Raw genomic sequence first — 892,363 nt, forward strand, 5'->3', positions numbered from 1 at the left:
TAGAGAGTCATTTAAGAAGTAGTCAAGAGGGTCTAATTTTGTCTCAGACGTGACCCTCATTTATGAGGTTGTGGATATACGCTCAAACCAGCCTAATGTGAACAGTCACACTGAAGTGAGAATATTTGGAGAGTCAGTGACCTTCATATTTCAGACCATTGCTACTAGCACAGAAATAAAATAACAGAACAGGGATACAGGTCTTCTCTTGGGAGACTTGGAAATGTTTTAGGATATACTGACTGCTGGCAGATGTTAACTAAGCCGGAAAGATAAACATAGTCTTCCCATGGTTCTCTTCGTAGACACTGTTTATCTGTCTAGCTCACTGTAGCTAAACCAGTGCAAGAGCCAAAGCTGTGCTATCGGACATATAAGTGCTTCTGCATAAGGAATATGTGTTCTCTTTTAAAAAGCAAAGCTACTCCTATTCTTATAATGGAGTCCATATGTAATGGCCTCAGGCCTTGATCCAAAAGTTTAGGAGTATGAAAATGGAGTGTAACCTTCTCTTGCCAATTTTGCTCACTGTCAGGGCTTCTTGAACTGTCAGAAGGGGACAGAAACCCATTACTCATGAGAACCAGGCCCATTATATTTAACAGCACAGGTGAATATTATAAATTTATTCAAGAATGAATAAAGCAGACAAAAAAAAAAGCTAAGCAATAATTAGATTTGGAATATATCACTCATCTCCCATATCAAGAACCGTATGATTAAAAATGAGTTTATATATTTCAGTTTTCCCTGCATGAAAGGGTCATCCAGTCTATTTTTATCTCCAATTGTTCTTGGCAATCCACACTAATCTGGGAATGCTCTGGATTTTGGTCCAAAACCCTCCAGTAAATGCACTCATTAGAAACATAGCAATACAGCATAAATTGGCAGAAAATGGTTACAACTTCCAAAAGGTGAAATCCCACAATATACCCAAACACTTTGGCAGCTGGGGGCAAATGTAAATATAGGTAGGGGGTCTCTGTTACTTACAAACATGAAAGTGGTATAATCTAACTCCTGTTTGTTGCTTGTTTTATTCTGGTGTATGCTCTCACTCCATTGGAACAGAAGTCCTGCCTTTCCAAAATGAGTGTCTAAAATCTTTGAAAATTAGTTGGGACGGCTCTTTACTTTGTAGATATAACTTTGTTTTTGTAACTTCTTTAATCACCATGATACAAAAGCCACAGATTCAGAAACATGTGCAGTACCATTTGTACCAGATGTCCCAGGTCACTTCTGTTTACATTAAAGAACCAAAAAATAAAACCAAAAAGCAGTGATGATTTCATTCACATTTCTCAGCATGTGTGACTCAGAACTAGGGACATTGCTAACAAACAAACAAACAAACAGCAACAAAATACAAAATGTAGATTATTACTAAACCTTAAGGGCTAATTTTTCCTCAGTAAAGGTTCACTGGCATGACTGTGCCCCTGGTCTTCTGTTGCTCAAAACAACAGCATGCTAGTTCTCCAGTAGGAGCTGCTCAGGAAGTATGGGGCTGGGACAGCATTTCCACATTGAGATTTCTTCTTGCATTTACTTTCAAGTCAAGCATTAACAGGCATTTATTATTATTATTATTATTTTATTATTTTTTTTACTTACATGAGCTAACACAGCTTTCTATGTTTTTATAGGTTTAAAAGAATTTTGTTTTGTTTTGTTTTTTAAAAAAGCAATGTAATAAAAGCTTCTTTTACAAAATGTATATTTACAACAGACATGCCTGCAATTCTGACTATGAAAAGTCATTAAAGGAGTATTTTCTATTTTTCATCAAAGGATTTATTCTGTGCTCTTGACAGTCCTTTAGGCATGATCTTCTTCAGCATTTCCCGTTACAAACAATTATTTTATTATGTCAGACTAATACCCTAGAGTACCTTCAAAACAGGGGTTTCCCTGGGCACAGGGACTGTTGGTGCTGCGAGGAGCTAATGATTTCATTAGGGAAGAACAATCAAGGATGCAGGTTTGATGTCGTTTGCAATGCTGAGGGCAGTGCTGGGGAGCCCAGCTGTGCAGGCATGGGCACCAGTGTGCAGTGCTTGCTGCTGAGGAGGGATGCTCCTGGCATGCAGAAATGCTGATCTGCTGGTCGTAGGGTTGCACGGGTGGGCAGTGCAAAGTGTGATGGACCCAGAACAGTGGCAGGTTTTCTTCTCTGTTTCATTTCTTTCATTTTCCCCTCAGATCAACCAGTATCTCCCTTCTCTTGATTAACATTAAACTAGGTATAAAGTGATCTTAACTTTAGTTCAGCAGAAACCTGAGCTGGGGCTTCAGTGTGTTTCAGTGAAGTTCATTCATATTCATTTCCCTCTCTTTGTTTTGTTTTTGTTAACGTGACAGTCACAAAATGCACCCACCTTTCCTCCACATTTAGCTGTAATCATTCTTCATGCAAGGCGAGAACTATCCCACAGGTCTTTCTTCTCCACATGAGATGCCCCTCAGCATGGACATGCTGAGCATGGACAAGGGGAGCTGAAGCATAGGCTTTCTCTAACAGTGCCTGTTGCTGACCAGAAATGGCAAGATGAGATTGATGTTGGTGTCAGGAATAGACAGCGTATACTTTCAATGTTTCAAAAATGAGAGGATATGAGGGCACTATTTAGGCTATTTGCCCTCTGATCACCCATATGCCTTCTTACACCCCATTTTCCTAGTCCCCAAGAGGGCTGAATGAGTGCTATGGCTTTTAAGCAGGAAAGGAAAGGAAAAAACCTTAGATGCAGTAGGATCAGAGGCCACCTGAAGTGTTACCCCTTCAGCACCTAACTGCCAAAAATAATGGCCCAAAGAGCCCCCTCCCCCCCACCCCCCACCCCTTTTAAGCTTTGCCTAGGAAGAAAAAAACAAACAAACAAACAAAAAAAAACCCTCAGTCTCTCCACCTTGCCAAAGCAGAGGGTACTGTTATCTTCAGCTTTGACATGCACACTCCCAAATCCTGAGGGTGGAGCCTTGGCTTCAGATCTCATGGGAGAGTGTGAAAATGCCAAGTGGAGAAGAAAGGTTGGGGTCAGGGCAAGGGAGATGTATGCTGTCCCTGTTCAAGTACACAGACGGTTATTAGGGAAAAGAAGAAAAAAAAAAAGCAACTTGGGAGCATATTGATGTTTTCATGGAGTGTCCCACGGGAGGTAGAGCCACAGCTGCTGTGTCGGGTGAAAGCCTGTCTGGATTGCATTTGCTCTGCCACCTGTTGCAAATGTGAAATTATATTGCCTGTTGCAGAACCACAGACAGATTTTAATAGCAAACAAATAAGCAAGGGCATGGCTGCAGTTCTGTTGCCTCTGTTTTGACCAACTGCAGCTCCAAAATAAAGAATGCCCATGGGAGGAGAAAGTACCTAAAACATGGCAAGGGACTGTTGAGCAAAACTGAAGAAAAAATACAGATAAACAATAAAGAAATACATAGCTAAATAAATAAATACTCTACTTTCCATCTTTCTTGCTAGCAAAGAAACATATCTGAACTCGTTTTAGTCCAGAGGACTGCAGTTTATTTCTAGACATTGAAATTTACACAGAAACCAACAGGTTTTTCTGTCTAAATAAAGTATGGGAGAAAAGCTGCAAGGCATACGGTAGCCTTAGAAATCTTATATGCACGTTACAGAGAAGATGGGAGAAAAACAGCTACTAATGCCTAACACGTCGCTGAATAATCCACTCCGTTGCCATGATAGCTGCTGGTACCTTGAAAGAAATCATGCTTGTGTGAATGTGGCATGATGAATGACAAAAATAACCTTGGATCCTCTAAGAGCTGTAGAAAGAACTAATCAATCATGCTGTGTTTCATTCTTTTTAAGCAACTATTGTTGCTGATAACAGGTAAGTAAATAGAATTTATTCTCCCAGTGGAGGAAAGCTGAATTAGTTGCCTGATGATAAGCTTCCATACTGCGAACAAATTGACTGTTTGCAGATACTTTAAGCTCGAGGGTATGTGCATGGTCAGAGGTATTCTTTTTTTTGGTGAAAGAGTGCACTGGGTTTTAAGGACTGGCTAGCTGATGAAGCTCATCCATCACAGATTCACACCCTGCCTTCTGGTGCCTCCCTGCCTTACAGACCTGGCTGGGTGCTTTCCATCTGGGGAGGCGCTGCCTGAACAGGTACTGAGGAAGAGGCTTCATAAATGTAGGGGCCAAACCATTTTGTGCAGTCCAGTGCTGTGGATGCTGGAAAAAAACCTCTGTCTAGGATCTTGGCAAGCGCCCACGTGTGAAGTGAATCAGTTTGGGTGGTGGAAACAGAGCTTCGGTGCTCACACACAGGTGACTGACTGAGTTAAGTGTGAGTGTGTGGGCTGAGTGAGTCTTTCTCTTGGCTCGTGTACTGCCCAGGTTTAACAGCAGGTGTAAAGTCACTCATTATTAAGGCCAAAAAATTTTCAAGGAAACAAACAGCAATAGAGATCAAAAGGCCACCTTAATTCTTCCTCCAGGGAGAAGGCTGCTAGAGATGCTCATCCCTTATAGGCCAGATAATCCACATAGAGTAAATAATGTCTGAAATACACAGCAAAAATAAAGCAGAGATGTGGCTGTTTGGAAATTCAGAAATCTCTGTAGGAACTGTCACTATAAGAATTTTATGAATGATTGGTTGCTAGTCAATTCATTCCTCCCTTCTGCTCCTCCTCACATAGTTCTCCAGTTAACCTACTACAGCTCAATAAATACATTTAATTGCTGTAAAGCAGAAAAAAATGCCTGCTACAGAAATATGCTTTACAAACACTGCAGAAATCATTAAGTGTCACTGCCTGAGCTATATCCACCTCATGTGTTGAATCAGGCAAAGGTCTTGTGAATAAAATATTACATGGTCATTTAATTAAAGATAGTCTCAGAGTGAGCAAAAGCAGAGGGAGTGTACCGAGTCCCCGTTAATTCTGGATGTATTCCTTAAATTTTGAGTGCTTTGTTCAGCAGTTTTCTTTTTTCTTTTCTTTTCTTTTCTTTTTTCTTTTCTTTTCTTTTCTTTTCTTTTCTTTTCTTTTCTTTTCTTTTCTTTTCTTTTCTTTTCTTTTCTTTTCTTTTCTTTTCTTTTCTTTTCTTTTCTTTTCTTTTCTTTTTTCTTTTCTTTTCTTTTCTTTTCTTTTCTTTTCTTTTCTTTTCTTTTCTTTTCTTTTCTTTTCTTTTCTTTTCTTTTCTCTTTCCTTTTCCTTTTCCCTTCTCTTCTCTTCTCTTCTCTTCTCTTCTCTTCTCTTCTCTTCTCTTCTCTTCTCTTCTCTTCTCTTCTCTTCTCTTCTCTTCTCTTCTCTTCTCTTCTCTTCTCTTCTCTTCTCTTCTCTTCTCTTCTCTTCTCTTCTCTTCTCTTCTCTTCTCTTCTCTTTCTCCGCTCCTCTCCCCTCCCCTCCTCTCCCCTCCCCTCCTCTCCCCTCCCCTCCCCTCCCCTCCCCTCCCCTCCCCTCCCCTCCCCTTCCCTTCCCTTCCCTTCCCTTCCCTTCCCTTCCCTTCCCTTCCCTTCCCTTCCCTTCCCTTCCCTTCCCTTCCCTTCCCTTCCCTTCCCTTCCCTTCCCTTCCCTTCCCTTCCCTTCCCTTCCCTTCCCTTCCCTTCCCTTCCCTTCCCTTCCCTTCCCTTCCCTTCCCTTCCCTTCCCTTCCCTTCCCTTCCCTTCCCTTCCCTTCCCTTCCCTTCCCTTCCCTTCCCTTCCCTTCCCTTCCCTTCCCTTCCCTTCCCTTCCCTTTTTTTTTTCCTTCTCTCTCATTTGGTCTTGTTTTGGAGGACTTAATTATGTCTTAAAAAACTGGACATGCATCATTTGAACCTCAGTGTTAAGACAACATTATTGTTTATCCCCATAAGTACAACATGCATCTTTGCTTTCTGATCTCTTTTGCTACTGGAGCAGTGGGGGGTAGTGCCAGACTGTAAGCCAGCTGTTTGGCAATGAGGGAAGGTGAGATTCACACATTGGTATTGGATTTCTTAGATATTGACTGACAGCATAAGGGTAGAGATGCTCCTGAGATCAGCCAGGCTTCTGGAGGGCAGCAGTGATTACAGACCAGCTGTCTCTGTGCTCTCTTTCAACTTCCCATTGCTTTAAAGGAAAGTTTATTATAGGTCTTTAATAAAAACCTTTATTATTTGGTCTTTTACCTCTATCCTCCTCCTTCACTGATCCCTGCATCCCAACCTTTATCCCGTATGTGCCTGGGTGATGGGATCGCTTTTCCCACAGCTTGCACTTGCCCACAGCAGCAGTGGGTAAGCCAGCCACAGGCAGCACTTCAGAGGATGAGCTGCCTTCCCCAAAGTCCTGCTGAGGATGGCCAAACTGAAATCATCCATTTATATTGTGGGCCACAGGAACCACTAATATCACAGTCAGTTTCCCTGCCAAAAGGAGGAAAGAAGAGAATGATGATAATATTTCTGAGAATGGACGGGGCAAAATATTCTTTCCCAATCCCATCCAAAAATAGCTGTTCTGTTACAAGAACACCAGGGGGGAACTCAGCTGGCAGAAGACACATGGATAACTTCCCTGCCCTTACTTAAACAGTCAGCAAAACTGGCTGGAGACAGTCAGTCTGTGCCATCCTGGGTGCCGCTGTCTGCTCTGCCTGCTGTTGTGAACCTCTTACGGGCAGGGGACAAAAGTCCTGGAGAGGTAGTAAAGGCATGAGTTTGCTTGGCTCTTCCTACAACCTTTCGGCAAATAAAATGTTTTCTGCTCAAATCTCCAGCGTATCTTCTAAGATGTTTAGATGACCCTTCCTTCTAAACCTATGGTAGGTTTCACGGCCATATTTGCAGACCAGTATTTGCAGAGATAATAATTTCTGGGGCTATCTCGGTAGCGGAGCTCTGAACTTGGCTGAAAGCAGGCCTTTTGTGATTCCCATCCTCACAGAGCCACATAATGCTACAGAACTGCGATCCAGAAGCTAAGCTGTTATTAAAAACAAAATAAAACTCACATATAAATAGAATATAAACCAGGTCATTGTTGCCAATCAGAGTTTGCAGACAGTCTGAAATAATAGCTCTGAGCAATATATAAATTGTTCCCATTCTTCTCAATGTGGTGCTAACTAGGAAATCTAATTATCACAATTTAAATGTCAGCATCATTAAATATTTTGTTACTGAATACTCCGGCAGAAACTAATGTGCTCTTACTACATTCCCAAACCACCTCCCACAATTTTCATTGTGTGCCAGACGTACCACCTGTCCTCTGCTCAGACACCAAAACCTACAGATTCCTCCCCAAAATTCCCAGGTTATAAGGTTACTCGGGTAAGTCTCAGTCCAGCAGCCTGGGACACATCTTGAAAAGGAACAGTTCAGGAGAAGGTAGATGAAATTTAGTGCTGAAATAAGTAGCACAAGGAATATGTTGCAGACACTAACATTCATTTCATTCAATATAATACCTATTTTAATATTCAGTTTAATACAATAAGATGTTCCTGATTGAATTTATCTGGATCTGCCATGGCATTTCAGACAGTTTCATTCTAGTTTATGGAGGGGCTGTTAACAAAGATGTTAGCTACAAATATAATGCAAGACATAAAGGTAAATATTTGTCAGAAAAATAGTAGGCAGTAGCTGTCAGTTCCCCAGTGTAAGCACTTTTCCCTGACTGTCACGTATGCTGTGTCAGAGGCCATATTCCACCTGGAGCAAATGGCCTGTTAAAATCCAGCAAATAACCTTGTGATTTATTTCACCATCCACTCAAAGCTTTTTTAAGCTGAGGCTAAGAAGCCCTCCTTGAAACACTTGAATCAATTGGTCCTTTCAAATAAAGATTGAACTTTCAGACTTTTGATCAACAGGAATAATAAACTTACATTACTTTCAGTTACAGATATACAAGCTGAAAATTGCATTGAACAATCTCCTAGAAGGCAATACTACATGGAGGGCTAGTAAGAAAAGACTTCGTATCTATTTTTATCCTTGATGACAGTTGTTATCCATAGGCTAAAGCAATGTTACAAAGCCCTGAAGAATAAGAACTTGTATTACCATGATTATGCAACTGAAGTAAAGGAAAGCTTGAGAGCATGACAGATGGGCAGCTGGAGAATAGGCTAACAAGCAGGAGGCCTGAGGTCCATCAAAAGACTAGCAGAAGTTAAGATATGACTAGAAATGCCACCAGAAGTGTTGTGGGAAGGGGGATAGGAAAAGCAGGAAATGCCCATATACGGTAAAGATACATGGCATAAACAGAACTTCTGGGGCTGGTGCCTGATGCATGGACAAAACTATTGATCAAAGCGTGCCCACTGTATACGTGACAGAAGTTTGGAGACATTAAGTACAAGAGACAGGTTTGTGTAGAAGGGCCTAACATAACTTCCAGATGCTGAATAGCCGGATTCCCCTGCAAACGCTGTGGTCTGTAGTGCATGGCCCTGGGAGGGAGCAGCCAAGGCTGATCAAGGCTAATCAAGGAAGGGCATGGACACCTAACTTCGGGTGCTGGCAGAGGAGGGTGCCCATATTCCGAACTGCAACCCACAGAATCCATAACCCGGTGTCCATTCCCATGGGGCCACTGGCAGCCACCACGGGGAGCACACCTGGTGAGCCGTCACTTCTTGGAGCATTTGTAAGGACCATGAAACAATAAAGTATTTTACGGGATTTATCTTTAAAAGTTGCAGTTTGAGGTTAAGACTAGGAGCTGGAGTTATGATCCTGAACAGAAAGGCTCTACCTGAATTCCTCACTGCAAAATAAATTTAATGTAAATTTCACTAGGCAGTCTGCAGAGAATTGGGTAGTCAATGACGTTTCCAGACTGATACTCCAGTGTTTCTTGCATCAGCAGAGGTATAAACACCTGCCCCAGGAACCACATGGATGGTACAAAGTGAACATCCAACATTCAACCTGATTTACTTTCATATGTTCAGGTGAGACCCATGTTAGTGAAATACATGCCTGAATGATGATGTCGTCTAGGACAGGGAAATAAAAGAGCTTTTTGTGTCAAGGCAGGAGTACATGCCACAATCTCTTTCTCCGTTTAACAATATCACTGCTGTCAAAATCAAATTGAATGCTTTGTAGTTTCAATTCAGGAAACACAAGTTTCTTCTCAGAATCGTCTCTAGGTGAGATTAAAATTCAAATCGGGATTCCCTTTAAAATGGAGGCCAGCACAGTCTGTGTAGTTGTGCCAGACTTTACCAGCTTGCCAATTTGCTTGAGATGGGGAAAGCATAGTTTGGACGAGTACCCACACTGTGCTCAAAATAGATGCTATTTGTGCTTTTGGAAATAACTAATCAATAAGCACTTTAATAGAGAGACTGTATTTCCCATCAGTGTCATCCCTCTATAAAAATGGCATACTGCATTTCAGAACTTCTCTTGTTACATCCTCCATAGAGGCCCTTTATTCACTTAGGCTTATCAGATCAAGATGTCTTTTTCTGATGTTAGTGACTCCTAAGCAAGAAGTATAGCGTGGGCTACCGGTTACTTTGGACTACCTCCAAGGGCTAATTGAGAGCTCTTTGGACGCAGCTTTTCCATGACTTTTGGAACAACAAACTAGTGAAAATAAGGATCAATAGACAGGCCACTGAGCCTGAAGATCCCGAAGTTCACAGACTTGGTGAGGAACCATGTAATAACAATTCAAATCAGAACTGCTTTAGGTTTCTAATGATATTTTGTTCTCGCTCTTTCTTCTGATCTCTCTCCAGCCTGCCAGTGCTCAGAGCTGAGAGCATGTGTGGTCTCACCACAGACATCCAGAAAGAGAGAATAAGTGGCCTGTTCCTTGGCATGATTAAAGAAAACATGCTTGTAAAATAAATACAAATTAACTGGGATGTGAACATTGTCACTGGGATGGAAAACGAACCTTGAATTTTAAAGTAGTATTTAAAAGTCTACCAAGCCATAGAGGAATAAATTAGAAAAATAACCAGATATCCTGCAGAGGGCCAGATCTGTTTTGCATCAGCCTACTAGAGCTCTCCAGGGAAGAAAAGTCTCCAGAGGTGAAGGGAATCTTAGCTCCCAGAGCCAGTCTGCAGCGGGGTCTGGAGCTGATCTGTGGCTCTCACAGGATGGTGCTGTCTGGGAGTACAGTATTCCTGGTTTTCCAAGTCAGTAACACTTTATTGTGTACCATGCTGCAAATAGTTTTGCTGTTCTGATCTTACCAGACTGTAAACTATTCTCTTTTTTACTCCTGGGGGATCTCACAAAGGAGAATTATAAACAAAAAAATCACTCCCCTCTCTTTGTTCCTGTGTCCTCTGACTCTTCAGTGAAGTTCTTCTCCTGTGAAGAAGAGGCCTGAACTGGAGCTCAATCAGTGAGCTGAGTTGAATAAATGCATTTCGATGAGCCTGGACCTCAGAAGTCCTCAGCAGTGGAAAGTGCAGTGCTGTAGATCTACCGAAGCAATTAAAAACTACATCCAAGTTTCTCAGTACTGGTATATTTGACCTAAATTAAAGGTAATTTATTTGGCATCATCCCCCCCACAAAGAAAACAAGCTAATGGCTTAGAATTTGATAAGTGATATCCATGGAAACATTTCTCATTCTTGAGTAATGTTTTCCTCCATAAAAAGAGTATGAAATCAATGGTAGAGGTCTTTGCTAAAGTAAAAAGGGTTTGGAGACTTTGAAAAGTCCTTCACTAAGCTCAAAGAGTTTGCATAAGAAATACGAGATGTTTACACTTTGCAAACTATTTTCATTGAAAGTATGAGAAGTTTTTTAACCAAGAAGGTATGTTATCTACTGTAGGTTTTGTTCTAATAACGTATTTCTTCTTGCAAATGGTTAATTCATCAAAACATACAATTAATGAGCTTTTTTTTCCTCTCCTACCTATGTACATTATTTTAAATTGACTTTGTTCAGCAACTTAAAAAGGGATTTCTTCAGTTGCCAGATTTTCTTTCTTTCCAAGAGAATAAACATATATATATATACAAAATAGATACAAAATATAAATCATATTTGCAAAACTGTTTAAAATACTTTGTTTGTTTGTTTCGTTTTTATTGCTTAGTAGTAGAAATCAGAGGAATTAGGGTGGCAACTGCATCATTTATTTTGCAAGGATCCAAAAACGCTGGCCGGATAGTAGCTGAGTCATATTTACCTCTCTTAGGTGCCAACCTGATAGCTGAAGCCACTTGGAGATAACTGCAGGCTCTGAAGTTACCCTGAGGCCAAAAGGGCTTTGCAGTGCAGTGCAAAAGGTCCATTTACAAGACTTCAATTGATTGAGATAGACTTTAGCAAAATGAAAGGCTGAAGTCTATCTTTAGATGGAAAGATGAGGAATTTCAATGGCTATTTGTTAGACTTTTAAATAACTTTGATTTTCAAAAACCTTGTGTTTCTGTTTCCGGACAGTACAAAACTTCACTGGTGGAAATTTTTATGGAAACATCATTCTTTAATAACCATTGCCCAATATTCATAGAAAGCCATTTGGAAAAAATAAACAGTAGCATTTGTAACAGCTAAAGAAGAGAAACCTATCATGTACCTAACAGAAACCTATCATGGTATTTGCCTAAACAGCTAGCAATGAGAATTCAGATGTATTTTCTTCATATGACTCATTCATTTTTATTTCATATCAAATGCTATTTTATTATCATTTTTGCAAGGTGGAATTAATCTAGGCTAGTGAGAATGATCCCATTTCTATTTCTATTCGGAAAATATATTTAGATAAGAACCAAACATTGGAGTCATCGCCATTCTGGTAAGAGTTACCCAGATACACTCTTTGCTTATTAACTAGAGAAGATAGAGTTTTCAATTTTGCTGGAAGTGCACACAGTGTTTGAAAACATTGCTTATCTCTGGATGTCCAAAATGCTTATGTGGGAACCTAGAAACTTTCCCTCCTGTTACGCACATATGGAAGATGGTCTGAAGGATACATTTGGTTCTGCTAAGCAATTCCTGCATCTCTTAGAGCAATCCTAAAAGGTCATAATATGTTGTGCAAACCATATCATACCCTTGCCCAAAAATAAATGCCCATGTCTGACAGCCTAGAGGTTTTAGAGTTCTCAGCAGGGTTAATATTCAGTAGGACCATGCTTGGGCTAAGGGTACAGTGGATGAAATTGCATTTTAGTTTGACAGGGTTATGTCCACCTCTTTCAAGTCTGAGCTGGGCCGTTAGCATCTGTATCAGCCACATCAGCCAGTCACAACTGGAACAAAATTTGAAATATGTTTCAGAAGTGATAGCTGATGGCTTCCTGCCTGTAAGCAAGATGAAACAGATTATATCTACAGTCCCAGGGCACTTTTTTCATTCTGGAATGGTAATACTTTCTAGGTCAGAATACAGTTTTAAACCAAAGAGTAGACAAAAATGGATTGTAAACTATCCAGGTTTATCTTACTGTCCTTTGATAGCATTTGATACAGAAACGTTTGTAGGACTGAGGTTATAAATCTAGGATTTTAATTATAGAATTCTGAAGTTAGGAATATTGAGTTTATACTGTCAAATCTTTAATTCTGAGTTGTTTCTTCCCCGTTAATAGATGAAATGGTTTTGCCAATGAATACCATTGATTTTTTCTTTCCATTATGGAGTTCAGGCAAAAGTATTTTCATTTGTCAGACAAAGCATTTCTGCAACAACAAAACTTACTTGTAAGCTGAACTTTTACTGTAGCTTCTACTATAAAGTCCCTGTTAATTCATGGTAAAGTTATTCCATAGTATTTATTCTCTGTATAGAGATTTAATTTACAAAGGATAATGACTAAAAAAGGGTGCAATTCCTACAAGCTTCTGGAATGGATGAAGAATGTTTTAATATAGTATAAACTGAAAGTTTCTACACCAGACTCGGGCAAAGTTATCCTTTCTAAGATAGAGCAAACCGTTTTATCGCAAATTCATCTTCGGTGTCAGAAAGAGTTCCTCAGCACCGTCACACTGATTGAAATGTCTCTCAGCCATTGTCTTTCAGCATGGTAACCTTTGGTAGTCAATATCCATTAGCAATTTTCCTTCTGTCTAAATCTGAATGAAAATCACAAATCTTACTCAGTAAACTCCTTCATGAGCTTTATTATAGGCATGATATTTAGTCAATACAGTTCTAATTCAGGGGAAAACTTAATGGTTATGTTTAAAAGGGGTTTCTTTTAAATGCTTTACTGGGCAAGGTGCTCAAGGACTAAAACTGCATGATTTTGTCAAAATAACGTAAAACGTAGTAAACAGTTTTGCATACAACAAAAACTTGAAATATTTTCTTATCAAGCTAAAAGGACAAAGCGTAAATGCTAACTGACAAATCCTACAGTAATATCAATTTTGAAGGCACAGCATGTCCTCTGAACTGGCACAGCCGCAGACTTATCAAAGAAACGGTAACACATAAAACACACGGTTGACCTTCTTCTAAAAATGCTGATCACACTTTTAAGACTTCTAATCTATTTTCCCGCACGGATCTCGGGTTCTGTTCTCTGCAAGGGCAACTCTTAGGGCTCTAGTGAATTGCTTTACCCTATCCAAGATGCCGGCTTATGGTGTGTATGGTACGGCACGGTCAGGTGTGGTGGAAAGCAGCTTGGAATGATCTTCAGTACATAAATTTCTTTGTGAAAAACTGACAAAAAGACTGACAAAGCAGGTCTTAACCACTGCAAATGACAGTTTGCTAGATTACATCTACCATGGGCCAAGGTACAGTGTGGTAGGAAAAAATACCATAAATGTCAAAGACAAAGTTATACTTTTTACTAAAATAATACATACATAAAAATGTGTATTAATTTTATTTTTTAAGGATTTCATATATTCTTTAGTCTTTATATGAGTTCCACTCTAAATTCAGAAGTCGTATGATACTTCCTGTATTGTTAATATACCAGGATATAATCCTACTGCTCTTTATATGGATGGCCATAAGTGATGGTCTTTCAGTCTCAGCCATAAAAAGCACTTTAGTTACAGGTAAAGTTTTGCTATGTGCTTAGTTTTTATTTACACCTAGTCTCTACATTAATACTCAGGTTAGAAATCATTAGTAAAGCAAATGCCTGTCTCCTGTAGGGCCAAATTTTAAAAGTGAACAAGTTGTATTTTCTGCTCATGGATTCACTGTCTTTCCAGAAACATTTGATTTAGGGCTTCAGTTATGGAAGAGTTTTTTCATCCACTCAGATGACTAATAAAGATACTACTGGTGTCAAAAAAAGAACAGAATTAAGATCTGTCTAGTTCACCACTTCTGTAACTGTATGCATTTGATTTTACTATGTGGAGTTAGTAAATCATATAAAAGTAGTTAAATATGTCAACATATTTGCAGTCATTGAGCCTAACTGATACTATTCTTTATTTCCTAGTGAGTTGCCTACTGTTTACAGAATCTACTTCATCCTTCAACTCATTTAAAGTCTTTTGTTTTTTAAGCAGAATCCTTGTGAATGTTAATAATCTTTCTTTTCATAAAGTAAGAAGCCTATTTGTGGTCCTGTTTTAATCATTAGTTTTGATCCCTTTACTTAAAATTGAAAATTAATTAAAAATATATATATTCCACAGTGACACTCACCCAAGGCAAACATTACCTCACTAAGGAATTATTACCTTCCGTCTTTCAGTCATTAATGTGAAGGGGCTGGATGCATTTTCTGTATTTTTTTTTTTAATGATACACGAACCACTTGCTTTTGTAAAAATGCTAGCAGCTGTCAGGAGGTTTAACCCTTCCTGTCCAGAATCTGAAAGCCGTGGGGCAATCCGGAACAGTATGATCTAAAAGCATGTGTAAATCTGTTAGACAGGAGATAACACCTGTGCTTCAAGCATTTTTATTTTTGTATTATAGCATGTTCTGCAGACGATCAATCTTCATTATATGCCATGGTCCTTTTGTAACTGATCCATGATCCATGCTATAAAAACACATATGTCAGCCTGAAGAGTTGTTACAGTAGCTGTAACAGTAAGTGCCACAGTGAAATGACATAGTCACAATATAATGGCTGTCAGGAAGCTCCTTTACAAAATTTCTGATCCTCAGAATGTTTTCAGCTCACTTGTCATCTTTATTTTCTACACCGTAAAAGCCTAAGCTTTAAAAGAAAATAGGCAGCTACATGAGCCTGCTTTGCTAAACATCTGAGACTCGTGGCAGCTCACTCCGAAATAAAACCAGCCTCACCTGCAGCTGGAGGTGGCTCTCCAGGTATTTGTGCGTCAATCCCACAGCCCAGCTGATGTCAGCAGAGGCAGTGCCTGCCCTGTGTGTGGTGTCACAGGACAGAGGCAGGATGGGGCTGTTCTCTCAAGACCAGCCAGCTGGAGAAACTGCAGTGGGTTTACGTGGCAAGGTTTTGTTAGCAGTGAGGCATAGGGGTGGCTTCTGCGAGAAGAATCTAGAAGCTGCCCCATGTTAGATAATGGCCCCGCTGCTGACCAGAGCCGAGCCAATAAGCGATGTTGTTTGCGCCTCTGTGAGAGCACATTTAAGACGGGAAAAAAAAAAAAAAAAACTGCTGTGGAACAGCAGCTGGGAGAGAGAGAGGAGTGAGAAGCAGCCCTGCAGCCCCCCAGGTCAGTGCAGCAGGAGGGCAGGAGGTGCTCCAGGCACACAGCAGCAGTTCCCCTGCGGCCTGTGGAGAGGCCCCTGGTGGAGCAGGCTGTCCCCCTGCAGCCCATGGGTCCCACACGGAGCAGATCTCCACGCTGCAGCCCGTGGAGGAGCCCCCGGTGGAGCAGGTGGATGTGGCCTGGAGGAGGCTGCGGCCCATGGAGAGCCCCCGCAGGAGCAGGCCCCGGGCCGGAGCTGCAGCCCGTGGAGAGGAGCCCACGCAGGAGCAGGGGGTCTGGGGGGAGCTGCCGCCCGTGGGGGACCCGTGCTGGAGCAGTTTGCTCCTGGGGGATGGACCCCGTGGTACGGAGCCATGTGGGAGCAGTTCTTGAAGAGCTGCTGCCTGTGGGCAGCCCCCGCAGGCTCAGTTCGGGAAGGACGGCATCCCGTGGGAGGGACCCCACGGGGAGCAGGGGCAGAGAGGGACCGTGAAGGAGCGGCAGAAGCGAAGTGTCAGGGACTGACCGCAGTCCTCATTCCCTGTTCCCCTGCGCCTCTCGAGGGGAGGTGGTGGATGAGGGCAAATGGAGGGAAGGTGTTTTTGGTTTCTTTCCTTTGTTTCTCACTTCTTTAGCTTGTTAGTAATAGGCAATAAATCTTACTATCTCCCTACTCTGAGTCTGTTTTGCCCCTCACGATAATTGTTGAGCGATCTCTCCGTCCTTATCTCAACCCTTGAGCCCTTTGCATCATATTTACTCCCCCTTTCCCTTTGAGGAGGGGGAGTGAGAGAGCAGCCGTGGTGGAATTCAGCTGTCCACCTGTGTAAAACCTCCACAGAAGCAAGAGGAGAAGAGGCTGTGCAGAGCAGGGCAAGCCCATAAACCACAGGGCCTACCATGGCACCAGCTCTGATTCCCATTTACCCAAACTGTGCTTTACCAGGGCTAAAACACAGGTACAGTTGCTATAGGAAGGTGCAGTTGTAAGCCTCCACTACTGCACATTAATTAAAGAGAAAGAGAGAACGTCAAAAGAAAAGGAATCTGCAACTTGCAAATATTTATAATATTGCAATCTGGAGTCTCATCCCAAATTTAGGCCTATGCGAATCCTTCTCTCCTCCCCTCTCCCTACCTATCAAGGCTTACCTCCCACCCCAGCGGTCTAGGCATGCCTTCCACCTCGACTCTTGCTGCAAGCTTCCCCATTGCTTCTTCACATTGGGTGCTTGAGAAGACAGAAATGGGAGAGCTGCAATGCCATACTTCGGATATCTGAGTCTGTAGCATTGCAACGGGTTAGTGATTGGGAGTACAACAAATAAATATTCTCAATAAATATTCATCTGTGTTTAACTGTGAGGCACCTGTTCGTTCAGAAGATTACAGAGTACATTGCAGTTCCCCTGCACTGCTAGACTTCTTCTACGAGTGTTGGCACAGAAATGCGCGCTAGGATTTTCACCTTCAAGTTGGAGCTATTTTTGTTGTAGCAGTGGAAAAGCACAGATTACCAACAAATGGCTCAGACGACAGAATCACAATTTACATGATCAAATTAAAAAATGTTCAGTTAAACATGACAAATAGCATTTTCTGTGGGCTTCGTGAACATGTTCATAAGCGACATTAGCTTTTCATCAGTCTGAAAAGGGACATTTAATAGCTAGCTTTGCTGTTACGGTACAACTTAGCATCCAGAAGGGATTTATCATGTCATGGACGTAGAACTCACTGAAGCTTTTCTTGAAGCATTTCTACAGACGGCCCCAGGAAATCAAGCTGTGACACACATCTGGATAGCTCTGTACACAAATGGCATCACGTTTAAAGATGAAGAGTTGGCAAGAAAAGAGCAGCAGTCCGTGCAAGATTATTCACTGCTACAAATTCTCAGTTCAACAAGAACCATGAGTAGACTGAACAGTTAAGTCAGGTAAGAAGGCTTTCTTGTCATTTTATTTTTATTTTTTTTTTCACATTACAAAGTGTCCAGACATAAAATCTCACTTGGAGAACAGTGTAAAGGACGTACCATTTTGAAAGAGCATTTTACCGTCCTTTTACCATGAAAGAGCTATCACATCAGGAGTCTTCAAAAAACATAGCAGGAAATGAGAAACAATAGTAGCATGGCATGATATACTGTTTGCACTGAAATAACAGGTGTGGAAGATTAATACATTCAGAGAAATCAGAGCAGCTTAAAGAATTCATCAGGCTGGAAGTATTTAAGCAGCTGAAAGAGTTATTCATACAAATTCAATGTTACTTTACTGTTTATCCCTAAAGGAAGAAAGGTTTCATAACTTTGTGAGAGAAGCTAGATGGCTCCAAGGCTGTAATACACATCTTGTTCATACTGTTTTGCGAGAAGAGTTTTAATAAGAGAGTAACTGATTGCAGGATGGGACTCCACACTGCTTTATGGACAAAAGAGCTGTAGGTAGAATGATGCTGCAGTTGGATGAGGCAGCTCCTTGCAGGAAGCCAAAGTTCACAGTTTTAGGGCTGCTCCAAGTAGAAATTGTTCTTACAAGTCAGATAAAATCTGTTTGTTAAACTATAAATATTGTTCCCCTCAAAACACAGGAGGACCATACATTTAGAAGCTCTCTTTTTGCTTGTGAGATCTTTCCCTGGCTTCTCAGAGTTGGAAGGAAAAGGGACATTTATTCTTGGCCACCTTTCTGGGGCCACACACACACTTATACTGTCTGACTGCTTGCTCAGTTGGTGCTTCTTTCCACCCACAATCTAATGCAGACCTTCAACCAAATCAGTGCTCTATTTCCTGTTTTTGCAACCAATTTCCAGTGAAACCCCTCTAGCCTCATAGCTGAGCTTCCAATCCAGCCTTCATATATTGTGTTGTACCTTGGGCGGTGACTCATATTGTTTCAGTTACCACTAAACAAATGCATCTTTAATTTCTCTTTCATTTAGTTTGAAAGAAAGATGATCAGCATGCTCTTCCACTTCAGTGTGGTCTGTGATTGTCCAGACTTCACACTTGCAGACAGCAACCAGTATTGTCCAACAGGACAAGCTACAGCAGAGGCCTCTTGCATATTCAGGTCAACTAGACCAAGGACAGATGTTTCTCTGGTTTTACTGCACTTTTGTTTGGGACTGATGAGCCATTATGGGGCTGAATGGCCAATCTGTGCTACTGCCATCTCCTTCACCTTGATGTAGCTTTCTGATTTGAAATTGTCTGATTTGTTTTAATGGTAGAGGATGTGTTCCATCCACAAATTTGAACAGAAGTACTTTTATTTTAAACTAAACAATATACCTACTTTGCGTCACTAATTGGGAGATCCATGTGGGTTTATTTAATTTTTCAGATTGACACAGACATAAATTTGATGGCCACGGATGACAAAACGTTCTTTATTTTACAAGCATAGTATGGTTTTAATATGCTGGTATGTTGTTAATGATTTGTAACATATTTTCTTCCATCAAAGTCAGAAAACAGAATTTCAGTGGAGTATTTTGCTTGTTTCTCCTTGAGAAGGGGGAAGACTGCTGCTCCCTGGGGCATCTGAGTTAGGCACAGAATCCCAGAATGAGGTGGGGAAGGACCTCTGGAGGTCAGCTGGTCCAACTCCCTTCTCCAGCAGAGCCACCCAGAGCAGGGTGCCCAGGACCATGTCCAGGTGGCTTTTGAAGATATCCAAGGAGGAAACTCCACAGCCTCTCTGGGCAACAGTGATTTTGTGTGTGTGTGTGTGTGTGTGTGTTTGTGTGTGTATGTGTGTTCACATGGAATTTCATATATTTTAATTTGTGTCCACTGCCTCTTGTCCTGGCACTGGGCACTACTGAAAGGAGCCTGAGTCTTTCATCTTCATGAGCTCCCTTCAGGTATTTATACACACTGATAAGATCCACTTGACCCTCCTCTCTTCCAGGCTGAACAGTCCCAGCTCTCTCAGCCTCTCTTTATACCTCAGAAGCTCACATTAATGATCTTCAGGGCCCTTCCAGGGACTCTTTCCATTGTGTCCAGGTCTCTCTTGTGCTGGGGAGCCCAGAAGTGGGCCCAGCACTCCAGGTAAGGCCTCGCCAGAGCTGAGTAGAGGGAAGAGTCACCTCCCTCAGCTTGCTGTAATCCTCTTAATGCAGTCCAGGATACTACTGGCCTTCTTTGCCAAGAGGGCACATTGCTGGCTGAAGGTCAGCTTGTTGTCCACCAGGACCTCCATGTCGTTCTTTGCAGAGGTGATTTCCAATTGATGAGCCACCATCCTGTATTAGTGCACAGGGTTGTTCCTCCCCAGGTGCAGGGCTTTGTGTTTCTCCACGTTGAACTTCACGAGGAGATGAAGCCTTCTCTGCCCATTTCTCCAGCCTGTCAAGGCCCCTGTGGATGGTAACATGACCCTCTTGTGTATCAGTCACTCTTTCCAGTTTTGAGTTATCTGCAAACGTGTTGTGGGCGCACTCTGCTTCTGCCCCATCATCCAGGTAATTAATGAAGATTTTGAGCATTACTGATCCCAGCAGTGAGCCTGGGGGTACCCCACTACTGACTTGCCTCCAGCTGGACCCTGTGACACTGATCTTAACTTTCTGAGCATGGTTGTTCAGACAGTTTTCAGCCCACCCCACTGTCCGCTTATCTAACCCATATTTCATCCCCTTGTCTATGAGGATGATATGGGAAACAGCACAAAAAAGCCTTACTAAAGTCAAAGTAAATAACATACACCACTCTCCCCTCATCCATCAAGCTAGTCACCTCATTGCAGAAGGCCATCAGTCCACTCAAAACATCTAATAATATATTTCTTGCTACACAAAACATCAGATAATATATTTCTTGCAATTCTCCTTTGGGGGCCAAGCTATGGTGGCTACAAAATCAGCATTTCATAAGATGAGATCCTAGTTCTGAGATATTTATTTAAAGTCTTTTCTGTACTATTTGATAGATACACACTACAGACTGCAATTATTCTGAAATTCATTGAAATTATTCACTGAGGAGAGTCAAGAAATAAGGAAATCTTAGGTGGCATAGCATTTTTTAACAAAAAAAATGACATTTTCTTATCAAAGGTGAAAAATTGTTCGTGTGACATGGTGAAAGAATGATGCTAAAGTAAATTCCTGCCACTGAACAAAAAAGGGATGTAGGATGAATTTGAAATATTGGATGGAATGACATGAACATATAATTACAGTCACAGCTAGTTATAAATGACCAGTTGGATCACCTGGCCAAATCCATTGCCAATGCTAAATTGAATTTGCATGCATTTTGTATTGTTTTAAGCAGCCTGTGCATGTTCAGTTAATGTGATAAGCCTGCTTTTAAATAACAGTAGTTCTGCAGTGTTTCAGAAGTCTGCGTAGAGAAGTATATCAAACTACTCAGTGTTAATACTTTAGGTTAGTCTCATTTCAGTTTTACAAGAGAAAGCTGTCAAGCTTTAAAACATTGCACGAGGCCTCACCGCACAAAGAAATCAATGATAAAGTGCTCATTGATTTCAATAAATCAGTTTCAGTCCAGAAACCATGTATTTGCTGGGGAAGGGACACTATCTTTTTTTCCATCTTTTTGTCTTTTCTTAAACATCACGTGTGCTGATGACAGTACAAAAATAAGACTGTGCATAGCTCTAATCTCAGATAATAATGGGCTCTGATTCCAAAGCCATCCCCAGTGACTGGGAAATTATAACAAACACTGCTCTGGTCCCTGTAAAAAAAAAAAAAAAAAAAATAAAACACATCGATTCAAAATGATGAGCTATGAGCAAAGCCGTTTTGGTGGCGTATAGTTTCATTTACTGGAAACAAGCTCTGTTTGATTTAGCTGTAAGCGTGTGGGCTATCAGATTGGAAAACTTTTCAGGAACGGGTTAGCAGGGGAGCGAGGGGTGGTGCCGCAGCGGAAGGTCTGCGGGACACACGGCAGGGCGGATGGTGCCAGGAGCCGGTGCTGCCAGCCATTGTGCCGAGACAACTTGGAAACATCTTTGGGCAGAGAAAACATCTGCATGGCGTATTTATTGCTCCTTTTGTTGGGAACTCACATTCAACTGTAAATCTGAGCCTCTGGGCTCGTCCTCAGAGCATGCGGCCCAAGGAGGGATGGGGATGCTTCTACTGCCAGGCACTCCTCTCCCGTGACTCGGTCTCCCCAGCGGTGCATTAATAAGCAGTGGCAGATGAAACGTTATTAATTGGCTTCATTTAAAGTAAAAAAATGCTACTGCCACACAAATAATACAGAGGACCCATAAAAGTTGGGATATATGAGGCCAGCCCGTGCTAGGAAGTACTGATACGTGTGGAAATAATGATGCTCTCTGGTGTAAATGACTCTGCAGAGTTATGCAGTAAATACTTCCCCTCGTTCATCACCCCGCGCTCGCACGCTCAGCGCTCTCCAGAGCTGTCCCCATGAGGCTCCCGTGTTCACATCGTGGGCAGGAACGAATGTCCTCCCCGTCACAAGGTTTCAACTTTATATCACCTATTACCACAAGCTGTCATGCCAGGTTAGCGTAAATCAGATTAACATCCCTCTAATGCAGCCTCCACTGGGGATCCTTAGTGCAGTAATTTCAAAGAGGGGTGCTTAGGACAGTAATTTTAGTATGGAGAGACTCCCATACAATGTGCTAAAAACATTAACCACAATGGAAGAAAGGGAAAAAAAAAAAAGCCTCAAAGCTGTTACACTCTATTAAGTAAATACCTAACGAACGTATGCAAGACACTGGAACGTTGCTTTGGAAATACAAGCATGAAGTACTGGAAGAGGGTGAGTGTGATTTATTTATCTTTCACCTGCCCTAGAACACCCTCATTTCCTGACGAACACAATGACTTGGCACAACTTGAAGCCCCAAAAGTCAGATTTCTCTCAGCAGACATCCTGATCATTCCGATGGATATTTTAGGAACTTGCCATTAGTTCCTTTGTTTAATTAATGCCTCCCCAACAGGGACCAAAGAGAAACACAACATGCTTCAGTCATTTTGTCCAATGAAACAGGGCTGGGCGATTGCTTCTGAATCCCCCAAAGCCGTGCATGGCAGAACACTGGTTTGCCCCTTCCTCCTCTTAACGCTCATTTTATTGCATATTTTCTACACATTCTGTATTTTCCCAGAGTCTCTTCAGCCTAAGCAGAGGTTAGAAACCCGTTATGGCATGGGATGTACCTGTAAGTCTCCTGCAAAAGCCAGTGTAGGCCTGCCCAGCACTCCTGACTTCCGCTGCCCTCTACAAATTGCCAAAGTAGCAGAAAAACTCAATCAGGCTACGCAGCCAGATCCCGCCTCTGGCTCTTTGAGCCCCTTGCACCTTGCGTATCAGCTGGCAAAGCTGTAAAAGTCAATGAGTTGACTCCCCATTAAAAAAAAAATAAAAAAATAATGCAGACAACCAGGAAATTTGCTTGCCACACAGCTCCATTCGATAGCAGGCTCTTCCCGCTCAGCCGACCTAAGCACAGCTTATCACAGAAAATTATCTTGCACATCGAAGCAAAATTTCCTCATGGGAACTTCAACCTTTGCCACCGGCGGCTGGCACCCCATGTCCCCTTCTTGGGGACATCTCCGCCACGGGTATCCTTTGAACTCCACAGCTACACAAGGATTTCAGCAATAGCTTGCACCGCAGGCAAACTTCAGGCGGTGGGGCCAGGTGGGCAGGGAGATTTGCTCAGCGTTAAGCGGCGGTGTTGCGCGGCTGCTGCTGCTTTCTAAAAGCGGCAACGCCGGCCGCCTACCCACAGGGATCAAGCAGCCTGGCTGTGATTTACAGCCCTGGACAGGGTCAGGTGTAATCGCGGTGCTAAGGGCTTGGGCACAGCACCCCAAGCAGCTCTGCTGCCTCCTCGGCACCTCCGTGTCTTCTCCCGAGGGATTTCCCGCTGTGGGCTGGAAATCCTCACCACCTCCGAAAGCTGCTGAGGGTGTCCTGGGGGGGCACGGGTGGGCTCCCAGGGCTGCAGCCTCACTTCTGCAGAGGTGGCTGCGCCCAAGGGGGGATCCACAATCCCTGCAGGTGACAAAAGGGCTTTCCATTTCACATCCCCACAATGCAGCCAGATCCTCAGTCCTGTCCCACACCTCCTGTCCTCCACCTCCCTGGGTGTTAGGAGCACTTGTGCGGGCGATACCTATCCCTTCAGCAAGAGAGCAAGCAGGAAATCGGCCTGCTGAGAGAAGGAGCCAGGCAGAGGTCAGGAGCTTGTTTTTCCTGGAAGTCGTGGGGCTGCTGCGGGGAAGCTTGGGGCTTCCCAGGGCAGGCCGGGGGCCTGTTGCACAGAGCGCGTTCAGCTAGCTCGGAGCGGGCAGAGCCGCTCGGCGCTGGGGCTTCTATCACTTTCCCGTCCCGCGCCACACCAAAGTGAATAAATAAATAAAACAGAAAGAAAAAGAAAGAAAAGAAAGAAAATAATATAGATAAAATAAAACGAAATAATAAATCAGAATAAAATATAAAATAAAATATATGAAGTAATGAAAAATAAAATATATGAAATAATATAAAATAATAAAATAAAATAAATAAAATAAAATAAAATAAAATAAAATAAAATAAAATAAAATAAAATAAAATAAAATAAAATAAAATAAAATAAAATAAAATAAAATAAAATAAAATATAAAATCGGACCGGGCGCAGCTCCGCGGGGGTGTCCGCGGCCGCGGGGCGGGGCGGAGGCGGGGCGGAGGCTGTGGCCCGGCCAATGGAGCCGCGGGGGGGCCGAGCCGAGCTGTGCCGGGCCGTGCCGTGCCGGGCCGTGCCGGGTCGGGCCGTGCCGAGCCGGCAGCCGGAGTGCGCCGGGCGCTGCAGGTGGGAGCCCGGCTCCGCGTCCGCTGCGCGTAACTTCGGCGGGCCGGGGCTGGCCCTGCGCGGAGCGGAGCGGAGCAGCATCTCCTGCGGAGGGCTCAGGTGAGGGGCCCCCGGGCTGTCCCTTGTCACGGCTCGGCACGGCTCGGCACGGCACGGCACGGCGGGTCGCGATGCGCAGCGGGGCCGCCGGGCTGTCCTTGGCTTGAGGTCGACGGGGAGGGCCAAGGGGCGTGCGCTGCCCCCGGCTCTCCCCTTTTCCCCTTTTTTTAAATATATCTAATTAATTTATTTTTAATCCCCCCCCCCCTCCGCTTTTTTTGCTGCACCCCCCGGCCGGGGGTGCCCTCGGGCAGCGCTCGCCCCTCTCCGGCGGTGCGGGAGTGCCGCAGGCGGGCAGCGATCCTGCGGCTGCCTGTCCCTCGGCCGCCCTTCCTTTCCCTTCCTTCCCTTCCTTTCCCTTCCCTTTCCCCCCGCGGAAGATCCGCCCGGGCGCTGCCAGCCCCTCGGCGGCACCCGCGGAGCGAAGTTGAGGGCTGCGCGGGTTTTGCGCGCTGCGCTGCGCGGCGGGGAGGCTGCGGAGGGTGCGCAAGCTTTTGCAGGGGCAGTGCGTCTTCCGTGCCGAAAAGGTTTAACGGTGGATGTTGCCGAGGTTTCACCCCCCTCCCTCTTATTTTTTTCCCCTCTACCCTTTTGGTTGTTGAAAAGAAAAAAGCTCTGCTGGACCTCTTCGCATTTCTGTAGTCGCAGCGGTGCTGTGGAAAAGTGCTGGGAGCCCGAAAATTCAAAGTAGTAGCGCTGGAGCCCCCCGGAGCGGGGCGAAGCCGGAGCTGAGCATCGGCAGCTCCGGGCTCCGAGTCCGCGGGAGGCAGCGGGGGGGCGCCGGGGATGCTCGGGCAGCGGGGGGAAAGGCGCGGGGGCTGTGGGTGCAATGCAGAAACGGGAGCGCCGAAACTCTGCATTTTGTGCACAGTCCAGCACCGGGTGGCCATTTTTTTCAAAATCTTCCTGACGGGCTGTTGGACCCCCCCAAAATGCTCGTTTGAGTCTTGAAAAAGCATAGATTCCTCCCTCCCCTTTACTTTAGCTGGGCTCTTTCAATGCAAAATGTTTGCCTTTTTTTTTTTTTTTTTTTTTTTTTTTGGATCTAACTGATAAATCTCAGTCGAGCTTTAAACCTCATTAAGACGTAGCTAACCATTTATGAAAAGGATTTCTTTCCCTGTCTGTCTTTCTGGAGTTTGTACGCTTGTTCCCCTGCTCTTTCCAGGGAAGGATACAGTCCCTGGCGTGATGGCCAAAATTGTAATGCACAGTTCAGTGCCTTGCCAGACGCATACCTTGCTTCAGAGTTTGGGATAGGTTCAGGCAGTATTAACAGCATGCTGAGGGGTTACTGCTATGTAGTGTCCTCCATTTTTGGGCTATATTAGAGGAAATCTAAAAATACCGGATCATCATTTCTCACCCTGTAACTCTATGTCTTTCAAGGAAACATTAAGTATGGATGTAGAACGATGTATTTTTTTTTCTTCTTTTTAACATTAGGAATTGTTGGTCCTGGTATCTAACAGGGGGTTACTACGGTATCTTTATTTTTGTAACTTGAAAATATCACTCTAGGTTCTGAATTGAACAGTTCTTAACGTCAGATTCTCATTATTACGAAGGGTTGGTATTTTACCAAATTTCCCAAGGAGATACCCCCAAATGTTCCTAGAGAATACCCCCCTCCATCCTTGCCAAGTGCCATAATCATGTGCCATTAGTGCAAGTTTGTCAGGAAAACAGCTCTCTTCTACTTTTTTTTTTTTTTTTTGACTGGGAGAGAGCAGGAAAACAGGCTATTAGTATTTCAGTACTCTCCTGTCCTTCCTGCAGCAGCATTTATCTTCGCATATGAAGTTGCTTTAAGAGGTAATTGTTATAGAAGTCTCTAGCTCAAATATTGGTTGCACATTACTGCTCAGAACTAGCTTAGGAAGGCACTTTACTATCTCATGCAACCTTATCTGCCGTTCCACAACTTCATAACAAGCCTACTGGAACATGAAATGACCTTGGAAAGGCATCTTTCAATCTGACATGAGGCATTCTCTTACTGGGAACAGAAATGCTCCACACGGAACTGATGTTTTCAGATTGATGCTTCTAAACATACATTTTTTTTTCTTTTTTTCTTTTCCTCTTTTAAGATTGGAGGGAGATAGGTGGAATGTTGAACATGAAGGGAAAATATTTTTAAAAAAACAAACCCACTCAGCTGAAGTTGAAGCACCACTCAGCTGAAGAAGAGGTATATTGAGAATGTATATGTGATAGTGACGCTTGAGTCATGGGTGAAAACAAGACTTCAATTTTAATCAAAGAAAAACAGCAGCATCTCCTCTGCCAGTTCTGATTTGTTCATTCATGAGATCTTCCCAAACCCACGTTATTAGTAGGACTAATTGAAAGCTAGTTGGGTGTGTTAAATGAAGAAAAGAAGTGATGAGGTCTGAAGGAAGCTTTACATTTCATTTTATTGTTCTTACCATCATAAGGTATTGCTTCCACATCAAAAGTATTCCACGTGCTTTTCTACAGAACCCTTTCAGTCCCCAAAATGCTGCTCACCATAAGAAGTGAAGGGGAGTCGTGCTGCTGTCAAGGGAATTAGTGGAGGCCATCTCTGGCCAGTAAGCCTAATGTGTTTTTTTTTTTTTTTTTTTTTTTTCTCCTGGATGCTGGACTTGACACTTCAGGTCCTGCAAAAGGTCTGCAGGCCGTTTCATGCCCATGGTGGTTTTACCTCTTAGGAGGATGGTGCCTCCTGTAGAGCAGTGCCTGCTTGCAGCCTCCATAGGGCTCCTGCTTCGGGAGCTTGTGGTACGAGTGCCACCTGCTGGGTGATGAGCACATTTTATATAATTTGTAGACTTCTAAACATATATGTTGTGTGCGTATCCATATACTACGCTTGCATATATGTTTATATATACATAAATATATATATATGCACGTATGGGTGTATGGATTTTTAATAGATAAGTTCTTGGGGGAGCTTGACAAACCTTGCCAAGACCTGAAGTTTCTCAGCTTCTGAGGAGCTGCCACAGCTCGTGTTTTGTGACACTCAAATAGCACTTGGGTTTTATGTTGCAAGGACAGAAGGGAGATGTTGATGCTACTGATGTTTAGCGCTGCCTTGACTTCACTGAAGGTAATGGGCAGCTTCAGTTGTGTAGCTCGCTTCTCGTGATGTGGTAGGCTTTCACGGTCTGCCTCCACACTTGGGTAGCAAGCTGTAGACCTGACACAGAGACTGAGCAAACCAAACTCAGCTTTATCGCTTGTATGCTAAATCTCCCCAGCACTGCTGGTTTCCTCATTTCTCATGTCAACTGTCTTATTTCCATAAGATTTTATGAACACCTCGTTTTGATACAAACTAGCACTTCTAATTTGATCAGCTGAAGATGCATAGAATTTGCAGGATAATACTGGACGTTCACTTCCATTTTAAGGAACACTTTTTCACATTCACACTTTACTAACACTTGCGTAGAGGAGTTAATTCAGGAAGTTTTTTATTCTGTACCAGAAGTTCTACTGGCAGATGAAGTCACAAATCTGAACCGGACATCATCTACAGCAATGGCTTTCCAATTTCCATTAGTTTCCATTTGTCCTGGCCCTCTGGAGTGCTGGCTGCGAAGCTGTTCAAATATCAATTTGATTCCAGAGCCATATCCTTCAGGTAGATCCAGGGTGAAATCAGCTCCAACATTAGGGCTGGTAATTGTTCTGTGTTGTGCTGACAGTGTTAGGGAAAGATGCATAGCCCTGGTTTTTTGTTGAACAGCCGACCTCACTAAGGCTTTATTGTTTATTTATTTTGTGGAGCACTGGAGCCAATGAATCTTTTAGCCTGCCTGTGGATTAGGAATGGATCCAGGGTGAACCATAAAAGTTTTGAGGAAACTTCCAAAAGCTTTTAGCTGGAAAACCTATATTGATGTACTTTTGTGATAAATGGATAAAATGCTTCACATGGTTTTGAAAGCATATGCCTCCACTTGTAAAGATTGCACTGGAGAGTGTGTAGCAGTCACGAATGAGCTGGTAGAGCAAAAAACAAGTAGTGTAATTGCAGAGTTCATCCTAAAGTGTGATTCAAGAAAAAAAAAAAAAAAAAAAGGCACCTGGCATATAAAGATGGATTACAATACAGGCTTCGGAGGAGAGGGACCTGAAGTAATAATGCATAAGTAAAGTTCACTGTCCCCTAAAACATTCACAGCTAATTTGATGCTTGAAAAATTGTGATTTCAGTGTCTGGTGAAGAAGCAATTGACCCTAAAATTGCTGCCTGAAGCTGAACCAACATTTTCAGTTTCATAACCGGTGTCATGCAAAAATAGCATGTGAAGAGGAGCAGGGGGAATGCAAAATGGCTCTGTTGCTCTGTAGTCTTGCTCTAATGCACCTCTTCTCATCCTGATCCAGGCAACTGGGACGTAGCGTGGGCAGTGGATGCTGCTGCTTACATCCCATCCATTCATCCATCCCATCAAGGCATATCAGGACTCTATTTTTCCACAGACCTGAGCTGCTAATGGAAATCTCCCCACTATAACTTGTGTCAAATTTCAGCAGTCCTTTTTTGTTCTTACTCAGAAATGCATAAGAAGTATTGTCAATGGGGATGCTGCAATGCTTTCCCTCTCTCCTGCCCCCTCCCCATCTTACATAAACTAGTTTGGCAGCTCTCCTGCTCACATTCAGCTGCTTTCAAGTCAGCTGTACCCATTTGTTTTGTTCCTTCCTCCTTTTTTTTTTTTTTCCTGCACACCACATTACCCTGCATTCCCATCTACTGCACATCTCGTTTCCTGTTACCTCCTGAGTTCTTGTCTCCTAGTAAGTTCATTAATGTTCATCGTGTTCCATGCCACCATCACAGTTTACTTTCCTTAATTTGAAGTCCTGCATTTAGTCAGATCACTCAGTGGCCATTACAGTCCTTGGGGTTATCTTGGAGCCGTGTCTGCTCCAGTGAAAATGTCCTCCCATTAATCCCTTGCCTTGCAGGAGCAAAAGGCAGGTAATATCTGGAGAGCAATCTGTAGCTGCAGTCACACTGACAGTAGTGGTGCATGGTCACTTCTCTGGGGAAGGACAGTGGTTCAAAAGACTGACAAATGAAATCAGAAAGGAAGGAAAATCCTTTGCAATCTCTTTTCCCTTTCCCCTCCAATATACTTCACATGAAGGAGTTGGAAAGGCTTCCTCTGTAAAAGCACTTCTACAGAAAGAGCAACAAAAAAGTTGCTTGCAAGCAAAGTGGAAAACACATGAGCAGTCAGCATCCTTATTCTGCAGTCTTCCTTGCTGTCTTATTAATGGGCCGTGGAAGCAGAGGAGGAGGTAACTCATCAGCCGTTATCCATGGGGGGCTGCAAATTAGTTGCCTGTGCCAGTTATATTTTCTTTTTCATACCAACAGAGACATTTTCCTTTATATCACGTGATTTCTGATCCAAAAGAAACCACACCAGAGGCCATGCAGGAGGCTCGCCACCCTCCTAGCCTGTCTTGGGATTTCTGGACACCAAAATGCTGCCCTGGCCCCTGCAGAAGGTCTTTGAGTTGTCAGGTTAGGGGTATTCCTGAGGACAGCTGGTTTGGAGGATTTGGATGGCCTGAGCGTACCAGATGGGAAGATTTCCCAGTCTGGTGTGAGAGACTTTCAAGGACCTTTGCCTTCTTGGCATCTCGTCAGCCTTCGTGCTGTTTGCATGACTGCCAGAATCTGATGATGATACAGCTGCAAGGATAACGTGGCTAGCATCTCCTTCCTGACTGCCTCCTCTGCGCTGCAGGCTTCAGCGCTTTCCTTATCAGGTGCTCCAGGACCTTTTGCTCTTTCTTAACTTGAAAATGCAATCGGTTTCTCTAGTCCAAAGATGAACATGCATATCAGTACTCTTACATATGAACATGGGACTTGTTTAGGTTAGTCCACAGTGATTAGAATTTTGCACAGATGTCTTCAGAGCATTCCCTCTCTGAAACAGTAATAATTAAAAAAAGACTAGGTTGAATGCTTTGGAGCAGTTACCAAAGGAAATCAACGCTGAGCCTGGGAAAACTGTAACATTTGTTCTTTTTTTTTTATTTCTTCTTATTATTATTAGAAAAGAACTGATGCTGTCATTTCAGCTTGATTATTCTTGATGATTTGCAGGTGTATAACTGCATGGATACTTAGCTATAGGGTAGGTTTCAAGCCCCTTAATTGTAAAGAATAAATTATCAGTACCCCCCTCCTTGACTGAGGATTCTGCAAACGATCACTGGCCTGTGTCATTTTTGATTTCTTTCCCTACCAGATCTTGCATCTGATGGTCAAGGATTTAGAAATGTCTGTGGTATCAGAGAATAGTGCATCTTTTCTGTATGTGATAGTGTTCACCTATTACTGCCTGATGGGGGAGGAAAAAAGGGCAGGAAAATATTTGTTTTATTCCCACAAAATCTTCCATATGAGGCCAGCCTCTTGCAGTTTAGTAATGATCTGTCAAATATTATTGTTTTATCATAATGATAGTGCTATTGTGTCCATTTTCTTTCTTTTAACATTAAGCAATAGTGTGTTTTTCATTGAATCTCATGTGTTGTTGTTTTTTTTTTCTCCCCCCTTCATTTTCCTGCTGATTGCTGTGACCATGCCACAACCACGGACTCAACAAACTGGACATGCTGCTACGTCCTGGGATATGGACAATTTTGGTGAGTCTGCAAAATGAGTTCAACTTATATTTTCTTGGGAGAAAGAGGAGAAACGTTATTTATTGGAAGTAGGCTTTGATGAAGGCTAGATCTGCTTTTGGGATGTTGGTTTTGTGGAAGTAACAGGCAAAGCTTACTGAATTGCAACTTATTTTTTGATGAAACTTTTTTTTTCTGTTTCATTGTTGGCAAAGGTGGAGGAATTAACACGCAGCAGATTAATTTGAAATAGTGTCACTTTATAAGATTGAGTATTATTGCTTTTGTAATAATTTTTAAATTACTTTTATGTAAGACGCACTGTGAAGCAATGGCTTAGAACATTTTAATTTTTCTTTTCTGGCTTATTCAGTTGTTTCTGCGAGTAATTCAGATAGAAAATTATTAATTCACTGGATGGCTTTTCAGAAAAATGCTGCGCAGTTCTTCGTATTGTCACTCATGCTGGTGTTGTCCATGGTGTTAACTTTCAGAAATGATGCCTTGTTATTATTTGCATTAAATATTGGACCAGGACTTCCTGTGGAAAGGATTTCTATCCCACGTAGCCTCCAGTGAGATGTGTGAAAAGAGAGGCAGAGCACTTTCAGGGTCATGTTCTTTGCTCCTATGCAAATCACAAGGGGAATGCTGTTGCTCCCTGAGGATGAGACTCTGGCATTTTGGACTTTCAGTTAAAGGTGACTGGACAGCTGCAGGGAAGACATTTGCTGCAAACATAAGAGCCATGAGATCTACTCCAGAAACATGACTGGAGGTGGCTATGTTCACCCAGCACGGTCTGGAGGAGTAAAGCTGCCTCTGAGAACTTACTGGAGGTGGCTGGCGGCTTAGCAGCCTCGGGATTTATCTGTGAGCTATTTAGACCCTGCAGGAGAGGCTCGTTACTATTAATGGGCTCCGTCAAGGAAAACAACTTGCCTCACCTTTCACCTACGTGGCAACTGTCTTCTTTATGCACAGGCTTCAGTTTTGAGTGAGAAAACTTAGGAGCAATGTGTTGTCTGCACATCCCATCTGGGGAAGATGTGAGTGGCCCCTGTGTGGCGGTGGCCCTGTTCTGGGCAAGGCGTGGGAGCGAGCGTGGGGCTGGGCACGGGCTGCTTGCCAACAGACTGCAGCCCGGTTTAGCTGTTGCATGCCTTCTCCTCCTTCCTTTTGAGTCCTCTGAACATGCGAGGTCTGCGGCATTTGTGCCTTGCACAGGTGCAGAGAGCCCGAGACTGGAAGATGGGACTGAAATGTAAGAGTATCTTCTCAGGCACAGCTCTGGAGAAATCCGAGATTAAAACCTGATATTTTACTTTTGAGTATTTCCAAAGTATTGGTGCTTAATCCTTTTTATTGATCCATAGCTTATGCCGGAAAGCCTTTGTCTCAAGGCAATATTCAGATTCAGAGTCCTGGAGGATAATGGCTCTAATCACATTTCATGTGACCTTTCGGGCAGGATGAACATGTGTTGCAGTGCTGCATTTTTCTCATTTCTTGGTTGCTGTTAGATACCTTTTATTCCCCAGCAGTGTAGCTAGGAGTGCAGTTAGGAAGCCTTCTGCATGACTGGTACAAGGTAATTTTGTAACTGAGTAGTAAGATCTGTGAGTGTACTGCTTCAGACTGCTGCTCTTTTGATGTGCTAAGAAGCCTTGATCAGCCTGAGACAGTAATAGCTCTTGTGCCCAGGAACGTAAGTAATGCATATTTACTGTGATGTACGCACTACCAAAAACTCTTCAAATCTAAAAACTGCCAGACTGCATTCCTTGTGGCTTTGCTTCTGTGTAGATCTCTTTTCTTTCAGGCCATTTTGTAATGTACATGTATAATTGGCTCATGTTGTACCTATATAAAGATATACTCCACTTTAATAGCTGGAAGGGCAGTAATGTGAATGCTGAAGTGTTGTCATCATCAGTGCACATCAGAGGAAATTTGATGTGATTACATGGACAAACACTTCCACCCCAATTCTGTGCTTAAATGTATTTTTCACTATAGCTCTGGTTTGGTTATATTTGAATTTTTGGCAAATGTAGTAAGCAAAGTTAAAATCTGAAATGTTAATCCAAATCAAAGGGCAAAGTGTAGTGCATGTAGGCAGGTAAATATCAAAGCTAAAAGGGATGGTTTCTTTTCCTTTCACTGAAAGAGCAGAACTGGTGCAACCCCAGGCTCTTCCCAGTGCTTTATGGTGGCAGGACAAGAGACAGGACAAGAGACATAAGGTAAAATGAGAGAAGTTCAGCCTGGTTACAAGGAGAAACTTTTTCACCCTGAGGACAGCCAGCCAGGGGCACAGGCTGCCCAAAGAGGCTGTGAAGCTTCCATCCTTGGAGGTTTTCATGATCCAAGTGGACAAAGCCCTGAGCAACCTGGTCTGATCTCGCAGATGACACAGCTTGGAGTAGGAGACCGGACCAGAGACATCCTGAGGTTCCTCCTGGCCTGAATTATCCTATGATCCATTAAAAACATTTGAATTTAGCATGGCCTTTATTCTTGGAAGAAAAATAAAGTGGAAGGGTCATGGAGAGCAAAAACTGTAAGGCTGGTGGTGACTTCTGAAGGAGGGTGGCTTTTGTAAGGTGAAGAGGAATGCAGCATCTGGCCACGTTCCTTCTGGAATATTGTTGCCTTGGGCAGTCTCTGGATGTTAGCTTGCTTTCAGTTTTTAATTTCACAAAACGATTTGCTGCTTCTGAAGGAACAGTATGCTATTTGTTATACTCCACCAGTAGCTGTATCGATAGTTTCTCAAGCTTTGGAAATAACCAGGTGACTTTTGTTGGTGTCAGTTAACAGACTTCATTTACCTCATGGGAGCAAACTTTTGGAGAACTAGATTCTTCACTGGGAAGGCTTTCAGTCCTTGAGAGTTGTGTTTTTTTTGTTTGGGTTTTTTTTTTTTTTTTTCAGTTGGCTTTTTTTTTTTAAACTTGGACTATGACTATTCCCAGTCCTTCAAAAATGATGTGGGAGTGCAAATAGCAAGAAGATTAAAACCTATTGTTGATGGAACTAAATGCAAGGCAGCTGCTCGATGCGAGCTAGCTGCTGGGTGGTGGTGGTGATGTGAAGCCAAGCAGAGCTCTGACTGTAGAGGAAGGAGAGGAAAAGAGAAGTGGTCAAGGTATTCAGGTCGACTTGCGCGATGAAATATGTGAGTCTGCAAAGAAAAGCATGGATGGATCCGAAATGACCACAGGGGGCTTTGGAGGAGCAAAGGCCTGCTGAGGGTTTATTCCTGAAAAATCCTTTACATTTTCAGGAAAATGGCCTGAATAATTGGCATTAGCCCAGCAAACACTTACTAACAAACATAACATTTACAAAATGAGCTATGAGTAGTGTATGGCTTATGAATGCACAAGTGAATGAATGTAGGTGTTTGAATTAATTCGATTTCAGTTTTTCTGCTGCATGATTTTTGTTCCTTCCTGAAGAGTTAGTTTAAATTACAGATTGACTTTCCTGCTTTGTGTTCAGAGGCAGTAAAGGTGAATAAGACTAGCAACAGTTTAGTCACTCCATTGGAATTTCAAAGGCTTTCACTTCTTCTTGAGCTTTTTTTTTTTTCTTTTACTACTGTCCCATCTGCTTCCATGCACATAGCAGGTGAGTTATCATTCCTGGCTGTTGTGCCCCAACAGTAATCAGATGTGATCGGGGGGGAGGTCCACAGTATATTGTTCTTTCCATATTCAGAGGCTGAAAGCACCATCACCATAAAGTCATCAGGATTATTGCTGTGGAAAAGTAAAATTTTAAGCTTTTAACCTTAGCTTTACCTTGGTTTTAACTTTACTGTTCTATGTGTATGCACAGTGACTATTTTCAGTGTTATGCTCAAGAAACTATTGTGGCTCAATGTCCACTCTTCCTCTAGCCTCAATTACTAGACTGGATATTTTCCATTTATTTATTTCTTTATGCATATGCAAAGCCTCTGTTTCTTTTTTTTTTCTTTTTTTCTTTTTTTTTTTTTTTTTACCATAGCTGTTCATTTTCAGTTGTTGCATGGATAATAGTGCTGATGAACAAGCATTTAGTCTGACACACAAAAGCCTCGCTGTAAAGAAAATGAAGCAGAGAAAATTGCAGTGGCAAAGGTTCCTAAATTATAGTTGTACAGGAAGATTGTGATAAGGAAGTAGTTAAACATTACTATTTAGTAAAACCTGCAACTGTGGCTGGTACTTCGATTGTCTCCTCCTTTTGCTGACACTTAATTTGTGAGGTCAGTGAGATACTTTTCCTGCTAATAAAGTAACAGCTTTATTGAACCAAAAACCTCTGGAAGTAAATGGACCCATATTCCCAGATGGTTTTAGGTCAAGTGTTGAATAAATCCTAATTATTCTCATATTTGCTTTTGAAGAAACTCTAGGTGCTTGCTATACCCACTGGTTAAAATATATATAAATCTCCCCATCTGAGACCAGATATGTTTTTCATTCAGGTTTATATAAAGCATATGTAAAGGACTGAAAAAAGGATATTCATAAACAGAAGTGTTAACATCAGAACTGAGTGTATGCTTACCATAGCTAAGACAAAGCCTGTTGCTTCTACGGCAGCAGAGTGTTTGTTTGCCAGCTCCAGGACTGCAGCGCAGCCTAGGCACACGTGGGCATCATCCTGCCTGTGCTGCTGGTGGAGTTGCTCGTCAGTGCTTGTGTGACGATGAGAACAAGCTGTGACCTCCTCACAGCAGGCCTTATGTTTGAAGACATTTGTTTGATTTCAAAGAGTTGCCCTTAGGTGCAGATGTCACAGCAGTAATCCACCAGATCCTGAGGACCAGCTTTCATCAGCAGGGATGTGGGACAAAAGTGATGTGCTATGTAGGTCTTTCACAAAGATGACTAGGGAGGGCCTTTTAGGGAAACACTGTACCTTTCTTCCCAGGCTTCTGGAAATTGCAGTCAGGATCCGAGTTAGTGAACTTGAGTTAGTAATTTACTTAGTCAAGACCTGTCCTCCTAGGTGACTCAGAATATATCCTGCAGCAAATGACAAAGGCAAGCTCAGTTTGGGTTGTTAGTTCTGTTTGATCAGGATGGATTGCTGTTTATGGGCAAAATGTGGTCTTTTGTGGTGAAGCTAACTGCCTGCATGCTTATCTCAACCTTGATGAAGCTATTACCACAGGTTTGTTAGGAAAAGAGTCAGGCAAAATCAGTGGCCCGGACTGGGCAAAGGTTAAAGCAATCAGCGATAGCTCGGCTGTCAGCAGAATTGTGTTGCTGGGAATCTCATCTGAGGCTTTGCACAACTTTATTGTCTGCTTAGCTTTTAGATGTTCCTGCTAGCATGTCCTTCAGCAAGCTGAGAAATGGTCAAGGGTTGTACGCCTGTGATTTCTGCCTGCCCTTTGCATTGTGGAGCTGATCCAGAGGGTGGCCAAAATACAGTTGTTTGCCATGGAGTCTGGGATAAATGGATTTAACCAGTAACAATGAAGCTGCTTGAGTTTTGTATTGTTGCATCCATTTTTTTTATTTTTTTTAACACTAAGATCATTTATCTCTAGTTTAATGTGTAGTATGTTTCATTTGAGAGAGACAGCGTCTTATCAAACATCACAAATGAGCTTTCTTTCTAGAACTAATGAAAACCAGCTGAAATAGGCTTCTTCCTATTTAATTTGTATTTATGAGCATGTGTGCCAAATTCTAGCATGGATAGAATCAGTACAACTTACTGTCAAAATGAAAAGATATCAGACTTAATTGCATTTCTCTCTTGATTGTCTCAACCCACTGTTATGTATGTCCTATGGAACTTTAAATTAGGCACATATGGATTTTTAAAGTATCACAAGTCTCTTATTCCAAGCTAAGGTATTTACAGAGGAGTGTGAATTCCTTTGCAAGTTGCCCAGTATTAAAGCCTGTCCTTTTATGCAGAGATTTAATTGCTGGCCAGTATATGCATTTGCAGTAATGATGGTCACCACAGCTGTTTGGGTTATGTCATGCTTATGCATGACCATATATTTCAATAGGCTTTCAAGAATTTGCAGTAAGGAGTTCCATTTTTCAGTGTTGGGAAGTGGGCTCCATCTAGTGTTTAATTTAAAGATTAAACTCAAGTTCCTTTTCTCGAATGCCCTTGCAGTATGGATAAAGGACACGGCGGAAGAATTGCGATAGGCATCGCTTTCGTTGATTGTTATCTAGAATAAGACTTTTTTCTAGGTAAAGTTAGTATGCTAATGGCAACCTGAAACAGTCCATCTGTCTTGCTTGAGCGCTTTTTTAGAAAAACTAAAATAATCCTGGTATGAAATAGCATGCAGCTAAAGAAATTAAAACAGCATGGCAATAATGTGATCCTGGAATATTTTGTGCTTAGTTACTATATATACTTTCACACTATTTGATGTGACGTGTTAGAAAACAGCATGCTAGCCTATAAAATCAGAATTGGAAAGCTAGCTGAGGAGTTCTTTTAAGAAGTTATGAATTTTGAAACATGTACTGTGTATTAATATCCAGTCAACAGAGTAATTTTCCAATATATAATGTTTCTCTAAGGGAGCATGTTTTTGTCCTTATTTTTTCTGTTTTCTTAATGTTTACATTTTTGTAACACTTAATCCTTTGGTAATGACTATTTCATTATTATTATTATTGAAAGGGATATCATGTTTTGACCTAATCTCAACTAAAACGGAGAGGTTTTTGATAATTATTGTCTCATGTCTCCAGTGATAAATAATGCCTTGAAACACAGACAAATATCATGAAGAGGAAAAGACTTTTTATATGTACAAGGTGGTGTTAATTCATCCAAGCAACTTCTATTTTGGTTGATACTGGATCAGACTGACAGAGTTGCAGTGCTTAAGACTGAGCATAGATTTGACTTTTCTGCTGACCCTTTACACTCTAAACTGATGAACAGAAGCACGGACTCCTACATGTTAGTGGCAGCAAATGTGGAGTGAGGAAAACTTAGTCTACCTGAGGGCTATATTTAATTATTGGTGCAATGGGGGCTTTGTCTGGTTGCCTTTATACCTCCAGTTAAAGGAAGCTTTGAGCTAACTGTCACAAGCTCTAATCTGAGCCTTCTTGCACCTTCCACATGTAGCTCAAGATTGATGAGACAAGAGGGAGGTGGACACTGGGCATGGGCTCCTGTCTCATCGAGGTTTGGGAACATGAAAATCCTCAACCCAGCTCTTAAGACAGATTTTTGTTCATTTTCTGTGCATTTCTGGAGCAGTGTGGTGCAGGGGCAAGGATCCAGTCCAATGTCATTGGCAAAAAGCCTGCCATTGTTTCATCCAAAAAATATTCGGGTTCTGGCCTTTCCAGCTGATATTTGCTAGCTGAGCATGGACAAAGTTAATGTCAAACATGTGGTGCCCAGAGGGAACAGTGAAATGTGTGATAGTGACCATGGCTGTGAGAAAACAGGGAGCCTACAGGAGCCCTACTTGCTAAGCGCTGTGCCACCTACTTTGGTTATCCTTTCCAGCCAGGTAACAGACTGCTTCTCCAGAGGGCCCTCCGGGTCATCTCCATGTTATTTCGTAGATAGGAGAGTGTTTTCCCATTCCCTTTTGAAAAGGAGCATCTACAATGCTGGGAGGGAAAAGGGTCAGGGGTGGGGGGGAAGAGGGAACCCATAAGGCTGTGCTGCTTCCACTTGGCAGAGGAAGAGTGCCAACAGTGTACACACACACATGTATACTTATACATACATAAACTCATTTTCTTGGCAACTTTTTATTTTTATTTTTTTGCCTTCAAGACACTGGTGTAGTTGGCAACCTGTGGCCTTTGAGTCCCATACAGGTTTAACTGTAGGCTCTTAACCCCTCAGATAAGGTCAGACTGTCTGGCTAGACTGCCTGAGCCTGCTGGACAGGTGTTTTTTGCTGCTAAATGCTGTCTTTTGTAGGAAAAAAATATATATATTTACCTGATATTTTTTTCTTTATTTAAATTTTAAATAACATTGTTAAAACCAGTTTATTTTTCCATGAGACTTATTTCTCCTTTGAGCAGACAATGCGAGCATATGTAAATAATTTCTGTCACTTGATGCTTCTGAGCCTTACAGTGATCCACTAGATTACTACCTCTCTTGTGTTGTTGTTTTTTTAATTACTTGTTCCAAAGCAGTGGTTTCACTGGAATTTCTAAATAAAAGTTGGAAATATTTCTGCTGCACTTGAATTCTGTAAAAGTGTAATTTTGCTGTAAACAAAATCAGGTTTGGTCCAAACACAGACTGCTACTATGCCTTTAAAACCTACTTGTAAAATAATGGATTGAAAAAGCAAGGCAGTATTTTTCTTTTTTGGTTTGCCTAATAATATTCTGTTGCCAATTCAAGTACTATACCATGCATAAAACCAGTTTTCACAGTAACCAGCAGAATACATCTGAGTTTAAGATTGACCACAAAGGACTTAGAAGTTTTTTGATGTTTTACTTTGGCTAACTTAAAACTGGGAGAAGGAAAGAAAAAAGAAAAAAAGAAAAAAAAAAAAAAAAAGACTTTCCAGAAGCAGTTCGTATTTGGAGGAATTAAGTTTTCCTCACTGTTTGCTCTGCAGATGGACAATATGAAGTGGGGCAGAGATCTGAACCATGGCTCTTCCTTCTCAGTAGTACTCTTTAGCATTAGCTGAAGGGCAGTGTGGTGTTACTGCCCCTTAGGTTATCTCAGTACATCTCATTTTTGTTTGAGGAAGAAGCTAAAGGACTGAGGAGAGCACTCCTTTTGGGTGTGGGCCATTTAAGATCTGATTGCTGCCCCTATGAAGGCCGAAGTGTGTTATATGGGGTGGAGTGGGCCTACTAGGAGAAGGCCTGGCAGCTCAACCCTGAAATGCCCCCTTGCCTGCTAGATGACTGGATGGGATGTTTCGGTCACATTCATGCTTTCCATGTCAAACACAGGTGGTGGTGGTGGTGTCTCACAGTGAAGGGAGGCCTGGTTGGCCCTGGCAGGGGAGGAAAGGCTGACAAATGGGTACTGAAAGGGTGGCCCCGTGACTGGGGCTAAGTTTGCCCTCATCCTACTGAGCCTTGTTAGCCCTTCTGTTCCTCGTAGGAAAACTCGATGGAGCTTCAGGAAGGCTGGACTTTGTCATGCTACTGAACGGCACGCGAGGGGGTGGCAGCACCAGGGCAAGTTCTTAAATAATGGGGGCTGCTGCATCCCCCTGAACTCTGAATCACTCTGCCGAGCACAGAATAGTGTGAAGTAATGAAGCAAATGCCAAGCAGTCACTCTGTGCCACAAAATGGCAAAGCTGAAGATAATCAAGAAAAGAAATGCTTTGCTTTATTTGGGAGAGTTATTGCAGAGTTTATGGCAGCAATTAGAAAGGAAAGCAAACAAAGTCTTGAGAACTTGAGGTTGGAAAGATTGTTCTGGCACATGGAAATCAGATCTGGAGCTGTCTGCTCATTTCTGTCTCCGTGTTAGAGGGAGAAAAGTGCAAAGATAAAGATAGGGAGTGGAAAGGAGCAGAAATGATTCATGGGTTCAGGTACTCCAGGTTATGAAGATGTAATTAGTCCTGGCCTATTTAACATGAAAGGTCGGGGGGAGCTATAAATAAAGGGTGGAAATAGAGGTATTAAAAAGACTTAACTGTTTTGACTCAGTATCTCGGAGTAGAATTAAGGGGCTAACATGTAAATGGCTAAAAAAATACATTTCTTCTACAGTAAAGGTAACAGGCAATGCACTGTGGAAGTAAATAATACAGGTAGGCAGTTGGCATCAGCTAATTGAAGGGTCAGGCAGGCTATTTTGAGAGAGAAAGAGAATGCACTAATACATCAACTAACTAGATTAAAGGTGTTAAGATGACAAGATCCTTACTTTAGATCAGTATTTCTTGCCTCACAAAGGCAGATCGTGGTTGCCATATGGTCTGCTCCCGACTTAATGTTCTGTGCATGGTGAAACATCGCATTTGTGTTGCAATGGATGTATGAAGCAGCACTTGTTCACCTCTCTCTTGCATGCACTTTGTTCTCTTTTCCCCATGCAAACATGGTCCCACTAGTTTGGGATCTAGACCTAGGCAACACTTAAAGCTTCTCATTGGTTTTGTTTACCTGACTTGACCTTCTTTCTCCCTCCCTTCGCTGCAGGGGACCGATATCTTCAGTAACTGCAAATATCTGAGCATAGCTGCACAACCTGTTGGGTCTGTGCCACTGTAGCATGTGACCTGGGAAGTTTATGAGCTGGATACTGGCTGCTAAAAGGATATCCACTAAAACTATAGGAAAGGGAAATTGGGAAGACCACTTTACCGTCCTGAGACTGTGAAGGGTTGGTTTTGCTTTTGTCGTTAATTATCATTTTACTCAGGGAAAAGATGGATTCACTAACATCCTTAATTCTTAACGTGCCTCTAAGAGACAAAACCAAAAATCATTGTATTTTAGTTCTGCTCTCGTAAGTTCTTCGTTGTGAAGTCATTTGCTTTTGGTTGCCTCTGTGCTTATAGATCCATTAATGGTGTCTGAAGGAGAGATTGCTCTAATTTGTAGACATTAAGTTGGTAAGAATTTGCCTGTTGATGCTGATGTAATTTCTTTTTTGTCTGACCTCATTCACCTGGCATTAAAATTGTATTACTGAATCTCAATTTTAAAATTGCTACAGCTAATAGGGAAACCTTTGCTGTAAGTGTTTTGTTGGCTTGATCCTATCTGTATCCTTAATGTCCACTATGGGACTATATCCAGCTTTTCAGTGCTGACAAGTGCCTTTTAGCTTCATTTATTTATTATGGGGAACACAATTTAAAAGCTTAGTTATTAAAGCCACCATTTAAAGGAAAAAGTAATGAAATTGCCCAATCTGAAGACACAAATTATATTACTTGATATTGAACATTAAACAGCATTATTAAAGCCAAATATCCACCATTAAAATCACTAGAGGTTCATTTTGTTGCTAAACCCAAGCATAATACCTTCTAACATAATACTTGGCAAAGCAGTGGCCAAAAGATACTGCTCTGCCTGTGTGATTTACAGGCTATGGGTAATACCTTATTAGCTTGCTTTGCCAGAGTACCTGCCCTTGCAGTAAGTATTCCTCGTGCTTGAAGCCCAATCATGTTTGCAGCTTTTCTTCTTACAAAACTAGGCATGAGGTTAGAGGGAGTTGTTTGTGGTCTGATTGCTGTGTAAATAGCACTATAAAACTAGATCAGACTGGTCTGTGCAAGAATACCATTTGTAATGTTGTTCTTCCTCTTTTAAATTTCTGCATTGCTCCCAAGTTATAAAGGGGCAACACCTACCTGAAAGCTTTTGATTCTAGAAGAATTGGGATATGATTTTAATTTGTCCATTAAAGCATAAATGTTCTCACGCATTCAAAAAATAGTTCTCTATCTCTTCTTTACTTTCTATTTTTTATATAATGTTGAATTCCTGAGGACTTATTTTTCACTATAATTCTGGTTAAAGGACAAATTGGCAATTGGTCAGTAGTGGGAAAAAGAAAATGCTGAATTAATAATGTACGAGGGGAGGAAGGATTTCATTAATTTCAGAGATAATTTTACTTTTTGTTTGATTTGATTGCTTTCACACTTTGATTTGCATTAGCATGCAAATATTTCTTCCTTGCTGTGCTCAAAGTTGAAAGAGATAAAATGAAGGAAATTACTAACAGAATTGATGAAGACGAATCTTTTTCTTCCAAAGAAAAATGTAAATGTTATCAGTATTAGGAAAATGAAGGGGTGGAAGCTTCTCTCAGGAAAATGTAATAATCACAGAGTTTTGAATATTTAAAGATCAATTTTTGTCATTACATCAAACTAGTTCCATCAGAGCAGGAAAAATGCAGTATTGATAACTGATGGTGCTTCTGGGTGAGATATTTAAGGCATTGTTGTCACCGAAGTGTATTTATAAAAATATCTGGTTTGTCCTAGGGCTGCCAGTAGCTGTTTGATGCCATCACTGAGCAGAAGCAGTGTCTTTTTGCCTTCTGGACTGGCCTACTTCCCCTGCTGTATTTGAATTGATTATTTTTGAGTAGGAAATAAACAATCACTTCTGGGATTTCTTGAAAGTGAAGATTTTGACATCAGTTCAGAAATACTCTGATATTTCATTTTTCAGAAGCTGGGGGGGCAAAAAGCATAAGGAATCTAAAATATTCATGGTGTTTGGTTCTAAAAGAACATTTCTTGTGTGTGGGAATCCCATAATTTTTACCTGTTCCATACTAAGTCCTAACATCTGCTATTTTATTGTTGAGAGAAACTGATATTTTTTATTTCTTTGCAAAAGAAGTGTTCCTTGTAAAAACTTAAGACTGCAGTACAGCTCAGGCCGGCCTGATTGATAACTTTTACATACATTATAGAGTGAATTTGATTACTTTTACTTTTGAAATGTAGTGCGGCTGATGTTGTAGTGGCACTGCTCCGTATATTATCAAAATGGCTTGCTGCAACATTTCTAGCTTTAAAAGCAAACAAACAGGAACAGCTTTTTGCTTGAAGCCTGTCAGCCAGAAGCTGGCGGGGATGAAGGATGTGTGCATGAAGAGGGGTCATGCTCTGGAGGTAAAGCAGAAGATGCAGAGGCTACCATAAAACTCAAGGCTTAATTAGGAGCTGTTTGTGCACGTATGCCATGTTTGCTTAAGACAGAGTGTATGAGTCGTCTTGTTAATGTCAAAAGGACTACTTAAGTGCTTGAAGTTAAGCGGATTTATAATTGTTTGTTGGATTTTGTCCCAAGTGTGTCTTGCAAAAATACTGCTTCTAATAATTTCCTACTGCTTGCTGCAAAGAAGAGGAAAAAAATTTTGAGCCACCTATTGTACGACCCGAACAAGGAAACACCGGGACAGAAACAAGGAATCAATTTATTACTAGATGCAGGCTCTGACCTCAAGTATATCCATAATTGCACAGCAGGGTGTTCTCCCCTCGCTGTCCTGTCCTCTTTTTTTGCCTTGCCCAGCCATGGTACTTGTTGCAACACTGATGCCCTTTGCCCGCTCCACTGCATGTGGGCTTCTCCTTTGGATACATCTCCCCCCCCCCCGCTTCCTCCTTATTAACTCCTTCCTCCTGATTAACTGCTCTTGACCTCTGCTTGCCATCTTACTTGGCACCTCACTGCATCCAGCGCTCGCTTTTCCTTCGTACCCTCCTCGCGTGCCTTGGGGAGCCTTTCATGCAGTCCTTGCTCCTCGCACGGCTTTGCTGGCCGTCCGATCCCTGGACTGCTCCGCTCCTGTTTCGCTGTCAGCTGTACCCCCTCCTGTCACCCGCCCACCTCAGGAAGTTGTGTGGGGTGCTGAGAGCTCCCTTGGCGTAGATGTGTAATCATCTGGCTGTTTTTCCTCATTTTCCATTCTTCCCTTGAACTCTTCTCTTCTACTTTAAACGCTACATTTGCATTTACCAGCACTGTTTTTCCTCCCAGTCTAAATTCTGTGGCTCTCCTGAAACTGAAACAGGACTGCAGACCCCTGGGATCTCTCCTTGAAACTTAGAGATTGAAAGGGAAATTGAGATGCTGTGAGAAACGTTGCTGAGGAAAAACAAGACACGGGACCCCAGGAGCAGCACTAAACAGCTTGTGTCTGTCTGGGTACCTTACAAGAACTGCTCTTTTGAACTGATTTAAAATTAAGAGGCTGAGAGACTTCCCTTAGACAGCATTGCAACTTCTTATGATTATAGGCTGAGAATTGGCTTTAAAGCGTCCCAGCAGTAGGATCGCATGGCTTGTTATCACTCTTTAGAGTGGCCACCAAAGACAGCTTTTGCTGTTTAACCTCTACTGAATGTTCCTCAGCCTTAATGAATGTCTGATGCCAACATTAGATAGATGGCCTCCCATAGAGAGAGAAGGAAATCACTGCAATGAGGTTTACATTTTTAGCTACTAATTTGTACTTTCCAAATGTTCATATTTACTGGAAGAGATCTTAATTATATCATTTTAACACAGTTAGATTAGTTCCTATGTCAGAGCACAAAAGAACCCTCAGGTGTCCAGTCCATTGCATTCTGTAAACATTTTTTCCCATTATATCAAATTTCCCCAAACTTTTGAAGGGGAGTACTCTAAAGTCCTGAGACATAATGACTTTTGTTGCACGTACATCATATTGGATAAATGCATCTTTTATCTGTGGTAGGGGTACTGTGCTTTGCAGTGAGAGTTTGACCAGCAACATAAAGATTTACTCCAGTGTTGAATAAATGTATCACGACTGTTGATGAAAACCTCCTTCCCTTCCACCTCCCATGAAATGCTGCTGCTTAATTCTGTGTCAGGTCCCCTTTTGGAAATGTTCTCATACTTGTTCTTCCTAACCACATGGCAGCCCAGGGATAACCCAGGTTTTATTTCGGTCACGGGGAGGAATGACCCTAACACAGTGCCAAATGTGTCTGGCAGAAAGCGTGCAACCTTTTTGACTTCATTTAGCTTAAATTAATTCTCCCCTCCCCCTAGCACGTCATGTTTTTGTCAGACAGCTAGGCTGTTCCAGCATGAGCTGGTCCTTACCTTAACCGAGTTACTCTGTTGGCTATCCCTGTCTCGAGTTCACTCTTCAGCTCATTCCCTCTGCTTTCACACATAGATCTCTTCCAGAATGACAGCTGATAAAGCACCGGGCAGCCTTTTTCCAGGTTTTGTTCTCTTTTACCACACACAAAGCAAGAAAATTTTTGTCTGCTTCTCTTCACTAGGTTTTTCTTTCCCCTGGCTCTTGTACAACAACATAGAGCCAGCAAAGCACTGTTAACAACTATCATTTTTTCAGCCCTGTACCTCAAATCTGGGGAATAGCTCTTGTTTTGTTTTCTTTAAAGCTCGTTTTTGTGGTGATGCCCACAGCAAGGCAGTGGCTGCTGGTTTCAGGCTTGCTGCTCCGACCATCCATGGGCTTCTCTGGCTGCCTGCCATGCCCATGGAGGTATGTGTGTGCTTGCAAGCCCTGCCGTGAAGCTGTGTTTGGGGAGGGTGAAACTGCTGCTCCTTCACGCGGTGATGTGCCTCCCCTAGTAATGGCGGTAACAAAAAGCCAAGAGGCTCTTGCATTGGAGGGAATGGCATCTAGCAGATCCAAACAGCCTTACTTCCAATGGCAGGAGTTGGGCTTCTGGACCTCCAGGCAGAGAGAGGTCTCCTCTACACAGCTGGGGATATATATGGCTTTTTCCTTACGTTCTCCCCATCTGGGACAGGGTGCTTTGAGTCCAATATTTTCAATTTTCATTTTTGAGGTAGAGATTTGTGAGAAGGACATTCATTTCCCTTTGGGATAGGTTGTGTCTGGTACTGAGCTGAGGGATGGGATATCCAAGGTTTTTTGAGTTTCCTGGATGGTAAGAGTTCAGTCGAGACCCGTGGTCAGAGCAGTCAGTGGGAGGACATCAGAGCAGCACACAGCATTTAAAAAAAAACAGCCCAAATTTGCTTCTGTTTTTTCTCGGTATTCTGTCCCCAGGGGTCCATAGGATCCTGGGTGATGTCTGTGGCCTTTTGTTGAGCAGAGCAAGCTCTCCTCTACTTAATAGCAACCATCTGGGAGGGCCACTGGGAGGGGTTCCTTCTAGCTAATCATCAGACTTCAGCATCTCCCCAGCTTCTTTCTGAGCTAAGTATGGGAGTCCAAAGCAGCTGTATGAGCAGTTGTTTTTTTTTTAATATTGTATGTGTGAGATTACTTCTGCCAAAAAAGCTGTGTTTCGCCTATTGAAGCTGTTTTGTGTATGTTTTTTTTTTTTTTTTTGCTTTAACTTCCTGCTGGGTGCTAGAAACTTCTGCTGAGCTTGTTTGGAAGTTTTCATGATAAGACTGTGTATATGATTTAAAAAAATATCAAGACCAGTAGGAAAAGTTCTGCATTATATTAACTAACAAAGTATGCCTTTAGATTCATACATTTAAAAATGATAAATGCACAGTGCAAAAGTAAGTCATTTTCTCTTTTGTTCACTGAGAAGCAGTTTCTGTAATTCAGTGTTGAAACTCTGCATCTTATGCATTCTTGTACCTTGCCTATATTGTAGCAAAAGATATGTTATAATGTAAACAAATCATCAGGTCATAGAGTAAGGTCCACTGACACTTAGTTTTTAAAGAGTTCCTTCCACCCCCTTTACTTTTTAACAAGTTTATATAAGAAAATGCATGGCAGAGAGATTGGAGCCTTTTATTCCCTCCTGATTACCTCTCCCCAGATTCATAAAACACATGCACAAAGTCCACCAGACACTTTGGCAATTACTATAGCAGAGGTATTGCTGAGTTTTTTTTACGTTGCACTTGGCAGATGTCACCTATGGTGGCCACTGAAGAGGTGGTGAATAGGGCAGTTAGTGTTTAGTGGCACTGGATATCACTAAGGAATCGAGGAAGGAATGCTTTAGAAATGTCAAACGAGTCCCAGGAGCTGGTTGCTTTGCAGAGGAAGGAAGCTGCCTTTATTCAACTCTGCAAACACTGTAGAGTCGTAGAAGTCTCTGAAGCTCAGTAAGTGCGGGTGGTGGTTTTAAAAACTATTTAACTCTTTGCTATGAAGATTTGGTATATATGTGTCTGCTCAGATGAAATAAAAAGGCAGTGGTCTCTTTGTTTTCTTCCTGAATTATGTTCCCCGCTGTTAGTACTTTTGCTCTGTTTCCTTGTTTAGAAATAGTCACCCACGTTCTCTGCAAGTGTAAATTGCAGTTCTGTAATGAGATCAATGGACCTTCACCAATTTACAGGAGTAGAGAATAATTTGGCTCGTTATGCTCTTGATGAGATATGATCTGGGAGGCTATCGTTGCATGGACAGGTAGTAAAATAAACATTAAGGACTAATAAAAAAAAAAAGAAACACTCATATCCTCAACCACTGTGCCGTGGCTGCATACATAAGGGTATGTCATTACATATGAGCAGAGCAAAAATATCTGTGGGTCAGTGCCGTGGGTCATCTGAGATGAAGGGCATTCTCTTCTTCATCTTTCTGTTGTGCTGGTCTGTTTTATCAGTCAGCAAGGCTCTGGGATTTAGTCTTGGTTTTAGCACGTGCCCTGGCAAAGGGCAGCTGCTCTTTACACAGGCATGACTGTTTTTTGTCTAATGGTATTGAAACACAAACCCTAATGAAGTCCCTGAGAGCATTGTTAGGCTGATGTTAAGGGTGGATGTTCAGAACCACAACCAGCATTTGAAATAAAACCAGTCACCTCAAAATTGGTTGTTCCTGCAATTTGCTTGGGTAAGGAATTAATCACTCATTGACAGCCAGCTGGCTACAGGCAAGGATCTTGCATTCCTGCAGTTCCTGTGCAGATGCTCAAAATCTCTGCCATGGGGACAGTTGTGGCTACTGGCTTTTGATGCCTGGTTTTGGTATTGCTTTGGGGAAAGTTAACGGTGCTTCCTTGTTGTGCTGGTTTTTTGTTGTTGTTGTTGTTCTCTCTCTCTTTCTCTCTCTCTCTCTTTCTCTCTCTCTCTCTCTCTCTCTCTTTTTTTTTTTTTCCCAAAGAAAATGCATAGCAATAGTATTTTCACTGATACTGGTAAATTATATGCATTTCATCCTCAGTGTTGTGAATTCTGGAAAGGGAAGTGGGAGAATAAGAAAGTCAATTGTTGTGAAGTGTGAGGAAGTGGGCAGCGTGCTTCAAAAATAGTAACAAAGATTAGGTGGAAGTCCTCCTCCATAGTCTATTTTAAGAGTTATTTTTTTCTCATTTCTCAGGTTTATATGTATCTCAAATTAGAAATGAATTGATACAGAAAAGTGCATTTTGCTGAAAGGCTCCTATTAAGTCTTCTGCAGAAAAGAGAGTATGAAGGAGCTCTGCTGCTGGCCATGGTTATTGAATATTCTTTTCAAAGCACATTTTATAAGTACTGCACATTTTATAAGTACTATGCTTTATTATACACTAATATTTTCCCCCTTTTCTTAACACTTGAGCTTCTAATTTTCATCCTTACAGTGTGAAAATTCCAAGTGCTTTGAGTTTTTCACTCCATACATGCCACTGGTGAATAGGGTTGGGTTATTTTCATTCTTAGTAATTGCAGGGCTCGTTGCCTGTCTGTTTTTGCATAGACAAGAAGTAAATCATGCTTCTGATATTAGAAGGTACTGTATTTTACATACTTTGTGGGTTAGGAAGTGCTCAGGAAAACAAAGATAAATTTGGTGAGGTGGAATAATCCTCCAGTCTCCTATTCATGAGACCTGGGCTTAATTTCCAGGCTATGCTACTTCCAAATAACCCTTTTCCTCCCCTCAATTAGTGCTGATTAGCAGCCAGCAGTGTTTTGGCGGCACGGGAAGGCTTCCCTGCCATGAAGCAGAGAAGTGTTCTCTGTGTGCAGTAACTGCAGATAAAATACCTGTGAGGAAGGACAGCCCTTCAGCATCTGGGCTGCATGCTCCGTATGTTCACCTTGCTTATCCAACAGCTGCTTTTGAGTGGGTCCTAACAGCGTGGATCCTGTGTTGCAAATGGGTGCCCAGCACCACGTCCAGGCGGCTTCTGAAGGTCTCCATGAGGAGACCCCACGGCCTCTCTGGGCAGCCTGTGCCAGTGCTCGGCCACCCGCACAGCACACAAGTGCGGCCCGGTGCTCAGAGGGAGCCTCGTGGGACTGCTGAGCTTGAAACCCAAGGGTGACATCTCTGTGCATCAGAAACATTAACTTGCTTAAACCGTACTGAATCTCACGTGATTACATGGCTTCATCTGATGTGGGATGCAGAAGGTGCCTCTTACCTATTGGCATTGAAACCTTCTTCGTTCAGATCAGATAAGCCACGTCTCAAATGCATGGCCATAGCACCTGTGAGAAATAAAAATTTGTAAAAATGGCAAAATCATTTTTCCTGTGGCTACCAGTGTAGGCTCAGGCCACCAGCCCTTTTCCACCACCTCCATGTAGTCCTGGCCTGTGGTGATATTTGGGCAAAATCTCCTCCCAGACTCCAGCAATGAGTTGCCCCAGAACTTCCTGCATGTAGGTGGGAGCCCTGTGGACAATCTGGCATTCGCAGAGCTTTTTCAATTACACTATAAATTTCAGTCACTGGACAGGACATAATTTTGTTATGTGTTGTATAAGTTTCAAGACAGTATGGGATTTTTTTTTTTTCCCCTGTCACCAAGGAGATGCTATATTCCACTGGGAGGTGGCAGCAAAGGTTTTCAGACCTTTTTTGGGTTTTCATGGGAATTCCAACTGGACTACAATAAGCAATCCTTTTTTTTTTTTTTTTTTTCTTCACAAATGCCTCCTTTTACTGATCAGGTTGATGAGAGACTAAGTACAGATCAAGCAGGAAAATAACCTCTTGTATTTTTCAAGTTAATTGTGATTATAAACCCTTGTAACTTTAGGGTTATTTTTAACATAGTTCTCATTCCTTTGTTTTGCAAGTACATTAACAGAAAAGTTGGTTCCAAGTTCTGAGCGAGGTTTGCAATTTGCATGAATCAGCATCCCAGTGCATCCTCTGTGTCCTCAGCAGCGTGCTCTGAGCAGCTCTCGCAGGTCTGGAGCTCCAGCACCTTCTCTGGCTTCATGTGTGACTGTGCAAGGCAGGATGGAAAGAGCTCTTGGTAAGGTGATCCCTAACCATAGTGCTTTTGGGAGGCTAAACCTCCAATAATAATCTTGAATTATTCTCAGAAGTTACCCAGAGGCTAACAGAACTCTCTTATCTTCGGCGAAAAGCAGCAAGATTTGAAATTCCACTTGATAAATGGACGTTTCTTTTTGTTCCTGAACACTTTCCAAGCCATGGCAGCAATCTGAGCACGCTGTGATCCTCTAGTCTTGAAGTTCGTCAGCTAGACTGGGCGACTACATCGTAAAACTAGCACAGGGGCTGCTTTTTGCAAGTGCAGCTCTGAAAACATAAAATGATCGTATATGGGAATATGCAGGATAACTTTGGGAAGTGAATAAGTAGGGTTTTAAACATTTTTAATGAGTTACTTAGGTCAATTTCCATGCTTTTTATGTTGCCCAAAGATGTTATTTTGAAATCTTTTATGAGAATCTGTTTTTTATTTTAGATGTCTTTCATTTCTTGCTGTTTAAGATTTCACAAGTGAATATGCTCTGCTTCTGTGGAAAAAGGTAATATAGGCTCCAGATGTGATTTCCTTCTCTGCAGAGGTGAATTTAAACCTAGAAATTCCTTACAGTCTTTGAGTCAGCCATTCTTCCCTCTTTATTACTCCTCAATACCTAGCTGATGAATTACAAAAGTAACTCAAACTTTGTTTTCCAGTTCTTTTCCTCTTCTGCTGGCAGGTGGCCATTCTTTTGGCGTGGCACATATCAAATTGCAACTCACTGAGGCTTTTCAAAAGTAGGTGTAACAGCTCTCACGTCGTGGTGGTCCTGAGGGTTTACACCTTTGACTTCAGAGGGAGTACCTGAGCTGTTTGGATATGAAGTCATTGATGACTGAGGTCTGAGAAGCCTTGGAAAGTTTTGATTTCATCCAAAAACATTAAAAAATAAAAAATTAACCCCCTAACTCTGGTTGCTTAGAATATCATTACTCTATTTCTGCTTTTTGTGCCCTTTGAACAACCTTTCAGAATCGTTTGCTTTAGAAAACTGAATGATGAAACAGTCTTGACAAAATCAAATTGAAGGCTCAAATAACAAAGGGTGCAATTTTAATGTTCCTGCTGCTAATGAAACATAATTTAACAAGTCAGTTCAATAATTTGCATCTAAACCCCAGAGTAAAGTTTCATTCAGTGGCTGTCAAATTTAAGATAACCCAAGCCTTATGGATGAAGCAAAGACTGTGTTTATAGCCCACTTACGCTCTAAGCCAGACTTTCAATGTGGAGCCCTGCCAGCTTGTGCCAGATGAGAATCTGGCTCCATACGGAGAGCATGAGATGTGTTTTTTGCAGCTAGTTTTTTGATACTGACATCTAACCCAGTAACCACATCTATAACTGAATTGCTTAGCAAATGGCAGTCTTTAGTTTTGCGCAGTAGAAACACATGTCAAACATTGATGAGACTCGTGTGCTGTGTTGTGGGAAGCTGGGCAGCCTTCCTCACGTTGCCCTTGCAGAGGGCTAGGTAACACATGTCCGCAGAAAACAACCCTCAGACATTAGCACACGGAGCTTTAATGCTTTGGGAGAGGACAGAGAATAAGGAGGAAGTAAAGCTGGCCGGAATAGGTACACAAGGATATGGTTAAAGTGTTTTGTCTCAGGAGCAAAACTGTAATGGCCTTGGCATGGGCAGGTGATGACATCCTAGCTGAGATTGCTAGCAATTTTTGTATGGGGCCACACACTGAGGAGGGAGAAGCCAGCCACGCCACTTACCGGTTCAATTAAATATTGTAGGAACTTAAAGGGCAATTAGCATCCTAGCATCAATACTTCACTCCAGTGGTGATGGATGAAGTGATTTACCTTCCATGAACTTCTTACTTGAGAAACAATTCTCTCTCTATTGTGGGCAAAGTGTCATTAAACAGGAATATCAAAGGGATGAGTCAGCTAAATATTTAAAGAAAGAAAAAAAAATCTGTTCCTTTCTCTAACATCCTGCTCTTTCTTCATCTTTCATGTCTAATATTAATTTGGTTCTTTCGCAGATGGCCATTTTAATTGATTAAGTAGACCCAAAATGTTGATGGTGTATTGCCAACATCTTAACACGATGTTCCCTCAAAAAATCATCCATCATCTTCATACTCTGAAGAGATGGTGATGGAAAGGGTAAAAAGAAGCCTATCAGTTCTGTGTACCTCATTTCATTCCTCAAAAGATCAATCATTCCTCCTTATTCTGCGTCTAGTTTAGTACTTCCTAGCTTGCATTGATTTTTGTGTACCTTCTGTTAAGGGATGGTCACCGCTCCTAGAAGCAGTGCAGGAAGAAAGATGTTCCTTCTGCAGGAAGATGGTTTGGGGACCTTGCAACCTGTGCCGGTTTTGCAAGTCCATTAGAGAACATGCTGCCATTGTTTTGTTCTACTTTGCAGGGCGTGGGAGAGCTGAAGTCATGGATTTGGTTTTGGATAATGTGGAATTAGCCAGGTTTCCTATGCTAGCAAGGGAATTGTGAAGCTGAATGGAGATTTGGACTGATCCAGGTGTATTTCCCCAAATAGACACTGAATATTTGTCCTGCTCAAATAGATGCTGAGGCGAAGTAGAAAGAATTGAAGATTTCTTGTGTAGTATAGGCAACTTTACCTTCCCTTCTGTGTATTTCCCTAGAAAGGGGTAGTGAAAGTATCGAATCAAGTTCTAAGGAAGGCTACAAGAGCAGAGTTTGCATGACATTCCTTGGACTGCCTTCAAAAACTGAGGGTTTTTATCAGCTCCCTGACTGAGCAGAAGACGGCTCAGTCCCAGGCTTGGTTGTGAGCTGATCAAAGGCAGGCCACGGTTCAGGTCTGCATGGCCGACTGCATGCTGCAAAGACTTCATTCCCTTTTGAGTGTGATTCCCATTCACTGTTACAGCGCCAGGCGAAGGATCAAATTCTGAGCGGTTAGCAAGAGGGAACCACAAAAATCCATGTTAGTGGACCAGAAGAAACCTCGTGAAGTTGAGCAAAGAAAAGTGCAGGGTACTGCATCTGGGGTGGAATAAGCCGAATCAACAGCACAGGCTGGGGGCTGAGCTGGCTGGTGTATAAGATGGATCAGACTCATCACAAAAGTGCATGGTAAAAGTTGTAGCAAGGGGAATTCCTGCTAAGTGTGAATTTAAAAAAAAAAAAAAGAAAAGAGAGAGAAAAGCACAGTACGGGTGGTCAGGTATGAGCACAAGTTGCCCAGAGAGCTTGCAGACTTTTCATTCTTGAAGATACTCAAAATTTGACAGACCAGAAGCATGAGCAACCTGCTCTAACTGAACTTAGTTCTGCTTTGAGCTGGGAGCAGGACTTGATGACTTTCGGAGGACCCCTTCAGGCTGAATTATTCAGTGATTCAAATAAAATTCTGTATTTTCCAAAGGCTGTTGATTTTTAGCCAGGAGGACTGCTAGCCTGGTTTTTCTTATGGAAAGATGGAAAGTGTTTTTCCACCCATAATTTTTTGAGATTTGAAACTATTAAGTTAATCCATTTATCCAAGAGGTGTGTATGCTTCACCTGGAGTGGAGGAGGAAGTCAGCCAGCCTCCTATCTTCATTTTGGGTTACAGCCTTACCTACAGAAAGTCTGTAATAAGTGGGGCAAGGCGATGCCCCAGGGTGTCCCAAATTGATGGATGCTTTTGACATCAATATGTGTGGCTCAGTCTTACAAAAAAAAAAAAAAAAGGTGGTTGTGGAAATAGTAATTATCAGTATTAATGGCTATTTTTGCAGTGCTCATTTATCAGTGTTAAGCAACAGGAAAGCATGCGAGGGAATTGATAATTCTGTATTCATATCTCACTTCTTTAGATACCCTTCACCCTTTACTCTGGATAAGGCAGGAGTTCCTTCCTGGCCTAAAAAAAAAGAGGGTATGGAAATAGTATGTCAGCAGAAGGCAACTTAATTATAGAACTTCTTAAATACTGGCATCTATAATCTTAATGTTAATTCGATATATTCTGGTGTGTAATTTTACCTACAAAATTGTAGTTAGTTGCTATTTCAATTTTGTCAACTTTCTGTTATAAAAGTTGGCCCTGGTGGCACATTTGTCTGCAGCTTGTCAGTCTGTTTGCATCCTCAGCATGATCTGCGTAAGGAGAGGGCCACAAATGTCTTTGTGCTGTTCAGTTTGCTCAAAGACAAGTAAAACTCTTCTTTCAGAGGACTGGTGGGTCTCTGCTCGGGCTTCCACCATCCCTCTCACCCCATTGACAGCAAGCGCATATTTCTTCTGCGTATGATACTGTTACAGCCTTTATTTTTAGAATTGCTTTCTTTCCTCCTGCTGCCATATCTGTCTGTGGAGTATTGCACTCCTGCCAAGTTACACTTGCTCTAGACACAACATAAACAAAATTGCATGTAAGAAATGTGAAGTTACTTGGATTTGCTGTGGAAAGTGTTCTCAGTTTCAATTTATTTATTTTTAAGTGTTGCTAATCTTGATCCTGTCTGTCTAAAGCAAGGGTTATCTGTTGATGTATACAGGGTACACCCTGCTTTAGCTTTTATCACTGTCTGGAGTCCTGAGATGCTACAAGAAAAGAATTAGTAACAGTACTTATGCATGTTAATAGGAAAAAAAATACCATTTTCATAGTGACACCCAAAAATGATCACTAGAAATAATAAATCGGGGGAGAGAAGGAAGAGAAATATACATTTTTTTAATTAAAAATACTAATAATAAATTTTAAAAAGTGACCAAGATGGTAGTAAGGGGAGAAAAGATATTATACGTTGTCCTCAGAGGTCTGTCTTCATCCCAAGTCCATGAGTTCTCTGATTAAGACTGTTATGCAAACCACAAGGAAAAATTAGGCATGTTCTGAGAAAGTAAAATGACTTGTGCTCAAGGACACATTTTCTTTTCTTAGCAAAGTTTAAAAAAAAAAAAAAAAGGTTGGCTAGTGTAGCTCACAAAGCACCTGTTTTCAGTTAGCTGCGAAGAATAAATACTTTGAGGCTGAACTTCAGTAATGTGTTAGTCAAACATTGCTTTGATTACTTTTCTTTTTTTCCCTCTCTTTTACTTGTGCAGGAGTTGCAGAAACAGTCACAGAGATTTGGATGCATGCTGGTATCTGATCCAGTGTGGGCACAGAAGGATGTAGCTACACATCAAAGCTATCGTGTTAACAGAAAATTCCACTGAAAGCCAGTTTTTGTTAAGCTTGAAAGAAATGTATAAATGTTACAAAAACACTTACACAGTTGAGTGCAAAAAACTTTCAGTGAGAGACAGAAATACAGTTGAACGTAATGAAAATATTCGTTTTATTATTGCTTCTCTTCTGTGTCACGTAGGACTGCCATGTTTCTGGTGCAGTGAGCAGAGGTTTGACTTTCCCTTACCTAGATATTCTTGTGCAGTTGGGAGATAAATGTGGTTCCACAAGCAAAGACAAAGGGAAGGAATTTGAGTAACTGCAAAACAAACCACAGATAAGCCCTAGTCCAGTGGACCCTGAGGGGGAGTCTCAGAGGGGATCTCATCAATGTCTGTAAACACCCGAGGCACAGACTGGAGCACGGCTGAACACCAGAAAGCACTCCTTTACTGTGCAGGTGACGGAGCCCAGAGGTTGCCCAGTGAGGCTGTTGGGCCTCCCTTGGAGACCTTCAAGAGCCACCTGGATGTGACCCTGGGCACCCTGCACTGCGTTGGAGCAGGAGACCTCCGGAGGGCCCTGCCAGCCTCAGCCGCTCTTTGATTCCGTGTGATCCTGAGTGAGCGATCACAAGAAAATGCTGTTATCCTTGATAATGTGCAGAGCCATATCTTGAGGTGATTTCCAACAAGAAAAGGAATATGTGGTCATTCATGTGCAACTGTAACCCTTGGCAGTGTTTCTGCTGGCTGATCAAGTGAAGTTCCCGGCAGAGCAGCCCCGAAGCCATACGGGCTGTGCCCTGGTTTCCCTCCTTCACCGAGGGGCTGGTGGCTGCTCTCGCCCTGTGCTCATCCCTGCACGGATGGCTGGCCTCGCTCTGTGCTCCCCACCAAGTGCTGCAGGAAGGATGCTCTTTGGGCCCTCTGCTTACAGCAGGGGCCAAAAACTAAGCCTGGGAATGAGAAATACTCCAGACCATGCGCTTCACAAGTTCTCATCTACAAGATGACGTGGCAGGTTTGGTGAAAATTTTGATTATTGTGTGCCTGCTTGCAGTATATCAACAGAAGATATACATGGGAAGTGGACAAGCCTATTTCAAAATATTCTTCATAGTTAAAAGACGAACATGGGTATGAAAGGCAGAGAAAGACAGGGTTGTGTTATGGCCTGCTCGTGCTCTTGTTGCACCCGTTTAAATTCCCGTTTTTATTTTCCTAATACACTCCTCTCCCTTCTGCCTCAGAGCTATTTTAATTGAATTTGCTTGTTCTGCCTGCCATTTAGCTGCAAGCTGCGCTGACTCAAAACAGTTCCAATGCAATAACAAACCAAGCTGTTTCGCTACATTTCCGGTGTTAAAAGCAGCTGACCTTCGTCTGCTGCTGGGGGGAGAGGCAGTGCAGCGGGTCCGATGCTGAGAGCCGTGCACCAGAGACGCCCGGGCACTGGTGTGCCTTAATTGTGATGTGAAATTAGTGTAATTGCAGTCACTGCCCGTGTTAAACACGGGGGCTGGCTTTTGCGTGCAAGCATTATGTCTGCAATTTTTGATATATTTCAAATACTGACCGCATTTAGAGTCAAATTATAAAATGGCCTGTAATGATATGCTCCAGTACATTTGGGATGAGTATTTATTTTGTAATAATTCATTACTAGGCATAACAGAGCGTTTTCGCTTGATTTTTTTTTGTAGTGCTTATAAAAATAAGTCAGTGAATACAACATTACAAATGTTAGAACACAACTAAAGGAATGGATGTCAAAATTTAATTTCCCATAATATGCATTTGTACTATTACACAGCTACTAAAACTGTCTATATCTCTTGACCACGAGGAATACCAAAACTCCCAAGGTGGGGACACCCTTGCATCATTAAACTGACAGGATTCCTCATCCATCTCAGTGGTCCAGGTGTTCCCCCACTGAGCTGTCAAGGTTAGACCTGTTCTGTTGCAGGGGGAAGAATCCTGTTCACTTATGTGAAACTACTGTTGGATATTATAGACAAAACTGTCTGTTTTTTCCAGCTCTGCTGTGCTCTCTGGGGCTCCTGGTAGTCTGTTTGTTCCAGGCATTCAGGCCCTTGAGTGAGTGATAAGATTCTCAAACAGAGGTTTAGGAGTCTCTGTTGCTTCTCAATGGTTTGGTTTTCTTAAGTGGAAAAGAATGCCTCAAGATAAGGGGGTTCAGTAGCACCAGTGCTACCAAGAATAACCTACATGCACAAATGCTGTGAGGCTCCTTATTTGCACATTTTGTAAGCTACTTTAATTGCTAGCTTTACCAACAACATATCTGTTAAGGCAGAGAATAGATCCTGCAAAATCTCATGTAATTATCAGAGGCTGCCTGAAAGCAGGATGTGCATTAGGAGAACTGTACGGAGAAGGGAGAGCTGCTGCTGCTTGCCCCGTACCAGCCACTCACCCTGCTCTCAGGTCCTCACAGGAGCTGCCCAGCTCTTCCTCCCTGCACCAGGACCAACAGGGAAACCGAAGCTGAAGTAGAAACGTGCCAAGTGTATTGAAGTCACTTTTGGCTACTCCTCATTTAACACGTTGCAGTATTAAACTACTCAGCTGAAACAATTAAGTTTGCTGTTGAAAAGGGCATTTCTCAAAGCAGATTTTAAACATATTCATTTCAGCAAACCGCTTGGTCTAGTGGCGATCATGAAAATCCTTCTATTGCTTGCAACACCCCTGAAAATCACTTACTGGCGAACATACTAGATGTTAAAATGGTGTTGGTGCATTCACAGGGTAACGATGAACATTTAGACAAACTGTTTTTATTTTCTCTCATTCTCACACACACAATTATTTTGAGTTTCTTTTATGCTAAAAAATAAACTTTACTGCAGTACAACGAAGGTTACAGAAAAGTAAAGGAAATTAGTCTGTAGAGTTGCAAGAAACCTGTATAAGAGTAGGTCCAAATAGTTTATACTGGTTATTCACGGGGAAGTTTGAGTTATACAGTGCTAGATTACTGTTATTAGCTAAAAATAAATTTTAAAAAAGTTTTGGGACTTTTTTTGAGTTAAGGAATGTCACACGTTGGCATGATTCATCCCACCTCCCCTTTCCATGTTTAATTTTCTTATTCTAGTAGCAGACTGTTGTAACACTCTGCTTCCGTTCCACGAGTTGCTTTACTGTTCTGAGCTGTGAAGCTTAGGCAAAAACAGGAGATGTAAAGATCTAGGTGGGAGGAAGAAGGGGGAACAGAAACTCTCAAAGTCCTGGTCGTTTTTATTTCCTAAAATATATGTGTATATATAGAGAAACTGGTTTCGAAACAGTATAAAAAGTGGTATAGGAACATTTGAAAACTGGGGAAAAGAGTATACAATACTGTTGAAAATGATGTTGGTGCTATATTGCAATGCCTTCAAAATGCTTTCTCTGATGAGAATTTCAGGCTGGTTTCAGTCCTGTCTACTCGTAGGTATTTGCAGCTCATCTGCCCCACAGAACTTGTGTTTCTCAGGTCAGATTTGTTACCTGGCCTTCATAAGGTGCTGAGCTTACCAGGTCCCGTACTGCTGTCATCCAGAAGCAGAGTTTAGGCATGCCTTTTCTCAGGTACCAGAGATGCTGGCTGTGTTCTTCGTCTCTCCATCTCTCTTGCATTGCAACTGTGGAAATCAGCTTTCAGTGCAGGTCACCTCCAGCTCGATGGCCCAGCAGATGTGGTTACCTGGAGGTGCTCTGTAGACTCGTCCAAGCTAGACACCCACTGCACAGTTGTTTGCAGCTGGTTTCTCCTCTCTTACATTCCACTTTAAATGTGATCTCTGTGCACATGATGTGCGGTCATTCCCCACATGTAAAACTTCAAAACGTTTGTGATTTCATAACCATAGCAATCACTACTCTGTGTACTAAATGAATTGTACTGAATTGAAACTGAAACATTCCTTATCTTTAACTTAGTAAGTTTTGCACATGGTAAGCAACAGCTGTTTCAAAAAAAAAAAAAAAAAACTTCTGTTTTTCATCATTTTTTTTTCCAATTAAAAAAAAAATCTCATAATGTAAAATTTCTGGAAATCTCAATTTTGTTTTCAGATAGCTCATACAAGTAAACTTCTTGTGATCTAGAGTGTGGACCCCCAAGACAAATTCTGAACTAAGTATCACTGCTAATGGCTTTCTTCTTTAAGATAATGTAGTACAAGAGAATATATTTTGAAGCTTGTTTAACCAAGTAAAGTGATATAAATGCATACTTCTTTTGGAGGGGAGCTACTTCATCCTTATTGGACTTTGAAAATATTTACACTGCAAATTAGTGAAGATTAAATAGGGTACCATAAATTCTTGCCCAACCGCTTTGCATGCTAACTTCTCCAAGTAGCCAGCCATCAGAGTGCTTTTGATTTTTAGTCAGCCATCAACTCGTATCTTTTTCTATACAACCTTTAATCAATGAAAGTGTTTTCAGAAAGGTTTCAGATACAAAAAAGAAAAAAAAAACGGTAACAAGAAGTGATTAAGAGAAGTCACTGAAACAAAGATTTTATAACATCTTTGCAGTGAGGATGTGCGGGAGGAGAAGGCTGCTTGACACAAATATGTGAGACCTGCTCATGGTTCAGAAGCTGAGAGTATTAAGGACCTAAAAGATAAGATGTAACATGTTACTTATTCTTAAAATAATTTCAAAGTTTGCGTGTATACATACTAAGTGATAACAGCTGTTTTATGGCAGGTTTTCCAGATGTGGTAATTGCCTGCTGAACACTGCTCAGCTCGCTTAGCTCATTGGTGGATGAATTCTGTACAACCTTCAGACATGTCGCATACTGTGATGCCTGTGAAGTTTGAGTGAAAATTTTACTTCATTAGTCTAAATAAAATCAATCATATGAGCTAAGACTTTGGTAAAGGACAATGGGAAACATAATTTTAGCTTTAGAGAGGCTTTGTTGAAGGTAACTTTATAAGTTAGTCAGAGGGGAGTTTAACTTCCAAAGTCCTTACTTTAATCATAATAGTGGGCACATGTCAGAATATTTGATTTCATGGGAATTGTGGAGTATAGAAAACTCAGTTCTCTCAAGGGGTAGAATTTTGGTCATGTTACTCTAAGAAACGATCATTGTAAGTTTAGTATTATTAGTTGCTGTTCTTCTTCAAAATGAAAACAAAACAAAAAACAACCAAAAACCTGTCAGTGAGGAATTTGCTGATGAAATGAAAGCACTTTTGCTTTGAAATTCACTTCAGAGTACTACATAGAAATAGTCTTGCTATCCAAAGGGCTTTGGCACCCTTTGCAGAACCTGAAGTAAGTCACCACGTTTGCGGTAGAAACTCGAGGCTGACTTCTCCAAGGATAAGCCACTTTATCTCCTGTCTTTTCACTCGGTTGGAACATGAGAAAAAGAGTTCAGGTTTCATCATTCATCTGTATAATCACTTTCAGGTTCCTTCAAAGACTGGCAGAATCCCCCAAAAAGGAAGTAAGGCAGGACTTTGTTATGCTTAATGCAAAGCAGAGGATGGCTGGTGCAGGGAAAAACATGGAGAGTCCATACCATGAGACATTGCTACAGCATCTTTTATGTTACACATCCAGATCTACCCTGAGTAGCGGAAATAAAAGAGAGTAGTGGTGGTTGTGCAGCAGTGGTGGTCTAGAAAAGTCTAGAGGCAAGTCTTGCCTCTCTAAGTGAATTTTTTTGCTTTAAAGTGAGCTCAGCCATTAAATGTCCTGTGTCGTTGTGGCTGGGCAATTAGCCTGTCTGACTAATCAAAGCGTATGTTATGATAGGTAATCAGCATGTGCATGGCTGCCTATCAGCATGCCTGTAGCTACTATGTATGCTCTACCTTGTCTGGCAGAAATACTAAAAGATATATTCAGAGGGCTTGGTGGTGGTAAGGATTGAGTGTAGGGCACAAGGAGCAGTAAAATCTGAGGAACATCAACTTTCTGATACTTAACTTTCCTATCCCATGCAGCCTCCCTCCACCTCTTTCCAGCTTTCCTCCCCATAATGTGAAGGAACATAGGAGAGCAACTCATTGAAATCATCTGATCCCTCTGAAGGCTGTTTTATGAGTCCATTTATTTGGCTTGCTTACTTTTCTTTTTAATTTCTTTCTTCCACTTAAAATAACTCATGGAATGTGGATTAGGCGCTATACAAAAGACAGCAAAATGACCCAAACCTCCAAAAATTCATTCACTACCAAAGTCAGAATTGGAGGGATTTGGTACTTATTATTCCAAACTAATTGAATGATAGAGTTCTCTTGCTATTGCAAAGGAAACAGCTTTGTGCTGTGTATTTACAATGCAATGCTTTGTATCAATGCCACCATATTTTTTCATTAAGAAAATATTTGTGGCTTTCATTATTTCTGCAGTTACTTGTTTTCTCAGGGGAAAACTATGAAAATGAAAATCCCCCTTTTACAGCCATATTTCACTTGTCTGGCACCTTAAGTGTCAGTGAAATTCCACATACCATCAGCTCTGTTTTCTTCTGTTAAAAACACCAATATTTTGTTGACGCATGTTAACAGGTCCAATGGCAATTGCAAGCTTTTTCTAAGCAGCTTCTTGGGTCAAGATAACAAATTGCAAGCACATGTGATTAGATCTTAGTTTGCGGACAAAACACCCAGATCTCATCAAAGTACTGCGGACAAGTTGGGAAACTGAAGACCAGCACTGTTTGTAAGCCCTGATGCTGTTACCATGGTCTTATCTTGCAGCAGAGATTGCAGTCCCACTTCTTCTGTTTGCTAGTTTGCTCTGGGAGAGGAACTGGCTTGAAGATTATGGACGTCTGGCTGCTCTTACTGGTATGGTGAAGAGGACCTTGGAAATAATTTGGTTGATGCTTGAGAAAACTGAGTTCACATGTTTGGGAGAATACAGCCTGGATCTCTTTTGTTCACAGGCTTTCTGTAAATACATTATTTTTTATGTCATTTGTAACCAGTGAGAGGTCCCCGCCTTTAGCTGTCATCAGAGGCACTACATGGGCCTCCAGATATTCTGAATCAATGTTTGCTTGTTATTTGATTTGGGTAAGAGATGAAAGAGGTAACAGACAAAGTACGTTTTGTCTGTTGTCACCCAGAAAATTGATTTTTCAGTGTAAATCGTTGTTTAGATTTCAATTTCAACCTTAGGAACTCCAGTGTGCAAATTGTTTCCTTTTTCCAGGGGCAACGCCAGAATTCCTACATCTGTTTTACTAATGAGAACAAACTTTGCACACAGAAATTTTGCGGAAAAGGAGCCGAGCTCCTCTTACAAATGGAGGGTCCTTACGTAAGCTTGTGCTTTACTCAGAAATAAACCTGACAGGAAACTTTTCCAAAGTGGCAAGCTGGCCCGATGCTGAAGGCATTCAGGTCGCTGCTTGGCATGTCAGTCTCCCAGAGCAGTCAGACAGATGTTTGCGTACAGGCGGAGTGGTGGCGGTTCGGCGGCAACTAAGCAAACCTGCTCGTGGAAGTGTTGGTTTGGGGCATCTGTGGTAAATTCAACATTTGCACTGTGAGGTGCTGTTCATGATGGTCATTATCTGCGAAGTGTAAAAAGCTTTTCAAAAGGGTGAGAGGCTGAGATGCCTTTCTTAGGTATTTTTCAGTGCCTAGGACACAAATATATATCATTGTCGTTTGTGAGAGCTTAATTTGTTTAGTTTGTTAGAGCTGTGGGTTGAAGATGATGAGTTTTTCTTCTCTCAATGTAATGTTTTCATGCTATTAAAGGGCTTGCTCTTCAGTGCGAGACACAAAACCAGATCCGCTGTGCTGTTTTGGGGCTCTGTGTTGGGTTAGTAATTAGCTGTGTTTCAGTTAGAAAGAAGCAAGTGGAGCATGCTACTTTTCTATCACAGGATACAATCCACATAGGACACCCTACCTTTACAGTATGACAATATATTTCATCAAGGGAAAGACAATGAGAACTTCTATAACAACTCTTATTGTTAGTACTCAAGGAGAAGAAAACAAAAACAAAAACAAAAACAAACAACAACAACAAAAAAACTCTGAGTAGCAGTGGGAGAAATCTGTTTACACAGAGGGAGGCGATGGGTTTCTTCACTTCTCAATAAGTTTATTTCAGTTGTACTGTCTGAACCCAGCACTAACAAGTGTCCCATCAACCAAGGTGAATCTCAATGTCAATTGTAAACTTAAAGTTTGTTTTTAAAACCTAATGTATTTTCAAAGAGCCTAAGTTATAGATGTGACATGGAGGAGCTCCTCTCTGTGCTCAGAATCAGGCTGCTGGCTAGAGGTGGACTGGCCTCTGGGAGCCCAATCATGCAGGTCCTGAAGGTTAGGGATAATTTGGAGCAGTTGCTCACATAAATAAAGGCTGGTGTCCAACGCCACAGTCTAATGCCAGCACAGGCTGGTGTGGCTGCCAAAAAAAGGCACTGTGACTGCCAGCATCTCCACTTTTCATGTCACCCTCCATGTTTCTGCCAGTGTAAAAATATTGAGGGGATCTCATGGGGAATCATAGTGAGGAACCGGTCAGATTTATGGTCCTTCCTTTTTCAGTTTTAACTCAAATAGGTTTGCTTGCTTCTTCCCATGGACTCGATATATGCTTGCAGTGGCTGGATGAAGGTGGCAAGGAGCAGCCAGGAACTAGGGGAAGGACAGGAACTCTTTTTGGTGGTGCTGACCTTTAAACTGGCTGTGAAACCATGGCGGGCTGCAGGGTGGGGATGGAGTGTGAGGAGCAAGGGCTATGGACATAGGCTACATGTGTTCACTCTTGAGCTGAACTTCCTGTGTTTCTTAATATCACTTTTACCTACGCTTATGCTTATTGTAATGCTATTCGTTTAAATAAGAACCTATTAGCACTTCTCTTAATTGCTATTAACCTTAGTCAAGATGAGAGGTGAACTGTGTTGGGTGCTATACAAATACTCATTAAAGTGCCTTCCCTACCTGGTAAATCTTGCAGCCTAAGAAGACTAATGATATAAAAGCAGTTGAGGGCCATGTCTATTAACGTGGCCACTGAGAGTCATTTTATTATACATGTCATGAGGAAGAGGTATTTCAAAAAGAGATTTGTAGAAGGCCATGATGATTCAGGATGTCATTTCTATTTCTGACGCTACTTAATAAATATGTGCATTAATTCTCCTTTGAGTCAGTGAGACTAGATTATGCTCAAGGTAAAGTTCTCCGAATTAGATGTTTCACGAAAAGAGGACACAGAGGGGCTACAGATAGTTTTGTAACTAAAATGCAAGACTGAGTTTAGTGGCATGGAAAATGGGGAAGGAAGGTATCCGCTTTCCTGTTTAATGTACCACAAGGGGAACAGCATGGATTTGGGTGGGTGGGGGAGAAGCCAGCATGTCATGGGCTGAAGTAGATGGACGCAACAGACACGACGCCAGTAAAGGAGAACGGCTTGTGTTAACCTTGGTGTAGAAGTGGTCACCATCTAGGATGCTCTCGGTCATAGCATGGCCAATGGTAAATGAGAGTTGTCCTTGCCTCGTGTATTGTTAACCTGTTTAGGAACCCTACTTAAATTAAAATACAATATGCAGTGAACACTAATTTATATCTTCTGTATTTTTTATTTGCTAGACTCAGAGTATATGAATGTAGAGTACAGCTAAATTGTAGTAATGATTATGCATTGTCAAAATAAATTAAAATTGAAAACCTTATTGAGATAAAAAATTAAATTTGTTACTCTGAAAACTAATGCATGTCTGTTTTAGACACAGCCTCAGGTACATCCCAAAGCATTTTATATTCATAAGACCTTGGTTACGTTTGGTTAGTGAGGGGGGCTGGAGAAATGCAGCAGGAGGTAATGTCTTAATAATCCAGCTAATTCTCTCAGTCAGAAAGCAGCTACAGATATGAAAGTGGCAAAGGGCAATGCTGAATTAATTGCAGTAAATCTTTGCAGAATTTCAGTTGCAGAAGCACAGGGGCCAAATTTACTGATTGTTCTTTCAGTAGTCCTAAAATGGGGTGGGTTTAGCACTGACTGGCAGAGCAAGATTTGCATCAGACAACAGAGCTGTACTGAGGTCAGCTAACCCATGTCGTGAGCTTGACCTGTGTCACTGGAGTTGCATGAAGGGGAGTCTCATATCTTGCCAGAAGGTTCGTATCTTCTGTATTTTAAGTAAATGGTAATGCTGGCCAATTAGAGGTATGTGGGCATAACGTTTGCAGTGAGGAAAGACAGAAATAGAAGATTCGGTCTGATTTCTAAACCTAACCTTCACATGCTGTCTCACAGTGATCGCTTTTAATAATGAGAATTTTGTTTCATTGCCATGCAGAAAGCTAAGCTGCATGAGTCATGGGCAGAACAGTTTGCTTTTAATAAATTGAAGTGGATACGGTAATAAAAAAAAAATAAAAAAATCAGTTCGACTCCAAAACCATCTACCCGTCTAGACAGATAGTGCCAAGCTCGCGTCTGCGGAGAAATATCTTCCTAATACTGCTGTAATAATGCTACTACTTTTACAGTACTTCCCATTTTTCTAAGTGCTGTACCCGGCTAATTCATTGTTGGCTGGGCTTGAGACGGCCTTTTGCGGAGTTTGATAGCATTTTTGTGTCTTGCTTTTCTGTAATGTGCTATTTTGAATGCCATGTCCAATCAATTAGGGAATCACAAGAATGTTTTAGGCAGCAGTTCCCAGGGCTGGTCAATAATCCTTGTCCCAGCTCTTCCAGGGTTGCCTATTCATCCCTTCCTGGCAAAGACCCTGTGTCTCCCCATTGCCCTCTCCTATAAAAAAAAAAAAAAAAAAAGCCCTTGTCATGGCCAAATGTTCTGCAAGGGCCTGGTTTCCTTATGAGTGCTCTCCTCTGACTGGTTACCCCATGGGAAAGGTTATGTGAGTGTGTTTGCACCTTTTCCCACCCTCTGTGGGGCTTTCCCAAAAAGTCACTTGTGGTCACCAACTGGAAAACTGCAAGGGAAGAATGGAAAAGGGAGTGGAGGGCAGAGCTTCCCGCATGTTTTACGCATTTCCCCAGCCTAGCATCAGTCTCCTGGATGACTCTGTTGCTCATACAGTTGGGTGTCAGCATGTGTTGGCTCTGACATCTCCATACCTCCTCCCCAGAGGACCTCAGGTGAGCACAGAAGCAATATGAATGTGCACTTAGCTCCTTGCACAAATAAGAAATCGAGGAATTCCCTAAGGCAGTGGTCACAGCACCAAGCTTGCCAGAGCTCAAGAAGCATTTGGACAACGCTCACAGGCACAGGGTCTGATTTTTGGGTGGTTCGGTGTGGAGCCAGGAGTTGGATTCAATGGTCCTTGTGGGTCCCTTCCAGCTTGGGATGTTCTGTGATTATATGAGAATCCCCATCCAGGAAGAAATGCAAGGAAGGTGTACGGCACAGGGGGGAAGAACAGTGCTTTACAGGGGAAGATGATAAGATTCTTGTAAGGGCAAAGGTGTATTAGTAGTATATGGGCTGGGAGGAGCTTTCAGCAGTCACTGAAGTGGAGAGGAGCTGGTCCCCGCGTAGCGGCACGCAGAGAGCTCGTGTCTAGAGCAGCAGGATGTGAAGAGTTCAAAGGCTGCACATTGAGGGCAACCACTACAAGCTGCAAGAGTGTGGCATCCCTCATCCCTCCCAAGTTCGGGCCCCTTTTAAATAAGCAAAATGTAGGAGTTAAGAAAACAAACCTCGAGCAGAGAGTGGGCTGGCCCCTTCCTGTGGCGCGCAGCAGGGGCTGTGCGTCTGGCTGCCTTGTGCTGCACTGAGCGTGGTGTGTCAGGAGTGGAGATGGACAGGAACTGCAGGGGAGACATCAAAATCAGTTCCTCCTGATACCCAGCTCTGAAGCTCGACCTCCAAAAGTGCAAGAAAATAGCAGGAGTGAACCTATTGTCACATAGCAAGGCAGGAGATCAGAGTCCCTTCTAGCACTGCCTGGATTTGCCATCTAGATGAACGCTGGTATCACTCCAGGGAAGCGTGGGGAGATTATTCAAGTTTCCCACCTGTGTGGAAAGAGTATGGATGAGGGCTTGCTAAAAACCGCTGGAAAAACAGCGTGTTTTTTGTTTTCTTTTTAAATAGTAATTTAAAAATGCTGATTCATGGAAACATAAACTTTCCACTGAGCTCCCGTCTGACAGGAGTTAGGGCAGGCTGGCCAACTAACCCACTTCAGAATTAGAAAATAACATTCAAAGAGAGAAAAAAAGCAATAGTCAGTGAGACCGTGAGGGCTAAAAACTCGGAAACTCAGCCCATATTGGCAGTGCAGAGGTTCCAGCTACTAAATATCCGATGCAAAGATTTCCTGCTTGGAGGAACAGCCTATTAATACTGCTTGATGTTTTGAGGTTAAATCAATGTGCTGAAAGCTTTTAGATCCTCAGATGAAAAGTGCTGTTAGATACGCAGTATATCCACAGAAGGGATCACAGGGCGTGGTATTACCGTGGGGCAAATCTCCCTGCTTGAGGACAGCAGATGTTACTCCGAAGCTCTGCTGCCCCTCTTGTCGAAAGCAGTGCCACCACCTCCCTCTGCAACGGATGGGGCGATAGCTGCTAAAGGCTGAGCTGGGAAATCGAGCTATTTTCAAGTAATAATACTTCTTAAGTCTCTTAGCTCACTTTTGAGACTCTTAATTGATTCAAACCAACTCTGTCCTTTTCTTACTTTCTTCTTTCCCCAAACCAAACCTTGTTAACTCTAATGTATGTCTTAGCTGTCGAGTACGTTCCCTTGTGGTTCACGATGACTTCCAGAGTTCCTGGTGGGGAAGTGTACACAAGTTGTTTTATTTAAACTGCATGACTAGAGGTATGCCCTCTCTCAGTTGATGGCACACATTTCCCCTTTGAAGTCTCTCTCTTTCTTGTGTCTGTTACAGTGTGCCAGATCTGCTAAGTGGCAGTTCTGCATTCAGCACAGAGTAGCGCAGGTCTGCAGATCTGAGCTGTGGCACATCCGCTGCCTACTGTCAAAATCTCTTTCCTTTCTGAAGTCCCACGGAGATGTGGCTAATTAAAGGAGATATCCCCCCCCAAACCCCACCCCCTGATTCATATTGGAGGCCTGAATCTCATTTGGATCTTATCATTTTGGGGGAGCTCTCAGCATACACAGAAGGGTAAGCCTGCTTTACCCACTGCCTTGCAACAGAACGAGGGTGCAGCATGGGAGCGTGTTGGGCTATGGTTCTCCTGCAGCTGGTCAGGACAGCCTTCATGTGGCCGGTCCTACTGTGGGCAGGGAGCACTTCTGGCTGCTTCTGGCCCCCAGAGAAGGGAATGAGTACCATGAGCATGATGCAGCAGAGCCTCAGCTCCCAGAGCTGCTCCTGGCCCTTGTAGCCAGACAGCAGAGAGCTCAGTTACGTGCTCTAAGAGCAGCTACCTATTTACCAAAATGAAATGGTGCAAGTCAGATTATCCCTTCCCGAAGGGCTTTGGTGCATGCTCTGAATCCGTGAGGCTTCCTGACGTGTGTCGGGTTGTAGTTTGTGTTGCATTAGGCGCCCTAGCAAAACTCCAAAGTCATCTTCAGTATTACATCGCCCTTTCTGGCTCAGGAGCCAATGTGCGTTAGGACCTGTGTTTCTTTCTGCTTTGGTGATGATGTTGAGTGAAATAGGGTCCAGATTTTGAAAGCATGTGGTTTGTCACTTGAAATTAAAATCTAGAAGGCTGATACTCCCCCTCCCCAGCAAAAATCCCGCAGGTCAATCAAAGCCAGACCTTGTCAGCATCCAGCTTGCTGCTTTTAAATTCACAGGCAGCCTCCCTATCGTTTGCAACTGCAGCAGCTAAACTTCTCCGCAGAGCAGAAATCACTTCGCTGAGCCAAAAACCGGCCGGACCCCCCGCCCCCCCCCCGGGGTGCAGGTGGGGCTCCTTGCTCTGTGCGTGGGGTGCAAGCCCTCAGCGCCCCCCTTTTCCCCCTGCCAGCATCCAGCATTTGCCTTTTTTTTTTTTTTTCCTTGGCGTGCGCTTTTTTTTTTTCCCCTCTTTTTTTTTTTTTTTTTTTCCTGCCTTTCCTTTTTCCCTCCCTCTCTCCGGAGGAGCCTGCACAGCCCTGATTTGCTGCGGAGCGGCGGAGCGAGGCTCGCCCTAGGCAGAGCCGGGCTGCTGCTGACGCGTGGCCGCCGCCGGGAGCAGCTCCGGTGCCACCGCCACCGGTGCCACCACCCCCGGCACCGCCACCGAGGTACCGCGGAGCCCCCTGCGGCACGGGGAAGCGGAGGGTATGCCCGGGGGGGGCGGTTGCAGATTGCACACACCCCCCTCTGATTTTTTATTTTTTTGTAATTTTTTTTTTTTTTTTTTTGAAATCCACCTATTTATATATAGCGGCAGAGAAGCAAGCCTCGCTCCCAGGAGCCATTTTTAAGTTGGCAGCCGCAGATGGGGGGGGCTGTGCGGGATGCCGGGGGGGTGCTGGGGGCCGGGGGGTGTGCGGGATGCTGGGGGAGGCGGCGAGCGGTGCCCCCGTGCTGGGAGCCGGAGGGCTGGGGGGGGGAGAGGGGGGGTGGGCTGCGCCCCTGCGGCTGGGCCGGAGAGGCTGCGTGTGTTTGTGTATGGGGGGGGGGGGGGGGGGGGGGGGCATGCAATTTTATTTATATTTAGAGCGCTATTTCTGTAGGAAACTTCACCAGTCGGCACAGGCGCCGCGGGTGGGGGGAGGGGGCGTGGAGTGGTGGGGCACAGGCGGAGCCCCCCTTATCCTCTCCGTGGGGCGGGGCGGTGGGGCTGCCCCCCTCCCCTTCTCCCCTCCCGTTGCCTTGCGGTGGCTGGGGGGGCTGTTTCCCTCCTCCCCCCCCCCGGGCCGTGGCTTCTGCAATGCGGCGGGTGTGGTTATGCACGGAGCTCATCGCAGCCCCGGCCCGCTGCAGTGCCTGCGCCGCGCCCCCCCCCCCCCCCCCCCCGGCCCCCCCTCCGGGGTCCTTCTCCCCCTTCCCTCCCCGGGAGGCAGCGAGGGGTCCCCCCCTCCTTTACTCCCCCTTTTGGGGGTCCCAAACGCCGGGCTGCGGCCGCCCCGCGGAGAAATCACGCGTGGGGGGCTGCCTGTCACTCCCAGGTGTGGTGTGGAAGTGGCGGTGGCGGGGGGGAGGTGGAAAAATAAAAATAAAAACCCGAGGGCATCCCCTGGGAGGCCCAGCCTGCAGATGCGGGGGGCTCCGTAGCTCTTTATTCTTCCCTCAAAGAGCTGAAACTTTGTCAGATGCAGGGAGCCTGAAAACTCGCACCCCTGTCACCGCTGCAAGTAGCAAAGTGCGTCCGATGTGGCTTTGCAGTTTCCTGATTTATTTATTTTTTTTTTATTGGAAGTGGAGGGCGTCCTGCTTAAAGCTCTGAACGCCGTTTTGCAGCCTGTGCTTGTGTTTGAGGCAGAAAGTATTTCCTGAGCTCGACGTGCACGTCGGTTGGAAATAGAAGGAAAAGTACCTGCTTCATTGGAAGTCTTTTCAGTCAAAATAATTGCAAGTCAGAGGTTGCGCTTGCCAAAGAAAATCTCTAGGTTAGGTGTGTCCCACGTGCGTCTGTCTCTTTACAGTGTGGCAAGCTGAACTCTCGCCCTTTCATTTTACTTTTAATAACGTCAGTGTTTTCTTTGTCAACAGAAAGCAAAAAGATTCGTATATATCTAAAAAGTATCAATCTCATAGAAAATGAGCAACTAAGCAAAATATGCTTTTGACCAGTAAACATTCATCAAATTTAATCAAGTCTATACTTCTCCTCCAAAACTATAGAGAATAGCTCCTCCGTGGAGCAGAGGATGGAAAGACACGTGGTCTGATTTTTAGGGTGGTCCTTTGGGGACCCAGGAGTTGGGCTCGATGATCCTCGTGGGTCCCTTCCAGCTTGGGTATCTGTGGTTCTATGAAAGCTCAAGCTCGCCCTGCCGCATCAGCGCTGTGATTGAATTCACCGGTCTCGCTGCACCTGTACGTGTACTCCTGTGGTACACAGGGAGGTGAATGCTGCCGTGCTGCTCTCCTTGGGCTGGAAACTTTCAGCTCTGCTGCTGGGACGAGACCTGCGCGGCAGCACGGGGAGAAGACAGCTCAAGACCCCCGCGTTGGGGTAGGAGCTGTAGGAAGTTTATTGGCAGCACTGGCCGAGCAGGAGCGGAGCCCACGGCACGCCACAGCCCCGCTCGCTGCAGCAGCAAAGAACCAGGCGCAGTGAAGCGGCGTGCATTAAAAATACATTGCCTTTATTTCATCGGGCCGGCACGGCCCGCGCCTCTCCCCGGGCTAACTGCGCGCAGCCGCATCCCTCCCGTCCCTCCGTCGGCGAGGCGGCCCGCGGCCTTTTTTCTCCCCGGGGGCTGCTCCGCGTGACGGGGAGCTCGTCGGATGCGTGGCAGGAGCTCGGCCGATGGGAGCCGGCCTCTGCGGTGGGCAGGTTCAGCCTTTGGGAGGAGGAGGAGAAGAGGAGGAGGTGGGGGGCAGCAGGGTGGGGCACCCCTCCCCAGCATCCTGGGCAGGGCGGGGCTGTGCCTGGCTTCGGGGGAACCGCGGCGAAGCGGGAGAGGGATGATCTTAGTTTGGGTTTTCTTCTCTCTTCCGAGAAGGAGCGAGTTGAAGGTGAACCTCCGACTTACGTAAATCTTGCATTGAAACAGGGTGAGGTCTTTTTTTTATCTGAAGGGGAAACCTTTGATGAGAAAGTTACTGCTCACGGGTTTTTATCTGAAGGCTGAGATTTTTTTTAAAATTTATTTTATATTTTTTTTTATAGATAATACAAGCTCTGATGGTAGGCTTGACCCACGATGGCATGCTCTTACCTATGTTTTGTTAGATTTGTTGTCTGGTGCGTTGGTTGTGAATTCCTTGGGGGCAATGCATGGCGGCTTTTTTACATATGTAAAATGTCACTTCTGTGTATTTCAGGCATGATCCGGAGTTAACAGAAACTTCTTGAAATGTGTTAAATGTGTTATTCACAGCGGGTGACATTCAGGCTCGTTTCATGGAAATCCCATGTACCAGTAAAGGGCTGTCTGTTGTCTCAGAGAAGACATCAAACCATTTATAAGTGGTTATAAAAGAATACTTGTTTCTCATGAGATGAAGCGTCGTCTTTATCTCCCAAGCTTTAGCGTTATCAACATGAAAGCATTTATAACTGTTTTTCACATTGAAATACATCCCGCAGCGTGAATCTGTGTACGTTCAATGCGTGTTCACTGTGTGCTGGCCTTTGAAAACAAAGGGTCGGTCCACGCAGGGAAGGCTCTTTCATGAATCTGCAGGAGCTGTGCTTTTCTCAGTGCATGCAGTATGGCCCTAGAATATTGTGTTTTAGCATCTGACTTGTCGCCTTTTTAACTGGAAGTATGATTGAAGGGTTTGAATTGTCAAAGTGTTTTGTTCAGACATAATTTCTTTCTTATGAAGTGAAAACAAATGTGTGTGTATAACTGAGAAATACGATTGCTGTCAAATAAGCTGAAGATTAAGCTGAAAACATTTTTATTTTATTTTATATTTTTCCGAAGGATCACGATGGATTGTTTTTATTTGGTACAAAAGTTAGAGTATGTAAAGTGGTGTTACCCAGAACTAGACTTAAGGAAATATCACTAAGCAGTTTGAATCAGTACCGTAAAGGAAATTTTTAAAAGAGGAGAAATACTGAAAAGATAGGGGATTATCTTAGTTTTACAGCATCCTTCTCTTAATTTTTAATCACTAGCATTCGCCATTTCTAATGATGGGGTAGTGGTCCAGGTCTAAATGTGGATGCAGATGCATAGCCCTTACTCTCGCATTAGCTGGCTGGAAACACCCAAAGAGAAATGCTTGGTTTCTCTGGGAAGATCTCCAGTCAGTGAAAGGAACAGCACCAGCAGTGGAGAAGAGGAGCATAACCACTTGTCTTGGCTTCAGTACAAGAGTCCTATACGCCCTTTGCTCCTGCGCCTGCCATTATCGGTAGTCGTCACTGTAAGCATCAGTGCAGAGGAAACTCAGGAGGATTGCTGAGAACTAGATATTCATGGAGAAATGGGTCAGTATTTGGGACAACCGAGTTAATCTGAGACAATATGCCATACAGACAGCCTTCTCCCTATTTCCTGCTCCTTTCCTGAATAAGTGATGTCATGCGATTTTGAGAAATTGTCAGCTTTTTGTCTCTGGAGCAAAATGCAATCTTTACTTTTTATTTGGCCTTTATTTGGCTATATCAGCAGAGCTGCTCATTTTTAAATAAAATGGATAAAACCTAAAAAGCAATTATATTAATTTTCTAAATCACTTACAAATCTATTTGCATTCTACAGGACATAGTATATGAAAAGGCAATACGTAAATGAAAGTTTTAAAAGCACGTAAAAATAAAAAAAAAAATTAAAAAGGAGGAAAAACCCTTTTTATATGGACCCCTTCCAGTTTTACCCTTTCCTTTATAGACCTTGGAAGTACTTTGTGTGCCGCAGACAGAGAATCCCTTTCAGTGGCTTTGCTACCTATCAAAAGTGATCTGTTTGCGAGCCGAGAAACAAAAGCAGTACTGAAGTGCGTGTGAGGATCACCCACCAGATGTTTGATCCCGCTGAGGAAAGCCTTTAGCTTGGAGGGTTAGAGAAGAATGTGGAAGCCAGGGACTGGGAACGTGTGTGTGGGGGGCAAGGGGTGGAATAAATTGAAAGCATCTGTGGATATAAAGAAAATTTGGGGGAAAGGGAGGGGAGTGTTAGCGAGATGCAGTGCTGGCTACATGCACGCACGCATGTATTGGTATGAAATTTGTGCTTACTGACAACGTAGTGGAAGTGATAAGTCATTGCACTGCCTTAATGGGTTAGAGACAATGGACAATGGTTGCTGTTGCAGGTTAAAAACCCAGCTACCAAGGCACAGCATGCGTCCGTCCATCACTTGGCTTTTACTGCAGCCCGTCCCCTAAAGCAGGGGCTGGGTTTTGATCCCAGCAGTACTGGCTGGGCTGTGGGCAGTGAAGGGCGAGTTTTTTTGACGTGGGCATGGATGCCTTGCAGGCTCTTATTCGGAGCTGTGTTGTTGGAGGACAAGCCACGTGGTGGGGGAGAGGAGGGGAAATACACGCCTCCAGGCCCCTAGCAGAGCAGTGGCTTTGCCTGGCTCCCCAGCTGCCCTCTCCCCACCTTCATGTGTCCCCTTCCTATGGCTGTGGTCACCACTGGGGTGCCCCTTCACTAGGCTCACCAGTTGGGTCCCCAGGGCATTGCTGATGGCAGTGGAGCAGGAGTCCCTGGTGAAAATCTCCTTGTTTACTCCACGTGAGCATGAGGGCAATTATGTGTAATGCCTCCTGGTTTCCTAGGACATACTGGCTGCAAATAAAATCTCGTTTAATAAGCCAGCAAATGCAAGCAGGCTGTGAAAAAAAAAATGCTCTACCAGACCTAGGAAACATATGTTTATGCTAGCTGAGAGACCTGTTCTTGCACCCCGACTCGCGTCGGGTGGCATCTTTGTCTGCGAGCCTTCCCACGGAAATTGGTAAGCCTGCCCATGAAGCAAGGCTTGATCCGGGTTAGACAGAAACATCAAGATCCGACCCTACAAACTGTAGCTTAGGTCAGGAAGCTGTAATCTCTCTGAGGACCCTGGAGATGATTACTTCACCACGTCTGCTGAATTCATCACTGTTTTCTTTCAATTGAATTACAGCTGTTGCAGAGCAGGGCTTTGGGCGTGCAGCGCTCCGTCCCTCCGCTCCCCAGTGCTATGGGATTGCTGCAGGCACCCCACAGCTGCATGTGGGTGGGTACCCGAACGTATGCATGTGTGCACACCCAAACATTGCCATGTGGGAAGTGTGTGCACCAAGAAACCCAGTATCTCTGGTTTATTCCTCGTAGGTGATGCTTAACTTTACGGTATCAGTAAATCTGAGGTTTGGTTTGAAAAAGAGAAAAATGTGTTCTCAAAAAAAAAAAAAAGTCTTTTCAGTTTTTCTAGATGGTCTTGGTAGCCGAGGCACTGCACAAGTTAAGGAGCTGCACAAGTTAAGGGGAATTTGGCATCTGTGTTGGCTGGAGGGGTGCAGGGACGGCTGGGAGGAGTGCAGGATGACCCAGCACGTCACCCTGTGCCCCAGCAAGGAGTAAAACAGAGGTTTCAGTCCCACTTCAGAGGCTGGCACTAGACAGAGTTGCCTTTTGTTGAGTAGTTTTCTGTAACAGGTAACTAAATTTGTCATTTTGCTTTTCCGGTACTTTGCTGGTTTAACCATTTATCTCTCTAGGCAATTACCGGTGTAAAATCTTGGGGAAAAACAAATACAGAATGGCAGGCCCGACTGCAGGGATTAAAGATGAAATGAAATTGCTGATTTTTATGTTGGAACTTTCATTTTCCGTTTTTTCTCTCCGGTGGATCATTCCAGAATACTGAAAGTTTTGGTTAATTATATGTGCTTAAAGGAAAACACTATAATGTAGTTTCCATGTACTGGAGCATTATTCTTGTACAGCTGGAGCTGGCAGCTTTTCATTCCCTTACCACCTCCTTTTTCTCCTAAAAATAGCAGCACACTACAGTGGGATTACAAGAGAGGCAGAAGAACGTTTCCTGAGCAACAATTTTTGCTGGATGGTAGTTGAGGTAACACTACAATCAGATTTTGGAGGAGTCAAAGGGAGATAGGAATAGGAATAGATTGAAATTGGACAGAGGCAAAACGGGGTGGAGAGGATGAGGGTGGTGGGTGGGAAGCATACTGTAGTGCCACCGAGATGTGCTGGGCTATGTCACAGTCTGCCTGGGGAATCAGGAGAAGCCTCACCACTTGAATCATTCAGAAGTTGCTGAGACAGAGCACTCAGCAGCACAACGTGGGGAACAAACTCACGGCGCGCGTAGGAGACACGGGCAAAATGACCTAATTTCCATCTCTGATTTTTATGATTTATTAAAGAGTTTTGCAGGCTTTCTTCTAGCAGGCTTAGAGATGGAATTTGAGGCACGGCAATTAGGAGAGTCCTTTAATTCTGTGCCAGCACTCTGTCGGCGTTTGATCACTTACTTGCCGCGGTAGCATGCGAAGCAGCAGCAGTTCTCCACTGCTGCACACGCAGGTAGCAGATGGGCTCTGCTCTGTGTTAGTACCCTGGTTTTGTCCTGCACTCAGTGCCACTAGTAGTGTAGGTAGATTGTATATGTATGTATAGAGACTATACAAGCATGTGTAAGAAAAATAATGTATTAATGTTTTAGAGTAGACATCTGGAAAAAGTTACAGTAAAAAAGATAGTGCCCCCCCACCAAGAAAATACACTTACCATGCCACCCTCTTTACTGACACCCTGGAGAACTAGAGAATAGTTGATTTGTTTCAGTTTATTGCAGTCCTGGGAATCCCTTTCTGCCCATAATGGGTTAGCGAAGAAGAGCCGGCAGACAATGCTGCCCCCCACACTGGCTGGCCAAGGACGGGAGAAAAGGCAGCGCCCAGCTCCTCCATGAATGTATTCAACTATATTCGACCTTCTGTCCTCATAAACTGCGTGCCTACTTGCATTTGTATGTAATTAAATGTGCCACACAATTAATTATTGCTATGGTAAAATACTATTATCACCAATTTTCTTTGAAAATCCTGCCTTTCTCTTGAATGTTGGTGTCTAGGTCATTATTTCTGCTCAGTATCCACTGGCCAGAATTCTTGCAAAACCAAACCAAAATACCCAGAATTTCACAATGTTTAAAGTTCAAAAGTATTTTATCCTCATTTGCTACTGCTGTGACACATATTTCTTGACTTGTTCTTCAATGTGTGAACCCATAACTATTTTTCTTAGACTCATATAATACATAAAATATAAATATTGTATTTTGCAGCTTCTCTACTAACACGGTAGTGCAGAGCAGTAAAGCCACTCCTTTTCTCAGCCTGAGGGGACAGTGATTGAATTAAGGATGCTGAAGTGAAGAATAAAAAAAAAAGTTCCTTCTCTTTCAATTTTTACCATCTTCCTGCTGCTTTGCTATTGGAAAAGACATAAAATGTCTCTTTCCAGTATATGGCAAATGGCTTGGTTTTGGGGTTAACCCTGGAACCGAAGCAGTGTAGTTTCTGCATTGCACTGACCAAAGCAATACCAGCAGCTGCTGCAACAGGAGTGCCTGTATCAAAGCAAACTCTCTGCCTTGTTTTGTACTTGCTCCCTCTCAAGGTTCACTTTTGTTTTTGCTTATCCCCTGGGCAGACACAATTATTGCATTTTCCACAGCCCTTTGTTGTTCTGAATCCCCTCACCACACTAGCAGTTTGGTTATTGCTCTTTATTTTGCTGTTTGCCTGCGTCTTGCATTTTCCGTGGTCTAAAGCAATGCTTTCTAACTCTTGCTGGTGTTTCTTCTATCTAATAGCAAGGTAGCTGGTATGAAAGATGTCCCCTGTGACCTTCTGATCCTCAGATGTTGTTCTGAAGAATGCAGTCAGTGTAGTTATGCTTCTTCCTTCTGACCAGTTTGTGGAAATCGATACAAATGTTTAGTACCTCTGCAGACTTGTAAGAAATCTTGTTCTCCTCTTTTTTCAAAGTAAAAAATGTTGATGTGTAATAGATGATGCAGTAACGAGCCAGTATGCACATTATAAAGTTACAAATTACCATAAGAAGATACGCCGTTCTCTGGCCTCCAAGCAGTTATAAAGGGATAAAATAGATGCATTTAGTTTACTAAAAATGCTTTGCTACATTCTTTTAGGTCACGCCAGGGCTCTCTGTGTTCCTAACTCACAGAATTACAAGTTTGCTTCCTTAGTAGTGTCCTCTGTGCCTGTGATATTGTTGAAAGAAGAAAAATCACTGCAGGATGGAACTTGGCAAACAAATCAAGGACTCAGCCAAGGAAATGCATTGTCTGTTAATTTTCTAAACAAAACTAGTTCAGTTGAATGCAAGTGCATTTGCCTGTTTTGTATCTGGTTTCCACTGGCTGTATTTTGATTTTTGTAACATAGACATGATAAGCAATTATTTGTGCTTATGTGGCATTGTTTAAAAAATACTAGTGGTTAAATATTTCTTAATTAAATGTTGGCTGCTGAGCCTGAAAGAAACTGTTCAGAAATTCAGAAGGGGTAGTACAAACATTAACAAGAGTCTGAATAAGTGTTGGAGTGATAAACAGGATTATTTCCTACTTAAAAACATACCAGTTTGAGAAGTTGGCTGGGAAAAAGCCACTCTTCGATAGGGCATGTTTAAGCCCAACATCTTGAGATTCTCGAGAGAGGAATCCTGCTTTCTAGTGGTGTTTGGCCTTTGTTTTAAGACCTTGTAAAATCTACTCTAACCTAGTATTCTGAAATTACAGTATATGGAAAACCCATTTTAAGTTACTCTGGAAATTTTTAGAACTTTATTTCTTTCTGAGCTCTAGTTAAACATGTGGTAGGGAAATTACTTATCAGTAATACTACAGAGATATGAAATTAGTACTGAAGTGCAATATTTAATGTCACTTAAGATAGCAGCTCTGCAAACTGCATGGTATCTTCAGGAAATGGAGCGGTGAGGCAGGACAAGTTTTTCTGTTACTCCTGAAGAATTGGCATGTGCCGTTGCTGGCAGTGGGTACTGGAATGGCCCCACAGCCTGTTATGTCACTCCTCATCGCAAGGAAAAGGCAGCTACTTGAAAAGTTAGTGGGAACTTGGAAATATGTACAGCGTTCCATGGGAAAATGAAGGAATAACTGATAGCAGGTGAGGCCTCCACTTACGCGTGGGTGAAAAGCTCCAGAAGTCCTTCCTGCCAAAGCCCCTTCAAGGTGCAGATGAAGCCCTCAACAGTGTTTCTGCCTCCTTCCTTGCAAAGCGCAGTGTTTTCTGTCAGTGCGTTTGCTCAGGGTCCTGCCGTGCTTTGGAAAACCTCTGCTAAGCTATGAGTGAGCGATGGAGGACGAAGGTCCTGGCGCCCTCCTTGCTACAGCGCCTACAAGGAGAACTGTTTCACCCTGGGATGCTGCGGCTCCTCCTTCCCCACCTCCAGGCTTCCCTGTAGTAGATCTTCTGGTGGGTAGCTGGCTGTCTGTGCCGCTTGATCCTTTGTTGTAGACACCATGAAGATTAATAATTCAGTTTGTCAGGTGAAAATTTAAATTGCAGCAGTCACACCTCTTGTAGAGTTATCCTGTGATTAAAACTGACAAACAGTTTTCAGTGAAATGTTGTTTTTGCGTGTTCCTAACCTTTCAAAGCATTTGTGTTTGAAGCTTAAACGTGCCATCCGCGCTCTTCAAAATTCACCTTTAAAAACATGCTTAATATAAGGAGGGAGGAAAGTTTCACCTATGGTTTAGAAAGAACTGAAAGTGTGTGTTTCCACTTGAAATTTTGACCCTTCTTGCCTTGCCGCTAGGAACAAGCCATAGCTGTCCAAGCTTTGAATTTTTACACCTGTCTGGTGTGATCTCTTCACTGAGGAGTGATGCTGTTAGATTTGATGAAACCAGAATGATTTATCTTCTGGTAGTCTCCCAAAATAGTCTTAACAGTAGTTGATAAAGGCTGAGCAGTCACTGAAATATTTTGCAACATTAAAACCTTAAGGCATTTAGCAGAAAGTTGGGAAGAAAATCAGCAACCTCGAGCAGCAGAATAAAATTTAAACTGAGTGCGTTCCTTTCCTGTGTTTCCACTTTGTTTAAATGGCAGATAACTTTCTGCAAGGGCGCAGCCTTTGTCTTGTGTGGAACCAGCCTGCAGCTTCAAAACCACAAAAGCTGTATCTGAAGAGCTCGCATTATCTCAGCCACGTGAGGCAAAATGCAAGGCCAAGGCACGTCATGACTCCCAAACATGTTAAGAGGAAACAAGAGGGAGGCTGACCTGCAGCCCTCCAGGGTTTCCAGCAACAGGCGACACGGTTGCTTCGGGGCCGTGTGTTATTGGGATTGCTGATGGACACTTGCCAGTTGTGTTATGAATGGATCTTGCTTGCTGTTTGCAGCGATAGCACTGTGGCAGCCAAGCAGACGTTGCCCTGCTCTGGAACAGATAATATTTGGAGACAGGGGGGGTGGGGGTGGGGGGGCTGTTTTGCTTTGCGGGATCGAGGGTGCTGCATGTGGTTGTCCAGCCTTCAGACTGAGGGTGGGGGAGCTTTGGACTCTGCAGGTGTCTCAAGCTGTATTTCCACTGGGGCTAAGCGTAACATGAGTTTGTAGATATTCAGTGGGGTCTTCTTGTTGCAAATTTGCAGGGGTTGTGGATCATCATCCTACTGAAGCCTGTGGTGCGTGCATACCGGGCATTAGGCTGCTTCATTGTCCCAGTGAGGCCATGCAATGTTGTAAAAAAAAACTAGTGTTCACTTCAGACGTCCTCTCATTTTTTTTTCAACTGGGAAGCCAGTAATTTTCTCATAAAATAGTGTCCTCTTGAACACTGCAGCAACAGCTTCCAACAAAAGAGTTGCCAACCATCTCTGTGTAGAAAGGTAATCATTTACATGAATGTGAAAAACAGATTTTCAAGACCAAATTGCTAACCCCAATTTAGTGTTGCAATCCAAAGTAAGATGCTTGGTTTTTCACTGTGTTTGTTCAAAAGATATTTCCAAATCCTAATTCTTTCATTGTAAACTCTGGGCTTGGATTGAGCAGCTGTGTAAGTCCTGGTGGATACACAGTTCTTGGCAGTGGATTTGCCATGCAAAACATGTGAGCACTTGTAGCTTTTACCCATCAGTCTTCAAGCCCTTTGCACTCCACCTATTGGCACTATAAAAAGGTATTAGTTTAATTACTTGCTTGTTTAATTTCCTTGGTAAAAGATGAGACAACTTGTAAGTACATGGAAGGGTTTGGGCCTAAAACCTGTAAGTGTAAGAGGCTTTGGTCCTAGCCCGTGGTCTTAGAAATTGGAAAAAGAGCTTTTTAGAGACTACTTAGAATGAAATGATGCATATTAGTGCCATCCCTGAGTGTGGCAGCTGGAAAGTTTAATTATAGGCTGGAAAGTCAGTTAGGGATTAGGGAAAGTGTTAGCAGAAGGGGTGAATGTTACTGACAGCTGTTTGCTGTAGGCCTCAGAGAGGCAGCGGACGTAAAGAACATAAATAAAGAGCAGAGCCAAGCATATACGTGCTTTGAACACTCAGGAACTCCAGGTCACTTGTTCCTTGACACGTGAGCCTGATTGGTGTGAAATCATTTTAATGGCTCACATGCATAAAGATGGGGGGGGAAAATTCACGTGTTTGTTTAGGAGCCTTGTGCACGGGCGACATCGTGTTCGCTGCTCGAAAACAGCACCTGCGCTGAGGCCAAGGATAAATGTGGAGAGGATGAGGAGTGAGGGGCCATGTCCACATCAGGCGAGGTGCATAGGCCCAGAAGAAGGATACCTGTGCAATGAGACATCAGGTGCTGGGGACCTGGCACCCCAGCTGCGTGTGTTTTGGGGCATGCGCTTTGCCCTGGCTTTACTCTGGTCTCAGCCAGCATGCAGGTGGTGCCTGCTGAGACCACTCCTCTTTGGGAAACAGAGAACAGGGGATGGGCCTGGAGATGTCCTTCAGATGTGCCTGGAGATGTGCTTCAGATGTGCTTCTCACTCTCACTGCAGCTAAAACAGGGTGGAAAACACATGTCACTGAGCGTGGGGTTCCCCGTTTGTAAGAGTACTGCGACCGGTGTTGCAGACCTGCACTGCTAGTTTGAAGGAATAGTCCAGATCCTTTCACCTGGAAATATTTCTGCATCTGCCTAGCACACCTGTAAGTCCTGTTGTGCAGCTCAGGCAATGGTGCTGAGATCGGTAACGTTACGAATTGCTAGGACAGTTATGGCAAATGCAGTGTTAAAAATGAATCAGTCTTGTCTGTCATTTTTTTCTCAGGATTGGAGTTTTTTCATTCAAGTACATTTGGTGTGGTCTGAAAATAGCTTTTTTTCTTCTTCTGTGATACAGGTTTTTCACTATGTATGTTTTGTTGGAATGAGGAGGAGTTGGGAGGGATGTGTGCCAGACTTAAGCTTGCTAGGTGCATACGTGACTTATGAAATCTGCTTTTTAACACACTGCAGTTACCGGAGGCCATCCTTGGAGAGGACAAAGAATGATAACAACCACCTATGGAAAAAAATAAAAAAATACTACAAGGAAAAATACAGATATGTTTTTGGAGGGTGCTTTAAACAGACATGTCATAGTGACATTTCAGTGGATTTTCTATTTTTACGTAGAAGAGTAATAGCATATATGGAGAAGTTTGGATTTATCCCTATTGGATGTGAATTTTAAGGCTGCCTTTTACTCAGCTGCAGTAATAGATCTGCTTCACCTCACAGACTGCTGTGGCCTAATGGCATACTGTCCTGAGCACTAACGGAATAAAATAAGGAATAGCTTTCCCTATAAAGTCAAGCTAATTTGAATATTTGACGTTATTTATAACACATGTAATAATTTTATAGTTGTACATGATCTTCTTTGACAATCAAAACTTGTAGAGCACAAAAATGTGTGTCTAGTTTAATAAGATACAAGTGTCCCACACGAGGCTTATGAATGTTGTGACACCATAGTTACTAAAAGGCAGTAACTCAGCCTTCCCATACATAATTTGCTATGACTGATAAAAATTAATGTATGGCTGCCGTATATAAGATAGTACAGCTGGCTTCTTGAAAAAGAGCTGTGTGATATTAATACCAAACATTTGCAGCTTTTGCGTGCTTGCCGATTTCAGCTCCAGCTCTGTTTGCTGGTGCAGTTAGGTGGCTCAGTGTCCGCCTGATCTGAGTTTCTGTCCTCACTGGGCTCTGCATGCGCTCACGTGAGCGGGGACAGAAGGCTCCGGCCAGCATCCCAAGCTGGGTCAGTATTGTGGTGCTGGGGGACTGCTGGCGCTGTGGCCAATGCCACTGCTTTCCATTCGACGGGAAAGGACAAAGGTATTTACACCTCTCTTTCTTGAAGAGCTTGTGTTCCTCGGGGAGCTCGCTGGCAATGGATAGAAATGCTGGACAAGAATTCACAGCAGGCGTTTCCCGTTCTCAGAAGTGTGAGCAGAGAGAAAAAAAAAAAAAGCTAATAAAATGCAGTTCATTTTGGGGATAGTGGACTTATACATTTCAACCTGTTTTACTTACAGTTATGTTAGCATAGGTCAAGCAACGCACTGAATTGCAGATGAAATAATAGGAAATAAAAAGAACCCTCATCTTTCTGGACACAGCATGCTTTTATGGGACCATAAAAGATTACAAATAGGGTAAAATGGGGAAGTGCCTTGGGTGTGTGTTTTGGGAGTTTTGCCCTTTCTTTTATGCTTGCATGTGGGTGTGCGTGAGGAAGACAAGAAATCCTTAACTTGCTTAGTGTGCAGGCTGCTAATTTTTTTTTCCAGTTGATTTTTCTTCCCCTCAGCTTGGAAAACCCATTAATTACAGCTGTAATTCTGAGACTTAGATGCCGTTCAGGGCACAAAGGCCCCTGCCGTGTTTCTGGTCTTGTTTAGTACTAATGGATTAGACAAAAATCTCAGAACCCCACCCTGAAATCTTGCAAGCTGCTTTTCTTCTTAAGAACTCCTGCATATCCAAGCCCACACTTGTATCTACTTAAGCCAGCTGGAACTATCTTTTCTGTTAAGTTTTCAGCCGCCTCAATGCCAGCCATTGTCTAGCAACTGGTTTGCTACTTCCATGAAGTGGTATCTTATAGTTGCCTATCATCCAGTTCCTTGGTCTCTTTGACCCAATGGCACATTGTCTGCTGTGATGGAAAGAGCAGATGTTCTCCTTGGTGGTATCATAGGTTCAGTTTTTGTTCCTTCTTGGCTCTCTCTGCTGCAGTCTCTGCAGGGGGCCGTACGGTCTGTAACTGCCTGGCTGTGCTCCTGCAAGATGTTTGGACCTTGTACATGTCCTCTTGAATTCCTCTCCACTTTTCCCTCTGAGTGTTATGAAGTTGCATCCATTGCATTGTTCCCAAAATACTTCTTTGCTCTTGCACTGGAAGGATGCAATCAGAATGATGCAGTTGCTCCATTTGCAGGGACATCTATGCTTCACCTGCTTGAAATGCTTGGGCAGCTTGCACAAAAGATAAGAAATCAACATCAAAGCTGTTCTTGAAATACAGGTTAAAAGAAACCCCCTCAATCAGTCTTTTGGTTTTCTGTTTTTCATTGGTGAGTTCATTTCACAAGCATTTCAAGATGCCCTGATTAACGTGAAAACACAGTCTTTAAACACCATTTAACTTTTGGTTCATAAGAGTTGAACCAAGCATTTGCCAGCATATTGGAAGGGAGCTGACACTTCTATTGCAAATAACTTTTCCCCACAAGCACTACTTGTGTTGAAACAGTTTGAGTTCTGGCTTCCAGCCATAGGTTCACCTAAGCATGTTACAAGAAGTGACAGGTAGACAGAAGTAATACATATTTTAATGTGCTTGACTCGGCTAGAGACCATAAAATGGAATAGACTTTTCTTTGCTTTGCTAGCAGATGTGAGCTTGCTCCCAATTTATTAATAAGTTATGGCATTGCCAACACTGCCACTCGGGTCACCTTAATGTCCCAGTGGCTCTTGAAATCAGATGAGAAATTGGAGTTCCTGAGGTGTTTTTTTTTTTAAAGATGCCATCAACTCTTGTGAAAATGTGCTGAGGTGTCAGCCCACCCGAACAATTGTTAATGACTCTAACACCTGCCCAGTACCAAGGTGGGTATTTCTTGAGTGGTTGTTTCAGCAATGGATGGAAGCTATAAGTGAAACTGGAAGTATTTCCTGTTGGTATTCCCTTATACTTTAATAAACAAAAGAGTATCATGACTTGAATGTACTTCAGATACCGGGAGCCACAGTTGTTCTAACATAAATCATGTGCAGTCTGTCACTGAAACTAGATCTTGTACATCAACAAATACTTTACTTGTTTGAATGATACTGGGCTCAAAAGAAGGAACTCCATTATTTGATTTTTTCCATTTTACGTTTAAAAATATCTACCCAGTAGAATTTTTTTGCTTACTTTTTATTGAATATAATATAGTTAAGGTGGCTTTTTTTCCGCTTGGGAGATCTTTAGCCAAGAGTTTGTAGAAAACAATGTAGGATTACAAATAAATCACAGGTTAAGACTAAGTTGGTAGTGTCACAATATTGTGAAGATGGCGAACTTTTTAATACTGGGAGGCATGAAGTATTGTTTTAAGACACAAAGCACTCTTTACAATCTATTCAGCACCAGTAAGTTCAGTTGATCCTCAGCTGAAAGTAGGGTTTGGATACTATTGCTCAGAAAAGCAGTGGACTGATCAGAAAGAGAATAGAGGAGGGGGAGGAGAGTCTAAGAGAGGGCTAAAAATAGGGTTTGCAAGAAGAGGCAGAGGAGAGAGTAGTCTAAGGGGAGAACAGCAGCCGTCTGCAAGCTGCAGAGCCATTTCACACATCCACCGTCCTCAGGATAAGGAGTAGTGTGCTTACATTTCAAGTAGGAAGAATTAGGTCAGACATTTGGGAAAATTTTCCTAAACAGTAAGGCGAAGGAGTCAATGTAATAAATTCCCTGTGGGGAATATGGAAACTTTGTCATTGTGGGACTTCAGTAGCAAGTGGCATAAATAAATACCACAGTGAGTTTAGAGAAGGGGTTTGGAAGGGGACTGTGAAGACACTTTAAAGCGATGAGTAGCCTGATCCAGCACATATATGATGTGCTTGTTTTGTTGTTGGTGGTTTTTGCCTACTTTGTATGGCTATCCGTCCACCCCCCACCAAATTTTGGTGGCTGCTGCTGTAGAAATATTTAATGCTTTTCTGGAGCTCGGAGAAGGATTATTTACTTTTTCTTCTCTGCAGACTTTGTTAAAAATGATTTTGTAAGTGTAAGGGTGGTTTGTGTGGCCCAAGCCGTAGCGAGAAGCATGCATGTAGTGCATGCTGCGGAAAGCAGAGTCAGTCGGACCCCAGCTGCAGGGCACCACTTCCCCAGGGCATTTATGACATCTAGGGAGTGGGTGGATTACTTCATTCATTTTTTAGTTCAGATGTAATAACCATATGAATATTGGCATGGAGATTTCTGTCCCCACAGAAAACAGGCTGCAAAACAGGGGAAGGAGAGGTGAAATTCAACTCTGTCCATTATCTAGCATCAACCATAACTACTAGAATACATTTTTGGTTGTTGAACTACAATTTATGATGAAGTAGGGAGTAATTCTTTCTATTTTCTGCATGTTTAGTAACTCCTGAGAAGGCTGAATTGTAAATTAAGATACCAAAATTGTTTGATAAGTTAAACATCAAAATTACAAATGCCTTCTTGGGCAAATCCTTCCTGTAAGGGTTGAGACAGTTTCCTTATCCCTACTTCCATGTAGTGCAGAATATAAATAAGTCGAATTTCACATGCTGTGATCTGGAGGGTGCTGAAAGAAATGGATTGGTGTAAAATAATCAGTAGATATAATGCACAGCAGTCCTTTGTCACATGCCCAGGGATACTTGCATTGGCTCCAGCACGAAGTCAGTGGGAAGGATAGAAAAACTAACAGTTTATGTACCTATGTCACTGTTTTAGGCACTTTCCTGGTTAATACAAGTGACAAGTTTGAAATTCAGCACACGGAAAAGACACTGAAGTCTTTCACTTTATTTCTTAATTGTAGGATTCTTCCTTAAATTAAGGTAGGTAGGAGCTACCAAGTTAGTGGTTTTTAACCTTCAAAGCACGCAATCAAACATTAACCGGGGCTATCTATAAGAAAAAGGAAATGGGAAAGGAAATGATTTAGGTTGTATAGCCATGTATTCCTGAGTTAGGAAATACCAACATCTAACTTAATTACCTTCATTTCTGGTTGCAAATAATCAGCTTGACATAGAATCAATTAAAAAAAAAAAAAGTTCAACTCCTGCTGAGTAACTTAAAATTACTTCCAATAACTTTTTTTTTTGAATCCTCAATGATTTAAAAGCTGTAAAGAGCTTTCCTTCTTCCTTCTATTCCAAGTTTGTCCATTATTTCTCCCTCTCATTCTTGTGACTAAGCTGCATCACTGCCAATTTCTTTCTTGTCCCCTCCTTTCTCTCTCCCTACACCATTTTTTCTGACTGCTGTGCAGTGGGGCACTGCAAGCCACCTGACTGTCCTCATTGCCTAACCCCTTCTTTCCTTTCAGAGCTGCTGTCACTTCTTCATGACTAAGTCCAAGATGACTGTAGATGTTGAGGAGGAATTGCAGATTTGGTGACATCCATCTTCAGAGTCAGGATTACATGATGTAATTGGAGCTGTATATGCAGCATGTGAGGGTTTGATAACTGAAAATAGTTAAATCCCCTTTAAAGATAGCAGTTTTCATTGTCAGACAGTATTGGGTGCTGGTCTTCACCTTATGGTTTACAGCAGCTGCACAGGTGATGAAAGGTTTTGGCTTTATTGGGTTGTTGTGAGGATACAGTATGCTTGCTCTTAGTTAGCTGTGGGTTCATCGTGCAAAGGGTCCTCAAGACATAACTACTGTGCATGGAAAAACATGTGCATGAGCTCCCTGTGTTTTGGAAACGTGCAACTAAAATGGCCCCAAAACACTTAACTGAAGCGTAACCAAAGCTGGGAGAGAATCCCGCTTACTCAGTGGTTTTACGTTAGATTGCTCCGCGCTGCAGATGCCTGGATCCTCCGTAAATATCCTTGTCATCTGTGCATTTATTTCCATGATGACCGACTTGTTCCTAGAAGTCTGCACTCCCACTGCACCATCTGTAGGGCTTGGTTTGCATCCAACAAACTGTTCAACAGCTGGTGATTTGGGGAAGCTGAACGGGGAGAGCTGTCTTTTTGACAGTGCACAGGCAGCGGGGCAGACTGCTGATATCTGTGCTTGAGATTTTTGGGAGGGTCAGGGGACACTATGAAATGTATTTTTGCATTTCTCCCAGTTTGATCATCCGTTACGTTTCTGTCTGGCTAGGGCTGGAAGCATGCTTTTGCAGCGACAGTGTTAACCTGGTGTCACGGGCTCGCTGCCTGTGCCAAATGAACGGTGGTTTTGTAGTCTGCAGCAGGCAATAAAGCGTTGGGGAGCGTGGGGGTCCCCAAAGAGTTTCGGTATAAAAAGCTGACTGTCTGATGCCACGGCTTTGGTTGTTTAGACTCACAAGGATTTAATTTGTTTGGGAGCCAGCGGTTTCCTGATGTGGTGCTCCCAACTGGAAAGTCTATCACTTGATATCGCAGGGTGTGTTTTACGTTAAAAAGCAACGCGAACACCCAGGAGATTAAAATCAAAATACAAAGTGAATAATCCGTTTCAGAAAAACAAAAGTTATTACTGCTAAACACACTATCATGCCTTGCAATATAGCCTGGCTGCAATGGATCTGTTTAATGCCTCTGAAAGCTGAAAACTGGGATGTAAAACTAGTGTGGTATTTGGAGAAGAACAGAGCCAAACGAAGGCGGAGGGCTCTAGGCCCCAGGCCTCAGACCGCTCCACTCGCACAGAGCACCCTTTATTTAGGTAGGGCCCAGCGTGGATTCAGGGTTTGCTCATCTGTTTTATTTTTTCACTACCTGTAACTTCTTCCTTCCCTTTGTGCCTACCTGAGTTTAATGTTTTCCTGGTTATTGTAATCCTGTGTTCACAAAAATGCCTGGAAAGCAGCGTGCAGTTCCCCAGTGCTAATAGGGGATGCCGTGGAGTAGGTCTCTCAAACTGCCAGGCTTGCACCCTTCCTCTGGTACTCAAGGAAAAAACAACTGATATAAACAAAATAAATACAAATAAAAAAAAAATAAAAAGCTTAGTTCTTGGCAGATTTGCAGAAAATACTGCAAAAACAACAGTTTGTAATATGATACTGTGAAGATATCTTGTGATCTTCTAATATGATACTGTGAATACTCTTGCAAGTAGTGGGCTGGTGAGGGCTTAGTTCAAGGGCGAGCAGCCCTGTGGGGTTTGCTCAAATGCCACTGCATAAAACAGAGCAAAACCAACTCAATTCTTCTCTGAATTCCGGTTACTAAATGCCCAGGAAATCAGAAAAGCCATGCTGGCATTTTAAGCTTATATTCTATCTTTTTTGTTTGTTTGTTTGTTTGTTTTACTTCATGGGCTTTTCCGTTATCTGAGCTGGAGATGACTGGTGGGACAGAGCAAGAAGCCCGTGGAGGAGAAGGGCTTGATGCTCTGGTCTGCACCTTGCCTGTCTGATTACTGTCTTCGTGTGAGATTGGGAGCACAGCCTGGTTAGGTACTGTATGAAACAGAAAATATTGTGCACAGGTGCTACAGCATTTTGGCCTGAGGGTAGAGTGATAATCTGCCACACCTGCCATGTGTCAGCAACTTCTGCAGCTCTTTTTATTTATTTTTTTAATCCAAAATCGATTCTGTTTTCTGCTTCCTATAAGAAAATGCGAACTTTAAAGATCTATGCCTGAAGCACGCTCAGGCTCTGTAGCATTCAATGCAAGTTTTAAATAGTGAATGATGCACAAGGGACTGCATGTGGATGTTTGGCTCCAGAGCAATTCAGAAAGGTCAAAACCTCATGTAAATGTAACCCAAGTAATCAAAGTCACTTCTCTGCAGAAAATCAGGGTATGCCATTGAGGGTTCTTTCATGCTGTTTTAGTTGAGTATTTATCAATCAGTTGTAATCACAACACTACAAGCAGCTTTGCTGTATTTTCTTTTGCTTGGATTTTTTTTTTTTTTAAACTGAAATGAGGGAGAGGCGAGGTTGAGGTTGTTTATGTGCAGTTATATCATGATCAGCATCTGTTGGATGCTGCTCTAGTCTCTGTTATAGTCCTTCTCCTCCTCCTCACACATCTGCTTCCCCCCTGAACCCTGTAATTCCCCACTGTTTCTCAGCAGACTCTGGGTGCAGAGAAGGGTGCAGCAGCAACTGGAGACCTGTATAGAGAGTTTGGTGGGTGTTTGGCAGAGTACAGTTTCCTTCTTCCTCTGGCAAGTCCCTGTCTGGCTGTGAGGAAAACTGTTTGGATCAGAAGGATGGGGAAAAACAGCACAAATATTTATGGTAGCCTGATTTTTCTTATCTGTTCAGAAATTAGGGTAGCCTGGGGGGTGCTCTAGGTGATAAGACCCCAAAAGGCAATCTGGTGTATTCAGGGAAGTGTGTGTTGGTCATACTCATTGTAAACCTTGTGTGCAGGAGAGGCATAAGAATTTGCAGCCGTTCTGGGTTTTATTGCTGTGAAGAACAAAAGAACAAAAACAAGGCTGAGTAATTTCACTAATTCATAGAACTGAAAGGTAAACAGGAAATAAAGTTGCTATCCCGTTCATCCAGTGCTCTGAAGTGGAAACAAATACATGCATCTTGTGAATTTGGAGTTGTCACCCCAGCTGGAAGGAGTAGCAAAATCAACAAAATGTAAATGCTTATGCTTTATAAAGTGGGAAACAGAGAATTTTGATGCTGCTCTTTATCTGTGCGTAAGTTTCCAGTGGTGACTGCACACGGCTATAGACAGCCTCTTCTTGACTGTTGCTGTAGTTGGTATGCCATCTACACTAAATCCCACTCGATGCCAATCAAGTTCTTGCTCTGCTGTCAGCAAATGCTTGATTATTTTCCATCTGTAAGAAGCTTGTGTGTATTGCAAGGTTCTTATCAGTTCCCCTCTCTCTGTTCACTTTCTCAGAGTAAGCAAATTCAGCTCCTTAAACCTTTTTCCACTCATCATATTTTTCTAAGCCTCATACCATTCTTCCTACTCTCTTTTTGACACTCTCTAATACATACTTTTCAAAAAATATGAGGCCCAAAATGAAATACAATATACCGTATATTTCTCCCTGGTGCTGAAGAAGGCAGAATAGCTCCAATAGCAGATCCCAAAATGAAACTGGTCTTGTTTAATGCGTGACTTCAGACCCTTATGCTGCTTCATTCCTGCCACCTGGCCGGTTATTCCTCATAGCTTTTCACTTGTGATGTCCCCATTCTTGTTGCAGTTGCCGTTACAGAATGCAGTCCGATTCAGCCTATACACGGTTTTCTTTCAAACTGCTTTCCTGGTCTTAAAGCCGACTGAGTATTGCAGTAGCATGCCCCAGCCTCCCTTGGTGCGATGTTAAGCACAGCTCGGGTATTCGCCATTCATTCATTAATGCTTTGGAGTGGGCTGTGATACCTCAACTGATGCATTCTCACAGGTTGTCATCATGCTACTGATAAGTATTCATGGCATAGGGTTTGGTTTTTTTTTAATCGCTTGTGCACCCGTTTTTTTAAATCATTTAAATTGTTTCTGTGGTTTGTTCATGAAAAAGTCATGTGGGACTGGTTTAAAAGCTTTACTAAAGATAGGCTCAGTCATCTGCACTGCTTTTTCCACTTTCTTTTTATCAACTGGGACAGACGCCCTGTCAGAGAGAGCGAGAGAGACATTACATTAATTTAACATCACTTTTTGATGAATTCATGTTGATTTTATTTTTTTTTCTAATCACATTATTTTTACAGGATTGGAAACCCTTTAGTAGTGTATTCCACTGACTTCTCTGTTGTTAAAGTACACTATAATTTCTGTCTTTTTCATCCTTACTTCACTTTGTAAGATCAGGTTGGGTCTTTTAATTTCTTTTAGACCTTACCTGGCCTCTCTGGCTAATGGTTTATGGATGGTTGCTGGTAGTTCCCTAAGCACTGTAGGGACATTTTCAGTGCTTCCTGCTGACTTGAAAACCTGTAATTTACTGATGACTTAATCTCCTCTTCTTTCATTATTCCAGCCTGCACTTGCATATCCTATATGTTAGGTTGAAAGATGTGCTGAATATCTGGTCCCAGCTAGCCTCTGTGAAATGAGGCATTGAATAATTCAGCCTTTCCTGTGCCACATTTGTGTTAAGTAATGGACCTGTTTTTTCCTTATGTATTTGTAGAATCTCTTCTTATTGTTTGCCGCGTTCCTTGCTGATTTTAATCCACTTTGCATCTTAGCTGTCGTCTCTTCTTTTAAGTCTATGGTGGTCTTTTATGTCCATCATATGAGTCGTGTGCCCTTGGTTCTGCTTCGGAGTATGATCCCTTTTTGTGTTTCTGTTTTTTTTTTTTTGTTTGTTTGTTTGTTTTTACCCCATTTAAACTTTCTGACACTTCCCATCTCCACACTCAGTAAGCAGGGCACAATCTCTCCAGGAACCCTTCGCTTCATTTTCTTTCAGCAGCCCTTGTGGGACATCGCTGCAGAGAGGTCTACGTGTGCCTGGGATGGGGGAGGTTTGTGTCCATGGGGACAAGTGTGCCATTGCCTTTTTGTCCCCTCTGAGGGGTGTGTCTGTTGGTAGGTCAAAAGTGTCTCCTGATTACCCAATTCTTCTTCACATATTGCCATAAACATTTTTGATGTTTAAGATGTAATCTTAAGCTTGTAAATATGACCAATGCGTTTTTAAGTATAGGGGTTGCACAGCCTGGGCTGGAGTCCTGTAGCCATTTTAGACTGCCAGACAGTGAGGCTTTGCCAGGCTTTTTGTGGCCTAGGTGCCTCCACAATGTGAGGGCAAGATTCATGGAAATTAAAGGGCATCCAAAAATTCTCTTTTTCCTGCTAACAAACTAACTGGAATGAAAGAAGCTGAGACATAAAGCATTTTCATGAAAACAGTTTATGTTTCAAGTTTAGAAAACAGTGGTCTGGCATATACTCTTTTCTTGAATCATATCTTGACATTTCTGTTACTGCTCTCAGTGGCAATGTTGTTCTCAATATGCTCTTCTCATCAGTATCTCATTGTTATTGTATAAATATGCATCTCGTTATGTGGAACATTATTTTTAAAGTATGGAATCGTTATTTTATCATGTAACTTCCAAAGTTGGACCTTTGCAGTGATTTATAATCATCTTCAGAAATTGTTATAATTAAAGAGGAACTTTCCACAAAGAGAATTAATTAGATCACAGAAGCATTTAAATATAAATCATTAATCTTTGCATTACAGGAAATAGTTAGTGGCTATGTATAGATCATTTAATTATACTTGGTTCAATTTTGTTTTGTCACTGCACCACAATTTGTTTTGGAATTAATTTCCAATTTCTTCAGTAATGTGATTTCAGTTTACTTAATGTATCAGACACATATAAATACATGCTAGTGAAAATAAATAAAGGTTTATTTATGACTGTTCGGTAAATTAAGCCATGGACTCTGCTGTCAATTATCTGTGAATTCAGTTGCTCAATAGATGGGTGAGACAGAAGATCTGCACTCTGAGAATGGGAGGCAAGGAGTGAACTTGTTGAACATACAGATATATACAGTAGATTGTGACTGTCACTTGCTGGAGGGGAACCAGATGACATAGCTTGGGCTTGGCCTGATAAGAGAATTATTAATAGAGTACAATATGATTTTGGTTCCAGTATGGAATAAAGGAAGTTACCAGCTTTCTGTCGATCCATGACAATTAATTGGTAATGGCAGTGGCACTCTGTCAACTGGCAATATATTGATAGCTCTAGGTAATAATGACTAGGTGTGCTGGAAGGTTTTAGGGTGAAAGCTCAGCACAAGTGTTTTGCAGATTTTGCAATCCGTATGAAGTATATTTACTTTCTACAGTGTAAAGGTATGAAAAGATACCTTGTCTGTAATTTGATCTAGTAAAAATTATTCTAAAATATGCTTTGTAGTTTCTTTGAAAGTGTTTTTAATACCTTGGTGGTATATTAATATTCTCTTGATTATTCTTTTGCAGTGCTCCGAAACCCTTATATTTTAAACCTTTACACTGCTTGAAAGTGCATACGTTTTAAACTTAATTTTTGAGTAGACACCACAGATTAAATTAGCTAGTTCTGCGCATTATTTTTCTTTAAACAATAAAGACTTGATTCTCATTCTGATTGAATTCTGCATACAAATTGACTTTAGACTTAGAGTATCCAGCATTAGCAGCATCTGTATTAAGTTTGGACTGAACTAATCTTTTGGAATCTTTAAATATGGGATTGTAAGCCAAAACTTAGATATCCAAGAGCACATCTGGGTTGCATAGTATTACCTCATTTGTGTAAGGTAGTGTTCCTAGTTTCTTTTCATTAGTTTGTTTTCTGTTGGCTGGAAAGAGGAATTTGATACAGGGTTTGTTCTGGCAACAGAAAAAGTTTAAGGAACTTCAGTGATGTGTTTCTTCCTGTATTGAAATTCATATTAGAAGTCATGATTTTGGTACGTAGCTAGATATAGTAAATAAACCAATAAAATACAACTAAGAAATGCTGAGCCAATTTAATATATTTAATGAGTAGGCAGACACTACTAGCTGTTCTGTCAAGTACAAATTGCATACAGACATAAGTAGAATAATATTTATATTGTTAGATTTCTTAAGATTGCTGTTATTTCTTCCAATAAGTAACGACCTCTTCCTATGAAGATTATTATGCCATTTATAAAAAAAAAATAATAATAAATGAATTGCTTGAAAAGTTCTTTAGGATAAGCAATTGTTTGCTAAGGAAGGCAAAACAGCCTATTGGTTTGGACTAAAAGAGAGAGGAATGTTGTTTTTCCATCTTGCAGTTTAGGTATTTTCAGCCTGCACTAGATGGAATGAGATAGATCTCAAAAATGCAATCATCTGATGAGTTCAGAAGAAAATGGATATGTTTGCTTTGATTCTATTTACATCTGTAAGATAACAGCATGAAATTAATAGTATTTTGTTTTCAGTATTTGTCATTAAACATATTAGTATGTGTAGGGAAATAGAGAAGACATTTGGAAATGGGTAACCTTGGGTTAATTAAATCCATCTGGTGGCTGACTAATGACAGGAATATTGTATCCAGGGAATCACTTAATGCTACAAGATTTGATAATGCACGAGAAGTTTTCTAACAAAGCAGTCTTACAGCAAGCGAGGACTCGCATGTAACTAGAGTGAAAACCAGTCCCACAGAGCACCTCGCAGAATTGCAAAGCTCTGTTTCATGCAGTATGTCCCAGAAGAACTGAAGAACTACATTTTTTGTTCCTTGAGATGCAAAATTATAAATGGCAAATGAAGTAAAGCTAGTTTTCAGTTCATGCTACATAGAGTTGGCTTTTATGGGACTAATTTAACTGGATATGTTTCTGTGCCTACTACAGTCCAGGACAAAAAAAAATAAAAAAAAAATCTCAGGAAAGAACCTGTAAAGGGTGTGAAAATTAGCTTCCAGAGGCACTGTGGTGAAAACTGAAGAAAGGCAGGCTTGATTTGTGTCAGCTGGCAATCTGATCTTATGTAGATCAACACCTGAAGATACTTGTCTCTGTGCACTGTACTTTGTATTGGTCATCTGTGCTGTTTGGAGTTGTTTTATCTGTGATTTTGTAGCTGAAAGTTACTGTTTTCCTATTTGTTAGTTCATAATATCTGGAAAAGAAAATATCATGCATAGTTTGCTATTATTGATCTAATTTTTTGATTAAGTTGCATTTAATTTTTTTGTGCATTTGTACAGAATATGATTTGGAGGTGGGGGAAGAAAACCCTGAAGTTTGTGGAGTCTTGGATGCTTTTAAAGCAAGCCGAGCATGATAACATCAGATGAAGAATAGTTCATTATATGTTGGTCTGACAGATGGGCAAAACAAAACTCTGAGAGATTAACATTATTCCACAATTTAATTTTTAAAGTGCACAAAAAGAGTGGCTTAATAGAATTGAGTATGGGGAATGAGTTTGTTTGCTCTACGTCTAAGGAACTTGTCTAAGCTTCCTTCGTAACAAGTAGAACAAAATAATGCTAGTAAGTGATTTATCTCAGCTTAAAGCAGGCATCTAAAATAGTTCAGATGAATCACTGCCTCAAATATCTTTCTCTTTTGTATGTGGTGAGTTTAAAGTGACCGTCTCAGATGCATACATCCAGAGTTCGATTAGATGAACGCCTCCCACACTGTCACATTTTAAAAGACAGAGATAGTTATTGCTTTTTGTAGATGCTGAAGAAAATGGTTTAAATAGTACATTTTTCAGAGGCATTTTTCATACAACTGTGTCAGCTCAAGTGTAGCAATTTACGATGTATTCCCAAGTAGGTGCGTCATATGTTAGGACTTTGAAAATATGGCCTGAAACATAAGTTTACCATATATGTTGTATTTCTCGCTTGTGAGTGTTGGTGTACAGAAGGTAGGACCATGCACACACCTCCACACACACAGTACAAAGACTGAGGACATGCTGAGAACTTGCTTGCTGTACAGAGAAGTGTATTCACTGGACAGCTTAGACTTGAGAGCACACAATACGTAAACAAGTTTGAAAATATTAATTGACCTAATTTAAAATGTTTTCTGTCAAGCAATGTAGCTTATTAAGCATTCTAGAAAAAAAAAAAAATTGCCCGTAATTTTTGTGTAATCTTCAGCAAATCTGTTTCTACTAGTAAACATTGTAGCGTATGTTAAGAGTTGATAGTGACTTCATAGCAGATGAATTAGCAGATGTATATTCTGTGGAACTGCTTATAATTACATAGTAGCTATGGTTACCAGGTTAAAGAAATTACGGCCTGATGATGAACAGAAATAGATTGCAGCAGACTGATTTGTTTTTGAGTTGCTTAAAAGCAAAATGCTCGAGTACATTCTGAGTCATCATGGTGCTGTACAAGTAATAAAAATATGAGTACACTCTATTTGCTGAACTGGCATAGTGTCTGCTTTTTCAAATCCTGTTTTGATGTGGAATTGCAGTACTTTTCTAAATTTTCATTCTGATTCTATATAGTTTGAGAATTGGGTGCCAAGCACATATTTTTAATTAAACCATTTAAATTCAGATGTCAAGAGTCTGAATGAATATTGCTAATATTTTCATTTTGATTCAGTACTGGACAAAGCTAAGTTCAGGCATAGGCATTCCATATTCAAGAAAAATTGTATTCACTTTTTCTGAAATCTTACTCTCAGAATTACCTAATGGAAGAATTTATCTTTTCTTTTGCATACTCCAGCACTTAGAAAGAAATGACAGAAGCGTGGGTGAATTCAAGTGGGAAGGGCAGAAATGGACACAAGGACATTATTGCACTGATCTTGGTGGGCCCACTTCAAATGTTTCCAGCATATATATTGCCTAGAAACATCAAAAGTACTTGAGTTTGTTTCCAAAAGCAGTGCAGTTGTTGAGGAGTTCAAGCCCTGTTGACTTAAATGTTAAGAAGAAAAGATTGAACATTTTTAAGTTTTTGCACGCTCATGGTTTGGAAACCCAGGCTACGGTGAATTGTGTTGGATTTAGGACACTAAAAGTCACACAGGCTTTTCTCAATATGTTACTCTCTTTTTACGAATTACAAACTGCAAAGAACTGCATTTCTACATTTAACTTCAACTTAATTCCTGCAGTGTTGTCTGTATGTGATAGTGTAGAATAAGGTTTTATGGCACCATGCTCTTCTTTAGAGTACAGATTTAGACTTATTCCTTTGCACAAGGAAAGCTTTCCTGGTGATCCTCCTTGGGCCAGTGTAATAGTCACAGTAGGTTTGCAGGCTGGACATACGAAGGCTAAGACTTTGTGACTAATGATTCTCTACTCTATAAGCGTAGCTTACAAGTGAACAGCTATGGGATCGTACTCAGTAGGTCTGCTCTCCTTGTTTTTACAGAATAACCAACCATGACTACAGAGTCGGGATCAGATTCTGAGTCCAAGGATAAAGAGCAGGACCAGCAAGAAACCCCTGCACAGCCAGGGGCAGCGGAGGTCCAGCCGCAGGACCAACAGCAGCAGCAGCTGAGCGAAGAGCACCAAAACGCACTAGAGCAGTTCTCAGCTGTGGCAGCGCACAGCACACCGGTGAAAAAGGAACAGGTAAGGGAGCCGTGCGTTATTCCTCCTGGGAAATAATGACCCTGTTTCATTGGGATTGGAAATATATATTCAGATTTGCATGGAAGGCTGTTTGTTTTGACGGTTGTAAATTTCAATTGATTGGTCTTCTGCATTTAAACATAATAGTCTTCATATAGAATGTTTGGAAATTCATTTCTGGTCTTTCAGACTCCAGTGCTTAACTGTAAGGCCAGTCTTATTAACTAAGTGGGAAACATTTTCCATCTTGCATTTGCATCAGGTAGCAAATGGTGCCAATTTTTAAGAAGCTGAAAATGTTTTTAGAGTTCATTTCTTCTTTGAGACCTGCTGAAAACTGATTTCATGCTTGCTTGTCTGATGTGTGAGCCATAAAGAAACTGTGGTCTCTTAAGCTTTGTGTAGTTCTGAAATGACTGCATTATAATTACTTTAACTTCTCATGTAATAGGTTTTAGAAGGGCTGTCACAGGATTTTTCCATTTGGTTTATTGTTGCACTTATTAAATTTGTGGCAGCCGTTTTCTTTTTCCTGTTAACAATTTCCAGTCAATAGGATTAACAGGCATTGTTCTTCATGGGTAAGTGAAACAAAACTAATAAGGTACCTGCAAATCACATCCCTTTAGATCCGTAAGGTTATGACTCCCTTCTGATGGCATTCACCTTTGAAGAGTGGAATAAGTCAGTCTTGCACCTCGTCTACTCTTAAAATAAATAAATAAATAAATAAATAAATAAATAAATAAATAAATAAATAAAACTCAGATACTTTGAAATAAGGTCCCGTTGTTTTACCTAGCTGGGAGGCAGTGCTGGTGAAGCAAGCAGAGGTAAGGCTTTACTTAATATCGTTGTGAGTGTTTCCCCCAGAACTGCTTGGGACTGCCTGTGCTCTTGGGTTTTAAGCTTTTTTTCCTCAAATACAGTCCAGATTTGCTGTTGGTGAGGAAAAAATGGAGCATAAGCAATTTCAAATACAAGCAAAGCCTTCTATTATGTCCCTTATTTAGGGACGTATTACGTAAGAGCTTAGGATGACAAATATTTCAGGGACCAAATTGAAAGAGGTGTCTGATTTCTTATACCCCAAGAAATAGACGTGGCAAGGCAGGGTTTCTGGTGTTTATAGCTACTGAAGATCAACCATTGGAAGAACTGCTTTTTTTTTTTTTTTTTTTGACTGCTGACCATTCCTGCCACTGACAAACTCTGATCAGCCTCTCTCTATCCCCACCAAAAACTTTTCTGTTCTTGTTCCTACGCCTTCAAATTGTATATTGGGAGAATTTCAGTTTCTGAATTAGATCAGAAATTGTGTCTAGTTAGTTTGGGGAGAAGATGAAGGCTGCTTGTCAAGGAGAAAAGACCACTACACAAACAGTTCATTAACGTAAAATTCAATTCTGCCAGATCTAGGCATGAGTATTATCAATTTTGTTCTTCCAGACATCTTCACTGATCTTTGCTCTTGAAATTTCTTCTGATTTTCTTCTTTAAAACAAACAAACAACAACAAAAAAAACCCAACTACAATAACAAAAAAGCCCTTAGGCACCAAACTGTCCATCTGTGTTTATGGAGGTGTGAGTTTGGAGGCCTGAGATGCCCTTGTGCGCTGTGTGATCCTCTTTCTTTCCCACCTGTGCTCAGACATCTGTACAGCCTTGATAGATCTGGGTTAGTGAAGAGATATGAAATTTCCCATGTTGAGATTACCAGTTTGAATCCAAAATTCTCTGTTGTCAGGTGACTGCCAGGTCTAGCAGCGATGATCTGCTCAGTATATTTCGTAGTAGCTTAAGTGTCTGCATCACAGGAAAGAACTACTTAAAAGCAATACTAACCAACAGAACTATTGGCAGTAACGTCATTAAAAAAGTCAAAAATTGTAGATATAATGGGCAAATGGATATAATTTTCTCTCTTGCTGTCATTGAACACACTGTGTCATAGTATGATATATTAATATAGGTAAAGATGAGAAAGCTTATGCTCAAAAAGCACAAACCCTGAGGCAACTTGTGGTGCACTAGAATTCAGTCCATAACATTGAAAATACTGCAAAAATGTGATCTGAGGGAGGGAAAGAGGATGGGGGGAAGAATGCAACAATGTTTGTAGAGTTCAGAATAATCCACTGAGTATGTGGAATTTTCGCTGGCCATTTTTTTTTCTAGATACCACAATGTCAGGTTTCTTTAGGAAGAAGAAGCTTAATTTGCTCTGAAAGTACCTCAGTGCCTAAACATGTCAGCATAGTTCAGGAGATCTTCTCTAATAGTTCCCGGCATGTTTTGTTCTTCAGACAAATGGGAGTAAATCCATTGTATGATTTTAACCTAGACAGATTCCTCTGATCTTAATGTAGACAGGAACCTAATAAACAAAATAATGTCAATACTGGTTTTTTACTTTTATTTTTTAATATATATGTATTTATAAATAAGTTAATGTCTGCCGAAGTCTTGGGTTAAAAGTGTCTTCATGAAGGAAAACAATCACCAATCTAAGGATTCAAAAAATTTGTTTTCAGGCTGAAGAAGTTTCTAAAATTTAAATGGCTGAAGGGTACCCTTGCTGTCATGGGCTTTTCTCTCAAGAAGCTTTCCTATTTTCTTTAAAAAGATTAATTCCATGCATCTGTTTTTTGGTTTGGTTGGTTGGGGTTTTTGGGTCGTGGGGAGGGTTTAACTCTTACATGAGCCACCTGCAGTGATGGTATAATACCTCCAGCCCCGGAATGACTTTTGTACATGCAGATGTGCATATGTACCTTCCATGGTACATTTCCTTAAGAAAACATGCAGAAACCATCAAAGAGTCCCTCTGCCCATCAGTGGTGGGGGCCCAAGGAGAAGACATCTCGAGTCTTGTTTTCCTCTCAGTGTAGTAAGTTGAACTGCTTGCCAGCTGGCCCTCGTGGTTCTAGAGGGGTAACTGGCCTCTAGTCTTGCTCTGGGCCTGGAGGGACTCTCCCCCTTTGTCACGGCCACTGTGAGCATTAAATCCTCAGCAAACAGCTAATCTTGTGACATATGCTGTGCCTTCATCTCCCGCCAGCCTTCAAAGTATACGAGGACCTTGGCTTCCGGATGCAGAGCTGGCGTCCAAGTACCGGGAGGAGGAAATCCTCCAGGTCTGGAAATAGATGGGGGAAGAGCCGGCTGGTGGGTTGTGAAAGCAGCTTCTTTGTTCCTCTATGCATCTTCATAGTCGCACTTTTTTCTTATCTCCCCACCCAGGAAAGCCCAGGAGACCTTTGCTCTGCCCTCACCTGTAGGGAAAGTAGGAATGTGGGGTCTTGCCTTGCCTCTTCGCAGCTGGGGCTTTGGTGGGAGATGGTGCTGTGGCTGACTCCAAATGCCCCCTTCCCCCTTTCACATAAATGAAAAAGGAGAGCTTATGGCTCGTTTGTATTAAATCTCTTGGGGAAAGTTCCCTGTGATTTAGTGCCATGCTGTTGTTGCTGGTTATATGATGCAAGGTTGTTTTGGTCTCAAAGCAGATTAAAGCCTTTGGACGGATTTGCTCCATTCTCATGAAGGTTTATTACATACAATGAATGGAAACAGACTCGGAGGATTAATTTACGATATTATTTCCAGTGATGCTTGTTGCTTCTTACGTAGAAACCATTTGGAGCCAAAATGTTTGTTTATTTTTTCCTTGTAGCAAGATAACTAAAAGGTTTTAAATATATATATATATATTAAAACTCTAGCTTAGGTATTACTGCACTCCTGATGAGGTTTTGTTTGGAGACTACCAGGGGCATAACTGATTTGAAAGATAATGACTGCGGCATAGTGCTGTTGCTAGGAAGGGCAAAGTGCTGTAGAGCTGTTCTGGCTTTCATCTATTGCAGTGAAAAGGACCACGAGCTGTGCTGCATCATGGTAACTCTTCAAATGGTCTGACCCTCAGATAAACCCAAGGAAAAGTAACCATGATTGTTTCTTCTCTCCCCTTTCCCCTGCAGTATATTTGTCCTTCAAATAGAACCTACTTCTTGCCAGCTTAAAGGACTTATCGAGCATCTGCGGAGAGCAAAATCCAGCCTCTTGTCCTGTAGTTATCATCCATTAGCCAGCCAGCTGCACATAAAAGATGTTTGGCCTCTTATTTCCATCCTGTTTGTTTAACCCTTTGCTCAGGCATTTGGGGAGCCTTTTGCTCTCAAAGGCACATCTCACTGATATCAAAACTAGTGCAAACCTAATGGTCTTTTCCTATTCCACATGGAAACATGATATGATTTAATAGACACAGGACTCTAAGGTAATATCAACAATCTGTAGGAATGTCTCTTCATTAAGATGTTTACTTATTGTTCAGCATTTCCAGTAGGTGAAAAAAGGGTCCGAGTCTGAGAGGGATTTTGTAGCTATGGGAAAAGAAGAAACCTAAAGTATCTTCATGCATGTTCCCCCATCCCTGGCTTTTCTATACCTTTGGCGCAAGGTGCAAGTGTTGGGGGGAACACAAAGAGACTTTTCAATAGTTAGTGAGGTGTCTGCCATGCATCATGGGCCCTCTTACCCAAGCCCCACGCTAGACCCACTTTATTGGTGTGCCGAAAGCAAGGTGCATAATACACTGTGTTGCACGATCAGTTTGTCTAACTTATCTTTCTTTCTCTTTCTAGGCCACAGACAAAGAACAAGAGTTTGCAGCTGCAAGTGCAAAACAGCTGGAATACCAGCAGTTAGAGGACGACAAGCTCTCTCAAAAGTCGTCCTCTAGCAAACTTTCCAAGTCTCCTCTAAAGATTGTCAAGAAACCTAAAAATATGCAGTGCAAAGTGACACTCCTGGATGGATCTGAATATGCGTGTGAAGTAGAGGTAAATTGCTTCTTCCTTTTTTTTTATTTTGTTTTTGTTGTTGTTGTTTGTTTGTTTTTTCATTCTTTCTGGAGGAAAATAATTGAAATGAGACTTGTAGATTAAGACTTAAAAAAAAAAAAGAAAAAAAAAAGAGAGAAACTAGATTCCTGATTTAAGCAAAAGTATGAATAGCTAGATATTTCACCAATGCCATGCACAAAGCTACTTCCATTGTTTTCTGTGGAGATGGAAGAAGTTACACAGATTTGAGCTCCGGTGAGGAGTAGTGAGCAGTCCCTGGAACAGCCAGAGACTTTGGATTAATATTTTGTCAGCTCATGCCACAAGAGAATGCAGAAAATGAATTATGAGCAGTAAAGTCCATAAACAAAGAAGGATTTTGATCTCATAGGACTTCCCTTCTCTCTGGTACTCTGCTGAATAGGGACTCATATGGAGTCACTATCTAAATAGTAGTTTTGGCCATCAAGAGATAAGTGGGGACACAAGAGATACCCAGGGGAAATGTCAGAAGCAAACAGAAGAGTTAGAGTGTGGAATTTTATGTGCTTCTCCACTGTGTCTGGGAATCAGAACTATGTGTAAACATCACTGGTGTAAAGTTGCTGGTGATTTTCTATAAGGAAACTCGCCTTCCTTCTGGGACTGTGCCAGGAGTCTCCTTTGGGGAGGGACAGTCTTTGCTGCATTGTCATTTAGGAACCAGTTGGTCTGTGATTGCTGGCAGCCCCATGCTGAGAGGATGTCTTGCCTTGAACTCCAGAAGGCCATAGTGAAGTATAGGCATAAGCAAATTTAGCATCTTAGGGTGGACCTGTTTCTCCATTCAGCCGCTCTAGCCATGTCACTAAAGCGGTCTTTGAGCAGTGAACCTGTCTGTCCTGAGCCTGCTTTTGGTTGGGAGGCCACTCACGCAAGGCAGGCCTGAGCCCCAGCCAGAGCAATGTCCTCCTGGAAGGGGAAGGATGTGCGTTAGAGGGATCAGCATCGCCTGCCCTCCTTTGGGTAACTGCAGTGTGTAGTGGGAGTCACCCAGGGAGGACAGAAGATTAAAAAGGGAGGGATGGGATAGTCTATGCACTTGAAAGGGGAATCCACGGGAATACAAAGGAGGAGAGCCTCACGTTGGGGGCAGAGGGTTGAGGACAGGAGTGACTGGTTGGGAGCCAGTTTCTGACATCCTTGCTCAGATTTCACTCAGTTGCTCTTGTTTTAAGTGCTCTGGAGAGTGATAGGTGAGAAAGAAGGTTTTACAGTTTGGGCCAAATATCGCTATGCTATAAGTTAGCTCCAAAGAGCAGTTGTGATTAAGTTGCCTTTATAGCAGTTTAGCAATCATGCTTTTGACTTCTAGTTTCAGCGGCCAAATCCTGTATTGTTTCCGTCAGACTAGCAATAGCTTTCTGGTTGCATACTTGTGACTATTAAGTTGTCATTTCTTGACCTGTAGTCCCACTTTTATCTGTTAAAGATAGTGTGCAAACCATTAACCTGGAAGAATGATTCTGCTGGCTTTGATGGAAAGAGTGATACTTGTTTCAGCTTTTGCCACTCGAGTGGAAAATCTGAGTCATTTTTTGGAATACAGTCAAGCAAATTTTACAAAATAGGAGTTCTATGGAAATCTTGTCTACAAGGCTGAGTTTTATGAGGATAAAAGATGGAGCGGAAGGGGAGATTTATTATGTTAGACTCTCAATTATGCAAAAAAATGCTATGAATAATACTTTATTTTAGGAAGTTTCACTTTTCCTCTGAGCTTGGACTTGGAGTTGAAGTGTCGAAATGCTAGCATATAGAAACCATCACGTTTTACTGCTTGTCACATTTGTCTGCTTTGTAAGTTCTGAGTAACTCTTGAATAATATGTCCAATACAGGTTTTGTATACATTTTCTCTATCTAGACTGCTGAAATATCTTGCAGTTGTATTGAGTGTCATCAGTAACCACTGTACCTGCTTCTAAGATGGTTAGAATTCCTCGGGAGAGTGTAATATCGATGAGAATAGGGCTTCCAAAAGGATGAATCCTCAGATTACAAAGCTGTAATACTATGATGATGAGCAGGCCATTGAGTGCATTGAAACAGAATTTAGTAGTGAAAAGTCAAAAATATTTCAGGGCACAAGTACAGCTGAAGTGACACGTGCATTAACACCCCTTAAATGAATGACCCAGACCTTGAGTCCTTCATAGATGGTATTGTTAGCATATTGTATGCATCGAGGATGCAACTGCAGATCCCTCTCCAGGACACCCCACTCTTTGACCCATGGGAAGATCCCCAGGGAATTCCGCTTTATATGTGCATAAAGTTCAGAAAGAGTGAAAGGAGTCTATATCCAGCCAAGACAACCGATGTGATGTTTGCTGTGCTTTTTATCCTGGGGAGAAAAAGTGTATACAAAGATATTTAGTAGGCTGGGGAGACTGAGGGTCTGTCACAGGAGACATTTCAGAAAATCACATAGGAGCTGAAGATGAAGTTCTGTTACAGGAATTCTGGGTAATAATAAAGTTCTGTTGCTGTTTCATATAAAAAAAAAATGGTGCTGCAGTCTGAGAAATAATCAAGTCTTAAAAGTCTTAGGAGGGACCGAGGCTGAGGGAACTGGGGTTGTTTAGTCTGGAGAAGAGGAGGCTCAGGGGAGACCTTATTGCTCTCTACAGCTACCTGAAATGAAGGTGTGGGGAGCTGGGGGTTGGCCTCTTCTTGCAGATAACTAGTGATAGGACTAGAGGGAATGGCCTCAAGTTGCACCAGATGATGTTTGGGTTGGAAATGAGGAGACATTCTTCTTAGAAAGAGCAGTCAGGCATTGGGACGGGTTGCCCAGGGAGGTGGTGGAGTCACCGTCCCTGGGGGTGTTCAAGGAAAGGTTGAATGTGGCGCTTGGGGACGTGGTTTAATGGGTGACATTGGTGGTAAGGGGATGGTTGGACCAGATGATCTTGGAGATCTTTTCCAACCTTTATGATTCCTTGAAATAATGCCACTTTAAAACAAAAAAACAAACAAACAAACAAAAAAACCTATCATGTTTTAAAGATACCCCACAAGTAAGCTTACTATATACTTTTAAACTGAAAAAAATACATCTTGGTGTATTCAAAGACCTAACAAATTATGGAGGTCAGTAAATTCCCCAAGGTGAATTCCTTAAAAAGAAGGGCGGGCAGGAACACGCCAATCAAATATTTAGTGTTCCCATTTCATGAGTTTTACCCACGTAACTGCATCTCTCAGCGTGGACAGTGGCCCAGGGTAGGGATGTGACAATCAGTGGATGTGAGTCAGAAACGTCATCCTGTGTTGCCAGCTCCTGTCTTCCATTTCTGTCTGTATGTTATGCTTCTACCTACTGAAGGCTGAAAAGCAGTGTAATCTAGAAGGACTGGAAATTTAGAAACCTTCTTTTGGGCTAGAATACCAGTTCTATCAGTGAATCTTAACTTGGACGTACGCCAGTTATTTATCCCTCTGGAAGTGCATTCCCTAGTCAGGGGGATCATTATAGAATCCATCAGTTGCTCTATAGAGTGCTCTGCAAAAGACAAATGCTTTTATATACATTAAATATTCATATCATTTAAAGAAGCTTATTGCTCTCAAGTAGAGCACAACCTACAGCTTATCAATTATGTGTTCATCCAGTTAAAGACCTGACAGCCGAAATTGCACATGCTCTCACAGATTGAGATGCTTCTGAGACAGGTTTGGTTAATCCATTATCCCCTTGCTGTTCTTTGTTTCACAAACCCCTCTTTCCTATTCCCTATCCACTGCTGACAGTCTTTACTGCCTTCCACTGTTCCTTTCAGTCTCTCTCATGCCCAGTACATTGCATATGTGGCACCAGGGTCTTTTCATATTGTATGAGATGTATCTGCAGAGGAAAATGTAGTGGAGGTATTAGTGTAGTGTAGTGGAAAATGTAGTGTTAACTTCAAAGGGGAGGTTAACAGCAATTTATCTAATGTGGTACCCTTTCATTGGAAAGATCTTAAGCAAATGCCAGATAAAAGATTCTTCCTGTGGCCCTGCACTATTACTGCCAGTGTGTTGTATCTATCCTGACCCAGAAAGTCTTTCATGCAGTAAGACATTACGAGCCAAAACCAGGTTAAATAGCTAATCCAACCTGTTAATTCATCCTCCTCCAAAACCAAAAAACAGAAGTGTTACCATCTGCACCGCTACTGCAGTTCTCGGCTGGGAGCCTGTGGATGGTAGCAGCAGGCTTATTTAAGAGGCGTGTTTCCTTTCCGAGGTGGGATGGCCACCTAATGGGGCTTCACCTGTCCAGGAACAGCTGTTGGCTCTTGGAGCAGAGTTGTTGCTGATGTTGTCACCAGCAGCGTCAAAGCAGAGCAGCCTTGGGTTCAGTACATGCCTCCCTCATGTCCTAAAGCAACTGGAGGTTTCTCAGGGGCGCTCAGACACAGCAGTTGTCACAGCCTGCTCAGATGGATGCTGGCCCGTGATTTCAAACGAGGTGCCCACCCCTCCTGGAAGCAGTTCTTCTTGTGCTGTTCATTGCGCTCCCCAGCTGGCACCAGGATCAGAAATGCTTCTGCTCAAAAGCAGCCAAGCCCATAGCTGGGGCCAAAGCTGCTCTGGCAAAGAGGATGCTGAAGGCTTCTCTGTAAAGCAAGGTAGGCCTATATATTGCATTTACTTGTTTAGTTCTTCAGACCAACAAAGGAAGATCCAAGACTGTAACTTGATTTCAGATAACCTTAAAAAGGACGGTGAATGCACTAGCTGAGGTTTTTCCTAAGGTACAGGAAAACAAGCAGAAGTAACTTATTTCTAAATTCCTCCCGCTGTAAGTAGGAGTCTTCAAGTGCTTTAGTACAATTGCACTATTCCTAGGATTTATCCCTCTCCACTTCCCTCTCTGCCTCATCTTGTTTTTCTGCTATATAGACTGCTGCATTTTAATTAAAAGATTGAAGTGGAACCAGCTGTCATTCTCTTCCTTATATGTTGCTTAATTTGAAGTGTTTTTCTAAAACAGGTCGGAATTTATCTTAATTTCTGCTCTAAACATACACAAGTTATTAATCACAGAGTGAGATCAGAAAGCCATAACATAATCTGTCTAAATAAATGGCAAAATAATTAGATTTCATTTTCAAGGGCTCAACTGCCTGAGCCCATTGGTAATTTATACTATTTCTTCGTTCTTCTACCACTTGGACTTCATGACTGTACAGGAGAACGGTGAAAGAAAATAAATGTTTCCGTGGCAACCTTGCTGTGGCATCCCTGCAGCCCTCTATCAGACAGGTTGAATTGCCATGTAATTCAGATACTGTGGAGAGCGTGGAAATCCAGCATCTCAGGAAGCATTACTAGTACCCCCTCTTCTTGGTGGATGGGGGTCAGCTGAGGTAGCAGGGGATTGTTAAAAATACACTGTTTTTTTTACATGCGGTTTTCTGTCAAGCTTCTACTTTCACCGAAGCATTAATCTGCTGACCAGTACAATAGCCCCTTCTACACTTCTGTGAGGGTCCTGCCTAATCAAGACCCCATTTTCTTAGCAGTCAGTTTCCCCACAACCTCAGAGGCCTTCAGAGTACCATACTTGAATGGAAGGGGTGAGATGTATTTCCATAGATTTCAAACCAGGGTTTATGGCTTGGACAGAGGCCGGCTGGAATGAACAGGTCGCTGTCTGCCCTGCACAAGTATGTGCTGAAACTCCTCCTTGCAAAATGGGCTTGAAGTGAATGGCTTCTCATATAGCATGGAGTACTGTGTTTCACAGGAATTTTTCTTTTCATGAGAAAGTGAGGGTGTAAGGATGCTTTCTGTAATAAATTCGAGAGTAAGGATGGTCATAGGACAGACTTGAAGAGTAAAGAATGAGCAGACTTATTTTTGCTCTGCCACCATTGCCAGAAAAAAAAAGCAAAAGTGATGACTTCAATATTGCATGTGTTTCTTCTCCTGGTTTTCCACATCTGGCTTGTAATACTACCTCCGGAGGAAAAATCCTCCCATGTCTCGGTACACCAGTGGCAGAACGAGCAGCCCCGCTGTCCCCCTGCCCAGTGCAGTGGCTGGAGCCAGCCCTCCCTTCCCCAGGAGCTGTCTCAGGGCAGACGTGTGCTCTGCTTTGCCACGGACAGTTCAATAACGTTGCCTTTCTTACTCGTTTTGAGGTAGACGTTAAGGTCAGGAAGGAAACTGCTGTAATAATATGCGCTCTGCTTTCTGAAGGGTACAGTTTCAGTTACCCCCTGCACGTTTTAATTGTTTAATGAATTCCACACAGTCTCGTGCAAATGGCCTTACATGTGAAACTTATTACTGAGTGCAAGAGGGAATTTTTTAATAAGTCTTTTCCTTTTGACCTACTCTCTGCTTACATTTCAGTTAATTTAATAAGAACAGCTTCGCGTTAGGTTTTTGTTCCTTACCTAGGACGTGTTTCAGTAAATGTGACTGGGCTGAGATGCGTTGTCGGCATTATACAGAATGTTTTCTGTCCCCAGACCCGCTAATTAAGGCTGACTTAGATTAGCCAGGGGATTCAGTTAAGATCTATCTTACCTGACACATGTCAGTAGGAGTCTGAGTATTGCCTGAGTATGTTCCAACTGAATAGAGTTAATATACAACTCTTCTGGCTTACTTTTTAAAAATACAATGTGTGGCTTTTTATGAGTTAAAATACTTGTCAATTCAGGAAGCATAATGTTCTGAAAATCAATATCCATGTTCTCCAGCTTATAATAATGAACCAATGAACCATGAGGCTGAGCAGAAAAGTTTTTTTTGCTTAAGTTTGGTAATTGAAACAAAAATAAAAATGTTTGGGCTTCCTTTTAGAGCTTTTCTTTCCTTTTTTTTTTTTTTTTAAATTTTTCACTGAAGATAAATAAATCAAAATTTAAAAAAAAAAGTCCAAGAATGCCGGTGTGGCACCTCTGAGCTCCTCGCAGCTGGGAACGTCTGGGCTGCGTGGTATTCAGGGGCAAAATCTGTTATAACCTGGTGGGGAAATGGACCTAAATGATAAAACAGCTGGGTCTCTTGTGTTTCCTTCAGTTAATATACAAGTGTTTTATAGAGACTGAAGGAGAACCAAGAATTAAAGCCAAGTCACTGTTTCAGATGTGGTACCAAGTAAGCAGCAGGTTGGGCTTTAAATTCTGCCTTTCAGCACAGCAGAGGACATGGTTACAGTGAGAATAAATACCAGAACTTTAAATTTAAAAAAAAAAAAAAAAAAGTATTGTACATGTGCTCTTGACATCTTCTTTTTGCATCTAGTCCTCTTGTCTTTTGTTAATAGTTTCTGAAAATGATTTGAGCAGTAAAATGATGGGTTTAGGAGACAAACATCTTCATTTTGATACTTTGGAGGCAACAGCCATTTTTCGTAATGGTGTAAACTATCAAGAGGGCTAGACCTACATTGACAAATAATTTCAACTGCCCTGAAATTGCACTTTGTAGAGAATAAATCATTAACTGAAAACTTCCAAGTGAAATGTTGTCTCTGGTTCTCTCCCCTTGGTGAACCAGTTGGAAATAAGCCAGGCAACAGGAGCTTGTTTTCCATCTGGCAGACTTGTATTTATGTAGTTAGTTGGTTTTGGTCACGCACACTCAAACCCAGCTACTGCAGGCCAGTTGCTGGTTAACCTGGGATGATCTTTTACCCCGGAGAGATAGAGGTCTGTCTGCTCCAGTGCCTGTTCAACCTCAGCGTTGTGCTGCTTCTTTGTTCTTCTCAGTGGACAGGGAGCGGGGCTCCTGTCCTTGTCACCGTCCTTGCCGATGGTGAGACTGCATCAATGCATCCACATTTGTCTTCTCCAGATGTGCTGCCTGGCTCACACTGGCCAGCCTGCAGTTTTTTCACAGGGGTGCAGCCAACACCCAGTCTCTGCAAGTGTTTTTTAAGTACTACTGGAAAATTAATCACACATGTCACAAGAGAAAGGCTTTGCTTACCCCTTTTCCCTTCCCCAAACTGATGCTCAGATTTTAATGCCTCCTGCTGTTTCTGGACGCTGTGTCTGTTCCCTATTTACCCCACATTCCCATTCTCCCAGTGACGCTGGTGATTTTCTTGTCCCTGCTCCAGTCCCACTTTTGCCAAACTTCCCTGCTTTTTGTGGTGTTTACTGGCCTCTTTCTGAGTTACTCAGGTGCCTGTTACGTGTTACAGCTCCCAACCATCCAGTCTAACCTAATCGCTGACTCTGTTGCTAGTTGTTCCTATTTTATAGGTGCTGTCCCCATGTTAACACTTAGAGTTGCTGTTTTCAGAGCAAAACCTAGTCAGTGCTCACTTTATCATCCCCTAAAAGTATTAGCCGTCTCATAAAATCCTGACACCTCATAGGAGTGATTTTTCCAGGTGAGCCCCATGCAGTGTTCGCTGAGCTGCCTGTATGGTTTGTTACCCCTGCCTGTTGACAGAGAGAACAAAATACCAGAGATAGGACTGGGCAGTGAGGAAACACCTGCGTGCGACGGAAAGCAGTGGTGGGCAGAGATTTGTCTTTCATGGTTGATCTTGCTCTGGCAGAAATGGGTTTGGTCTGAAGGGGAAAAAGCTCAGGTGAAGTTTACAACCACAGGGAACAGGCTAAGTTATTTTTCTTGACAACCCCAGCACTGATGATGTGAAGCTCTCTAAGGTACCCCAGATCTAAAAGCCTGATCCTCATGGCGCCTCTCCTGTCTCAGGAGTGTCTTTCTGTGCTGTGGTTTCTGTGTGATTTTTTTTTTTTCCCCTCTAGCCTGGCAATGTAGGTCAGGGAGAGCTCTGTGGCTTTTAAATTCATATGGCAAGATTACACTTTAAATCTGACTATGTTTACAGTGGGGCTTTTTTCAGTTGAAAATAAACCCGATGTTTATGGTTGATTTTTGCTGATAGATGCCAGTAACCATGTATGGTGCAGGTAGTGGTGTGTTTCCCGTGATGATACACCTGTGCACAGTTACACAGTGGTTACACAGGAGAGATGCACATTTGCTGAGCTCATCCAAGACCTGGGAAAATAAGGAAAATATTTATTTTTACACCCCCCACTGGAAAGCCTCAGCTGCTGTATTGGGTCCCAACAGACCTGCTTGAGTTACTGCAGATCTTCTTGCAGGAGGGAGTGCAGTCAGAAGGCAAATGGATCGGCTGTCTGTCTGGTTAAACACCAGACCCAAACAATCTGTGTGCTCCAGCATACTGAGCAAGGGTAGTACTTTCTCTCTTGAAAAGCCTCCAAAATGATGGAATATGGTTTATTATTGTATGACAGGATTTAGCAAATGTGTGAGACTAATGAATGTGCTGAGAATTGAACTGCTGTTTGAGAAATAGTGGCCATTATTTATTTTTTTTTTTCCAGTATTGGAGGGGAATTCTTGTAAGCTGTTACTAGATCTCAGTTCTTGCAGTATGAATTATGCCGATGCATTTGGGGTACCTAAGCATTCGGTAGTCATCACATTTGACATGCATTTCTTCAGTTGTGCACATGCAACTGTTCAATATATAAAACCCTTCAATATATAAAGACATGCTCCAGAGTATTTATTATTCCTCAGGTGCCACCTCCTGCAGCTTAGCATTGCCATGTACAAAGTGTAGGCTTTATTCGTAAACATGCACACTGTGTAGCACACCCACGAGTACACTTAGAGCTCATGTGATACCGGTGTTAGTGTGATCTCTGCTGCTGCTGTAGAAGGCAAAGACCCTAATTTGGTTCGATTCCAGCGTCAGGACTAGGTCACCAATCTTCTTACAGGGATTTAGCAGTCCCCTCAGTTTTTTTAGATTAGTGCTGGCTCTTTAGGATTGCAAGCTCAAACAGTATTAAAGAAGGTTGCCCTGATAAAAACTGTGTCATGTTATACAATGTCACTGATACTAGGTGCAGGTATGTAACTGTAGCACAGACAGTGTTATCTATTTACCTAAATACTTGAATTAAATACTTAGGAGGTAGCTGTCAAAAATGGCTCTTTTTAGGAACAGTAATATATTTCAGTGTTCTATACACAATAAATATCAAAAAGCTGATAAATTATAGAACCACCATGATGAGGGGGTAAAAGAAGATCAGTCTTCACTGTATGTCAAAATACCTTCTAGTCTACTGTATGTTTCTCTTATGTGGCATTCATTTGTATGTGCACAGCAGTATGGGATAGAGTTCTAAATTAAGAAGCAGAGGTAGACAGAATAATATTGCATTTTTTATTTCAAACTTTTACATACATTAGTCAGCTACACTGAAGTACGTGTGGGTCCTTGTGTAGAAATCTTCATAAAGAGAACAATTGGAGAGCTCGTATTGTCATACAGCTTTCAGGCAAAGCACTTCTTTGGATGAAATACATTCACACTGAAAAAAAAAAAAGTATTTTCATCATAGCTTTTAATAAACGAAAGATTTTAAATGTCTAATTCTTAGTTCTCCACACATTTGGCTAAATTGTTTATGCAATACATTGTATTTGGAATTGTGACCTAGAACATTTCCATATGCAGTTTACCAATGAATTTTAGTTTGTAGTTATAGTGAAGTAGATGAAAGATTAAACAGTATATCATCTTGAGAACCAAAAAATGAATGTGTTTCACTGAAAACTTATTATTTTCATTGCCTTTGTTTGCTTTGCCTCCCAAAGTGCTATCAGAAAGTTCCTGTTCAGTATCTCCTACCTGTGCTGCATAAACTGCTTACAAACTGAATAGAGAGTATTACGTCGTTGTGTACATCCAGGAGATATGTGTCCTCATATGTGTTCATTTATAATAGTCTCTGTGTACCAAAGCTAAGATTTTTCTTCAAGAAACATAAAATAGTTGAAGTAAAAACACCAGATGAGTTTGTTTCTTTTGTCATTTAGTTTTTTGTCTGTTTGTCTACATACGAGATGGCAGTGGGATGTCTGTTGTTTGCTCTGTCCATTTGTTTGCTTTGCCACTTCGTTGCACAGCATTGTACAAGTAACTTCAGCAAAGTTTTTGCTGAGTAGCAGAGGTGGCTTTCTTTCAAATGTTTTATGTAATGCACATAACATCAGTCTCAGCATACTAAACTTTCAGAGAAAACAAAATGTTGGCTTTTCTGGAACTTTCATTACCATTTTCAGCAAATGCAGCAAGGGACTTAGGGGGCTAAACTCCAATGGTTGAGTCATGTTTTGCTTTGAAAAGATCTCATCCTGTTAGTTATACACATTTTCTGTAAGATGCACTTCATTAAACCGGAGGAAAACTTGCTGATTTTCTGCCAATTAACACTCCAGGAAAGATTCTTCATCCTATTTTTCTTCCTGAATGCTGCACACTTAGCTTCCTGCTGAGGGATTCATTTGTGAAACCACAGATTTGAAGAAATTTGTGGATTCTTTTCTCCTCTGTCACCTTTCTCCTTCATCATCTTTTCCCAGTGGAGAGAAACTGTGGAGGAGAGAGTAAACAGCCCAAGAGAAAATCCTCTAACGATGCAACGTATGAATATGTGAAAGTAAAAGGAAGTCAAACTTCTTTAGAATGGCTTCTTACATTTATCTTCCTTGAGGAAAATTAACCCCCTGCTATTTTTTTTTTCATCTTCTAATGAAAAATACAGATTAGTTCAAAAAATACATTTTCTCTATTTGGAAATGTTTTGTCCTAGAATGCAGTGATTAGCTTCTAGAATTTCTCAGTTCAGCCCTTTGTATGTTGGCCAGATCAAACTTATCTCAAAACAATACAGGCAATGTCATAGCGAGTAGATTTTTATTTCACACACAGATAAAAATATGCTTTTTACCAGAATTATTGCTTGAGTTTAGGACCAGTGATTGTTTCTGCATAGATGGAGTTGTGACATGGTCATCTGCTCCTCCACATTTGGAACCACACAGCACATTTATTTACTTGTAAGGTTGCATGTGTTTGCACATACACATATTACGTGTATTAAATTATGCACATATTTGCATATCCACATTACATTATGATTTATTCATGATGTTGAGATCCTTCCACAGAGATGGAGTTCTCATTACTAAAGTGATCTTGGAAACTTGCATGCACTTGCCCCCTTTACAAGCAAGTAATGACTATTGGCGCAAGTCATGTTTTTTTCCGAGATTGGGCCAATTTTTGTGTACGATGGGTAATTCATGAGCAAAGAATGCGAACGCTGTCAGGAGGCTGGAATTCAGCCACTCTGAGGCTTGCTTACTGTAGATATCTCAGCTGGGGGAGTTTGTGGGAAGAGAGTGCTTGCTGCGGCAAGTACAAAGTATTCCTGCTAACCAGCTAATCATTTACACTTGTTTGTGTTGCAAGAGTAATTGCAGAAGCTGCAGGATGGGGAGGATGAAAGTTCCGCCTTGTGTATGTTACTTATTTGATGCCATATGTGTCTCAAATTTTATGTGAGTACTCCTTGCGTTTGCATAGAGGAGACCATCATCGTGGCCTGTGCAGTGTAGAAACTGAGGTGTTAACAGAAAATCTTGCAAAATGCTCTTTGGACACAATTAGAAACTCTTTCATCATGCATTGTAAATGAAAAAAAAAATAACTAATACTTCTCCACTGAAAAGAACGAGGGGAAAAGAAGAGGCTAGTACAGTCACATGCCAAAACGCATTACTCCATGCAAGACTGGAGCCAGCACACACATTTGTACAGAGTATTGTTGAGACCCATTGGAAAGTGCAAATGCTAATTAGGAATGTGAACCAGATAACCTCAACATCATTTAAAGACCAATTATTTCTACCGGGATTTCATGATCCTAATCTGTTTGTCCTTCTTCCAGCGATCATGCCCACTGGAGTTATTACAGTAATTGTACAGAAGTTAACGCCAGGCCAGTGCTAGTGTTGCGTTGTTCACTGGCAGCTTGACAGCTTTCCTGAGGAAGGCGGCAATGTTATGTTTGCATATGTATTCGTGCAGAAAGAAATGTGCAGACACTTTCCATTTGAAATCCAAGTCCACAGCTGTGGTATCTATTTGTCTCTGCTCCTTGACTGAACAGAAAGGGAGGCAAAGATTCAGCTCGGTGGGGTGCCCTGACCTTGTAGGTACTATGCAGCAGAGATGATGGGTGTGGGTGGCACAAACGAATCCCATTATAGCTGCTTGGCTGGGGGACTCTATCTTTGGGTTTTTCCTTGCCCGTAAAATTTGCCCTCGATGTGATCGCTTGTAATTGCTTTCAGACAGCACTGGCATACCTGCATGCTGTAGACAGCTTCCTCCCCCAGCCCTTGCTCAGCGTTTTGCATACACATGAGACTGCAGCATTGTCTGCAAAAATAGAACCACGCTAAAACTGCGACACTTTGGGGGTTGCAATAGCTTTAATTTCTAGGAAGCGGAGAGGGCTGTTTTCTGCTCTTCGGCTGCACATACTGTTTCCCTATCAGTGAGAGGAGGGTAATCTACTAGTGAATAAAAATAGAGCACAAGAGTAGGCCAACACTCTACGCTTTAATCAGGTGTAGGATGATTAACCCCTTAGTGGCTGCAGAGGTGCAGGTGGCAGCCTGCAAATTGCGAATGGTGGTGGTTCAGGGGCAGCACAGGATTGCTGAAACAGGAGCCACAGCAGCCTGAAGGAGATGTTTCTGACAGATGGTGTTTCCCGGCCTGCAAAGAACCAAAATTTACCCATTGGAGGCAAGCAGTTCTGGATCCTGAAAAGTTTCCTCTGGCATAATTAGTTTCCAGTCTGGGAAGCACCATCCAGCACATAGTATTTTAAATCTCCCTGATCTCTTCTTATATCACAATAAATAGCAAAGATGGTTCACAGGGTCTTACAGCGCCTACATGACAAGGAGGGTGGTGTTACATCTTAATATTAAATTGTTGGTTGCTCATTTCCCATGCAACTTTCCTAGTTGCTTATCACATCATAATAGCATATGGATTTGGTAGCCTGATTGCTTCATCTGGGGGTATTACCTGAGGGTCCTGATGGACAACAAGGTGAGCAAGAGTCAACAGTGTTTCCTAGCAGCACAGACAGCCAGTGCCATTCTGGGCCACGTTAGGCAGAGTACTAACAGCAGCTGAAGGGAGGTGATCCTTCCCGTCTGCTCAGCACTGATGAGGCTGCACCAGGAGTGCTAGGTCATTTCTCACCCAAGAAATGATAGACCTGGACATACTGGAGAGAGTCCAGTGAAGGGCCACAAAGATAATGACAGGACTGGAGCACCTCTCCTGTGAGGAAAAGGTCTGAGAGACCTAGAACTGTTCAGCCTAGAGATGAGAAAGCTCAGGGGGATCTCATCAGTATGTACAAATACCTGATGGGAAGAGTAAAGACAGAACCAGACTGTTCTCAGCAGTGCCAAATGGACAAGAGGCAATGAGCAAGAATTGAAATACAGGAAAATCCATTTAAACGGAAGAAAACAAACAAACAAACAAAAACTTTTACTGTGAGGGTGGTCAAACACTGGCACAGGTTGCCCAGATAGGCTCTGGAGTCTCTATCCATGGAGATATTCAAAACCCAGCTGGACCTGATGATCCTGACCCTCGCTGGTCCTGCTTGAGCAGGGGGCTTGGACCAGGTGACTGCCAGAGGTCCCTGCCACCTCAACCCTCCTGTGATTCTCTGATTATATTAATGTGCAATACATATTTCGTGACTGAAATGACAAAGTATGAATAACAAAGGCTTACATTTTTTCACTTTAATAATGTCCATTCATCTTAAGTACATTACAGCTTATGGGTTTAATCATAATAAAGGAAAACTTTTTCATTTTTCTGCATTAAGAAGTACCAGACGTTGTACCCAGATGTTCACCGGTGAGAATAATTAACTTTGTAATAATCTTGTTATCCACACAGAGCTAAAATGAAGTACCGAATTTTTCAGGTCCTCATTCTCTATAGTGTACAATGTGTTACCTTGGTCTGGTGGGCTTGTAATGGGGCAGGGGTGTGAGGGATATAGGCTAGAGAAGTTCCCTGAATTTAAAACATCACAGATGAGGGCAGGAGACATACGTGCTTGTTCCATCCACCAAGTACTTGCTCTTTTTGCTGAAATACATATTTTAGTAGAATCAACCATTTTATTTCTCTTTTGCAGTGCTGCAGAAAAAAAAGGTCATCATCAGCAAAGATATAGAAGGGAAGAGCGTCCCCTGGGTGGATTAGGGCATTGCATGGGTTGGGGGGCAGAGTGAGCAAGGGCTTGCTGTGGAAAAGTGGCAAAAGTCAGGCAGTGAAGGGGAGAAGTGGAGGAAAGGGAGGTGTCAGATAGGGTGAGCGATGCTGGCTGGCCAGGAGGGCTGTAGAACCAGGCTGGGGGGAGCTGGGGACAGGGAGCGGAGCAGCAGCAGTGGCATGAGAAGTCGACGTGGAGAGGGTTGAGCCTGGGCTGTTTCTGAGGAAGCCAATTAGGGACCCGGAGAGCCTTTTGTGGCCTTCTGCCTCCCGAGGAGGAAGAGGCTCAGGTCCAAAACCAGAGGAGAAGCTGGCGAGGAAAGACCGCTGTTTCTCCTCTCCCTTGCGTGTGGGAATTACTGGTGGGTGCAGACCTGCCAAGTTTACTGCTGTTGGCTCTTTTCACTGTGAGCTTGACCAGGAGGCTGTTTTTTTCCGATTTCGGTTTCAAGCGAGAGCTGTGGGCTTTACAGAGTTGCAGGGAAGAGTCTGTGAAAAGTATAAAGCTTTTGCTCCCTGACTTCTGTACTCATTTATACTGTGCAATGTATGCTTTGCATTCTTTATGTGGTCTCGATTCCCCAAAGCTTGAGCAAAGTGCCTCTTTTTCACATCTCTACATTTCATTTCATCCCATTCATGCCTGAAACGTATCTAAGAATATCTGTGGGGGAGACTCATCCCATGTTTTTACCTTTCACAACAACTCTTCAGTTACATGGCCAATATGTTATAGCATGGAGTTTGTTTTTTGATCCACTAAAAGCATTGCAAAGGCAATAGGCACAGTTTTTGACCTGTTGAGAATTGCTTTACATTTTTGATATTAAGCTGTGATTGCCCTGTCACCCCCAAAACGGTGGAAGGCAAAGGTTTAGCGTGGGTTGAGGAGCAATATGATTTTATAACTTGGCCTTTCTCTACTTCACCTCTCCTTCCCTCTCTCCCTGCCAAAGCAATGATACCTATTGCCTTATCTGTCATGCTTATTTGATTGCATGGTAAAATAAAAGTAATTAACAGGAGCGTGGGAGGTCTGTTCATTTGCTTTAAGTATATATTCCCAGCTAAACCTCTTAATTTCCCATGGATTTATGCAGTAGCCTCCCCTCACTGTGTTTTTTTGCTCTACAAAGGCAGCAGTGGTGGCTCCATTTCCAGGCAGCGTGCACCCCCAAGGGATAGGAGCCCCTTAAATCCTGTGCTGGTGGTAGCACACGGGTTGGCTCTTACCTGGGAAGTGACATTCAGGCAGCAGCTCCTCTGTCTTAACACTGATGGGCTTTTCTGTGGACAGAAGTCGTCCTGGTAAGGTTGACACACAGTGAAGAGAGCATCCTTGTCAGGAAAGACTGTCAGGTACATGTGGAGTTTCTGAAGCCCTCCTGCAGCATCAGCAAAACTTACCAGTGTTCAAATGCAGCAGGAATTTTGTGAAATTGGAATTTTGGCTGAGTACAGCTTGGGCATCTTCCTAGGGAAGGAAGAGAATAGATTTTGTCATGGGCAAAAAACAAGCCATGCAAGTTATTCCAGGCTTGCTGTATTTAATCTCACTTGCCCACAGTGCGTAGCCAAACAAGAAATGCTGAGCGTTTTTATTACAACGCAGCCATACACAACTCTTTCCTACAGTTCCCTATGAAAGCATCGTGCCTTGCAGCTGCTAGCTGCTGTTTCTCAAAGCTGACATCTGTGTGGCTGTACAGATCGGCCACATAAAACAGCTCCTGTGTTGACCTTGTGTGACTCCTGAAGAGGACATTGAAGTGTTGAAGTGTCACAATTCAAATGTAAATGGTGCGGTGGGGAAGCAGGTAACCTGCTTATTCCTCTTTATTTGATATAAACACTTTGTTATCAAGTAGAAAGGCAAGAAATTTGGCAAAATATGGCATTGCTTGTTTGTAGCAGAGGTGTGACTGTTTTGGCTTGAGGGCTCTGGCTTTGTTCCTCTCTGCACACAGTAGTGGAGCCATCTCAGTGGAGCAGCAAATCTAAAACCATCAAGCTCCATTATTTATTTCCAGATCTGGGGATTGAAGAATTAACTAAACATTTGTTTGAGATTATGAAGGAGCTGGGGTTTATTTATGCTTCCTGATACAGGGCTGGAAGCATGTGACAAGCCTAGAGCTGGTTGCACAAATGATGTTATAAGGCACAGTAAATGAAGTTAATGCAGTACAGCTTCAGTACATTTATGTGGCTGGTTTCTCTCAGCTGAAGAACACTTGTTAGGCTGTAACAGCCACATTCTTCAGTTTCCCCACCAATAAAACTGCAGAAGATATTTCTCTGCCTTATGTACCATCGGAACCTCAATACAAATATTGAATTTAACAGAAAAATAGATTCCGCTACACAGTTTACTCCATCATTGCTCCTAATGTTTTTGCCGAGTGTTAAACAGCAACCGTATTTTTATTTATTTATTTATTTTGTTCTTTTTTATTGGCTTGCTTACCACTTCTAAAATAGTTTGAGGCCAGCTTTGGGCTCCGCAGTTTTGTTGGCATAGCCCTGTCAGTTTGGATTGTGAAATATTTGCGCAGCCCGGCCAACACTGCTGGGCTGGCAGTGTGGTATGGGTGCAGCTGTATTGACAGAGGAACATTTTCCTCCACTCCGTTTGTATCGCTCAGAGAGCTGGAGCGGGAAGGAAAGCGCTCGTGCCCACCAAGGGGCTCTGGTGAAACTGCTGTTTTGGTGGGGTGATGTAGTGCCAAAGGGACGTGGGTCCAAGTGGGTGACCTTTGAGGAATGACAGGCTGTCACGAATGTACTCAGCGTAACATGACCACAAATGGCCACTGCATAGCGTAGACAGAAGACAACAATCTCTGTAGTGCTCTGGATTTGTCCTCATTATTTTAATGAAGATGAGTTTGGAAGAAGCATTATGTCTGTTTTTGTTTCAGCCTTCTGTGTTGCTTTTGAAGTAATTAGTGTATTTCCATTCTGCTTAAAGTCATGTGTATGTTACAGATAAAGAAACTGGCTGGCCGACATCAACTAAAATATTTATGTGTGTGTGTGTGTTTGAAATGAAGTGGTGAGGTTTTTCCATTAGCTGAGGTGCATGTAGGGAAGCAGACGATGTCTGATGGCCCAAATAATTTTGAATTCTTTGTCATAACTAATGCATATTAAAGTTGGCATGGGTAGCTTATAAAGAGGACATTTCTATCTGTGTATTTTTTTTAAAGATTTTTTTTTCAATGTCATATAAAACACTAAGAAGTAGAATGACCTGAATGTTTTCTGTCCAATGTGAGAGAGACTATGATGCTTCTGCGAAGAGCTCTTGCTGTAGACAGTGAGATATCTTTTCATATAACATGTTAGCAATAAAGAAGATGAGTGGAACACCGGAAAACTGCTTTCTTACCTAATTGCATTCCCTGTGAGATACTAGGCTCTCATTGATTTCAGTAGATGGTATATTACATTCCCCTATATATTAGACAGAGAAGGATCCTGGAATCAGTCCACAATGTTACTGAAGCAAGACGTCTCCACGTTTGGCTTTTCCTCCAGTGGATTGCCCCCAGGTCACATCTTTGATAATCCATTAGAGGGAATATTTTGTACCGTTGCCTGTTACTGCTGTTGCAAACAAAGGGAACTGTGGTTTATTGAGATATGACCTCAGAATAAATTTGAAGTTGCAATTTCTGAAAGACAGAAGAGCTCTTTTAATTGAAACTTGAAACATGACATGTACTGCCTTACTTTTAACTCCACAACAAGACCTGAGTTTTTATGAAAAACAGATTTGCCCCATTCAGCAGATTCTTATGAAGCTCTGATCAATATGTCTGAAAAATGGAAGAGTTGAAATAAATCATGTCTGGGTTACAAATTCGAGGATTAAACATAAAAAGTGTTATTTTAATTGTTATATTACTTTATTTTCCAAAGGTGATTTTTTTGTTTGTTTATTTCCCTCAGAAACGTTCCAGAGGTCAAGTGCTATTTGACAAAGTGTGTGAGCATCTGAATCTTTTGGAAAAAGACTACTTTGGGCTAACATACAGAGACACAGAAAACCAAAAGGTAACCTACAAAATGTCGGTTGGCCTTCAGCAGCCTGACAGTTGGACATCAGAGCTCCCCTGATGCATCCCCAGACAGTTGCAAACAATCCCGAAGCTGTTTTTGTCTTCCTCATCAAGTTACATATATGTATCTAGAGATGTTATTTTTTATAACTGATTGTACCTCCTGAGAGCATCCCCTGGGCTTCCTTGGCTTACCTCTGTGTGGGCTGTTAATGACATGAAAGAAGTTAATCATGTACATGGCTCTCTTTCTAGTATGATTTATTTCATTACTGCCATAGATAAAAGTCAGATTCACATTTCTGTAGATATTTTTAAGCATATAATATTAAAATATGGCTTACTTAATACGATGGTTCGGATACAGATAGGCAGGAGTTGCTTCACTGCTAAGAAGTTTTGACTTCAAATCTTGACCTACCTTGTCTTATGCATTATGTTTGATTTGGCTAAAGACATAAGTCTTCAGAAGCAGTCAGCAGCAATAGTGAATCTCATTCTGCATATCTATGGCTCAACTTTAACATTAAATGAACTGTGTATTAGCCATGTGCAAGATGATCTAAGCTTTGGGTAATAAACATATTTTTATGGACACATGAAAGAGAGAGTATCAAAGGCTAACTTAAATGCTGTGTGTGTTTTGGGGCATTTTAAGACAAATATTTTGAAAGAATCCAGCAACAAAACTTCTTAGCAAGATATGCCATGGTCCAGCAGAGATCACCAGGTGATATTTTGTGCTTTGTATGTCCTCAAAGGTCTTCCCTGATGAAGCTGGAGATATTACTACCTCTTTAACTCTTTATGTCCTGTGAGAACAACAGCTTTATTTTCTAGGCTTCCTTTTTATTTCAGTTATATATGATACAAAAGAAATTGGTGTTTTTTTTGTTTCTCTATTCCCCTTTCTTTACAGACTTTTAAATATGAGGATTTTGTTCCTGTTTCAGAAAGTCACTTAAGCAGACACTTGATTCATGCTAGTCCAAGATAACACTTCAGCATATACTTAGTTAAGTTAAGCAGATGTTTAAGTACATTTCCAGATAGGTATGCTTTCCTGTACTGGAAAGAAAAAAATGCATGCATTACTAATGGGTGGCTTAGAAGTACCAAACATTTATAGATTACCAGTTACTTTTCAGAGCTAAGCAGCTAAAAACCAACGGACACCATGTTTATTGATCAATATCATGCACATTTCTAATGTCAGAGTACTTAGCAATTCACCTCCATCCTCTGCCAGATAACTTCCAGGCAGACAATAACATGTCACATTTGAAAACAGAAATCCTGATGCACCTTTCATAGAGGCGCATAGTGTGCTTTTACAGAAAGCTTGGAAATGGCTGGAACTCTTCGGGCTCATGTTTTGCACCACTGACTGGATTTGGACAGCTGCAAACTGGTTGTTTTTGTTGGGTGTGGGAGTTTTTGTGTTCTGCCCGTTTGATATTTCTTTAATATTTTTTCTATGATACATCTGTTTTTCTTTCTTTGGACAAAGTGGAACTTTCCTCAGGGAGGCGAACTTTATGTTCTGGGCTGTGTGAGGCATTTTAAATATTAATTTGATTCCATTAGAGGACGAGGCACTGGCACAGGGTCTCTTCCCTCCCAGTATCTCTCCCGGGGCAGTGCCCTATGAACAGCAAGCTCTGGCTGCAGCAGCAGCAATAAGAGACCCCAGGCTGCTGCTCGCCTCCTCTGGAGAAACTTGGTCTCAGCCAGCAAAGCTCCTTGGCATTAGGGGAAGTAGTAGCACATCGCTGTGACAATCCCCCACCTCCTTAACTGGGTTTATGTGCTATCTTCTTGCCTAGCCACCAACCTCGGATGGCATGGATGGGGGTGGGCTGGGCCGCAACTCTGCCCCGGGTCCCCCCACTCTCCACAGTGCCCTCATGCTAGGAGGGGGTTGTGAATGAGGCAATGCCCTATGGCACACTTGTGTGTCTGTGACATGGCTTTTCAGCACATTCAGCCCTTCCACGATTCAAGAAAAAGAATTAAAAAATTATTAACAAGCTTGTAGAAATTTAATTGGCATTGTCCCAGGAGATACATTAGAAAAAAGGTTTCTGTTATTTTTTTTTTTATATTTTTTAATTTCAACCTTGCCCCTCTCCAGCTTCTGGGAAGGTCAGAAACAATCCAGATTCTACATGCTGAAAGTTACCATTATCCCTGCTTACTGCTGCTCCAAAGAGGAAGGGGTGGGCGTGCAGGTTTTCTAGCTTTGTCTCATAGCACTGTTTTAGAAATGGTGTTGATTGTACTTTCTAACTCAAATTGAAAAAAGGAAACATTTTCTTTTCAGAATTGGTTGGACCCTGCCAAGGAAATCAAAAAGCAGATCCGAAGTAAGTTTGTTATTGTTTGTGTGTTTCTTTCAGGGATTCTGGAAAACATTTCCTTCTTGTGTTCCCAGACCCTAGAATCTGAAAAAATCCTTTAGCTCTCCATACAGTTTTATCTGTTGTCTGCTGCTGGCACTAGGCATGGCCTAGGTTTCTCAGTGAGTGTGGTCTCTTACATATGGATAGCCACCTCGCAGAGGCCTGGTGGGCTACAAAGCCTCTTCTCTCATTGATTCCAGCCTCCGTTGTGACAAAGGGACAAAGCTGGTGCCCCCAGTGTGGTGTCCCAAGCTGGAAAACCCCAGTGGGAGACCCACTAAAGAGCTGTAGTACCACTCGTTCCACTGTGGTCACAACCCCTCCAAGAGCCGTCCATAGGAAACGTGGGGGTGCCCTGTCACTGACGGGCAAGAGATCTGCTCCACTGGACGTCCCTGTGGTGTGAGTGCTCCTCGCCCAGGTCCCCTGCTCATGGGGGCTATGAGGCAGGTGGTTTGGGGCCACAGCCCCCTTGTCCCCACCTTTCAGTATATAAGGCAGCACGGAGCTCGCTTCCCCCTGGGGTGATGAAATCTCATCTGGGAGCTGAAGTTTCAGAGTCGTCTTCATCCTGTCTCTGGAACAAGAATTACCCACGTGTTTACCCCATAAAGGGTTCAGGCAGTTACTCAGGCTCGTAACACATGAAGTTCCATTACTGAAAACAACTTGACATTTGCAGAGATGCAAAAACCTGAAGTTTGACATTAAACGACGTAACCCTAGGGACTAGGCCATGTATATAAGTTATTTCTTTATGTAACTGATATTTATATCAAATCCAGGAACACTGTTAGTACTCCACATTGAAATGTTTTAATGATGCAAAGATAATGCTCTAAAATATCTTCCCTCCCTGCATGTCAAAAGCTTGAACTTTGCTTCTAAAATGACCATTCAATTCGCACAGAATCAGTCAATTTTCTGCTTCACGTGAATATTTTAAAAAGCCCTGTTGTTAAATTTAGCTGTCTGCTGCATTAGAAATTCAAAAATGTCTGGAAGGAAAACTGTGTCAGGGCTGCCAGGCTTGAAACTTGACCTGCCTTTTTTTCATCCTCACTTTTTCAAATTGATGAAATGTTTGTGTGTATTCCTTTTTTTTTTTTTTTTTTCAGGAAAACCTCAGTATTTTTGTCTTTGCAGGTTTTGTAAATAACCTAGCACCTGTGCTTTTACAAGCAAACACATCTGGTGGTTCACATTTTTTGGATCAGGTCTGGCAAATGAGTCATTCCCCTCTCCGTAATTCAAAGGGTTACTTGACACTGACTGCAAAGCTTCCTCCGCTTCTCTGAGCAACTGCACCTTTCCACCAGTATTATTTTCATTACAAGTTAAATGATTGGCAATGAAGAACAATGAAAATCTGTGCTCCATTGTATGCCTTTTTTCAGTCCATGGAGAAGGTGGCTCTGGAGAGGAAGGTGCTGTAGACCTTCTTGAGTCAGGTTATGCTGATTGTCAATGCAAGTAAAGCAGCTCAGCTTCAAACTGCTGATGTGAAATGCATTTAGTATGTGCCCAAGCCATGAGCTGGATAGTGAAAGGTAGTGACAGCAAGAGATTAACCAGGGCAGAAAAGTCTAGTCCTGGACGTGGAGCTGGGGACAGTTGTATTTGCAGGAGATGACAGTGATAATTTGCTTGCTCTGGAGAATTCACTGTAGAAGTTTGGAACAAGAGAAGTATGGAAAAGTAGGACTCTTATGCATGATACTTTTCATGAATGGTAAAAAAAAATACATATGTCATCCTGCTTACTGAGTGCTGTACTGCACTCAGATATTCTTGATTCCACTGCAAACAGGAGATTTCATTGCAGTGTCTAAGAAACAAGGTCCTCGCTGTGTTTACAGCCTCTGGTTCACACCCCATTAGTTTTAACCCATTGTGTTTTATTTTAGCCCATGTAGTTCAGGGAGAAGGCTTCTTACTTAGTTACCTTAACTGGCCATGCTCCCAAGGGTTATAGAGTAGGTTTCATTTATTTTTGTGTGTGCTGGAAGCATGGGCACAGATTTTCAGGCTGTGGTTTTTGAGGCCCCCAGCCCTCCACTGTGGAGCAATGTGGAGTGGGACCATGCCCCATCCTCGCTGCTGGCCAAATCTTCCTTCCACCAGGTTTTATGGTGCAGGGGAGTGGAAAAGGTCCTGGAATAAGGAGCCTGAAAATTTCACCAAGAGGTAAAACCCTGATGGTAAATGTCAAAGACTTATTGTGCATACAGCTGGTTTTCTTGGGTTTTCATGGATGACCATAGCAAATGGGACTGGATAGGATGAGATTTCCTTGAAGTCTCTAAGTAAATAGTCCCAAACATCCACTCGGAAAAACCTTACAGCATTTCCAGGCAAGCAGATGTTCACTCTGCCCAGAATATAAGCTTCCTATACCAGAGAGTGTACCAGATACACCACCAAGACCCATGTTCATTGGGAGTTACCTAGGTACAGGGTACTTCTGGATCAAAGATAGGGGAAAACCTTGCTCTGCAGGGTTTACAAGGAGGAATACTGTTTTTCACAGCATTCATGAGCACTTTGTCATTACACAGCCAATATGGGACCTTTTGAGAGATTTATTCTAGTTAGATTTGTAATTGGATGTCAACACATTTCAGAAAACTCAAATGTCTACTTTGGCTTTGGTTACAGAAATACTGTAACTTACAGTAGAACTGCAGGTGAAGCGGTGTATCCTGCAACAAAGGCCTCAGAAAAAATCCTGTTCACGAGATACCACCATGTTGCTTGTTAACATGTTCTTGTTTGGGGTTTTGTTACAGCTTTTCATTTGCTTTAGAGATATGCACTAGTATAACCTCTCCACTTCTAAATAACAGCATTCATATTTACATTGCCGTGTTCAACACTTTCTGGTTTTCAGTCTTTGTATTCTTTCAGGACAACATCTAAAAGTAGCACTCCAAAACTCTTTTCACTAAATATTTGCAGTGATGCAAACCAGTTATCCCAGGGGTGATCTAAATTGACCAAAATTACTAACTGGGAATTTCCTGGTGTTCTGTGCTTAAGGCCTTTTTTTCAGCTGTGGTGCCTGTGTTTGTCCTTGCAGTTTTGTCGGCACAGTAATTTCTGCCTGCTGGCAGCAGGAGCTATGTGCTGAGGCAGCACCCTGAGATGATGCGGCTGAGCTGCCCTGGGCAAAACCCATCCAGCACATCACCCCAATCAGCTGCCCGAGTGAACCCTAGCTTGCCGTGTTTCCAGTGCCTGCATTTTGGGTTTTTGGTTTTAACACATGTATAGGCTGTGTTTTCAGATGGTTAATTCCAGTAAACTTTTTTTTTTTTTTTCAGACTGAATTTTTCTAAGTATTAGCAATAAATTGCTACTCACTTAGAGCCCTCGCTTCAGTGAAAATCTTACTAAATAAGAAAAGAGCTGTAAGGTCTGATCTAATACCGTAATTATGAAACAGAAAAGAAGTATCATCAGAAAGATATACAGGAAAGAGATACCATATCCTGTTCTTATTAATTTCTTGACTGGGGTATTTTTAAGTCTGCTGGTAAGTGAACAGCATGAACATCTTCATTTGCACTTACATTGTACTTTCAGTAAACCTGTGTTCTCTTCCAGGTGGTGCTTGGCAGTTTGCATTTAATGTGAAATTCTACCCTCCAGACCCTGCCCAGCTTTCTGAAGATATTACCAGGTGTTTAAAGCATTAAATACCTTTCTAGAAGGGGCTTCAAAGCTGTTTCTGAGAGCGCTTATTCTCTAATTATCCAAGAAAAGGAATGTTTTGTATTCCCATTGGCTTTCTTTCTCTTATGAGCTTATGGAAAATATGTGATGCTTTGGCAGAAAAGACACTGTGAACAGTGTTTAGTCCTCTGAGCTCAGACAACTTTCTTTTTTATAATTTAACCTCAAAATCAAGCTTTTCCAATATGCATATTCTTGAGAGTTGATTTTAATTTTCACAGAGATGCCTATGCCCATTTTTGCCAGTGGTAACAAGATTTTACTGTCAGCAAAATGGTAACTGTGAAAGGAAAGAATGGGGATGAAAATGAGCATGCTTGTCAATTTTGTGTGTCACTGGCTAGGTGTGCTGTTGGTGTGCACGGTATGGTGAGTGTGGTGGTAACGAAGTCAGGTAGCTCTGCAACCTGCACCTCTGCTGAAGGGAAGGATTGCTCTTTTTTGTGTACGTAACTGGGTTCAAGACACAGAGGCTATATCTGCAGTAAAGAGCTTGGGAACATTTCCAAATTCCTCCTAACCCACCTAACTGAGTGCATGTCCCAGTTCTCTGTCAACTCCATGTTGGGGTAAGCTGTGTTAGTTGTTACACCAAAAATCATACCTGACCTCCAAACAAGGGCATTCTGTCATCAGGCTTGTAGCAAAGCTTGTGGAGGACTCGGGAGCTCTCTCTCACCCTTAAATTCCCGAGGGAACTCCGTGCCTTAACCACAAAGCCAACATGCTTCACTTTATTTCTGGATTCTTCTATCTGGTGATCCCTTGCACTGCTTGTCATTGTGCTTTTAACAGCATGTACCATTTAAATGTGTTTTTGAGAAAGCTTCATGGTTTGCGAAGGAGACATCTTTTGAACCGTTTGGAGTTCAGCTACCCCGTAGGGAACATTATTTATCCTTAAAGAAAAAAAATATCAGTTAGCAATATATCTCAGTGATTTATTATAGAAAACAATGGGGTAATTCACCATCTGGACCACAAAACAAAATAGCAACCCATTTTGTTAAGAAATCTCCATGCAGTTTTATAAAGATTAATTAAGCATTGCTACCCACAAGTTAGGCAAAGGATGGTTTTAATTCTCATTATCCTTGCTAAGGCCTGAAAAACCTTGAGCTTGGGAGTTTTCTGCCCGTCAGCAGAGGACCCCTGGCTCCTTGCCGCTCTGTTGCTGGTGGGCCCTGTCTGAGCGGTGGTGGTGCTCCCCTGCAGGTACTACCTCTGCTTGCAGCTGAGAGACGACATCGTGTCAGGCCGGCTGCCCTGCTCCTTCGTCACGCTCGCCCTGCTGGGCTCCTACACCGTGCAGTCCGAGCTCGGCGACTACGACCCTGACGAGTATGGCAGCGACTACGTCAGCGAATTCCGCTTTGCGCCAAATCACACTAAGGAGCTGGAAGATAAGGTGATCGAGCTGCACAAGAGCCACAGGTAGGATGGATGGAGGCCGTAGCCTGCCTTCAGGTACGTCCTGCAGCATAAGGAGATGTTGAAACCTGCTGTTGCGTACTTCTGAAGTGACGGCACATAATAAAAGTACTTTTTGGACGTGACTCCTCTCTGTGCCTTCAGTTAGAGAAGAGATAACACGAAAGCGTGAAAGATAACAGTGTTTTCACCAGAGCTTCAGCTCTGATAGGTACCGTGCTATTTAAGGGATACAGCTTCAGTTGTGACAGGCTGAAAATGTCTTCCAGGTGCTGGATTTTAATTCATGTTCTGTTTCCTTAACACTGATGCTAGAATTGGTTGCTTTTCCTCAGGGGAATGACACCTGCAGAGGCTGAGATGCATTTTCTGGAGAATGCCAAGAAGTTATCAATGTATGGAGTAGATCTCCATCATGCTAAGGTATGGACTACAGTTCTTCCAGCAGGGAGCCTGCAACAGTCATCTTTCTCATGTGGCATAGTACTTGAATATGCATGGACAGCCTGATTTATTCTTTCTGGTTTGGGACAGGCAGATTGGGGAATAAATCACTGGTCAACATGAGGAAAGGTGGCTCCTGAGATAATCATAAATATTTCTTGTAACTGTAACATAATTTAGCCTATAGATTCAAAGATGCTGCACATCAACATTTCATGTTAATTGAACAACCAAATCCTTGGGAAAAAATACTGAATGGACACAGTAATGAGAAAGGATTTCAGAAGCTGTCCAAAAAGTGAACAATGGTCATTTCATTCAACTATATTTTTCAATTTAATAAGGCCAAGTATGGTATCTTAGCTAGATAAGCAGATCATTTCTAACACTGCAAAGAATTCTGAAGCAATTATTTAGCTGTGCTGGAAACCTAATCGGATTGATAGTCATAGGGAGACAGCGTCTGGTCTCTCTTCTGAAGTGTCATCGTTGCAGTTGACTGGAAGGGAAGTAATGCTGCTGGAAGCATTCTCCCATGACGAGGTGGTTTCTCTAATCATCAGCAGGTTAAGATAGGACCAAAAAAATGATCATGCTTATTGTGGCTTGGGAAAGCCACCTGCCAGCTTTCTGTTTGTTCATGGCTTTTTTTTTTTTTCTCCATATAAATAATTACTTCACTCTTCAATTTTTCTTCACTTTTCAAAGTAAGGTTGAGGGATTTTAACATCTCTGAGGTTAGCAAGCATCCTTGACAATGAGTACTGAACAAAGACTTCTGAGCTGTGGAGAGCACTGCATTTCCTGTAAAGGTCAAATTGCTGTGAGCCTGTTTTTATGCTGCAGCAGATCCTTTCAAGAACTGAGATAAATTTGCAGCTTGGATCTTGAAAGGGCATGCAACCATGTCCCTGGAGCATTTCATAGGAACTGTGCATGTGTGTTACAGAATTCAAGGTAATCTTTTGTGTTCTGTTAATTGCCTTCACTGAAAATGAAAAATATGGGTATGGCTCAATGGGCAGCACTTGACCAGGAAGCATGCCACTGCTTTTCCTGTGTCTTGCAGATAGGTACAAAATCTTGAGGCACATTTGGAACAGAGATAAAAACAGATTGATGAATGTCACTCAGTAGCTTTTTTTCAACACCCTTTGTCCAACACAAAGAAATCTGCAGAACAGCAACAAAGTGAGTTCCTGCTCTAAATATGTTACAGGCTTCATTACCGAAAATTTGACATAGCATGGCATTAAGACCTGAGTATTTTTCAGAATACTGGAGAAAGGCTGTGAAATTTAAGACAGGGTGTCCTTAGGTAACCTTTTTTTTTTTTTTTTCCTACAAAATATCAGTGTCTAGTTTTACTTTTCTGTTCTTCATATTGAAAGACTCAGAGCAAACAAAGTTTTAGTCAAGCCAATCTCTCTCTAAAGTGATGTTCTTAATAGAGAAAGCTGCGCTGGTAACTGAATTGGGTCTGTCTGTGGAGTAAGAAATCCAATGATAATCTTGGAAACTGAGCTAAAAGTAGGAAAACTAGAATCTTCATGAGAAGCAGCACTTGGTTTTAATTAGGTCTGCTGGTGAGATGGGATAGTATCAGGCTGTGGGACCTGCGTCTCTATGGATGCCTTTTTGAAGTCGTGCAGTGGCAGATGTCTCTGTGTCAACGTCAATTCATTAAGGCTGTGCAGGTATCCAAGTTACTCAACAGATGCTGGACTTGCCAACTGCTGTTAAAACTAGCTCTCAATTACCTAGCACAGGGCTACAATTAAGAATGTGTTCAGATGGATAGATTTGTCCTCTGGGCTGTCAGCACTCTGACAAAACCTCCCATTCGTATGCAGAGCTATGGGTATGTGCAGCTCAGCATCTTGTGCCTCAGACGTCAGAGCAAAGAGCGTTGTGTTCTGTGCAACTGCATGGCTCCTGAAAAACAGCCAAATTCTCCTCGTTCGGGTTTTGTTTTACGCCAGTAGTATCACATTGAAAAGCAGTGTCTGACACCAAAAAACACAAAAGAAGCCTTGAATGGATTGAGGTCTGCTGCAAAGGTGGGGAGGAAGAAAGGAAGCATTTCTCAGCAAGGTTTTAAGAAAGTATACCAAAAGAAGCAGCCCCTTTCATCTGCAGCTACATGCCATATTTGAGCATGTGCGTGTTTCAAGCATTTTCCAGTCAGTGTGATCACAGACAATGAGACTTCATTTTTAAAAATGTATTCACTGTATTTAAACATTACTCTTTTCTTAGGAAGTTGTAAAACTGAAGTCTGCTGAAAAAAATAACTTTCTCTCTTCTGCAGTACCTCACAATGGTATCACATGAGAGCTTTATTTAGAAAAAAAGATGTCTTTTGGGGTGTTATACCATCATTGTTGGAACATACATCCTTTATTGATACATATTTTTTTTAACACTGGAGTGACCTTGTGGTACTAATTTGTTGTTGTGTCTCTGACTTTAAAAGCATCCTTATTTTTTTTAATTCAAGCTGTGCTGTAGCCTTTTCATCTGATCATGTGTGCCTTTGTGTTCATCTTAAAATGTAATTAAATTTTCACTATGTGCCTAAAAAATGTTTGGAAAAATAGCAGAAAAATATTAATTCACTTTATGATTATCATACGATGACATCTCCATAGCTGACTTTTACAACATTAAGTTATTTTAAAATAATTATCAGAGAACTATGTGCTTTAAGGTGGACATTTCTTTTCTCTCGAACTATTAGTACTTAGCTAAATGAAAAAAAAAATTTACAGGCTAGTGGTGATGGTAAACACTGAAGATTGGCTTGAGACTGAAGATTGACTTTGAGAAAAAAATCTGTATGATTCACAAGGTTAAGTCATGGAGAATGGGTGATGCTGGGACTGGTAAATGTGTATGCAGTCCTACTTACTTTCAATCTTGTATTTATCCTAATGACCTTAAGAAGTAATTAAAGAGTTCTATATGGTTAATATCATTATTTTAATACCACCTAAAGTGAAACCCCCTCCTTTTGGAGTCTTTCTAAAAGATGAAATAACTTCCACGACACTCAGGTTCTGATCCTGCCCAACCTTACTATTACTTGCATGAATGCAGTCAATGAGTAGTGTAGCTCTCAGAAATAAGGTCACTGTAGCTGACGCATTAAAGATTTGTAGCTCAGACAGAAGCACAGTAGACAAGAATCTATAGTACTATTGGATTTGAAGAGAGAAGTATTCAACAAAGTACATTGCTTGCTTTTCTAGGATTCTGAAGGAGTGGAAATCATGTTAGGAGTTTGTGCAAGCGGCCTCTTAATATATCGAGACCGACTCAGAATAAATAGATTTGCCTGGCCAAAGGTTCTGAAAATCTCCTACAAGAGGAACAACTTCTACATCAAAATCCGACCAGGGGAGGTAAGGGCAACCTGAAACTCTTCAGTGAACGAACCTTTTCCAAAAACCTGTGTTCTCATTGATTTGTTGATTTGTCATGTCTTACAGCCCTTTAACATTCCTCTTCATTTATATTTTTTTTTAATTTGTGCTGATTTTCTTAGGAAAGAGTAGGTAAATACTTTATTTAAAATACAGGTAAAATCTTCTTTGGTGTTTTTCTGTTTACATCCATGAACTAATGTAAACAGTAAACATGGTCATCTGCATGCAAAAAGCTAATCCATGTTATGAATACTTTGGGCATTTAAGTAACATATTGCTTATCCATGGAGTGCTCGTTATCCACCAACATGTTGTATATTAAATTAGTGTCTATTCATCTTGCACAGTAAGATGCAAACAGGCCATACCAAATTTTATAAGCATAGCAGATTAGTAAATTTGGGGTCTAAGTCGAAATCTGGAGGCTCATAAAAATGGAGTCCAGCATCCATCATTCAGCATTTTTAGTAGCTACATGCATTAGCCCTTCCAGGCTCGTAGGAGCTCATGTTCTAACACGGAAGAAAGTGATGTGAAATCCCGTACAATGAGTGCCCTCTCGTGGCTCAGCCGCACGCATAGCAAATACACCAGTGGTAACGTGTGTCTGTCTACCTCATGTGGTGAGCGTGCACTCACAGAAATAAGATGATAAATCTTAGCAAAAATCCCAGGAAGAGTTCAAGATCATCATAAACAAAAGGATCTCCATTTGAACTGCTGGCAGAGTAATCGGACTGTGGTGGATTAAAAATCCATATATATCCATTTTAGAGGTTGGAGCTATATAGCAGGACAGAAATCACCTGGTTGAGGACTGGCATTTCTCCCTTAATGCAATATGGTAGTTGGGAGTCCTGAGCCAATGTCTCCAGTACTGGCTTCATAACTGACCTGGGAAATCTACTGGGGCCACCACCAGCATCAGGGCTTGAGCAGTTGTAGAGCTGTAAACCAAAATCCACAAACCTACATCCTCTGCCTCACAGCAGACACAGTCTTAGTCACCAACTTCCCAGTCTTGAATTTAATTTAAAAGACAAAAACCAAAACGAATAGCCACTGATGTTCCTTCCCAATGCCTGCAGTCAAGCTCCCCACCATTGATTTCCTACTGAGCTCTGCTGGTCTTGGTATGTAGCTTCCTGTGACCAGGTCATAGTTACTTCTGCAAAATGATCAATGCAGTCCGTTTCAAATCACATTTGATGATAATGTGATTCACCATCTCATGTGTTGCTTCTATCATCTTTATCATTTTGTTGTTTCCTGCCATGTTTTGCTCTGTCAGTTTCCCGTAGAGATCCAGGCTTCCTTACAAGTGCCCTTCTGCCTACCTTTCCCCAATCACAGCAACACTATTTCACCTACTCAGCTATCTGCATGTAGCCATCAACATGTTACAGCAGTTGTAGCTGTCACAGCTTTTGCATCTGGAATACAAATCTGCAGCACAACCCAAAGAGGTCACTTAGTGTCCCCAGCCAACTCTTTCAATTACCTGTTCCTTTTCTCATCCTTCCCAGTAGCTAAATTAGCTAAAAATACTGTGATTTACTAACTCTAGTTCTTTCACTGTAATTCTCCTTAATATAGGGCTGTGTGAGACCAGACCAGTCCCAGAAGACTATTGCTCCCCTCCAGGCTATTATCAGGCTTCCTACTGTTCTTTAAACTGGTGAAGTTAAGACAACAGGGTTAAAACACTTAAATGTTTTTGTTAGCTTTTTTTTTTTTCCCTCAGAAATCTCCCAAGTCTTAACTGATCTCTTTGTTACTACAGTGCGTAAAACATCACTGTCAGCATCAAAAACCTCTTCCTCATTATCTAAGTTTTCCCAAAAAAAAAGCAATCCCTGAAAGCTGCCTTTGTTTACTACTCACAGCTTCCTTCCCAGAAAGTAGTCTGTGGAGTATGTATATATACGGTTATATACATGAGACTGTAAAGAGATTATATAGACAGAGAAAATGAAGATGAACCTGTGTACCTGTGCATACTATCTAAATATAGATGCACAGCATCAAATGTGTACTTTTTCTTTTTTCCCACCTAGTTTGAGCAGTTTGAAAGCACTATTGGGTTTAAGTTGCCAAATCATCGTGCCGCAAAGCGCTTATGGAAAGTGTGTGTTGAACACCATACATTTTTCAGGTACGTCGATTTCTTTTCCTAAAGGTGTGCCATAAAATGCAACAAAAAAAAACCAATCTTGTTGGCAGAGACAAAACCCTTCAAAGCAAATTGTCATTTTGATCAAGAGGTGCCTCTGAGCAGAGAAGGAAAGATTATTGCTCCTTACAAATGTGAAATGTTTCACCCAAATTTTTCATAGTATTTCAATTAGATACTGAATGTTTAAAATCACCATATGATTCTAATTGATTGTTTTGTTTTATCTGTGCCATGATGTTGTCAGTCACTATACTTAAAAAGTCATAGGACTCTTCTAAACTTGTATAGGCAGAACAACTTGTATGGAAAGTTACTGGGAGATATGTGTTAATATATATATATGTATGCATACTGGGAGATACATGTAAAAAAAAAAGAGAAACATTTTGACTTAATTACATATGAAAAATGCAGACAGTAATCAGTGGTGTAATATTTGGTCACCTAGAATAAGGAATCCATTGCTGTAATTTTTATATTTCTGAGGAAATTTGCAACTATGCATAAGCAGCTATGCTTTCGACATCTATGAAGACCTGAGAAAAGTTTGGGATAGTGGAATAAATGCAGTAACTAGTTTATGCTGAGGTAGTCAGCAAAGAGATTTTTAGCAATGAGAACCCAAAATGGTAAGCTTTTCAGTGGCATGAGAGAGTGTCCAGTGTTTCCCTCTCAAGATGTTTGGGAGGACTGAAGAATTTCTCTCCTTTCTTAAAACTTTTGGTTCAAGTTGTCTGTAGATTCGTATGAAATGCTATCTTAGTATCACAATATCTAAAAAGAGATTGTGCATTTTTTGTTTGTTTCTGATTTTTCATGGAAAATCAATTTTTAGAGCATAAACTCCATAGTAGGAGAATGGAGCAAACTTCAGCAAACGCTGTAGCCATAATACAGAGGGTAGGAAGGCTCTGACCTGAAAAATGTTTGCATCTCTGTGAATGGATATGGCCCTGTGGTCTTAGCACTTTCGCTAAGTGATGTTGTATGTGGAGCATTGTTTGATCCCTTTCTCAGCGCGTGTGTCTCAGACCTGTGAGACACAGCTCCCAGTGGCTAATGATATGCAGCAGCGGTCTTCTCCCCTCTGCAGAAGTAGTAAGCTGATCTGTGGAGGAATTGGAGTAATCCCTATATGTCTTGGTGTCTTTTAGGCTCCTGCTACCTGAAGCACCTCCAAAGAAGTTCCTGACACTGGGCTCCAAGTTTCGCTACAGCGGCAGGACGCAGGCTCAGACGAGAAGAGCCAGCGCGCTCATAGACCGGCCCGCGCCTTACTTCGAGCGGTCTTCTAGTAAACGTTATACTATGTCCCGCAGCTTAGATGGGGGTAAGGTCCTCTTAATTGACTTTGCCAAAAGTTACAGTCACCGTGGTCACTGCTTTAAATTAGATGTAAACCTCTTGTAATCTCATATCCCTCGAGCTTCTGCTGAGAGGAGAATGTGAGTACCTGCACGTTCACTGCGTACCGGGAACGGAGGCTCTGTCAGTACAGCTGGCCCTTCTGCTCCTAATGACCTGTGCAGCACACAGCTTGTGTGGGAAGAGCGGCACTACTTACACTTGTTTGCATAGCTGAACTTCAAAATTAGGTTCATGAGGCCTTGCAACGGGAACATTCACCCAGGCAGTAGAGGGTAAAGTAGCAGGAAAGTCTCTCAGATGAAGTGGGATAGGCATCAGGTGCCCCTACAAAGCTTGCTACCTTTCAACAAGGCATCTTCTGTGTTGTCATGGAGCCTTTTTTTAAATGACTGCCTGCAGTAGTTTTCAGGAGCTGTGTCCCACTTGGGAAGCCGAGGAGCCCCAAAGAGATGAGCAGGAAAGCAAGTCCTTGCCCCATGACTTCTGCTCCCTTCCAGGAGGGAGAAAACAGATAAAGACCTGACTGAGGGGCATCAGGAAGGTGGCTCACAGGTAGCCATGAGCGGGATACAGATAAATAATGTCCTGAATTTACTGCTACTGCAGTTACGAAGTGTTTGCATGAAGGATGTTATTGGGAGCCCACTCTTCATGGGCCTCATTCCTTGGCCTCACCCCTGCAGATCCCTTCCCAGCCTGGGAGAAGATCAAGGTACCCAAATCTGTCACACTGGGCTTGCCCTCCGGAGCAAGTCTGGCTTCAACACTTTGGCAGGATTTACATGAATAACTGTTTGTTTGTTATTTTTAATTTGGCTTTTTTTTTTTTTCCTATACAGGTGTTTCATTTAAGTATATGTTAAAATTCATAAATGAGTGATTTCCCTTCATAGAGTAATAACGCTTGCTTCTTGTTACCTAGTATCTCACTCTGATGAGTCCTACCAGGCTTTGTATGTACATCACTTTTGAGGGTGTAAGATGGAAGGTAACATATGCAGGTTAACAGTAGGTCCTCCTTCCTCCTCTCTTTCTCCGTGATTCATGGAAGTCAAGGTTCTGCTGCTCCTTAGATTAGACCAACATCTGATGTAGTCTCAGCTACTTCATCAGCTGTTACTGTTGTCAGCTATTGAGTAAAAGTAGGTTGCAATTTATTTTTGTAGAAAAAAATACTGAGACCAAATTTAGCATCACTACGATTTTAAAAAAGGTGGATTCTCCTGCAGAATATCACCAATGAATTGTGATGAATAGAGCTGATGGTGGGGAGGGGGAAAAGCCTTGATTTAAAAGTACTAGTGACAAGCCTTCTTTTCTCCCCCTAAAGATGCTGCTTGTCATTAATTATTTTGGAATCCTCTAATTCTGATGTGCTTCTTGCTTGTTACCAAGCAACTGGTGACCTGATTGCTGTGCATGTGTCTCAAAGCAGAAATTACCCTTCTGCACTGTTTTGTTTGTAACATCTAAACAAGATGTCTCCCTCTACTCGTTTTGCTTTCTCCCACCTCCTGAGCTCATACCCAAGAGACAAGATATCTGAAAGCTTTTCTTGAGCATTTGTTAGACTCTGCAAGGTTTTTATTATGCTAATTTGCCTAAGTGCAAATGGGGAAGAGAGTTTTTTTTTTTTTTAATTAATGCTTATGATTTGTTCACTAATGTTGTTACTGTAACACAAACATGCCAGTAATGTTCTGCATTATGATTACACTGTGATCTTGGCCCTGTGGTTTGCTACGCATCCAAGTGACTTTGCACATTTGAATAGTCCTGGTGAATATGAAATCGGTTACACAGTAGTGAAGAGCAGGATCTAGGTATACATTAATATGTTGATTACATTCTATCTGTAAATTTACTATTTATTTTAAAATCCTTCATATATATTTAAGTTTGCTGAATTGTTAAGCATTTACATCCTAAAATATTCCTTCCAGAATTTTTTAGGACAATGAGCTCACTGAACTGACAGACTTTAATACTTAATAATAGAAAGATGACCTTTCTTAATTTTCAGATATTGTGTGTGTTACATCAATATTGTCATTTCCTACAACACAGTACATTACTTACCTTGCATTTGATCTGTATTGATATATTCTGGCAGATTTAAAAAAAAAAAAAAACCTCTTCCATCCCCTCGGCTGATGTCATAGCTGTTTTTCTGTATGTTTTCTGCCTGATATATATGGCAATGCATTATTTTTTCTCTGATGTTTTACTACAATAGCAATGGCTTGCTAACATTTAACAACTGTGTAATGCACACATTAGCTACAGTAATGTGTGTATACACATCCATAATATATGTTTATGCATATGAAAGCTAAATGCTTTATTTCACGTAAACAGTTTATTTAAATGTATGCACATGCTTCTGGTTTCTTGACACATGACATAGTTGTGTTTTCAGCAATATCTGAATGTTTTACTAACCCAGCTTTTTAATTTTATGCAGCTTCTCAGCAAAAGCTATTTCAGACTTTCCCTCTCTAAATATTTGCTTTTAGCATCAGTGAATGAAAACCATGAAATATACATGAAGGATTCTGTGTCTGCTGCAGAGGTTGGTACTGGCCAGTACACCACAACAAAGGGCATCTCTCAGACCAACTTGATAACCACTGTGACGCCAGAGAAAAAGGCAGAAGAAGAAAAAGATGATGAAGAGGGCAAAAAGAAAAGAGCAGAGGAAGTCACCCCAGTCTCGGCAATACGCCATGACACAAAGGTAGAGTTTTTTGGTTTTTTTTTGTTAAACTGACCTGCCTGGAGAGTGCTTGGAGAGCACAGAATGATTAGGGAGGGAGAAGATACCTAATGCAGTAAGAGGAACATAAAATATACACAGTTGTATGTACATGTATATACATGTCTTGAGTCAATTTGTATATTTGTATAGTCCTTTTGCATGATGTTGTAAAAGCCAGTTCCTGCCTTGGACTGCTTTTGGAAAAGCAAACACATTTATCAGTGTGTTTTTTACATAGCATTCAGGAGTTCTTTATGAAATATCCAGAAAATAGCCTAGAAGTGCATGTTTTGCTCTTTTGGTCTTCAGTTGTACTTTGACATTAGTATGGGCATCAAGTTTTCTATTTCTTGACAGGGCAACAAAGTAGTTCTGTGTCATTGTACATAGCTCTGTGCTTTAAACTATTGTATTTTTCTCATTTCCTTCTCATAGCAGTATGTTTCCCTCCATATATTTCAATGAGTATTTTTCTCCTTTTGGGTATGAATATACTATGATAAACATTTTTCTGGCTTACAAAAGCATTTACTTCCCTATTTTGAAATTTTCACTGAAGAAAATTGTTTTTGTTGATGATTCTCTACTCAGTTGTTAAATTTGATTTGTGAATCACCAAACCCAATCCCTCCACCACCGCATGTACATAAAACACACAGCTGTGGATTACATCTACTGAGATATTAAAAAAGTAAATCAGAGGGACAGAGAAGATGCTGTATTTCAGAGACAGATAGTGAAGAGAAATAAGGTAGAATCAGAAAAGACTGAGTGTAAAATGTCATCTGTTTCTTATACATTGAAGAGAAAAAATATGAAATATTGAATCTAGGGTATCATTCAAAGCGTGTTCTGTGGAATGCATTTGCTAAATGTGCAAGATTTACTCTCTTCATGTATGAGGAAAAAACTTTATGTATACCTTTATACCCAGAAAACTGTTTATGAATGCAAATCTGAGAGCCTGAACTTCTAGCCTTATCATATAACAAGGTACATATAATGAGCTAAAGATACAGATCCTCAGATAAAAAGCTGCAATTAAGGTACAAAAATCAGAAACAAACGGAATTACTGAAACTGCAGGTGAAGAAAGATTTTCTTTTGAAACTGTGGGCTGCAATTGTGCTATTAAAAAATAATCTTTGTAAAATTTGACTAGGGTCTCCTTGAAACTCCATTAGTTTCTGCATGGAGAAACATGGATGAAAATCAAATATGCAGAAAAAATCCAATAGAAACTAATTCCCTTCCAAGTGTTTGTTAATTTAGGTCAATGGAGAGGTTCAGCTGCATTTCAAAGATCATATGTTCCTTACTGATGGCTAGAAACAGAGCTATTTTTAGGAAAACACTTTTCCTAAAATGGTACTTAAACACGCACAAATGAATGAATTTAACCCCCAAGAGGTGGGTTCTGTTTAAACCACCTGTTAACAGAACTTCAGTCCTGTAAGCATATAGAGATCTTAGTCCTGCTTCTACTGGACCTGCCAACAGTTTGTTATTTATTATAAAGAGAATAGGGTCTCAAGAAACACAGGACAAGTTTGCAATCACATTTCTGTTTAAAGATATATGTGTAGGTTTGCAGATTTTCCACTAAGACATTTTATCTTTGTTTTATCCCTATGTGTTTAAGCACCAGAAGTTATTCTAAATATTAATGCTGCAAAGCTGTCCATAAATGAATAGTCTGCATTAGCAAAGAAGATATTTACTTTGGCTTTTTTGCCTTTACAACATAAAAAGAAGTTCTATGTATTTAGCTCACATAAAGTCCTATGGGTCCATCAGCATTAGATTTTGGTTTGCATTTACTGCCTTAAGCTCACAAAGAAGGTATTTGTTGAAGTTAGACTTGATTTTGATTGCTTAGTTCTGGAATGCAAAATGCCTGAATTGATAGATATATTATATTTTTTTTACCTGTTCCTGTTAAAGAAAAGATAGAAGCAAAATATTAGGGGGACGGGAATGATCTCCTCCATGTAAATATTGGGCTGAAATCCCATTCCTACTGTTAGTATAACCGGTAAAGGTTAGGCTTAGTAGGTAGCATTGATGCCACCTGTGTATAAAACTCTGATCCAGCTTGTTGGCTCAGATTTTGCACCATCTTGTGCAGACAAAAGCAGTTTTGGCTTTGAAGTCATTTTGCTCGTGGGAGCTTAGAGTGTGAGTGCAATTGAAATGCCTTTTATAAGCTCCTCAGGAAGATGAGCAGTGGAGGAACTCAGGTACTTACGGTTTGGTCAAAGAGCCAGTTTGTTACTTTACCTAGGTGCACCTACTTGACTTTGGCCAAAATGCCTAACATCCATCAGCATTGTGAAAAATCTATGGTAGGAGGGTATTTTGGTGGCAACTGTTGGCTTTTTTGTGTCTAAAGTTGTGGCTTCCTGCTAGGGAGTGTGTTGTATGTCAGCAAGAAGCGAGTACCCTTCTTCTGGGTTACATCCCTGCTTATACCTTTTTTTTTTGTCCTTGAATTATCTTAAAGACCTGTTGAATGCCCTGCAAATGGTGCATTAAAGCAAAGCCTTTTTGTTGGTAGTTGATACTCTGCATTGTAGTAAAATTTGTAGCAAAAGCATTGGGTACTTTTTTGTCTCTTCCCTAGGGGTAAAGAGTCACTTGTTGACTACAGAGATGCTTGGCCATGCATGGGGCCAGCGTGGTGGGGTGCACAGAGTGGGGGCAGGGCTGGGCAGTGGGGAGAGGTGGGCTAAGGAGATGCTGCTTGGCTAGGTATCGACCTAATACAGTTTCTTCTGACCCCCGCCAAAACCAGGATGTGTTTTGATTAGTTCTAGCATTGCAATGCAGGAATTTGGGCACACAGTTTAAAACCTTTGGGGTCTTAACAATTACTACTGAGGTTCTCCAAGGCATCTGACCCCAACTCTGTCTCCTCATGACTTGAGTAAGGGCAGCATTACAAGCACTGTTGGTGTTAGGAATACATTCCCCTGTTTCTTTGTTGCTATCCATGTACTTCACGTTTGAAAGGTCCTTAAGATCTGAAGCAAGTTGTGCAGAAAGTGGAAATTGGCAGCACCTGCACCTCCACATATGGCCATGAAGATTTTTATTTAAATTGTGTACTACAGATGACTAGACAAATGCTGAACTGAGAAGTTGCCTTTTGTAAGCTGTAACCATTATTCACTAATACGTGTGGTGTGCAGCATGGGAACATGCAACATTTAACTCAGTGAAAAGCTGTGGTGTTAAAGTACTGTGTATAATTATATATATATATTATTTATCATCACGGAAGAAAATTAACTAATGACAGTTTTCTTTTTGTCCTTTTGCTTTTGCGCCTTGTTTGCTGCTCTTTCTCTGTCACCAGCCACCTTTGCTTGGCACTGACTCACGCCACTCCTCGCCATCCTCGCAGCCTGGCCCCCATGCATCTTCAGCAAAGCTTCGCAGGAGATGCAAGGAGAGCGCTCGAAAAAAGTCATTAGGTTGCGAGTCGCCTAAAGAGGGTGCTCCAAAGCACGGGGAGTCAGAGACGGACTCCGACAGAAAAGGCAGAGTTTGCTCCGCTGAGCAAGACGTGGGTTTCGGCTATAAGCAAAAAGCCAGCAAAGGCGGGACTTTGTTTTCCTTCTCCTTGCAACTTCCCGAGTCATTCCCTTCTCTCCTGGATGACGACGGCTACCTGTCGCTCCCTAACCTCTCCGAAACCAACCTCCTGCCTGCCAGCGTGCAGCATTACCTTCCCATCCGCTCCCCCTCCCTCGTGCCTTGCTTCCTCTTCATTTTTTTCTTTCTGCTCTCTGCCTCTTTCTCAGTGCCATATGCCCTCACTCTCTCCTTTCCTCTGGCTATGTGCCTCTGCTACCTGGAGCCCAAGGCGGCCTCCTTGAGTGCCTCACTTGCCAATGACCTGAGTGACAGTTCAGAGGAAGAGGTGTGTACCTCGGCATCGAACACACTCTTTTTCGTGTTCAGTGCTTCAGTCCTAACCAGTGTTAGATTGCTGCAATAGTGGTCCTACTTTCAGAGCCTCATTTCTGTCTGTGCTGATATGTTAGAAGGAATGGGGTTTTTGGTTTGGGGTTGTTTTTGGTTGATTTTTTTCCCCTTATTTTTTTTCTTTTTATTTTTTTTCTCGTGTTGGGAGTGCAGCTTGGGGCCCAGGGTTAGGCACAACACTGTGTAAGTGGCTTGGTTCAAACCGTGTCAGCTGATGCAAAGTGACTTGCGCTAAACAAATTGTCACCTATCAGCTCTAAAGTACAGTGTCTGACCCACCAAGATCTCTCCTTTTTCCTATCAGTTCATCCTAGGGCATGTTAGAATAGTCATCTAAATAGTGGGGAAAAAGTACAATTTCATGCATAATTACATATGCATGTATATGTATTTACATAACATAAATAGCCAGTCAATAATAATGAGCACCCTCACCAACTTAAGGGTGTTTGAAATTCAGTCAGGCTCAGCTTTTTGCAAAAGGCCATCAACTGTATCACATGTCCAGGAGAGGCTTTCTGGTCCAGCAGAACCTGGATCTGGATTTTAAGCCTTAATCCCATCTCTGCTGCTGATTAAATTGTTTTCCCACACTTAAATCCAATGTATCAGTGAGAGTTCAGACCAGGACAGTTGTTACGGGAGCATGCCACATGGGCCCTTTACCATTTGCAGTGTTAAATTAGCACTGCCAAGATCAATGCCTCTAGTTGCCAGGGTTATCACAGGCAGATGATAAACCAACGGCAGGAGAAGAAGAATCTATAGTGCTTCTGAGAGCTATGGACATAATAATATATCCAGAAGAAGAAAAGGAATCTGCTTGTTTAAGGAACAGAGTAACCGGTCTCTGTTTCTGCTGGTACCTTGTTTTTCTCGATTGACAGAATAAAATAATGAGTTCATTTTTTCTCATTTTTTCCTTTTTTCCTTCATCCTCAAATGTACCAGTACATTTTTGCTTTGTATGTAAAAACACCGGATCAGATACTGCAGACCAGCTGGCCATTTGTAAAAGCTGTATGGGCCACTTGTCTGTGCCATCGCACTATTGGTTTCAATAAATATCTTGTGCTTCTAAACATTTGTGAAATCTGCCGTTGCTGTTTTTGTAAGACTTTCAGGATTTCATTTCCTTTTTATGGAAAGCCAAAAGTTACATCAATTTACCTTGTAAAACATGGCCTTTAGATGCTTTTGGCTCCGTAATGCCTAACAAATAAGTAATAATACGTAATTTCTGATAAAAAGCATCCAAAATTTTGCTGTCTCATTTCATGTCCTCACTTTGAGATAGCATTTATGTCTCAATTTGCATTAGCTCTGCACTTGGATTAATCTAATAGCAATAGCAGCATTAATACAGTGCCAGCTCCAGAGGCAATAATGAGGCCGTGTTTATATAATGCATTTGTCTGCTCTTCTTTCAGAAATAAGCATTTCTTTTCATAGTAAAATTAGGAAGTATTGAGCATAAAAATGTACAAAATAGGCTTTTTAGTGTAGCCTTTTTATGACGGTGATTACTCTGGCAGTGCATTCTGGGAGACAACACAGACTTGTGCCTAATCCAGGGGGTATTTCTTGTTCAAAATATTGCATGAAAGTGAGTATGTTTTAAACTTGGGCATGTCTGCATTACATTGGCAAAACAAATCACAGCAATTATGATCACAAGCTACAGGACGTGCAGCCACAACATCTTAGGAGGTAGCTGCTTTCTCTTCCCTTCCAGCCCCTCGCTGGCCCACGAGCACAAGCAGCGGCTGCCTGCTGTGCAGCGCACTGCAGCCCCTCTCTGATTCAAGCCCGACCTTTCTTACTCCCCGCTGCTGAGGGCACCTGCCTTGCTAAGCCTCGTAATTCGCCCTTCCCTGCTCTGCAACAGTCTTTATTTCCAGTAACCCAGTAATTCTGACTTCTGCTCCACAGCTGTTGATTGGCTTGTTAGCAGACATGTATGTTACAATGAACCGAGTTTTATGCCTTATTTAGGACTTCATTGCTGTTATGGGGAAAGAAATTTTCCCCCAAATATGCTTCCAGCTCACCAAATGCTGCACACAGTGATGCCGAAGGCACTTATAAGAGCTACAGGCTGTATCTCATACCTTGTTGAGCTCCATCCTTCCTTGAACAGTGCATGTGGAGGGAGTCTGTGCAGTCAGAGACAGGATCTGTCCACTTTGATTTCATTAGTTTCTGCATGGGTACCTTGGTAGATAGCATTGCTATTGACTTTTCACTAACATTCCCAACTTCAAGTTCTTAAGTGCACAGTATGTGCCAGACTCACATGACAGTGCCTTGACACAAATCTTTTAATTCTTTTCAAATGCTTAGGTTTATTATTTCCTTTTTTTTTTTAAATAGTAGCAACAATGCATAGTTGTTTTTTTTTTTTTTTTTCATGTTGCCATACAGTTATTTATGTTTTAAAGATGTGAGCTTCTTTGCTAATAAAGAAACAATTTTCAGAGAAACGTTTTGTAACACTTTAGTGAAAGCAGCTTGACCAGATAGGTAACGTATTTTGGCAGCACAGATTTATTTAAAAATAAAAGTGGTCTGTCTAGTGAGTGGTTATTACTTGAAAAATTGCATCTAACTTGCATTCGTGCACTTACCCAATAGTTCAAAATATCTGCTTATTCTTCTGCCTGTCATACAAGTAATACAAATTATTTGAAGAAAGGAATGATAAAGAATAAAGCAGTGAAAACATCAAAAAAAGAAGTTTTATGAACCATTGCAGTTGTCAGAAAATGACAGAAGATAGGAAATTCAAACTTAGACTGATCATCCGTGTCTTGCAGAAGGTTGCCTATTTCTCCTGTTTCATACTGATGTGATTTGAGGATGAGATATATTGTCCTGGCCTTAAATTGCCTGCTGGTGTTACTTTAGATTATCTAAGAACCACAGAAAATCACTAATCAAAACAAAAGCTTTCACTGACGTTAAAACAACTTGTATGTGCCAATCTAGGGCATTAGGGAGCCCTTTCATTACTTAATAATTTTCCGTAAGCTTGTATAACATCAAAAGTTGTCATTCGAGCTGTCTTCTCAGCCTGCAGTAACCTACACTTGACTGTCTATTTACGCCTCAACACTTGGGTTCTCCACTAAAATGTTATTCATGGTGTCAATGTGCTACCAGAGCAAAGCAGGAACAGATCAGTCTGTGCAATGCTGTGCTTTGTTTCCTTTTTATCACTTGTACCTAGTGACTGTTGTGGGGGGGGGAGGGAGTTATTTTTATTTTTCTCCTGCTTTTGTCCATATTCTTAAATGGAATGAGAAGTATTTTGATTTTTTTTTTTTAATAACAGTTTTATTTCTTTTTACTATCGGTGACAATGTCAGCTGCTCTTTATTGGAACCAAGTGGGATCTGAGCCCTACCTACCTTTACTCCATAGGCAGGCAGTAGGTGGGCTGAGGGTATGGTTATTTCTACTCCGTGGTAATGCAGACAGCCTCATAGTGTATAAATGTGGAGACAAGACACCTTCTGTACAAATGAGGGGCTGAAAGTCAGGTGACTGTTAAAGTAGCCTTTTTGTTTGTTTGTTTGTATTTCATTATCTTTTCCCCCTCCAGATAAAAAGTCAAGCAACCCATTAATATATATTGGCTAAAACAAAAACTTGATAAATAATATCCTTTAAAAAAACATTATGGGAGGAAAAGTTTGTTTAGAAAATATCTTTTTTTTTTCTTTTTTTTCAAGCCACCTGGCTTTCTTAAAAATAAAAATAAAATCTGCTACTCAAATAACACTTTTCCTGTAACATTTTGTTTGGCTTATAAATTTGTTACAGTAAAGCCATATACTGTGTACAGTACGCCTTGAGTCTTCCTCTGAGTCTGTTCTGTTTACTAATATAGCATTTTTATTTTGCTTCTTTGACTTGTGCGTGGTTTGAAAAGCAATGCTAATGCAGTTCACAGGGATGTTGAATTTAACAGTTCTCCATGTGGCCCACGTGTACTGATGAGATGGGTTTATTCTTTATTCCTGCCTTCCTCCTGGAACCTGGTTACTTGACTAACAAAATAGACTGACAGTGAGCAGACGGATACTGCAGCTGATGGTGAGACCACTGCCACCGAGGTTTGTACAGTCCCCGGCACCCAGTTAGTGAAGGGGAGAGCCTTTTGCTTCATCTCTCCCTGACCCTACTGGGCATGAGTGCTTAAAATGCATGTCTCTTCCTGCAGTGTAGGATACCCCACTCTGTGCATGTCCGCGTGTGAGCGCGAGAGCTTCCCTTGGCGAGCGGAGTTTTCAGGGCACCCTTCAGATTCATCTTATTTTGGTATTTTATCTGGAAGCTGCAAAGCTCGTGCTGTCTTGCACAGATAGCAAGATAGTAGCACCATTGGCCACGCAAACACTACCTACCTGGGCAGTAAGGCTGGCCAGGTCATGTCCTGCTTTTTGCTGTTTGTTACTTTGCTCTTATAATCTGCAGTCTGTTTGAGAGAGGGAGGTTGGGGAAGGAAGTAAAGCAGAGCTTTCAGGTTTTCTAAAAAAAAAAAAAAAAGGTATTTTCAGATTATAAAAATTTTCAATGCGATTAATTTCACGTGTCATCTTCAAAGATGTGTGTACTGCCAACAGTAGGGCAGGTATTGTCTCTAGGTGCGGAACATTTAAAAAAAATGAGTTTTTTGGTACTGATAAGCTTCATATCCAACAACATAGTATGTAGACTGTGCAGGCAAATTCAACCGTGTGTGACTCCAGTGAAGTGTATATAATGCTTTCATAATTAATATGGTTGCAGCTGCAAACATGAGCTGAATTTGTTCTGACATCTGGTAGAAGACAGAGCCTTACTGCAAACACTACTGTAGGTTTTCAGTAAGATCTCATTAATATTTCAGACTGTTAAAATTATCATCAAGGAAGAATTCTCTATATGACGCATCAGGACAATTCAGCCTTGGCTGTAAATAGAATAGATTTGAACTGAGTTATGAAGCAGTCAACAGATAAAGATCTTTCAGTGGGTTATTTCACTAATTAGAACTGTATGAAAAATTAACAATAAAATAGTGGCACAGGCATTAGCAGAATCCACATGGAGTAACAACATAATGTCTGTAGAGGCAAGTCAGGAGCACAAAATGCTTTGAAGTACCTTTTGCACTCTATAGCTTCAGGCTGTGAGCCATACAGAAAGTAAAATATAATCCTAAAACCATGACACTTTAACTGTTCAGTTTATTTAGCAAAAATGCATGATAATTTCCCTATACTCCATCTTTATTTTAGGGGAGAAGATTTTGTGAACCATTTTTCTTATGGACAACTGATTTTCAGAAAGTTTGGTATATTTGCCTTCTGAAAATTAAACCCTCAGAAAATGAGCTGCCTTGGCAGTCCATATTGTGTTGCTTTTGAAAATTTGAGCTGAAGTGAATGTGGTATGTGTCCAGTTCCAGAACCATGGCAGATTGATCCTGGAAGAATATATACAGGCTGAATTTGAAATACATTTATATGAATACAAAGTGGGACTGAGGTTAGGGAAATAGCATTTTTAGCAAATAAAATATGGTTCGTTCTGTAGAAAGTGTTGCACATTATTTATCCTTGATGAGTTACACAAAACATTTCCCGTGGCTCAGGAGATGTCCTCGTATGTTTAAATTTTGGGATTATAGATTTCCAAAGAACTTGCTGTTGCCGTTTGGTCCTAAACCAGCAGTTACCTCAGCGAGAAGGTCCAACTGCTACTCCACAAATAGCTAGAGGATCTCTGAAAGTCGAGTGCACCTATGGTAATGGAAAATTAAATAATGGAAGTTAAAAAATCATAATGTAAAATTTTAAGGGCAATGTTGAATACTCCTGTGTTCAAAATTAACAAATTTGAAAAGAGGAGGCCTGCTCTGGTTTAGGAGAACTGCGCAGTTAGCTACTATGTCTACTCATTCTCCTTAAGCTCTTAAAGTAAAAAAAGTGTGATCTGAACCTAGTCCACTGACCAACTTCTCATAAAGCCTTCTGTTAATATGAATGGATAAGGTATTTTTTTAAATCTTTCTCATGCTGGCAGTCGGATCAAGAGGAAGACGGAGATCTAAAGGCACAGGTACAGAAACAAAAGGCCCAGTGTTACTGAAGTATAGATGTTGGAGGTGTTTATATCTCTCAGCATGCTATTGTCAGTTCTCTGTGAAGAAATGTGTAGAAACAGCATTTTGTATCCTTTCAATACTGTGTCCCTTACCTTTCCCTTTCTTTTTCACTTCTTTCAGAATAGTCTGATTAAGCGAATACAGGGTGAAAATGTGTATGTCAAACATAGTAATCTTATGTTAGAGGTTGGTATTGGTATATACCAGTGCATGTGCGTACATGTGTGTTAGTTTTAGTGGTAAACTGTGAATCTGCACTATGATGCATGACCTGTGTATTCCCACCTGCTAATAAATTAAGTAGATATTTTTTTTCTCAGATTATGATGACTCCTCTAACTTGTACTATAAATACATATATTTATGTGCGCGTATGTGTGTGTGCCTCCACGCGCATATGTATGTTTGTTTTAAGCCACTTTACCAGGTGTAAATTAAAGTGATACACATAAACTCTTTAAGAGTATTTTTATACCCACTTGTACAAGATATGCTATGCTGTTACCTTTCAAAATGCCACATTTTCACAGAGTGTTGTGTTAGTGCTGTGCTCCCCGGCTCCCTGAGATGTTACTTTCCTCTTTACTAACCGAGTTACATGTTTTGGCTCTGAAATTTGGCCAGCTTAGGATCTATTTCAAACTGCTCTATTCTTTTAAAACTGTCTAGGACCTAGACAAAACCCAAGAAGATCTGATGAAACATCAGACCAATATAAGCGAGCTGAAACGAACCTTCTTGGAAACCTCCACAGAAACGGCTGTGTCTAATGAGTGGGAGAAGAGGCTTTCCACATCTCCCGTTCGGCTTGCAGCAAGGCAGGAGGAAGCTCCTATGATTGAACCGCTAGTGCCTGAAGAGGTCAGCGTGATCTGAAAGGCTTCACGATGTATTTTGTGTATTCACTTTTACTTACAGTAGCTCTCAGGAGATGTTAGAGGCCTCCCCATGTTTGCAGGTGTTCCCTTTTCTCAGGACACAGGCTCTAGCAGCAAAGGTACAAGGAAGAGCAGGTAGCTTATCTAAATATATGTATATATGTATAGGTAGAGTGCAAAATTCACTGCAAGCCGCCTGGCAGAATTGGGTCTCTCTAAGGGTGCAAAACACAGGCTCCCTTCCAGGTTCGTTGAGCTTGAGGAAGTCCAGCCATGCATGAAGAAAACATGATGGTGATTGAAGGGAAATTTAAGTAATGGTGACTGCTTGGGAGCAGTGGCGTAGCAGCACAAATGGGGGTACAGTACCAATCCTGACAAGAAAATACAGAGCAAAGGGCAGAACTTTGTCAGTCTTTGAAGGTGAAGAAGAAATAATGATGATAATTGGGCCTGCCTGGCCACTTCGGTAGGGTAGCTGAAAGTTGCTGCCGTCTGCTGGATACCTATTGAAGACCCAGTGCAGATTGCTAAGCGTGTGCATTTTCATGCAGTGTGTATGCAGGAAAAAAATCTTACTGTGCAGCCTGAAATGTTCACAAGAAACGTGCTGATTAAAAAACTGTGTTTTATTTAGGTTGTGGGTAGATAATGAGATGTAGAGGTAATGATGTAACATTACGGTTGCCTTAAAATGTATAGGTGTTCAAAACAAGCAGAGAGTGTCTTAAGTCTAGTAGAGCAAACAGAAGCCTGCTTGTGTGGTATGCATGAAGCTTAATTTTTATTCCATTGTGGTTATCTGGTTTCCGTTTCACAGGAATCATCTTTATATTTACCACTTGCTTTTTAGGACCAGTAACTGCTCCTAAAATTTGCTTCTGACACCATTTCAATGATTTACTGTTGTAAGGAACTCAGCAAGATTGGCTAGAAAGTATAATTCAAAAGAGTCTTCTGCTTTCCCACCTTAGAGGTTGGCACTGCAGACCTGTAACTCTCTGGGGAGGCATGCAGATAACATGTCAACTTCTCCATCTTCCTGTTAGGGTAAGGGATGTTGCCAGGAAAAAGGCCCCTCTTTTCCCACGTTATATCCATCTATCCAGTGTCTGATAGAGGCATCTGACTTGCATTAGAGTGGCCATCAGGTTGTACTAAAATACTGAAAAAGCTGACTCAGTGCCCAGGGCTTACCTTTTGGAGAGAGCACTAGTGTGATGGGAGTACTAATTTTAGTCCTGCTGTCTTGTTCAGGAATCATAATAGATCTTACAAACATGTTAATAAGTTTGTAGTTGAAAATACAGGTTTTCTGTCTTAAAAGAAAGAATGTAATTATAATAAACAGGATGCATCTAACATATTAAAGATGTGAGGAACTGTTGAAAAGGGAGTGGCTGCTTAGCTGAGCCTGAATCAGAGGAGTGTGGGTGAAACAAATGTAACCCCTGAGTTTGTTTCATGTCTTTATTATTATGCAAATTTAATAACAAAATGTTTATTAAAATGCACAGGCATGGCAAAACATTACAGTTATGTAGGCTTTACCCTGAGGAAAGACTTCCTAACTTAACCATTCATTTGGAAAGGAAAATGGCAAGAGATATCCCCACTGGTAACTCTCTTACTGGATGAAAAGGACTTCCTCAAAAGCAATGTCCAGTTGTTATATCTTACATGCATCTAAGTAAACTACAGCTGTCCCACAAAATCTCATTCAAATGAAGGTATTTCTGTGAAAAATATGAGTGCATTTGAGCTACCAGAGCCTAACCCTGGGGTGACTTCTGGCACTACGCTGTAGGTAACATCTGACCATTCCTTCTGTCTGTGTTAAGTGGGATGGTTTCAGTTTGCATGTCCTGCTTTAAGCCATGCAAAGTCAAAATCAGCACCATGGCATCTACAAAGAAATGCGTGGGCAGTCAGAATTTAGAGCGCTTAGACCCACAGTAGCTCAAAGTAGTCAAGGAAGCTACATGTTAATTCAGAATAGCCACTTTAAAAGTGTATTCAAAGCTGTTACAACTAGTTCTTTAAGATTAATATAATAAAACAAGAACAGAGAGGAAAATACGCCTTTTCAAAATGTGTACTTTGAGTGTTTGGTATGTTTGTGTTTGGTCAGACTGACTTTAAGCCTGCCTGGTCACCAATTGGTTTCTCACAATAGTAGGAGAAATTCTTTGGTTTTATTTAGTTATGAGAAATTGTTTTAAATGTCTGCTATAATGGTGGTTAGATAGCTGCACAACATGAAAGCCATCATATTAACAGATTCCTTAACAATGTTTAGTCTGGCCTGGATTGAATTAAACCAGCACTTTAGAAATGAAGAAGTTATGCCTCTCAATGCAGTCAGGTAGCTGAGTCGTTTCTCCCTTTCCCTCTCTAGTTTCTAGAAGTTCTGTATCTTTCTTTAAGTGTGAACCTTTCTTCCCAAGTACAGCGGCGTATATGAATTTAAAATGGTACCTTTTTATCATGCAATTGTACTGCTTGCATTTACACGTCTAAAGTGTACACCAGCCTTTAAAGTGGATTGAAAGGGGTTGGCAAGAAACCTGCTTTGCTATCTGGGGGCTTATGTGCTCCAGCCAAATGAAGAAGGTGGCCAGCCCAGAAGAAGGGAGAATGGCCAAGAGTGTCTGACTGAGAAATATGTATGCCCAGGCTTGAAAGGCTTAGGAAATTGAGACTTACCATCATTTTAAAGTTTCCCAGTTGGTCAATTTGCAGAGAAATTCTCATTATTCTTACAGCATTGGGAAAGCACAGATGGGGTAAAGCTAAGGAGGAATTGTTGTCATGTTGTATCAGGTAATACAGCAATGGTTAGCTTCCTGCATGTGGAAAAGATTCTGAGACCTCTTATACCTGTAAGGAGAAAGGGCAAGCCAAAATCTTTGCAGAGCACACCTTCTGTCTGCTTCACCAGAGAAAGCTGTAAACTCAGGAAAAAGATAAAGCCTGGGTAAGGTGGAGGGTCCTGTTCTTTGGCTGTTGATGGAAGCCATGTAAGTTGGCATCAGACACATTTAAGTGAATAACAGGATGAATTCAGGTGCATCCACACCTGAGTATTACTCAATTTGCTGTTTTTCCTGCTATACAAACTGTATGCTCATGTCTGCTTTGCATTCATCCGAATGCCCTTAAAAGGGAGAGACTGTTTGAAAACCTCTTTGGTGTGAAATTATTCTGTGTAATTCTGTTTCCTAACTTACCATGCAATTAATAATTCATAGAGTAAAGAAGTCTGATAAACTATTCTATACCATAGTGGTCTATATGCCCTCCATTTACTAAAACCATTTATTCCCCTGACATTAGACCAAAGAAGAAAGAGAAAAATCAGAAAAACTCATATTTTTGCAGAAGGGAGGTACTACATTCCTTGAAATGCAGGTAAAAACAAATCATACTTTCTTGAAATACGGTCAGATAGGCTGGCAATGATTTATTATTGTATTATCTTTTTTGCTTTCCAAGCCACTTTTTTTTTTTTTTTGCTATTAATTTCATAAGTTCCAGAGCCAGATGTAATCTGGGCCTAAATTCTGAAGAATGAGGCCCCTCCAGAGCTTATGACTACCTAATAGAGATTGATTTCTCCACTAGTTACAAATCGACCTGTGTAGTGCTGTTTGTGGATATTGTTTGCAGTTGTGCATGCATTTCCAGCATAAGTTGCAATGAGAACGTTATGATTAATGGGGCACTTGTGTCATTAGAATGAATTTCCTATATACTGTCAAGTGAATTCAGATTATGCTGAGTGATGGTGAACTTTGTGTTCTTATTGGTTTTTCTATTAGCCAAGTGTGATAGAGAAGAAGCTGCAGGAAGGAGAGTCTGCTGGCACTTTGGTTACTTCTCATCAAATCATTATCCAGAAAAGTATCCCACCATCCCTAGAGGTTATTTTTAATTCATTCAATTTTAAAAAAACACATTTGCTTAGTTAAATACTGAAGTTACGGTCTTGTGGTCAAATAAGTGGATGCTGACTGCACAGTCAAAGCAAATCACATAGCATATTTGCATAAGGAGAAAAAAAGACATTGCCTTAAGTTCAGTTCAGTATCTTCAGTAGTATGAAGTTTTCTGTGTTGTGCTATTAAATTTAAATAATGCTGAAGGGGGTTGATGCTTTCTAACAAAAGCAAGGAAATTCAGTGCAGACTACAGCTACATACAAATGCATACTATTTAAAACCTCATCAAAAGTGTGTTTGTGACAACTGGGGAACAGTTGAATGGGCTTATTTGCCCTATTTTTGTAACTTGTTTTCAACTGTAGCATTACGAACCGTTGGGATATATGGTTTTTAACCTCAGGATGGTTCCAATCACCATTTTACTTTGCTTCAAGTTACTGCAGACATGGTGTGGCAAAAGTATTTTTTTTGTGTCTGCATTATATGGGCCTCTAAGGAGAGGAAACCTACAAAGGAAATCATCCTTTGCCTAAGGTGATATTGTTTATCGGTTGGATAACTGCTAAGAAGTTCAGTAGTAAAAGTTATTATATGCTTTCAGAAGAGGCAGCATTGATTTCTTGAAAGACTTCATACTTTAGTGCTTCTGAAGCACAGATAAACCTTCAGATATTCTAATTTAGCTTTTGTATCTCAAATATAGGGCACTGAGGATTGGGTTATTATAGACCAAATGCCCTCTGAGGTAGTTGATGGTGAATCGAAAAAAAATGTGACGTACAAAGTAGTGACTGTGAGCAGTAAAGCTGGCATTCCACCTGAGCTATTAAAATCCAGTACCATTCTGATGCAGAGCTTTGAAGACTTGGAAAGTGAAATACAATCCAAAGAGGAGAATAAGCAGAAAATGTTCACCCTAGGAAAGTCCTATGATACCATGTCTGGGAAAATTGTAACCATGACAAGTAAAGCTAAAGAGGGAGAGAAAACAGTACAGCCTTCTGTAGAAGTTTTGCAAAAAATTGAAAGGGAAGTGCAAGAATCTGTGAAAATCGTTCCAGTAGTGGCTGAGTATGGGATCGTAGAGCATACCACTGATGAGAAAGCCGGGAGGGGATCCGACGTGCAGAGCACAAAAAGAAAGCTGTCCGACTCCCTGACACCTATAAAGGAAGCAGAGTCTCAGTTGCAGAGTCCTGAAGAGGAGAGTTTGAAAAAGACACCGAAGATGGATCAGGATTTGCAGTTACATGGTACACTGGGAGGCTTACAGCTTGGCAAAGCAGAAAAACACCCTGACAGTGAAGCTGTAAAAGCAGGGGCGTTTGCCCGGAAAGAGTGGAGATATTCCAGAGAACAACCATTTACCATTGCTACTGCTCACTATGTTACTGAGTCGTCTGCATCAAAAGTAGTGGTAACGAGTGGCTTTGACTTCACGCCAAGGGTTTAAAGATTAAAGCATGACTTCTTTTAGGCAATACCCTCACACTACCCTACCTTTCAGTTCTGCTGCCTGGCTTTATGTTGGCAGCAGCCAACCCAGCTTATTTTTTTTCTCATAATTTGAATCCGTACCACGGTCTAAAGCAGGCATTATATAAGGCTTTCAACTTTTCTGGTTTATTTAAAGATCCATGTTACTGAAATGTGGTATTGCTGCTGTTGCTTGTTAACCAAAGGATAAAAAGGTTTGCTTGAACCAGCAAAATGCCAGTGCTAACAACTACGCTTTGTAACTATTGCTTACTACAGCCATTATGAATCTGCTCTAATTTATTTTCCCATTCTTATCCTGTTTCCAACCTTTGTGTGCCCCTGCAACCTTCTTTTCCTTTCCTCTGTCTCTGGCTCCAGTTTTGTCAATTAAAATGTCTGTGCATGTGGGTCTGCCTTTCTCCTGTGTATGACTCTCCATTTCTTTGTCTGTTTAGACTAAACAGTCCACTGGTGAAAAAACCTTGGATGGCTCAGATATCTTCAGTTTAATAGAGTCCGCCAGAAAACCAACAGAGTTCATAGGAGGGGTTACTTCTACTTCACATAGCTGGGCTCAGGTGGCCGTTTGATTCCATCCGTCAATGTTATAAATGCACACTGATTACTTTGGTTTTTCTTTTGTTTCCTGTTTTTATGCATAACTCAGAGCCTGTATAACTAACACATGGACTTGCTGTGCCTTTTCCTTTGTTACAATAGACCACAACAGAAACTTCACCAAAAGGAAAAAAAAAAAAAAGTTTTTTTTTTTTCTTAATCTCATTTCACTTTATTTTGGTCATTTTACAGGGTGCTGTATTTTGCCTTTATAAACCTCGCACAAAACTAGCAAGAAGAAAAACACTGACATTTCTCTTCACCTTTAAAAATTGTAATTCTTGCTTTATTTTTCATTTCTGCTATGCTAATAAGGTCCTCAGAGTGAAAATCCATCAATGCGAGAGAAATAAATTGGCAAAATGTAATACCCCATTTTTATTTATGTTCACAGTACATTAAGCTGAGGAGCTGCTCTAAGTACCGTTGTCTGCTTCTGACATTGAGGGGTTTTTTTCCCTCTTTCCCTACAGAAAATAGACACAACGACATCTCAGGAGACAGCTTCCAGTGAAATGAAGCAAGCAGCTCAGCCACACCAGGATGCAGTGACGAAGGTTGTACAGGAGACTGTGGTTATCGAGGAGAGACGTGGGATGAATGTGCATGCAAGTGGGGATCCTGCTAAAGTGGCTGGACTTGCGCTGGATGCCCAGGCTCAGGCAGCATCTGCGGCAGCTGCTAGCGCGAAAGGGAAGGAGGGCTCTGCTGTGACTGAGGGGGCTAAAGAGGAAAAAAGGGAGGAGGCTGATAAAGCTGTAACCAAACAGGAAGGCGTTGCTGCTGCTACTTCTCATGAGCAAGTGGAGGAGCACAGTACAACAGTTCACGTTTCAGATTCTTTGGAAAGAAAACCTCATTTTGAGGTAACTCGTTATTAAATCAGTTATTGTGCTGAGTTGTAAATGTATGCAGTAGTGGACTAAATCAATTCCTCTCATGGAAAGTAAAGAGTACAAGGCTTGTATGATTGCATCTTTACAGCAGGCAGTTTGTTTCTCCTCTTATTTCCTCCTTGCATGGCACCTGCAAGACTTGTCGCTGGTTTCCATCCTTGGCAAAATGCCATGCATATTTTACCTAAAAGCGCTTTTCATGCTGCAGAGAAATACCTAATTTGGTGGCTTTTTATGCAATGGATAACAAGAATTCAGCTGGCATTTTCTTTGGGAAAGTCCATCAAGATTGGCAATGTTCACATGTCCTCAAAGACAGAAAATATTTTTTTTCTGTGTTTGGTACAGTTGTTAAATTATTATACTATGTCTCAAGCAATACAGGCTTCTTACGTTAGCCCTATTTGCAGAATTTCAAGAATTATTTTGCAGAAGGGGAAAAAAAAAGCTTGTTTTTCTCTCTCTCTTTTTTTTTTTTTTAAACCTGAATGGAAAAGTAGGCCTGAATAGGATTTGTTCTCTTGTCACTCTGAGAAAATGTGTAAAGTTTACATCTTTCCTGAAGTTTGTTTTCCTGAAATCCAGGATAGTGTTAAATATTGCCAGCATAATATACATGTATGTACCATTATAATTAAGAGATTCTCTCTTTTATTTTCCTAAAAATGCAGAGCACTTATTATTCATCCTCCCTTCTTTTCCCATGCAATAATATATTTTGAGAAATCAAGAAGCTTTACTAAATGTTCCAATTCCTTTTTTTTTTTCTGTTCATACAGTCACCAGTTGTGAAGACTGAGACTATCAGTTTCAGTAGCATTTCTGCTGGGGGGGAAAATCTTGAAATTTCAACAAAGGAAGTGCCGGTAGTCCATACAGAAACAAAAACCATTACATACGAGTCTTCACAGGTAAGAAGTTCTGCAAAAGCCAGGGTCTAATTTAACATGACCTTAAGGAACCCATTTTTCTTCATCCATGTTTAAGTGTATGCCTTAGTGTAAACTGTTGTAAGTTGTTCAAGTATTAAATATTAGCACAAGGAGGATGTACATAATTATAGCATATCTGGTCACTGTCATGTCCTGATGTAGCGTTTTTTGAGAACTCTGATGAAACTGCAGGTGTCAAAACCACACTATCTCATCTGTCTTTCCAGAAGTGGTGTCGTTATGCAGAGAGAAATACTGACACATGATCACCCTAACAGCAATTATTTCCCTTTTATTAAGTATTCTTTTTATGAAGAACAATAAAAATAGGGAAATTCAGTTCTCTCTCTGTGCAGGAGCATGTTTCTGATGATTGTTTTTTGGTTCTCTAGGTGGATTGTGGTGCTGACTCAGAACCAGGTGTGCTGATGAGTGCACAAACCATCACGTCTGAAACCACCAGCACTACAACCACTACACATATCACCAAAGTGAGTCCTCTGAAACCTAGGAGTTTTTTTTTTCAGAAGGAAATAAGTTTTCTTAGCTTTTGTTCTATTTATTTTAAAACATGGACGCATGTTTATAATCCCTGGACAAAATCCTGTCTATTTTGTGTACTTGTCTTCATTCACCTGTCTTTGGGTGTACTAGCTTGATTAACCTATCATCCAAGGACTTGACAGCAGTCCCAAAAAACATAAACCCTTAGGGTATGTCTACATAAACATAAAATATTGCTGTGCAAAAACACTTGAATTAGCTGCAAATACTCTCTCAAACTGGGAGCAGTGTAGCCACATCGGTATCAAGTGATTGCAATGAAGGAATAATTTTCTTGAGTGTGAGGGTGCATTGACAGGACTATACTGCTTTTGAGTATTGAGCTATTATCTCTGCATGGTGTTGAAATGATAAAATAAATCTGTATCGTGTATTCATAATGGGACATTCAGTCAGCTCAGACATTACGGGTGAGTTGTGTTGTCCCATAAGGTGCTTACCCACAGCCAGACAGAAAGCTTAAGGCTGAACAGACAAATGATGTTGGGTCTTTCGAGTTTCAAGGTAGCATCTTAGTAACAGGTTGCCCCTAAGCAGAAACCTTATTTGTATGGTGACAGCTCTCCTACCAATGTTCACTGAGGACAGAATGTCATCTTTCTGCAGTCCAATTAACCCTTCGGTAGATAAGCTATACAAAGTTCTTACAACCTCTCTGTCCCTATGAAGCCTACAGTAGGACTTGACTAGGTCTTAACATGAGCTGTCTGTATGTCCATTCTTCTCTTAATGGCATGAATTTACCACTAATACCTGCCATTTTTGACTCAACACATACAAATATCTCTCCTGACATGTACAAGTTGGTTAAAATAACAAAATTATCAGTGTTGGAAGGACCCCTGGAGAGTTCCAATCCCCATTCAGAGCAAGCCTACTCCAGAGCTGCTCCAGCCACAGTTCAGGGTTGTCCATGTTCTCTGTTTGAGATTGTTCAGTCTGGTCACGTCTGGATTCCCGATCATTCTGCAAATGGGTCACAGCACTCTTTAAAGCAAGTTGCTGACATGCATTTGTCCCTCTCATTTAGACTGTGAAAGGAGGCATCTCAGAGACAAGAATTGAAAAACGAATAGTCATCACAGGAGATGCAGATATTGATCATGATCAGGTAAAATCTATAAGCTGTTCAAGGCTACCCTGAAGACTGCCAAACAAAACATTTCTTAACATGGCTCTAAAAGATACTATTCAAACTGGCATGCCTTAAAGTAAAGTGGATTTGTAGTTTAATCAGTGATGGTATATTTCATATTTTAATCATTTTCCTCATTTGTAAATTGTGTAATATCTCATGAATCTCTTCACCTTGCTACTGATCATGCATGTTCCACCTCCTTTTTGTTTTTGCCCTTCTGTGGTTTCCTTGGGATAGGCGCTGGCTCAGGCAATTAAAGAAGCCAAAGAGCAGCACCCTGACATGTCAGTGACCAAAGTAGTGGTACATAAAGAGACAGAAATCACACCAGAAGATGGGGAGGATTGACCACAGGTAAGAGGACTAGATGATTTTCCTAGGCATTTACTGGGCTGGCATGTTGCAAAGGTTTTCCTACCATAATTCACCTCTAACTCTTTGCTTTCTCTCACTGGCATTTGCAAATTGCATTTGTGCTAGTTATCAGTTCTGATATTTGAATGCAAAGTCCATTCTACTCTAAATGTCTTCATTTAATGGTGCCAGCTGGAGAAGGAGAAACTACTCATTTGCTTTTGTTGGCTTCCTGAAAATTCCTCATTGTCCATGCTTTGATATAGTCTAATTTCTAATCCTGAAGTCAAAAAAGTCTGTTGTCTGCTTTTATGTCGTTTAAGAACAAATTGCTTTTGTTCTTAAAGTTATGCATTTTGTTTAGAGAATGCCAAAGGAAAAACCTATAGCTGCTTTTTAAACGTTCTGTACAGATATGTTACAAGTTAAGCTTTATTCCAAACTTGCAAAGATACAGTGTAACCTGCTTTTGAGTTTTGTTTTGAACCCAGTGAAGCAGTGTGTCAGTATTTGTATGTCTTGTCTTTCTTAGGTATTTTATAGGACATTTTACGTTTTAAAGCGGCATTGTTTATCAAGATGAGATGATAATGCAGCTTTCTTGTGTCAAGCTTTTTTTTTTTTCAGTAAAGGCATGCTCTCCAATTGTGGTTGGCTAAACAGACATCTTAATATTACTATATTTATTCTATGTGCAGAAACATGTCATGCATACTAACCTGCTCTGCAAAAGCTGTTAATGCCAGCACCATTGCACAAATTGCTTTGAATGCTGAATGCAAAAGAAGAAGAAAAAAAAAAAAAAGCTGCTTGTCTAATTTGTTTAAACCTATAGCAGCATTTTATTCTTAAAACAATATATATTCCCCAGCATTTGGTGTAAGTAACAGAGTATGATGCACAGCACCTTTTGAAGCTGTTTTGCTCTCCTGCTTTCGGATATAGAGACCTAAAGAAAACTGAATTTCAGTATCTGTAATTTATTTTGGAAGATGGAACCAATCGCTGAGGAGTGAGTAGCCATGATTCTTGTGGTATTATGCTGAATGTTTCAGAGACAACATAAAGTGGCTCAGTTAAAAGTCTGTTGATGTCACCAGTTCTTTCCATTGGCATCAGTAGTCTTTGGAATTGGGCCAAGTTGCTTATACTGGAATGACGCTGTTTTTAAATAATTTTTGTCATGCAAACAACTTGACAAAATCTCTCTCTGCAGGAGAATAGTTGTTTCAAATAATTAACTCAGTTCTCTTTCCTGCAGGAATAATCTAGATTGCATATGAATCCAGACATACACACCCGTAGGAATACGAGAGCCTATATGGAGTCTCAGTTCCAACCTGACTGACTTGTATCTGTCTATGGAAAATTTCAGTACAGAAGAATTGATCTTGACCGTTAATAAAGAAACTGGCAGAGATATCTTCCCATAAAAAGCAATCTGAATCAGCAGCAGTTAAACAATATTGCATGAAGCAACGATAAAATTACAGAAAAGCAGCATTTTTAATTTTCTTAAAATGTCTAAGTTTTCAGCTATACCTGCACGTTCATAAACAGTATAAACAGTGATCTCATGTAACACATAAACAGTTCATGCCTTTCACAGTTTATGAAAGTCTAAACAGATTAAAATTTGTTAGGTGGCAAGCCTTTTGTTTACGGATATTGTAAATGAAGATTACCCCCAAAATGCTAGAAGCTGTATAGGTACTGTGTATAATGTTTTACCACACATTAGATGTGCCAATAACACAGTTTATTCAGTAAACAACTTGAATCTTATATTTGTTTCATCTGGTTTTATTACTGCCCGATAAACAATGATGAATCTTTACTCTTATCAAAATATTTAAATGCTTACAAAGTGTGCTTTGTATACCTGACTGAATACCTTATGAGGTAGTAATGATTTTAGCATATTAACTTTAACAATTTTTGTCAGCGTCGTTCAGAGTCAGCTTCTGGTCACCCTTCACAGATCCTAACCTTGTAAATTATATGTAGTTATTTTGGAGAAAATCTGTATTTTACTTAGTTTGCAGCTTTAGAAAATTATTAATTTGAAATAACCGTGATGGTTTTCTATTGATTTCCCTTTTGTTCTCAGAGGAAAAAAAAATCTGTTTGAGAATCTGGTCAGCATTTACTATCTAGTTCAGAGTCAAGCCTTAACCTGTACAGAACGTCCACTGAAAACTCGTTAGTGTTCAGCTATAATACCCACTGAAGGGATAGAGTCCATTACACTGTCAGCTGCATCACAACACATGGTGAATGTATGTTTCTGCATAGTGAAATAAAAGTGGTAAATGCATCCAAAATTGTATTGTTCTGTGTCTAAAAGAACCTAGTGTTTCTTATATTCAAAACATTGTGTTACATTTGTAAGGCACCACAGGTTTTACACATCTGCACAGTAGACACGTTTTGTCTTCAGTGATTTACACTGCACTGTGCAGACAGTTGGAGTTAGCAGGGGGTCTGAAGGTGTTCACCTTTGTGTAAGTTGTGTTTGCAAAGGAGAAGAAGTATTTGGTTTCTTCTGTTTTCTGTAGTTGTGTACTGTTTTCACTGAGGCTAAATGAAGGATTTTGCGGTTGCTTAGAAAGTAAAGGACAGTAGCCCTTCTCTTTTTGCATTTTTGCTCTGAAACATGGATAAAATTATCTCTTTAAAGGAGTACTTCATTTTCTGTTCCTTTTTCTTGCTCTTTTGCCATATCTCACTGATGCTCCCCTGGTAATTAAAAAGAAATTCATAACAAGTAACTCACCCTTCAATCTGTATCTCCTTGCAGGATTGAAAGAAATGGATACAAGCAGACTTTTCAGGACTTAAAGGGCCAATTTGCCCTTCATTGTTTACACAGGGCTCCCTCTCATTGAAGTCAATGGGTTGGCTTCAGCAGAGAGCAAGACTTGACCCAGTGACTTGTTAATAAATGTTTATTTTCTTAATTTAGAAAGAAAAATAGAATATATAGAGAGAATAACCTGTAGATAATAGTTTAAAGGAATATCCCAAGGCTTCAAAAGTTTTGCCCTAAGTCTCTAAAATGTCTTCCTTCCACCAGCCATTCTTCATGCCTTTAATCCAGAGTGCTAACTATGTAACTTCCCATACTGCAGTCATTGCTTACCTCTTGCCTGATGAATAATGCAGAAGTTACGGTCTGTTGTGATCTTTGACTGACCTCTCTCCCCGCTAGCCCTTCAGATTTAGAGAAGAACGTCTATGTTCTTGCCCTCTTGGTGAAGGTAGGATCAGCATTCTGGTGCTGCCAGTGCCCTGCAGCAGCCATAGGTGGAAGAGGTGCTCACACAGCGTCTCAGCCGACTTCGTTCCTGGTTCTCGCTACTGCATCAGGAGTTTAAAAATAGACTCTGAAGCCATATTGATCTTCCCTCAGGTGCCCCTTATGTTGTCAGCTAAGAAACAGCATTGTATTACCTCAGAGAGACATGAGGCGGTTGCACATCCTTCTCTCCAGAGTTAGCGTTATATTTTAGCATGGCTTGAGGAGATTGTACTTTGGTGATACTGCACAGTATGTATGCTGTCTAAAGATATTGTATCTTAAGAAGTTAGTCTCCTTGGAAAGGATGCTCACAGCTAAGATACGGCCTAAGTATGTGCAAAATATGAGGAGATTAGAGTGGACAGGCAAGGATATCTCAGTGCCACTGTTGGCATAGACCCTTGTTTGCAGGATGGTTCCTGGGAGCAATAGTTTTGGTTTTTGTTGGAAACTGTTTCTTGGGTTGTCTGCCTAATGCTGTGCCACATGAAATAAAAAACACCTGCCTGTTTCTACCAACCAGTTTTGTCTCTGACTCTTCTCATTTATTGTTGGTCTTTGTCTGGTGTCTTGACATAAAACAGCTTACAAAATAAGCCATCAAATGATGTATTACTTGAAAGCACCATTACTAACACAGACATCAGTACAGGAGACAACCTCACTTGTTACAACTGGAGCCACAGCTTCAGCCCCATGAGAACTGGCTGCTCTGCATCATTGAGGCAAGGGGTCATGATGGCTCTGCAAAGCAAGAATAAACATAACAAGCGGTCACAACAATTGTAACCATTATAGATGCAGAAAGAAAAAAAATCACTACCTCAGCATTTTTAAGGCCATTTGGAATTACATTATATTTCTCACTGAAGTTTTTTTAAGGTATTCCTCTCCCAAATTGCAAATAATGATCTGTGTACAAGCATCCCAAAAAATGTTAATGGGCCTCTAAATCCAGATATTAGATCAAAGCATTAGATTAGATTTAGCTGTTAGATTTAGCAGCTCAGTCTTATTTAACAGCTTAGTTCCAAAGCAGATTTAAGTAGCTGGTGTGATGATGAGGCTCACCTGTACAACAATTAGTATCTGCAGAAATAATAGTTCTCCAGAAATAGTTTCTCAAAACAAATTGAGTCCAGGCTTCAGTCTGGAAAACACCCTGTCATCTAGAAAACTTTGTATGCAGATTTCTTACCTTAATCCAAAATAGTTAAGAGCACAAGGCCCTGTTTACAGGCTTCACCTTTACAATACGTTCTCTGCAACCTTCCTTCATCACATGTAATAGTAGTGAGGTAAGGAAATGAGTTTCCCCTGTTTATACAGGAGCAGTAATGGTTCAGGTTCTGCAGAGATAGGAATCAAACCTTATTTTTTAATTTTTCTTCAGCTTGCATTCTACTGTAGTCTATGAAAAATTTTCAGTGTGCCTGTGGCAATGCTAAGATAGATTGTATGGCCTTTTTAATGTTTGTTGAACACACCAGCAGCTCATACTGTGTACTCTTAACTGTATTGCCCAAACAAAATGCTGTTCAGTCACCCATACATTCTGTCAAATAGGCTGGTATTATTTTTACATTGTTAGTTACTATACAAGCAGCCAGAGACCCTACACTAAAAGTATCTCCAATCAACAAAGTAAAGCCAAAAGAAGCCACATTTTCATTTGACTTTAGCCATTGCAAAGCATTAAGAACAGGGATATTTTCCAAGGTACACAAGTCCCAAACTACAGTTCACTGCTTTGAGAATATGATCTCTGCTCTTCTACATTTCTAACTCTAAGGAAAGTCCTTAATTGGACATTTTCCCATTCCCAAGTCTTAGATCCACTTTCTCTTGAAGTGCATAAAAGAGTAATGTTTGGCTAAGGAGAGAAGATTAAAAACAAATGTTAGATTTTCTTCTTTCCCTTCCCCTCCGTTATGTAAAGAAGCAGAAACTTGTTTTCAAGTATCTTCTATTAGTACTGAAGCTCCTTAAGTTGGCTCTGCTGATCTAATCTTTCAAGATGCCTTTGCAATTTCTTTTTCTCCTGAAAAAGAGAAAACTATCTGTAGTTACACGCTTCCAATGCTGATGTTTTCTACAGCTACATGCTAATGAAATGACACCAAACCAACTCCTACTCAAGTGGAGTAAGACAAAAAGACCTGTCAAACAGTATCTGGGACGGGATGAACATGAAGAAGTGCTTTGGACTTTCTTAAGTCCTGTGTAGATCCCAAGGTATAGTGGTGGTCTGAGGTGTTTAAATGGATGACTATGAGAAACGCTTATTACACTGCATGTTTTTTCAAAGAAAGAGAAAATGCAGGACTCTTCTCAAATCTACAAATTCCAAAGGTGATCTCAGTCTTACACTGTAAATGATGTTTAACTGTATCTCTTATCATTAGCTTTATGCCACCTCAGGAAAGAGGTTGGCCATGGTTGGCCATGGTAGGAAAAAAAAAAAAAGACTAGAAATTATTTTTTTTACACAGATTTGACTTTTCTGTAATACAGTCTATCAGCTCTATTTTCTCTAGTATAAGAGCCACCTTCTTCTTTTTGTGCAGAGTTTACTATGCAAAATTTGGTCTGTTCAGCCTGGAAAAGAGAAGGCTGAGGGGAGACCTCATCGTGGTCTACAGCTTCCTCATGAGGGGGAATGGAGAGGCAGGTGTCAATCTCTTCTCTTTAGTGACCAGTGATAGGACCCAAGGGAATGGTGTCAAGCTGTGACAGGGGAGGTTTAGGCTGGACATCAGGAAAAGGTTCTTCACCGAGAGGGTGGTCGCGCACTGGAACAGGCTCCCCAGGGACGTAGTCACGGCACCAAGCCTGTCGGAGTTTAAGAAGCATTTGGACTGTGCTCTTAGTCATATGGTCTGAATTTTTGGGTAGACCTGTGTGGTAACAGGAGTTGGACTCGATGATCCTTGTGGGTCCCTTCCAACTCAGGATATTCTGTGGTTCTATGATTCTGTTGCTACACATGTTGCTTTTAAGTACTGGCCATGTAATCTTTGGAGGGTTCTCCTGGGTGACTGTAGTGTAAAAGATAACAGATTATTAGAATATATATATATATATATATATATATTAAACATCTCAGGGAAGGATGTATTATAAATCATACAACAGAGCAAAGAAAAAAATGAAAGCAATATATCTGAAAGTACAAGAGCAGGTCATTTAAAAACCTTCAAAGCTGCTTCCACTAGGAAGAGTCCAACTAATATGATGCTCACTCTTTCCTTAAATCAAGAGTGCTACTTGCACAGATATCATGATATCCTTCCGCTATGGATTTATGAGGCTGTTTCTCAGACATATTGGTTTTCTGATTGAACTGAGTTGATGGATATCACTTCTAAAGGCATTTATGTTCCTTTTATCTAATCTCCAATACATATAAAACTCAGACAAACATGAATCTTGTTATATAGTCAGAAGTGCTGAGTTTTACCACTCACCCTTAGAGCTCCTAAATCCAAAACTACCAGAAAAATATGCACACACACACATGTATACATGTTGCCACAGAACATTATTTGTTCTGACAGTATCTGTACAAAATCATCCTTGAATATGTATTAAACAATGGATTTTTTTGTCCGTTCTTCCATACAAAATGTCATCTACTGACTGACATGTCACAAGATTTTTCTTTTCCTGCAATCAGATGCAATATGTCAGTACAAATACTTTCTGTCACATTAGTTGGTAAAAGTGAATATCTAACATGAAACCACTGCAGTATGTTGCCTGCCTTCACAGAAACAAATGGCTGTCTTGAATATTTGCAGGAGGTAGCCTAGTGACCTGACAAGGAAGCTTCTGCAAACTCTGGGAAGACAGATTGCAACAGTGTGTAGCTGATCATACCATGATTATTTCACGCTCTCTTTCACCCTTTTTGCTTGTTTTCATATTCTCCACCTTAACCCGTGTGTTTGATCTATCAGGATCCTCTCTTCTGCACTTTTTCTCTGGGCTTTTGAACAGACTGCATCTGCTGCTTCTGTTCCCATTCATTCTGCTGTTACATCCTGTCCTCCCTATCAACCTTTTGTGGACTCTCGATATTCTTTGTCCTGCAGGCTTCACCACTCAGCCTTAACAGCTTCAACAGGCTGAACCAGTCAGGTATCAACTCACTGATTACATCTGTCATTGCATTTGGACCGAAATGGTGCATCAGCTTTATTTATTCCACCATGCCACTGGGCTCTTCTTCTGTGCATTTAATGCTGAGTTCACATATAAGTCTGTCCGGTTTTAGGACAAAGAAAAGAGGAAAAGAGACATAAGCAGAGCAAAAGTCCTGCCATAGCCATGTAGGTTATGGAAAACTTGGATGACACCCTGAGTAGTCCATCTGTGTCGTCAAGTACATCAGTCACTCCAGTAGTTAAGGCTAATGGATGTTGGGACAACAGTAAAACAAATTGGCTCCCTACACAAGTTTTATCATTACATATACTTGTTTAGCTGGAAGTGTAAGCAAATTGTGGAGATATGATTCCAGTTTCTCCAGTGATGTAGATGAATCCCCCACTGACAACTAACCACACAATATCAGAAGAGCCATATGGTTCCATGGCAGGCCAAAAACCATTGCTCTATTGATTTGGAACAATTTTATTTTTTTTTTAAATGCTGGTGATCAGAAAAAAAAAAAACAACAAATGACCACCTGCATGAACAAAACTCCTCAAATGTGCTTGGGAGCTGATCAGATGTCTTCCATCATCCAAAGTAGTTACTGAAAGAAGGTTAACTTCACCTGAAACTGCTGGTTGTGCCTCCCTTCAAAGACCAAGAGGACAAGGAAGGTCTAGATTAGATGATTTCAGAGAACAAATATAAAATATTTCCTTCACTGTCTATGACAGAACTTGTTCATGGGCCTGGGAAAGATGACATGAATGAAAGAAAAGGTAGGTGGTAATAGTTCAAGATCAAGAAAGCAGGTACTTACTAGTATCAAAAAATAAACTTCACTATAGAATCAAACATTGAAACTTTGTCCCATATCCATGGAGTAATTATTTTTTGTGTTTCTCTGAGGAAAAAAAAAAAAAAAAACAAAAAGGAAGGGGGAGGGGTGAGGGTTTAAAAAAGTCCTTGTGACTATTCATAAGGGAACCACTGTGAAAAAAAAAAAAAAAAAGGTCGTCTCCAGACATGTGCAAGTAAAATAAGGTGGTGTTGCTGTACTGGATAGGTCAGAAGTGTCATTAGCTAGGTGGATTTTATAAAATTCTCTCTTTTTTTTTTTTTTTTTTTTTTTTTGGACTGTGTTATAAGGGGCACGGTCTTAATTCTGAACTTCTGTAGAGAGAACATAACTTATTTGTCTAAGTGACACTTAGTAGAACACTAAATCAGCTAAAATGTTGTACTGAAGGAGTAATAACACTTGTTCATATGTGCAATAGAATATCTCTCTTCAGTTAGCATGTATCTGAGAAAAAAAATGTACTCTTTGTGTTCATTGCAGTCGTGGAATACTATTGTTGCTGTCTCAAGAAAGAGTAAAACTTGTGATGGACTAATATCTATCCATCATCTGAAACAGGCATCTTTTGTTGTTTTTTTTTTTTTTTGCACACTATTACTTTAAAATTGTGGCAATTAGAGATAACTACAGAAAAGGACATCCCCATAACATTGCTAACTTCCAAGGAAGACACTTCTTCAGTGTATACAGTACTAAAACATATCTCTAATGTTATCTTTTGGTACTGACAACTGTCTTATTATTTGATGATATTTTTAACACATACTGGGGAGATACTTGGGGAAAGGATGGCTATATCCAGTGCATGCACGGCTCCAGGTGGTATCTTATTGAAACTATTACTACTGACTCAGTCTTGAGCACAAATGTCAAGTGGTGTCCAGATTCATTACACAGTGGTATGCTCATTTGCATTTGTCCCTATGTAAACAGGCACGAAACAATGCAAATATGTGTAAGCCAGCTCAAAATGTTTCTTCACAACACTAGTAATATCTCATCCCTGCATTAGATTATGTAAAGCAGCTATTGCTGAGATTCAAAAGTGATCCAATTCCAGCTATGCATCCTTGACTAATGATGTCCATCTTGCAATCTTTACTTGGCCAAAGCAGATCTCTGTGTACTCAGCAACATGGGCAAGTAGATTTGTTACATATCAATCAGTAGAGCAAACACTGTTTGGCAAGACTGATGTGCACTGTGTTGACACCAACAATTAAAACTCTCTGATATCCTTCCTGCCTCAAGCAATGTTTTGCTGCTGGAGAGAGAAATGACGATCTCTTGAGACAACACTTAGGTCTAAGACTTTCTAATATGGATGCCTCACCCTCTGCATCTATTTCTCTCCCAGGGTAGGGAAAAATAGGGGAAAACAAAACAAAGCAAAAACAAAAACACAGAAAGATTTCACCCTTGATTCCTTTGGGGAGATACTGATGAAGTCATAATAGAAATCATAATCCCATTCAAGCTTTTTGTCTGACAGGGCAAATCTTTGACTTCAGAACATGTGGTACTGGAGAGCATTAGACTTGGTGGTGTCTTTTCTCTCTGGTTTGCAGCAGACCCCTCACCAACTTTCCCTGCTCAGTTACACTGTAACTAACACTCTAGAACTGCAGAGGGGAGAAACCTCCCTGTCATTTTTCTGCTTCTGCTTTCTAAATCCTCTCCGTCCAATCCCCCAACTCTACCTGATAATCTTCTGTGTTTCTCATTGTAGGTATTATTGTGTCCCTGGGCATTCATCACTCACCTTCATCTTTCTTCTCACAAAGCTTTCAGCTTTTTCATTTCTGTCTTTCCTCCCCTAGCCCCAGTTCATGCTGAGCTTTACTGCCATTTTCCTGGTTAAAAACAACAACCAACCAACCAAACAAACAAACAACAACAAACATGGCCCATATCACAGGACCTGAAGAGCTGACTTACCTGTCTTCTGGATTTAACCTACGAAAAACCAATATCCCTACCACTTTGGTGACAGAGTTTTCATAGCAACCTCATCCATGCAAGGTGACAGGGAAACTTTCCTCATGCCTACTTGTCAGTCAATACCTGTGGCCTGTTCAGAGCCTGCCATGACGGCAAACAGGTCCAGAATCTTTCCACATTATAAAAACCCATGTGTTGGGTCTCAGCCACTGTGGTGCCTCTCACCAAGCACTGATCTTTGTGTGAGCTGAACAGAAGCTAACAAAGGAGAAGCTCAAATGCAAAAAATGCAACCGTCTCCCCACTTTTTTTTTTCCAACAGTAGATGAAAGGTGTCTATAACCATTTATCAGCAGCTATTTCCTACAAATGCCTACCAGCATTTATAGTTGGTCATACTCTGCTGCTGTCTGATGAGCAAAAGTCGACAAATGCAGTGTGTATGTTACTATTATTACCATTAGAGTTAATCATAAAACAAATAGCCTAAATTCAACATATCCCATTACAAATATTAAGGTATAAATGATTAATTTCATAGCTGATGGAGAAAACGTTCAGTATTTCCTTTAGTATATTTAATAGGAACTTCTTTTAGACTAAACTCAGTCATTTGGTGTACAGAAACAGACAGCTCATTCTCTAATTCCTACATTGGTATGTAAAAATATGGGCATTACAATTAGATGACCTTTAAGGTTCCTGCCAACCCAAGCCATTCTGATTCTATTATAGGTGACTTCAACAGTAACAATAATATCCCCAGCTCAAACACAACAGAGGTGAAAGGTTATCACCTTTCCCCAGAAAGATGTAGCAGCTCATGACAAGGCTAAAAATTATCAGGACCAGTGAGAAAGGGCACTTACTATCCTTAGCAGTAAGAGACACAGCAACTTCGCAAATGGACCCAAACACATTGAGTGTGTCTGAATCTATATTTGTTTCACTTGCAAAGGGCAACACAACAGTAATCCCTTCACAACAGCTGAGTGCTGTCATTTGAAGGTAGATTTCTCCACGTGCTCATGCTGTGTGTTATGCTACCCAATAACATGGCTTGTCAGGTATGTTGCTTTTGCAGATCCCAGGATTACCAGAACAGTAAGGGCAACTCCTTTACTATTCATTTCTCTTTACTGTTTTGAATCAAGTTGAAAATAAAATTCTCCAATAGCTATCAGATCAGACTTAATAGAACCTTGTTCTAGGCTTAAAATACATTTCAGAGGCAATTGTCAGCTCCCAGGTCTTCCAGAAGACTGCCCCCGAAAAAATTTCTTTTTCTAGATCTTGTTCTTGGTGACTTCCTCTTTCTTCATTGCTTTGTACCGCTGATAGAATCTGAACAGTGAAAGATAGATGGCAATTTCTTGGTTAATTACCATCTTCACCTAACAAGCTAGCAAAAGAGAACAAGAACCCAGTTAATGAAATTTGCACTTTGAATGATGACAGTGTCACCATCCTGCACAAATTCAGTGGTTCAGTTACTAGGGTGGATGTGGTGTTTGTGACAGAAGTGGTACAGTTTGTGGGCACAGCTCTAGGAAGCCATGCTTCAAACAGAGAAAGTCACTTGTGATTGGCAACAGTAAATATAGCATATGGATACATTACACGTATGTTATGTTATATATATCCTAAATACAGGATAGTATGGATATGTTTGCCTTACAGACCATAAAATATGTTTGTTCTCTGTGGCCTTATCATAGGCAGGCAGAAGCATCCCATGACAAAAAAAATACCAGCTGGGTAGAAAAATTATCACTTGGATTTTTTGTAATTTTCTGTCTCTTTGTCCCATGGCAAGTACTAATGAATCAGGCTTGGCAGTGAGAGTAGAGAGACTGAGTTTCAAAGATGCAGAGGGAAACCTTTCTAGGGAGATGTCTCAAGACATGGAAATTTGTCATGAGATATTAAAGAATGCATATTCCTTCCCACAGTGCCAGATGGGAGACATAATGATAGGTCTACGAGAAAATATAGCATATGTCTAAATCACAAGGATAAATAGAAATGTTTGTCTTTTGTAAGAAACAAATTAGTTTGGAAAATAAGGTCTGTAGTCTCAAAGGTCAAACTAGCCCAAACAAAGAGATCTGAAAGATATAACCCTATAGCACACAGCAGATGCATAACAGATACATCAGATTGTTCTGAAAAAAGGAAAAGTCATTTGGAACTGAGGTTTTATTATGTGTTTGTAGTGAAAGAACCAACTTTTGAACAAAACTTGCGGGAGATGTTATTTGTGCTATTAATGAAAAACAGTTGGAGCACGACTTGAAAGAAAATGAGAGGAAGAGACAGGAATTTTACTGTGGAAAGTTTTGTTTTGACAGTAAACAATTCTACAAGGTATTCCCATTTCCAGATACGATGTTTTGGATATTTAAACTTTATACAAAAGGCATACATTCCACTGTTAGAAACTACAATTATGTCTTATAAAGGCTGCTTGTCCTTTAAAACTGTAGGTCTCCAAATACATCATAAAATGGTTTGTGAAGTACTTCTTTGAAGTATGATCTTGCTTCAGAATTTTGCTTCAGAAGACCAATATTCCTTTAAAAGGGATTTTTCCACCCTATACCTGGCAGTAACCCAAAACGAATCACTAGAACTGCGGTATCAGAACAACCTCATAATTACAGCACAGATTTCAAATGTAAACAAAGCCAATCATGGTCTGAGGGCCATAGATATTTGAAGGTCTGAACTGGTGAAGCTGGTTTAACCATCTGAAGGTAATTCATAAAGCAAGTATGTTTATGCTTTGATCTGAGTTGATACGTATTTCACACATTGGAATCAGCAGAAATACACAACTCTAGAATCTCCTAACCAGTATATAAACACAGGGTATAAACCAGTAATAAAAGAGATGATTGAATAAAAACACACAGGTGGATACAATGAGATTCTGTTGGTGAAGAATCCCAGTGTATGTGTCTTATCTGCTACGAATTTTGAAAGGGAAATTTTTAAGGAGAGTTCAAGAAATAATTTTATACATCTTTATAAAGAACAAACCAAGGTAGTCCCACAATGGACTGTCTGGGAGAACACCAAGAGAAAACACAGGACCTTAGAACGTGGGATTCTTTTTTTGCCAGAAAGGTGGCAGTGCACAAGACAGAAGTGACTTTAGAGTGGGAGGACACAGCACCAAAGCCCTGCTGTGCAAAAAGAGCAGTGGGAGAAGATGCAAAGATAAGATGAACGTTCAGCCAGGGCTTGGTTGACCTCAAAGTGGAGATAAAAACAGCCTTCACTGCAAAGGTAGAGAAGAATTAAACATAAAGAAATCAAGGATGACTTCAATTTAAGAGGCAAGCCAGCTAAGAGAGATTAAGGCATAAATTTTGATAGGCTGAACTAGTGATAGGACATGATGATGGGAGCCAAAAGCCTGGTATAAGGGCCTGATATATGATATAAGAGTCTGAAACTTACAGAGGTCAAACAGACCCAAGCATCACAGAGAGTTTTATTTAATGAAGACCCTAATGGGGAAATTAGCCTTGTGGGAAGTTTTGAGCTAAGCCTGGAAGTTGAGCAGAGGTGAGGAAGAGGAAATGGGCAGCTAAAGTGGGTCATCAACAAGGAGATCACCGAAGCCTGAGCATGTCAGACCTTAAGAAGAGGAGAAAGACATTCAATAGAGAACTGTAAGACAAAATTAGAGACAGTGACCCACAGAGCCCAGGTACCCAGGAGATAATAAGAGAAGAGTCAGGTTAAGTCAAATGCGATGAACGTCAGAGGGGTGAAAATGTTTGAAAGTAAGACTAGAAAGGGAAATCTGTCGCATCCTCACTCTGGTCTGATTTGCACCAGAGAGCTTAAGAGAGGAAAATGGCACAGTGCATGGGGATGTATCAGGAGAAATTGAGTGGTAACAAGTACCCAAGATTAAATAGAACTCCTGTGAGCAACACATTGTACATTTCAGGATAAGCACAGTAATGGGCTGAGTAGAATTCATGGCTTATATTGCTTCTACACAATGATGAAGCAAAAAGTTTTAATAGCATGTTAAGAGGACAGCAAGAGAATATTGCTGAATCAATGCAGCCTGCGATGCCTAAGGCTTTTATGATCTACTTAGTCTGAGTTGATCATACATAGCCCTGTTTATCTGGTAACTATTACAGCAAAACATGTAAACTTATATAATAATGCTAACACTTAATGCAGTATGCTAATAGACAGCATACTGATCCAAAGCTCTAACAGTTGTTCCTGATTTGGGTGGTGCATTAAATACTTAAATATTGTGAACAAAAAGTCACTGATTAAAATAAAAATAAAGTATAATGTCATTAACGTGCCAAGCTATATGCTCTTAAGCTAATATATTTGCTTCCTTTTTTACTATTATTTTTTTAAACATCCAGTTACATTTGAGATTTTAAAGCTAGTGAGCTGATAAAGGCTGACTCAGGTTCTTCTGAAACAAGATAATTATCTAAGCAAATAAGAATCTTGGAGAATGTACACATTGAATGATCTTTAAGCAAACAACAACCAAAACCTGCTAGTTTTCTCTAAACTGGGCTTTGGAGAGAGTTTCAAGGTAGCTACATGCATTGTATGTGGTACATCACCTTACAAGTGTTTGCCCCCCTAAGTGCCAAAGGATACAACAGGGTGTGAGGTACCATATAGGATAAAAATGAAATAGTGAAGGTTACTGAAATGCTGTGTGGATATCATGTACGTAAACAGAGGATCTTCTGCTACTGAAATGAATGAAATCTATAGAACCTATATCAATATAAGAGGGAGCCCATATCAATATAAGAGGTGATGTTTATAGCTGTTGTTATTTTATTCTTGCTTCTGCCAAGTTTCAGGCAGTTTGAAAGAGTTCTCTGAAATTAGGGCTTCTATTCTTAAGGCAATAATCCTATGGGCTAAGCTGCTTCCAGAGCACGCAAGGACTCATCCCGTAGGCATCAATAGGAGATATTAGCAGGATGGTCTAATAGAAACAACTGCCACATTGCCTCATATTTGAAGTAAGAATTATCCTAGCACTTTGATTAGCATAAATATGCATGAGAATTGGCCTGTTGTCATTTTATCAGCTATGACAAGATATAATTGTGCAAACATAAGGCTAGCACCCAGAATTTGGTTTACTTCCATACACCTTGTTGATACGGGAGCAAATATGGAAATTGCTGCAGTTATTCAGAAGAAAAAATCTCCCTAACAACAACAAGAAAAAAAAGTGCATAAATAACCCTGATTATCCATTAAGTGAATGTTACCCATATGGACGGCACTGTCCATTCAGCATGTGGAATATCCTGTTTTGACTTTCACAAGCTTAGAGAATGAAAGTCAAAATGCAATAGCAGTGTATCATATACGTGCTTTATTTGCACTTATCTCCACCTAATGGGTATGAACATCAGCAATGTCCAGTCTCATTTAATTTAGGGAGAGATGACACTTGAGATGGAAAAGCCTATGGAGGGACAGAACCTCTCTTAAAGCACTTGATGGACTTTCTGTTGACTTCACTTTCATGAGACCCACCATTCAAAGATGACTTAGCCCTGAAGTATTACTTTCTGTAGACTGAGCTATTTAACAGACAGTAGCCAGAGCTATTATATTGTTGATACTATTAAAATTCTTTTTCTTTATCCCTTTCCTTTCCTCCTTTGACTTATGTTGCATACAGATACTGGAACTGGTGCTTTAATAATAATTCCTGGCCTGTGTATGTGTAAAATGCTATTTATGCAAGGTCTTTGAGAAGCTGCTACATCTTTGTCAGTGTCCCTGACAGATAATTGTTATCTGGGTTGTGAAACTCCTCTAGAGTTTTAGAAAAAGAGTTTCTTATTTTAAGAACGTGTTTCTCTTCCCCCATTCCTGAGACCATCTCTCTGCATTCATACTAAAACAAAACAGGAAAGGAAACTGCAGAAGCTAGAAAGCAGCGAATGATGCTTAGCCATCCCTTTTGAATTCCTTGAATAATAAATTGGGATTGAACAATAAATACAGATTAGTTTAGTTGCCAATGCATAAAATAATCAGACTCTAAGTTTGCAAATTATGCTGCAGATGTACTATAAATGATTAATGTAACCCTACTTTATTTTGTAATCACAGCACATATCAAGCAAATAGGCTTGCTATATTGCCATCAGAGGCTGTAGTTATACCACTAACAGCTTTGGCTGAGAAGTCAGTGGGCATTTAAGTCCAAAATATGCATTAGGCAAAGCAGAATGAGTAATGCTTGGGATGACCATAAGGCAAGACTGTTAAGTCTCTTTGTACTTACAGAGACTGAGCAATGTTCACTTGCCCCACATAATTTGGCAGTCACAGCTGCTGGAAATATTTTTATGGGTTCTGTGTGGAAAAGATTCTGACGGACTGTGGTTATAAAGCATAAACTGTTCAAACCAAGCATATGTAACTTCTACTTATTTTCATGGGACTAATAATTCACATAACTTGCAATGAGTTATAGGATTATGTTTCCTGCATTACATGCAGCTTGTATGGTATTGAATCATACAGCCTGATTTTGACTGTAAAGCCCACATCCATTCGACACCGTGCATCAGTTTGCAAAATGCATACACTTGTACTGGGGACATGAGCAGCTGAAAGAACCTTGGTCAAACAAGGTGCGAAGAAAAGTACATTTTGGCATTAAATCTGATAATCCCATGGCTGAACAAGCAACACTGTTTTCAGTCAAAGCCCGTCTGCACAAAAGCATTTCACTAGCAGAAGCGGAACACCACAGTCGATCATCATTCTAGAGCGCAGCAGCTTTATCCTATGAATCTTTTCCAATTTCCCCCTTTCATGCAAGCACTTCATATTTGGAATATTTATAGGTTTCCTCAGTGTGCTACAACCTCTTGCTGTGGCAGACCAATTATAAATTGATTGTTATTATTATTTTTTATTTTTTTATTATTATTTGCCATATCTGTTGTATTGTACCCTTTTTTTTATACTGTAGGCATTGCATCTCTATTTTTGGTATCTGTGTTCATGAGTATACTTAAGGAAGTACGTTATCCGTGTGGATCCTTGTATGTCTATTGCATGCATCTAAACAGTTCTCTCAAAGGTCAGTCAGATTTTGTTGTAGGTTAAATATTACCAGCTGTAATGTATTGGGATATTTTCAAGCTTCTCTAATGGTAGCAGAGCTGACCTAGACCGACTAGGGTGCACTGAAAAGCTATTAGAGAGTGCTGTGTTTAAAGTCAGCAGCAAAATTAAGGCAGAGCTAAGCTTCATAAAGCTGCAGTATTAGTTTTTTTTTTGACATTGGACTTCATGGGAAAGTAGCTGAAAAGGAGACTTTGTGATGTATGCTGTGGAATCTGTTAAGACCAGGTACAAAAAAAAAAAAAAAAAAAAAAAACACCTAGCAAATTTGCTAGAAATATTCTACTCTTTGAAGGAAATATACCAGTGACTCCTTGAGTTAACTAACACAAATGCTGCAGACATTTAAAGGCAAAAATAATAGGTCTCTGTGAAGTGAGGAGAATTAAAGTATTGAGTAATGTGACCCTTTGAAATCATTTGTGGCCACCTGTAGCTCCTGGCACGATGGTCCACACTGACATTGGAGGAAAGCGTATTGCTGACCATAACATTTATTATGCATGTGACTGGGTTTTGTTTGCTTTTTGTGGTCCAGAAAATATTAAGGAACCTGTAACTCTGGACAGTGCTGAAGGGCCAAGAAGAAATTCGGGGGGGGGGGGGGGGGGGGGGGGGGGAGGGAGGAGGTGGGAGAGCTGCTAAAGTTGTGTTATCTTAAGTTAGTATTTTCTGCCCATCATCTCTATTATATATTCATCTTTGCACCTCTTAACAATTTAGAACTGGAACAAGACAGTTTGTTGAGAACAGAAATAGAAGTATCGATCATACTACATACATTCAAATCTGTTAAGAAGACAGTAATAATGCTTATGCTGATTCTAGTAGGGGATATTATTTTTCTATATTCCCATTGAGTTAAATGGAGATGTAGTTGTTTTTTTCATCTTATAACTAATGAGACTGTTTATTTATGGTAAGAGTTTTGAATTTATCAGAATAAAACTCATTAAACCTGAAGAGAGCTAGGATACACTCAACCCTATCCTAAATGCAGTTTGACATTGTCTCCGGTGAAAATCAATGGGAGCTATTCTGTTTACTTTATTGGACGTAGAGTGAGATCTTCAAATATTTCACATAAAAATCTAGGGGCACACTAAAATTAGACAAATTAAAGTCTAGATTTCTCATTTATACTATTACATATGACTTCTTAATGTAATGTTTTGATTGCCCAGAGACAAGGGTGACATAAATAAAATCAGTCTTTCCTCTCTACCCTATAAATATACTTACACCATTATTTTACTTTAAAGTAGTAAACATATTTCCTAAAAACTGTGCTGTGTACAGAGCCATAAAAACACATATCTTTATAAATGGACTTAAAAGATTCTTGCACAGCTCTATACATTTTTCTCAATCAAACTAAACAAAACAAAAACAGAAAAAAGACACATATTATTCCCTAAATATGAAGTGATGTGTTCAAAAATTCATGTTAGTGGATAAGCAAGTTTTCTCTGCATCCTACATTATAAATTATGGGTTCACACCTAATTCCCTTATGAGTCACTGCATTCCCACTGACTGTAAGTAGAATGCATTTAAGTAAATTGCTGGGCAGCAATTTTTCACAGTATCATCCATTTTCTTAACAGGCATGTGGTAGACTCATATTTGTCTGCATCCCAGCTAACACACATACATAAGAGAAAGAAAAAATCCTGCCTACAAAATACATTGTATTCTGCAATTAGGCTGTGACCGATATGATGTATCTGTATTTATGAATAAAATATTTGTTCTTAATATTACAGGGTTGTGTCACCTCCATACCCATGCTGCCTTTCAGAATAAGCAGGACAAGACTGATACCCTAATGGGGTACCCTTTCTCCTTCAAGATTAAGAGTTCCCATGCCCTTGGGAAGATCAGAGTTCCCATCCTTCCATTCACTCGACACTGATACAAAGTGTCTTTCATTCTGCTGGTCCTTCATACAATTATGTGCTCATTGCACCCCTTGCTAAGGCTGACCCACATAAAAGTATAAGACACGAACTTGTGGTGGTTTCAGCCTGAAAAGCAGCCACAACTGCTCACTCACTCCCCCTCCTCAAAGGAAAAGGGGGAGAAAATATGATGAAAAAAGGTTCAAGGGTTGAGATAAGGACAGGGAGATCACTCACCAATTACTGTCACAGGCAGAACAGACTCAACATAGGGAGATTAATATAATTTATTGACTATCACTGGCAGACTAGAACAGTGGGAGACTAAAAGCAAACTAAAAGTGCCTTCCTCTCCATCTCCCCACAAGCAGTGCAGCGGCACAGGGAATGGGGGCTGCGGTCAGTCCCTGACACTTCGTCTCCATCACTCACTTCACGGTCCCTCTCTGCCCCTGCTCCACGTGGGCTCCCTCCCACGGGATGCCGTCCTGCCCAAACTGAGCCTGCGGGGGCTGCCCACAGGCAGCAGCTCTTCAAGAACTGCTCCCACACGGCTCCGTACCACGGGGTCCATCCCCCAGGAGCAAACTGCTCCAGCACGGGTCCCCCACGGGCGGCAGCTCCCCCCAGACCCCCTGCTCCTGCGTGGGCTCCTCTCCACGGGCTGCAGCTCCGGCCCGGGGCCTGCTCCTGCGGGGGCTCTCCATGGGCCGCAGCCTCCTCCAGGCCACATCCACCTGCTCCACCGGGGGCTCCTCCACGGGCTGCAGCGTGGAGATCTGCTCCGTGTGGGACCCGTGGGCTGCAGGGGGACAGCCTGCTCCACCAGGGGCCTCTCCACAGCCCACAGGGGAACTGCTGCTGCCTGCCTGGAGCACCTCCTGCCCTCCTGCTGCACTGACCTGGGGGTCTGCAGGGCTGGTTTTCACTCCCTTCTCCCAGCTGCTGTTGTACAGCAGGTTTTTGTTTTTTTCCCTTTCTAAAATCTGCTCTCTCAGAGGCCCAACCAGTGTTGCTCAATGGCTCAGCTCTGGCCAGTGATGGAGCCTTTTGGAGCCGTCTGGAGCTGGCTCTTATCTAACATGGGGCAGCTGACGGGCTCTGCTCACAGAGGCCACCCCTGCAGCCCCACTGCTACCAAAACCTTGTCACGTAAACCCAATACAGGACTTTCTTTAGATCAAGCAGTAGAAGAGTCTGTGATTTCTAAAGATTTAGGGTTATAACTCTGGTAATGGTCCATGTTGAGAGGACAATCTGAGGTACTGAGCAGTTAAGAGTGCATCACAATGCAAATGCACAGAGGATCATAGTGAAGATTACTGGAGTAACCTTAATTCTGCCTTTTTTACCCTTGGAGTGTCTAACTTCAATGCATTATTTTTCCTTTAATGTAGGCCTTTGGCAGTTGCAGTATATCAGAGGTGGCAAGCGAAAGAGAACTATTACAACTATCTAATTTGACCTCCTATATAAAACAGGACACAATGTCACTTGCTGTTTTTACTTTGAGCCAATTAGCTAGAGTGTGACTAAGCATGACTTTCAAAGACATTCATTTTTCACTGGAGGATTTCAAAAGATGGAGAATCCATTAGTTTTCTTGCTGGTTTGTTCCAACAGTTAATCACTCCCTCTGTTTAAAAAATATATGCTTCATTGCCTGTCTGAATGGTTTCATGGTCTTAGCTTCCAGCTATGGGCAATTCAGTTTTTTTGTTTTGTTTTGTTTTGTTTTTTCTCTTTGGACAAAAGAACACTTTATTCAACAGGTATTTTATTTCCATTAAGTTTAGTGTCTTAGTCGCTGTAATCAAATCATATTAATGCGTTATTGTTGAGGGAGCTAAATAGCTTGTGCCTTGGAAGTACCTTACTGTACTTTCTGCAGCCCTCAAAATAATTTTGAAATTATTTTCTGCTCTTTTTTTTTTTTTTTTATTGCATACCTTTCATAACATGGGGACAGAACTGTGTACTGTACTTAACAGCAAATGAGCAACCAAATTCATTAAATACCAAAGCCTACTGCCACCAACAGTAGCGGCAGGTGGTAAGGGGGGTGCTTTACCGTGGGACCTACCACTGCTGCAAGGCCAGGATCTGTTGTGGAAATTCTCTGACCAGCCTAAGGCGTGTGGGGAAGACAGCTAGTAGTGCTGCCTTTACCAGACCTGTGCCAGTCCAACATCAGATTTGTGCTCCTCCTTTCACCTTCTCACTTCTTTAGCTCTTCCCCTTGTGTTTCTGTTTCTCCTCCTCTGCTTGAGAAGCATTTGGGGCTGCCAGATAAGACTCCATTTTCTGCAGCACTCCTATAACTGTGTGACCAAAGGCATCAGCTAAAAATAGTATCTTAAACAGCTTTAGCGCTGGTGCAAATTAGTTACATCTCAGAGTTGCCTGAAGGCAATGTGCAAGGCTTGTTCTTCTGAAATTGAAAGGTTGTAAGCAATAGTAAGCACCAGAAGAACTTCAATGTCTGTTTCTGTGTTTGCTGTTATTTCATGTATGTGTATCATTAGCAAGTAATTAGAAGGAAGTTAGTTTGAATGACTGATATCACAGGACAGTTAATGCCATCTTTAATACAACCAAAGAGACTCTCAGTTTAGACAAGTGAAATAGATACAGGAGATATTCCTTCTTTTTCTATATTTGTCATGACAGATTATAAAGGTTCGGTGTTTGTCCTAGGACAGAGAAAGCTGAAAAGCCAATTCTTAACTACTTAGTGCTCTATGACATGAGGATAACTTTTTTTAGCTTTCTAGGCCCATTTATTCCCTCAAAACAAATAAAACACTTCTCTCTTTTGTTCCCTTATCTAAATATTTCTTATTCTTAAGCAGGTTACAATCAGTGATATTTAACAGTTCTGACAGAGCACTGAGGATTTTTGCCTCTAGTCTGATTCCAGCTCAGTTCAAATAATTTGGTGATAGGGATGTTTTCTTGGGGTGACATTTTTTTCCAGTGATCTTTAATGACTTTGGTGCTAGACGAGATAAGTTCTGAATTCTGCTTTAATTATCATAAAATTGTTTCCTTGTTTTCAACAAATATTCAGATGCAATAGTGAGATCAACATTGTAGGTGTTAACTGGCTAAAAATTCCTGGTCTCTTCAGCAAAAAGTGCTGGTAAAGGATTCAACTGTGTAAAATAGAATATTCAGTGAAAGTTCCCTTCAGTCTACAATTTCCACTTTTTTTTTTTAAGTGAAAGTTCATGTTTATTAGCAAATGTGCAGAAAAGCCCATTAACGTTAAACAGAATCTCACTCACAGAGCTGCACAACTTGTCCGCTGTATGAAGCTCTACACTCGTCTTTAAGCATATGATTGCCGAAATAAACTCAACTATTTAGATCATCCAAACATCCAAATAGTGACAGATATCAGAAAAACAAAATCATACAAATTCTGAACTTAAGCCTCTCTTTGCCACTGTGTTGATTTCACATTTATTGTATTATGGCAAAGACATGAGGAGGAAAGCAAAAATAAAAACCATTTTTATTAACTACCACTGTACATAAGGCAAAAACTGCCATTAGGGAGTTTTCCTTTGCATTCTGTTAACCAAAGTGCCACCCTGAGCATGCTCTCAAAACGGGAATCTCATGTCCGCAATCAACTGCTGATGGAGGCAGCTGTATCACCTGGAAGCATGCAAGCTGTCTGCTAGGGGGACTTCATTCCTCTCTACCAATGGCATTTTTGAGATGCATGAATCCTGGTCATTCGGTCTCAGCTACAGACTTTCAAGCATTTTGTGTAGTGTGGACAAGATTCCATTTTATTCTGTGGTTGTACCCTGTGTGGTTGTTTATACTGACGGATGTGAAATTATCAGATCAGACACTGCTTTTAGTTTATTTATAGAGCTTTAAATAACCAAAATAGCAATGGAGAATTCAACAAGTTATTCGTGTTGTAAACAACAAACATCTAATTTTTAGGAATAACGAATGTTGTGGTTTAACCCGGCTGGCAGCTAAACACCACACAGCCGTTCGCTCACCCTCCCCCCTCCCTCTCTGGGATGGGGGAGAGAAACGGGAAAGTGAAGCCGGTGAGTTGAGATAAAGACAGTTTATTAAGACAGGAATATAATAATATAAGGAATATAAGGAATATAATAATAACAATAATAATAATAATAGTGATAATGATAATAGTATTAACAATAATAATGTGTAAGAAAACAAGTGATGCACAATGCAATTGCTCACCACCCGCTGACCGATGCCCAGCCTATTCCCGAGCAGCCGGCCCCCCCCACCCCGGCCAGCCACCCCTATATATTGTTTAGCATGATGTCAGATGGTATGGAATACCCCTTTGGCCAGTTTGGGTCAGCTGTCCTGGGTCTGTCCCCTCCCAGCTCCTGCTGCACCCCCAGCCTGCTCGCTGGCAGGACAGAGCGAGAAGCCGAAAAGTCCTTGGCCTGGTGTAAACACTGCTCTGCAACAATTGAAACATCAGCATGTTATCAGCGCTCTTCTCATCCTAATCCAAAACATAGCACCCTACCAGCTACTATGAGCTACTTAACTCTGTCCTAACTGGAACCAGGACAACGAAACACAAAGAATGAGGGTGAAGGGAGACTGAGGGCTGTAGCTGTGAGACAACTGATTTTTCGGTTATAGCCTATCCACACATACAAGGGACAGTTTCCAATGCTCAGATGAAAGATAAAGACTTGTTTGTTTGTTTTTCTTTTGACAAAATAAATACATTATAGTTAACAGTACTTGCGTACACTTGGCAAGCTCAACTCCTTTCAGAAAATGCAGAAAATGCCATGCCCAAAAATATTTATTTGAATAAAAATTAACGTTTCATATAGCCATGGCAAGATCCACTGTAAATTGGTAACCCCTCAGCCCATTCTCACATCAGCAGATCATTCATCCAAAAAAAATGTGTCTAACCTACTAAAACAAGCAAACTGGACATCAAGCGAATCACTCACAGAAGGGCAGTCTCATCTATTAACTGCATCCTGAAAGAATCTGCCTTGGACATGAAACATGGCTGAAACTGAAGTCACTGTACCAGCATTATGGGAACAGATGGTACATGTGCTCTGTAAATCAAAAAGATACCTCACCTGTAAATGTGAGAAACCTGTTCTTTTTGATAGGCCAATCATAAAGAAGCTATTATACTCTTGTGGATCAGTTTTCTTAGGCATGTGTTTGTAACAACGTTAGCACAAGCTGCAATACAAACAGGAATCAAGCACAGAAGCAGCTCCCACCTACTGAATATTAACTAGTTCAGCAAAATGCTTTCCATTCTTTTTATAATGCATTATTATACACTCAAAAGTCAAGAAATATCCACATTAAGACTGAACGTGTAATTTTAGGCTTTTGTTCATTTGATACCACATTTGCCTAGGATGAAGAATCCAAATCCATAGGGCACATTCTTTCTCCTTTGGGACCTCTAACCTGTATTCTGTGTCCCCTTTCCATTGGTTTCCATGGATGGCAATAAACATTGCTGCTGCCCTAAGTCACTACCTGCATCATTAGCTCCAGCACCAGAGTACAGGATCAAAACTACATGAGGCAGGAATATAATGGCATGGGATGCAAGGAAACACAGAGAGGATACTTGTGAAGAGGAAGAGAGAAAGTGAGGCTTTCATGAATCACCTCTGGCACTTGGTATTGGGAAGTGGCAAGCATCCTTCTTCACTCACTCCCTGCATCGTTTGAATCACATAAGGGTGTCATACAGAGTCAAGTATTGGGCCCAGAGAAAACTGATGGTCAAAGGAAGGAAAAGGGAAAATGAGAGAGCAGTGGGGATACAGGGAAGAAATAGAGAAAAATCAATAAAGAAATGGAGCACAAACTGCAAAACATCAATAAAGATATATTAAAAAAAAGGATGAGAGGGAGGCAGAGAGTCAGACACAGACTGTAATAAGGTATCCAATATTATGCAAGCTACAACTGGACTATTTTGCTTAGGAACAAAAAGAATATGGAGTGCCTCGTGCATGCACACAGCGTGAACTGCAAAGTTTGCATGCCACATATCCTAATCTACCACAACTTTTGACAAGCTTGTCATCATGTACTACTACACGTGACTGTAGATAAATGTGGCACAAGGTGTAGGATGTCCTGGTTTCAACTAGGATAGAGTTAATTTTCCTCACAGTAGCTGGTATGGTGCTGTGATTTGGATTTAGGATGAGAATAATGCTGATAACACACTGATGCTTTAGTTGTTGCAGAGCAGTGCTCACACGGATTCAAGGACTTTTCAGCTCCTCACACTGCCCTGCCAGGAGGAGGCTGGGGGTTCTCAAGGAGCTGTGAGGGGACACGGCCAGCACAGATGGCCCCAGCTGGCCAAAGGGATTTTCCATACCATGTGGCATCATGCTGAATAATTAATATGGGGTGGCTGGACAGAGCATGGGGGTATCACTGCTCAGGGATGGGATGGGCATCGGTCAGAAGGTGGTGAGCAATTGCATTGTGCATCACTTCCTTTGTACATATTATTACCACTACTACTACTATTATTATTGTTTCTCTTCCTTTTCTGTCCTATTAAACTGTCTTTATCTCAACCCACAGGTTTTTACTTTTTTTTTTTTCTTTCTATTTTCTTTCCCATCCCACCATGTGTGGGAGTGGGAAAATGGCTGTGTGGTATTTAGTTGCCTGCCAGGTTAAATCACAAGGGGCAGTGTACAATTAAGATGCTCTTCTACCTCAAAGCACTATTAAATACAATTTTAGAGCTCAGGGTCTCTAGACAGGACCTGTGTGCCTTCAGGCACAGGTGCAAACTGTTAGCACTGTTCAGTGTTTGGGATGGCGAGATGGCCTCGCCACCTTTCCTGCTGGTGCAGCTGAACCGAGGGCAGTGCCACCAACCTCCATCCCCTGTGCTCTGCTCCTCCTTGTTTCTCTCTGCTATTCCGTCTTCAAGCATCTGAAGATGCTTGAAAACACAGAAGTGAGTAAATGATGCAAAACCATGACTAAGTTGCACGCAAATTTCTGCTGGGAAATTCGCCAGGTTGCTATGGGTAACAGGCTCTGCGAGGAGCATCTGCTCTGTGACTGTCCTCCTCTGTCCTAGCACATTCGCTTTTACTCCACAGAGGCTTAAACAGACAGTCCTTGCTGATGTGTGGGTATATGTGAACAGGCTCTGAGATTCCCTTTCACAAAGAGTGGACATTTTGTATTTTCACTGTCTTCTGCACGCTCCGTGTGATGGAACATCCGACCCATGCAAAGTTCACATGGGAAATATACGTCCCTGAAGGATGACTCTTTCTGCAAGACCAAGATACAGTCAGTATACGTGAAAACAGGCCATAATATTCAGATGTTTGTATCATTGCCTGTAGCTCATACAGACTTTACCAACACCACAAACACACAAGAACGCGATGACACAATATATATTTTAAAGCTAGTCACTACTTTCAACATTTTAGAAGCAAACCTTCAGCATTTCCTGCCTACATCTCCGTTGTCTCACTCACGTATGATTGCAGAAAGTGGCACTTGTAACCCTGCACTCCCGTTACTCAATTTGCAAAACCAACAAGCCCATCCTACAAAGGTCTCATTTTCCCCACACATATATCCCTGCAGTGAAAACAGTCTGGAGATAGCCTGTTAGTTCAACAGTTCCACAGTATCCACAGTCTTGTGAATCACATAGCAAAACAGCAAATCTGCTTCAAAGCCCGAATATTAATCTGGGCTTGTACAGGGTAATTTCACAGGAAGAGTGTTGCACTCAGATGTATAGGATCAGGGCATTTTTTTTCCTCCTGGTTACACTTCTTCTGCAGAAGGGAATTTTCCAGTAGACTGAGGAAACACTTACTTTTGGCAAACTGACATGATGTATATTAGCCTACAGACATGCTAGTGGAGATGTTTTCCTATTTTTATGTTCTACCTTCAGTAACATGTACTTTTGATCCCAGTTCTTTGTATTAGAAATTTTTGTGACCTTTTCCTCTTCTCTTTTATTCCTGAAGCCCAGAGCAACCTGCCCACATCCAGACCCGCTTCAGTTTCATATGAGCAGCCATTTTACTTGCAGATTCCACACACCAGCACTTGAGATGACTGCTAGGCCTCTGCTGCCTTTCAGTGTAGGGCCTTCATGAGACGTAGAGGGTGCATGCTTGTAGCTGCGTTTCAGACAAGCAGGTTTCACCAGAAGCTTGTGACGTGACTTTTTTCATGTGACACTGGTCTCTTTGTTTGCTTCAATCACTCAGCAAAAGTCGTCACAGGGAAACGGGTAATTGTCTCAACATGCAGTAGTTTAAATAACCTGCACCTGCAATTTTATTGTTATCACCTGGTACTGCTGAATTTTAATAACCTTTAGGCCTACTGCTCACTGTATGTGCTTTATAATATTACCTATAGCATTTACAGTCAGGCAGTGTTCCTGCACCTCCAAGCAGAAAGGAGGAAGGTTTTAGCTCAGCTTGCAAGCTCACCAAGCTGACTTCAGACCACTTGGCAAACACCTGGGATGGTACAAGTGATGAGAAATATGACACAGTTTGGCAGTAGCAACGTTTCATTTTTCAACAGGTCATAGTTGTGGAGATATAACCTGGATACACAGGCTTGTTGTGTTTTAGCGTCTCAGTGAGAGCTGCTCCTGATACAACTTGAAACGTGCAGCACTCATTCAAAAGTAGCTTATCAGACAGAAAGCAGAGAGACGAAACCAACGGCTGTACTTTCCTTATGGTAACCGTGCTGTCCTCCACTAGGAGTTTAACTCAGATCTTGTGCAGTACAGTCCAACATGCCCCTGGATATTGAGCACATTCACATTGTGCTGGGAACTGTGCAGGTGCAGCAGAAACACAGAGCAAAAGAGGCACAATTTGCTGGTCAGCACAGGGGGTCCTGGTGGACACCATGTTGACCATGAGCCAGCTGTGTGCCCTTGCAGTAAATTAAGGCTAGTGGTATCCTGGGCCGCATTAGGTGTGTCACCAGCAGGATGAGGGAGATGACCCTACCCCCTCTACTCAGCACTGGTGAGACCAGATCTGTAGTGCTGTGCCCAGCTCTGGGCTGCCCAGTGGAAGAGACACGTGGAGCTACTAAGAGTCCAGCAATGGGCTGCTAAGATGACTGTGGAACCAGAGCACTCTCCTGTGAGGAAAGGCTGAGGGAGATGAGACTATTTAGCATAGAGAAGAAGATGCTTAGAGGGCCTTTCAGCAGTATGTATAAATATCTGAAGGGAAGGTGCAAAGAAGAAGGAGACAGGCTCTTTTCAGTGGCATCCAGTGACAGGACAAGAGGCAGCAGGCACAAGCAGGAGCCCAGCACACAGGAGGTTTTGTCTGAATGTGCGGGTGGCCGAGCACTGGCACAGGCTGCCCAGAGAGGCCGTGGGGTCTCCTCATGGAGACCTTCAGAAGCCGCCTGGACGTGGTGCTGGGCACCCTGCTCTGGGTGGCCCTGCTGGGGCAGGGGGCTGGACCAGGGGGCCTCCAGAGGGACCTGACAGCCTCAGCCATTCTGCGAAGTCAGTAAACGCAGCAGTTACGTTACTCAGGACTAAGGAGGGTACCGCCAGAGCGCCCAAGGCACTGTCACAAAAACATACAACACGTCCTGAAGCTGTGTGTGGGAAGCTCCTTCCATGCTGGAGGGAGTTCTCGTATGGGGGTCAGAAATACCTCTGAGTTGGTTTAACACAGTCGGTTCTGCTTCCTGAATGCAAATCACCTGCGTCGCTACAAAAACAAGGCTGGCAGCCCCATCTGCGCAGTCAAAATACAAACTTACTTTCATAGTATCTAAAACTGGGTAGATAATATACATTTCCTAATTAATAATTTTAAAAATACAAGTGATCCAGCTGGCGAGCAATTCGCTAAATATATTTGTGTATATCATAAAAACATTACGAGAGATGACTCGGGAAGGGGCAAAAGCTACCACTTTGCAACTTTTAAAGCTTTATTTATCCACGGGTTGTTTCACCGGACACCGTGCCATCAGGCTGGCACCTCACGAAAAAAATAAACAAAATAAAATAAAATAAATAAAACAAAACAAAATAAAATAAAGGAGGTGGGTGATGAAAGGTGCGGCCAGGGCTCTTCCCCGCGGCTGCGCTGGCTCTCCGGCCGTCAGAGGAGCCGCGGTGCCGGCAGGAGCGCGCTGCGCGCCGCCGGCCGGGGCACGCTCCCCTCAGCGCTCCCGCCCACAGGCCCCGAGGAGCCGCGGCCCCGCCTCCCGCTCCCGCTCCCGCTCCCGCCGCCGGGCGCGAGCGCCCCTTTCCCGCCCGCTGCCTCGCGGCCGGCGCGCGGCCCCGCCCCCGCGCGCCGCCCAGCGGCCGCCTCGCGCCCGTGCCTCACGCGGCCGCCCCTAACGGCCGCCTCGCGCCCGCCCCTCCCGCTCGGGGCCGGGCTCGCACACGCGGGCGGGTGCCCGGCGCCCGTTGGGGCCGAGCCGGCCGTGAGCGCGCCCCCCCCCCCCCCCCCACACACACTGTGCTCCTCTCCACGCTCCCCGGCTGAGGCGCGCCCTGCTCGCACCGCGCATGCACGTTCCCCCCCCCCCCCCCCCCCCCCCCCCCCCGCCGCCCCCGGCGCGCGCGCGCGCACTGAGTGCTCGTGCAGGAGGCGGCGGTGGCGGCCGCAGAGACGCGCGCGGACCCCCCCCCGGCCCCCCTCCCCAAATTCCCCCTCCCCCCCTCCTCCTCCTTCCCTCCCTTTCCCTCCCCCGTCCCCGTCCCCGTTCCCCCCCGCCCCCCCCCCCCCCCCCCGTTCCCGCTCCCGGGGAAGCGGCGGCGGCTCCGCGCGCGCGCGGGCGGGCGGGCGGCAGGTAAGCGCGAGCCCTCCCCCCCCCCCCCCCCCCCCCAACGGCAGCGCCGCGCGGGGGACGCGGGCGGCCGCCGCCGCCGCCGGGTGCGCGCGGGCGCCGCTGCAACAAAGGGGCGCGCGGCCTGGCGGCGGAGGCGGGAAGCCGCGGCCGGGCTGAGGGGGGGGGGCGCTGCGCAGCCCCGTGAGGCGGCGCCGTGTGGGGGGGGGGGGGGCGGGGGGGGGAAGGCCGGGAGCGCGGGCGGCGCCTTCCTGCCGCGGGTTCCTGTGAGGGATGGGCCCCGTCGGGAGCCCGCCCGCGCCGCGTCCTCGGCGGCGGGTGCGCGGAGCGGGCGGGCACGGGCACGGCGCCGCGCCGGCGGGCCGCGCGGGGAGCCCGGCTCGGCCCAGGGGGGAGGGTGGCCCCGCAAGGGCGCTGCGGGCTCTCCGGAGGAGCGCCCGCCGGGTTCCGTTCCCCGCGGCCGCGCTCGTGTGCTCAGCGGCACCGCTTTCGGCCCGCGTTGGTCGCTGAGACTCGGCGGAGCCGCAGCGCGATTGCACGTTTAACAAAGACGGGAGGGATTGCTGCTGGCCTGTCAGCCCTGGCCCTTTGCTGCTGGTTCAGAAAGCGTCTCACCCAGCCGGCAGCGAACTCCCAGCAGATCCTCTTGGGATAGTCACTGGTCCTGCCCTCATCAGTGCTGCGTTAGTGCCTCGTCCTGGGGCGGCAGAGCCGGGCGGCCCAGGAAAACACACACAGCTTCTTGGTTTTGTGTATTTCAAATATCAATACGCTTCCCTTTTGGCTGTCTTAGCATCTGATTATATAGGACAATGAAAATAATTTTGGTTTTCCTCTCTTTTTTGGACTTGTTTTCTTAAGTCACTGGCACCACACGCTGCAACGCCAGACCTGCAAGCACATTTGCAGGGTGCTGGCTGCTTCCATACTGTGTTAAAAAGTGGCAGTTGCGTACCTGTCAGCTGGTCCCGTTTCATGTATGGTCAGAGAAAAATAAGGATAAATAGGAGTTTGGGAGTTGAGCGTCCTGTAGCCGCACGTGAGGTGATGGAGGGAGGTGTTTGAACCAACTGTTAGATTACCCTCCTCTCCAGTGCATTTCCTGTCTCCACCACAAGTGGCTGCCTCTGGGAGATGGGGATTGAATAACATAACTTCTGTGTCTTTCACTATCCCTCTGCCATTCAAGTATCTTTATTGTTTCTTTGGAGATCTGGTATCCTTGGTCTCTCTGCATCCATCTCTATTCATCCATCTGCAGCCCAACATGCTGTCCTTTGAGCTGCTCTGGCTGCTTACCACTCTTTCCACTGGGCTTGGTCAGCTCACTAATTCAGCAGAATTCACTCATTCAGTCTTCTTGGTGGCTTAATAGGTTAAATGTGTTGATTCCTGTGGAAGTTTTTCTGTCTTTCAGCTCTAGTCCAAAGTAAGTAGCAAGAAAGCAGAGTCAGGGAAATGTAAAAGCCAGAGGAAAGTAAATGCATGGTTTATGACAGCAGTGCTATCAAATTAATTTACGCAGTTGTTGGTAGGATGGGGCATTTTAATAATGCATACAGAATCATTGTAAATAATGGAAAATACTGTGTTTTAACGTGCTAATTTAAAATAACTTATGGAATATATTTTATCATTTCCTAAAATGTTACTATCTTTCTGTCTTTCAGGCTGAAGGTGGGCCATTGTAAGGGTTAATCATCTGTCAAATACTTAATAACCATTTATTCAGAAAATTTCCTGCGTTGTTCATGGTAAGGCATGAGGTATATTTGGTATTTCACATTTTAGTTTGTTATGCTGACACATTTAGATTTTTCCCTATATGGTTTTCAGAATGAAGATTTAGTTATAAGAATGACTTTGCTGCAGTTGGATCACACATGTACAAGGAATCGCAACTTCACAGAGAAAGTTTTGAATTGTGGATGAGTGAATCAATATTTGAATAAATTAATATCTTAATGCAAAAAATATCGTCTACAAGTAACTATGTGTCCTATAAAATGTGTAATCTAGGGAGAGATTTTTATATTTGCAGTTATTTATATGTATTTATATTTACAATATTCTTTATATATTCAAAAATTTAAAAGGGGTTTAAGAGTAATGGTTTTATACTCTGAAAGGCTTTTCCTGGTCCTGTTAAGCTAAAAAATTTATCTGGCAATTCTTTTGGAGTGTAAACGGCATCCGCTGTTGGGATTTTATGGTTTAGACTACTTTATTACAAAACTTTTCCTTGTTATTTTACAGGAGTTTTTCATCAGTATGTCTGAAACCATTAAGTACAATGACGATGATCACAAAACTGTGTTCCTGAAAACATTAAACGAACAACGTTTGGAAGGAGAATTTTGTGACATAGCTATCGTGGTTGAAGATGTTAAGTTCAGAGCACATAGGTGTGTGCTTGCTGCCTGCAGTACCTACTTCAAAAAGCTTTTCAAAAAACTAGAAGTCGATAGTTCATCGGTAATAGAAATAGATTTTCTTCGTTCTGATATTTTTGAGGAGGTCCTCAATTACATGTACACTGCAAAGATTTCTGTTAAGAAAGAGGATGTAAATTTGATGATGTCTTCGGGCCAGATTCTTGGTATTCGCTTTCTAGATAAACTCTGCACTCAAAAGCGTGATGTATCTAGTCCCGAAGAAAACACGCAGTCCAAGAACAAGTACTGTCTAAAAATAAACCGTCCTATTGGGGAGCCTAACGATACCCAAGATGATGAGGTGGAAGAAATTGGAGATCATGATGACAGTCCATCCGATGTGACAGTGGAAGGAACTCCCCCCAGTCAGGAAGATGGAAAATCACCTACCACTACCCTGAGAGTTCAGGAGGCGATTCTGAAAGAGCTGGGAAGCGAGGAGGTTCGAAAAGTAAACTGCTATGGCCAAGAGGTAGAGCCCATGGAAACAACCGAATCAAAAGACTTAGGATCCCAAACCCCTCAGGCTTTGACCTTTAATGATGGCATAAGTGAGGTGAAAGATGAACAGACACCAGGCTGGACGACAGCAGCTGGGGATATGAAGTTTGAGTATTTGCTTTATGGTCACAGGGAACACATTGTATGTCAGGCATGTGGTAAGACCTTTTCTGATGAAGCACGACTGAGAAAACATGAAAAGCTACACACTGCTGATAGACCATTTGTTTGTGAAATGTGTACAAAGGGCTTTACCACACAAGCTCATTTGAAAGAGCATCTGAAAATACACACAGGTTACAAGCCGTACAGTTGCGAGGTATGTGGAAAGTCTTTTATTCGGGCACCAGATCTAAAAAAGCATGAAAGAGTTCACAGTAATGAGAGGCCATTTGCATGCCATATGTGTGATAAAGCTTTCAAGCACAAGTCCCACCTCAAAGACCATGAAAGAAGACACCGAGGAGAGAAACCTTTTGTCTGCAGTTCCTGCACTAAAGCATTTGCTAAAGCATCTGATCTAAAAAGGCATGAGAACAATATGCACAGTGAAAGAAAACAAGTTACTACAGCCAATTCCATCCAGAGTGAAACAGAACAATTACAGGCAGCAGCTATGGCTGCTGAAGCAGAGCAGCAATTAGAAACTATAGCTTGTAGTTAAAAAAAAAAAAGAAAAACACAGAAAATTTATCAGAAATAATATAAGAAATTGAACAAAATCTATTGTTGGTATACATTTAGACTGATAATTATCTTTTCCAAACAAAAAAAAAATATTTTTAGAGGATTTGAATGCTACATAGGAACACAAAGCATTGCTTGGTTAGGTATTTTAAAATATTTCCGAGATGGGTATTCTTAGAATATAAAATAGTTTTGTTGTCATTAGCAGTACAATGCACTAATACTTGATTTAATTTAAGAGTATGATCAAGTTCTCTATAAAACAAGGATCGTCACTGGCTGATGTTTTGTTTCATCCAGTATGGAATACTACATACGGTATAGACATCAAAATCAGTGAGTTATGTTTTAAAATGCTGAGATCTCAGAACATAACAAACATGGAAAGGAAATACTCGTTTTTCATAGTTTTGAAGGTGTTATACCTGCATTTTTTGAGAAACAACCGTTGGTTCCCTAGGTTCTTTAATTCCTCCTTTTTTCACCTAGGGTAGGTGCTAGAGGTTGGTACCATAGAGTGTACTGGAGGGCGGTGATCAAATCGAAATTGCTTCTTATTCCACTCCCTCAAATATCCTCTCATTTTAATTGAGGTGGCAAGTTTTATGGGCTAGGAAGTACTTGCTTTCCTGAAAAAATGGCATTATTCACAGTGGTCCAGGCTGGCAAAGAAGAAGGGTCATTGCACTCACTAGTCCCTTCTGCTGTGGGGAAAAAAGAGTCTGACTCGTTTGTTTCTATGTTCATTTTAGAAATCTTATGCAGGCCCCAGGAGATGGGACGGAGCCACAAAGGAAAAAGAGTGCATCATGGAGAAGGAGATATTTTCCTTACTCGGGCCCGTAGAAACGAGTTAAAGCTAATACAGCCTGAGGCTGTAGTTTTTATTATGCAGCTTTCACTTCACCTAACCTAGCACAGTTAAGGCAAAGGAGTGTTTCTGGCAGCACAGGAGAATTAGCTGCACTGGTGAGTGACTGGAATTCACTGCCAGACCTCCAGAGTTTCAGAGCACAGCCATGGGCTATCGCATACCCGCCAGCAGTGTTCAGACTGGGTTTTTATATCTTGACTTGTCACACCAGCTAATAGGTTCAAAGCTTCCACCCTCTGGCACGCCACCTCTCAGCGAGAGGGAGACTTCAGTGGGTGATTTCAGTCATAACTGGTTCAGAATCAGTGTTCACTATTAGTCTGTTACTTAGAGTTGCCTGTTTTGTTTTGTTTTTTTTTTTTTTTTTTTTCCAGACAAGCTGAGGTAGATGCTGCTAATTTAACTGTTAACTCACAGAGTCAGCCAAATACGTAGTCTTTGGATTGCAGTCTGCTATCTGTAGTCAACAAGAGAAGACACAATAACAGTGATAATGTGATGCAAAGGGATTTTGAGCCTTTATTTTAAATTTGTAAATATTACAACTGTTGTCAACACTTCATTTGAAGTTGGAATGGGCAAAAAATGCACTCTTGGGCACATGGTTGGATAACATTGGTCGTTTGCGAAACCTATAGCATACTGAAGTGTAAAACCAGGTTCTGGTAAGTTACCGCGTGGTAGATCACATCTTGCATTTCTAAATAGAAATGGAAAATAGCATTTTTGGAACTGTTATATGAAACTTTGCTTATTGTTTTTGTTTGTTTGTTTGTTTTACAGTTTCATTTTATACATGTACCCATCAGGTTAAGCAATTATCTTAAAATGCCAATAATCGTTTGAAAGCTGGTCTGTAAATAAAACACGAATTTAATATTTTAGAAAATGTAAACTTTGGACTTTTACCAATATATTTTTTTAAAATGTTGCTTCATTTTACATTCAGTAATATTAGTTTGTAAACAAACTATACATTTTGTATCTGTGCAACATCAGAGGATGTGTATTCATTGCATTTTATTGGTTCTCTTGAGGAACATGATAAATGACCATTGTTAAAATGTTTTATTGTATATGATCACAGATAAAGATAGTAGGTCCAGAATGGGATCTACTTTTTTCTTTCTATGTATAGTAGTCTTGCTATGTTTTCTTATCTTTTGTTCATTTTTTTTCTTAGATGATAAAATTGGGGTGGTTAAGTCTGCATAAAACAAATCTGTTGTGAAAAGACTTCAGAAGCATAAAAGGTGAAAAAAATTCTCTAGGTCTCTTACGAAGAGTGCAAGAGGTAACGAGCTTAAATTACATTTACATTAGACATTACGAAAGATTTCTAAGGGGTAGAATAATGAATTATTAGAACAGAATGCCTGGGGAGGTGCTGAAATCTCTGGTACTGGTGGTATTCAAGAAGGGGTTAGACAAACATCTTTGGAATGGTTTAAATACAGTTATTTCTACCTTGAAGCTTCAGGGTAAGCTAAGCAACCTCTGAAGAGCCTCTTTAACTTTGGTGGTTTTTTTTGGAATGCTAGGGAAGTAATAAATGAACACTTGAGTGGTAAAAGAGCTCAAGGCTTACAGAAGAAAATATCCCTCTGTCTGACGTGTGCATAAGCAATCAGGTTGTGAATTTGAAACTTACAGGAAAGCAGGAATGCATTGAAAGACAACCAGAAGTGTAATAACATTAGACTTTACATCAGAGTAGGTTTTGCTGTCTTTTAAGCTTACACCTGTAAGAGTTATATAAGGTTACAGCTCTAAGGCATGCAAGATGCTTGTAGCATTTTAAAATTGAGACATTGATATTTTGTATATTCTGATACAACAGTATTCAGAGGCAGGAACAAGTGTGGTCACATGTGCCTTGGGCATGGCATAAACACGTTACATGAGACTTGGCCTTAACACTCTCTGCCATAGGAACAAATTAAGTAAAAACAAAGGAGTTACTCCCATGTCATAGATTTCCAAAGGAGCGTAGGCTCCTAGTTTAGTTCTTAGGCTTACTAGTTTTCACCTGCAAAGGATTCAGAAAACCACTGTATTTTCCAGAGACCAACAACAACAATATCGTTCATGAATGCTTAAGCCTCCCTTCCCCTCCCTTCCTCCCTCCTCTTCTCTCCTCCTTTTCCTCCTCTTTTTTTTTTTTTTTTTTTCTGGAACACCTATATACATATATATACATATATTTTTTCCCCCAAATGTCCTTCCTCAAGACAGGGCTTAGAATAATTAAGAAAATAATTTCAGCTTAAAGTTTTGGAAGAGGTCTTAGGAAGTAACCTCAGCTGTATGCTGTTGGCAATGTATTTTAAATTGCTCCTGTTATGTGTATACCTTCTGAAGGGATTGTATTTTATGTACTATGGGGATCTGAGTGTGAAGTTCAGGTAAATACAACTGCATCTGAAGATGTTACTGCTCCCAGCTTCTGTCTGAACCAAAAGACGCTATGTACAGGAGCAGTTGTATGTCAGCTCCAAGTCACAGAGGTTTTCCAGCATGGTAAATAGCTATGAGCTGTACTGATTGAGGAATGGGCAAAAATTTACTTTTGTTTTTACAAGGATGATGATTTCTTTCAGAACTTACAAGAAAGTAGATGAGATCCTGTCCGGTTAATGGGAATTTTTTTGACTTACTGGGACCAGACTATCCTAATATTCCTAACAAGGTTTGCAGACACGGGGACAGACTAGCTAACTAGTGTGCATGCAAGAATGACAGAATGCTATAGAAACATGGATGGCTAGAATTAAATTAAATATGATATATATATATATTTTTTAAATTAAGTAGCAAAAATAGCATGCATTGAATTTGTCCTAAATATACACTTCTCCATCTACTGCTTTGAAACCCAAGTCAGTAATGTCTTTCATATACAGAGGATAGCAAAAACTCTGGCTTATGGTGAAAGTCTGTCCATGTTATGGTGACATGTGGCCAAGTGGCTTCAACGGAACTCTCCATGTGTTAAGTATATAAATACCCATTTGCACGTTCAAGGCTTTTATATATACATACATATATGTATAATGCAACAACGTATCAGTTATTTCTGGTGACCCAAATGGGTCTGTGTGTTTGACATCAATTGAGATGCTAACCCAAAGTCTCCTGAGTTGCAAAAAGATCAAAATGCTAAGGAAGTATAACAGTTTAATTAAGATTCTTTGTGATTTAAAAGACTAAATCTGCAGTGAAAAGAAATACTTCAAATAGGAACTTTGCTATTCTGTGATTTTAACTGTGTGCTCTTAAAAACAGGTGTTTTCTAAAGACAAAAAGGAACAAAGAGACCATATGAAAGAAGAATGCCTTCCAGCCCTTCTCCATTCCCCAATCCCTCTTCCCTTCTTACCAATATTGAAACAAACATTAGAAAATGAAGCACTTCACAGTTGAGTACTTGTTGTTATCATTTTCTGATTTAATCTTTGAAAAAAGAGGTTTAGGTCAGAGATGAGAGATTTAGAGGTTGTCACATGAAAGAAAATGCCTCATGCTGATTTGAGTAGCAAAATTTTGAAGAGTTCAGCTTCTATTTGTTCATGTAAGCTGCAAAATATTAAATACTCCTCAAAATTTTGCAATTTAGCTACCCAATCTGCAGGTTTTTTTGGAGATCTGGTCTCAGTTTTCTAATTTAGATGTAGTTCTAGGGCTGCCTTCATAATTCCAATGAGTAAGGTTATTTAAATTAATAGAGTTGGGTGAGATATAAAGTGTCAGATAATATCTAAGCTTAGAATGTATTTTTAGAGACAGATAATCTTTTCTTAAGTCTTTTATCAATTCAGACACCCCTCTGTCATACAGAAGCAGTGTATAGCTGAAATAAAGTACATCTACCACTAACAGCATACAATTTTTCTTAAAGTAAGCATTTAAAAGCAGTACAGAATAGTTTAATTCTACCTAGAATGTAAAGACAGTTTTAGGGAATTTTCATCTTTTTCAGTTAGTCCACAGTTCACAGTAGTATGCCCAGTAAGCCAGAAAAGTATCATTAAAAATTCCATTACAGCAGTTGGTCTGTCATTTGTCTTTATATAGATCTAAAACAATTATAATAGCGTTCATTTTAGAATAGACGGAGGACTTCCATGAATAGATTTTGTTAAATATGTGTCATGAGAGTCGAGACATCTCTTCTCAGGAATGATTCTTAAATGTAATACAAGGAGTCTGAAATAATAGAATAGCTAAAAATGGTGATTTATATAATATTGATATGTTGTTGGGTTTTTTAAGTATTTCTCTCCACTGTACTTTTATGTTTTCTTATTTGCAGGCCCTACTCCTTTAGATATTAATAAAACTCTGAAAGTTTATGGACTTCAACAATTCCAATATGAACAGAAGAGCGCTGTCATGTTGAGAGCTCTTTAAAATAGAAATACACTTCTGAAGTATTTCTGATCCTCAATAATCTGTAGCTAAGTATCTAATTTTATATAGATAAATTTGAAAAACATGTAGATTGTCTGAATAAAGTTGTTCCAAGCCTAAACTATTTTGTTTATGGATATCAAAAGGCTTGGCCAACAGCACAAATGCTGTGTACTTGTATACCGGATTCCTTCTAGAATAACCTATATATCCATATATGTATTTACATATGATGTATATGTATCTAAGATACATATCTATATTTAAAAGTCTGTAGCTCTTGAAAGAATACGAGACTGCAAGTCATGAGTGATGCTAACAAGAGGTTGAAATTCTTACTGAAAAATTCCAAATGTATTTTCTTTTTCATAATGTTGAGCCACTTTGGATAAATATATATGACAATAACCACATATTACATGCTATGCATGCATTCAGATTTAAAGCTGTATTTTAATGTAGAAGTAAAAGAAATTAATGGAAAGTGCCTTGAATATAGATGGTCTTCATGGAATCATAAAATTATAAGAGTTATGAAGAATGATAATTTAAATTCTTCCATTTTAGGGAAAAAATATATTTTCTGATGCAAAATCATTCTGTTTAAAAAAGAAAAAAAAGCACACTGCTTACTTTTGTAGATTTCTGACCTCCTCCCAATGGGCTATTTATACATTTGAGTAATCTGCGTGTGCAAGCAAGTTAGCTGCAGGGAAGCTCAATTTTTAGAATATTTTTAAAGACAAAAATACTTAACTTTTCATTCTTCCCTAATAATAAAGATTTTTTTTTTTTTTCAGGGTCACAGATACCACAGGCAGTGCTTATAAGAACAAACCCTTTTAGTGGCATTGCAGTGTGCTCAGGCAGAGGAGGTACTCAGACAAAAAAAAAAAAAAAAAAATTTTTTCTTCTGCTCTAGAAATTGGAAATGGAAATATACAAGATACTGTGAAACTTCAGACAGGAGTTCCTCTTCAAGGGAAATTATCAATTATGTGCAGATTTATTGCTTTTTTTGTACTTGTTGTCAGAATCATTGTAGTTTACAGAGTAGAGTTTTCAGGACTGTGTGTCTGTCTTATGAAGATACTAGTTGGTTCTATTTTGCAAACAGTCAAAGCTTGTGAATGTGTTTCTGTTATGTTTAAGGTTGCATGGGCAAAGTTAGGGAGAAGAGTTGGAGGAAAAATAAGTATATACTGTGAAAAAAAATGTTCTCAAACTTGCATTTATTCAGCTCTAATACAAATTAAATTCAAATTTGTATTTACTGTATATAGAATAGGGTTGATTGTATTTAAGAACGTTTTCCCCTGCCTAAGAAGTCAGTCACCTAAGATGATACTTTGTCATTTTGTTTTCATTACCTTAACTGCAACATTTAGAATCTGTGTACAGATTATTTTTCCTGTGTGTGAAAGCCACGAAGAATCTTTTGATAGAGATCTATTACAGTAGAAGTATCTAGTTGTACTGAACGTCTTTATCTAAGCATTTTGTCCTGGTACATTTTTGTTTTTCTTGTTTTTTTTTTGTTCGTTTTTACTGGGGAATCCATAAGCCCATTATCATTCCCCCATTTCCTGTTACAAAATAATTAAAATTTTCTTGAGTTCCACCTAGGGCATTAAGGAATGCTTTTCTCAGATGCTGATAGACTTTGATCTGTTTACTTTGCAAAGAGATAAAGTGAATAGAAAGTGGCTTCTGCTGCATGGAAAGATAGTTTGCAAATTCCTCTATGTTTGTTTCAAAACTTAAGCATTAATTTTGATTTTTCTTTTTTTCTAGTATAAACCTTGTTTTTCGAGAAGACAGTCTTCTAAAGCGATAGCAAAGCAGACTTTGTGTGGTAAAGCTTAATTCTGTTGAAAGGGAGAGTCTTGTTCTTTCTCCCCTCCTTTCCAGCTCCTAGAGGTGTCTGGTGAATTTCTGTGTCAGTGTAAGATAAGTGGTGAAGGTATTCAGATGAGAAAAGGGATGAGGGTAAACAGGAAGGAGCAAGACCTTCTTATTTCAAATGTAGTGAAATGAGTGGTAGCTCGCTCTATCTTATATAGCCACCCTCTTATCTTGTCTGGACAATTCCAGTTCCTAAGTTATATTCTTTTTTCTTGCTGAATTCTTTCCCTTTGAAGACTTTTCAGGACAGAGAGTTTCAAGCGAAGCTGCACAGTACTTCTGCTGTTTTTCTGGGTAGAATTTACTATGCCTAGAACTTTCATGGAACTAATATCGTGCTTATTAGTTAATATGCTGGATAGTCTGTGCCTTTTTTTTATTTTTATTTTTTATTTTTTTTAACAAGCTACTGGCTCTCCCCTTGAATCCAAAGGCAATCTATACTCAGTGTTCTTAAAGCATAGGAATAGGCCTGGTGTTCTTTTAAACTCAAGCCTAGTTATCTGTCTTAAGTGATAACAAAGAGAGAGGTAATGCACAAAGCTATAGCCTTCATGTCCAAGACAGAGGTAGATCATGGGATGTTTCCTTGTTTGCAAGATAAGAGAAAATCTTAAAGAAGATCAAGGTTTCAGATCCATGGTAATTTCAGACAACCTGAGTTATGGTTGCCACAGTTTACTGTTGGGTCTGCAGAAGCACTTGTGGAATATCTCAGTGAACTTCTTTGTAGAGAGCTGAAGCACCTGAAAACTGATAGCTGTTTTGAGGCTATTTTTTCTTAAGCTTGTTAGCCCCCTGAAGTGCAGCACCACATACATGACTGCCTCAGTGCTAGGGTCAGTGGAGGAGCAGCCCGAAGGACAGCACCTTTGTGTTTCACTTGCCATAGTAAAACTGCTAATTGTTGCTAAGACGGGTAATCCTGTTCTCTCCTATCCTCTCCAACTAGTGCCTTTTGCACCCATTTCCTCCCTCTTGTTTGCCTTGTTTAATGGCTTTTGGGGCTTTAGGATAAGCCAATTGAGTGAGTTTCTATAACAGAGCAATTCAGTGCTTCAGTGAGTTAGATTTAAGTTGGCCTACCTTGTTGAACCAATATATTAGATTTGATTCAAGGTAAGTGGCAGGAGCACATAACTAGTTAGAAGACAGAATGGAGCAGGATTTATCCAATTTTGGTGCAACATTCAACACAAGCTGCTAAAATACAGCATTTGTTGCAGTGTTTGTGAGAGGCAACCAGACAACAGAAAGGAGCAGACATAACTCCTGTGCAAAAGCTACTGCTGGTAAACTTGGGGGATTTTGAAGAGAGAAGTGTGTGTGCTTCGTTTCTTTCCTTCCTTTTGTTTGTTTTCTGATTTTTTTTTTTTTCTTTCGGGGGGGGGAGTGGAATAGAATTTGAAGGTTTGTACTTTTGTTTTGTTTTGTTACTATTTAGATTACTCTGAGTCCTGCTTGCCTTTCACCTAGTAATCCTACAGAGTCTTGAATTAACGCAAATTGTTCAGATTAAAGAGAAAAGAATAGTTAAAAAGACAATAGACATTTAACTCACTGAAGGATAAAACTGTAAGCCCAAGAGGATGAAAAAATATATTTTTGCAACATTGATTAATGTTTACAGATTTTAGAAGTAGACAATATTCTCTAAGTCTATTTTAGATCACTCTTACTTTGTAAAAATCATCAGTCTTTTTAGCTTTTTCAAATAATATAAATCAAATCTACAACACAGATTCTATGTTTTATCAGGTGATATCAGCTGATTTCATGTTAAGAACTTTTTTCTGTCTTTCTAGTTTAGGCTTCTCTGTTAAACATGCAGATTTTTTAATGAGTGATTTTTATTTCCTTCCAGGTATAGGTAAGTACGGATCCGTTTGAAGACCTGACTATAAAATGCGTAGATACTTTTATATTTAAATTTGGTTCTTTGGGTTAACGAGTTTTGAATGTAATTCTTCAGTTGCATAGCAGATGCTGCAGAAGGCTTTCTTGTTCTAGAGTTGCCTTCTTTCAGTGAAAAGTTCTTCCCTGGAAATGAATTCTGTTCTCTGATATTTCTTACAATTTTCTGTGCTTTACTTTTAACAAGTCTTTTTTTCCCCATCTATAGTGCCAGCATTTAAACATTTTTCTTTTTACAAGATACCTTATTTTATATTAAAGCTGTTATTGATTTTGTTATTTTACCCAGTAATATTTTACCTATCCATCCAGGAAAGTTTTCAAGTTTTCCAATGACATTTATAGCAATCACATCTACTATATTCTTGCTCTTAAAATATAAAATAGAGTTTAAACCAGGATTTTGAGACTTTTTAGCAGTGGTGTGAGGTTTCAGTCTTAAACTTTTTAGTACTTTACATGAAACCTTATACCCCTGAAAAGCAGTAAGACCTCATTAAATGTTTCCATTAAAGTGAGACTTGATTTTTTTTAAAAACAAATATATTCTAATTTTTGTTTCTGGATTTAATCTTTGTTCTGGAATTTGATCTTAAATCAAATAAGGGAAAAGAGTTTGATTCATGTACTTCATACGTAGGATCAGCTATACCCTTGCTTTTGTGTCAGATTAATAAGAGTTCTTAATATGACTAAGCTTGCTTGTTGGACTAACAGGTAGTAGACCTATATGCATGGCAACGATTAAAACCTACAGTTTGTGAAGTGCATGACAGGCAAGTTTACTCATGCTAGAGTTTGCCTTCCAGTCTGCAAAAATTGAAACTGAAATAAATCAAAAATTCTTGTTTAAAAATGTCATAGCTTCCATTGTAAATACATGTCTGGTAAAACAGAAATGTTATAATTAAAGTCAACAATTACCAATTTTAACAGAGTTAATAAATGTTTTCAATATGAAACATAAGTTTAATCTTCCAATTCAGTCATTAACTCTTCTTGTATCCAATTGTATGACTATAAGTTTCCCATCATTGTAAGGACTGATTAAATGCAGTCAGAGGGCAGTCCAGATTTGATGGATGTGATAAATTCCACTAGGGTAGTGACGTCCTACTATAGATATTTTTCAATTGGGCATGGTCTTCTCTGTGTAAATCCTGCTAACTTTAGACTTTTTGAAACTCTGTTATAATATCTTTCTTTTGTAATACCTTATAATATCTTTTCATTTGATGTTTACAAATGTAATTTAAACAATTAGGCCAAATAGGTATACATTTTAATTTTTAGCTATGCATGATGGCTAAAATCCCATCTTTCTGGCTCTACAGAACAAGTTAGGAAACAGTGTTATATATTTAATGTTTGTATGTTATGTTTCTGACCTTTAGTAATTCAATACAGTTTCCCCTTCTCAACCAATCTAAGCTCTTTAGTAGCATGTTAAAATGGTTATTTTTATATTTACATATTAAATGTATTTGTTCTCTGAGTGTTAAGCATGTAGTTTAATATTTAGGTTGTTTGCATTTACTAAAATATATTTAAATTTATCAAAGTCTTTAGTGAAATACTATATTCTAGCAAGTTTGGATATTTTTTCTTTTATTTTAAAGCTGCCTTTTTATCACTTTAACTTTTTTCCGGGAGTTATAAATGCTTCTTTGAATACCTTCTTTTAGGTTCTTTAAAGACTTGAGCATATGTCTAATTTTATGACTTAAGGCAAGTTACAGACACCAATAAGCTGTGGTATGATCATAGTCTTAAACATCTTTAATACAAAAGAGAGGGATAAATGAAAAAAGTATTCATTTTTATTCTAATGGACATGTTATACTGGTAGAACAGAAAAGGTTTGAAGATGCGAATTTTTCTATGGCATACTCTCAACCTATCCTATGAGCGTTTAGAGTGGTGTAGAATGGGATGGCCTTGTCCCTGTCATGAGTTGTATGTGAGATCCTTTAAAGTCTCTTCCTATGTTCCACAGTGCCTCTGCTAGATCCATTAGCCTAGGACTTGATTGGACTGAATTCCTTGCTGTATAACATAATTCCAGTGTGATCTAAAGGCTCTGGTTTTTGGACTGTGATTCATTCATCTGTCTCAGTGGAGGGGCTGGTTGTCCACAAAGGTGTGGCAGGTGGGAGCAGCTGCTTACTTTGGCTTCATTGATTTTTCCACTGTTGCATGTGTGGTAATGCTTTAGGTGAATCATTCAGTCTCATATTTAGACCTTCTAAATTTATCTAGGTCTTTATTTCTTATTGGTTGGCTTTTACTTTGGGTTCAGCTTCTCTGTAATTTTCACTCCTGTTTGTAACATAAAGATACCAATTTCTGATGTGACTGTTGGAAGATGAAATCATTAACGGGTGTGAGGCTTTCAGATGTTGCGATGGCAGCTGTGTATCACAGATTTCTGAGATGGGGAATCTAGGGAAGCTACAGAGATTCCCTAGAAGGATATGGGACTTTTGGGATCTTTTTACTGGCTGTGAGAAGTCCCAGTGTGGACTCATTTCTGTGATATTTAAATTAAGAAAAAAAAAAAAAAAAAAAAAAAAGATTAAACTGTACCACTGTTTCTCCTAGACTCTAAAACATATCCATGTTTGTAAATCTTGAGCCTAGACTAATATGTGGTTTATCGAATTAATTAAGAAAAATGAATAGACTAATGCATTGAAACTCTAATGGCCACATTTGTCTTTAAACTAATGGTGTTCGTTTTCTCCTGTCTCTGAAAATGTTGCATGTTCTTGTTGCTGGATTTCAAGGTCTCATGTCTTTGGCCACTGGAAGTCTGTGCATTGCTATTCTTCTGGAGTACTCATGGAAAGGTAACTGGCTTTTCATTTATTTCTTTTTTCAGGAGAATGGTACTTCTACCTGTTTAGATTTTTCTCCTTTCCCTACTCTGTTTATTCCCTACATCTGTTTGGTAGAGGCATATTAATCACAGAGGCATTAATTGTTCTAGTTTAAATCTAGGGCACTGAATATTATAATCCCCTCTATACAAATTGTCATTTGACACTTCAAATATTCATCTAAGTAATTTTAGATGCTTCTTGCTGACACTCAGTCACAATTATTTCCTCTGAACAGCCTCATTGCAGTTTCAGTTGTAATGTATTGCACCTTGGCTAGTAGAGATTTTTATTAAGTTTAACCATAAGATAGTCAGTGTCTGTAACTGTTTTTTTGAAGACATTTATGATACTACTCAGTCTAGCAAAAGACATCAAAGTAGTACAGGTAGATTACTGATCAGATTAATCTTCCCTCTGAAAGAGCAAGGTTTGATTATAAATTTTGAAGTGTAAGAGGAAATAAAAAGTGGCTAAGGGTTAGCTTGTTCTCAAAGCTGGGGAGACAGCTTTTTATAAAATATAAAACTTACTAGCATTTGATACATACATATGAAATCTTCCTGATTATCTCTTTATTTTTTTATAATAATTTATTATAAAATGTTTTCACTTATGTTTAGGTGATTACTTCCAACTGATTCTTCCAGAAACACTCAGATGCCTACCTGTAAAATGTTAGCTGTGCATTCTTGTTAACAAAATTTTGAAACTTTGAACATCTTCAGGTAAAAATTTTCCTTAAAAAATGTTTACTAAGCTGATGAATCTGTGTCGACATAATTGTGTTCAGCTCCATTAGAATAAAAGGTTTACATCAGATATGTGGGTGTTTTTAAAGTGACATCAGTCAACTGATTTTTGTAACTATCTATTTAAAAATGTTAACATTCTTAACATAGTACCCTTTAAGTAAGTCAAAACTTCTTTAAAAATATTTGAAGACATATACTTGAAAATTTTTAAGTCTTCTGATTTTATACAGAGACTACTAGTTCCTCACTCAACCAGTAAGAAAAATGATACACGAGGAGGAGGGACTATATAATTAACGGTAAAAATATATACAGATATTTTTCAGTGTTTTCATATTTTCTGTTTTCTAAAATTGTCAAAAGAACAAGGTCATGTATTGTATTTTAATGATATAGCCTCGTTTTTAGCACTATGCTTCACTCTCAGGGGCTTTTTTGAGTAACTGGGCTTAACTGATGTTGTTTTCCACTGATCTGAAGATGAATGAGCATAATTATTAGTGCACTATTTGTTTTCATTATTGTGTTGCATTAACTGCACATTTTGCTTACTGCTATCCCTTCCAAGATTTTATAAATTGGAAGAAAATTTTGCCTCCATCAGTATTCCATCTGAGGTGATAATTTACAACAGAACTATGTGCTGTGCATCTATTTCAGTGATTTTTGTGCTGCTGAACCTGTGACCAAATGTGGAATTTGAAAACATTTTGTTTAAATGAAAAAGAAGGCCAGTATAGCGTTTTTGCTTCAGTCAGAAAACATTAATTGCTGGTAGCTTTTAACCCGAGCAAGAAAAATTAAAGATTCTAAAATAAAGCATGCCTGTTCTCAGTAATTCATTAGATTAAATGCAGACATCAGTTAAAGTAAGATATGTGCAGAACATTATGGCTAATGATCTGTATTCTTTCACCAAAAATTTGTAGGTTCTATTACAAAGTCAAAGATACCCTCAGAATTTTACAGGTAGGTTACAAACTTTCTGATCACTGAAACATACTTACTGTTTTTAATATCTTTTAATATCGTTTTAGAAACTGTACCACCACAACCCCACTGTCTTGGAAACGTACACCTGATTTCTTTTGAGGATGTATGTAATAGAAATTATAGATTTGATGTGGTTTTTTTTTTGTTTGTTTGTTTGTTTTTTGAGAAAAGTAGGTTAACATTTTTTCTATGAAGGCTGACTCTCCACTGAACACACGAATGAAGAGTACAGAGGCCATGTAACAGATACATCATAAAAAATACCAGTATGAATTTTCCTACAGTCTTTCCAAAAGTCCTGTTTTTCTAAAGATTATAGAATACCTTATGTCTTTCTCATAAGAGAGCTGATCTTTTCCTCCTGTATTTTATGTGGGCTACTTGTACTAGAAATTTTTCTAAGTTCATAGGTATGCTATTATTTCTCAGATTTAAGGTGGATACAAACAAACAATAGATGAAATAAGGGTTAGAATAAAGATTTTTAAAGGTAGCATTCTTAAACAACTCTATTTCTAAACAGAGTTATAGTGTTTGAGTTAGTTAATTCAGTTGCTGTCTGAGAGAAGTGAAATTGAATCTTTGTAATATAAGGCAGAAGAGAGGAGCAAATGGCAATAAAGAAGCTGCAGCTGATAAAGGGAAGATCTTGTGAACATCCAGAAATCAGATACGAGAAATGGTATGTAAAGATAAATCTTGAAGGCCTTCTCAACCAGACATGATCTTATATGGTGTTCCAAACATAAATAAATAGAACTGTCACCACGTGGTTAGTTTGACTTTGAAAGTGATGCCATTCTTGAGTTCTTGCTGTAGTATATAGGCAGAACTATTTAAGCGAGTCAGGGCTTTTCTGTATCCATATTTTAAGAATAAGGACTTATTTGGATACCTAAATTATTCCAGATTTATTTGGAAAGCTGTGTGTGTATACAATGCTTGATTATGAAAATAACTAAATAGGTTTGTAGATATCTGTGGATTATAAACATGTGACTGGAAAATGCATATCGCAAAAATTCACATGCGAATTTTCCAACTAAAAATGTGTTTTTAATCTGTTTTTCTCTAATCTGCCCTGGTTAATCAATGTTGTTCAGATTATGTCTTGCAGGTGTAGGGTTAAACAGAACAGTTAATTCCTCTGAATTGTGTCCCATCTGACTGTTGTCAGTGCTTCCTACTATTGTGGAAGTTCTGGGACTCCATGAAACCTGAGCATTGGTTTTACAAATAAAGGCAAAATAAAGGTGAAACACAAAAGTTGTGCATGTTTTTAAAGTTTTGTCATTTCACACTGTTTGCCCTCCTCCTCTTTACTTAGTTATTCATTTATTTATTTACCTTTTTGCCATGATGTCGTGTTTTATATTTTGGAACATTAGTGTTCCCTCTTAATTCAAAGTGCTTCTGTCACTAGAGCTGTGTTAACAGGCCTGCGAAATCAGGGTATAAATTCCTCAGCATTTAAACCTTTGAGAGCTACAATGCCGTGACAAAGTGCAGCGTCGCTGGAGCCTATTAGCAAGGCTGCTAGCTTGTGGCGAAAGCAGCGCGCCCCGAAATGTCAGGCAGCGGGGCTGGTGCCGAGAGGTAATTAGGAGCAATTAGCCGGTCTCCCTGCTGGGCAGACCTCTATTACCTTCCTCGCCCTCCCCGCTTCTGTCGCTGCGGGGCAGCGAGTTGTGGCAGCGGTGTTGCTCTGAGTGTGCGTGTGTGTGTGTGTGTACGTGTGTGTGTCCGTCCGTGCGGGCGGCGGAGGCGCCCCGGCCCCCTCCCCGCCCCGCCGCATTGTGGAGGGAGGGACCGCGGCCCGCAGCCGCCTCCGCCGCCGTGCGGGGCCGGCAGCTGTCCGCGGTGCTGAGCGGTGCGGGGCCGGGAGCTGTCCGCGGTGCTGAAAGCGCGGGGCCGGGAGCTGTCCGTGGTGCTGAAAGCGCGGGGCCGGGAGCTGTCCGTGGTGCTGAACGGCGCGGCCGCCGTCCGTGGTGCTGAGCGGCGCGGCCGCTGTCCGAGGTGCTGACGGTGCGGGGTGGCAGCACCATGGTGTTTGCGCCAGGTAAGGGCAGCCGTTTCCCGCGCCCATTTGGGGGAGAGCAGTGGGAAGGCCCCGATCGTGCCGGAGAGGCTACTTGGGGGTCTGCAGGGGAGGGGGCAGCAGCCGAACTAGCCCTGCTGCTGGGCAGAGGCAGGCAGTCTCAAAGGGAGGCGCTCAGCTGTGCAGACAGAGGTTGTGAGGGTCACCCCTGTGGTTCCCGTCAGGGACAGGAGCGTTACCTGTGCAAGTGCGCAGGGAGCTGTGCACATCAGACTGCAAAAACGAAGGGGCAGGAAGGGGAATGTTGCCTCTCAGTGCCTGGGTAGTGGGGTCCACCTAACACCCACGCTGGCAGCTGTGAATAAGACAAGCTCCAAAGCTGATGGAGCTATTTTACAAAATTCCATCCTCCCACCCCTCACGCTCCCCTCCAAGTAGTTGAATGGAAGAAAACAGAAAGTTTATTCAGGCTGGTTTTTTTTTACTGTGTTCCTAATCCAGCAGGATTTCATTTGAGTCCTCACTCCATAAAGGTGCAGGATCTCTAGTGTGTAGTATAGATATAGATATAGTAGACCATTGAGAAGCTGCACTGGACATAGTACATTCTGCTTTGAAATGGGCAATTTGTTGTTCAGAAAGGCCCAGGAGCTCTAGGATATTAAAGTCATGCATAACATTTTCTGTAGTGAAATAACTTGCGATTGGCTTCTTTAAAATTGTATAACTGTCAGTAAAAATAGTGGGTCAACAGAAAAGGTAAAGTGAAGGCAGCAACTGGACAATGAAGAACTATTAAAACCTTTCTTCTGCAAAGCTTACAGAAGTTTTGTTTTTCTTTGAAATTCTATGTCCGGTCTGAGAAGGGGTAAAAATCCAAAACCTTTACACACTCATTACAGAAGCAGTCCTGGGGGTTCACTTTTCTAACTCAACAACTGAAACTGTAACCTTCTGAGAGATTAATATCCCTTTTGAACAATCAGAAGTTCATTTTGTCTCTCAGACTGCCTGGTTGCAGGCTAATTTTATACTTTCCAACACAGTCTGTCCTGAAATTGGGATCAAGTTGTTTATCTCAATAGAACCAGCCATTGTTCTTTTGTAGTACACTTTCCAGTATTAGGGGTTCTCTTCTGAACTCCTTTTATATGTCAGTTAACAGTACTCATTTTTGAAATGTGCCATGGGACCCAGAGTACTGCAGGATGAGATTACCTCTAAAATAATCAAAACACATGCTTTTTTTTCCCAAAAGACTGACAATGAGCAAAATCCAAATCTCATTAATAACTACATAAATTGTTCTTTTCACAACTCTAATCCATAAAGAAAAAAAAATCTGTCTTGTATAATCATTCTTTTTCAGTCTGCTTTTACATTAAAAAAAAAAAAAAAAAAAAAACTTGGTTTCATTGCAAATGTCATAAAATGCATAGGGTAACTAAATTTGTAGAAGAGATGATAGAACAGAAGGCTTTGACACTTTTTGTATTCAGTAAGCCCCCTGCTTTTTTTTTTTTTTAATTGCTTTTCTTCACTGCAAATCAGCCCTCCTGCCCTGGCATTATCTCTTCTGTGGATGAATAAAATGTATATGTATATTTAAATCAGGGGTTTGTACATCTTTAGTATTTTCATAATAGCCATAGTTATGGCTACATGACATAGGAATTCTATACACTTACTAAGAAGCTGAACTTCATTTTCTTGGCTCAACTTTTTGATTTTATCTCATTGTGATGAATGACCTGATTTTCACTTTCATTTATATGTTTTTGGGGGTGGGGGGAGGGAGGGAGAAAAAGATTTGTCTATTTATAAATGGTTATACTTCACAACTTTCTCAGGCTGAGAATGATAAACATGCCTCTAGAAGGGGAAAAAAACAAAGACGTGCATGCACTCACACACAAACAAATAAAACAAACTAAAAATACTCTTCCAGAAAAAAAATAATATAACTTGTTTAGGTGAAGACAAAGGTAAGACTTTGAATATCAATAACATGAAGTTCTGAATTATTGCAGAGCACTGATTTAACATGTTATGTTTAAAAACTGTTAATTAGAAGAAACCTACCGACTGTAAATATACTTTTTTGTTATTTATTTATTTTAAAGTGAAAACAACTGTCTGTGGATTGCTATTAAAAAGCAACTCAAAAAAAAAAAACAAAACAGGCTTGGATATTATCAAGCCAGATATGTCAAAATTGTTATACAAAGGCCAATATTTGTTTTACAAAAGAAAAGTGAAGTGGACATTTTGGCTCATTATAGCTTATTCTCAAGTGTGTTGCTGTTTACAGCTATGCAAAAAGCTAGTCTTCATATGTGATCTTTCTTCACGCCAAATTTTAATTAACTTTGAGTCTTGACATAAATGTCTGTACAAGCTGCCAGAAAAAAAAAAAAAAAAAAAAAAAGGAACTGAGAAAAGGACATTTTTTGCTTATATGGTTTAACCTGACTGGGGCTTCATTGCACTTTGTTGTGAAGGTTGACTAATGATAGACTGGTGTATATGAAACACAGTGCCAACTCTATGAGATGTCTGGGAATTTGTTCTACCTAGAGGATTCCCGCATGACGACACTGTTTATAATGCTACCCTAACAATAAGGGATGATCCACGTAATGAAAATGTGGACCAGCTACTACACTGCAAAATTTAGCTTGTTTACCTTTCCTGAATTGAACTGCTTTAGGCTGCCTGAGAAGCAGACAAGAAAATGTTACTGATCGTCAAATGTAAGGACGTCAAATGTAAGCATGGGACTGCAGTAGAGAAACATGCAATTTCAAGTTTTTGGATTAGGCCATATAAAAAAGAGAATTCATTTCTGAAGTGAAAGTTTTTATTAGGAGACTTCAGAAAATAATGGATTCCAGACTTAAAATAACAACAACAAACCCAAACAACAACAACAAAAACACTGTCAAATTATCTTATAAAAGATTGATATTTGTAAATGGTTCCACAGCTTAACTATCTATAAGGTAATGAATGAAGAATTATTAAAATATTTATTCTAAAGTATCAGCAAAAATTACAAAAAGATTATTTTAGAATGCAGCAAGCAAGCCCTATCATTAGTTTAGAAAGTAGTGATTGCTTTCAATATCAATAATCTATCAATATTAATCATATTTATGTTTTTAACTGAATCTTCGTGATTCAACAATAATTTGAAATGTTCCTAATCAACATCATACTACTTTCTTTGGCATTTCTTTTGGTTCCTTTTATCCAAAAATGATCCTTGGCATATTCCATGCTAATTTGCAGCTCCCAAACTTTTCATATGTAAAGGTAAAATAAAATAAAACTTTTTTTTTTTCCTGACACAATTTTTCACACGAATCATTCAAACACTTATGCCTTAAACTTCTGTCCTCTGTGTATCTGCACTGATGTTGCACAAACATGGCCTGCATTTTCAAAACTAGCTGGGGAATAAAGTTAGAAATTTGTTAAGGTTGTATGTTTCCTAAGCAACTCTCTCACTAGAATATCATTTGAGTGATTATTTTAGTATATGTTAAAAAAAGTTTTATTCTTTAGTAAATAATATTTTATTTACTTTTTTTTTTAGAAGAGTCAGTTTTGATCTGAATATGTAAAGAAAGATTGCAACATTTACACTGATAGTTTGTTTCATTGTCTGAACGCTCTCATCCTTTAAAGCTTAAAGTTTATATCTGTTTTGAATTGTGTGATTCCACCTTTCAGATAATTTGTGTTATTTTTCAGTGTAATTTGAAGAATTCTTTCTTATTGGATATTTTCTGCCTAACTAGAAACTCACTGGTTTTACCTTCGACCCTCCAATCTCAAAAGGAGGATGAGGCAATATAAATATAAATATATATATATATTTACCAATACTTTTGTGTAAGAAAGATCTGTGAAAATGCTTAGAGTTTAAAGACAGTTAGACATTAGAGAAGTCAGAATATTCACTGCTCAGCACCTTTCTCTTACAACAGCAACTCCAACAGCTTTTCAAATAGTTTTTCAGCTGCACAGCTGTTTGTAACATTTTTAAGCTAGGGACAGTATAACAGACTTGCATAATGACACTGGAGATCAGAAGCGCATCCTGTACCAAACATTTTAAGAATCTCATTAAACTGCAATTGAAGACATACCAGCTGCACACTGAAACAGATGTGCTTACTTGTCCGAATAGTCCTGATCTTCTCAAGCGGAAAATCTGGGAAAGCTACAACCTGTTGTATTGTGGAATTTGAAGACATGAAATTTCTTGGTATCTTTTTTTGATATAATATTACAGATACTGTGGAGACCTCCATCAATAATGAACAGATCAAGATACTATTGAGGGACATAATGAATGGAAAAATTGCTACCAATAACTTTACTTTTCTGAAGATAAACTGTTGTGGAATATCTCCAGTGTTTGTGCCAAGTATGGTACTCTGGCACTGTCACTTATGAAGTTTCGTTCACCCATGAGAACAATTGTAGGACAGCAGGGCACAGTCCTTGTCCCTGTTGTGCTGCATTCTGCTAATGGTCTAAGTTCTGTGTAGAAAAGCAAATGAAACCCACTTTGATATAAGATTAAACGGTATATACGTAGGATTCTTTCTCATTAACTTAGTGTTGGCAAAGTCCATGCCACAGACATAAAGTGGAGGCTACAGTTAAGACTATATTGCATAGCTCATGCAGTTTGATATAACGATTTTCATGTCCAGAATTTGTGATGACTGGTAGTAAAGTTGCTAGGGAGTACGCAGGCCAGTTCAACCAAAAAAAAAAGTATCTGAATGTATTTGTAGCTAAGAGCTCTCAACCATATTTCAAAATATTTGTCACCTGGTAGGGAGAAATCATATAGGAGGAACTTTCTTGTTCTTTTTCACTGAGGGAAAAAATATTCTGTGTGTTTGCCTCTCCCCAGTGTTGCATTGATCTTTCCCCTGATGTGAAACTCCACTGGCTGGTCTTTTTAGTGAGATGAAAAAATGTTAGTTCATAGATATTCAGAGATGTGATGAAACTATTAAGCTTATAAAGTAGTCAACAGTACTAGAAGTAATATGACTTTAAGGTAATCAACACAACATTAAAAACTGGCACAGAATTTACTTTTTCAAATCATTTGTAACAGAAATGAAGGCTTAAGCAAGTGGGGATGGCACCTTTCACTTCCAGATCACTGGGTTGAATCCTATTCAGATTTGCCGTGAAAAGAATTCAGTCTTCCCAGTGTTTGTGTAGTGACTTATATCAAAGAAATAGTTCATTGTTGGGGGTTGGTGTTAATAAGTTGTACAGTCATTATCAACATCCTTACTAGGACTATACATTCTATATATATTCTTCATATATTGATCAGAAAAGTCAAATAATGAGCGCACAAAGGGAATGAGTTACACTGACCTGCTAAGTTTATCCCTCCAAATCATTATTCTTCTAGATTAATTGCTCTGTTGTAGTTATAGACATAAATAATATGATTCTAACCTTGTAAGCTTTAACATGATAATGGAAATTAGATAGACAATGTAAAATACAGTGAAAGGCAGATTTATTCCTATACTTTCAATCTTGTCCATTAAGGATTTTATTAAGGGCACAACCTATTGCATCATGTTTACAAATACAAAGTTAAGCAAAATTTCTTGCAATGTATTAATTTCTTTATAGGTTTTCTGAAATTATCTGAGTACTGGTTACCCATTTGCTGTTATATTCTTTCCATAATAGTTTGCAAGCTCCTATAGAAAAAGATGTGTTATTATTTAAGGGATTGCAATTGGAGCAGAATCTTTACTGATGTTAACAGAAATGAAAAGCTGACCTGAATAGCTGTAAAATGCTTCAAGATCATTTAGAATGCCTTGTCAGGGAAGTCAAGGCAGGTGAGCTCTGTGCTGCTGTCATCCAACCCTACAAATGCCTGTAGTCATGTTGTCAGAAGATGCTGTATTCCTTCTTCAAGAGAGTCAGAAATTTTCTGCCTGAAGAAGTAAGTTGAGCCACATTCTATGCAGATATTTCTCTAATGGTAAGGCAAATGTAATCTCCTGTGGATTGCTTACATTTGCTTCACTTTGTAGTACACATATTTGATATAATGGCATTGTAATTTCTTACTTTGATTAGTGAATCCACTCACTGTTTGTAAGTATGGAGAGGGTGCATATCCATTACTAATTCTGATAAATAATCACAGATTAACATTACCTTCTGTATAGAAGTAAGTCTGCTTAATAGAGTGGAAAATATTTCTCTGGGAGGTTAGAATTAGATCCAAGAGGAGAATACAGCATTCTGTGGCATCCTGTTTCTTGCAACATGTATAAATAGGGACTTTGTCAAGATTACAGCCATGAAAAACCTCTGTTTGTTTTTTTTTTTGTTTGGTTTTTTTTTACTCTTTGAAGGTGCATTCTAAATTTACATAGTCTTTGATTCATTTTCTCTGTGACTTTGCATATATGCATATACACATACACATACTTATAAACCCAGCATCAATTACTAATAGACTTAATGTACAGCTTTCAAACTCTGCTCACATTCTAAAATAAGCAGGGCTCTTTTCCTATACTGTTTTGTGTTAGTGCTATTTTTTTTATTATTATTCTATTTATTTATTTACACATTTTTAAGAGATACAGAAGGGCTCTTCTTCAGCTGAGGTTTAACTAGCCAATTTCTGAAATTAGACTCTGAATATTCTGATATAAATTGAAACTTTTTCAAAACCTAACAGAATGTTATCACTGATTTGCTGGCTTATGACAAGTTACATAACCTTTTCCTTACGTTACTTTTTTTTTTTTTTATTCCATTCAAACATCACAAATTTTAATTAAGTTCTACATAGCTGAAGACCAAAGCATGCAAGTCATTGCAGAAATATGACAAGCTAGCAAAATAAACCATTAGTAGTGGAACACGGGGCATTTGAAAGCTCTCCTTTCCCCTACACGGTGGGGATAGCAAAAGCCCTTTCTACACAGTGGTGGATAGCAAAAGCCTTCTAACACCTAGGAAAGCTATGTATTTCAGTGGCAATTTGTGTGAGCCCACCACTGATATTTTTAGTATAGATTCAGAAGACCTAAATGTTATCTCACTTTCTGTGCCAGATATTTTTTTCTTGGATAGCAGCTTCTGAGCACCTAAGCAGTACAAAATAGAAGGCAGAGGGAGTTTAGCAGCACTTGAGCCACCTGTATCTGTGCCATTGGACTTCTCCTGCCTTAGGACAAGCACAGCAGTTGATGCACAGGTATTTCTTACTTCAGTATTTGAATTATGTTCCCTAAAGAAATAGCAAAATTGTGCAGATGAAGAGAATTTAAGTTTTTCATTAATTTTGAAGCGGCTGGTCCCTGATGTTCTCTAGGAAGTAAGTTATTTTAATAAATTAAACTCTACCTTAGGAGTAAACAACAACAACAAAATCTTCATTGGTTAGTGTTATCCTATAGTATTAAATCTGGATTATATGTATATATATGTATATATATATATATATGTTTCTTTTCATTCTGGGACCAAAATCAGAATATCACACTCATGGGTTTATGTATGGCAGAGTATTCAGTGACTACTGCTTTGAACTACATCCAGTCTTCAAAGCTGAGAAGACTTAGTCCTTAAACAATGAAATCATTGCTATCATGAAAATACCTAGAAAATATATAAATTGAAGTATGGCAATAAATCTTATAAAACACATTGAGAATAGATGCTTAGAATAGATAAAGCATCTGTAGGTCTGATCAACTTCTTAAATTAAAAATGCTGGAAGCTTCATTTTGGCTGGCATATTTCAAATAGTATGAAATAACTCACTGTGGAAATTAAATATAATTTTCATATAGAAAAAAAACAACAATAGTAGTTATACATATTATTTTCTCATAAAGAGAAAAGCTCAGTGGACAAAAAAAAAATAGGAACAATTTTGTATATATCTAATGTCTGGATGAAAAACAAGACAAGAATTAATCTGGAGATATTATTATGTCCTTTGGAACAGTCTTATCTGCATTTCTGCTCTTCTCTTTCCCCTTTCCAACACTCCTGGATTTGTGTTCAAACCAAGATTGTTCCTGCTTCATTCTTATGCTTTGTTGTGTACCCAAAGAAGTCTGTGCCAGCCCTCTTCCTGATGCAGAGTTCCTCTTCCATGATGGCTACACAGCGTTAGCTAAGGACTGAAGTTAGGGTAGAAAATATAACTTAACCGGGACTTTTCTAGTGAAAATAAATGAGTGTTAAAATCTGCTGAGCATTGCATGTTAGGGAACAGGGAAAACATGGCAGTCCTACCTGAAAGTACTTTTAGTGTTTCTGATACCTTCAGTTTACTTCTTCCTTCCTCAAGGAATCAGAGCAACATGACAGCTTTGATTCAGGACCTCACAAGCTTCCAGTTCTGGACATGAGAAACTGTACTGGACAGAATGATAACACAGTGAAGAATTCATGATTCTCTGCTCTGCTCTGCTCTGCTCTGCTCTGCTCTGCTCTGCTCTGCTCTGCTCTCCTCTCCTCTCCTCTCCTCTCCTCTAAAGCTTCATTCTAGAACCTTTTCATGAGATCTCTGAACTGGCATTGTTATTGATGTCATTAAAAATTTGGTCTCTAATCTTGTAAATAGCGTAGTGACACTCATACATAAAGTTGGTTTTGTACACGTTTGAAAGTGTACAGCCCTGGCTGACTGCCATGTTCATTCACTATGAATGTAGTTAACATGACTCATCAACATTTTCTGATTATCGATAATGTGCAGGCTCATCTTTTATATCTCTTCTTCAAATTAGGCTTGCAGTGCTGAGATCCTAACATCAACCTATAAAGCAACTAAAAGAAGGAGATTTTTAATCATTTTGATTCATAAGTTACAGAATGTTCTCCAGAAGATGCTCATCTGGAATTTCCATGCTGTGACTGGAAAGATAGAGAGATATGTCACTGACTAATGCCAATGGGAGGTTAGGGATGTTGAAGAACTGGATTTGTTTCTTGCAGTAGATTATCCATATTGATGCAAAGAATGTTACTGTTAATTACTACCACATATACATTCAATTATGTCATTGCAAACTTGCCAGGTTCTCAAATTTTTTGAAAGATCTACAGTTTATAAATGCAAATCAATGAATATACTGCGACTTTTCCTATAAATATATGATGGGATTTGTGATGAAGCCTTATCATCACAGCCTTGCTTACCTATACTTTCATTCCAATTTAAAATGTCACCAGTACTGTCAGTTTACTTATAAAATTTAGAGTAATAATTTTAAATAGAATTGAAACAGGGTTATCAGATAGCAATATTTTGTTGTATTGTTATTTATTTTTATTAATCATGGAAAAGAAGTTAATTCTAATGTTGTAATACTGCAGAAAATAGTATAATGGTAAAACATTCCAATCCAAAGCAATATATTCATAAAACAAGCAAAAAAGTTTCTGGTTAAAGGATGTACCTGCATAATCTTATGTAAAAATGGAGAAAGCATATTTTCTTGGTGACTCTTCCACCTTCAGAAATTTTGGATAAATTAAAATTGTAGCTAGTGGGAATATATTTTGGGTAACTGTGAGTTCTAAATTGCTCAAATGTTTGCTTAAAGGAATGTGGTTTTTGCTGTTTACAAATAATAATAATAATAATTCCCCTCCCCCTGAAGAACAGCTTTAGAGGAATTCACTTCGCTGGAATTAAACTACATTTGTTATTCCTGTGGAGCAGAATGTAAACTTTTAACCTATGATGCATGGCCCTTGGGATTCATGGAACCTGACATATGAGTTGAGCAGTTTTTTTTCAACTGCAGTGTTTGTACTGTGTCTCAAGGCCCAATGAGACCTAACCCGCAGGAAGACATAATGAAATGCATAAAGACCGCATGCTTTGAGGAAAGCAGAATTGAAATTAAAGACATTATTTTTCTCCTGGGAAATGCAGTAAGCTTGAAGAAATAAAAGGGATAATTGAGGGACAGTAGAAATTTGCTGAGATAACAGGGGTTAGATGTTCATTTATGGTCATGCATGCCTATGTGTGACTAATGTCTTCTTAAAAAGTATGGGATGAATTATTTCTAGTCCATGTTCTCCAAGAGTCTGAAGTTCTTTCCTATCAAAGCTCATTCATCATTTTGCTCCTGCCCTCTTTCCATGTGAGAAACACTGCTTCTGTTTCCTTTTGAATTACTGACTTCACCAACTGAAAGCTGTCTTGTTCCTCATAGTTTGTTGCTAGCATCACTGGATTTGAGATGGGCTTGCATATTTGTGAGAGCAAGGTCATGCCTGTGGTTATTTAGCTTCATGATAGTATCCCCAACAATACTATGAGAAGTTATGGTGGAGAACTTAATAAGCTGCTGATTCAAACAAATGACCTGCTGCTGACTATTATTGGGTAGGAGTGTTTAGAAGCCTTAATACATTTAACATGGAGCAAGCTGAAAGGGAAAAGACACAGAGGATAACAGAAAGCACAGGAGACTGGTTTGATTGCAGACTGGAAAGGAAGTGACTCGTTGCTTTTAAGACAGTGAAGTGTGTAAATGAGAAGGGGGTCTATGTGCAACCAAACTGAAGTTCTTGTTCAAGACTTAATCTGTGCTAAATGTTATTTCTCTGTAGTTATTGATTCCCATGTATACTTTTTTAGGCATATTCTATAGTTCAGAAATCTAACAGGTAATATAAGATCTGCTGTACAAGATGTTCTTGGGCTAAAACTAATATTACTTCTAGGAATTTAAAGGAAAATTTGGAACCTACTTTAAATGTTATTATTATTTTTCCAAAGTGCTAGCATTTTTATTTTACTTTATTTTGCGTTCGTGAAGTTTGAAGTTAGCCAAGGGAATTTCAAGGTACTAATATATGGCACTAGATGAAAGAGGAATATGTGACAGATTCCTGAAGACAGTAGAAGACTTTGAGGTTTTGTGAAATTCTTAAACTGTATTTTAGGTTGCAGAACCATGCTGGAGTTTGCAAATTGCTTTTAATTTGCTATGTCAGTTGGCATAAAATTCACAAAGTGAAAGGCAAAGAGATATAAACACACTAAAGAGACTTTGTCACTTCTTAATGATAAAATTGCTACCTTGTCTTCAAGTACTAAGCATCACTGAGCCTGGAGTTTTCAGTTCTCTGTTTACAAAATTGGTGTACCAGGTTCCTGTATAACTGAAGTGAGCATCTAAAGGCAGAGAATAAGTAGAAAAGATTTTCTGACATCAAGAGGAAAAAAAGTAGCTATAAGACAAGGATAACTTACAGGGAGAATGTTGTTTATGCTGTCCTGCAAGTTTTTACCAGCAAGTACTTCAATGGAACTTTTGTCATGGAAAAATTTTATTAAATATAAAGTTATTCTTCAAAACAAACAAACAAACAAAAACCATAAATATAAATTAGTGGTATCTTATCACCCTCGTCATTCTTGGTTTGATTAGCTAAACACCAAATGCTTAGGCAACAGTGGAGATGCCTGTGTTTTACCTAATTTAAAGTATGTGGTCTTTAAAATGCCTGATTAATTCTATAGGCACTCAGAATTCTGCGTTTGTTCATGTCCACAACAGTCTGTATCTCAGTAAGGTGGAGCAGTTTGATAGATATCTTCCAGCTCAGTCCCTTTGGGATCCTTGCATGAGTCATCTCTGTTTTTCTTAGCCAATCCTTCTCTTCTTATTCAGAGTAGGAGCAGAATATCAACAAAGAAATTAGCTTCTCAGAAAACAGCTTTGTGCTGACTGCTTTCCGTGAAATTAATAGTTGGAAGAAGAGGAGGTGATCAAGATACCCTTCTAGACACTGCTGTGTATTCCTTCAGGAAATGGAAAAGTTGTGTTTTATGGCAGCCTTGCTAGCTAGAGTCACAAAATCACAGAATGATTGAGGTTGGAAGGGACCTCTGGAGTTCATCTGAGCCAATCCCCTGCCTCAGACAGGACCACCCAGAGCAGATTGCCCAGGACCATGTCCAGGCAACTTTTGAAGATCTCCAAGCAGGAAACTCCACAGCCTTTCTGGGCAACCTGTGCCAGTGCTTGGTCACCTGCACAGCACAGAAGTGTTGCCTGATGTTCAGAGAGAATATCTGGTGTTTCAGTTCATGCCGATTGCCTCTTGTTCCGGCACTGGGCACCACCGGCAAGAGCCTGGCTCTGTCTCTGTTGCACCCTCCCTTCAGGTATTTATAGATATTGATAAGATCCTCCTGGAGCCTTCTCTTCTCCAGGCTGGAGTCCCAGCTCTCTCAGCCTCTCCTCATAGGACAGGTGCTCCAGGAACTTCTTCATCTCTGTGACCTTTTGTTGGACTCTCTCCAATAGCTCCATGTCTTTCCTGGATACAGTTCTGGCCCCATTGCTTACATCACCCCAGGCCAATATCTTTACCTTTCTTCATAACAAAAGCCAATTAGCTGTTGTTAGTTGGGTTACTGTAATCCCAAATATGTTGTATGGCTGTAAAATTGTTAAGTGGTTATGTTGCTTTATTTCCTTTTGTGTATACCTAAGCCACCAGAGTTAAGGCAGAAATAGATCAGAGGTCCTGGGTTCTCTCTGCTTGGTTTGTTTTCCCAGCACAAACCAGAATAATCTAACAAGTAGACGTAATTAAGGTCTCACTTAGATGAGTAGTACTTAAAGGCAGGTTTTGCTCTATGACAAACAACTGAAAAACTCGGGTAATCTTCCTAATGTAAACCAAAACAAAACAAAAAACAGAATTTGTAGATTAAGTAGCAAGAACAAAATAAATCATGAAGCACCCCCAAAGAAAGAAAATTGGGTAATTTTCAACAGCTACATGCTTAACAACAGTATGATTTTAACAACAAATTTTGATTTTTTATGGTTATGGGTGTTGGCAAATTTCTTCACATTTCGTATTACCTCATAACCAATTGCAACATACTCACTTGTATTTACAATTTCACATGTATTTAGAATTTCATGTTTATTCATACTTTTGCTAACATATTATCTTCTGAACACCAGCTGAGTTAGCTGATATTTTTCAGCCCAGCAAGACTAATCCGTTCTGTAATAAAAATGTGAGTTAATATTCGATTTAAAAAGGAATATCTATACATTACTGTTAAGTAAGTGAACTGTATCCAAAAAAAAACCACTGTTTCAAGTGCTGATGGGTGGAACAAAGTGAATCAAGGAAGCTGACTGAGCCAAGAATTCAAGTGATTCCATTGAGTCAGTATTTCCAGATTAAAGTGTTTTCTAAGTTTTTATGGTCTTAACCTCTGAACTGTAGTCAGAGTTAGTCATCTCAGTCCAGCTGTGGTTTTTTTTTCATGTTTTTAATTTCAACAGAAATAAAACACGTTTGCGTTTTACTTTTAGCCAGAACTTGTATAATATGTGCATTATTGATAGAAATAAGTATATTTTTAAAATAATTTAAAAGAGACATTGGAGATACTGAATTATTTCTTTCTCACATAATAAGATTTGCTAGTGGTTGGTTTGGGCTCATAGGTCTTTATAGTGTCTTCCGTAAGATAATCAGGTGATTTTACTTTATTTTTTGATTCTATCTTAAATTTTCTTCCAAACATTTCTTAAGGAACATCAGGAATGTATCACAGCTCTAAACGTGGATCTCTCATAAAAGCATCTGGCCTTTAATTCACTCTGTTTTGCTTCTCTCAGAATACAGTTTTTAATATATGGCTTCAAAACGGACAGTAAACTACAGGTCCCACTTCATGAAATACTTCAGTACAGTGCAGTTGATTAAGAAAGAATTGAGATTAATATCAGAAAAAACCTTTAAAATCAAATCTAGTGATGCAAATAAGCACCTACTCTAAGCATTTCAATTATCAAGAGTGTCTTTTTCTAAATAGAGCTTTTCAGTGGGTGTACCTCACTTTAATTCAGAATTATTATTTTTTACATCAAGATAAACTTTGACCATTTTACATTACTCTTTACTGTCCCTCATAATTATCATTGCTGCTAGGAGTCAAAATAATTCCAAAACAGAAACCTCTTATCATAATCTACTTCTCTTCATTACCATATGTCATCTGTCATGCTACGTTACTTCGTTTTTCTCCAGATTTTAGCATCGTGGGGAAAAAAAAAAATCACATAAGATTTCTATTGATTTTTTTTTTTCGCTAATTGGAATTTGATGGGTGAGGGCTTATAATTTTAAGTAAATAGAAACCTTAATAGAAAACTTTCTCTTTTTATAGGTAAAGAAAAATGTATCAGATCTGTAAAATGAAGTCAAATTCCCCATGCAGAAGTACAGCTGAAGTCAAAAAGGACGTGATTCAGAGCTGGATGAGAAAAAAAAAAAAACAACAAAAAAAAAAACAAAAAAAAAAAACCTCTTTCCCTCTGATGATGCAAAATGGAGCTGTACTTGTTTCAGCTGTGAAACTACAGCTGTTCCTAGGGTGGGGAACTGGGTAGCTGAGCTGTATGACTCAAATTCTGCCCCTTCATTCAGTCCAGTAATGCTGAACATGCAGTAGAAACTTTCCAACCTGCTGTCACCTTTTGTATTAGCAGGTTCCCTATGTCATAAACTGTTCCCAAGTGCACACACACACACACACCTTTTTTTTTTTCTCTCTTCTCTTTTTCTATCCTTCATGTGTTCACAGAGTGGTCATAAATGCTTGATTCACTTTGTCTGTTTGTTGTTTGGCTCTTGCAGGTGAGAAACCAGGTCCAGAGCAAGACGAAGTTAAGCTGCAGAATGCCAGCAAGCAGATTGTGCAGACCGCTATCCTCCAAGCAGTGCAGCAAGTTTCCCAGGAAAGCCAACAAAAGGAGAGGCGAACAAACAGCAGTATGAGCCTCCAGCTAGAAAGAGGGAAATTAACCAAGAAGCATGAAAAGAAGTAAAGGAGCAGCTTGTTTATTTTGATCCTTCAGTGTTTTCAGCCTTCTCTTTAGTATCAGCTGTATTGCTAGTGCAATGTTACTGTTGTAAAACAAACCAAAGTATAATCAACACCTAGACATAGAGTAAAGCTGCAATAGTCCTCGGCTGAGAAATATTAAGTGCATTAGATGACTAACTCCATATTTATGCAGTGCCTCTTAACAGAAACAATAATCTTAGATATAAAAGTAGTTTCAAGCACAAGCTGTTATGGTATGGACTTATTTTTGAAAGCTTGTTGTCAGCGCACTTTCATATAAGTTCTGCACGCAGTGTTGCTGCCAGGTCAGCTGGCCAGACTCTTCTCTGAATTACTGGGTTCACTGAAGCTGTCTTCACCGAAGAAATAGTTTATTGTTGAGTGTAGTAGAATGCTTTCAGGCTGCCTTGAAACATGACTGTCCTCTGTTTTGATTAACCATGGACAATGTGAAATGGCAGTATAAAGTTGATTTGGTAAGTTCCATGAACCAACTTTTTTTTTTTCATCCTGGAAAGAAAAGCAATCCAGTGCAACTTTGCAGTGACTGTGATCTATGACTGTGATCATAGATCTGTGATCTATGTCTTTTTTTTAAAAAGAAGTTAAAATAAGTACTGAAGTATGTCTACTTATTTGAAATACTTCTGAACTTCTGCATAAAAATCACTTGTGCCTCGACAACTGCTTTTAATTTTCTTGATAACGAAAGAAGAGAAACTGATGTACTGATATGGAGTTTGCTAGCTCCTTCTTCAGTTTTGAAAGTTTGCTGTGGCTTGACTTACAGACACCGGATACTGGAATGGCTTTAAAAAAGGGTTTTGAGTTTATTAATATTTTGAAGAATGGAAATATACTGTGTCTGAGTTTTGTCATGATAGATATTTCTCACCTGCTGGGCATAAAGTGACTATATTTGCAATTGTCACAAAGATTGACCTTAAGTAGCACTGCTTTAAGCTGGTAGTACAGAACTTATCCTTAAACTACTCTATATAGCTGAAGAAATCCGTGGTATTTCTGAAAATACACATTAAATAAACGTAGCTTTCACTTTTATGCTCCCTTACTTACATCCTTAACGATGATTGCACTATTACACATCTGAAATGAGTAACAGTATATTTCATTCTAGAAATGGTTTGTAGCTGTGCTGCATCCAAATTCTTGTGGTAATATACGTAGAAATACAGAGAAGCAGATGTACAGGATCTGCAAAGAATGATACAAACTTTCATAATTGCTTTTCTACTCAGCAAGATGATTCTCAAAGAGACTTTTTGGTTTAAGTAATTGGCTATTACTTAGTGTGTCCTACCGCTTGTGTTAAACAGTTTCAGGATTCTTTCTGGTGGCCAAGGGCTTAGTCATGAATAGCCACATACTGTAATATTAAGCCTCTGAGCTCTGCTTGTTTTTTGTTTGTTTGTGTTTTTTTTTTTTTTTTCCAGCACTGACTCATACCAGATAATGATCTAGCTCAATCTTCTTTCACTTAAAAATGCAAAGAAAAATTCAACATGATTAAAGTTGTTCTAAATCCTCTAATAATAAAAACTGAATTGGATTGCAAGTACACAGTTCACTTCTATAGATGCTGAGTGAATTTTCTCATCCAAGCAAGCTTTGACATGTGGAAATATTTGGGTCTTGGGGCATGTGCATGTTTGTCATAATAGTCATTTTTTACCATTAGCTTTTTCTTCGACTGGCCTTCACTTGGGAGATAGCTCTTTTCTAACCACTCACTGCATCTTTGCTTTCTGAGATCCTAAGAAAACTGATCATGATCATGAGTCAAGGTTCGACTCTGAGGCTGATAAGCAGGCAAGCCTAGTGGATGAGGGAAAGCAAGTCTGTTGGAGAGACTGGTGCAAAATGACTTTTGCCAAAGACTCACCTAGAGTGATATGGAAAGGAAGGAAAGCAAAATCACCATTTATTTGGGATTATTCTACTTTTTTTTTTTTCCTCAGAAATTTGCAAGGCAAGTCTTTTTATGTATTCCTGGTAATTATATTTTTAGTAATCTGACAGTAGTCTGGAAATTAGTTTGCATGTCCATATATTTTCTTTAAATCATCATGTTAGAAAAAGAGGAACTTCAAAAGCCAGTGAATCCAGGCTTTTGCCACTGCTTCATATAAGCCTATTCCACCCTTCCTATGCTATTCTACAATACCCCTTTGCTGTTTTAGTCCTTTTAGACACACTGTTACTCAACCAGTACATTATGCATATCATTTCAGTGCTGCCAGAAGTCTTATATTTTGGAGAGAAGAATGGTAGGAAGCGCTGCAGAGCCTTGAGGAGGTTTACTATGGTCTCTTATCAAGGCAAAACAAATACCCTTGCATAAATAGTGTAGTTTTCCCTGGGACCCAAATAATGTATCTCCTATCTGTAGTATATATCCCTAAATTAAGGCATGCATTTAGTATCGCCTGCCGGCAAAGGATGTTCTGCACACCACTTGTATCCAGTATATGTAGTTGAGATCTGTACTGCATGTGAGAGAACTGAACAAAAGAAAACTTAACCCTTGACTTATTACATGCTCACTAAATGGTGAAAGCGGGTATTTTTGGTATCTTTACTGACAGATTATATTTTCTGGCAAAAATACAGACTAAAAATTATTACAGATGTGATGCAAGTCTGATTACAAATAAAGAAACTTTAACATCTTACATGTCTCTTGTTTCTCTTATCAAAAGAAAGGAAGAAATTTTCATATTCACTATAAAATCTTTTATGAAGCAAACAGTACGCTCATGAGGTTTGCAGTACTGAGAACATTATTCACTACAATAATTCATATCTTAAAAGTGAGAGACAATCAAAATAGTATCTAAACATATTTAAAATAAATTCACATTTTAGCACTTGTCAGTTGTGAGTAGAAAGATACACAAATGTGAAAGTACAACTCTTGCATCTCTTTTCATGAAGTAGAATCAGGTATCTGTGGCTATCCTGCACTGTGCTTGTCATATTTTCATTTAGGTTGATTATCAAAGTTTTATTACTGTACTTGGGCTGTTCTTTGTAATGTAATCAGACACTGTCCATAAAGCAGCAACACCTACATGGAAATTCATATGGGCACAGCAGGACATTGTAAGAGATTACTAACTGCCTCTGTTCATAAATTTGTCAACTCTGGGCAGTTACAGTGGAAATCCCTGCCCTAAAATGTGAAGGAAAAAAATAAAAATAAATAAAAAGTAAATAAAAAGAAAACACCCCGCAAAACCATGTAACTTGGAAAATGACATCTTCATTTTATTTTTTCAGAGAAATAATAGCATTGTGTGATAACATTATAGTTAAAAGCTGGAAAATCTTGAATATCTATTCAATATCAAATGATGCATCTAAAAATCTTAATTAAAGTCCCTACTGGTATCATGTCTGATTTTTGCCATGTTTTTAAACATCACAGAATGTAGTGTGTCTACAATAAGATTATAAAAATAGCAATGTAGATATTCTTGATATGACTACATTGAAATATGCTGCAGTTGTCCTTTACATGTGTGATAATGTCAAATGCAGGAGTTAATGTGTCATTACAAAAGGCTTATATGAAAAAGTTTAAAATAATTTGGGGAAAAAGATAAAGGGAAGTAGAATAAATTTTTGAAAGGATATGGGATTCACTCTATTCTCTTGATTACCTTCTTGGATCTGAGAAAAAAATAAAAAATCTATGAAGACCTGGATATTGGCATAGCCTAATTTCTCTCCATTGGTTCCTGCAACAAATTGTCGGATCAATTTGTTAAAAGAGTATGTGGGAGTGAAGGGGAAAACTGAGCTGTTGATAATGTTCTCCTCACAGCCACCAGACACTCACTAAGGAGTCAGCAGCAGTAGTGACGTAGGCTGGTTTCCAATGGATTGTTTTCTCATGGCTGGCTTTTTGGGGCGCCATAAGATAAGCACTGACAAAACCTTTTGCCTTGTTTCAGTTTTTCTGGAACAAAGGGATTCTCTGAGGCCTAATAGGCTGCACTGTATACTGCCTTCCAAAGGGAGAAGAAGCAAGGTCTCTTTTATCTACTTCTGTAGCTACTCCCACAAAACCTGCTGGATATCAATGTGTATGGGCTTCTGCTTTTAAAGACAAATGCATCTCCACCACATTTAGTCAACTTGACCAACAACTTCCTTAATCCTTAAGAAGGGATGGATGAGTACATGTATTAGCTATGCCTGAGTTCTCTGGCAAACACTAAGAAATAGATGAGTGTTTTAAAGGCATTTGTTTCAAAGCTGTTCTTGTCTGTCAGGCAGATTTTCTTTGTTTAATTAACATAAGAAGCTTGTCTTTTCAATAGCTTTTCCTCCAGTGGCCTACTACTTGGTTTTTGTACATGAGCTTCCTAGTTTTACCATTAAAATAACAATAGTTCACTTTAAGTTTGTGTTTGATTAGTTTGAACTCTGTGGAATTAGGTGTTCCATCATGGTGCAGCAATAAATGATGTCCTAGAGGAAAGGAAGTTGTAGCTTTTTCCTCCTTCATGGACTAGAGGAGGAACCCACTGAACTTGATTATAAAACACCAAAGTAAGATGTTCCTGTTAGCTTTAAGGAAAATGATCTATGTGTGCTTTCAGAGTTGAAACTCATTCAGAAACAACAGTTAGTGAAAACTCTAATCGCATGCTTTGCGATCTGAGGTGGAATGAACATTACTGCATTGCTCTGAAAACTTACATGCTACTTTCTTGCATCTACTGAATATTTTGAACTGCATCCTGTGGCAGAGTGGTACATTTGCTACTGCCCTTGCAATTGAATAGCTGCTATGCTTTGCACATGTGTATTTACATGTATATTTGCAACCCAGAAGATTAAACCTCAGTCTCCAGTTGCCATAGTAGATGCCTTTGCCACATATTTGCTTAGTAAACATATCCCCTACTAATGCTGTTTTCTCTCTTTCTCTTTTTTTTTTTTATTTTTTTCCACATGGGACAGCTCATTCTGAAAAGCTATCAGTTCATCATGATGAACTATGAAAGCCATCTGCTTCCAGAACAAGGAAAGTGAATATAATAAATCTTATTTGCCTCATTGGTAAGATATTGACCCTTTCCCACAGCTCACTGTATGTGTTTATTTCCAAGGAGGACAACTCTGTCAGCCAGTGCTTCCTTATATTCTCTTGCTGATGGATTGCCCATAAAACAGTGATCTTTTATACTTACTTCCAAGACAAAAACAGTTCCTAGGGCACAGTTTGCCCTGGCTTGTGACAGTTTACTAGGTCTATCTGACTTCAGATTTCCCACAGACCTCATCCGTGAGCATTAGGTTTTCTGGATCTGTAAGCAGGAACAGGGAGACTCGTACTTTTTTGGTTTAGATCACTGAAAGCTACAAGGAACAAAGTGGCCCTCTCAGCGCTGAGCTGCTTTTGCAGCTCTTCTCTTGACCTCATACATTTCTTTATTTTTATGTATTCACATCCAGACAAAAGTCAAATGAGCAGATCCAAAAAAAAGAGGGGTACCTGAGAGGACCCAGTACATCCCTGAATCACTCTCTAATTTAAATAAATAAGCTCCACACCATTTTCCCCTCTCATAATTGTGTGAAAGAACAAGAGGCTCCAAATTCCCATATTTCCTCATCACTTGAGACACTAGGATGCCACCTAGTTGAGAGCTCTGTTTCAGCTCAGAAGGTAAAAATTCTTCCCTCTGTTTGCTACAGCTGGCTTCAAAGATCAGTGCCCAAGTCAGGTGGCACCTTGCTCATCACTGTGCTCAGAGGAGCGGCTGGCTGGAACAAAAACATGTCTAGAGCCAATCTCCAAGGAGTAAATCTTTGCAGAAAGCACTGGGCTTCTACCTGGCCAGAAATGTTCCTCCACCACCTGGAGCAGCTAAACAAGTCTCTCCTTGTGTTGTGTTGTGGTGGTGTTTTTTTGTTTGTTTGTTTGTTTGTTTGTTCTGTTTATTTTTCAAGGAAATAATAATAATAAAGCCCCAGGGTGCTGTTCACTGCCAGGCAGGAAAGCAAACACAGTACTCTAGCAAGCAAGTTTGGAATTCAGGACCGTTCTTCAGGGTACCTCATATGATGAAAAAACATTTTCTTCCAGGCTAAAATTGGCACACCTGCTTCTATAACTTGATGTGTGGTTTGAATCTTTTCTCCTCTTCCTTGCAATGCAAGGAAACACCAAAGATTAAGTTAAACTCCATTTATTTTTTTCCCCTGCTCTTATTTATTCCAGCTAACCTGTAGTATTGTCTCTCAAGGTCACCTTCTTCCTTGCTCTGAAAAAACAAACAAACAAACAAAAAAAAAACCTAAGAATAAAATGTTGGATCAGTCCCCTAGTCCCTGTTTAAATCTCTGTTTTCCAGCGTTTCAGGTAACATTGTTCCTTGGTATAGGAAAAAAAAAATCTTTACCATGTTTCATTCTTCAAATATTTTTGTCTGTACCTGTACTGTGTGTAGAGATAGGTTTGTAGAAACTACTGCCATGTTACAACTCTGAAGCTGTCAAAACATCTATATACTATATATGCTAAATCTTTCTTTGAGAAAACCCTTACTCTTAGAAATCAGATTATATAACTCCATCTGCCTTGGTAAGAATTAGGTTAACATCTATTTTGCCTGCTGGCAGGCTAGGAGGCTTGTGAGCTTATTTTGCTGATTTTTTTTTTCTTTCTTTCTGTCCCCTTTCAAATATCTGTATCTTAGCCTATTAGGATGCAAGTGTCTTGATTATTTGGAAAGTTAAACATGCAGCTAGGGAGCACATTGAGAGACTGAGCATTACAGTCCTAGCTGAGGTAACAGAGCTGCATACAGAGATGATGCCATACAACCCCAGGATCTGCGTGACCTGCAATTTGGAGGTACAATAATAAACAGCCCTTAACAGATTATGATGTCCGGATGCTAGCAGCTTTCAGTGTGCAGATGGCGATGCTGTCAGTAAATGTCAGCCTTCGGTCTCTAAACGCATGTCACATTTCATTAGGGCGCACATATGACTGTGTTCCCTCCACTGCTGAGGCCTGACAGCAGATAAAAAATGAGATCTGCTCATAATTGTCCTGTTCCTTATTATTTTGTGATGTGTTCATTTCACCCAAGTACCCATCTCTACAAAAGCAAAAAAACGTTTCCACACGTGAATTTTCAGATTGTTGGTGAAAACGAATACGTCATCACTCAGGGAGATGCCAGATGCTCTGCAGAAGGGCAAAGAAATTCTACTTCTTTCAGTATGTATGTGTCTCTAGAGGAACAATGCATCATCCTAAGGATTTAGTGTATGTTTGCAGACTCTTACAGGAAACAGCCAACTCCTTTTTGTTTTGTGACTGTCATTTGAGCATTAGACCATACTATGTCTCCCCTGCTGCCACTTTGATTCCATCTTGGACTGAAACTCCAAAAGCACAGACAAGAGGAGAACAATATATAGAATCAAGGGCCATTAACAAGCAATGCTTTCTCTCTAGCAACGCAAGAACATAGCTAAAAAGTCTGCCCCCTCCCAGTCCTGGCATTCAGTAACAGAACAACAGTTGAAGGGACAGGGCTTGGGGACCATAGTCTCTTCTGGTACATGACCTTCCTGACCAAAGTATAGGTAGGATGACCTCACAAGATCACCAAGAAAGAAAGGGACAGGAAAAAGGCCACAAGTAGACACCAAAGACCCCGGTAAACATCAGGCCTAACTCTGGGATTGTGCTAGAGCTACAGGACTGGTCAGAGGAAGCATTTTTCCTACAGATTTTTCCTAGATCACTTTATCCCCTGTAACATAGACCACTTAAGGTACATTTTTACAAAGCACATTCTTCTGGGTGAAATGAAGCAGCATTGTCTTTTGGAGAAATAAATTACTCACCAAAGGAAACTTTGGTGAGACAAATCAGACAAATCTTCCCTACTCAGTTTTTGCTTGCTAGTTGCTTTATCCATAAAAAAGGAAAAAAAGAAAAAAAGTAATTTGGGAGTGAGCACCCTATCATAGGTGAAATATGGTGCCTGTGCACAGTAACAAAAGCCATGTGGTATTACACGACACAAAGCCCAGCTCAATGGAAGTGTCAGACAATCAGCATTGTTTTCAGAGTCTGTTGCAAGCCTATACCAAAAGCCTTACAAAGTATTCCTGATTTTGTTTTGCTGATTAGATTTTTATGTCTATGTGCAAGGGAGGCAAACAAGTTGATACCATGTTTTGTCTTAAAAAAAAAAAAGAAAAAAAATTTTTTTTCTTTTGCTGTTAAGGGAAAACCATTAATTTATCCGGAAACAAAAATTGTTCTGGCTGCAGCTGAAGAAGATGGAGGGGTGAGGGAGCAGCTGCACTTTTGTGTGTGTATTTGTTACATTCATAGGTTCAGAAACCATTAGTAACTTCAGAAAATTTCCAAGGAAATCTGAAGCATTAAAGCAAGAGTAGCTAATAAATATTCAGACTTTACTCTCAACAAGAACCTTTCTTGTGTACTTATAAATGAACTTCTTATGATCCTACTCTATCATCCACAGCGGTCCTTAATCCTCACGTGAGGCAATTCTAGTTTCACGTTTTCTCAAATCCACCTCCTAGTGATAAATCAATGATAGGGAGTCATTATTTTCTAGCATGTGGGATGAAGGATTTTTATGTTATCTCTTTTTACAGACAAGATCTACCTGTCCCTTTGCAAAAAGGCAGTCTGCCAAGTGAGCCATTATGCATCACTATACCAATCACTGGAAATCAAGAAAAATCGCCACAGGCTGAGGTTTAGAAATTGTACGTGCTTATGATTTAATTGTGTCAAAGGCACTCAATGTTTCTCTGAGAATGGCATCTGGTGGAGCACTGGCTCTAGCTGATTCCCATTATGAAACCTGTAGTATTTCCTCTATTATTTATAATTATTACTATTTTTATTGTTATTTTGGAAGAGCTATGTATATGAATCAATATAAGTTGTGAATAAGGTGTAGATTTATTTTTTTTTAGGACATTAGAAATCTTAGCCATGTTTCCCCTATTGCTGAACTGGGCTGCAGTTAATGAGTGGAGCTCTCACTCCTAAAAACTCCTGCCAGAATTCTCATCATCTTAAAAGGAGCCTGGATTTCACCCAATTATGCTTCTAACGCTGGTTTCAAAGCTGCTGCTGCTGCTGCTTACAAGTTATATAAATGAGAGTCTATATCTTGGCAACACAGCATATGCGGCTATGTAGAATGAGCTCAGCTGAACTTGAGTTACCCATTTATTGGGACTTCTGAGGTCAGCGATGGAGGTTTTTTCCTGATTTCCCAAGAAAGAAAGGTTTTCATGCTCGCGTTAGCTGTCTGTGTTTGTGCCTCCTAACAGCTTTTGTATCTGCTGGCCCATACAATGAAACCTGACAGAAGGGTGTCAGGATGGGATACCCCTTCCGTCATGGGAAAAAATCCTGGGGAAGTCTTTCTTTTGAGGGGCATTTTAAGAAAAAACTGCTTCCCTCAGCATATCTGAACTACGTACTCCTTTATTCTCTGATGTATATCTCAATTACTGCCAGGTCTGTGTTATCATTTGTAATGTGTCTGCCTTCATTTTTATACATTTCAGCTGGGATTTTGGAGTGTTTTTTTGTTTGTTTTTTTGGGTTTTGTGTGTTTTTTTGTTGTTGTTGTTTTGTTGTTGTTGTTGTTTTTTTAAGGTTTTAAATTCTTTACAGAAATTACAGGAACACTTTCTATTTCAGACTTAGACACCAATATTTGACAGATTTGTGCTAAGGTATTTTACAAGAAGAAAATATTCTTCTTTTAGTGCATTTGGCAAATTAATGGAAATAATAAATTTCACATTTTTTAGTAAAATTAGAAAACAAAGATTTGGTGATAGTTTTGTGCCCAGTTACTAATAGAACACACATATTATTTTAAAATATGGGCATCCCTTCACTGATTCTAGCTATACAACGTTCTTTATATGAACATGGTATACCCAAATTTTGTGAAGTTTTATACCCTCTGTAATGCTTATTATATTGTAAGACAAAAAATATTTGGAAAAAGTATCTGAAATCAAATGCTGAATACAGGTGCTTGAGTACTAAGGTACATAAACAAATGAAATTTCATTCCTTTCCTTCTCATTTGCCACTATGTTTTTTAGATGAAAGTAGTATTTATGACCAGAGAAATTGTCACTCGCTCTTTGTTGCAGTTTAGTATTCAAAGAATGTTTTACATTACATTACATTACATTACATTATCATACTATATTAATTATATTATATATATTATATTATATATATTATATTATATTATATTATATTATATTTATTACATTACATTACATTATATCATCTTATATCATATTATTTATATCCCATTGATAGCCTTTTCTCCCTCATGATATCATTGTCTCTAAATTGGAGAGACACAGATTTGATGGACAGACCACTCAATGGGTAAGGAATTGGCTGTATGGTCACACTGAAATAGTTGCGGTCAACAGCTCAGTGTCCAGGTGGAGATCAGTAACAAGTGGTATTCCTCAGGGGTCAGTGTTGGGACCGGTGCTGTTTAACATCTTATTTGGTGACATAGACAGTGAAACTGAGTGGACCCTTGGCAAGTTTGCCAATGACACCAAACTGTGTCATGCAGTTGACACACTGGAGGGCAGGGATGCAATCCAGAGGGACCTGGACAGGCTTGAGAGGTGGGCCTGTGCGAACCTCATGGAGTTCAACAAGGCCAAGTGCAAGGTCCCGCATCTGGGCCAGGGCAATCCCAAGCACAAATACAGGCTGGGCAGAGAATGGATTGAGAGCAGCCCTGAGGAGGACCCGGGGGTGTTGGTTGATGAGAAGTTCAACAAGAGCTGGCAGTGTATGCCTGAAGCCCAGAAAGCCAACTGTATCCTCGGCTGAACAAAAAGCAGAGTGGCCAGTAGGCTGAAGGAGATGATTCTCCCCCTCTGCCCTGCTCTTGTGAGATACCACCTAGAGCACTGTGTTCAGCTCTGAGGCTCCCAGTACAAGAAGGACATGGACCTATTAGAGCAAGTCCAGAGGAGGGCTGGATGATCAAGGGGCTGGAACACCTCTCTTATGAAGACAGCCTGAGGGAGGTGGGGTTGTTCAGCCTGGAGAAGAGAAGGCTCTGGGGAGACCTTACAGCAGCCGTCCAGTACATAAAGGGGGCCTACAGGAAAGCTGGGGAGGGACTCTTTGTAAGGGAGTGGAGTGATAGGACAAGGGGTAATAGTTTGAAATTAAAAAAGGGTAGATTTAGATTAGACATTAGCAAGAACTTCCTCACTCAGAAGGTGGTGAGGCACTGGCACAGGCTGCCCAGAGAAGCTGTGGATGCCCCATCCCTGGAAGTGCTCAAGGCCAGGCTGGATGGGGCTTTGAGCAAACTGGTCTTGTGGGAGGTGTCCCTGCCCATGGCAGAGGGGGCTGGAACTAGGTGAGCTTTAAGTTTCCTTCCAACCCAAAGCATTTTATGATTCTATGATTATAAACTGCATCAAATATAAGTTCTGATAACACTCCGGTTATTTTATTTGAAACTCCTTGTACTTACAGTAGAAAGAAGAAATATTGGTACGAAACATTTATTCCCTCTAGTTTTATCTCAGTTCTTTTCATTTGTAAAAATCAAGTTGTAGCTATGCAGTCTTCACCCAACGCACAGATAAAAATCTCCAGAACATAGAAAATAATTTAAGATCCTTTCAACTGCAAATACAAAATTAACTGCTTGGTGAAGATATGTTTCAGCATTTCTGCATATTCAAATGAAATACCCCTTTCAGTCCAAAACACTTGAAAGACGATTGAAAATTCAAGTGATGTCCTATATACAATATATTTTCCCTATTATAATGCTTTCCTGTATAATTAGCTACCATCATGGCTTTTTGCCAAAGTTTGAGTCCTATCACAGTAGTTGATCTCTGTATTTGTAAATATTCCTAATTCCCCTTCCCTGCTGTGTGAAGATATTCAGATGATGGAGAGCGCTTCTATCCCTGCTAATGAGCAGTAACTGAGGAAAATTAAAAAAAACAAAACAAAAAAAAAAACAACCCTTTGGAGTATTTGATATTTCCATGAACTGAGGCATCAGAGGAAAAACATGTCTTTCCTAAAGAAGTCTTCGATTCCTTCCTACATAGTGAGATGCTGGCAATATAAGAAGTTTTGTCTGAGAATATTCAGCTAACAACTGCAGATGTTAGAAAACAAGGCTGTTTCATTAGTGGCTGCAGTCAGACAGTTCAGAAGAGGTCAATATCCCTATTTGTAGGGGAAAAACTTTCCATATATTTCTAACATTGTTCTAATCTCAGAACTGTCAAGATTACCTCTCCATCACAGAGCACTGCTGTTTCCTTGTCTGTGGAGGCAGCTTTGCAACTTGCTGTGCCACACTGCAGAATCCCCTGAGCTGTGCATGGATAGCATTGCATAGCATGGTAGCTCTGCATGGGAACTTTGGGGAGTCCTGGTGGTGGTGTCCTCTTGAAAACATCTAGACTTCTCCAGAGGGCCTTGTTCGTTGAACATTTTTAATAAAACAATTGGATTCAGTATGTGGCAAAGCCTGTTTTTGAGGCCAGGTTTCCAGAAATTTTCTTCCTTGTGTAGCTATTTTCAAGGAATAACTGCTAAAACAGAGGCAGTTTGGGGAACTATAACGGAAAAGGCAACTCTTAAATATGGAACAGTATTAAGCATTTCTGTCTGAATACTTTTAATTCAGTCAGTACAAACTGAGAACTTTTGAAATTTATCATAGGTTTTCTTAAAGGATTTGAGTTTGTCAGGCTTACTTTCTACACTGAATGTGAAGTTTAACCAACAGTTAACTCAACACAATGAAAGGTTTTTGCAAAAGAGAAGAACAATTGTTTCTGAAAAGAAGTAGTAGATATAAACTGGGAAAAAACAACAACAACAACAACAAAAGTAAAAGATTAAAAAATAGAAAACCAGCAAATTTTCTGTGTCAGGATGGAAAAGGCTTCTAGGAGGCATAGTAGAGTCTGCATTCCTGGAGAACTGTTAAGAGAAATAACTATCAAGACTAAAATAATTGTAACTGCTCCTGCCCTATGATTGTGAAAGGGCTAGAAACATTCTCAGGAACCTTTCAGGGTTATTTATTTATTTATTTATAATTCTGTGATTATTTAGTGTTGTTGTGTACATTGTACTGTGCAGGTGATGGGGTACTGGCACAGGTTGCCCAGAGAGGTTGTGGAGTCTCCCTCTTCAGAGATTTTTCAACAGCCACCTGGACATGATCCTGGGCACCCTGCACTGGGTGGCCCTGCTTGAGCAGGGAGTTGGAGCAGGTGACCTCCAGAAGTCCCTTCAAACCTCAGCCAATCTGTGATTCTGTGAGATTTGATTGATTTAGTCACTCCTCTTCCATATGAAATGTAAACAGAATAAGGAATTTAAGGGTCTGTCATCTGAATAAAGGATAGTTTACAGTAAGGAGAAGAGTGGTAAAGGGACTCTGTGAGAGATCTCAGTGTGAGCTCAGCTCCTACTGAACACTATAAGTTTCCTTAGGCTATAGGATAAAAGTAGATTTCAAGTGGAGAGGAGGCATGGAGAAGAATTCCATTTAGGGTTACTAAATACATAAATAAAAAAAAAAAAAAGACATATGGAAATTTGAGCTGAAAATGATTAGAGACCATGAGGAGGATATTGAAAAGATCAGCTTTGCTTGCTTGCTTTCTCCTTTTCCCTTGGTGTTTGCATGAAGACAGGAACTCAGTGTGAAGGGTCAGCATCTCCCCGCCCTTGACATGAGCCAGGGGAGGACCAGCCACCTTCTCCCTCTGCCCAGAGACAGCAAAGCCCAGCTCTCAGCCCAGGGAGGACCCTGGCTGCCATGACACATGCCCACAGTGGAATTGGGTGACACATCAAGGCTGGCGGCAGTGGGTAAGTGTTGCACAGCCCCTGTAACTGCCCTAACTTTATATAGAGCATTCATCATCTCTCAAAATGAAGTAGCAAGGAATCAAGACATAACTAGTGATCATCCTCTATGTAATTTAGGTGGTAAGTCCCCGTTTAAGTCTCTTCAAGCAGACGACATGACAGGTCAGTTACTGCAGGAGTTAATGCTTCTTCGTGCTCTTATTTCAAGAGTAGGTTGTCTGTCACTGCAGGCCTGCGTTGTCCTTCTTGGCTGATGTAGAGCAGAACCTTTTTAAATCAATCAGTTATAAGAATAATATTTTCCTGTGCTGTGTACTAAGGAAATGTATTATCACTCAATGCAAATGGAATAAAATCATTAAAAAGAGATTACCTGTTCCAGCCAAGGCTCTTGGGTTTCATTCAATCTTACATTATAATATTTTATGCCAAAGTATGGACTGTTCATGCTCTTTGTTTCAAGAAATTAATACATCCAGGGCTCAGCCAAAAGAGGTTTCACAACCCATACTTATCCTTCCTGGGCTGCTACATCCAAAAAGATCCTGTATGTGCACAACCGATGATGGACAAAAGCTGAGATAAAAGAATGGTTAAAGCAGAGCAGCCATTCCCGCAGTGTCCAGCACCCTGCCTCTGAAAAGGAATAGGCACAAACGAGAGAGGTGTTACAGAGGACTGGTGTTGAAAAGCTGTGAAGACAAAGCCCGAAATAAAGTTTCTGAATTTAAAATCTTGCTCAGTTGGAAGAACTGAATGTTATGCAGGATGAATTTTGTCAAAATGCAAGAAAAAGCATTATTTAAATGCACAATTTATGCTGAATGTGTTTAGTAAAACCAGTGACTCAGCTTTCTGGAGAAAAAGTCTTTACACAAATGGTTGATATTCTGTGCAGGGGAAAAAAGAAAGAGAAAAACAAAACAAAACAAACAAAAAAACACAACAGCAGTTATAAGATAGAATTACAGCTCTGTATTTACAATGGGGATATCTTCCTTAGAGTGTGGTGTTTTTTTTTTTTTCTTCATTGTGAGACATTTTTGAAGTTTTAGTAAGTATTTGCTTAGCATGACTGTATTAAAAGGTTGTAGAGAGTGGGAATCTTTCCATACAGTAAAAAATAAGTATTTTAAATTATCAGAAGCTGGCACTTGAAGTTAAAAATCTAAGATTATTAGAGTTACATGATTTGTAAAGACATTTCTGAGATATTAGTTGGTTAAGATGTAAAAATGACTACAAAAAAAAAAATCTCTCAGTGAATTGAAAGCGGATTGAAAACAATCAAAAACTAAACCTATTAAAGGTCCAGCAACTACAGATGTGCTTATGTGAATTATACAACATACCTGACTTCAGAACAGCATGGGGTCTGGTGCCAAATGTATAGTTTGTGTCAATGAAACTCACTTGGACACTAATGTGGAAGCAAGCTATCTGTGCAGTAAAATAACCTACTTGTCCTGTTGATTATATTTTTTTCTATACTGGTCTCTCCCCCCACCATGGGATGATTTATCTCAATTTCACTGTCATCCTCTTAATGAAGTTAGCCAAGATCCTCCTGTATTAAATTATACAGAGAACACAGTCCGATGATTTGGAGCTCTAAGCTTCTTAAACTGGCAGTTCCTTCTTGGGGCAAACCTCTTTATTAAAGATTTATTTTGTCTGCCCTTTGAAACTAGTGAATTACCATCAATTTGAAAGTTTTGCTAAGGCTATTCCCTGGCAAAAGAGGGGAATTGGAATCAATCTCTGCTTCTGCTGCAGAGCTGTTTCTGGGATATCTGTGTCATGCAACCTTTAAAGAAATTGGATTGCAGTCAGGTTTCAGACACAGACATATTATTTTTTTTCAACATGACTGCAGTCTGGTTTATTTGAGAGCTGTGTAAAATGAGCTAATTGCTGCACCAATGATATGCATAGAGAAAGGCTGCTGATGGCTCCTGCAGAGCTTGATTTACCCCGCTCTGCCCCAGGAGGAGCCAGGTATGCAGGATGGGTGCTCTCACGGAGATCCTGCAGCAGCAGGGTCTCGTTTGGTTGATGTGTCTGGTTAGAACAACCTTAACCAAGGTTGTGGTCTTCAGGGGTCCCTAGAGGTTTTCCAAGATGAAAATAACACTACAAACAAGGTAGTAAAGCCACTGCTGATATTCCAAGAACTTTCTTAGTCTGACAATCTGGTTGTCATAGTTGGCTCACGTGTTGTCTGCTGCAGTCCTCCCTTCCATTTTGTTCAGCCTAAATGATGAAAAATAGTAATTAAAAAATTACTATTAACTCAACATTTAAATTATTTTTGAGGCTGCATGTGGTGATATTTGAGGTCTTCAAGTGGTACAGCTTCTCTAAGCATAGCACACACATTAACTTAATCAGACTCCCTAAAGTTAAACTGTGTGTGAACACCATCTCCTGAACTCTTCACACGTGAAGGTTTAATTTCCCTCTGCTCACCCTTGCTGTGTGTGCTTTTATGGTGTTTTTACAGGGGTCGTGTAAGCTTTCAACTCTTTAGATCAGTAACACGGCCTGGGTATCTCAAAACTTGCAGATAATCCTGAGTTGCCTGTGCTTTGACAGCAGGATAAGGCAGCCTCCGTCTGACGAACACGACCCCAAGAACCTCTTCAGCCTGTGAGACGTGAGCAGGCTGCTTCTCCAAATCAGCAATGCAGATGATCTTTGTCTATTTTTCTCCTTGAATGAACAGATTATTCTGGACACAGCAAAGAAAAAAGCACTCAGCTGAGTTTTTTGTTCCTCTACTGCACTTCAGCTAATTCAAATAATATTATAGTTTCCTCCAAAAAGAGAGACAGATGGAAATCCTATAGGTAGGACTTAAAGCAGAGAAATTGCCTCACCCATGAATACTCTGAGCAGAAAAACTCTGAAGGTGCAGAAATCTATAAGCTGATGTTGAGGTGCTCGTGTAGCAGCATTCCCTGGCCCTGCTCCTCATCTTGTTGATCTATGGCACCCAGAGACAGCTCGATACGAAGTATAGGAGCAAGCTGAAAGCCTGGCCTGGTGAAGACCCAGCCTGAAAACCGCATGGCATCAACTTGCACAGGTGAATGCCCAAACCAGCTGTGCACTCCCCCACCATGTTATGTTGTGGTTCTCAGGCTGCTATCTGGATGGTGACCAGCTTGTGAGGAGCAGCTCACAAGGAGCAGGTCTAGCCTCCTTTAGGCCACGGTGGGTATAGGGCTGTGTGTGGGATGGGGATATCTGAATTTCAAGAGAGAAGGGCCTAAATTCAGGTTTCATTTTTCTGGAGCAAGATCTCTAGCCCGCAATTTTTATATAACCTGTGATCACTGAGGGTACTATCAAAGAGACTGCAAGCTTGCCTTCTACTGTCAGGAGGATGGTTCTGGTGCCCAAGATGAGGAGACGTTTTTCATTGTGCATGATGATCAGGAAAGTGTGTTGGGTCTAGGAGAAAGAAAGCATTTCAGATGCTCAGGCATTTCCTACTGCCTGCTGCGGGCATTGCTTCAGTATATGCTGATATCCTGACCCTTCTGAGTAACAGCATCCATCTGCCAACACATTGAACAGAGCAGAACTTGCCCAGCAGCCTATGTCTGGCCTCCAAACCAAAAAACATACTCCTATCCATCTGTGGAAGTAAATAAGGTGCGGGATTCAGGATTCCACTGCAGTATATTTCTAATATCTACCCATGGCTTGAGCCTGCATTTCCTGGGGTCCCTGTAGCTATCCCTCTCCCAAGTGGCTTTCAACTGAAAATCTTTCACTTGGCTCATCAGAAAAAGGAAGGCTTATGAAGCAGATGGCAAAGCACGGTACCACAGTCAGACCTATTCCCATGGCCTTGCATAAATCTGAGGAACTCACAATAGAAGCAGGATAAAGAATGGGACATCCTTTGGGAAAAAGATGTGTGCAATCAGATGTGAACTCTTCAGCTTCACTACTCACTGAGCAGCTTGCCTGAGAAAGCAAAGCTATGCTGCTCAGACTCTGGTTAAACATAGTTTTCTCATAGATTTCCACCTTTCCAATGGTACTAATAAGCACAGTTTCTTGAAGTAGAAACTAAATGCCAATATAAATCCCCCTATCTTCCTCTCTTCAAAAAGGGAAGGAAAATACAAGTGTGGATTCCTCAAGGATGAAATGATGTGATTTTAGGAGACCATAGCAATAGGTTTACAAACAAACAGCATGTGACTACAGGTTTTCACTAAATTATCATTCACTTAAGGTTCTCCTCAGTTTACATGGGAAGTCAATTCAAAATTTGACTGTCTTTCAAGAAGAAGCAGCTCTCCTGTAATTCTTGACTGTCTTTCCTACCTTCCTTTCCAAGGCTTTTTTTTTTTTTTTTTTCCAGAGCACTTAAACTACCCTCCCAGATGAAGGTATTTGCAATTGCAACTGCCTATGATTCCTGCTGAGTGCTCAAGTGGCCCAGAAGTGAGAGAATAGAGAGCATAGCTGTCTCTTGCCTCTGACAGCTGCCACCCACACATCCCATCTCTGCCAGCCTGCTCCAACAGCCCCAGGGTGTTGCTCATGCCCTTGGTTTTGTTTTTGTGGCCTGCAATTGTCTGTCATGGAAACCTTAGTGTGGGCTGTGAAGCTGGAAGAGAGGTAGCAAAAGGCTGTTACCAGCAGCAGGTAACAACACTAATCACTGGCCAGGGTTTTATTTACTTTACATTGGGGAAAAAAAAAAAAAAAAAAAGAAAAAAAAAAAAGAAACAAAGCAGCAACAGAATGATATGGTGTGTGTCCTTCAGCCTACCATGAATCCCCCACTTTTGTGCTTCGCCTACTGTTGTCATTCTAGATTAGAAATGAGCTGGGTCCCTTTTAGCATAGAAAGCCAAAGGGAGAAATGCAGAGTTTCAGTGGTGTTCAGCGCACCTTTTCACCACTGTTAAAATAGGACTTCTGCATTACTTAACACACAGAGAAGATGTCTGCATGTTCTCTTATTATAAAATTAATTAATTTTGATATTTGGGAATTATGTTCTATTGCTTTTTAGGGAAACTGCTCTGCAGATGAAAAAATGCATTTGATATTTAGGGATACTGATGACAATTACTATGTTCAGTTACTGAGAAACTGCTTCCTTTTTCTATTTTTCTTTTTCTTACAGAGGAATAATAGCTGAATTAATATTCATTTCAAGTCACAGGAAAGTATTCTGTTGGTAGATAGACTGATAGTGTCCATCACAATTTATAATGAGAAACTGTTGATCACACAGGTCACACCCTATCACCCTATCCCTATCACAGGCCACTTCCCTATGTGGAACTGAGGATTTACAGCACAGAGAATATATGATTGTATTAAAGTCTTGCACAGTAAGTGAAGGGGGAAGGGAAGCAGACAGAGAATACTTACGCAAATATTAATTAAGAATTTTCCACATAAACACACCTTTTCTGCTCTTTGGCATTACATATTGAAATATCATAGGATATTTCAAATCATTATTTTCCTTTTGTATATTTATTGCAATTTTGAATATCCATTTTAATGTGTTCTGGAGATTAAAAAAAAATGTAAATCATCCAGCTGAAAATGTTTCCCAAAGAAAACTTTAAAATATTTATATGTTTTTAACACCATTGGGCTATCCCTTGTGAATGTTCCTCTTTTCTAACCCTGATCTATGACTCACACTGAGGACAAGTGAAAGATTCATTTATTTTTTTTTTCCTTGGAAACCCTAGAAAATGGATAGGTAAAAGCAAGTAGGAAGAAGGGATAGAGCCTTCGGTGATAAGGAAAAATGAGACTGCTCTGCAGTTAATGAGAATTATGTTCCCAAGTCAGTGGTAAATATCATGACTGGAAAGAGTTGAAGTTCACAGTAATGTAGTCAATAATACAATTTCTAGTAGAGGCTGAGTCCCTCCAGAAACAGCCAAAGAGACATCTGAACAGTCCGTTTCATCTACCCAGCACATTTTAAAGACCTGGAACCTGCATTTTTTGTGACTTTCACAAAGGGCCACCGAAGTTGCTGCTTTACCCCTGAAAAGAAAACATCACTCCCTAGAAACAGGCCAGCAGAAGGACTTCTCAGAAGCTGACTAGGGGCTTATCATTGGAGGAAAAAATTCTGAAAGAATAGAGATGCTTTAAAACCAGAAACAAAAAATCATTCTGAAAGCACAATACTAATGCTAATTTGCTTCAGAATTGGTACCTTATGGTTGATATATTGAAAAACTAAGCATTTTCCCTGAATGACGGCTTCTGGAGAAGTATCTCTCCTAAGCGAATCTCCCTGTGTCTATTAACGCATGAGATCCCACTGCCATTTTTCCCTGAGCTGGGGCATGTGAATGGTCTATGCAACGATCTATTTCACAGATATTGCAAGAGCTTAATTTCTCTGTAATCACTAGATCTTTGCCAAAGCTGTATGAAAATAGACAAGTGATTCAACAGTTATGGGACTTAAAGATAATAAAAAAGGAAAAAGAAAAAAAAATAAATAAATATGCTCTGTCTGCCCTTGAAGTGAGACCCAAATCCCAACACATTTGGACATAGATGATTCAAAAGTTTGTCCCCTGACCACTTGTGTATTTTGGGGTATTACAAGCTGTACTGGGTTTACATGGCAAGGCTTTGGCAGCGGGAGGCTGCAGAGGTGGCCTCTGTTAGAAGAATCCAGCAGCTGCCCCATGTTAGATAAGAGCCAGTTTCAGGCAGCTGCAAAAGGCACCCATTACTGGCCAGAGCCCAGCCAGTGAGCAACGCTGGTAAGGCCTCTGGGAGACCAGATTGAAGAAAGGGAAAAAAAAAAAAACAACAAACAACTGCTGTGCAACAGCAGCTGGGAGATAGCAGAGTGAGAAGCAGCCCTGCAGACCCCCAGGTCAGTGCAGCAGGAGGGCAGGAGGTGCTCCAGGCACACAGCAGCAGTTCCCCTGCGGCCTGTGGAGAGGCCCCTGGTGGAGCAGGCTGTCCCCCTGCAGCCCACGGGTCCCACACGGAGCAGATCTCCACGCTGCAGCCCGTGGAGGAGCCCCCGGTGGAGCAGGTGGATGTGGCCTGGAGGAGGCTGCGGCCCATGGAGAGCCCCCGCAGGAGCAGGCCCCGGGCCGGAGCTGCAGCCCGTGGAGAGGAGCCCACGCAGGAGCAGGGGGTCTGGGGGGAGCTGCCGCCCGTGGGGGACCCGTGCTGGAGCAGTTTGCTCCTGGGGGATGGACCCCGTGGTACGGAGCCGTGTGGGAGCAGTTCTTGAAGGGCTGCTGCCTGTGGGCAGCCCCCACAGTTCGGGCAGGACGGCATCCCGTGGGAGGGACCCCACGTGGAGCAGGGGCAGAGAGGGACCGTGAGGGAGTGATGGAGACGAAGCTTCAGGGACTGACCATAGCCCCCATTCCCCATTCCCCTGCACAGCTTGAGGGAAGGAGGTAGAAGGGGGTGGATGAGGGGAAGGTGTTTTTACTTTGCTTTCAGTCTCTCACTGTTCTAGTCTGCCAGTGATAGGCAATAAATTATACTAATCTACCTTTGCTGAGTCTGTTTTGTCCGTGACAATAATTGTTGAGTGATCTCCCTGTCCTCATCTGAACCCTTGAGCCCTTTGCATTGCATTTTCTCCCCCTTTTCCTTTGAGGATGGGGAGTGAGACAGTGGTTGTCGTGGAGTTCAGCTGCCTAGTAGGGTAAAACCACCATACAAGCTTGCACAGTTTTGCCCATATATATTTTTCTGTTAAGAAAACTTCATCGTCACATTTCTTTTGACAAGAAAGCTCTCTAACCATGTATTTAAGAAACTCTTAATTTGAACATTTCCTTTGATGCCACCTCCTAATGTGCCTGATAATAGAATTTCTTCATCTCATTTATGGCACTGCCAGTAATGCCATTTATCAGTGGACATTTTAAGAGCATGCATTTTGTCTAACTTGTGACATTTTAATGTGGTCTGAGAGTTGCAAAAGCTTGACCAGCCACCCTCTGATAATCTTGGAGAGACAGCAAATTAACCACTCAGAATCAGTCATAATTTTGGAAATCTTGGTTTATATTCATATTAAAATATAAAAGGGGAAAAAACTGACAAAGACTGTTAGGTAGCAAAAATACATGTAAGAGTAGCCGGATTTAGACTGCAGTAGCTCTCTCAGGTATAACGCATACATAGACTTTTTTTGAGCTGTACAACGGACAAAGCATGGACAAGCTCCAGCTGAGGTTTTTCTGGAGGTAACGATTCCCTACAGCTTCTCTGGAATTGTGCAAGACTTGCATCATCTCCAAGAAACAGATCTGTTTCTAGGTGCTTGAATATTGATTGAATATACAGACCAGTGTCTATTACACACTTTCAATTTTAAAACATTAGGCTACATTACATGGTAGGGACTGAGAAAACTGGTTCCAAGTGAATTATTTAAATAAAAAAATAGATGACAGTTTCCAAATCTTAATTGCCTCAAGCATCTCTTACCCTCATATAGGGTAAATACTATACATGAACAAAAGATTAAGGTACAGTTAAACATTAACAACCATCTGTGCTCTAATGCTTGCAGAAGACAAGAAAACAAGAAAAGCCCAGTTTAATTCCTTGGCTTCAAGAAGGAAGAACAGTGACTCCTGAAACTCCTTATCCATGCTTTTGTTGGGGAATCCTAAACCACAGATGCATGAAAAGATTTAGATTAAAAATTGTGAAATGGTAAGCAAAGCCCTTTTCAAAGGTCAAAGCAGAGTAGTAGACTGTGTAGTATTCAGAAGCATAAAATTGTGACTGTATATTTGGTGTCCCAGACCCTGCAGGCATGCGATGGCACAAATTCTCTAGGTAGAAACATTGGGTAGGGTTCACAGTGCATTTGGGTATTGCTCAGCACAGGAGAAGTAATTTGTGCTAGCAATGGTGCTAGCAAAGGTTTATTTGTTAGCAAAATATCTTCAGGTTATCTTTGGTGAAGTCTGCATGCTGGGTTTTCAGGTCAAGTCATTCTGCAGTGCCGTTGTAAGGCGGTGACTTCCTTGCAATTAAAGAGCTGTGAGAGACAGGGTCAGGGATTGTACTGTGCTTGCACACAGTGCTCCTGTTCACACTGTACTCATTTGTTTGACCAGACAGTCCCAAGCCTTTAACACTTTGACCCACAGAAAAAAACTTACAAAGGTTTGGGTGACAGCAGAGAGACGCATTTCTTTAACTGAGCAGCACAAGAAACAGCATCAGGTAATTCCCCAGTGACTACTGTCACCAAATTATATAGACTGAAAGTAATTTGTGTTGTTTTTGTCCCAGTAGGGTATTAACATCTGGGAATCCGTAAGGGTTGTCATGGAAAAAATGTTTAACTGTACCACACCATTTCACTTGAACCAGTGTCATGGGAGATCACAGAGGAGGGAACAGAAGAAAAAAAGGCAGGATTATTTTTGCAGTCAGAAATAGAGCTTTCATTTAAATTAGATGAAGAAATGGAATAGATCTTTATAGAGCTGGAAGTAATAAAGGGTAACAGAGTACAGAGACAAAACAGCTATTCAGGCCTAATGTTCAGAGAAATAGTTATACCTGCAAAACTGTGTAATTATTAAAAATGTTTTGCCCCATAACGCTGCCAGTAGGAAATAAACATTATCTGCTCCTTAACTTTTGTAACAGGATAATGAAATCCACTCATGTTTGTCTTAAAGTATGATGTGACTGAAAATGGTCCAGTAAAAAAGAATGCCATTAACCCTTTAAGGACTAATGTGACACCAAGCACTTGGCTTCATCCAGAGACCATAACCAGGCTTTGAAGCACTGTATGAGAGAAATTCCAGTAGAATCTTGACCTTTCCGTTATCTGACCAGAACTACAAAAGAAATCTGTGACTTCTGTGATTACAGTGATCAAACTGGCATAGCAATGCAATGGCAAGTCCTTCAGCTTTCCTTTGTTTTCTCAGAAGTTACATAGTTGCCATGTCTATACAGAAGGAGAAAAGAGCATATCTCCAAGTAACTTTGGTCATATCTCAAATTAATGAATTTTCAGACAGAATGACATGTGATGTAAGTCTCTCCCCAGAATTTAATTAGAAATCAAATATATGGTCTAGCTGTTACACACAAAGAGCATCCTAATTCTTTTAAAAGCTTAATTGAAAGTCATTTCAAAGGGTTCCAGTTTTTCTTTCTCCAAATATTTTAAGAGAATGTTTCTGGTTAAAATGTGTCTTTCTTCATGTGTCCCAAGCCTGAGTACAGTTTTACTACTAAATCATAGAATATTAGAATATTCTGAGTTGCAAGGAACCCATGAGGACCATCAAGTCCAACTCCTGGCTCCACACAGGACCACCCAAAAATCACCCTAGAGTCTGAGAGCATTGTCCAAATGCTTCTGGAACTCTGGCAGGCTCAGTGCTGTGACCACTTCCTTGGGGAGCCTGTCCCAGTGCCCGACCACCCTCTGGGTGAAGAACCTTCTCCTAACACCCAGCCTGACCTTCCCCTGTCCCAGCTCCATGCCATTCCCTTGGGTCCCTCAGTGGGGACAGAAATGGGTCTCTGGGATAGAAATTCCCTTTAAGGTTTTGTGGACTACTGATTATATGAATACCAAGCCCATTCTACAGCATGCTTAAAAGAAAGCATAAATCTTTGCTGATCTTTCTGTATCAAGCTAGCAAGCATATACAGCTTTCATTAAGGAGATGTATACTGCATAAACAAGGCTGCCACTGGCTATTTACTGCTTATTAAATATAAAGCTGGGGCAGCTTGCTCTATGTTGAAGCTCAGTTTTGTTGCTTGCACCTTCCTGCTGTGCTTTGTCCTTCCCCATGGAGGTGTCACATTGTGGCCACCATGTCTGGACATCGAGCCCTTCAGGTTTCTCTGATGGGCCCCCAGACCATGAGCTTCAAAGCAGGCACAGACGAACAGAGAAGGCTGAGACTATTAATTGTTTCACAAATATGGTCTTTAGTTCCTAAATTAAAGGGGAAGTGAGCCTCTTTGGGTGGGGAACAGACACACTGGCCATGCCCTATGGGTATTTTGGGGCAGTCCAACTGAGCAGGCTCATTTCTGTGGCGGTTCGAGACATGTTCAAATGACTGATGTTTTCAGAACCATTTCTGGGAAATAACTGTCCGGGACTTGCTTAGTTGAAGATTTTTGGACTCAGTCCCGGAAATGACAGTGCTGAATGATTCAAGTCCCACAGCTTTAGTAGGCGCTGAGAACAATCAACACCACACAGAAGGTGAAGAATAAAGCAATGATGAAGGGGCAGCCAGTTAGAAGAGGAGAAGCTGTCTCACAAAATCACAGAGTAGCTGAAGTTGAAAAGGGTCCTCTGGAAATCACCTATTACTGAACAAGAGGTTGTAGGATGATGTCCCTGCTAGGGCTGCTCTAGCATGGAAATCCTCACTAACCTCTGTTGAAGAGTGGTGTTCCACAGTGACTCTGAGACACATTTTAGAACATTTTTCTTAGGGGGAAGGGCTGGGGCCAAGTGGCTTTAAGTAACTGCGTTTCATAAATTTGTTAAAAAAAAATGTACCTAATTTGCACTGGAAAAAAGGTGACAGAGAATCTGTCAAAATATGCCAACTGTTTGAAACATTTTAATGCTTGCTTCACTTTTTTTTTTTCCTTTTTTTCTTTTTCTTTTTCTTTTTTCTTTTTTTTTTTCTTTTTCTTTTTCTTGAAATTCTTCTAAGGGCAGGGTGTAGAAAGGCCAGGTGAAATGCAGAGGGCTTCTATGGACAGCTTCTATGGACACTGCTGACTCATCTCACAAAACAGAAGTATCGCAACCGTTTCCCAGAAATGGTGGATATTTTTTTTTTTTCTCATTCAGAAATGAGGCTTTTCTATCCACTTCAGAGTCCATAATAGAAAAGCAAGAAACACTTGTGCAGGGAGAAAGTAGTTATTTTGTACATTTCATTTATGTGGACTTACTGAGAGAAAAGTCATATAATACGCCACAGACCAATGTATTCCCACAATTAAGGTAACAAACTGCCTTTTAACTTACAGTGGTGAGTATTTTTGTGCCACACACCCCACCTCTACTTCTGCAAGAAGAGAAATCCAACTTCTCACGAAAACTTTCCCACACCCGGCTAACGATTTCTTTGCAGGGAAGATGCCCTGAATCCCTCCGGTGATAAACACAGGGGGACCAGGCACGGGGGAAGAAAACGGCCGGGTAAACCGCCTCGTAAAGTGTTCGTCAGGTTAATAAAGCTGGGCGATGTACCCAGATTTAATACGTCGGGTTTTTGGCCCTAAGGACGATGAGGGTCGGTGGGGCTCCCCGGGCGGTGCAATGCCGCCACCTGGCGGCCCTGCGCCGCCACCGCGGGATGCCGGGACCTGGGGGGCTCCTGGGGGGGGGGGGTTGGTTCTCCAGCAGGGGGCTGCAAAACATGCTAACAACAGGCACGCTAACAACCAGCCAACAAACAAACAAACAACAACAACAACAACAAAAAAAAAGACGGCAAAGAACGAAGGTGACTAAGTCAAGCCCTAAAGCTGAAATTAGAACATCAGTTATAAAATTATAATAATAAATATTTTTCTTATAAAAATGAAATTGAAAAAAATATATAAAATCAACACATGATGCTTTGGCTTCAAGCTTTGCTATATTCTGTTTCTTTGAAGATTGATGGGGGGAATCTTATCAATGTCTATAAATACCTGAAGGAAAGGTGCAATGAGGGTGGAGCAGGGCTCTTTCCGGTAGTGTCCAGTGCCAGGACAAGAGAGAATGGGCACCAAATGGAGCACAGGAGGCTCCCTCTGAACACCATGCAGCACTTCTCTGCTATGCAGATGACCGAACAGGTTGCCCAGAGAGGTTGTGGAGCCTCCTCCTTGGAGGTGTTCAAAAGCCACCTGGCCATGGTCCTGGGAACCCTTTTCTGGTGGACGAGGTGGCCTCCGGAGGCCCATGCCAACCTCAACCCTTCTGCGATTCTGTGAAGATTTAACCTTCTCATTCCCAAATACTCATTTCTCTTGCTTCCAGCTGCTATTCTCATTAGTGCTGTTACCATTGTATGCAGACTACCCACCCAGTGGTAAAACGTTGTTTACCTTGTATACCTACATTTTAAGTTGGAATCGTTGGGATTTATATATATATATGTATGTATATATATATATATTAGAACTATGAAATTAATTTCTGTGTAGAAGTCAGATGTACTGTAGTGGGGAATACTGTACCATCTGCAGAGCTGGTGGTCCAAAGCAGATGGTCCAAAGCTGCTGACCTCTGGGCCCCCTTTGTTTTGGGGAGGTACTTGAATAAAGGGACCTATCAGCCCTCTGGACATTCATGGTAGCGTCTGTATTTTTGAAAAAAACAGTTGTGGTTTGTGGTACATCCTTGACATTCCCTGTTATCACCTTTGTTCTCTTAGCATTTGTACTCATTATATGACCTGATCAGAGTCAAAACTTAAAAAACACTCTTTTTTTTTTTTTTTTTCTAAAGTTGTGAAACCATTTTACCTTCCATTCTGAATTTCATTTCCCAGAAGCTTGTTGCTGGTCCTCCTTTTTCAGACCATGTAAATTACACCTGCAGAGACTTCCCCTCCACCCAGAGAGCTCTTTATCCACCTGCCATGAGGTGGCTCAGGGGAGCAGCTGTTGCTGGCCCAAGCCTCTGGATTTGAGGCTGACTCTGTCTACATAGTCGTCTTTATTGATATTCACATCCCTAACATTACACTGTTCCTCTAGGAATGGTGGATTTTGAGACAGGGGTGTATTATGCAGAGCAAGTATGAGCCCAAATATCTCATTCACCTTTATGAAGTCTACAAAAGTCTTCCCAAACCACTATGGGTGCCAGCAGGGAAAAAGGGAAAACTGCAAACTCACAATGTTCTGCTTCACTCTGTGGTGAATCTGGTTATTGTAATTGTTGGGGGTGCTGCAAAGTGCATGAAAGGAGAGGGAGGATTCAGAGGCAAGACGTATTTATTACCTTGTGGAAAAAAGAAAAAGCAGAGGGCCCTTTCAGCAGTCATTTGTCTACAAGGATCCAGACAAACAAGCCAGATGTATCCCCTCAAGGCTCATTTCCATCACCTACAGACAAGAGATGGAAGAGCAGCAGAGGAAAGACAAAGACACTCCTTTCCAGATGAAGTATGAGGTGGAGCAGGATTGCAACCATGTCATGGCAGTGTTGGCCATGGGCTCCAACAGCATCGAGCAGGGGCTGAAGAGGGAGAAGATGATGTCTATTAATCATTCAGGCATTATTCATAGTGAAGTGCTGCTGTTGGCTGACGAAGGCAGTGATGCTGCAGGAGGTAAGGCTCTCCTGTTCACATAGGTCCCGTCAGAAACTACAGAGTCATTAGAAACCTATATCAACTCTGTGAAATCAGCTCCCTCTGACCTGGGGAGCACAGTTCCATCTGGGAAGTGCTCAACTTTGTCATGTTTTCCCAATGCTGCTGTGAATTTCCGCAGCACTCTGAAGGCATCACACCAGGAGATTTCTAGGGATGGATTCATGGTCAGGACAGGAATGGATAGCAATACTCACGCAGACCCAACAGGATGTGTTCACTTCACCCTGTGCTCACCCATCTCCCCCTGACAGCTGACACAAACCTTACCCAGAGCCTGGAGATGCCACAGTATAGAAAGTCTTGTCCCTGTGTGCTCCCTAATGTCCCCACTGACCCCTATCACTATCTCCAAACCCATCCCCAGCTAATTTCTCCTAACACCTTTTTTAATCTAATCTAAATAGCTGCTGGCAAACCCACTAATTCTGCTTGCTAATGCTCCAGCCTCTCTACTTGCACTCGCTGCTAACACAAAGCTGCGTCCTTTTACTGGCAGAACAGCCTTACTGCCAGGGCAGAAGCCACACGTCTCCAGGCACAGTGGGAATTAGCAGCCCCCAGTTAAGGAGGTGGGATTTAGTGACATGGCAGGGAAGAACTGCCTCAGTATGGTGCCTGGGCAAGGGATAGGTGTCCTGTTCTTGGAATAAATCCTGTACACACATGAAAGAAGGCCATATGCACCTTAATCTAGATTTCTAGTTTATTTAAACATGCAGTGCCCCTGTAAGCCTTGAGTGATTGGTTGGGGAACAAGATTTAGCCACCAAAGTCCCACCTAGGAGACTAAATTATGGAAAAGAAGCACAACACTTTTTTTTTCCCCCATTTAAACACATTTCAGTATTGTCTAAACTTCCTTCTGTGATTGTTTCAGATTCCATTAATATTCCTCAGCTCACCCAGTGTGAAGAGCTGCTCCACCCTGAAGCACAGAGACCACCAGAGCGTGAGCACAGCACCTCCTGCTGTTTGTAGAGGTGGTGAAATCTGATTTTCTGCACTTTTTTTCCTGTAGGGAATGGAGTGCAGAAGACACACAAATGGTTTGAGAGTACAGATCTAGTTTTATGAAATAAGCTATTCTTTTTATCATTGTTCCTCACTAAGTTTATACATGTATATAAATATAAACATATATATATATATATAAAGATGTAAGAGTAAAGAGTGTTATTCAGACTGGGGGAATTTTTCAGTTCATGTTCATTTTAAATGAAAATTAGGTTTCACTGATAAATTATTGGGGTAAAAATACCAGATTTTTAAATGTTTGATTCATTGCAAAAATAGTGTTTATATATATATGTTCATATTCCTCAGTCAATAAAACAACGTTAGCATTATTTTGGTGTAGGTTTTTTAGGGAGCAAATTTTAGGTACGGTGCAGAAGTGGTTCCTCTCTTCCATCCCACAACCCCAAAGAACAAAACCTTTCATTATTGAAACTCTTCCTGTCTGGTAAAGGCTTGAAGTTAATTTCATGCAAAACTGTTTCACATTTGGGAGTGCTGAAAATAGTAACAGTGACAACAAATCTCAGACACTCCCTTTGCGTGACAGGTTCATTTACTTGTAAAAAAATCTAATTAACACCCAGTGTCTTCCCTCTCACTCCTGCTCCTGTCTTTGGTCTTTTAATTGTCTGTGAAAAAGTATCTACACAGAGCAGCAGCAATGTTTAAGAGAGAAAACAGAAAAGACAACGATTCAGTACTCCAAGCCTACCGAGGTAAAGAGCAGGCCAAGTCACCATGCACTGCTAATGAGTTCAATTATCAACGGGACCACAGCTGCCTCGCAGCAGTCCTTTTTGCAGCCTGCCCGGTGCTGTGGTTGTACAAACCAGCCCCACCATTGAAGGAAAACCTCCCCCTGCCCCCTCCTGACATGCCTAATGCTCTTTGTGTGGTTGCATTGCTCCCCAGCAAGGATGGCTCTTCACAGAGTAAATTGCGCTGGCACTGATCTATTTTCCATTTACTGTGCTACAGCACTTCTTAGCAAAACTTGCCCAAATAAGTTAGCATTAATTTGGGGCTGCTTTGGAAAACTTGTTGAATCATAATTAACATGTCAATATGCATTACCTGAGTGATTTCTCATAACAAATAACTCCATCCTTTGAAATATACGTGTGAGGCCCTCTCTCCACTCCAAGATAAAAATGTGTCTTAAAGGAGAAAGCAACACTTGCTGCTTAGAAATTTTCACCTTCAATAGGGCTTTTAAGAAGTTGCTGTAGAAAATTTTACTGGACAGTGGTGTGTGTGAAGGGGAGCAGCAAAGCTCCCCATGGCACCGTGTCACACTGAGGTTTCTGCTGTTTGCAGCCTTCCCAAGATCTGCAGGAGACATCTCAGCACCGCTGAGAATGAGATTTTGCTTCATAGCTACAGGGTAGGAACATGCTTGATGGAAAATCAGTAAAGTAGAGTGAGGCCCTGGGAGGCAGCCTTCAGCACAAAGCAGGCATCCCTATACCAGCTGCTCACCAGCATTTGCTTGGCTCCTGAGTGCAGCAACTGCATTTTGGTGAAATGGGGAAAAGGGCAGTCTGAAGGCTATGCACATTTTTCTGACTGTCTGCAGGCTGGTCTGATCCTGTAGTGAACCAGATATGAATTAAGCTCTTTCAGCTCACCAAAATTGGGCTCAAGTCCCCTCTTGAGCATTTGTTTTCCTTTGCACCTCCACAGTGTGTTGGCAGGAACCTGACCCCAGCCCCAAGGGAAACCTTCTGGCAGGCTGCAAGGACTAGACCGATTTGATCAAAGTTCACATAAACATACAAACTCCAGTTCTCATTCTGACTGCCTGCTTAAATCTGTGTGGGTTCATCCAGCACTAGAATTAAGTCTGTAAATTAAAAGAGCTAATCTTCCATGAGAGTAAACTCATTAAAATGTCTGTTGCAAAATCTGTCAATGAGGAGAAAGTAGATGCTATAAATATTTGATAGAAAACGCGTAAAGACATTTACTTATACTTCTACAGGCACTTCAAATTAATTTCAGTCGTATCCCAAACATTTGGGGACTGGGTGAGGCCACTGGCAGTGCTCCTGATGGGACCCTTCCCCAGAAACCTCTTTCAGATTCAGTTCTCTGGATCAGCCACTGCATGGCAATGAACAAACACACAGCTAACACAATACACGCCACCCTGTGTGAATCATTTTTCACAGCAAGCAAGCACTAAGGTTTGAGAAGATTATGGATCAGAGGGAAAGGGCATTTCTATAAATAATTAGAAATAACAAATCTGAAAATCTGGATTGAAAAAGGTGGCTGTTTGTGAGATGTAATCAGTGCTTGCAGCTCAAAGAAATTTTCAGAGACAGATTTCAAAAGCATTGTGCGTGTTTCATCCTCCTTCATCCATGTGAAAAAGCCTGGGACTCCTTAGGTGGTGGGTTGGAGCAGAAGCCAGTCATAATTATGTAAATAGACATCATAGAGATACGGTGCCAAGTTGGCTTTGCACACAGACAAAAATAGCCAGAAAAAAAAAAAATGTAATTTACCAGGCAGCAACTGATGCTTTCTCTAATGCTCATTAATGGCCAGACTGGGCTGGGACACAGGTACTGGGAGTGCTGCATGTGGACCCATAAGCCCTTTGGCTCCCACCACAGCATCGACCAAACCACAAAACCCAGCTGGTCAGGGATGCCCCTCAGTGGGCCGGGGGCTCTGGGGGAGCAGCATCAAGGAGGGAGGCAGGGATCGAGTGCCCACCTTGGCCACATCCTGGCTGGGCATCAGTGTGCAACACCCTACCTCTCTGCATGGCAAAAGGATGAGCAAGGTGCTCTGGTCCAGAGCAAGCATGCCAGCTGCATAACACAGGCATGGCTATGCCAGCTCCAGACTCCAAACGCCAGGGCCATACAAAGCAGTGAATTGTAAGGACAAAACCCATCTATGTTAGCAGAGAATGCCTGTAAATCCATCAAATGGAGGACACCTCTGTGGTCAGTGTTTGAATAGTGATCGGGGCCAGCTATTCAGCTGGTTTAAATCAGCGTAACTACCTCCACATTTGCAGAGTCACACAGATTTACAGCAGATGAAGATACAGCCCATTATCAGCAAGTAACCACCTTCTGAGGGTGTAATTTCAGCCTGAGGGAAGCCTGAGTGGTTTATGTGACAATTAGAGCTTCCTCGGAAGACCAATGGCCACATGAAGCCTAAATTCTCTCTCACATCATGTATATTGCATTGACCTGCCTCCCAGACCCATAGCCCTGCCTGAGCCATGCCTGCTGCCACCTTGGACACTTTCTCCTCCCAGCTCCAACTCTGATTTTTCCCTTCATATTTCTTTTATTGCCATTTCTAGGGGTGGCATGCTTGTGACTGCAGTCCGTCATAGACACTCCCCACTGCTCTGGGGAGACCATGTGAGGTCTTAAAGGAGTATGTAAATGTGTCCTTCAGGAAACAACACTCTAATTTTGTTACTAGATAAAGTCACAGGTATAAGAACACCATTCAGGCATGGTATCTATGCCCTAAGGAAACCCAAAGAGCTCATGCTACTTTACAGCTGGTTGGTACCCAAGATATAAGATTTTAGCTCTATCTTACATATGGATGGCTAAATAGTACCTACCATTTAGATACCTACATGGCTACACAGCCTTTTTTTTTTTTTTTTCTTTTTTTAATTAGAGCTGCAAAAATTACCAAATTGCTTCCTACTCCTACTATCCGGAAAGTGAAAGAATCACACTTCAGAGCTCAAGGCTAACATTTCTTTTCCCCACAGCGTTTTCAGAATTGCAATCTAGCTATTACTGCATCTACTGTACTATCCATCTCTCTACGTGCACACGTGCCTACACTCATGTGCCTCTTTTGGACTAGATAGTGACCCCTGATACACTCATACACTCCACCAGCTTATCAGTCAGAACATCAAAGAAGAAACATAAGGAGCTTCACAAGGATGTTATATACATTTATACTAATTAAGCATAGCTTAATCGCTTGTCTTTGTTGTTGTAATATTTATGTATCTTTAAATAAGACTCTTCCAAGTTATTCAGCTTATTTTCCTTAAAAATATGATGAGCTCTCTTCCCACCTGTGAAGAATGGGAAAACAGGTTGTGCTACTTCATGTACCATTGGTGAGGCAACAAGCTCCAGCTGGGACAACCTATTTCTTTACCACCCTAATCTACAAGAGTGCAGGATGCAGTCCTGCTGAGAGATATAGTAGTTGTAGGCTGAGGTTTTTCTATTTCAGCTATGTTGGCTGGTAGAGTCTGGGGGCAATCCAGGAAGAAGTTGTACCCTGAAGACTGGGAAGTAGAGGGTGCCAGGAAAAGGTACTGTGGTTGCTGGTAACAGGCTCAGAGCATCTGCTGTGGTTGTGGGGGCTGTTCTGCCTTGTGGGAATGGGCTATTTTTTGAGACACACTTCTTTCTTTCTGTGAACTAGGCTGACTCCCCTCTTATTCTGGCTGTTCTCTGCATTTTCCTGTTCTTCATCAGGTTTTTTTCCCCTTACTTAGATGTTGTTTTCCAAAGGCTTAAAAGGGAAAGAAAGACAAAAACATAAGTGCCTTAACTCTGCTTGTTCTACTTATATCCTATTTAATTACATGTTTTGTCCTCTTCCTCTGCTGGCCTAATGTATTTAAAGCCTAACAAACTCCTGATGGATAAGGGCTGAGTTTGTGTGTTGCCAGAACAGTGGCCTTCTATGAGATGCTTGTCTTCAGGCATTGTTCTGCTGTGTATGATCAATAACAATGTTATTTTTACATAGTTTATGATGCTATTTTTACATACTTTGTAATGCATTACTGTTATTCCTTTCACAACTAATAACTACTTGACATCTGGTTAATTAAGTAAACAACATACAAAGTTGTTTTCTCTTGTTGTGCTTATAAAACATCAGAAATGTGGCATTATCTGAATTGTCCTAATCTCTAAGCTGCAGAAATAAGGTTTATCTCAAGCTTAAGCAAGGAGGAAATTCTGATTCAGACATTATGAATTAATCAAATGAGGAAAAGTCATAGAAGGAAATAGTCATCTAAATGTTTGCTACTTGGTCTGGAAATGTGTAATTAGGGTCTAGCTAATTAACTTATTGTGTCCTGTAATGCAAGGTTCTAAAGACACTGGAAACTTTCCCAGGAAGCAATGTCTTACACTAGAGAGTGGTTTTTATTATTTTTTTAAGTGTTTGTATGTTAGCAGTAATTATAGAAACAAATATTAAAGTTCCCCAAAGTCTAGTATTTTTCAATAAAACAGTACTTACCTATTTGCAGTATCACTAGTCACATATTCAAATGAAAGATTAGAAAGAAACTAATTTTGTTTTTAATGCTGTAAGGAGCCCAGATAGCATCAAAACTGATCCTTTTGCTGAGCATTTCACTTTTCATCTTATCAAATAATAAATGTTTGCTCCTTGAAAAGAAAAGGCAAAATTAGCATCTTTGGAAGGGCTTGTTTTTTGAAGCTATAGTGCTTTGTCATTTGCTTGTCTCTTAAGGTGTCCATGTCATGACTTGGAGGGAGCACTGGCAAGGTTAGTGACCAGACCTTCTGGGACAGCTTCCACTCAGTTTTCTCACATGTGAAATGTCAGAGCTGTGCAGTGGGTGGAAATGCAAGAGTGTTATGGCTGTGGACAAAAGACAACAATGTCCCAAAAACTGTTGGATGTGTGCTTAGGATGAGAGTTCATCAAGGACTTTGCAGTCTGCAATAGGCTTCCTCTTCAGGAAATGCCTATTGACTTTGGGTATGGGTTGCTACTGACCATCCTGATATGTTTCAGTGCAAACAAACATTCTTTTGTCTTCTGGCTTTTATTACTACAATCTGTTCTTGGTAATGGTCTCTCTGCTCCTGAACAAACAATATCATATGTTCTTTCTCCCTGTTTCTTGAACTTCTGATTCACTTTAATCATAACAATCTTTGTATCAGCAATAAGAGTCACTGACATTAAACAAGCACAGGAAGCCCTAGAAGTAAGATATTTCATTACACGGGGAAGGAAGTATTATAACAGGTTGGGAAAGGAAAACTTGCAGTGATGTAGGAAAAGAATGGCTCCAACCAAAATACCATTTTCTCACTTTTATTTTTCAGTGTCTTCTCCCCTGAAGTCAGGGGAAAGGCTTGTTTCAAAAAAATAAATGGCACAATATGGGTTTGGAAGCTCTTGGTGGCAGTGAAGTGTCACAAATACCTCAGTGCAGAACTTGCAATAAGATTCTGCAGGCCAAATTCAGAGTCTGAGGACATGAAGCTTGAATCACCCCATGCCAGCCAGAGACTCCAACTGTTATTCTTATGCATTATTTACACCTCCTGCCTTTAAATATCACCCTGGGGATTTGTCTGTGGATTGTCTGTCGAGTTCATGTTCGGATAAAGTGTTCAATATCTAAGGTAACTGAAAGAAAAGTGTATGTCACGGTGAAATCCCTCCATCTTTGTATGCATTTACAACAGCTTATCTTTCTGCAGACCTTTCTGAATTAGTTCTCAAGCTGTTCAAATGTATCTACTCATTCACAGCCTGACCCCGTGAAAGGAGGGACACCTTTCCCCTCCTCTCTAGAGCTGTTTTTTTTTTTTCTTATAAAGAAAAGTTAATGCAATATAATTTGGAGTCCAGGTAAGCCACCACCAACTTTGTACTGTTTGGAGAAAAAAATACAAAGGTGTTCATCTGAGTACATCTCCAACAGCTTCCTGGGGGAAGGGAGGAAGCACGCAGGGACCCTGGCCAGCCAGCAGTTACCTACCTTGCACTGCTGGCGGCAGCTTGGTGAATATGCGCTTCTGTCTTCCCTGTCCTGATGGCTGCTGACAGCAATTAAAGGTAGACAGCTGTTTGTTGTCTGGTGTAACGCTGGCTGTGAGTGTTTGCAGAGTGGTATGGAAGGAAGCTGAGGTTTCACATGGAGCCACAGAAGGGAAGGGAGCTCTTACAAAGATAGATGAATCCAGAAGAAAATGTGTTTACATAAAGTTTGTATAATGCTGTCTTCAAGAAGGATAGCATTTTGAACAGGCTGCAATGAAGAATTCAAATTCTTTACTAGAGGAGGCAGCGGTGGCTTTTCCCTCTCCGTGAAGGGAGTTTCCTAGTGCTGCTGAGCAATTTCAGTCATTTATGATTTATTTTTTTGTTTATCACCTGTCAGACTTTGCTAAAAATGCAATTATTACTTAAATTTTCCTGACCCAAAACAGACAATCTGCTGCTTCTAGCAGATATTATTGTATTTTTTTTATTTTCATGGGTTTCAGACTTGCTTTAGGTGATTCTACGTTTCTCTTATTTGTAGCCTGTAGCTTAAGAGTGGCCCGATCCACAGGCTTTGGTGGTGCAGCTGGCTTTGGTTCTGTATGTGCAGACCAGTTGCAGTGCTTCTGAATACACCTTACATTTAATTCTCTTAGAGGCTGGCAAGTGGCAATAAATAATTATGGACTCGGTCATCCACAAAACAACTTGCTTTTCTACTGAAGGAATTGTGACTATCACAGTGGTCAATGTGATCTAAATTTTGCAGTGGTGAGGGCTGTGGATCTGGATCTCAACATCTTTGTAGGTATACCTAGGGAGTCTGTTTATGGACTCATTTATCCTCATTCATGTGTTATCCTGCCAGCAATTCTCGCTGTTCATATCCAAAAGACTACAACTTGGACCTGCAGGCACTCTGCTGCATTGGGATATGGTGCTGTTTCTACATGCATCACATCAGGACAGTTGAAAGCTTATGAATAACAGAATAGGTATCAGTGATGGGATTTAAATCCAGGTAGTTTTCTGCTGGCAAGACCACAGTTAATCTGTTTTCTTTCACCTTCCTTTTGCCATCTCCTGTCTGCAGGGAAAGCAGCACTTTGTGTTTCCATGTTCAGGTGAATATTGCAAAGGAACTTCAAAAGCTCCAGTCTGCCAGCAAGGCTTACCTTCCTGGGACAGATGAAACATGTCTTTCTCACGCTCATCTGCTGGGCAGCAAAGCACGGACAACTCCTGGTCAGTACCTGAGATGTCGTGGGGCAGCTGAACAGAAGCACCGTTGCAAGGTGCTTGGGCTGCTGGCTTAATCAGGCCTCTGCTATATGTGGCTGCTCTAATGAAAACACATTGTATTTCTGGAAAAACATTGCTGAAAGAAAATCCATGTTGCAATCAAGGTCTGGTCATCCCATGTGCCTTTTGTCCTCGGCAGAAGGCACAGCTTGATCTCCCTAGGAACATGTTCCTCTGTAGGACAGAATATGGTGAGGCAGCAGTCAGGACTGGTGCAAGTGCAGGGGTGACAGATGCAAAAATCAGTTCTCTGCTGTCCCCATTGCTTTCAGCACTCATTGGGGGTGTCTGTGGGAGTTGTCTGAGCCTGTGATTTATTGGGTTTAAGCAGGCAGAGCAGTTGGTGCAGTGTCAGCGTTGGCAGAGATGAGTGGGGCTCTGCTGATGTGTGGCTCCCACAGCAATGGGAGCAGATGCCTGTCCTGCAGGCAAGACGCTGTCCTGACTGTTAGTATGCCACCCTTAACAAGAGGAATAACTGTCTTATCTGGATGGCAGAATATCATGGGAAGAGAACAGTGCTTGCCTGGCTGAGGACAACTGGGGTCTCTGCTTGTTGATGACCCCAGAGCAAACACCCTGGGGATCCAAGCCCCAAAAGTGAGCTCTATCATGTGTGAGGTTGCTCTGAGTGCAGCTCTGATTCAAGAGGGGAAGGAGTCACCATTTGCTTGTGGCTCCCCTCCCATGGCTAACAAATGCAAAGGGGAGGTTTGAGCATTGCAGGTCACTAGACAATAAGGCTTCTTGCAAAGTCATATCATGCCTTCATACAAAGAACAGAAGCAATTAAAAAAAAAAAGACAATGCAGTCCTTGAAGGCATTAAATACTACATATTATGCTATGCATCATAAAACTATGTGGTTTGGCTGAATGTTTATTGCTTGTCTGGTCTCATTGAGGCTGGATTTCTTCCTGAGAGGTCGGAACTGAACCAGTGGGCCTGAGATATGCTGGCAGATACCTGGGCAGTTTGTTTAAAACAGGCACATGGTGCATTGACCATTTTTCAGTGATGTTTGTGGTTTGTTGTTTTTTTGTGTGTGTGTGGAGGATTGCATCCATAGCAAATTGTACTAATGTACTGCAATGCTGTACCAGTGTTGCAGCTTATCAGCAGGTAACTGTTGAAGCAGTATGGGGGGGTCTGACAGTTAAAGATAGAAATAGCCTGGCATGACAACAGTAATATTAGAGCCAAACAGCTGTGTCCTAACAATCAGGAAGAACAGCTTTTTCATCTACCTCTCCTTTTGCTTTCTTCTCCCTAAATAACTTTGTCCCCTGTAGTTATTGCTTGCCCATAATACATTCTTACAACTGTAAACTGTGACAATGTAGCTAACAAGAGGAAGCTGAGAAGGAAGATATAAAATAGTTTTGAATGCTGGTAATAATGTAGAATCATATAGTGGGAACAGAAATCAATACCCTTATTCATGCTAGGTAGGATCTTCCTCCATTAGCCTCATCGGGGAGAGAGACTGCAGAGACTCAAGTTCTATTTAATATGAATGAATCTATCAAGACTGGTCCGGGATTAAAAGTAGAATTAAGTTTTAATGGAGCATAAACACTTCAAGAGTTTTCCATTTGTTTAAATTTTCTCCTTTCTTCAACAAAAGGAGATAAGTGCTTAATGCATATGTGGGCCTGGGTAACACAATGCAAGTGGAAAAAAAAGATGATTGAGGTGAGCCAATGAATTGTCAAACAGAAGGACCAGAGGCAGATCTCAAGAGAAGTTAAACAAATAACATGTAATTAATTCTCACAATTTTACCTAATGCTCTGTGACATAGCTGTCACTACCATTGTCAGAAGCTGTAAGTGAAATGGAATTGAAATAATTTTCAGGCAGCATTAATCTCAGTATGTTGGAAGAATGTTTTTCTAATATGGATGTCTTGAATCATGTGTTCTTGAGCTGTACATAGGAGTTCTAAAAGCTTAAGTTGCTTTGTTATGACTTTTATCTTAGACTGATGCTGTTGCTTCAGTTAGCAATATTATAACTTTTATGACATACAAAAATGTATTTACTTCTATGTGACTGCCCTCCAGGGCACTCTCTGTAATTATAAAAATGGCCACAAAAGCATATGATTATATGGTTTTACTACTTCATTTATATTTATATCACTTTTTCCCCTGCATTTGAAAGCATTTTTTTTCCCCTGCTAATGCACCTGAGATTGAAGCAGGCAGTTGTGCTCTCTGTTAGGAGAATATACTCTACTTTCTGGTTGACAAGAGCAGTAGAAGAAAACCTCAGGGATCTTCCCTTTCTATTTTAAAGGGTCTCCCAAGCAGGATACTAGAAGTTAATACCAACCAAAAATTATTGTTGTATTAACCTTTCTCTTTGTTATGCTATATTGCTTGGTTTTAGCTATGGTAAAATCTTTGTTTGCTGAAGCAGTGATAATAGGAATTATACTGGGACACTGAACTTGCTGTAAGTGCTACATAGCAGTTTTCATTTTAAGAAATGTTCTTAAATTGTTCTCAGTTACTTACCATTTTCCAGTTTGTAATTATTCAAGTTAAGATCCTCCTTCCCATTTGTCCTACTCACATCAACTTTGATTAATGTGAGAAATAGCAGAATTATGTTAGCCAAAGAATAAGATAAGGAAAAACATTCTTGTTTTTTTGTTTCCCTCCCCTCATCCCTGCATAAAGGAACTCATAATTCCTTTAAGAGGATTCTGTGCAAATCTGGCAAAAGATGGCCTTTGAAAGGGAGCCAAGGGTTTTGCCTGGATTAGTTAAATACCTGAGGAAAAAAAATCAGTTTGTATATCTTTGGATAAGTGTTCACACGTGTGAAATTCTCAGAATATCCTGTTTGCTGTAGGTGAGTAGATGTCACTCCCCTTCCAGTCCCTACTTGCTGATCAACCTTGTATATGACTGCATGCATCTTCAGGGTGCAAGGGGAGCTCTGTAGTTGAGGGCTCTACAGAGCACAGATTTTTATTCAAATACTAGGAGAAAGGCAGGATATACTGTGCTGATGCCCAGCTGGAATTAAGTTGCTAAAATCCAGAGGGCTGCAGAAGGGGTATGAGCAGTAAGGAGTAAAGCTGGTGTGCAATAAGCAGTGGAAGACAGCAGAGAGCACAAAGAGAAAGGATCAGGAGTTGGAAGAGGGTGAGGTAGGGGAGTAACCCGAACTTGAGGGAATGGAGTGGTGGTGCACCTTTCCTTTTCCGCCAATAAGTACAGCACAAATTGTAGGATATGATCTTGAAGGAAGACAATTCCTAGACAAAAGTTTGAGGGTTCTCCATCAGCTGATACTGATTAAAAGAGGGAACCAACTTAAATAGGTTTTTGGTATGGACAGACCTTATGTGCTAAATGAGAATATGTATGAGAGGAGACCGTGAAATGGTGATTAGAAATATTTTGGCCACAGTCACACCTACTGATGACTCCTTCATTTGAATCTAAAGTTTTATGAAGGAAGGCAGCATTTTCTGGAAACAGCTCATATAAAACTAGTAGGGTGACTTAGCATGACTTACTTTGGTTGAAAATATCTGTTTTGTTTCTCTTCCTCACATTGTTAAATGAAATCACTTCAGAAAAAACAAGTCTTATTTTTATATTCTGGCTTAAATAACTTGTACAAAAGGTCTCCAATTCACTTGCTTTAATCCTTATCCATGGAAGGCTGTCAAACTCCCAAGCTGTTGCAAGACAGGAGTCTTCCTCCAAAAGAGATCTAAAAGATAGTGTAGCCAGAGTTAATTATTATGGTTGCTTTATTCCCAGGACTTTCAGCATCTCCTTTTAATAGATAACATTTTGCAGTCTGCTGAGTATTTATCAGGCATTTGGCTGGAATATAGTTGGTCAGCCAGAGAAAGAGAGAGTGGAAAAAAAAAAAAGCACTTGTGTCATAAGCATGTGGCCAGTCCCTGCCCAAAGTAGCAGGGAGATATGGCTGTCCTCATTACTGGCAGTGCCCCTCTGACCTGACAAGGGCAGCTTCTGAACTCCAGGGTCAGCAGCAGGGTTTGAAATTCTCTATTTGTTCTAGTCTTTGACCTCATACTTCCAGCGTACCAAGTGCAAAGGAAGCTGGAGAGCTGTGATAGGGGTTACAATGAAGAGACTGAACAGTGGTGTGAGAGCCCTGGTGACTGCAGGGAGGAAAAAAGAATCAAATATGCTGACCAGGTCAAGACTACTTGGGGAGCCAGGCTGTGGCCATTCAAAAACCATTAAAGAAATTAAAAAAAAAAGTCCCAATCCCTATCCAGCAAGTAGGACAGCTCTCAGTAGGAACCCTCTGAGGATGGAAGAAAGATGTATCAAACGACACCATCCTGTGATGAGACATGGGCATCACATCACTGGTTAAAGTGGTAAGAGATTAAACTGAAACTTTACCTACATTCTAGACTAGTTTCTCAGGTCATAACAGCAGCTGAGCAAATACTTAAAGTAGGAGCCAAAGAAAACTTAACTTGCGCTAATTCTCAATAACCATTATCATTAAACAGCAATTTCTCCTGTTTTAGGAAGGTGAGAAACTTCTTATATTGCTTCAGAACCTGACGGCATACAGAACTGTTTGATACTCTGAGTATTTTTCAGTGACAGATCAGTCCTGAGAGTTGCAAAATAGTTGGAAATGTTTCTTGGGAAAGCTACAGAAGTGAGTAGTGTAGGTCTTCCTTCTGACTCACAGCCACGATATCTGAATTGCTGGAGGCTCTATTCTTTTTTTCTGGTATTATTAGTAAAAATGGATTTGCAGCAATCTCCTGGGTATTGCTTGCCTAAAAACTGAAATTATGCTGCAGGAGGGTAAAGGTGATTAAAAATTTCCCAAGTTCACCATGCTACTGGATGATGTGTATGGGCCAAGCAAAGGTGCAGAGGTGAAGGTAGGCATACAAAGTGATGGAACCTAACCTGCCCCACTGTTGTGCAGCTGGCAGCAAAGCCTATTAACATTTACCATGTGGCTTCTTTTCTGTTTTTTTCCTCACTGCTTAAATAAAAGCTTAAAGTAATTTTTATTTTGTGGGCACCCAGGGTGTTTGTTACCCTTGAAGAGAAGGCACACTTTGCTTCTCTGTGACTGTGGTGAATGTACCTGGACTTGGGACTGAAGTGGCACAAGCTCTTTTTTTTTTTTAGATCTGTGTAGAAAAACTTGACAAACTGAGGCTTAAAAACATGTTGAGAAAAGGCACATTGTGGCTGTATTGTGAAGAGTTGGCCAGTTCTTGGAGGATGAGAGTTCAAGTTTACCAATGCTCGGCTAAGGGACTCTGGGACAGTAGGAGCTTCACAGTAGTGGGGGGCTGTCCAGTGTGGCAGTGTCCCCCTTCCATACTCCATGTATTTAGTCTTCCTTGCCAGGGGGCTCTCTTGTGGGGCTCTGTCCAAGGACAGTGTCTCATGAGCTCTAACATGAGACTACTGGGCCAAAAATAGCGTGACGATGGCTTATGCCAGACTTCATCCTGCTGTAGAAAGACCACAGGACCTAAAGAGCCACAGAAAGTTGAAGCAGATGTATGGCTGAAAATTGAGGCACTGAGATGGTCCAGTGTTAAAGATGGTTAAATCATAAGTACCCTCACAACACTTCTTAAAACTGGTGCAAAATAATTGGTTTCTGTTTTGGAGAGCTTTTTGTAACTATTGGCACAGAAGTATTTCGCTGTATATAGTCAGTCCTTGCTGATGAAGAGTGTCAGTTGTATCACTTAGTAGCTGTACAGGCTTTCACAAACTCCTCATCTTGCCTGGGGATGTGCTGGGGGATACAGCTTGAAAATAAAGTAAAACCAAGCCCTGGAGTGGCTGCTGCTCACATCTGTGGTGAATGCAAAACCTGGACTTAACAATAGGACTTCTCCAAATCAGTAAGGTGGGGGGTGGGGGGGCGAATGAAAATGATAAAAAATATCTTTAGGTCTCCAGTAGCTCCAGGAAAACAGTTGCTTCACAGCATATTTAATCTTTCGTATGCTCATTTTCATGAAATTCTTGAAAAGACATTTTTTTAAATATTTTGAAGAGCAGTGTGAGGCAGGTAAATTGTCGTGGGCTTTCTCTAAAGTTATGTAAATGTATGCTATGGGAAGACTTGTATGAAACATGTTATTTATATACTCAGGAGACTTTGATAAGACATTATTGTCATTTGCTCTGTGATTCTAGACACTCTCAAAAGGCCTTAATGTCATATGTAAAACACAAATAGAGATGCAGTAGAACAGGGGAATGATTCATAGCAATAGCACTATGCTTTCCTTCTGCTGCTTTGTTTCTGACTGGTGAGAAAGCTATAGTGAAGAGCAAACCTGCAGCTTGTAAAGGCTTTTCAGGGCTTAAGCTACAACAAACTAGCAGTCAGGTGAGCTGACTTATTCTATGCTTCAAGCTACACAGTTTTCCTCAGATGACCTAATCTGTGCCCAGTGACTTTTTTAGCCCAGGACAGTTCAGTCTGGAAAACAAACTTGCTGCAGGCAAATTATGACTGCTCCCAGAGCACAGGACTTCTGAAATGGCAGGGACATTGGTGAGGTGGGATATGCTGGAGTCTGTCAATAAATAAATCCCATTCACTCAGAGGCTAAAGCAACTGGAGAAAATGGTTTTTCTGCTCCTAAGCATAGCATTCAACTTGGGCTTTAGTCAGACACCTGAGAAATGGGTTTCTTGTCTTTCATAGCACTGGTCTACCCAGTCCAGCCTTCAGCAAGTTAGTTGTATCATCAGAGGAGGGTGGCGTAGGGCGGAGAAAACAAGAAATCACATGAAAGCCCTGGAATATATCCATCCAGTATGGAGCGGGGAAGTCTTCTGTCAACTGCAGGTGGGTGCCTGAAACAAAGGTAGGTTTCTCTGTGAGGTTATGGAGGCTCAGGTGAGCTGTCTCGCAGCATGCTCCAGAGCTCAGGAGAAGGGAACTGCTCCCTGCCCCTTGCTGAATCTGAAACCGTCCCCTGCATGGTTAGTGGAGGAGGGGATATGAGGATATCTGTATGTTCACAGATTCTAAGGTCAGAAGAGACTGTTCTAGTGATCTGTTAATTTTGTGTCTGTGGACCTTAGGTTTTTCCCCAGCATTGGATTGAGGTTATCTTAGACATCTAATCTTTAAAAACTTCAGTCTGTGCTGATTATGCCACCTACCAGATAAGCTCTTTCAATGTTTAATTATCTTCACAGCTAGGAAAATGCATCTTATTTCAAGGTTGAATTTGTATATCTTTTTCTACCTTTTGGATTTTGTTTTGATAATTTTTTTCTTTCAGTTATTTTTCTGTGTTTTTTTACTACTGGATGAAGTCAAACTGTACAGGCTTACTTGAGACCTTTGTCTTGTATTTTTTTAAAGTATTGTGTATTAGAATAGCATATTTGAAAATGAAATACTGGAAGGAAGGGAATTAAGATATCCAATTAGCAAGTCTGTTCTCACGGATAAAATTCCAAACTTCTAGAATAACAAATCATCATTGTTTGCTTATGGCCATCTTGTATTGCTTCTAGTTGTTCATTCTACATGTCTATCTGCAATGTTTCATTAGTTCCTGAGAAGGTTTTTTAACTCCTTGTCTTTTACAGCATGTGTTGTATAATGACTCAAAAATGCATTTGAGTTGTATCCTCTTGGTATGAACTCTCTAGCTGCAACTCCATTAAATGCGGTGTGAGCACTGGCCCTCAGAAGGTGCATAAAAACAGCCAGGCCATAGGCCCATCAGGTCTCTTTCCAGCAGTGTCCAAAACAGATGTTTTGGGGAAGATGATTTTAAAAGAAAACCCCATCCCTGGATGTTAGCCAAACCACCAGTGCACATCTGCATAGATGCCAAAGCAAGCAGACTTTTACGCAAATAGAATTTGGAAGTAATTTTTGCAGCTAGGTCTGGTGTGAGGTTATTTCATGGGTGGGCGCATCCAGAATCACAATTCTGTGTAGTCCTAATTCAATCTTCATGGTGATCAGCTTAGGCCTCATGAGAACATAGTGTGTGAATTGAACAAGCTCATTAACAATTACATGACACTCTTTACCTTTTTCAAATAAAAGAAAACTAAGCCAAACACAAATTCTCTTTTCACTTTAAAGGAGAAAAATGCCAAGGAAAATAACATAATGACAGCAAAAGGAAAAAACAGGAAGGCAGAATTTTGGTTTTCTCTGGTTTGAGGCTTTGTTTTTCTTTTCCTTAGAACTCTTGAACGCATTTTATCAACTATGAGCTCTAAGTGGAGGAGGACGATGGTGTAAGCAGGCCGAAAAACATTTTATATGATTGTATGCATAAGTGACTGTAGATATTTTTTAGATGTTTCAGACATTTTGTTTTGAGCTTACTGGTATTAAATACAAATTATTACTCTGGCATATGTCTGCAAACCCTTTCCTACAATTAAGGTAACCAAGTTTCTCTCTGTAAGATGAACTGGAATTGTTTCATTATATGGAGCAGGTGGAAAAGATTTGATTTGGAGAGAGGCTAAAAATAATTATTTCCACAAGCCTTTTGCCACCACTGAAGAGCCATGTATATCTGGTATCCAAGGGCAATTAGGTTTCAAACAGGCCTACCACACATGCAGATGGCAGGGCTGTTGAAATGAGCACAAAGGGAAAGTTGAGAAAAGGAGGAAAAAATGTCTTTTGTCTGAACAGTTTGAATAATGCACCAGAGAACCCTGTGTGAATCCAACCAGAAACACAGAATGAATTATGACTAAACAACAATTTGCAACACCCCAAATATAGACTGGAATCATCAGACTTCTTAAATCTCTTCTGTATTAGTGTTGATTAGGTAAGTCTGAGATATAGAACCTGAACCTAGTCTGCAGCAACAGCTGGACTTGGGGTTATTTGCTTTCCTCTGCTTTGGAGAGGCAGGGCAAAAAAGTAATGTAGCTGAGAGCTAGATGCCAAGGTTAGCAGGGGTCTGAAAAGAGAAAGGAAACAGCTTTTGCTAAGCAGAAGCCATAATGCCATACTGCAGCAAAACGTATCTTAGCACTTCAGCAAACCCATATTTATAGAAAGCATCAGCATGCAGCTATGGTCACATGTCTGAAGGTGGCCTTTCATCCCCTTGTAAATATTTTTCAAAATGAGACGGGGTGGGAGATGGGAGAAAGAACAGATGATGGTGTTTAAATTTCTGCAGCATTGGAATTTCAGTACCTGCTGCAGAGGGTGTAACAGGCATCTAGTCCTTACCTCTCAAACTGAAATACCAAAACTCACTCTTGAAACTCTTGCCAGTTTTCACGCCCCCTTCCCACCCCCACAGCCTCACCACTACCGTCAGCATTTGCTATGCCATTTTGCTTCATTGCTCACTTGCTAAATATAAGCCTGTGATTTTTCTTTCTTCTGAAAGCTCTGCTGTGCCATAAGCACTGAATGCTGTCAGCTCCACCACCCTAATTCACCATAAGCTATGGACTGCCTACAAGGGTGCATAAGTCCATCTTAAGTGAAATGTTGGTTCCTATGGCCAAAAAAAAGCTTGTTTTTGAGGCTGGGAAGGACCCTGGGAGGTCTCTAGTGCAGCTTACTGCTCCATGCAGAGTGAGCTATGACACCAGATCAGGTTGCTCAGGGCTTTCTGGTCTTGAAAACCTCCAAAGACAGAGCCTGCACAGCCTCCTTGATTGGTTTGGTTCAGTGTTTGGCTGTCCTCAGGAATACAGAGTTTCTCCTTGCACTCAGTCTGCCTTTCCTTTCTGTTTGTACCTCCTATCTTCTCGCTATGCACTGCTGTGAAGAGCATTGCTCTGGTTGTTTGGGTAACCTCATAAGTACTGAGGTACTCATGTCAGGTGCCCCCAAAGCTGTCTCATCTCCATGTTGAACCAGTTTTGGTTCCTCATTCTCCACACAAGGCAAGTACTCCAGCCCTCACCATTCTGGCTGCCCTCTGTTGAACTCATTCCAGTTTACTGATGTATTGGGCAGACCATGACTACATACTCTTCTAAATAGTCTGTGTGCTTAGCAAAGAGGGATGTCTTCTCTCTGACAAAAATGCCCCAGGATTACTATATCACCTTCTGTGCTGCTAGGGAATGCTGCTGGCTCACATTCAGATTGACATTGTTCACGGCCTCTGTGGTGGATCTGCTCCATAGGCAGTGACTTGCTGAAGGAATTTGAAGACTTGAGGACTTCCAGAGAGTGCTTTATTGCCTGTGTGGAAAATTTGCTCACCTTAAATACCGTGAAAGAAGTGTTCATAAGTCTTACCGTGTTTTTATTGCTGGTCTTTGTTCAAGACCAGTACTGGGTCATCCAAAGATGTTAATTAGGTTAAATATTTTCTGCTTGGGTAGTTAACTATGCTGTTCCCAGATAACTTCTTCAGAAGTACCTCAAGACTTTACAGAAAATAAAACATTTATTATTCCCAATTCTATCCCTATTTACTGCATAAATGCTTATGCAGGTATACTAATATAAACAGATGCAAGGGCTTAGAGAAGGCCATGTAAAAAAGGAGGGAAAAAAAAATTGCTTAAAATTGCTCCTGATAGTAGCTTCTGGTGTGATGTCAGGCTGCTTATGCATAAGCAGGAACATAACTCCATCCCCTTCTGCTTTCACTCCAGGCCGCAGGTCCCACCAAGCGCTAACTGGATGGGGCAGGATCACTAGGCTTTGTATGTTTTGCGGTCCATGAAATTACTCTTACTTGTCTCTGACTGCAGCCCATATTCTGTCTTTTGTTCTCTATCTCTTTTGAATGTCAACTCCATTCTTTTTCTCTGCTTTTTCAGCTTTCCTAGATGTGCCCTTTTCTTAGGATGAGCTTTTTCTGAGTTAAACGTACCACACTCACGTTATAGAGAGATCATCCTTACAATCTCTACTTGCACTTTTGAAATTCTAAGAGTGGAGGTTATTGCCAAATTGTCTGGATAGTTCAGCAAGGTCTTATCCAAAGGTCACCGTTGGAAACTCAGGATATTTTAGGAGAGTAGATTCAGTGTACTCTGCAAATATTTGTTTGCTTGTTAAGGTTGTATCAAATGCAAAGGCCTGATCCTGTAGCTCTGAGATTGACCCTACCCGTCTCAGTGGGACTGTTGTATGACGGGGATTGAAGGATCAGATTCTCCAGGATGTTTGATAAATGATGCATGTCCATGGGGAAATTGGCTTGTTTAGCCAGTCATGAATGTATGCATTTTGAAAGAGCAAAATTTTGCTTACTGTTTTCAAAGTAAAAGAGCAAATTTCCTGGCTATTTCTAAAAATATAACTATCTCTTAATGTCAATATGCCAATCTGAAACAACTCATGTAATAACATCTAATTTACAGTGAGGAATCATTATCTTCTAGCTGTGTTACAGTTAACTGCAAATAATGAAATGAAGCTTTATGGCACTTAAACAGAGGGAAATGCTCAGATTAATACAAAATGTAAATTGGTGTGTAATTCACAGTTAGCATTCTGTTTGACTTTCTTCCTCAGCCTCCCCCTTCTGTCTTTTAATTTCAAGGTTGAAGCAAACTGGGCTCTGGCATTAAGGAGAATAGAGGTTTATCTTCTTTCCCAGCTCAGTTTCAAAGAGCAGGAGAAAAGTCTGTATCAGTTCATTTGTAACTGAGTGACACAGGGCCTGGATGGGAGGTCACAGTGGTCTGCAGCAGACAAAAGATGTGTAAAAATCCTGAAAGGGTGGACTGACTCATTAGACTTGATGTACAGAAAGGTCTTAATTATACTCGATTGCTGCAAGTCTTCCTCTTTCAAGCTTTTAAAAGCAAGTTAAAAGCTGCAAAATCTGGGTTTCATTTACTCAGTGTAAGTGCTGGTCAGATAATGCAGAGTCGTTTGGCTGCCAGGCTCACAGGAGCTATCCAGCCTGTTCTTTCAGTTAAAGGAAAAGCAAGCACCTAAGGCAAGGGTTCAGGACCACCCAGGTGAGTGATATAGCAGCTGTGTAGTACAGGACGGAGCTGGAAGCAGCTGGTTTGGCTTCCTTCAAAATATGGATGAAGACCCCTCGTCTTTCCCTGTTACTTCCAAAATCTGATCCAAGTGCTGTCCTCTTGGAGTTAGGGCTTCTTCTGCCTATATAAAAACAGTTTGTTGAACCAGTGGAAATATATTGAGGAAGGCTAAAGATCTGGAGTCAGACAGTATTGAAGACACATTCTGAGTAAAATATTAGGTCCCTAAAGGGAAGGCTTTGTATTGGCATTCCCTTATCTCAAAGAAATGTGCACATGGGAAGAGATAAGGCTAGTCTCAATTTCTAGGTCAAGTTTTTGAAGGTTAGAAGTAGTAAAGTGGAAGTTTGCACTAGTTTGAGATTCTGCGTGTTCACAGCAAGACTGATATTTAGCAAGACTGATATTTAACCAGGTGTGTTGAAAGTGTCTGGGTAACTGATGAGTTGTAGACACTGCCTTAATTTCCCTTTTCTTGAATATGAGAGATCAGATGCCTACTAGGCTGTCTAGAGAACACAATCTTTAAAAGAAAACTGGAGAGGCAAAAAGTCTTCAGCCTAAGAAACTGGAGCTTAGAACTGAAGGCAACTTTAAGGACAGAGTATCCAAGAATCTGCATGTGAAAAATGGACACAGTTGACTACTCCAAAGGACTACTTTAATGATATGGAGTATGGCAGAGTTGCTGAATACCTTTTTTGCTTCAGTCTTTATTGCTAAAACCAGCCCTCAGGAATCTCAGACCCTGGAGACAAGAGAGGAAGTTCAGAGAAAGGAGGACTTTCCCTTGGTTGAAGAGGATTGGGTCAGAGATCATCTAAGGAAACTTGACATCCACAAATCCACAGGCCCTGATCAAATGCACCCATGGGTGCTGAGGGAGCTGGCTGATGTTATTGCTAAGCCACTCTCCATCTTTGAAAGGTCATGGAGAACAGGAGAGGTGCCTGAGGACTGGAAGAGAGCCGATATCATGCCAGTCTTCAAAAAGGGCAAGGAGGACACAGGCAACTATAGGCCAGTCAGCCTCACCATCAACACTGGAAAGGTGATGGAACAGCTCATCCTGGAGGTCATCTCCAAGCATGTGGAGGATAAAAAGGTGATCAGGAATAGTCAGCGTGGGTTCACCAAGGGGAAATCATGTTTAACCAATCTGATATCCGTCTTTGATGAGATGACTAGCTGGGTAGATTAGGGGAGAGCAGTGGATATGGTCTACCTTGACTTCAAGGCTTTTGACATTGTCTCCCATAACATCCTTATAGACAAGCTCAGGAAGTGCGGCCTAGATGAGTGGACAGTGAGGTGGATTGGCATTTGGCTGGATGGCAGAGCTCAGAGGGTTGTGCTCAGTGGTGTGGTCTAGTTGGAGGTCTGCAGCTCGCGGTGTCCCCCAGGGGTCAGTACTGGGTCCAGTCTTGTTCAACTTATTCATCAATGACCTGGATGGTGGAATGGAGAGTGCCATCAGCAAGTTTGCTGATGATACACACCTCAGAGGAGTAGCTGATTCCCCAGAGGGCTGTGCTGCTGTTCAGAGGAACCTCAAAAGGCTGGAGGGTTGGGCTGAGAGGAACCTCATGAAGTTCAACTAGGACAAGTGCAGGGTCCTGCACCTAGGGAGGAATAACCCCAAGCACCACTACAGGCTGGGGATGAACCTGCTGGAGAGCAGCTCTGCAGAGAGGGACCTGGGAGTCTTGGTGGACAGCGGTCTGACCATGGGTCAGCAATGTCCCTTTGTGGCAAGAAGGTCAACAGTATCCTAGGCTGCATTTGAGTGTTGCCAGAAGGTCAAGAGAGATGATCCTCCTCCTCTGCTCAACCCTGGTGAGGCCACACCTCGAGTATTGTGTCCAGTTCTGGGCTCCCTAGTATAAGAGGGACATGGAGATACTGGAGCGAGTTCAGAGGAGGGCTACAAAGATGATTAGAGGACTGGAACACCTGTCATATGAGGACAGGCTGAGAGAGCTGGGCCAGTTTAGCCTGGAAAAGAGAAGACTGAGGGGAGACCTCAACAATGTGTATAAATATCTGAGGGGAGGGGGTTGAGAGGATGGAGCTGGTCTCTTTTCAGTTGTGCCCAGTGAGGGGATGAGAGACAACGGGCACAAATTGAAGCACAGGAGTTTCCAGCTGAATATGAGGGGGCATTTAATTTCTTTACTGTGAAGGTGACAGAGACCTGGCACAGGTTGCCCAGAGAGGTTGTGGAGTCTCCTCTGGAGATATTCAAAACCTGCCTGGATGCCATCTTGTGCAATGCACTCTAGGTGATCCTGCTCAGCGGGTGGGTTGGATGAGACCATCTTCAGAGGTCCCTTCCAACCTCAGCCATTCTGTGAAAGGATCAGCAAGACCCTGCAGATGGCTTATGACAAGCCTGTATAGTTGCTGCAGAACAGAAACAAAGCAGGGAAAAGGATCAAGGTACTGTCAAAGTTGTATTCCCCACGAGTGTGGACTGTTAGTGGTGTGTGAGGGAAATGTAAACCAAGAGTATGAGCAAGCAAGACGTGCTTTGGACTATCTTGAAACCATAAGAACTGTCAATGAATACTATTTTCCAGTTAGATTGTGACTTTGTCAATGTCAAGGGCTTCAGAAAGGCAAAGATCCTTGCCTTGTTTGAGAAGCCTAAGGGAATCAAGGGAATAAATATGCCTTCCTGGTCCCCAGAGTTGAGCAGTGGAACACATTCCAGGCCAGCAACACCCACACAACATAAATAGCACTAACAAGAGGTCAAGTCTTCCTCCTCCTTAAGGATATAACAAAAGAAAGACAGTCTTAAGTGTTTGCAAGAGGGAAGACAAATTGCCTCTGACATATTTCTCAATGTTCTTTGCAAGTTTTAATCCTTTTGTTTATTGAATTTCTCCCAAAGCACAAACAGAGATGCTAGGCCTTATTAATGTAGCTTATGAAAGATATTGGACTAATTATCTAGTTCAATATTAGGAGACGGGGGATTAATAAATGTGGCTTATTAAAAAGTAAAAAAGGGGATAAGATAAGAAATGCTCTGCAATATGCTTGCTTATCAAGTCCTTGCTCTTGCAATCTTTTGAGCACATCAGCATTTCCGGATGTATAAGCTGTTTCTGTCAAGTAAGTGTTTTCTGTGCCTTGCATGAGTTGGATGACTGAAAATGCCATTCTTGGTTGCTTAACTTTCCTCAAATTAAAAAAGGCACTTAAGCATACATGCAACTAGTTATATTAATCTCACAAGTAGCTTTACATGGCTTGGAGTCCTAAGGTGGCAAGATAAGACTTCTCCTAAATGAGTTGTACTGGGCTGGATTAGCCTTACTATAGAGAAAATTAATTCTTAAATTTTTCCTTTCAGATAGGCTTTGGTCAGAGTGCTGGGAAACTCTTGGATAATCTTTGTTGGTGGGTTTGTGGGTGTGTGGCTAGTTTTTTGTTTGTTTTTAAATCTTTTAAGGAGGATGATAATCTTCAAGTAACTAAAAGTCTTGAAGTTTGTAAGAGTCATAATGGAACTAATGAGACAGTCTTAACAAGGCTCCTACTTTGAGCTAATTGTCTAATGTGGTAATGAAGGGTTAATGGTTTTTAAACTGATTCCTGAATATATTTTGAAGATGGATGTTTTAGGTTCTCTCATTATGTGCATCTGTAATAAGTGCTCCTCTGGTAGATAGGGGATGTATATTTGCACAGCTTTCTGCCATTAATTTCTAATTAGGTACTTGTCAACAATGTGAGTTGGCACTGCTATTGTTCAGCAACACTGTGATTGCTCTGTCCACCCTAATTAATGAACAGCTTCCTTATAAGTAGATTAATAGAGGTAGTCCCATTACCCAATGTTATTTCAGTTAGTGTTATAGTGCACCTCATTAGAGAAATGTAAAATGAAGCAGCATTTCAATTAGCTATTATACAGTATCTGATTCTTTTTGTTTTCTCAGCTATTCTTTTAATTGGGTTTTTGAAAAAGCCCTGACCTCTCCCTAGCATTCCTGAGCACAGCACAGCTTTCTGTGAAATGTCACTGCGCTTAAAAACAACACCAAATGTAGTTAACTTCTCACTATATTGCTAGGGAAAACTGTGAAGGAAAATTCAGCTGTGTTCTGGTTAATGTACAGAAAGCTTCTATAAACAAAGCCAGGATACAGATACAGTGAGGTGTGCGGTGTCAATCAGAACTTTATAGTTGTTTAAATCATTGCTTAGTTTTTTTGGCAATAAGGGTAAGGCCATGAGGTCTGCTTTGAGTAGCCCTTCTTGAATACAGGGGGAGTTGGGCCAGATGACCTCCAGAGGTCCCTTTCAACCTCAAGCTTTTTGTGATTCTCATTCTAGAGCTCAATACTGGGTCCAATTTTGTTAAGCATCTAGATTAATCACCTGAATGATGGGGTAGAGTGAACCCTCAGGAGGGAAATTTGTAGATGACATGAAACTGGAGGCAGTAGCTGACTTGTCAGAGGGCCATAAAGACATCCAGAGGGATCTTGACAGGCTAGAGAGGTGGCCTGACAAGAATTTCATGGAACTCAAGTGCAGAGTCCTGTGCCTGGGAAGGAACAACTCCCAGCACAAGTACAGGATGTGGGCCACCCAGCTGGAAAACAATTCTGTAGAAGAGGACCTGGGGATCCTCGTGGACACCAAGTTGAACATGAGACAGTAATGTGCCCTTGATGGTAAGAAGGCTAATGGTATTCCTGTCCGCATTAAGCAACATACTGCCAGTAGGTCAAGAGAGGTGATCTCCCCCTCTAGTCAGCACTGTTAAGGCCAGCTCTGGAGTGGTGTCTAGTTCTGGGCCTGCCCAATACAAGAGACCTAGACATACTGGAAAGAGGGCCTCCAATGGAGGGCTACCAAGATGAAGGAACTGGAACACCTCTCCTATGAAGAGAGGTTGAGAGAGCTGATACTTTTCAGCCTGAAGAAGAGGAGGCTTACTGTTATCATCAATGTCTATAGATGCCTGAAAGAGGGGTGCAAAGAAGATGGAGCCAGGTTCTTTTCAGTTGTGTCCAGTGGTAGAATAAGAAGCCATGGGCACAAACTAGAACACAGGAGGTTCCCTTTGAGCATCAATAAGCACTTCTTTGCTGTGCAGGTGACAGAGCTCTGTCACAGGTTGTCCAGAGATGTTTTGGGCTCTTCCTTTGAGATACGAGTCTCTTGTATGTGGTCCTGGGAAACCTCCTCTGGGTAGTCCTGCCTGAGTAGGGGGCCTGAACCAGATGACCTCCAGAGGTCCTTTCCAATTTCAAACCTTTTGAGATTGAATCTGTGATTTGACTTAATGCAAGCCACGCAAGCATGGAGTGAAACTATCCCTCTGAATGTGAGGAAAAAAAAAGTTATCTGCTAATCTTTAATCACATGTTTTAAGAGCTTTTATTTTAGTCTGGGTTCTATAACGCAAAACCCACAAACCTAGAATTCAATTCATGTTAACTCAAACTTCTGCATGCTGAAATAGCTGGATTTGTCATTATAGTACCATTACAGTATCATCTTGCCTATAAATGACAAAGCTTTTCCTGTGTGTAGTGGGTTTACGTGGCAAGGTTTTTGTAACGGGGCCGTAGGGGTGGCTTCTGTGAGAAGGATCTAGAAGCTGCCCTATGTTTGGTTAGGGCCCCACTGCTGACTAGAGCTGAGCCAGTAAGTGATGTTGTTTTGCGCCTCTGTGAGAGCATATTTAAGACGGGGGGGGGGGGGGGGGGGGGGGATAAATGCTGCACCACACGCAGCAGCTGGGAGAGTGAGAGGAGTGAGGAACAGCCTTGCAGGCACCAAGGTCAGTGAAGAAGGAGGGGGGAGAGGTGCTCCAGGTGCCAGAGCAGAAGTCCCCTGTGGTGAGGACCATGGTGGAGCAGGGTTCCACCCTGCAGCCCATGGAGTACCATGGTGGAGCAGGGTTCCACCCTGCAGCCCATGGAGGAAACCACGGTGGAGCAGGGTTCCACCCTGCAGCACATGGAGGAAACCACAGTGGAGCAAGTGGACCTGTACCGACAGAGACTGCGGCCTGTCGAAGATGCCTGTCTGAGCAGGTTCCGGGCCAGACCTGTAGCCCGTGGAGAGGAGACCACGCAGGAGCAGGTGACGTGGCAGGAGCTGCTGCCTGTGGGGGATCCAGGTTGGAGCAGTTTGCTCCTGAGCTATAGATCCAGTGGTATGGACCCATATCTGGAGCAGTTCTTGAAGAGCTGCTGCCTGTGGGCAGCCCACGCCGGATCAGTTCAGCAAGGACTGCATCCTGTGGGAGGGCCCCCACAGCACAGGGGACGAGAGTGACCGAGAAGGAGTGGCAGTGAAGAAGCGCTGTAGACTGACCATAACCCCTGTTCCCCTGTGCCGCTCAGGGCGAGGGAGGTGGAAGAGGGTGGATGGGGGGGAAGGTGCTTTTGGTTTCTTTCCTTTGTTTCTCACTTCTCTAGCTTTTTAGTAATAGGCAATAAATCTTACTGTCTCCCTATGCTGAGTCTGTTTTGCCCGTCACAATAATTACTGCGTGATCTCCCTGTCCTTATCTCAACCCTTGAGCCCTTTTCATTGTATTTTCTCCCTGTTCATCTTTGAGGAGGGGGAGTGAGAGAGCGGTTGTGGTAGAGCTTGGTTGCCCACCTGAGTAAAACCACCACACTGAACATAATGTAAACATCCACCTTTATAAAATGTTTGGTCTCATTCTGAATCACTAAGCTATTGAATGCTTAAGCTCTCTGCATTGTTGGCAGTTTGGGTTGAATCCCACATGCTAGGGTGAAGCTTGTGCAATCATCCTTCTCTTGAGGTGTTTTTTTTTTAATGTAGTAGTTATAAACTTGCCAAGAGCTTTCTTGTAGAGAACAGTTAATGGTGAAGTCCTGAAAAAGTCAGTCTAGGGATTAAGCCAACTGACTCTACATGATGGGGGGGGGGGGGCTGGGTAGTACCCACTCCTGCTTCTTTTGAGGGAGGCCTCAAACTACTTGCTGTGAGAGTAGTGGGAACTTCTCAAAAAGGGACATACGAATTGTGCATCTTAGCCCCTCAAGATGTAACTAAAATACTTTAAGTTTCTGATCTTTCAAAGATGCTGTTGTGGTTTAACCCAGCTGGCAGCTAAACACCACACAGCTGTTCACTCACCCTCCCCCCTCCCTCTCTGGGATGGGGGAGAGAAATGGGAAAGTGAAGCCTGTGAGTTGAGATAAAGACAGTTTATTAAGACAGGAACATAATAATAATAATAGTGATAATGATAATAGTATTAATAATAATAATGTGTAAGAAACAAGTGATGCACAATGCAATTGTTCACCACCCGCTGACCGATGCCCAGCCTATCCCCGAGCAGCCGGCCCCCCACCCCGGCCAGCCACCCCTATATATTGTTTAGCATGACGTCAGATGGTATGGAATACCCCTTTGGCTAGTTTGGGTCAGCTGTCCTGGCTCTGTCCCCTCCCAGTTCCTGCTGCACCCCCAGCCTGCTCGCTGGCAGGACAGAGCGAGAAGCCGAAAAGTCCTCGGCTTGGTGTAAACACTGTTCTGCAACAATTAAAACATCAGCATGTTATCAGCGCTTTTCTCATCCTAACCCAAAACATAGCACCCTACCAGCTACTAGGAGGAAAATTAACTCTGTCCTAACTGAAACCAGGACAGATGCTTGTAACCACAATTTAGATTAACATTGAATTTAGACAAACACTGAATTTAGACAGAAAAACAGCAATGTCTCCTGAAAATGGTTGGAAAGGTGAGTTCTAAACACCAGACCCACCCCAGTTCCTTTTAATGTCTATGCAGAGTGAGTAAATCATAGAATGGCTTGGGTTGGAAGGGACCTCAAAGATCATTAAGTTCCAACCCCCCTGCTATAGGCAGGGACCCCACCCACTAGATCAGGGGTTGCCCAGGGCCTCATCTTCCCTGGTCTTGAACACCTCTGAACACCTCCAGGGATGGGGCATCCACAGCTTCTCTGGGCAAACAGTTCCAGTGTCTCACCACCCTCTGAGTGAAGAATTTCCTCCTAACCACTAATCTAGATCTACCCTTTTTTATTTTAAAACCATTTCCCCTCATCTGGTCAATATCTGATGGAGCAAAGAGTTGTTCTCCGTCTTTTTTTTTTTATAATTCCCCCTTAAGTACTGAAAGGTTGCAATGAGGTCACCCTGGAGCCTTCTCTTCTGTAGCTTGAACAGCCCCTGCTCTCTCTGCCTGTCTTCATAGGAGAGCTGCTCCAGTACCTTGATCATCTTTGTGGCCCTCTTCTGGACCTGCTCTAACAGATCAACATGCTTCTTGAGCTGGGGCTCCAGACCTGGATGCAGTACTCTAGGTGGGGCCTCATGAGGGCAGAGTAGAGGGGGACAGACACCTCCCTTGACCTGCTGGCCACTCCTCTTTTAATGCAACACAGGATGCAGTTGGCCTTCTGGGCTGCAAGTGTGCACTGTCACCTCATGTGAAGTTTTCATCCATCAGAACCCCCAAGTCCATCTCTGCAGGGCTGCTCTCAGTGAGTTCTTCACCTAGTCTGTAGTCATGTCTGGGCCTGCCCCCAACCCAGCTGCAGCACCTTGCACTTGGACTTGTTGAACATGGGGCCCATGTGAACTTGTGGTTCACACGGGCCCACTTCTCCAGTCTGCCCAGGTCCCTTTGGATGGCAACCCTTCTTACTGTCATATCAACTGCACCACTCTGCTTGGTGTCACCTGCAAATTTGCTGCGGGTGCACAAAATCCCACTGTCTGCCATTGATGAAGATATTAATCAGTACCGGTCTTAGGACAGGTCCCTGAGAGACACTGCTTGTCACTGGCCTCCACCTGGACATAGAGCCATTGACCACCACTCTTTGGGTGCGAACTTCAAGCCAACTCCTTATCCAGTGAATCGTCCAGCCATCAAATCTCTCTCTCTCCAATTTGGAGACCAGGATGTCAAGTGGGATCATGTCAAAGGCTTTGCAGGAGTCCAGGCAGATAACATCAGTTGGTCTTCCTTTGTCAACTGATGCAGTCACAATGTCATAAAAAGTCACTGGATTGGTCAGGCATGATTTACCCTTGGTGAAGGTATGCTGTCTGTCTCGCATCACCTCTTTGTCTTGCGTGTGCCTAAACACTGCTTCCAGGATGATCTTTTCCATGATCTTCCCAGGCACAGAGGTGAGGCTCACTGGTCTGTAGTTCCCCAGGTCCTCCTTTCTACCCTTTTTAAAAATGGGAGTGATGTTTCCCTTTTTCCAGTCAACAGAGATTTCACCTGACTGCCAGGACTTTTCAAATATGATAGAGAGTGGCTTAGCGACTACATCAGCCAATTCCTCAGGACCCTAGGATTCATGTCATCAGGCCCCATAGACTTGTGCTTGTTTAGGTTCATCAGGTGATCTCAGACTTGCTCTTTGCTTACAATGGGTGGGATTTTGTTCTACAGGTTCAGGAAAATGAAAGACTTGGGAAGCCTGACTACCAGTGAAGACTGAGGCAAAGTTGTTGAGTACCTCAGCCTTCTCTCCTTCTCTGTGTCTGTCATTACCAGTTCACCCTTCTCATCCATCAGAGGGGGGTACGCTCTACTTGGCTTTTCTTTTCTGAGCAAAGGTTGTCTTGATATCTCTTTTCCATCTCCTGATGGAAATCCTGATTCATGGACGAAAAGTTGCCTTCAACAAAGAGCATACCTCAAACTTTAAGAGCAGCAAACAGGTTTGTGATGGTATAGAGAATATTTATTTTCCTCTACAAGCTGAATCTTATAGCTTAGGGGAATTTGTTATACATCTGTTATGAGTTTTTTCAAAGACAGTTTCTCCTTAGACTTCATAGACTCAATGCGCATAATTGTGTTCAAAAGATACAGTTGATATAAAGACTGCAGAAGTTTTCTCTAGAGTGAGCTCCATTACTCAAACTTCTCATTTGTGGTGATAGGCATTATTTCAAGTAAAACTAGACAAAGGTCGTGGTATGAATTATTGGCATTTTATGCTATGATTCTTTTCAATAGTAAAATAGCTAGGAAGAATATAAAGCATAAAATAATGACATGAGATTTCAGTTTGTTCATTTCTTTCCTACGGCAATTAAGTGTTTAGTAGAGTACCCAGCTTTTCAGGGAACATGTAGGTTCACAGTGTTGTTCTTACAAACGGGAAGTTAAACTAAACCCAATACTATAACATTACTTCATGAAAAGTGAACTGCAAAAAAAATAGTGCAAAAAGCTTAGTGTGATACGAGACCTGACTCAAGGCATGACAATCTAGTTGAATGGGAAACTACTACACTAAGATGCATGAACCATAGAGTCTTAGGTCACTCTTTCTTCCTTGAGGTTGTTTACTTGAATTGAGTGGTTGGATGAGTATGACATGAATACCAATCCAAGAGGTGTATAAGTCAAATTTGAAACACCACTATCTTTTTCTAGTACTACACAAGCCAACTTTATTTCTAGTAGTCTAGGAAGACTTTATCTATTGGCATAGGGCATCCTCAGAACTACTACTGTATTAAGCATGAAGGCCAAAACATAAGTTTATTGATTTGGTCATTCATATTTTTGGTTAGCGTGGTTGTTGTCATAAGACTTCACATCGTTTGAGCAAGCTGAATGAACCTGATGTATTCAGACCTAGGCTCCAGGGAAATGGGAGGCCTTGGAGAGGTGGTGTTGGCTTTACTAGGAGGTAGTCCTTCAGGTGCTGTAGAACCTGACATTGGTAGCAACAGGAACAAGAAGCCTGGTTTCTTACTATTTTTGCCCTGTTCTTATTTTTCTCTCTTCCTTAAAGTGTAGTACTCAAAACTGGAGACTTGGTAATGTTTTCACAGGTATCAAGTAGAAAAGAATAGACCCCCTTGTATGTCATAAATACAGAACACCTACACAATTTCATTTGTGGTACATGGTGCTTTTGGAAAGATAGATTCCTGTTTAGTTCTAGTGGACTCAAACCTTCAGTCCTTGGAGGATGTGGTCCTTGTTTTGCAGCTAGATGTTAGATTTAGCAAAGAGAAATCAATCATTTTGTCTTTCATCTTCTTGCACCACTTGTCCAATTTATCATACACTGACTGTCCTTCAGAGTCTTTTGCTACTTCTTCATCTTGGTGTCGTGTGTGCTTCATTTTTTTCATAACTTTTGTAAGAATGCTATATACATTCTTAAAGTCATCAGCAGAAATGCTGAAAAGAGACCGGCTAGGGGAATGTAAGTGTTTTGTACTGGAAGTGCTTTTCCAAGTCTGGCAATAATTGTTAGAAATTCTGAGATTTTTTTCTCAGAAAGTAGTTAAGCATTGGAACAGGTTGCTCAGGGAGGTGGTGGAGTCACTGTCCTGGGGGATGTTTAAGGGAAGGTTGGATGTGGTACTTAGGGACATGGTTTAGTGGGTGATATTGGTGGTACGGGGACAGTTGGACCAGATGATCTTGGAAGTCTTTTCCAACCTCAATGATTCTATGATTCTAATATGTGTTGTTGTAACTAGTTATGCATTTCATCCATACTTTTATACATAACCTCCAAAACTGATGTTTTCACCTAAGTCAAGGTCAAACAATACTATACTTACTATTGCTACTTACCCTGACTACCCTGTGATTCCAGTATAGTACTAAAAGAGCCCCTCAAGACAAAGTTTGACTTGTGAAGTGCCTTGCACTTGCCTTTCCAACAGTGACATGCCTAACTGTCTTTCAAAGTTAAAATGAATGGTGGCTGTTAAACACACCAGTTTGAACAAGGTATAACCTGTGCAGGAACTGGAATCTAATTAATCTCACAAATCATTTATACGAGTATGAGACTTCTCTCTTCAAACTTGAAGTAGGTTCTAATGCCTCTAAATGCTGCTAAAGGAATACTCAGTAAAACAAAACTTTATCTTGGTTGAATAACACCTTCTAGTCTTTTATTATTCTGTAGAGCTCTAAAATTGCAAATGGCATTTAATATTAGCCTAAGAACTTAACAGAAGTAGAGCAGGGTTAATTGTTTTACAATTGCTGCTTCCACTGCTTAGTCTAACTGCTCAATGTTCAATGCCATTAGCTTTACAATTTCACAGAGCTTACTAGATAATTATTACAGTCATTGCAAAGTTATCTACTTCCTGCATGTATTTAAAACTTCAGATAAAATCTTTAATCAAATGATGCACTATTTTTTGGTTGTCTAGGAATCTTCTTTCTTTTTGTATTTTTCTAAAGTTTTACTATGTTGTGCCTGAGTGGAATAATTGCCTCTCATGCACTCTTTATGTAGAATCTGCCATACCTTCAACATAAATGCATGTTAATAAAGTACTACTAACCAATGAACTGTGAGATATGTAGCCAAGCTTTTTATAAATGAGCACCATTTTCTTGTGTTTTAAATCTGTTGCTCAGTTTAAGCTAAGTAGGTCTGCAATCTTGGGGGACAAGAAGTTGCTATTCATGATGTGGGTCTCCTGTGACATCTGAAGCTGAACTCAAAGACACCAATTGCTTCCAATATCTTCTCTGCTGTAACGATTGTACTAAAACTAAGATTCCATTTGGCAATAAATTTGTGTCATATGTCTAAGTTACAGGGTTTGGTACTACCAAACAGTATGAGGGACAAAGCTCTGCATTTTGGGAAAAAAAAAAAAAAAGATGAATTGTCCCATAAGATGGGTTTTTCTGCTCAGTATAATAACATTGTAAAAAATACTTTTTAAATCACTAAGCAGGAAAAAATGGTCAAAAAAAAAAAAAACAACACACAACTCTGGGTTACAGAAAATTAATTTTGGATGTGGAAATAAACAGTTTATCTGGTGGAATTAGTGGAGGAAAAAAGACACTTCAGTCATACTTAGTATGGCTTCATAAAGTCCGAATGTTTTTCTCAGTTGATTTTTGTAATCAAGTCCTCTCTGAGGGGAGCTACTATTGAGGTGGTATCAGTGATATTAAATTTTCAAACATCACTTACTTCAAGTAGTGGTGCCAAAAGGAGAAAACATGACAAACATATCTATGCCTGCAATGTAAACCATTAAAATTAATGTTTAATTTGTTAGGTAGGATGGGCTGTATATTAAAAGAAGCTTATATCGTGTGTTTTTTCTTAATATTGTGTGTTTTTTTTCTTAATGAGACAATAAATTAGATTATATTAAAACCCCAGCAAAATTCAGGTTCTGACATCCATTTAGGAGTCATACTTTTGTTTCTTGATGGTTTTTCCTTCTTTCTGAAGATATGGAGAAAGAATTGCCTAAGGAGAAAGTCCATATTTCTTGATACTGGAAGGAAGGGACCATTTAAGCCTGGATCTTGAGGATGGCATTTGACCTCTGGTAGCTAAGAATCTATTGCTTACTACCTTTGACTGCGATACTGCATAGACACTTCATGTTTCACACAATGCAGAGATAGCACAGCCTAATGCTGTAATCAATCTGGTACTGCAGTTTGTCTGTGTTGCACACAGGCATGAATTATTTCACTCAGAGTGGAATAAATCCCCTTAACCCCAACGCTTTGGTAAAAGAAAATGAAATCAAGTGGACAAAAATATTTCACTACGCAAAACTTACAGTGCAATGAAAATTCGTCTGGGGTCTTTAGCACATTTTTATAGGTTGTGGGGTTTTGGTTTTCTTCCAGAAAGCAGGGATTGCAGACAAGATGCAGAGACAATACTTTAACCTCAGGAGAGTTTCTATATAGGTTGTTTACTTGCCTCAAGATAGCTTCACCTGTATCTAGTGTAGCAGAAATATAAAAGTGACCTGTGCAGCACTGGTACCAAATAAGTGCTGACTTGCAGTCTATAAGCCAGCTCAGAGAAGGCCTCGCAGGAGATGTAGTTCCCAAAGAAGCAACACATACAAGGAAGTTGCTGACTAACTGAAGAGCTGAAAGAGCAGCAAAGTGAGTAACAGAAACCAAGCATACAAAATGACCTCTAAAAGAAGCCTAAAAGCATGACTCTAATCGAGATGGAGAAGAGGAATTCAAGTGTTCAAATATGCAAAGGGCTGTTGTAAAGAAGGGAGTATCTATATTCCTCCTAGGCAGGATGAGAGGAAACAGGCTCTAATTTCAGAACTGGAATGATAGAAATGATCTCTCAGTGGTGAGAGCAGTGATGTGCAGCAGGCAGCTGCCTGGTGATCCTGTGGAGTTTACACCACCAAAAGTATTGAGATACACAGACTGGAGTGGTTTGGGCGTGGTCTGTCACCCAGCTGTTAAATAGTTAAGTAAGCCTCTGAGCTCTACTGTTCTGCAATTTTAGGATTTCTGGGTTTCCACACAATGCAGAGGTGTCCCTAATAATCAGGCAGAAAATTACGCTTAAAATAGTATTTCCATGAAATTGAAAAATCTCCACAGGGAGGAGAACCTGGGCCAGTGTCTACCCAAAAACCAGTACCCCAGTGTCTACGTGGTGTGCTGGCATTCCAACAGCAAGCAGGTTTAAGCCTCATGAACACGAATATATATATCATAACACATTGTTCATATTGCTTTAAGCCTCATAAACACACAGAATCACAGAATCATCTAGGTTGGAAGAGACCTCCAAGATCACCGAGTCCAACCTCTGACCTAACACTAACAAGTCCTCCACTAAACTGTATCACTAAGCTCTACATCTAAACGTCTTTTAAAGACATCCAGGGATGGTGACTCAACCACTTCCCTGGGCAGCCCATTCCAATGCCTAACAACCCTTTTGGTAAAGAAGTTCTTCCTGATATCCAACCTAAACCTCCCCTGGTACAACTTTAGCCCTTTCCCCCTCGTCCTGTTACCAGGCACGTGCGAGAATAGACCAACCCCCACCTTGCTACAGTCATGACAACTGGAAGACTGGGAGCTGGAGGGTACCTTGCTACTCAAAGTAGTTTTCTATTCAACCTCTGTTATCCACAAGGAGTGATAGGAAAACTGTGGCAGGCTTATGGAAAACAAACTGTTACAGGTTACTCTTATTCATCAAAATATCTCCAGATATTTTAATAGATGACTTTTCTACTTGTCATCTTTTTGATGAATCTTAGAAGTAAATGTTACAGGAAAGTATCCTCCTGATTTAGTTCTTGCAAGCTATTAGTCCCTGTTTTGCTCAACAAGACAAAACCTGAAATAATTATCTTCTGGGTGACCAGATTTTCAAGGCTGTCCATTGAAGGACATAGCCGAAAAATAGTGGCAAAATTATTTCAGGCTTTCTAAGTCACTACTCAGGTGGAGCTGTGCTCTGTGGAAGAGAAAATAAGCTTTGTTATTTCTTTTCTTGTCTTCTAGAGGCAACTATACTCCAGTGTTAAAGTGACTGGAAAGATTATTACGTGTCTGTATGCCACTAAAATAACTACTTCAGTACAGTATGTTGGGGATAATTATAGGAATGATGCTGGCTGGATATGAAAGGTTGAACAGCACAGCCAATGCAGGAAGTTGTCTTTCTGGTGAAGATTTCCCCTTTGTTTTGACAAGGTCATATAGATGTCTTTCAGTAGAAGAAAATAAACTGTTTCAAGATGGGACATGAGAAAGCATTACTATCTCTACCTGGTGCTACCTGGTCACTATCTTAGCAACACAGGATTTGTTTGGGTTTTCTTATGGCTGCAGAAAGTTCCCTCCTCTCTAGTTTATTAGTGGTATTCTTGGGTGGTGAATTTTGAAAAGCAAGTAAGACCTATTACAGCTGTAGTCACCATTCTCCTCTCCCTGTGAAGTTAATAAATCAGAGCTGTGAGGTAGTAGACTTTCTGTTGGAGCACATCATGTTGTCCTCATGTTCGTAAATTACTTTTTATCCTACAATGTCAACGCACGCTGTAAAATTGAATTACTATGTTATGCCTGAAATAAAGAACTTTGAGGCTGAAGTGGGAGCTCTAGATCTGTGCAGAGACTTCTAGTGTGCTCTATGGCATGCCTCTGAGGATGCATCCTGTTGAGTTTTGCTGTGAGGCCTTAGCTGGACCTGTTTCCACATCAGTTGCATAATATTCAATAATATTCAGCTTCCTTTTTTTTTCAAGTTGTCCTTGAGCTCTTGTTTTTGTCTTGTAAACTGATACTTTTCTACTGTTTGGCCTTCACTATGGAGCTAGATATTTGTTTTAAAAACTTGAATAAAAAAAATCTACCTCTTCTGTCTAAGAAAAAAATGAATAGAGAATATTCTTCTGCAGTAAAAAATAAAATGTTCTATTTTTATTTGAACATGGAAATCTGACATGGAAATAATTTTGGAACTACTCATGACCTCATTTCAAAAGGTATTGACTTTGATTTCTCAGTTCTGAAATACAAAAAGAAAAAAAAGTACAGAGGGCTTGGCAGGGGCTGTTGCTGTTTGAAGAGAAACTCTATACTCATGCTACAAGACCTTCACTGCTTGTGATCTTACATCTACGTTAAAATGGCAAGCTGTTCTATGGAAAATGATTGATGTTGGATTTAGCAGAGAAAACTGAGAGGTAGAGATTTTTTCTTGAGAAAGGTCCTTGTGAACTATCTAGTATGCATGTATGTTGATAGATGTTAATTTTTTTTGAACTCTGCATAAGACAAACAATCCACTGCTCTTATAGAAGCACAGCTGAGGATGCTCTAAGTCTTCTTATTTCAATTTCTTCTTATTTCAACCTCACAATTGAGGATGCTCTAAGACATTAAAGCGTTGAGGAAACTGGCTGGTAGAGTCCCTAACAGGATGCTAGAACAGTCCTTTTTTTAAGGATTAAGGCTTAGAAAGGAAAAGACTTGTTCTTGCAAATCTAGTACTAAGTACTAGCTTCGTACTGTGCTGTTTAAGAATCTGACATATGACAAAATGGTGTCTCAATATAAGTACTTAAAGTTACACAGCCCAGCACTTTATTAAGTTCAATTTAGTAAATAAGTGGAACCGACTCTGTTCTGAATCTGAATGCTTTTGGAGAGGAGTTAATGCTCACTACAGCACTCAACTGGGTTTTGTTTCTGTGATGGAGTTTTCCTTGGAGCATCAATCCCAAGAAAAACTTGGGACCAGACCATGGAGTTTAAAGCACTCGAGGCCTTTCCTAAAGCCACTAAAGCGGTGTGTGAGTTAAAGCTGGTTGCAATTTAGGCTTTTATAGACACTTTGGCAAAAGGTCTCCAAAACTGGGAAGCTTTTTGTAGTGGTTCCCTTGACTAGAATACCTCTTTTTAGGCCGTGTGCTAGGTGTTCTGGATATGCCCGTAAAAACTTCCAATTGTACATACCCTCATTCTGGGTTCTAGAGCTTCTATCCTATGGCCAACAGGATCAGTCTAATAAATAGTTATTTTAGATCAGTTCATGATAAAATTAGTGGTGCTAATCACTCTTTTTCAGAATGAAAAAAAAAAAAAGCAAGTATTTAAAAGCAGTCAACTCATGTCTATCATACTTAAGTGTGGAGACAGGACAGTTTTGCATTAGAAGTCATTTTGTGTTTCACAGTGCCACTTCTGTGTTTCTTTCATAACCTACCTAAAGTAAATATTCTTTTCTATGCATCCTGAATCTAGTTAAACTACATCTCTAAGCTCAGCAGGATGCCAGATGCTCTATGTTGTTCCTGAACTGTTTAAGTTGTCCTTCCAAAGCTGGTTGCTACCCATTAGCCTATGTGTAATGAATCTTTTTACATCAGTCCACCAGTTACAGAATAAGCACTGTTCATAAATAGTTACGTGGAGATTTCAACAGCAAGGAGAGGGCAAGCTAATAACAGTAAAATGAGCGTTGGAGGAAGATGACAAGGAACACAGGCCCTGCTGGTGGACTTCACTTTCTACCCACAACTTTTTTTTCCTCTTCCTTTTCTATTTTGTCCCCTCCTTTTGCCTCTCTCATTTCTGTTTGTCATAAAATGCACCAGCTGTAAAAGTCTCAAAACAAAAGGCAGTGCTGGGTGACCCAGCAGTAAGAACACAGTAGTTTCTCTGCCTCTACTATTTGTAATGGGGGTTGGAAACAAGTGTGGGGAAAGAATCACCTCAGTTCAGTTGCACAGTTCCCACTTCAATAATCTATCAACCCCAATTATCCCAGAGTGTTAATGACTGGGCTGCAGGAACTACAGAATGAAATACCATTAAAATCACTTATATTAACAATCTAAGTGAGGTGGGAGTGTGCATCATCCATCAGCTGTATTGATCTAAGTCAGTCTCAAGCACTCTTTTGATTTGAGATATTGACAATTTTAGTCTAACAGGGGTAGACTAATACTGTTGGAAGTCAGCAGGGTACTGGTGATGATGCATCCATAGAAGGAGCCCAATAATAACTTGAATGCCATTGAATCAATAGTGGAATAATCAGTGAACAAGTTTTGTGTTTTTCAGGTTTTGACAGCGCTAAAAGCACGTAGTATGTGAACCATTAGTGAAAAATAAAGGGGAGAAAAAGATATTTCCCACTGTAGAAGCAGGGTGTTTGTCTACAGCAGCAGCATTAGAAATGGTTTTGATATGCAGGATAGCATAGAGAGAAATCGTTAATTGTACAAATGTGTCATGGCAACAGTCAGGGTGCCTTTTGTTGCCTTTTTTCCCCTTTTGGAGGATACTCTTGATTCTTACCTTTTTCCATTTCACACTAACAGACAAGTTCATTAGAGCAAAAGAACTTCTGTATAAACATGAGAAAGTTTCTTTCGCTGGTATTTTTGTGCAATTAATTTATGGCAATAACATTTGAGATACTAAGCCAGATTTCCTCCTGATGAGAGTAAATGCAGTTACATTGGAAGTAAACATAGTCGTACATTCAAGAGATAAATTACATAAAAGCCCTAGCTTTGCAAGAGTCCCGAACAACCTTATAGTACAGTTTAATTCTCTGCTATTAAAATCAATGAGTAGACCATAATAGTAATAATATTTAATTGGAATAAACTACTATAATTGCTTTAGGTGTTGTTTTGATTTGTGGTCTCTTGGTGGGATAGACAGTGGGAGAACTGGGAGGACTTGCATGGAGTTTGCTTGCAATATTTTGTGGATTTTTTTTAGATTAATTCTTTGAGATACTTGTTTGGAGAAATGCTAACACTTTAAGTCAAAAGACCAAAAAAAAAAAAAAAGTCTTGCTAATAATCTCTTGTCTATGATTGCAGACAGGACGCCTCTGCCTGCTAACCAGGCTTGCTTTCCCCACCCTGTGCCAGTGCCACTCCCCCTCATTTTTGCCAGCTGAGCTGTGCAAGTGAGTACTCCTCCCAGCGTGCCAGGCTGGTTCATGCTCCAAGAGTGCTTGTTGTGTGTTTTGATGGAAGGGAGTTTGAGGAAGGCAGAAATCCCCAGCACTGGGTGCTGGTGAGCAGACAGGGTGGGCTGGCAGGGAGGAGGTGCCAGCTTCCACTGGCACAACTGGCAGTGGAAATGTACATTTGTCTCCTTTCTGTGCATCAGCTACAAACCACTTCACTTGCTTGCTTTTTTTTCCTCTCAAAGTGAAGAAATTGCAAAAACAACATTGGTTCAAATTTGTCTCCTGTCTCTGAATATCAATCTGAGAATAAATTAGGTCCCTAGTTCTTATGCATATACATACAGAAGCTGAATAAATTGTAGCAGTATTTTGACTTTCAGTGCTAGTATTCTACCAAACACTCACTTTTACTTATGATTCTGTAAGCATTTTGACCTAAGATGCTTATTTGTTTTGGTCACAAATCACCTTTCTGATGGCAACAACCAACCATGTATGCAAAGTCTCACTCTCAGCTCATCTTTTCAAATAGATGTGTTTATAGCTTTTTCATACATTTCTAATCCATTTCTCTAGATTAGCACAGGACATGCTTTTCTTGCTTTCTGTCATAATCTTTTCTATTATTTTTAAAGGAGAATTGAAATGACTGTTGCATTTTGGGCTTTCTTAAGGACAAAATCAGTGAAGCATTGGTTTGTTTTTTTCTTCCTCTTGACTTAACACTGACTAATACTAAGGAGCATTAGACAGGTCTGTTCCTGTTTTCATGTCCCCCACAGTGTAAGTATTGTGCTTTCAAGATCCCGAGGATAGTAGGCTATAAAACTACACATCACAAGTTCAGTGTTGAAAACTGCATTTGATGTGGGAATCTGCAATATGTAATATTGTGCTCACAGGGCTAGTGACCAATACGGTGAGTTGGCCTTTAGCAGCAGCCAGCTTTGAGGGTTCCATGACAGTTCTTCTATTAACAAATATGCAGCATATAGTATATGTAAGTTAATCGATCCATAAGTATTTTGGCTGTGTTACATTGGCTTGTGGTACATCATGAGTTCTCTCGTAAGACAGGCTATTCTTAGATTTCAGTGTAACAGAAATGCCTGTTTGTGAGTTGGGTCCATATGTGACCTAATGGACATTTCTGGTTGTGGTTGTGTCAGGGTTGCCAGTTCATTTCCACCTTCTCTAAATAACTTGGCAATCAGATCCAGCATACCAAAAGAAAGCTTAAAGTAGAGGTTGCAATGACATTCCGTCATGTTGAATGCAAAATTGTGCTAGTGTTTTCTTCATGCTAAACCAAAAGTTGCTTAAAGAGAACTGAGGTCAGGTTCAAATAGAGACCCCGCATTTGTCCTCTACAGGGCATGTATTGCAACTGATTGTGCTGTAGAGGGTAGTTTAACTGATATGGAATTATGCTTATGTACTTAGCAAAGTATGTGCTAATAATAAGAAAACATAAGTTTCTTAGCAGCACTGTAATATGCTAACAAGTCCTTTTTCTGTAAACTCATGAAAGATAACTGTCTATATATCAAAACAAATAAGACAGCTCAGCTGAAATTCAAGCTAGGAATGATGCATTCATAAGCATGAGAAAAGCAGGAAAGGAGAAAAAGGCAGTAAGTGGTGGAAGATTTTTGTTAGAGTGGTTGCTGCTATTTACAGCAATACATAGAGGTCAGGGAAAGCTGTTTATTCACTTCATCCTCCTCTTTCTCCTTCCCTGAAGACTTGGCTTGAGTACGTGGAGAACTGGTCTTTGAGGATTCATGGAAGGAAAATCAATGCTCATGCAAAGTGAAGGATGCATACTTTTGCAGCCTTCACCTATGTGCAAGCAATGGGTGTGATAGTTTGTAACTGCTTTATCTGCCAACTGATCTTTAAAAAGGTGTGGTTACCACAGCAACTGACACATGGATTTGCAGCATGCCACCTCTCTTGTGATCTGCAGCAAAGTCTCTCTCCCTCTGCTTGGAGCCTTTGGGGTGAACGGGCACCTGTTCTGTACTCTCTGTGCAGCCCTAGCTGGCTACCTCATCTCATGGAGCACAGGCTGATGGCTGTTTTTGTACATGTGGTAGTTTCACTGAACACCACAACCAATCTCTCACTCCCCATCCTCAAAGGAAAAGGGGGAGAAAACATGATAGGAAGGGCTCAAGGGTTGAGATAAGGACAGGGAGATCACTCACCAATTACCGTCACAGGCAAAACAGACTCAGCATGGGGAAATTAATATAATTTATTGCCTATTGCTAACAGATGAGCAATGAAAGAATACAAAGCAAACTAAAAGTGCCTTCCTCTCCATCTCCCCACAAGCAGTGCAGTGGCACAGGGAATGGAGGCTGCTGTCAGTCCCTGATGCTTCATCTCCATCACTCCTTCACGGTCACTCTCTGCCCCTGCTCCCCGTGGGGTCCCTCCCACGGGATGCCGTCCTGCCCGAACTGAGCCTGCGGGGGCTGCCCACAGGCAGCAGCTCTTCAAGAACTGCTCCCACACGGCTCCGTACCACGGGGTCCATCCCCCAGGAGCAAACTGCTCCAGCACGGGTCCCCCACGGGCGGCAGCTCCCCCCAGACCCCCTGCTCCTGCGTGGGCTCCTCTCCACGGGCTGCAGCTCCGGCCCGGGGCCTGCTCCTGCGGGGGCTCTCCATGGGCCGCAGCCTCCTCCAGGCCACATCCACCTGCTCCACCGGGGGCTCCTCCACGGGCTGCAGCGTGGAGATCTGCTCCGTGTGGGACCCGTGGGCTGCAGGGGGACAGCCTGCTCCACCAGGGGCCTCTCCACAGCCCGCAGGGGAACTGCTGCTGCGTGCCTGGAGCACCTCCTGCCCTCCTGCTGCACTGACCTTGGGGGCTGCAAGGCTGGCTCTCACTCCTCTCTTGCAGCCCGTGGTTTTTTTTTGTTTTGGTTTGTTTTGGTTTGTTTGTTTGTTCTCCCTTTCTTCAATCTTCTCTCCCAGAGACCAACTCAGCATCTTTCAGAGGCTCAGCTCTGGCCAGCAGGGGGTCCCTTTTGGAGCCGGCTGGAGCTGGCTTTGATCTGACATGGGGCATCTGCTGGGCTCTGCTCACAGAAGCCACCCCTCTTCCAAGCCCTTGCTACATAAACCCCATACAGTACCATACTCAATTTTTGACTTGGTCAAAGTGCTGATGGATTGGCTGTGTGGTGACCTTGAGGTGCTAGGGTTCCATGTTCATCCATGTAACAAATGCTGAGTAGGATGGCAGCTGTGGGAGGTTTGCCTTTTAACGCAAGAAGAGCAATGAGTGCAGAAATCTAGGGAAAACTTAATTACAGTTTCTTGCAATTGACCTAAATCATCCTGTCTTCCCTTCACTTTTCTCACTTCATTGCTTTCTCACTTTTTTTTTTCTGAATCGTAAGGATATGTTGTGTCTGTACTAATAAATATACAAATATCAGATTTTGTTTACTGATGGTGGTGTAAGTGTATGCTATGATCAGTCCCATGTATCCATCCATCTGGTAGTTGAAAAGTTGCAGTTTTGGCATTGTTATGCAAGAAGGTAAATTTGTTGGGTAATAAATCCATGAGACACAGTGAAAGACTGTTGCCATATTACATGATGCTGTAGTAAATAGCTGCTACTCGTATTTCTTCAAACAGATAAAAATCATGCATGAGAGAGGTCCTGAGGCAGTTTTACTTCCTTGGTTTTCATAACTAATTTGAGATACAGCTTTTAGTTTGGCCTCTTTCATTCTCCTTTGTCCATAAGCATTTTTATTTCTTGCTAAGAAGAAGACTAATCTTGTTGATTGAGTTTTCAGAAAAATGCATTTTAATGAAGTCATGGAAATACCTTGAGGTGGTGAGATTTCAGGCTGGCCACTATTGTTGTACCTCAGTAAAATGTGAATGATTGAAGGGAAAGATGAGGGCAAGCCTCCTGGAATACAGCAAGAGGCTCTGCCCTATTTAATTTTTCCTTGCCCAAAGTAGCAAGGGGCACCCTTAAGCCACTTTGGCTTGCCTAAGCAAATCAGTAAATAAAACTGCCTCAGATTTTCCTGCATCCCTGACAGCAATTAATAATATTTTCTTTTTATATGTGCATCTTTTTCTGAAAGTAAGTAGAAAAGAATAAGGAAAAAAAAAAGAGAAGAGAATTATAGGCAGACAGTGGACAACTGCCTTATGCTGGATTCAGAGAGATACAAAAGCTCTTACAAATCTCTTATGTCAGCCAGTCCCTTCAGAGAGTAAAAGTACAGAATGGTAATTATCGCAGTTCTCTTTCTGGCTTTCTACTTAGTTTTTTGCATAAGCAAATCAGAAGGGATATGCACATTAATAAAGCAACATCAAAGGAAAACAACCCAGCTGGAAAATAAAGGACTTTTACAATGCCATGTAAAGGAACATAGGGCAGTCATCTTAATAGCACAGATACTGTTGACATAGAATTAGCCATCAGTAGTGTAACATCTGGGGAATATTTGAACATGGCATCAATGTGGCGCCGTTACTACAGCATACATCTCCTGGGCCTCCTTGTCTCATTGCTGGTTTAGTTTTCATATGTATAGCACAAATAATTTGACAACCAGCATGGTAACAAGAGACTTCTTACATAGTTAATATCTGTTAGGACATAAGAAGCTGGGGAGAAATGGCACTAATTTTGTGGGTTTTAAAGTTAAAGGCTTTCTGCCAGCATTTCCCAAATCTGCTTGGAAAATGCTTCGGCTTTCAACAGTATAGTTAGGAAAATGTTGGAGAAAACTCCCACTAAGTTAAAGGGAAAGAAAGCAATTGGCTTTTTACGCATTTTCTACTCCATAAATATATGCTTTCATGTTCATATACTACAAGATATTTATATAACACAATATTATTCATGCCTTATGCAACAGTTATTTTTCATGAACTGAAGGCAGAGAATATAAGGTGGAGCCAACTCTTCAGTACTTTAGGAAGAAAATAAATAGGACTAGATGTTGCCTTATATCAAATCAGTAGTTCATTTTGCAGCATTTACTTTCCAATACAGTAGGGCAGCCTACAGATAGGCAGCACAAAAGGGGTGTCATAGGCTCAAGTAAGAGGTGAAAAACAGCTAAATGTTAAGAGAATTAAACAAGTGCTTCGTTGCTGACTCTTTCAGTTTGTGCAGCTGAGGCATAAGGTTCTATGCAAATTATTTGACCTCAAGTATTACCAGTGGAATCCAACTAGATTTATCCTGGTAAAAGTGAGATAAGACTTGCTGATTGGTGTTGGTTAAGCACATTGTTTTCCACAGGAATATATGGCTGCAATAAATTGGTAGAGTCTGACATACCTTTCTTTAAAAAAAAAAAAAAAAGGCAACTTCAGCTTGGGCTTTTTAGTTGGGCTTTAAAAAAACAATAAGGGGGGACAGGGACGGTGCAGAGGGCGGTGAGGAGCATTCCAAATCTGATGTAAATAGGAAGAATTTCCTTAGAATTGGAGGGGGAAAAAAATAACCTTGAAAAGGAACCTTATAGTTTTAGGTGTATTCTTGTAATATTAGCGGGCTACATCCAATTTTCTTGTACTTGTACATGGGTGAAAATAAACTGGTGAACCAGTTAGCTTATTCTCACATTGCAATTTGGATGAGGATTTGAACACAAATTGTATACAGAAAACTATTTACACATAAATTGCTTGAGGTAAATGGCTCATAAAGCTTATATTCATCTGCAAAGGGGAGATACAAGAAAATTTCTGATATGTTGAGACCTGAAGATGAAAGTTTTTTAAAGGCCAGTAGACCTTGATGCCACAAGGGAGACTGTAAACATTTCTAATAGCCACATAACAAAACAGATATTTCTGTGTTAAAAGGTTGTTTTATTTATTTTAAAGCCTGGTTTTTGCTCTTTAAGATAACTATCATTTCCATGGAGACTATGACTATATTTTCCCCAAAAGATTATCTTGACAATACATGTTACACTCATTTCAGTGAAAATACTTTTTCAAATAAATGATTTAGTTTTTGGACAGCATGCATAGTATTTCTTTGCTTAATATGTCCTTGAAGCACTGATTGTACTGTCTGAGAAAGGTGTGGTTTCTGAGACTTTTAATATCATAATTCCTGTCAATACAAAATGTTCTTTCTGAAGTATTAATGTATTTTGACATAAGTCTCACCCATTTGGCTTCTGTGAAAACTGTTACAAAACTGTTAACTTTGATTAACACTGCATAACTTCTTATTCAGGTCATCTGGATTGAAAGCAGAGGACATAGGTTCAAACCCTTCTCATGCACCTTTTGTTCTACAACCAGCAGTTTAAAACAAAAGGAACAATAGAACGATGAACTGGGTTTGATTTTGGAAAATGTGTATTTCCTTTCAAGACTCTCTAAATTAAACTAATTCCTTACATCATCTTATGTATGTTCTTGATGTGGAGCTTGGACTTGTTGTAAACAAGCTTGTACACAGAGATGCTCGTGTATGCTTAGGTAACACTGAATTTGGACTGCTATAGCAAAAGAAATACTGATCTGTAACGTTAGAGTTTGGAATAACTTTTCTCTATTTTCTGAAAACTAGATTTTATTAAGCCTCAAGCTTAAATCTTTTGGGAATTATGCTTGTGAGGAAACATTTCAGGGTTTACTGCATGGGGTCAATTTTTTAATCTCAGAGATAGGAATGAGGTGTTTGGATCTAAATTTTACCAGGGCCATATTGCCATTGGTTTGTCTCATTTCTGCTGAGTGATCTCATTGCTTTGGTCAGATCCTCAGCAGGTGCCTATGGGCACATACATACCAGTCACTGGAGCTCTGACTTTCCTCTGTTGAGAAGCTGAAGCAATCTGTACATTGCAAAATACCTGACAGATGCTTAATGCCAAATCAGCATGTGGCAAGTCAGCTAATCTTTCTGTGCCTCGGTTCATCCCTTCGTAAAATGTCATGCATAGCTCCCAGGGTGTCATGAAGCTCAACAGATACTTATTAAACACTGAATCCCTCATGGATAGAACATAGCTGCTATACAGTACAGTGCTCCTAAGCCTTACATCTCAGATCTTCAGGGCATTTAGTTCCAGGCCAAAATCTATCCATGGTCATTCATATAATGGATTTTCAGAGGGGGGGGTTCTTTATTTTTGTAACTCTCATGAAGTGAGCACTTGCTTCAGCAGAGAATGGTTTTGGGAAAAAAAAGTAGTAATTAGATCTTGGACTTTTTAACAGAAAATTTGAAAAATATGAGTTATTTGAATGAGTAAAATCATTATAAAATGAAATTCCTGTGAATGACTGCTGAAGATACTGAACTAAGGAACCAAAAGATCGCCCACTGCCACTGATTAGACATGCAGCCTGACTAAGGATCTTACTCCTCTAGATGTTAATACATTTTTTTTTTTATCAAAAGCCTTGTGATGAGGAGAGGGGCAATAAGAGTCACAAGAAGGAGGCAGAGACTATCCCAGTTCTTTGCTGCCTGCTTGCTTCTGTTCAGTATAACAAACAGGAAGGATTTTATTACACACAATAGCTAGAGTTTCTTGAAAACCTTGCTGTGCTTTTCCAAGGCAACTGCTTCTAACACAATAGCTTGAGCAAAATACTTTGTACCTGCATTAATTCAAGAGTCTTCTTGCTCAATTTACAGCTTTTCCCTAGCTATATCTTGCAGATATATTTCACAATCCCAAACAGTCTTGGTGTATTACTCCAGCTGTTTCACCTGATGCGGTGTTTCTTGCACTCAGAGGACCTTAGCTTAGTATGAGCTATGTGTAGCTTTGAAAGACAGGGAGCATATATATATAAATGTATCTATAATGGGTTGCTTATTGTAATATTAATTGTCAAATGAGTCTGAGGTGACATCTGGCAGCCATAGTTTATTCATTCTTTTTTTCTCGTGCATTTAGCTGGGAGGCAAAAAGAGTTCTTGCATAACCTGGGGATTCCAAGTTTTGTAGCTTAGTTTTGATGTGACACATACATTTGACAAATGCATTACAGAGAACCTAAGCCAGGTTCATGTTCTTTGAAATCAAATTACATCAGGAGTAAATTGGGCCTGTTTTTTTCTTTCTTTCAGGACACTTCATCTTTCAGGACACTTCATCTGCCATTTTACATGCTTGGAGGCTGGAAAATTTCTTTTCTTCTCTGGAGTATTTTGATAAAACACGTCTGTATCTGCCTATTTGAGTACCAAACCCTATGCCTGCTGCTCAGCAGCAGCAAGTATTGCTTTAATATACTCTTGGTTGTCAATTATTTCCTTCCCAGGTGCTAGTAAAGCATCTTTCAGGCCACCAAATGTAATGCAAGAACTGAGTAATTGCATTCCTTACCTCCTGCTGAAGTGTTAGTGCAGCTGCAGATTTCAGATGTGTAATCAGAGCCTCCAAGTTTGTGACACAGTTTTTGCTATAAGGGGAAAACATCAGTTGAGTAAGAACCTAAAAAGACCATCTGAGTTTCTTTCATTATTTTTTAACTAAAAAACAATATTGCAAATAAATGGTAAGAAGAAGTAAATGTTTTCTGCTCAGACAGCAAAATAGTAAAACATGAAAAGGTATGTGTTTTAAGATGTTATTTTTCTTTAGCTGGGTTAGATTATCATTTTTATTTAGTTAGGAAAATAACTATTTTATGTGACATTTCCACACAGGAAATCCAGAAAGAAAAAAGATTTAAGAAACAGCTGTTCTTTTCAAACATCTTTTATATATCCTTTATTAGAAATATTGAATAAAATTTGAGGGATAAAAAATCTGGAGAAAAATCAAAAAATCCCCCTTCTCTTCAAGAGCTCTGAATTTCTTTCTGGATTGATTTCTATACGGCAATACTCTTCTGATCATATGCTGAACTGTTCTATGCAATTGATCTTTTTGTTATCTAGTATAAGATATTCCTGTGAGAATGAGTGAGTGCATTTAGAATGTAACGTCCATTTGAGTGTAAATTCATCACCCAACCCCACGTGCAGATATTGCAGTATATTTTCTCTTATTCAATAAATATCAAGAGTGTTCATGTGAGGAATGCTTCTTGTGGAAGAAATGGAGAGACCTTGTGAACAAGAATCTCATCCCAGTCACTAATAACTCATTTAAACTCAACACTGCCAGGCAGCCCACTTTAGTCCAGCCTCCCTGTATCTCCTCCTTTCCATTGCAGCTAATCACCACTCCATGTTTGCCCTGCAGCTCCCAGGCTTTGTCTCTTGCTAGGACTGCAAAACTGCAAGGTGCTGTCGCCTAGGCTCGCCTTTGAGTCATACCAGACATTCACTTCACAACCTTTTCTCCCACACAGTTTGGCTGTCTCAGATGCTGGGGGGGGGAGAAAAAAACAAACAAAAAAAAAAAAAACAACAAAAAAAACCACCACTGTCTAGCTCTAGCCCTGCATGATGTGTCACCGACTATTACTTTTCTTCAGCATAGAAACATTATGTGGACTTGAGAAGTGCACAGGTAAGTTTCTGTGCTACTGGTGGTAGGTTGCAGGATGTGTGTCTGGGTGGTGATCATGGGATATGCCTGTATCAGCACCGGAGTAGTTAGATTTGTGAGTATCTCTGGAGGTACCATGATGCCCTGCAGCAGCACTGCAGAAATCTACCTTGTAACAGACAGTGGCATTCTTCAGAAAATTAGAGATGCAGATTTGCATCTCAAGAAAAATTACTTTTGTGCACAGGACTTCAATGGCTTGACTCTTTCACTCAACATACAAGGGGTTAAAGGACACTAATTTTTTTTTACCCTTTTGTTTTTTGTTTTGTTTTTTCAAGGCTTTGTTTCAATGTGTTCTCAGGGTGTGTAATACAACTGCCTTTCTTAGTGGTTGCGGCAGGAAAACTGAAAAATGGATCCTAGTGAGGTGAAGGCCCGAAGTAGGGACCCAAGTGGTTAGCAAGTCCATGATTTGTGCAGTTCTGAGTAAAACACTCAGTATAGACACAAGGTACTTTCAGATTCTGCCAGGTACTCCATATGAAGCATTGACTGAGAAGTGTTGTTGAGAGCCTAAAGGCAAAGTGTTTTTTGATATTCTGGTGGTTTTACCCTGCTACACAGCTGAACTCCACCACAACCTCTCTCTCACTTCCCATCCTCAAAGGAAAAGGTGGAGAAAACATAATAGGAAGGGCTCAAGGGTTGAGGTAAGGACAGGGGGATCACTCAACAGCTATTGCCACAGGCAAAAGAGACTCAGCATAGGGAGATTAATGTAATTTATTATGTATCACTGGCAGACTAGAACAGTGAGAAACTAAAAACAAAGTAAAAACACCTTCCCCTCATCCACCCCCTTCTATCTCGTCCCCCCAAGCTGTGCAGGGGAACGGGGAATGAGGGCTGTGGTCAGTCCCTGATGCTTCGTTTCCACTGCTCCTTCACGGTCCCTCTCTGCCCCTGCTCCCCGTGGGGTCCCTCCCACGGGATGCCGTCCTTCCCGAACTGAGCCTGCGGGGGCTGCCCACAGGCAGCAGCTCTTCAAGAACTGCTCCCACATGGCTCCATACCACGGGGTCCATTCCCCAGGAGCAAACTGCTCCAGCACGGGTCCCCCACGGGCAGCAGCTCCCCCCAGACCCCCTGCTCCTGCGTGGGCTCCTCTCCACGGGCTGCAGCTCCGGCCCGGGGCCTGCTCCTGCGGGGGCTCTCCATGGGCCGCAGCCTCCTCCAGGCCACATCCACCTGCTCCACCGGGGGCTCCTCCACGGGCTGCAGCGTGGAGATCTGCTCCGTGTGGGACCCATGGGCTGCAGGGGGACAGCCTGCTCCACCAGGGGCCTCTCCACAGGCCGCAGGGGAACTGCTGCTGCGTGCCTGGAGCACCTCCTGCCCTCCTGCTGCACTGACCTTGGGGGCTGCAGGGCTGGTTCTAAACCCTCTCTCCTAGCTGCTCCTGTGCAGCAGATTTTTCTCCCCTTTCTTAAATTTTCCCTCTGTTATTGTCGCTCCCTGGCTCGACTCTGGTCAGCGCCACGTCCCTTTTGGAGCCGGCTCTGATCTGACACGGGGCAGAGCTCCTGGGCTCTGCTCACAGAGGACACCCCTGCAGCCCCACCTACCAAACCCTTGCTAAAAAGAAAAAAAAATGTATATATATATAGGTATCTAACCACAGAGTGGGCTTCATTAATAGAATCATAGAATATCAGACTTGGAAGGGACCCACAAAGATTATTGAGTCCAACTCTTGGGTCCCCAAAGGACGACTCTAAAAGCAGATCATATGTCTGTGAAGGCCTTGTCCAATTGTTTCTTGAACTCTGGTAGGTAGGCTCAGTGCCCTGACCACTACCCTGGAGAGCCTATCCCAGTGCCCAACTACCCTCCAGGTGCAGAATCTTTCCCTAACACCCAGCCTGACCCTCCCCTGTCCCAGCCCCATGCCGTTCCCTCGGGTCCTGTCACTGTCCCCAGAGAGCGGAGCTCAGCGCCTGCCCCTCCGCTCCCCTCGTGAGGGAGCTGCAGGCCGCCATGAGGCCTCCCCTCAGCCTGCTCTGCTCGGGGCTGAGCAAACCAAGGGACCTCAGCTGCTCCTCGTGTGTCTTTCCCTCCAGACCTTTCACCATCTTTGTAGCCTTTCTTTGGATGCTCTCTAATAGCTTTATGTCTCTCTTATACTGTGACACCCAAAACACACAGAAATCAAGATGAGGCCGCACAGAGCAGATCAGGACAATCCCTTCCCTCAACCAGCTAGCCATGCTCTGCCTGATGCACCCCAGGGTGACCCTCCTGGCTGCCAGGGCACACTGCTGGCTCATGTTCAGCTTGCTGTCAATCAAAACCCCCAAATCACTTTCTGTGGGGCTGCTCTCCAGCATCTTGTACCCCAGTCTGTACAAACAGCCAGGGTTGCCCCTTCCCAGGTGCAGAATCCAACGCTTGCTTTTGTTAAACATATTGCTGGTGATTGCCCAGCTCTCTAATTTGCCCAGATCTCTCTGCAAGGCCTCACCACCCTTGATGGAGTCAACAGCTCCACCCAGTTAGGTATCATCCATGAACTTGCTCAAAAAACCTTCATGTCCTTCATCCAAATCATTTATGAAAACACTGAAGTGGACTGGTCCTAACATGGAGCCCTGGGGAACCCCACTAGTCATAGGTTACCAGCCAGATGTGACCTCATTTACAAGAACCCACTGGGCCTGACCTGTCAGCCAATTGTTCACCCATATTTTTATGCTTTTAGATAGAAGTTGTGTGTGTTCCACTTTTAGGAATATCTGGAGATGAGTGGATTTCTTTAAGCTGTAATCTAAGCTAAATTTGAATTTGGGACTACTATTATTTTATCAGAGATACATTTAATCTATTTTAAGACTTTGTATGGCCTTGAATTGAAGAGATCATCATGACAGTGAGGAGCGGTGATTAGTGCATGAGCTAGAGCAGAGTGGGAAGCAGGCCCCTGGATCTCTGCTAATAAAATAAAAACATTGGACCTGTTCCTGTGAGTGAATTCATTTTCTTTACTCTCTCCAACAAACTGTCTTTAATCTAATAAGTTTCCTTCTGTCATTCACACTTCTTCTGAGTCACAGCATTGCAGGCAAGTTATTTAAAAATTAAAAACCACCAGCATACCGTGGAATGTAACGTGAACCTTTGAAATTTGGTTGGGCGTTTCAATTTCAAGATTAAACCTCACAATCAAGCAGATGAGGAAAGATGATCATAAAACATTGGTAAAATAAAATAGTTTTAATATGCTTCTGAAAACTAGAACTGCTATTTCTTGTGGGGGGAACTTTCATATCTAAACTGTTGACTTCAAGTAAAAGTGTATGTGTGAGAGAAGAGATTGAAGATAGAAATATTTATCTCAGACATCCATCATTGCCTACTTGATTAAGGTATTCAGAAGGATCTTTATAAATAGCACCTTATCTCCTTGTTACGTATGTATCTAAAGTTTCCAAAAAGAGGATCTATTTCAGGTAGTACACTTATTACCTGCAGTATTATTTCTTTAAATGAAAGCTGCTTGTTATTGATATGCTGAGCTGAGGGAAAGGGATCCTGCACTTTTGCAAAGATGTACTGAAATGATCAAGCTTGCAGAGGTGGTCACTTGGGCAAGGTGGCCCTGTGGGGGCCAATAAGACACTTTCCACTTCAGAAAACAAGGCAGGAAGTGATATGCCCCTGCACTTAGAAAATCCTCCCATAATCCTTAGGAAGGTGCATATGTCTTGTTTTAAAAGCTGTGCTGCGAGAACTTTGATGTTGCACTGTTCTTCTGGGAGCTGCATTGTAGCCAAACGGACTATATAATTTGTGGGATTTCATTTCTTGCTTCTAAGTTTTGTTTGGATTTTTCAACAAAACTGCTTTGTTGGCCATAGGAAATGAAGGGTCAGAACCAAAGAAAGTAAAGTTTTGGGTGCCTAAGCATGGTCAGGAATAGAACAGAGTGTGAGTGTGTAAATTTAAGAGCAGAGATGATGGGATGAGCAAGGCTCTTCAGCAGATATCTGAGAGAACCAATGCGCTGAAAAGAAAGATATCCAAGGCCGATACACTATCTTATCATGATTACTAGTCTTTGGAAGAGTGAGGCAGGTCTGAATTGTCCTGTAAGATGCCCCATCTCTGCTGACTTGGAGCACCTGCTGGGAATCCCCTCTTGAGGGCTTGCAGCTCATCCCTCCTTTGCAGCCTCTTCCTCTCCAAAAAGTTAGTGGAAATAGTACTTTCTCATAAAATGCGCTCAGGAGACAGAGTAGCATTATCTGCCCTTAGGTAAAATCCTACTAATTAGATTAAATCCTACATTAAATTACTGTGGAACAAACAGGAGAAACTGTCCTGGAAACAAGAAGTAGAGTCTCGTCCTCTGCACACCCACAAGAAAACTTCGGCCACAGGGCTATACTGCTATTCTTATACTTTATTCTGCCTTCTCTGTACTGCTGAATTATTAAATTATTTTCTGCATAGTGCCCTAAGTTCACAGGCTCAGAGCACTCTGGTAAACATAGGGTGGCTATGTCTAGACAGTTTGGGAACAAGGGAATAGAATTCAAGCCCTTTTTGTTGAGGGGAGAAGTTGAGTCTGGAATATGTGTTTCTTTAATAAGGCTGCAAAATTCTGTGCTGTTTTATTAATGCAGTTCTGTCTTAATCATATACTTTTAAAGCTTTTTTTGGATGTGCTTCATGGCAAGAAAAACTAACCCTGTTAGTTAGTAGTTACAGCAATACCAATCTGAGTATGTGTCGTGGGATTTACCCACTGGGGAGATGGGCACAGAAATGCCAAGCTTTAGTTAGGTTTAGGTATGGGTGAGCACTGAGCTTCTCCATTGTTGTAGTATTTTTTTCTATGTGTGCAAAGGTAAAACTTTAAAGTATCTAAGAAACTTCACCAACATCAGCTGAGCAGATCTCTTTAGAACTGTGGTGTTGGAGGCAGTGCCTGAAGACTGATTGCTTTTATCAGTGATTTCTCTATTTTTTTTTCTCCTTTGTGAATGAGAAAATACTTTCTCTGTTCTGCTTAAATTAACTTGTGATGTGCTGAGGCCCTGTATGTGTATCTGGCAGCATTTGTTTTTTTCCTTAAGTGTACAGTGATTAGACAAAAAATATTTGGAAGTAAATGTTTTCTACATCTATATGCTAAATATTTCAATGCTGTTGCAAATATATTATTTTTAGATAATTCTCTGAACAGAAAGTCTGGAGAAGTCATGATTTAAATATACATATATTTATTGAGAGGTAAGAAAAAATACAGGTATTCAATAAGTGCTTCTTTATGTCCAAGTAATTTCAAACTTACCATTCCTCTATTTTTTCTTTGAGAAAACAGGTCCCAGTGTATAGTACCCATCTTGTTAATGCTTCTTCTGAAATGGGCTTGCTTTCATGCCAGCTTGTACTTGTATTACACTGGTTTTGAGGTGGTCTTTCTCTGAACAAAAAAACACTGAATGAGGACAAGCATAAGAAGAACAAAGCAAAAGGTGAAATAAGGGCAGAGAAAAAGTAAAAGGCATGTTAGCTCAATTTTGGTGATGGATTTCTGAAAGTTGCCTGTAATTACTTCAAGTCTCCTTCAAGCCTTCACACGGGTGCTTAGCTCAGGTATTGGCTTCCTGGTTGGCCTATCTCTCTTCCTGCATTTCAACTTGCACAGCTCATCTGCTGCCAAAACAATTTGTCTTTGTAGTTTCAGCATTGCTTTACACGCAACGGCTCTTTCAAGCTAGGTTAAGCTGAAATGAGTCAAATGTGCAGTGATGATGCTGCAACTTAAAGGACTTCGTCTAATATTGTGAGCTGGTGGTCAGGCCCTCAGCCCAAGGCTTCAGGACACTCTTTGTCCAAAGAGGTGCTGTGGCTTCTCACTCTTGCTAGCCAAGCCAGTCCACCAGGCATGAACTTTCACGGTCCTCCCTCAATTACTTGCTTCAAAAAACAGCCACTTCAGAGGGCTTGCAAGTAAGTAATTGATGTGCATTCGCCCTTGTAAATCTGTTTTGAAAATTCAGTGAAACTGCTGAAATGTTTCTGACACATTCTAGAGCTCATCAGTGTTTGGTGGCGATGTTGCTATGATATCTATCAAGTAAAGTTTTTGATGTTATTAGTCTCTTAGTTTCCCAAAGCTCACCTTATTCTACAATAGAGACCAGGATCCTTAACGGTCCTTTTGTTAGTACCTGAAAAACCATCAAACTTCCTAAGTATTTCTGAGCATAGAAAATATAGTCATATCCATAGATGGTATTAGTTCCATTCTGTTGTGAAACCAGAGAATAACAAGTGTCTTAAGTACACTGGAGGAAAAAGATCATTACTCTCATTCGCTCCCATCAGCTCATTGCAAACTCAAAATGGAAGATCCTTTGGTGTACAAAATAAATCTCTTCTGCCAGTCATCAGTCAATAAGGTTTTAATACAAAGAAGCAAATGCAAATAGCACTAACACATTCTGCAATGGCCTGATTTGCTTTGCAGATCTTTAGTAGACAATCCTTTGAAAACCTTGAAATATTCATTACTTTTTTTTTTCTTTCACATTAAAATGACTCTAGCTCTTTACCTATATGTAAGCAGAGTGCTTTGTTTCCTTTGCTGTGTTGACTTAACTACATACCATCAGAATAAAAATAAAAGTAAAATTGAAACAGTATGGCAAACCAATGGCTTCGGGCATGCTGCCACTGTAAACCATACATCTAATCAAGATCTTTTCCTTTGTTTAGATGTGAGTTTTGTGTGACGCCAAAGTGGTGGGAAAAGCATTTTTAAAATATAAATATACACTATTGTATTATCACAATTTGAAATTGGGAGCTGGTTGTCAGGACTGACTTAATTTTCAGCTGCTGCATAAAATACATTTTTTAGCATTTATTAAGGATGCATTAAAAACTCAGCAAGCTTTCTAAGCAGAGAAGACATTTTGAAATAGTATCATGAGTTGAATTCAACGTCCTTGACTAGGAAGAGAGGGAAAGAGATTTCTCAAGTTGTCATTAAAATATGAGCCTGTCTGTTTTTATGATGAATGAACAGCAAGGACTAGAAGGAAGAGCAGAAAGTGCAAGGAACCCCTGAGGTTATTGAGATGCTGCAGACACAGTAAAAAGCTTGCTTAGGCTCTGGCTTTTCTTCTCTGGCTCAAAAGACCATCCAGCATGGTTGCATTTCTTTTCTGACAGCAGCCTGAGTGGAACTTCATCTTTCTCCCAGTGCTGGGTCAAGGCCACCTGCCTTCCCATGACCTGCTTCTAGAAGCTACATGGGGGTGGATTGGGCTGAAGGAAGGAAGTGCTTGCATGGAGCTCTGGTGTTCTGGCATCTGTCTCTCCACTTGGAAAGACCCTACATCTTGCTAACAGCTGCATCCAAGGTCTTGCTCAAATCTAGGCTTACCTTAAAAATTATCACAAAAACATCATACATAGAAAGCTCTACTATTTCACCCTGCCCATGAGGCAGAGGCACCTCTGCCTGTGCAGATTGACTGTGCACTGGTGTTGTCTCCACTTCTGCTGTGGGGTTTCTTGAGATTGGTTGTGTGGTGAAACAGGGACCCATAGAGCTGTGTCTTAGGACAGACCTGTTAAAAATCTAACTTTTTTTTTTTTTTTAAAAAAAAAAAAGCCTAAAAAAACCCACTGAATGCTGTTTCTCTGTGATCCCATGTTAACTGTACTAATTTTGCACTGTTTTCGTCATCATTGTAGGCATGTTTAAGGGAATACAGTAACCTCCCATCCACTTCAATCAGACTCTTTTTTTAAACTCCCCTAATATCTGTCTGATTTGTAAAGTGGAGCTTGCCTTTGGTGACTCTAAAAAGCTCCCAGTTTTTGTGATAGCAGACATTATGCATGTCACTGCAGGGCTGCAAGATGATTCCACTGTAGCTACAATTTCTGTGTTTCTGCAAGTGGAATCCACTTATCTGAAGAAAGACAAACAAGGAAAATGTGGTTAAAAAAAAAAAAGTCAGCTGCTTAGGTAACTGATACATTAAAAATAGCTTTAGCATAGACAGATTAGTGTATGAGGGTACAGGAATGTATTGGGTAGGAAAGACAACAGAAGGTAATAGGAGAACGCAATGTGTCACATGTCTCCACAGTTTATTAACTGGTTATTTTTGGTGTTTATTTGGGATTTCCTGGAGAAGAGGCTTTGCTTCTAGGGGAGATCATGTCACTGCAACCGATACTGTAATAAGCCTGTTGAGTACTTTTAAATGATGTTTGTGAGGAGAGGGGGGAAGGCAGCTTTGCTCTTTAAGTTGCGATTTCTTAAACAAAATACCAAAATAATAGGGAGAACTGATTGAATTTAGCCAAATGTTATGTCACCATAGCAACCATATATGATGGCTCCACGCTGGAAATATCTGTTTTTTTACAGGGATAAAAATGATGTTTCTGTTTCTTTGGGGGAAAAAATGTGGCAGATCCACTAGGATCTTGCATTTAAAGGAAGAGCTAGTCTTTTATTTTAAATATCATGATGGGGAGGAAAGATGTGGATGCTTTGTTCACTGCATTGGCAGAGTTTCCTCTATGACCATATGTTATCTTCAGCAGGAGCATAGGGAGAGCAGAACAATTGCACAGTGCCTAACTAGAAAAAATATCTTGACAGTTATTATTTTTATTTTTAACTTTTGCACTTAGTGGTCATGAACTTAAAATAATGAACACCTAGATTGAACTCTTTCTACTGACTTGTTGTCTTTTCTTTGGTTAGGTCAAAAACCTACAGCTAAGCTGTTCTTTTTATGATGTGATAAATAAATGGAGTAACTATTCTGCTGATATTTAAAACATGCCTACTGCTAGAGTGAGCTGTGGAGATATCAACAGCTAGAATATGACCCCGTAGACTAATCAAATGAAAACATCTTACACAATTTGATTCTTTTCAGTTGAGGAGACTGCCCAAAAATGTGTATAATAAAACTTTTGGCCGGTGATCAGTATGAGACAATTTCACACGCCTGTTTATTGTCTATTTCTGTATGACAAATTCTGTTCTCACTGATGGCAGCAAGCTACTGTTTCTTACAGTATTTTAATAAGTTTGGTCAAGGCTCAGAAAAATGATTTTAATGCAAAACAATAACCACTCTTAATCAATTGCATTTGTCTTCTAGAGAGCAATTACTTTTGGAAGACAGAATGAATTCTTTATAGCTATGAGATGTATTTGTATGTACATTGTACTATAGTCAGAGAGGACAAATGCTCCTTTTTCTTCTCTAAACATGCTGTCACAAGCAGCGTTTATGAAGAAAAAAAGTGAGAAAATAAATCAGCAATGAAAGCAGGGAAGATGCTGTTTCAAAAACAAGAGTGGGGCTTGCAGGGGTGCTGCAGACTTCCTCAGGGGGGCGTGCCATGCACCAGTGCCCACTACACAAACCTCCCTGAGCAAGACACCGCTGTGCTGGGCATTAGGGGAAAACACATTCCTGCTACTGTAGTGCAAAGTATTTTGCTATGAAGCTTAGCCTCACAGCAATATCTTGCTGATGTTCTCCTCCTGCAGCAAGTTTGGTGAGGCAGGAGATGTAGAGGGGAGCTCTGCTTTATGCCACATGGTGTGTGTAATGTTTGCATGACATGCTTGGACATGGTGTTAACCAGATGGTCCAATCAGTAAAGATGGCTGTTAATCTCTAATAAAATTAGGAGGTGCTCCCTCCTTTTAGGAAATGGACCATGGTAGATGGTCCCAAGGGGTCCCAAGTCCAGGCACATCTGAGAATGCTGTCTCTTTCCTTCAGCATCTTCATTAATAAAACATTAATACTAGTAACAGGCTCCAGCAGTGGGTCAGGAAAAAAGGCAATCCCTGAAGCTTTGTATCTTCTTTCAAAATGCTGCTTTTGTCTCCGAGTGATGTATTAGCTGCTGAACAGCCCTGTCAGCGCTACCTAGCAATGAACTGATGATACCACTTTCCCACAATTAATTCAAGTGTTGCAGCAAGGCTGACCTGGCTAATTAACGTGAAATAGTGTTCAAATTACCACAAGTATATTAACTGTCTCTTTACTGTTTTTCATTTACTGACAGCAAAATCACTGAAAACACAGATCTTGGCCAGATAGCTTAAAGAGCACAATTATTCTAGTAGTGAGTTGCAGTCAGGCTGCCTTTGGCCAGCTGCTTCTCTTATAGCCATACTGAGTCAAAGCTGGCCTATTTTAGCTCCCCTGCAGTAGCATTTTTGCTTCCTTGGAGGTGTGACGTCAAGTGTTATTAATAGCCAAATTGTCTAACATCTTGTAAAAGCTGTGTATTTCCTTGGATTCCTTTCTTTTGCTATGAAGTTCCCACAAAGGAGACTATAAGATAAGCGTTTAGAGGTGCAACAGTGGGAAGGAGAATAGTGCATGTGAGGGGAGGGAAAAGCAATGGATGATTATAGCTCCTATATACATAACACCTATGACTTCATAGTTTTCATTTTTCCTGGAATAGTGTAACAGGGCTTTTTTCATCTAGATTTGAATACTGTAATGACTATTCAGGATGTTAGGGACGATGGCTCTATTTGTTTTGCACATTTGGAGATATGCACAAGGAGAGATACTGTTTTCTTTCCTTCATTCAGTAAATGAATGCATCCTAACTATACACTACTGATCACCAAGATGTTTCTCCAGTGCGAAACGTGGGATTTGGAAGAGGACTTTGCGCTAATTGTTTAACTGACATTAATCATTGACGATAACATACTGACACCTATGAAACAAGGTGAGAGACGCCCTGTGAGCAAATCATCATGTGCAATTTCTCACTCTCACTCGTCTGTGTGGATTTTGCTGTGAACTTCTGGCAATTTGTATTGTTTACTGACAAAACAAAACCACAAAAGGTATAATATAATAGTGCATTTCACAGTGATGTGTTAGGCATTGGAACAGGTTGCCCAGGGAGGTGGTGGAGGCACCCTTCCTTGCAGTGTTTAAAGTAAGGTTGGACATAGTACTTAGGGACATGGTTTAGCGGGTGATATTGGTGGTAAGGAAATTGTTGGACCAGATAATATTGGAGGTCTTTTCCAACATTAATGATTAACCTATGATTCAAGAGGAAGTTTTAGGAAGATGAGTGAAGATGTTAAAAGAAAAGAGGTGGCTGTTTTGAAGGAGAAGATGGAGAGTGGTATTGCGTTTGATTGCAACTTTTCCATTACATCTCTAAAGTCTTCTAGCAACTTTCCAAATTGCTGCATGAAAATGATCAATGCAATTAATTGCTAACTGCCTATACATCCCCAATGTTTAGCTGGATCAATAGTTCCCCATTTGCTGTCTGTTTTCACAGTATACCAAACACTATGATAACAACCTGTAAAGAACATCTAAAAAGAGCAAATGTCAGTGGGAGAAAACAGTGTAATATACAAGTGATTGCTCTGTGACATAGAACTTGCTACTTGCTGTACACTATCCCTGGAAAAAAAGATAAGCATTGGTCTCTTCAGACATTCAAGCTGCCCCTCAGCCAACCATTATTCATTGCTAATCTACAGTAATAGAGATTTTGCCCACTGACTCTTTTCCTACATGTCTATAAAAAAAAAATATGTTTTTTTAAGTTGTCCTGCTTCATTCCACGCTTTTCAGTAATCGGTTTAAAAACCTTATGTGTAGAAAAGGAAGAGCTAATTTTTTTTCTCTATGTAACTTTGATCATATCTTAGGTCAATATTAATATATTACAGAGAGCCGCCATATAAACAACGAATTTTGCAGTAAATCTTAACAGTAGTTCCAGCAAATCTTGTCTTGAATTTCCAGGAGACTTGAGTCATGTAGCTAAGAAATACTTGTTTTTAAGGAAAGGAACCTAATACTTTTTTTGCAGTGATTCTTCCTAACCATCAAATGAGCAGATCTCCTTTAAAAACAAATAAAAGAACATAAAACAAATGAACAAACAAAAAAACTTTTTTTTTTTAATCTTATGCATGAATGAAATTGCCCTATGAGGCTTCGAAAGTATTTTTCATCAGTAAAATCATTTTTATGTGCCCACACAATTGATTTGATGCCTTTCCTCATTCAGGGGAGATATTTTAAGCTGGTGTCTATTTGCTTGTTTGACGTTTGGGTTGTGGGTTTATGTGTGTGTATGTGTTTAGTTTTTTTTTTTCCCATTCTTTTTTTTTTTTTTTTTTTTTTTAAAGATTCATCATGCAGAATGATAAAGAAGATGTCCAGAAGGAAAACTTTTGTCTTTCAACTCCTCCTCTTCCCCCCCCCCCCCCCCCCCCTTATTTTGGCTGGACTAATCACTGCATGTATAAAGCTGATTTGCTTGTTTTCTGTCAGGCCTTGAACAATAGAATTGTCTTGAAAGAGTATTTCTCATTAAAACGTGTGCTTTTGCAATAGCAACAGAACAGCGTGTCCTGAACAGTAAACAGTGTTTAGGTAGTTAGCACAATGAAAGTGGCTACAGCAATCTATAATCAGCCTGCTTGAGCCTGAGTTGGATTTTCAAAGCTGGCTGCTGATGTCTCCCTTTGCAATGTCCTCTCATGACACACGTACCTCCTGGCTGGATGACTGCAACCAGCAGTCTTGTGGGCATGGGGATTTCTGTTCTCCTCTGTTGGGCTTACTGCCAACACCAAGATGTCTTTGGTTAATATGAGATTTTTTTTTGGCTTCATGACCTTACCCTTGGCTTGTAGAAGGTCAGAACAGGAGGACAGGGTGTCTCATGTTGAGGCACCTTATTAATGTTGTTTTACTTATACCTGTTGCAGCCATCTCTGAGAGCCAGCAGGGAAGCAACAGCCACTGGTCCCTGCATCTTCTTTTGAACCATTCCCTGTTGAAGACCGGGTAGTATTATTTTTTTTGTTTTGTTTTGTTTTGTTTTTCCCAAGTGCTTATGTGCTATAATTGATTAAAAGATGCTTCCTATTGAGGTGCTCAGTATTGTGATAGAAACCTAGCATTTACAAAGCTCTCAAAGGCCAGTTATCAAATGCATGGCAAAACTTTCCTGCTCATTGCAAGGGCTGCCCATGCATGGGTGTTTGAAGATTTGCTGGACACCCCTTGGGCCCTCCCTGTGGATCCATCTAAACAAGGGAAAGTTTTGGAAGATGAGGGATGACACAGAACCCTGGCAGATACCATCACCCCATGGAAGGAAAAATCTATGGGGAAGGTCCTGCTGGCCTCCACCATCCAGGAGAAGCAAAGAGCTTCATCTTGACTCATCTCAGCAGCCATAACACATTGTTACTTGATGTTCCTGCTATGCTCTCTATCTCATGTTGGGCTTGTCTGTTGCCCACTGTTCCCGTGATTCCCATGAGAGCAATTAAAAACAAGAATCATTTAAAACCCTTGTTGCAGTGCAGCACAGCGTTGTTGGAAAAGCAGTGGTTCCCCATGCAGAAGTGAGAGGCCACAGAAACAACCTCTAGGAAGGAGGCTCTTTCCCCATATTTCTTCACCTTGACCAGGACAGGCTGCAAATAATCCACCAAGATGGTCAAAGAGAGGTGTGCACCTTGTGCTTTCCATCCTTCAGCAATATATTGGAAGCAATATTCCCTCCTTCAGCATCTAAAAAATAGTTTGATGGGATTGCATCTTCTGTGTTCCTGGGGATTAGGCAGTGAGATGAGAGCTACTTTTGGGTGATGATCAAGGAGAAATACAGCATTTCTGACCTCTTCAAGAATAGTTTCTGTGAAATGTTAAATTTCCAAGTCTTTTTCTCTACGTGTCATATTTCTCCACCCACTCTCCTTTGCTTTGAGGTGCTTAGAAATGCTTGGAATGGAAATACATATGAAAAATATTTAATCACAGCTACAGCCCTGCGTGGAGCATTCTGTTTAGCAAAAGTCTGTGTAATATCTGCATGTCAGCAACCACTTGGAGACATTACCCAGGCTGTTATCTCTAATCATCCAAAGATGTTTTATAACTCTAAGAATAACACTGACAGCCTTCCCTGGACCAACACAGTGTAGTCTTCACCACTTACACCAGCCCTTGGAGTAGTGAGAAAATATCCATCACAGTGCCCAATGCTAAGATCTGGCAGATGTTGCTGTTAATGGCAGTCAGCATGCAGCTGTTTTCACAATTGTTTAAAAATCATATTCAGAGTGTTGAAGAAAAAAATGGAGCAGGAATCAGTGTGATCCAATTTAGAATGCATAACAGCATTGGTGTACTAATTATAATTTTGCCACAAGCAATTGTCACAGTCATAAAACTGCCAGTCTGTTTGGTGGTGGGCAGCTTTCTATTTCACAGACATCTGGCAGAATCAGCAGAGGATGATTAGCTTGCCAGACTGCCGGCTGTGTGCAAGAACAGAAAATCTCAGTCTTGAGGTAGGCTGGAGAAACCAGTGAATTCTTCAATAGAAATGATGGGCTTGGGCTCTGCAAAATTGGCTATCATTTGTTATTAAACAAATGAATGCATTCTGGTTTCTGTGCCATCAGAATACAGATAGTTCTGATGTGTTTATGCCTGAAAAAGAGAAAAAAAAAGAAGAAAAAAAAAGATTCTGTTGTAGCAGGGAGGTAAGTCATCTTTGCCATGAGTTTCATGTATCAGAAAGCATACAGTTGTGCTGTTGTAGTGCAAGACTGAGGGCCAAAAAATGACTTCCTCTCCTGAATCATAGAAATGGAGATATACCCTTTCATATACTTGAAGTTCCTTGGACTTTCTAACGATACAGATCGGCACTGATAAAATGCCACTTTGACACAGGCACAATGTGGGAGCATTGTTCTTTCATTGCAACGCTTTCTAGCCAATTTCAGTATTTCGTTTCAATAACATGGCAAACTTTATTTCAATTTAATACAGTAAGACAGAATAGAATTTAACAGAATATTATTTCTAAATCTCTACATCTGCCAGTCTCACTTTATTATCAGGTACAGCACAGGCAAGGTTCTCCCTTTCCCACTTACTCTTGCTGTCTGAGCAGCCATGGGAAGCCACCACATGCTCCTCTGGCTGCAAGCTCCCTGTTGAGCAGCACTACTGTCATCTAATTATTTACCACTCAAGCGAAAGGGCTTGGCCTCTCAGAGTGGAAGACAGACCTGAAGAATGCCATGCTCTTCTTTCAGTGCATGTTGTTTTCTATATTATAATAAATTGAGTATTTGAAAACTTGTAACAGTTTGCATGAAGACTTCAAATTGATTTTAGTTGACAGAAGTTATCTGGAGCAAGGACTGCATTTGTATATTTTGTCTCAATGAAGGTATTGATCTTTCAGTTCTGTTGCTTATCATATATACATCGTTTATGGAAATATATCTTTTTCAATCACTGAATATTGAGTATTGATCAGTTTTTTGTATCAAATGGGTCAAATGCTTGCTCACCATCAAAGCAACACAGGAATGAAGTCAATTTACCTACCTGAACATTAATTCCAGAGAACAAAGCCACTGATTTCTTTCCTGTAGATGTACTGAGGTTACATTATCCATAGTCCAATGTTTAGTTGAGGGAAATATGAAGTGCAATTAACTAAATGAGAACATTATTATAGGGCAACTAGACGTGTTTTCTTCTGAAAGAGAAAATGAAGACATTAACACAGCTTTCTATTTTTTTTCCCCTGTTATGCTTGGTTACATTTTTAAACCAGCAGGAATAAAAATTGTAAAATAATAATTAAATTAATAATTGTTAAATGATTATGTAGCTTGAACTTTGTGTTGGTTACTTGCCCTGGGGATTGGAGCCCAGTGCAACTGTTTCTGTAGGTCCCTTGCTGATCTCAGTTTCAAGTCCATCACAGCTTACCTCAGTTGTGTGCAAAGGTACTACGATTTGTGTCTATACTAAACTAAAATTTCATCTGCTCTTTACTTTGAGGTAATAAACTAAACTGGAAATTGGGAAATTTCATTTCCATGTCTTGGAACAAATTACTTGAAAATATTTTGTAAATATGAGCTATGAGAAAAAGACAGGCTTTCAGAGCAAGGTTGCTGATGAGATGAGTGACAGTAGAAGAAGGACTTTATTCTGTTTTGTTTGGCATGGAAACATGTTTGTTTGTTTGTTTGTTTTCTAAATTTCAAGGAATTTAAATAACTCTTCTTTGCTTTCATCTGCTCATATACATGGCTTTGGCATATTATAAAACTCTGTCTATTAATAATGCAGCACATACAAGAACTTCCAAAATTCATTTGTGTGTGAAAAAGAGCATGTCTTTGGAAAATTGTGTTTAAAGTTCTTTTTTATATTTAAATGGAGGTAGTGGTTTATGGGAGGTAAGTCTCAGCAATATTTGCAGTAGATTCTTGCACATACTTAAAAACATGTACCTGACCAAAATAGCTTCTAGATTCAAATACCAGTTAAAAAAAAAAAAAAAAGTCACACAAAAATATAATTGCTCCAAATAAAATTAATTATATTACTTCTTTTGTAGTTCTAAAAATTAAATTAGTGTAACCTCAGATGTTTTAATGACTGTAATTTAATATTCTATATGTAACCCAGATACTAACATTAAAGCTGTGAACATTGCAAAGAGCATTGTATATCTCAAAAGAAATGCTGGGGCACACTTCTATTCCTCCTTCCCTTCCCCCACGTGCTCTTTTTTGTTCAGTCCTAGATAAAAAGTAAAGAAGAAATGAGGCTTTCTGTGTTGGCATTGTGAATTGCAGCACAGCTACAAAAAACTCTTGTCCTCTAATCGACTGCTATGTGCAGCAAACGGAAGTAGGGCTTGCTTTGAGCTAGGAATAGGCAGTGAGAGCAGAAAATAATGACAGAGAGCACAGATATTCTGCTGAAGGCAGTGCTTGTCCTGCCCATATGACCTGTAACAGTCAACAAATTATTTGGTATGGAAAACACTGGCTACTCTTTCTGCATCGTTTTCTCAGTGTAAGAGAGAAGATGTAAGAATAACATGATGTGGGGGAAGGGAGGAAAAATCCTTGCAAAGCATTTTCCAGTATGCTGTCACTGAGAGGGAAAGGGAAGCTTTCTGGGAAGGAAAATGCTTTGTTAAAGAGCTACTGCAGCTGAATTGTAATATTCAGAAATACTGGAGTCTCTCTGTGAGATATGCACCTCTTTTTCCTCCAGACTTGCCAATCTTTGGCATGTGTTTTCTCCTTGTAAGTCTTCTATTGCAAGGTCTTTCCACCACTTGTGAAGACAGACCAAAGTCTGTGATCCTGTTGGAGCAGCACACTGAAAAAGGAAACAGGGTTTCTAAAGAGAGGGAATAGTTTTTCCTTAGACTCACTGATAGAGCTGGGGAGGGGAGGGGAATATATGAAAATTTTCATCTCAGAGTAACTTTATCAGGTTTTTAAGGAAAGGTGGCTGCAAACTTGTCTGTTTTTCCAGCTACCATCACCTGCTTTTCTCTTCTAACCTTAATTCCCTTTTATCTTTAGGCCATCACACCACAAATCTACAACTACATATTAAAAACACCATGTCAAGCAGAGAAAAAAATGATAAAGTCACATTCACTTTGAAATTTCAATTAATGTTTGATCATTGTCTGTCTCTTTTTTGTCTCTTGCATTTTTTTGGAGCAAGCTTTGGTTGTTGCAGAGATTAAAACCTGGTAATCAGAATGTCAGTGGTGCTCTAGGTCCTTAGTATGCTTCTATATCTAGACTTTTATCATCTGGTCTGATATCTTTAGCCATATGTTCTGAGATGTCTTTTAATCAGATGTGTTAAGAAAAGTATTATTGCACACTTGTCTTAGGTAAGTTAAAAACATCAATCACTAAAATATTGTGTTAAATCACTCTCAAAGTAAAATTTCATCCCCAGGTTCTCTGCCAGGAATGGTGAGAGAGTTTTCACTTAGAATAGGATTCCAAAACCTCAATCTTTATATGACTTCAGATATAGTCTTTGGAGATAAAAGATGCTAATGCATTTGCCCTTTAGCAGTAGGGAGAAAGCAAATTCACTGAGGTTTCCTTTTATTTTGTAAATACCACTGAGGGAGGCAAATGATGGCCTCTTTCAGATGTGAAGTACTCAGTTTTGGCATTTGCGATAGGAAAGCTGGAAACATTAGCATGACTTAATTTATATAAATGGACAGTGAGGCACTAAAATACATGTTTGCTATTATGGTGAAATTATTGATATTATCTGACATGAGGAAAGATCACAGGAATTTCAGAAGAGCACTGCCAAGGCAAGAGATTGAGAAAGCTGTGTAGAGCAATGCAGGCAAAGCATATTTGTAACTACTCAAACGCTCCCTTGGAGGTTTGATTGTAACCGTTTAGGAAAAATAGCTAGACACCATCAGAAGAAAATTGAAGGTACTGTCATGCACAAAACCTGTTTAAAAGTGTGTTGAAGCTATTATATAAAAATGTGTAACCTTTTCTTATTTGAAGTGGATATCTATAACTGGGTTTCTATTACTGTTGTAAAGGAAGGCACCACTAAGCAATCTTTCCTTTGAGTTAATGATTTTCTGGGAAAATGAGTAGCTTATATGTGAAACAGAACCACGAGTTGCTAGGACAAAGACGTTAGCTGGATTTGATCAAGAAGAAAAAGTATGAAATTTGGTCCTTCATAGACAGCTGTCATGACACCTTATATAATTTTGTTAACTCTTCAGAAATTCTAAGTAAGTTTCAGAAAGAGGGCAGAGATATAATGAAAGCCATATAAAGTTTATACTTTTTCTTTTCTCTATGGCTAAAATTTTTATGTATTCACCAAATAGTTTTAGATGAAATGGCACTTAGGGGAAAAAGAGCTCTGGCCCTGTGTTACTGCTCCACTCAGAGGAATGGGGTGGGTTATTTTTTTTGTTGGTTTCTTTTTTGAAGTTCTAAGTGTTTTGCTTCTGTCCTGCCTACACATTTCTGCAGTCAGGGTGAAGTTTACTGCCCCTCTTGCTGTGTGGATTGAGCTGGTTGTGTGACTTAAAGATTGCCTTACAGACTAGGTATTTTTATAAGTCTGTATTTTCTGGTATGTATTCATGTTTGTTTGTTTGTTTGTTTGTTTTTCAGTGGTTTGAGAATAACTGAATGAGGACATCATGAAGTAATCTTAATTTTGAATTAGTAAAATCCCGTGGAAGTGCTTCACCATAGCCTTCAATGCCATGAGGTACTGGGACAAGTACTAGAAAGCTACAGTGACATCTGCAGAAGATTTCTCTATCTAGGGGAAGGTATCTGCATAATACTTAGCTTTGTTTTTCCACAGCTTTTTGTTTGTTTGTTTGTTTTTAATATAGATGCACCAGCTAGCTCTGTCTTTATATATATGTATATATATTCATACTTAATATAGAATATTTAACTTCATGAGCATAGTCCTTCCTTAGTGGCATGGTGATGTGTCACCCCATTTCAGGATAGCTGTGTCACAGATGAAAATGAACATGGCAAATGATTTGTCTAGTAGATTTTTTTTTCTTTCTAAGTTGAGAAGAAACTCCTTACGTGGAAAGGATCTATTTTCAGTAAAATATTCCCAAAACTAGCAAGGATTGTTAACCCATAAGTAATGGTCCTTGCACGGTGGAGGACATGATAATTTGTGCTAGTGATAATGAAAATAGTTTCTTGATAATTCATTTGTCTTGAGGATGTGATTTAAATGAGTTTTTCTATCTTCTGTTGTTGGCAAGCCTCTTAGTAATTTTTTTTCAATCTATCTTATCATCAAAAACTAGAAAAATCTAAATGTCTTAGGGAGTCAGCTTCTTCTGGTTTGTAACTCAGTCATTTTTCTTCTCTGATTCTTTCTTAATTCCTGCACTTCATGTCCTTTTAAACTGAATCTATGGAAAAATTCCATAGAAATAGCTTTTTGTTGTTGTTGTTGTTAGTTACTCTATTTTTTTTTTTGGGGGGGGGGGGCTTTTACCTTTTTATTATTCATTATATGAGAAGAAAGTTTGTATTCAAGAGAATATTACTTGATGCTAGCTAAGTTTTAGAGCTTAAATTTAGGTATAAAGAAGATGGGAAACTTGCTTTGGTGCTCTATACTGCCAAAACAACGTTTTAACTCCATCTTTTTCTGAAACCAAAGTCTGGAATTTCAGTGCAAGTGGTATGCCTGTATTTAAATGCTTCTTAGCTGTGCAACAGCTGTTTCCTTCTCCTGCAAACATTACCTTCCCAAAAGTCTATTTGTTGGTCCTCACAGATAATCTGCTCTCTTCCCCATGCCTTGGAAGACATTATGTAAGTCTTTGGTATCCTTATGAACTCAACTCTTCTGCATTGGCCTACAAATATAGGGAGCTAAACCTTTGCAGTGCAACTTAATGGAACAGGTTAAACATTTGATGGTGTATAGTTTATGAGCAAAAGTCAGCTTTTATTAAATAATTAATTAAATTATTTACTTATTTTGGTCTGTGAATGAAATCAAAGCATTAATTTTTGTTCACATTTAAAGTATGTAATCAAAATTGAAAATATGTTTTAATACCATGGAGTGCTTTTGACTTGCTCTCACCGGGTCTTCAGCTATTAACTTGTTTATAAAACAGGAATTTGGATATTTAAAATATTTAGCATGGGAGAGAAGTATAGGCTTTAGATCACTATCTGAACACTCGTGAGGAGCTTTATTTGCATTTCTTTTATTTTCAAAGGTTGTAGTGGAAAAAAAAAATCATTAATTTCAAAACAAAATTGCAAGTAAATTTTGAAAGGCAGTAAATGCCATCAAGGAAATCTGCCATCATAGTCTTGAAAGGATGCTACAGCATCAAGAATTATAAAAATACCTTACTAAATAAAGATATTACTCAGTGTGTATTTGCGTTATTTTTGCATGTGTTCCTCAGCATGTTACACAAGTATCATGAACAAAGACTTTTTAGGTATTGCAGCAGTACAGTGGTAGCAACTAAAATGCACATCTAAGTAAGGGCAGACCAAAGTGTCATTTGTAAACTTGCATCTATTATGATGTCCAGTCTTACGGCACATGGGATTAACAAGCCTTGCTAAGTTTAAAGTACAATAATCCTCTTTTGTGCAGTAACACGTGTAGATTCTTTATAACAGCTTAGATGGTAATTAGCAGGGGATTTTGGATTCATTGACTGGATACAAATATAGCATAGGGGAGGGAAAGACCAAGGCAGCAGTTCACAGACTAGGGGACATCAATGCAGTGGAGGTTGCAACATTTATGGGGGTGGGAACGAGCCAGCAGAATATGGGAGAAGGTTGGTGTTAGCAGCAGTTGGGAATGCAGACAAAGATGGGATCTTAATCAGAAACAGTTAAAGACCATCTTAGCTGGGAGAAGTTTTATGTTTAGATCTGAGTTTTCTCTGACATTCTGTAACAGTAGATGTAAATCTATCAGGGCTGACACTCCAGCTGGCTGTGTCAGCGATTACTGTTCTGCTTTTTAAGTACTGGAAGCATTGTAGTTGTTGATTCAGCTTTATTAAATTAATATATTTTGATATGCCTTACAAGAATGGGCCTTAGGTGAAGTGAGAGAGAGTGAAATGAGTTGAACTACCTCCACCCGACCTTGTTTTACCTGCAGGGACTTTACTACTGCAGTTAATGGAAAGGAAATGTAAGTTTTTACTACTTTTAATATCCAGGAAATCAGTGTAATCACCAAATGAATCTTACTGCAAATGCATTGGCTCTTTCTGCTTACAAGTTTTCTGCATTTTAGTTATTCAAATGGTAATAATGAAATATTACTTCATACTTTTGATCTCACTGCCAGCTAGCAAAGTTAAGCAAATGCAGAAGAATTTGCAGTATTAGGGCTTAAGGGAGTAATGAAAATTCTTTTAACTTTCTTTTACTACTTAGGAGAAATGTCATTTTTGTAAGGATATCAGTAGTCATATCATCTCCAAATGCAAACTCACATCCTAGAGATAGGAGCTGAAGCCAATTTCATTTGACTTAGAAACGATGAGTTCAACTATTAGTTTATGTATCAGTTGTTTCATGTATACTTTCTTGTCAGAAAAGCAAGGGCTAAAGTTTACAGCCCTAGATTAGAGCTGTCTTTGAATAGTGGTTTGAATTTAAAGAAAGACCATTAAAAATATATCTGAACCAGCATTTTTAAATATATATATATATATATTTAAGCAACAATAAGGGATTTATTTTGTCTCTTATTTTGACTTGCAGTAAGCAGATTGGTTTGTTTACCAGGAATAAGCTTTGGCATCCAATCGCTTTAAAGCATTGAATAAATGTTTTAGTAAATAAACATTCAATAAATGCATGAAAAATTCTCAGTCATTCACTATCCTGCCTGCAACATACTAATGAATTAACAAAAATGGTCTTTTTTGGAACATTTTACAATTAAATAATTATCCTGTTTTTCAACAGCAATTTTACATTTTACTGAATATTACACATCTCACTTTTTTAATCTTTGCATTGGTTTCTCCCCTTCAGTCCCTTCCAAAGCACTGAATAAAGAACCCTCTTACTTGAGGTTGCTCCTGATGAACTCTGAGGAGTGTCATATTTTACATTTTTACAGAAATATTTTCCTGTGCTGTTAGTGTCTTCACTTTCTTTCAGCAGAGCCCTTAAAAAAGTGCACCAATAAACATTTTAATAAATGTTTTAATAAATGTTTAATTTAATGTTTAAGACTGAAAGCAAAAGGGAGATGACTCAGTCATCATCAAACACTTGCTTTCTGGTTCAGCTACCAAGATGAAAAATTTATACATGGTCAAAAAAGCACACATGGAAACTGGGCCCAAATTTTAGTGTTATGTCAAAATGCCAAGTCCTGTGACGTCAGCAAAGGCCGATGACAGTGATGGGGCACTCACTCAAATGGGGAATGCCTCTCTTTGCCAACAGGAGATTTGATTTGACCATCAGTAGTGTGAGGGCTAGATTTTGGGTTGTAGCTCCAGTCATGGGTAACTGTGTTGAGGCATCAAGCTTCCCCTTGTGCATGCTGAACATGGCCCCAGGGGTTCAAGGTAGTCTCTTAAATGGATGCAGTTGTTGGCTTTTGGCCACATAAGGCCTGTGAACAGCTATTTCTCCTTTCTTCCTAAACCAGATGTAAATACCTTGCAAGACTCCCACAGAGTCATGCAAAATAGCACGTCTCAGTTTGGGCTTTTTTCCTTTAAAGTCTTCTGCCTTGAACAACAAATGTGCAACATTAAATACTTATTTTATTATTATTATTATTATTTTTCAGAGAAAGAGATTAAATCTCTAGATCTTCGGTCTAAAGATGTATCTAGGAATAGGTCTCTCCAATCCTGAGTAAACATTAACTATCCTACCACCAGTTCTGTCAGTCTTGTTTTACTTTATTATTATTTTTTCTTCATTCCAGACAAAATTAATCTGTGTTTTTAAGACCCAATTTCACAGATAGCTTCAAAACATCTGAAGTGGCATTTTTAGATCATGAACTAGTTGCAAAATATATTGACCTACTTCTGTAGATGAACCCAATAAATTTGAAAGGAAAATAAATGTTGTCTTCAATGAATCTTAATACTATCTATTTTGGAAAGCATTATTTCTGTTTACAGTCCATCTGTGAGTTTTGTCAAATCTGTATTTAATATTAATACGAGAGAAAAGAAACTTCCTCTCTCTCAAACTTCTCAGGTAATGAAGATTTTAGTGCATGGTGCAACTGTTATGCTGATACCTACTCTATGTTCTTACGTTACAACCTTGCATTTGTATCTGTGCCGCAGCTTGCCATGTATATAATGCCTATAACTTCCTTGGGAGTTAGGGTCCAGAAGGAACACTAGTTTGTTGTGCTGACAAGACATACTAGTATTATCCCATCCTTACTGATAACACCTTTACTATTTCTTCTTGATGCCTGATAAACTTAATAAGTCATTGAAAATATTCACTTCCATCACAACTGCCATGGTTCTCCTGAGATTGCTTCTTTGCCTGCTTTAATCACATTTACATGTTCTATTTTTTTCCAATTGTCTTATTTTAAAATGATTTTCTTAATTAATACATCCAAGCTTGTAAGCAAATAGAGGGGAACAGGGCAAACTGTGGGGTAGTCATTTCTTTTGTTGCTGTGCTATTCTATTGTTTTCAATTCTAAGTTAGCTCTGGTTCATGTAATCGTTCTTCTTACTCTGTATGACTCACAGGCTAAACAGAGCTGATGGGGGAGTGATTTCAGACAGTGACCTCATTTCTGCCCCTATTACTTCTCGAAAAGAGACAGCAATCAACCTGTGTCTTACAAATGGAAAAAGTTTTTGTTCCCATTTACTGCATCATAGACATGAATAATTTTGAAAAGATAAAAGGGCAAAGGGAAAGGGTCTAAGCTTCCAACACTGCCAGTATGCTCTGCCTTTCTGAACTGGCATAAGAGCCCTGTCATATGTATGGGTCCAAATACCTTGAAATCTCATCTCATGCCATGCTTTTATTTCCCCACTACACGCAAAGTCTCCAAAAGTAAAATAAATTAAAATACAAACACATTAAATTTCTTTATAAGAGAGTTTCTACTCCTTTGTTTATGTGAAGTTAACCAAGTATTGATTTGGTTATAGTGCTCAAGTCTTAGCTTCAGACACTGTTGCCTCAGACAAATGCACGTATGTAAGAGTGCAAATTGATACCAAAAACAGAGCTCTTGAAAGGCTCAGTGTCTGCAATAAGCAGCTGTGCTTTTTTTTTTTTTTTGCTTTTTTTTTTTTCCTCCCTACTGTGGTCTTTATTGTGATGATTAGTCCATGAGAAAACACAGCTGGATGACATATCAGGGATAAAAATTTCTATGCTGGACATGTCTGACAATTTTCATTTCTGTACTTACTGCCCAGTGTGCGTATACAGAGGAGTGATTAGTCTTGAAATCATAGAGTGAAATATAAAAACATAAGAGAAGGTTAGGAATGTGATTTCAGTAGCGCCTTGGGTTTGATGTTTGCCTTTGCTCTAGTAGAATTTGCATCATTAAGCAAACCATACTCCAATCTTACTTCAGTGTTCTACTGACTACAGGGAAAAAGCTCTTAAATCTCACAATAGTTTTCCTTTTTCTTCAAATCTCCAATCCAGTGAATCAAGTTTTTACAAAAGAACATTCCTTTCTGGAGGAGAAATATTGTTACTATACTTGGAGGAAATCTTGAAGGTTTAGAGTGGAGATATCCTTAAGCTTAAACAGGGAAGTAAATAAGTGCCCATATTTTCATATCATAGAATCATAGAATGGTATGGATTACAAGGGACCTTAAAGATCATCTAATTCCAACACACCCGCCATGGACAGGGACACCTCCCACTATGTCAGGTTGCTCAAAAACCCATCCAACCTGGCCTTGAACACTTCCAGGGATAGGGCACCCACAACTTCTCCAGGAAATCTTTTCCAGTGCCTCACCACCCTCACAGTAAAGGGTTTCTCCCTAATACCTAATCTAAATGTACTCTCTTTTGGTTTAAAACCATTCCTCCTTGTCCTATCACTATGCTCCCTGATCCAGCTTTCCTGTAGGCCCACTTTAAGGACTGGAAGGCCCCTCTAAATTCTCCCTGGAGCCTTCTCTTCTCTCTGCTAAAGGACCCCAACACTCTCAGCCTGTGTTCACAACAGAGGTGCTCCAGCCCTCTGATCATCCTTTTGGCCCTCCTGTGGACTTGCTCTCACAGATCCATGCCCTTCTTACGTTGGGGGCCCCAGAGCTAAACTCAGTACTCCAGGTATGGTCTTATGAGGGCAGAGTAGAGGGGGAGAATCATCTCCCACAACCTGCTGGCCATGCTTCTTTCAATACAGCCCGGGATATGGTTGGCTTTCTGGGCTGCAAGCACACATTGCCAGCTCATGTTGAGCTTCTCATCAACCAACACCCCCGGGTCCTTCTCCTCAGGGATGCTCTCAATCCATTCTCCACCCAGCCTGTATTTGTGCTTGGGATTGCCCTGACCAAATGCAAGACCTTGCACTTGGCCTTGTTGAACTCCATGAGGTTCATACAGGCCCACCTCTCAAGCCTGTCCTGGTCCCTCTGGATTGCATCCCTGTCCTCCAGTGTGTTAACCGCACTGCACAGCTCAGAGTCGTCAGCAAACCTGCTGAGGGTGCACTCAATCCCACAGTCAATGTCACCAACAAAGATGTTAGACTGTGATGGTCTCGATACTGACCCCTGAAGAACACCACTCATTACTGTCCTTGGATGGACATTGAGCTGTTGACCGCAACTCCGTGAGTGTCACCATCCAGCCAATTCCTTACCCACCAAGTGGTCCATCCATTAAATCCATGTTTCTCCAATTTAGATACAAGGATATCATGCTAAAATGTTATTGAAATACTTGAGAAGTTAATATGTTTTAAACTGGTCTTATAGAGTCTGAGTTATCATAATTTAAAGTTGTATCTTTATTAATAAACTGTAACGGAAAGGAAGTATCTGATTCTTCAGAATTTATTTATTTTTTGTCCATACCATTACTTGACTATACAAATCTGTGCATTTTATACTTAATTTGTTTGTCCCTGCCCATGGCAGGGGAGTGGGAATTAGATGATCTTTAAGGTCCTTGCCAATCCAGACCATTCTGATTCTATGATTCTATGCTTTCTTGCATTATAAAAACAAATATTTATAAAAACATTTTTAACAGTATTGCTATTTTTTGTAGAAAAAACTTCTAGAAGTTGTAGAATTATAGAAAGGATGACACCAATGATAGTAAATTACATTGTGTGAGTCTGTAAGGAATAATTATCAGAAGGAATAATTATTACAAGACACTGACAGAAGAGTGGGGTGTTCTGGATTTCTGATGAAATAATTGCCCGATTCAGTGACATTTGAACATGTGTTATGTCCTGTTAGTTGACATTGCCTTTTTAAGGGTAACTTCGGTTAATATTTGAAGCTTTAATATTAGAGATGATGTCTGCCAAAATTCATTAACAAGGGACAACTTCTGAGGAGGTAGATTTTCTGAGTCTGCTTATTTTTTTTATAGAAAAAAAAAAAAAGACTAGTTAATTTCAGTGAGAAATTAGCATTCCTTTTGTTTTTCCTTTTACCACTTAAGGTATTTCTCTTCAGCTGATATCTTTGTATTGTTCTCTGTAGGAAGAATCTGTGGGTGGATGGTAAGACTTAATCCTGACCAAGACAAACAGAGATGCAATTACGAACTGACAACCCGTGCTCCATTTCTAACAGTGCTGGGAGGGAGAACAGCCACGCTGAGGCTGAGAATGAAATCCACTTTCTCGCATCATATTCTTGTAAATGGCCCTGGATAGCTGAGAGGGCTGATGATTTGTGCAGTCTTGTTCAGAGAAGTGCCCATGACTCTGTTGTGCCCTTCAAATGCAGTGCAAGCCAGTACCCCAGATGAGAGGAGAGCAATGACAGGCCGTGCTGTGGGAGACAAATTGCCAGAGGCTCTCTGAACATGAACCTCAGTGCACGTCTTTCCCAATTCCTGCGGAGGTTTGTGTTGTAGAGATGGTGGAGTTTCTTGCCCTCATATCCTTTCCTTTGCAAGACTTTAATGTAGTTGCCCTTCATCTCAGAAAATTAGAGAAAAATAAGGTGCCTAGTTTCAACATCATGCAACAATGGAAAGTGAAGGTGATTTATGATTTTGTATACTTCTCACAATACAGCTGATATGTTGGTTTATCTGTTGTGAACAACACAGCCATGAGGTGACCTGTAAGATTTTTTATTTTTTTTTTCCTGAGGGATGAATTTCTATTCAGGAGGCACAGGAAAACTGATGAGTTACGAGCAGAGTAGCTGTAGTTGTATACACAGTTCTGCAAGTAACTTTACAAACATACTTCAGGCAAACAGATTTTTTCACTACTTGAGAATTGTTTAAACTGCTTTAAATGACTAAAATAACTTTTCTTTGTGGTGGTGGAAGATGAAAAACACTTTTGTGGGGTAGCTATGGAAAAATCACATTACAGTCATGTAAATACTATTAAATCAAATTACAGCAAAGAATATTGGGGGGGGGGATATTAAGAATTTCCTTTTCTCAGAGAAATAGGTAAAATTCTTCATCAAGGATCTTCTACCCCAGTGAAACTCACCCTAATTAGTTTAATTACATAATAATTATTATTTGCCTCATTCCTCTAAATTGCAGTAATGATGTCAGACTACGGAAGAGGTACTAAACAACTCCTAGGAAGTCCTTTCTAGACCTTTACTGTGAGCTCAGATTAGAAATGTATTTTTCAGTATAACATTCTCTTGAAAAATAATATTTCAATAAAATAAATGAAGATGTCTGTAGAACTGTAGAATTCCACAACTGTAGAATAGCACTCACACTCTAACATGCAGGTGGATCATATTCTGTTTGATGGTAAAAATGATTTAATTAAAAATATATATATATTATGATTGTCATAGTGTCAAAATCAGATATTTTCTAAGCATCAACCAGTTGATGTATTTCACAAACATTTTGCCTAACACGAAGGCTTTACACTTGGTTCTCTGTTTGTATAAATATGAGTCAGAGTAGCCAGTTGGGATAAATGTTGATATAGCACCATATAATGAAGAAATTACTAGTAACTGATTATAGAGGGGTTTTATTCACCAGTGAGGATTTACAAACATCAATCTTTGAACATGAAGCTCAAGCATAGGGCTGGCCATTGGGAATCCTGGGTCTTGTGCTGTGAGAGTATGAGATCTGACATGTGGGTGTTATCACAAGGTGGTAAACTACCACCTGGACTACTTTGATTACTTGCCTAGTTGTCAGCTCCTGCAGAAATGTAATCTCATCTCTAATGCTTTTCTACTGTTTTTCTCTACAGCAGTGTGGTTCTTGATAGCTCTGTGCAGCAAAAGGTTAGGAAGGGAAGAGCTGGCTTTCAAGCAACATAGCTGCTGCCTACTGACGGACTAGCTTTGAGGCAGGGTGTTCCCCTGACTTGATGTCTCTCTGCAATTAAAAAATAAATATAAGGAACTCACTATCTGTTTGCTAATGCAAGACTGAGTGGAGCTTCTGACTGCCTTTTGCTGGGCCTGATTATGTGGCAAAAGCTCCTCTACTAGTCTACAGAATGAAAGGTGTGTTTTATGCATGAGATCTGCTTATTTGCACAATTGCCTCCATTAAAATATGTCTAAAATATTTGTACTTGCTTATGCCAACAACAGAAAGTTAAATCCTCCCTTTGGAAACCTCTGAGGTCTGGGAGTAAGAGTGTCAACAGATATAAGGCAGCCTGATCTTCACTTTCTCTGCATCCACTCCTGTCTTGCAGTCTTTGTGTTTTGTACAACTTAGAGCTGTATTATCAAATACACATGCATATAGGTACTGGCTGTATATTCCTTAAAATTAAATATTGACACAACCATACAACACAGAAGAGAGACTCCTGTGACAAATAAAAATATACTACAGAAAAACTACATCTAAAGTTCTCCAGGGCTTAAAATATGAGGACTGCCTAAAATATTATCTGTAATCCAGGGTAGTCAGTGGGACCTTACTATTACTACGCACTTAAAAGTAATAATTTTAGAGTGTGTGTGTGATTACTGAAATATATTCACAACTTTCAGTGACAATGCCTGGATTCACAGCACTATTGACTAGGAAAATAACCTTTTGTATCACAGTGACCATTCTGTGGGCATAAGGGAGCTTTTTGTGAGTAATAAATTGCTTTCATGCAGGAACACGTGGATTCATAACAACATACATTGTAATTAGAGAGTCATTCAGATTCATTGGCTGTATACAGTTGTGGTTTTCCCTTGTCTGATTTCTTTGACCTATACTTTAAATTATATTTTACAATGCACCTCCTACATTCATTATAATTCCCACTGACTACCAATGTATTTTCCATTGGTATTTACAAGATATCCCAGGGGAATACTACAAATCCTGCAACTAAAAAATACCACAGTAGAGTAAATAACCATTTTTAATGGCATCCATTATTTCCCCAAGATGTAATGTCTCAGGGGGCCTGAGTCAAGCAGAGACACTGATTAACCCTAAATCCTTTCTAAATCTGACTCCATGTGTTACATACCACTCCTTCCTTGCAGACATTTGGGATTGTTCTGTACTTAGCAAAGCTTCTCCACAAAAAAGCCCTTTAAATATAGTTTTATCTGGATGTCCTGGGAGAGTTTTCTGATTGATGATAGTCTGTTCAACCAGTGGACATTAGTGGATTGAATTGTAGCTACTAGTGTTAGCTTTCAGAAAAGTTTAGGTTAACACTTATCTTTGGCTGTGATAATATTTCTTTTTATTGAAATCAGTTTGTCTAACTTTCTGTTATTTCTATCAAATTTGAGATTAATGATACAATCTGTTTTTGTGTTATGTTATTGCCTGCACACACCAAGTAGGAACTATGACAAATACTGCTCCAGAAAACTTCTTAGCAGTACCTAATTCTTGTTAGCCTAGTTAGGGGAAGTAAACACACCGATTGCACTGGAAGACTTATGAGTCATTTATGAGAAGATAGTTTTAAAAGCACTTGAAAGAGTTGGAAACCACTGAGGTAATAAAGATATAAAATCCAACTCCAATTTTTGGTATCATCCAAAGAACATCATAGCTGCATTATAACTAGGTTATATGTCACAAACATATCAGTGGATACAGAACAACCAGAGAACTCCAGTCACAGCAAGAGAAAAAAACAGAACTGTGGATGTTGACACATCATTCAGTGCTGTTCTGTGACTCATATTCTACCCCATGATACTTAATCACAATGAAATGCCATGAAGATGCACTGAAAAAAGTGGGATGGTAGCAGATTTTCAGCAAATTTTCAGGTAGCTTTTATTGGAAGCAAAACTTAAATATTGCATAAAAATGTAAAAAATAATAATCTGAGTTTCTCTAGAGAGACTGTTGAATCCATACATAAAATCAAGTAATGCTTTTAGACCTCCAAGTTGCAGTCTCATGTGAAATACTTTCATATATCTGACAAACTTCTTGAGTGTCAAGTACATACCCTTTCTTGTTTCTGCATTTCTTCTCAAGATGTCACTGTTTTGATCATCAACATGGGGGTCTGCAGTGGAGAGAAGAGTGAAGGAAATAATGTGAATGTTATAATTCCTTGTCATCATCAATCCGTACACAGTCAAAATTATTCACAAAAGGCAGCAGCCTATCACTAAGCACTGATGTACAATTCCCTTAAACAGTGACGCAGAAAGAGAGCAAAGAGGAGGAGTGGAGAAGAGGGAATCTCCTTTCTACTTTCTTGAGAAATGATGGTGAAATAGAGGTGTTGGGGGTAACAACTTAAGTGTTACATGAGCTATATTAATATTCCAATGGTACTTCTATACATTTTTTGATCTTATTGACTTATTCTTATTGAGTTATTCTGATCTTATTGACTTGATTTTTGATCTTATTGACTGTCATTGCACTTCCAAGAATATGTTTTCCATATATTTAATCTTTTAGGTGGATTGGTAGTTTGGCAAATAACAAGAGACATACTAAATTGAAATCCTGACAGGTACATCAGTATTAAACAAAATACTTGGTAATTAATATAGGTGGCAGATGATAAACTGGAAACTGGTAATAAAGAATCAAGGTAGAAGTCTTACTAATGTTTAAGGTCACGCTTGTTCCCACATGTAAGCAACGTCACTGCAGTTACTGTGAACACTTTCAGTGACTAAGGCAGTATGTGTTTGCAGAACTGGGATCTTAACTTCTTTCCAGGGTCTCAGGAGTGGAAGGAAAACAATTTTCTCTACAGAAAATTTTAAAAGGAAGTATATTTTGAGGTGAAATCTGAAAACAAATTAAACTAGGTGCTGTTGTGTTCTTTGTTGTTGTTTTTGTTGTGTTTTTTTTTTTCTTAATTGGTAGAAATGTTCAGTGTTAGAAACCACCATTTTGCTTATAGAACACTAATTCCATTGATTGCCTTGAAATATAAAGCAAGATAAACAAATAAGTAGAAATAAATAATCCAAACTCTGAATTATTTACTACGAGCAGATACAAAAATCCCCCGGAGTGACCAGAAAAGTTGTTATCCAAACGTTCAGCTCACTCAGTTAATAACAGTTTCTGGTGATTTGGTGGATATTTGGAACAAAATAGGTCTGGCATCAAGCCTGAAGGCATTTTTCTATCTTTGGCAGCTAGAAATGTGGCACATTTATTTACAAAGGAGGGAGGGAAAGGGAGACTGTTTAAACAAAAAAAGAGAGAGAAAGATAAACTAACGATACATTTTCAGCATCTCTCAGCTTGAAATATAGTGAAGAACATAATGTCCCTGTAGCTACAGCAGACTTCCTCATAAATACTGGTGACATGCTGAATCCTTTAAGAAAAGGAATGGAAGTCATTAGACTTCTCATTAATGGCATAGCTCTTGGGTAAAAGTCCTAACGACTACCAAAGCATGAAAAGACACCCTAGCAACTGCTGATCTTCCAAAAGATTTCTTCCTCCCCTGCTATTTCCATTGGATCTTTTCTTTATAAACAGAGAGATGCAGGACCTAAGTACATATTCTAAGCAAAGGTCTCAAGAAGACTGTACCTTCTTTGCTGATACCTTTCAGTTCTCATTCAGTAACATGGTGGTTTTTGTCTTAATTACATTTGCAGACCTACAGAAACTATAAAACATGAAAAACAGAATGCTTTAGAAATTGTTTCTATGGTCTTTAAGTCAGTTTTTCTGATGTCTGTGACAGATGGTGAAAACTGAGATAACACCACAACTGTGTGAGGCAGAAGTAAATGTAGATCTAAAATGACTTAAAGTGCTTGCAAAGATTAATTACAGTAGAGGGATATGCATGCCATAGCTGGCACAGTCTCTCTGTATCATACGTAAGTATATTTGATTATATAAGTTCAAAAATAGCTTTTGTGCAGTGACTCAGATGCCTTTTTATTTTTGATATGCATTAACTTTCATAAATTCCTTTGATGTAAACCAAACCACTTTCTCTGCATCATCTGTATGATTTATTTAGATATTTTGTTGTAAAATGTAAGAAGGAGAATATGCTGCTCCAGATGCACTTTGACAAACTGGATAATTGTGTGCTTGCTTACAAACAACATCCATGCCACAGCAGGATGAAAAACTAGTACATTTTAACAAGAAACAAGGACACCATTCTCCCACCTTCTGCACCAGAAAAGCAGGTAGGTTGCCTAGGAGAAGACTGCAGGTACAAAATATTCTATGGTAATGAAGGGTATGAATTTGTATTAAATCAGATTTTCTAGGATTACTATTTAGTCATGTTCTCCTTCCTAAATGTAATGCAACTTATTCATTAGAAAGGAGGGACTGACAGATAATTTTGCATTTATAATATGTTAACAGCATGGACATTGGAACTAATTTTAGAATAGATCCTGGGAAAACAAAAGAAAGACCATTGGTTACCAATTAATAGCTTCATATTTGGAAGAAAAACATCTATTTTGAAGATAACAGGTATGGAAACTAATAGCAGTCTGAAGCAGTAGGAGGACATGAAAATTTTGGGACTAGCCAGAATGTTAACTTTGAAAAGCAACTGCCTTACTCTTAGTTTGTGTTTTCTTTTGCCCTTGCATGGTCAGCTTTTTGTTTCCCTCACCTCTGGGAAACGGGCCAAGCAATGGCATTATCTAAATTAAAATGAAAGCACCTTGTGGAGATGAAATGATCCACTGCTGCTGCTTGGCCAAAACTCCTTTACATAGTTAACAGTGTTAGCCAGTCTTCACTGGAGAATGGGTATCTAATATTTCTGGGTTTGGGGATGGGGGAAAAGGAGGTTGTTCACCCTATCAGTTGTAGATCTACTGCATGAGACAGGAAGGCGCTAATCTCCTGAATCTGGCCTAGTGGTACAATTTTTGAGATATGCAAATAACTGCTGTTGCCCCAGATTCTTCTAAGTTGTACCCATCCTTCTGGTCAGGATTTCAAAGAACGTAAGGTTAGTGTCCATACAGAGGGAAGACAGTAGTTGAGTAAACCGCACTATATTTTTCTCCTCTTATTTTTCTTTCCTTTTTTTTTTTTTCCGCTGTTATAGTTGCTAAAATGTAAGACTTGCAGTCAATGATATTATTGGAGTGGGTTGAGGAAAAAACTAATAGTGGGATTATAGAGGTTGTAGCAAGACCACTTTCCAGTTAGTTTCCAGTGCATACAAATTTTCTACTGTTTTCTACTGTCCAATACCTATGACATTTCTCATGTTATTTTGCTTCCTAAGAGATAAAGATTTGTTTGTAGATTGATGCATAAGAAATCAGCATGATCTTTTTTTCATCCATTTATAGGGTTGCTTCCATTTCTGAAGAGCACATGATTAAAATCCCTAATGAAATTATTGAATTAAACTGATCTGCCATTTCTTGCAAAACTTCATATGTTTTACTGCTAATACTTTTTATTTACATTCAAGTTTAAGGATGCACACTATCTTGTACATAGTCATGTGCACTCTTTTTATTTTCACTTTCTTGCTTACTAATCTAGTGCATAAAGAAACAAATGTATTCTCCATCTGCACGATAAAGATTAAAGACTCTTTGCCTGGATATTCAGGCATGCAGTCATTTTAGTACAAACGGAGGTGCCAAACAAGGATAGAGGAAACAAGTTAACTATAATATACTCTATATTGCTACTAAAGCAACTCAGGGAAGAGGGATCTATTTAGCCTTCCTCTAACATGTTGTACAATATACATCCTAAGGATGGTTTTTTATAAGGCACAAAAAAGTCAACTGCCAGAAACAAACAATTGATGCTGAAAGACACCTACAGAGATCATCTAGTCCAATACCTCTGCTCAAAGCAGGGTCTGTTCTGGTATTCAACCACTCTTACAACCAAAAAGTGATTATTTCTTATTTTTAAACAAAAATTCCTTGTGCCCATTACCTTATCCTATCAATGGGCACCAACGAGAAGAGTCTGGGTTTATCTTCTTTACACCCCATCAGGTATTTATAAACATTGATAGGATTCCCCAAGCCTTCTCTCCTCCAGGCTGAACAGTCCCAGATCTCTCAGCCTTTCCTCATAGAAGAGATGTTCCAGGAACTTCATTATATTTGAGGTCTGTTGCAGCGCTCACTCCAATATAGCATCATAGAATCATATAATGGCTTGAGTTGAAAGAGACCTTAAAGATCACCTAGTTCCAACTCCCCTGCCATAGGCAGCGATGCCACCCACTAGATCAGGTTGCCCAGGGCTTCATCCAACCTGGCCTTGAACACCTCCAGGGATGGGGCATCCACAACTTCTTTGGTCAAATATGTCCATGACTTCACTGGGGAACTCAGAACTAAGCCAAAATTGACTTGTCATGTGCACCACATAGGTAACTTCCTAGATTTTGTATTCGTTTAAATCAATCAGATGAGCTTTCTCCTTGTGCATGAGGATATACATTTCTGAGGAGCAAGAGGGATCTTCTTGCTGTACTGGACTCTGAATCAGAATGCAACAGATATCTGAAGAAAAATGCTGCCTTTGACAAAATCTACAAAAATGACAGTTCTTCTGGTCTGGAAGAATGCTGGGAGATGTAATAATGAAAGACTGGTCTAAAAAATTATGGGGACAAACTTGGAACATTGCCCTAAAGAATTGTTCATCAGTAGTTAAACTGTAAGGAAAATAATTAAATAGAAAGGGGGGAGGGGGACTAGACAGAACAGAATTTTGATATCCCTAAATCGCTTTACGGAACAGCAATGATGGAAGTGAGTCATTTGCTCACTATGACTCAAAGACATTTCATATAAAATCAAGGTCTGTAATCTCTCTGCCTAGTGTAAATTATATTTGAATGGCAATAGGAAGACATGCTATTTATAAAGATGAGTGAAATCAGTATTCTGATTGGACAGTAAAAAAAAAAAAGTCAAAGATGGAGATTAATCTCTGCAAATTTACACAGCCTTTCAGTTTAATGCCATGGAATACCATGTACCAGTAGTATGAGATATAGAAACTGTAGGTCTGTTTATATACTGTTTTGTGCCTGCTGGTGAAATTAACATGTCTGGAGGATATAGGTACTAGCTTGCTACCAAATTAGAAAAGTAGCTTTTATTCATTTTCAATACCGTTTAAGAACTCAGCTAAGTACCTTGCACAATAAGCCTATTGACTCACATTGTAGGAATTTTCACACGGACAAAAGAACACGTAGTGGAATTGTCTTTTCCCAGTAAGATGAAGAAAAAGAATACTGCATAGATCTAGTTATTTCTTCTTATTGCTGTGCTGGTGGTAATGTACCTTTACTCAGGTAATTTATAGGAGTAGAATTAAATTCTTGAGCCTTGATTTTGTTGATTGACCTTTGATATGAGTTTACAGGAATTGTGCCTGGGTTCAATTTCTCATTTACTTATTACTGTCACTGATGTTTGTTTTTATTTTTGTTGTTTTGGTTTTGGTTTGGTTTTTGTTTTGGTTTTGGTTTCCAAAGTTAAAAGGTAGGAGAGAGAGACACAGACGTATTTCATTACAAGCTGAGAGAACTTAGTGAGCAGAGAGAGGACTATTGCTCTAAGCCCTTGACTGGGTTTTCAGTACCAGACTTTCTTCCTGGATGCTTCAGGTTTCCCCTCAAATCCTGTTATTTTGATGTCTGAGACTTTCCATCTCAGCAAACTCTTTAAGAGAAGAAATTTTTCTCCAGTTCCTTGGGTTGTTTTTGGTTGGTTGGTTGGTTGTTGTTGTTGTTTGTTTTTTTAATAAGAGACCAGGAACTCAGTGATGGGAGCCAAAATCTGTAAAGCTCACCCCAAATTCTGCTTCATTATTAGAATGAATGGAAGGGAAATCTCTAGGAAGAAAATATGGTGGAATTTGCTTTTCTTTTTTTTTTTTGGTCCCACCCTGGAGTGCCAATTAGGAGCGTATGATTTTGTCCAAATCACTTTTTACATATGGGCTAATAAACAGACCCATCCAAGTTCATCAGTTTAGGATATGGCCCAAAGCCATATTGGCATTAATCCTCAAATGAAGAATATTAATTTTGTAAGTTTACAATTTTAAGCTAGTTAATCAAATATCAAAATTTATTTTTACATATACATACTACATACAATATTATGCAGATATCCAAGTTAAATCCAATTGTGCTCATCACTTCTTCCTTCCCCCTTTGATATAAAAGGCTTGCCAGATCATACCAAAGATTTTGCCTCTAGCTATATATTTCTAGGGATCAGAGTAAAAAAACTGTGTTACTTCCACCAAACACTCCTTGTCTCCTGTGTTATCTCTCAGGAACTTTTCTTGTCTTTCTATGTGACTGATAGTATTTACCTATATAAATGCTGAAGCAATACTTTTGTTCTGCTACACTTCATTACAGAGTGAAAGGGACTGTGCATGTTTCATCTCTAAGGATTAGCATCTTAAATAAGCCTATAACTATTATGCTAGGGTCAGAATCTTTCAACTGCATAAACAATACTATTATTGCTTTCAGAAAAAAAAAAAAGTGATGTAAGAACAAAACCTTCAAAACCAACTTTTTTAAAGCAGTTTTATCTGTTTTCATTTTTTTGTTTTGTTTTATTTTGTTTTGTTTTTTCTTTCATCCATACTATCTCATCCTTTCAAAGATGGTGGGATTTTTCTTTCTCTTTTTTCTTTTTTTTTTTTTAATTTTATGCAAAGAGTTGATAGAGGTGCTTTAAGAGTGGTCTTAAAACATTTTGGGTTTTAACACTTCCTATAAAAAGGTTTCTCTTGTCCCTGTATATTTCATAAAATACTGCTTCTGGATTAACTCTATTGCTCTCCAGCTTAAGTGGAACTAACTCTGGAACAGTGCTAAATCTTGCCTGCAAAGATTTATGAAAATGTTAATTTAGAATGATTCAAAATACATGTTTGTACTCTGACAATAACTATTCCATTGCAATGAAATAATTTAAATAAAGGTCATTAGATGTTACATTTTAAGCAGCTTTGAGTTTTTAAGCCATGTATATGCTATACCAAATTTTGATAAAATCCCATGACAGGAATTCTTTATTTTGATGCAGAGAAATACTTAGCAAAAATTGTTGAGGCAAATTAGATTTGGTCATTAAACTACCTTTGTTTTTATTTAAAAGTCTATACTTTTCTGGATACTGAATATTGCACAGATCATTGGTAGGACCCAACGGAACAGTATGAAGCTGGTTCAGGCTGGGTGTTAGGAGAAGGATCTTCACTGAGAAGGTGGTTGGGCACTGGGACAGGCTCCCCATGGCAGTGGTCATGGCACCGAGCCTGCTGGAGTTCAAGAAACATCTGGAAAACGCTCTCACACGTGTTTGTTTGTTTGTTTGTTTGTTTTGTTTTGTTTTTGTTTGTTTGTTGGTGATCCTGTGCAAAGCTAGGATTCAGTAATCCTTGTGGATCCTTTCCAACTTGGGATATGCTATGATTCTATAATACTGTGATTCAATAATCTTTAACAAAAGAGAATGTATTTTGTTTCTGTTATGTCCAGAGTTACTTTCTATGTTATACCAGAAAAACATACTGTTCTTAATACATAATAACTCACCACTAGGATCACCATATTCAGTAAGAAGGTCTACTCTGCCAAGATGGCATCATTAAACTTCTTTTCAAATTCCTGGAAGACCTCACACAAATCTAGGAAGCCTCTAAGGATGTCTAGCATATAGTCATATAATATAACTGCAGTGTAGTGAGAATGAAACATCCTAACAGCAGGGGTGCCATGTTTTATATTCTGTCTGACCCTATAGCTTTGACTAAACTGTTGTTCCAAGTACTTTGTGTTTATGTGATCAGTTCATTACCCAATTCTGATCTGCAAGGATTAAATTACTGCCATCTGAGTACTTGTTAGAGACTGTGGCGTGAGTTAATAGAAAAGTGAATTAGACTGATGGGCAGGTGCTCCTTATTGAACTGCAACTAATCTGTTGATTCTCTTTAGCAGAGAGAAGTCAGCATGGAAGCCAATCCCATAGTATCAGCATGCTATCAAGTCACGTCTGTGTTAGGGCAAGTCACTCCACCATCCCTTTTACAGTGTCTTGCATTCATATGAAGGACAACCCCCTGATCCCCAGGGCTACAGAAACTGGTCAGATATGGGGTAGAGTCAGAAGAGTAGGTTTCCTGCTCTGCACCAGTCTTGCCATTTGTCAACTGCAAGGCTGCTCAAAGGGACCTGTTACAGCTGTGAACAAAGCATGCCTTGATTTGCCTAATATTCCCTTTTTCCCTTCTCCCACATTGAGCACAAACTCATTTTACTCTTTTGCCGATAGCTCTGGATTTGCTGATTTTACACCATCATTTGGTAATTCATCCTTGCTAAGCCTGAAACTCCTCTTTCAATGTACTTTAATGCTATTCACCCAATCAGAATTTCTGATTTTTCTCTTTCAATTTGGTAGTTTCTTCTGCTGTTGTCCTATTAGTTTTAGACAACTTTAGGTTTTGCCAACTGCTTCTTTTCAATTTTGTTCAATGTCCAGCAGTCTGTCACATTTTTTCCTTGGTGGTTTGACCTCAGGCTCAGGCTCACCATCTACCTGTGTACCTGAAGTGAGTGATTTTAATTTGGTTACAGATAATTATTTCTGTACAATCCAATGACTGGTACTCAACCTAATAAAGCCTTGTCTTATTCACCAGTTTTCCCATGCTTGTATATTTTACCTCAAGTGGTAATACTATGATAGTGACTGCAGCCTGGCAGCCTGGGCAGATGAAGAAAATGTTGATCTCAGAACTGAAGAATGGCTCTTTCAGCTGTCCTGTTACTGGAAGGTAATAAGCATTTCTCATTTAGATTGTTCAGAAAAGGAACAGATACCTTTCAGTGTATGGTCCACAGTTGTGTTCTTTGCTGCCTTCTCCCTCTTGGTACATACACACTTGATTGCTAAAGATTACTGCATTGTAAATTAGAAGAATTAAGAAGCTGAGGGAGTTAGTTACTGCTGTAATGATGGAGGGGTCTGTTGCATTTCAGTTTTATATACCTAGGATAGTGAAAGCTCATCTTTCTCCCAGTCCTTTGTGTGTCCTGTAGAAATGCTGGAATTACAGCAGTGAACCAAACCTAAGATCCACCCAGTTCACTGTCTTGTGTGTCTAAAAGTTTCAGATAACAGATGCTTCAGAGAAATGTGCTGACTGAGATGAATATGATGAATGTCTTCAGATATTTTCAAGCCTTACACCTGAAAACCTCTTTCCAGACTATAGATGACCATTTCTGCATGCTTCTCACTGTTAGACCCCTTTTTGCTACTTCACATGTTTCTGGGATGGGCACACTAGAGCTGACAGAAGTATCCCATGAACTGGCCAATGCATTATCATGTATAGAGAGAATATTTTCTTAATTTTTCTTGATATGCATCTATGAACAGCATCACTTGAGGGTTTGGTATTTCAGTCAGTCTTTTCATGGTACACGTAGCAGAACATTAACTAAAATTCCTAACAAATCCTAGCTTTGAGGTTTGTGATAATCTTCATGTTTGTCTCTGAACTTGTAGTTCATCAGTGTCCTGAAGTCGTTCTTGCACCTATTTTTCACAGCAATTCTATCCTGGATGTATGCCTTAACTGAACTGTCCACAGCAACAACTTTCTTCTTCTACTAGCAGGAAAAGCCAGGAGGAAAAATAAAATAAAATAAAAAAAAAAACTCTGAAGAAAAATGATGTATTATTGTTTAAATATGTTTCAGAAGCTTTGATAGGACTGTAATGAAATCAAAAAAATTTCCACTGCTGTGACTTGTCTTATTTCTAGTCATTATTCTTCAATGCTTTTAGCACTGATAATCACTACTTGACCTCTATAGAAATGAATGCATTTGAGTCTGGGTGAGAATATCTTCACAGTGCATTGGCACAGTGTCTTGCTGTTGTCTGTCATGGAAGAAGTGAGTGTAGAGGCACAGTCTAACACAGTGTTTTGGTTTTCACCGTGGTCGTGTTTTTCACCCATGCCAATTCTTCAGAAACAGGTTTAAAGAGGGGAAGGGAGAACTTTTCCTGAACTGTTACATTCCCCAGTGCTATAGAAACAGGTAAGGGCTTTTGTTCCTAAGGACTTGGTTTGTAACAAAAGTTGTTGTGTAACTTTCTGAGAGTTTAAAGTAAAAAATACATCTAACAATGTCCTGTCTCTCATTAGCACAATGAAGAGTTGTTTGTACAAATATTTGATCTTTCCATTAGCGTTGAAAAAGACTAAGAAGTAAACTAATCCTTCTCGGTATGTATCTCCAAACAAGACAGGCAAAGAATTTGCTAACCTTATTAGCAGAGCACACTAAGAAAACAGTGAGCAAAAAGGCAAGCTGGACTCATTTAGAAAAAAAAAATGTTTCTAGAAGGAACAGTTTTTCTATTTAAATAAAATTCCCAGGTTACTATAAAGCTGGCAGACTAACTTTTCTTTACATACAGAAGGTAATGCTCCTTAATTTGATGAGGTTTAAACTTTCCATTATGACCAGAGTGAGAGCTAATTAATTTTAGAAGAGAGCTAATTAATTTAGGACTTAATTAAAAATTAACCTGCTATAAGACCTACTGAGAAAAATTACTGCAAATCATCATCCAGCTTAAAATGGGCACAGCTATGTTTGCACACTAGCTCGGTACAAACAGGTTTCAGATTGAAGTAGGTGGAAAGTCTTCCCCCTGGTTTAGTAGTGAGTTCATGCTCTAGTAGACTGAGTTACTTTACATCCTAATCTTGCAATTTTCCTAAATACTATTAATGTATCTGGGTATCCATGCCCTCCCAATTGTCATATATTTACCCTCATCTTCTGCACCACCAGAACTATCAGTTTCATTAATATATCATACACAGGGAGGGACAGATCAATCCTCTCTAGCCCACTAGTTAGAGTGTTCACCTCAGGATGTGGGAGAATCCAGGGTCAGCCACTGCTGTTCATGGCTTTTTTGTAATGGTGTTGAACAGATACAACTGTGGGTACTGAGAAAAAACAGGGGTGCATCCCACATCTCCCATGCATAACTTAAACACTGAACTGCTCTGAAATGGAGTGCTTTTCTTTGTCCTTTTTTACAGTTAAAACTAACAAGAAATGTTTTAATGGTGTCCTAATAGGAGAGGGATTTTAAAATAAGAGGACGATTTTGAAAAATCCACTAATCTTTGAGGATTCTGGGAAGATGTCAGCTCCATCAGCTGAAGCCTTCTGTATTTTCTTGCACAATGTTTCTCAGGAACACAAACCTGTCTCTTTTCTAAAGAGAAAGAATGATGTGATCATTGCAAATCTTAAGGATCTGCAGAGATTTCTTTGTATCTCAGGGAATTTGGTTTAAAAATAGAAGGTCCTCAGTAATCTCTAGAACTAAAGCCTAAAGCCACACAAATGCAACAAATAGTTATTACTCAGGAAATCTTGTGCTTTTCAATAGCAGCTAAGCATTGGGCTGTTTTTTGTTGTTGTTGCTGTTTTTCTCTTTTCTTTTTCCCTAACAAACAGTAAATTCACAAATGCATGCAGTTCTAAAGAGATTGTGTGGGCAAATACATTTGACCCAAATTAAATTAAAAAAAAAAAAAAGTGGAAAAGAGGATATTTGAAATTGTTCATGTGTTTTAATATCTGAAAACCTGAAATATTTTTGATATTTTAAAATTAAATAGTTGCTCTTCTCAAGTTGAAATGGTTTTTCCTCTTAAAATAATTAAAAAAGGTAGTAATTAAGAAAAAACGGTAAACATGAAACAAATTCAAACACTTTTCTTCAAACAATCTCTCAACTTTAACTTGACCTGAATTATTCTTTCTTTCTTGTGTAGTTTTCATTTTCCCTGAAACCCCTTTTTCTTCTCCTTTTCTCTGACCCTACTCACAATTCAACCAAATGAAAAGGGACTCTTGGCAATCAAGCTGCTTGCCTTAGTATTGATATAAATTGAAAAAATTAGATTAGTATCTCCATGAGCATTTTCAGAGTTCAGTCAGTTGTGAGTTCTATTCATGGGGAAAATGAAATATTTGGAGGATGTAGGACTGTAGAAGAAAAATATCTTTTTTCTAGCTTTAAAATCCCGAACACAAAAGCACTACTTTCAAAGAAGAAATTTCCCACTAAGTTTTTCCTAGGTCTGCTTAAAATAACTCTTTTTCCCTTTCCTTTCCTTTTCCTCATTTTACTGTGAGGTTCTGGGCCACATCAAGCCCTGAAGGGAAAATAGGGAAGATGTTAGCTCCTTAGGGTATCATCATCCTGGAGGATGAGGAATACAGTAATGGGTACTGAAAACATTATTCTAGTTGAATGCCCCAGCATTAATTTAAAATTGTTATATTGAACATGAAATATACTTCCACTTCTTACATTCTCTCCCTACCCCCCTTATCCTTCAGAATTTTACTGCACTTGGAAGAACTCACCTCATCCTGGTCCTTTCCGTGTGTTGGGTTGTGTATGAGCCTAACCAAGGGGACTACAAAGAAGGTCTTCCAAAATGTTTCAGTTCTGTATGCTGTGTCATTGACTTCCAAACCATTTTATTTACAGATTCAATAAATAAAATGTTTATCACAAGGTGAAATTTAAGTTCTATTTAAGAAAAACAAATGATACTAATACATATGTTTAATTTTTATTTGATGACCATGCAATGAGTGATTATTTAGATGTTGTATCATATGCTAAAATTAATTTATTTGTTTTCATATTTATTTCTTTTATTTATGCATTTGAGTTATATATTAAAATTATTATATATATTATTTGTCCATATATGATTATACAATGGTAGTCTTCATGTTTACTAAAGTGGATTGAATTCATGCCTTAGACATTTGCATACTTATGCAGTCAATAAATTAAAATATGGTGAGTAAATAAATAATGTGAGTTATCCAGCAAGTATGATAGACAATTATTGCAAAGAACAACTTGAATTCAGTTTTTTCGATTAAAGAACAAAATATTGCCACAAAGTAATGCATCACACAGTGATGCATAAAGAACGAATTACAGGAAATAACAATCTATTGCGAATACAATAACATAAACTGAAAGCAGCTTAACTCTATTGATTTTTTCTTCATTACTGCTGATATCTTATTAAGGAAAAAAAAATGACTGTGATTTTTGGACTTATGAATCCAAAGTATTGACATATATATCTACCATAGCTTTAGGTTTAGTGTAACTAAGAATAATATTAACAGAGAAAATGTAGCAGCGGAACCTTCAGCTCTAATAGCTGCCTGACAGTCAAAATAGGTACATGGAGTTTCTGGTAGGCTTGAGTTACTTGCACTACAGTATGATTGACCTATGTTCACTTAAAATCTTAGAATCTTAAAATGCCACGTGATTGCACACAAGATCATTGTGCTGGAATACATTTGCCAGACCAAATGAATCATTCTTTAGTAATATTCCTCATTGGTGAGATGTCATCCCGTTTGGTGTTTCAAGAGGCACTTCAAGAAGACGTACACCAATTGGACTTCACCAAGAAAAACAACAGACATTTGTATAGGGGTATAGAAAGCATTTTCTTTAAGAAAATAGAAAGAACTGCAGCTGTTTAGTAAAAGAATGAAGAATCTGAAGGATGTAACAACAGGCTTCAAATATGAAAAAGCTGTAGCAAAGAAAAGGAAATAATCTACTATGGATGTCCTAAATGCGTAGAGACAATATGTAATAGGTTTAAAGGCCCATGTTAAATGTGGGGAAAACTTTTCACTTGCTAAATGAGGCAGTGAAAGAGACTGTACAGTAAGCCTGCGATGTCTCCATCACAGAAGGTTTTAGAGAGCAGGTAACAAGGGAATAAGCCATGACTGATCCTTTCTCAGGGATAGAAGATAAACAAGATGGCCTTTCAAAAGCCCGTCCAGATCCTTTCATTTCTTTTTATTTCATTACATTTCATTTTTTCTTTTTTTTTTTCTTTTCTTTTGTTTTGTTTTATTTTAACTTTATTGTATTTTATTTTTTGTTTTGTTTTGTTTTATTAGCCTTTGAAGATCCTTTGTTTTGCATTTTCTAAACAAGACACACATTCACCATGTAAGTTAGCATTTCCGGTTTATGTTTTTTTTTTAGGGAGGAAGGTGTTAGTTCAGGTTCTGACAGTGTTCATATCCTTTGTATAAAATTTACAATGATTTTACATCTTCACTTCTATTCGTAGGAAGTATAGGAGGCAGAGACATTGGTGTGTTAAGGATGGTACCTTCACTGAAGAGTGAGACCTTAGAATCATCTGTTGGCTTGTAAATTTAATTAGAAATCTATGAAGAGTATCATCTCCATGGGAGCAGGTCTGGATTTACAATTTCAACTTCTTTTGAACTTCTGATTGAACAGAGTTTAGTGTTAAATTACTAATAAAAAATGTTTGTCTTCCATAAACTGTTACATGTATCTAGATCCATATTGAAAACTAAAACTGCAGTAGACATACCATCTCTCGATTCTCTGCTTTTTGCAAAAGAAGAAAAATGGTAAGACTGTATCTATCTGATTTTTATCTATACTTATTATTAATAGAGACAAGACGGTCCATTTGTTGCTGGATTTAGATTAGTCCACTATAAGCCAAAATAGCCCCCAAATAAAGATAAATGGATAAAAAAATAATAAAAAAAAATCTTATTAGCCATTCCTTACAAGATGATATGAACTGATCAGATTTGAGACCAGGGCCTGGTTTTTACTATACTGTTGTACTCTAGATTACTCTCTTTTTATGTTAAATACCTTGCTGCTCCACCTATTTACTTCTTTGATTTATGTGACTTTTTGATTTTTATATGACTTTCACAAATAATGGCCAGAGAAAATTTTCAGGCTATAAACAAGAAAATCCTAATTCAGTGTTTGGAAGGTGCAACATTTAGTAATAACTTTCTTATGTGATTAAGTAAAACTAAAGGGTAATTACTTGACTTTATCTTATTAAAGTAAGGTTCTGCACTGTATTACAGCTGGCCGTAAATGTTCTTACTTACTGTTCAGTGTTTATGTATCATCAGAGACAATGTCCTACAGATTGCAATCAAGATTCCTGATTATTTTTGTTGCCCATCTGCCAGAAAAGAAAAGGAAAAGAGTGGGGAGGGAGGAGAGGAAGGACTATTGTATCTCAGAGCTAGTCATAAAAAATCTAACCCAGCAATTTCAGTTGATACAATTTTGCTTTTCTATTATAGCATAAACTGTTCTAGCTATACAACGGCAGTTCTCAGGTGCTCTTGTACAATGACAGGTAATTACCACTTTGGATCACAGGGCCAAGCTTATATCCAAAGATTCTGAGGGTGCTTGAATTTGCAACTACCAGTGCTGTCTGACTCATGGGAAATAGGTACAGGAAGATAAGTACATACTCAGAGTACTGACAGATAGGTGCTTCTACAATCCTCTCTGTGCTTCCTGTATTTTCTTCAGCCACTTTGCCACTTGGCTCTCCTTCTCCCAAATCCCTGGCTAATCTCTTCTATATAGGTTCTTTTGCCACCCTTATCACTGTAGCATCCAAGCAGCTGCCAGTAGCACATTAAGCAACACACTAAGATGTCACATGTGTCTCATGTTCTCTTTCATCTACTTTCCAGAGGAAAAAAGAACCTATGTGGATGACAAAGCATTGTATTACAGGTTCCCCTCCCTCCTCCTTCTCCCCCTAACACATATGATATAATGTTTGAGAAATCCAAGAGAACAAAGAGCAAAAACCTTCTGTGGAAAAATAAACCAACAACAAATATATATATATAGGTAAAAGGAAGGAACAGTCACACAGGCTGTGAATTGTTGCAGCTAGTTTCCTAAGGATGGATGGCCTCCGTCCACCCTAGAAGTAGCAAAGACTTCTACAATTAAGGATGAAATACAGACCACCAGTCGGAAACAGAATTTCTTTCCAGACAAGGATGACTGGAGCCTTCCTTTCTGGCTTTCTGTGAACCAAAGTAAATCCTTTAACACGTTTATGTTAATAAAACTAACTGATGCAAGGCATTTGCACTGTGACATTCAGAAGCCCACTAAGGCTTCTGCTGTATGCTGGCCAAATACAGGTATTCAGTAGTCAAAACTGAAGCTCCCAAATATGAAACTTTAAGTGATGTTTTAGATATTTTGCTTCAATGTAATTTTTAAAGCCACCCAAATACACTGTAGTCATGTATTTCAGCTATTTTTTACAACTGCAATACTAACAACAACAACAACAAAATAGAATCAAGAAAAGGTTGCATAAACATTGAATTTGAGGAATTCAGACTGTATGAGATCAGCTACTAGTCCATGAAAATGTTACATGTTACATATATGCCAATGTATTTCTGTGTAAATAAATCTTTGTGTACTTTGGAGCTGTAGTATGAAGCAAAGCAGTATTCCTACTTTAGACTTAAGTTTCAAATCACATCCTGTATCTAGCAACTGCCTGCCACATTTTGGGATTTCCTACCCATGCAAAACAGCCCTCTCACAATTTTCTTCATTCCTCTGGGTCTGTGACTACTTTAAGGAATGATGAGATTAACTGCTGGAAGAGACTGTCCAATCATTGAAATTATGTCTTTAATTGCTATATCATGTTTATTCCTGCTCCAGTTAGGGGATAAATTCCACTCTCTTCTCTCTGGTACAGACAGCTTCATTATCAGTGGCATAAGAGATCTTTCATTCGATGAGGGGACAGGATTTAGGAAAATCGTGTGTGACTACAGGGCTAATGAAGGATAGATTAACCTACAGGACCATGGATCTATCAACCGCTGCACCTAAAGACAGCTAACACAGGAGACTTGTAGCAGTCTCCAGGTTGAAGTAGTAGCTAACTTGTGATTAATAACTTGGAGAAGTTCCACAATGATCACCATCTGATAGTCTGCAACTTGAAATAAAAATCAATAAAAATAGGTACCTTTGTTATTTCTGTGGATTAGTGCCTGTCATAATTAAGTTTATAGTCTAACACCTTAGCAAATACTGAAAATGCTTTCATTATATTTGTTTCTGTCTTTCAAGGTGAGTCAAGCTTAAACTTTGGGTAGGACAGTGTTCTCTCATAGCTTTAAGGAATTTAATTTTAAGCTTTTAGGTGCAGGGAAATTGGCCCTATGAAGAACAACAAAATGTGTTTCTTAAAGACTAACATAGCTTGTTTAAAAGGAGGAGCTACCATTTGTACAATTATTCATAGGTTATAAAGCTACACCATCACACAGTCACTGATCTATTTTCATTTATTTATTTTTTAATAGCCTATGACATTCCTATAGTACAGATAAAGTTTCAAAAATATTTGATGGCTTTAACAGACTTCTGAGAAGAGTAATTGCACAATTTCCTTTCTCCACACATCATTGCCTCTAAGCAAATGGAGAAGAAGACCTCTTTTGAACTATGATTCCCTTAGGGATCTTTTTTGTTCATGAGGATTTCAGGAAGAAACCGTCTTCTGAGTGAAAAATACTTATTAGTTGTTAACATATACCAATTCACCTTCAACTATTTTTGCATTCATCTTTAGGATTAACATTTATGACTAGAAGTAGGAAATAGCAAACTGTGAAATGTACTGAGTGGCAATACAAAGCTTCTGTCTCTAGAATAAGCTTCACTGAATATGAAGTATTTTTCTACCATTTAATAGCTCACACAAATAGTCTTTAACAGGAGAGCCTCTCAAGATACAGAAGCCAACACAGAGTTGTGTTTATCTTTAAGAGTTGAATAAAGCTGCCACATGTAATTCATAACTCCTAACAAAGATGATTGAACTAGAGTTCATAAGCATTAAACTTGTTTTCCATTTCTTTCAGTTACTTAAGTTAATACAATCAATTGTGCTGAAGATCCCAATTTATTGTAGCAGTAAGTTTAACACATCCTGATGAAAATAGTATTATGAAGGATTTGGGTCATGCAAACATAGAGACGTAAGATATGTCACAGGCCTCACTTCTCCAAAAGATCAAACGCATTATTTTACTGTCTATGACTAAAGCAATGACAGAAGAAAAAGAAGAAAAAAAAAAAAAAGAAAAAAAAAAAGAAAAAGAAAGAGGATTAAAGACACCTGGAAACAAAGTTAAGTCCTTAAGTCCTTCTTGTTCAGAAACTGACTGCAACAGCAACAAGGTTACTCTGCAGAATTCCTAGCCTCAATAACATAGTAAGTATGCAGAAACAAAGCTAAATTAGAGGAGGAATATGGATGAAAAATAACGATAAGAGTTGGCAAAGTAAGAGAAATGGTAATTCTTTATAAAGTAGTGTTTCATTGTGTCCAGAAATAAGGCCTTTACAATATCTTTTTCTAGAACAATTGTTAAAAATACTTAAAATATACATCTTTCTCAGTGAAAGCACCTTTATGTTTGATAAACTGCAGACTGATATTTTGTCTTTGTCTATGTTTTATATCCTATTACATTAATTCTCGATCTGTGTCAAAATCTAATGATATGAGATATTTTCCAATATTTCATATGCACACTAGTGTAATTGTGTCAATCAAGTTTTTTGGATTTGCCATATATTAGAATTTTCCATGCTGGAGTTCTCTAATTTTTTTCTGTATAGGTTTGCACCATGAAATTAGAGGAACACATTAAGCCTTTCTTTAAGGATGGAGTTCTTGATGTTGTTAGGCACAGTCATTCTGCTGTGGTCACTCATGAAAAATCAAAAACAATATATCAGAATGGACATCATTGGTAGTTATACTCTTACATGTGGTATACGTTATGAAGCTTTTTGTTTAAAATAGCAGTGCTGTTTCTGGGTTTCACTAAGGTAGCTAACACATTTACATCATGACTTTTACACTTACAGGACATAAATACAGTTCCGCAATTCAGTCTAACTAGTTAAAATTCAATATAGAACACTGGCTTAGGGAGAATATTATTTTAGAAAAAGCTAAATGAATCAAACTATTTTTTTAAGCATAGTTTTAAAAGACAAAAAAATGTCCCAGAACTAGCCATGTTTTGTGAGAATCTCATCTTTAGCTTCCCTTTTCACTATCTTAATTACAATGACTCTGAATTAAATCAGCTGAAATGAACTAATTAAGCATGTTAGCACCTTTGCTTCCATATGACAAAATGAAGGTCCTCTTGTCCTTGCCAATGACAGTCAGGGGATTCCTTAATATACTTTGCAACTATGAAATGTTTTTCTTGCTATTTTTATTTCTTCAGGGCTTTGCAGATGCTATTGTCAATTATTCTCATACATTTAACAAACTATAGATCAATTGTTATAATTTATTTTTCAACTAAAATTCTCTTTTTCATTTTTTGGACATACTTTGTTAATCATCAGGTTAATATTTTGAATGTTCCAAGACTTCTTTTCTGTGTTCCCCCACTCAACTCTGCATGGTTGGTGAGTTTTTAGGCTTTCTGGGATACAAGTGAGATTTGATCAGTTTGGCTTGTACTTCTAATTTACCAGTCTACACTTTCCCTTTGTATTCAGTTAAAAATATTACCAAAACTCATCCACATTGCAAGCAAGCAAGCATAAGCTTTCTCCAGGTTTTCCTGTAAGTCACGTGTCATCCTGTTCCAAGTACATACGGGATATAACAGAAGGGTACTTAAAGTACACTGGTAACTTGGTTTGTTGGGTCGAAGTGTAAAACATTTTCATAAGAGTGATTTTGACCTAGAGCATTTCACTGAATAGGGCTTCACTGGATATTACGTACCATCCTCTTACAAGAATAGTTTAAGTTAAAAAAAAAAATAATAATACTGAGAAAATATTTATTTTCAAACCTTTAATTTCTCTGTTTCTGTTTCTAGCCCAATCTCCTGTTGACTATGAACCTACTTCACTTCTGCATACATTCCTTCACTTGTTGCCTCCTGAACTCTACCCATCAACCTGTATTGTATACCTCAATCTACCTATCCTTTGCTAAACCTACTCCAGTTTCTACCTATTGACAAATAGTCCTAAGCTTCAAGATGTTTGTGTTGTAACTTCAGATACCTCTGTCCTATATCCACTCCTGATAACCTCAGCTTTTGCACCTTTCCTTCTAGTCACTGGGATTCCTTTCCCTGAACACAGAAGAATGCACAGAATTTCTACTCTGTCATGTCCTTTGACCTGCCTTTTTGTTGCTCTTTTCTTTCCTGTTTTATTTTGTTTGTTTCTTTGTTTTTTCAGCCTTTGCTAATACGGGATTCTGTTCTGAAAATCTTGTTCTAATAAAGTGCCCAGGAAGATGCATCATAAAACTTTACATAAAACTTAGTCACCAGCCCTCCTTATCTAGGGGATCCCTATCACTTGATGATTTTTTGTGATTGATGGGTTACAACATATTTTGCATGGCTTCCAGCTTAAAAAGTTTTCCAAAATTAACATCTAGCCAGGGCTTTCCTACATAGCTTTTTTTGTGAAATGTTTTGCCTGAGATGAATTGAGCAAACAGAAGTCTGCATGAAAATTAATGGAAGCAATACAGCTTCAAGTGGCAGTATTTCTTTCTTTGCCCTAGCTTCAAGCTTTTATTTCTGTTTAGAAAATACACTCAATGAGTCACTAGATATTTTAATGATTACAGGATTTACCCTACAGGGAAGATACCCTTGTTCTTTTATGATACTATGACTTGGATTCTACGGAGAGAACATTTTTGCTGTGTGACATGTATTTTAAATTGAATGGGTTTTACATAACAATTTATTGTATTTTAAAAAGTATTATGAAGCTGGCCATAATATCAGATCTGTCTTATTATTTTAATTTTTATATTTCACCAATAATTTACAATCTGCTAACAGTTTGTTTTCCTTTCTTTCCCCTCTCTCTTCTTTCCCCTCTTTTCTTTTTTTTCTTTTTTTCTTCTGATTAAGCTTAGTACAGTGAATTTTCAATATATCACTCCACCCTTCCTAAAACATAACTCTTAAAGTAAATGTGTTCGCCAGTTTTATTTTTCATATTTGCTTCCCCCTCCCCCCCCCCCCTTTTCTTTTCATTTTTAATACATCATTTTAGTTTGAAGATACCTGTAACTCAAGGATTTCAATTCTCATGTACTGATTTTAAGATTAATTTTCCAAACAAATACTATATGACTTTGCACTGTGAGTGTCTCACTTAATCTGCTTAGTCATTCAGAGGACCTAATCTTAGCCAGAACTCCACAATACCACAGTTAAGAAAGAAAGAAGGATTTGGCTTGCAAATGACAAGTATTACTAGGAACAGGGAAGAGGAATAAATCACTGCAGAGATTAAGAGATGTCCATTCCAAGTTTCAAAGCTATTTTACAGGTGAACACTAATTCTTTTATTGACCCTAACATTTATCAGAAGTGTCTCAGATTATATGAAGAAAATTGAAGATGAATTTAAACACATTGCTGTTACTGGAACATATTGCCTGCACATTGCTAGGTATGTCTTTAATCTCTAAAAACAGGCCAAAATAGTACTCAGCTTTCTGTAGACATTTTGCTTCAGAAAATTCAATAACATCTTTAATTTCATTCTTGAGCAAATGCTCCTATTATAGCTAATTTTCCCATTAGAAAAGTGTTCATACCAGAAAAGAAGGACTAGACCCAGAAGCTATGGTTTTTGTTCACAAAGTTTAGAAGATGTACTCTAAGATAACAGCCATAGCAATTTGGATCAGGCACTTGAGTGGAATTTGAGTCAGCTGCATGGTTGAATACGTAAGTAATACCTGACAATATCAGCATACAAAAGAGAAGAAACTATCCTGAAGGAATCTATAATGATCTCTGATCAAGTATAAAAAAAACTATTATTGTCAAGTAGCAGTAAGGGAACCTGTGCAGTTCCTGTCCACTTTCCTAGGATTATATGCACTGATGTCACAAGGTTTTTTATCCCCACAAAAGAAATCCCAAATGCAATTCTAGAGTATACTATTTGAAAAATAGTGGACCAGCTTGAGAGAAATCCTAGCAGCTTGTGCTTAGATCATGTAATTTGGTCTAATGCCTAACCCTAAAGTATTAGAGATCCTCAATCTAATCAGACTTATTATATATAAAATTGAAAGTAACAAAGGTAATTTCACTGAGTTTTAAGGACCATTGCCAGTGGGATTCTGTGTGATGCCCAAAGGAAGTCCATGGGAACTGCTACTCATCACTGCAATGACCCTCCCCATTCCTGAAATAGTACTGATTTAAGTCAGCTGCAGGTTCATAGAATCTCAAAATGGCTTGGGATGGAAGGGACCTTAAAGATCACCTCATTCCAAACCCTCAGCCATGGTCAGCGGCACCAGCCAGTACACCAGGTTGCCCAAATCCCCAACCAACTCGGCCTTGAACACTTCCAGGGATGGGGCATCCACAGCTTCTCTGGACACCTCTTCCAGTGCCTCACCACGCTCTGAGTGAAGAATTTCCTCCTAACATCTAATCTAAATCTCCCCTCTTTTAGTTTAAAACCATTCCTCCTTGTCCTGTCATTGTCTGTCTGAGTAAAAAGTTGTTCTCCATCATTTTTATAAATCCCTTTAAGTACTTAAAACCTGCAATGAGGTCTCCCTGGAGTGTTAAGACATTTTAAGAAATGGATTGGGCAGCGTGCTTTCCATAGAAGGTGAATGTTAGCTGAAAGGTGGCTTTTAATCACATTTATGAGGAATCTCAGGGGAAAAAAAAAAAGCTCTCTCTTTTTTTTCTTTTTTTTTTTTTTATCTGGACAGCATACTCATTAGCCTTATTTTACATTAGTTCCCTCTAGTTTTCATTATTTTCCTTGTTGCCAGGTTTAAGAATGTTTTCTGTGGAAAGACATGAAAACAATACAAGCTTGCAAGCCAACTGTTTATTTACCCACAAATTAAGGACAAAAATTAAGCACTTAAATCAAGGTACAGGTTTAAGGTAGACGGCCTTGACCCTGTTACTTCAGCTCCTGTCATTGTTGTCTTGACCAGAGCCCGGAGCAGGTAGCACCAGCTGGCATCAGAGAAGGTTAGTGAAAGGCAATCTGAAATTCTGAGAAAATAATATCAGAAGTACAAGACTGTTTATGCAGGGGCACCTCAAATTTGGGCAAATCTCACCGCTAACAAACAGTGCTGTGTGAATGAGATTGTTACAGTGCATTCAGAGAAGGAGAAACAGTCAGAACTATAAAGTATTTTAAAAGGGAAGCTAGAGAGTAATTAAGAACATACTTATACACAAATAACTTTGATTAATTTCTAAAAAGTGAGTAATCTAGTCACATGTGTTTGCAATAATATGATGGTTTAAAATAGAAAGAGATGATGTATTACTGTTACTTTTGAACATTGGCATGGTATTTACAGTTGACTTAAAATAGAAACTCTCTAAGATTTAACAGGTGTTAATAGTTAAAATACATAATTAAACTTAAAGTCATGTATGGAACAATATCATCAAGTAGGCAAAGAAGCTTTAAACCAAATTATGAGTTACAGAATATATACTGAACCAATTCAAGGTTAATTTTACCTGTTCAGAGTCAAATCAAGTGATTGTGAAACTGTAAAGGCTAAGGAAGATTCATACTTCTCCATAAACAATTTACTTGCAACTAAGAACTTAAAAACAAACTGGAAACATTAGTTGTCCAAACCACTCAATATTTTACTTCTCTAAACAAATTTTTGAACTACACCATTTAACATCAGTTAGTAACAGAAACATGAGTGTGAAAGAAAACACAAAATTACTGAAGGAAAAGGAAATCAGTATAAGGGCAGATCACTAATACAAAGTAATATGGATAACTTGATTCATAGATGCAGTATACCACTGTGTGCTTCAGTGGGGTCCGGATGTAAGATGCCTATTTTTATGTCTAAATCCAAGGTGCAGACAACCATGTATGACAGGAGACTCTACCCCAGGGAGCAGTGATTCTAAATAAGATATCATGGTCATGGTGATGGTCAGCTAATTGTAATTCCAAAGAGAAACTCTGGCTAAAGTCATCCTTCAGGATGTAACTATTATGCTCCTGATGTGATCATTACTGAAGTACATTTTGTAATCTGTGAGTCTGTACTTCAAGAAGGATGTTGAGAAACTAAACCGGGTTTGGAAAAGAGCCCTGGGCATCCTTGAAAAATTGGAAGCTATACATTACAGGTAGAGATTCAAGGACCTCAATCAAACAAGCTTATAGAATCATAGAATCATAGAATATCCTGAGTTGGAAGGGACCCTTAAGGATCATCAAGTCCAACTCTTGATACCGCACAGGTCTACCCAAAAGTTCAGACCATGTGACTAAGTGCACAGTCCAATCTCTTCTTAAATTCAGACAGGCTCGGTGCAGTGACCACTTCCCTGGGGAGCCTGTTCCAGTGTGCAACCACCCTCTCTGTGAAGAACCCCCTCCTGATGTCGAGCCTAAATTTCCCCTGCCTCAGCTTAACCCCGTTCCCGCGGGTCCTGTCACTGGTGTTAATGGAGAAAAGGTCTCCTGCCTCTCGACACCCCCTTACGAGGAAGTTGTAGACTGTGATGAGGTCTCCCCTCAGCCTCCTCTTCTCCAGGCTGAACAGGCCCAGTGACCTCAGCCGTTCCTCGTACGTCTTCCCCTCCAGGCCTTTCACCATCTTCGTAGCCCTCCTCTGTACACTCTCCAACAGTTTCATGTCCTTTTTATACTGTGGTGCCCAGAACTGCACACAGTACTCGAGGTGAGGCCGCACCAGCGCAGAGTAGAGCGGGACAATCACCTCCCTTGACCTACTAGCGATGCCGTGCTTGATGCACCCCAGGACACGGTTGGCCCTCCTGGCCGCCAGGGCACACTGCTGGCTCATATTCAACTTGCTGTCTACCACGACCCCCAGATCCCTCTCTGCACGGCTGCTCTCCAGCGTCTCATCGCCCAGTCTGTACGTGCAGCCAGGGTTTCCCCGTCCCAGGTGCAGGACCCGGCACTTGCTCTTATTGAACTTCATGCGGTTGGTGATCGCCCAGCTCTCCAACCTATCCAGATCCCTCTGCAAGGCCTTTCCAACCTCATTCGAGTCCACAACTCCTCCAAGTTTGGTGTCATCAGCAAACTTGCTCAAAATACCTTCTATTCCTACATCCAGGTCGTTTATAAAAATATTGAAAAGTACCGGCCCTAAAATGGAGCCTTGAGGGACCCCACTGGCGACCGCCTGCCAGCCTGACGCAGCCCCATTTACCATAACCCTTTGGGCCCTGCCCGTTAGCCAATTGCTCACCCATCGTATGATGTTTTTATTTAGCTGTATGGTGGACATTTTGTCCAGTAGGATCCTATGGGAAACCGTGTCAAAAGCCTTGCTGAAGTCCAAAAAAATCACATCAGCTGGTTTCCCTTGGTCCATCATACGGGTGATCTTATCATAAAAGGAAATCAGGTTAGTTAGGCAGGACCTACCCTTCACAAACCCATGCTGGCTGGGACCAATGACTGCTTTGTCCCCCAGGTGAGCCTCAATAAGTTCGAGAACCATCTTCTCCATGATTTTACCAGGCACTGACGTGAGACTGACAGGCCTGTAATTGCTAGGGTCTTCTTTCTGACCCTTCTTGTAAATCGGCACAACATTTGCCAGCTTCCAGTCTACCGGGACCTCTCCAAATTCCCAGGATCATTGAAAAATAATTGAGAGAGGTTCCGCGATGACGTCCGCCAGCTCTTTCAGCACCCGGGGATGAATCCCATCCGGACCCATGGACTTGTAGGGATCCAGGTGGAGTAGCAAATCCCGCACACGTTCAGGGTCGGTTGGGAGTTTGTCATCCCCACCGTCCCGGTCCTCCAGCTCAGGGCACCCTGGGTCCCGAAGCCCATCATCGGCATTAAAGACAGAGGCAAAGAAGGCGTTAAGCGTCTCTGCTTTGCCTATGTCATTGTCTGTGAGGAGACCTTCCCTATCAAGGAGCGGCCCTATGTATTCTTTAGTTCTCCTTTTTCCATTCACATATCTGAAAAAGCCCTTTTTATTTTCTCTCACAGACACAGCCAGCTTCAACTCTAGGTGTGCTTTGGCCACACGAATTTTCTGCCTACAAACACGAACGGCATCCCTGTATTCTTTCCATGACACCTGGCCCTCCTTCCAGTAGCGAAACACTCTCTGTTTCCGCCTAATCTCCATTAGAATGTTCCTGGTCAGCCACGCCGGCCTCCTGCCCCGCCTGCCTGACTTGCGATATTTAGGAATTGCTTGATCTTGTGCTACTAGGAGGCATCGCTTAAAGAATGACCAGCACTGGTGGACATCGAGGCTTTCAAGAGCAGTTTCCCAGGGGACCTTGCTGACTAGTTCCCTGAGCAGCCTGAAGTCCGCTTTCCCCATATCTAGGGATGAGGTTTTGGTGGCACTTTTCCTTCTGTCACCATAAATTTTGAACTCAAACAGAAGATAAAGGAGTAATCAATCTGTAAGTGACACACTTACAATCATCTGTAAGTGACACACATCAGATAAAGGAAATAAAGTGACACACATCAGATAAAGGAAAATTCTGTATAGAAAACAAAGTGTAATAATACCAAATATCTGGAAGTGAACCTAGACATGATATTGAAATTTGTGACATAATGCTACCATAAGAACTAACATACCAATTTGAATGGGAAAGGTGTTATTTACTGGGACATGTAACCAAGGCTTGTGACAGACATTGTACATACAAGAGTTCTAAAATCAAGATGAGAAGCTTTTATGAAAGGTGTGCTTTATTTCAAATTCAAACAATAATTAATCAACACAAATGATGGAACTCTTTTTAATCATGAAAATGGAGAAGATGAATTAAATTCACTCAGCTGGTCTTAAAATCACTGAAAACCATCATCTTCATTGCCAGTGAGATGAACCAGCCAAACAAAATAATAAAATAGAGGGAGAGGTAGCGAAAAGGTGAAATGTGAATTGAAAAAAATGCCTCTTTAAAAAAAAAAATCAACTTTCTTTCCAATAAATATAGCACACTGGTTGAATTCCATTCCCCCAGAGGAACAATTTATCTTTTTTCCCAACTGATTTGGGGGAGATGATAAAAATTTTAGCAAGTGTTTCACATCTTTCTTTTTGGACAAGAAATTAGACAGAATGTTCAGATGTAAATTCTTCTTGGTTTTAGTGAGAATTGATTACTGAAATTTAAATGAAATTGTCAATTTCATCTATATGTTTGAGATAAAATTTCTCTGCCTTATTTATGAATGTGAATTAAGAGAAAAAATCGGTTAGACTAGTCATTCTTTTACGATTGTTTCATGACAGCCTTGTTTTAGACTACATGTTTTATCTGCAATCAAGCTGCCTTTTTAACCTAGTGCATTTTAGAATTGAAGCATTCTTAATACAAAACAAACTTCTTAGTACAAAATGTTAGGCCAAAGTCTATTTTATACAAACAACTGTAGATATTTTAGACTTGAACTCTTTTTTTTCTTCTTTAATTACATTATTTCTTCTCTATTTATAAAATCCTTTCTCCATTTACAAGATGGTAGGTGAATTAAAGCAAATGGGTTGACCTTTAAAATGGAAATTCTATAGTGAATAGTTTTATGCTTCTGTGCATTCCTGTGTTGTACGATTTGGTTTCAGCCAACTACAAACTATTAAAAGTACTTGTGGGGGGGGGGGGTTCTCCACTGAATAATTCTGGCAAAGCTAAAATTGACTCATCAGTTCTGTGTCCATACAATTAAAATTATCTTTTGAACCTGTAGGGGTACAGGACAAAGGTTTAAAGTCTTTACTTTTTCTCTCTGATAGAGAGACCATAAGAGCCCACAGAAGCACTTCCATATTTAAAATACTTGGAAACTTAAAAATTACAAAATTACAATTACAAAAATTATTATTGAGCTTAGAAATGTGCTGGGGCTTCGTCTTCCATATTTGCAATGAGCTTCTTCTCACCAAAGTGCTGTCAAAAAAAATACAAATTTTCAGAGAGGAACTAAGATTAGATTTTTAAAACAGCATGTGTAACTTAATAGTGTGGAAATCTCTTGTCTACAAAGATTAGCTGGGATGACTTCCTGCAGTAATTTTTCAGCCTTTCACCTTTTCTGGAAAGTTATAACAAGGTATTTTCTAATTTCATCCCTATCAGAAGAGTAGAGGAATGCTCTGACAGACCTAATCGGCTTATAATTTAAAGGTCACCTCCTGGAAAATCCCATGGAGCTGAAGTAAAATTAATGTTTCAGTTCTAGTAAATAGAAGCATACTGAAGAATCTCAAATAATGTTTATGAATAAATACTAATGAATAAATAACTTATTTTTTTAAAAATCTATTTGTAGCTTAAAGACAGCCAAGGAATTGGTATTTTGGCAAATTATATGTTTTTGCTATCAGTCTATAGCAGGAAAAGTCTTAACTTCCACTGAAGGAGAAAGAAACTGACAACCTGAACTTGTTGTAGAGGACTACAGGCTAAGTCATCCATAATAAATCTGTATTAAGTAGCTAGTATAAAACAGCAACAAAGAAATACATTATCACTGACCCAAACAAATGAAACAGAAAAAGATAGCTCTCAGAAAATAATATAAAGTTAATTCCTGGGAGATCATTGTTGAATAAGGACTGATTACTTCATTTTCCTTTTCTTCCCATAATGCTGTTGGTCGTTCGCTATATTCACTACATAGTAAAATTCACTATGTCCTATAACATCAAACACTTCGCTCCCCCATTACTCTTCCAATTTTTAGCCAAAGATTTTAATTCTGTATTGGAATATCAGGATCTAGAAACTAAGTAGAACACTATATATATTCATTTGTGAAATAATCAGTGTAAGGTTATCTCTAAAACTTTCATAGTACTTAAGTGCTTATCTTGGATTTGTCCCAAGTATTTTGTTTCACCTAGCTCCTATATGAAGACCTAGAAAGCAGACTTAGTATACAAATGTTCACAGCAGAAGGTGAAGGTAATTCACTCTGCCACTGCCACCTAAGGACTTTACAGCTGACATATTACAGCTGTCTCTCACCTATGAGCTTACTGGCATGTTTCCTCTTCAATAAATGCTCACATTTTTACTACTTCTAGTATTTTCTTTTGTGTGGAGCCAGAAGAGGACACAGCTTTTTTAATCTGGGGAGATCTATTTATTTTATTTTATTTTTTTAGAGCTCTATCCTTGTTCTCTTCAAGGACACAGTGGTAGCATTCGGTTCCCCAGAAATAAGGTTAAATAAGCATGAAACTACCCTTGCTACATTTAAATCATGAAATAATGCTTTATCAAGCAATGCATGCTTGCAGCCCAGAAAGCCAACCATATTCTGGGCTGCATCAAAAGAAGAGTGGCTAGCAGGTTCAGGGAGGTCATTCTCCTTCTCTACGCTGTTCTCGTAAGACCCCACCTGGAACAGAGGTGGCCTGGAATACAGTTCTAGCACAAGAAGGACATGGAAGTATTAGAACAAGTCCAGGGGAGGGACACAAATATGATCAAAGGGCTGGAGAACATCTCCTCTGAAGACAGGCTGAGAGAGTTGGGTTGTTCAGCCTGGAGAACAGAAAGCTCTGCGAGACCTTATAGTGGCTTTCAAGTCACTGGAGGAGACCAACAGGAAAAAGCTGGGTAGGGATTTTTTGTCAGGGAGCATAGTGATAGGATGAGGAGTAATGGCTTTAAACAAAAAGAGCGTAGACGTTAGGAAGAAATTCTTTACTGTGAGGGTGGTGAGGCACTGGAACAGTTTGTCCAGAGAAGCTGTGGATGCCACATCCCTGGAAGTGTTCAAGGCCAGGTTGGATGAGGCTGTGAGTAACCTGATGTAGTGGGCGGTGTCCCTGCCATGACGGGGTGGGGGGGGGGGGAAGGTGATCTTTAAGGTCCATTCCAACCCCAACCATTCTATGATTCTATGATACTGATTTAAATTTGGACAAAGTGAATAAAAAAAAAAAAAAAAAAAAAGCACTACTATTGTACTTGCAAAGACTCCTTACCCAGAAAAAAATTGCTGACTTTTTTAGTTTGCATTACTATTACATAGTTTTGGATGATAAAAGATATTGAAATCAGAAAATGGTGAAAGGTGTCTCCTTTGAATATCTAACCACTCAGAAAAGAATAAATAAAAGAATAAATATTCAGCAATTTTCAACCCCGGTGAGGTACAGATGATGCTGTACAAATAGGAAAGGAGACATTTTAAGTAATTTGTTGTAGTTGGATATTCAACATTTTTGTCAACAAATGCTAACATTGAGTCAAAATGTATTTTAAGTAATTTCAGTGTTCCAGGAAACTCCAACTTTTAATAATGTCCAAACTGAAATTACTTAAGTCCAAAACCTGGATGTTGGGAACACCAGCACTTACAAAATTGTCTCTTGGTGGCAAAATATTCATTATTACTTCAATTTCTCTTGTAGACAAAAAGGTGGTACATAGAATGCAATAAGGTTCTGTATATCAGAGAAATATAGTGCAAGAATTGTGCACCCTGAAAATTGTGCATAGCATTAAGAGGTCAATCTTTTTGCTTGTTTGTTTGTTTTTCTGTTTTCAAATAACTTTCTTAATTATGAGCATAATGAGAGAATGTGGATATGCATCAGTATTTAAGTAATACTAGTGTGCCAAAAAGTCTACCTCTTTATTTCTAGTCATAAAGCATATCTGCTCCCTGTACTTTCCACAGCACTTACCTGCTGTTGGTAGACAAGAGTTTTGTTCTGAGGGGGATTCTAGCTCTATTTTTTTTCCAATATTTTGGCTTATATAATAGCACTTGAAGATTCCGAGTATTTTATCAGAGTATTTTAACATATATAGGTGTTACATATCAAATTAAGCATCTGAATGACTAATATACATATTTCTAGAGATAAGGCCCTTTTTAATACCCATATGCTATGGCATATCTGTATTCTTTTTATGTTAGACACTGTTTCTAAGAAGATTTTCTATTATTCCTACATTTATTAGATAGCAATCTCTGTTGTAGCTACGTTCTTTCAAATCTACTCTTATTGTTCAAATCCTTATATATATATATAGTCTATGAAATGCTAAACATAAATTCAACATTGTCCTGGTAGCAACTTGAGACATGTTAATAATATATTTTGTTCCAGTAAGTTTACAAGTTAAAAAATGATTGTTATGACATTTGACAGTATGACAGTTTCATTTTTATATATATTTAGTTTATATATTTATTTTTATATATATTATATATAATAGTTATAGTTAGTTATATAATATATATATTTAGTTTAGTTTTTAGCATCGTGTACATTTTCATTTTTTAATTTAACAGTCAGTAACTCCCCTCAGTTATGAATAGTTTGGGAGACATCTTCACATCATTAGTACTAATTCATGCTTTTTCAATGTGAAAAAGCAATTCTAAAATATGTACATGCGTAGATGTATTACTAGAAAAAGCTGAGGTGTACTGGATGTTTATATTACTATGGATCAATACTCTAACTTTCCCATACTTTTTCATTGCCAGCTGTCTTTATTTCTATTTTTAACATGCTTTTTGTAAATAGCATGCACTTAAATTTTTATTTTGTTTCACTGCACAGTACATTTTTCCCATCTAGTACATTTTCCCCATCCCACACTGCTGAATATCCTAATGGTAAGACTGAGAATGGTAACTTCACATTTGATTGTAGTGGAAATGCAGTACACAAAGGAAATAATTGTATTTTTCAGCTTTCCCCTGCACAGTAACAAGGTTCTAATCTAGTCTTCTGTATTGCTGTGGTGTTTTTTTCAAATTTAGCAGGAATGCTAATGACATTTTACAATGGCATCTTTGTATTTAAGCAATAAAGTTAGAAGAATTTTCTCTATAAGATAACATTAACTGAAACATTTCTGCAAAGTCATATAACTTACTTTCTGTGCTTCAATTCATGAAAACAAAACAGGAAAAAAAAAGAGGAAATCACATGCCTTTTTGTAGGTGTTTACAGAATAAGAGAATAAGCTTCTGAATGATTTAAACTGTTGGATTTAACATATTGGTTTTCTGTACACAGTGAATATGCATTATGTGTATAATTGAATAAATAATTATATTATATTGAATATATTGAATAATATAATAATATAGTTATTCAATATATATTATTATATATTACTATATTATATATAGTAATATATTATTACTATGAATATATTGAATAAACTACATAAATGAGCTTTGATGGCTCTTCTAAATTTTCCCTGACTGCCCTTGCTTCTATTTGCATGGTTCTATTACATTTGCTTTCAAACACTGTACTAGGGTATATACAACTGGTTGAATGGCAAAACTGTTACAGAAGAATATTTTTTGATATTAGCAGTGTGAATTTCTCAAAACACCAGATAATCTTATGGCTACACCATGGATTACATGAACATAAAGATATATTTAATGTATGTTCTTTCTTTGTGTTTATTGAATTTCACTTAAATGAATTACTGAATAATTCTTGCCTGTTTATTTTCACACATTGCAAAGAACACTATCATGATTTAGCAGTCTTTTATGAGGAGAACAAAGAATTGCAGAAATATCACACAGGACGGTTTGGTAAATAATTTCATAATAGAACTACTTTCATTTTCCATGCCCTTGTTTGTTATAAATAAATAAATAAATAAATTGTTGTAGGTTATTAGTGTTAGGAAGTTTGCCTTTCACAGGAGTGAAATAAAAATATGTAAGGGACTATATTCATGGCATTTTTTCTCTCTCTCCTGTTCTTAATTTCACTTGTACTTTACATATTTCTTTCTGAAGACAGTATTCTTGATGTACATAAATTCAAGCATTATTATCTACATCCTTATGCATAGTTATTATCATCTTTGCTGCTCCAGCATATGTAGTGGAATGAATGAACCAGTATTTGAAAGAGACTGAGATTTGGGTGAGAGCTAGCTGGTAGAACTAAATATAAAAAAGATTAGAACAGAGACTGAAGTTGAAGAAAGCCACTGGAAGAATTGGTGTGAGTTATAATACATTTTCTGAGGACACGATTTTTTTCTTCATAAAATAGCTAAATAGGTCAGGAGTTTTAAATTTAATATCAAAGTACTGAGTTTCAGAGAAAGGTATAGACTTTGGTCAGGGAGTTTAAATGTCTGTAGAGTATTCTAGGGCTTTGCAGTGCTTTAGTACTGTAGGATTTAGCACTTTAGTACAGAGTGTTTAACACTTAGGGTTTATAATCATAGAATCATAGAATGGCGTGGGTTGGAAGGGACCTTAAAGATCATCTAATTCCACACCCCCTGCTATGGGCAGGGACAACTCCCACCACACCAGGTTGCCCAAAGCCCCATCCAACCTGGCCTTGAACACCTCCAGAGATCTTGCATCAACAGCTTCTCTGGGCAACCTATTACAGTGCGTCACCACCCTCACAGTAAAGAATTTCTTCCTAACATCTACCCTCTAAATGTACTCACCTTTATTTTAAAACCATTAACCATTTGCCCTTTTCTTTAAGCCCTGGGCATTCATATGACCATTGAGGAGCAGGCCTTGCAATTTTGATATGGCAGTGGATTCTTTACTGCCAAGAAAAAGCAATTCAATCCTACTGAAACTGTCAACACCTTCTGACGGTTCCCTGGAGCAAGCTGTCTCCTTTTGGGTCATACTGGCACGTTGCTACCATGGAGGTACAGCTCCAGTCATGTGCTGAGTTCCTCTAGAGTGAGAAGTTCTGCATGCCATCAGGATCCTGTGCTGGCTGTAGAAACAAGATTGGAGGCTCAAAGGTATGTATTAAGCCATTTGTGGATAAATTGCTTAGGTAGGGAGAAGAATTAATGTTTAGCTGAGCACCTAGAAACTCTAGGTTAGGAGAGGAGCCTTAAGTGTTGTTTAAACATGGTGAAAAGACTGTCCGATTGTATTTTGTAATGTATGTGCTTACATCTGAAATTACTTATGAAATATATAATTTATTAACTTTCGACTTTGATTTTACTTGTTTGTTCACCACATTAAGTTGTCAATAATGTCCATAGAAATTTTTTAAGTGTTAAAAGTTTAAAGTTTAGCATTTAAATGGGTATTTTTTCTTTTTTTTTTTTTTTTTTTTGACACAACTCCTTGATGCAAGGATATGCATCCTTTCCTAGGAGACAATAGAACTAGCAAGGCACCAGTGAAACCATGTAGGGAAAGGCAAGTTGACAAAATGTGTTTTGAACAATGACACAAAGAGCTTCTCAGAGAACAGTATGTAAAGCTGCAAAGACTAAAGAGAGTATGCTCCAGGACAGAGAGGAAAAAAAACTAATTCTGTAAATGTTTATGCATGTGTTCCACCTTAACCTTAAGAATAGCCTTGTTGGCTGTCACTGAACTGTGAACCTAAACCTGTAACGCTGAGCACAGAGGACTCGACACTTCAAAATCTTATAGAAGTGAGCAGATAGTTAATGGGACCTTTCAGATAATGCTGACCCATGAGCAAGATTTATATACACTTCAGTGTAGAAAGGAAACATTCCTTTATCACATGGGAAAAAAAAAATGCTTTTTTTGTTTTAGTAAGATTATGAAGAAAGCAACTCAGCTTGCAACAGTGAGGTTACCTTTAAAACCTTACACTTTTCTCCCTGTCCTACCACTTCCTGCCTAATAATCTGATTCTTGAGCATATAAATGTTTAGTTTTAACCTTCACCATAACAAGCATCAGATTTTTCACGGAGTCCTTCACCAATGAAGGGTAAAACATCAATACAACATTACAGCAGCAAGAACTCAAATTTTATAATAATGTCAAACCTCAAAAAAATCCTCTGGACTGAAAAATACTTTGTTACCAATAGCAGTCTAAAGTGTTTTTTTGTTTGTTTTTGTTTGTTTTACCAGAGGGTGGAAGTGGATTGACTCTGTCATGGGCAGAGTTAGACTGCATTAAAGGGCATTATGTGGAAAGTATCATATTGGAAGATGTAGAAAGTTCCCTCCAAAAATCTGTTAGCTTCTGTGGGAAAACCTTTCCATAGAGCGATAAATTTGGCCATATATAGCACCCTCCATTTGCTTTACACTTGATTAATGTGATGCCTATAAGAACATATGCAAGCATTAGTTCTGATTAACTTTTATTGCACTGCAAGCACATCCTTAACTTTTAAAACTAAGTGGCCTTGTTCTTGTGTTTAGATTTGTTTTATAAAGTGTATCTGTCTGTGACTCACTGGAACCTTTTCAGACACATGGATGTGGTAAAATGTTTTGAGAAATCAGCTGGTTGAACTTTTACATAGTCCCTTACCCAGATCAAACTCGTGATTAATATAGAGAAAATCCTGAGATGTGAAAGTTTTTGATACCTTTCCATACAATGCATTTCTTAAATGCATTTTCAAAGTGAATTCTAGATGGTTTTACTTATATTTAGAAGTTGTAATGGGTGCCTTGAACCTGCTTAATAAATTCTCAGTGAAAGCGTTAATAACACATTTGATATTAGAACATTCTTCTATTAGCTGAATGAATGAGTTGGCCTTAAGCCAGCAATCTTTCCACTTGGGTATACAGCTAGTTGCAGAGCTGGGCTTTTGTTACCTTGACTAGCTTCAACCTCATTCATTCCTTGCACTCTCCTATCTGTGTACAAGTTTTTCCTCTGGTTTTATTCTCCATTTATTAGATCTCTGAAAGATACTCTTGTTCTGTATTTGCAAAGTACTTTGTGCAGGAAAATCAATCATCCTAAGCATGGTTCCTAGGCATTAAAAAAAATATATATGAATATTAAATACTCTTTTCTTGAAAGCCAGCTGCTATATTGAGGTGTATCCTTTATGTGCACAGAGCTGTTTTGATTACATGGGATGCAGAGGGATAAAATTTCCAATATAAAGGCCAGATTACAGATTATATTCACAGAAATGCTAGAAAATAAGCAAGCAAAGCATCATAGGCAATTGAGAATATATTTCTCTGGATTCATGCCAGCTTTAAGGGGAATTGTTATCTTCTCTTACAATGAGTAATTCCAGGTTAAGAAGTCCAGGAGGATGAGAATGTATGTCTTTCTACTGCCTGCTGACAGCAGGAGATAATTCATCATCCAGTAAAGCTCCTTCCGTCCTAGGTCTTGGCCTAAATCCAGATTGTCCTAGGTTCAGAATACACTGGCTTTAGCTAGATCAGCTTGTAATTGGCCTTTGGCTAACTCCTCTATGAGTCCACTTTGATACCAGGTTGTAAATATTCAAAGCTGGTTTATTTGGTGCTAGTTTGATGCTAATTTGTTTTCATGGCAAAGGAGAACCATTTGTCTTCTGAGCACATTTCAGGTTGACTTAAAGAAAAAGTAAATCAAATTATTAAACTTTAAATTAAACAAACAAACAAAAACCTGATTAATAGGAAACCAGCTGATCAGCCCTTTTGAATTTAAACTGTATGAGCTTCATCTCTGGATAAATTCTGTCTTCTTAAAATAGGCACCATTTACATCTGTCCGTGAAGGTAAGAATCTGGTCAGTGGTCATGGGTTCAAAGTTCCCTGGGGATTTAAAACAGCTCATATAAAATGAACATTTTCATCTTGGAGATAAAGATGGGCTATTGTTGGTTCTTATAGTCTGCTACTTTTCATTAAAGAATATTGGATAATAAACAGACTATAGAGAGAAAAAGTACTAAATTTTGAGGAAGGAGAGATACCGTGGTCATTTGTCACAGATTGATATTGATAATAGCATTTAGCAATCTCTAGGATTTACTTTTCACTTTAAGACTGTGAATTTATCAATTTAAATATGCATGTAAATCAATACAAAATAAACAAACGAAAACACACTATCTTTGAATAGGACTTTTTAGCTACTTTGGCAGAAGGACTATAATCTCAAGTATAATCTCTCTCCAAAACAGTAATTTAATGATGAAGAAATAGGACTTCCACAGTTTCCCTCAGGAGTCTGCTCCAGAGACCAGATACAGATGAAGTAACAGGTCAGGTTGGTAACTTCAAGGACACCATAATTTCATCTCACCTCTTCACAGATAGATTTATGGCATATACAGTAGAAAATAAAATATGATTCAATAAAAAGCCACTTCTTTCCATAAGCATTCTTTCTTCAAAACAATTGTTATTATTCTTTTTAAAGACAAAATCATGTATTACTGCTTTTTATTCTTCTTAACCCTGCTGAAGCACTGTATTAGTGCAAGATATGACTGTTTTATCTGTGGCTTAAAAAGCAATGTTATTAAGCACTAAGTCAATGGCATACTCCTGAATCTTTCTGTCCTTCAGTGATACAGAATGAACAGCACCTGTTTTTTAACCTCAGCTTGAGTTTTCAAGTACGACAGTTTAAAAAACTCTTAAAAAAATGGATGAATAATTGAAAAGAAATTAACACAGGACCCTATGGTGCTATTCTTAGTAATATCTTTTAAACATTTTACCTACACTTAAAATATTCTGTCCCTTTTGTTGCTCTCTGGTCATCCTGGTGGCCATTGCATCCTCTTGATCACAGCTGCACATTTAATTATCAAATATCAAAATGATTTTTCCTGAAAATCCAACTCTCATATATGATGTCACTCGTTTTCAAACAGGTTGAAAGCTGCCCTTTTTCTTGACTTCAGCTTCCCTCCATGGCAGTCAATTATGCCAGCTTTATAGCCTTCCTGTGTCACCAAAGAAGCACAAAGAAGCTATATAGCAGAAGTTCTTCCCCAATGTATAACTAATCACCAAATTGCTGACTATGCTGTACTGTCGCACTTTTCATAGGCAGGAGAATCTGATCTCTTGTCGTTGGCCAAATTCTTTTTCCTTACACCATTGGTGTCAGACACTGTACAATATGCTAAAAGTTCCGGCCAAAGTTTTCAACCTTCAGAGATACTGTATTGTGTATGCATGGTGATTTATTCACAGTAGTTTTGTGTCCTTTACTGAATGCCATTTTAACATTAAAATAAAATTTAATGTGTATTAAAAGAGGAGCTAAGTGGGTTTTTTATTTTTATTTACAAGCTTTTAGGAGTGAAATGTTACCAGGTCAGATCAAAGTCTTCGGTGCTGGGGCTCAGTTGTGCAGGAATGATTTATACAAGAATGCTGTTAGATATGTTTTACTGCAGCCTTCAAAAAACTTTATAAAATATACTGAGATACACAGCACTTTACAGAGTCTTGTAGATCTCTAAGACTGTGCTATCTCAACTGAAGGCTAATTGCAGATTAGTGTACTGATTATTAGAAAATAAAAATTTCTGGATAGCTGGTAGCTAGGATGTTGGAAGAAGCTCATAAATATTTCCTCTTACAGGAGTTATAAACCTTCTATCCTCCCTCACATATAAAAATTTGGTGGTGGTGTTTGCTTGGTTGGTTTTTAATTCTGAAGGCTGCTTCAGTTATTTGGAAATGAACGTTCAATAGCAGAAGTACACTGACCAAAAACCACAACAGCCCTTTTGGCGCCCAACATGGGGCACGAAGGGTTGAGATATCGACAGATTTGACCAGAGTGTGTTAAACTAAATTTGGTATAAGTATTGGACCTGCTTAATAGTTGCTAGTCACGATGTTGATTGCCTTAATCTCAAGTCTGCTGTGCCTGTTTTGAGGGCTTCTAGAAATGGGAACAGATGCTGTCAGAATACTGCTCATATGGAAAAAGGGCAATGCCATTCAACAAGTGCTGGCAACATCTTGAACAAACTGTCCTCCCTGCTTTTGGAGGGTGAAAAAGCCCCAAATACCTGGCAGAAACTGCTGTAGAGAATGCAGAGGAGAATAATGTTAATGCACACATTTTTCCATAACTATTCATAGAGAACTTCTGAAAGAGGTTTGCATGACTTTTCATAACTCCTGTAGAAACAGGAACATCCTCTATATATGCATGTTTTAACAAGAAAGGACTTCTCTGGAATAATGCAGCTATAACTCAGTTGATGAAATACAGAAGTCTGGGAATTTCAGGAGATCTGAGAAGCCCTCACTTGTTCAGTTGCTAATACTAAACTAAAACTTTCAGCATTGCCTTTCATACTAAGGCCATGTTTTGTGAGCAGCTGTAAAATTGTACCACTACCTGAAAAAATGTCTACCCTGAGACAAAAAATTGTTGAAAAGTGTTCTCAACAGAGTTTTAAAAACATCTTAGGTAGCTTCTTTCTGTATAGATTTTGGGTTGTCTTTAATTTAACTACAGGCCCTCCATGAAAGACCGCTCTTAATTATAAATACACTGATACTGTTATATTATGTCAGTTTGGGGCACTTTGCAGATTACTGATGGAAAATAGGAAGTAATACTCCTTACAATCTGATAAAATGTTTTGTAATCCTACTCTGCTGCTACCTTCATTGTAAAATTCCTGGTTAGTTCCATGGGAGGAAAAGCACTCCTGACATATCCACCTATGCTATCTTCATTGACATTATCAGCTCCTTAATGTGCCTTAAAATAATTCCTTTCCCATACTTGACTGACACCTTTATTGATGGAAGTCTTAATTATCGGTCTTTCTGGAGTCTTACTGTTAAAAGTCCCTGTTGAAAGCTCTCCCCAGAAACACTCTAATGTGAGATATCAGCATATCTTTCAAGCACAAAGTGGAAAGCAGTTGAGCATTTTATAAAAATTTGGGTTTAATCTTGAATATGGGTTTTTTTGACAGTTGTGTAGTGCTTGCTACTTGTATATCAAGTACAAAAAATATAAAAAACTAGTGAAGAACAATGAACAGACCAAATTGTTGACTCCTTTTCTTATAATGTAAAAAAAAAAAAAAAAAATCAGAAGAATGAACAATCTCATCTCTAAAACTTAAGACATTTTTCTTTCTGCTTTAATGCAGTTTCTACATAATTCCTTTCTTGCTCTGTGATAGGTTTAATAGGTAGTCAAAAACTCTATCTCCTTACCCACATTTCTATAAAAATGGCAAGATTATTGCTCAACAGTAAATCTGGACAAATCTATCAATCATTGGTTTATTTCCAGTCATTTAAGGATGGGAAGGGAGTTGATTTCCCACATCACAAAGTCCTGCTGAATATTCTTTGGACTGCTCTCAAGAACACTGTTGCTTCAGTAAGGCTGTAGTATGACTTTCTTTTAAGAATATTTTAGTGATTTACACAGGCTAAGCTAGATTCAAATCACAACCATACTTCTGAAATCAAAAACAAAAATATAAGAAGCCAGCTAGTTTCCACTTCTCTTGGTAAACAACTTTCCATCTGCTAAATAAAAGTACGAAGTTTTATTTTTCTCATCATGCTTCACGCCGTATATGATTAAATTATTAATTATTCAAGTAGGTTTGAATTGATAGAATTACTAGAATAATGAACCCCAGGTCTCAGTCTGGATCTCAGCTGACTGTTGCAGGCTGCTTGATGTGCAGCTGGTCTGAGCAGATAAAGAGCATTTCCCACTGTTACCTGTAGAAGGGAAAGAGTAAGCCTAGCTCACGTGGTAGAGAAAAGCAGTTTCTGTACAAACTAGTCATGGTAATTTTCAGCTAGCTCTGATTGCTTTGTGTTATTTGTGCTGCCTTTTCAGGAATTAATGCAGCAATAAAATATATCATTTTATCTAAAAATACCTCACTTAAAGTCCTAAGTAAGAGACAATTTTCTACATGATTACTAGTCTTCTCATTCATGTGAGGTTCTTATAAAGCTTTATGTTTCTTCACTATTCTGTCAAAAGGAATAAAAATACTCCTATGGTTGTATTGCATTTCACTTAGATCTATATACATGTACTTTAAAAATGTGATATCATAAGTTATTATAGCACTCTTTAATTAGGAAATTGAATGCACCTCTTTGATGCAGATGTTTACAAACAAATTTGTACTTCGCCGTTCTCTGAGCTTTGCTGTATCTCAATGTCTGGAAAAATACTCATTTTACAGAGGGAATTTCATGGGCTTATTCATCTGAATTTGAATTTTTCATTCTTCATTTGAATTTTTCCACTTCTCTTTATGTTTATTAAAAATAAGATTGCCGTTGATATCACCAAAGCACATCCTATTGGTTGAAAACCAATAGGGTGGTTGTTTCTAACACTGAACAAAGATTTGAGGGGTGGGAAGGAATATGTCGTTCTCAAATCTATTTTACATCTTCCAGAACAAAGACCTCATTCACCAGACAGCTACTGCCTTAATTCTTGATAGAGCTTGAAAGTCCTAGGTTTTGTGGAATTACAGGTTTCTTTGATAGCCTGAAGGTCACAAGAATAACACCTTTAACAAAGCATTTTTTTACTTAGTCATAAAACAATATGTATCAATCCCAAACCAATGCTAAACTTGAAGATTTTTTTTTCTCTATATTAAGTAGTTACGCTAAGCTGATAGTGTATTTGCTGCTACTCTTTTCCAAATTTTCTGGATGAGTAGCCAGTGGCTCACCAGGCGTTCTTATCATCCATCCTTTACTGTGAGCACGTGGTAATCAATGTAGTTCTACAAGGTGAACTGTTACCTGTTTACATTTTCCTTGGAGGGCACGGGTCACTTAGGATTTACTCACTGGGAACAGCTGCTTTACTCCATGACCTGTTAATTCTTTCCCATTATCTATTAGGTTAGGGAGAGGAATTTGTTACAATGTTTTTTTTTTATAGCAAATAATTAGATAACATTAAATGAGACAACCCACACAATTCATCTACCTAGAATATCACCACTTTCAGTGCAACACAATAGAATAGGGCAAAAAAACCTTACTCTGGGTGTGGCAGATATTAAGTCTGTTCAGTATAATATATTTATAATATCAGGAAACTGAAAGCATTTTAAATAACTTTTCTAGACAGATGTCTTCTCCAGGTTACTTAGAGGGAGAGGAGAAAAACAGTTTCAGGTTAACAGGTTCTGCCATTAATCAGATTAGAGGCAGAAGCGGCTAAAGGTGTTCTTTTGCCCATGTTGGAGATACCCTCATAGCCACCTTCAGAATGTTTTCTTGCCTCGAAGCACCAGCTGATACGGGAAGGGAATGAGAGAAGCATGCATGTGATCTTTGTAAAATTGATCTACGTGTGGCAAAGCTAAAAATGAAAAGAAATATTATAACATCTATTGTGTAGGTAGAAGACATATCTTGAGTTCGATAGTGAAACTTTCTTTACTGTGTACTCTGAGCAGGCCTCATCCCTCCCAGCTCTTCTTGTGCCTTGGCTATGTGTGTGCCTCCTCAGCAGGAAAACTTTGTGTGTTTCTACTGAAATTGCTCTTGACATGCAAGAGTTGTTTTGACAGTAGGTGGAGGAAATGAGACATGGAAACAGAGAGAATATCACTGTTATACTCTCCATGTTTCAGCTGCTCTGCTCATGCCCAGTCTGCAAGGAGAATGAAAATTGAACAAAAATGTGGTACTGTGGCAATATCAATATTGACAGTGAATGGTAAGTATGAAGGCATGACAGGTCAGAGTAGGATGAGGGATGGAAGGAAATTTTTCTATAATGCAATGAAGAGTGAACCAAAGGATTTAGATATTGATGTGAAAGGTGATGAAGTTATCTGCAAAGTTACAGGCAAATACTTAGAAAGCAGCACCACTCAAGATTTTCAGAGTCTCTGTGATGACTTTAGATGCCTCTTCCCCAGAAGTTAATGGAAGACACACATCTTAAAATCTTAACCGTTGCTTAGTCATCATTTTGTGTCATATTTCTGTGACAACAAACTGTAGATGGCAAATTGTACGATCAGTTATTTGAACTCACAAAGAAAAAAGAAATCTTGTGGATGCTGACCATCCACAACTTCACACTTGTAAGCCTCAGTCATAGAAAGATAATTCAACAATAAATGTGGAATACCAAAAAGCCATAGAGGCTCTGAGGCTTAGTAAAAGCTAGTTAATCGAGTGGTTCTGACCTTCTCTCCAGTAGAGGGCAGCGATGCACAAAAACTAACTATTTTCAAACTCCTAAATTCTGTAACATGGTAAATATCAGCATTTGAAGAAGATCATGTGAGCATACATCTAGTTTAATTATCTAGTAATGACAGTCCATAAGATGACCGCTTTCACAATCAGTCAAAGCAAACAGAATTTCGTTCAGGAAGAAAGAGATCCTGAAAGCATGAGTGTAATACATAAGGATATTTGCATTTTGGGTTACTGAAAGTTAAACTACAGTTGGTTGAAAATATTAATACTGAACTATCTCAGCTACCCAGGCCCTTTAAAATGTTCCCTTTCTGATTCCTATTTTTCTGATCTGAAAACTGTTTCCAAACATTTTTCTTCTAGGCTTTTCTTTATTCATTTGTTCCTTGTTCACCTACATTTGTTTATTGTCTGTACTGAAACCCTCTGCTTCACAGGCTGTTCTCAGTTTTCTTTGCGTGTGCCATCTTTCACCCAGCCCTGTGAAGAATCTTTACTCTCATCCTAGAAATCTCCCCCTCCAAGCTGCATATCTTTGAAGACACCCATGAGTACTAAGATGACTAGTACAGAGAACTGCTATTCCTAATGTTAAAAGGAAGAGCAGCCCACAAAGAACATCTACATCATTATGAAATACAACTTCAATTTCTTACTCCTCCAAGATTCAGATTGCTCTAGATCAGTTCAGAAGACAATTTATGACAAGACTTCCCTTTTCCACCCTGTTGACCCGGACTAAAGTCAGGCAAACAAGGAGCATCCAGAAAAGTGACTGAATGGTTTAGATTCAATCTAAGGAGTGCAAGTAAAAAGGAAGAAAATTTCCATACCGGCCTGTATTTTGAATTCTGATAGCCTCATGCACAAATGTCTACTGTTTCCTTCTAACTCTCCAAATTTCAAAAGAAACTGCCTCCGTCATTTGCTAGAAGTTTGCGTGAAGCCCCAAAATGTTATGTTTTCATTTACTATCTAGTTCTACTAACTAATATAATCAACATATGAAGTACAAATATTTATGTAGAACTATCACATATAACATGACAAAACTTTCCCTATGACTTCATAAGCCTATGGAGGACAAGCTAAATTTTCACATAAATACAGAGAAAGATTACATAAATTCTCCTACGAGGTGTACACATCTTCATATTTTAAACAACAGATTATGCTGCATTTGAAGCTAGTTTGAAAATACATATCATGATGACAAGAAAATTTCTTCTAATACATGAATTAATCTAGTGCACAGGGTACAGTTGTATGTACAAACATCAATCAAAACATTGAAATTTTCACTATTTAACTTATTTGCCTGAGTTAGCTCAGATTCAGCATCTGTGTTTCACTTAAAGAATCAAAAGAGTATGCGTATCTTTACATTAAAAAATAAAAGAAGAAGAAAAATGATAAAAAATAAAAGCTTTGGAGTACTTATTAATTTATTTACTTACTAATTTATTAACTATGTCATACTGAATTGGTTTATACAACTTTAGCAACAACAAATCTGGTATTTTTGATTTTATTGCAGGACTTGTGGGAAGTCTCAAAGTATTTTATTGTGAACAGATAAATCTTAGTAAGATGTACAATCTTTCTGATTATTTTCTCTTTACACCACCTATTATATCTGTAACCAAAAAAATAATTATTAATAGATTGACCTTTTTTTTCCTACTTCATCTGTTGGTTGGTTGCTAATTAACATAATTATCAGTCATCAGAATTTCCTAGACTAGATATGATCTACATTTGTAATTAAAATGTCAACATCTCTTACTCCTTTCTGTGCCCCCAAGACATTAGATCTCCATCATCCACTGTAAAGAAACAGAAATGAGTATAACATTATAAATGATATCTCTACCAAAACTTTTCATCCGTGTCATTTAGGTCTTAAAATAACCCTTTTTCTACTACTAACTTTTAGCACATACATATTACCAGTTTTGTATAAAGAATAAAATAGCAAGGATATTTCTCACAAACTTTTGCTGGTTTGGGGCTTTATGAAATCATATTTTGAAACTTGCTAGCATGACCAACAATTGACCTTACGTGAATGACTACAAGGATAGTTTGCTCTTTCCTGAACTGTACGTCGAAATATAATTTATATACAATTGTAGATATATATCTATAATATGGATATTATATTTACTATTTGGCAAATAATTGATTTGAACATATAATCATTGTTCAATACCTTTTAGTAGTTCATGCCCTGAAGTCGAAATTTGAGTTTACTTGACTGGGCATGCAAGTGTCAGAGTGTCTGTGCATTAGCGCAGCCTTTCACCGTGTTTTCAGTTTCAATACTTGCAAACATATACGTATGTATATTTCTGTGAATATATTTTGCACTTCTTGCTTTCCATTAGCTGTGTCGTAAACCGAAAAATACAATCAAAGGCAACTCACGCAGGGTTTTTCACCAATACTCATGCCTTCCTGCCATCCCTTGCTCCCTCCTGCCCCACATCCTTGCTACTGATCACTCCCACGGAGAAACTACAAGAGATTTCACTGCCACCACGACCCCCACGCACCGGGGGTGCCTCTACCAGGGTCATTCCTCTACCAGCGTCTTCTGGGGCAGTCCCGCGTCCCTTGATTCCCGAGCCCCGCTCTCGGAGGATCGAGACGCCTCGTGCGGCGCCCTCCCCTCCCGGGCGGCAGCGGGGCCTCGGGCGGCACGGCGCGGCACTGGCGCGGCGAGCACGGTCCTGGCCTTTCCCCGGGGACACGGTGCAGCCCCCTCCACAGAGGAGGCCGAGCGGCTGCGGAGCGGCGCGGGCGCGTCGCCTTGGCCTGGGGGCGCCCACCGGACGGCATTTTCTTTGTAGAAACGTGGATTTTTTTTAATTTTTTTTTTTCTTCTTCAGCTGATCCCCCTTGGCTCGGTCTGCCCGGGGTGCAGCAGAAGCCCCGGGGACAAAGGCCCCGGAGGAGTCTTTTCTGAAGGCGCGTCCTTGGCAACGGGAGGGGAAGGCGGGCAAGAGGGGCCGGGGCTGCGGAGCCGTGGGGCAGCTTGCGGTGCCCGGCCGCCGGTAGTAGCGAGCGGCTCCTCCGGTGGTTGGGCTGGGGAGCGCTGGGCTCCTCCTCCTCTTCCCCCCCGAGCCGTGCACAGCCGGGTGTGTGGCTGACTCGTCTCCCCCCGTCTCTCTTTTTTTTTTTTTTTTTTTTTTTCTCCATGGGTACACACACCGAGACACGCACATGACAGTACTCCGGTGCAAGAGCCGGTGCATCGCCAGGAGGGCTGTGCTTCCACTCCGGGCACGCACGCACACGCACACACACACACGCTGCTGCTGCTGCTGCTGGAAGTCTTTCTACACGGGGATTAGCAGCCGCCTGTCTCTCTCTCTCTCTCTTTCTTCTCCTCCTTTCCTTTCCTTTCTCCTCCTTTCCCTCAAATGCTTGACTGACGGACGGCGGGCATAAAAAGGTAAATGCTTGTGTGTGCTGTTTGCTGACTATACCGACGGGTGATCGTGTTTTGGCAGCGTGCGGCGCGGTACGCCCTCCGCTCGCCAGGCAGGCAGCCTGCCCTCCTGCCGCGCCGGCGGCTGCCGCTGCCGCCGCTCCCCGCGGCTCCCCGGGACTCTCTTCTTGGGGGATCGGGCCGGCTGCGAGAGGTGTCGCTTCCCCAGCCCCCCCGGTCTGTGAGGCAGAGGTTGCCGCTATTGTGCTCCTAGCAGCTGCCACCTCAGACTGGGAGCGTGTGGGAGTGCTTAGCGAAGGTTTCGCGGGATGAAGGTTGCTATTAATTGCCGTGTGCGCGGAAGAGAGAGGTCTTTTCGCTTCGGCAGGGAACCCGTGCATTATTAATCAGGGCTGGAGAGTGGCAACGGGAGGACCAGCCTCACATCGACACCCCCCCCCCCACCCCCCCCGCTTTGCTGCATCATTCAACTGAGTAATTTCTAGCTGGCCTCGCGTTGCGGGGCTTTTATCCCGCCCCCACTTCTCCGCGGGTATTTTGGCAGCCACCAGGGATAGCGCCGAGGAGGGCAGTCCTCCTTCCCCTGCCGCGGGGGGCGCCCCCTTCCCTGGGGAGCAAGCGAGCGAGGCGGGGGCAGGGACAGGGGCAGCCCCCGCTCCCCGGGGTGGGTGCTCTTTACCCCACCGCCCCCCGGGCACCGGGCGGGCTCCACAACTAGTTATCGCCTGTTGTTCCGTCCGAGTTTGTCCCGTGTCCCTCCTCGGCTGGAAAAGAGAAGCACGGTGAATTTTTGCCCTATTTTTTTTTCCTCCCTCCTAGCAAAGCCTAGAGGCGGTGCTGCGCGGTGCATCCCCGGCGAGAGAACCGCGGGGCTCGCCCGGAGCCGAGCAGCAGCTGCCCGGCCGGGCCGTAGTGGGTGACAAGCCGGACTTCCATTCCCTGGGGACACCCCAGGCCGGGAAGGATGGGAAGAGAAGGGAAAGGAAGAGAAGGGAAGAGATGCAGGCGGCGTGAAGGAGCCCGCGCTGCCGGGGTGCTCGGGAAGCGGAGCTCGGCTGCCTCCGAGCTGTCGGGCTCACCGCGGCCCTCCCCAGCTGCTGCCCATCCCTCAGCGGAGGCTCCTGAAGCTCCCAGTGGGTGCTTTGAGAGCAGCCCCTCTTCCCGGCCCGGGGAGGCCGGGATAACGGAAAGGTGCCGAGGCGGGAACCTGGGGAGGCCGGAGAGGCGCAGGTGTGGGCGTTTAGCAGCCAAGAGAGGCGGTGACTGCATCGGCAGCCTCCCGGGGGAGGGGGTTTAAAGCGCTCCCGCGGGAGCTGCGGGCCCCCCGCCGCACCGGTGCGCATCGCCTCCAGCGCGCTGAGACGTGCAGGTGGGGGGGGGACAGGGACACTCACTGGGATACACGCACACCGCCCCGATCCCCTCCGCTCCGCCGCGGAAATTGGGCGTTTAGCAAGGTCTGTTATATAATTATGTCTTTTTGTTGTCATTAAACCCGGCTCAGGATGCCAGCAAGGCTGCTGCTGTAGCGTGCTCTTTTCTAAACCAGGCTGACGCTTTTATTTGATCTCGGAAAAAACGTATGGAGTAATTAGTGTTTAAAGGGAAGTACTTCGGTTTTACGCATGATTGATTTCGGGTAGTCCCGTTTCATTCACGTTGTTTTCTACACCTGTCAGAGATGTGTAAATGTAATGTTAAAGACAGAAAGAAGAAAAAAATAGTAATAGAAGCAAAAATGGTGAGAAATGTCGCTGACAACATGTGAAGCTAGCTTAAAAATGTGTAAGCTTTTAGCATACTTATAAATAAAAGGTAGGTGTGCTTGTAGGCATGGTGTGTGCTTAGCTGGTTATGTTGGAGTGTATTTCAATGTTAATACACCTTTAAAAAGGCAACACTAACTTGCAGTGGTGTGTGGGTCCATTGTGTGCACTTCAGGTATATCCCCTCACTTAAAAGAGGTGCGTTTGGACACTGTATACCGATACAAAGGATTCCAATGGGTCCAAAACTCCAAACGGTATTCTGAGATAAATTCATTGTTAATAATTATAGGAAGAGTCAGTTTTTTTAATGGCAACAACATAGTTCTTTATTTTCTTCTGTATAGCTTACTGGCCTGTCTGATATTGTGCATTTCAGAGCTATTGAAAGTAGATAGTTAAAGCTAATGGAAACATATGGGTGTGAAATGTGCTGTTAATTAGGGAAGTAATCAAGTATTTTCAAAATAAATGATAAAATAGTGTTCTTTCATATATATCTGCCTGAATTTAAGTTGTCTTTCTTTTTCTCACCAGAGTGGCCCATGTTGACCATATATGTTTAATTTGGGGCTCGTTCTGGTCTATTTCTTATGAGATTAACACTTGCAAGTATATCAATGTAATCTGTGTTAGATATTGCAACGTTGTCCTTCCTGTAAAGGTGGTGCATCTCAGTGTAGCACTAGCCAGTGATGTTGCCATGTGGAAATACAAAAAGAACTGTATGAATAATTAATGACCTAGTATAATAAATAGAGTCGATCCCATACCAAGAAGCAGTAGTAAGGAGACTCCACACGTTATTTATATTTTTTTTCCTCTTGCTTCATTTTTCACTCCTGGCTCATACCATCCAGTAACTCAGGCTTTCACCCAAGTTGTAGTAGACAGATGCAACACTCTCAGATGGGCATTGCCATTTTAAGAAGCAGCAGCTCAAGGCACTGGAACATGAAATAGTTTATTCAACCCTTAATCTCTGTAACTAAACTTAATTTTTACAGCCTCTGTTGTATTATCTCTCAAGATTTAAGAAGGCTATTTTTGTCAGGGGCACATAATTAATACTTGTTCTCCTCTTATTCCAAATTTTGCACTCGTGCATGAAGCTCATCCAAAGAAACCTGAAAAGGGGATCTCCATGGTAACGAGAGAGATTTTTCTCCCTCACCATAGGTCAAGACCAGACACCTACCCATTCCTTAACTTGTAGCAGCATTCATTGGCACCTTCCTTTTTGTAGTTACATTGTCTGCTGGTGTGTGCTTTTCCTGTTGCCTCACCCTTCCAGAGTGCAGCTCTTGAGAGCCATGCTACAGTGGATGAGCACAGTCCCTGCCTCTACAACATCTTTCCCCCCCCACACACACACACACCTTCACTTGCTTCATATTTGCTTCATATTTCAGGGTTCCTGTACCTATACAAATTGAGTATGGGATTTAAAGAAATAAGTTGTTTTCACTATCATGCTTTTGACTTGAAGACCTGTTTTGGCTCTGTGTGTAAGATCTGACAGAACCTTACTTCCAAGTCCGTTTCAGAAGGAAGGGTCATCATTTCCTTTCTCTCTGTCCCTCTCTTTTGTCTGTCTGTGTTCTTTTTTGGACAGAGTTTCCCCTTGGTGTTGCAGAGGTTTTGTACCAAAAAAACCTGTCTGTATCTTTCCCACCAGGGATTAACTTTATTTTGTGAGTCAGTACCAGGATTACTGTGTGGAGACATTCATGATAAAAAGATCTGATTTTGTCCTTACTCCATCATCACAGATCAATGATAAAGATCACTGCTTTCTGGAGTAATTTTTTCTTTTTGTGGGTGGGATGGTTTTTGTTATTTGGTTTGGTTTTATTTTTTTTCCCTATGTTCTTTCCTTGAAGAACAGTCTGCACAGGCTGTGTCTCAGTCCAAGCTAAGATGAAGTATCACAGATTTCTAGGTTGGAAGAGACCTCAAGATCATCGAGTCTAACCTTCGACCTAACACTAAGTACTCCACTAAACCATATCGCTAAGCTCTACATCTAAACGTCTTTTAAAGACCTCCAGGGATGGTGACTCCACCACCTCCCTGGGCAGCCCGTTCCAATGCTTAATAACCCTTTCGGTAAAGAAGTACTTCCTAACATCCAACCTAAAACTCCCCTGTTGCAACTTTCGCCCATTCCCCCTCGTCCTGTCACCAGGCACGTGGGAGAACAGACCAACCCCCACCTCTTTACAGCCTCCTTTAAGGTAACTGTAGAGAGCGATGAGGTCGCCCCTGAGCCTCCTCTTCTCCAGGCTGAACAAGCCCAGCTCCCTCAGCTGCTCCTCGTAAGACTTGTTCTCCAGACCCCTCACCAGCTTGGTCGCCCTTCTCTGGACTCGCTCGAGCACATCCATGTCCTTCCTGTAGCGAGGGGCCCAAAACTGAACACAGTACTCAAGGTGCGGCCTCACCAGAGCCGAGTACAGGGGCACAATCACTTCCCTAGACCTGCTGGCCACACTGCTTCTTATACAGGCCAGGATGCTGTTGGCCTTCTTGGCCACCTGAGCACACTGCTGGCTCATATTCAGCTGACTATCAACCAATACTCCCAGGTCCTTCTCAGCCAGGCAGCTTTCCAGCCACTCATCTCCCAGCCTGTAGCTCTGCTTGGGGTTGTTGTGCCCCAGGTGCAGGACCCGGCACTTGGCCTTGTTGAACTTCATACAGTTGACCTCAGCCCATTGCTCCAGCCTATCCAGATCCTCCTGCAGAGCCTTCCTGCCCTCGAGCAGATCGACACACGCACTTAGCTTGGTGTCATCTGCAAACTTACTGAGGGTGCACTCGACCCCTCATCCAGATCATCGATAAAGATATTAAAGAGGACCGGCCCCAGTACCGAGCCCTGGGGGACACCACTAGTGACCAGCCTCCAACCAGATTTGACTCCATTCACCACAACTCTCTGGGCCCAGCTATCCAGCCAGTTTCTAACCCAGCGAAGCGTACGCTAGTCCAAGCCCCGAGCAGCCAGTTTCTTGAGGAGAATGTTGTGGGGAACTGTGTCAAAAGCCTTACTGAGGTCAAGGTAAACCACATCCACAGCCTTTCCCTCATCCACCAAGCGCGTCACTTGGTCATAGAAGGAGATCAGGTTCGTCAAGCAGGACCTGCCTTTCATAAACCCATGCTGACTGGGCCTGATCGCCTGCTTGCCCTGCAAGTGCCGCGTGATGACCCTCAAGATAATCTGCTCCATGAACTTTCCTGGCACCGAGGTCAAACTGACAGGCCTATAGTTCCCTGGGTCTGCCCTGCGGCCCTTCTTATAGATGGGCGTCACATTGGCTAGCTGCCAGTCAACTGGGACCTCCCCCGAGTCAACTGGGACCTCCCCCGAAGTGAACACTTTGTTTTCCTGGTGATTCTGTAGTCAGATATTTAAAACTTTCAATGAGGAATATAACATATTTCTATTCTCCTGTTTCTTTCTGTAGTGAGTTTCTTTAGTTAAGGTCTCATGAGAGGATACCAAATGGCTTTTTGAAAGTCTCCCTTAGGCTGCTGGTGCACTAGGTCTCTTTGGGCATATTTCCAGTTCTTTTACCTTTCCCTGTGACATAGCTTGGGATAATCTGAAAACATCTGCTAGAGTAACCATCTTAATATAAGATAGCAGACATCATTTGTCACTGAGCAGTATGTCATTTGTGACTCTGTAATTGGAAGACAGAGGCTAATGCTGACTTTAGCCTTCTTAACTTGTCTCGTTGGCAGACTGTCTATAGAAACACTTCATAGTGCTTTGAAATCATACACTGTATTTCCACCTTTCTGTATCCCTCTTTCTGAAAGAATTGCCTATGTCATTTGCAAATCTGCTCAGGAGCCATGATGATGAAAGCTAGTACTTTTGTAATCTGGCTTGCCATGTAAACCTGTCCTTATGCATATCTTCAGTGTCTTCTAGTAGATGAAAATCTCTTTATAAGAGCTGCCTGTATAGCTTTTCCTTTAACTCTTGCATATGAGAAACTTCCATTCCCTTTCCACATGATGCCCTGTACCTGTCCTGGCAACACTTTAATAGCTATCCCCCATCACATTCTCTTTCTTCCCTTTGAAAATTTTAACATCACCTGTAACTAGCTGAAGAGATTTTTCATCATCTTATTTCTCATACCAAAGAAACTAAGAATTTAAGAAATGGAATTCTAACTGTGTGAAGGAAATGTACTGTTCTAGGTTGCTAGAATCCAGGTTTTGATCTTGAATTGCTGTGTTTTGGATGGCAAAAGTGTATGGCCAACTCATAAAACTCATAGCTAAAGATGTCAACTGTTAAGGGCAATGTCTTGGATCTAGAAGGTGGTGGTTTTTGTTTTGTTTTATTTTTTAAGATTTGTGGGCTAATTTTGAACATAGGTTGCAATAGCTTGTTTGATTTGTAACAGCTTTAAAGTTTCAGCTTCTTAATACCCTGATGTGCTGAGGTAGTGCCTTTGCTGGATCCAGTCAAAGATTCCTTGAGTTTTCCATTCTTCTGCAGCAGGCATAGATGGTGTGAGGTTCCCACAAAAAAATCGTGTAAGAATTGCGCTTGAATCTTAATTTCATGCTCCAGGCATAAATAGAAACCGAAGATAGCTGTTTTCAATGCACATCGTGATAGGATGGTAATAGTTGATTTTTAAATAAGAGGTAGTGGAAATTTTCCAGCAAGTTTGAGTGTGAGTTGTGATGCTAACTCTGCTTATAGATGCATATTTAGTTTCACTCCTATGGACTACTAGTCTCACTTACCTTCATTATTGTAATTTCAATTTTAGCAATGTACATCCCATACTGAAAGTCAGCATTAGGAATTACTCTTGGTACTGTTCTACTGTGGCATTTGTTGTTGTTGTGTTTTTTTTTTTTTTCCTGTCATCAGCAAGAAAGTAAAGAGAAGTGGGGATGAAATCCAGGTTTCTGCATGCTAGTAGTGGTCTCATCAGTATCTTTCTATACATAATAAGGCAACAGTTCCTTTCTCCAGTAGAAGTATTGAAAACCAGTACGCTCCAGGGACGTGTAGCATCTCACAGGTGTCCACAGTACACAAGAATTTTCATCCTCTTTCCATCCCACAGTTGAAAGAATTTCAGAGTATCTGCAGTATACCATTCACACAGTGTGAACTTGGCTTAATGGGTTGTAGGAGAATGTAGTACCTCATTTTCGAGGTGCTGGAACTGCATCCGTGCAAGTGTTTCATCAGAATATCAAAGGAGATTCCTTTTTACCTTCAGTTTTGTATCTTCTGCCTATCTGTTCATCAGCCATAATACCCAGGCATGGTTTAGTCCAATCAAGTTGTCAACGGCTCTACATCTGTTTTACCCTCATGATTTTTTTTCTTTTTGACTGCTCTTTGAACTTCAGTAATTTTATCATACAATCCCATTCTGCGAGAAAATACCATAGCAGAACATTCAACCTAGGCGTTCCTTCTAACAGACCTTTTCTTTGCAGAGATGTACTTAATCCTGAATTTTTGTACAATTTTGTAAATATTATTGTAGCTTTTCTTTGTAAATATTATCGTAGCTTTTTGTAAATGTAGCTTTTCAGTAGCATGAGGATGGCAAAGTAGAATAAATGGGAAAAATTCACCCCAGTAAGGAATGAAACAGGTAGAATTAGGAGGATTCATCTGAATTTATTGTAACTTTGTAGAAATATTGCAAGCGTCATGATATTAAAACAATTACTTCTAAAAATGAAAGAATTCTGTTCATGGAAGAACTTTACAGCCACAACATGTAATACTTAGGGAGACTATTCTAATGATTTTCCGAGGCAAATGATCCTACATACCTAGATGTACTGGCTAACAGAATTCATAATAGATATGTTCATTGTATAGGTCACTTATTAACAACACTGAAATAGTGCTAACAATTACGAGATCAGTGGTACTTTGAAAATCATGCTGTGTATATATATCACCTTGTGAAATGAAAGGCTTGAGAAGAAAAGCTACAATGTTTGGAAATAACTATCACTTTAGTGAAAAAAAGTATTTTTCTTTAAAAAAGAAATATTTTATAATAGGTGTTCAAGGATTAGATATCTACTTAATAAAATAGACTCAAGAGCAATTACAAACTAAAGATGAAACCTTTTTCTTACATATTTGGATCTCAATCTTTCTTGGAAAAGGTCTCTTTTTTTTTTAAGCTACTGGTACTAAATGGTGTTCAAACCAGCTGGCTCTTTTATTTCAGAAAGCAATATCTGTTTTTAATTCCTCAGACTACAAGCTTACTTACAGGAAAACAATGGTTACCTCTTTCACTTCATTTTTTTTCATTAGTTCATAAAAAAACTTCAAAGTTGATATTCTTTATAGATCTGTAACAATGTCCATGTAATGTCATTTACAGAACTGAAGTAGCATGGTTTTTTAAGAGCAGTTTATTTCGCATTGGGTAGAAGTTCAAGTTGACTTTTTTGTATGTACAAATTACCATTTTATATTTTCTTCAAACATGTAAATCTGTGGTGTTTCTTACTGTGCAATGATGATATGTGGTCTGACTTGCAGAATATATGGTGTTTTGCATCTCTGTAGTTAATGCATGATATAAACTTGCCAACTGGGAGTCTTCATGCTGTATTTTGCAGAGTTGTACAGATGAATTGTATATGAACAAAGGTATTTATGCATGAAAAGGATAATTTGTTTGCTGTGTCATATGCTAATAATTACTCAGTCAAGGGGCAAAACCAACATTGGGAAGCCTGTGAGACCACTTGTACATCACAAATAATATAATGAGCTCAGTGAAAAGGATGCTTACTGTTCCATACATATGGTTAAGTTATTGCATTCTGTTTTCAAGTATAGAACACATTTTCAGCAGAAGGGATATCCTTAGAAACTAGGACCAGGGCAGATGGGGCAAGGGAGAGCAGGGGGAAGGAATAATTTGCACATTTTTCAAAACGTATCTTAATACTTACCTTTTGTCTCAATCTACGAGTGATAGATAAATGCCAGTCTCACTACTGATTTGTGTGAATAAAACTTGCACAGTTATTAATGACATCAGAAGTACATGAAAAGAAAACACAAGAACACAAAGTTCTGCAGTATTCTGGTACTTTGGTCATTTACAAAACAGGTATTATGTAAAGTACTTCTAAAATCCGTGCCACATGCTGCAAAATAATTAATCTCATGTTAAATTACCTTCCAGAGGACATTTCTGACAAATTAAGTCAAAATATGAGAGCATACTAAAATTTTTGACCTTATCCTGTGGTCTTTACACTGACTAGCATTTCACACATCAACGGCAGGAACAAGTTGCTTGCCTTGTAAAAAGCTGTATGAGTTTTTAACGTTGAGCAGCAATTGGTCAGGGCTGTATTAGAGATTTTATTTCATAAGGATAAATGCTGAAATGTGGTAGCAACACTTCTGTATGTTATGCTTGTGGATCCCTTCTTAAGACAAATATATTTGCTAAGGGATTAAATGAAAATCATAGCATTTCTAGGGGACCTAGAAGAATTTACATTGTGTTTCTTTATTCCAAATTTCTGGTGCCTCCATGACAACATGCAGCAGAGCATGGTGAGAGAAAGAGAGGTTCACCTTGGTACTTCAGTTTCTGTTGGAAAACTTTTGTGCACAATGAGAAGAATCTGGGGACTTCTGTGCCCCATAATCAGGTTTCTGGCAGAAAAACAGTTAAACTTGCTTTTTGCTATTCAAGTAATCTATAGTTCCCTACCTGAACTGCTTCAAGACCAAAAATAATTAGACCATTTTCTCAAGGATTTATAGAATCACAGGATATCCTGAGTTGGAAAGGACCCATAAGGATCATCAAGTCCATCTCCTGATTATACATGGGGGAGTACATAAAAATCAGACTATATGTCTGGTGGTGTCATCCAAATACCTTTTGAATTCTGGCAGTGTGTTGTGACTCTCAGTGAGGAATGTTCTCCTAACATCCATGTGAACCTCCCCTTTCTGTAGCTGGGAGGAACTTGCAAGGATCATTGAGCCCGACTTCTGTCTCCACATAGGACTACCCAAAAATCAGACCACGTCTGAGAGCATTGTCCAAACGCTTCATGAATTCCAGCGGGCTTGGTGCCATGACCACTGCCCTGGGCAGCCTGTCTCAGTGCCTGACCGCTCTCTCAGTGAAGAACCTTTCCCTAACACCCAGCCTGACCCTTCCCTGTCCCAGCTCCCTGCCATTCCCTCGGCTGTCACTGTCCCCAGAGAGCAGGGCTCAGCACCTGCCCCTCTGCTCCCCTCGTGAGGAATCTGCAGGCTGCCATGAGGCCTCCCCTCAGCCTGCTCTGAGCTGAACAATGCAAGGGACTTCACTTGCTCCATGCACGTCTTGCCCTCCAGACCTTTCACCATCTTTGTAGCCCTCCTTTGGACACTCTAATAGTTTTATGTTCTTCTTACACTGTGGCACCCAAAAGTGCACACAGCATTTGAGGTAAGGCTGCTCCAGAGTAGAGTAGGACAATCTCTTCTCTCGACTGGCTAGCAATGCCGTGCCTGATGCACTCCAGGGTAGCACTGGTTCTTTTGGCTGCCAGGGCACACTGTTGGCTCATATTCAAGTTGCTGACAACCAGAACCTCCAGATCCCTTTCTTTGGGGCTGCTGTCCAGCCTCTTGTCCCCCTGTGTGTACATGCAGCCAGGATTGCGGCATCCCAGGTGCAGGATCTGGCACTTGCTCTTTTTAAATTTCTTTCTTATAGCCTCTCTAAGAGCAGAGGCACATCAAACTAATACTTAGAAAGCCCACAACTGCAAATCTGATTTGTTAAAAGGTCCAATACTGTTATTGTATGATGCTGTTGTGTTAAAGTTTATTTTGGTGTTAAATACAGTAGCTAGAACAAATCCTGCAAATGTTCTGTATGCAGCTTCCAGTGATCTGTGTGAGATAGGTCCCTGATGCCAGAAGCAGAGTTTTAAACTGAGGTTATTACAGGAAAGTCTGGTATTTTATTTCATTTTATGCAAGGTAAAAGATAGCAACTAATAAACTGGCCATGGATTTTCACTTGGTTCAACTGTGATATCTTTTAAAATTTGTTTTTATACAAAACTGGCATAATACATTAATTAACTACATGACAAGCAGTTAAATATTTGATCCGCCAGACATGGTTTAGTTTCTAGTTTCTCTTGCCTTACAGGACCACAATGTACAGAGTCCCTGCAGCTGACCTGGACATTGGTTTGAACAGTTGCTGAAAAACATTGTCCTGGTTTTGAGTAGTTGGTTTTGTTTTGATTTTGTTTTTAATGTCTTACATTCAAAATTAAATGCAAAATTGAATGTTGATTCCAATGTTGTGGGTACACATTAATCTTGTGCTATTATAGAATCTAAATTATTTCAGCTATATCTGTTGATATATATCTTGCCTTAAGATTTACTCTAACAGTAAACTGTGGCTGTACTCATCTTCCATTACCAGTTCATGGTGGCTTGATAAATGTGGACTACCTCTAAAGGCTTACATATGCTTTGAATTTATTTGTGATCTTTTGAGAGCGATTTTATTCCTTAACCACAGGGAGAATAAAAGTGAGTTCCTTTTTGAACTCCCTTATTCTTGACATTGGTGTCTTCCCTACTCTTCTGGAACTCAGTGTATTGTAGAAAAGGCTGAAGAGAAGCAGAGACTAGCTGTTCAGACATGAGTCAGTTTAAGGTGTTTTGTTTTTTTTTTCTTTCTGGTGGATCAGTGAGGACCTTGAGGAGGAATTGAAAATTCCTCTGGAAGTCCTTAAAGGCAGTGAGAGCACACCTCATTCTCACCTCAAGGCTGAATCTGAACCTTTTATATCCATTGGATTACCCTGAGAAAAAGAATTTATAGACCTGATAACTCAAATAAGTAGTAGATATCCACAAACCCCATATCAGATCCACAGCACACACTCAACTTAGTTCTGTGCATGTAGTAGACCTGCCTACTCTGCTTCTTGGTGAGTATGTTATTGCACAGTTTTTCTATGTAGTCAGTGACTGTCCAGAATTTCTGGATACCAGCAGCACAGTGAACTGCTCTCACATTTTCAATTTTACTAAACAGCACTTTAGCAATGGTAAAGGAAATAGTATTTTTAAACAGTTTAGTCTGTGTAGTTGTGTGTCCTGTGCAGATTATAAATAACCAATACATTATTTAGTATATCATGATGTATGGCTAAATAAATAAATAAAATTTGACAATAATAGGACTATACCACAAAATATAATATGATAAAGCTTTTTCCACCTCTAGCAGAGCTCAGTTATTTATTACTGCAATTTGGTTTCATGGATATGATTCATTCTATTTTAGTGGATACAAGCAAATTGGTTTACATTTGTCGTAAATTATAACTCAAAGCTGAATGCATACTTCATATGATACTGAGATACCTGAAACTTTACAGAATAAAATGTGTTTACTTATTTTTCATAAATACATATAAAGAAACTCTTCAGAGCACATACTTTAAACAATCAGCCAAAGCTTAATTTGACAAGCAAGAGAACAGGTCATTGAATTTCAATGACAAATCATCCATTGCTATTGTCTGGAGCCAAATTGGGCTCTCACTATGTTAGATGCTGAAACTTAAATCTAAGCTAAATACTTAATTGCTTTCCAGTTTGTTCATCTTTAGTATAAAGAGTTCTAAGGTGAGCTGCCTGCTGTGTGTTTTCTGGAAGACAAAGTTTAGCCATAGTATTTACAAACAAATTGTTTAAATGGATTGATCAGTATGTGTACTGCACATTTTATCTGTTTAAAATAGTTAAATAAAGAAAAAAAAAATTTTGCTTCCCTCTTTGAATTTGCGGTTTAGTCATGGATTGTTGCTCACAACTTTATGGAACCTAATCAAGTAGTTCTTTCCTAATAGATTCCGTTATTATCTTTACAATGTACTGGCTAAAGTAAATTAATTCAGTGAATTCTCAGTAGGGCTAAGTTTCAGTATGTGATGGAAAATTAAGTGTGACAATTGTAGTATTAGCTGTTATTTTGATAAGCATTTTTTAGTTTATGTGGAGATACTTTAAGCAGTAGGATTAACTTCGTTGTATTTATTGCTTGGCCAAATACTTTTTGAAAGTAGGATGAAATTAGTCTTGCTTTATCTAATAACTACTTTTAAATAAATTTAGTTGTGCTTAATAAATAAATGGGAAATTAAAACAAAGATAATACTCTGTAAAGGAATACTCAAAACTATATATTTTATCAAAGTAGACCAGATCTTGTTCCCTTTTGTTTGTCAACTCAATAGCATTAACAGGAAGCAGAAATATATATTCAGTAGAATTTATCTCAGTAGATGCAAAATGCATCTACTGGAATTGTGACTGGTGTACTTACAAGGAAGTAAGTGGGATGAAAACAGGCATGGATTTGATTTAATGCTAGATTCAAGGAGGTATAAATGTAAATGCATACAGCCAAATGAAAAATTGTTTGTTATAAAATTACCTTTTTTGTTGCTGTTTTTTTTCTTCTGGCACTTAGAAACTGTAAATTTTTGCCTCACACGGTACTATTTTTTTCACCAACTTTTTTTTTTTTTTTAAATCACTTGGATAGTGAGGTATATGACAACTGGAGAAAAAAAAAAAAGAAAAAAAAGCTGAATTCACTACTTCTGAGAGCTTTGATAGCCAATTAATGAAATATTTAAATTTTAGTGCCTTAATGTGTCATGCATATGGCATAAAGCCTTAGACTGGGTAAAACAAGAATAGAATGCTTGGAAGAAATATCTTGTATAATGACTATCATAATCAGCAAATCATTTGTATATTGGCCATAGTAATAAATGAGATATATATTTATTTTCTCCTCAGTGACTAATAAAGTATTGACAACCCTCTTGTTGTAAAGGAAAAAAAGTCACTATTTATCTTGCAGTACACTGTTGTCAAGGTATTGAAGTGAGTGTTAAACAAACAAACAAAAAAAATAACAAAGTATTGTTCTGAACAACAGAAGATCACATCAAATTGAAGTAGTACAAATAAGATTTGAGATCTGAGATTTCTTTGCTAGCTTAGTTATGAATGAACACTTAGTTCAAATGAATTTTATTACGTTAATGATGAAACTATATAACAAAGGACAAAAATAAAACTATTTACATTAATATATATTAAAAATAAATATTTAAAACTTTAAATGATATCTATTCCAAACGAATTTCACATTTCAGAGTTGATAAATAAATTTTCCTACAATTTCAGACCACATCTAATAATATTAATGAAAATGAAATACTTTGAAACAACAAAGATAGTGCTAAACAAACCATAACACTCTTTATATTCTTTAATTATCTGATAGGTTAAGTCAATTGAGATTAAATATGTCATAGTCCTAAATTATAATTAATTGTCCATTATATTTTGTCAACAGTTTAAATTTAATTTATTTATATTAACTTTGCAAAGTATCCTGTAAGGTCGAAGAGTACTGTAAGATTTCAGATGGTATGGTAGTATCTTATCAGAACCCCTTATGATTTAAATGGGTCCAAATGTCAACATTTTCATTAAGTGTTTTTGTTGTGTTTTTTTTTTTAAATCAGGTAACATAGCCTGGTGGAGCCTTTAGAGTGTACATATATAATTTCCTATTGCCAAAAAAAAGTCTCGTGGTTTAGCATAGCTAGGATAATCTGTAGGACCCTGATTCAATACTCATGGAAATCATTGGCTCACACTGTGAATGTAATATGAATGACTGCCTTAAGCAGGCTTTGGATAGTGTCAATACATAAGTACAAAGATCACATCTCCTTTTCTTTGTAGACCTGCTGGGTTATTGGCAGTTCAAAATATTACCACCTAAATGCTACTAATGCTTTTCTTCTTCACACAGCTTGTTTGAAAGACAGACCTTATACTGCCACCTGGTCTCCTTTGTATTTTGCTAGTAGCTATGGTTTTCTTGTCATGGTGTCAAGTATGTGAACAAAAATGATGCTTTTAAATGGGAGGAAAAGTTACACAGGTTTAAAAGTGTGCGCATGTACATGTATAACTAAAATCCCAGTTCAGGTTTGAGTTTGTACATTACAGCCAGATATTCCAGATTTCTTTCAAAGGAAAAGTTAATCCCCACCCAGGAAACCTGAACGTGGCTTACATATTACATTTGGCTCATGTTAGACATAATTTTAGGACTTAACAGAGAAGTAGTGCATGAGACCAGCTAAGCTGATGGGAATTTTACCCACAGAGAGTGAACACTGGCTGTTAATAGGCTAAATGATGAAAGATTGAGACACTATTTCTCCCACTAAGGATTTATAGTAGTTAAGACTGTCAAGGTTGTTTCTGCATCAGTTACAGTTCCAGAGGTGAAAAGTCAAACTGCCTTTCAAGCCAAGTTTTTCTAATTAGAGTAATGAATATTTTATTAATATTCCATTAGTTGTACGTGATAATTGTTCACTGATGGGCTGTCAGTTTCAGCCACATGCAGAATAAGATCACAGACACAATTTTATGTTGTTATGCCTTTGTCAACTTTGGTACCCGTCAATGGTCAGCTTTATGCACATGCCATAATATTTTAGAAATAAATTTTGTCTGTAATCCTGTTAAACATGGCTAAGCGTCTCCTTTGTAGGTCAATGCACTTGCTTTGTTTAATGTTTCATCAGAGTTGTACACTTTGGCATTCACTAGATTGCAGTTTCAGGGAGTAACTTTACCATTCAGGAAATATAGTTCATGGGAAAAATTCCAATCTACTAGTGGTTAATAAATACAAATTGGGAGCTGCAGTAACTTCATAGAATTACATTGGGAAAACTGGTATCTTTTGACTTCTAGAGGTTAAAAACATTTCCCTAAAATAATAGGTGTTGTAGAGATATGCGCAATTAGTGCTCAGAATCCTAGAGTTGATATATCTCCCTGAGGGTGATTGTTGCATTTAGCTTAGTTTTGCAACCTGAGAGTTTACAGTGCTTGCCTGTGAACCTCACGGTCTTCACCTTTCAAAGCAATTCTGCAACTTACCCTTGACCGTGAACACCTTGATACAGGAGGCATATTAAAGGGAGGAGAAAAAAGTTGTAAGTATTGCACACTACAAGTTGCATAGAAGAATACTGGAAGAGCAGACAGGGACTGTCTGCTCTCTTTTCCTTGCATTGTCTCCTACTCATACTAGCTCAAAAGACAATTATCTTATTGCAGCCTTTACATATGGTTGAAACCATGTGTCATGGAACAAGAATGAAGTTTTCTTACACAGCTGAAGAAAAGAAACCTAACTGATGTTGGCATATATGCTTATGTGGGCCATGTGTTAACTACCCATGGTTGGAAAAGAAAATAGATGTATGCCAACTATGTGTGTGCATGCTACAGAGTGTACAGAATCAATTTCTGTATTTGAATGTTTAATTCATTCTGCACTAAAATTAATATATTTTTTTCTCCCATCTCTTTTCATCCTGGAATGTTTTTTCAGTATTAAGTACTGTGCTTTTCAGTAAAACAAAATATTTCTTTTCTGTTTATTAGTATCATACAGATATGCAAAGAAGTTAAGAACTATAATGCAAAGCTGACAACCTGTTGTAATAGCAAAGGACAAGTAGCTGTAGTTGCCTGTGTTATCCTTCCTGTGGTCCAAGTTCAAATCTGGGAGAAGAGTTCTACAATTAGCCTTTGTAAATACTAGATGACAGGAGAGGAGGGCTTTAAGACTTGAGTTTTCTGGGCTCCGCTCCAAGTTCTGGAATAAAATATACTTCAATGACTGCATATCTTTCTGCCCCTGTCTCATCTGTCTCCCCTAGCCTGACTACTTTGTCTCCTCGTCTTGACTCATGTTCCTTCTGTGTTCATTAGACTTTCTCCCCGCCCCTCTTTTTTTTTTTTGCATCGTGCTGAACAGTACTTCTGCTTTCTCTTCCACTATTCCATAAAGCTATAAACAGTGTCTTTATATCTTATATTTAATATTTATGCTATTATGTCCTATTGAACAGCAATAAGCAATAAGAGAAGGGCTGTTGCCCACCTGCAGACTGAGGCATGTTCGGTGGGGCGGGGGGGGATGACCTTGGGAACTAACATATTGAGAAATTTTTTTTTGCTGCTTCTAACATACTGCTCTTGGGTGAGATGGAAACAGCAATTTTCAAAGGCTACCTTCTCGTATTTTTCACAGTTTTTAAGCCAGAATAACCCTGCTATTTTATGTTTAAAAATGGGAGCGGTATTTTTTTCAGTAAAATATTTTTATGGATTTAACAAGCAAATCACTTTTTTTTAACCCTTATTCCCAGAAGTGTCTTAGTGGCTGTTCTCTCTTTCAAGAACTGTCTGAACAGCTCAGACATTTTTCACTTTTATTTTATTTTTTATTTTATTTTTTTAGGTTACTTCATTTTACTGATTTGAACAAATATGGATGAAAGATTAAACCAGATCTCAGATCTGGGCTGTCTGTGGAGGTAGCTGGGAATGAAGAGTTACGGGCAACTGCCATTTAAGGTGGGTTTGCTGTTGTCAGGAGAGTTTGGTTTACCAGGACCTCCTTGGTAGGGTATCATGTGTGATGGCATGAGTCAGTGCCACTCCTGTGGAGCTGCTCTCCACCACAGTCTAACTCAGAGGTAGATGGTGCTCACTATGCACAGGAGATGGGAATCAGCAGATACTACTGAGAAAGTACTTTGACATATATGGCAGAAGGAGGAACATGGCAAGGAAGGGCAAAACTCCTCAGGTTATTGTTAACAGGAGTTATTAGGATTTTTATACAAGAACTTTGTACGTCAGTGAGCCAAGAGATTTAGATCCTAACAGAAAAGCGATTAAGATCGTTCTGGGAAAAGATCACATAATTGCTTCTAAAAGGACTCTTAATCAGAAAGACAAAGATGACCTAAGAAATCAACTGTGATGAACTGCATATTTGAACAAGTATTCCCAGCAACAGAGGAGATTTTACTTTAAACATACGTACAACGTTTACTCTATAAGATACTGGAAGAAAACCACACTAGTTACTTCCTGTACTGTTAAGAGTAAACAGACCTTATGACGGAAGTGTTTGTAATTCAAGAGAAGATTCAGTGGATGGATTTCCTCTTGAAGAGAGACACAATAAATGTTACTAAATACTACCATTTCCTAGTGGAATTGGTTTGGAGACGCTGTAATAGTGCCTCAAACGGTAAAGAAGCAACTTAACTGCTTCCAGGTTCTGCAATTTATACCAGACTTGACTGTGGTGAATGCATTAATCATTGGATGATATTCCAGCTTCCAGTTTTTAACTTTTGATGCAGAAGGATTATCTTTTTGTTTTAATTCCTACTAGAACTGTAGTTCTTTGTAAATAATGTTGTTTTAAGTCTGTAGCTAGTAGTAGCTTCATGTCCTGATAGACTTCCTCAATTTTTCCAGCTTAAACCTTATTTTGTAATATTTGGTTAATTTTTAGCATTTTAATCCTTATATATGTATTTGTAATTTGCTTGAAATGGCTTTAAAGAAAGTTTAAAGTTTGCCTTTTTCTTTAACCATGGGAATTTGGATAGAAACATTCATTCACTTGATTTGATCAGGTCTTTGCTCCTTAATGGAATGAAATCAAATGTAATATAACCTCAGCTTCTATATAGAGGGTGAATAATGATATACAGAGATTGTTTTCACCAAAATTGAATGTATATTTTCATTGTTTTATATTTTTCCATTAAAATTATCTGTACAAAAGCCATGTATGTTGCTCATGTTTTAGAGGCCTCTTGATAGAGAGTGCAGTTCATTCTGTTGGTAATAATAAACTGTTTTCTTTCCCATCTGCACTATAAAAATGTTATTAATTCTCAGTACCACCATATTCCCCAAGTCATATTCACAATTGAAAAACTATTATAATGGTGACACCAAAGAGTTTTGTATTTTAATGTCTGAGGTAAACTAATATTTCCCACATTCTTAGGGAAATATGGCTTGGAACGTTGTATATCGTGTGCGGGAAATTATTTGTACATACCTGTATTTTAAATGCTCACATCTTTATGCTATATTAGTACTGCATCTTAGAGGATACTGAGCAGCTAGCTATTCAGCTGACAGTCCAAGAGGTATTGCTGTCCCACAGAGAGAAGATTGAATTAGGCCTTTTCATTTAGGCTTTACCTGGATTTCTATTTTCTGTAGTGTGGGAGAGGATATGTGTTTTTTTTCTTCTGTGACGTACAGCCCAGACACTCCTGATACAATTGAAGTAGATGTTTCAAAGAACCAGTTCGTGTCTGGCTAATTACATCATTGTAATGTGCCATGTGTTTAAGTGTCTTACTACAGCATCTTTTTTCTACAGAGCTTAGAGGTTACCTCTTAATTTGTCTATTTCTATTATCTGTGGGTGTGGCGATATCTCATCATTGCAACAGAGAGAAATCAGTTAGCTTTGTTTTCCTTGATGTTAAAAATGTTGCATTAATAAGCTCGTATTTTAACAGTATTTGGTTATGAACTGATTTATAGAGGATTAAACTACAATCTTGCTGAGAATAAATGGATTTTATGCTTCAGCAATTAATGCAAAATTAATTTAATCTGACAGATGCTAACATGGGCTTCAAAAAGATCCAAATCAAGTACCTCTGTGATCATTCTGGTAGTTCCTTTGCGGCATTGAAATTATTGTTATTTCATAATCGCATCTTGTTAAGGGCCATAAATAAGTTAACATTGATCATTTTATATCAAAATAAAATTTGAATATTTAATACTCCTGTGTCTCTTGTATAGTTATGAGGGCCTTCTGCAAAAAAATATTTGGTGAAAATTCTTGCATATAAATAACTACGTGGAAATTATGACCTATTTTCTGAACCTTTTTAGAGCAAATGATAAGATGTGAAAACACATTTGGAACTAGTGTAGGAAAATGGTTTGTTACAGTTTTTCATCACAGTAGCTGTATAATGACAGGTCTTGAGGGAAAATTGGTATAAAAATATTCCAGAGATTTGCTGAAATTCAATGTATCCCAGCTTCTCTGCCATTTGAAGTTGTTATATCCTGTATTTGGTTCTGCAGACCTTTATCCAGGAATGCTTCAAGAAAAATAATGACTTGGGTTTTACTACTGAGTGCGGAATCACAAAGAATAATAATTTTTCAGTACAGAGGTCAGATGAACGGTCCCATAGACACCCTGGAGTATTAACCAAGAAAATATTTTTTTCTACAAATGTATGTTGTCACACATGTGATAGTACTGTTTCTTGTATAAGTATTTGACTGTTGGAGATGACTTTTGTATTATGTAGTTTACATTTAATAACTTCTTAGACTTGGTAATGTAGATTATTCTTGTCAGCTGTGACCTAGATTAAAGCACACCAGAACAATATTGTTTCTATTGCAAGCCATGGTGGCCAGAGGATACTGCATGGAGAACACTGTACTTGGTAGCCAGAAGTTCATTAGTTCTCTCCTTTCTCTCACTCTGAGTGTGAAGGTTTTGATTTCTTATGCTCCTGAGGCACAGTACCAAGGGGTTTTCTTCTTAGACTCAGCAAGAGAAGCTCAGTTTATCTGGTGAATTAGTGGATGAAATGTCAGAATGACAAATAGTCAAAGTTATGCTACTCATTTGGGAGAGGAGATCTGGGTTCAGGCTACATAGTGATATACAAATTGCTAATTATTTTAAAATAAGCACAATATGTGACTTGATATGTACATATAATGGGCAACTCAGTGTGTTTTATCTAACGCTGATTTTAGTGACCCTCTAAATTCATTCCTTGTTAGACCATCAGAAGTTTTTAATGAAGAAAATAAAACATGCAAATCTTGTAGCTTCAATTTATGTCACAAGTTTGTGTATGTGTACATACGTGAAAGTATAAAATCCACATACAGAAAGATGCATGCTTTCTCAATATCTATAGGCCTATGTTTGGATATTTTAGGATTATGTTAGATCACAATGAGGTTTTCATGCCACTCCATCTATTTCTGTGGTGGTGCTCAGGAAAGAGAGGGGTAGTAAGTCTGTCTCCATTTTCTCTGATACCTTACAATTCTGTGATTTTTATCTAATTTTAGTTGATATCCATGTCATTGTAGTGTCAGTTCTTAAGACTGGTTGATATTGGTGCCACCTTGAGGAAAACTGTGCCTCTTGCCTCTCAGTATTGCTACGCTCGAAGTTATAACTAAGTAGAAAACATAACCCAACAAAGGCTGTAATAGGTATATGTATACCTGTTATATATCTGTATACTTGGACAAAAGACAGAAGAGTTCTTATTAAACATACAACTATGTAAAAAGATTTAGTTAAAGTTTTGGGTTGTTTTTTGATTGTCTGTCAAACCACACTCCATAAAACTTGGCTTATTTAGGCTAGTGTACTATATTTTTCTAAAAGCCTTGCTGACAGCCACAAAAAAAATACATTGCACAGACATCTTCAGATATGTCAGTGACCCTTTTCAGAGTGATCATGGGCTCCCTGTGGAGGCTAGTGAGACAATAATCCGAAGATCATCTTCTTCTCTGTTGTTGCTCAGGTGTCCTACAGGTAAGAGATGAAAGGGAAGTTTTGTAGTTCTTGATTAGTGTAAAACCATCAGTGACCTTCTTGCAGACTAGGACTTTGAGATGTTAAAACAACTTTACCTCCCCATATCACTTCACTAGGAGCCAGACTTTCTGTCAAAATCAGACAAACTCAATTAGAGTTTCCAAAGATTAATTAAATTCAGCTAAGTTTTCTGCATTACATGCTATTGCATCTGTTTTGCTTAATGAATAGTAGGTGGTGTGTTTCTTAAAGGACACGTTTTCTTGATAAATTCTGTGTATGTCTATAGCCTGCAATGGTCTTCTAAAGGAAATTTTTACATGAATCAGATTATTATAAGGTTGGCAAATTTAGGCTTCCTCTTTCACGTAACTAGCAGAATTTGGCCTAGTATGCTTTTTTTGCTAAAGAAACTGCTCCCCAAAGGTTTTTATGAACTGCTGAACAAGAAATTTCCACTCCCTTTTGGGTAATAATTACTTTTAACTTCGTGCATTGAAAGAGACATACAACATAATGTATTGACCTGAGAAGTTTATGCTGACTGAAGAATAATCTACTTCAACACTTAAAGCAAAAAATAAACTGCATTGCTCAGCAAAACATCAAGGCAAGTCAGTGAATGTAAAGCTTCTAGATCCCAGATCTGACCCTTTGGTAACTCTAAATTTCTCAGATTCTGAAATTAGGAACAGCTGTCTTGATCTGTTACTTCCACGTTGGAGCTATCAGAAAGACTCTTACAGACAGATAGTAAATTTTACCTAGTAAATTTTTTTTCCTAGTTTGTTAATGAAACCCTGAAATCTTAGCAAACCATCCAGAAACTCAAACTTGAATTTGTGTGTGATCAGACTGGATATAGCATGGGTTCAGGGAAACCTATTATTGTCTTCTGAGGTGCTAAACAAGAAGTGAGATCTGATCTCATTAGTTAACATTGCTTCTGATCTCAATATTGTTGACCTCTGAGGAGGTCTAAGAGAATAGAATTGAATGGTAATGTGAATTCCCAAGCTGTGCATATGTTTGATTATTGCTTTCTTGTTTATATTACTGTAAATGGACAAGAAGATATTAAAATATTTTATTACATAACAACTAATGGATACAGCTGAAAAAGGTATCTAATTAGCAGCAGTATACTATTTTTCTTTGGTGTTGTTTTTAGGTCAGTAGGTATTTATTTTGAGAGAAAAATAGGTAAAGTAGTATTCTAGTCTGTTTTTTTAAGTCTAATTTATTTTTTTCCATACTATAAAGCTTTAGACTCCATATATATTTATTAATTTGTGACTGACTGTATTAACTTCACTGAGGGAAGTTTGCTTTGCTTCTAATCATGTGTACCTACAAGTTCTATTTAAGAAATAACTAACTAGTTTAGTAACTATGCAGTTTATTGTATAGGTGGAGAAAGGGAGGGAAAATAAGAAAAATACAATTTTCATTGCCACAGTAAAATTCTTGGTTTGAAATCTCTGCCTACCAATGTGTGTTAAAATAAAAATAGGAAAATCCAATGGAAATGTGTCTAAGACATATCCTGCTCTAACAGGCAGTCTTAACTTTTATTTCCTGATTTCCTTTTCCTACTTGGGCTTATTGCTCACCCTCTTTATTTCTTTTCACAATAACTTCAAAATATTAACTACTCTAATGTTTATGTTTTAAGTTAACAGTTCTCTTTGAGGAGGAAATTCAAAGTTTTGTGGGTTTTTTTTTGTTATTTGTTTGCTTATTTATGTGCATGTTTTTGTATAGGTGATCTTATAGTCCCTTATAGTTGCATCTTTTGTGAATATTTTCTTAGAAAGTGCTTTGACAAATAACAATAGATATTCCAAAATTGTATATTTTTGAAGCTGAACAGTGCAGCCTTGAAAAATTACTTTAGCAGTCATTTTTTTGCAGGGAGGAAGAAATAATGATATGCTAATCTATAAGGTATCTGGCCTCCTCTTTTTTTTTGTATGGTTAATTCTAATTAAGAGGTGTTTCTGTGGGTCAGTAATAACTAACATTTTAATCATGTGGCCTTTAAATATTTAATAGTTTATGGATACAGCATTTCACCAAATAAAAACACTTTAGAGTCTTGGATTTGTATTTATTTTGAACGCAATAAAGAATTATTAATGAAGAAACAATTGTGACATGGATAAATGAAGTCGGGAGGTCAAAGCCAATAAAACATGGTATGGGATGCTGGAGTGCATTCCTAATTTTTATTATTGACATACTGAACTCTATGGTATCTTTTTAGTTGTCTGAGCCATAAATCCTTCTAATAATACAAATTCTGCATAGTATTACATCTATAGTTTCTTGTATAGCTAAATTTTCCTTTTGCCTATAGCAATGATGTGCAATATGTTCATTAAAGATACTGACATCTCCTTAAAGAGAAAATGATTGATTAATCATGCTAAAGACTTGCAAGAAGGGGTAGCATAGGTGAAAAGATGCTGTTAAATCAAAATCTTTTGGAGAAGGAAGATAAAAGGAATTGTACTGGCTGGTGAAGGGAGATCTACCTGGATGCTCCAGAGACAGAATTCAGCGTGGATAGAGGTTTCTGCGGTGTTGTAAAAAGATAAAACTCACTCACAGAAATTCAGAGGTGGAGATTGAGGAAAAATACTGTTATCAATGTGACAACCTTAAGTGCTTTTCTATATAGTTGGCAAGTTGTGATTACTAGATAAATTAATTTTATTACTTAAAAAAAAAGTTGTAAAAGCCACCTTGAACTGTGTGTTAACGAGCTGATTCAGTTTGACTTAAATAGAAGTATAAATGAATGCATATCAGCAATATGCTTTAGGTCTTCAGTTTCAAAGAAATAAAAAGATGAACTGGGTAGAGCACATAGGGAAGTTGCTAAACAGAGGAACTCAGGATTCCTTATGTGGAGAAGGAACACCATTACTTTTATCATGAGAATATTGTCTGAAACTAGTGTCCTAAGAACAAGAAAAAAAATGCAAGAGGGGTTTCCTGATTTAACTGCATGAAATGTTCATTCTCTAGTATACCATTCTGTTTATTCTATTCATTCTAGGTTAATTGGCAAAGAAAACTGTTAAAGGATTGAATGGAAAAGCAAGAGTGAATTAGATATTACAGAGGACCTTTCAACAAACAGCTCCTCGGCCAAAGGAAGAAAAAAGAACAAGGAATGAAAAATACTTACAGATGACTAAATAGAACTTCTAAGTGCAGAGATCTAGGTGTAGAGTTTACATGCAGACCCAGAGGTATATTAACACTTTGATTCTGTTTTCAGTAAGGATGCTACAGCCGACTACAAGAGCAAAGAGTACTGTGGAGTACTGCATTCAGCTCTGGGGCCCCCAGCATAAGAAGGACACAGAAGTATTACAATTCCAAAGGAAGGCCACAAAAATGATCAAGGGGCTCGAGAACCCCTCCTACAAAGAAAGGCTGAGGGATTTGGGGCTCTTCAGCCTGGGGAAGAGAAAGCTCCGGGAGACCTTATAGCAGCCTTTCAGTATCTAAAGGGGGCCTACAGGAAAGCTGGAGAGGGACTCCTTGTCAGGGAGTGTAGTGATAGGTTGAGGAGTAATGGCTTTAAACTAGAAGAGGGTAGATTTAGGTTAGACATTAGGAAGAAATTCTTTACTTTGGGGGTGGTGAGGCTCTGGCTCAGGTTGCCCAGAGAAGCTGTGGATACCCCATCCCTGGAAGTGTTCAAGGCCAGGCTGGATGGGGCTTAGGGCAACCTGGTCTGGTGGGAGGTGTCCCTGCCCATGGCAGGGGGGTTGGAACTAAAAGAGCTTTAAGGTCCTTTCCAACCCAAACCATTCTGTGATTCTGTGAAAAAATGAGGTATAACAGCAACATCTGTGGAGGGAAGAGGGGCCCAAGAAAGCTGGTTAGTGTTCAAGGATCACCTTCTCCAAGCTCAACAGCGATGTATCCCAACAAATTGTTAGGCAAAAATGTCAGGAGGCCTGCATGGATGTATAAGGAGATCCTGGTCAAACTTAAACACAAAAAGGAAGCCTACAGTGGGTGGAAGCAGGGACAGGTAATCTGGGATGAATACAGAGACATTATACAAGCAGCCAGGAATCAAGTTGGGAAAGCTAAAACCCAGATAGAATTGAATCTGGACAGGGACATCAAGGGGAACAAGATGGAATTCTACAAGTATGTCAGTGACAACAGGAAGTCTAGGGAAAATGTAGGCCCTCTGATGAAGGAAGTGGAAAACCTGGTTACCCAGGACATAGAGAAGGCTGAGGTACTCAATGACTTTTTTGCCTGTCTTCACTGACAAGTGCTCTAGCCACACTATCCAACTCACAGAATACAAAGGCAGGAACTGTGAGAATGAAGTACTACCCACTGAAAGAGGGTTTCAAGTTCAAGACCGTCTAAGGAACCTGAATGAGCACAAGACAATGGGACCTGATGAGATGCATCCATGGGTCCTAAAGGAACTGGCTAAGCCACTATCCATCACATTTGAGAAATCATGGCAGTCCAGTGAAGTTCTTAGTGACTGGAAAAGGGGAAACAACTGCCATTTTTAAGAAGGGGGAAAATGGAAGACCAGGGGAATTACAGGGACTCTGTCAGGGAGTGTAGCAATAGGACAAGGGGTAACAGTTTTAAGCTAAGAGACGGTAGGTTTAGATTATATATAAGGAGGAAATTCTTCACTCAGAGGGTGGCAAGGCACTGGAGCAGGTTTTCCAGTGAAGTTGTGGATGCTCCATTTATTTATGCAAGTGTTCAAAGCCAGGTTGGATGGGACTTTGAGAAACCTAATATAATATCTCCCCATGGCAGGGAGGTTGGAATTAGATGATCTTTATGTCCCTTCCAATTCAAATCCGTCTATGATTCTATGACAAAAATGTTACTGACCACAAGATACATATCAATGTCTGTAAGTTAGGATGATGTCTTATGGAGTACCTGTTGGTAGTTTTCATTTACTTAATAATATGAGCAACTGCGAGACCTTTATTTTGACTTGACAGTACATAAATACTTAGGTAAAATATTGCTGGGGAGAATAAATTGAAATGTGCAAAAAGTTAAATAGAATTTTAAAGGATTTGACAGAGGCAGATGATGTCAAAGAAACGGGCTTTTTTTTTTTTTTTTTTTTAGAAAAAGTAAGCATTATTCAATGCAGGAAAATGTGGCAGATATAATCAATTTGATCTTCAGTAAGGTGCTCATTATGGTGCCACATGAGAAATTATTTATTGAAACATGAATAGTGGTGGGGAACTGGAGGTAGAGTGAAGATGGGCAAGGTTTTGGGCAATGGAGAAACTACTGACAATGCTGAAAGGAGTAAGATTGGGTAGGAGAAAACTTTTGAGGTGTAGGTTCCTCAGAGATCTCAATCTTCAGAGCTGACAATGTAGTATATTATAAAATATTAACATGCTTTAATGGTTGTAATGGGGGCAGAAATGATAATGCTGTAGAGGATGTGTAATGAACCTAGTGAAGGAAGGAAGAATAGAAAAATCAGTGAAAAAGATGAATACAATCTTTTATAGATTATTTTTCTAGAACATAGATTTTTTAGTGCATATGTGAACCAAGCTTCTGAATATTCTCATAGTTGTTCTCTGTAGGTACCATAATTTGTAGATAGTGGCATGCAGGTTTCGTGTGAGTTTTACCTTGAATGTCAAGATTAAACATGGTAAATTGTTGCTTATTTTGACTTAAGTGGGAATTATCTTTTTAATTTTCAGTGGAATATGGTTTTGGGGCTGACGTGACAATCATATTTTAAAGCATACATAGGAGAACAATTTAAACCAGGTTAGGTTGGTATCCATAAGCATAATGTTTCAAATCCATATGTAAAGTTTTTCACAGTAGCATCTTTTTTGAAAACTTGAATTCTATTAGACCTCACTCTGAATTCACCATTTCAATAATATCTTAGGCAACGTTTTATTCCTGAGCATCTATAACCATATTAAACTGTGAACTGCAGGATCTCCAGTGAAATATCAACAGTTTAACTAGGTTGTGCCAGTAGCTATTATGAACTATTATGATCTGGGTTTCCAAGTGCTAAACTATGATATTCATTAAATGTATAATTTATTAGTTAATATATAAATATACTCGACTTTTTAGAGGCATATTAACTTTAATTACATATTCAGAAGAGGAGTTTTTCTCTTTAGTATTTGTGTAGATTAATTTGTTATTGAATTTACTTAATCCAAACTATTTATTGTTGAATGTTTTCCATTTCTAAGGGCCAAATGTTGCAGTCTTTAGGGAAAATAATCATTTATTTTACTGGGAGTTGTGTTTGGATAAATGCCATGGGATTTGCCCCTAAAAGCCACTGGATCTATACATACATCAAGTTCTAACAAATATTTGTGTGTTTCTTCAAAGAAGAGATGCACTCTACAGTCTGAATTTAAAACCCTTTCCAGAATACAGTGTTTGTCTATCAAATTATTTTTATGAACATTCCTGCCTAGATTTTAATTGCTTTAATATAATTCAGTTTTCATTTAACTTTATAGTGCAGTATATGAATAACTTGCACTTAGTCTTGGTATTCTGGATCTGATATTTGGCCATGGTGAATGCCTATGGTAATGCAGAATACAGGATAAGTTTATATTGGTGCTTTCTTTAGTCATGCTTTCTGAAACAGGACAATGTGTGGGAGAAAATAATCCTGAGAAGTTCAGATTTTCCTGACAGAAGATTTTTTGTTGTGAATTTTTTTTTAAAGCTGTTTCAAATTTGTTAATAATGTCTACAACACTAAAAATACTCAGAATCAACAATTGTTGTTTTTTTTTTCCTATAAGCTCTTCAGCATTTGCATCATCTAGAACAATTCATTTGTGTACCATGTGGCTACCTGTAATCTCTATGACAGATTTCCAAGTATGGGATGAAGACTATTTCACGGTTCTTCCGCAGGACTTTTTTTTTTTTTTTAATAGCTCTTCAGAAGAAAAAGCTTAAAACCTCTCCAGATTGTCTTCCATCTTTGTAGAATATCTCCTGCTTAGGAACTGCAGTGTGGCATTGTATCATTGCCCCTTTAGTTGCATACACATTTTGAGCCATGCACAGATACCTTTTGGTAAATTTTGCTCCTCATCTTGGGGAAATATTAGCAATTTTAATCACAAGCCTAGAACTGGCCAGTGCAGGCCCAAGCCCCCACAAAGCAGGTTACTGCAGAAATGCATTACTGATGTTTGTGAGCTGTTTTCCTATTTCTCCCAACCAATCATATTCTGGGCTTCATCAAAAGAAGCGTAGCTAGCATGCTAAAGGAGATGATTCTCTGCGTCTACTCTGCCTTCGTGAGAACATACCTGGAGTACTGAGTTCAGCTCTGGGTCGCCCAGCATAAGAAGGATATGGACCTGTTAGAGCAAGTCCACAGAAGGGCCATGAGGATGATCAGAGGGCTGGAGCACCTCTGTTGTGAAGTCAGGCTGAGAGAGTTGGGGTCCTTTAGCAGAGAGAAGAGAAGGCTCCAGGGAGACCTTAAAGGGGCCTTCCAGCCCTTAAAGTGGGCCTACAGGAAAGCTGGATCAGGGAGCATAGTGATAGGACAAGGAGGAATGCTTTTAAACTAAAAGAGAGTACATTTAGATTAGTATTAGGGAGAAATCCTTTACCGTGAGGGTGGTGAGGCACTGGAACAGGTTGCCCAGAGAAGTTGTGGGTGTCCTGTCCCTGGAAGTGTTTGAGGCCAGGTTGGATGGGGCTTTGAGCATCTTGTGGGAAGTGTCCCTGACTGTGGCAGATGAGCTGAGCTTGATGATATTTAAAGGTCCCTTGCAACCCAAGTCTACTATTCTATGACAATGTTTATGCTATTGTGTTCCTGCTCATAACTTAGTAACAAGTGACTAAAGATTTCATTTATTTCTTTGATGCCAAAAAAAGTCATTTCCTCTTGGTATGGAGCCTGAAGACTGAGAAGCCAGTAAAAGTCCCAAGGGGTTGAAACATTGAATCTTTTCACATAATACTTAGATATCCTCTCTTAAACCTGTGCTGAATATGGCTTCTTCCTTTGAAGAGCTCTTTTAACACATTTGATGGCATGGATTTGGGACACATTGCCAGTAATGACAGATTAACAGTCTTTTATTTAAATATCTTTTATGTAAAAAGTGCATATCCAAAGTTCATTTTCTTGTGTGTGTATGTATTCATACAGGGATTATTTTATCTGTATATAAATATATGAAGTATGCAAGCATCCTATTAACAAGGTATAAGCTTTCAGTATTTTCTAGGCTGTGAAGTTTAGCGGTTAGACAGGTCCAATATAACTATATGAGTAGGAATTTTTCAAAGTTATCCTGAATATATAAATTACGTCAGGTTATATGACTGCATTAATCCTCCTGTGGAATCACAATGTTTTCTGTTTATCTTGGCAATCTATGTTCTTAACTTTGACTTTATAGTAAAATGTGGAATTTTATGTTTTAACATCTCTGGTTTGTTCTCTTTCGTGAGGGGTGAAGGGGGAAGCAGAAGAATCTGGCCAGAATGTCATACTCTCAGCAGTCTTGAACTGTGATTTATAGACATAGCCATTTCTTGATCCACACTCATCCAAGTTGTAGATCTCACTTGTATAGTATGTGCTTGAGTGTAAAAACATTTTGGAGAACTCCTTTTGCTTGAGGTTTTTGTATCTTGCTGAAAGCTTCTCCTGTCCCTGGGGACTTCACAGTAGACATGGTTAAAATAATCCTTGTTTTTTCTCTCCTCATTTTCACGTCTATTTTGGTTATCATTCTAATTTTAAGCATTATCACTGAGGTGCTTAATTGTGTGACTTTCTTTTAATTACCAGTAAGTGTGGTAGTCAGTACTGTAGCTATTGCCCATTGTTGAAGTGGACACTGATATTCTGCTACTGCTGTCTTCAGTGGCTGTGAGCTTCTTTTCTTCCTTGATATTCATATTTACTTATTTTTGACACCTCAGTAAACAGCAGAAGTCAATCAGAATAAGCCTTTTGGATAACATGAAGTGTAAGAAGACAGTTCATTTGAATTTGTGATTTTTTTTAATATATTTTGTTTTAATTTTATGCTTAAAATAGTTTTTTAATTGAAAGCAGCTGAAGGGAATCAGATTAGAAAAGAAAAAACCTCTGAGCTGAGACCAAGGCAGAAAATTTCCTGCTGGAAAGAAACCTTTTTTCCATAGTTGTGAGACTGTGCTCTAGTGCAGTGAAATACCTTTCCTGATAGAATATGAATTCTGGAAGGCTTTGGTGTGCAATGCATCCATTCTGACTCGTGCTGGCAGAGTACACACAACCAAAGGTTACATGGTGCAAAACTGTTCCTCTTCCTGGTGTCCTGTCTGCTGAACCTTTTTAGGGAGTATCTGAGTGCTTATAACTTATTTGCTTCCAGACTGAAGCTACAGTCTCAGTGTACACAGGCACTTATGATAAATGACATACTGTGCGTACATTGAAAGCACACACTTGAACATGAAGTGAAATTCAATAAGGGCTTCAACAATTTTATATGCAAAATTCATTGAAACCAGTAGGAAGAGGGTGTGCCCTATGGAACTGAGTCATTTGTAATCTTAGACATTAACTATTTAAGCTGTGAATTTTCTCTGTTGTCCATTAAAATGAATAGAAGTTAGTTATCCAGATCTCTAATGTGACATCGAAAAATTATTTTCCATATCTATTTAAAAAATAAAATCTTGTTTGTTGTCAAGTGAAGCCACTACGTTCAATATTACTTTGGTGTTTCTATTTGCCAGCGATTGTGAAATGGAAGGTATATGGATGGTAAAGTGCTGCCAGTATACAAAGCTTTATTTTTGTGTTCAGGATTTTATTAAATTTTGTCAGAATTCTAAGAGACAATTGCAGAGCAGCTAAGGATCTCATTGATTTTCTTTTTTGTCACATTGATGAAATCTGAAATGTCAAAATTATTACAATTTAAAGCATGAAATGCATTTCAAAATACTATAAATTCTGTTTTCCTGCTTTATAAATATGCATTATTTTTTCTTGGAGTTGTAAATAAAACTTAATCTTACAGGAGACAATGGCTTCTAAATCAGATCTGTATCTGAATATTATTCTCCTAGTCAGCTTCCTTTTTGGCTATGCTGTGAGTGATAACTCAGTAAGTCCTGGAGCATTTAGCAGTTCCAGGGAGAAGCTAACTAGCTTTCCAATTTTAATTCCTTTGTAAAAATTCTGCTACTGTGTTGATTGTGCAGGTTTTCTAAGCTTTTTTCTTTATTGTTTACCCTATATTTTGTTTTAAAAAGAAAAATACTGGGTTTGATCTTCTTTCAGAAGATGCACATGTAGTCATAGAATATCCTGAGTTGTGAGGAACCCACAAGGTTCATCGAGTGCAACTCCTGGCTCCACACAGGAGTGCCCAAAAATCAGGTGACATGTCTGAGAGCGTTGTCCAAACACTTCTTGAACTTGGCAGGCTCAGTGCTGTGACCACTGCCCTGGGGAGCCTGTCCGAGTGCCCAACCACCCTCTGAGTGAAGAACCTTTTCCTAATACCCAGCCTGACCCTCCCCTGTCCCAGCTCCATGCCATTCCATCGGGTCCTGTCGCTGTCCCCAGAGAGCAGAGCTCAGCGCCTGCCCCTCCGCTCCCCTCGTGAGGGAGCTGCAGGCTGCCATGAGGCCTCCCCTCAGTCTGCTCTGCTCTGGGCTGAACAATAAAATGGACCTCAGCTGCTCCTCATACATCTTCCCCTCCAGACCCTTCGCCACCTTTGCAGACCTCCTTTGGACACTCTAATATTTTGTCCTTCTTATACCATGATGCCCAAAACTGTGCACAGCACTTGAGGTAAGGCCACACCTGTGCAGAGCAGGACTATCCCTTCCCTCGACTGGCTAGCAATGTTGTGCTCGATGGATCCCAGGACATGGTTTGGCCCTTTTGACTGTCAGGGCACACTTAACTCATACGCATCACGCTGTCAGCCAAAACCCTGAGATCACTTTCCATGGGGCTGTTCTCCAGCCCCTCATCCCCCAGGCTGTATAGCCAGGGTTGCCTCTTCCCAGGTGCACTTGTTCTTGTAGAACTTCATAGCAAGCTGTTCTGTTAGCAGCATGAAGTATCATATGTTTTTGAGAGGCCTGTCCTATAGACTGTGGGCTTTTATTTCCTACTATTTGTGAGAATTGAGAGGTTTTAGTACCTGTTGTGAGGTTTTTAGCCCAATATCACATCCTGAATGAATATAGAGCTGTTCACCCAGTAGATCTGAAACCTTCATCACCAAAAGAGTCTGTTCTAAATTGCAGATTTTCTGAGTCAAATGCTTTCTTTGTGTATTTATTTTAAATCATTGAGAGATCAACATGAGAAGATTTTGAATAATTTGTTTTAAAGTACTGTTGTTACTCTGAGGAAATTTCAAAGTAGGTTTTTCTGGACCTACTCAAGAACCTCCTTCTCCTTCAACTCAGGGGAAGTCACTTTAATAATTTCTCACTAACTATTACCATAGAAATGAAATGAATTCTAGGATTATAGGAAAGAAAAAAAAAAAAAAGCCAAACAATAAAAAGGCGTACTTCTCACTCCTCTTTTCAGCCTCAGGGGGTCATGAGGTTATTTAAAATATATACCTGTATATTAAAAAAGCTTGATTTTTTTTTTCCATTTCTTTTGCATTCTATTGCCATGTCATATTTATTTACCCATTAGTAAATTTAGAGGAAAAGGTTTATGTCAGGTTTAGATTTCAAGCATAATTTGATTTGTTGTCCAATTGATATTTTTCTAATCGAGTGAGAGTGGGCCAAGGAAAATGTGGGAATCTTAAATTTAAGCTGAAAAATTTAGTTTTTATAACTGAAAGCTTATAAATGAGCATGTTCCCTCTGTGTGTAGATGTAAAGGGGAAATGTAACACCAAACTGACAAATTGGTTGCACACTATTTCAAATTTAAAAAAAAAAAAAATAATAATGAAGTTTTTGGTCTAGAAATGATGTATTTCTAGGGTGTGATAGACTCTGCAGCAAAGCACAGTGAAGCTTTGGATTAATAAGAGCTGAGTCTAAGCTTTCTGCACCATCTCTCTCCCTTTCATCAGGGCTTTTATCAAATATTCCTTTTATTATGTCAGATGTGACTTTTTGGATTACATTTTCTGTTTGGCTAAGTTTACTTCTATCTGTGCTCAAAACAATAGAAAAGATGTGATAAATAGTAAACAATCCTTAAGCTGTGACAGAAGTCCTGACATGTACGAAAGTGTCTTGTCAGATACATCTTCCAGCCCACCACTTTTTAATGGGTGTGCTAACACTACATACATAGTCATATGTTTCCATATCCTACTGCTTTCAAATGAGTATGTGAGTAGTATATCTGTCTTTACCATGAAGTTATAGAGACTATGTTAATGTGCTATGAAAATGTAAAATAATTTGAATGAATAACTGAACAAAAAATTAATTCGGAAACCCTTAGGCATATATTCATCTTTCGATGAAAGGTGGTTTATCCTTAATGAGAGGCTTATATGTAGCTGTCTGTGCAATGAGATGAAAATACACTCAAAACTTCTTAAACATGAGAGCTACGAATAATCTATTTAGAGGTTTTGTAGTCAAAAGAGCTGGAATTTAAAAAGTAACTAGTTAGCCCTTATTTGCATAAGAAAATTAACTGAAATGTAAGTCTCGGAGGAAACTTCAAAGGGCTTTGTCACCTCTATTACATGCTATCTGATCAAATTGTATGTGAAGGCAAATAGCCTGATCTTTTTATTTTCTCCTGTTTAAATCTTGCAAAGCACATTTTATAAAATTGATTTTTAAAGAATTCTGTTAGTAAAGAAAATTGTTTCGAGTGGCTTTTTTGTGAGTGAAGTTAATCATGATTATGAGACATTGCAACCAGATTTCTACCAAATCTTAACCGTTATTCTTTTTAATGCAAATTGCTTGTTGTATCTTATTTTATTCAGTCTCTTCCTCCAAGTTAGTCTATTTATTCTCAAATAACATAATCAGTATTTCAGAAAGTTTCATGCATAAATCTAACGTACATGTCTGACTTGCATTACAGTAAAATACATTTTGAAGTTATTTTGCTGGTTATGAAAATGTCACATTTGTAACAGAGCATGAACTTTTTGACAAGTCATGTTCTAGAAAGGAAGTTGTGGCTCCCCTTGTTCAGAATGGGCTAGATGGACTTATTCACAAAAAAGTCTTAGTGCACCTCTCAAACCAACAAGGCATGTGTCAGCTGTGGCTGGGTGGTTATGCAGTATATGTTGAGGGGTGACAGTTCTCTTCTTGCTTGCAAGGATGGTTCATAATAATTGAGCTGGCATTTCTATGATACCTTCTGATGCCTTGTTCTAAATTTGCCCAAAATACAAACATGTTGCCTAGTTCTCACATATTCGCAGTTCCAAGCACAGATGTAATAGGGTAATAGGGTAATGTTCTTATTAACTTTATTGAGCTTTGGAATAGACTGTTAATGCTACTTTTCCTTCCTATATATATATGTGTGTGTGTGTATATACATATGTACACATAATAATATATGTATAAACAACGAAGAGGCATGTGTGTGTGACATACATTCCACTTTGTTAGTGTGGTTCATTCTCTGGCTCAGACTCAATCAAATTCTTATCTCCCATATGGGACAAATCTAAAGGAGCCTCACACCAAATAACCCTGGATTTGCATAGCCGTATCTTACACTCATAGTCTGCTGGGTTTGATTCTCAAAAAGATACTGGATTTTGGTTCTGTCTGTATTCAAAGTGGATTTTAAAAGCAGAAGAAAAAATGCTCTGTCAAGATAACAGTGGAAGTGGTAGGGGAGAAAAGATTTACAATATAAGATGTGCCAAAAATTACTACTAGCAATACAGGAGAAAATGTATTTTGAAATGTCAAGTAGGAGCATAGGTATGTTAACAACTGATTATTGCTTGTGTCCACATGCAGTATTTAAAGTAACTGCACTGTGTGCACTGAGGCTTTTTCACGCATTGGTTTGATCAGTTTTTTCACAGTTGTTTGACTTTGCAGTTTAGGCTAGACTGTATAGTCTCCATCCTTTATGTGTTCAGCTATATAAAATTATTGCATGAATTCTCAGGTATCAAATAAGGTCTGCTCTTAGTGTTGCAGGAGATGTACAATATTAAAGATACAGAATTTAAACTTTTCTAAAATTTTTACAGCATACTGATCAGTAATACCTAAATGGATGTAAATAGAGTTATACCCATACCTGACAAGAGAAATTTATTTTTTTTCTATCTCAAGATCATAGGCAAATAAAAGTATTTCTCATCAGTTCACATAGAACTGATGTTGTTGATCTCACTGTTAGAAGAACTAGGAAGAATGCTGAGCACTTCAGGAAACCTTCCAGGTTTATGCAAGGGCAAATACAGCTGACTTCAAATAACCTTCAGTTATTCTAAAAGGTGGTTGCTGAGAATAATAGCTTTAATAGTCATGTTCCCTTTTGAATTAGATTTAGGATAATTTGTGAAGTTACAATTTTTTCTGCGTACTTACTTAGGCAGCATACACTTATATCAAGTATGTGCTTAAATACATACGTGCAGTTTAAAATATCACATCTTCAATGGGAATTTAGGGTAGTTTTTTCATTTGGTTGTGTTTTTTTTTGTTATTTAGCTGTTTGGTTGTTTTTGGTTGGTTATGGGTTTTTGTTTTTGATTTTGTTTAATTTTTGAGAGAGGAAAATGCTAATATTAAAAATAGCAGCAAATAAATGAGAAGTGAAGAAGTGAAAGAAATCAGTTCTGACTGTAAAGCAGGCTCAAAGATTTCAGGTGCCTGTTGAAAGGTACAGACAACAGTCCATAAAGAGCAAAACCTTCCATGATGAGATTGCCTCTGAGTTGTTGGGGGTGCTTCTGACAGGTTGATTGATGATGTATGCATGTTGTCATTAGTTCTTGAACTACAAAGCAGTAAGGCACATGGCTTTAGAGAGAACTTTAAAGAGCTTCAGCCCCATGTCTAAACTCTGCATCAACATGGTAGAAAAGATTAGACAATGCTCATTGTAAATGCTGAAGTATACTGGAGTCCACATGGAAACCAGAACATGTGGGGCATCCCACTGACTTCAGTCTGTCTTTAAGGGAAAGCACTTGCAAGTTCACATAACAGTCCTGAGTTGCCATATCTGAAACACTTCCTGTGCTTTAATGATTCTCCTGTGTCAGTCAGAGACTTCCTTGCAGCTTGAGAAAATCCCATCTCTTCCTCTCACTGTTATGTTTTATACCCAGATCACTCAGACACAATGAGAGAAAATGTTCTTTTCATAAATCCTTTTGTGAGTGCTCTCAGATTTAAAGAAAAAAAAGTCAGTGGACTTGAATGATTCAGGTTGATCCTGAATGATTGAAGTAGACTGTAAAGCACTCTTAAAAAAAAATTTGGAGTTCAGTTGGAAGATAGACATACATAAAACTAGACATCTGTGACAAGTTCAGAAGTGACTGAGTGGCTACTTCTAACTTGCTTTTAAACAATTACACAGCCTAATTAGAAATCTATTTTCCCTTCCTTAGAATTTTAGCTTTATTGAAATTTATGAAAAAAAATATGAAATTTATGAAACTGAAATTTATGAAGAAGCTAAGCTTCCAACTTTGCTTTCACTGTAAGTGTGACTCTGTGTAGGTTTTCTTGGCTAGGACACAATGAACTTAATCTTAGTTTACTGTCCTTCAAATCTGAAGGTAGATGCTTTTTATATCGGCTGTATCTGCCAAAATATGTTATTACTTTCTTTTGATGCACTCTATTCTGTCAGGCAGGAACAAACAGAACCGTGTTCAGGGGAGAGGAGGACAGCATTTCAAGAAAAGTTGAATTTTTTTAATCAATATTGATACAATGATGTGGGATAGGTCATGGAACTAAAATATAGCAGCTAGCGAACTAGTTATGAACTAGTTAGAACTAGTGCAAAACTTGTATATTCAAGCTGTAATTATTTTTCTTTGAATTCATAACATTTTAAATAAAATCATAGAAGGTAATCAGATTACTTTGCAAAGGGACTTGGGTAAATGAGACTCACATTAATTTTCACAGAATATTGGGCAGCAGCTCAGCAGGATTTGTGTGCACACCAATATATGAGCAACGTGGTGTGTGTGCATAGGCATGCTGTGAGAAAACTACCCTTTTTCACTGTCGTCTTTGAGCTTCCCAAAGTTGTGCTGCTTTCATGCAGGATCACACCAAAATGGCATTAGCAGGGCACAATTATTTGCAGCCATGGATTTGGCCCAAAACAAAGAATGAAGTCAAAACTAGGGGCAGAGTGGTTTGCGCCTCTTTTTTTTTTTTTTTTTTTTTTTTTAACTGGAGATGCAGGCCTGCTATATTGTTCATACTTGTAGTACTTTGGGGATGCTCACTGTGTATAGGCATGTATTTCCCTTTCTACTTTCTTAAGTGAACTATTTAAAATCTAGAAGATGAATAACAACTAACAGGATGAAGGACTTAAAATGTAGAGCAAATGCCTATATCAAAGTGATACAAAGATGGCAAGCAACAGATGACTTTAGCCAGAAAATCTGACTCCCTGGAGGCACTTGGATTGTATTAATTTTGTTCAGATTCAGAAACAGGTCACACCTGCTTCCACCATTCTGCTCTCAGGTAGGTCAGTGGTCTTAAAGTTACGCATATTAATTGATCACCTGTTAGGGAACAAGAGGGATTTTTCTCTCAACAAGGACACTCTTTCAGTGCATGAAAAAGGGTTTTACAACTTCTCCATTGCACCAGCATAAATGTTTATTTTTCTACTGTCTTGCAATTTGAATGGATAGTCTAAGCAGTCTTTGTCTCACCAGGCCTCAGGTGTATGGATGGTCAATGTCTAATGCCTGGTAACAATGGGGTGCCCTGTGGTCAACAGACTGCATTTGGACATCAGAAAATAGTGGGATGCAGCTGGGAGCTTGGACATTTGGGGAAGGAGCCCTGGATTTAAGTGGACCAGCTCTCTCTAACCACAAAAATGTGTCCATGGCAGGGAATTTCTTTGGTGCCAGGCTGGTAATTGAACTACAGCACCCATTGCCTTGAGAGACTTACCCCACTAAAATGTTGCTGCATGCCAGGGAGCTCCAAGATCACTGGGTTTTGTGCTTAACATGGTGCATCAGAGTGAAGCCTGACTTGGGCTATTGTCCTGCAAAAAAAAGGAACATGCTTGAGTTAACATGACGCCTAATGTTCTGTAGATATTTTGCAGCAGTTTTGTCTGTTTGTTTTTCCTGGTGCATCTCTAATGCTTTTCTTCTGGAGGTGTGGTTACACAATCTGTTATACTTGCTCAGTGTTTGAGATTAGTTTTCAGTCAGTGGTTTTGAAGTTGGTGGTCTTGAAGTCTCTCTGAAGTGGTTTGAAGTCTCTTATAATTTAAGTCAGTAAAGGGAGTGTATGTACATTGAAATACTTCATACAAACTTCAGACAGGAGTTGCTAATGTTTCTTTACATATTTCGAAGGAAGGGAGTAGAAACAGGCAGTAAAATATTCAGTGTATGCTTTGTCTTAAGAGAAATAATACAGTATGCAAGTAATTTCATGATATCTTGTGCATCTAAAATGGATATTTAGTATTTGAATGCTTGGAAGTATTTCCTACTTAAGTTATCTGTAGAAAGAAGCTCTTAGTAGGAATGTGAAAAGAAAGGCCTCCAGTAACACAAAATGACCATGGAATATGTAAGTATTTAGTCCGTCCTATAGGATGTTTCATCACTTTAATCTAGTGAGATGAATTGGTGTTGCAACATAAAAGTGTCCTTTTTATTTTCTATATGAATGTTCCTTGACTTCAAACAAAAACTTCAAAATGTTAAAGATTAAAGGTTTTGTGACTTGGATTTACAGAATATAGTCCAATGCAGAGAAAAATGCTTTGCATGGTGGATGCAGAATAATCACCAATCACCAGACTGAACCGAATAACTTCTTTGGATATTAAGTGAATATTCAGGCAATTCACTTTTGTTATGTTCATCTACATAGTCCAGCTGGGGTGCCTGTGCATACTGAGTAAAGTATGTTTTTGCTTGTTGAAAAAGGTCTATTTGGAGATTATTCATCTGTATTATAAGTATGTGTAATGCGTACACGTATTCATAGTATATGTCTCTTTATGTTTTTTTAGAAGATGAATTTCCTTCAATGTTTGTACACATACTTGATCTTGTTCTTTATGTGTTTGGAATTGTTGTTTAATTCTACTATTGATAATGTTCAGGAATGATCAGGGATGTTTTGTGAGTGCTTCAAATAGACTACTACGAAGATCTTCTTACAGAGTAAATCTCTGTTTTTGCCATGTCATAAATTTCATAGAAAATACAGGATTTTCAGTAGGATTCTTGACACCGTTAACTTTTATGGAAAGAAGGGAAGTGTCTTAGGAATATATTGTCATTGGTGTCCATTTGTTCCATTGATATCATCATGATGAAATAGCTATAGACCTTAAAGCTAACCTCAATAAAACTAAGTGTCAATGTGAGAAGAAATTTTTGAGATACTATAGCAAAACTTTTAGAAGTGGATTTATGTTTTTGGAGAATATAATACAAATTTATCTTTTGGTTTGCTTCCCCAGAAATACACAGTTAATTTTTTTAAGGTAACTAAACCTAGAATATTGAATAGTTTTGTATTCTTCTGATTCTTTTTTTACTTTGTCAATCAAGCTTATATTAAATCATAATTAAATATAAATACAAGGAGCTTGTAAGATATTTAAAGCTTTTCCTATGTAATGGGAAGAAGTGTTTATGGAAACAATGTTTGCCAAGACACTTAACCTAAGGTACTGAAAAAGTAAACATGTCTTTTCTTGTCTAATCAGATATATCTGTAATCATTTAATGTCTACAGACCTGATGAATGCTCAGATATCTTGGAAATGATGAGTCTTCATGTTTTTGTTTTTGTTTTTTCCACTGAAATCATTGATCTGCTCCTTAAAAATGTCTTTTTAGCTTAAAGAAAACATGATGTCATCCGCTGTTTGGTATGTGTGTGAGAAAAAAAATGCCTACTTCTTAATAAAAAATCATTTTTAGCACCATAGCTGACTGTTTACTTAAAACTGACAGCAATCCCCTAATAATAAATGATATCTTCTTCAAAAACCTGAAAGAAGTCTTGCACTGTGTTGAGCAGCCAGCAAATTTAAACCTTATCAGAATAAGAAAAGAATTCAGTTATTTCATTGAAGCAGGTTTTTGGTGAAGATGCTTTTCCTGGAAGCTACATCCTACCTAAATCAAGACATTGGCTTCTTGACTGCTTGGATTGTCTCAGTGGTGGAGATAAATAATGAGAAAAAAAGATAAAGGGAGATATTGGAGTGAGAGGTTAGAAGAGATGGGATAGCTAATACAAAAGGGATATGAAGGTGCAAAGGGATGGCAGGGTCTCTGATCAAGACAAATAGTATTGTGTAGACTATCACACTATCACAGCAGTTTTTTTCTGTAAAGCTCTGTGTTTTTCCCACAACTAGTAGTGAAGAGAAATCCACTGCAGTTATGGTAAAATTAGTAGGACTAGTTAAAAAAAAAAAAAAAAAAAAGAAGAAAGAAATCCAAGCAATATTTTGGGGGGGAAAAAAAGAAGTGAGAAGAGAGAAGGAACAATTTTTTTTCTAGATTTTCCAATCATTATCAAGCACAGATGGCTGTTTCCAGTAGGTTTTGCCTCTAAAATATTGCATACTTTCATACTAGATTATTTTTTCAAATACTTGCTAAGTTCAGCACAGATTGAAGTGATCCAAGTGGAAGGTAAGAAGAGATGGCTAAACTCTGTAATGTCTATTTCTAGAAAAAAAAGGCTGGCAACATGGCAGTCAGACATAAATTATAAATTTACTGATCCTTTAATGTTAGTTGTTTGACAAGAAACAGTAGAGTAACTCCAGCTTGGATAATATTCCCTAGGTGGTAGAACGGAAACTCTACTATTTTTTTTTCTATAATGTTATCGCGGTCTTATGAAAAACCATATTGCATGAATTCCGCAGAAGTACTCATCATACAACCTCATCTCCCTTAGGACTATAAAAATACTGTGTCTGAATCTATGTGAATGTGTATATTACACTGATACTCCTGTCATCTGTGACCTAATTTGGAAAACTTCTCTAGGTCTGCATTGCAAATAGTTAGGTACATATGGTTCTCCTCCCTCATGTCTTAGTCATATGTGCACATGTGCTGTTGGCGATAATACCAAGTGATGAATATTTTTTTGTTTTTCTGCTTGACTGACAGTTGTTTTTCTTTTCTTTAGCATGCACAGATTAACCTGTTCTGTGACATTAAAAAGACTTGGACAAAGCCCAGCAGGGCTCTAGGACTTTTAAATTGAAGGAATTGAGACTGCGGTGAAGAGATTGGGGATGACAACAGTCAAGAAGCTATGGAATAGGGCAGGATTTTTGTGAGAGGTTTGCTTGCTGTAGGGAAGATAGAAGTGGTTGAGGCACCAACGGGCAGGACAAGTAATACTTTACTCAAGGTTTCTGATAGAGAAGCCCTGACCTGTAGAAGCTGCACACACAAGAGAACATGTACTGAACGAGACAAGAAACTTGAGGAAAGACAAGGACTAATGCATGACTGGGACGAGTGAACTGATTTTCAGAGCTGTGTTTTACATCTGACTCTGCCAAAGTGATGGTACGTCATAACAGTTAAGTGAGCTTTTTGGTAGTTGGTTGCTTATCCTGAGAAAGTCTTGAAATTTACAGAAGCACTAAGTACTCTCAGCTGCTTTGGAACATAAGGGTGAAAACAGCAGTAATTAATTTAGGCACTTCAAAACATTTGAATGAGTGACTTTGCCATCTTCACATTTTAACATAGGGATACTTGTTCGTATAGCACCTGTTAAAAATAACCAATACCTTAACGATCTTTTGCAGCTAGTGGATTGAACATAAGTAAGCTGAAATATCTTGCACATACCATTCCTATATAGCTTGTAGAACCTAAATTGCCAAGTAATGATGCAAAGCAAGACAAGGCTCAGTGTTTATAGGATTCCAGACTGAGGTACAGGACTGGTAACAGAAAGATTTTTTAGATCTAGTTTATACAGAAGACAGAAAGTGAATTAATATCAACCCACAAAGACAACTTTTAAACCTTTAGGACAGCCAAATGAACACATTTATTTCCAGTTGAAAAATACACAAAATGCTGCAGGATTTAAGACGTGTTTAACTTACATTTGCAGTCTGAGATATGAGAAACAGGTTGCAGCCTAAAATGGGGTACATGTATTTTGGGGAGGAATTTATCGGATAATGATGAACAGAAGGGGCAGACTGACTGATTAGAAGACAAAGTACATACTGCCTCTTCTCCCAGAGTAAACAAGCATGGCTAACAGTTCCAGACAGACATTCCTCAGGAAAGGGCTGTGGATTATTTTTTATTTTTTATTGGTAGTAATAGCAGAAGTGGTAATAACAAATTATAATCTTATAAAATAAATAACATTTCTAGGTCATGGTTTTCCACAAGCAATTTTATTTAGTTAGCTTTTTCATTTAATTTCTCTTAAGACTTAAATTTTGTTAATCCAAAAAAATCTGTTTCATAATAATGGTATGTGAGGTTTTTGCATGCTGTAATGTTCTCCATTTCTTCTATAGCTTTTCCTCCATTTATCTTAAATCGTATGTTTTTAATTTAAATCAGATTTTCATAGAAAGCAAGAGACCACATAAGTCAACTCAGGCACACCGGAGGATTGGAGAATAAAGTCTGGCTCCCAGATTTTGTGAATCGATAAAAGTGAGCAAACATAATGGCCTGAGGTGAAAAATCAAAAGGTATATTGAACTGATGGTCATAAACCTGGCTGTGTGTGTGGCTCTCCAGTAGCTCTGCTGAGAATCACTTTTTCCCCTAGCCCTGCCCCCAAAATAATAAATATTTATTATTGAAGAGAAATTTGACTGTGTTTGGAGTAAATAAGAAGCTTTAAGCATAAATACAAAGTATTCATGTTTTATATGTGGATGTAACTTCTGTCTTGATGGTTGTACAAAGAAAAAAAAATCTCTGAATTAGAATTTGTACCAGGGCTAGTGAGGGATGGTGGAAACAAATTCAGAACCAGATTGAAAAATAGGTCTGTTAATTACATGAAACTGTTGCTGTGCCTAAAGCTGTGCTACACAGCTTCCTGTGTGGGGGATAGGAGGGTGGATTCTCAGAGTTCTCAGCTCTCTGGTTGTGTTTGACATTCTCAGGCAAACTAGAGGCACCTGCTCTGTGTTGCTAGGGCAAAATATGCCTTGGAACATTTTATGGTGCCTGAACTATGGATGGGGAGCAGGAGATGTGTGTGAGACATTTTCTGCTTTTCCTTTCTTCCTTTAAGTATTCATACCCATTACAACCCAAAATAATGAGTAACTCACTGTTGTTGCTTGTTTGGAGTGTGTATGAGAGAGATTTGTTTTGGAGGAACAAATTCTGGAAGAACTTTTAACTATTTTAAGCAGTCAAAAACCACGTGTAAGGATCTAATCAAATGAAGACATTTCAGCAGTTATTACAGGGGATGCTTCTGCATTCTGTTCACAATATTTCTTGCAAGGCAGGACACAGAACAAATGGCATCCTTTCCTTGTGTTTCTATGCAGGCATAAGTCCTTTTCCCATATCTAAAGTCTGCAATCTTAAAGACTAATGTTTAAAGAAAGAGACAAGTACTATTACAGAAATAGTGATACTTACCTGTATTTCCATTCTTTTGTCATTCTGTAAGGTTTCTTTTTCATGTTTCTTTGAAATGAACACACTTGAGGACAAGGGAGGCTGCTTTTTGGCTCTCATGTGACCTTCCTTGTGCTGACCAATGTATCAGTAGCTTCTGAGTGTAATTTTTTTATTTGGGAAAGCTCATATGGAGTTCCAAAACACTGGATAGTGCTGCCACCCTCACCCCCCCCCCCCCCCAAAAAAAAAAAAAAAAAGAAAATCTCAGGAAATCATTCCCAAGTTTCGATGCACCTCAGAAGTGGCTCTCTGATTTGCCTATTACAGTACCCTGAGAAGTACACAGCAGGACTAATCAAGCTGTGTGTACAATCTGCATTCAGGTGTACAAAAACAAATGAGATAGGGTAGAGCAGGTAGCTATTTTAGGTGTCTGATTTCAGAAGTCATCATAACTGTGGAGAATCTTAAAAAAAATGTACCAACAGTAACTAGACCATTTATGTTTGGATGAAGAGGTTTAGAGATTTTAGCTTCTGAGGGAAAAGCAGTAACAGGAGTTCTGTGTTTTGGTTTTGTGATACTTGCTGAAACTTTAGCCAAGTTGTTAGTAGCTGTCTGTATTTTCATTTAGTCACTATGTTACTAAAACCATGAGATGAGCTCCAGACTTGAAATACTGTTCTGTTGGAGTTCTTAGTAGCCAGAAAATTACCAAGGTCTTGAAGATCATGTGAAATGAGGCTCTATTTTTGTCTCTTAATCTGCAAATAACTATCACTAGAGAGCAACATATACTCTTGCTGTATGTATTATCTCATTACAGACACTTTTTGTTGAAGGATCAAGTATATCTGATTGTGTCCAAATCTTTTGAACTCAAATTGAATCAATTGGAGGTACTACTTAATATGTTAGGATTTTAGCTGTTCACTATCATAAAAATAAGACAAGCTGGTGGATAATATGGAAGAAAAGCAACACACCATTGGTGTATATATTAAAGGCTTAATGGAGGCTGCGGTGCACTCCATCAAAGCCTTTTACAGCTTTTAATCAAACTAGTGTCCTCAATACTAGATATACAAAGGGGGCCTAAGAAGACAGTGTCTGTCCAGTGACACTTTCAGTATAGCATCTAAGTGCATTATCACAGTCCTTGCTTCCAACCTTGACTTCTTTGTTGCAAATGAACTGTTTAGAATTGGTATGTTGGCCCAATGGAAAATTTTGGAGCTGTGGAGTATCCACTTCAGGATGGATAGCTGAAGACTGAGATGCCCTGCTCTTGGGAGTCTCTTTGGTATCACCAAATCACAGAATGGTTGAGGCTGTAAGGGACCTCTGGAGGCCTTCTGCTCCAACACCTCTGCTCAGGCAGGGTCAGCTAGAGCAGATTGCCCTGGACCATGTCCAGCTGAGTTTTGGATATGTCCAAGGAAGAAGACTGCACAATGGAGTCCACTCTCTGGAAACTATGAATCTGGGGCAAGAAGCAAGACTTAGTGATGGATGTGAACTGGCCTGTGACTGTACTAACCAAAATGTACAGGTCTTTTGACATCTTATCTCATATTATATGTGTATATATATATACACTATATATAGCTTTATATATGTATAATCATCTTTTCTCCTGTGCTCAGGTTTCCTCACCAAGGGAACTTCTTGGATTGCTCTAAGTTGGAGTCTGTATGCAAGCAAGTATGTACGCAGTGTGGACAAAAGGGCTTTGCAATGAAGCATTAAGTGAAACGATTTGACAATGTAGATAGGACTTGTCAAGTATATTGGAGTCGGTAACCTGAAAAATGCTTTCATAGGTAGGGTACTTTGCAGCAGCCCTGGGAACCCTGGAAGGACAGTGCTTCCCATGGCAGAATGTTCTGTGTTTTCCAGAATTTGGACAGTTTGTATGCCCAAAGTGCTGGAGAGGCTTGGCTTCCAAGTTTCCACCACAGTGGCTATAGCATCCAAAAGTAATGTCCTCCAGACAGAATACAGTAGAATGCAGCTTTAATTTTTTATTTAAAAAAAAAAAAAAAAGCCACGTTTCATGACTTATTTCATACTAAAAAGCCTCATAAAAATCAGCTGTTGCCAATGAGAAGCAGTTCCATCAGAAAAGTCTTAGCCATTTACAATAAAAATAAAAAAGATTATGAGTCAATGTAATTTTATTCAGGGCTGGATGATATAAAAATTAAGCTCCTCCAAAAATTAGTTTAAAGGTGGAACATTTCAAGATAGGAATGATGACAATGTTTCTGTCCACAAGAATGAAAATGAGTATTTGGTCTAAACTTACTTTTTTTCTATTAGGTTGTAAAATAACCACACTGACTCAAGTAATAGTTTGGAAGTTACAGATGAGATTTTAAAGCCATATGTATAATGATTTATATAAATTATAGCAAATTACAAGAACCTCCTTCAAATCTGTCAAACTTAATTTTCTGCTTTGTAGAGCACAGTGATTGAGACAGTGAAGCTGAATGACATTTTACACTGGATACTGCCAGCTGACAAAAGCCTATGGCGTTAGCTGAACCCACAGCAAACAACTGGTCAAGAGGTCAAGAGGACAGGCTATGTAATTTCCTCTCCATAGTGCTTCCTTTGGAGCTTTCAGCATGGTTTTGCAGTGTCTACAATGGCAAAGCAGTGGCACTCTTGATAAGCAGTTTGAGAGAGCTGTAACTAGCTATTTCAAAGGTTGATTTGGATGCTCATGTGTGGTTTAGGTGTCATGTTTTCTTTGCACCTCAATAATATCAGAAGCATAATTAGGATCAGTGTAATATTTAGTGCTATTTCAGCTGTATCCAAAAGGGAGTATATACCATATGCTTTTAAACTAGATGGTAAATATTTGAAGTCTTATAGGATACTGGGAAGAAAAAGCGTTAAGTGAGCTGATTATAATCTTTGATGGATCTTTGTTTCCAAAACAAATCTTCATAAAATTGCATCTTCCTGAAATGAAAAAAGAATAGGAATAATAAAAGAAGCAGTCACTTTATTCTGTATTCTCAAAATTCTCCTTAGTGTCAAGATTGAGCTTGAGATGCGCTTTCTGAGCTTTCTTTTATGCTTGTATTACAAGTGTTCCTCTGATATTTCCTTGTTTCCTGTTGCCTTTTCTGGCCACATCTTTGATGCTTTTGTCTGTGCATGTACAGTATTACCAGCAATTTCAAAATTACTTTAAGCCACCAGGAGAATCCCTCTCTTTGCATCACATCACAGCACCACAGCAGCATCTGGCATGAGTTAGAGTGGTAATTTCTTCTGTTTCTAAGGGATCTTAACTTTGTGTTACACTTGTAGTGAATTAAGGATTTCCATTATGCCTCCAAAGCCACAGATTTTGTATTGAGTCCCTTTGATATGAAACTACCCTTACTGCTTGCTTTTAGTGTATGCCAGCTCCTTTTGAAATTGAGGACAAATGTACCATTGACATAAATGGTATACAATTAGATATCCAAGTGGTGTGTCGGGGGTAATTTTAACACTTATCTTCCAATCCCCCTCTCCCCCAAAGAAAAAAAAGCTTTCATGTTTATACATAAGATATAAGACTGTGGGTCCTTGGGAGCCTGTCATTTGCACAAAGTTACGTTGTGAGTGAAGCGTTCTCTAAATTTGTTTGATATTTTTAGGCTTTGAGTATTGATGTAAGGGATATGCCATCTTTATGCAGGGGCTTCAAAAGGGAGCTAGACTTTGTAACGGGTTATCTTGTGTATTTGGAATTTGTCTTCTGGTTAAGGTGGTATCACTGTCATATCTTTTCATGTTGCTCTTACATTATAGTAACAGGATCACTGCATAATCTTGCATAATTTTTTTTTAACTTTTCAAGTGCAATCTGCATTTAATCTCAAGATAAATTTAACATTTGATTCTTCATTTCAGTTTTTTTCTTTTTTTTCCCCTCACTCGTGCATCTCTAAAATAATCTTCAGATGACAGTAGAAAGGAAGAATGAAAACAGGTGTGGCTTGTTTGTGATTTTTTTTATTATTGTTTTGTTTATTTTTATTATTTGTTAAAACCTCCAGTGCTTAGGGATGGAAATTTTCAGGTGCACTATATGCTCTTTTCCTTTAATTACACTTATCACAAAGTACCTGCTGTGTTTAACTATAAGTTAGGGTAAGGCACATACTTTACCTATTTGGATCCACAGATGTACATGCAGCTTTTGAACACTCTGGAAGTCTTTGGTATGTGTATGACGAAGTTCCAAGTGTGCAAGACATTTCTGTGAAAAGTAGCCATACATGTCATATTTCACAGTCACTGTATTTGTTAATCATAGTAGAACAGACAGGTAATATATTTCATTTTGTTTTACTGCAACATGAAAGCAAAAATACGTTTCTGATTGCACAGCTAGCAGTGTAAGGATGAAGTTGTATGTATCTGATTCAATCCTTAGTGACAGAGTTACAAAAGAAATATGTGAATAAAATAATGTTATAAATATGCTAGCATTAAACCTACCTTCATAGCATTTAGAGTTGCTCATTGATGCAATCAACTGTGTAAAAATAACCCTTAAATTTTTTTTCAAGTTGAATTTTATTCAAAAATTATTTTTTCTATTGTATTTTCCTACTCTGTGTTCACCTCACCAAGAAAAAAAAGGGGGGGGGGATTACAATTGATTTATGATTGAGAGGAAAATGCTTTTTTGTATTTTTATTACTTTTTTATTTTTTTTGTAAATTATACAATATTCATCCACAATGACTTATTTGTGAATTATCTTTTAAATTAAGGTGGCCTCTTTGGCTAAGTGAAGAGATGGGTTCCACAAATTTGTTGAGCAGACATATTTGTTGATATCCACAGCAGTGGGTGGAGGTTTGGTCTGAAATAAATCATAATGCAGTGTATGTGGGAGTCTGGATCTTGTAATCTCTTTTTAGTTCCACCGCAGTCTCAACTGTGTAGCTTTGGACTTGTTGCATAATCTCTTTATACCTTTTTCTTCACTTTCACTTGTGTGCCTTTGCCTAAATTAGATTGTAGTCTAGAATTTTTGATATATGATTCTTCAAAGAGCAGATAATAAATCTTACAGGAGGAGTTATTTGACTAGATGATTGTGCAGAGACATAGACTATTGAACTGATCCATTCTGATGTTCATACTAAGTGCATGTCAAGCCATGATCATCTGTGGATTGTTTTAATATTGCCATCTGTTTTTATTTAAGCTAAATGAGTACCTATGTGCATTTACATGAATGTGTAAATATATTGTATATTAATACTATAGGTATACATTTTTAGGTGTGTATGTATACAAATATATATGCATAAACACACATATAGTAATTTTGTTTATTTTTTCCAGATAATTAATTTAAATAATAGTTCTGGACACAACTGACTTTTAAGACTTTTAAGTAAGTCTACTTTTTAAGTAAGTTCTTAGATACCTCTTGCCACAGTTGAGCAATTAAAAATTTTGGAGTCTGAGATGGGAGATTATCTGATGAAGATCTGTAACCCAGTTTAGTCTAGCAATCTGTTACTTAGTACGATTTTACTCTGGAAATATTGGAGGGGAAAATCTGCACAGCTGTTCCCTATGCTGCAATACCTGCTCTCTGAGTCAGCTGAAAAAAGTAATTATCCAGTGTTTTCAGGATAGCACTATTAAAAGCAAAATATAGCACATGCACACGCACACATAATCTGATGGTAAATGGCTTTATAAGAGAATTAAACATGTTCATGTGTCTCTAACTTCTTCAGGGTGAGCACAACACTATCTAAAGCAAGCAGTTTTTAATTTGAGGGGTGAAGTCTCATTTGCATTAATGTACACTCACATTTCTCTCTGGCAGTAAAGAAATTCAGTAAACAGGTATTCTGACTTTGGCCATGTGTAAGGAAGGCTCCCATGTGAATGAGAACAGAGCCCTGGATGTTTGATCTGGTGAAATGTTTGTCTTGCAGGTGTGACCATCTACATCCTTTAGGTGGTGAATCTGAGCTTGCTGTTCTCAAGTTTAATAGATGGTCCATGGCAGTGTAGAATTAAGTCTCCGTAGTGCCTTGGTGATTAGGCAGGTTTTGCCTAATCAGAAAACTTGCATTTTTCCTGGTGTTCAGCTCTGTGACCTATTTTCTTTTCTCATAGTTTTTGTTTGTTTGTTTTGTTGTTTGGTTTTTTTTTTTTTTTTTGTTGTTGTTGTTTTTTGTGACTGGCTATCACATAGCCTTCATTATTTTTAAACTGCCTCACTACAAATATATATATATATATATGCACAATGCTTTGAATATAACCTGAACTATGGAAAGAAAATAGTGATATGTTACACTGTCTTCACGTCTCTAACTAAAATGATGCTAACCTCATTTCAATTAAAAGGAATAATTTTCGGTCTGAGAGTTTATGTCAATGTAAATGGTAGTGGGTGAGTTGTGAATAGCCTATAAAAATCTCTAATGGTTATACTGTTGGGGTCAGTGCAGCCTCAGTCAAAGCATTATTGTACTAGATTGTCCTATGTTGTCAAATTACAATGTAATTCCCTTTCCCCATTTTATTACTGCTGTGGCAGAGATGCATCTGAATAGAAGTTTTTTAATAATTTACTAGTCTATTTTCATTTATAAAGTGTTTTCACAACTCAGTGCTTGAAACACCTTGCATATGTTTTAATGGTGAGGTCTAGATGCACTGTTCCAGGGCCTTCTCTCCTGCCAGCTCTTATGGCTGTGCTTTGGATTTGGAAGAACACTGCTAGAACTTCTGAACAAATATAACGTGAATACAGTGTGGATCTAACACAAGCCTGGAAACCTTCTCTCTTTCATTGTGTAGACAAGCCACATATTAGTAAATTATCTTGTAAAAATATCGTCCTTTCTGATTAATAATCCTGGGATGCTGGCATCAGTTCTTCATGTATAGGCATCTCTTTATTATTCCCTCCAATCAGTGTACACTCAGAAAATAAGAGAATGAATTTAAATGTTGCTTTGTCTCAACTGTGAATGGAATCTAGTTTTCTTTTGAAAATCTGTAATTAAAAAGAAAGAATCCAACAGCAGCTAAGAGGAATTCCATGTTATGTTGATAAAGAGTTCTTCATTAAATTCTGGATCAAAAAGGACAAAAATAATTCAAAATCATACACAATTGTTTTATTCCTAGCTATAACAGTTTGTCATGTGTTCTTTTGTAAAAATCTTATTTGTAGGACTTTAATCATTTGAGTGAATAATTTGCCTCTGGCTGAAAGTTGGCACACATGCTCTCAGCCTTAATGCAATTGTTTGCTTTTCTAAAGGTGCCTTTAATAGTATATTAAGTAAATGGAAAATACTTCCTTTTTTGGCATTTGAAAGTATTTGAAGTGTATTCCATAAAAATGTTTAAATGCTATGAACACACTCGTCCACTCTTCTGAAATTGACAGCAGATACTCTAATGAAAAAAGCAGAGGGAGATGGCTTGATAATGAATTACAAATCTATGCAATGTATTGTTTTGTGGGTTTTTGTTGTTGTTTGTTTCTGTTTCTGTTTCTGTTTTGGTTTTATGTATCGATGATGATAGCACTACATGAAGACAGAAGGACTTCTGGAGTTTTCTATCAGATTGGCAATGCCATCTAGACAGTAGCTTCAAGATGCTACTCTCATGAAGTTTGTGGTACATGAATATAAATTACTTCCATTGTGGAAAAAGGACACCTTGTCATTGGAGGGCATCAGAGTGTTTGGGTAGAGTCCCTCAGTTATGTGATGCCAAGCCAAACGTGACACAGATTTGACTCTTCAATGGAGTACTTGGTACTGCACAAGGACAATTCAAAATGTCATTTTCATCAAAACTTATGGAAATTTGAGTTTCATTAGAATTTTTGAATATACCAATTTCAGAAATTATGAAGCTGTAGGGTTTTAAGATTGCTCATCTGGAGTATTTTTGAAGAATCAAGCTCTCCTGTAGTGGCAGTATATGTTTAGTTTCTGAAGACCAAATAATGAATAATGAATTGCCCTTCAGTACACAAGGGTCAGATATATGACATCATTCAAGTGATACAGGGTACTAGCAAATGTTTCCTGTTAACCCATTGCCCTACATTGAATATCTGAGTATGAGAAGTTAGATCAATTATTCAGTAATAATGACAATTTAATATCATCCAAAGTCAAGTATCCAAGTAAAAGAGGAAAAATAATAAAAATATTCTGTAAATAAATATCTTTTCAGATTTTAAAAAATACAGACATCATTGGCCTTTTTGCATTTATATAGAAAAGATTCTCCATTTATTAGTACTTACATAGAGAAAATACATAGCTGAAATATAATTGCCATTAGAACAATGTTTATGTTCTTTAGGAGCATTCTTTTTTTGCGATTAATGGAGAATTTGTGAGTTATTTAATATAAGCAAATAAAAATTATCAAACTGTATTGTTGTTGATGATGTTTTTTGTTTATTTGTTTTTTCACCTGTGTTTGCTTTGGAATGATGATTGCAGATGAATTGTCAGTAGGAGATTCTGTGAATAGGAAGATGACATTTGATTTGCCTGGACTTTGAGCAGTACCTTCTTGCTGGCATCCGCTTCATTATGAGTAAAGTTATAACTGTCACAGGCACTGCAGATTTAGTTCTTGTTTTATTGTTAATGCATTCTTAAATGCGTTTTTTCTACTGGATTGGTGGATGTGAGGCAATAATAAATAAGTGAATGTGCTTCTTTGAGGAAAAAGCCTCTAATGCTGCTGTATTTTGACCATGGCCTTGTAGGAAACCGCCAGTGATGGGTTGGTAGTTTATATCTGGTATGACAAATCAGGCTTTGCTTTTGAAGATTTGAAAGGTAACTTTTGACTACAGTATTGATTTCAATGCTCCTGTGTAGCCTCTTTACAGAGGCTTGGAGAATGAGATTTCTTTGAAAGAGAACAGGACTTAGAGGTATATGTACTCCTCTGTATTCAGGCAGGTAGAATCAGCAAGGACTGGAGTATTAGCTTTACATAAATTTAATTACTCTTAGCATTATCCGGAAAGATTTATTGCAAAATAATTTTCCTTAATCTCTCTAGCCATTAACATGTATTGCTAAATATACAATTGTATGGTGATTTTCAAGAATTGTATCCTAGGTTTCTTTTATTGGTCCCAGTAGTTTGCTTTGTTCTACATGCGTCTGTAAGCTCAGAAAGAATGTGCAGATCTTATTGATTAAAAATAAGTTGTTTAAAAAAAAAAAAAGGTGTCAGTTTTAGAGTGTGGAACAGTGGTTCTGTTTGTTCTTCCCTTTCTTCCTTACACCCCTCTTTCATCCCTTTATCTCCCGCTCTTCCCTTCCCGCCCCCCCCCCCCTTTTTTTTTTTATCATGGGAGTGAGGGACAGAATAGAATTAACAAGACTGAACAAGTACTTTTAATTAGAAGCTTCAGATACTATGCCAGTTCAGTTCTTTGTTAGAGTTCAGTTCCAGAGTTGAAGTGTCTGGGATTGCTCCTGCAAATTAGCATTGTTGCAGTGGAAAAAGCATTTTTGATGGATTGTTCATGTATTTTCAGGTAGCATTCAATAACCAGTCACTAGAACTAGATGATCACCGAAGCACTCTGTTCAGTCCTTGCTTTCCACCATATTTCTTTTAGTGGGAATGCATTCACTTAAAAAATAATCTTTCAAAGCTTATTGGCTATGTAACAGTAGACTGGAATCAAAGATAAACTTACTGTGACTATCTAAAGTATAGCAACAATGAAAACAAAAAAAAAAATATTCTCTATGAGGTTGGATTGTTTTAGTATCATTGTTACCCATGTCTAATGCAGTAGAAGAAAAAACCACTGGAATGTATTTTTTCATTTGGTTCAATTGCCAATTCCCTTTTTTCTCTATGTCCTTAACAAATGTGTCTTTTTTGGTGAAGGCTAGCCTACTGAATGAACAAAACGGCAATAAAACAAACTAATTTGATTATTTATGCCATGTATTTGTCACAGGAATCACAAAAAATTGCTGATATATTTTTGAGGGTTAGTCAAAATTAGGTCCTTTATTTTTCTGTTGCCTTGGCTATTAATGATTCTGGGTATCAGTAACCCCGCTGAAGCCCGATAAAGAGGCAGCATTTAGCTTAAATATCGTCAACTCGGCTTTGTGGTAAAAGTAAGCCAAAAGAACAAAGTCAGTGCTTTGAAAATATCAGAAAATATGCTCTTGTTTTCTAAATGAATTATTTTGACCTTACTAATAAGTTGTTTGATTTTTCCATGTTCAAAAAAAAAAAAAGCTTTTGAGTCCATATTTTCACCTAATAAAAAGAAGATGTGGAAAAAATTGGGGCATCACTATATAGTTCCTGTTTATCTATTATTTTGGCAAAGCTGGCTTCATTACTTTTCCTATTGAATTATCATATGCTTCAGGAGAGAGAGAAAGAGAAAGAAAAGAGACAGACTTTTCGAACAGTTTCCCATCTTTATTTTATAGGGGAAATGATGTTTCTTCAGTTGTTTATAACTTAGTTATGTGACGTATATGCACTTGAAGATGTGTGTTTCTTACCCTTAAGGCAGAAGATGTATCTGCAAATAAAGAACAGAAGCTTAGGTCTCCTTTTGCTTTTGAGCATTCTCTTAATTAACGCTCATTTGATTCTCTCCTTCACTTATTTCAAGAAACTTCTACTGGCTCTATTCTGGGAAACCTGCTGGCAGCAGTGGTGAGAGAGATTGCCACTCATACGAGTAAGCTAAGTCTCTTGAAGGAAGGACTTTATTTTTTCCGGACTTTATTTTTTCCAGACTTTATTCTGTGGGCAAGAAACAACTTACAAGCAAATTAGTCTATAAAAAATAAATGCAAATCATGTATTAGAAAAAGTAGAATGTTCTATTTATTTGTTCTTTGTATGTATGTATGTATGTAAGGAATTATATGGTCCTTAAATTACAGCTTTTAGAAGTAGAGCAAATCTTTCTCTACTCAAGATTCCAAGCAGGTGTAGGAAAGGCAAGGCTAAATTATACATGCTCCTCTGTCCTTATTTTAGAACTACTTACTATGAAGTTTTATAAGCCTAGTAGCTTTATAGATTCATTTTTTATGTCATACATGGTATTTTTTAGTGTTTCAGAAGGTCACCAAAAATTAATATGTATTTCCTGCTATTAATTAATATTTGATTTTTGAGGAATCCTTTCTGCATATTTGAATAGTTTGACATGGAAAGTAAATCTGCCTGCAGATTCTTCAAATTGAATACAAACAGAGAAGTTGAAGGTCTTGAGTTTGTTGGTTTATTTTTTGTTTGTGTACTGTTTGTTTTATTTTTTTCTACATTAAAAACTCTGCAACTTATGTAGGCATAATTTCACCAAGTATTCAAATATTATTCATAAATAGTTCAGCATTTAATTAAAAAAAAAAAAAGCAGGTCTATACTGATCTCTTCTGGTAAAAAAAAAAAAAAAAAAAAAAAAACCCAAAAATTGGTTTTAGCTTTAACTAGGTTGTTTGTGATTTTGTAGATGAAATACAGTCCAGAATATATATTTTCTGTTGTTTGCATGGATATAAATCATATTTACTGTTTTCCCTAAGTAATTCAAGCAGGTTATGTAGGGTAGATGTCACAGTAAGTATAAATAAGAATCAGAGCTGAGTTCAAAAACGGGAGCAACAACAATAGTCAGCATGTACATTTGGTGTTTTGTGTTAGAAAATGAATGGCAGAACTTCTTTATTTCTATTGATGAAAGCTTGTGTGAGATTAACCCAAAATACAATTAAAGTCTAAACATGATGTGTGCATTAGTGACAGAAATTATATTCATGTATTTGAAAACAACAGGTTTTTTTAAAGGGACTTGCACCTATCAGCCCCTTCTCCTGATTCGTTAAAAATAGCTTTAAAGTCCTGAACTGTTCTCTGATGTTTCATTCTCTTTTAAAAAAAAAAAAAATGTTATTGAGGTACAGATGGCATAGAAATCCCTGCTAACAGCTTTCAAGAATACATCAAGGACAAATACTTCTAAGCCTTTATCAAAATAAGGAAAAGCAACATTCTCTACCCTATTCTGCTGGGTAATAATTAGAAGATTTAGAGATGCCTGCCAGGTGGTTTTAGCTGGGACATCTGGAAGTATAGCTTCTTGCTTAATTTTACTCTGTGCTAATCAAGTGTTTCTGAACCTCTTTTTAATCTGTAGAAAAGTATCAGTTTACACCTGTGCTGCCTTGTTTCCCCTTCTTTTTTTGTCCTCATTGTCCCCTAAAAACAAGCAAACAAAAAATTTATCTGCGCAGGAGAGAAAACTTTCTTAAAAGCTGTTTTGTTCTTTATGAAGCTTTACTTTGTGTTTCAAGCTAGCAACATAAACCTCACCGCCTTTTCCTCCAAATAGAAGGAGGAGGACTTGCTGTCAAAAGAGCCGTAAGAACATCTGACTTCGCTTGCTGTTTAAACCAGAAATTCCCAATACTGTTGTTTGCCAAAGCAAACAATAGTCTTCATGCAGAATCCTCCCTTTGGAGAAGAACCAGAAAAAAAGAAATATATATACACATATATATATTGAGACAGATATTAGTCATGACATTTAACATGCTACTAGGAAGTGCCAAGAAAGTATGATGTGATGGTGGATTGAATGCATTCATTCAGCTGTATGGTTAAAGTCAATTTGTGTGAGCTGAATATGGTCGTCTACTAAGAAAACGTCAGATGTTATAATGGGGAATAGGACTGTGTTACAAAACTCCAAGCTACAAACTTCACAAGTGAGTTCCAGTCTGATTCTGTACCAGAGCATCACAAAAGTTCATGCATTCAGTCTTGAATATACATATTTGAATTACATCACAGTTTAGCGCTGCTTTATTTTGTCTGTGAAATATTGATGAAATTGCTGATAAAACATTCCTTTCTCACAGGTATCTAGCATATTTCTGACTGTTCATCAAGATCCACTTCCGGGTCATGCTTTATTTACCCTGGCATACCTGAAGCTGTCTTTCCATTGCATGTGTTTGGCATCAAATGTACAGGATGAGAGAGACTTCCTGCTTAAGCTCTGCATAATTTTTCCATTCCTAGAGTAATCATTCTGGGAATTTGAGATGCAATGCTCATGAACAAATCAACCTTATGTTCCATGTATACCATGCACACCAAATGCTTGATTACTGTGCAGTAATCAAAGTGGTGCAATAGTAGACTACCTTAAAGTTGAGCTACAGTCAATAGAGCACGTGGGATTAACGAGTTTGAACAATAAAGTCCATCTAGGGCCAGGTTTTCTCTAGCTGCTAAAATAGGTATTAAGAACCTTGAGGCTCTTTGGGGTAACCCAGTGGATTGGTGTTTATCAGTTGCACAGGGACACCTCGCTGGAACAATGCTTTTGACCTTACTGTTTGCACCACTCACCTCCAGGCATTCCTTGCCAGCCAGACAGGCTCACTGCCGACTGCTCCCACTAGCTGGCTCCTCTGCCAGTTGTTCTTGCTAACTCTATATGCTGCTTTTTTCTGTCAGCCTGCTTCCCGTATCCCATTTATCTCCCATCTGTTCGCTTCTGCTCTTGCTGTGCTCTCCTCCCCAGCCACAATTCTTTGCAGCCCCTCTGGGGTTCCAGTTCTCTTAGAAAGGATACAGTAGTATCAATCAATCCCCTGGACTCTTCCTTTTCTCTTTGCCTTTTATTTATTTATTTGTTTTTAAATGAAGAAAGGGTCAACAACATCTCCTTATTTTTCTAGTCCAAACTTTTGTACCTCAAGACTGTAAACTGCAGTAGTCCTGTAGGGTGACTTCTCCAACCTAAAACAGTGGAGAGGTTAGCTCCTTATGCTTTCCAGGCATGTTTTCTCCAGTTCTACAATTTATCTACAGTTAACAGGAATCCTGCCAAGAACTGCAAGAATTACCTAATCCACAGAATCAAGTTTGATCAACTGTAACCTTCGGTCAATTCTAGACAGCTTCCTTTCTTGTCTGAACAAGATCGGCATAGGGCCTGCCTCATGGAACTTCCCAGGGAGAAACTGCTAATCACTTGCAAAATTTTAGGTACCTGGGCTAAAATGTGGTTTTAGGAGAGCAGAAAGTTACTTCATATCTCATATGCAGAAGAATGATCATACATCCTAGTGGGATGATTCATTGTTTTATTGTTACTTAAGATTATGACTATTGTTATATATTGATTTCATGATAAATTGTTTTGTGAAATCTATGACAGTCAAACCTTTGTTGAATTTCTGTCCTGAATTTGTGCAGGTAAGTAAGTATTCCTGTATTTCTGCAGTGTTGTACACATTCCTAAGAGAGCTCTAGCTTTCAGAGAGCTTCTCTGTTTTCTTGAGTGCCTTTTGAATTCTAATCATGGCCTCCAAAACGCTTGTAATCCCTCCAGCTTAGTGTGATCTCTGAATTTAATAAAACAGACTCCCTGTTCCATCATCTAACTCACTGATAAAAATATTAAATAATACCATACTGAACATCAGCTCTTGTGAACTTCACCTAAGTAATCCTTGCATTTGTCAGTGATTAGATGTTGTTATCAAGAGCTGTAAGCCTATTTTACTGTGATTTGCCTTAGACCATGTTTCCCTAGTTTGTCTATGAGGATATCATGTCGTAACTGGCTTGTTTGTGGACACCACATTTTAACCTGTAAAAGTCCTTTCTTTTCTAAGAACGTGGTTTCACTTTTTTGGAGTAAAGCCTGCAGTATCATTCTTTTGGGACTTGGAGGGTACAGTATTCATTTCCTTTTATTCCCAATTTGGTATTTTAGTGGATGTACACTCATCCTGACCTGCAGCTGTAGGAACAAGGGTCTCATATGGCACAATGGAGTGCTTCCACCTGTTTGTGTCTTTGATTTGTTTTTAAAATGTAAATTGTTGCTATGTTTAGAAGAGTTGTTCAATGCATCTTAGCAATTAAGTTTGACACCACTATATAGAAGAGCCAGAACAGTTCTGTTTAATATACTGTAAATGATCTCAGAGTCAGATATAATGGATGGTTATGCTGTACTTGTACTTGTGGCATCCTTCTCATTTTGAGTTGAAGTGAAAATGAGAGGTAGGGAGGGAATGGTTGGTGAATATATTTTTTCTTTCCTGTTGAGAGGTAGTTTTATTTTTTATGACTTTGCTGTTTGTTGACTTGTTTGTTTGCTTGTTTTTAATTCACATTTTCAACTGAAATTGTTTGTAAATTCTTCCATTAGCTCTGTGTCAAGTGATGCTTGCAATCCAAGCATACAGGGCCTATGCAGCCCTGTGTAGTGGGATTTGTGAATATTCTTGCTATTGGGGGAATGTTGGAAAAAAAATTTGCTTAGAAGACAGGGTGATATCACTATGCAGCTCTTACTGTCTCTTGAAAAGTGCTCTAGTGCTCTCGTTTGTGGTCAGTCAGCTTCAATAGCTAAAGGCAGATACCAGTACTGGGTGGGACCAGTACTGCTCTTGCTCAGTTAGGCTGTTACCTGGAACTGGTAACTTAAAGGAATATTTCTGCAGTCCATCAAGTACAGAGACAGCTGTGCTCTGTAACTATATGTGGGAAACCAGAAGATCAGCTATTCTCTCCTAGACACCACAACATCTTGATGGGGCATCTGGTAGAGACAGTGTGGTTCTTGGTGAAGAAGTTGATATGTGTATTGAAATGGCAACATGATTAAATTTTACACAAATGTAATGCAAGTGTGAAGTGCTGCTCTTAGGAAATACGAGATTTCACAAATGCATCACAGGCGATGGCTAGCTATGCAGCCAATATAGCAGCATCTATTTGTGTGCATCTCAGAGTGAATGGAAACCTGGCAATTTGATGCAGTTACAAAAAAGGCCAGCATCACTCTTCTGTGAAATGTGGGGAGGTAATTGGTCTACTCAACTAAACAAATGTCACTCAGATCTCGGATATACTGTTGTGTCTAGCTGTGGACACTGCACTTTAAGTTGTGGTTGAAGAAAGACTTTTGGATCACAACAACATTTGTTAGAGATCTGGACATTTATCTGTGGTGAAAGGAAAAATAATTTTAATTTATTTAAAAATTCATTTTTAAAAAGTGAGTACATTCAGCATCTGTCATTACATAAGATATTATTAGAAAGAAGGCAGGTTATCTTTGCAGTCTTCCTCACTGAAGACTTTAAACATGAGATTAGAAAAACCTTTTTCAGAGATGGTCTATATATGTGTCCTTCATCAGAGCAAGAGTCCTCCAGATGTCTTAATATCCTTTCCATTATTCTGTTTGCCACCCTTTTGCAGAAAAAAAAAAAAAAATCTCTTTTCTTTTGCAGGGACTCCCTGTTTTTAAAGCATTCTTTATAAGAAAATATTCTCACCTTGTGTTAAAAGTCTCCTTATTACCTGATAGCATTTCACTGAAACAGCTTTACCTGGTGTTTATGCCCTTTTGCAAAGAGACTAAGCTGCAGATTTAGGGGAAAGACATGAGAAAGTGCTAAATGCAAACTTTGCTTCTTTAGCAGAGTGAGCAGAATATTAGGTCAGCTAAAAATATGCTGCACTTCAGAGAGTTTCCGTAGATGTTGGGAATTTCTGTGGATGTTAGGACTCTGAAGAACACGGTACTAGGGATGTCTTAAACTATCTCTGAATGAGGGGCAAAGCTTTGTTTTACTTCATTTGTTTTAACTGTATTTGACAGTTGGAAGTAAGGTGAACACTAAGCCTGAATGGGTTCAATTCATCAAAGCATCTGCTCTCTTCCTGCATTTAGCTGGTAGTCATTCACCATTTCCTTACCAAGTTGCTTCAGAATAGGAAAAATGATGATGTCTTCACAGAGTCTGTGAGAAGACAGAAAAAAGCCAGCTGAAATGTCAAATAATATTTCTGTGGGGATTTAGTGTCTGTCATATATAACTCAATTAAAAACACTGCATATTTCAGTATGCAAATAGTTTTATTAGAGCTACTCTATATTGTGTTGTGATATACTATCCTGGCTAAAGGAGGCTGCTTTTTGATCCAGTACTTCTTCCTAAGCAAAAGAAGCTAGGCAACAATAAACTGAGGTAAGAGGAAAAATAATCACATTCCATGCTGCATCCAAACATCTCTGATTGCTGTGTGACTGTCTTATTCAGGGCAATATGTTTCTTTCTGCTACAAGGCATGGAAGAAATCAAACAAATATACCAGCCATATCCAGATGATTAAGTTTGGGGAGGGAACAGAAGGTGTTCAGTGCTCTGTTTTTATTCCCAGAAATAGCAGAATACCCTCTGTACATCATAATAGTATTGGATTCTCCATTTGTTTTGTTTTGTTTCCCTGAGGATAGGCAGAGGCAGGGATGGAGGACCAAGGTAGCCAGCTGCATGTAAAAAATCAGTACTTCACCATTATTTTTGACAAGGAACATGTATAATTTTTTTTCGTCCTTTGTCTCTGATAAACTACCAAGTTTTCCCAAATATGTGGATATATAGGTAGGCCAGAAAAAAATATATCCAGTTCACAAGCTAACTCATTTTCTGCCATGCACTAATTGATATTAACTTTTCTGGAAACATTCTGCTTAAATCCTTGAAAAGTTCACAGCACAGTATTATGGTTCTGGTGTAAACTGATGCCAAGATTCACACAACCTTTTATATTTCTCAGTCTACAGGATCACCATATATAACTTTTTTTTTTAAATACATATATGTCAGTATGCGAATCAGCTTAGTCTTTTTCCAAATACTTCCAGCAGAGGACCTTCAGTAGAGCCGAAATAGTAAATCTGTAAGTATAATTTGTGACTGCAAATTAATGACAGCTTGGTCATAAAGTAATCTAGCTGAAAAGGGGTAAGAAACAGTTTAGTTGTAGAGAGGTCTTGCTCTCTGCATCTTGTCATCTGGATGGTGGACTATTAGTATCATAAAATAACCCCATTTTTGCTCATTCTGCTTCAGAACACTTGAAGTGAACCATCTGAAATCTTTGGAGCTCTCAAGGAATGTTTCCCTTCCTATCCAGTATTATCTGCAGGAATGGATTAAGTGGTTTCGCTAAATCTTGAATTAAGTTGGTGGAGAAATATAAGGAATTGGGCAGGGTTACAGGTAGGGACATGGGTGCACAATTTGGGGAAGTGACAGAGTTTAAAAAAAAAAAGGCAAAAAATGGTAGGAACAGGACTGCAGAGTGCCTGTTCAATGTTCTTCTCTAGACTTGGACTCGTTCAAGTCAATAACATTTCCTTCCTGACAAGTTTCAAACACTTGCAAGTTAGGAATCCTAGGAACATAGTTGAAGCATATAGGACTAATTTAGCACCTTTGTGCATGTACATTGTTACATCTGGTTAATCATATAAAGCGGCTCTCCTCCCTGCTTTGCACAAAACCCTTGCTACCTCAGCTAGGCAGATTTGCTTCTGGATTTGTACACAGAGAGGGCAACTCATAGTGCATAAAATAGATGACTACAGGAGGGCTATGGTCACAGCATAGCTAATTGTGTTTCAGCTTTGTTTTTGCCTCAGTATTCCGCAATTATGGTGGGCAAGTCATGTAGCTTGAGGTTCTCAAGAATAACTTCTTTCTCCACGTTGCTCACTTTCTGAGGACCTAACACCAGGAACTTTGGATTGACTTACTTAATTTTGGAGCACTTACAGCTGTCGCAGGGACCAATTTAACAGTAACTGTGGTTTGAAGGTGAAAAGTGCAATATAACGTGAAGGAATCTGAAATATCAGGTATAGGCTTCTCAAACTTGGTTGCCCAAAAGGTGCTGACGCTTTTGATCATTCTTGTCTTAATCTTTGTGCTCCTGTTCTCAATGTGTCAGAAACATGAAAGAAAATGTGCTCAGTCATTTGTAAAAAATGGAAGTAGACAGAAACTTTCATTCTGGTGTATATTAGTCCTTAACTTTAAAGTATGTTTACTTGAAATATGTTTAGATCTGTTGTATTATAATTAAGTTGGTCTTTGTTGGTGACAACAGAATAAATTATTTTTAATGATTGCTTAAGAAAAAGGATTCTTACGGGGGGGGGGTGTATGTGTTTGTTTTGCTTTGTTTTCCTGCAGGAATGTCAGAAACAAGAAATGAAAAGAATATAATGGTATTACATAGGAGAGAGATGCCTGGGAAATGCTGAACAGCACTGTGAGGGGCAGAGGTCTAAGTATTGTTGTTAGACTCCACAGCCAGTAATGCAATGCATCGTTTTACAAAAGACTGTGGAAAGGCACACATACATAATGGGAACATGGCTGATGTACCTCTTCATATTGACTGTTGTCTGGTTTTGTCCGTTAGTGTTGTGCTTCCCACTCCACTGGCTCACAGAATGCTCACCAGGGAAAGAAACTGCACAACTAACAAAACATGGCAGTTCAGTGAAAAGAGGCTTTGTTTTGTTTAACTGCCTTGAACAGATATTTTATACCAACAGCAATGGGTGAAATAGAGCAAAGAAAGTGTGAACTAGCCTTGGGTTCTCCCTCCAGTTTAAACAGAAGGAAATAGGAGCTCATTTCTTCACCTAATTCTCTGAAATCTCAGTATTACAGCACCTGCATGCTGTGTTCATTTGTCTTTGCAGAGAGCTAGGATGAGCTGCGTGGATGTATTCCTGAAGTGGGGTGGTTTTTTTGTTGACCAGTAGAAAAGTCCACAAAGAAATAACAGGCTAGTGCATTTACAATCATATATTTGATTTAGCTACATCTTATTTGAAATATTTATTAATTACATTTCAAATACTTCTTCTGACTTGCTAACTTGTTTTTAATTAAATCCTTGTTAAGTTGATTGACTTAATTGAAATAAATGCAACACCCTGATGAGAACTGGGTTATTTTGAATCTAGTTAACCTTCAAGTGAAGGTGTTTCTTTCTCTTCTGCAGTGTAATTACAATTGAGATTAGCTTATTATGCACATAAAGAATGACCTTTCATCTTGTCCAAGGTAAAGACAAACACAGAGGCACTTAGTGCATGAGCAGAAAGGACACAGATTTTAAGATAAGACACAACCTTATTGTTTGTTTTGTCTTTTGGGGTGCTCTGTTGTTCAGATGGACATGCTATTTGTATTTGTAAAGCTTGAAAAAACATGAATCAGGAGACAGGTTCTTTTGGTAGGTGCTATACAGAACCTCAAAAAGAATAAGTGAATTCTGCTACTAAACCAGGCTTCATTTCTGACCGCATTTCTGTGTTTGTTAGGCTGCCTCTCTGGATGTCCTTGTGCTATGTCTTGAATAAAAATGAAGTCTCAAAATTGTAGTTTCTCTCTTTTTCTCCTTCTATCAGGCTTGTCAGTTCTCTTTTTTTAAGGAAAAAAAAAAAAGATGAAAAGCTCTAGTGATTGCTGTATATAGGCCTCAAGTGCAGAACCATTCCCATCACGGCATCTGTTTTTCAAGGCCCCATTCATTGCGAATACTTCTGTTAATTGTATTGTTATATATCCTCATACTTCATTTAAATGCTGACATGGGATACAGTACTGCTGTGTTTTAATGAATGTGGTAATGACTTGAGGCATAGCATGTATGTAGAGGGAACAGCAATGAAAAATAAAATTATATTTTAATTGACAGTGTGTAATAAAAAGCATGTAGGTAGCATAACAATCCAGCAGATACAGACAGCATTAAAATGTAAAGACTCACACCTTCATGTCAGGACACCCTTCCGTTGTAAGTTGTGTTCCTGGACATATTGCACAATGGCTCTGTGCATTGTTTTCATCATCTCTAAAACAAAGTAAGCATTCTTATTAACTCTTACAAAATAATTCAATGTAAACTTCCATGTAAATACCTTGGCAGTACTTCTGTTTTTATGGCATAGTGATGTTAAATTCTGAAAGCAGAGGCCTAAGGAGTCACCTCTTTGTTAATACTACTATCAAGATCTGTTTGACATCAACATCTGAGGAGAGGACAGGTTAACGCTCTTCAGTTTGTGACTCATTATCAGTTACTTTTGTTCCATAAAAAAATACTGAATTAGTATTTTATGGGCTGTAGAAAAGTACAAGCGTAAAATCTATGATACCTGAAAAACCTTCCACAAAATGCAGATTAATATCCTGGAATACTGAGGTGGTTTTACTCAGCTGGGCAGCTGAACTCCATTACAAGCACTCTTTCACTGCCCCTCCTCAAAGGGAAAGGGAGAGAAAATATGAAAAGGGCTCAGAGGTTGAGATAAGGACAGGGAGATATCTCATCAATTACCGTCATGGGCAAAACAGGTTCAGCGTAGGAAGATTAATATAATTTATTGCCTATTGCTAACAGACTAGAGAAGTGAGTATCAAAAGCAAACTAAAAACACCTTCCTCACCTTCTCCCCCAAACAGCGCAGGGGAACGGGGAATGGGGGCTGCGCTCAGTCCCTGATGCTTCGTCTCCGCTGCTCCCTCACGGTCCCTCCCTGCCCCTGCTCCCCGTGGGGTCCCTCCCACGGGATGCCGTCCTTCCCGAACTGAGCCTGCGGGGGCTGCCCACAGGCAGCAGCTCTTCAAGAACTGCTCCCACACGGCTCCATACCACGGGGTCCATCCCCCAGGAGCAAACTGCTCCAGCACGGGTCCCCCACGGGCGGCAGCTCCCCCTAGCCCCGTGCTCCTGCGTGGGCTCCCCTCCACGGGCTGCAATGTACATATCTGCTCTGCTGTGGTACCCACAGGGGAATTTCTGCTCTGGAACATGGAGCACCTCCTGCCCTCCTTCTGCACTGACCTTAGGGTTTGCAGGGCTGGTTCTCACTCCTCTCTCTCCCAGCTGCTGTTGCACAGAAGTTTTCTTTCTTAAACCTGTTCTCCCAGAAGCCCAATTGGCATCACTCACTGGCTCAGCTCTGGCCAGCAGCAGGTCCCTTTTGGAGCTGGCTGGAGCTGGCTCTGATCTGACATGGGGCAGCTGCTGGGCTCAGCTCACAGAAGCCACCCCTGCAGCACCCTGTTACCAAAACCTTGCCACATAAACCCAATACAAATACATGCATTTTTCTCATGTTGCTAATGGGATAGTTTAAAAATTACATTCAAATCAAGGCCTCCATTAGAGGAAATATTTATATTTTAAACTATATAGATATACCAAGCCTTTTCTGTGGTAAACTGAAGGCTGTATGAACTACTGTGCTTATTGGATCTTCTTGTTCAGAAGAATACTGTTCGTGCTTATTTAAGGTTCAGAATATTTTCACTTGTAATAGTAATGAATACTGATTTAGGCTTTATGCTAGGGAAGTGAAAAGTTTTCATTCACTTGATGCAGGTGCAGATTATAGATGAGGGAAGGCTGATGGAACAGGATTCCATATAAAACTTCTTCGCACAGTTTTTTCCTCAAATTCAAAAGCTAGAGTTGTGGGAGGTAATATTTTCCTTTTGTATTTTAACAGCATAGTGATGGTCCCCCACACACTAGAATTCATTGCAATTGTCACCTGTCTGTTAGTCAGGTTTTCAGTGTGAGCTGATATTAAGTTGTTAAAATATCATTCAAAGTCAGATGAAAAATATTTTAGGTGTTGATTAGCTTATAGAATGACTAAGTCCATAAGTGTTGGTTTGTCTACAAGGAGCATTTAATAATATAGAGGTCACAACAGATGATTTCACAAAGCAAGAAATCTTTTTTTCTCTGTTGTCTATGGCAAATATTTTTAGTAATCTGAACCCTAAGCCTCACCAGTGCATGACTGTTGTTTTTCTGTTTTATTTAACCCCATTGCTATGCTGAGATTTTCCAAATAAATTGGAAAAAAAAAAAAAAGGCATTTAAAAGGAAAAAGAAAGATCTCTCTATCGTATAAAAGGCTTTGTAATGTTGTAAACCTAACAGTGATCAAGGTTACTGATCATTTGTGTCTGTTAAGATACCAGTGCAGAATTCAGAATAGTAAATACAAATAAATATAAATCCTTCCTAACAGTGGACAGGACGGTGACATCTGAAGGACCAGTTCAGGAAAAAATGCTGCCCCACCTTGAGACAAACAGTTGTCAAAGAAAAACTTCAAAGTCTGACTCTGAACTTGCTTGCCACTGACATTCCTTTGGGTTCATTAACTTTACATTGACTCCAGGTTGTATACGTTAAAGGTGTTTCATGTAAATATAGTGGAGTTGAGACACTAAGAACCAAAGCAAGTGTAGATAAATCTGGCTCTGTTGACTCAGACATGAACATACCTGAGGGAAGTGACCCTAAAGATCCCTTTTAGATACAGTTGTCCTTAGATATAGATGCAATTATGTTTAGGGACGTCTATGCTTTTGTTTTGTTTTGTTTTTGTTTGTTTGTTGTTTTGGTTTTGCAGTTTTTTAGGGCACAGCACTGGAGAAAAATCTCCCCGTGGAGGCTTCTGAGTACTTTTGCATAGCGCTCAGCCACCAATAGTGACTGGAAAAGATTGTCACTTCACTGCTCTTGGAAGGTCTGCATAGTGACTTGGCTGGGGACCATTGCAGCCAGCTCTCAGTAGCACCTGCCTTAGCACTTTCAGGAGAGAGCTGTGCCACCCCTTACAAAGCCCTTAACAGCTCTTTTAGGGAAGGCCCACACCAAGTAGTGCGGCAACAGAAGCTTTGCTTCCAGCTTAGGGATGAGATGTTTCACAGTTGGTCTGATAAAGCTCGTACTGCTTCAGACTGTGTAGTAGTTTATTTTGAAGATAAATATAGGATCTGAATTTCTGTGGCTGTCAGTCTAATGCAACAAATGAATATTAAATACACTTTGAAAAGTCAGTGACAGAATTTAATAAAATACTTTTTATAGTACTTTTCAATATTGTGTTAACTGGTGGTAAATGATTTTGTCAAAAAAAAAACTTCAAATCTAAAAGGTAAAGTAGAAGTAAAGAAAAGGCTAAAGTTGATTGGAAATTTTGCGTATTTTATGACACAGTTCTCAGCTGAATATGTAGGACTACTGTTGTACCAATAAAGATATATTATTATTTTAATTCCTGTGACGTAGCCAATCAATTAAAATATTGTACCTGTCAATTTGCCATTGGTCTCTCTTAAAGGCTGTTATTTAAGTTTTCTTGCTCCTTAATAACTTGGTTCTACTTGGTTGAAGCTTTGAAAAGATTAAATTTCTTTTCTCTGGTAAAGAATAAGATCAAAGTTATGCTAGCTTGAGGTGTTGATATATTCTTAATTGGAGCAGGTTTTCTTCTCCCTCTTAGAAGTCTCATGTAGAAATTAAAGTACAGCTTTTTTTTCCTATCCTCTGTTGTTCTTTCTCACACAGATGATCAATTACAATCCTTATTTTTTTGCAAGACTTTAGACCTTGTGGTTTTGGAAAGTGGTCTCATATTTTTCTTCTCTAAGATCTTCTATCAGGAGCCTCTAGGGTGGAAGTGGAGGGAAGTGGAGCCTCCTTTCTTATGGTCAGAACATTAGAAGCACTACTGTTGTGGTTTTCCTTCAGTACAGGAAGTTTCTTCTATGTATGTGTATTCAAATGAGAAATGTTGCTAGAGAATGCTATAACGTTTTTTCTTTTCAGTTTTTTCATTTATTCTCACAAGTTAACCCAGTCATAATTTATATAGATTACATGTCTAATAGCCTAAAGATTAACCTGTGGAAGTGTTTCTTATTCAGTCAGACTACTCTAAGTTTAACTCTAGGTTATCATATCTGCCAATATTTTTTTTATATCCAAGGTATGATATCTGCCACAGGCAGAATGTGTTTTGTTCTAAACTCATGTCAATTTGAAAATGTTATGATTGTGATACACTTTGAGTGCTTTGATTAAAAGACTCAATGCATGGTGAGGTTTCCCCATGGTTGTTTCTTTGACTCATGCACTTAAACACGGAGTTGTGATTTACCAAAGACTGCTATAGTCAGGCAGTGACCTTTAAAACAAAGAATAAGCACTGTCCTGGAGCTCCTGCTTGGTGTTGTAGAGCTGAATTAAAATTTCTGTGATGTCTGAAGTCTGCATCTCTAAAACGAGATCTAGAGTCTTCATTACTCTGTTGTTTGCTGAGAGTTTATAATCTTAATGACAAAAATGTCCTCTCATGTAGTCTTTAATACAGTTTTCCTCCATCTTAGCTGGAATATCTAGGTCAAAGAAATTTTTGATTTATCAACTGTAAATGATCATTATTATGATCTTGTCAAATATAGACTGCTAGAAACACTACCAAATCCCGAATTTCAGTCCCTTGCAATATCCTAAGGATAGGGAAGAGATTTGTCTGTGTTCCAAGACAACATACTCCGTGTGTGTGTGTGTGTGTTTCTGATTATATGTATGCTTAGGTTGCATGTATGCTTGGAAAGAAAAAAAAAAAGAAAAAAAATTATTAACTGTAGAGCTCACTTGGTGACCTCTGTTGTGAACTTCATTACCTACCTGTCTGTCAGTGGAAATAAGGTAGCTGTTAAAAACTTGATGTGTTTTGCTGATGTAGAAGAACATGGCTCCTTTTTCTCTAAAAATACCCAAACTATCACTTTATCTCCCTTTTCATGGGGGGAGAATTCACCATTTGAACTGCATTATTCTACGTTGAACTTGCTTAGTTCATTCAGTTCTATGCTCCTTGGGGCAGAATGCCCTTCATCGCATTGTTCAGTACATTGTTCAGTACAGCTATAACACTGCATACAGAAATGAAAGCAGCTGGAACAGATAGATGTGTCCAATATTAAAAAGATCCATGTATTTAAGGCAAAGTTGCTGAGGAGCCTGGAATACTGCACTTGAGTGGGACTCCCCAGTGATGTCACGGACTTAAAGTAGCAAAGAACACAACAAATAACTTTGACGTTCTATCTCAAAACCATTGAGCATTCTTTTAGGTCAACCTTTAAGGATATTTCTCTTTAGTTGCAAAAGGTATTCATTAAGCTTACCATTAAATTCATGTATTAGGGTCTTTCAGGATCAAGGCTGGTACATAAAGCCACAGACAAAAATGTGTTCTTGGATCAGTTTGAATAGATAGGGCGAAGAAAGAAACTTTCACCCTATCTTTCTTCCCAGTGTCTGATTTACATTGTTTTCCTTGCAACTGTAAGATCCTTTGTTCATTGACTTCAAGGAGACATATATAAAAGTCCCATTACAGTCAAAAGAAATTACCTGTATCTTCCTTCCACGAATAAGAAACAGACACTCTTAGATGCTGCATCCATTAACAGTTTTGGTGATCTAGGACCTGTTTGCAAAGGTGAAAATGAAGCACAAGCAAAGAAGTTCAGGGGAAAGTTATCATGGTCCTCTGCTTCTCAAAGAATACTGCAAAGCAGGGGTATTCTCAAATACTGCAAAGCACTCACTGTGCGAGTGTGTGTTTTTGTGTCTTTCGGAGAGAAAGCGGTTTGAAACATCAGTATTTGGTCACATAAACCTGGCTAGGGTATTAGTACACTAAGGATCAATTCCATACTGGCAGAAAAGAGGATTAGATTGGTTTTGGCTTTGACTTGGTGTTGAAGTAGAAGAACTGTTGGAGAAGCAGTCAGCAAATACATGGATTCAAGTAATTATTCCTCAGAATAATAGGTGATGGTCTCAAAAGGCTCTGTTATCATTAATTTACATCACAATTGAAACAATGAAGTCTGAAAGATCTTATTGCTTATAGTAATTTTTTTTTTTAATGCATTGGCTTGTACATTTATAACTGTGAAATTCTGGACTCAGTGAATTGACAAATTTCAAACTGATGAAATTCAACCCATTTTCATTCTCTGTTTTGCATTCCTCTGTTTTGAAGTTACTCAGTTACCCACACAGGTCACTTTTTCAAAGGAGAAACTCATTATTTACAGTAAAAAAAAAATAATAATAATAAAACTGGCACTGTCTTTATTGACTTTGATAACTGCCTATAAGAGCATGCTACTTTGGTGAGAAAAATGCCAACCATATAGACAAAAGCTTTTTTGTTCAAGAGTTTCTGTGGAGCTTTGGTATGTTTTGAAAGCAAAGGTAATTGTTGATTAACTCTGCATAATCTCAGTCCTTAAATCTACAATATTTAGTATTTGATCTTACAATTTCACTTCTTTTGTAATTCTGAATTATGGAACAAAGTGAGACCAAATTGTAATTTTTCTTGGCCACATTGCAATGTCTGATTGAATTTGAGGAGGAAGAGAACTAAGACTCTAAGTGTGCAGTTACCATTGATCCAGGCACAAGTTCACTGAGGTTGGGAATGGGGGGTGTTTATTTTTTTTATTGTCGGGGAGGGGGAGATTTTATGTTTGTTTGCCTTGTGGACAATTCATATGGTTTGAGTTCCCTAGGTTTTTCATTAGGAAGTAAGTTGTGCAGATCTCAATTCATTCTTTTACTTCCTTTCTATAACTCTTGCAGGTTTTCAGCTTTTTGCTGTTTGGAGCATTGTGTTGAGCGTGCTCTCTGGAAGGGATGTTCACAGGTGTTCTGTACAGGAAAAATGCCATCTTGTTCTGTCAGAATTCAAAACTGAGTCATTTTAGTGTCAAAATTAGTGTAGGAGAGTTAAATATGATATCTGTATGTTAGCCAAAAATAAAGCCAAAGTTTTTTTGTTCCCTCTGCCCTCAAGTGAGAGGTGTCAGGAACAAAGTAACACTGGACTTCTTTAGGTTTCAAAATGAGTACTAAATACTAGCTCTTTTTTACTAAAACCACTTCATATCAGTTTATCTCAGTAAATGTAAAAGAAGTTTAATATTTTCTGAATACGGTATGGCCATTACATTTGGCTCACCTTTTTTCAGACTCTTCAGTGAGGATGTCACCCTTTACCCAAAGGGTAATATTTATAGAATAAGGATGAGGTAGCTTCACATCCCTTCCTCCAGCCTTCCAGCAGTACCCATTGCTCATACTCATTTAAAAACAGCTAAAGGTGTTCAAGGCTTTTGAAATAAGCCTACTGAAAGAATGTTTTCTAAGTTTTAGTTGTTTTTTATACAGTTCACAAGAATGTTCTCAGGTTTTATTTTAAAGTCAATAATATATTAGTATTTGGGGTGAAGGGGTTGTTTGTTTGTTTACTTTTACAATGAGATTTTGTAGTTAAAGTTTATTTAATTTGTTATGCAGTACAACAGTATGGTATTTTATAAAAATATTTCCCTCTGTCTTATGGGCCTGGTTTTATACAACATAATTCTAGCAGTGATTTCCTAACATAATATAAAGAAGTAATGATGGAAGGACAAAATGATGAACATTTTATTAGAACTTTCAGCAGAATTTTAAAAGGTAGTGCTCTTTGCAGAAAGTCTTCTTTATCCTTTTTTTTTTTTTTCTGTGATGATTAATGAGGCTTATGAAAATTTTCCAATTTCTCTTCACCATCACAATAGATTATTCACTCTTGTTTGAGTGTACAAGCAGAATCTGGAAAAAATGGTAGAGGCTAGGCTACATTTTGCTGATGATGTTTTTCCAGCATAGCTGTTTTATTTGCTTTTAAAACTTTCAGTATTTTTTTTCTGCTACTTAAAAATTGAGATTATTTTTCGTGCTTTAAAATCTAGAGGTATTTGGGGCTACGTAGGGGAATACCTAGATGCAGTCTCTAGTTATGTAAACTAATGACTGTGTTAACAAGATAATACTATATGCAGGTATCATCCAACATCGTAAGACAGATTTCTTATGAAAAAAAAAAAAGTGAGTATAATACAGCATATATTTTAGAATATACACATTGCTCTCTGAATTACTGGTTACACTGGGATTCTACAATGGTCATAGTTTCTCACTCTGCTTTACATATTCTCCGAATAATTTGTGATTTCTTATTTATATATTTATTTATTTATTTATTTATTTATTTGCTGCAGCCCAGAGTGTTTTGGGTGAATTACCGTTGTGCATTGAGTTGCACAGAATATAGATTAAAATTCTGAATACATTAAGTCAGAACTACTTACTGTCATTTATCTTCCTTTCTACTCTTTACTAAAAAAGGCACAGGAAATAGGATTCCTTAGAAATCAGGTTTGATGAAACTGGTGATTTCTGAACTATACAGGTCAAAATAAATACAAAAACATCCAACTAGCTGTAAAATATGCAAGACATTTAATTTAGAACTAAATTTTTTTACTTATTTTCATGGAGGGTGATGAAAAGATGTAGAAATTTTCAGTATTTCTTTCAAGTGTGTATTAGATATTTATTGTAACCCACTAAATTTATGAGTTTGTGTGTTTGTAGAGAAATACTGAGAGTATTGCCCAGAATAGAATGAGCCTGAGATTCTCTCCCTTAATTCTAGGACAGTCATTGCACAGCTGGAACAGTGTTAGAAGGTCACAACCAAGGAGGAAAAGCTTTGGGGACACATTTATCTAGGACATTTGCCATCGTTCTTTCTGTTTACTACTATGCATCAGGGAAGCTATAATAATAGAAATAGTGCTCTTTGCAATACTACTTCAATTAGGTTATGTTTTTTCAATCAGCTGATTACATAATCAAAATCAAGTGGAGAAGAGTTTAAAAGTACACAAGAAAACAGCTGTATAGAGGAGGCATTTATTTATAGTACAGATTTAAATTTTTTTTTTCATGCCAAAGTGAGATAATTTGATTATTAAATGATACCCAAATAAACTTATTTTCATGTTACAAAAAGTCAACTGCTACCTTATTTTTTTCCTGGGAATGAAAGTAGATTATGAGAGCTATGGAAATGTGGTATTAATTTCTGATGCAGGTGGTAACACTTTTTTAGCCACCACACTATTTTACCTATCTGTTATCTGATAACTGTTAGAAGATGATAAAGAAATGGCTCAGGATTTTATGCTCAGTAAGTACAATGATATAGCACTAAATGTCCAAGACAATGCTTCTTTCTGCCATCATACTGCTGTGAAGTAACAGTTAGTTAGATTGTATTTTTGTTTCACAGAACCAAAAAAAGCTCTAATGCCTCAGATTGTGGGGCTTTTCCCAGCAGTCCTTTACTATCCTGCAAGAGTCGTGAGATTAAACTAGCCCCGAACCATCCTTTTAATGAAGTTTTGAAATTCAAAAATTTTCTCATTTTAAACTCTCGAGTTCCTCAATTTATATGCACAATCAGAAGAAAAAATAAAAATAAAAAATAAAATAAATAAGATAAAAAATAAAATAAAAATAAAATAAAAAATTAAAAAAAATAAAAAATAAAATAAAAATTTTCCTTCACTTATTTTGAACTTTCTGACTGGTAATTTCACAAGACATTACCAGATTTTTGAGTTATATAAGGAGATAATGGCGCTCTAGCCATCTTTTATGAACTTCCAGGGGTATGTGAAGCTCTTAGCCATATGAAAAAATAGTTTATGGTCTTCTGAAGACTACTGGCTTACAGATTGTTTCTTGTTTGCAGATATAGAAAACAGTACAGACTAGTACTTTATATTGTAAAAAATGAAATAATAATCTTATAATACAGAGGAAACATATTCCAGGATATTTTTTCATAGGTAATCTTGAGAATCTCAAATGTATTCTCAACTTTGCTTGTGATTTAGTGTTTGACGATAGCTCAACTATTTTATTTTTCTGTGTCACTGCTTCTTAACACATTCATTTTTTTCTTTGCTGACTTCCAAAAAGCAGCATTGTTTTATATGCGTTGACACAGAGTATATCAAAATGATCTTTAGTTCACTCTCAGGTATCTACCAACACTGTAATAAAGATGACTTCCAAGAAAACAATATGTGAAGAAATCATTCTCTGCTGAGCAAAGTAGTTGTAAAGGTTCTGCAAGGGTGTATGACACTGTGTGACACCCTTCTCTTCCAGTAACAAGAAAGCTTAGAAATCTCTCTGAATTATGTCAGATTACCATAATTCACTGATATCAGTTGTAATTCACATCTATTTGTATCCTTCAAGAAAACTTCACTTTAAGCAAGTTGACAACATGCAAATCATGCATGTTCAGTATCATCCCAGATCCCTGTTGCCTTCTCAGCTCCCTCTTCTGTTTCATTCTTTATTTTGCCTGTTTAATTGATCATTTTTCAGTCCTGTGGTCCACAGGCATCAGAGGCATGTCTAGTAGACATACCTATCAGAGGCATGTCTACTAAGGGGCTTTGGAAGTTGACAAAGAAACTTATTCACATATATTTTAAAGCTCTGTCTGCCTGTGAAATTTTAAAATGTGTTCTAACATTCTCTTCAAAAATTTTAAAAGGTGTTCCCTGTAAAAAGCTACATTTTGATGTTGTAAAACTCTATAGAACAGTGTCTCACCTACCTTTTGGCTGACTGAGGAGAGTCATCCTTCTTCCTTAACTCAGCAGCAATCAGCCCATGATGCTCACTGCAGGAAAGAGAACAATGACATTTTACCTGCTATTATCTGCTGTGAGCAACTGGAGGGGGCAGGAGTGAAAACATATTGCTGCACCCCACTATCTGCTGGGAGGACTGAGAGCATAGGATAAATTCTGTGCAACATTAAAAAAGGGAAACACAACCTGCTCATCCTGGTTAGCCAAATTGGGCAGGTGAGGAAGAACTGATACAGACATAGAGGATTTCTTTAATCTCTGACTGTTGAAAGGAAGCTGTGGGTTGCTTCTTACCTGGAACATGTTATGAAGTAAATGTTCATATTTATTTATCCAGTAGCTTGTCCGATTCTAGTGGCTATTGATAGTTTCAAGTATATTCAGTCATTTCAGTTTGAGATGAAAAATATGAATATGTGAATTTCTGTGATATTTTGTCTTATTTGTAAATATGCAACATCAAAAGAGGTCTAGAACTAGTTGATACTAGTTTTAGAACAGAGTAGACACAGTTCATGCTAAGCTGATATTGCAGCACGTGTGGACGTGTTACCAACTCCAAAATAGATCCTTCACATTTGCATAGCAAAAAGTAGACCATCTGAGGATGACAGAAAGAAAAACATAATGTGTGAGAGAAAGAAGGATAGAAAGAGAATATTCTTCCAAGTGCATATTTAATTTTAAAAAATCCATGTTTCATTAAAAGATAGTTTGGTTAGCAGTACAGAGCTGCTATATTCCTTTACTAAATGATAACTTTACCTAAATATTATCAGAACCTACACTCTTATTTAATGTTTGTGCAGATTCTTTTAATTTTACCGCCATCTGTCCACTACTGTCCTTAGATTGAAGTGACAGATTTGGTTTTAGGAGACAGATATTCAGTGCTATGTCTATTGAAACACTTCATAGGCAGTACTATACTCACTGTGATTTTAAAGGAGATCAAAACAGAGTTTAAAACACTTATTTAAAATATAATAAACTTTACCGCAATAAATATTTATATGATTTATTCCCTAAAGAGCTTTTTTTTTTTTTTTTGTGGTTAAAGACCTCTGCAATCTTTTTGTTGTGCTTTAAAAGTGAGAGTGACATGTTTTAGTTAAGAGAACTCAAAGCAATCAAAGCTAGGAGACTGAAAGATAAAGCTTGTAGGTCTGTCAGTTTATACAACTATTGCCTCTTTTTTACCCATATCCAGCCCAAAACTTGGGTCACTATGAATGTTGGGCTTACATCTTAGTTTGTTGAGGGGGTTGTTGGTTGGTTGGTTGTTTTCTCAAATATGGTTCAGTGTACTGGTATGATTTAAGTATGTTGTGGGGCTTAATAAGATAGTAACATCCATTTTCTCAGTGTGGGAGTGTGAATTAATGGTTAAAGACAGAGACAATGAGCCACAATTCCCTAGTTCTATTCTGGGCCCTGTGCTGACTCACTGCATAATCTTACTCAAGTCATTTAAATTCAGGTGAAATGGGCCCCACTGAAGCTGATGAGATAATACCTGTTTTAGTCTTTCTTCCTCAGTGGATTTTTTTATACAGTTCTGCCCTTCAGTCATCAATGTAAATTTATTAATATGTTGTTGCATAGGATCATTGTAAAGTGTGTTTAATTAACTTGCTTTATATTTTTTATACTCTTATTGAAAGTTTTTTTTGTTTTTTTTTTTTGTGTGTTTTTTTTTTTTCTAATAGAAGCAGACAGGAAAATAATTTCCTATTCTGTGGAAACGTTTTTCCAAGTTCTTCCTCTTGTACATCCAAATGAAATGACCTTTCAAAAACCAAAGACACCAATAGTTAATTGCGCGTTAGTAGGGTTGATAGCTGGAAGTATCACTGACACATGCACAGATCTCTGCTGAGAACTAAGTGATGCTTTGTGATATATGAGTCTCAAGTCAGGACACTGACCATTTTGCCATCCACTGTAAGGAGTACCTCTGTCATTGTTGTATGAAAATTCAAGGGAGCTTTATTTTGTTTTTCATTCCAGTATGTGGAGTGAAAATCAAAATACTGACCACTTCTGCCAGGTGGATTTGTTTTCCAGCAAGCTATAGCAGAACTTAACATAAGACAAAGCATGCTCTCCCTTCCATTTCCTTGCAGGAATTGGATCCTGGATTTCCATGTTCTGCCTTTTTGCTTGCTATGTTTTGTTTGGTTTTGTTTGTTTATTTATTTATTTATTTTTCCAGCAATTATTAGTCTTTCCTGAGTTACCATTCAAAATTCAGAATTGGAGGCATTCAGAATTCATCTGATATCTCCAAAATTACTCTGGTCTTTTTGACAGACATGTTGGATGGCCTGCAAGTTACCTGCATCTATATAGACCTTCCAGTGTCATAATCCACAGCTGACTGAAGAGGATAAGAAATTACGGCTCAGAGTGACTTCACATGACTATACATCCAAGCAGTGTGAATGGCAGCACCAACTGGTGGTGATTCATTCCCTCAGCACTGAAATTGCAAGCGTTCAGTGGAAAAGGATTACTTTTGAACAAAGAAATGCTTTATCCAACAGAGAGTACAGACATTACAGAGTTATTAATCAGGGCAGTCATTCTGAAAGTAGATTTAACTGCAGGATTTCATGTAGAGGGAAACGAGAATTACAGTAGGAAGCCATTGAGGGCTGAAAGTTGTAGATAGAATTGCATATTTTAAGGGCTCCTCAAATTACACCTGGGGAAAGGTTCACTCTGCGGATGCTAATGAAATGGTTCCTGTTTGTGTGGTTCAGTGTTTTCTTTGGATGATATCTCTCCAGTAAGGTAATTGCAGTTGGCTGTGAAGTAGGAAGGCAACTAGTTTAATTTGCTCTGTTTTCCACTTTAGTACCACTTCAGGCTGCTTCTTGGCTTCCCTTACGGGATTTAACAAAGTCAGCCTCATCACTAGTGAGAAGGAAGACCTCAAAGGAAAACCCAGATGTGTCAGGTAACTATACTGGTTACTTGTGGCTGCTAACACTCCTTCAGAATGACTACTGAAGCATGGGTGAGCTTGGAATTAAGGATTTTATAGCACTGAAACAGCTATTGTCTTTTTGAAACATAAAACCAAGTTGCTATTATCTTATGGCTACTGTAAAGCAATTCAGATGATTTGGAACTCCCTGGCTCAGCTTCATTTCTTTTTGGAAAGTGTCTGAAGCTGAGCAGATAAAATTTATACCTTTTCTTCTGGAGATTGTTGTGATTTAGTTGAAGACAAAGTAATTTTACATAGATTCAAATGATAGTTTATGTTGAAAAGGATTTCTGGACCTCAAGGCCAACTTCACAGCTAGATTAGATAGCTCAAGGCATCCCATTGAGTTTTGAATATCTCCAAATGTGGAGGTTCTGTGATTTATCTGGGTAGCTCATTCCAAGATTTAGCCACCATCATGAAGAAAGGTAGGGATTGTTAGTTCCATAAACGTTTCATGTAGAAGGGAGTTGCTTTGCCTTTTCCCAAATAAGTTATAATTTGATGCTACCTCCTGACTGCAAATGAAGTAATGTGTGAGTGCTAAGGCTTTGGTGACCTACAGAACAGTACCTCCACTGAAGATTTTGGGAGTCTAGGTAGTCATCATTTACCTCCATGGAGGTTTTCAGAGGTGCAGAATATTAACTAAGCCAGATAAAGATTGTGTTTAGTGGAACCCTGTTATCAGTCGGTCCATAAGTTTACTAAAGTCTTCACTTCCCAGAATGGAAGGGTGATGGTATGTTTACTGAAAAACAGGTCTTTATTCTGATAAGAATTGGAATAGAATGGGGACAAGCAGAAATAACAGAAATTCTGAAACTAATTCTTGGAAGCACAGATGTCTCGGAAATGCAGCACACAATTTTAGAGATGAGTGCTTAGAAAAGACACCCTGAAACTCATTAGTATTTAACACAGCCTATAACACTGCAGATTGTGACACATTTCTGGTAGTTCTTGAAAGGCATGAGGTTTCACAATTTCCTAATATCTTAGATGTCTCTTTATACCAATAAAAATTGTTGTGAAATGTATTCATCTTAATTTGGTAGTGCTTTTTGCACCTGTTCTGCACAAGTGTGTGCTCAAAGGAAATAATAAGTAATCAGGGATTTTATATTTTCTTACACGACATCACAAAATATCATTCATTAGTCTTTAAGGACTTGCTCAGAATTTGTATAGAGTTGGATTTTACATTAGTTTCCTCTTTCTTCTCTGCTTCTTCAGATGTTGGAACTTAGTTATTCAAATTACACCTTTGCATAAAAGAACATGATTTCCACCAAGTATCTGAAACACATGCGTGTTCAAGGCAAAAAATGCTCCAAATGTATTGTGGTATTAATTTTTACTTAGAGACACAAATATTTCTCTCCTGAGTATTACCTATCAGACTTGAAAGCTCCCACTTTGTTTGCCACTGTATTATCATGTGCCTGTAAATTCTTGGTCTACCAGGATCAGCAAGTCAGGAGCTGATATGTTTTTTACAGCCAAGGCATTGGTTGCTCAGAGGGAGGCTACTGTTTTGTCTTAATGGAATGCAGTGTGATCAGACTGTGTTACCATGACTTATGGCTGCCTAACTTATGATTTTTTCTTTTAATATGGATATCTGTTCTTCCTCTGGTGTTGCGGAGGAGAGCGACCTTTTTAGTACTACATTTGGTGAAACAAAAACTCAGGAAATTAGAAATAACTACAGATCCAGAATATGCAATTTCAAGTGGTCTTTTCTTCCCAATGCACATCTATGTTAAACTGAGGTTGATTCTGTAAAAATGTCTTAACTGCAAACTTCATAATACATCTTCCACAAGAACAGATTTAAAAGACAAGTTTTACTGATTTCAACACCAAATTTTCACTTATCTGACTTCCTGATCAAAATTTTATTACAAAACTCTTTTATCTCTAAATTGCCTCATTCAGAATAGCTGTCTATTTAAAATGTATTCCAGCTTTGGCATTCACAGTACTGAGACTGAGGACAGCTTTACCATTTTGTGTAGCCCCCCCTTCTCTGGCTATGGAATAATTCTTGCTGTTTGGGAGATATCCATGTATAAGATTTCAGCAATTTCACTTCTGCTCCATTTATGGGGGCTCACCAACTAGATGCAGTCTGGAAGAACTACTGGGGAATTCCTTCTGGAATCAACTGCTGTACAACTGCACTGTTAAAACTGAATTTGTTCTTCATCTCCTTATTTTTAGTGAGTCTCCTTCCTGAGAGTGTTCAGTATATTCCCACTTCATAAATAATGATTGATTGAATTAACCTACTGCATAATGGAGAGATGGGAATACCTTCCCAACCGTCCCACTGAGGCCTTTTATGCCTCTAAACCTGCAGAAAGGAAACTGTCTTTAATCATCAGAAAACACATTAATGCCCAGTTGTATAAGGGAAAAACTGCCGTAGTTTACATCAGTGTTTGCAGCACCTTTAAATGGTGAGTTAGCTGACAACTCATTACTGCATGCTAATTGTAGCCCAGTTTACAGGATGATCTTAAAAATAATTTGTGTGGAGGGAAATCACATTAATTGTTGTTTTACCAAAGAGGAATATCCAGTTGTTTTAACTAAAAATTTTTAAGTGCCAGGGTTTTCAGCCTCACTTCCTTGAAAATTATTTTGTCCATCTATACTTGCATGTATGTGTGTGTATTGCTCTTACCAGTCTACTTTTCATGGTGTTTCTTGCTAATGTTAAGAGAAACAAAATAAAGTGAAATTTCATTTGATTTTTGAAGTTTTATTCAAAGCAGTTTCAAATTCATTTTGTTGTTATGCTTTTGAGAACTTTGAAGTCTGGAGGAAGGTAGGCAGAGAGCTAAAACGTTTATGGGTGCTCCGGGTCATTCAGTAAGGAAGTTATTTAGCACACATTTCAAAAAAGTGCATTTGTAAATAATTATGTTTTTCTGTATTTCCTGTAAAAATGTCAGATACTTTATAACTGGTGACACTGAAACAGGATATCTGATCAGAATGCATCTGCCTCAGTATTATTCAACTGCCTTTTGCTTTTACTGGGCAACCAAAATGTATGCTCCAGTGTTTTCAGTGAAGATATTTTATTTTTGAAGTTAGGGACACTTCTATCATGTTCATTTGAAACCATGTTATCACTTAACTTTCTTTTTTTTATAAAGATATTATTCATTTTTTAAAATTTACCAGTTTATTCACAAAGAAGAAAATAGTGTTCCGATTGTAATACTGCAGATGTTTCTAAGTGAAATCCACTGCCATTGGAAGGCATAGTGTTGGTTTGCTGAGAAATGGATGATCATGTTGTTCTACTTTCTCTCTAAGACATTCGGTTTACATTAAACATGTTTATGAGCATATTCATTACTTTCAATATAAAATATTTTCAAGTAAGCAGACATGGCTGAGGATGTTTAGTGTGTTTAGTAGAGACTAAGACCTGAGGGACAGGGACAGTGGCCCTCCATTCCTTTTTTTGTGAATAAAGGGGAATTGAAACAGAAAGGTCTTGCTTTTTTTTTTTTTTTTTTTTTTTTTTTTTTTAATTAAACATATTTATAACAATCAAACTTTTGGGTTCCCCTCTTTTCTGAGGCAACCATGAGAACTAGGAAAATCTTCCTATCTGTGCTTTCTCTCATATTCCCATATGGACATGAATTGTTCTGTTTTCCTAATCTCTTAAAAATTATGTTTTTGTTAAATTTGCATTCAAAATTACCTTAATTCACACTTATTTCCTGTCTTTTCCTTTCCTCCATTACTCCAATGAGTGTTAACAATTCTGAAAAATCTGACAAGAATCTTAAATGTCTATAGTGTACATTTGTTCTAAGGCATGTTGAATATGCCAACAGCACAGCAAAAAAAATAAAAGTCATCAATCATTGAAATGAGAGAGAAGGAAATGTATTCACTGTTTATCCATTGTTGCTGTGGAGTGTGTTTTATTAGATAGAGGATATGAATTTTATTTGTTGTGTCACTCTTTAAACAAGCAGTTATTACATAAACAAAAATTCATCTTTATATGCAACTTTAATTAATTAAATGCTTTGCAGTACCTGCTGGCTTTTCCCTTTCCTTTCAGAAGCTTTTTAGAGTGACAGGTTATGCAAGTATTAATTGCTAGTCCAAAGAGTAATATCTGCATACTTTGCTCTTAAATCCCAAAGATTGTTCATAAAACTTCAGGGTTTTCTTCACGGATGTTCATGTCCTAATTTTTTATATTCATTCTTTAGTAGTAGTACTTTGCTTTAATATAAGTGCCTTTACATCAAGTTGCTTATTGGCAAAAGGCTTGTATTGGAGATGTTTGACTGCTTCTTTCTTGAAGAAATCTGGGAAGTTCTTAAAACAACTAAAAATTACATCCCTCATATTCTGCTTCTTTCATGACATTCTCTTCCATCCTTGGCTGGCTGGGTGGATCCACATGCTCTGGCAGTTGTCTGCTTTTACATGGTCCTGGAAATCTGTGACCATTTCTGTGGCCCAGTGAGCAGAACTTGTTGTTTGGCAGCATGCTCCTGCAAATACTGTACGTAGTAGAAGCAGTTACTCAGAGATGGCAGATTCCTATTTCATTGAGAATTACTGTTGATGATTTGTTTTTGCCTACTTTGCTGAGTATTCTGGAATGCATTAGTTCCTTTTAGAGAAATAATTACAGAGTAAGTATTAGATATATATTTATTGAAGAGGGGAGTTTTAGTTTTAGTAGTTTAAAATGAAATTTCATCAATCAGACCTTTCTTTTCTTTGGCTAAATTTATATTTATTTGTGTACATATATATATTTTTCCAATTGACAGCCAAAGTTCCTGAAACATCACAAGAGTCATATTGTTCAGGATTTCAAAGAGTCATCATTTATCTTTGTGGATACAAGTAAATGGACAATGGTGTCCTGACCATCTGCTCAAGCTGCTTGAAAACAGTCTTCTGTGCAAGTGGCATGAAAGGTAATTTAACCTCAGAAGGTGCCCACAGAGCTTCAGTTCTGTTTACCATTGCCTCTTTGCCAGTCTAAAAATAAATCATGCTTAAAAAAAAAAAAAACAAAAAAACTCTTATTTCCCAATTTTAAGAGCAGATAATCAGGGGAGCTAATTTCAGCTAATTTCAACTAACAAGGGGCTGTTTTTCCCTTCTAGTATTTTTCTAAGTAGCAAAGAGCTTTTCTGGGATAAATGGTAGCTGTCTTATAATTGTCTTTGTTGCTGTAGGAGGCTGTTGTCTTTCAGAGCACAAAATAGGATATAATCATAGAGTGGTACTCAGTGCTGGGTGATACGCATTTTCAACCTATCAAATGCAATTCTTCCATGACCCCTTTGTTATTTTGCTTTGCCAATCCATGCATTTTTATGAGAAAGGCACCTGTGTTAGTGAGCAAGAAGGTTTATTTCACAGAGGGGCATTCTGTCCTGAAAATGAATGTTTTCTCTGGCTGTTCTTTTTAAAAGCCCTATTTTGTAGCAGTTTCACTGTCTGGTCACAGTGAAACTTTCAGAAGTCTTTTAAGGGCTGAGTCCAGCTTCTAAAATTTCATTGCCAATAAAGAATTCAGAATAGCAGTTGTAAAAGGTGTCTGTGTGTACTCACACACACATTTATACATCTATCTGTATATTTAGAAAGGACACAAACCTTTTTTTTTTTTTTTTTTTACCTATTTTACATATATTTTTATTAAATAGCTAAAAAAAAATAGGAAAAGGGGTTCCTTTCTTTAGAAATTTTAAATACATATTTCAGGGTAGAAAAAGACCTGACAATAATCTCACTCTTATGGTTTTACAGTTCCTATAGGCTAGAATGGTTAATATCAGGACTAGCAAAAACTAACTTCAGGTGTTTCGCCACAGCTTTACCCTCTGTTATCTTCTGCCATCTACTGTGCTAAATTCTTCAGTTTTCAACGCTACAAATAATGCAATTTCTGTCTCCTTCATGCTGTCATACTCTTTGTGCTCCATTCCTCCTGCTTCATTGTAGGACAAAGTAGTCCAAATTTTGAGAATGTTCTTTTGCAAAGATCCAAGGTCAGACCAGACATTGTTGAGTATATTCTCTGGGAAGCTGTGGCAGTGCAGACATAAAGCATGCCACAGAAGGAGGAGAAATAGAAAATGTATTTTCCTGGCTGTTTTGTCTGGTAACTTGTTCTGAAGGCACATGGAAATATCAGCAACAAATTAAAAAAAAAAAAAAAAAAAGTAAATATAATCTGTATTCAACAAATGAACTTAAAGTAATAATACTGTGCATGATGAAAGTCTGTCTGAGCAAGTTTTGTTGCTGAATTAGCTTTGTTGGTTTAGCTAACCTAATTAAATGTTCTTTATTGCCATAAACACATAAAAAAGGAACAAGGTTTTACATTTAGCTGTGAGAGTGTGTCCAGTCTTTATGGTGGTGTAGATTTTGCTCTAGTTTAATAACATAAGCCTGATTCATATTTTTCTTGGACATTTTCACTTAGATTTTTTTAAAGCAGAAGAGGTGGAACATGACAGATTTGAAAATGTTTTATATAGCTTTCAACAAGAAGCAATTTATAGCAACTTGAAGTTATATAACTTCTAACTACACTTTTTCATGGCATGATTTAGATAGTTCTGGTGCTTTCACAATAATTCAAAGGAATATGCAATCAGTCAATCCATCTTATCTATTTTAAGCATTTCCAAGGAACCATCACTATTTTCTAGGCTCTAAATCTGAATAAAAGTGACAGTTTGCCACAAACATGCATTTTGCAAAAATATCAGAATGGAAAATGTCTTCATTTGTTTATGAAATGAAGATTTGATCAAATAAAGGGATCCCACAGCATTGATAACTGTATAGGATATGCAATCAGTATTGATTTGTGCAGGTACTTTGGGACAAAAAGCAGGTGTCATAACAAGAAGATGTGTTTGTTCTCCAGTAATAACATTTTCTGTAGATCCATAATACTCCAGAATTTATCTGAAAGATAATTTGTCCTATATTACTAAGTTAATAACATTTTTTTCACAAAGAAACGTGTAGGATAATGTATGAAGGGATCTTTGAATTCAGCTGGAAGCCTTCAGAATACTTTTAGCCAGAGGTAGTTTGCATGAAATCATAAAATAGTGTATTCAAATAATTTTGTGATTTTGGTCAAATTAATCATTTGGCTTTTAAAGTCAAGTGATTAATTCATGAACATCTCATTTCATGAGCTGTAATTACCTGCTGTCATCTACAATGATCTTAAGCTGTGGCTGGTTTTCAGTTTGCACTTTAGTGCAAGCAGATATAGATGTCTAAATGTGTGCTAGGTGTCTAAATTTTAATATGCAATCAATTGAATATATCTTTCTGTCATAATTAAACCAAAAGAATGATTCAAATGACAGGCTCCTCTAGGTTAAAATCAATGACACCTGTGTATGCAGCTAGTACCATATAAAATGCTTCAGGATATGTGAGCCATGCACTTGGAACTGATGAATGTAACAGAGGGTCTGTAGCACTGTAGGACCTACAGTTTCCTAAAGTGATAGCTGGTGGCCTGAATAGATCCAGGGCATTTCAGAGGACAACTGAAGTGGGCTTTAGGTGCCTAGGTAATGGCAAACATAAGCATTTTTCTTGCTTGTAGACAGCAAACTTTGGATGTGTCAATCTGAAGATGAACTCCATCACATATAACTATGTTTTTATCATATTTTCCGCGAACAGCTGCACCAACATGAGAATCACTTAAAGAACTAAAAAGGATAAGGAAAGTCACCGCGGTTTTGTCTTGTTTGGTTACTATAGTCCCTTGTAGGAATATGACAGTACTATGGTGTTATCAAAGAGAAGCTTTCAAGGGCAGGCCCATGAAAATTTGTCTTGAAGCAGCTCAAGCAGCTTCCAGAGCAAACATGCTAGCAGAGGAAGAAGTCAGGTGAATACACATAATTGTTGGATATATTGCCTAACGTAATGAGGAAAAAGTGTCCCTTGGACTCAGACTTATGTGGAGACCTTGTCCTTAGTGAACCAATGACATTCAGCAGGTGTTCACCTGGGCATGTCATCTCCAACTGGGGGAGAATCCACTAGGGAGACAACCTGACCGGGGTGGAGTGGCAACTAGTGGGACTTTGTCCATTTTGGGTACCCTGAGCAGAGCCTTGGCATCTGGGGCAGTAAGTAGGACCTCAGCTGCTCCAGAACCATAGGAGTTCAAGCAGGGCCTTGGCTACTTGGAAGTGGCATGGTCTGTAATCTGGGCTTTGACAATTTAGGGATAAACATGGGGACTTGATAGTGGGTGGTGGTAAAGGCAGCCAGCAGGTCTTCAGCAGTGAAGGGAGCCCTTTTCAGAGTAGTAAAGCACATGCAGGTGACTTGGCGCACTGCTCTAGTCATGTTTGCTCTTGGTGCTTGGCTTTTGCCCAGTAGGATCAGATTATTTTTTCTTCCTTCTGGAACACTTTTTGAGGTCTTAGGATGCAAGCTAATATGGGGAAATGCTGGCTCCTGATTAGGAAGTGTCAATTCTGATAGTGATAGGGCCAGAACTGCATACCTGCCTTGCACATAGCTTATTACCTTTTGTTTGACTTCAACAAAAAGTAGGTAAGGGCCCATGCAAGGGTGTTAGAAACTCATCAGGATTGCTTGTGGTACCAGATTGAGGGAACTTGTCAAAGCACCCAAGTGCAGGGCTGCTGTCCAAAAGGCAAGAGGGAGGAGTGGACTGACAGGAGTCTTGCAAAATTCAGTAAAGGACAGAAGCCAAGTCCTGCACCTGGGAAGGAGGAGTCCCTGGCAGCAACACAGACTGGAGGCTGGCTGCCATAGGAGTAGCTCTGCTGAAAAGGCCCTGGGGGTTTTGGAGGACAGTGAGGTAATCATGAGCCAGCAGTGTGCTCTGGCAGCACAGTAGGTTATATAGCAATCCTGGGCTGCATTATGAGGTACACAGCAAGTATATCAAGAGAAGGGTATATCCATCTTCATGAATCACTTATTAGACTATTTAGACGATTATGCACAGTCTTGGACTTCCCAGTACAGGAAAGACATAAATAAACCATAGGACGTTCAGCAGAGGGGTACCAGATTAGCCATGGCTGTAGCACCTGCCTGACTGAGGTTGAGGGTTACGGGCTGGTGCAGTCTGGAGAAGGGGTAGCTTTGAGGACACACAAAAGCAGCTCCTGGTACTTTCAAGGAGGTTACAGAGCCAGACAACAGTGCCCAGTGGGAGCACGAGATAATGGGCGCAAGCTGAAACAAGAGGTTTAGACTGGATGTAAGGAGAAAGGTTTTCATCCAGAGGGCAGCCTGGTGCTGCATTGGATTGTCCAAAGATGCTGAACCAGCTCCCTTATCTGAAGTGTTCAAGACCCAACTGAGCAACTGTTCAAGAAACTGAGCAACCAAGTCTGATCTCACAGCTGACCCTGCTTGGAGCAGGAGCTTGGACTAGAGACCACCCATTTCCCTTCCTGCCAGATTTTTCCTATTATCTTAAGATATATTATTTCAAGACATGAAGTGAGTAGCTTCTCTGTCAAGCCCAATTAGGCAAAGACAGAACTGTTTCCCCTTAAGGTATGAGGACAGACACTTTGCTTTTCTGGAGGGAAAAAATGTGGCCATCAAGTTAATTATATTAACCCTGTTATAGTACAAAATAAAATAAAGATTGGAAATTAAAGTGCTTTCTGAAATTTTGTTACAATCAGCATTAAAAAATTGTGAAACTTTACTGCAGGTGAAAAAAAAAAGAAAAATGTTGAAGGATTTAGGTTTTTTGTGTGTTTTTGTTGTTGTCTTTTATGCCTTCCTTTTTTTTTTTTGCTGTGGAAAGTAGGGAATAGTTTTTAAATAATTAAATCCTACTTCCTTATAAATGAAGAAAGGCAAGCACACAAAAAGGAGAAAGAAAATGTAACAGTCTGAATTACAACTAGAAATATAAAATTTCTTCAAAATTAGAAAAACCAGGGAAAAAGAAATTTCAAGTCATTCTAGGATATTTTTGCTCTTCTCTCCCCATCTCAGTGAAGCAAAAACTTCCTTATATATTCAATGAAACATTGACATAATTTTTCTTACATTCTAATTAAAGCCATACTTTATTTTTTTTAATCACACAGCAAGTATTACAGATAACCCAGCATATACTGCTAGCTATACTTATGCAAAAATACACTTACTTTTGAATGACGACAGATTTGCATGGGTTGAGAGTTGCTTTACGCAAAAATATACTGAATTACTATTTGCTTTCGCCACTAGTATAAAATAGTTGATTAGTAATAAAAAGTAAATATGAAACAGCAATTTCACTCATTTGTGAACAAAAAGAAAGGCTGTTTCAAAATTATTTAAAACAGTACATACAGACCCTGTATTATAGTAGTTTTAGATTAAAAAAAAAAAAAAGACAAAAACATATTTTAAAATAAAAAATAGAAAATAAATTTGATAATAAAACATAGTTATCATAGAAAAGGTATAAAATCAACAGTAAACTTAAAGAATCATAAAATAATCTAGGTTGGAAAAGACCTTCAAGATCATCAAGTCCAACCATCAACTTGACCTACTGAGTCCCATCAATAAACCATATCCCTTAGTACCACTGGATGTATTGTGTATGAATTCTTAAGAGCACAGTTTGAGCAGGGTCTGGAATGCAGGAACTGTGGTCTTTGTTATTTAATGAAATTCAGTCGCATACTTGTGTAGAAAGGCGTCACAGAATGTCTGGATTTTGGTCACTTCTACCTATACAAGAGGACTCTGATCTCTCTCCTAGAAAAACCTGAAATGTGCAGCAAGATTAGGTAGGATGCTGGAGCTTGTGTTGCTTCAAGAAGAAATATGGGCAATTTTGAGTGTGTTCATAATACTGTAGTGAAAAATTGTCCCTTACTGAATTTCCCTACAACTTAGGAAAAAGACAATTGCTGAGGAGCATGACCAGGACATGTAAGAGATAAGCATGAAAGAAGATTTCACTATTTGTATCAAAATCTTAAAGGATACCTGCAACTTTCAATTGTAAATTCAGAAACACACAGGTCAGTTGGCATGTCCAAAAATCACTTTCTTAATTTTCAGACTATTGTCAGTCTTGTAAGACTGATTATTTCTTCAGACTATTTTAAGTCTTTTACCTGTAGTAACAGTTAAACAAGACTGAGAAGCATGCCTCTATAGTTTCTAAAACCTTATTTTAGTAGTACTATTTTTTAATAGAGTTTATGGTAGTCATAGTAAATAAGGCAAATACTGTAAAATCAGTGATCAGTAAGCTGTATTTCATTCTGCTTTTTGAATATTCAACTCCTATACTCTGAAGTAAGATTTCTGTTTAGTTCTGTTCTATTATATCTAAGCTACCACCAATGAAGGTTATCCTGCTTGAATCTTGAACTGATCAAATATATAAACTTGCACATCATTATATTGGTTCTGCAGAATGAATGCTGAAGAAAATCCAGGCATTTATAAACAGTTTAATAAATAAATAAAGTATTTATCAGCATTTTCATCTTATCTAGTGAATTGGGGTGATACATTTATTTTTTTCTAATTTTTAAAAAATGTTTAGTTTTACACAACTATTAGTTTTAGCTGAAGGTTCTGTTTATGTGAATGTGTGTCTGTGTGTACATATATGTATATAAAACATGAATATGTGCACTTGATTGACAGTGTTGCCTACTATAACTTTCATGTGCTACTTGATTTTCTTCTCCTCCGTTTTGATATTTGTTGAAATGTTCTACAGTAGAAAAATTTCCAACATTTCTCAGGTATTTAGAAACAAATTACCTTTTAATAAATTTATACATAAAAAGAAGTAAGTGGTAGGTATTTGGGTTTCTTTTTTCTTTTTTGTTTTGGTTTGGTTTCTTTTTTGTTTTATTTTGTTTTCCCAAGGATAGATCAACACAGTTTAGCTGCAACTATGATGCCTAAAGAAGGTATTCTCCTTATTGGAATGGTATTGTAAATGTGTATTTTTGAATTCCTAGTCACAAATTTGATATTTTTATAAAAATAAAACATAATAATTATGTTGCTAATATTTGCATCCTGATTTATCAGAGTATCTTTGATACAATTTTTGTATTATGGTTTGTTCTGTAGTGATAAAGACTGAAGATGTGTTTTGTATCTTGTTAGCCACAGAACAGAGTTTTCAGAAGGCACACATGGGAATGAGGCTGATGGCTTTTGGCCTCTTGCTTGAAAAAGATACAGTAAAGCTTGTAAGCTTTATTATTTATTTATTTATTTAGTGCTTTTCTAGTTAAATCACTCTCAGAATAGTCTTTTGCATTTCTCTGAATTATGGCCAATGGTTTCCTATGTAGAGGGGATAATTCTTGTACAGGATTAGCTTTTGAAATAAAAAGAACGTGGAGGTTTCATAGTGAAGTTTCACTGCAGGTAAACCTCACAAACAGAAAGTGATGTACCACTTTCATGCTTATTTAGAAACAAGACAAATTACTTTTACAGTTTTTAGCTGCAAATTTGCAATTTGAAATGGCCATGAGGTCTTCCACTTCAAAACTATTAATCCGATAGGTGTTAATTCTTTGGAAAAAAAGAGCTTTTTAGTATGCTTTTGGCATATTTCTATTTCAGTACTTTAAATCAAGTCATTAAATGTTTCTGATGGTTCTAAACAGTTAGAAGAAAAGTAAGTCAGCAAAACTGGTAAATCATGTTGTCTTTAGGAGTGGTGATATCTTGAAAGACAGTAACGTTCTGAGATGTGTTCTTCCCGTATATGAAAAGATGACATTTGGAATTAATACTACCTGTGAATCATTGATCAGTGCATAGCACGATGAAAAAGCAAAAAGTAATTTAATTGTTGGAGTGTTGAAATTATAGTCAGTAGTATTTTTAATATTGAAAGAACATTTTTAGACTACAGCAAATACCTCTTCACTAAAAGAATCATGGAAGAATGGAATATATATGGGAAGAAGTATACGAGGGAGAATCATAAGGGATTTTAGCCCATTATGCAATAACTGGGTTGATGTCAGATAAGACTAATAAAACTGAAAGTTACAATATGCTAATGATGTTTAGAAAGCTTGAATTAAATTATTTAGTGATTTTATCATGCTAATGGAATATTATCTGTCTCATAAACTACCCCCTTTGCAGTTGGAATAGCTCTTTTCTAGGCAGTTTCAACACAATGGTTAAGAACTAAATAGTCATAGAGATTAATCCTTCCTTATATTCTAAAATGGTGGACAACAAACTGAACATGAGCTGGCAATGTATGCTTGCAGTCCAGAAAACCAATCATATTCTGAGCTGCATAGAAGTGTATCTAGCAGGTTGAAGGAGGTGATACTGTGTCTACTTTGTAAGACCATACCTCAATTACTGCATTCAGCTCTGGGGCCCTCAACATCAGAAGGACATGGACCTGTTAGAGCAAGTTCACAGGAGGGCCATGAGGAGGATCAGAGGGCTGGAGCACCTCTCCTGTGAAAATAGGTTGAGAGAGCTGGGGTCCTTTAGCCCAGAGAAGGGAAGGCTCCAGGGAGACATTATAGAGGTTTTCGAGTCCTTAAGGTGGTCCTACAGGGGCTGGAGATGGACTCTGTATAAGAGAGAGTGTAGTGATAGGACAAGGGGGAATAGTTTTAAACTTAAAATGGTTAAACTTATACTTAGTTTTAAAGTAAAAGAGGGTAGATTTAGTTTAGGCATCAGGAAGAAATCCTTTACTGTGAGGGTGGTGAGGCACTGGAACAGATCTCTCAGTTATGGATGCCCCATAGAATCGCAGAATGGTTTGTGTTGGAAGGGACCTTTAAATATCATGTAGTTCCAACCTTCTTGCCACGGGTAGGGACACCTCCCACAGTCATCCACAACTTCTAACATCCCTGCATGTGTTCAAGGCCAGGTTGGATGGGGCTTTAGCAACCTGGTCTGGTGGGAGGTGTCCCTGCAATGGCAGGGGGGTTGGAACTAGATAGTCTTTAAGGTCCCCTTCCAGCCCAAACCATTCTATGATTCTACAGAAATTGCATTTTTATAGATGCATAGACTGTTGAGTATTTGATTCATGTATGAATCTAATATTTACAAATTAATTACAATAAACGTAAGGCACACTGTTGTAGCTACAGACACATCACAGCAGAATAAGTAAGGCTCTCATCTGAGTCACACTTAAACAGTGCATACATACAGGTAATAACGTATAGTTTGTAAATTAAATTAATTAAAATCTAACGGTGTGGGACTGTATCTGTTAAAGACACTTAATAAACTTTCCAAGGCTTGTTTAACACAATTCCTGGTTTTGTATTCAGTGTCTTTAGCATAATTCATAATTAAAGTCGCCCCGGTTTCCTCAATCGCATATATTAATGAAACATAATGTATCCAGGTATGTGAGCATTGGAACAGAAAGGAATATATTGAACTAATAATAAGTGAAAGGAGATTAACAGCTCTGTGTTATTTTCAGTAACATCTGAGTAGACTTTTTCTCCCTTTTTATTCATTATTGCAAACAATCTCTCTTCTGAGACTGACATCCTGTGGAAGCTTTACCTCATTTAACAACTGAATGTCATCAGAACTGCTTTAATTGTATAAGCTCTGTTTACAAGCAGCAATATAAATTTGAACCTCAAGTGCATTGTGGGACTAGAATGCCAACTTGTCTGAAACACACTTGAAGATTTCTGGAAGAAGAGTAGAAACCTTACTGAAAACACTGGGGTACAGAAAATTTCAAGGCTGGGATGCAGACTAGAATTTGGTATTGTTTGCAGCAATCATCACTCTTGTAGGCAGGTAGGCTGAAAGGAAATCAGATTTGCCTCTCTTCAGAAAGCATCAAACTTCACAATTCCCCCTCAAAATACGTCACATGAAAAAGAATTACAGACTAGTTGATCTTTTTTTGATCAGAAAATAACAAGTTATTGAAACATTCTAAGCAGTTCTATTCTCAGTTCGATAAGTACGTAAATTTTCATAGAATCATAGAATATCCCAAGTTGGAAGGGACCCATAAGGATCATCAAGTCCAACTCCTGGCACCGCACAGGTCTGCCCAAAAGTTTAGACCATGTGACTAAGTGCACAGTCCAATCTCTTCTTAAATTCAGACAGCCTTGGTGCAGTGACTACTTCACTGGGGAGCCTGTTCCAGTGTGCGACCACCCTCTCGGTGAAGAACCTCTTCCTGATGTCCAGCCTAAACTTCCCCTGCCTCAGCTTCACACCGTTCCCACGGGTCCTGTCTCTGGTGATAACAGAGAATAGGTCCCCTGCCCCTCCACTCCCTCTCGTGAGGAAGTTGTAGACTGCAATGAGGTCCCCCCTCAGCCTCCTCTTCTCCAGGCTGAACAGGCCCAGTGACCTCAGCCACTCCTCATACGTCTTACCCTCTAGGCCCTTCACCATCTTCGTCGCCCTCCTCTGGACACTCTCCAACAGTTTAATGTCCTTTTTGTACTGTGGTGCCCAGAACTGCACACAGTACTCGAGGTGAGGCCGCACCAGCGCAGAGTAGAGCGGGACAATCACTTCCCTCGACCGACTAGCAATGCCATGCTTGATGCACCCCAGGATACGGTTGGCCCTCGTGGCTGCCAGGGCACACTGCTGGCTCATATTCAACTTGCTGTCAACCACAACCCCCAGATCCCTCTCTGCACAGCTGCTCTCCAGCGTCTCATCGCCCGGTCTGTACGTATAGCCAGGGTTGCCCCGGCTTCTTGATAGCTTCTTGATTGCCCCGGTTTCTTGATAACCCTTTGTTTTGTCTTTATGCCTCTGATGTTTACTTAATCATATGCAGTTGTTTTACATATTTTTTGAGGCATTAGATATGTTTCAGAAATGTAGATGACTAAATCAGAGTTAAAACTATTTGTAGTCCATCTACAATTGTTGTGTATTATTAAACATTCTGTTAAGGTAATATAACAATAAAATTCTTAAAACCTGAATTGTTTAAAAATATTTGGGCAGTTTAAAATAAAAAAGCTGATTAATCTGATAATGCTAACCTGGATCCTTTACAGAAGCTGAGGTCAAGAGTTTGGATATGTCTGTCTTTTTAAAAACCTTACATCTTCAATTTTTAACATCTGAAAGGAGCACTACAGACAATACTTGATAAATTGTCCCCACTATTAAAAACATCTTCCCATTATTTGAAAGATGAATGTACCTGATCTTGGCTGCTGATTGCTTCTATTACTAATTTCCTATTGTTCTGTGGCACCACAGACTGTGAAAAAGTTATCCCTTAGCTTATTTTCTGAGTGAGCTTTTGGTATCAAGCACAGATGTTGATGAGTTGCTCATTCTTATGACTCTTTGCTAGTTCTAGTTTTCAGCATCTCTATCCAGTGTTGCTGCTGGGAGATGGGGTGCAGGGGGGGGGGGGGGGGGGGTGAGGAAGTTTAGGTGCAAAAGAGGGTAGTTTCCTGGAACGCGATAGTGTTATTAAAATAAGAAAAAAAAAAATAGTGCTATTTGTGCCATACAAGAACATGAATTTTATTCCTTATAACTTCGATCCTCTATGTAATTCGTGATGATGGAAAATAATTTGCATTTATTCTGATAACTAGACATTTTACTCTCCAGAGGAAATATGAACATCAAAAGTGTTTATTATCTATTCACATCAGCAGATAGTCTTTTGGGTATTAACTACTATAAAATGGATGTCCTGAACTTTGCAAAGTTCAGGCTGAATGCTTTGTTATTGGTGTCTGTAAGGTAGTTGAAAATCATATTTTATGAATCACATTTTCTAGTAGTTCATAAAAGCATTAGTTAAATGCAAATTGTATAATGCATAGTGGACATGTTTAATTTCCAAGGGATTATTATGAAAAGTATAAATTTCTTAATTTAAAAAATTTAAACTAAACCATTTTCTACTCCACAGAATACTGTAGTGGAATTGCTTAGGGTCTGATTCCAGCCAAAGCACTTTTACTGTCCTATTAGCACAGGTTTAACAAATTTTAAGCATAATGTTGTTAAGCACATTGGTTAACCATAGTCTTCACTTTTAAGATAATATTAAAAAATCAATATACTTTTCATTAATTCAGGATTTATTTGGATTTTGGGTAATACTAACACTGTAGAAAATTATATATATATATATTGAATAGACAAAGATAATATATAAACTCAGAAATTATTTAATTATTGATTGACTTTTCTTCAACTGCCTTTATATTTAATGTATAAATGTCAGAAACAAGTATTTTCTCTTCTAGTGAAGGTATATGATGTGTGGTAGTAACTTGCATCTTTTCATCCAGCAATGTCATTTGCAGTGTGGTGATCTATGTTAGAAATTTTGGTAGTCTCAATTGTAGTTGTGTACTTTCAAGTGTGACTACAATTAAGAATAGAGGCAGTTTTAATCTGGGCAGATAAGGAAGCTGAAAACCTGGACTCACAGATCAAAATGTGAACATTAAATGTGCTTCTTTTCAGTGTTATTCTCTGTTAAAACTGAGTCCCAGTAGATTTGAAATTCTCTCTGATCGTTGGAGGAATGTCAGCTTGTCCTCAGGTTTGCAACTCTATCTTCTTCTATTGATATGAAAAGAAACAACAGCAAAAAAAAGAAAAATATTCCACATCAGTAAGTAATAGCAGTATGATTTTGCTGCTAGCCAGTAAGAAAATGCTTTATCTGTGAAATTAATTGTTTAGTAAATATTTATTATTGCTTTTACATTCTTTTGTTTGTTTGCTAAAAAGGGTAGGATATTTTTTGCTTCATCTTCATTATTAGTTCTATTGTTAACGTAATAACACCTGAAATTTATAACATATTCTTATGGACAAATCTTTCAAACTTTTTTTTTCTTTTTTACTATTTTGTGGCATAATTGACATCTGGACTAACCACAAGTGAGGTTGCTGGATTTCGTGTAACAGAAAGTTGCAGTTCTGTTTTGACACTGACTCCCTTTTCAGTGGTTTTACTCCCCTAATCAGTGCTGAATATTTCAGCATTCCCAAGAATATTGGGACTATATAATGAGTGTTTCCACTGTAGCCCACTTCACTGCCTGTAGTGTTGTCCTAGAGCAAATAATACAGTGAGAAAGCACTGAGCATACGTAAGGATGTGCAGAAAACGGATGTAAAATTAAAATCTAGACTACCCATACTACTTCTGTATTACTGGGACTCATCTTCATAATTATTCCTGCATGCTGTTAGAATTCCATCTCAAGAATCTGAAGTTGAGTTATGAAATTATCATTAATTATGATGGAGGGGGGAAGGGGACAGATCATTCTGAATAATGTGCGTATTTGTAACTCCTCTTCTATATATTAGAGTATATGAAGAGAGCCTTATTGCTCTTTCAGATTGCACATTGCACCCATTCTAGAAAACTGAATTGCATTTGAGCATCTGTTGCAGTTAATCTCAGATGATTTCTACACATTTTCCTAAATGCTTTTTAAAATATTTTAACGTAATGTTCACTAGAAATTAGCAATGCTAAACAAATTAACCTCACAGAAGAAAAAGCATCCAAAACAAAATGTAGAAAGAGGGAGAAAATAAAAAATGACCAGATTGATCATGACAGCATAAATTGGTCCTACAGAATTATTATGGGAAGTACCTATTTATCATGTCCAACAAAATTACAGTCTTTTCCTTTGTATATGCAGATGTATATCATACATGCATCCTATTCTTAACAGTAAATAGTGATAAGCTTGAGTGGCTACTGATTTCCTTTTGTATTTTCAGGAATAACAGGGTGTAAAATAGCTATATGGAATGGGAAATTTGGTCTATTTGTCATTAAAGACCATTGCTTCATTTAAGACATTTGCTGCACTTGCCAGGAAAAAAAAAAATCTTGTATTACTGAGTCTGTAGAAGACCTTTTTGAAGTATTTTTTCATTGTATAATTCTGACAAACATCCAGTAAAGCTGTCAGTTTCTAAATAAACCTTGTCTAAGTTAAAGGTAGTAAAATCTACCTGTCTAAACTATAGGAGAATTTGGAGAAATAATAGTTTGGACAAACACTCCAACACTCTTTCCCCCTTAAATTTCTTCATGTATCAAAGGTACTCAACACCTAATGTTTACGCAAAACTGTGTGCTTCTCTGCTATTGAAATATTCATATTGGTTAATGGACATCTTTTCAGATGTGCAAAGCTGAGGCTCTATGGAAATTAGAAGAATCTTCCAGTCAGCCTTTATTTAGCTGTTAATGTTATGAGTGGACAGCAGGATAACAAAGGTGAGCGAGTTTCTCAGTCTTGGGACTCTGAGATGCTGAACATCTGCCAAATCCCACAAGACACCTTAGAATGGAATTCTCTACAATCTGTCTGTGGGTATGCGGTTCCCAGGAAGCATTCCCCAGCCCCAGGAACACAGGAGCACAGGGGACAATTCATTGTTCTTGTTTTGTGTGTCTTTGTTTAATTGTAATAACTGGATAATTGAATTTGAGTTTTTTGGGTTTGGTTTGGTCTGGTTTTTTTGTTTGTTTGCTTGTTTGTTTTTGTTTTTGTTTTGCTGCTACAGTGGCATAAAGCAGCTTCTATCATCCCAAGAAAGCATAGTGTATAGGCTGTTGCATAAGATGATGAATTGTAAAATGCACTCTTCATTAATGAACTATAAAAACCTAGGCCACTCTAACTTCCTGAGTGAATGCCTCCTGAGTATTAACAGTTCCTATTTATTTGCTAATAGATAAATTAAGTTTTACAGAAACATGAATGAATATCACAGAACCCCACAGTGTGCCCCTGTGGTACATGCCATCTTGTCTTGCAACATGTCATTTGCATGCTTTATAGTATTGCTTTTTTTTTTCGTATGGTAAGATGAAAAAAATATAGGATGCCTTTTGTTAGCATAACTAATGTATGTAAAAGAATTAAATTTGGTAAGGTTTTCGCAAAGAAAAGGAAATCGCTTTGAGAGTCATTTATTTTATTTTATGAAGTCTCTGGACTTAAAAGTGTAAATCTGACTTTATAGTGGGTGATTTCTAAGCACTGAGTATGAATTCAACACAAGCTTCATCAGTGGCTGATGGTCTTGCTAGGTGTCATCCATACGTGAAGGTGGTATCACAAGAAAAATCTGATATTTTATCATTCTGAGTCTAGTCCATTGATTTTTTCTCTATTGATTAAAAATAGCTCTGAGGCAAAATTCTACTGTAAAGGAAACAACTTGGCTATGGCACAAAAATTTTGATTGAATGTGAGGATAAAGCTGCACAGCAGCTTGGAAGAATGTGTTTGTTCACCTTTATTACCTTAGTGAGTGATACCAACCATAGCTGAGAGGTCAAATAAAATAAAAGCTTTCTAGACTTATTCTTGCAGGTGCCTCTTCCATTTTCTGCCAAGACTCTTACTCATCTCTGTTTCCAAACGGCAACAGAAGCGGGTACCACTGCAGATTCCACTGTGCAACTCTTGTGAGGAACAAAGAGCTTGTTTTTCTGCTTCAGCTGAATGCATCCACTAACACTAATGCTTCTAACTTTAAGAAAGCTCTCTTTTATGATTGACTATACAGCATTATATAATCTACATTAAATAGGCTTTCATCTTCTCACTGCTGCTGTGTTCAGTGTTGCATTATTCTCACCCCAGAAGAGAACTCCTCTTTTAGTTTTCTTTGCCAAACTTTCCAGCTTGATGGATACAATTTTGATTACAGTTTTTACCTCATTTAACCTGTCTGTTCTGAATATTTTATAACAAGGAATGGTTTATTTTTATGATATTTTCTTCCTTAATCAACATGTCACTCTTGCTAGACAGTATAGTCTTTTTGTTTTATGTTTTCAGTTTTCGACTTCCATCTGTAAGATTTGAAGTTCTGCAAAGAGAAAATGCAACTCCTTTACTTCCTTCCTATCACAAATTTGTGATATTTTACACCAATGGATCCTTCATTTTAAGTGTAATATTTCTAAAGTAATTTTCTGTCTATAAACCTTTAACTGAAGCCCATAAACGGAGTGGGGAGGAAGAGTGACTGGGTGTCAGGGAAGGGAAGGGAGAGGAAATGAAGTAATAGCCATGAATAAGGTGTGGATGATTTTGGTTTAGCAGAGTGCAGATTTTTCTAGAAAGACATCCTCAATGCCAACATTCTTTGATAATATGGAGGTAAGAATATGGTGGACTCAGCCAGGAAGGATCAGTGAATAAACTTTATCTTCAGAGCCAGGCAATGTTCTTCAAGCAGTGGCTAGCATCTGAGCCAAGGAGGCAATTTTGCAACTCATATCAAAGAAAATCTGTTTTATGTCTGTGTTCTATGAGAAGCACTAGTTTGTAATAATATTTATCATAATGTTGGCAACTGCTTGGTAGTAATTCTATCAGCTTACTTGTTTTGGGAAGCCCAGCTCAGTGAAGTAATAAATAAAATAGACAGTGCTGTGACATAGGCTAGGAGGGTAATAAGAAGGTGTCTCTTTGAATTCCTTTCATAGTGACAGTGCCTCATTTCCAATTTTGTGCAAATAATGAGAAAAAAATTAGTAATGTCAGTCATTTTTCATAATGGAATATTGCTTTTAAGCATATAAGTGCTTACCATAAGTACATACCACAAGAACTTGTATTCTTGCCAGACCAGGGTCCTCATTTTGTTACTCAGTAAGACTTACCTCTTTGTTTTTCTTTTTCATGAGTATTTATTTCACTTATTTAGGGTTTGAAAATATAGGGGAATTACTTTCCCATAATGAATTAATTGCAGTGAAGACAGAGGTAGTGGCTCTTAATTGTTAAACAGAGCACTTCAGTTTTGATGAAAAACATGAACTTTAATTAATCTACAAGTATTTAGAGCAATAGCAACAACAGTAGAAATTGTTAAATAGAAAAATGTAAAAATCAAATATTTTCTTTTTCTTTTTTTCAGTTCTCTAGTGCAGTAGAATAATTGTCATTTCTAACATTCTAAGGATTTAAGGGAGTAATTTATCATTTTAAAAATATCACAAGATGCATTCTTATTTGCAACAGATTTTTAAATGGTTCTTAGACTGGACATTAGGAAAAATTCACTGGAACAGGCTCAATAATATGCTTTAACTTTTGGTTATCCATGAGCAGGACATGCAGTTGGACTAGATGATCTTTGAAGGTCCCTTACAACTGTTCTGTTCTGTTCTGTTCTGTTCTATTCTATTCTATTCTATTCTATTCTATTCTATTCTATTCTATTCTATTTAAAGGTAGTACCACTGTTGTAAGTTAACCATGTGCTACATCCCCTTTAACTGCACAAGCCTTCGTAACACTGTCAGAGATGGGAATATGGGAAATAAATGTTGGAATACAAACATCAGAACTGACAAGAACAATTTTAGTGGGACCAGGGTAATGTGTGCTTGAAATATGTGTGAGTTGTATTAATAATATACTTATCTACATCTCATCAAATACAACTCTGATTTAAATAATTAATTTTTAAATAAAATCCTCATGTCTTGTGTAAATGTGCTATTAAATTTCAAGAACATGTTGGAAAGCTTCCCTATTTTGCCTCTATGTATCTAGCCAAATCTGCCTTGATAAATCCAAATAACCTGGCATGTTTCAGCATGCCCTGCCAGCAAACCAAACAAACCCAAGACAGAAGAAAATAAGGTGATTTCATTCTGTTGATAGAACATGACAGTACACCAAGGCACAGTCTTAATATAGCTCAATGAAACATTCTTGGCTAACCCATGGTATCCCTTTTGTTAGCAGGTTTTCACAGGGTGTGAGACTGGACTAGGTAGTTAATGTGACCTCCTCTCTATATATGTTGTTAAATTTCGTATAGATACCCTTCTCTTCAGCCAAGCTACTTCATTCAAAATCATTTCCTTCCCTCACAGACAAAAATTGGTGTTCATAGGTATGGCAAGATCAAAGTATTTTCATTGTACAAAGCCACTGTGATGGTAGGGAATTCACCATCACCAGCCAAGATTGTCCTAACAGGCAGCTGAGGACCTGTGCTGCAGCAGATGGCTGAGGAAATGCTAAAAAAAAAAAAAAAAAAAAAAAAATGTAGGAATAAAACTAAGCACAGAGATATAATGATTCTCTGATGTTTTATAATCACTGAGGATCTGGCCAGAGATTAGATAATGACATAAAGCTGCAGAAGCTTGCATGATGGGGATCACACAATTGTGAGTTAGACTGTGCTGGTAGAACATCTAGTTCCTAGGTGGTGGTTCTCCATTTTGGTAATTATATTTTTGTTTCTTATTACAAGATGAAGGAGAAACCTGAATGAGTACACCTGTGTGGTTTTGTGTTGAGACATTTTATAATGTTCTGAAAGGAATTCAGGAATGAAGCAGTTTGGATTTTGTGGGGTTTTTTTTATCATTATTATTATTTGTTTGTTTTATTTAGTATTAAGAAAATGAAATAAATTATGTGTGTAGGTACAAGAAACAAAAGTTATTGAAGATAATGTAGACAATAAGACAGTTCTTATTTTAGCCAATAATTATATTTTAACATTTTTCTTTTGTTACAGTCTTTGAATGTAAGGTAAGCATAGACAAATACATGACCGTACAATGACAATCCAAGATAGTATGTTGTGACTTCATTTGTGGAAGTATCTGTGTTGTACATCTTTTTATTATGTTTAAAAATATTCATGCACCTATTCTGATGCATAGACTTAGAGACTCAGCAATGTTTAAATTAACTGTTCTTAATGTCTCCTACTTACCAGGCTGGTAAAGTAGTAAGGACAGGGTTTTATTTGAATGGCAGATGTTGAGGAGTTCAGCAAGAGCCCCTTATGTATAAGGTTATGTTAAAATTTGTATCTAAGCAATGTTAAGTAGTTACAAATTAGCTGAATATTAGTGCTGAAATGGTCACTCAATTAAACTTTGGTTATAGAGATGCCCTGACTGAGTACTCTGACTATAAATGCAGTCCATGTTTAAAAGGTGTGGTTGGAAGCCACTAGTAAATATTAAAAGTATTCTATACAAGGACTAACATTTGTCTTATAGATGGTTCTCATTCTTAAACTTCTTTTGAAATAAGCAAAGTTGTTTTATAAAGATTCAGGTTTTAAAAGTCAGTGAAATAACAAATGTAACAATATCCCTTTCTTTTTTCCTTCTTCAGGAAAATAAAGAAAAATAATGTATCTATTCTCCTTCAAAATCTTTTATTAGTTTCACCTACCAGCAAAACTTCTGCCCGATAGCATAAAGACGTTTTATCAAAGCACTGGGGAAACCCTTAATTTTCAGATTGTAGGAAAGTTAGTAACATTCTTGGTGACTGCAAAAATTAATATTTTGCAATGGGTTATGTAACTTGCTGCTAATACAGAAATGACTTGGCATACGTGTTTAATGGTTTAACCTGTGGTGATGCTTGAGGGCAACCTCCAAGCCTTAATGCTAAACTCTAATTAGTGTAGACAAGATCACAGCACTGGATTTCAAGGGAGTGAAAGATAACCTGCAGACAAATTACCACTGAAGTTACATGACAGGTCTTGACAGTGTGTTCAAATCATTTACCAAAAAAAAAAAAAAAAAAAAAAAACTCCATTGACTCCAATATTTACTAATAATTTGGCTACCAAAACATTTTGCACCCAATAGGGTAGCTAGACTTCTGGGTAAGTACAGTAGTAGCACTGTAGCTGGAGGGTTTGGAGGGTTTATGGTAATTCCATAAGTAGGAAAGTGTCTCTGCAAAGGAGAGATAAACAGCTAGTAATCCTCATAATTCCCTACTGATAGCATATCCATCTCTGCTATAAATTAGAAAGCCCAGAGATTAGGAAGGCTAGGCAGGGTGTAGCTCACAGCATTAATCACAGTATTAGGACAGCAGTGTGCTCAGATTCTGTGTCCAAAGGGCTGGTATTTCTCTCTAGGTTAAAGTGACATAATGTAGTTTGGAATACATATTGATCAAACTGCTAATGTAATGCGGAGATGGTTTTCTTGAAGACACTGTTATATACTTCTCAAAACTAAGCTTTCAACTGTGGACTTGGGAATAATGCATTCATTTTCACTGTGAAAGTTGTAGCCGTGATTTTGTAAGCTCTTCAGGGTTCCAAATTAAGTTGTGTTTGTTTTTTTTAATATGTGTTTAGCGTTATTTAGATGGAATTAGGGTCAGTTTGTCCTTAAACCTCTTGGTACTGGGAGAAAATTGCACAAATAGTTCTGATCTGTTGGTATCTGCATGGGGCTGTTAATGCTGCATTAGTAATGTAGCCATTGTTTGTGTACAAATTCCTATTTAAATATAAAATGTGAAAAAACTTGAAAATTTTGAAGTTAGTTATTAGTTTGTAGAAGTACATGGTTGAACTAAATTTCACTGTGAAGGTAGTCAGATGCAGAAAGAATTGTGGTTTTGCCTCCATAGTAGTATGACATATATTCTAAATCCTATGCAACTTTTGATCTAGAATATGTAATTCTAAAAATGGATACTTTACTCCTGTGCTTTTTATCAGACAATTTATGTGTTCAGATCTCTGCTCTCTCATTTCAAAGTCCTTTTGAATAAATGCACAACTGTACTGTGGGAATGTAGTTACTGTGTGCATTATTGTCACTTCAGTCTTTGACGGGTCTAGTTCAATAAACTGTCGCTTGAGGAAAAGTAAGTCTTTTCTAAAATTGGCTTTTTTATTATTTTTGAAAGAAACTTTTTATCCTTGCATGTACAGCAGCAGAGTACAAGGTTTTCGAGATAGCGGAAGTGTTTCCGTCATCTTGTTTGTGTTTGTTTGGTTTGGGGTGGCAGTAGGGTTTCTGGTGTTGCAGTCATGAGAAAGACAAAACAAGGAATTTCTAGAGGAAGGAACTCACTAACTACATTATGAAAGATGTCTTCTTAGCAAAGTGAGGAAAACATTTTAATGCACTTTTATAGGCAAAAAGAATATTACGTCTGAAAGAGAATTATAGGGAGAAAGAAAAAAATTGTTAATATTTGAAAAGATATGAATTGACATCCAACTCTTAAAAACTGACAAGAGACAGAAAAGCACATTGACAAAAGAAGCACCTTTTTATAATCTGCACAGAGTAAATTGGACTCAGCAGAAACTATAGCAAATTCGGGCATTCAAGTAACTGCAAATAAATGTCTTCAGGATGACAGCATTAGACAGAAGACAGTCTCAGAGAATACTGATACAAGAAAGACAAAAGAGATGTTCATGTAAAAGCAGCTGGAGCAAATACACCCTACAGCATAAATGTAAAGTTCACAACTGGAAACTGTAGAAGATGTAGCAAAACACTAAGCCTTGAAGTGCAGAAACAGTCTACCAAGTGGCAAGACATGTATGCAAGAGATCAGTAGAAAGACATTTTGCATGCAAAGGCATCCAAAAGGGAGTGGTAGCTCTGGATGAGAGCAAATAAATACATTTTCAACAGCATAAAAAAAAAAATTATTTGTATACAGTCAACTTAGGATTTACACAAAATGCAAAATGTCAACATGAGCATAATATTAGGCTGTTCTACCCTTCCACCAGTCAGATGTTTAAGAACAGCAGTGAAGGTTTTAAGGCTTTTTTATTATTTTTTTTAATAATGTATTGATGGACTTATCTGTCACATATCAGTCAATACTGTTTGTGTCTCAGGACTACAACCAGCAGAGTTTCTGATAGGAAGGCGAATAAGAAGTGTATCATAAGTAGCAGTAGTTAAGCTTGAACAAATTGGGCTATATGAAAGAATGTGACAGAAATTAAAGTTTGGTGTCACTACTTGGAGCTTTTGGAAAAATTGGCCAAAACTGTTATGTAACAAATGAAATTCTATAAATACTTTTAGAAAGTGATACGCTTCAATCTTTAACATTTTCAAACACTCTCAGAACAAATTGTGTGTCCGACTGTGTAGTATCAGGGAGTAAAATTCTCACCTTCTTTACTTCCTCAGATAAACTCAGCAAGTGTGAGAATACACCTTGGAAAGATGTTCAGATCCCTCTCTTCCTTCCAGAATACTTTTAGTGGGGAAAAAAAATGCAGTATCAGTTATGGCCATTTCAATGCAGATAAGCAAACATCATATTTATATCTATGGATCTGAGGCATAAAAATTATATTCCACTAGTATTTCTATGTCTATAATAATATTGGAGTGCATGTGTAAATGAATTTATAGGTCCATTTTATTCCAAATCATTCAGCATTGCATAGTCAAAGTACTACGTCCACTAATTCCATGGTGTACCGAGTTCTGAGCACTTGAAAAATTACACTAAAAGTCTTGTCCAGGGCATCCTGTATATGAGAAAGGCTGGTTGATTTTCTTTGCTCTAATTTGGTATCATGTAGCAATTCTGTAGTTAAAGAGAAAGAATGCAGGTTTTCAGGGAAGTATTGAGATGTTTTAACAGTCATTTTCTTTCTGTAAGCTGTTGCAATATTCACTGTGCATTTCTTCCAAGCTCAGCATAAAGTAGGGAAAGGGCACTGTAACCACAAGGTCTTTACCTGTGCAGCTGTGTTTTGTTGGCTAGCTAGCTGCAAACTGTCCTGAAAAGGACACATGTCCTTAGGAAAGAATGTGTCCCCACATAGTTGTAAAGAATATCGTAATGATCAACAGAGGGCACAGTAAGCTTACAGAAGCAGCGGGATGGTATCCCATACCTTTTCAGAGTTGACTTACTAACCTCTCTGAAGTTATTTTGGGGAGTTTTAATTATTTATTAGACTTAATAAGCTTCATATTTGCTTTTGATTTTTTTCCAATTCCTAAATTTGGGCACTTAATTGCAATATAACAGCGATGGTTATATACATTGCCTTTTTGCTCCTTACAATCCTAGAATCATAGAATCACATAATGGTTTGGGTTGGAAGGGACTTAAAGATCACCTAATTCCAGGCCCCCTGCCATAGGCAGGGACACCTCCCACTAGACCAGGTTGCTCTAAACCCCATCCAACCTGGCCTTGAACACCTCCAGGGATGGGGCATCCACAGCTTCTCTGGGCAGCCTGCGCCAGTGCCTCAACACCCTTTGAAGAATTTCTTTCTTATATCTAATCTAAATCTACACTTTTTTATTTTAAAACCATTACTCCCTTTCCTATCACTCTATTATTGACAAAATAATGTAATAAAATAAACAATACATTATTAGCCCTAAGAAAGTGGGAGAAGAACAAGAGGCTAACCAATGAAACTTTGTGTAATAGAGTTATAAACAGTGATGGAGCAGATGGTTGCACCATCATGAAGGGAAGGAACTGGTGAGACATAACTTCTTCTGTGCAACAAGGTACCTGAGCAAAGAAGTCCTACCAGGACAACCATGCAGCTTCCAGAGACTTCAACCATTGCATGTGCAGTGGACCTGCGTGGTGTCATGTGGACTTCTGACTCAGATTGCAGATAACTGGCTCATTGTGTGATACAGGCACACCTTCAGTTCTGGTTATAAATATTACGTTCATTTTCTGATAGCAGCAGTTAAGTTGAAAGGTATCACCTTTGCTAAGCTTCAGATATGCTCAGGATATCCAAATCGGGATACCAGTCTTATAAACCTACAAATGAAAGATCTTATGTTAGTTCAAACACAGTTAAAAAGTTTTCATAAACTTCAAGTATGATAAAGTCTGTATGATCTTTTATTTAACTGACCCTCTGGAAGCACAGCTGGAGAACACAGAAATGACATTTACACTTACATCAAACTGGAATACTGTGTTAGGTACTTAGTCAGATAGTTGGACTGAATTCTTCAGTGTAATATGGCTGTAGAATTCACTGTGATGTAAGCACAAGTGGTTGGTAATCTTATGCCAGGAATAAATAAATTGAGCAACAAAAAGGTTTTAGAACATGTCAGAATCTACAAACATTAATTTATGCAAAGTTATGTGTCAAACTCTAGTTGCTAAAATTATGCATGCATACGGTAAGGCTGTAATAGTACATGGCAGGGCCCACAAAACACCTGTGGAAAGGAGTTACATGTATTCCTAAAGGTTATTGTTTTAAATGTGGTGCTTAAAGTCTTTAAAATAGTGAGAATTCCTTCGTAATCAGTCCCCTTACTGAGTGCTCATTAACAGCTATGTACATAGAATGGCATTTATTTTCCAGGAGAAATTTTAAGTCTAACAATACAGATCACATCCTGTTATTCATTTACATGAGGTGATTATGTTGGTTTGAAATATAGCTGTTTCCATGAACATTGTAGATATTTTTCAGGTTAGCAGCTGCCAGTCTAAAACTTGTCTCCTTTGAGCCAATGGCGTTGTAGCTACGTTCTATCAGAAAGTAGTCACAAACAGATTGTGTAGAGACCCTGCTGTGACTGGATAATTTTTATGCATGAAATTTAGACTGCTATATCTTGAAAGATGCCTTTTCTAAGTTTCTGAGTCAAGTGCTTTATTAACAGAATCCCTTTCAGAAAGATGAAGTGGTCATTACTCTGCTTCATGGAGTTTGAAAGCTTTTTTTTTTCTCCCAGTATTGTAAGGACATTTGTCTTCTCCACCATCTTCTTAAGCAGTTCTCATTCCCACAATACCTTTGAGCCTTGCTCTGCTGAAAATCTATTGTATGTTGGTTGCATTTCACCTACCATCCTGAAAATAAAAAGTATTTTTGTCAGGTAGTTGCCCATATCATTTCTGGAAGTTCAATGTGGCTCTGCCTTGCAGAAGGAAAGCCAGGTTGGTATCTTGGACAGCTCAGGACTCCACCCCATTTATCCCTTTATAATCAGCGTATGGAAAAGTAGGAAAAATTATGTATATACAAATTGCCTTATTCTCTAGAGTAGGAAAGCAATGATTTTTATTGTAATACTTAGTCTCGTCTCCTTTCAATTCCTGTTAGCTCTTTGCCATATTGAATTTTACAAAATAAAATGGATTTTTTTTAACATACTGGAAATCTTTTATAGTTGAGAGCACTTTGATGAAGAAAAAATAAGAAGGGGAAATGAGCATTTGAATAACACTTTTTTCATATCTCTCTTTAATTTGGGGAATGTTTGATATTACCTACATTAAGAAACCTTGAGTCTGATTTCATCTGGGCCTTCATGTGTGACAATATGAGACTGGGGAGGGGGGACGTCTTTTGCTTTGCCTCCTGCAAAAGTGTCACATTTTCAATCCTTCAGACTAAAATTTAGAGGTGAGACACACTACTACATCGTATAGTATTTTGTAGGTGCTAAGTTCCTTACAAATATAGCACTTACAAGTAGTAAGCTTTAAGGAGTTTGGAAAAAAAAGCAAAATGCAGTTAAAGGTGGTCTGAAATTAAGAAGATGTATCAAACAGAAAGGCTGCTTTAGAATACAGATATTCTAATTTGGCTGTATGTATTCTGAATAGCTGTTGTAGTTCACCTCAGAAAGACTGATTTCTCAGACTCTAAGACTAGGCAAATGTCAGCCCCTGCTGAGTTCTCAGGGCAGCACTCTGCATGGGTAGGTAGTTACCAGTGCAGTTAGAAAACTGTGCATCTGAATCCAGAAGCAGAATTTTCCCTCACTTGCAAGGCTTGTTTTAGTTGGTGTCATAGGAGATTGCATTGCACCTCAGGCAAGAAAATGTGACTGTTTAATGCTGGAGACAGATCTCGTGCTTAAGCGCAGAATCTGAAGTGTAACTGTTGTTTGTTTTTATTTTAGCAGGGAAAAAGAGCAATAATCCCAACTGGCAGTCCAAAAATAACCAGATTGGAGGGTGGAAGGAAAAGAAGGAAAAAGGGAAGAGAAAAATGGAGAGGTAAATTGCTATTCTGTAGCCACAGTTCCCTTGCAAGGAGGAGCAGAGAGGCATTATTCTATCAGCAGTATGTGTAAATACAGTGTTTCAGTGATGTACAGTGTCTCTGGAAATGAGGAGCAGAGACACCACTGCCAAGCCACAGCATTTGAAATGGTTAATGAGATATGTGAAAGAGAAAGAGGAGGACACCATCTCCTGTTCTCTTCTGGAGGTGTTAATATCTAGTGGTCAATTGTCTCATGAATTTCCTATATAACTTCTGAATATTGGACTATTTCTCTTTCTAGTCCATTATTCACTATAATGTTATCTCTCCCCATTTCTTTAGTACCTTCTAGTCTCACATATATAGTTTGATTTGAGCATTGGGAAGGACTGATTCTTTGCAATGAAAGATGGTAGTGCAGCAGCTGATTCTTACTTGTCACTCCTCTTGACCATCAGATGTGTTGTGGATGCTGTGGGATAATGGCATGTTTAGGTCCTGATGTGCTGATACTGTACATTTTCTTCCCATTTGTGAAAATGATACACCTCAGCTGCAATGGAAGGAATGTGAGCAATCCTGAGATGAATTTTCCCATTTTTTTCTGCTTCAGAAGAATTGAGCTGTGATATTATTCGGGCACTAGAAATGAGAAGGCAGAAAAATAGACTCCAAGGCTCCAATGGCTGTCTGAATCCACTCTTGATGGCTATTCCTTTTTCCTTCATGAAAATAAATTTCAATGTTTTCTTCCTGAACATTTTAAAAATTCAATCTTTTCTTCCTGGAAAGTACTGATGCTAGGAGTTACATTGGCTGCCTTTTTAAATGTACAGGCTGTAAATACAACACAGTGGGATATTTCAGTAGTAATGCATATTTCTTTATACTATTTTACTATACTGTATAGCTTTGTTTTATATTATATATTTGAGGTTTGGAACCTTTCTTCTAGATTTTTTATTATTCATTGCAGTAAAGGTACCTAGTTTTATCCAGTCATTACCGCCCCTCCCTTCCCCATACACCCCATACTGTAAAAGAATACATGGCAATATGTAATGCTGCTATTCCTTCAAAGTTGAGTGGTATGGAAGAGGCTGAAGTAACCCAGTTTCCACGCAAAGACTGTAAATGCTACCCCTTGTTTTATTGCAGAATTAAATGCAGAGTCCTGCATCTGGGGAGAGAACATTGTGCACAGACTGGGAAGCCAGCTGGCTAGCAAGCAACTTTGTAGGTGTTGAAGGTACTCATGGACAATCACTTGTGCATGTCAGCAGCATGCACTTGCAAGAAAGGCAGGCAGTCCTGTCCCAGTCAGTGTTAGCAAGTGTAGCCAGCAGGTCGTTCCCCTTTATTTGGCACTTTTGAGACCACGCTGGGAGAACCATGAACAGTTTGGGGCTCCCCAGAAAAGGAAAAGCACTGATATGCTGGACCAAGTCCAACAGAGGGCTACCGGGGGAGCTGGAGTATATATGAGAATGTATAAGGTGAGGCTGGGAAAAACAGGTTTGTTCGACATAAAAAAGATGGCTGATGGGAAGTCTTATTGCTGTCTTCAACTATCAAGGGCATTCTTCTCAAATTCTTCTCAGAGGTGTGTACTGAAAGGACCAGAAGCCCCAGAACAAAGTGAAACACGGGAAATTAAGACTAAGTAGGGGGAAAAAATTACCAAGGGTAAAATGACTGGAGCATATGTCTAGAAAGGCTATGGAAGCCTCCTTGGAGGTAGGCAGAACTCAGTTGGACTTGCTTTGAGACGGACACTTGGACACAGATTGTTGCCAATTTACATGGTTCTGTGTGTACTAGTGAAAGGACAAGAAAGCAATAAATTGGATTTCCAACAGGACTACGTAGTATAGGAGGCATCTCCTTAGTTAGAATTGTATGGGTGTGTAATTTTGCTTTATTTTATTTTATTTTTATTGCTGAAACAATTCTGGCTCTTATTTTTGTCTTAACTTGCTTGAGAACAATTCTGTAGTTTCTCATTTTAAGATAAGTTTTGATTATTTGTATGTTTACCAGAGTTACAATCATAACAGTAAATCTTCTGTCTTGTTATAACTCTAGCAACTGATAAGGACCTTAATGATACAGTTTGTAAGCTTTGATCAGTGAAGTAGATAACAAAATCAATTTCTGTTTTGGGTTTAGCTTGGATACTGTCTGTACATAGTAGAGATGATTTACACTTATCTGTGTCTCAGTTTCTGCTTCAGGCTCTCAGCAAGTTTGAGCAGATATGAAATGGATATCAGAAGCTACAGCAATATTTAGAAGTCTCTTTTGAAAACTGTGATCCTAGAGTCTTGCTTTTTATGTGCTAATTTTAAATTCTGGAGGACAAGATGAAAAGTAACCAGTTTTCCAAACAGCTGAGACTCAAGGTAATCCAGTCTCTGATGGCATTGCTTTGAAAGAAAAGTGCAAAAAAGTGCATTTTATGTAGCTTTATTTTTAAAGTCATTCACTTGCTATGAACCCATTTGCAAGATGTTACTCAACCCTCTGGAGGCTGCTTTCATTGACTTTCTTGAGAGCAGAAGTTGCTCAGCTGTTTACCTGCTTTGAGCCCATACAGGCTGGGCAGCTGTCCAGTTAATGAAAAGTCTCCCAAGAAAAGATTTGCTTGTACCAATGTGACTTGTCCATCTCAAAGGGTTTGTTTATTGCCACATCAGCCAGCTGTACATGTTGGCCTTGCACTGTGGACAAGGTGCTCAGCGTCTCACCTACCCTCAATTTAGGACAGTTAATTCCACCTGCAGTAGTCTTCTGGTAGCCCTTTTATCCTGGGAGCCCTCAGAGCAAGTTGTGAGCTGAATGAACTATCCTGATGGTGGTGGATCTATTCACATAGAGGTCATGCAACCCTGCTATGCCAGGTCAGGTCAGACTTTCTCCATATGTTCACAAGTAAGATGCCAAGAAATACTCCGTCTCTGCTGAAACAGCTTCTCCAGCATGCAGCTTGTTCCCTTTCCAAACGGTCTCTGGCAGGCAGGGCGCTAGGAATGAACTGCAGGGATTAGCCTAGCAGCAGCTGCCTTCTTCTTTTAGAGGTGAGGGCCCATGGACTGGGCACGGTGTACGTATCCATGCTTGCTACACCCAAGGCTTCTTGAAACAATGGTTGCAGCTGTGAGTGTGAGGATGGATGTGTGCAGAAGATACAGTCATTTTGGTAGTGAGGATAGCCTTTTGGTGTAGCTGACATGAACTATGTAAGGCACCCTGGTAGGACAGCAGTATGGCACTGCACGCTACACCATTTCAAAATTTTGTAATTTTTTTCCATTTAGTTGGGTAGCAATGGAAAGTGCATTTGGTCCTTCTGCTCCTACTCAAGACTGTCAGTGATTCTGGAAAAGGAGAGAGACCATTCCCCATGTTGCTGTCATTTGTATTATCCTGAGACAGGGGGGAAAGCGCAAGCACTGAAAAAGTGAACTGAAAGAAGGGAATGTCTTGTGTAAATAAACTATTTTTGTGTGATTTTCTAGCCAGTACATGTTCTCTCTTGGATAAGTCAGAATTACAATTTTTAAATAGTAATTTAAAATTAAGCTAATATTGAGCTCATATTTAATCAGTCTTTAAAATTTTGTTAACTAGCATTACACTTAAAGAAATGCTAATGAATTGCTACTTCCCAACACGTATATATCTCCTAAGAACTACACAGACTGCTGTAAAAGAATTGTGTCATCAGTTTGGACAGCTGACAAGGCATATGGCAAACTCTTTTATGATGCCTGTTATCTGTAATGATAGCTGTTTGTGTAGCGGTGCTCTTCACTAAGCAAGGGTAAAGCAGTAATGCAGTAGTTGCTACTAAGTGGAGCAAACTGCAAAAGGACCAAAAAAATAAAAATAAAAAACACCATTGAGGATCAACATTTTAGAAATGCAAGGAAAAAGAAAAGCAGTGCAGTCACCCAGGGGAGTTTCTATAGCAGCAGTAATCTGAAACACTCAGGCACGTTGCCAAGAGCTCCAGTAGGTTGTTAATCAAAACTTCCAAGTTTCCTGCCAATCCAAGGTTCTGTCAGCATCAGAAAGGAAAACTGTCATATAATGATGGGATACTTAACTTGCATAAAGAAAATTTTAAATTTTGGTGAGGACTATTCTTATCCTTTGTGTGTGTGTGTGTGTGTGTGTTTTTCACCTTATAAAAATAGACTTCCCATTGGACTTTTAGCTGAAGTAATCCATTAATACATTTAACATACAGGATACATTCTGATACACTTAGAGAGTATATTCCCTTTTATTGGCTGCAATTGGGTGTTCCAGTAACAACATAAAAATATTAAAATTCTGCCAAGGAACAGGGTAAGACAGCACTGAGAAAATTAAACACGTGTATATGTAAAGCAGACACTTTAATTGCAATGTAAAATTTAAGTAAACTTGGTATAAGCACTCCAGTTATCTGTATAGTTAACAATAATATATAGCTTTGCTTCAGGCATTGAATTAACTGAAAAAATAATGTCAGCCACTTCCTGTTTATAGGGATAGTTGGCTTCTTAATATTATCACACAGTAGGCATTTTTTTCAACTGATGCTGACAAATCCCATTATCTAGGAAATGTTTCTATTGCATAAGCTTAACAACAGTGAAGGCAGAAGTGATTTCAGTCTTTTCCATCTTAATTTTCCGGGTGATGGATTTTTCAGTTCTCTCCAAGGAGGAGAAAATGGCAGGACATAAAAGGAGAGTGTGCTCTTTGGCATGATTTTCTCTTCCTGCCACTTGCCTGGCAGAGCCTCTGTGGTCTTGGTGAGGGCATCAGAATGAGGCAGGAGGGAGGCCAGGAGGCAGCAGGGGTGACCACTGCTATTCATTCAGAGAGCCTCACCCCAGTACCTCAGAATTCCCTCTGCCAGTGATGGGGTCAGCATTAATTCACATTGCCTGGCACATTCTGGGAGGAAATTCACTGTTAAGGGAATGGCTTAACTGTATGTAGGGATTCTGGTGAGCCTGGAGGTGTGTATTGCAGGAGCTGTGCTGCCATAGAAACTGAGAGATGATGCGTAACCATTGGCTTTCCATGTAAATAGCCATAATTGCCTCTGGCCTGCATAAATGTTGGGGGAGGGAGAGATTTATGGGGGTCAGGAGGAAAGTTGCCTCTTCCATGACCCTGCTTCCCAGAAATGCTGTATTTCAACAGGATTCTTTCAAGGGAGCTGCTAAGGTTATTGATGAAACAGAGCATCCTCTTTGGTGTTTGTGTTGTTGTTATTGTTGTTTTGGTTGGTTTGGTTTATTGGGTTTGGTTTGTTGTTTGTTTGTTTGTTTGTTTTTTAAATAACCCATGACAGCTGATTTGATCAAAAGCTTTTAACAGTACGGTTTTCAGCATGTGAAAATGGAGAAGAGGAATTTGCTGATTTGGAAGTAAAATATTGTGTATTGCTTTATAGGTCTCAAATCCCATGTTATAGTTATTATTTATCACCTATATTTCTGCTTACCAGAATTCCAGTGATTGGCGGTAGAGTCATGAATCCTGTTAAGACCCCTGTGTGACATGATAAATCAGCCTATTATGGGGAAGAAGGCATGCCTAATGGCCCTAGGCAAAATTATTGTGAAGTAATAAGCCTAGGAAGCATAGAAACTTGAAATAGTTTCAGTCCAATATAAACACTCTATAACTTGGTAGTAGCTTTGCTTCAGTTTGCTACATTTTTATTGTACCTGTGTAGGAATTGTATGGCTTGTCTTGGTTCAATTGCTAATTTAGGGTGTTAAAAGAACCTACATATCTTAATGCAAATACTGGATGAATAAAATCAAGGTTAACAACTTCAGACTTTCCTCAAAATTGAGCTTTACCCAAGGGTTACTGGATTAATTTAACTGTTTTACCATTTTGACAACTCTCCTGAATTTCCCAGCTACGCTTCTGTACAATATGGGGGTGCTGTCAATGCAGGTAGGTGTAAGCTAACATTAATCAATCATGTCAGGTGACAGCTGTGGACATTATGAGTTTCAGCGCAGGCTGGAGACCCCAAGTAAATAAATTGTGAGTAGAAAATATGGCTCTTGAAAAGCCTGTGGTGGAGCATGTTTAGCTATGAATTCAGTGCTGTTAGTAATTGCAAATGAGATTCATTTCCCTGTTTGATTTAGATTATTCAGCAGTTTGACAACTGGGAATCTAGTTTGAGCTACCGCCTGGGTGCCTTTTCTAGCCACTGGAAAAGCGAGGATACATCCCATCTTAACGTGGCCGGATGAAATTATGGTGCTGAATATCACTCTTGGATTATTACTAGCCTGAGTATGCTGCAGTCCATCACTGTCTCCCCACAAGTGGTTTCTGTTTGTGACATTAAAATTCATGGCTGGGACTGTTGCTCCAGTAAAAAGGATCAACAGGTCACTTTTTGAAAGAAAAAAAAAATCCAATTACAAAATTATCAAGATTATCAGGAAGCTGTTCTGAAATCTTGTCCTTGTGACAGGATTCTTTCCTTTGCAGCAATGGATTTTTAATAACAAAGGTGCTTCATACTGGACCCTTTCTAACAAAATTCAGTAACCCCCATGAACTTTAAATGTAACTTAAATTGCCTTTTTTTTTTTTTTTTTAATCTGGCAGACACTAGTGGTTTGATTTTCAGTTTTAAACAGCTGCTCCTTTTATGAGAAGTGTAGTGAGTTACAAATGTAAATTTCATCTAGGAAAAGTACATGAATTTTCTACAGCAATTGGTCCCCTGGTGTTCTCTCCCCAAAATGGGGATAAATTGGGACGTACAGGCTGAAAAAGGAGCATACCATTGAAATCAAACATGGTTTGTTTTTAATGTCACATTTATTGCACATCCTTGAATGATAAGGATCCTAACAATTCTTCAACATTAGGAAGGAGGAACATGAGAGGAGGTGGAAGATCACAGGTGTTTACAGCTTTTCCATGAGGATGACAGAAAAATCCTCGACTATAGGGAAAAAAAGAAAAAAAAAAAGTTTTGTTCTAAGACCCACATTTGCAGTCATCACTGATTCATATCATTGTGTTACACATTTCAGCTGGGCTCCTATTGCCATAATTTCTACTAACAAGAAAATGAGTCTCTTCTCTGAATTGCATTTAATATACCATTTCTGTTTTTCACATCCAGCCCACATGGTGCTATGCCTGAATAAAAGCAGATTGGCTTCCTTTTTTATTCAGACACTCTGGCTAACCCTTATATACATAAAAGAACTACATTAAAGTTACCACCCACTGAACATACACATTTTTTTCATGAATCAGGTCCAACTCCCGTTTAAAGAAAACTTGTTAAGTGATTGGCTAGTTTCTTCACATTACATGCAGTGACAGATTCCTTTCCACTTTACAGATCCAACAGCTATTATTGGGAGCTAAAGAAGCCATCTTCCTACTGATTCAAATGAAAAATTAATCTTGCCCCATAATAAGATTAGTGAATATTTACTGGACACTGAGGTAGTAAAGAACCACTAGAGATCTTGAGTGGAACATAAATAGATTACCTTTTATTGGGTCTCAATGAGAGGAAGCTGAGAAATATGCCAGCTGTTTAATTATTAATATTCAGTATAAATCAATAGCAAAATAGGCTTTGATGGTGATCTTCAAAAGGGTTTTAATCATTACTCCCCTCACAGACAGAAAGTAAGCCTGAACACTGGGGGTTTAGCTTGTGTTTCTCTGAACTGTATGGGAAGGTCACCACTGTGAAGTTGCACTTATTTTAATAGCAATAAGCGGTAATAGCAACACTCATTTTAGCATATTAGCATTTGAGGCTTCATTTTTACCACATGGTACACCTGGGTAATTCCAGAAGCACAGATGACAGACTAATGAACAATATTCACTTAAATCCCATCGAAATTAATTAAATTGTATGATAGGTCTGTGTACTGAATTTGGGCTCATGTGCTGCACATGCACTGCAAAAAGTGAAGTCAACCAAATATGTAGTTCTCCTTTAGGGTGGGGTTCTCTGCCACCTTTGAGGATAATGAGAGAAATTTCTCAGGGATACCTGTGGATTCTGATTCCTTCAGACTTTCACAGTTTGAATTTGCATACTTGTTTTTGAATTTTAGTTGATATTATAGAAAGCTACTGTAAGTAAGCCTCTTGAGAGTATATTCCCTAGTTTGTATACAAAAGATATTCTAAGTGTAGTGAGGCTGGGAGGAGGTGTGGGATATGAAACAGCGTGGGCAGGAGGAGCACAGTTTAATGCAAGACCTAGTGACAGTGCGAGAAAAGTATGTTAAAGTCAGTATAATGTCAGTATAAAAGTATAATGTCAGTACAGAGTAAGGGTTGCCAAAATCTCTGGGTCTTGAAGTCATGCTGTAAAGTGTTCAAGAGCCCCAGCTTCCTCCTGGATTCTCTACAGCTATCCAAAATAGGACCTTCTCTATTCCTGCTGTAAGTTCCCACCCCCTTATTCTATATTTCTACTTCTTCAACCAAATCCATATTTTCCCACCTTACGCCAGCTCCAGCTCTGTGTTGCCTGCCCAACCCTGCTTCTCATTCTTGGCACACAAGCTGTGCTCTTACTGGGTTGCCAACCTCCAGAACTGCACTCCACTACAGTCTCTGCAACTCCTTGCACAGATACTCAGTCTTGAGCTCTGCTAGAAAGGCATTCAGGGAAAACTGCTCCCCGCCCTTTTTAGGTTGCCTGATGTTCCTGCAGTTAGGTGATTGTCTGCCATGTCAATCCTGTTTCATATACTGTGTCTTTAAGGGTGAGAGTGGGCTGGGAGTGCAGCAGCTGGCTTCAGTGAAACGCTCTGGATAGTGGCTGGTGTCTGGATTTCCTTTCCAGGTCACCCAGTGGCTTGGAGGTGGGCTCACCGATGAAGTGATTAAGCCTTCTGATTTGCCTCAGGTGTCATGTAATAACATTTATCACATGCTGGGCTTTTTGATACCTCTTTTTTTTTTTTTATGATGATGTAACCCAAACTGAAACATCATATGTAATTGTTCATATGTTCAATTATACTGCCTTTGCAGTTCTGACCAATATTATTACATTATAATTTATACCAGTATTTTTAGCCTATCTGTTTCATGAGCTTTAATATAAAATACTCTCATGGAGTAGTTTGAGAATCCGATCTTCAAAAACCTTATTTTGAAGTTTGTGCACTTTATGCCTTATATGCAATTTGCTCAGCAGGATGGCTTTTCCTGTAGTTATTTGCAAGTGTATTGATACTGGTCACAGGAAGAGATTTTTCTTTTTTTCCTTTTTTTTTTTTTCTTGGTAAATGAACCTCTAGCAGCTACAGTAAAAAATATTAGAGTGGATTCTTTTCTTTCTTTCTTCAATTACCTCCCCACATGCATGGTTTTCTATTGCTCTTGCAGTGCCTCCTTCAAGTCAATAAGTAAGTGGACCTCTTCCACTGCTTATGCCAGCCATGTATTGCTTGGTGTGGGGTTAATGGTGCACACTTATTGCTATTTTATTGTGCATTGTCAAGACAACATGAGCCTGTGCAGACTCTATCTTTTCAGCTTCAGAATATAAGATCTATTGCCTGCCCTCAAACGTGTGTCTGCCTCTTGAAAGAACAAAATACTTCTTCCACGATGACGTGATTAAATACATTGAGGCATCCAGATCATCCTACCATAATCTCACAATAATAAATCTTCCAAAAAAAACATATTCCTCTGTAGAAGTCCTACTAATGTACAAGATGTTTGCTAAGGAAAATATTTTAGTACTATGAATCATTTTATTAGAGTTTTATCATTTTTCCACAAGGGGAACTCAGAGAATTATTCATCAGTATGGAATAGCATGAAATGAAATCCAGTTTCTTTTTTTTTTTTTTTTCATCATCATCTTAAATTTGACTGCTTAAAAAGGATATTTTTTTCAGTATTTTTGTTCATTAAGTCATACTTGGAAGTGAGTTATCTTTTCCATGCTGTGCTCTTTGCTTTTTCCTTTGAGTCATTTTTACTGCAGATAACACATTTTAGTTCAGCTCATTTACAGGACAATATTATGCTGATAGTGACATGTCACTTCTTAAATTCTGCACTGGATTCCTAAACTGACAAAGCTCAACAGTAAGTCATTTGGGAAGACATATTTCTGGTGTGTTCTTGCCCAGAGAAGTTGTGGATACCCCACAACAGTTCAAGGCCAAGTTGGACAAGGCCCTGGGCAACCTGATCTAATGGGTGGCATCCCTACCGATGGCAGGGGTTTGAAACTAGGTGATCCCTTGCAACCCAAGCCGTTCTAGGATTCTTGAAACCTCCCAAATTGGTGGGGTGAATTCACAATTAGACTTGCTTATTCAGTTGTATTTCCTAAACAGTACTTTAGAGCAAAGTACTGATTCGCCACATGCAGTATTTCATAATGTATCAGGCAAGCTCACTTTTGTGAAAGACTTGATAAATAGTATCCAGTGGAATCCTTATTAGCCTAATCAGTGAGAGTCCAGAGAGATTCCATCTGCAAGGGGTTGGTATAGCAAGCATATCTTGCTCTGACAATGTCCAAGCAGATCTTGAACTACATAATAAAAAGGTCAAGATCAGTGCATGGAATAGCATAAGTTGTTGTTTTTCAATTAGCTATTTTTGATAGAATAGAATAGTTCAGTTGGAAGGGACCTACAAAGATCATCCAATCCAACTGCCTGATCTCTTCAGGGCTAACCAAAAGTTAAAGCCTATTACTGAGGGCATTATCCAAATGACTCTTGAACACTGACAGGCATGGGGCATCAACCACCTCACTAGGAAGCCTGTTCTAGTGTTGACCTCCTTCACAGTAAACAAATTTTTCCTAATGTCCAGTTTGAACTTCCTCAGGCACAGCTTTGTGCTGTTTCTGTGTGTACTGACATTAGTCACTAGGGAACAGAGGCCGGCACCTCTCTCTGTGTGTCCCCTCCCCAGGAAGCTGCAGAGAGCCACGAGGTCACCTCTCAGCCTCCTTTACCCCAGACTGGGCAACACAAGTGTCCTCAGCCTCTCCTCATAGGACATGTTTTCCAGCACTTTTACCAGCTTTGTTGCCCTCCTCTGGATGCGGAATGGTATTTCAGAACCTAAAAATATGGTATTTAAATTGGCCATCATCCTTTATGAAAAAGAACTGTTTTCATATCCTCAAATATTTATCAGTCTGCGACTCAGCCAATTATCGTCTGAATCATTTTATTCCATTTTGTATCCAGAAACTGTAAAACATAAGGAAAATTGAGCTGTTTTAGAAGAAAAATGAAAGACCAAAAAGTTAGAGGAAGTGATTCTTTGTATAATATGCCTCTTCAGTGTATGCCCCATTACGTAAACTTTTTGTCTTAAAGATTGCTGTGTTCTTTTCAGCACACCTGAAAAATGACTTTTAGGTATTACATCTTCTGAGGGGCTTGATGGTATTCAGGATACTATGTTGTTTAGTGAATATATATTTTTGTTCTGTTTAAATTAGTAATTATTCACCAGATTTATTTTTTTTCCCTAATCAATTATTTTTCCTGGAACTTGTAGGAGTGTAAAAAATGTGTCTCTTTCATTGGCAATCACCAACACTGCATTGGCATTCCTAAATTTCCATCGGTGTCTGTAACTGGAGTTCTGCCATGCTGCTATGGCTGTTAAAGCAAGGTTGATTCATTTGCTTTTCTTTGGAGCTCTCCACATGCTTGTGGAAAGGCTTACCTCCTAGCATAGTCTATTTATCCTTTTTTTAGCTAGTGCTGACTGGCTGTATCTTGATTAGTGTAATACCCAAATTTAAATCTGAAGTTTGAAAACAAAAGTGGAGATTTTATTTAACATGAGCTAAGATCTAGGTGTCTAGCCAAAGCTAGTTGTTTAAGTAGTCTACAGATAATGGTAAGAAAAGAACATTCACAGAGGGCGACTCTTCCCATTCTAAAGTACTTTCATAATTTAGAGTATGTAGAGATGTCTATTTCCCTCCATTTTCTGTTAACAGAGCCTTGCTTAGACAGAATGGCAACTTCAAAGATTAGTGATACCACTTTAAGCTGTATTTCCATATTTCTTTCAGGTGTGCAAGACTGAATTGTAGAGGATGTACTGAGCATCACTGTCTGATTGATCAAGAGTGGCATGCTTTGCTGTTTCTGGAGAGGAAATAATCTAGCAGCATTTAGAACTATTAATTAATGTACATAGTTTCAAAAGTAACCTGATAAATGCACCGCCCAGTAAGTCTACTTTTGTAAATTGTATCCACCTGCAGCCTTTTTTTCACCCTATTGTTGTAATGCCATTATGTAGTATGAGTTGTAACTTGAATTGATAAAACTTCTGGACACTGGCTGCAGCATTCACTGTTTCCCGTGTAATGCCTGGTAACATTTTTTAGTACTAATAAATATTAATAGCAGCTGTCAGAGGTAGGATAATAGGGCTATCAGCACTGGCAGATTGTTGAAGATGCTTTTTTCATTCTGTGCTCTGGCAACAAGTGTTTTCTGTCCCCTTGATTATGACAGGTTGTCTCTCTGTGTTAACGAATGAGATGTTCATGGCCCCACTCTGCACGTAGCTGGCACGCATTAACTTTAAGCAGATGATTTGCCACATTTAAGTTGTTAGATCTTTGGATGCTTAAAACTAATATTACATGTAGAACCATTTGACAAACTGGTATCTAAATTAAAATTGCCCAGTTGTGAATACACAAGAATGTGGCTAGGAAACCCATGTGGAAATTCTTGTTAAGCTTCTGCATGTGCTATTTTTTTCTGATAGCTGCAGGCTGTATATCACTTTACATGTACAGGAGAGCTGCACAAAAGCTTGTTTGGCTTATCAAGGGAGGAACTGGTATCTGATATCCTTTATGGTAGGTGCTGTCTTACTGTTGCTGTTCGGGTACATCTTCGATATTCATCAAATATTGTCTGTCTATAGCAAACTAAGATGGTTTTGGTACATTAGAGGTCAAGCAGTTTGAGAATGTTGGTTGTCTCTTACCATAGCTGAAAGTATGGTTAAAGTGTGCACTTCTTGCAACTTTGCCTCAGTAATGTCAGTAATTTTCTATGAAATTTAATGATTTAGTTCATTAAAATACTTCGAAAATATTCTCAGGGTGCCTCATGTATGTCAAAGTTCACTTCTTTCCAACCAGTAGCTAAACATGCATTTTTATTTATTTTTTTTTCTGAAGACTATTTAAAATAGTCTTCACTTTGACTTCTTTATTTTTTGACTTCTTTTTTTTTTTTTTTTTTTTTGGTTGTATGAATCATATTGCCACAATTACCATCATATGTGTTTCTATATTTCCTTTACTATTTGATGTACATAGTGCATACTAGCTGTGTAAGTAAATATATGTATAGTATTCTTACTTTTTGTAAGCAGAGTTTAATGTTGATTTTGTTATTTTTCTTTATATTTTCTTTTTAAGATTTTTTTTTAATTTTTCTTTTTAAGTTGAAGTACATTAAACCACATTTATGATATACTTTGATCTGAATACGTGAACTTCTTTGACATAATTCATAACTAGTAATTGTAATACATATGTATATTTCAAGCTTAGACAATTTTATTGATTTATGGATGTAAAAGATGACTTTAGACAGCCTTGTCTGAATAAAAAGCTCTTGGAAATGCTTTATCAGCTTAGTCCACTAAGAAAATGTGCACATAAATGTAAATATATATACAACCACTAAAATGATGCACATACACTAAGAGATAATCATATATACGTGTGTGCATTTGCATATATACATAAATATAGAACATGCAAATAGCATTTGAAAATTGAAGAAAAAGAGCTCAATGTCAGAAAAAAAGCATACTTAAGGTGGCTTTAGGGACATTGGGAGATCTTAAATGCTAGGAATATATGTAATGTGCCTTTTTCTCAGTTTTTGTTTGTTTGTTTTTCAAAACGAGTTGAAAGCAAACCCCAGCAATTCCATGATATCAGAACGTACTGATATCCACGTGTGTGATAAGCATCTTTCACTCCTCAGGTACTTGCCACTAGTTTACAAACTAGTTTTAACAGTGAGTTGTCCTATGTGTACCTGCCACTAGAGGGGGGATGAGACACATGTTTTGTCACAAAGTTTGTAGATATTTGGTTGCAGAAAAAAAATGTCGGGATTCTTCATTTTAGGCTGTGTAGAGTATGTATGATTTTACGGCTTCTGACGTTGTGTCAGCTGGGTCTAATCCTGACTTCATATTAATAAAACCACAAAACAAGTTTGGTAGGAGCAGGTCTCTAGAGGTCATATGGTCCACAAAGCAAGGTCAGCCTCACAGAGAGAACTTCCAAGCTTAAGCAGGTTGCTCAGGTCTTTCTCTAGGTAGGTTTTGAAAATCTCCAAGGGTGGAGGTTATATGGCCTTTCTGGGCAACCTGTGACCAGTCATGTCCACAGTGAATATTTTATTCCTGAAAATTTAATTGGAATATCTTTTGTCAAAACTTGTTTGCAACTTTTCATTGAGCACCACTGAGGAGAGGCTGATTTTGTCTGCTCTACAACTTCCCATTGCTTGTTTGTATACTACTGTAATATTCATCCATAGCCTTCCCTTCTTAAGACTGAAGAACTCGGTTCCTTCAGTCTGTTTGTATGTTGCATGCTCCAGCCCCCCAGCTGTCTTGGTAACTGTCAGATGGACTTGATCTAGCATATTAGCATCTTTCTGGGAAGCCCAAAACCTTTGCTCACACTGTTATGTGAAATGTAGGGTAAGTACAACTGAAGAGATTGTTCTTAACCATACTTTGCATGAGATTGTTTACCATTTCTCCAGCATAGCTCTTGATTGCTCTCAACAAGGTGAATTGGGTTCTGTTTGTAGAAACAGGATTTTTTTCTTTCAAGTCATGAAAAATGGAGTTGATTTGTACAGAATAGATCAAAATGTTGGCCAAGAGATAAGCCAAGAGCTGCACTGTAATGTTATCACAGTATCTTTTTTGTTTGTTTTTGTTGTTTGCTTGTTTGTTTTTTTTTCCCTGCACAGAAATACATCCAATTTTCTGGCCACAAGGTGGAGTGGTATTTTTCCCTACCTTCCATGTTGTGTAGCTAAGGGGAAAATGTACTTCCATGGAGAAGGAGATCCACTTAGGGAATAGGTTTGAGCTGATGCAAGAGTTCTCTGAATACAATGCATAAAGGCATATTAAAATGTTGTTATACGAATATAGTCCCTAAATATATTTTTTGGGAAAAAAAAAAAAAAAGATAATATTACAAAGTATAATTCAGTCACATTCCATTAGAGGTTTCCAGTAATTCAGCTACAGGCTTATGGATCTCTTGACATGGCCAGATGAATCTTTATAGATAATAACTTACCTCCCACTTGACAGTCTGCAGCATCAAGTCCTGAGCCAGGCTTTTTCAGTACAAACATTAGGTGAATTTAACTCTACAGTCTTCAGGAAGAAGAGAAAAGAGGAGGAGGACAGGCAAGTGAAACACTCTGTTTAAGAGGTTTAAAAATCCTTTTTAAAAGTGAAAACGAAATATGTGATTCCAGCAGTGATACAGAACAAAATTAAAATATATCACAGACTCCTGTCTTACAACATTGGCTAGGAATATATATGAAGTGAAGTATGTGAACCTGTACTCTTACCAGGATGGTCATTTTATGTAAATGACTAGGTTCTTAGTATGGATGAGAAGTGGGGGAAAGAATAGTGAAAATCATTCAAAAAATTGAGAGTTACAAGTCAGTCTGCTTGACAGGCTAAGCCAGAAATTCCCTTATTATAAGTCACGGTAGGACTCAGAGTTGAGTCATTTGGCCTTCCTTCTTATTTGGAAAACAGGATTGTTCGTGTATTTCTTGAGAGTTCAAAAGAAGTTGTTGACACTTAGATACCAAAATTGAGACTCTGTGTGTGTATAACAGCTGTGTTAATGCCATCTGCAATCGAGAGCTCTGGACACTATTACAAATTAAAAGGAAGATAAAGAAATAGAATTAAGTAGCAACTTTGTTCAAGAACATAAAACTTCACAAAGTGCATAATAAGGAAAAAAGAAAATACTGCAGGTAGCTCTAAGTGTACTTTTCAGCAAAAACAGCTATAGGAGCTACCTTAAATGATGACATAAGTATGCTGCAAAATTAATGGAAAATAGCTATGCAGTTAGCACCCACCATTTGTGATTACTATTATTCTGCAGACATTCATGTGTTACTGTTGTTATTACTGTGAAGTTGCAGTTAACTCACATCACCAATATAAACAGTCTGAGCTGTTCACCTGAGTCTACATTTATATCTTAGTATGCTCTATACCAATTTCTATTGTGGAATCCACAAACTGAGCAAAACTACAAGTCTGATCCATAAAGATTTTATTCTTTTATGTAAATACGCTTATGTTACAAAGCTGCTAATTTCTTTGCCCTGATAAATTCCAAGAATATAAATATGTTTAGGTTAATCATAATAATAATAATGTGCACATTGGCAAGGTCTCTTCTTATAAGATTCTCAAGGTTATAGTGTAGGAGAGCATTCTCACATTCCTGTTCAAAAAGAAATAAAAGAGTTGAAGAACATCTTGTAAAGTAATATTTTTTATTTTAAGGCCATGCATGCTTTTTCATCTTGTAAGAGTTATGGCTCAATAATTCTACATTTTGAGAATTTTTTATTTTTATTTTTTGGTGGTGGTGGTATGGTTGTTTGTGGGTTTGGTTTTTTTGTGTGTTTTTTTTTGTGTTTTTTTTTGTTTGTTTGTTTTTTGTTTTCAAAAGGTGATTGTCATCCCATTTTATAGAGGGCAAAAATGGAGCAGAAAGATGAGAAGTAATTTATACAGTCATGTAAAATAAGATCTTCACAGAAATGAGCTATTAACCCAGATCGTGTTAGTTCCATTCTTCTGGCTTAACAACTAAATAGATTTCCTCTTTTAAAAGGTATTAAATCTGCGTAAGTTTTGTTTCTTTTTTTTTTAATGAATCTTTTTAAATGTATTTGTGATAAAATCCTAAACATTAATTTGCTTTCTTTTTGTCTCTTTGGTAAATGTTATTATCATGTTTTTATGGGTTTCTTTGCATATACTACCATGGTCAATAACATCTCAGAGGTAGGCAGGGAATAATATTGGGCATTAGTATCTGCACTTGTATAAAGCTTCATTTGAAACAAGCAGAGATTGAGAGAGAAAGCACTGAGAGCATTCAGGTTTATGACATCGTACTTAAAAAGTTTATTCTGGAGATAAACTCGGAGAGGTCTTGAAGTAACATAGTGTTCTAAGTGGTATTCATGTATTCTAAAGATCCTTCATTTTACATTATCTCTGTCGTTTACATAAACCGACTGAATTAAAAATACCGCACCATTTGGCTTGTATTCAGTAACAGTCTATTGCCTAAGGAAAAGCTGAGCAAAAACTATTCATACTGAGGAACAAACACTGAAACTTGAAGGTGGCTGTGGTGGCTTAAAAGTAAGAAGCTTTAGAAATGCTACTGCATTTCTTGGATACATGAAGGTAACCCCGCTGTGTCCCTACACTCTGCTGTGAGACCTAAGAGTGACCCTGCCTGGCATGTCATGCTTTCCATGGGAGGAAAACCTCCCAGGTATTCAGGCTAGATGGAGGCACCACTTCTGGTAATAATAACAAATGTAACCAGGAACCCAAAAAAGGTCAAATCTGGGGCTCAGTCCTGCTAGAAATTTACTTCCTAATTTCCTCTCTGAGTCATCTCCTGCAAAAACATGGGGGTACAACTGATTTCCTTTGTTAGCACCAATTCCCTTTTCCTATACCACTAAACTTTCGTATGGAATTCAGGGGTGTTTTTTTTCTGCTCAGTGTATTCTATCCTGAACGTTTTCTGAAATAGCTCTGGAAAATAAATTAAAATCTCGAATGACTTTTAGAAAGGCAGAAGGTAATGGCTGTTAAAAGCTGTCTGACAGGGTGGTTTCCTGGCTGTTGTCAAATGGGAATAGAAATTAAATTTAGCAGAGTTCATGAGCTCTCAATCAGCAGCAAAGTAGATAGGACCTGTCATGCCCATTTGCAACAGAAGCTGGGATCTGATGATACAAATTTATCTTCAGACTGGTCTTCTTGAACCAGTCTAGTCCCTGTCAGATTCCTGTGACATTGCACAGCTAATAACATGATCACATTTAAAGACCTTCAGATTTGAAGACTTACCATTCAGACTTCTGTGTTGTAGTATATATCTTCACTGTTCCAAATTGAACTGAGTTTCATTACATATTTAAGGTTTAGCTCAGTGTAACCAAAATTCTGGTCTATCTAATGGTGAAAGAGGTTTATTGGATCATTTAAAATCAGATGTTCTAAAGCATGAAGTTTTCCTAGTTACTGGCTCTTCGAGGAAAAATCAAAGATATATCTTTAAAAATGTCTTTTAAATGTTCTTTCCATGTCATGAGCATTAAATACATTATAATATGTCTGCATATCTGATGTTCCTAGATGAGAAACACTTTTTTTATTATTATTATATTTTAACTAATGTTCAGAAGAAATTCCATAAGGGAGAGATTTATTTACTGACTGAGTACACCAACTTGAAATAATGCAGTGAAGAGCTTGCAAATGTATTTATAATAATATGGAGATGGGAGAAAAGAATGAATAAATAAATAAATAAAAACAATATCTGGGAGAAAAATTGCTTACATCAAATGAAATTTGATCCTTTAGGCTACATCTCCATGATGATTGTAAATATGTTAGCCATTATTTTTAAAAGGGATTAAAGCTTGTGAGTTACTTCCATTTTGCATAGCAAGATTTTGAGGTAAAGGCTTCACTACCCAATGATTTATCAAGAGATATTAGACCAGATTCTCAACATTTCAGCACTCATACATTTACTTTGGAAGTTTGGGTTGATCATTTAGCTACTGTTATACCCTTATGCAAAACTTCAGCATTTGGAATTAAATGGAATTTGTTTTAGTATCTTGAGTTCTTTGTCTAGAAGCACGTTCAAGTACTTAAATTCTATGCTAATATTAAGTAACAGATTATTGTTTGTTCTGTGGCAATGTGAAATTTTAAAATGACTTTGCAAGCAGTTACCCCAGTAGACTAAAAGAAAATTATACAGTTTTCTTATGCGGTTTGAAATATGTTCTAATGTGAACTGTTAGTAACTATTGTAAAAACATTTAATTTTATGAAAAGGACAACAAACAAACAAAACAAAAAAGTGTATTTTTTAATCTCTTCAGCTGAGATCAGTGCCTGCTTATTAACTGTGCTAAAAATAATAATTATTATTATTAATAATAAATTAGAGAGAGAGAGAGAGAGAGGGAGAGACCTGAAAGCCAAAGTAACTGATTCAGTAAAACTACAATGTCTCATTAGGGGCTTGAGCTTCTGTGACAGTTCCGTGCTGCCATTTGATCATTCAACTGTAGTGATTCAATCATGCTTCACAGCTTATTTAATATATTTCTTCATTCACGTCACAGGAGATTATGTGAAAGCCCTGACCAGTGCTTGCCAGTGTAGGCAGACTGAACTAATCCGCATTCCTGCATGCAAAGAATAAGGTTCTGGCTTGTGATCAACCTTGTTAGCAACCACAGGGAAATTCTCAATGTAATTTGAAAGACAGAAATTTGGAGGTGACGAGAGGGGGGTTGTAAGAAGCATCACATAGCTTCATGCTAAAAGAGAGGAAAATATTAGTCCAGTAAGAAATCTCCTACTTCAAGAAGCTTTATATTAAAAATAATTATTTATTGTCATAGTTTATTTTTACAGGACAAGATGGCACAGCAGGGACAGTTTTTTCAGTGAAGTAGCTGAGTCATCTAGCTTTAGAGATAAATTTGGTTAAGAGAAGACATTGAGAAGGAAACAAGGTAACAGCAAGCAATTATGTATAAATGAAAGTACAGTTTTGAGTATGGTAGCACAGGTTTGAAGTACGGTAATACAGCTGCCAAATGGCTTTACAGAAAGTGTTTCATGTTACTGCTATTTATAGTACAGGAGAAAATAAAAATAAAAATAAAAAAAATAAAAATAATAATAATAATAAAAATAAAAATAAAAAGGTAGTCTTGTATTTCTTCCTCACACTTTCTACGAATTCTCTAGAGCTGTTGTAAATGTGTGTTGTGCAACTCATATATTGCAGACAGCCATTCTGTAAGGAGTTTCAGGACAGCTTTTATTGTGACAGATCAGCTAAATTACTCTGTAGTATGTAGTATGTTGTTACTATGATACTTAATGGTCATTAATTGAGGATGGACCTGTGCTTTGCACAAATACAAGAGTAAACATTTCAAAGCCCAGTAGAAAGCCCAATTAAAAAAGAAAGCTACTGTAAGAGAGAGAATGATAACAAATGAAGTGGTCATTTTGTACATCTTTAGGCTGTCCTCTCTTCTATCATTTCAAGCCTCAATATCTTGCTTAATGCATTTTTGACCTAAATATCTCCTTTTTTTTTTTTATCTGCTTCTAACCAAAACATAGTCACAGAGGTTGCAGAGATTCTTCCATATCGCCACTCCCAAACATTCTGTAAAGCAATTATTATAAACTGTTGCTTGTTTCCTCTTTCATAACTGTAAGAAAAAAGAGAAGAGAGAGAGAGAAATGGAAATAACTGTCCAAAACATCAAGACTGACATAGAGTTCTCCAAGGTAACTTTATGACCCAATTGTTGTTGATGTACATTCTCTCACTTAATCATTTTTTGTTTAAGATACCCATTGCAGCATGACGGATTTATACCCCATTTTCTTCAGACCAAGAACTATGATTGTGGTTCTTGGCACATTTACAGATATTTTTTTTTTAAAATGATAATTGCAGTAATATTTTATATCTTGAAGTTGTCTATACTTGAGACACTGCTATCATGGATTTCATTGTCAAGAGTAAGAAAAACAAAACAACTTAATAAGGTGTTCTACATTAAAACAATGTCATTGATCTCAGGGAAAAAGTTATAGTTCTTAACAAAGAGCTTAGTAATAGTCTGGAAAGTATTTCATTAAACAAATAGTGCAAAAAAAATAATATTTTTTTGTCTTTCCTGACAGGCAAATGTTATGTCACAGCACATGAGTAAGTGCAATGCTTTTCTTGAATCTATATCATGAAGTAACTTCACTGTGATATTCATCACTTCTGAATACTAGTGAAAATTTGGTCATTTGTTCAGATGTTTTACCTAGACTTTGGCCTATAACAGATTGAAGAGTGATGAGAGAAACAATATCTAGCCGAAACATACAGAAGGACATCATCTTGTAGAGTGAGGGTAAAACAACAATAAAACAATTTTTTTTCCTGTGATCATTTAGATATTTCTCTTCTGATTGAAGTCTTTATTATAAAGAGCCATTTCAGTAATTTATTTATGAAATTGATTAGCAGAACATTTCAATGTGCACATTTTACCATAACAGCTTTGAATGGTAAATGGATTTTGCAAGAATACATTTATCAAATGTGGAAACTTGGACAGATGTAGTGTACACCAAATCTTTGAAGCTGGAAACACTGTAAAAGAGTAGGTTTAGAAATAGACTTTTTATCTGAAACTGCTCATAGTCTTTCAAATGTGAATAAAATTCTCAGTGATGAAGCCACAAGACTAATATTAGATTACTTGTTCTTTCAGATAGTGAAGATGATTTGATATTATTTATGGAGCAGCTGGTTTCAGAATTATTTTATAAAAATGTTAACAAAACCCTCTATTCATACTGAAAAATGTGCATCCTATCACAATAAGAGTGCCATCCAAAATTCTAAATGAATGGATAGAAAACAATTATTTTGTAGTTGCTGACCTATAGAATAAGATAGAATCTTGCTGAGGGAAACAAATGATAAAGATTCTCTACAGAAAATTCACATTGAATTTTCTTTTCGAGCCATGATTCAGTCAGCTAACAAAAGGCTCTTACACCAGTGAAAACGACTTAGAATGAATAAATTGAAGCTGAGTTTCTTCTTCCTACAGAAAACAGCTAACTATTCTAAATGAAAGCTTGTGGTGTGTTTTTGTTTTTGTTTTGTTGTTGCTGTTGTTTTCATTTCCTCTTTGAGGGTCCTGTGCCAAGTGAAAACTGTGACGGAAAGACCATCAAGCACCTGTGTCTGATGGGACTTCCCAGTCTAGTCTGTAAAGCAGGATGTAGCATTGTGTCTGGTGGTTATGATGACACATTTATGTGGCCCAAAGGTGCTGGTGAGCAGTGTTCCCATCAGTAGCACTGAATGTGGGGGAGTATCCTAAATCATAGGATGGAATCTTTCAAATGAAGACTTCTTTAGTCTTCATTTCAGAGCCTGGATACTAGGAAATTGTTCAAATACTAAGGTTGCGCTCTTGATCTGAACCACTTGCCTGCTTTTCTCTGCTGACTGCAGAGAGCCTGTGGAAACTAACTTCCCAACTTACACATCAAAATTTGGTGAGTCAAGTAAGGCAGTATGAAAATATAATTGAAACCTTGGAGTTCCAGCAAAAAAAGTTTAAAACTAAGATAGATAAACAGGAAGAGAAGAGTTCTGTTCTGTTTCATTTTGTGTTTTATTTTTGGTTATTCCAGTCCCAGATTTTTGGTAACATTGTCCATAATAAAAACATCCTTCGTTTGTCATGGAAGATACATGGCCATTATTTAAATTCAGTCCTTAATGAAATGATGTATGTTGGTAGAACCCTACAGTGTTCTACTGGTCTTGGAAAAACAATATATTGAATCTGTGATATATTTTTGCTCAAGGCTAAAGGCATTCTTGGGAAGATATTCTATCATGCATAAGGGACATCACTGTTATTTTATCAGTTTCTGACTGCCTGTGATAAGCTCATCCCCAGGCTGGGAAGAAATTGCAATCAGTGTTTCAGAAAATTCAAGAATAATCCTCATTGTTAATGCCATAAGGAGAGAAATCTATTTTATAGACTGGATGCATCTAACAAATTACGAAAGATCTCTTTGGATTTCCCAAAAGACATAAAGAAGGATATAAATATTTGCAGGTCAGATCTGCATTTCAGATATCCTGCAGATGGAATGGTTTAGCCAGCTAAGTACCTTGGCACCCTTCAAAATTCTGTCCAAAGTTTTTGAAAATGTTCTGCCTAAGCAGTCCAGCAAGTGTTGGACTAATAATAGTAAGTTCTGAAAAGGTATATGGCTACATATAATTGACAGTGTGTATCAAATTCAGGCTTGCCATTGGCTTGTATCAAATCTTTAATTCTCTTTTCATGAAAATTACTCAGACCAAGTGCACCTATATCAATATCCTGTCTCCAACAATGACCCAAAATGGAAGCCTAGGAAAGCATGTAAAAATGTAAAAAGTTCACAATGAAGCTTTCCATAATATTCCCTCAGCTTCTAACCATTTGATTTAGACTGGCTCCCTGGACAAAGACTGCGTTTGACAGAAGTGGGAGTCTATGAAATGCTGAGTTTTCACCTATGCATATCTTCATTTTTCTGTTTGAACCATGTAAACTGTAACGTGCGCAGGATGGTAAGGATGTCCACATTTTAATAAGATTTTACATGAAGAACCACCTCCTTCTCTTTCTTCACAACATGTACTCAGACAGCTTCATTTGATGGCCCTCTCAGTCTGTATCAGAACATGAAGAACTGATCCGTTTTCACACACTCCATGCCATCATTTCAAAGGCATCTGTCATAGTCCCCTTCAAGAGTCAGTTTTCTAGATTGACAAATGCCAGCCTATGTAATATTTTCTTCTTTAGAAACCTTTCTAGAATACTGATCACCTTCACTGCTCTTTTCTAGTTCTGACCATACCATTCTGATATGGCAAAGCAAAGCTACATGCAGTGTACTAGATTCAGGTGGGCCATTTATTTTTAGTGACCTAATGATGTTCTGTCTTGATCTTCAATTTGTTCCTGATAATTCTTAATATTTTTGGTCACTTAGTGGACATTTTCCTGGAAAGGTCTGTGATGTAATAGCTCCAAGTTGTAGTTAAGTGGTTATAGTTAGCTCAGAGGCCATCTTTTCATCAGTAAATTTAGTTGGTTTTGTGTTGTTTTTTTTTTTTAACCCACTTGTGTTACTTTTTATGAATACACACTGAATTTCTTCTATAGTTTTACTACTGCTCAATCTGGTAAGATCTTTCTGCAGCTTGCCCTCATATTTATTACCCAGAGAAACTCAGTATCATTAGCAAAGTTTAGGTAAGTTCATTACACACCTCTTTTTACAGATTTATGGAGAAGTTTAAGAGAATCATACCTGGAAAAGTCTTTGATTTCACAGATGAATTCTTTCCAATCTGAAAACTTTCCTTATCTTGTTTTTTTGTTTGTTGTTTTTGTTTCTTTGTGTTTTTGTGTTTTTTTTTTTTTTAACAAATATTATATCTGTTCAAGGATCTTCCATTTTATCCTACTGTTTTCTTCTGTCATGAGGAACATTTTCAGAATAATTTTGGAAATCTGAGTAGAAATTCAGTAGAGTGGATGGATGGATCTTCCTTATCCATGTGGTCAAAGACCCCTTCAAAGAACACACACTGCATGGTAAAGCATGACTTCTTGATGCAAAAGCTGTGTTTCCTATTCCACAATACTTTGTTTTATCTTTGCATCCACTACTTCTATTCTTACAGGTCAGTAAAATTCTCATGGAACCTTTAAAAGTTGATGTTGCATGCAACATCATGTTCCAGGCACAGCACCAAGGCAGTGCCCTTTGCTTTATATTTCTTTCTCCTTACATCTCCCAAAGTATTTCAAAGTGAATGCAATCATTTTTCATCTTTGTAATGCTTCCAAAGTAGTCATCTGCCTTCCTGAAAACATGCAAAATTTCACCTTTCATAAATGCGAGAATAATAGTCTAAAAGTCTATATTCTGTAAGCTATGTGGGTTTCCAATATGAAACATTACACTGATTTCATGGTTAAAACTTGTCAACAATGGCTTCTACTCTAAATTTATGTAAAAATTGAGCTATTTACAAAACAGATTTGTTTTTCTGTGCTTTTGTGTGCAAAACAAGGGATTTCATTTTCACCATAATGTCTAAGACAATGCTGCAATGAGGGGACTACAATACATGCACCTTCATGCATGCAGACTGAGTTTTAATGTCCCATGTTTAAGCAAGCTCAATTATCCTGTGTTTTAGGTGTGAGCAAGGCCGATGGTGATAGTCAAGACAGAAGGAGCCTAATATAGCTCATTAAAGCGTGTATCCAGTTTGATGACTGAGCGTTGTGGTGGGAGAGGGAATCAGTAGCAATTACCTGTTTGGATTTTATTGCATAAGAATAAACATTGAGCACTACTGTACATGTTTACTGCATGGAGCAAAGTCATACATACAACAGTGATAACAATTGTAATAAAAATTCAGTCTTCATAAAAAAAAAAATCAAAACAAAAAAAAATGTCAAGACAAAAAAAAATAGTTTCCTTGTCATTGCAGCAAAAATTACTGCTGGTGAAAGGCAGAGTGTAATTTCAGTTCCCTTAGAGGCAGGTGAAGAACTGGGGCACTGTGATCCTTTGATATTGCTGTTGTGTCAAAAAAATTATATGAGTACACTTTGTCCAGGTAATTTCTGTGGTAAGTAAAAGAAATTATAGGTACCACAATGGACCAAAGGAAAATGTATCTGTGCCATTTCTGAAAGTTCAGGTTTTCTTAGGTATGATTATGCACCTACCATATGTTGTATTGTTTTCTGCTAGGCAAACATGCACCAGACACAATCATAGCCATTCAGCTTGCTGTTGTTTCACTGAAGGGCTGACCTTTTGTTGCAACTTTTTTATTTTCATTGGTAATACTTGTTACTTTATTCTTGGAATTATTTATCTCTAACTAAAAGGAAAACTTGGAGAGCTAATTAGTTGATAGCAAGTTCAGTTGCTGTCCGTTTAAGTAAATGATACCTTATTGTTTCATAGACTCAAGACATGCTTGAGATAAGTGCCCATGTTTAAAAAATTATAAAAGGTCTCCTAAGGGTGACTTAGGTTATTTAAACACTGAAAAGTGTACTCCTCATTACTGCAACATTCATGTCTGCCCTTTTCTCCTCCCTTTATCAAATCTCATCCTGCTCTTGGAGATGGAAATTTGCTGAGCACAATAATGGGTTTGCAGCAAAGTTTTTCCTTTTCCTTCTGTACTATCTAATACTTGTTGCTATAAGCAACAGTCCTTTAAATTACTGCACTTATAAAGCTTTAAAATAGGACAGATTAGAATTTACAGTCTTGATGATGCACATTTTTTTTTCCATTCTGTCTCCAGACAAGATAGCCTGTGGAAGGATATGCTTCCTGGGTTTAGAGGAGTCTTTGTTCCATCCAGAACCCCAGAGTTTGTTCGCACTTTCAAGGACAAATCTCTTAGAACCAAAGTAAGTGCCAAAAGTAAGAAACTGCATCAAAACTGATTAAATGTGCCATCTGTGATAATCTATTGCAGAGGCCTATCTAGATTCATATCCCCAGTATCCATTATGGAACAGGGAATTTAGGAACCTTTTCTTTCTCTTCTAAAACTATAGATGTTACGGTCTTGTCAGAGTCTTTATAACCTCAGACTCATGTTACCAATGTAAGATGTAAGACCTCCTTCCATTTACGTTTTAGGGAATATTTCCCTAAAGTACCTACACTGAGTGTAAATGACTATTCAGTTCAATTGGTTCATTTAAAATGAAGTTTAAAATGTCTGCATTTTCAGTGATGTTTGTATCATGTTTGGATTTGTTTTATTTTGTTGTTTTGTTTTGTTTTTTTTCACATACAGGCAATTCAACAATGACATATGAAAATATGAATTTATGACAGTTTGGGGGGAGAAGTTTTATGAAAATAATTTGGTTTTTATACATATTCAGCTGTGGACCATAATCTGAAATAACAACAGTACATTTTAAATGATGCTTAAGCAATTATTTTAATGTAGAGGACAGTTTACGAGAAAGCAATATCCATTTCTTGAGTGGATAACAATTCAGGAGTAAATACGAATCTCAAAATAGTCAAAAAAGACAACTTTACTAATTTCATTCCAGAGAATACAATTGTTATGAAATATATCAAAAAAAAAAACTGTTTATGAAATCATAATATGTTTAAACATGTGCCCTTTCCTGATTTGTTTCAGATGTATATTTCAACATAAGCAGCACATGCAAACATTAATCTGTAATGTTCATAGAATCATAGAACAGTTTGGGTTGGAAGAGAGCTTAAAGACCATCTAGTTCCAACCCCCCGCCATGGACAGGGACACCTTCCACTAGATCAGGTTGCCAAAAGCCCCATCCAGCCTGCCCTTGAAAACCTCCAGGGATGGGGCATCCACAACTTCTCTGGGCAACCTGTGCCAGTGCCTCACCACCCTTCGAGTGAAGATTTTCCTCCTAACATCTACTCTAAACCTCCACTCTTTTAGTTTAAAACCATTTCTCCTTGTCCTGTAATTTTCTGCCTGAGCAAACGGTTGCTCTCCATCTTTTTTATACAATCCCTTAGGTATTGAAAAGCTGCAATGTGGTCTCCCCAGGGTCTTTTCCAGGCTGAACATCCCAAGCTCTCTCAGCCTGTCTTCATCGGCTCTCTCAGCCTGTCTTCATAGGATAGGTTTTCCAGCCCTCTGATCATCTTCATGGCCCTCCTCTGGACCTGTTCGAACAGATCAACCTCTTTCTTATGCTGGGAGCCCCAGACCTGGATGCAGCACTCCAAGTGGGGCCTCACAAGAGCAGAGCAGAGGGGGACAGTCACTTCCATCCACCTGCTGGCCACTCTTCTGTTGATGCAGCCCAGGAAACAATTGGCATTCTGGACTGCAAGTGCACACTGCCGGCTCATGCCAAACTTCTTGTCCTCCATAACCCCCAAGTCTTCCTCTGCAGTGAGTTCTTCTCCCAGTCTATACTCACGTGTGGGATTGCCTTGACAGAGGTGCAGCAACTTGCACTTGGCCTTGCTGAACCTCATTATGTTCACAGGGGCCCACTTTTGTAGGTTGTCCAGGTCTCTTTGGATGGCATACTTTCCTTCTATATGAGTAGTATATCAACTGCAACACTTAGCTTGGTGTCATCTGCAAACTTGCTGAGGATGCACTTGATCCCATTGTCTATGTCATTGACAAAGATATCAAACAACACCAGTCCCAGAACAGACCCCGGATGGACACCACTCATGACTGGTCTCAGTCTGGACATGGAGCCATTGACCACCACTCTCTGGGTGCAGCCTTCAGTCAATTCCTCATCCACTGAACGGTCCACCCATCAAATCCATATCTCTCCAATTTGGAGACCAGAATATCATGTGGAACCATGTCAAATGCCTTGCAGAAGTCCTGTTAGATGACATTGGTTGGTCTTCCCTTGTCAACTTGATGCAGTCACTCCATCACAAAAGGCTACCAAATTGGTCAGGCACAATTTGCCCTTGGTGAAGCTGTGCTGGCTATTTTGGATCACCCCCTTGTCTTGCATGTGCCTTGACATTGCTTCCAGGAGGATCCGTTCCATGATCTTCCCAGTCACAGATGTGAGGCTCACCGGTCTGTAGTTCCCCGGATCCTCTTCTCTACCCTTTATAAAAATTGGAGTGATGTTTCCCTTCTTCTGGTCACTGGGGACTTCATCTTACTGCCATGACTTTTCAAATATGATGAGATTTTAAGATTCATAAATACATTTTTAATATAATTATATATTTAATATAAATTTTGAAGCATTAATATGTAAGCACTTTTGTTTTAAAAGGACTGAGTCTGGACTTTAATACATGTAAAACAGGCATGGAAGAGACATTTTTTACTTTGTCACAGAAAGATAACTTGAGTTGAATTAAGCTTATTGGTTTCCACCCAAAGTGCAAGAGAATTTAAGTGTTAAAAATAGTTATGAGACCGCGAACTATCCTGTTCATAAAAGATAAATTACACATTTTTACTTTGGTAGACTGTAAGTATCTTCAGTCATTATGAAACATTATAGCTGTTTAACGCAATAAAAAAAAATATAGAATTTCAAAGGAGCCTTCCAAAAGACTGTCAGCAGCAATGAAATTCAGTATTTTTATTTCAGAGATTCCATATCTGAAAGAAGACCTGAGATGAGAAATCATGTTATCTGTAAGTTCTTCTTGTTTTATCTTACACTTTCAGTAGCTAATACTTTTTCTGATATAACAATTTCCTTATCATATAGAAGAGCATGTAGTTTGGATGATACTTAGTAAAATCAAGTCCAATATGCATATGAAGCTTGCCTAAAAGTCTGACTGTTCCCCAACTTTTTTCTATCAAGAATGTCTGGTTTAAAAAATAAAAGAACCAGCAGAAGAAGAAAGTTGACAACAAAGAAACAAGGAGGAGGAATTCAAGCTAAATTGTATTATTGTGGTATGGTAGGGTTAAAAGTGTTTTGCAGATGCTGTTGAGTCTTAACAGAAAGAGACTCAAAAGCAGCTGAGGGGAAGCTGCTGGTGGGAAACCTCTTTTCTCTCATTGCTACAGCTGTGATTGCTACAGTAATTCCAGTAGCTGCACCCTCATTGCTACAGACTGCTACAGCAGTCTGACTGCTCATACTTGGGGAGTCATCTGGTAATTGGTAAGGATGAAAACACCTTAAACTCTTCCTCTATCTTTACATTTGTGGCCAGCAAGTCAAGGTAGGTGATTCTCCCGTTCTTCTCTGCTCTCATGAGACCCCACCTGGAGCACTGCATTCAGCTCTGGGGCCCCTGGCGCAAGAAAGATATGGACGTATTAGAACAAGTCCAGAGAAGGGCCACAAAAATGATCAAGGGGCTGGAACAGCTCTCCTATGAAGACAGGCTGAGAGAGCTGGGGTTGTTCAGCTTGGAGAAGAGAAGGCTCTGGGGAGACCTTACAGCAGCCTTCATGCACCCAAAGGGGGTCTAACAGGAAAGATAGGGAGGTAGTCTTTGTCAGGGGCTGTAGCAATAGGGCAATGGTTTTAAACTAAAAGAGGGTAGGTTTAGATTAGACATTAGGAAGAAATTCTTTACTATGAGGGTGGTGAGGCACAAGTCACCCAGAGAAGCTGTGGATGCTCCATCCCTGGATGTGTTGGAGGCCAGGCTGGATGGGGTTTTGAGCAACCTGGTCTAGTGGGTGACATCCCTGAACATGGCAGGGGGGCTGGAAGTAGGTGATCTTAAATATCCTGTCCAACCCAAGCCATTCTACAATTCCTGTAATACATTGCTTTCCCTGGGGGGAGTTGGGGGAAAAAAAGGGGGGGGGGGAGAAAAAAAGCATAAATAGATTTTATCAACATGGAACTCAGAGGAGAGTATATCTTGCTGTATCATGTGTTACCATGACTGAACTGCTTGTTGCATCCAAAGAAGCTTAAAAATACATAGGTTGCTCTGCAGTCTGTAGCACTGATTGCAATCTAGACAAAAACAATAACAAGTTTCTCACAAGTTTTAGAAGTTTGGTGCTTAAACATTTCTGACTGCACTAGCTTACCCTGAACAGAGATTATTTTCTGTTGATAAATGAAACTATAAGCAAGGCCCTTATCTCCTGAGCTAAAATGTTGTGTTTTTTTTTCCTTTGATTACTTGAATGAATTCCTAGTATCATGTTCCCTACTTATTTCCACACTTTCTACCAGTTCTAGTTTAAGCCAGTTATCTTTCTGTTGCTGTTTCATCACCCATCATCACTACTCTTAGAGTCTCTAAAAAGAGGTCAGTGACATTGCACAAATCTTACTGTCTCAGGGACTGAAAGTTATTTATCTTTATCTGCAACAATAATTGACGTTTAAACAAAAGTGTCTATAATCTGGTAAAACAATGTGAGGGGATACTCTATGAAATGGATTTAGATTTCTTTGTGTGTGTGTGAGAGAGACATGGAATATTTATATGTGAGAGCAAATGGCATCCATGGGCAGTTGCAGTACTCAAAACAGCTCTCTACCTTGCTTTGGGCAATTACTGTTCCACTTGGATATGCACTTTATGAGTCTTTTCAGCTGTATCTTCCTCTAGAAATTGAAAAACCTACTCATCCAGCTTTTGTCAGATAACAATATGGGAGAGTGCTCTGTCAATAGTCATTTTTGTTTTAAAAGGCAAAACAGATTCACTCTTCAATTTGAAAGAGAGAAGGAGATGGTAGCTGGGATTCGTGGCAGTTGAAGTAGTGATTGTATTGTTCCTGAAAGAGAGTGATGGTCAGCATAAAGCACTTTAAACATCTGATATTGTGATACAAATCAAGAGAAAGTAAAGTCATTCAAGATTTTCCATGTCAATGTTTTAGCATTCTTCTGGGATAAGTATCACTAGGAATGAGATGGTAGTTACTTGTTAATATTTGTTGAGAATAGATCATCTGAACTACAACAATTTTTGCAAACCTATACAGCCAGGCAAGGTACTATACCAATAGTAAGAAAGATTAAGGTTCTCTCCCCTTTTCCTTGGGAAAGAAGAACTTTCTTTTGTTCCTAGCGAGGTAACATATAATGAGATGTGTAATCTGGTAATTTATTTATTTTTTAAGCTACTAAGAAAATGTGGAGGAGAGATGACAAGATTTTTTTTAGGCATTCAAGGAGAACAATGCTCTAACAGCAATCTCATCTGTAATCAGATGGAACATAAACACTTCTCTTTTTGGTAACTCTGAACTTCTTATCCTACTGGACTTTCATGTGCCTTCCAGACTTCTGAAAGCCTGGCCTCTTGGCTCTCTGATGCGATGATAGTCTGGCTAAAAACATACTTCTCTTATACCATGATCTATTCTGAGAGTGAAATTAACATTATAAAATTCCATACTATCTTCTCAGTGGCAAAAACACTTTCTTCTAAACCATCCTCTGTTCATGTTGGGCATTCATTACATTCCATGGAGCTTAAAAAGTTGAAGGAAGATATTCTCTCTCAGAACTACCTAAGAAATGCTGAAAAAATATTTTGAAAAATAGACTCTGAAGTACTGATTTTACATAACAAAATATTTTTTCTTTACCTTTTTAAGTGAAATTTATTTCGATCAGAAACACACATATATCATTATCTCTACAAAAAAAAAATAAAAAATAAAAAAAATCTAACCTACCAAGAGCAATCCTTTGGCCATGCAAAATAAAATTAAACTGAAATATGTAAAAAATATTCCTACCAATCTGACTCAGCCCTGACTGAATTCCATTTCTTATCTATTCTTTAGTCTTGCAGTAGCAAGCTCTGTTGAGGGAGATCACTTGCACCTGGTATTAAAGCACTTCCTGCTTCAAAAACATTCTCCCCTGACTTAGGTAGATTTCTTCCCTCATATATCTGTACTGTGAATTGGGGGTTTGTTTCATTCATGTATTCCTACCAAAACAGACTACTAATGTTCCTGTGGTGCTGCCATTTAATGCAGAGGTTGCTGCAAAACATGCTAAGTCCAACCAAAAGTTCTACTGTTTTAGGCATTAGGAAAAATAAATAATTAATTTAAAAAAAAAAAAAAATATGGAGTATTATTAAAGAAATTCAATTGTTAAAAGAATCTTTAAAGAAATGCAATTCAATCCCCCATCCTCAAACCCAGCCCTAACATCATTTCTGCTTCACACGGCAAATATAAATATGTATCTTATCAATATATACACACACCAACCAGTTCTGTTCTGTATAGCTCTCTGGATAGTTAAAGAAAGATAGAATGAATTAGTAACTCTTTTGTTAGAAAGATTAGAACTTCTCACCTCCTCATATGGGTCTATTTGTACTCAAATAAAATGATTCATTGTTGAATTATACTTCGTAACTTATTTGCAAATTGTGAAAATATAAGCTGCTAAGAAAAGGCTTATATCAAAATTATTTGAGGCTAATAGCAAAATTATCAGCTATCCTTGGTTGCTGAAATATGTTCCCTCTGCTGAAGATGGGATACAAATTTCACTTGAGTCCTGAGATCTTCCTAACCCAAGACTAAAAAAAAATGAGAAAAACTGCACAGTCCTATTTCAGTAGGCTACCATAGTACTACTGCTATCTACATGATTTTGTACACAAAAAGCTGCAATGTGGTTTTTCCAAATATGCAGATTTCAAGTTCAGGGTATTGTGAATCCATATACAAGAATGTGACTAACTTAAAATAATAAAAGGATGGATAAAATAGAGTGAAAAGGAGTACTTTGTAGTATCAAAATAGCTGTGATTTTGATAAATACAGGTAATACAGGTGCTCTCTTGGATAACGAGGACTTGAGGGCCCTGCAATGAGCATTAAACTTCAGAGAATCAGCTTTTAAATGTATTGTTAAAAAAAAAAGAAAGAAAATCTGTTAATATTTCAGTACTTCAGAAAAAAAAATCACCACCACCATCAAATGCTAGTTTGCATAATATATGTTTGGTTTGCTTTTTCTTAAAGGATGTGTATTGATATATTACATGTGATATTTTCTCCTATATTTTATAACATGATTTATTTCATAAGAAAACTCTTTTAATCTTCTTGATACACTTGTATACCATTAATAAGCATGGCAGTGATCCAAGTCTGGATAAGTGCACAACAGAAGTTCTCATACTTTCCTTTTTGAATCAGAGAGAGACTGGTAACTGCAGAGTATATGTCTATCAACTTTGTTGCAAAGAGAGCACATTTGCTTGCTGTGCTGAGCAACTTGTGAAGATATAAGCAACATCATCTGCAACAGCAACAATCAACAAATACCATCCTCCTTGTCATTTTAAATCATTCCTTCAGCTGTTGATTACTGTCTTAATAGCTTCCACTTCAGTATTGCAGATGAAATTTGCCAATTATAGCACTTCAGTTCATCTCTGTATTCAGTGACACATTCATGATTTGGTTTGAAAACAGATACGACACCAGTTCAATACTTTACATTCCAAATCCTTTATCTACGAGGATATCTGTGTTCTAACTTGAATGGTCTTGAGATACCAAGGGGTATTTAGTAGGTTTCAGACCATCCCAAGTTGAAATATGTCAGCTGTTTCTTTTTTTTTTTTTCTTTCAAAATGAAAGTAAGTATTGGGGAAGAAATGTAGAGAAGGAGGGTTTAATTTTGGTAGTGACCAAATGAGGTAGAAGACATAACTACTTGTATAGATGGGATAGCTTGAGGTAGATCAGCCCTTCTATTGAAGGTTACGTGGTAGCAGTTCTCTGACTTGGATCTTCTTTGACTTCCCTTGCTTTGAACTCTGTTGCAGGTGTGGCACTAGGGTATATTGACTGCCAGTCAGATCTAATAGAGAAATTGCTACAGAACACCTTTTCTGAGAATTTTGCTTGATCTACTTCCGTGATAAAAATAAAACTGTGTTATTGGGACTTAAATGTGGAGAGTGGGATTCTATAGAAAGGAAGTTTCACATCAAGGTACTCGATCGAGTCCAGAGAAGGGCAACGAAGCTGGTGAGGGGTCTGGAGAACACGTCTCACAAGGAGCGGCTGAGGGAACTGGGGTTGTTTAGCCTGGAAAAGAGGAGGCTCAGGGGTGACCTTATCGTACTCTATAAATACCTTAAAGGAGGCTGTAGCGAGGTGAGGATTGGTCTGTTCTCCCACATGCCAGGTGATAGGACAAGGGGGAATGGGCTAAAGTTGTGCCAGGGGAGGTTTAGATTGGATATTAGGAAGAACTTCTTTACTGAAAGGGTTGTTAGGCATTGGAATGGGCTGCTCAGGGAAGTGGTTGAGTCACCATCCCTGGAGGTCTTTAAAAGACGTTTAGATGTAGAGCTTAGTGATACAGTTTACTGGAGGACTTGGTAGTGTTAGGTCAGAGGTTGGACTACATGATTTTGGAGGTCTCTTCCAACCTAGATGATTCTGTGATTCTGTGATTCTGTGAAGGAAAGGATGTTTTATTGTTGCAATCAGATTTGGTAAATCACATGAGTTATTGAATTTTTTTTGTTGGTTTGGCCAACCTTAGCATACCATACTTATTGAGACTTGGATTCAAGTAAGATACTGTACAATGGTAATTCTGTGCAGTAAGACTCCTCTTTGACTTCAGTAAACAGTATGCATGTTCTAGTCAGGCCTTTAAACACCAGTTTCATGGTTTGACTAGGTCCTTCATCTTGTATTCAGGAACCTAAACTGGAAAAAATGCATTTCCAGAATGCCAAAAAAATGTTCAACCAAGTAGCAAGTCTAATTTTTATTACTGTAATTGTGAAAAAAAAAAAAAAATCAAAATTTCAGCAAATCATGCTGATGTCATTTGGTGAAATTCAGTTTTATCAGGTTTTCTGCAATTGTAATAGCTTTTATATATATATATGTATATATATAATAGTAAACTGCAATGAATGCAAATCATATTCAGTGATGTCATGATACTAAGTCTTAGATGAGGATTGCCTGAAAAATCTTTAGTTGTGAGTCATCCTGGTTGCAAATGCAAAATCAAGTTCACAACATTCGTGCTACAGGTTAATCAGAAAAATGCTAGGAAACCAAAAAAACATCAAATTATATTTGTTTCTTGGGAAAAAGAAAAGTACTCATTGTAGTTGCATGGAAAATCAAAGGTTTTTTGTTTTTTTTTTCTCAAAGTTTTCTTCCTAACATTATTTTAAAAGAACAAATATCATATTCTCTCTTTAGGAAAACTTATTCATTTATAAAGCTGTCACAACATCCATCAATACTGAGTGAAGTAGTTCAACAACTTTAGACCAGAAATGCAATTCACAAGGTATTAATAAAATTCGGCGTTTAACATAGTGGTTTGGACTTTTACAATATGCTTTAGTTCCTTCAAATCTTTACACTTGACCAATCACTTTGTTTTTAACTTTCAGATAAGAGAAACAATTGGAGAAGTCTATGTCAGTTTAGATGAAGGTTTCTCCAATCTGAAGACTTCTTTGCAAATCACAGGCTAGGTTTTATGGATGGTCAGTCTTGTCACTCAAACCATGTCTATAATGTACCAAGTCATGTATCTATAATGTAAGAAGCTTTGAGTGCTAGGAGGTGTAAGTGAAAGCTATCATTCAGTGAAAGATTCTGCAGGACAGTCAGCTGCTAAATACCAAGACAGTCATGGTATGATTAGGAGTCTAAAACACACCCAAAAAAAAGTGTTTACTGAAAGTAAACATATATGTATACTTGATGTTTCCATAACAAGTGGCTGCTACAACAAGCAGCTATGCAAGTGCTGGAGCACTTAAGCATTCATTGTATTGCTCTGGTACCTTGTATTCACTAGCCTGGAATGAAAGCATTTCTTATCTAATGTCTTTTACTGTGATCTACCGGATAGAAGCCAATGTTACAACTCAACAGTTCAGACCACAAATGAACAAAATGAACATATTCAAATATTCAGCCAACTTTATATGAAGATGGTGCCAGAGGAGTTTATTGTATGTTTTCCCAGTGCATTTATTAATCACTTCCTCAAGAGCTTATGTTAAAAAAAAAAAAAAAACTTAATTATCCATCTCTGAATATGTCACTGAATAAACATTAATACATTTTAAATAGTAGTATTTTAGAAAACATGGTTAATAAAAGAACCTGATAAATCAGAAAATTCCACCATTTTTTTCTAGAGGGTTATGGAGTCTATTTGCATGTGTTATAAAAATTGTAATAGAAAAGACCCTTTACTCATTCAAAAAAAATTGTTGAAAGGAATTTTCTCACAGCAAGACTTGATTTCTGTCACAGTAACTGGTTAACTATTTAAAAACTGACAAAAAGCAAGAATAATCTGAAGAAACAAATGGTATTCTTGATAATGTTTTGAGGACAGTTTTCCTTCCTAAGATGTATGTACTTAAGATACTGTCAGTTCTGTAATAAAGTCATCATTTTAATAATAAATTGATTAGTTCATGCCCCACATGGTCAAGTTTTAGTATAAGCAGGTGGTTGTGTTCTTTTAACAAAGCACAAGATCTGTTGACTGTGGACTTTCTCCAGATAGCAGGAAAAATATTTAATTTTTAACAAAAATATCTTTTTTCTTTCACCAAGATCTACACATACACAATGGACAACTTGAACAAAATGGAATTATAAAGTGGAAGGAAATTGAAAATATGCGTTTTGCTTTGTGCTATCTTCTGCAAGGATTGTGAAATACAACAAACAAAAAGCCTGTAACCTTCTAGATGTAATTTTCAGATGCATTTCTGTAGAAGCTAGAATGAGCTAACATTTGAAGCATATTTTCCTTATGCTCAAAATATGATCATGTAGGGTCTGCTAAGCCTCATGTGCTCTGTTTTCTCCAGTGGGGCTTAGATGCACCGTAAGCATAAACTCAGTAAAGAATGGCTCTTGGAGACATAACTTCAGTGTTTGTGAAAGAATATGTTTTCCTGCCTCATCATTTGGTCAGAAATCAATTATCTGAGCGTAATGTAAGTCATGATGTATCTATCCCAAGTCTGGAGGTAGCCTCTGAGGGAGGAGGAAGGAAATGCCATAACCACTAATGAATTGTTTGTCCCCAGTGTGCAGCCTGAGACTAGATTAGGCACCTACTTCAGTACTGTGGCTTGACAGAGGACAAAATTTACATGTGGGCTTGCATGTTCATTATTTAATTGTCATCCTCATATTTGGAATATGTACCTTTGTCAAAAAAACAGTACAAGTACCAAAAATTGCAAGCAATGGTCAGCAGATTTCAGATTCTCAGTGCTAATGTCACAGTATCTGTCTGTTTAGAAACAAATGGAGCACAAGAGGGTAGGATCAGTATAATGCAGTAACTGGCACTAAGGACCTGAAACTTCCATTGAGGGGCTTCAACTAATTAACTAGTTTTTCCTACATTTCATGACCATTATGTTAAAATTCTGAATTACATTTCACCCCAGGGAATTCTTATGAAGAAATTCTCCAGGGAAAAAGGGTGGTCATAATATCTCCCAGAATAATAAAACTCTCATTCCTGGGTACTTTTCCTTTACTAATGTAAACAACATAAAATTCAGAGTACCTAACAAAGTTCATCTATGGTTTTCTTAGTGCTTTATCTTAAAGAGAATTTTATAAACAATGAATAATGAAAACTAGTGAAAGGAAGACTCAGTGGAACATGATCAGTAAAATAAAATATTAAAAAAGGGTTGATAATGTGTCAGAGCAAATTAATTTAAAATTACAAATGAATTCTGTTGGACTTTTCATACATTATTAGACAAGTTTAACAATGGTATTGCAAAATCTTTGGAACTTTTCTAATTTTAAGGTATGCGTCCATGAGATTTTTCAATATTCTCTGTATTTAAAGCAACATTAAAAATATATACATGATGTGTTACTAAATCATCTTTGCAGGCTGTTTTACATATACTGTCAGACTGAAGAAAATAAAATAACCAAAAAATAAGGAACAGAAATCCTCCTCTTCATGAAGTTTTATTAAAATTTTATTATTCTATGGAAAGCTTTTGGTATTGCAGAAATAATAGTATTTCAGAGTTTTAATGTTCTTACCTATGATGATGAATACATTAATTTGATTTTTCGTCTTTTTTTCAATAAATTTGTTATACCTATAACTAGCTGTACATTCAAACTCTCATTGTTATTCATTTTATAACTTTACCAATGAAAGTCATGTCAGAGGTATTTCAGAAGGGTTTTATTTTCACTTGCAGAATACTTTAGACCTTTTCTTTCTTTTTTCTGATGTTTGACCTAGGGCATAAATGATGTGAAGTTTGTTTTTCTTCTCATCCTTTCACAGAACTCAAATTAAATTTGTTCTTAGAGCAGCAGATATGTCTTTTCTGAGATCTGTATGTATCATAACACTAGTCCCTTTCTCTTGCTTTTTTACCGTCAATAAGTACTCTGTTACATTTGCTTCATCCATTTATTCATGATTTTGCACTTGGTGAATGTGATAAATACCGTCTCCCTTTTATCATTCAGCTCCTAAGTCATTCTGACAGCAGAAAACGCTGCTCCAGTTAGAGCAGGTTCATTAGGTCATCAGAAAGCAGGAGCACCTTTACACCTCCATCCTTACTGCACTAAATGCTGTGGCATCAAATGATCCAGTTCATGAGCTGGTCTAAGCATCCAGCAGAGCTTATGATAACACAGAGAAGTATTCTATCACAGTGGATGTTGAAATTATTACCTCTCATTTGCAATTTGATAAAACTGTCATTTCTCCTCACTGTTCTGCTTCTTTTCCTCCATATGTTCTCCTTAATATAAGCAGTTGGGCAGCACTTTTGGTATCATTCATCCACCTCATCTCTTGCTTCTGTCACTCACAGTGATGCCTGCTTTCTGCAGCTCCAGCCTACTGTTTGCTACCTGTGACTGCTTTTCAGTTCCTTTTTTTTTTTTTCCCAAAATTCACCAGCAATATGGACTTGTTTCTTCAGCATTATGCTTTTCATATTTAAAGTTTTGTTACTTGTACTCGCTCTGCAGTTGTAGTTGAATGTTACATAAGTAATATGATTAATTAGCACTTGTTACTGCTTTACGTCTCCTAAGTACTGCACAAAGTAGCTAATCAAGCAGTTAGCAAACTAATTAATCAAGCAAAAACAACAGGCAGTTACAGGAGCTGTATTCCACATTTGTCCTTCTTAAATCCTCTTGTACACTGGTATGTTATGAGGTCTCTAATCAAGAATATGTCTAAAAAAGTTCTCGTGATTAGGTAATTTCTTTAACTTTCTTAAAGAAAAATATAATGTAGAAAAACAGTACTTGTGCAGGGAGATACAATAAACCTGATTACAGTGTCAGACCTTTAAAAAGCTTTTTACTTCATCCTATGTTCGTATTCAAATCAACAGCAAAATTGGCAGCCAGTGTGAGCAGAGATAAGCCAGCAATGAACTCCTATGCCAAAGATACCACATTCGTGAGTCCATAAGATCATCTTGATGTGTCTTGGTTATTAATACAAAATAGAGAGAAAAATATTTTTTATGGTCAGCTCAGCAGTATTGTCAAGGTAGTTGCTGTCTCAAGTGTACCAGGTCAGTAACTACCAGGGTAATTATTTAAACTTCAATTCTTTCATAGTGAAAAAAATTAGCTCCTTACTAACAAAGGTTTTCTGTTATTTTGTTATTTTGTTATTAAAAAAATGATAATATTTTTTACCTAATAAAGATAAACCTGGAATATTATATTTTTTCAGTTGCTCATACATGTATCAGAAACTTGCATATGACCACTTGTCATGAATTATGCCAGTGGCACAAGTTTATTTTGCAGGCTTATGAATCAATCCTGTTGACAACATAGTTTGAACTTATCTGTTTCTTGTGTTCTCAACTTGGTGAGGTGAAAAAATACATGGCTTACCCTGATATAAAAGGAAAAAAAAAAATCTCCTTTACCAAAAGGAATGGGTAATTGTGCAGGTAATAATGTGTGATCCCTACTGTGCCTTGAATTAAAACAGTTCAGTTTGGTGGGAATTCATGCAGCAGTAAAGTTTCTTCATTTTACCAGCCACTGTACCATGATGGAAAGGTAGTGAATTTTCCATTGATGGCTTTTCTACACACACACACACACACACACCAGCATCTAGTATAATATCCAGAGTTCTGTTTGACAAGTTTGAAGGACTGAGATTAAGCACAGCCAATGGATGATGACTGAGAAAAAAAACTGCACATAGTATGTGAAAAACATTACCTAGCCAGATGTCTTAACCATGGAAATTTGTAGGGATAGCCTTCATCATACACCAAAACTGACGTTTAGCTATGGCCTCAAAGGAGACATGGAATAACATGGACCAGATGAAATTAAAAAAAAAAAATAGGATGTTTTTAACCAGGAAATGGTGAAGAGAAGTAAATGCACCTTGAAATATTTTGGTAGACAGGCTTTCTGTTATATTGACTGTCTTACATTATTATAAATGCAACTTTTTATGAAACATTATGACTAGATTATCAAAGTATCCCAATTTGCAGGTTTCTAATTGTGCTGTGCAAGTAGATTTCTTTACTATACAGTGTATTTTCAAACAAAAGTGAAACTGAGAATTTCTCCCTGAAACAGCTGGATGCAATTTTTTAACGTATCAAAACTTGTTTGAATGCATCATGTGTACTCTTTAAGCTGAAGACAGATTTTTGGCATTTCAAAGTAAAAAGAATTTCAGTGATTACAATTTTCCACTATAAAGGAGAGAAGGTGTAGTCCATCACAGAAAATAATACAGAGTAGTCTTGTGTAGTCTCTGGTTATATCTTCAGAAGTGTTCAAGCACAGTGATATTGGTGCAATAAATGCCTATTGATATTAAAAATAGATACTAACTTTCTGTACGAACAAAAAGCTTCAATAATCAAACAGGTTTATATGTTGCATTGTAGATATATGTTGCATATATATATTATATATAAGCAGTATATGGATAGATTACATTAAATACATCTTAATATGTCATACATTTTTACTTGCAGTGTAACAATTAAAATTAAATTCAGTATAGTGTTCTAAATACTTTTAGTTGTTGTGTTATTTTGCTGTAACTTTACATTTCCATGTGTAGAAGTTGGATTATGTATTTGCTTCAAAATCTGTGTCGCCTTACTGTCATTTTGTTAAATGATTTTTGAAGCCTGTAGTTCCACTGATACACATACAATTTCATTTCTGGAAGAAAAAAAAAAAAAGTGAAAATTACACCAACATCACAGATGATGTAATTTACATATTGATAATATGTCAAAAACTAGATTTAATGGAAAGTTTAAAATAATTCTCCCAAATGTCAACTGTCAAATAGATGGGTTTGAATTGATCTGAGTTTGTCAGAGAAAGCCGTGAGTAGGACTTCAGACAGAGCTTCATTAGCTGGACAAATTTAAAATTCATATTCTGGAAGTTATATTATGAAGCTGCATAGTTTTAATTTTGTACTATGAAAAAAAAATACACTGTGGTGTTTATTTCCTGGTGTTTTTTTGTTGTTGTTGTTTGTGTTTGTTGTTTTTTTTTTACCGCCTGTCTTATATTATTTTGAGGAAGAAAGGGCAGAAAACTTAGAGTGGTTTTAAAACACAATAATTCTTTCAGTGCCTCAAGCATATTTCCATTTCCTTCTGTGCATGTTGCCAGAAGTAAGAGTGACCTGATGTAGTTGTGAGGAATATGGAGACCAGTATAATTTGGTAACAAGCATTATACATTTGTGAAAGTGTCATTTGAGGTACGCTAGTTTAAATCGGCAGAGTTGTGTTAGAAGCACTTCTATTATGTGCAGATGTTTTAGGCAGAAATTGCATAAGGTGTGAAGCAGTATATGGAAGAAAAAAATTGTACTTGGTCTTTGTAACATTTCATTTGACTCTGCACGTGCAACATAGAGACTGCCACCACATATGTAATGTGAATAAATATATGTATATAAACAAAGACATAAAATGTTAAGGGGAGATGGACTGGCCGGTCTCCATACATTGTTTCTTAAATTATTTCATATAAAATGACTATGTCCTAAAATTTCTGTCTGTTGCTTCCTTCCTTAGGAGCAAGAAACAGGCTGACTGAGCTTGACTGCTAATGTGTTGTACAAATTTCATGAAGCTATTTTATGTATTTTTTCTTCTGCTGCGTATGCCATTAGCACAGTTGCAAAGGGATCCTGTTGAAAGTGTGCCACCTGTTGAAAGTGTGCCACATGCCTAGTTGTTAGTTGTTGACATCTCTTGTACTTTATTGGCATTTTGGCATGACAGTCCCAATGCTGTTGGGGTTAGCTGCTCATCCTCTGTATGCACTGTGTGGTGAGAGTTTCACCTTGCTGGAAGTCCTGGTGTCTACCAGCTGTGAAGAAGGCAATGCAAGGACTTCTCCATACAAGTAATACAGCAACTATCAGAAGTGAGCATCACCATTCATGTTGTGTATGCCCTTTCTTTCCTTGGTCTCTCACCTGTTGCTCTCAGATTTTTATCTTTCTCTTATCCCTTTTGGACAGTTGTTAGTTTTCTGCTTTGTATCTATTCCTGTTTAAAATACGGAGATATCAGTACGAGGGTGTTCTGATACAGAAGAATGTATTTTACTTCTTTTTTTCTTTTTTTTTTAATTTGCCTCTGTTTTATATTCCCTCCTACTTTTGAGCCAAATAATTCATGCACACATCATGAAAAATCTCAGAGTAGGACATTCTTGGGTGAACAGCTGTGGAAGCCACTACTCATTGCAAAACAGTTTTGATAACATTAAGGCTGTATATAACTAATTCTTTCACTTACACTGAAGAGCAAATTAAAACCATTTACCTCCAACTAGAAGAGATTACAGAACTTCCCACTGATGCTGATGCAGGAACATTTCATAGAGAATATTTTATTCCTCCTGTGAATGGGTATTGAGGGAAAGCCTGTGCTTGGGATTTTTCCTTTGTCATGTACAGACTTATAAATCAGTTTCAAAAGCAATTAATATTTATGAGGTTGGGATGAGAATAATACAACTGCTGTGAGACAGTGAAACGTCTGCCATTCATATGCTGCTATATAGTGGTACTAATACATCTCTAAGTTTGAATGAATTAAATTGTATTTAATCCTTTCTCTGTGAGCTTGTAAACAGATACCAGTGCATATCAGCACTAGTGTACATTACTGGCAAGTGACATGTGCTGTCAGCATAATTTTAGACAAGATTCATGTCTTGCATAGCACTTATCTGAAGTTATCAGTGATTCAGAATTTTAAAATGTTTATCATTGGTGTGCTAGCTACTGAAATCAGGAGGTTTTCTCAGGATATGAATCATTTCTACTTTGGATGCAGAAACAAGTGGATGCCAGTAGTGATTGTCTATTGACTTCCTAAAGGAGAGTAATTAAAATTCACTCTTGGAAGAGCCCTTTAATCGGCATTGATTTTAATCCTTTATTGTTAAATAGCTGTAGGTTGCCTTCTTTTCACTTTAGAGTGAAGTATAGTCAGAAGAGTGTGTGTGTGTAATTGGTAGCAAATATAACAAGGTTAAATGCAGCAAGATGACAGAAGACAAGAGCAACTTTTTGGTAACTCAGTGCTCCAGTTGTCTTGAGGAAGATAAGCAGTTTGCTCTGACTACAGAAAAAATCTCAATGCATTCATACTACTGCACATCAGTAGCTGAGCTGTAGACATTGAAGTATTGCATTAATATTTGCTGTGCTTGAATTAGCTGAATTGGCAGTGTACTTAAGTAGGGAGTTGGGCTTTCATATTATTTACTTAATTATATTTGTAATTTACTGTGGCTCAGTACTCAGCATGATTTTTAATTGTCTAAGGGAGACTGTTAATTTTACAAATGAGGTGGAATAAGTGCGTGTAATATTGCAGTCTTGGCTTTATAGGAAGAAGGCTGTGTTCTGTGCTCATTGCTAAGCTTTATGGTATTCCCATTACTACCACACTGGTATGGTTCTAATTAAAAATTTAGAAGTTCATTTGCCAGTAGCTATTATGCAGTCCCTGTTTCTTTAATTATTGCTATTTTGCTATAATTTGGGCGGCAAATATATGAGGTTCCTGCCCAGCACTTAAAAAGTAAAATAAATAAATAAATAAATAAATAAATAAATAAATTGTTGATGCTAGTTGCTAGTGCCTTAATATGCAGTAAATTATGTTGTGAAAGAGGCCTCTGCTGAACATCTGAGGTTATCTGCCATTTGGTACCCTCACTGAAAAGGTACACTATATGTAAAACTCCTTAAGTACATATTTATAATGTTACAGATTTGGGCTGTTACAATTAGTTGGTATCCTGATCTTTCTCGTAGAAAAATTGCTAGTCACACACTGTCATTCTGTCAGTATGGATTACTTAATAAAAATAACAGAATTAAAAAAAAAAAAAAAAGGCAAAGAAAAAATCAAGTAAAAAAATGATTCATCTCCTTTACAGTATATCCTTGTTAATAGTTCATGACAGCAGAAACCTAGGAATATAAAGATGCATCATGTAGGAAAGAAACCAAGTAGCTTACTATGCAATAAAAAGTTGAAGACTTGCCCTTCATTTTTGCACTGGCATTTAGGTTAATGATAATGGTAGCACTGCAAATTGATGTTCTACACAGGAGTAGTACAGAAATGATTAGAGGCTATTTCCTAGAATTATAGAACAGAATCATTTGCATAAGATTCACAGGGGGTCATCTAGCTGAAGCCCCCACTCAAGCAGGGCTACTGTCAAAATTAGATCAAGTTGCTGAGTGTCTTGTTCAAATGAGCGTTCAGGATCTCCCAAGATGGAGATACCACAGCCTTCCTGGACACCTACTCTATGTTAATCTTTGTTGCTGTTCTTCCCTGTACTTTTCCAGGTGTCTTTCTTACCAAGCCTAGCTAAAACAACGTAGTAGCAGTTAAATTATTATTTGTCACCTAAAAACTGGTTTTAGTCAACCTGCTTTTTGTAAATGTTCTGGTGTAAAATAGCAAGGTAATTAAGTCACTGTTGTGTGCTGAAATTGAACCAGCAACTCAGGGTTTTAAGATAAGTCTGATTCCTGCTATGGTGGTGACTGTATGCTATAAAGGAGTTTCAGGTCAATCCTGAGTTGAGTGAAAAGTCAATTCATTATGTCCCCTTATTAAAAAAAAAAAAAAAAAAAAAAAGTCAGAACTGATCAGATACCCTACAGTTTGAACTTCAGTACTTCAGTTAAACATCAGATGCAGCCAGTATGCATATATGAGGGGCAGGTCCTGCCTTCAGACTAACCTGGTCTCCTTCTATGACAAGATCCACTTAGCAGATGAGGTAAAGGCCATGGATATTGTCTACGTGGATTTTACTAAAAGGTTTAGCAGTTTCCAACAAAATTCTCCTGAAGAAACTGGCTGCACATGGATTGGACATATACACAGTTCCTTGAGTGAAGAAATGTCTGCATGGCCAGGCTCAAAAATTCATAGTGAACAGAGTTCAATCCAGCTGGGGGCTGGTCACCTGTTGTGTCCCCCAGCGCTCTGTCTTGGGGACAGTTTTTTCACCTTTTTTATCAGATGAGGGGATTGAGTGCAGCCTCAATAATTTTGTGGATGATTTCAAGTTAGGCAGCACTTTTGATCTGATTGAGGGTAGGAAGACACATCAGAGGGATCTGTACTGGCTGGATTGATAGGCTGAGTCTGATCACACAACATTCAACAAAGCTAAGTGCCAGGTGCTGCACTAGGGTCATAACAACCCCATGCAACAGTATAGGTTTGGGGAAGAGTGGCTGGAAATTTTCCTGGCAGAAAACTATGTGCGGGTACTGGTCAACAGCAGACTGAACATGATCCAGCAATGTCACCAAGAAGGCCAATGACATCCTGGCCTTCATCAGAAATAGTGTGGCTACCAGAACTAGGGAAATGATTGTCCCCTTTATATGTAGCACTGGTGAGATCACACCACAGAGTGATACTCAGTTGCTTGAACGTGCAGAGAAGAGCAACAAATCTGGTGAAGGTACTAGAAAAGAAGACTTATGAGGAGTGGCTGAGGGAATTGGAGTTGTATGGCCTGAAGAAGAGGAGGATTAGTGGAGACCTTATCGCTCTCTACAGCTACCTGAAATGAGGTTGTGGCAAGGAGGGTGTCAGTTTCTTTTCTCAACTGACAAGTGAAAAAATGTGAGGAAATGGTCTCAGGTTGTTACAGGTGATGTTTAGATCGGATATTAGAAATAATTTCTTCAAGGAGAGGGTGGTCACATGTTGGAACAGGCTGCCCAGGGAAGTGGTGGAGTCCCCAGCCCTGAAGGCATTTAAGAGAGGTGTAGCGCTAGGGGTGGCACTAAGGTGTAGCATGGTTTAGTGATGGGACTTGGTAGGTCAGGTTGAGGGTTGGACTTGATCTTGCAAGTCTTTTCCAACCTAGATGATTTTATCATTCTGTGATTCAAAGTGTTGTAAACATACCAGTCTAAAAAATCAACATGTGAATCTCATCCACCTTCTATTCAAGTAGCCTTCTTTTTCCTGTAGGCCAGATGTCAATGTGCACAACTTGTTGCTTGTACCATAAAAAAGATCATAAAAATGACTGTAGTATCAAGGTCAAAGGTCCATTTGTTCCATGTCTTATTTTGTACCATGTATCAGAAACCAAATATGCTCTGAGTATCCATTTCTCTGTCAAACTAAAGATCTTTAAGAGCTGGATGTTACTGAACATTTACAGTTAGATAAATTCAGGAGATTTAATTTTACCACATCTGTCCAGACTTCTCTTGAACTCATGATTTGATGTCTAGGACATCCTGTGGCAGCATAAACACACATTGCAGGAAGAGTGCGCCTTTGCTCATTTGATTTGTTTTTGTTATTTTTGTGAATGTGATTGTTACCAGCTTCATTTGATGCACTCGGCAGAACAAGACAGTGAAAAATATATCCTTATTAGACTTCTCCATGGCTGTGATTTTATAGTCATCCGCGATTCAATGCTTTCTTTGATAGAGCAGAGTCTTACCTTACTCGTTTGTCCCTTGTGCAGGAGTCATTCTGTACCTTCCATCATCACCTTGCTCATCTGTGCAACTTTTCTGGTTATATCTCTGATTTAAAAAGAAAGAAATGGGGAACATGGGTAGGGAAGAATAGCATGCATGGGCTTACACAAATAAGAAGGATCAATAGCAAGTGAGATGAAGAATTCAGCAAAGTTTAAAACTATTAAAGCAATATTGATTTAACTTGGGCTGTAGACTTGGATAGTGCCACATGTAGTACAGAAATAAAGTAATCCGTGACCATCTCTGAAAACTGTGTCATATATATTTAGAATACATGTGCATTTGCAAGAACTTCCTCTTACATTTTGCCTTTTTTACAGTTTGGGCAGTGGCTTACAGTGCGATTAACGCCTGTATAATGCAGGTGATTCCTTTACATTTCTTGCCTCATTCTTTCTGTCAACACTAAACATATCTGGCAAGTTAAAATTTCACTTACCCAAGAGAATGTTGTCAGACAAGAGAAATCCATTTGATCCAGTTTCATCTAGGTTCTCAAGCAAACACCTTCAAACACAGGAATTTCAATGGGTTCAGAGGAGTCCTTACAACTGAAGGCTCTGCATAAACACCTGACTGATTTGATCCTTTAGAGATTTATCTTAGAAAGCTCCCTAAGGGGACCTTCTATGGAAAAATCAATCTAGTTTACTTGTTACAATTAAATATACTCTGTCAATTTTATACTCTCAGGGAAAATCTAAAATAGTTATGATGTAGTCAATAACATAGTCAAATTAAAGCCCTCAAAAGATATTCTCAAAAGATATTCTGTCAACTGCAAATCAATGCATTTCTGAAATGATTTAAAAGTAATTTCTGGTTCTGTATCTCTCTTTTTATCCCACTGCCCCTCTCTGTTTTTGCCATCATGTTTTCCTGCTTTAAAAATATTTTTCTCCCCCTTCTGACATGCAAACCTGCACAGCAAAGAAAGAAAAATGGCTTAAAGACAGACGGACCAGAGCTAACTGGAAAGTTAGCTTTTCATCTTATAAAGAAATACACAGAAAATGGTTATATACCTCAGATATTGGCTTTCCCCCAAAACCAATTATGTACAATTTTTTATCGTTGAAGTATTAGTGGAACGTGCTTCTGTTCAGACATAAATTTCAGAGATCCTGAAAGAGCGTCAGAAATTAGTTCATTTTGGAAACAGGTCTTATGGTAAATAAAAGACAGTAGCAAAAGCCAGGCTGCAGCCTTCATCATCATTGACTGCTTTTGAGGGTAAGGTATTCCCAGAAATAAACTTATGTTTTGTATAGAGGTTACTTATCCTGTTCTCTTAGTGGTTATTTGGAAAAACTTCAATTAAAGCTTGATGCTTTTCTATATCCCTGGGCAACCTCATATAGTGGGTGGGATCCATGCCCATGACAGGGGGGTTGGAATGAGGTGATCTTTAAAGTCACTTTCAACCCAAACCACTCTATGATTCTATGATTTCCAAAGGAGTTAACTTAAAAAAATCTTTCTGGAGTGTGGGAAGTTGGTTATCACACTTTCTGATCAGGTTGATCTTTTCTGGTTTTATAAATGTGAGTTTATAATATTTGCAGGTTATTTTTACTCTGAAAATTTTTAATTGTTATTCTAACAACCAGCGTGCAGTGGTGAGCTGTGGTCTCCGTAAAGGTGTTTACAGATGCTTTGAATGTGCAGCAAGAGTGTAAAATAACTAGTAGTTTTTGATATGTTGAATAAGTTGTTGTATTGATCACATTTCAGCATAGTAGTGTCAATGCCACACTTAGTAATGCATTTTTTCTCTTTTTATCTCTTTCATTTTACTTTCCAGTAAAAGACTGGTGTTTTTCACTGCATTTACAAGAAAAGATATTTGTGCTTATTCCGCCTTGTACTTATGAATTGTTCACATTAAATAATAATAATAATATTAATAATAAAGAAACAAACAAAAAAGTATAAAATAGCTAGACCCTTAAGGGATGAGAAAACTTGGAATAGTGAGATGACTCATAAAACTCAAATACAGAGCACAGGGGAAAGCCATTTATTTCTGTTAGTCTCAATGAGCAGTACTGGAAATCTAAGAGGGGAAAGATATGTATATCACTTTCCTTACCAAAAATGGCTTGGAAATAAATATTCTCAATTTATATAATTTTAAAAATTAATATATTTAAAAGTTCAGTGGCTTACCGTTGCAATTTTGTCACCCACCCATAGGATGCTAGTGGGGCAGTACCATGTATGCGGCTGCAGCCTGCTGATTGTTTGGTCACCATGCTCTGTTGCTTTTCCAAACAGAAGCAATAGGATTCCTTTGTGCTTTTGTAGTATGAGAAAAGTCTGTAGAAGGAAGAGGCTAGGGGAGAGGCATGTTTACAGAGAGTCACATTTTCTGGGGCAAACACATGTAACTAGCCTTGTCTTTTTCTGTAGAAGAGTCAACAAAGTGTACATATGTTGTGCAAGGAGAGCAAAATGTGAGATGGCACAACAAATGCAGCATTATACATTATAAATATTTTTTTTTTTTTTGGCTTTTCTTCTTGCAAGGAGGACTGGTACCATGTAAAAATTTTGCCACAGAGCACTTATATAAAAGCCTTTCAACACTGCTGTGATTTTTAATGAATATGTAGCTGCTTGCCATGTTAACAATTTTATCTTGTTTCAGGCTAGTAGTTTTAACTGCTGCACTTTGATTATATTTCAGAACAGTCAAGCATCAAATATTGAAACTGACATCTGAATTAAAGAGTGTGCAAAAAATCTCTTCCGTCTTTAACTATTGAAACAAACTAAAATGGAAAACTGACTAAAAGAGGTGAGTCCTTTCTTCTTACTCTCTGATCTTTCTCCTTGATCTGTCTCTGTATCTCTTTTATTCATTTTTCTCCAGATTTGCTTGTAAAAGACAGGAAGCCAAATGACAGCAAATTATGAACTGCTTTAATGGAGATGAAGGCAGCTTGATAGCTTGCTATTTTGACTTAGAAAAGTATGTAAGTGATAGCCCATCTTTGTACTTATGCCTGCATGTTGCACACAGTGTTAATATCAGATGCCTGAGTGTTGTGGTGCCTTTGTGAACTATTTTCATGAGTTTGACGTGAACAGAAAAATGGAACATACAGACTTGAAGGTTGAGTAGAGCCCAGTAGGTCTAGATGTATGAGCTGTAGAGTGAGTTTAGAGAGTATGAGAGAAGGGATTGATTTGGCCTGGAGGAGTACAAGGAAAGAGAAAATCAGAGCCAAAATGAAAGTACAGAAGGCACTACGGAGAAGTGTTAGAAGAAAGAAACACAACCTAGGGAAACCTTTTTTTTTTTTTTTTTTTGAACACTAAAACCTGCAGCAGAACTGGACCTTATTGACCTGGTAGACATACTGAAGTTAAGCAGACCGCCAGCAACTCTAGCTTCTTGGGCAGCTACTGAATAGTAGCAAAGTAGTGAAATATAGTGAACAATATCTGTTTCAGAAAACTAAAAAATGAAGGTAAAATGAAATCAACTGTTCTATATACTGTTTCTAATTACCATACAACAAAATTTAACATACATACACTAGAAACAGGGAGAGTATTTTAATTTCTATTTCTTTTTAAAGTGATAGTCATGCAACTTATAATTTAGTATGACTATAAAAGTAACTCTTATAACTCTGCTATTTCCGTCTATTTATAATTTTGTAATAAGCAGTTTAATGTACTAACATTATTATGCATATTTAATTATATAATCTATTATGAGTATAACAGGATTAGTTAGGTATGATACTGTACCTGAACTTGTGAATTTCCCTAAGTGGACAGTAAATTTAAGTAATTAAATGCAATGTTTTACATCTCTGGAATATCCTTTGTGTCACTCAAGAGCCATCTTTAGTCATTCTTTTCCATTTACTTAACACATTTCAATGAACGCTTTACTTTAAAATAACTTTTTTTTTTTTTTACAATTAGTGCATTGTATAATTACCCAGTAGTAACAATTAGATTGTATTTTAGTAAACTTGCTATAAGAGGAGAAAATACTGATGCTACTGCAGCATTTCCAATGCCATAGCTCTGTAACCTTGATGATTTATTGTACATAATATATATGTGTATATATGATTCTATGTTATATACATCATATATACATAAGTACTTCTGTGATGCAAGTATGTATTTCTAATGTGTATATATGTTAGAAAACATAGTGCATATTCTCTGCAGAATAGGACCTGGAACTAGCAGGCATTTTCTGACTATCTAAACTAATTAGGTCAATTGACCTAACTTTGCCTCAGTTTGACCTTCAGTAAAAATACAGAACTTCATTGAAATAATGTTATAATGTCAGCAATTATGTGATTTTCTCAAATAGATGTTGTTGTATTTTTAGTTTAGGAATTTGTTTTTTAGAATAACCCATTTATTAATTACTTACACATTTATATCAATTACCGTACATTATTAAAGAAAAAAGTTACTGTACATTATTAAAAAAAAATCCCCTAAGTTCCTTGTGGTTTGGACAAAACAATCTCTTACATTCCATTGTTCAGTGTTTCTTACAACTCTGCTTGACTTTGGCTGTTACATGTGCCATACTTTGGACATCTGTCTTTTCTAAGAGCCAAGGAAGTTAAAAATGATGCAGTAAAAACATTATTAAGGCATCTTTGTGAATATTTGTGTATATTAAGAAATGTCAGAATACAGGTTGTCAGTTCACACACACACCATGACAGTTGCTTTCTAACAACATTTTTTTTCCCATATTTTTACTTGATGTTCACCTGGGTATTGGTGGTTTCTGTTTTTATTGAATAAGAACTTGAGATTTACTCCTATTATTGGTTTTTATCCTTCTTAAGACATTTTACAGAGCCCATTTATTCAGTTGATCGACCAAATTTTGGACTGAGTACTTAAGATCTAGCAGTATAAGTATAATCTTCAGTGTTTGAGAATGACAAATGAAAGAAGCCAGGGACAAAAACACCTGGATCGTGTTGGACTGGTGCAGAGGAATATTCATAGCTTTCCTTCAGCTTAGTAGAAAGTTTTGTGCAACCCTTGTGTACACACACGTACACACATGCGTGCACACTCCTAATATAGCAACCCTCTGATTACTTGCAAGAAGCAAAAGCACCACCACAGACTTTGAAAAACCTAGATGAGAATCTTTATGAAATGTGTTAGGGATGCAGAATAAACTTTAAAAAGACTAAATAAAATAAATATAATTGATCCTCTTCAGAGCAATTTTTTGAAAGATGTAAATCTTAATATATTCCTGTCTCACTGAAAGGTAAGGTACTGGATTCATGTTATTAATCATCAAGACTCTTAGGCTCTTCAAAATATTGTTCTGTGGGGAAAAAGGACACATGATGTTGAGAACAAATTACCAGTTAAAAGATATGATGGTCATTGATGCAGTACAAGAGGAACTATAAGATATTTTACTAATAATACTAGCATGAAGATAACTGTTGTAATGAAGGGAAAAGTTAGAAGTACTGCCTCAGGTAAAGTACGCTGAAAAAGCAGAAAAGCTTAGATGAGGCAAAGGTAATGGAGAAAAGAAATACCGGTTTTCAGGGGCTAATTGAATGACTGCTCATGGCTTGCATGTTTGTTTTAAGTATAGACAAGACTTTTCATTACAACTTGAATGGTAATTCCCTATGAATTAGAGAATAGAAACTTAAATAATGAGATAGAGAGGTAAATTGTATTGTCTTTTAGATAAAACTGGAAATTTCAAATGGAAATACGTGTTATATATTCCACCCCCTTCTCTACTTATGAGAAATTGAAACATCAAAATAAAAGATAGAGATAACCTTCCAAGGAAGAATATGTGCACAATGGGAGACATCTGATGAAATGATGATGATTCTGGATTTTTTGCCTTATGAAACAAAGTGGTTGCACAGTCAGCCTTATGCTTCATAAAAAAGTACTGTTATTGAATTAGTTGTAAAGAGCCAAATGCATTTCTGCATCCAGAGGCAAGTTAGAAGTCCAGGGAATATCCATAATCTTTGGGATGAGGTGAATACTGAAACTGCTCCTGGACACTCCTTAGATTTGAGGACTGAAGTAGATGATGCCTTGCTGAAAACTCATGATCCTTTTAAGCATAAGGGAAAATGGGGTGACAGCATACAGATGAAGAAAATATTTTAAAATATCAGACAAACAAGTGCTGAGATAGAGGGTAAAATATTGTCTGAAAAGTTTCATTTCTATTGATAAGTAAGGAAACAGTAATTAATGTCTAGAAACTATAGACATTTTGAATGATATAATCTTTAATATAAATTATGTCAAGGTACAAAACCAGAATCTTTTATTTCAAACATGAGAAAAGTATTGGGTTGGTAAATGTGGTGGAAAAGGCTAAGGAAAGGACAGAGAAAGTAAATTCAAGGCAACATTGCTTTCTTCCCAGCCCACCCCCAATACCTTGATGAGTATGAGATCATAGAAGAGGTTAAAAATACCTAGGTAAGTAAGGAAGTGAGGTAAAATATTTAACCATCTATTCCTTTTATTATTTTTTTTACACATTTTCTTCTTATTTTATGTTAATCCTGTGGAATGCTAAACAGCCCTTTAACTTTAAAATGCCTTTCCTTGTGACTATCTATTCTTAGAGTGAAACACACTGCCTCAACAGACCTGTTCGTGAGTGCACGACTGTTGCCTGGCAGCCCTGAGACCAAGGGATATTAGAGTTAGGTGACAATATTGTTGAAAGAAAAGGTCATAGCTCAGGAAATGCCAGAGATTTTCAACTTCCTTATGTTCTTCTGTACTCTCTTAGGCATCTACTTCCACAACTGTTTATGGCAATAGCTTGATGGGTGCTTAAATTCACCCAGCATGACTTTTTTTGTAAGTGCAAACCATTGGAATTGGATGCCTGTAAGAAGCTTGCATGGTGAGTCAAAAGTAATAACACCATTAACTCTGAGAAAGGGAGCATTCATTGTATTCTTATCATTCTCTTCCAGTACAAGTTTCAAACTGAGCACAGTAGGAAATCCTATTTACTCCCATGGTATAAAATCATATCTCTGAAATGATTCACCTGTCTTAGAAACAAGCTGCTCTACAGAACTGCCACAGTTTTTAAACTACTGGCTCGGGAAGAGATGTCTTTCTTAGGTTTGCTTTGCACATCATAAGCAGGCTATCTCAACTATCTCAACGTTTCCTAATGGCTTGATGGAATCAGAGGCTCCACATGTATCCTCACACTGGAAAGACCACAGGCAGCACAATCTGTCCTTATGTGGTCTGAATTTGTATTTTTGTATGATTCAGCTGTTACAGCTAAAGATATAACATCAGCAAATTCTGATTCAGATAATCTTTTTAGTTCAGTGTTGCAGGCATGGAACTTGCACTATGCAAAATGAAAAGAGAGATTTGTCCTTAATGAATAGTGAGAATCTGGCCAAAGCATATAAGTAATTTCTTCCAACTCATTGGGTAGTACAAAACGATGTTGTTCTGAAAGCCTTATTTTATAAAAAAACTCTCTCTCTGTAATGTGGTTATTATTTTAAACTGTTTCTACATTCAGTTTTATTTCTACTATATAGATTCTACTCGTCTTTTGTTTTGTTACCCTTTCCTGCCAGCTTTTTAGGTACTGCAGGCACCCTTTTAAAAACTGACTAACAATATATGAAAGGGCAAGATGGCAGTAAGGACACCGCAACAAATTGTCATGTTCAGGACTTAAATGGTCAAGAGACACCACAGTCATGGTTGGCTGAAGTGACTAGGTTCTCAAGACCAAATAAGGAAAAAAATTCTTAACAAAGTATCATTCGTCAAGAAAAAAAGTGTGTAATCATGTATTTCTTAATTGGCTTTGCTTTTAAAGCATGAATTTACTAAGCATGTATTTCTGAATTCACTTGACTCTAAAAGCATGAATTTTGTGAGCACTTTTTCACAAATATTCATTGTACTGGATTTATTTTAAAAGAGAGAAGAAATATTTCAGTTTGATAAAATCAGCACAATTAAATTTGCACTTAGGTTTTAAGAACTGGCTAGGAACTTCTTACAACAACTAAAAATCAGATCTTGCTAGTCCTGGAATAAAAGGACAATTTCAAGGTGTGGAAGAAAATAAATCATCAAAATCATAGAATCATAGAATGGTTTGGATAGGAAGATCATGTAATTCTAATCCCCCTGCCATGGGCATAGACAACTTCCACTACACCGGGTAGCTCAAAGCCCCATCCAACCTGGCCTTGAACACCTTCAGAGATGGGGCATCCACAGCTTCTCTGGGCAGCCTGTTCCAAAGCCTCAACATCCTCTGAGTGAAGAATTTCTTCTTTATATCTAATCTAAATCTCTTTTAGTTTAAAGACATTACATGTAAAGTCCAGAAATAGTTCAAAGGTTGGTGAAGTGTTAAGGAGAAGGGTGAGTTACTTAAAAATTTTTGGTGAATTTGTATGTTAAAATATCCTATATCAATATAGAAAAATATAGTGGATAAGAATTAGGCAGTAAAAGAACAAGGAATTAAACACAGGGGCATGATACCATAAATCAAAATTCTGAAAATATTTTTGAGGGTGTGATGCTTTACTATCTGGAATATAATTCTGCAGGTGACAGGTTAATGCACTGCTTAGACTTTCAAATATGAGAACAAGTGGCCCAAGTGTGGCTACTCCGGGACCCACTTCATTAAGGTACTAACATTTGAAAAAGTTGTTGAAAACTGGAGAGACTTTGGTAGAAGATGTTAGTTTGTTGTAGGGCTTGCTTGCTACGATAAGACTAAAAAGATACAGCCTACTAGGTTTAGTGGAGGGGAAGTCAGGAAACTATTTCACTGTGGAAGACAGCAAACCACTGAACATGTAGGAATAACAAACAATGACAAAAAGAGCTCCAGTATGTGAAAATTATATCTAGAAATGGAAGCAAAATGTGTATCTTTAGACAGAAGTAAATAAACTTTGGAACAATTTACCAATTTACCAGTGCTGTGGATCCCTGTAACTTAAAAGATTTTATCTGGAATTAGGTCTAGTATTGCTGAAGCAGTCTGGGGAAATAGATGCTAAAACATCCTTGAGATTTATTCATTAAATTTACCAAGATATATATTGGGTTCCTCTGAAAATTTTAGAAACACAGCAAAGCTAAAAGCAGTGCTCTCTTTTTCAGTCACAAATTATGGGGCTTGATCAAAGGTGTTGTGGAGTGGTGTGAAATATTCTGTGACATGTTGCAAAGAGAGTTAGACTGCATTGTCATAATAGCATCTTCTGCATACAGACAGCGTATTTTGTAGGTGAGAATAGCTAAAAACTGCTTTGACCTAATAGGAACCTACTGAGATTGCTGTTAATGTAGTTTCAAAGTGTTTTCTTGCACTCCATCTGTTTAATAAGATGACTCTGAATCACTCATGTTGTAGTACGAAGTGCTATTTCACCTCCATTCATCCTTTGCTGGCCGGGAAAATATTGAAAGACCAGGTCTGTGTACACTGAGAGCATCTAGCAGCTTAGTAACTGCTTTGTTTCTCTTAGACCTTCAGCAGTTGCTTTGATTACCAAAGCATAAATAGTCTTTTGAGGACCTCCCCTGGGATCTGAGTGTGTTAACCAGAGAAGGTCCTGAAATATGACAAGGCATATTAACACCTCTTGGTTTTCTGTCATATTGTCTATAGAAAGAATTCATTTCAGACTACTGCATGCCACCAGAAAAACTTTGATCTTAAATAGCTGAGTTTGCTTGACTCAATTCTACCTTGGTGAGAGTTACATTGAATTAGCAGTTACATAGACATATTGAACATCCAGTCACACACCAGTAAAAGCAGTAATTTCACTGTCACTGGACATTGTAACTGATACTGTAGAAACGATCTATCTTCTTTGGTTTTTACACCTCACTGGGTTCTGCAGGCCTAAGAACCACCAATCCTAGAAACTTCAGTGGCAAATCTGTAAGCAGTACAAGTACTATTTGAAAGGCAATTTCCTACTATTATCCTATCAGATACAGAGATATGTATCTGAAATAGGATGTTCATGGAGGACAAAGTAGAGATCAGCTATGGAAGAGGAAAATCAGTGTATCCCTTGAGTCAGAGTTGGTTTCTGTCCTGAACTTAGTTTACTCACAAAGCTGGGTTTTGCGAGGCTCTAGAAATACAAATCTGCCTGATAAACTGACAAAAAAAGTGTAGCAATAGCCTAGAATATTGTGGTGTTATTGTTTGTTTTTTTTTCATTATAGTTTTTGCAAGAATGCACAAATTAACAATGTGGAAGCAATTTATATAGAAAATGAATAGTCTGCTTGTTAACACTTAATGAACTTACAACTTCTGTGTCCTGCTATTGCTAAATAGTTTTTTAAACTTACTTTTTATTGCATAAGAAAACATGCTTATATCAGCCCAATGTTAAAATCTCAGGGTATAAATAGTTATATATTTGTTATATTATAAAAGTGAATGTAGTTGAATATAAAGTATCAAGAAAATTTAATGGTTGAAGTATCATATATATTTTGGAAATCTGTGTATCCAAGACATCAGTGTGACAAACAACATATACTATTAGGTTATTGGGGCTTTATGAGCATATAAAAGCTATATGTCATTTTTATGTACCGTATATCATTATCAGAATAAAAATTATGCTGATGAGATTGCTGCATTTCTTATCATTATTCTGTAGATCTTCCACGTGGACTGTCAAGTCCAACAAGGAGATGCAGCAATATGTATTATACATTATTATATACAAGTTATTGATGATAACTGCTGTGTGTTTTCTTTGCATGGCTATTGGGGTGTCCTAATGTTAGAAAAAGAATCAAGTGTAAGCTAATTCTAGAAGATACTATGTTTTCAATATCAAGACCTTTGTGCCTGACATTTGAGTTGAAGATGCCCAGTGTTCAAGTAGTTGGTTGTTTTACATTCTTGACTGAGAGGATGAAAGCCCAGATGTTAGCAATATAGGATTTGTCATTTCTGTATGTGAGCAAAGCCAAAAGATAATATATACACTTGTTAACTTCAATAACCTTATAATACAACTATTCAAATGATATACTTCACTTTGCTCCCATGCCTCACATAAGTGTCCTGCTTTCCTGTAAGGCTGTTGTGATTTTCACTTCAGAGAACTCTGGTCTGTAGCAACTGAAGAGGGTGTACTGCTTCCCAATGGATAGACTTTGATAAAATTAAGTTTTAGACACAGTAAAAATAGAATTGTGCTGCTTTATGATAAAATAAGTTCAGTTCTTGGTTTGGCTAAATGAGTCTGATTTGAGTCTGAGTTTGCACAGTATTAAATGGCATTACACTACATTATATAAACATGCTTATTTATGCATATATGTATATCTAGTTTTATAAAGCATTTTGTAAAAGTAACAAATAAATGTAATTCTATCTGTCTCTCTATCCAATTTGAAAATGTAACTCAAAAAGTGTGTTCAAGCAGATGAGGGAACCTAGCTGTCTCAGGAGGTACAAATTGGACTGATTAGGTCAAAACATATTTTCTTTAATATGTGATGTGGAATCTGCCCATAAGGAAAATAATACTAGGCAGGACTGAAGGCAAGTCAATATGACATCAAGAAGGAAATAACACCAATGGGTTGAAATGTGATTTTAGGTAACAGTATACTTTCTTAGATTTAAGATCAAGAGCAATTCAATATGAGAGATTCATCTCAGTTATTTTGTAGGGGATGCAACAATTTTAATTCATTAGAAATAAGAGGGATATGATAGTAAAACCAGCACTTCCGACAAGATGCTAGTGAACCTTTGTAGGATTGTTCTATTTTTTTTTGGGGGGGGGGGGCAGGGGGTATGGGAGTGGGGAGGAGTTGTAACAAGGATAAACTTTGTCCTGAAGCAAAATTTCTGATGTAGCTTTGACTCTGTGATACTTGGTGACACCAGTCAGATTTCTTAAAGTATCATGAAAAGAGTTAGTGTCTTAGAGCAACAATAAGCAAAGAAGCACAGGCTGTAGGAAAAGCCTGACAGAACCGGACATAGCATGGCATAATTTTCGAAAATACCAGCTGTGATGGAGCATCTGTTTTAAGGTTAGACAAATTAATATCTTGAGACTGTTTGGGTAATTAATTAATCTCTTGTTGGGATATCAATAGCCTGAGTTTCTAAGAAAACAGAAAATAATTTTTGTATCCTGATATCCTTGTAGTACAAGAATTTATTTGTCCTGCACTGCCTGACTGCCTGACCCTTCAGCATGGTGGGTTTTATATTTTCAATTACTAATCTCTGTTTTACATGATATTATGGTAAGATGGAATGCTTGTAGCACATCCTCTCTGAGTAATTGGTTAGCTGTCAGAGGAAAAGGAAAAATCAATAATAATAATTTTTTAGGTCTTAATATCTAAAGCAATTGTTTTTTACATTAAGTAGCTCTCATTGTATGTGTAAATCTGTACAGCTATTTTGTTTTGATTGTATTTATTTTCTCAATGCTTTCCTCATATTTAAACAAATTAGTCATAATGAACTAAAGGAAATTTTTTTTCTTCCTCTTTCAAAAATGTGAGGTTAATTACTTTCTGAAAACACATACCTGCCATGAATCAAATTATCTGGTTTCAGCTTAGATTAGATACTTGATTTGCAATTAAAAACCAAATGGTAAAACAAATTAAGAATGACAAATGCAGTTTATTGGCTCAGTAGATCGCTACCTTCCTGTATTACAGATGTTCTGTCTCACATGCAGTTCCATTTGATTTACTAATTGTATGTAAAATATTGTTATATTATGATTCCTCATAACAATGTTGATACTTCATCTGAGATCCTTCTTGGTTAGAATGATTGAAAAGGATTGGCATAAAAATGAGTATTAGTTACTGATAGTTTGTATAGCTTTACAATACATTGGACTGTGCTCCTTTCTTCCATGTTTGAGAAACAAAACCCTATTTATTTTCTGTGAGGAGATCTTGAATACATTTAATGCTTTGCTTTTTACAGAGATGTGATAAAGCGGTGTTTTTCTTTTAACTTGAAAAAATTAAATGCCTGTGCCTCTTTTGCACCTCTGTGCAAAAGGAGGGAAAATCTGACTTTAAAATATTACTTTTGGTTATCTTTCAAAATGCATAACATTAGCATAAGGTCTTATTCATAGCTACAGCATTACTAAAACAAGGGAAGATGTGTGAGGCAAAAATGCTATTTTGTCTTTCTCAAGAAAACAAAATGCAGATTTGTGGCATTTTTCAAACTTGAATTATTTATATATCAAACATTACCCTGACAAATCTTGATTAAACATATGTGAATTCTCTTTATTCTCTTTATCTCTTCAACAGGTTACCCTGCAGTTTTTAGTAATTCTCCTGACCCACCAAAATCTATGGAAGCTGAAACTTTCATATCCCAGTCTGAATATTGTTCAGTTCCCAAAATCTCTCTAGCTATATTGTGTATAGATATATTTCTTTTTTAATCATAGCTCTCAGTAGCTAGGAAAAGGCACTCTTTCAGTGCAGAACCTATTTAATTTGTTAATTATGCTTTTCTGTTCTATTTGTCATGATAGTATCTGATATCCTGACATACATTAATCATACTAGTTTTCTCCATATTCCTCTAGCATGAACTCTAGAGGAAGCACTGGCAAAGAGCTGAGATGATGTTGTTGATTTTTAAAAAGATGAATCCAGTTATAAGACTTCTAAACCAGTTACTTAATAACTGCCTTTTTGTAGAGCAGATAAAAAGAGAAGAACATTTAGATAAGCCCAGAAGTTATTTCTAGTTGTGTGTGGCTTTCCAATGAGTTATGGTACATCATTTTGTCATCCTCACATGCATGAATGAATAAAGAAATACAATAGCACAAGAAACACCAGAATTTAGTCCAGCTTAGTTAGAGAAATGTGTCTTTCACCCTTTTTTGTTGTTTTCAAAACACTAGTTTAAAAAAAAAAAAATAGTCGTGCAACATCTATACTATATAACCCTGGATGTTCCTTAGAATGGAAATTTTATTAAGAATTTCCTCTTTTTTTTTTTTTTCCAACATGCAAAGGACTAAGAAGCTTGTACTGTAGTATTTGATGTGCATTTGTGAACAAGGTTCATGGCATTAAATGCCAACATCTAGAAGGTATTTTTCAAATGCCTTCTTTTTCCTCCAATTGTTTTAAGCAACAATGTTTTTCTTCATTGAGTTTTCTCCCCAGTGTATTCTTTTTGCTTTTTTGAAAAGGAAACTCTGTTGTTTTTGTGTTTTTTTTTTTTTTCATGTTCCTTCCCCTTGGCCTGGAAGTCTCTAAAATATCAACCTGTTTGGCCTTCTTTGTCCTTTCCACCATTCTGTCTTTTCAGGAGTAAGGGCATACAGACTCAGTGCTACTAGTCACTAAAATATTTTCTGTTAAACAAAAAGCTTTCCTGAGCTTGTGTCTAGTCACAAACACTTTTTTCCTACTTTCCTCATCCCACTAGGGATGATTCTTACCCCAGAAAAAAAAAAAAAAAAAAAAAAAAAGATTATTTGCTTTATGATCTTTTTCCCATGGTCTGAACTAACAGCAAGTTACCTAGCCTGTACTGTAGGGTTGGTTTTGCAGAAGTTAAGAGTATTTGCACAGAATCATTGAATTGTTTGGGTTGGAAGAGATCATAAAGATAATTTAATTCCAACCCAACATGGGCAGGGACACCTTCCACTAGACCAGGTTGCTCAAAGCCCCGTCCAGCCTGGCCTTGAACACCTTCAGAGATGGGGTATCTACAGCTTCTCTGGGCAACTTGTTCCAGTGCCTCACCACCCCCATTGTAAAGAATTTCTTCCTAATATCTAATCAAAATCTACCCTTTTTTTAGTTTAAAACCAATTCTTCCTTTTCCTATCAGAAGAACAGAGTAGACGTGGACAATCACCTCCCTCGACCTGCTGGCCATGCTTCTTTTGGTGCAGCTCAGGATATGGTTGGCTTTCTGGGCTGCAAGCACATACTGCCAGCTCATGTTGAGCTTCTAATCAACCAACACCCCCAGGTCCTTCTCCTCAGGGCTGCTCTCAATCCATACTCTTCCCACTCTGTATTTGTGCTTGGGATTGCTCTGGCTCATATGCAGGACCTTTCAATTAACCTTGTTGAACTTAATGAGATTTGCACAGGCCCGCATCTTAAGCCTGACAAGGTCCCTTTGGATGGCATGCCTTCCCTCCAGCATGTTGACTGCACCACTCAGCATGGTGTCTTTGCCACACTTGCTGAGGGTGGACCCAATCCCACTGTCCATGTCGCCAACAAAGATATTAAACAGTGCCAGTCCAATACCAGCCCCTGAGGAACACCACTCGTAACTGATCTCCACCTGGACATTGAGCCATTGACTGCAATTCTTTGAGCACAACCATCCACCCAATTCCTTACCACCAAGTGCTAAAATCAAATCCATGTCTTTCCAGTTTAGAGACAAGGATATAACTGGGAACAGTATCACAAGCTTTGCACAAGTTCAAGTAGATGATGTCAGTTGTTCTTCTATCCACCAATGCTGTAGCCCCAATTGCAATTGTTTTTGCCTATTACATAGAAGAATTGAGGATTGCCTTTTCATGAAAAAAATAAAAAATACATTTAAAAGGAAGCCTGTGTTTCCTGTTAGGCAACAGAAAGTCCAGTTATAATAGAGGAATATCTAGACTGCAGGAGGAAAAAAAATTCCATATGTTTTTTAAAATAGCCTTCTTCATAGAATACAACTTAGTGTAGAAGGTCTATTGGTTTCCAAAAGTGCAGTGGACCATTTTTAAACCCCAACTATTTATAGACCCAAGAACCACCTACAAGGCAGAGTATGCTCTTCTGGTTGTTTGTAATCATCTCTCACTTAACTGTTGAAATAATTCATAATTTCACCTTTTACATTACTCATATGTAATGTTAGACTGAAAAACTGTTCTATGCAGTTTTCATAACATTTGTGTAATAACTGTAAATTTGCACACCATATTAATTTCTAGTAGGAAATATTGCTATCAAGTGTATGATATATGGTTTGTTCTGATAATTGTATAACTTAATAGAGTGTATTTGGGACAGATCTGCAGGGCACTGGGAACAAGGTTGTGGTGGTCCATTCCATGAAGTTTGCTCTGCTTGTGCTTAGTACGCGTTTTTTTGTGTTTTTTTTGGTTTGGTTTTTTTTTGGACTTTCTTGGTAGGAGAGCTAACGTATGTGAATGTGCAGGTGAATTTAAAAAGTGTTATACCATGGTCACAGAGAAATTCACCTCTAACTCGAAAAATCTGCATTCTGTAGAGTTAGAATTTCATTATTAATGTTTTTATACTGGTGTTTTTCTTATTGGTGTTTTTTTCTGATTCCTTTAGAGAGCAATAGCTATGTGATAACATACTAAAGCTGTCATGTAAATATTTGTACCCTTAGTAAATGCAGAACAAGTTATAATTTGGACCTAAAAACAGGACACCTCAGCAGTTTGTGTGCACGCTGAATATCTACTACAATTCTTGACAACAATTCCAAAACAATTATTTCTGCATGAATAAAGGCATCTTCCCTTTGCATTTGTAACTTGGCATTTATTTTCTTTGTGTCTATTTTTTTAGGAGAAGTCAAGTACAATTGTTTTTTTGTTTGTTTGTTTGTAAACTCTGAAGTGGCAGAAAGGCAAGGAAAAAAAAACATTGATTTACAGATATTATATAATGTATACCTGTAATGTGTACAGCTATATTATGTACAGAGTCCTATTTAGGTCATAGTACCTAATCCTTTCTAATCCATCCTCTCCTTCCTATTTTCCATAATGAGACATTTTAGATACCAAATGTCACACTTTTGCAAGATGCAACCAGGCAACATGCCTGCTACTATATTTAGTACTTTCACAAGTCCTAAGTTAAATGCATACTTCTATAATGTATTTATTAAAATAAATAAATAAGAAATTCAAGTGAAAATAGTTACTGGATAACTCAGCGAATAAACTGAATGAGGTGTAGCAGTCGCACGCAGCCTTTTCATATTGACTTCCTGTTAGATTAAGGATTAAGTGTGTGACCTTTATTGGTTGGCTGCTCCATTTCCAGTGAAGATAAGAACCTACTTTTAGCTGTTTCATGCAATGAATGATTCTCTTTGATGGTCTGTAAGACATTAATTGGACAGCTTGGTAACATTTCCTTGCAGGATGAAGTCTTCTGACAACTGTTAAGGTAAATTCTAAGTAGAATACCATCCTTGTTTTGTCAGTGTTTTGCAAAAGCCAGATACTTTAAAGGCTATTTATAATAACTGTACTTTAATAGTAGAGAGATTCTTTATGAACTTCCTTGATACATTGCGTATTTCTGAGAAAATGCTTCAAAGCATCAGTTGTAATTCCTTGAGTTCTACCACTGTTCATTGACTTTCACTTCATGTCTTAAAGAGGTTTCTCTACAGTAGTTCTACCTAAATGGACTGTTAAAGTTCAGAGTTCAAGTTGAGTATGTGTCATGCAAGTTAATAAACAAGAAAGTTTATTCAGGCAAAGAAAGCCTTGTTTCATAAGGAAATTATCAGAGAGCTTTTTCAAAGCACAACTGCTTTGTTTCCACTTCACAACTTCTTAGGTTGTGATTAATCAATTAAGAAAGTATTAGATAATAACTTCTTAGATGGGTAATTATTAATTAATAACTTTACTCTGCAACTACAAATTGCTATATATAGGAAAACATAATCTGGAGCACACAGTCAGTGAAAACAGAGTTGGTTGTGTAATACCACAGTGCCATAGGCAGAACTAGGAAAGATCTGGAGAAGGAGAGGTGAAAAAGAGAAAAGAAAACTTCTTACCTAATTAACAATTTTTTTACAACCTTTAGTCCTCATTAGGTTCTCAACTTCCATTTTAGTGAAAAGTGTCCTGTATACAGTGTCCTGTAAACATTAATGTTTGATAGGTGGATCATACTGGGAAGGGACTCTGTCAGGAAGTTTAGTGATAGGACCAGGGATAATGGTTTTAAACTAAAAAAGGGTAGATTTAGATTAGATACTAGGAAGAAATTCTTTACTACGAGGTTAGTAAAGCACTGGCACAGGTTGTCCAGAGAAGCTGTATATGCCCCATCCCTGGAGGTGTTCAAGGCCAGGTTGGATGGGGCTTTCAGCAACCTGGTTTAGATGCTAGATGAGCTTTAAGGTTCCTTTCAACCCAAACCATTCTGTGATTCTATGATTTTATAATTCAATGATACCAACATATTGACAGAGCTACTTTTTTAGCCAGTAAATGTAAAGATGAAATAAGTAAGGTTAATTTAAATGTTCATGTCAAATATAATTTAGGTGGTAGTTATTCAATACAGATGTTGTTTCCTGATAATTCATCTTTGCAAAATGAAAAACTGACTAAGAGAGCCCATTTCCTAAAGAAAAGAAGAGGTTATAGCATCCTAATATGAAGAATCCTCATGTAAAAGTAAAGTGGCAGGATCACAGCAAATATAATAGGGCCTAAACATTGATTGACATGAACTCTTGTCAGGAGAATTTATTAAAATAGTCAGTCTTCACAGTTTAGTACTTTCATTGCCATTGAATGAAACAAATTTGCTCTTAAGTCACAATCCCTCTTTCTTAGGCATTATAAAAGCCATGTGCTGACATTCTGCTAAGGCATGAATGTCATTCCGTGTCAGTATATTTCTCTTCTATACTTACATGGCTTAAAATCAAAGAGTAAATGAAGGCCATGATAATTTTAGTGTGTCTGATAATTTTTAGGAGGAAACTACATGTGTATCAAAAAGAGGAAACACAGACACAAAATATGCAAGAAATCCTCAAGACCTTAAAAATCTTAAAATTGTTGCATAGTTTCTTTCTCAAAAAGGATACCTGTGGTAGTATGGTACATTGGTAGTAAAGCACAGCATAAATATTCAATTTGTTTCTGACAGAAAGGTAGAAAGGTATGGAAGATAATGAAAGAAATAATTTATACAGTTTACCATAATTGTATATTTTTTTCACGTGACAGTAACATAACATTATTGTATTTGTATGTGTTAATTGCATTAACTTCCAGGTTAATCCACATTAACAACACAGGAGGAGCAGTCTCAGCTGAACTCTTCTTCTATCTTTACTAACATAAAATTTTCTTTCTCTGTACAACGCAAAGAGGTGTTCCCCCATATTCCAAATCCTCTTTGTCTATGTGAGACAAAAAAAAATATCAGTTACTAATACAAAAAAAAATTGTAAAGGCCAACAAATCTCTTATTTTTCAGCTGTCAGGATCATTTGCTCACTTCAGCACAGGGGAACTCTGTCTCATTTCTCATTCTGACTCTAATGTTTTCTGGACTTTTTTTTTGCTCTTGCCATAGCTCAAGTCAAGCATGGCCTAAGCTGTCTGTGACTTTTACTCATGGTTCGATATTCATTTACACGGATGTAAGGGGCTTCTTGTGTTATCTTATGCTGCAGTTTACAAGAGGAGTTGCTGTTAGACAACATATCTACAGTATTTGGAGTACTGTGTTCCATCCAAGCATCTTAGCTTCCCTCACAGCTCTCCTCAAAAGTTACCTCTGTCATAAAATAGACATAAAACTTTATCACACAAAATTTAGATGGTTGCTAGATTGTTATTACTGATAGTCAGTTAGGCACTATATACACACTAAATCTGTATAAACAGATCGTCTTTATTTTTTTCTCTCCTTACATAGTCTTATGCTCTTATTAAATCTTTAATTTTAAGGGCAGTCATTTGCTCTCTGTTTTTCTGTACCCTATCATACTCGGATGTTGAAGTGACTGAAGATACTTGTTAATAATGCTGATTTTTGTCCAGGCTGTGTTTCATTGATCCTGCACATCTTGATTAGCTGCTCCAGGCTAAGAGTTTTGACAGCATGGGGAAGTGGGAAAGGACATGAGCAGTGCTCTAAGAATCATATGCATTTAGTATCAGCCTTTTTTTTTTTCCAATTTCCTTCATTTTCTCATTTTCTGTCCCTTTTGGTGTTATTCAGTGTCACCATGTCCTCAGTTTAAACTTTCATTAATTTCAGGTGCTCTCTCTGTCTTGTTCAGATAGCAGAGCTCCTTTGACTACTTATGTGATTTAAGCCTCAGTTGGGCTTTGTTGAGGGATTTGAAATGGTGTACGTCCAGTGAAGATGTGGAAAGGCCTAGGGAAAGCCAATGAAAGCCGTTCAGTACCTATTCATTCAAATCCGAGTTAGACGAATCAAGCATGTGCTCTTATCATTTATGAATAAAGGCATTCTGGTCTTTACAAGTTTATCCTTGTCTCCCTTCATAGTGCATTTTTTCTTGAGTAAAGCAGGATATAAATGTTGCATTGCATGAAAAACAAAAGAATTGTACAGTTTATTTACCATTGCCCTCCTGTCCGTGCAGTTGTAATGTTGACTAAGTACTAATGACACAAATTTAAACTATAATAAGAAACACTTTGAAAACACCAGTGAAAACCTTTTAAATATTGTGAATCATTTCGTGCTTTTGAGATGCTTAACCTGTACAGTTATCAAAAGCGATAAAGAAAAAGAGAAATTTCAAGAAAAGTAATTTGGTTAAAGCGTTTTGGTTTCAAAACACAAAGCTGAAAACAACTTTGAGTTCATTTCATTTGTTTTGGAATGAAAGACAGGAAATGCAGACAAAAATTACAAATCTTGTGAAAATTATGATTTTCAACAAAAAGTCACTTTTATTTGAAAAATACTGACAACTAATTTTTTAGTGCTTTTTATGTTTGTATTCACTTTCTGCCACAAAATAATAAAAAATAAAGGCCCCTGCATGGTAAGAGGAATACTAGTAAATACTAGGTGAAAGGTGCAGGGACATCCTGCCTCCATGTCAGCCTTATCTGAAAGTTAGTGGCATGTTGGCAGATTTATCCAGGTCCATAGCGAGTTTGACATCAGTCTGTCTCCATCCACCCCTGTAGGTATGTATTTTGTCCTGGTATGTCTGACCCACACAAGAAGTGGTATTGTGTGGGGAGGAAGCTCAGCCGTTTGGAAAAGAGTACCTTAGACTGGGGAGATGTCTGTCCTAATAGCTGCTTTGCTTTTGGTCTCAGTGAGCTCTAGGCAAGGCAGCTTGCCTTCCTGCACTCCAGTTTCCTCAACAACTAACACAAAAGTGAAACACTTGAAGTTTGGCTGCAGAAAATGCCCCATAAGAGCTCTCTCATAACTGCTCCTGTAGAGCACTGGACTCTATGAGTCCTGATGAAAATGAGGATTGTGCTCCCCACATGCAACCCGGCAGTGGACAAGGCAGAGAGAAAGCCTACTCAGACCCAAAGTCACTTTCATTCTGGCAAATATGCTTGCTGCCCTGGCACCAGAAGTAGTTAGTTGTGTCTATGACATAGCACCAATACTTATCCTGAAAGTATAACTTCATGACAAGATGACAAGAGAACATGCATTTTGATAGCATTTTGTTTCTACTACTTGTGAAGGAGTTTTTGTATTTTTCTCACTCATGCCAGCTTTTGCTGTTGAACCCTGGATCCAGCCTGGATCCTCAACCCTGGATTCTTAAATGTTTCTCATTTAATGGTTCTGCATCTGCAGGTCTTTTCCAGAAAGCTTGTGAGAATATGATGCTATGAGTGTTATATACTCCTGCTCTGGCTGGAAGTGCATGAGTATATTATTTACAGGGGTATTTTAGTGTACCCAAAATGTATTCATACAAAAGATATATTTTGCTTATGAGATGCCAGAAAAAAAAAAAATATATATATATATATATATAAAAGATTGAAATATTTGCTAGGAATTTTCTAAAATAGATATTTTAGAGATGTTTAGTCTGTATTATGTATGGAACTGGAAACATTGTCCTTACCATACAGTAGTTTTTACTATTAACATACACAAAGTCCAAACTAATAACCTATTTTTCCATAGCAAGTAGGATAAACAAGCTTCTGGATGTACAGTTTTGTCAGTGTCATCACAGCAACATGAAGAATATTGATGAATGAATGAGCAAAGATTTTATTTGCTAATTATGATGAGAGAAGACTGCAAGAATTGTCTTTTGTTTTGCCAGTGGGCCTTTCTATTAACAGTTGAACAACGAATCTGAAAAGTGACAGAATTAAATCTTAGTAAAATAAATTGAGATTTATTGTGTAATATTAGTTGTTTTTCTCTCCCTCATAATTTGCTGACTGACAGAAGTCAACCAAACAGTCTTCTGTTTTCCAGGAGTTTTTAAACCCACAGTCCATGGATGCTCAAAGTCAATAGACAACTATAGGAGTCTGGAAAAACAGACTGAGAAAAATAAGCTTCTTGTCAGTAGGCTTATATGTACTATATGGAGGGCTGTACTTTCCCATAAAGATTTGTGGCATTGAAAAACATTGAAAACCATCTCTCAAAAAATGAGAAAGGTCATTTGATTATTTTTATTTCCTTGCATCACCATATGATTATTAGATTGTGGGTTTTTTTTGATTGTTTGTTTGTTTTTTTAATGGAAGACCAGATCTGAATCATTTTTCATATTCTGGAAACTTCTGCTGCCTCTTGGTAAAATTACTGAGGCCTCATTTGGACTCTTGCCGAGATGCTTCTGCCTGGAGGTGAAATGGATTGTATGAGTCAACTATCTCTTTAATGATCTTCTGTTTATTAACAAAGAGGATACAGAAAGCATATTTTTTTTCTGAATACAGGAAGAACAAACAGCAGGCAATTTCCTTGCCTGTAATGCCATCGCAGCCTTTTCAGCCTGCCCTTTGTACCATGGATTTATTTTTTAACCTCTGTACAAAGACGCATATTCACAACTTCTCCTTTAGTTCTCTGTGGCCTGACTCTTGGCTTTGGGCAGGTGGTGCATTCTGAAGCTACAGTTTCATCATACGAGGTGTTCAATAATGGTGTGCTTAAAGGAATTTTTGTCTATTCCGTCATGAAGACACAGTTTCACTGAACTAAAAGTTGACCTCACTGTGACACAGCACTGGACTGAATGCCTAAGATGGGTAGGGTGGGTAGGGTAGGGAACTCCTTAAGTTGGCTTTAACACTGAAGAGTTCTATAATGTGGAAATGTGGCTTGCTGTTGCTATGGATATAATGACAACACTATCTTACAAGATTAAAAGTCTGTTTAGCCCTGTGTGCCATAACCTGTCTTCATCATGAGCTCATCCATGAGCAACATGAGCAGCTACCACGGGAAAACAGAGGACAAAGCACACAGTGATAGAGACTTCTCCAAAATTTTATCTCAGTCTCTAATATGTTAATTAGTTAATTAGTGCCCAGTTACTCTACGCCATTGCAAGTGAATATTGGATAGGTACTTGACAGCAACAAAATACTTTATTAGTATTGCACTGCTGCATTTTTTTTTTCCTTAGTTCCCACAGAAAATATAAATTGGTATGATGATGCAGTCTAATTTAACCAAAACTTAAATCTTCTTTCACTGTGTTTCAAAAGGCTCCCTTAAGTTACGGTGAAGGGTCAAATATGTATTGGAAGTTTAGTTTCTGGAGGTGAAGCACAGTTAATGGTTTGATCTGTGATGCAATAGTAAAAAACATTCTGATGTATCAGCTAATGATGCAACTGATCTCTCCTTAAGCAAGATATTTATGTAGCTTTAGGTTAATGACAGGTGATCACAGTTGTGGGTAAATTATTCAAGTTCCATGTCCCACCCATTTCCCTCATATTCCCTACTGTTTTACAAGACCCAAGTTTGTTCACTAAATAATTATTCTTGATTTGAAAAAATAAATAAATAAATAAAATCTGACACATGAAAAGGCTTTGAAAGTATTTAAGTAGCTTATTTTTTCCCTTTGGAGAAAGCTCCAAGTCTTCCATTTGCTCATTTAATCTGTCGTTCCATTGCACCCAAGGACAAAGTGTCATTTTTATGTGCTTCAGTAATTTTGTACAGCACACAGAGAACAAATAAGTATCAAGTGACTGAAGTTAAAGTGGATTTCACACAGGAAGCTGTTTCCTTCCCTCCATACATTTTTAATAGAGATTTTCTTGATTGCAAGGTACTAAGTAGACTTCTGCCTTGGATTTTATAAATGCTTTTATAATAGCAATGGATAAAAAAACATTGGTCACAAAGTGTTCTCAGAATACACTGTTTTTTTCAACAACTCACAAACAGTGGCTTGAGAAGTATCTGGATGCAGTGAATGAACTAGCCAGCAAATCAAAAGGATCTCATCATTTCACTTTTACAAAATACTATCTTAGATAATAATATCTGTAGTCAGTTCTCGGTGTTGTTTGCCTTATACTGTCCCGCACAATGATGTAGTATAAAAAAACATCTTAGAATTCATTTGTATGAATTTTAAATGTAACCAAATAAGATAGAACCGTATCTTGGATATTTTAGAGGCTTAAAATAGAACTCCGAATCTGAGCTGAACAGAGCTTTATTAACTGACGTCATTTTTCTGATAAACAAGATGCTGTGTTAGACTAGAAGCTATAAAGCATTTTGAATGAAATAACAGAATTTAGCATGATCAATATTTTAGTAGGATGCCATGCTGTCAAAAATAGGTCTTGGGAGATTTATAATACTAAAATTACAGAGTTTGTTTATTGAACTGGCATTTCATGATCACTGGAGCTATTAAAACAGAATTAAATAAAGAAGTTAATTTAAGAAAAGGAAATTGCCATAATTAAAAAGTACAAATCATGTACAGCTTACTACAGAGAAGATATAAACCAGTTTTATAAGAAAGTCAAGTATCATTTAAAAAAAGTAGTCCCTACTGAGTAGACCTACATTGGCTTTTTCTGGCATAAAAAAATGACAACTATTTATTGATCCTGTGTCATATTCTGATGAACAAAATGGCTCTCTGGTATGTTCAGTGCATCTAAATGTGAAATCGAGATAAATTGTGCACTAATGTTTAAAATTCTTATTCAATATATATAACTGAATTCTTACAAAGAATTACTATAATTAGGTAGAGTTAGGAAGGATCCATGAGAAAAACAGGAATTCTGAAGCTGTATTTTTAGCAGCTATTAACATTCACCGTGAGTTCATTCAAGACTGGTTTGGGCTTACTATGAAGAACTAGAGCAGTTTTACAATTTAGGACAGAATTTAGTTTCTGTGGTTTCAAATCTGGTCTACTGCTATCTCATGTTTAAAAAAATGCATAATTATGACCAAATTTCTTTACAACATTAGCTAATTATTAATCCAAAAATTATGTAAAGATAAGAGTAAACACAATTAAAACAAACTGAACCAATATTAACTAATAATATAACTAAGATATCAGCACCTTGCTGCCCAGAGACTTCCATCTAGTTACTTTTGAAGGGGGAGACACACGATGAACATGATCTTTAATTAGTAATATTCTTAAGCCATCTTTGCAGCTCTCAGCACTATTGTACCATTGTAGGTTTCTTGGTACCTAGTGAAATATCATGCTTTGGAATGCACCTTGATGATACTCCTGTAGAAAGGTTTCCCTAGCTGCTTTTCTAGGTATAGACATTTTATACTCTTGTGAGCTCCCAGACTTTTTGGCTGCAGTCTTTCCACATTCATATTCTCAAATAAGCTTTTCTACTCTCAACGTTGATGGATTTTTCCTCCATTCTACTGTATTTTTAACTGTCCTGGTTAGAGATGTCAGCCTAGAAGAAGCTTTCACTGCACCTTACATTTTGTAATTACAGTACTTCTGCCTAGAAGAAAGTCATTAGAGTAGGGTTTTATAAACACTAAAATGGCCTGGAAATATTGTCAATAAAGCAATAATACTGCTGTATATCAAGCCTGAGTTTTTGAGACCTTACCGTCCATTTGTTACAATGAGTAAGGAAAACATCCTGATGTTTTCAAGTTACTTCTCTGAGGTGGAGAATCTAGAAGGTATAGACATTCAAAGTGGTTGTTTTGAAAGAAAATGCCTCTGACAGTGTGGTGGCATTTTGTGATGAAATGGAGAACAGGATAAAAAGTGTTACAAAAAAGAGATTGTACAAAAACCTTGTGCAAGTATACCTACCCCTGTGGGAGAACAGTGTCATTCATCCAATTTGGTTTAAAAGATATGCCTAGCTTGAGGATGACCAACCCCTGATTCTGTTGTAAGAAAACAAAAACTGTAGCTGAGCTTTGCTCACAAAATGAATTCCTCAACACTACATCCTTTGGGGAGTAGAGGGCTAACCCTGATCCTGACTTGATTTCACTATATACTTCATTCAGCTCAGTTTTTTCTTGTGACCATATTTTTAAGAAGAAATTCAGAATATTTTTGAAGTCTCAGCTCTGTACTTTATATTACACAAGCCTACAAATAAGAAAAAATAATTTGAGTGGCTAGGTTTTCACACAGTTTATACTAAGATCATTGCACACCTTTTAATTTTATGACTTGATACTAACATATTTGAGAAGTGCTGCCTGATTTCTTCACCAACTTACAGGATTTGAAAAAAAAAAGAAAAAAAAAGAAAAAAAAAGACAAAGATATTTTAATGTTCATCAGCAATGAAAGTCAAAGCATAAAACAGACATAATGAGAACAATAGTAGTGTTTGTTACTTGATTTTGAAACCCATAACACTAAAAATGTTTTTTTTTTTAATATATTTTGCACCCGTGGCATATATTTACAAAAACAGCATTTAACATCAAACTTTAATCCCAATATGACAGAAAACATTTCAATTCTATTACGTTAGCAACATGCAGTGATAAATACAGAACCCATAACATAGTTTAGCCCTCATGCAATCAAGATAAATAGCTAAATGTATAAACAATGCTTCTGAATTTTGGTGTTGGCAGTGGAGCTGGCCAAAGAAGAGAAAAGAGACATTTTCATAGCCTTAGGAAATTAATGTTGATTTAAGCAGAAGATACAATGGCTCATCTTGAAATATGGTTGATTGGTTAGAAAAAGTAATTGGAAGATGGAAAAGGATGAGAAATTGCATAGGCTGCAGGATGCTATTTTGCAGAGATGAAGCGCAAGTGTCAGTGTCAAAAGGCACACCCACACATCTAGCTTTTTCCCTTAAAAATGTTGAAACTGTAGATTTATGGAATTACATATTAATTTGGATTAAGTAGAACTGTTTGCTGGATTGCTATTACAATGAGTTGACATAGGGTTGCCTGTTGCGTTGTTAAAAATGCATTTTGTAGCAGTTTGTACATTGATCTCTAGGGCCTATGTTTCTTTCCTGTGAAGCATTGCAGCTTTGCACATTCCCTGCTTTTCAGTGAGAGTTTGATGTGTGAACTTATAGCAGATTTAGTGGGAAAAGGGAAATATAACCAGTAGATAAGCTTGGCGCTCTTTGTCAGCTCCTTGTGACACCCCAGGCAGGCTTAGTAGCCTACCACAAGGTGCAGGAATGCTTTCACCTCCAAAGGGAAAGCTAGTGTCAGCTTAAAAGGCTTGTGACAGCAAGGAGAGAGCAGAGAGAGCTGGGAGCAGGTTCTTCTTTCCACACCAGCACGGGAATTTAACAGAGTCTTTTCATGACTGGCAGAGAAAACCTGATGTTGTATTTGCTCCTCAGTGACAGAGCAGCTTGGGCAGGATATGTGGAGGAGTTTATTTTAAGTAACGAAATAAAAACTTCAGAGAAATTATAAACATTAGCCAACAGCTTAGCCAACTGCCTCATTCTTGAGACTGCTTTCATGTATTTCCAGATGAAACACAGCCTGTCTGTATGAAGCAAAATGATATAGTACATTGCTTTTGAGATGTAATATTTTTAGCATTGTTGCCTACTTTGGCCTGGCCAGTGAGAACCTTTCTTCTCCTACCAGTCTGTGCAAGACTGGGATGGGCATGGAGATGAGGCTGAGTCTTGTTTCGTTCTCTGCAACCTGTTGTCAGAAGTTTGTTCCCTTACACATGAAGCTTCATTAGAAATAGTCATTCTTACTGCTAGGGGCTGTCCTCCTCATTATACAGCAGATGAGTTTGTTGGAAATGTGCTTCATGGTCTGTAGGGGGCTTACCCTTCCCCTCCATATGAGATTAACAAAATGCCAAGAGAGATTTTGTGTCCACATATCTCAGACAACTGCCACTAGGGTTTGTTATGGGTAAGCGTAAATATATGCCTCCTTCAAAGAAGATGTAAAAATGCCAAATATCATCATGCTTTTCAGCCAGCATCTTGTGCAAGTAAAAGGATTTTTTGTCCATCTCCTGCATGGGACCAAAGAAGCTAACGGTGCTTTCAAGATAGACCAAACCAGGACTCAGTTGTTGCAGTAAAAGACAGTACTATTACTTTTCAGTTGTGCGATGATGGATGCCTAGTAGTTTTAAGTGAAAAACATTCTTTTTTTCCTCCTCCTCTTCATTATTTGGATGAAATCACATGCGCTGCCTTTGGTACAAATTTATTTAAGAGGCTGCAGTTAATGAACTTAGAGGAGACATTTCTAGATAAGTCTAAGAAATTTTCAAAAACTGAGGTCATATTGAGTTCATGCTCTAATATCTTTAGCCTGATTTTAAAATTCATGCTCTGTCATGTGGTATTAGACAATTAATTGGCTTCTTAATATAAAACTGAGAATACACTGAAAATCTTAACGGAATAGTAAGGGTGGAAAGATGACTTCAAATGTTTTTACTGTTGTACTGTCATTTCCAATGCTGCAAAACCACCCATTAAGAATTAGTGCATCCCTTTTGAAATTCAGTTGTGGAATATGGCTACAACTGCAAAATATATTGCACAGATCAAGATAAGTTAAGATCAGATTTTAAAATCTTAATGAAATAGGGCCAATTTGCTGTTCCAAATTGCTTCCAGTCAATATTTCGTGGTTTTAATTTGGGAATGCCACAGGGATTCATCCTACTCTTGTATTATTTCTGACCTATCATAATGTTTGCTGGTGGGTGGCTGTCATTTGTTGACATAACACATTTGTTTTTTATGGATCTGCTGATGTTATGCAACTGCTTCTCAGTTACATTGTCAAAGGAGAAGTGATAAAAGACTTGTGAGAAATATTTATTATGATACTTTCTTTAACATAAAAATGTTTCTGTTGCTTTTCTTCTTCATTCTCTAATGATTTTCTAGAATCACGTCGCTTTTTGTGTCTTTGAATACAGGTGCATTTTTGCCTGTATCACTTTGTTCAAACACTAAAGTACTTGAGATCTGAAGTTAACATTCATTAACAGCCCATTTTTACAGTTAGTGCAGTATGTGCTTACATTTATAATGGGAGTGGCTGTAAAATCTCTAATGTTCCGATCACAGAATCATAAAATATCCCAAGTCAGAAAGGAACCACAAGGATCATCAAGTTCAATTCCATATGTCTGAGAGTGTTGCCCAAACACTCAAGAGCAGGCCAGGCTCGGTGCCATGACCACTGCCCTGGGGAGCCTGTCCCAGTGCCCGACCACCCTCTCAGTGAAGAACAGACAGCTTCCTTCACCTTCCTAACACCCAGCCTGACCCTCCCCTGTCCCAGCCCCATGCCGTTCCCTCGGGTCCTGTCGCTGTCCCCAGAGAGCAGAGCTCAGCGCCTGCCCCTCCGCTCCCCTCGTGAGGGAGCTGCAGGCCGCCATGAGGCCTCCCCTCAGCCTGCTCTGCTCTGGGCTGAGCAAACCAAGGGACCTCAGCTGCTCCTCATACATCTTGCCCTCCAGACCCTTCACTGTCTTTGTAGCCCTCCTTTGGACACTAACAGCTTTATGTCCTTCTTACATTGTGGCACCCAAAACTGCACACGGCACATGAGGTGAGGCCTCATCGGTACGGAGAAGAGTGGGACAATCCCTTTCCTCAACCGGCTAGCAATGCTGTGCCTGATGCACCCCAGGGTACAGTTGGCCCTTTTGGCTGCCAGGGCACACTGCTAGCCCATATTCAGCTTGCTATCAACCAGAACCCCCAGATCCCTTTCCGTGGGGCTGTTCTCCAGCCCCTCATCCCTCAGGCTGTACATACAGCCAGGGTTGCCCCATCCCAGGTGCAGAATCTGGCATTTGCTCTTATTGAACTTCATCTGGTTGGTGATTGCCCAGCCCTCTAATTTGTTGGGATCTCCCTGCAAAGCCCTTTTACCCTTGATGGAGTCAAGTGTTTCCCAATTTAGTAACATACATAAACTCAGCATGCATTTGACTTCTATGTCCAGATCGTTTATAAAAACATTGAAGAGAACTTGCCCTAAAATTGAGCCCTGAGAAACCTGGTGCTCCGTGGGTAAGAAATTGTAAGAACAATTTATTTTGTAATGTTGACTTGTACATACAAAATCAAAAATTTGTGATAGAATGTTTATTGATGGAAATCACTTCATGAATGGTATTTGGCTGTGGGGCGTTAAAGCAAGATCAGCTTTTCATAATCCAATAGACAGCTGTGGTAAAAATACCTGGTCACTCAGATACTTGAAAACTGTTCCTGGAGTGGTACACTGAATATGTAGTGCAGTGAATAAAGCTCAGAAAGGGCTTTCCCACACTGCTGAATTGCTGAGTCTAGAACTGTAAACATGGAGATAACATTCATTTCTGTGCATGTTCATGAATCTTACACGTATCAGAAATGTGAAATGCAAATTAAGCAGAGCTGCAGTCAATACTTGAAACAGTTTTATCATGGATGCCTGTGTTCTGACTATAATATATATGTTGTTAAAATATATATGTCGCTAAAATATATATGTCCATCAGTTGTTGGGCATTCACCTATTTGTACATGGATCAGATGCTTGAACCTATATAGCTAGTGATACATTTATTATCTATATATATAATTCCAGTGTGTATATACTGTGTGTGTGTCTTTCTAAAGGATAACTTAGACATTGATATATGACAGCATATAGTTTGCTGTCTTTCAGTAATGACTTCATATCTCTGTCCCAGTATCATCAATATACTGTTTTCATTTTTTTGTGCTTCAGTAATTTCAGGTGCAATACAGTGTTTGTTGCTGTGCTAGCTATCTCTAAAGTACATTAATGTACACTGAGAAGGCAAAGTGACTAGCACAGGAATGAATAATTACAATAATGACTAGTTGTTATTCTTGTTTATTCTGAGGAGTATTCTAATTAACTGTTTGGGAAATGGCTTACTTCCTACATAGCTGTCATATATATTAATTCCTGAGTTGTAAGGCAGTTGATTTAATACTGAGTGTTTCACTTCACCTAGAAATACTATTGGCTTCTATACTTACCTGTCATGTAACCCTAAGCCAACCTACAATTATTTTTGCTGCTGCCAAGCTGTGGCAGGTCCTAGAACAGCCTTAAAAGTGCTGTGGAAGAAGAGGCATGTTGGACTTCACTTATCCTGTGAATTAGGAATATTTCCATTCACCGTTTCTTTGGTTTCTTCCAGGTCTTGTCCTCAGCTTTAGTTCACAGACCAACACCAATGTCCTGCAAAACTCTATTGCAAAACAGGTCCTTTTAGGATAAGAGCAAATAATGTTAACTTCCCTGTCTGAAATAAGGATACTGTTAATAAAGTGGATCAGCACAGAAATGCAAAGGCATGTGTAGGCAGAAGTCCTGCTTTGAAAAATGGAGAGGTACAGTAAAATGGCACAGTAGAAGGAGACACTGGCCACTGAACTAGAAATGCACTGAAATCAGAGGTGTAGAGCAAGTATACTCTTGTCGAATGAGAAAGACTGTGGATGAGTCTCTTCACACTTAAGAGCTAAAAGATATGTCAGTGCAAATGCCTCAACTATGTTTAGCTGTGACTGATGAGTTGATAGTGAAAGATGTGGTAATAAAATCAACAATATGATAAAATACATTTTGTTTTCTTGCGGGTCTTTGCTAGTTTTGATTGCCCTCTACTGGGCCATTCCATTTTTCTATGGATTTGATGGCATGACTTTCCAAAATGCTGTCTTTTCTTCCTGTTAATTTTGGGGTCTGTGAAGAGCATGGTTTTAACTTTTGCATTAAAAAATGAGGTTTTCATCTCTGCTTTCATCTGACATGAAACATTAACTTTTACAGGTCCTCAAAGTTTCTCAGATCTTTTTTAGTCCATGTGAACTAGAAACCTCCTTTTTGGTGATCTGAAAATAAGCAAAGTTTGTTAAATGAAGACACAAAGGTTTCATCCCGTATTTCTTCTGCTTAAAATATTTATTTTTATATGAATTGGTTTTATTTGTTTGGTTTTTTGAAAGGATTTTTTGTGGAACTTTTAACAAGAAATAGGTGGCATGTAAGGCTGACTGACGAAGTACTGTTTCTGCTTTTACACCCTATGCTTCAAGAAAGATGGGGATCTATAGGGTAAAGTTCAGGAGATAAATTGAAATAATACAAGTCTAGAAAACTAATTACAGAAAGGAAAGGCTTCATTAACAATCGTTGCTCAGAAAAAAGTAAAGATAGAAAATTAAGAGGAGGTGCTATAACTTTTATTTATCCCAAAGGCCACTATAAAGAGGGAGGGAATTTATTTTTCTGTTCTGCAAAAGGTATGACAAAAGCTTTCAGGTTTCCTTTTCAGAAGGGATGATTTTAAAGTATATAGGTATATTCAGTCCCTGTTTTGGTAGGAGTATTGATAAAATGACCATCTGCAGTATAGCCCAGCTCCTTTTTTCTATGACTTCCTTATGTTTGTGGGGTAGTAAAGGGCAAAGCAGAAACCAAATGACAGTTTCTAAGAAGCAGGTGTGAGAAAAGCAGGTAGTTCTGCAGAGAAGTGGTTTGTTTGAAAGATTTGTTTTTGCTAAGCAAGAAGGCTTTGTGAGGCCCTGAAATTTCAGTTTTAAGAATTAATACTGTAAAATTATCCTAAAAAATAAGAAACATGAAGAATATGGTTTATGGAACTATTTGGGATTCCTTATTCTTTGTGGAGATGTTTTGTTGATAAGTTTTGCAACTCAGCAATATGCCAATAGTGAGTCTCTAGTTAGCTGGTAAGGAGATTCACATTTGACATATGCAGTTGAGCTGTCAGTTTTCAGCAAAAGAGCAGGGCAGGTCATGTTTCTAGTGTTCGTTTGTATCTACCATCTCATTTATACCTGGGAAAGTCTGTTAGAAAAGTCTGTTAGGCACAGCAGGGTTTTCAAAAAGAGATTGTGTTGACTTTCTTCCCACAAAATTAGGAAGATTAGAAATCTCTGTGCTAATTATAGAAGATGCTCTACTAGATATAGCATTCTCCAGCCATTGGTTTTCTCCCCAGAAAAAAGAGGCAAGACCTACAGTGTCCTAACAAAAATGATGTTGCTTTCAGTAAGAGTAATCATGTGCCAATTTAAATTAAATTTCTGTGCACACTCAGATATATTTCAGACAATGTTATTGTCTGCATTTATTTCCAGCAGTAGAGCTAAGTGTTACGTGTCTCCAAACACTGTGAATCAAGAAATTATAACATTTAGTGTAACTTGCTTTTCATGTCCATACGATTTTTATACAAGCTTTTATTTGAACCGGTTTTTAAACAAATCTTTAAAAATACAAAAGTATGCTGCCCAATCATTAAAAATGGATAACACACAGTCTTTCAAGTCTGCACAGATACTTTTAGACGCTTCCATCATGCTATGGTTATGGGGTTGAAACTCATGTTTTGGGCATCCTTTTGGTTAACCAAAGGCCAGGCCTTGACAGTCTGTATGGCTTCCTCGAGTGAATTTGAATGGCATATTGCTGTTTCACAAGAGCTGACTTTCTGGATCTCCTATAAGAAAGCAAAGAAGAACAAGGGCAGGTATCTGCATAATTTTGTACCCCTTCAGAAGACCCCAGAATCTAAGGACAACTGCAAAGTGTTTTTTTTCTGTGCACCATTTTGCATCCTATAGACTCATCTCAAGCCTGCTTCAGATGCTTGAGAGGAAGCCAAAACAGGATATACAGCAGTAAATTATCGTAGTAGGAAGTCTCCAATCCCCTGAACTCACTTGGTAGTTTTACTCCATAATTTATGTTGCAACACAATAATTATGAATGCAAAATACAGCAAAGTAGGTGCTATCAAAAAAAAAAAAAAAACACCTCAACCACTTCATCTGCTTACTGGTTACTTGCAGCAATTGCAGTGTTGTACATTCTGAATGCACAGAGCTGCATAGCATTTTAAATACCAGAAATGTTAAGAAAAAAATAAAGGCAGAGGTCTTTTCAGTATATTTGAGCAGGAAAAAGCATCAGTTTATTTACTACCAAAAAAATGGGGAAGTAAAATACATCTTCCAACTTCATTTTGCCCACTTAGAGTAGAAGTATGTGTTATCATTGATAACTCCTAGGTATAACATATGATTCTTCCAGGCAGCTAAGTTTTAGATACAACACAAGACAGTCACAGTGGACCTATCATAGTTTATATGCGTAATAAAATCAGTAGTGTCAACTCCAGATGTTCAAAAACATCCATCAAGCTCCAGAAACCAATGATTTATGTTTCTTTTTATTCATCTGCTGGTTTCTGAGATTTTAGGACTCCCTAGGATCTTGTTTTCACACAGCTGAGGATTAGAAACTTACTTTATTTTTAATGCAGAGTGAGTTTCTCACATTCTTTGTCACATACCATAAAATATAACTGTACTGCTAATGTTAACTGGAGTTTTCCTGGGTGTGCAGAGATGATACTGCTTAAAGAAGCTAAATATGTCTAGTAAATGAAATGTGATACTGTAGTACAGTAAATTTAAAGTTTATCCAAAGATGTCTTGGAGCTAATGGCCAGATTCATGAAAGGGGATGACAAATGAAATATCAATATATGTCAGATGATATTTTTAAGAGAAGCTAAATTAACTACTTCCTCTTTATTGAGATCTTTTGTGAAGCTCTTCGGTAAAAATATCCTCTATAAAATTGATAGACTACATGTACTTCTAAACTAAATAATAATAATAATACTTTAATAATTTTTACAACTCCATCCTCTCAATTAAAACCAGGTCATGGTAGAAATCTAGACAAACCAATATATCCACCATATGACAGCCAGGAAACACTGAAACATGGAATTTGGGGGAGGGAGGAGGGGTGTTAATTCACTACTAAAAGAGAAGAAAAAGCTGAGAAGTTAGAAATTGCTTAGAGACAACTTTCTTCACTCCAGAACACAGCCACATACACAGTAGATACAATATTTTTATAGATACAGGAGTTCATATATAGTACTTTTCTGCAGGCAGAAATAGGGAATTTGATATGTCATCAAAAAATGACATGAATCTGTCATATCACAGCAAGAAAACAGTTATTGATGAAAGAAAAACTTGAAAAAATAGACTTGACTTAAAATCAGGATAAGGGTCTGACAAACAGAACTTTCGTCTTGTAATTACATGGAATAGTCATTTTTTTGCCATTCCTCCAGTCTCTCTGAAGACTTTAGTCCAGCGTTATTACACCTGTACTTCTCTGGCATTATAAACAAAAAAATAAGTGGGGAATTTTACAAACATTGAATCGAGTTCTCTTCTTATGTTTACTTTATATCAAAGTGATTCCTGTCAGTCCTTCAAGCTGCTGCTGACTTAAGTGCCTACAAGTAAGAGAATAAGGCATTATTTCTGATGATGCTCTTAAGGCACACAAAGGAAGAAGGCAGCCTGGAGGATTCCACTCAGGAGCTGACATGGTTGATCACTTTGATGTGCATTAACTTTCTTTAAGCTACCCTCAGAAAATGACAACTCAAAGTTCAATTTAATACTCAATGCTTTCAGTTCCTTTTAACTAAACAACCCTGTTGAGTCTCACAGGATGTGTTCTTAGACACCCTTATTGTTGATTATAGAATCAGCATAATTCTGACATAAAATTCACTACTAATAAATTTAGTTCCACATAAAAAATTAAAACCATTTCAGTATCATAAAACTTAAAGTCACATCATATAATGAAATATTATGCTGATATAAAGTGCATACTTTAGATGTCTGAAGAAATTACAGATGTCCTGAGAATTGTCATGTTCCCATATTATAGTCAGAGGAAAATTTAAAAACTATTTATCTGTCATATCTGTCATTATTCTAATACTATGAAAAGTCTACATCAGTATTTTCAGGCCTAGCTTTACACTTGAGTGTAGCAGTGAAGGTAGCTTTGCTGTACTCCATGTTTATTGCACTTCAAGTCTTCATTTTGCAATTAAAATTGAATGATGAAACCTCACTTTATTTCTGGATAGTCAAGTTAGATTTCCTTTATATCCAATTATTATCATCAATGGCTGAGTTTTGCAACACAAATAATGGCTCATTTTGTCAATACAAACATTATTTTTTTTCTGGTGGGGGCCAAGCTTGTATTTGTGGAAAGATTTTGTATTTTGTTCAAGTGTTTATTTAAGTGTTTAGTGTTTAAGAAGATTAGAAAAATATCTTCACTGAAATTGTAGTCTGATTTACTTTTAGAGCTGCATAAATGTATTTTGAAGAAATAAGAAAAGTATTTCACAGTTGCAGAAGGTGAAGTTAAAGCACTTTTCTTTGGGACAGGAAAAAAAAAAAAAAAAAGAATGTGTGCCACTGTGCCACTGACCATGGTTTGGATCTTCAGATTTCCATCAGTTAATATTTTCAGTTGCTCATGTTTATTTCATATACAGCCTTAAGATAAACACTACTGCCAGATCATGTTATTTTTTCTGAAACAGAACAACTGTGGAAGAGAGACAGACAGTCTCTGTTGTTATCTTGCCATGTAAAGAGATATATTTGATAAGAAGCCCAGAAACCATAAATTTCCGTTCCAGCTCTCTTGCTAATTGCTGTTAATATTTCTATTTCCTTCACATTACACATGGTTCATATTTTTACCTTTGACAGTATCTTACAGTGGTTCATTTTCACAAATAAAATATTGGAGAGCTTCTTCAAGCTCACTTTAAGTAGAACTGGGAACAGACTTCAGATTTCTATTGCATTGGCATTGAGTCTCAGCTGCTTTGCCAGTCTTTCAACAGGATTATGGAAAACAATTTTTATATTGCAAAACATTTGCACTTAGAAGTGAATTTGGATGGTGTGATAATGTTCATTTTTATGTTTGCATCTAGTACTCTGAATACAGTTTCATATTCATCTAAATGTGTACACTCAGAGACTTATAGGTTATTTTGCCTATTTCTGATAAACAGGACATCTGCTGATGTAAGCTACAAACATGTTAGAATCTGAGTTAATAAGCTTGTCTTTCAGACAGTGGTTCTCACTGTTAAGAATGTAACCTAAGTACTTTAAGGACATGGGGTGTCTGAAGATACTCTAGCCATCCATAAAGCCATTCCCTTACACATCCAGTTTGAATCTTACACAGATTAGCAGGCTTAAAGTGCCATATTCATCTAAGAGAGATTTGACATCTCTTTGTGATGAGTTTTTGGTGAATATGAGTTCCAGTTCACTGTTCAAGGAACTTTCTTAGCCCTTCAGTGCAGCAGCATCCCTTAGCATTTGCTAGGTGCACAGCCCACCATAGCGGGATCCTGCCTTTGTAGTAAGAGATCATAAAGTAGGGGACATATTACACTGACTGCACATTTGTAAGGAGGGGCAGAGTGGTTGCTATTACATTTATATCTGAAATGAGATGAAGAATTAGAAGACATAAAAGAAAGCTGATTAGGCCTTCTTTAAAGCCCTTGTAATTTTTCCCCAGATTTTTGGGTCTACTTACACTTTAATAACTCTGTCTTGGCTATTCTTTTTCGAAAAAAAAAAAAAATACACCTAAATGTAATCAAATTCAAAGTTGATGCCATTGATAACACATTCACTTGTTACACCATTATTTCCCAGACTTAGCTCAATCTGGTATTTGTCTTACATTTTGTTTTACAGTAGGCCATAATCTGTCTTTCAAATTACCACTAGCAGTTAACTGATGTGAGTAGCTCAGAGGCCAACTGCTTTCTATTTCTCAAGCAATCACAATAGACAAGCATTGCTTTTGCATACAAGGTAACTAAAGTTAGGTAGGTTTAATTCAAGCCATGGAGCCCAACAGTCCTTACTAGAACTGATCCCAAGGAGGCAATTTTCGCATATTCAGACAAAACAAATAAAAGAAGGAGAGGCTGAGCGTTAATGTCCTGCAGCCCAGGCCGTTGCTCACTACAAAACAATTTTCCTTTTACAATGGCCCTTCACCACTGCAGACAAGAAGCTGCAAAATAAGAAAGAAGTAAAACTGGCAGCATACGAGGAAGCAGACTAGCAAGATTAGGAGACTGCAACGTGGTGAGGCTGAGAGCTGACTTTGCTCAGTGCTGCTCAGAAGAGAGTGGGAAGATCTTGATGCCTTCAACTATTCCAGTTGACAAACAAATTCTAGTTGGGACCAGATGACTTTCTGAAGTCCCCACCAGCCTCGGTTATTTGGTGACTGTCCTCTGAGGCTGCCTAGCTTGTCACAGCACAACACCACAGCAGCCAAAAGGAGCTGCTGTTGTACCATGCAGCCCTGCTTTTGCCCACCGTGGCCCACTGCCTTATGCTGGGCTCTCAGGATATTTCGATAAGTGCGGATGGGAAGAGCACATGCCACTTGAGCCACAGCATTCTTCTGCTGCTCCTATGCTACTGTTAGTGCTCCTTGTGCAAAAGAGAAGTAACTGTGGAGAATCAATGCCTTTAAATTTATCATTGGGATGTTGATCTTTCTGTTTGAAAGTACTTTGACAATTTCTTTTAAAACACCTGATAGCTCAGTCTGGAAGCCAGAAGGTGTTTAGACATTTTTAAAATCCATATATTAATAATAAAAAAAAAAAAAAAGTAAAACCCTATAGGCCTTGGTGTTAATTTGTATGAGGCTATTACAGATATGCTATGTACTGAATTAAGTATATATTAACCAGAGGTATTCAAAATGTTTGTGAGCAATGCTTCATTGTGATCAAGTGTGACATGGCTATTTACTTGTATCAGTACAGATAAAGGCTTAAAAATTGGGGAAAAGTAAATATGTTTCCAGTTTCAGGAATGGATATCTGTGTTGATTAATTGCACTGAGAAGCAGGATTCTGCATTCTGGGTTGCTGTGGATTGAGTACAAACAGCTGTAGAATTTGGCAAAATGCAAATTTTAAAATGTAAGGATAGAAAAAGTTTCTTACCTAAACAGCTGTGTAACATTCTGATTTTGTCTGTTATTGTCCACACGGTAGTCCAGCCTTCAGTGTGTTTTCTTTGTGTTTGCTGGAGAAAATAGAGATAAGGATGGGACAGCCAACATGAAAGCCTCAATTTTTCCTTCTTTCAATATTTAGAATAGAGAATAAAAAGGTTGCACTTCAAAGGCTAGGTGATTTTTGTTTAATGTTATTCAGCCACAGCAAAGAATTACGTCAATAGTATGTGTTCCAAGATGCTTTATTGCATTTAGCATGAATAGGCTGCAGGAAATACATAAAAACATTAAGGCAAACAACCCTTCTTTCTCCCTGAGCACACCTGTCAGCAGAAGAACGGTTTAAGGACTCTGGATTTATGGACCCAGAAATGCAGGGCCCATGTGCTTGATACATCAGAGGCTACCTCTGCTTCCTAAAGCAGCATAGCCTTTGATTTCCGCTCCAAATATCTTGCAGTGTCAAGCCGGCAGATTTGGATTTGAACACCATTGCACATTTTTAGTTTGATCTAAACAGAGTGCTGAAGCTGACAAGGACAGATATATGTACATACACACACATACATACATACAAAGTGCATGACTGCACTTTTCAGTGTTTTACCACTATGACAAGAGGGAATTTCATTCTTGCTAGTCCTACGCTTGCATTCAGTGATATTTTTAATGTTGTAAAGTCTTTATGTAGGTTCCTCACGATCAGAGAATAAGCAGCAGAGAATGGCAGACAGCAGAGAATGGCAGACAGCAGAGAATGGTAGACTCAGTAGCAGAAACTAAACTCTTCCAGGTGCCCTGAAACCTACTGCAGAAGGGGGTGAGAATTAGTGTAATAATTGTGTCCCAGGTGGTATAGAGCACAATATGTTTAAGGGAATTTAGAAGAGATGCATGTGCAGAAGTAGTCAGTACCTAGGGATATTGTCAGTTTATGCCTCATTTACTTGATATTCTTCTTTCATAGATTTATTTAATTGGTTTCATAGGTAAGAGTAAACATGAAAAATGTAACGTGTGGCCCAGCACACCATCCTTTCTGTGAAAGCATATAATTATAAAGAGGTATTTGCTTTTTTATATATTCATTTTCAACCGATTTCATTTTCCATATTTTACTTTATATTAATTATAATTTCCTTGTGAAATAATAAGAAGTGGAGATGATTGTACAGGTCTGCAAAGGAAAATCAGGAAAGTTTAAATTGAATCATTAACTTTGCATTATGTTTACAGCTCTTTATATGAAAGGAGAATTTTCTAATGGTGACCTGATTCTGGCAGCATGCCAGGTTTACATTGCTTTTTACAGGTGGAGCTCAAAATCATACAAAACCAAGACTAAAAGATACCGATCCCTTATCTTTCCCACTTTAAAATACTGGAGACTGTTTTCTGTCTCATGCATGAACCAACACGGGTTGTATTCAGCTACCTAAACCTGAGCATCTATCACCATTTCAGATGCTGCAAGTTATCGTGCCTGGCTGGAAGCCATTGCTCCAATAGGGCACAGCTCAGCTCTCACTCCTAATTTGTGTCTGCCAACCCCATGCAAATTTCTCAGAAACTGCAGGTGCTTGGGGTATCCAAAATGGTACAAGCTGCCTATGTTTACATACGTGAATCCTGCTTGTTACTGTGCCACTTGGGGGGCCTTGTTGTTAATGTACCAAACTGGGTTTTCACTGCAGGCTTTCTGTTTGACAGCAGGCAAATTTCTTCACTTATTTTTGTGGTCTTGCTCTATTTCCTTAGCAGGACATGGTATTTCATTGTTTCTTCTGTTCATCTGTCTTGGCTAGATCATCTAGAAGATTCCTATGGGAAGATCTCAAGCTAGCACGTACCACAACTTAGCCAGGATTTCAAGCAAGAGCCTCTTGCGCCGAAGCAATACAAATACTAGTAAATGAGTGAAAAACTGATAATTTGGGAAAGGAGTTCTTTGCTTTGATTTTTGTAGATGAAAGTCTAGGGATTTAAACTGTCATAAACCAGAAATGCCAATACACTGTACGTAGGAGTTGTACATGTTAATTAATATTAATGTTGTTAGTGCATCAATTACTTTTGTATGGAAAGTGGTTTTGTATTGCTGAGTACAAAACAAGAAGCTTTGTACTTGATTAATACAGTATGAATTTCTAGTAAAGGCAAGTTTTAATTAAATAAAGGGAATTTTCAGTGATCTTAGTGATTCTGGGCATTTTGACCCATACTATCATCACTGAAAGCACTTTTATATATTTGTATGACACTGTTTGTGTCAGCTCAACAGTGATACTCCCATTTTGGAAGAGGATAAAAAGGGACATATATTTTTATCATCCTTGCAAAGTTGTCAAGACAGTTTGCCAGTCTATGTGCAAAATCCTTTTGCCCGCATTCTACTATGATGACTGAAGAGAACGTTGTTTTCTGTCAATGTCTCAGCCCACTTCTTTGTAACGTTAGCCTTAAAAAATTGTCACTTGACTTATAGGTGTTTTGAGGAAATACAGACAGAAGTAAAATATGCTAAGGTCCTCAGATGAAAATGTTATATTTATTCTCTTAATTAATGTCACGTGTTCTAACTAGGAAGATCTCGAATCTGAGCTGTGACCTTGAGGTTAAAAAAAATGTTAATTATCAGTCTTTGAAAAATGCTAATTGACCCAGTGAACCATTAAATTGTTTAGATTACGTTTGATAGTATTTCATTAATATAAAATATAAACTCACACTTTGTTAATGTATGAAATGCCATTTAAATTGAGAAGTCACTCCTAAATAACAACTCAGATTTTAAAAGTTTTTTCTCACTAAAGTAGACATTCTCATAACTTTATTTATTAAGATAGTTTATTATCAGCAGAATAAATACCAAAATATATAAATATTATATTTCCTTAATTACAAACTGTGTATCTGCAAATAAGCTTTTGCTTATTTACTGAGTAGTGGTCAGTGTTGAATTCCTGTCAAGAACTGACTGATTGGCTAAAACAATTAGTATTGGAGCTTCTCCCCATGGCAAGGAAACACAACCATAGTATTGTCCTCTGAAGATTTCTTTGTAAGACCTGGTGTTGGGGATATCTCAGGTGGTATCTGAGTGAAAAGAAAGGAGATCTGACTGAGATAAGAGCATCCTTATGGGGCCATGCAGCGTGGGACAGCCTAGAGGTCCTGCAGTTAAGCTTATGCTCAGCACAGCCTGAAGAATATTTATGGCCTTAGGACAGACCTTGATTGGAATTCAGCCCACAGGAAGATGGATTAAAAACAACCTTATTTTCATCTTTAAATGGAGTACACAGTCAATTCCTGTAGCACATGGGGCAGTACGGAACCCTTCTGTCCTTTTAAGTCTATACATAGCAGGAATAAACTGCTGGAAGTGTTTGTCCTTACAATGAACAACATGCTATAGCTTCCCAAAGGAGCCTGTGTTCCTCTCAGGCTTTCTTGTAACAAGCCCTGGGTGTTCAGCTTTCACTTGTTTGCTCCTGTCTCATTCTGTAAGGTCACTGGGGCGGGTGCAGCACTGTGCCTTGCAGCACACCACCTGCCTGGCCTCTCTCATGCAGCAAAAGCCCACGGAGCCAAGGGAAAACTCTGTGGTGTTTTGTTTTTCCAAAAGACCATGGCAGCTTAGCAGTTTAATTATAGAAATGGCATTTCTACCCCATTCTTCAAGCATGGGGAAAAAAAAAAAATCCCTAGAAAAAATGTCAAAACATCAATTGTAGGTCCTTTAACTAGTAAGGGTATCATTTACTAAGTAAGAAGTATTCAGAAATAGGTAAGCAGTGTATTTCCCTAACACTGAATACTGCTATATTAATTCAAAATTGCTGGATAAAGAGGTTCATTGTTTGGACTGCAACAGATTGCTATGAAACTTTCCTGTTGGGAGCTGTGAGAAGGAAGCTTTCCCCTTAAATGTGCCAGTGTTAGCCACATCATTTTTGTTAGCCCTTCACACTGCAGCAGGGAGTCACCACGCAACCAGCTCCTGCTCAAGTAGCCCAGCTCGTGCAAGACTAATTCTTTCTTTCTGAACAACTTCTTCCCGGTACACTTTCTCCACCCCCTCCACCCCACCCCCCACCCCCCCTCCCCCCCCCCCCTCCCCCCCCCAAAAAAAGAGGTCCCTGAACAGGGTGTAGGTTTCCTAGCTGCTTCATGGAAGAGACAAATCCTGCTGCTGTTTTTTCAATAGTCACTGTGGTCCCAGAGGAGTTAGGACATGGGGCCTTGGTTCCCAGCTGAGTGCCAGGCTCCTTATGTCTAACTTCATGGTGGAGACCAGGGAAGGAAGGTGTGGATGAAGACCCTTCAGCTGAGCAGGACCTGCTGCAGCAACCCTCAGGCAGGCGTGCTGTGTCTGCAGTCTGAACACTGTGAACAGGGCTGCCATGCCATGACCAAGAGAGAAGCAAGCATCCGCCTCCTCCAGCTTTCCACAAAGCTGACAGACAAACTTAACTAGGCCTTTGACAATTAATGGGTGAAAGCATCAAATCCTTAGACATAGCCATTAGCATCTTTTATAGTGTCAAGTAAGTCAGCGATATGATGGCAATGTGACAAGCTGTGAAAATACTTTTAGCTCACAGTGCAGTAGGATGGTATGTGGGAACACTGGAATGCAGGTTAATGCGTGAATGGTAGACCCTACTGTTAGACAGATTATTTCATCCTGGGTGGTATTGTATAAGTACCCTTGGAAAATGATCAGTTCCTGGGCTGTCCAGATTATCATAAACTGTCAATATCCCAATAATACACTACCCACAGATGCAGTTTTTGTTTTTCTGGGACAGATGTATTTGCATTTTTAATTCACAGGAATCTCATTACTCTTATTCTGAAGACTGAAAAATGCTAAAACAAGATAAACAAGGAAGGCCTTTTGCAGTAAATGTTATTTTTACATTTCAAAATGGATTTAATTGAATGGATGAAATTCTGTTCCAGAAGCCCAGCTATGCAGCTGAAGGAAAACGGAATGATCCTACATTTGATCATCTTTTTTTTTTTTCCCCCCCAGCTAAAACTTGTCAGAAGAGTAATTTTGTTATGACAGTAGCTTTTTTAAATTAAATGTCTGCAGTCTTCTCTATCTGCTTAGGCAAGAACAGCATATTAGAAAGTTGCAAATGAAATGAGATAAGGCATCATTCAACAGCAGGAGACAAGTTTGGCAGTAGCATATGAATGGGGTACTGATATTGTACCAGCATTGTGAGTGGGAGCGGGAAAATTGGGGTATTTGGGAGGCCACTACATCCTGCTATGAGGGGAGTTGCAAGCACCAGGTTAACATAAAAAGACCTGAAGAAAGTGAAGAGGCATTTTGCAGAGCTGTTGATTAGTAGAAGCATACACTCTTCAGATGTCATTACCTATGGTGTTACAAATCATGAACTGAATAGTCTGGGCCTTTCCACCAAACTGAGGGTTTTTCCTATGCTTCTAAATAAATGCTGTGGCTTTTCAAGGACTGTTCCATTTTTAAGGCAGTAGAATAACTAACTAGCTTGATATCTAATAAGACAGCAGCATGGAACTTCTTAGGAAGCTGATAAAGCTATTACTTGTGATAGTCACTGACAATAGAAATATGCTGACTGTTTTCCAGCGGCCATTGGTCTTTCCTTTTTTTAGTCCTCTTTTGCTGAGATGCACAATGCAACTCTGCATTCTTGTTATATGTAGCAGGAATATTAAATAGAATTGAAGACATAGCAGTGCTTACAGCTGTACAGTAGCTTATAAATTACAGTATGTCATTCTTAAGTTTTGAACTTCATTCTATCTTCAAAATGTTAAATTTTGAAATATTTTGTTGGCTTTTTCAAAGATAACATTTCATTAATGTAAAATAGTGCACAGTGTCATTGATGTCTAAAGAAAATATTTGTCTAAAGAAACCAATACAAGGGTTTCACCACTCATGTTCCTTGATGTCCTTCATCATTTTCATAAAAAGATGCATTTCAAAATCCAGGTCTGTCAGCTCTCCTAGGTATATAATTAATTCAAGCTGGACTATTTCCTTCTTGCTCTTCAGTATTTTCTTTAAATATGTACATTAAGTGTTATCTGTACAAGCCAATTTGATTAGACCTTCCATTTATTTTCTTTTGAATTATACAGGCCAAAAACAAACAAACGATCAAAACCACAGAAATAGTTTTAAATTAATTTTCTTTTAACCTCTGTAGTCCAGGCTGCTGGGGTGGTGGTGGTTTTTTTTGTTTGTTTGTTGTGGTTTGGTTTGTTGTGGTTTGCTTTGCTTTGCTTTGCTTTGCTTTGTTTTTTTTCCAAACTAGATCTGAAATACATTGAAGGCAGCTCTCAGCGTAGAGAGAGAGTTACTTTAAATTTTGTGCATTATAATCCAGGATTTCAGTTAAGATCAAGCTACAGGAGGAAGAAATCAGGTTATTGCCTAAGAGCTATTATTGGCCTGTGCATTTAGTTTTCTTCCAACAGTAACATAATATATAGTCAGTCTAGGCTGATCATAGGTACAAGAGTCTTTGATGTTGAAGTGTAACAGATACATTTTGGAATTTTGGAATATTTGGAATATTTAGAACATTTTGGAATAAGATTTCCTTCAAAGCTTGGACTACACAGTCAAGGATGTGCACATCAGTTGTGAGCCAAGGTTCACAGTAAGTTTTAATTAAACATTTTGCTTCTTTGTAGCTCAGAATAGGCCTAATTTTGGTTAAAACAAAAAAAAAATCTATTGACATTTGCTAAATTATTTTTTGTTTGACCAATGTACCTTATCACTGCATCTTTACAGACATAATTATGAGGTTGGTGTTGCCTAGGTGTCAGGGATTTTCTTCCTTGAAGTAAAGCAAATAAGATGTTTACATATTTTCTAAACAACATATTACATATTTTCTAAATAACTTCTATATATGTCTAACATATACCTTTAAAGACCACTGACTATGTCTAACCAATACCTTTAAAGAGCAAGAGGTAATTAACATCACTGTCTTTTTGCCCCATGTAATTTAGTCTTGTATGTAACATACTTAAGTTACAAATTAATAATGAATTCAGAACTGAAATTTATCCATAAAATTATTCAGAATAAAAATTAACTGTAAATTAGTAGTACTTATCACAAAATCAGAAACCTTTAAAGTGTCACAAAAGTTTTACTTGTTTTAAATAGGTTTTTAAAATTTATCTCAGCATCACTTAATAAAAGGCTAAGGATCACAAGACAGGATTGCTAATTGTAAAACCAAGAAACTAAGGGAGAAAGTAATACTTGCCTAGAACGTAAACAAATCAGACAAATATAAGTGAGTGTGACAAATTACTGTTACATTGACTTTCATTCCACTTTAATAAAGAGTAGGAAAACAGAACCAGGTCCCATTAGAGCCAAATTATTTGACTCTGAAAACAATACTACAAGGGAGAAGATGTCTAACATGAGGAGCATGCCCCTGCCTTAGACATATCAGTCTTTCTCTAAATTCTTGAAATCTTACTAGTAATTTGATTTTACTTTCTGGGAATATGTTCCAGTTATACTATGTATAGCTCCTGCCAGCAGCTAATTCACAATTCTTATGTTCTGTTCTGTCCAAAAGTTTTCAATATCTCTTGATTTTAATTGTTTAACTTAAAAAAGATTAATTTTAATTGTGCTGTGCTGTTATTTAAAGCACAGATCCCAGCAGAATAAAATGAAATAACCCTTTGATGGATAGGACTAAATTAATCGTGACTTTCAACTTACTTTGAAAGACAAAGTGTAAGGAAGTTAATTTCATGCTCTAGTGTATGCATAAGAATTTTTTGAATACTTTTTCATGTTGTCTACCCACATGCCCTACTTCTTGATCCATTTCTGTTTCTCTGCCGTTCAAGTGAAATTCTGAGCTTATGATACCATCTAATAAGATGACATCATAACATACAATTTGTCATAGAATGGTGAATGTAGGTAGATATTGTGAACTATGCACATTATGCTTATCTATTTTCTCTCAAATTCTCTGTTTTAGTTCATTTTTGGAATTATCAAGTATCTCAATTTATTTCTGTCCAGGTGAAATGACTTTTTAATGAAGTAAGAAAAGTAGGCATTTGAGTCACAATGAATATTCCTGAACTGAACTCTCCAACTATTGTTTTTGTGTTCTTGTTGCTGCTGCTGTTTTTAAGCCTTAGCTATATATCTTAGCTTATTACCTTTGCTCTTTTTGTTTATTTATTGGGTTTACATGGCAAGGTGTTGGCAGCAGGGAGGACTGCAAGGTGGCCTCTGTGAGAAGAATCCAGGGGCTACCCTGTGCCAGGCACAGCCAGTTCTAGACATTTCTAAAATGGAAACAAAACAGGACAGTGATGAGCCCATCAGTCATGCTGGTGGTCCCTCTGTGATAATGTATTTCAGAAAGGATAAAAAACGCCATGAAGCAGCTGTGGGAGTGAGAAACTGGGAGAAAAGCAGCCCTGCAGACCCCAAGGTCTGTGCAGCAGGAGGGCAGGAGGTGCTCCAGGCACGCAGCACCAGCTCCCCTGCGGCCTGTGGAGAGGCCCCTGGTGGAGCAGGCTGTCCCCCTGCAGCCCATGGGTCCCACACGGAGCAGATCTCCACGCTGCAGCCCGTGGAGGAGCCCCCGGTGGAGCAGGTGGATGTGGCCTGGAGGAGGCTGCGGCCCATGGAGAGCCCCCGCAGGAGCAGGCCCCGGGCCGGAGCTGCAGCCCGTGGAGAGGAGCCCACGCAGGAGCAGGGGGTCTGGGGGGAGCTGCCGCCCGTGGGGGACCCGTGCTGGAGCAGTCCTCTCCTGAAGGACTGCACACACTGCAAAGGACCCATGGTGGGGCAGTTCTTAAGGAACTGCGGTACATGGTAAGGACATATGCTGGAGCAGTGTTTCTGAAGGACAGAAAGGACCCAACACTGGAGCTGGTGAACAGCATAAGAAGGAAGGAGCAGCAAAGAAAAAACATTACGAATTGATCACAACCCCCATGCACCATCCCCCTGCACTTCTTTGGGTCAAGAAGAAGAGTCAGGAATGAAGGAATGAAGTTGATCCTGGGAAGAAAGCCAGGGAAAGGTGGTTTCAGTTTTGTCTTTTTTTCTCACTATTCCACTCAGTTTTTAATAGACAATAAATTAAATCAGCTTTTGAGTCTGTTTTGCCTGTGATAGTAATTGGTGAGTGATCTCCCTGTCTTTATCCTGACCTATGAGATTTTTCATCTTATTTTTTCTCTTTGTCCTGTTAAGGAGGGTGAGTTACAGAGCAGCTGGGTGGGTGACTGGCTGCCAGCTAAGGTCAACCCCACCACAGTGTTTTACTTCTTCCTCAATGGATTTGAGCTGTATCCAACTGGCTCAAACACCTAAGACTAACATGGCAGACAGAAGGTTGTATTAGCTTTGGGAAATTTATGTGTGACTTCAATCCATAAAAATAATTTGTGGCCATTCTATTCCCGTGATACTCACGAGGAAGAAAATGTTCTGTGGGAAGATTCGTAATATGGTTGTACTGGGATGTGGAACTGTTACCCACCTAAAAGTAGCCCCATGTTTGGGGCTACCATTCCTGACATTACTGAAATCTCACTGAATCTACATATTCCATAGTTGGGGAACATTGAGAAGACATTTCTAAACATACTGCCGCTTTTAATTAAAACCTCAAGAAATACAATATATTGTCTGAAAATATAATTTTCAAACTCTAATTGCAATTACTTCAGGACCGAAAAATACAAATTGTGCATTTGAATGAAAAACATAAAAGCCTTCTGTTTGGGGTTTTGTTTTGTTTTGTTTTGTTTTTTCAGGGAGTGGTTTAGAGCGTTTTTTTCTGCTTTTTTTGTTGTTGTTTTGTTTTGTTTTGTTGTGGTATTTTTTATTGTGGTTTTTTTTTTTTTTTTTTTGCTTTACCCACCCAAAGCTTCTCTGTTTCTGAGTGGTGAAGGTTTTTTCCATTCTGTGTTGTGCCTTCACTGAGTTGGAGAAAATATTTTTTCTAGCTATAGGTATTTCAGTATATCCTCTGTTGTCATTGTGCTATCATTAAAATGAAGCATGGTCTCAGTATTGGTAAGTTACAGAGTACACTGAACTCTGTTTTGGAAACCTAGCCACAAAGGAAGTGTAGCACTGACAAAACTGTGTATGACATATATTTGTCACCAAATGAATTGCTGTAATTGCTTCCTCATACTCACTCTGTGACTAGCATTTTCTGCACAGTCTTATTGCATCAGTTGTAATAAAGCAGGGCATGTGGATGTCTGCAATGCAGAAAGCGTAATGTCTAAAAGTGAAACAAACCCCCCTTTATTTCCTCTCACTTCAGCTGTACCAACGATTTTGTCTACAGACTTGCACCAAAATGTTCAATGGTAATTTTTACTACTAAAAGACACAAGTTTCACAACATTGTGATTACAGGCTCTTGCTTAGAAAGTTTATATGCAGAGATACTAGCAGGATGTAATTACAACTCCAGTGTATAAAATAGTGGAAGTGAATCTCTGGGGATATTCTGTGCTAGTATAAGTGTATGCCAAATTAGCCTCAGAGCTGACAACACTCCCACATTTTGGATCAATTTTCTTCAATATAAAATGCTTTTGTTTAAATACAAATAGCCAGGACAGTTTCTCCACTAAGTGACTTGACTGTGATCTGCAGCTCCAATACTTCATAGAGTCATGTAGGGAAGGGAACTTAAACCAGCAGAGCATTCAGTCCAATATTCCTGTTTTAGAATGGGACTTTTCTACTGTAATTAAATAAAATGTATTGAATAGAATAATGCTCTGTCCTGAGACTGAAATCATGTTGGAAAATTGCAACAATCAATGTATAGGAGGTATCTTAAGGAGAAAACCTAGAGGTAGGCTTAGTTTCAGTTTCATTAAAATTTAATTTAGTGTTGAGGAAAGAAAATAAATTGTATGTTGATGAAGTATGCAGGTTTTATTTATCTCCTTACCTCTAGGAGAAAAAAAAAAATAGAGCCAAAAGTGTTTCTCACTGTAGATAAAATATCAGAAGATGCTCAGCTTGAAAAAAAAAAAAAAAAAACTGATCAACTTGAAGAAAGTCAGACAAAAATATGCACTTTTAGGGAGATCAGAACACTTGGAAACTGGTTTTGTGCTATGAGAGTTCCATTAGAAGACGCAACATGCATTTTGATGTTGCTGCTCAGTTTGTCAGGAAAAAAAGTTCAGTTCAACTTAGTCTTACATGCCAAAAGACGGTGTTAATGCATTTTTTTAAATGCGTTCAGTAAGAGCATGTTTCAAGTTTTGTATCTGACCCTCAGCAAGTTCAGTCTAGACAGCTGCTGATAAATCTGATGTTCAAAAACCTCCATCAAAGCTATGTACACAAGGATAATTTGAGACAATGCTATTTATATTTTGGTTAAATTATAAATAAGGAAGAAATAATCAGTCATGGAGCTTTTGCAGCCTTCCAATTTTATGGAAGTTACTGAAAGGACTCATTTTCACTTCAAAGGACTTTAGTTAAGGAGTAGGGCTCGAAACAACTGTCAGGAAATTCAATCTCTAAATTGTCAACATTGATTATTAGCCAATATTGTTCATAAACAAGACTTGCAAAAAAAGGAAAGAAAGTGAAGATACTGATGTTATTTATTCATTAGGAATAGTAGTATTGCTATCAAGCACTCTGTATTTCCAATAATTTAATATTCATTTTTTAGACTTCTGGCTTGATTATGTCAGTAAGTCCCAAATTACCTTTACATTATTTCTTTCAACTTCTGAATAGAAATGACATCACTTTATATGTTGGTTAGTAAAAGGACATGAAATTTTAGTAATAATATGGGAATGGTTTTAGTATATTTTTAGTGGCGCTTGTGACCAGTGTGTAGCTATGCACATGCACATACATGCACACCTTTTTCTCAAAACCTTCAACAGTTTTATCTTATCTATTTTGGGGTAATTACAATGGCTTTCAGCTTTATTAGGAGTTTGACATCTGATGTTACTACATTTATTAATGAAATATCTTGAAATATTAATACTTGTAATATACCTATAAATATTTGGTATATGAATTAGACAAAATAATACTTTAACTTCCTCTTGGATAATTCCTACCACGCTCCTGTGATAGTGAAATTTGTGAATCGAATGTGGCGTGACTCAGGATCATTCTGCAGTCTATACGGTGCGTTAACAAATGCCACCAAATCACCACCAAGTATCACTTAGTATGAGACTGTAACAAAATAAACCATGTATATGTGGACTTGTAAACAGCTTTTGGAGATGGTACCATAACTGAGAAGTCCATGCAAACCACAAAAAAGTCAAAATACAGAATGCAGTAGCTTTCTTTCATGAATGTTTACCTCACTGTAAGCCCCTTGCAACAGTCTAGTTATTTTCTTAACCCCTCATTCTGTTGTCCTCTCTTTACCTGCCATTCCTTTTCTGAATATTCTATTTCTTCGCCAATCTTTGTATTTCCTTTCTCTCCATGTTTAATCTATCCTCTTCTTTCATATGAACTGGGAACTGGGATATAAAGAACCAGAGGTTATGACACTTTGCTTTCTACCATAAACCACTAAGAGAACATTAATGAGAAAAACAGATCTTTCTTCCCCAAAATCACAGAATCATAGAATATCCCGAGTTGGAAGGGACCCATAAGGGTCATCAAGTCCAACTCCTGGCACCGCACAGGTCTGCCCAAAAGTTTAGACCATGTGACTAAGTGCACAGTCCAATTCCTTCTTAAATTCAGACAGGCTTGGTGCAGTGACTACTTCACTGGGGAGCCTGTTCCAGTGTGTGACCACCCTCTCGGTGAAGAACCTCTTCCTGTTGTCCAGCCTAAACCTCCCCTGCCTCAGCTTAACACCATTCCCGCGGGTCCTGTCACTGGTGATAACGGAGAATAGGTCCCCTGCCCCTCCACTCCCCCTCGTGAGGAGGTTGTAAACTGCAATGAGGTCTCCCCTCAGCCTCCTCTTCTCCAGGCTGAACAGGCCCAGTGACCTCAGCCGCTCCTCATATGTCTAAAATGGAAAGAAAGGTTTTAGAGGAGTAATTACACCCAACATATTTCAATTTTCCTGTGTTATACCATTATATGGAATTCCCACTGAAACACCTCTTGTGGTTAAGCTCAGTTCAGGAAGTATCTTCTATTACTTTCTGCTTACCGGGGAAAATTATATATTAGTAATAAGTTTATTCATATTGATGCCATGATGTGCACTGCAATACTATCTGAACATCTTCTGGAAAAGCTTTTCTAGTAGTAATTGGAGGCATAGTTAAATAACATGTTCTACAGTCAAGCCATAGTGTTTCTTCCCTCTGAAGAGTTCTCACATTTCCTACAGATCTTCATTTTTGGTTTCCTTTTGCCTCAAGTTAGTGGCAACATAACCACTATATGTATGTGTTCAACAAATGTAGCCTTAAGAGGCATGCATTTGGGTTTGAACAGTTGAATTACCTGATTTAATCATATCAACATCATCACAAAAGCACTAAGTAAGCCACTGCATCTTTCCTGTGCTGCATTTGCTAAGGTATGTGGTGTACCGCATGACATACATGGGTCCTCCTAGTGCTTTGTGAAGCTGAGCAGCTGCCTATTTTTTTACTTTGTAGATTGTTCTTCTGACCACAGAACAATAAATCACAGAAAGGCACTGGGAAACTTGCTGTGCTTACATGGGTTATTTTACATCCCTGCTGGGAAAATTTCAGGTAGTCTTTAGCCAGCAGTTTAACAGAGCCTAAGGTAAGACTGTCACTGAAGTCAGTGGACAGGCTCTTTGTGGGGGTGTGGAAGAGCATGAGAGACAACACTCAGGTCCAAATTACTTCAAAAAAACACAGAGTAACCTCTAAAAGACTGAGAGATAATGTCTTCATGTTGATTGGCTCTCCGAAGTATGTTTACTGATACATTCTTTGAAGACTACAGTATTTTCTTATGGGGACTTTATTATTAGAAACACTGAAATGTATTGGAAAGCCACTCAGTTGTTGAAAAGCTCTATTCATGAATTGAGAGGTATTGAAACTAATTTTGACTTGTGTACAGAGAAATTTGCCTGAGCACAATTACCAGATGACACTCAACTGATCAACCTGTCAACCTAAGAAGCAAGAGCAAAGTGTATTAAAGCAGAATATAGTGTCATTTTCAGATGAGATACAATCAGCAACTTAGGCCTTTGTAACCTTTCCATTTGTAAAGTACATAGCAGAAATGACTTCTGTACATTAGTGTAGTTTAAATTATATTTTTAAGTGATTTTAAAATGTTCTTCTGCCCAGCACTGATGATGGGCCCAGTGGTTTAATTTCCCCAAGGCTTTCTTTCAACCATGCAGCTTGAGATACGATGACTGTTTACTGTGATTAAAAAACATCAAAGCATCAATTGTCTATTTCAAATTCCTTTACCAAGCTAATTTTAATCATTAACTACCCCATTGAAGTCAAATATCAAATTGTTTCTTTAGCCTGCTTTTCTATTTTTCCTGCTTCTTAAAGTAATATTCCATTCCCTTCATTAATTTTTAAGACTCTTTCAGTTCAGCCAATACATGCTGTGAAATTTAACTGTTAATTTTGCTTCTTATAAAGTAAAAGAAAGAAATAAAATATATATATAAAATAAAAAAAAAAAAAGAAGATACTGAAATGCTTGGAGAGGAATCAGAAATCTCAACAATATTGTAGAATAATGAAAGCAATATATAATTTTCCTGAGAGACCCTTAAATGGGTGGATAAGTGTCGTCATATATTTGTAGAAGATCAATAAATTGTGGCACAAGCTACACAAAGAATGAGCTCAGGGACACACAGCAACCTGGCAGCACAGCGCAAGGTAAAACCCAGTCAGTGTACTTTCTCTGGAGTGAGCAGGCACCAGAATATCTTACTCTTCGTCTTTCAGGGTATTTCCTGTCAATGAAGGTCAATGGAGGGACAAGAATTTTGATTAGGTACTGCTATCAAAAGTATACATAACCTTCTACTCAGTTTCATTTTTTTCTTCAACTCTTTGCTTGGGAGCAGAATGTGGAAAATGAGGGTGAAACCATATGCAGTAACCTGCTGGATTGATGCTTCTATCTTTGCTGTGTACTGTAATGCTAAACTTGATCTTGATTTTGCCTCCACAAGAAGGAGATTTTTGCCCTAACTTGCATTGTTTTGAAGCCAATGTCATTGACTTAATGCAGAATCTGTATATGGATACTTTCTTTTGCTCATCATATTTTGTAGTTTAGTACTAACACATTTTCTTTCTAATGAAACCAAGGTACCTTTGTCTTATAAGACAAATAACAGGCAGCTAGTTCATGCTATGACTGCAGTGCCATCAACTAAATCGGATTTAAAATGATAGTATTGAAAACATGCAAGAAGGGGCCTGGCATTTGAAATACTGTGTAACTGGGTTTGAGGAGTCATATATGAAATCCCAGACATCCATAAATAACAATCTGAACTCTACAATAGAGAATTGTTTTGTATAGGTAGCTGCTTTTTCAGCTTCTATGATCAGATCCAAAAAGAGTGCGGAAAAAAATAGTTTTACCTCAACTCACCTTTTAAATTTAAAACCAATCTATTGTGTAGACACAGGACAGAATCTCTGATCTACAATGTATGGCACATAAATGTTTTATTTTATTGGTGCTTAGATACTGTAAGATCATTAAAAATACATTAGTATATACCTGTGGGGAACTGACTCAAAAGATAGAGGTAAGGAGAGGCAAAGTGCTTCCACACCTAGGAGAAAAAGGACAGAACACAAATGCAATGAAACTTTAATAAGAAGGAAAGAAAGATACATAATGGTCAAAAGGAAATTAACAGAATACAGCACAAAACTGAAAACAAGTGTCAGGACTCTTTGCTATCAAAGTCTTAAACTGTGTTTCGATTGTTTGTCACAATACTGAATGTGTTGCTTCAAGCTGCTTGCCATATACTATGAAAGTATGCAATATACAGACAGTGAGAGGACATATCTCAATATACACGTATTTCCCATGCCAAACTGCATTTAGGTTTATAAATGAAGTATCAAAAAGCACAGTTATGACAGAAAACATGGTTCTGCTAATCCAAAATGGAATAATGGGAATTCAATCTCTTGTTCTTCTCCACCTTCTTTCAGACAATCCAAGCTGTAATATTTATAATGTAATTAGTGATTTCTTTATATCTCCTTGCTCTAGAAGGTACAAATAATGGATTTTAATATATATATATACATATATTAAATATAATTTAAAATAGTGTTAGAGTTAGTAACCTGTTAAAATCTAGGTCTAGTAGTATGTAATCCCCCCTTCACTAACTGAATTTGTCTCCTCAGAAGAACATTCGGTAACAAAATAGGCCTTGCCATCTGTCTTGAGCTCAAGGGTCTTCACAGTTTTAAGCATAGCAAATAAATGCAAGGGATATGGAACAAGGAACAAGAAGTGAAGTAAAGCTGGAGCTTCAGTATTCTCAAAATTGATGGAAAAAAATCTGGATGTCCCATATAAACTGCAGGAATCAAGCCAAGAAAAGAATGACAGTCTTGAGTTTAAAAAAAAAGAAATGGAAGAAGTCAATAACTAATGCCTGTGGAAATAGTATCTTCAAACACCTTTTCCCAGAAGACAGTGTGTTGCAGCCATCTGGACTCTGGGAGCTCCATGCACAGTACCTCCTACATGGCCCCATGTTCCACTAAATGTAGTTCAGAACTTTCTGTGCATTGCTTGAAGGATTCCCAACCCTCATATAACAATGTCATAACTAATGCCACTTAATTTTCTAGCTAACATCGTATTCAGGATAAGACCAAGTAAACATATGTATAGTTATGTACGGTATTATACATACCTTGTGGCAGGCTTGCAAATAGCTTAGGACCAGACCCAGAAGGGAGCACGGGGGAGGAGGGGGGAGGGTATTATCTTCCTTCCTTCCTTCCTTCCTTCCTTCCTTCCTTCCTTCCTTCCTTCCTTCCTTCCTTCCTTCCTTCCTTCCTTCCTTCCTTCCTTCCTTCCTTCCTCCCTTCCTTCCTTCCTTCCTTCCTTCCATTCCTTCCTCCTCCCTTTCTCTTTCCTTCCTCCTCCCTTTCTTTCTTTCTGTCTTTCTTTCTTTTTTCTTTTTTCTTTCTTTCTTTTTCTTTCTTTCTTTCTTTCTTTTCTTTTCTTTTCTTTTCTTTTTTTCTTCCTTCCTTCCTTCTTTCCTTCCTTCCTTCCTTCCTTCCTTCCTTCCTTTCTTTCTGAAAAAATATATTGATGCTACATAGATTGCATTGGAGGGAGCATGAAACCAAAGGGAAATATTTAATCTTGTACAACCTAAACAATGATATGATGCTCCTATTTATTTATTTATTTACCAACTTAAAACAATTATTTAAGTGTAAAAGCCATATAACCTCAATCAATTAAACCCCATGAAGGTTCTAAGATTTGTTGCTTTAATTGATTTGGATTTCATAGCAAATAAGACTTTTAAGGTAGATGAAGTTTCTGAACTGTGTTTCAGACACATTTCTTTATTTTTACTTTAAAAAAAAAAAAAGGTCTGTGGTCTGTTTTGTTTTGTTTTGTCTTGTCTTGTTTTGTTTCTGTCCCTTATATGTGTATATACAATACCGAACTGCATGTCTTTAAAGGCAGTTCCATCCTTCAAGTAGGTGCTTTTAAACTCTTCAGGCCAGTTTTGCCCACTGTGATGCTTTATCATTTAGCCCTTGATTGCAGGCCCTACTTAATATCCAGCTTGGGAGGCTTCAACTGGTACAATTCACGACTTACCAGCTCTTCTCTGTTCTGTCTTCAAAAAACATTCTTGTGCTTCAGTGACACAGAGATCCTCCATCAGCAATTTCAGTTTTCTGCTTTTATTTTCTGACCACTCATTTTGTCATTTTTAAGTACCTACAATAAGAGCAATCCTTGACAGAGCAAGTCATCTACAGACATATTTCATACTAGAGAATGCATATAAAACTGGAACATATTGGTAAAATTTAACTCTGGATAGATTACTTAGAGTTTTCTTACAGAGCATGATACATGCCAGGAAAGAAAGTTAGAGGGACTTGATATCATTGAGAACAGCAGACTTAATCCTCTTGAAAAGACTCTATTTTTAAAGAAAAATAGATGCAGGTTGTTAGACAGGAATATCAGCAGTTGTACTTCTGAAAGTAGACCTGTCATTGCCTTCTGCATGTGGTTTACAGATACAGATCCTTCCTGTATTACAGCTATCTACTGTATTGGTTATGACCAAAACTGATTTTATCCATAATAACATTAAGCATTCGCTGTCCAAATACTAGGCATGGAGAATTTCATCTTGTAATTTGTAAGGAACTGTCTATATGTAAATCATATTACACAAGAAAATTCATATTCTGTATTAGCAGAAAACATGAAAAACTAAACAGAAAAAGGTTTGCAATGTCCTTCTTTTAAAGATGTTTCATCATTTATGCATTTCCTGTGCAATCATAGTAAAGGTACAACAGGAAATTTCATCCCATTCTGAAGGCTATTGTATGTCATGTTATAGATAACTCATAATTAGAAATTAGAATTACTTATCTAAAAATTAATGTATTTCCAAATACAAGTGTTGACTGTACTGTCTTTTTTTGTCTTTTTTTTTTTTGTTAATGTTCTAACTAATTGCTGGTGATATTTATGCTGGTGAAATCCATCACTTGGTGTTACTTTCCCACACACAGGAATTATTCATCCATCCGTCAAAAGGTTTGTGTGGGTGATAATGATGCACACAATAACATTAAACTGCAGTAGCTCACCTTCAGCAGTGCTCTTTCCATAGACTCTGACAGGCTCCTGGTTTACAAGTATTCATCACAGGCACCAAATATTGTTTTCTGAAACTGTGGAGAACATTTTCTGGGCAGGAGGTCTTTACAAGGGAACTCCACTTGGGTAGATGAAATTACTACACAAATCACAAGCCATGCTGTTTCTCTGCTTTCTCCTGCCACTCTTGCTGCCTGCTCTGGTATTTGGTGTTCAGCGCTGCTTACCTGCAGAATTATCAAAACCATTTCAAGCACAGCCAAAGGAGCAAAAAGCATATGGAATATATACTTCAGAGAGCTCCGTCAGGGCACGGGGTCCTTCCATTTGCAACATTAATGAAACCAGTACTCTTTGTTTTGGGCACTTTATCATCAAAATGACATCAAGAAATTAGATGAAAGTGTTGGGTTTCTTTTCTTGCTCAGCAAGAGATTTCCTGGGTGACTATGGGCAAATCTCCCAGACTGTCAAAGTTTGGTTTTAGTTTTTGCTGTTTTGAAGTTAACCTCATTTTTGTGAGGACTGATGTTGTCCATGGAAGTATCAGTATAGGCAGAATAAAGTATTGCAGAATTGAAAGGATGTAAATAGCAAAGGGCAAGATGCGTTGCTTGGAATATGAAGGGGATGATAATTAGGCAACTGCTAGCTGAATATCAAGGAATTACTTCTGGCTTTTTTTTTTCCACCCTGTTTAAGACTGTGTGAATCCATTAAACGCTATTAAATTCACATTACACAACTGCAACACTTATAGAGACTAAATTCTAAGAAAAAAATCTAGGATATCCAGGTAACAATGCTAGAACTATGGCATTTTCTTTTTTCTTAAATGTCTAAACATCTTTGTCACTCAGACAAAAGCTTACACCAAGGAATCCTTTCTATTTTTGCTTAAAACTGCAACTTACCACTTATCCGTGGTAGAGAGATTACTACCATGGAGTATTCTCTTTAGGAAACACTACTTAAAATAACTGTTCTAAAATACAGGAAAAATGCCTTAGATGTCCTTTGGAAAAAGTGAAATGAGCACAAAAGATTTAAATATTACATGCTACCTAATTGTCTGTTTCGGCTGGTAGGGAAATTGTCAAGGCGTATTATGACTAAACGCAATTCATCTAGGTTAAATTTAAAGTTTATATTCCAGGGAAGAATGAAACCTGGGATGCAGCCATAGTGATCAAAGCTGACAGCGTGATCATGTTTAAAATTGAAAACTGAAGCAGCTAGAACAAGCACTGCAGGTGAACAAAAATACTGCAGGTGAACAAAAATGCTGCAGATTTTTCAAACGATGATGTTTTAACTAGAGTAGTTAGGTGGTATGGCATTTAAAGCACAAAGTAGAATAATTTTTCTTGCTTAGCACCTTAATGGAGATGCTTAAAATTACTTTTGGAGGTATTCATTAATAAGATAAAATAGCAGTTAATAAATAAAAATAATAATAATAGTAAAAAAAAAAAAAACTTCGGCATTTTTTCCTCTTGAATCTCTGCTTTAAGGATGGTGAGCAAAATCCATGGAAGTGGATATTGTAGGACTAAATGCATAGTTATACAGACTTAATACAAAGAAATATATTTAAATTTGATTTAAATTGTGCTGTTTCTCTAGGTGAATCAACAAAGTACCAAAGAACCTGCCATTAGTAGGCTTCATGAACAAATTGTAAAATCAAGAAATACAGCATCTACCAATGGAATGTATGGACTTTGAGTTTCAGCAGGAAAGGAATGATGTAGTTATAGGGTTGTTTTTCACTTCAGAAAGACTCGACTGAATGGAGGTGCTGTAAAGACAGCTTAGTGAGGGTACCTGGGCCTACCCCAGCCCATGTTTCAGCTTTTAAATTGCACTTCATAGATTCAAAGTGTTTCCCCAGCACTTGACTCTTTGATCCTCACACAGCCCCATGGTTGTTAATGCTTCATTGATACACAACACTGTAACAGAGGAAAAAAAAATAGATCCGTTTCTAATATCCAACTCCAATTTCCCAAGATACCAAACTCTGTTACAGATTAGGGATCAAAATCCAGATGTGTAAATAGATGCTTTGGAAAATACCTGATCACATGCATTCCCCAAAAATAAGATACATGAGAAATGTGGATCCCTCTCAAGTCATTGTAGACTGCTAGAGTTTGCCTGCTTTGTGCTCATCTGTTCCCCTTTGCGTTTTTCTTAATATTTTTCTCATCTCACTAAAGTGTTAATCTTCAGCACTGACCTAGAGAGGATTTTAGAGAATTTCCATTTTCTAATAACAAGGGATTTCTTGTAAAGATGCCCCCTCTCACTTACAGCAATTTCTTCAAGAGTTCATTGTCATCTTATTGAAGTGTATTCTGATGAAAACTGACAATCTGGTCCTCTTAATCAGTTAATGTCACATCAAATATCTATAATTAAGGGAGAAGAAACCCTTACAAATGACTCATGTTTGGAGCTTTTTTTTTCCCTTGTGTGACTTAAAACCTAAGTTGTTACAGTATATGCTGTGCTCTACAGTAGATTGTTCCTTTCCTCACTTTAAGGCTGAGTAACACAATAATAATGTACATTTATAGTGGAATTAAATCTCTTTCTCATTTCATTTTTGACCTCTTTTTCCAGATTGAAAATCTGTTCATAAATAAAAGTATGTGTCTCTGTATACTTAGTATGGATTTTTCACTTTCATTCTTCAAAGACTACCAAAAAATCCATGCAACTTTAAACAACTCTCATGAATTTTAATGAAATAACTGCCAATATTTTGAATGCCTGAGACAACATGCTATTATTTGTTTTCTTATTGAATTAATATTGCAAAGTATTATATTACGTGTCTAAAACATTTTTTAACTCACAAAAAGGCCACTAGCTACAAAATGCACTACTTACCGAAAAAAAATATATATATATAAAGAATCTCAGTATGTCTCTCTTACTCTCTTAACAGATCTCAGCCTTTCTAAGAATACTGTATTGATACCTATTTGTAAGCTAATTTTTGAGTATCCAGAGGTCTTAAGAAGTCAGGCCCCTATTACAAGCTACTGTAAAAACATATAGCATAAGCCTTACAAATGCCTCTATCATAAAGACAATTTAGAAAGGAGTGATAAATCGGTCTAGATACAATATAGTCACACCACAAAAAGTAGAGGATGTTGCATAAATTAACAATATGCATAGTTCAAAACCAAACATCAGTAAAGAATGCATAAGGTTAATTCGCTACTGTCATTAGTTAACAGACAATATTTTCTGTTAGCTTTAAAAATCAGTAGCAACTTTCTTTCAGAGATTTTATGTGATTTTTTTCATATGTATCGATGATTTTCACAAACCACTTTGGGACTTTTTTTTTTTTCTTTACATTAAATACCAACTCTTACTTGGTCTTCTTCATCAGCTTTAATCTCTAATTTATTTTCCTTGCCATAGTAAAGTTCATGAGAAAATTGTTTTTTATTCTGTAGTAGATAAACTTTGTCTCATGTTTTTGAAAAGATAATGAGTCCATTAAGTTTTAGGATTAAAAGAAAACAACATTGTGTAACACAAGCTGCAAAAATGGTAGTATTTTTATTTCAGAGATATATTCCAAGATGAACTTTCTAAGGAGGGCTTTTAGATTCTCAGATGTGTGAAGATCATATCTGCTGGATACAATCTTAGGATGCTAGCATCCAGTTAAGTGTTTGGAAGTAAGAAGAAAATAACTTTATCTTGCTAGAATTTAGAAAAGAAAAAGAAAAGTTCTAATTCAGGCTGAATGAGAGCTTTCTCTTATTCCTCTCTTCAAAGAAAAAGGTTACTTGGGCGGAAAACGAATTTCAATGCAAAATCTATGCAAAGAAAGTTTCAGTAAAACTTTACCTGAGAGAATGCATTTCAAAGTCTCATCTGATAACTTCAGTCCACATTTTTACTGTTATTAATAACAAGTCACAAGTGCTGATTTTCTTAAAAAATATGTAATGCATGTAGAGCAGTAACTCCGAAGCTGAAAAGACTATCTGTGATCTTTGGTATTACCTCAGTCTTAGATTTGGCAAGTATCCTACCAGTCCCACAGAGAATACTTAATATGCTCAAGTGAGTCAAGTGGACAATTTGACAAGGTAGAGCCAAGTGTGTCTTCTCACAGCTGTGTTATTTCCTCTGTTCTGATATGACATTACTCATTTATCAAATGCAATAGCAAGCTCTTTTTACAGTTCATAGACTTGGAAATATCACTTCTAAATTCCATAAATAGGAACAACAGATCTATTTAGCATAGAAGAAAGTGGGAGTACAATTAAGAGTATTAAAAGAGGAAAAATCTAGACCGAGCATTAGGAGAATCTTTCTAATGTCAAAATTCAGTAGACAGGACAGGTAGTATTGTAGTGTAGGAAATGGCTGGAATGCTTTTTTTTTTTTTTTTTTTTTTTTTCCTGAGAAAAGAGGAAATACGGTAAGGAGAAACCTGAGTCAGAAATGAAGTTTGCCCAGGTAGGAGACATCCAAGTGAATATGTAAGAATTAGGTGTGTTGGCTAGTGTTGCTCAGTCATTGAGTCGCTTTGTGATCAAGGAATGGCGAGAGCTCCATATCACCGGAAGATCATTCAATGTCTTAGATAACTCTCTTAGAATGGGATATATCAGTCCCCGGAGAAGCTGCATACTCTCAGAGGGCTCTTACAGAAGCCACAGAGAGAGCTTAACACTGACAGACATCTCTTCTCTTTGATTTTTTCCAAGATTACAAAGCAGGAGGAGATTATCAGAAATACCTGCATTACACGTAAATGTGAATATGATACTATGTTGCCGGGGGGAAAAAAAATGTTTATCATTTGCGTGATTTCAAGGCTTCAGGCTGCTTAGATCCATTTTGAGGTTCATGGTTATGACTTCTGGGCAGGAACAGTATTTGAGATGTTTGTTTAAATAGCTGTCCTGAGCATACCAAATAAACTACCGAGCTTCTCATTAAAGCATCTCCTGCTGCAGTTTACAACCCAGAATCAATTTGGTCTGCTTGAAAGTATCAGGCTGTTAACTGTGATAGTTTCAGGATGTGCTTCGTATGTGGTTTGCCCATCCATGCAACATAGATGTTAATCTGTTGGGGAGAAGTAGAACAAAGAGCTGAGGATAGTAACTTCTCTGTCATCTGAGTTTTATTCACCTGCATCTGTAAAATAAAGGTTTTTAAATGACATACATATATATATATATATATCCTTTTGAGACACCCAGCCCACTATGCATATTAAAACAACAACACTGAAAAGATACAAAGCTGAAGACTGCAAAATTGTGAACTTTATCTTGTAATTGTACAGCTAGATTGAGAGTCTTTGAGCATTGGTCTTTGGGCACAAAATGCACAATCATATGGTGGTCCTGCTAGGAAGGTTTTCAGCTGCGCATGGACTTCTGACCTACAGCTGAGGCTATTGGTAAAATGCACATCTGTCATATTCCAGGCAAGTCTAATACTGATATGAAAATGTACTGTGCTAGAGAATATACGTACAATGCTGGAGAGTGAGAAAATGAGTGAATGAGAAAAGGAAGTTACTTTTGATTTTTATGCCCCTTCATCTGGGAACACAAATTAGTTTAATTTCACTGCTGCAGGGTCTTTATTTTTAACCATCTTGGCTGATTTTCTTTTGCTTTGGGCTGTATGTCTTCCTTACACGTAACTAGTGCACAAAAGTTGAAGGTGACTTTGATTCAGGTTGAAAGTGTTCTGAACAAAGAGAAAAAATCTAATTGTCACTAAACCCTGTGGAGAGAATAATCTCAGACCAATTTTTGCAATTTTAGAATATTTAAGATGAAAGAGACTTGTCATTACTTTTTAGAAATAATGAAGCTATCCATCTAAAGTCTATTTTCTACTTCCTGTGTCTTGTTAATTCTTCTGTGTAAGAAACTGTCGACTTAAAATAATTGACTGTGTAAGTTAACAATTTCTGATTATGGTTTGCAGGTTTTGGTTGATATTGCTGCTGGTTTTGATACTTTTTAAAATTTATTGCAGTTATTTAGGTAGTCTTCCAGTATTCATGTATCTCTGTGGACATTGGTGTTCTGGTGTATATCTATGTGCACACAGCAGTCACATGCAATTCAAGCTAAAAAGGCACTCAGTCATGCCCAGACTTCTGACCTGCAGTCAAAGCAGGTTTCATAAATACAAATGTTCATAATCCACTCTGTAAATCCATGCGGACTTTTGACTTTGAAACCTAAAACATACGGCCTTTGTCCCTTTCCTGAAAAGTTTCTGGCTTTCCTTCTGCCTTTTTCTCTTACTGTTCTTCTCCTTGCAGTTGGGTTTAATCCCTTCACAAACAAAGCTCAAAGAGTTAATATATACGTAATAGTACTTGGATCCTGCTCCAGCTATACCTGTGGCTTTTCCACTCCTAAAAAAAAAATTTGCCTATTTAGCACAGGGTTCTGTCAATAGACCAGGAAAGGGATTGCTGTCTGGGTGAGAGCTTGATTCAGAAAAGGATATGGTATATGAGGATTCATGGTTCCTTCCTGAAGGCTCTTGGTAAGGAAAGGAAATATCTGTGCTTAAAAATGAAGTGTTCGTGTTCCATTTGTAATATGAATAATTTCAGTAAAAATGTGACTTTTCTTTGAATCATGCATATTGGCAAGAATGAGAGACATACTAGGTGAATTTTCGCAATTAACAGATGGCATCTGCATCTTTTAATAACAAATTTTGCCCCCTACCTCCTTGGTAAAACAATTGAGGTTCTGTGCAAAGGTTTTCAATTTGTGACGATTCATTGTTTTGAGATAAAATCTACTGCAGTATATTCACTCTTTTTGCAAATACAGAGGAAAACAGAATGAAAGGAACATGTTACAAAGCACCTTCCTTTAAAATAATTAGTGACTGAGTGGCAGCACAGATTAGAGCAGGAAGTTGTTTGTCCACTTGTCATTTCCTTTCATAGACTGCAAGCTTTGAGGAGTCATTTATATCATATGAAAGAACAGAATGGCAGTTACAAGCCCCAGATTCAAATGTTCATAGACCTGCATTTGAAACAGAAATCAGCAGGATCAGTGGACACGTATTTTCTTGGATAAGTCAGTCTCTGAATGACTGACATGCAGCCTTATTGTGCGGGGACTGGATTTTTTATTTTAGTTTTGCCTGTTTTACTGGATAGATTTCACAGGATTGTGGGACTGGATAAGTGGATGGATCACTGTAAAATTGATAAACCATCAGGAAGGTAGGTGTACTTAATTGCATGTCATTTTAAGCCCCCAATTCTAATACACTGATGAGAAAAAAAAAAAAAAAAAAGAAAAAGTAAAACTAACATAAGGTCATTTAAAATGAGAGGTTGGGGTCTGATACTACTATCTACTTACTAGTAGTAAAAAAGAATTATCAGGGATCATTCAAAAGTAAGAAAAAGTATTTGTAGCTGATGGGATTTTTCTGTCCTGATTATCAGTACGAATACAAGATTGTAAAGGATTTGGGGACATTATTGAGTCAAAGCTTTTTCTACTGCAAGCAATTACATCTCACGTAATTATAACTTAAATGTATCCCACATCATTTCAGAAATGATTTTGGTAATGTAAGCAAAGGATTGGAATACGGGGCTACTGAAAGTCTGTTCTTAAGAGTACTCATGGCTCTAATCAGTGTTCATGAAAGAAAATAGAAAAATTGGAAATGCTTTGAAGCAATTTCATTTTTAAAGCCCCACACTATAGCTATCTTATCAGCAAATGATTAATTTTATAGTTATCTTTCTGTGGAGGTCAGTGTTGTAATTATACTGTGGCCCTGATTAGTTGTTTAAATGTATCTCTCAGTTTTAATGAATAGAGAACAGGAAGGAATGGGTGCATTATTCTTCCTAGTGAAAATCAGGTCAGAATGCTTCCAACCAAGTACAATAGCCTGCTCTTTAACCTGTGTCAGTTTTCTGTGAAAAAAAAAAAAAAAAAAAGATTCTTAGAAGAAAAAAAAAATGAATAATCTTTGCTTTTTATTTTTTGTTTTCCTTCAGGTTTAATCTGAATTGAAAATTTAATGAAAAACATACTTCGTGCAGGATTTGAAATTTCAGTTTCTTGGATCCTATGGCTCTTAACTTCTTATCTCCTATATCAAGTGACTTTCCTTGGTTTCTTAAAGATGAAGATAGATGATGAAAATCTTTTTAAAAATCTGTCCCAAAGTAACTTTGCAAAAGCATACCCAAAGCCTAGTGACCTCAGGAGGTGGACCCACATCACATTACATAGAATCAGATAGATTGGATGCTTTGTTCTCAGTGTTGCCCATCCATGCAGTGTAGTAGTAATCTGTTGGAGATTTTTAAATGTTTTGTTTGAAATGTTTGAATTTAGTTTGGGAACTGTGGATCTATGTTGTTGTTTTACTGTGTTTAAGACTAAAAGAACTTATATTTAGGAAGGCAGGCCATAAGGCTCATAGGGAAGTCCAGATTCATACTGTACTTTTCTACTGCCAAAAATTATGCTAATTTAAAAAAATACAAAATTTGAGTGATAGAAGAGAATGGTCATGAGAAAAAGGTGGAGAGTTTTTTTTATTTGTTTTGTTTTATTTCATTTTGTTTTCACTTCTTCCAGGAAGGCATGCCTACTTCAACATTCATCTAGATTTGATTAGCTTTCTAAATCACTGTAGAACAGAAAAGTTTTCCGGTAAATGAACAGCCATCGTTGCTAATGCCTATTAATCTGACTCTTCAGACATTAGTACTGTTCAGCAGTTCTGTGAGACAAAACAAAGCTAGCATTTAAATTAGTGGAATACATTGGTGGTCTAAAAGCTGTATGATTTCATATATTTAGCCAAGACACTGTGGTATTTGCCTTATTTTCTGTATTCGTATCCACAGCCTACTGCAAATGATCATTATGACTCTCAGGCCACAGATACAAAGTTGCATGTAAGGAAATGACTTCTGTTGTTTGCTGCTACGGATATATCAAGTTTCTGCCATTTCATCATTTTAGTAACATTCCTGCATTTCGTTCTTGTGCCTGTTGCAGTATGTTCATTTAACTGTATGATTTAAAATGGAGAGCATTTGGCTAATTAGCAGGCAGCTGTTCACTTAAGTAAATGACTCATAGAGTGATATTTATGGTGCATAACTATTTTTCAAGCCTGGAAAAATTTAAAAAAAAAAAAAAAAAGACATGAAAGCAGATGTTTATGCTTCTGTATCCATGAAAACGCTGTGAATATTGACTGTTGCTTTCATTCCATGATGTTTTTCTCAGAACTTAATGATTAACTGGTAACCACAGCTTTTGACTAATATCTTTTAAAATGAATGAGATAGCATTGTACAGAAAATATCCATCTGAGCGTATTTTGTTTCCATTATTTGTCTGAAATGAATATGTAAAATGAATGATCAAACACTGCATGAAGAGGCCTCAAAGTTTATGATATGAATAGGCTCAATTAAGGTAGAATACAGGAGTCTACAATTTCTGTAAAGCCTATTTGATTTATTTTATTTTATTTTTAGCTTTATATTACAAAGCACTTATATAAAATAGTTCAACTACAAATTGAAAAATATTGATCCCCCTAAACAACATACAGCTGCCATTTTAAAATAGCATTAGTACAGTAAAATACCTAGAATCATAGAATATCCTGAGCTGGAAGGGACCCACAAGGACCATCAAGTCCAACTCATGGCTCCACACAGGACCACCCAAAAATCAGGTGACGTGTCTGAGAGCGTTGTCCAAATGCTCCTAGAACGTCATCAGCTCTGTGCCATGACCACTGCCCTGGGGAGCCTGTCCCAGTGCCCGACCACCCTCTGGGTGCAGAACCTTTCCCTAACCCCCAGCCTGACCCTCCCCTGTCCCAGCCCCATGCCGTTCCCTCGGGTCCTGTCGCTGTCCCCAGAGAGCAGAGCTCAGCGCCTGCCCCTCCGCTCCCCTCGTGAGGGAGCTGCAGGCCGCCATGAGGCCTCCCCTCAGCCCCATCTGCTCTGGGCTGAGCAAACCAAGGGGCCTCAGCTGCTCGTACTTCTAGTGAAAGTTTTAACTGAGGAAATGGTGGCAGTGAATAACACCAAAAGGGATAGAAAGTGACAGTATATTTACTATAAGCCTTTAAGACTGACCCTTCAGCCAAATGATCACCCATCATATTATGTATTCATTTAGCTGTATGCTGGACATTTTGCCCAGAAGGATAATGTGAGAGATAGTATCAAAAGCTTTGATAAAAAAAAAAAAAAAATATAAAAAAAACACATCAACTGGCTTCACCTGATCAACTAGATGAGTATTTCCTTTGGCCTTCGGTCTTTTTTGTGTGATAATAGAATTGAACATTTGGAATTGAAAGTTTAGAGTGTTCTCCATGAAGACTATCTTGTGTCCATGCTTCTCCACCTGAGCTGATTATTTCAGAAGTAAATACATCATCTTGGTGTTTTGGGAATGGGTTGGGTTGTTCGTCATTTTTGCCTGGCATTCATCAGCTGTTTGTCTTCCTGCTGCATATTCTTCTGCAGTTCCTCTTGTCTCTCCTCTGCCTGCTTTAGTACACAGTCTTCTAGGCACTAGGGTCACTGAACTGTAGTTCAGATATGGTATAAAATCTGTTCTGAACAAAGAGAAAATGTAAGAGACAAGATTTTTATGCTCTCCCTCTCTCTTTTAAAACTACATAGTGCCAGCTGATAATTTAAGGTTTCTGAGACAGTACTGGATGTGACTTTCCATGGTAGTGCTGTGCTAGATTAGACCAGTGAATGGTTTCTTTCTTTTATTCATTTTTTTGTATTCCTCCACCCTTCTTTCGAGTGTTTCTAAGATTATTTTGTAAAAGCTGATTGTTAAAATACACAATATCTAAGCACTTCAATCTCAGCAACACCAAGTTTTGGTTATTTTGAAAGGACTTGGTCTCCTTTCTTATGGAAATGAAGTATATGGTATAAAATTTTAAATGGTGTTAAATGGTATATGATAATTTAATAAAAATAACAAAATTAATTATTTTAATACTATTTAATAAAATTAAATACCATTAAATAAAAATAAATGGTATTAAAAATGGTATATGTATATTCTTCCACAAAATCTTCTTTTAGTTGTTTTGTTGCTTTTCATGGGGACAAAGCACAAGTGAGAACTTTTCCTTTACGAAATCCAAATGCAATTTTAAAGTATTAGAAAATCTTTTAAAATATTTAAATCACCTCTTTGGGAAGCAAAATAGAGTCATTGTAGGACAGGTGCTCTCTTAAATAATGACTATGTCTTTAAAGAGGAAGCTGAGGTGGATCAGTGTTGTGTGACTATGAATTATTGGACAGTAAGATTCATCTGTAATTTATTTTATTTTATTCATAAAAAAATTATTTCAGCTAGATGTGCTGCTGATTTGATAGTCACTAGGAGCCATCAAGGAATGGTAAACTGTCTCTCCAACCCTATATAAACTGGAACTGCTCTAACATTCTACTAATATATAAGTATACTGAGTTTTCCAGAAAAAAATATATTTCAGTACATTTTTGAAACAGGAGGTATACCAAGATGGTATGGAAAAGCACATCAAGCCTAGATTTATGTAACAGTTTTGGACACTTGTTAAATTTTTATCACCCATTTTACTACCTATTTTATAAATTCACAGTCATAGTTCACTGTGTTACATTTAATTACCTTGGCATATAAAATGCCTATCCTAATTTCCTAAGTAAAAGGGAAAAAAAAAAACAGCAAAAGGTTGGAGAAGCACATGTAACTGTCAAGATAAAACCTTCAGCTAAACTACCAGTCTTCAGAAGCAGAACAACTTCCCCAGCTTGAGTATATTTTAAGATTTCACTTTTCATCACTTCTCAAATCACAGCAGGTTTGGAACAATTCCCTATGTGGGACTTTACAGCTGTTGTAATGGTTATTCTGTAATATATTTGAAATATAAAGATGTATTCTATATAGAGCAAGATTTCAGCAGCCTTTGGAAAGGTAATAAAAAAGATGAGCAGTTTAAAATCATGGAAGCCTCTTGTAAAATGCGAGATTGAAGTTGTGTAGTATGCAGTTGCTCTTATTCCTCTTAATATCAATTGATTTGGAAGATTACCACAAACTAAGCAGTAGTTGAACTGAAAAATGTAAAATAAATTCGAGTTACTATAGCCAACTATTCTTCTTAGCAGACAGAAGACAATGATGCTAGGTGGTTATGTTTTAATGCTGCTTAAGGACAAAGTGTTCAAAACTTGTGTAAAAAGTTTACCTAGACAGCACGGATTTAATAAATTAAAGCTTTTAGAAAAGACTTTATCATAATACTGGAACTATAGCGTAAATACCAAACCATCTTCACAGTGCAATGGTAAGATATGTTTGTTTAAAGCTCTATGAATGCACCACAGATAAGTAATTAAAAGCTCATTCCATTTTGTATTATTTTGCTGATATTTAATGTTCTAAATGTTGTGGTGACTTACCTTGGTCTCTCATTGTCTTTATAACAGTGACCAATCTGTAACAGGACTAACAGCAAATTCCTGTTGTATTCACCTGTGAATTTTGCTTACATAGCCTGTCTATATTTTTTAATAGAAACATATTAAATATCTAGGATTTAAGGCAGAATATTGCATCTCCTTTGAAACACAGTAGAATCTTTGCTTAACAATTTCTAATAAAGGGTATTAGTTCATCTTTGTATTAGTAGGATAAATGATAAAACATCCAGAAAGGAAAGAATATATATTTTCCATCTTATTTGAAATGTACTGACTTTATGCAAACCAGACATGCATATATGGTGAGCTGGCAGCATGTAGAGTGTCTGGAAACAGATTTCTCTGATAAACTTGCATTATTAATGAAACTAGCTTGAGTTTTGGAAGGAGTGTATTTTCAGCTGTTGCCTGTTGCTCCACTAGTATATATCCAATAACATAATGGTAGGAGTTTGTGTAGCACCAAAAAATTGTACTTTCAAGAGGAAAATAATCATCTGGTACTTGTATTTTTTGTGTGTGTGTGACAGACACAATGATTACTGATCAACTTTGCAGCTGATTTTGTTACTTCTTTTTTTATTTATTTATTTTACTGGAAGGCATATTCTTGTTTATCCAAGCAAAATAAAAAGCCCCCAGACAATATATAAGGTACATTTAAGATGGTGAATTTAAGTTCACAAGTCCTTTGAAATAAATTGGCACTATTTGTCAAAGTGGATTTGAATCCAAGCAGATCGTGTGTAAAGTGTGGTAGGCAAGAGTAGAAAACCACAAATATAGGGGGCTGGAAGAGGGAAAAAAAACGTTGAGATTTAAATTGTTTATGTATTGAAGAGATGTAACTGAAAGCATCTGCTCAATAAGAAATCTAGAATTTTTTCAAAGAAAATTATTTAAGCATCCAAGCACAACCGTGATGTGTAGCTTTGCTAACAACGGACATAGATTCTGATGTTTTACACATGCAGAGATGATGAGAATGAGAAGAGGGTTTAGAGAGAGGAGTTAAAAAAAAAAAAAAAAAAGTGTTCTGTTATTCAGAATTGAAATATATTTGAGGTAAATGCATACAGACTAAAACCTGAAAGGGATCCAAAATAAAATGGGGATGATGACCAGACTAAATACATAGAGATTATGTGAGACACCTACCAGATATCTTTCTTCTTTGTAAGGCATTAATGGTTTTGATAAAAATAAACAAAAGCAAAACCTTAAACATTCGTTTCCATTTTTGAAATCTGCAATTTTATTACTCTCACCCTTTAGAGAAAAATTCTATGAATTTGCCTATTTCCAGTGAAATTGCTTAATTGAGAAGCAGTACAGCAAAAGCTAAGTGGTTTCATGTCAGACCAAACATATCTTTGCTTTCAAGAAACCTAGTCTTCCACCACTGGATTAGAGAAGAAACTCTTCTAGGCACAGTGACACTGAGGGGTTTTTTTAATTTATTTATAGGCCAAAATTAATTTAATATTAATTACTTGAGTCATTACTGATAGACTGGGTTTGTCAAACATATCATTACTGGTATGAAGCAACATGTACCAGGCAAGCAGAAAGCAAATATTTTTACATATCTGCTGTCCTGGGTAATAAAGGATCGGTAATATATAAACCACAGTGTGTTAACTCAGTGCACAGATATCCTTAAGCATGATTCCATGTAAAATAAACTGGTTTTTATAATGGATATGCAACCCATCTTTATAAGGTAATAGTCTCAAAACAGAGAGAAGGCTGCTGGCAGGCATGCACCACTTTTGCCTAAATTTCACGTAGAGCTGTAACACCTCCAATTTGTGGATTTGTGGAGACATGACAAGTTTCTGCTCACAGGTGGCAGAATTTCTCATAGGAAAAGAGAATTTCCTTAAAACCAATTTAAACAGTGCTAATTGCCAACAGCTATTGCTGCTGTTATATAGACCATTAGTGCTGCAGTTAGTGAGAGAACTGATACACTGGTATAAGGGTTTAGCAACAGAGCTAAACTTTACTCTTGTGGTTATTTGCAATGGAAAGCAGCTGCAATTTCACTTCTCTGAAGAGGAGACACTCTGGAGAGCCACCAGCTAAACACTGCAGAGAAACTGCTGTACTGCCAGAAATCAGTAGGGATGGGGTTGCCATGCAGTGTTTCCTTTCAGTATCTTTGCCACATGTGGCTACTTGGAATGTTTACGATAACCTGAAATGGCTCTTCCCCTAGGAAAGCTTCAAGACAAGTGGCAATATTGCCTCTTACTGCCTGCTTGGAAAAAATGGAGGTAACACACAATGGGAAGAGTTTCATTTACTTTTCCCTGACTAACCTACAAAGTAATTCTAGGGAGCAAATGATGCAATGCAATTTCAAACTGTTGGCCAAAGTTACAGCAGAACTGCAAGATTTACTTTAAATGCATAGTGGTAGTTTTGCTTGGTAAATACCCATAAACATATTTTTGTTGAGTTTTTAAAGTGGTGCAGGGATACATATGTCTGATCCCCATGGCTGGAATGGTAACTGAGTGGATTATGTTTCATTTTTGACTCTGCTCCACATTCTTCAAATGGAAAATTGGATTCTGTTGTTTTCCATAACATCTTTCTTTTACACCTGTGATAGGAAAAGCAGGTGAGTTCTGTGCAGCTTAGCTGTAGGTGTTGCTGCAGAGCCTGCACATTCATTGTGTGCTTCTGCATGTCACGAATAAACCTGTTTTTGTCCTTTTAAAGTAAATAGCGACAATTTTTGCAATCTTTTCCTGAATAAACCTCAGTTTTATCTATTCTTTAAATGCTTTGTATTTTCCCCCACTTTGCATATCTGCAGTAACTGAACTGTCAGCCTGAGAAGATAAATTATTATACAGACTGTGAGCAATAGGTCAAGCCTCTCCCAGACATGCATATGGGGCTGTAGAGGAGAGTTGTTCCAATGATCGTTAGAACTTATGAAGCGAGTAATTCCTTTTTGTTCAAGAGCAAACAGTGGGAAGGGAGGACTAAAAGAGCCTTGAACCCACACAGTAGGGAGATGGGAAACAAGTTGTTCAGGGTTCCCCAACTTGATGGGGATGGTATGCAGAATAACATACATATTATGTCAAGGTCTGCCAAGGGATGGGAGGATTTTGGAAACAGGCTTACCTTTCTGCTGAATAGCCTGCATTTGTACTAAGCCAGGATCTACCAGTCTAAAAGGTCACCACTGTTTTTGGCTAGGTGGGGACTTTAGGACACGGGCACACTAGGATTCTGTTTGTCACATTCTGTGAATATATGTTATTATATGCTTAAGCATTACTGACATTCTTTTGAAAAAAATATATTTTTTTTTTTTTATGTGGTAGGAAAATATTAGCCTATATATTTTTGTGTGTCACTCAAAGACTATATAGAGGAAAGTATTTCTTTTGATGGCTGTATTGCCAGCTCACTCTAAAAAGAATTAATATGACGCATTTAGGAAATTATTCTACAGCCCAAGAGGCTGTTTTGTCATGGACAGTCAGGTCCTCCAGAATTTATTGACAATAATCTGTATTAATGTTTCCAAATCCATAGTTCTAGGATTAAGCTGAGATCTCCAAAGTTCACATTTATGCTAAGTCTGTATTTTGGAAATTAAATTCCTTTAGGCAAAAATATATATTCATACATATGTGTATGTATATATATATAAAAAAAAAAAAAAAACATTTATTCCAGTGCAAAGTGGGTAGGTAGTCCCTAATTACATTTGTCATTCAGAAGTATTCTTCTAAGAAGTAGAAAGAAATTCAAAAGCTGCACCAGTTGCTGTACCTTCACCAAAAACCCATACCTGGAAGGTTTGGTATGCACAGATAGAATGTTAGTTGTTAGATATCTATCACACAGTGACTGTGAGTCTACAGGGTTAAAGTCTGATTAAACTATGTTTTGCATGTGTACAACTTACATATATGTGTATTTTGTCCATTTGGCAGTAGTTGGAAGCATGTCTGAATGTACCAAGTCCCGTGCATGAGTAACAGAACACATTGTTTCTACATGACCTTGTTCTTGTGTAGCATGTTATCTGACAGAAATGAGAACAGATCCCGTTTGAATTTCCTTTTGGGCCAAATAAACCTGCTGGTGATTTTCTAATTGACTTTAGAAATGCTGCCTTTTAGCCTCCAGAAGAGGAGTGTTCAAGCAGCTAATAAAACATACTTCAAAATCATTCAGAAAACTCGTTGCTGAATTCAACTGTTGCTGGGTCAGTCCTTTTAAATGGAAATTTTGTCTGAAATACTATTTTTAATCAGTGAACTATATTAGAACAAACTTTAAAAATAATTTGAGACATCTATCTCTATATGGTATACAGACAATTCCTGATTTGCTGAAAATTTATATATTCATAGGAAAATAATGTGTGTACTTATACAACCATTATACTCCATTTTAACTTTAATAAGTGAGTTTTATTACTGTACTGATCATTTGCAAAATACTAGAGACACACTTTGCAAGCAAGCATTCTCATACTTTCCTCAGAAATTCTGAATTAATAGACAAACTACAAATCAAAATTCGTGTCATCCATCAGAAATTTAATCATATCAAATTAGCAACCATTACCTCTGAGAGGTGTATTGCCCAATCAGAGTCTTACCGAAAGTACTGGATAAAGCAACAAATTCACTTCGGAAGAAATCAGCAAAGAGCTAACCTTATTTATCACCAAAATCAAAGCAGTAGTGTACCTTGTTTATTTTGATTTGTGTTGGCAGAAAGCAAGTGCCATGCTTTCAGGTAACATGCTTTCACAGTGGGAAAAACTCCAAGAACACATCCTTAAAGTTTGATTTAAATATGAGTTGTTTCAACTTCTTTGGCCATGGCTCCCTTGCTGAGTTATTCAGATACTACCCTTGCTGGCTCTGCTTTGGCACCATAAGTCAACATTTATATATATATCAGAAAGGTTAACTGTTTCTTCCAAAGTGAAAAGCTGGGATATCCAGTGGTCTAGAACATGGTGGCTGGTAAATCTTTTTTTACATCTATTTGGTCTTCCACGATGAAATTAGCATTACCTGAAAACTTCTGTTTTCCTCATAGGAAAAGCTGTTGGTTTTTTTTTTTCATGTGAAAGAAGCAAAACTTTCATTTGATTTTAGTCAGAACCCTCATAGGAGTGAGCACTCAAAATAGCCCAAGTGCTGCTGAGAGGAAAACGCAGCTTACACAACTGCAGCAAAACACAATTTGTATGAATCCATAATGCAAGCAGAGTTTAAGAGGTACTGTGAGGTGACTCCCCATGCCCTTCACTCAGAAGAGCAAGTTGAGTGCAATTCCTATTCAAGCACGCGATAATTACTTTAAACCCAGAAAAGTTCTTACCAACTTGAGAAAGATACATTCTCCCCAGCCAAACCTAGTTCTATGTTAATAAGGTTAAAAACAACACCACTGAGGTGACAACTCAGATTAAAATATAATATATATATCTTTCCTAGACCCTGAGATAGATCTGGTACATTGGGCAGCACATGCGTAGTCAGTCCCACAGCAGTGACAACTCCAACTAAATCTCAACAGAATAAAACTCAATGGAGTAAACAGAAAGGCTGGTGTCTGTTCTTTCTCATGCCCTACATACAGGAGAAAATTTTAACCCATTTTTGGTTGAAGGAAACCATCAGCTCACTAGAACATGGGTACATCAGAGACAATCCAGCTGAATCTAGCTCTGTTACCTCAGACTGGCCAAGACATAATTTGTCTTCCTCGGTTCTGTACTCCTTGTCTCTCCAGCAAGGCATGTTTCTACCAGCTAGCTGCACAACTGTCCAGGCCAATGCATGGATAACCATTTGGCCTTTTAAAATGGACTCTGGCCAATTTTGTTGCTGTTGGTTTTTTTTTATTTTCTTTGTTCTTTTTGTTGTTTGTTTATTTGTTTGTGGTGTTTCTTTCTGTGTAACGTGTTTGCACATATCGTGCTCAATTTTTGCTTTTGTTTATGTCTTAGTAAATTAACTGGTGTCAAATTCAAAATATGCATTTTTTTCTTCAAGAGACTTTTATCTCTGAACCTTTCTGTATGTTTCTTTAGGCCAGAGTGGTTAAGATTAAAATGCTGTCAGCTTTGATACCATTTTTTCATGTTTTTTTTTAAACAACAAGCATTTTAGAAAATTTTGAAAGAGTATTAATAATACCTCCAGTGACCTAGTAAATTCAGATTAGGTGAGCATATTTTGTCCACATAAATTCTTCCAGTGGGCTTTTTTTGTTGTTGTTGTTCAAATGCCATGCTTATTTTTAGAATATTTGTCTATTAGTGTGTTCAAAAAATAGAGGAAATACAAGTATTTTGAACACTCTCATTTCTCTATTAAATTTTTATGAATTATTTCCTCCCTGTCAGCATACCTTTCACTAAAACAGACCTATAGAACATCCCTTGGGTCAAATGAGGCACCTCATGAAGGAATAATTGGTTGACACTTTTGTTCTAATTTCTTATTTGCCACCTGTTAGTTTTGTCATAAATATTACTGAGCAGGCTTCATTTTCTTAGTTTATTCCAAAGGGCTGTTTTAAAGGCATTTCATAGGTAAATAGGTTCATATGTAACATTACTTTTATTGAGCTTTACTGTTGTGCATGTATCTACCACGTAGGTCACAGAGGGCAAAAACATAGTTTTAAGACACAGCTGGCAGTAAGATTAGCTTATTAGTAGTACACATGTACATGAATTTCATGGCCCAGAATGCCATAAGAAATATTACAAAAGTGTCTCTATTCATTCTTGTACAACCTGTGTTATGCACAAAAGCACAGAAAAGACTCTAGCTTCTGTTTTTGTTATTCATAATGGGTTGAGCACAGTCTGGCTTGGAAAAGGACTTTAACCCTATTCCTTGCATCTGGACTAAAAGTTAGTTCACCAAAAAAATGCCATTCCTAATGACATTTAATTTTGCAATGTTTCTAAATGTTTGACTCAAGTTAACCACATATCTTGGGTAAAACAACTAGGCTTTATATCACATTCTGTCTTTCCACAAAACTCCAGATGATACACTCAGAAGTTCATGCCAAGAAACAAAATAGATTGTTTCCAAATAAAATGTGTCTTTGATATAAATTTACCATTTTTAATGCAAAGAGAGATGAAGTGCTTTATCACAAGCATCTTGCCTTTTCATGAATGCGTAAAAAATTCTAAATATGGAAAGGATACATTTCTTTTTGGTTTTTTGAATGCACTGAACAGTATTAAAAGCATTACTCAAACTCATGTCTGGTATTTTTCTAAGTGGTCATTTGTTATGCAAAGAAATATGAATTTATATTATGAGATATTTATCTTCTTGCACATATTTTTGCTTAAATTATTTATGAAGTCTATTCTGTCAGCATAAGAAAATTGCACTTTTGGAATTAACACAGCATTGTTATGTTATTCCTTAAGGTGTCTTGCATTTCTTAAGTGTTAATGGGTGTCTCTCCAACTTCACTCAAAAGTTTTTCAAACCCAATTTTAATCATGCAAAATATCATCAAGCCTTTGATAAAGTGTCTGGCCCCACTGAAGTTGCCAGCAAAATGTCCTTTGACTTCAAAGGTCAAAACAGCAGAATGAATCTAATGGATTTTCAAGTATAGCTTGAGTTAAATCATCAAACAGCGCAGGTCTAAGCTGTCTCATCTCCCTTGTCATGATGGCTTGTTCTATTGGAAACTTCTCAGGCTGATGTGGAGCTGACTGTAAGGCCATATCTTGATCTTTTACATGCACCACCAAGAAAGACTGGTTTCAAATTAAATGAAACTTCCATCTGCATTTCAATCTAAGCAGGTTTGCCCTTCTCTTAGTACAGTAGATACAGAGGTAAAACAAGATCTGGGATTTTTCAAAGTCATAAATTGAGATACACATCAGGTTAAGTCTCACATTCTATATGTAAATAATTTCATTAGCCTCAGGAAGTACAGAATACTAACATCTCTCATTCATAACACCAACTGACTTCTCAGGATACTTCTTCATTAACATTTTTCACCCCTGTCATCAAAGCTGCAGACCGTGCAGGAGTATAATGTATAGTTAAAATAGTAGCAATACAGAAGAATACCAAGGATTCAAACCAACAGTGAAACTTTTTTTTTTTTTGAGTGTATTTTAATTTGGATTCAAGAGAAGGGCCCCTTTCCTGGAGAGATGAAAATAATATCCATCTTTTGATAACATTAATCTTCTTTTGAGCCTATCTGTAGAGGGCACTGGAGGGAATGTAGTAGCAAATACTGTGCAGTGGATCCCAGGCCTTCCTGGGAATAGTAGCAGAGTGAATCAGGTCACTTTTACAGTTCTGGCTTCAATGGAAGTAATGAAGTCACTCGTTTTGGAGCTCTTCCTTGCAGCATGAAGGCAGTCCATCTGAAGGCTCATCCCACTTGCAGCAAACACTGTCTCAACGGAGATCCAAACTCAGGTGATTGGTCATATCGTTGTAAATAAACTGGCACAAATAACATTGCTCAAGGTTCTTTGTTATACCAGTGTTTTAATTTCTAATCCTTAACAGATGGAAATATTTTCCTGTATATGCCTTGTTGGAGTACAGCAAAAGCTCATTTGAGAACTAATTTAAGTGCAAGCACTGATCCAAAAGCACTAATTTTATGCGCTAGACAGTGAACATATACTTCCTTGCCATTTTCTTTCAAGCAAACGGCTTGGTTGGTAATGCCTCTAAAAAGTATATGACAATTCAGTGGCTGATAGGAAACTAGAAAATGACAGGATTTCCTTCTGCATGAAGTATTTCAGCATTGAAACTTGCGCTGAAGCAAAAATATAGCTGTGCCAATATGTGAAGGCATACCAAAAATTCTGTGGTTACAGAACTCTTTTGGTGTGGTTGCTCTGGTAATTTAAAGATCTGCTCTCTCTACCCTCTGCATTTTTCTACGTTCCAAACAATGCTATTAGTGTTAGGTAATCTTCCCGCAGATCCTAACAGTACAAGGGTGAGAGTTATACCAGCCTTTGAAAGAAGTGAGAACCTTCTAAACTGCCTATAATTTTTGACATTATACTCCACACCATCTTAACTGTGCAATTATTATTTCTGTCATTGCAGTGGAAAACAGTACGATCTCTGAGTAGGCAATTTTGCAACCTATGGCTTCTTAGGTGTCTGAGAAAGAGGAGTATTGTGATTACACTTCTACTGTACTTTTTAGAAGTCTTTCTGCTTTAAAAATGGCCCAATAGAACAATGAAACAAAGATAGGGATTTCATACCAAAATAACAACTTTCAATCTTTCTAACTGGGATTTTTTTTTCCTGATTGCACATTAAAATGTATCTGATTCACTTGTACATAGATTTAATTGTGATTTAAATTTCTGATGAAGATAAGAATTTGGCATACACTTTTAGGACTATGTTTTGGAATGCAGAATCCTGTTGCAGTGCTATTTCAGTTATTTGAGGGTTTGGACAAAGTACTTTTTCACCAAAAGGCTTATATTTTTAGTAGAACCTCTTAGCAATTTGATGCTTTTATTGAAATTGTCTAGGGTGGGAAGGCTAATAACACACTAGCTGGGTGTTTTCACTTCTTAGTTCTGTATTCAGGTGCAAGATTGTATTTTCCAGTTTGTAAGGAGTAAAAGTGTAGGTACCTGATGTACAAAAGATCATAAAGTCTAAGGTTTATATGTCATTATCAATTTCCTGTGTACTTTGAATTATATCTTTAACTTTATTGCTAATTACAAAATGGAAAAAACATATCTGTGGCATGAGTTGGTGGAAATCTTGGATCTGGAAGTCTTGGAATCATAGAATCATAGAATCATGAAGGTTTTAAAAGACCTCCAAGATCATCTGGTCCAACCATCACCCTACTACCAATGTCACCCACTAAACTATGTCCCTAAGCACCAGGTCCAACCTTTCCTTAAGCACCCCCAGAGATGGTGACACTTCCCTGAATCATAGAATCATAGAATGAATCTAGAATCACAGAATCATCTAGAATCACGGAATCATAGAATGAATCATAGAATGGCTCAGGTTGGAAGGAACTTTAAAGATCATCTAACTTCAACCCCCCCGCCATAGGCAGGGATGCCACCTACTAGATCAGGTTGGCCAAGGCCCCATTAATCATTTAATTGAATGCATTTAACTATGTAGGTGAACTTACAAATATTTTCCATTTTCAGATAAATTCATATCCTGAGTTGACATTACCTGTTTCCAATAATGCATGCATCCAGTTGCATGTGAAAACAGTAGCAAATATCTAGAGCTCACAAAGAGAAATTAAAGTGAATTATGAAAGTTAGTGTGTGACAGCAGCTATAGAACTGAGCTGAAAATGGGCAACATCCATAAAATTCCAGTATGTCTTTAAGGATAAGATAGTATCTTAGTATTCTGTAATCCATTATTTGCTGTCATTCAGGAGACTGAATATTCAAAGTTGCTTCATTTTGTGTTACAAGAACAATGCTAGACAACAGGTAAAATGCAAAATAGTTCTCAGGTACTTAAAATGTAACTGAAATAGGTGCCTGTTTTTCTATGATCATTGATTACAATGAATTAGTTATCTCTGAATACTGGGAAATACATTTTAGGTTTCATTATCTAAATGACAGTTATCTGAATACTGTTAGATGTCAAAATAGTCTCTGAAGAGAATTAGAAGATCAGTTGATTAAGAGTTTAGATGGACGAGAAAAAAAAATGCTAAGAACAAAAATACTTGCCCAGATGAGCACTGTCAGGAGTTAAACTATATGCTGAACAGATTCAGTGGTGTTGCTCCATGGAGCATTGTAGGTGTACCCTTATATTGTCGCAACACTCCAGGTAGACTGTGACATGCTTAAAATGCTAAGCCTATAAAAATATGCCAAATGATGTCCCTCCTAGTAAAGACAAGAAAGGTCATATGACAGGAATATGAACAGGGTTTGTATATGTATAGAATAAGACTCAGGAAATTGCTTCTTGTTCCTCTTTGTTTATAACACATGCACATCCTCATGAAGTATATCAGCATAAAATGCTTGTATGTGTATGTATGTGTGTGTAACTAAGTTTCTCATGGGGATCTGCCTAGTCTGCCCTAAGTGTCCCTTGGTTATGAGCTGAATCGTAGAATCATAGAATGGCTTGTGTTGGAAAGGACCTTAAAGATCATCTAAGTCCAATCCCCCTGCCAAAGGCAGGGATGACACCCAGTAGATCAGGTTGGCCAAGGCCCCATTCAGCCTGGCCTCGAACACATCCAGGGATGGGGCACCCACAACTTCTCTTGGCAACCTATTCCAGTGCTTCAGTACCCTTACAGTGAAGAATTTCCTTCTAATGTCTAATCTAAATCTACCCTCTTTTAGTTTAAGACCATTCCCCCCTCGTCCTATCATCAAGTAAAAAGTCCTTCTCCATCCTTTTCACAAGATCCCTTTAAGTACTGAAAGGCCTCAATGAGGTCTCCCTGGATCCTTCTCTTCTCCAGTCCAAACATCCCCAGGTCTCTCAGCCTTTCTTCATAGGAGAGGTGCTCCCACCCTCTGATCATCTTTGTAGCCCTCCTCTGGACTCGTTCTGACAGATCCGTATCTTTCTTGTGCTGGGGGCCCCAGACCTGGATGCAGTCAGCCTGTACTCGTGTCTGGGATTGCCCTGACCCAGGTGCAGCACCTTGCACTTGGACTTGTTGAACTTCATGTGGCTCATATGGGCCACTTCTCCAGCCTCTCCAGGTCCCTTTGAATTAATCAAAAATTATGGTCCCTTATGGATCAAAAATTCTAACTGAAATCTCAGGTTGGAACAGAACCACTCAACACCAGAGAAAATTCTGTGAAATATGATGGATATGATGGATATTCCTCTGGAAACAGACCACAGGCTGCCCCTTTGCTGAAGAGGAGTTGGAAAAGATCTGGCTGTGACTCTGTCTGGAAATTTGTCTTTCAGGGTGTTGCAGTTCTCTCTCAGCTCAGTGTTATCATTCCTGCTGAGGAAAGAGCATTCTCTGCTCTGAGAGAGAGCTCGTTTACTGTGAGAGAAAAACATTTCTTACAAAATGTTCCTTATCCACTTACGGGGTTCTTCAGCAATGTGCTGACTTGGGCTTTTCACAGCAGTGTTATGGTGGAAACAAAAGCAACTTTCTGGTTCACCCTCCAGGACAAGCTAAGTAACTGGAATCCTTTGTTTGTTATTCCCTGCTTGACTAATGCATATGGTTCTTAGCTTTCCATTTTTGAATGCAGATATCTTTTTTAAAATGAAGCTTGAAAGCACTAAAGGGAACTGAAAACAAACAAACAAAACAACAACAAAAACAATAAATTACTCTTACTCATGAAATCCATGTTTCAGGGTCTCATTTATGGCCTTTCTAGGCTGAATACGATACAAATCTTTCTCTTCTGCTCTGAAAGGAAATCTTTGCCTGGACTCAGGAGAATAGTTACTACATTTTGTGACTTTAAAAGTGAACCAGAACATAAAATAACTTCTTCCATAATGGAGCAAAATCTAACTTGTTAATATATTAAGTTGCCATGTCTTTCACAATTCCAAGTGTGCAGTGACTTTCTGCTTAATGTAAAACTAGAGAAAATGATTAGTGGTGGTTTTTTTTTGGCGTTGCTTTTGTTGTTTTTTAATACTGAAGGCTTCATTTCTTTTCCTGTATTCTCTTTGATGCAGTGTGAGTAACACTTTAAAATGTGTCAAAAGTTACTCTTAACTCAGCAATGGGCACTGACCCAGAAATACAGTGATCATTTACAAATTTAAACAGAACAGCACTTTCTTTTCATGTGAAATCCTAGCTCCGTTCAACTCCTTAGCACAGATTTTCTTCATTTTGCTGTGCTTTTAAAGCACTTACTGGTTTTCCATTGGGAAGAGCATCATTTTTTATTTATCCATAGCTTCAAGCAGCCTCTTTGCATGTTTCTTTCAAATATGAACCAGCCTGCACTATTTCAGTAGGAGAGTAAGTTTTGTGGAACATAAGAGTTCATTAAAAAGTTTTCAAATGGCATGTATGTATTTGTACAGACTTATTCCTAATGCTTGATTTTCATCTTGTTTTGCATAAACAAAACCTCTGCGTGCCATTTTAGGAAAGTACACATGCAAATGCTTTTTGAGGTTTAATGAAATTACCTTTTCCTTTCCCTGTAGCACTTTGAAGATGTGTGTACTATTTTGTGACTTGAAAAATAAGGAGTTCCTTCTCTCATAGACATTTAAAAATTGAAAACACAGACTACTACTATATTCTATTTGTAATAGTGTGGCAGAATTGCATTTAACATTTCATTTTGTAAGCAGGTGTTGATGCTCAGAGGAAAAATTAGATTGACTCCACTGACCTGATAGGACAAGACCTTATTATCTACTCAGTTAGAAAGGAGGTATGAGCCGCTAAAGAAGGAGCCACTAGAGAAGAATACAGGCAATAGCCAAAGCTGTGTTAAGTCTGCTGGGGGAAAAAAAAAATGGAAAAAGACAAACAGAATGTTGAGTAACTCAGTTTTACTAATGATATTGCATTGTTCAAGTGGGGATATTTTAATATAAAAAACCCTATCCTTCACATAATGCATATCTACCAAAACAATAAGTAAAAGAAACAGTATGTTGCCCATCTTTTTACAACTTTCAAAGATTCTGAGCACAGTCACATAAAAGATGTTTCTTATTTTCAGTTCCTAGAGATAAGGCTGCTTCATTTTGCTCCCTAAATTTGCTCCAATCTAGGATACAAAATGGTCAATATTCAGACTCAATCCAATGAACGGTGTCTTGTAGTTTATAAATCCTTGTCACTACAAGGTTGACAATTGCAGTCTCAGAAGCATTTGAGTGACTGCATTGAAGCATCTAATAATATCACTTTAGATTACAATAGTTTTAGAATGTTTTGTGTGTTTTCCTACTTGACACACCATCTTAATTCTGCAGTGTTGAATTTATAACAAGATACAAACATACATACAAGTAAAGATATTTTAGTTAGAAAATGCCATAAATATTTCAAATTTTCCCCCTTTCACAGTAAATATAACATCAAACTTGTGTGTTTGATAAATGATTTGGGAGAGTTTGTCCACACTTGTTTGGAATATATACTATATCTCAGACATGGCTTGGTCACTGGTGAGTAAATTTAAGTAAATTTTTCATATATAGAAAGAAATCCACCATTACCCTGGGTGTTTGTAATATTTGTATCACTGTGTTCTATTCATTATTTCATTCATGTACAGAATCACAGAGAAGTCAAGGTTGGAAGAGGCCTCTGGAGAACATCTGGTCCTGTTGGGATGAACCCAGAGCAGGGCTTGGACTGGGTTATCTGAGGCCCAGTCAAGTTGTCCTGAACTTTTCCAGTGAAGAGATTTCTCTGGAAAATACCTGCCAGTGTTATATTGCTCTCACCGTGAAAAATTTCTTTTCTTATGTCCAGATGGAATTTACCCTGAAGCAACAAATGCCCTTTTCCCCTTGTCTTATGACCAGACACCCTTGTGAAGACAGTGCCTCCATCTCCTCTATAAATAGTTTTTATGTACTGCAAGACTGCAGTTAGATCACCCTGAGCCTTCTCTTCTCTAGGCTGAACAAACCAAATCCAAGCAATCTCTCTTTCCATGACAGCTGCTCCAATCCTCTGATCATCTCAGTGGCCCTCCATTGGACTCCCTACAGTTTTCCATTTCTCTCTTAAACTAAGCAGACCAGAACTTGGTAGATGAGAACCGAGTACAGCTGACCTAACAAGGTGCAGGGCAGAGTGGGATAATCCCACACAACTCTACCTGCTGGCTGCACTCCTGATGATGAACCCTAGGAAATATTTGCCTTTGTTGCTACCATGGCATGCTGCTTACTCACATTCAGCTTGCTGCACTCTAGAGCTGGACTCCCAGAGCATTTTCCACAAAGCTGCTCACCCCCCAGTCATACCCCAGCCCATACTGCTGTGTGGAGTTATTCAGGATGCGGGACTTCACATTTGTCTTTGTTCAACCTCATAAAAATCTTGTCCCAATCTTCCAGACAGTCAATGTATTTCTGTGTGGTGGCTCTTCTTTCTGACTTATTCATCTCTCCTGTGTCCTGGTTTCAACTAGGATAGAGTTAATTTTCCTCCCAGTAGCTGGTATGGTGCTGTGTTTTGGATTTAGGATGAGAATAATGCTGATAACACACCAGTGTTTTAGTTGTTGCAGACCAGTGCTTACACAGAGTCAAGGAGTTTACAGCTCCTCACACCACCGTGCCTGGAGGAGGTTGGGATGCACAAGAAGCTGTGAGGAGACACAGCCAGGACAGCCGGCCCAAACTGGCAAAAGAGATATTCCATACCATGTGGCATCATGCTGAACAATTATATGAGGTGGCTGGATGGAGTGTGGGGGTTACCACTGCTCGGGGACAGGCTGGGCATCGGTCAGCAGGTGGTGAGCAACTGCATTGTGCATCACTTGCTTTGTACATATTACTATTACCATTATTCTTTTTTCTCTTCCTTTTCTGTCCTATTTACTATTCTGTCCTTTTACTTTTTTCCCCTCTGATTCTTCCCCATCCCACTGGGAGAAGAAGTGAATGATTAGCTGTGTGTTGCTTAGCTGCCTGCTGGGTTAAACCACAACATCCTGTCACTTTGCTCACCCACAAACTTGTTGAGGGTGCATTCACTCTCGTCCTCAGATCATTTCTAAGGACACTGAACAGTATTGGACCTAGTACTTACACCCGTGTAACTCCAGTGATGACTGGCTGACAGTTGAACTGTAAACCATTAATCACCCTTTAAGTCCAACAGATTGCCCCTTTTTCCACATATCCTTCAGTCCATCTGTCCAGTTCACTTCTTACCTGCTTGTTCACAGCATATGTATGAGGCATCATGCTGGAGACACTAAGTAGACATGGATATGTATATGCACACACACATATAGATAAAGAGAGTATAAGCCTCTGTATAAATTTTCTGGTTTATCAATACTATGTTATCAGTATGAGTCTTTGGCTCATGAATAATCCCTCTCAATAAAAGCTATCAGTCTAGTAAGAAAATTCTAAAGATGTTTAAATTCCAGGTTATTATTGCTATGAAACTTTCTTAAAGACTCTTCATAAAAGAATTAAGATAGTAATTTTCTTCCACTGGTATTTAAAGCACTGCACTTCATTTTAAGAGTCCAGCATTACAATTTCCTTAAAGCAAATTTAATCAAATTACAATAAGTTTAAACAGATGAATAATCTTTCTGAAATGGGACTATTTGGTTTTTTGATGCTCTAACTTAGAGCCATTATGTGAAATGTATTTCTATCTTTGTGATAGATTCCAGTAGATTCATCCTACTGGACAAAAGGATCCATTGTTTAAAAATGCAGAGTGATGCTAAACCAGGTTTTTCTCTTTGCAATTCCATTCTAACTGACCTTTCATTTTATAAGATGGCACAAAGCCCATTACATTATTTTCTATGAAGAACAAACAGTCTGCTTCTTAAAGATGTATCATAAATTAAGTCAGTCATTTTCTGATTAAGGACCTAAGAATTTGCCTGGTAAAATGCATTGTATATTTGTTTGCCAAGGTAGCAAATGAAGTGTAAGACAGGGGACCAATTTTCTGTGTTATTGGAGATGCTCAGCAATAAAAATCTCTCAGCAAAGATGTTGTCGAACTAAAAAATACCTATTTCTCTTACCTCAAAGGAGGTAAGAGAAGTTCTTGTCTGCAGATTTTCTTCAATCTTCAGAGCACTGACAGGAAGAAAAGCTGTAACTTCAGAGATCTGAAGCTGGAGAGAACTGACTTTGTGGGTCCTTGTATGTAACAGAGGTGGAGGTCTGGCACCTCTGACTACTAATTTAATAGGCTGAGTCGTGTTCAGTCTAATAACACAAGGAAATGTAGCAACTCAAAAGGATTTGTAAGTAGTATATATTAAGGGGAAATTGCCTCAAACTAGAATGCTACTTTCAACTCCATTCTGTGCTTGGCTGAGAGTTTTAGAGTGCATGATATTAATGCAGGTGCTCTAGACACTGGAAATTCACGTTCTCAATACTATAAATGAATGTTTCAAAACACACTTTGAAATTAAGGCTCCCCTAGACATAACACAAAACTCAAGTAGTTGGTCAAAGTCCACTCCTCTTTTTCAGTAAATGACTTGGAAGAAGATAAAAGCCCAGCACTAAATAAATATTTTGCAGAAATTTCATTCAGATTTCTGGAGAGTTGCATGGTGAGGAACCTCATGAAGTTCAACAAAGGCAAGTGCAGGGTCATTCACTTAGGGAGGAATAACCCCATGCACCAGTACAGGCTGGGGGCTGACCTGCTGAATGCAGCTCTGCAGGGAGGGACCTGGTGGGTAGCAGGTTAACCATGAGTCAACAATGTACCCTCGTGGCTGAGAAGGCCAAAGGTGTCCTGCAGTACATTAGGAAGGGTGTTGCCAGCAGGTCAGTGGAGGTGATCCTCCTCATCTACTCAGCCCTGGTGAGACCACACCTGGAGTGCTGGGTCCAGTTCTGGGCTCCCCAGTACAAGAGGGACATGGAGATACCAGAAAGAGTCCAGTGGAGGGCTACAAAGATGATTAGGAGACTGGAGCGCCTGTCATATGAGGACAGGCTGAGAGAACTGGGCCTGTTTAGCCTGGAAAAGAGAAGAATGAATGAGGATCTTACAAATGCATGTAAGTACCTCAGGGGAGGGTGTCAAGAGGATGGGGCAAGACTCTTTTCAGTGATGCCCAGCAACAGGACAAGCGGCAAAAAATGAAAGCCAGGAATTTCCATGTGAATATAAGAAAACATTTATTTACTGTGAGGGTGATAGAGCACTGGCACAGGTTGCCTAGAGAGTTTGTGGAGTCTCCCTCACTGGAGATACTCAAAACCCATGCCATCCTGTGCAACGTGCTCCAGGTGACCCTGCCTGGCAGGGGGGCTGGACCAGATGATCTCTAGAGGTCCCTTCCAACTGCAACCATTCTGTGATTCTGTGGAGGTTATTTTCAAACTTTGTTCTTAATTTGTTGAGATTTGGCATTTATGAAAGTAAAACAACATACATTTTACTATGGATCTGCTAGACATTTCTTATGTATAGGTTAACCCAAAGAAATACCAATTTCTATAAACTGTTTTCCTTCTCCCAGAATCAAACAAGTAAGACTCTGAATATATGTAATAGACCTGACCAGAGCATATACTGACAATGATATCCAGCAAATCTGTGCTTACTTTCTCATGTGTTTGCACAGTGGATCTGCTGCCAGAATAGCATAAAGAAGCTTTCATGCAGATAGGAATTGTGGTTTGTATGATATATGTTCATTTATTTTAAATTAAATGTTGCTTATTACCCACTCTAATTTACTCCTGTTAAGCAGCAGTTTGCAATCCAATTGTCCTGAGCTGTGAGAAAAATTCTGGTGGTTTGTATGATTTCAGTGGGTAGATTCCATCATGTTCCCGGTGTGGTTTCCACCTTTTTATTATTATTATTCCAATAGATTTTATGTTTTGTTTTGGTTTGTTTTTTTTTATTGTGACCAAGCCTTAGTATAATGGTTGTCTCAGAATCTATTAACTAAGAACTTAACACATCTGCAACTTGTTATGATATTTCCATTTTGCTAATGTTGTGAGAAACAAATTTTGCACTCTGTGCAAGTCTTCCTAGGAAAGACCTTGTAATAAGCAATTTTTTTATTTATATATACATATATATATATATATATATATACGCGATAGAGATATGTTATATACATATGTGTGTGTGATAGAGGAGCAAATAGGTAATCTTCTAATTCACTTACTCTTCCAGATTAACTACTCCCACAAAATGTATACATTTGTTTGTGCTATACTGTTGGTTTTGGGTGTTGTTTTGTTTTGCTGGAGAACTTCATAGTATGATACCAGATGTCTGCACTCTTTATAATGCTATTAGAACCCTCTGGGTACGGGATGTGGATATCTGCTTTTCTTGAGGTACAATGGTGCTGTCAACATCTGGCTCTCCTTTCTAAGCACAGGTAAGATTCTCATGGGAGGTGTTCCCTTTCTCAGGGGAAATGATCAAGTAGGTCCCCAATGTTACTTACATTTTTCATTCTTTAAAAGATAATACTTTTAAGGAAAGGATTATTTTGGTATCTAAGCTATAAAGTTCACAGTTCTTGTTTTATCCTCGCAGGTAAGCAGAATATTCAGATAAATGTGTTGGACAGACTTAGGCCAGACTGAAATCAAACAGCAATACAACATATGCTTCTGACCTGCCATATGCAAATATCCTTCCAGGGGAAGAAGACCCTGTCTTAAACTCCTGAATAGAACCAGACTCTGAATTAATACCAAATTACCATTTTTATGGTTTTTAGGACTTTCCAGGGAGTGTTTCTGAATAGCTAAAATTATATTCTTAAATAATTCTCTAAGTAACTTCACTTTTGCTATTATTTGTACATAGCTTATGGTATATTTTTGGTCAAATGAGAATGTCAACGTTTGTTGCAGATTTAAATTTAAACCAAGACAGGGACTTATACCAAAGGACAATAGTGGGTAACAAAAAAAAAAAAATCTGGTATTTTTTCTTAAAATATTATGTATTTATGCATTAAAATATGCTTTTGAAACTATAAGAGGAATGAAAATCTAAGAATTTTCTCCTTATCCATTTTAAACCACTCTGAATAAATACTATGTAGATTCAAGCATTATTTTCCAAATAATTTACAATAAAATAATGAAGATGCCTGAAAAGAATATACATAATAAACAGCTTAGAATGACATAAAAGAAAGCTTTATTTCTAACATTCAGGATTAGAATTGCTGCTCTAACTAAATCCCAAACTGCATTAGAGAGAGCTCTTGGAAAACAGCACCATTGACAGAGAAAGAGGAAATTTTTCAATCTTTCATTCAGAGCTCAGATCACTTCAAAACCCTTTGCAACAAAATCTTGTATTGGTTTTTTCTAGCAGCTGCCATCTGTGTTTTGGATTTTATGAAGTGAATTTGTTTCCCTGAACAAAACAAAACATCATTCGGGCTACAAAACTAAGTAGACAGGTGGTCTTCATAAAAGATATTTTTCCCATTGTGTTCTATACCACCATTTAGTCTAATTATCCCTATCATCTCACCCCTCATATTGTGTTTTTTCCCCCAGGGGAAAGCAAATAACAGCACTTCTTTTTGAGAACAAAGAATTAACTTGGAAATCATGCAAAAAACAACACTGTCCATTGGTAGCCTTGCAGAAATGCTTTGGCAACAAAATAAAGGACATAAAAGGGCATTTAAAATCTAGTCAGTTTGAAAAAAAAAAAAAAAAAAAAAAGCTAAATTATTTTCAGGTTCTGTGCCTGTCCTTGAGTTTCTCTGCCAGTTCACATTAGCTTTTTTATGGGCATTTGTGTTAGAAGTCTGAATACAAGAGTAACATTCAGTTGTGGGGGAAAAGCAGTAATGCTCTGTGTAGGGCTGTGGCAAAAGTACTATGTATGAGGAAATGAGAAAAGTTGAATTTCTAACTTCCAGGAAAAGAGAAAGATTACTGGGTTGTAATATCATAACTTAGCTTTTGTTAATTCTTTTATTTCTACTTCTTTCCTCTCCACCCATCCCTGCACCAAAACTCTCCTAATACTGCATTTAGCACTATCAGTGCCTGGCCAAATTAGAAGTGATCTACGCCAACGGTGTAATTCTATTAAATATATCCATTACCATGCATCCCCAAAGAAAAATTTACAGCCCATTACAGCCCACTCCCTTGCATGAAATGGTGAGAACACCAAGAGCAACCACTGAGATGAATTGTTATCAAGCGTTCCATTTGGCTTTTAAAGAAAAGAGAAAATAAAGCTTGGGCCAAGTTCTTAGATGTTTGATGTCTTTCAGTTGCCATTCTATAAATATAAGATCAGGCTTCAGGTGCTTCTGTCCCTCAAACACCAAATAAAATAAACCTATTTTAATGCATATTTCCATATGTTCACATTCTAAAAATATGCTTTCTAGAGGTACTCATGCTTGTGTTGCTTTTGTGACTGTTAATAAAGAAAATATCATCAATTGAATGTGTTCAAAAAGTGAAAACTTGAAGTATCTAAGCATGATTAGAGTGAACTAACATAAATATGTGTGTAAATGTGTTGCATACATCCAAGTCCGTTTGGTCATTTTCAACACTAGTAATTACAGCAACTCAGTACGTTAGTGGAGTGGCTAAGAAATGAGAACAACGACATTTCTAACAGAGTGAAGGGTGTTATTATGTGGGAAATGCTGAGAAACAAGCCAGGATTAAAAAGAGAACAATTGCAATGGGAATTCAATTCCCTTTTTAATGAATTGATCAGCTTTACAATCTTTTCAGTTATATAAATGAAGGAAGAGAGCAGTGTACAGCCCTTCTGGTCACAGTACAGTTGTCTTCATTGTAATATAGGACAGGCAGTTGGTGGTGCTTTTGTTAAAACACCATGGTCCTATTGCAGGGAAGGGGAGGGGTAGCTGAAATCCTTCTGGTATTAGAGAATACCAGGTTCTTGCGATACATAATCATAAAACCTACAGGTACTGGATGAATCCTCCTTCTTCCTGTGATATTAAAGAGTTTGAATACAACAAAGTTCTGTTGCCATCTTAGCCTGAATCACTCCACAGTTTAGACAGAGCAGCCAGCAGAACTAAATTTGATTTGAAACTTAATTGAATCTGCAAAATGGATCAGAGAATCTGTCTACAAGTACTGTCATGTTGGACACTGTGAAAGGGGATTGACAACACATAGCATGAAAAATTTATTAGGCAGTGTCACAGCACAATTTTGCCTAATTATTTCATTCAGTCTTTGCCTCTCGAAAATAGCAAATATAGGAGTACCTGGATATTTGTGAGAGCTGTGGGAAACATGTAGGATCAAATTAGTGGACTGCATGACGAGAGGGCAAGTCAGAGAGAAACCAGGGCAAGATTTTGCATGTGCATTTTCTATCAGTACTCTAAGTCGTCCAATAAGAGAGTGGACTACATTGCCCTCTAGAAACACTTCTTGAGCAGGCCAAGATTGAGAGCATATTGACTAAGGAAGTTGAGTCTCAAGCACTAGCGTGCTCCCCTGTGCCTCCCTATTCCCTCTAGAAATCAAGCTAGCATTTTGGTAGTAGCAAATGAAGTGGAAGATGTTGATTATGGTCAGAGCCATGCACTGACCATGAACAAGACGTCTTTTACTGTATTTGGTTTATATTGCAAAGTTTTGGTAGTGGAGGGGCAGGTGTATGGGGTTGGCTACAAGGGTGGCCTCTGTGAGAAGAGCCCAGGAGCTACCCTGTGACAGACACAGCCCATTCCAGCCAGCTTCAAAATGTGCACAACATAGGACACAGCTGAGCCCACCAGCCAAGCTGGTGGTGCCTCTGTGATAATGTGCTTAAGAAAGGACAAAAAACATGCACCAGCTGTAAGAAAGAGGAGTGAGAAAACAGAAGAGAAGCAGCCCTGTAGACCTCAAGGTCAGTACAGAAGGAGAGGGAGGAGGTGCTCCAGGCACCAGAGTAGAAGTTCCCCTACAGCCTCTGTTGTACCATGGCAAAGCAGATATCCACGCTGCTGCCCATGGAGGACCACAAGCCACAGCAGGTGGGTATGGCCTCAAGGAAGTTGCAGCCTGTGAAGAGCGCACACAAGAGCAGGCTTCTGGCAGGAGCAGGAGTACCTGGAAAGGAGCCCACACTGGAGCAGATCTGGCAGGAGCTGCAGCCCATGGGGGACCCATACTGGAGCAGTCTGTTCCTGAAGGACAGACACCATGATACGGGCAGTTCTTGAAGAACTGCAGCCTGTGGGAATCCCACATTGGAGCAGTTTATAAAGGACTGTATCCTGTGGCAAGGATCCTGTGCTGGAGCAGGGGCAAAATGTGAAGGGGAAGAAGCAGCAGAGCCCAACTTCTGTGAATTGAGTGCAACCCTATTCCACATCCACCCACACTGCTCAGGGAGGGAGAAGGGAGAAGAGTAGGGAGCTAAGGAGTGAAGTTGAGCCTGGGAAGAAGACAGTTGCTTTTAGTTTTGCCTGTTTCTCACCATCCTAATTTAAATCAATTTTCCCCAAGTCAAGCATCTTTCACCTATGACAATAATTGATGAGTGATCTCTCTGTCTTCATCTTGTCCCATGAGCTTTTTTATCTTGATTTTTCACCCTGCCCTGTTGAAGAGGAGCAATTAGCGAGCAGCTTGGTGGTTGCCTGGCAGCTAGCCAAGTATAACCCACCACATTTACTCCTTGCCCTTTCCACCATGTGGTAGGTAGCATACTTGCTAAGTGCCTTTCCATCATTTATATTATAGTCATTTCATTTTATCCTTACATTGCTAACTCTTAGATGACACCTTGAAATATTTACGGAATTATCAGGGCTGACTGGCTTCCGAATACTTCCCAAAAGTTGTTGCACAGCAGTATACTAATCACTTTGACTACATCAAGGTAGGGATCATTCATCTTTTTCTGAAGTTCTTTATAATTTATCTTTCTAAGAAACAGGTGACCAAATAGTTCTTTCTCTCAGTAATGCAATATAGCCTTCCTGAGATGCATTTTCATGTGTATACATAGACAATTTTTGAAATGTTATAGACACTATATACAAATTGCATATGTGAGAAAGTTCTATAATGTATTCAACATATCCATATATTCAAGGTACATTTTTTCAGAGCTAGAATTGCATAGCTTTGTGTGTTCAAAACATTTGAATTGCTTCTGCTAATGTAAGTAAGACCAGGGGTTGGGAATCTATGGAAATGTCGTAGTTAAAAACTAAGTCTCACTATGATTATTTATGTCTTCAGTCTGGGCAAATACAAGAATGGCTAAAAAGTGTCTGGCAAATTTTATATCCCTGTTTTAAAGCACAAAAAAAGCTAATGTACATAATTTTCAAACATCACCACATTTTTTTAAATGGGCAAAATAACATATTTTCCCTAGCTTTGTTTGCAGAAATAGCTGGATTCTTTTAGCTAAAATTTTCAAAGATCAAGGGAGAATCTCCCAATACTGGAAAATGTTAGCCCATTTGCAGAAAAAAAGTGTGTTAAGGTTATGAGAAACTGGAAAGGAAGTGTTATAGAGTGTTTGGCAGTCTTTGTAATAAGTGGTGCCACTAGTCTTATTTATAAAGAACCACAGTTGTGACGCATAGAGTTTTCACACCACCTATTTGACACGATGTCAATCAAGTCAGGTATATTTCATGCTGTTTTTTTGTTGTTGTTGTTGTTTTTCCAATATGAGTTTTTTTCCCAGTGAGTTCTCTAGCAGTGTGCAAGCCAGTTTGGACTGCTGGCTGTTCTCCCCGCATCCAATTCCCTCAAGTTCAGTGATTCTCTTAATTCATTGCTTGGCTGGTCAGACACAGCTAGGACTAGGGCTACAAATGGATGGATGGGAAAAAATGAGCCTTCTGCTTACAGGTGCCTTTCACAAAGTTGGAGCTTGAGTATGAAAGTTTTTTTCTAAATGTCATTTTTTAAATATATTTCAGAGCAGTTAAATACACATCTTCTAACAGCAGCAATGCATGCTACAGAAAGGTTTTCTTCCTCACTTCCTTCTTGTTTTCACTTTTGTGAAAAATGCAGTGTTTAAGTCACCATATTGCAGTTTATTTTAGTTTGTAAAGATACGTCTGAGCGCAGACAAGGAGTGAAGGGAAAGTGGCAGCTCTGGCAAGATTGTGAATGCTGTGGGAACCTGCTACGTGCTGAAGTTGTCAGTGTGGAACTGGAATTTGGCTGTGGAATCTGATGATCATCTTTGCAATACAAAATTAAAAGTTTAATAATGTATATTGACACAATAAGAACTTGAAATGGCCCGATAGTGCTTTGGAAAAACTAATGTTTCAATTTATCTGGAGATTTGGATGTGTTGTCTAAATATTTGCATATCTGGTTTATACCATGTTCAGTTTTGTGTAGTTTCCCTCATATTACCTACCTAGGGCTGTGAGACCTGGCAAAAATGACATTCTAGGAAGCACAAACTTGAATATATGGCTCTACTTCTGTAAGTATGGGAGTGTTTCATGAATGCCACCACCATGCAAATGAGGCACATTGCTTTGAACTCGTCCCACAAGCAGCCTGCAAGTAACAGAAAAATTCAGCAACCTGCTGTTATCATCTGTCACAGTTCAGTTCTCTTTCATTTTTATTTATTCCTCAGTTGCAGTATGTAATGTATAAAGATATTTTCCTATGGCACTTACCATGCTAGTGGTTATCCACGGGTGCTTCTGTGGTAGCAGCGAACCCTGCACTAATCTTTTTTGCTGCTTTTTAAATTCTGATTTATGCTCCAAGCTCAGTGCTTAGGGGTTTATAAAAAGAAATCACCCTCTTCTTAGAAACAGATCTTGTTGGTGACTATACTTGTAGAAGGAAGTAGAAAGGGAAGCTTGATGTATCCAAAGACCAGACATGACTGTTGCTGATTTGAATATAAAGCCTGAGGGGTGGTACAGGCTTGCAAGGATTGTTCTCTGGACCTCACTTTCAGTTGGCCAAAATGAGGAGAACTCAGAGTTGTAGCATGAGATGGTAAAACAGAGGTTTTAGGCCAGCTAGCCCCTTCAACTCAACTTCAGAACTCACTGAAACATTGAAAAAAAAAAAAAAAAAAAAAAAAAAAAGAAAAAAAAGTTTGTATGCCAAGTATTTCTATTGATTTGGCCTTTGGTTCTGTATAAAACACTAAGCCAGTTATAGCCATTATAAGTATGCTTATAGAAGTCTGGCATTTTTCTGTAGGGTGAAAGTGTAAGTCAATGTGGGTGTTGCAGTAATTTACATGCTAACACAGTTTTCTACAGATTGTACAGTATTATATGATGAATAGATTTATTTTTAGCCTACTCACGTAACAGTTATACAAATATATTAGTGATATGTGTTTTGCAGTAAAAATGTTTTGTTGTTTCACTAGATAAGAAGTATAGTCTTCTTTTTTTCTTTTTCTTTTGAATAGACAAAGAATTTATCGAATGAATTTGTTCCCAAAACTATATTAAATGTAATCTCCAGAAGTGGTAAAAGGCTGAAAGCAATTCTTTTTTCCCTTCTTATTTCATATCTGATTTATTATACTGCAAATTCACTCTTATTGTGTATTCCAACTATTAAAATACAATAGTAAATTACAAGCAATGGCACATTTCACTGAACAAGCATTCATAAACCAACAATGTATGTCTTTTAAGAGTTTGGGGAGTTAATCTTTTTTTTCCTTACCATGCAAGGAGTGGGAGTTTTAAAGCAGCCTTTAAACATCCCAGCTTCTGATTTCCATTTAGCTTCCTAATAGCGGGGATGTTTCCTTGTGTCAGGATTTGATTTGCAGGAGGCCATATGGAATTCCTCGTGGTTGTATCGCACCACTGTTCTTTGAAAGTCGCTGAATCAAGGTTAGCAGGAGGACAGATGGCCAGGGAGGAATGCAGTGAACAGCATGTGAGAAACTGTGAATCATCATTTTCGGTCTGCATCCAATCTTTGAATACCTAGGAGTCTCTTTTCTCTCTCTTAAGCCATTGAAAGGATCTGGTATTCTATAGATAATTTGTGAATCAGGACATAAATTAGTCAAGCAATACTTACTTGGAAAAAAAAAAAAGAAGAAGAAAAAAATAAGCAAACAATAACATACTTTAAATAACACTGAATAGCAACAAGAGAATGATGAGTGCATGTTTCATTTCATTCTTATTTTGGGAAAGTTGTTGTGGTCTTGAATGAAGGGTGGAGTTGTAATTTTCACATTATTCTAGTCACTGAGGACTGCCCAGAAAAAAAAAAAAATCCATTTCAAAATGCAAAATTCCGTGAAGGATTATCCAATTCTTAGAAGATCAGTGCTTCCAAATATGTTGGGTAAATGAATATTCATCAAGATGATGAGTAAGAACATGTGTGAATGTGTTTGAGTTGTCATGAATATGGCAAGCAGATTTTTTGGAGATAATATAATGCATAAATGACAAATAACTCTGACTAATGGGAATACACTGTATGTGTGCATTCTTAAACGACCATTTTTAAGGTAGAATATTCAAGAATATTTTTGTACATCTTAGGAGTTGCAATATCTGTAAAACTCCCAGTATCTTGCAGTTTGTCATTAATGGTAGTAAACCCTTGTGAGATTCATGATGGTTATTAGTGACATGATCTTATAGGCTTACAACTTCATTCAGTACACTTGAAGATCGGTGTAAATGAACCTTAAAGAAGTTGACAGTATAATTCATGATCATTCCAAGGTCTGCTTTCAGTAGTGAAGCAGCATATAAGTAACTTTATTATAAATGGTAAAATTACTCTCAAGAACATGATGCTCAGTGTAACCAAGATCTGTTAGGAAAGTACACCTCCAAAGTCAGGATTTTTACTCTTCCTCAGGCTCTACAAGCGAGTTTTGATATGACCTATTTAAACATACCTATTTTTGTGTACCCAGCCTGGAGTGCTCTTCATTCCAATATTGCCAAGTGCAAGCAGCAACTTTCATGTGTAGCAACGAACAAAAGAGATGTGAAGATCTGCCAGAACACTTAGATTTCTATGATTAATACATTAAATCCTGAATGTTTATTTTCTGATTTATAGATAATATAGAAAACGTTTCTGGACATTTCTATTTTTAAAACATTTTACTTGGAATAATTTGTATCATATAAAATTATTAATAGTTGTCAGCATTGAATGATAACTTTAGCAAAGAATGTGATTAGTCTGGCTGAACACTATATGTGGTATTTTTTGCTTAAGTCCAAGCCTATATAATGCTGTACAGTTTCTTTTTCAGCTCCTGCCTAAAGTTGTATGTTTAAAGTTTATAAGGGAGCATGGGTAGTTAAAAATACTCGTTTATTAAAAGTAGACATAGCTCATTGATTATTTTCAGTTTTACAGAACATTTAAATATCAAGAAAAAAAATACTTTGATCCCTGACATGAAGAATAATGGGCTTAAAAAAGAAAAAGAAAAAAATCTCTATATTAATTGAGAAGATATCTAATTAAAGCATGCTGTGTAATGTTTTTGGCCTATAAGACAGACCACAATAGTAGTTTGCCAGAAATAAACATTGCATATGTTTGCATTTACATTGCAGCTAGCACAATTCTTTCCTCTGATATTCCTCTGGCTCACTGTTAATATTTAAAGAGTTCTTGATCAAATCATTCTTGTATGCTGCCAGTGCATAAGAAAATTCAATTAGTATGCCAAAAAAATGGGAGGCAGACACTAAAAGAATATTTTAAGTGCTGTACTCAACTGTGAATTTGGCATGAACATTTTGTCCTCTATTTCATAAATATTTCTTATTATGAATTTATATTTGCAAATAGATTAATTTGCATAGGATTATTCAAGGTTGTAAAATTAATCATGTGTGTTTGCAGAATGATGTATGTATGTGTTAACAAGTATTTGACTTAGTATTTGCCTTCTGTTCCATTTTATATTCTGATTCTTGTTTAAAGTGGAACAAATGTACAGGTACATGATTGCTACTATTATATCTATAGCATATTAGTTGGAAAACTTCCTAGATCGAAGCATTGTAATATGGGTTACGTTCTGGGATATAAATAACCAGGTCAACTTCAAAAGAAGGAACATTTTATATAACCATATTTTTAGTTCATTCAGCATTGACAGAAGTTAGCGACTTAGTCAACTGCAGCACAGGACAGTATATTCTGTTTTTCGTAGTTTTGTCAATATATGTCAAACTTAAAACACTAATGTCTGCTGGAATAACCTTCCACAAAGAAAATACATTTAAAAACATACTAAATTGTATATTCATTTTGCAAATACCTGTTGGCAGTGCAGAATATACCAGAATCCAGAATGTTTCTAGAGAGACAAGTTAGGTCATTTATTTTACTTTGGGACTGATGTTTCTCTAAAGAAAATGAAACTTGAAATATGAAACTTCATTGGAGATGAAGTTTTCTCTTCCAAAAGATACAGAGCAGCTTTTCACAAAGGGTTTTGGTCAGCATCTTTCTTTCAATAGTTTGGGAAGCTCATGGATAGCAGACTTTGAACGAATTACTGCTGTACAGCCTGCTTGAGTTGTAACAGAATGAAAATCCTCAGTAGTGCTATCTGTTGCAGGGGGGGTGTAGAACTGTCAGTTGTGTTCACAGGAGGGAAGAGTATTCTGCTTCACACATCAGTTCATGGTCTTAGATGTGTAATCACAGATCACATTAACGGTGCTTCCAGGGAGGTGCAAAAGAACCTCATGGGTACACAAGGTAGCAGTAGAATTTTTAGTGGAAGTTGCCCTTCTTGCCTATGTCCAGGAGGCTACTTGCAATGGAAATATTTTTTCCACTGAAACAAATCTAGACTAAATACGCATGAGCCATGTGCTTAGCTAATCTAGTCTAATGGCAGAAAGCCTAAACTACCCATATGCTTGCCGTGGTCTGGAATTGCAGAGGCATGCTGACAATTTGGCAATTGTGACTGTTCCTGTGGGCGTCACTGAGACATTCCTGTTTCGCTTCATCTCTCTGGTATCATATGATGTTCTGGGAAGTTGTGTACATTCTGTTTCTTCATGCTTCACAGAGAATGCCATTGCATATCCTGAACTCCAAGTCAAGAAATATGTACCATGAGATGTAACTGACTGGGAGGTGAAACAGAAAGGTTTTCTCAGGCTGGTATTTTAATGTCACCAGCCAATTTATTTGCTTATTATTGTTTCCTCTGCCTCTAATGTAGCCAAGGTCTCTTAGCCATACACTACATATTTCTCACTTCTCTTCATGTTTCTTATCATACTTCGTTTTCTTCTCTTTCAACCAGAACATTACTCTTTAGAATAATAATGCTGCTTATATGTCCCTGAGCATGTACTTCTAAGGGCAAATCATCTTAAAGCAAAACTAAGTTAGCTGTGTGCTGAACTTTTCCATTGAAGCGAAGGGAAGAAAACTGTCCCTTGCATCATAAAGGAAAAAAAAATATGGTCTATGGTGTTCATTTTGGACTGAAACTAGCTTGAAAAGAAATCATATCATTAAGTATTTAACAAAAAATATTCCATTACTGACAACTAGCAATTCAGTTGCCAATTATTCTAACTTGACAGAGGGCATCCAGTTGGTCATTAGGAATGGTTTGAAACAGAGGCCTTATGTTAACACTGTCACTGGATCTTCATGCATTGTTGCATTCTGGGTAAATTTCATCCATGACACCCTGGTTTTACCCATGCTATTCATACCAATGGTATTGGGAGCTTAGGGAAACAAATAGAACTTTGTTTTTCAGTGCATTTTTAACAAACTGTTTTGTATTCTTATTCACATCTTGTTGTCTAATCACAGTTAGTATTTGGGAAAAACATGAACAATTTCTTGGGGCTTCAGGCTATGGGAGAATGGTGTCCACTATGTCTGGTAACAACAGAACTGACAGTGCAAGAAAGAGTAGGCAGGAGCCTATGAATAATGGTTCTAAGATTTGCACAAGTTGCTTATTGGAAGAGTACAGCTTCACCTAACGAAGCAGAGAAAGACACCCCAGCAAACCTGCCCCCATACCATGGGGATGATATGTCCTCCAGGTGGTGGACTAGGGTTGTGCTGTGAAATATAGCCGTAACCCACGACACAATCACTTGCTACAATAATTAAGTATTTTTTGTTTGGTTGGTTGGTTGGTTTTTTTGGGGGGTTATTAGAAGTATTTCTATTGAGATCATTTTGAATTTAGAGCATCCTTTAAAAAACCTTTGCTGCTGAATTCAAATATAAAAAAGACTTCGTACTACAGCAAATTCTAGTTTCTTGAGCTTCTCTCCATGAGAAAAGAAACATCAAGAAAATGAGACAGACATAATGCTTACATGATTGTCATAATTAAACTCAAATAATCTATTTATCATTCAGTTTAATTTCTTTCACAAGAATGCTTTATGTGTCCAAGTTAGATGTAAAACAGCAGAACAAGTTCTGATTCATCTTAAATTGGTTGCCTCATCTTTTGGACTGGTAGATATTGGACACCTTGTATGTCACCGTCATTTTGTGTAAAAAAGGTTAACATTTACACACTATTTTGATTAACTTTCCTAATCCATACTTTAAAATAGTGTTAAAATGCTTGAAAATTTTTATTTTGCAAACTTTTTTTGTCCTGCTTGGAAGTTGTGTTAAAAGGGAGATGACTTTTTACTTTGATATCTATAGATTTTACACCTTTCAAAAGTCTAGAATATAAAAACATTAAAGATGCTGATATCAATATGTTCATTATCATAACATAAAGCAAGCAGCTGTGTGAATAATGTATGGGTGTCAATTGGAAAATGTGTCTTTCTCTTGCTTTGTGTTTCTTGACTGACTGCCTAGTTAATTGAGTCATAGTGGTGTTTTTGTTGCTCCATATGTATCTTTAGTCTTGTCACATAGAATTGTTTTTGCAGTAGCAGTCCAGCTGTTTTCTTCAACTGGACTAATCTGACACTGGAATAAAAAGTTATGAAAAGTGAACTTGTAAATGTTCAGTCGTGGTGTGAGTTTCTATTTTTTTATGAGAACCTCTAAGAGTGTAATTATCTTTACAGCCATTATGGTTGCTTTTGTCAGGTCTGAATTCAAAAGTTTATGAGAAAGTGGCAAAAAAATATAACTGCACATTCAGTCCAAATAGTCATACAACCTTTCTAAACTAAAGGGTGAAAATGCTCTTTTGTATGTGATGTGAGAATTAACAGAGGACAAGTCAACCTGAGCACATAGATGAAAATTTCCAAGTCTGCTAAAAGAAGGGAGGAGTACCACAGGAGATGCTCAGTCATCTAAGAGGATTAAAACTGAAGAACCGAAGAGAACAAATTAGCTGGCCACATCTGAGCCTACCAGCAGCTCCTGCATCAGCCAGACTTTGAAGACTGTGCAAAACACAATGAGGGATCTGTCTGTGGGCTCCTTGGCTTTCCCTGGTTCCCAGTCAGTACACATAAGAAGACAGTGCTTTCTGAAGAAATAAGGAAGGAGAGCCTGGAGGATTCATATCTTCTGTGCCTTTTGCCTTTATTTTTGATCTTCAGCTGCCGCTGTTTCCCATACTCTAAATCCTGGAAAGGTCCTGTCTCAGGATGGTTTCCCTGGTTATACCACTGGAGCCCAGGTCCAAAAGTAATAGATTCTTTCAACTGTAAGAAGATTCAAGCTCTTCTTATGCTTCTTCCCCTGACAGGAAATACGTGGGATTTGCCTCTCTTTACCCAATACTTTCAGGAAGAAAACAAGTCTTTGATTCCAATCCCTGACAATTTAAATTTGAAATAGGCCCATGTAGGAGGCAGGGCAGTGAGTAGAAGAATGGGATCAAGCACACAAATTGGGGAGACTGTATAAACCGTATTACCACAGGAAACATGCCAAGTAATACTTAACAGATCATTTTTATTGTCATCCTTCATCTCTCCCATAGACTTCAAAGATGCACCGTAACTGTCTGAGATCACACTCAGTGGCTGTATTTAGACCATAAAAATTTTCCTTTAGATCCATCTTATGGAACTGAACCAACGTTAAAAGCTTTAGCAGGCTTGGCAACTTTTTCCTATTCCTATCCATTTAGGGTAGATCAGAGATCTTTTCATGCTGTTTCCATTGTTTTATTCTGAGCTTTCCCTGCAGATGTCCTTGACCTGCTAGTCTCTTTCTGTCCTGGAAAAGAGAGCAATGACTTTTTTAAAGTATGTAAGGCTCTTCTGAACACAGTTTTATAGTCTGCCTACAAAGTGGTTATCATAATTAATAAATAAATAAATAGACCAGGATCATAATTTTTTAGCATTCTACATATTCACTCATAAAAAGAATAGCAGCAGTCACTGGTTTTACTTGTATGTTCTTATTTGGTACGTTTCCAGTTAGTGTGTGGAGTGTAAGCATCTTGTCTTCCTGTTTCATACTGCTCTACAAAAGCCTGAAGGATGAAGGATGATGAAATAAAATGATGAGCCTTCTCATCTGACCTTAAGCACATCTATTCTTAAACCTGAAAGAAAAAGGAAGGAAAAGACTCGATAAAAGAAATATATATCCCAACATTGCTGGAGCCCACTTTATTCAATGAAGCTATCCTGAGCTGGAAACACAGGAGTTAAAAGCACAAATAACCAAACCCTCTGTGACTGTACAGTATTGCATATCCCTGGACTCTGCCTGCTTACAGCAGGCAACCCATGCCTTCATTCACATGTGTTCTGCAGCTGTTTTAGCTTCACTAATTCAGATAATAGTTAGGGACTTTATAATCATTTGCAGAACTAAACTCTACCCTAAATACTCATGGCTACCAGTTCTTTGAAGAGGTACAGAATATCAGTGCATACATATTACAATTGGAATAAATTAATACAAACAACTAGTTTATTAATATCCTTTAAGCAGATGACAGCTATAAGCTAAAAAATATTAATGTGTTTACATTTTGACTTTTTAATGTTCATATAATTTCAAAATGGATACTTATTGAAAGCACTGTCCTTTTATTTATGAGAAAGAGGTTCTACAGAAATTATACACTTCCAACAGCAACCACATGTTATCCAGAATTCCTTCACTGGATCTTGTCTAAAGTGCCTTAAATAGTACACTCTGAAAAAACACTTTATATTATACTTGCAGTAACACAAGTTTTGTAACAGCGATGTGTCCCATTTCTTTGCTAGTGCTCACACGCATTGCTGTTTCAGCCTGTCGTAGTCAATAATGATCACTAAGTCTGGTGGTACTGTGAACTTCCCAAGAAAGAGGAAAAACTTCAAACTTTACAACACTGGGAGAGGGGGGGATTGTTTTGTTTTTGTTGTTTCATTGTTTTGTTTGTGTGCTGTTGTTTCATTGTTGTTTTGCTTGTTTGTTTGTTGCTTTTCTCCATGTAGTACAGATTTAACATTGGTAAACAGTTAGTGAAAATATAAAAATAAAGGTAGTTTAGGGGGACATTGGATATGTCTTCATATCTTTAAAACCAGAATGACAATCTTTCTAGGAGGTATTCTCTGTGTCAACAAGTTGTGGTACCATTGTAGCAGTTATGTATGTTTGTTTTTTTTTTAACCCATATTATTTATGGGTACAAACTGTGTAGTGGCCATGGCTCATTCTAAGCTTAAATCCTAATGCTGTCATTTAACATATGATGAACCTCATGTTTTGAAAGGAAAGAACAGATTTCTGTTGAATAGCTGCGATGTAGTAAAGTGAAAATGCTGTGTATTATTGTTGGGGTTTAAGGGATTACAGCTTTTTAGTATACGATTTAAAGTAGACTGTAAAACACTCTGCCTTCACCCTGAAATATAATGAAATTAAAAGGAGGAAGTCACAAAGAATTATTATGATATTCTGCATATACCAACAGCTTGATATATATATAGTGATTTGTTTATGAGGCTTCTTTTTTAAAGAACCATTTCCCTGAAGTATTTTCAATGTTATGGAAATGTTTAATACACACTTACATATTACTCTGAAGGCAGTTTTTCAGAACTTAGAGCTTAATTTAGTTTAAAATAATTTAAAATACATTACTTAGCTCATTTTTAAAGAATTCATGACAAAATGCTTTGCAGTCGAACCTAGAAATAAAGCTTTTCACCTTAAAGTGTACATTATTCCAGTATAGTATACTTTATCATTTGGCATTAGTTATAAAATAAATTTCATAGCTCCTTACAGTATATTTAATTTATGATAGTTCCATGTGACAAAATGATGAGTCACCGTTCTCTTTTAAAGTATATTATCACTGTTTTTAAACTGTACTTACTAAATATTATGGACATGCATAATTTTTATTATTGCTTTAAACTAGCAAGTATTAAAAGTGGAGATTAAGTACATTCCACTCATTTTCATTTTCATGATATGTTCTCAGTCAAGAGTATTTATTTAATTTTCCTACTAAGATCTATAAAGTTGTAACAGTTGGAGCACTGTTGAAAGAAGTTCACACTTCCTTTTTCTTCTTTTAAAATTGTGCTTTCTCTTCTACTATTTCCCTCACTCACTCACTGATTTCCCTGTTTCAATGAACACTCCTTAATACAGAGAAGTTCAACAGATGTGGAAATATTCTTGACTGCATTTTAGCCTATTTAGACTTCTTGACTATAAATATGTATAAATAAAAAAAGTTTTAGTTCAATTATTTTTGTTTATTTTTAATATCAGCAATGTGAGAGGTTCTGCAAAGGCTATCATAAAAAAAGAATTTGGTGCTTTGGTATTCCCTTTGAGGCCCCAAGAGTGAAACATAAAATGTATAAATGCCTAATGTGCCTATGAGCCTAAGGCATCCTAAAAGTAAGGAATTCTTTACTCTTTTCTATATCTTAGCACAGTGATTTATGGTGACCCTCTGGACAGAGTGCATACAGTGAAGAAGACCTCATCTTCATATCTCACTTTCTTTCAAACATGCATTTGAAGCACCTGCACAAGGAAGTTAAGTGGCACCTAACTTGAGGGTACCACTTCATTCTACCCAGTATCGAAGGTTCTGCATGAATCCTGTGTGACCCCACCAAATGACCCCACCAAACTGAAAAAAGTTCGCTCAAAAACTGTTCAGGTAAAGACAAATTGGTCAGTCAAGTACAAATCAATTTAATTCCATGAAATTAGAAAACTTACCTGTAGAATTCAAGTTGTCAGCATGTTTATTCATTTTTCTTATTCAGCTATCCAACATCACTGACTGACTGGTATTCAAAATGAGCAATTTCATCAAGTAACTTGTTCAGTTATTTTTGCCTCTACTGATTTAAAAGTTATTCTTAAAGCAATTTCTGAAATGTTTAAGGTACGTTCACTGTTCTGAAAAAATATATATATTTCTATGATTATTTTTAGGATGTTTGCAGGGATTCAACAGAAGTGTTCTGTATTCAGAAATTAAGCTTTGTTTTGATTTTACCTGCATATTAATAGAATTCTTTTCTGATTTTTAATTGGATAAGCATAGCACCTACAATAATTCTTGTCATATGCCATTTGCATGCATACCTCAACACACTGGTTCAAACATTGCAGAAATATTTTTTAATATTTAAATTTACTTTTTTTTCAGATATGTTCAGACCATTGAAACTATTTACAAAAAAATGCATTAAAAAATCCAATTAAGAGGCATGAGCACAGTGGAAACAAATGACTTGTGCATAAGTAATGGCAGAAAAAATAGAGATACTCTTTTTTAGAGTATATATGTGTGTCTGTGTGTGTGTATGTTTTCAAACAGAATAATATGCAAAGAAAACCAAAGTAGTTGTTACAGAATTTTTGTAAAAGTTTTTAATTAAAATTGCTGATGTAAATTTATGGATTAAATATGGTTCTGTAGTTTAGGTTGAATTGAATGAAGCTTCAAAGAAGTTGAGATGTTTTGTCCTCTGCTAGAGGACAGAATACTGACCAGGAGGGAATACAGCTGCTGTACTTTGTCATGCTTGGAAAAAAGCACTATCTCCACAGACTTTCTATTCTGCACTTACTTTTCATGTGACATAATACTCTATGAGTTCTTACTTGATAAACTTAAGTTACTTTTTAGAAGTGCCAGTATTTTTTTTTCACATTCTTTAAAAATTAAATTTTATTTCCCAGTTTGCCACAGCTCACAAACATTTCTCACAGAATTTCATGAAAAATCATCCACTTCCAAAATCGTTGACATTTCAAGTTATTTGTAAGTAGTGTTACAGGAAAAAAAAAAATATTTGCAGCAAATCTCATCCTCTGAAAATTAATTTCCCTGTTTCTTATTACTTTTTATGTCAGTAGAAGTGAAGTGAGACAAGCTGATTTGAACAAGTGGCTTATGACATCCAGCAAATCTAACTCCATTTTGTAGCTCTACTATGAAAATAGAAATTATTTACATTCCATCTAATATATAAGAGCAAATACATAACAACAATATGAACCGGCTACTATAGCCATGAAAGATAAGATAGCTAAAGTTCTTTAACTGCATTTAAATGCTGCAGTATATATGAGGGCTGGGTCAGTTTTCAGTTGGCTTTTTTTTTTTTAACTTTAAAATCAGGAAGTTCAGTGTTGCAGTCCTGTTAGGCTCTGCCTTTGAATAAGAGGTTTCCATGCCAAACCAAGGTGGTTTTTATTTTGTTTTTGTTGTTGTTGTCGTCGTTGTTTTGTTTTGTTTTGTTATTTGTTTGGTTTGTTGTTTTTTGTTTATTCTTTTGACTTTTAGACTGAGTTGGAAGGAAAAGGTTAAAATAAAAAATTCAGTTTTGTTCTAAGCATGACTGTTTTCTTCCAACCCAATGAACTTTCTACCTCATTTGCTGAGCTGATTTATCCTATATCTTCAGAAAGGGTTTTTGTTTATTCTATCAGTTTTCTCCCACACAGAAGTTCATTGGCCTTGGGTATGAGCAGAATGTTCTTAGTTTCCCTCATCTCTTTTCCTACTGTATCACTGCAGAAACCTGGGCTGGGAATACAGCTGGTGAGTATCAAAATATAACAGTCAGGATTCTTGACCTGGGAGGATCTGGAATATGTCCATTACAGGGCAAGGTAATCATATTGCTGACATTTCCTGATACAGTCAAGATCCATAATACCAATACGACTATGAAGTAGGTTTTCCATGAACTTCTGGGTCCTGCACTTTGGCTACAACAACCCCATGCAGCGCTACAGGCTTGGAGGAGAGTGGCTCAACAGCTGTGCAGAGGAAAAGGATCTGGGGGTGCTGATTGATGTTCACCTGAACATGAGCTGGCAGTGTGCTCAGGTGGCCAAGAAGGCCAACGGCATCCTGGCTTGTATCAGGAGTAGTGTAGCCAGAAGGACCAGGCAGGTGATTGTCCCCTTGTACTCTGCTCTGGTGAGGTCGCATGTCGAGTACTGTGTTCAGCTTTGGGCCCCTCAGTACAAGGACACCAAGGCCCTGGAACAAGTCCAGAGAAGGCCTACGAAGCTGGAGAAGGGCCTGGAACACAAGTCCTGTGAGGAGTGGCTGAGGGAACTGGGGTTGGTTAGTCTGGAGAAGAGGAGGCTCAGGGCAGACCTTATTGCTCTCTACAGCTACCTGAAAGGAAGGTGTGGGCGCTGGGGGTTGGCCTCTTCTCACAGGTAACTTGTGAGACCAGGTAACTAGGTAACAGGTAACTAGGACTAGAGGGAATGGCCTCAAGTTGCGCCAGGGGAAGTTCAAGGAAAGGTTGGACCTGGCGCTTAGGGATATGGTTTAGTGGGTAACATTTGCAGTAGGGTGATGTTTGGACCAGATGATCTTGAAGGTCTCTTCCAACCTTTATGATTCTATGATTCTTGCTGGTAGTTCTTACTGGTAGTTAAAATAACAGGCATTTTCACAGAGGTTTTGAAGTTTTTTTCTTTCTGGTGGGTTAGAAAGGGTAACATATGGGCTGTCCAGCTGTGAAGCTCAATAGACTCTGTAGTGTCATTCTGTTAAAACTAACATCATAAAAAACCTTACCAATGGTCTTCACAAAGTTTCTGTAAGGCTTTATAAATATATACAGCCCTCCAATACCTAAAAGGGAATTACATGAAAGCTAGGAGGGACTCTGTCAGGTAGTATAGTAATAGGACAAGGAGTAATGGTTTAAACTAAAAAAAGGTAGATTTAGATTAGGTATAAGGAAGAAATTCTTTACTATGAGGGTGCTGAGGTACTGGAACAGGTTGCCCAGAGAAGCTGTGGATGCCCCATCCCTGGAAGTATTTAAGGCCAGGTTGGACGGGGTTTTGAGCAACCGGGTCTGGTGGGAGGTGTCCCTGCCCGTGGCAGACGGGTTGTAATTAAACTGTCTTTAAGGTCCCTTCCAACCCAAAACATTCTATGATTCTATGAAGGCTTATAAAGTTTCTCTGTGATGACACTTGTAAATTTCTTTCTCCATATGTATAAGTTCCTGGGGCTGGCAACAGATTTTCAGGGGTGACACCACTCAGACTGAGCTACCAATTGAAAGCAAAGATGAGAGACCATCTGCAAGCATAGAGACCCTAGTGCTTGTATGTTTTTGTAGAATTCACTTTTGCTTGGACTTAAAAGAGCACAATGTACTTGGAAGAATATTTTTAAAGGAAATCAATCTCTATTTCTGTTAGATGAGGTCAAGGTCTGTGAGTAAGACTGGAGCTGTAGAGTGTCTTATAAAACGATGTTTCATTAAATTAAAATTACTTGGGTGCTCTTCTGTGGGGAAAGAAATATTTAACATAATGTTTAGCTTATTTTTTATAAATAATAAGGAATACAAAGCTGTAAGCTAAGCACTGTAGTGCATAGGACTAAAAACAGTGAGTTGTCTGGCTTGTCAGTTAATATCATGTCTTCAACATACAAGTAGAAAAGATATTAAGATCATGAAAACCTCTGGCAAGAAAAGATTAGGCAGTAATTTAACTACAATTCCTATTGTAAACATGTCATGCTACAGACTTGCAGAGCAGGTAATAATGTGGTAGAAAATGTATTAGTGAGCTGTGCAGCTGAGTACTGTGTAATAGTACAAGTTCTGACTTTGACTGGCAGCTTCCACTAGATCACTGGCAGTCACTGGATTCTACAATGGCTCCTTTGCTTGCTCACATTATTGTCCTTGCCATGAGGATCAAGTGCTTTTTTAGTGCAAGGGTGTTCATTTTCACTGCATGGCCAGATTGCAGAGCATGGAATTACTTGCCTTTCACAGGGAAAGTACTGCACATTGCATACACTGAATGTGGGTTTTATCTGCTGAGCATTCCATTCCAACTAGAAAAAATTGAGCCTTCAGCATACATAAGTGACTGGTGTGCAGGGATCTATATATCTGTAATCTCCATATGTGTATCACTTATTTAATTCTGTATGGTTTTTTTGCCCCTGTGATAGCCCCTCTATTTTTAGGGGTCATCAGTACTGTAGAAATATGTGGCATGTCCCGGCCACTTGTATCCTTTTGCAATCCTCAGATATCCTGAGCAACATGCTAAATCACATTGATTTCTGTAATTGCTAGAAAGTAATGACTGTAGTCCTTTCACTTTAAGAAATCTTCTATGAGGAAAGCAAGTAAAAGGTCTCTAGAGTTGCAAACTTATGTGTGACAGTAACACAAACTTATGTGTTACCCAAAAGAGAGTAACCCAGGTATGTATATGACAACTTAGTTCCAAATTTTGGAGTATCTTCCTTTTCATCCTCTTTCCCTGTTTTCCCAGCCCAAAGAGCATTCTGGAAACTCAGTGTAGATACTGCTTAAAAATAATAATAATAATAAATTAAAATAAAAAAGCTTAAGGTCATAACTTTAATCATCCTGCAGAATGAGGACAATAAAATGCAATATCTAAACATATATATATGTTCAATACTGCTTATATGCCATTTATCAAATGATTTGGTTTAATATATACATATAATACTCTTACATGCATATTACACAGACATAATCTCCTCATTGTCTTCTTTCTGAGAAAATATTGACTGGCAGTTCTGAATTCATGGTGGAATTCACCACAGATTCTCCAACCAATGTGCTGTACCTTAGTGTGTCAGAGCAACTCTGTGTCCTATGTGGCAGAAAATGCATGAGCAGTCTAATTACATAGTATATTACTCTTTGGAGCAGATCAGAATTTCCAAGAAGCTAACTGTTAATTGTGTGTGCAAATGAGGAGAGTGGAAGAGCAGATGATCACAGTTGAATATTTCAATTTGAAGAGCCAAGATTTTTGCATGCAATCCTGCCTATTGCCAGTCACACTTCTAGCAGGATTGAAAAAAATCAGTCTGTGTCAAAATGTTGCTGACAAATTGCTGCCGAAATTCTTGCAGACCTTGTAATGTATTTAGATATGACTCAGAGATTAATTACACGCTAGGTTTCTTTAATGACTACAGTTTTTGTGACACTCCCAGTGAAGAATCAACTTACTATTAGCCACAGAGATGAAGAAAAGAAACCCAAGCCTAGACCTTCGAGGCACATAATACCCTGTTACTGACCACCACAGCTTCTCATCAAAAGCACATGGATGAAAACAGTCATCAGATGTAAATGTGAAACTTATCACCACAAGTATATGCAAACTAAAGAGTGTTAGATGCAGACAGAATTCTTTTATTATTATTATTTATTAAATCTTTTGGGAGGGAGGCTGTTTCTTGTTTTTTCTTTATGGATACAATTCTCATGGAACTTCTCTGAGATCACCTAGAGTTCAGTTACATTTTTTTCCTGTTACTCCCACTTACTGTTAGAATGTTTATGTTAGTGCTCAAAACATTTCTCTTGATGATTCCCCTTCTCCTGTTCAAAATTAAATTATATTGTAAGTATCGGTTGCCTGGTGTGACTGCTGAAAGGGAAGCAAAATGAAGACATTCTCTTGAGAGTTTTACCCAAGGCACAGTATCTTTCATATTACATGCCAAAATGGATTAGGAAAATAATGTGAAACCTCATTTTCTTCTGAACACCTTTAATAAAATATGTGGATAGATGCTTTTTAGAGTATGTATCCTTTTATTGATGTCTAAATTTTCATTACTGTGATGAAACGTAACAGAAAGGCCATACAGAATGGCTGCAAAATATCAAGACCTTTGGGATAAAGTGATACGCTGTAAATTGAGGAGCATGTGAAAGTTTGATTCTCAGCATAAACATACATTCCTGGTGTTTGTAAAAGTCTGAGAAGGAGGGAAAGGAATTTCCCAGGGAACATCCCATAGTGTGTGAGTAAATAAATAAACAAATGCTGAGAATCTATGTTGTTTGATATGGAAATGAGAATCTTTCTTTGTTTGCCATAGTGCATAAGATGGGAGCATGACTACAAATAGTACTGCTAAAATGCATATTTTATGTCTTCTCACTTCAAAAACACTGTGATCTAAGATATGAGTCCCAATATGGTCCAAATGTGTGTTTCAATTTGTGCACGTGATTACATGCCTTCCTCAGTCAGAGCCATACATATAGGACATTACATGTTTATATTGCCTTCCTACTGTGCATCAGCCCTTTGCTTTCTGAACCTGGCACGCCTGGCACAAAGCTGAGGATTCAGAAGTGTCATCTAACTCACTGAAAGGTATCTTAGAACTGCATCCACAGAACAAAAAATATCCAACATCTCTCACTCCTTAGCTTCTGAACAAGCACGTATATTAGGCTTAAGCTGCTATGGTCCTGATGATGTTTAATTAGGACTTCTCTGTTGGCATGTTGCACATAATATAGTTACGTTGCCCACCTTCTGTATATTGTTATATCTCATTTTTTTTTCTAATTGAGCTACACACACTGACATACATATCATTGTCATTCTGTCAATTGTCTTAGTAGTTATTGACCTTATACTTTACATTGTGTCATATTTTCCATATTTCAGTTTGCATTGCTCTGAATCTTGAACTGCTACAACATACTCAGATTTTTGAAATAAAATTATCAGTGTTGACTCTTCATATTGACCCTATAAAAGAAATTTCTAATTATGAAGGTTTATAAGTCACTAATGACCATGTACCATTTTTGATTATAGTAGTCATTTTGAGTTATTAATTATCCATTTAGTGCTACCTGCTACATTCTCCAGTTTTATTTGCTTACTTTCTATAAACCTATGTATGCATGTTTTTAGTGAAATCATTTGCTACCTCACTGCTTTTCACAGCTTTCCGTGACAATGTAAGAAATGTAATTCTTCAGTCTTGTGACATAAAATTGGAGGGGCTATATAACATATCAGCAAGTCCTTTATTAGAGAAAATTTTTCACATATATCTAAAGGACAGAATATGTTTCTTGAAGGCATGTTTTATGAATAAATTTGGAACACACAAGTAAGCAATACAGATTAGTTAAATAAAATTTGTGAAAGTTTACGTACTTTATGCATTCAGGTTTTGTTATTTTGTATGCATTTTCACTTTAATTTTTGAATTAGAATTAATTATACATTGTTCTGTCCACTAAGTGATTCCAACAAATTGTTGTGCATTAGGGACACCATATTAGCAGCAAGGATGAATACATTTGTATCCTTCTTACCTGGGGCATCCTCAAGAAAACAAAAGCAAACATAATGTGAATGCTGAAAGTAATAAGCATTCTTCAACCTCACAATCCTGTATCTATTTAACATCTCATTTACTCCATGCCATCAAGTGTTTTTGGTCTGTTGTCCATAGAATTGCTATTTCCAGTGTTTATTAGTATGCAATATGTTCATCAATTATCTTCCCTTATTTCATGAGTAATTAAATGTTCCTAGTTTGGCCAAAAAATAATAATACAATAAAAGTCTAAATTTGCTTCCTTTCAGCTATTCATGACATGATCAGATAGCCCTGTCTCTAGCTGTTAATTGCACTAAACATTCATTGATAGGTTCAGCCAACACAATTATAGAAAAACGATGCATGCTTTTTGAAAAATACTGATGGAACTGGATGAGACAGTAAAGTTTATTTATGCTAGAAATGTTTGAACATATTAACATATTAAAGTGGGGCTGAGGTGTGAGTATGATTTAGGTACTGTTATTTTTATTTTTTTCCGTGAAGAAGAATTACCCACTACATACTTAAGAGAAGCACCACTCATTCCTTCACTGCAGAGCACATCATACTTTTTCTTTCTGTACTTCAAGGTGCACCTTGGGACATTCTTGTTTGTTTTTAATTCATTCCACTTTCAGTACTGTAAAAGCAGTACTGTAACTGAAGTAAAACAAGGCTACAATCTAGTTAATTCTCATGGTCTTTTATCACAATTAGCACATGGTAAATTCAGGGTTTATCCCTCAATAAAGGTTTTCCATGTGGTTGCAGCAGAAAAACTCTCATAATACATACACCAGCATAAGAGTTGGGAATAAATGGTTTTTACTCTGAATTACAACGCATATCTTCTGTGTTTTTCCCTGCGTTTTTTCCTCTCACTCCTTTTGGGTAAGTCATCCTATCTATTTTCTGCTTTTTTCTCCAGCACTTCCTCATGGAAGATTCATTGACAGTTCAGATTCAAAATTGGTGTAGAACTAAATGTTATCTTTTCTCTTAAACATTTCCACCATCCTACATGCCATGCAAGCTCATATAGCAGTGTTTAGCCAAGTTTGTTATATATACCTCCACAATTTACGGAAAACCCATCCTTTTTTCTCTATAGCAGATAAATGTCACTTTTCATAAGCTTTTTCACTTTTTAAGACTTCTTGCCCATTCTCCTTAGCATCCATATTGCCAGTCCACCCAAAACACCTCTTGTAACATTGCTGCTCTCATCAGTCAAACCATACCCACAGCTTTTAAACTCATTTTGCCTTCAAGATGTTCCAAGCTGTTCTGTCCCTGCCTATAAATCAGGTTGTTTCTTGTGTTTCCTCAGCCCAGCCATTCTGCTTCATCAATATATTAAGACAACATATTCTTATTTTTTCAATTACATTCTCTGTACCTGTCATGACTTCACTATTCTGTAAATTATTGATCCTTTGGTAGGCCTTGTCTATCTATGCTAGTTTTCCACAGCATAAAAAAATGAAAAATTCATAGCCGTACAGATAACAAAAAAACGAAAATATATCACTGGTTCTGGGGATGACCCACTTAACTGTACTTCTGCATCTTTCTCATGTCTTTGGGGCAAGTTTTTACTATTTTTATCTTATATGGCACGCTCATCTATTGTTAGCCTTAAGATAATCAAGATTAATCATCTTGAGGGCTGTTTCATGATTGTTAGTGGAATGAAATAAAAATTAATTGGCTGAAGCCTTGCTCTCACAAACATTCAAGTATGGTAGATATCTATTCACAGATAACAGAGATTGGAGGATTTTGATTTGGTCTTTATATCATTTGGTGGTATTGTTCTTGAGTGGATATTCTTGGTCAAGCCACATTGAGCAAGAATAAATCATCAATGACCATCATAAGATCATCATCAGATCATCATCAATGATTCAAGTAATGGATTTACTACTACATCCTTTTGGATGTTCTCTGTTACACAGTCTAATAGATTGCATTTTTAAAGGAGTTGGTAGGGATATACGAACTCTTTAGAACTGGCAGATTTTACACTACAGTACTGTCACTACAGTATAATTGACAAGGCCAGCTCTCTGGATACACTGTTTTTCTTCTTTTAAAAGTGCCTCAGACCATGGCTCCTTAGTCCTCTTCAAGTAAGCCAGTGAACTCATGCATTTGGAGTATTTCAAGTGCCTTTTGTGGTATTTTGAAAACTGGTTTTAGAATTCAGGGTCTTCTGAGAATGAACATTTTCTGCATTTCAGGAATTCAGTGAGGGGGAGTGAAATGAAGGACATCCACTCTAACTTTGAAATATATTGAAAAAGCTTACCACAGATTCAGGAGAAAATACGAAATATGTTCTGATGAAATGTAAAGTAGGTTTTCCAGACTGACATCAAATTAAGCTATTTTAGAAAACTTAATTGTTGCCAATTTGCCAGTAGGTACAATGTCTACAACCTGTTAAAACACGAACTGTATCTGAGAGAACACTGAAAAAACAAAGGGGAAAGCTTCTTGCAATGCATGTCTATTCATACTCCAGGAAAGATCTTAAGGCTGACATTTCTGGTAGTATGACTTGATTAGCCATTCTGGAAGGGAATAAAGTATCTGAGTGACTCTCATTCCAGTTGTGTGTAGTACAACAGGGCATACTCTAAAGTCTCCCGTCTGCTCACCAGGAGCTGAGGTAGTACCACAAGAATGCTTTAGCACTTCTGAAACCCTGTAATTTATGCATTAATAGCTCAGAGATTGCAGTAACAGTTGTGTCCAGCCTTTTGCTGGTGGTTGAGCTGAAATGAGGCTATCTGGCTTCAAACCATGCGTTTAGTATATCACATGTGATGAAGATTTTCTTTTTCAACTAGCTGTAATCAATAGTCTATAACATTGCAAGTAACTTCAGGGCCAAATAACTGCAAGTGGATATTAGGTGTTGAAATCCCTTACACTGTTAAAGCAATGTACGAGTGTTATCTATACCAATTTCCTTGATGGCGGAGGGAGAAGGGATACCTAAACACTGCTTAGTACTCTGAAAAATTATGGAAAATAAAGTCAAGACAAGCATTATAAGAGGAGGATTTATTTATTTATTTATTTATTTATTTATTTATTTATTACATTTAGGGGTAAGCAAACATTAGATAAAACCCCAAATTAATCCAGTATTGAACAGCTGGTCTGGCTTCATTTTGATAGTGAAATGTATTGTTGTTTTATTATTAATTTGAAAAGAGCTTACAGAAATCATGTTTTGGTACTGTCTCAAGATACAGTCCAGGTAGGCAACACAGATAAAGTAAAACGGCATTTGAATCATGAACAGATATGCACTGAAGCCAGAGAAAATTTTCCTGTAATTGCACCATGCCTTGTATTTGGCCTAAAGTAACCCCAAAATACTCCATTAGGGATGTAATCTCTTTTAATGCATTTATTTGGTCATGAAAACATGCAGACGATCAATTAAGGGCTCATAGAAGGCCCTTGTCCATGAATGTTTTCAGGACTGAGGTTTTAGAGTACAGACAGTGATACTTATCTTGCTGTGTATTAGCAAGCAATGGTATCAGCAATGGTATCAATACTATTCAGTATCAGAAAATGTTCCTGCATCTGTGTTCTAGCTGTTGAAAACAAAATCTTTTTGCTTGTATGTTATTTAGGCATCCCGTATCACTATTGGAATGGGAAAGATTAAGTGAGAAAAAGAATCAGAGAAGGTTTATTCCAATTATTTTTGTAATAAGAAAGAATGAATGCTAAAAGTGCATGTTGTTTTCTCTCATCGCTTGAATATCTCATGCCTTCTGCTGTATTTCATTTTTTTAGGCCTTTCTCTGAGATCTGCCCGTTGCATAGCCATACGTATTAGATGACTTTGGGACTTGCTTTGCATCAGCGATGAAGGGATTATCTAGCAGCCGTAGTCATCATCATGGGGTTACCTGTGACCCTCCGTGTGACAGTCTGCCACATCACCCGGACAGGAAGCCATATTTGTTAAACCCAGTGGACCCTCATCCTGCAGACCACCCTTACTACACTCAAAGGAACTCTTTTCAGGCAGAGTGCATGGTGCCCTACAACGATCAGATTGCCAGCAGCACATTTCCTCGGAGACATTACAACTCCCACCACGAACTTAAGGACGAGTGTGCTCTGGTTCCCCACGGAACTGCCAACAAGACTAATCGCATTCCTGCAAACCTTTTGGACCAGTTTGAGCGGCAGCTGCCCCTGAACCGGGATGGCTACCATACTCTGCAGTACAAGCGGACTGCCATGGAGCACCGCAGTGACAGCCCAGGGAGGATCCGGCACCTGGTTCATTCTGTCCAAAAGCTCTTTACCAAGTCCCATTCACTGGAGGGACCATCCAAGGGGAGCGTCAATGGGAGTAAAGCGAGCCCAGAGGAGTCACAGACGATGAGGTATGGGAAGCGCAGCAAGAGTAAAGAAAGGCGATCAGAAGGTAAGCCCAGATCCAATGCATCAGGATGGTGGAGTTCAGATGACAACTTGGACAATGATGTTTGCATTTATCATGGTCCCAGTGGGGTCATGACCATGGGAAGATGTCCTGATCGTTCTTCTTCCCAATACTTTATGGAAGCCTATAACACTATTAGTGAACATACTGTGAAGTCATCCAGAAGCAATAATGATGTCAAATGCTCTACCTGTGCAAACCTGCCTGTGAATTTGGACTCCCAGTTAATGAAGAAAAGCTCTTGGTCCTCTACATTAACCGTGAGCAGAGCCCGTGAAGTTTACCAGAAAGCATCAGTTAACATGGACCAGACAGTGGTGAAGGCAGAGACGTGTCAACAGGAACGGTCATGTCAGTACCTCCAGGTACAGTGTGGAGAACTGATTGCTGTTAACTGTGCTCTGCCATGTCACAGGTGTTTGTGGGGGATGGAGGTTTGCTCTGATATTTCATCTTTCCTGATAGATTTCTAATCACCAAACAATGGGTAATGCAGCTGAAATTAAAAATAAATCTGTTTTTTTTTTTCTGATTTCAATTTCTTTTTTCTTTTTCTTTTTTCTCTCTTTTTTTCTTTTTTCTTTTTTTCTTTTTTCTTTCTTTGTCAGCATTCAGTATTTCAAAGTAACAGTTCATATTGGAACAGGCTTCATTTTTTCATGTGGGAAAAATAAGACCTTTTTGTGTACTTCTTGAATTTATAAGGCAGTCACAGTAGGGGTATAGAGAATGTGATGTTGTAGTGCTTGTAGTTAGCATTACAATGTCAATTAAATGAATGTTACCAGGATACAAATTCTTTGATTTCTGTAATTTCAGGATTTGCCTTCATTTACTGCTTATTTTATTATGAAAGCTTTTGAGACCCTTTTGAGAAACTTTGAGGTACCTTAATACTTTCTCCAGCTGGAAAACAATCTATTTTCCTTTTTGTCATAGCATATAAATTCTCATAAAATACTTATTGTAAAGTGTCCAGATTTGTTTATCTGGCTATTCCTCTTTCTCATGGCTTTGAGTCAAAAATATAAAAGCAAAAGGTTGAAATTATTGCTTGTTCTGATTATACATTTTAGGAGTACATCACCTACTCCCTCACAAGCTGTTTGCAGTTAATACAGCGTCACTATTTTTCACCAGTATTGTATCTTTAAATGTCAAGAATCAGATGTCTGCTCTTGGAGCTATCATACTGCCGGTGAATGTTTGTGGCAGGAACATGGATCAGAAAATATTAAAACAGTTTCATTCTTAGGAGAGCTGTGGATAGCTTTTATGCACTTTAAACGGAGCACTTATGGCACATCTAAGTGTATGTGTAAGATGGAACAACGTTGCACAGAGAAGAGAGAAGACCATGAGGAAAAAAGAGGTTTGCTAAGACAATTTGGTTTCATTTTAATGTAGTGGGACTCTTGTCTATTTGTATAGAAACTGTAAGGACTTTTCTCATATGGGTGCTTTAACGATACAGTCAGCTTTCACATTCTGTTGTTTAAGTCAGTACGCAGAAAAAGCATAGGACTGAGGCATACACATTTAAAAATTGATCTTAAAAGGTATTATTGAATGATATTCAAAATAATTCTGAATGCCATCGTCTGGGATTCTAAGCTTTACATGTAAAGAAGTGGATCGGTGTATTTTCTATTAATTGCTGGGAGAGTGGGGCGTGAGGACAGGGGGGTAATATGAGTGCTAAGAGTATGTTTACAGCTGTGCATACGGACTGGGGAGGGACAGAGGTTTCAGAATAGCCTAAGGTTACAACCTTTTCAGATTTGTTGTATTAAGTCTCTTTTTCTGTCTGTGAGGGACAAGAAATTGTTCCTTTAGAGTCAATTGTTGTGATTACTTTGGACCTTGAGATTTCTTTTGTTGATGTTTTTGTTTACTCTTTCTTCGATCTTCCTCTCAGGCTTTGATAAAATAGCTGACAACTCAGTATGTGACCAGATGGCTAGAAAAGAGCAAAAAAAATGTGCCAGCATCAGCTTTAAACGAACACCTCCATAGGGACTTTTAGACAATGTTTAACTGATGGGAATAGACCCTTGAAGTGGAATTAGAGGGCATTATCTGTGTCTGTATGAAAATATGTCCAACAATTGTCAAGGGCAGGAATTAAAATAACTAATTTCTCACTGTGTTTCTCACACTGTTTATGTTCTCACTCGTAGTTTTGTTTTAGTTTTCCATTCCATTTCATTTCATTTCATTTCATTTCATTTCATTTCATTCCATTCCATTCCATTTCATTTCAATTTCATGTCATTTCATTTTTTCTAATTGTATGCTTGTTTGTAAAAGTCAGAGAAATGTAACTGGATTGAAATTGTTTAAAAAAAATAAAATTTGAATCAGATTTCAGTTAACATTGGAAACAATACTCATACAGAACAGGGTATATTTAAGGGAACAGGTCAGTATTATTATTCTCTCCTGGCAGTTTAAAAAGATATCACATGGGCATAGATAGTAAAAAGTGAGTCTGTATTGCTGAATGCATCCCATTGCCTTCTTCTTCATTGCATCACTCATCTTTTTATTCTACAAGCCCTCTAGGGCTTGGACTTTGTTTCCTTTTGTGTTTCCCCAGTGCCCAGCACAATGGGGTATGGAACATAATTGAGGCCTTTTGGCTGTCCTGCCAGATGAATGTGCGTTAACAACAGCAGAGTATCACTCTGTCAGTGGGCTGTAGCAGTATTCAGAATATCTGTTGTTTTCTTGGTGACCTTCTAATCATTGTACCAAAGGGCTGGTGTCCTACATTGTTAAAACAATTAGAAATGCACTAAATGAGATAAAAGCTATTTAGCTGCAAATTCATGACAGTACTGGACAACTCTGATAATGACAACAATTAATACAATGCTTCTTTGTTGCTTTATTTAACTCATTACATGTTAAATAGATGCTCTTATCAACTCGCTTGTAATTTAAGTCGTTGTTTATAGCCCAGGACATAAACTCCCTGATCCTTGAAAGAAGTAACTGTTTTGCTCACGAAAACTGTTCTTGTGGTAGTATCTGGATACAACAAAGGAGTGATGTTTTTTCCAACTTGGGGTACAAAAACATTTTCTTTGTCCTGGTAGCTGTGAGTCTATCGGAGATCACAGAAAAATAGAGTTCATATTTGCTTGTAACAGCTTTTACCACTGAAGTATCTGGATGAATTCTCAGTGTAAAGACATGGAAATAACAAACAATTATCTCACTTAGTGTGATATTTTCCACATAACCATTCTGTGAAAGGAGCTGGCAGTAGTTCACGTTACAGATGGGCTTATTTCTCATAACTTGGAATTTGGACTGAGTGCAGTGTCCTCCCGCATCGCACAGTCTTTCCTTAACCCGGGAGGCTCTGCTTCCAGCCCAGGTGCTAAGGTGCGGTGTCCAGCCTCTGAGTTCAAGGGCAGAGAGGAATCAGGAAGGCTTGGCTCCACTCTGTGCTTCTCTTATCTCAGAAAGGGTTATTGGTTCCTTAAAGACAGTGAAGTAAACCTTTTCCTCTCAGCGGCATTTCAGGGATGGAGTTCTTTTTCTCTCTTCTCTCCATTTCTCCTTTCAAAAATAAGGATCTGGACAGTAGAAAGATAAAGTCCTTTATTGAGCTGCTTCTTACTTCAAGAAAAATATTTCTGTTTGATCCAGATTTGCAATCGGACTAATGTGAAGGAAATTGAGATGGACCTGTGGTTTTCTTAAAATTCTTCTTCAAAATGGTTTCCCTGCCTTGAGAGAATAATCTATAAAGCAGTGGATGGCTTCCACTTCTGTGGTAACTTCACCTTTGGAATAATTAACATTAAGCAAAAGTATAGAACATGAAATATAAGCAGACACCTTTTTCTGAAAACAATAGGGCCTAAATACACTGGTAGATATTTCTGACACTTTTGTTTCACTATGAATTCATGATTGTTGAAGTTAATAGAGTATCAAATACACTGCATAGTTTGTCTCTAATTATAATTTTGCTCTTCATTATTCCCTGTAATTACTATTCCTGTAGTCCTTAGTCCATTTGTTAAGAGATGGAGAAGAATACAAAAGATGACATTTTTTGTATTATTCCTCTTTTCTTCTAATGTGGGTCAGTCATATGTTTTCTTCTGACCCAATTTGATGAGACTGAAGTCAGTTGTGTCAGATATTCAGGGCTGAGGAAGGAAGTTTACTCCGGAAAGCTGAAGTGAAGTAGGTGGGGACAACTGTGCAGTCATCTGAGCTCTGCATTTGCATCAATAACCCTTTGGTGGGAGAATATGGGAAATACTATAAAAACTGTAAGCCAAGTTTCGGGGTGTGATAAGCATTTCCTGGTTTTTCAGAGACTGGATCTGGTGGCGAACAACTCCGGTTGGTACAGCGCTCATTTTCCTATGGGAAGGTTGTCTGTAATGTGCAGTGTGTCCTGTAGTGTTAAGAAACTGATATAGTTAAAGTGACTTGCTTTCCAGTCTTGGCACAAGGCACTTCCATAGTTTCTTAGGATATACTGCTCATTCCCAGCATCTTTCTGTTGTCTGTGTCCGTGGGTGGCCAGATACAGGGTATGGCCTCATCCCAAATCAGGATGCTAATAAGGATCAGGATCTCTCATGTGATTTGTTAATGCGGCATGTTAATTGCAGTGTGTTTGTCTTTATGTCACAGAAATTTCTTAGGTCTGTTATATTGGGCTTAACTGGGCAAGTTGATCTGCATTTTTGCTGTTCTCTACTTTTTCTTTACTTGTGTTGTCTGTGTTTCTGTCACAACTACCATATTCAAATTAATCTTTCAATATATCCTTGCATATATATGGACGTTGCGTTTTAATGTCCACCAATACTGATGAATATTTTCATACATCTGAAGACCTGCCTTTTTCTCCCATATTCTGATATAAACTAAAAATAGATGAAGCATGTATAATTACCCCTGTGATTTGCCAGTCAGATCTACTAGGTATTATCAAGTCTAAGTTTCGAAGTATTTCACTCAACTCATATGATGCATATTTCTCAGTAAGGCTAGTGAAACCATTTAAACAAGCAGTTTTGAAATAAGATGTCAAATGTTATAACATTTTCTGGGTGTATTCCAGGTAACAGAATAATCATGTAAATATTTATAAATTGTTAAATGTTCATGATTTCTTAATAAACTAGTAAGTAGCCACATTAAAACTGAAAAAATACCATTCATGTACAGCTAATTTATTTCCATTTTTAAAGTGCTGAGGGATGGTTAACATGAATAATGAATAAAGTTATGCAATTTGGGGACTATTGGAATTATAAATAGAGCAAAACCAACTTTATATATATATTTTTTTTTTAAAATATATATATACATAAATAAATATAATTCTGATAAGCCTACGTATTGGTTATTTAGCCTACCTACAAACCTTCTACCTACAAGATACTGGGAGAAAACCTCAGCAGAATATTTCAGTATAGCCATCTTCTTCATCCTCTCAGTCCTTTAATTTACTTTTCTAAAAAAATTGTCAGCTGAAAGAATGATGAGAATGATATTGCTACATATTTCACCTTAACAACTGCGATGTTCTCATTCAGTTAATTAAAACCTGAACTGACCTTTGGCATCTGAGTAATGTAGAAATGGAGGCCACCTAAATACTAAGTGAGTTGTTCTATGGCAATGTCAGTACTTCACATTTAGCTGCAATTTTATCTGCTCATGCTCCTTAAGTTGGCATTTTTCTATCCATTGGTTTTAACACCATTCTGTAACTTCTTAGTATTGAAAATACTGGCACTGATATTATTTTTTCTAAATTAACTTGAAGAATTACTTTTGGTTCATTCTGTTAACATCCCTATGTTCTCACAGTGCATTCATTAATGAACATAATTCTGTCCGCTGAATCTCTTTTTCGTGTTGCTAGCATACAGAATAGAGGATTTAGCAACATACATGTGCAACACTATGTTACATAAACTGTTATTGTAAGAAACATTTGTGAAAGTTATGGATGCACTTAAGCCAGCAGTTGTTATCTACTACAGTTCCTTTTGGTATAAACATGGTTAAGACTTGATTCAGACCTGGAGTTGAGCCTTTCTGTAACCTTAAATATCTGGAGTGTTCTAATCTGATTATTTTCATTAAGTTCACTGGGAAATAAATAAATAAATAAATAAATAAATAAATACATGAAACTCTGCCAAAATCTTCAAAACAAATTCAGTCCAGCAAATAAGATCATTTCAATCTGTATCAGAGTTCAAAATCCCTAACATTTCTTATGGAGACTTGCACAGTAAGTGGGAAAAAAAGCTCTGAGCGGTGACATGCCTTCCTTATTCAGTGCGAAATAACAAGGAATATTTTTCCTACATCCAGCTGTTGATTTTTTTGTTTGTTTGTTTCAAGAACGGAATCTGTAGCACAGATCTTGAGTGGGGAATACCACCGTGACAGAAGAGTGGTTTGAGCTGGGGGCAGCTGGCAATGGTCTCTGCTCAGCTCTGCAAAGTCTCCTGCACTGTGCTTGTTGCGCAGCTAAGCTTCTGTCTAGTAACGAATTAAACATGAACATGAGTCTGTTGTACATGGTTTCTCCTTTCATCTGCTTACCCTGAGTTTGTGCAATGGACTGTCTTGTTTGGGTAGAAGGTGAAGAGATTACGTGACTTCTGATAAATAAATATTTCTCTTACCAAAGGCTAGGCTATGTGCCATAAAGTTAGATAAGACACTGTGCCAGCTTTGATAGGCCAAGGCTTCCAGAGACCTTAAATTGTCTCAGATTTTTTCATGCAAATAAATTTCTGACTGATTTTGCTTTACTGACATAAACCCAGCCTGCTGATAGTTTGTTAGAAAATCTAGATTTCCTGTACTCTAACAATTCAGTTTCTAGTGGAAAAGAGTCGAGACCGTGACCTTGATTAGCCACTGAGATGCTAGAGCAAAGGTGACACTTTGGGGTTACTGAGACATACTATTACGTTCTGAAACCAGTAAAATTTCCTTAGAGCTGAATAAAGACTTCTTACACAGATACATTTCACTGTTGTAATACAAAATAAAGGATTGTGGACATCTCAGTGAAGTCTGGCCATTGTATACTAAAATATGACTGAAGCTAATAGCCAGCTGGAGATAGTAGGTTAACTGCATTACTTACAGTCATTGCCTGTGAGAGTGCGACATTTGCAAAGCATCAGAGATTATCCAGTTATAGTCAGCCAACAGAAACAGCATCAGGGCTGTTTCCCTCAAAATACACTCTCCACCACATCTGTTTCTCTTCCAAGGATTTCAGATTCAGCTACATGTTCTCCATCCACGAGCCATTTTCCTGCCAGCTTGACAGCGCGCTTGTAGTTATATGCAGTGAAAGAAAGGTAAAATGACATCTCCTTTAACAGCATTGGCTTTTGATGCTAGCTAGTCACTGTATGCAGGAGCTGAAGTGAGTGGGGAGAGTGCTGATTCACCCCAAGGAAGTTATCTAGCAGTGAAAGAACATTTTTCCATTGCCAGTCATTGGAAGTGTCCTTTCAAGGACTGGTATTCACATTAGCAGTTGTACTGTAGGTTCTCATTGTCCTTCCTGGGTGAGGAGTGATATCTCATTTCAGCCAGCTGAAACTGAAAGCTTTAAGGGTTTAGAGAAAGATGAGGACTAATGTTTGCCCCCTACCACAGAAACAATAACATACATGAGTACCAACGAAGTAGTTTTAATCTGGGGTCCTGGCCTTGACTGAGGCTCCACGATCTTCAGTTGTTTTGTTTAGCTAATAGAGGTGACAGCTGTTTGTCGTCCTTTCTGCAGAATATGTTTGGGAGTGGCAAAGTTGCAAGGCCCTTGGCTGTAATCATTGTGTCCAAGTGGCCCTCTTCACTCTCGGTTGGACTTCTATGTGTAAAACAGCAGGAGAAAATTGATTTTTTAGTCAAGTCAGGACTATCTGTGGAGGAGACACAAATTCCTCTCCACAAGACAGACTGAATCAGATTCACAATTTAGTGGTCAAGGCACCTTTTAATGAATGAAAATGATAAACTGTAGCAGTACTTGAAGAAGTTTGTCTCTTGACTTACCCCATGAGTACTCCTACTGCCTTTTCAAACTACCATTACGGGAAGGAAGATTACAGTTCTTCACACTGCTCATTCAGGTTTGATGCAAGTTGCAGGCACTCAGGATTGAGGCAGTAATGTTCTATCTCAGGCAGGTTCTTTGTCCTGGCTATTAATACTCTTCATGTAAAACAATATGAAGATAAGTCAGCTAAATTAATTGAATTTATAATAGAACCTGACTGCTGAAATTGTACAAGCTAAAGCAAGAGTTACTGCAGATATTGAACTTGTTAAGTTTGTCCTAAATGGAAGCAATGTTCTTGTCTGCCTTTTTGAAAACTCTTGAAGCTTGCTAAACATATATTGTTCGAGGCTTGCAAGGTTGCCTTGTTTTTTTGTGTACTTCATTGATTCTTAACACATGCATGTTGATAGACTGAAATGCTGCTTATCTTTATTGGCCTGATTAATTCAATATTCATGAGTGCTAGGAATAGGCTTAGTAAGTGGAAGATAGCAATTGAAACTTCCTTAACAACACACAGAAGAGGCATAATAACGGCTAAGAAAACCAAATTGCATGGGTTTGAAAATCTGCACTGAGCAGTCATTAAGCATTGTTCTTCAGTTGTGTGATTTCATTTCATTAAGTATTTGCATACTAATAGAAAGCTAAAGTTACAAGTCTACTGCTGTGAGCAATGGTTAGCCACTCCCTTCCAGTCCTTGTGTTTACTTCTATAGTCATCCACATTGCTTTGGCAAAGCACAGGGAGAAGCTTTTATGCTTTCAGCTGCAATAAACCAAATCAAACTAGAGATCAATAATGAACTTAATTTGCTATAGAGACAGTCTGTTTGCTATTTCATCCAATAAGGTAAGTTAAGAACAATTCTGGGCAAAAGGAAGGAAACTAGAGATATTAGATATTCTAATTTTTGTTAGAGCTTGAATTAAAAAAAAAATAATAATGTTTTCTTTACCTTTGTCCTTACATGCTAGGTTTATTTCACATGCCACTAAGCGTGAGCTGCTGAAATGAATGTTTGGAAACTGTGGGTCTAGTATACCTGTTTGCTTAGTTTCTTTATTCAAGATCCTAGATTATCTGTTAGAAAAATCCTGTTCCTTCGTATATATTAAAAATAAATTTAAAAAATAAAAATAAAGAAAATTGACCACTCAATTCAGCCTGGCTAACAGCAGCATAAACACTTCCAGAGGGCCATAAGTTTAGTTAAACATCAGGATAGGTGACCAATACACTAAATGAAGCTGAATCCAGGTAAGATGTTGGCTGGTGGCAGTGTTATCTATATAGTCTGTTCTGTTTAGAAAAACATCTTATATCTACCATTTAATCAGAAGAAAGAAAATATAGTCAAACTTAGTTTTCATACTTGTAACAAACATTTTATTTCCAGGTATATGTTGAAGAACTGAAGTCATAAATTCAGTAAGTTGCCTGGCTCAAAGGCCATTGCTGAATGTTTTGTATGTATTTCAAGTAATAATGATTTTCTGTTTCAGTGGGCTTTTATGTATGATTAAAGTACATTCTTGATTTTTAGGTGTGTAAAGAAAATTGTATATGATCTTAAAGACTAGAATTAAATGTTTCCAGGATCTCTATTACTTCAGTACTGTGAATAATAATAGTCCTATTTTAATAAAAACAATGATGTTCATTGTTAGATCTGAGTTTAGTTCTTCCCCCTCTTTCATGAGAGTAGAAACAATCATACGAGTCATGTATCTGCTTGATATTCTGATAGTGAAAAAATGAAATTGCCAAGGTAATTGGATAACATGATTTTCTTAAAAGCATGAAACAGCTTTATCTCAGGTATATCAATCTTAATGCCATTAATCCTCCAAGGCAGTTGTTATTGTGCATATGCACTTGCATGCAGCATAGTATGTGACCTTGCAAGTTATAATGTTGGACATTCAAGTGAAGTTCAATAGTTCAAAGTGGGAAAATTTGGGCAGACTTCCTAACTGAAAAAAAAAATAAAAAAGTTTCATATAGATACTTCTCTCAGCATTTTCCAGATCAACAGAAGGAAATATGCTACAGTATGTTCAGTATCACATGTATAGAAAAAGAATGCAGGAAATAATGTGACCAATTTTATTTTCCTAATTTGTATTCTAGGTAGGGTTTTATATTTTTCTTCTTTCCCATGATACAAACACTTCTGTTGTACAGTAAATTGGATTGTGTGGTATAAGCAGCTACAGCCATTTATATTAGCCACCAAAGAAAGCAACTCTGAAAATCAGGTCACTTCTTTTAGCAAGTATTGCTTGAGGTATTTGTATTTAGACACAGAAGTATAAAAATGTTGGCATTATTTTATGTTTATATTTTCTAAACAGTAAAATAGTTATAATAATAGGAAATGTTGAGCTTAAGTGTTGTTTGTCTTACTCAAGTAATAAACAGACAGTGCTCTGAGATCCTTTCATAAAAAGCATTATAACTGTTAATAGCCAAAGCAAAAATCTACTTAAATTAAAAAGAAAATTAAAAATTAAAAAGAAATTAAAGCATTTCTTTACCTCACTAGTGCTCTCAAGCAGTTACACTGTCTTACTGCTTTCTCCTACTCCATCTTCTGAAATCAGGGTTTCCAACTCCTATGAAACTGAAATAAAATAGAGGGGAATTGGACCCCTGTTGTTCTTTTAAATACTGAAACCTTAATGGAAGAAAAGAAAAAAAAAAGTGCCTTAAACATCTACATATCTGCAATAAAACTGGTCAAACTGTTTAAACAAAATAGTAGATATCCCCACCTTTGTAGTCAAATATCTGTTACACTCTTCTACTGAAGTTTTGCCTAGGCAGGTAAGATAGTTTGTACAAACACTCTGACTTTCTCAATGTGTAAACTGAAATTTTATAAATCTGGGTTGATTTTTTAGGCTGTTCTCTTTTTTAGGCTGTTCTCTAACTCTGGGTGTTTTTCCTAACTACAGGCATCCTTTCCTCTTGGCCCATATAGGGTTTATCCTTAAAACTGTAATTTGGTAATGGGACTTGGGTTGTATTTGTATAATTTTCTTTACTTTTGCACATGCAAGTAGTTTTTGGTACACAAAACATCCTCTGGGTTTGTGGCAGTGGCTGAGACTGCTTTGTCCCTGCTCTCTCTGTGAACAGCTCAGCTTTTCTTTCTGCAACTAGAGTGTTTAAAAGGCCAAAGAGCTACTAAAAAGATAGTGTGCTGTTATTCATAAATTGCCCTACTTCCCAGAGCCAGCAGCGCTCAAACTGGAGACTTCATCCTTATCATCTCATGCAATTTGTGCAGCTAGAGCTTTCAGAGCTCATCACAGTACATTCCTGTCTATCTGCAGTGTTTGCATGTGTAAATAGGAAGTTTTGTGGCAAATCCATTGCAACCAGCTTTCAAAACTTGGTCTGTTATATCGTTTTTGAGAAGCATTGGGATGAAAAGTATTGTACTTTTCTATGGGATTACTGACTACAGAACTCAGGAATTTTAGAGTTATGGTGCCCAAAGCAGCTATATCTCATCTGTAGAGCAGCTACAAACTACAGTACTAAATTTAACTGTATGTCTATAATTTAATAAAGCTACAAGTGTTCAGCTTGCCTGTATTACGGGTGCTCTGTGACTATAGTAACTTTTAACTCCTCTGACTTTTGCTCAGTTGGAGACACAAACCCTAATGTTATACCAACATATTTTATTTAGTGCATTAAAGACTAATTCACTAATTTATTTTAATGAGAAAAATCACAGATCTTTGACTAAAGCATAATGAATAAAATATTAAACAGATTAAAGTACAGGTCCTGTGAGAAGTCACAGATTCTCTACATACTCTTAGCTATTAAATATCTGCCTGAAAAGTGATTGGAAAGCATTTAATCAAAATGTCAGCAAAGCTTGGTTTTACAAATCCTCTGTTAACTTTTTTCTTGTACAAGTCATTTGAAAAGTCAAGGTTGACAAGCAGGAGCTGCAGGTTCCTAAGTGTAGATGATGGGTGTTAACGAGTAAAGATTGTATTTTCTCTGGTTGCTGATGCTGTGGCCCTAGAAGCAATGTAAGCATCAAACCTGGAAAAAAGCTTATTGTATGTCTGTCATAAGTGCACTGGAGGAGGAATGTAAGATGCTCCCGTATGTCAAAAATCAAAACCAAATCCACTAGAAAGTATTATATTCATTTGCACATTGAGATGGTATACACACCCAAAAAGGACGTCATCAGCTTTCCAGACTAGCGATCTAGGCATAAACTTAAAAGTCACAGAATTGAAACATTGCATATGTTCTTTATTTGAAATTGAGATTTATCAGAACTATATATTCAACCCTTTTCCTCCAGTGGGTTCTGTAAATGCTTTGTACTCTTAGTTTGTAATACTCTAGTACTTAGAGTCTTCCCCTTTACTAGAAGAAGGTTATTGCAAGTGCTTTTAAGTATAGTTATTCAATTACTTCCTACCAATACAAATTTCTGCATGCCATTGTTCAATTAAAAAAAAAAAGAAAGAAAAAAGGACTTTGAAATATATTCCTTCCTTAAGGTGCTTATATTCTTGAATTAAGTTAAGATTTTCTAAACAGGATGGCATGTGAATAGTTGGCTGAAGTTGATGAAGCAACGGACGCACAAGATACTCACCAGAAGTTAAATATTGTTGAAGAACAAACTTTTCATAGAAAAGAGACGTTTTGTGATTATCCTGGTAGATGTTAGCATTTATAAGATGTGGGACAAATTTTAGTAACCCAGATTTGAGACTCTATGTTTAATCAGAAAAGTAGCAAACAAGTGGAAATGCGTAACTACTTTTATTTACATCTAACATTAAATATGCTTAACTAAAAAGTGCTTTTGCAGCTATAAAATAGTAAGGGATCTGCAAAGTAACTTTAGGACAGCTATTTCAAGAACCTTGCTCCACTTCATGTTGTTTCTGCTGTTACAGAAGAAGGGCAGGTGTCGGTTTACGATGGTCAGAAGCCCCAAGAGCAAGGCAAGGGAGAGGATGAGTGGGCAAGGTAACTGTGCTCTTGGACTGTCCCTTGCCATGTCCTAAAATCTTGTGAACGCACATTCTTGGTGTTCCAGATTTCCATTGCAAAGAATGGACAGCACTTGCTTCAGATCAAGAGAAATAATGAACATTAAGAATAAGAAGAAAAAAAAAAGGAATAGAGTTGTATGACTCAGATACGCAGACAGACATAATTCAAAAGGAGGATCCCTGCAAGCTGATGAGAATCCGGTTGCACTAATTATGCTATAGAAGCAACATTATTATAATTTTGCAGTTGCAAACATACTTTTGTGATTCTTAGTACATAGCCATACCAACTTGAAGTGTATCTTTAACCAAAATCATTCTGGTGGATGCAGATTCACACGTAGCCGTGCATACTCCATCTGAAAAGACTGTGATTTAGAGATTCATACTTTATCTTGCCTTGCCATGTGTATTCGATACATTGAGCTGAACCAAGATTACTCTGTAATCTGTCTGGGAATCCTTTGAATGAAAATGGTAGTCACCAAAGAAAAACTGATTTATCCAGCTCAGTGTTAGGCCTATCTGAGGCTCCTGTGTTAGCGAGTTTTCTGGAAACTTCTCAGATAACCGTTGGAAAATAACAGACCTCCAGAGGCATTTGTGACTATACAAGGAGAGAAGGGGGGCCTCCTCTGAAAACCACAATGCACAGTCAAATGGTACTGAGGATGGGCCCCTGCCCATGAGAATTTTTGTTATGTCTCTGTGGTAGCTTAGCACTGTCAAATCTTGATGTGCAATTACACCAGGGAGAAGTGTACTAATAAGGGAATTGTGTTTATAACTGCAGGTTCCTCAAGATGAATGGTCTGGATACACTCCACGAGGGAAAGATGATGAGATTCCCTGCCGACGAATGCGTAGTGGCAGTTACATCAAAGCCATGGGGGATGATGACAGTGGAGATTCAGACACAAGTCCGAAGCCATCTCCAAAGATTGCTGCACGGAGAGAGAGCTATCTTAAGGCCACACAGCCATCCCTTACAGAGCTCACCACCCTCAAGTAAGTCAGTCTTCTACATCATATAGAGCTCTCCATTGAGACATACATTTTCTTCTCCTGTTTCTTTCTGTCCTTCACTCGTAGGCACCAGTTAAGGAAAATATTTTAACAAGTGTCTGGTCATACTTACTTTTGGTATGAACTTTTATGAATAATGGTAGATTTTTACCGTGTATTTCAATGTTATTTCAAAAAGGGGGTCTACTACCTGTCCTTTGAATTTGCAAAGTATTTCAGCCTGTTAGAATTAAGTGAAAGTGTTCAGGTGTGTACAATAGGTCTGTTCTTTGAATACTTTTCTGAACTGTAACTTAGGCCTGCAGAAGCTTTATATATATATATACATATATATATATACGCAACATGAATAGCACATGTGAAATTAGCCCTAGTGAAAGCTAGTCTTTGCAACTCATCAGAGAGCATCTGACATTTAATTAAAAAGAACAAAGACTGTCTGAAAACAGACATATCTGTGGTTTCCATTTTGAAGTTCACTTAGAATCACACTATTTTGTGGAGAAATACAACTAAAACTGAACATTCTTAAATTGTTTATGAAAGCTTTAGTCAGAAATGAAACAGAAATGATGAATTTATGTTTTTATGTCATTTTTTATTTCACTGAATCCTTTCAAAAGAGACCAAATTCTCTTGAAAATTGTACAAATTGATAGTTTGGGTATTAGTGTTTTCTTTTAAATGATTCTAAAATAGAGAGCTTTCCTAAAGCAATAAAATAAATAATATCCATAAAAGAAAATAGTGTGGATTTAAATCAACAATTGTTTCTGTCTGTCTTCTGCAAAAATTTATAGTGAATCATAGTTCACCGAACCAAAAATAACCTAATTTTAGTACAACATGCCTAAGGCTGTAGCTTTAAAATAGAAATAAAAAGAGCTGTATCTCTTCTAGTATCTGTGATTAGAGACAAAAGACTGCTGCATTTTCCTCATTAATTTCTTCCCCTTCCTTGTCCTCCTCTATCCCATTTTTTTCCCAGAGATCTTATCTGAGAAGTAGATTGTAGAGGAAGGTGTTTGATCTTTGTTAAGAATGTCATACTCTTGACATCAGTGATGAATAGACCAGAAGACCAGAACATACTTATTCCAGCTCCCCATAGCAGCCTGCCTGACTGTCTCAGGGGAAGCCAGGAATTGTGTCTGCTCTGTCTCTCCATTAACGTCCAGGGAGAAAGCAGTCTTATTGTCTGTGGGGATTTTCATGAACTTGCTGGAGGTTGCTCAAGGTTCATGACTACTCTCATCATCCAGCAGACTTTATCATACCCTTTCCTCAGCCAAAACTCCTCTGCAATTAGGTATAACAATCTAGGTATAGCAACCTAGGAAAGGTGAATATAAACATTAGGTGCGAGCACAAACTCCACATAGCCATGCTTTGTGCACGGACACACCATGAGGAATGAAGTTTATCCATTCTGAGACTTAAGAAAAATACATTCTGTGGTCCCACATTATATAAGTACAGTGAAGTACAGTGAATCACAGTGATTTGCTCTTGGTCATTTCTGTTCTCTCTAGATAGGAGATTTGCAAATTAATATGGAATTATTAAAAAGTCTTGCATGTCACTGTTCACCCACAAAGGATGTTAGTTAGATCAGAGGGCCTAGGCAGCAGAAGCTTTTGGGTTTAGCTTTGAAATCACTGTATTTCAGCAAAGTTCTGTTATGAATCCTTCATTTCACATATGTCCTTTAATCCATTCCTGTTCGAGAAAGCTTTTAGGAATGTGCTTTATTTTAAGCTGCACATGATAAAATTCATGTAAGTTTAGGAGCTATGCAGAAGTGCACTGTAAATCTGTGGGTAGAAGAAACAGGAGGAAAATGGTAATAAACAAAAAAAGAGGACAAAATATAAAGTGACTTTAATTTTCCAATGACTTTTCAATATAAATCGGCATGAAGTAGAATTATTTCTTTTAGTCTAGACTGATACATTATTGAAATATTTCTTGCTGGGAAACCTTTCCCCTTTTACAGACCAATTGCATAATATATAATTATGCATGGCTTTTATTCCTTTCTGATGAACTTGATTTTTATTTATTTATTTGTTTATTTATTTTTATTTGAGAAGTAGCCAAGAGCTCACTCTGGGAAATGAAGTTTGTTAAGCGAGGTCTTTTTTGCAGACTTCACACCTTCCTAGTAGTACAACTTGACCTTGACCTACAGAGGTTTGCTTATTCATTCCAGGGCTGCGCTGATTACTCTGAGAGTTGTGATAGAATTTTACTAGCTTGTCAGCCAGAGACTAAATTAGGGCCCCTAACTCACTGAATATAGGCCATCAAGCAATTGTGTAATGTGTGATAACAAGTTATTTCCTTGACTTACTGTTGACTTGAGTTCATTTAGCACCTGATTAAAAGCTTAATGGAAATGAGCCAAAAGCCACTCTATTCAGCAGACAGCCTTTTATTGACACTAGTGGACTTCCTATCTGACCTGCAGAACATTATTAACAGCTTAAAGCTGAGTGGTATTCACTTTTTTCATTAAGTTTCTTCTGTCAGCATAGAAAAACGTGCCTTGTGAAATCAGTGATCTACAGTGATAGTTGTCAAGGATCTTTTGCATTTCTTTCTGCTACTCTCTTTCTCTGTTTTTTGTATGCAGTCTCCTGTACGACAGGTAGTTGGCTTCACTTTCATCTTTGGCAGGAAAACAACTTAAAAACACGTCCCCTTTTGCTTTCACTGTTTTTTGAAGGTTTTTTTCATTGTGTGGGACTTCTCTCTGAGTCTAATATTGGTCTCACAACCCACGCTATTCCTCCCACCTACCTCCCTACCATTGCTCATGCGCCTACTCTTCTAAGAAAGGGTTTTCATTATTACCAATGTTTCTTTTAATATAACGAATAACTTTTGAACAGCACAACTGTGTCATTTCCCCTTTACATAATACAAATTTATTTTCCTGGGATTTTTTTCTGAGTTTTTTTTTCTTCCTATACTTTACAATCTCCCTCCTACAATATTCCTCCCATGCCATGGTTTCTATGTGGTTACAGCATAAATCAAGTGCTATGGTACCATTCTGAATAAAGCACAGCTTGCTGTGATCTTGAAATACACACCTCCGCTGCTGTACTCTCATTATCCTACCAGGAAGTAAGCAGCTTTCTCTCTCTGTGCTGGCAGTATCCTCCTTCCTGGTGTTTAATTTTTCACAGCCCAGATAAACTGATCCAGCTGGAAAAAAAAAAAAAAAAAAAGTGACATTTTCTTGCCCATTCCTGAAAGGTAGCATAAGTTTATCTTGCACTTGAAAGCAGATAGAAAATGGACTTGTTAGCTAACTTCTCAAGAAGGTGCAGTCAACAGATAAGTGACATTTCTATTACAGCTGAGCTTCATTCAGGACTTATTCCTTCACTATCTGTATGTACCTCTGTATGTACTTTGGTTATGTTCAGCCTGGTTTTCACTGTGAAAAAAAGGTATGCAATTACATCATCTCTCCACATGCCATCTGTCACTTCAGCCTCCCAGTACCTTTGAAATCCATTGGCCAACTTTAGTCAAGTTTGCTAGAGACTGAAAGATAGGAAGTTCCAATAAATTTTATGAAGACTTGTAGCTGGATAAGGGAGAGAAAATCTGCAGTAGTCTTCTAGGATCTCTTGAAAGAATATGGGCCTAGTATCCAGTGAGTCACTGCAAAGTAAAGCTTGATAGCAGCCTGAAAAATGAAAAGTATGGAAAAGATTGGAAAATCCTGCTGAGGACAAAAGGTCTAAGAGATGTATCCTGTTACCATAGTTTTTCTACTTCATTTTTCCCCTTTTTTATTCTCCATTCCTTGCACACTCACTGTTTGAAATAAGTGCTTTCTAATTCAACACTGTTGCTACTGTGAGGACATCAACTGTTTGGGTCTCCTGCACATCTTTTATTATTTTTTTTTCTCAAATATTGCAATTCTTAATGGTAATCCATTTGTGCATATTTTACATAGATTTTGGTTTATACACAGTTGCAGACTTGTTGCTTTGGACTCATATTTTGCCATACAAACTTCTTTCTGAGAGAAGTCGTGCTTACTGACCACCAATGAATGCACTGAACCACTTTAGTGATTTTGATACTTTGGAGATGCATGCATAGAATTTATGCAAAAAGGAGAGAGAAAAGAGTAGAAATTACTTTTTTCTTAACAAATCTTTATATTCAAGATATTTTTTTAACAGATATATCATGTTTTCCCAGACAGTTGGGACTTGGAGAAACACCATTCTAAACACTGTAAACGCTGTTTTGTGAGCACAAAGATACACCACTAATGATGTAGACAGTATGTGAGCAAAGAGCAAAAAGCATTAGGCTTTTCTTTTTTATTTATTTTTTTTCCCTATGGTACAGGATTTGTCTGTGTAATTTCCGTCATAGCTGCATCTCCTCCTGTGGCTTACTGATTCATAGATGACTGATACTTAGAATAAGCCAGGCAATTCCTGACTTTAAAGCCGATCAGAGATGTTCCAAAAATAATATTTCAAAATATGTGCATATTCATATGTGTACAACCAGGCTTATATTTTTATGTACTTACACAAAATGTGTCAGTTTTTCTTATATGTTTATAGGAGTCTGATTAAGGACATAATATCAAACCAAGATAAAGTTTTTTGAAAATCTCACTGTCATTTTTCTTAATGTCCTATATAATAACAGGAAATGCTCAAGCTCATTTAAGAGGGAGAATCTGGTAGAAAACTTAATAACAGTGAAATATGCAAGAAGAAATAGAGGTTGAGGTAGAAAAAAATACCTGATTTATACATCCTGAATTCAAACTTTTCATCACCTGTCTGAATTTATATATGGTCAGTTCCTGGAGAACAAGCTTTCAAGCTAGGGTCAACCTACATTAAAACTAAATCTTGAAAGAGTTGCTCTGGTAGGATAATTTGCAGAAAAACTCCAATCACCCCATTGTTACACTAGTAAAAGATGTCTCAGATAGAAAATCCTGTGATACCTGTAAAAATTAAATATATAAAAAAATAAATATATATATATATAATCTGCAAAGCTCTCAAGTATTTTTGCTTGTGTGGTAATTTGTGAAGGTCAGAAGGGAGGTGATATGCACATATGGAGTACGTCACCTGCACTGAGTGAAGTAATGATAAAATTGCATAATGTCTGTATTCAAACATGATGCTAGGACCAATGTGAATGAGAAGATGAGAAAAGGTTCTTAAAGCTTTTTACTCTAAAGACCCAGCAAGTGATATGATTCATGGCAAGGATGTTACTAAATAATATGCTCAAAGCTGGAGATCATTCTGGCTTTGATTTTCCTAGTGATGCAACACATGCCTTTGTGTACATAGGTATATTCATGGCTTCACAAATGCAAATATACAGCTCTCAGAAAACAGTGGAATAATAAAAACTCTGAAGATAGTTCTCCCACTTTCTCAGCTTCCTTAAAATGCTGCCCTTGGGAAATGTCTGTACTGATGGAAACATTGCAAGAGGTAAGGCTAATTGTAGCCTGAATAGCTGGCTATGTTATTCTGGCCTTCAAACAAACTGAAGGTGAATCTGATGTCCATACACTGCACTTCAGTGTCCAGTGTCACATACATCCTTAGGTATGAAAAACATCTTTGTCTTCAGAATGAAGTCCTGTTTACTCAAAGGTTATTATATATTACTATAACATGCTCAAAAATACCACCCCCCCCCCCCCAAAAAAAAGGTGTCATATAAACAGAAGAATACTTTTTTTTTTTCTTTTTCTTAATGGAAGTGCTGTCCTCATTCTGCTAAAATTAATGAAAATGTCCCATTAACTTCACTGGCACAGATCACAGATGGAGGAGAGAGGGAAAACATGAGGTGATGCAATATCCTCATATTACTTACAATGAATATTTTTAGACACATGCTTGTTAATTTTCTTTCTTGTTGAGTGACTTCCAATTAGGGAACAATGAGTTTCCTAATTAATACAAGAGCGATAAGTCTGATTAATCTTTTATTAGTGTTTTACAGTATGTTTCCAGTACAGTGTTTCATTGTTTCATGTTGCAATCATTTTCATCAAACCTCTAGCTTGTGAAAGACTTGTTTCCCTTTTTCCTTCAGGTGTTTTTTTTGTTTGTTTTTTTGTTTGCTTAAAGCGGAAGTTTTTCAGATTTCCCATGAAAGAGACTGGAGCATCTCCATGAATTTTGGATGCTCAGCTGAAAGAACAGTATTCTGGAAATTCTGTTGGTCTAGGTAGCAACATTCCCAGCCCACAGTCACTGATGCATGAAATATTACTTAGCTTTTTATATGTATTATTGCAATCTCTTCTCTTGTTTCTACAAAAGCTATAGAGAACCTGTTGGACAGCTTTTTCACTTTTCAGGCTGATGTGTCAGGTATGAATAAGGGCGGTGAATAATTTATAAATCAGAAGAAAATTTGAAGGCAAAAGAGTAATAAAAAAGCACATTTCTTTTAAAGCAGTAGGTGGGCATACCTCTGGATACGGTGATTTTCTTATGGCAGTTGACATCAATTCTGTACGTATTTAAGAAGCAGATGATAATGACGGAAACTTTACTGTAGGAGCTTTGTGGCCCCTCACACACAGGTATGAGTTCCTTTACAGAAATGAATCCTCTGTGAAGGAAGACAGGGCATTCTTACAGTTCACTGCATGGTACATAGGTGGGATTGGTACTCCTCCTCTTCACTTCTGTGAGGATCCTCACTAGTTTATCTTGGCGGTGAAGCTGAAATGCTCTGTCTCCAGTAAGCTATTGCAGTCTCACTGCTACATTACTTATCCCATCATAAAACCGGCCCTGGTATCAGTCCAGACCTAGCTCCACCTGCTCTTACACCCTGTTAATTCCATATTGCCACAGCTGTATAAATATTGATATTTTTTATTGTTCCTCTAAGATGAGAAGTCAGAATATTGTTGTAATTTATGACCTAAACTACTGTTGTTGTTTCACCTATACTCTTACCTTTAGTTGCTGAAATTTCAAGAAATGAGTGTGGTGGTTTCAGACTGATGGGCAGCTAAACTCCACCAGACTGCTCTCTCACTCTCCTTCCTCAAAGGAAGAGGGGGAGAAAATACGATGGAAAGGGCTCAAGGGTTGAGATAAGGGCAAGGAGATGGCTCATCAATTACTGTCACGGGCAAAATAGGTTCAGTGAAAATTAATACAATTTATTGCCTATTGCTAAGAGATAAGAGCAGTGAGAACCAAAAGCAAACTAAAAACACCTTCCTCACCTTCTCCCCCAAACAGCATATGGGAAAGGGGAATGAGGGCTGTGGTCAGTCCCTGATGCTTCGTCTCTGCTCCACATGGGGTCCCTCCCACGGGATGCCGTCCTTCCCGAACTGAGCCTGCGGGGGCTGCCCACAGGCAGCAGCTCTTCAGGAACTGCTCCCACACGGCTCCGTACCACGGGGTCCATCCCCCAGGAGCAAACTGCTCCAGCACGGGTCCCCCACGGGCGGCAGCTCCCCCCAGACCCCCTGCTCCTGCGTGGGCTCCTCTCCACGGGCTGCAGCTCCGGCCCGGGGCCTGCTCCTGCGGGGGCTCTCCATGGGCCGCAGCCTCCTCCAGGCCACATCCACCTGCTCCACCGGGGGCTCCTCCATGGGCTGCAGCGTGGAGATCTGCTCCGTGTGGGACCCGTGGGCTGCAGGGGGACAGCCTGCTCCACCAGGGGCCTCTCCACAGGCCGCAGGGGAACTGCTGCTGCCTGCCTGGAGCACCTCCTGCCTTCCTCTGCACTGACCTGGAGGTCTGAAGGGCTGGTTGTCACCCCTCTCTCCCAGCTGCTGTTGCACAGCAGATTATTTTTTTTTCCCTTTCTAAAATCTGCTCTCCCAGAGGCCCAACCAGCATCACTCACTGGCTTGGCTCTGGCCAGCAGCAGGTCTGACATGGGGCAGCTTCTAGACTCTTCTCACAGAGGCCACCCCTGCAGCCCCCCTTCCCACACTACCAAAGCTCTGCCACATAAACCCACTACAAACAGTTACAATTAACTTATGTAAGAATAAGCATTGGACAAAAACTTTGAATTCACTAGTCATCTTTTAGGGTTTAGGGTTTGTTAAAACTGTAGGCCAACAATGCTGGAATCTGGTAGTGTAGTCATGGACTTTCAGAGATGTGTTTTGCAATGGCCGTCGCTTAGACTTTTACAGGATCTGCTGAATAACAATTCTGATAATGATGTTTCTAAGCAAGAACCACATCTAAACAAGTTTATTTAACCGATCCCTCAAGTAAGCTATTTGCTTTCAGGAGGCTGATGTAGTCATTTTTTTAACTGTCATCATGACTCTCCAGGCTGGAGGGAATACTAAAGGCTGTCACATTATTTGCATGAATATCAGGTGGACATTTTTTAATAAATAAATTCATCTTTCCTGTGCTAGCCTTGAATTTCCTTTCAGGGAATAACTGAACAAGCTTTCAGAAAATATGAAGAGCATATCTGTACACACATATGAAAGATTTGTGTACAACTATTTACTATGAGAACATTTGTTCATATTAGGGAACATAACCCATAATGTCTGACTTATCTGAAAAATTAATACAGAGCACTTCAGTTCCAATGCTAATATGTAATATTTTCTATTTCAAGAAAAAGCTATGTGATTAATCCATTTGATAAACAGAAAAATATCCAATAAATTTTAATAATGAATATATTAAAGTAAATATCAGTAAACATTTGGATAACAATTTTTATGCCATTCATTTATTTGTAGAGAAAGGGCATGTACAACCTCTGCTGGGTTCATCATGTAACAATCCCATCTGCCTGAAGAGCAGTTGAAATAAGAGAAGAAAAGTGGTCTCAAACTCTTGCTCAAATCCAAATTCCCATTCAAATTTTGCAGCTTACATTTCTAAGCTAAGTGCTAGGGGAAAATATTATGAAAAAAAAAAAATGTGATAACTGTAACAAATATGAACTACATCTCCCACTCCAGAACCTATTAGTTGAGGTACTCTTCCTGTAGTGGTACCTCTGGCATTTCCATTCGGCCTTACTCATGAGAATGATGTGTCAGCCTTGAGAGAGTCCTTCATCTTTTCTTCTTTCCCTTTCCAAAAATGTATTCTCAGATTCTTTCTTGAAGAGCTGTTTAATTTGTTCTAAACATAATCTTGCAAAATAACATATACCAACAGCCGACATAACAGGATATTATATGGGCAATTGCTGAAGTTAGTTTAAAATATGGGAGAACATGTTTCATTTATAAAAACAGACAGTTTCATTTTTTTTCATGTAAAGAGTTAAAACAGACCTGGTTTTCATTTTTTGTAAAAGGATTCATGGATTTTAAAAGTATTTTTTCAAAGTTTTGTTAAAATGTTAACAAAATGTTCATGAGGAAATATGTTGTTATGAAGAAAAGAAAATCAGAAATTCAGTAATATTTTGTAGAAATTCAACATGGAGTTACTTTTAGTTGCATGTCTCTATCTCAATAGAAGGAATATCATGTGAAGCTGTTTTTTGTTTTGGTTTGGTGTTTTTTTCCAATTTTGTAACTTTTGTGAAGATTATGCCATTATTTAGTGATGCTTCTTCTCTGCTTTCTCTGTTTGTGCAGAGCAGGTATCTCCTTATCTGGGGTATTTGTTTTTCTGGTTACTGATTTTATTTGCACAGTACTACAAAAACTTTGACCCCTATTCCACCTCTACCCCTCTACCATCAAAAACCATAGGTCTTTTGATTTCAATGTGGACTTCAGGGGGGGAAGGATAGGGAGGGAGTGTAGGTACGGGGAGGGTCAGGGAGCAGAGTCATTAAAATGCCATGTATGACAACAGCATAATTTAGAGGAGTATATTGGAATATTTATTCTGCTTCTCTCCTTTCCAAAATAATAAGAGTTAAATGTCTTTGTTCTGCATATTCTCATACACACGCTTACATTGTTCTTCCTAAATGGGACATCTGGTGTTCTTTGAGTTGACCGTGTGGGGAAGTGTTGGCAAGGTCTGGGTTTCAGATCGAATATCCCCACCTTCTTCATTGCTCTGATGTCTGTTTGACTGAGACCCTGTCTTCATTCACCAAAAAGCTTGTCTGGTTATTGCCAGTCACTGGAAAGTACTTCCTCACGGTTGTCACAACTATGAAGAAGAGCCATGTAGATTAAGCGAAGTGTAACCTTGTGACAGTTCTGGAATACTGCTTTGGAAGTTGTTGATTTATTAAATAAAAACTGCAGCCTCATTTCGATGAACACCTAACATGCAGAAATGAAAATCTTCACCCTGTATCTACTTATCTGGTTCAATTTCACACAAGGTTTAGCTTTACGATAGACACAGCTACAGATAAAAGTGAGGACTTCCAAATTTTTAGCTTCTCTCTATTAAATACTGTAAAAAACTTCATTTTAGAGCAAATGATTTTGATGAATTCAAGTCCATCCCATTGTCTGCTTTATAAATCACTGTTTATCACTGTACTTTATGTGTAAAGTGGGCACTTCTAGGGCTTACTTTAAGAAACACAATTATAATCACTGAACCACAATGTGATTTTCAGTCATCTCTTTCAGGATATAGTTTTTACACACCCTGCATGTATATGTACAAAACTGGTTTTGTTTATGTCTAGCCCTACTTCTGCCCACCTATTTAAAAAGCTGTCTCAGGAAGGAGGTTAATAATGTCCAGTGGGAACAGGAGAAGAAACACCGCTTTAGACTGCAAGGACATGCACAAGCTAGATGTTAGGACAATTTTCCTAATCGTAATGATAGTTAAGCACTGGAGTGGATTGCCAAGAGAAATCACTTCACTGGACGTTTTCAAAAACAGGGTAGAAAATGTCTGTCAGGAATAATTTAGGTATTGCTGATCCTGCTCTAGGGTAAGAAGAGGGACCAAATGACCTCATGAAATCTCCTCTAGACTTATCTTTTATGATTCTCTGTTTTTCTTAGGCTATTCAATATACACAGTATCACTGTTCTTACTTCCTTTTTTAACTTATTTTTAAATATAAAAATAAAACCCTCATCAGGACCAAATTATTCCTGCAGGCCTGCTGTTGAACAGTAAATATAGATATCCCACCCACAGCAGTGCCTCACAATGCTTTAATGTATTTTAAATGTTATTTCATTGCTAGCATTTTGAAATTATGTTCTGAATGCTGCCAGCGATCCTGTGCTTGAATCTCGATATGTGATCTTGTACTATCTGGTTTAGTTTGCTAAGGGGAGCTCGGATGATGTATTAAACCTGCCATGCATAAAATTCGCAGGCATAAAAAGAGATGTGCACTTGCACAAAATCCAGTGTGGAATCCTTAATGTCCAACATAACAAGACAAGCAAGCAAACAACAATAATAAAGTCAATTATTCATGATAATTTTCTGTTCTGATCAGCTAGAAGTGTGCTGTTCTTCCACTGTGAAGTGCTGGAGCCGTTTTAGATTAAAAATAGAACAAGTTAAAATAGTGTATTTTGCTTTAGTTTTAATGTGCAATTACAAGACAAACAGTAGTGTATTTCTTCTGCAGACATGCTTTGGTATCTTCTGCCAACTTGCATCATGTTAGGGTGAGAGAGAGAGACATGGAAGTGAGTAATTGTTCTGCCCTTACTAATAGAAGAAACTATTAGTATCTAAGTCATGCTGATGCCCAGTCAGTTGTTTCTTGCATTTTCTTGTGTTTTACTTGTTTTACTGATAAGATGGAGTAACTCTTTTGTTGAAAGCACCTTTGCAGCGGCTTCCAAATTCCTAGGAGAGATTTCTGTGGTTGCATCTGCAGCTGACTTCTATGGCAATTTCCAGTTCCCCTCTGCTACCTGACCAGCCCATGCCCCAACTGCCCAGCAGCTTGGCCTGCAGCAATGTCAGGGCCTGCAGACAGCACTAACTTGTTCTGTCACCCACGAATACCAGCAACAAGGTTCAGAGCACCCAAATCCTTCCCTTTATTTTGGTGGCAGCCATGCTTGGGTTGTGTCTGCATGGCTCTGCACTGTGACAGTGATGTATCATGCTGAAGGCAAGCTCAGGAGCTTTCAGGGCTAGTACATAAATCTCTCGTGTTTTAAATCTGACAATTGCGATTGCAAATCCGTGCTAAGCCTTTATTACTTTTACACTTGAAAGGAAATCTTGAAAACCTTCCTTTAGAAGGCATTACTCATTGGGCCAGTCCCAAAAATATTTTGTTATTACTTACGACTTTATCACACCAAAAAAAAGCAGTAGAGTATGTAAAGAGAAGTTTATTAAAACTCTCTTGTAATAGTTAGTATTTATTACTGTCCACATAACAAAATTTGAAAAATGTAATATAATGCAAAATCATAGAAGGTTCTCACTTCATTTATTACTTACACTCTTTGCCTTTCAAAACTGAAAAGTGCTACTTTATCTTAACCCCATTTAGAGAAATAATGTGCTTCTGAACTTGGCGTAAATCTCAAAATCACAGATACATAATGAAGAAAGTTTAAAACCACTGTGGGTAAAATGGTGTCAAACTGAGTCAAGGCTTCATCTCATTTTTTTTTTCTTGTAGCAGTGATAGAAATTATATTTATAAAAGCTGGAATTTCATTGGGGGAGGTATCAGTTTTGGTCTTTGAAAAGGTCTTCTTTCCTTATTCCAGTGGAATGTAGCCGACATGTCATTCCACCATTCTCATGCAGTTGCAGACAAAGATGTTAGAAATTTCAGAACCCTTGGCACTGTCTAGTCAGAAGGGCCCAATCTAAATGTTTAGCCATGGATTTGACTGATGCAGAATCCGTTGGACTCATCTCAGTCGTGTGGCTGTAAGAGCTGTGAGACAACAGCGCTTTGGCAGAGATTTGTTGTTCAGACTTGTTTGAAATTCTGGTGAGTCAGGCTGTGCCACTGCAGTTTGTTCAGTCATCTACTGTTGGGTAGAATGTAATTTCTGGCATAGCACTAACTCTCTGCCTATTACTTTCCCCCCTCTGAGAGATCATTTGATTTAAGGCACCAATTGATTGCTGTTTACCTGTGATTAACAAAGGAATTTGAATTGAGAGGGAGTGGATGATGCCATATTCAAACAAGATGATAGACTGATAGGGGTTAGAATGAATATCAGCACTATGTCACTGTTTCTGTTGCCCCTTTCCTTTCTCTTTTCATTTCTCCCACTTTTTTCCTTTTTGAGCAATTCCTTCATATTCCTAAATTACAATCCGAAGTACAGAGCTAAGCATCCTTCCTTGTAAGCCAAGACGTTCATGAAGAATACCACATCTAGACTCACTGTCCCTTCAACTATCAACTATTTCTATGTCCCTCCCCACCACCACCACCACCTATTTTATTTCAAGCTTTAATGAATTTCAAACCTTTGCAAATAATGAGGGTGTAACATTCTCTTCTGCTTTCATTTATTATAGCCCTGGTCCTAACACACTCTCCTGCTATGACTTTCATCACTGGCAATTTGATTATTAAACTTTTTCACTAGTCCTGTTAATAATACCATCACTGTGAGTTTTCCACAGTTCTTTTATCCCCATGTTCCCAGCCCTGACTAGAGCTGCTCTTTTGCTAACATTCCTGCATCCTTCACTCTGCATGCTTTTATCATCCAGAGGCATGAGTCTGCATTGAAAAATGGCTCTGCCTGCCTTCATTTCGGGGCTCCACTGCCGCCAACTGTACATGCAGTGGTCAGTTGCACTCCATCAGCCATGCTTTGAGCTATCCTGGGAGTGATTTCTTGGGCAGCTGGGTTTGCTGCCCTTGCTACTGACCAACAGTCAGGCAGCCCTTGTGCATGGACCCTTGTGCAAGCACACATGAATTCCATGCAGATCCTTTCCCTTTATCTCTAATTTTCCCATCTCCAGAGAAGTTAATCAGATTCATTATACCTCCATGAGGACTGTGGTATCTGCCTGTGTGCTTTGCCTCCAGCAGAAGATTGGCAAGCCCTTGTTTTCTATTGAAATTACATTTTACGACTATTTCTTGCCCCTGTCCTCACAATCAATATGTCCACATAATGATAGTTTGTTACTTAAAGTAACTAGTTCCCTTAAGGGCATCAGCCCAAAGAATGACAAAATAATCAATTTCAAATTCATACAAACCGTGAATCACCTGAAAAGCTGTCTCTAAAAACAGGGCTATAGTCTGATATTGATGTTGCAGAGATTGTTCATTTCTTGCATCTGTTTTTAGATTATCTGTTTTACTTCATGTACCACCTTAGAAGATATAAGTAACAGAGAATAATGATAAATAATATACGAGGGTAGAATCTTTATTTTTAAGGAATATCTTGAAAGAATAGGTGAAATAAAAATGACATTTAAGTGATATGCAAACTGCTGGTTTAGAACTTGATGCCTATTTACAGGTCTGTTTTAAAATATTTTTGATTATCAAAATAAAAAACATAACTTTATCCCTTCTTATAAATAGAATGTTTATATTTCTGGAGAGGAAAAGTAAGATTAGTCTCTTTTTGTAGCCAAGAACAGATAGCAGCTTGTTTCTGAGCAGAGCATTACAGTTTCGATTGTACCATCTTAAATTTCAGCATTACTCCCTCAGTATTTCTACCATGGGCAGTACTGAAGCCATAACGGGAAGGTTAGATCTGACCCAGGGTAGACCAGAGATGAATGCCAGTCCTCTGCCTGGCTCCCTGGGCTGCCCACTGCCCCAGCACAGGTGGAAGACAAGGCTTGAGAGAGCATCCCACGCTATGGCAAGGTGTGCGCTGTACTCCAAATCTGCACTGAGCTGATATTTATTTCTATTCTAAGGCATGGGACTTATTAGGGATACGGCACAGAAAAATGATTGCCGGGCTGTTTCTCTTAAGGTCCTTGGGAATGCTAGGCAACTGGGATCTGGGTCCTCAGTACTGTATTCTGCAGTGTGCTGTTTACAAGTCTTAAGCGTGGTGTGTTTAAAAGCTGAGCTGTGGAGGGTGTGTTGGTTGTGTGTTTTTTTCCCTGACAAAGTACATGTGAAGTTTTAAATGTCAGCCTCCTACCCAACACAATTGGATGATAACCTCTGCCATGAATTAATCAAGCTGCTTGTTAAAAACATTATCTTGCCAGTGTTCCTCCAAGTTCTTTTCAATCCAGGCAAATTTAACAGCTTTCTCTGCCATGAAATGATACACTAAGGTTAATTACAGCTCAGGAGTGCTCTAAGGTATGATTTGGCTGCTCGGGTCCAAGAAGAGCGCAAGGGGTGCACCTGGAACAAGCACTTGGCTTGCTTTGTTCATGCAGGGGTGGGCAAGAACAGCTGAGCAATTAAAACGAAGGACAAGATGCAAAAAACTCTTGTGTCTGATGCCCTTCTTTCTGCCAGAGGAGAGCAGGGGGGCGGCAGAGTCCAGCCCCTGCTCCTCCATGCCGTGCCACGGCAGCAGAGGAAGCGGTGCCGGGCACCCAGCTGCTCCCTGCACGTCCTCTTCCAGCTCCACGTGGGCAGGGATAAAAACATTCACCTCCTGCACATCAGGATGTCACTAGAAATGCATCGTTACAGTCAGCACAGCAATTACAGAGCTTTCTGTAGAGGCTGCAGAAGCGCACATGCAGTCACCATCAGTCATTGCCCCGTTGCTCTCAGCTCCGTCTCGTGGCAGCATCTCCCTGCGCTCACCGAAGTGCGTGGGGAGAGTCCGTATGGCACGAGCAGGCAGGCACAGTGTGGGGAAGAAGCTGTATCTTCTGTGTATTTCCCCACTGGTGCTGTTAAGATGAGAGCTGAGTGAGCAAGCTCTTCTGCCAGTGGAGATATGGGATGAAAGGGTTGGTTCCTGTCAATCCTTCTGAACTGTGCTCCCCACATACATCCTGCTGCCAGGCTGCTGTCTTCTGTCTTTCCACCTGCTGTATGTGTTTTTACTCTCCCCATGATGTGTGAAAGCCCAAAGGGGAGAATGTTGCTCCTAGGAGCAGCAGTAGCTCATGTTGCATTTTGCTGCGTCTGTTGAAATCCACAGCTACAACCTTCCCGTTACTTGACACATCTCCCCCTCTCTTCCCGCTGTGCAGCCCACACCCATCGCTAACATATGTCCCAGAGGTGGTTCAGATGCTTTCACAGGGGGGTAAATGGTAGATAGGCATGCTTCCCTCCAGCTAATCCTGCCTCTCCTCGTCCCTCTATGCCCTGCCCATGCACACTGACACACTGCTTCCTACTCACATCTCTATAAATTTTCTTTGTATTTCTTACCCTTCACACCATAGCAGAAGGAAAGCTTAAAATGCTTTTATTTTTTTGCCATAAAGGCCGTCAGAGCTAGGAAAAGACGTTTTAATATATCTCAGAGACTAAGCTGCCATGGAATAGGCTGTGCAGAGAAGCAAGCACACCACACAGGCTGACAATCGCAGTCTGGCTGAGTGTAGGGAGTTCCCACTGTATGTTTTGTGCAAGCCTATTCCTGGAAAACCTGTGAATTTGCTGATGAAAAGCCATTTGGAAGGCTGCGAGGAACACTCATCTCTGTTATGGTCTCCTTATTTCTCCTCTTTGGAGAAGAGAGACAGCAGCACTGACAGCCCTGTACCGATGGCAACCCAACCCACCAAGAGCACGGTGCTGCCAGGCCAAGAAAAACCTGCCAGAGCTTGCAGAGGAGCAGGTTCCTACTTAGCCCAAGACCTCAGTGAGAGACCTTATTGAGACCTTAGAACTCACATTAGAGAAGATTACCCCTGAGCTTGCCACAATCTTTTCATGAGGAGTATCCATTTTCTCCTGATGAGTAGTTGATCCATTTCCTCCTACTGCTTTTTTTGCTATTTAGGCAGGTAGGACTGGGCCCATTAAGGCAGAATTTGTCTAAGCTGAGGAATAAATGCAGCTCAGACTTTCCCCTTAATAGACCTTCAGGAAAACTTAAGATTTGATCCACCTAATTTGTAACAATTGCCTACCTAATTAATTCTTTGCCTATCTCCAGATTATTCATTTTATTTAGCATCTTCCTGTTACTGAATAGCTCTCATCAGTGAATAGTGAATAGCTGTACATACAAAAACCTGCCTTCACACATCTAAATTGCTTCCTTGCTGCTATAAACAAGTATTTATCATAGGTATCTGTAGTGAAACAAACAAAATTGGTAATACAGCTATTGCAAGTGTATAAAGCCCAAGCATTGGGCTTTCTTTGTTTTCTGCTTTCAAAGAGCTTTACTCTTAAAGAATGTGGAAGTGACTTTTTAACAGGTTGCCAGTTGCTCTAGAGAAGGACGATTCCTTTTTCAACTGCAGTGCTGACCTGTCCTTCCCAGCCACTAAGGAAAAGTAATTTCCTTCATGTAAAGCACATTAAAAAGTTTTAAATCCTACAGCTTTTGTAATGGTATAATGAATGCTGTGAAAGCAAATTGCTCTGTGAATCCTAATTAACTGGAAATCAGGTCCACAATTCATCTGGGCTGTAAAATCCGAATATATTCCAAGATGTAATAGATGCATTGCATTTTATATATCCTTTCTGTCTCTTGAGCCCTTGAACTTTGTATATTTTCTTCACCAACTGTGAAAACTGGAGGGGTTTTTCCTTTCACTGAAGAGATTTTTCAAACCTCACGAGACAAGCTTTAAGAAAAAAACGTAACACATTGCAAAAGCGTAATAAATTGCAATCATTGGCACTAGATTATTCCTCCCTCTAGTGGCTGGCTGGCTCCAGTGAGAATAACTGGAGCTCTTTATTAACATCTCATTGAATGATTCCATTAGTTTAGCTACTGGGAACTTACGTTTTTCAGGCTCACATCCTCCAGCTCGCTGCCTGCTTGGTAATCCTTGGTTCCCCTGTGTATGCAGCCATGACCATGTGATGTGATCAGCCTTGCAGCTTTTCAAGGCCACCTCAAGCTTTGCCAGTCCCTTCTGTTAATCATATTACATGATTTCCATTAGCAGCCATGTAAAGAAGGTGACCCCACTTCTGTTGCGTTTCTGTAGTTCCACACAGTACATTGCACCAAATCCAAGCAATTTAATGCAGCAGATCTCTGATATATGTTAAACTGAAAAACCGATGAATTTGAAGCAGCTTAATTTGTCCAGTCATGGTTCAATACTGGGGACAGTTTGGGTATGAGTGTTTTGTCCATCCACCGGGATGTGTCCACGTATGTCTATATACCAGTAGGCAGCTTGGACGTATACACATCATTAAGATCAAACACATTGCCTCGTGAATTATTCAGGAAAACTGGAAAGTGTGGCAAGGCTGGAATGCCCTACCTACTTATTCAGAGGAACAAAATTTGGCAGGTTGACAAATTGGCCCTTACCTGGCACATCACAGGTGAAGCCAAAGTCGTGGGACACTGAGCAGACCCTCAAAGGTGGCCCTGTGAGTGCCACCTGCACACAAAGACATGCTGGTGCTCAAACACTCAGACACGTCTCTGCCTTGTATTTCCTGACAACAAGAAATGGATTCATGTATTTTCAAAATGCTGTTGTTTTCCTAATCCAGGTGACAAAATCTGAGCTGTAAAAATAGTTTTGCTGCATATAAAACAAACATTTAAGGAAGAGGTCATCTGAGAAAGACAGCACTTATTCATCTGGCTCAATTAAGTTAAGTAACTTCAGGGCAAAATTGCAGCCCCCCTCGTAAGAGCTGTGAGGCTCAAGAAAGTAATGTAGGTTCCATCATGCTTTGCTTAAAATGGGCATTTTAAACATTAAACCTTTCTGTAGCTTGCTGCAGTTTTAGTAGGCTGGAGATATTTTCAGAGTGCTATATTCCCTCAGCAAAAGCATTGACTTCAGATGAGAGTGTAAATCACCATACATAGTCAATAATGGTTTTAATCTAAAAATGCATTTCTTCTAAAGTACCTTTTGACCATCACACCAAACATTCTTTCCTCTTTACTGACCAGCTTCTTTGCTTTGCACAGAATATGTGTTTCTGGAGCTGAACTTTATAATTGCTTTCATTCTCTCACTTTTGCCTCCAGTAATGTAATAAAAATATGATGCTGCTATTCTTTTCCACCCAGGAACCTCAGTCACATTTGCTAACTTTAATTCAGCATCAGAAAACCACGTGAGAGGTGCTGTAGGGAACTATCAACATACCTATTTGCTGAGCCTGAGAGTTTATATGACTTCCCTTCCAGGTCACAGCAAATTTCTGTCAAAACTGAAATCCAAACCCCTGAGTCACAGGCCATTGCCCATGGTTTTAAATGCCAAGTAGAAGTCACTTATCTTGGAAGTTTTAGAGCTTAGGTTTGGGGTTTTTTGGTTGTTTTTTTGTTTGTTTTTTCTGTTACAGTGTTTAAAAAAATAGATATCCAGGTATTTTCATCTGAGTAGTACAGGGGGCCATCTTCAGCTTCACCATGTAACCTATCATAGAATCATTAAGGTTGGAAGAGACCTTCAAGATCATTTGGTCCAACCATCACCCTACTACCAATGTCACCCACTAAACCATGTCCCTAAGCGCCAGATCCACCCTTTCCTTGAACACCCCCAGGATCATTATATTATCCAATGGAGATGTTTTTTTCCTATCTCATTCACAAGTGATTGGCTGGTTTCTGATTTATACAGGATTAGTGCACTCCATTAATCAGTCCTTCGTGAAGAACTAATTTTATTCCTTTCCCTATGCAAACAAAGATGTTTGGGCACTTTTTCTCATTTTCACCAGACTTCAGTGGATTTTATTTAATTTTTCACTGGAAAAGAGCAGTATTCCAATTCAGTAAAGCACACATTTTAATTCTAAGTAAGATAATTAAATTCAAATAAGTATTTGGAAATACTTAAGAACTCCTGCTATTATAGGTCAAGATGCCAGCTGACTTTTTCAGGTTTTAAAGGTTTTCTTCCTCGCTAATGAGGTACACAATCCCTTTGAAGATCCTCAGCCCTGAAAAGGATCCATGTTTCAGAAATATTTTTTACTTTCTTACTGTTTCCATCTGAATCATTGCCCTTGACACTAACAGCATGATAAATGGTTCTCCGTTCCTTTAGTCTCAGACCCAAATAAATGTTTCAGGGTATTTATTTTTCACGGGTTTAAAAGATAACTGTTTTAAATTGCAGAAAAAAATCCCTTTCAGTTCCCAGCTGGATTTGTCATTATTATGCAAGCTTCTCAAGATATTTTTTTCCTTTGTTCTCTCGTACTCCAAAATATCATTAATTCTGCTTCATCAGGATACATTGTGTAAAAGTCTGTCCAAAGGATAGCCTTTAACACATAAGTCATCTGGTTTTTATTTTGTTTTTAATATATTAAAAAAAAAGGAAGGAAGGAAGGAAGGAAGGAAGGAAGGAAGGAAGGAAGGAAGGAAGGAAGGAAGGAAGGAAGGAAGGAAGGAAGGAAGGAAGGAAGGAAGGAAAATTGAAATGTGTCTTAAGCAGCATTTTAAATCTTTCAAGCATTCTAGTAATCAGAAAAGTTTTCACAATATAAATCAACTGCAGGCTTCCAACTGGAGGTATTCAGTTTTTTGATCCTGTTTATAAAAGTATTGACAAACCAAACTGCATAGGCAATGATGTATTTCACACATACCTGGAAATAATGCGTTACCACTTCACGTTGTTTCTCAGGACAGCAGTCTGGTCTGTCTGTAACCACTACAAAACAAAACGAAGCTGTAATGACTTTGGAATGAAAAGAGAGAATTATAAAATATACATGGACAGATGGATTTTTTTGAACTATCTGGGTTTCTTTCAAGGGATTTCTTTTGAAGTAAAAGCAGCTGAAGGGAAAATGGTAGCAACTCCTCTTTTTTTCTGAGGAATAGCTCTGGTAAAGTTACATGCAAGCAAAGTCTCCCTGCTCCTGCAGTATTGCTTTGGCTGTGCAAGATCAGAGTTAAAAGGGAAAATCTCTTAGATTAGGAAAGACTGCAGCCCAGACAATCAGCAGAGAATTTGTTAGGAACCCTACTTCACACCATCACTTTTTAATTTACTTATACTCTAGACATTACTTTGCATAAAAGTATAGAAGAAAAGTTATTATTTCTAGCTTCTCTGGTATGACAGGAGAGGTGGCAGTATTTTTTGTTATTCAGTGATAACTCCCATTCGAACAGTTTCCCCTGAAATACTATTTTAATAGCAAAAGACAGCTGCAGGTCACACCTGAGCTCTGAGCTATGCTCATCCAGACACAGCTTGAGAAACTGTTGGTAAAGTTATCCAGGAGGTCACTGCTCTGTCTTCTCATCCCCCTCTCAAACCCTCCTGTCAGGAGCGGCTGGCATTCAAGCCAAATGTCAAGTTGACTTGACATTTCAAGACAACACCTCCCAGGTGGCTGCACAGAAACAAAACATAGTAAGTCAAAAGTACTTGCTTGGAAAATAAGAAAAAGCAGTCTTCTTTTTCAGACACTCTAAAATGCTTAGTGTTCTTCAAATAAAAAACAGCTAAAGTAGAGGATACTGAAATAGCCACTTAGTGAGAGTGCACATATGATCTTTCAAAATAGCACCATCAAGGGAAAGAAGGCGACAAAATCCCCCACCAGCACATATTACAGTCCAATTTAGTAGTTTGCAAGTGTCATCAAGAAATAACTCGTAGCCACAGCAGGAGAGCTAACCGTGTAGCATGCTTTTCCCTGTATTGCATCTTGCTTTCTCAAGCATCCTTTTGCAGGTAGTGCTGTTCTCAAAGATACATGAAAGTGAGCTCAGCCCTAGCTTAGCTGGATTTGGTATTTTTCTCTTTTTCCTTAGAGAGTTACTTGCCTACCCTCCTCATTGCTTTGAGATGTACTTTTCAGAGTTTCTCCGATAGTTTTGGTTTGTGTTGCACATCTGTACAGCTGGTGTTGTACCTGCTTTTTTTTTTTTTTTTGGTAGATATCTGAAACTTTTAAAATGGCAGAAGACTGAACAGGAATTGAGAAAACTGGCTATGTAAAATGCATTTTTGGAAAAACACAGGTGGCTGCTTATTCATATACAGGTTTTGGAGTAAGGTTGTTGACTTGCAAAACTAAGAAGCATTCCTGATCTCACTGGGAGATGTTTGTACAGATCTAGCCCAGATGCTTGGAAATCTCTTTCTGAGCTCGGTGCCTGGCAGATGCATGGTAGGGCCTGCAGGCTCAGGGCCATGCAGCATGTAAGTGACCATCACTTGGTTTCAGATCCACGTGGAGCTGAGGACACTGAACACTGAAAATGTTTGTGTCAAGAAAATTTGCTCCTAAGTAAACACTGCCCTGACATTCATCAGTGAATACCATTTTAGTATTTACCTGGAAAACGTAATTTGTAGGTAAATACTGACCGATACCACAACTTGGTGTAGTGCAGCAGGATGCTCAGTTATGGGAAGCCTGCCCAGAAGATGCCTTTGAGCTGAGCAGGCATGCGATCCTCCCACTCCTGGGAGCAAGCCGGTGCTTCTGCATAAACCATGGTGCTAAGCAGAGAGGGCTGGTTACACAGCTGGCTCAGCAGAAGCCTGGGTGACGTTCCTGAAAAGCAACAGCTCTCCTATTGTGGTTTGGTAGAGAGCTATAATTCTTGGGGTTTCCCACCAGCAGAATTCATCAAACTTTTAATGTATGCATGGGGGTGACCTGAAAATTTAATTAGGCAGGTAAGGTCCGGGCCTTTGGAGACAGTGATTTTTCTAGAATAGCACAAACATTGAAATGGGGAATATCTTGGTCACAGATACCCTGAGGTTAAGCAAACAAATGGAAAAAAAAAAAAAAAAAACAGCTGTCAGTATTCTGACTAGGAGCAACCTAAAAAAACTAAGATGCTCATTTTTTTCTCCTTGCCATGAATGCGTCAGGAAGTGCAGATCCACAGGTGTGCCAAAGGATGTTTTGAGTATGTTACCAAACACCTGAGAGGAGGAGAGAAATGACAGTCTCGTTTGAGTCACTTATGATAACAGCAGCAATTAGAAATGTAGTGGTGAAGTAGTTCATGTCCGATGCCTAAGCTGTGCCTGAGCAGGCCTTGAGGCACCACCTTCCCTGCTTCTTGGAGGGCTTGCTGCAGGTGTTTGGCTAGCAGAGCAAAGCTCTTGACTTACTGAAATGAGTGTTTCATCTGAGCAGACTGCAGATAACTTCTGAGATTCACCAGAGGGAAGGGGTGATGCTGAAGCCACCAGCAGCATGAAGTTATATGGGATCACACAGGCAAGCTGAGAGGAGATAACGGAGAGCTTTCTGTAGGAAGGAGGGTTTGACTTTTCTGCCAGCAAATTGAGAGAGTAGAGTTCATCAAATGAATTCTGGAGATGTTTAATGAAGAGAGAGGCTGGGCTGATGCAGGTGATTTGGAAGAGTGGGCCTTGATGCAGATGAAGGATCCCTCAGAAGTCCGCAGCAAACAAGACAGCTGGAGAGAGCAGCAAAGGATCCGTCCTCACCGTAGCAGGGACCAAAGGGGTCCAGGCAGGGCTAACTACTCAGACCCTCATGCAGTGTTTGCTCTTAGCCCAATATCTAATACATGCCAAGAGCTTTTCCAGTTTAGATAAACATATCTCTGCTGCTGAGTAGCGCTTGTTCCTGGGATTATGCCTGCCAGCCCAAAGGATGCTCACACTGAAAGAGGGAAGAGCCTTGTGCCATGTTTGGTGAAGTTTAGAGATCTTTTCCTCAAGCAAGGACCTCCAAAACCTGCTTGTAGGTATACTTAAGTTAGATTGATAACGGGGGATGATAAGATCCTTAGCGGGGGATGATAAGACTGGTAACAGGGGATGATAAGGCCTGCAGCTTTCCTCTGTGGGTCTTCTGAGAGAAAAGCTTCTCTTCTCAAGGTGAGCACTCTCAAAGATGTATTATCTTACCAGGGTAGGTGTGACAAGAGAGGGTGGATTTCTTTTCCAGTGTATATAAAAAATGTGTGTTCCTATACAGTAACAGCTTACCCTGGCGTCACTGGGTTGAGCTGGTTCACCTGGGATGAGCAGTTGCTATGCTTCAGCATCTCTTTTCACTCTCCAGGGTGGAAGAGAAGAGCGCTCACAACTGTTCCCCCCACACACACCCCCACATGGGAATCAGCACCAGCATGTAAACCAGATTTCTGATTAAAGAGAATTGTATAATGTCTGCCTGCATCATCTTCCATCTGCTCTTGCCAACTCAATTGCATATGGCACGATGTGTCACTTCCGTGCTATGCTCTATTCTTTATGCGCTCTGTCTAGAAAGCATGGAGATGATTCAGCATGTCAGCGGCAGGTGAAAGGATCCTTCAGTTCACCTAGGAGGATCTTTGAGATGAAGGGGGAGCCTTGCTTGAATGTGTGTGCTAATTTTTACGCAGTAGCCAGCTCTGTTTGATGACATTTTAGCACTTAAAAAGGAGTAAACGTGGTCACACAACATCAACTCCCTCACCTTGAAACAAAAAGGAAAAAAAATCCCAACCCCGAGCTTTAGTGTCCTTTGAGAGGTTTCCCTCTCGTAAAATCACAAATAACCAGTTTCATGGCTGATTCTGAAGCTGGCAGTAGTCCAACATGGGGAGTTTTAAAGGGGACTGTGCTTTTTTGAAGCAATTCCTGGAAAAAAAAAAAAAAAAGAAAAAAAAATCGGTTCCTGCTGTCCTCAGTGAAACAAACAGGAGCTCTCTGGCAGGATACCATGTGCTTACTCAAAAAGCTGCAACAGCTGGAGAAAGACACATTAGAGAGCTGCGTGACACTAACCTGTATAGACTTCTGGATTAATTGGGTTTTTAAGTGCTTTCCTCTTCAGCCCTACCAGGGTCTGTAAAATCAAGCAGAGACAAATACAAAGCACCACAGTTTCTGCCTCTTCTCACCCTGTGCTACACCAGGTGAGAGATTATTAATGCAGGCATGTCCTGCATGGTTTTGTGGTTTGGTTGGTCCATACAGCGAGGACAGTTTGTAGTCTGATTAATCACATCTCTTATAATGCCAGTTTTGTGCTGGTAACATTAAATTGCTCTTCAGCAGATGAGCTTTTCTGGTTGTCTCCAAGTTTTAGATTTTTCTTTCTCATACTTGGCTCTTTAGCAACACACCAAGGATTTAAGGAGAGAGTTATTTGTTTAGCTTCAAGGTAGGAAATTCTCATGAGGAGGTTCACTTGATTCTAAACAAAAACGGAACTGGAGATCTTCAAAACCTGGAAAAATCCCTGGTGAGGGAGGAAATGCTCAAAACTGTTATGTACAGCCCTTATCTTTGTCAGTAGCATGACAGCTTTGTGTTCACCACACTGAAAAAGCAGCAGAACATAGGTGCCAACATGATCAAATTACCCCAGGCTGGTGACCCATGTCATGGCTGGAATCAGACAGATGCACTTGAATGACTTTGTTCTGTACATGATCTTCCCTGATGTCCTTCAGTGTCTGCTCAGTGTCAGACTGCAGTTATTCTTCCTTCTAGCAAAACCAAAATGCAAATAACATTAAGCACAGAGATGTACGTTGAATATACACACTAGCCAAGTGGAGATGGGGCATTCAGCCTATGGTAAATGAGCCCCTGGGAGCTAAGCTGTCCATTACAGGATAGAAAAATGAGAGCCAGGATATTTAGCAATAGTGCTGGATTGCGGAGTTAGGTTTTTTTTCTTGTTGTTGGGTTTGATGTGTTTCTGGGGACTTCTTGTTTGTTCAAAGGCCGTTTTTAGCACGCTCCTTTGCTGGCTTCCAGAGGTATTCAGGACATGTCTCTGGACTTCCCCTTTATTCTGCTTTGTTATTTTGTGTTGGCATAGCACAGTACCCAACTGGCACAACCCTGTGCTTTGTGCTATGAATCTGAATGCTGAACTTGCGGAAGACAATCCAGTCTTAGGAATATTTTTCATTACAACACTTCTTTCTGTTGTGTCTGGCCTAAGCAGGGGGTGGGGGTGGGGGGTGGGGGTAAGCAGACATTGTTGGTCTAGTCTCTCCCTTTTTTCATTCAGACACGAAATGTAGTAAATGAAAGTGTTTTTCATAAAAAGCACATATACAACAGCATGCATTGTGCTTTCCTAAATGAAAAGGAAATATTAAAAACTAAGCTTGTCTGTTCTTGTGAACAGGTACATCCTTCTTGTCTGCCTTCTTTTTGACATTTCAAAGGTATTTTGAATGCAAAGAAACTCTTCCAGAAATATGTTCAAAGCTATTTCATTTTTAACCTGCTAACACTATATTTTATACCCTTTAATATATATGTGAATGAACTAAATTATGGACAGAATATATAAGTCAGAAATGACAAAGCGGTATGTAAAGAGAATTTATGGCATTCCTTCCACCTTCACTCGGCCCGGTGATCATCTGAGCTGGGCACCAGGCTAGGACGTTTTTCCTGCCTCCATCCCAGACCTCCCTGTATAAACCAGAGCAAATCACTTAGCTCTAGCTTCTCCTCTGCTTACCTCTGTAGACCAACTCCTTACTCTACAAATAGTTAAATACATTAGAGACCAAAACGTGTTTCCATCTGAATTAAAGATGTGTATATACAAACACATCTGTAACAGTGGGTTGAAAGTATTTCTCAACATGGATGTTACAATGGTCTTAGGGGTGATTACATGGGTGCATTTTAAGCCTTTAATGAAAATGAGAGACTCAACCTCAGTACGTCTGAAATGTATAGAGCAGAAAGCAATGGGCAGTATGCAAAGGCAGCTTAAAAATTTCATTTGCACACCTATTTGATCTTCATTTTTCCACCCACCTCAACATGACTTCTGGTCAGTCCCCTCAGGCCCCACAGTTAGGATGAGCTGCGTGTAAGACCCTGGGAAAGGTCTTGGGCACTGAGTTCAGGACTGCCCTTGAGCACTTGTCCCATGTCACACAGGAAGGCAATGCAGCACAGAAATGATGCAGCACACTTGAGGAGCTTGTTGAAGCTGTTTAATAATTCACATCCTCCTTCTGCCAATTAATATATCCAATGCAGTGAGTGGAACTAATTGGCCATTTTATATTGGCCCTAAGAGCTGTCCCAAAGTCTTAGTCCCTTGTCTATCGTACTAAGTTGTGGAAATTACAATGTCACAAACAAAAGTTTAGGCAATGCAGAATTAACATGACATAGAGTTGAACCCTTAAGGAAGAAAATGTTATTTTCATTTGCTGTTTACAGGTGGTAGTAACTTTGAAAAAATAAATTAGACATTCAGATCTTCCCCTGTTGTACATCGCCAGATTCATGCTTAACTTGAATGATTTCAAAATTTCCAGTGGCATTTCAGCTGTTCATTGAAGTGTACTGTAGGAGATAGAGACAATTTATTACACAGCTATAAAGGTAGTAGTAATCATCATAAATGCAAACCTTCAGATGTTTCTTTGTCTATGCTTTAAATTTTTATTTTTTTCCCCATCACTACCATGAAACAGTGATTGTAGCAATCAGTAAGCACGAAGCCACCTCCTCCAACAGCTGCCAATATCCTAGTCTGGTTTAAACAACAGATGGGAGATATGTGCAGGCTAAGATAAGTGGCCACCTGTAAAACATTGTTCTAGATATGTGCCAAACTGGCCAGTCATATATTCAGGAACAAGAGCAATGAGAGAAAGAAGGCAGCTGTGCTGACCACCCACATCTGAAACAACAGAAAAACATTTACTGTCATGGATGGATGCCTTTGTTTTCTGCAGAGCTCAGAAACTGTTCTTATGCTACGCTAATGCATGCAGAAAATGAATTTCTGTACCTTTTGTGGTTGCTTTCCATGACACTGGGAGCATCTGTACCCTGGCTGCAACAGCAAAATCTTGCTGCCCGGGGTGCCTGCACCTTGATAGAGTGGTTCCAATCTTTAAAGGGCACCTGCCTCAGCACTTGCAAATTTCTGTCTGGCACTATCTGTGCACTGAATTTTGCGATGTACTGCAGTCTGTTCTTGCGAGGTCAGCTAATCAGTGAACAGCGACAGCCCCAGGTGACGCGTTTGACTAACTGGCAGCTAATCAAGCATATTTGAATTTTGCATGTCACATATTGGCAGCAAACTGTTCAAAACGTATTCATAAAATACATTTTGAATTAATTTAAGAAATGCATTTCAGGCAATGCAAATCAGTTTACAGATCTGCAGGGCGATGAAGTAGCTTGCATGCATCTGAAAAATTATGTCTGCTGAATTATTCATTCTATTTTCTTTTTTCTTTATTTTTTATCATATAATGGACAGGATTTTTTTACTGCTAGTCATCAAAATGATGCAGCTAGCTGTTAGTAATGGTCACTTTTTCATCATTGTCTCTTCCTTTCTATGAGTCATTTGAAACATTAGTAATTATGATGTCTAAAAAGCTTTCTACTTTTGACATGTGGAATCAAATGGCTTAAGGAGTCAAAGCATATGCATAGGGTTGCTGTAGGTACTGCACTGCATACCCAATGAAAATGGCAAGCAAAGGATTTATCTTAATCTTGTGATGGGCATACCTAGTAATTAGTAGAAGTTTACATATTTTTATTAGGTAGGTAATTAGCAGCCAGAGAATGCAGAGATGTGTATTGCAGAGATGTGTATTGCAGAGATGGCCTAGATTTTTTTACTGTATTGTAGCATTCAGAAGTAGACCCAATTTGTGAACTACTTAGGTGTACAATTACACAATGGAATTGTCCTCCTAAAATACGTTGACAATTACCAGAATTGTGCATGCCACTGGGAAATTGCTCATGCTAATTGCCATCATTAGCTAGTTGAATGCAAAATATCCGCAAATGCTTGAGGAATTAGACATAAAATGGATCCTCTTCTTTCAGGTCAACCAGGTATGTATTTCTAAAGGTTCAAGGACCAAGATTAAACCAGTAATTAGGTTACAGATTTTTCTTCCATATACAAGCAAATGTCCATGTCAGATTTACATTTCAAAATGGAAAAAGTTGTTAATAATTAATTTGTTGGCTTTGTAATACTTGGAGAATATTGAACACATTTAAATGAAAATATCAAGGAATCACCCTTTCAATACATTATCTGATCATTAATCACTGAAAAAGAAGTATCCTGAAAACTAATTGTGTTGTAAAAAAGGCATGACATGGATCATTTTTTTGTGACTCACATATTTATAGGATGCGTTGGATTATGGAAACGGCATTTATCAAACATTTCCAGAGGATAAAACATCTCACAAGTGGAAAATTGTATCTAGATGTTGTAACCTTTGCTGGTTGACTCTAAGCACATATGTCAGGAGTACAGCCGTTTGTGCCCATTACTTACAGGGTTTCTTTGTTTCTGACTACCTGTCCATCTCATCTGTCACTGGTATTAGAAAAGTGTGGAATGCTATCACTTCAGAAACACAATAGTGTTTTTTACACTTCTGATTTGACATCAAGTCGTGTAAAGCTACTTACCCAGCCAACATTTTCTCAACTTGTCAGCACAATAAATGAACTGACATATCCTTATTTCATAAATATACAAGGATTGTGTGATGACTGTTTCAAATCTTGTTGTCCCTATGAAAAACACCTGTTTATCCCTGCTCCTGGTGAGCCCATTTGTGCTTGATGAGATATATATATATATATATTATTTTTTTTTTCCCCAAAAATCTTTCAGGATATCCAGTGAACACTCGCCAAAGCTTCAGATCCGGAGCCACAGTTACCTGAGGGCAGTGAGCGAAGTCTCGATCAACAGGAGCTTGGACAGCCTGGACCCCGCAGGGCTGCTGACATCCCCCAAGTTCCGCTCCCGCAACGAGAGCTACATGAGAGCCATGAGCACCATCAGCCAGGTGGGGGGCATGCGTGGGCAGCTTGGACAGGAAGCACCAAGCCAAGGAAAAGCTTGATATTGCTTTAAATAGAATCAGGCTGCTGCATGCTACATGCTTTCAAAACATCTTTAAAAAAATAAAATGTTTTCACACATTTTTGTTTGTGAGTATAACATATGATAGTGCCATAGCCTGCCTTTTGCAAAAGAATGAGTGGCACAACATGCAGTTTGTTTGAATGAACAGTTTAACCTTTCATTTTTCTTTTCCAAAAGTAGGTGCTCATCAGTAGTGTCTTTAAACAGGGCTTTCTTAAGGATCTTGTGTGTAGTGCCTGAAATAAAACTCTTTGAATGCCTCCAAAGAATCATTTGCAAGCTGATTGTGCCACTAAAGGAAAATTACGTCCATAGTATTTCACATTTTTAAAAGTATTTTATTAGATTAGATCTGTTCTAATGTATGCATTCTTAACCCTGATAACCTCTGAACTTTTCACCTGCATAGCGCAAATATCACAGAATATATTAAGTGCAAAGGTCTGTCCATAATATTAACCCAATATTCTGTAGGACTTCTTCATGCTCATCCTAAATCAGAAGAAAAATAAATCCCACTGTCACACATTCAGTTTATGAATTTTGGCATCATTAAATAGCCTGTCCTTTCATACAAAATGCTTGTACAGTTGGATTGGTCAGGGATAGATCTGAAAGAATTGCAAAAGTGCTAGCACTCCACAGGACAGTGCACCAGTGGTTCCTCTCGTAAATCTTGTAGGTCCTTGGTATGATTCTGACTTGTTTGCTTAAATGGATCATTTAGATAAATCCCTTGTTTAAAAGAACTTTGTTACAAAAGTCCAGAAGTGTAGCAGACAGGTTTTGTGGTGCTGAATACTGGCCCTTTACCACTGAGATGTCAAATCATTGAAATGTCAAAAAACACATGATGTTATTGATACCAAGACTTCAGCTGGAACCATAACAAATAATGGGCCATTCAGAATGAAACTGTAGTTTGAGTTTCTGTGGTATTCTATATTTGGACTTTGTAGCTTCAGATTATTTGACTATGTGTTATATAGGTGAGGCACTTTGGATAGACTATGAGCTGATGCTCTTGAAGGAGGGTTAGGATGTATCTAAAAGAAGCAGCACTGAAATTCAAGTCCCAGAGGAAACCGTAAGCATTAGGTTAGCTTATTTATTTAGCTAGACATCTAACACTTAGACAGAGCTGTCTGCCAAAGAGTTAGTGTCATTTTTCAATATGAATAAGAAAATAACAATCTAAAAAAGTCTTAATTCAGAGATGTTTATGCAGAGATATGGCTATTCTCCACCACTGTAGAATTGTTCTTATAATGCACTACCCACCACTTTTCCGTGTTCTTTTAAGCAGTTTCCTAATGAAAAAATATTTTAGTCTTTCAGATTTCCTTTTTCATTTTTGTGTATGAATTAATTGGCATAATGTTTTCCTTACTAAAATTCATCCTGGAATAGAATATTTAATATTTTTGCATCAGCCTAATACAGTCCTATGTTCTCCTGGTATCATGGCCTTTTGCATGCGTGAAAAGTAGCAAAACCCCCAAGTGTTGGTTTCTGTGTGTATGTTTCCTACAGTGATAATTATGATGCTTTAATGCCAAGCTCAGGGCTCGACTCTGAGTTTAGAAACATGAACTTCCATTCCTATACAAGCAGAGATAGGTGGTTTCCAGGTTTGCAAGATCTGCAGCAAAGGCACATGCTTTTAAATGTTCTTTAACCTACGTGAGTGGAAGTCTTTGTCACCACCTAGTGTCTGCTCCACAAAGGGTCTAAGGTTTCCCTTGCACCTTCCTGCTCTCAGCCAGAGGAGTCGGCCAGGTGATGTAGTTATACAAACATTTCCCCCGTGCAGCAAAGCTGTTTACCTTACCAGCCTCCCCCTTCCAACTCTTTGCTGTCCCATCAGCACTTGAGCTTCCCAGCCCCTCAGATTTATCACTGCGGTTGCCTGTGGGTTGCATTGATTTTGTCCTGGGGTTAAGCTGACCTTTATTTTCTTACCCACCAAAGAAAGCATGATTTCAATTTTTCAGTATAATTAATGGTCATAATGGCCAGAGCTTCAGCCCCCCAGGGTGAGGTAAACTAGGTGCTACTATGGGGACTCCCAGCTTCCCACTGGTCTTGGCTGGAACCAAGAGCCTAAATACCACTCAATTTCTGCCTGAAGCCTCTTTTTGTGTATATTTTTTTTCCCTTAACAATTGTTGCTTTGGAAAATGGGATGTGTTTTTGTGCAATTCACCTGTTCTTCATGTGCAGAGGGGCCTTCTAACAGACTCCGGCCATCGTGCCCTTGTTGCTTGAGGGTGTTCATACAGGACAGAGTGGTGCAGGGGGCATGCTGAACCTGCCCGATCTTTGTCCGCAGGTGAGCGAGATGGAGGTGAACGGGCAGTTTGAGTCTGTCTGCGAGTCGGTGTTCAGCGAGCTCGAGTCTCAGGCAGTGGAGGCGCTGGATCTGCCAATGCCCGGCTGCTTCCGCATGAGGAGCCACAGCTACGTGAGAGCCATCGAGAAGGGCTGCTCCCAGGACGATGAGTGCATCTCGCTGCGGTCCTCGTCTCCCCCGCGTACGACCACTACGGTGAGGACCATCCAGAGCAGTACTGGTGAGTAACAAAACGGACGTCCAGAGGGATGGCAGAAAGGGAAGGTACCTTTCTGTGTGGCTCCATCAGGTCAGCCACGAGATCTCTGCCAGACACGAAGCCCATGAGAGAGTCTGTGTTTCAGCAGGGAGCTGGACAGACTAATCAGCTTAAAACTAGGCACAGACCCAGGCTGATGCAATTGTGTTACCTCCTGTGTCCAAGCTAATTTATTCTGGGCTAAGAGCTCACAGAAGGGATGTCCAAGGTCATATCTCCTCCTGCTCTCATCCCTAAAAGAGCAATCACAGTTTAGCAAGGCTGAATAAGAAGGCTCTGGGTTAGCAGCTCTGCTGACTTACCAGCAGTGGAGGGTCCTCCTGCCAAGTTTTGCTTTGTGAGGTGATCTTCTTCGTGCTTTCTGAAAGTTGGAAGTTATTGGGTGTGTTGATTAATGGCTCCAGGAGACTGGTACAGCTTTTTTTGGCTGTATTTTCGTGATGGGAATGAAGGAAAGAAGAAAAGGTCTGCAGGTCAAAACATGCGTGTTCACACCCTGTTGTTACTCCTTCTACAGTTCAAACTACTTGAGCCTTGCAAGAGGGAGAGGTTTGGGTCTAAATACGAAACTTACCTCTTCTTGAACCTCTTATTTTAAGGTTGCTTTTCTTTTAGAAATAACCATGATGAATTCCAGATACTGCTGCCAAAGTTAGTGCTTAGGGGGAAGGAAGAGCAGGTCAGAAACTAAAGTCCAAATCTGCCTTTTGTATTCAGGACAGCAAGAGGCAGGAACCACCACGTGTGTGCGCTTTCCTCTGTGGGAGGATGAGGGAAGGCATCTTTCTTTCGACTTCTCTCCATCCATTCCTCAGCTTTACACAAGCTTCATTTACTATTCATGTACTATTCATATTTGTGACTAATATTTACTATTACAAGTATTTCACTGTTCCTACTACCTCTTTTCCAGGTTCTCTAATTTCTCTGTTCTGTATTCTAAACTTCCTTTTTTATGTATTATCTCCCAGGTGCAGTTGTTTGTACGCTGTAAGTTCCTTATCTTTAACTCCAGTCTTTTTATAAAGCTGCTTGTCAATTGGTTTATGCCATCAAAGGATACTTTCAATCCTTTTAACCAGAAGTGTTTGGCTTAATTCATGATTTTTCTAAAAGTAACAAGTTTAAGCGCTGTTGGAAATACATTGGCAGTACATCACAAACATCAAAGCATTTTTAACAAATGCTGCAGAGGAGTTCTCATCAAAATCACCAACCATTAAGAAACAGTATTCATCTGACAAAATTTTCTGCTGTAAAAGTAGTATGTGTGTGCAAGAAGGGTTTGCACCACACCACAAAGACAGAATTTAAGTAAGGTGTATGTTACTTCATTGCAGGGCTTTAACTTGTGTCAAAACATATTGTGATGCAAATGCTGAAGGATGGGCATTTTCAGGGATTTTTCAGTGTGAATTTGCCTGTGTTGGATCACCTTGGACATAGCAGACTGGTTTTTCATTTCTTTTTAAATGGTTTTATTAGCACTTTTTCTTTATAAAGTAATTAACCATTTATCTAGAAGGCAATAACTTTTATCTTTGCATAAGAGGTTGTTTCTGATACTTAGAAAAATGGTGCCTCTGTTTGGGGATGTATGGGGGACATAAATGGGGTGTGTAAACGGAGAAGGGGGCTATATGTATCAACTAAAAGCATTTGGAAAACTTGTAAGAGGAAAATCGTTATTGTAAACTGTCTTTGGTCTATGCTTCTCTTTTGTAGCATAATCACAAGCAGTGTCCTGGTCTCTTCTCTGGGTAGCTGGCTATATTAAAAAAAAACATAGGAATAAGGTTATGTTATGGAAAAATGTAATCCAGTGGGTCTGTCTCATGTTACTGCTTGTGTAGTCAGCCCCTTAAAATAGAGAGAGGAGTGATTTGCAGCCCTCTCCTTATACATCCACAGAAGCATTTAAAGCCTGCTGTAGGTATCTATTTTCTGCTGTGGGAATTTTACTGAGTTATCTTTCTCATTTTTTAATTCTTGGACTCCCAAGGGCCCATCCCTTGCAGTGGTAGCATTTCAGACAACTTGTCTCTTTTATTACCTGACTTACATACCTCTATCCATTTAATGGGGATTAGAGCTGAATTAATTCCATCCAAAAGCATCTGTATTGACTACCTTGCTGTTGCCTGTGGCCAGCTCCTAGAAAGGAAACAATAACACGAAAGACATCATTGATGGTTTCTGTTAATATCAGCCTCAATAAAATGGCACAGCAGTGAGGCAGATATGAAGAAAGAAGACAGACTTATCTCCACCGAGGTGATGTTTCAAATGCTTTTGTGGGAGACAGAAGGGCAGTTATGATCTAAACTATGGATTTAACATCCCCAAACGAGAGAGCTGTCCTTCCACTCCAGAAACACCTCTGCCTGTTCAACCAAGGAAGGTTCCTTTCATCAGCATTAGATCTTTCCTCAGGGACTAATGTACAAAGCTCTGATCATACATTGACAGTGGGAATTTCTTTGCTGGCAGCCCAGGAAAACGCCAACTTGATGGTAATAGAAAAGACAAAAAAAGTGCTACCTGTCCACTGGATTAAAAATTTTGCCTCCATAGAAATGGCCCACAGCCTTCCAGGGCATCTGAATAAAAATATTAAGCAACCAGTGTGGACAAAACCATACCTCTGCCTGCTAGCATGTGCTACAGAGGTTGCTGCCTCCGGTTTTAATTTCCTTTTGTCCCATGGCACGGAGGTTTAGTTCTGAAAGCAGTAGTACACATCTACCAGAGTAGCTGTTTGGATGTGCTCAATCTAACTATAAACCCAGCACTAATGCTCTGGCTAGGGGACAGAGCTCTGGCTGGGTGCCCAGCTGGTGGTCTCTGCAGCCTGCTCTGCTCTTCAAGCAACTGCAGCAACACAGTGGGGTGACTGCATCTGGCTGAAAACTAGCCCGGGTGTGAAAATGAGGCTGTAGGCACAAAGCTTTTGTCATCACCAGGATGAAATGCTAGACTGCAAGTGGGAAAAAATATCCTACCCTCACCAAAGTGAATGTTTCTGCATGTATCTGGGAGGCGGGTACTTTGTTCACAAAAGTCTCGTAGGTGAAATGGCATTTTATCCTTGTTTTCAAGTGAAGGATTTTGAAATGGAGAAAATACAAACTTGCCACTTTATATGGACATAGAAACATATGGGAAATAAGTGCCATGTCGCAACTTCATCGTGCCTGGAAAGCTGGGAGGTTGAAGGGGTCCAACCACTCCAGTATTTTCTCACTCTGCATTGCTCAGACCCACGGAGGGAGCCGACCCCACACTGCCGAGCTGGCCCCCAGTGCTGGGCTGTGCTGGCCGGGAGCTCCAGCAGCCCTCAAGTGCCAGCATATGTCGTTCGTCGTACAGCATAGCCTGCACTAAAAGCTGCCACCCATGTCATTTGGTCTCTTCAGGCTTGTTTAATGAGGTGTGAGTTAGTACATAATTTGATCCCAGGTTATTTGCAGATGTAGCCATTGTAACTGAAACTCCTCAGCCAGCAGATTCGGTCACTAAATAGGCAGCCTTTTAAGAATTTAAAAAGCCTTTAAATCATTTCAGTGTGCACAAAGGAGCATGGCAATTAAGAAACAATGAAATTTTAAGGTAGTCTAAAGAACATCTTTCTCCCACATTGCTTGTATCTGACTTGTACGATTTAGAAGGATTTTGTAGGTCATGTTTCTAAAGGGTGCCTGTGCTGCCATGCACACTCCTTTGCGGCACAGATAAACCTTGTGACGTTGTGAGGGCTCGAGCATTAGCACATGTGGGTACAAATACATAACTGAGACTGGATATGTTTAAGTGGAAAATGTGGCCTCTGTAGCTGAGCTCAAGCAGTAACATCAGGAAAAACTCTGCACTAGATTGCAATAGGTATTTTCTCAATATCTAACTTCCGTACAGTCAGATAAACAGAAGTATCAAAATTATCTGCAGCAATGCCATCTGGTGATTCTCAGTAATATTACACTTCTGATTAAAAGCAAAGCAAACAAAAATCCCAAGGAAATCGTGCTGTGTAGCCAGCAGGTTAGAGAAGGACTGAGAGTTATCACAGTGTATGCTAATTATGGTGCTTCAGCTGAGCAAGCTGTTCTCTTTCCGTTCTTTGGAACATCTGACCAAGAGGGGTCAGGTACTTTGTAGAAAGTCTCTAAGGGACTAACTGCCTAGCCAATGGGAAAAAAATGCAAACAACCTTAAAAATAGACTTATGCCAGGCAGAATTCAAAAATAAATCCAAAGCCTGTGGAGAAGGAGGCTGGAACTGACTGTATACCAGCTGTGTCCAAGCTCTCCGGGACTCCTCGGAGCTGTCCTTCCAAAGACCGTTCTGTTGAAAAAGAAATAAGGAATGAGGATTTCAAATGTGATTTCCAAATGAAGCCAGGATTGGTTTTTGGATCTCTACCAAAATGAAGGTATCTCCACAGAAGGCCTGAAGAAATATAATAGTTAAGGCCTTCCTGCAGATGTTGAACCTTAAAATAGATTTGGAGAGTGCAGAAAGCTGTTTGACAAAGAATTTACACGGTTCATTTCCTCTGTTTCCCTGAGTAATTCTGAAATGCAGTCTGCTTTTGGATCCACTATCAAATTGCTTAAACCAGCGCTTAAAAATGTTTTTCTTTACTAATGAGGAGCTGACCTTGGAAGAGAACACTGTTTCTAATTTCAGAGGCATCTGAGCAAGTTTCATCTTGTCTATCCCCAAAGTTAGCTTTGTGAATTTTAAGGCTCCGCATCACATACCCGCACAAACACACGCATGCGTACACACACAAAAAAAAACATGTTTATGAAGCTAGTGGAGGTTTTTAATGAGAAAAACTGAGAACACAGCTCTTGCTGACAGATTTCTAACTGTCTTGGAGCATGATGCAGGCACTCATGGAAACTGTTCTGATGAAGAGTGCCTGAGAAAAGAGCAAGGCTAAGACAAGAGAAAGAGTCTGCCCTGGAAAGACTAGCTATACCCAAACACTTGGCACATTGCACCAGGTTGGTTTGCATGTGGTGTATTTATGCCAAGGATGGGAATTGAAATAAGTTTGATAAATTTTCTTTTACCTTTTGGACATACGGAATTTTGTGACCTGGAAGATGGGGATTACTGGAGTAAATATTGCACAGGTCCCTACTTTAGGAATGCTTGGTAGTTTCAGCTGGTTCACCATGTAAGCAATGTCAGACAGTGGAATGTGTTACACCAATTTTTCATCTTCCTCCCTGTTTCTGCCTCTTTTCTCTGTCTAATTATGAATATTGAATTTAATCTTTAGAACTCTGAGCTGTTTGGTCATATCTGAGATACTGCCAGGATTTGGAGAGACAGCCTTAAGTATTCAAAACTGTGATCTTAAAATGTCCTGAAGGACTGTGTTGGTCTTTTTAGACATTTCTAGAAGCACAGAACATCTCCAGTGTTTTGTTCAGATAACACTTGTGTGTTTGACTTCTCTGGTTGTCCAAAGGACTTGGATATCTCCAAGGATGAAAATTACGCAGTATTCTGGACTGCCTCTGCCAGCACTTAACTACGCTGCAGTATGATTATTTTTTTTCATATAAACAACTAAAATTTCCCTTGTGCAATGTGTGGCCATGATCTCCTGTCCTTTTTCATGCACATCTGACAAAAGCATGGCTCAACCTTCTCCATAACCATCCGTCAGGTAGCTCCCCCCACAGCCTCCAGGCCCTACAGATCTACCTATTAACCTGTATGGGAACATCACACTCCAGCCCCTCTACCTGTCTCAGTGCCCACTTTGTGCTGGGACTCTCATGCTGGGGAGTGTCACACTGCTCACAGACCCAGATGTGTTCTCACCAGCACTCAGCCTCCCTCAGACTGCCAGCTCTGCTTTTGGCAGGCTGCAGAGCATGCTGCCAGATATCCACAGCACAAGGGCACATTGCTGAATGTCCTTCAGCCTGACCCCACCAGCCTTTCCTGATGCTGGGAGTAGGATGGCCCTGAGACTTGTAGGTTTGACAGCCTCCAGTGAAACAGGAGAATGTGTGATTTTTGCAAAAGAAAGAGATCTTTAAGAGAAATCTATGTCATTCTGTGAAAAGAACTTTTAAGGAGGTTGTTCAGTGGCAGCACAAATAAAGGGGATGCAGTGATTAGATTTTTAGCATAAAATTAAATGTTTTACTATTTATTAGTGTTTTATTGATTATTGTACCAAGATGAAAAGTACTATGGATGCCTTTTGCATATGTCTGTATGGAACGTGACTAAAAATATTCTGCAGTTAATTCATTTCCGTTGATTACATTGCACACACTAAAGTGATAATCATTTCGCATGACCAGACTTGCACAGCTCTCCCTGATGCAGTACAGATTGTGTAAAGGCTTGAACTATGCTTTTGCGTCAAACCAGGCATATGTGTTACCAAGTGCACCGTTATGTGGAGATGGTCATAGGAGGGTCCAGAGCCCCAGTTAGATGGCAACTCCCTAGTGTACAGCTCCAGTGAGACAGCCATGGTCCCACCCCACTCCTACTGGTGTGGACATGCTTCAAGTACCCTGTTGGAGCCTATAGCCATGCTTATCCAAATATATTAAAGCGCCTGAAAGTTCAGTGCTTAGCTGAGACAAAATACCACTTGATTTACCATAACAAATATAGAGAAGGGTATTACAAGCAGTATAATAATTTGAAGGTTGCTGTGTTGACTGAGTACCACATGCCTGAAGTCTCATTAGGTGAGAATTAACTGGTTTTTATGCCTATAAACAAACATGAAACCTCAGTGATTTTGCCACAGTCCAAGAAGCAGTGGCTAAATCAACTGTCTCTTCTGCTCGTTTCTGCAAGGCTTGTCTACCCTGAGTCATGAAGCCTGGGCTGGCTGACAGATGCAGCAGTGTTGCTTGGGTCTGAGAGCAGTTTGCCTGGTGTCCCACCTGAGAGATCTGGTGCAGAACCAGGCTGATGCGACTTCATGGCATGCAGGTCCAGCAGTAGATCTCACTTGGTAGCCTCATGTATCTGCATTTTGGGGGGCAATGTTTTCTGACTTGCAAGCTGGAGTAGGACAACCCCCTTTGAAATATGCCTGGAATTGCATCGCAAGGAAGCAGGTTTCCCATAGAAGCACCAGCTTGTAATTGCACACTAATAGGTAAAATGCGGAGCAGAATATAAAATAAACCCAGGGTCTGTTTCCACTTACAGATTGTGGGAGGATAGTGTAACCTTTATCCAAAATGCTGCACTCAGGGGCTGGTCATTGCAGCAGAGAGACAGCAGAACTTTGTGCATTAGGTATACATTGTTCCTTAGCTGAGCTGCCAATAACAAATGAAGAGCAAATAATTCAATTTTCTCTTAATAGAAAAGCACAACAAAGACCTGAATCTTTTCTTTGTTCTGGCTTATTTTAAGTGCAGTGTTTTTGTGACAGCAGTGGCAGAAATGAGCTGAATCAGTAAGCTAAAGACATGGCCCAATTTATATAATGCAATCACATTTTCAGTAATAATTCCTACTGTTTTCCTAAAATAGACTAATGTGGTCACTTCTAACTACAGTTGTCTTTTGGGAAGCAAGACCTAGGCCTCTTTTCCGAAGGGGCTATGCTAAATTAATCCATCCAGGGGATAAAAATAACTCAGGTTTTTCTGCTTAGCATGTGCTATTGCCCAGCCCTCAGCAATGCCTTGCCAGTCACCTGCAAGTTTCACATAGTTCCTTTAGGACAAACCTGAACATTTATCATAGAATCATATCATAGAATGGCTCAGGTTGGAAGAGATCATCTAACTCCAACCCCCAGGCCATAGGCAGGGATGCCACCCACCAGACCAGGCTGCCCAAAGCCCCATCCAGCCTGGCCTTGAACACCTCCAGGGGTGGGGCATCCACAGCTTCTCTGGGCAACCTGTGTCAGGGCCTCACCACCCTTACAGTGAAGAATTTCCTCCTAAAGTCTGGTCTAAATCTATCCTCTTTCAGTTTAAGACCATTCCCCCTAGTCCTATCATTATCTACCCAAGTAAAGAGTCCTTCTCCATCCTTTTTATAAGATCCCTTTAAGTATTGAAAGGCCGCAATGAAGTCTCCCCGGAGATATGTTGTCTTCAGATATTAATTACAAAGGTCTCTTGGGCCATAGTGTATTCCAAGAAGTAATGAGAAAAGATAAGATATTTGATGATGATGAGCTTTTTAAAGTGACTGAGTGATTTTGAAATTTACAAAAAAAAAAAAAAATAACATTTTTTAATAAGTGGGTTTAATGAGTACAGCTCTGCAGGGCCCCTCTTACACTAGAGCAATTTTTTTGACGCTGTTGTATCCCATCATGTAATTCCCATTTCAGAGCTCAGATATGATGTATTAGGTACTGGATCCAGTAAATAATTACACATTTTTGTGGTGCCTAAATATGTGTTTATGCAGCAGTCTAACAGTAATTGGCTCTTTGAAGCTATGGTGGACTATGGCGTGCATATATTATTAACCACTCTTTAAAACAGACATTGCCTTTTTTCTTCAGTAATACCACAGATAAACCCAAAGGAAATGTGGCAGCAAAGAAATGTGTGCATTAAAAAAAAATTACAGGAGCTGTGAAGTGTACATAGAGATATAATGTACTCTTTTTATTTCTTGCTGTTACACTGATCTCACTGCAGTGCTTCTTACAATGCTCAATTACAAAGCACAAAACGACTCAGATACTCAGTTCTGGAAAATACCTCATGTTATCTTGCAGAGGACAGTCTAGCTGCCATTACAGACTAATAATCCCTTTCATCAAAGGAACGCTGTAGGCAAATGTGGGTAATCTGTTCTAATGCCACAACCTTTGTCTGGCCTCTGGTGGGGGAATCAGTGTGTTGGTTGTTGGAAATTGTTTTCCCCTACTGAATTTGGCTTTGGTCAGATGGGAGAACACTAAATTGCATTCCACTTAAAATGCAGTAAGCCGTCTGAGTAGAACAACTCCTAGTTGCTCTGATCAAGGATTTGAACTAAGCTATCAGAGGAGAAAAAACCAATAAATAATAACAGAGAACCCTCTACTATGACAGACCTCTTGCTTGTTCTGTTGAGAAAGATGCCTACTTTCCATCTGAGTACAGTCAAGACAGCGATGACTTGATAACCATTCTTTTTGCTCTAATGACTTTTCAAATAAATTCTATGTTTAGCTAAAGTAAAATGTAGATCTGTATTCCTGTGGGAAGGTTTACATGGAAGTCAGAATGTTGTAATAGCATAACAAAATAAATGCTGGCAGGCTTTTTGTTTAAACAAAGCAGGCTATTGAAATTCCTTGCTCCCACTTTCTCTAAACTCTCAGCATAGAGTGTTATCTATAATCCTGAACTTTGCTAAGAGTCGAATACAATTATGCGTATCTGTGGGGGAAAAAAGTCACAGTCTTAGCAGACTAAAAATACATAAGCTATGGATAAACCCAAACCCATCCAGGAACTACTACCCCTAATCTGCCTGCCTCAGGAAGTCCAGAGAAAATCTGCAGCTTTCCGTTTCGTGTGAAGTGTAACTTACACCTAAGTGACAGTATTAGCTGGTGCCTGGTGCTGTGGCCTTACACTGTCTTATCTCACACAGTTCCCTGAACACGCATGTGACGTTTTACCTTTTTTCCCTTAAAATAAAAAGGGAAAGCAGGGGAAGAAGGTATTCAGAGAGATGGAGGTAGGGTGAGAGGACCTAATTTACCTGTTGGAAGCTCTGATGTGTTTTGCAAGGTTGCATCTGGGTGAAGTCAGTTGTTGTCTTGCAACATCTCTGTCTTTATTCACATCTCTCCCTCTTTGGGGTGTTGCTATGGGGAAGCTAGATCATGTTAAAAGTGATGTTAATGCACAGCTCAGACTTAGTCTGTCTTCAGAAAAAGAGAGAAAAATTAGGGCAAGAAGTTGTCAGTTAAAATTTCCATTACCAACTTTTACCCGTCCCAAATCTTCCTCTCAGATTTTAACCACGGCTGAAGAGCTGCGTCGCATTAGTACAAAGTGTAGAGCATCATTCAGTATAAGAGGGCAGTTGTGTTTAACCTCACATCAGCTATCTGTGGGCTGTTGACATCTGTTTGGGTATAGTGTTCTTCCACATACCAGAGCTGGTATTATAAAACGGAACACCCTCCCATCATCTGATTTACTTCCCTAGCCATTCTCCTTTCTGGATGTCATATACGTGCTGCTGTCCTGAAAGCCTTTTCCTGTTTCTGTCAATGCTTGCTGAGAATGGAAGCAAGTATCTCCCTTATGGCGACTATTTGCAACTGAGAAGGCTCACACTAAGTGCAAAGACTGCTCTCATTTCCTGTGAGGTCTGGTGGGATGGTTGAGTAATAGATGTAGGGTGGAGGGCTACTAATCCTGAAAACATGTATTTTTTGTGCTTTTTTCTTTTAATTTAATAAAATATAATAACCCACCCTGTAGATTTTAGATGACGTGCTAATGAAGGAAACATCTATCTGGAAATAAGTCGGAGTTAAAGCAGTGTTTACTCTTAACATAATATTTTTTTCCTAGTTCAACAGACCTCCTTTCATTGAAGGGCCATGAGTCTGATATTTAAGAAAAAAGTGGTGGGAGGATGACAAGAAAGAAATTAACTTTGAGTAGCAAAGAAATCTAGAATTGTTTTGTAAAACAAAAATGTGTCCAGCACTTCAAAAATCACTTATTTCATCAAAATATATAATCAATAACACCTTTTCCTATATGAATAGTTGATGGTGAGAAATAGATGGGCAGGGCTTTCAACTTGAGCTTTTACAAAGTGCTTTGACTTCTCTTTATTCCATCATCACGTATGACTTGCTATGTGGACTAGATGGAGATGGTGTGCTACCTAGCACATTATGTTGATGTTGTTTGATCCACCAGTGTAGCCAGCAGGTGACAGTTATTTTACGGCATGTTTTCTGGTCGTGATGAGTCTCCAGTTTCCCTGCAGGCAGGAGATAGAGAGGGATATGAGATGGTCATCAAAGTAATGGCTTCCAGAATCCCTTTATTGCCTTTAAAAGGCTGGTGTAACTAGTGAATAGAAAATAATGAGCATGACAGATTAGAGTAGGCACTGGACAGAAAGCTTAAAGAGCTTTGGGAATTTGTGGGACTGCAGAAACAGTGTTGGAATTTCATCAAGTGAAGGGTAACTCTTTCTCCCATTTGTTTTGTAGATACATTTTTTAATATTTTAAGTACAATATTGCAGATCAGAGCAGTCTGTTACTCTTCAAAAGTGAGACAGATTTTTTTCCACTACAAACTTTGCTAATTGAGGATCTAATTGTAAAAGGTGCTGAGTGTCCTCAGCTGCCAGCATCATAGAATTAGCTCATAATTTCCATATGCCTGGTGTCACAGAAACATCTGGCTCCTCTATTTTTCTGCAGGTGCCTTTACAACCAGAAGAGTCTGGGTCAGGGGTATCAATCTGTTGGAATTCAGTTTATGATATCTTTAAAAGATATAAATGTAAATGTTTCTAGTTTTCTGACAAAAGCTTAAATCTTGCAACCAGATCCTAGGGAACAGTATAGAAATAGCTTGCAAAACATAGTTTCTGGGCAATCATTTCAAATGCTGGTTTTCTGTTTTCCATTATGCTGCTAGAAATGATGACATCCTGGGGAATGGCAGCGAGGTAAATATTTACCCTTTCTCTGTGCTATAGTAACAGACAAAGTTGTGGCACAAGAAAATGTCAAGATTGTTTCTGTTGCATTCATAAATGGAAGAGGTAGGAGGGGTGGCTCTCTCTCTTTTTTCCACCCCCACAATTAGCAAAGAGATTGTGCTTAGTAGGATGAGATGGAGCAGTCCTGGGTACCTTGCATGTGATGTCCATAAAATTATATTGTGAACTCACCACTGACACAATATTTCATATGCATGTGCTAAACAACTATACAAAAAGGCCACCCATTGCAAAACTAACAGGTGTCTATTAAAGAGATTATTTCTATTTGTACTGCAACTAAGTGTGCTTCTCCTCAGAATGTTCTTGGTACATGTATGTCCTTCACATCACCTTCAAAGAACTGGCAAAAACTACATTTGCCAGCTACTATTGATGAGGAAAGGAAGCCTTACTGAATCTTCAGCCAGCAGCTCTAGCATGTGTGGAGAAGAGTCAGAGACTCTTTCAAGGAGGCATTCCAGCCAGTGCCTATGCAGAAGCACAAAGAAAAAGGTCTTTTTTATCCTAAGCCACAACCAGTGTAACTACAAAAGGTTGCCTATTACTATCAGTAATCTCCAAAAATAAACAGCATAGTTTTCAAACAACTTTAATGTAGTAATTCCAGACATATGACATTTACCATAGGTATAGGATTAGGCATATCCACCTGGTCTAAGCTTTCATTTTCAAAACTACATTTCTTTTTCTCATTTGCAAAGTGATATTCTATGGGGCTTGAGGCATTGTCAGCTTCTGACACTGAATTGTACTGGCTGCATTGGCATCATCTGGTATCATCTTTTACATCTAATTTTTCCTCTTGAAAAATCTATTATTGTTATTGGAGCATGACATTATTCTTCTTAGGAGAGAGAAAGAAGCCCAAGGAAATTACTAATTCAAGCTGTCAGCAATATCTAGCTCATTCATATTGTTATGAAAAACATTTTATTTTCAAAATAAAACTGGTGCATGTTTGCTTTTTGACAACATAACAGGGAGAAGTGGGCATGTTTTTACTGGGGCAGTTGTAGAGATTTTGCAAAACCCAAATTAGCATACATCTTTCTCAAAGTGCAGAAAGTCACAAAGTGATGATTTTTCAGCAACTTGGGAGAAAGTGTTGCATTTCTTAAATTAACTTAAGTGAAAAGAGGCTTACATTGCAAAAGCGGTAATGTCAATTAAATCATTTTGTAGAATGAGGGTTGCAAATGTTTCATGTGTCGCTGATGTGCCAGGCATCTTCCAGTCAGCTTTCCATTATGCGCTATAGCTGTTTTACTGATTCTTATCAGTTTGTCTGCTTAAAATGTGTTTCTGTAAAGAACTTTGGATTTCATGCACTTTGATTTGTCTTTACTCTCACTGCAGCTTTCTGACTGTCGCCACTGAATCCATACTTTAATACTTGGCTGATGTTGAAGGCAACTGGCATGTCTTCTCCTAGACTTGAATTTACACTGTGGTTTCTCTGGCTCAGTCCGTGATGACTCCCTGCAGTAATCAAGCCTGAGCTGTTTGCTGTGCTTGGCAGAAGTGGTTAGTTAATGAAGATTTGTTTGGAGACAAGCAGAAGCTAGTGGGATAGCTCATTTACTTAATAAACACTGCCATTTGGAAAATTATATCTGATGACCTCATGTCACTCTTGTCCGTCACCTCACTTCTCCTAGGTCTTTTATTCTAATTTTTACAGCTAACAGTTCTCCAGCCATTCTAGAACACTCCTCTGGAGAAAACCCAGTGATGTATCTGTATATACTTTTATCACATAGTTTTCTATCTTTTGTTTTTTCCTGCCTATGAAAAATTCAGATGTCTTCTAGTTTATCAGAGAGCAACACCTCAAGCAAACTGTCAGAAAACAGACTTTTCCTAGAACTGGCCACATGCAATTGACATTTTCACAAAAAGCTGAGGGAATACCAACCAGTAGTGCATAACTATATATTCTGAGGCAAACTCAGAATACATGAGATCTGCCACTAATCTGCCTCTGTCTTAAAGATGTAAATTGCAATTTAAAAATATATGACATAAAAGTGTTGCATCTCAACCTGTGGCATGTACAGAAGAAATAGGTTTTTTGCCAAGGAAGAACTCCCAGGCAGTGTCCTAGATGCCCTTTTTCCCATCAGTTATGGCATACAGATAGCTAGAGCTGTTGTTTTCACAAGGCATTTAATTTAATTTCCACAACTTGAATACAGCCGCTTTCTCTGGATTCGTATCCGTTATACTCATATTTTATATCTGCTAAATGCATTCTTGTATCATAATATTACTCGTCTGCATCTCTCTCTGATGTTCACATACATTTTAATCAACCATGGCTGCAATAGTCCTTATTTTCTCTAAATTTTTCCTATACATTAATTTTCTGGTTTCTCCCTGTTTCACCCTTTTGATTAGCATGAAGGGGAGCTCTGTGCATTCACAGTCAAATTTGCAGTTGGACAAACTGGGCAGCCCCAGCAGATAGGTGTCACTGCCAGCTGAAGAAGGGGTATATGTTACATGACAGGCTGCAGGGAGTAAAAGGGAGATTACAGTGCTACAGCTCTGCCAACTTGAGAGATGTTTCTGGGCCTAGAAAATTGGATTTTCTTTTTCCTTCTTTTCTATGTTTTAATTGTGATCGTTTTGTCATTTATAACAGTGGTGAGGCCATCTCAGCAGACTGAATATCTGTGGATTGTAGTAGTATTGCAGCCAAGATCACCCACCCAGGAACAAACCATAAGACCATCCTGTTTGCAGTATCTGTAATAAAAGAAATGGGGAGAATTAGCAGTGCAGACTACATTTAAGCAAAGAGTATTGCTAATCTAGAGGCATGCTAAACACAGTTGTTTTTTTACCTTACTTTTTTGAACTGTATATAATTATTTTTCTGACAAGAAAGATATTTTTTCTTTTTTCTTTTTCCTTTGATTCTGTTTCATGTTGCTAATCTGAATAACTACAAAACTGTTTCTGATTTTTGGAAACCAGAAGCACTGAGAAGTTTTACACTGAAAAACTCGTGTAGCTGTGCTCATGGTTGACTTTGGTACCTAACTCCATGGGCTGGCAATGTAAACCTTTCACAATGTCTTTGTTGCTATTTCACTGCACTCAGTAGCATTAAGGTCAATCTTCCATTCTCATTAGGCTACATAGTCTATTCCCTCTTTGAGTTAATGAGTCATTCATATCTTCTCAGAATTATTTACCATAGTGGTACTGCCTCCACTTGAATCATGTAGGACTGAGAAAGCTGCGCTCCAAGTGACTTGATCCAAGTTTCTTCCAGAAACCAAAGCTAACAATCCAAGTCCTGTTTTGTTAGTAAAAACACAAGCACACAGTTCACAGCAGTGTGACTTCTCTGGCCCATTGGCAACAGGGCAGAGTTCAGGTCATGAGAGCAATGAACTGTTGCAAAGAATCTCGCTCACGAGAATATGACTTGAGATTCAGAGACTTTCTGCATTTCAGCTTGCAAAGGACAAATGCATGTGTGAAATTCAGTGATTGTACTTCTTGAAAATGAAACTCTTAAGCAGAAGTTGCTGGGCTATTGAAGAACTGCTAGTGAGGTGATCCCAATACTGTCCACTGTCTGACCTATAATGGGGGAAAACTACCAGGTTTGTAGAACTTGATCACCCACGTCACCATTTTTCTTAACAGGGAAAATGTTTCTTCATTCTGCATAGACAAGATTGAACTAGCAGATTATGCAAGAGATTATGCAATTCCTTCTTGCCACTTAAGGAATTTAACAGTGGAATAATAGCTAATTTCTCATCCTGCGTATAATTATGGCAAATTCTGCTGAGAGGATCAATTTTTTTCCAGTCTCCATTTTCCTTTTATCTAATCATACTCAGCAGGAAGCTCTGCCAGTAATCTGACTGGCTTCATTCCACTTCATGATTGTTCTTTTACAAAAATTTCTTTTTTGAACAAGTTGTTAAAAATACAGTACAATTACAGTATATTGTGTTCTTCCAACTGGTAGATCAAAAACTCTAAAATTAATGGGTGAAAGTAAGGCCTGTATTTCACTCAGATGCGTGGACTGTGTGGCCCAGGGTCAAGTTTTTTAATAACTGAGTATGGATGTGCTGATTTATCTCATTTTATTGCCTACAGAGATCCCTCATTTCATTAACGGGTCAGAATTGTCCATAATCTAATTCGGCACAAGGTACAAAACTGTTAAATAGGTTTAAACAAAAATACAATTACCCTTAAAAAAAAAAAAAAGAGGTTGGTAATAACAGTGGTAGTATGAATTAAGCCTAGTTCAGACGATCTGAAGAGTTATGAGCTAAATAAATCCTTTTTTTTTCCTTTTTATGTATTCTGACAGAAATATTAAGAATTCTTACTCTTACTAAACACTGAAGGCAGTAGTGCTTCAGTAGCTGAAGTGAATTTTGCCCTGAAATAAAGATAACCTAGATCATCCTCTCTGGATATCAGAAGAAAAGCCATTACTTTATGTCTTTTGAAGCTGAGCAGCTGAGGGTACCTGTGAAATCACAACAAAATTGTGCACGTGTGCTTAGTGGTAGTTCCTTCACAGCCTGAGTGCTTCACAGGCTGTGATGTGTAACCGTGTGATGCTGTAGCTTGCAGCAGCCAAGGCACAGCTCCGAATTTCACAGCTGCAGCAAGTGCCGAAGACAGACAGTCCCAAGGAGTGAAGTTTATCTGGGCACCCTTTGGATTTCATGTTCTGGAATTCATGCAACTGCCATGATACCCTCATTCCCCTCATTTGCTAAAGTGAAAACTGCCCTCACAACCTTTAGAAAGCCAGAAAGACATGCTTGGAAAGCAGCAAGTAGGAAGCAGCACTGAAAACATAACAGAGGTCATTATCTGTTGCACCTCCTGCTTCCAAGGAGACTGACACATGATCCTGGAAACAAGGAATGTGAAAAGATATTTCTGATTTAGAAGGCTAATAAAATCCTTCAACAGGTGCTCTACTTGAAATGTGCCTGTTCTATTGCAGAGGTTTGCAAATTTATTATTAAGCAATGCTTATTTTCTTGAATGCTTCTGTTGTGCCCCAGTTTTGTAATTTTTTAGTTGGTCAGCTTTATTCAATCTTGAAAGATTTTTTTTTCATGCATTTTCCTGTTTATATTACTTGCATCAATAAATTCCACTGTTTTTACCCCTAATTTAGGGTACAAATTAGTTCCAGGCAGAAAAAGGCAGTCTGATTTGACATTCCTCTGAAGTATACATGCTTGTGGTTTTGACAGAGAATCATTTCAAACTAAAAATGAATAAATTAGAACACTCTAGAGGGTAAATGCAAATCTGGGTCATAGCTTTCCTAAAGACCAATGACCACAATGCATTCTTCGTCCTCCAACACAATTGTTCTTCATTAGCATCAGCAGTAAGCCCTATGAAGCATCGCTGGAACTCCCTGCCTTTCACAATGACGCAGGTGAAGATCACTTTTGCAAGACCTAAGAACAACTAGTTTCCTTATGCATATATTCTCATGTAGAAACAAAGGGGATCACATAAAGAAAGTAGCTAATGATTTTTCCCAGAGATTTTCACTTAATGTATGAATCCCTGGTTCCCTCAAAGTTGTTGTGTAGCAAGCATTGCTTCACAGTGAAGAGTCTGAAGCAGAATACCAACATTTACTATCTTCCACAGTCATCTTTAGAAAGGATAACAAGACATGTTCAACAAGATGGTTTTATTTCAAAAGCTGAAGATTTCTCACATTCTGAGGAAAAAAAAAAATAAGCACTACACAATCACTACGTGCTGAAAAAAAAAAAATGTGTTGACATTTTTGCCTGAAATTCTGGAAGACAGATGTTCAAGCCAAGGCCCAAGTTGTTGCCTGGGCAAACTGCTCTTGGGGAGCTTCAGGAGGAGTAACAAAGCAGATGAGGTGACTATAAACTGCTGATGACTCTGAAATGGATGAGGAGCCAGAATGGCACTGTTGGATTAAACATTAGGAGGGTGGTGACTTGGCAAGGGAAGAAGGCTGAGGTGGAAAACCACAGGAGAAAATGTGTTAAACTGGGATCTCTTTGAGGACTCACCATGATCAGAGAGAAATCCAGCTGGGACTAGCTGGGACAGGACCTCAAGTCCATTGCTGGTTTTTGAGGGAATAGATCAGCCTCAGCCTATTCCTTATAGTGAGTTTCCCCAAAGGACCCAGAAAAACTTTTAAACTCAAAACGATGTGTTTTACCAGGCTGTAACCTGAAGTCGTTTTTAAAATGCAGGAAGCTCAAAGTGACTTGACAAGGCAGCACAGAAATAAAAAAGGCTGATGAGCACATCTCCACCTGCCCAGGGTGTCCTTGCTTCCAGGCTTGCTTTGCGCAGCTCAGTGACTTTCTGAATTGCATAGAACTGTACTGAGCTGAATTGCTCAATCTGCTCTGCTTCTAGGCAGCTTTTCTTTCAGCCATCCTTGGTCCTGGCAGTGTCTGTTCCCTGCTTTCCTCAGCAGGCTGCATGCACAGCAGGCTTCACTGGAGCCTTCCTTCATCCCATCCATCCCCTGTTGCAGTCACGCTCTGCTGGAAGGAGCACAGCGCACAAACCAGGAACAAGCGTATAAAGTGCCTGCTGTCCCTGCCAAGGGAAAGTGAGGGAGTGTGGATAAACCAGACACAGACAGAGAGGAGATGGGGGAGACAGAAGGTGCAAAAGCTTTTGTTAGGCACAGCAGGAGTGCATGAGAAGACGGGAGTGAGGAACTGAAACGAAGCCTGAGACCAGAAGCAGGGGGTGACAGCAGGGACTGTTGGAGGGAAGGCTGTGACTTTGAAGGCCAGGAAGTGTCCTGACTTGGGAAAGATGCCTGAGGAACAGCTGCTAGAACAGGAGGGTGAACCTGGATTGCATGGAAGGCCTGGGGAAAGAGAAGGAAATGAGAACAAACTGGAAGAAACAGCGGAGAAAGGCTTGGTGAGGAGCAGTGGAAGTGTGTGTTCCTACAAGGCACACTCTCTTTCAGAGCCTGAGTCCTGTTCCTGAGGTTTCTTGACCTTCATTGGTAAATACCCACAGGCATCTCATGTGTGTCCACCTGGAGCATGACAGCCACCACCATCTGTTATTACCTCTGGTGCTTCAGCCATCAGTGAGGTGGATTTCAGTCTCATAATGATGCTCTTGATTTTCAATACAGGATGGCACAATGGAAATTTCTCTTGTGCTTTGTTTTCTCATGTTGCTTTTTTGTAAAATAACGAAATTATGCAACTGAAATTATTTTAAAAGACCATTATTAAAGCCACAACATGAAGCATTCAAAAAGTAGAAAAACCTAGACTTAAACTTACTTGTACAGTCTTATTTTGGCTCTATTGTAGACCTTTTGAATTTCACAGACCTTAATTGTGGTTCTTGTATCAAGCTTCCCAGAAGGTGCCTGCCTGCCTCCCAGACAGGAGATGGACTGGACTGTGCTCAGGAGATAATCAGGGGTTGTCTAGGGATAAGAAATAAAGGAAGCTGCTGTCCACTGAACACAAAGTTCATTTGTTGCAGAAGTCAGAAGGTGTGTAACATGGGAGACTAGGGACTTGCAGTGATAAAAAGGATGGTCTTATAGTTGAATCCATCATGGAGAGCTGCATTCTGCCCTGTTCCTCACACAGTGCTCCTGTGAGATGTTAACCAAGTCATTTCCCTCATGTCTGCCTGCTTTGAGTTCTTGTTTAATAGGTTTCTGGCCTGAGATGCAGACTTGATTCGTGGAGGTACTGAGGTAGAATGGGAGTCACAAGGAGCTCTCCCTTGCTTGTAGGTGGCGATGTAATCTGGAAAATTAGTTAGTATCTCAGATGGGGCATTCAAATTTGTAGGTAATCTGAGATTTAACTATTACTTCTCATTTCCCCATCTCTGAAATGAGAGCAATTAACCTCTCTTTTCCTCAGAAGGGTGCCTTTAAAATACAGTAATTCTTCAAAAAGAAAAGATTAGCCACCAAGGAAAACAGTAATTCTGTCTTTTGAGTGTCATGTGAGCTGTGTTTAGTTGATCTATGATGTGACTGCATGTTGAGCAAGCAGGAAAACCCAACAAATGACAGAGTTGCTGATCAGATTAGCATTGCTTATTCTGTGTACCAAAGCAGTAGCCATTCTGAGAGGAAATAGCCAAGGGGGCTAATATTAGGCTTATGGAGGCTGTAATTTTTTTAATGTTGAGTACAGGTCATTTATTGTTTTTCAAGCATCCTCTAGGAGGCCAATATATTATGTGCAGATGTGTGGCTGTGTAGATGATATGGAAAAATATACAATATACATTTTATACCTAATCTGTTCACTGATTTTTCTCCCACACAAATAGTTTAAAGTGTAGTTTATCCCCCTGTGTGTGCATTTGTCCTGGGGTCTTCTGTACATGGCTTTTATAAAAAGTCCTGTTCATAGTGGGAATTGCTGTATTCACCCTAAGTCATTTCAACAATCATATGGAGTTATTTCATTGGCAGAAGATGCAAAAAGTGCTAAAGAGTGCTGAGGGTAATGCAGTACCTGCCAACTCTGAGAGACCTTCCTCCAGTTTTTATACACTTGCAGAATTCAGTGTTGGTATAAGTAAAGCACTTTTGTTTGCAATATTTAAAGGTCTATAGATCTGATGAATCATAATAATAAATCTACCCCCCCAAAAAAAAAAAAAAAAAAAAAAAGCTATTATTAAAAACAAATTGGCAGAGACTGAAAAATGCCAGAACAAAGTGATCCTACAGCCTGCTATAATTTTGCCTTTGGGTTGTAAGATGTATTGCACACAAATGCACTAGAATATGTTGTTAGCAAGACTAAACATCAAGGATTTAAGAAAAGCTAAATGTATTGATAATGAATGTTTAAAAGGAAGATTTATATTGTGGCATTTTAAATGTTCAGTATTTCAAAGAGTTTCCAGCTTTAGCCTTAATAAACCCCCACAATGTTTCCTCCTTAACTTTGCCTTCAGCCCCAGAAATAATTCCTCTTCTTGAAACCCAAAACAGCAGTGACAGCTCTTCTGCATGTTAAGACGTCACTACTTAAAATCTGGTATCTCATATCCCTGCAGGCTCAGAAACCGGAGCTTTTTATCACTGCAGAGGGCTGATCTCCAGCTGCCTAATTGTTCTGAGCAGCTGCTTCTTTCAAATCCTGTAAGGACTTGATGTATCAAAGTTGAAATTATCAATTTCTGGCATGAAAAGCTTTCATAAGTTTTATACATATATTTGTTTTTATGGTCTCAAAGCTTGAGCCTTATAGTGTTGGGCACATAACTGTACAAGAAATCGGTCTTTGAAAACTGAAACACTAGAACGTTTTTTAGAAGTTCTCATAATATGTCTTCATTTAGGAAAGATGCAGTTACAGAAGACTTGAACTGTTGAAAACTTATTGACGCTCCGACACTCATCGTGGACTTTTTGGAGTAGAATGTAACACAATACAGTGTTGGCTTCAAAATATGTTTTTTTTTGCACAGGTGCCCTTTGCATTCAATTACATGACTTCAATAATAATGAAAAATGCCCTATCCAAAGTAGGGTTTCATAACAGTAAACAGTATAATTTGACCTCAGCAACATTAGGATGGTCAATTAAACAGAAAGTCAAGCAACCAGCCACCTGTTAAAGCCCTTCACTGTCCCTCCATAATCTAAAAAGCTCTCCCTGCTCTCAGGCATGCCCGGAGTCTTTTAGAGAAGTGAGAAGGTCACCCCAGGGGGCTGCCAGGAGCAGAGGGAGACAGGAAGCCCTGGAGCCATCCCAGAAAAGCATCCCGACCCTGTCCCACAACAGACCCACTTAGAGCCAACCGAGCTGCCGACAACCAAGTTGGTGCTCCTGCATTTACTGTCTGCTGAAGTTGTTGAGTTTTGATAGATCTGACAACACTAATCATGTGTTTGGTGTTAAAAGCTTGGGATTTGACATAATGATAGACCTACATGTCTTAACTGAAGGTTTTAAAGCTACTTTGAAATGACAAAGAATGACATTTTCAGAGATTTTATGACAGTTAAATGATATCATATGTTCTTCCTTGTTTTTCTGTGGAAATTAAGTATCTAGACCAAAGCCTGTCATTAAACTATTTTTCTTCAAATAGCTGTCATATTAACCACAAATGCAATCAGTAAAGGGTTCATTTTCCACAGAATAGTGAAATATACTATGGTATCATAGTGTTGCCATTTTGATGCCATATGGGGTCTACTCAAAGACAATCCCGATTTGAATCAGTCAGAACAGAAAAGGTGTATGACCATGCAGGTAAGTGTATCAGCAGGCAAAATCCAACAGTTTTACAGTCTCTTAAAATTCTGTCCTTTTGGCCACATCCTCACATACATTGCACAGTAAACAGATGGTTCCTTAGTTAAATCATAAAAAGCGCTGATAAAACTCTGTCGCAAATCACAATGTGCAGAGGTAGACCTTTGCACACACCTTGCCATAGGTTTTCAATGTTGCATTCCTGATTCACTTAAATTGTTCCTCAAGGTTTTTTTAGAAACTAGTATAAGACAATTTTGAGTTTATTTTTGGAAGGATAAATAAATCAGTTCCAAACCCTGCAAACCAAGCAAGTGAATTTATATCAGAATGACTTCTGACTTGGTGCTTAAGCTTTCGTATTGAATTAGAAATGTATAATGTGAAATGGTTTGGAATTTCCGTGTTTCAGTCATAAATATAAATGCAAGACTTGGCTTTTGACTGTCCTGGGAGGAAACCTGCTAATGTCCACTAAGTAACATTGTTTTGAATGATAAGCAGATGTTTGTTTGTGTGAAATTGTGCTGAGGTGAGGAGTAATAAAGTTAAAGGGTCAAATTTTACAAAACACTTCCCTCCCTTTTCTATCGGTAGAGTGAGTCCTGAAAACCTTCTGTAGAGAAGAGGTAACTAGGCCATGTCCATGATGTGAAAAAGGGTATCAGACCAATACATGATGTATAGCAACAGACTTTGAAGGCAGTATATAGCTAAACCACTTAAGAAGCAATTGATTTTTACAAATTGCTGCAATTTGTAAGGTTTGTCATTTGTTTTGTTCTACTGACTTCTTGGAAAAATAATGAGCAGATTATGCTTGTCATGTATTACCTTAAATTTTGATGGATTATTTTTGCTGCCATTAATTTTAATATTTTAAGTAGATTTTTTCCTTCTCTAGTTAGTTATGCCACTATAACATTTATGTTCTCCACGACTTCTCAAAGCAGGAGGGGTAATTAATTTTTTAGTATACTTAAGTTATTAAACAGGACTTTGTAATTTCTTTTTTCATGTACCACTCTGTGTTTTGAAATCCAATTAACTACAACATTTTACTATTTCTCTACATCCATTGTTTTTCTGTACAACCACTCTTCCATAAAGTGAAAATCTTAGACTCTACTCATACATACCTCAAAAGGTAAATGTACCTGTAATCTCTTTAACTTTCAAGAATATTTCCAAAAACATTTTCAGAATGGGCCTCTTTAGTGGTGTACGGGGTCTGCCTGGGATGTTAACTCTCCCTGCAGCAGCCCATACAGTGCTGTGCTCTGCACTTGTAGCTAGAACAGCAGTGGTATCACACCAGTGTTGTGTCTGCTGCTGAGCAGTGCTGGCACAGCATCAGGACTCTCTCTAACCCTCCTAGGGGGTAGGCAAAAAAGTGAGAAAGAAACATCACCAGGGCAGCTGATCTAAACCAAACAAAGGGATATTCCATAGCATATGATGTCACACTCAGCAATAAAATGTGGAAAAAGGAAGAAGAGGGGAAGGGTGGGCTCTCATTGTGAAAACTCGTCTGTCCTCCCAAACACCGGCTAAGTGCGTTGAGGCCCTGCTTCAAGGACATGGTCAAGCATCGCTCATTTGTGGGAAGTAGAGAGTAATTTCTTTCCTCTGCACTTCCGCATAGCCTTTACTTGTTTTGGTTTTTGTTTTTTTTAAAAAAAAAAAAATCCCTTTTCCCCTCCCTTTTCCCCTTTCCCTTTTTTCCCTTTAGTTCAATTGTTTAATTAATAATAATCTTTCCTTAATAATTATTTTTTCCCTTTAATTAAATTATCCTTATCTCAACCCGTTAGTTGTTCTTTCCTTTACTTCTTCCCCTCCTCTTCTAAGGAGGGGAGTGAGAGAGTGGTTGTGGTGTTCAGCTGCCTAGCACGGTAAAACCACCACATGTGGAAATTGTGTAAAGAAAATGTCATACAGAGATCTCTGAAATCTTTCATTTCTTGCCAGTGAAGAAAAAAAGATTCATTTCTATTCTTCATCAGACCATTATTATTTCCTGCTGAATTTACTGTTCAGTATTTATGGTTTCAAATATCCTATTTCTTTACTTTTATAATAAATCCTTGTGATTTCATTCACACTTTTAAAACTAATTGTGATAATACTCAATATTGACATTGTATTTTTTGTCCTTGAAACAATCCATGAATGAGAAAAATAAGGATTATTAGCCCTGTATCACTGATGAGAAACCTGAGATATAAGGAGAATTAGAGCTTGAATTTTAATCTGGACATTCTGATTCAAGTCTTGTAAGTGCTGATAGCCTTAAGCTTCTCATTTAAATATTAAAGTTTTCTTCCCCTCATGTTAATAACATATATGAAGTGGGTTTACATTGCCTTCTATTTTAATTCCTGTTCATCTAATCTCATTTCAATTAAGAATTAAAATGAAACAAAAATAGTATTAATTATAAGCATTAACTTTCACCTCGATAATTTGTTTTTCAATCAATAGACATTAAATCGGTGATTTAGGAATGATTATGTTGATTTTAAAAGTTCAAAAACTGTGGCAATATATTTCATAATTAAGAAGTTGCATTTTTCTAATCAATACACTGCTAAAAGATTTTGGCAGAGTGATTACTTAATTAAGTTTTGTCAAGCAAAAGTTGCTTCTTGACCAGTAGATAAAGACTAAAGAACAAGCAAGCTCCACATGACATCTGGATGTCTAATCCTTCTTAGAGAATGGAATTGACAAACTGAGGTTACTTCTTTTTTTATGTGCACGAGGCATCTGCATGAAAATTTTTGCTCAGCATCTTCCCAGGAGTCTTGCTTGTAACACTGGTGTTCTACCTCACTTTTTTCTGCTCAACAAATTAAAAATGGCTCATTTTAACAGGTGTTTGACTTTGGTGTTTAGAATGTAAAACTTCATGCAACCAGTCACATTACCCAAATGTTTCATATCTATCTGGACTTTCTGGTCGTTATGTGAGACAGGAAGATTAGCCCTTATAGTTGATATTAACTGTATTTCCTAAAAATGGATGAAATCATTGACTTTCTTATTTTTTGCTACACAAATGTTTGCACTCATGAGAAAATTCAGCTGACTTAATTTTGGCAAATCAAGGAAATAAATGGCAAAAACAGCTGTAAGGAAATTGATATTTGGATAGCTTGCTTGGAGTACAGTGAGAGTAGAGTTTCTCTCTGCTAGAACCATTAATTTTGCTGATTTACTGTAAACATTTGAAAAGACATGAGAGAGCCCAATTTCCTGTCTTTCTTTTAGAAATAGTACTGCCTGATTCCCACGTGCAGCACACTTCAGCTTGGAGTGTTTATCAGTACTGTTTATCATTCCTGCTGTGCCTGGGTGGCAGTCTTTCAGCTATGGTACATGTGCTACTCCAGTTCACTGCAAAAAGGGACCTGCAGGTTTGCAGGGGATCCCTAAACCTCGAACCACATTCAAAGTTGTTTTGGCTAGGAGACCACCAAGACCCCTTCCCTTGAACTCTCAAAACTGGGGAGCTCGCATTCAGATTCGTGACTCAAGAGGTACAAATTATAATCTGAATGAAGTAAATAGAAGGTAATTTTGATTTTGTATGAGGGTGAGAGCTTCACAGAACTTCAGCAGAAAACTTTAAGCCTCTTGTAGTCACAAGATTAACCGTTAATTCAGGATAGCATTTAGCTCAGGCATGTTTATCCAGTGTCCCCAGGGCAGCTGCAGTGAGTCAGCAGCTGACCCAGAGCTCACAGCTGATCCCTTGCTCTGCCTGATGACCAAGGCAAGGGGTGGACAATGGGGCTCGGCAGGACAGACCAACACAGAGGTGTTGCGTATCAGTCATCCCCATGCCTGGGGACAACAGGGAACACCTCCCAACAAACACAGAATAGAATCACAGAATATCCTGAGTTGGAAGGGACCCACAAGGATCACTGAGTCCAACTCCTGGCTCCACACAGAACCACCCAGAAAATCAGGCCCTATGTCCGACAGTGTTGTCCAAACGCTTCTTGAACTCCTACAGGCCCAGGGCCATGACCACTGCCCTGGGGAGCCTGTCCCAGTGCCCGACCACCCCTCTGGGTGCAGACCCTTTCCCTAACCCCCAGCCTGACCCTCCCCTGTCCCAGCCCCATGCCGTTCCCTCGGGTCCTGTCGCTGTCCCCAGAGAGCAGAGCTCAGCGCCTGCCCCTCCGCTCCCCTCGTGAGGGAGCTGCAGGCCGCCATGAGGCCTCCCCTCAGCCTGCTCTGCTCGGGGCTGAGCAAACCAAGGGGACCTCAGCAGTTCCATGTACATCTTCTCCTCTTTGTAACCCTAAACAACGGCAAAAGGAATAAAATGTCCCTAGACCTCAGCAGTGCATCCAGGATCTGCCCTGCTGGCAGTGGAGCCTCTGTAAAAAGCAAATTTGGAGAAATTTCTGAGCTTGGCCTTTCAGGGAGCAAGCAGCACAGGCTGACTTTGCTTGGACAGGCAAGATGAGATGGTGTGATCAGCAGGTTGTGCTGTTTTATCACTGGAAGCTGTACCTCAGTACTCCATCCAGCTTGCTGTAAATTGCTTATGGCAAAGTTCACATTTATAACCAAAGAAAAAGATCTTTTGAACACTTAGGCTAATATTCATTGTGTCTTGCAATTAAGGTAGCTTATGTCATGTAAGATCTTATATTTGACCTGATGATACTCACATCATAGTCATCACCTACTTTCAAGATTAGATCATCTAAATAAACATGCTGCTCTGATGAAGTCATTGTATTCTGCTACCTCTGACTTAAGGTGGCAATATCTAAAAATGTTTCATCATACAACAATGAAACTTTGAGTAGCTGGTAGCGTGCTTGTAAATGTCCAGGTTCCAGTTCTAGGGGGCTGGATTATTACTGCTGAGGTGAGGATTTTTCTTCTACTAGCCTGTTTTAGTAGTCCAGGAGGAGATATTTTAAAACCATTCTAGACAACTAAATCTTTTTTTTTTTCTTTAATTCTCTGTTCTACAACCCAAATAGAAAATGTCATTTCACTTGTTTCCTGTTAACTGTCCCAGAAATCTTGTGCATCTGTCTTGGCCAAACAAAAAGCAGGCACGCTACCATTCTGCCAGATGACTAGAAACTGTCTGTTCATCTTGTTGACCCACTTCCAACCAAACAGTGAATCTGGAACACAAAGACATTCCAGCTGCCTAGGTCCAAGACAGATGAAAGAGGTTTTGGTAGTATTTAGTTGCCAGTGCCCAGAAAAAGAAAAAAAAAAATGTGTATGAATAATTTCCAAAAGAAAAGCTTTAAAGAGCATATGTGATTTTGAGGATTACCATGTGCAAGAGGATTACTATCTGAGAGACAAAGAGAATAACAGATTACAGCACATTAAAGGGGAGTTGTTTTACATCAAAGGTGTAGTATGGTTACACATTTGATATAATACAAGGCCAGGGAGCCTTCTGCCACAGGGTTATTTGTAGCAAGGATCAGGGTGCCAGACAGTCAGGATTTAGTGTGAGCTTTCATGAGACAGACTCTTAACTTTTCTGATTTCAGCTCTGTATACCAGTGTTTAAAATATGCAAAGATATGTTTGCAGTCAGAAGTGAATTAACAACAACAATAATCAGCTTACAGATTCCTGTTCAGTGATATGCTGAAGAAAAAAAAAAAAAAAATCCCTCCAGAAATTTAGGTCAAATGTAAAAAGCCTGTGTATTGGTTGTCGAGAACATCCAGCTGAATAGTTACATGATTCTCTGGAAGTAATTTTTATTAAGCAGCCCAGCGAAATAGCCTCTTCTCTTTGGCAAAAGCCATATTTCAAACATTTAATTTCCTTCATCTTACCCTGTAGATTTGTTTTCCTCAACTGATTACAGCAAAATCTGGGGAAAAAAAAAAATGTTTACTTTTATTGTGTGATATATTTTTAACATTAACAGTTTATATTTTCACGTAAAATTTATATTAAAAAATGATGATCAACATTACTATGGCAATGGATAGGTAAGGTCTAGCCCTAAGGACAGGAGCTTAATTCTCTTGCATCTTATTTTGCTTCCTCTGCCTGCAGATATAGCTTGTAACTCACTTGTAGTTCAGATTTGAGCCTTGAAGCTGTGACAGCATTCCTGGAAATAAGTGTGCAGCTGAATGGAAGTTCCACATTTTCTGTCCCAAGAGCAGAGCACAGCAATTCATTAACTCTGAACTACCATCCAGCCACTTGACATAGCCCTGTTTGTATCCTGACTCTCTTGGGACCACGTCGGTAAGTTCTAGTAGTCATCAGATAAAGCATCCAGACACATTGCAGTAAGCCTACTGTTAGTGTAATTAAATAAATGCAGAGAACATGTTAATGAGTCTTTGACAGAGCAAGCCATTCAGCAGCAGCGGAGTTTGGCAATCAACTTCTCAGTGTGCAGGTGATGTTCACCTGCAAATGTAAGTGGCCCTTGGGGCGGTGTTTGCCCAACGTGCACACGCTGTCCTTCCTGTCCACAGTGTGCAATATCAAGGAAACAGTATTTATGGTACACACATAACCTAGCAGGGTTTGCTGGTGCTGTGCCTGAGGAAGTAACAATAGCAGGCAAACACCAGAGGGAGTTATTGTTCTACTAGAGATCTGTGAAAGGAACGCCTCGGGATACGGTGCTTTTAAATAGCGTGACTGTTTTCTAACCGAGTGAAAAGGCTCAGATGATACGGCTTTAGAAAAATGCAGATGGTGAAACTATTCATTCTAGTGATGTTTGAAAGAGTTTGCATTCTTCACCTTTGTTCAGTGTTGACTCTAATGTACTGTTGCTTTGTACCAAGGAGTTGCTACACAGCATCCACCTACAGTCTAATAACTTTTCAAGGTACATTTGCAATACAAAGGATTAGCAGGTCGGTGTTCAGAGCCAGATGAGCAGGAAATGAGAAATGACCATTTTCAAATATTTATTAAATAAGTCTTTTCGCTTGGTTCATCCACACTTGCCCTATCCCATACCCCATACCGTACCAGTTTCTACGGTGGTCAGGTCAACAGACCCTCAGAGTCCCGGTCCCAAGGAGTGCTGCATGCTGGAACAGGACCAGGATGCAACCATCTCCCCAGGTGTCCCGGTTTTCTGTGAAAGCAAATCTGGGTACATAGGTTGGAAAGAAACAGGTCTCAATCTCACAGCTAGATCTGAAACAGCTGAGGTATACCACTGTTCTGCTTCTGCAACTTTGTCCCATGACTGCAAAGGATCCTTACTTCAGTGCACCACATGCTCTTGACCCAAAAGGCACAGTGCCAATACATAACCGCTCTGTGAGCCTCCAAGTGTTTGTCAGCTTGCCCTGTGCTTCACCTGTAGCACACCATGGCTGTGCCTCTGCCCTTTCAGCAGCTAGACCTGTATTTTGACTCTGTGCCTGCCGAAAGCCAGAAACCCACAAAGCCTTAGCTGGCCCATGCCAGAAAAAGTCAGTCTCCTGTGCTCGTCATATAGAGGCTCTTGCAACCCCTCAGTTTTCAGTAACTGATTGAAAGAAAATACACAGACAGCCCCAAGGTGAAGCTGTGCCAGTATTTTTTAGAAAAACATTTCAGTGAACAAACTGACTCGACTCCATTATACTTTGCATAATGCTGGGGCAGATGGAAAGCTTCTGCAGTTTGCAGCTGAAATTCCAGGACAATGAACTAAAACTGAGACTCACTTGCTGCTTTTTCCCCACATGTAATTAATGCTTCTGCACTGACTGCTCTTAGTTTCTATTATTTACATGATGCTTAACTTTCCACGGCCACTACACTGTTTCACCTGTATATTATGAAGCAAAGAGCATATCATTACTCTATCCAGCTGTCTTTTCAGCAGAAAAGACTTCAAAGTTCTGTTCTGAAAAGGGTATGCTGTAAAAATCACCTTTGATAAGATATTTACTTATTTACTTCATTTAAAAATACCAGAGTAAATCCAGGCAGAGCCCGATGTTAAATTGTATACCCCTGGCTCTTACTGTGCTGCCACCCTTAAGGATTCTGCAACAAAGCCTTTTTTTTTTTTAACAGTTTTATTGCAGGTGTGTAGGTGTGTAAGCTGTAACAAAGACCAGCCTATTCCTTTTTCAGGTGCGTCAGCTTTCCAGAGCTTACCGTCATAAAAAGAGGATCTTGGCATTGTTATAATGGTGAACAGAGAAGATGCCTAATACATTCAGGTTGTTGACACTGTAGAGATCTTTTTAAATGATCCAGGTGTTATTAGAGGTTGGGGTTTAATTTTTGATTCATTAAAGCAGAAGCATACGCAAATTACTAGGCAGTCAATCTTTTTCTTTCAATAAGTAAAAAGAACCCTGAGAGAAATAGAAACAAATTCTCATCTTAATTATACCAACATAAATGTAAAGAAGGAGAAATGTATTTAGGTAATTGATGATGTGCATAGGTGCCTGGTAAAATTCACAGAAACCCCTATACAGACCAGATGTTTAAGCAGGTTTTTTATGTAAAGGTATTTAAATGTCAGTATTGCTGTGAATTCAGGCCTGATTCCCTAGCTAGAAGGTAATACATTGCTCCTAATTTTGAAGGTATAAATCAGTGTACAGATTTCAAAGTATACACACTATATGAAGAGAAGTAAGAGTTACATATAAAGGCCAAGTTCACCTTAGAAAAATAAATTTTCCTCGGTTGTTTTCATAGCCAGTGAAAATACAGGCACCTACAGTTAGGCTGTAGTGACAGCACGCTGTCTTCAGATGCAGTACTGTCATACAGTGTCTGTGTCCCTATTTCACAGCTTATTGCTCCCTCCAGCTCTGCTGATACAGCTGTTTCCTGGAGCTGTGCTGTGAATCTGGCTTTAAAAAAAATAGCAAAGGGAAAGGTAAAAAAGCCTGAATTTTAAAGCAGCGAAGTGAGTCATGTACCTGATCTGGTTGGCAGAACCGTCCAACAGCTGGGCTTTGGTACAAGTGGGGATGTAGCAATGCAGAAGTTGCAAGAAGTAGCACGAGTACCTGCATTAGAGAACCACCATGGAAAACAGCTACCATCAAACCTTGGCCTTAGTAAGTGCTCTGAAAGGAGCTGAAAGGAGCCTCTGTGAACCTTCCCTTCATTGAGGACATTTTCACCGAAGACATTTAAACTTTTCCATGTGACATTTCCATGTGAGGCTAAAACATTTCTGTGTGACTTGCCCACAGCTCCCAAATGGTGCAGGTGTTTCTTCTGCGACAGACTTGTGGCAGTGTGATGAAGGGAAATGATATTTTTTTTGTAAAGTAGCTTTTATGATGAATCTTGCTGGCTGGCCAGGAGAAAGTTGGCTTGGTGGGGAGCACAGAGAACCAGCACAAGAGCTCAAGGGTTTAACCACTGTCCTTCGCTGAGTACTGATACCCCAAAGAAGCTGAAAATAATATGTTGTTGTGACTTAAAACACAGAAACATGGTGAATATCCCTTAAGACCAAAGCTCAATAGCAAACGGGAGCTTGGGCACTGATCTGTTGTGCTGTATCTATTGGTGCATGACAGAAAGAACAGAAACTCACATGGGTACATGAAAAAAAAGCTAGATATAGCACAGAAAACCTCAGGGCATGACACTGGGGTGTGAGGGGGGAGATATGGAGTGACTATTTTTGGTTAAAGTATGTGCTGACAACAGCTTAGATTTGTAAGATAGAAATCTTTCTCCTACTCTTCCAGGCTTGAAGGAAGTCAGACTCCTTTTATTCTTTGTTAAAAAAAGATACAGAGATTGATGCTTACTCCATCCCTACCGTCCTTTCCCAGCAATAACAACCATCTAACCCAAAACTGACTGGCATCTCAAGTCAAAAAGGAATAGCAGTACAATGTTTCTGGATGAGGCAGACACAAAGGAAGGTCAAATGCTTTTGAATGTTAAATTTATTAATCAGATAAACATACCTGTGGAAATGACAAGGCATCTAAATTGTTTGAGCAATAGTATTTGTGTAAAACCAGGGCGCACTGCAAAAAGTGCATTCAAAAGAAATCATTGTGATGTTACCTTAAAGCTAAGAAGGTTTTGCCAGGCAACGTGTACAGACAGCAGACAAGGCATTCATAATGTGAAGAATCATTTCTCACTCGGATCTTTCAGGATCTGTGTCTGTGAAAATAAATCCCACACCTGAGGGATAAGAACAAGGATAAAAAGGTCAGATTGCCCTTGGGAAAATATGGCTTGAAATGCTCTTATAGATCTTCTTCTTTAGTAACACATTTTTAGAAACCCTTGTTTTCGAATGCCTACGTTGAACAGCGCCTGCCCTTTGTGTCTCTTTCAGAAGGCCTTATCCCCTACAGTAAAATGAACTTCAGTCACAGCAGCATGTGCCTGCAAATGTCAGACTGCAAAAGAGAAGCCCTGGACAACAGTCCCAGTGGCAACATGGGGACTGATTTCCAGGTGTGAAACTCTTGAACCACATTTGTCTCTACAGCCAGCTTTTCCATTTCCTTCATTTCTGTCTTATGTCTTTACATCAAGATATTGGGACACTTCATTTGATGTTTGTGGTCTTTAGAAACTGTAGCTTTTCCAAAAGTATATACCTCATCAATATGAAATACAGTGTCTCCTACACCACATTTACCCTAACTCAGCCATTTACAAGGTAGTGTGACATCTTATTCCAAAGAATTTACATGTCAATTAGAAACTCAGCACTCCTTTATGTCCCCTGACTAATTTATTCCTCTAATTTTAATAAAGGATGTTTGGGTGGAAAGTTTACCTGACTGGAGCCTGACTTAGAGCCTGGTGTAATTTTATCACTGCTGGCCTGTCAGCCTTAGTCACTGAAGCATTTAATCAATACCTACCAATGCTGAGCTGTGAGGATGCTGTCATTCCTGTTACTAGACTCCTTAGTTTCTTTTTTTTTTTTTTTCAGCAGAATTTGCATCAGAAAAGTTACATAGGTGTCAACCCAGGATTTGTGCAAGGCTGCTAACTGAAAGCATGTCCAGGTTAGCTGAGAGCATCCCCAGAGGTGGTTCTGCTTTGTCTCTGCTGTATCCTGTCTGATCTGTCACTCACTGGAACACAGATCCATGCTGGGTCATTTTGGGGACTCAAAATATGTGTAGCCTTGTTTGCCAAATTGGAGAAGCCAAGGTCTAAGCAGTCCTTCTTGAATACAGTCTTACTTCCACTCTCTGGGATCATGCAGGAGTTTTATTTCTCATCAGCTCCGGTGTGGGCTAGAGGAAAGAAAAAATACAAGCAGAATGCACTTCTGAAAATAAGTTTGAGGGATCTTTTCATGGTAAGGTGGTGGGACAGTGGATTAACGATCTCCGTTTCACTCTGTTTTCCTTCATCCCTACAATGACACACAAAACACCCACACTCAAGAACACTGCGTGATTCTTATTAAAGTCTGTCCTCAGCCAAGCCTCTACTTGACAGTTCTCATGTTTTGCAGAGGACTATTTCGGGGGGGGCAGCCAGGGCAAAAACAACAGTCTGAAGCTATTTGTATAGACACAGATGTATATTCCTGGGCTAGCATTTCCCTGCTTGACCTCAGGAAGACGTGATGAAACCCAGCGCTAGCAGCTGAGCCAGTGAGGCTCTTTGAACCGATAACCGTGGCATGTTCTGTGATGTGGTTTGCCTGGAAACCTATTTGTTTCTTTTGAAAAGCTAAAATACCAGAATGACATCAGTTGTAGTGTGCGCTGAACAGCCTAGGCTGAGATGGCAGACTGTTTTATTCCTTAAATGATTGCAGATGTTTGGGTGAAGGCTGCAAAACATGAGGCTTTTTGAATGTGTACTTGTGGGGAATGAAACCAGGGACGTATATAAACATGAACATATTTGTTATATACTGCAGCCAGTCAGCTGGTCGCATTTCAGATTGACAGTTACTGAAGATGTGCAAAAATCAGTGGAAACTATGATAGCTACAATACATCTGGTTTAGTGAGTTGGTCTTTTTATTATTTCAGACTATATAGGTTTACCTCCCTTTGTCTGATGCTAGTTGCATACGAGACATACAGAACTGTTAGCAGTCTGAGGAAGAGGCTTAGGAGATACACTGCTGCTGTTTTTTATTACCACCAGATTGCAAAAACATATATCCTGAGCTAGTTTTCCAGCAGGCTACGTCTCAGCTCTATATCCCAGGAGCCCACTATGCTAAGTGAGATCTGGCTGGTACCAATTTAGGAACTTCTTTAAGTATGTGATGCCCTTTAAGTAACTGAGTAATTTGCTAGAGTCATGGGCATGGGAAAAGGATAGGAAGAGTTACTAGCTGAAGAACCTATAGGCATTAAGTCTCCCTCCTGAACTCCAAACTTGGGCTGTTTGGTTTTAATTCCAGAAGGAAGGTCCTTATACCCTCTGCTGTTGCCTTATCAACAATAGAAGTGAGATGGGCTGTTGGAGGCTGTGGCCACCTTCTTCCCACCCATAGGAGAGTCCAAGTCGTGTGCCTTCAGCTTCAAAAGGCCAATCGCAAGCAAAATCTGTCATGGCAAAAAGGGGTTGCTGCTGTATCCTTCCAGTCGTTCTTCAGTGTTATCTCTAGTTATGCTAGTGGTAATTTCCTTTAAATCCAGCTGACATTTCTACAGCTTGTGTGTTTATTACTGATGACAAAGCAGAAATGAAGCTTCAAGTATTTACACAGCAGAAAATCTCATCTTTCAGTTCTCTTAAAAATTCAAGTGTCAACTACTTAAACAAAGCTATCCTTTTTGACAAACTTTTTGCCTTCTTTTTTTTTTTGCAAAGTCCACAGCTAGAAGATGGAAAACATTTATTTCATGATCCATGTAGTTCTTTTCCATTTGACAAACATTTTATTTTACACTGTTTCCACATCTGCAAGTGTCTCCTGCTTACACCTCTGTCTTTGCATCAGTCAATGTCATCAGCAGTAAGGCAAACAATTACAGGTAGGAAAAATGCAATGAGGGAGTCATACAGAGGATATATTGATTTGTGTGCCAAGAAAACTGACATTGAATTGCACATGGCTAGGGAAGGACATTCACTGTTTTTATGAAACACATGCAAAATTATTTAGATGTCTTGATGGTACTATATGGGTTCAAGAGGCAACTGTGCAAATGAGCAAAAGAAAAATCCACTAAAGGCTATCAATTACAAAGGATACTGCATAAGACTAGGGAAGTTGCTAAGCTGGAGGTCGCTGGAGCTGGGTGAGTGGCTGGGAGAGAGAGAACAGTGTTGCCTTGTTCTAGTAGCCAGCAGTCTTCTATTGCCCCTGTCAGAGATGGTGGTAGCGAGGTGGAGCTTGGGCTGCTCTTACAGTGTCGCAGTGAGCAAAACGGCTTCTTAAAATTGATGGTAATTCTTACTGTCAGCACGAGTTTACTCCAGCTATGAGTTCCCTCAATGCATGTTGACCTATTTTCAAGTAATTGCACACAAGTGAGGCAGTGTCTCAAGTGAAAAAAACATCAGGTTTCAGGTGCATTGGTTCAATAAGAACTCTGCAAAAGTGTGTCCTAGAAGGTGAAAATAACTGATAATTTCCGAACTCATCGTTCTTATTCTGTGGTTTGTTCCTTTCTCAATTCACCCAATTTCATTAGTGAGTTTGTGTTTAAAATGTCTTCTCAAATGTAGCAATGTCTGATAGGTTCAGTAAAGCTTAGCAGTGGCAGGGAAAGCACAAAATCCTTGCAGGATCTGTTCATATGAAAAGCAGCAGGCAGCGTCATAGATTGAAACTGGTGCCCCAAGTGGCACCAGGGATTAAGGGCTTCATCCAGAGCAGGCTGAAGTCACCGTGATAATGGCTGGAGAGAGAACCTGACCCAAATATGAAGGCTCCAGCTGAGTTCAGCACAGCTGGACATAGTTAAAACAGCACACCTGGTGAGATGGCTTTTGCATCTCATGGTGTTAAGCTGCGACCTGGGAAACAATTAATATAGAGCCAAAAAGTGCATCTTGCTGGGGATCGGGCTTAAGAGAAGCTGCCACTACCGTGCAAATAATATTGATACAGAGCAGCAAGTACCTGACGGCAAGGTGGAAACATGACTGAGAGAATAGAAGTGCTTGGTTGAATTAACTTCATGGAAACCTCCAGGCTCAAGCCTGTACTCCCAGTGTGTTGCAAAGTGGCGTTCTCAGTATTGATGGTGAGCACCAAAAGAAAGGGGAAGTGACAGTGTAAAAGCTACTGTGTTCCAGAGGTGATAGAGTGATCTTGCAACAATATGTAATGCAGAAATGTTCGAGTCAGAATCATTAGAAATTGAATGTATCATGTTTCTGTGTTTAACGCAGTGAGACCTTCAAATCCTGGCTGAGGCTGGGGAAAGATGTAGGTCTGGATTACGTCCAAGCAGAATTTACCTTCAGTGATGGAGGTGGTCACGTTATGCTGCTGAGGACAAAAGGCCTGCTGGTTCTCAGGGAAACTCTGTATAGTCTGGTCATGCTGGTCAGAGAGCTGAGAAACACAGCTGCCTTCATGTTCCTCTTTCTCGGGCAACACCACAAATGAAACAGGCTGGCCTCCACTGTACTGAAAATAGCTGACAATTGTTTTGAAACAGCTCGTTCCTTAATAAGTGCTGTCTTGTTGGCATCATACAGGTCTGGAAGCCATATTCCTATTTTCATCTGCTGGTCACAACAGTTATAAGAGCATAAGAAAATCTGGGAGAGGGCTTGCTTTGCCAAGGTGCTATGTCGAGATAGCAATGCTACTGTGGAGCCAATGGGTTTAATTCACCAGTACGCAAGGGGGTTTTTTTATGAGGCTTTGCAAGATGTAATCCAGAGGACCTCACGGTTTCTTTTCTTTTTTTTTTTTCCCCCTTCCCTGAACGAGATTATTCCAGACTGAGGACCTCGTAGCATATGTTTTCTGCAGAGCCAGTGATAATAGCAACATTTCAGCGACGTCCCTGTATGAGTTACGTCACTTGTTTTTTTGACTCGGCGATGGGAGAGGAGCGAGCGAGGAAGCCTGCTGTCGCTGCAGGAGAAAGGATACGGGTCCTGGCGGCCAGCCCAGGCCTGCTCAGTAGATCAAAGGCTCTTCTCTTGGCTCCCAGAGCAACCGGAAAAGCAGCTGCCCAGTACCCTTTCAGCATCCCTCCTTCCTTTCCCCCCCCATGCCAGCAAATAACAACTTCTTCTTGCTCCCCACCTCGGCAAGGGGCTCGTTTTGCTCTTTCGGCCCCCTGCCAGGCGAGGTCCTTTTCGGGAGGGTGCTTGGGTTTGCTACCTGCAGGCCCCAGGGTTAGGCCGGCGGGGATGCCGTGCTCCTCTCGCGCTTCTCCTGGAGAGGCTGCGGGCTCGAACCTGGGAGAGCAGGCAGAGCCAAAAGGAACGAGCCGTGGTTAGAAACCACACGCCGTTTTCCAGGCCACTCTGATGGAAGATTTCAATTTGGAAAAGCACTTCCCGTGCCAGAGCAGCATAACAGCCATGCTTTGAACGCCTTCCCACTCACCTCCCAGGAAAATAAATAGCGTGGCTCTTTTTGTGGCGGCTCGGCGGTGGTTTTTCTTCTTTAAAGCCGTGACTGCCTTCCTCCAGAGCTGCTGCCCGTCAGCGCCGCTCGGCACCGTCCTGTTAACCGGTTCCTGCCGGGAGGGCTGTCTGCTCTGACAGGAGGGTCAAAGGAGCATGCCGGGGAGCAGCAGCCCCTGCAAGAAGGACATGAGGTCTGCTCTGACAGCGCGGTTTCTCCCTGTATTACAGGATTAGATGGCTGATGGCAGCCTTTCAAAACAGCCACGCTGCGCTTCGAAGGTGCACGCAGCCCCTGGGCACTAAATTACTGCTAAAAGGGGGCAAGCACCCCACCTTTGGCTGTCCACATCCACATCCCCAGCAGGTTTTCTCCTCCCTGGTGTTGCGAGCTGCTCAGCCCGGTAGTGGTAGGTGGACGAGCCGCCCTGCCTGCGTCTGCTAAGGGTCTCGAAATATTTCTGTAATTGCTTTTGTTAGCACTGCGAGACTCTCCAGCCTGGAATGGCAGCTGCAGCTGGGGACACCAGGGCTCTATTGCTCAATAAGCAGCCCCAGAGCATTGGTTTACTGACTAATGATCTGCCATAATTAAAATTGCTATGGGAGCAATGTTTTAAAAGATTTTTGTTCCCAATGTGAGCTTCTATGGGCTATTAAAGCTGCAAGCCTTTTGGGAGCTCTTTGGGGAGCAGAAGCTCTTCACACTGTGTGTGCACAGTGCTAATAAGGCCTTCATATGGGTTTGTCTGCTACAAATCGTCAGTAATTAATAAAATTCTGTATGGAGGCATCAGAAATGTTTGAAGTATGCAAGGGCAAACTGGCCCAGCGGCTTGCTAGGTCTGTGTCCACAGGCAAGGTGTTCTGTGCCTCAGTTTCCCCTTCAGTAAAAGGAAGAGAATAGATTTAATGCTCCTTATTAACGTCTGTGGATGGGTGCTAGAAACCACTGGAAATGATAGGTATAGAAGCAGAGAAGGAGGAGAGAGACGCTACTTTCCATAGCTTCGTTTATTATACCTGGTGTTATAATGGAACATGATTTCCTAACTCATCTTTCACGTAAATATCCCATATTAGACAGCAGTGGCACAGTAGGGGAAGTTAGAATAAGTAGAAAGAGTGAACTGCAGGATCATTATCACCAGAAATACACATCATTGTTTATTATCTAATGAGGTACAATTAGGACTAATTTTTTTTTTCCATTCTGTTGTTCTCCTCCAAGTGTCTCCTACCCTCATTACTTTACTGTGTGTGTTGTGAAACTCCTCGGGGGTCCCTGTGAGGCACCAGCATCACGGAGAGGCAAGGGACCCCCGTGTGTGCGCAGCCATTTCTCTGTCTGCCTTATCGTTGCTCTCTGCCTCCACTGGCATCGCCCCATTTGCCTTTTCCTTCCTCACTGCGAGTCCGGTTTCATCTGTGCTATGCCTGGAACAAACTATTTTAACAAAATGAATGTAAAAAGGAGGGCTAAACACTCTCTTGTGTTTTGTTTAGCAGAAAACACGTGTTGCATTACCAAACATCGACTCTGTATAACAAGGTCTCTGCAGGAAAACTCAGGTGACAAGGAAACAACTGGATACCCAAACCAAACATGTGCATGCACCAAATGGGATTCAATCCCAGAGCATGAAGGATCTTTATCCCAGGAGATACATGCGGGAGTAAAACCTGATCTTGAGCAGATTTTAGAATTCTGGAAAGTTAATCATTACAAGGACTTTTTAAAGGATTTCAGGGAGTGGGTGAAGAAAGTAATTTGTCTTAAGAAACCAGCTCAGCGCTTTCTTCATCTTTTTACTGTCCCGGTAAATCATTTATTGCAGCAACCTTTTAGAAAACTCCCACACAGAGTATGCTAGGTAGAGTCTCCCAAAAGTAATATTAGTCGGTGTTTATGCCTTCCGGACCTAAAAAGGAGGTTGTAGTATCAGGGTGGTATGGGCCCCTCCCGGGTAGTGTGGGGGTTTGGAAACTTCTCTTTTCTGAAAAAAAAAAAAAAAAAAAACTAGTAAATTGTTCAAGACTCTGGGGCTGTTAATTTCTCATTTAACCTTGCTTTCATGTGTTTTATTTCTGAGATACTTCATACAAAATTCCAAGTATCACAGTGCAAGATCATAAAGTGCCATATTTTTTTTCTATTTCGAATGAGTAAAATGAAAGAGAAGATTATTGTGTTTTTGGTTTTTTTTTTCTGCAAATTGATCTAGTGGACTTTGGTGGCTTAGAGCAGACGTGTGGTCTGAAAGCTTCCGGTTTTAAAATATTAAGGAGAAAAAATAGAGAAAAGGAGGATCTGTGTAAGTTCTTTTTTCCTATCCCATAAGTTCCCAGAAAATCTGAAAGCATCATACATGACTTCTGGAAAGACTCATTTTAAGGTGTTTTCATTAGTTACAAGGTTTTCCCTGCTCTAAAATATCCCCAGCTCAACACTGCCATTTGTGTGCAGCATCAGTCCTGGAATATGATGAGCATCTAAAAATAGTGAGGTGTAAAAATGGAATTTCTTTCTACTTACATTCTAATTTTGGAACTATTTGGATGCAACTGATTTATTACAGGAATATTAACCAAATTCAAGGTCCATAGCTTTGAGAAAGGTATTTTGATAGAATTTGATAAAGTATCAAGATTTGGCAATACTGTGTTACAAATGGAACTATAATAGGAGACCTGGGTAATTTCTATTATTTCTTTCTATGTGGCCATGACCATTTTCTCATCATATATGTTAGCTTGCAATGAAAGAGGATAGTGTAAGAGGCAGAAGGAGTAACTTTGAGTTATCTTTCAACAAGAAAAAAAAAAAGTGAAAAAGTTTTGTGTAAGTGAAAAGGATATGCACAGAGAAACTAGCTATACATGCAAGTGGAATATACTTTTTTTTTTTAATATAACACAAACTGCTAGATTTAAACAAATCTCCGATGTCTAATGTATATAATCAGCCATGCTTTGCTATAAGGTCCGACAGCAGCAAATGGTGATATTAAAGGAGATCGTCATTGTAGTTTATGCAGAACTAAATAAATATTTCAAAATGTATTTGCCAATGTTTGTTAAAGAGTACACCTCAGGTGACAGGTGCAGTTCCCCGCTGGTTTGCACTAAAAGCAGGAATACAGCCTTATTCTGCCATGAATGAAAACATGCATGTCCTGGCTGCCAACCTTACTGCCTGAATAGTGAAGGAGTTCCTGCAGTGTGCAAATGAAGACAATCAAGGAGCCTAGGGATTTACAGCAACTCAAGAGAGGGTGCTTCTGATCTGTTGGTGTCAGGCATTTCTATCACAACCAGTGTTAATGACAGAGTCCTACACATTTCAAGCTTCCTGTTGTCATGATGTCACAGTAAAATTACAAAACAGCTCTTTCCGAATATACATATATATATTATTTTTTTTCTAAAGGAATAACTGATTTTAGCCTGGCTTCCTGGCTTCTCCCTTTGCCTGACAGGCAAAGAGAGGGCAATCAGACATGTCCCCCTGGATAACTTTTTAACCCCTTAACCCACTGCAACCAACTGTAAGAGGGGAAAAGCTCTCAGAGGTGCTTACATTCTGTTGAGACTTGTAAAAATCAGTGGCAAGGTAGGAAAGCGCAACTCAAATGTGCATCTTCCACGGGGAAGAGAGGTGGGATTGGGGGCCTGGAGTGAGGAACTGAAGTAGGATAAAGCAGCAGGGCACTGGGCAAAGGCAAGCTGTTGTCGATGCCAAGAGGAAAGTGCTGAAGTGAGAAAGAAGTAATCCAAGGGAAAACAAGCTTCAGTGGCTCTGTTTCTCACAGAAAAAAATGTTCTCACCATTGCCAGCCTTCAAGCCGGAAGGTTATAATTGTGGCTTCAAAATGAGAAGTTTGTGCTTTTTTCATTCTGACAAGCTCCCACTGCCTACCCACAACATCTGTGGAACAATGACAGTGTTTTAGGCTCTCCCAAACTTACATTATCAGGGCTAACTTTCTGGAAGAGATCATTGAAATCAAATGACAATGGCCTGTGTTAAATGCTGTCTTATGTGTAACTTTACAAATATGAAATTCTATATTCAATATTCCCCCCATATCCATCCATCCTTCGGTTCGTCAGGAAAACGTTAATCTCTAGTCCCAGCCAGCATTTACCTGGTGCGTAGATGTGCTCCGTGCACACTCACCCATCTCCGTTCCCGCTGCGGCTCTGAGGGGACTTCTCCCCCTTTTACCTTCTTGCCTCATGAAGATGGCGTCAGCTATTTGCCAGCGTTAAAACACACATGGTGTCTAGGGGAGGGTCAGGAGTAGGTCTCCTTCCCACAGCCGCCTTGGCTGGGTGTTTCTCCCAGGAGGTAAAACAAAGCTGAAAGCCAGCTGAGCTGCAGTGATGTCTCCAAAAAAAGGAGCAAAAGCAGGAGTTTCCCCAGCTGTGAACGCAGGCAGTACACCCGAGCATCTCCTTTCCAAGGCAGACAAATAATTTTGTTGTGTAGAATAGGCTGCATCTCCTGCTGTCTTTTGAAACCAGCCAAGCCTCATGGTCAACACAAGGACTTCTGCAGTCCCAGGGGAGGCAGCGAGGGGCAAGTGAGGTGGTGGACATTGGTGTGGGACCGCATCCCTCCCAAAAGGGCTTGCACGGAGCAGCTGTTTTGAACAAGCTGCTGTGCAGGAATCTCTGCTGAAAACGGAAGGGGAAAAAAAGAAGTGAACTGGTATCTGGAAATAGCAAGGGTTCATTTACTGGCTGCAGCAGTCAGCTGAGGAGGAAGGTCAGGAGAGGACGGCGCAGTGCTGTTTGCAGACGACATGGGGATAAGGGGGAGAGGGCAGAAGGCACCGAAATCTGTTCATCAGGGAGTGAAGGAAAGTCCTAGAAGCACAAAAAAGAGAAGAAGCTAATGTGCCCTTAAAGGACATTTAATGTGGTATTGCTGACATGTCATCACAGCACCGGCACAGAGCTATTACATGGATCACTGCAGGGACAGGGTTATGGTGCCCTTCTCTAATCTTGCAGGATTTATTTCATATTTAACTTAGCCGTTGAATTCCACCTTGTATAATGTTTAGTTTCAGAATATGTACTACAACGCTCCATTTCTTTAATTCTGACCTGGTGATAGGGACTTTTAATCTCACCTCCACTGTATACTTTTTTGTCTGAAAAGTAACAAAGTCTCTTTGAACAGTATCCTTTGCTCTTTCTTAATATTTTTCACGGAAAGTTCAAAGAGCACTTTTCTGTTCTTAGATACTCAGTTTGTTTTTGCAGGCATTTTGAAGTTAGCAATCTTTCTGCCCTTTACAGAAGTTTCCATTAACAGAGAGCAGAGTCAGGTGTGATGCAAATGCTCAGTCAAACACCATAAACACCGAATATCCCAAGATATTGTTGAAGTGAGCAGTTTATAAAGAGGTGCTAAAATCTGGCCTAGATCTGTAAGAGATGTTGTAGAGCGATGCTGCATAACCAAAAATATCAAATTTTGCATTCTTTGTACATAGGAAAAAAAAAAAAAAAAAAGATGGCTAAATCCACTATTGGTTATAAACACTTTATCCCAAGTTTCTTCTTAATATAGTATCACTGGCACAGTCACAGCCTTCCACAGTCCAAAATATAGCAGAGCCATCCTCATTCCTCCTCACCACAAAAATGTGTTTTCAATAGTAAGCAAAAAGAAAGTAAAAAGGAGCAGTGTCTCAAACATGTTACTTAAGTCTGAAAGCTCATGGAAAAAAAAAAAAAAAAAGACTTTTAAATGATGATTGGTTCTTATTGTTGGGTTTTGGTGGGGTCCAAGGAGGTGCTGAGACAAGATGAGAGCCTAAATTGTAGGTGCTGCAAACACCTGCCTGGAAGCTGGTGGGCCCTAGCCTGCCCAATGTCCTGGGAAGCAGGACTTCCTAGGGATGCTGCTGGAAGGAGTATGCTGGAAGCGTATGTGAGCCGATAGCCCCACTTGTTGAGGACACCTTGCCAGCAGCCATCACCAATTCCCATCCATCACGTCCCCTTTGGTTGCAGTAGGAACAACACCTCAAAAATATCTACACCAAGTTCTGCCTCTTCTTGTATCAGTCCCATGTGCCTGACGTCCCAGCACTGTGCTGGTAGCTGCTAGAAAGACTATGTTATCAGTACAACATAAACCCTGGCTGAGATGTACAAACTATGCTCTTCGAGCATAGAAGTGATCCTGAGCTCTTCATCTATTTGGCAGCGTTGGCTTTAATAACCCCTTGACTTGACTCTGTGTTTATATATTTCTTCCAGAACACTCACTTCTTGGTTTTGAAATGAGCAGTAAGTATATGCTGCTTACTGCTTATTGCTCCTTGACATATATCAAATATCACGGATAAAACGCAGACGAAATGCCTGTGGTGGTTGGGGCAGAATCCATTACACTTGCAGTAGTCCTTGGTATCTTCTGGAACAGAAGGTAGATTGCTTTTTTTATTTTTTTTTATTTCTATTTTTAATATATCAGACCCATGAAAGCAGGGGGTTATTTGCAAACCTATCTGAGCAAATAGCTCAAAAGACAAAAAGTAATTGCTGAATGCTTACCACTGTGGTAGCAAAAAAAAAAAAAAAAGTTCAATTATTAATGGTAAGCGTTCATGTCCACCATTTTTGTAGACTGTTATGCCTTGTGGGTTGGGGAATGTGCTTCATTAGAGATTTCTCTTAAAAAAAAAAATGTAAACCATGTGCACATTCAGTTCAAGGTTTTTACCTCAGAAATAATTATGTCCATAGCTACACACTGCCTGTTAGCTAAATGTCATTCAAGGTCTTCCTTGAAATCTTAGAAGCATAAGTAATACCAGATTAGCTAAGTTACTGAAAAGTATTTTAAGGGTTATTCTGTAAAGCAATTAAGGTTCTGTGACATGGCTCATGGCAGGGAGAGGAGAGACTGAAATCCTAAAGGGATAAAGCTGCCTCCTCTTTCCATCTACTGCAGGAAGGTCTGTGTATTGTTAAGCACGGGGCTTTTGTATGTGAGCAGGAGCCACATGTACACCCAGAAAGAGTGCAAAAATGAGACGTGGTTGGGGAAATTACTTCAAATGGTGCCCACACTTCTGGGATCTCTAAGATTTAGGGTAGGAAGTGCATAAGGTGAGGTTCAAATTCACAGTGAGACATATACACAGTTCATAAAATTCACAAATTCAGAGTGTTATAAAATAAAGAAACTAAAACACAGGAGTATGTGTACAGGTAAATGTATTTGTTACAGGGTTCCTTAAATGTAGCTGCCAGTAAAACAGGATTTCAAACAAAGAATCATATCCTTAGCCAGTCCTGTATTAAATTTAGCAGTTCTCAATTTCATGGACAGGGGCTATATCCCCAGGAATCACTCCAACAAAGGGTTCCCCAAAAAACTGGGAGATGATCCAATTAAAGAAGCCTGGAACAACGATAACTGCTTAAGTATAGAAGTATCTGAGAGCATCAGGGAAAGAGAAACAAAGACTACTAGAGCACAGCGTATGAGAGAGCGAGCTTCATTTTCTCATTTGAGTAAAATGAGGAGAATTATACCTGTCCTTAGGTTTTGTGGTGAGTGGAGGCCAGGTCCCTGGTGTCAGGCTTGAACCTACTTGCTTTCCTTCATTTCTTCTTTTCTGGTACTTCTCTGTTGTTGTGTGCAGACTCCATATTTAAACAAGACAAAACAAAAATTTACATTGATTCTTAAGGAGTCTTTTTAGATGTACATCTCTTATGAAAAAGCAGCTCTGAACTTGAAGGCTCTGTTTGGGGCAGTACCAGCAGAGCATGAAAGACTGCTTTTAATCCCGGCTGAGCCAGGGGAGTGGTGGATGGGAACACAGGGGAGGTTCCAGAGAGCCATTGCCTTGGAAATCCCACCCATGGCAGCTTCATCAGGAGCTACCAGTTCTTGCTAGCTTCCTATAGGTACTGGCAGATCCACAGGGACTCTATTATCATGCCTGGAAGGAGAACTGCATGATGATGCGTCTCCATCCCATCCTCATCACAGGTAGCATCCCAGAGATGGCCTGGGAGAGTGTGTGATTGATTCAGAAGCATCTGAGACTGACTCACCTTTAGGCACAGCTTGGCAAGACTTTCTGCTTAACCCTTGAAGCTTCCAGTCTGACCTTCTGCTTCAGCCAGCATGGCTGTGAGTCGGTGGATTGGTGCAAGCTGGGGGCTCTGAGTGCAACACGATCCCATGCTAGATCAGCCTATGGACAGGGCAACACTTTGTGAGGCTTTGCTGTTGGTAAATTAAATGTTGACTGTGTTAATGTTATCACTCTCCTAGAGCTCGTAGCGTTCTTTGGGCAGGGCGTTTTGCTGAGTGAAAATCTGTATTTGATATATGTGATATTTATCCTCTGTTAGGATACGTGTGTTTTCTGGCATGGGCTGCCTGCAGGCCCACCAGGCCCCTCATTGGCATTAGCACACCTTCATGTGGTAGGTATGCTACTGAACAGGCCGAACACTTTTACTACAATACAATAGCCACGTACCCAAAGCCAGATCTGGATCTATTTCTTCTCTGCTACCTGCATAGCTAGCTCTGTTGGCCTTAGCAGCCTTCACCAGGCGTGGGTCAGACCAGAAGCGAGGCCCCTTGCTCTGTCAGTGAAATGGACGTCAGGAGCAAGGCTGGTGTGCTAAAGCAGACACGTGATTACCAGGAGAAATTACTTGGCAAAAGTTGAAGCACCAGACATGCAGAAATGTTTGCTTTGAAATTCCAGAGACTTGACTGTCCCTTTGGTTTTTCGGAATGCTTTGATTTAGTCATGTGGGGTGGAAGCAGTCTGTAACCTTGCAAGGGCACTGGGAATACTACCCCTTGTGCAGCCACAGGATATGTGAAGCGAATTAACTGTCAGCAAGCTTCGGGGAGACAGCAGATGTATACGTGGTTAAGAGAAGTTTGGCTGTCTTATGAAATTTATTTCCACCACAGGATCAAAAGCAATCATGTGTATGAAATATATAATCCTTGGATGGGTAATGTATAACAGGGCATAGCAATGTAAGTGAGGGAACAGCGAATCCATTGCATGCAAATATCTGAATAGTTTCACTTTTAATTACTTGAAAGCAGAAGAAAAGTAGGCTCCTACGATTTCCGTGAGCGCAAATTATTCATGCCCATAAGGAAATCAAGATTTGGTGCATCTAAAATAACCCATTTTACGATTAATTTTCAGAAGTAAACATTTAAAGCCAACTTTGCTTGCTTTTGGGTGCAACTTACAGGACAACCCTGGCATCAGGCAAAGGAACTGTTGACACAAATCTAGTTGCTGTACTTAAGTGTCTGTCTGATTTGCTCATGCAGCAGTAGTTACAGGTGGCTTGCTTACATTTTTTACCTCTACTTGTGTTACTAACTCAAATGCGAGCATATTTTGTACCTCCCAAAAAATCTCTGAGTCTCGGAAAAACAGCAGTGGAGCTGGATGCTGTTCCCACGTTGCTGGGGGGCTCCTACCCTCTTGCACACCCAGGAACATGTGTAGATTGTTAATGTACACGCTATAAATTGTTAATGGGGCTTGCAAGAGAGGAGAGAGAAAAAAACGCCTAGCTGAAACTTCCCCATAATAACTTCAGTAATTCAGTCCTCTTGTATGGCTTTTATATATTGTTAAATTATATATTAACATATATTAAATGTTTCCATTTATTTTTCACTCTTGATATTTTGTTTCTAGGATGATAAAGAATAAAAATATGGTGAGCACTGATAAGCTTTAAAACTAAACATTAGAAAAGGAAGGGAAACCGAACAATGCTGTAAAAATGGGCTCTTCTTCCAGCTTTGGAGAAATGTTAGAATTTTTTAAATTAGAATTTTTAAAATATGTTTTTTTTTCCACTGAGAAATCACCTGATTCTTTCTGATTTGCTGGTGGGCTGCAAAACCTTGCGAGCCATATCAAGACAGCCCAAAGTCCCCGATGACTGAGCCAAAGAGCACAAGAAGCCTGCCGAGCAGGGGACCAGCGCAAGCCAGGCTACAGGGGAAAGTACCTGTTATCTGAGATCACTCGTTTGATGCATTTTGGGAGATATTCGTGAAGTACAATTTGCTGGATGGAAAAAAGAATAGGTAGACTATAATTGTTTTTGATTTGTTGACTCTAGGCTTCCTAGTGAGGCATCTGCCCATACTTTAGAATTTCCCTTGGTTCTTACTTAGCGTTGCACTTTAAGCACATGTTGAACCCATGGGTGAATATAAAACATGCACTTTTATGAGGTTTTGAAGTGTGGTAGGATGGGAGACAGGAGTTCCCATAAGCTGTTTGCCGGGAGGATTTTAAGTAATGAAAAGGGATTTTTTTTCACTGAAACTGACCAGCTTATTTCTGGTGAGTTGGGTCATCAAGGCTGTCTCTGGGAATACTGTGAGCCCTCTGATGATGCAAACTGCAGGCAGCACAGTCGAACTTACCCACAGCAGAAAGGGAAATCACATTTCATACATAATTCACAATGCACTGCAGTGATTCCATAAGGTCAATATCTGCTGTTAACTTGGAGGAAATCAGAGCAGGAAGAAAGGAGTGTTTGTTCTTGCTGATCTTTGAGAGAGCTGTCTACAAACTGCTGATTTCAATTCCACAGTGCTACACAAACACCAAAGTAAGCCCTTCTGCCCATTTACAAGCACTGTATCAGACGCAGATAAACTTTGTAGCTGGAATAGGATCTCTTTGTCTTCAGGTTTTCGTCTCAGGGCTCAACAAAAATACAGACAAGGCACAAAATACAAACAGGAATGAATTTGTGCAGCAATGAACTGGAACTTTTTAGCATTGGGATTCCTCCTGTCTAATTGGCCATCCAAAATTAGTCATCTGGGCCTGCCGTTTAGCACAGGGAGGGAGGGAGATACTTCCAAGGGGCAGTTCAGCCCCTCCAAATATAGCTGGTTTAAGATGGGTGGGATATGTTATTTGCTCAGAGTGCTTATTTTTTCTAGGCATTTATAACCATTTACACACGTTCTTCCAAATTTATCCTCTTTTTGTTTTCTGGAAATGTTTTCTAAGTGGATTGTGAGCACTTTTTGTGTTGGTCTCAGATTTCCCTTAGCAGCAAGGACCTCAAATTAGCCGGGTTGATAACCCCAACCAGCATGCAGGAGTCATGTAGCTGTACCACAACGGGTCATGAATACCATGCTGGAAAATTTCAGGCGTTTTGTGCATACACAATGCAGTGAGTAGGCACTTACAGAGAGGCTTTATCCATCTGGATAAAGAGTGCAAAACTTACTCCATTGCTACATGAAGCTAAAGAGCACATGTACATGATGCCAATAATAGCACGATGCATTGAACTCCCAGACAGAAATATGGTGTCCCAAGAGTCTTTAAGGAAGGAGGAACTTAACTACAATCATGCGAGGTTGCAGGATGCTGTGAGAATGGGGAGTGCATCCGAAAGGCTGGGATGTGAAGCAGAGCTGTAGAGGGGGCAGAAAGTTTGGAGAAAAGCCATGGAAAAAAATGTAATGAATGTTTGTACTACAGAGAGAGACGTGGGCATCCAGAGGTGAAGGGCTTCTTTTTCATACAGGCAGCATGTTTTTGCTTGTCTAGATATTTGTTTGAATGGAAAACCATTCAGGAAAAATCCGTACAAAGTCAGGAGAAAGACGTGTGTGAGTGAGAGCAGGGAGAAGCATTTCTGTGAGCAGTGCTCACGTGGCCACATGTGGTCTAACAAAAGCTGAAAAGGCTGCAACTCTCTCTCTGGATGCAATTTGCAAACCATCATTAATTAGATAATGCTGTCCCCTTTTTTTCAACTAGTTTAAGCTGTAATAGAGTGTAATCCATTCAATAATAAATATCCTTATGTTTCCCTGAATGTTCTTTTACTACATAATGATGCGTGTCAAGAAGAAATCTGTGGTTCTCCTTGAACATCTCCAAAGTTGTTTAGATTTGCCTTTTTAACAAGCTTTTAATGTAATAACTACAGAGTAGTATCATAAGGCAATGTTTCCCAAACTGTATGAGCTGCCAGGCCCTGTAGGTGGTTTGCAGATGGTCTGGAGACCATATTAAAATAATAAAGTCATAAACTGGAGAGTTAAAACATGGGTGATAAGAGTGCCGAGTAGGCCACAAATGAGTGGTAGGACTTTCATCTACAAACATGAGGCCTCTTGCAGACAGGACAACCTATGAGTTTTCTCTGACTTCTCTGGCGTTCTGCATGGGTCAGCCTTTGCACCCACCAGAAAAAAAAAATAAGATGGAAACACCTGGGAAGGCAACATGTGGGGGTGTCTGCTTTATGCCACTGTGTAGGGAAGGATTTGAATGTATTTGAGCAAAACCAGCTTTCCACCAGCACTGCGTGAGTGGTGTCCATCAGGGTGCATCCAACCTGCATTGCCACTTGCAGTACATCAGTTTCCACTTTAAAAAGCCAAATATGTTCGATATTATCTGTATCCTTAAATGTACAGCAAGGTGTGTTCACCTGGGTCCAATGTCTGCCCTGCCTCCAGTTCTGGCCGCACAAAAGAGCTGTGAAACCCATTAAGGGGGAGCTAAGGATGCTCTGCATTACTGGGACAAGTGTCACTGGAACAATGGTGATGTAGCTCTGAACATTTCTGAACGTTCACAGTTAAATTTTCATACTGTGCATAGCCTGCAAATGACAAATATCTTCAAATGCTGGTTCTGATTTCAAATTCAAAGCTGTTATGTTTTCCTGAATTCCAAAGGGAAATATTTACGCTGTGCAAATTACCTTTTTAACCTCTAAATGCCTAATATAATATTTATAATCTTTATATTCTATTCAATAGCATATCAAAAATGACATGGATGGGTGTGCTTCTCCTCTCCAAGGTTGTGCACTAAAACGAACACAAAATGGCTACTTTTCATTACGCTTCTTAGTGACTAATGCATTCAGTCTACAGCAGAAAACAGGTCTGTATCTGCATTCTGCTAACAACAGCTCCCTTCTGAGCAGCCAGATAAAACCCCAGACCTGCATACCTTCAAATTCTGGGACAGAAAAACTAGGGGTTTGGTTTTATTTTCTAAGAGAAGCTAACCTGCATAGAATTGCTGTTCTTTTTAGCCTATATTAGACACAGATGATTAGTCTGAAAGGTAAAGAAAATTCTCTTCAAGTAAATGAATCTATTCATACTTAGATGAGCTATTCTTCTGCATTGGCAACCTGTGGAAATGGTAATCTAATCATGCCACAGGACTAGTATCCAATATGCTGAAAGCTTGTAATTCACAGCTCAAGGGGGATGTGGAAGATAGTTGAGAATGCAGTAATTATAGGGTTGGTGCTAGAATGAGCAGTGAAATAATGTGTATTATTTTGTTCATAAGCAGGATTTTTTTTTTTTTAGCCTATAGCAAGCCGGTTTGTGAGAGCAACCGAGCTGCAGGTTTTTTGTCTTTGACACAAAGCCGTAGGACATCTGGTGCTATTAACTATAATTCCCTCTGCATCCCAGTAACACCTTTACAAAAATATATGCACACACATGTGCATTTTACCTTAAAGCTGACGAAAACTTTCTCCATTTCAATCATGAAAAAAAGATTTCTGAATATCTCCTCCTATGTCAGGCTGTGAAGTAAAGAGCTAGGAAGTAAAGCTCCCTTTGAGGGATCTCAGTTATATTCAAACCAGTTAATGCCGGGCACACCAACCTCTTACCTTCAACCTGTGGTGTCAAAATAAGCTAGCTTAAGCTAGGATGAGCTGGACAGCTTTACCCTCAGCTAAAAGAGCCGATAGCACTGGCCGAGTCATTGAAGCTCTTCCACTCTCTTCCTATAGCATCTCATTTTTGAGGTTTTTAGCCCTTATTTTACTGCAAGTCTTATGGTTTGTTTGTGTTTTGTTTTTCATCTAGTCTAGGGGTGTTTTGTGGTTTGTGTCAGATTGGATAGTGCTGCAAGATAGTTTGGGACTTAACACATATTGCATGGAAGCAATGGGTAGGCTTCCATAATAATCCCTTCCAGCGTCATACGCCTTGGAAGCTGAGAGTGCTACCCAAACAGAGCACGTTGTAAGAAACCAGAGATGTAAAGTGTAGCTCAGGAGAAAGGCATGCCTTGAAATCTGTTGCATCATATAAGAAGAGAACAAAAGCAAAATTCAAAGGCAGAGTTCAAAATGAACGTAGCTTTGTATGTGTATGCAAGGGTGTCTCTGTTCATGTGGCAGTGTGTGTTCAGGCAAGCACATGCACACAGGTATTTATTGTACCTGTGGACGCCTCCATCGTACACCTCGCCTGTCATCCACCCTATTGCGTACTGTACAATGTAGAGTAAGATTTTCCGAATTCACTTCCAAGAATAATAATGCCCATATTGTTTTTATTAGAAAGTTGCTTGCGCACCGTAACAATTCATCTCACCTCTGTCTCATCTGGCAAAGTGCAAAATAACGTGCAGACAGGAACATGTGTTAATGATGCAACTGATGTTAAAATTGTCACGTAGTATGAATTTCACACATGGCAGGCTGTGGAAGCTCAGTTCTCGACCAAGATCAGTAAGTAGCATGCAGAAGTCTGAAGAATGTGAAAAGAAGCTTTTTTAACCTTTTTTTTTTTCTTTTGACAACATCTAATTTATGGAGGAAAGGGGAGTACAGCTGGCTCACTTCTCCTTAGTCAGGCTGATGCAAAGTCTATAAGATCTTCCTTTTAACGTGTACCACTGGAAGTGAGGAAAATAAAGTTCTTGAGCATTTCAGAGCAGCTTAGGACACTTTTAATACTGAAAGCTCTTTGACTGTAACGTTAACTTAAATTACAGTGAATAGTTCCTTCTGTCCTGGAGGACTCCAACATGCTTAGCAGACCTGAGGCCATTTGTTATGTGCAAGTTATGAAATGTAGATCATTAGAAGTATGCTTTTCCAACCTCACAATTTATTTTTTTTATCAAGAAAACTGTTTCTATATTTTTTCTTGAATTATGCACAAATATTAAAAAAAAAAAAAAAAATCTCTAGACCAGTGACTTTTTACTTGACACCGTGGGGTTAAAAAGAAATTGCTCAGAAGAGGAAAATAGGGAGGAAAAATATAAAACAATTTCATCCTGTTGAGATGACACTTTTCTCTTGATAAACAGGTCAAATCAGCAGGTTCCCAGTCTCAAAGAAAACTGCTGCAGTGGCCTACTTGGCTGTTAATACATAGCACATTCAAGGCATGTATAGAAAAGTCAACTGAATGGGATAAAAAGGAAAATATGACTCATCCACAGTCCTAAGTGCTAAATTCAGGAAAATTATGAGGAAGACCCTTTTTCCTTTATGAGTAGATTTCACTCCTGGTGTACATCGGTTGGGCAGCAATTTTATACACAAAAGAATAACATTGTGGATGTAATAAGCCACCTTTGAAATTATTAAAATCTAATTGTTCACACTTTTTCAATCATTCTGCAGGCAGGGAAGGCTGTGCCCTCAGACATTTTAGATAGAGGCCAGTTCATGTGCACATTTTGTTGCTGTTTTCTTCACTCAAGTTATTCAGCCAAAGCACCTTGAATACTGCCCGTGTTACTCTAGTTGACCCTAGTTGGGCCAAAGAGACCTGCCTAGCACCTTGATAGACTCCAAAGCAGACAAAAGCCATGGGAGAAGACTGTAGGTTCAATGTGCAGCAGCCTGCTCTCTTCAACAAGGTCTTCTCTAACTCTTTAAATTCTCCAGAGGGACTACAGCTACTCCAGAATTTGTCTGGATACCCTTAATCCCAAATAAAGCGAGGGTGCAGTGATTCAGTTTAAAGCACTTCCAAAATGTATAATAATAATAATAGCTCTTCTGGAAAATGTTCAAGTAACCCTAAATATTTCTCCCAGCTGTGTGCAGTTTATCTGTGGATGATACCACTGTGACCTACAGCTAGGCACAATCTGTATATCCTCTTAGATCCCATATGATAAAAAGTAAAGAATATTACTATTGCTGGTAACAAGAGCTGGCTGATTTACTCACTGGAGCTGATTTTAATCTTGAATTTATAATTTTTCCCAGTTACCAAGTTGTTTGTGAACAGGCCTCATTTTTGCACATGTATTTGTTTATCATTCGTTAACAAACGATTAATGAAAGTCAGACACTGGCCTGTGGATTATTTGTCATCTGTCCATTTCAATTATTTGCCTTTTTTCTGGGTGATTGGTGTTTGACAGTGATCCTGCTCAGACTCTGTAATTTGATGTGAAAAACAAATAATGAGTAAATACGTTCTCAACAATGTTAACCAGCAGATAAAGGTGCTGGTATTAAGACAATCAATCTTCAAACACCCATGCAAACAGAAATCGAGGTCATATAAAGGTTTGCAAGCAAAGCAGTATGGGCATAGCCAAACAGGACAGCCTGAGTTATACTATATTGCGTGTTGCTCTGCTGAGCATCTTTGGTTTTGTGGAACATTCACAGCTATGTGTGTCAGTTTAATCTCTTTTTATAATCAACTCATTTGGACATGAAGATTCAGACCTGATTCTTTTCCTTTCTTTCACATCCCATATGCCTGCGGGAGCAACGTCAGGTAGAGGTTTAGGTGACCTTCTGATTCACAGTGAGCCAGCAAAGTCTTCGCAGCTGAGATTTTGATTACGAAAGAAACGCTGTCTGTAGGAGGAATAGGTGTGTGCAATAAATGGGTCTTATTAGAAGGATAATTAAAGAAGAAGACCTTTCAGGCTTGGGTAGAAAAAAAAATGGAGCTTTGGTTAAAAATTTGATCCAGCACCTTCACTGCATCTTATGCACTTTGAGGTGTGGAGGATTTGCAATGTGCGTGTGAGATTATATGGATTTGCAGGATTCACTTAGCTGGCGTTTGCTGAGATTTTGTATTGGCCTTGTGATCTTTGGAGAGCACTTCTGTAGTCGAGAGATTCAAAAGGTCTGAATGCTTTGAAGTGTCAAAACTCATGTGGGTGTGTTTGCTTTCTGTCTTTGCATACTAAATAGATGGCCTGGGTTTACCTTTTAACTAAGACAGCACAAAATGCATCTTTAATTTTTTACAATTATGAAAACGCAAGAAGTGTTAAAATTATTGTGTAGTCTAGGAGCTAGGGAGAAGGGAGATTTATCCCAGGCTGAGACCATGAGCACTAATTTCAAAATCTCTAGCTAAAGGAAATTGTAATAGAAAGATAAATCCTACTTGTGCTTGGGAGATAAAAGTTTACTCACATTGGTCCTTTACTGAGGCAATGCTGCTTTGTTATTGTGGAAATTATGTAAAATAAGTTTCTGACTTTTGCCACTGGAATGTTATGACATGAATTCAGCCAGCAGGGTTTCAGGATCGTGTTCTCAAGTTTTAAAATTTCCACTGTTACTAAACTGACTTATTTTTAAATAAGTTAGCGTGAGTAAGAAAGAAAAAAAAAAAAGGTGTTGGTCATCAGATGTGCAGCTGGTGTCTCCAAGGATGTTGTGTCTGACATCTCTTACAAACTGTGAATCAGAACCTCTTCAAGGCTTCCTTTACATGCATTTCTTTAATAAATGCAGAGAAATATGTGGAAAGATGAGAATGTCTCTCACATCTCAAGTAACTTCAGCCTGGTCTGTCCACATCCATGTGTGTCAGGGCCACCATCTTTATTTGTTGAAATATCTGAGAATTGGTGCTGTCCTGTTGCTAGTTCAGGACTCCCAATAAGACATTATTTTTGTCCTCAGATTTATTGAAATGCATCTGTATACTCTACAATAATCTGTGCGCTGCTGTGAACTGCACGTGAGATGTCAACAGTTTGTGTGCTGAAGACACTCAGGCTGATCAATAGGAATTTTTCATGCCAATCTGGTATTTTGAGCTGGTTTGTTGCAATATCAGCTAGAACTCTTGTCATAAAATGACCAAATAGATAAAAGATTGAGGTCACCCACTGTGACCTCGAGCCTGTCACTGAGCAAGGTCAGAATTTCTTAATCTGAATGCAGGATGGGAAGATGGAAACCAGGTTTTGCTGTAGATTTTAATTACTCTCAACACCGAATACATATTTCACACGTGTTCTTAGCATGCCTTGTTCACCAAATTATTCTGTTTTCTTAGGTTCTGAAAAATGTTTATGTCCTCAGGCTTGAGTCAGTTTTGCTATTTTACCTGAAATTAGACCAAAGATAGGTATAATTTCTTGTGTAAACCCCTTGTCTACATTTACTCCTTATTTGACAGTGGATTGGATTTACCTCACAGTGCTAGATCTGCCCCGCACAGATGACTTCCAACAGGTCATCTGATAACCTTGCCCGGACCACAAGGGAGACAAAATTTTTCAGCTGGGTCATAACTCTCTGTCTCAGGTGACAAGTTACTCTTTTGCCCAGACTGTGGTTTTAGTCATAACTTTCCCTCTTTCATTCCTTCTTCCTGCTACAAGCATCTCTTGCTTTTGGTTTTGGGTAACACCCCAAGTACAGTAAGTTTGCTGAAGAACATAGTACTGATTACGTAAAAACAAGTCAGTACTCCCCTGGCTGAACAGATATTCTTGCTCAATGTCTAGGTGATACTTTCCTTCCTAAATGTTGGTTTTCTATTTTTATTAGTAATTCTCTATAAGAAAAATAGAGTGTGTAGTTAAACCTGTGTAGGTCTTCTGAGCTATAACCAACTGCATTGAAATAGATAATAAAAGGATATAAAACAATTCCTATGGTGTTTCCTGGCAATTTATAGCAACTAAAAATGTTGTTCATGTTGCTTTTATTATCACATTCTTCTTACAGTTTTTACTGGCTTTTATTTTCTTTGCCGTTTGTGCCAGTTTCTTTGTTACTTATATCTTATTAAAACACAGTAGCCCTTCATTATTGCTGTCATCTGAATAACTTTTAAATCTTCACCTATTTAATATAATCTTGCATATCAAGCATCATAAAATACAATTCTCAAAACAAATTAAGAGGTAGAATTTTGAGACGCTGAGAGGGCACTAAAAGCTTTGATGCAGGCAAAGACTGACCAAAAAAGCTTAAGTATACACTTGTTTTTTTAAGATGGGAGCTTAAAGAGATTTAAGTCCTTTGCTGGATCAGGTGACAAAGTGCTTTGCACTGTGAAGAAGCAAAACCTATGCTCATCAGCACAGTGAGGCAGTTTGCTTAATAATGTAGATGGCTACTATACCAAAAATAGTAAATTCCATCACATACCGGTTGTTTTACACGCATCTGAATAGCCTTTGTCAGAGCAATGACTTTCTGGATTGCTTAAAAGCTTCTGAACAGCCTTAGGGTTGAATAACGTGCAAAACTGGTGTACCTACATTTCTGTGCTTGCTGTATATACCAGTCCCATAATGACTGAAGGAATATAACTGTCCTGTATGTATATACCTGCTTTATAGTGCAGAGCTTTGAAAAGTTCCTTGTTTTACTGTATCTTTCTAAGTAATACCAAGTATAAAAGTAACCAAACCACACAAGAACAAGAGAATTCAAGCAGAGCAACCCTGACAACAGATTTTGACTGAGAAAGTTAGAGAGGGCTTTTAAACTTCACAAATTTTCATCAGGTTAAATTAACACCTGTACAGCTTTCAGTGGATTCAAGTGGATATAACTGATAACAAGGTGAAGCATGTTTGAACACCATGGCATAAAAGGAGATCAATTTAAAATCAGTGAACTGATACAGTTAATTGTGATAAATTCGTCAAATGAATCACTCTTACATCCTCTGCATTTATTTCTTTTTTAATAAAAAAAAGACCTTTTCAATCATATCCACGTATAAACATGTCCACATCAGGGGTGAATTTGCAGCAATTTAAACTAATTGATTTCTAAGCCAATTTAGATGCATCACTAATCAAATTCTGTGAGAGCAGCTTGATGCCAATGTGTGCAATGATACAGAATTCTGCTTACCCTACCTTAAGTTTATTAAGTATTTGGAAAACCACTGGGAGTAAAAACCAGTAGAAGCTTGTTTTCTTGCTAACATCAGCAGCAAACAAAGAAGGTGCATTTCCAGACTGAGGAAGAGGGAACAATTTTTACAGTCATTTTTCATCAGACAGGAATCACACTTTGTCGTGTCAATACTCCAGCCAAATACTGCCTTTTCAAAATTAGCTGCAATGAAGACCATGATAACAAAATCCTTGCAGTAATGTTGAAAAGAGGGATGTCTAACTATGTTAATACCTAGCTAGCTTCAATGCTGCATGATCAGATTACTTGTAGATAATTGGCTTGCCTGATTCTCCTCAAGGTTCACAGGCTAGTTTCTGGGATTCACAGATTTGGAAGAGATAAGGAGAATCCTAATTATTCTCTAATCCCATCTCCTACTTGACAAAAGCCGAGCAACTTCACCCTGCAACTTCTCCATCAAATTTGTGACAAGCTCCTCCTAAAAGGAGTGACTGCTGAACTTGTTTTACTGCTGGTTGACTCCACTGCCACAGTTTGAGGACTGGCAGCAGAGGTTCAGGAAGGACAAAAAATGCTGTGCTTCCCAGTGAACTGTGAAGGAGGGCTCAATGCACAGTCCTTGCTTCATGGGAGCTTTAGGAACATGTAGGCTTGGTCCTGACCATGCCTCTGCCCTGTTGTATCTCCAGGTTTGACAGGATTCAAGTCTCCTATGTATTGGCTGCTCAGATAATAAATATTCCATTTGTAAGCAAAGGGAAACTATATATACAAGAGTTCACCAACATGTCCAGAACCAGTCATTCCAAATATTACATGACAATTTTGAGAAATACCACCGACAGTAATATACTGAAGCAGAATGGCAAATGTGGGTTCCACTTTGGTAGGCTCACTGGGTAACTACTTGCTGAATGAGCTACTGGTACAGTCTGGAAATCAGGTTCGTTTGCAGCTCGGGCCAGCTTTTCAAGAACCCAGATCCAATTCAGAAGAGGCAAGTTTTTAAGTAATTTGCCTCAAGAACTTGCAGTGTGCATCTGCAGCCCAAGTCTTTACATTCAACTGCTCCTCAATAGTTTAAAAAAAATGGTAAGTTTTTCAGAGTATGTTTGGATTTGAAGCTTTTGATTTCAATTTTCCTAGCTCAGGTGAACAAACGCTTGTAAAAAGTTCACCCTCCCCCTCCCCCCCATGTTTCTGAAAATCCAGGCTTTGGTTCTTACATTGTGTTTTTACTTAAATAGCTGCTTATCCATATATGTCTGTATTTGGTTAGTGCAACTCCACATTAAATAATAATAATAATTAAAAAAACATTTTGCTTTATTAACAGTATTGCCAGAGGGAAAGGGATGCAAATTCTGGAATTTCAGTGTGCTGCAATAACACATAACAAAGTGTTATATCAAAGTACCAGTGAAGTTGCTTCCTGGAAAATATATGGGAAAGGGATCCAATTTCATCAAGCTGCCTATTATTATATTTATTTACTGTTACACATCCTTGGTCTTAGTGGGATGAACTACCATATTTCACATAGTTTCCTCTGTTTTCCATAGATGCTTTTTATAAGATAAATGTATTGATATTCTGAAAGCTTATGAATTTCTCCCCATGGTGATTTGATGGCATGCAAGTTCTGAAACACAAAATATTTTAAGTGTTCATTTTTTATCTAAAACTCTAATGCTTCTTGTTTTCCGTGGCTGCTCTGAAAAAAAAAAAGGGGAGTGTGAAGGGTTTGGTGAAGTATTTAAGTGCAGAAAACATTTTAACAGTGCAGTAGACTTAGTTTAAGCTATAAATCAGACAACGGTTCCCTGTTTTTTTCTCAGAAAAAAAAATGTGCAGATGAAAAGAGATGGCAAATTGTATGTTAACTCAGAAAGACCACACTGCTGTACAGTTATTCTTTCTTTTTTTTTTTCAGTCTTCTCCAGCATGTTTCACTGAATGTAGAGGCTGATTTGTGTATCAGATACCTTCTGCCATTACTGTTTTAAAGAAGTTTGACTCTCTGAAGCTCTCAGAGAGCATCTGTCTGGGACAGAATCATAATATCACCTACACGTTTCCTGGTGTTGTTTTTCCAGATGCTTAGTTGGTAGCCAGAGTTTAAGGACAAGGCCAAAATAGTTTCACTTCTGATTTTCCTCTCAGCCTGAGTTTCAATTTGAGTTACTGTTCCTGTGTTGTTGATGGGTACCTAACAGCATCGCATCACATTGGCCAACAGCCCGGACCGAGCCCTTCAGTAAAGCACCATCTCCTCAGGCACCGTGCAGTTTTGGCTGCTGGAGACAGCTGCTGGAAGCAAATGCTGCTGCCGTCCCCTCCGGCTGATCGCTTGATGGTGTAAAAAGGCAAGAGGGCTCTTACATGTTAACCGAAGTGAGATGGAGGATTTGCACATGCTCATATTCTGTCTTTGGAAAATCTAAAGCTGAGTCCTAATTGCCTGACCCCAGTGAAGATCATGTTTTTTAATAGTAAAATATTATAAGCCATCCTAGCAACTATCCACTTGGGCAATGACTATCAGCTTATGAGAGATGTTTTTCCAGAGCTTCAGCTGTTTACAGACTTGTCTGCTTTGAAGCCGAATGAGCTGAATTACTGAAGTTGTGCACCGTTAGCATAATGGTAAATTTTAATGTATAGAGAAGTTCAGCTGTGGCTACACAGTACAAAAATTGAAGTGGGTCTCATAGGAAGCCCACATGCAATGAATTTTGTCTGTGCATACGTAATTTGTGGCAATATCACAGTGATAAACAACATTTAGCAGACACCTTTGGCTGCATCACCTGTTCTCTGTGCACTAATTCAGCTTTCCTGGGATAGCAATTAAACTTCTGACTGGCATCAGCAGCTTCCAGCAGCAGTCATTAAGAGAAAAAAAAGAAATCTGCTAGAGGTGTATTCACCTGTCATCCAGTGACTGTGCACATGCAGATTTTGTAACTTCATTTCACTTGAGATACTGGATGAGCCATGGTCAGTCGTGGGTTTCAGGAGCCCCCTTACTGCACCCAGCTGAAAAGCTGGAGGCACCCTACCTAGGAGCAAAAATGTCCAAACTTATGAAATGGCCACCAGCACAGGCTTTTAGACCTCACTGTACTTGGGGTATTATCTCCTAACGCTGCGGTGCTTCTGTGTGCAGTGAAGACAGTTGACATACTTTGTGTAGTTTTCTGCAGGGTTTTAGTTATCAGCTATGCCTGTTTCCAAAGCCGGTGCAGCTTAGGCTTTTGTCGGCTGAGATGTAAGGCTTGGCAGTGGTGGGGATAGGGTAAAAGTATGGCATTGGCAGAAGTCCTGATGGCATGGTACAAAGATTTCAGTAGTTCTCATTTGGGATAATGACATCCATAATTCACTCCGGTATTACTCCCTTGGGCAGTCTAGAACTTCTTATGAAAATCTTTATTTCAGTTTGGTTTTAGTGGTAAATCTCTGTTTCCTCAGAAGCCATCTGCTACCTGAGAATGGCCTTTTTATTAAGAAAACAGATGCCCCATTTTCATACCAACTTTTTGCATGTCCAAAAAACAATGCAGAGTCTAAAACCCCATTTCCAAACATTCACACCTCCCCCAAACCTTAACAAAGCAGAGAAATAAGTGCATGATAAGGAGAGTAACAGCTCCATTTGAGTGCACCTAGCCAAATCAAGCCCCACTCCTCTGCATGGGGAGCCCAGGGACTGCAACTGAAGGCCTCAGCTCTGCGAGGATGTGCCTGCATCCCTGCTTTGTGGTGCAGCTGTGTGAGATGCGAGCGTATCGCTGTAACGTACCGTTTTAACAGGCATTAAATCAGTAGGATTAGGTCCATCTGTACACGGTTGAGGACCTTTTACCTTGTACCTTATTACTTAATTGTGTACACACTGTGTCTTTCGCTGCTCTCTTCAAACTGTGGAAATAGTCATTTTTCTCAAGGAAAGCGCCATTATTTTAATTGACTTTAAATCTGCGCCCTCATTTATTCTTGTATTCGTTAACCACGTTTACATGAGCCTGCCAAATCAGAGATGGAAAGATGTTGCTCACATATCTCATCACCTGAACTGCTCAAAGCACTGTGTGAATTTGATCTCTTTGCAAATGTTAGTCTGCCTTGGGGTTCTCCTGAGCACCCATCCACTGAGCTAAAACTCTGGGTTTGCGTGCTGGTGTTTGTTCCTGAGGGCTCATCTCCCTAGCGAGCGTGTTTAAACAACTGAAGTGCTCTCACAATGAAACATTCAAATTCAGGCCTTTATTATTATGCAATCTGGGATTATTTTTTTTTTATCATTAGACTTCCTTCTGAACTGGGTGGTTGACACTCCCTGTTCCAAATTCCTCTCTCATGAGCTAGTTGTTTGGAAATACTGGCTAGGAGGACAAACACCGTGACTTTTTTTTTTTTCCTAATCTGGAGAAAGTGCTTTTTTCACTAGGTATTTGGGATTAAACTGTAACCCAAAAGCAGGCCACAGAAATAGGATAAAGATCAAAACAGAAAGGAGAGCATTAACGAGTGGATCGGTAGAGCTGGGAATGATGGGACTGACTCGAGGTGCTTTGGGAGTCAGAGTTTTCTTGCATATGATTTAACTTAGATCAAACCTTGTCCTAGGAGAGGAATGTATACCTGCTCTGGCAGCATGTGTGCTCCATAAAATAATACAGAAAGCTACTCTGTATTGTGACAGACTGTGGATTCATATTCATGTTTGTTATTAAGAAAAAGTTATTTCTGATTAACTCCATGCCTAAGCAATTATAATGACAAATGAGACTCCTTTGACTCGACTCTCCAGTCAGATCAGTCTGAGCACAGAACCTCGCTCCTTGATCCATGTCCAAGAATGTATTTATCAGGGAATTATAGAGCCCTTTAAATTCACTTCCTGATGTGAATTAAACTAACTTTCAAGTGCAAAACCCCTTGAACGTTCCCTGTGTGTGAAGTGAGGATTTCCCTATCTTCTCTGCGCATCCCGTGATCCTGTAATCTTCTCCATCAGCATCCTCCCACGCAGCAGTCCCCCTCCGGAGCTGAATGGAAGCGCTTCCCCCTTGCCTGCAGGGACAGAGCACAAGGCGAGGTCCTCCTCCTGCACCCACCAAACGCTCGGACCTCGGCTGCGCAAGGAGAGCACCAAGGTTTTGTCCTTTTCCTTGGAGAGTACTCCCATTCTTCTTCAGGCATCTTAGCGTTGAAAGCACCGTAGCCAGTTGAAAACCCGTCACGTCCTTCAGGTGGCCATGTCACACGTTGCTGGGCTCTTGAAAGAGCCCCGGAGAAACCTGATGCACCAAATCCTTTGCGTTGCAGTGCTCCGGCCGCTGGGAGGGCGCAGCCAGCTCCGACGCTGGGCGAGCAGCTGCCTCCGACTGCGGCCCGAGCATTGTTTTGTTGTCGTTCCTGCCAAGGAGTGGCAGGAGCTTGCATCGTTTCCAGTAATGAAGTGCCTGGGGTTCTTTTATGAGTTGCACACACTGCTTCTCCGGAGCCGTACAGTACGTGCTGCGTGACTCCAGGAAACCAAGGATTTGTTTTGACTTGCTGAAACAACGTTCGCTGTTTCTCTTTACAATTTCACCGTATGACTTGTCAATCCTCTCCCCCTCTTTAAGAATAACTTCAGACTTAATTAGCTGAGTGCAAACATCTTTCACTGCCGTGTGGATTAGGCTCCTCGTCGAGTGCATTTACCAACAGAATGAAAGACATCTTAATCGGGGGTTTCTGTATTTGTACTGCAGTGTCCAGAGTGCCGGGTAGCTGTCAATAAACAGTTGCTATTGACTGTCTCACTTGTTGGGGATGACCAGCGATGTGGGGACTAGCCTTGTTAAGGCTTGCTTTTTATTTTAAAAGCCCTCTCTCTGACTTAAGAGCACTTTGGAGGTCTCATTATCATTTCCCTATCTGCTAAGTAGGATAAATGATACGTACCTGCCTTGCAGGTATGTCCTGAAGGTGCTGCTGTCTCCTCAGTATTTCCACAATGACCTTACCAACGATATTTTAAATGAGGCAATTAATACTTTGCTGAATTGCAATGTAGCATGGCACACAAACCTCTACTAGGTAAGTTTGGAACAGGATCACCACAGTATAACTTGGTATATGAGTGTGTAGTTACAAGCTTTGAATTCTTCAGTGGTGAATTTCAGTTCGCATCTCCACCACTCGGAGAACATTTCTCCAGACCATGAGCCACTTGGGTCATTTCTGGGATCCCATCACCCAGCAGCAGCCTCCGCAATTCTCCATAATTCTGCAGCAAGAACAGATGATTTACCTGAATGTGCACAGTCACAACAAGGGCTTTTTGGCAGCATCCAAACCCATGAAGAACTGCACAAAATTCACAACCTTCTTTGTAAAATTGTCATCCTTCCTGTTAGTTCCATAGATGCCTTTTTTCATAAGCACATTAAAAAAGCACCTTTAACCTCTATAAACTCTTCACTTCCCAGGAGTCAAAATTTGACAAGTTCATTTTTAGCCATCTATTCTCTCCAAGATGCTGTGGTTTCTGTTTGATTCTTCAGAAGTGAATCATAGCTTCAAAACCCTCACTACCTTAGCAAAATACTCTTTTTCCATTAGCATTTAACGTGTTTAACATGGGTTCAGACATGTTATCAGAAACTTACACCAGAATCCTTAGAAAAAAAACTTGTGTGATTTCATGCCCTAGAAACACCTTTTACACTGTAACTCTTCGTGCAGGTATCGGGAGATATGAGGCATATGGATCTGAGCTAGTCAAATTAATACCATAATGGCTTCTGGCTCAACAAGCACGTACAGTGCAAACAGAGAGCAGAACAGCTGTAGCAGACTTACCTTTTATGTGGGTGGCATAGACGTCTGCCAGTTAAAATGAATCATTTCTTGCCATATGATTACTGTTAATAAGAATTTATGTTAACGTGTTTGTGTCTGAACTTTGCACAGGTTAATGCCTGCATTTATTTGCTTAAAAAATAGAACATATCATCATTGTTTTTTGTTCTTAATGGACTTTCTTTCCTCATTTGAAAGCATTCCAGGACTTCAGCAATGCAGAGCTGCCAACTATCCCTTAAATAAGATGTTTTTATCTCCATGAAGTGCTTTCTGCATGTAATTCTGTATACACCAGCCAATAGTTTCTAATGTGGGAATCAAACTATACTTCTAAATCCATATAGAAGCATTTACAATGACCTTCAAAATATGAAGAGGAGTCCTTATAAACTTTTTCTGAGTGTCTCTTACTGCAAACATTTATACTTATGCTTTCCTTTAAGTAGTCCCACTGACAGGCTTTAGCCACTGACTTCATTACATTAACTCCTTTTGTGTAAAATTAAGCATTTTTCCTAGAAACAAAATGTTACATTTATTATGAGACTTATCAGCAGCAAAATGTTGTTTTAAACATGCCCTCCACAGCTTACAAAACATTTCAAAGTATCTGAGAAGGCTGTGCAACAAGTGAGGCATTTTATGGCATGAAACACACAAGTTCAAGCATGATGAGTGTTAACAGTCTTTTACTTAGGATAGCTTTGGGATGTGTCTCTGAACAAAGAAATGTAGTTTTAAAATTATTTAATAAATAAATGTATAAGGAAATACAGTGGGACAGGGTAGAGAGAGAAAAAAAAAATTGCAATAAAACTGCATGAAGTACAGATTAGCTGGTTATGTGATTGGAGACGGATCCTTGTGTATCCTGTCTGGAAGCTATGCCCAGAACATACATTTTGGTGGAATGACTTGTTCACTCACTGGCTGACTTAGAAGAGTTAGCAGCAAACAGTCTGGAGAACACAGTCCTAAAAGGCTAAGGAGGAACTTGGCAAATAGCCCTTTTCTTTCCCCTCTACTGTCAATTCTGCCATTCATATCAACATGAGCAGAGGACTCTGATAAGTGAGGTATTTCCATAGTGCTGTCACTGGAGCTTCTGGGGGCTCTTTGGCTAACAGTATTCTCCTTACCTCTGTTCTGACCATGCTTACTGGTGTCTTGAGATCATATTTGCATACATTTTCCCTGCAACGTCCACAAATCAAGAATCCTCATATGTTTTTTCCAGTGTCATCCTGCATTACCACCTATAAGAAGACACCGCCTCCAGTCCCACCGAGAACAACCACCAAACCATTTATTTCCATCACAGCCCAGAGCAGCACGGAGTCTGCCCAGGATGCATACATGGATGGGCATGGACAGAGGGGAGATATCATCAGTCAGTCTGGACTTAGCAACTCCACAGAGAGCTTGGACAGTATGAAGGCACTAACAGCTGCCATTGAAGCTGCTAACGCGCAGATCCATGGCCCAGCAAGTCAACACGTAGGAAACAATACTGCCACCGTCACCACCACCACAACCATTGCCACTGTTGCAGTAGAGGACAGAAAGAAGGACCACTTCAAGAAAAACAGATGCTTATCTATTGGAATACAGGTACGGTACACGACTTGGATTATATGTGCGCCATTGTTTGGGGTTTCTGCATTTGTTTTACTGCCTGTTATACAATGTTTCGTGTATTTTTCTTGTTTTTCTGACAGGTGCCTATGTAGAATTTCCAGCAGCTTAATCATGCCACATGGTACTAATGATGTTTTACTAATTTATCATAAAAACATCAGATGTGAGGATTTGTTTAAGTCTCCTTGCTGCTTGTTATTCAGCTCTGTTAAATTACACACATGAGCACTAATCTATGAATCATAACACAGCAGGGGTCAGAAAGGCATGAATTAAATCATTGAAAGGGAATGTGTAAAACAATGATTTACATTACACTATCACCCCAAAAATATTTTTGTCCAGCCTCACTGAATTAATTGTCACTGCTTATTCATGCATTTCGTAATGACTGGTGGCCGCTTGAATGAGGCAGCATTGTTCCTATCTCAGCCTCAAGAGCAGAGGATAAGTTCCTTCTGATTTGCCCTTGTTAAAGAAAATTACACTTTTTTTTTTTTTTTACCTCTAGTGGAATGAAACAAGAAAACTAACCCTGCCAAAGCTCACTTGTATTTACAAAAAGGAGAAGAGCAAATAAACTAGACCAATTTAATCTGCTATCTTAATTAATCTTTCCCACACCCACCCCTACTCCCCCCTCCAAAAAAAAAGAAAAAAAAATGTGCATAGAAGGCCAACTATCTGCTTGCAGGATTAGCTCTTGCAACAAAGTACTTGAACTTACAATCAAGTGAGAATCAGCACAGGTTTTGATGGGAGATGAGTCCCAAGCAAGCAGAATAGCAATCCACAGCTTACTGGCCTTCCCAAGACAACATGATATTTTTTCCCGCAGATGGAGATTGTGTTTACAACCTCCTCTGTGCCTGGATAGGCTTATCTGATTTGCAAAGCCTAAGAATTTACCATGAAATCTCTACATCTGCCTGATGAGATGGGAGGCACTGGACAGAACTATGTCATCCCAGGGGCAGCTCCTGGAGAAGTGGTGTCTTTACTCACCTCTTACTTTTTCCTGGGAGGGCAATGGTTAACTATTGCCTGTGGGATCAGTTTACTGGCTTTTTGTACTCTTTCTGTGCTTCACAGTCTTTTGTTTTGGATATATTCTGAAAGAAGGACTTCTGAAAGTTCAGTGTTAAACACAGGAGCAAGATCCAGGTGGGATAAGGATAAAGGAAATCTCTATTACTTATTCCCATGCCCAGCCAAGGCAAAGGTTCTCTGTTATTGTTGTGATCCCTCCTTTCACTGAACAAAGCAACAAAGACCCTTTGCGGACAAAGTAACAGGTAGAAAGAAATAATTTCCACATTTGCAGAAGCCCAAATGAGCAGCTGTAACGTGAACCGGGGTTCTTAAGACACCATTTCCCAGCTGTCTCTTCCGAAGGTAGTGTTGCTGCAAGTAAAGAATGCAGCTTTTGAGAGTCACAGGAGACCCAGTTTCCTGGCATTTGAGGAAGACATAGTCCCAAACGCTGTTCAAGCATTTGAAAAATCTCCTGCTAAAATTCTGAAACTTAGAGCTGACATGCATAGTCACAACCCGTACATGAAAGGCTTGGTCAGCCTCCCTCTCCTGAATGCAATGGGAGCCTCACTCAGCCTTAGACTGAACTCAGAGCAGGTAAACATCTTCATTATAGTTTGGCCTATCTCTGTAGGGCAGTGCAAGCCACCTTAGACTGAGGTTTGCCTCCTCCTGTAATAAATAAACCGAACATGCACTTGTGGTGAACCTCCTGGTGTGTCCTCTGCACCTCTCAGTTGCTCTTAGGTCACTACAAGCCTTTGCTGTAAATCTGTTGAACAAACAAGCAAAGTAAAACAAAGAAAAACCCTACCATCAAAAAGGTTAACTCTCTCTGTCAGTTATGTCATTTAAGGTGGAATTAGCTCCCAAAAAGCCTCAGCATCAAGTAAGTACTTTACTTCACTGAACAGTTCTGAAACTCCTTGATCACATTTCCTGCACAGGGCTGTTAAATTTGCTCTCAACAGCAAGCCAGTAGAGGAGATGCTAGCTACACCTGCAGATCTTGTACATCTGGGGTTGGAGTAGGTTCACAGGTCACTGTGGTCCAAACTTGCTGCATGCTGGCTTTTTTTTTTTTTTTTTTTTGGGGGGTATGACTAGCAATCTCATATACAGCACTGGGACTTAGGAACTACACTGAATGAACCCAGAAGTTTGTGATTTTGCTCAAAGGTACATCCATGGTTAAACTTTAATGCCATACCATTGGTTCTCAAAGAGGCAATATAAAGTTCCTGCTTGTGCTCCTGGGGACCTCCTGTCTGCACAGTAGAGCAGCAGAGAAAATGCCTCTGATAGCTGCATCTACTTTCTTCATATCCTACCTGTACAGTGCTCTGATTCAGGACACTGACATTTAAACAAAGTAAACTCATCATTTTGACATGACTTACCTATGCATGCAGGTACAAACTAACAGGTGAAATCAAACAAATGGTGCAGCACAGCATGCGGAGTACCAGCTGCTCAGAGGCTCTGGCAAATCTGAGCATCCAGTCTCCACAAAATACTGGATAAACCCCACCTGCATTTCTCAGGCCTAACGCTGTCTTAACAGAAATGCTTTACAGATTAACAAGAATGAGTAATGTTCACTAATATGAACAGAAACTGCATACCAGAGATAAGCTATCCAAGTGGAAGAAGGTAGTTATGGTACAAGCCATATGCGCAGACACTTAGTAGTGATCGTGCTTAGAAATTGTAAGTAGCCAGGTGATATCTCTGCCAAAATACATTCTAATGAGCTGCGGTGCTTTGTTGTTTTTTGTTTTGCTTTTTAAGGTTGATGGTGCTGAAGAATCTGCCAAATCAGGTGAAAACAAAGCAACTAGTAAGTTCCAGTCCATAGGAGTTCAAGTTGAAGAGGAGAAATGGTGAGTGAAAGTAAATAACGTTTTCCTAAAGTAAACAGTTGTGCCACAATTAATTTTTAAGAGTCCCAGTTCCTGCATGGCAACATAAACCTGCTTCCCCGCTGAATCATTAGGTCATCCAGCTGAGAAGCTGAGACTTATAAATGTCACGGCTCTTGTTTCTCAGAGGTGTTTTTTCAGGAGCAGTAGGAGAACCGGAGAAGTTTTGCTCACGCCTGGCTATAGCATGGCACAGGAGCAGCCACGGGGCACTATTGTTTTTCAGCAAGATAAGGGGCACCTTGCAGCCTCTCCTGAGAAAACTTGGGTGCAGCAAACCTGAGCTGGCAGCATTTGGGCCCTCAGCCCTCCCCTGGCCAGCTGGCTGTGGCATTGGTTAGAGGAGACGTACATTTTCATGCCTTTTTGTTCCCCCTGTACATCTGCTAAAATTAGTCAAAAAACAACATATTATCTACACTATTTTAAATTCAGTGAAATCTCTCTGTAAAGTAGCAGAGTATTTTCCCGTGGCTTCAAAAGGCTAAAGTAATTTCAGTAAAAAAGAAATGTGATTTGCAATGACCCTGTCAGGCTGTTACCAAGTTCCTCATTAACCTGCTAAAACATCTCTTTCTGGCAGACATTTCTTTATGCCTTAGACCTCAGCCCCATTTACCCACAGCTCTTCTAGCACTAGATAAATGAGCACATTAGAATAGATGCTGAAGGACCATTTCCCTTCAGCCTGAGCACAAAGGCAATAACTACCCCAAAAGCCCAACCCTCCCTCATCACCACCACCACAAAAAAAAAAAAAAAAAAAAAAAAAGGCTGTTTGTAAATACCTTACTTCCAAAGTCCTCTCTCTATTGCTGTTTTTATTGCTGCAGAGAAAAAGGTAAGATTCGTCTGTGAAGGTCTGCCCTGAGGAAGCATTATTTCTGCATTGCCTCGTGGCAGCTGTGTTGGGGGCATTTCTTGCAGATAAAGTTGAGGTTGCTGCTGTTGGGAGCAGATGAACAAGCAGCAATCTATCATGGACTTTCAGAAGTGAACAGGCAGATAAAGGACAGCCCTTAATCCTCAGAAAATGAGTGTACTTAAGAAACAAAGGGTTTATCAGCACAGTTTGGCACTCATACTCCTTTTTTATTTTTATTTTTTAACACAGCAAAGCACAATGTATTGATTATCTGTTACAGGAATAGAATTGTAAATACAGTGCCTTCCTCCTTGTCCCTGCACCGTAACAACTGCAGAACCTCCGAAAAGCTCTACCGAATTGAATCCATGACAAATGAATGTTTAAAAAAATATTCCAAGATTCAGAAATATTAAATAAGCATAAACTAAAAAAAGAAGAATGACACAGCAAATGATATAAATACAGTAAATTGATCATGTTTTCGTGCCACTCAAAGCTATTAAGCGCACTGCTTTAAAGCAGGAAATCTCTTTGCTTAATGCACCAAAAGCCTACCGTACAAAATTTGTTTCACTCCTCTTCTTAGCTTCCTGTTCTTTCCTCCCCCTTTCCCTCACCTAACGTGATGGTCATTCTTGCCCTAAGGAGTCTTACCTCCTTACGTCCTTTTAATTATTCCTGCTTCTGTGCTTGGACCAAGCGAGCAAAAGATTTTGCCTCCATTTCTTGATCCAAGTGGCTCAAAACCAGAGCATCTTTGGAGCACAGTATATCTCTTCCATCTTCCACCTCGGCTCAGACCTTTCATTAGCCCTTCACTCTCTGCAACCTGGGCTTCCTGCCAAGACAAATGACTCTGAATCCTCCTCCTCTTGCACTGCTCAAGGGATAAATGTGCCTACCACTACCTGACCATATTATAACTTGATCCATCACTGCTGTTCATCTTATCCTCCGTTCTTTATTCTGTCTGCTCTCAATTCTCCTTTTCATATCCTAAATGCAGCTTTAAGATTTCTAACATTTACAGAGTGCCATGGTCCAGTCCTTCTCCTGAGGGAAAAAAAAAAAAGTATGCATTTCTTTCAACAGTGACCTCATGATCTTCCTGCTGTTACTCTTATCTCTCACCTGATCTCCCTCACGATGCTAACAAAACCCCAAACAAAATGTTCCACCCCTTTCTTCACGTGACCCATCCCTTCTAGAGGCAGTTTTTAAAGGTATTTCTAACAAGGCTCAGGGCGCTTCCACTTCAGTTTGTCCTTTCTCTCTACCTGGCACTCCTTCTTGACCTCGAGGGACCACCTTCCATTCTTCACTTACAGAAGACAACTGAATTGTTGGAAGTCAACTGTTTCTACTGAACCAGAAAAGAAGAAGCAATATATTGTGCCAGGCCAATTAGCACACATGTATCCTTATTGAACAAGGGGCACATCCCTTCAGCTCTCAGTTCCGTAACTCTTTAATTACTTTCAGTCTCTGGCATTTTACCATGTGTGCCCCCAGATTCCCTCCCCTTACATCCTTACCCCCAAAATTACCTTGCTCATTGCTTCTAGTTGTACTATCAGCTGGTTATTGTACTTGGTTTGCCATCACAAGAATTTATGAATGCTGAAACAATGTTAGTTTATGAACTAAGGACACAGTCATAGGAGACTAAGACCATGGGTGCATGTATGCACGCACCTCCTCCACCTTCTCTGGCTTCTGTGGGTCTGGGGGAAGGTGTCCCTGCCTTTTGGTGTGGTGTAAAGTGTGGTACACCACACCATATAAAATGAAATGTTTTGAAGCGGTGATAAGTTAATATTTAAAAAAAAAAAAAACAAAAAAACACCTCTTCTGTGTCTTCAGGGAAAAAAAAAAAAAAACCACACTTCTTTCTTTGGCTTTTGTTACTGTATAAAGCCATATTTTTCTCTTTTCTCATTCAGGTTTTTGTTTTTATTGACTTCTTGTCCTGACAAAAAAATACACAAGTTTTAGGGTATTCCCTGCACAATGGGCCAATCATAAGCTCTAATTCAAACTTCTTAACTGTCCAGTTATTAGGGCATGACCTTCAAATCTGTATTTTAGCTAAATTAAACTGGGACTGATATTTCCTTGATTTTGGTCTGCAGCATTTTATGGCTGCATGCATTCTCCACAGTGGAAACCATTCCACTGAGAAATTCTATAGGATTTTGGTAACATGAAACAATAATAAAGGATTATACTTTCCCCGTTAAGACTCTTAGTGATGAAAAAAGCCTGTGTTAGCGGGAGAGGGAGTGGTGTAGAGCAAAGAACATGAGATTGTAGCTTGGAGATATATGGCCAAAGATCCTGCCATCAGAAGGATGTTTTGTTTTGTTTTGTTTTGCTGAGGGTGGCTGCCACCTTAACAGACAAATCCACAACAAGAAAGAATATAACTGATAGGTAGAGTGAGGCAGGTTTAATCTAATGTACGAGCCACTGACACTTGCCATGGGTCAGCTGATTTGGAACCGACATCTTTTCTGGGTTTTGTGTTTTTTGTTTGTTTGTTTGTTTAGGAAAGAAATAAGTTATCGGAGATGAAATATAAACATGTTTTTCAAAAGAAAGCAAAAGAACATTTAGGAGCAGAGAGTCAAATGCTAACAAGTGACCCAGTTGTTGCTGTTCAAAACACATCTAGTGTTGCTCTCCATACTGGTTTATCCAGTCTGAGGTTTCATGGCTTTCTGCACCTTAGGCCAGGTATCTGCTGTAGTTCTCTGAAGCTGTAATTATTACACCGTGTGCCTGCAGGGCACAAGTGAGTACAAAAGGACCAAGCCTGAAAGCAGAGAAAGAAGGAAGTCTCTGTTTTTAACAATTACCAGCAATTTCTGAACCCCCTTTTTTTTTTTTTTTTAGGTATACCTGTAAATGTTTTGTATGTGTAGAGACAATGAAAATTTAAGTGTTAGCTTCAGCAGCTCTTCTGTGGTAAGGAGCTTTAAGTGAGAGCAAAACAAAAAGGGCACATGTGGGACACAAATGGTATGTCGCAAGAGTAAAACATCCTGGAAGTGAGCGAGGAAACTATGTCAGAGGCTAAGATTACCATCTATTAGGTGGCTTATGTAGATGTGCTGGAGGTAGGCAGATAATGGGTGCCTTCCCGTATTTCCATGTCATTCAGCATACATTTCCTTGGGAGTATTTTTTTAATTTTGAACTGATGCTATATTCTATTGCCAAGTTGTTTTTCTTTTGAAGACAGATAGGTTACACAATCCACTGCCAAGAATCTGTCAAGCAAGCCTGTAGCATACTATAATATAGATAAAACAAAGGCAAAAGAAAGTAGGTCATTCTGTTTTATTTGTTGAGCGGAGTCTGGTTTTGGTGGTACTAGCTCATAATGAACCTAGTAAGAGTATACTCCTAAAAGCTTTGAAATGTAGTGCCTCCAGCAGTACATCCTCTTGGCAAGTAGACCTCGATGTTTTTCACGTTTGGGATTTGGTGTAGGCTGAAAAGCCAGGGTGTTCTCTGAAACTATAAATGGTCATCTAAAACAGAAGCAAATCACAATCTACGGCACTTGCAGAAAGCAAGAGCAGGAGTGAATGTGGAGGTAGGGTCATGGAGAAGGATCCAGGCTCCATGGAGGGAGATGGATTATGGGCATTGCTTTTCTCCTGCTTTTCTTACCCTGGAAGGTGTGGAAGAGGACACTGTACTAATGCCTTGGCTCTTGGCAAATCCAAATTAATGACTAAAAAGAGATCCTGTGTGAGCATGGTGCCAGGATGGGCACACATTAGTGTGTGTGTGAGTGTGCAAGCACGCACTTCAGTGATGGGGATAAGGAATTTGTCAGGTTGGTGGCCAAATTTCAAGCAGTTTTTTTAAAAACTGACGTAGACTGGACCAAAAGCTTTTCACTGTAAAGTCAGCCTAAAGTTCAACTCTTTCTAACCCTTAATACCAGTCTAACAGCTTTCATTGCCAAGGACCAGTAGCAGATACTCAGGGAAAATTACAAAGGAAAGTGTGCAAAGGAAAAGTGTGAAGGGTGTGTATAAGCGGTACTTAATTACAATTACACACTGTGTGAAGAAGTACTTTATTTTTGCTAGATTTAAATCTTCGGTCCTCTAAGCATTACAACTAGCTACCTTCCTCCCTGCAGTTCTTGCCCTCAGAAATGGTGAAACGTCACCTAGTCAGGATTTCATCGCACTCTCATAGCCCTCCTCAGCCATCTCTTTTCTAAACCAAGAAGTGTCTTTCCTCCTATGGGAGCCATACCTTATCGCCAATTATCCTTGTCCTCCCTTTTGATCTTTTTCTGCTGTATCGGTCCATAGCAGAATGCTTCGCTCTGTTTGTCAAAGGATAAATACTGCCAAGCTGCAGAGTTCTGCTCACTCCATATTTTTCAGTTTGCTGATGCGTATCATGCAAAACTGCAGCAACATAGCCATGGCTTTTGTGTCACTTAACAACCACATTTCAAAAGAACTAAAGAACTGCAAGCAGCAGCTGCTGCATTATTTTTTTATTTTTTTTTATTTTTTTTGTATTCTAGACCATTATAAAAAAATACAATCTATTTTTTAAAGTTTTCCAGGAACCAATTTGGCTGAGAAGATACTTTGAGCTTTCTTCTGCAGAGGAATTGGTCCTTTCTTTTTTCTTTTTTTTTTTTTTCTTTTTTTTTTTTAACTGGAGAACCCTTCCTGACTCCTGTTTTGCTTTGCCCTACATCAGCCACCATTAATATCTTCTACCAGCAGGACTTGATACAGTGCTCCCTGAAGTCTGCTCCCTGAAGTCTGCTGCATCCAGGTATCTGGATGTATCAGGTATACAGCACCTGAAATTCTCCCTCAGCATCCTTCCATCTGCTCCCTCCCCAGCTGCAGACTAAAGACACTTGCCCAAGTGCTGTCAGTCATACTTGTCTAATCAGCTGTTACTCTTCAGTGGAAGATGGAATATAAATGAAGGGAAGTGAAATAGTTCTCAGCATCCAGCTCTGCTGTCACCAAGATTTTCACTGCTGCTAAACTCAAGCTAAAAATAGCATTGGTGAGGGCAAAACAGCCAAAATATCACAGAGAAATGGGTCCTAACACTGGTTTCAAGAGTAAATGGGAGATTGCGAACAAATTCAGACTGTATTATCAGCTGCCTGAGTGTGGTGGCATCCTGGATTAGTAAGAAGGGTTGGGAATCTGTCCCCATTCAATTCAAAACTATGTTAATTCTAAATATTATTGACTTGAGTAACATCTGTGTCAATTACTTTTATGGTTCTACCTTCCTTATCTCCTTCCATCATGGGGCAAGACAGATATCTGCCTCACTTGCATTTTTCCTGTGTTCCTCAGCATATCAGTTTCTAGAGCTACCCCGACTATCTATAATTATTTGCCTGCTGATTTTCCACTTATTCCCGTCACAATTTACTGCCTGTCACACTTGCTCTCACTTGCCACCTCCTACACTGCATTAGGTGTCTCTTACTCCTCATATATCCTTCTGCTCCTTCTCTATCTGCCTCGCCACCTCAGATTCCTTGGACTGCAGAATTTGGGGTGCTGCTTACTTAAAGAAAAAAACACTCAAACACAAACCCCCAAACCTTCTCTTTCCCATGCTTATGCCTTCACCCTTCCTGGCTTTTCTGCAGTCTCACAGGGTTTGCTCTCTGCCCTCAAAGGCTCCAACATATGGAAGTAATGCAGGATGAAAGGAAGCTATCTACAGGGTAGCAGCCATCATGATGAGGGTAACATGGAGAGCAACTGAGAACGTTAACTTTTGTGGAAAAGAGTCTGGTTTGAGACCAAGGGTTGAATGTAAAAAATAAAAGGTCTTAGCACTGGGAATGGGTGCTAGAACTGAGAGCTGGCACTGGTATTTGTAGAAGCAGGAAATTAGCAGGTACATAATTACGATGAGCAGTTATGAAGAAGCAATACAAAATACTTCGCTGGGCTAAAAATACTTACCTTCTTTATATATATAATGTATAAAATTACATAGATAATGGACACATTGATTTTATTTTCTTATCAATATCATGTACATGATTTTTGAAATATGACTTGTGAGTTCAGGTGTACTACTTCAAAGGGGGGTTGAAAGAGCAGTCACTGCTTCAAATTGGACCCTTTTAACCTTCCATGAATTGGTGACCTAAAATCCTGAGCCACCAACACTATTAGTTATCTCCTGGGCTAGCCTCTGGCTTTGTTAAATGACACAATTAGGGGTGCTTGCCTCAGTAAGCAGTGAGCTTGCATGCAAAAAAGAGATGTTTGTTGGCTTGCAATGAGAAAAGAAGTCTATGCTGATCATTTCAAGAAAAAACAGAATGTAGCACTGAGAGCCATGACTGCTATTCTTAGGAGGAGAGGCAGAATCTTAATAGGTCCTTTCTTACCTAACTTACCTCATGCCACCTAGCCAAAGCTTGCTAAACATGTTGTGTTTGTGCCCTCCAAAGCTTTCGCAGGTTTACACGATCTAATAGTGTAACAACAGCTGTGCAAGCAGACCTGGATTTCCATGAGAACTTTGAAATAATCGACCCTCAAGAGGACAATATGTGTTCTGGACAAATGTCAAGACAATTTTCCCGAGATGCAAGCACCTCTACCGTTAGCATACAAGGGTCAGGAAACCATTACCATGCATGTGCAGTGGATGATGACTTTGACACAGATTTTGATCCGTCCATTTTACCTCCTCCTGACCCCTGGATTGACTCTATCACTGAAGATCCTCTGGAGGCTGTTCAAAGGTCAGTGTGCCCACGAGATGGCCACTGGTTTCTGAAGCTACTTCAGGCAGAGAGAGATCGTATGGAGGGCTGGTGCCAACAGATGGAGAGAGAAGAACGGGAAAACAACTTACCTGAGGACAGTAAGTAACTGACTACAATAATATTGCAACTAGAAAAAAGTATTTAATATAGGTCAATCTGACTCCTGTGAATTCTGTATCATGCCCTGTCTTACTTAGCTAATGAAGCTGTGGTCGTGATTCTCTAAAGGACTGTATGCATGTATACAATAATTTGTATTAAAGTTGACGGGGAATGCAAATGCTCAGCACTTCTGAAACTTAAGAAGTAGTAGCTTTTAGGATTGCATACTCTAATGGATAATTAGGAGATCCTGGATAGGGATCTTGCAGTATTGATGTTTCGTAACTCTTCCATTTGAAAAAACTTCTCACAACCTTAGAGTATAATTTAACAGATTCTGGTTCCCTTTCATTAAATTCATATTTTCACTGCCTTTTTAGAAGGTAATTTGCATCAGAGCCTTCAGATGCATCTCCCAGCTGAAACAAGTTACAAGTTTTGCTTCCAAGTCGTTGTCTCCCCTCATGTCTCTTGCAGTTTTCATTCCTCTTTGACCCTCCCGGTAAAACAAGCTCTCCATATTCTGTAATAAATACACACACTCTTGCAACCTACATCTTAGTTGTCACTGCTACAAGACATATTATCCCACCCATAAAGTAGTGGGAATGACACTTTCCTGTCTAGTAAACCTTCACTAGTAAGAAGACTCGGGTAGCTCACGTCTTATATATTCACACTAATTAGGGAAGAAGAGGTGAACAAGTGGCTCTCTGTCCAGCATTTTTTCCTCCAGTAAAAACAGATCTTTTTTCCATTTACTTCCATTACAAGGAGTGGTATTATTGCTAGCCATCAACTTTTGGACATGGGTAAATCTGTGGGCTGAGGAGCATGTTCCTTGTGAATGAAGCTTTCTCAAATTCTCAGAGGGAGCTTCTAGAAAACACTAATGAGCACCTGAATATCAAGATTTCATTATATTATAATTCTGGGAGACCTAAGTGTATTTTCTTGGATATAGCAAATACCACTTTTACAACCCCCAAAATAAAGTCCTACCAAACTCCTACAACTGGACCTCCTACAGCTTCAGCTCCAGGATTCCTTCTACCAAATTTCAGATTCATCTGTAATTCTTTTGAGGTGTGAAGGTTTTGATTTGTGAAAGGAAAGGAATCAACACTGGAAAAAAAAAAAAGTAGTTTTTAAATAATTAGTAATGGATAATCTATTTCTGCTAAAACTTTCCATTCGACCCAGTGTAGGAAATAACCATAGAGAAGTTTGATTTAAATAGTTAGACATTACTGTAAGCAACTGGAAATTGACTTCTAATGGAAAGTATGAGATAACCTTAGCATTTACATTAACATGTACATTCAGTTTTTCTATTTCTACAAAATTTCTATTATATAATAGGTTAGCTATTTCCTCTGGGGGAAAATACAGAAGGATTAACCTTCAAAGTACAACCAGATTCCCCAAGTTTTAGAGTATTTTAATCTCATTTTTAATTTACATTATCAATGCATTCAAAAATCTCATTGAACATGTACCAGAATGCAAAGGTTTTATTTTGTTAACATGTGAGAAATAAAGCCATGAACTAAGAGAATTTAGACTGAAACTGATGCGTGAGTACATAACGAAATAGGAAATGACAAACCATTTGGAAGTCCAAGCCACAAAACCCACTTGCTTTCTCTTTGCCACAATGACCAGCAATAGTGGAAAGACCTACATATTTTACTTGTCCACCGAAGCAGCTATTCACCTTAGGGAAAGGACGTGGATTTTACAGGGCTGATACATGCAGAAAGTGTATGTCTGCGTGCAGAATTTTCTCCCTTTGATATATGATAGTTTTGAAAGCTCTTTTAACCGTCGGTGAGAGAAGTCTGTTGTGGGGAAGATAAAGGCGTAGCCGGGCTGGCTCTTACCAATGCCCCTCATAGCACACACATGTGTCCTGCGGGCTGTTCACCCTCTGGATTTTTCTGCCCAGCGCTTCTCATGGAAGCAGGAGGAGGAAAGGGGTCGCCCACGTTGCTCAGCCCCTGCCGAGGCACCGATCTTGGCGTGATGCTGCCGGCCGCTCTGGCACGGGGCAGCTGCCTCCCGCGGGGCTCGGCACGTCCCGCTCTACCTGGTGCCAAGGAGAAGCATATGGTGGGGCCACGCGGCCCGCTCGGCAGCGCCAGAAACAAAAGCTTGGTTGTTACAAACCCAGCCCCAAATTGCGCCTTTTTTATACATCTACAAACTTTGAAGAGGGGGAGAGAAGAGGTGCGTGCGGTTCGGTGTAGCTGATGAAACACAACCGGGGCAGGGAGCTCATCCTTTGTTTCAACCCGCCATCCGCAGCGCGTGTTTGGCCAGATAACCAAATAATGTCAGCGTGCGACGAGCGAGGCTTTCTGGATGCCGCGGCAGCTGACGGAGGGCTCGCTCCCCCGGCGCTCCCCGTAAAGCGATCCGCGCTGCCTGCAGACAATGCGGCCCTTGTGCGAAACAGCTGTCCGGGAGAGCCGGCTCACTGCTGCTTGACAGTAGCTGGTGTGTTACAGGGAGACGTGGGGTATTATCTAGCTGGGAACGAATCTGCCAGATGGGCCCGAACGCTTCGAGCCAGGAATGGAGTCTGCTGCTGTGTATAAAAACAAGCTGCGGGGCGGTGGCTGCCCGGTGAAATGCCAATATAGGGAGAAATAATGCTCCCCCTGCACCCTGAATTATTTATTGTCTGGTATATTATGGGCTTATCTGAAATCATTTTCTGATAAAACCGTAGTGTGTGTAACAGGCAGGTGAGGAGTACTCACACTTCAGGCTAGGGCACCTGATAAGGCTTCCGTGTATTTTATTGGTACGGGGGCGTTGGCTGCAAACTCCAGTGCTCTCATTTAAAAAAAAAATTAATTAGTTAATTACAGATGTGAGGCTAAACGCGCTATCAGAATTGATTGAAGCTTTGGATCAGGCCTCAAGTGAAATCAAGCGTTTACCTTTTGTTTTGTTTTGTTTTGTTTTCCTTCCCCTCCGCTCTCTCCACCCACCTCAGCCCAGCGAAATGCCGTTCAGTCTGAGCCTGGCTGCTGGTGTTGACGACTTTTTGCTTCACCCTCCCCAGCAATTAATACATGCGGATGCAGCATTAGCAGCAACAGGTCTGGCTCGCCTCGCAGCGCTGCTAGCAGGCAGCAGCTGACCTCTTTATTTCACAGCGGCATAACCCCATGGCTTGGCCTGGCTTTTGCTGGATTCCTTCTGTTGTTTTGGATTTGTGTGGGGCATTCGGGTCTCTGACAGAGCCGGCAGGCTCGCTGTGAGCACCAGCAGACACGCTTCCCTTCCGTGCAGTGCTGTAACGTAACTCCCGTGCTGAGATAACCATCGAAAGCAAACAGCAGGCCTGATTCACCACGAGTCTGGCATGGTGTGGGTTTAGTGGCAAGGAGAGGCGGGCCGATGAAGAAACAACTGAAGTGGAAAACCAAGGCTCTGACAAGACATGTCGCTCCCCGCCTTGCATATAAGCTGTACTCCTCTGGACTAGCCTGAGAGCAGAGCTTGGCTCCAAATCTGTGAAAACCTTCAGACTTCAGTCTGTAAATTCAGCCAATTCTAGCAAATGATACGGTTTGGGTGCTTTCTGCTGCTTGGCTTTGTTTTGATTGCATCCCCAGGGTGGTAGCAGGACATCCTGGGTCACAGCAGCCTTGTGCAGGACAGCCACCAGCCCAACCCGTGGACCCTGGCTGCCTGTCTTTAGCCACGCACCCCATCCGCCCTCCTCTTCCCGCTGCCCTGTTCACTTCTCCCTGGAAGGGACTTCTCCACGCACCGATGTTTCTCCAAGGAAAGCCAGCCCCGGGCCGGCAGCCCTGCCGGCGTCCAAAGGCTGGCGGAGAAAAAAGAAATCCACAAGCAGTGAAACGACGTAGCTAGGGAAAAAACGTGAAGTGTGCTAATAGAAGCCAAGTAAGTCGGAGAGCACATGGAAACTGCTTTACTCCCAGTGAATAGCGTTTACTCATGCAGACAGCCCTATTAATTTCAATGAGATCACTCCCATAAGTAAATATGACTCAAAGCAAGGACTGCCTGCTCCAAAGTTTGCTCCATTTGGCTGTTTTCTCCTTAATAGCTGAGCTTAAAACCTGAGCAGTAGCCTTAACTCTGAATTTCCTGGCTTTTGTCATGCTTGGCGTTATTTAAATGTAGCTCTGCCGGGATGAATAGGCTAAAACGCTGGTCCATCCTGGCTGGGAAATGGATTGTGACAGCTCTGTGGCAGGGTCGCTTCATATGCACAGTGCGCAGCTAACATCTGCAAGGCAAATGTCAGCCCGGGTGCCTGCCACCCCTGCCACTGCTCCTGACACTTGGTCCTCGGGCAGGGCCGGGCCCTGCGGCCAGCCAGGTGGTGTCCCACCAGGGGCACCTGCCAGCCACAGCCCTGCCTGCCCCTTCCTCGCTCCTTAGGCCCCGGGGCACGGTGGCAAAGCTGAAATGCAAAGAGATTGGGCCCAGTAAGGTGGTCATTCCTCCAAACTCCCCTGGCTCCTGCGTGATGACTTTTCACAGCGCTTCAGTTTGCTTGGTTTTTGCTTTTTTTCTTGCATTTTGTTATCCTTGTGACATGCACAGTCTCCTTCCAGGGTGGGGCAGGTGATGGTATCACTGGTTCTTTGCTTGCGTTTTCAATCCTTTTCATTTCTTTTCCCATGAAAACTTGGGGGGGATACTTATAACAATACCATCCCAAAGTAGGTCCCATGCAATTTTTAAAACTAAGAGAAGCAACCACGTACTGCTTGAACAGCACACAGTCTAAGTTTATACTTCATCATGTTTTAAAAGGGCAGCAGGCTAGGGGCTAAGGGACATGAGGAAATTCCCCGGCATGTGTCTATCCCAGAATCACTTTCTGTGGCCTCCAGTCTGCAGCAATAATAGCGAGGAGGCACTCCAGATGAACTGAATTGGATCAAAATAGATATAAAAAAGCAGTTCTTCCAAAATAGACTGACTGTTTCTTAAAAGTCGTTATAGCAGATAACTGGATTTACAGGGAAGAGAGGTCAAAGCAAAAAAAAATAAAAAAAAATAACAATCAGACTGTGAAAACAAAAACACTGGTACGCACTTCTCCCCCTGGGGACGGGGTGACTGCAAAGCATATGATGGATGTTAATAACATTGCTTCATGCATTACTGGAAGGCATTCAGATCCGACAGTGCTGAGTGTGCTGGATAACCCTGTACAGAAAAGAAAGCAGGCATGAATAACATTATATAGGTGTTTAAATCTGCTATGATTGCATCTTGATGTGTTGGTATTCTTTGCTGTTACTTGGTTTTATGTATTTTGTTGGTATCCTATTAGCTGAAAACATCGATTTGAATGTTTATATGTATTTGTTCTCTTCCCCTTGCTTTCTCTGGTTCTTTTCTGATGCATTTTGGATGGAATTTTGCAATTCCATTTATTTTTTCAGTGTATGGCTTCAAACCTCTCAGGATTTTCTACTAAGAAAGTGTCAGGCTGTTTCAACTTTTTATTTTACTACACCTTGGCCCTTCTCTTTGGCACTGGAGGTTTTGACTGAGTAAGAAAACTGGGCACTCCGCCTCGAAACACTAAAAGCAACACGCGTCTGGAAACAGAGCTGTGGCTATTGATAAGGCTTTGTGCCTTCTGGAGAGATTCCTTTCAGTCTTTCGCATGCTTTGTCCCCCCCCCCCCTTTTTTTTTTCTCCTAACTTCCGTGACGGGGTTGGTTGTTGACTGGTTGCACATTAACAGACTGCTTGCTCTGGAGGGGCGAGGAATCAGTGACACTTGACTAGATACAGCCGCGGCTACAGCAGAAGCGGCAACAATAGGGAACAGCATCAGCATGCATCCCACAGTCAGCTGGGATGATGGTTTTTCGGCAAATAGCCAGTCGCTAGGCAGCCAAGGACAAGGACTTCCTTCTCCCTCCGCTGAGATCTCTGAATATTAAGCTCTTCTTCCCCCAGAGGAAGGGGCACGCTCCCATCCATTGCCAGCAAGGTGTGTTTAAATCTGCTGGTGCTCGGGACGCGACCGCCGCTCGGTTAGTGCAGGTTTCCAGGAGGATCCTGCCTCATCTGTTTTCCCCTCCCGAGAAGCTGAGAGACCGTTTTTCTCCCCTTCCCAAGTCTTGGGAAGCGTCAGAGTGGCCGAGCTCCAGATGAGGCAGCTGTTCCCAAATATACTCAGTGGGAAGAGTTTTCATAACAATGGGAACCACATGAAAGCTCGCGGAGAAGCTCCTCCTACTATTGAAGAGCCCTTTCAGTTGAGTGGTTTGCATATTGGGTTGCATAAATGACTAGACACACCAAGGGGTCCATTTTCAGTACTGTGCGCATAGAATTAGACACGCAAGCCTTGCTAACAATAATGAGAGTTGTGTGCAAAACTCCCTGCGCAATATGCTGAAAATATTCTGCTTGGTGGATCTTCCAGCTCACGGCGATTTCCTGGCAGCGCTGAGCTGAGTTCTGGGAACAAAATGAAAGTCTGGGCTCTGTGTGTGTTCACAGAGCTCTTTCCTATAGTTCCCCGAAAAATGTGAAAAGACTCTCGAATCCCCCCCACACACACACTTTTTTTTTTCTTTCCTTTGTATGTTTAGAGTATAAATGAACTCTGCACCCCACTTTTCCTTAAGGAGTGAGCTTTAAGGCTGCTGACGGAAAAGCCATTTGCCCTTAAGGAGCAGAGCACAGATTTCCCACTACTGTGCGTCTGGTTTCGCTTCGCGGTGGGTGTTTGTGCCAGCTTGCTTAGCGTGTGATTCGTGAGCGAATCCCTAGGAGATGCCTTTCTCTTACCAAGCCTTGCACGGCCGCATTCTGGTCACACAATGCGAACACGTGTTGCAGCTGGTCACAGGACTGCGAGACACCAAAAATACTGTTAGAAGGGCTTTTTTTCTTTTCTTTTTTTTTTTTCTTTTCTTTTCTTTTCTTTTCTTTTCTTTTCTTTTCTTTTCTTTTCTTTTCTTTTCTTTTCTTTTCTTTTCTTTTCTTTTCTTTTCTTTTCTTTTCTTTTCTTTTCTTTTCTTTTCTTTTCTTTTCTTTTCTTTTCTTTTCTTTTCTTTTCTTTTCTTTTCTTTTCTTTTCTTTTCTTTTCTTTTCTTTTCTTTTCTTTTCTTTTCTTTTCTTTTCTTTTCTTTTCTTTTCTTTTCTTTTCTTTTCTTTTCTTTTCTTTTCTTTTCTTTTTCTTTTTTTTCTTTTTCTTTTTCTTTTTTCTTTTCCTTTCGTCAAAATACTTAGCAGTATTTTCCAGTGGAGCTCTGACACCTTTGTGATAGGTTTTACACAAAAAGTGACTGTGCCTAAGGGATGATGCAGAGAGTGGGAGTTTAGGACTAGTATCTCTTCGAGCTCTGCCAACAACTCACTCACCCTGAGCAGGCCACTTCAGGTCTCTGTATTTCCTGTCCCTCCATCACCACTGTAAAATTGTCATGGAAAAGCTGCTGTACTTATATGATATCTGAGACAGAGGGTACTGCAAGGATCTGTGAGTAGAAATGGTGAAAATGGTGACACAATGGTTGCCATTCGTGGTTTTCACTAATGAAGTGGTTTGTTGTTTGTTGGGTTTTTTTTCTATTTTTGATTAAATTAAGTGAAAATCTCTATTTAACCAAAGAATTGGGAGATAAAAAGTTATTTCAGCTGGCAGGGAAAGGGAGGAGACCACAACTAACCCACCCTCTGTACAGAGCTGTTACAGACAGTGCAAGAGACAGGCTAGGACCGGCGAGGAGGAAAGGCCAGGGTGTGAGTGCTCCCTGAAGAGTGCCTGGGCACCTGCACTCAACGGCAGAAGCCACTTCTGATACTGCCCATGGGAAAAAAAAAAAAAAAAAACACCTCAGAGGGTCTGGATGAGATTTATCGGTGTGCATTACAATCCCCAATCCCTTTCCAGGGGTCAGATCAAGCAACACTCGGTTAAACCTGAAAACAAGGCATCATGTTGCTGCATGAGATGGCAGAGATGCTGGTACATGCAGCGTTTTCCAAACTGTGCTTGATGACAGTTTTGGAAAGCTGCGTGCCATCGTGCAGGAAGCCATGTTGTGTTCACAGCCTGAGCCTGCGTCCCGGTGTTGTTTAGAGGTGCAATTTCTTGTGTGCTTTCTATGCAGGGTGCAAAAGCTTTTGATCAGTCACATCTGTACTGTCATGAAAGTGCTCTGTGCCAGCTGGAAGTTGTTTCATTGAAGAATGAGAGGCAGCTGTACCAACAGATTAATATTTTGCCAATGCAGGCTGACCTGAGAGCCCTTGCAGCCTGCCTTGGCCTGGTACAGATCTGCCTTCAGCTTCGTCAGCTTCTCCATAACCCATGTCTGAGAGACAACGCTCTTTAGGAAAACTGGAGCTGGCTCCTGCACATCTCTCTCCTCTCATTTTGTAGGCTTTTGGTTGGCCGCAGCAAGGAGAACACCGTGACTTACGCCTCTTTTTTCTCTCAGTTCTAGGGAAAATCCGAACTGCGGTGGGCAGTGCCCAGCTCCTAATGGCCCAGAAATTTTACCAGTTCAGAGAACTTTGTGAAGAAAACCTGGTATGTAACTTTTCTGATAAATACTGTTGTGTACCTCTTACTACCAGAGGAACTGCCTCTGCAAACAACCACCTAAACTAGACATTTTCTGACAAGCAGGGTCTACAACTTTTTGCAGTAAAGGCCTTGATGTGAATTTGAGAGTAACACTGTCAAACTCAGTGGAGTCAGCATGAGTTTTGCTAACAGTTTGAGATCCTTAAAACAAAGAAAGGCAAAAAGCTTTGGGTGAGGTATCACTGAAGTTCTGCTGCTAGATCTGTCCCTTCACCTCCGAGTTCTGGTTGTTGTGGGCATGGAGATGCTTGGGTGCCTTCTTGAGGTCTTTCAGGGTGGACCAGATGTCTCACATAATCCCAATGCTGCCTGTATAAGAGGCAAAGAGCCAGTATGTTATATAATTATTACTGTATGCGACTGGTATATGCTACTGCTATTATTAGTAGTATTTGCTATTTTTATGCCATTAATATTGGTAGTATCACAATGATATTCCTGATGATAAATGAATAATATATTTCATATCATGTACCTAAAACAGTATTCCCTAAAACACCAGCACTTACAAAAGTTTTTGAAATTTTTAATTAACAGTTTTGCACAATAGATACATTTAATTCCCAATTTTGGCATAAATTCCTAGAAGCACAGAAAGCACAGATTGTTATGCTCTACCATCACAGAACAGGGAAAGCAAACCCTGTGGTACTCGCCACAATGGGGTGGCCGTCTTCTACTCCATTTAATGCACCCCTGAAAATCCACACCCAAACCAAAATCTGCCTGGAGTGAACAAATGCAACAGAAATAATTTCTTTCTGAGTAAGCCTTCCAATTCTTAATAGAAAAAAATGAAAAAAAAAATATGTTTGTGCATCTTGTAAATAAAAGCCAACAATGAGCAACCTGCTAGTGTCAAGCACTGAAAAACTAAGAATGAAGGTATTATCTCCGTTCTCCTTATGCATCTTAACATATATATTTTATTGTTTTCTACAGTCGCTGCTTTGGTGGTATAACCATGCTATCAAAATCACTTGTCAGTGTTGAGGTGAATATCACAAATAGAAGTATCCTAAGCAAAACTTAGGATATTCTCAGATTTGTTGTTCCTGAGGTGAGGAAGAAAACCTAAGCACAAAGTGACACTTGAGCCATGTAAAACAACATTCGGGGGAGCTAATAATAATTTATTTATGTATTTATACACATATGCCTACTGCACGTGCAATATTTCCAGAGCTCACTGTGTTGGGCTCACTGGGCCATGAGGATTCCTCTTGAGGCCCATGAGCTTGAAGGTGCAGATGAACTGAACCCACTTGCAAGCCCTGCATGGCACATCCAGCGTGGTGCAGCTGATGTGTTTGGGGCAGGGAAAGAGGTACCCCGGCTGTCCTGCCTCTCTCAAGGTCCAGGGCCTACCAGCTGTGGGCCAGCACTGTGTTTGGCATATCACTCTTCCCAAAAACGAGCCTGAAAAAAAAAAAAAAAGTAGATTGCTGTGCTTCTGCATGTTTTCTTCAGAGCTTTTCACCCTGCAGAGATTATTCTTGTCCAAAAAAAAAAAAAAAATGGCCTGAGGTGTATGACAGCTAATTTTACCTGAAATGGTGTATTTTTGTAGCCCTTAGATTCTCATTGTGTGGGAAAAGTGTTTGTGCATCTGTCCATCACTATTTGTACATGCAGCAACAGTACACTTTCACAGGTCCCAGTCTTCCTACAAGCATCAACATCACGGGGAACCCTTCCTCATTAAAGTGAAGAGGAGGCTGGCAATCAATTTCAGTGTTATCAGGATGCCACCCTCGAACCCACTGGTGGTGCCCAGGAGCCCATGGGGGCACAGTGGCTTGATGCTGCCACAGACCCTTTGCAAATAAAAACCCAGTCGGTGCTCTCTGTTGTTTCTCTCTCTGTGTCTCCTTGACGGCTCTCTCTGCTGAAACTGCTTTGCTAGCAAGATTCGTAACCATTTGCACAAATGCTTTACATTAAGAAGTACTAAAGCCCAACTGTTTTTTTTTTTCTTCTTCTTCTGTTTTACAGAATCCTAATGCACATCCACGGCCGACCTCCCAGGATTTAGCAGGGTTTTGGGATATGCTGCAGTTGTCCATAGAAAATATTAGTATGAAATTTGATGAACTTCATCAGTTAAAGGCCAATAATTGGAAACAGATGGATCCTCATGACAAGAAGGTAGAACATTGTAGATTTTGTATGCTTCATTTAAAACCCTGCACAAATACTGGACAAATTAAATAGGCCTCTGTGTTACAGCGTTGACGTTAAAAATGTGAAATGAAGCTCATATCAAATTAATTTCATTGTAATGACAATGTTTACATAATAATCATCTGGGATATTATCTGTAATATGTTTCAGGCATATTTTTAAACCAAATCTGTCTTTGTGAATCGGATAATGGGAATGTGGTACTTTGTTAAGCTTTACATTTAATCATATTAGACGATCAATCGTTGGAAGGAACTGCCTTATATATTGATTCTTAAAATTAAATAAATCACATTTACGGTTCATATTATTGCATATAGCAAGAGTTCTAGGTTGTGTTACTGAAAAAACTAGGGAAGCACTGTAACCATCACTGACTTTGGTAACCAGATTACAAACAGAGCAATATCAAAAATATGCCTTCCAAAATGTCACATGAAAGAACTTCCACATCTTTTTTGTTGTTGTTGTTGTTCTTTTTTAGTTTGGTTGGTTGGTTTGGTTTTTGTTTGTTTGTTTGTTTGTTTTTAATGGGTGATTTCATAAACAGGTCCACTTGGCTGGTAGTGCTGTTTATCCAAGAGAGCATAAAAATCATCTGGAGCTTTGGGGGTTTTTATTTAAATGTAGTCTTCTTCTGTCACCATGAAAAAACAACCACATCTCCAAGTGTGAGCCACATTTCACTTCCCATTCTCATTCAGCACCATTGCCTTATTTTTCTCCTCACGATCCACATCAAGACAAACAGCACTGGGGTGAGCCAAAATACACAAATGTTTCAGCAGGTACTTAAAAGGCAGGCCTGTTCCTAGAGGAACCAACGGTCTAATGCCCTGCCGCGCTCCTGTAGGTATGTAATTTGATGGCTGACTCTCCGTTAGACTTTCTGTGGCTGGTCTGATGCCAATGAATAGAGCAAGCAGGTAGGGACGCCAGAAGGAGGGGGGACAAGACCTACAGGTACAGTGGCTCAGCCACGTGTCTGGGCCCCCCGAACTCATGGTTAGCTCACTTCCGATGACCAAAGCGGTGTTTTCTTTTGGACAGATAACAATAACGATAACGAACCCTGTTAATCTTGCAGCAGGAAGTTTGCAAAGGCAGTGCTGGTAGCACTCTCCCTCCTCCGGTCAACACTAAATACTCATTCATTCCTGACTTAGCAGTGCCATGCTCACACCATTTGTGCACACCTAGTGTTTTGTAGGGGGATGCATGGGAATGTGTTTTCCTAGCCCGAGGTACTGAAGGCAAGTCATTTTCTTATCTTCTTTTTTTATTTTTTTCCAATATCTGTCAGAAAAGGAAGTTAAAGACGCCAAACATGCATGCACAAAAATGCTGGTGTATGGTCTTTCGTTAGCTTATCTAGTCAAGCGGGTAGGCCGAGTGTTTTTAATTGCAGCAGTAAGAAACAAGAGCTTTTCTTAAAAAAATGTGCCTTTTGTTTGCTTCTGAAAAACATTTCAAAGAGTTTCCAACAAAAAGAAGACTATAACGGGTTAAAGGAAGTTAAGTAGTGCTGAAGAAAGGGACCTACGGTAGGCAGGTAAAGATTACACATTTTAAAGAATTACATTGACTGTGTTCCTGGTTCAGTGAGCATTTGTCTATGATTCTAAATGAAACAGAACATTTCATTTCTTAAAAAGAAAAAGAAAAGAAAAAACTTTCAGTGGAATTGATATTTGCAATTGCCTTTGGCCTTTGCCATTGGGTCCTTTTTAAGCAGCATAGATTAATCCTTAGACGGAGGGAAAAAGCAAAGTATGAATAAGTGTAACTAAGCACCTTTATCTTTCAAGCCGTGGACGCTGTTGTGATCAGCATGAGAGAAAATGCAAGGGCAGAATGGGACCTTTGTAGTGTGATAAAATCCCTTCGTTCAGAGGCCGTGTTCACAGTTGGAAGGGGATGTAACTTAAAAGACAATCTAATTAACTTGACAAAGTCTTTGTGGACGCCTGAAATTCAGACCTGAATACACTTTTCTTTTTCAGGAGAGATCCCGTTCTGATTTTTTTTTTTTTTTTGTACCCACGCACCAGGCTGTACATAAAAGTCCTCCTTGTCAATCGCGTATCTGGAGCTAGCCGCCACCGTGATGATTAATGCATGTTCTCTTCATGGTGTTTAATTTTTTTCCTACCAATTTTTCAAGCTAGAGCTGGCTGTAGTGTGGCATGCCTATTTAGCAGGAGGCCAGGGTTTATACGAGCTTGCACAGGCAGACCCGAAGCGGGGGATTTGGGGGCAGGCTACTAAGTTTCTATGAAAAATGTACGTGAATACCTGGTTCTGTTGTTATTTTTTTGACGGTTATCACCCTGATGCACCAACCGCACGCAGGCAGCTAGCTGACAGCCGCAGGTGGGATGCCGAGCCCACCGCATCTCAGCGCTGCCGCAGGACCACCTCGCGCTGCCTCGGTGCCGTTTTTGGGGGGCGAGGTGACGTGCACATCTCGGCCCCGTCCCGGCGGTGCCGGCTGCGGTCAGCCGGGCTTGTTAACAGAGCTGCAGGAGCCGGGGCCCCCCGGGGTCGCGCTGCCGAGAGCGGGATTTATTCCTCAGCCGCGTGAAGCGGTGCCGGTGGTACGAGGCCGCGCCTGAGACGCTCTCCTCTCTAGCTCAGTTTCTAGCCAGTTCACTGAAGACTAAAGGGCAGATAGGAGCTAACAGACCGTAGGTAAAATGTGTGTTCTAACTACTGACGCGTCCTAGTTTTTCCCGCCTTTCCCTGAGAAGCTGTATAATGCCATTAACCTTCTGCTTTGATCAGGAGAGAAGGGTCCCTCCTCCAGTGCCAAAGAAGCCATCGAAAGGTCAGGTGCCGCTCATCCGGGAACGCTCTCTGGAGAGCTCGCAGCGTCAGGAGGCCCGGAAGCGGCTGATGGCTGCCAAGCGCGCGGCGTCCGTCCGGCAGAACTCAGCCACCGAGAGCGCCGAAAGCATTGAGATATACATCCCCGAAGCCCAGACCAGGCTATGAAGGGATCCGACCAGGAGGACTCTCTCTGGCAAGACAAGTCTCCTGTACAATCTGCCCCTCTAGGCTCCTGCTCCAGGTCACCACCACCGAGTATTTGTACCTCCTCCTCTCTCTGCTCTCTCCCCCTTCCCCTCCCTCCCCTCTCTCTGTACGCAGTCCCGGTGACCCCGATGAATCCCACTGCCGTGGCGTAGTTGTCGGTCCTCCAAGAGGTGTCCTCTAACCACCCTTGCTTCCTGAAGGTTTGCCCATGTCATCACGATGCTTTGTCACACATGTACTGATGCTGCCACCTTGCCTCATGTAAACGAGTGCGATCCTCTTTCTGTTTGAAACCAATAAACGCGGCGCTCAGACTCCCATGCACACGCGTTCCTGTACAGTAGGCGCTCCATTTAACCCACTCACGACCTTTAGTTGATCTAAAGCTAGCCTGTTACCTAGTGTACAGCAATATCAAACCGCAGGGGATTTTGGAAATTTCAGTCACGCAGGGTGATCCTTTTGGACTCTGCCGTCTTCCTCATAAAAGATGAAAGGAGCTATGACTCGGATTCCCCTCTTTTTATTACTTTTTTTTTTTTTTTCTAAAGCAGATGGCGCACTTTATTCTAAACCTCCGAATCACACCTTCTCACCTGAATTTAAGGAGTCACAAAGCGGGGGGGGGAGAGGTTGGGGCGGGAGCAGGGAGGGTGGGTAGAAACACAGAGCTGGGGGTGAAAAATGGAAGCATATCCTGCAGGTGAGATGGCGAGGGATAGAAAAGATCCTGTGGAAAGATGCCTGCACACTCACAGCTGCACAAACTGCCTCATTTTTATTTCATCAGTCACTACTTAAACATTTCAATCAGCAGAAGATTGTAAATTCGATCTTCCAGGGAAATAATCTATTTTGAAAGGCAATAAAAGAGTGAAAAGGAAGGAGATAAGAAGCAAGGACAGTTGAAGATAATATAAAAGAAGGATTTTCTTGTCCAAGTATTAAGAGTTTTTAAAATTGTACTGTACTGTCAATTCCTCTTGTATTGTATTGTATGGATTATATTGGTTAAAAAAAAAAAAAAAGAAAAAAAGAAAAAAAAAGCTTGGTTTTGTTGATGTCTTACTCTTGGTGGGACTATCCGATCTCACATGTACACGCAGCCACACACCAACACCTGTAAGCAAATTGTTGTACGCAGAGCCTGCGATGCTTCTCCTGGCGAGGCTTTGCTTTATCCACAGCTGGTTGTATGCTACCGTGCAGACTGCTTATCACCAAACGGTCCGTATCTAGGAGTAAGTTTCTAAATCAGTCTCCTCTTAATAGTATAAAGTACCTATCTGAACAAGAACAATAAAGTATTTTTCACAAGTTATGGGATCAATATGAACTTAATTTCTTTCCACGACAAGCTTTCCTACCCCTGCTCCTGCCATTGTTTTGCAATCACGAAAAATATGCATCCCAAGTAGCTCATTAATACCGGGGGTAAATCACAGACAATAGGGCTGGGGAGGAGCGGGAGCGGTCGGCCCTGCTCGCCGGCCCCCCAGCTGCCCCCCAGCCGAGCTGGGGGCTTCTGCCCGCTCAGTCGCGGGAAGCTCTCGTGCCAACACAAGGAAAGCTGTGCCCCGTGTGCCAACGACGACAAGGTGTGGGTGTGGGTGTGCGCACGCGTGCCTCCCTGGCACCCGCTGGGGACAGCAGAATTGGGGACAGCGGGTTTGGCCAACGCGGCTGTGCCCAGGCTCCCGGGGGTGATGCTTTCCGGACCGCTCTGTGGTCCCCATCCATCACCTGGGGCACCTGCGAGAGGAAGGCGGCCTTCTGCTCCTGCCGGGGACAGGTTTAGGGACAGCCACCCCCACGGTGGGACACGGTGTGCACTGAGGGCAGCAAACCAGCGCTGGCTTCCTACGCCCTTAGCTGTTAAAAGCTGGCCCGGCCCCTGCGACATCCCACCGCAGGGCTGGCGAAATCCTGCAGCTCGCGTTTCAGAGCATTGGAAATTGTCATCGAAAAGTGAAGCTCGTGCTAAAAGTATTCATCGAGGTCATGCCAGACAGCTTCTTTTCCTACGACATCATAGCCAGGTGCTAATTTAATTTTACTCAAGAAAATAGGAGAGGTAATAGGTTCTGGCACCAAGTATTTTCACGAGAGCATACTAAAACCACTAGAGAATTTGCTACCTCTCAAAGCCATTGATATCTGAGCTATGTCTTTATAAACAGGGCACAAATACTTACTGCTGTGGTTTACAAGATAAGGGCTAATAATTTAATATATAAAAGACTTTTAACTAGAGTAATCGGAAATCCAGTGTAACCCTAGAGTGCTTTGTGTTATAGGAGCTTTGAAAGGTTTGACCCTCTCAGCGTTCGAATACCTGTGTGTTTGCTAGTTTTGAAACACTTCATTTGACTTTTAGCAGCAACGAAACATCACCGTGTTTGCAGTATATACTAGTGCCAACTGCCACTTTTGAGCATATAGTCATATTAAGTATTAATTATTTGGAACTCATTTGTACTGAGGTATACAAAGCTGTATCCAGGTGAGAGTCCACATTCACAGCTGTGTCTCAGATTATTTAGTTTTGTGGATGTTTTATGAAAGATGAGTTAAGATTTTGGTTGACAAGTGGCTACAGAAATTTATACCTAGCAAGTGCCCCCCTAAAAAAGCAGAAAAGGGAAGACTATCTAGTCTTTTATGAATTATTGTATTTGTATATCACAGAATATTTTTCTTATATATTTTAAATGAATCTATTCTTAGCTGAATGCCTGTTAGATCATTTGGCTCTGGAGAGAGAATTGCAATGTTTCCTTAGTTTTTTAGCAAAATTTTAAAAATACAGCCAAGACCAGTTAATACAAAATATAATACTTCTGCCCCTAGAATGCCACAAGTTAACCACTTGACTCATTTACCAGTACTAATGCACAAATAGTATATTTGCTGTATCATCTGTTTTAGTATAATTTGTAACTATTTGTTTTTAGTCTAACCTGCCCAGTGTAAATTAAAAATGCCTATATTCTGTTTCACTTTCGTACTAAAGTATTTCTTTTTTTTTTTTTCCTTGGGGAAATTTTAGAAAAGGTTGGTTTTGTCTCCTGCTTCAAAAGTTAAAAAGAAAAAAAAAAAGTATTTATTATATTTTTTGCAGATGTTTCCATAAAATTCTCATAATCTTTTTGTAAAGAAAGATGAAGAAATGGATTAAAGATTTTTAATATTTGAAAAGGTAAATAGAAATAATTTATTTGTAATATATTTCAGTTTATTTATTGGTGTTCCCTTAATGCTTTGATGTGCACTATCATTTTAATTTGAACTGTATCTTTGTGAATTTATTGGGTTTTTCTGGTTGTTTCTTTTTTTTTTCTTTTTTTTTTTTTTAAAGGAAAAAGGTCAAATGCATATTTTAAGTAACTGGAATGTAAATCACTGGCCTACCTGCATTCCCAAACGTGATTTTAAAAATGTTTTTGATTTGAAACAAAAGACACAAATTTGAAAGCCTTTAGACAGAGGAGAGTGTTTTTATGGCTTAATGATTTGGGTTTTCATAGGATTATCTATCTAGTTTGTGTGTGGACAGGAAAATGTAAATAGATGAATGTTTCCCATAATGTAAAAAGAGCGAATTAATAAAATAATTAATGCACTGCTTGTAAGAGCTGTGGGTTTTCAATACAGATTCACTCTCCCGGAACCGCCAAAAGGCTTCACTTGAGGAGGCCGAGGATAAAGGCCCAGCCGGCGGCCTGTTTCTCTCTTAGTGCTCGCAGCCCAAGACCAATCCTGCCAGTCCTCGGGCGCAGAGCCGTGCTGCCAGCCCCGGCAGCGCCCTCAGCACAGGGCTCCTCACGGGCCAAAAATCGCCGTCATCCCACCCCTGATCCTCAGGAAAACCTCCGAAGGCACTTCTGCGCGGGGGCTGTCCGCACCTCGCTGGGGTTGGCAGAGGCTGGGCGGGCAGTGGCCGGCGAGGCCTGGAGCAGCTCTGCGCCGCTCTGCGTTTCGCCACGCGAGCTCCCTCAGCGCCGTGCTCATCTCCAGGGACGGCCGAACTATCTCCGGGGTGCTGAGCAGAAGTGGCTGGGCTTCCTTTCACCCTGTCTTCTGGCTGGGTTTTTCCCAGTCCGTGCAATAACAACAGTCACCAAATCCTGTAGCGGTGTTTCCAGATGATGCTACTGCTCTCGGCTGTACCAGCAAATGCTGGCATTTTAACATATTTCAGTCTATAAGCCTCACAACCATACGAATAGCATGCCAGCGATGCACCGTGTACCATTTGCCCGCTCTTGAGACCCAGGGAGATCGAAAAGATTTGCGATCTAGAGGCCGCAAAACTTCAGCTAAAAAAGTTTTACCATGTTTTACTGCTAAGATCTGACAGTGGGATTTCCTTTCATCTGCAGGAATTCAGTCTCCCTGGTCACTCATAAACCGATAAACTAGGGGTGCGCACCCCCCCCCCCCCCCCCACACACACAAAAAAAGCCTTATTATTTAAAAACCTTCCTGCAGTGGCTGGTATCTTTCTGCAGTGAGGCCACATCAGAGAGCACGAGATAGCAGACCTGTTACAAGCCGTTGTCTCACCGGAAGAATGGCAAAGTCCAAGCTGTGGCTCATAGCCCTGCCTTTCATGCCTGCTTAAGGTAAACTTTATCCTTATTTATACTCAGTGTTCCCTTCCAGCTCAACGTTCCCTCCAAATTGTGAGCCTTCCCCCACAAACACAGCTTGTCGACGCTTTGTTTGCCAAAGTTTGTCCTCTCATGCTTTGGGTATTTATTTTTGCAGCACGCAATAGGCAAATAACACATTTTAACCATCCCTTTGGAGCATGCTCGCCCATCAAATCTGCAGAGTCTGTGCTAACGTGGAGACAGACGATATTTTTTGATAGCAATTCATAACACTTGGAGTGGCAGTCAGCCCACGAGGTTCTCCTTCCCCGCCGTGCATCAGAAGGGGACGGCCAGGGTCTGCCCGAGCAGCCCGTGATGCGCAGGTGGGTTTGCACTGAGCAAGCCTGCCACCAACACCCACAGTCATAGCCCGCTTGTCCCCTTTTCCTTTAGTCTGGTGCCACGCCAGAGGCCCCCAAAAATTGCCGTCCTGCCGCACCAAGCTCATTCACAACCTTCATTCCTCCCTTCCCCGTGCTGTCGATGCAGGAGGGAGGTTTTCGCAGCGCCTCTGCTCCTGCTCAGCTGCCGTCGTAGCAGGAAAGGTAGCCGCGATCGCCTGATTCACCAGGATGCGTTTGAATGCCAGCTGCAAAACATGACGTGACCGGCCTTTTCAGCCAGCGGCCAGGCTTTCCCACGCTTGGGTCTGATCAGCAGGCAGCACCCTTTTGGGTCATACGAACGAATACAGCCGGTCTTCTATTTCTCCGTGAGTCACATGCCCAATCTGCAGCAAGACAAAGAGACAAGGAAAGGAGCAGGGCTTCCTGGTAATTGTGTTTTTCATGGTTCTCTTCACTGATCCGGTAACAACATAATCATAGAAATTAGAGCCAGAAAAGCTCTACTGGGGCATTGTGTGAACGTTGTCAGTTCAAGATGGCTATCTCCCAAGCTGTGGCAGGTAAGTCATCACCTCACCGGGGCTGCTCCACCCAGGGGAAGAAAAAAAACATGAAAGGGGAAAAAAAAATAGAGAGAAAATAGAGACCGAAAAGAAACAAACAAACATACAAACAAACAACCAGCCTGAGCATGGCCATCACCTCTGGTGGGTGAGCCCTGGTGCAGAGGCCTCCATCGTATCTGCTCTGCGCTGAGCAGTCCCCGTGGTGGGGTGCCTGGTTTTTTCTCTTTTCCAGCCAAGCAGAATGGAAGCAATTACGGATTTTGCCAGCTCTATTCAAAGAGGAGAAATGCTGGAGTGCTTCAGCGCCGCCGGAGAATCCAGAGGATGCCCAGCCCCAGAGCGTCCCCGGGAAGCTGCTGCTCTGCGACGTTTTAAAGCTGTCAAAGGTTCGCAGAAAGGGATGGCCCTTGCGAGGAGTTAAAGCAGTACAGCAGTGAGAAGGATGTTTTCTGGGTGCCAGGTGTCTCATGGAGGCACGATAAGTCACTTGTGCAAACAGCTGCGTGCTGAGGCACAGGGTTCAGGCTGGAGGCTGGAAATTGGGAGCGTAGATGTGAAATGGCAAAAGGCAACCCCTTCCTGTGCAACTGTCCCATTTCCCCAGCGGGATGCCAAGCCTACCAGCTATCCCTGGCTTTTAGCTATAAAGAGCGAATTATCAAAGGCATGTCCTTAATACAGCGTGGCTTATTTTTCCTATTGTACTGGCTATCGGTGCTCAAAATTGCAATCTGGAATTGCTTCACAAGTGCGTGTTCAGCGCTGGATTGCTGTGGTCCTTGAACCAGAACTGTAATCATTCCTTCTTTTGTTGTATATGCTCCAGAAAGTGTGTAGCAGTGAGATGTTAATGCACTGCATGAATTGGGCTGTGCTATTTGTCATCCTCTAGCATGTTCTTTTTTCTTTTTTTTTTTTTTGGGTGGGGGAAGGTGGTGAAATAAGTGTTCATGGTAATAACTCATGGTGCTCCAGTTGTTTTGCTAGTCTTAGGAAGAAAACTTTCCTATCACATGGAAAAAAAATAAAACAAAATACTGAGACTTCTTCAATTTGTAGCTAGCGCTGGCAAATCACATCTACCCTAGGCCTAAGGGGAGATGGAGACATCCGATGCACCTAAGTGTGTGTCATTCCTCGTCTCTCTGCACAATCACAGACAGTGAAAGGTAAAAGGTTGACACTGTCCAGGCAGTTCACAGATGATGCAGCAAAACTGCCATGGCATTCAGCCTTGCTGCTGGATCAAAACAAGCACTGACAGCACAGGCTGCAGCACTGGGAGCTGCAGCAGGGAGTCCCACCGTTGGCCCTAGGGAAGGAGAAAGTGGAAAGAAGGAGAAGGATGGGGCAGAAGAGGGTGGACACCAGCATTAAAGCTGCAATAATTTAATCTGTGGCAAAAGCGTTTGCTGTCACAGTCTGTAGCAACAGCTAAAGGGGAAAATTCCTTCCTATCATGGAGCAACATTTTGTTAAATAGTTTCTGAGTATCTGACATCCCTTCCCAGGGCAGCAGTACCACCACGACTACTACTTACACCATGCCATTTGCAAGCCTCAAATGTGTCAGGGCAGCATCATGCCTTCGAGCAGCTCCCTAAACCCCAGCTGAAGACACAGGAGATGCAAGTCCCTGGACAACAGCAAGGCTTGCACGGGGCAGGTCTTCATCACACACAGCTGAAAAGATGCCGACTAGAGAAGGACATGGCGCAGGTTTAACAGAAATAATGTAAGTTAAAAGTTCCAGGTCAGTGCATGGCTGTCACTGCTCTTGGGTAAGCCCTCACGGTGGGAAAGAAGAGTTTGAGTCTTGTTCCCATCTCGCTAGCAGCTGTTTTAATCCAGAATAAACACCGGCCTTTGATTTTAAGTGAAGTTTCGCAGCTGTGATTGCAGTGTTAGGGAAAAAAAGAGACTTCACCCCAGAATAATTTCCAGTTGTGAAATTTGGCTGAGGCATAAAGATGATCGTTTAACTACTTCAACAGAAAAACGTCTGTTTGCCAACCTCCAAGTGATCCCAAAAGAGCCATGCCTAAAGCACCTGAATTTTAAGTCACAGTCCTGCATGACAGGGTCCGATGGCCTTGCACAGTGCCCTGACTCACCACATAGCAAATACTGCTGTGATTTAAAGAGATGTAAAAACTGGTGCTTTATGCCAATGAAGCTGTGTATCTGTATAGAACGAATAGCATATTCGATAACTAGGTAGCGTATGGCTCGACCTGAATGACTACGAAATATTATTTTGCACGATTAACCTAATGTTTCAACTGACAGAGAGAGTTTCCTTTTGTTTACATCTTTCCTGGCAATGGCATCATGACGACTGCAGTCTGGCTGCAAGAATGCACAGGGAACTGGGAACCCAGCCACACATTAGCAAATTGCAGTGTACTCCCCTCACTTCTTGTCCTTTGTTTAATAGCCACGTGCTTGTCTCCAAAAGGGGAAAAAAAAAAAAGCTATGTGTGTGCTGTACAGCATCGCCGTGATGATTCATGGCAGCCAGCTTCTCCCAGGCAATGTCGAGATTCCAGGTAGGAAGCAGCCCCCCGCTGCATTTGTCCTCTCAGAACAAAAATATATCTTAGCAGTGGACGGTTGAAAATAAATCCAAGAAACCAAGCCAAAACAAAGAAAACCTGTTGAAGCACGCAGAGCTTGTCATTAGAGCGTAATCCAAGCAGATTTTGTTTGTCAACATTTGCGTAAGTCAATATAACGACAGTCTGAAATGATCTTTAACTGGAAATGTTTTCATGTCAAGCAGCACGCATGAGCTTAGCGTTAATGGTCCGAGGGCTTTCTAAGTGTCAAGCGACACGGGTGCTGGCACAGCTTCTCTGTCTGCCCCACTGCTGCTGCTGCAGCAGGCACGGCCACCACCACCGGGCTCCAGCAGCTGCGTCACAGCAGGGATGCTGCTGGCTGCGAGCTTCTTCCCACGGCACGCTCCTCAGCACACTGAGCAGACACCATGCTGGAGGAGACGTGTATTCTCTCCTTACGTTGCACTGATCCCAAGTCAGAACGCCCACCAGAGCAGGTGAAGGAATCTGCTTACACACCAGTAATTGCACCCACAATAATTGCACCCACCTGGGAGAGAGGTTTAGCGCTCAAATGATCCAGCCTTTATTCAGACCTCTTCATATCTCATCTCTCTCTCATTTTTTTTTCAATAGGCAAGACGAAATTCTGCTCCCACACCTCAGGAGCCAGTACATTATATTGGCTCTGGACTTTCAGCATTGCAACTGGGAGCAGAAGTTGGATCTGATTTTTAATTCCTCTCTCAAAAGGTCAAGGAAACATGAAACTGCAAAAGCCTAATTCTTCTCTGTGCCACATTTGTGTAAACCCAGAGGGCAACATGGCAATGGTATTTTTAATGTCTTTTTTTTTTTTCTTTTCGCCTTTTCAATACAAAAAGTCCTTTGCACATCTGCTGACAGCTCACACAGTAATGCACTTATTCCCACATCGCTCCTTCTAAGAAGTTGCTTCTGATGAATACTGACAGCACCTAAGAGGGCTCCAGCCACCACGGCGCAAGCATGGTAAGAGGAGCAGGGGCTGAGCAGGGGTCGTGGCACAGCCCTCAGCATCACTGGGGGGGTTGGATCTGGTTCCCCACAGTCACAATCCACAGAATTGGTCACCCATGTGCATGGCTGTTGTTAAATTATGAATATCATAAGAAGGTATTCAGTGGGATTTAATATTCCTACTAGCGCGCCTCCAAAGACCCAGCTGGAGGGGCTGCATTGTGGTGGGCTGAACACCGTGTGAATGTTGATTGTGTCTCGTGGTGTTTGCTCCAGGAAGGAGCCCTGCACCAGAGTAACCTGCTGTGATCTTGTTATTTGTCTTTGGTAATGGTTTGTATGATTTAAAGCGTCACAACTGAGCACATTTGTCCTTTTACCACTACTCAGCATTTGTTTTACAAAGAGATATGAAGGCAAAGTCTTCCACCTAAAGACTTAATCAACCTGATCAGGAACTAGTTGTCTGATATAAACCCCAAATCCAATACCTTTTCTGCAGCTGGAGTACACTACAATAAAATATGGCCCCGCCGTTCCGCCAGCCCTTGCCAGGTAAGAGTGATTCAGCACGAGCAGGGCAGGACATCCCTTTGCTTCTCCCGAACAGGAACACGTTGTCCCTTAAACCCAGTCTGAGGAAGTCTGTAGAAGAGATGTACTGATAACACGTGGAGATACGTTAGCAGCTGTGGAGGAACCCACAGCGGAAACCAGGTAAGTTAATATCACACACCTCTACGGCATGGGCAGGCACTGCAGAATGGCTTTTGGCCCAGCACCAAGCTTCAGAAAACACTGCAGGCCAGCTCCGTGCTGGCCGTATCACGTTCGGAAAGGAGGTGGCAGCTTCTACAGCTGTGGGTGTCGAGACCTGTGTGCGGCTCGGCTGTCCCCTCCTCCGGGCGAGGACGAGGCCTCTGGTAGGCCTCGGGAGCCGCGCTGCCCCACCACGCACGGCCGGGCCACGCCGCGCCGCCGCCTATCAATCAAGCACACACAACTCCTTCGGAGTTCAAAGGCAAAGTTGCAAAAGACTTGTTATTCCCTAGAGTGCTCCCAAGATTTATGTACTGTCACCCATCTGGGCAGCGAGGGATGTTTACCCGTACCTGGTGTCAGCTGAGCTCAGGGAGCAGCAATGCGATTACAACACTCACGCAGTCGAGAACGGCTGCTGGCTTGTTGTGTCTCCTCACTTCATTTCCAGCGCAGCTCACCAGCGGCAAAAATAAATAAATAAATAAAATAAACACTAAAACCATCACCCAGATCCAGACTTTCCGAGGTGTGAGCCCAAAAGCATCCCCAGCATCCCCCTTCGCCCCTGCCATCGCAGCCCTCGATTTCATAAACTATTAATGCTTCCCACAACCTGCAGCTCATCTGGGGAGGCTCAGGATGCTGGCCCCCTCCAGAAAAGCTCGTACCTTTTCACTACAGCCCCTGACACCACCCCACACACGCTCACACACACGCACACCCTGTGGGGCCTTCACCGCCGAGTCCAGCTGCACTGCACAAACACTGCCGTGCCCTTTCTCCCGGCACAGCAACAGCACAGCCTTCACTCCCAGCTTGCCAGAAGGCTGCTGTGGACACGAAGCGGCAACTACAGACGCTTTCCCAAGGTCTGGTTAATGTTTCAGCACCTACCCATCACGGATTGTACTTTGAGCCATGGCCGGCATGTTGTTGGTGATCCTGGCATTTATAGCCTTGTTTCCACCAGTTGGGTGCCTTCTCTTTTTTTTTTTACGAGGAGGTCGACACGAGAGATCTCGTGTCGTAGTGAAGCGCTTGGTCTCCGCCTACTTCAGTGAAAAACGCTCTGCCATCAGCATGACTTTGATTTCCGTGGACTTTGGGGCTCTTTGCACCTGAGAAGAGGCTGAGCCATGGATGGAGGCTCTGAGCTCAGCCGACAGTGCAAAGGTCCTGTTTTCCTTGTAGTGAAAAGGTTCAGGGCCGGGCTTCTGTTTTAAGTTCTCGATTATCACGGTAAATCACGAGGAGCTGTAAAGTACATAGAACAGAGATTGCACGCTGGTTAAGAATTATCGCTGAGGTGAAAAAAACAAACAAAGCCAGCACAACAAACTTGCACCCAGTTTCGGTAGCGCTGCCCCACATTCTTCTGCAAGCTGTTCTGCACCTGTGCAACACTCGCAGCCTAGGAAAAATGACGGAGCCTGCCCTAAAAGCAGGATGTATCCTCAGGCATGGCATAGCACAGCTGCCAGAGGAGTCTTGTTGGTGTAACCGAGCAATGGAGGGCTCATCCTGGTCTCTTGACATCTTTCTGCAGGTTCTTCAACATGCAAATTAAAGTAAGTCAGGTGAAGTACCAGAGTCCAGTGTCATATCAGTCGTCTTGTGCACCAAAAATAATAAAGGTGAGGGAAAGGATCTGGTTTAAGTGCTACGAAGTGCTGTTGTTGTGAACGCAGTGATGGATGCACTCCCACGCTATACCCAAACTGTCTCTCATGAGGGTTTGCAAAATCTTTTGCAAATCTGGGAACGAGGAAAATTCCCATTTTGCACAGAGTCAGAGTCCTGCCTGACAGCTCCCCAGCTGCGGGTTGTGCCCCGCTGTGCTGCTGCAGCCTCCTGCCTTGGTCAGGCTCTGGCGCAGGCTTGGCTCCCCTCAAGGTTCTCAAAGAAATTGTTTTGTCTCTTGCTGTCAGATTCACCCACCCACGTGCAAATATCCCTTAACTGGACAAAGTCATGGGGATTTAGAGGCAAAACATGAACACTGCAGTCCCTGTGGCTGTTTGGAGAAAAAATGCAGCCAAAGGACCCAGCACGCTGACTCCGCTGGTAAATGCCACCAGCGTTCATGAAAAGAGCTCTGGAAACCTCTCAGCTCCCAAGGCTTGCACAACTGGGCTGTGAGCAGTTCGGGGACACACTCACAGCAGGGACAGGAGCCCTGGGAACTTGCAGAATGGTGACACAGAAGAGCCAGGCTTGCCGAGCTATCCAGCTGTGATCCACAAACCGAAAGCTGCAGCAAGAGTCATCTTCCTGACACCCCCCCGCCACCCAGCCCTGCAAAGCATCCCTTCCTTTATACATTTGCATAAGTGCCTGACATTTCCTGCAGTCCTTGGGCAGCAGATAGAGCTGTGCTTTGACAATTTACGTCATCAAAAGCAGATTACGCTGCCATCACCGGAACAGTTAAGATTTTACACGTTTTTAGATATCTTTTTTTACAGATCAAACCCCGATGTATCCCAAGGAAGCGAGCTCAGACAAACCACAGAGCCGAGGAGCGGGAAGGACCGTGTTTTTCTTTTCCTTATCCCTAACTGAAACGTTTGCTTCTTTCCTAGGGCTTTCTCAACACTGATAGGTATCCTCCGGTACCAGGCAGCACTTTCTGGCTGCCTTTTAAAATCCGCAGGGCCGGGCTCCCAGGATGCCTCGCAGCGGGGGATTTCCTCGGGAGGAAGCGCATCCCGCAGGGAGGGAGGCACAGCGAGCTCTGCCTCGCCCTTGCGCAAGCGATGCACCGGGGCTGCAGCTCTCCCCGTGCCTTGCAGGCGATGCCCAGCCGGGAGCACGTGAAGGAGGGCTGGGGCAAGGCGAGGATGGAAGGCAAATCTGAAGGGGAACAGAGGGGCTGAAAGCAAGTTCCCTCCAGGTTCAGCAAGCATAGCAAAGCGGCCGGCAGGGTCATATTTCCTGCCTCGGCAGAGCCGCAAGCAAGTCATTTTTTGAGGCAGACGCAGAAAGTCTGACTAACGCGGGCATCAGCTGATCCGTGCTGCCCGCCTCACTCGCTCGACCCCGTGGGAGGAAACCTGAGCTTTCTGTATCACCGCGCTTGGAAAGAAATTTCTCACAGCGGAAATACCTGCTGCTTACGGGTGTAAATAGGAAGGAAAATGATGCACGCACACCCCCAACCCCCATGGATGCTGCTTGTTTAAATTAGAGGGAGCTCAAGAAACTGCTCGCTGGCCAGGGGACCCCCACTGCTCCTGCCTGCCCCCACATTCCCAGCCAGGGGAAGGAGCGAGTGGGAACTCTCCCACCAAGAGACCTGTGTCGCCATCACCTCCTCCTGGGGTCCAGAAGATAGCAGGGGATGCCACCCTCCCTTCAGAGGGTGGGCAAAACCTTCCCTCTTGCCCCCAAGTGAGGGCAAGGAGATGACGGAGATTAAATTGGCTGAAGCTGCTTGCGCAGGAGCAAGGGGGTCCAGGTGGAGGGACCGGTAGCTTTACTACACAGTATGTGCTTTGCAGATGTAAATCTACGAACTACAAGGAGATATTTACAGGAGGTTTTCCCATGTATCAGCAGCTAAGGGAGAAAAACTTTTGAGGAAGCCTTTGTAGAAAGTTGGCAGCGTATCACTGAAAATACCTTGGCTGAGCACAAGCCAGCTGAATCGAACATGAAGAATGAGTTACAGCAGCAACCGCCTAGGTAGCATTTAATACGATAACCTGAACTAACCTTTGGCTAAGGTTGGCAGAGGAAGGTCTGCTTCATACCTCACCTGCTGGGAAGTCCACCTGGGGAAGCTCCTCGGTTCTTAAAAACACCTGATGGATTTTATTGCTAATTGCTCTTCTTTTAGGCTTATATTTACCACAGCACAGAAAGCAGAAGCTAGGAAAAAAAAAAAAAAGCCAGACTACACAGGGAAGATGTGTGTTCTCTCGTGAACAGAAGTTGGTTCGTTTGCATCAGAGGAAGATTTGTTGTTGTGGTTAGTTTAGTGGACTAGCAAGGATCAGATGACTTTCCAAACAGCACAAAACTAGTCAAAATAATCTCTAACCTACTTAAATGGGCTACGCATAGCATTATGTAAGCACTGTCAAGTCAAACGGACAGAGACGATAGAGGGAGAGTTCAAACAAGGAATGATACTAGAAGTACACAAGAAAACAAAATAAGACATTCAGCCCAAGGTCAGGCAATCAGAACATCGAGGCTAGAAAAGGAAGTGAAATTACAGGCTCTGGCAAAACAGCTGAATGCTTACTCAGTAAAATTGCAAAACTGTTGTGATCCTTACCATCAGTTATGTGTCTGCTGTCCAGAACTTCTCCCAAGGCAAGTTACGCAGATTCACAAAAGCAAGCTGGAGGCCATCATGTGCTTCCCACAATCAGTTGAGTGATTTTTTTTTTTTAAGTAAAAAGTAGTTCTAGTAAAATCTATAAGCTGGTGGCAAATTATGATAGTGTCTTTTCCAGCAGCAGCTTCTAGAAGAGAGGTCAAAAGCCAAAAGCCCCTAGCCAAACACTAAAGTGTATTCACCAATAAACAGAAAACAATTTTGCTCCTGCAAAAGACCTAGAACACTAGAGGCGAAGTCGCAGTAGGAAAAAATACTCATTTTTATGCTGCAACTAGATAGGACACAGATAAGTCTCTCTGGCCTTACTTGTTCATTTGTAGTGGAGGAAGCAGGAGCACACTTGAGGCATACGACACGTGATTTGCCAAAGACTGCGGGGACTTCAGAGGCGAGACAATGTTTTCTGAATGTTGATTGAATACTATACTGGCAGCACTCATAGGCCTCACAATTGGGAATTATTTCCTTACTACTGATAAAGATTAATATTCTCCAAAAGTAGCTGAGCTTTTCCAGTCCATGAAATACTTTGGTTTCTCTTCAGATCGTATAAATATGATTCTGTATGTCACTGATGGAGGAGCTCCAGGAACCTCTGCCTGGGCAGCGTTTCCCCAGCTGCATGGCAGTGATGCAGAGACTCAGAGAAGCCACGGAAATGTTATGTACCTGCTGCAAAACCCACAGCACCAGACTGAACGGCTCTTGCCACCGTCAGGTCAGTTCTCTTCATTGTCAGCTGAATGATTTGACGAAAGGCTCACAACAAACACCACGTGCAGGGTTCATAAATGCGCAGGCAAGTTCCTTGCTGCGAGAGGCTCATGCTGCCACACAACTACCGGCAGGGCTCACTGCCCAGGGCTGGCTGCAGTTGGAGGAAACAGCCACAGCCGCGGGATGTGGTCTTGGAGAAGCTGTCCGAGCACTCATGGGGATAGGCAGCCGTCAGCTGCACGCAGTCAGCCTATCCTCACAGGCACCCAGTTAAGTCACGGTTTCAAAGCGCTGCTGCTTGTACACACGTCTGCGGGTTCATTACACATCGGTGCAAGCAGCTGAAAGGGCAACAACACTTCGGTTTCTGTCTGTCAGTGGAAACGCATGAAATCTGACCAAAACCCTGCTCTCCAGTGGCACAGGGGGGAGCTGGGAGGCAGCTGTGGCCTACTCAGGCCTGCACCAGCCTTGGCAGCTGGGACTCATGTTAGGTAGCGGGGCCGCATGGCGGCTACACCACGGTGTGCAGTTCTGCTGTTGGTGCCTACCCGAGTCTGCAAGCCTACGTAGCCAGCCTGGTGACACTTGCCAGGGGTAGTCCCGATGCCAACGCCTTCAGAAAGCTTTGGAAAGGTGAGTTGGAAGGCAAGTGAAGCTGCATTTTCAAAGGGAGAGGTGAGCAAAATTGCTGAATGCTACAGCTTTGTGCTGTCAGCAGCCGCGGGTGCAGAACTTGGATGGAGAAGGCAGTCAGAGTTTTGGCTCGGTAGTGCAGCCATAATCGTTTTTTGTGACTTTCTGTGTTTGCACATCTCCAGGCACTCGTTGTCATGACAGAGACCAGAGCAGACACTGAATGGCACACAGCACACGTGGATGCAATTACTACGTCTGGAACAGCAACAGCTTTAAGTGACGTTTTGCTAGAGAGAGTGGCTTGTCTGAGCTCTTTCCCCTTAGGACACTGGAGCTGATGGAGAAGAGCCTGCTAACCTAGGGAAATGGGACAGGGACGTAAGAGCTCAGGCAGTCACTGAACAGGAGACTTAAAACAAGTCATGTCCTGAGAAGCAAACACGCGCTGTGTTTGTGCCAATAATCCCTACTTGGCAAAAGGCACGGGGAAAGTTGACAACTGCAATACGCCAAGAGGAGGAAGAGAAAAAAAAAAAAAAGAAAACCCAAATGAACTTTAAAAGAGCTAGGAAGTACTACAGGAACAGCTCTCAAGTGCGAATAAGAAAAATGTTTGGTGAAAACACACCTTGACGGGTGGCACAGAGCAGCCTCCGTGCTGTCGGCCAGGAGCTGAGGGCTGGTGAGGGGCTCCAGGCGGCTGGATTTCCACTTTCCTCCTCTTCCAGAGGGAAACCGTGATCGCTGCCCCCCCCACCCCACCCCCACACACAGCTATTTCACCAAGCCAGCTGCATCTCCAGCTTCTACCTACTTTCTTCTGCCACTCCTTTCCTGCTGAGGTTAGCACCCGCACCCCTGAAATCTTTCCTCCCCAAGTACCCGAAGCCAGCTGCAGCTCTTCGAGGGTTTTACGGACACACACGTTGAGCTCATGGCAGAAGCCAGGAGGTGTGTGTGCAATGCTACAGCCCCCCCGGCATCCCACGAGATGCCTCCCCCCCTGCACGCACACATGGGGAAATGCCGGCCCCAAGATCCCCTCCTGATAGTAATCATCTTCGCTGGGAGCAGGGATTTATCACACACAGCTGCCAAGTGTTGTTTACAAGACGCAAAAGCCAGGAAAACAAGGTTGACTAAGTCTGCGTGCGAGCTGTCTCGGCTGGCGGAGATCTGTCATGCCTCCTAGGTCACTCAGGCTTTTCCCGGCCACGCATTCCCCAGCACGGCACGGCAGTGTCAGCCCCGCATCGCCAGTCATTCCCAGCTGGCGTTTGCAGGCACAGCTTGGTTTTTGACACAGCCGCCTTGCAATTAAGTTTATCGCTGCAGCAAAAACAGCTGAACTGTCATTGCCATTTCTTTTCACTACTTTTTTCTTTTCCTATTCCATGGCCAAACAAGCTTCCAGAAATAAACTTTCCCTTTGTTCTCACGAGGATGAGTGGCTGGCACAGGCAGCCTTGGATTTGTTAGTTGTCGGGACTCCTGCTCATTCTGGATCCTAGCTCCGCCTGATGTCCGAAATCTACCTTCGATAATTTTTATCTGGAGTTAACTTCAAGTTTCAGCTCTGAAAGAATAGATTCCGGCAAACTTCAATAGCCTGAACCAAAACTATCAGTGCTAGATTACAGGAAAGCAGAAACTGCCTTTTGATATTATTTTAGTGGGTACTCAATATGAGTCATTTTCTTCCTCCAAGTTAAATAACACCTGAGGGTAGAGAAAAGCCATTTCACTGGGTGCCAGGTGCTACTCAGCCAAAGGGGTTAGGCTTATGACTACAGCTGAACTCCTAGATAACTCCTTAACACAACTAACTTTAAAAAAAAAAAAAAAAAGGCCTAAGGCAAAACCGGTCAGAAGTGAAATCCCCTGGAAAAGTGTCAGCAAAATGGAAATACAGCACTCATAGCAGGGGGAGGACTTTGGTTCTGTTACGCTAATGTCACTTTGTGTGGAAGAATGGTGAACGATACCAGCAGCGATACCAGCAGCGACCACAGGCTTACTACTTTAAATGAAAAACTTGAATGGCAAGGTTTTCTTCCTCATCCTATCTACATTTTTGCAGCTGTTCTGGTGGAACTACAGAACTGGTCAGCTCAACAAGCAAATTTCCCTCCCCCCCGAAAAAACACTGATTTTTTTAAATTTCAGATACCATAGTAAAGAGTAATTATCTCTGAGAATGCCCTTTGATGATCTGGTCCCCCACTTTTACCCCTCAGCACACTGGCAACCTGCTTTTGAACAACAAAAAAAACAACAAGAAAAAAAAAACACATGGCAAAAATATTTGCTTGAGGTTGTTTTTTCTTAGCCAGTGCCTGAGGCATGGGCATAAGGAGTGTTGCAATAAATTCTTTGTTGCATGTGGACAAGAAAACATCTTACAAATCTTTACCAAAGATGACGCTCCATTTTTGGGTGTCTAGCACCCTTTAAGAGCAAGCATCTATACCACAAAAGGATTTCTTCAACTTCCCTCACTTTTCCCTCAACACTGACCCCATAGTTGCACAAAAGCCTACTCTGATTAAAAAAAAAATAAATAAAATTAAAAAAATGTGCCTAGGTATTCCAAGAAAAGTAGTCTAGAAGCACGTTATGTCTAGACAAAGGGATGGGACTTGCAGCTCTTTCTGGATTCACACGGTATTCCTTTAAGACAAAGTCTACAACCATGTCTGGCTATGCTCAGAACTATTTTTTCTAGATTTCAGTATTTTTTTTTTCAATTCAGAACCTGATTCTATATTCATACAGCGTATGAGGACAACCCTGTGTTGTTACTAAAGCTGGTGCAGACGTGAGTAAACCAGTTTTGTTTTTTTAAAAACTGAATAAATAAATAAATTGAAGGTTTAAGGAAGGAATAAATTGAGTAAAACTCCAAAACAGTACTCCAAAGTTTTTTGCCACCAGACAATAAAGGCCACAGCAAAAGCAAACAAAAGACACACATCACAATATACATATTGCAGTCTTCTACTCGTAAAAATATCCCCACATTTGCCAGCTCTCCTGCTTAACAAAACCCTCCCCCAGTCACCCAGGCAGACAACCGGCTTGTTTTTAAGGATTAGCCGGAACCGATTTTTCTCCCCAGACATCTCTTATTTCACTGCTGTTAGAAGGATGAGGGTGGGTGACTGACATTCAGAAAAGGTGAAATGCCAGCTGCAAGCCTTCACATTTTTCAGTAGCCAAAGTCCTTTTCTGAAAAGTAACTTGGAATCCATTGACCAGAATATACCCACATACAGCAAGGATCCCTTCTAAATCTTTGTCACTTACTTGTTTGGTGTTTTAAGTATCTCAAAGACCTGGCTCCCAGAACACAGCTTTCAACCTAATATTCACCCTCTCCTATTTACTAGAATTAAAGTCGAAATCTTGCCATTGATAGTCCAAGAAAACGTAACACCTCCCCTCTTGCCCCCCTCAAAATTTGTCATCATTGAAGTCTAGAAGCTGTATCACAAAGACTCCAACCCTTCTTCTGCCCTCCTTATTTCATCCTCAGGAATATGTCCCCATGAGCTGTCACATCACCCAGGTATTTCTAGGAGCTAAAAAGCTCAAACTCTGAGAGGGGCCTAAGACATCCCCCTGAAATTTAATGCTAGTTGACTACACAGCTCCCTTTGGCCCCATTAGAAAGGTCAACACAGCAGAACACTGTCAGGTACTTTGAGCCCACTTTTCAGCATTCCTTTGAACATCTGGTTAACAGAAACTGCTAGTGTAATTCTCTAAACCAAACAAAGCCAGTATGAGGTCAAAAATACTTCTCACTTCAATTTATTTCAAGAGAAAAGCTGTGTTTTCTGCAAAGCTTGTATTCAACAAAATACTCTGTGTGCATCCGTTTTTAAAGAAAATATTTTATTACATTATGGGAAAAAAAGCATAATCATCCAAAGTTCGTATTGTTAAAAAAAATTGAAAATTTACTTTAGACAGCGTGTCGGTATATTCTGTTCCTCATGGGAATGATAAGAAGACTCTATATCATTACTAGATATTGCACAGTCTGAAAGAGACAAAAACAAATCACATGATCTTGGGAACCATCTCACATTATGAAAAACCTACAAAGGAAACATTAAAAAAAAAAAAACCACACACAATCCTTTCTTTCTACAGTAGCTTTAAGTTTGTAATCTTGGAATGACCGTATTCCACTGAAGACCATCTCAGTGACAGGAAGCTTCATTTCAGCAATCCCTTGTGCAAATAAGATTAATAAAAAAAATAATAATAATGCAGTTAAGTCTCTTGATATCGTGTGGGTGGCAATGACCACACAGCTGTTAGATCCCTGCCTGGAAAAAAAAAAAAAAAGATGGGGAAAGAGAGGGAAGGGGATTTAGGCCATAAGTTTCGCCTGCAACTCCATCTCTGCCGCCCTTTTGAGTGCAACATCCACCAGTAGCTGGAATCCACTGAAATCCTGGTTAAGGTCTGGTGGGGTTGGAGGAGGAGTGTTAAAGAGCCCACTTTGCGCGTTCGCACCAGGTCCCAGTTTAGAGGCGTCCTCATGGTAGGAGAGGGAGCTGTCTGTGAAGGCGTTGGCTGGGGGCTGCTGCAGGTCCGTGGTCTGGCCTACATCAGCCGGCTGGCAAAAATGGAAAGGGGCATCTTTCAATGCAGTCACAGTTGTGTGGCAAATCACCGAGGGCCGAGCCAGGACCGATCCCGGGGACGCAGGCTTGGATGAGGACACAGTCTTGCTGAGCGCGGCGGCGGCGGGAAGGAAGGCACTCTCCTCCAGCAGGGGAATGAAGGTCTTTGTGCTCATGGAGGACTCCACCAGGCCGCCCTCGGGAAGCTTGGTCCCTCGCCGCGAGATGGTGAACTGGTTTGGGTCTTTGCCATCCTTCCTCAGCATGTCAGGTAGGAGCCTGCGGCGTGCATTGATAAACCAGTTGCAGACCTGGGAATACAAGGACATCTTAATTTCTACCTTCATTCACTTCCAACTATGTGCCACTAGAGTCGTTGGGTTAGATTAATGACTCCCTCCCAGCAGTTTGAGCAGTTTCCTCAACCGCAGAACAAAGGAGGCCATGGGACAAGCTCTGACACGCCTGGCTAAGGCCTTTCCCTTGTCCCCGCTCTACCCCCAGCTCCCCACTCCTTCTGCGGAAAGCCCCAGGACATCTGAAGACGGCCAGCCTCAGCCCAGAGGTTTACCTTTTAACTCTGGGCACACACATTAATCTATTAGCCATTGTTCCCAGCGCTTAGGTTAATTAACAACAGGAAAACCTTTTCTCTCTGAAGAGGGCCACTCCTCCCACAAATAGTTACTGATTTTCCTTGTTCAACTGACTGTGTCGACAGACATAACATGAATTACCTCATTTAAGTTTGTCCTTGTTTAAATATCAAACCAGTTTCCTGGGCGATACAGGATAGTTTATAGTTTAACGTCTTTTTTGTGTTTACTACATGAAGGTTTTCTTTATGATGTTACACAAAGGAAATTTTACTTCACAGCCAATTACAGAATTTGTACTAACGAACTAATCTGGAAAAAAATAAAGCCCAGAAGCCAACACAAGCACTCTATATTTAGCATCACTCCAAACCAGGACTTGCACAAGTCCTCCTCAACGACCTTCTCACCAGGTGGAAAGTGGCAATTGCTCACAGCTCTTCCACCAAAGGAGATCACGGAAGACAAGGATGTCCAGGGACCTCACAGTTGCCAACGGTATAGCCTCAAGGTGAGAATCCAAAACCAACCACATAAAAGCCTGATCGCACCCATGCTAATGCACTTGAGCAGCTCTATCCATACAGGTTGTTCCACTGATCTTACTTGGAAGTCGTCACGCACATAATTATAAATATTCTTGTTCTACAGGAATGAGCCTCAAGTTGCAGTTTTAGAAGCGAGGAGTTATATACTCAGCTGTGCATCGATCACCATAAAACCTCTGTTGACAAATTAATCCCTTCTCCTCACAATAAATTACCTTATACAGACACTTTATGTCTTTTTGGCCCCAATTTTGCGAAAATTAGCATTCATGTTCGAATTCATGACTGTCTGTTCTCCCAAGTAACTGATTTTATTCCCAGTAAACAAAGATCACCGTAACACACAATTCATCTGTATTTCTCCTTACAACTGTCAGGAGAAGAGTACTGATTAAAAACAAAAGGAAACGTCACAGAGTATAAATACTTACATCACTGACTAGACAACAGGTAAATTAATAAGAAAACAGTTCCTTTAAACAAAACTAAAAGGACTGCTTTATTTGAATACCTGTAGTGTGGAAAGGTGTGTTTGCCGGGATAACAGCACTTTTTCTTGCTCTGAAGGATAAGCATTGTATCGGTGCTCATATAGCCAGTCCCGAAGAATCTGGACAGACTCCTTGGGCAGGTTGCCACGTCTCCTCCGTTTGCCTGAGCCAGCAGATGAGGAAAGATCCAGGGGGACATCCATAGTGTCATCATCCTCTGTTTCGCTGCCTGATATTGCAACTACACCTGCAATTACAAAAAGGCAAGCGCCATCAGCCTCCTACCCCAGTAAACTATTTAGCTCCAGCATTTTATGTTTCAGACACTTCTTATTACGTTAACTAACCACCTTTACCATCAATCATGGCACAGCCTTTACAGGGGATTTATCCTGTAGCGTTAACTTGTCAAGCTGTAGCTTTTCTGTCAGTTGAACAAAAAGTAGTACCAATGCGACATTCCTAAGGGAATTCTCTGTAAACCCTCATTTTCTTGTTCCCTTAGCAACCTTTTATCTGCTGCATGTTATCAGATAGCTTCTATCTAATGCCAATATTGTCCAAATTTTCTTGCTGTGGTATGCATCCAACACTCTTCTCTTGAAGGATAACCAGTGACTGGGCAAAGGACCAACAGACAAAAACTGAAAAACCATACACCCAATTCAAGTGATGGGTTATTTAATTACTCCTTAAAACGCTGATGCTTCCCTCATGGGAGAAAGGGCTTGCAGACTTTTATAAATTAATAGTTCATTCCAGAACTATTTATAACAACTAATGGAGCAAGAAAAGAAAAAAGGGAGAATTGCATCTGCCTCCATCCTCACGTGGACTTTCATTAAAAAAAAAAAAGTGCAGGAAAAGGAAAGAACCAGGTGCCTAAACTCAGGTAAAAGTCCACTACTATAACCAAATCTGGACTTTAGAAATTTAATTGCAGTTCTTTCATACACGAGTTCAATTATTTAAAAATAAAAATGTAATGTACCACTTTGACTGCATCCTCTTTATTTTTCCCCCCAACTTCAGGGTTTTCATTTCATATTTCAACCTGTGGAAGTGCATGTTCTGTGCTACACTTATTACAGTCTCCAGATTTACAAGTTAACTGCATGCCTTTTTCTTTCACAACACAAAGAAAGAATTTCAGAAATTGATTATTGCTTTCTATATACGCACCACTATTTACTGCTTCACTACTTGAAGCTATGTTAAGAAAATAAAGTAAATAAAAGTATTTAACAGCAAATAGCTAAGAAGATTACAATTCTACTCCTTTGGTATAGGATATGTAAGTCACTGATGAAACAAGTTGTACTTCAAAATACACAGAAAACTTTAAATACTCACCAGGTACAGCTGACCAATAACTTTGAAATCTTATAAAACCACATATAAATCTATATAAGATACCACACATGTAAAAAAAATGTACAAGAAGCCCATAATAAGCTTTGTTTCAAACTTGCATTTCATGTTGAGGAGGGTGGAAGGGGGAGGAAGAAGGAACTTGCTCATTCATAACAGCAAAACTGAAAACACTAATAGTAAAACCGAGTTAAATGTCAGAAGTCAAAATTTTATGTGGGCAACTACCCATAATTCAAAGGTTCTGTTTAAGGAAAGAAAGTCAGCCCTGAAATATAACCCATGTGCCTGTGAAAGTGTGAAACTATACGAAGCTATTAAAAAAGAAAAAAGGAAAGGAAAATAAAAGGAGAGGGGCTGTATGTGAAAGTTTTGCTCCACACTTCCCGATGTGTGTGGGGGAAGGACCTCTCCCCCCCACTTTCAAACTGCAGCCGGTGCTGACATGGTGAATTATTCTTTCTTCCTCCTATTTACGAGTAGCTTCAGAATCATTACATTTAGTTTAAGTTGTCCAGATTTCAATGCATATTTTTGACATGCAAGGATTCCCAGTAGGATGATCAATCTGCAAAGTGTCTGGCATGGTTACTTCAGTAACTCAGTATTGTTTTCATTCTCTCAGTTGCTGATTTACAGAACTGACAAACACCAAACTGACATAACGTATTTTTCCTGGGATGATTTGCCACAAATTATCCAGTCGTGGAGCAGGAACAATAGGAAAATATTTAAATGCCCAACACGAGATAAACCCCCAAATTATGTAAACAGGTTCTTAATTCACGTAGAAAGTATGTCAAGTTTGCTTTAAATGATTCTGGGCAAACTCTTTTCTACTGGTAATAGCCTCATGCAAAGTGCTGTCATGCTTGCAATCTAACCTGAGAACATGCCTTGCACAATGGGATCCTGGAGCACTTCTTGGAACAAAGATCACTCACAGACAACGTGATGGCTCTGCAAAGCAGCTTCTAAATCGAGTGCTAAAACTAGCTAAAACTAGCCTGGATTATTCAGACAACTGTTTTCAAATGCGCTGTTCTTGTTTGTCTGAAACTAGAAGCGTTGCAGCACTTCAGTGGGTTGGGTTTTTTGTTTGTGTTTGAATTTAACAGGCAGGACTTTGGAAGACAGGGACAGGCAAACAGTGAAGACTGGAAGTAAGAAGGGAGAGGAGCCAAAGAAACTACTCCTGGGAGAAAATGAGGTGTCTAGCAGTTTGTGAGCCATATTTACGTGGCGTAACGAGAAGTCCTCCAGCCATGCATCACCACCCCACTTGGCATGACCTCTCCAGGACCTAGCGCGCAGCCGAAGCACTCCACTGGAGCTTCACTGACTTAGAGAAAACTGCCTCGGCAGCAAAACTCCGTACAAAACTGTTGCTCTTTTCCACCCGAAAAAGTGGCAAAGCAACTGCCTGGAAGCCAGCAGCATGAAAAGCTCTCCGTGTTTTGCAAACACGATCTTCAGCCTCGGCACTTCTGAAGTAAAAGCTGCCGTCTGACTAACCGTAGCTTACCTAGCAAGGAATGAGTCAACGGCGGAGCTGCCCTTTGACCGGCTTGCTCGGCGTGTCACATTAATTGACAGGGTGAGCTGGTGACACGGAGCAGGTTCGGGTTCAGCAGGAAACCCAGCGTTACAACTTCTCCTCATTTAAATAGAGCAGCAGCCCTCTGAACCGCTCGCAGATACTCCCGTGCGGCGCAGCGACAGGAAGTCCTGGCTACAAATCTCGCACGGCCCCAGCTGATATTTTTTTTTTTTTACTAGAGCGGGAGCCACGTTGTTGCTGTCAAGGCTCTGTTTTCATTAAAGCATTCCTGCTGATTACAACCCAGCTTTGTTTTTCCTCCGTGTTAGTAATCAGGCTATTCGTTGCTGGTTTCCTGTTTTAACAGGGCCCAACTGAAAAGGTTTCTGGCCGGGCTCCACCACTGGACCATTGGCTTACTGTTATTTACACCCAGACTAAAGGCCCGCGGACATGCCGAGTAGCCCCAGCTGACCTCCTAATTTATGTCATCTGAAAAGCAGGCTAGCGTCAGGTTACGCTCCGTCCTCTCCTAAACATGTTTAATCTAAACAGAAGAGCTGTTTTTATATGACTAAACCAAAGCAGCACGAGTTCGCTCGCAGAGGTCCCAGCCCCAGGTCTCCGCTGCCACAGACAAGCGGTCCGTGCCACTGACTCACGGACTGCACGATCAGCATCCCTCCTTAATAAATTACTTTATCCTCCCGGCTTCCCAGCTGCAGTCACATACACGACTGAACGCCGCGCTGCATGGCATCGCAGCCAGGAGACTTTACGGGTCCTCCTGTAATCAGCTCAGGGCACATTACACCCGGGGTCCCGCGCACGATCCCGAGCCCCACACCCAGCCGTGAACAGCTTGGGAAAAAGTACGGCGACGACTGAAACTGGTTTCAAAACGAACTACTGCTCCCTAAGAAGGCACGCTGAAACACTCGAGGGGGAGGGCAAAGCATTTGGAGAGGCTGAGGCAGATGAAACGGGAGTTAGCAAACTAAAAATCCAGGCTACCAGGAAGAAACCCACCACCATCCCATTGTGTCGAGGAAGAGCCTCGCGGAGGAAGTGGCACAGGCCAATCGCTATTCAAAACAGGACAAAGTATACCACAAGAAACAATCTCTGCCCTCCAGAGAGGGAACCGACAAAGATCACCTTCGGGAAAGGCTCCCACCCCTCCCCGTCGGTGCTTTGTGAACTTAAGGTGGATTTTTATGAGGACGGATAAGCAGAACTAGCTCCCATCTAAGGCCCCGATCCTGTCGTAACCGAGTTCAGTAGGATTCCTCACATGTATAAACTTGAACGTACGCCTGTGCCTTTGCAAGGCGGTATTCTAAATCAGCTCATTAACAAGCTGAGTGTGTTCCGTGTGATTGCTATCAGGTTATTATTTGTAAATGAAACCATCCACAGAACAGTCCTCGGGGTTTTAACCCACGGGCTGATAAAGGAAAAAAAAAAAAAAAGAACTAAAGTTTAACGTGAAGTTAAAGCCCAACAAAAGTAAATTAGTTTAGAATTATTCATAAGCAACCAAGAATTACGGAATGCATAAGGGAATTTCCACTGAAGAAAAAAAAAAAAAAAACTTTTCCTTTGAGTATGTTTCACAAGTGAGGAACCAGCTTATTTGTTTTCCTCTGCATTTCACAGCTTGAGCTCTGTTGCTTCTAAACCAGCCAGACTTGGCTACGCTATACATTTTTTTTTCCTTTAAACAGGATTTTTCTAGGACTGCGAGCAAGGAATCTGAAACAAAGTCATTCTTTGAAACTTCTTGAGCCAGCCCCGAATGCCAGGAGGTGCCAAACAACTACAAGCCTAACCTTGAACAAAACAAAGGCACCCTAGCCCCAACGCCTGGTTGAAAGTTTCCATCCCCGTCCCCTCGCCTTTCCCTTTCTGCCAGGCAAGCCCCTGGCCCCCTGCCCCACTCGGGAGCCCCCCGGGCCCGTCACCTTGCGTGGTTTCCATTGTTCCAGCCCCAAACCCGCAGCCCTGGGAGCGGAGCTCTGCCTCCCTCTCTCGCACACAAAGACCTACACACACACACACGCATACCTAGAAACGACGTCAGCACTTTTCACACACATTTATTTCGGGGGTGGCAAGAACAACAGCCGAAAGTGCAGGGAGTTTTGGTATTTCAGCAACCAGCAGCTGCCCTCGGGGAGAGAAGTCTGAACAATGGAAGCAACAGCAGACAGGAAACCAGCTCACCACTGCTGTGCAAATAGGGAGCATAGGAATGTCCTAAAAATAACCGGGCTGAATTAATTCAGTGAGACCACGCAACAGAAAAAAAAATAAAAAAATAAAAATAGCTGCTTGCAGCGGGGTTAAGGGTCCCAGGCGGAGACCCCCGAAGGGGGTGCCTCCAGGTGCGGACAGCGGGGCTGGGCACCCCAAGGAAGAGCAGAGTGGGGGCGCCTTTGTGGCCCCATTCCCTTTGTGTGCAAGCCCCAAGCCGCTCGCCAGGGCTACAAACCCTCCGGGGGGGGCACCTCGTTTCCAGCACCCCGCGGGGATCGCCCTGCACGTATGGGCTGCCCGCTCCGGGGGCATCAACAAGGAGCGGTGGGGGAAAAGAGCCTGAGTGCGGGGCAGCGACCTGGTCCCCCCTCCCGGCCCTCCGCCACGGGGCACTTGGTGGCCTGGGAGCGCTTTGGGAGCACACCCGAAGGCGGTGAATCACAGCCGTGGGGCAGCCGCTCGCTGCCAGCCTCCCCCCGGCCCCAAAGCGCGGTCCGAGGGCGCTGAGGGCAGCGCAGGGGAAGGGGCAGCACGATGCAAAGTTTTCGTAAACAGCACAAAGAAAACCCAGAGAGCCTCGTTTTTGCAAAGGGGGGTGGGGGGGGTGTATGTGCGTCTTCCTCCTCCTTTTAACCCTAACCGCGTGCAAAGTTTTGTACTTCTTCGCCCTCTTTTAAGGGATGTAAAGGCAGAAGAAAGCAGCAAGTTCCCGCAGCCCCTCGTCCCAACGCTGCAGACAAAGACCGGCAGAGCCTGCCCCGCTCCGAGCCGAGCCGTGCCGAGCCGATCCGAGCCCCTAAGCTCAGCCCAGACCGCCGAGAGGCGGCCGGGGAAGGGGCACAAAACTTGGCCGCGGCACGGAGCGGGCGGCGGGGCAGGCTCGTGACAGCCGCCGGCAGCAGCCGCGTGGGGCTGCGAGCCCGGCCCGCGGCGGGACGAGGGCGGCCCCGGGGGGCAGAGGGGGTCCGGGGGGGTGGGGGGCAGAGGGGCTCCGTCCCGCTCGGCAGCCCACCGAGCACGGCCGCCCCCGCCGGGGGAAGGGGCGCGGGGTCCCCCCCTCTCTCCCCGCAGGCAGGTACCTTTTTTACTTTTCATCTTGACGGCGAGGACCGAGCCGCCGCTGCCGCCGGACTCGCCGCGCAGCCGCCCGCTGAGCCAAGTTTCTGCCGGCCGGCCGCTGCTCCCCTTTTAAACTCGGCGAGGAGCAGGAGGAGGAGGAGGAGGAGGAGGACGAAGCAGCAACAGCAGCAGGCGAGGAGCTCGGTGCCAGGCGCCCGGGCCGGGTCCTCGGTGCTGTCAGCGGGAGCCGCGGGGCTCTGCCTCCCCGGGGGCTCGCTGGCGGCGGCTGTGGCCGGGGTGGGCTTCCCTCCCCCCGTCCCTTTGTTCCTTTCTGGCGGTGATTGGCCCCAGCTTGGTAAAGTGAGAAAAGGCACGGGAGGAAAAGGTACACGAGTGCACCCTCCCCCACCTTCCAGCAGTGAGTAAGAGTAACCCGGAGCTACGCGAGCACTCGCGGCGCTGCCTCCTCCTCCTCCTCCTCCTCCCGGCCGCCTCTCTCCTCCCCTGCCGGCTGCTGCGGCTCCGCCAGGCGGGAGGGGAGGGCCGAGGGGGGGTCCCCCCGCACCCGCACGCAGCCCTCCGTGCCTCCCTTTCTTCCAGGCAGCCGTTTGATCGTTAAACTGGAAGGAGAAGGGGGCGAGGAGCGGGAGGGGGGGGGAGATTTTGACAGCTGCCCTTGACTAGCCTCCTCCTGTTGCTGCCGGATGAACCACCCACTCCTGCGCGTGAATAGAGAGGAGAAGAAAGGAGAGTGTGTACGGCAGGAGCAGGAGCCCCCCTCCCTGCCAAGGCGCGTCCCCTTTCTGGGGTTATTTTTACAAAAGGTGGTTGTTTTCTCCCCCCCCCTCCTTTTTTTTTCTTCTCCCCCCCCTCCCGGCCCGCTGGATCTTGCCGTGACACATGCTCACGGCTTGAAAGAAAAGTCTCACAGCTTGACTCATCGCTGCCAGCACGTGGTGCAGCAACAGTTTATTTTCTCTCCCAGACGAGAGAAATGCGGGAGCCCTCGGCCCCGCAGCGCCAGCTCCGCTCACGCCGCTCGCCCGCACCCCCGAAGGCGAAACTCCGGGCGGGGGGGGGGGGGCTGCGCACGGGGGGAGTTAGTGTGAAAAGTAAAACAAGCCGTCATACCTTTAAATTAAAAAAAAAAGAAAGGCGTGCGGATGTGGTGTGTTTTTGTGCAGGGCAGTGCGTGTGTTTGTTTTAGTGCCGCGCAGCCACGTGCTCGCTTGTTTGTGAGCGAGGAGGCGCAGGGGCAGGCATGTCGGGCTGGGAGCGAGCGCTTTAAGCGGCTGATGAAATAATAAATTCCTACGGCGAAAACAGGGCTCGCTTCCCCCCCCCCGCCCTCCGGCTCGGCCGTCCACACAAACGCGCATTCACGGCAGAAGAGGAAGCGACGGCGCTTTTTAACAGCGAGCCCTCCCCGGCACCTCGTAACTATTTTTATATAGCGTAATTACAGCGACCTAGCCGGAGATAAAACAGCTGTTACATCCTGAACGGGGGGCACGTGCGGCTCTTGAGCAGTTGCAGTCAACGGGGCCCCGCCGCGGGGCTGGCGGCTCTCCCCGGGCTGGGCTGGTGGCTGGTGGCCGGCCGGGGGGGCTGCGGTACCTCAGGGCAGCGCCGGGCCGTTACCGGCCGTTACCGGCCGTTACCCGCCGTTACCGGCCGTTACCCGCCGTTACCCGCCAACCGCCCTCCGCTGGCCGCTGTGTGTGGAGGGAAGGGGGGGGGGGTGCGCGCCCTTCGAGCCCCGTTCCCGCCGCCTCCATTTTGTCCCCGTTCGGTGCCGGGGGGCTATGGGGGCAGCGCTCCGCCGCCCTTCCCCTCCCTCCTTCCCTCCTTCCCCGTACGGTAGGAGCGCGGAAGGAAAAGGCTCCGGTATTTTTAACGCTGAGAGCCGAGTTGTGTCTCTGGAGGGAGCGGTGACTCATAGGTGGCGTGTGAGAGCGATTTTTTTATTTTTTTCAAAAAAATATTACTATTTTTTTTTTTCTGTGATGGTTGTTTTTAAAAGTCCTGCTTCACAGCTGTGAGAGCTGACTCTTCGGGCTGGTGTTTTGAGCGCCCAAGGCTTGGTCGTGCCAAAGAAGTAATTACGGGAAGTTAACAAAAGACATGTCAGGGAGCTGAAGAGATTTTCCCCTCTACGTACGAGCCGGCTCACGCTTGTTTATTGTCCTTGGGACTCCTGGCAAGTTTGTGAACCAAACTCATACCCCCCCCACCCCCTTTTTGTTTGGTCTTTGGTGAGGTCATTTTTACGAGGGGAAGAATAAGGCTTTTCTCTCACACTGAGCTTAAACTCACTTTTAAGAGCGTTAGGAACAGCCTTTCTAACGCCGCTGGAATGCTGGTCCTGAGGAATTTACTCAAAGGGGAAAATTGATTTTGACTTAGCACATGGCTGCTTTCAAAGCTGACAGGCTGTAAAAAGCAGGAGGGTAGGTCTGCGTCCCTCGGGCTAGAACCAGAGGACCCCAGACGAGCAAGTCTTTGTGCCTAGTTCCCTGGGTACAACATGAGTAGAAAAGTGATTTATTTTTTTTTTTGGCAAGTTACTTTGTGGGTGCAAGTATTGTGGGGGGAAAGACAGAAAGTGGACTTGTGCAGTTTTCATTTATTGTCAGGGTGGGGCAATACGTGGGGTTTGTCTACAAACTCTGATGTCGTTTAGCACTTGGAGATACATATTGGAGGTTCTAGGGTGGATAAAGCTTGCCAAAACGTAGGGTGGTTGGAAGAAAACTGCTGTAGCCTTCTGTAACAGTAAACAAGCTTGAAAGAAAATGGTGTCTAAAACCATAACAGGTGATTTCATTGCTTGTTCTGAGCTGGAATTTAAGGGTAGAGAATGACTCGATTTTTGAGTGAGTTCAGTAAACTGGTGGCTCATAAGTTGATGGTGAATGTTGGCACTGGCTGCTGCTTGCGGGCAGAAGCAGTTGGTATGTAAGAAAATACACCACTTTCCATGGTTTTCTGTTTCTCTTCACAGGTTGACAAGGCTGTGGATTTAGTATTACTTAATCTGCTGGAGCTGTATCAGCACTAATCATATCTCACGTGCAGTTCATGCTGCTCACTGAGCAACTTTGGCTTCCATGCAGCTCCTTGGGTAAGTGCGTGCTCTACACATGCATCAAGATACGTCTGTACCAACAGGTTTGAACAACCTGGCTTAGCCGCAGCAAGTTCAACTCTGTCTGGATTTGTCTGTATTGACACGCTGTAAGTATGTGTAGAATTGGATTCAAAGAGGGAGAAAAAAAAAAGTGGAGCGGCTAGACTTTGAGTTGTTCAATGAACGTCTGTACCACAGGTTTGTGAGTGTTCTGTGGTCCTGCGTGCTTGCTTTTGTCCCATTGCACTGCCATATGTGATACCTTGTGTGACTAATTATACGTGTCTTATTTACAAGTGCTGTGCTTTGCAATGCTGGGACTGCATATGCCTACCAACCACTGAAGTCTCCAAGACTATGCTTTGGACATAAAAACTCCTACAGGGAGTGCTCTGGAAAATCAATATTTAGGCGTCACAGGCTTGTGGATATTTGTTATCTTAGACTGTTTGTTCCAGTTTCCCAATCATAAACTTGACAGTATTATATCCTCTCTCTTTATAGGACATCACGACAATAAACATGATGCTGATCTCTGTGGAACGCTGACTTGCCACTGAAGTGTTTGTGAGGAAACATACTACTTTATAGTTTGTGCAGAATTAAGTAGTGCACAGTAAGTTAAGCAAGTTACACCTTTCGCAACAAGAATAAAGTGATGCAACAAATAACTGTTCTTTCAGTGGATAAATCTGTCCTATGCACGGAAAAACAGTGATTCTTGTTACGGGTCACACCCATTCTTCACCTTTACTTATCCATGACATTGACTAGTCTCAGATGGTCTAGAGGAAAAGGAGGAGGCACAGAAAGCAGACATGAGGTAATATTTTCCCACAAATGTCCCATCCTATTCTTTAATAGTTAGATACAAGCCCTGAAGCAATAGCTTAATATAACTTATTTTGTTACTGAGATAGGTGGATGGTTTTTATTCTGGTATAAATGTTTAATATCTTTATGGTATTTAAACGTTGTAAGGCAGTCAGTGGCAGAGTACCATGTTGAATTGTGAATTACATAAAAAGGCATTTCTTTTGTTTTTCTTCTTAACTTTATTTCATTGAATATCCTCTTGTGCTTTGAGACAAGGAAAAGAAAGTTCCTGGTTTTTACCTTCTCTATACCATTCATTATTCTATGTGCTTTCATCATGTCTGCTTTCGAAGATAAAAATAAATAAATCGGTTTTCTCAGTCTCTTTTCCTATGAGAATTGCTCCCAGCTTTTGATTGTTGTCTTGGTTCTTTCCCAAGTCTATTTGGTCATACAGTATTCCATTTTTCAGTAAAGGTGACTTATGCTCCATGCAGTATTCTAAGCGAGGTTATGCCTCTGATTACAATATATATGTATTTGATATTACTCCCTGACCTATTTCTTGTGGAATCCAGCATGTTAGGCTTTATTTTTGGCTGCTGCTACATACTGAGCAGAGGGCTCTAACAACTTTGGAGAGTATATAGCTTGTTTGAAGTTTCTCTTATATGTGGTTTTGTATTCATCTTGGTGTTGAGCTTCTCTTATTGCATTATTCATTCATGCAACGAGAGTCACACTGAAGTTACTCGCAAGTCTCCCTTTTCCCAGATACATTTTTGATAGCTACAGACTTCAGCACCTCACTCTTCTTTACCTGTCCCGTTTTTTTTTTTCTCTCTCTCACTGGGCTGAGTTAATATATTAAAACAGAGTACAGGACCTGGATGCACCCTACTGTTAACCTTTTGTCATAATAAAAATAAGCCATTTAGCCTTGCACTGTGTTTCTCTTGCTCTAACCAGATTTTCATTCGTGACAATTGTTTGCCTTTTCCCCTAGCTTGTTCTTTGTCTGGTAGCTCCTTGCATGGAACCTTTTCAAAAACTTCGGAAATCAAAATTATGCCAGCCAGCTGTGCTCCCATAATTAGAGCACACTTTGCCGCCGTTGTGAAAGGGGGGAAAAAGGGTAAATCAAAGTTGTGAACACAATCCTAACGTTTCAGAACTTCTCTGTAATAGACTCTGCAACTTGGATGTGCTTTACGCTCTTTTATGTGTGCGCTTTTCTGCTTGTCAAAGATCAAACAGGAGGCAAAGCTCAGGAATCCCATATGTGGAATCACACTGATTCCTGTCTGGTATGGCGTCAGGTCTGCAACCTTTCGGTTCTCAGCATGGGCTTCAGTACAGACTTGAGGTAACAAGTAGTCGTTACCATTCCTGATGAAGATCAGCTGCGACAGTGATGCATGCTTGCCACTGAGATTTTTAGACACCAGTAAAGAGGAATGCTGCTCCTGTAGCAGGTTTTAGTGCTGTCTTTCTCTGGGGCCTCCTACAACTCTTCATGTGCCAGCCCTTGCTCCTTTATTTCCACATAGGCCTCCCCCATGTCTGTGCCTCAGTGTATAAGCATATGGAAATAGAGTGTTATCATGATTACTACAGAGGCAACTTAAGTACATGCAGTAATGTTATGACTATAAGGCAATGCAGAAACTTCATAAATGGCATAATCACTTCTGCTCCGAGACTGAAAGCTGCACAGATACTCGGGGGAGTGGTTTACGAAGCTTGCATTAACGTGAAAGTGTACAATTTGAAGTCAGGCCACTGTGTAAAATTAAAATTAAAAGTGAATTATAGATTTAATCTTGCTTAGAGTAACAGTGTTCACTTTCAGGTTTTAACTTAAAACGAAAGCGTGACTAGGAACGGACCTCAAGCATGTAATTCCACAGTTTATGCAGAAATGAGCATTTTTGTCCACCACAGATGCATCTTGTACCTGCTTTACCTTCTTGTCTATGGTGGGGGGTAGGAGGCGGGGCTCTGGCTCTTATCTTTAGTGTCACACAAGTGAGCATATCATAATCAGCATGACAAATGACACGGTCGTTAACAGTCTCAGTCTAGTTCAAGAACTTGGGGCATGGGAGAAAACAGATCCTTCTTTCCTGAAATTTGAAACTGGGTGCAATTTTGCAATTTATGTAATCAGTTTTTGCTTATCTGGAAGAAGAAAAGCAAGTAAAGTGGGTATGGCTGACCAAAAAAATGTGGTTTGGGGATTTTTTTTCTAATTGTGGGATAACTAACCTGCTTTTACCACAAACTGGTGCATATCAAGAACAAAGCAGTAGGCTTACTGCGATGCACCCCAAACAAGGTGCAGCTCTCCTAGCTGAACTTAAGATACCAGAACGTCTATCTCCTCTTAAGCTTTTTCATCTACAGACTGTTTCTTTTTGTATGAAAATCACCTAATAAAGCAATGAAAACAAAGCCTAAAACATATCTGCAATTGATACTTGATATTTCTCAGGGGCAAAATGTTAATTTAAAATGAAAAAATCCTGACTACCTCTCTCTGCACACTTTCTGTTTAGTGTAGTCTAGTCTAAACAAAATAATTTAATGGGTCAGCAAAGTATTTGGTTAGTGTCTACACTAAAAAAAATAAAATTGTTTTTAAAAGAATTGCTATATTTCAGGAACATTATTTAAAAAGTTATCTCTGTCCTTATCAGACAAGGTTAAGTTGTGCTTGCAGAAGCACAAAACATGTGGTCATAATGAAGGAATTACTATACTAAATATTACTTGGTATAATAAATACCATGATTGGTTTTCTTTTTAATACAAATCTAACTTGGAGTACTTGTTATGGTCTGGGAACTAGCAAAGTGACACCAATAGAAGGTGAAGGTGAGTGTCGGGGAAGAAAAGGCTCGGAAGACAGACCTCTTGGAAGTCAGCTTAATACTTGGAAAAAATGAAGTTCTTGCTAAAGGTGCAGAGTTGCCATTCCCTGTCTTTTGTCATTTTACTTGTGTAGAAAATAAATGCCTTCTGAGACCTCAGATTTTCCATGTCTGTTTAGCAGAATATAAATGTTGATATTATTTGTTGGATATAATAGTATAGAAAAACCTATTCATATGTTATCTTGTGCTGAACAAAGATTGAAAGGATGCAGATTAATTTAAAAATAGTGAGATTTTATGACAGGCCACAGTTAAACACTGTATATTGAATTTGGAAAAGTTTTCACTGCTGTTTGTGCTGTACCTGCTCTGAATATATGCTGGAGGCCCTGGGAAATTCCAAGTTACCAGCTTTGTACCTCTGTTGGTATTGCGTTCACTTTTTTTTTCCTGCTGTGATTATTTTATTAATCTTAACTGTTGTACCATTTAGCGGTCATATTATTATCATCTATAATTTTCACATATCAAAAGAACATTCTGTTTGCAGCTAAATATTATAGATATTAGGAAGAATTCTGAGTGTGACCAGTCAAATTTGCGGCATGATGGCACAACATCATCAGTTGAAGATCTAAACAAGCTATTAATATTATTTTATTTTCTGAGCATTTATGTACAAAGTACTCTACTGAGAAAATTCAGTGCCTTCTTGAGAGGCCCAGCCTTAAAGAACAAGTTTGTAGTAATAGGGACTGGTGCTTCTATTCTGCAGGTGATATTAGTAAGCTGCTATTTTCACCTGGGTGGAGCCCTGAAAAGGAGGCTTAATGACTCAAGAAAGGGGTTACATTTTCACTGCTGAAAAAGGCGTGTGAGGTTTTTAAAGTGATAGGTAATGGGTGTTGGCTACCTTTCTGTAAAATCCTAGACATAGCCCGAGGCCCTAGACTTCTGAAGGCAACTGCATGTTGTGATGACTTGGGACTGTGCCTGTCTGCAGGTATGATCTAGTGCACCAAGAAGGATCCCTAAACCTGCCTGTGGCCCATTTGAGGAAAGAAAGGAAGAGCTGCAGTCAAAGGAAATAGGGAAATGAATTTGACCAAGACTTTGTTGCTTGCCTTTTTTTTTCCTCCTCTTCTTCGAGAGGATCACAGTGCTTGGGTGGAGGCTCTTAGTTGCTCAGCCTCAGTACTTCAGTACTGTGGAGAATAAGCCCAGTCTATGTACTTGATTTTAAAATGCAAACCCTGAAGGGCTGCAGATAAAGGAGGAGTGAGCAGGACAGAGAAATAGGTATATATGCTGTCTACACTCAATAAGGATGATGTTCCTCAGTCTGAATGGGGCTTTCAGGGTCTCTATGTAGCATGCTCTTTCTACAAACATTCAGCCAGTGCAGCACTTCTTAGGACAGACTTTGGATGTGTGAGGTCCCGGGCAACCTGTCAGCAAGTGATCTTTCACAATGTCAAAAATGCAGCTGAGGCCACTTGGATCTCAAAACACAATGACCCCAATCTATGTATCTCTTCTGGGGACAGTATAGGACCTGTGACAACACTTAACTTTAAATAGTGTGAGAAACCTTAGGTGAGTAGCTCTTAAGAGTAACTGCTCAAGCCACATAAATATTTTTGTGATGGTCTTCATGATTTCGATCTTCTTTGGGGACACGGTCAAACGCAAGAAATCACACTGGAGTACATTTTCAGCACTTCATGGGTGCTCTCTGGCCTGTATAATTAGCTAGGTGCGAAGAGCCATAGCTAATTGTTCTTTGTCCTGCAGCTGGCAGAACCACGCTGTTTTTCCAGAGCGTCCTGGGAACTTGGGGAAGTTGTGCCGATGGGTTAGGAGACACTGAACATACAAGCAGTGGAGTTTGGATCCCCAGTATGAAGTGAGTGTATTAATAGCCTAACTGTAAGCACACTTGGATTGAAAACTAGATCAGTGGTGTGCAGACTTCATGTCTTGTTAAGAAGACCTTCTAAGTAAGAAGTGAAGCTAGGTGAACAAACTACCCTTATTCAGCAAATACAAGACTTTACACGGCTGCTAAAATAGGTTGATCAGGTAAGTGTTAAACCCCTGAAATTTACATCTTCCCTCCATCCTTGCAGTTAAGAGGCATAGTAATAGCTACACATCCCAATACCAGGGAATGTTGAGGCTCTCTTATACCTACCCCACCTCTCTACCCCTTATGAGGTCAGACAGAACCTCACAAGTCTAAGGTCATTAATCTCCTTAGGAGCTGGACTCGAATCACCTGGATGCTAACGGTCTTGTGTGGGATGCTCAAATGGCTGAGGGTCCAACTTCATCTGTTCAGAGATAAGCAAGCCTCAGGTGTGGAGCTGTTTGATTAACTGGTTTGTCCTGAAAAGTGTAGCAGAAGGCCACAGCTTGAGTGACTTTTTATGCTGTTTACAGCTTTTCAGGGTGCTAATTGACTATCTTACCTGTGTGCAGTTAAGGCAGATAATTGACACCTAGCTGTTTCAATCAAGTGTGCCTGAAGACACTAAATCCAAGCAAGCTGCATTCCTGGGTAGCGTTTCTGTTTAAAAATCATGTTAGTTGAAATATTTTAATTGGCCAAGTAACTTCTTTGAAGGCAGAACCTTTTAGCCTTAAAAGTTAAATCAAAACGTTGAAAGCTACAAAAATCCCGCATTTATTTTTGACTTGTTAGCTGAAAGCTAATTAGTATTGAACAAATGCACGTTAGCGGTGTGTTCCCACTCATTTCTGTGGGAAGAAACTGCTGGTGATTTTAATACTAGATCGCGTACACCTGCAGCTAATTCTAGTGAACACAAAGCACCAGAGTCTGTGAAATGGTTAACCTGTCTCTGCCTATTCACCGCTAACATGCCTACCTCATGCTGCAATACACAAGTGCCCAGCCATGCATGGTTAGGTCCTGCGGTTAGCAGGAGTGTTCTGGAGCCAGGGCTGCTCCTGTTGAGTCATACTTCTTGTTCTAGAATAAAGAGCCTCCTAGTTACCACTGCTAACTGAGTAGATGCTACAGCATAGGTGATGTACGACACTGGCACTGGCTTGAAACCTAAGGCCTAAGTGGCTGTAAGTACTCACCCTCACTGAGAGTTTGGCAAATTTGGAGAGGAGGAGCGGGGAATTTACACAAGGTGTAGGCTTTCAGTCTGTGTTTGAGTTAACAGAGGTCTGAAACCGCTGAAATGAATGTATCCCTCTTTTTTCTTCCTTAGGCATCCCCCTTAAACCGAGCTTTTGTCTGGTTCTTTAACACATACATTGAATCGCATGTTTGAGAGAGGTGGAGGTAAGGATTGCATAAAAGACATCACTCGTTGCTTATTAATGAATCTGGCGTTATTAAGTGTCATCCTTCAAAACATTTCTCAAAATACTTAGAAGTAGAATAGCTTTACATTGTATGACGTTAAAAATCTGACAATTATTATTCACTCTGAATAAGGGGGTTAAATAGTGTTGCATTATTCGGTATTTTGTTGAATGCAGAAGTTTAAAGATTGTTAAATGATTGTTAGAGATTGTTCAATGCTATAGAGATAAAGCACTGAGAGAAAACTACTGGTTTCTTACAGTTCTGTGCTGTTTCTTGCCTTATTTCCTAGCAGTACGGTAAATGTACCTGTAGTCTCAATACAAAAGCATGCAACATTGCTCATAAAACAAAATTTGATTTCTTGGATAGATCCTACCAATTTAAAAGAAAAAAAAAATGAGTAATTACACAAAATGTATTTATCTAATCTATTTTGTTGCCTCACGTTAGTACACAGAGTGCTTTAAACTGCTGTTCTGTTTTACATGTGTGGATATGACCTGTATGTATGTATTCTCCATGCAGAATATTTTAAGAGCTCAGCATGTCATCAGGTAAAATGTTAGTTAGAAATAGTTTCTGACTTGTCGTAGTCTATAATCTATGTATAAACCAGTGTGTCCCAGTGATACTAGGGAATTAGACCATGGTTTAGGTTTATTGTTTATATGAATTATTTGATTACATTGGTTATATAGGATTACATGCAAAGAAATTGTAAGAGGTAGGCAGAAAGAAAAAGCTTCATTTGTGTTGCAAATACTGCAGTTAGTTGTATTGTAAATACATGCTCATGTGTGTGCTTAAGAACACGTATGCAAACATAGTAACCTGTCCTGACCTTCACAGTTGGTTTAAGTCTCAGAAGAAAGCACAAAGCAGTGAACTTCTAGCACTGCATGCATACATTGGTATATCTCTGTGCGTGCAAATATGCACACGGTGCTATTAGTTATATCTCTGATTCTCGACAATGACATTTTGTCATTGTTCATTGTTGTCTTACTACCACAGGAATAATCATACACGTGTAGATGGAAGGTGCTGCTTTGCACATTTGGTAATGATGTTGTTTTTTTGAATACTTATTGAATGAAATGAGACACCTCTGTAGAAGTTCTTTGTAGATTGTCCAGAATTTATGTCCTCCACAAATGACACCTGTCATGCTAAATTAACTTTGAGCACCAGCAGCAATATGATCTCGTCACTGGGGCATTCCTGCTTCATTAATTAACTGAGGTGCAAGGTGCTTAGTTTTGATGAAACACCACACTAATATAGCCATGCTACTTTTCACTCTCAAAGCTGACTTCAGACCTTCGTATCCACATAAATGTTATGCACCACAACTGCTAAGACAGAGTCATGCTGATGATTGTTTTCAGCAATGCCCTGAAATGACAAAATAGTTTAAGTGCTGTTTCAGAAGTACAGTGTCCCTGTCAGAAATGTTAGTGGCCCAGTGTCAGGAGTAGCTCGAAGTGGCAGAAAGGCTGCAGGCGCTGGTGGAGATAAACAGGAGGCCACTTGGACTGTGGACTGCATAGACAAGTAAGCTTCTTTGAGTGGGGGGCTCAACGTTACTCAAACATCCGCACTTTAAGTGTCTGGGTGCATTCAGAGTTTGGAAGTGAGACTTTGGCCTAGTTCAGACTTACGGGAAAACTTCCATGCACTTCAGCGAGGCAGGGTGCTCTAAATGCTGGTTCTGCTAGCGTTCAAAGAGGCTGTGCCTTTCATTAATTTAATTTCTGCAGTATGAATGGACCCGATCAGCAAATTAATAAAGTGTAACTTGCTTTGACAGAGCCAGAGGGAGACATAAAAGAGATATACTGGAGACAGGAGAATGAGACGTGCTGCAGAAGAAACAGTGAGGCTGCCCATGAATGCCTGGTGATGGCACATGGTGCTGTGCTGTCAGTCTGTTGACTCATGTACACTTCAAAAGAGCTCCCAGGGGAGGCAGTTATACGAGTCACTGCCTGATGCACTGTAAATCATGACTGCTTTTTTTTTGTTGTCTGGATGGGCCTTCAGCGTGCCTAATGCTGCTTTGAAACATCATCTGATGTTGCTGGAACTCAGGGATTTCAATGAAAGTGGGGCAGAGGGATGAGGGGAAACGGGTCCTCGCAGACCAGATCAGTCTGAGGTACTCCTGGGTTGGCTGGTATCTGTTCTGTAGTATCACGTACTGCTGGTCAAAGCCAATAAAGCAGCAGGAATCATGAGCTCCATGGAGGTTATGCTGAACAGGGATGAAACCAAAATCTTAGCGTGCTCTGTCTGGGGGAAGCTGTACTCCTAAACTCAAAACTCCTAAAGCTTGATCAGGTGCTGTGGCACCAAATAAGCTTTGAAATGCTACAGTCATTAATATTGTAGTAGAACCCCATGAGGGAGTTTACTGTGGGTTCCTATGGAAAGGAGTTCACAACTGTGTTGCCCTTGTTTGCTGGTCTGCAGGGTACATCCATAACTTGAAAAGCTGTGGGCCAGTTTCAGATGCATTTTGCAGAATGGAAAAGGCTTATTCTTCTTAATCAGAACAATTAGGTAGAGGCATGAATATCCCTGCAGGAAGGAAAGGCTTTGACAGAGGTTCAGGTATGTTCTTAATAACAAACCCATAAGGGGGAATTCTGAAAGCCCTAAGCACAAGAGAAACGGTGATCAGTTTGTGTCTCAGTTGAAATGGGATGATACAATCGTGAGACACAAATATGCAGATTAACATGGAAAGCATTTCATTCCCTGTGGAATTATGTGGGCTTTTTAAAGATTTGATGTGCTGTTTGTGTTTGTAAAGCCAAAGTTGTGCTGCTTACGGTTATGAGCACATGAGCATAACCACAGTGATTGCACAGATGATGAGTGACTTACTAACACCAAATCTGAGGTCTACTTGACTTCTCTCCACAAAATAAATAAATAAATAAAAAAGTTTGTCTTGGTGAAGTTAGTTTTGTGCAAAGTTATTAAACAGGAACTTGTCTTACCAGAATTCAATTTCTAGGTTCTAGCACCAAGAAGTCAATAATACTTTCAATTGTTTTCCTCCTCTTTTTGATTACAGTAGATCAACAGTGAAATTTAAACGATGGGTAACTGGTGACAAGGCTTTTATTTCAATTGCTGGTAGTAGTACAATGATGACTTCAACTATGCTGTTGGAAATATTTCTTTTTAATTTTGAGTAAGCAGTAATGGAAATCAGTTCTCTTAAACTAGTTGAAGCAACGGCTGTTCCTGTAAATTCAAAGCACAGAATCAGCTACGTAAAGACTTGCAGATCAAAGAGGATACGGTTATGAAACATATTAAACCTCATTGTAATATCCAAGTCAGAAATTATTTATTAACCTCTGGTGCTGGCAGTCCAGGAGCTCCTAGAGCTGTGTGGTGTTGCTTCTTGCTTTGGTGCTGAGAATGGAGGAAATCCCCCTTCTCTTGAGAGTGCCAAGGAGATAATTTTGATCTATTTTAAAATTAACAGGAGGTGGTTAGGACATTCAGCTTCTCACGTTGCTTCACAGAACCCAAGAGGGCTATTTCAGATGTCCTTAATTAATTCGCTGATGTCATGATTTCCACATACTTTGAGAACAGAACAGGTCCCTGTTTGCTAACTCATACTTGCGTGGCTATCAGAGCTTATAGGGTGGGTGCTCCTGTTCTGCCAATAGCAGTGATCACAGCAACTAGAGCCTGGAAGAGATTATGTCCAGCCACGAAGACACAACAGAACCACTAGTGTGCCGACCTCAGATCTGATTTGCAAAACACTTGAAATACACCTTAAATATGTGTATAGCTCTTGTTAGACTAGGAGAATTGAGTCTTTGCCTAAAAAGAAATTTTTTTTAGAGGCCCAAATGTATCTGGATGCTGCAAAGAGTAGGCCCAGGTTTTACTTGCCCTAGGAAATGAGTATGGGGAAGGGTTTACTGTGAATGCTCAGATAATGTGGGCATGCTGTGTTTCTAAATTCACTACCTGTTGTCAGTCAGTGATCTCTGCTGGTGTACCTTCAATGAAGTGGCTAAAGTGGGGTTCAATGGAATGGTTTTGCAGGTGGTAGTGAGCGTAGAAGCTGCTGCTGGGACAAGATGGGAATTTCTTTATGATTGTGCTATCTAGTCCTCCTGTGAGTCAGATACGGATGTCCTAGCCAAAACAAAACACAAAGCAAACCTATCCTTATCTGAGCTGCGGCTTCCCTGATTAGCATATCAGGAGAGCTGGACTAGTAATGAATTACATATCTGAATTCTAGCAAGGCAGGTGTTGTCTGTCAAATGTGTGCCAAAAGCCCCAGTGTCAACAGCGAGGGTGAATGATGTAATGCCACCTTACAGCCAGAACCATCCTGAGATCATGAGCTCATTTCATATAAAATAATGATTAGCTGGAAATACCTCTTTGTCATTAGTAATCTGCCAAAAGATTTACTCGTTAATTTTCTCTTGAACGTGGCAAGGAATACTGGGGCAGCTCTTGCTGGTAGAGCCTTTTGTTGGGCCAGAACCACCGAATCAGATGTTTTGACCATGCTGCTGCCAGCATCTAACCTAAAAGCCATTTTAAACTGATTGTAGAATGATCATCTGAAAACGCAGTGCAGATGCAAAGATGTGCCACTCACCGCATGTCTCTCTTCCGTGCCGTGCTTCATTGCAGCAGGAGAAAGGAGTGGGAGGATAAGCTGACAGGGAGCTTTGGCAAGGATCCCCGTGTGCTACTTATATCTTTAGCTGTATTTTCCAGGCTCTTGTAGCTGTTAGAGTGAGTGATAATCTTGGGAGACCTCAGAATTCTCTAGTATTCCATGAGGAACTTGGGCAATTCTGTTAGGAAATATTACACTATTTTGAAGTAGTACAATTTTGTAGAGATGGATATAAGTGAGACCATAAAGATAATTGCAGAGAATTCTATGGAATATAGCTTATTTGGGAAAGAAATTATTTGCCTCCCTCCCTGCCCCTTTTTAAATCGCTCAGTAGGTCTCTAGGTTAGTGGTAGGGTGGAAGGAGAACCCTCCCTACCCCCCTTACTTTCATTTTCCCCCTTGCTATTATTCATTTGGAGAACATCTGAATTATATGAAATTGCCAACACTGCTATTTATGCTGTAACATGAAAAGAACAAATTATGTAAAATAATATTATATTTTGCTTTTTTAAAGTATCAGGTTATTTATCAGTCATAGAAGCTATTTCTAACCTAAGTATATGTTTCTCTACTACTGAAATTTCAGTGTGAAGTAATTGCTGAAATCTTTCTCATTTTTCTTTTTATCTGTACTTGGCCTTCATTGACTTTGAAGTTTGGTTCAGGTCAAATTGTACATTCATCTTCTAAAGCATCTGACATGATAACTTCAGTTTGTCCTTTAGATACTGAAAGCTTATGTTTCTGTTCAACTTTAATTCGGTTCGTGACGGTCTGTACCAAAATTATTAGAGGCATTGAATGATTTATTTGTGAAGAAGAAATAAGAGGCGTGCATCAGGCATTGCACAGACTTTGCAAGAATGTATCTTAGATAGGAAAAAAAGCTCTCGAATTTTGCTGCAGCTATCACTGGTCAGTTTGTTTTCTAATAAAATCTGATTTATGAACCATGAAAACAGGGCCCCTGAAAGCTGTCTGTCCACTGAGAACAATTCATTAATTAGCACTTTTTCAGTCGTGATTATGGGAGATACAAACTTACGTATTGTAATTTCCTTTTTGCCCCTGGGGAGTATAATCAGTGTAATACACCTGTGTCTCCACGTACAGTCATATGCACCGGGGTAAAAGTGTCATAGATACTTTATAATACTATCTTTATAATCTATGTAAAGATTTACATTTTCTGCATCCCCATGTCTAGCAGATGTCTGTCATCATTCCGCTTGAGGCTTTTGCACTCCCCATAATGGAGACTGCATTAGGACATCCATTCTGAGTTATGAGCTCTCTTCCCAGAAGAAGCGTTGAGGCACCTCACAGAACAGCCACTGTAGGACAGTTTTTGGCTTGAACATGAAATTCTTGGATGAGGCCCTTGGAGTGGAGGACTTTGGATTTTTATTTTTTTTTTTTAGTTTTCATTTCTTTCACTTTGCTTTTACACAAGGGAACAAGCTTGGCAGATCGACCTGCTGCCTCTCAGTAGGACAAGAGGAGGGAGAGCCTGTGGGGCTGAACAGACACATAGGAGGTTGAGCATGGTTCTCTGTAAACAGGAGTGCTTCGTGAGAGGGGGAAAAAGGAAAAGCTTTGACTAGCTTGAAACGCTGACAAAACTTAGGCTGATGTGGAGGCAACGCCAAGTCCGTGGAGTGAGGAAGTCCCAGTCCTGGTGTTGCTTTACAGAAGCCTGTGACTCTGCAGCGACTGGTTGAGAAATTCCTTTGCTAAGCCTGAGTACCATGTGTTTCGGGTTGGGCTCTTTTTTTTTTTTTTTTTTTTTTTTGGTGTGCCTGGAGGTGTGTCAAACTAGAATTACAACACCGAGGAGGAGTTCTCAGAACATGTAAGTAGATTACTAAAAGGGAAAGGAGAGCCTTGGATATGTAAGGCAGCACTTCAAAGCTCTGTGATAGCTGGGTCATGAAGCACTGACTCAGGGGAGGATTTGCACAAGGAGTCTGAGCCTGGCGGAGAGCAGTGCTGATCCAGAGCTAGATTCAATAACCAGGTCAGCTGAAAGATAACCAGGTCAGTTTAAAGATAGTTGGCTTTGGACTCAGCTGAGCCTTCGTTAAGGCTAGCTGTTATCCCAGGCCCAGAGGCTGAGCCTTAGTTCTCAGTGAAAGGTTGGAGCAATCTTTGATCCTGCAGCTTTTCATGCCATGAATAATCTTGATGTCCAGAAGAGCAAAAGTAGCAGAAAAAGGCTGCTATTGTCTTCCATGGCAGCTTTTGGGCACTTCTAGTCTGGTAGCATTCGTGGAATGGGAAAAATGTGATCCTGTGGTTCTTTACACGTCCTCATTTGCTGTGGTATTGTGGGCAAGTTATGATCCCCATTTAAGAAGAGGAGATGGAGATGCTTTATGGGGGAGCTGGATTAGTATGTTACAGAGCCTATATTTAGCCTTTATTATGTGTTCTTTCTTAGTGCCTTACCGGGAGGTGACGTGTATTCCGTGTAGCACTGAGAATGCCTTTAACCTCTTCCTATTCTGATTGTGTTTTATCATGAGTTTACCTCTGATATCAATGAAATTATTACTTACGATGTTTATTCCCTGAGGCAGAGGAAATTAGGTTCTTGTATTTTTTACTTTTTTTTGTAACTATGAGAGTCCTTGACATTGATTGTAGTCTTCCCTTGCTCTGTGTAGCTTCACATCTCAGCACTAGCGCTGAAGTATTTCTGGAGCTTAACTATAACACAGCTCTTTCAGTAGCTCCTGGTAAGATAATTAGTTGTCAAAGCTCAGTTAAAGAGGATAAAAAGAGAAAATCTTTACTGAAAATAATTGTTAGCATTTCTGTAAAGTGTCCTGCATAAAAGACTGGAAGTTTGGAGATCTCAGTAAAGGCCTTTACTTAAATGCTCTGACACACTTGAATTACTTTGCTCAGAGAGTTATTGTTTGCCAGCCGTGCAGTGGTAACTGCCCCTGTGTATGTGCTGCTAGGTTATAGGAAACCCAAGGTAAAATGTATTAGCGGGAACCTCCAGGGCAAAGGTTTAACTAAATCATTCTGTCTCCTCTTAGTGATGTGCTAAAAGCAACCACATACTGTGTTCTTGTAGGACCCTCTGAGTTGTCATAATTCAGTCATGCATCAAGATCCTGAGGTGGAACTGCCCTGGTAGAGTAGTTAAAACCTGTATCTGCAGTGTTTCGTGTTTGGTGCCAGTATTGTTTGTTTTCAAAACAGCGGATTAAATGGGGAGGGTTTGGGTTAGATCTAGTTACCTCCTTAGAAAGAGTGATTATGCAATTTAAAAAGTATTTTGGAACTAATGGCCTGAGTTCTTAGTGCTGGTCATCCCCGCATTTGCTGAAGTACAAAGTCTAGCTTTGTAAATGGCATTTGTCTGAGGGGGCAGCCAGCCCTTGGCTTAATCCCTAACGCTGACTCTGTGGAGGGAAAATTTGGGCTGAATTTACTTTAACAAATGAATGCATGCCATGATACGCTGTCACCACGTCCTGTTCCTTCATTCATACCAGCTGGGAAACAGGAGAGAGTGTATACCAGCTCCAGCCTGGCCCATGTATATGCTGCTGCCCCGCATGGAAGGAGAGGCAGAGGGATGCTGATTGATGTCAGATCTTCTCCTGAGAGGACAAAGTGGGCCATGGATGTGTCCTCAGCACCTTCAGTAACCCGAGTAGTCTCTAAAGTTCATAACCCTCAAAAAAAAAAAAAAAAGGAGAAGAAGAAGAAACTGTTCTATGCAACATTGCTGGAATGGTTTATCCCTTACAACCACATTAATATACAGCTGAACTGAGTTACTCTTCCACTTTTTTTTTTTTGCTTGTATCTCCATCTGTTTGTTCTCAGAAAGCTATTTACATTATGTGTTTAGTACCATTTCTGATATCGTGTGATCAATTCTCACCCATAGGTCAATTGATAAAAATCAGCAATCCAGAGGTCTGGGTCAACCCTGTTGTTGTGCAGTATCTCATTTTCTCCGTGATCTGAGACCTAGAATTGATACTATGAATATGATATATTCATAATTCATATTATGAATATGATGGCCATGATTTAGGACCAGAACTAGGATAAATTGATTTTGATATTTTCTAGAGGAAGAATACATTGTTTCCTGAGTTTATAGCCAACACAGCAGGCAAGAGGAAAGGAAAATAAGGTCATTCTTAGAAACTTACGTTTTCAGATCATTTTACTGATTTCCTTGGTTGAACTTGCATAAATCTGTGACATTCTAAGGAATTCCAGATTCAATTCAGACCATCAGGTAACTACACTTATGTGCAGGCAGACAGCCTTGCTCTGTTGCTTTTGCATTTAAATCCTCTTGTGGGAGGATTGTTCTTCCAAGTCACTGGCTGAGCAAACAGGAGGATGAACCAGAATAGCTGTGGTTTCCAGTATCATAAGGACTGTTCAAGTCCTCCCTAAGACTCACGTTATGATCTTTCTCCCTCTGTCTTCATTCTCTCCTGGAGCAATTTCTCTACTACACTGGAAACTTACTGTCCTTTTTTTTTTCTTTTTTTTTTTTTTTAAACCATGATCTTTAAATCTGGCAAGTCATTCAAAGGTTATGCAAGTCATTAACTAGAACAAGTATATGCTGCTTAGTCATGAAGTGACACACATCCCAAGGGAATGTTTCAGCTCCTGGATTCCAGGCTGCTCTGTAAGAGAACTTTTCCAGGCTCTTGTAACTAAATATTTGTAGAGTCAGAGAGAGAGAATTGCTTCTTCTCTCACTCAGCTGTTATCACTGAGTGTGGCTCATATCTTTGCTTTAGTGGATGTGTAGTTAGTTATACAAAGCTATATACAGCTATTTAAACAGTTTCCCTGATAGAGTCTTACCCAAGAACGACCCATGGCTTTATGGTGTAGACACAGAATTACAGATCCCTGGGTTAATGTCCAGCTTAAGGACGTGAAACAAGATCTCCCGCATTAGCTGTAAATACTCTAACCACTAAGCTAATATGAGAAGATAAGTGCTAAACATACAGGAAAAACATCTTGTTTTGGCTTTTGTGAGCACTACCTATACCTTAGTGATGGCCAGAGCTGACCTGCAGGCTCAGGTTGTCCTGGTGAGCACTAGAGGACAAGCCTGGTTGAAGAATGCTGCCCTGAGATTTCACGGACCTGCTTCAGTCAGTGACATGCCTATCGGGTGATGTAGGCACCTATCAGGTGATACAGGACGGGTCTGAGGACAAACACCCAGCCATGCAAGTGGAGCTACCTGCAGGGATAAAAAGTGCCTTCTGCAGAAATCAGTAGTGCTTACAGGCATCTAGTAGTGTCGATGGTGGAGCTTTTATTCTGTTTATATGCTACTGGACTTACTGATATAGGAAGGGAATAATTTATATCTGTCCCAATATTGCCATTGAAAAACGAACAAAAAACCACCACTCCTGTTTCTAGATGCTGCTTGACCAATTTGAAAATCTGACTAGAAAGACTGACTGCATTTCAACTCAAGACATAACACACAACATGCTTTAGGGAACACCACCTACCCTTTCCCCTCCAAAAAGAAGCCTTTAACAGTCTTGTTTTTTCTTTTTTTTTTTCTCTCGGGAGCTTTTTCATAGATGCTGGAAAATATATAGGCTTTGCAGCATGGACAGAAGATCAGTAAAGCAAATGGTGTATTTCAGTCTTGGTAGGCGGTAGGAAACTGAGCACACTTTTTGGAGAAAACTGCCAGACTGCTCACTTCAAAGAGTAGCACAACCTGATAGATCCCAGGGCGGCTCAGAGCTCTGTATAGCAAAACCAACCGCTTAAATTCAGTCTCCCACTAAATACCTAGCCCATCTGAATTCGAAGCATTAGTGCCTGTTAAAAACTGTCCCTCTAACTAAGGAACTGCTCAATTCTGCAATAGTTTCAGTGTCTGTGTACGTTAAAAATGCAATGTGACGTGAAGAAAGAGGAAGAACAGTTTTCGGTGTTATGTTTCCATCTGTGCTAGTTAGCCTAACTGTTAATTGAACGCCAGCACATTCCAGGTCTTTGCTCAGTTACCTGGGGTAAATGCAAAGAGGGTTTATTGGCATTGTTTCAGATTTATGCTGAATTAAGTCAGGATGTGAAATCAGGATGTGGCCTAAACCATAGCAAGTACGTTTTCCTACAGTTCTCTTTTCAGTGCTTACTTCAGTTTATGTTGACAAATATTGCTTGCTTTTTCTACTTGTCTTTTTTTTTTTTTCCAACAGTTATTCTGAAAATAAGTACGATTGATGTTTAGGCTTGATTTAATGATCTGAGTTTGAGGTATTTTCTTTGCTTCAGCAACAGCAGAGTAGAAGGACAGGACAACGATACATAATTACATGTAAAATAAATTAGTTCAGTCAGTCTTCTGGGGAGGCACTGCGTGCTGCTCCTTGATCCGTTTGTACGTATTAATTTATCACAGTTTCTAATCTGAAGACTCGCAAGCAGTCCCCACATTCACACCTTCCCATTGACAGCACTCTAGAGCAGTGGGACTGCCCAGCCAAGCTGCTCTGGTGGGTACATCGGTCTCCTCAGTCACTACCCAAAGGTGGCACGGCTTTCAGCAAAACCTTCAAAGGGCCCTACAGCATCCTTGGTTTGTGTTGTGGGCAAGCAGTGGTCATGTCTGTATCACACTTTCTCCGTTTCCCAGAGGGAAGAGAGAATAACAGGGACCTGAGCTGCTAACTTCACGTGAACAAGACAGGTGTTACAGGCATGGTGCCGTATCTGCTCCTACGTTCAGCATTTGGTCTGGTGAGTGTGAAAGGTCTCACCTCCCCTGGTTGGGATGCTTTGCATGCAGTAGTGATGTAGGATGTTTTACCAGAGCAACCAAGGCAACAAATCCAGCAGCACCCACTCGAGACGTGACCCAGCACCACCAGTGAAAGCCACCTTGTCAGCAGTCCAGTTTGTGTTATGAGCCCAGTACCACGGCACTGGGGCAGATTCAAGAACTCAGTTGCCTTCAGTTTCCTGCTTTGTACTTGGGTCTTCCCTATTACCGGGGGCAGCAGCCTTCAGGGTGCAAGGTGAAGTTTGTGACCACAGTATTTCACCTGACTACAGAAGGGACGGTGGTTTGGGCACTGTGAGGGCCAGGCCAACAGGACCCTGAAGCAGCACCAAGGGAGAGAGCTCAGTTTCCTCACAGGGTACCCTTTCTAATTTGGTATGTCCTGACATAATGGGTGCGGGGCATTTTCCAGCCAGAAAATGGCACTCAGAAAACACACTGCCCATGTGGGTACCAGATCTATGTGTCTGTTTTAGTTTCCAGTTCTATGTGAAGAACTTATTTTTTATTAAGGAACCCCAACCTGATTAAAAAGATAATTAGCTGCCCACCAACAACACAATTTTGATGGAGAACTTTTAAGTAAAGGTTGTGGAAGAAGTGTTTACATAGGGGTGGAATACTAGTTTAGGAGAATGGCAGTACGACATATTAAAAGAAGTTCTGCCTGGGAATGCTTAATGCATTAAAGATTACCTTGGTACTCTAAGTTGTTAAACTAGATGTCTTTGGAAAGAAGCAAATTGTGTTCAGTTCCGTGGCCTTTGCTGAACAATGCTTCCAGCAGCATTAACATCTACCTTGTATATTATTTTCTCTGATTTGGAAATGAAAATATGTGCTTGTAGCTTTAAGATCGTGTTAATAATTTCATCAGGAGATCCACTGTGCCGAATTGTTCAATTGTGCTAGTGCCGTAGTCATGACTTAAATTGAAAGCAGAGATTTTGGCAACACCATGAAACAGGACTCCAGTGAGATTGGCCAAATGCATACTAGATGAGACCTTGTACTGAAGAGTGAGAAGTCGGAGTGATATGGTGACTTGTGCTTTGCATGGTGCCCATATGACTAACATGGAAACTCCCCTATGAGTGTGCTGTCCTGGTTTCAGTTAGGACAGAGTTAATTTTCCCTCATAGTAGCTGGTAGGGTGCTATGTTTTGGATTAGGATGAGAAGAGCGCTGATAACATGCTGATGTTTTAATTGTTGCAGAGCAGTGCTTACACCAGGCCAAGGACTTTTCGGCTTCTCGCTCTGTCCTGCCAGCGAGCAGGCTGGGGGTGCAGCAGGAGCTGGGAGGGGACAGACCCAGGACAGCTGACCCAAACTGGCCAAAGGGGTATTCCATACCATCTGGCGTCATGCTAAACAATATATAGGGGTGGCTGGCCGGGGTGGGGGGGCCGGCTGCTCAGGGATAGGCTGGGCATCGGTCAGCGGGTGGTGAGCAATTGCGTTGTGCATCACTTGTTTCTTACACATTATTATTATTGATACTATTATCATTATCACTATTATTATTATTGTTATTATTATTTCCCTGTCTTAATAAACTGTCTTTATCTCAACTCACCGGCTTCACTTTCCCGTTTCTCTCCCCCATCCCAGAGAGGGAGAGGGGAGGGTGAGCGAACGGCTGTGTGGTGTTTAGCTGCCGGCCGGGTTAAACCACAACATGTGCGAATAAAATGAGAGAACTCTGCTCATATCCTGACCAAATCAGTCAGTCCAGGAACAGGCCAGGTCCAGTATTTGGAATCCCACTATGCCAGCCCTTTTTCTAATGTTGAGAGGTCTGCACCAAAATCAGTGCTGTTCTAAGGAAGGGTCTGTTCTGGCATGTCCTCCACTGTATCCATGGATTAAAGGATGGCAGGAACACTGACAGCAATGAATTATTTCCAGTCTGAGATATAAATAATTTTTAAACACAAGGAAGATATTTCTCCTTTGGATTTAGATGACAAATGGGATGTCTCGAGTACATGAAGTTAGAGTTTAAAATGGAGGTCTGTAAATAACTTCAGCACACGTTCTAACCAGAGCACTCAGTGTAGCAGTATTGCTGTGCAATGATTACTTGCAAAAATAACCTCTCCTTGTTAACATTCATCAGTCATCATTAAAGGACTTCTGCAACATTAAATATAATTCTGCTGTTAAAGTGATGGTTGTAATGAGAAAAGATACTGGCTAAACAGTTCAAATAGACAGGAAGAGATGAGCCATGAGTGACTGATCAAGATTATTTGCACCTATCATTATGTTAATGTGCAAGTCAAAAGCAAAGAGAGAGAAGCACTGGGAGATGACTAAACCAGTAGTGAAATGTCATTTTAATACGTGGCTAAGCAGAACAGTCCTATTTTAAGTTTGGAAGGGGATAGGTTAAATTGCAAACTATTTTGCTACTACTGCTACATTCAGGCAAACTTTCAAAGTGTAATCAAAACCATATCCATCACATAGTATGTCTTTTCACTGTTCTTGCCAGAAATATTTCTGTGTAATTCCAATGTTTTTCTTTCTAATCAAAAAGAGCTCTATGACCTCCAAAGGGCATGGTGCCAGAAACTTCGGTTTTAATCTCAGTCCCTGTGTGGTTTTTTAGCTTCTTTGCCTTTTTCTGAAGGGCAGCAGTAGCTGCCCACGTAACTTCTCATCTCTTAGGATTAGTCCTCGTTCTTGTCTGGAATGTGGAAGGGAGCAGGGACCCAACAGACCCCATTAGGTCCAATATTTGAACAGCCATAGGGGAGGAAGAGCCGTTCTGCTGAAGTCCCGCTGTGTCAGGTCCATTGCAAATGAATGCTCCTAGGCAGTGCCTAATTCTGATCTGGGTGCCACCTCAGTATTACTACGTTGTGGACTTTATGTATTTTGTGAAAGTGGGAGGATTTCTACCCCAGTGTCTCCACTGGATCTACTTGTCATCTGGGCCCTCAGCCACCTTGAGCATTACCTGCCCTCCTAGTAGTGTTTGTCCTCTCCCCAGATCTGTTCATTCACTCAGTAGCCTTAGGCAGCCACCTGCTGTAGGACCTGACTGGAGGTATAGGTTTTTCTGCCTCTGAAAGCCCATGCAGGACAGCAAAACAGTCCAGACCAGCCCAAGGTCCTGGTCTTAGTCACCCACCCAGTGATGTTGCCACACAGCATTTGGCAACAAAATGCATGTACAAGGAACTATTCTGTGTAGCAAATACTCATTCTGCACATTGTGTTTACCCTTAAAGGCTCTGTGTAACACATTGTCTGTACAGTTAACGTCTGAATTGAAATCTGTAGGGTCACTTCCAAGCTAAGAAAGAATCTGCATGGGTAAGGATGACAATTGGCTCTGAAAATTCAAGGCAAAGAGAGAGGAGGTTAGAAATAGGACAGTGCAGTCCCTGCCCGGTAAGTCTGTCACCTTTTCTCACACCAGTTGCTGCATTTTCCAGCTGGTTCCCAGCCCTCCTGTGCTGGCCACAGCCCGCGTGCTGTCTTAGTGGCTGTTCCCTCTCCAGGACCAGTCCCTGTGCAGCCACTGCTGTTGACCAGCCCATGAGCTCCACAGGCTGCCCTCCCATCCATGCCTCTTTTTCCTCATTTGGTGTCACCCCTCGGTTGACAGTCCCTACATGCACACACCCCTGCCTTTTGCTTTTAGTTTTCCCGTTCTCCATCATCTGCCCTGGGGGCAGCAGATGAAGGAAGCGCTCTGCTGATTAGAAAAGAGGAGACTATTTATACACCTATTTTCTAGGCAGAAGAAGGGGTTGGGGGACCAGAAGACTTAATACAATTTTAACTCAGTGATGGTGTTCTGCTGTTTTTTGTGCATGTCAGTTGTACACGCATCTGAATGGATTGTGCTAGCTGTATGGACAGCAAGACTTCTGGTTTCCAGGAAGTTTCCTACTTTTGCTTTAAAATGGCTGTTGGAGTTCTGGGGCTACATTCTTAAAACTCACCACAGAGGAGAGGAGTAACTGCAAATTCTGGATTTCCATGTGAAATATTAAGTAAACTTTTCACTGAAGCAAATCAGCAGAACTGGCGTGTGTTTTGATGTGACTTTTCCTTTGTGGTTTCTTTTGTCTCACTCGGATTATGCTCCGTATAGTTAGTTCTGTTCTTGCTCTCACTGGGCATGATTCTTGTGATTTTTTTTTTCCCCAGACTGGTCTTGGGCTTACACTGCTTGATGCTCCTTTGTTCTGCGTGGGTACTTTGTCCATCGTTTCACCACTCAGAAAATAACCAGCTAGTGCCCTTCTAAGCATACTGTTCCTATTTAGCCAGACTTCACTATTTTGTTCCATCTCTTGCTAACCTCTCCGCTCTAGCCGTTATGAACGTGAACAGTTACATTTGGCCCATTGGTATCTCCTTTCAAGACCTGGAACTTTTTCCAGGCCTCAAGATGTAGCTGTATAAAAAGTAATTTGGGATTCTCAAGTAGAAAAGACAAAAACAATAGCTTTCCTCATCTGTCAAATGTACTGATGCCATGCTATCCTGCAGCGCGCTCAGCAGCACGCTAATTGCTGTCATTCACTGCTATCAGAAGACACTAAGAATCGCGGTTGCCTTTTAAATACCAGTAACTCTCATCTCTCCAGTTTGTCTTTCCCATTTGGTCTTTTTCCTAAGCCACATACAAATAATTTTGATCCTTGTGTTAATCTAAATTCTCTCCTTTCTTCACCGCCCCTCCCCAGCCACTTACACTACTAGTTAGCCTCTTCCTGACGCACACCAGTAGTTTCCTATGCCTTCTGATCACGTAAGAGCCCCCCTATAACATTTAGTTGGGGCTGTTCGTCATTATTATTGTTGCCTATCACACAGATTTCCTGAGCTAGCTCTTCTGCAGGAGCCCCTCTGCACTCGCCTCTGATCAATCGTTCCTTTCATGTTGACACTCCAACTGCTTCCTGTTCAATCTCAAAAGCTCCTTTTTCAGCAAAGAAATCATGAAAGCACCTTTGTTTAACCTTTTTAGGTTTTTCACCAGATACATTTGAAACTAATTTTAACTTTTATTCATCTTTCTCAGTAGGTAACTAATCGGAGTCTTACTAATGTTTTCCTTTCCCTTGACAGTTTTTGCATGTTCTTGAACTTGGTACTGCCTTGTGTACTGATTATTGCTTATATGCTAGTTCTGCAGGCATCTGCTTTTCTTTCTTGTTAAGGTAACATGTCTACTTCCCATAGTCTGTAGTGATTCCCTTTCTGTACCATGGCTTCTTTTCCATGGTAGCCCAGAAACTTTGTACCACACTGCAATGTTTGGTCTTAGTTCTTTCTCCTCGGCGATCACGTCAGCTTGCACCAAAAGGTATTTCAGTTACATGTATTCTGACTGCTTGGACTGAATCAGGAACTGTGAGCAGATTATCTGGTTATTTTGTGTATTCACAGAGCACAGATAAACTGGGATGAGAAAGGCTTGGAATACGGCACAGACATCACTGAAATTGGCTTAGGACGCTGAGAAGAGGCAGGTTTGGAGAGCAGCACAGGAACATGCTTAGTGCACAGCACCGAAGCTGGTATCAGGGCGTCTTGGGACACAGCAGATACGCAGAGGGCTGTCTGGGTTAGCTGAAAACAGACATATCTGGGCTGTGGCATAGGCTCAGAGTACTGACTCCAAGGAACTTGAGGAGAACTGCGAACAAGCCTTCCTGTTGCATAACACAGACGTACATCAGAGAATAAAATGCTGGATCGATGCCTTGCCACCAATGGAATGACAAATCTGGAGCCAGAACTAGTTTACTTTCATGACTTGCCATACCCATGCTACTTCTGCCAGGATCTGGAGTGGGGACAGATGAGTTCTCCCACAGCAAGCTCTAAAAACATGGACATTGCTCCACAACTTGCTCCAGTGTTACAAACCTTAAGCACCACATCTGAAAAAACTGAACAGCATGACTGCGTGACTTCACTCATGCAGCCACTCGTACATCCCCCTTCCCCTTCCACCCAGTGCTCCACCATTGCTCTCTAATTCTCCTTTGTGGTAGGCCTGTACAATGGGAGTGCACTGAAGGGCGCCCTGTCTCAAATTAATCCTATAACAGAGAGGCGCTCAGCCGGGGATGCTGAGGGCAGGGAAAATCCTCGCATGGAGCAGCAGCACGATTTAAAGGCATGCGGCCCTGCACGTTGGTATGTTTGGGCTGTGGTATAACTTACTTTTGGGGCTGCAAATTGGCAAGGCTGTTGTCTGAAGGCTGGGTTTGACACTAACCTGAGCAGAAGCAGAGGTAATGATTTGTTGTGTCCCTTCGTCCCCCGCTACCACCACCTTTTCAAGTTACTTAGGCTTGACAAATGCTAGTCCTCTAAGTTGAGCTTAAAGCTTGAAACATTGCTTCAGGTGCTTTAGCACTGGAGATCATTCTGGGAATCTGAGGAGCTCTTCCATAGTTTTCCTTCCACGTGTAGGCTTAGGCTATACCTGCTGTACAGGGCTTTGGCTATCCTGTTGAATATTTAAGGACTGTTTGAAGAGGTCAAGAGAAGGAATGCATAATACCTGTACATTTCAGTTGCTCTACCAGGAATGGCAGGTCCAGATTTGCCCTGTAACCTTTCCTCAGCTGGGGGAATTTTTGATCTGCAGTTGCTTCCTGAGTTTTGTGGTGAAGGAATCCTTCCCTTGCCTGCACCACGCCTCAGCCTCGTCAGCTCTCACATGAACCTGTGATGGAGGTTGCACTCACGCTCCACTGGAGGTATAGTGAAGGAGAGAGTAGACAAGAGGCAGGAACGAGCAACTTTCAGTCAAGCCCCCTTTGCCTGTGTGTTCTCAAAACCTAGAGTAATTCACTGTCTAGAATTGTAGACCTAAGTGGAAGTGGAGATTGTCAACAGCCTCTTTCCTTTCCCTATGTCCTTGCAGAACATGGTATCCAAACTAATCTTGCAGAACATGGTATCCAAAGTAATCAAAAGCAAATCAGGAAACCACAACCTTAACTCCACCTTTCCACTAACTCCAGATAGAACAGTTGCCTTATGTTAAAAAAAAAAAAAAAAAAGAGAGAGAGAGAGAGAAAGAAAGAAAAAAGTAGTTCTTTATACCTGGGATAATTTGGTATCAACACATCAAATTTTGCATTCCTGTCCACCTAAGTTGTCCCATTTAACTGGGGCTTGTTTGCAGTGACCTCTGGATAACCAGTTTATCCTTACAAAGAGGAACTGTTAAGAGCTGTTAAGAGTTTCTTTCCATGTATGTCATTCTCTGTCCACAGAGTCATAACATCTATTCATACGCCAGACCCTCACAAATGAGAACAATTTATTCTTTGAAGTAGGACGTATTTAAATTACAGTAATCCTTAATAAATCAGACCCTCTTTTAGGAGTTGCCATCATGGATTAATGTGGTATATGAAATAGCATCATCCAGCTTGGGTCTGAAATTCACTAGTGCTATATCCGATAAAAATATAGGATTTTGTACGTAAAAATGAAACTGATGTCAGTCATCATGCTAGGAAGGGAAACCTCTTACTCGAATTGACAAGAAAAAATGCCAATAATCAGTATATATAAAGTAGAACAGGAGATGAAAAGAGAAAAAAATTCCAAACCCACTTTTACAAGGATAATTCACAGGAGAGAAGGCAGACCTAGGTTGTTCTAAGGGAGTCTTTGCTTTGAAGAAAATGCACAAATTGTCTTGGACCTCACACTGAGGAAGGCCAGTGTCAATTTCTTCAGGAACTTCCAAGTTACAGAGCCAGGCATACATATATTGTCCTACTGGCCTGCTTTACGTCTTCTCTTCCACGCCATGAATCTTAGCCTCCTGTCCAACTTCTGTGAGTCCTGCATTTACCTAAATGGACATAGACTAGGATATGGCCAATACAGTTTCTGCCCATCCCAGGTATCATAAAGGGTAATAGCACGCTGTACTCCGGCTAGCGGTTGATGCAAGGTTTAAGGATGTCATGGCATTACGGTCAGTAAAGTGTAGTTGGACTCAGTTCCTAGGCATCTAAAACCATGCTTGCTGACATTTCAGCACTGCTTTCACCTATGTGATTCACGCTTACATAGACACCTGCAGCTGTAATTACTTGGGTTAAGCGTCAGGCTTTCTGGCAACCTCTCTGAGGGCTCTTAGTGGCAAACTAATTTGTGCTGCTCTAGGAATTGCTTCAGACGTTGTTTCCTCTCCCTCTGCGTAGAAGGTCGTAGCCTGCTGACACATTTAACCAAGTCACCTCCAGCTGCTGGCACGCGTTGGTTCTGGCCGTTCAAGCAAGACCCCACCATAAAACGGGCTACTTTTGCACATGCAGTAGCAAGATATAAAAAAGCTGCATGAGATGAGCTCATTTAAGCCACAGTTTCTGACATCTGAATACAACATGAGGTTTCTAAGGGATTAGAGCTGCAGATAATATCAGAGCACAGGCCGTTGGGCTGGGCAGGACTGCTGATGTTAATGGCTAGATTACTTGTTCTTGCATGCCTGGAAGGGTCAGCAGAAACCCCAGCACTTCCACAAGGAAACAAAATCCTTCTGGAACTTTATAAGGGGATTTTCCCATTTTCCCATTTTTTTTTAATTCCATAGCACACAAGTGTGGAAGCCTTACTGCTGCTAAAGTACGTAGCTACCAAGACTGGAAGCTGGCTCTCTCACCCGGCTCCCTGGAGGCTGTGGCCAGACCCATGCAGACCACAGGGTGCCCAGATGATGTATAATAGCACCTCCTTAGTGGCTTGGAGATCTGGTGTGCCACTGGCTGGCAAAAGGAACATCTTCCCTCTTAACATCGGTGATCAACGGGTGTCAACGCATGCATTTGCTCTTTTATGATACGTGCCCAGGTACCGCAGCCAAGAACTGCGTGGAGGAGCTGTGCAAGCAGTGTCACAGAATGATGATAAGCAAATTGAAGACACTGTAAGCCAAAATGCAAGATAAAGCACTGTATATAGTTAGCAAATAAGGTACAATCATCGTCTCCTTTTGTCATTAGGCTGCAGGATAAGAAAAGAGGCAGCCTTGGAGTATTTTGTTTGCCACTTGTTATCTAGACTAGTGCTAACAGAAAGCTGTTAAATCAGCCCTTGCAGAGACATAAGAGGAAATGTTGTTCTGATGAATTAGAAGTGGAAGCTGTTCAAACATAGCATTTATCACCTCTACTGAGAAAGTGCTTATTACTTGTATTATGGAAAATGCCATAAGACATTGCATCTTCTAGAGCCCCCCCCCCCCTGTTAGACACTGTACACGGAGTGAGACCAGTCACCTCACTGAGGAGCTCACGGTCTGAGAACGTTGTGAGCATTGGCACGGAAGTTACTCTTCAGCTAACTTTTCTCAGCATAGTAAGAGGAACTATGCTCAGCCCAAGAGCAAAATATCTCCGAAAGTCACCTCCTGAGTCTGCGTCTCTCTCCCAACAAAGATGTAACTTATTTCAGGGGTCCAAACTGCTTTTGAGTATGGAACACTGGCTTTGCCCAAAGTTTCTATCTATCTTAACTCTGCTCTTATTTATTACTTGGCTGCAGTAATAGTGTATTGTATAAAATGATATAAAACAAGATTGTACTGTGCAAAGGGCCCCAACGTATTTAATAAATATGTCTCATGGTGTCTGGATTATTACATACAAAATGCCAGGGGCAAAAAAGCAATAAAAGCAACAAGACAGTAGAAGTATTGTTCAGATAGCTGTGTAACAGTCTTAAGCAATTTAATTCTCCATGTTGAAACTTAATTACTTACTTTTGGGAAAGACCAGTTTAATGTCTTTAGTCAACTAAGTGGCTAAGATTCATTAAAAGGAACCCATGTTACAAATACCTCCATGCCACATTGCTTTTATTTCCAGGGATAAAAGTTTTCACCCCACAACCCCAAACCAGCTACTGTTCTGAACAGATTTTATAGAGTCCCTTTCTCTGTAGCTTCTAGTGACAAAAGCTTGAAACAAGACTTTGTGGATTGTGTAAGAACATGCCCAGATACCACAGGTGTCTGACGTCAGCCACATGCAGCAGATAAATGCAAGGAGATTCACCAAATAGAAATTTCAACTGCCACAGAGAGAGAATGAAGCAAATTGTATAGGAAAGTTAATAAGGTACTATTGATTGGAGGCTGAAACTCAAGCCAACTGTGCCTTTAAAAATAAATAAATAAATAAATACAAATTGTAAAAACAAAAAAGTGTGAGAACAGTCAGGAAGTTAGGCAGAATTATACATCAGCCTGTAAAGATAAATACTGGAATTTTGCATAATGTTGCTGAAATGGCCTCTTGAAGTGATCCTTAGTAAATTCAGTACAATTTACCTGTTGAAAGAAAGCCCATGAATAGGCTTACAGGAGGCATGGAGGGATTAGGAGGAGAAAAAATAACTAAAATAAACACACCCTGACCTGTTCATAATAGCATCTCCCAGATGCTTTCCTTGCTTTTATAGTCACTTTTAAAACCACCAGTAGGTAACAACATTCCTGCCAAGGGTGTGTGCGAGCACTAAATCTATCGCAGGTAAGAATAATCCAGAATCAGTCACATAGGTGTAAAGTATCCTAGACTAGAAAGTGGTTGTGAAAATAAGCAGCTAGCACCCTCTCGTTTGATATTTGTTCTTTGTTAGCAATCCTTGAGATCGGTGGTGGAAGAGGCATAATTACCAGCCTTGAAAATCTGGCATAGGATGAGATCTTCCAGGCCTCGCTAATGAGAACATCAGCCAGGATAGTTTTCCTAGCACACTTAACTACTGCCCCCAAATGTCACGTTTTTTTTTTTTTTTTTTTCCGTCATGTGTTGCCCTGTTGTTGTGCATCCTCAGATGTGCACAAGAATCTGATTTCATCTTTCAGCCAAGAGCCTTAGGTGTCTGAGGTTCCGACACACCATTTAGATACTGCCAGAGTTTTCAAAGTTGCCATTAAATTGCTCCTTAATCCTGGAAGTGCTTGAATTTTTATTCGCAGAAATTTGCAAAGCCTGCCCTACAGCTAATTAGCTGCTTTGAATCTTATCTCAAGGTGAGGCCCAAGGTGTGGTACACAAAGTAGGGAAGGGAATGCCTTTCTTGCTTGTGGGCCTCAACCCTTAGGCATGCGTAAAGCTTTTACCAGAAGGGATGCAGGCCACTGACATAAGGCATTTAAGCGCTTGCAAGAAGGGCAGAAATGCCAGGGAGGAAGGGGAGAGAAGAGAGAGAGATTCTTAAACAGAAGCCCAGATGAGCTGCTTTAGGTTGCTGAAGTAAGGGGCTACCTGAACAGTTGACAAAGCACTGGTGTCCAGCTGTTAAAGAAGGCTGGCTATTGGGATTTGACTAGTCACCTCTCTGACCAGCTGCATGAGGAAACACTTCAGTGCCTTAGCCCTTATCGTCTCTCCTCTTTATGGTATTTTAAGCTTTAGTTTATTTAGACAGCTACTCAGTTGCCTAAATTCTGCATCCAGAGCTTGGGGCAGGAAATGTCAAGGGCAGCAGGCTGCTTGTATTGCAACAGGAACGGAGTAAAGGCTAAGTAAGTACTTCCTCAAACTCTCATCACTGTCTTCTGATTACTAGCCCATCCATATTGCAGCTTGCCTCCAAATTCTGCTGTAGCTTCTACTAAGTACAGTTTCTGCTAATCACACGGTTATAGCTAGCACTTCGTTTTGGGAGTTTATCCTCCTCTTCTGAGGTACAGGTTGCCCACAGTCATCTTCCAGTGAGTGAATCAGAACTCTGTGTTTTTGCAGTGTATTCCTTACTCATCCTTTTGTATGAGTTTGATGAGTCCCTCTTCCTCTTAGGTCTGCATGTGGTAGGTCATCCTCAAATACAGTTGTAAACAGTGCTGCTGCTGTCCTCTGCCTCACATAGACAAAGAGGCCATCAATAGATGGATGTGCTAAAAAGCACTAATAACAAACTATAGAATCACAGAATATCCTGAGTTGGAAGGGACCCAAAAGCATCACTGAGTCCAACTCCTGGCTCCACACAGGACCACCCAAAAATCAAAACTTATGTCTGGGAGCATTGTGCAATTGCTTCTTGAACTCTGGCAGGCTCGGTGCCGTGACCGCTGCCCTGGGCAGCCTGTCCCAGTGCCCGACCACCCTCTGGGTGCAGAACCTTTCCCTAACACCCAGCCTGACCCTCCCCTGTCCCAGCCCCGTGCCGTTCCCTCGGGTCCTAAACATCAGAAAGACATGCAGTTTGCTTACCTATGCTTGTTACAGCACAGAAACTAGTCATTGTAGTTAAATTACAAGACCAAGTCCAATTAGTTAAAAAAAGTCAGAAAATCCAAAAGAAATGCTGTCTTCGGACAACTGAAAATAGCATCGCTACCTTTTTATTTTTCTTGTAATTAGCAGAGGAGGACAACAGGCAAAGTACAAGGGTTTAGATTCAGGCCAAGTTCCCCTTTTTGCCAACAGAATAGTAATAACAGTTAATCTTACAAATTGTTTTGCACAGCATATGGCTCAAGTTCTAATAAATATAAAATACCTTATCCATTAAATCAGTAAAAGAACCAGACAGGCACTAACTACAAGTAGCTCTGTTCCACTTAATTCTCTTCCAAAAATGTATCACAAGGTTCACAAGTTTATCTTGCTAACATGAAACTTGTCAACTCCCCTTTCACCTGACTCCAGTCCCAGAGCTCTGAAGCTTGCGATGGCTGTGGGGCATGAAGCCGTGCTGGTTGCTCAAGGAACCATTGTGTGTGTGTGTGTTGGGGGGGAACATGCAATGACTGTGGGCTCTTTGTAGCTTTCTGCAACCATTTCAAATGTCACAGTGACCTGCAGTTATTTGAAAAGGAAGTTCCCAGCTGCAAGTATCTTTAATTTGCAGCTCTCATCTACTCATTGAAAGAAGCCTGCTGGGACTGGTATGCATCCCTGTTAAAGTTGTGTGAATACTTTTTTTTTTTTTTTTTCCCCTTTTTAATACAGTTTTACATACTCGTTTTCTGTGACACTTCTGATCTCATGAGGATTATATAGAAATTGTAGTTAGGTTTGCCTTTCACAGCTCACGAGTGCTACTAAACCAATTTTTGTGCTCAAGCAACGGGATGCAGAGAGTGGAACCAGAGATGAGTCAGCAGTCAGCTGAGGTGACTTGAATAGCACTCCGAACCATGCCTACCAGTAGGAGATAGATAGTCCGCAAAGGTCATCCCAAGTGCCTAGTATTTAGATTCAGTCACCCTGATGATGTGAATTCCCTTAGGACTCTCTTGCTTTATAGGCCAGTCATCATCCTGTGTGACATTTGGATGTTGTCGTACTAAATACCCGCTGCTTGGTATCTGGATGACAGGGAAGAATGCCTGGCATCACTTGGACTTTGCCTGCCAGCCTGGCAGATGCTTCTCTCTCCCCATCTAGGGGTGTTAGGCACTAAAATTAGTACCTATTAAAACAAGCACACTGAGTAAGGATCTGCTGAGTCTCATCAAGAAATACTGAAGGGAAGGGAAAGAGGCACCATTGCTCTTTCTATAGGAGTTAAGACTATGATTCACAAGCAGGGACAGCACAGCTACGGACAGCTTACAAAATTACTGTCCCTGGTCCACAGGTAGCTGAGTTGCTCAAGGATAATCAGGAGCTGAGCCACAGCAGCTTACAGTGCCCAAATTAAAGCAGAGTAAGGTCAGTGACAAGCTTTAGGAGCTGTTACATTCACGGGGAGTGTGTTGGGGGTGTTAGGCCAGATACAGGATGTGTGAGACGGTTCCCTGGTGAGGCTCAGCTTCTCACAAACAGTCCTGGAGAGGAAACGGTTTATAAGCTTCAACTCATTTAAGGTTCAGCTCCGTTGCCTGTGCAACCACAGGAAACAAGCACACCAGCCCCACTTATGAATCATACCTTTTGGGAACTTCACCTTGGAGAGCAGGAAAAAGTCTGTCTTCAGGTAGAACTGATCTCTGTAATCCCTTCCCTTCTGCTGGGATCATTGCTTAAACGCCTTCATTGCCAAAAAAAAAAAAAAAAAGACAAAAAAAAAAAGGCACAATAAGAAACACAGCTTGTGATGGTTCCACCCTCCCTTATTCAATTGTTCAGTGGTTTAACATTCAGCCTGAATGTTGTAGACGTAGTTTTAATTCTCTCTTCTAGCTGAGAGGACTCAAGGCCACATTTTTCTGGCCCTCCACTTAAGTGGCCTAAGTACAAACCAACTGAATTAACAAAAAAATGGAGAAAGACACAAACACCTTCATGTTCTCTTGATCCCTTTCAGTAAGAAAGAACACTTTGAGATTCTGTCTGGCTCTTACTGATTTTGCCAGGGCTGAAAACTACAGGTTTTAAACTCTATAAAACCAGTTACTGGTTCCAGACAGACAGGGACTTCTGCATCAGGGATGAGTGTGTGTGGGGAGGGGGGGGTTAAAATTTGCCAGAGAAATCCCAGGTGCCTGAATTACCCACCAAAAGCTCGTTTTATCAGGCTCTGGGACACGTTTTATCAGAGCAGTTAAGTGCCATAAAACTTGAGAGGGCAAAACACAGGCTCTTTTAAAGGCGAGGCTAAAAACAATAGCACTGGTGATTTACGGTTCATCCCAAGACCAAGCGGAATATTGATGTTGCTTTGCAGCAGCAGAATCCTAGCCCTGTGAGCAAGACCCAGGGCTTATCTGTTGGTGCTTACTGCTATAGAGAAATACCAGTTGCCTCACTCTAAGTCTCAGCAGCATAGTTTGTATCACCGATTTTAGTGTTTTGTATGTAAACAATATTATGCACGCAATAAATTTGAATTTGGGGTAGGCTTGCAAAGCTCATCTTGCAAACCAGCACGGGCACTTGCGGAGATGCTCAACTAAGCAAGGCCCAAGCATTGTGCCTGGGTTTAGTTACAGAAGGAGACCGTAAGTAAAGCAATCTTTTTCAAACACACATCACACGTGTGTTTGCACATACACATCTGTAACAGCGGCTTGACAACGTCTCATTTAGTTCATCTCTGTACTGAATAGATTTGATGAAAGAGCCAAAATGCAGCGCCTGCGAAAGCTGTAACATGGCAAAACCCAGCAGCAATAGTCCTGGCTGTGATAGCTGCTGTGGGAACCGACTCTGTTTCCCTCTGCACGCCGCACCAAACGAGCTCTCCGGGACTCCACAAACAAAACCCCAACCAAGGAAAACCCCACGCCGGCGTGAGGAGCCGCCGGCCCTTCGGGCAGGCCGGTGCTGGGGCTGCACTGCCACCTGCCGAGGGCCCCGAGTCCGGGAGGAGCAACCCGGGGATCCCGGCGGCACCCCCGGGGCGCGGGGGCAAAGGGGGCTGCTCCCCGCTGCTGGGCTGGGGTACACCAGCATGTATAATATACATACGTAACCTGCCCCTTCCAAATATATTTATATATATACATATTCAGAAAAAAAAAAAAGCAACTAAGAGAACACATTATCGAAGCCTTTAGATTTCTTCTTACATCTTCTCTGGTGTATTGAGCCCTTTTTCCCCCCTCTGTTTTCGGTGTCCTCCGTATTTTTTTCCCTGTAGGCCTACAGTTAGTGTCCTGCGGTGCTTTATGTGTCCGGACAGGTCCCGTTCTTTTGCGAAGGTAGAGGAGATGCATCAGAGCTGCTTCTGACAGGCAGCAAGATCTATTAAAAAGTATCTGGCAAAATGAGCATACCTCTGTCACATCCACAGAGGAGGAGGACTCCCAGCGCTCCCACCTCCATACAAATCAATGAATACCAAAAAGGAGGGTTTGTCCCAGGCAGAACGCAGTCAGCGCATTTCCTGATGCAGTAACACGCCGAACACCACGCTACTTCCAGGTCACAGTTGAGAGACTGAAAGATGATAGAGTGATAATAAATTGTTTTAGATGAAAATAAACCCACCCATTTGCAAATTTACACAGTTACTACAAAAAGGTTCCATATAATGGTATTTTAATGCCCCTTTACACCCAAACCTGTGTCAAGGACATGGCAATTCTTACTTTTTAAACTATCTACAGAAAAACAGTTTAACAACTGAGTGGTGGTTCCTACAACATTCTCCTTGTGTTATGGATCTGAGTACCAGCATTTAACATAACCAAGAGCGCTAGCAAAGAGCAATCATTTAAATCACCATACCATCTAATCCCACTTAAAATTCCTGCTGGTTTGAAAGTTTTGACTAGCTCAGGAAGTGTTTACTGCAAGAACATACATACATAAACACACTTTGGTATGGCTTTATAATGCCAGCAGACATTTCCTAACAGCACTTACTGTGTTGGAATTGTGTTTGGAACTGGACGAGTAAATATCCTTAATAAACCCTAATGTATCAAACGTGCTGCGGAACAGCATTTCCATCAAACCTTTTACACTCACAGCTTCCCCAGGATAAGCTAAAAAGGTGAATGGCTTTTATGGCATCGCCCTTCTCAAGAGCGCTGGTAGGTTATTCATGAGGCACTGTGTATCTCCAACACAGTCATTGGCCTCTATTGAAATGCAGTTTACGAAAGCAGCCTACCAAGAAAGAGCAAAACACTCCCAGCCAAAAGACAGTTCTGGATTTTGTAACCTGAATTCCTAAGGGGGAGCACTGTAATTCCTACAAGTGATGGAAGCAACTCGGATCACCATTTCTCTTCACAAAAAAAACAAAACAAAACAAAACAACAAAAAAAAATAGAACCACAGGTATTCAAACTATTCTGAAGATGCTTCAAGAGTGTTCTATCAGATCTGCCACGTGTTCCATATCACACAAACTAGAGGATATAATGATGAGAAATGGAACAGAAAAGAATGCCTTCTCCTCACACACCCAAAGCAATACAGACAGCAGAAGCTTTCAAAATATATTGTATATAGTTTCATTTGGATTGCAAGAATAATGTATTTTCAGATAGAAAACAAACAGCATAGGGGCAGCACACCTTCCTTCTTCCTCCAGCCCCATTCTGTGTTTTCAGAAAAGATAGGAAGAAAGAAAAAAATGGTTGCAATGAAATACAGTGAATTTTATATCGTTAGTGCTGAGATCTGGTAAAAGGCATCACTCAAACACTGGGCTCAGACACAGATTTTTTTATTATTATTATTATTTTAAAGAAAGCACTAGAATTAACCATGTAAGGTTAAAAAGCAGTATTAATATTGTACTCAGTGTCAAGAAATGGAGTAGTTAAGATGGTAAAAAAACCTCCTCAATTACACCCATAGGATTTTAACATGTTAATGTGCAAGTCTAAGACAAACATCATTAATTTACAATGTACTAAAATTTGAAGGATGGGAATTTCTTCATCATGTATGCTCACAGTAGGAAGTGAAGTACTCAGTCACTGAGAATTGAAGTACTCGGTCACTGAAGTACAAAATCAGTATGCTTAAGTGACTTATGACTCATTGTTAAGGCAAAAATAGATAACATGGCTGTATACAGCTGCAAAAATATTTACAGATATGATTAGATAAACAGTCCAATTCTAGCATGAAAATGTTTAATGACATACTTAACATAGCAGTGTTTTATTTGAAAAAAATTATCATAAACTGCAAAAATCTAGCGAGGATGAGTAACACTGACATTTTTACTTGTGCCTCCCAAATCACCGATCTCTGTTCCTAAGCCTCTGCCACTCTAAGCTTTCCTTTCTCCCTGCCCATTTCCAGTCTTACTGCCAAGGTGCAGGTGTGCCTGAGCAGCCCCAGAGTACGCAGAGGCAAAAGCTGAACTACTAAAAATGTATGCAAAAGGTCCCAACAAGAAAAGAGGAAAAAAAGCAGATCCAGAGGAAGAGGAAAAAAGCGCTATCTGCAGGCATCCAGGGATTTGCTCAGTCATCCTTGTCTTTTGCTCCGTGTTTAAGGATGCGTGTGAACTCAATGTAGTTGAAATTCCCCTTCTTGTCGATTGGTGCCTCTCTGTAGAGCTCATCTACCTCCTCGTCTGTGAACCTGTCTCCCATTGTCGTCAGCAGCTCTCGCAGGTAGTCCTCTTGAATAAACCCTACAGGGTGACGTAAAGAGAAACACAAAAGGGAAGTTGTTTCTTAGCGAGTCTTCAAAAGCAGCAGGATGAATGTACAGCCCCGCCAACAGACATGCAATTACCTAGTACAACATGTAAGATGTGCGTTTACACCAAAAGCCCAAAGTACTTCCCTAATTGAATTGTAAAGAAATTCTTTCAGTGCGAAGGGGAGGGAGAGAACTTTGATGCATTTCAAACATTTTTTTTAGAAGGCCTGATCTGCTGTGATCTAATAATATCTATTTCCTTATATTGATCTTCAGCAGTTCAAAGTCAAAAGACACGATCCTGAGCTAGGAACATGGTCACTACTAACCTTCATTATATAAGCACTTCTCTTGATTGAATTCTATTTTTCTTGACTTAATTAGATACATTTGTGCATCCTCTACAAACGAGTTTCCTGTGGGGACTAAATAACCACTGGTTGGCTCTTCACTGCTGCACAGCGCCGTTGCTGGAGGGTTTATGTGGATGCAGTGAACTGCTGGCAAGCATCCAGGGAAAGAGTTTCTAACAGAACAGTCTCGCAGACAGGATAGAGCAAGTTAACTCAGGAAGGAGGAAGAATGTTTACCATGGAGAGGTAGAGGCAGAAGAACTAGTCAAAAGAGGTAGGATATACAATGAGGTGTTCTGTTTTTTTTTTTTTTTTTAATGATAAAATGTTAGCAGATTTTAGAGGAAACTATCAAAGATATAAAAATGAGCGGCTGATGATTTTATTACTGCAAAGAAAGCTCTGTTAATTCAATTTCAATAGGTGGGCAGAACCACCAGCTGCCAAATAATTCCAGGAAAGTTTAGAGATTAAAAAAGGAATGTGCAAAATAGACACAGACATGAGAATGCAGGAACTGCTTAACATTGAAGTAAGACCTATCATGCCTTTACATGCACAATAGTTGCTTCCTTTGAGAAAGAAATCTGTTATTGAACTCGAGTTGGAGAAATATCAGCAACAGAACGGAGGTAGAAGTATGGTCCAAAAAGAATTTTTTTTACTGGGCAGAACAGCTGGAAATCATAAGTAGACACCAACAGTGACTGATGTAGAATTAGTTAGGATGTGATTTTTACAAAAAAAGAGTTCTGCTTTGGAAAGAGAGCTGTATAACTTAAGCAAACAGAGTTCATTAGAGAGAAAACCAAGAAGGAAATCAGGGAACCAAAAGGCAGTCAATGAGCATGACAAATTACCCTGGGGTTGGTCTGTGCTGCAGGGAAGGGGGAAAAAAACACCAAAAAACACAACAAACACATGTTACAACACATGCTAATTGAAACAGCATCATATCCTAGTGCAGACAAGTCCATGATTAATGACTCCAAATGAAGAAGGCTAACAGCAATGTTATCATTTAAAATCAGGAGGGGAATGTTCAATTAGCCAGGCCCTACTTAATTGGGTCAAATTTTGCAGTCTTCTCTTTGCAGGTGTGAGTAAAGGGGGGAGGGGGTGACACGACAGGACATGACACAGACAAAACAAACTAAATACATTAGGCTTTTTCCTTCTGTAGTGCTACAGAGGCCAAATAGTGATGAGAGATGACATAAGGATTAGTATTCAAAGAATGCAAGGCCTTTCGTGGTACAAGTTTAGCCTCGAGGACTTAATCGCTTTTGTCTGAGTGGGTAGGTGTTTAAGCACCGACCTGGGTTGCCAGACTAGGCACACACTAAAAGTTTTAGCAGCACAGATTATAAAGCATAAAGTCTACCCACTATCCCTAAACCAATCTCACACACAATTTCAACGTAGACAGGGAGTAATAAATTAAGGAAGCAAAATTTAAGACGCAGCCTTTGGCAGGCAGCACGAAACAGATGACAGTGCAGGATCAAACAGCAGACAAAAGTTACACCAATTTAGAAGACAGATATAAGCTTTTATACTGATTTCATAGTACTACTAGTTTATGTGACAGTAATGCTGAAGTAATATACCCAACTAGATGGACAATATAGGAAAAGTAAGTAAAAACAAGTACAACTGCTTTATCCTCATCAAGAAGATCTGATTTGGATTATTCTCCTTCAAAAGAACTACACTAATGTCGAGTAGAAAATCAGGTCCGTAACACAGACACATGGAGATTATTAAGTGAAAAGAAGGAAAAATAAAAAGAAACTTCAAATCTGAGTATAAAATGAGTAACAGGCAAAGACAACACGGGTTCTACCTTACGCTTCATTTTTAAAAGTGCGTTTTGATTATTATCATTCAAAATCAATAAAACAGCGTAAATATCTAGCATGTTTCCTGGTTAAAATTTGAGGATGGCACAAGACGTAAAACGTACTGTGGAATCATTATCTTCAAGATATCCTAGGACTAAACTAAAACATTTATCGTGGAGAGTTTAAAGACGATAAAAATCGATCTTATCAGTACATGGGGGCCTGAACTAGTAACTTATTATTTACATAGACACAGAAGGTCACTGTTTAAAAGAACGTGTAGCACAATCATTTTCTTTATATCCTAATTCACAGGCTCTTGTTTTCGTGCACACAAAAAAACCCTGTAGCACGTTGAGTCAGACTACCTGTGGAGAGAAAATAATTAACCTACTAACAAAACTTCCTTCTCTAGGAGATGGTAAAGAGATTTCCCTTGAGAGGGAGGAAGTCAATTAACATTTGAAAAGGCCTTACCAACAGAAAGCCTGTTTACCTACATCCCAGCAGGAAGGGGATGCGCTTTGAAAAGGCAAAAGGTGCTAAAAATACACAGACAGAAAACAGCTGTTTAAAACGGAATAATATATCCTTTGAAAGAATCTAGAGCACACATCCACGGATTAGATTGAAATATTTCGGTAGGCAGCTGTGAGAAAAGTTACAGGTGTAGCCAGCACTCTAGATGTGACTGCATGATTTCTGCACGCACTAGCACGGCAGCCCTGGTACTCCGTGACTGCACAGAATGCCCTAAGGATCCATCCCTGGTCGCTACGCAGTTCTCCAGAACCTCAGCCTACATTAGTAAATAAATAAAAGCCCAAACTCTAACTTCATGATTGCAGACACAGCCTTGAAGGTTTGATAAAGTAAAACTGAGCTCTGCATTTTTTTCCCTCCCACTTCCTTGCTACGCAAGTCAATTCAATGTCATTTCTGCCTTCTGGCCCCACCCTGTTTATCTCAGCAGATCACCACGGCTACAGCCCTTGCTGTGCCTTTAAAAGGACTGAGCTGGGCGTGATGGCGTGACACACGGTATTTGTCATCAAAGCCTAACACACACTAGGCAAGACAAGGGGTCAGAAGAAAGAGTTTATGTACTCTGGACAATCTGTCTTCAAGTATTAAACACATCAAAGATTCAGATGTGTCTACTGCAGGGAGAGGACAAACTCATCTGTAATACAGATTTCACATCTACTCCCTTTTAAGTGCCATAGAAAAATCACAGCTTACTGATTTGAATTTCTTACCTTCTTTGAGCAAATGCGTCGTATTTTGTACTTTGAGGAACATGCACGCTGCCTAATTAAAACACTCTTCTTCAGAGCCCCACAGAAGAATGTTACTACTAGTTCTCAGTGTGCAGCCAGAGCAGCCAGACAGCTTTCACTCTCACTTATTACTGAGTCAAATTCTCATACGTGGCAGATCATGCCATCTAGGATTACTGTGGAATACTTCATTTACAAAGGTGCAAAAGTCAGCCTACTAATTAGAAATCCAAATAAACAACATAAAAATACAATACCCCAAAGCAGCTGACTGTCACCCACATACCTGTTGCTTCTTCGTCAAAGCAAGCAAAAGCATTCCTGATTACATCTTCTGGATCGGTGCCGTTTAACTTCTCACCAAACATCGTGAGGAACATCGTGAAGTTTATGGGTCCCGGAGCCTCATTCATCATGGCATCTAGGTATTCGTCCGTTGGATTCTTTCCTACAAAGAAAAACATTCAGATTTGTTTTAGCTTTCAGACAGAACACAACAAAAATCATCTGAATAGTACAATATAAACTGAGACACTTAAAACCCAACAAAAGTCATATGAGTAGTGCAATATAAAGTGAGACACTTATAAGCTATCCCAAATGCACTGTTTTAATTATAATAAATTTGCTTGACAATTGTAAAGAGAAAAGGGACATTACCAAGGGAGGCAAGCATGTCATGCAGGTCCTCCTTGTCAATGAAGCCATCCCTGTTCTGATCAATCATGTTGAAGGCCTCCTTGAATTCCTGTATCTGCGACTGATCAAACATCGCAAATACATTGGAAGTGGCGCGCTGAGGGCGCTTCTTGGTGGTCTTCGTCTTTGCTTTTTTGCTAGACATGTTGGCTGTTGGATACTAGGAGAGAAGTAAATAGAATAAGGTCAGAGTCAGGGCATAAAAAAAATGCACTAAGCTTAAAGCTTTAACGTTAATGTTCAGAAACAGAATACACCTCTAACACCCTTACATTTCCTCTCATCAGAGCCTATTTCCCTAACCAGGAAGTGCAAAATAGAAGCAGGAAATACAAATATCAGTCAGACTATTAACTAAGAAAAGTGACTAAAGATGTAAATTGCACTTAATTTTCACTGTTAAGAGAAGCTGTTTTCGTCTTGGTTTCCTTCTTAAAACGTGCATCTGCAAGAATGGAACTTTGGTCTCACGTTTAAAGGAGGAAAGTGAGGTTCTGAGAGCTGTTGCTAAGCTTGTGAAGTAACTTTGTACGGATACAGTGTGTGTGCAATATTAGAGTAAGGGGAAGAGAAACAGAGCTCAGTTCACCTGAACAAACCCTGATGTGCCTATTCTTGGCAGTATACGCACTTATAAAACAGTAGCCGCTGTTTTGTATGACAATGGGTCTCTATCTCTGCCTTGCATTCCCTTATTTAAAAAAACAAAACCCTGACATTAGGAGAACCGTGCAAGCTGGTTTTCTGCTGATACCAGTAGCTGCCGTCTGACCTCAATTTACTTCTATCCATTTAATTTCACCTGAACCATGCTACAGGTTCGGCCTACCTGAAAGCTAGTCTCTGCTGCCTACTCGCTTAAGCAAAAGGGGAAAAAAAAACACCTCAGGGCTTTTGCTCGTCTCCCTAGCACAGGGTGTCTTCACCTGTGGCAGGCTGAGAGGCAGGGCAATGTCACCCTTCGGTCACTTCATCGTTCCTGCCGTCATTTACCTGTTGCTATGGCTTCTGCCGGGGAGCAGAGCAGCTTTAAGACAGAGGGAAACGGGGGAGGACGCCTTTATCCTTCAGAGCGAGCGGGGGCCGGCAGGGGGCTGACGGCGACGCGGGGCGCTGCGCCACGCCTCGGGAAGCCGCCAGCAGCCAGCCGGCCGCACAGAAACCCGCCCGGGGACAGCGCACGGCGCCTAAAGCCGCACCCAGGGCCCCTCGAAGAGAAATAAGGCGCATATATGCGCGTTATTTGCCCCCCGGAGGCAGCCCGGCCGCAGCCAGCAGCCCCCCGGCGGCCGCCGCCCCCCGCCGCCTCCCCTCAGCGGCAGCCGCCCCCCAACGGCCGCCGCCCCGCAGCCGCCCCCCGGCGCCCAACGCCCCCCCGGGGACCCCCCCCCGGCGCCCAACGGCCTCACCCCAGCGGCTGCCGCAGCGGATCGGGGCGGCGGAGGAACCGGCGGCGGCGCTTCCTGGACAAACCACCGCCCCGCCGGGGGCGGGCAGCGGGCCGGGCAGCCGCCGGGCGGCCCCCGCAGAGGCAGGCGGCGGCCCCGCTCCGCGCCCTCCCCGCCGCCGCCTGCCCTCCGTGACGGCGGCCCCCGCGGCGGAGGCTCCGCGGGGCGGCCCCGCAACCGCTCTCTCCCCCCCCCCCCCCCCTCCGGGAGAGTTGGTGCAGCCCGGGGGCAGCGCCGCCGCCCCTCAGCGGGTGCCCGGCGGCGGGACCATTGCTGGAGGCAGGGGGGGAGCCGCTGGCCGGCCGCCATCTCAGCGCCGCCCCGGCTGCGGAGCCCCCCTCGGGTTCGCCACGCCGGGAGGTGGCTGCGGCCCCTCCGGCGGAGCGACCTCAGGCTTCAGAAAAATGTTGTTTAGTTCATAAAAGGATCTGAAGTATTGCCAGTTCGGAGGGCTGCGCTGTCAGCTTGCCGTTCTTTCATCCCCTTTACTACCTGTCACCAGTTTCGCTGGTATACAGCATATTTATGGTAACTTAGTAACTAAATAAGAAAAGGGAAGAAAAAAAAAAGATCAGAATTCTGCCAAAATCACCGATTACACTTACAGATGTTTCAGTACAGACCTTTACAGAAGTGTAGGCACTGCACATACTGAAGTTAATACATCCTCTGGAAGCTGTGGTTCCAGAGTTGAAGGGGGACGCGTTAATTGCTAAAAGGCCCAACTTCCCTTCCCCTTCCCACCCTAAAACAGAAGAGCAGTAGCTCTTCTGGGCTCTGAGAAGTCAGCCTAATGAGCTTCTAAGGCTACTCCCCTGAAGAATTTTAATGTCACTTCGTCAAACCTGCCTGAAAATGCAGTGGAAAAAAGTTGCTGAACTTTGATGAAACAGGAGCGTGGTCCTGGGAAAAGTACTGGTGAAAAATCCCCAGTACCTGGGGAAAAATCCCTGTGCTTACTGCATACGGCACACGGTTTCGTAAGAATTATATGCACGGTGTGAGTGGGCGGAAGAGTGGCAGGGACACCTAGACAATAATAGAGTCATTAAAATACTCGGTGATAATCTCGAACAACCGACTTGTGTGTTGAAATTTAATTATGAAAATAGTTATTTCATGTCTTAATCTAAAATCCCTCCATCAGTTACTTTAAATTGAACCAGCGTTGCACACATACTACTCTGTATTGTACTTTTTGTTCTATTAAAAAGGTGTTACATGAAACCTGTCAAGCTGTGTGTTGTTCCCAGTGTTTAACTTTCAAATATGTGAGCACAGATAGGGTAACTTTACTTCCTCAGCATGAGATCAGTTTAGTGATGAAATTGTCTGCTTCTCGCTCTCTCAAAGCTTTCGTTCTCCAATTTACTGTATCACAATGAAGCAAGAACCACTTCTTAAATGCAGACCATTTTCTGTGTGATGTAAATCTATATAATCCTTTTACAAATGGTTCTATCTTACTTGATTCGTGATACATACATTCATGATACAGCTTAAGAAATTTAAGGGGGGAGAAAAGGGACATACATTGTGCCTCTTATAAAAAAGGTCTTTTTTTGTGTGTCTGCATTAGCTGGTGGTACAGATCTTGAGATCTGCTGTGATGATCCCTCGGGTGAGCAGGGCTCCGTGCTGTTTAAAGCTCCCTCTGGAGAGGATGCTGGCAGGACGACGGTTCCTGTGAGCAGTACAGTGACTGTGTATGCCTGGCTGGTGCTGGAGGAGCATGAGCGGCTGTAACCTCCCTTCCTGCTGCCATACAGCCTGTTTCTGAGGGTACAGCGAAGTCTCTTGAGTATGCAGCTCCTCTGTGCTCTGATCATGCTCCCAGGTTGCACAGGGAGCTGTGCTGGCAGATGATTATCTGATGGGACAGCAGGCCTGGTCTTGACAGTGGCTGTCGGGCTCTTCCAGAAGAGCAGTCTGGGCAAATCCTACAGAAAGCGTGCTCCGGGAAGCCCGTACTTGCAAGGGGTAGCTCTGCTGCTAAGTGGTTCCTCCACCACCACGTCCAGAGTCCTCACATCCTGGCGCTGCAGTGGCAGTGAAGCATTTCTACGGCTGCTCTGCACACAGTTTGTCCTTCGTGGCTCACGGGAAGGATATTTGGGCCGGGGCCTGCTCAGGCCGGGTGGTGAAAGGATGCCAATTTAGCTCTCGGTACTGCACCAAGCAGTGGGGCCATCTAGTGACGAGCTTTACTTTTATACAGCCTTTGCCCTGTGGGCTGGAGAAAAATGCTTACGCTACTGCATCCAGGAATGTCTGCCAAAGGCTTGTTTATTTCTCAGTACCACGTAATTTCCTGGAGAAACCATACAGAACAGGAATTAATTTACCCTTTCTGAAAACATGAGCTTTTCTTTTAGTGCTGAGTTCTTAACTCTTTACATTTTCTTCTAACTCCTTTTCCTTCATTACACCCACCTTCTTTCTCATTTGCCAGACATGTTTGAGAAAACAAGCCTTTAAGCAAAATGTGTAAAATTTTCCCATCCTCTCCAACTGAAATATTTTATTACTTTGGTGGTGTTGAAAAGTTTTCTTAGACTTACTTTCATTAGACAGTGTAAAAACCTTCAAAATTAACTATTTCAGTCTTAAGTTCTAAGGCTGTCACAGACAGCAAGCAATTTACAGTAAACTTTTTCCCCGCTTTCATTTAATTCTCTCCATTTCCTCACCGCTGCAGAGTTGCAATGACTCTCTGAATATTTGTGATTAACTTGGTTGCTCAATGAAGCAGGGTCGATCTGGGTTATTTGATGTTTTTTCATAAATCTACGGAATGCAAGAGGAACAGCTGTGCTGCCTCACAGTAAAAGCCTGCCTAGTCCGTTCATCCCTAGCTGTCAAGAGCTGCACAAGCTGGATGTGGAGAGCAGGGAGCAAAGTCTTGGCCCTCCTTTGAAGAGCCACTGTTCCCCTGGCCGTGTGTGCCCTGCCTGCTCTGCAGAGGCAGGTGGCAGTGCTGGCGGACCACTTGCTCGCTGCAGGGCCAGAAGGAGTACCAGGATCGTGCCCAGCATCTGCATTTGGTCATACGTAACAGCGAGGATCTTGTCAGGATTGCTCAGGCTGGAGTTCTGCTCGACATTCAGGCCTTGATGCCTCCGAAGAAGGTGAGAACCACGAAGCTGAGGTTAAGCGAGATTGTCAAAGTCTCAGATCGATTTTTTTGGCAAGTAAGAATTGGCCCTTAAAGCGGGGAAAGGGAAACCTAGCAACTGTCCCCTCTCTCTGCTTCTTGTGTCTCTAAGAGGAACACCACTGGGATGCACTGGCTCCTTGGATTATATATATTTTTTTTATTTGTGATTTTCACATTAAAATGAGGATTAAAAATATGTGAAAGTTGGATGGATGGTTTTGCAAATTAAGAGATTTTTCTGAGCATAGTATCACTGTTCAACAAAAATTGCAAATGCTAATTACAAAGATTAGGTATTGACAGCACAATGAAAATTATACATGTCCAACTTTTGATCTATGGTGGTTTTAGGTCAAAACAGTCATTTAGCAAAAGCATGTTGACTGTCAGTTCCTTCACCTAGTATATTGGCTCATCCCTCTGCTTTTCTATCCTTTCCCTTATTCCAGCTGTTATCTGTTGTTTCTGTAAAGCTATCCTAAGTGCAGTGCTGTATCAGTCAGAGTGACAGTAATTCTTGTGATGCTTGGGAGCTGGAATTGTTCAGAATTTCTCCAAAAATAGCCCCAGTGCTGTGATCCAAAGGGAAGACGTGAGAAGTTTTAAACCCAAGAAGGGATTCTGAATGCGTATCTTTGCTTGGATCTCTCGGGGAGCCTCAGAGGAAGACTTCCAGCCAAGTTTCTGGATATTCACTGTTTTCAAAGGCCTCATGAATAAAAATGATAAGTAACTGCTTTCCCAGGTGATCCCTGCCTCAGTGCAGATTCTGGTGCATACAAAATAAAGGCTTTCAGAGAATATGCCGTAGCCTACAGAAGAAGTGTTGTTTCTCTATCATGTAAGTGACAAATAGCTCTGTTTTGACTTTCTGGTAACTTCCATTGTGCCCAGCTGAGGAGAATATAAGCTCTCTAGAGCATCGTATGACAATGATATTCCAAGGCTAGGGACAAAGCAGAGAAATGTAGTGGAACATAAATAAAATACAGTCAGTCTTTTTGAAGTGTTGTAAAACAGGGAAAAAACAAAAAAACAAACAAACAAAAAAAGTCTGCAGCTTGATCACTGTATGAGTGGGGACTGAAACTGGCTGATGGAATGTGCAGGGACTGGAGTCAGCAGAAAAGGTGCTCCTTGCCAGTCTTACATTCCCAAGTCCAAAGTCCTTTATATATAAGCAACACGCACATGCACACACACAGTTGAAATGTACATCTCGGGCTACTGATTCCTGCTACCTATTCTCTGTGATAAAGAGGTCACACTACTGCTACTTCCCTGCTTCTGCTGGATGCCCATCACTTGTTTTTAATTCCAGCTGGCAAGTTGTGATAGTTGTAGCCAAACCTTTGTGTTCCCTCATACCTCCTTTTCACACTAGTTTTAAACAGAAGTATTGCCAGACACCATGATTCTTCAATGTTTATAAATAAAATGCAAAAATAAACAAATTTTAAGGTATTTTTAGTCAGAAGAGACTGAGCCCTCCAGTTTTTCAAACACATGTAATTAATTCTGCTAAGCCAGAGTCCACAGCACATGCTGAATTAGCGTGTATCTCTTTGACAGTGTGCTTGTACAAATAAGGAAGAAAATGAAATCTGTTCAATGCTTGGCCAAAGGCCTAAAACAGTATTTTAAAACATATCCAGAAAACAGGAAGGAGCGTATTTAGTCAGGTGTTTGGCACACAAAGTAAGCTGTTATCAGCTTTCTTATTAGCTGATGCTTACAAAAGGTTTGTTGGCTGGTGAACCAATTTCAAAACCAACATGCTTCTTGCGGGCTGGTAGGATGTCAACAGTATAAAACGTGTCGCTTTAGAAATTATTAGCTCACAGCTAAGGAAGAGGAATTTGACAGAGGGAAAAAAATGTCAGTGCCTGTTAGATACAATCCTAAGTCAACGCTCAAGTTACTCGCATCTGATGCCAGCTCTATTTTAGCAAGTACTAAGGCAGCGCTTGCAGTCCTTATTTAACACCCAGTCAATTGACTATGTTAGACAAAGGCTGTAAATTATTGTGAAATGCTGCCTTTCAACTCCCAAGGAGATATACAGACAACACTCATAAGCAAAACAAAAGATAACTAAACTACCAAAAAAGTATTTCAATATTTAGATTGTACTGATCTGTTCTCTCTGGTGACCAGCGATAGGACCTGACGGAATGGAGTCAAGCTGTGACAGGGGAGGTTCAGGCTGGATGTCAGGAAGAGGTTCTTCACCCAGAGGGTTGTCACACACTGGAACAGGCTCCCCAGGGACGTAGTCACGGCACCAAGCCTGTCGGAGTTTAAGAAGCATTTGGACTGTGCTCTTAGACATATGGTCTGAATTTTTGGGTAGCCCTGTGTGGAGCCAGGAGTTGGACATTATCATTTTGTGGGTCCCTTCCAACTCGGGATATTCTGTGATTCTGTGATTCTTTGATTTTATTTAGAGAGGTTTTGCTCACTGATACCTTAAAATAGTCAAAGTGAGGAAATTACAGGTTAAAGATGAAATAAGCCTTGCAAAATTGAGCAGTGACAGCTGACAAGAATGCTAAAGTGAATGGTGCTGTCATGCACCGTCTGCTTCTGTAGGTGCACATATTCAAGTTTGACTCTACCTGTCTAATTCTGTACTGTTTTTAACTGCCTTTCAAGCTTTGTCAAAGGACAAGACTGGTTTACAAAGGGAATAAATCACCACTGTATGGTAAAGGAAGCTGCATGAGCAAGCTGTTGGGATTTTCCAGGAGGCATTTTGATTTCCTGTTCTCCTGTTAATCATGTGCTTCCAAAGAACATGTAAACATCTTCTGTTAGAGTTACTAGAATCACAGAATATCCTGATCTGGAAGGGACCCACAAGGATCACTGAGTCCAACTCCTGGCTCCACACAGGACCACCCAAAAATCAGACCACATGTCTGAGAGCGTTGTCCAAACGCTTCTTAAACTCTCCTACAGGCTCAGTGCCGTGACCCCTGCCCTGGGGAGCCTGTCCCAGTGCCCGACCACCCTCTGGGTGCAGAACCTTTCCCTAACCCCCAGCCTGACCCTCCCCTGTCCCAGCCCCATGCCGTTCCCTCGGGTCCTGTCGCTGTCCCCAGAGAGCAGAGCTCAGCACCTGCCCCTCCGCTCCCCTCGTGAGGGAGCTGCAGGCCGCCATGAGGCCTCCCCTCAGCCTGCTCTGCTCTGGGCTGAGCAAACCAAGGGACCTCAGCTGCTCCTCATACGTCTTGTCCTCCAGACCTTTCGCCATCTTTGTAGCCCTCCTTTGAACACTCTCTAATAGTTTTATGTCCTTCTTATACTGTGGCACCCAAAACTGCACACAGTACTTGAGGTGAGGCCGCACCAGCGCAGAGCAGAGCGGGACAATCCCTTTCCTCAACCAGCTAACAATGCTGTGCCTGATGCATCCCAGATGTGGCCCACGGTGTGCCAGGGCACGCTGGTGACTCGTGTTCAACTTGTCATCAACCAAAATCCCCAGATCCCTTCCTGCAGTGCTGCTCTCCAGCCTCTTGTCCCCCAGCCAGGTTTTTGCATATATAGCATATATTTTGAATAATACAGCCAGGGTTGCCCCATCCCAGGTGCAGAATCTGGCACTTGCTCTTGTTAAGATTTCACACAGTTGGCGATGCACCCTAATTTGTCAAGATCTTTCTGCAAGGCCCCTCTACCCTTCAGGGAGCCAGTGGCTCCTCCTAGTTTGGTGTCATCTGCAACCTTAGCGTACATTTGAATCCGGCATCCAAGTCATTTATGAGAACATTAAAGAGAACTGGCCCCAAAACGGAGCCCTGCAGAACGCCACTAATGACTGTCCGCCAGCCTGATGCAATCCCATTTACGATAACCCTTTAAGCCTGACCTGGGCTCAAAGTTTGAATGACATTAATTCAGACCGCATGACCCCTTAAGCCCTGTGATGCAACACCTATTATGCACAATCTGTTTTCTAGGGAACATTACATATTTTGGCCTGAAAACTTCCCTTGGCAATAATCATTTCTGTATTGCCAAAATTTGTAATGCTAATTATTTTTTTAAAAGGTCTAGTGCGAGTATTGCCAAAGGATGTGGTACCCCAGCAGCCTGCGTGCTTTGTCTGCCCTCAGCAACCGAGTTCACTCCTGCAGGAAACGAGCGGTCCCAGGGAACGCCACGTACAGGCCCACGAACTGGAGGGAGAAAACAGGAAGCTCAGCCGTGTGCTGCCACTTTTAGTCTTCACAACAAGTTTCCTAATGTAATATATCAAAGGTTTAGGAAAACAGCGATCTCTGAGTCAACAGCTATGAGCTGCATGGAGTTGTTTTCCAGTATTCCTCTTCGACGTTTTGTAATAACTTATTTGCAAGCTGCATTTACCGATTTCTCTTTTTGTCTGCGTTGTTCCTGGCATTTGTAATCCTGTTTCTGAGTTCACAGAGATTGCTGCTGTCATAATGAATCATTTCTCCGTGAACTAGAAGGATATCTAAAAGCGACAGCAGTGTTTGAAAAATGAAAGGAGCAGACCAAAATAGGAGCACGGGTACACAGACAATACCAATGGCAGATTAACTGCTGCTGTCCAAAACATCTCTGCCTCTATTTTCATTGTTACTCACCTGTTATTTGGACTTCCATTGTCTGAATGCCTTCAGTGGAGTAAGAGCTATTCATTGCTAGCTGAAACTCCCCAGGAATGTATCAGGTAATATATTAGTATCATTACCAACAAGAAAAAGCCATGGACATGAGAAACATTTGACAAGATTCAAAATATTTTCCATCTTTCAGAACAAATACTAAGCAGAATACTAAGGCCCTGATGTCCTGTTCCAGGATGGGGCCCATTTCATTCCTTAACGTACACTGGTGATCTTAGAAACGAGCATGCAATCTAAAGATAGTTCTTAGATCAGTAGCGAAACAGATCCGTACTTCCACGTCTGTGTACACCACCTCTGTGACATCAGTTAGTTGCTAAGCCAGTGTATTCAGCTGACTCCATTTTGTGAAACGCTTGTTATGCGATCAGTGTGTGAGAATGTTTTATTTGCTTAGATGCAGATTGAAAGAACAGAAACAAGCATATCCTGAGTGGTCAAATCTCTGCGTTTAACGAGTATCACCAGCAACAGAGGGGAAAGGAAAAAAAAAAAAAAGGCAAGTATACACTGGCAGCACTTCACGCAGACAGATTCCTCTCTGGATTTTTCTCATGCAGCTGCAGTCAGGCTTTGGCTTCAGTTTGACCCTTGTGGATGTAGCCTTAGAACAGGGTAAATGGGTCGCGTAGAATAAATCACTGCTTTTCAGCGGTGCTTTGCGGGGTGTTATATATCACTGCAGATTTAAGGCTATTAAATGTGTGCATCAGCCTGTGAAAATAGTCTTTCATCATAAGCCTACTCTAGCACAGTTTGAAGACCCATTACACATGAACCCCAAGGGAGAACAGATTGATTCCAAAAATTTGACTGCAAAATGCTAAGTTTAAGTCATCAGAATCTTAAACTGCTTCAATGACCAAAGTTATTTTTATTTTTGGAAGTGGATTATTGATGACACATCCCTCCAGCCCTCGGCACGCAACCTCAGCTGTCTGAACATTCCTAGCTACAAAATGCATCTGATGCTCTTATATGGTCTCTTGGCAGGGCTTGTTATTGACCTTCCAGTGGTTAAGGATAAATCCTTAAGGATAAATCCAGTGGTTAAGGATAAATAAGGATAAATCAACATCCCCATGGGCAAGTTGACTAGTCTCCTATATTACAATATGGGTAACAGGGAAACCTGGCCATGGAAGGTCAGCATTATTTGAACATCCTTGGAAATTCTTCCTCAGTAACGTATCTTCCTTTATGGGTATCCTTACACTTAATGCAGTTCCCCATGACCAGCCCCTAATCAGCAGAAGTGGCCAACAGCACAAGGTCCACACACAGCAACAAGGAACAGAACAGCTACGTTCCCCATTTCAGCTGGCTCTTGAAAAATTAAGGGCAGTAGCACAGAAGATTTTGAAATAAACTTCCTCTCGAGAAGGATACCAGATTCTCTTTAGCGTGATTTACAATTTAATAATCACTAATTCTAAACTTATTTCCAGCATGGAAAATCCAGATGGTTTATCTGCTGGTTATTCAGTGTAACATACCAGCACCTAAAATTTATTGAGATGATTTACTAATCATCATGAAGAGAATAGTTCAGAGGCCCAGTGTTTGTAACAGGTTAAAATCTTAACCTCCCAGTCTTAGTCCATTTAGCTGTTCAAAGAAAAAAAGACTTAACATTTATCCTTAATGCAGGCTGCTTGCATGTTCACACACAATATTGAATTGCAGAAACGCTACAAGAACAGTAAAGAAGTAAGAGTGTAACTGCTCCTCAACTTAATGGCACATAGTGACATTTCAACAATTTCATGTTTCCTAAATCTCAACAGTTCTGTGACAAGGGTGTTGTAGGTGAGAATTTTGACATGAACTGCCTTCTTAAACTCATCTGTCAGGTATTCCAGGGAAAGACTACGATAGTAACCATACTGAAGAGCATAGAGAGAGTTTAAAAGCAACCTTTTGAGAATAGGAACAGGTGGGGCAGTCTGAAGTACTACACTGAAGACCACACTCTGAGTAGGAGGGAAAAAAAGGAAGAAAAATTGAGACAAAACAAAAATAGGAAAGTAATGGTTGAAAACCAACTTTAATTAAACCCAGAAGTAAAAGAAACCACGAAGGAATGAACAAAGTATGCTTATTGTGTGTAAAATCAACTGATTTATAAAGCTTTAAAGAAACCAAGTCTTTCGTGACTCTACACAGGAAGTTAGACAAACACTACTCTTTTTTTTGTAGAGTATTTGCATCCTGGGGCACTTCATGTTGGCCCAATCTTCTCACACGCTTTAGCTAAAGTAAGATTCCTATTCTTTTGGGTCTCACATGGAATAGCTCAGGGCATGGTTTCTGGTTAACAGGTCATCTCTTGGATGGATAAATATGTAGGCAAGATGGATTCCTCTTATGCTTTTTTAGCTTGTATGAGCTAAGAGCAGGAGACATATGGAAGGATGTAATTATTCTGAGAACTGAGTAGGAACTTTCTCTTGGTATTCAAGAGACCAGGATCAACACAGCTGTTTTTGTATGAATGAATCTTGTTTGTGTAAAAGCCATTTCATCAATATCAGGTAGATGAATAAAACATCATTTGAGTAGTGAGAGTGGTTTTACCACACATAGGGTTTACCAAGTTAATTCTCAGAACTTTTTTGCTGTTATTCTCCCATGCAAATGCCATTAAGCTGCAGAACAAAATTTATGGACGTTTTCTGGACAAGTATTGCTATTGCTCTGGACAAGTATTGCTATTGCCAGCACAGACACTTTCACCCCATAGGTGCCTTTGCATGAGCTTCCTTCAACAGAAGGAAAAAATATGCCTAATTCCCACTTATTGCCAGTAGAAAAAAAAACAGGAATGCAAACTTGGGAACACAAACATTGACAAAAATATTGCTGAAAAACTATCAATAGAAAAAGGAAATAAAAACTAAGCAAGATATCTGCCTCTAGGCAAGAATCATAAATGCTCCCTGCTGGCAATTAGGCAATTCTAAGTCTTCCCTGAAGATTTCTTGGGCTAACTACTTATGCCAGTCATATTCCACTTGGAAAAACTGATATAACAGATTTACACAGCTCCATTTTTAAAGACACCAGCATGTACTGCTAGGAGCATTTCATAACTATGCAACAGAGAACAATACATCATGAGTTTGAGCTTGATTTGCAACTGCAAATAAAATACAATTAAGACCCGCCTTTGTAAATGCATAATAGAAATTCCCCTCTCCACAAAAGAATGAGATATTTTAATCTATATAGCAAACTTTATTTCAAAATGGCATTTGTTACAAAAAGTGTAAAAATCCAGCTAAACCAGAAACATTGAGATTATTTTCATGGACTTTAAAGTCCACTGATCTTTGTCCCCATATGCTTTTCCTCAATATGTTCCCCACTTCCAGTCTGATTACACAGGTGCAGATGTGCCTAAATGGCCTGGAATAGATAAATACATAAAGAAAGGCAAAAGCTGTAAAGCTAAATGCATGCAACAACTTCTACCCTCAAAAACAAACGTAAGTGTGAAGTAGAAATAATCTGCAGGTATCCAAAGATTTGCTCAGTCATCCTTGTCTTTTGCTCCATGTTTAAGGATGCGTGTGAACTCAATGTAGTTGAAATTCCCCTTCTTGTCGATCGGTGCCTCTCTGTAGAGCTCATCTACCTCCTCGTCTGTGAACCTGTCTCCCATTGTCGTCAGCAGCTCTCGCAGGTAGTCCTCTTGAATAAACCCTACAGTGTGTTGTAAGGGAACAAGAAAAAACCTTTTACATTTGTCTGCTAACTGCTGGATAATAATTTTGCTTTAATTCTTTGTTTTAATAAAAAAGAGCTAATCTTTTTTTTTTGGCACATGAAAAAGCCTATTACCGTAACATACAAATAATTACAAGCAATCAATCAAGTCAAGCTTCTTAGTTAATTTGCATGGTCTCGCTACTTCAAGTAAAGGTCACTGTATGACCTGCCTTTGTAAGAAGTTTGTCAGTGTCCATATGCTATCTTCCTTCATAATAGGACTGAACTCCCAGTAGCACCGAGAGCCTTTTAACAACTGTGTATTTTATACAAAAGGGATCCATTTGTCTTGAATATTCCTAATGAAAAAAATCACTTAAAATGGAACTTTACTATCAATGCTCAACATCTGCATGAAGCACTGGAAAGTCTGAAATATTTTAAAGACTTGAAATTCATCTTAAATCATTGGCAAAACTCACATTTACCAGACTGGTTGGAAAGAAAACATTTTTACCATTGTTTTATTAAACAGCCTTAGATAACCTGTAATTCCTTTCTTCTATCAGCAATCTAATTACCAGCTTTTTCTTGTATAAGTTTTCTTCCCTTTCAAGTGTAGCTGAACAAGTTGCTAACAAAAGAGTTCTTCATAAAAGCACACCAGCTTTGTAAACAAGGAGGATTCCCCTTATATAAGTTGCCCCTATGCTGAATTTAACGTTAGGAAAAAAAAAATAAGGGCATGGCTCCCAGTCAATATCTTCTCTTCTCCTGCCGTGAAAAACAAATGAAGAACTAGAAGTTTGGGATTAAGTTTTCCATTGTTTAAAAGAAGCTATTTTCAGCTGCTGAGGAAATACACCGTAATTTCTGGCTTGCAGAAATCAGAATTTTCAGAGTTCAAATTCATCACAATGTCCATGAATAGAAGTATTTATGGTTACAAAAATAAGTAAGAGCAATACACATACACTGTTATTTTACCCACATACCTGTTGCTTCCTCGTCAAAGCAAGCAAAAGCATTCCTGATTACATCTTCTGGATCGGTGCCGTTTAACTTCTCACCAAACATTGTGAGGAACATCGTGAAATTTATGGGTCCCGGGGCCTCATTCATCATGGCATCTAGGTATTCGTCCGTGGGATTCTTTCCTACGGTGACCATAAACATACCTTAGAAAAACTTCAGTAAAATATCAGACAGATGAAAAATGACACTTTGTAAATTAAGTTTGTTAATATAATTTCACCGCATTTATTAACAGTTGGGAGTCATGGTAACAGATCCTAGAGCCCAGTGCAATGAGTTAGCAAATGTTTTGTTATTTATCTGTCGAGCTAGTAAGTCTCCCATGTATAAGTGGCAAAATTCATCCCCTGCCCCAACATTACCAAGGGAGGCAAGCATGTCATGCAGGTCCTCCTTGTCAATGAAGCCATCCCTGTTCTGATCAATCATGTTGAAGGCCTCCTTGAATTCCTGAATCTGCGACTGATCAAACATCGCAAATACATTGGAAGTGGCGCGCTGAGGGCGCTTCTTGGTGGTCTTCGTCTTTGCCCTTTTGCTAGACATGTTGGCTGTTGGCTCTACGAAAACAGAAACATACCCAAAATTTAGACATCACAAGTACTTAGCGGGAGAGATAGATAAAAGAATATTAAATTCCACGTTATAGTCAAACACAACATACAGAGTTACTTTACTGTCTCATGCTGTTTTCTTTTATCCAGACTTAGCTGGGTACTAAGCGTAATCTCCTCCATGATTCAGAGAGATAGTGCTGAAGGTCAACAGCATGCTACATTATAAAAACAAAACAAATCACAGTTCCTGAACTGAAGCTCACCCAGTGCTTGTATTTCTGATTCAGAACCCCAACTGCCTCTTCCACAAATTAAGACAATAATCTGTTTAGCAGATCAGGAGGCACTGGCGTGTAGAAGGATATGGTCTGCCAAGCTGTATAGTATTTAGCTGTTAAATGAACTTTAGCTTACTGCTTGATAACATTTGGGAGGCAAAAAATACATATTTTAGACTCTGAATAACAATGCTGAAGTAGCTGCGGTTCAGTGAGCCGACCCTAACGGAAGCCTCGGGTTTTTGTGAAGGTTTTTGAACAGTGCTGGGTTGGGGTGCTGGGAGACGAGAGATCAGCCAAACTAGTCCTACTGGAGTTCTTTCCAAGTCAACTAGGGGATTGCATGTTGGAAAGTGGAAACCGACTCTTGGGCCAAAAGCACTACATTGCTATTCTCTTACACTGCTGAACTATTAACAGAATACATATGCAAATGCCAGCACACACTTTTTTTGTAAATGAATTAAAGTCATAGAAGTGTGTTCTTAGAAGTTGTTAACTTGAAAGAAACAATCTTCAGATTGTAGAACTACTGTTTTCATAGACTCTTTACATAGCAGGTGTATATGAATTTCATTGTTTCCCTTGAGCTGTCAAACAGAAGCTAACAAGTGGTAGTTCACGTGGTAACATTAATATAATCTGGGTATAAGTGAGACTTTCAAGTTAGTGGCTTCTGTTGAGCTGGGAAAACAGATTTAGCATTTGACTATTGCCAATGGTACAAATATGAAAATCTGGTGCACTGACATGCAAACGCAAAGACCTCAGCATATGGTAGGACTTGTTTACCACTGTTTCTATAAGTCCCGTACACATCTAGGCCTTAGTTTTATGTAATGCAAATCATCCATGCTGCTATAATCCTTTCGCACGCCCAAACCAAGTGTTACCCAAAACAAATTACTTCTATCCTTGGTTTTGGGTTTTACCTTAAGCACTTGCAATAAACATCCTGAAAGAGGAGGACTTTAAGCGTCACTTATTGTCACAAGAAAGCCAACATTCTGAAATTGAGAGTTATTAACCAAGAATTGATTTTCTTACTTCCTTTTTTTCAGTTATCTCATCAAAAATGCAACGCTAATTAGAGTCACAGGCGTAATGGCTTCTCAACAGTTTGCTTGCAAGTTACTGTATTTTCTGTAAGGCTCCTGAAAATCGAGACTGCAGTCACCAACTTGGATTCATCCTTAAAGAAAGTAAAATAAGCAGAGCTGCTCCCGTAGATGACCAACCTAATGCACAGGCAAAAAGCAGTTACCTTTCTTCTTTTTGTTTTTAATTAAAGGAAAGGCATTTTACCTTGCTTTGTGTCAGATACGTGGCACGCTGTACCAAGCATCTGGATCATGAAAGGATATTCCATAGTTGCGTCCTTCTCCTCACGCCTACAAGCAGCGTTACTGATCTCCTCTGCTAATTCCACGCTTTTATATCTCCTGTTCATATACAACGTTCTTCTGACGTATAAAACGAACCATTGGGTCCTGAACTAAAAATAGCCTCCGAAATGCAACTCTGCATCATTCGGCAACGCTGAAGTTCTCGTCATTACATTCACTGACCACAAGCTATCTGAAACCTCTGGCCTCCAACAACACTTCAGCAAACAAACCTGAACTCCTGACATCCAGAAAGCCATGAAGGCAGCCGACAAAACGGGAGTTGGCTTTCAGGCTGCAGTCTGGAGCTGCGCGTGACTTCAGTCTTTCTCTTACCTCAGTAGAAACCTGTTCAACCCCGAATTGCTGATTAAAAGCTCCACTGCACAAAATAGGGTCAAATAATACCCGCTAATAATTGTTCACTGAAATAGCTCATAGACTGAAGGATACTGGCTATTCAAAGTAAACCAAAAAAAGTTTCCTTTGGATGCAGCACAGGACAGTGATCCCACGAGGCCCGGGTGCTGCTACCTCCAGTTCCCTCACGCACAGTTCCAACCTAACCCAGAAGGTAACAGAAGCAGACTGCTGCTGACTGCAGTTATGCATGGTGGGAAGAGAACCAATTGTTTTTACCTCTGTTCAAGAGATTGCCACATCAGAGTATCACGCTACAAGAGACAAAAAATGCAAACGGAACAGTAGCAATGCTTGCATGGCTGCTTTCTAAAATTTCTCTAAACCAGCTTTGGGAAGCAGCCATACAGAGCACAGAAGGCACGACTGCTGCGCTCAGACCTCTGGAGCGTCAGCATGGATAGAGAGGAGCATTTCACAAGACCGCCTTTCGGCACAAGCTCGGTGCAGCTATGCCTGAGGTAGAGCAGCACTCTGGAGAACTCCATCAGAATGAGGGTGATAAATCGGAACATGCTCAGAAAACAAAAAAAACAAGCACACCAATCCACCCAGCCTAAGAGACCAATTTGTGATAGATAAAAGTTCCAAGTGTTTATACATAAGTTATTCTGGTGCATACAGCAGTGAGCAAGAACTAGCTTCACTTGAGTCAAGTACAGGACTCACTAATTTTGGAGACAAAAGGATTTCATCCGAGATATCCACCAGATAGATAATTTTTTTAAAAAAATCATGCTATTGGAATTGAAATACATGAAGTTCAGGCTGAACATAGAAGAGTATCAGTAGATAAGCAATCACAATGGATGGCACAAGTCCTGACAGAGAGGCTTGGTTTCCACCTAACACTATGATGCACAGAAAGGTCGGGGCCTTATTCCGGAAATGGTTCAGGAACTTCTCCTGTAAGGCTGACGGTACACCTTAAGTCCCACAACACCTCCCCACTGAATCCCAGGCTGGATCTAACGCTGCCGCCGCTACACTGACATGTGTGGCCACCTCCCCGCACACACAGAATCATCTAGGTTGGAAGAGACCTCCAAGATCACTGAGTCCAACCTCTGACCTAACACTAACAAGTCCTCCACTAAACCATATCACTAAGGGCTACATCTAAATGTCTTTTAAAGACCTCCAGGGATGGTGACTCAACCACCTCCCTGGGCAGCCCACTCCAATGCCTAACAACCCTTTCGGTACAGTTCTTCCTAATATCCAACCCAAACCTCCCCTGGCGCAACTTTAGCCCATTCCCCCTCGTCCTGTCACCAGGCACGTAGGAGAACAGACCAGCCCCACCTCTCTACAGCCTCCTTTAAGGTAACTGTAGAGTGCGATAAGGTCTCCCCTGAGCCTCCTCTTCTCCAGGCTGAACAAGCCCAGCTCCCTCAGCCGCTCCTCATAAGACTTGTTCTCCAGACCCCTCACCAGCCTCGTCGCCCTTCTCTGGACTCGCTCGACCACCTCCATGTCCTTCTTGTAGCGAGGGGCCCAAAACTGAACACAGTACTCGAGGTGCGGCCTCACCAGAGCCGAGTACAGGGGGACGATCACCTCCCTGGTCCTGCTAGCTTTCCTGACACAAGCCAGGATGCTGTTGGCCTTTTTGGCCACCTGAGCACACTGCTGGCTCATATTCAGCCGACTATCAACCAATACTCCCAGGTCCTTCTCCGCCAGGCAGCTTTCCAGCCACTCATCTCCCAGCCTGTAGCTCTGCTTGGGGTTGTTGTGCCCCAGGTGCAGGACCCGGCACCTGGCCTTGTTGAACCTCATACAGTTGGCCTCAGCCCATCGGTCCAGCCTATCCAGATCCTCCTGCAGAGCCTTCCTGCCCTCGAGCAGATCGACACACGCACTTAGCTTGGTGTCATCTGCAAACTTACTGAGGGTGCTCTCGATCCCCTCATCCAGATCATTGATAAAGATATTAAAGAGAACCGGCCCCAGCACTGAGCCCTGGGGGACTCCACTAGTGACCGGCCTCCAACTGGATTCAACTCCATTCACCACGACTCTTTGGGCCCGGCTATCCAGCCAGTTTCTGACCCAACGACGCGTACCGCCGGGCCCCCGGCCCTACCCTCCCCCCCCCACTGACCGGGCGTCGGCGGAGCCCCGGCGGCGACACGGACACGGAGAGGGACCAACGGCACCAACGGCGGCAGCACCAGCACTTCCGGGCAGCGCGCGGCCGCCGCCCAACCAGCGCACGGGAAGGGAAGCGTGGGCGAGACCATCCCCGCGGAGAGCCCGGGGGAGGAAGGCCACGCGGCTCATCGCTTCTGACGGGACGCGCCGCGGCCCGAGCCCCGCTGACAGAACGCTGGCGGTAACCGAGCGCTCACTCTTCCTCTCGGCGTCCCCCTGCCCTTATCAGTGGTGCTGTGAGCGCCACGCGCCCTTTCTCAGCCCGCTCCCCCCCCGCTGGGCTCGGCTTTGGTGCAGCCCGGAGCGCTCCCCGCATTCCAGGCAGCGCCTGCCCTTGTAAGGCAACGGCGGGAGTTTCCTGCGCGAGGGGCGGGGCGCGGCGCGTCAGCCCTCCAGGCCACGCCCCCCGCCGCGCCCAACGGTCAGGGCGGGCCCGGCCCCGGGCGGTGCCTCCCTGAGAAAGATGGCGGCCGGAGCGCCGGGTGGTGCTTAAGCGAATAAATACGGCCCCAGGAAGCTTAGGGGCACTTCAGTCTACTTCACGCGTAAAGAGTGAAACACACGTTTTATGTTTTTAATTAATCTCCCTGAGCCAGCCACGCCTGCCCCCCCAATCCCTCCCGTGGTATCACATATAACCCCCGAGCACCAGCACCTCCTTCCTTTCCATCCTCCATTATGTCACAGCTGCCACAAAATTATCTTTCCTGACTATCAGTACCTCGTTTCCAAGCGACTTTTTTTTTTATTAATTAGGGTTGAAATTGTCTCAAAAGCATCATAAAGCTCAACTGTTGCCATTTTCTGACAGAAAAAAAATCAATGCTCTCTTGAATGTTCAGGGTGGTGGGGTGTTGTAGAACAGCTGGTAACTGACGCTACACGTAACAGGAATATCCTACCAGGAATATATGTACATACCTATATTTTTATGGTACTGCCCCGCCTTCCCTGGAGGTGCTCTGTTGTAACAACCAGAAGAGCTGATGTGTCTGGAAGATTGCTTTTAACGCTCGTTGATTGTCTTATCTATATAATAGTCTCAACTACATTTTTTAATCTTCATTTTTTATGTTTCTAGAGTCGGATACTTCTCCTGCTGGCATCAGCAGGAAAATTAACATATAATTTAGTAATGGGAACCTTTGCCTATGTTAGAGACTGCATTTTTATCCAACAATGAAATAAATAATATTTCATAACCACTATTTATATTTTTTCATTCAAAAATTGGTACCATGTTAACTCAGTGACCTATGTTCATTTTTGTGACTTTTTCTAAAGTAATGTTTTAGCTAACCTAGCTAAATAACGAATAATGAAAAATGTAAGAATAAATGAACAATCAAAGGCTACAGTATGTATAATGAATATGTAGGAAAGCCTATCAGAATAAGTCTTCACACCTGTTTCTATGTCTTAAGTGCCTGGATATGAGTAGTACTTACACTGTGTAGTACTCATATTAAATATTAACATAATGAGCAATATGTAATAGACTAGCCACAGAGGACTTCAGCCTGTAGTTGAAATCACTAGGGCCAAGCTTATGTCATTGCCCATTGACCTTTTAGAAGACTTTTTTTCTGAATCCTTTCCTTAATAGGGAGATGTGTGTAATCTTCTATTTTGGAAAGTAGGGTGGAATTTAGAGAGTCACTAGATCCCAATAGATCCTAGATCTATAAGAAATACAGATGACACTACTATTGACTCATGAAGAGCAATACTGTTTCCACAAACACTAATTAACCAATTATAAACAAATACATGATTTGTTTGTAACATTTTTCTCATTAGCTCTCATTAAACTTCTTCAGAATGTATGAAAGCATCACAGGTTCCACTTTACAGATGATGAAACTGAAGCACAGGTGGGCTAGACAACCAGTGATGCGTAAAGGCTAAATATGCAGCCAGGAATGTAAAATGTCTCTCAATAAGTTTAGGAGTCTACCTTCAGTGGGATTTAGAAGCTTGCACATTTCCAAAAGTCCTATGAGCTTCCGGACTTTGGACACTTCGATAACTTTAAAATCTACCTAAAAGTGACATACCTACTACTTTGTCAGAGGCCATATGTCCATAAAGGAGAGTTTTCTAGGCTGCTTGTAAACTTAGTCTTGAATATACGCTACACTCGCTACACTTATTCCTTGCAACTATTACTTATAGTTAGGAATATATATAGGAATATAGGAATATTACTTATTCCTTACAACTATTCCTTCTGGGTTAGTGTCACCTCTGTGTAAGTGAATAGTCTCACTGCAGTAAGTACACTATTAATGGAGCAGCTGGGTGGGTGCCTCTCTTGGGTGGTGGGCAGTGCTTGGGAGCTCTTTTGGTGGCTTTTTGGGGGGAAGGGTCTGGATTCCTAGACTTGCTTGTTCACTGATATCATCGTGTTTTGCATCTGCCTTGTCTTTTCATGCTCCACTGTTACAAGGATCTCCACCGCTGCTTTATATACACTCTGGGAACTTCTCACACTGAATTACGCCTTGCTTTCCATATAAATTGGTATATTGTGTGTACAGGCAATACAGTTCCCCTCCATGGAAATGATCATACTGCATACCAGGCTGACAATAACAGCCTAAAATTAATTCCATAAATTTATCAAGATGAATTTGCAGCCAGCAAAATACTGGCCATGTGGAAGAAAAGGGCCAGAATGTCACATCTCTGTATCCGTGTGTCAAGGATGCATTTTAGTGGGAGAAACATACTTTAATGAAGCTCATGCTTCATAAAAATAAAAATAATTCAGAGGGACTCAGGGTATTCCAAGAAACAAAAGCTGAGCACTCTCCTGAAGCAGATGATTTACCTGCTCTAAGCACTTACCAATTCATCTAATGCTTTTCAAATGCATTCCTCTTTGTTTGTCTAGAAACAAAACAATTGCCAAATTAGTCAATTCAAAAAATAGCATAATACTTTCGCAACATAGGTCAGGAGAATACATTCTTTTACGGTATTCAGTTACGTAAACAATAGTATTGTTAAACTACTGCTACACACAAGGAAAATAAATCAAGGAAGCTGGACTATTGTTCCGTTCTGGAAGTCACCAATACTGACAGTCGGGAAAGGAGGCATATGCTCCGACCTGTTACAAATTTCAGCCATCGAAGTGCATCTTGCAGACTGTAATAAATAATGAGGAGAAGTCTCAGGCACTGCTGTTTGCTTTGTGCCAGCTGAATTGCTTTATCCTTGTCTGCTTATTTCTTGCACAACTCAATTAGATGTCCTGCTCTTGTCCTGCTGGGACATCCCAGCTACTGTTCCACAGCTGAAATGAAGAAAGATTTTGAAAATGCGAGATGACGTCAATGTACTTGAGAACAAACCAAACAAAAAGCGCTGCTGAACCCGAGCCACCGTTCTCATACAACATGAGGCCATGAACAATAGCACAGAAAAGAAACGGCCAAAGTGTCTGGCATGTTAAAAAAGAGCATTTATGTGGGCTGTCCATACTGAACAGCTGTGTCTATGTAGTGAGTTAGTCCTCTGATATTGCTGAACAGAAATAACTACAAAATAATGGTTAATAATACAGTGATGCTTGTTTATGGTACGCTGCATGACATCAGCTCTTATATTTATCTTTCTTGTTCTCTCCAGAGACTTCTGTCTGCATTAGTATTTTTCCAGCCATGATCAATACTACGGGAACATTTTTAGTTCGACTAACTGTAGTGTTTGTTTCTTTTTAATCTTTCAAATGCAACTCTTTCTCCCTTTGTCTTTTTCATTACACGTCAATGAGATTTGCCCTTCTGGCTGGGGACAAAACCTGGTTTTGGTGTTGAACCTGAGGAGTCAAGCCGCGTACCGGGAACTGCAGGTAACTGGAAGTAAAAGGAATACCTATCTGTCTATCCTCTAGGCCCATTCTGCTCTGTGACAACTTGGTGTGTACCAAACACGGCGCGCACCAAATACCAGGGCTCAGAGGACCTGCTCCCGGCAATTTGCTTCTCGCCGTCGTGCAAGAGCCCCCCTGAGGAGCTCAGCGCTCGCCTGCTTTCCAGCTGTAGGCTCACCGCGACCGATAATTCAGACCTGAGATGTGGCTCGGGCTCAGTTATCAGGCACGTTTGTGTCGTGCAAGTCTAAAAGCATCATCCCGGCCCAGCCGGTGGGGAGCCGCAGGTCCTCCCAGCCGGGCTCTTGCCCTCCTCGCGGACCCCTTGCGGCCGATACCGGCTGCAGCCAGCAAGGGGAGCCCGTCATTTGGTGAGAAAGCCCGGAGACGGGCTGGGCGTGCTGTGTGACACACGGGGAGGGATGCTGGGCAGACTAAATGGCTGTTGGGCTACATTCTCTTGTAGCCCTGGGAGAAAAGTGGAAGAGACCTTACGTGGGCAGTGGGCTTCTGGAGATGACACTTGGGATGCTTCTGGGTTGTTCAAATGGCTGGGACAGGCGTCTTCCCTATCGGTAGAAGCTGCTGGATGTTTTACGCAGTGGGAATCGTGCTTTGCTACAGTAGGGCCTCTTTGCTCTGCTTCAGTGCTATTAACTACTTCCTAGTAAGAAACTTAAGGAGGTCTCCAGGCCTTAAATATATCAGAAACTTTCTCCGAGAACTTGGTTTTCATAGCTATTAACACTATGTGAAACGAGACATCACGTTTTCACCTGTGATGAGACACTGAGCAGTTTCTCTGGTTTCAGTACAGCCTGGATGAATCAGTGCCTGTTCATTTTATGAACAGCTCAGTATTTTTTTTTTTCTGGGATGGAAAGCATTTTGTTTTATGGTACTGCAATCAAAGTGACAAGTGCAGTAACAGCAGCAACATCATAGCAATTAACAACATTTATGGTAAATATATTTTCTACTTGTTTAACAAAATTGGACTAATTGTTTTCAGCAGGGGCACTTGCAGGAATGTGATGCACCAGAGCTAACCTACACCATGAACAAGGTTTGCAAATCTTCCTGCGAGTCTGGATTGAATTTAGAACAAGCCAGAAGGAAATTTTGAATAAATCTGGGTTGAATAAAACATCCAAGGGCTTGGAAGGTATATGAAAACAGATGGTCTAGAGTAAGCCAAGAGCTGGAAAAAATGAGATCTGGGGTGAGTTTCATTCAAACCTGAAAGCCAACGGAGAAGTCATAGTTTATGAACCTTTTTCAGCAAGCACTGATGAAATGAACACATGGACAGCACTGAACAAATGAACAAACCACAAAGAAAAAAAATGAGCAAATGAACTCCGCAAACTAAACCCTGCTTCACAAAGCTCTAGGTTCACCTTCTTTCTGTAGCCATGCTTGCTTGTTCAAGTCTACCTCAATATCCCAAAAGAACACGTGAATGTTGGTGTTAGGGTTAGGAATATCTGCTTCTCTTCCTTGTGTAGCTCAGGAAAAGTAACACAGTCTGTTCACACAGGATCCACAACGGGTTGTCACTGCTTAAGCTGGCATTGCCTTCACAGCCACCCTGCTCGCAGTGGCACTGCACTAGAAAAGCCCTGGTCAGAGAGAACAGGCTTCCCATGTTAGGTGTTGCCAGTGAGCTACGCTTCTGTCGGTTTTGTGTCCAGGTTAGATAACAAATGTTCCTGAAAGACTCAGTGAAAAATTGATGGAAGACATAAATGCTTTTAAACCCAAATATTTTTATTTTTTTCCTATTTGTAAGCCTATCCCACTGAACATTATCTGGATGTTCTGCCTGTGCCAGGACACTGGGCTTCCTGTAGCCAGCTATTGAAGGAAATACGATTTTTCCACTGATGAGCTAGAAGAACGTCTCAGAAGCCCTTGTTGAGAGAGCCAGCTTTTGTGCCTTTCCAAAGGAAATCTCGCTTTACAACACAAAGTATTAAGTCTCTGGCCATTTTACGCATGAACGCGGCCCTGAGACCAGAAGCCAAATGATAAGGTGAAATGGCACCTGTAACGTGACCTGGCTGCTCCAGCTGAAGGTGGGGATAAGGGAAAGCATGATCATTTCCCAAACACCCCACCCCAAACCGTAACCTGACCCAGCGCACCACGGCTCCGGCGTGATAATGGTGAACGGGAGCTGATGGCAAATGGTGGGTGGAATTGAAAAAATTGTTTTGCAGTGACTCTAGAAACTCAGTCGTGAAAAGTTAGTACTGAGACACAGAGATATGGGTCTGATATCTCTGAACATGAGTCAGCAGCATACCTCTGCAGCAACGAAGGCAAATCAGATCCAGGGCTGCATCCCCAGGGGCTTTAGTAGCTGATAGAAACGTGATCATGGCACCGTACTCAGTGCTTGTCAGGCTGCACGTGGATTGCTGTGTCCAGTTCTGGTCCCCACTGTTCAAAAAAGGTGCAGACAGACTGGAGAGGGTCCAAAGGATTGCCGTAAAGATGACTGAAGGGCTGAAGAACTTCCCCTGTGAGGAAACCTTGAAGAAGTTGGGTCTTTCCAACCTGGAGAAGAGAGGACTAAGGGGGACCTCACCACAGTATTCTGATACTTAAAGGGTGGCTACAAAGAGGATGGAGGCCTTCTCTTCACAAGGAGCCACACAGACAGGATAAGGGACAAGGGGTACAAGTTACACAGGAGGTTTTGTCTTGATATAAGAAATATGTATATATATTTTTACAGTGAGATTAGTCACTGGAACAACCTCCCCAGGGAGGTGGTGGAGTCCCCGTCACTGGAGGTTTTCAAGAAGTGCTTGGGCAGGCTGCTAGATGATCTCAGCTGGGCTCCCTTGTGCACAAAAGGTTGGACTCGATGGTTTTCTGAGCTCCCTGCTGACCTGGGCTGCTCGATGATGCTATGGTATTGCAGAATAGCTGATGACAGACCATGTACCCCCAGAAAGGCTTCCTGGGGGTATCTGAAAGATGTAATGAAATCCTTTTTTTTCCTCCCCTTTTCCTCCCCGTGCAACCATTTTGAGGAATAAAATAGGACAAGTTCCTATTTTCCCCTTTGGAAGTTTTGAAGCCTTGCCCAGCGTTTCCCATCAGACTCTGCTTGCCCAGCCCTCACTGCAGAGCATGGAGCAGCTACGAGGAGGAGCAAGGAGCTCTGCTCCCTTGCTGAAAGACCAGGCAGGCTGGTTTTCCTACTACTCCTGGGATGGACTGGAGGGATGCTGCCTTGCTAGGACAGGCAGTGGGTTCAGGAGACCAGAT

At 39.7% G+C, this 892,363-nt stretch overlaps 7 protein-coding genes and 3 long non-coding RNA genes across 72 annotated transcripts; 5 read left to right on the forward strand and 5 right to left on the reverse strand.

Annotated features, from left to right (window-relative positions):
• The first annotated feature begins 24,345 nt into the window (after positions 1-24,345).
• Positions 24,346-163,881, forward strand: EPB41L3 (erythrocyte membrane protein band 4.1 like 3). 27 transcript variants are annotated; one of them, XM_048045807.2, is made up of 27 exons: positions 24,346-24,509; positions 98,598-98,782; positions 103,431-103,628; positions 122,766-122,870; positions 125,199-125,241; positions 128,884-128,959; positions 130,228-130,446; positions 130,779-130,866; positions 134,139-134,291; positions 136,373-136,470; positions 137,646-137,821; positions 140,376-140,596; positions 143,976-144,542; positions 148,672-148,725; positions 150,680-150,715; positions 150,882-150,947; positions 151,431-151,622; positions 154,976-155,050; positions 155,461-155,562; positions 156,287-157,000; positions 157,518-157,640; positions 158,154-158,546; positions 159,356-159,487; positions 159,901-159,999; positions 161,103-161,183; positions 161,448-161,564; positions 162,826-163,881. In XM_048045807.2, the coding sequence occupies exons 3-26, from the start codon at positions 103,575-103,577 to the stop codon at positions 161,556-161,558; spliced, it is 3,978 nt and encodes a 1,325-aa protein (XP_047901764.2). In that variant the 5' UTR covers positions 24,346-24,509; positions 98,598-98,782; positions 103,431-103,574; the 3' UTR covers positions 161,559-161,564; positions 162,826-163,881. The 27 variants fall into 27 exon arrangements, with proteins under 27 accessions (XP_047901764.2, XP_066848901.1, XP_066848902.1 ...); XM_066992800.1 differs by lacking the exon at positions 24,346-24,509 and adding an exon at positions 69,938-70,147 and having other exon boundaries at positions 98,577-98,782; XM_066992801.1 differs by lacking the exon at positions 24,346-24,509 and adding an exon at positions 70,001-70,184 and having other exon boundaries at positions 98,577-98,782.
• Positions 163,882-191,701: 27,820 nt separating this feature from the next.
• ZBTB14 (zinc finger and BTB domain containing 14) lies at positions 191,702-197,394 on the forward strand. Its single transcript, XM_066992804.1, has 3 exons — positions 191,702-191,769; positions 193,437-193,520; positions 194,023-197,394. Exons 2-3 carry the CDS (start codon positions 193,518-193,520, stop codon positions 195,364-195,366), a joined length of 1,347 nt encoding a protein of 448 aa, XP_066848905.1. The 5' UTR covers positions 191,702-191,769; positions 193,437-193,517; the 3' UTR covers positions 195,367-197,394.
• Positions 197,395-197,616: 222 nt separating this feature from the next.
• Positions 197,617-228,791, forward strand: AKAIN1 (A-kinase anchor inhibitor 1). Of its 3 annotated transcripts, none has more exons than XM_048047218.2 (4): positions 197,617-201,548; positions 206,489-207,341; positions 209,056-209,095; positions 225,888-228,791. In XM_048047218.2, the coding sequence occupies exons 2-4, from the start codon at positions 207,255-207,257 to the stop codon at positions 226,076-226,078; spliced, it is 318 nt and encodes a 105-aa protein (XP_047903175.1). In that variant the 5' UTR covers positions 197,617-201,548; positions 206,489-207,254; the 3' UTR covers positions 226,079-228,791. The 3 variants fall into 3 exon arrangements, 2 of the variants coding, with proteins under 2 accessions (XP_047903175.1, XP_013034912.1); XR_007157966.2 differs by lacking the exon at positions 197,617-201,548 and having other exon boundaries at positions 201,558-206,641; positions 207,279-207,341; positions 207,995-210,715; positions 225,888-226,020; XM_013179458.3 differs by lacking the exons at positions 197,617-201,548; positions 206,489-207,341; positions 209,056-209,095 and adding an exon at positions 210,808-211,178.
• Positions 228,792-381,534: 152,743 nt separating this feature from the next.
• On the forward strand, positions 381,535-795,040 carry DLGAP1 (DLG associated protein 1). Of its 9 annotated transcripts, XM_066992808.1 has the most exons (14): positions 381,535-381,770; positions 517,561-517,669; positions 520,370-520,416; positions 541,500-541,610; positions 656,587-657,612; positions 671,173-671,387; positions 701,016-701,193; positions 703,606-703,846; positions 769,464-769,837; positions 772,691-772,782; positions 780,174-780,592; positions 789,065-789,156; positions 791,209-791,361; positions 794,182-795,040. In XM_066992808.1, exons 5-14 carry the CDS (start codon positions 656,659-656,661, stop codon positions 794,389-794,391), a joined length of 2,928 nt encoding a protein of 975 aa, XP_066848909.1. In that variant the 5' UTR covers positions 381,535-381,770; positions 517,561-517,669; positions 520,370-520,416; positions 541,500-541,610; positions 656,587-656,658; the 3' UTR covers positions 794,392-795,040. The 9 variants fall into 9 exon arrangements, with proteins under 9 accessions (XP_066848909.1, XP_066848908.1, XP_066848911.1 ...); XM_066992807.1 differs by lacking the exons at positions 517,561-517,669; positions 520,370-520,416 and adding an exon at positions 491,104-491,200; XM_066992810.1 differs by lacking the exon at positions 520,370-520,416.
• LOC136790169 (uncharacterized) lies at positions 665,044-668,707 on the reverse strand. The gene is made up of 3 exons (XR_010829629.1): positions 667,872-668,707; positions 665,324-665,482; positions 665,044-665,138 (listed from the first exon to the last, which is right to left on the reverse strand). It is a non-coding gene; the product is annotated as an uncharacterized lncRNA (long non-coding RNA).
• Positions 735,273-746,137, reverse strand: LOC125182105 (uncharacterized). Its single transcript, XR_007161114.2, has 3 exons — positions 745,552-746,137; positions 736,750-743,400; positions 735,273-736,054 (listed from the first exon to the last, which is right to left on the reverse strand). It is a non-coding gene; the product is annotated as an uncharacterized lncRNA (long non-coding RNA).
• Positions 795,041-795,446: 406 nt separating the features above from the next.
• On the reverse strand, positions 795,447-823,330 carry TGIF1 (TGFB induced factor homeobox 1). Of its 10 annotated transcripts, none has more exons than XM_066992818.1 (7): positions 822,552-823,330; positions 816,323-816,549; positions 808,609-814,978; positions 805,221-805,580; positions 804,677-804,779; positions 804,056-804,546; positions 797,644-799,821 (listed from the first exon to the last, which is right to left on the reverse strand). In XM_066992818.1, the coding sequence occupies exons 1-3, from the start codon at positions 822,565-822,567 to the stop codon at positions 814,412-814,414; spliced, it is 810 nt and encodes a 269-aa protein (XP_066848919.1). In that variant the 5' UTR covers positions 822,568-823,330; the 3' UTR covers positions 797,644-799,821; positions 804,056-804,546; positions 804,677-804,779; positions 805,221-805,580; positions 808,609-814,411. The 10 variants fall into 10 exon arrangements, with proteins under 10 accessions (XP_066848916.1, XP_066848919.1, XP_066848918.1 ...); XM_066992817.1 differs by having other exon boundaries at positions 804,056-804,570; XM_066992820.1 differs by having other exon boundaries at positions 804,056-804,209; positions 804,301-804,779.
• Positions 823,331-823,386: 56 nt separating this feature from the next.
• LOC106034949 (uncharacterized) lies at positions 823,387-882,545 on the forward strand. 17 transcript variants are annotated; one of them, XR_007161107.2, is made up of 7 exons: positions 824,264-824,480; positions 824,568-824,735; positions 825,536-825,655; positions 826,166-831,259; positions 832,599-832,672; positions 844,051-844,154; positions 844,228-844,473. It is a non-coding gene; the product is annotated as an uncharacterized lncRNA (long non-coding RNA). The 17 variants fall into 17 exon arrangements; XR_010829626.1 differs by having other exon boundaries at positions 824,568-824,731; XR_010829627.1 differs by having other exon boundaries at positions 824,264-824,473; positions 824,568-824,731.
• Positions 861,269-867,934, reverse strand: LOC106034947 (myosin regulatory light chain 2, smooth muscle minor isoform). Its single transcript, XM_066992813.1, has 4 exons — positions 867,805-867,934; positions 866,357-866,555; positions 865,983-866,144; positions 861,269-862,208 (listed from the first exon to the last, which is right to left on the reverse strand). Exons 2-4 carry the CDS (start codon positions 866,538-866,540, stop codon positions 862,036-862,038), a joined length of 519 nt encoding a protein of 172 aa, XP_066848914.1. The 5' UTR covers positions 866,541-866,555; positions 867,805-867,934; the 3' UTR covers positions 861,269-862,035.
• LOC106034948 (myosin regulatory light chain 2, smooth muscle minor isoform) lies at positions 878,875-885,306 on the reverse strand. 2 transcript variants are annotated; one of them, XM_048058077.2, is made up of 4 exons: positions 885,152-885,306; positions 880,767-880,964; positions 880,365-880,526; positions 878,875-879,363 (listed from the first exon to the last, which is right to left on the reverse strand). In XM_048058077.2, the coding sequence occupies exons 1-4, from the start codon at positions 885,288-885,290 to the stop codon at positions 879,191-879,193; spliced, it is 672 nt and encodes a 223-aa protein (XP_047914034.2). In that variant the 5' UTR covers positions 885,291-885,306; the 3' UTR covers positions 878,875-879,190. The 2 variants fall into 2 exon arrangements, with proteins under 2 accessions (XP_047914034.2, XP_047914035.2); XM_048058078.2 differs by lacking the exon at positions 885,152-885,306 and adding an exon at positions 882,545-882,689.
• Positions 885,307-892,363: the final 7,057 nt, after the last annotated feature.

This window comes from Anser cygnoides, chromosome 2 (assembly GCF_040182565.1).
Source record: "Anser cygnoides isolate HZ-2024a breed goose chromosome 2, Taihu_goose_T2T_genome, whole genome shotgun sequence".
Classification (NCBI taxonomy): domain Eukaryota; kingdom Metazoa; phylum Chordata; class Aves; order Anseriformes; family Anatidae; genus Anser; species Anser cygnoides.

Coding starts and splice junctions, on each gene's coding strand:
- LOC106034948 (XM_048058078.2), bottom strand. CDS start 882,689: ATGAACAGGAGATATAAAAGCGTGGAATTAGCAGAGGAGATCAGTAAC. Junction 880,965..882,544: donor CGTATCTGACACAAAGCAAG/GTAAAATGCCTT, acceptor CTGTTTTCGTAG/AGCCAACAGCCAACATGTCT. Junction 879,364..880,364: donor CTTTGACGAGGAAGCAACAG/GTATGTGGGTAA, acceptor AACACACTGTAG/GGTTTATTCAAGAGGACTAC.
- AKAIN1 (XM_048047218.2), top strand. CDS start 207,255: ATGTTCTTGTTGCTGGATTTCAAGGTCTCATGTCTTTGGCCACTGGAA. Junction 207,342..209,055: donor TCTGGAGTACTCATGGAAAG/GTAACTGGCTTT, acceptor AAAAATTTGTAG/GTTCTATTACAAAGTCAAAG. Junction 209,096..225,887: donor ATACCCTCAGAATTTTACAG/GTAGGTTACAAA, acceptor TGGCTCTTGCAG/GTGAGAAACCAGGTCCAGAG.
- LOC106034947 (XM_066992813.1), bottom strand. CDS start 866,540: ATGTCTAGCAAAAAAGCAAAGACGAAGACCACCAAGAAGCGCCCTCAG. Junction 866,145..866,356: donor TGACATGCTTGCCTCCCTTG/GTAATGTCCCTT, acceptor TTTTCTTTGTAG/GAAAGAATCCAACGGACGAA. Junction 862,209..865,982: donor CTTTGACGAAGAAGCAACAG/GTATGTGGGTGA, acceptor GTCACCCTGTAG/GGTTTATTCAAGAGGACTAC.
- EPB41L3 (XM_066992800.1), top strand. CDS start 98,588: ATGACTACAGAGTCGGGATCAGATTCTGAGTCCAAGGATAAAGAGCAG. Junction 137,822..140,375: donor GTCCCGCAGCTTAGATGGGG/GTAAGGTCCTCT, acceptor ATTTGCTTTTAG/CATCAGTGAATGAAAACCAT. Junction 158,547..159,355: donor AAAGAAAACCTCATTTTGAG/GTAACTCGTTAT, acceptor CTGTTCATACAG/TCACCAGTTGTGAAGACTGA.
- DLGAP1 (XM_066992807.1), top strand. CDS start 656,659: ATGAAGGGATTATCTAGCAGCCGTAGTCATCATCATGGGGTTACCTGT. Junction 657,613..671,172: donor GGTCATGTCAGTACCTCCAG/GTACAGTGTGGA, acceptor TTATAACTGCAG/GTTCCTCAAGATGAATGGTC. Junction 780,593..789,064: donor AAACAACTTACCTGAGGACA/GTAAGTAACTGA, acceptor TTTTTCTCTCAG/TTCTAGGGAAAATCCGAACT.
- TGIF1 (XM_066992815.1), bottom strand. Junction 814,979..816,322: donor CACACCTTTCCACACTACAG/GTATTCAAATAA, acceptor TTGTATTCCCAG/GTCTGCAACTGGTTTATCAA.